This window comes from Thermobia domestica, chromosome 6 (assembly GCF_964235325.1).
Source record: "Thermobia domestica chromosome 6, izTheDome1.hap1.1, whole genome shotgun sequence".
Lineage (NCBI taxonomy): Eukaryota > Metazoa > Arthropoda > Insecta > Zygentoma > Lepismatidae > Thermobia > Thermobia domestica.
In genome coordinates, this window is record NC_137459.1 from 72,887,517 (window position 1) to 73,938,021 (window position 1,050,505).

General features: G+C 35.8%; 1 protein-coding gene across 1 annotated transcript; it reads right to left on the reverse strand.

The window, feature by feature from the left end:
• Positions 1-289,573: 289,573 nt before the first annotated feature.
• On the reverse strand, positions 289,574-952,291 carry LOC145688051 (inactive phospholipase C-like protein 2). Its single transcript, XM_081761756.1, has 20 exons — positions 952,145-952,291; positions 902,892-903,095; positions 757,665-757,834; positions 620,365-620,477; positions 618,374-618,437; positions 490,553-490,646; positions 451,555-451,758; positions 445,712-445,829; positions 430,131-430,302; positions 361,857-362,037; positions 357,910-358,089; positions 351,028-351,206; positions 341,030-341,138; positions 327,038-327,214; positions 323,189-323,286; positions 319,488-319,574; positions 315,830-316,015; positions 306,817-307,131; positions 305,336-305,574; positions 289,574-289,920 (listed from the first exon to the last, which is right to left on the reverse strand). Exons 1-20 carry the CDS (start codon positions 952,272-952,274, stop codon positions 289,896-289,898), a joined length of 3,045 nt encoding a protein of 1,014 aa, XP_081617882.1. The 5' UTR covers positions 952,275-952,291; the 3' UTR covers positions 289,574-289,895.
• Between the last annotated feature and the right edge of the window lie 98,214 nt (positions 952,292-1,050,505).

The following is a 1,050,505-nucleotide window of genomic DNA, read 5'->3' on the forward strand; positions in this document are numbered from 1 at the left end:
AACCAGGAACTCAAGAGCACACAAACAGGACCACCATCCACCAATAGTAATCATCAAATGATCAAAATCCACCAATCACAGACGAGTGTTGTATATTCCTCGGAATGCTACTGTTCTTTCTCTGTCAGTGAACAAGCATTCTTTCTATGTTACTTTTGGTTGTAGTAATTATTCCATCCACGTAAAGAGTTCTATATGCTGAAAGAATTGTAAACGATTAGCTTCATTAGCCTCTATTAACGTTTTGAGGTTAATAACTACTGGGTGCTGATATTGCATTAATTTATTTTTAAGTAAAATACACATTTTGTTTATGTTTCTATGCACTACTATGTTAGAGTGAACAAAAGCTGTTCTATATTCTTCAACATTTATTATAAGCAATTATTAATATTACCTGTATTAATTTATAATATACATTTTGACAAGTTAATTTTTACATTCCGAAAGAATTGCTTAGGAACAACTATTTGCTAATAAGCATTAATAAAAATTGCCAATTAATTTTATTCACGTTTAAATTATTAGTTTATTAGATCATAGATAAAAAGGTTTATAATTTTCTTGCCTTTCGTCATGTAAATAAAGTGTATAAAATTCATGACTAAATAAAATAACTAGTTATAGATTAGTATCATAAACAAAGGTACATTGTGAGGTTTCGTTTCTTTTAACGTTTGAAACAGAGAGGAAGTTGTAGGAATCAAAACGTGTCTTTGCAACATCAGTGACTGCGGAAGTCATATCCTACATGCTAGTCTAAATTTGCTTTTCTCTTAAGTTTTGATAATTTTCCTTTGTGATGAACTATGAGGGAAAGTATTCTAAGATTACTTTGTCTTTGTACTTTTAATAGTATCATAAGTAATTTCTGATGAGTGATTTGCTTCCCATGTCAGCTCACAAATTTCTTAGTTCAAATCAGACGAAAAATAATATAATGTAGTATACATACGTACTACAATCCTACTTACTCTGTTCTTCTTAATTATTTTTACTGTTCCAATTGTAGCATGAGCATCAGTCTGTCGTTTATAATTAAGCATTTTAACATTTCTTGGTGTTGATGAACTATACCGATGTATAACAGGTGTTGATGAACAATACCGACAAATTGTTAAGAGGTTATTCCTTACATCAAAATAAGAGAAAAAAGTTGATGTGGACCTATAGGGAAAAGAGTATAGTTTCAGAGCCAGGGATGTCCAAAATCGCGAAGTGCATATTGCATCAATTTTCAATGAGTGTGTAGGGTATACCCTGCAGGGTGTAATTCTCAGGTATGCTCTCAACAGACTTTTCAGGTATACCCTGATTTCAAAGTTGGTCCAAAGGAGGCAACACATAAGCATTGACAACGATGCACATCAAATGCTTCGGAGGCAAGTCGGAAGTATTAAGAACCGGCAGTTCCACGCATTTTGTGTTCGAAATAAAGGGTGCAATGTGCGACGTATTTCGTTACGGTATATTTCACGTGTTTTCACTTACAAGCATGAAAGAAAGGATCGCAGCCATCCTGCTGACAGTCCTTAACACTTCCGACATCAAACCAATGGATTCCGTGTTCACTGCTTTGCCCAGCTTTGAACCAATCAAAAAGTCAGAGCAGATCTCAAATTTTGGTTTACGGCATCTATGGGAATTACACCCTCCAGGAAATACTCTGTACACCCATTGAACATAGATGAAACATGCATTTTTGGATTGCGAATGCGTGACTCTCCTTACGCAGGTAAGGACCACCATTCACAGTTTCTTGAATTCGAAATAGAGCCTCTTGAAATATAACTTTTTCGGGATTTTGGGCAACCCTAGCTCTTAAACTACGCACTTTACCCCATAGGTTCATATGAACTTTTTCTCCTATTTTGATGTAAGGAATAGTTCATCACAGTTTGTCGGTATAGTTCATTAACACCCTGTATATATATATATATATATATATATATATATATATATATATATATATATATATATATATATATATATATATATATGGAGAGAGAGAGAGAGAGAGAGAGAGAGAGAGAGGTATAGATATAGATATATAATTACTTTACTTTTATTTTGCAATTAACATAAGAATATGCTATTTTAAATTGCAGAACGTCGGTGGAAACTGCTGGTTTCATAATGGCACAATTTCCAAAAATTAGATTTAAACGAGATGTTGTGTTTGGGAACATGGAAATGCTTGGTAAGACATACGTTTAAGCTTCTGTGGAGTTTAAGCGTCAATCAGTTTTTAAAATAAAACGCTTTGAAAATAAAAAGTAATAACTATATGACTACCGGTACTTGAAGATTCTTTGTGTTAGGGGAATGAATTTTATTAACGTTTTCTATCACAGGGCTTCAAGAGCTGCCTTTCACTCCCCACTGGTACTGTTTTATGCACATCGGATATACAGTATTACGAATCATATTAGAATTAAGCACTATTTTGATATAGTTTTAAGTTTTCGTGTCCTTCAATAGACACAAGAAAGGAAATTTACTTCAACTAATTTTATTAATCAGAATTATCAGGAAATACAAGCTCAATCTTTCTCTTGTCTGATATGTGTTTTACTACAGTATTAGTTTTCCTCTTTCTGTTGGTTCTTTATTCGAGACTATATACTTAATTAGGTATTTGCTGTTTCTTACATCCGATAAAAAGATCTATTCATTTTCTATAGACATTTTCAATTAGAACATTTTTTTACTTTAAACGTGGAATAATCTCGAATCAACTTGAAATTATTATACTTTTACTCTTATTGTTTTGTCGTAACAGAATGCATAGAACATTAAAAAAAAAAGTTGCTGAAGTAATGAGAGAGTAAAACGCAATCCAGCTTTTCGTGATGAGGTCTTACCACTTAAATTATAAAAGTAATTTTCAGTTCACCATTTCCTATACAATTGTAGAGTTCTGACGATTATTCTAACCATGCCTTAATTTTGGACGTCCTATCAAAATGACAATCTTATCTGATTAAATGCCCTCCAACAATGATATACTTATATAATCACTCAGACATACCTTATCAACACATCTGTGCCTGAAGAGATGGATTACATGCAGAAGTAAAATTTTAAAATGTCATCGTATTAGCGTTTAAAGTTGTCATAATTATTTATTAGGTCTTTCAAATTTACTAAAACTGTCTGGTCAGTTTCTGCCGGTGAAAACATCTAAGAAACTCAACGACACAAAATCTGTCTTAAAAAAAAATACTAACATCTATCCCAGTGTATTACCGCACACAATATTTTTTCTCTTCCTCTTCCTGAGTTGTGTCTATTTCGTCTGCGATATGTTATCTAAATGAATAACAGAAATACAATTTCGTGGTTCTGTGCTCAACATTTTAGAAGATTGGTAAAAAAAAAGAAAGGAAGAAAGAAAGAAAGCCTAATGTTCCCATCTTAGGGTTTGCATATCAGAAATACTGTTTAATCTGTAGCCTAGGGTGCAAGTAGGACATTTATCAAAATTTTAAGGCTCTACACCTGACAATTTGATGGATCTAGAGAATGACCAAAAAAAAAAAACATCGAAGTTCCATAAGCTTCCTTAGCAACTGGGTTTCGCAAAGCCAGTCTTATCTGCAGTCAAAGTGCAAAACTGGAGTTATACAAAATTTCAAGCTTCTATGCCTAATAGTTTCGAAGATCTGAAGAACTGCAAAAAGTCATTCAAGTCTCTTATTCTCCTTTTGGGGTCGTATTTCATAAACCTCCGTCTAGTTTGTAACCTAGAGTTCACAGAGAATGTTTATACGAAATTTAAAAGTTCATTATCTGATAATTCCAGACAACTCTGGGACATAAAAGACCTCCTACCCAACCTTACGCCTTCTATTTAGCAATACTCCATCTTATTTGCAGCATATAATGCAAGAACATTATTTAAACAAAATTTCGAGGTTCTATGCCAAATAGTTACGGAGATATATTGATGAGTAAATTATTAAATGAGTCAGAGGAATTTCAAAACCTGTTCCTTGTTAGAAGTTCCAAAAAGGAAGAAATAACTTAAAACCACTTTTTTGAACGAAAAGATTATATTTACAAAATGTATTTAAACCCCTTTCCTACAATAAGCGTGTTTGCACACGATACCGACAAAATTGAAGGAAGCCCGGACAATAACGTTGCCGGTGATGAGCGAAGTAAGCGACACACACAAAAAAATATTCTCCATATATCAAAACAAATAAAAAAAAAACAATGATTGGGAAAATTATTTTTTAAAACAAGGACTACAAAAACTGTTCTGAAGAGGTGTGGAGGACGGTACAAAACTTAGAAAAAATAGTCCTATACCTAAATATGTTTAGATTTAATAGTGCCGTTTTAAATAGATGCTGTAAACATATTATTTTCGTTTCGATGATAATTGATGCTGTTGTATATTCCAAACTATATTAGTTTTAATTTTTGTTGGAACACTGTTACATATTGTATGTATATTATTTTGTTTCCCATGCAATTAACATTAATGTCACAGTAGATTAAATGATAAGATTGAATTAGTAGTTCTGTTTTTACATTGCTCCATACATACACTGGCGCAAATCCCGGGGGGATGAAAGGGACATGTCCCCTCCAATCTTGGAATTGGGGAAATTGACCCCCCCCAATAATCCGATTTGAAATGTGCTTTTTGAGAGAGAAGTTTGATTGTGTCCGATCGCCAGAAAGGAAAGTAAGATGAAATTAATGTCTACTCAGAATAAGCCTCAAGTCTGCCCGCCTCCCAATGTTGAAGATAACTCTGCTCCCCTGATCCTCCACAGCATTGTTTCTCGACTACAGAAATAGTTTGAACATCGCTATATATATATAATAAGGGGACGATCTTACACGCCCCCCCCCCCCCAAGGTTGAAGACAGATTTGCGCTGTTGCATACATACCTGTCGTTTCTCGTTTCTTTTTGTCCATGAACTCAAAATCCTGGGCAAGGCTTGCATAAACTTTTCGCCATGCTTTCTACTTTTCAATTCTGTCCTTGAAAGAGTATGTTATCTTATCCCATATGCAAGGTCTACATTCCACAAGTTCAATAAGGGTTAAAATATCGAATGGAAAAATTCCTCCCATCTCTAAAAATCTAAGCAAAACTAGAAAGATACGAATGCAATAATACACAACCTTTTCATTCAGTCACCGTAGCTAAACTGCAGAACTCTAGCAGGGGACCGATCCCTGTACAAAGGGGAGAGGGAAAACTTGGATACATAGCTTTGGTCTTTGTTTTCAATTGCCATTCCACGAATTATTTTTAAAAAGGGGGGATTTGGGATAGTTTTGGAAATCAGAGAAAATATCTGCAACAAGTGAAGCATGAAGTCACATCCCTATTGTTGAGATCACAATCAAGAAAATGCCAAATGAGTAACTTGTCCTTGGAGCTTTGGAAAGAGTGTTTGATTGTGCTGGTTTCGTGTCAAAATAATAATAATTCTACTTTGACTTGTCAACAAATATTCTATTCAATCATTGCTTATTGCGTGGAACCGGGAAAAGTGATCTACACATAATTCTGATGAAAATAAAAGAAAGTAATAATAATCAGGATTTGTTTTTCATATGCTTATGTTCACAGTATATCAAACTTTGAAAATTACGCTTAAATTAATTTTGCCGCCAATACCGCTGATACCGCCGACACCGATTTTGTCAGGGGCAATGATGGGGGATTTTCTTATGATTGGATGCACACGCCACCGATAATGTCGGCCGGCCAGCGGGTTAGATGAAGAGAGTGAGTGACAAGGCGCTGTGTATTTTTGTTTTGTTTCTTGTTTTTGGAATTTTGTTGTTTCCATTTTTTTCTATTACAATTGTATATTATTATTATTATTACCTTGTCCTATAAACAACTTCGAAACAGCTTATTATATTTTTAGTATCTGTTTTGGAAAACCTAATTCCCTTTATTAAATAAATATAAAATGTGGGAAGTCTGAAGAGTACTGGTTTTCCTCTAAATAGCTATTACCAAATAGAATATAGGAAATTTAGATAACCAATTTCTTGATTATTTTCCACTCCCTTTTTTTATTTTTGTTCTTTCTCTCTCTCTCTCACACACACACACACTTTGATAATATATGTATATATATACATATATATTTTTTAATCTATTAATGCTTTTAAATTTTAATATATACTGGAAATTAATTTAAGCGTAATTTTCAATGTTTGATATACTGTGATCATAAGCATATGGAAAAAATCCTAATTATTATTATTTTATTTTATTTTCATCAGAATTGTGTGCAGATCACTTTTCCCGGTTCCACTCAATAAGCAATGATTGAATAGAATATTTGTTGACAAGTCAAAGTAGAATTATTATTATTATTATGAAAGAAACCAGCACAATCAAACACTCTTTCCAAAGCTCCAAGGACAAGTTACTCATTTGGCATTTTCTTGATTGTGATCTCAACAATAGGGATGTGCCTTCATGCTTCACTTGTTGCAGATTTTTTCTCTCATTTCCAAAACTATCCCAAATCCCCCCTTTTTAAAAATAATTTGTGGAATGGCAATTGAAAACAAAGACCATCTATTTAAAACGGCGCTGTTAAATCTAAACATGTTTAGGCATAGGACTATTTTTTCTAAGTTTTGTACCGTCCTCCACACATCTTCAGAACAGTTTTTGTAGTCCTTGTTTTAAAAAATAATTTTCCCAATTACACAAGGCCGCATAGGTTCTGTTGTTTTTATAATTTTGGGTGTTTTATATGTATTTGAACATGCTGAAACCGAAACTGGCACTAGTTTTCTCATATCACGTAAGAATTTCTCACAATTCACGATTTACATATGTTGATTGCGGTATGCATGTTTAAGCGTAATTCAACTGATTGACGCTAGATGTCACAAGTACGTAGTGAATTTATCCAGGCGGTAATAAAAATGAATATGTTTTAAATGTAAGGAAGTTTAATTCAATTAAATTAACTAAAATTTTGCCTGCATGAATATTTAAAATATTTCTATATCAAACCTTGTTATCTCATTTCAAATAAATTTCATATTTAATTATTGCAAATCTTAAATGTGCTTCAATAGTATGAAATGTTAATATCTTTGATTAGTTTTCGAACTGGCCACCTGGAATCTCTAACCAGGTAAAAAAATAGGGTATTCGTAGCTGGCGAAGAAAAATAACCAAGTCACTTAGTTATTCCATCCCTACTGATTTATTTTAGTCGCGATCTTCTCATATACGGTTGGATTACTTGCCTCTTTGAGGTTGAGAAAACAACCGTCGAATTGATTATAATCCTCCACGGAGGTAAAGAGACGTACCTGATTCTAAGTTGACGACCTTGCTATTTCTTTGGTTTTTCGATTTACTGGACATTTGGGCATCAGCCCAGGGGCGGATTTTCGATGGCGGACCCACGGCTAGGATCAGGCAAAACGATGAAAGGCAAGCACACAGGATTACCGCAAGTATTAGCTGGACCCACCGAGAGCAACACGAAGCTGAGGACCCGCAGGGATCCAAGTCACGCTTCTTCCACAATCAGTAAATCTCAGCAGCAGCGGCGAGGTTCTCAAGCCTCAGTTGCCTCTGCAACTTCAGTCATCTCTTCTAGCTCTGTCCGCAGCAGATCGCCACATACTCCAGAACAGACAGACAGTTATGCCGAACGACTTCAGCAATCTCCACCTCCGAAAAAGCAACATCTCGCGTCTAATTCGGATCTTAGCCAAATTCCAATGGACACAGCTTCATCTTCAAATCATGCTGCCGGCTCTACTTCACCTTCAGTTTACTCAATGTTGCTCACAAATTTTGACGTGAACTTCAACAATGCGAAGCTTGTTGCCATCCAACTTCGCAAGTACCTACCTCGAGCAGCTATATCACAAATAGTCCATACGAGGAATGGTATCATATTAAAAACACCGGATCAGACTCTTCTCACTACAATCAAAAACAAAGTCCCCATCGACACTTTTGGTTCCAACGCGAAGATTCAAGCACTGAACTCTTCCACACGTAAACAGCCTCCACCACCGAAACGATCACCGTTGTTATCTGTTGTGATTCGGGGGGTTGACCCCTCCTATACAGATGAAGAGGTCCAAGAGGAGCTCAAGCTAGAAGGTCATACTATTACGAAAGTTCTACGAATTCGAAACGACCAAGGCCCTACTTATATGGTTCGTGTTCTCACAAACCACCAAGACACCATTGATGAGCTATTGGCATCAGGAGCCTACATTTATAACCATAAACACCGAGTAGAGCCATCACGAACACCAGTTCCTATGCCCATCCGCTGTGAGCGATGCCAGGTTTACAATGCTCATCAGACATCTGATTGTAAAAACATAAGTAAATGTGGCTACTGTGCTGGCCCACATAGCACCCGGACTTGTAACAATTTGCAATTACCACCAAAATGCGCCACTTGTAATGAACAGCATCCGGCCTACAGTTATAAGTGTAAGGCAAAGCCGGACCCTATTCAGGACCATCCTGAACTCGTCGTTCCTTTGCGACCACCGACACCAGTTCAAACCACTCCACATCCAATTGACGCTCCTGTTTCATTGGACCAGCTACTCACGTTTCTGACACTCGCTCTGCAAAATATTCATCCTTTCATTCGGCCTCATATTCTACAACAAATCATTATAGCAGCAAAAACAACCTTCCATGTCAACTTTACTGCAACATATTCCGGCAATACTGTCCATTTCCATAAATCACATGCTACTACTATCGATTAATATCATGGCTTTAACCTTTCTCTTTCTCAACATCCGGTCACTACCAAAGAACAAAATTTTATTTGAACAGCTTCTTCTCGAAGAGCATGTAACAGTCTTCCTACTTAATGAAACATTTCTTACAAGCTCTCGCTCCTGTCGTTTACCACGATATACCATGCTTCATTCTGCAAACCCTCTACCTACACTTCGAGCTAATGGAGGAGTGGCCATAGGGATTTCTCCTCACATCCCTTTTCGCCAACATCACTATACTACAACAGCTGTTCCCGAATACCTGATTGCCACTGTTTATTTCAAAAATATCATAATCACACTGGCAACTATATATATAAGACCAAACCATCCCTTACCTGAGCAGTTCGTACAATATATCTCCAACACCTTCAATAGATATATTATCATGGCTGACTTCAATATGCATAGCCGCAGCGATGGTGACCGGACCAATTTTGTTAACTTTATAACGACGCACACTACTGGAATCATTCTTGATCTTCCGCAAGCTACACGTCCCATCTCAAACACAACGCCTGACATAGTCATCGCCTCAGCAAATCTTGTCTCACACTGCAATGTCGAAATCCTTGATCTTCTGGGCAGCGATCATGCACCCATCAAGCTCGTCTATAAACCATATTTAACTACAACTAGTTCTTCGTTACCATTACGAGTGAGCTTGCGTTATGATAGAGCTAAATGGGATCAATATCGTACACATATTTCAGACCTCACCAGAGATCTAACCGAACCCACCACAAGCGATGATTTATATCAGACTGTAGACACCATTACCTCTGCAATCCAAGAAGCCAGCAACTTATACATTCCAACCACTCAATCCGTTCCCTATCAACCTAAGCTTCCGCCTCAATACATCACTATGATCAAACGTTCACGCCAGTTCTATCGAGACTATCTTCGCACTCGCAATCCAGAAGCACTCCGACATCACAAACAACTCCAAAGGACAGTGCACAACTACGTCAAAGCATATAAACTTCGCTCCTGGGTGAAGACATGCAACAATCTTTCCGAAACATCGCATCCTACAAAATTCTGGATTCGCTTTAATGCACTGTGTGGGAAGTTTACTACTACACCCTACCCTATTTTATTAGACGATACACCTATTACTACTGATCGAGATAAAGCGAATGCATTTGCAGACCACTTACAAGAAATTTTCACACCGTCAACTGACAACGCACCACACGCCGCAGAAAGACTTAACACCTCATCGCCACAACTTCAACCAAATATTACTCATATCTTACCTACTAATGCTACTGTCTCTGCTCCCATCACTGTTCAGGAAATCTCACAAGTTCTTCATAATAAGCGAAATACTGCACCAGGTCTCGATAACGTCACATATCGCCATATCAAAGAAAGTCCTATCTCACTTCTGCTTCTTCTTGCGAATGTTTACACATTCATACTGCGCACTGGCTACTTTCCTTTAGCTTGGAAAACATCAAAGACGCTTATGTTTCCTAAACCACACAAACCGCCGCAGAATATTGCATCCTATAGACCTATCCAACTTACTTCCACCTTCAGTAAGATCTTAGAGCGCATTCTGGTTAAACGATTACATATTTTCATCGCCGATCATAACATACTCCCAGTCACTCAAGCAGGTTTTAGGCCAGCCTTCTCTATCAACGATCAGCTACTCCGACTCACAACGCTCATCACACAACATTATAATTCCGCTCAACCTTCTTGTTTAGTGTTATTTGACTTGGAGAAAGCATTCGACAAGGTCTGGCACCTTGGGCTCATATATAAACTTATCAAATTCCAGCTTCCTATCTCATATATCCGTCTCATATATAATTTCATTACCAACCGTATCACCTATATCTCCGTACGTGGCAGTTTATCACACCCTATCTTTCTATTCACTGGAGTACCACAAGGGTCGGCTTTATCTCCTTTACTATATCTTCTGTATGTAGCTGATATGCCTCGATTACCAGACAAAGTACACCTCTTTCAATATGCGGACGACACGGCCCTTCTAGCAGTTGGAACAACTATCCAGCAGATCAATACTATCTTACAGACTGCTATCGAAAGCTTCTACACCTGGTGTACTCTCTGGAGGCTTACTATTAACGCAGCGAAAACTCAGGCCATAGTTTTCTTACCACCCAGACAAACTTCCAAATTCCGTAGAAATCCACGAAAACTCTCTCTCCGGGTTGATGGGGTGCATATTCAACTCAGTAATACTGTTACATATCTGGGAATAACATACGACCGCCACCTTACCTGGTCGCAACACTTGAAAAATGTTACCACTAAAGCCTATAATAGACTCAATCTCTTGAAACGATTGACTGGTACCACTTGGGGCCTTAAAGCACACACAATACTAAATACGTACAAAGTATTCTTACGACCAGTCCTCACATACGGATTTACTGCTTGGTTAGCTGCCCCGACAAAATTCTACAATAAGCTTTTCATCCTAGAACGCCATGCTTTCCGTACAGCATTCCGTATTAAGCTACCTAGTCCCACACAAGATCTGTATAATCTAATTACCTTTCCAACCTTACAGTACTACATTGAAAAACTGCGGCTCACATATATCACCAAGCGCTTCGAAACTCGTCATCCTTTACTTCTGGATACAATGCGTTACTTAGCACTTCATCCAACACCTCATCGTTACTATCATCCTCCACTTTCGCTTCTCTTCACATTATATCATTATACTCTCCCACCACTAGATCCCGCTTTACTTATCATTGCTGATTACGTCATTCATGAACATCTTCCTCTCATTCACCCCTCATTTCCAGCACAGTGATTACCATTATTTACTAACATGGGCCTCATTCGTTTTCATCATTGCCTAGAGCAGCCCCTAGGCTGAAGATAAGCTCATTTGTATAACTAACATCACCCACGTGTTATCCTGTGTATGCACCTCGCCACATCATTCACGCCCATTTCTATATGATCGAAACGATCTTAATGTAGTAGTTCTAGTAATAAATAAATAAATAAATTACTCTTAGCCCACCCATGCGTTACATCTTTACCATGTTACCTTCACTTCTCACACCTAAGAGAGGGTGTAGCCCTCTAAAAGGGAGCTAGCATATGGCTAGCACTAAAAAAAAAAAAAAAAAAAAAAGATTAGTTTTCGGATACTCCAGATCGATATTCATTTCGATCTATCAGCTGTGACGTACCACACGTCAGTACGGCTGTTTTTTTGCTACCTTCCTGCTCCTCATCCCGGGTTTTTTCTCTTGCCTCACTTCCGAGCACTGTACGTCAGACTAATCCAGCCAAGGGCGTCTAGTGCTACGAGTTTGGCACCTGAAACTACTCAACCTTGACGGCTATCCAAACGGGTCGTCTCACCTTACATTTTTCATCTCATAGCATCACATTATTGCTTTACTAGTTGGCACGGCTTTGTGCCCCTTCATCGGCTTCTCTGATGGCGGACCCTGGCTTAGTTTCTGGACAATCCTTAGAATGTCGTCACGATTTTTTACCGCCAGTTGTCCCTGGTCCCGCTGGTCACACTGCGAAAGTAGAGAAGCGGAAAGACCGCAAGGAGAGACATCGCCAAAACTCCGAATGCTCTACTGCTTCCGCAGCTTCTGGCACTTCAACTCGGACGAGGTCTCGATCACCTCAGAGTCGTACGAGTTTCGCTGCCAAGGTAAAACACTCACCACCAGCTAAGAAACAACACTTTGTTTCCGCCTCTGAATCGTCAGATATGGAAGCCGAAGGCACTTCAGCAGTACGCAAATCATCTGACCAAGTCATTATTTCATCCAACACTACTCCATCTCTGCACTCTTTTCTACTCCAACATTACGATTCTAAGTTCTCTAACGAAAAACTCATCACCTTGCAATTACGCAAATATCTACCTAGCCTCCCACTTCACGAAGTTGTAAAAACACGCAATGGCTATATCTTCAAATCTCCCGATCCAAATTTCGCCACTACCATTCGCAACAAAGCATCATTTGAAATCTTCGGTAAACAATCAATCCTCACCAACCTCACATCTTCCCGGCGTAAACAACCTCCTCCTCCGAAGCGACCTCCTATGCTATCTGTTGTTATTCGAGGCGTCGATCCTACCTATTCAGATGAGGAAATTACGGATGAATTACAATCTGAAGGGCACACAATTCACAAAATCATCCGCATTCGTAACAATAGCGGTGCCACCTACATGGTGCGTGTCCTTACACCATCCCAGGAAACTATTGACCGCCTGCTTACACAAGGTGCATATATCTATAAACGCAGACACCGTGTGGAACCTTCTCGGTCACCTGCGCCTATGCCACTCAGGTGTGAGAAATGTCAGGCGTACAACAGCCATTCAACGGCCCAATGTACAAACCCTGCTGTTTGTGGCTATTGCTCCGGTCCACACCAAACACGCCTCTGTCCAAATATGCAGCTCCCTCCTCAATGTTCTACGTGCAAAGATCAGCATCCTTCTTATAGTTACAAATGTAAAAGTAAACCTCTTCCTGACCAGGCACATCCAGAACTAGTGGCTCCCTTACGCACACAATCAACCTCAACAAACACAGATCAGCATGTTGATGATCCCGTGACAGTAGGCAAATTGTTGGAATTCCTTACACTTGCTCTTCAGAACATTCACCCCTTTCATAGACAGCACGTTCTCCAACAACTCACCTTAGCAGCAAAACAAACCTTTAACGTTTCTCTCTATGCTACCTATTCAAATAATTACGTTCATTTTCATACCATTCGATACGAAACTACAGTCTAACTTCATACATATTATGGATTTAAACTTTTTATTTCTCAATATCCGTTCACTCCCTAAAAACAAAGACCTTTTCCAGGCATTACTATTAGAAGAGCATATCACTGTATTTCTTCTAAACGAAACCTTTCTTAAAAAGTCCATCTCGTGCAGAATCCCTCGCTATGACTTGATCCGACATGACAATACCCTACCAACTCTTCGAGCTAACGGTGGAGCTGCCATTGGGTTTCGCAATAATCTGCCATACAGACATCACTCTTGTCCTCACCTGCAATTACCTGAATACGTCATCACCACCATTTATTTCAAGTCCATAGCAATTACGTTCGCTACAATCTATGTTCGACCTGGAAATCCCATTCCAACTGCCTTCTTTTCATATATATCAGACACGTACAAACATTTCATTATCCTTGCAGATATAAACCTCCATAGTCGATCGGCCCAGGAACGCACTCAGTTTTGTGACTTCATCACCACTCATACTACTGGCATACTACTTGCACTTCCTTCTCATACTCGACCAATCTCAAACACCACACCAGACATCGCACTTACTTCCAATACTTTAGCTACTCATTGCACTGTCACAGTCCTAGATTTGCTCGGTAGCGATCATGCTCCTATCAAACTGACCTATCATACGGGTCTTGCATGTCCATCACGTTTGCCTACCTCTCGAGTCACACCTCGATATGACAAGGCTGACTGGCTTAGCTATCGCACTTATATCTCTTCTACCATAGAACCCTACCAAGGCCCAGTAACTTCTGATGATCTTACTGAACAAATTGGCACTCTCACTACAGCAATCCAGCGCGCATCTACCCTCTATATCCCGCAATCTTCATCAGTTCCATATCGCCCTAAACTTCCACCCCATTATCTTGCTTTGGTTCGACGCTCTCGCCAATGCTATCGCGACTACCTTCGCACACATAATCCTGATGCACTTATACTTCATCACCAATTGCAGCGTACTGTCCGGAATTATCTCTCCGCCTATAAACAACGCCAGTGGATTAAAACATGCAATAATCTAGCAGACACTTCACATCCAACAATCTATTGGAAACGTTTCAACGCTCTATGTGGCAAAACCTCAAAGACAACATATCCTCTCCTTGTGCATGACAAGCCGCTCCAATCAGATCTAGACATATCAAATGCCTTCGCCGACCATCTTCAAAGCATTTTTACACCATCAGTTTCCAATCATACCTACCGCACTCATCCTACTGCTCAAATCAACACTGATTCACCTCAATTACAGCCTAACATCACTCACACTCTTCCGCAACATGTCCTCACTGTTCCCATTACACCTCATGAAATCACCGCTGTACTACGCCGCAAGAGAAACACCGCTCCAGGATTCGATGGCGTTACTTATAGACATATTAAAGAATGTCCATTTGCTCTTCTATCACTACTTGCTCTTATATATACCTTTATTCTCCGCACAGGACTGTTTCCCACTGACTGGAAGGTTTCGAAAACACTCATGTTTCTCAAACCTAAAAAGCCACCATCCGATGTTTCATCTTATAGGCCAATACAACTCACCTCCACTTTCAGTAAAATTTTCGAACGGATCCTGGTTAAAAGATTACACCCATACTTAAACGATCATAATATCATTCCAACACATCAAGCTGGCTTTCGGCCCTCATATTCAATTAACGACCAACTCCTTCGTCTTACGTCACTTATCACCAATCATTATAACTCTATTCAGCCATCTTGTCTTGTTCTCTTCGACCTCGAAAAGGCGTTTGATAAAGTTTGGCACCTAGGACTCATCTATAAACTTACCAAATTACGACTTCCTGTTGCATATATCCGGCTTATCTTTCATTTTCTTACCTGCCGTCTTGCCTATGTTGCCATCAACGATCAGCTGTCACACCCGATCTTCTTGTTATCAGGTGTTCCACAGGGTTCAGCATTATCACCACTCCTCTATCTGCTTTTTGTCGCAGACTTTCCTGACCTACCTCCGAATGTCTCTTTATTCCAATACGCCGATGATACTGCATTTCTTGCCCTCTGTCGCACTATGGCACAAATCAATCTTACTCTTCAGGAAGCAATTAATCGTTTCACGGACTGGTGCCACACTTGGCAACTGACCATCAATGCCGCCAAGACACAAGCCATCGTTTTCATTCCACCCCGAAAACGTACGAAGGTCCATCGAAATCCTACCAAGCTATCCATACAAGTCAATGACGTACCGTTACATCCTGGCAAAACAGTTACCTATCTAGGCATCACATTCGACCACCACCTCACCTGGACACCACATCTCAATTCAGTCAAGGCAAAAGCATATAATAGACTTAATCTTCTGAAACGTTTAACAGGTACCACATGGGGTCTCTCTTCGAATCTTGTTCTTAATACTTACAAAGTCTTTCTTAGACCAGTACTGACATATGGTTTTCCCGCCTGGATCTCTGCACCAACCTCATATTACGAAAAACTTGCCATTCTCGAACGCCATGCATTTAGAATTGCCTTTCGCATCTCATTGCCTAGTCCTACACAAGACCTCTATTCTCGTATTTCTTTTCCTATTCTCAAGTATCACCTAGAAGCTTTACGCTGCAAGTTCATTACCGACCGCTTCACTCATCACCAGCCACTTCTTTTTGATACCATTCATTATCTTACACTTCATCCCTACCGAGCACGCTATACTTATACACCTCTACATTTACTCTTCACGCTATATCATTACACATTGCCTCCTAATCATCCAGCTCATATGCTCATAGAGGACTTTTGCATTCATGCTCATCTACCTCATATATTTCCATCTTATATCGCACAGTGATTTCCTCTGTTACTAACAGGGCTTCCCCATGTCTCCATCAGCCTAGAGCCGCCCCTAGGCAGAAGTTAACTGCATTCGTTTACTTAACACCTTCCTAGTGTTGTGACGTGTTTGCACCTCATGTCATCTATCATGCTCATAACATATTTTCCTCACCGAATAAATAGAATCTTAACGCTTTTTTTCTTCACTTTGCTTCACTCATTGTTTTGTCCTTTCCATCACCATGCATTTTTCAACTTTGTCCGTCATTACCTTCTTATACCTTGCTTACATTATGTGTTATTATTATTTTTTTTTGTATTGTACTATAATATTTGTATTGTATTTGTAATATATCTATGTTCCCAAATTCCTTCCACTACCGATGTCATAATGATTATGATCGCAAAGATCATAATGTCCATGTCATTTTGATTTAATAAATAAATAAATAAATAAATAACTGTATATAATGCAAACTATAACCCAGTCCTCTAGCCTCCCTTAGACCATCCAGAAATAACCCATGCAACAAACTTTTCCTTTAACTTCCCATCCCTGAAAGAGGGCGTACCCCTCTTAGAGGTAGCTAGCTTTCAAGCTAGCATTAAAAAAAAAAAAAAAAAAGATTAGTTTTCCAGTGGCAACTTGGAGGCACTGCGCTTACACCGCCAATATCTCCGAATAACACACAACTACATTGTAGCATACAAGTAAAGACAGTGGATTTTAACCTGTAATACTCTTACTGCAGAAACTCATCCCAGCAAATATTGGCGTAAATTCAACCAACTTACTGGAAAAACGTCTCGTACACCCTATCCTCTTATTCACAACCATCAAGCTCTTAATAATGACATCGACAAGGCTAATATTTTTGCTACATTTTTCCAAGAAGTCTTCACTCCTCTTTCTGGAGGGCACACACCGCACCGCCTTCAAACTTCTATCAATCGTCACGCCGATCCGACCGCTCCTCATCTACAGCCTTCTGACCACCATACTCTGGAACCTAATAATCCACTTACTCAGGCTATAGACCCAGATGACATCAGGGCTATTTTAGCAACCAAACGCAGTACGGCACCTGGATTTGACTCCATCACATATGCTCTCATCAAACAAACACCTCCTTCTTTCATTCTGATTCTAAGCCATATTTATACTTTTATCCTGCGCACTGGTTTCTTTCCGCTCGATTGGAAGTATTCTAAAGTTCTTTTATTTCCCAAGCCTAAGAAACCACCATCCGACGTACAGTCGTATCGCCCAATCCATTTAACAAGTTGTCTCTGCAAATTATTAGAACGTATACTCGTTCGTCGGCTCCACGACCACCTCCTCATGCACAATCTTCTGCCGATCCATCAAGCCGGGTTCCGACCGCGCTTCAGTACACTCGATCAGCTCTTAAGACTCGCCACTGCTATTTATAACCAATACAACAAGGGATTTCCTTCTTGTTTAGTTACGTTTGATTTGGAAAAGGCATTTGATAAGGTCTGGCATCCTGGCTTGATATACAAATTACATAACTATATGCTACCCATATCTTACATACGATTAATCAATACTTTCTTAACAGGACGTCTTGCATATATTTCTATTAACAACGCTTTATCACACCCCATATTCTTACATTCTGGCGTACCTCAAGGTTCTTCTCTGTCTCCTTTGTTATATCTACTGTACGTTGCTGATCTCAGACTGACTCCTCACGTCCAAGTCTACCAATTCGCCGATGACACAGCATTTGTCACAACAGCTCGCACTATCCAGCGTATTAATAGACTCATGCAGCCAGCTATCGACACATTTGTCCGTTGGTGTCAGGTCTGGAGACTCAGTATTAACTCAGCGAAAACACAATCTGTAGTTTTTCTACCACCACGTAGACGATCCAGAGTGTTTCGCAATCCGAATTTATTAAATATTCACGTGGACGACACGCCAGTTCCTTTCACACCATCTCTTACTTACCTTGGGGTGATATTTGATTCAAAGCTTACGTGGACTCCGCATCTTAAGAAAATTGTTACTCAAGCTAAGAACAGACTAAATCTACTTAAACGTTTAGTTGGAACCAGCTGGGGTTTACGACCACCTACTGTCCTCCACACTTACAAAGCTTTTATGAGGACTACTTTAACCTATGGCCATACAGCTTGGGCCGCAGCTCCCGACAAATTTTATAAACAATTGTCTATAATGGAGCGGCATGCTTTTAGATTGGCCTATAGAATTCACTTACCAAGCCCAACCAGACTTCTCTACGATCTCATAGACTTTCCACCACTGCTCACCCATCTAGAACAACTTCGCATTCGTTACATCACGAAACGCTTTGATTTACGACACCCCATGCTTCAGGATATACTACGATATGACCGAGACAATGATGCACCGCCACGATACGTCGAAACTCCGCTCCAACACTATCTTACACTGTATCACTTGCAAATGGATCCTGCCGATCGAGACCCAGAAGTATTTGCTATATATCATCCACGCCATTTGTCATCTTCCATCTATCCATCATATGCACAGTAATAACCAACTAACATGGGCCTCCTCTGTCTACATCAGTTCCTGAATAGCCCCAGGAACAGAAGATAACAGCATCCGTTCACTAACAGAACCTAGTGTTGTGGCGTCCAGTACAATTCATCCTCATTTTCATCATCATTTCTAAATATTATTTCGTTAAGTTATAATTTCTGTTCCTGTTTCTCTTATTTGTTATTATATTCACGCACTTAGCCTTCATGCACTGACAGTTTGTTATTTTCTTGTTTCATATTTCTAATAGCCTCCATGCACATATTACCTTTATGTTATTATTATTATTACGTTTTTGTGTCACCTGTTTCAACTTATCTCTATTGTGTATATATGTATATATGTTAATTACTTAAAATAATGAATGAATAAAGGAAAACCCCTTAGACCAACCATAATTTCTGTAGTCTCAACATTCCTAATACAACACTTCCCCGAAGAAAGGGCGCAACCCTTTAACCGGGTAGACGACAAAAAAAAAAGATTAGTTTTCATCTCTTACCAGCTAGACGTACCATACGTAACAAGCTGTATTTTGCACCAAGCCTAGCCTAGCTGAGAATCGTTAACGTGCTTTCGAGGACATTGTGTAGCATACGCACAATAGAGACCAGCACGCATACGCTCTCTCTGGGATTGACAGTACTTATCAGTGCTGGAGGGTGAAACTTATTATCATCGTTGTACACTCTTTCATCATATCATCGACATCATCCTGACTGATCATTGTTGTTCATTTCTCATATTGTACTGGCTTCGGCCATTCCGCAGTCTTCGCGATCCGTGGGTGTGTCCCCTGTGAACTCGATGGAGTGCAAGGGGGCCAAACCCAGAACGGGTCCCAATTCTCAGAAGCGATCAGGTGAAACATTACAATCACAAAATCAGAAAAAGCAACCTCGTCCTCGATCAAGATCTCCTGTCAGTCAGGCCTCCGAAAGTGACCTATATGATCTAGCTATGGACATCGCTTCAAACCAACCTCCAGCAACCTTCAATTATCTTCTCACAAATGCTGACAACAAATACTCTAATCCTAAACACATTCTAATTCAACTTATGAAATACTATCCGCGAGCTAATGTATCAGAAATCATCTTTACTAGAAACGGCATAATTATCAAGTCTCCAGACCAAAACTTCCTTACTACAATAAGAAACAAAGCAGGCTTTCACATTTTTGGCGACAAAGCTAACATTCAAGCTCTTTCTCAAACCAGAAAAAAGCAACCACCGCCGCCTCGACGCCAACCCATGTTTTCAGTGGTGATAAAAGGTGTTCCACCAGCATATTCCGATGAAGAAATCCTTGACGAATTAAGACTCGAATGTTATGAAGTTCACAAATGCATTCGCATCAAGTGCCAGTCCGGTCCCACCTATCTCGTTCGAGTTCTTACAGCATCCAAGGAAACAGTAGACGATCTGCTGCAAAATGGTGTTTATATCTAACGCAGACGCCATAGAGTAGAACCATCCCGCACTTCACCACCACTTCCAATCCGCTGCGAAAGATGCCAAACCTATGCTTCACATCTGACTAAAAACTGTCCAAACTCACCCCGCTGTGGACACTGCAATGAGGACCATTCCACTAACAACTGTCCTAACCTGAAAAAACCACCTCAATGCAATACCTGCCATCAACAACACCCCACCTATAGTTATAAATGCCATCAAAAACATGCTCCGCCAACTGATAAACCTGAACTATCCGTTCCCATCCGCACCACCGATTCCGCTACACCACCTGCTAACTCCTTACGAGAACCCATCACAGCTGAAGACTTGCTCCGTTTCACCACTCTTGTTCTTCAAAATATCCAGCCCTTCTTACGCCCACACATTCTTATGCAGGTCGATCACATAGCCCAACAATTATTTGGCCTACAACTTTCTGCCACTTACACCGGTCCACATGCCCACTTTTCCATCACATCTACTAAAACAGATCCAGAATGGCCATCTCTATAATTTACAACCATCGCCCAGCAACTTCTAAAACAGTTTCAATCTTCATGGCAGTCACTTTCCTCTTCATTAATATCCGATCTCTTCTCACTCACAAAGCAGTTTTTGAACAACTCCTAAGGGAGAAACCAATACAGGCTTTTGCGTTGAACGAAACCTATCTCAAACCTACACATCATGTCCGTTTTCCACAGTTTCAACTACACCGTCATGATTGCTCTAGACCATACCAACGAGCAAATGGAGGCACTGCAATTGGAACATATCACAATATCCCGGTACGCACTCACTATTTTCCAAAGCCACATAACCTTCCCGAGTATTCCATAGTCACACTATATTTTCGCACCAAAATCATCACTCTATGCACTATCTACATTCGACCAGGCCACCCCATACCATATGAATTTTTTCAATACATTGACAATACTTTTAGGCATTACATCATCATGGCAGACATAAATATTCATTGCCGCCCGCAGGCTGAGAAACAACAGTTTCACAACTACATCTCTAATATCATTGCTGCCGATTTTCATCATCTCCCATCGCCATCTCGCCCCATCAGCAACACTTCCCCAGACATAGTTATCAGCTCTGCGTCTCTGAATATTCAAAATCTTAGGGTTCTCCCACCTTTCGGCAGCGATCATGCTCCGATACTACTCGATATTATTCTCACCCACTCAGCTCAAACACAACCACCGCCCATTCACTACTTTGATTATAATCATGCAAATTGGGCTAATTTCCAAGCGGATCTTACAAATTCGATACAAGATCTTCAAGAGCCTACCTCAGAGCACGAACTCTATGACCTTGTTGACCAACTCACATCATCTCTTGACACAGCCACCCACAATAACATACCCCTACGTATACGTCATCCACACAAACCTCCGATCCCTCCACAATATCATTCCATCCTTGCTGCTTCTCGCCGCTCTTTCCGTGACTTTCAACGTACTCATAATCCTATATCCTTAGCACAGCATCGTCGTTGGACTCGCATGCTTCATAATTACCTTACTGCCTATAAAAGAAAACGTTGGATCTCCACCTGCAACTCCCTCTCGACTACATCACATCCTACCAAATTCTGGCAAAAATTCCATCAGTTAACTGGTCAAACTCGACATACATCATACCCTATCATTTCACATCTTCATCCTCTCCAAACCGATACTGATAAAGCAAATGCTTTTGCCTCCTTCTTCCAAGAAATATTTACCCCTACCGTACAACTACCACATCCAACTATCACCCGACGTGTCGAACGCCTTGCAAATCCGCACTCCCCCCTCCTACAACCCAACATTCACCATCAACTCACCGATTCACCTCTTAATGATCCCATTACTCCTGCAGATATCTCAGCCTCCATCAAATCGAAACGTACCACGGCGCCTGGCTTTGACCATATAACTTATAAACTCATAAAAGCCTCTCCTCCCGTCTTATATACACTTCTTGCAGCCATATACAACTTCATTCTCCGCACCGGCTTTTATCCACCACAATGAAAAATCTCAAAAACTCTGCTTTTCACCAAACCCAATAAATCTCCTACAGAACTCTCATCATACCGTCCTATACAACTGACATCAGTACTCAGCAAAATATTTGAACGCATTCTTGTCAGTCGCCTTCATACCCATCTTTCTGAACGAAACCTCATTCCTCTTCATCAAGCTGGTTTTCGCCCAAACATCAGTATTTCCGATCAACTCTTACGCCTCACGATTGCCATAACTAATCATTACAATACCTCCAAACCTTCCTGCCTGTTATTGTTCGATCTTGAAAAGGCTTTTGACAAAGTTTGGCATGCCGGCCTCACCGCTAAACTTCTCTCTTTTCATCTTCCTTTCTCCTACATCAGATGTATCCATTCTTTCCTTTCAAATCGTATGACTTACATTACCATCAACCAATCACTTTCACATCCGATCTTTCTTCACTGTGGTGTTCCTCAAGGCTCTGTTCTTTCACCCCTTCTTTATGTATTATACGTAGCAGACATGCCCCCTCTACCACAAACTGTCTCATTATATCAATATGCCGACGATACAGCTTTTTTTCGCCACAGCCAACACTGTTCAACAGATAAATCGAACACTCCAACAAGCAATTGATGCCTTCACTTCCTGGTGTGACAAGTGGCGCCTAACCATAAATCCCCTCAAAACGCAGGCTATCATTTTTCTTCCACCTCGCTGCCGATCACGAATTTATCGCAATCCTGCTCTTCTTCATATTCACGTCAATGGCACTTTCATACGCCCATCATCAAAAGTAACATACCTCGGAATCATCTTTGACTCCAAACTCAGCTGGAAACCTCACTTACAGAAAATCCGATCACAGGCTACAAATCGATTAAACCTTCTCCGGCGGCTAGTGGGCACCACTTGGGGCTTACATACTGACACTGTTATTAAGACTTATAAGGTTTTCCTTCGACCTGCTCTCACACATGGCCATATATGCTGGATCTCTGCCCCTGACGCACTATATACTAGACTTGCAATATCCGAACGTCATGCTCTCCGCCTTGCTTATCGCATAAGACTACCAGCACCAACTGCCGATCTCTATCGCCGTATCAACTTTCCGACCATCTTACAACACTTGGAAACACTCCGCACAAAATACATAACAAAAGTCATTGCCGAAGGTAATCCGCTCTTCCTCGACACCTTTCACCAGGACATCATTCATGATACCCCTCCTCAACATCAAGCCACACCTCTTCAACATCTTCTTACTCTTTACCATACGACTTTAGACGATAATGACCCCCACAAGGCCGATTTTGCTATATACCGTCCACCTCACCTTAGTCCATGCATTTATCCATCTCTGCACTAGTGTTTTCATCAATGTTGTTAGCAGCGGGCTTCATCTGTCATCATCAGCCCTGTGACGCCCCAGGGCAGAAGATAACCATTCATTTGTCTACACTAATCATCCCTGTGTTTTGTTGTGACGTCTATCAGCACTTCACCTCATCTCTCATTTAACAACCATAGCCCGGCCTACTAAATGCAATAGTGAATAATAAATAACCCTACGTATACTGATGCCTTCCCTATGGAAATTGATGCCTCCAAAGCCATTTTGAAGAAAGAAGAAGAAGAAAAAAATGATGACCACAAAAGAATAAAATAAATAAATGCTCCTCAAACTCTCAATGCCCAACTATCAATAAAAGTAAAACCCTATACCTAGTTTTTCCTCCTACCGAAGAAAGGGCGTAACCCTTTGATCGGGTTAACCTTAAAAAAAAGATTAGTTTTCTTTCGTAGTTCGTTGAATACTGAGTTGCCATGGCAATTCGTGGTTGTAAGAATAGACCAGATTTATTTTGTTACATCTGTGGTGAATTTGTTCCACACAAACAGATTTTGTAAGAAGGGCATATTTCGCATACTTCCGTATGGAACTTGGAGATCAAGGTAAATCGTGGACTCTACACAACCTGTGTAGATCATGTGTGGAATCGTTTCGGAACTGGAGCACTGGAAAGCGGTCATCTATGCTATTCGCAGTACCAGTGGTGTGCAGAGAACCCAAAAACCATAGCGACGATTGCTACTTCTGCTCCTGTGAAATTGTAGGACACAATTCTCGAAACAAGACAAATATAGTGTATCCCAATATTCCCTCTGCAATGAGACCTGTGCTGCAAGGCCTAGACTTACCTGTTCCGATACCTCCATCAAGTCTTGAGTTTGTAAGTGATCCTAATTCGTACAGTGATTCAGTGGAAAATAGTGAAATAGAAGACGAAGTTTACAACCCCCCTAGCGGATCTCGTGACCCTATAGTACTCACTCAACGCCAGCTCAATGATCTAGTTAGAGGCATAAATCTGTCTAAAGAATCTGCTGAACTTCTTGGTTCCAGACAATGAAAATAACTTGCTGGCCTGTGGAACATTTTCCTGATACAGATATCGGGAAAAAGAATTTGTGTAGTATTTCTCAAAAGAAAATTCTGTCGTGTTTTGTTGTGATGTGTCAGGTTTGTTGATCAAGTTAAATTTCCCTTGCCTTTCTAGTGATTGGAGATTATTCATTGACTCGAATAAAACAAGTTTGTTCTGTTATATAATGGAATAAGTTCCTCTCAGTTCCTATAGCTCATTCTGTGTCACTGAAAGAAACATGATAATGTGCAATTTATTCTTAATAAAATTAAATACGACGTACATGGTTGGGTGGTGTGTGGAGATCTGAAGATTTTGAGCATTGTACTTGGGCAACAAGGTGGGTATGCAAAATACCATGTTACATCTGCGAGTGGGATAGTAGGGCACGAAATGACCACTGAGGAAGGAAACAGTGGCCAACACGGAAAACACTGAACGGGGGATCAAGAAACATCATTCAACAAAATTTAGTCAGTCCTGAGAAAATTATACTTCCTCCCCTTCACATAAAATTAGGATTGATGAAACAATTTGATAAGGCACTCGACAAGGAAGGCGAATGTTTCAAGTTCACATGCAACAAATTTCCTTCACTTTCATGTGCCAAAGTGAAAGAAGGTGTCTTCGTTGGCCCAGACATTAGGAAGTTAATGAAGGATAAAAACTTCGAGGCAACAATGACTAATGCTGAAAGGGTTGCTTGGATAGCATTTAAAAGCGTGGTGGTGAACTTCCTGGGGAACCACAAAAGTGCTGATTACAGAGAAGTTGTTGAGAATACGTTAGTTAAATTTCAAGAACTGGGTTGCAACATTAATCTCAAGTTGCATTTTTTGTATTCTCATCTTGATTACTTTCCACCAAATTAAGTGAGGAATAAGGCGAACGGTCCCACCAAGGCATGAGGGATATGGAGAAAAGGTATCAGGACTTTGGAGTGTTAGCATGATGGCTCACTAGTGCTGCACATTGCACAGAGAAACTTCAGAAGAATATCACAAGAAAATTAGGAAAGGTTATAAGAGAAAGCGTGCTAAAAAGATGTGAAAAATAAGTAAGTTATATGACTGTGTTGATTTCCATTTTACAACGTATATATTAATGTATATACTTCCATATTATATGTATATATGTAATAATCTGTATGTGTAGAGAATCTTATAATCTTTTATTTGTCTGTCTGCATTCACATTAAACAAAACATATTCAGTTATTTAGCATAATAAGCTCTTTAGTCTGATAGAAGATAAGGAATAGGGTATAATATAGCAGTATTGAATACGGAAGAAGGCCCAAATTTTGACATTAATTTGTAAGAAAACCTTACGTGACAGGGAAAAACGAATTCATTATTCGTAATCAGCTAGGAACAAAGAATTAAGTTCACCTATTAATCAAAAAACAACATGAACTTTTTTTTTCAATTTGCAGCCCTGTGTTATTTTTTTATTTGTTTTGATATAGGAGAAGATCTTTTTGTGTATGTCGTTTACTTTTCCTATCATCGGCAACGATATTTTCGGGGCTTCCAGCGATATTGTCGGCGACGTGTGCAAAGTACGCCGATACCGACACGGATATTATCGGGGCTTCCTCCGATTTCGTTGATATCGTGTGCAAACACGCTAAGGACACGCATTACGAAGTAAGTTTAGTGGTTAAATTTTTACTGTCATCTTTTTCGATGTCCAACCCACCCCTTTTCCACTTATACGGAGGAGATATGTATTTGAATTTAAACACTATTGAGAGAGCCGCTATTTCCCTCAGGCATCCAGAAACATGGATTGGACACTAAAATATTTTTTTTTCTATGATAAGCGACTTTTGCGTGGGAGGCCTCGCTTCCATTCCCGATGGAAACTCATGCGCTCGAGTCTGACGTTAAGCTATAGGTTCGAGTATCATGTTGTCTTGGTACTTAAAAAAGCTAAACTCTAATCCAACTTATTATTAGCATCCGTGTATTGTGGGTTCCTGCCCCCACGGCATGGCACGTCCTCAGGTTGTGGATCGAGAAGAAGGACTCTATATACGAATATACTGAATAAGCAGTCGCGGACAGACGACAAGGAGTGGTCATTCAGCATGGGGGTTTGGCGTGAAGCTAACAACCTCATCCTGTAAAAAAAAAAAAAAAAAAAAAAAAAAAAAAAGCACCTGTTCAGAAACATTCACAGAACCATCGGAGCACGACTGATAACTTGGCACGACCTCAGCAAAATAGAACGGACATGAGATTTGGAAAATCGAATATTAGAAGTCTTTATAGGGAAGGCGCGTTAAAATCTGTAACGAGTGAAATACAGAATGATCTTAGTAGTAGTTCAGGAAGTTAGGTGGGAAGAAAATATAATTGTGAGTCCGGAAATTTTACGTTATTTTACGGGGAAGGAAATATAAATCACCAATTAGTAACATGGTTTTCCAATTTCAATTACCAATCAATCACCCATTAGAAACAAAACGAATAATATCAGCAATTAAGCAAATTGAATTTGTTAATGATAGATATATGTACATGATCCACCAGAAGATAAGAATGACGTTATAAAAAACAACTCCCGCGACACCATATAAAAAATGTATTTACGAGGATTTCAATGGGAAGGTAGGATGAGAGAATGTTTTCAAACCGATTATACGGAACGAAAATATGCATAAGGAATGTAATGACAACGGTGTTTGACTCGAGAACTTTCCAACATCCAAAAAACGTATCGTGAAGAGTACAAAATTTCCACGCCGTGATGTTTATAAATATACTTGGACCTCACCAGACGGAAAATACATAACTAAATTGATTACGCTTTAGTAGATTGAAGGCAATCTAGCATAACTGATGTCCGGTCGTTTAGCGGAGCTGATTATGACACTGATCACTACCTGGTAGCAGCGATAGTAAGAGAGAAATTATCGTTCAATAAAGGAAATATTAAATGTCTGAAAATGGATAGATTTAATTCACATAAATTAGAAGAGAGCCAGCTAAGAGAGGAGTATAAGATTGAAGTCTCAAATATATTCTCGGTTTTAGAAGATTTAAAATACACTGGTGATGAGGATACTTGGATTGAAATCAGAGATAGCATTAAAATTTTAGAAAAGAAAACAATATGACACGCGGAAATACTAGGTACAAACTATGGTTCATTCAGGAATGCATTAAACTAGCAGAGAAGAGAGAACAGGCAAAATTAGGTTGGCTACAAAATCCGAATGAAACACATACATAAAATTTCGTAAACATCAGGCGGGAAACTTCCAAAATTTTTAGAACAAAGAAACGCGTAATTTTGAAAGCTAAAGTTAAGGAACTTGAATATAACAGTAAAAACAAAATCATTCAGGACTTGTATAAGGTGATCAACGAATTTAAGAAAGGCTATCAACCATGTGCTTATATATTAAAGAAAGCCGAGGTAACAATTCTCACTGATCACGATAGCATGTTAAATAGATGGAAAGATTTCTTTGACAATTTGCTAAACACACAATCAAAAAATAATGTCCGTGGAGAAAGGAAAATACACACCGTAGAACCGTATATTAGATAACCTAATCAAATAGAAGTAGAAATCGCTATAAAGAAATTAAAAAAAAAAAACACATCTCCGGATGTAGACGAAATTTCGGATGAGTTAATTTTACTTGGAGGTGAAAAATTTTGGAACTGGATACACAAACTTATTCTCGTTACTTAGAACAAGGAGGAATTGCCACAAGAGCGGAAAGAATCAATCATTGTTCCAATTCACAAGAAAGGTGACAAAACCAATTGTAATAATTATCGATGCATTTCTCTTCTGTAAATATCCTATAAAATCCTTTCAAAGATTCTATTGACCCTATTGACCCTATACGCAGATAAAAATATTGGAGCTTGTCAGTGTGGATTTAGATGAAATCGATCAACTATCGACCAGATATTTACCATTCAACAAATACTCGAAAAGAAGTGGATACAATACCCCGGTACATTAACTCTTCATTGATTTCAGAAAGCCTTATGACTCGGTTAAGAGAGAAACATTGTACAACATTCTTACAGAATTTGGAATACCGAAAAAGCTAATTAGATTAATTAATATATGTTTAAATGAATCGCAAAGTAAAGTCCGGGTAGGACAATTTTTGTCCACAAGATTTCACGTCGGGAATGGCCTAAAAAAAGGAAATGCATTGTCTCCATTATTACTATTCAACTTTGTCCGGATGTACGCTGTAAGAAAAATCAAAGATAACAACGAGGGCCTAGAGTTGAATGGTGTTCGCCAGGTTGTGGTGCAAGCTGATGATGTAAATTTAATAGGGGATGATAGAAGAACAAAAGAAAGAAATGCAGAGGTCTTATTAAACGCCTGCAGGAGCATTCGTTTAAAAGTAAATCCAGAAAAAAAACTAAATACATGGAAGTTCGTCGGGATCGTAGTACGGCAAATTACGGTTGCGTTATAATATCAAATAATACTTTTGATAAAGGGGATACTTTCAAATTTCCAGGATTAATGTTAAAAGACAAAAACCATATTCACGAAGAAATTAAATGTCGACTAAAATAAGAAAATTCGTTTTTAGTTCAAAATCTCTTGTAGTCGCGAATTCTGTCGTGGAATTTGAAGCTAAAAAATATATAAAACAACAATCATGGCAGTTGTTAGGTATGGTTGCGAAACATGGTCGCTTACTGAGGGAATAACGTAGACTGAAAGTGTTTGAGAACAAGATCTAGAGAAGAATATTCAGATCCAAGAGGAACGGGACTGGGGAATAGTGGAAACTTCATAACGAGGTACTACATAAGTTATACGGTTTACCAAACATTATTAGGGTCGTCAAGTCTAGGAGGCTCAGATGGGCAGGGCATGTAGCCAGAATGGAAGAAAGAAGGACACTTTCAAAGTCTTAGCTGGAAGACTAATCGGAAAACGACCATTAGAAAGACCTAAGCGCAGATGGAAGGAGAATATTAAGAGATCTCGCAGAGATTGGAATACAAAGTAGAAACTGGATGTACTTAGCTAAGGATAGAAGTCAATGGAGATATTTTTTGAACGCAGCCTTCGGGTTCCATAGGCCATAGAGTTATTATTATTATTATTATTATTATTATTATTATTATTATTATTATTATTATTATTATTATTATTATTATTATTATTATTATTATTGGCGCATTAGAAAAAATATACTAGTACTTCTCAAGAAATGATTATCAAAATCTTTTATGCATTGTCTCTATTCGCTTCGTCCGTCATATTTATAATTGGAATTAAGTTCCATTCACTTGTTCCTTTTTTCTCAATATATAGGAAATTATCATTATACATGAAGGAATGAAGGTGAAAATCTTATAAAATGAAACTAACTTACAGTAGTGGAAACCGTTGAAAATGAATAATTTACTAAAAGTCATATAAAACACGTGAAGACATTAGAAACTTAGGTAAGGATATAATTAATGTTTTTGTACTGAAAGGAAAATGAATCAAATATTATATTAATTTAATATGTTAAATACCTTCTGAAGTTAGAACTGTTATTTGTAAAACATTTCTTTTAATCATTATGAGCAAATCCATGAAAATTTTTTCAAGATCGATCTCGCGATTAGAGAGAAAGTTACCAATAAACGAGATACATAAATAGACACCAAGTACCGTAAATCTTTAAAAAAGGTCTACTTACAAACTTATCAGTACAGAATTTGAGGGGAGATGTAAAGATAATGCTCAGCATTGCAAGATAAATAAATCTGGGATCGAACTAGAGCCTGTCTATTCCACCTGTGCCCTCGGAAACTATGCGAACTATACTTCGGCCCCATCCCCGCCATCCCCTGGCGGATGAAGTCCTCTCTTTGCTTAGGGAAGAGAAGTGAAATACCTCCGCTGTGCTGCCAGTTTGTCATTCAGTCACTTCGTCTTGACGAGTAAGGATCGTAGGCTACTTAGAATGGCTAGCAAGACGGAGCACAGTGAAATCCGTGAAATAATTCATTTTGGCCATGCTTCTGCATTCAACTATTGAAAGATGTCTGCCGCAACAATTTGTCCCTCCGCTTTCGAGGGAGTCACGGGAAAACACTCAACGACAGTAGCGCTAGCAGAGGCACAATTGAAATAGAAATGCTCTGGTACTACAATTGAATCAGTAGTGTTGAAAAGGTCATGAGTCAGAAAATGACGATTTTACTTTAGTCCAACTTTTTATTTATTTGTTTCTAACACCAATTGCTGACAAATTGTGCATTTCGTACAATGACAAGAAAACTCCACTTTCAGAGCTTGATCATTTCATATGTATCATAAAATACAAAAATTAACAACTTTATTTTTCTGAGTCGTGACCTTTTCAAAACTCTTATTCAATTATAAATGAAATTGAGAATAACAATAAATAAGACCAGCTAAATTCATTAATGAAAAGTATCCAAGAGACGCAATTAAGATAAAGGAAAGGGTTTACTCTACCTTCACAATCCTTCAACAGAGCCTATACCTTCACGTGTTTCTGGTATCCAGTTGACGGGTGCTCCAATCGGGACCTCTAGTATGGATGTCGATTCCTCCTTCCTTCACAAAACCATGCAAGACCAATGTTCTTTCAAATGGTGGAGGCTCCTAGTCAGTATGACACTTCTGTCATACAAGTGGTATAAGGTTATGATTGGGAAAACGCCTTTGATGAGGGTGTTTCCTTTAGAATGAGTAATCAACTGTTGCCTTCTTGATTCTCCAACATGAAAAGTGAGTCTCGTAGTTCCTGTACAGTAGCTTTGTTCAACGTTTATTCCTTGTTGTTTCTTTTTTTGTTTGTTTTTGTTTTCTTAAAACGTGTTGTCCACCTCAAAATAATGTTGTAAGAATTGAAAAAGAAGAAGTATTTTGCCTTTTTTGTTTTGATTGCAATGATGCTTCAATACATGAAGATTGCGTGCAGAGAGAATCTAAACTAAGCACAACATCTCGTTGTGGATTAATTATGCTCACAACCTTATTTAACTTTTTTTTAAGTTATTAAACATTTAAATAAAATTGACACAATGAGATCTGAGATAATCACAAATAACATCATGTGTTTAAACATGTATCGTGTAGAGAATAGAAGCTTTTTGTTTTTCTTTAAAAGTAAGTGAACCAATCATTTTAATATTACAGGGATTTTAAAGAAAGTATAGACTTCCATTTAGGAAGCTGTTTACAGGACGATAATAGTTTTGTAATCTGGCTTGCACATAATTTTCTTTAGAATGGTTGTGGATTTAAAATGGTGCTATTTGCATTTGTGAGAATGCATGCATCGTCTGTGTACGTAACTTGGAAACCAGAAGTCTACTTGAAATAACATTCCACATGATTTTATAGTAGGTCAAGATCTGCAACAATCCAAATTTGATCCTCATCGGATAAGTTCTCATTAATTTTATTGTTTTGTATATTATTCAAAACTCTGAGTCCAAATCAAACTGCTCATACTTTGGGAACCCAAAGCTATACAACATAAGTTACTGAGACATATCGGTGTTGAAAACAATAAATCAGTTCCGGTGCGACTCACATTAACAAAATACCCTCTTGGGGAGCGCGGTGGGTCAGTGGCAAAGCGTTCACCTCCGGTGCTTGGGGTCCCTGGTTCCATCCCGGCCACTTAAGTTTGTCCTGCATAAAAACCGTGGTAGTGGGTTTTCTCTAGGTTACTCCCGCTTTTTTCATTCCAACATTTCGTTCATTCATTTGTCTTAAAGGGGAACGTCACTACAAAGTGGATTGATATACGTTAGCTTCACCGACATAACCGTAGGTCGTGAAACTCAAAGATTTCACTTCATTTCAAAAGAGTTTCGTTGCTAAAAACAATTGGGAAGATAGTTTTTAAAATTGTGCAAAATGCATATATAGCAACGTTGTTAAAAATAAGATCCATCACATAAACCAAAGCTATACTAACTAAATAAACAATACTCATCAACTGTTACAAGAGTTCGATTCCCTGTTGAAATATTTATATTCCTCTAACACAGTACATTTCCGCTCCTTTTTCACAACTTCTCATAAAATGAAGGCTAAACCAAACAAAGTTCTGTCTTCCTAACTAACTAACTCAGTAATATACCTCAGTTCCCAAAATAGTATTAGTCGACATTCTAAAACTAAGTAAATTTCTTTTTCGCTTCATACATTGTCGCTCTCAACAAACCTAAGTTCGATTCTCATCTTTGTCATTCACTCAATCGTTTTAAATATCTATCAGCTGTACAAAATTCAGTCATTAGTAAGATAATATTTAAAATGCATCAAATGCTTTCATTATAGATCAATGGCATATGCTCTACATTAGAATACGGAGAAAATATCGCGGGCCAGAACCTTGCCTGGCCAAAACCTCGTGAACCAAAATCTCGCCTGATCAAAACCTCGCAGACGAAAATCTCACTTGGGCAAAAACTTGCGGAATGAAACCTTTCCTTAAAGTTTACCCAAGGGTTTTTTTTTAATATGCAATTCCACATTACAAATAATAATAATAATAATAATAATAATAATAATAATAATAATAATAATAATAAGAATAATAATAATAATAATAATAATAATAATAATAATAATAATAATAATAATAATAATAATATACAAAACATAGTGTGTGGGGGCTTTCTCCGAGTATTCCCATTTTCTCCCACTTTCTTCATTCCATCATTTACTTCATTCTGATCATCTACGTCTCCTTTAACCTACAGGACATAATACAGGGACGTAAAAACTCAGATATTATTTCATACTTTCATAAATACTATTCGATTTTTGTTAGACTTTCCTAAGGTCAACGTCAAAGTGAAATAAAAGCCACTCCAGGCTCAAACCCCATCTATGTTGAAAATTTGATCGAGATCGGTCGGGTGGTTCAAGATTTATTAAGTCACAAACGCAGCCACTTTCATTTTTATGATGTTCTGTATGTCTCCCCTTTCCCTCTGCCTTCCCGCCCAAGTGAAAAGACAAAAAAAAAAACATTCCAGGTGGAAACCTGATACGTGTGCCAAATTCGATCCAGATTGGTCTCGTGTTTAAAGAGTTATCAAGTTTTATTTATTTTATATATCTCCCTCCTCTTCGTCGTGCCGTCAAAGATAAATTACAACAGACATCCCAGACCCGAATCTCATATATGTTGAAAATTTGATCCCGATCGGTCGGATGGCTCAAGAGGTATGATGTCACAAGCATAGTCATTTTCATTTTTAATATACAGAATTTCAAAGCATGCGTTATAATATTTTCTTGTCATTATTTTAATGCAATTATGTGTTATTACAAAATATATGCATATAGCAATATATAGAGAATTTTGCATGGAAGAAATCGCCGTGGCGAGGTTTTATACTAACGAGTTTTCTTCCCAGGCGAGATTACGTCCCGCGTAGTTTAGACCAGGCGAGATTCTGCGTCCCAAGATCAGGATCGCGAGGTTTTGTCCAGGCGAGATTTTGTCCCACGAGGTTTTGGGCGGCGAGGTTTCGGCGCTTCGAGATCTTGTCCCACGAGGTTTTGGTAAGTGAGGATATCGCCCCGAGGTTCTGGCCGCGAGGTCTTGTACCCAAACCCTCTACATTACATGATAATATCTAAGTCCATGTATCATATAAACACAAGACTCTATAATCAATATTTATCAATTCATATAAACAAATCGACCGTAACAACAACAACAACAAACAATTCAAAAAGTCTGCCAATTTAACTTTCCTCTTCCCCCACCACTCTCCAAGGCAACCCTCGACCCCTTCTTTTTTTCATTCCGCCGTCATTCCTACACTTAAAAAATCACTTCTTCTCACAGTTACCTACCAATTAACACAAACTGGGATGGTATATATTTTGTGTTTAAAAACAGGTGATCTTCCCAATTAGTGACTAACAAAAAAGCGTTTATCTCTTTACATTTCCCGTAACATAGAAGGGGTCTTCACTGTTAAAGCGTAACAAGTGACAAAATTTGTCACTCCTATCCACTTTGCTCTGTCGTAAATTGCATCTTCCTTTTAAAGTAGTACTTTAACTTCTAAGAAAAAAACTCAGCATGCAACTGGTCTCCTTTTCTCCGTTCTCCTACATCTCTGCTTCCTGTCTCTCTTAAACAAAACGAATTATCCAGATTTTCTTACTAAAAGACCCATGCCTTTCAAACTAACATTTCTAAAACCCAATCTGTACGACGTCCAGCATGTTCTACACTTACAAAAGCTCCAGAACATCATCTGTCACAATACATGAAAAATAAAACAAAAAATCTTTGCAACCTCGTATCTCCACAGCCCACACATATATAGAGACAAGAAATTGGGGGTGATCCAAATAATTGGTTTCCCACTTTTAGGTCATTTTTTGTACTTCTGTGGAAAATCCCACACATATATATTTACATACGAACAAAATCGTGGGTGATTCAAATAATTGGTTTCCTACTGTTTCCTGACTTTCCTGTACTTCTGTGAGGCCCATACACATTTCACCTTTTACATAATTTAACTCATTAACAAGACAGATTTATTTTTTCACATGTAGTCTGTACGAAATGGTCAAGCATTATCCCCAATTGGTGAGCCTCATAAATAGCAGTCTGACAATCATATTGTTCCCCAAAAAAACGTTTATTTTATGTAACATCCGTTTCCTACTCCATCTACCATATGCGTAACATGGACTACTATATCTCAAGCATGTGCAGATGCCATCAGCCAATCAGAAATCGCCAAAAAACAAAAGTAAAATACATCAGCGAATAGGAGTCGTCTTGGATAGATTTCGGGCATCCACTACTGTCATCCCATCCCACCTGAAAGTTTTTTTAATGTTTAAATGTATCTTGCTCATAGTAAGTAAATAGATTTGTTGTGCACGATATGTAGGTATAGGCAGATAGATTCAGTGATAGATACATAGAGAAAGAGAGAAATAAATAGATGTATAGATGTATAACATAATGAATATTGGGTGCTGGAGGGAAATAGAATTTTTCTTCTCAATATCATCACATATAATCAACTACAGCAGAATAGCTCCCAAAGAAGTGACTTGATAGTTAAATGTTAGTATGTAGTGCCAAAGCTCCTTGATTCGAGTTTAGGTTTATGAGTGTTCTGTCTACTCATTTCCTTAGTTCTTCAGTTCACTTCTACCGATCATCTTATGATAATTACCATGCTTTTCTCTACAGGGTATAATACCAAGATATTTAAATTAAATGTATCATTACATTTGTTTCCCTACAGAAACTTTTAAAACTACTTATAAATGATCTTACAGATTTATCCAATTTCTTAATGTCACTTGCATTTCCGATCTTTCGATTCTCCCTTGGAGTTTTGGTCAATGATGTAAAAACAGAAGACAGAAAAATCAAAGCAGGAAACAAATAGCAAGAATGAATTTACAAGGACAGAGCGGTGCCGGATACATTTTGTTGAAACCTTAGGCCACATATCGAATTCTAGACATATGGGTTACGTAATGGTGTAATTAATTTGCACACTCTTTTATTCTTTGGTGGAAGGACTTGAACTTATGCTTATATTTTTATTATGCCTATATTGTGCAAATTTTCCAATAAGTGCTTCCAAATTTTCTAATAAGTGCTTCCTATTCGTAAATTAACCAACCGTGTTTAAATTTAACTTTTCTAAAATAAATAAACAATTTGCAAACACTAAGCTTTCAACTGTAGTTTTTCCTCCCAACAAAATGTTTGAATCTTCTATCATGTGTTCTTCCTTTTAAATGTTTCGGCAAAAATGATACAGAATTTTCTGTTTTAGCATCCCAATGTGTCCATGATTAACACACGCTTTCATATTTGTTTTGTCTTGCTTACGTAACTCTCATGGCAACTGAGAATTACTAATTACAAAATTTCCACAACATTAGCATAACAAAAATTATAAACACAAGCTGGTAACCTTCTACTTAAGAAGAAAATAATGCGAAAATTAATCAAATTTTGACAAAGTGTCTCTGGCAGCGCTCCGACCTATAAATCCGTTCCTGTTATGTTTTCCTGATATTCCTTTATGTTTCTGTCTCCTGATTTTATTCTCCGTGACCAGGTACAGTCGATAGCTCGGAATTGTAAGTGATATTCAGGAAGTGCGTAAACCTGTATGTATAATAATTTTTAGAACAATTCCTGAGCGTGTCAATAAATTGTATAACTTATGATAATTAATTTTGACAATTATTATTATTATTATTATTATTATTATTATTATTATTATTATTATTATTATTATTATTATTATTATTATTATTATTATTATTAGACCTATTATTATCGCTGTTTTATTTCAGTTTCATTTGGTGGAATTGGCAGCCTATTCTTTGGAGGCAGCCTTGTGTCCATGTTTGAAATTATTTACTTTGGCGTCGTTAAGTTATGTTCACCATATGTTCACTGCTGTCAGAGGAAGCAATTCCGTAAACATCTAGGGTTACTTGCAAACAGAAAAACTCAGAGAAAAAGAATGATACGAAGAAACCAAGTTGTTCGAAGAAACAACAATTCAGAACTAAAATATGAAAGAAAAAGGAGGTTCCCTTCGAATTGGTTAAGAAAAAGTTTATGCTTCAGGTAAGCTGACTCTTTTATTACTACATATACAAGTAAGTGAATCGATATCCTAATAATTTTAAAGTCTTAAGTTTAGCAGAAAAGTAGAAAAAAAATATTAGATATCCATAAATCCTAACTGAAAGTACTCTTTATTTTAAACAGGATATATTGACCAAACATTAGATTCATATAAAATTAGAAATCAATTTCCGAATACATAAACAATACAGAAGATTGTTAGATGACAAGCAAATCTCTTAAATATTGCTTTCTAACTTGTTCTTAAAATTAATTGAAATTGATAAGTATTTGGTAATTTTGAACCGCACTACTTTTACCTAGTGATTTTTCCGTATCTTCATGTCAGTTTTCCAATCTGACAAGCATTTGCAGGCTCTGACTAAAATTGTCTAAGCGGCTCTTCAATCTTTAAGATTAGATGAGTTGATCGGACAAGAACTTCGAATTTTCTGTAAATTGACACATCATTATCAAGATAAACAGGTAAAATTGGATAAATTAATATATATATATATATATATATATATATATATATATATATATATATATATATATATATATATATATATATATATATATAATGTTTACCATAAAGCCATCCATATTTATCATTTTGCGTACGATTACAATTTGTCGTCTTAGAATAAAGAAAGGAATTGAGTCTCAATATGTTTTCATTAAATGGGAAATTTATGTGATCTAGTACAATCGATTATTTTTTGACTCGTCGATAAATTTCTCGCATATGTTAATCATTCACTAGCAGTTCGAATAGTTATATGTGCACCATTAGGAACTAAAGTAGTATTGAGTCAGTATACATGTTTTTTTTTGTACTGGTTAGGATAGTCTTCTTTGGAAACTCTTTCGTCAGGAAAAAAAAATTGTCTTGTCTATTTTGCAATTTATTCATAAAAAGTGCAGCAATCAATTTATTGAAATAACTCTTTCTAGTGCGTAACAATGTTACACTAGAGTCCTGTTTAACCGAATTTGATGGGACATATAGTGCTCCGGTTGAATGAAAATTCTGCTAAACGGGGATAAAAGTTTCCCGATAAAGCTATAATACTTTATATTTGATGCTATTTTGAGTGTGGAAAACGCTTTGACGCAAAGTAACAACGAAGTTACTCTTTGATAAATAATTGCTAGACGAAAAAATAATACCGTACTCATTGTAGATGCTTTAAAATAGAAGTTGCGTACGAGTATTTTTTACACATTTGACTAATCCGGAAATTCGAATAATCGAGATTTGATTAAACTGGATTGTAATATATATATATATATATATATATATATATATATATATATATATATATATATATATATATATATATATATATATATGTATACTTTTATTCATCATATGCAGTCGTCCTATAAATAGATACGCTACAACATTATGTAATGCTATTTGGGATTATAAGGTTGAAAGCAACTCAGGTTCAAAAAGTGTGCATAGTTCACAATGCCAGGATTCTTCTGTAAATTCGTATTGCACTAGGACTAAATACTATTTCTGATCACGTTAGAAAAATCAAGCAATTTTCACACTGAAACCATTAAACCACATAGACTCTAATTTAATATATATATATATATATATATATATATATATATATATATATATATATATATATATATATATATATATATATATATATATATATATAAACTTTCACACTAAAACCACTTTGGAACACGGTATTATTCTATTTCTGGGACTTTGTACTTATTTCGGACAGAAAGCATTTCAGGAGCTGCGATAAGTCCTTTTATCTGGTCCATTTTATACTAGATTTCGTCACTTTGTTCCGACCACTTCCAGCTTCTTGCATCTCTATTGGTCATAGTGCTAATTTTAGTATCGTATCCAGATTTTGCAGTGACAATTCCAGGGAAGTATTCGCCTTTATATTCAACAATTACATACATATTAGGTTTGATATCAATATCTGGAAAGTCATTGGATAACTCATCAATGGAATCTTCATTTAATGAGCTGCTGGAAGTGTTATGAAGTGAATAAGCATCTTCATCAATACTTGATTCTGATTCTAGAGCTACCTGTATCGTCCTCCTTTTCTTTGCTTAACACACTTTCTTCTCTCTCGTTGTTAATGATCTGCTTTCACGCTCTTCCTTTTTACGCTTCTTTTCTGCTATTTTTTCCATCTTGTCATTTTGTGCTAGTTCGTGATACTTTTTCCATTTCAATGGGCCATGGTGGCTCAGGGGTAGAGTTTTTACCTCTGATGCGTGGGGCCCTTAGTTCGATCCCAGCTCGTTCCAAGTGAGCTTTTGATGGACAAACACCGTGTTGTGCGTAGGATTTCTCGGGGTTCTCCAGTTTTCTTCCACTTTTCTCATTGCACCATTTCAGTCAGTTCTCATCATCGCATCTCCTTTAGTCTAGGTGGCATAATCGTGGGACAAAACTTAAAGATTCCATTTCATTTTCATTTACTTCCATTTTAAGAGGTAACTGCGAACGGATTCTCTTTTCCCTGACCACCTCCTTTTCTCCTCTGAATCCACAATTTTCAGTCAATGCAGATGTTTATCCCAAACAGTTTCAGAAAAGATAGACGTCTTGTTAGTCCAGCCACTGTCTGGTGTTTCTGAAGGGTGTGTAGCAGCGGTAACAATTACATTTTTTGATAAGTCAGTTTTTTCTCAATGTTAGTAAAATACTTACGTTGTCTTCCAATGTTATGACGTCGCATACAGTGAGTGAAATTACATTATGACAAAGTCTGTACATGGAACATCAGCAACTTTTCCATCTAATAAAAAATCATTTCTGGCCGTTAGTTCGAAAAATCTTCTATTACTAGAATGTGTGTGACTCAGGTTCTGCTTATGAACACCTATTCTAACATCCTTGTTCTCATCTGCATGACCAGCTTCTTGTGGCTGTTCAATATGATTATATTTTTCCATGTTGTACAAAACCCTTTCATTAATAAAATTGCATTTTCAGTTCCATTATTCTCAGTTTTTCAGCATCTATCAAAACATGCCAAATAAGAATGTTCTAATTCGATCAATTCCGGGAACAGTGATTCAGACTTCAATAATTAAAATGGTTTCATGAAAATTCTCACTGTCCTCAGAAAAAAAATGAAATTTTTGAGTTTTACGTCCCACGGTTATGCCGGTTAGGCTAAAGTATACGGTGAAGATGAGTAATGAATGAAATGGTGGAATGAAGAAAGCGGGAGGAAACGGGAGAACCCCGAGGAAACCCACGCACACGGTGTTTGTCCACCACAAAGTTCACTTGGCGGGAGCAGGGTTTGAACCCGAGACCCCAAGCACCAGAGGTGAACGCTCTACCACTGAGCCTCCGCGCCCCCCCACTGTCCTCAGAGTACGCATGTGGATACTTCAGGGCATATAGGTTGAAATTTTCTGCTTTCGATAGTAACAGTAACAAGGCTGTGTAATTGAAAAGGTATTTTGAAAGAAATTGTGCTGGTCTTAATGTATTATCTAAGCGTCATGGAAGGATTGAAAATTGCTCAGGGAAAGCTACCGCTCCGAGATTCGATGCACGGATTCGGAACGAACACTATCATTGTCTCCACTTTCCTCGATCATTCTCCTTTAGCCACTTGCACTGATTCCCCTTTATATTTATAATATCAGGACTTATACACAGTTTGAACCAGTCAATGACTGGCCGCAGACCAGTAAATGGCCATGCTGGCTAAACGCATATATGGATGGTTTTAAGAATATACTATAGTGTAGCATTTCAATTGTACCAAAAACTATCCCTTTATTTGGCGCGCAAACCAACTTTAACGCAGTAAATGACCGATATGGTCATTCACTGGTTGACACTTAAAATACTTAACCAGTAAGCTGACCACGTCCTTTGTTCATGCTTGATCAGTGATTGATCGTTTGAACCACAAAAATATAATCTTTAAAGCTTAAGTTTGCCAGAAACAGTATTACTAACCATTGCAGCAATAAAAGGAATTACTTATTTACGCGCCTTAGTAGCAACGTAGTTATAACAGGAGCTGGTGTAAAAATCACTTTTTTTTCCGCCATCTTTCCCTCATACACGTGTGATTAGTAAACGCAATATGAGTGGACCATGCTTCTAGATGTTCACGCAGCCGGATACAATGTTGGTTATGATTGGATACATTCATTAAACCTTATTTTTCCGTAATTGTCATGCTTTTAGTCATTATCTGGTATCTGGTCATTTGCTGGTCAGTTCACCCTAAGATATGTATACACACGAGCAAAAGTGCGCAAACACTTCCAATTATCATATCCTGCAACGTTAGACAACCAACAATACTCTTAAGGTTGGTTGGTTGAAAACACCACAAGGCGTTCTACAAGTGTTCTAGTTTGTTTGAAATATGTCAGTGTAACAAACAGCCAAAAAATAAATATAAAAATATCCATGCCTCTCCAAAGAATACAAAATAAGGTACGACATTCCTCTCACTATCTACAGAGCGATTGATATCATAAGAAAGTTACAAAGAAATCTTATCTATCCTTAGACATGCCAAGGAAAATTCAGTGATGGTCAAACATTCATATTATTTTACAGGTTCCAGTATTTTGTAACATCTCTGAATGTTTTACATTATTCGTTTCAAAGTTACCTTCACTTTTGTTACTAATCAGTTTATCTCTTTCTTGTAATATGCCGTAATATATCATTCACTATCTCTTGCTATATTCTAAGTAATCGAAAACTGTAATTTCGTAAGGAAGAATAAACAAAAATGAGCTAGAACACAATCAAATATTAATATCGATAATTTTTTTGGATAATATTTCAATTGGAAATATCTCCACTCTCTCTTTCTCTCGGCTAACATGTACATGATTGTTGCATCTCATCTCTAGTTGCAGAACTTCGAGTAAAGTGAAGTCATCATACACCTTGCAAGAACAAATTAAATTTAAAAGTGTTAAATTCATTTACAGTGGGTTTGAACCAACGATCCCATGATTTCTAACCAATTGCCTATAACACCTCGGCTATTTTTTTCTCTACTGCCGTAGTCTCCTAACTCGAGAGTAGTGTCATGAAATTATGGTCGGAAGGAGAAAAAATGGAAACAAAATTTTATTTAAAAAATAAAAACAGAGAAAATTTCGGTTTCCCGAATGAAGGCTCAAGTAGCCAAGTCTTGGTTAGGACAACATTTTTGAAGAAATCTTGTGTGTGACATAATATTTCTTCTCTACCATAGAAACCTGTTTGTCTTTTTACGTATTAAACTAACTACTCTGAAATGTAAACGAATCGTCTTTAGTGGTAAAATAATAAATTAATATCTGTCAAAAAGATATGTCGCGGGTCTACGATAAATACGAAAGACGTTTTGAATCGAATACAAATCAAGTAGAACTGTGTAAGCGGCGGGAAACAAACATAATATAAACACGCAAGGGACGAAATGTTACCGTGTATTGATCGTGGTTCAGTGGTCAAGGCGTTCTGCCAGTAATCGGAAGGTCCTCAAATAGGATCCGTGAAGGACAAGTAATTTTTGTTACTTTAGAATTTTTGGTTGCGATTGATCGGCGGTGAATTACGTTTTGTTATCTTCAGATATCTGAATACACGGATGTTTCAAAACTTGAACTATTAAATCTTCACTATTAATAATAGTAATAATAATAAACGACTACTAATAATTATTAGCTAATACAAGGTTAGAAGCTAGAAGCTTATTATCGCTGAGGTCATACCATTACAAAGAGAAAAGTGACATATGGTAAGAATATTGCGGTTTTGTTTGGAGTTGATCACGAGAAGAGGAATTTCTCATCTCGTTACTAAAAAAAAAATAAAAAAAAAAACTAGACGAGAATGAACATTTTACATTCGAGACGGAACAAGACTAACTCCAATAATTTTCTAGATTTCTTGATGAGAATCAAGACGAGATGAAAAGTGTCGTAGACATTACCCGTCTTATTTCGATTCTCGAAATAGTGTATGTCCACTCTTTAAGTAACAATTTCTCGGTAGACTGAATTTTATACGCTATTTTGTTACTTTGTATTTCTGAGCTCACTGAATTATAGTCTGTGGAGGTATTTTTGTAGTAAAGCTTTTATAATTACTTCTGCGTATTCTAAAAGTTAGTTTATTATTAGCTTTATTGTTTACTGATATTCAGTTATTTTTATTACAGTTATGTTCCTTAATACATACGGTAGAATACTTTCTACATGAAACTTTACTGGAACGCTTAGCTTTACAATTTGGGTAGTAGAGTTTTAAATCTCTAGATAAAAAACTTACCTAAAAAGTATTATAAGAAGCTTTTTTTAAGTTCAGACGTTTAAAACATTTTGGACTTAACACATTTTAAGCAGTAAACACAGGTATGTTATTTTTCAGGACGAATCGTTGAAAAGAGAAGTTTTGATTGGGGAATGTAGTCGCTGACGCTATTTTTAAACTGGAATCTTTTAATTTTGTTAATTTAGTCAAATATGAAATAAAAATTATAAATTTTAGATTTCCTGCTTCATACGTATTTTTAGTATTAACTGATTCATATCGGACTCCCTAAGGGGAACATGAAACCAATTTAATGGCCGTGTCTATAGCGACAACTCCCAGTTACGACCCCACTTCAATTTTATTAGAAACGGGGAAGAAAAAGTTTAGAAAGAAGAGAAGAAGGTAGGAGAAAGGAGGAAAAGAGGAAAAGGAAATGGAGTGAGGAAGAAGGAATTAGATATAAAGAATTACTGGACATGGAAATATGTTAAAGTAACTTGAATAGTTATTACTTGAGGATCAATTTTGAAGTGATCCCGAAGAGATACATGTTCCCTCATAGTACCCCGACCTGGATCCAGGCAACTCCACAAGTGGGAGTTTCCTAACCCAGCCCACGTGACGAGAAGTTTCAATTTAACTGTTTGTCTATTAGTTCGAAACATTAAATAACGTGTATCCAGTATTTGAACTTTTATAAGGGAGATCAAACACACATCTTAATCAGCCAAAAAAAAAAATAATGCACATATCCTTCCCAAATAGAAGTTATGAGATTTCTGAAAAGACTGTCGTCATTCAGGCTCATTCTGTTATTTTAGCTTTTCTCCCATAGTCGATTTAGACTAGTTTAGAATTAGTTATCTTTCATGACCTCCGTCATACACTAATACTAGTAACATGCTATTACACAATTATTATAAATAATATCATAGTAAATCAATATTAAATTATACTACTTGAAACTAAATTAAGCATTTATTCACACACACTCACATACATAAATGACAGCGTATCATCACGGATGAAAATACTTTTAAAAGAAACCATCTAACTATAATTTGGTGAACATTTATTACATCTACTGAGAAATTAAACACATAATTTTATAAACATGCGATAAATATACGTGTGCATGTATCAATCTACAGATGAAATTGAGTAACAGCAATGTAATAATAGACACACAAACACACACACACACACATATATATATATATATATATATATATATATATATATATATATATATATATATATATATATTAACTGACGGCTTAAAAGAAAGAAAAAAATATGTTTTTATTTAACTTGTGAAATATGATATACGTCAGTGAATAAGTATAGCATACAATATGATGAATAAAAAATCTTAAGAATTAGGGTTAGGTTAGGGAGGGAGGGTTATATTACGGTTAAGTAGGGAGTCCTTATCTCATTTATGAACATTTTTGAAAGAAAATTACCGAGTAATCTCTCGTACTCTGAGGCGAGCTATAATATCATACTTATTGTCGATGCATCCTTTCTGGTGTCTTTGTAAACACACATACGTTTATGTTTACGTTTACCTTATTAACACATATTCTGTTCGTCGAAGTACCTATCGAATACATTTCTCCCATTTGTCAAAGTCTTGTCACTGATATCACGGTGACTAATGTTACTTCTTCTGCCATTCACTTACTATCCTATTCATTGACGATCCCCCAGTTAATATCACCTTATACTACCAGGTGCACACATTTAACGTTAGATTCACACAATGTATATACAGGAACGAGAAAATTTTCCAAGTTCAGAAAGGCTTTTGTTTGTATTGCCAACACGACTACTGAGATGAAAATACTGGTCAAGGTCAAGGTTGGAAATCGAAACGTAGTTTTACGGAAGGATTTTAGTTTACTAACTTGAAGGAGATTTAAGAATACAATAGGGTTACGATGACCTGCCTAAATCCCATGCTACACGCAGTTAGTTTAATACAGATGATGTTAGTCATTACATATGTTATCTAATAATATTACAACATTTGAAGAGAATATCTATAATATGCGGCAGTATCTACTAACATTCACATTTTATATTTATCGGATATCTCGGAACTAGAGCAACCAAGGAACGTTTGGGTTAGGTACCAAGACCCTTTACACATATTTATTCAATTATACATTATACATTTTATTTCAATATCAAACTTATATTCCACACATATTTATATTTTAATATACATATATTCAATAATCATTTAAACGTTCAAATTAATAACCACGACAAACTATTTTTTTAGATTGCAACACTTCACATGATAGAACCGGAATATATCGCAAAATTAACTAACTGACCGCAAATAATAATAAGATTAATATTCTCAAGCACTTTATTAAGACTGGTAGACATTTAATTCAAATGGCAGGCACGTAAACACAGAAATATGTATATCTGTGTGGTTCTGAAAGGTTAACACTTCTTTCGGGCCCAGAACAACTACAACAACCTTCACTTTTATATTACCAATGGAAACAAAAGTAGATATAACTGATAGTCTAACGCAGAATTCTGAACGGATGATGATAAAAAGTAACATTTTATCGTGTACTGAACCATCGCTCGGTATTGCAGTGGGTCCACATATGATGGAAAACGTTTCCTCAGCATTACACATCAACGCATATATCTACGAATCGTGCGTCGCGACATCTCAGTTGGTAAATCAAGTTCAAATGATATATGTTGAATGGTTGATATTTATCACGTTCAAAGCGAGGGGAATGTTAGAAATAAAAAATCTTGAGGAAGAGAATAGAGGGATTGATAGAGAAGAGAAAGAAGAAGAAAAAGCGGTGCTAAAGGAATATGCTAGGACGCTAAAACTACAAAGATAAGTGGTCGAATTTAGACATACAACAATCCACAGCCAAATATGCTTTTATAGGCCGAAAAAGGTGGCCTACTAAATCAGTACCCTAAGATAAATATCTCCAAGACCAAATGCTAGTCCGCGTCCTGAGCGAGATTTCCACAAATACAATGACTTTATGGAAATCTAACTTCACGCTGTGTCCGGCTGAGACCTTGCAGACTTCGGCTGTACAGGAAAGTCAGTGTGGTTTCTCAATTTAGGATTTATAAATAAAAAACTTATCCTACCTCTCTGAAATTGAGAAGTATTCCGAGTAAAGTATTGAAACTACAATAAGGTCGACACAATAGAGAAAATTCTAACTAGCATTTACAAAAATTAAAATAAATTTTGTACTGGTAAGTTATCTGGCAAATCTTACTAGTAGCTCTCAAACCGGCAAGAGTGCCAACCTTGAGGCGTCAAATAATTCCAAAACACTATATCTACTAGATTTAGAAGAAAAGAAAATTCATGGACATTGGGGATTTCGGACGTCTGGTACGACATAACGAGATTGTACTGTAATAAATTTTCTATATTATTCGATCTTATCCACCTCGTCACTTCTGCGAATAGTAATGAGCTTAGCTTAAGCAGGTGACGTGGAAAAATATTCTCAAAGTTGCAAAGTAGTATCAGAAAGGTTAACTCAACACGTATTTTTAAATGGTGTATATCCTACAAACTCTTAATCTGTTCTGTGATGAACTGGATAAACGCCTATATGACCATTACACGTATTGTCAGGCCTGTTTATTAGTTGGCGTGCATGTTTACTATCAAATGCCAAGCCAAAAAGTGAAAATACAATCCATCATTTTTACACAACACACTATCCTCACTATCGTCAGTATTTTGACGTAATGATTAACGTGCTACTGTAATATATATACATATACAATCAATATATTGTGGCAAAATTACAACTGGGCACGTATATACACGGGTGTTCTATTGTTTATTCGTACTCTCTATTATACACATACATATATCATTAATATTATCATTACTCACTTATCTATATATTTATTCATTTCTATAACGTCGATTTATTTTTCAGACACCCTGTACTCTATCATTACGTCCAAGACTGTTCAAAACAGTCTTATTATATATATTAAAATCAATACATTACTCTAGTACACCAACCACCACGCGTGAGATTGTATAAACTAATATCAGATTCTTTCAAAACAAATAGTAATATATTTCACTTTCCGGCTTCATATTATTTTGTTGGCAATGAAAACCCTGTATCATTAACTACATGCAATTACATGTCGGAAAATGTCAACAATGCGATGGTTCACAGGAAGCAACGGAAAAAGAGAATTTGAAACTGCAGCCTGACAACAAAAATAATGCCATATAGGCAAACTACAAGTTAAGGGGAAAAGCAAAATTGACTATTATTAATAATTTAATTACTGAACTATATAAATGACTGTGCTTTTCAGGAAAGTTAATATGCAATGTAGGTTATCTAAATACCTATTCGTATGGGCCAGAAGTAATATTTTCGCATAATTAATCGCAAAAGAAGGGTCATTTTCGTGTTTACCAGTTCACTTAGTATTGAAGTAACAAAGACCTAGCGGTGAATAATTCACAACTCGGCACGAGATGGCATTAAGAGTACGCAGACAAACTTTGCACTAGTAAACGAAATTTGTACTTTGTCATCGGTAACTATGAATAATCTAGGGAGTAAAACGGTGCAGTGTTACTATGAATTTGAGATACGAATTGGTTTATCCGTTTAGATTGACTACGAGAGATGACTAATGAAGCAATACACTGTCCATTAAAAAAATCACATTTTCACTCACACACCACTACGGTGAAAATACTAAAATTTACATACACATACATGCTACATCCCACATAGACCAAGAACACAAATATTAATACATATCACTACGCATATTAAATCATCTTATCACCCAGTTCAACTGCACATAAATCAACTTACTGAAAGCACCATCCTAAACCGCCCCTATGCACTATGAAAAAGAAAGGAATAATCAGAGCCTAATGGCCCTTTTACCGATTAAATCGTGATTTTCCAATTTCTTTCAATGATGGGAAAAGAACCCTTTATGAATTATTGATTAACCCGTTATCGTTTGAAGCTATGATCAACTCAGGAATAAGGGAGAGTCCCTCTTCTAACTTACACTGACATTATGAAAATTAATTTAACTACAAAGAAATGTACACCTACCGCCATGTAAAGAAAATCACATTTACCTCATACACAAACAGAAGTTATTTTATTACAGGCCTATCATAACCTAAAGGGAAAATTTTGAGGGTAACAAGAGTTATCAAGGGAAACACTACTCTTCAAACTGTTTTGAAAAAGATTACACCATAATGAATCCTGTCCATAGCTATCTGTAGATGCAATCATGGCGTCCTTGATTTGAGATTTCTTATTTTACGGTTTTCAGTCTATTTTATGTGAAATTTCAATACTCCTGGGACTCTATATGCTTCCAATGGGCTTATGTATTTTTTTAAATTTAGCGTTACCTGGATTATGCGGCCTTTTCTTGACGAAAATCCACCTTTTCGAAAAGCAAAATTAAAGCACTCCTATCCTAAATCCGGCACCCGTTTAACAAGGTGAAAGCACGCTAGAGTTCCAATCAGAACAGAGAGTTCTGGCAAATAGAAAATAGTAAGAACTGGATGAAACCGGATTTCTGGGAGGATATGGACATCTCAGAGGGACGAAGAGGGACTAAATTAGTTTGCCAAACATCAGATTGGGGGATAATTTCAAGGATATCTGTCCAATTGCGGGATTATTTTTTCATATAGCATTAAAGTGTATAATTTCAATACTCATCCATTTGAAATGCCAATGTCCAGGATTTACAATAAAATAATGTATAAATAAAGCTATTATTCCCCGAAATATAATTCCTACTGGGTTATTCAAAGCTTCCACATCAATTTTGGTTCGAATAAGGAACAAATGAATATACCACATGGACCGAAAGATATATATTAAAAATTATACAGTATATAGTACGTTCAAAAAATATTGTGCCTCTCCAAACAAAAATTTCACTACCCCGACAGTAATGGTACATTACATCGTTCCCAAAGTGAGCTCCGAGGTAACTCCTGCCTCTGCATCATGTTAGGAAAAGTCTTGAGATTTGTGTGTATAATTGTATGAATTTAGATTTCAACTGTCGCCGATCGTCAGAAAATGGATATGGGAGAACTATGAAATGAAGTGAATAGACGTGTGTTATTTTGTTATAATATTACAACAATGCAAATGGATTTTATCTGATCCCTAACGGTTATTGTAGAATATAAACGGTTAAAGGAGCACCCTGATTAGCAAAATTAAAAAGACTTCAACGATTTATCTCTCCAAGCGCAGTGTTTTCTTTATCGCCTCCGTGGCGAAGAGAACGCGACTAGTAATCACAAGGCTCATGGTTCGCGCCCATAAGGAGAACGTTTTCGTTTTCTTTTCCAAAGTGTTTTTAAACAAACGTTATTTTTTTTAAAAAATCACGAATGTGGGCGATTTCACGTAATTTGGAGAATAATTTGTGACTCACTGGCGTTTTGTCGCGTCTCTGCCGCTGTTGGGCCAATGCTGGTATAATTTTTAAAATGAAACTGGGGAAACCGCGTACAGACACTGGCGAAATGCCACAAATTGCCCATTGGTAATTTATTATTATTATTATTATTACTCTTATTATTATTTATTATTATTATTATTGAAGTTTTGTGAATTTAATGTTTCACCCTATACCAAAAAAGGTTAAGCGCCTTCTTTATGGTTGTTTCTCTTGTAGCCCACTCTACTCTAAAGCTTGTGTCCCTCTATATATATCCAGCTTCCCCCAGTGTGGATTGAGTTGGTCAAACCCGTGTGGGGGGGGTTTCGTAGGGGTTCTGTTTCCTCCCACTTTCTTCACATTCCACTATTTCTTTCATTGTCATTATCGACGTCCCCTTTAGCTTATCTGGCATAGAACGTAAAACTTAAAAGCACAAATTTTCGTACTGCTCATGTCAGTTCAGTATCTATACTTTCTACATGAAGGTTTACTATATGTATTCTATATTATTATTATTATTATTATTATTATTATTATTATTATTATTATTATTATTACTGAAGATTTGAGAACTCAATATTACGTCCTATTCCAACAAGATTGAGGACATTTTCGGGCTGTTTCAGTGATAGACTCTTGTTCACATAAACTTGGAATTTTGTTGAGACACTAAGTACAGAAAGTAAGTCTAGATCCGTCACAATTCCCACAGATTCATATAGAGGGAATTGCATGTTCTCTCTTTTCCTTATATAAGCGCTAGCAGCAAGATGTACATATGCCGCCAATAGACAAGCGTCTTGAGCTGCTCTGTCTTTGTAAAGAACTTGTAAAATTTGAAGATCGAGAGTTCGAAACTCGATCTGAGAAGTTTTATTTTATTTTTTACATGAAGAAGTGATGAAATAATTAGAAGTACAACTTTCTACATATGTACATTGCAAATGTAGTGATTTGATATTAAAATTGTTTAGTACCTACATGGCATGTACGTTTACATTTAGTTTAAAAGAAATACTTATAATACTTCTCGGTTTAAAATTTATAGACTAATCAGTGACATTTGGATGGGTAAAGTTAGACTAAAATAAATGCAAAGAAGTATATTGAAAATGATAGGAAGAGAGAAAAGAAATTGTTTCTTTACAAAGTCTAAGGGCGAATGCCTTATAAGAGATACTTTGGAAGGATTAGTGTCTAAGCCCTAAGAATGAGCCTTATGTAGTCATTAATTGTTTGCTAAACACGTTACGTTCTCACTGCCAGACAGTACGAATCAAGGTTGTAGGCATGTATCGTCATGTTGTTAGTATTTCCTCTGTCCAGGTTGTTTCAATTCTAAGATCCAGATAAATTGAATATTTTCATGTTATTATACATCAGAAGTATCAATATTGTAAATGATAAAAACTTCCCTAACCTCCTGAGGCCGAGAAAAATTCAACCATATGAATTATGCACATTTGCATGATAAACGTTGTCTAATTTTAATGCTTACGGCTCTTTGATTAGTAAACGAAAATATTTTGTAAACATGTTTGCTCGCATGCGCAGTAACACCATGTAGAGCCATCTCTACACTCGGAATCAACTATTAAAACTTAGAATATAAATGGTTTTAAATGATAATTTCTTGTTGTTACATTATCATGTGTTTACGAGAAAGACATTGTTCTCAATTGCGTAATATTATTTTATACTTTATATATTTCCAAACATAAATGTCATGGCTGTTAATGACATATCTGACAACTATACATAATTTTCAATCAATATTACACTACAAAATACTACTCTAAAATATAGTACTCTTTCTTGGAATGCTTCTTCGTGTTTATTTCTATTTTTGTTCCATTGTTCCTAACCACATTTTTATTATTCCTTTACTGCTTTTTGTGAAAGGTGAGGAAGCAGTTTTGATTGGCCTGTACACAAAATAATAACTGCCATTTTATGCATCGCACCCTCGAAGATTCTTTTCAGCCTGGATTTCTGCAAAGTGCATAATCCTTGAGATCAACGACTTCTGGAAAATTTGCTGTTTCTGTATATCTTGATGCTATCCGTATCAGTGAGAACTGTTCCGTCAGCTTTCTTTAATATATAAGCACGAGGTTGATGCTTTTTCTTAAATTCGTTGATCCCCTTACACATGTCCCGAATGTTTTTATTTTTACTATTATCTTCAAGTTACTTAATTTTAGCTTTCAAAATCTCGCGTTTTTTGTTCTAAAAGTTTTGGAAGTTTCCCGCCTGATGTCTACGAAATTTTGTGTAGTTATTTTATTCGGATTTTGTAGCCAACGTAATTTTACCTGTTTTCTCTTCTCTGCTAGTTTAATCCATTGCTGGTCGAACCATGGTTTGTTCCTACCTATTTTCGCGTGTCCCAATTCTTCTTCTGCTGAACTTTTAATGCTATCTCTAATTTCAATCCAGGTATCCTCAACACTAATGCACTCCGAATCTTCTAAAGCCGAGAATCTATTCGAAACTTCAATCTGGTATTTCTCTCTTACCTGGCTCTCTTCTAATTTCTTTAAATTGAATCTCTCCGTTTTCGGACAATGAATATTACCTTTATTCAACGATAACCTCTCACATATTATCGCTGCTACCAGGTAGTGGTCAGTGTCACAATCAGCCCCTCTAAACGACCGGACATCAATTATGCTAGATTGCCTTCTTCTATCTACTAAAACGTGATCAATTTGATTGTGTGTTTTTTTCTTCGTCTGGTGATGTCCAAGTGTATTTTTGAACGTCGCGATGTGGGAATTTTGTACTCTTCACGATAAAGGTTTTGGATGTTGCAAAATTTACGAGTCTAACACCGTTGTCATTACTTTCCTTATGCAGACTTTCGTTCCCTATAATCGGTTTGAAAATATCCTCTCGTCCTACCTTCGCATTGAAATCCCCTAATAGAATTTTCATATGGTATCGTGGGAGTTCGTCAAATATCCGTTCCACTTCTTCGTAAAAACTGTCTATTATATCGTCATCCTTATCTTCAGTTGGGACATGTACATTTAAAACAATAATATCACACCACCTTCCCTTAAGAGTAATAAAAGAAAGTCTATCAGTAACAAATTCAACCCGTTTAGTTGCTGGTAATATACGTTTATGAACGAAAAACCCTGTTCCTAACTGGTGGTTTTTATTTCCTTCCCCGTAAAAGAACGTAAAATTTTCAGAATTCTCAGATCCATTTCCTTCCCATCTAACTTCCTGAACTCCTACTACGTCCATCCTGTATTTCTCTAACTCACTCGTTACGGATTTTAACGTGCCTGCCCTATAAAGACTCCTAATATTCCATGTTCCAAGTCTCATGTCCATTTTCTTTTGCTGAGGTCGTGCCAAAATATCAGTCCTTGTCCGAGGCTTTTGTGAATATTTCTGAACAAGTGCTTTTTTTACAGGATGAGGTTGTTAGCCCTACCCAAACCCCCTAGCTGGAGGACCACTCCTAGTCGGCTGTCCGCGACTGCTTATTCAGTATATTCGCAGCTAACCTCTATATCTAGAGGCCTTCTCCTCGATCCACAACCTGAGAACGCGCCATGCCGTGGTGACAGGAACCCACGTTACACGGCTCAGAAAAATAAAGAGAGAAAAAAAAACGTGAGAAATCTTATTTGAATTCAAAAGTGAAACAGCAGATTTATAATACCTTAACCTAAAACGAAAGCATAACATATCTTTTGAAATTTTCCAAAATATATATGGATATTCTAGAAAGCGGCATTATAATGTATGTTTTCAAATAAAACTGAACCATATTACAGTTCGGTTTCTGAAATAATCTGACACATTCTGCTTGAACCTTATTCGGAACCGAAACCGTTAATCGGGTTTTGGAACGCGTCTAGTAGCTTGACTGATGTTTCTATTATTTCGTGAAATGAACAGCCATTATGTGGTGTAAATTTAGAGATAAAGCCCCTATAATGCCCTATTTCCGACCATATATATATATATATATATATATATATATATATATATATATATATATATATATATATATATATATATATGTGTGTGTGTGTGTGTGTGTGTGTGTGTGTGCGTGTGTAGCCTGTTTCACAATTCGTGTAATTTTCTACAAGACTGGAACACGATCCGCACTATTAATGTGAAATTCGGCATTCTTATTGAAAAGATATCTGAATATTCCAAAATTTTAAAAGTAAATGAGAGAAAGTAATTGTTTTGCCTCTGTTTTGGGTACGTAAACACAAGACTTCATTTTCCTCATGGGAGATCCAATGCTAATTTTAAGAAGATATGAGATTTTCAAATTTGGAAAGCTATTTTGGTAACGCGCCACCTTAGGGGGGCAGGGCAAAGTTTTTTTTTTCTTTTTACAAAAATGACCATTTTTTTCTAGAAATGAAATCATCATCATCACCATAGGTATTCTGCCTTTATTGGCAGGTCGCTTGCCGCAGCTGAGAAGCTTCTATGCTCCACAGTCCTCCGCTAACATTTTCGTCTTCGCGTATGATTTTTCTGTTTTAATATCATCCATTAATTGTAGTCTCCTTCGCCCCCTCCCTCTCTTTCCCGCCACCATACCCTCTAGGACGTCCCTCATGATACAATCTCTTCTTAGGCAATGTCCCAACCAGTTTCTCTTCCTCTTCCTAATAATATCTAAAAGTGTTCTTTTCTCACCCACCATTTCTAACACTCTCTCATTCGTTTTCCGCTCGACCCAACTAATTCTTTCCATTCTTCTCCACACCCACATTTCGACGGATTCCAGTCGATTTTCGTCACCCTTACGCAATGTCCACGTTTCCGCCCCATACAGCACAACACTCCACACGAAGCATTTTATGAGTCTTTTTCTCAACTCTTTGTTCAAGGTCCCACAAAACAGACTTTTCTTTCTTTTAAAGGCTTCTTTCGCCATTCCTATACTTGCTTTTATTTCACGTTCGCATTTCATGTCATTACTAAGAACACTACCCAGGTATCGAAAACTATTCACTTGTTCTATTTTCTCCCCTCCTACTTTTATATTTGACACAGACCCCTTCGTTCCAATCACCATGGCTTTTGTCTTTCTAACATTTATTTTCATCCCATATTCTTCAAAGAGCCTTCTCATTTTTTCTAACATTTTATTGATTTTTTTTCAGATTCTGCAACAAGGTCCATATCGTCTGCAAATCTTATGCATCTAATCATTCTACCTCCTACCGAAATGCCATCATCATCATGTAGGCTCTTTTTCACTATCTCTTCTAGATAGACATTAAATAGTGTTGGCGAGAGGCAGCATCCTTTTCGAACTCCCCTTCCAATTGCACTCTCTTCCGTCAGTTCTTCCCCTATCCTAACACTTACTTGTTGGTTCATGTATAAGTTTCTTATGAGTCTTCTATCTTTCCATTCCAACCCTATCTTTGTTAGAACCCCAAACAACAATTCCCAATTCACGCGGTCAAAAGCCTTTTCTAGATCAATAAATACAACATACACCTCTTTCCCTTTTTCTATAAACCTTTCACCGATCACCCTTAATATTCCAATAGCATCTCTTGTGCCCTTGCTTCTTCTGAACCCGAACTGCTCTTCCTCAACATCTTTATTTGTTCTTCCATATAACCTTCTGTTCAGTACTCGGAGCAGAATTTTAGCTGCATGAGATATGAGACTAATAGTTCTATAATCCTCACATCTCTTTGGGTTCGATTTCTTAGCCATCGGTATCATGATCGTTTTCAGAAAGTCTCTTGGCCATTCTCCTGTTTCATATATTTCATTGCATAGTCGCCACAATTCTTTCTTTCCCTTGTCTCCTATATTTTTAATGAATTGAATTGGTATGTTACCTATTCCTGTTGCCTTTCCATTCCTAATCTCGGATATAGCCTTTTCAAACTCACCCCGAAGAATACTAAATCCTTTATCATCCTCGCCTACTTCATTTTCCACTTCAACATTTAGGCTACACGGTCTATCCCTACTCTCATATAAGTCTTCAACGTATTATTTCCACCTTCTTATGACCTCATTTCTCTCGCTGACTACCTTCCCATTCTTATTTTCTACTGCCATCATGACACTCCCTTGTTTCCTCCGAAATTCCATAGATTTCACCTCCTTGTACATTTCCTCATATTTCCCAACTCTTTCTAATTCTTCTATGTCCTCGCATTTTCTTTTGTAAAACTCTTCCCTCGCTTTGTCTGTTTCTCTTCGTAATTCATTATTTAACTTTCTGTACATCTTTCTGCCCTCTTCTGTATCAACCTGTTTCCACATCTTCCTCTCCCTCATTTTCTGCAACATCTGCTCTGTAACCCATGGTTTCTTAGCAGTTTTGTGTTCGCGGTAACCTACTGCTTCCTCTGCAGCCTGCTGTAAGCAACGTTTAATATGTTCCCACCATGCGTTACTACCTGCGCCTATCCTTTCCTCGTTTGAACATTTTTCTTCTAATTTTTCAGCGAAAAGATTTCTTATTTCCTCCTTTTTCAACTTTTCAGTATTCAACACTTTGTTACCTACTTTTCTTCTGCCTACATTTTTCAGTTGAATATCTACTTCGGCCAGCACAAGATTATGATCAGAGAAAATATCAGCCCAGGGAAGGGTCTTCGCGTTCTTTAAGCTATTCCGATGCCTGTCCTGAATCATAGCATAGTCTATCTGATATCTTCCACCGTCTATTCGTGATTTCCATGTATATCTTCTTCTCTTGTGCTGATTGAACCAAGTGTTCCCAATTAATAGTGAATTCTGTCTACAGAAATTCACCAGTCCCTTTCCCCTTTCATTTCTTTCGCCTAAACCATATTTGCTTACAATACTACCTTCCTGTTTTTCTCCCACAACTGCATTGAAATCTCCCATTAGAATTATGCATGCACCCTTCTTCTCCCTATCTATAATTTCTTCTATTTTCTCATAGTTTTCCTCTACTTCTTCATTTGCATGCGAAGTCATCGGTGCATATGTCTGTATCACCACTAGATCCTTCGTTTTCCCTTTAAGTCTTAACATCATAACTCTATCATCAATAAATTCTACTTTCACTACCTTCTCCTTTAAGCGCTTTCCAAGAATTATTCCTACCCCATTATGACCGCCCTTTTCATTACCTGAGTAAAACATTCTATATCCTTCGCTGTTCAATACCCCATTACCTTCCCATCTAACATCACAAACTCCTACCAAATCTAAATTATTTTGTTTCATTTCTTCTTTAAGATTTTCTAATTTTCCTCCCTGTAACATAGTACGTACGTTCCATGTCCCTATCCTAAATCTTTTGCTCTTCCTTGTCTTTCTTTCTCTGTTTGTCTTCCCCCCATTATTACTTTCTCGTCCAATAGTCCTTCCCAAGCCATCCCCCTCCCGGAGATCCGAATGGGGGGATATTTTACCTGCGGAACTACATTTTGACCTGCGAAAGGCCATTGCTCATATGTTCTCTTTTCGGTGCCAGCAAACTAGGGAAAATAGAGTGGTGGTTTCCCGTTGCCTTCCACCCCGCAGTATCCCAGCCGTTAAAGTCACTCTGACCACGCCTGGGACTAATGTCCAAGTTGCCGTACCAATCACTCTGATTTCCGCCAACTTGGCTACTGGAGAACTGCTGCCTTCTCCCAGAACACTCTTTGTCTGGCTACTCCATTTAAACCAATTCGGTAGGGGTGGCCCTTCTGGTAGTGAACTACCACCGACACAGCTCTAAATTTCACTGTAGCACGCAATCCTCCCCACCCGACACATAAGTGTCTTCGTAAAAGTGGGTGCGTCAAATTAATTCAAATGTCACAGAATTAATATTCTAATGCCCATTGCATGTGCATTGCATGAGCTAAGCCCCCCCCCCTTCCAAAAGTAGTATCAAAATGCACGATAAATATTCTTAGCATTGATATACGGGTACAAGGTAGATGTCATGTATTTTATCGTTATTACTGATAAAATTTTGTGATTTTTTTTAAAATCTCAAATCCACTGTAAATAATTATCTTCTATCACTGTAGCAGATTATGTATATAGTTTTGTTGTTATGGTGTCACTGAAATGTAATCAGAGAATTTGCATTGGTTAAAATGAATTGGGACTCTCGTTATAGCACAAGATAACACACAAAAGTCACTAACGTATTTTTTGCACACTTAAGCAAAACCAGCTGGAAATACCAGGGAAGCAAGAAAGTTCGTGCACTTTTATACTATGGAAGAAAACTGTCAATTACAGGGTTTTAACGGTTTGTTTATTCGGCAAAATAGCCTCCATTTGCTTCTACAACCTTCTCTCAGCGCTCAACAAGCTTGTAAATGCCAGTTTTGTAGAATATTTGTTCCCGAGACTCGGAAAACTCAGCAACTGCATTTTTGACGTCTTGTTCATTCTTGAACTGCCTGCCACGCATAAAGTTGTCTATGGCCAAGAATAAATGGCAATCCGAAGGAGCGACATCTGGGGAGTAGGGAGGATGAGATACAAGCTCCCAACCAAGTTCTGAGATTACTTCCAGCGCCTGTTTTGCGGTGTGAGTGCGCGCGTTGTCCTGGTTATAGAGCACACCTCTTTTGTTTACTAGTGCTGGCTGTTTCTGGATCAGTTTGGTGGCTACCGTTCTCAGTTGTAATGAGTACACATCTTTGGTAATTGTCTTACCACGTTCCAAGAATTCGTAGTGCACGATACCGTTTGTAGTCCACCAAACACAGAGCAAAACCTTGTGTTGATGGATGTTCGGTTTTGCAGTCAAAGGCTTCGGATCATTCGGTGATAGCCAATGGTATGACCGTTTTTTATTGTCATACATGACCTACTTCTCGTCACAAGTTATTATACGGTCCAAAATTGGACAGATTTTGTGTCTCGTCGACAAAAATGAACAGATATTCAGTCTTAGAACTTGGCTCATAGCGGTCAGCTCGTGAGAGACCCACTGACCCAGTTTTCAGGTCTTCCCCAACTGATGCAGACTTACCCGAATAATTTTCCTGCTTACTTCGAATCGGTGAGCAAGTTCCTTGCATGTTTGACTGGAATAATCTTCAATAGAGGCCTTCAGGTGGTCCATATCTACTGATTTAGGCCTCCCAGAGCGAGGCTTATCTTGAAAGGTCTCGTCACCAGTTGAAAAGGTCTGGAACCATTTTTTTGTGCTGTACATTTACTTATTACACCCTCTCCGAGCGCAACACATATTTTTCTAGCTGCTTCTGCACCATTTGTCCCCAATTTAAACTCGTAAAGCAAACAAGCTCCAAAAACTTCATTTGACACTGACATGATCACGAGCGATTTTTACACACTACACTGACAAATGCGTTGTTATATTCACCGTGGCTGATGCGTCAATGAATAAGCTTCCCCAAACAGTCAAAACTTTCATGCTACGGGGACAGATGTCGCCACAGCAGCCAAATGGAAGCGGGAGTGGTTCAAAAGCACACGAACTTTCTTGCTTCCCTGGTAGAACATAAAATGTCGCAGGAACCACAAAAAAATCTTAATAAAATGTAACATTTTAAAAGTTACAAGTTTAGTAGGTTAGCTTTAGATTTCAATATTGTTTTCTTTATTCGTAAACAGAGTGTATCTTTTTCATACTTCTTACACAACAACTATATGATCCCACTTTGCAGATAATAACCTATTCGTATATACTGTACACGTAAATACATCAATAAATCGTATACAATAGATACGGTTGTAGTAGAAACAAATTCCTCGCGAGGAATAAGAATAATTTCTTCAATTTTTTTCCTTCTTGAAAACAACACTTTGTGGCTCAATCATCATTAAATGTTTCAAAATATCATTAACCTAAGTATAGGACAAATCAACTTACTTTTATTCAGTGTGTTGTCGTGAACAAGCAAGACAAAATAATGTGATTTGCTATAGCCATTGTGAACACCTTCTTCAATGTATCTGAAGTGATAATCTCTACACTCTGGACAATTCTCTGTTTTAAGTCATCTGGTAGAAATGTTGCAAAATGTGTTGGTGTCAACTGCCCATATTAGTAACTGACACATGCAAGGAGCATCTGAGTATTAATTCTGCGACATTTCTCACTAATCTGGCAATCACTCTGATTTCCAAAAATAAAATTTGGAGTTTAAATTCAACATCAATGGTATGTCCCTGTGCCCTCTAAGGCGCTGCTTTACTAAAACAGCAATCCATATTTCAAAAACGCATATCGTTGTTTACTACAAGAACGTCAATTTTCACATTAATTGACAAAAACATGTTTCTTACCGTATGTTCCTGCTAAGTATATACATATGCCTAATATGTATGTGAATTTTTAGTAGAAGGAAAGTATCCCCATATCAGGCACTGGCACACGCAAGGAGCATCAGAGTATTAAGTCTGTGACATTTGTGATTAAGCTGAAGCTTACTGTCATTTCCAAGATAGTATTTGGGATTTGATGACACTCAACCCACCACGGTTTTACGTTCGTTGACACCCAAAAGAAGTGAAACAGGTTATATATATATATATATATATATATATATATATATATATATATATATATATACATATACAGTAAACCTACGTTAACACGAATTCCAAGGGACTGAAAAATCAGGAGTTCGTGTTAAAAAAATTCGTGTTAACCGGGGACCCAAATTTTATTATTCGAATACATTTTCTCCATACATACGCACTACAGTATACAGACTATACATACCACTACAGTTTATTATATATGTCATAGAAAATACTAGAGATGGTATCGAGACGAGACTGAGTGGTCTTGGTCTCCTCTCGGTTCTAAATTCCAGACAAGACCAAGACTATTCTCCGTCTTGATACCATCCGCAGAATTGTATAGAGACGAGACTGAGAGTTTCGGTCTCGTCTCGATTTCGAAAAGCACGACTCGGTCTCAAATTCGAGTTCAGATCGAGATCGAGACTAGTTTCGGTCTCGGTATTATCCTCTGAAAAGTGAAAACAGTACAGTAAGTTTATTATTATATCTTCGAAGATTAAAAAGAAAAGAAAAAGTTTCCACGCAGAAAATCCAGGTCAAGTTATAAAATTGATAACTCCGCTAGCAGGTTGGGTACCGCTAGTAACGGAAAGATATTTATGACTGCTGTCACCAGTTTGGAGTTACAGGGGAGAGAATATGTTTTGTCTCGAACTGTCGCCAGCAGCTCGTCTGCCAAGCACCTACATGTTCAGCGCTTGACGGAGGACAGAATGAACACCTCATAACCTCATAAGAGAGGAAAGATACCTGTTTCTGCGTTTTCTCTTATTTACAAGGCAATTTTCGTCTGTATAAATACTGTATGACAAAAACCGATCTGGAATGAAATTTGAAATAAGAAAAATAATCAAAAAAGAAACAAACAAACAAAAAAGGATTGAAGTTCGTGTTAAATGAAAACCTTTACTGACTCAAGGGACTAAAAATTAGTTCGTATTTCGTGCTAACCGAAATGCGTGTTAACCGATAAAACTTCCTATAAGATAACGTACAGCGATGCCGGGACCGAAAATTTGTTCGTCCTAACCGAGTGTTCGGCTTAAGCGAGTTCGTGTTAACGAGGTTATACTATATATGGTCAGAAATAGGGGTTTTATCTCCAAACATACACTAGATATTGGCGGTTGATTTGAGGAGATAATAGAAACATCAACTACAGTCTAGCTACTAGACGCGTTCCAAAACCCGATTAACTTGTATCGATTGCGGTTGAAGTTCAAACAGAATGTGTCAGTTTATTTCAGAAACCGAACTGTAATAACCGTAATATGGTACAGTTTTGTTTGAAAACAGACATTATAATGCCACTTTTAAGAATATCCATATATATTTTGGAAAATTCCAAAAGAAATGTTATTCTTTCGTTTTAGGTTAAGGTATTATGAATCTGCAGTTTCACTTTTGAATGAAATTACGGGTTCACTTTTTTTCTATATATATTTTTGAGAGAACATATTAATGAGCAATGGAAAATACAACTCTTTTGGTTCGGTTTGGTTTCGGTTAACCGTTTAAAAATGAAATCAAATAAATTATTTCCGTTTAATATCCCACGATTATACCTGTTAGGTTAAGCTAGACCACCATTTAAACAAGTGAATTATTAACCATTATTAGACCACTATAATAACTAGACCACTATTAAAACAAGTGAAAAAACAAAACGAAAGAATAGCATTGCATGATATGAAAAATGAAAGTATGAATGCACTTTTGCTCGTGTGTATACAATATTACTAAAATTTCTTATAGGTCGCTTAAATATATTTCAAATTATTTGAATTTATCTTGATATTTTACTATTGTGTAGATTCAATTTTCTCAATTTTTCATTGTGTCATTACATAAGTATTTATGCGCATTAGCACTTAAAATTTTAGAATATGTTATACCTTCGGAAGAGCTGTCTATATCTCTTTTCAGATTATGCAAACCCATTTTACAATTCGGAAGCACTCCTTGCCAGTGGTCATTACATAGTTTCAAAACGGTACCAAATTTGAAGTGCTGCACCTGGCCAAAGTTGACTCCCTCATGACCCCAACAAATAACAAAATAATTAAGAACATTTTGTACCTTATTATTACATTCAAAGTCTGTCATGTTTTTGTCTATTTAAGAGTTTTATCAGATTATTTTTCTACTTGTCTTTCTATCTCCAAAAATAAGGGTAGTTTACTGAAGGGCGAAAGTAACAAATTTCCATTTTCTTGCAAATAACACTTACGATTTTGTTTACATTTGGGTGGTTTAAAACTAGTGTGAACCAAACGGCATGAAGTAGGAAGCGCAAAAACGTAAAGTTTCCAGTCTTGTGAGCTTTACTGTAAGCTTCACTCTTTTAACAGACAGTACACCACTCTACGAGTGTTACAGCGCGTTCATTCAGCCAGCACAAACAGTGTGCCAACTCAGGAATCAGAAAATACCAATATCTCAAAATCAGATGAAAGTGGAGTTCGTTTACTCTGGTTCTACACCATCCATTTCATACATCAATACTTCATTGGTGAAATTACAATTTATGCCATTATTCTGTTGAAAATTGAGAAGGCTTAGTTTTTTTCTTGGAGGTGAGTTCCTTTCGGGCGATATTCTCGAAAACCACATAGGGGTTTTGTTCATATTCCATAAATATCGCATTAGTAGCACTATAATGTTACATAAAACAGTTCTCACGAATATATCCACAAGAGGTAGTTTACAATTTTGGGCGAGTTGTTTCTTTACATTTTCCTCAAGTGGATTTCATGCGATTGTTTTAATATTTTAGAAATAAATATTTCATTATTGAATTCCACTAAGACTCAAATGACTCTCTTTGGGCTCAAACGCAATAAATACTGTAACAGTCGCAATCCGGAACGTCTACATTTAACCCTTTTTGACTCTCCAATCCCACTTCAAAACAGTCTCAAATATCTGGGAGTAATATTTGACAAACATCTTACTTGGAAGCCTCATCTAAAACAATTGGAAGCTAATATCCGGCGCCGTTTGAACCTTTTACGAAACCTTAAAGGCACCACGTGGGGTCTTAATACAAAACTTCTACTGCTAACATATAAAGTCTTCGTACGCCCAGCTCTCACGTATGGACATCTTGCCTGGTTATCAGCAGCGCCAACTTACTATGAACGTCTGAAAGTTCTCGAAAGACATGCCTTACGTCTGGCCTACTCTCTCGCTTTCGATACTCCCACTGCTGAAATATATCGTCGTGCGCAATTTCCAACTATTTTGCCACACCTCTACCATCTACGCCAACGCTACATAGCGACACGAATCCAATTGGCACATCCCATTGTCCATGAGCTGTTAGACCAAGTTCCTGCTGTACCACGCTATGCCTACCCACCACTGGATCATCTGTTAGCAATATACGAATACACCGAAGCCATAGATCAGTATAATCCTGACCGCCGTATCTACCAACGAAATCCGCATATATATTGCTCATAACCTCTGCACATGTACCCAAGAAACGTTTTTACACAATAGCCACCTCTTACAGATCCTCGTCAACTTGATTTGCTATTAGTTCCTTACTTCAATCCACATTATTCTATAGCCTGAAATCATTCTCCATGTCATCTACTTCAAAAAGTTCAAAATATCTCTGGCCACAGAGAAGGTGTTGCCTTCTACGGCCCGCCCATCCATTGGATGGGAATGAAACTCTTGTTAAAAAAAAAAAAAATTCATTATTGGATCCTCGCAGGAACCGGCGCGGTCGACCATTATCAGAAAGTAGTGCCGAATCTGTAGACAAACGCTCTCGATCCCGTTCACCTGCTTACATACAGAAAACACCTGTACAAGCAGAACCAATGCAATGCGCTACAGATATGTCGCCGCCATTGACATCTACTTCTGGAATGCAGCCAAACTTTATTGCATCTCTCACACGACCAAAGATACATTCCTTTTTGCTTACCGATTACGACAGCAAGTGCAGCAACAGCCGTCATATATTTAATCAAATAATGAAATATCTTCCTCGCGCCAGTGTCAAAGAGATTGTGTTTACCAGGAATGGCATTATTATTAAATCTGATGATGAAAGCTTCGGTATCACGCTTCGTAACAAAGCCAGCTACGAAATATTCGGAAAAAATGCCAAGCTTACCAATCTCAGTACTAAGATCAAACAAAAACCACCTCCCCCTCGTTCACCGATGATGTCTGTTGTCATTCGAGGCGTTCTGCCAGACATAACTGACGAAGAAGTCTGAGAGGAGCTTAAAGCCGAGGGCATAGAGGTAGCAAAATGTCTTCGAATCAAAAATAACAATGGTCCAACTTATATGGTTCGTGTTTTAACCATGTCTCAAATATCAATCGATACTTTGTTGCAAGATGGTGCTTACATCTTTAGAAAACGACATCGTGTTGAGCCATCTCGTACCAGTTCACCTCTTCCGGTTCGATGTGAGAAATGTCAAGTGTACAATGAGCATGTTACTTCCAAGTGTCCAAATGTCCCCAAATGTGGGTACTGTGCAGGACAACATGAAACTGAGGACTGCTCAAATACAGGGAAGCCACCACATTGTTCAACCTGTTCAAGTAACGCACATCCTACTTACAGTTATAAATGCAAATCTAAGCCAGCAGCCAAACCAGATCACCCGGAAATGACTGTTCCGCTCCGTACAACAGACGCTTCTGTTCCTTTTTCCCAATCTATTGCTTCTCCTCTCACCGTTGAGAATTTCCTGCGCTATATTACTCTTATCTTGCAAAATATATTTCCATTTCAACGACAGCTAATTCTTGACCATGTTATTGCGGCGGCCTCAGTTATATTTCAAGTTAATCTCTATGCTACCTATTCTGGTCCGTATGTTCATTTCCATATTGTACCACGTGATACCGCAGTTTAAACGCAAAGCTTTCTGTCTCAGTATGGCTCTTACTATTCTTTTTATGAATATTCGGTCGTTATCTCAACACCGAATACTATTTGAGCAGCTACTCTTAGAACAACATGTGGATATATTTGCTTTGAATGAGACAGCCCTTAAGCCCACAACATCTATACGCCTTCCTAGGTATCAGTTACTAAGACATGATTACGCACATACTAACGCTCGAGCACAAGGCGGCGCTGCTATTGGAATCTACCATAAACTAACTTACAGATCTCATTCTATTCCATCACTTGTCCCCTTGCCTGAACATTTGGTGACAACCATATATCTACCAAATATGGCTTTAACCGTAGCTACAATCTATGTCCGTCCAGGGCATGATATTCCGCTCGACTTCTTCCAGTACCTATTCTCGCATTATCGTCAATTATTAATACTAGCGGATATCAATATTCACAGTCGATCCACCAGGGAGAAAACTCAGTTTTCTGATTATATTTCCCTAGGTCTGCATGGCCATATGTATCAACTACCCAAACATACCAGGCCGAGTAGTCAGACTACTCCTGACGTTATCATTAGTACAGCTTCAATAGTTGCTAAAACTTCTATTACGGTTCTTGACTCTATCGGTAGCGATCATCTACCAGTAAAAGCGATAATTAACCAAGCACGACCACCATCGTCTCCACAATTAACAAGAACTATTTTCTTATATGATAAGGCTAACTGGGAACAATATCGGACTGATATCACTACCACAATAGATCAGTTACAACCACCAACCTCTGAAGCTGATCTGAACAATGTCGTTCATAGCATTACAACTGCTCTTAACGACAGTGCTGCAAAGAACATCCCTACGTATCATGGGAAAACATATCAGCCAATATTACCACCGCAATATCTTACACTTGTACGAAAATCCAGACAGTATTTTCGTGAATATGAGAAGACACGAAACCCAGAATATTTAGCCCAAGCACGTCGATGGCAACGCACAGTTCACAATTATATAGTTGCCCATAAAAGACTTACGTGGACTAAAACGTGCAACAAGTTGAACACCGAAACACACCCCACAAGGTACTGGAAACAGTTTCACCTGTTAACTGGGCAGAAAGTCAGTACTTCATACCCTCTTGTCCAGGACAATCAGCCTTTGCACACTGATCAGGCGAAAGCGGATGCTTTCGCATCTCACTTACAAACAGTCTTTACGCCGCCTCTATCTGCACATCGTTTAAGTCCCCGCATATCTGAACCAGCAATCAACCAACTGCTCCAACCATCAATCACCCATGAGTTGGATACAACACATCCTTTAAATCACGAAATTACCTCAGATGAAATAAGAGATGCTTTAAAGCGGAAACGTAATACAGCACCTGGTTTTGATCATATATCTTATCGAATCCTCAAAGAGTGCTCACTACAGTTTTTTCTCTTCCTGGCAACGATTTATACATTTATTTTAAGAACTGGATATTATCCACACGACTGGAAAATGTCTAAAGTTTGCATGTTCTTAAAACCAAACAAACCACCTCACTCCGTGAAGTCATATCGGCCCATACAACTGACATCTACTTTGGGGAAATTATTTGAGAAAATACTGGTGCATCGTCTCCATCCATATCTCAATGATCATCACCTTTTACCTTCTCATCAGACAGGATTTCGTCCCTATTACAGTCTCAATGATCAATTACTCCGTCTTACCACTATCATCACAAATCATTATAACAAAGCACTACCGTCCTGCCTCATACTCATGGACCTTGAGAAAGCATTTGATCGTATATGGCATTAAGGGTTATTCTATAAATTGCTGAAGCTCGGTGTTCCTCTAAATTATCTTCGAGTTATCTACTTTTTTATATTAAACCGTATAGCCTATGTTAATATCAACGGCTCTCTATCACATCCGATTTTCCCCTATATGGGAGTGCCACAGGGGTCAAGTTTATCACCTCTTCTATATATCCTATACGCATCCGATTTACCATCTCCGGCACCTCATACATATCTCTTCCAATATGCGGATGATACTGCTTTTCTTACACTCGGTAAAACAATTCAGCAGATAAACGTCAATTTGCAGACTACAATTACGGACTTTCTTTGCTGATGCAATAAGTGGAGACTTACTGTTAACGAAGAAAAGACACAAACTTTAGTTATTTTACCGCCGAATTGTCGTAGTAAAGTCCATCGTAATCCGAATTTGCTTGAGATACGTGTTGGCGATCATCTCCTCCGACCAACTAAAACTGTTACTTATTTAGGTGTCATTTTCGATGATAAATTGAGATGGTCAGCACAACTCCAGAAACTTGTTACAAAAGGCAAAAATAGACTTCAACTTCTTCGTCGCCTTGTAGGTCAAACCTGGGGTTTAAATTCAACATTGCTACTGAACACTTATAAAGCATTTATGCGGAGTATTCTCACTTTTGGTCATGTCGCCTGGTGTTCAGCCCCCCAAAAGTTTTATAACAGATTAGAGATACTCGAGCGTCATGCCTTTCGGCTAGCATTTCGTATCAAACTACCTTACCATAATCACGATCTCTACGACAAGATAAACTTTCCGCCGCTTGTACAACACATTGCCCAATTACGTAGAAAATATATAGCTAAATGCCTTCACGACTACAAGGATATTTTTCTAAACACCATATTTATAGATTTGGAGCAAGAATCGCAGTTCAGATACTTTTATACGCCACTAAGCATCTTACTTTCCATTTATGCTCGCACTCTACCGAATGATCACCATCATGTCAGATTTTTCCAACGACAACTCATTCATCATGACATTCCTCATCTTTTTCCATCATAGCACTGTTTATTTATCACAACACTAACAAGGGCTTCCCAGTGTTTTCTCATCAGTCTTGAGCTGCCCCAAGACAGAAGACTAACCTGCATTCGTCATACTTACAAATTTAATTGTATTGTGTTGTGATGTCAAGTGCACTGCATTCATAATCATTACTCGACTGTCGTTCTTCCAATTCAATACCATTAATGCTTTATATCTTTGTACATTCATTTCGTCGCATTCTTAGTACCTTCACTGTTCTTTATCATTTCACTTCATTATATATTTAATATATATTAGTTAGTTATATTTATCTTGCATTCATTATATCTTTCTTATATATTAGTTAGTTATATTTATCTTTCCTATGTAAATTTTTCTTTATGTTTTCTCTTAACTTATCAATATATATGTTGCTGTAATGTATTAGTTTCTTTGATATTTATTAATTATTAATCACTAGTATATTTCTCTACAGCTCAATGCCCAACTATAAGTAAAATAAAGGCACAATTGATGCAAACACACCCCATGCCAAGAGAGAGGGCGAAACCCTCTAGTGGCAGATTAATCTCATCTTCTGCTTTTGAAACAATAAAGATGTTCCCCAAACCTGCATCCCTCAAAAAAAAAATCATTAATTACTTAGCTGGTTTCCAGCTTTCTCACTAGAGGCATTCTTGTAGTGTCAAGTCTAGGCTGAGAATGTTCCCCAAACCTGCCTCCCTCAAAAAAAAATCATTAATATGTTGTAACAGGGTTTCCACTGTCTCCATCATGGTCCTGAGCCACCCCAGGACCAGAAGATAAGCTCATTCGTCCACTAACATATCCCACGTGTTGTGACGTTCGATGCACTTCATTTCCATCTCATACATTCCCCTCATTTATGATTATAGCATTAAAGCTATAATGTCCTTCATATGATCTCATAACCACAATAAAGGCAAGGCCATCACTTGAAATAGCATCTACTCCCCATCCTTATGATTATAGCATAATGCTATAGTGTCTGCCGTTATATCATACATTCACATCTATTTCTATATTTACCTTCGTAATATGCCTGGTGTTTATTTTTTGTTTGTTATTGAAGCTAATAAATAAAGAACGCACTCATAGACCAGCAATATATACCTTCTATCCACAATACTCTTCCTTCTCTTCCCATATAAAGGACATAACCCTTTGGGAGAGATAGCCATCAAGCTAGCATTAAAAAAATCATTAATAGGGCTCATGTCAGGTATAAAAACATTTCTCATGAAAGAATAATAAATCTATATCCAATAATTTACTTCTGCAATGTTTTCTTCGGACAAAGTTCTCGGAAGCCGAATTATAGTTTCGTTTGTAGTTCACAAATGAAATGTTTCAGTAACAACTGTAGCATAAAATGATTTAGTTTTATAAACTTGAGCAATAAAGTTTTCTATGATGGCACCTACCGTATACGTCTCTTCTTATTTTAATAGTCATACTCGTCAGCTCAAAAATAGGAACAAATGTGGACGACTAATCTCTGTTGTTTGGACATGTTTTATTCAGTCAATGAAAGAATATTTCTCAGTTACAGCGGTTCATGGTTTGAGACATATAAAAGAAGCTCCTAATTGGATTTATAGGTAGGTATTAATTGTATTTTATTATACTGTCAATTATTATTATTATTATTATTAGTCACAGATCTTCCTTCGTATTGTAGCACTGAGTTAGAAACATAATGGCATACAAAAAGGTGAACGTAGGTCATTGGCGGATCTAGCCCGGAGCCGGGGGGCCTAGGCACACCCCCCAAATGCTTTGAGTGACCGAAATAATTGAAGCTATTATTTATATATTTTTGAAGGTTTATAGTGAACTCATTATATATGTACCATAGTTTGGGTTATGGTTGCCACCCCCTCCCAGCTTTTACCTCCTAGATCCGCTACTGACCAAGTACTGCTTAAATCCTTAGTTTCTCTGAAGCACTTTTTAGTTACGTAGAAAAAAATGAAAACACTAAATACAATAAACAAGAAATTGTATATCCATTTACCTACCTAATAAATGCAGAAAATATTAATGTACTCGTATTATTATTATTATCATTAGTGATTTCCTCTTGTTCGTGTTAGACAAAGGGAAATAAATTTATTTTCACCCCGAAGGTAATTCTTGACCGAGGAAATATATTTAGCCGAAATACCACAAATGTTTCATTGAAAAGGTACACTTAACAACACAATAATATAGAGTCTACATATAATATAATATAGACTCTATATAGACTTTGAGCGCTATAATTCTATTACTTTAGGTACAGCACATAGCCAATGCATTCGAACCATTTCTCCTCTGTAAAAGCAGTTGGCATCAGGACACAGGTCTTTTCCTATAAAGAGATGTTGCATGAATCGTTTCTCCATTCCAATATGAACGCTCTATTCTTTGGATAAACTAATGAACACTATACATCAATGTCATTATAACTCTTTGTGTTTATAATATTATTTCAAAACATAAGACATCTGACAAGGGAACGTCCCACAAGTTGTCGCTCAAATCTAATTGACACATATCATATCTAATAGAGCATCATGAGAAATGAAAGTGAGTAAAATTTACGGTGCTATGGACTAGAAGGATAGGAGCTACGGGGCTTCAAAATTTGAATATATATATATACATCATGGAAATATATACGTTTTAAGTAAATATCTTGAAAACCAATAAAGCTATCAAAACAAAAGGTGCACAATATAATGAGAACAAAATGTCGTATCGACAACCATAAACAGTGTTGCTACAGATGAGGCAGTGCTGCCAACTCAGCATAAACGTATTTTGTTTGAAATAGCACCTATACAAGTCCGCACAGATTTAAAATGCACTATTATCTCTAATCATAACAGTAAAGTATAGTAGTACAGCGTTGCACACTGTTGGAGCTTGATTTTATGTGTTTAGTAAGAGGAAACATGTAGAAAATAGCTTCGTTACAATATTTTCTCTTAAACGAGTGGCGTATAACTCATTTACATTTACAAGTGTATATATTAAATAGTCTTGGAGTTATGCTTTTAAAACATTTAACACTGTTGGTAAATGTATACAAGCAAATGTTATCTCCTTTTGAGACTGAAGGTTATAATTGCAATCCTTTACACTTTCAAGAGGCAGTATGTATAAAAAAAGACTTAACTTAGAATATATTTGCATATTTGCCGTTATTATTGCTTGTGCCGTTAAAATGTAGGCCTACTTGAGTTATATTTCTTCTCTAAATATTATGACATATTTCCGAACATGATATGGCTTATATTACGGTCAATATTCTTGAAATAGGAAAACGGGAAATTACTTGTAGTGGGTATCAGTTATGAATCTGGTTAGGTAAAAAGAATATAGGATGGGCAAAACGCTGACTGTGACACTTTATTAAAGATCATGGGAGGATAACAAATCATCACCCAGTACCTTCCCACCAACCCCGTACTCACTTCCGTTCAATACGGTCTCCACAATCATCCTTGTACTGTCGATGAATATCAACACATCTTTTACAACATGTGGACAAATATTTCATTTCGTCTCATTTTGCAAAACAAAATATTCACTTGAAGCTCGAACGGAAAAAGCTAGTACGCTATCAATACGGTTGTCAATCGATGCAATCATAATCATTGATAGGTTTATGGTGAAGTGCCTGAAATAAATACTGTACGTATTAATATTTCTAAAATAAAAATAAAAAAATACTGTTCCTAATTACTCTATTATCATACTGATTATTTATTTAAGTTCAATAGTAATTTCTTTCGGGAGAAGAAAGACAACAGCACAAATGGTTCCATGGTGACCGTGCTGTTCTATTTAAGCGAAGTTAACACTATCATCTTAAAATTACTCAAGGAAGGCTCAAAAATATATCCCGATATTAAGGTCAAAATGAAATTACATCAGGGAGTACCCAACGAGTCTTTCTAGGGGACAAGAACTTTCTCTGAGGTGTCGGCCTCCTTACATATTCAATTCTAATCAGAAATCATTTTCTTTACAAAATAAATGTATTATTATTATTATTATTATTATTATTATTATTATTATTATTATTATTATTATTATTATTATTATTATTATTATTATTATTATTTGTAACGATGGCGGTAACGGTGCTTATTAGTGGTTAAAAAATGGAAAAAGTTTCCAACAATCCCCCGTTAGCCGGAGTCTTGGTAGCAGGAGCGTATGCTCCGAAAACAAAAATGTATCAGTAAATAGTGAACTTAAATTGAATAAGAATAGGTTTTATGATTCGTTGCTGTTTTTGATACCAACACTAAAATACCAATATTAATATTAAAACACTCTTGGGTCGTAATCGACAACTTACTATTCAAACCTTGGAAATAAATCTCCACATCGATGTCATTCACGACGTTGTCAGACGTAGCATAGACTGTTCACTGAGATGAAGCAAGCAACCTCTACTCGGAACTTTCAGTAATCACTTGAGTAAATCTTGTTATTAAAACCCATATGTATTTATTTTCAATATTTGTTTCTATAATACCACATTCTATCACAAAATTGTATACTGCTAACACTCACTACAAACGAAAGATAAGTTGACAGAAACAGTCACTACGGTAATGATTTGACAACGTCACTGACTTTAATTATTGATACTGTTCAACACAAATCTGAGATTGAGAAGTATTCAAAAGAGATAAGATACATAAAACAACGAAGCATACGCATATACAATATACAACAAAATAATAATACATTCAATAAGGTTTCACTACTGTACGTAAAAAAGTCTTCGCAGAATAAGAGTCAACAGCTTACTGAATTTTTATATGTCTAGCAAGAATTATTTTTATATAGATCTTTGTTTTATTTATTTATTTTTATTTATTCTTTCTTGGACGCAGAACGTAATTTAGTTAGTATTATATTCGAAACGTTTGTTTTATCAAATTTCAGTAAACTGCGATTATATTCCTATTTGGAAACTATCATTACCAGATATTATTGTAGTGACAAATATGTGCATTGTTGTAGTTTTGCATAAAGTTTAATTCAATTCGGATTCTCACGAATTTCCATTTCTCTTGGAATCAACGCTATACTTAATGAAATAATCTAGTGCAATTCACTTATAAAACGAAGCAGTTACAAAATAATATATCTAATAATAGGTGACAGCTGTATAGAGATTGATTATATTAAATATGGGTAATATCACAATATTGCAATTACTTGATTTCAACGTAAGTGAATTAGATGCAGTCACTTACTGTATGAGCAGGTAGTAATACCGTTGCTATTTGAATACTTTCACTTCATTAATTGGCCAATATAAAAGACAATGTGCCTTATGCAGAGTCATTTTGACAAATGATTAGCATCATACTAATAGAATGACTGCTGTAGGAAACATATGCTAGTCGAACTCTTTAGTATAACACTAATCACGCGTCAGAACAACTCTGCATAAGGCCTAATATAATTAGCGCTATACTTACTTCCAAGATGCAACTTTATGTAATCAAACGAAAGATTTAATTATACATACAACTTTAGTAAGATGCTTACGGCTTTCTATATTTTGTTGACTAGTGAGATTTTATATTTAAAAGATTTTTATATTATTTATTTTCTTTTCTAATTCTTAACAGCAATCACGTGACTTGAACAAACGCCTAATTAAATATATTTTTCTACGCACCGTGGCGATCCAGGAATCGATCCACTTTTTGGCTTCTTCATAAGATCGGAAGTGTTGATCAGCCAGGTCATGCGCCATTGATCGAAACAGGTGATAATCAGAGGGAGCAATGTCTGGAGAATACGGTGGGTGGGGTAGGACTTCCCATCTTAGCGTTTCCAAGTAGGTTTTGACCACTTTTGCAACGTGGGGTCGAGCGTTGTCGTGCTGCACAATCACTTTGTCGTGCATCTCGCAGTATTGCGGCCGTTTGTCCTTTAATGCAATTAATGCTCAAACGCATTAATTGCGTTCGATAACGATAACGATTCATCTGTGATTGTTTTACTTGGTTTTAACAGCTCATAGTACACGACGCCGAGCTGGTCCCACCAAATGCAGAGCATGATCTTGGAGCCATGAATATTCGGTTTGGCCATCGACGTGGAAGAATGGCCGGGATATCCCCATAATTTTTTGCGTTTAGGGTTATCGTAATAAACCCATTTTTCGTCTCCGGTCACAATGCGATGCAGAAATCCTTTCCGTTTTTGCCTCTGAAACAACTGTTCACAAACTCACAATCGTCGTTTAACGTCTCTTGGTTTCCACTCATGCGGGACCCAAGTTCCTTCTTTCTGAATCATACTCACGGCTTTGTGCCGTTTTGAAATGGCTTGCTGTATCACTCCCAATGATCGTGGCAATTCTTCTTGAGTTTGACGTGAGGCTTCACTCAGCAATGTCTCCAATTCTGCATCTTCGAAAACTTTCTGTATTCCACCACTATGACGGTCTTCGACGTTAAAGTCACCGTTCTCTCACTAATAGCATCCTCACCATAAATACTTCACCATTTCATAACGAATTTTTGTTCAAATAACAAGTTTCATTTCTCTAACATTCCAGGCTTCCGAGATATAAAAGTCTTTTCTCCCCGCCCCTTTTCTTCCCCTCTAAGACATATATCAAAAAACGCTTAAGTACATACCTAATTATTTCAAATGTAAAGTCCAAATACCAAATTCTATGTTCCTAACCCTCAGAGGTTCCCAGATATCGACATGTTATTATAATAATTACAATCCCCACCCTCTTTCCTTTCCATCTCTTTTCTTTTCCTTTTTACTAAAACGTCAAAAAACACTGAAACATATGTCAAATTATTTTCAATGAGAAATGCAAATACCAAATTTCAAGTCTCTAACCTTAAAGGATTGAACGTATTAATATAATAATTGTAATCCCCACTTAATTTTCTTCTCGACCTTTTTCTTCCCTTCTGGGCCACATATAAAAAAAACGTTGAAATACGTATCTAATTATTTTAAGTGAGAAGTCCAAATACCAAATTCCATGTTTCTAACCCTTTAAGTTTTCGAGATATATGCATATTATTATACTAATTGCAATAATTGCAATTACCACCCGCTCTTTTACTTTCTATATCTTCCCTGCCCCTTCTAATTTAAATATCAAAAAAGCACTTAAAAAAGTATCAAATTATTTTCAATGAGAAACCCAAATACCAAATTTGAAGTATCTAACGTCAAGAATCATCAATATTTTCCACCCCATTTCCCCCCTTCCTCGTCGAATTTCCCAAAGTCCTTCCTTAGTGGTATCCTACGTCACAAAGCCTATAAACTGTCCAAATTTCAAGTTTGTAGCTTAAGCGAATTGGCCTGTACTGTGATCTGTCACTCACTCACTCAGTCACTCAGTACTTTGTCCTTTTTATATAGAGAGATTTAAGATTTTATGGGAAAGCCATAGATTTTGTCTTAAGGCCGCCAGTGTCTTAGAAATGTAATAGCTTTGCTATAAACTTTAAGCAATCAACTGACTGATCTGCGTCTATATGTATTATGTAAAATACCGCTTATGATATTTATTTTGCTCGTAAAGGAAAAAAAAAAGAAAAGATGACGAAAATTCAAAGACATCCATGATTTTAGCGTAATGCTGCAGGAGTTCAGATCATTGAATTAATCATAAGAGCCGACTGTATAAAATAGACTACATTAAATTCCAATTTGGCACAAAGAAAATATGCAGCATTACTATGCATTTTTTCAACGTTATAACTTATTCTGAAAATATTATCATAGGTCTCACAAACAATCGGATTTTAATCCTAACTCGATTAATATATAACAAAAGGCAGATCTATACAACTACTGACTTGAGATGAAAGTGGCATACTTGTAGTACGTTTAAAGATATACTAATGACTAAATCATGGGGTGTGCGCAACAGTGGTCTAACCCCGAAAAATGTGAAAATGAGATTTTGATGTAATCTTTTGTCAATTAAATTGAATTGTCTTCCCACTGAGTTAGATAAAATTCACCTAGTAAATTTTATACATATGGATATTTTAGTTCTGGGTCTCAATCTAAGGCCTAAAATATTCAGAACAGGAGTCCGAATCTGAACTTCGAAATTTCGGGTGTGGATCCAGAAACCGGATATCCGGATCCGGATCCAATGTTTGAAACTTCGGATCCAGATCCAAGATCCAAAACTTCGGATCCGGATCCAAGATCCGAAAGTCCGGATCCGGATCCAGATCCAAGATCCGAAACTTCGGATCCCGATCCAAGATCCGAAATTTCGGATCCTTATCCAAGATCCGGAACTTATAGGATCCGGATCCGGATCCGTCTGGCCATCCCTAGTATGTAGTGTCCTACACTTCCCGGCCTGACACAATGTTCCTCTACTTAATTGACCGACTCATTTCTCTGATCTTCTGCTGATTAAACATGTTTGTGGGTGGTTTCACAACGTTTTTTACTTGTGAACACTGTCAGGTAGAGTTATGAGCTGTGGCATCGTGTCGAAGGCACAAGGTTACCCGTAACCCAGGTTGGCATCTAAGAGCTCATCTTCTCGATGCCTTGCAGTGTTAATAGAGTTATAGCTGTTCTGATTGTCCGTGGTGAGTCCACAGGCTACTGACTGTCAATAGCTCTGCTCAGCAGTCGTCACGTTGTCACGGGTCGCACAGAGCAGTAAGTTAAATAATTTGCTACTTGTTCCATCATATCTCGGCCTACAACTTTGTACCTATCTTGTCTCCTCCTTGGTGTTGCATTTTAATGGTAAGCAGTATATTATACTGCAAATGTGCCATATTATTGAAACATGAGTTAAGACAGAATGTGAAGTTAAGATGTACCAACGAACTCATAAGGAAACAACACTCTTTATGGAAATCTATTTCGAATAAAATAAAAATTCTATTTTTACGCCACATGGATATGTCCTTTAGGCGAATAAAGACAGATGATTCGTGAAATAAGAATGTGGGAGGAAACGAAAGAACCCCGAGAAAACCCACTTTCACAATGTTGGCCACCACCAACTCACTTTTTCAGGACAACCCTAGTATTAGTGGTGAGAACTTGCCCCCTGAAAAATACATTTATTTAACTGCGTTTATTGGTATAATTGGTAAAGAAATAAACAAACTTTAAAAAATAAGTCAAACTCAAACACTTATGCTAAAGCGTGTAATAAATTCGTCATTGTACACATTCAGTTATGTAAATGAAAGTAACAGAGTGGATGATTAATTAAGTTGTTTTCTTTATTCTGTGTTGTTGAGATTATTTATTTTTCAGGAACAATTGTTTTATATTCTATTGAAAATATTCTTTCTTTGCTAATAGTTTTAAACGAGTTTAGTAAACACGTTGGGCCTTATGCAGATTCCTTCTGATGCGTGAGTAGTGCCATGCTAAAGATTTCGACTAACACGTGTTTCCTGCAGTACTCAGGTTTTTAGTATGAAGCTAATCATACGTCAAAACGACTCTGCATAATGCGGATTAACATGAACACCATTTAGGGTGTTAGGTAGATGTTTCGGGTTTCTGGGCCTCCATTTATTTATCTTCCCGTGGTTACACCCCTAAACTATGTATCACACAATTCTAGTACCAATTACATGAATGTTGTTAATTCTAGTATGATAATTCCGGAACATATATTGATTAAATAGTATGGTATGTTATGATGTTTATCATCTCTTGATATTATTATAGGATTTTGTGGATAGTAATTTGGATTTGTTTGCTGATATTCGCCTTCTTGATATCCAAATCTCTTCTGAACAAATATTATTATAGTTCTATAACATACGATGTGGAGGTGGATTATAAGAGCTGGAATACAACTCTACCTGCACTAGCATACTGCATTTCTGGCGTTGAGTGGTCAACAAGGTTTGTAATATTTCGAAAGTTGTTTAATATCCTTTTAAAGGATAATTTAATATCAATATGTCAATATCATCGAAAGAAGTATGCAACATATTAAACAATCAATCTTAGATACAATCATAATAGTTACATAAGAGTTATTAGGAAATCATAACATCGTACTGGAAAACAATCAGAAAGAAAATGGAATGATATTTTCAATATTTTTAACGAAAATTACTTAGTTTCTAATTGTTAATTTAAGTGCATCAGTTAAGCATATTAGTGAATGAATTAAAAGTGTTATTTGAATAAGGTAACTAAATAGTTAGAAATGTAATAACATAACATCACAATACTCAGTCCGAAACAAAAGCGAACAGTGTATTGTGATGTTATGTTAGACAATACAGTTTTCTTTCTTGTTCTAATATTCTAGAGAGAGAGAGAGAGAGAGAGAAAGAGAGAACAGTAACATTTCCTTTAACATCTAACGAAAAGAAGAAAAAAGTGTCATTCAATACAGATTTTAACCTAAAAAAAAAGTTCTGATTAATAATATTATGTGCGTATACGCGTGTCTTCTAAAATAAAACAAAAATATTTCAGAAATACACACTGGTAATTAATTTTGAGACAATCTAAGAATTTTAAAAGAAAGGACTAATATTTATTTATTTGTTTGTTTGTTCTGTAGTAAATTCAAAATATTTGTTACTTCCGCTTATAGACCGAGAGAAAAAAGATTCCAAGAATAAAGTTTTTTGTTAGTCAGATTGCACCAGAGAGCGTGATAGAGAGAATATCCTTCTTTAGTATGTCTTAAGTAGGGATGGTATCGAGACGAGACGAGACGAGACTTTGTACAGTCTCGGTCTCGTCTCGGTTGATAAATAACGGTCTCGGTCTCGTCTCGAGTAAAATTCACCGTCTCGGTCTCGGTCTCGTCTCGGTCAACAGATGCTTGTCTCGATCTCGGTCTCGGTCTCGAGTACCAAGTCTCGGTCTCGTCTCGGTTGATAAATAACGGTCTCGGTCTCAGACTCGTCTCGAGTAAAAAATCACCGTCTCGGTCTCGGTCTCGTCTCGGTCAACAGATGCTTGTCTCGATCTCGGTCTCGGTCTCGAGTACCAAGTCTCGGTCTCGTCTCGAAAGTCTTGAAAGTCTCGAAATAAATAGTGTGAAATTAAAATAGTGAAAGTATTATTCTCGTACAGTCTGTCGTTTCCGCTTATTTTTTCATTTCATTTTGACTTAGAATTATGATATGGTGTACCTCTTCATAGCTAACTTGCTAGTGCTAATGCTTTCCATGCGCGTATTCCAGGTTCAATGATCAGTGGGTATATCACCCTAAAACCCTAATAGAACCCATATTTCACTTTCAGCAATAGACTTTGTCTCATATAGCCTCAGAACTGCCTATACAATTAAACTCTATTAAATTAACTCCAGTACTATACAGTAGTTTATTTCCTTCCTTTGAATCAGAATTGTTCAATACCTCCTAACGGATAACGTAACACATAGCAGCACGAATGTATTTAATCGTACCGAAATTGAAACTTTACAATTTCTCATTTATTATTCAATACATTCTGCTTTGACTGTCATTTTAAAAACAGAATATAACGTTCATTATCTTAACAAATAGGGTAAATTATTACTACAATATACGTATTTTGTTTGAAATTAATGAAATGTTTTATTACCATTTCACATCTCCGTGTATAATTGACACTTTATAACACGAACGTCCTGAACCTTGTGGTGGGAGCTATTACACTCATCTTTGCTATGTGAGGTCTCGAGTTGGATCACAAAACAAGTTAGATTCAAAGTCCGATGTTTCGCATAATTCGCGTCTCATTTTAAGTGCATTCTGTTTATTATACAAGTTCATAAGGTCGTAATGCATTACGTAAGCACATATCCAGTGCCATAACATAGAATAACCTTATTCCTGAGCTCTCAACGGTGCATGCAATCTTTATTCGAGAAAACTAATCTTGCTTTCCTTAAGTTGAAATTTTATATTGATTAAAAATTACTTGCGAAACATGGACATACATATTATTTAAGTATATAGGTAATTCGAGTTATCTGTATCTATTTTTTTCTCACTCGCCAAAACAAGTGATTCTTTCTTTGCTAGTTTTCTTTTGTGTTAATTTTCGTAGTTTTGCTGCAACATGATGGATTGAATAGTCAAAAATACTTTTTTCGTTCTACGACTTTCATTAAATTTTGGATCCATTTTTACCCTACCTTACCTAGTAAATGTTATGTATATAGTCTTAGTTGAGGAACCAGTTTTTCGCTTCTGTAAAATTACGAAATTATGACTTGGTTTAGTTTACCTCCGAGGTTTAGATATAATAAAATCATCACCACCATCATAAATTAACCATTATCAATCCATTGCTGGACGAAGGTCTTTCCAAGTCTTCACAACTATCTAACTTGGGCAATTCTTTTCCAGCCTACTCCTCAGTGGCTCTTGATTTCGTCACACCTTCTTCTGTGCGGGTGTTTCCTAGGCTGTTTTTGTCTTGTGGTGTCCAGTCTAGAATTGTTTTCGTCCGTCGATCATAATTTCTTCTTTCAATACGTCCAGCACATTTTCCAGCTCATATTAAATTATTTCATTAGCATCATCAATATTCATTTCTATATATTTGGGCTACAAATAGTTTGAATTCGCTACTTTCGGAGTACAGACACGCTACTTTTTAATCTTCGAATCTGGCAACACTGACTGAATGATTTAAATCAACATAATGTGAGAACCCCCATTTGGTCTAGCGTCTAGCACTCTTGATTTCTGTTCACGTGGTCTCGAGTTCGATTTCAGGTAGGGGTAAAGTTGAACGACCGAAGTGGTTCGGATTCCACTTATAATCATTAGCTCCATGTCTCCTTTAGCCACCCTAGCATAACTGTGGAACGTTAAACTAAAACAAAACAAAACAAAAGTGAACACTGTGTATTACTAACTGTAAGTCCTTGAATAATTGCATATAGCTATGTGGTATGGGTCGAGTTTGATGTGATCGGTGGTCAAACTAAAGCAAGTGAAATGTAATTAGTGTGTAATTAGAACTTTTAATTAAAAACGGTATTAATCTGAAGTGTACACCAGGCCTAAGGCTTAGGGGGAACAACTAGTGTTACTGAAAATGTATCAGTTACATTTAATTTCAGTTACAATTTGCATTTACATGTATTGCTGGAACGAAGACTTAAATATTAACATTATAAGTAGCCCAAAGACTATGAAAAACGTCTTCTCTTGAATGCATTCTTGCACCATAAAACAAACTACGAATAATTTTAAAATATCTTGCAGTTCATCTACGCTATTTGTACATATTTAGAATAATGTTTAGCAATTTATTTAAGTGGGCAACGCTGCTTAAAATAATGTAACTGCAACTTGTTATAATTAAAACCACCAAAAAAATATTGTCGTAATGTTATAGAAGCAAAGGAAAGCAATAATCATTATAAAAATTTAATACAAATACGTCATTTTAAGCAGTATAACAATCACTACCAATGTGTTTGGTATCTCTGAAACGATGTGAAATAACAGTTGTTGTAAATGGCGTTATAAGCATTTAAGTCTTTTGGAAGCATCTGCATGATGAGACGTGATATGTCAGCGCGTTTTCGATGTAAAGTCTTTAGAAACATCTAAATTTTTCGTTTCTTGTAACTTTGTTCCCTCATTCATTCGAAATATATTATACCATGATCACAGTATTTGAAGCTAAGATACAGTTGATGCGCATTGCACCGTCCATGCAATTTGAGGTGAGGTGATTTTAGTTTAGCGTCCCGTTCAGCAGCGAGGCTATATGAGACGTGGACCTACTGATTAAGTGGAATCCGAACCACATGAGCTCCCGCCGGGAATTGAACCCGGGTCTCCCACGCCAAAGGCGCGTATGCTAACCGCTTAGCCACGAGGGAGCTCTCCCATGTCATTTGAGTTATTAGGGATTTCCAAAATGTTGATGTTAATGATACTGTGTTGTCCTTTGTTACACTAAATAATGTATGGGCTATTGTGGTTTTGTTAAATAACTAAATTAGAAATATGTAATACTTTATGTAGCGCAATTTGAGAAAATACAACTTTATTTTGCTTTTAGCAACATTGTTTATCTAGTGATATTGCAGAGTATCTAGAAGAATTTCCCAACTTGGTACAAAATTTCAGCATTTTTAATATATATATCTTTCGCAGATCATACGGGAGGGCTATAGGGACTATAGCCCCCCTTAACGCTCAGGTATACACTGGATAAAATGAGTTTCAATCCTACTTTCTTTACACTGGATAAAGCGGCAAACCATGGTTTAGCCCTTCCCTTGATCATATACTGGGTCCACGGATATATGTATATATTTAATCTTTCCACGGAGATATCTCGAAAACGGCTGAACATAAATGAACCGAAGAAAAACTCAAATAGGAAATGCCATGGGGCACACCGAATGGTGTTGTCGCGGCGCCTCCCGGGGCCACCCTTCATGGGGTACCAGGACCAAACTTTAAAATTTTAAATGGAAACATGGGGCAAGTAATACCTCGTTCCATAGATCTTTAAAAACTAAAAATTGTTGTGGGAAAAGATTTTTCATATTGGTCACCGTATTCAAGATGGCTGCCAAGATATGGTGCCTGTATCTGATAAAACGTCCAGTACCACTAATATGAAAACAGTTGCAGGTAAACGAACAGTCAGAAAGGGAAAGAGGAAAGGCATGGGGCACGTCGATTAATGTGCTCGCAGTGCTGCCTTTCAAGGGGGCCAAACTAAGAAATTTTGAACCGAAATATGGGTCAAGTGATACGTTGTTGGATAAATTTTGAAACACTAAACAGTATTGTATCAAAAGATTTTTCATATGGGTCACCGTTTTCAAAATGGCCGCCAAGACATGGTGCCTGTATCGGATAAAACGTCCAGTACCACTAGACCCCTAATATGAAAATAGTTGGAGATAAATGAACAGAATAAAACTCGTATAGGAAAGCACAGAGGGTATTTATCATTCCACGGCTCGAGTATAATGCAACGGAGAAAAAGATTATTAAAGTATAATTAACATTATGCAAAAGAGGAAATGATAGAAAATTATCTTTCCGATCTCTGTCCGTAAGTGGGTGAAGCGGGAATGAATGGTAAAATCTCAAATGAGAACCTCACTTTTATTTGCAATAGATATGGTTTGTCTGAAGCACTTGTGTGTACAAATGACTGGTACTATAATGAATAAAAATAAAGTGAAATAAGGTGAAAAAAATAAGGCGAAATTCAAGTTTAACAACATTTTGCCCGCCCCTTCGCCCCTGATAATTTAACGCAATGCGTGCAAGATTTTTGGGACATATCTACATCAGTATGTACCGTTTCGTTACTAAGGATCACAACTGAAATTACCGTTGAAAGTTATTCGGAATGTAACTGTGGACATCTCAGTGAAACTCATATTCTATCACATGCAAGAAGACATAGAAGGAAAAGAAGCGAACCAATATCATGCAGACGACTGTTGAACAAAACCAACGTTTGTAAACATTGTTCTAAAATTGCATTGTTCGACAAATTGGTTTCGCATTTCAGTTGATTCATTTTTGCATTAAACTATTGCCTGCAATCAAAATGGAAGGTACCATTTAACAAGAATTTTACATACTTTATCCCATTACAGAGACATTTATATCTTATTAAAACACATTTCAAATAAATTTGTTTCGTAGATACAATTTGCAAAAACTAAGGCTCTCATTTGCAATTTCACCGATCCTTCCCGCTTCACTCACTTACGGAGTGAGGTTAGGATAACTTTCTAGGAGTTAAATTTCTTCCTTTCCATTATGGCACTTTCACTCTAATCATCTTTTCGACTGTTGCAACATTCCAGAGCTATAGAATGATAAATACCCTCTGTGATTTCCTATTCGAATATTTGTTCTGGTGTTTTCATATTAGTGATACTGGACGTTTTACCTGATGCAGGTACCATGTCTTGGTGGTCATTTTGAAAACGGTGACCCATATGAACAATCTTTTGCAACAGCTCTATTCAGTTTTTAAAGATATGTTGAACGAGGTATCACTCACCCCATGTTTCCATTTACAATTTTGAGGTTGCGCCCTGGGCCCCCATGAAGGGTGGCCCTGGAAGCCTCCGCGACAAAATCAATCGATGTGCCACATGACATTTTCTATTTAAGTTTTTGTTCGGTTCATTTATGTTCAACCGTTTTCATATTAGTGGTACTGCACGTTTTAACTGTATCTGATAGAGGCAACATGTCTTGTCGGCCATTTTGAATACAGTGCCCGATATGAAAGATCTTTTGCCACAACGCTTTTTAGTTTTTCAAGATCTATCGAATGAGGTACCACTCACCCCTGGCTTCCATTTAAAATTAAAGTTGGGCTCAGGGAACCTATGCAGGGCGCACCTGGGTGGCACCGCGACCATATGTATATATATATATATATATATATATATATATATATATATATATATATATATATATATATATATATTAAATATATATATATATATATATATATATATATATATATATATATATATATAGAGAGAGAGAGAGAGAGAGAGAGAGAGAGAGAGAATTCTATTTGCATCAGCAATGGATTTAGTTTCTGGAGAGGCTTGAGGAACCAGTAAGAAACATTTGCGTTGTACGTGCAATGCAAAAAATTATCACAAATTTATTTCTGGAGGGGTTTAAGCCCGATAACCACCCCCTAAATACGCCAATGTACATCAGTCAACCGCTCTCATATTATCTAACACAGCAACGAAACAAATTTTGAATGAAGGCAATTTTAGTATCTATCAATATCAATATTCGAGACGAGACCGAGACTTTCGAGACTGACCTAAGTCTCGTCTCGGTCTCGTCTCGATTTATAGAGGTCTGTCTCGGTCTCGGTCTCGGTCTCGTCTCGGTCTCGGTCTCGTCTCGGTCTCGGTCTCGTCTCGGTATAAAAAAGTCCGTCTCGGTCTCGGTCTCGGTACCATCCCTAGTCTCGGTACCATCCCTAGGAGATGAACAAACCTTCCAAGGATAATCTTTACGTATTTTGATACAATAACTTCCAATTTCTCTGTCGTTCTAAGAATGGGTTGTGGGTTACAGATAATTCTAATAATATCGATTACATGTGTTATGCTGTCACTTAATTTTCTGTCTTTGGTTCTGTGGAAAAGGAAGCGAGTGTAATATCCAAGAATTTCGTGTTTATTGTGAAATCTTATGTAATTCTCTGTGTTTGAAAGTTAGAAACGAAACTTAATTCATCCCTTATATACAGCGGCAACGAAGACTGAAAACAGGAAAAGAGAACTACCCAAAAGAACTGTGAGCGAAATGAAATCGACAGCGAGAAAAAAGCTCAGAGTTTTCCCTCTTCTAGTTTTTAAGAGAAGAAACAAAACAAAGGAAGTAGCTAGTTAGTATTTGAACATATGGTCTTTTGCAGTAGACGACGGAGAAGCACACACGAACCAATATATTACATTTATACATTAAAAAAATATATAAACATAAAGGCGTAACGTAAAGTAGAATCAGCTTTCAAAAATAAACATGACTTCCGACATTTAACTTAAAATTCACATTTAAATTGCGTAAATTGAAATAAAATGAAATGAAATCTTTGAGTTTTACGTCCCACGGTTATGCCGGTGTAACGGTATAGTTTTACCCCCTTAAATTTTTACCCCCCGGTAAAACTGTCCCGGGAAATTTTTACCCCCCTGCCATATTATTCATACTAGCGTACATAGGTAAAAGTTTACTACATATATGACACCTACATCCCTCACTAAAACCAACAACAAAATTTCACCTCCCCCAACAATTCCAACAATGAGAAACAGAAGGGGGGTAAAACTGTCCTGGGAAATTTTTACCCCCCTGCCATATTTTTCATATTAGCGTACATAGGTAAAAGTTTACTACATATATGACACCTACATCCCTCACTAAAACCAACAACAAAATTTCACCTCCCCCAACAATTCCAACAATGAGAAACGGAAGGGGGGTAAAACTGTCCCGGGAAATTTTTACCCCCCTGCCATATTAATCATACTAGCGTACATAGGTAATAGTTTACTACATATATGACACCTACATCCCTCACTAAAACCAACAACAAAATTTCACCTCCCCCAACAATTCCAACAATGAGAAACGAAAGGGGGGTAAAACTGTCCCGGGAAATTTTTACCCCCCTGCCATATTATTCATACTAGCGTACATAGGTAAACGTTTACTACATATATGACACCTACATCCCTCACTAAAACCAACAACAAAATTTCACCTCCCCCAACAATTCCAACAAAGAGAAACAGAAGGGGGGTAAAACTGTCCCGGGAAATTTTTATCCCCCCTGCCATATTAATCATACTAGCGTACATAGGTAAAAGTTTACTACATATATGACACCTACATCCCTCACTAAAACCAACAACAAAATTTCACCTCCCCCAACAATTCCAACAATGAGAAACAGAAGGGGGGTAAAACTGTCCCGGGAAATTTTTAACCCCCTCCATATTATTCGTACTAGCGTACATAGGTAAAAGTTTACATGACATCTACATGCGTCGCTAAATTAACAGAATTTCACCTCTCCCAATAATTGCAATAATTAGAAACACAAGGGAGTGAAACAATTGCAGGAAATTTTTACCCCTTCGCCATGATGTTCATACTAGTGTACTTCTGAGTTTCAATTTTGTTGTAGTGCGTCTTCTTGAAATTTGAATTTTAACTAGTTCAGAATTTTATGATATTTTTTCACATTTTTTCTACCTAAGAAAAATGTTTTTTAAAGTTCAAATTAAGAGAGGTGTTGAAAAATTTGGAAACGTCGGCCCGCTGTACCGCGACATGTGGAAATTTGAATTCGCGTTAGCTGAGAATTTTGTCTATTTTATCCAATTTTGTGCACCCAAGAGTTTTTTTTAGAATTGAAGTAAACGAGGAGTCACATTCCAAAATTTTGGGCCACTTCGTTCACTTGCTGTGTGACATATTCAAATTCGATACTTAACTAGCTCAGTGTTTTTTGCGAATTTTTGTCCATTTCTTTGCACTCAAGAAACCATTTTGTACTATTCAAATAAACGATGGAGGGCCAAATCAAATTTTTACCACTTTCCATCAATAGTAGTGTGACATTACATTCGAGTTTCAATTAGCTCAGAACTTTGTCTAATTTTTGTTCATTTTGTCCAGCCGAGGAAAGATTTTGTACCAATGAAATTAACCACGGAGAACGATTTCAAAATTTGGGAATTTGGATCACCTGTAATGTGACTCCTTGAAATTCTGTTTCTATCTCAAAATGATGTCCAATTTTTTTTACATTTTTGTACTACCAAGAAAATATTTTGTACTATTCAAATTAACAAAGGAGGGCAATTTTAAATTTAATCCACTTCGATTACCTGTAGTGCTACATCTTCGTATTTGAATTTTAACTACCTAGGTAGCTCAGAACTAGTACATACATTTTTTGCACCAGAAAACACATTTTGTACCATTCAAATAAACGAGTGTGGGTTATTTGAAAATTTGGCCAATTCAATTACCTGTAGTGCGACATCTTCAAATTCCAATTTTAACAAGCTTAGATTTTTTTTTCCAATTTTTGTATACTTTTGTCCAATGAAGCTAGCTCAGAAGTTCGTACATATTTGTACCAGGAAGAAACATTTATATCATGCAAATAAACGAGGGAGGTCTATTTCAAAATTTTGGCCACATCAATAAACAGCAGTGTGACATCTCTAAGTTCAAATTTTAATTAGGTTAGAATTTTTTTCAATTTTTTGTAGATTGTTCCCACCAATCTAGTTACAATTCGAATTTAAAGATGTATCACTACAGGTGATCCAAGTTACCAAATTTAAACATGGCAGTCCCTGGTTTAATTGAATGGTACAAAATTTTTACTTGGTGATACAAAAATGTACAAAAACTGCAACAAATATTTAGCTAATTAAAATTCGATTTTCAAAATGTCGCATTACAAGTAATCGAAGTGGCCAAAGTTCGAAATGTGCCCTTTTTTTATTTTAATGGAACAAAATATTTTGCTGATGGTACAAGAATGTATAAAAATTGGATAAAATTCTAAGTTTGTTAAAATTCGATGTCGCACTAAAAATAATCGATGTGTCTAAAATTTCAAATTGCCCTCCCTAGTTTATTTAAGCGGTACAAAATTTCTCTTGGTTGTACAAAGGTGTATAAGAATCTGAAAAAAATATGAGTTAATTAAAATTGGGAATTGAAGACGTCCCACTATAGGCCAAATTATGAAATAACCCTCCCTCGTTTATTTCAATGGTATGGAAAAAATACATAAAATCCTGAGCTCGTTACATTTCGAATTTGAATGTCCATGAACTTGGCCGGTTACAATTTCGATTTGACACATTGTTAGAGTTTCGTTAGTGCTTGTTAGTGAAGCAAACCCTATTGTTAGTGCTAAAAAAAAGTAACGTCTCATTTATTAAGAGTTACCATTGGCCTGCTAACTTCATGCCAACAGGACAACATATCAAAATCACCCTATAAATGATATTTCCGGTCCGGTTAGTGCTCGTTAGTACTATAAACATTAAAATTAGTGTTTCTATATATACAGTTTTTAGGTTAGACAAGGTGGTCTGTTTTATGAAACTGGCAGACCACCTATGCCAGACCACGATTTTGACCTCATATATCGTTAGTGCCGCATATCCTATCGTTACTGCTTCAAAGACAAAGGATATATATATATATATATATATATATATATATATATATATATATATATATATATATATATATATATATATATATATATATATATATATATATATATATATATCATTTTGCACACCTAACTTCATGTCAACACGTCGCACAGAACTTACAGCAGACCACAATCTCGATTTCACCCATCGCTATTACATGGTTAGTGGTCGTTAGTGCAGCATGTCCCATCGTTCGTGTTTCATAAATGAAGCCTACAATTTTGAAGAAACATTTATTGGCGTACTAACTCATGCCAGCAGACTAAAGACGATACCTACTCCAGACCACAATTTCGATTACTCCCGTGATTAGTAGTACTTCGTTAATACTTGTTACTGAAACATATCCCATCGCTAGTGCTGTACAGATGGCAGGTACATCTTTCAAAGAAAACCATTATTGGCCAGCTAACATGACGAAATCTACGTCAGTGACATCGGATTAGTACTCATTAGTGCCGAATATAATATCGTTAATACTCCATAGATAATGGCCACGTTTTTAAAAAAAAATCCGTTAATGACCCACAATATAATGCCTTCAGGCAACGGACAAAATGTACAGCAGACCATAGTTTCTATTATATCCGTCATTAGTGCTTCGTTAGTTCTCGCTAGTGCCGCATCTTCCACCGTTAGTGCTTCAACGATAACGAATACACTTTTCAAGAATGCCATTCTTGTCCAGCTAACTTCATGCTAGCAGACCAGGAGCGAAATCTACGGAGACCACAATTTTTATTACACTTGTTATTAATGCTTCGTTAGTGGTCGTTAGCGCTTTATATCCCATCGTTACTGCTCCACAGATAAGGACTACGTTTTTAAACCTCCATTTTCCCCTCATAATTTCATGTCAAAAGACTACCCACTAAAACTACAGCAAGCCACAATTCTGATTACAGCTGTCATTAGTGCTTCCTTAGTGCTTGTTAGTGCTGCGTATCCAATTGTTTGCGCTTCACAGATAACGTCTACAATCTTGAAGAAAACCATTATTAGCCTGGTAATTTCATACCAGCAATCGAGGGACGAAATAGACCGCAACCTACAAATTTGATGACATATATTACTAGTTCTTCGTTAGTGCTCGTTAATGCCGCAAATCCGATCGTGCTTCGCTAGTGCTCGTTAGAGCTGTATTTCCTATTCTTGGTGCTCCACAAATAATAGCTACATTTCTAAAAATGTCCATTTTCACCTCTTAATTTCATGTTAAAAATCCATACACGAAACCTACAGCAGACCACAGTTTTGATTACATTGGCCATTACTGCTTCCCTAGTGCAAGTTAATGCCGCATATCCCATCGTTAGTGCTTCACAAATAACAGCTACATTTTTTGAGAGGAAGTATTGGCCAGCTAACTTGATACCATCAGAACAGGGACGAAATATACGGCAGCCTACAATTTATATTACACTCGTCATTAGTGCTCGTTAGTGTCGCATATCAGACCGTTGGTGCCTCACAGATAACGACTACATCTTTAAAGAAAGACATTTTTTGCCTGCTAAATTTATGCCAGTAGACCAGAGACAATCTACGGCATATCTATCATTAGTGCTTCTTTAGTGCTCTTTAGTGCAGCACATCCAATCGTTAGTGTTCGTTAGTGCTGCATATATTATACTAAGTACTCCACACATATCGGCTACATTTTTAAGAAAGGCATTATTGGCCTGCTAACTTTATGGCAGGAGACAAGAGCCGAAATCCACAGCAGAACACAATTTTGATTACACCACTGAGAAGTGCTTCATAAGTACTTGTCAGTGCCTCATATCCCACCGTTAGCGATCCACCCATAACGGCTACATTTTTTAAGAATGCCATTAGTGACCTGCTAATATTATGGCAGGAGATCAAGGACGAAATCTACAGCAAACCACAATTAGGATTAGATTTTTAATTAGTACTTAATTAGTGCTCGTTAGTATCGCATATTTTACCGTTTGTACTTCAAAGATAACGGATACATTTGTCAAGAAAGCCATTTTTGTCCTACTAACTTCATGCCAGCAGACCAGTGACGAAGTCTACTTTAGACAACAAATTTTATTACACTCGTCATTAGTGCTCGTTAGTGATGCATATGTCATAGTTATGCAATTAGCTAAGGATAGAAGTCAGTGGAGAGCTTTTGTGAACGCGGCACTGAACCTCCGGGTTCCATAGGCCATAGAGTTAGTTAGTTAGTTATGTCATAGTTAATGCTCCACATATAGCGCCTACATGTCTAAAACATCCAATTTCCCCTCCTAGTTTCATGCCAACAACCAACGCACGAAACCTACAGCAGACTACAATTTTGATTTTATCTATCATTAGTGCTTCGTTAGTACTCGTTAATGTTGTATATCATATCGTTAGTGCTCGACACATTTCCGTAGAAACCATTCTTTCTCTGGTAACTTCGTTACAACAGACCAGGGACGAAACCTGCGGCTAATCACAATTTCATTTACAGCCGAATTTAGTCCTTCGTTAGTGCTTGTTAGTTCAGCATATTGCATCGTTACTGCTCCATAGATAACGACTACAGCTAGGTCGTTACTGCTTTGATATGCCGCATACACCACCATTAGTACTCACATGCAATGCCTATTTAAAAAAAAAAACAAAAACATTATTGACCTTCTAACTTCCTGTCAACAGAACTGGCACGACACCTACTCCAGATAACATTTTCAATTTCACACATCGTTAGTGGTTCGTTAGTGCTCGTTAGTTCCGCAAATTTAGTCGTTAGTGCTCCACAGAAAGTACCTATATTTAAAAAAAATTATAAATGGCCTACTAATTTCTTGTTAAATGGCAAGCAGGCATAACACCTATGGCAGAGCAGATTTCGATTTCACACATCGTTAAGGCTTCGTTAGTGCTCGTTGGTGATGCATCTCATCGCAAGTGCCCCGCAGATGACGCCTACATTTAAAAAAAAAATCATTATAGGCTTTCCAACTTCATTTGGAAGGGGGTGGCATTTTACCTACATCGGATATTTTTGATTTTACATATCGTAAGTATTTCGTTACTGCTCCTTAGTGTTGCAAATTCCATCGTTAGTGCTCCATCTATTGCGTAAACTTATTAAAATAGTATATTGGTCAGCTAACTTAATGGTAATAGAGGTAACAAGCCACCTGCGGCGGACCACAATTTCGATTGAATGTAGGCCTAACGTTACGCATATAACGATATATGCAACCGAAATCGAGGTGTGCAGTAGGTGGCTTGCCAGGAATTGCCATGAAAGTAGCAGGTAAATTCATACTTTGAGTAAGTTGGAGTTATTCCCGGAAATCCAACGATGGAATTTCTGACCCAAATAAGGAATAACCAAGGACTAACGGTGTGTAATCAAAATTGAGGTGATAATCTGCAGAAGGTGGAATGAAGTTAGCAGGCCAATAGTAATCACTTTTATTTATTTATTTTTAGAAAAAAAAGTGAGGGTTATTTATAGTGCATTAAAGAAGGGATTCACAACAGTAGAGAAGCTGTAACGATGTGTGAAATCATAATTGTGGTCTTCTCTAGTATTGCGCCCGGCCTGTGGCATGAAGCTACCTGGCCACTAATGGACTTTTAAAACATCAAAGCGTTATCTCTAGAGCAGTAACGAGGGGATATGCGGCAATAACGAGAACTAACGACGTGTGAAATCGAAAATGTTGTCTTTTGTAGGTATCTTTTTTTTCATGTTTGCATGTAGTTCGCAGGCCGGTAATGACCTTTTTAAAAATATAAGCGTTATTTGCAGTGCATTAACGATTGAATATGGGGTACTAAAGAGTACTAACGAAGCCCCCAAGACTTGGGAAATGGAAATTGTGGTCTGGTGTCGGTATTGTGTTTGGCCTGTGGCACGAAATTAGCAGGCCAATAACAGTTTTCTTTAAATGAACGAGTTAACTACAGAGCACTAACGATGGAACATGCAACACTAACGACCACTACCAAAGCACTAAGGATGAGTGAAATCGAAATTGTTGTTTGCCGTAAATGTCACCCCTGTTCTGTTGGCATAAAATTAGCGGGCCGTTAATGTTTTTTTTTTTTAAAGTAGCCGTTATCTGTAGAGCATTAGCGATGGAATATGCATCACTAGCGAGCATTAACGAAACAATAATCACGGGAGTATTCGAAATTGTGCTATGGAGTAGGTTTCTTCTCTGGTCGGCTGCCATGACTTAGCAGGCGCATAAGAGTTTCTTCCAAAATGTAAGCATTATTTAATGATGGGACATGCGCACTAACGACCATTAACGATCTAATAACGATGACTGAAATACACCTTGTGGTCTGCTATAATTTCCGTGCAGCCTGTTAAACTAAAGTTAGGTGGGCTAAATGAAAATTTTCAAGCATATATACATTGTCTTTCACGCACAAACGATGGGATATGCGGCACTAAAGAGCATTAGCTGAGCACTAACGATATATGAGGTCGAAATCGTGGTATGCCATAGGTGGCCTGCCAGCATCATAAAAGAAGCCCATTTTGCTAACCTAAAAACTGCATACATATGTAGAAGACTTTAATGTGCCCAGACTTTAATGTACTAACGCTAAAGAGCGCTGACGCTGCTTGGACCAGTAATATCATTTATGGGGTGATTTGGACACCTTGGTCTGTTGGTATGACGATAGCAGGCCAAGAGTGACTTAAAAATCGAGATATTGTCTTTACAGCACTAACGATGGGGTTTACTGCAATAACGAAACACTAACAGTGTGTAAAATAGAAATTGTGGCGTGCCATTGATAGCCTGCCAAGTTCATGGACATCGAATTTGGAGATGAAACACTACAGGTGACAAAAATGGCCCCAACTTGAATCGACCTTCCCTCGATACTTTGAAAGAAGAACTTTTTTCTCGGGTGGAAAAATGTACAAAAATTAGACAAATTAGGAGCGAGTTAGAATTAAAATTTGAAGATGCCAGAATACAGGTGACCGCAGTGCTTCAATTTTGAAATAAAACACCTTTCCTAATTTCAATGGTAAAATAGTTCTTCTAGGGTTAACCTAATTGTACAAAAATTGACATAATTCTGAGATAGTAAAATTTAAAATTGAACATGTCGCACTACAACTAAACGGAACCCGGTAGTATGAAATACGGTGTTATGAAAAATATTTCAAAGAAGATATAAAAATTCCCGTGAACTTTTACCCCCTTATACTTCTCATTGTTGGAATAGTTGGGGGAGGTGAAATTTTGTTGTTGGTTTTAGTGAAGGATGTAGGTGTCATATATGTAGTAAACTTTTTTCTGTGTACGCTAGTATGAATAATATGGCAGGGGGATAAAAATTTCCCGGGACAGTTTTACCCCCCTTCTGTTTCTCATTGTTGGAATTGTTGGGGGAGGTGACATTTTGTTGTTGGTTTTAGTGAGGGATGTAGGTGTCATATATGTAGTAAACTTTTTTCTGTGTACGCTAGTATGCATAATATGGCAGGGGGGTAAAAATTTCCCGGGACAGTTTTACCCCCCTTCTGTTTCTCATTGTTGGAATTGTTGGGGGAGGTGAAATTTTGTTGTTGGTTTTAGTGAGGGATGTAGGTGTCATATATGTAGTAAACTTTTACCTATGTACGCTAGTATGAATAATATGGCAGGGGGGTAAAAATTTCCCGGGACAGTTTACCCCCTTCCGTTTCTCATTGTTGGAATTGTTGGGGGAGGTGAAATTTTGTTGTTGGTTTTAGTGAGGGATGTAGGTGTCATATATGTAGTAAACTTTTACCTATGTACGCTAGTATGAATAATATGGCAGGGGGGTAAAAATTTCCCGGGACAGTTTTACCCCCCTTCCGTTTCTCATTGTTGGAATTGTTGGGGGAGGTGAAATTTTGTTGTTGGTTTTAGTGAGGGATGTAGGTGTCATATATGTAGTAAACTTTTACCTATGAACGCTAGTATGAATAATATTTCAGGGGGGTAAAAATTTCCCGGGACAGTTTTACCCCCCTTCCGTTTCTCATTGTTGGAATTGTTGGAGGAGGTGAAATTTTGTTGTTGGTTTTAGTGAGGGATGTAGGTGTCATATATGTAGTAAACTTTTACCTATGTACGCTAGTATGAATAATATGGCAGGGGGTAAAAATTTCCCGGGACACTTTTACCCCCCTTCCGTTTCTCATTGTTGGAATTGTTGGGGGAGGTGAAATTTTGTTGTTGGTTTTAGTGAGGGATGTAGGTGTCATATATGTAGTAAACTTTTACCTATGTACGCTAGTATGAATAATACGGCAGAGGGTAAAAATTTCCCGGGACAGTTTTACCCCCCTTCCGTTTCTCATTGTTGGAATTGTTGGGGGAGGTGAAATTTTGTTGTTGGTTTTAGTGAGGGATGTAGGTGTCATATATGTAGTAAACTTTTACCTATGTACGCTAGTATGAATAATATGGCAGGGGGGTAAAAATTTCCCGGGACAGTTTTACCCCCCTTCCGTTTCTCATTGTTGGAATTGTTGGGGGAGGTGAAATTTTGTTGTTGGTTTTAGTGAGGGATGTAGGTGTCATATATGTAGTAAACTTTTACCTATGTACGCTAGTATGAATAATATGGCAGGGGGGTAAAAATTTCCCGGGACAGTTTTACCCCCCTTCCGTTTCTCATCGTTGGAATTGTTGGGGGAGGTGAAATTTTGTTGTTGGTTTTAATGAGCGATGTAGGTGTCATATATGTAGTAAACTTTTACCTATGTACGCTAGTATGAATAATATGGCAGGGGGGTAAAAATTTCCCGGGACAGTTTTACCCCCCTTCCGTTTCTCATCGTTGGAATTGCTGGGGGAGGTGAAATTTTGTTGTTGGTTTTAATGAGCGATGTAGGTGTCATATGTGTAGTAAACTTTTACCTATGTACGCTAGTATGAACCATATATGGCAGGGGGGTAAAAATTTCCCGGGACAGTTTTACCCCCCTTCCGTTTCTCATTGTTGGAATTGTTGGAGGAGGTGAAATGTTGTTGTTGGTTTTAGTGAGGGATGTAGGTGTCATATATGTAGTAAACTTTTACCTACGTACGCTAGTATGAATAATATGGCAGGGGGGTAAAAATTTCCAGGGACAGTTTTACTCCCCTTCCGTTTCTCATTGTTGGAATTGTTGGGGGAGGTGAAATTTTGTTGTTGGTTTTAGTGAGGGATGTAGGTGTCATATATGTAGTCAACTTTTACCTATGTACGCTAGTATGAATAATATGGCAGGGGGGTAAAAATTTCCCGGGACAGTTTTACCCCCCTTCCGTTTCTCATTGTTGGAATTGTTGAGGGAGGTGAAATTTTGTTGTTGGTTTTAGTGAGGGATGTAGGTGTCATATATGTAGTAAACTTTTACCTATGTACGCTAGTATGAATAATATGGCAGGGGAGTAAAAATTTCCCGGGACAGTTTTACCCCCCTTCCGTTTCTCATTGTTGGAATTGTTGGGGGAGGTGAAATTTTGTTGTTGGTTTTAGTGAGGGATGTAGGTGTCATATATGTAGTAAACTTTTACCTATGTACGCTAGTATGAATAATATGGCAGGGGGGTAAAAATTTCCCGGGACAGTTTTACCCCCTTCCGTTTCTCATTGTTGGAATTGTTGGGGGAGGTGGAATTTTGTTGTTGGTTTTAGTGAGGGATGTAGGTGTCATATATGTAGTAAACTTTTACCTATGTACGCTAGTATGAATAATATGGCAGGGGGGTAAAAATTTCCCGGGACAGTTTTACCCCCTTCCGTTTCTCATTGTTGGAATTGTTGGGGGAGGTGGAATTTTGTTGTTGGTTTTAGTGAGGGATGTAGGTGTCATATATGTAGTAAACTTTTACCTATGTACGCTAGTATGAATAATATGGCAGGGGGGTAAAAATTTCCCGGGACAGTTTTACCCCCTTCCGTTTCTTATTGTTGGAATTGTTGGGGGAGGTGAAATTTTGTTGTTGGTTTTAGTGAGGGATGTAGGTGTCATATATGTAGTAAACTTTTACCTATGTACGCTAGTATGAATAATATGGCAGGGGGTAAAAATTTCCCGGGACAGTTTTACCCCCCTTCCGTTTCTCATTGTTGGAATTGTTGGGGGAGGTGAAATTTTGTTGTTGGTTTTAGTGAGGGATGTAGGTGTCATGTATGTAGTAAACTTTTACCTATGTACGCTAGTATGTATAATATGGCAGGGGGGTAAAAATTTCCCGGGACAGTTTTACCGGGGGGTAAAAATTTAAGGGGGTAAAACTGTACCGTGACACCGGTTAGGCTAAAGGAGACGGTGATGATGAGTAATGAATGAAATGGTGGAATGAAGAAAGTGGGAGGAAACGGGAGAACCCCGAGAAAACCCACGCACACGGTGCTTGTCCACCACAAAGTTCACTTGGCGGGGGCTGGGGTCGAACCCGGGACCCCAAGCATCAGAGATGAACGCTCTACCACTAAGCCACCACGGCCCCTGCGTAAATTAACGCCAAGCTCCAACGTTTATTGTAAACTTCACGATCAGCGTTCGTAAAATTCACACCAGCCTCCAAAGTTTAACGTAAATTTCAGGTTTAATGTCCGTAAGATTCAGTCGAACATTCAATGTTTAACTTAGTAAAATTCACATTGACGTACTACGTTTAACGTCCGTAATATTAATATCAGTTTTCAGCGTATTCATGGTTCACGTTTGACGTCCGTAAATTTGACGCTTAGCGTCCATAATCATTCCATGTCAGAATTAACGTTTGCTTCCATTAAGCCTACATTTCTTTGCTTCATGAACACTCTCTACATTTATTCGTTTGTTTGTAAACACTCTATACGGAAATATTTTAATTCCATGGATAAACACCTTGCCATGGATCCATTATAGCATAAAAGAAAAGTAAATGTACTATGTAGGTAGTTATATTTTTAGATGTAAATTCTATATGATTAAATACAATATGCATGTAGTTATAGTTTTAGATATTAAGTTCTTTATAATTGAAGCACGTAAGCTTCTCTGTACAGTACAATAAGCTCAGTAGTAATTTAATAGTAGATAATTTGGTGTAACATTTTTGGTAAAATATGTTTCTGTAATTTTTCATATATAAATTCATTTAAAAATGAGGTTCGGGGGAATTTGTTCTCGTCTCTTCACATATTATTTACTTTCCAAATACCTAGTTTCTTCGTTTGGAATTGAAATTGTATCTCTTTTGGTTTGAGTTATCCGCTTCGCAAGGGAACAAACTGCTCTGGAATTTAGTTTAGAATGAGCTGATGTACTGTAACTTCTCAAGTATTTGTATATATGACGCTTTACGTGTGTGCACTACGCAGCCAGTTACGAGAGAAGAAGTTCTGAAGTTTAGTCACTTAAAATACACGAAAAAGATAATTGGGGGTCAGTCGAGAGCATTACACGGTCGGTAACCTTTTGTATGCGTAAAATTCACACCTACACCTTTTCATATATTTTCACAATAACTTTCGTAGGAATTGTATTAAAGGTATCAGTTTAACTATATATAAAAACTGGAAATCCATACGAAGTGAATCAGTGAGGAATATATAATAATTTACTGTATGTTAGCCTTAATCTTAAGGTAATTTGAATTTAACTTTTAACTAACCGTGTCTTAATCTGTGAAATATAATGTCCAGCAGAGGACTACGAAATGTTCAAATTTCTTGTGGAGTTTCAAATTGCGATAACAACTCCAATCTCTCATGTAGTGTATACAAAGTGAACTCTTTAGTTTGAGTAAACAAAATCCTGTTTTGTTACTCGTTTCCATGCCTCAGTTCATGTGCCTCCTACCCGTCTCGATTTTCGGTGGGGTCGAATGGTTCAAAAGCCACGTTTAACTATAGGTCTCGTCCATTTAATCTCAGTACGAAAAAGACGTAAAATAGGAAGCAAATCGTTCCTCAGTTTGGATGAAACATTGCAAAATATTTTGAAACTTACACACGTAAAGAGACTAAATTAAATATTACAATATTCATGATCATATAAACTTCATTTCCACAGTCAGAATTTTATCACCAACAATAATGGCATTTCTTAATTTATCGTAAAATAATAAGCAATTTACCATTAACTATCAAGCACTGCAAAAATTAAAATTAAAAAGTTGTTTTCTCATGAATTCAAACTTGCTGCTCTTTGGATTGTAAATTCCTTGCCTGAAGCATTACACCATAATCACTTCGCCCCAAAGGTTCTGTCATTGACATTTTTGTAAGCAATCCCAGTCATGCCAGTTCTACTCTCTTCTTGGTGCAGAGATTTTATGTATCTGTTTTACACTCTAGTCACTTATCTCTGCTATGTATAATTTGTATTTACAGCTTCTGTAGGGTTTAGCATGTCGGAGGTTCTGTGGCCCAATGCTACAACGCTTAGTGCATGGAATCCATGGTTCGATCCCTGTCGAAGTATGATTGTGGTAGACAACATCGTGTTTGTGCTTTTTTGGGATACTCCAGTTTCCTCCTACTTTATCATTCCATCAATTCTTCCATCACCATTCCCTATAGCATATAGCGGTACTAGAAGTATGAATATATAAGCTGTACAAATCAACATGGGTTACTAATTGGGTGTGTGTTCATACACGGGTAATTAATAATCGGTAAGACGAATATGCCTCATGTGCTACTGGTATCTTTATCTTTACATAAGAGAAGGGAATTTACAGATTTTTTTTTAATTTGGCAACTGTAGAAACGTTGCGTATTAATTCATGTAAACTGTTCCAGAAGCGTGTAGTACTTACTTTGAAGGACTTTGAGTACGAATCAGAATTGTGACTGGGTATGGAGAGCAAGAAATTATCTTGTGACCTTGTGCCTCTAGTATGAAAGTCCGATAAATATAAAAATCTACGTGCTAGGTACGATGGTTCTGACGTAGCAAGTATTTTGTACAATAGGGTAAGATTATGTAAATTTCTTCTTTCAACTAACGTCAGCCATGGTAGTTTTTTTATGAAATGATGTGAGGTGTTCCCTGTAAGTTAAATTGAAAATAAATCTAGTGCAGGGATTTTGCACTGTTGAATTTCAAGAAAGACTCACATAGCCAATAATGCTACATTTGTGTCATCGTAATGTAAATGCTCACAAGCCATCATTAGTGACTCGTAATGTATCTTAATAATATATTTTTTTAATGAATGAGTGAGAGTATTATCAGTCGAATCTGGAATTTTCAGTGCAGGATCTTCTAACATTTAAAAAATATATATCGTACATAAAACTTATCTTTTGGAGATTGGTGGAAAAGTTTGTGATTGGATTATGCGAGTGAAACGTTTGGTTTGATGTCTTGCTGGTAAATCACTTGACAATATATGGAAGAACTAAGGCGGAGAGTCTACTGTCACAAACTCTGTATGTTTCCAGCAATTATTCTTGGGTACCTTGATAGTCAAGAGACAATATGTTGTTGAAGAGGGTCCCATGAAAATACACCATGACGAACACAAAATTGCGAGTATTTTTTCTTCAAGAATTCAAACTGGAATATTATGTACAGCAAGCAGCAAACAACATTAGCAGGTATTAAGATCAAAAATGATGAATGGAACCAAGAATGCGAAAATATTTTCAATCTTCCTGGAACGAAAGTTCTAGATAAATATTGCCAACAAAATCAGTAAAAAGGATAACTATATGATATCAAAATAGAAGTGTACAGTATATAATGCATACAAATTTCAGAATTTATGCAAATTGTCTTCAAAATTATATGTACCTTTATAATAGGCTTTAACAATTTTCTGAGGATAAATCTGGAAACCTGGTCGCCCTTCGAAAAGCACTCATACTGATCAATGTTCAGGACTGATTCCTAAACATTGTCATTACCTACAGAAAGTATTATTCATGCTATTTTGGTCTATTGGAGAAGTAAATATCATATATATTGCAGATGAGGTTATAATAAAAATATGTGAAAATTTATCCTGGCTGCAGAAGCCATTGTAATAAAAATAAAATAAAATTGAAAGTATATAAATAATAAGTAAAGAAAAAGAGTGATATATATATTGTTCATCATTATGGAAACGAATCATAGCTTTGGAAATGAAATCTTTAAGTTTAACGTCCCGCGGTTATGCCGGTTAGGCTAAAAGAGACGGTAATAATGAGAAATGAGTGAAATGAAGAAAGTGGGAGGAAACGAAAGAACCCCGAGAAAATCCACGACCACGGTATTTGTCCACCACAAAGTCCACACGGCACGAACTGGGATCGAACCAGGGACCCCAAGCACCGGAGGTGAACGCTCTGCCACTGAGCCACCGTGCATGACTTCTTAGAGAAGACATTGTAAACAAACGAAAGAAAAACATCAAACCTTATACTTGTTTTTGTGTGTGATATAACTGCCGGTCTTCTGAAAATAAGAGGACGTCCATCAGCGTCGCCAAATGCTGGTCCATCAAAGTTGAAGAGAGTATCAAAAGCCCCCCGTCCTCTTGCTGACGTACGGTACGATGAATTTCGTCATTGGCCAGAAGCTGTACCATATAAAGCAAGATGCAAAGTGTGTATCAAAAGTTACAGTAGAATAAAGTGTGAAACTGTCACGTTCCACTTTGCCTGAACATGGAGAAGAATTGCTTCAAAGCGTTGTACTTAAAATAATCTTCATGTAAAAATCAGCAAATAAAGTCAAAGCAATTATCAATATTGTCAGAAAGTTTGTTTATGTAACAGAGATTAATAAAGAAACAATAATGACATTCTTTAATCACTTTCTGCATCACAATGTCCCTGTATGCATCACAATGTCCCAATGATACCATTCGGAATCATTCCGATATTCCCCCTGGCAATATATTTTTGAGAAAAAAAAAGTTGATTTTCTTACTTCCTTAGCCTTAAACATATAATCCATTGCAATAAAAAAATCTTCATTTCCAAAACAAAATTCAGGTCAGAAACGGTTAAAGAAAAACACCAGGTTTTCATGCAACATTTCTATTCGTACATTAATATCACGTGTCGTGTTAATCGTAATTAATATCATCATTCACGATTGTTCTTTGCTCTGTATTGAAGTAGTGTGGATGATGTAGGTGACTCATGTTAGTGGCAGGTGCAACGCGAGCTTTCCATAGTTTTATAGACTATGGCGTCTTCTTTGAAAACCATATCCACGAAGAAATTAAATGTCGACTAAAAGCAGGGAATTCGTGGTATTCTGTTCAAAAATCTCTTGTCTTTGCGAATTCAGTCGGGGAATTTAAAGCTTAAAATATATAAAACGATAATCATGCCTGTTGTTCTGTATGGTTGCGAAAGATGGTCGCTTACTTTGAGAGAAAAAAATAGACTGAAAATTTTTGAGAACAAAATTCTGAGACGAACATTCGGACCAAAGAGGAACGTAAATGGGGAATGGCGGAAACTTCATAACAAGGAACTACATAATTTATACGGTTTATCAAACATTGTTAGGGTCATCAAGTCGAGGAGAATCAAGTGAGCAAGTCATGTAGCTAGAATGGAAGAAAGTAGGAACGCTTTCAAAGTCTTAACGGGAAAATTAATCGGAAAATGACCATTACGAAGATTTAGGTGTAGACGGTGGACAATATTAAGATGGATCTCACAGAAATAGGAATACAAAGTGGAAACTGGATCCAGTTGGCTAAGAACAGAAGTCAGTCGAGAGCTTTGGTGAACGCGGCATTGAAGCTCCGGATTCCATAGTTTATAGAGTTAGTTAGTTAAGGGTTCTTGTCAAGGACAACATTCCCCTATCCCATGGAGACTTCAATCCATTTATACGAAATAATAACTCACTGTAGCACCGAAGTGCATAAATATAAATTTTATTGTACGTCAACATTGTAATCTGAATTAGTCTAGAATGCATTAAATGAAATAATAACACTTGTTTGGTAATAGGATTACTTTTAATGATTGAAAGGTTTTTCGTTGAATCAACATGTGTCTACATGTTGCATCCTATGTCCACGGAAAGAGAAAAAATATAATCTTTAATATAATCTTTCAGTGTCTTCTCAAACTTCCTTGTACTTTAAATTGTTACAGCTTTGTATAATTTACTTCAATAGCATTTAAGGCATAGGCGGCGCCGCAGTAGGTGCAGCTGCACTCACATTAAGTTTGGTTTTCAGATTTCCTACAATAATCTTTTCTATTTTGTATATTTATTGTTTTCATATATTTGAGTGACTTCTTAAGTCTCTCATAACTTACTTGCCAGCACATACAGTATTTTTTTACAGTAAAAATTAGGGATTATTTTTGAGATCTTAACGGTTATTGTGCAGAGCGTTCTGGCAACAATGTTAGGATGTGTTGGCAAAGCGTCTTCTGTTATTAGATGCTCATGCGAAACGGGGTTTCTGCAAGATGAATTATGTCAAGACCAAACTATAGATAAGATCTACTGTGCTTCAACAGAGACACAACTCCATGATATTGCTTTCTGTTGAAAAGTTTATTTCAATCAGCATAGATATTGAAGATGTCAGTGAAGAATTTAAAGCTATGGTTTCATTCAACAGAAGAATGTCCTTATAAAAGCTCTTGTAATTGATGTCATTGCAAAAAAAAAAAAAAAAAAAGAAAAAGAAAAAAGAAAAAAGAAAAAGAAAAGAAAAGAAAGTACCCTTACACACTTAAAAATTCTGATATTTCTATGATAAATCCACAACCCACATACACGTGTATCCATGTATGAAATTACTTTAAATAAGTATAATACATAAAAGTTTTTATTGCGTACCGTGTTAATATTTTTACTATGTCTTATTCCTTCCCAGCCTGCACCCACATTACCAAAATTCTGGCGCCCGCCACTTATGATTTAAAGTAAATATTAAGCACAGTTTCATAGTTCCATTGGTCATTTAAATTCACATAACCCAAAATCCAAGTCACACAATTACATGCACGTGCTAATTATAAACATTTAACCTAAGATGAACAGTAATTAGTACTTAAGGGGAGTTTCATCTACAAGTATTTATGAGGAAAATGGTTGATTACTTCTTCATTTCACCATTATGTAGCTCCTGGACTTCCTAAGGTCCCCCTTAGAGCTATACATATAAATTGGACTATACCATATTGCACATATGTTTACTTTTATAAACATTTGTGTCTTAAACAATCTAGCATATTACTTAATTTATGAAATGTGCATTGATTCTCAGTTTAGACATTGGGCGCTAGTTCCAGAAGGAAACATACATCACGCCTTGTACAAATTAAGCAAGTTATTATGACTAAGTATATGACAGTGAAACACATTGATAGATATGTGAATATACAAACTTACTAATAAAACACAACACAATTCCTATACGCACCAAACACAAAATGCATTCACTACTCATTCACATACATAGAAATGCATGATCTTCAACAAAATACGAATGTGTTTGCCTACATTATTTCCATGTTTAGCTTCTTTTGCTCAGTTTGTAGCTCCATTAATAATGTTAATTCCACGCTTATTTATGAATTCATTTAGAATTATTATTATTAACATCCCTCCTGTCCCCTTTAGGATTCTAAATACGCTCTTCCATCATATTGCTGATGTGCAATTTCACGTAAAATACGTCAATTTAGTTGATTATGAGCCTAAATAAACAGTACAGGGTGGTCCGGAAGTCGGCGTACCCCCCCCCCTTTAGTTTCAACAGTATAGTGAAAGTTATGGTAGAATGTCTCTACACAGTTACCTTGAAGTCTTAAGAGTCTTAAGAGTCATAATCATCGGTATGATCACCATCCATGTCATAACAAAGCTGAATTCTGCGCCAAGTTCTCGCAGACGTTTCTCCCACCACAACATTTTTGTTTTTGTTGGTGGATTAATATCAAAGCGATTTGTAAATTTCGTTTTAACACTTTCCATGGTGCTAGGTAAATGCATTGATGGATATGTGAATATACAAAATTACAAACAAAACACAACTAAATTCCTATACACACCAACCACAAAATGCATTCACTACTCATTCACATATCCATCCTTTCGTGAAGCCAAATCGCAACAACTAATCTCTGTTCAATGCTATGTGGACTTTGATCACAGATTGTTGATTACTCCATCTTCACTGCAAATAACTGTTACCGAGCAGAAAACAGCAAAAAACAAATTAACATGGGTAGCAATGTTGCTAGACAATGCCAAGCAATCTTACCAAACAAATGAACGTGAAACCTAAAACCGTCAGAAAGCACCAATTAGGGGTACGCCCACTTCCGAACCATGCTGTACACGTATTATGTAATTGTATACCCGGAACTGAAAATATTAGTTGCCATGGTTAAATACATGGTTTAATCTATTTTCTGAGGGTACCCCTTGTTCACAGACTGGCACAAGTATAGAATAAACGCTATTTGGACAGACACATCTCAAACTAAATTCAAATTACCGTTTCTAGGTGAAGCCTTCAATGCAAATCGTTAGAGTGCGGAACTCAGTAAATATCACTATAAGGTTGTCCATAACTGTCCAGTAATGTTCAACAGATATGCTGACCTCATATTGGTTTCCCGTATGTCGCGCTAAACACAGTGCTCATTCTCCATGAGTAGCAGCATGAAACCCTACCTCATCTACCGTATTCATCCGATATCTCTCCTTCTGATTACCCCTCTCTTCTGGTATATCGATCACTTGTTGGGAAGAAAGTCCTTCTTTGATGATTGGCAGTGCAACATGCGTTTGAGGATTTTTTTTTCACATCATGGGTTGTAGACGCTCTCCTCACGGAATCACATCGTTAACGGAGAGATGACAAATTGTATGTTGGCTGACGCCGACTATTTTGATTAAGCCGTTTTGTGGTTTTCATTCTTTTGGTCGGTAGAAATGACGGATCTTAGTGGACATTGCCTTCGCACCTATCTAATAATATGTTAGAAACGGATGTGGATTGCTAGTCTTCCATGGATGAACACTGAATGTTTCTTCAAGCTATGCAATATGCCATGGATCAATGCTATGTAATATAAACGGGAAAGGACACATAAAGACACTATGGAAATTAATAATTTCGGTTAATCCCTATTATTATTATTATTATTATTAGTAGTAGTAGTAGTAATAGTAGTAATATTATTATTAGTTTTAGTATTGTTTTGTAATTTTTGTGTAAGTAGTAGTGTTACTATTAGCACTTAACGTTCTGTGTGTATATTATTATTATTATAACCTTGTTTGCCTTCTTGCTTTTTTACAGGACATGCAGAGACACACTCTCCAATTGCTCCCTTAACAATAAACCATTTGATTGCTGTTCTTACTTCACTCTGATTGAAGCAGATCAACCAAATTGTGTTATTTTTAACTCCATGCAAGTCAGGTAAGCTTCAAGTCGTTGTTATATTCAGTGGTGCTATTCAGCCGGTTCTTGAAATAGAGGTGCTATTCAGCCGGTTCTTGAAATAGTGGTGCTATTCAGCCGGTTCGCACCGCTTCGCAAAAACCGATTGTTAAAATATTTCGAGTTTGCAGAACCGTTTGTTATACCCGGACAAACATACACATTACAAAACAAATGACCCAGCCAAGAATGAAAGAAAGAAGCCAAACAAATTAGTGAAAAGACTCTGTACTTTTCCCGCTCGCTTGTATTGTCGAAACAAACAACTTTCAATTGTTTCAATTCAATGGGCATACAGATATTTGAATGGGCAGATGGAAATTTGAATATGAATTCCGGGATTTTGTCCGGGATACCGGGTTCTGTGAGTGTAATGAATGTGATACGTAGCTAAGGGTTCGTCCACATATTACGTAACGCGGCAAAGGGAGAGAGGAGGTTCAGCCTTGCGTCATGCAAAGTATGACATGAGGGAAGAGGTGGTTGACGTCTTTGTTACGTAACGTGCTTTTTCTGTAATATTTCTTTTTATTCTTAGGTTTATACGCAATATTTTAAACAAATAATTTTATTCGGTTCTTTTCATTCTTATAAATAAATATTTACAGTTAGCAAAAAAAGTATTCGTCTCAAAGCGCATAGAATATAAATCGAATCATATATTAAAGGAACGAAGACTTTATCGCACAATACTATGCCCGTAGGTTCGTCTACACTTTCCAGCATAAAATAAAGAAAGAAAGAAATGAAACTTTGTCTTTCGTTTTCTTTAGGTTACAATAAAGCAGAGAGAAGTCACATTTACTGCCAAAAAAGTATTCGTCTTGTATCTACCTGAAGCAACATACCCTTCGTAACGCGTATCTTTTGGTACTATTTGCAGATGTTTGTGTCAGTTAGTGAACTCTAGTCGAAGTGTGTGTGTGTGCTGCTGCTGTTGGAGTGAACAACTAACGGAAATCAACCAGGGGAGACAAAATGGGCCGAAAATCAAAAGAAACAAGTGAAGAGGAAAGACGAATAATGATACGATTGTTTGGTAAGGGTAAATCCTTTAGTGAGATCAGTGATATGATTGGTCGGCCTATTACCACCATTAAAAGCTTCATATACAAGTTTAAAAAGACAAAAACATACAAAAGTCTACCGAGATCGGGGCGTCCATCACAACTAACGCAGCAAGATAGACGTCTCATCTTACGTAAAGTTAAGAAAACTCCGAAAATGAGTGCACCCGTCATAGCTGCGGAGCTTGAACAAGAGTCTGGAAAGAAAGTGTCAGGTCAAACTGTGAGAAACGTCCTCCATGAAGCTGGATATCAAGCCCGAACAGCCCGCAGAAAACCATATATCAGCAAAACAACAGAAAGAAGCGCCAGAAGTATGCAAAATCACACAGAAACGAGACATTTGACTTCTGGAAAAAGGTGGTTTTCACTGATGAAAGCAAATTTAATTTGTTTCAATCAGATGGACGAGTTCTGGTATGGAGAAAAAAGAATTGTGAGCTGGAGGAAAAGAATCTTACAGCTACAGTGAAACATGGAGGCGGATCGGTACTTGTATGGGGGTGTATGAGTGCGAACGGGGTTGGGGAATTGTGTTTCATTGAGGGAATAATGGATCACATAGCATATATCAAAATCTTGAAGAAACATCTTCCCACGAGTGTTGAGCAAATGGGCCTAGTAGGGGATTACATATTCACGCAAGATAACGACCCGAAACACACTGCCCTGAATACGAAGCTGTGGCTCTTATACAATACTCCGAAGTGGATGGAAACCCCTCCACAATCACCGGACATAAATCCAATTGAGGATCTATGGCACACACTGGAAACAAATATACGAAAACCACATTTCAAATAAAACTGATCTTAAAAACGATTGTTGACGGAATGGAGAAAAATTACCAGGGCAACAACAGAAAATTTAGTCAGATCAATGCCAAAGAGGTTGCAAGAGATCATACGGCTAAAAGGAGGACCCACAAAGTATTAAAATTTGGGGGACTACAATCTAAGCCATTGCAGATGAATAATGTTTCTTTGTAGACGAATACTTTTTTGGCGTGAAATATGTTTAGTTTATTTTATTTGTACGTTTTCGTATGCTTCGAATGTGAAATAACTTAATTTCTATGTTTGGTAACTGTATAGATAGTGTAATGAAATATTTGTGTTTCGTTCTTGCTTTTATTACTGAGTTGAATGCAAATTATTTACGTACAAACACTTTAGTTCTGGCCGGACGAATACTTTCTTTGCTCACTGTATATTGTTTTGGAAAATTGAGAACATACAGCCTGTATAAATTCAATCATGCCGAAGTGATTTGAAGACGCTACTATACGTCAGCATGACTGGTGTCGAACCGTGCGTATATTACAATACAATAAAGCTCTGTTTTGTGACTATCGCCGCAATGCATTTACGGTACACGCTTTTCTGGAGTTAGTTGTTAGCGATCATAACTACAGATAAAAAATGCCCTCGCGTTCCCATACGTATCGCTATTGCTGAGAATAGATTTAAAACTTTTGATTTGAATCGTTAACCACTCTATTCTTCAAAGGGGTTGTGTATGTGAAACAGAAGAAGCCATTTTTCGTGAAATTATATTTTCCGCGACAGAACTATTCAATCAAAATAAGAAATTAAAAACTGAATTCGTCGGATATACATCTCATACTGTTTTTTTTTTTAATCTTTCGATTTGAATTTTCCAAGAGAAATCGAGTTTATTCGCATTCTGGTACTTATTTAGGACAAGATGAATTTCAAAAAGGGTAAACTAAAGTCCAAAGAAAATGGCCAAAAGCTTGTTCACAAACAATATGTCCTTGCTCCTTCACGTGTGCAGCCACGTCGAATCTGTGATATACGGGAAAGAGAACTTCATTGTATCGCCGACACTGGGAAACTTCAAATCCAGGAAGCACCTAGGATTCCAGAAAAAAGATGTCAATGTCAATTCTCTGGATACTGTTTCACGAGCATCTTGCTGCAGCACTTCCTTCTTGCCAATCATCGGTGACCTAAGACGTTGGGTGCGATCTCCTTGGGAAAACGACAGTATGGAACTTCGAAAAATTAAGACTGGTTAACTAATCAGAATTATGCACTGAAAAAAATGATTGGGTTAAAACGTGACCACGCGGTGTGGTTAAAATATGTTAAACCAAATAGGGTTGTTTGGCAACGATAGGTGATCACTTGCAACCCAACTGCATTAACGGTTGGGTCAACAAAATAAATCTATGTCACTGTAGAATATTTCAAACCAACAGTTTGGTCATACCCGGTTAATGGAATGTGTCATGATGCGTGAAACATATATTCTAAAGGAAGCTGATTTAAGTGGACAATGTAGTACTACAAAGATTACAACATATGTTTGTTATTTACTATCTATTTAGTCGAAATTATGCAGAGTTATATCTTGACAGAGCACGATTACTATAGCAAAGTTAGATCTGGCGCAAGCGGAAGACTACAGACGAAGAAAATTGCACCGAAAGAAAAAAAACTCATTGCATCAAATCCACAATGCATGGACAACAGTACTGTCATCTTTTTTCCTTATATGTTACTCGACTATTATTCATGTAACTGTTGTTAAACTATTCACAAGTTTGAAAAACTATTGTTGTGATCAATTACAGAAAACATAGAACATTTTTTTACTTTGCATAAATGCCAAATATGCTACGAAAAGCTTCGAAATACTACTTACTGGCTGTGAGCAATGCAAATACTCAAAACCAGTAAATAATTATATCTGATATGCTCGGAAGGCGGTATCGCTCGTGTTGAATAAATCCCAAGTGACATGCTTAAGGGGTAGTCGTTTAGTGTTGGGTCACCTTTCTAACCAAATGACAGTTTAACATTAACAACATGTTGTGTTAAATCCCGTAATGGCGAATCTGAATTTGACGTTTTTAACCCGTTATTTGGTCATGCTTTAACTCCACCGTGGTCAATTTTACCTCATTGTTAGGTTATTTGCACTCCCTCCCTTCTACAAGCGACCCCAAAATGTTGTCATTTCTTACCCCACGCTTGATCACTTTTAACTACACGTTTGGTCAAACGCATAACCTTATTAATGGAATTTACACTTTGTTGGGCCATGTTGTACAGCCACTAACAAACGTGTCTCGCCCCTAAGCGCTCATATTCCATTACTTGGAGTACAGGTCATTTGCAGTTCAGAGAACGACTAGACAGATGCAACGCAACATACACGTAACTTTTCCTGGCACTGACAGCAGTTGGTAGCACTAAGTCAAGTCTTTATGCAAGCAAAATTGTGAGTAGATGACGCACGAAACATTTCTCTATTCTGAGATCAATCTCTCTGGTTCAGAACGTATTGTCCAATAAACATCATATGCTAATCTCAATATTGCTGTGTATGTAATGTATTATTTCATTATATGCTGTAATTCAAAGAAACAAAACACACTGATCACACATGAATCAGAAAATGCTTGAAAGTAGACGAAAATATCAAATCTAGAACAACTGCTGGAAATAAGTTTGTAAATCACTGTCTCCATGACAGACCTTCTCCAATTCTCTTTATTCCAACATCTTTTTTCTTTCTACGGAAGAAAAGGTCTTGCTTGTCAGACTGACGGCAGCCCAAAGTAAAAGGAAGTATTTAAATTTTGCTTGTTTTGAGAAAAGTAGCAAAAAAAAAAAAAGTGATTTTTGATGATTAACTTACTGTTAAAGATTTTGTTTTCTTTTCGACATCAATGAGGAATAAGTGTTGATTGACGCCGAAATGAAAACTCCTCTTTAACATCAACGTTAATTACCAAAAATCACTTTTTTCCGGTTATTCTCAAAACAAGCAAAATATTTGCAAGATATTTGCTTTTAGCTTTGGGCGGCCGCTGAGTATGCATTGAAATTGAAATTGAAACAGAAACACTTGAAAAAGTTTTAGCCTGACCGGGTCTACCAAATAGAAGTTCAACGCGCTAACCACATTTTTTATTTTTTTTAAGTTCGTTCCAACCAGGAACTGTTCGCCATTGGCAATTCGCGCAATTTCTGCGTAATCCAAACACGACTGGGACAAAATCACAGAAAGTTCCAGGACAGTTAAAATTCCGACCGTGCTTTTCAGGGGGATTCGAACACCAAGTGGATTACGCCTCATGATCCGAAGCCGAACGCCCGAGACCACTCAGCTATTGCCACCAGCATCCACTAACCTACCGCGCCACTTAACTTTCTACCCAAACTAATACCTAGTTAGAATCGTTTCATGGAAAAATATAAACAAGATACTCAATTATAACAAAAAAAAACAAATATAAACGAAATATAAATAAACATATAAATAAGAAAATATAGGGAACTTGTGTGAGTGTCTTAATGGCTTACTCGAAATTTCCTTGTTTAACTCAAAAACAAGTTATATAGACTTTCCTCAATGAGGAAAAAATTACGAAAGTTTCTTCAATTTGAGGCTACGTCATCGGCAGAGCCGTAACTTGTGGGGGTGCAACTGCCCTACAGAGAAGCTCCTCGCCGTTAGAGGGGGCTCATTTTGAGAAAAAATGTTCTTACTCAATACACGACACGAACATGAAATTAGAAATGATGCTTAAAATTTCATGTTCGTACTGAATATGGAGTAAGAAAATTTTGTCTCGAAAAGGGGCTCCTACATTAAATAAACAAAACAGAATACAAAAGGTAAATAGAACAAAATGAGTCGTGGACCCATTTCAGTAAAAAAAAAAAATGTCTACTATTAGGGGCTCTAGAAATGATATCTATACGTATGGCTTTGAGATTTATCAATATTGTCCTCTTAATAATTGTGTCATTAATGGAATCAGCCTAGGGAGTAACTAACGGAACCGCAGACGTTGCCGTGCGGGAGGGCCCACATTCTCCGGGGGCACAAAGATTAAGAGAAAGTTGGAAAGAGGGGGCCCAAAAATTAGAAAAAAACAACTTTTTCTAGGGTCCCAAATAAGCGTATTAATGCTTACCCCCTCCCAGAAAAGAATCTATGTTACGGCGCTGGTCGTCGCTTGCAGGGATGGACCCGATTTATATTACATTTCGTCTTTACCGACATCTAATTTCCAAAGAAGAAAAGACGACGAAAATTATTTTCACATTCTTTGAATTGTATAAACACGAGTAGAAATAAAGAGTTCTATGTTTATGTTCCAGAACTACTAATTTATTTTCTTATATTCCTATGAGGAATTTGTGCCAAATTGAGCCGGTGGCACTAGCCTAGTGATCTCGGGAGTTCGGCTTCTGATCAGGAGGGGCAGCCCACTAGGGGTTCCAATTTCTCTGAAGAGCAAGGTCGGAATTTTAATTGTCCTCAGTATTTCTGTGTTCGTGTTCCTGTAGTGTTTGGAATACGTCGAAAGGACATGAGCTGGCAGTGGCGAACAATACTCCGGTTGGGGCGATTTGCATAAAAGAAGTGTGAAAGCAGGAAACTACCATTGCAGCTACTTGGGTTCAAATCCCGTCATGGCAATTATTATTTTTTTCTGAATCGGAAGATAATGTTTATGTAATTGGTATTGTAATTATGTTATGACTTTATTATTATTATTATTATTATTATTATTATTATTATTATTATTATTATTATTATTACAATGGAAAGAAAAAGCAACATAGTCAAAGGTATTCATACGAAAAGAAAATGTATACAGTATGTCAGATGTTTCTTATGTTTACACATGAACGCAATAATATTATTACGATTATGGATTTACAGATAGAATTATCATTTTACGGCAACAAGAAATGGACTATAAACATTTGTTAGCTGATAAAAGTAATGCATTTCGTTTTGCCCTTCTTCTAAGTAGAAAGGTGAAGTGAAATCTTAACTAGGATCAGTCTTGTGACTAGCTATCCCTATTGTAAGTTTGATCACCATTTCCAATTTGTGCACAGCTAGGAACAATTCCTTGGATCTCATTTTGGCCCATACTACAGCAGTAAGAGCGTGTTTACTCCTTATGTGTTCATCAATTCTTGTCCAAACACATTACTTTCTAGACAGTTATTAACGAAGGTTGAAACGGATGACGTAATTTTGTGTTGTTACCATTTCACCTGTAAAGGGAGTCGTCTCAACTCTTAGACACAGAAAAATTGCATGAAGCCACTACTATATGACTTCAATGTTCTGGGAGAAGGTAAACAATGAAGGTGCAGTGAATTCAATTACACACTTTTACGATTCCAGTATAATAATGCTGAAACATTCTCATTTCAGTCATGATAAAATAGTAAAGTATTATGCAGAAAGAATAGTCCAGAAAAGTCAACTTTAAATTGACAACTCATATGTACGGAGGGGCTTTCGTATGCTCTAGCCTCGGGCCCTACGGCACGGTATTGGACAAATAATTATATTGATTGGAATCTGGTGTTTCAGGACACTGGATTATTTTTTTTAAAGTTGACTAAGTTAACGAACCTTCCTTAGTACCTTGTTTCCTATTTTTAGGCGTTTTACTGACCTTTCCAGTTTTTCCACTAACTCTTTAAGGGACAAAAACACAGAAACATGAAGGACAGTAAAAATCACAATCACTATTCTCGCGTTCTTCCCTTGACTGAAGTACAACAATAAAATATGGTGAACTTGCAATTTTTTGGTGTTCTATTTTCTATGTGATGTCAAATCCAGAGTTGGAGTGGGTCAGTGGGTCAAATGGATCCAGTTTCCTGAGTGGGCCAGTTGGTCATGTGTCAACAGCATGTGACCCACTGCGACCCATCATCCAAAGTTACCAACTGCGATCCACCACTCACTATGACCCACTCTGAAAGACCGACCCTGTCTGCTCACTGCATTGTAGACAGCATCTTCTGAACAGCATATTTTAACCCTTGACCCTAGCCATAGAAACTAAAAACACGTTTCTGGTTGTTTTGAGCTTGCGATTGTCCAAACCTTCTGGTGTATGTGTCGTGTATTATAGTAGTAATAATAGAAAATTGTCACTTTGTTGGAATTGAAGAAGAAAATTGAAGTTGAGGTTAAATTTATATCATGGCAGTCAAGGTGGAACAAGACGAACCCTGTGGGTCTTCTAACCCGCTCCTCCTCCTGATACTACTACTACTACTACTACTTATAGTGTGGATGTGTATAACAACGCTTCACACGTAACGCAAACATTTATTTGAGTATTATTTTCATCTTATTTTAATGAAAAAGTGTTTTGAAAATTTTAATATAAAATAAAAACTTTCCTTGGCCCGGGTTTGAACCCACACCAGAAGCAATAATAATTACTATCTCATTGCACTGGTACTTTCGGCCACGAAGACCACCAGTGACAACGTCTTCATTTTTTATATATATTTGTGCTACTTTGCGAGAAACGGATAACTCCATCTTACAAGAACCACGTATTTAACTCCAATGAGGAAGGTCGAGTGTGATTTAAAAATATGTTTCTGAACACTGGTCAATTTGTCTACGTTTTACTTTCAAGGCCTCCATTTCCCTTTTTCATTTGTTTCTGTTTACTTACCTGAGATGAGTATCTCTAAGTGAAAAAGGAACTTGAGGCATTTTTTGGATATTGATTTTTGTAATTGTAATAGTAGCAATAGGACGTATACTACTACTTGGCTTTCGAGACACACAGCCTCTGAGTTTTATAGGAGCTGACTACTGGAAACAATACATTTTTGAATCACTGTAATATATAAATTATTATATAAAAAATCGAATGTAACTATGCGTGCCTAATCATCACGGCCAAATTGCAGTCAAATTAAATGATTTTAGGTATATAGTTAGGCCTTAATACAAACTGTGATGTTATCATATTGCGTTCAATATAATAATAACCTAAGGGGTAGTGGGGGTCGGAATATTTGCGAAAAATTGAGTATTTCACAAGCCGTTAAAATTACGGAGCTGAAATTCAGTATATTAACTCTTTATTGAAAATGAACAGAACGTCTCCTAGCATTTTTTAACATTCTACTTTATGGGGAAAGGTGCACTTTCTACATAGTGGGTTAGTTTGTAAAAATAATAGAAAATGGCCACCAACCTTGTGATTACTGGGCGGGTGTTCTTCCGACTTTGCCAAGGAGGCGATAAAGGATACGTCGCTTGTAAAGGGATAAAACGTTGGGATCTTTTTAATTTGGTCAATCAGAGTGCTTCTTTAACCTTGTATATGAGACAATAACTGTTTGAAATAAGACAAAATGCGTTCATCATGCAATTTTATTCCAAAAGGATGCGTGTCTATTTACTTTATTTCATAGTTCTCCCATACTCATTTTCAAATGATCGACGACAGTTGCCATCTACATTCATACAATTATCGCACTTATCTCAAGATTTTTCATTCATGATGTTGAGGCAGAGGTTATTCTTGGCCCCCGGAGCTCACTTTAGGAACAATTCTTCAGGAAAAAATAATATATAATAATAACCGCATGAACATGACTGGCGATAGTTCGCGTTGCCCTTCGCGATTCTCGGAATTTGAAAAGCGCGGACCGAAACGAAGTCCTGGCTGTTATGCAGTGGTAACTTCAATACCCCGACGCGAGATACCTGTTTCGACTCGACAAAACCCTGCCGTCAGTGGAACACTAGCGCAATCCTTCGACTTGTCGCTATATTGACGATTGACGTTTACCCGCAAGTGGCCCACTAGGTGTTCGCGACGTTTACGGCATAGGGTAGGTCCACGTCTCATATTGCCTCGCTACAGAAACGGAAGTTAAATTCAAAATCAACTCAACTCAACTCAACAAAAAATACAGTGCTTCGCATCATATATCCATATATGCTTACCATGCGCTTTATAATAATTGCTGAAGCTTGTTTATTATATGAAGCGCTTAGAGACAGAACAATAAACCCATAAAGTTGTGAGAAACTAGACAAAATTAGTAATGTAAGCTTCTGTATGTTTGTCTACTTACCTTGATTTGAGACTTTCAAATTTCATCCGTTTTTCCACTGAAAAGTATTGATAATTCAAGAAGGAAATATTTAGACCATGAAAATTTAATGTAAATTCATCGTAATTCTGCCCATTACAAACACTTTAAAAATTTATATCGCAAACATCAGATTCATCGTTATTGTAACAGAGCGGTGCTTGAGCGATTGACTGTAGAAATTCAAACCCGGGTAGTTACAATTTGTCAACCTGGTTTATTACAAGTATAAATTCTTTAGTCGGTAGAGAAGAAGCAACGGATCATGTGTCAGAGTTCATGACGATGTGTTTATGTGGGTCAGTAGTTCATGTTGGGTGGTAGGTCTGAGTGGGTCATGGTGGGTAGTGGGTCAGAGTGGGCCATGGTGGTTGGTGGATCATGGGTCAGATTGGGTCCCGGTGGGTGGTGGGTTAGTGGGTCGTGGGTCAAGTTTCCACTGACCCACGCCATCTCTTATAAAATCTGTAAAACCAAACCAAATAAAGAATAATATTAATACAGGAAACGCTCAAGACCTTAGCTGTGCATTACATAACTGTTGCATGATCCGAATAACTCTAGTATATCCACAAATCATCATTTGTCATATTTTACCGAAATACGTCATGACTTTTTCGACACTCTGATATTTTAAATGCTGTTAATATGCAATGTTCATTGATCTCATCACTTATTCCTTTACTCTCTTCAGGGTACTTCCCGTAGATATAGAAAGGTGAAATGTAGTATCCAGGCAGGCTTGGTGTAGCGTGCAAGTAAACAAACGAAAAGCAACAGGGTAATATTTCCCTCCCCCAAAGCCCCTAAAGAGGAGTGTGTTGATTATTCAACAAAAAGATTTGAAATAAATCAGAAAATTCATAAAATATATATGTAGCCAAGTCTTGACTTTGCAATAATAATAATAATAATAATAATAATAATAATAATAATAATAATAATAATAATAATAATAATAAATAACAATCTCAAAATCAATTATGTAAACAATACCTTCCAATTAAGAAAACATGATTGCCACGATACATGGCCGTAACTTGTGGGGGCAGGAGGCCAATGTCCCCCAGGGAAGCTCCCCGCCGTTCGAGGAGACCTATTTTAAGACAAAATTTTCTTACTCTATATACGATACGAACGTGAAAATGTAAGTGAAACATCAAACAGGTTCACTAAATTACATAAACAGAACAGCACACAAAAGGTGAATAAAACACAAATGAGTGTGGGCCCATTTCAGTAAAAAATGTCTACTACTAGGAGCCCTAGAAAAAATATATATTCCTATATTGTTATCAGATTTGTCAATATTGTCCCCTTACTTAATTTGTCGTGTATGGAATGGGCCCAGAGGCATAGCTAACGACATCGCAGACCTTGCTGTGATGGAGTGTACACAGGCTCCGGGTGTCTATAAAGAGTAAGAGAAGGGTGGAAAGAGAGGGTCAAGGAATTAGGAAAACGGCTTTTTCGAGGAGGTGCAAACACGCGTATTAATGCTTGCCCCCTAAAGAATTTAAGTTACGGCGCTGCTACAACGGGATTCGAACCCGTGCCTCTGCCATACGAGTTTCATAATTTGCCAATCTAACACGAATTCCTCATACAAAGATAAAACAATAAACTAGTAATTACGGAAGATAAAAATAGAAATTTCCTTTTCTAGACGTGTTGGTGCAATTCAAAGAGTACAAAAGTAATGTCTGCCGCAGGCACGTAGGCAAGGGGCGGTTCCGGGACCCTTTCGAAACAAGAATTAAAAAAACAAATTAGGGAAAGATGAAACAAATCGGAACGAGAAAAAGAAGAATCACCGTTAAAAATATAAAGCTACAGCAAGCGTTTGGTTACTCTTTCTTATGAGGAGCGAGTTCGTCGGAAGACTATCTTTTTCAGTTTTTTATATATTCTTATACTTGAGATTTCTTCATAGTTAGTTACTAAAATACTTACTAATATATTTTCATTTTATTGTCGTAACAAACCAACATGGATACGTTGTCAGTAAAATAGTTTAGATTGATCGAGCCTTTTGTATTTGATGTCACGCTTGCCCCTATTTCAATATCCTGACTAAACGAACCAAAATAATTTACCAATAAAATAGTTTAGAATGACCCATCCCGTGGTGTGATAACCTCAATATTTCGTCATGGCCCCCGCTATTACGAAATCCTAGCTATAAGCCTGTCTACCAGCTTACATTTTCGCGGATTCCAAGAATTTCAGATATTCTCTGATCTTATTGGCCGATACAGATAGGACATCAAGAGTCATAACCTATATATAGCGGAAATTAAGGCCAACTGCTGTCGTCCCTCGTGGCCGAGCATACTAGGGCGACCCTCAAATAATGAAAACAGTTTTGGTATGAGTTCGAACCCTGCCCAAGATTTTTTAAATTTTCATAACACTTTTTTACATTAAAATAAGTATACGGATCCATAGCAAAAGTAATAATAATAATAATAATAATAATAATAATAATAATAATAATAATAATAATAATAATAATAGTAGTAGTAGTAGTGGTAGTAGTAGTAGTAGTAGGAACGGGTTAGAAGCCCCGCAGTTCTCTTGCTCAAATTTTACTCTACATTTTACACGACCAACTTCAAACAAATGGCTAGGGTAGCGCGCGAAAACTGAAACTGTTGGGATCTTCTTAAATGCTGCCGGCTCTTCTTCTTTGGAACTTAGAAGTTACAATGAGGAAGAATAGTAGTAATGTAAATCGGGAGTAGTTAAAAACGATGAGGTAGTCTCAACTTGAAGAACGCTTCGTGATATTTTCCTCATTGACGAAGGTCTATATAACTCGTTTTTTGAGTTAAAGAAGGAAATCTTGAGTAAGTCATTGTGACACTCATAAGGAACGTATTCTCATACGAACATTAGTATTTTTGTATAGTCTTACATGCAACGACTTTAGGTAGCTAAAAGTTTAGATAAAAGATGAAGTGACGCGGTAACAAAGTGGTTAGCGTATGAAACTTCTGTTCGGCAAACCAGGTTCGAATCCCGTCCAGATTGAAAATTTTACAAATGTTTCAATTTCAATTTCAATGCATACGCAGTGTTACAAGAAAGATCTACTCTCCTCCAGAAAGAAAATGATGTTCGAATGAGGAGAATTGGAGGTCTCCCAATGGAGGCAATCATTTACAAACTTATTTCCAGCAGTTGTTCTATATTTGATATTTTCAGCTACGGTTAAGCATTTCCTGATAAATGCATTGTCAGTATTTTTATTTCCATAAACATACAGTATAATGAAATAATACATTACATGCACAACAATATTGAGATTAATATATGGTGTTCTTTGGAAAACACGATCCGAACCATAGAGATTCATCTTAGAATGGAGAACTGTTTCGTTAATCATCTACTTTAAAATTTTACGTGCATAAACACCTGGATCAGGTCTACCAACTCCTGTCAGTGCCGAGAAAAGTTATGTGCAAGTTGGGTTGCATCTGTCTAGACGTTCTCACAACTGCAAATAACGTAAATCCCAAGTAATGGAATTAGAGCGCTTAATGGGGAGATCCTTTTCTGGAAGGCTGTAAACCATGCCACAGAAATTCTTGAGGTACAAAATCCGTTAGTTAGGCAACCCAATTAATGCTCGCTCCGATATTAATTACGCCTGGCAGAGTAGCTAGAACAGCAACATAAAGTTGCCACCAATGGTGAAAAGAACAAATCGTAAAGAGTGCTTTTGTGCAGGAGTGAGGCAAAACGCTTTCTGACGAAATGAAAAAGGGAGCCTTTGCATACTTGTACTCACAGTACGCAGCATAGTACCAGAAAAAACTATACGAACACCAGAGGCGCCGATGAGAAGACAATAGTCGAGGAAGTTAGTAATCTTGAGGGATTATATAAACAAGTTAACTTATTTCATGTGACTATACATATATGTACATCATCTAATATACGGGAAAATGAAATCTTTGAGTTTTACGTCCCATGATTATGCCGGTTAGGCCAAAGAAGACGATGATGATGTGAAATGCACGAAATGGTGGAGTGAAGCAAGTAGGAGCAAATGGAAGAACCCCGAGAAAACCTACGAGCATGGTGTTTTTCAACTAATATACGGATAGATTATGCGATATATGTATTAGTTTATTTTTTATTTTTTAAATAAACACAAAGCCTTGCGATGACATTTAAAACTATTAACAGTAGTCCTACCTGCAAATCAACTAAAGTATGGATTCATTCAAGGGAAGAAACCAGCTTCTAATAAAAATTTTGGGGATTTAATAGGGCGTGAGCTCTTAGGTTCCGGCGCCACTGATTGATACGTAATGTCACTTCAAAAGAAGAACTTGTCTGAATTCCTGTTTTTTAAATGATTTTTATAAAGGTTAATTATTGTTATGCAGTAATTTATTTGTAAATATTAAAATTGCAAACTTGCACGTACTAAGCGTATTTCTCCTTAGGTTGCAAATATAACTGAGGGTTCGTGATTTGTTTAATATTTCGGCAAATTTACAGATTGAGAAACACGGAGAAAAGAGGAGAATATAGTGTCAATAAACAACAATTAAAAATGAACGAAATTAAAACCATTAAGAACCATATAGAACCATTAACAGAATTAACTCTGTAACTCATTTTCTCTATTCATTTTCCTTCCTTTTTTTTAGGATTACATCATCACTGAATTTCTCCACTGGACATTATCTTTCATTTAGTAGCATCCAACTCGACCTCAGCCTTCTAAATTAAACATTTTAAAAAGCGTGAACGATGAAGGCAAGAATTGAACACGGATTGGTGGATTACGAAACTACATCGCAAATCATTTATCTAAAGCCTTACTTCTTACGCCTCGCCTAAATAAAGATCCTTTGCTGTTCTCTCAAAACAGTAGCTTGTTAATAGTCAGATTGATTGGCTAAACACAGGAATATGCAATTGACGACTCGGAGGGCATTGCATCACTGTATTTACTAAATTATCAACATTAAAGATTTAAAAAAAAAAAAAAAAACACAAAACTCTTTTATTTTGAATCAAATACGACGTGTGTATTATACTCGTAAACAAACTAAAGACAAATCAATTGCTGCGTAGTAATCGTGGTTAAGTTGTCAAGGCGCTCGACCAGTAATCTGAAGGTAGTCGAATCGTATCGGATCCACGAACGACCAGTACTTTTCGTTTAACTTTAGAATTTTTGGTGGCGATTGATCGGCGATGACACACGTTTTATTTTTTTTTCTGACATTTGAATATTCGGATTTCAATACTTGAACTATCAGATCTTCAGGAATAATAATAATAATAATAATAATAATAATAATAATAATAATAATAATAATAATAATAATAATAATAATAATAATAATAATAATAAACTAATGAAAATAATTATTATCTCATACAAGATTAAAAGATAGGAGCTTATTATCGCTCATGGCATAACATTACAGGCAGAAATGTAACAAGTGGCAAAAATATTACGGGTTTATTTACTGTTGCTCACGAGAACAGGAATTTCTCAATTCGTTTATGAAAAAACAAACAAAATTCAGACGAGACTTAACATTTTACATTCAAGACGGGACAGGGCTATCTCAAATTATCGTCTTGCTTTGGAGATGGAAATCGAGACGAGACGAAAAGTATCGTAAACATTTCTCGTTTTATTTTGATTCTCGAAATAGTGTATTCCCATTCTTTAAGTGTTAATTGTTTTGTAGACTGAATCTTACACGCTATTTTGTTACTTTCTATTTCGAAGCTCATTGAATTTATTATGGTCTGTGTAGATACTTTTGTAGCAAAGCTTTTATAATTCTTTCTGCATATCCTAAAGTTAGTTTATTATATGCCTTACTGTTCAGTGATATTAAGTTATTTTTATTACAGTCATTTTCCTCAAAACGTACAGTAGAATACTTTTTACATGCAACTTTAGTGGAACGCTTTGGTTTAAAATTTGATTGTTGCAAAGGTGTGTCCTAGATGTTCAGACACCCTCCCGAAATCCCTACTTACATGTAAGTTTTGTCTTATTTTATTTCAACTTCAAAAATTTAAATACCATTATTATTATTATTATTATTATTATTATTATTATTATTATTATTATTATTATTATTATTATTATTATTATTAGTGAAAATTTAAGATGTCAATATTACGACCTATTTCAATGTAAATAAGCATACTGAAGTAGATGGGAAAAGAAAAAGAATGGATAAGAAATATTTTGAGGGATTACTGTCCGAAAGGAAACGAGAGAGCAGAAAAAGGTGTCAGCTCCTGGGAAATATTAATATCGTAACTTCGGATGCCTAAACAGAAATTAAGTAGGATTTGTCTTCATCACGATATACAGTAACACGCTTTCTTTGGATAAAATACTTTGGATTATGTATGCATTATATTGATATTTTAAAAAAATATACATACCAATATTTAAAAGGATACTTCCTATTTACAAATTTTGGTTGAGGGGGTATATGCAACGTGTTGGAAATGGCGAACGAAAATACTTATTATTATTACTAGCAGTAGGAGTAATGGTGGAAAACTTCTGGAATAATTGCTCGGAAACAATATCGTTTCAGACACATTTGTGACTCATACTAGGGACTAACCATGACCCTTAGGGGTCGTATTTATGAATTGTTTCCTAAAAACGTCACATTTTCATACAGTACGAATCAAGGTTGTAGACAGATGTGTGACGTCATTTTGCTAGTATTTGCCCTGTGAAGAAAGCCGTGTACGCTCTAACTTGTAAGACCGAAAGTAATTGAGTATTTTTAAGTTTATTACACATCAGAAGTATGAATATTGGAGTTAATAAAAAAGAACTTACCTGAGCGACAATCGAACGTTGGAACCATCAATTACGAAACGAATGCTGACGCCACTACGCTAAGACTGCTCTGTCAAGTAAGACTCAAAAACACACGTTTATGAAGCAAATTGCGCACGTTTACGATAACGACGGAACACACTGATTTCTGTCATGATAAAATACTATAGTCGAGAATCTTCAAATTTAAATTAAAAACAAAAATAGACATATAGTGCCCCACCCATTTTCTTTTCTTATTCATCGAAAGTATCTCCGTAACTTGTGTTTTTTATACATAGTAATACTCGTTTTTCAGTTATTTCTTTTAACTTTGAACAGCAGGGATACGAACAAAGAAACATCGAGGACATAAAATTTCAAAGGATCTCCCGTCGGGAATTGAACACGCAAGCGCGAGCACTGAACTGAGGCAGAGATGGCTTGGGTCAATGAAAACTTGTCCCACCACCCACCATAAGCTACCATGACCTCCATCAATCGTGACCCACTCTGACCCACCTCCAACACTGACCCACTCTGACCGACCACCCACCTACCCTCTCCGACACACCACCAAATAAAACATATTGTTATCAACTCTGGCACATAATACAAAGCCTTTTCTCCACTGACTAAAGAGTTTATACATGTAATAATTAAACCAGGTTGTGAAATTGTAACTAATCGGAGTTTTAATTTGCACGGTCACTCGTTCAAGCACTGGTCTGTCACAATAACGGTCGATCTGGCCTTTACGATGTAAAATGGTAAATTGTTTGTCATGGGCCAAATTTCGATTATTTTCAATTAAATTATCATGATATAATTATTTCCTTGTTGAATTACCGATACCTTTCAGAGGAAAAGCGTATGGAATTTGAAAGTCCCAAATCAAGGGAAGTACACCAACGTAAAGATCAAACTTAAAATTTCCGTGTAATTAAGCGTACATTACAAATTTTATGTAGATTTTCCTCACAACTTTGTTGCTTGATTGCCCTGTGTCCTAAGCGCTACATATAATAAGCATAAGCATAAGCAATTATTATAGTGGAAAGCGCATGGTTTATGTTTCCCAATTTGTTTGTGAATTTGTTTCTCAACTAATATCGATCATTTTCAATTATTTTTGCAAACTAACCCACTACCAATTTTGCAGATACAGAAAGTACAACTCCCACTCATAAGGAAGAATTAAAAACAATTTTATGAAACGTTGTGTTCATTTTCAATAGAGAGTAGATATACTGAATTTGAGCTCCGTAAGTTTAACGGCTTGTGAGATACTCATTTGTTTCGCAAAAATTCGGGTCTTCACTACCTCCTTAAGATATTAAATGAAAGTGATATGATAACATCCAATTTTGAATTAAGGCCTAACTATATACCAAAAGTCATTTCATTTGACATTGCAATTTGGCCGTAATGATCAGGCACATATAGTTACATCCATGTTTATACATGTAGTATAGTGATTCAAAAATGTATTGTTTGGAGTATTTAGCTCCTCTAAAACTCACAGACTGTGTGTCTTGAAAGCCAAGTAATTGTATAAGTCCTATTGCTATTATTGCAATCACAAATATCAATATCCAAAAATGTCTGAAGTTCTTGTTTTACATAGAGATACTCATCTCAGGCAAATAAACAGAAAAAAATGAAAAAGGAAGGGTAATGGAAGCCTTGAAAGTAAAATGTAGACAAACTCATCAGTGTTCAGAAGCATAGTTTTTAAGGACGCTCGACCCTAGCAATAGGAGCTGAATACGTGGTGCTTATTAGTTGAAGTTATCAGTTTCTCGCTAGCTACCATAAACATAGCAGAAACGAAGCACCACCATTGGTCTTCGTGGCCGAGACTGCTAGCGCGACTGGTTAGTAATTGTAATTACCTTTCGCGTGGGTTCAAACCCGGCTGAAAGAAATTTGTTTATTTCTTATATTGTATTTTTCGTTATGTTTTCGTAACACCTTTTTAATTAAAATATGATAAATAATACTCAAAAAGTGATTTATTTACGTTACACATGCAGTTTTGCTACACGAATCCATAGTATAGATAGTAGTAGTAGTAGTAATAGTAGTAACAACGGGTCAGAAGCCACGCAGGCCTCGTTTTGTTCCAGCTTGACTGCCATGATATTGATTTAACCTCAGCTGCTTCTTCAATTTTCTTCTTCTTTATTTCCAACAAACTGACAATTTTCTTCTATTACTATAATACACAATGCATACACCACAAGGTTTGGACAATCGCAAACTACAACCAATCAGAAACGTGTATTTAGTTCCTGTTGCTAGGGTCGAGGGTGAGGGTCGGTACATCAGAGTGGGTCGGTGGGTCGCAGTGGGTCATGGTGGGTCGCAGTGGGTCAGTGCGTGGTGGGTAGCAGTGGATCACATGCTGTTGACCCTCGACCCACTTGACTCACTGAACTACCGACCCACTTCTACTGTAATCTAAGGATGGGTTACTTTGTTCGTTCCCAAGGCTGGTAAGCTTAAAGTGGACAACATCGTGCTCGTTTGTTCTTTTTCGTTACACTCCAATTTCCTCCCATTTTCTCCTTCCACTAATTTGGCAATCATAATTCACTTGCTTTAATCTTGATCTCCCTTAACCTAAGATGCATAATCGTGGAACATTAAACGCAAAGATCACGAAATATCAAAAGTGCTAATAACAGTATGTCAGAAGTGTCTAAAGATCATGAAGAGTTGCAACGAAACTTTGTGTAGGGACAATACGCAAAACGAAAATTTCTTTTTTCATTTTCTGCTGAAAAACTGTTCTAGAGTGCAAAAACCTCTACCCAAAATTGTGAAAGCTGACGCCCTAAAGACGAGAAGTAGTGAATGTAATTGTATACAAATATTGTATATGTAAAATGAGGAAATATGTGTTTCGTATATTCCAAAAAAAAAAAAAAAAAATGGGTGGGGCACAGACCTTTCCAAACCTTTGATTACGAATTATCAAAAGTACTAATAAGTATACGTCAGAAGTGCCTGAAGGATATGCAGGATTGGAATGAAACTTTTGTAGGGACAATACGCAAAAAGTAAGCAAACTTGTGTTTTTAGCTTGTGCGGAAAAACAGTGTTGCGGCCAAGGCCTCTACCTCAAAAAGTAAATATTTTCGTAGAAGTATGGGAAGGATTGGATCGAAGCGATTGAAAATGTGTGTAGATATTATATATGTAAAATAAGGCAATTCGTGTTTCCCAGTTGTCCCCATCCTATTTGCTTCAAATTTGGCACACCAAGAGTAAACAGAATTTGAAACTTTTTTTGTTTATGTGGGAAAATATTGTAAGGGTGAAAGGCGCCCCCTGAAATACTATAAAATATGCCATAGGTAGGAAACGACTAGTGTTAAAATAGTGAAGTGTTACCAATAGATAGATGACTTAAAAGGTAGAATCAATACGGTGAATTTCGAGTGTGTCCTCTTTCTATCCTAAAAATGTCAAGTTCAAAGACTGAACACTGCGCACTCTAGCCTGGTACAAACAGACAGACACACGATCTATTGCCATATAAACAAAACGCGTGTCGATTTATTTTGGGAAATACGAATTGCCTAACTTTAAATATTCAATATCTACACACAATTTCAGGTACAATTTCATATTTTATTACAGGTACAAACTCTTTAGTCAGTAGATAAGAGGCTGTGTATTATGTGCCAGACTTTATAATGATGTGTTTTGGAAGGTGGTGGGCCGGAGCGGTCGGTGGCTGGCGGGTCCGAGTGGGTCATGATGGGTGGTGGGACCGAGTGTGTCATGGTGGGTTTTGGGTCAAAATGTGTCACGGTTGGTGGAGGTCATGGTGGTTCATGGTGGGTGGTGGGTCAAGTTTTCATTGACCCACGAAATCACTGCCTCAGATAGTTCACTTCTCGCAATCCCGTGTTCAATTCCCGATGGGAGTTCCTTGGAAATTTTATGTCCTCGATGATTCTTTGTTCGTCTCCCTGTCGTTTAAATTACATGAAATAACTGAAAAACGAGTATTACTATGTATAGCAAAGACAAGTTACGGAGATACTTTCGGTGGATCAGAAAACAAAGTGGTCTGGGGCACTTATGTCTATTTTTTTTTTAATTTAAGTTTGAAGCCTCTTGACTATAGTATTTTATCATGGCTAAAATCAGTGTGCTTCGTCGTTATCGTAAACGTGTGCAATTTGCTTCATAAACGTGCGTTTTTTGAGCCATACTTAACAGAGCAGTCTTGGGGTAGTGCCGTGAGCATTCGTTTCGTAATTCAGGGATCCCAGGTTCAATTCTCGATGAGGTAAGTTGTTTTTATCAACTCCAATATTCACACTTCTGATGTATAATAAAATTGAAAATACTCAATTTCTTTCCGTCTTACAAGTTAGAGCGTACACGGCTTTCTTCACAGGGCAAATACTAGCAAAATGACGTCACATGTCTGTCTACAACCTTGATTCGTACTGTGTGAAAATGTGACGTTTTTAGGAAACAACTCATGCATACGACCCCTAAGAGTCATGCTTAATGCCTAGTATGAGTCATAAATGTGTCTGAAACGATATTGTTTCCGAGCAATTATTCCGAAATTTTCCATTATTACTCCTACTGCTAGAAATAATAAAAAGTATTTTCGTTTGTCATTTCCAACACGTTACATATATCCGTTCAACCAAAATTTGTAAATAGGAACTATTTTTTTTTTAACATTAGTATGTATATTTCGTTAAAATATCCGTATAACGCATACATAATCCAAAGTATTTTATCGAAAGAAAGCGTGATACTATGTATCGTGGTGAAGACAAATTCTACTTAATTTTTGTTTAGGCATCCGAAGTTACGATATTAATAATGTCCATGAGCTGACACCTTTTTTTCTCCTCTCTCGTTTCCCTTCGGACATTAATCCCTCGAAACTCTCTTATATATTCTTTTTTATTTTACTATCTATTCAGTATGCTTCTTTACATTGAAATAGGTCGTAATATTGAGATCTTAAATTTTCAGTAATAATAATAATAATAATAATAATAATAATAATAATAATAATAATAATAATAATAATAATAATAATAATAATAATAATAATAATAATAATAATGGTATTAACATTTTTAAGTTGCCCTAACATTAGGCAAGACTTACAGATAAGTTGGGATTTCGGGAGAGTGTCTGGACCTCTAAGACACAGCTCTGCAGCTACCAAAATTTTAAACCAAAGCGTTCCACTAAAGTTACGTGAAGAAAGTATTCTACTGTACGTTTTGAGAAAAATAACTGTGATGAAAATAACTGAATATCAGTGAACAGAAAAGCATATAATAAACTGACTTGTATGATATTCAGAAGTAATTATAGAACTTTGCTACAAAGATACCTACTCAAACTATAATAAATTCAAAAAGCTCTGAACTACAAAGTAACAAAATAGCATATAGGATTCAGTCTACAAAGCAATTGTTACTTAAAGAATGGACATACACTATTTCGCAAATCGAGACAAAAAGGGAAATTTTTACGATACTTTTCGTCCCGTCTCGATTTCCATCTCCAAAGCGAGACGATAATTAGAGTTAGCTTTGTCCCGTCTTGAATGTAGAATGTTAAGTCTCGACTGAATTTTCTTTGTTTTGCTTCAGAAACAATTTGAGAAATTCCTCTTCTCTTGAGCAACACTAAACGAAACCAAAATATTCTTGCACTTGTTACATTTGTGCCTGTAATGTTATGCCCTGAGCGATAATAAGCTCCTAACTTTTAATCTTGTATAAGATAATAATAATTATTATTAGCATATTATTATTATTATTATTATTATTATTAGTAGTAGTAGTAGTAGTAGTAGTAGTAGTAGCAGTAGTATCCCTGAAGATCCCATAGTTCATGCATTGAAACATTCGAGTATTCAAATATCAGAAGAAAATAAAACGTGTGTCATCGCCGATCAATCGCCACCAAAAAATTCTAAAGTTAAACGAAAACTACTGGTCGTTCGTGGATCCGATTCGATTCCACTACCTTCAGATTACTGGTCGAGCGCCTTGACAACTTAACCACGATTACTACGCAGCAATTGATTTGTCTTTAGTTTGTTTACGAGTATAATACACACGTCGTATTTGATTCAAAATAAAAGAGTTTTGTGTTTTTTTTTTTTTAATCTTTAATGTTGATAATTTAGTGAATACAGTGATACAATGCCCTCCGAGTCCTCAATTACATACTCCTGTGTTTTGCCAATCAATCTGACTATTAACAAGCTACTGCTTTTAGAGAACAGCAAAAGCTCTTTATTGAAAAGAGCCGGAAGTAGTAACGCTTTAGGTGAGTGATTAGCGATGGAGTTTCGTAATCCGCCAATCCGTGTTCGATTCTCGCCTTCACCGTTTACACTTTTTAAAATGTTTAATTTAGAAGGCTGAGGTCCAGTTGGATGCTACTAAATGAAAGATAATGTCCAGTGGAGAAATTCAGTAATGATGTAATCCTAAAAAAAAGGAAGGAAAATGAATAGAGAAAATGAGTTACAGAGTTAATTCTGTTAATGGTTCTATATGGTTCTTAATGGTTTTAATTTCGTTCATTTTTAATTGTTGTTTATTGACACTATATTCTCCTCTTTTCTCCGTGTTTCTCAATCTGTAAATTTGCCGAAATATTAAACAAATCACGAACCCTCAGTTATATTTGCAACCTAAGGAGATATACGCTTAGTACGTGCAAGTTCTCCAACTCGTTTAAATTTTATCGAATTTTGGATTTTTAATTTTTACAAATTAATTACCAATAGTTAGCATTTTCAAAAAAAGTATTTAACGAATAATGAAATCAACAATTTCTTCTTTCGAAGTAGTATTACGTATGCACCAGTAGCGCCGGAACCTAGGAGCTCTCGCCCTGTTAGCCTCCCATTTTCTTTTTTTCATTGGGGGTTGGGTTCTTCACCCCAAATGATCCATTTATACTTTTAATTGATTTGCTGGTAGAGCTACTCTTAATAGTTTCAAAACTGAACGCAAAGCTTTTAGTTAAAAACTAACCTACCATATATACCGCATAATCTATCCGTATATTATTTGATAAGCGAATATGTATAGTAATTTGAACTAAACAAATTTGTTTATATAATCATCATTTGAGTTAATTATAAGATTAACTGTCCCCTGACTGTTATCTTCTCATCAGCGCCTCTGATATCCGTATATTTTTTCAAGTGGTTTTGTATAGTTTTGCGTGTGTATCATAGAAACATGAAGTACTGTGAGTACAAGTATCCAAAGACTCCCTTTTGTCATTTCGTCAGCCAGCTTTTCGCTCCACTTCTGCACGAAAACACTCTTTACGATTTGTGCTTTTAACAGTTGGGGGCAAGTTCACGCTCCTGTGCGAGCTACTACCTGGCATAATTAATTTTGGAGGTGGCGTTAGTTGGGTTGCTTATCTCACGGATTTTGTACCTCAAGTATTTCTGTGTCCCGCTGTACACCAAGTTGGGTTAAACGTTTATGCGATTTTACACCAATTGGTTTGTTGGGTTGGTCTCCTACATTTAACTATACGTTGGTTTAAAACTTATTTCAACCCAATTTAAATAAAAAACTTTGACTCTATTTGGGTCGGAGCAGTTTTAGCCATCTAGATGGCTTAAAATATACACCTGTAGGGTCAATTTGAACCCAATCATTTTTCTCTATGTGACCTTTAAATATTATTATGGTTCTGCCATTTTCTAATACTTTGATTTGTTGACGAAAAACACTACAAATATATTAAAATACAAGCATTTTGTAATGAAAAGTTCTGCCAAAATTGGTGAAAAAAAAAACAAAAATTTAAAGAGCGTTACATAACAAAGGGGGAGATTTCTGCCTTGCATTACGAAGTGTGACAAGGGAAAGGGAAGGATAAAATTGATCAAAAATAGCGTTACGTAATATGTAAATGGCCCCTAATGTCTATTACGTGTGCTACCTACCTGCCACACGTTTTTGAATGACTCCAATGTATTCATTAGTTCTCGAGATATGTATGTTCGAAACAATGTGTAGAAAGTGAAGTAGTATTTTCATCGATATCTCGATCGATTGCTTGTTGGTTTTTGGTTTACTTTCTGCTTTGACTTTTACTTCACTTAGCATTAAAATTATAAAAGTGCCACTACAACTTAAGTTCAGATGAAAAAACTAAGTCTAAAACACAAAGCGTTATATTTATATTTATGTTTATTTCGCATTTTTCTTTGATGTCAAGTGTAAACTTTTAAGTCCCGCGGTTATGCCGGATAGGTTAAAGGAGAATGGGTGAAACTGTGGATAGAAGAAAGTAGGAGGAAACGGGACAACTCCGAGAAAACCTAAAAACATTACGTCAGTCCACCACAATGCCTACTTGCCGCGACCTGGGATCGAACCGGAGATCACGTGCACCGGTGGTGAACGCTCTACCACGAAGCCACCGCGACTCCAACTTGGACGTCAATGCAATTAATATGTGCTTACTTGCATTGAATTCAAATACTCTATAAAATCAACATATACAGGGTGGTAGGTAACTCCACCGACAAAGTACCGGAACTAGTATGTTCTCTATCTAAATATCCATGTTTTACCATCTTCCGTTATCGGTGAGAGGAACTGTGAAAAGGAAGTTGAAGTATAGGGATCTCCTTTAAATACTAATGGTGCGTTCGTTTCGCTGGTACCGGTGAATTCTGAAACATGGATATTTAGATAGAGCGTATACCTGTTCCTGTGTAATTTCTTAAACCGCTTGGGATGGGCCCTTTAGTTTCTAAGTTAGGGAGTTTTGAAAAAATGAATTTTTGAATTTTAAATGGATCATAACTCTGAAAGGAGGCATTTTTCGGCCCATGTTTATTAAAACTTTTTTCTTTCATTTCCTTTAAGGAATCGCCTCCCAAAGTTTGTCGGTGGAGTCACCTAACACCCTGTATAAATAAATGCGAAAAGACAAATCATACTGATTATCAAATGAAACAATGATAGAAATTAAGTTTATAACAAATTAGTTCTTATTTCTAGAAATGCAATTTAATAAATACGAATAAAGGCAAAATTTTAGTAAAATAATAACCCAGACAGCCCAATGCATGTACAGTACCCGTATAGTACATGTACAATTACACGGATGCAACATGTGCATCATCTGTATAAATGCACACCTGTACATGTGATGCACATATACATCACAAGTCCTATTCAACATCTTCACGTGCACAGAACATGTGCAATGCACACTTACACGTCCTGCACAAGTGATTTACACCTACTGCGCAGGTGATTTACAAGTAGCACGTATTCGATTTACATGTAGTGCACAGGTGATTTACATTTAGGACACCAGTGATTTACATGTAGCACACAGGTGATTTACACGCAGTAACCAGGTGAGTTACATGTAGGACCGATATGATTTACACGCAGTACCCAGATGGTTTACATGTAGGACAGAGGTGATTTACACGTAGCACATAGGTGATTTACACGCAGTATCTAGATGATTTGCATGTACGACAGAGGTGATTTACACGTAGCACACAGGTGATTTACACGCAGTACCTAGATGATTTGCATGTACGACAGAGGTGATTTACACGTAGCACACAGGTGATTGGCATGCAGTATTCAGGTGATTTACATGTAGGACAGAGATTATTTACACGCAGTACCCAGATGACTTACATGTAAAACACAGGTGATTTCCTTGTAGTGCAGAGGTGATATAAAGGCATATTCAAGATGCAACGAAAAACAGTTTATATATTTGGTGACTTACACAGTAATACCATCTATAACACCAAAGACATCACCTTCAAGGTATATCACAAGTAACTAATATTTGTCAGTGAGACTTTTACTTTTGGAGTTTATTACTTGCAACGAGCAAAGCTTTAAGCAGTATCTTTGACATATTTGCAAAGCAACAAATAACGCAACATAGTCTGCTGTAATCGGTCACGAAAATAATTTTGTAAAGCTATGAATTGTCCGACAGTAATTAGAGCAGTACAGTGCTGTCACCTGTTGATCTTGTATCCTAGCTCAGCGGAAGTTATGGAGTTTCTACAATCATTCAGCTGTCATTCGTCGAAAAGTTTCTGTAACACCTCCTGGAGGAAAAACGACACCTACCAAAATTGGAGGTTACTTTATATTTTTGATGAAAATGAGAGTAAAAGAATGAAAGTAAAAGTATACACTTGCACGGTATTATGGACGTCTCATACACACGTGCAGTAGCCGTGCAATTACACATGTGCACACAACGGCTTAAGCACCGGTAATTTAAATGTGCTTCATCTTCCCGAATGCACATGTGCACATGCACGACTCAAGAATGGGTTATGTAAGTGCGCTGCATCCACGCAAATACACATGTAAACATAACGGCTTAGGCACTGGTTATATAAATGTGTGCTTCATCCATGCAAATGCACATTTAAACATAACGGCTTAAGCACGGGTTACATACGTGCGCTGCATCCATGCAAATACACATGTGTACATAACGGCTTAAGCACGGGTTATATAAATGTGTGCTTCATCCATGCAAATGCACATGTACATATAACGGCTTAAGCACGGGTTACATACGTGCGCTGCATCCATGCAAATACACATGTGTACATAACGGCTTAAGCACGGGTTATATAAATGTGTGCTTCATCCATGCAAATGCACATGTACATATAACGGCTTAAGCACGGGTTACATACGTGCGCTGCATCCATGCAAATACACATGTGTACATAACGGCTTAAGCACGGGTTATATAAATGTGTGATTCATCCATGCAAATGCACATGTACACATAACGGCTTAAGCACGAGTTCTGTACGTGAGCTTCACCCACGCAAATGCACATGTGCATGTAACGGCTTAGACACGGGTTATATAAATGTATGCTTTATCCGTGCAAATGCACATGTGCACATGCATGACTTAGTCACTGCTTATATACGTGTGCATAACCAACGCAAATGCACATGTGCACATACACGAGTAATGTATGTGTGCTTCATCCACGTAAATTCACGTGTACGGCTTATGCACTGGTTATGTATGTGTTCATCATCCACACAAATGCACATGTGCACATGAACGGCTTATGCATGGATAGGGCACAGTGTCGTACACGTACGTGTTTTCTGGGAAACAACAATTTTCTTAAAGACAAAAATTAAAAACAGTAATTGATAGCTAAAAGAAACAGGAGTACTTTCTTAACATCAGGTTTGAGTGAATTGGCGTACGAATTTAGAGTTTACGATTCTGTTTAATAGAAAAGCTTCTAAATTCACAAACAAACTATAGAATATTATTCTCAATACTGAACAAAATTGCTGAATATCAATATTGAATAGTAAATACAAAGCAAGCTTACCAAATGACAGGTGAGTTCCAACTTCCAACACCACATTCAACTTGTGACGCACTTCCAAATATTCTTTGCTCAATAACTACAAAATCCGAATACAACCGTATCTCACTCAACTTTATAATATTATTCGCATATAATACACAATAAGAGTAACTTTTCTTTTACACAATATACAATTTGTTCGCTTCCGAGGAAGATCCATAAACCGTGAGAGTTGAATTTTAAAGAAAATTAGTGACAAGATTCAGTTCGAGTTGCTAAGTAACATAGTAAGTCACCCGATGCGCAAATGCATCATTGAGCTGCTACACCGACGCAATCTTGAAATCCAGTAGGCAATGTTTTAGCACGAAAATGAAAAAAAATTGGTAGGTCTGACTTCACAATTGTAAATCAAGATAGAGTATCTACTTCCAGTTCATGATCTCCATCTTGAAAGGCGCCATATTGAATCGCGGTCAAATACGATAAATAGCAAGTGGGTCATGTGGGATATCAAATTGCACTGGAATTTACTCCTGAATCCGTTTTAGTAACCAAAGTTGACATATCTGTTTTCACATCAGAGTTAAGAGCTCTCTTACCCACAGGAACAAAAACTGTACGTGTTAAATTTGTGTTATGAAACCTGGTCGTGCGAGCGGTTGCAGAGCTTTAACTAATACAGTAGTAGTCACTTGGTGTACAATAGCCACCATACCAATCAGGTTTTGAGCCTATTGAGAGACATCGTTAATTAAATTGAAATGCCTGTAGTGAAAAATGGAATAGCAGACTGCTGCAAATTATACCTATTTCGAAGCGCAATGGAATAGACTGGTGGTCGATGAAACACATGTTTAAAACTCCTGAAGAGCAGAGAATGCCAAAGGGATTGTACTTTTCCAATACTCATACTTGACAACGTATACTTTACCGTGCACATTACGAAGTTAAAATACTTTAATGTATTTATTGTCAGTTTGTCTAAATAAAATCGATTTATCTCTGACGCATTGAACAATGAAGGGGATTCAAATTATCAGTTCACAGCCTATTCTTAGAAGAGGATACACCTGGAAACTTAGAATCCACTTTTCTTGTGTCTCTTGTGCTATTAGTGATAAGAGAATGCATACACACCTGCTAAGAATTGATGGCAATAAAATTATTACACGATTCAATACCAAGTTGCAATCCATGAAACAAGCTTCTTTCTTGCTTTTCCTTCAACATTAAGTAATTAAATATGTGCAATTTCCCACCTTTAATGATAAAAATTTCGCTTATAATAAGGGCAAGAAAACTTTTCATATCAAAACTGTGATAAATAACTAATTGTAGCAGGTGTTCCCTAAAGTCCGAGGATTTATTTATTACTTAAATCACGTTCTTGACAACTCAAGAAATTCATTTTGGGACTTGTTTATTCATTTGCTTTAACACTTACAATGGCATGTATGGCTCTTTGTTTGTGTTTGAAATACTTTATCGGAATATGGTGAATTTCCCCAATATTCTACTCCGTATTGTTAAAAACTGACAAAGTAGATTTATTGACTTTAGACTATTGTTTAAGGTTTTAAGACATAGCACACAAAATTTAGAGTGCTTTCCTACAGACAATTGCAACATGGGTATGCAGTGAGGTGTATGGTGTCTGTCTTCGGAAGACAAACGGTAGTAGTACAGCAATTTTGGAAGACGTGTGACGTTTGGCACGAACTCATTTGTTTTGCCAGTGAATCACTCGTTACGTCCAAAATCCAAACGATTAATCCGATAAACGTTGTCACCATTTAAAATCAAGTAGTGATGGAAAAATATAGTGTCGTGAGTGAGAATGGGGTAGAAGACAAGACATTTGCAAAAACATTGATTGCAATGATAGCAATCAAATATGATGGTGACGTTTCTCTAACAGTTAATGACATATTAGATGTAGGCACTGACACAGAGAGTGAACATGAAGATTCGACAAACGAAATGGATTTAGAACAGATAACTAGTCCATCAATTAGTGACAGTGAGCCTTGTGCGAGCGAGTATGAGATGTTGTCTCCAATCCGTACTAAATCTGTACGTCTAACAGAAGCTGTAGCCAACAAGTATAAGCAAATTCAAGAGCACGTTACATTATTGAAAACGAATGGGAAACGCAACACTTTTGCAGCTGCAGTTAAGAAATTCAAATGCAATACGACGTTTGTGTATAAAGCTTTGAAGTTAGATAACAACCTCCTCGCTCTCATATCATTTCACAATTAAAATACGAAGTACTAAAGACATTCAACATATATCGCACTAAAGGACTTACGGTGGCTAAAGGACGTGTTATTCCTGATGTGAAAGAAGATTCCCTGCTGTTGTTTAACTCATGGAGTGGACAAACGGGTGAAGACGTGCGAGAATTTTTATAAGGGAGAAACATTCGTGATGAAGTTATACCCCAAAGACCACCAAATGTATTCAGCCTCTTGATGTATACTTTCTCGGCAGTATAATCTGGTAAATCGGAGACTTGAGGATTATTTTCGACATAAATTCATTATTTGTGGTTCACCGAACGAGTTATATGACAGAATTTTCAAAATGAAAATGTATTCAGTTCTGTATAATCAATTTTGTGCGCCAGTTCTAAAGCGCATGCTTGCATATGCATGGCAGAAATGTGGGTACATCACAGGAGCAATAGTTGGCTTATTTACACATGTTCTGGAGACTGTTGCAAGTAGAAAATAGTGACTGTGGTCATGAAGATTGTGATGAAAGTGCATTTGTTAAGCGTTTGTACTGCTCCACGATGCTATGAGCTAATTTATTTATTTATTTTATAAGGACAACACAACAGGCTTAATGCCCAGTTATAGTGTCGTATAAAGAATTATTTAACATACACTATTATACATACATTATATACATTCACAAATATGCGTTATCTAATTATACATAAGTTATTGCATGATAATTCTTTTGAACTTGTCCTCTGACATACTAAACACATCTATTACATGAAATCTAATCATTTCATTATATGAAGCACACATTCTCCACAGAGGAGACTTATGTAATATTTTTGTTCTTGCTTTTCTACAATAAAATGTCTCAAGCGTTTGCTGTTCTAGTCTTACCTGTTGGGACACGTAATAATACTTCTGAAAATAATTCTGGACAATCAATTTTACCATTTAATAATTTATGTATGAACAACGAATCAAAAACGCATCTCCTTTTTCCTAATGTTTGAAAATTAAAACTCCTTACCAAGTCTTCATAGGGGACATACTTTGGGTGGAAACCGGTTTTCTTGTATGCAAGCATTTTTAAGAAATTAAGTTGTATATTATCTATTGCATCAGTGTATTTAGTGACATTTGGTGTCCAAACAGTACAACAGTATTCTAAATTTGACCTCACATATGAAAAATATAACTTTATAAATGTTGATTGTTTGTAGAAATCCTGTCCTATCCTATTGATTAAACCTAGGTTTCTATATGCACTACTTGTTATCGCGTCAATGTGTTGAGTAAAGGTTAATTTGCTATCAAGTATAACTCCTAGATCTTTGATAGTATTTGGGGTATACAAGGAAGTTCCACTTATTGTATACGTAAAGTTAATTTCATTTTCTTTCCTCGTGAAAGATACAGATTTACATTTGGAAACATTCAGGACTAATTTATTCTTATCACACCACATTTGAATACTCTCTAGATCTTGTTGAAATTTCACGCAGTCATCAATTGAACTTACTTTGGAGTATAATTTGAGATCGTCGGCAAAAAGAAGAACTTGATAAGTTTTAATACATATAGGAATAGCATTAATACCAAGAATAAACAACAGAGGACCTAGATTAGATCCTTGAGGGATTCCTCATAGAGTAATGAATTTTTCAGTAACAAATCCTTTGTATGAAACATATTGTTTTCGGTTATGCAAGTATGATACTAATCACTTCGTTATGGATCTCCATCATCACAACTGAAGAGCAAAAGATTAGTAGGTTAATATTTGCTCATGTGCACCAATTTATATTATTTTTTTCATAATTTTTCTATTAATTTATTAATAACTTCAAGACATATCCTTGTGTTTGGAATTCATGCCTGCTCCTTTTATACTATCACCGCATGATCAATTCCCTGCAAACTCCCGTTTTACTGTTCTTCATATAGTATAGAGTTTGCCGTAAAGCACCACTACCAACAGCCCGGTGCCTATCCTTTACAAATCCAGGTATTTGAGGCGTTTCGAACTACAGATGCTTTTATTAATTTAATAATCGTTTGTATATTTCTTCATGAATTCTGTATTTGCGAATATTTTTACTTTGTTTTATTTCATAATACTATATGTCCAACTTTCATAACTATATTTAAAAAAGGCAATCCTACTTTTTCGTAGATTCTCTTATTTCAAATAAAGACAATTATTTACGAAAAAGAGTATATCAAATAGAAAAAATATATACGTTGTTTAACTTCACCAAAATTTTCAGCATTCTTCTAATTTTTCAGGGGTGGAAAACGATTTAGTGATGCTACTTTTAACGAAAGAACAAGCTGTGTTTTGGTGTTACATCACAAATGGGAAGGAGAAGATATAAAGGTATAAACTGTAAAATTTACCTCTTTTAAATGCAAAGGTTCTGAAAGAATGTAGCAACATTTTATAGTTGTGCCGCCATTATGTCTAAAGTTGAAAATACAAACATACTCAAGATAAGTATATATATATATATATATATATATATATATATATATATATATATATATATATATATATATATATATATATATATCAAATATTGTAGAAGTTCTATATGTGTTCATAAATCTTAGAGAATATTCATACTGTAATTCAAATGAATGGTTAATTGTGTGAGATCGCTACTTGCATAATTTATTATGAGAAGTACTTTTTTTTTAAAAAAATTAAATTTGCACTATAATCAAAGTTGTTAATGGTAATCGAAACAAAAATGTTTTGTGTTTCGAAAACTAATAAATGTTCTTATTTACTGTGCTTCTGAAAGAGTACCGAAATAAATTTTAACATTATAATTTGCAAACATGGTTAGCTCAAGATCACTACAAGCTGCAAACGGTGTTAAGCAGTGTGAAATGATAACTCTTGCAATTGCAGACCATTTAAAGAAGCTATGTTACAAAGCATATTTCTCCCTTCTCTGTAATTTCGCTTATAATTAAATACTAGTTTCGGTTTCAAAATAACAATCAATTCTCTCTGAAATTTAGTTTCTCTTCTACGCCGGAACCGATTTTCTGGGAAGCTTAGTTTGGGTTACCTAGCCCGAAACAGTTTCTCTCAACAATACTTTCGGTTCCACGTCCGAAATTGTTTTTCTTTCAGAAAAAATGATTTTGGTTCCAGAACTGAAACTTCGTAGAACTAATGTATCCCTATTGGTTCCGTTACTATTAACGACATTGCCCGTAACTAAAGAAAGTTGCTATTCTTTTCTATTTAGGAAGCAAAGCTTGAGCTAGGGAGCGTAGTATCATTCCACCAGAGAAGTGATTTTCACTTAAGCGCTTCTCCTGATTAGTACAGCTACATTCAACCAAATTTCTTGTATCCACGAGGACTTTTAGTGCCAAATTTTAATCTTTGGTTAATACAATAGAAGGAAAATAAGGCTAATAATTAATTAGCAGATCTTAAGTAAATCTTAAGTAAGGCCATTTCCTAACACATTTGCCTATCACTTACTTCAACTATACTTTCATGACATAATTAGCAGAGGTGCACTGATGAAGTAGATTGCATAATTGTTGAACCACCTATTTTCAATCTCAAAGGATATTCTTTAAGTGTTTGATAAGTGTTTGAGTTAATATCGCTTTTCTACTCAAGACAATGTTAATTTAGCTCTCAAAAAATCATGAAAATATCTAATAGGAAAAAGGTGTACACTAGGGTAGAGTGAAAAAATCAAAGTTGTCCAATTAAATAGCACTAGGTGTCAAAAGTTGTGTATTGACTTTTTTAAAAAAAATAAATTTGCACATTTCTGCAACCCGCGAAGGAAATGGAAACATAACTATAATCAAAGTTGTTAATGGTAATCGAAACAAAAATGTTTTGTGTTCCGGGAACTAATAAATGTTCTTATTTATTATGCTTCTGAAAGAGTACCGAAATAAATTTTAACATGCAAACGGTTTAATTTGCAAACATGGTTAGCTCAAGATCACTACAAGCTGCAAACGGTGTTAAGCAGTGTGAAATGATAACTCTTGCAATTGCAGACCATTTAAAGAAGCTATGTTACAAAGCATATTTCTCCATTCTCTGTAATTTTGCTTATAATTAAATACTAGTTTCGGTTTCAAAACAACAATGAATTCTCTCTGAAATTTAGTTTCTCTTCTACGCCGGAACCGGAGTGTATTGACTAGTATAACATTCGTGAATCTTTTTCATAATTTTCTACTTCATCTCCAATCCTCTCAAGGGTCTTAAATGTTTGTATTTGTTTAAATGAAAATTTGAATTTTTTGAAAATATTGATTTTTTAAAGCTACCCAATGAAACCGAACAAGATGTCAAAGTTGCATAATAACTAAATTATGTACACCATTCATGATTTTAAAAATAATTAGCATCTAGATTGCCCGCAAGGCGCTGAAATTTTGAAGTTTTATGTTATATTCTAAGGCATATTCTAGAGCATTTATATGGCGCAACAGTGAGTCCTCAAAAATTCTCGGCAACTATAAGAAAAAAGTTTAACCAATTGTGAGGATTTATCAGAGATTGAAGGAAGTTTCCGAGCCATGGTATAAAAAGACGTCACAAACCTTAGCACAAACGAAAGATATATGTGGGATATCTGCAATCTCTGCTCGTGAGTGTTCACCGAACTTGGCATCAAGAAAGCCTGGAAAATTATTCCATGCAATATGGATCTCTACTGTTACAGAGTGCTCAGAGTCCACATAAGCACTACAAACTCATCTTCGAACTTGAAAGAGCTGGTTAAATCCATCATGAAAGTGTATGCTTCGATGTGGTCCTATACTAAGTGTAACTCTATTATCGAGGATGCTCATGTGAACATATATCGTACAATAGCCTCTTCACGGTATTTAAGCAATGAACTGTAACTCACTGGAGGTAAGACAATTCAGCGCAATGGTTTCCAGTGCAGTTCAGTATTCCAGCAATACACTGTAATGCTTAGGATTACATTGGCCTAATCAACTGACAGGAATGTGAAGTAACCGAGCCATCCCTGACGAACCATTTGTCGGAGGGGAATCTACAGAAATGTATAACAGAAGGTTCATTTGTCCTTCCGCCTGTTTTCCACTTGTCCTATCATACCCAAGTAGTAGAGAGTTGCATTAGAACTGTTGCCGAAGCTTTGTCTACAGTGTGTGGTGTCTTACCTCGAGATGGAATTATCAGAGCAAGACTTTGGGTAGGTCAATTTGCCCATAATCCAAATGAAATCTGAAGACAAACCAACGAGTTAAAGAGATAATTTCCAAAGGGAGGGTGGATGGGATTGGAGGTTGGGCAGAACTCTACATGCAGCAACCTCCTCGTGATGAGTTCTAGGTGATTTTGGGAACCAGCAAAGAGCTGCATATCAAAAATAATTTCAATGCAAAATTGTTAAATGTACATAATGTATCTAAATATTATGCTCAATGTATTTTTAGATATTACTGTGAAACTGCATTTGAAAACTTGTTGGAGGTAACAAACATGAAAGAAAAATATTTTTAAAAATCGTCGAAATTATACTAATCACGCAAGAGGCTTGACAACTAGTAGTATATTATTTGACAGTTCTTCAAAATTGTCAGTGTTTTCAATGAGTTTTGAGTTTTACCGTATAAATTCCAAAATGTTAAGGCCCCTGCAGGTAATAAGATAAAGAAAGAAAATTATGTTAAAACCATGGGCGTTATAATATTGAACACAAAACTTTCTTAAGCTAATAAGAAGCGATTCGGCGGATTTTAAAACGTGTTAATTTTGTATGTGAAATTTCGAAATTTACCATAAAAACTGCAAAATTTCAGGCCCTTGAGGGAAATGAAAATGCAAATTATTTTTAAAACCATGAATAGTGTAGTCAATCGAGTCATTATGCAACTTTTGTCACCTAGTTCGATTTCATTGGGCGGCTTTAAAAAATCAAGATTTGAAAAATTCAGATTTTCATTTTTAAAAATTGCAAAATTTTGAGGCCCTTGTGGGGAATGAAGCGCAAAAATTATGAAAAAAGGTCACTAATGTTATACTAGTCGATACACAACTTTTGACACCTAGTGTTATTTCGTTGGACAACTTTTGATAATCGACCCCCCATTTTGCTCCACTCTGGTACACACGATTAGTTGGTATAAGTGCTGCAAATGTATCCAGAGACATTGAACACACAGAAAGGTGCTTTTATTTTTCAACATGGAAAAGTACATTTACACCTACATCTTTTCCTATCTGCTAGCATTGTCGCATCATTTGACAAACCACAAGAGTCTATTTCCTTAATAGTTACGAGTCCTCCTCCTAGCTTTGTGGGTAACACGCACGTCTTTGGTCATGCAGACCAGAGTTTGATTCCCAGTGGGAGAGCCTTGAAATATTAACGTTTTACAGAGGATGGAATTCTAGCTTAAACTGCATGTCTACGTCTCATATAGCGTCGTGCTAAAAAAAAAAGAAAAAAAAAGAAAAGGATGCCAAACACCAAGAATACTATAATTTTCGAATATCTTCATTTGGCACCGCTTGACCCAACTTCATTTTATTCTTTCTGATGAAGCGAACGGGAAGTGAAAAATTACCAGAATGTTTGATTGCCTACACGGCCTACGAAAGGAAACAATATATGAGTGATGGTAGTGTATAATAGATCTGTTAAAATTAAAATAATTGATTCTTCGAATGTTTGTTACTAGAAAATTGGAACAAAATTCTTTACGCGAATAATTGTTCAAATAATTGCTTAGATAATAAATAATTATTCAAACAATTATTCGAACTAAATAACGAACTAGCGTATATGATTCAATTTCAACTATTTCCAAAGGGGCAAAAACAGTGTTGATAAAATTGTTCCTGTCCGTTCTTAATCCTCTTATAAATAGTTACTTACTACGCATTGTTTCCTTATTTTATTGCAAATGTGTCTGGACAACAGTAACGGACACAGAGTTTTGGTAGTAAGAAATTTGACAATTGAAAAGAAACAGAGATAAATAGACAGAAAAATCATTGTCCTTCGACCTTTAATTTCTAAGTATACTTAGACCACGGCACTCTTCTTTATTTTCGTTACCGTACGCCATTTCCCGCCTATATCGCTCAGCGTCAAGTTCATGGACCAAAACTGAACAATCAATGGTAATTATGAATATTACCTGCTACCTTTTTGTGAACTGGTAGCTAATATTAACTATATATATACTGAGGGAGAGATATGTAACACACCTATTGCGTTCTTACATAATAATCCCCAACAATTAACAGTGACATCGCCATTCGATGTCCTCGATGCATGTACTGTGGATCATGTTTTCCTACAGCTATAAACGAATCGTCAATCATCATTTGCCCAGGAAAATATTACACGACACTAGTTATGATGAATATCTATCAGCAAATGATAATCGTTTAATTTTTTGTATAACTGTATATTGCTCCTTACATACGGCTTGATAGGCCTTAAGACCAACATCTTTAAGGCGTGGTTGACTGGCAGGAATGAAGCTCTGCAAATCAAATGCCATTTCTAATTATTGGAAAGCCATGAAGGGGTTTTAGCGACTGAGATTAATCTAGGCCTGATCTTGTTGATTGGGAATAATCACTTTGAATACCGTGCCGGCTTTCTGAGTGACATTGTGTCCTTTTCTGTACCTCATTTACCAAGTAAATGTTTTCACACAGAAAACATCGAGTTCTTCGCCAGTTCGCTTTACACTCATACCACCACATTAAACAAGTGCAGTGAATTACTCACTAATCGTTTGACCACAATGGTACACGGATTGTGAATGACGCGAAGAGCCCTGTATACTACGCGAAGAGGCATTCATGGCAAATGGTCAGCTAGCAATTCCTGCTCAGTACATATACAAATCTCGACTATATATATATATATATATATATATATATATATTACGAAAACAAAAGCAGATAGAAGATTTTATCGTTCATATACAACCAAGTTGACATAAAGAAGTTACTAAATTCTTTAACATCAATGTTGTACTTTCGTAAAATGACGCAGCTCGTGTCCAAACCATAGCCATATTATGTCTTTTAGATTCCTTCCAAAGTTTTGGGAGTTCTATTCAGGATAAAGTAATTTCAAAATATTTCTTCAAAGTGATAATTAAACTACCTTCTTAAACTTGTTTTGTGTAAAAGAAAACGGTGGATACTTGTTTATAATTTACATTTTATTAGCTTAGATGCATTTTGTTAATAAGAATAGGAAATTATGCAGAAAAAATGAAAGATGTATTTAAACATCTCCTTACTGTATGCTTTTTATTCAAAATGAAATGATAAAACCGAAAGTTGATTCAAGTGTTAATTATGTTCAAAAATGCATTTAAACGTTTCAATTGTTTTCTGACTCTTGCTATTTTACGAATACAAAATAGGAAACTAAAATATAGAAAATGTATACTTCCCAATTTAGAAGCGGAATTATCGAAAGCACCTTGCACATGTTAAAGAAACGAGTTTATATACTGAAGACTGAGTGATGTCTGAAATTAATTTAACATTTCTCTTTGGAAACTTGAAAAAAATGGACACCTTCAACACTTCTCCTTTTTAGAAGAGGCATATTTAAACACAATTCGTGAAGACAGTCTCTCCACATCCTCTCTCTTCTTAAGGAATTAACTTTTGATACTTTTTTTATTAAATTTTAAAACCTTCAAATCGGAATTTAATCTTCAATTGTGAATATTGAGTGAACTACTGAGATAAATTGACCTTGGATTGTTAACACTCAACGTATTACTCAGATATTCTCAATAGACCAAAATTGCATTTATGGGTTATTTACATAACTTTTGCAGTTCTAGATCTAATGCGATATTATTCACTCTTATCCAACATGTTCAAAGTTCTTGAATTGCCCGAGTAATACAATGGTAAATGTGGTTCCTACTACTACAAAATGATAGAACAGATCCATATTACAGATGAACATATTATTCATTTTATGATGTATATTATAATTCTCGATACCAAAATATGAATTTAACTTTATCATAAATTAGATTGGAGCTATATAATAATAATAATAGTAATAATAATAATAATAATAATAATAATAATAATAATAATAATAATAATAATAATAAATACAAAGTATTATATATACTTGACAAGATGAATGTATACTATGAAATCATTTCAATTATTAAATATATTCATTTTTTTTATTTTGTGTTAGACAATGGTCATGTCAAACTATGAGGTACCATTGCAGCGGGCATTTAGTTCATCTTACGCTGCTGTTACTTCACAAACTACTTTAACATATTATGCTTCAGGCATATTATCAGATGAGGTTGCTGATGAAGAAGTGCGGAGTATTCCTATTGAATCTCGAAAGTGTAGATTTCACGATGAGAATGAGGGAATGTGGGCATTTCCTTACTACAGCTACTCTGCTTGTATAACTCAGTGCAAAGTTGAGAAGAAGATGGAACTTTGTAACTGCACTGATTTCTTAATTGGATATGATACGGGTAAAGTGAACATATATTTATTACTGTATGTTATGATTGGTTACTTGTTTTGAAGTTTAGTGTCTCGTTCAGTATTAAGATTAATATATGAGACATAGATCTGAAGTTTAATATGGAATCCAAAACATATTTCCTCCTACCGGAAAGTGAATCCGACTATACCTTGTTAAATGCACCTCACTAACCATATAACCATGTAATCCAAAAACATGTAGAAATGTGAAGACCTTTAGGTGAACTTTTGTTAATGTATTGTTTTATGACACTATAACAGACAGAATTAACTGCTTTGATTTATTTACATATGTTGTTATAATAGCCAAAACAAAGTAATGCAAATATTAAATTAGTATTAGTTTGTTTTTAATAATAATAATGAAGGTTTATGAAGATTGTGACTTATGTGAATTTGTAAGTTTAGTGATCAAATTAGTTTAAGTGAATTGCTGTATTAATAAAATGTGCTTTTAATCGTAGCAAATATGTAGTAAGTAAAAAATTATTTTGGTAAAATTAAACATACACTTACTTATCAGTTTAATGAAAACGCCTGAAAATTTAGCTTGTCAGTTTAATAGAACGTTTTACTAACTTTTGACCTCAGAACAGCTCAGATGCGACGTGAAATGGAGGAAAAGACTTTTTGTATAGTATCAAATGGAATATTACACCATTCTGTATACAGCGCATCTCTCAGCTTTGTGAGAGAGAATGTAGCCGGAAATCTGCGCCGGACTCCAAAACGGATCGCAAATGTTCAATTATGTTCAGATCTGAGTATTGGGTAGGCCAAGTATTCAATTTAATCTCGTAGTTTAACAAACTACGCCATAACAATCCAACTAAGTAAATGGCCGTATTACTATTCCGAAATATGACGGCATTTTCCGAAAATAGCGAAGAGGAATTGACACAACACTTAAAAAAATATGTATAATAATCTTCATCACTAAAATAATACCTTTCCTTTTTAATGCACTGTAGCGATTTATATATATACATATATGAGATTGTGTCTAAAATTACACTATAAATACTTTTCTCACAACATTGACGCACTTGGGGGATCAGCATTGGGTAAAGGATCGCCGGGGTAATCCCACGTAGTATCCTGGTTGCTACTCCAAACAGTCCTGAAGAGTCGACGTGAGTCTTCAGCGAAATAATTTCCGAAGTTGAATGCTGATGTTGGAGGGCGCGTTTATAACTTTTTGGTGCACAAGGTTTATGAACCTGGGACTTCACTAGTTGGGGCTAACCGTAAGAAAACGTCCTTCACCGGCTAATTGCTTCTGCCCCTTAACACAAAATCATACTTGATTCCCGACGCAACGTGCGTGGTTACGGATTCTAAACCTGGAGTCAAACTCCCCGAGCTCAAAAGTTCTAGATACGAGCTGCAGTGGTCGACAGAAGAGTGTTGGCAGTTCATTCTAAAAATTACTCAGTTAACTCACATGTAAGCATATACAAACAGAATACGGAAAATAATTTATGTTAATTTTAGTCAACTGGCTACGATACACGAGACATTGTGATAACTCGGGCGTGAGAAAGTACAGATAAGGAATTGCGAAATGAATGTGACTGCGTTACTCTGATCACTTGAAAATCTGGTCAGCTGGTATCTTCATAAATGATTAAAGAAAGCACTTAATTCAGTTCCAAATAACTGCAGAATATATACTGTGCATAATAATAAGTCAGGGAGAAACAACGAAAAGGTTCCGAGCTCGCTGAAATGTTCTCACCAAACAGCAATGTTTAAAATATATATATGAAAAAATGAAAGACTTCTTTGTCCAGTTGCGTGGGAGAGAAGCAATTTCCGACGAAGAAAGAACTTATTTGCGTCTCAGAAAAAAGCATAAATCGAAAATAATAATCACTGTCTTTACGAAATATACAGAGCGACCACAAAAATACTTCTATAATCTGGTGCGGTTATAGAGTTGACGTCCGACACGCGCAACGACCTATCAAGTACACACGTAGACAGGTTGAAAACTCCTGGTCGTTTAATGATATTTAGATAAAATTAGGTTTTCCACACAAAAAAATAAAATCAGTTAGTTGGCAACACTGCGATATGGTGTGAGACTTCCGTGTATAAGCGTTGAATGGTTTTTCACCTGAAAAAGGGCTATTGAAAATAGTTAAACAACTTGTTCAGTCACTACAACATGATGAGGTTCCTGCGTGAGCAATGTCCAATCCAAGTGTTCCATGACATAATAAGATCCTTTAAAATGTCTGCTGCAGTTGAGTTTCGTTATCTTCCGTTTCTTCACATGTTGAAACCATGCTATCTTCCTGTGATGAATGTGCCCCATGGTCCTCCAACGATGAGTTGATGTAGAGAGAAGGGGATTTTTTTAATACACTGGTGTGATAAACGAGGTATGGTTTAAAACACCTGTATGATAACTTTTTTCACTAAAAGTACGCAGAAAGCGTTTATAGGGCTATTTAACTTATTTTTTTCTTTTTCCTTTTTAAAATACTTTTCGTAAAATGTTTTAAGTGTTCCGTTTCGATCACTTTATTTTGTGTAATATGAAGTAAATATACACACTTATTAACTTTCATGAAAATATCGACTTCAATAAGTATGAAATATTGCAATGAGAATTAGTAAATGTTTCCTTCTAAAATATACTGATATATGTATTTAAAACAAAAAAATGAATGAATATGCAAATAGCAAATATGTTAAAGATATTAAAATATTAAAATTATTGTCAAAGTTTCAATATTACTACAATATTTTTTTTTAAAATATGAAAATCGTTGAAAAAGTAAAATGAATGAAAATGTAAACACATGATAAACTGACAATATACAAACAAAATAAGGCTGTCACCTGTATGTCCATGTGTTGTTTGGCAGAAAAGAACGAAAAATCGTTTCTCCAAAATTAAAAAAAAGTAAATATAAGTGTGAAAATTAACGTTCATAGTAATTCCAACAAACTAGCATGATTCTGTATATCAAGAAAAACATCGTGATCGTGATTTGTATGAAGAAAATTTGGCACGCAATAAGATCAGAATGCCATCTGCTCGCCATGAGAAAATCGAGACTAATTTGATAGCGCTCGATACAACAAATTGTTTCATTCTGAAACAAAGTTATTATTAGCTTAGGCCCAGAAAAATAATTGTTATTCGCTTCCAAAAACGTAAACATTGTAGAGTTGCCAGAATAGGTGGCTGGCATTTGCAAAAAATATTAATAAAGCGTTGAAAACTATACAGTATTGATCCAAGTTTTTCAAAGGTCTGAATCAAGGAAGTTGACTCATTAGTAGAACGTTCCTGAAAATAAATGGTCATTACGCCGTGAATTGACCAAAACTATAGGAGGGGATACTACTAATACTATACGTACATACACATAAAATATGCGATCGTTTTCTAAGATGCAAAACCAGAGACGTGAAAAATCCTGCAATCATAGGCACTTATAAAATGTTTCTATTTCACTGAAATGTAATCACTTTCATATTCAGTAAAATACACGTATGTTCCCTGGAACATAACGAACGTCTTTCACCTAGAAAAGATGTGTAAACCCACAAAATACAAATGCTCTCGTAGCAACGTAAAGATATGTCTCTATAAGACAAAATACCTATTAATAGAAAAACATGGGATACAAACATGGAAATATAGTCAACGACATTGCAACTTTCTGGTTGGCCTGAAACATCAAAATTAAAGTCCCTACAAAACAGTTATGTCATTCCACGACAGTTAAACTTTCTTAGGCATCTTTGCTAAAAATATTTAAACTGGCATTATTAACGCATTAAAGTTCAGTCATCGAGCATATGAAATAATTGACAGAAAGTAATTTTGATAAAACGTTATGGCTTCATGCTGTTGGAAAGAAAGGACATAAATTTATTTTTCTGGATCTATATTGATATCTCTAAGGCGGCTGAAACCTCATAAATAATGGGCCATATCGATTTCTGAAGAAAATCATCCGTCATTAGTAGTATGGCTGAAACCTGAAGACTCGTATTAGAAGACTTTCGGCCATGTTGATTTCTAAAAATCCTCCATAACGATAACAATTTTGCTAATAAATTCCAAATGATTTTGGGACATACTGTGACTAAAATAAAATTTTCTCAAAATTAATAAAAAATTACAACATATTATCATATGAATGCACATAATATAATTATGGTTCATAAACATTCAAATATTTACTGAGATATTTCTAAAGAATGAAACATGCTGGAAAAAATCTAATCTAAGAACACTCATACATGGTTACGGGTTACTATTAAAATGAAAACGAAAATCTAAGATTAACACTGAAAAAGAAATTCGAGATTGATTATAAATGTAGAATTTCATATTCTACGCATGAGATTACGTAACAAGTTTCAATTACAAATATACAGATGTATATATAATTAACAACTAAAAAATTTTCTTATTCTTTGCATCTCGATACAATCCCTTTTTTAATTCTAAAAAGAAAATCAAATATTAATTATGAATCATACGCATGATAACATGTTTAAGAATTGTGAAAGTGGGAACTGATTCTAAAAAGAATTTAAAAATTTAAAACACTTAATAAATATATATTATGAGACCAAAATATCTTCCCACTGGCTGAGGTACTGACATTTTGCCAAAATTTGAAACCGTTTTTGGCTAAATACGGTTCCTCTACGTATGATGATACGTCAATTATTTACTAGAATCTTAAATTCAAACATTTAAAAACTATTATTAAGGTTTGCAACATTGGTATATAGTTAAATGTATGAAATACGACGCTAAGTAAAGACAGAAAAAAAGAAAAAGAATCAATCAGCTGTGTGTCGCCCGTTATTCTTTGGCATAAACAGGTAGTTGAAAATACAGCGGCTATTTTATCAAAACAAGAAAAAGAAAGAAAAACATAATAAAATAGCTACTCTTCGCTGAACAGTTAAAAACTAGAAGCAAAAACGAGTTTTAAAAGAAATGCGTAGTTCTCCTTTTCGCGTATATGTATTCTGATCAAAAACTAAAAGCAAAACAAAAAGAAAAAACACGTCGCTTTCCTAGAAGAAAAATTTGTATCAACATACAAAGTCTTGGTTATTTTTTTTCTTTTCCTATGTTTACTATTTCTACTGTTATTATTCCTCCTTTCATTATTGTTGCTATTGTTTCGTCGATTCCTAGAATTATTGTTCTTTCGTTCAGGTCTGGCGTTAGAATTATCGCGCGAGTTGCGATTCCTGTTTCGTTCCTCATTATTGCTCTGATCATGTGGTCTGGAGGGTCGGTTATTATTATTTCTACTATTGTCATGTCGCGTACGACCTCGATCCTGATTCCTATCAATTCTCATATTATTTACACGCTGATCCTGGTACCTTTGATTATTACTCTTATTATACGAGGAACTTCGTTGGTTAGCTTGGAAACTGGAATTTTGATTACCATTATAATTATTACCGTTCTTGTATCCTTCCTCTCTACGACTTTGCTGAGAATGTAAAGTTTCTAATTGTTGAATTGCGGCCAAAAATTCCCAGATATTGTTACATGAATGAAGAAAGAGTTCAGTTTTAAATCTATTAGGCAAAGTCTGTATTACGTCTGTAAGTATGAGAAATGCAGGCAACTACGGTGTCAATTCACGAAGTTTATTGAATTGATCTACCGTGAAATCATGTACGGAACTATGTACCTTGGGATCGAACCTAGTACTCTTACATGTTGATATCCTTTGTTGTACTGTAGCTTTACCCGCGAAAGCTTGAATGAGTGCTTGCTTGATTTGCTCATAGTTGGTGAATTCGTCTTTCCTAATATTATACATACTTAATGAAACTCCTTGCAATAAATGTGTTGGCAGTTCATTCTAAAAATTACTCAGTTAATTCAGCTGTATGCACATACAAACAGAATACGGAAAACAATTTATGTTAATTTTAGTCAACTGGCCACAATGCACGAGACATTGTGTTAACTCGGGCGTGAGAAAGTACAGATAAGGAACTGCAAAAACAATGTGACTGACATCACTCTGGTCACTTGAAAATTTGGTCAGCTAGTATCTCCATAAATGATTAAAGAAAGCACTTAATTCAGTTTCAATATATACTGTGCATAATAATATGTCAGGGAGAAACACTGAAAAGGTTCGGAGCTCACTAAAATGTTCTCACCAAAAAGTAATGTTTTAAATATATATATGAAAAAAATGAAAGATTTCTTTGTCCAGTTGCGTGGGAGAGAAGGAATTCCTACCGAAGAAAGAACTTATTTGCGTCTCAGAATAAAGTATAAGTCGAAAATAATAATCACTGTCTTTACGAAATATACAGAGTGTCAACATAAAATACCTGGTGGTGGTTATAATATTATGCGTCACAGCATCACATAACTTTGACCGTGTTTCGTAATTGGGCGGATACACTGCAAATCACATGGTTCTTTGGTATCCGTCATACATAAACACAGTCCATGGTTTGTAATAAGGTGAACGATGACTTATCCTACCATATCACACGTTTCAAGTCATTAGCGGTCCATGTTGCACGTTCGCCTCACCAATGGCATCCTGCTAAATCCGCCCTTTGTCCATAGCATGTAACTCGCATCGGATTGTGATTGTCAACACAGGCTCTGTTATGTACGGTTTCAGTTTCATCGTCATTCGCACGACAGCACCTCGACGATTTTGAGTGACAATCCGCTTTAGTAGTGGCGGGATCTGTCACTGAGAATTTTCTTCTGATCACTCTTCCTCTTCCCCGATGTTGTTTCACGAGTTTTGTAGGCCGTCACCCATTGAACACTGTCTCTCACAACGCACTCAAAACAGTTTTGGCACGCTCACACCACAAAACCGCTCGCCAACAATTAATTCTCTGTAGTAATCAAAAAGGTCGCCCATTTTATACTATCTCCGCCTGGTCAGTTCACTTCACACTGGTGTTCTACTGTTTGTGAAGTTGAACGAAATTTGCACTAGTACATCAATACTATTGCCCACGCAGACATATGACGTGTTTCCAGCTTCAGTCATTAAATTAATGTGTATTAATACACATATGGATATATATATAAGTCAATCCAATTGAAGTGATACAAAGATGGGGAAACTGGTTGCTCGAATATCTACGAAAATTATAAAACTTTCATTGTGACCAACCTTCTGTATGAGAAGGTCAATAACATCATTCATGTTGTATGTACACTCATCACCAAAATTATTGTCGTATATCTATACGGTTTTCTTATAATAATTTAAATTGATAATGATTTTGCATGGTACTTTTAATACTGATACTATGTATATAATCGGAAAATGTATATTTGTGGTAAAACTCATAGGAAAAGAATCATAAATACGAAAATTAGAATGAGTAAAAGAAAATGTTGCTAAATGAGTAGATATGGAATGGGGATTCTGCAGACAAATTTATTATTAGCCCATTTTAATTATATGTCACCCTATCATCTCTAATAACTTCTAATCTACTCCCTAATAATTTTTAGCACACTTCCTATCCCAAATAACTTTTATCACATCTCAAATAACTTCTATCTTACTCATAATAACTTCTAATGCATTCTATCACTAAATTTAGTTACATAAATCACTAAATCTGGTTACAAAAAATCACTAAATCTAGTTACAAAAACAAAAAAATCACTAAATCTAGTTACAAAATCTGGTTATAACCGGTTTTGACTTCGGAAATCACTAAATCTAGTTACAAAAAGTCACTAAATCTAGTTAAAATAAAAAAAATCACTAAATCTAGTTATAAAAATCACTAAATCTAGTAAAATAAAATTAAAAAACACTTTTATGATATTACCATAAAAGTTAACTAAATTCTACATAATTACATAATAGTTACAAATTAGTATATTGATAGTTACAAATTAGGATATTGATAGTGAAATCTTCTGCTAACTTCATTCTCTATTGAAAATAATGATTTCTTAAACTCACTCCATTGATCATAGTTCAAACTGAATAGACAGCCATTAATATCAAAAACTACTTGAACTTCGGTTTGCACATTTTTTACAATTACATTGAAATTATTAGTAAGTATAAATTTCTTTTGAGGATCCATTCTATTCACTCCATTTTTTTACTTCTGATGACATATTTTTGTTCATTTTTATTATTCTTTGGATTTACATACAGAACTCAACAGTTGGATAATTATCTCTTAAACCAGTGTATTTGATTTTTATTCCATCTTTAACGATCTCATCAATCATTTTATCTGTTAAGTGTTTTGTAAATCTAGGTGGAAGAAATACCTTAAACTCCTCACACTCAACTAAAATACTCTTTCCAAACTTAGTTTTAATCTTTTCCATTTTCACAATCTTATATTCAGTATCTAATTCTAATTCTCTTAATCCAATAACCGGTTTTTGTTCAAGACTTCCAAGTTTATTTAAAAAATCAACGTGTTTTGCCATATTTATTATATAGCATTTTTTCTAATAGTCTCGAATTTCATTAAGTATGTCATTGATTCTGTTAACAATATCTCTTACATTTTCATCTGTTAATTCACCATTCATGAGCTTAATTACATTAAGCTCATCTTTAAACAACCCAATTCGATTCACCATATTTTTATAATATTCTTTCTTTGAAGCTATATTAAACCGTGTCGATAGACCAGTGATAACAGCAGAAGCCGAAGCCAATGCAGTTGTAATAATTGAATACACTGTAACAGGAATAAATACATTGATGAACCCTGTAGAAGCTGATAATAGAATTGATAACGTAATAAGAGTAGTATAAACCCATTTTATTCTCTTGAACTTCCTTTTGTTTTTCATTAATAACTTCTCAAGATTTAATATAGTATCTTCAATTAACACAATTAAATTCTCACGTGGAATGTTATCTGGAATAGTCATTTTATTAAATAAGTTTTTATGATATTGTCATAAGAACACTTACAAACTAAACAAATCTAATAAATATATAATTGATTTATATCTTCTCAATTATTTTTTCTTTCTCAACATCATACTCTAAATTTTTCTTACCAATCATAACAACATAGCAAATTGTTTTATCTGGTACATCGCTTTCAAAATTGACAGTCAGTCTCAAATTAGTTCTATCACTTACAGTTACTGATGTATGCTTGCTTGTGTTAATTACGAACATTGGTCTATTTTCTAAAAACTCTTTAGGATAATAAAACATCTCAGTATTTCCAATTGTAGCTCGCTTATATACCGTATACATTTCATAAACTTTCAAATACTTATGTTTTGCAAAATCTAAGTTTAAAGATTCTAATGGGAAAGATTCATTTCTAGAATTACGAAAATGGATATTCTGAACTTTACAATGATCAAAATAGCTTGAATCTCTTTCTTGATTATCATTCCTATTTGTCTGGAAAAAGGCAATCACAAAATTAGGCATATCAAATTCACTTGAGTTAAATTGTGTGGTTAAATCGAATTCTAAATATTTGCCACTAACTGATTTCTGTAAACATTGATATGTGTTGAATGAAATAGGAATCTTACCTTCTTTTAACATATTAGATCTTAACAAGGTAGCACAATTAGGTTCATAATTAACAATAGGCATTCTTAACTCCATATTTGTAATCTTAATTTTACCTGGGTGTGGTTGATTGTCTTCATATGTTCCATCCTGCTTTTTTGTTTTCCAAATAGCAAATGCATTATCATCAGAACCACTTCTTTTAAATGTATATTTCAAACCTCATTTCCACATAATATCTTTAAAATCTGAACAAAATCCTGGCAAAAGTCTGAGCAAAAACACTATTTCTTCATCCGTTCTTGCCCACGTAATTCCTTCCCATCCACATTCATCATAGTGATTTGCCTCTGGTTTTGAAATTGTACATGTGTTTACAGCTGTTGAAGTTAAACCAGGATAATCTATAATATCTAATATCTGTCCATGCTTACTAACTTGAATTTGAGAAAATAAATGTGGGAAGAAATTATTAATAAGTCTAATATTTTGACCAGTAGTATATTCTCCATCAGCGTCTCTACCTCCAATTTCAAAAGTTACATAAATATCAGCATAATAAGGATGTATGAAGCCATCACCCACGTCAATATCAAATTCAATAGACCTGTTTGACTTATTTAAATTCTCGATTGTTTTTTGATTAGGTTTAAAGGATTGTAATTCATGTGATTCTATCTTATCCATATTTATTATAAAAAATATTTGTAATCGTTTTATGAATTAAGCCCATAAAATAAACCCATAAAAACTTAAATATAACTTGTCGAAATATCCTTATTCCTATTCACCTGACTAATAATTTCTGAAAAACTATACCCATCTGTAAACATTTTTAACACTGTAATGCATAAATGTCCACAAATTACCTCGTTAAAATGTTGTATACGGCTGCTATTGTACTCTATATTATGACCAAGATATTTTACGAGTGTTTTTGGCGGATTACCTCCAAATGAATCAAACACATACTTTCTATTTCCTTTTTTCCAATAACAAATCCAATGCGTTCCTATATTTTTAGACGCATCAAAATTAACAATACCACACTCATTCTTCCTTGGATGTTTAGGCAATTCATCACTCATAAATACACCTCTAAGGTTTCTTAAGTTTTTTAACAAGTTGTATTAGGTCTAAATTACTTAAAGGTTTAATTTCTTCTTTTTCTTTACTGTTTTGGAGTTTACGTTTTTTGAAAGCTTACCGCCTTGTTTTTCTTCCATTGCTAAGTTATGTCGCTTTTGTTCCTCTAATTCCATTTTATTCTTTTTTGCATCATCTACAGTCTTAGCAATAGCAGCCGCACCTCCAGCAACAGAACCTAGAGCACCTATTAAAGCTAAAATCGTTGGAATAGTAAATATAAAACCACCATAATGAACTTTATTAACATTTGCCTTCATTTCTTTGTTTATTTTCTTAAGTTGTGGTATAGAAAGAGATAGAGACATACATTGCCCTTTACTTAGTTTTGCTTCTTTTTGTTTGAGTTGTTTGTTAGTTAAAATGTGATCTATAATTAATTGTTTAAGTTCCTGATTAGGAATCGTAAATCTAAAACCTTTTAACTGCATATTTATTATATAATTAAAAGCTTTTTATGAAAAATTTCCATAAAAAGTACATATAAACCTAAATCTAAAAATACTTATAAACCTAATCTTACTTTTGTTAATTATAAACCTAAACCAAATCTTACTTTTGTATTCATCACTAAAGCAGTTCCAAGAGCAGGTAGGTTTTCAGTTATTAAATTAGCATCTTTAGCAAAAACTCTTTCCCAAGCTTTATTTTCTAATTCCTTATCTGCAATATGTCTTGATTCTGTATCTTTATTATCCCTATAGTATATATCATGTTCTTTACAAGCCTCATCTAATGGGTTAATACCTTTATCACCTCTTTTTAATCTTTCTTGAAGTTTTGTACCCGGACCACAATATTGAAATCCTGGAATATGCAACTCAAATGGAAGTTTATTAATCAAATCATTTACTAATCCTTTACCATACTTCTCACTATTCCAAAATTTTGGTGGCAGCGTATTCAATATCTTTATCAAATAACCTATACCTCTTGGATCATTAGGTATAAATTGTGAAAGTTTAGAATTAATCATATCCATAATACCTACTTTCTCATTATAAAAGTTATCATTTCCAGATTTTTCTTCTCCATCAATAACAATCAAGCGATCAATCAGTTTTCTCACATCATCCATCCATATATATTCTTTTGATAATTCGTTATATACCTTTATTCCTTCTCCAGATTTTGGTGTCTTTTTTGAAGGTGTTGTTGGTTTTATATATTCATCCCAAATAGGTTTGATAATCTCTTTATATTTTTTACCTTTACTAGATTTTTGTTTTCTTGTACTTGGATCATTATTATGAAATGCAACACTAGAATCAATTACTATTTGTTTATATTTTTCTAGATCATCATCATTATAATTTGTTGGATTATGTTTTGTCAATAATTCCCATAAACCTTCTGTTCCTGTATAATGTCGATTATTAATAACTAAATCATCACCATGAGTTTTAACTTCTGCATTTCCTATCATATGTATAATTTTCCCATCTTCATCATATGGTTGTATTTCAAAACTTTTATCATCTCTAGTTGCATAATATCTTGAGGCAATCTTACCAAAACGAGTTGTTGCTAAAGATTCTATTCCTTCTACTTTATATTTAATTTGTTTTTTCATGTGTTTTATTTCTTCTGTTATAGGCGTATCACTTTCATTTATAGGACTATCATACATAGGTGGTGTTTCTAATAAGCTTTAATCCACTCTCGCACTTTTATACACAACTGGAACTAACTTTTGAATTAGATTTTTATTTTCTTCTGCTACTTTTGATATATCTTGCCCTAAATTTTTAATTGCATCAATAACAGGCTGATCTTGTTCTTTAAATTTTTCATACTTACTTCGATTACTTTGTTTAATTTCCTTAAATCTTTTAATAAGTTCTTCTTTTAACTTAATATACTTCTTAGCTTTATTAACATCCATTTATTATATAAAGAAAAAATAAAAACATAACATAACATAACATAACATAACATATACGTTCACCTGCATTCATATACGTTTAGTTCACACTTTTAGAAATTCTTTAATTTTATTTCTATATTTACCATTATTCACCTTCCTATTCATATCTATTGTTAAGAAACCATGTTCTTTACTCCAACACTTGCTACATAATAATTGTAATTTTTCAAACGACATATCAGATGCAACAAATTCATCATATATATGTTTTAAATTTACATTGTCCTGTCTAAATATACAAAGAAAGTTTAAGTTGTCCCTAATTAATTGTTTTGGCACTTTAGAATATGTTTGTCCAAGATAGAAACAGTTCAAACCCTTATGACGATCTCGAGTAAAATATTCTCTAACGTGATTTTGTTCTTCTAATATGAAATCATCAAATACTACCACAGAATAGTCCTCACATTCATCTAATGGAATAATCTCTTCATTGTTTCCTTTTATTATTGCTACTGTATCTTTAATATTACGTTCTATATCTCGAAGAAGTTGTATTAAGTGTTGGTATTTAGGTTGATTTAAACTTTTAGAATAGATATAAACATTTGCATATTTTAACCATTTAGGTGCCAACAAAAAATTATCAATCATTAACGTTGTTTTACCACATCCACTAGGCCCAACTATTAAACATCTTATATCATCAGGTAACAACTCACCACTCCTCTTTCTCTTCGCCGTTTCTTCTGTTAACCTTACTTTAATATCCCAATTATCCATTTTAATTATTTATTATATAATAAATGAAAGTATTTAATTTAAATGGTTATTCATCTGTATTAAACATGTCTTTGCACTACCCATTTGAAAACGATTTAGAAGTAGCTGTTGCAGGATTTTACACAACATACTTAACTCCAAATATTACAGAAAAGAACAACAAATTAACATTTTGCAGTGAAGAACCTGAAGTTACAAGACAAGCCATAGTTCAACCTGGTCAATATAGTTTAAAAGAATTAGAAGAATATATTAAATCAAACCTTCCATTCTACACTGATGAATTCAAAGATACTTTTGAAATTACGGAAGACAGGAAGAGAAATAGAGTTAAAATATTTAGTGAGGTTTGTGACATAACCTTAGATACCATTAATACTGTATTAGGTTTTAGTGAGAAAAAGTTAACTAATAATATAGAACATGTTGGAGATAAGCCACCAAAGTTTCATCCGTTTGATACTATAAATATTCACTGTGATTTAGCAGAAGGTATGATTTTAAAACACAATGACACAACACACAACGAAACAGACTTAATTGAAACATTTAGAACAAATGCGGAGTTTAGAGAACCAATTATATATGAACCTAATGAAAAGATATTTTTCCCAATACATCACAATAAATTTAATAATTTCAAAGTTTCAATTAACGATGAGAATGGTGATTTGATTGATTTTGGTGGAGCTGGTATAACTGTTTTACTTGCTGTTATATAATTCAAAATTATTATATAATAAATATGGATATTTTTGGTAATACTAAAAGGGGGACTACAAACCTCAATCATGTAAGTGAAGTTTTTACATCAAATAATACAACATGGGTTGATTTCAAAAACAAAAGACTTCTTAATGTAGGTGATGCAATTGACCAACATGATGTAGTAACTTTACAACAGATAGATTTAATAAATAGTAATGTTAATAGTCAATTGGAAGGTGATAGAAACAAATTTGAAGATGTATTAAAAACATTACAAGACACATATATAAAGAAAGAAGATTTTCAAAAGGTTAGGATGGATACTACTAAATTGATTATGCAGAAGGAAACCATACCTCTACTATATCGATTAAGAGCTAAAAATGTTAAGGAACCAATCTTTAGAATATTTAATCTCTCTAATGGTTACAAATTTCTCTATAATGGGAAAATAATCCACATGGAATTAAGTTTGGATAAATACTTTCTAGAGATATATTTGGGTGATACTTTGATTGAAAATTTACCTTTTAACTTTAACAAGAACGATATAATTACAATTAAACCAAATAAAAATTCAGCTATGGAAGAAGGACAATTATTCTTTGTTGTAATGTACATAGAAAGAGAGCTTTCATAAAACCATTTGCTATATTCAATCTATATAACAACATTCTAACTCAATCTATATAACAACATTTATTTCAATCTATATAACAACATTCTAAATTGAATTATACAGATGAATTATAAATTGTTATATAGATTGAATTATTGTTCGAATTATAGACTAAGTTATAGAATGTTATATTGATTAAATTATATAGATGAACAGTGTTTGAATTGCAGAAGTTATTATATAGATTGATTATAGATTGAAGTTCATGATCAATTATAGTATTAATCAACAAATACCAACAGCATTAATTATAGTATTAATCAACAACAGCATTAATTGTAGTATTAATCATCAAATACCGACACCCGTTAATTATAGTATTAATTATCAAATATCGGCAACAGCATCAAACAAACATATGCTTGAATTATAGTTTGAATTAGGCCGATTTTTAGAATGATGTTGTTAGTTGATATAGTGTTTGAATTATAGATTGAGGTTAATAATTTTCCATATAATAAATAGTATGATATATTGTGTTAAGTGTAAGAAATCAACAGATACAAAAGATAACATTAGAATAGAACAAACAAAGAAATGAAGATATATTAAGAAAGGTATATGTGTTGTATGTGGTACTAATAAATTCCAATTCATTAAAAAGTCCGATTGACTATATGAAGGTGAAGGTATTAGAGAAGACATTATAGAAGAAATTCATAAACCATCTAGAAAGAATTATCCTAGGTTAAGTGTTATTGTTAAAGGTATAGATGACTTATGGCAAGCAGATCTTGTGGAAATGGATAGTGGAGTATTAAAAGGTGTTTCAAAATTAAATAAAGGTTATAAGTATTTGCTAACGATTATAGATGTGTTCTCAAAATATGCGTTTGCTGTTCCTGTTAAAGATAAGAGTGGTAAGAATGTTACAGAAGCATTTGAATCAGTGTTAAAAGTAAGAAAACCTAGTAACTTACAAACTGATCAAGGTAAAGAGTTTTACAATAAAGAATTTAAGAAGTTGATGGAGGAACATAGGATTAATCATTATTCAACCTATAGTGGTAAAAAAGCTTCTGTTGTTGAAAGATTTAATAGAACACTTAAACAAAATATGTGGAAGAAATTTACTGTTCAAGGTAATTATAAGTGGTTAAAAATATTGCAAGGTTTGGTTGATGAATATAGTAACAAAATACATAGAATAATTGGTGTGAAACCTGTAGAAGTGAATAAGAATAATGAGCATGTGATATTGAAAAAAGTGTATAAGAAGGAATATGAGCCTGTTAAGTTAAAGTATAAGATTGGTGATTATGTTCGTATAAGTAAAATTAAAGGTTTGTTTGAAAAAGGTTATACACCAAATTGGTCAGCAGAAGTGTTTGTTGTTAATGAGGTTATACCATCTAATCCACCAACATATAAAATTAAAGATTTAAACAATGAAGAAGTTAGAGGAAGATTTTATGAACCAGAATTATTGAAAACTAAATATAAGGATGAGTATTTGGTTGAAAAAATATTGAGAAAAAAAGGTAATAAAGTGTTTGTTAATTGGTTAGGGTTTGATGATTCACATAATAGTTGGACAGATAAAAGTAATGTAATATTATAAATATTATATTTTATGGTTTAATAATTCACATAATAATTCACATAATAATTAAATAATATACTATTATAAATGTTATATTTTATGGTTTAATAATTCACATAATAATTCACATAATAATTCAATAAATAAAAGTAATATAATATTATAAATGTTATTTCATTAAAGGTAATAAAGTGTTTGTTAAATAACTTGGATTTATTAAATGGTTAGGGTTTAATAATTTGAATAATAATTAAATAAATAAAAGTAATATAATATTATAAATGTTATCTTTTATAGTTATTTCATTACAGGTAAATAGGATAAGAAGGTGAATGATAATTATGATGATGAGTGAGTTTATGAAAATGATTCAGTTTTTATCATATTAATAATGACTTTGATGGGGTGTTCCCATAAAAGCCCTATACTAACACAACACACTAATATATGTAGACAATGGCAGGAGTGTACAAGTATTAGCAGTTGTGTTAGGAAAAATAAGTATGCTAATGTTGGTATATATAACATGAAAAAAATATTATGAAAATGAACTAAAAAATTTGGTAAATATTAAAAAAACGATACAACACTTTTTCATATAAGATGAATATAAATAATGTTAATTTTACTGGTGAGGAGATGAGGGATATGTCGATTACAAAACTAAAACTAATATGTAAAATCAAAAAAATCGTAACTATAGTTCTTTAAATAAGAGTGAATTAATCAAAAAAATCGAACAATATCAAAATGAACCAGATGAATTGAAAGTTATATACACAATGAAAGTTGATGAATTAAAAAACCATTGTAAAAGGAAAGGAATAAAAGGTTATTCTAAATTAATAAAGGCTGAACTTATTGACCATATTAAAAAATATGAAGATGAACAAAACAGATCACAAATTAGAAACATATTTCCATTTAAACAAGATGTTTTTGAAGAATCGAAACCACAACGAATACCAATTAAAGTAGAAACAAAGGAAACAGCAATACAGAAACGATTACAAACTATCACAATTGAAAACATAGAAGGATATAAAGATCCAGTGAAGTTTTTAAATATAAGTGGGAAAGTAGTTATTAACAAAATCAAGGAAGAATTAAAACACCACCCATTAAAAGTCAACCTTGTATTCATTTGTGATTATATTAAAGATAAAGAAGTACAAGAACGCAATTTTAAAACTATGAATGAAAGAATATTACAATCAACTGACTTAGACGAATATATAACCCATGCTAAACAAAAACTATGTAGAGAGATGGAGGAATTTCAAGGTAGAGGATCAGGATGGACATTACATCAAATTAAACATTTAGAAATCAGACTAAATAAATATGTACCATTACGAGCTTCTTCCTACATTGACCTTCCTAAACCAATTAAAGATAAGAAAGCAGTAATCAATATTAAAAATCAAGATAATAAATGTTTCTTATATTCAATTGCAAGTTATTTAAAACCTATTGATAGATGTTCTCAATATCAACGACCTTCACACTATACAGAAACTGTAAATGAGTTACGAGATAAATATTGTAATGGTATTGAATTTCCTGTACAATTAAAAGATATAATAAAGTTTGAAAAGAGAAGTAACATATCCATTAACGTGTATAGTTATGATGATGAATATAATATATACCCACTTCAAATCACAAAAAATAAGCAGGACAAACACGTCAATTTATTATATGTAAAAGATGAAAATAATAGTCATTTTTGTTGGATAAAGGATTTATCGAGATTAATAAGAAGTCAAGTAACAAAACATAAGGAGAAATTTTACTTTTGTGATAGATGTTTGGTAAGACATTTTAGAAATGAGAAGCAATTACAACAACATGAGCTATATTGTAAGGAGCATGAATCTGTTAGAATAGAACTTCCAAAACCATATGACAATCAAATACAATTCCAAAATTATAATAGATCATTAAGAGTACCATTTACGATATATGCTCATTTTGAATGTTTGTTATGTAAAATAGAAGTAGACCATAATTGTTCTAAAACTGTGAAGTATCAAAAGCATTTACCAATGAGTTTCTGTTATTACATCAAATACTCAAATGGTATGTATAAAAGTCCTGTTAGTTATATTGGTTTAGATGCTGCAAAGGTGTTTGTGAAGAAGTTAAAACAAGAAGCAATAGAAATAAAGAAAATATATAACAAAAAAGTTGAAATGAATAACCTAACTAAAGATGAGAACGAGATATATAATAATTCCAATAGTTGTCATATATGTGAGAGAAACTTGAATGATTTACCACCAGCAATTGAAAAACAAATAAATATGTTAAATAAGAAAATACAATTCGCTAAAGATAATGATAGCATGATTGAAAAGTTAGAAGAATGGAAACATGAATTAGGAAAAATGTTTAAAGGATATAAATAAAAATAAAGCAAAAGTAAGAGATCATGATCATTTAACTGGAAAGTTTAGAGGTGCAGCTCACAGTTATTGTAACTTAAGCTATCGAAATCCTAATTTTATTCCAGTATTTATTCACAACTTAAGTGGTTATGATACTCACCTGTTTGTTAAAGAACTTGCTTATGATAAGAATGAAATAAAACTAATTGCAAATAATGAGGAAAAATATATAACATACTCAAAATATGTGAAGGTTGATAAAAAGAATGGAATTAATTTACGATTTCTAGATTCATTTAGGTTTATGTCAAGGAGTTTAGCAGAACTAGCAAATAACCTTACAAAAGAACAATATAGAGAAACGTCAAAGTACTTCCCTAATGATTTGTTAGATTTAGTAATTAAAAAAGGTGTGTACCCATATGATTATATTGACTCAATTGAAAGATTAGAAGAAACAAAACTACCTTCAAAAGAAATGTTCTTTAATAAACTTACTAAAACCCACATCAGTGATGAAGATTATGAGCATGCGGAAAATGTTTGGAAGTTATTCAATATTAAAAATCTAGGTGAATATACAGAACTTCATAACAAGACAGATGTATTAATATTAGCTGATGTATTTGAAAGTTTTAGAGATGTGTGTATAAAAGCATATGGTTTAGATCCTGCTTGGTATTTTACTGCTCCTGGTTTATCGTGGGATTCAATGTTAAAGATGACTAAGATCAAACTAGAAATGTTAACTGACTATGACAAAATATTAATGATAGAAAAAGGTATAAGAGGTGGAATTTCACAATGTAGTAAGAGATATGTAAAAGCAAATAATAAGCACATGAAAAATTATAACAAAGACGAACCTTCAAAGTATTTAGCTTATCTAGATGCAAATAATTTATATGGATGGGCTATGAGTCAATACATGCCTTACAAAGACTTTAAATGGGTTCAACCTTACATAAACATAATGAATATTCCAGATGATTCAGAAACTGGCTACATATTAGAAGTTGATTTAGAATATCCAGAATACTTACATGATAAACATACAGATCTACCATTAGCTCCAGAAAATATGTGTCCACCAGGATCGAAACATTAAAAATTATTAACAACACTTTACAATAAAGAAAGATATGTTATTCACTACAGAAATTTAAAATTGTATATGTCACTTGGGATGATATTAAAGAAAATTCATAGAGTATTAGAGTTCAAGCAATCAAACTGGTTAAAGGAATCTATTGATCTAAATACAAATATGAGAACAAAAGCTAAGAATGATTTCGAGAAAGATTTTTACAAGTTAATGAACAATAGCATATTTGGTAAAACAATGGAAAACATTAGAAAGCGGCCATCTATTACCTTAGAATGTGATCCAATGAGGGTGGAAAAGTTAATAGCGAAACCGAATTTCGATTACAGAACAATATTTACTGAAGATTTGTGTGCGATACATATGAGAAAAGAAAAATTGACCTTCAACAAACCTATATATGTTGGTATGAGTGTGCTAGATTTGTCAAAACTATTAATGTATGACTTCCATTACAACGTTATGAAACCTAAATACGATATCGATATAGACTTATGTTACACGGATACAGATAGTTTTATATATGAAATTAATACAGATGACTTCTACAAAGACTTAAAGGAAATGGTTGATCTATTTGACACAAGTGATTATGGAAAGGATAATCAATATGGAATACCACTAGTAAACAAAAAAGTATTAGGAAATATGAAGGATGAAAACAAAGGTAAAATAATGACGGAGTTTATTGGGTTAAGATCAAAGATGTATGCGTTTAAAGTTGAGAATGAAGAGGAGAAAAAAGCAAAAGGAATAACGAAATGTGTAGTAGCAAAAGAGTTACAATATGATGATTATAAGCAAACCCTATTCAATGATGTGAAAGCATATAAAAATATAAATCTAATTCGAAGTTGTAAGCATGATGTGTATACCATAGCTGTAAATAAGTTAGCATTAGATTCAAATGATGATAAAAGATATATACTAGAGGGTGGTGTAAGTACATTAGCTTGGGGCCATTATGGGATAAAAGAGGAGTAGTTGTAGTTTTAGTTATAAGTTTTAGATGTAAGTTACTTTAAGTTTTAAATGTAAGTTTTTATGATTTTAAATGTCATAAAAGCATATTCAATCTCACTTTGGGGTATCCCTCTGTGTTAAAGTACAATGGTCAGTGGCGACTTCATAATTTTTTTGGCGGTTAGGGGGTGGAGGGGAAATGCGCTAGAAATTATTAGGGGTAGATTAGAAGTTATTAGAGATGATAGGGTGACATATTGTTAAAATGAGCTAATAATAAATTTGTCTGCAGAATCCCCATTCCCTATCTACTTAAATGGACAATAAAGTTTTATTTTCATTTTATTATTCTTATTTACTACTCTCTTGACATGAAATTTGCCACATACATGTATTTGCCGATTATACACATTCTAACGTTATAAAAATACTGGACGAACTCGTTATCAAGTTATATTCCTACAACAACACATTTACAGATATGCGACAATAATTTTGGACATGAGTGTACAAGTGCTTCTGAGTGGCGGCCATCTTTGTGGTCGATGGAGTGCCATTTTTTGCATTTGCAAGCGTTTACGATAACTACAGTTGCTCAGGACGTACGAATCAGACGAACTCCAAACAAGAACAAATGTTTACGCGAGAGACGCAGGTACACGCAGAACATACACTATTGTTTCTAAATAAATTTACAGGGTTGTAAACCAATACGTGAAATCACTAGAAAAAAGTACAGAAAATTACACTTTTTAAGGGGGCTGCTTTTTGGAATGGCATAAAATGAGGGGTTCATAAGTTTTGTGCTTAATACTATTGCATTTGAAGAGTCTGCAGAAATATCCACAGCTATGATACTACTGGCATCGTAGATTTATGGGAGCCCGAAAGTTGAAGTTTGTGATTTTGATGCCATTTTTGGTGTATAATTTATCATCAGGACAAAGTGCTAAAAATTGCTGCTTATGCCACAAAGAAATTATGTATGTGAATAAACTATTGCAAAAATATCATGACTGATATTGCATGGAGAAAAAAGTGAGGACATGGTAAAAACGCAAAGAAAACACTCGCGTGACGATGGCATAACCGTGGAACGTTAAAGATTTCATTTCATTTTTTTTTTCGATTCGAATTCGCTTCGAGTTTTGAGTCGAGTCGAGTTTTAGCTCAACTCGTGCCCATACCTAAAGAATTGTAATGTAAATCGGGACCATAATTAAAAACTACGATGTAGCCTTAACTTGAAGAACTTTTCATGATATGTTCCTCATTGAGGAACGTCTTTATATTTTTTTTTTATTTACAGAAAGAACCCTCGAGTAAGTTTTTGAGACACTCACATAAGCAACGTCTCCTTATAGAGGGATAAATCGTTGAGTCCTTTTAATTTGGCAACAGAGTGCTATAATAATAATAATAATAATAATAATAATAATAGTAATAATATCAATTTCGTAAACAATAGCTTCCAATAAAGAAAAAATAAATGTCACGCCGGAATTCGAAATCGGATCACTGAAATGGCAGTTCTCTGCTTTCACACTTTGACATCAATTCCTCATACAAAGCTAAGAAAATAAACTAGTAGTTGTGTTAGATGAACATAACACACACTATTTCTACACGTGGGCATGCAATTCAAGGAATGCAAAAATAGGAACATTTCCTTCTTATTGATTTCGCTGACAACAGTTTTACTTTCGTTAAAGTGTCTTTGTGACCCATGAAACTTAGTAACCAATAGTTAACTCGAGTTTTTTTCTCATTATGATGAGATACAGTCCATCATAGACGAATAGCATTCTGTGGACCATGTGTATGTCACCCGTACTGGACGTAACTTAATTAAAATGAAGGTTAAACAAAATATTCCTTCATTTATTACAGTGTGTGATTTAAGGCTCTTTTGTTACTCAGGACAAATCTAAACTTGCGCGTTGTGCAATACACAGGACCAGTTTGTTCAAGAGTGCCCCCCACTCAAAAAAGTTCCGCAATTCGAAGTTAAACCGCAAGTTAGAAGCTTCCAACCGCCACCGCTCTTCTTCCTTCTGCTCACTCTGGTGCTTCTTCAAGTCATGATGTTCCAGCAGTTGAAATATCCCACGAGCCTGATATTCGCCCCGACCCACCCATGGAAGGAGTTCGTTCTACTGACCCGGAAGTTCTTGCCCTTTTGGAAACTACTGCAATAGCCTCATCTAATTCTGGTCCCAAAGCCCAGGAAATTTTCCAGGAAAGACAACTTGCTCAGGTAGGTGACCAACCTTCAGTTCGCTATTTAAAAGTTGATCCTAGTGCTCCCTTGGACTATGATAATCAATCTCACGTACATTTTGTAGCAGACCCAAACATCACCCTTGACAGGTATGTACTACCCCTTACCAGTGACGCTACCATTGAATCTGATCTCAGTGCCCCTGTAAACGAAAAACGTAAACTTTCCAAACTAAAGAATAATGTTAGTAGAGTATCAAAAAATTCTAAAGGAGGCCGTACTTCCGATGTTACCCAAGTTTGAGGTGCCCGAACCCGGGCAACTTTGAAAAAGTTTAAAGCTGGTACACCTGTTGGAGACGAATTATAATTATCTTCCTTGTTATATTGTGGTCTATATTTCAGTGTTTTGCAGTGTTTACTATTTCGCTTCACTCTATATTTGTTTATGTTTATCTTTATGTATAGTTTTAGTTTCGCCACCATTAACTTACATGGATTTGCATCTCCTGTTAAACAAGAAGCATTAAGAGACTTTATTTACAAAGCAGATATTGATGTGTTGTTCGCTTAAGAAGTGGCCCTTCAAGATTGTGGTTCTCTTTCAAATCATACATGCTTTTCTCGCTTTACGGAGAATGGACTAGGTACAGCTATCGTCTATCGTAGTGATCTAGAGTTTGAGGCCGGTACTGATCACCGAAATGAACGAATCTCCGTTGGGATGCTTCAACGCATCAAATTATGTAATATTTACTTGCCGTCTGGGTCTCACAAAAAGCGAAAGAGACATGATCTCTTCAATACTGATCTTGCACAAGCTTTATTTAATGGTACCAACCCTTGTATATTAGGTGGAGATTATAATTCCGTTTTACAGCCTTTTGACCAGACTCCAAACTTTAACTTCTGCTTGAACTCCAGCGAATAGTATACACATATAATCTAGTTGATGTGTGGCGTCACTTTCAACCCACTGACCAAGGCCACTCATTTCATACGTCAAAATCATCCAGTTACTTGGACCGTTTTTACGTAAGTCGCTCATTAGTCGCGCAAGTACGAGATGTTACCCTAGAACCTGTGTGTTTTAGCGATCACTAAGCTCTTATTATGAGAATAACACTGCCAGTGTCAAAATTTTTTGAGAAGTATTTTAACACTTCTATACTTAAGGACCCTGAATATCAGCATTTAATTCGAGAGGAATGGAGGATCTTGTATCCGTTAATATCAGCTATCAGGACAAACTTATGTATTTTTCGGACAAGCGAGTTAAACCTAGATTTCGATCCATAAGTACGCAATATTGTATCTAGAGGAACCAGGCATATAATACTCAATACAACTATTACTTGCGCCTACTCAAAGAATGCATGCAAGAACAATTGCGAGGCCACCTGGTCAGGCCTAAAATACAAGAACTCAAAGCCCATATATTGGCATTGCATAAACAACGAATGTGTGGGTTTTTTGTTAGTAGCAAAATTGTCCCGGCTGATGGCCCGGAGCAGGCTTACTTCGTACAAATTCAGAAAGAACGAATCAGAAAGAACGATGTAACAAAAGTTGGTCTCATCCATTAAGGGCAAGGATGGCCAAATTTATGTAGGTTTCATGTACTTCCCCATTTCCTCAGAATTACAAATAAAACTGTATTCAGCACCTCAGGTAATGAATGTGGATGAATTTCTTTTAGACTTTATCACTTCAATCCTAGATGTTAATGCTCAAGAGTATCTAAACCGTCCCTTTACCATCGATGAAGTTGAGACCTCCAATAGATTAGGAAAACGTGGCAAATCTACTGGAATTGACTCTCTTCCTTTGGAATTTTCTCTTAGTTTCATTCATATTCTTGCCCTCTTTCTCACGGATCTCTTCATTGAATATCGAGAAAATTTTACTTTAGGAGAAATTAAATCTTTGAGTTTTACGTCCCACGGTTATGCCGGTTAGGCTAAAGGAGACGGTGATGATGAGTAATGAATGAAATGGTGGAATGAAGAAAGTGGGAGGAAACGGGAGAACCCCGAGAAAACCCACGCACACGGTGTTTGTCCACCACAAAGTTCACTTGGCGGGGGCTGGGATCGAACCCGGGACCCCAAGCACCAGAGGTGAACGCTCTACCACTGAGCCACCGCGGCCCCATTTACTTTAGGAGAATCTCTGTGTACGGGTATTACGGTTTTAATACCTAAAAAGCCTAACTCTACGTCTATTGATAATTATCGCCCGATCAGTCTTTTATGTGTAGATTTAAAAATCTTAACCCGATGTCTAGCGCTTCGTATGAACCACTATATGGGAGAGTTACTTTGTTCATGTCAATACGGTCATGGACACCATGCGTTACTTTATGAAGCTTTAACTAACGTAAGAAATGTTATAGCCTATCATGAGACTGCCGTCCCTACTCTTGTGGCCATTCTATCCACCGATTTTTCACAAGCTTTAGACAGGGTATCACACGACAATCTCTTTAAAGTCCTACTCAAATTTGGATTTAATGCCACTTTTCTGTCCATGCTTCAGGGAATGTATCACAACAGAATTACGAAATTAAAAAAATAATGGTGGTTTAAGCTCCGTTATCCCTTTGTGTACTGGAATTCTTCAAGGTGTCACCATGTCCAGTATTCTATTTAGTTTCTCAATCGCACCTCTAATATATGCGGTGCAGACCAAACTCAATGGCTTCAAAATTTACCACGCTTCTATTTCAGTCGCGAGCTACTTAGATGATGTACACTTGTATGTGAACAGTATTTCCACCCTCGATGATATTCAGAGTCTTTTAGACGTGTATAAAAAGTATTCCAGGAGCAAGATTAAATAAACCAAAAACAAAGCTCCTCTGTAGTCATCCAAAATACCAGGATCAATGTAGTGCGTACTACACGGCTGTTAATTCCGTCAAAATCCTGGGTATTGAATGGTTCAATAACATCAAACAAACCATTACTTTCAATTATGATATACTAGTACACAAAATACGTGCTCTTATAATACGACATAAACCTCGCAATCAAAACATGATTAATAGAATTTTTTTCTCAAAAAAAAATCTTTCAGCCTTCTGTGGTTTGTTTGGTCTATTTTTCCTTTCCCTCTGCATATATACAATATCCTCACGAGTCAAGCTTTGTTCTTTCTGTGGCATAATAAAATGCTACGCGTTTCACGTGACCAACTCGTGCTACCCTTGGCACAAGGTGGAATCGCATTTCAAGACATATCGCTCCAAGCTCAGGCAATACTATTAAAACGAACCATCGACGTGTTCGCGAACGATAAGAACAGTGTATCTAGTAACGTTATCTCTGCTTGTTTAGCTTGTGTCGACCTCGAAAAACCTATTAATATTTTTCCTTGGGGCCATAAATTCCCACACCTGCGAGAACCAGTTCTTGATATAGCCTATGGGCTGATTGTCCGAAGCAACTTAGACCTCATGATTTTAGAGCAATTTATTGCCGTTATGTGCAGACACAACATTTCGTCACGCCTCATTTTCAATTGAAAGAGCCACAACTTCACTGGCCTTATATTTGGCGAAATAATAACGCTCTTTTCTTAAATACTCAACAGAAATCGCTCTGGTATTTCGTCGTAAAGAACAAATACGAAACGCTAGACCGACTCTTTAATTTAGGAATAGTGGATCACAATATATGTTTTCACTGCAATAACAAAGATACTCTTGAGCATCGCTTACAATTTTGTACAGAGGTTCAAAATATCTGGCAACATTTTAGCCTACTTATAAGTAAGATTTGTCGCTCGTCTCCACACTACATTACGGCTACCAATATTCTTATCTATCCCGATTTTCATTATTTTCCTAATGCCAAAAATATCAATGTAATTTGGGTCGTTGTATATACTCTTCTATATGTGATTACCACACATCGACCTTATCATGTCGTTGTGTATTCGTCTTATCTCACCATTTGCAGAAAACTTCCGTCCAATATAAACGAATGTTATATATATTTTAACCAACTTGTTTTGTATCGACTGAATAACAGCCCAATGTAATGACTATAAACTCTTTGCAATAATTTGGTCGTCTTAACTTCATAAAGCTTGTGTTTACTATTCATAATTGTCAATTGTTCCTTTTTCTTTATTGTTTTATTTTTTATATTTTTCTTTTATTTTTTCCAATTTACTATTCTATACAGTTTTTCCCCATCACACTGCTTCTGTATTACTTTCGTAACTGCCTATTGCAACTGTAATTAAATTGTCAATAAAGTCTTTTAAAAAACGTGACGCGGTAGGTGAGTGGTTAGCACATTGAACTTCTATTCGACGGACCCGGGTTCAAATACCGGTCAGGTTCTAACGTTTTCAAATGTTTCAATTTCAATCTCAATACACACTCAGTGTGCCAAGCAAGATCTTCTCTCCTTTAGAAAGAAAAATATGTTGGAATGAGGAGAATTGGAAACGGTCTCTCAATGAAGGCAATCATTTACTAACTTATTTCCAGCAGTTGTTCTAGATTTGATATTTTCAGCTGCTCTCAAGCATTTTCTGATTCATGCGTGGTCAGTATTTCTGTTTCTCTAAACATACAGTATATAAGGAAAGGATACATTACATACACAGCAATATTTAGATAAATATATGGTGTTTTTTGGAAAACACGATCCGAACCATAGAGATTCATCTTAGAATGAAGAACAACACAACTGCAAATTACCTGGGCCCCATGTAATAGAATTAGAGCACTTAGGGGGGAGATATGTCTGTGGTTGGGTGTACAATATAAGAAATATTTCAATTATCCATTCTTGAACGTGCATTAGCTAAAAAAAATGTATCGTGTTTTTCCAGTTTGTATAATTTGGCTTGTTCATTTTCAACTACAGGCACCAGGCATGTTAATAACGATTACAGGCCAAAGAATAGGAAACTGTAGATACTTGCTTACATGCATGTTAAAAGAGATACTGAAAGTGGCTCCCGTTACTGTCCAGACACTTTTGCCCATGTTGCAGCATATTAATTAATATTCCTGGACACATGCTTTCGGTATGGTCTCACTCTCAAAACCATAATCATACTGCCACGTTCTTCGTGATACACCGACATGTTGGGATAGTTTCTGGTTAGACTGCTGCAAGCTTCGTGTTACCCGCTGCTGAATATCATAGTTGATCTGAAGTGTTCGAGCAGCAGTTGGTTTCCGTCTACTCACATTTGTCAGAGACCCAGTTTCAATTATCCCAATCTAAATTTATATAAAATCCCACCACGAGAGGTAGAAATTCCCGTTTTGCCCTTGAATTTCCTGTGCTACAAAATATATAAAATATGAAAATTAAAATTATTGGGTAATTCACTTTCTTTAATATGTGAAAGGATCCATACATTGCAATCGAATAATTTTCGAATAGGTAACTAAAAGAGAGAATTGAAAACATTGATGAAAACAAGTGCATTTTGTTGTCAGAACTAAGCTCTCCCACGATGCTTTTGTGTTCCATTGTTCGACGCAGAGTAACGAAGCGAGACAAGACAAGCTTCATTCTCCAGTTCCTTCGTTTGGAACATTTTAGAAATTAGGTGCTTCTCGTTTGGTATTTTTTAAATGCCTGAGTATAATTTAGGTTCCTTGGAGCTTGGTGTTTGAGATTCTTGAATTACTACATGAATAAGTTACTTGTATACTAGCATGCACTTTACAGTAGCAAAATTATTCAATTAGTACTGATTTCATATTTATTGAAGACTAATTAGTTTACTTCCCGCCCATTGAGAATTTTGTTGGCGTGGATAAATAAACGTATGTAGAATTCAATATAGGGCCTACGCTAACAATTACTAAGAAAATTGCATTTATCTCTATTAGAGAAATGAATGTTAAAAAATCTACAAAATGAGATTTTTCCCACAGATTGGCTTCATCCCGGTTTGAAGCCACTTGTTGCATTAATTTCTGAACAAAGCGTTTTGCAAATAGTTTTCTACCTGATTATCTGGCAGTCATATTCTTTAGGGTATTTTTAAGTGTCCCCGTCCGAACATATTCTTCCGCTATCACGATTCGCTGCTCCACAAATCACAATCTGCTCGGACTCTCAGCTATACAACTGCACGTCAGGCAGCATGCCAACGACACATCCTGCGTACAGACAGAAACAGACCCGAAAAGGTGTTAAACAACTGTGCATGGGGAGAAACACTAGAGTTGGCTAGAATTACTAAGGGAATTACACACAGTTATTTGATAGTCACTGATATTATCTGCCGGCTTTTTTTTATATGGGCTATCTTGTACAGTCAACCATGAAAGAAATCAGCCTTTTAAGTCTTACAACAGAGGGAAAATATTCCCAACTCTACCTCAACACGTGTTGGAGGCTCTTTGTTATGTGTCGTTTTGCCTTCAGGTGATCTAACCATGGCGCTTAAGTAAATAGGTAGAGAATTTTGTTTACTAATATCGTGAAGAGACAGGCAGAGGAGAGAGAGAAGTGTATGTGACACTTGTTTCACGTAGAGAACAAAATAAAATATATTTAATTAGATTTTTTATGTTCTATGCGTGAACACATTACCTCTTCATATTATTGTTATTATAGTTTGAAACAATACTTTAGAAAGAGTTAAGTTAAGAAAAGAGTTACAATAGTTAAGAAAAAGTTTTTTATATATATACGAATAACGTGTCAATATCCCGTATTATCGTTCCTCAGTGCCTTGTATATACATGTATCTATCTTATTGTATGTAAAATTAGTATTATTTCAGTCATACTCTCGGATGAGAGGTCAACTTTTTCGGGATGTCCAACTGCCTCCTATCTTGGAGATAATGCAACTGAAATTGTGATTACATGCCACTCTTGTGCATGACATGTTTCTTAGTGAATAGTATCCAATTACATCCCCCCCACTCATTTTGATTTTTTTACTGTGGAAAAATTTTCTGGAAGAAACCCTGATTGTATTTTCAAAATCACTTATCATTCCTCACTCCTTGAGCGCTTTATTGGTAGAACAAGGGTGTTTACATGTGAATTTTAAAGCTTTGCATGCCCTCATGAGGTTTTTCGTGGGAGACATAACTTTTCGTTAAAAATGTCACCATCGAGCTTCAATTGCACCATTATGAATCCTTTACGAATGCTAACTACCTAGGTATAAAGGAGAACTAATAAAAAATAACAATTTAAAAGATGTGAGTATCTTCTTACAGTTGTGAAACCACGGTGTATTTCCAAACTATGGTAATTCAATTTCGAAACAGATTTATAGCAGTGAAAATACGAGTAATTTGAAAAATGAAATGAAATCTTTGAGTTTTACGTCCCACGTTATGCTAAAGGGGACGCTGATGATGAGTAATGAATGAAATGGTGGAATGAAGAAAGTGGGAGGAAACGGAAAACCTTGAGAAAACCCACGCACACGGTGTTTGTTCAACACAAAGTTCACTTGGCCGGGGCTGGGATCGAACCCGGGACCCCAAGCACCAGAGGTGAACGCTCTACCACTGAGCCCCCGTGGCCCCACGAGTACTTTGAGATTTATCTGTCACTTTCATTACAAAAGAATAGTACACTAATACACAATTCTATAAGTTCATAAAATTCCGAGACTCAGCTGAGTCTCTAATTCCTTCCTTTTCAATTTGTATGGTTCTGGTTTATTAGAATGATCTACAGCCCACTACAGCTGAAAAGAGCGGGTAGATTTAAGAAACACTCCATGACCTGGAGTAGCTGGACAATGTGTGTTAATTTGACGTGGCTCAGAGCAGCCGAACAGAGCAGGTTAGGTTGTTTGCGGTAATCGCGGGCTTATAGTGACACCGAGATGCTGGCTGCTTCTCCTTATAAGGCGAATGTTCCGATTCCTTTTGACATTGACGCTAGTGAAGATAACGTCTACTTTCTTCGGTGACATGTGACACCATATGGAACGTCGTTTGCCTTGTTGATAGAGCACGTGCCTGACAGGCGTCGCTTGGCTGGGCACATTAGAATATAGAAACTTCCGGTAGCAATGAAGGAATAATGTGAGATGGAAGTTGTTAATCTGACGCTGAATCCATATTTAGAAAATGGTTCCTTCATATGTCATACAATTGCATTATATATGAATCAATATTGAACGAGAGGATCTACAATTTATTAATCCTTCGGTTGAGAACAAATCTACCTTTGGATACTCAATCCATGTAAAATATATTTTGTAGCCTTGGTTTATTTTCGTCGTGTGAGAAAAATAACTTAAACCGGCAGTAGTGATATATTTCTACCACTTCCGGTTACATTAGATGAATAAAGTTGAAGATGGAACTTATTCCTGCGATATTGACTGCATATTTGAAAACCGCTTCTTACTATGCGTTTGTATTATTATCAATATAGGATATTTGCAATATTGAAACTCAAAATCGTAGTTCCACTATTTGCAAAAGAACATACTTGGAACACAAGTCGAATTGAAAGATTTTCATTGGACACTTAATGAATGCTCAAAGATTACTTCTCAATACCTCTCACAGCTTTTGATCTACTCAAATTAGTAATTAAACCGGAAGCAGTAGTAAATTTATACTACTTCCGATCTCAGTAGAGATATACAGGAGAATATAGAATCTTCTTGAAACACTGATTGGTTTCCAAGAAACCGTCTTATATTTTTCTATTACCGGTTTTGCTCTATGGTAATCAATGATCAAAGCAGGAATGGTTGATTTCAGCCACTCTCGTTTCGAATAGAGGGTTACTGGAGGACATGAAACTTATTTTTTGGAACACTGAATCTATTCCTGAAAACTACTTTTTTAGTATATATTACCGTTTTGGCGCTATGGATATCAGTATTGAAATTAGAAGTATTAGTAGCGTTTTATGTCTGGAAAGATCCCCTATTTTTTTTTCATACGTAAAACCGATCCCAGAAATCCACTTATCGCTGTGTATTATTGTTTTGTTCTATAGTGATCAACGTTGAAAACAGAAGCTGTTGGTTTTCACTGTTCTCTTTTGGGGCCGCGATGGTTCAGTGATATACCTCTTATTCCTCGTGCATGTTCCAGTTTCGATTCTAGCTCCCTCCAACTGGCTTTGTGGTAAGAAAACACAATCTGGGTTGATTTTCTCGGGATTTTCTCCAGTTTTATTTATTCCACCACTTCCTTCATTCCCATAATCTCCCTCTCCTTTAGCCTCAGCACATGATCGTAGGACTTTCTTTTGATCGAAATGTCCAAATTGTGACGGAGGTGTATGCAAACATAGACTGATTTTAATTTAAAAGGAGACAGAAGCTATCAATTGAAGTAGTCTCGTATATATATATATATATATATATATATATATATATATATATATATATATATATATTGCGGCTGGTAAATTTTGGGCCATTTTCCCCAAGAAATTTGGGAGCAGGTTATTGCTTACGTAGAACATCATTATTATATTATATAAATTTATTATGACAAGTAAAGTCAGTTATAAACTATATAGCGTGTAAATTACTATAATTGCTTTCCTGGTTTCGTTAAAAAATAAACCCAAGGACTCTTTTCTCTCTCTACCTGAAAGCATATACCTTAGTATAGAAACCAAGATTGTTTCTAAAGAAACACTGAACTTGTTTGGGAAAGACCTTTTATTAGAGACCTTTTGTGAAAGTAGCAGATTTTTCGAAGGAGTTAAATCGTGTGAACGAGGTTGAGAAAATTTTCCATTCTCTGCCGTAACTTGCACGGCTGACTTCTTTTCGCGAGTATGTATATTTATTGTTTTGTTTCACTTGCTTCTGCATGTGAAACTTGATGTATACTTTTGATGTATACTTTTATGATGATGTATGTGCTACTTCATGTATACTTTTCTTTGCAGAACATCAAGTTTTATGTGATGAAAAAGGAAGAGAGTGTATTCAGAAGATTAGTGGTACGTTAATGTAACACATGATCACAATTTTATTTTTTAATAGAAAGCTGAATTTAAAGTACGTATATTGTTACACTGCACACAGGTTTTACATATTTGACTATTCCATTTGAATTATATAAATAAAGTGATGTGATTATCATACATATAGTATTTCTAAAATGTATAGATTTGTAATAATGTTTAAGGATTTTGCTATGTATTTCGTTGCTTTGAAGTTTGGTCCATCTACTACTAATATATGGTGTTAGAATAACATTATTTTATATTATCAAATGTTCCTAAAGCTAAACCTTTAGAAATGAGCAAATAACGTAGTTGTCAAAATTGCCATTTATCCTCTGTATATATTTATTACTAAAACTGACATGATTTAATATAGTCTAGGCATCGGGGCTTAAAAACTGAGTTCTAAGTAAATCATGTAACAATTTGGCTTCCAATATTTTTTTGTATATACACATATTACTGATCACAAAAATGCCGAATGCCAGAAAAAAAAATACCCAGTGGAGCTAGAGGATTGAAACTTTTTTTTTTCATTTTGCTTGCCTAAATCTCTTCTACAATTTAATTCTAGTTTAAAAGCTAAATAAAATGGTGTTCTTCTTATTTTCATTTTTACTCAGTTTTGGTTGCACGTGACGTCAGTTTTTTTAGCGACAGATTCTTTACAAGACGAAATTCGAAAAAAAATGTTTCTTCTTAAAGTTCTTCGTCATTTTATGCTCTTTTAAAAAATATATATTTATATTAGTGTAAGTGTCTGAGTTATAAGCGACTTTATTCTGTCGTGCGCGAAATTAATCACAAAATAAGTGCCTGCAAGTATATAATCCTAATAATTAAGTCTGTCTATAATCTAATTAAAAATATCAACTTTTAATATCAGTTGAGGGGCTTTTCGGAAAATAACCCTTGTCTAAACACAAAATTTATCTGAAGAGTGAAAAGAGAACTTTCTCTAGTACAAAGTATGCGAAACTCTGCAAATTTGTTTCTTTATACGTGTCTCTAATACCTTCTAAATCATGCACAAATATGCAGCTTTCAATTCATTTTTCTGAAAAAATCTTGTTTCGACAAGGCTTGCTTTTGCTAGAAGTCCTTCGATGTTTCTACTACAATGATACTAAGTGAAATAGAGCAGGAACCAGATTTCAAAATTGCCTTTAAGAGAGAATCATGAACAATTTGCTATGCACATTTTCTTTTCCTTTTTTTATTTTATTTTATTTATTTTTTTTGCTATATTACTCTTTCCCTCTTAATACTTACTGTAACGGTAACAAAAAGGAAAAAAAGATATGCCTAACACATTTTATAACTGATCAGTTTTTAAACTGCTAAATCTTATTTACAGAAGAAGCACTTGCCTATTATTAAGATTGTGTACAGTTGCTATAATACAATAAATATATAATAAGAAACGTAATAGGAGGAAACTATGTACTTAAGAAATTTCTTCACAAGAGAACAAACTATTTGATTTCAAGAATTACTTCATAATGATATTATGCCACTCTTATATAAAGGTAACCAAGAAAGTTCTATCGCTTTTTCACCCACCAGTTTTGAACATCGATATGTCTCCTGAGACGTATCTGAAAGATCAAAAATATTCCCTATCAACATCTACGCTCATCTCTCAATGTTCTGGAAGTCCATGGATTCCATCGCGGTAGAACTTGGTGGGCCGTGAAGCAATGAAGATATCAAGTGCATTTTGCACGTCTACTAGGATTTTGAAATGACGTTCTCTAATGTAGCGCCCTGAGCGGTTTGGGCGGCGTCTCTTCTTCTGGCGTCGGCTGACGATCGCTAGTTCGACTCTCAGGTAGAGTACCACAGTGTTCCGGAGAAATGAAACGTAGATAATAACGTGTTTGTAGTCGAAATTTATTGGTTGAAGAAGATGTACAGTTCAGAAAATAAAGATTTATAAGAAATTACACAGACTGATTGAATGCAGACTCTCACTAAGAGGAATACGTGAATGATAAAGCGTTTGACTGACTAAGTCCAACTAGACATAACCGCAGGTGACAGACCGGACCTCTTCTAATGAAGTGAAATTTACGAAGTTGACGAGCCGAGATTCAGTGTAGAGAGAAGGGGTCAGGAAAGTGGTCCCTCCTGGAGGTTTTATATCATTGACGTAAGCCTCATGTGAGAGTCCAGTGTTCGTACATTACATGATTTTGATACATGTCATTGCCATCTTTTCTGTATTAACTTTAACAAAGAAATTTAAGAACATTGCACCTTTTATCTTTGAGTCCTTCACAATGTTTTCGCATGCATTGGTCAATAATCCTAACCATATATACATCTAATGTCGTTGCTTCCTCATAATCAGGGTGTTGCTCTATGATGCGACCTTTCCTTATCTTTTAATGATATTATTACGTTCGCCAATGTCTCTGTCATGAAAGTTATTGACAATACTGGACTCATTTACATGTTATGTACAAATCACTTATCAGTGAAAAAAGAAAATTAAGAAAGAAAAACAAAATAAAAGAAAAAGATTATACACCCAAAAGGTAGGTAAATGTGCCAAGGTACGACACTAAGGTGATTGTCCAACGAATAATACAGCTGATAATCGGACGGTGCAATATTTGAGCAGTGTGGCGGATGCAACAGTGTTTCCCATCCAAGGCGTAGCATGATGTCCCGTTTCATCCTAGCCACATAGGGCTTAGCGTTGTCCTGTCACAGAAGGGCCTCTTTGCGATTCTGGAGTGCTGGCTTGAGAGTTCTGAGTTTTTTCTTGAACAGGGCTCAACTGCTGACAGTAGGCAGTCGCACTGATGCTCTGATCAGCTGATAGCAGTTCCCGATGCACGATTTCGCGGCCAGTCCACCAAACATACAGGAAGATCTTCTGGTGCAGTGCTGGATGCGGCTATTTGGAAGCGGTTCATGGAATGCTAACCAATGATGATGGCACCGTTTGAGATTTGTACAGGTCCCACTTCTCATCACATAACAACAACCTGACCGGAACTGGCTCCTTTTTCAGATGAGACAACAAAGAAACACAGGTGTCAGCAAGAGTTGCCTTCTGGCCCAGAGTCAAATTGTGGGACCCATCTACCTAACTTGTAGTGCTTCCCAAATTGATGGAGATGCTGCTGAGTGTTTTTTTCCACTCACACTGAATTGTAGTCTCATCTCTCACATGACTGGCCACTGTTCGCTCCAATTGTTGCCTGATGATCATGCTACCTGAAGATCTTCGTTTTGTACATGTGTTGGTCTTCAGGCAAGTAGTGCGTCTCCGAGGGTTCGTCAACGTCCTTAAACTTGTTAAATCATCACTGCACTGTACACGTAGTGGTGAGACACTCACCAAACACCCTCGCCCCACCCCCACCAAACACGTACGACATCCTCACCAAATACTTGGCATATCTTCCTCTCGCTGCAGCGGCTTTTGATCCCAGTTTAAATTCGTACAGGATACATGTCCTTATGACGCTCCGTGGAGGTTCCATGTTCACTCTGTCCTTACGAAAGTTCACGGAGTAACTGAACTGCCACAACCAGCTAGTATATTGGACACCAATAACTGATCTTCGCCTTATCTGCATTCGCATTCTATTCACGGTGTGAGGGATAATTGAACACAGACCTCCACAAAAGGCGACAGCACTTTCTTGGTTACCTTTATGTCTCGAAAAAGATAAACAAATTTGTCATGTCTTTAATGTATCATTCAGTCTTCTTCATCACTCTGATTATTAACTGATTCAATTTTTATACCACTCTAACAACTGCACATTAGAGTGCACAAGAAACCGCGATTCTTGCGTTTGCATTTCAAACTTACACACTCAAGTTTCTGACAGCTACAGATGGTAATCTCTAAACATGCCTTGGGAATATCTTCGAGTGTTTTCGAAACTGCCTTCAGAATTTGGTCCTCCAAGTACCATCCGGAGTCTTTTGTCCTTGGTAGATAGATCTCACAATTATCATGATTTTGCAAAATTCTGTTTAGTAATGGGATCTCTTTATATGTTGTTTCAGAGCATCAGCAGTTGGAGGAAATTTTTCCAGGCTACATTTTCCTAAAAGTGCCTAGGTAGGGGCCTAGCTTCATCACAGATCCTCGCATTAACTTTGAGGAGCTTTGTAAATAACAGTTCTGTAGATTCAATGGCGCTTGCTGATATAGGAATCTGTCCTAAGGAAAATAAAATTTCAGTTTTCTGACATGAGTAATTAGACAGTTCTTGATCTTTGAAGATATAAATGGATATGACGTTATGTCGCATCCATGAGGAGCGTGATAAGCAATTACCTCTCTTTTCATTCTCAGCTAAATACCAGCAAAGGTGCTGAACTGGATTAAACCTTCTTGTCTTTGAAATCCCGCCATCAAGTACAATTCCTTACAAGAAATTCTGTCATAATAGTGTATCAACAGCAGAAATACATCGGTGTCTCTACTCATCAAGTAGACTCTTTGCTTTATCAAAACTAATGTAATCAAATGGGAGATTACATCCCTCTTTTTGTGATAGCTTGCAATAAAAATTGGTGATTTTCTACTAATATAACAATAATAGAATATCATAATTGGAATTACTACGTTAATGGCTATATTGTTGGGATAAAAAGATAAATAGTGAATAAGTGGATTTATAAAATAAATTTGGGTCGTGTGTGTGTGTATTGTTGTGATTGAATTGTTATAATAATATTATATTTTGATTTTTAGCGTTATTGAGCTGTATATATTGTGTTCTGTTACTAGAATGAAGTAAGTTATAAAAAGATATTTCTGAAAGAACACCAATTGGATAATGTATATGGGATGGTTGTACCCCACTTGATGAAGTAATTATGCTTTTTGATGGTTACCGGACGACCAAAACTTTTAAACACATTATATGTCTATAAACACACAGTATAACCCCCTATAACGCTATGTAGGAAAGAGCTGCACCAATTATATGAAATAGATAAGTTTATGAGTATTTTTGTGATGTTTGCGCTTGTATACTGCATGCTGAAGGTCACTGGATTGTAGGAGTGAAGAAAACGGAAAAAGTAGACAAAAAGAAATTGCTATTAGATATTGGTTTACTGTATGAAAAAATAGCGAGAGGAAGAAAACACCTGATATTGTTGTTATTTAGAATGAAACCCGCTGACCTGTTTTTTTCCACCAAAAAACTCCCCATCTCTGCATTAGGTAACGTGAAGTTTCTTGCACCCAGTCTTGAGCTAGTTAAGAAAACCGAAAAAGTTGCCGGATTGAGGGGGATGAATGGTCGTTCAATAGAATCCCACGGACAGACGCGCTCGTTTACCTTCAACTGAAATAATTTAATATCCAACGATGGGGATCGTAGATGAACCACCGTTTCCCCCTCCTCTTTATACATGTTTTAGTCAAGCAAGTCCCACTTCTCTCTCTCTCTCTCTCTCTCTCTGTGTGTGTGTGTGTGTGTGTGTGTGTGTGCAAATATTGCACAGCTGAATGATACAAACATAACACTTTTTTCTCCCTCTCTCTCTTTGAAAATATAACCGAATTGAATGTTGATATTTTCGTGTCCCCTCTCTCTCTCTCTGTCTCTTTGAAAACACCACACCCTAGTCCGCTCTTTACCAGTGATCCTCTGAAGTACTCACGACTAACAATATTAATGAATAAATAAATGTATTGCGGAAAATATATATATTTGGGGAGTTGAAATAATAATTTATGAGTTTTCTTTCAGTATTAGCCTTGTGAGATTAATTCTTGTGATATACTGTTGTGTGTAGTTACTTAATTAGTTAGAAGAAGAAGATTGAAGCCAGTCACGTAAGTAATTTGAATAACAATGTATTACGGATTGAAATTTTAGCTGCTCTATTTTCACTATAGTAATTGACAAAGTGTGATTTAAAGTGTAGTTGATTTTAATGAAAGAAAAAATGTCTCATCTCGGCTCGGCTCGGCTCGGCTCGTGTGCAATGTGATAACATAGGCTTATAAGAAGCATCGAATTCAAAATTTCCTCTGAAAATAATGATTTTACAGAATATTTACATACACTATCTAGTTACGAAGATTTATTATTATTATTATTATTATTATTATTATTATTATTATTAGTAGTAGTAGTAGTAGTAGTAGTAGTAGTAGTAGTAGTAGTATTGGTAATATAATAATATTCACACTAGATTGTTAATTTGAAAAAGTTAAAGAGAAGTTTTTGAACAATGGAGAATTAGAGAAATTTATGTACAATAATCCTTATATGATGCAAGTTGGAATAGACCCCGGGACTGCTTGCACTGACCCACTGTGCCCCCGAGGAAACCAACATACATAACACTACAATTTATAAAATTTAAAGTGTTCAAATAATAACGAATTTAGTTGGGATTAAACGAAGGACCGCATGGAAACAGGGCGAAGGCGCTAACCGTAAGTTAGTGTGACCCGGGAAGCATTCTCAGTACCATGCCGTTTTGGGGCATGGCCTATGGACAAAGGGACATTGAAACAATTACCCCCTAGCATAACAGATATAAACAATGAATTAACAACTGTAATGTTATATTTAAAAAAAACTAAACAACGAAAATCCATGGAGATATACATGTCCACCACAAAGTCCACAGGACGCGAGCTGATACAATTCCGCTGGGGCGAAGAATAATATTAGTTATGAACCTAACACTTACAGCTGGTAAAACACGATAACTAGTTTAAAATCGAATGAACTACATAAACTACGAAAAATTATTATTATTATTATTATTAATAATAATAATAATAATAATAATAATAATAATAATAATAATAATAATAATATAACTAGAGAGAAATAGTTTGAATAAACAAATTTTAATGTACATAATAGACCGGTAAACAGTGCTAAAATTGTATTTACATTCATATGATACAGCGTGTTTATTTTTACTATGTAATTTACTCCTAGACACTCACACACTAACGTACTAATGTGCTTATTTTATTAAAATAAACCCACATATATTTTCGTTCTCATCGTTTTATCCACAGCACTTCACCTTGTATTACAGTGACTATAGTGTTCGTAAACATGCGAGAGGTAGAGGATATGAAATGCCATATGGCTGTATAAAACCCGGAAGATGATTGCTCCTATACCTTGTGCGACAAACTCAGTGAATAATGCTTGGCATCAGTGAGCTGGTGGATGCACCTACCTGCCCGCTTTCACTTCTTTTGCGCGCAAGAGTGAAGCGTATGTTTGTATAGAAGCTCGCACTTGATTGGCTGCTATCCTGCTCCGCCAAATTGCTTGAATAAAGAATGGCGTCATGGAGCACGTGGCGATAGCGTCACCCTTCCATGTGTTTCCTTGCTTCAAAGGTAAGCCAATATGTCCGATTTTGTGTGAAAGAAAAATAAAATAAAATAATATGTTTCATGTTGTACGTATGAATATATGAATAAAGACTATGTTAATACACTATTTTATAAATTTTAAATACCGCATAGAGCAATCATTGATTTTAGCATTTTCCCTCCTTTTTTCTGTGTACTAATATAATGATCATGTATGAAAAGGCATACATGCATGTCTCTACGGTTTCAAATAATAGAAGAGTGATAAAATCTACATAAGTAGGACATAATAAAAATATAGAAACCTAAAACATGGGCTAAATCAAATCTTATATATTGTTGTGTGGCGAAGGGGAGGAAGGGACGTATTCGGTGTTGATTAATGACGAGTAAATGATTTTTTCATGTATAATTCAGTATAGCACGCATTGGTTGGAATGATATTAATACGCGTTTATGGATTAATAAAGAACATTTTCGAAGAAAATAGATTTTTATATAAAACATGACGGATACGCGTAAATGTGAAAAAATTAAGGTTCTGAATAAGAAATAAAGATCATAATCCAATTCCTGAGACTCGGTTCACAAAAAGTGTCAAAGAAAAAAATCAAAAAAATTGAAATAAAATGAAATCTTTAAGTTTTACGTCCCACGATTATGCCGGTTAGGCTAACGGAGACAGTGATGATGAGAGATAGGAAAATATTATTTTGAGTTCTAAATAATAATAAATGTGTATTAAAATTTAATATGATACTAAAATATGTTACATGCATACCTTACTTGCAGTATATTGTAATAAACTTTAAAGATAGATGTTTGTTCGTATTCACCTTTACTTGCAGGCACAAAAATAATGTTTTCTTCACAAGTATTGTACGAAGACTAAATTTTCATTCATATTACTGATAGGAAGAAAAATCACAATGTAGGAAGAAGTAACATTGCTTTGCTAACACGTAAACATTAACTTGTAACTGAATAATTTTATTGCCTACCACAACCTCATTTGTGGCGCTGTAGTCAACCATTTATTTGGCATATACCGTTAGGCGTCGCTAGTGTATCGCTATGCGTAACTATTAACAGAGCGGATCCGTACTCCCCACTTCCAGCAGAACGAATGGTGTGTTTAACGAAATTTCTGGCAGCTGGCAGCAGTGATGATATTGGTTATAAAAGCTGGTTTCTGTCCACATTAAACTCAATGGAAAACGAAGTCCCTTCGTTATTTGTTGTGATTCATTTTTTCTTTGTGAACGTTATTTGATTATTACAGTAGTGTATTAAATAAAACTTTCTGTTTTAACATAATGTTAAAGTTTGAGATCAACTAAAAATTTCAACGAGAGACTGATTTCTAAGATCGAAAAGCGTCGAAGATTAAGGGTTTTCCACTGATTGAACTAGAGTTAGCAGATTAACTTGCAAGTAGAAAGTAAGTTATTTATAATATATTTACATACTTGTTAATTTACATTTAAAGAATAAATTTGCATTAATGTTTTTTCATGTAATGTAATTTATAGTTTTATAGTTTATGAACATTACTTTTGCATTTACTTCAATGTTTTGTTTTGTAAAAAAATGTATTTATTTGTTGCATATTGGTATGAATCAAGTTTTGTTTTTATTCTTTAAAACGTAACATGATTGAAAATTTAAAAATACTTTTTTTTCATATGATTGCCACTTATCTTTAACGTTTGGGTTCCTATTTTTATTTTTGTACGTTTCATCATCACATGCATTCCTTATTCTTGCGTTTAACTAAGAAAAATTACTTTTACATGTTTAATTACACAAAAGTCTTAGAAAAATATTTACAGATATCCTATGATCATATGTTTAATTTACATTTTTAATGTTTTGGAATCTTATTTATTTGTAAACTATAATGTCATATTTATGAACGTTTATTTTAGTAAAACTTTTTTCTGTCAATTATGTTTATTTTTTATTTATTATTTGTTTTTAGTATTCTTTTTACAATTTCACAATTTTTACAATTTTTTAGTTTCCGTTTAATTGTTAAAAAATATCTGATAACGCAAATAACATTCTAGTATAGCAGAATTTTTACTTTTTTCATTACATACATTAGATTTTGCTTTTATCATAAAGAAACTTTGCAATTGCAATTTTTAATATGTACGTGTCATTACCTGGAACTTTATTTGTAAAATACAACTTTAAAATATAAGATGTGTTTTGAAAAAACTTTAACATTATACTTTATATTTTGTGTTGATACTTTATTTGTTTGTAATATACTAAAATTAATTTTTATTTTCACAGATGGAATTCCTCGGCGAATCGCTCCTAAATGAATTCAACGAGTTGGAAGAGATATTTGTCGGCAGTTATTGAAGGCCTGGATAAACAGGGACGCGTCTTGGAGGCGTGGTGACGCATAATGGATAAGCAGCGCCAGAGACTGCGGGGAACCGAAAGGTGCAATACCTTGCTAAATTCTCTTTTCCATTTTTACTCTAGTGAACAGCCCCTCATGTTGCAATATGCCATGTCAAGCGCGGATATCATTGATTTATTCGTGCACGGATTCTTCCTTGAACAAGTCATGTACCAGTGGGCCCATGAAAAATATGTACATTTTTACTATTTTCAGCATGGACAAACTGATAGGGTAAATGCGGCAGAGGTAGCCGATTTTTTGCAATTATGGTACGCGATTTATTTCGATTAATCATGTGATGCTATCTGTTGCTCATAATCCTGTAACTCCGGCCCACCAATAAATTCAACACGGAAAATTCACTTCAAAATGAAGATCTTACTTTAATTTCTGAGATTATTAATGAACAATTACTCTTAGGTACAGATGGTGCGCAGATCAATAAAAATTCCGCTGTTGCCGTTAAATGTGATGAATTTGGAACATCTGATTATCTGGACGCCTTGTTTACTAAATTATGTGAAAATGGGTCAAATCATGTGAATGATGTAGATGATGAAGTAGATTCAAATGTACAATGTTGACGAGATACTCGGGGATACGGGAGGGTTTCTTGACAACCTGGAACATCCGGCTATGATCCTATTGCGCAGCTTAGCGCTCAAAGTGATGTTCAGAACACAGGGAAAGGTAACTTTGAAGTTGTGAGTGAAAGCAGAAAGAGGTTCACTAAGTTTAAATTGGTGCCATTTGAAATTGCTGTTAGGCCAAGAGGAAACAATGAAAATAGAAGCCCTGCGGCCTATACTGAAAACTTGATGAAATTTGCATTGAATAATGTACTTGACAGTGCGAGACCTAACAATTTTTTTTGGAATGTGCATTGATTCCTCTCATACTAGGAACAACAAAACAGTGTATGTTCCATAGAGACGCCGCAAAATAATTCTGCATAATCAATATTAACTTCCATTACTATAGTGTTAAATAATAATGAAGACTTCCTGTTAGATATTCAAGTCCTATTTCGATTTCAGATGGTAAATGCCATGGTTGGTGCTCGAAGAAATAGAAGTAATAATTCACCACTGAACAAATGGTGAACCCATGAAAGATTTTTTGGTTCAACATGTAGAAGAACATTCGGGAAGCGATACGGACAAAGTTTGTTTGCCCAAGAGTATTGCTTGGAGCAATGCTAATCATACTAAATCCCATCAAAATTTAAGTCATTTAACAAACCTAAGTCGGGACACTTTGAAACATAAAGCTAATGCCCTCTGTATACGTGCAGGGGTTAGCGTTAAATGGAAAAATGGGTGCGATTCTAATGATGTTGATTTATTTTAGAAACATCTCAGTCCAACTTATTAGATTGTAATTTATGAAAGGGATCCTGAATACAAACGTAAATTTAGAGTACGTTACCCAGAAACAGAACAGCGAGTATCATCGTACGAAGCAAAGCATATTTTTATTTATTCCGATGAACGGGGTAATATTGACATTTTAGACAAATTAGAACCATTAACTTTTTTAAGAAAGTAAAGTTATTGCTTAAACTTTTTAGAAGGTTTTAATGGACTTAAGCATCCACATAAGTGTAGCATAATGTGTTCATCCTGCACTCATTTACATATTATAAATATTTATATGGAAAAGATAAAATGTAATGCATGCAACAGATATTTTACTAGCGGTGAATGTTTTGATAACCACTTAAAACGTAATAAACTTGGCAAAAATGTGTGTGAGTATGTTAATGTTTGCACCAACTGTAATGCTATGTATGATTTAAGAACTCGGAAATCGGCTCATACATGCGGGGAATAATTTTGCAGTATATGTCTTGAACATGTACAAGAAGACTACTCATGTGACGAAACTGAAACCAACTCATATTAAGAGGTTTCTTTATATTGTCTATGATGTGGAAACAAAGCCCAAAACGGAAAATGAGCATGGGCAAAGGGAGCATGAGGTGTGCTTAGTATGCCTTAGACATGTATGTCATGCATGTACAAACAAAAGACATTGATGAGCCACGCGATATATTTGGTGACGAAAACGGTAACCGCCCGTTTTTTTAAGACCGTTGATGTGTTTATTACGCATATTTTATTAGATAGACCTGTATTTAGCAAGATATGTGTAGTTGAAAATAATGGTTCTAGCTTTGATAACATCTGTCTGAGATCTCTAATTGAGCCCCAGCATATAATTCCAAATACCTTAATTCAGTGTCAAAATATTTTAGTATCTTTATTGGAAATAAGATTATTTTCAGGGATTCTTATATTTTCCTCGGGGTTAAGCTGCCAAAACTCCCGAAGACTTTAGGCCTTAGTGGTAATTTAAAGAAGGGAGATTTCCCATATTTGTTTAACACACATGAAAACCAAAATTATGTAAGAGTTTATCCAGAATAGAGTACTATGATCCGGAATCACGTAGTACTGAAGAAAGACATCGGTTGGAGGCCTGGCACGAAGAACGTACACGATTTAGAGAGCAATTTAATATGCAAAAAGAAATGCTGGAATACAGCGAAAATGAAGTGGGAGTTCTTACAGAGGCAGTTATCAAATTTACAAGTATTATTTAAGAGAAAATGGGTGGACTACAATGTTTTCTTCTTTCGTCGACGATTGCAAATTCAGCCATGCGTACGTGTCGAACATCATATCTTCCAGAAGAAAGTATCCATTGTAAAACAAAAGCAAGTAAAAAAGCAATGAAATGGATAATATATATGTTACACGAAATGGGTATAGAAACCCAGCATGCTGGACGTCGTGACTATTTCACGAAAACTCTACAAACGAATTTATATGAGATTTGGGAGTGCTCTTGGGATGATAAAGTACGCACATATGTAGAGTTGCAAAACTTTCTTAAAGAATATTGCACTGATACCAGCGACTTTTTTATTCCTAAGATTTGCTACAACGGAGTTCGTACGAATTATTTTGTTCCTATGTCAATTGTACGGACGATGAAAAGATTTGTTACTACAATATTACATCGTTATATCCGCATATTATGGCAAGGAAACCTCTTCTGGTGGGAGCACCTAAGATACATAAGGGGCCGGACTTCTCAAATGTGGGAAGAATTCATGGTATTGTGAAATGTACCGTACTAGCCTCAAAACAACTTTTCTTTCCCGTTCTCCCATACGTGGCGCAAGGACGATTAATACTCGGGCTTTGCAGGTCATGTATCGAAGAGGAATCTATTGAAAATTGCACACATCGTGATTCTAAACGTGCATTGAATGGAATATTTTGTACACCAGAGCTTCACCGTGCTCTTGAAAACGATTACCAAATCGTCAAAATGTACGAAATTTGGGAGTTCGAACTTATGGGTTCAGGAAGATCGGGATTTACCTAGTTTATTCTGGAACTACGTGAATACGTTTCTTCAAATGAAGCAGGAAGCCTCAGGTTATCCTGCTTGCTGTAAAAGTGAAGAAGACAAGCAAAAATGCATTGACGATTATTATGCTCATGAAGGCATAAAATTAATAAAGAAAATATAAGGACGAACCGTGAACTTAGGCAATGCGCGAAATTGTACCTCAATTCACTTTGCGATACATGGGGACAACGTACAGATATGTCGCAGTGTGTGATTTTTGATAATAGGACTAAATTTAATCGGTATCTTACAACACCGAAATATGCGGTTCATAGTGTTATTCCAGTAGGTGAAAATCACCTTATTCTCATATATAAAGACCTGGAAACTGAGAATGTACCTCTGGAACATTCCAACGTCATACTTGCTAGGTTAATTACCTCACGAGCCAGGCGACAATTATACGACATGCTTTTAAATGTTGGATCTCTTGATGTTATTTACTCGACACAGACAATATCATGTTTACGTGGAAAGAAGGAACCTCCGTTAAAGCTCGGAAACCATTTGGATGATCTAACTGATGAAATAGATGATGGGTGGGAGTTTGTAACATTTATAGGGATTTGGCAAAAAAATAGAGTATGAGGGTTAAAAATGCCTCTGGGAAATTTCGGTATATCCACAAAATTAGAGGGATTTCATTGAATGATGGAACTTCTGAAAAATAAACTTTGAGAGCTTCTATGGTTTAGTGAGTGCAGAAATTAATGCGGCAAATATAGACAATCCAAATGGTATCGTGCGGAAACAGGTGTTCAGGATCTTTTCACGTAAGAAGAATAAAACCCACCAAGACTTAAACAAAAAACGAAAAACATATTGACGACACACATTATACTGGACCTATACACACGACACGAAGTTTACCTCATGGTTATTTACAATAATTTTAGCCTGATCTATAAGTTGCAATGTGTGGGTGTTTTTCTTATTGCTTTGTTTCTTACAGAAACTATTTAGTACACTCTGTGAGTGTGAACTATTTAAATTAATTTATTCTCTAAATTTATGTTTAATTTATTTACTTAATTTATTTTTTTCGTAATAAATGAGTTAACAGAACAACTTAGAAAACTTGTATGATATTAAATATGAATGAATGTGTGAGTGTATGTATGCATGTATACAAAGTACAGTATTTGTTGTATGCATTCATTTTCAAACAATACGTTAAAATTTCAACATCCCTCTACCATTTTAATTGCTGGTCCTCGTGCTGGTGAAACCTGTTTTCTAAATCGCTTATTAAATGACCATGATAAAATGTTCACTAAGAAATTTAATGAAACTATGTGGTGCTGTAGTGCAGTAATACCAAATTTGGATGCAAGTTCACAAATACAATTCACCGAAGGTATTCCAAATATGAACAACTTTGAAATAAAAGAAAATTCAATATTAATATTAGGTGATTTAATGTCTGAAACAAATGGAGATGTTGTAAACTTATTCAAAAAATATGCACATCATAAAAAAATAACTGAAGGGTAAGGGGAAAAAACAAGGAATGTCCATGTGTGTGCTTTAACAGGTGCTTTGTCCTATCTGTTGGTGACTGTTGGTACTATTTGACTGTATATGCATACATGCGTAGATGTAGAAATGTCCATGTAAAACGGGGGAAAGATTTGACTAACCCTATTCATTTTATACAGCTTTCCAATATTAAAGTGCCGTTTTCTCGAAAATGTACTTTTGTGACATTCCTTCTTTTTTCCCCTTACCCTTCAACTGTAATATTCATTGTACAAAATTTATTTCCGAAAGTAAAACATGCACGCGATATAAGTTTAAATGCACATTATATTATACTATTTACAAATCTTCGTTATAATTTGCAAATTTAATATTTAGCTAGACAAATTATGCCACGTTATAGTAAACAAGTTGTGAATGTGTTCGAACATATAACACGTGAACCTCACACATATTTATATTTGAATTAACGCAAAAAATTGATGCATTACGTTTGCGTACATATATTTTTCCTGATCAACACTTCATGTATATGTAAATGTAAAAGACAATAATTCAGTAGTTTACGTTTAGTTTAGTTCAAGACGTTGAAGGTGAAAGAACTCACTGATACTCTCCGTGCTTTGTGCCAATGTAAAAGTGCAAAGCGGAAACCAATTATGCGCTATGCATCCGGCGATTTAATACATACTATTTCACAAGTTGCCAAAAATACAATAAAAGGAAACATTCCGTTGAATTCGCGGCAGAAGGAACGTTTACGTAAACATGAAGAGATCTTGAGTGCTTTACCTGCGCAACGTACAGCACTTAACAAGAAAAGAAAATTTTATTACTAAAAGGTGGTGCGTTTTTACCATTAATACTAGGAACATTTCTTGGTGCCGTAGCAAGCAGTTTCTTTGGAAGACTAATATTTCGGAATTTCGTAAAATTGTTTTAGTTCCTGAAAATGCAATGCTGCAAATACATGCAAATATGAAACATATAAATACACATAATACGCGTTTAGATGAAGAAATGAATATCTTAAAACCTACCGATGTTGGTATTGAAGAAAAATGGAAATTGTTTTAGCAAGTATTATATCAATATTTAAGTTATACTTTATCAGTTTCACAAAATCGACTACATTACCGATTATTGAAAAAGAAGTTCAAGAAATAGTATCTCAAGAAGATAGTAATAATTCAATTTACACTTTGTATCGGACATATTAAAATCAGTACCAAAAGCACATAGAAGAAAAACAGATCTATTATTAAAACAATTGGCAAGTTCAAATAAAATTCATTGGGATCAAACGGGAATTGTACGTATTCAAGGAAAAACAATAGCAGGTTCTAATATAGATTTAATAAATGATGTTGTACGTACACGAAAATATTCATGAAATCCAATAGGTAATCATGAGTTTAAAAGTTTATTAGATGAACTTAAAGTACCGCATGAATTTTTTTTTACTGTTGTCTCTAGAAGTTTATTATGAGGCTTAATAGAAATGTAATAACTACGAACGGGTTGTGAGAGACTATTTGGCGTGCTCATACTAGCCAAATTCAACTTAGTGTTAATGTGTTTCTTACAGTTCTCATGCTGGTTTCAATATTTTCGCTTACAGACGTAGGTTCTACACCAATTTATTTCTACACCAATAATAAAATAGTAAAATTAAAAATCAAGAAGTCTTCCAGTAGTAGCAAATATATTTAAAAATTGGAAAGAATATAATGTGTAAAAATCAAAAAATTGTCAAAAATATATTATGATTATACGAATCCAGCTTATCTATCAAGGATTAAAACAGTACAGAAAAAGAACTTGTCGAAAAAGAAAATTAAAGATAGGTTAGTATCTCAAGATGCATATACATTACATGCACCAGCCTGTAAAGTGTTTGAACTTAAACAATATTATGTTAGTGCACCGAATGAAACATTACAAATGGATTTAGGAGATTTGCAAGATATTCCAAAGTATAACAAAAATATAATTATATTTTATGTTGTATAAATATTTCTCACGGTACGCGTATTTGTTCTTTTAAAAACAAAAACCGGATCTGAAATGTTTAAAGCAATCACAATTTTTTTTAATTGAACTACTCGTGTTTAACGTACAAACTGATTTAGGTACTGAATTTTATTACCGACATGTAAAACGTTTATTTAAAGAATATAAAATTAATCATTACAGTATACATTCGGAAATTAAATGTGCGATAGCAGTCCGATTTATAAGAACATTAAAAAAACTGTATCGTTACTTTACTGATAAAATACATGTCGTTATATTGATGTGTTAGTTCAACTTGTAGAAAATTATAATCACACCTATCATAGTAGTATAAAAATGGCACCTGCAGATGTAAATAATTCTAATATTGATCAAGTTTGGAATAAGTTGTACGCTGATAAAATAAATAAAAAGAAATTAACATGTACGTTTCATCCGGGTGATTATGTACACTCACGTCCAAAATCATTGTCGCATGTCTATAAATGCTATTGTAGGAATATAACTTGACTACGAATTCGCCCGGTATTTCTTTTAATGTTAGTATGTGTATAATCGGCAAAAACATGTATGCGAAAAAATTCATGTCAAAAGAGCAGTAAATAAGAACAATAATACGAAAATAAAACCTTCTTATCCATTTAGCAACATTTTATTTTACTCATTCTAATTTTCGTATTTATATTTCTTTTCCTATGAAGTTTACCACAAATGTAGATTTCCCGGTTATACACATAGTAACAGTATTAAAAGTACCCTGCAAAATCATTATCAAATTATATTGTTACAAGAAAACAGTTGTAGACATACCACAATCATTTTGGACATCAGTGTACGTGTAAGTAAACACAAGTTAGAAAAAGGATATTTACCAAAATGGTCACAAGAAATTTTTATTATTGATAAACGTATTCCACTAAACCCAGTTACTTATAAATTAAAAGATTGGAATGGGGATGAAATTAAAGAAATATTTTATATAGAATAATTAGAAAAAGTAAATCTTAATTCAAACAAAACATTTTAATTGAAAAAGTATTAAAACGTAAGAAAGGTGTAATGTATGTAAAATGGTTAAGTTACCCATCAAGTATGAATTCATGGATTAAACCAAATTCTGTTCAGTTTTCAAAATGAGTTCAAAGATAAAACGTGATTTCTATATGACTCTGCCGTCAAACACTACTAGTGAAATTTTAATACTAATAAAACTACTTCATTTATAGTAAAACTTTCACAACTTATTCACTTAAGTGATGGAGAATAGTATGTTGCATTAACACAACTTAATATACCATTTAGTTTTTTTAATGTTCGTAAAAACGAAAATAAATGTAAGTCAATCCATTATTGATGATGAACTTGAAATTATTGATATTGACATCACACCAGAATATTATTCTTCCGTTCATTCTATTTTAGAAATGATTCCTGAACATGCACGCCTGTTAAAATGTTATAAAAATAAAAATCAAGTTATTAAACATTCTCTAAAATGAAACGATCAATGTATAATTGGAATGACACATGGATTACAACATGTACTTGGTTCTATAAATGAAAATACAAGTGATGTACAAGATACTATTTTTGTAAAACCTTCTAATCAGGAAGTTGCTGTTATATCATGTGCAAAATTTCCGTTTAATTTAGAATATAATATAAAACTATTATTATTGTATCTGCTGATATTGTAAAACAACAAGAAAATATTGGACCGATAGTTCGTATACTTAGTGCGTATAATATTGAACATGGAAATGTAAAGTGTTTTCTATTTCACACACCACATTATGTTAAAGTTGAAAAGACATATTTTAACAATCGCAGTAAACTTAAAGGATGAACATGGTTTAAAATTCCCATTTGAATTTGGAATTTTAAACTTAACACTTCGCTCTAAACGAAAATGGTTTCTGAAAGTACAGATAATATTTTTTACATTACATTACATTTCAATGATAGTAATGATGTATACCTTAAAAATAATCCGCTGCATTTTGTAAATCAATTAGAAAATAATATTCAATTTCCAGAAACTGATTGGTATGTAGGAAAAGTGAATTACAAATTGCATTAACATGTTATAATGTTACCGATGGTGAAAATGTTATTAGGAATAAACTAAAAATCATGAACCGCAAAAAAGTAAAATTATAAATGAATAATATCCATCTGTACATCATATCATTGAAAAATTAAATAAAATTTCAAAAGATATAAAAAATTTTCTATATCAAATATTCTACAAGTAGAATGTAGTGAACGCGTTGAGTCAGTTACTTTATCACCAGCATTAGCGTTACAATTAGGAATCTCCTTAAAATAAAAATTTTGTACTTAATTCTCACAGATTTAAACAACCGTATGTTGATATTGATTATCCACATCAATTTTTTATTTATACAGATATCATACAATATCCGTTTTTAGGTGATACAAAAGCACTATTCTTACGTATTGCAAGAGTATCAAATATTAAGTTTGGTAAAGTAAAAAAAATAACATTTCAAGATAAACATTATTTGCCACTTGCAAAACTTTCCTTCAACACGATTGAATTACCACTAAAAGACCATGCAGGGCAAAATTTACCATTTCGTTCTGGGACACTGACTGTAACACTTTGTTTTAACCGCTCTCCAAATAAAAATTAATTAATTAATTAATTATCTTTATTTAAAAATGAAATTTTAACGTCAATACGATCATGGTATCCCATACTTTTCAGGACATGTATATCAACGGGGACACGGTATAGGTAGTTTCTTTCAAAGATTATATCGTTTTGCATTACTATTTCTTAAACAAGGTGCAAAAACATTACGTCATCAAGCATTACAAACGGGTATACAAGTAGCGGGTGATGTATTAGAAGATAAACTATTTAAATAATCTGTTCGTGCACGCGTAAAAGAAGTTCGTGAAACATTAAAGGCAAAAGCAGTTAACAAAGTTTGTCAGTCGTTAACTGGTAGTGGTAAGAGATGGGCACGCAAACGTAAAGCTCCGACAAATATTTGATTTGGACCTCCTACAAAAGGTAAGCGCACAACAATAACAAAAATAGTAAAAGAAAAGTAAAAGAAAAATAATTCTTGTTAGAGGTGTATTTTCATAATGGCATTACTGAATTCCAACAGTGTAGAATGTTGCACTAACGATTTTGATTTATTTATTACTCCAATGACACAAATTGCCATTGAATCTTCAAATACTGCTGAATATCGAACAATTTCAACATTAACTTACGATGGCCCTATTGATTTTTTTATTCCTGGTGAAATTGGTGAATTTATTCATACTGCATATCATTATCTTTACGTACTTTGTAAAATTACAAAAGCTGATGATACAACTTTAGGTGAAAATGATGTAGTAGCAACAACAAATAGTTTCTGGTATTCATTATTTAGTCAAATTTACATTTCACTAAATGATAAATAATTATTTCTTTACCAAGATTTTATCCTTATCGTGCATACCGTGAAACATTATTAAATTATTCACCTGATGCTAGTGATACACATTTGAAATTGGGTATGTGGTACAAAGATACTGCTAAACACTTTGATACATTAGGTGCTGATAACGCAGGTTTTCAACAACGTTCTAATCATGTTAAAAATAGTTAATCTTTTCAAATGTATGGTCGTCTGTATATATCCATTGTTGGTTTACCTCTTGCAATTGTAAATAAAGTAGGTCTTCGTATAAAATTACATCGTAGTAAAGATGAATTTTGTTTAATGTCTCCTGCAAATACTTCTTATAAATTAAAACTTCAAGATGTTACTTTACATATACGACGTGTAGATGTTGCACCCCATTTAGCTATGGAAATCAATACTAATATCCTTCGCGAAACAAGAAAACACCCTCTTACAAGACTTCAAACGAGATCTTACACTATTCCTGCAAATGTAAATTCATACAATCTTGATAATATTTTCTTGGGTAACGTACCTAAAGGTATTGTCATCGGGTTTGTTTCTAATTCGGCATTTAATGTAAAATCTGAACTAAATCCATTTCATTTTCAACACTTTAACGTTAACAAACTGCAGTTACAGGTCGGATCAAAATCTTTTCCTTCCAATCTTCTTACCCCAATTTTGAAAAAGATTTATACCCTCTAAATTACCATTCTCTGTTTTCCGGTACTGGTTTATATTATAGAGATTATGCACATACTATTACTTGTGAAGAATATCCACACGGCTATACACTTTATTCATTCATCCTATCACCTACAGCAATATTAGATGATTGGATTGTACATGGGATCTTGTGCGTGATGCACCTGTAAGTGTGAAAGTTTCCTTTTGCGGAAAATTTAAATGAACATATAACTTGTATTATAAATGCACAATTTGATTCTCTAATTCAAACTGATAAAGATATATATATATATATATATATATATATATATATATATATATACCGATAATACTTTTTAAAATCAACATTTTAGTAATGCACATGTTAGTAATGCACATCCTGATATTTCCAAAACATTATGATTAGTATTACTAGTAATAGTATGAAACGAACACAAATCATTAAATGCATTCGCATGTAATGTATTTAATGGTTTACATTGTTTACTTTCCAAATCAGTAGCATTATCTAATACAAAAATATTTTTAATCCAAAGTGATTTTTCTTCACCTTTACAATAGAAGGTTGCATCTTCTTAACATAGTTGATATATAATGTTACGTATCTGTCATACAGTATAACTGCATTTACTATTCCAACTTAGTTCGTGTAGGCTTAACGTTAACCATTCAATTTGTTTTTGAAAACATGACGGTAGTAAATTATATTATATTTATGATTTATTAAACAGCGCAAATTTTCTGTATCATCACACGCAGTTAAACAAAATTCACGAATGATGAATTCTTTATTTGAAAACTTAAAACCTTGTATGTCGATAATATATTGGTTTACACATGGTGAAATTTCATATTTACGTTGAATGAAAAACGGATTAATTTTTCCAACAGATTCAGTGTTCTTTAATAAGACAAGCGTTTCGCGTATAAGGTTTATACTTGAGATTTCGCTATGTTCTTTTTCAAACAATTCATATAATTCAAGAAGAGTTTCTTCACTGGATAAATACTGCACTGCAAAAAGACCAATCTTCTCAGAATTTGCTACATTTTTCACACACTCCGTTTTGTTATTCACAGTTCACTCACATTCACTGTATAAATTAAATCTGTCTTTTTCAAGCAAAATGCGCACAAGATCTTCTCTTGCATTCGTATCAAGTGTTGGTTCACCATATGTAATACTAAAATAGTATCTTGTTAAAGGTCCAATAGCATGAGTAAAACCATTAATATAAAACAATTCGACCTGTACACTTGGACTCACCAGCACAGACCATGCACGGAATCCTAGAATGTCATCATCACAGTAAAAACACTCATGAGCCCACTGAAATGTTTCATTTCGATAAAATACAATACATATCACATAACCATTGGGAATCCATTTCACAATGCAATCTCTAACACTGTTAACATGCACATAATTAACACAACATTCACAGTTCCAAACTAATTTCGCTGGAGTAGGTGATGGTGTCGACGTATGCACATTTGATACCATGGTTTCTTTTGATTCAGCCCCAGAATCCAACTGATCCTCTGAAGTCTCGTCCACTTCGTCATCGGGTAAATCAAGGGTTTCTTCACTATCTACCGACAAGCATGGCTAAACTTCTACATCATTATCTTCATATATTTTTAGCACCCTTTCATTACATGATGAATCCGGAGAATCTCGATAATCTAACTTTGTTTTCTTTTCACAAAAAGTATTAGATGAATCTGCATAACAATTTAGCTTAATTTTCTTTCTTTCTGGATCATTAATCTCGATCTAATCCTCCTCCTGCTCCTGCTTCTCAGCAACGTCTTCAGCCAACTGACGGTTCTCCACGACTAACAACACTATACATATAAATTTTATCATTCAAATTTTTAGAAAAAGATTAAATGACGCAATGCATTCGGGCCCGCGCACGCGCGTATATTTTTGTTCGCGCGCCCACGCAAACACCGCGCACCCAGCGCTCCGTATCCGGGGCCGGCCGCCAGGGTGCGTGTTCAAACAAGTTTTTCCCACCTTCCGATAATCTTATCATCCTATAGAAGTTCAGTGTTTTCTGTGAATTCAAGGTATACGAATAGTAAGTACATGTGCAGTTTCTCTTATACAACAAAGAAATACGTATAATATAATAGTAATCATTAATTTTATTACAGCTGTATTATACCGTGGCAAACACTTCGAGATGTATTTGCTTACATTATTGTTTCTTCTCAAAATATCATACAAATAAAAACTCGCTTCCTTTCTTTTAAAATCAACTGGAGGTAAACACCTGCGTTATAACAAAATATATTTCTTTCACCTCGTTTCACTATTCCTTTATTTAAATACAGCAAAAGCCTAACATATAAACTTCTCCTACTCCTTCCATTATTCTCTTTGTTCATACACCGCCAAAGGACTTTTTAATATACCCTTAACTAAGGGTTTATTATACCCTATTCTTTAACATATACATTAACAATAACTTTAATGGCGCCGTATTCTTCAACATATACGTTAACAATAAATTTATGATGCCCTATTCTTCTGTATCTACAATAGGGGTGGAATCTTCCATTTTGATAACATTAGTTTCGATGAAGCAAAGAGTCTACTTCATCACAACAATTCTTTCTGAATTGTGATTCACAGCATGAAGTATCATTCTAGAATCTGCTTCTTCAAGATTTTGAACATCGATCTCGAAGTTTGACTTAACAGTTTTCTGATCTTCAAAACTACCGGAAACAACAACAAAGGGTTCTGAAAGTGATAATTCCAGCAATACATTAACTACTTACGGTCTAATTACTCAGATAACTGTGACTTTCTATTTTCCCTAGGGCATATTCCTTTTCCAGGAAACGCTATTGAATCTGCAGAACTGTTTTTCACAAAACTCCTCAAGGTTATTGTGAAGATCTGTGGTGGGGCTAGGCTCCTACGTTTAGGAAAATGCAGCCTGGAGAGATTACCTCCAACTAGTGATACTCTGAGATAACATATATAGAGATCCCATTACCAAACAGCAATTTGGGAAACTATTATAAGTGTGAGATATATTTATCAAGGACAGAAAAATCTGGATAGTTCTGTAAGAACCAAATTCTGAGACCAATTTTGAAAACACTCGTAGATATTCCCAAGGCTTGTTTAGAGATTGCCCTTTGTACCTGTCAGAAACTTGAGTGTGTAAGTTTGAAATGTAAATGCAAGAATCGTGGTTTCTTGTGCACTCCAATGTGCAGTTTTCCGAGCTAGTGTAGAAATTCAATAACAGTTAATGAACAGAGTGATGAAGAAGACTAAATGATGCGTTAAAGACATCACAAATTTCTTTATCATTTATTATATAAGCGTGGCTTAACATTATTGAGAACTAATTCTAGAAATCAAATAATTTGTTATCTTGTGAAGATACTTCATAAGTACATAGTTTCCTTCTATTACGTTTCTTATTATAGATTTGTTGTATTATAGCTACTGTACATAATCTTAATAGTAGGCAAGTGCTTCTTCTGAAAATAAGATTTAACAGTTTAAACATTAAGAAATATGGATGGCAAATTGTTCATGGTTCTCTCCTGAAGGCTATTTTGAAATCTAGTTCCTGCTGTATTTCGCTTAGTACCATTGTAGTACATACAGTAAATCGAAGGACTTCTAGCAAAAACAACCCTTGACGAAATAAGATTTTTTCAGAAAAATGAATAGAAAGCTGCAAGCTTTTGCATGCTCTAGAAGGTATATAGAAACAGATCTGCAGAGTTTCGCATACTATGTACTAGAAAAAGCTCTCGTTTCATTCTTCAGATAAATTTTGTGTTTAGACAAATTTTGTTTTCCAGAAAAAAACCTCAGCTGATATTAAAAATTGAAATTTTTAATTAAATTATAGAGATACTTAATCATTAGTATTATATATTTGTAGGCAGACAAGATCTGCTGCCAATATCTACCGTTTGTGGGAACTTAAATTTTCGGCTGCACCGCGATCAATTTCGCACACGACAGAATAAAATCGCTTATAACTCAGGCACTGTTAGTCTTACATTAATATAAATGTATATTTTTGAAAGAGCATAAAACGACTAAATACTTTTAGAAGAAACATCTTTTCGAATTTCAGCTTGTAAAGATTCTGTCGCCTAAAAACTGACGCCGCGCGCAACTAAAGCTGAGTAAAAATGAAAATAACAAGAAAACCATTACATTTAGATCAAAATTGCATTGTAGAAGAGATTTAGGCAAGCAAAATGAAAAAAAAAGTTTGGATCCTCTAGCTCCAATGGTTACAGAGTTATAGTGAATAATAGAAACGGATAAAATTTCGTCTTTCTCCCCCTCTCCTCCCGTGAGGTGTGTTTATGACATCCGGCATTTTTGTGATCAGTGATGGGTATATGTTCAAAAAATATCGGGTGCCAAAATGTTACATGATTTTTCCTTAAACTCAAAACGGAGAGCAGTTTTGTCAAGTTGATACCTAGACTAATAGAAAAACTTTGTAATTTCAGATCAGTTGGAGCCAGTAAACACCTTTACTCATAAAGAACATGGATTGAACTGTTACTGCCCACGGTCATGTCTACAGAAACACGTCGTTATCTCATCGAGCATAAGGTTAGTAGCATAGTGAAAGCTTTCTGAAGAATAATAATAAACATTTTGAAGCAATTATCTTATTAAGATATAAAGATAGTGCAACTAACGAGTAAATTATACAAATTATTTCAAAATGTAAAGGTTTCCTATTTTCTTTTTTCTCTTTCTTTCTCTTTTTCTCAGTGGCGAAGTGGATGCTAAACCTGGTGATACTTGCAAGCAGTTACAAATTATTTCAGAATGTAAATGTTTTATATTTTCTTTTTGTCTCTCTCTTTTTCAGTGGCGAAGTGGATGCTAAACCTGATGATACTTGTCAAACAGTTACAAATAATTTCAGACTGTAAAGATTTTATATTTTCTTTTTCTCTCTCTTTTTTTTCAGCGGAGAAGTAGATGCTAAGCCTGGTGATACTTGTCAAGCAGTTTTCCATATGAATTTTGCAAAGACTAGACTTAGGATGAGAGTGCTTCGTGAACTTGTGACGATTGCAGGTACATAAATTAGTATAAAAGACAGATTTTTAAAAATTATTTTCAGATAACTCTTATTGAAATTGTATTATTTGTGCAAAATCTTCACGATAAACCAGTATTGAGTAGCACCAAATATTGTGCTAGAGAGGCTGATTCAACTGTATTCGAAGAAATTGCAGACATCGATATAGCTATATCAAACAGGATTTTGCAGAGCAACAAAACTGTATATTCACTTCCTTCAACTATTATAGCTAATTTGTAGCCAAAGATAGAGCTGTATTGTAGTGGGCAAAATGCGAGAAAAATTCTCTGATATTTTGAAAAGAAAAATGTCTCAGGCGATTTTGTTCATATTTCATAAATAACTCTATAATGTTGCATAAATCACTTGTCACGAAAATATATGCAAAAGTGGTTTTCTATTATTATTATTATTATTATTATTATTATTATTATTATTATTATTATTATTATTATTATTATTATTATTAACTCAAATACTACTCATGCATTTTTTTGATATTTCATAAATTAATTTTTCATAAATAAATACAAAAGATTCTCCCATACTTAAGAAAGGATTCTATAATAATAAATTCAAAGGCGATATTCTGCTCTCTTTCTTTTGTTTTAACAACAATTTAAGTATATGAATTCATTATTATAAATAAGAATATAAAACAAAAATATTATAATATTTTTTTCACAAAACGCAAAATATTAATGGACAAATGAATGATATTTAAGTGTACTAGAAGAACACAAACGCAAATTGCGTTGTAAATAAAACATTTCAATTTCACACTACTTTCTATTAGATGCACTAAATTTACTACACTGTTTATACTATAATTAAAAAATCATCTTTAATCTTCTATGGAAAGCTTTTTCAACATATATTCACCTGATCGGAACCTCCAATGGTTGAGTGTTACTTTCCCCCATCATGGTTCTGTTTGCACGCTGTCAAATAATTTATCCCGAATTGCTTGAATGAGTTTTCCATTACAAAATAATTTCATTTCCAATTTTAATCTTTAACCATCAATTTTCATAACGCTTTCTTTTGTAGCTGGAGATACACCTGAAAAACGGATATTCATCGTATTCATAATATTCTGGTCATCCAGACATGTATGAATTCAAGTAAATCTTATACATGCAAGACACTGCGATTGTACACGGTTACGAATGGTATACGTACACAGTTCAAAATATTTATCTAGCATAAAACTGGATCTTTACAGTTTTTCACAGCATGTTCCATTACACGGTAAAATTTCTAAAAAATAAAGCCAATCACTGGAATTTATGTATACAGTGTTTCGAGGAGCTCAAACTATTCCTTTCGTTTCCAACATAACTAATTCTTCACCCAATCATTTTCGAATCACCAGTTCCTTATTCCTCTAAGAAATGTTATAAATGCAATTTCCGCTTCAGAATTCGAATAATCCGAAACAAACGAGGCCAAACATAAAAGTTTCTACCACTCTGCCAAATTTAACTTCACTCCAAACATAAGTCCTTTGGCAATACGAATCACTGGATTATATGTGTCACTGTCCAATCCAACACAAATTAACTTAGTTTTAGTTGAATTAAGCCCATATTCAACATTGAACAAGTAATCTTTCTTAAAGCCTAGTTGACACACAAGCAGTCATAGATATGTTACTGCAGCAGATGATCAACAAAGAAACATATTTTTTTTTATTTGCTGCTAGTTTCGTGACTTATTTTTATAGTTCAGTGTATTTAATGTATCTGTCAATAACTATTTCAATTCGTATTTGTACTCCACTTCATATTGCAAAGCTAGGGATGTCTAAGTTACATATATTTTTCTTGTGCAGTGCCTACAAAATTCTCCTGATGTGTCTGATATCTTGTGTGTGTGTAGTTGTGTTGTTTATGTATACAGTGTCGGCAGGAGACGCTTTGTTCTCTCTGTGTGTGTTCATGTTATTATTTTGGGGTTATGTCGGTGTTTTCGTCTTGTTTTTCTCTTTGATTAATATTCTGGTAAGTAGAACTACCGATTATCTTGTACGTATGTACAGTAGAGAAGGGATTCTTGTTAACATTTCAAGTATATATATTACAATACATTGCATCTGATTATCTTCTCAAGATAGGACAATGAATGACACATTCGCAGATTTAAGTATGGCAACCTTGATTTCTAACTGTTTCAGTGGGCTTGACACTTCCACCCTCATAGAAAGTGACAATGACCTTCCTCCCTCCCCTTTGGAAACTACCTCTCATGACCAGAAACCAGAATTTGCCGAAGGGAACTTCAACGCTATTCATTTCAACGCGCAAAGCCTTCTTTCAAACTTCGTGGAAATTGAAAGCATTGTATCCTCTTTTAAACATGTGCATGCAGTACTTATTTCTGAGTCTTGGCTACAGGATTCCCTCTCAAACAACCTCGTTCATTTATCAGGTTTCCATCTCTTTACAAACAATAGAAAGGGTAAACGCGGCGGGGGTGTGGCAATATACTTACGAGATAACTTCCAGGTCAAACTTCTGTCTCAGTCAGCTGGTGTATATAACAGTAGTTCAGAATATATTATACTCGAAGTCACTGTAGGTCACCAGACATTGCTTTTGAGTGTTGTGTATCGTCCCCCCGTACATCTTTCATAAACTTTGTTGACGATATTGCAAAACACTTACCCAATTACCAGCATTCCATAATAATGGGTGATACAAATTGGGATCTTTTAACAACGAAAGACGAAGTCTTGCAATATCGGGATACGATCTCGGGCCTTAACCTTGCTATCTGTCCTCTTGGTCCAACCCATCACATAAGGACCTCAGAATCATGGATAGATGTGATACTGGTATCGAAGGAAGAACACGTAATTAGCCACGGTCAAATCCACACACCCGGCATCTCGTACCATGATATGTTATATATATCCTACAAACTTCGAGTTCCGCAATATAAAACTAAATTCACATCATACAGAGACTTTAGATACATGAATGAAGTAGACCTGAACATCGACGCTGCCTGCTTGCCGTGGCACTCAATAAACTGCCTCCCTACAGTTGACGAGCAGGTAAATACTCTAAATTCTTTAATAATAAATTTGTATGATAGACACGCCCCTGTAGTTAAGATACGCGTTTCGCGACCTCCATCACCATGGTTAACCGATGAATTACGTTTGTTAATGGCGCGGAGAGATAAAGCTTATAGAGCATACAGGAGACATGTGAAAAATAGTGATCCTTCCAGTGATAGCACAATAAGTCCCAATACAAAATTTGAAAACTATAGAATATTAAGAAACCGTTGCACTCAAGAAGTAAGGAAGGCAAAACGGCGCTTTGCCTATGAAATACTTGAATTTGAAAATAATGAAGCAGTTCTTTGGAAACGGCTAAAAGTATTAGTTGTTGGGAGAAACATAGCCAAGAACGCAGTTAACTATACGCCAGATGAATTGAACACTTTTTTCTGTCAAAGCCGTATGATACCAGCCTCCATGAAACTGCAAACAATGAATAATATTGTAGCTTCTGAAATTAACTCTCTGTTTTCGTTTTCTCACGTACAGCCTGCACATGTATTTAAAGCGATCCAAAGAATTAAATCTCAAGCCACTGGTACAGATGATATTTCAATAACCATGATCAGGAAAATCCTACCGCATGTACTTAATCCTATCACTGACATATTGAATTACTCTCTTGCCACAGGTACTTTTCCCACAGTATGGAAACTCGCTAAGGTCCGCCCACTTCCAAAAAAGAATAACGCTGACAATATCGCAGACTATCGTCCTATCAGTGTCCTTCCCGTGCTTTCAAAAGTTTTTGAATATATTGTAAATGATCAAATTCGGGAATACTTAACAACAAATAATTTATTGGATACATTTCAATCTGGTTTTCGAAGTAATCACAGCACATGCACTGCACTAGTAAACGTAACTGAGGATATAAGATGGGCTATTGATAATAGAAAACTAACGCTTCTGACTCTACTTGACTATAGTAAAGCATTTCAAACGATTGATTTTGATATATTACTTCAGAAATTATCATTATTGTTTAATTTTTCTGAACCAGTGGTTAAATGGTTTCATTCTTACCTTCACGAACGTAAACAAAGAGTAGTGATCAATCAGGATCACATATCGACATGGCATTGTATCAACAGTGGAGTGCCGCAGGGTAGCGTACTAGGTCCCCTTCTCTTTGCCCTTTACATTAATGATCTCCCTAAAATTCTCACCTATTGTAAATACCATATTTACGCTGATGATTTTCAGTTATATGCTTCTTTTCCCTCACAAGATATTAATAATGCGATTGAAAAAATAAATACTGTGTTAAACAAAATCAGCGACTGGTCTACGGCTCATGGGTTAAAATTAAATGCAACAAAATCGCAGTGGATCTTAATTGGCTCTCCAAGAATTCTCTCTTCTATTGATATCTATCAGCTCCCGAATATAAAATTGTCCAATACTGTTATTCCATTCTCCACAACTGTCAAAAATTTAGGAGTCATACTAAATCAAAATCTCTCCTGGTCAGATCAAATAAATGGAGTTTGTAAGAGAGCATTTGGTGCCCTGCATACGTTAAATCGACTAAGAAATTTCTTACCAATATCTCTGAAGATCAAACTTGTCAAGGTACTGGTGTTTCCACATCTTGACTATTGCGACTCAGTCTATTCTGATCTAACAGAAAATCAATCAAAGCGCTTGCAAAGAGTGCAAAATGCATGCGTTAGATTTATTTTCAATATAACTTACAGGGAACATCTCACATCCTTTTATAAAAAACTGTCATGGCTGACGTTAGTTGGGAGAAGAAATTTACATAATCTTACCCTATTGTACAAAATACTTACTACGTCAGAACCATCGTATCTTGCCCGTAGATTTTTATATTTATCAGACTTTTATACTAGAAGCACAAGATCACAAGATAATTTCTTACTCTCCATACCCAGTCACAATTCTGATTCATGCTCAAAATCCTTCACAGTAAGTACTACACGCCTCTGGAACAGTTTACCTCAATTAATACACAACGTTTCCACAGTTGCCAAATTTAAAAAATCTGTAAATTCCCTTCTCTTAAGTAAAGATAAGGATACTGGTAGCTCATGAGTCATCTTCGTTTTACGAGATTATTAATAACCCACATATGAACACACAACCAATAGGTAACCTATGTTAATTTGTACAGCTTATATATTCATAGTTCTGGTACCGCTATATGATTTATGCATTTTAAGTTTCTCCGTGTTATTTTTGTTTCCTATATTGTATATTATATTCAATTTTTGTTTTTGAAGTGTTTAACTATTTTTTTACTTAAGTAGTATATTCTTCTTTTTATGTGGTTCAATAATTTTATTTTGTAATTGTTAATATTTTCTATATATTGGTGTTTTTTTTTAAAAAAATGTATGCACGTGGTTAAGTGCTAGGAGAAGGCTGCAGAGCCTTAACTTCGCCACGTAAAAGAAGTCATAAATAAATAAATAAATAATATTAGCGCATGACTGCGCACGCACGAAAGGAGGAAGAGAAGAATGAGGAAAAAGAAAAATAATGTTCTAACTTGTTTGTACATGTTTCATACATTTACGATGACACCAACCAGGTAAATTCAAGATCGTTGACGATACGTCCAGATAGATTGATCTTTATTCGTTTACATATTAAACACACGGTACCCTTTGCAAATACGATAATAAAGCACCATTGTCTGATTATAATTTTTCAGTAAAGCGTCAACGTCCAATCACTATCTCTTGTTGAAATGTCACATATGCCTTCCTTCCTTATACCGTTGTAAATTAACTTGCAGTCTACAATACATTGCACACCTATCTGTAAATCACTCATCTTTGTAATAGATACCAATGATGTCGTATTAATCTTAACTAATAAATTCATTAACGAAGTCATCTGTAATTCGACGCTTGTTCTTTGACAACAGCAGATAACAGATTAATCTACACGTATACACAGGCTCCCGCTCTGCGTACTGCGTATGATGTCACATGACGTCACCACCCTGTTTTAGCTATTTTCATCACGTGACTCTCCTACGTCACATTACGTTATCACGTGACACCTCCTCTTCATGTCCCTTGATGCAAGAATACCATCTTTATGCCTTACATTGGTGCCTCACTGTAATTTAATTCAATCAAAAGGCTTGGGAACTGCTGACTAAGGGTGTCAAGTTCAAGCATCTCATCTCTACTTACGTGTTTCAGCGTTTACGAAAATTCTGACCCTAAGGGGGATACTCGGTAGATTCTAAAACATTCAAATTTCCCTTTCTTTATTGAGGCAATGTCCAATGTGAGGGTTTGTTTAAGTTGAAGATGTGAAATTCAATATATAAACCCATAAAAAAATAAACGAAAACATATTTGAGCTTTATTGAAAATCCCGCTCCAAAAAGGGAAAACAGAGGTAGATTTTATATGGTCCACATTTCATTTTCCTTATTTAGAAGATGTCCAATGTGAAGGATTGCTTCAGTTATAGATGTGGAATTCGGTTTAAAATTCGGTAATCGTACAGAAATAAAGGGAAACATACTTCAGAATTTTCAGACATTCCACTCTTAAGAATAAAAACTGGAATCAACTTTATAAAAACTTAATTTCCCTTCTTTATTGGAAAAATGTTAAGTTGAAAGTGTGAAAGTCGGTATATAAACTCTTAAATAAAAATTAAATACGTATATCAGCGTTTACGAAAATACCGTTTCTGAAAGTGGCAAGGTCCAACTCCTATATTATTATGAAATTTCATTATTTATTCTGAAAATACTTAATACAAGAGTACGCTTAAGTTGCAGATATGAGATTCATTACATAAATTCTTAGTTAAAAAATAAAGGAAAGTCGTGTTCCGGCGTTTTCGAAAATTCTGCTTGTTGAAGAAGGAAGCGTTTTGGAACATATGCACGATCATATGGAAGAGTGAAAGCAATTCAATGAAAATTAAGGTCATGCTTTTATATATATATATATATATATATATATATATATATATATATATATATATATATATATATATATATATATATATATATATATATAATCACACGACTTGGACGTAAACTCCTTTTCTTGAATAATGAATAATAATTATTTTAAAAAATGTAAAGGTAAAAACGTGATTCAAATGTTTTGCCCAGAATCGAGATAATACATTGATATTACATGAACCCTTGTAGTTTTGGAGATAATACGCAATACATACAATCCTTATTAAAAAATAAGCGGACACGTGCTTCTTATTTTAAAATCCTTGTTGAGAGAAAATATAAATTTCCTGTTATTTTGTTCCTCCGCATTGAAATCAATGTTGTCTGTTGTTTATGATTGTATCACGGGAGAAAATCTGAGAACTTTGAAATTTATTTTGGAACATACTTATTATGTACCTCGAACTGGGTTCCAATCATTACTTGATTAAACAACGAATCTTAAAGGGATTTGGGGTTCAAAGTTAATAAGTAAAGTACATTTGTAAATAGAGTATCTCATGAGCCCCTCAAGTTAGGAAGACAAATATTTAAATTCTTAATAACAAGGAAAAGAACGTGTTTACTACAGTTTTCCTAAATTGCGGTTTTAAGAGGGTGGAAATTCCTATTTCTATTTTTTTCTTATTGAAACAGACGTTCTGCCTCGTTTGTGATCATATCACGAAAGACAGCTTATCAGTTTCAAATGAAAATGAAAATGAAATGAAATCTTTGAGTTTTACGTCCCGCAGTTATGCCGGTTAAGCTAAAGGAGACGGTGATGATGAGTAATGAATAGAATGGTGGAATGAAGAAAGTGGAAGGAAATGGGAAAACCCACGCACACGGTGTTTGTCCACTACAAAGTTCACTTGGTGGGGTCAGTTTCAAATGAATATTGGAACATAACATGTCACATATATTAAGGGACTATCCAATGGGACAAGAGAGTTCAAAAATGAAGTACCTCATGTCTTTTTCATAATTACCCTTTCATTGAATTGCGTATACTAAGAGGAAAAGTTGTTCAACTATTTTTAATAAAGCTATGCTTCCGTGCAAAGAATGGTCATTTCAGCTAGTTACCTTAAAATGTTAAGGAACATCAGTCCGTCTTCTACATATTGAAATTGGTTATTTATTCTCTCGTTTAGAAGCGTATTCTTTTTCATTATTACTTTGTACAGAACTACATGATTATTTAAATACATTTTCTCCTTATAAGTTTGATATAACACATTATTAGACAAACAAAATATTTTAAGAAACGCAACTTCAGTAAGGGAATAAAACTACAATATTTAACAGAAATTAACATCATAAAAAATCTATCTTTTTCCACATTTTGCTTTGATTTAGCATGTTTTTCATACGACAGTTAACAACTTAATCTAGAGCACCTTGCAATGACTTTTGCTCGTTACACTTAGAATAATCAAACCTAGGAAGTAATCAAGTTTGTTGATTCTTCCTGATATAGACGATTCTCTGGCCATGTAGAAGGTGTTTTTTGTTGTAAATTACGTTATTATGAAATGTCTTTTTCTGACATACTACGCATTATCCATTAATATTCTTCGCCTTTACCTTATTTTTTTTCTTTAAAAAAATCCATTACGTAGATTGATGGGAGGGTTCCAATCACTGGTCTTGGTTTTTACTATTTTCCACGAAGCTTCTGCTCGACTGTTTTATTGCCGACAGCTTTTCTTTTCTTGCTAGTTTATGGAGAACAACTGAAGTGAAGTGTGCAATTCGTGCAATTCCTGAAATTATTTTCAATTGCATATACATCCATGTTAACATGTTATTATTGCAATACTGCTGCACCGTGTAAGAAAATATCGTGGCGCAATAGAGTGATAAAGAATTTATGAAAATGTGTTAAAATATTAAGTCGGATGACCTCAAGGCTTTAAATATCTTTTGGGTTCATATAGGGTTATACATTGGATTAAATTGTGCAATATAAAGAAAATACCATATAGATACGACAGTCTAAGAAAATTAAGTAAATAACGGTAGCTGTTAAGTTAAACGTTAACGCAATTGTGAACCTTAAATTAACATTTGTCTCCTTTAGAGAAGCAAAGCAAAGAGAAGCAGAGGTGGAAAACTTCTTATCTGTTGTTATTGGCTCGTGGGATTATTATCAACTGTGAACTGACGTGTATATATATATATATATATATATATATATATATATATGTATATATATATATATATATATATATATATATATATATATATATATATATATATATATATATATATATATATAGGCTATTCAAATTCTAATAGAGAATGCTGTTACAAGAACTCTATTTTTCTTTCAGTCATCAGATACTATTAATTTAAAATGTATAAGAATTATTTTAACATGATGAAACATTAGCACTATTCTTTGATTTTAAAAATTCAAATTTGTTTTCTAGCTTTTTCTGAGGGGGATTAGATTTAATTAGGGAGATATTTTTGTTTAACTTTCCAATATGGTGCTACAAGCCTAGAGAAGATGGTAATAAAGAAATGGATGATACTGGTAGACTGAAGAAAGTACGAAGAAATAAGGTATCTTCAAGAACACTAATACTTATGTGTTTGTTCACCACAAATTCAGGAAATCGCACGCACCGAACCAAACCAGAGATGGAGTGATCTACTGAAACCCACCGACCCACTCTGTCCCACTGACCTACTCTGGTCAATGCACTCTAGGCAACATCTTCTGAATAGTGATGCATTTTTCTACGTTTTACTTTCAAGGTCTCAATTGTTCTTCCTTTTTAATTTGTTTCTATTTACTTACCTGGGATAAATATATCTAACAAGTAAATGAAAAATAACTTCAGGCAGTTTTGGATATTGATATTTGTAATTGTAACAATAGCAATAGGACTTGAGACTTTCAAATTTCATCCTATTTCCCACTGAAAAATATGTGTAATTCAACAAGGAAATAATGATATATGATAATTAAATTGAAATTCATCGTAATATGGCAAACACTTTACCATTTTATATAGTAAAGGTCAGATCTGCAGATATTATAACAGAACGATTGACCGTAGAAATTCAAACTTCGGATAGTGATAATTTCACGACATCGTTTTATTACAAGTGTAAACTCTTTATTCAGTGAAGAGGAGGTTGTGGATCATGGGCAGGGTTGGGTAATTACGCGTAAAAAAAGGTTTTCTACGTGACGTGTAAAATACGCGTAAAAACGCGTAATTTACGTAAAATACGTAAAGTACGTAAAAAATTAAAAACAGGTCTACAAATTAAAAGAAAACGTTCTACTCGCTGAGCTTTAAAAAACATTCTTCCTAAAATTGTATGGAATCTAGCTGGATTTTGCAAAACTTAATCCGTAAGCATAAACTGGGAATTTTGTATTGGTTTTGTAAAGTAGCATTGTATAATACGGTTTGCACGCGTGACTGTTCAAAACCCATTTCATCATGTTTCATGTTTTAAACCCTCTGTAATCGAGAAAAGTTTTATGCCAGAGAAGCCATGGAAGAAACTATTGTGCAATATAACAACAATGGTAGGCCTTCGTGGTCTCCATTTGTGACGACTTTCTGCAATGTCTGAGAAAAGCATCACGAACAAGTAGAGGAGTTTCTGTTGGAAAACCTCGGCTCTACAGGAATAACTAGCTACCAGCAATATCGGGGAACATGTGGAAATTTTTGAAGAACTTATGAAGAAGGGCATTACAACACCACGCACATTCTGGTATTTCGCTACTCGTTAACATAAGGAGTTGTCGGAATTTGCTATGAAGTTACTGAACATCCTAGCATCTTCAGCGCAAATTGAAAGACTTTTTCTCAAATTGATCTTTGTCCATAACGTCACAAGAAACCGGCCCAGCTTCGAACGTTCGAAGAAACTACTTCAAATATACTACACCCTCAAATTACAAGACCACTCAAGTTATGAATATTAATGTGATTAAGAGTATTGTGTTCGAATTATACTAAACTATAATGGAAATGGCATGTAACATTTTTTTTAGAATTAAAATAATGGCTGCTTTAAATGAAATGATATACGCAGTTTTATTGGAACCAAGTGAAATATATTCAGTATTCGAACTAGGAAGAAAAACAAATTGTTCCTTTCAAAAAAAAAGCGAAGAAACAAGTAGTTCAATATTCTGTTGAGTATTTTCTTCAGTTTTGTCTATTTATTATGAGCATGAAAAATGTCTAGATAAAATGTTCAAATGATAGTCAAGTGCTAAGGGAAGTAATATATTTAGTGTTGTTGTTGGACTTGGAAGAAAAGAGCAAAATAAATGAGTTCATTCCGAAAAATTTAGTATAACGTTCTGTTGGGTGCTTTTATATTTTTTCAGTTGTGTGTGTTTAAAATGAGAATCTAATAACTTTTACATCGAAAATTCAATATGTCTCAGTGCTAAGTGAAGTGGTATATATAGTGTCGTTGAGACGTGGAAGAAAAACAAATGAGTTTATTCTAAAATTTCATTATTTCAATATTCTGATCAGTCCTTTCGTATCAGTTATGTGTGTGTGTTAGTGTGTAATATGAAGGTGAAATGAGCCTAACAGTCAATCTCTTTTTCTTTTCTAATAGAAGTTTCAAAGTATACTGAAATGTTTCGAGTTTTATATTAAAAGCTGCAAAGGTATAACAATAAATTGTTATAATCAAAAGGTTACTTGATACTTTCAAACATATCCGAACCAACACATATTTTTAATGTGTGTGCTTATATGTTGGGTGTGCGCTAATAGGTGGAAAGTAGTAGCGGGCCGGCGAGGGGCTATCCAAAATTATCTTTTATTACTATCATTTGGCATGAAATCATTACTTTTAAATATAATGTTTAGAAGATAATAATGTTTTAATGCTTAAATAAGAAAACTTAGCTTACAATATAACCGACTATTCAAAATGATCTTAGTTTTAATTAAAGAAATATAGTTTTCTACGTCTGCGTAAAAAACTGGTTTTCTACATGACGTATATTACTAGTAAATTACGCGTAATTTACGTAAAATACATAACAAGTAAATTACCTTGCCAACCCTGATCATGGGTCAGAGTTGATCATGATATGTGGTGTCAAGTTTTCATTGACCCACGCCAAACTTTACACCAGGTTATAAAAAATCATAATTTTGAAAATTCTTCTCATTGTGCTTGTATGTTTGAGTTACTTGCACTGAGAAAAGTGATTGCGTTGAAATATGACCACGTGGTGTAGTTAAAAAGTTTTAAGCCAAATTGGATTGTTCGGGAATAGTGGGTGGTCACTTGCAACCCAACTGCATTAAGCGTTGGGTCAACAAAATGACTACATGTTACTGTAGATTATTTTCAACCAATATTTGGGTCATACCTGGTTAACGAAAAATGTCATGATGCGTGAGACATATAGTCTAAAGGAAGCTGATTTTCGTGGACAATTTAGTACTTAAAAAAATTACAACACTGTGTTTTATTTACTGTCTATTTAGTCGAAATTATACAGAGTTATACCTTGACAGAACACGATTATTATAGCAACGTTAGCTCCGGCCCACACGGAAGGCTACAAAGGAAGAAAATATCACCGAAAATAAAAAAAAAAAAACATTCATCGAAGCCACAATGCATGAATAGCAGTGCTGCCATCATTTTTGTTGTCTATTATCCTTATGCTCTAGCACAGAAGAACAAAAATGGCGCAACTGTTACTCGTGTAACTATTGTCAGACTATTCACAAGTTTAAAAATACAATTATTGTGACCAATTACTGGAAACATAGAACGTTATTTCTTACCTTGCATAAATGCAAATATACTACGAAAAGATTTCAAATAAGTACTTAATAGCTGTGAGCAATACAAATACTCACAGCCAGTAAAAAGTTATTTCTGATATGCTCGGAAGCCGATACCCTTGCAAACATACTTATCCGTCTTTGGCTTTCCCATCGAGGCGTCTATTTGCCAAGTTTATATTACTGTTCTGTGGACGCAGATCAGGCAGATCTGAATTAAGGGCGAAGTTTTGTGCAGAGAATTCAGAGGGTTTCACCCGATCGAGGACGTCTTTGGTATCTTTTTGGCTCTTCACCTAATCTCTTCTCATCTCATTTTTATTGTCAGTGTCGTCTACATCTCATGACATGGCATCAGATAGCCATCCGGGACTACCGCCGCAACCTCCGGGTCCGTCTCTCGAACCTACCTCGGTGGACAAGGGACCTGGTCGCAGGCAGAAAACGTCATCTCAAGGCAAGAATATCGGTAGATTCCGTTCTCGCACCTCGGATAAAGTTAACAGCACTTGTCATCAACCGCCGTCTAAACGTCATCACACTGTGAGTGACTCTGAACAGTCTCTTAGTTCGATAAATCTAGACAACGACAAAGAATTTCCATCTCTTCAAGATGCCTCCGAACCGTGCTTGTATTCATTTCTCCTCACGAATTTTGACACCAAGTTTGAAAATACCAAACTAGCCTTCCAACAGCTTATAAAGTATCCACGTGCCTCTGTACCACAAATAGTTCACACTCGCAACGGAATCATTTTCAATTATTACGATTCTACCTTCTTAACTACTGTGCGAAATAAGTGCAGCTTTGAAATCTTTGGTAAGCACGCCAGTATGAATCGTCTCGAATCTAAGGCATTTAGGCAAGCATCGCCACCAGGTAAAACGCTGGCTCTCTCAGCTGTCATCAGAGGAGCTGATCCTTCCCTAACAGACGACGAGAGTCAGGAAGAACTCACTCTCGTGGCTCACTCTTATACTTAAATGTATTCGCATTAAAAGCGACCACGGAGCCACGTACATGGAATGAGTTTTAACCAATTCCTAAACTATCATTGATGACTTTCTAACTTATAGCGCCCTCATTTATAAAAAGAAGCATTGACCCGTCTAAATCACCACCATCTTTACCATTGCGATTTGATCGCTGTCAAGCATTCAATTCTAATCCGACTTTGAAATGTACACAACCTAGCAAATGTGGATACTGTAGTGGTGCCCACGATACCAAGGCTTACACTAACTTAGCTAAGCCACCTCAGTTTCCTATAGCAGGAGCTAAGTCCGGAGTAGCACCCAAACTATAGTTATCGCTGCAAAGCCTAACGCTGAGCCTCAAAGTCCGGAGCTAACTGTTCCGTTGCGACCTGTTTTACCACCAACTCAGCAAGCACTACCATCACCAACTGCCGACAAAGCTTTCACTATCCAACAACTACTATCATTTTTCACTATCGCTATGCAGAACATTCATACTTTTCTTCGCCCACATAATATCCCCGGAGTGGTCGACCAATCTGCTCGAATGATCTTTAAATGTTCCTTTCAAGGAACTTACTATGGCCCAAACGTGTACTTCCATGTCATAGTACATGCATCCCCCGAAACTTCCAACCCTTCTGCTGCACCGTAATTATTAGTATTTCGTTATTATTCGTTAATATCCGATCACTCGCCTCTCAGTATACTCTTTTTGAATAGCTTATCTTAGAGGAAACCGTTCAAGCTTTCCTCATCAACGAAACTCATCTCACTCCATCTATGTCGTTCAAAATCCCTAGATATACTTTGCTTAGGTGTGATTCTACAGTAGCAGCACGCCGAGCGAATGGGGGTGTCCATTGGCTTTCATCCTTCTGTTAGTCATTGCCACCATCATCCTGCCTTACGCAATATAGCAGAACACCTCATTATCAAACTGTACCTTCACTCCCTTTACGTCACTATAGCCGCCATATATGTACGCTCTGGACTCCCAATCCCCCTCTCCTTTTGTCAGTATATATATAATAACTTTAAATATTATATCGTCATGGCCGACATCAATATTCGCAGCCGTCCGGATATTTTTTCATGTCCCAAAACCTACTCGACCTATCACTGAAACCAAACAAGACGTTGTGATTTCTTCTGTTAATCTCTCACAAAAATGCACTCTTGAGGTGCTGGATTCCATTGGTAGCAATCACCTTCCAGTCAAACTTCACATCGATCAACCAAAGGCTCAAATCCCTCGAGTATTATCAGAACTTCGCCCTATCCCACGTTTTGACCAAGCAAATGGGATAATTATCACTCAACAATCCTTGCCGACTAAACCTTTGCTGAACCGCCTACTACTGAAGAAGACCCGTATAATTGCATTTCCGACATCACCTTCTCTATCCGTCATGCATCTGAGGTTCACATACCAACCAGTGAAATATCCCGGTACCAACCACGCATACCACCAAGCTACTTACCTCTTATACAGCGCTCCTGTGAATTTTTACGAGAGTTTCAGCGTACGGGAAACTTAGAAGCTCTTCGACATCATCGCAATCTCCAGCGCACAGTCCGAAACTACACTAAGGCATATAAACTCCGTAACTGGGTAAAAGAAACTTCCCATCAAAGTAAGTACTGGAATCGCTTTAATATGCTGATCCGTAAGCGTACTCGGACGTCTTATCCATTACTAATTAGTGACTGTCCGCTCTATACAGATGAAGAGAAAGTCAATGCGTTTGCCAAACACCTGCAAACTACATTCACCCCCTTTCCACTAGATTTTCCCCGGAGGCGTCCTACTGATATCTTAAACTTATCCAGCACCTTATCTACAACCGAGTGAAACTCACATTCTTCCCGGCAATAACCCTCTCACCGCTCCTATCTCTACTGCTGATATCTCATCTGTCTTGAATCGTAAGCGTAATACAGGTAATAGTTTGGATCGGACAACTTTCTGCCACATCAAAGAAGCGCCTTACTGTCTTCTTCTCCCTTCTATATATATATATATATATATATATATATATATATATATATATATATATATATATATATATATATACATTCGTCGCACCTTCTACTTCCCCCCAAACTGGAAGACATCCTCTACTTTAATGTTTCTAAAACCTAACTAACTTCCAGTTTCTGTTGCAACTTAACAACCAATACCACTAACCTCCGTATTTAGTAAAATCCTAGAGCGCATCATTGTCATAAGCCTTAATCTTCATCTCTCTACACATAATTTGCTTCCTGTGCATCAGGCTGGTTTTCAACCTAATTTTAGCATCAACAAGTAATTGCTTAAACTCTTAAATCTTATTACGAATCATTATAATACTCGTCCGTCTTGTCTCATTCTTTTCAATCTCGAAAAAGCTTTTGATAAAGTTTAGTACTTAGCTCTCATGTTTAAACTTAACCGTTTCCACTTCCGCTTTCTTATCTTAGCTGCATCTTTCATTTTCTTTCTAACCGCCACTCTTATGTAACCGTCAATAGCTCCTTCTCTCCTCCGATTTATATTCACTCTGGTACCTATATACCCCAAGGCTCCACTCTCTTATCCTTTTTATATTTTCTATTTGTTGCTGACATGCCGTCACTTCCGCTCAATGTGCATACTTTTCAATATGCAGATGAGACTGCTTTTCTCTGCACAGCCCTTACCATTCAAAAGATAAATTCCTCTCTCAGCATAATGATTGGCTCCTTCCTTCGAAGGTGTATTAAGTAGCAACTACATATCAACTCCACTAAGACTCAGGCAATAGTTTTTATTCTGCCTCGCAAGCGCTCTCCTGTACAGGAAAAATCGAGTCTTCTTAATATCAGTGTTGACGACACACGCATTCACCACACAAACAGGTCACTTACCTAGGTCTCACTATCGGGCATCATCTCACTTGGCGGCCACATCTGAAAGAAATCATCGTATAAATTTACTTAAACTGGTACTCCTTAAATTGGCACCACATGGGGATTACATCCTTCTACAGTACTTAATATGTATAATATATTTTCGCGTCCCATCTTGAAGTATGGCCATCCTGCCTGGGTTAGAGCTTTACCTTTCTTGTATGCCAAACTGAAAGTGCTCGAACGTTATGCTTTCCGTCTAGCATACCGAATCAAGCTTTCGAGTCCAACACAGGAGTTGTATAATCGCATAACTTTCCTTACCATCCTCCATCACATAGAAAAGTTACGGCTCAGATTCATTGTCACCGGATTTCAGCAACGGCATCTTCTTCTGGATACAATGGACATCGATCGCAACTACGACCTGTTATATAACTTTCTGGTTTGCCCTCTATCTCTGCTCTTCTCCCTTTATCTCAAAACTCTTCCACCTGACCACCCAAACAATTTTGTCGCTTCTGCCTTTTTCTTCCGACCATTTCCCCCCTCACGTTTCGCTTACATATACTGCACTGTAAATCCATTATACTCGTACTAGCAGGGCTTCACTCGTCTTCACCACTGTCCAGAGTAGCCTCTGGACAAGAATATAACCAGCATTCGTGTTTTAACAACTTGTTTCTGTTTGTCCTGTGAAGTGCACCTCACCATTATTTTTTACTGCCCTAAAATGATGTCTATATAAATGATGTTCCAGATTTCCTACACATCCCATAGACCAGCTCCAATCTCCTTTCTGTCCCTATAGTTTCACCTCTCACCCCGGATAGAGGGCGTAACCCTCGCAAGGGAGCTAGCATTCGCCTAGCAAAAATAAACCTTGGTGCTGAATGGAAACCCAAGTAACACACTAAAGTAGTAGTCAACTTGTGTTGTGTAGTGTTGGATCACCTCTGTAACCAACCAATGGTTTAACATTAGCCATATGTTCTCTTCAATTCCGTAACGGTTAAGGTGACTTAGGCTCTTTTTAACCCATCATTTCGTCATGTTTTAACTCCACCGTGTTCAATTTTACCTCATTGTTCGCTTATTTGCAGTACCTCCCCTCTGCAAGCGACCCCACAATGTGATCATTCCGTCCCCCATGCTTGTTCACTTTTAAATACACGTTTTGCCAAACTCATAGCCGGGCTAATGGAATCTATACTTCGTTGAGTCATATTGTATACCAAGTTAGGCTAAACGTATTAACCGGTTATTTGAATTCGTGAAGATCTAAGGTCATTTTTTTCAACTTAGCCACAGGAAGGCGATATAAATTGTTATGACAAGGAGTTATATATTGTTATAACTCTACAATTTTGTTAGAGTTTAATGAAGAATTGTTCAAAGATGACACAAACACTAACCGAAAGATCTCATTGAACTTTAAAAAATGATATGGATAAATGGGAATCTCCATGCATCATTTTACAGAAAATCAAGCTTTTGTTAAACCTGAAAATTTATATTCTACGCTCTGCATCAAGAAGGATACGAAAAGAGAGAACAGACAAAAATGTTGAATTCAAACGTAGTAAGAAAAGAACATAATATTATAAAGTTCCGTTTCCAGAAATATAAGAGTAATATAGAAATAACTATGTTTTTATATATTTTTTTCAGAACTATTCGAATATATAGAGGATGCTTTAAACATTCATTAAGTCACTTTCATAAAGGATAACATACTCAATTTCCAATAGAACTGTAGATCTCCGAGACACATCTGGGATAATGTCATAAGTTTAACACATGCTTTGTTTCCGCGTGGTTCGGCTGAAAATTCGGTAGTGATCATTGGAAGTACTAATCCAAAATACATTCTAATAAACCCAGTAGGTAGCGTAGGTCATACACTCCATTCCTTTCTACTAATGCAAACTGAACAAAAAAAAATAAACGAAACAAAAAGAAAGGAAACAAGTGAAAATTGAATGAGTGCTATTTTACTGCTTAATTTCTATCAGAAATATCCTATATTAAAAGTCCAAACTGTATAGTAATGAAAACTTACAAATGTTCAAAAGGAAAATTGGATATTCCTTATACAGGGTGGGCCATTTTAATTAATCCACGGAAATATCTGAAAAATGATAAAACATAGAAGAAATGTTTTAAGTACACGTTATATATTGACTCCAAGGGCCAACTGAAAGGTATCCCGGGCCAACTTGGAAATTTCAAATAGCAGCTTGAAGCGAGTAACATCACGTTACATAGACAAATTAATATCAAACAGCTTCTGTAAGAAAATTTTCGACATGAGACACCGTTTTCAAAATGATCGCAAAGACATGGTGACTGTGTCTAAGAAAACGTCTAGTGCCCATAGTATGAATACGGTTAGACATAAATGAATATAACGAAAATTAAATAGGAAAACCACGGAGGCGTTCCAAGGCTCGAGAATAATACAACAGAGATAAAAGTATTAGAGTAAAATTGCCATAATGTATAGAGAGAAATCCAAGTCCTGCAAAATAATCTCTCCCTGCGCTCTGTATGTGAGTGGGGTGGAAAGTAAAGTGGAAGTTCAAACGAGAACTCTACTTTAATTCGTAAATTAAGGCTAACCTTACAAATAGGTATGATGTGGTTGAAACATTTGTTTGTAAGGATGACGCTGTAGTGACTAAAAAAAAGAGAAACTTTTATGCAATGCGTGCTGGTTATTCAGAAAGCATTTCGGGGATATACGTACACACCGTTTCGTCCCTCAAGCTCACAATATGACATGAATGCTAATAGTTAATCAAAATGTAACTGTGGCCATCCGCGTTAACTTAATGCACCAATTCTCTATGCATGAAGTCTGCCTTCCAAACAGCATTGGGTAGGTCAAGCGTACTCCCGAACCGTTGTCCGGTCGGACATTGAAATTTTGAAGTTAGCCCACAAGACCCCTTTAGGGAGGCCACTGGGATCACAGGGATTACATCATTCGATATGCCCTATGATATTTACGTATTTCAATTTTGTTCCATTCATTTACCTTCCATGGTTATCATACTACGGGTACTGGAGTTTCCGAACCATATCATGGCGGCCATTTTGAAACTGGTGCACAATATGAAACATCTTTGGTAGAGCGTTACTTAGTTTTCCAAGACCTTTCGAACAAGATATTACTCGACCCATGTTCCCATTTGACATTTCAAAGTTACCCCCCGTTTCCCCATTTAGGGGGGGCGGGGAGGAGTACTTTTGGCGGAATTGGTTTTCCCCCTTAGCAATATATAACGTGTACTTCAAAAATTTCTTCTATGTTTTATCATTTTTCAGATATTTCCGTGGATTAATTAAAATGGCCCACCCTGTATATGTAGCATGTTTCAAATTTCAATGTGAATAAAACACGTTTAATTATAGTATATATAAAAAATAGTGTCGAACTAGTATAAATAAAATTTTGTTTTCAAATAAACAAAGGGTTTACCATTCTCTAGTCTTTTCCGAAGATTTATCTGTTTCGAACATCCAGCATCGATTTTATCTCTTGAGGATACAACGTAATTCGCACAGATAAAATGAAAAGGCTAGAGCTCAAACGGGTCATCGCGTCAGTCGGATGATGTTGGTTAGGTTATAGACCACAATTGAGTCGAGGATTCAAACCCGTAGTGAACCGATAATTCGACTGAGACTCGGTATCCCAGAAGATAAAAGAGGGTTTAACTTACTTCCTTGCGTTTAAATAGTATTTCTGTCAGAGATGACTAGGACTGGAGATGTTATCCCCAGAGCACGAAAAACACGACGCCCAAGTTCCCAGTTAATTAGATTTTTCACACCTGTTATACGGGGCTCTTGCTCTGTTTTAACTTTGGAACACGCACACGCACATGAGAGAGATGAGGGAGAAGTGAAAGATGCAAAGACAGGATAGGGTAACGTCAAGAAAGAGAGGGGGGGACGAATATTAAATATAAAACATACTTATCATTGCAGTGTATGATGTAGAAAGCACACATTGTTTACTCGAAATATCGCCAGTGATGCCTTGTAAGTTATCTAACAGAAGATGAATCTCCGTTTCCAGCCATTATTTTATGTGAAAAAATCATACTACCTGATCGGAAATAGAACCAAGATTTCCCAGTTGAAAGTCTAGCACTTTACCACTACATCACCGATTGCTTCATCGAAACTTTGTTTAACAAATGGTGTAGTGTTTCTTTCTGAAAACGATAACACGAAATGTATATACAGCAGATCAATTGTGTGTTTCGAAAGTCCTGTAATTTCCTTACCTTTCCCAACCAACATTCATAAATCGTCTCTATCATGATACACGTGTTTGCTTCCATATTCTTGCGTATTGCTTGTACAGTATGATAAATCGAGTCTTCACAATCACTTTGTAAAAATTCAATTTTGGCGTGAACAGGATTTGAACCTACGTTAGATAGCTGAATTATTCAGTAGGCCATTGTGTTACCCCTACACTAGCATATCACCTGAAACTACAACCTTACCTTATCTTTGGAACGAACCGACTTCTTCCTGTAAGGTTATTTGCACCAAAGTGCACAACAAAATTAATTTATTCGACGGCCTAATTAGTGCCCATTAATAAAGAAAACACATACAATCCACGAAAAAATACAGAAATAAAACATATTTTCTAGTAATTTCGCAGTGCAAATTCAAAAGTACGTGAATAATAATAATAATAATATAATAATAATAATAACAATACATGCTCATATTCACAGTAAAGTTGTTAGTTATTATTATTATTATTGCTATTATTATTATTATTACTAGCATCAATTACCCGCATTGCTGGGTTAAATTGAGAAAAAATAGTAATACTCAGTCATTTTTACTATTACTAAAGCGCTCCTTGATACCAGTCATTTTTGATGAGTTTTATATATCCTCTCGCCACCCTATGTTGTAGGGCACGGCATCGGCAGTGTCGTTTTTCATCTCAGCGAGCTGGAAAACTCTGAATTCGGCACTGATGTTGGTTATTTTGATCATTTTTATATGTCTCCCCCTCCTTCAAGTTGCAGACCTGAATTTGGATTTAAACAGCATCAGATGTGACACTGTTAATCTCAGCGACTCCTAGATTCGCCACTAATGCTGTCATTTTTCGTTCTTTTTTAAATGTCCTTCCCCCTCCCTTAAGTTACACCATCAAAGTGATATTACAGAAACCATCTCAGGTTCGAACTTAATCTAGGTTGAAAATTTGATCGAGATGGGTTTGGTGGTTCGAGAGTCATCAAGTTTTATTTATTTTATATATCTGCCGTCCCCATTTCCCTCCCCAATTTCTCCCATGAAAGTGAAATGATAAAAAAATCATCTCAGAGCCGAACGCCATCTATGTTGAAACCTTGATCGAGATTGGTCGGTTGGTTCAAGAGTAATGAAGTCACAAAGACAGGTACTTTGATTTTCCTTTTTTTACACATATTTCCCTCTCTCCTTCCCCTACCTTGCACCGTCAAACTGAAATGATAAAAGTCGTCCCAGATCGGAACCTTATATATGTTGAAAGTTTGTTAGAGATCGTTGTGGTGGTTCTAGAGTTATTACGTTTTATTCATTTTCATATATCTCCCCTCCGCTCCTCATCCTTCCCCTTTGATAAAACATCATCTCAGGGCCGAACCTCATCTATGTTAAAAATTTCATCAAGATCGGTCTGGTGCGTCAAGAGATTATTAGCCACAAACATAGTTACCTTCATTTTGATAATGTAGGTTATTATTATTATTATTATTATTATTATTATTATTATTTGCAGACTTTTGAACTTGCCCGGCGAAATTACTGCAGAATCTTTTATTTCTGTATTTTTTGGATTGTATGTTTTCCCATTATTAGTGGGCACTAATTACTCTCTAGGCCGTCGAATAAATTAATTTCGTTGTGCGCATTGGTGCAAATAACTTTACAGGAAGAAGCCGGTTCGTTCCAAAGATCAGGGATAAGGTAAGTAATATTTGGCTTGTAATTTCAGGTGACACGAACGTAATGGTCTAAAGAATAACACATCTCTCTAACGTATGTTCAAATCCTGCCTGTAAACGCCAAAGGTGATTTTTTTTACAAAGTGATTGTGAAGAATAGATTTATCACACTGGACAAGCAATACGTAAGAATGTGGAAGCAAACACGTGTATCGTGATAGAGACGATTTACGAATGTTGGTTCGGAAAGGGCAAAGCAATTACCAGGGCATTCCAAACACATAATTGATCTGCTGTATACATTTTACATGTTATCGTTCTCAGAAAGAAACGCTACACCATTTGTTAAATAAAGTCCGGTAAAGCAACCGGTGGTGTAGTCGTAAAGTGCGAGATTTTCAAATAAAAAATCTCGGTTCGATTCTCCATCAGGTAGTATGATACTTTTCGCATAAAATAATGGTTGCAAACAGAGATTCATCTTCTGCTAGAGAAGTTACAAGGCATCACTGGCGATATTTCGAGTAAACAGTATGTGCGGTCTCTATAATACACTGTAACGATAAGTATGTTTCATATTTATATTCGCATCCCCCTGTCTCTCTTTTTCTTGAAGTTTTTCTATTCTCTTTTTGTACCTTTCGCATCTCTCCCCATCTCTCACTCACATACACACGCACTTCATATGCGTCTTCCAAAGTTAAAACGGAGCAAGAAAATATAATTAACTGGGAACTTCGGCGTAGTGTTTTCGTCCTCTGGGGATAACATCTCCTGGTGTGGTCATCTCTGACAGAAATACTGTTTAAACGCAAGGGAATAAGTGAAATCTCTTTTTTATCTTCTGAGTTACTGAGTCTAAGTCGAATTACCGGGTCACTACGGGTTTCAATTCTCGACCCAGTAATGGTCTATAACCTAACCAACATCATCCGACTGACACTATGATCCATTTCAGCTTTAGCGTGTTCATTCTATCTGTGCAAATCACGTTATATCCGCAAGAGATTAAATCGATGCTGGATGTTCGAAACAAATAAATCTTCGGAAAGGACTAGAGAATGGTAACCTCTTTGGTTATTTGAAAACAAAGTTTTATTTATACTAGACACAAAATTTGTTCCCATTATATAATTTAATGTGTTTTTCACGTTGAAATTTGAAACATGCTACATCTATGAGGAATATAAACTTTTCCTTTCCAACATTTGTAACTTTTCATCACGATACACTTTTGACTTTTAATATAGGATATTTCTGATAGAAATTTAGCAGTAAAATACAACTCTTCTATTTTCTCTTTATTTCTTTCTCTTTTCTTTTCTTTTCGTTTGTTTTTCTTCTTTTGTTCAGTTTGCATTAGTAATCTGAAATGGAGGATATGACCAACGTTATCTACTGGGTTTATTAGAATGTATTTTGGAACAGTACATCCAATGAACACTACCGAATTTTCAATCGAACCACGCGGAAACAAAGCATGTTTGTTAAACTTTTGACATTATCCTAGATGTGTCTCGGAGATCTACCGTTCTACTTGAAATTGAGTATGCTGTCCATTATGAAAGCGATATAATGAATGTTTAAAGCATCCTCTATATATTCGAATAGTTCTGAAAAAAATATGTAAAAAAACGTTAGTTCTATATTACTGTTGGATTTCTTGAAACGGAACATTATAAAGTTAGGTTCCTTTCTTACTACATATGAATTCAATATTTTTATCTGTTCTCCCTTTTCGTTTCCTTCTTGTCTCCTCTTTTCTCTCTCTCTCTCTCTCTCTCTCCCTCATTTCTGAATCTCTGTGTAATAGACATACATTGGTTTCAATTTTTCATTGTGTGTGTTTCAGTTTCTCCCTACATCAACTTATGAATCTTGTTTCGTCTCTGTTTTGTTATTTCATTTTATCGAAACTAATACGTGTAGCTTGAAATTAGAATTGTGCTCGTGTTGTTAGTTAACTTTAGTATGAGAGAGAAGAAATCAGGAGAGAAAGATGGTCTCTTTACGTGACACGATTATGGGATAAGAAGGTGTATATCGGGTGGCCTAACTGCACGGCGTTAGCTGTCGCATTTTTTTGATGCGGAGTGTACAATAATCAGGCCACCTATAGGTTCATGCGAATGAAATGTTCACCTCAATTGTGCCCTTTTAAAAAGCCAAGGAAATTAAAATTGCAATATTTGAGTAACAAAAAGAGCTGTCATTTGCAGACAGACACATTTGTAATCACTCTGTCAACAATTGGATTCCTGGCGAAGTAAATCTGAAGTATGCGATGCAAAGAAATGCTCAACCACACGTTGCACCGCCCGATCGTTAAAGATAGTCTTCCTTCCTAAAAAGTGCTCGAAATGCCGAAGATATGGTAGTCGCTAGGAATGACATTGGGAGAATATACCGGATAAGGAAGGGTTTCATATTGCAATTTATGAGGATTCTACTTTTTTTTTTGGGGGGGACATGTGAACTTACATAATCAAGTAACATAACGATATCATGTCTTTTGAACATTTATGGTTATTTGCGAAGAAAGTTATGATACACTTCATGGAGTTCAGTAATATAAGTTCTGCAGTGACGGTTTCGTCTCGACAAAGAAAGAGGTCATGGATCAACTCGGTCATAATTCACCATTCCAGCAACTATAACGTTATTCATAAGCGAAAACTATGTCTCTCATTATTTTGACAACTTTTATGGATTTTGTATCACACAGATAAAAATTATATATTGGGTATCTATATAATAATAGGTGTGCCTTAATTTGCTTTATTATTTTTTTCTTCTATATCATTCCTCGGCATGGGTAGTGTCGAAATAAAGTGGGAAATATAATGGATTAAAAATGTTGCTTAAGATATATTAATATCAGTATGTATTACAAGTTATGTCCTGAATATTAACAGGGCTAAAAACTCAAATAAAAAGAATTCAGATTCATTGTTGATTATGTTGAAATATCAACTTGAACTTTATCACAAGAACATCTTGTACCTTCTCCACTGTGTAAATTATTGTTCTTTTAACTTCTAAAGAATGAATTGGTCACTGCGTTACTTACTATTAAGTACATGATAGACGAAACCTTAGTTGTAAATCACAGTTCGTTTAGTACACTGTTGTGGCCAGAGGCTTTTCCTTGTGTAAGTACCTTCTGACATTGTACTGAATTTGATTATTCATCATTAGAACTCTAGAATGTGCTAATTAATCAACTAAATTTAATATAAGAAAAGTATGTTTCCAATCGACTGATAGAAAAGTTACATATTCTGTGTTTTGTTTAATATTGAAACATTCACAATTACGATTGGCTTTGGGAGAGATGGCTGATGTCTTACTTCTCTGTCACGCTATCTCCGACTGCTACACCACCTCAGCTATATACAGAAAAAGGAAGAAAACAATTTGCAGTCTGCGAAAAAGCAGCAAAATACTCCAGATTCAGTGAACGTTTTCAAGCATGCTAATGCAAGAGTGGATTTGATTGCTTCAGCAGCAGAGTCATTTTTCTTGGCACTCTATGGTGGAGGAGAATCACAAAACTTGAACGAATTAAGGCATTATATTCTTAACGAAGTTGTAGTACGTCAGACTCTTGGTGACAAGTTTAAAATCACTTCTCTTACGCCAACCAGAGATGTATTCAGAACTTACCACCAGGTATAACAATGACATACTAAACAGTTAAATCCTAGAGATTGTGGATAAGTAAATGTTGGGAATACTTTATTGCCAAATGCTACGACTGCACCTCCTGCCGCAGATGATTTGCTTCATCTAATAAATTGTGGTTGTAAAAGTGGTTGCAGTAGTCGATGTGGATGTAAACAGGCAGGTCTCACATGTTCACTAATGTGTCTTCGTTGTAAGATTACAGCATGCGAGAATGTGCTATTCATTCCTGATAATAATGAAGATTAAACGGTAAAATACATCAGTAAATGCAGTGTTTCTGTTTATAAACTTCTTTACCATAATCGTAATGATATCACCTTTCGTAAAATATGTTCCCAGTATCATCACAGTATGGATGGGAGAAATCTGGAAACAACTATTCTCCTAGTATGAGTTCGATGCAATGTGCACGAGAGTGGTTACTGAAACTAGTACGTTGAGGTTGTGAGAAAAGACGTTGCGTTGCAATTGCCCGTGTAAAACACGGACTTTGCCGTGCACAGAAATTGTAAGTGTGGTTGCTATAAAGAGATCTGCGATTACAGTGATTTTGCAGACAATTATAAAGAACCCTTGGACTTGGAGAATGACCTGTGAAGTTTCGTCTACATAATATTTTTACGTGTTAATACTCGGCCAACGGAGATCGGGTCATTTTTTACAGATAAATGTTTTATTTTAACTTTTTCCCTATTGCTTCTTCCTTTTTCCGGTCATCGCGTTAGGTATGTTTCTTTTAACCTACGTAGCATGCAGTAGCATTTCTACTATTCTAACATTCTTTATGTGTCAACCACGAATAAACCATTTTTTGTCTGGATCTTCAATGACCCGGTCTTCGTTATTTACGTGAAGGATATTTTATTTGTTTTATCTACCTCACACCATCCAATTTGTTGCCATTTTCTCACTCTGCATGATAATTTCTACTCTTTGCTCATTCCCTTAGCACGCTCCAACATCTCAGCAGTGTTGCCAAGTGGCAAAAAATCCCACAAAACCAAATTCATATCAGTGGTAATAATGCAGGATATTTCCTTCCAAATATGTAGGATACGAGATAATTTTCTTGAAAATAGGTACCAATGGAAACGCATGGTACAACTGTTATATATATATATATTGTAAGGATCCCCACATCATAATAGAAGCACATGTCAATACAACACGTGTTATTGATTACAAACAATAAGCAAACGAGAAGTCAACAAGGAAGACACCGGAGGAAGCCGAAAGGTTACGGACCTCACGAAAGGTCCCGAAGAGAACAAATAAAAGCGCAACAATGGAGGGACCTGGCATCAGTCGACCAACTCATCAACTAACCATCACCTGCTCTGAGGTCGCATTGGACTAGGAGTGCACCTTTCCTACACCCGATGTCAGACTGGACTGGGGATACCATCTTCAACTGAAACTTTGTGAGGCTGCCGTGAGCTGAGGGGGTCTCCACAATCTCACCTATAAACCTTGCCAGTGTTCTGGATGCTGCCATGAGCGGATGGGCACCCGGCAAAACATCGACATCCCTTCATCTGGTCAATAAGGAAAAATACGCTATTTAGTCTTTGTAATCAAAGACATTTTGTAATTAGCGATTTTGTTATAAAATTGGTGTAGGGAAAAGACTCACCCGGACCCTTATGTAGTCTCTATCTATAAAATCATTGCGATATATACCTACAAAATCTGTGTGTGTCTGTTCTCTGTGCGGTAATAATGTCCAAGCAAGTTTTTGAAAACTTCAGATGAGATATTTCGTGAACTGATTAGACAGCAAGAATAAATTGTTGAAGTTATCATAGTCTGGGTTGTGGCTACCCACCGCGCACAATTTTTACGTTCTAGATCCGCCACTTAAGATCAATATGCTCATCACTAACAATATGCTTTAAATAAATTGGAAATCTAGTAATAATACTATGTTTTCCTTAAAAACAATCAAAATATTAATGGGTCAAAATGGCCCTATCTTCGTCGGAAGCGTTATTTCTAGTATCTTCGCTGAGCGAGTGTTAATTATTAAATAAAAAGGAATATATGTCCATATGTTAAAAGTTATATAGTTGAAACACGTAGAAATTTGTAATCTTCTTAGAATATTACATGTAAAGACAACCACCGGTAAATAATGAATAACCCAGCAAATCATTTTCAGTGTTGTCATTGGTAAAAAGTATATTCACCCATGCATTGTGGACTCTCTATTTTCTTGACTGATGTGTACCAGGGTCGATATGGATATGTAGAAAACAAGTAAGCCCTGTAGGTCAGGAATACATTGGTTTCGATGTCACAAAGTGAGGTGTGTTCGAAAAGGAGTCGAAAAACCTATCGACGGCCCTGACAGTATTGTGGTCACTTCTCAAGTCACCGTCCGCCACTGAAGAGGCTTCCGGTGAAGATCTTTGGGCCTATCATCATCTCTTGGCTCCGTTGCGTCCTTCCATAGCCGCATATTACCCATGAAAGTAAAAAGATCCAGCAGGATCTCCACAAGAAGTGACTAGAACCGGACCAGAGGCACATTTTGTTTATTTGTGGGGGCGCATATCTCCGATGACCGACGGGCCCTTCGGGCATTGTGGGTATGGAGACAACGAGAAAACACGCTAGTTTACAAATATGGAAATCCCGGTGTCACGTTTAAAGTTGTTCCAATGTCAGATCCCAAAACGGCCAAACACTGCTGATCGCTCTCTTCTATTTCGACCCATGCGTCAGCTGAACTTGGTTTGGTTCCAGTTCGAACCCATTCTTGGGCTTATTCGTGATACCCAGAAGGCCAGTATCTAGGAGTGTGTTATGTCTTCCCGGACACACACACACAAACCAAGCTCAACTGACGCATAGGTCGATATAGTAGAGGGCGCTCAGGAGTATATGACTGTTTAAAGCCCTGGCAATTGAACAACTTCAAATGCGACATTGCAGTTTTCATATTCGGAAAGTAGCGTGTCTTCTCGTTGTCTCCATACCAACAATGTCAGAGGGGCCCGTCGGTCACCAGAGATATGCGCCCCCACAAGTAAGCAAAATGTGCTTTCCGGTCGGTTCTCGTCATTTCTTGCAAGGATCTTGCTGGTTCTCTGGAGTTTTATGGGTAATGTGCAGCATAGAATTACGCAAGAGTCAGGGAATGTGGATAGACCCAAAGATCCCACCGGAAGTCTCTTCAGTGGCGCATGGTGACCCGAGAATTGAGTGCAACATTGTAGGGAACGTCGATCAGCTTTTCAGCTCTTGTTCAAACTCGACCTCACTTTGCGATATCGAGACCAACATATTCGTGACCTAGAGAGCAAACCAGCTCTCTACATACCCATATCAACCTGGTATTCATCGGTCAAGAAAGTATGGCGTCACTGATGATGCCCTTTGAATTGGCACTAGAATATTCACCTTCCAAAATATAAGTTAATGCAGGGGGAACAATGATCCGAACGGTTTTTACGAGGGAAGGTGGAGAAAGTAAGTGACATGTCAAAATAATCGAAAACAACCGTGTTGAATACATAAATGTTGTGGTAGCTGAGGTGTATAATGACACTCATGATGTTGTTAACTCCAAACTTAATTAGTAAATTCTTACTTTATATATTTTGGAATATTATATAATTCGTGCATTGTGCTAAGACAGGATGTTTTGCATATGTATATATCGCGTTGCGAGGGGAGTTTCAAATTTAACAAAAATCGATGAAATTGTTTTATTGTAGCAACTACTGTAAGCGAACTTCTTCTCCGGGGACCACTACTAGATAATCATACAAAATCATTCTAAAAACTTGGTGTTAATTCATTCAAATAGGGGCGGAGAAATAGCCCGAAGAACAGATTGATAGCTGTTGAAAAAATACAAAAATTAAAACAACCTGTATATTTCACTCGATCGGCTTCACAATTTGTAGGAGAAACCAACCTTAAATTTGTAGGGCCAACGACCTAAAGGCTACTTAACAAATTTGGTGTAACTCGGTTGAATAAGGGTTGAGAAAAACTCAAAAAATGTGGCGAAAAGCCCTTCAAACATTCCCCATTGTCAGAAATTATTCTTTCAAATAGACAACCTCGCTCTCCTTAGCTATGAAACGACTTGCATATCATGAATAGCACTCAAACCAATAATATATATCCTTTTGTATAAATTACGGAATCTACCTCCGCCTGTAGCCTTGGCCGAAAGGGTTTTCTTTTTTTATATGAATGAAAAAGATCTGTGAAAACTTTAAATTATGACTACATCTCTGAAACGGTAAGAGTTACAAAAAATTATAATGAACTATTCTCTCCCTTTTTTTATTCCGAGCAAAAAATGTTATTTACAAACTTTGCATAGAATTAATCATAAACGAGCTGCAGACGAAAAAATATATTAGTATTTATTATTTAGTATTTTTAGGCGTCCATCTTGAAATTATGACGTCATACAGCCCGTCTACAATGGAATCAGGCACCTGGTAATAAATGATTATATGATTTATAACAAGTATGTCGGGAGTAGTCATAATACTTCGTCCTTCAAAATACCCTCGAGTGGAACATGTTGATAAATGCCTTTGCTATTGAATGAAAAACAACTGAGAAAATTTTAAAACTATGGTTATATCTTGGAAACGGTAAGAGATATCAGAAATATTATAACAATCATTTTCTTCCCTTTTTATTGTGAACAAAAAATGTTATTTACAAAATCTGCATAAAATTAACTATAAACGCGTTACAGATGAAAAAATGTATTAGTATCTATTCTGGCGGCCATCTTGAATTTATGACGTCATATAGCCCGTCTGCAAGGAATCAGGCAAACACCTGGTAGCTCATAATTATATACTCCATTACAAATACATCGTGATTAGTCTCAATATTTCTTCATTCAAAATCCCACGGACTAGGTTGTTACGGATTTTTTGGCGCTCATTAATCGTATTAATTAAGAGAAGAAAGACAGTCAGTGTAAATTTCAAAATTAATAAACAGACCTCGTATGGAAATTTTACAAGAACTCTCTCTCTTCTCAAGCATATACATATATGTTTGAATGTGTGTGTGAGCAACCAACTTCGATCAAATCGTCCAGCAGCCCTTTTATGGTTAAAAAGAAAGAAGAATCGCTCCACAGAACATTCCAGCAAGAAGTCTCATCGCTAAATTTAGCCATTGCATCAGTTGGTTGCGTTTCAAGTTAAAACCCGGATTTTCCCTTTGGAAAAGCAGCATAAGAGGTTGGCGAAGAAAGCAATTCAGTCTATTGAAGAGACTCGGCTAGGCAGGGGTGCCTTCGCACCTGTCGTGCGTCCCGCACGTAGAGTAGGCTTTTACACGGGCTCGCACCCAGCCCGTCGACCTGACTTTAAGTTTCCAGAGCTTTGTGCCCGTCGTTGTTCCTAAAAGGTGGACGTAAAAGGAACCAAGTGTCGGTGTTACGTGATTATAAAGCGAGTCTTGCATTTAAATTCATTTTGTGATTTTATGAGTTATAGCCGAAAAGATAAAGGGCTAGCAAGTTAGTTTTAAACGTTCTTCAATGCAGTCAATGAATTTTGGCAGGAGAACCTCCAAACGATAATCCTATTGTGAGCAGCATGATTGTTGGATGCTTTCTTTCGTGTGATATATGAACTATTGGATTGGACTTGAGAACCAGATTTCTGTGGAGAGGACAGCGCAGAAGAGGAAACCGCGGCTGACTTAATCCCCACCCTCCTTGTGCAGTGCATAGTGAAACGCGAGTGTTATATAAATTATTCACTACTCTCAATACTCTCATTCCATGCCGCCAACGCAAACTGTAAGTAGAATTGAGAAAGAATCATTCTTACAAATTGAAAAAGCCACCTGATCAAAGTAAATGATCTTAAGAAAATAAAATTTAAATTCAGAGTAATCATTTTGAGCGCTCAGGTTGTTAAATATATAATTTGCTTGTTGTTTACTTATTGTATATTTTTTGTTTAATTACAATACATAGTACTCGCAATTTTAATCTCACGTTTAATTCTTAGCCGTAATTGCTTATAGTTTTACAGGGCGTTATAACAATTTATAGATTATATACATTAATTTGTTTTGTTCATCTATTTTTACGGCAAGCACTCTTCTCTCCCCCGATATCATTCCAGCGGTCGGTGGAGACGAGGATTGCTTGTATGGTTTATGACAACCTTTTGTGGGCGCTGGAAGCCATGAAACCAAAGTTTGGAGCAAGTAAAACAAGAGAGAGAGAGATAATATAGTTTTATTTACGATAAACCCACAAAGGTCGGTCATATCCATAAATGGCGAAACCGTGACACGACATACTTCAATCTTCGGATAGAACTGCATTTAATTATTTCAGCGTTCATTTATTAAAATACGAAAATAGTAAACATTTGAACCACGTAGTTACAGATAGCTAACTCAGTATAAAATCATGCGCAGATCGTTCTAACTCGTGAAAAGAAAAGAGCAAGAGGAAAGAAAATAAAAGGTAGTGTTTGAAAACAGAAAGTAAATTCAATTACCACGGAAATATAATTAGTATAATTTGTTGTGTAAGAAATTAATACATTTTGTTTGTTCGCGAACTTTTCTTCCGCTAATTTTTCATAGTACGCATAAGCGAACATGTCGAACAGCTGATCACACATACACACACACACACTCATATTAGCATGCACCTCGATAAAATAATGAATAATAATTTGTTTGTTTATGTTAACTGTCTATTGAAACACTTTGCAAAATGAAATTTTAAAACAAAATAACAATTTTGTGTAATTGAAATAGTTTCAGAAAGGTGTTTGTTTACATTTTGTCGGTGAACTCAAGTGTTTATTTTTGCATGTTTTATATTGTGAGTTGAATATTTGTGACTTTAGTAAACATGGATTTTAGTATGTTAGAACAATTTCAAACATGGTCAAAGGACCAGTTAGCACAGATTAGACCAAACTTAGAAAACAATACTTAGAGGGTGGAAATTAATGTTAAACACTTAGAATATTCCAGAGTTTAGTTTCGAGTTCTTGTTAAAAAAAAAAAATCATGAGGTCCATTAACGTAACTATAGACGGAAATTTTTTCGATATATATTTAGATAAGAATGAAGAAACTAATTATATCACTTGGCGTAGAGTTAATCAATTCGAATGTTTTGGTTCACCAGACAGAAATAAAAATTTGAATATTCCGAAAGAAGTTACTTTCACCGTACAAAGGAGGCCATTTATATTTGACGTTACGGCAGAAGTGCGCACAGATGACAGACGGCGAATTATAGTCATAGGTAGACGTACGATGCAAGTATTGCAATCTATTTTAGAAAAGTATCAGAAAACATGAGACTCAAGGTATGATCAATATGTGCACGAACAAATTGTAAGAGAATTCGAAAGTGAACCCGGCAAACGTAGGAAACACAAAGCTAAGAATAAGAAATCAGCTGATACATCCGAAGTAGATTCAGGCAAGCAGCTGTTGTGTAGGTCAGCATCACCTACTCGTTACATAGCTTTAAGTAAATTGAAAACCTGGAATAAACACGCGTTTCATGATTTTGAATATGTAGATTTTAAAAAATGCTTGGAATTAAAATCATCGTCGAAAGTTGAACCGCAGTATGCGCGTATAGTTACAGTAGGTAATTTATGTCAGGAAATACCCAATGTTTTGCCTCGTGTTAAAATGCAGTTACCACCGTTGAGTGTTAAACAGCCGGATAGCTGTGAAATTAGGCCAATCGAATTTGAATGTTTGAAAAGTAAAAATAGTTTAGTGAAAAATTATGTAGAGCGGGCACGAGCTCAAGTAACCTTTGTAGAAAATGAATGTATAGAACGATGTCAGATTTCTGCACCTGTAGTTATTAAATCACCACCATTACTTTTACATCAGTCTAGTGTTAGTGAGATCAAAGTAGACTTTCAAGAAGTAAACATAGTTGACATCAATCAGGAACCGTTTGAAATAGCGACATCTTTGATTAGCTATGAAACGAAGGAAATTTGCGTCAATAATATCTGTTCTGAATGTGTTAGTTGCGAATTACCACCTTTAATGGTACATCAGGCTAGTGTTAGCGCAGTTCCAAGTGTAGCATACGAAGTGCAAGGCTCATTAGAGATCGAAAAAACCCTTGAGTACGTACAAGCGCAGGTTACGGAAGAGAATTTTGAGTTATTTGATAATCATGTCGTATTTGAAGATATTTGTTTGTTTTCACCGGAAATAGTAGCAAGGAAAAACAACATTAGTGAGACTATTGACTATGACTTTGGTAAACAACTTTGCGTAGTGGCGAATGAATTGTTTTGTAAGTTCGAACAAGAACTCAATGTGTCGTGTAAAATGCTTGAACGAAAGTCGATGACAAATACGTGTAGAGCAAAACAAGAGAATGTTAGTGTCCAGAGAAAAGAAATAGGCAATACAGAGACCGTAATTAAACACGGCTTAATGCGAGTATCCGTAGACAGACAGGTTTTAAATGTAGTTGCAATGCCGGCAAGGGATGCCGATGCTTCACACGTAATGAACGGTAGCGTTGGGAATGCGCGTACCCATCCTCTCCGAGAAGCCAGGAAAGGCTTGAGAGTTGAGTTATTATTTCTGTGCGAGATTGAGAATTTAATGCTGTTATATTTGTATCGCGAGCAAATTGTTTTGCGCGATTTCACAACTACATATTCGTCTGTAGTACCGTACATGTCGTTCAGTATTAGTTACGTCTTTATATTGCAATTCGATTCTGTCTGTATTGACTTTGAGCATAGTGGCATAGGTCAACGACTTCAAGTAAAGAGTTTAAGATGTAAGCCCGCAAAGAGAGTTGTGTTTTACGTAGTCAATAGTTCTTGCGTGATAAATTGGTCAGGACTATTACCCGTAACCAGACACGAATGTAGGCCGAAAAATAAGCATACACTAGCGAAGAGATTAAGATGTAAGAATAAGGCACAAAGGAAAGACAAGGTAGTTCGAAATGGTCAGCCAATTTTCCACAGCATAGTAACTCGAAATAAAAGGATGTCACGACGTATAGCTAGCAAGATCAAGGTTCATAGACGTAAAAGTAGCGCTAGACAAGTGGGTCATGAGTGTAGTAAATTTGATTCTTTCGCGCATGCAAATTTTAAAATTAGTATCTCACCACCGCGAACGTGTAAAAAGGAAAAACTCGATCATGCAAGTAGACGGAAGGCGAAACAGCTGATCGCTCTTGGTGACAATAATATTCGTCGATTTAATTTTAGAATGTACGCACAATGCAAGGGAACAAATGCCAAACATATGCTAGACAGCGAGTTGCGAATAAATGAAAAGCGCGCTAGTAAGCGTAATCCGAAACAAATCAAATGTAATTGCAGACGAACCAGACATAAATCAAAGTTAAAATGTAGGCGAGCTTATTTTGAACTAAACGCGCAAATTCTGAAAACATCAACCCAGAAGAATTTTAAGAAACGCAAACGCGGAGAGCAATTTGTGCAAAACATCGTGATGCACCGCAAATTCAACCACCGTAAACGAAGACGCGTTATTATGTGGAAATTTAGTAAACGCGCCGCGAAAAGGAAAAAAGCCCCTCAAGTCATAAGAAGTAACTGGAAGAGTACTCGTAAGCGTGTGAAACTGCAGGCGTACAAGTGTAATCGGCACCGGTGGAAGATGAAAGTTGTAGCGTAACCAAAGCGCGAACTTTGCCCGAATTCGGGCTAAATCCCGGAAGAGACGAAAATTTAATACCGAATATGACTTTTAATCGTTCATAGAGGATGAAAATAGAGATTATTATTTTTACTTTAATTATTCCCCACCGAATTTCGAAAGTTAGGGATTTGTTTTTCAGTCTAAAGTGTGTGCACACTGTCACCGACGCGCCCAGCCAGAGGAACCACCAGTATCCATTCATAATCAGGTACGTTCATTTAAATACCATGTTTTATTCTTTCTTTACAGTTTTTGGAGATGGAAAGATGAAAGGAAAACCGGAGGAAGGACAGTATTGGAAATTTTAAATAGGTAATCAATTTAGATCGTGATCTCGGACTTTGAAAATTTTAACAAGGCCCCACCACCTTTGAAAACTTTGATTATCCCGTTTCAGATACGGAACTTCTGTATCGAACTTTTGTTAGGATGTCTATGTTTTGTATGTCTTATTTCTTTTCAGGTGCCTCCAGTTTTGGGAACCAAATGCCATTAATAAAGTTTTACCATTCCATTTTCTTTTGAGTTTTTATTCATTCACCTTATATGATTATATAACATTTAGCTGTCCCCATACTATTAGGCATTTAGAGAAATGTTAGGCAATTGGAGATATTTGAAAACTTAATTAGAAAAATACTGATCAATACTACAATTAATTATGAAACTTTGGATATATATATATATATATATATATATATATATATATATATATATATATATATATATATATATATATATAAAAAGTGTGTGTTCTTCATGAATCTTTTCATCCAACTTTGTTATTAAAAGCATGTGTAAAAGCATATTGAATTTGTAATATAAAACTGGTTAGGCGTTGAAATACTGAAAATTAAATAATACTTAGTATGGTTTTGCAAGTAATTGGAAATAATGTTGAATTTAAGAAATTTGTTTACGAATTTATTCACGTATAGTGTTCGTTATGTAAAGTCAGTGGGTATCTGTTGCGACACTAATGAAGTTTTGAACTTAATTTAATTCAATTACAAAAACTGTTCTACAAGTTAAGAAGAGGCAAAAGATTGAAAAATATAATTCAACCCCTAGAGGCGTCGCTATTATTCTCTTTCAAAATTACAGTGACGAAATCGGGTTGGCATCCGGTTGGGCCTCAGCCAGTGTGTGAATTTGGCCTTTAGACACACACACTTCTAAATTCTATTTCGGCTTGTGACATTCTAAATCTATTTATTTAAGAACAAGATATTTAATTTGACGCTTAAAATATCACATTTTATTAGATATTCATTTTAATTGACGCAAAAGAGATAATAAATTGCGTTTATTTGGGTTTTTGGCAAATAACTTTTCTCTTCTTTTCTTCCTGTAGTACGCTTTTCGAGAAACGTTACGTATAGATATAATAATGTTCCCAGAAAACTGTACTACCAATGATCACCGACACAATTTGGTATCGACGGATAAAGTGTTTGTTTTGTTTAGGTAGCATTACCTATAATGTATTCGGTACATTTAAAAGTAAAATCTTTTATTAAAAGTGAATAATATTTTGTATCGTAAAGAATTTAATGTCGAAGTATTCTCGTCATTTGTTTAAGTTTGAATCAGAAACTTGTTTCAGTTTAGTGAAATGTTTTCGAAATCAGTTTTGTTCAGTTTGAAATGCTTTTGAAAAAAAAAAAAAGAGAGAGAGACGTATAGTGGCAGTAAGTAACTGAGATATATACGGCAAAAGGCCAGTGGCAATTTAAGAACTATAATTGGGCAAAAATGGAATAAGGGCTAATAAGTAGTTTCTACGTTGCGGGTTAATGCCGGTGTCAAAGGCTATTTTGAAGAGCGACACCGATGTTGCGTTTCAGGATACTAGCGATAATATTCGCATAGAGGGCGATAATTGCGTATAAGGCCTATAGAGAGGCAGACGCTTATATTGAGGACCATGAATTATGTATATTGCGAAGTGTACACGATGCAAAGGGCAATGAAAGGCCGCATCTGTGTTTTTCGAGGTTGATTTTTCCCTCGTTATCGTTGTTAAGTTCCCAGCCAAGGGTGCTGGAAGAGGCAAGAAGCCTATATTTTTGTGCGTTTATGCTACTAAATGACAATGGTCCACAAGGTTGATATGTATATCCCCTTTATGTTCGATGTTGTGAATGCGTAAGAAATATTTCTAGAAACGCCCATGTTTTGAAGTGAATTTATCCCTCTCATGTTGTGCAAATTGTCTTTTTAAAGACAACCGCAATATGAATTACTCTAGCTCAGTTTTGCAAGTGCCCATAACCCAGTTAGTTGCCATTAAACGTCTCTTACAAAATTGTTGTTGATAAATTGTTATAGCTAGGTTAAAGTAAATAAATAAAAACTTAAGATGCTAAGTTGGGATTTCAAGCAATGTTTTTTCAGAATTAAATTTGTGTTATGAGAATATATCAACTTTATTATGTAACAGTAGGTGCTAAACTGTATTAACGTTTAATGAACAAGTTATAAAACATTATGAAGATTTGATAATTTAATTTATCATTAGCTCTGAACTTATTAACATTGTCGATTTGATTTTGGATAAAATTTGATAAATATTGTTTTAAATTTTAAAATGAGTGTATTTCAGAAATTGAGGGAGCGTGAATAATAGTTATTAAAGTAATATTAATTGAATAACGAATGTAACATTCTGATTGTAAGTGATATGGTCACCACCCGATATGGCTAAATGTATTGATTTATTCTCGATTGTGACTTTAATCTCGGCTATGACTTATTCCCGGATGTGACGATATTACTGATGTTGATACGTGCACTTTGCCAGTAGGCCGCACATTTAGAATCGGCCAGCGCTCTTTTAGTGGAAGAACACTTTGTAAACCTACTAATTTTGTAGGTATGAGCGGGCCTAAAACAATTAATAGTTATTGAATGGTTGATGATATTGAGATGCAGGGCTGTAGTATCGAACTTCCCCTCCCCCAGGGTATTCTTCTTGTCCTTTTCATATTTTTTTTCTCAATACCTTCTGCAGGTCTAGATACTGGCAGCCCAATTGGGGTTGGAAAATTTTACCCGATTATGACATAGCTACGATGCGTAAAGCATCTAGCTGGGAGGGATTAGGATTTCATGCAGAAGCGATTTTATCCAAATCGTCGGGAAGGTTGGCGATCCCGCATACTTCGAGCTGTAAGAGGAAAATAGTAAGTCAGCGCTCATTGATCTTCGGGATCAACTCATTAACTTATTTTTGTTTAATTTATGACTTACGACCTGCTTTGTCAATCAATGGCACGCAGGATGGCGCTTCGAAAGGCCTAACCGCCGTTTAACTTATGTATATATATTAAAATGTTTTAAAGTTTACTAGTTAGGTTATGTAATGCAAACATATAGATTGATAGTTTAACTATTATGCATATCATGATACAATACGTATGTTAATATATAGGAAAACTTTGTCTAATTTTGAACTTTACCAGTTTTATGAATATGTTTTACATATTTAGTGAGAAAATACAATTAGAATTTGGATTTTGTTCATATCGTACTACGTTTGCATATTATGTTCGTATATCTTAATTATCCTTTTGAAAAATATATATCAATCATCACTCTGGAAAATAGATATTTAGAAATGAAGAAGTAGTTTTAATGTGGAAAACATATTTAAAAAAAAAAAAAGTTTACTTTTGTAGTTTTTACAAGTTTATCTATTGCTCAACGACTCACACAAAGGAGAGAATACCTAATTATGTTCCGTTTGTTTTAAATAACCCATACAGGTGAAAAAATTTCATTTAGTTCACTTTATTAGAGTTTCATTCATTTCAATATGAGAAAAGCAGTAGTTGGAACTTTCGCTACATGGTTCATTTGAATAGAACGATTGTGATTAAAGAAGTATTTTGTTGTTTATCCGATTATTTTTGTGTTCGAAAGTTTAAAAGGAGAGAATATCGTTTCGAATCAGCACTTGTCAATAAACTCACACGGTTGTAATGAAAATTTAGATTGAATTTGAAAATTTTGAGAGTTGAAAATTTGAATAAATAAATAAATAAATAATGGAAAGAAATTGGTTCATTGTACAATTTAATAGTAATTGATAGATTCTATTGCTTATAGTATGTTGAGGCAATCAGATTTAAATCTATTTGGCACGTTGATATTGATAATGGTCATCGAGCGAACAAAATGATTGTGTGCAAAGTATTTTGAGCTGTATACGTTTGAGTTCAACCGATTGGCAATTGAGCATTATAAACGAGTTAGGGCTATTTTCGAGATGCCAAAGGCTGTATAGAGCGGCATCCTTGGATGAATTTATTATTATGAGTTTTTTTCGTTATGATGTATATGTATTTTGACGTGAAACCAAAGGCCAGTAGAGGGCGGTTCACGTTCAGAGATGAATACTCCTTGAATACCTAGCTTGGGAATGCTAGAAGAGTAGAGAGAGTTTATTCTAAGTGTTTAATGCGTTTAGAGGTGGATTGTATATCCCTCTTATTATGTGATATGCGTTTGTGATTAATGCCCGTAGACTTGAGTTGTAGTTTGCCTTTGCCAATGAAACGTTTATTGAAGATGAGATTAGATCATAATTGTATCAGCCAAAGGGCGTATGTTCGCCAATGTTATACAAGTTCCGTGCACTAGTATTGATGCCCGCATACTTGCTGCAATTGACAAACAAGTAAAATAAAAGTTTGCGTTTGCTATGAGCAATGCTGATATTAAAAAAAAAAAAAAAAGGGGTGAGTCGACATGTGATTTTAAGTTTATTTGAAACAAAACAATGAATCTTTTGTTTGTTGTTTGAGCAATACGATTATTGAGACTTGATAGTATATTTGATTTTGCATTCTTTTAGTAGTTTTGATTTTTAGTAAATTGACAATATAGTATTTTGAATAATTAATATGTGATTTACTTCATGACTATTTTACGAATTTTTGTTTTGAAAACTCTTTTGGATTATTACTATTTTACATGTATGAACATATATGTTAGTTAATATAATCATTTTGATGTTATGTTAGATTTTTATGTTTGATAATTGAATAATAATAAGAAGAAAAGTTAAGTATTGATTAAGTTTGTTGTAAAAAGGTGCATATATACACACACTACATTACACTAAATATTCATATTAGGAATTTTAACGCTATCGTTTACATCGTCGTTAGGCTACACTTTCGAAATCGGTATACACATTTTACTATTGTTTAGTAGTTAAGTATTTTCTATATTGATGTTCATTTGTACATTTATTTGGTTTAACATGTTTAAGTATATCATGTGTTTTGCAAAAGATGATCGAAAAGTGAATTAAAATATATTTAATTATGGTGAGAAACCAATATTTGAAAAATAAATAAATAAAAGAAACTATAAACTGAAAATTACGAACAATTTATTAATGGTGGCTTAAAAGTGGCTTAATCAGGACTTAAAGGTGGCTTTATAAACATAATAGGTGGCTTTAACACAAAGGTGGCTTATCGTCATACAGGTTGAACAACCTGATAGTTATCAAGTGAAGTGTGATCCGTTACATACAGTGCAGTCCAATATACCGAATTTTCACAGTGAGTCCCAGTGACATTAGATTTATATACAGAGTGTTCCACAACATAGTGATTTTTCCAGTGGCATTTCAACATGGACCATTAACCCTTCGACGGCCAGGATTCTCATCGCAAATTGTATCAATTTGCTCGGAGCCCTGTGGGCGCCATAGGTTGTTACGGATTTTTTGGCGCTCATTAATCGTATTAATTAAGAGAAGAAAGACAGTCAGTGTAAATTTCAAAATTAATAAACAGACCTCGTATGGAAATTTTACAAGAACTCTCTCTCTTCTCAAGCATATACATATATGTTTGAATGTGTGTGTGAGCAACCAACTTCGATCAAATCGTCCAGCAGCCCTTTTATGGTTAAAAAGAAAGAAGAATCGCTCCACAGAACATTCCAGCAAGAAGTCTCATCGCTAAATTTAGCCATTGCATCAGTTGGTTGCGTTTCAAGTTAAAACCCGGATTTTCCCTTTGGAAAAGCAGCATAAGAGGTTGGCGAAGAAAGCAATTCAGTCTATTGAAGAGACTCGGCTAGGCAGGGGTGCCTTCGCACCTGTCGTGCGTCCCGCACGTAGAGTAGGCTTTTACACGGGCTCGCACCCAGCCCGTCGACCTGACTTTAAGTTTCCAGAGCTTTGTGCCCGTCGTTGTTCCTAAAAGGTGGACGTAAAAGGAACCAAGTGTCGGTGTTACGTGATTATAAAGCGAGTCTTGCATTTAAATTCATTTTGTGATTTTATGAGTTATAGCCGAAAAGATAAAGGGCTAGCAAGTTAGTTTTAAACGTTCTTCAATGCAGTCAATGAATTTTGGCAGGAGAACCTCCAAACGATAATCCTATTGTGAGCAGCATGATTGTTGGATGCTTTCTTTCGTGTGATATATGAACTATTGGATTGGACTTGAGAACCAGATTTCTGTGGAGAGGACAGCGCAGAAGAGGAAACCGCGGCTGACTTAATCCCCACCCTCCTTGTGCAGTGCATAGTGAAACGCGAGTGTTATATAAATTATTCACTACTCTCAATACTCTCATTCCATGCCGCCAACGCAAACTGTAAGTAGAATTGAGAAAGAATCATTCTTACAAATTGAAAAAGCCACCTGATCAAAGTAAATGATCTTAAGAAAATAAAATTTAAATTCAGAGTAATCATTTTGAGCGCTCAGGTTGTTAAATATATAATTTGCTTGTTGTTTACTTATTGTATATTTTTTGTTTAATTACAATACATAGTACTCGCAATTTTAATCTCACGTTTAATTCTTAGCCGTAATTGCTTATAGTTTTACAGGGCGTTATAACAATTTATAGATTATATACATTAATTTGTTTTGTTCATCTATTTTTACGGCAAGCACTCTTCTCTCCCCCGATATCATTCCAGCGGTCGGTGGAGACGAGGATTGCTTGTATGGTTTATGACAACCTTTTGTGGGCGCTGGAAGCCATGAAACCAAAGTTTGGAGCAAGTAAAACAAGAGAGAGAGAGATAATATAGTTTTATTTACGATAAACCCACAAAGGTCGGTCATAAGGTAATATTTTCTTAATATATAAATAACTGCAATGTAAATAACTTTTTACCTCTCAATACTTGAACGAGAAATTAATTTTTGTCATCTTTCAACTTTCTCACATTCAAACACTTTCTTTGGATTAAAATTAACTTTTAGTAAGTTTCGTATGATTTGTTCAGTTTCATATTATAAAATTGAGTTAATTGTATAAGGCCAGCTGTTAAACCGATACTTTTAAGACACGGATCACATGGTAAGAAACAAAGTCATAGTTTAACGACATTGCTCATTACTGTATTCTTTCACACTAACGCATAAGGAAATATATATCAATTTCCTCGAAAATATCGATATTCAGAAGAAAATATCACCCCACTATTTAGCATAGATAGGCCTACCCCATAAGGGAAAATCATTCTCAATCCTGTATCTTTCTATCAGCAGTGTTAGAATTCGTAAACTTTCTAATCGCTACAACATGACTAATGGGTTATTGATTAATAAAGTTGAGTTCAAATGTTGACACAGCTTTAACATGAAATTGTGAATTTTCAGCGAAGTCTTGCTCTTAAAATGAAGTGTGAAATTATTACTTTCTACCTTGTTTAGCTCCATATGCTACGCATTGAGATCGACAGCGAGTATTTTACCTAATTACACAAAGAAACTATACTCATAAACATAAAACGAAACAAGTAAGCACTTTTCACAAAGACTAAACTGACTAATCTCTCTCCTTTGTATTTTTTGCAGTTTCTGTCGGTGGCGTCTTTGGTTTCTTCATGGGTGCAAGTTTAATCAGTCTAGCTGAACTAGCATATTTCGTATTGATAAGGCCATTATTCATTTGGCTACAGTTCAAATCAGCAACAAAATAACAAAGACGAATATAGTGCATACTACAGATTAACCTTGCATAAATGATACACTTTTACGTTTCACAAATGTTAAGGAAATATAGAATGTATGTTATTGTAAAACAAACTAATTCTCTATTCAGTGAGCTGTTCAAAATACAATGTTGAAACCTTATCTTCATGTAAAATGCGTGAAACTACTATTTTAACCTTTAGCTATATAAAGAAAAAACTGCCTAATTTTCCTTTCATGTTGAGTCATTATGCTTAATTTACAACGCATTGGGAACGTTCTGTGTAAAGATAGCTGTACATGTGCTTGTCAATGGTAGATATAGATGTTATTTAAACACATCTTCTGAATTGTACTAAAATATTATAAATTAGATTTAGATAATTTGATTCGAATTTTTGTCGCTGAGTTCTGCTACATGCAAACAATCATTGTTTCGGCTTTACATTGAGATTTACGTGACCTTAAGATATCAAAATATTGACATCATGAGCACAATGGTCTCATAGTTCCGTTATTTTTCTAGCACTAGCATTAATCAATGAAATTTAGTATTCTTGTGTATTTCTTTTTCGCTAAACATTTTGTATACGAAGCTGATGCTGCTAAATTTTATATACCAGGGTAAAAATACATTAATCATATGAAAAAGTGAATAAACTCACAAATTTATGAGTGAAATCTATTTGTAATACACATCAGGCAATTTAAATTAACATAATTTAGAATAAAGATATATAAGAGAGGTAAAAATATTGCATATATAGCTGTAGAAATTTGTTTTAGAATAGTTGTAAGATTAAAAATTAAAGAGCACTAAGCATGTTGTACAAGTAGTAAAAATTATCAGTAATAAACGTTTATTTCAAAATAATAAAGGTACCTATACTTTTCTTTACCAATTACAACTAATATATATATATATATATATATATATATATATATATATATATATATATACAGGGTGGCCAAAAAGTAAGTATACACCCTTGTATTGATCAAATAACGTTCTACCTAGGTAGTTTATATGTTTATTTGCTTCGGCTATTCCAAGCTTAAGGTAAAAGTAAAAAGACATTAAGAACAAATAATAACGAAACTAGGTCTACCCGTTTGATAACAATAAGAAATTACATGAAATACAGTGCGGTGATCAGTACGGGATTATATACCAACTTTTGGGCCACCCTGTATATATGGCTGGTTCCAGTGAATAACCGGCTAAATTGGCAAAAGTAAATTTTAGAGGAGAGAAGTTTAAAGGTAAATTTTACAATAGTTACCTGGCTAATTTTGACATAACAAAATGCTGTAACTTCCTCAATTTTATGAATTCGCCTTAGCCGCTTCTACACACTGTAGAACTCCCCAAAGGAAGCTTACTCAATTTTCAAAAAAAAAAAAAAATTCGACTTAGCCGGTTATTCACTGGAATCAGCCACAAATAGATTTCTCGGAAGAGAAAGCCGTAGAATCAGCAAAACTGAAACCAAAATTTTGGTTTTGATATGCAGATGATATTTTCGTAGTTTTTTTTTTACGTGGTATGATTGATTTAATTCCAAAATCATCTAAACAACACACAACACAACAAGAAATTAACAAGTAACCCGTAAAAACTTACGCCAGAATTTTTGACATGATAACAACAGAGACCCGTCTGTGAGACTCCCTCTGGAATTTACAGTCGTTATTAACCAATGTTTGTACTGAACAATAAAAATTGTGCATTTTATTCTCTGCCAATATTTACTTAACAAAACAAATGCAAATAGACATTACAAAATTCGTTACATGATAACTATTGCAAATACAAAATACATTGCGAAGTGAACTTTGTGGTGGACAAACACTGTGTGCGTGGGTTTTCTCGGGGTTCTCCCGTTTTCTCCCACTTTCTTCATTCCTCCATTCATTCATTACTCATCATCACCGTCTCCTTTAGCCTAACCGGCATAATCGTGGGACGTAAAACTGAAAGATTTCATTTCATTTTTTTACAAAATACATTGACGAAAAGATTTGCATATGAAGGGTAAGGGGAAAAAGGGAGGAATGTCACAAAACTGGATTTTCGAGAAAACGGTGTTTCTATATTTTAAACCGCATAATAAAGAATAGGGTAGTCAAATCTTTTGCCCAGTTTTACATGGACATTTCGACATTTAGGCATTCATGGCATATACTGTCAAATAGTACTAAGGGTCACCAACAGATAGGACAAAGCACCCAATAAAGCGCACACATGGACATTCCTTGTTTTTTCCCCTTACCCTTCAAATTTTGATAGTGCTATATTACTATTGAAAAAAAAAACACTTTTACTATAGTCCACAAAAACAAAATAATCCACTTGAAAAAAAAAATCAGAGTATTCTTTTTATGAAAAATACACAAACTTATAAAAAGGCAAACATTTTTTTTTTTTAAAAATAGAGGTTGTCTAAAAAGTCATGTTATTAAATGTAAAATTAAACTCTGTTATAAATTTCAATATTTGAGTCACTATAAACTGTACCAAAGACCAATATTTTTTTTTCATTTCCATTGTGATCAAGATTAATTAATATTGTTAAAAAAAGAAACACCAAGTTGTTTGGCTTGTTTTTACTTTTTTACTTTGTACAATGGCGGCAAATCTTAACAGAACACTCATGGTCCGATCATGGTATTTGCATCATAGTCCGATTCCTAAAGCAAAGTTTTCATCAACTGTCAAATCTTCATCACTTCCTTCTTCCTCCAACCACTGGATAACAACATTAGGAAAAGATGGACCGTTTAAGCTGACAGCGAGCGAAGGACCAGGAACAACATCCATTACGTTACAACACACGCCCGTCTCTCAGATGGCAAGCCAGAATTAACCATTAATCATGCGACCCCTCTAAGAGCTACAAACATACTACAGTTAGGTTGCAAGGGCAGCAGCACAAGGAACGATTAGGTGGTGGAAAGAAATCCATAGTTTTGAGGGTCACTGAGATGAACAGTGACACTTCTGATGCCATTTAAATTCCATTTTTTAAAAAAACAGGAGAAAAGAAAAAGCTAGTGTGTGGTATCTTGAGCAATGTCGGTGACGGGCATGTGTTGTTAAGGGTTAAACAAGGGAACGTAACGTTTCTGGATATATTTAATTTGAATAAAAATCTAGGACTCGTAGATCATAGCATTAACAGAAACCAACCTGTCTGATCTCTACATAAAAGCTGATTTCTATTATCATCCATCCCAGAAGAACTGAACACTTCACACACTTATTACGGAAGAAAACAAGATGTATTATTATGGTCAGGCTTGAGGAACACAGAAGAAGTCAATTATAGGAGTCAAAGCGGCCAATGCCGAGACCTTCGTGGTTAACAGGGTGGGACGCCTACAACCAAGAGTTATTGTTGAGTGAACAATTCAGAATAGATTATAGACCGGTTTTCAAGGTGTTGTCATAGCATTCCAGTAGATCAGCATCCTGTCAAGAAGGAGCACAGCGAAGAAAGTATAGCAGCCTTGGCATGGACAACGAGGCACGTAGTAGGTAAAAGGCAGAGTGAGCTGAAATCAAGGAAAGACGTGTAAATAAGAATTCTAATTTAGAAATTTTGTCTTTTAATATTGTTCGTCTTGTCTTATTAGATAATGCTGCTCCTAATAAGCTGGTGCCATCTGTCGAAATTCTTTGAATCCCAGGCGCAGCTTTGTCAAACAGCTTGAAGAGGTTATTAGACTGCTCATCCAAGAAAGCTGACCTCACAGTTGGAGAAATTTGTTTGCAATCCGATCTCATTATCCCGTTTACGGATCATTTCTAATGTCTCTAATATTGTATCCTTGTCTCCAGCTATAGTCCCGTCATCCAAATACCATATGCTCAGTTCCATTTTTTTACGAATGTATTTTTTCCTTTGCACGGTTTGCTACACTGTTTCACGACGGTCCCAATCAGTCACAATATCAGAGAAAGGCACCAATATCCTCGGAAGGCATAATCTGTCAAGGCTAATGCACTTCCATGCACGTTGCAGTTACTTGTCGCGTACCATTTATCGTGGGGTCTTGCCCTATTATTCTGCCCTTCGAATACACGTTTGTTTTGCCCGAGTTTTCTACACTTCGTCCCGTCCATACCATTACACATATGATTTTCGCGGTTACATCATTGGTTTTCCTTTTGCATTTTACCTTACATTGATATATCATACATCCCGCTTCTCATTTCAATACCTTACGCTATATCCAAGATGGCGGCTTTCAAAGTGGACGCCAAGTCAGTGTTTAGCATATCAAATATCTTGATATCCTGGTGCTGCCCATCCTTTCCGTTTCCAACATAAACTGGTATCTTGCGATGTTTACCTTATATCATATTGTCGCGTGGTGCGTTATGTTGCGGAGCATATCTCCGGTGTTTCTGGATGGGGGCAGCTCCAATTTGGCATTTTTCTTCTTTTCTATTATGTGTTTTCTGGGCGAAGTTTGAGTCGGATCTGATAGTGCCTTGTTCTGTACATTGCTTGTAAGCCAAACATTGATCGGCGAGTAACTATATGACGAAGGTTTGTCCTTGTTCCACATGAACATGACAAGTATTACATTAAACAAACTAACCAATACTAACCGGCAACGCAGGGTAGGATTTATCTTAATTTTCCTATGTATGAGTTCTACTACTATATATTGTTGCCTCAATACAAAGACATACAGACATTGGATCCTTCATATTGAATATCAGGACACTATACTTTTGTGACGATATAAGATGAGACGCTTTTGAACCTTTTCAATATATCAACTATCAAATATCCGATTAATATTACATTTCATGACATAACAAAAATGTACGATACCTGGTAAGATGAAACGAAAGATGATCCTATAACCAAATTCATGCCTTTTCGTCCAAAGCTTTATGGTTATGAGTAGAGCCCGAATTATATGTAATTACATACATACCCCCTTGCAGGTAGTTCCGAAAAAAAAATCAAATCTTCACGGATCATGTGAACAAGATCATTATACCTAGGTTTTATTTTATATATTTTTACATGTTACTCAATATTACATATTTTCAGGCATTTTACATAAAATCAAATATTTTAGCAGTTCCTTGTAATTGTGACAATTCTCTACTTGTTGGATGTTATAAGGAATACAAAACAACTTGCAGAATTGTTGCTGTATGTTCCGAGAAATTTGCCCTGTCCTGCACTGCATTCCAAGTTTTAGGAGGGGGTAGGAGCAGAAGGTCAAACCTAATATTAGATATCTGGCATTGAAGATTTCACTGCTTGAGGCAGTTCATTCCGTCACTCTTTCAAGGAAAGTCGCCCTGCCAGTTTCATCCCTCTGTGCTGACACAAAAGCAGCCGTACTGTGAAAAATTTCTTCATACGAACAGACGTTGTCTTGTGAACGTGTTTATCGTGAATTGAGGTTTTGCGTATTGCTATTTCGTCACGGCACAGGTTGCACCATCGCTAGCATCTAAGTTAAAATCGTAAGTTACTGTAAATGATGCTTTCCCGATGATAAAATGGTGATTTGTACAGTATGTGACAAAACGATAAGTTGCTACATGCAACCGCAATTGGAACAACATATACGAACCTCGCTTCACACATGAAAGAAACAGGAACCTTCTTCTCACAAACAAATTCTTTTGACGCAGATGCGACAGAGATGGTTTTCCTTGGAGAATGAGTTTTTCACGGACATAGGTGGTGCAATGGTAACTGCAAACATTTCTTGCAACAATCTTTAAGTGCAAGAATACTGGATTTCTTGAAGAAGTATTGCAAGCGAAATATCCCGGACGAATCTACACTGCGGAAAAACTACCTCGATGCTTGCTACAAGAAAAGTGTCGAAGCAATTCGCGCTCAGATCGGTGATTTATATATATGGGTGGCTGCGAACGAAAACCCGACAGTTTGGGACGCTTTGTAGCAAATTTAATAGTTGGCAAGCTAGATTCCAACTCGCCTCCATATCCTACTTGATATATTGCAAGGAACTTAGATGTGTCAATCATTCTTCGGTGACAATGTTCGTAAATGATGTCGTGAAAGTGCTATGGCCTCGTGGTGCAGAGGAGAAAGTTACTGTTTTCTATACCGATTCTGCAGTGTACATGTGAAAGACAGGTAACGCACTCTAAGTTTTCTACCCTAACTTAGTTCGCTTCACTTGTGCTGCACATGCACTTCAACGTGTCGCAGAGGAAGTAAGAAGCAACTTCCATGACGTGAATAAAATTATTTCCAGTGGAAAAAAATGGTGTTTTTTAAATCTCGTCAAAGAGTTCACTATTTCAAGGAACGTCTGTCAAATGTACTCCCATGCGCAAAAAAAAAAGTGCGCGTATACTGTAACTCAAGATTTTTCGCATTTATTCCATTTTCCTTACGTTTATGGGTAAAATTCAGTTATTAGTATGTGGAGATAATAGAAAGCAATCCATCTAAGGAGATATTTCCAAAAAATATAATAAAATAATAAAAATATAAGCAAAAAACAAAATTATGCTTGGTTTTGTGTATACTGGCAACGATGATTTCTAGGGATTTTTTTCAGTAGCAGATCACAATTGCGGAGGGAATTCAGTAGGGGAGTCGAGGAATTGGATCAAGGAAGAGGATAGTGGAGTAAAATGTTGCATTGATTGGTTAAAACCTAGTGTGTAGGTTGCCTGCCAAATATAAATTAGTTTCTGTAATTAAGATGTCGTACGAAAATATAGAATTAAACAGAAAAACTCTTATCTTAAGGTTCGAAGCGATACGGACCATGGTTATGAAGATTATTTCTTTAAAAAAAGGAGCTAACACCACGTAGCCTCCGTGGTTCGGTGGGTAGAGTGGTGGAGTCGTAGTTATTTTATTATTTTGACACCACATCGAATCCCATCCCATCCCATCCCATTTCTTTTTTTTCTTTTTTTTTACAAAACATTATAATTTTCATTTTAATAAGAACCGAAGCAATATAATAAGGACAACTTACTGATATTTTGCTGTAATGACGTATTTATCCAGGATTAGAGAACTATTGTTAATAGCTATTGTTTTCTGTTCATGCTGTTGTATAGTTTCTCTCATCCTGTTTTCTTGGGGAAAAAACAATTTTGTCTCCAACGAATTGTAAAGAATATATACGGACAGAAAAAGACATCTTAGTACCAAACGTGATTTATCGTAATGAAGTGGACTAGTTTGCCATTATTAAAAAAAATGAAGTTGGCTTTTCTTTATGTTTTAGCTAAAAAAAATATATATTTTTTCTTTATAAGACTATACTTTATGAGGCAAGGTGTGTGATCGTACCCACAAATTTAGCTAGGGAGTGAAAGATAATTGTTTATACAAACATTTTACAGGTTTAGGTGCGTGAAACACCAATACACCATGGTCTCGCTTATCCGACCATCCTTTGTTCCACATACCGTATGATCCGATATATCATTGCAAATAGCACCAATCGGCAAGAAGATCTGCAAGTTGTGGTCTTAATCTATTTTTCATGCTGTGGAGTATATCGCCTAGCGCGCCCGTCTACACCTTGACTCATACGTCTATCATTCAGTGCAGACGGGTATCCAGGTTTCCTATTCGGAGGGGGCCCAACACGAATCCTCGTAAGCACGTAATTCTAATGTACTTCTCTTAAACTTTTTCCTACTTTTCATTTATAAACCGGTTTATTTTGGAAACTGCATTATAGCACTAACAAAATGAAACATATTTTCGAGAGAAATGTAACTAAAGAAAACTGTCTGCTACGTATATCACATAACAAAAATAGCAAGAAGACATGGAGTGTATCGTTCTAATATATTAAAGTTAAAAACAGAACGGAAACGAAATGTTAATCTTATTTAAAACTGTTCTTTAATTCCACCTGGTCAGTGGCGTATTTACGATTTTGTTTCGGGAGGGGCTTTGCTAACTTTCGGGGGGGGCTTTGCCTGGAAGTGTGAAAATTCTGCAAGATATTTCATTTACTTTACTATACTAAGTAAGATTTCGTGGGGGGCTTAAGCCCGGAAGCCACCCCCCTATATACGCCACTGCACCTGGTATAATGGCATTATGGTATGTTCTTAGAATTGTAACAAGACAACAGCACATTGCCCAAAGTTTGGACACTGACTACTAGTAAACTGATATAAAAAAACTCAAAAGGGTAAAGGCAAGCTTATTAAAAAGTGCTTGAGTTTCGGAGAGAGACAGCTCTCAGGCCCTCACGCTGGATACGTCCCTGATTCATTGCAGTGCAGTTATTTGTTACAAAACATTATTATTAGATACGTAATATGTAAAATTATATCATAAGTTTTACTTTTAATAGGTCTTTTCTTAACACATCCGTATTATCCAGCGTTCGGCCTGCCTGTTTATGTCGGATAAGCGAAATTCTACTGTATTTCCAAAGCTAGCATATACATGAACTAGAATTGTATCGTCCTAGAACAGACAATAGTCTGAAATGCTTACATTAAAAGGCTGGAATTAAAAAAAAACATAAGTACTGCTTTGGTAGCGTGAGAATAAATTAAAAGCAATTCAATATATTTCCTAGGTATCAGATTATCATCTTAATATGTCGATGTGTATTCTTTTTTAAACATAGTTTTAAAAGTTATACGATTCGCAATATTCCTAAGGAAATCGAAAGAAAAACTCCTTGTGCCTCTTATGGCAAAGCGGCTTAAGTGCATGGTCCGAAACCGATTCCCACGTTAAGGTATAGATAAAGTTCCCGTACTTCAAAAATGCAAATCCGGGACGCTACTAAATTACGAGAATCTTTGAAATGCTTAAAACTGAAAGAAGTGTTGAATACTAATTTACTTTCCTCCATTAGATAGAGTTGTTCAAGTATTACGTTATCACATTTTTATTTATTTCACTAGATCTTCCAAGGACGCCAATTTCTCTGTAAATTTGGGGGGGACATTCAAATGCAGAAGATATATATATGAGGATTTTAAGACAAATTACACTCAAATTATGCCAAATATTGTATATTCATAAATACAAAGAAGGCCTACATGAGCTTTGAGCGGGCCCAACCCCCCAGGATCGGCGCCCTTGCCTTCTTCCTAGTTAAGCAAACGTAAGCAGATGATTTACTCCCTCCCCCTGGTAAGCAATTTTTTTCCCCTCAAGATCTGTTGTGTTTCGTGAAATAACAGCAGGAATTTCCTGATTACTTAACCATCTAAATGAATGTTTTCACTTAGAGCCATCCCGTCGATTCGCGTTGCCTAGGACTAAAATAAATTAAGGGCAATAATGAAGATGAGACTTCCATATCAAACATGGAGAGACATGTGGATCGGAGATCTTTCTTTGTTCCAACTTTGATTTTTTCAAATCCATGATGGGAAATTATATTATGAGTACAATTTTCGAAATTAATAGTATACAATCGTAAAAATATCTTACAAAACGATGGTTTATTGCAAAATACTTTGACTCAAAGAATAAATTACAAGTAATAAACTTGTTACTTTTCCTGAAGAGTCTAAGTCTTGAATGAGACGGAAGCTATCGAGCGTAGTGCTTGGAACGATTGCCTCACTTGTTCAACCTTCCCGTGGTGCAGCCTCGATTCGACTTGATCCTAAACGTATTATTCAGAAGTCGAAGTCGGAAGATGTTTCCCATTTTTTCAAAACACTCTTGGTCGATTACAATCTGCCTCACTCGTGAGGAGACAATCCCATGCCGTAAGCGTCGGTGGACCACCGATAGGCAACTAGTGACATGTCCCCAAAAATTGGCGGTCCCGCAGCCAAAAATTGGTCCCACTTCCGTTTTGAAAATTATATCACCACCGGCAGAGAAGCGACGGAACGCCAACGAACCACAAAATTATTCCCCTAAAATACGTTAAATCGCCTATATGCGTAATTTCTTTGCATCAAGATGAGTCTAAAAACATTTCTAAAAAAATAAAAGGAAAGTGCCCTGAGCTGGGCGTGAACCATCAACCTTAGGGTTACTAATTGCGTGTTCTTCCGTATTCGTCACGGAGGCGATTATGAAGACACAGCTTGTAGAGTGATAAATCGTTGAAGTCTTTTTAATATTTCTAATCAGAGTGCTTCTTTAACCGTGTATATTTGAAGACAACTGTTCGGAATCAAATCAAATGCACTCGTCATGTAATTTTATAACAAAATGGCAAGCGTCTATTTACTTTTTTCATAGTTCTCCCATATTCACTTGCTAGTGATCGGCGACAGTTGCCAACTAAATTCATACAATTATACGCACCCACCTCAAGATTTTTCACTTTATGATGTAAAGACAGGAGTTACTCTTGACCCCCCGAGCTCAAGTATTGTCCTTATAATAACAATTCGTCAGGGAAAAAAATAATATATAATAATAACCGCATGCACATGACTGGCGATAGTTCATGTTGGTCCCTTTACGATTCTACGTGACAAATCAAACGAGCGCGGACCAAAATGAAGTCCTCGTTCTTACGTGGTGGTAACTTCAATACCCCCGATTCTAGATATCTGCTTCGACTCGACGAATCCCTGCCACTAGTGGCATGCTAGCGGCAATCCTTCGACGCGTCGCTATATCGACGATCGCCATTTACCGGCAAGTGGGCCACTAGGAGTTGGTGACGTTTACGGCATGGAGAAGCTAATAAACAAACAAAAAAATAATAAATCTAAAGCCTTATAAAAAAGTTTTCCGAAAAGTTACATCTAGCAAAATCATTTGTTGGTATTCCAGAACTGTGAATTCACCTTTATTCATAATTTACTTCTATCGTAGTTTTGATATGAGAATGATATGTCTGAAACTGTAATACAGGTCATTAATACTTTTTTTTGCTTTACTCAGATTTAGCAGTTTTACTTAACAGTCAGTCAATTTGGATCTGTGATATCAGAGTTTTAGAGATTTCCTTAATTTTTTTCATTTCTAAAAAAGTTTGCAACTAACACCATTAACGTATCTCTTTCGATATTTCCATATGTAATAGCTTGGTCACTCCCAGTATATTTCAAACAATAAAATATTTACGGTGTCTTATTCCATTAATCCGAACTACATTTTATATCCAACAACTCTGTGCATTTTCCCTTAAATCTGCAAACTTTCTACTAGGTTAAAACTCAGTATTTTCTATTTTTTTCCTTCCTTGCTAAAACGAAAGTGTTCTTTAGACAACCTGAAATGATGACTCTATAGTACATTATGTTGCATAGGGCATTTTATGTAGCATATCATTTGACAGTTGGACACTTTCTTTTTATATTGAAAGCAACAGGGATTAAGTCCTTCTACACTTATATGAGAAGTAAACATATTCTTTTTAATTCGTGGAATTGTGCCAATGCACTAGGTCCAGAGAGTTTTTAATTTAAGATAATAATAATAATAATAGTTATTATTATTATTATTATTATTATTATTATTATTATTATTATTATTATTATTATTATTATTAACTTAGGTTTTCCTGAATATTAAGCAATATTTCACAAAAAGCTGGTATTTTTAAACAAATGTGTTCGATATCAAGTTTTCATAAAAGTAGTCACTCTCTCCTATAAATAATTTCAGAGGAGCCGCGGTGGCTCAGTGATAAAGCGTTCACCTTTGGTGCATGGAATCCTTGGTTCGACCCCAGCTCGCACCAAGTGAATTTTGTGGTAGAGAAACACCATGTGCATGGGTTTTCTCGGGGTTCTCCCGTTTTCTCCCACTTTTTTCATTCCACCATTGCATTCATTTCTCATCATCACCGTGTCCTTTAGCCTAGCCGGTATAACCGTGGGTCGTATAACTTAAAGATTTGATTTCAAATAATTCCAACCCAAACAGTTGCAGGAAGTATGTCATTTCGAACAAAACAAACTACTCTATAAAATTCTGAGTATTATTATTTTTTATATATACAATTCTAGCGGACCTTATTTCTAAATCAAAGGGTAAGAAGACTAAATTCACTCTCTTATTATTATAAATTCATTTCAATTGAAGCAGTTAAAATAGTTGGGAAAAATTAGAAAGCCATACCCTATATTCCAGTGTGCCACAACCGGATAACGTGGCACACTGGCGTGCCCAGCAAAATGAACAGTATGACGCAAACTTTTACCTATTAATTACAAGATTATTTGTCGAGTTTATTTTATTTATTATTATGAACGATTCTTCCACGGATCAGCTCTCTGTATACAGTTAAACAAACAAGTAATACATTGAGGGAATGAGTGTAATTATTTACTTTAATAGTAATAGAAATGTATATTTTCTTGTATTTTCTACCGGGAATAACTGCATCCGGTCTAGAAAGCTGGGACTAACAACAAAAGAACCCGATGTGCTAAACACACACCACCTACGCACTTCAATACACCAACGAAGGTGCAGACTATTCATGAGTTAAAGTCTCTCACCCAATGTATTCTCCTAACATGTCTCCCAGCGATTACAACATTTTTTGGTATCTCAATCACTTCCTAGTAGGATAGCTTTAACTAGAGACCACTGATTAACCTGGTATTGGATGTTTCACTTTCTTACCTTTGGAGTTGACAGTCATCGGTTGGACAATCTCACACGCAAATATCTAATATTAACAACGTTTCTTCTATAATTTCGTAATATTGTATTATTTCTTTGTATTATTTATTAGGTTGGTTAGGCTTGTTTCAAAACTTTTCTCTTTGCACCTACTTATTACCTATACCTTAACGTTGGATAAAAATACACTAGCTCTCACCGGGAATCAAATCCAGAACCAATGGACTTGAACCATTTGGCAACAAAATGGCACATTTAAATAGAAGTTTCGATTTTGTTAGGAAAATTGTGATTAGGTGTAACATTTAAAAATATATTTAAGAATGGGTACGGATGAAACGCACTGAATTTTCTCGCTCGAATTTCTTAAACTGACTCGTGTTAAGCTGCAGCTATTACTGAAACATTTATTTGGGAAACGCGAATAAAATAATGTGTTTTTGGAAAACTTTGTTCGAAGCAACTTATGTTCAAAAGTAAAGTACCCATTGGTCATATTTCTGTTAGAAATAACTTATGCCATATATTAGAATTATTAAGGAAATAATTGTATGTGAACTATGAGCAAAAGCGTCTGAGTACTTTCTGAGAAATCGTCAAAAAAGTCATCCCCAAGAATAAAATATCCCTTGTATATCTTTTCAGGACAAACGAGTTATGCTATTTATGAAATACGAACAAAATTGCCAGAGTCATTCTCGACAAAATCGTAGGGTAAAAATTGCCCCGAAAAGTAAAATACCACTTCTAGCTTTTTAGGATGATGGAATTATACCATATCGTTAGGTTATTTATGTGACATTCATTTATGAAATATGAACAAAGTTGCGTCAGGCGTTAATGGAAAAACCGTCGGAGAAGAGTAAACGACCTATTCTGAATATTTACAGGACGAACGAGTTGTGTCATATTGTTAGGTTATTAATGATACAATTATTTATGAAATGTGATTGAGAAAATTGCTCGAAAAAACGCATCCCATACAGTAAATTACACCTTATGTATTTTTTTCAGAGCAATGATTCAAATTATATTTGTAAAAAAAATAAGCAAAATCTTTACAGCTATTTTTGAAACAATTTAATTATGTTAAATTTTCATCCTTCAGTAAACTACCCTTATTTTTAGGTGTCGGAGAATATAGGATTCGAAACGATAAAGTGTTATAAAAACTTCATGTCTAGACTTAGGTCCAGATACGTCGAACAGTATGGCCTCTTTTTTTTTGAGTTTTACGTCCCACGGTTATGCCGGTTAGGCTAAAGGAGACGGTGATGATGAGTAATGAATGAAATGGTGGAATGAAGAAAGTGGGAGGAAACGGGAGAACCCCGAGAAAACCCACGCCCACGGCGTTTGTCCACCACAAAGTTCACTTGGCGGGAGCAGGGTTTGAACCCGAAACCCCTAACACCAGAGGTGAACGCTCTACCACTGAGCCACCGCGGCCCCCACCAGTATGGCCTCTATTTGAATGCATGTAAAAGCGTGACGAATCAACAAACGAACAAATGGACAGACATCAAAATCACTTTTTCGATATGTGGGGGCGTGAAACTTGAATTCATTGAAATCTCGAATTCGATTTTTATCACTATTACTACAATTTCTTCTTTCGTCTCTTGAACGTGAAAAAGAATAGGAATACAACGACACGTAAGGTGATAATTTGTAATTCCCAAAATTTAATGAGTTACGTTTAATGTGTTGCCATGCTAGAAAAAAAAAGCTTATGCCTGTTTGTTATATTTTAATATCAGTTTTTCACGCTACTATATAATGTAGAAATTTGGTATGATTATCGTTCATATTCATTCTATATTTGGAATTATTCGTGTTCCGTATACATAGATCTGTATAATTTAGTTACGTTCAACGAAAGCATTCTTGCACTTGTGGATATGAAAAAAAAAGAGAGAAAGTTAATACTCTAAAAAAGCAAAAAACAAGCACACACACACACACACACACACACACACACACACAAACGATCATTTAACATCAGGTCGATGTAACAAGGGGTAAGACTGGACAGACTGTCAAGGTCGCGTATGTTCTTCCTGACACACAAAACCGAGGTGAGTTGTCTGCTGTTCAAGAACGGGAAGTAACATACAAGACTATAAACTGAAAACAATAACTGTTTCCAATAGTACACGTATTCTAATACTGAATAAATACGTCGATTAAAGGATATTACCAATAAATTATTTCCTTATTATATTGTTTCGGTTCTTATTAACATCAAAATTATACCCTTCCTATAATGTTTTGTAAAAAAGAAAAGGATGGGATGGGATGGGATTCGATGTGGTGTCAAAATAATAAAATAACTACGACTCCGCCACTCTATCCACCTAACCACGGAGGCTACGTTGTGTTGGCTCTTTTTTTTTTTTAAAGAAATAATCTTCATAACCATGGTCCGTATCGCTTCGAACCTTAAGACAAGAGTTTTTCTGTTTAATTCTATATTTTCGTACGACATCTTAGTTACAGAAACTAATTTATATTTGGCAATCTACACACTAGGTTTTAACCAATAAATGCAACATTTTACTCCACTATCCAGTTCCTTCATCCAACTCCTCGACTCCCCTACTGAATTCCCTCCGCAATTGTGATCTGCTACTGAAAAAATCCCTAAAAATCATCGTTGCCAGTATACACAAAACCGAGCATAATTTTGTTTTTTGCTTATATTTTTATTATTTTATTATATTTTTTGGAAATATCTCCTTAGATGGATTGCTTTCTATTATCTCCACATACTAATAACTGAATTTTACCCATAAACGTAAGGAAAATGGAATAAATGCGAAAAATCTTGAGTTACAGTATACGCGCAATTTTTTTTTTTTTTTTTTTTTTTTTTTTTTTTTTTTTTGCGCATGGGAGTACCTCTCCCTTCCGAGTCGGTACTAACAAGATGGGTTACTTGGCTAGAAGCAGTGACATTTTACAACAAACATTTTGAGGTCGTCAAATCCGTTGTAGACTCTTTTCCCGCCGAGAGTGCAGTTTCCGTGCATGAAGCGCAAGCTGCGTTTTCTGATCCCAAGATGCCTTCTTTGCTTGCGTACATTACAAGCAATTTTGGTTGGCTTCCGGAGAGCATAAAAAATTGGAAACTTCTGGACTCTTACTTCAGGAATCCCTGAGTGTACTGGAGGATGCGAGAAAGAAGTTGGTTGTTGTGCGAGGAGAAGCTAGTGTGAATGTTGCTGCTAAGTTCCAGAGGCTGTTCGAAAGGAACCCTGGGTTTGTCACATTTCTCAGTGTGTGTAAAATCCTGAGTGAAGAAGTTACAGAAGATCTGCATGATATTTCCCCCAAGAAAATTCACTTCATGAAATACGCCCCAGTGACATGTGACGTATAAAGGTCATTCTCTTCCTATAAAAATGTAATGTCAGACAAGCGTCTTTCTATGTCTTTTGAAAACGTCGCAAATATATCGTGGTGCTTTATTTTTTCAAAATAAGTGCCTCAGATAGTGTTTGGATTATATTTGAAAATTAGAAAAAAATGTTACATTTCTTAAACTATCATACAACAAGTGAATGTTTAGATATAAACAACGAACTGCTTTAACTGAGTACAGTGTATATATTAGTGTTTTGTTTCTAAATCCATGGAAGAATAGTTTTGGTAAGTATATTGTGAAAACTCTCTATTATATTTGATATGCCCTCTACTAATATTCCAATATATACATATATATATATTTCGAGTTGAACTGCTTTTTGTTTCATGTTCAATGAATGACCTAATTATTGGAAAGCTTAGCAAATTCAATTTCAAATTTGCATAATTAAAATTAAATATCACACATACAGTATATGTATACAATATGAAGTATTCGAATTGCATAAAAAACAAAATTATATAGCAACACATATTTTAGCGATATTTTTATATTACATATTTGAATGATGTTACATATTTCACCAGTGGCGACCGGTGGATTGTGATTTCGGGTGTTGCAGTACGAACGATAAGAGACAGAATATATAAAGTTGACTCATTGACTAATGAGCATAACTTTAGATGCAAATGCTATGTGACATGTTAAATTAAATAAAATTCTATTTTTAAAAAAATAAAAAATGCAGAACATTTTGTCCGATTAATCACCTTAATTAATTAGTAAGTTCATTCTCCTCTCTTTGATTGGAGCAAATCTGTCTAATACATGCTGGTTGAACTCTGGTATTCTTATTGTCAGGTCTTTTTCGATGGAAAGCATAACCAATGGTGATAATCTTTCTTGGGACATTCAATTCCTTGAAAGTGTCAATTCTTTCTCATGTGGAAAAAAAACTTTTCGTCTTTTGCTGACGCCATAGGTACTGTTAATATTAATTTCAAAGCTTTGTAGATTTACTAAATATTTTTTCTAGATTATTGCGAACGATTCATTCTAGCAAACTCAGTCCCTGACAGTGATCCGAATTCCTCTTCAGAGTTGACTGAAGAGAGTTTGTAGCAGAGATTAGTGTTATAAAAAATGTACATTGAACACACTTTATTCACAGTTTATCCAGGAAAATTTAAAATAAATTGAGGAAATGTATCTGGTGCAAACAACACTACTGCATAAGATATCCTGTAAATTTAAACTGGATTTTTTTATCGAACACTCTCCTGAATTGCCCTTTGCTTGTTTTGTCTAAGCCTTAACTGCAAATTTTTCCTCAGTTGAAAGCTGGTCAATGTTTTTTTGTAAGTTATTTACAGAAGTCATGGTATATAATTCATTCAGAATTTGTAGGTTATTTACAGAATTAAAGCACACAATGAAATTAAACCTAATAATTAAAAACCAAACCAGCTGTTACAAAATAGGTACTGGTATATGAATTCCGAATGTCACATATTCATACATCAACACACACACACATGTGCGTAAAAGAAAAAAAAACTATGTTCCAAATCATCCGTCTTGCTTGTTACGCAATGCACGATGAACACAATATACTTCCACATGAGGCGAAACAATGCTTACCAATGCGATATGTTCTGGAAAGGAAACCTCGAAACTCACCAGATGAAGGATCAGCATGTAACAGAAGCCAAAAACATCAAAGAACATCAAAACAAACAGCACTGCTAGTTCTACACCCAGAAATGTTAACTGGGAGGGAACCTGTCTTATACTGCACCCGAAAGACTATAAGTAATTCTTAATTACTGTCACCTATATTTTTTTAAAAAAATGATAGAACGTTTATTTTTATAAGAAAAGAAGAGTACATGATGAGGCGTAAAATAAAATATTTAGCATACATCAATCGTTTCTGTGTTAAAAAAATTATAGTTTATTAAGAAAGTCTACAAATGTTAGTCAAGTTTCAAAATTTTAAGGAGGTCCGGACCCTGTGGACCCCATCGTGGCTACGCCCCTGAGCATTGCTAACTAGCTCCAAAATAAATCATACAGTTTTATGTGGAAATTATTAAGAGTATGAAATATACTTATTTTATAAAAGAAATATGTTTATACTCAAATACTATCCACAAAGGGGGGAGGGGAACGATTCTACATACTGACTTATTAATATTTGATTCACAAGTTACTGTAGAAGAAGCCTTCATTATCAATATAAGCTAAGAATTAACTTGTAAATGCGGGTCTACTTTCATTTGTTTTCTCCTCTACTAAATATTTTCTTTCTTATTTTATACTTTTGTAATCACTTTTTTTTTTAATTGTTATTATATTGATTTGCTTCAGTATGGTCCCGTAATTTAAAAATATGAATGCATAAAAACAAATTCAATTTGTTAATTGCTAGTGAAAGAAAATTGAGATATCTTATTTAGCGTGAAAAACCTTCTCGTTCACAGGAAACTGTGCTGTGTTGCAGAAGCACTGCAACGACCAGTCCCTTTAACTTCTGAGATAGGGGAAAGGAGACTTAACATTTGCTCCAATTGCCGCGCTGAAGGAATCTGATCGTTGCATGCTCGCTGCAACACAATGTAAATTAGAGACTCTGTGATGCTTTACTTTTCGATTTTTAAAACGTATTAAAGAAAGCGGACAGTTACAGAAGTAAAAAATATGTTATTTAAAGCGTATATATGCAAGTATTAAAAAGTATTTTTTTCTCTTCTTTACTACTATTGATGATAATATTTTTTTCTTGAAATACTTTGGTCGTTGCGCAACGCTGCAACACTAACATTAGCCGCCACTGTATTTCACTACATACAACTAGCTTGTTTCCTTACATATTTATGTGCACATTTGACAAAATGATATTACATATAATCCGGGCTCTAGTTATGAGATACTGAAGCAAAGTTTCAATATCTGCATGGAGGTGTAAACAGAGATGATCTGACAAAAGAAAGGAATCGTACAATGCATTCGATAGAGAACAGCCTGCCACAAAAGTAGTCGGTATACGCCACAACATGAGCTTAGAACACTGTAAGAATTCGGCAAAAAAAGATAGATCATATGATGGTAAAAGGCGTGTGTTGAATTGTGACATCCACACTTTACCATGGAGGCATAAAGATATTAATGAAGTCAGGACTATATTCTGTCGCATTTGCAATCCACAATCGTTAGAGAATCAGTTTAAATAATTTCACGTTTAAATCCCAGAAACAAAGAGTCTTCTCGTTGGGAGCAGATGATATCCCCAGCAATGACTGGCTAATACATTTACCTTTTGGATATGGTTGAATGGGGGACTGGGTTACCCAACATTATCATTTATGTAGTTAATGACTGCAATTGATACAGCTCCATCAAAATCAACTAGGCCATTATTTTTATCTAGTATCATAAGTTCAGTGCTTCTAATTTGGTCTTATACTGGAAATAGCAGTGGGAGCATTGCTGTATATGCAATTGGTTCTAAAATTCACTATGCGGCTTAAACATAACAATGATGTAATTACTTTCCGAAGAATTCTTCTAACTGCAATATTGAAATGGGTGTTCAATGTCTTCATGTTCAAGAACTTTCGTGTTCACTCCCCTACATACACATAATTAATATATTTAGTATCTAATACTTCTGGAATATCAGCACAGTACCCACCGTTCTTAAGTTAATGGCCCTGCTACTATACTGAATAATTTCTACATGATGAGTTATACGATTCCTATTCAGGACGAAGTCCTCAGAGAACTAACAACATTGAAACGTACTACTGTTACATTACCCTCCAACACTTTAGTTTAATCACTTCAGTATTCACATGTATTGTTATGTTGCATAATATTTTGTATCAGATGCTTGCTGTAGAATACCATCGAGTTGCTATTGTCGATATGATTGTACAGGTAGAATTTTAACATTGGAATGGAACTAAATAGACTGAAAACGAACATATTCTTATAATTTGGTGGTATCTTGTTTAATTCGCTGTACTGTTTCATGAAAAGAAAGATAATCAGATAATCACTTGAAAACAGCTAAGCATAAACGGCTACAAATAACATCGTCAAACTCATCATTCAGCACTATATTGCATACTATAAAGTACAAAAAAAAAACTTCGTAAATTTATTTTGAGAGTTGTAAAAAAACTGTAACCAGCTTACGGAAATAAAAAGAGGTAAAGTAGGCACAACGCCGCAGCTATAGGAAGTACTCCTGCAAGAAAATAAATTCCAAAAGTTTCAAACAAGGTCTGAGCTAAGCTCTACGTTGCAACTAGGATGTTCGTAGATCCTGGAGAATGAGAGATCTTTGAAAGTAGGAAAGTGAGCTCGAGAGTTGAAAGTTACGAGGGTAAGTAACAAGTTGGTGCTGGTAGAGAAGCATCGCAACAGATACATCTAATGAGTATCACATTACAATTTTGGGATATATATATATATACAGATGGTGATCAGAAAAATGGAAACACCTGTAGTTGGCAACACGTCAGATGTATGGGTTGGCAGTGGTGTCGTGGCGCCCGCAGCGCCGGACCGCTGGTGGTGGTGTGTTAGGTCGGTCTCCATGCTACGTCAGGCGCAGTGGAACAGCAGTGTCCAGTTGCTGCAGCAGACGGATGTAGTGTAAAATGGGAGACCTCTCAGATTTTCAAAGAGGGCAAATTTTTGGTGCGCGGTTATGTGGAGTGAGTGTGACGGTAGTGGCTACTGTGTTAGGTGTGTCGCGTGGGACAGTGTCAAAGGTGATGACGGCCTACACAACACACGGGAAAACCACATCGTGGAAGCGGAACAGTGGGTGGAAGAAAATCACGAGTGACAGGTCACGCCGGGTATTAAAGCGCATTGTCACGCAGAACCGTCGTACCACTGCGGAGCAAGTGACGGAGGAACTCAATCAGCACCTCCCCCACCCTGTTTCGACAATCACAGTCCGCCGCGAATTATATGACATGAACTTACGGGGTCGTGTTGCACGGGCCAAACCGCTCATCAGGGACCATAACGCTTTCGCACGCCGAAAATGGTGCCGCGACCATGCAACTTGGACCGTTGAGGACTGGAAACGTGTGATATAGTAGGATGAGTCATCCTTCACCCTATTCTCAACCACGAGCCGTGTTTATGTGTGGAGAACGCCCAAAGAAGCTTATAATCTGCAGTGTCTCCTCCCAACTGTGAAACATGGCGGCGGCTCGGTGATGCTGTGGGCCGCCGTATCATGGTTTTCATTGGGTCCTTGGTCACACTTAGCGGACGAATCACTGCCAACGATTATGTCGCAATTTTAGGAGACTACTTGCCCGGATGTAGTTCCCGGACAATGACGCCATCTTCCAGGATGATAATGCAACCATTCACACAGCTGGCGTTGTTGCAGCGTGGTTTGAGGAACATCGGGATGAAGTTCAACACCTCCCCTGGCCCGCCCAATCCACAGATCTCAACATAATTGAACATCTGTGGTCCGTCTTGGAAACACGACTCCAGCGACGATTTCCACCTCCGTCCTCTCTCACAGAACTGGCCGATGCCCTGCGCGAGGAATGGTGTAAAATTCCACTTGCTACCACCATTCACGAGCTCTATGCCTCCATCCCACGTCGCAGCAAGGCTGTTCTGAAGCCGAAAGGTGGCCCGACACCATATTAACCTTATTTCGTTCAGGCGTTTCGATTTTTCTGATCACCATCTGTATATATAATTATATATACAATATATATATATATATAGGAATTGGACAAAAAATCTAAAACGTTTGCAAAAGTGTGAAAATCATATCTAGTATGGTGTGGGGCTTCTTTTTGCGTCCAAAACAGCTTGGATCCGACGTGGAATGGACGTATACAGCTCCTGAATCGCGGTGTGTGCAATTTTGTGCAATTGTTTCTCCAAAACATGCTCCAGTTCCTTAAGGGATGCTGGTGGAGGGTAATGAGACCAAACACGCCTTTCTACCTCAGACCACAATGGCTCAATGATGTTCAGATCTGGTGATTGTGGGGCACAGGGGAAATGTGATAGCTCCTGGTCATGCTCCTCAAACCATTATTTCACCGTTTTTGCAGCGTGACAGGGTGCCAAATCATCTTGCTAGATGCTAACACCATCAGGGAACAATATTTGGGCCATGGATAGAACCTGGTCCCCCAAAATGGCCTCATACGCCTTAGCATTTATCATCCCATACAGGGCTATGATGGGACCTGCAGAAAACCACGATATCACTGCCCGTACTCTAAAAGAACCACCCCATGCTTTACAGTTGGGAGCAGACAGTCTGTATCATGGGCCTGGGACGGTGTTCTCCTTATGTAAACACGACCGGTTGTTGGAAATAAGGTGAAGGTCGATTCATCGGACCACATTATGTGTTTCCACTGGTCATGAGTCCACGCCTTGTGGTCCTTGCACCACTGGATACGCCTCTTCGCATTTACTGCTGTGACCAGGGGGTTGGCGATACCGGCCCTGTCATGAATTTTCATTTTATGAAGTTTCCGTCGCACTATTTTCGATGCAACCGTGTTCTGTAGGCCAGAATTGAGTTCAGAGGTAATTTTCATTGCAGTGGTCTTCTTTTTAGCTGCTACAATCCGTTTTAATGCCGTCCGGTCCCTATCTGACAGGATTGTTTTTGGACCACTGTTGTGCTTTGCAGACGTCGTTTGTCCATGAATTGTGTATGCCCTCGTGACATTGGACACAGTGCCTTTCGATACCCTCACAATGTTCGCTACTGTTGCCACTGAATCTCCAACCAGACGGGCACCAATGATCATGCCTCTTTGGAAGTCTGTCAGGTCGCCCATTTTACCGCACCACTTTCACACCACGATAAAAACAGGTGAACTGGTTACTGCTGAAGGAAGAAGAAAGTCCACATGACACATTGAAAACAGGAAACGATCGGCAACCTGTATGAAGTGTTTTTTTTTTAGATTTTTTGTCCAACCCCTGCATATATATATATATATATATATATATATATATATATATATATATATATATATATATAATGAATAACACCTTGTAGCGTTACTATCAAGGAGACCTTGTTAAAGAAGGACTTCAGAGCTCGGTCAGTCTGTAGTGTGATGTCAAGTCCTAAAACCATTCGGGAGATATGCCAAAAGTAGTAAAATTTGATATATGGCTTAAAATAATTTTTAATTTTCCTTGCTTGTATTACATTACAACAATACTTTTTTGTAGGAATAAATACAACAAGTTCTTTGAATTACACAATTTTAATCAGTGTTGCAAACTTTAGTATTTTACATTATCTCCAGAACGGTTTCAGACATCAAATTGTTGTAAATGGCATTGTGATCTTCACGTATATGGAAGACTATCTACAAAGTTGGATGGAGTAGTTATCTAAGCAGTTTTTCGAAATAAAGACTTTTGAAAAAGTCAAATTTTTAATCTCTTGTAACTTTGATTATTTTCATTCAAAATATGTCATATCATGATCATAATATTAGATGCTGAAGTATTTTGGATGCCCATTGCTCCGTCTGTCTCACCTATGTTGTTACTGGTGTAGAGACTACCAAAATTTGATGTTTGCAATGCTCTAGCGTCCTTAGTTTGCAGCACGAAATAATAAATGTACCATTGTAAGGTTTCTTTCGACATGAATATTAGAAATGTGTAATAACCTGAAGTAATGGTATTTGAAAAAAAAAACTTTATGTTGGGTCAGAAACATTGTTAATTTTGTTATATCACAGAGTATGCCAAACAATGTATCCTGGCAGATATTTGCATGATACAAAATTTCAGCATTTCTTGTCTACTTGTTTAAAAAGTACAAGGGCATATCAAGATAAATGGTCCACCCTATATTATATGTGTGTGTGTGTGTATGTGTGTGTGAAACAACCATCATTCACTTGTGTATTTGAATGTAGTATATATTATCTGGAAAGCTTGAATATAGAATATTGATATTATTTTGAGAAGTGGAGGAAAACCTGACATTATACCATACACCATATCACCTATATATTGAACGATTTTAGACGAAATTTGTTGATACAATGAATCAGTCAATATCTTCGAGCTATGGATAAATACTACCTTCAGATGTTGAAATCGTGTATAAGCCAGTGTTTTATGCAACCATACCTTAGAGACATTTGAATATGAAACTATCTCGAAATTTACATATTTAGATAATAAACACATACGAGATATTTTTTATTTATTTTATTTAACTATCAACAATGTTTTGCTGTCTGGAGAATTGAACTACATACATGCTGGTGAAATTGTTCAATGAACATATGGTTTGGACTTATGATTTTATAACTTACATTTTGATTGCGTAAATTGTGATGTTATGCCGTCCAATAAGGTGCAACATGAATACACTTCATTATACTGTTAAACGAAAATTAATTCAAATCACATTAATAACAGTGTAAAAGGTGATCTGAATATAGTAACATGAATCAGTTCAGAATTGTTCATCAGGGAACTAAATAACAGTATTGCTATTTTGTACAAACATGTATTATTATTACATTCATCACTTTTTTTGTTAATAATTTAATAACAGCGAATTTAGAATTTAGCTTGTATCGTTTAAATTAACGTTTAAGTTATGTCCACGTTACACAGAACTTCGGTGTTGAAATAGAACAAGAAAATACATTCGAAAAAAGAATATACATTATTATTATTATTATTATTATTATTATTATTATTATTATTATTATTATTATTTAACGTCTTATGGTTATTTCCTTTAGGCTAATGGGGCCGCGGTGGCTCAGTGGTAGAGCGTTCACCTCTGGTGCTTGGGGTTCCGGGTTCGATCCCAGCCCCCGCCAAGTGAACTTTGTGGTGGACAAACACCGTGTGCGTGGGTTTTCTCGGGGTTCTCCCGTTTCCTCCCACTTTCTTCATTCCACCATTTCATTCATTCCTCATCATCACCGTCTCCTTTAGCCTAACCGGCATAATCGTGGGACGTGAAACTCAAAGATTTCATTTTTTTCCTTTAGGCTAAACGAGACAGATGATTAGTGAAAGTGAAATTATTATTTTTTTTTTATTTTCCCAACGGAACTCTAGAATCGACCTGGGTCCCCAGATGGCTAAAAGAAATTATTACTAATTCGTTTAATAACAATAAGCTACTAAAAGGTCAAAAGGAGTGATAAGAATAATCAATTATAGTGAAGAAAAACAACAGACATTTCTCTTAACATTCATGTTCAATTTTGGAATGTTTTTAATGATGGCAGAAGTTGCAAATAAGTAAGGTTGCTTCAATGAGTGATTTGCGTGTGTGTGTGTGTGTGTGTGTGTGTGTGTGTGTGTGTGTGTTTGTGTGTGTGTGTGTGTGTGTGTGTGTGTTATCTAACAAGGGACATCACCCAATTGTCCGGCTCCGATTTCAATGAAATTTTAATTGCTGATAGAGGACATGTATTCATTACTTGTGATGACAGAAATTTTTGCCATGGTGCATGTTTTCTACTTTTCTATAATTTTTAAGAGTTGTGATGTGGTTAATAGTGATAACTGCAAAAGTCCTTTACTACCCTTTGTAAACGAAGTGTTAATGAAAGAACAACCATGTAGATACATATAAGGCTTAGGGGAAGTCGTATGGTACGTATGACCTTGACGGCAGCCATCTTGAAATCCGCCATTTTGAATTAAGGTCAAGTTTTTTAAATGATAATAGGGTAATATGATACATAATTTCGGGCCAGAATTTAATCAGGAAGACAATGGTGAAATTAGTTTTAAGATACGCCCATTTGGGGAAAAGTTACAGGCATATTAATTGCTTATACTTACTATGTGCGTAAGTCCCTTACCTCTGCTTTTACCCGTATTAATGATAATAAGTTGATAATACATATTATGCCTAGGGGTAAGTGATACGGTAACGGTATCATTGACGGCATCCATCTTGAAATCCGCCATTTTGAATTAAAGTGAAGTTTTGAAAAATGAAAACCATAGCATGTGACACCTAATTTTAATAGTAAATTTCCCCCAAAAGACAATGGTATGCTTATTTTTGTTCTATAGTTAACCAGTATGAATTTAGGACTCTTCTAATGTGCACCAAACGTCCATTATTCGACCTTTCAAATTGGCAACACTCCTAATTTTCACCACATGTTTTAAGATTCCAACTGGCACTTTGCAATTGTTGCCATACTCATGTATTACATTTTTGTAAGAGTTGCGATTTGTCAGTTCATGAATAGTGTTGGGATAAGCATCCAACAATCTTTCTGAATTTTCAAGATTTGCCATGTAATTATTAATTTCCTAGGCAGTGTAATTATATATTTTAACCCAGAAGACATGAGAAACCTATGGACCTATGTGGCGTAAAGAAATACAAATGAAATTATAACAAACTGGTGTTATACGAACACAAAATTATCAGGAAATGTAGCCTACATGTTGCGCAAACGACAAACAGTATTTTTTTAAAATACAACTTTACAACTTTAAAGGAACAACAGCAATGATAGAAAATATCAAAGAGACATGACTGTTCCCAACACACTGTTTGTACCATGAACAAAATATGAAAACAGGTAACTTGTTTATAAAGAGGTGTAACTTAATCGAGTTACCGATCAATACTGATTATAAATCTTACAAACATGAAAAATCAACAACAATCGCTAGAAAACGAATGACTTTTTTTTGTCTGACTTGCTAAAATATTCCCATAGAAAATAAATAAATAAATATACAATAATCAAATAAATATAAAACAAAACAAAGGACCATTGATTTACACAACAATCATAATTCGTTTTCTTTTTTGAAGTGAATTTTTATTTGATTTCTCGTCTCATCTACTATACATTACAAGCTACGTCTTCGGTACTACCTCAATGAAAAGTTGGAGTTGTTTCGTTGTGCGATAATTCATGTCAGTAAACGAGTTGTTGAAGGGCAGGTATAGGAAATAAAAAATTACATTGCCTAGGAAATTAAAAATTACATGGCAAGTCTTGTTAATTCAGAAAGATTGCTGGATGCTTATCCCAACACTATTCATGAACTGACAAATCGCAACTCTTAAAAAAATGTAATACATGAGTATGGCAACAATTGCAAAGTGCCAGTTGGAATCTTAAAACATGCGGTGAAAATTAGGAGTGTTGCCAATTTGAAAGGTCGAATAATGGACGTTTGGTGCACATTAGAAGAGTCCTAAATTCATACTGGTTAACTATAGAACAAAAATAAGCATACCATTGTCTTTTGGGGGAAAATTTACCATTAAAATTAGGTGTCACATGCTATGGTTTTCATTTTTCAAAACTTCACTTTAATTCAAAATGGCGGATTTCAAGATGGATGCCGTCAATGATACCGTTATCGTATCACTCCCCTCTAGACATAATATGTATTACTGAAACATTTATCCACTTGCGGGTTAGAAGCGGAGGTAAGGGACTTGCGCACATAGTAAGTATAAGCAATTAATATGCCTGTAACTTTTCCTCAAATAGGCGCATCTTAAAACTAATTTCACCATTGTCTTCCTGATTAAATTCTAGCCCGAAATTATGTATCACATTACCTTATTCCCATTTAAAAAACTTGACCTTAATTCAAAATGGCGGATTTCAAGATGGCTGCCGTCAAGGTCATACGTACCATACGACTTCCCCTAAGCCTTATATGTATCTACATGGTTGTTCTTTCATTAACACTCCGTTTACAAAGGGTAGTAAGGGACTTCTGCAGTAATCTCTATTAACCACATCACAACCTTTAAAAATTATTAAAAAATAGAAAACATGCACCATGGCAAAAATTTCTGTCATCACAAGTAATGAATACATGTCCTCTATCAGCAATAAAAATTTCATTGAAATCGGAGTCGGACAATTGGGTGATGTCCCTTGTAAGCACTTGTTTCTGTGCAAGATTGTAGACATTCTTTCTTCTATCATATTAACAACATATTTCAGCTTTATTGCAAATGTTTTCCAACAATGGGAAGAATCCTAGACTGATTTTCACCATTTTGTCCATAAACTTTCCCTACTAACGAGTAAGTCTACATATGTATGCTTCAGTGTGCTTAAGGTGTTTTTAGGGAGATTTTTTCCTTCTCAACCTATTGTTGCAAGTCTATTTTCCTATTTATTTTGGTAATTGATATTGAATAAAGGCAAGATTGTAGGCAAACGAGACAAATATAGCTCCCATTTAAGAATATTTCATAAAATGGTTTATATAAATATATAAATAAAATATATTATATAAATTTGATCTCTGAATATAAATTTTATAACTCTGAATATAAATAAATTTGATCATTTATTGTACATTGATAGTACAATTTATTTAGAAAATAAAGTTTAATGAAATACAAAAATTGAATCAAACTCTTATGTTATATACCAAGAATGTTCTCTAATACTGTCATTTTAACCATTCAAAATATTTTCGAAGCAGTAGGGGATTGTATCAGATAGAGGTTTTTTAGTTCGAGATGGTATCTAATTCACTTACCGTCGCAGGGCTAAAACCTGTTAATTGGTCATTTCTGAGAGTTGTCTGTTTATATAATTTGGCCTTATATTTGTTAAACTAACAAATTCTTGTTATATATTACTCATTATTAAGTAAATTGGCCACCTTGAGATATATCAGCATTATAACAAGTTTGTTCCTATACTTTAAATATTAAAATCACCTGTACATCTTATCCACATAAATAAGTGTACTGTCCTTATACCATATATAACTTTTAACGCTATATTTTTTATTTGTAAAGTGCAAGATAGATGCGCCGAAGGTATTTCTGGAAATTAAAAAAAAAAATGCCACGATAAACTACTAGTAATGCTGTGCATTACTGAAGTGAACGATTCTCCCTCTCGCTAAATTTCCCAACCCCAATTATAGAAGTAAGTCTACAATGTTTGACAAATAACACCCAATGTTCTATAAAAATCTGTGTGTGTTTAATCAATATTCAGAAAAATATGACATATAAAATTGTGAAGAGCGAGCTGGCCCATTTCAACTGCAAGCAACTGAGACGATTAGAAATGCCCAAGAAAAAAAAAACAGACCATATTCGACAAAATTGTATAATTTACGATTGTTATTATAACATTTTTATTTTATATCTTCAGAGTGGGAATTATGTAAACTTTAATAAACACACACATCGCGTTAAAATCAATAATATTGACAAAAGTTGGCATAGAACACAATTCTTTTTATACCCTGAGGGAGGATGTTCTCTCTCTACTTCTCGACTGATTTTCAATACAAGTAGTGGGAATGATAGCTGAACCTTAAGGAGTATACATCTATTCAAAGAAATTTTTTGTTCGAAAAATATATTGGCTCATGTTTTTCTTTTTAGTCTGAGGGGAGCGGAAAATAATCCATGTAACATTAGGGGACTAAATTCGTCGCTCATTCATGACTGATGTTAATCACAAGTACAGAGAAGCGATAGAAGAATAAAACGCATATAAGATGTACAATCGAAAACGAAATTGCCATTAACAGTGTATTCTTCATTTTAGTTTTAATATATACAGAAAAATCTAAATTGCATTTTGTAATATGCTAATCGTTCGTTCTAGTGTGGTACAAGGAGCTACACATCCATTTCCCTCTATTATCTTCATGTACGAGGGCATCACTAGTTCGTCGTACATTCGTGACGTCATCAACCCTTTCTCCAAATGTATCTCATAAATTTGCAGGGATCCATCTTACAGCAGAATAACGCGTATTTCCATATGCGTGGAAAACACAGAGTACTGTATTCGGTATACTTGTAACCTGGCTAGCTAAATCTTTAGACCTAAGATGTATCGAGCAGGTATGATTATGATGGGACTGAGTCTGATCGCCAGGAATAACTGTCGTCCAACTCACCACGATCTTCAGTAAATGTGGGATTCCATACTCCAGAGACACATTAAGTATATTTAACTGAATAGCTGATTGTTAGGCTGCTCGGGGTGACTGCACATGCTGTATATTTTTGAATACACTGTATATATCTCCAAGTGATGATCTACGGTCGCAATGTTCAGATTACTACCACCTAACTTTACTTTCTCGTGTACAAAATTTTGGCCACACGCTTGAATTCTTACTGGATGTTCTTTATTACATTTCCAACAGTACTAATTTATAAACATACCAAAGAAAATAGTTAGTAAAGAAAAGCTTACTCCTATAGTAAGTTATAAGGTTAATGCATTAGCTTTTGTAACGATCTCTAAACTGTTACATGTTTTTCTGGAGCAACCCTGTATATATTGTCTAAGATTTGAAATGGAAACTTGGACTTTCAACAACAACAACAACAATAATAATAATAATAATAATAATAATAATAATAATAATAATAATAATAATAATAATAATAATAATAATAATAATAATAATAATAATAATAATAATGCTTTTAAAGGAAAATACATAAAATGTTCAAAAAATTACGTTTTGAAAATGTTCGTTTAAAATTTTATTTTTATTATTTTCTTGTACCTTAAGGTTTCTCGTCGTTGATTGTTTTGAAGTTTATTGTTTTGAAATTAAAGTGAAAATGCCGTTGAAGTAATTTTAAATACTATAAGAGAGCTAAATACAGTTGAAAACTTCGTCATGTCGCATGATTCCACCCCTCCGACCTCTAGCGGTTAAGTTTAGTTTGTGGACTAGCCGCCTAGAGGTCATAATGCTGGAAAAAAGTATCGCCGAGGTAACATCTTTGTAATATCGTGGAGGTAACTTGGATAGCGGAGGCAACAACGCGGAGCGAACATCTCTATTAGAACTCGAATGGGACGTCATGTTTGGCAAGGACTTTACCTCTCTTTATTTTCCTGGCGGAAGCTCATGTGGTTCTGATTCCACGTTAAGCTATAGGTCCACGTTCCCTATAGCCTCGCTGCTGAAAGGGACGCCAAACTCAAAATCAAATCAAATCAAATTTCTTTAATAATGGAAATGAAATTCTTTCACCTCGAACTGCCGAATCGACTGTGTGGCGTAGAAGCTATTCTACTAAAAGTAAAAGAAAACCTGAGCACGTTTTTGCCTACATTTTAAATCATAACTATGTGTTCAAAGTGGAGTAAGTTAACCCATTACCCGCTAAAACTCTTGTATCGTTGTTAATTGTTTAAAATGTGTTTATTCAGAACTGTTTGAGATATAAAGACGAAAACTTAGACCTGTGTGAAGTTGGCCCGCAAAATCAAGATAAAATTTAAAACTCTATATAGAACGATTGCCCATCGTTTGCCCATGTTTGCCCACGCAAAATTTTTGTTTGACGACAAACAGAACCTAAGTTTTACGTAAAAAAAAACAATTTTAGGACCAACTTCACAATGGCACAACAAAGTGTAAAAATAAAATATTGCAACATGCAAATCGATTGCCCACGTTTGCCCAACAAAAATTTTTGTTTGCCCACAAGTAGAACATAAGTTATAAGTAAAAAACAATTTTAGGGCCAACTTCACACTGCCACAACAAAGTGTGAAAATAAAATATTGCAACATGCAAATTGATTGCCCATCGTTTGCCCGTTTGCCCAACAAAACTTTTTGTTTGCCCACAAATAGAACAGAAGTTATACGTAAAAAAACATTTTAGGGCCAACTTCACACTGGCGCAACAAAGTGTGAAAATAAAATATTGCAACATGCAAATCGATTGCCCATGCTTGCCCAACAAAACTTTTTGTTTGCTCACAAACAAACAAAAAGTTATAAACAAAAACATTTTTACGCCTAATTAACTTTACAAGCAAAATAAAAGATTTGTAAATATTTATATTCTTTCTACGTTTGGGTACTTTACAATATTAATTACTGATATATCTCTTTAGCGTAAGCGCCTTTGGCGTGGGAATCCCGGGTTCGATTCCCCGCGGGAGCTCATGTGGTTCAGATTCCACGTTAATCAGTAGGACCACGTCTCATATAGCCTCGCTGCTAAACAGGACGTTAAACTCAAAATCAATTCAACTCATATATCTCAATCAACTCAATTCAGCTCATATATCTCTATCAAAACCAACCATTTTGCGCTACATAAACGGAAAATTATGGAACGGACTATGCATGCAATAGCAACAATGACACTATCATATTACTGTATTCGTAGTATGCAAATTGTAATATTGCGGAATCTAACTTTTTTCTATATGTTTAAATACAATAACAATCATTAAATAAACAAAAACATTTGCTGGGTAAACAAAATCATTTGCTGGACAAACTAAGGCAACCGTTGGACAAGTCAAACAAGGGCAAATATAGAGCAATAAATATTTGTGATTAGAAACATAGCCCGCTTAAGTCTCAAAAACGTAGTCTCGAAAACATACGATTTAAAGCTTTCCTATCGCTGGTCAAACAAAAACTAATGCTGGGCAAACGAAATCAAGTGCTGGGCAAACAAGAACAAGCATAGGGCATACAATATTTTTGATTAGAAACAGCCCGCTTAAGTATCAAAAAAGTACGAAATTAGGTTCCAGCTTCTTTTATATCGTTGGGCAAACAAAAACTAAAGCTGGGCAAACGAAATCAAGTGCTGGGCAAACAAGGGCAAACATAGGGCAATCAATATTTGTCATTAGAAACATAGCCCGCTTAAGTCTCAAATACGTAGTCTCGAAATCATACGATTTAAGGCTTTTCTGTTGCTGGGAAAACAAAAACTAATGTTGGGCAAACGAAATCAAGTGCTGGGCAAACAAGGGCAAACATAGAGCAATCAATATTTGTGATTAGAAACATAGCCCGCTTAAAATTTCACATGTAGTCTAGTCTCGAAAGCGTACGATTTAAGGCATTTCTATCGCTGGGCAAACAGAAACTAATGCTGGGCAAACGAAATCAAATGCTGGGCTAACATGATCAAACATAGTGCAATAAATATTTGTGATTAGAAACATAGTCCGCTTAAATTTTCACATGTAGTCTCGAAAACCTCGTTTTCTGAAATGGTTGTTCTTGTTTTCTGTAGATATTGCTCGTTTTCAAGCCACATATGTGGACCACATGAGAAAATATAAGCGGGCTATGTTTCTAATCACAAATATTGATTGCCCTATGTTTGCCCTTGTTTGCCCAGCACTTGATTTCGTTTGCCCAGCATCAGTTTTTGTTTGCCCAGAGATAGAAAAGCCTTAAATCGTACGTTTTCGAGACTAGACTACATGTGAAAATTTAAGCGGTCTATGTTTCTAATCACAATTATTGATTGACTTATGTTTGCCCTTGTTTGCCCAGCACTTCATTTTGTTTGCCCATCATTAATTTTTGTTTGCCCAACGTTAGAAATGAAGCTGGAACCTAATTTCGTACGTTTTTGAGACTTAAGCGAGCTATGTTTCTAATCACAAATATTGATTACCCTATGTTTGCCCTTGTTTGCCCAGCACTTGATTTCGTTTGCCCAGCATCAGTTTTTGTTTGCCCAGAGATAGAAAAGCCTTAAATCGTAAGTTTTCGAAACTGGACTACATGTGAAAATTTAAGCGGTCTATGTTTCTAATCACAAATATTGATTGCCTTATATTTGCCTTTGTTTGCTCAGCACTTGATTTTCTTTGCCCAACGACAGAAAAGAAGCTGGAACCTAATTTTGTACGTTTTTGAGAAAAGCGGGCTATGCTTCTAATCACAATTATTGATTGCCCTATGTTTGCCCTTGTTTTCCCAGCATTAGTTTTTGTTTGCCCAACGATAGAAATGAAGCTGGTATCTAATTTCGTACGTTCTTGAGACTTAAGCGAGCTATGTTTCTAATCACAAATATTGATTACCCTATGTTTGCCCTTGTTTGCCCAGCACTTGATTTCGTTTGCCCAGCATCAGTTTTTGTTTGCCCAGAGATAGAAAAGCCTTAAATCGTACGTTTTCGAAACTAGACTACATGTGAAAATTTAAGCGGTCTATGTTTCTAATCACAAATATTGATTGCCCTATATTTGCCTTTGTTTGCTCAGCACTTGATTTTGTTTGCCCAACGACAGAAAAGAAGCTGGAACCTAATTTTGTACGTTTTTGAGACTTAAGCGGGCTACGTTTCTAATGACAAATAATGATTGCCCTATGTTTGCCCTTGTTTGCCCAGCACTTGATTTCGTTTGCCCAAGATTAGTTTTTGTTTGCCCAACGATAGAAAAGAAGCTGGAACCTAATTTCGTACTTTTTTGAGACTTAAGCGGGCTATGTTTCTAATGACAAATACTGATTACCCTATGTTTGCCCTTGTTTGCCCAGCATTTGATTTCGTTTCCCCAGCATTAGTTTTTGTTTGCCCAGCGATAGAAATGTCTTAAATCGTACGTTTTCGAGACTAGACTACATGTGAAAATTTAAGCGGGCTATGTTTCTAATCACAAATATTGATTGTCCTATATTTGCCCTTGTTTGCCCAGCACTTGATTTCGCTTGCCCACCATTAGCTTTTGTTTGCCCAGCGATAGAAAAGCCTTAAATCGTACGTTTTGGAGACTAGACTACATGTGAAAATTTAAGCGGGCTATGTTTCTAATCACAAATATTGATTGCCCTATATTTGCCCTTGTTTGCCCAGCACTTGATTTCGTTTGCCCAGCATTAGTTTTTGTTTGCCCAGCGATAGAAAAGCCTTAAATCGTACGTTTTCGAGACTAGAATACATGTGAAAATTTAAACGGGCTATGTTTATAATCACAAATATTGATTGCCCTATATTTGCCATTGTTTGCTCAGCACTTGATTTTGTTTGCCCAACGACAGAAAAGAAGCTTGAAACTAGTTTTGTACGTATTTGAGAAAAGCGGGCTATGCTTCTAATCACAAATATTGATTGCCCTATGTTTGCCCTTGTTTGCCCAGCACTTTATTTCGTTTGTCCAAGATTAGTTTTTGTTTGCCCAACGACAGAAAAGAAGCTGGAACCTAATTTCGTACTTTTTTGAGACAAGCGGGCTATGCTTCTAATCACAAATAGTGATTGCCTATGTTTGCCCTTGTTTGCCCAGCATTTGATTTCGTTTGCCCAGCATTAGTTTTTGTTTGCCCAGCGATAGAAATGTCTTAAATCGTACGTTTTCGAGACTAGACTACATGTGAAAATTTAAGCGGGCTATGTTTCTAATCACAAATATTGATTGCCCTATGTTTGCCCTTGTTTGCCCAGCATTAGTTTTTGTTTGCTCAACGATAGAAAAGAAACTGGAACCTAATTTCGTACGTTTTTAAGACAAGCGGGCTATGTTTCTAATCACAAATATTGATTGCCCTACATTTGCCCTTATTTGCCCAGCACTTGATTTCGTTTGCCCAGCATTAGTTTTTGTTTGACCAGCGATAGAAAAGCCTTAAACCGTATGTTTTCGAGACTACGTTTTTGAGACTTAAGCGGGCTATGTTTCTAATCACAAATATTTATTGCCCTATATTTGCCCTTGTTTGACTTGCCCAACGATTGCCTTAGTTTGTCCAGCAAATGATTTTGTTTACCCAGCAAATGTTTTTGTTTGTTTAATGATTTTTCTTGTATTTACACATATAGAAAAAAGTTAGATTCCGCAATATTACAATTTGCATACTACGAATACAAGTAATATGATTGTGTCATTGTTACTATTGGATGCATAGTCCGTTCCATAATTTTCAGTTTATTTAGCGCAAAATGATTGGTTTTGATAGAGAAATATGGGTAATTAATATTGTAAAATACCCAAATGTAGAAAGACTATAAATATTTACAAAACTTTTGTTTTGCTTGTAAAGTTTATTAGGCGTAAAAATGTTTTTGTTTATAACTTTTTGTTTGTTTGTGAGCAAACAAAAAGTTTTGTTGGGCAAACATGGGCAAACGATGGGCAATCGATTTGCATGTTGCAATATTTTATTTTCACAATTTGTTGTGCCAGTGTGAAGTTGGCTCTAAAATTGTTTTTTATGTATAACTTAGGTTCTGTTTGTGGGCAAACAAAAAATTTGGGTGGGCAAACATGGGCAAACGATGGGCAATCGTTCTATATAGAGTTTTAAATTTTATCTCGATTTTGCGGGCCAACTTCCAACACCTAAAAATTAGTGTTAAAATAGAGATAGCCGATATAGTTCAGGAAATACAACCCGTCTCATTTTTGGGACAATGGCAGAATACGTGAGCATTTTCTATTTGCATTTCGCAAACGTCTTTGAAATTGGTAAATTTATCCAATTGTTCCAAATGAATACGCAATTGCATACTTCAAGGGTTTTTTTTTACATATATATATGTAATTCTAAATTATTTTACTGTTATCCTACAGCAGTTTGTACACTTACATTGGAATTATCTTTTTGCATTTGTTAGTTCATCTCCGTATTTTGCAAATTATATGGGATTACACGAAAACCAATTTTATAAAATATAAAACACTACTCACTTCACTAATTCATACAAGCAACAATGTTTCCCTTCAATTCATGTGTGAAATGAGTCAAAGCATTTGTCATGCAGTCCTACGTTACATCTTTTACAAATCTTTATTGTCTTCTTCTTGCAAAGTGCACATCTTTTCTGCGTTTTGGTTACTATTATTAGATGATTTCCTGGGTCTGTACGCACGACAATACTCACTCTTCCACCTAACACTTTGCTTGCCTGAGGCCCTCTTCTTGTCGCAAAACGGTTTCCCTTCGAAAGATAGAATAGAACAATCTGCCTCCGAGCATCGAGTAAGGACATGTTCTCCTTTGTATTGAGAGTCTGATAGATCCTCCAAGTATTGACAACTGCGATATCTAACATTTGTGTAAACAAAGGCCACCACCACTTCTTTGATCTGATTCTTACCCTGTATAATGCTATCTGTTTATCTAGAAGGTCTACACCTCCCATATGCGCATTGTATTCCTTGACAAGATGTGGCATTGGGATATATTTTTCCTTTTTTGCTTCTGAGAATAACGCCGAACTGACGACAGAGGAACGATCGTGTCAAAGTTTGTTGCAACAGAAACGGCTTTGTTATCATTACATTTCACAATGATAATTTCATTTTCTTTATCAAATCTATGGTCCATGAAACCACGTTCTGTTTCTTTCTCCATCTGTTTGCTGTTCATCAAAGGGCAGTGGTTGGTACGGTTCTCCCTAATAGTTCCGGTTGCTTTCAGGTCTTCTTTCAATGCAATAAATGTATTTGCGTTAGAGAAGAAGTTGTCAAAAAATATTTTATAGTTCTTTCTGTCCGCAACTGAAATACAAGCTGTAAGTTCCTTAATCACTCTGTTACCAAGTGGTTAACTCCTCCCATCACTCCTGCCACAGTATGGTGAAAAGTTGTACAGGAAGCCTAAAGAACTAGTCAGACATCATAATTTGTAGCCAAATTTTATAGGCTTTCCGCACATAAACATTTTCGCAGAATGTTTTCCGTAATATCGCACCATCATTTCATCTAAAGACAATTCTTGTTGAAAACCACCAAACTTCTGAAATTCATTTTTCAAAGTGTCAAAAAATAAGCGAACTTTATACATTTTGTCTTTCTTGTCAATTTCTGAATTATCGTTGAGATGTATATACTTCTTTATTTCTTTGAAATTATTTCTTGACATGGAGTTGGAAACAAGTGGAACACCCACATCTGGTGCTTACTCCCAATACATATCTTCTTGCGGAAGCATGTGGTATCCTGATAGCAGCAAAACCCCAATAAATGCACGCAAATCGTCTTTTGTTATGTCAAAATTACCACAATTCTTCTGAGCAGCATACACTTTACTCTGTTCAATTATTAGTTTCTCAAACTCGTCTGACAAAAACTCAGCAAAAATTTGTAGCACTGTTTTACCAGACAACTTACTCACTACATTATCTAAATTTATTTCTTGAGTTTACATTGATCACTATATTTTGGATCACACTTATACCACTTCGAGGCACGAAAACTCCTCCTGCCTGTTTTATTTTCCGCTTCAGATACATTTGACGTAGACGGCGCAACGTCGACACTTACCTCTGATGTTTTCCTCCTCTTTGGAAGTGATGTGCTCGTTCCGTCCTCAATTCTACCGGAGTTGTCGATCAATTCCAAGGTACCTGCCACATCACTAACATCATTTTCCAGTAAAGAGTTCTCTGGTATCTCTTCCTCGTCTGTAAGTTCATCTGGTTCGGGAGATATAACTGCAACTTCCACATCTTCCGGGTCGATCTCATCACTATCGTACTTTTCTAATAAATTCTCTATTTCACCCACTGTGAGGGCAGGCTTATACAATGTCATAGTGTTCTACGAAATGTAACCTTCATTACTTACTACCAGCACCTAATTATATCTCCAGAACTATCACTATTCGACACAACACTGAACTATAACTCACATAGGAAATAACACTAACGTAACCAGCCAATGCCCCAATTTTTGGACGCTTGAAATAAATATATGAGAAATTTAATTAACTGCATTTATGTTCCATAGCAGAAGATCATATTACTTTGAGATACATGTTGTCACAGAACAAACTTTATTTTATTGAACATTCGGAACAAATATTACGCTAAAACGGGGAAAAAAAGTTTGCACAGCTGAAAAGTGCAAATTTGACATAACCTTGCGACATCTCTTGGCCGTCGTATTATTCAAAGTTTGCAAGTGACTTCTGTATCATGCAGAAGAGACTCCAAACAAATGAAAGAAATTAAAATATCGAAAGAATATATTTTCAAACACTTTCAAAAAATAATCAAAATCCCGTTCCAAAAAAGGGACAATGGCTGATAATGGGTTAAATGTCAAGTTTTGTTTCTTGAAGAATCCTTGTGTGCCAATGTGCTTTGGCATATTTGAAGGAAATCCTATTGTCTTCTAAATTTATCGTAATCGTAGTCTCTTTTCTAGAAGATATAACTAAAATTAAAAGTGGACAATTGGCTGTTAAACTGCTATTAGTTTCAAGAACGAAATGATACAAAATAGCTTTCCATCGGTCACGTACTTAACTCGTTTTCGAAATTACAAAGAACAGTGTTAACATTGAGTTAATCGTAGCTGTTTTAAAGCTAACTGCGTGAACTTTTGTGGTAGCATTTCTTTCCTCCTTTTGTTTCTTTCAAATTCCATGCTATTTGTGTGGAAAGAAACTGGATTTGATTGACAGATTAATCACATCTGTGCTCGTAAAGCGATAAGTGAATTCTTCTTGTGTGTTGGTGTCTATGGAAGTTCGAAGTGGAATAAAGTTAAACTGGTTTTCCTATTCACTTCTTTTTAAAGAAAAATACTATTATTACTACTTGTGAATGCATACCAATTTCTTTGGAACAATTAGAACGTTTGACACTGCTAAAAATGACTTCATTGTCGATTAATTGTTGGTAGGTTTCAAATTCTGAAACTAATTAAACCGTTAATCAAGTTAATTGAAGTAATTAATTTTCTTACTAATTTCCTTAATTTACTGAAATCAGAGAATAAGCCTGCCGAAATTGTATTGAGCTTCAGTAAAGGATTAAAATTGAAACTGAGTAATAAAATAACCGAAAATTTTCATACCTATGCTATCAAGATATATATTAAACTGTGAAGATATCGGAAGATTAAACTGCGGAGATTCTTAAGTCACCTACTTCCAGTTGCTGATTATTTTTGTTTAATTTCTGGAGTACTAATTTTGTGATTGGTTTTCAGGGATTAAAATAAAGATTGAGATATAATTAACTTCAACTCTTTACAATAACTGTTGCCTAATCAGTTTACTTAATTAAATCTAAAGTGGCATCATTTCTTAAAAATACATATACACGTTGCACAACCCGGATATTTCGCAGATTGGAATAACATTGGAAAAGGTGACTTATTTTTCTGAGATTTTCCGGCTTGAGAAAGGAAAGTTGACTACAATAAGGTTTTGGTAGATTAGATATTGGAGTTGGATACGCATTATACAGACTTCATCAATCTCTTTATTCTAAAATTTAAATTTTACTCAAATTCAAGATACCATATTAATTGTGAATATTACAAAACTGTTCACTCAACGTAAACGTAATTTCAAATGTATTTTGATCTTATTTTTGCTATTTCAAATTATCAACTGCAATCTTTTAGATAATTGCTTCTGTATTTTCTGATTATTGAACCTCAAGTCATTCGTAGTAATCTATACTATAAAAAAAATCAGTTGCTGTTCATCTTGTCAAGTTGAATTATATTACTCGCACTCTTAGTAAATACATGTTAGGCAGTGCTTGAAATAAAACAAAATACGATTGATAAGTAAAATACTTTATACTATTTTTACAATACAAAAAGAAATATGTACAATACAAAAATGAATCTAATACTATGATCACAATAGCTGCAAAGCTATGATTCACGACAGTGGTGCTGGGTTCAAATATTTACAGAAGATAACATTCTGTTCTATTCGTTCCTAACATTTTATTTACAGGTACCAGTCACTCTAAGGTACAAGGAACTTCTACACACAACTGTTAATAAGCATTACTGCTACTGAGGAAGTCCGTTGTACTCTTTGGAGGGATATAGAATGAAGCAGTTTTCTCGTTTTTCTTAGTAGAAGGGATCTGATCTTTACTATCTTCTGCTTCCCTTGAAGGATCTGTAAAGAAATATTAACATTAACAACTAATTACAAATCTATATCAGTTTAATTATTTAGATACTTATGTAACGCAGATTCTGTTTTCTCGGTTAAAATCACATAGTCAATTTGAACGTCATAGACAAATATACCAATATTAAAGAAATATGATATTATAATTCGATTTGATTTGATTTTGAGTTTAGCGTCTCTTTCAGCAGCGAGGCTATATGAGACGTAGACCTACAGCTTTACGTGGAATCCGAACAACGAGTTCCTGCTGGGAATCGAACCAGGGCCTCCCACGACGAAGACACGTACGTTAACTGCTTAGCCACGAGAGAGCTCTATGATATGTATAAGAACACTAAGTTGAAAACTTTACCTTTTGTTGGTAATTCAGCAAAAATGCGTATTTTGTCTCAGTCACATGAATAGCAACAGCTTACATACTGGTAATCAACAACATACGTTTATGTAATTATGCACTTCTCATATGCTTATATCTCATTGAATTACATGATATAAACTACATTACGAATCTTCAAAGAAATAATCGAGTTTTGCGCTGAAAAAATCGATTGGTTGAGTGTAATTGCCAATTACCGAAAAATACTTACTGTCCGACAAGTATCAATACCACCAAATATTTATTTTATAATAGCAATTTCCAACTATCATTGCAAACTCAACCGAAAGACTATCACAATCTAAAGCATGCTTATATTATATAAGCTATTTTTTTTTCAGTATATTTCGAAAAGAGGCCAACATAGAAAAGAAAAAAAATCGTGGAAAGCAAACTATTGTACATACAAAGACTATATTTGTATCAGTTGTTTCATCTCCGAATAATCTAACCAAATCTTCTGGTTACGTATTTATTTTAAAAATATTGAATTGACTTTAAAAATTAAGGTTAAAAAAGATAAATAAATATGTAGTCAATGGGAGATGTTACAATAAAAGCATACATGGATAATAAAAATTGCTTCTCATTAATACGAAGGTGTTGTTTTGTAATATTTTGTATTATTATTGTTACGTTATTATTATTATGATTAACTTATTTATTTATTTATATTTTATTGTTTCTCTGTGACTCTATATTTTAATATTTTAATCTTTGCGGTCAAATACACATTTCGCTAAGAAATGACATATTTATTGAAGTTATTAGATTAGTAGTTGTTAGACAGGTATAGAAAACCTATTAATATTTTAAGAAGAGGCCTTTCAACCCTGGGAATCGCCACTTTCAATATACTTTATATATGCTGTGGAGACTACTTTCTTAGTACGAAATATTTAATGTAACATGTTTTGGTTGTCGAGATAAATCCACGTAATAGCGTAAACGTACTTTGAAATGAAATGAAATGAAATTTTTAAGTTTCACGTCCCATGATTATGCTGGCTAGGCTAAACGAAACGGTGATAAGAATGGTGGAATGAAAAAAAAAAAGTGGGAGGAACGGGATAACCCCGCGAATACCATGCACACGATGTTTGTCTACCACAAAATAAACGTAGTCAAAAGTGGAATGGTCCATAGCATAATAAATAAAATCAGATTCGCATGCTGCTGATATTAATATTGGTCATTCCCAAGATTACCAGTCCTTCTATAAGACAGGATTACTGATATATTGCAAATTCAGACTTGAGTTGTGTTATCACCATATTTTTACTGCCAGTAAGGTTTGAACTTGATATTTTAAAGTAAGCTAAGACTACACTTAAGTGAACAGTTCTGAATATTAAGGGTGGTACTAATATTTATATATCCAAATTAATAAATATCAAAATATTGCAATAAAATATGGAAAATGGTACACATTACAATGTCATAAAATTGCTTATACTACATATTAACAACGATTCAGTGATACTTGTTTCTACTGTGTATAATCTTAATATACCAATTAAAAAAATGGGAAAAGCTAAATAGTTAACAATATTCACAATAATCTACATTTAATAGTAGCAACACAAAATGTGCTTTGTCTATATTGGTGATTGAGATTAATTCTACTTGTAAGGGACTAAAAATCGTATTTTGACACTATAACTCAGGATTTGGTACTAAATACGAAGGTTGCATACACTGTGGTCTAATTCCTAGTAAAAGCAGTGCAGGAACATTGCTTTTATTATAAAGTTACATGGTTTATACAGTCACTGTTAACTGTTGATTACGATGCACTAAATAAATATTTATCAGGTTCATAAGTTGCAACACGTAAATACTTTAATTACATGATGTAGATATAAAGAAAAACAGAAGTTATTTTCATTGATCGTTTTTTCTGTTGTTTATTTATTTATCGACAGATAAAGTCTGACATGTAATGTAGTATCTAAAGTACGATAAACTAAAGAAAGAGGTTTAAGTTTCTCGTAATAAAGTTTACTTAACTGACGAGTGCCCTGAAACAAACCAGTTTTACAACATTTTGGTTAATAGAATATATATTACGAGCTAATCTTCTTAAAAAAATGGAAAATAGAAAATCCCTAATATGAAATTTTATAATTTTTCGAAACACTTGAATGCATAACAGTATACTACATAAATTTCAAACAAGTGCTTTTTTTTCAACAAACTCTAAAATTAATCACTGAATAAAATTGAGGTTTCAAAGCACGAAGCCATGTGAGTATATGTCAGAACTCCGTGTGCTGATACCGAAAGTAATTTATAAATGAATATAGACTGATGTGAATTTTATTTGGAACACATGTTAAAGAATTCACTTATCATTAATTGATGAATTAACAAATTCTTTCATTCTAGCAATGGTTTGCCTTGACAAAATTGTAAACTTGAATTAAATATGTAGTTTAGCATAGTTTAACATTCTAGAGTTATGATCTTGAGATTAAAGAAGACGGATTATGTGTGTAAGTGAATGATGACACATGAATTACTGAAAATAAAATATGACCAAACATAGTCTTCATCAGATACAGATATCACATGTTAATGTGTCTGGTAAAGGCAATGATATATTGTCGAAACTAACATAGGTTCCTAATAATAAGAATCTGCTTTGATAAAATCTTTTTTTATTTGAGATATACGTAGTGCCAAAGCTAAACTGAGCAGCACTCAGAATGTCTGAAATACAGATAGTGATGGGAAACAGGACTCCGAAGAAACCAGTGTTAATCACAACCTCACGCATCAGGTCCTTGAGTCATTTACCACTGAGTAACTGTGTCCTAGCTAGTGCTTAATGACAATTTACACTTCATCTTACATCGGATGCTAATTCTAGGATTAATCCATATTAATTAGCAGATAAGTTGGCACGTTGTCTTATAATGCAATGTGTAGTGAGGAGTCATGTCCAAGAATGGCAGAACAAGGTTATGTGAGAAGAGACCTACAATTAACGTGAAAGTCGAAACGCTACTCAGGTATTTTATTGTACTTCCTGAAAAAATTTAATTAACGAACACACTCGACGAAAGCCAAGGTGCTAACTGTTAGATTAGAGGATTATTTCCCTCACAAAATCATTTTTCATCTTAAAGAGGATAGATTTAGAGCAAATAAAATGCCATGCGATAATGTGCAAGAAAAAGAGGCCTTAAATTTCAAAGATCATAAAAATGCGTTAACTAGTACATTAGGCATAGCATTGTAAAATATTAACAATGTATTGCTGTGGCAATTTTATGTTCAGGTCAAGGAAGATGTAATCTAAACAGATGTTCAAAAAGGCTATTTACATAGAAAAAAATATCATGGAAAGACAATTCAGGTGTTGTGAATTCTATATCTGAATTTAAGATAATTTATATCCTATCTCCATAATACTATAGTATGAAGACGGTCTCTCATATTTCTCAATCAAGCTCCAAATTCGTCCTTGTCAACAACGCGAGCAATTCTTCAGAATATTTCTTTATATGCATCGATCAAATTCTTATTTTATGGTAGGTTGATATCCAAATATGTATGTTGTTATTATTAAATACATGAATTATTTGTATATATGTTCAGGGTATTATTTGCTTATATTTATAAGCAATACATTTGTTTTCTTTATCTTTTCAAATTATGACGTATTACTCTATTAATATTCTAAAAAAAAAAACGATTATGAAACGTTACGTTTTTTCTCTAATCTAAGAAGCAACTAATTTTAGTAGACATATATAAGAAAGAAAGGGATACTTAACACTGTAGCTACACAAAATACAAAAAAAGGATGACGAATTACAAAGGTTGTATAAGAATTTAGTGCAACTACTTTGCATATCATTCGAAGGTAGTGAGAAACCAATGCCGTAATTTTAAAGGAGACATGCTAAAACTGGTAACTAAAAGCACCCACCATCACAGCAGTAACAAACTAAATAGAACATATTTTGTCCTTTGTTGTCAACATCTTGGATCTTCTTCCAAATAGTTCTACACTTTCTCACTGTCTGGTTCATCAAGTCTTGATTCCTTTGCTTTTAAAGACGCCAAGTTTACCAGTCAATTACATGAAGTATTTTTATAAGGATTAATACCAACTTGTCTCTTCTCGCTTGAAGCTAACATGCAAGAAGTATTTAAAAAATATCTAATGCTACTGATAGTCATCATTAAGATACATTTAAATAACAAAAATGGCACCATAATATTCCCAATACATCAGCTTCCCATGAAGTTAAATTAACTAGTGTCCATAACTCCGTCTCAGCTGTTCCATATAATATAATAGCTACACGTGCAAGTAACATGCACACTCCGTATCTTTTATTGTAAAAATAAACTCACCAAATTCTCGAGGAAACCAAGAAAGATTCTAAATAATCTAAGAAACGTTTTCCATCTCATGTAACAAGTCACATTTTATACTTACAATATTAATGTTACAAAAAAGCAATTACAGTCAGATCAGAATTATGCCAAATACTTACTACACTCTTATTTTTTTTAATATTAATCAGTACTTGTCCCAAATGGGTTAGATATATACCACCAATTTTGTATATTTATAAGAATATTACTATATAACAGAAAAACAGGTACTTCTCAAAATAGGTGCAAATTTTATATTAGCCTTACTCTGTAGTGCATCTTAAAAACTGCAAAATGTGCAGTATTCAACGTCTTTTAATATATTAATGTATTAAACAATATCAAAGATTGTTAACACTATGGAGCTCAGACAGCAGCCACAACATAATTTCCAGGAAAGATGCTTGAATTGCATGTCAAATAATATGATTATACGAGGTACGATTGGAAAATTTTAAGACTGGGCTTGTAATTTAAAAATGGCAGCACTTACAGGCTATTGTGATGGATCTCCTTCAAAGTAGTCCCCTGCTGAATGAACACACCGATTCCAAAGGTGTTTCCGCTTCTGGAAGCATTCCTGAAAATTCTTTTCCGTGATGATGTGAAGCACTCTCTTCGTATTTGCTTGAATGTCCTCAATTAAGAATATTGGGCCTTTGTTTCTGAGTCATACCCATCAACCCATGATTCATCGCCTGTTACTGCCCTATTCAAGAAATCTGAGTCCATTTCGGCTCGATTAAACACTTCTTGGGACACTTCAAATCTGTGTTGTTTCTGCTCGTGTGACAACACTTTTGGAATGAATTTCTCGGACACTCGACGCACGTTCAAATCATCAGTTGAAATTGACTGAGTCGCATAGAAACTTAAATTCAGACCTTCAGTCACCTCCCTAATTGTAAGTCTACGGTTCGAGCGCACTAAATTGCCAACTTTCGCGAAGTTTTCGTTAGTTTCACACAAAAGCGTCGTTCCAATTTTTCATCCATTTTGCGCACTTAAAAGTCCACCAAGACACACACACACACACACGCCCGCACTCAACTGGTTGCTACGCCGTACTGAATAAAAATATCTCGGTACATGTTTCAACATGCGTCAAGGACACACCAATCCACCGTTTCCATGCTAACGGGCAATTATATCTACTCTTCCTGAGCAGTGTTGCCAACTGTCTTAAAACTTTTCAATCACATCTCGTACATATCAATACAAAAGAGCACTTAGCAAAGATGCTAATCGTGCAAAATTAAAACAAAAGGAAGAAATGTCTAAAGTTACCAGGACGAATCCCTCATATCACTCATGCATCCAAACCCATGCATGCTTATTGCTAGAGGCATAAGAATCCGTACAGATTAAGGATTATCGAGTAACTCATGTTTACCGTTTAAACAATCACTTTCAACTCTGGTTAAACATGGACCGCTTTGTATTGTGTACTGTTGTTTCCTGAACAGTTCTTTAGGGCAAAATTCTCAGAATAGATTGATCTAAAAATGATCCAGACTAAATCAAAACTTTATTTAAAAATATAGGATAATTATAAAGGTTTTTGGATTTTAACATATTCATAATATTCCCTAAAGTATTCCCTTAAAAAAAATAATTAATGCATTTACCATGCTATTAAGAAGAAAACATACAAAAACCAGGCATCTCAATGCAGCCATTATTTGAGTTGGTAGTGCAAATTTTGAAACAATAAATTGGAGTTCACTATTGTTAGTAACTGTAAAATATATTTTGGTAAAGTGAAATAAAAATACTTACAGTTTCTATTTTCTTTTATACATTACTATGTCTTGTCCATATTTCTTCTTATAGAATTGCTAGAAGCGCTGGAACTTTGCATATTTATATTCTTATATAAATTTTAACAAGCAATCCATTTATTCAAATCTAAGGAATACACGCTTAGTTTCAAAATGATATTTAAAGTGATTATATAATTAACTTCAGAGTGTAAAGTTCACACTTTAAAAAAAAATCGTAACTTGGATTTCTTTCCAACCGGAAACTGCTTTTCGGCAATTGTGTGGTGTCCTATATTATGTAATAATAATACAAGTGCATATTACTGATATGTACACAAAATATTATCTCTGATTTACTGATGTTGTCCTTTCTCCTCCTAAAGTAATGAAAAAATAATTTCTGTTTGGGTACAAACTACATTTGGCTAATAAAGTAAAACTATTTTAAATAACAAAATAAAAAAAAATAAAAAAGAAAAGAATGGAAATGGTAATAAAACCTGTGAATACGAGTGATACAAGAACATGGCAAAATTATTAAAATACCTAGAAAATCTACCTTATAACTAGATAATTAAATTCTAGAATAGTTACCGTGTATACTCGAATCTACGACACCCTTGAATCTATGACGCACCCCTAGTTCTAAACTTCAAAAGTTGTGCCAATTTCTTGTATTCAATTTTAAGACGCATCCTAGATATTCAATGAAGCAACTCAGAATTAGGCAGTACAAATTGAATCATACGGGTTTATTTATTCAAACTGAAAATTTAAATGCCAAGATTTAAAAGAAAACAAAGGTGCTATATTACAAGTATGATGCCACAGACATGGCCACACAGGCATGCTGTGTGAGTTCCGCGAAATGAGCGATGGCACACACTTTAGCGAACCCCATTGCTGGAGCGGTTTTATATACGATTCCAAGACGCACCCCTTATTTTATACCTGAAATATTTGCAGGAAAAGTGCGTCTTAGATTCGAGTATATACGGTACTTAATTTACACTTGATAGGATTCATAACTGAAACATTTCGTATAGTCTCCGGAAAAGAAGATCTCTCATTCTCCTACAGGTCTCTCTCTTGCTAATAATTTCGGACAAATAGGTGAATCTGAACACAGTTTTATTGTGATCACTCATTAAGACGAAGTATTGATGTGAGTAAATGTAAGAAAGTAGTATTTACTTTCGCTGGCGACTACACGACTTATTATCTACTTGAATTCCATCTGGAAAATATAGTACACTTGAAGCTATATGGCTTACTCATATTCTGTATAATCTACCTCAACAAAAGAAAATAATACAGTATGCTTTACACCAGGAAAAATATCCTATTCTCTTTTCTCGAAATTGAACATTAACAGGATACACAATACAAGATTTAGACGCTTCCTATAAAAAGATTTGTTGATAGGAAGTTGTTGGGCATGGTCGTTCACACTATTTTTTTTTTCTGATTTTTACCAGACGCCTGAGAATTTATCAGCCCTTTTAATTTAAAAGAGTGTTTTGTCCTTACCAATATTGTAATTTCACATGTTAATAATAATACGAACAACAGCAATGTTCGATTATGCCACTGGTAAGATATTACAAAGTTACATTTACTAATAACTGTGTGCACACTTGAAATAAATACCATAACTTAGTGTTACAAAGTATTTGAGAAGTTAAGACTGAGAACTTGATGAAAGTTGCTTACTGAGAAAGGTATTATCACGTTAAGGTAAGTAAATGCTATAATTGAGAAGTACACAGTATGTCGGAAAAGTAACGGAACTTTTTTCTTTACAGATAACCACTACTCCATCCATTGAAGCAACATATCATCGGAAAGCTGGATATCTGCTCAACAAAACGAGACCACAATCATGAGAATTGATTAACGGAATGTCAAGTTATAGCAAGCAAAGTGAGTGTATCTGGTGTCACCTCGTCACAAAAACACGATGGAACAAACAACCAATATTAAATTTTCTTTCAAGCTAGGTAAAGCATTTACACAAACATCGAAAATGATGAAGCAAGTGTATGGTGATGAGTGCTTATCTTCTACACGTGTGTTCGAGTAGTGTACACGATTCCGGGACGGTCGTGAGTCCTTGGAAGACGACCCAAAGCCAGGCTGACCGAAAAAAAAATCGCTATGAGTTGGTTGAACAAGTGCTTGAAATTATCGCCACGATGCAAATTCAACTGTGAGATGCATTGTGGAGGAATTAAATACGATGATGGATATGATTCACGAAATTTAGACAAAGGATGTAAAGAAACGGAAAGTCTGTGCTTGATTTGTTCCGCAAACCTTAACTGGCGACCAAAAAACTTGCTCGCGTTGAACGTTGCAGAGACCTGATTAAAACAGCCAGACGGAACAAAACAATCCTGAAACCAATCGTAACTGGTGATGAGACTTGGTGCTTCAAGTACGATCCGCAAACAAAACGCCAAAGTGCTACATGGAAGTTCTCAGGTTCTTTCAAACGTCACGTGAGAAGACAACGTTGATTTGTTTTTACGGTCCCGAAGGTATTACACTTCGGGAATTCATTCCACAGGGTTGAACTGTTAACGGTGAATACTACCTGGATGCTTTGGAGCGTTTGCGGAAGCGAATCATTCGCGTAAGGCTCAAGTATCTAGCGCCTGGCAGTTAGTCATTATTGCAGGACAACGCACCATGTCACAGAACCGTCGCAGTTCATGACTTTTTGGCTAAAAACAAATCTGTGTGCTTCCACATCCTCCGTATTTATTTATTTATTTAACGGCAGAGTTAAGGCTATATTTGCCTTTTCTCACACTCAACCAACTAAAATGTATACAAGATATACGTACTACCATTGTCATCTAATCCATAAAGATTACAATTACTACATTAATGCATATGTACATACACACATATATACCCCTACACACGAATATGCTCCCTTGCATACCCCCTGCCCCCATATCCTCATACTATTTATCATAAAAACAAGAAAACTATACATACAGCATATACAGAACGATATATGTATTTTTAAAAGTATACTACCTTACATTCTCCCTTCCCCCATACCTTCCCACAAACCTAGTATTATAGATACATACCTCAAGTTTCTGTTTACATTTGGTTGCTACTGCTCATCTTTGTGAAGAAAGAAAGAAAGAAAAAAAAAAAAAAAAAAGAACATCATTCCCGAGATTGGTGTACATTGGCTAAGGCTATCAGATATCGCTTCAAATTTCTTTAGAATGTCGCAATTGAGGGTGAATTCCTTACATCTGGTGGAAGTCTGTTCCATTCTCTAATACCAAAGATTGTGAATGAATTAGCCATTTGATTCGTATTATGACGAGGTATCGACAACAGTGTTGATCTGCTAGAGCGAGTATCACGATTGTGGCTATCTCTAACATACTGCAGTTTATTGTAAAGATATATAGGCACACCAAATTTTAAAACTTTAAATAAAATTGTCATTGATTGGTATTCGCCTAATTTATCACTGTGTGACAATTTCCTATTCCCAAAATTAAAATTGGCCATAAAAGGAACATTTTATGACAATGTTACACACGTTCAGTCTGTCGTGAAGAGGGTCATTGAGGCGATTCCGAAAAGAGGCATTAAAAAAATTCTATGTTAGCATTGGTTGAACGTGCCCAACGGTGTACTGATGCGAAAAGGATGAATTCTGAATAAAAACAACTAGAATTGTTAATATACCTAATTCGTTTTGTTTAATTTAAAAAGTTCCGTTGTTTTTCCGTCATATTGAGTATGTCTATTTTAATACTAGATTTCTAACGCAAATTCTTGCACCAACGATACCTTTGTGTCTGAGTAAACTTCATCAAATAAGTGTGTTCGAGCCATCAAAGCATGCAGATATGTGTTTATTTGCTACTTGAAAGATATCTGCTGTTAATCTATAACATACCACAATGTTCATTAATACATAGTTGGTGTTAGAGGATACTCATTGTTTTAAATTTCAGACGAATGGAAGACATATAGCTATTATTGCTTTTCGTTCCTACTTGAATCTACGGAAACATTATTCAGTAACACGAAAGAAAATAATAATGAAATAAATATATCAGTTCAACGTCCCATGATTATGCCCTTTAGGCTAAGGGAAAAGATGATTAATGCAAGTGAATGATGATGGAAGAATTGGTTGAATGAAAAGTGGGAGGAAACAAGAAAACTCATGGACACGATGTTGTCCACCACAAATTTAGTTGGCCGGGGATCGAACCAGAGGCCCCAGTAGCATAAAAGAGGAGTCTTTTGAACTCTAAGTTTGTCAGCCGAAAAATAAACATTATGTAAATAATATATAAACAAAAAATAATAAAAACAACGTTTTCGAATACCTGATACTATTAACCTTTTTTTTTTTTTTTTTTTTTTCGAAAGGAAAAATATGCGACGAAACCTAATATTGTGAAGAGGCAAAAAGATGAGCTATAAGGCAAATTAAGTCAAGCCTTGCCAGGATTATGCATTTTCCGAGATTAAATATGTTTAGCGTGTAATTTTACGCATAAGGCATATTCTTCAAAACTCCTCATTCCCTTGAACTTGTTTATTTTTTGGATCATTTATTGGATTAATATATTTCAGCAAAAATTTCTTGTAGGCCTTATATCTGGAGAACTACATATAGTTTGGTTTCGTTTGGTTTGAGTTTAACGTCCCACGATTATGCCTAGGTATCTAAGGGAGACGGGACCTACTGATTATAGTGGAATCCGAACTATATTTTTCATTCAACTGTACCCTCACTGGGAATCGAACCCGGGACCCACGCATACCAAAGGCAAGCGAACTAGCCACTAGGCCAAGCGGGGATCCGAGAACTACATACAGTGTAGCCAAACGCAAACTATCACTTAACTCAGTATGATGTGCTTATTACGTACAAAATACGAAAACTCGATTTAAGGGCCGTTCAAAAATTTTGTGGCCCCTGATCCTAAAACTATTTATTGACCAAGATCGCAATCTTCTGATCCATTTTTAGTTTTCCTAATTTTCTTGTTTAAATGTGTAAGTAATTTTTTGTAGCATGGTGGATAGCACATATTTCCAGCAAATGCAATCCAGTTTCAATCTCCAATGAAGGCATAAAACCTCGAAAAGAATTCAATAGTTCTTAAAGTAACATTATAATAGTAGATACATTTTTCTCTATGTTGCAGAAAACACAATAAACAAGGTTCAAATGCTTGATAAATAAATAAATAAATAAATAAATGGCAACTGTGAAAAGAAAGATGTAATCTTTTCATGTATCTCAAGCTGTGACCAGAGTAACAGCGATAGAGTAAAATGATAGATAAAACAAGATAAAGAAAATCGATTTTATATTTGAATAATAACAGAAAGCTTCCACCAACACTGTGTTAATTACCGATATACGAGCTGTTTTACAGCAGCAATTTGGTATTATAAACATTGAGATTGAACTATGCTGAAAGAGAAATGTTGATTACAGTTACACAAGTGAAGTATGCATGCACTTGCGAAATTCCACAAGAAACCTCACCTACTGTCCCATTCTCACCTCTTTAAACTATTGACGAACTTGTTTCCAATGACGTTTCGAAAATTCGTTTTCAGTTACTTATATCTATATCAGATTTCTCAAGATTTTAAAAAAGTGATGAACGAATGGTAGCAACAATTAAATAAAAAAAATTAAATTAGATAAAAATAAAAAAGAAACTGAAGTATTAATCGAATGTGACATTAGCAAAATACCTGACCAATAATCGAGTAATATTTTGCGAAAATGTTTAGATCCACTCTAAAAGTTTATCTCATTTGCTAAACATTGGTATTTGAGATACAATAAGTATATGATCATTTTATTATTTCCATAGCTTCACACTTCTCTGTTCAATCTATCTGAATAGGGAGAAACACGAACGCCAAAAATCTTAAAGCGTCGGTATTTGAAAGTAAACATAATTTGTAACAGTGAAAACTGCTAATAACAAACTTCTAAACAACCGATCAAACATCGCGAAAGTTGGAACACTAATATTGCTGTCAACTTGAGTTTGTGTGTGTGCTTAGAAAAAAAAAAAAAAAAAAAAAAAAAAAAAGAATAATACTTTCATGAATATATATATTATAAACAGTGGTGTACGCAAGGAAGGTTCCAGAGCTTTAACCCCTTCATGAATATATATATTATAAACAGTGGTGTACGCAAGGAAGGTTCCAGAGCTTTAACCCCTTCCACTCTTGAGCAAGATTTTATGCAAATTTCTGAATTATATATATACACCTAAATTATATATATACACCTAAATTATATACAGTATATACACACCTAACTTGAGAGCCTGAACTTCATGAAATTCTGCGTAAGCTAGTGCTTGGAAATAAATAATACTAAAGGCACAGCAACAAACTACAATTATGTGTTTCTTCCGTATGTGAAGTATTTGTATTTTTCTTCACATGCAGTTCATACTTTTTTTTATTTTTATTTTATTTTTTTATATTTTTTATTTTTATCTCTAAACTCATACAGAAGAAGCAAAAGAAGTTTCTTGCACATAATTTATGTGTAAAATGACGAAAGTTTAAGACGATTTAATAGTAATCCTTGCATTTCATATGATTTGCTATTATGAAAAATGCAACGAGAAACAATTTAAAAAGGAAAATATTTAAATCACTAAATATTAAAGATCGTCTATGAGCACTTATGATGTATTTTTTTCTTTTGATATTAAAAAAAAATATAAACAAAAATTTAAAGTTCTAGAAAAGTTATTAAATAACTAAAAATTAGCAAACTGTGTGTATGATATTTGCGTACACCTCTATCTACTTGTAGAAAATAAAGTGACTTTGCCTATAGCAATATTTTATTTAACTATCCCACTTTCATCCGTGACATGAACTGTACTAAGAAATTTATGTAGACTATGCTAAGACTATAATAATGTTTTTATCTAGATTTACTTAAAAGCAACGTAAAATAATGTTGTATGTGACATTATTATAAAACTCGATGGAACACCATACACATTTTAATCAACAAATACAGAAGCAATGCAAATGTCAACTTTTAAAGAATAGGAACTTAATGTTTCAAGGGAGGAACTAATTGATAAAGTTGCTTTCATGTGCATTGTACATTAAGAAATTTCACAAGTACGTCAGTAAGAAAGGTAGCATTTCATTTTTTTTTAGTTTAGAACACATTCATATTTAAAAAAAATGGTAACTACTAAAAACTAGTACCTTTATTGTGTTTTAATAAAAGAACATTATTTAAATTACTTATATATATATTCAATAATGTACTCATTATATTTTCACATATAATTATATATCTATCTATTTAATTTGTTTTTTATAGAATATTAATGTTCTTTACATAACTCTCATAAACGACTTTTATTTATATTTAGTTCATAAATCTCTAATTGATGTCAGCAGTTTATTTGTCCACTCTTAACTGTCATAAAATATTTTTACATATACATATATATTTATATATACGTATTTAACAACGATTTTCAACTACGATCCACATTTAGTCAATAATTTCTGGAGTGACTAGCATCTTTTTAACAGCACACTTAAGACAGCATTCATATTTTTTAAAGTCTTTTCTTGAAAAGAAAATGAAGAATGAGGAACAATATTTACAACACTGATGTCATCTCATGAAACACTTTCTGGAATATCACACATATTCAAAAGAATATTAATATCACAATCGTCGAGTATGAAAGACTATTCTACCTTTGTACACAATGTAATGTCTCTTACCTTATATATCTTTATATTATATTATATATAAAATGGAAAGTACGGTTTATTTTTTACATAAGCTGCATAGAATTTCAGTAATACCAAGATCTTTTTTGATTGTTCTAATGTTAATAGGAGCACTTCGCTTTGTTTAAGAAAAAAGGAGTCATGTTCCTTCCAATGTTAAAACATTCAAGCATTCACTCAATACAAGTATCACAAAACAAGTATTAAAAAAATCAGTAATGGAAAAAGGGAGAGTTTAGGGAAATAAGAAAAGAAAAAAAAAAAACAATTAGCATCCAATTATGGGTGTGAGTATTAAAAGTTTGCCAACTGGAATGTTAAGACCAGAGAGAAAGAAATATAGAACAAAACGCAAAAATCACTTGCAAAATTCAACACTGATTAACACACGCACACTCTTGCACAAAGTAATACCTGTGGATATTTGGTAGTAATGTATTTAGATTTCAAAAAAATCTTGTTCTTCGATCGTCTAATTATCTATAATTACGTCAAACATCTGTCGAAATAGTGATACGTGGTACTGGAAAGCGCCGAGAGTGCCTCCTTGGGTGAAAAAAAGTTTTTTGTACACATTTTGTATACACATTATTGTTCTCCAAATACATAATATTTCTTTAATTATTAAAATAATCTGGTACCAAAATACAATTACTTATTTTTATTCGTTTATAACATATTATATTTTGAACCAAAAGAAGAGTACAGAATCTTATGGCAACGATCTTAATAAGAAAATGAATTAACATATTTATTATTATATACATATAGACAGCTTCGTTAAAAAATATTTTCCACATTTAATGGCAGAAAGATTATTTTTCAACTACGGAATTTACCACCATATATTCTACGCCGACAAGGCACAATCGACATACAAATATGTTCCCGTATTTGTGTGTGTGTAATACCTTAAATTACACTTTTTTAAAAATATTTTCCAATATTAAAAAAAAAAAGTTTATTATGGTTTAAATCGAACTACTTCTTTTCAAAATTTAAAGTTTCAGACACCCAAGAATTAGATCTTGTACTGTTTGTTGGGGAGATTCTTACATACCCCAAACTTCCTTGCTCGATATTTGAATTTGACTTCTTCAGAATGCTCTTTGGTTTGATGTCGTTTGCTGGGCTAAGCGGTACAGGAGAAGTTGGACTTCTACCTTGAGTTGCTAGTGATGGAATTGCGTCTGCGCTCGGTCGTTTCGACAACAGATTCAATTTTCGATGACTTCGACTAGTGCTTGGAGACCTTTCTTTACTATTATAATTTCCTACTGTGGAAGCCGAACTATGAACCTGAAATGAAATACAAACAGTTTTATGGATACTATAGTTTTATACAGCGTATTAATCAGAAGAATGTAGAGTTTCATAACTCAATAAAGCAGCTGTTTACTACCGTACAGGGAAATAACCTGACCTACATCGTTAGAGGGCAGATCTACAAGTTTAAATCTACTAGGTAGTAAAATTCTTGCCATTTCCAACGAAGTATGTAGAGTTGAACAGTGTATAGACTGCCGTAAACGTATTTAAAAACGTGGATACAGTGGTATGTAAATTGTGTCTTTAATGAAAGAGATAGTATTACGTCGAATCTGCAAAATAGGGCACTAAGGAAATGGTTATACTCTTCTACAGGACAGTTAGAATGCACTGTCGTGCTAAGTCAATAGTTAAGAAACATAAATTATAGCTGTTTTACACAGAAGTTCATATACTTGTCGCCCCTTCTCCACTTGGAAGTAGAATTTTCGAAAACGGTGGAACAAGTGTTCGATTGTTTTAAATGAGGAGCTTATATACCGAGTTTCGTCTCCCTAAACCTATTTTGGCGTTAATTTTTAACACCTCCCCTACCCTTAAAAGACACATTGTAATCAAACTTGTATAATGAAAACCCAGTACAAGGTATGTATTAATTACATCCCAAAACACATTTCAAACAGTTTAACTGTATGGATTATAAAAATTGTCCCCTCTCTTTCCCCTTAGAAGCTGAATTTTCGAAAATAATTGGACACATGCCCAATTATTTTAATGGGAAGTATATATACCAACTTTCATCCTCCTAACTTAAGAAGCATCTGAGATATTCTATTTTTGACATATATTTTAAACCACATTTTCCCCTTTGAAACCCTCCTCCTGCCGTACGTACAGTTTGAGCAGAGATACATACTCGTATATTCCAAAAATTCTTCTCAAACGTGCGAATTTTTTATGCGGTACAAACAAACAATGTATAAACTTAATTCGTGGACTGTAGTTCATGTTATAAATGGTGAAAATGAAATAAGCGAAGCGGTATAATACAAATTACGTGTGCAATAAGCCAGACATTGATTGAGAAAAATGGGAGAACTATCACTGTCTCAAAACAGTAGAAACAATAAAATATACGTTTCAATTACAGGATTATACTTCAAAACTTACATCAACACCAATATTATGTGTTCGAAATTCTCATTAGAAACATAAATACATACATATATTACAACATAGCTTTATATACATAAAACACACTGATAAACGTACCTGAGCAATTGCTTGTTTACATTCCTTTGTACAAGACTGTATAAGATCAATTTGACCTCGTAGGATCCGTACATTCCAAGTGTAGTTTTCGTGAACACGATTGTATTTCTTTCCCTTGATTCCCGCTTGGTTACATAAGTTTTGAAGATCTTCATAGTAATCTAATAACGTTGCCAATTTTGCGTTCATTTGTTCCAGTAACCTATCACCATTGTCAACCATGTATTGGAGTTCTACTAAAGTTCTCTCAAACGTAACAATAGCTCGATGAAGATGAGGTGGCATATTGTTGGCTTCTACTTTCAAAACAGGGAACTGCAATGCACAAGTAATAATAATAATAATAATAATAATAATAATAATAATAATAATAATAATAATAATAATAATAATAATAATAATAATAATAATAATAATAATAATGATAATAATAATAATATATTGAAATATATAGCAATAAAGGGTGGCCCAATAGTAGGTATATAGCCCTGCATTAATGTAAGCCCTACATTTTACTTAAGATAGTGCGTTTATTTGCTTCAGTTTGTTCTGAGTTTAAGATATAAATGAAAATAAATGAATTACGAACAAATAATACAGAAACTAAGTCAATATTTGTACTGATAACAATGATTAAATGATGTAAAGGCCATGAGCCAATAAGTACGGACTATATACCTGATGTTGGACCACTATGTGTAATATACTGTAATAATGCTAAAAAAAAAAAAAAAAAAAAAAAAAAAGTATAATAAACTAGCGCAAGTTGAAACGCGGTAATACTGTAGTTCACTGTTTAGACATTGTTAATTCTGAAAGCTAAGATTACCTTTACGTATTAAGAGTTACATCCACTCTTTATTGAATTACTGTCAATATCAACTAAAAGATATGTATATAATCTATATATCCTATCCTAACTATATATAAAACTACATGAGCTGACATAAATTATTAAGCACTTCCTGTAGGGCTACAAAGATTAAATTTGGCATGATTGTAACTTTCCGGGACTAACCTACAGGAAAATTGCCAAAAGCGAGATGAAAAATTTCCCCATGTTATTTAAATGGGCCTTTTTTTTTTTTTGGACTTATAATGTCATATTAAGGTACTTAGAATTGGATTAAAAACTTGAAATTCGGTCTGCTTGTACGTTTTCTTAGCAGTACCTAAGTAAATCGGTAAAATAAAAAAAAAAATCCAACTTTGAGTGGTTTTGTAGAGAACTGAAAAATCTTTCCCATGTTATTTACATGGGACACCTTTTACACCCCCAAATTATTGAGCAGACGCCATACTAGAACCACATTTTTTCCTGGTCTCCGATGGAAAGTCTTCTAACATTGGTGGAAATTTATTCCTTAGTAAGTCGACATATCGGGAATCTATTATGCCTTCAATGAAAAACTGCTCTATGGTATGTTGGTACATTATTCAATACTACATATTTAAGCTTCACAGACACTGTCTTTTCACTTGACGCAGCCAGGGGATTGTCGACAGACCAATAATGCGTTTCGGAATTCTAACCAAATTCGCCATAGACTAACAACGTGTTGGCTTTTTCTTTCTTCGAAAATAGTATCCTCTGAAACAAATCCATCATTTCGCTGAACTCTTACATCTAGTGACGAGGACGTCCCAATATTCTATGAAACACACACTCAACCCGAACCATACCATGGACAGCATCGTTTGCCTTATCATGTCTGGTCTGTACTTGTACTGTTGAGAGAGGCATTAGCACTTGTCCTCGTTTTGTTTTCGACGATAACTCTTGGTGTATTTGAACTAGATGCCTATAAAAAAACACTATTGACATTTCTGCCATTTCACTTCCCTTTACATGATGTTCCAAGGCATTGTTCCATTTAAAACCAGTTGAGAATGGTCGAAGAGCATCGCCAGAACGAACTCAAAAAGATTGTTTTTTTTCGAAATTTATATGAAATTGAATATTAAATTTATTTGATTAAATTCAATAGGTAATGCACTTATATATTTGAAACCTGAGTATAAGGGAATCTATTGAATTACCTATATTGAGCTGTCACTTTTCACCCATAGATATAACCAGTAGCATCCGGTTACTATTTGGTACTAAAATGTTCACCATTCTCTTAGGTATTGATCAATACCATCTCTCTATAGCTTATGGCTCCCGAGACATGGCCCCATAAATCTCCAAAAATCGGCCATTTTTTGGCCAATATCTCGGGAACGGTAAGAGTGACGCGAAAAATTCCATTACTTTCTCAGATAGTTTTTGATGCTCTATCGAATGGAGGACTCAAAAATGAAAAGAAAAAATCGCAAATAACAGACAGACACACACACACACACATAGGGAATTCAGTAACAAATTTTTCAAGTTCGTTGATTATATATACACTTTTACCATTCGACTACGTTTTCCTGTTTTGTTATTGGCTGCAAATATCAGTCCTTCTATACATTAGATGCATGCGAAAACAGCACATCAACTATATATTCCATTTTCGGCCTATTGGCTATGTAATTTTTAGGTGAATCACTCTGTATGCATGTATGCTTACATGTTTGTTTAGAATGTAAACGAGAAACTAAGTGAAAGCACTCAACTTTTAACTTTCAACCGGCTCGTCGATAAAGTGTAGAAGTGAAATAAGAGAAGAAACATGCAAACTACCTAAAAATGACAAAGGACCTTTCTCTTTAAAATTAATTTTCTTATGTTACACGACTTTGTCGGCGAGTCATTCGAGTTTTGAAAGTTGTTCTAAGAAAGTCTTGGTCCATTCCTTATTGTTTGTCTTAAAAGGAATATTTGTGAAATCTTCAAGTGTGTAATAAGTAATTAATTTTTTAATATATGTGGTGGTTGATTTGCTAACCAAACGTTAATGAGATATACATATTTTAATATAGTGTTATAACGTGTTAGTAATATGTTACTCAATTAAATTCTTTTCTAATCCTATCTAATATTTTCATTGGATTTTGGTAGGATTTCCGACACTATATAATGAACATTCCGTACTAGACAGTATTGTTTTGCTCTTGTACATATCATGCCAGAAATCCTACAACACGTTGAAAAGTATTTTTTAATATTTATTTGTGTACGTAGTAATTTGAATTTTAATGTGCTAATTGCTTACAATAGTTATGCAGAAACTATAAAATATATGTTTTTAGTAATTGTGTTTTTGTGTTTTTAGTAATTGTGTGAAAAATTACCTAGCATAGGTTTATCAAAAGATTTTGTCCGTGTATAAAAGGAAAATTTTAATTATTTACTTATTCAGTTAAAAGTTGTAATAATAACGTAACTATATCATATTTCAGCATTAAAAATAATAGTAATGGCAAAATAATTTTTAATAGTGTTAAAAATAATAATGTAAGTTAGTGTATACTAAATAGAATTAGTAAATGAAGCGCATATAGTATTGTTATATAAATTTATCTGATATATATATATATATATATTATAAATTTACAACTTGTCCCAATCGTCTTCGAAAAAGCCCCATATCCGTTTATATAACCATGGATCAACTTTTCATTATGAAAGACATTATTACAACTCATTAGATAAAGCATTTAGCGAAAGCCCTTTCTAATCAATTTTGAATTATCCTGTAGTTATTTAAGTGATTGGTGTTTTCCCAACTCACTTCCAGTAAACATTGATGCGAAAAATGACGATGCCCAAAGTCGAATTGTAAGCTTCAAGTTAATTTTAGTGTATTATCAAAGTTTCATATGGTAATTTGCGACTAGTGTTCAACAACTACATTAAATATTATGCAGTTATAAAAATAGTGGACTAGGGTTCTTGGAGTTTTTTTCCATAACTAAGAAAAACACTTTCTTTCCCTACGGCCGCCTATATAACACTAGTTTTTATAGCCTTACAAAATCAGTGAAATTTGCTCCTAATTTAGTGACTTTTCCTCTCTCTTCAGATCTGGTACTGTAAGAAATGAAAATCTGTAGTTTGAACTAGGGATGCCTCCTGCTGTGTCCGAATTTCATGGAAAAGAACAAGTTTTGTGAGGAAAAGTCTTTTGTGAGGCATAGTTTTCGCAATGGCTACCATTTAACCGTACTAAAAACCAAAGTAAAACCACCTTTGTCTTAAGATGCTTTACACCAACATGGTTTCTCTATAAAAGTTGTTGATTTTCCCATGATCTTGTCCCTAATGTATCAGTCGGAATTGCTTGCCATTTGAAATATTCGGTTTCCCAGAGTCCATGATAAAGGATCTAGGGGCAAGCAGAATGTTCCATTCAATCGTTTCTCTGCCATTTTGTTGTCTGACATTTTGTTTAATCCTTTTATATCTAACCTTTTGTATTTTGCATATACTTCCGAGTTAGAGAAATGCATATGTATCTATGTATCTGTGTAAGCAAACTATAACAGTACAATAATAGTTCGCATACTTTGGTTCCAAATTTTTCCTCTTATCTTCCGCTTCAAAAATGTAGGGAAAATATGGGAAGGGGTGGAGATTTTAATTCTTGGTTCTCTTTCTGTATAAAATATTATCTTTGTTTCTATTTTATGCATATAACTAGCCTCCGGCTAGCAGGGGCTCTGCCCCCAGACCCCCGAGTTTGCTCGGCCCTCGCATTTCTTATCTATCGCCCTTTGCATCAACAATAAATTTCGTGAACTTGCTCTTCATATTTCCTGAATCTGCTCATCCGGGGGCTTCACCCACACACATTGTTTTTGCTCGGCCTACGGCCTCGTTCGTACCTCTTGAATCCACAATTCTATCGTTTCTTTTCCTATTTCAACTATATAAAAGATAAGATTTTGTACCCCAAGAAAACGCCCATTTAAATAACATAGGAATTTTTTCATCCCCCTTTAGACCCCTAAAAAATTAAAAATATTCACTTTTGGCAATATTCCTGTCACTTAGTTCTGGAAGGCAATAATCATGCCAAATTTCATCATTCTAATCATCCCAGAAGTGCCTGAACATTTTGGGGTGTAGAAGAAGACGTCCCATATAAATAACATGGGAAAGATTTTTCAGTTCCCCATAAAGCTTCTCTATGGTTAGAAATTTTTATTTGATGATGATTCACTTAAGTAGCGCTAACGAAAACGTACAAGCATACTGAATTTGAAGTTTTTATTCCAATTCTAAGTACCTAAAACATGAGATTATAGGTCCAAAAAAGGCCCATTTAAATAACATGGAGTAATTCTTCATCCCCTCTTTAGACCCCTAAAAATTAAAAGTATTGATTTTTGGGAATTTTCCTGTGGGTTTGTCCAGAAAAGCTCCAATCATGTCAAATTTAATCGTTGTAGCCTACAGGAAGTGCTCAATAATTTCGAGGTGCAAAATGTGTCCCATATAACATGGGAAAGATTTTTCAGTTCTCTATTAAACCTACAATCATACCGAATTTCAAGTTTTTATCCCAATTCCAAGTACCTAAAACATGAGATTATAAGTCCAAAAAAGATTTTTAAATAGCATAGGGAATTCTTCATCCTCCTTTTAGATCCCTTAAAAATATTTACATTTGGCAATTTTCCTGTAGGTTAGTCCCGAAAAGCTACAATCATGAAATACTTCAACTTTCCACGTCAACTGGAAGTATCTTTTTATTTTATGTCACTTCATGTAGTTAGGATATATATGTTCGTAATAGAAATATCTTACTCAATAACACATTCTGACCATAGATGCACACATCGAATTTTGAGATATAACTTTTCGTTTACATCACATTTCTATAATTTTATGTATAACCTGAGATATGATACCGCTTGAAATAAAGCAGATATGTAGTCATGAGCAAAAGTTCTTCTCGATATTGATAACAGTTTTCTCTTACGATAACCAGATAGTAAATTAACTGAGTTCTGTTATTTTTTTTTGCATAGGATACTACATATATGTATGTCAAAGTGTGTTGAAGTGTATGTCAAAGTGTGTGGCATGGTTGAGCAATTAATATTATTTGACTGACGATGTCAGTCATGTGTTCAAACGTTACGTATTCTGCTAGGGATACACAATTTCGAATAGAACTCTGACTAGTGGTCCAAATGTCACGCAATAATAGGCCATGTTTTTTATAACACCGTTTTTCTTTTCTAATAGTTTAACGTCTCTGCTGTTCCATAAGGTCGTAAAACATTATTAGTTATTGGAAACGAATCTCACGTAAAATGTGGATGATTTCTGTTGGTACATTTTCAGAATGGTAAAAGTAATATATAATTCTGGATACTAGTATTGAATAGAGAGGAAAATAAAGATAAAGGAGTTAAAGAATTCGTGGCCAAGGTCTCATATTTATAAATTTGTCTTTATCCAAAAACATATGAAAATATGTCAGAGTAACGTAACTTATTTCTACCTTATTTAAATCAGCACCTGCAAAGTGTCACACAATCAGCTACTTTGATAAAATGTATGTTTCTGATAGGATAAAGTTACTAAAACGAAACTTTGTCTCAACATAGTTCATAAAATAACCGACGATATGAAGTGTTTTACCAAAAAAGAGGGAATAAGCATATAAGACTTCCATCTGGCCAATCCTCTATCACAAAAGCAAGACACCTTACACATCAAACATTTTCGTTTTTTATTATTATTATTATTATTATTATTATTATTTATTTATTTATTTAACAGGATTCTTTTCAATACTAAACCTAGTGCAAGAGAAATTCTGAAAAATGACTTCGGATTCACTGAAAAGAAATTTTATAGTTATAGTTGCCTTCCTACTTATGATTATTTTAAAATGTTGTAAGTGTTAAAAGGAATATACGTATTCTATACTCGATGAAATGAACAATGCAATTATTACATATCTTAACTATATATTAGACTACATGAACTGACACAAATTAAAGGGTTACTTCCGGTTGACATGGAAAGCTGACATTTGACATGATTGTAGCTTTCGGGGACTAACCGACAGGAAAATTGCCAAAAGTGAATATTTTTAATTTTTAGATGGTTTAAACGCGGGATGAAGAATTTCCCCATGCTATTTATATGGTCTTTTTTGGACATATAATCTCATATTTCAGGTACTTGGGGTTAGAATAAAAACTTTAAATTCGGTATGTTTTTACATTCTCGTGAGAATTACCTAAGTAAATAAGTAAAAATAAAAATTTCCAACTTTAGAGTGGTTTTACGGGAAACTGAAAAATCTGCCCCATGTTATTTATATGGGACGTCTTCTATACCACAAAATGTTTTGGCACTTTTGGTATGATTAGACTGATGAAATTTAGCATGATTGTAGCCTTCCGAGACTAATCGACAGGAAAATTGCCAAAAGTGAATATTTTTTTGCTTTTAAGGGCTCTAAAGTGGGAATGAAGAAATTCCCATGTTATTTAAATGGGTTTAACTATGTGTTAAAATAGGAAAATAAATTTGAAATTTCGTAGAATTGTGGATTTAGGAGGTGCGAGGCCATAGGCTGAGCAAAGGCGAAGGTGTGAGGGCGAAGCCCCTAGCTGGGCAAATTCAGGAAATATGAAGAGCAAATGCACGAAATTCATTGTTGATAAAAAGGCTGATATATTATAAGAGATGCGAGGCCGTAGGCTGAGCCAACGCGGGGGTCTGGGGCGTAGCCCCCTGCTAGCCAAAGGCTAGTCTGATATATAAAATTGAAAGTGACTATTTCCGTGACTTTCCACCCGACCGATCTCGATCAAATTTTCAACATGGATGAGCTTTGCGCCTCGCATGGATTTTATATTTCACTTTGACGGTAGAACTTCAGGAGGGGGAGGGGGAATATATATATATATAAATGATCGAAAATGACTGATATTAGTGTCGATTATATAGTTTTCGGGGTCCTCAAGACGAACAGTGACACTTCTGATGACTTTTAAATCCAAATTCAGACCCCATTCTCTTTATGTTCAAAATAAAACGTATTCCCCCCGTGCGAAGAAAGTTCTGCTAGTTATTATATATATATCTGCTAGTTACTATATATATATATATATATATATATATATATATATATATATATATCCGGTGTTCTAAAAATGCTATATGATGCTATAACCTCCGGTGCCTCCTTTAGACGCTACGGGGAATCAAAAACTTCACTACAAGGCAATGTCATAGATTAAATTGGAACTATTAGCATTGCCCCACGAATCAATCCAGGAGTTACATCGATTGTTATGCTAATAAGTGATGCTAATGTCAGCTTCTAAAGACTTTAATTGCCAACTGGAATCAATTGATGTGACTACTTAATGAATTAGTAGATGCACTCTATAGTTTATTATCTGCGACGTGTCCACATAGTGCAATTCGCACCTCCAGATGAGAACCCGAAACGTATACAGTTATAGATATTCGCTTTATTTTGACTTATAGAATAGGGCTCTGTAGCCCATTGGTGCCGTTTTATAGATCATCTGCATATATATATATAGATCATTTGAGAAGATTCAAAATTAGGCAAATGCAATTTTGTTGACTACTGATCAAGATCATCATTAATGAGGGAGAACGGGGAAGGTCTCCTTTACAAAACTTCAGAAATTCTTAATTATTGGGAAATTCAAATTCCCTTCATTAGTAATGTTTTAATTTTGATATTTGAATACGGTACTAATATTTTTTTTTTTAATTCTATGCACAATTTTCCTTTTCTTTCATTTTCTCGAAGATAATTCCTACCACACAAAAAGAAGGGCGGTTTACAAGGTTGAAAATCAACATCATAGATTACTTACCTTTTGGAATTAAACCTCTTTCTGTACATTACTTTCGGTTCTAATATTCCTTTCGAAGTATATGAAAATGGCAATATCCCTTTCTACAATAGCCTTATGCCAGTAATAATTAATAATTATTGAAAAAAAAATTACGATAAAAAAAACATAGAATTTACCTTGATTTTGCAAGACTAAGAAAGTAAGTATTAACAATAATAATAATAATAATTTCAGAGAAAATACCTATTATGACATTCACATTATCACCTATACTCACCCCATCTTGGTCATGAATAGCAAACGACTGAATTTGTGAACTTGCTGATAACCTTTGTAACAAGACACGAAGGCACTGCTTCATATTAGCTGCTTCATTAAGACCACACTCGGTACGTAAATCTTCCATGGCACACTCTGCGTCATGACGAACTTTCATAGCTTCTAGCATTCCTGGAGTCACAGCCTGCAAACGTTTTAGTGAAGAAAACATTAACAAACAAATTGCATAAATGCCTAAAATTAGAACATATATATATATATATATAAGGAAAGGAATATTTATGATACACAACGAAGTATTAAATTAACATCGCGAATTCTAAGGAAATCAAGTGAAATTGGCTTAAAAAAAAAAAAAAAAAAAAAAAGCAACTATGGTCCATTTCTGACAATTGGCTGTTATGGAGATCCCTACTTCTCACTACTTCTTTCTTTCACTAGAAAAAGCAAGTTGTGGCTCTGACTGCATTTGTTTTGCGAGACCAAGCAAAATGTGCTTACTGGAATGAAAAAGGAGTGTAACTGAGAGTGACATTGAGTAGACAATCTGAAATAAAATACTACAATATTATAGTTAAGTATAAGTCGTAAAGATGACGTAAATATAAATCAGTATAAAAGTTTTATGGAATGAGTACGAAAAAAAAAAACGAATGCATACAAGAATTTTATCTTCATGCATAGTCAATAATAAAAAAGTCATCAAAGAAAGTTAAATAAATAAATAATTTAAGCAGAAAATTTCTGAAAGAAATGTATGGACACACACACACACACACACACACACACATATATATATATATATATATATATATATATATATATATATATATATATATATATATATATAGAGAGAGAGAGAGAGAGAGAGAGAGAGAGAAATAAAACAGTAATGCATCCACAAATACTCTTTTCTCTTTTTCTTCTTTCTCTCATCTCTATAAAAGGTTTTGTTAGCTTGAAAAAAATGATATAAATATTATATAGTTATTTTGGAACAAAACTGTCACTTTCCACTACCTGAAGGAAAATATTATTGTAATCAGAAACAATTAGGCAACTACATGTAGTATTCCAAACCCAATGATGGAAAAAGAATGTTGACATTTAACATTTATAAACTTGAATATAAAGAACAATGAAACAATCACTTGCATGGAACACATAATAATAATAATAATAATAATAATAATAATAATAATAATAATAATAATAATAATAATAATAATAATAATCTACTATTAAAAATTGTTCAAGTTTCGGTATTGCGTAAAATAATACGGCCATCATTGATTTTATTTAGCAAATCTGTGTTATAAGTATACATTGCATTTATAACATCTCTTATCAACCACAACTTCTTACGCCTCAAATTATCGTTTAATTACACATTTGCTCCATAATAGCTATTAAATATTTTTAATATTATTATTATTATTATTACTATTTAATTTCACTAAGATCAAATCCCAACTTCAGTGACCCAAAACTTGAGAACCAAAAGCCTGCACATAGTAGAATATATTTCACACTTTAATATTTGCCAAATAAAACTTGAAATGTGTTTCAGAATTAAATGGAAATAAATACTCATATAACACTAGAAACAAAAAAAAAAAAAAAAAAAAAAAAATCATCTCCATATGCTTCCTGATAATACATCATTATATGTACAAGGTCCGAGATACGGCAATTAGAATATATAATAAATTACCAACCAACATTAAAGCAGTAGAGAATGTGGGAAAATTTAGAAATCTAGTCAAACAATTTCTGATATCTCATTGCTTTTATTCGGTAATTGAATAGCTAAATTAGAGAATGTATATAGTGTGAATAAGATTATAATTTGTGTAGTATATGAAAATACGGTTAATCATTTTTACTAGTAGCAATGTTGTAAATGTGTACGATGTAGAGATTAAGATAATTTGTAACCATAACGAATCCGAATCATACGTATAGTATGTAGTCTTGTACTTAATATACGAAAAAGGATGAAAATACAAATACATAATATTTCTGATGAACACTAAGCTTCTTAAGGACTACCACAATGCGAAATTTAATCAAGAACGTATGAGTTTCGTAGATCGCATACTCATTTATTAAACTATTGTCCGTGATTGTACTTTTAGTTCATTACTCTTCAATATGAATTACAAAGGATAGTGAAACGAAACTTTGGATATTTGAAAATTCATTTTATGATTAACTGACTAATCATTTATCTGTAAAAACTGTTTTGTAATTCTGTCTTTGAATTTGTTTCCATTTATCAAAGTCAATTCGTTATACAAGTCATCGTGCATTGACAAACATGATAAGAGAAGTATATTCCTGTAGGTACATGTACACTCATGTCCAAAATGATTGTCGCATATCTATAACTGTCTTCTTGTAAGAATATAATTTGATAATGATTTTGCGGGGTACTTTTAATACTGGTACTATGTGTATAATCGGGAAATGTATATTTGTGGTAAATTTCATAGGAAAAGAATTATAAATACGAAAATTAGAATGAGTAAAACAAAATGTTGCTAAATGGAGAATAAAGTTTTACTATCGTTTTATTGTTCTTATTTACTGCTCTTTAGACATGAAATTTGCTACGTACATGTCTTTACCTATTATACACATGCTAACATGATAAAAAAAATACCGGGCGAATTCGTTATCAAATTATATTCCTACAACAACATATTTATAGACAGGCGACAATAAGTTTGGACATGAGTGTACCTACAGGACTATTTCGCTACGAGAGGAGTAAGTGCATAACCTGAGCATTAGTTGAAGAACAAAATGATTTCCTAAGTTGTGGGATAACGACGCTAGACTACAGAAACAAGAGGACCCTCTACCCAACCGTCGATCCGACATGAGCATTAAAACTATATTTAATAGTTGTACTGCAGTGTATCATCTACAGAACTTTTATTATACAAACATCTATAATTATGACGCATGTGCTCACTTCATATTTGTCAATGCCCAGTCACGATACGGTACTTGGAACAATTTTACAGACACGAATAAACATAAATTACACGCATTAAAGTCATTCCTCGAAACTCGATTCCTTTCATTTCAATCATAAACAGAATGTTCATGAATATTGATGTAGGAATTATCGATGTCTTGATGTCTAAGAAAAAGTTAGTTATTGCTATTAGTACGATACCTCTCACGGACATAACAGAAAGTATGGCGAAAGCTAAAGCAGAGATGAGGAAAAGAAGAGTACAAAGTCAATAGCCAAAGAAAAAGTCAGCTCAAAACCTTAATTTGCAGAACTTGACTGAAACTGAGTGCAGAATAATAATCCAAACACAAGGGAAAGAGTGAGAAACGTAAGCTAAGTTACAAGAATAGTAAAATTCATAAAAATTCCGAAAATATTAAACACCTACAAAATTACACAAGAGAAAGTATTAAACTGCACTGATAGTAATTAATTTCAAATTCAGTGAGACTAACAAATGAACAAAAAACTGAAAATTCGTTTTGGAAGTTACGTGGAAAACGTTTATAATGTATAATATGACTGTGTATCACGCACGAACGTTGACTTACGAAAGCTTTAACTCTTGTTAAAAATAATAACTGATGGAATTCTATACTAAATTACCAGCATAAAACATTTTTATTACCTTCAAGTGTTCATCAATCTGTTTCAAACCAACCGTCCGAACGTCTGTGTGGAGTTTGTCAGCTTTGGATTTCTTCTTCATAAGCTTCTGTAAAGTTATTCACAGCATATTATGCATTTCGATTAAAAGTTGCACAATAAACAATTGGCATATATATATATATTAGCACTTGAATTGTTAATAAAATAAACCATAAACCATAAAATAAACCAAGACACCACAACTTGTTTAGCGATGGTATTTGATCAGAATAACACTTACGTAACAAATTAACTACATAAATAGCAGACCTAACGATTTTGAAGCTTAGGTACATGTTAAGTCGTGTAAAGTAAACTGAAGTACTTACGGAAGATTTAGTTCTTGGTTAAGAAAATAATTTTTATTTTTCAGACTTTGATGAGTGTATATAAAAACATGAACTACTATACACACATTTTGAACCAAATTTTGCAAAACGCGTAACATTTTATTTACCGATATCTCAAAACGTAAAGATAGTTTAACCAAAAACTTGATAATCTTGAAAAGTAAAAAATAAAGTCATTCAATTCTTGCCTGTTATTTATTCTTATTAAGAATATTATTTTATTAACCACACAGCGGAGAAGAAAGCTTTTTATTACGAACTTAAATTTTAAATGTTCGTGAAAGGCGTAACGAAATGCTACTATAGTAAACATCTAGTTTCATCACACATACATATACAGGGTGTCCGGAATGGGACTGATGGTTTTTAAAAGTGTATAGTTTTAATATGGTCAGAGATGCAGAAGAGAGAAAAAAAAAACATTCATATTGAAGGAAAACTCAAAAAGTTTTGTTCAGCAAATTTTCATACTTGAACAACTACCGGTGACGGCGCTAGTATCGCCGATAAACAAAAATGGCGTCGGCAGTCGAAAAGGCGCAATGCGTGTGGTGGTTTGCAGAGGCAAAAAGTGTTGTTCAAATTCAACGAAACTTTCGACGTGTTTACCACAAAGATCCTCTATCACGCAACAGTATTCAGGCATGGAAGGATCATTTTTTATCAACGGGGAGTGTAGTGAAACAACAACGGTGGTAAATCGCGTGTGTCAGAAGAAAATGTGGAAGCAATACGAGAGTGTTTCTCACGTAGCTCGAGAAGTCAATTCGCGCAGCAAGCGGAGCAATTGGCAATTCCAAAGTCAACAGTGCACGATGTGGTACACAAATGATTACGTTTGCGCGTGTATAAGGTGCAATTGTTGCGAGAAATTAATCCCAACGATAAGTCACAGAGACCAGCATTTCCTACCGAAATTCTGGGCCGGATTGATTATGACCATAATTTCCTATTAAACTTTGTTTCTTCTGATGAGGCAACTTTTCACTTGTCTGGCTGTGTTAACAGACACAATGTTAGGATATAGGGATCTGAGAATCCGCATGTGTACATAGAACATTGTAGAGGCAGTTCCAAATTGAATGTTTGGTGTGCTTTAACACATAATGCCCCTTCTTTTTCATAGAACAAACCATAACAGGAAATGTGTTCTTAGACATGCTTCAACACTTTGCTGTTCCCCAGTTACAACATTTGCAACCTCAAGTGATATTCCAATTGGATGGTGCCCCGCCACATTGGAGCCTACAAGTGAGGGAGTACCTTGATACTGAATTTCCTGGCCGTTGGATAGGCCATGATGGGCCAAAAAGTGGCCTTCATACTCTCTTGATGTTACCCCCCTGGACTTCTTCCTGTGGGAGTATGTGAAAGACCCTGTGTATTCTGGTGAAAAGGTGCGTAACCTTGATGAACTGAAGAACGGTATTGTTAATGCGATTGCTTCAGTAACACTTCAGATGCTACAGAATACGTGGAGAGGGATTGAATTCAGGGAAGATATTGTAAGAGTTACAAATGGAGCTCACGTGGAGTTACACTGAGTTAGAATGACTTGCAAGTAAGACCAAATAAGCTTTTTTGAGTTCTCCTTTCAAATGCATGTTTTTTCTTCTTCTGTATCTCTGACCATATTAAAACTATACACTTTTAAAAAACACCAGTCCTATTCCGAACACCCTGCATAATACATCAGATGTCATTTGCAAAGCTTCTTTCGTGTTATTTCTTTATTTCAATCAAAAAATAGTCAGCTCTTCTGTATCTACTCCTAAAGCGGAGGGAATGATTAAGAAGAAAGAAATATTAGATATTCATTTACTTATTGCCAATGCTCAAAATACACTCTTGTAAATACAGTTGAAAGAATAATGCGAAACATATCTATGTATAAGATATGGATAGTAATTGTTAAAATCACCGTTACGTGTTATGATATTAACGGATTGTTTCCATTAACGAACTCGACCGAGGAAATCCCTCCAGTTATCTGTTGCAAAAAGTACAATTCAAAAATTTGCTCTTATGTATGGGATAAGGGCTATATATAGTCAACGCTCAATTCGCCGTTAACCGTTAAAATGTTAATGGATTGACTCCATTAACGAACTCGACAGAGGAAATCCCTCCAGCTATCTGTTGCAAAAAATATAATTCAAAAATTTGCTCTTATGTATGGGATATGGGCTATATATAGCCAACGCTCAAGTCGCCGTTAACCGTTAAAATGTTAACGGATTGACTCCATTAACGAACTCGACAGAGGAAATCCCTCCAGTTATCTGTTGCAAAAAATACAATTCAAAAATTTGCTCTTATGTATGGGATATGGGCTATATATAGCCAACGCTCAAGTCGCCGTAAACCGTTAAAATTTTAACGGATTGACTCCATTAACGGAAGTCGACCAAAATTATTACTCTATCTATTGCAGAGAACAGAGTACTAAACAATTGCATCCGTTCAAGAGTTATCGTGCAGAGTAACGGACGGACAGATATTTTAATAGCACAATCTTATAAATTCTACTGAGTGATCCTAACAATTGTCATCAGTGTAGGGATAACGAATAATAATTCACTATTCAGCATCATATTATTAGGTTTTTGTTAATCTTTCTAAACAGTATACACTATAGTGTCCATGTCCCTGTACAGTGTGGACAATATAGATTCACCTGTTTCATTAAAAATATCAAGGTAAAGATAAAACAAACCCGGGTTCGATTCCCGGCGGGAACTCATGTGGTTCGGATTCCACGTTAATCGTTAGGTCCATGTCTTACATAGCCTCGCTGCTGAACGAGACGTTAAACTCAAAATCAACTCAACTCAAGATTCAAAACAAAAAAAAAAAAAATAAATAAATAAATAAATAAATAAAAAGTAACTGGTACACCTTTTGTTTAGAAAAAGCAGATGTGAAACTAAGAATCAACATTTCCATAACCTCATCATAGAGAGAATTATTCACTTGTTCCCTTGAACGCAGAATAACAACTAAAATCTCATTTTATCCCATTGTAATGTCAACTTAAGTATTGGTGTGATACTTTAGAAGACATTTATACGATTATACTTCAATTTGGTACGTAAGTGTTATCAGAGATATAACGAAATCCAAAAACATCAATAAAAATGATTAGCTAAGTAAATAAAGGAAAAAAAAAAGAAAAACTTAAATACTACTTAAGAGCAAGAAAGTGTGTAACAATTTATTCCTTCTATTGAAAATATAAACATCCATTTTTGTTTTCATTCATGCTGATCAGAAGTAAAGCTATTACAAGACTGTCACCACACCAAACATGCGAATCAAAAGTCCTACTCACCCCACCACCTTTCTTGTTAGTTATAGCTACATGGACAAAGAGGGAAGAGTTCTCTAAAGGCTCTCCCGTATTGGATAACAAGCGAATGTGTCGATACCCTGAGGACAGAAAGAGAAAGATACACTACTAGCGATCAGTCTTCCCATTTCCTTACTCTACGTGACTAAAAAATCTTAGAACGTGGATAATTTCAATATATTACATATAGAAGTTTATACTATTCTTGTAAATTATTTACTTTAACTACACATTACGATGTAATTAATTAATTATACTAAAGTACGGTTCTCGTTCGTCCCATTCTTTTTGGAACATTTCTAAATTATTGTATGATATATCAAGATAAATATTCTGCTCATCTGGTAGTGTGTATGCTATGATACACAGGAAAAAAATATGGGGTATTATTGTCGTAAAAATGAAAGAAACACATCAGAAAAACTTGAAACGGTCTTTTATTTAGTGAAGACTTAAGAATTTCAAGAGATCTGACTCAATATTTGCCCTGAGTGTGGTTTTAACAGTCTTTCCAAGTGCAATTTATCGTAAATAAAATTTTAATTCATTGTAATTGCGTTGCTTGTGTAATGTGTTATATATATATATATATACGATGGTCTCTAGAAAAGTTTCTACAAACTACTACTTATAGAGATGCCAGTATTCCGCTATTACAACATTCGGAGGAATAGACGTTTCTGTTTAAATTAATTTTGATTGTTAATTTAAACCGATTCGTTTATTCTTCACATCAGTTTGGATATGTAGTTTTGTGTGAGAAATAGAGATTTCCTGTGAATACTTTGTGCTTTTTTTTTTTTTTTTTTTTTTTTTTTTTTTTTTTTTTTTTGCGATTTCAAATGAAGTTTAACACCAAAACATTGCATCCAGTGACTTTGTTTGTATTTTAGAGATAAAGCATTATCTAATAGGAATGTGTACAATTGGTTATCCTGATTCCATCAAGGTTGCACATTTCTCAATAATGAATTTCTTGAAGGTCTTCCATTCACGTGTGTTCTAGTCAGTAACGTTGATACTGTGCGTGAAATGATTAAGAGAGATCGGCATGTGACATACTGGGAGATTCAGACATCCTATGAACGCTGACACGAATGCAATACATGTGACTTTTCATAATCACCTGAATGTACGGAAACTTTCAAACCATTGGATCCACAACTTGACCGAAGCTCAAAAACAGAATCATGTTAAATGGTGTAAAAAATGCTCAAAACTTCAACCGATGTAACTCAAATATGGTATACTACATTGTTACAGGAAATGAAACTTGGTTCTATTCACATGAACCAGAAACTAAACAGCAATTCGCTGTTTAGGTATTTCAAATTGAACCGAAATCAACAACTTTCCAACAGCAAAACCAGAATTCAAGGCGTGCTACCAAGCAAAGGATTGGTTATTTCCTTGGTTGCATCGTGCATATGGCAATAATAGCTTTAGAAGATAAAAAATAACTGTAAATGCTGAGTGATACACAACAATTTGTTTGCCAGAGGTCCCCAAAGAATTGTGTAAAACAAATCCAAATCGTAACATGATTCTTTACTATCACAACGCCAGTTTCCACTCAGCGCACTAAACTGTTGATTATTTTCAGAAAACATGTTGATTTAACTACTCATTGTCCGTACTCAGGCGATTTAATACCCAATGACTTCTTTTTGTTACCATACATGAAAAATAAGATGCATGGTGAGCGATTTTTGTCGCCTGAAGCATTTCGAACAGCGGTTTCTGATGCATTGCTTCAAATTACTATGAAGAATAAACGAATAGGCTTAAAAAAAATATTCTAATATAATTTAAACATAGAAAAGTATATTCTTCCGACTTCTATAATATTGAAACGCTAACGTTACTGTATATAGTATTTCCAGAATCCTCGTATTGCGTATTACAGTATCATGGAAAAGAGGCAAATAAAATCGCATGTGCTAGCTCTAATGATGATATTTCAAACCTCCACAATTGACAAAAAATGGTCTGTTCAAACGGCTTTTAATAGAAAACGGTAGATTTTAATTCAAACTGTATGCAAGCACTGTATGCATTCTTTAATTCGAGTGTATATGTAAGAAAATATTCGATTTGTTTCAAACATTTTGTACTAAAATGTATCTTTTCCCCCTCAAAATGACATTCAAAATAAAATAAAAAAGTAAGCTTAATGCATGGAACACTACTTCTTTGGCCCTTCTGCACTGGAAGAGCTTGATTTTCGTCAAGATATTAAATACTGTGATATTAAATACCTTACTTGTGACTTAGTAAAATAATATAATACTTCTAGAAAGAAAGCGAAAACGGTTTTAAACATCCTTTTCAGACCATTTGAAAAAGTTTAAAGGTCTTTTAACAATGAGAAAAAAAAAAAGTAATAATTGCTTATAATTGTTTGTACAAGTGAAGATCGAAAAAAACAATGATTTTGAATTTATAGCTTCTAGTCAAAAAAAAAAGCGTAATTTCCCATTTTGTCTTTTAACCTAATTTCGTTTTCAGTCTTTTCAACTTAATCTGTTTTAAAGAAAAATCGTCACCCTTTATTGTAACCGAATGCCAAAACTTTAACGAAATAATTTAAGTCAATCAAGCACAAAACTTAAAAACTGCCATAACTTAATAAAATTTTAAAGAATGTAGTAACTTTTCTACACGTACTACAATATAAATGAACTTGACATATGCTTTCGGTAAAGGCACGTATATGAAATTCTTTTAGTTCTATATGCACTTTAGTGTTCTTGTTTTCTGTGTAGCATCCCCTAAATTAAATACCGTTATTAAATATACCGGATGTTTCAGAATTCATGTTTCCACGTTTGAGATGTGATTCTACTTACGGAAACAAACCAAAGAAAAAATGCTATGCAAAGGAAGCTCAATTAAATTTCATTTCTAAGCTGTGTGACATAGTAGGGAAAATGAACTTTAGGTACCATATACAACTCTGCTGACTTTGAGGAAAGCGGTGTGGCAACTTTTCGTAAATGCCATATATGAACAAACCAATAGTACACAAATAACCTTGAGAAACTGGAGAAGGAGTTTTTAATAGAAAGCACAGAATATTGTATAATCTTCCAAGCAAAGAGACACCAATATGAATGTTTCTTGCTCAATATCTTTCATATTTAGAATTAGGTATTATTTATTGATTAGATCAAACATGACTTTTTTTTTTAATTGTTCACACTACCTCTAAAAAAGCTGATTTTCTTTCCCTATATGATCTGACGATAATTTTCCCACATATTGCAAAGCCTGCAACTCAGAAACGAAGCTGACTTTTGACTTCTCTTCATATAGTCTTTCTGGTTTGGATTTGTGAGTAGTATCACCTTCTAAATCTTGTCACAGGAATTATAAATCACCCTATGCGATACGAAAATATATCTTTATCACTTGAGCATAACCTATTTTAACTTACATGTTTAAAAGATAGGAGTGGCCTCGCTGTAGCCTTTCTCGCCTTTGGTGCGATCGGTCCCGGGTTCAATTCCCGGTGGGGACACTTGGTCGGAAAGGTGAAACAGTCTTTTCAGGCCAGCCATCCTGAATGAGACTTTCCCTGTGTTTTTCTCATTCATAGCAGGAAAATGCCGGGATGGTACCTAACATAATGATCACAGGCCGCCACATTTCTTTTTTCCTCTTCAATTCTCACCGCAGTGTGATCGCCGATGGATACGTGATGGGCTAACATGCCCGTATATGCCGAAAGCCCAAAAATCTAATTCCTAATCTTTAGAAAGAGAAAATTATGTAAATAAAAAAAAGCATGCATTGTGACGTTTTAATCACATTCAAACAAGCAGCTATTACCTGTTTGTAAACATTCAAATGGAATGGTGTATTGACCTATGAAATCGTCTCCGATATAGTCATCGTCTAGAACAACAAACCTAAGAAGAACCAATTCAGGCAACGTCACCTGAAATTCGAAGCTTTCTTCAAAAATAGGGCAATTGCCTTCATTGGAGACCGTCCTTGTCTTTCTTTCTGTAATGATAAAGAACAAAATAATTAGTGTCAGATCACATTTCATTCGTTAACTTATGCACTGTGGGTAATCACTTTAGATGGTACTTTACACATGTGAATCCAGATATATAATAATGACGTGGTCACAGAAATATAAGCATAGAAATTTAAAATCACTTGCAGTTTCAAGTAACAACAAAGGAAGTTCCCAGAATAGGAACAAATTGCAAAGCCAGGGAATTTTGTTAGTTTTATTGTAACAGTAAATACGAGGAGAACTATTACATTTCATACATAAGATTAACATTGTTTCTAGGTACAAATTTTGCATTGTGTTTTTCTTTTTATTTTAATCATGGAGCATTGGTATAATTCCTCATGAGACGGATAATTTAACCATTAAACTAAATCAATTAAAATAATTAAAAGAAGAGTCCAAGGTACACTCAATAATATCTTTCACAAACACATTAAAAGATATAACACCCTTGTGTATACATCGTGTTTCGAAAGGTTATGAACAAACTTGGAGGTAGTTGATTATGTCTAATTAAGAATTTAGACATAAGCAAAGTCAAAGTAAGGCCATAAACAGGGTGTTCTAAAATCTTGGGTCATGCTATTTCATTGAAAAACTGTAAGTGCTTAGAATGGTTATAAGCAGTGGTGCTGTTCTATTTTTTTAACAATCGGTTCTGTATAATTTATATCTAAATATATAACTATAATATATAAATATATAGGTATAATTCTCTTGTGATATGTAGCGACCTATACAGCATACTATATAATACAAGGTGTTATGATGAAAATAGGTAACACATCGAATATCCTGGAAATGAATCGTTGAAGATAAATGGTTGTCAAAAGTATTGCAAAGACCTTTATCCAGCAATGGATAAACAGTTGTTGATAATGTTATGTATGTGTTTCAAATATAAATAACCATCACCACTTCACTCATATAATACTAGTTCTCATTCTTGATATCTGAGCATTTGAGATTAAGAAAAAAACGCTTATACCTTGTTCTGAGAGAGCGTATGTTTAACCCAGTAGCTGTAACAATTTCTAAGAATAAAGACACTTAAAATAAAATTTTCCATTTCCTCCGTCCTCAATTAATCATCTGGTATGTACAGAGCAAAGTAACATTCTTCAAATATGTCAAATTGGTTTTGGCTGTGAAACACTTATATTCTAAAAGCTCTCCCTTGTAGCTGAAATTTGCAATACACACACTTGCTATGCTAATAGAAATACAAGATATATATATAGAAATCTTATCTGCATGATTTATTTTCGATTTCAGAAAATGGGTTCTGCTACGTGAAGTTGGCACCGCTCATGTTTTTGATATAAATTGTTTATAAATCGTGAACAATCAAAAAAATTATGAGAACAATCGTGAACAAACAATGAACAAATGAACTGTATGATTTATTTTCGATTTCCAAAAATGGGTTCTGCCAGGTTCACGGACATATGAGGCAAAGTGGCATAAGTCAGTTTTGAGACATTTTGATATATTGAAACTTTTATTAGAATCGATATAGACAAATCGGTTCTCTCTGTTGCCATCTTTTGGCCTATGGCCTGCTTCTTTTACCCTGAGATACGCAACTTTGCCATCCAACAAGTTATGGTTTCAATTTCACGGAAATGACTTAATCTTATTGTAAAAAAGTTACACCACTTTGCCATCCGATGCCTCATATATCTAATTTGTTTGATTTCTTTCTTTCACTTTTGGCTAGGTCATGATGTATATGTGTGTTTATGTCTGGGTATAACAAACAATTCTGCGAACGCGAAATATTTTAACAACCCGTTCTATCGAACCGGTTCGAACCGGCTGAATAGCACCACTGGTTTTAAGTTAGAAATCAATGATATGGAAGAAGTGAAATGTTGTGGGTGTACATTTAGCACCGTTCGTTATCTTAATGTCCGTCACTTTGGAATCAATTTAAAATTTTTAAACGGGAACATGTCGTGTGATGTGTTTTAGGAGTAGAATTAAGAAAAAAAAAATGGTGAAATTACTTTTGTTAGAGCTGCTTAAAGAAGAATTTGTTACACCCTTAAAGAACAAGGTTTAGCACAGCTGGTTTCATCAATAGGTTTCTGGGGCACGGTAACTGGTACAGTCCCCCTCTAACTGTGTGTGTGTGGTCCCTGGTTCGATCTCATCTCCCATCAAGTGGATTTGGTGGTTGACAAATATCGTGTGCGTTGGTTTCCTAGAGATTCTCTATTTTTTCCTTATTTTCGTTCTACCGCTTCATTCATTTTCATCATCACCATTTTCCCTAGCCTACACGACATAACCGTGGGACGTAAAGCTGAAAGAAATCATTTAATCAATAGATTTCTTTACAAATGTATGGCCTAAAACATTTATCATATCACCAGGGGTGCCTACAGGGCAGTCTTAGGGCGCATATTATATCCATGAGATCTTTTGATGGATAAAGTATAACTGTCCGTCAAGAATGGCAAATGCATCTTATGTTATATAATAATGATGCTTTAAAAAAAATGAGTAAAATTTAGACTATAAAGCAAGTTATCTCGGTTTTATATATTAATGAAATGAGAAAACCACCAATTAAAGTTATTTTTACAGATCAAATCATCTGTAAGTGCGAATTCAATAACATACAAAGATTGAAAAAGTTACTGACTGGACCGGGACTCAAACCAGGAATCTCCGGCGTACTGTACCAATGCGTTAACCACTACGTCACCCAGTCTGCTTCCGTGTATGGACACTGAATTGTCCAAGCACACAGCTAGGCTGTAGTACAAGCCATGTCGTCTGAGTGGAGAGCACCAACTACAAGAGTGAGAAGCTGTTCTGGGAAGCAGACTGGTGGCGTAGTGGGTAAAGCATTGGTACTGTATGCCGGAGATCTCGGTTCGAGTTTCGGTCCAGTCAATTACTTGTTTCACTCTTTGTAAGTTATCTTGGTTCTGTTAGAATCGAACCAATTCCGGTCTTCTCTACTACTTCTTTCTTTCTTTCTTTCTTTCTTTCTTTCTTTATTTATTTATTTATTTATTTATTTATTTATTTATTTTTTTTTTTTGTGGGGAGGGACAGTGCATTTTAGGGAGACTGCGTTCTTGAACTTGAGAGGGATGGATGCTACAATACATGATTCTGTTTCGTTTGAAAATTTTGAGTGATTCCGAAATGTCAAACAAGATGAGGACAGTGTCAAGTATACAACCTTAACATTTCTCCACTCACATCGGTGGTTTCTACTCCGCAACCACCTCTAGCACTTACTATTTGCCAGTTCAAAATTCCGTCCAAGATTTTTAGAATACCATGTATTTGGCTTAGTCGACTCTTGGCTTTGCTGAGCTTAAGCTGTCTATCAAACTCACTGATATGGCATAAGGAATTGTCTCTTAAAGTTTGGCTGTAACCCTATGAAACTATCATATACTGTAATGTTGCAAATTATTTTTATTGCTACTTTCTCGTATTTCCTAAGTCATGATAATAAACAAATAAACGATACAATATTTTGTAACAATTAAAAATAAATGAATTATAGAAGCTATCTTCCCATTTAAGGCTTATGTAGCTAAATTGAAATATAGTAACTCCATTTTAATTAGGATTGTTCTCCTAGAATACGTAGAGGACATTCAGGAGGTACAAGATGAGGACATTTTCAAGTATACCAGCTATTTATGAGTGGCTATTTATACCAGCTATTTCCTCATAATATTTATGTAGGAAATTTTCTATTCTATTGACACATTTATTATAACACACATGTAATTATACCAAATAATATGACACATAACAATACTTAAACATGTACGGCAATGGCTCCCCTCATATCATTCAATTCAAACAGAAGCAAGAATGGTATATGTATATATTAACGTTGTAGAAGATTTAAACAATGCACAGTTATAACTTAATGATATACAAAGGAACATAATCTATTTAACACTTTAACATAATCTATCTAATACTTTCATTTTAGAGGCTTAAGCTCAAGGAAAATGAATCCATTCTCTGTTAGATTTGCATAGAGATATTAAGGATAAACAATTAATCTAACACTAATAATTACAAGAACTATGGGAATGAAGCCAATGTGCCAACTGCTACTTAACAGATACTGTTGATAGAAGTGTATCCATTTTTTGTAGTTAAGATTCACAGGAGGAAATACGCAAATTACGAAGAGATTAATTCAAATAAAAGATATCAGATTGAAAAATTTGCTTTCAACGTGATTTCAATTAAAGCAATGAGCAACACTTGTGTACACTCATTATCCTAGATAAAAATTAATCCTACATATTAGATAGAATATGAACTTGTATAAAATTGCCAGCAGACACGATATGATTTCCGAATATGCTGTAAGTTTTTGTACATAAATAGCTGGTATACTTTCACCATTATACAAAGTGTACGAGGAAAGTTTTGTAATACAGTTTTATTTACTTTTTTTTTTTTTTTCAAAATAATTTCTGCCACATTCAATCAACTCCTCCATTCTCCTAAATCAATCGCTAAACCAGATCTGCTATGTTTCACTAGGGAGTGGGGCACACTCGTTGTACCAAGCCCTCAGAAGATCCCAGTCACTGAAAAGCCGCATTCCTTTCAGCTTTTTCAAACGGGATCAGTGCAAAGTCGCAGGGAGCAAGGTGTAGACTGTAAGGAGGATGCTCAAGAAGTTTGTTCTATACTGGTCAAATATTCGGTGCAGGCTTTCGCGCGGTGAGCTGGAGTATTGTCATAATGGTGGAACTAAGTGTCTATTTTTGAATTTGGTCGTAGGTTCTTCACAGATTGGATGACTTTAGGCAGGCACTGTTCAGTGTACTACTTAACTGTGACTGTCTTTTGGGTGTCCAAAATTACACGCTCCACAAGTCAATTCTATTTGAAAAATACAGTTATCATTTTCTTCTTAACTGATCGGGATTTTCTTATAGCAGCAGGTGTATCCTCATCATCAAAAACTCAAAATTTGTTCAGAGTCTTGGCCAGCACATTATAATAGTACAACCAAGTCTCGTCACAAAGTTGTTCACATATCTAGATTGTCTCTTATGAAACAGCATCTCCCGGCATCAGGTCACACATCGTGTCATCTGCTCTTTAGTCAGACTATGCGGCACCTAGAGACAACAAAGTTTCTTCGCGTGCAAATGATCATGCAAAGTCAAACGAATTGCTGGTGCATTTAGGCCTAAAGTATCCTCAATCTGCTGGTAGGTCACTCGTATGCCTTCGTCAAGCAATTTCCTAACAGCAGTAATGTCTTCCTCCGTGACTGACGTTCGTGGCCTTCCCTTCCCCCTTCTCGACGTCTTCCAGAATGAAATTTCCTCTTTGAATTCTCTGTACCACCTGAATATAGTCGTACAATGTGGACAGAGATCATCCAGTGCAAGAGTCATTTGTTCTAAGCACTGGTCTACGTTTAAACCACACGCAAAATTATACCACAAAACTGCTCATACTCCATTTCATGATCAAGATGCCATAGCAAGAACTTTAGACTATCATCGCTAATGAATATCTCAGCCCATCGACTTGGCCCAGTGGTTACTGTGCAAGTGTGAACATGTCTTAGCATGCACCAAGAAACAGACTTCTGTAACACAAGATTGCCTCGTATTGCAAATTTTCCTAGCACCCTTTGTATATGATGGCATTATATTCTGTAAATAATTATCATGAATTTCTGCAGTGGCATTCTTACAAAACTATCAGGTTAAATTTTCGTATGTTCTATATAAAGATCTTCTGTTGTCTGATCTTCTAGTTAAACATACTTTATGTATTTAACAACAACAATAACAAAACAATTTATGCTAAAACCTTAAACTTGATGAAAAGAATCAATAAAAAAAATAACCTTACCTGTATTCACGCGATGTACAAAAGAATGTTCCAAAATTTTTAAACATTCAAACTAAACAAATGATATAGGTAGGTAATTTAGTCAAATTTATTTAAAATGATCAATAAACCAATGCGAATTTTAAACAAAGAAACAAAGGAAAGTCAATTAATAAATTTGAGACACACATAAAACGAAGATCTGACTCATCTCCATCGTCTCGCCAACAAACTGTTTTTATGTCATTTTTTTTTTTTTTTTTCGTACGCTTCTTGTTTCAGATGATCGTCTACTTTTTGCATGAATCGTTTACTTATATACTCGAAACACACTTGTGGTCACTTATGTAAATGATTTTAGGTTTTCAAAAATGTTAGTTTAGCAGTAGAAGGAAAATATACAATTCAACCTCCAATTAATTTTCATTTCATTAATTTAAATTTCTTACATGCACCATCAAATATGCAATTAGTAGCTGTGTATTAAGCATAAAATAAAGAGCTAAAATCGTTATTAGTTACATAAAAATAGTTTCAATTGTTTCCATTATTGCAGTACAGTACCCGACATACTAATTTGCTTGTGCCTTCTTATATGTTTCTACTAAAAAGATATATATCAGAACATCAGGAACACATTATTTTATTTTATTATTTATTCATTTTTTAGTATTAATATCATAGGAAACTTCAAAACAGTCCGATACACTATTTATACTCGAGCTTTGTCTAGTGAGTTTTATATTAATTCAAACCTACTACTTAAGATCGAACACTAATATCCACTTGAAAAGTGGGGTAAACGTTTCATAAACGATGGACTGACAAAAAAAGTCACAACCCGGAAAAGGCGCCATAAAAGAATCCCTCAGAAACCGGAAAGAAACTAAAAACATAATTCTAGTGAAACCACTATTGGGCTAATCACCGACATGCTAAATTATAGTACAGACAGCCTTAAACAAGAAATGATACAAGGGCAAGACGAACAAGAAAATTTTGACATGTAATATAAGACCTTTGATTGAAAGGCACACGAGGAAATAGTGGAAAGTTGAAGAAGTATAATATACAATGTTGGGATTAAGTCAGATAAATAGAAAAGTATTTGAAAACAAGCAGCCAAAAGAAGATTATATGTTGGGTTTTCATCATAGAGAGTTGTAAATCAATGGAGTAAACTGACACAGCTTCATTGCCTTTTTAATACATGTTTCTAACTCTTCTTTCTTTGTGTAAACTTGTTTTGTATGATGAAACAGTTACTATAAAAGCTATCATTTCGTCTACTTTTCATCTAAATTCCTTAAATTCATACTTAAAATACAGGAAAAGAATAATATAAAATAAGGTAAGTACAGGTAGGAAGATTGAAAAAAAGAGAAGGAATAATAAAACCAAAGATGGTAGAAATTAAAGTTAGAGAGTAGAAAGAAGTGTTTCCAATAGTAATGATCTTAAATTTGATGATGAGTGAAGCAACAGATTTAAATTTTAACGGAAATTCATGAAATAATAGAGATAGGAGAACTTTATAAGGAATTGTAACAAGTATACGAGTAGGACAAGAAATCAAACAAGAAACAGAGGTAAAAGAAACAGAGGTAAAAGAAATAAGAAATAAAAGGATGGAAAATTGTTAAAGCCATAATAAAATGATAGTTCGAAAAACATGCGAGAGAACGAAGGTAGAAGGAAACAAAATAGCTCTATGGTGAAACGCTGAGGTCACACAGCTGTTAAAGAGCAGGAGGAATCACAAAAGTAGAAACATACAAGATAAAGGGACGTATAAAGAGAGAAAAAGCAAATTTTCTTGGCTATAACATGAGAGATTGAGGCATGGAGAAATAATTAAAAAAAAAACTGATGAAACAACAAATAGTAAAGAAGAGAAAGAAACATTTGAAGAGTGGAAACGACTTTATGATGAGAAATTTAAAGAAGAAAAGTAAGAATATGGAAATAAAATAGACATGAGAGAGAGACAAACAAGAAATAAACAGAGAAAGAAGGGATAATAATTTAAGAAGCGAAACAAGCAATAAAACTAACAGAAGTAGGGAAAACTAAAGAAGGAAATGGAATAGCATCAAAGTTGGTTGGACAGTAAGGTCTTGAAAGGAAATTGTGGCAAATATATAAGGTGGTATGGGAAATGGAACAAATAATAGAGGAGGGAAAATAGAATATAGTAGCACCAATATACAACAAGGAGAGAAAAAGTATAGAATGAAGAATGGGAAAGCAATATGTTTGTCATCAATAATAATCTTAATCCATATACAAAATAGTTGAAAAGGAAGTAAGAAAACACGCGGAAGAACAATGTTCGTATGAACAAGAAAAAAGATACAAAATTATACATATAGCTCATGAAGAGTGATGGAAAATGTAACGAAATATAAACGAGAGCTCAAGGTTTTATAGATCGAACCTCTGGTATTAATAATGCGAAAATAAGGCAAATATATCAAAACATTACATAGGAAAAGTATTAGAGAAAATAATAAGAGTAACTTGTATATTACGAGGTGTAGTTGGGAAAGTAGAATTACTAGAAAATAAACAACAATCTACGTGGAAAAAAGGTTTTGAAACAAGATGATAGTTTGAGTTAGCTGTTAATTATACTAGTAGTTGAATAAAATAATATACTAGTAGTTGATAAAAGTGCAATAATGAACGTAGGCAATTGAAATTAAAAGTAAGACATTGAAATGTGCAAATGATCTACAGACACTAACGTATGCATATAATGTAGCACTGAAGCAATAGCGAATGAAGTAACAAAGTTGCAGAAACTAATATACCAATGCAGTTCTAGTTGGAAAATGGAGGAATTGAGATGAGTTGAAAGAAAAGTAAAATATTGTATATAAGTAACAAAGAAGCAAATGGTATATAAAACGAATAGAGATAGAATAAATGTATTTAAATATATAGTAGTAATATTTACTAGGGAAACTAAAAAGAAAAAAATAAATTAAACTTAGAATACAATCAATAATACAAATGTACTACCAAATGGGTAAAACAATTTTAGAAAAAAAAAGGAAACATTGATACCGAAAAAAACAACAACAATATAGAAATGAGTACTTGCCTGTTTTACTGTACAGAGCTGCCGGTTAGCCGATAGCAGCCGAAATAGGAAGTAAAGTAACAGCTGTACAAATGAAATTTTTCAGAAAAATAGCAAACTTGGCAATTAGGAATAAAATAAGAGAAGGGCTTAAGCGAGAGTCAATAATAATAATAGAAGAAAGTCAGGTAGAATAAGGGAATAAGGGATGAATAAGGGAATAATACTACTAACAACAATATAGATAAGAACAATATGAAGAAGAAGAAAAAACAGAAGAATATGAGTGGAGGCAGAAAGATAACGGAAATGAGAGAGGTGCCACAATACAGGAAGAAATGATAAAAATTTGTCAAGGTCCCTATGCTATAAGGAATAACAAAAGAAAATAGGTGAAAGTGAGTGAATGAAGCATTATACCATGAACTATGTTTATTATTATGCATAGATATACATTATTGCTCCCTCTTTCCCCACCACACGCTATTTTTATTCAGTATGTATTTATTGTTTAAACTATAAGTTTATTTCTTTATTTTAAGACATTTCTAGAACATACATGTTTGATGTCACTTTCGTTGAGCACTTTTCAAATATAATTCGATTCTTCTACTCTTTCCTTTCTTCTGAACACTTCGGGATGGACAAGAAACAAAAACTCGATTAAACTCTTTAAACAACACTTCTTGTTCTGTACTTATATTTAAAAGACGAGTGGCAATTATTATTTTGTTTATTTTATTTCTTTTTAATTGTATCGAATCTCAACTATCTTCAGCGTTGATATATATTCGTTCTTGTCATCCACGTACTTATACAATTTACATTCCATCGACACTAGTGTTTCATTATACAACGTGACCCAAAAGTAGTTATACAATACCGTACTGATCAGATCAATGCATTTTATATAATTTCTTATTGTTATCCATTAGGGAGACTTAGTTTCTTTATTATTTGCTGGTAATGTCCTTTTACTTACACCTTAAGCTCGGAAGACGAAGCAAATAAACCTATAAGCTAGAATGTTATACTTGATCAACGCAGGGGTGTATACCTACTTTTGGGCCACCCATTGACATTTTTTCTTCATGTTATACATCAGTATTTAGCCAGTTTAAAAAATCCAATTCATTGTTCATTCGATTTATTTTCTTATTCTATATTCAGTTTTCAAGTTGTTATTATTACTATTATTATTATTAACTATTCTGCCTTTTGGCAGGTTCTGAGACTAATGAGTTTTCTTCTAATTCTTTTTAATTTAAAGTTTGGGTCTGGTAATGTTTATTCCATGTTTCTCGATTTTCAGCTTCCTCTTTTAACTCCCAATATTTTCTTCTATTTTTCAAATCGTCGCTCACTTTTGCTATTCTTCGCTTTCCTTCCATCTTTCCTTCTATGGTGGTAAGAAGAAGATAATTTCTTCGCAAGATGTATCCAATCCAATTGTCCTTTCTACGAAGATTGGTGGCTAGAAGTGTCCTCTTCTCTCCTACCTGTTTTAAACATCTTCGTTTGTGACTTTTTCCGTCCATTTTATCTTCTCCATCTTCCTCGAACACCACATTTCGAAGCTCACTAAATATTTCTTCTCTAATTTCCGCAATGTCCAAATCTCTGAACTATAAAGTCCAATACTCCATATATGGCACTTGACTAACTTCTTCCTAAGTCCAATATTAAGGCTGCTATTTAAGAGTGACCTTTTCTTGTTGAATGCTTCTTTGGCTATGGCAATTCTCGAACTGATCTCCTTGGTGCAGTAAGAGTCTTTCGTCAAAATACTTTCCTATATTCGAAGTTAGCTCCACATTTTTGTTTATATGCGTTATTATTATTATTATTAATTCAAGATCATGCTAGTAATTACTTCATTCAATTCCAAAATAACTTCTGTAACCTCTAAACTTGATTTTGCTAGTAACGTATTAGTAAAACGATGAAGAGAGAGACAGACAGAAGTGCATTAATTCGCAATATAATCTCTGCCACTTAGAATTAACTATTAAAATTATAGAGGCCTTTGGAAACCTCACGTTATCAAGATCTTAGATCCATGACATGTGTTCCTTATTTTATCCATTCGAAATTGTGTGTTGACTTCAATTTTTATTTATATATATATATATATATATATATATATATATATATATATATATATATATATATATATATATATATATATATATATATATATATATATATATATATATATATATATATATATATATATATATATATTTTTTTTTGTGACATGTTTTCCAAAATTTCAAAATCAATATTGGAAAATTACTGTTATGTTACGTATTGTTGTAGAAGTATGTCTTCCAGATGCAGTCCTTTTCCCACAAAATCAGTTCAGATTACTTCTTTTATATCTTCTTATTGTCGATTAGTTACATCTATGACTATCACAATAGAATTTAAATAAGCATTTAGCAATTATCACACCGATTCATTATAAGTTGTTTCATGGACAATAATTTGTTATGGCATACTTTATTTTTTTCCATCTTATTTTTATTCATTTATTTCTTTTCTTAAATTTCTTTGCAATAGTTTCTACCTTTTTTTAAAAAAAAATAGAAAGAAAAAAGATATATGTTCGGTAAAAGCTGACAGTTACTTCATACTTTTGAAAGGTACTAAGTTAAACACCAGTTTCCAATATATTAAATTATCGGAACAAGTTATTTAATTGATGACAGGTCACATAAATCCGAAAGAAAGAGAAATCTTTTGTTCTAATGTACTTACGATTTTAAATTTCTTTACATGTATTTGCTTATTCTGTATCCGCAGTTTCAAATTAACTCACTTTATTTTAGATACAATTGAAGCTTCATTTTTGGCTATTTATAGAATATAATATAATCTTCCAAGTGAATCCTTATAAAATTTTACAATTAAATTGTTTATCACTATTTTAGATTAGAATGGTTAAATGTATTATTGTTTTCTTTCTTTGTTTTCCTTTTTGTTGTCTCAATATGAATTTTTAAGCACAATATAATTCAATAGTTGACTATTGTATTTTATTTTTCTGTAGAAGATCATTTTTATCATTGTCTTACATTTATTCTTCTGGGTTTCCTTTTTGTGCTTTTCTTCTAAAGGTTATTCCTGTCACTGTCTTAATAATTTATTTATTCTTCTTCTGGATGTCTTCTCGTGTCTTGCAAATAGAACTTTCCACAAATTATAGCAATGGTAATAGCACAACTACTTATTTCTATAGTCTTCTATAGTACTTGATACTCGATATTCACATTATTATAAACTTGACCCTTCCCTACAAATAAGAACGTGATTTTCAAAACCTATAAATAATTCACTATCGTGCATTTTTTTTCTATTTTCTTTCTGTTTGCATGTTTATGTGTTTGCGTGAAGTTCCTGTAGGAAATCATTTCATTTTCTGTTCATACAGTTTCTTGAAATTCAGTATTATCAGAAATATACTTCTTTTTTTTTCGTATTTCAACTTCTTATGCAGACTGGGATTCATTAGGTACACATATATTGTAATACCATCATGTCACTGAATTGTTTTCCTCACAGAGGAAAGGTTCATTTTGATTTGATAAGTTTCAAACAAAGTTTCTCATTTACTAACGTAACCTTAGTATTACAAACCCCATTTAGCTTTTGTTCTTGTTTTATTTCGTATGGAATTATTTGTGCTTTCTGTTCTTCCACCCTCGGATTGAAACGCTTATAAAATGAAGATTAAAACCGCATTAAACCGGGAACACAATACTTTACAATTGCATTAGCATTTCCTGTATTTTCGTTAGCTTGTAGATTGTTATACGAGTAGCAACTTGGCAATGTCTTCTAAACTGAGTAAAACTGTGGTTCCTTTACATATTTCCTTCTTGTAAATGAGTTAAAACAGAGTTTCTCAACTTATAGTATGCGTACCACTGGTAATATACGAGCTGCTGTTGGTGGTACGTACGACTTATGATGGTATTAATGTTACATATGTTTTGGTGGTAGGGAGTGGAAAAGGTTGAAAGCCTCTGTGTCAAAAGAAACTTTTTAATTCTTCCGCAAGTCATCTGTAGCGATAATAGGACTCGATTTGTGTTTCTGGGACATTTATTGTCTTAATACTTAGGTTTTTTTTTTTTTTTTTTTTTTTTTTTTTTTTTTTTTTTTTAATATGTGTTCCCATTTCATTTTGACAGTGCTTCTGGCTGAGAGACCTACCCTGTCGTGTATCTGAAATATTCTCTATAGGTAAGAAAGTAACTAAATAAAAAGAAAAAATATACAGATTTGCTTACATGCAATTTCTCGCTTCAGAATGGCTCAGATTTTGGATTAGCACCGAAATATTGATTATTCACGGGTAAATAAATATAGGACAAATTCCCTCTCCAAATGCACGGATACTTACAATTTCTACATTCTTCGTTTTATTGCTACTTGCTTTTTGTTGTTCACTGTTGTATCACCGAACTTTTTCCATTGTTACTTACAAAGGAGAAAAGTTAGTGTAAAGGGTTGATACATAATGCTGTATTACGAATTTACACAGATAACTGGTGGATGAATTTACTGGACTAGATCACAAAATCATCTATATCCGCTGTTACTTCTTGCATTAGAGTCACCTAATTTTTGAGAAATATTGAATTTTATGTTAGATCAGGATTACAAATTTGACGATCTCGGAGCATCTAATATCTTAAAAGAATATTTATTATTTTGAAACTGAATTCCCTTATTTCCTATTTTTAAATTTAAGGGAGAAATGATACGAATATAATGATTAATTTTGTAAAGAACAGTTATTTCATCTACATTAATTCTCTAAGGCGACGACAACTATATGACACATACTTACCAGTACAATCTGCTGGAATGCCAAATACTTGTACTAAAACGTATGGATCTATCACATCACCTTTGGCAGTAGAACCCCTAGGCCTGGGTAAATGTTGGCCACTGATTATCTGCAAGATTGGTAATAGAGGGTCAAGAAAATAGAAACCCCATGCCGTATTCACACGAATATAAGCCGCGATCTCCCCAAAAATTTGGCCTATAAGCGGCTTAATAACTTTATCTCCTGTAATCAAGTTACAGTCATATCATCTGTTCAGTGTCCAGTGAGACTATATAGTTGATAAACTAATTTCCTCTGTCACAAATTATGCACTGATTCAAAGAACACGTCTCTAAATTAAGGGGTATAATGATTGATTTAAGAGGTGGTGAACTTTGGTCTTGAAAACCAGAAGTTAGTGGCAATGTAAACTGATATGCTGACTAAATATTGTGTAGCCAACCATAGTCTTGGGCTGAAAAAGACTTTTTTTTGTTTTTGTTTACTCATAAAATGATTGAATAACAGTATTTTTCTAATAAGCGTTACATAAGCAAAACTATAAAATATCTAAAAGCTACATTAATACCTATGTTGCTGACACGGCATATCAAATCCTATTTCTGGGAATCTCCTTTCCCGTTCTCATATATATTATCCACAACATGTAATTCTAAATTTTCTTGTATGAAATAATAAATATTAATAGAAACGGGCACACAAAGCAAGCAATAAAAACTTTAGTATGGTTTATCACTACAAACTATAGGACAACAATTTGGAAGAGTTATTACTTATAAAAGTTTCATTTATTACAGTATGAGATTATACTTTAGAGATGCGGCTTATAATCAGTAAATACGACGATGTATATCAATTCAAGTTATTTTACCTATCGAAACTGAAAATAGACTGAATTCCTTTCAGGATTATTTGAAATCTTGCAAGTTCCTTAATATTATTCAAAAAAAAGACAAAAAGTACGTAATATTTAGTGAAATATTATACAGTTCAAAGTTAAATATTAGCAGTCGAAATATTAGCAGAAAGCTGAACAAACGATTTAACATACACTATTTCTTTCATATTAGTCACCGACAATGTACAAATAAGTTTTAATAGAAAAATAACAATTCATTCTCCATTTTTTTTCTTTTATATCTAGTAACAGCTTAGAAAGATAATCTGTTTGAGAAGATTTGATTCTTTCTTTCAGTCACTGATCTTGATCGTTCAAAAGTGAAGTGATATGTATATAATTCTTTTATTTATTTATTTATTTCCTTCTTTCCTTTCTTGAAATTTGGTTGGTATTGTTTAACAATACGTCTGCAACGTTTCCAAACCAAAATAAAGTAACATACCCAACATCTTAAACTAACAACATAAAATGAAAATGAAGAAAGTCAGGAAGAATAAACGTATGTGATTCTAAAGTTGATGAATAAAAATGCTTCCTTTTTAAGATTAAGGTTAAAATATTCCGTAAACTGTAAGGTAAATCTTTAAAGAATTGCTACAATCTGCGAATACTCTGCTGATATCAGTGACAAACTCTTCATTTGAGAGTATGTGTCTTGGGCTACCTCACTAAAACGTTTCCTATATGGGGTCGTAAACTTATATGCAGAGGTAACATTTGTGTTAGACTTTATCTTGTAGGAATATATCTGGTAAGAATATACTATAAGATATTCTACGGTTTCTGCCGATAGTGTAACTTTTGTTTCAAAGGAGTCATTTTCTTAAGTCTCAAAGATGCAACTATGAACACGGCAATTAATTGGTGAAGTGTGACTAGAAAGTGGAAATGACTATCTTTCTTTGATTCGAGTTTTTAACATATAAGAATGTTTAGTTCTGCACATTTATTTTACGACTTATTTTATAGTTTAAATTTCCTTCTGTAGTGCACAGTTACAATGAAATCAATACACGATATAAATATGTTAATAAATACATTATATTCTAACAATGGAAGAGGTTTCTCTTTATGATACAGATTTATCTTGTGATATGGTAGCATATCGATGGTAACATGGCATAGTATTGTGAGGTAATTAGGAAGCTATCTGAATTAAAAGGTATCGTATTCTATTAGAATGCATTGACTATGCATCATTTACTTGCATGATTGCATTTGTCCAGCCAATGTGTGCCATTTGTTCGTCAAAAGTCTCGCGTGCTCAGAAACCACAATATTTTGTTTTAATTTACGTATATTCGATTAATTCCATAAATACAACAGTAATGAACTCGATTTATCCAAGAAAATACTTGAAGAAAACTCAGTCGTTAGAAAAGCATCAAAGACCCTGCCAACATGTTATATGTTCTAAATCATCTGATCACTAAAAATTTGTATTATACAATAATATGAAACAAACAGCAATTATTATACGTATTACTTTACAAAGTAAACAGGTTCCAACAAATTAATCTAAGGTTAGAGCACAGAGTTGAAATCAGCCAGCATAAAACTTAGACGACACAGACTCATCAAGACTGATTGGCTTCTTTTTGATACTCTAGTTATAGTCCGAGGAATCTTGTTTTTGCATTTTCTTCTTTCACGTGTATCTTTTATATTTAATTTTGTAATTAAATTATTGCATATTTATATTCCTTATTCAGTATATCCAATTCAAGCCAATTATTGGGTTTGTGTTATGGCCAGGAACGTTCTTATCCTATGCTTCCTTTTTCTTCATAACGCACTTCCTTTTATTTATTTTCTTTTTTTCAAATGTTCTGTTGTTCTCATCGACGTTATATTTTGATGTATTTCTATGTTGCGTATGACTTAGTTTCATGTAGAAAAACGAAGTATTCAGAATATCTGAATATTCCTATCTTCCCTTGCTACTGAAAGATATAGTTCTTTTATTGCTACTGACATAGATATATTTCTTTCTTGGACATTCATATTCTGGAGCCGTGTGCCTTATAATAATTGTACTAGTAATTCTAGAATTAAATTTTTGGTTTCTTTCATTAGGTAGTTCAATAAAGACGGTTTTGAAATTTCAGAACACTCAACGAGCCGAGCATTATTTGAATGATCAAAAATGTTTTTCCTTTATGTTGTAGAGACTTCATTCTTTACATTACTGTTCATTCAGTAATATACTTGTTCATTCACTTTTTTTTTTTTTTTTTTTTTTTTTTTCAGTTTGGAATAATGTATCTTAACTGCCATGGGAAGTTATACAATATTGTATCTGGTTTTATACGCAAGAGGTCCCGATTTTTAGGCCTTTTCGGTACACGCGCAATGTTTTGCTTCATTATTTTTGAGGCCAACATTTTAGAAGCTTTCCGTTTCGATGTAATGTGATTCTGTCCAATGTACTAAATTACAATTATTGAATGCTTTCATTAGTTCTCTTTGAATATTTTAATTAATATATTTACTTTTTGTTTCACAATTCGTTTCTGAGTATCACATACGAAATAATTCTAATATATAGTTTCACTTCTATCTTCAATAATATATACTGTATATTTCTAAGTGTAGACAAAGCAGAATTGCTCTTTCTCATTCATCCATTATGAAGTCCTATATTCATGTTATCACACATTTGCCCATAAACAGATTTTTCTTCTGATTAATCATTTTTGTTATTATTTTCTTTTGGAAAAAGATTAAAAACCATCTTCATTAATTTTCATTGCACATTGGAGAACTGATGTATAAATTATTATAATTTTCTGTTAGTATTCACTACACTTCAGCTAATTTAGGTGAACCAATTGTTGATGTTAGTTAGAATATAGAACTCATGAAATTCCATATCACACACATATATATATACTGTATTTGTATATTAACGTATATACGTATATGTTAATACTCAGTATTTTCTACTGGCTCATTTATTGCTACATATAGAAATACGCGTTTAAATTAACTATTTTCTGTTGACGTTACACTGTATATTGCGTTTAAGTAAAAGCAAAACACACTGAAAAACTGTGTATAATATATAATGCTTAAGTCTAGAGTAGCATTATACTAACCCAGATATTCCTTGAAGGTCTTAGAAATTAAATTTTCGAAATCCTTTTATATACGCTGTCCAAGATGTCAAGTATAATTATAATTTATGATATCAATGTAATATAGCCAGGGATTATGACATAATGAAGTGTCTCATATAAGGGACGCTAGGAAAATGCACAAGCGTAAATGGTGGAATCATTAAACTGCAACAGTTGATATTGGATTAGGTTTGGAAGAACTGATTGTCCATATCTTAAGAACCAAAGTTCTGCAAACAATGATGTTTCAAATGCTTATATAACAGGTCAAGGTCTTATCAAAATCTCAAGCTTTAACCCCATCGATTGAGACTCGCTGATGTTCTTTCGTTTTCGAAAAAGTTACTCAAAATTCGACTGCCAGTAACTAGGGAACCAAAAATCTGAACAACATAATATTGCACACACTTATAGATCAGATAAAGGTCTGCCACTATGTCCAGTTTGATTCCCATCAGATGAATTCAGCTAAACTGATATAATATATACAAAGTGAACCTAAAAGATGTGCACAAACTCCGGGAGGTGATTCATGACATCGAAAGAAGACAAAAAGTCCTCTTGTGTGTTATCGAATCCCGCGTCATGTACCAGTGACAGGGGTGCCAACTTGCAGTCGACAGTCTAATCGTGACAATTGGGGAGGAACAGAAGATGTTTACAAACTCCGAGAGGTGATTCATGACATCAGAAGAAGACAAAAGGTCATCGTGCATGTTGTCGAATTCCGCTTCGTGTACGAGTGACAATCGAATCGAGTGGAATCGACAATCGAATCCTGACAATTGGGACGGAACAGAAAGATGTGCATAAACTATCTCAGTCTGCGCAACTGCCTAATGTGCCATTTTTCTGATGTGCATAGCCACATTTAACTAGTTTTAATGTCACGAATCACTTCCCGCAGTTTGTGCACATGTTTCAGGTTCACCCTTTATGTATATTTTCCTTGAATTCCCAACGAAAATCAAATGAAAGAGGAAATCAATACCCATTATTTTGCTTTTTGATGGATTGAGACGGAACAAAGCGAAAACAGCAGAAATATGTTATTCATTATTTTGTAATGCACATATCCACAAACAGATAGAATTTCGGAATAAAGAGATTTTTTTTTTTACTACTACATTTTTAAACGAATATTTTAATACATAATAATAATTCACAATGTATCACTGCTACATATACTGTGTACAAAGAATTTAGGAATACAAGATACATTGAAGTACAAATGAAATTTCTGTTAGGGTTATGATAATTTTATATTTATACGCAGTGTAATTTACTTTCAATTTGTTTTTAATAACTCATCATATAATAAATAATAATAATAATAATAATAATAATAATAATAATAATAATAATAATAATAATAAACTTTATGCTTACTAAACAATATACATATGTGTTCACCGTATAATTTTTAGTCAACTTCGACTGAAATTATATTTATATTCCTTGTGTTCTACGATCTGCACATCAGTTTCTATATTATCTTATTTCAAGATATTTAGATTTTTTCCGTTATTTTGATATTATCTTATAGTTGAGAAAGTTGATTCTTTTTTTCATAGATCAAGAAACAAAATAAACCCCGCACTTTTTCTTTGTGGCATAACTTGTCTTCAAAAATATTTTGCTTCAGTAGAACAATTTAATTTCAATCAAATAAACTGATATTCGTCCAAATTCTTAAGTAGATAAACTAGCTTTGCCTAAGACTTTCTATTTTTAATTTATTTTATGGAATGCCGTTTCCAAAATATTAAGTTCAAGTTATCGTATCTGGACATTAAATAGCATTAGACTATGAGTTTACGTGTAGGCAGTATTTTGTTTATTTATTTGTCTGTTGAAGTTTAGCGTCTCATTTTAGCACCAAGTCTATATGGAACGTGGACATACAATTTAAGATGGAATCCGAGCAACTGTAATACGTTCAATACTCTCCTATCGGGAATGGAACCCGGGACCGCGTGCACCAAACAAGGCATGATAGTCACTATAAACGAGTGGAATGAAAATGGAGGTAGTATCTCTTTTTAGTTTCGTAGTAAACGTTAGTTTTATTTTCATTAAAATATTCACGTTCTTATTTGTTAGTTTACCCGGAATTTTTTTTTTATTTATTTTTTTCTCTTTTCTTTCTCTTTATTAACATTTTCGTCTTGCTTTTACTCTACTAAACATATCAAATGAAAGTGCTATATTTAGCTTAGTTCTTTCTATCTTCATTTTTTATTGTCTTTTTTTTATATCCTTCACAGCGAAAGAAAAACTCCGACTTGATTAATGAAGAGCAACTGCATTTTTATTTTGCTAATGCAAATATTAATATTTTTCTTTCTATATTAAAATGCACTCCATTCTAACGAATTGCTCTTCTTTAAAATGTTGTATTTATGTTTCTTGCCTAGTATTTTTAATATATTGTTTCTCCCCTTTAAATAAGAGAAACCAGATATTACTGTTCGTGTACAGAATAAATTAAACTTTCACATATTATGTGCTTTTCTTTAATCTGTGTGAAAAGTTACGATGATTTAATGAGAATTTACAAACAAAATGCAGCTACAGTTGTACGGTACATAAATGATCAGTAATTAATATTAAATTGTAACATCTAAACCTTCCGAGTATTTTTTCTTCTTTTTCTTTCAATTTAAATTAAATTTGATCGAATGTACAGAGTGATTATAATTAAAGTACCACTTTCAATAAAATGCTGTAAAAAAAGAAACCGCTGGTCAAAATGATTTCAATTTGAACTGAATATACTTGAAGAAGAGGAAAGCGGTATGGCATAAGAAAATGAAAGTGGACTCATCTAAAAGTGACATTTCGAATTGAAATACGACGGCTTTGGCATGAGTTGCACATTAAACCAACTGTACTGTTCAATGTGCATTATTGTTTCGGTTTTGTGACAGTAAAATGACTTCCAAGTCATTCAACAGGTGTGGCACTGTTAATGGAAAGCCTATCCACCACGGCAAGGTCGTATCATTGGATGGGAAAAATCGGTTTTTAATTATCCTGGAGACGGAAATGGGCTTCGTCTGTCCACAAAATATTCCATGGCCATTCATTGTCCACTTCCATGCGAGCAATAAATTCTAGAAGAAAAGTGTGTCTTACTGTCTGGCTTACAATGCCATCTATTGACACACTTTGGAACTTTTGTTATCTTATGCCATATCGTTTCCCTTTTCTTCAAGTATATTCAGTTCAAATTTGAAAACATTCTGATGAGTGGTTCTTCTTTTACAGTGTTTTCAAAATGAGACTTAAATTATAATCAGCCTGTATTATACAATATTAATAGTGTAGGATTAGACACTTACGAATAATTATTCTGACTGTTATTCTTTGTGACATGAGTTCAATAGTAGTAAATAAGCAATTATAAATAAGTATTTAAAATTCGATACTTTCTCAATGTACTGTTCATACTCTTATCTGACTCATGTTTGTTGAATATAAATAAATGAGTAATCACGATTTTCAAGCAAGAACTTGCATTTGTTTAAATTTCCAGAATTCTCTTCTATCTTTGAAGTCAATTATTTCTGTATTCCTTTTTTTTTTTTTTTAATCTGCATGAAGTGACACTCAAAAAATTATGTGAATTCTAATTGCTTCAAACGTTAATTGTGACTTCAAACTTAAAATTTTTATCATCACGATAAGAAAATTTATGAGTTTCTTCGCAATCATAAATTCTGATGTGATATGACAAAATCCTAAAGTAATAATAATGAGATTGTTCAGCAAAATATTTCACACTATATTATTTCAAAGGTAGTATCAGTTTATTTTGTGGTTTGGCGGATTTGAAATGGTAAGAATTAGAGGAAGAAAAATCAAGCTCCCAAAAAGAAACAAGTAAAAAGAATATAATAATAAAAGTAAAAATAAAATGAAGTAAAACAAAATAAAATGGAAAGGGTATAGCACATTTAGAACAAATCTTTGTAACTGCTTTTATTTCGTATTGTAACAAATTTTTCTTTCTTGTACCTATCATCAACCAAAACCGACATCCTAAAAAAAAAAAAAAACTATATTTGAATGTGATCAAATAATTTTTTTTTGCAAAACAAACAGGATCAACATGTAAATTTAATCAACATGTAATCTCTTTGAAGATCTAGACAACAGAACGTTAGTATATTGTACTTGACAGAACGGAACAAATTGCACAAGTATTGACAATTTTTTATTTTAAAAGAGAGATTGAAAGTCGAAACCGGGAAAATGTTTTCGCAACGCTCATCGCGAAATACAAAACTAACAATACCAATCAAGAGCAAAATAATATAAACTGAATAATCATTTTAATTAGAAAAATAGTAAAAGCTACTTAAATGCTATTAAACCTAGATATCTCGGAATGAAATATCGTAACAATACCAAGCTACACAAAAAATAAACTAATAATTGTTATAACTATTTTACTTTAGAAAATAAAAAATAAAATAAAATAAAAGACTACCAGTATCGTCATTCTTACTAGAAAGCTGATACACCATAAACTGTAGTCATAGTACCGCTGAAAGTCCAATGGTAGGTACGTAGTTTCTAGTCATTTGTGTATGGTCTACATCAGATTATTATTATCTTCTTCACAATAACTACTTAATAGCTCAAATGACGATTTTTTTTTTTTTTTTTTTTTTTTTTTTTTTTTTTTGTTTACAGAATCATTGCCTAGCTATAAGAGAGTCTTACAGTATAATGTACCTCCTTTAAAGCAAAGGTTTCCAGTTTGGCCAAAGAGTCATTTTAGAGCAAACTGCTGGTTGATATTTTTTTTAATATATGAGACACCATTCAGGATCTTTTTCATTTGTGTGGGCAAGGAGCCGAAACATTGATTTCCGTCCTCATGCATAACGTTATTGCCCGGAGATAATGGTGAGATAATATATGTTAATTTGAAGCGGATTTTTCATGTAGAGCTTATTGAAATGATATTATTTTTTTTTTTTTTTTCGGAAGTAGACACAAACGGCTTTATATTATATTGGCAGGTCAGTCAATATTTTCAAACAAATCTGCATAACGCCAATCGAGCAACATTTACTGTTAAAAACAAAAGCACCACTTGTACCTTATATGACTCAAGAATCCGTACCGAATTATATATATCAAGAAATGTTCAGAAGTAAAATATTTTATGTTTGAATTATGTTATATACATCTTAAGGAGAAATTACTTATTTAAAAAAAAATGAAAGCAAGAAAAGAAAGAAAACAATTAAAGGAGTATAATGTCCAACAAAATTTCATACCTCAATAAACTAAACATGTTATTTAAATAATATTCATTGGTTGTTATAGTTTGACAGTTACTGAAGGAAATATAGAAACTAATATGGCAGTAGTTGCACTATTCCAAGTGTCCACTAGGGGGCGCGGTGGCTCAGTGGTAGAGCGTTCACCTCTGGTGCTTGGGGTCCCGGGTTCGATCCCAGCCCCCGCCAAGTGAACTTTGTGGTGAACAAACACCGTGCTCGTGGGTTTTCTCGGGGTTCTCCCGTTTCCTCCCACTTTCTTCATTCCACCATTTCACTCATCTCTCATAATCACCGTCTCCTTTAGCCTAACCGGCATAACCGTGGGACGTAAAACTCAAAGATTTCATTTCATTTCTCCAAGTGTCCACTAATATATTGCTATTCTTTTAAGCTTCATATTTCTTGGAACGTATATTAGTAGATATTTACTTCTAACATAAATAAGAAAACAAATCAAATTGCACTATAAAGTACTACTTATATTTTATCCCCCATCCCCTTGCCACACGGATGCACACGTACAGTTACACCAAATATTCGAAAACAGAATTTAAAGGTAGACACTACGACCTTTAAGTACTAGTGTACCATACATGTAATACAAAGAAGACATTACATATTTGCACGCATAAGCAACAAAGTTAGAAACACTAAGCAAAGAAGAAAGTCTCTTACTTTAAGATGTAGTACTTGTGGTGATATCCCAGGTATTACATCCTTGGTATTGGCACTAAAAAAAGAAATCTGTTCCCTCATCACAGATGGTTTCAACACATAACCACAGCCACCATTTTGACGAAAACGCCCGTCGTACAGATCCATCATCTGTCCAGGAGTTTGAAAGTTTAAGGCCACTGAAAATAAAGGAATGTTGTGTGTCTTATGTACATACCAGTGTTGAGAATAATTTACACATAAACTCATAAACGAATAATCATTTTTTTTTTGTTGTGCTGGTCGAAATAATATATTCTTATGTTTTAACACTATACGAATCCTCTGGTTCAAGTGAAGGTGTGTTTTGTAGAAGTAACGAATCAATGTAATTCATAACTTAGATGGATCACTACTGGATCTGCAAAATAGTTCTTCTTCTAGCTGGTCAATTTTTCCTTCAGGTTTATCGGAAGTTTAAAAGCTAGTTTTATATATATTATTATGAACGTTAATATTATTATAATGTTATTATGTATATATATAAAGGTCGCATGATATAAAGATTTTACTTATGCTTTCGGAAAAGCTAGGTTACACGAAACACGGTACGCCCATATAAAGCAACAGAAAAATAAAAGGTGTAATTGCTTGAAGGTTAAGAAATGTAATATCATGACTAATTTTTAACTATTTACAAACAATTATAGTTTTGTTTACTTTTGCGAAATAAAGTGGAGATTTTCTAGGGATGTATTTTGGTTCTACTATATTATATTGAAACTTCAATTTATTTGATATAAACAGATAATAATGGATTTCTTTCTAAATTATAATAAAGAAACTCTACAAACAACGATCACGTTAGTGACAGACAAAAGTACCGCTTTTAGCACAGGGAAAGTGTTAGTACAGAAATATAGACTACACTATAGAAACTGCAGGTATTTATCATATGATATAGTGTTCACAATTAATATTCAACTAGATCAGTAAACCATTTTACTAATACTGAATTTCAGTTCAACATGTTTGTTCATTAATCTAAGTGAACCTATAGCTAATAAAACGACACTGTATAGACGAACAGGACTTATATAAACAAATTAATAATTGACATATTAAAAACACTAAAGTATTATGTTTATTCAGTCACAATTAACCTTGTACCATTAATTTTCGAGCTCGCAGGAAAGAACCTATTTTAATACAGGATGTGAGAAATGATTAAGCACGTGCTGCTGCTGTGCATATTAAAGAAGTCTATCAACTATTAAAAATAAATAAATTTATCAAAAGGAATGTTTAACTTTTGATGTTTACATTTCATAAGGAAAGTCTCAAAACTTATTTCTGTATTGATTTTTTTATTTGTTTATTACCTCAATTTCATTCATTGTTTGTTGGGTAGTTTCTACATGTCTGGACAGCTAAGACTAAGGACCGAAAGACGAGCATTCCTTGAATCCCTGACATGCTCTTCACCCAGGCATGTATAGTGCGCTTTATCATTTCTACAAATCACTCATTACATTGATACCACATGTAATACATTTCAGAGTTGACTCTTGGATTTGTGAAACAGTTTTTCTAGGTGATAAAATTTTTCTGCAGGTTTTCCAGAGACTTAAAAATTGGTTTTATGTAACAAGCTGTCAAGATTTTATCTATGCTGTTCTTTAATCTAGAATACAACGGAACACTCATGTACTTTTTAGTAACAACAACTTTATTATTGGTGAAAACGACTGCTTTCAGAGAATTTGAAACATTTTTTTAATGTGCATCTTTTGTATCCGTTTTCCCTCGTGTAGTGTGCCGATAAATAAACTGAATTTCCTGGAGCAAATCGTTATTGTTTAAAGATATATTAAAAACTTCACGGAAAAATAAATTTCCGCATGATAGCCTTAGTCAATGAAAACAGGTTGAGATAAAGTATAAATACTGTGCGCCTGTTGTTGACCTTCAGCAAATTAAATCATCCTTACTTTAGTTTTGTTGTAATTTTTATGCTTGTCTGAAGAGAATTAACTTTTCTCTCTACCAGTGTATACAATTTATGAACATTACTGTATTCTAAGTACATACTCAAAATAGTTATTATATTGATAAGCAAGGAGTATCCATGATTATGGGAATCAAATTTACAGACTGACCAATAGAACAATTTATTATCAAACAATGAGATTTTGAATTGATACGTAACGTTCCAATAATAGAGCTTTTAGTACTCAGTTGCTTAGTTCTTTCATAATTCTAGCTATAAAATTTGATTATTTTTTTCTTAATAGTATCATTGAGAATCACTGCAAAAATTATCCATTTGTAGATTAACCCTTTGACTACCATTTTTTTAAAATGTGAACATTCTTTTAAATATAAGACTCCTATAATGTGGGATGTTTCTGACATTTCCACACAGTTTTGGAAACTAAACAGAGTCTCCTGGTCACATCTGACCAGATGGGAGAGCAACGTGTATTTTTTTTAAAGAATTTTCTAAAAACAAATTCCCAAACGGTGTTTGAATTGTTCGCATGGGACACATGTATCCCGTTGGTAGTGAAAGGGTTAATGGTTCCAACGGAAATCGATAAAGAAATGCAGTTTATGGGGTAGAAATAAGTACTTCAACCAACTTTTGAATTGTTAGTGTATCCGAAAGTTTTTTTTTTTTTTTTTTTTTTTTTAACTTTACTCAAAGATAAAAAGTTGGTTTTTACCTCAGTTGTCGATAGAAAGTTGGGTTAATTCTGACAAACTAGAGTTAACTTTTGAGATTGTTTTTTCTCTCTCTGTTGTCTATGTTTAACTTGAAACTAAAACGAACAAACAAACAAATGAAAAAAAGACACACCAGCACTTGAAGTGATTGCCAATTTAGAAACATAAAGCATTATAAGCAATGCACACAAACATGTACTGCATTAAAAAAAAAGAAAAAAAAGCATGATGAAAACATCTTAAAGAATCATACAAGTTCAAGACATTAAGGCAAAGACAACACTGTTGTGAAGTACAGCGCTACTGATTCTTAATTTAACATAACTATTATGGTACCTTTCGTAGTAATTCTTAATATCTTCAAGCAGGAACACTTGTTGCATAGTGTAGAACTATATTAGAGATGATAATCTAGTGTTGTTAGAATTGAACTTACTATAATTCTCGATATATATATATATATATATATATATATATATATGTGTGTGTGTGTGTGTTTCTTATATACTGAACTGCATTTGATATAAATGTATTTTTTTTTTGTCCTGAATACACATAATTTTTTTTTTTTTTTTTTTTTGATCAGTGTAGGATAAAATGTACTTTAAAGATTAATATCAAGATATATTTTTCAACATTAGTCGTAGTTACTTGTCTTGCGGTATTATTTATGTGAGCTGAATCCGGTAAATTTTTAAATGAGGTATACTTTAATATGATTAATTAACCTCCCTCTTAAAACAATCTTTTTTCAAAACATGCTTTATTATTATTATTATTATTATTATTATTATTATTATTATTATTATTATTATTATTATTATTATTATTATTATTATTATTATTATTATTATTACTGTATCTCAGTTTAAACCTGTTTCAGCTTAATAATCTGATGCCCGTCTGACAAGTGTAGATTCTTGGAGGACGACTTCCTCTCCAAAAAAACTTCCTGACCATATAACGGGTGTCCAGAATTACTGATATTTGTAGGTTTGCAAGATGTTCTGTGTTTATCTGCTCCAGTTGCATCACAGTACTTTTAGGGACAATAACTACAGCTGAGATAATGATTGGTCGTACTATAACTTTGGCATTTCCATATATTTTCGATTTCCTCTAAAAAGTCTTTATGTTTGCTAATTTTCGTGCTAAATGTTGCACGTATATTGTGAATCAGTTGGATTGCTACATCTACCAAATTACTACTTGGTTCTTTTTATTAATTATACTGATGTCGTGTCTGTTTGCAGATGCCGTTACATCCGTTCTGATTTCTAGTTCCCAGTATAGTTTGTATTTATTGTTTTCGAGTACCGAATTCGGCTGATATTTGTGGTATGCCTAATATTGGTGATTAGTTTCATGTTATGTGCGAGAAATTGTCAATATTGTTTGCAACATTTTGTTCCAGATAGTCTATGGGAGTCATCATGTGACATGAATCTGTAATATGTTTAATTGTTTTTGATGTGTCTCCACACTTCCAGATTTTTTCATCCAATATTTCTTGCTTTAATACGTATTTACAGTAGTTTTGGGTTGGTATCATTCTGTCCGGATGACTATTACAAATTCTATTGTTTTGGGAAATAGTGCAGTTTTCTTGAGCCAGGTAGTTGATTGTCGTTTATGTGTATTACTGTCTTCTCGTAATTCTTAAAGGTTTCATAGAGTTCTTTTGCTCTCCATTTCCTATGTTTTTGTTCATCTGATTCATAATTTGTGGTGAACTCTGGTTACCGCCCTAGGTGGCTGCCTAGTACCCCTGTATTACCGAGCCGTATCTAGTTGGCGTATAGCTTTAAGTTATGTGTATGTATAACAAGTGGTCGTTTTTGCGTGATTTGTTACGTCATTTTACTTTAAATTCACATGAAGTGTTCGTTAATGAGATACATCTACTGAAAGGAATTGAGAGCTATGCAGGACTATAGGGCACTGAGAGAATCATCTTGCAATATGTCTCTGTTTATCCTTATTTTTCATGTTACTATCTTGTTCTGGTCATTGGAAAAATATACTTTGTACACTATTGTCTCATAGCTGGTTCCAAAAATTTTATGATTGTGGCATTTAATTTATACATTTGTCGTATCTCTACTAGGTATGAATGTGGGATTTAATAGAAGGTTTTTAGTATTCTCTAAATGCTACACTTAGATTTTTTCTCTAGGATCTTGCTTGTTCAGTAAGCATTATCATCTGGTCCTTGTATCCTGTGCTGGCTCTGTAGCATCATTTTTGCCATTCTATCATAATTCTGTTTTCCTGCAGGTGACAGTATATTTCCTCAGTTAGTATTGATGTGATGTATTTATACATATTAGAAAGGCATGTAATCGTCATGTAATTTGCAGTGTTCTAACGTATGTATCTTTTTCGTTTTTTTTTTTTTTTTTTTTTTTTTTTTTTTTTTTTTGATAAATGTTCTACCGTTTGATGTAAAGCTAGAAAAGTCCCCTGTGTTTTGAAGAATGTGGTTACAATACCTAGCAATGCTGCTGTGTGGTGCAAATTTTTTGTACTAGAACTTCTGAATATGGTCAGGGCCTGGTGATTTCCTATTTGCAGATTTTCCAATTAATTTTTGATATATGTTATGAGAAATGGTTTCATATCTTGAATTGATTGTAATCTGATTGTTTAACTTTAAAAGTGATGCTTTTGGTGTTGTGTGTTTGGGTTTGTTTCCATACCTGAGACCAGTAACTCGTTGTCTCATTGATCATTGGCAGTTTAGTTTGATTATTTTTGTTGTTCCTAAGTTTCCGGTAGAATTATTTTGAATTTTGCCTTTTTTTCTTCTGTTTTTGAAATCATTCTTCTACTTTTTTTGAGCAATCGTTTTCGTATATCTGCGAAGCCTCCCTCCATACACCGTTAGTTGTTGTGTGAATCTATCCAGAATATCCGCGATGGCAGAATCAGTTATAGTTTCTATTTCTAATGGTTTCATTACGTGTTCAACTTTTTTCTTAAGATTGGTTGGTTTGTTTCCTTTTTTATTATGTTAGCAAGGTGACTTCGTTTCTTAATAAATTTATTCGACTTTTCAAGACGGGTATCCTGTGTGCTTGGGTTTCTTTTGTCGTTTTGTATTAGCTTGCTTCCCGATGTTTTTTAATCTTCTTATCTGCGTTACGTTAATCACTGTATCTGCAGCGCAGTAGGAAATGTGATGAAGTTGTCCTACATTTTCACTCACCGTTGAAGTTAGGTATTATCTCAATGCTTTTTGTAGTGAATAGCTTTTATGACTTTTTTTTTTTTGTGTGTGTGTGTGTGTGTGTGTGTGTGGAGGTTTTTTAATCGTGTCTGTATGTATATATTTGTACTAAAGATCACAGAATTCTCTTCGGATATCCGTCACTAATTTGGTATCTTGTATTTCCGTATCTGCTGTTTCGTTGAACTGTGTCTACCATTTTCGAGTTCTCAGGTATCGTTAACCCTATGTTATGTGAAATTTTCTTCATCATTTGCGCCGTTGATTTCTTTTCGGATTTGGTTTGAGAAGGTTGTATGTAGTGATTGTCTTCTTTCTGTCTATCAGGTTGTGCTGGCTAACTTTTGCAGATAATTCTTTGTAGAGTTCAAGGAATAGCTGGTGCATGTGATTTCTGTAGCCAATCATGTTGTTTTCAGCTAGGTATTTCTTAAAAAGCAACGTATGACATCTTTATTCATATGCGTCTTCCATTTGAAACGTTACTTCCCATTACCACTTTGGTGGGTATTGCTTTTTAATCGTTAAAACACTCGCAGCTGCTACTGCTATTATTATTATTATTATTATTATTATTATTATTATTATTATTATTATTATTGAGTTGTTCGCCCTACGGTTGTGTCCATTGAAGCGAAAGCATACAATGTAACATGAATGATTAGTTAAAATTAGTGATGACAGGATAGTACATAACAAAAACATCCTGAGGACGATTCGAATCTCCAAGTCTTGCAATCGTCAATCTAACGCCTTAGACCGTTCAACATACTTGCCGGCTAAAGTGAGTTCAATGCTAAAAATGTATTATTCTTACATTTTCATTTCTCACTGTCTGTGTTGTGAATTTCAGAAATCGTTATACATGCAGTAATGATAAGCTATGCAAATTGTATGTATGATTACACACCAGATCAAAGTTATGTGTTCTTCTTATGTCATCTTACCAAGTTGGCACCCACAGTTCCAGAAGTCTTGAGGATTGTAGTTACTTGAATCTACCCTGCTTCCGTTTGGGAAAACTCTAGTAAGGAAGGTCTTATTATGATTTACGAAGTCTTCTGGACACGCATGCGCCAATTTCGCTGCAGTAGACTCACTTAGCGAGCACATTTCTCTTGGTGTTTCTGGAAATGAAATTAATAGAAAATACAAATATTAAAATTTAGCATCACTAAGGTTCTAGGTAAGAAATACCCTGAAGAAATGTGTTGGTTAAATTGCACTATGTTTTCTTAAATAAACGTAAAATAAGGAAGAAAATTAAGGCTTGTTTACATAATCAACAAATATTGTAGAACAACACACAATGGGGAAGTTTTGAGAGATGTTTGGAATTTAGAAATATGTTGAGCTTAGACTACTGTGTCAGAACTCACGCCTGATGCACTTCTTACAAGTAAATGTTCTTTCCCAAGAGTTTGAGATTCTGGAACATCGCGTATGTTTAGAAGGGAGGTAAGGATGGAATACAGGTTCAGTAGCCGGGCAGACAGTAAAAGGTTGGGAGCAGAAGGTCTCTGGAATGTCACTATCACCTCTCAACTCACTGACACAAATACATGATAGTTTTCTAAATTCACTAGTCGCTTTTCCTCATTATTGCTCCTCTAAATTTCAGGATGTATTGCTGACTGCCGAAAGGCCAGCTTATTTAAGTAATACTACGAGACCGGTAACTTCGCGTAGAATAATTTATTATTTCAGAAATTTAGCCTACACGTTTAAGATTACGTATCTTTGCTGCCAGACAGATCTGCAGATATTCTTTATACAAGGGGCAGACAAAAAGTTCCCGGAATTCTGTTGTAGTTCTTTATTAACACAACACTATATAAACACACATGTATTAAATTGCCTTCAAATTTGGCACCTTCGGAATACACACACACTTGTTCCACCACTCTTGCGATTGGTGGAAGCACTGACAAAAGTCCTCTTTTTGTATCTTCCGAAGTTTAGGAGTCGCGTTGGTTTTGATTTCTTCTAAATTGGCGAAATGGAAACGACCCATTTTTAACTTTGAGAAGAGCCAAACATCCGACGCTGCTAAACGTTTTTAAAGGCTATCAAAGTCTCTGAAAGAGATTTTCCCTAATTTGCACATGAGAATGATGCTTGTGCGTTGCTTGATCTGTGAAATTACGCTAATTGATCACCACACACTCCTTCGTTCAGCTACATTACTCGTACACTGTATCTTATGACCTGTTCACATTTGTCAAATTCATAATTAGGCATCCTAAATACTGAACTGTACAAGATTTATTGTAATTGCATCACAAATGTCAAAACTTCCAAACATTCCGGGAACTTTTTGACTACCCTTCGTATGAATCATAATAGCATTGCCCTATCTAACAGATAAAGACTATGTAATTTTCCTACTGGATAACTCTGTAGGCACTACATCTATGAATCATAATAACATCACTATCAATAGGCGAATCTTGAGAGAGTGAATTACTTATATTCCAATAATCTAATGTCATTATCACAACATGGGTTTTTAACTGATAAATCTACTGATTCTGCAATTTTCGATTTTCTTAGTACTGTTATGCACGCGATAAATAATTTTAAAAAATGGGCAATTGGACTCTTTGTTGATCTTACTAAGGCATTTGACACTGTAAATCATGCTCTCTTACTTAAAAGATTATGCTTTTATGGTATAAGAGGAACTGTCAATAAATGGATCGAGTCTTACTTGAAAGATAGGTATCAGGTAGTTTAAATTACGAACGATAAAAATGGCAAAATTCATAAGTTTAATAGTTATAAAGGTAAAATACTAACTGGTACCTCAAGGATCAGTGCTCGGTCCATTGCTCTTTCTTATATACATTAATGGATTGACACAAGAAATGTTGCCTAATAAGTGTGTTTTATTTGCTGATGACACCAATGTTATTATTACAGGTAACTCACGACACGATCTAATCTAAGCACTGCATTTTCACGATTAAGTAACTGGTTACGTAGCAATAAATTAGTTTTAAACAATGATAAAACATCCTTGCTAATTTTTTATCCTCTTCAAAATAAATTTATTTTTTATGTAATGGTAAATAACAAAAAAGTCGACTTTTCTATTTCAACTAAATTTCTTGGTGTCACCATTACTTCGAAACTAACTTGGAATGAGCACATTTCTCAACTCAACAAAAAATTAAGTAGTATTTGTTTCGGCCTCCGTAGACTAAGAGGTAATGTCACAACTGGCTTTAGCTTCAGTGTACTACACAAAATTCAATTATTTAATAAGTTACGGTATTATGTTTTGGGGTTATTCTACTGAATGTATTAGCGTTTCGCTTACAAAAGAAAGCACTAAGGGTTGTGTTTGGATTGTCACCAAAAACTTCTTGAAGCCCATCTTTTGAGGTCAAAAAATATTACCACTATCTTGTCTGTACCTATATAAAATTATCTTGTTTACCGTAAGTATTAAACACATAGTTATTGAAAACAGTAACATCCATAAATACAATACTCGATTCGTTAATAATTTGCATGTTATCTCCCAAAATTTCTCGGTTTTTTTTTTGTCTTTTTTTTAAAGCGTATATATTAACTGTACAAAAAATGTCAATAAGTTACCTGACTTCCTAAAGCAAAATAAATTATATTCTAGGTTTAAATCTACCCATCACAAGTTCTTAGTAGATAAGTGTTACTACTCGGTAAATGAGTAACTAAAATATATATAATTATTTTGTAATTTTGACAACTGTATGCGTACTCGAGAATACTCTCATTTGTATGCAAAACAGGCAAATAAATAAATAATAATTGCTATGTGTGTTACGAGCAATATAAATTAATGCGCATAGTAAAAGTTAATAGACTGGTTGATTAGTTCTATTGAAGTTCCCTTTTCAACACCGATACTACATCAGCAACGAATCTACAGTTTAACATGGGAACCAAATCACTTGAGCTTCCACCGAGAATCGAAACCAGGTCATTCGCACAGAAGGCAGTAACTATAATTCCTTGATCGTAAGAAATCAACTGAGGACTTATTAAACAAATAGGTAAAATATATAAATTTCATGGTCTTCATTATTTCTTCAAAAATCAAAATTTTCCCTGGGAGGAATTCACACCCTGTATCCTTGTTTCAACTTTTCAAACAAGAACGGACATAACTGAATTAGTTAGTTTCTACTGAATTAGTATTATAGGATTAGATTAGTTAACACATTGATGGGATTTTTGAACACGTACTATACTGTGTGCAATATGTAAACAGGAGACTATACATAAACGAGTCTCGGAAATGAATAAGAAATGTATTGTATAATACATATTGAGTATAGTTCAAACAGATATATTGGAATAAAACTGTTAATGGTGTTGTAGTAGTAGCCGGTTTTGTGGAGACATTGCAAAACGCGTAAATTCATTAGTTAGTAGCCACGAAAATTATTTGGTTGTTGATCAAGATGAAATGGTTTATGTGGGGCAGTATATTGCAATTTAATTATTGCTTTGATGAATATTGGATGATCATGAAGATCAACAGCGTCTCTGTAAAGTTGCATGCTTTGCTGAGAATCAAGCATTGTCTCACAAATGTCATTACCAGGTGTAACTTATTACAAAATGTGTTACCTTAAAGTTAATTCTAAATACATTGCATTACTTTGCTGGATAAGCCATTTACAAAAAAAAAAAAAAAAAAAAAAAAAAAAAAACGAAAGAAAGTAAAAGAAAAACAATGCGACGTCCTTTTTTACAATAAGCTTATTACTTGCAATAACATTCTACTTTGCCTTATACTTTAGAACTTTGTTCTTTGCTACAACTAGGAAAGTCATACCATGTAGTATGTGATTTCCATAACTAAAGAGAAACTCGTTGAAGAGAGAATGCGAAATATACTCACGAACTTGTCTCGAAGTTACGAAGTCAATAAACCGCGCACGAACAAGACTGATAATGTCAGATAGATCCTTGCAAAGAGGAACTTTCTTGGGTTTCTCTTTTCGTTTACTCGTTTCTCCTCCTTCGTCTTCATCAGTTACCTCTGCTGAATCTTCTTTCCAATCTAAAGGATGTTTTTTACCCTGTAAAAGAAAAACGAGTAGGTAAGTTAATTTATTGTATTACATGATAATATATAGCCAAGTAGCTTAATAAGATAAGTCGACCGAACAACTGCATACCAACTTCCTATCATACAACCCCAATTCTCATAAAATAATTGTTGCTAACTGTCCCAGCATCTGAACTGCGACAGCATCCTCCTAGCAATGTATCATTTTGAGTTGGAACGTCAAAGAGGAAACTATCAGGTCTTAGGCAAAACACTTCTTTCATTATTATTTTGCTTTGAAAGTTTTGTCAGCAGTTTCTTTTTCGTTTTGTTTTTACATGAAAGTAAGAAAATAAAAAAAAATAGTTAAACAAAATACTAATACCTCTCAGAAATATGATATTGTTTTCAGGTAAATTATTTTTGTTGTTAAGATCATGTTTCTCACGTAGTAGTTTCCGTCCTAATATTGGGTTGACAGGCTTGACAATATAGTATTTTAATCCATGCAGTGAGGTAGAAGCATTCACAATTTTGTACAGTACTCTACATATCACTCCACAAGATAAACTTAGTTAAATAAGCAGTGCTCCTTTCTCTGGTAATAAAAATATCCGATCTCATCATGAACACGATATTCTGCGTCTGTTTCGTTGCGAAGAAAAGCGTCAAAATCTAAACAAGTGGAAGAAATTGTCATGTGCTGCCAAACACATATTGATAATATCCTAACTATATATAAAACTGCAGAACTGACATAAAATAACGTGTACTTCCGGTTGATGTGGAAAGTTGAAATTTAGCATGATTGTAGCCTTTAGGGAATAACCGACAAGAAAATAACCAAACGTGAATATTTTTAATTTTTAGGGGGTCTAAAAGGGGGATAAACAAATTTCCTATGTTGTTTAAGTGGGCCTTTTTTCGGACTTATATTATCATATTTTAGGTACTTAGAATTGGAATAAAAACTTGAAATTCGGCATGATTGTACATTTCCGTTAGCGTTACCTAAGCAAATCGCCAAAAATAAAAATTTCGAACTCTATAGTGGTTTTATGGGGCAACTGGAAAATGTTTCTCATGCTATTTATATGGAACATCTTCTACACCTCAAAATGTTTAGGTACTTCCGGCAGGATTAGAATAATGAAATCTGGTACGACTGTAGTCTTCCGTGACTAATCTATAGGAAAATCGCCAAAAGTAAACATTTTTAGTTTTTAAGGGGTCTAAAAGAAGGGTGAAGATTTTTTTACGTTATTTAAATGGGCGTTCACTTTGGATACAAAACCTTATTTTTAGATAGCTGAAATAGGAAAATAAACTCGAAATTCGGTATAATTGTGGGTTTAAGAGGTGCGAGGCCGTAGACCAAGCAAACGCGGGGGTCTTGGGACCAAGCCCTAGCTGGCCAAATTCAGGAAATAATAAGAGCAAATGGACGAAATTCACTGTTGATGCAAAGACTCATACATAAGAGATGCGAGGCTGCAGGCCGAGCAAAGATGCGGGCGGGGGTACAAAGCCCACAGATGGCCAAATTCAGGAAATATTAAGAGCAAATGCACGAAATTCACTGTTGATAAAAGGCTGATACATGAAAAATGCAAGGCCGTTGGCCGAGCAAACGCGGAGGTTTGGGGCCAAAGGCTAGTTACCAAATATATACTTGTTTCAGTCGGACATTCCGACTGGTCTAGTGGCAAGTGATCCTGATATTGATTCGGAATGAGGAGCACAAAAAATAATTTCAAAATTATTGCCTTTCATTAAGAATCCATAAACTTTACCGTTAAAGGGATAACTATGGGATGTAATACTAAAATATTTCATTTCATAAATTTACTTGTTTGTGTCTCCAAATCGACATAAACTAACATACCAACTTATAGAATAATAATAATAAAACTAAAGAAATATCATTGAAAGAAAACTTCAGAAAATGCGTCCAGTTTCCCATTAGAAAACAACACTGCTTATAACCAATTTGTAAAGTAAAGATAATAAAAAGATAATAATAATAATAATAATAATAATAATAATAATAATAATAATAATAATAATAATAATAATAATAATAATAAAATAATAATAATAATAATAATAATTCTGCCACCACTGACAGGTCACTTGCTGTAAATCAAAATATTGTATGAACAACATTTTTTTTTTTTGTTTAAAAACAAAGGTAACATTATTTAGCAAACTCGTTCAATTGAATCGATGAACAGAGGAATAATATAAGTCCAAAAGAACCATTTATTTTTTGTTGACGCAGAGTGGCGATAAAAATAAAGGAAAAGAAGTAATGACTTTTCCATATTTCTTTTTTTGAAATCTTCCTTGATACGCAATTAGCAACACAGACTTACCCATGTTAAAAAAGAAAAAGAAAACAAGACCAACAAAACATTACACAAGTAACATATTTTCCCTTAATCAACTAGAAAAATGAATAATGTAAAAACAAATACAACATATATTATTATGAAATTACACAGCAGTTACCTATTAAAACTTAATGTACAAAGCAAGGAATTAAACATCTTATCTAAAATTTGAATTTGTAACTTTAGTCACATGATGAAAGTCTCATCACATACGAAAGGAAGAAGTCACAGTGAGACACTCACCGAAAAAGGGTAGATGGATGTAAGTTCATGAAACTGGAAGTAGCATATTAACAAGATATCTACAAAACTCAATCTATATTATAAAATTGAAAGTGACTATGTTTCTGACTCCTAATCTCTTGAACCACCCGACCATTCTCGATCAAATTTTCAACATAGATGAGGTTCGGGGCTGCACGATTTTTATTATTTTACTTTGGCGGCACAACATAGGGGAGGGGGGCGGGAAAGACATATGTACAAAAAACTAAAAGAAAATAAAGTGACTGTCTTCGTGACTTCATCACTCTTGAACTACCTGACTAATGTCAATTTAATTTTCAACATAGATGAGGTTCGCACCTGGAGTGGGTTTTACCGTATTACTTTGACTGTATGACTTAGGGAAGGGGAAGGGAGGGGTAGATATATAAAAATAAATGAAACTTAATAATTCTTGAACCGCCCGACCGATTTCGATCAAATTTTCAATATAGATGAGATTCGGGCCTGGATTTTTTAAAAAAGTATTTTCACTTTGACAGGTAGAACCTAGGGTTGGAGGAGTGGAGGTGGAAATACGAATAAAAATAAATAAAACTTAATAACTCTTGAACAACCGAACCGATCTTGATCAGATTTTCAACATATATGAGGTTTGGGTTTGAGATAATTTTCATCATTTTACTTTGACGGTGCAACGCAGGGGTGGGGGACATATATGTAAAAAAAAATGAAAATGATTGTCTTTGTGACTACGTTACTCTTGAAGCACGCGACCGACTTCGATCAAATTTTCAACATAGATTAGATTCGGACCTGAGATGATTTTTGTCATATCACTTTAACGATAATACTTAGATAAGGGGGGAGGGGGAAGATATATGAAAATAAATAAAAGTTTATAACTCTTGAACCACCCGACCGATCTCGATCAAAATTTCAACATAGATGAGGATCGGACCTGAGATGGATTTTGACGGTGCAACTTAGGGGAGGAGGTGGGGGAGAGACATTTATAAATGATCGAAAATAACTGATATTAGCGTCGAATTTATAAATTTGGAGTCGCTGAGATGAACCGTAACACTTCCGATGTTGTTTAAATCCAAATTCAACCCCACAACTTAGAGGGGAAGAATAGAAGGATATATATAATCTAAAATCACCAATATTAGTGTCATAACCATAGTTTTCGGCATCACTGAGTTGAACAGTGACACTTCCGATCCCGTTTACGTCCAAATTTAGCTCCACAACTTGGGAGAGGGGGGAGGTACATAAAATGATCAGAAATGAACCATACGAGTACGAGCATTTCTTATATTGTGAATTCTGGATCTTCTTATGGATATTTTCTCAAGGCCACCTGAAGAACCTATTGAATCGTACTTAAGTCTAAGTGATACTAAAGTTTGTTCTTTAAATTATTTGTTATACATCGTGCATTGATTGAAAATCCTCTTTCTAGATTTGAATTTTCACGAGAGAAAATCAAGATCACTTTAACATTTTTAAATCATTTTACTCTAAAGCATCCGAATCATGTAACCAAAAGTCATCCAAACACTGACAAGTTCTAGAATACTTACTCGTATTTTTTTACGGTTTGAATTCAAACAAAATCCTGTAAACTGCCTCACAACTATATCTTCCCTATTATCATCTATCCAATTATTCTCAATTAGATGAGCTAAAAACAAAAATTCATGCGATTCCCTTCAACATCAGACCCTGCAGAAACACTAAGATCCAAACACAAGAGAGCACTAATCAATTTACAATTTAAAGGTCTTTTTGAAGACCTTAAGAACAAGTTTTTGTAGACACTTTCTGGAATTTTGGAGAGATCCAAAATGTCCAGATTTATTATTGATTGACATCTCTCAAAGGTACTATATGTAGCAAAACCAATGTCAACGTTTTTCCCAGAAAGAAGAATTTCTTCATTTTCTACATCAATTCGCATACAACTCAAAAAACTACAAACTTTTGAGTTCACAAACTTATTTTGCATCACATTTTTTTATTATCACGTCCTGTAAAGTGTTGCAAAAAAGTAGACTGAGAGGAGAGTAAGTCTGAAATTCAATAAGTAAAGGTTCTGCATTTGAAGTAAGTGCTTTAAAGAAGGTACGTTTAGGAATAATATTTTTCGTATGTGAGGTCAAAATTAGAATACTTTTGTACTGTTTGGACACCAAATGTCACTAATTACTCTGATGCAATAGAAAATATACAGTTTAAATTCTTAAGAATACTTGCATACAGGAAAACCGGTTTCTACCCAAAGTATGTTCCCTATGAAAACTTACTAACGAATTTTAGTTTTCACATATTAGAGAAAAGGAGATGGGTTTTTGATTTGTTGTTCTTTCATAAATTATTAAACGGTAAAACTGATTGTCCAGAATGTTTCAGAAGTATTATTACGCGTCCCAACAGGTAAGACTAGAACAGCAAATACTGGAACTTTCTAATGTAAAAAAGCAAGAACTAACATATTACGTAAATCTTCTCTGTAGAGAATATGTGCTTCATATAAGGAAATGATTAGAATTCATGTAGTAGATGTATTTATTATGTCGGAAAACAAGTTCAAAACAATTGTCAGGCAATAACTTCTGCATAATTAGAAGACGTATATTTGTGTATGCATAAATACGTATGTATAATAGTGTATGTTAAATAATTATGTGTACGACACTATAACTGGGCATTAAGCCTGTTGTCCTTATGAAATAAATAAATAAGCATTTTATTTTCTTCGAAGAGCTCAGACCTTCCTTATTTTTTCTGACACGTTGAATATATAATAGAATATACTGATAGAAATTAATGGATTGCTACACAATACTATTTTCAACACTATTATTTGTGCTGGTACTTCCCGAATTTGTTATAAAAGAATCATTTAACAACTTGGAAAGACTGAATGTAGTCTTGGAATACCTAAAAACTGAGACGCTTATTACCGTACAGGAACACTGAATACACCGAACACCACAACTACAACACCTTTTCACTTTCAATTCTGCCTCTGCAACTTGAACAATCATGTTAGACCAGCAAAAGCTGTTACTATGCATTCCATCCTTCCAATTCTCGACTGCCTTTCTATACAAAAGGTTATCGTAAATAAAAGCCTGTTACTGACGATTAGATTAAATATTTCTCTTCTGCCACGTACGCAGCCTCGATTTCACTGTACAATTCAACTTTCATTTGTTACTTCTTTTCCTATTTGGAGATAGTCAGTTGTTTTGTGTTTAGCCTAGACGTGTAAACATTGTTAAGTTTCCGAAATAAATGAAATGTTGAATTAAAAACTGGTACACAATAAAACACGATCACGTGCTTAGTACACGGTAATAAAGCAGATACACTCATTCTCATGTTACTATTTATTCATTTGGAATTTCTTATGATAATATAGTTATTACTTTGCATTAACTACTTGGTTAGCAGATTCGGATATTTACACAATTCTATTTTCCTGCAACGAATACTATCGTGAAAGTAAACTAAATTACCATGTCAGAAAGCGAACAAAGAAAAGTTTACTCCTGAGATAAATAAAACCATGTATCGGAACATTATTTACATGGGTGAAAGAAGCCAGTCATTGCAAATTCGTAGTATCGCAATGACCGAAAGCGCCTTACGGTTATTGACAGATGAAAACTAATTGCATAACATTTATACTGCTTCAAATTAAAATATTTGTTTAAAGTCTCACACAAGAGAGAGTCATTACTAAGTTAATGACGCAAGAATAAAAAGAATGTGAATAGGGGGAGAAAACAACAGAATTCCGAGAAAACTCGACCACTCGGTATTTATTTAGCCCTACCACAAAATCCATATCGCACACCCATGGATTGAACGTAGGAACTTTGGGCCCAAAATCGAACGCTCTACGAACTACACCACAGAATGTGTGTGTAAAAGTTAGTAACAGCATGCACAATATTTCAAACCCGCAATTTGAAATTATGATCGATTCCTTTGATCAGTTTCTTCATTCAATGTAATAAGTGTTAATGTATTGTCAGCAAGAAGGAACATGTTTGCTTCCCTAGTTACAAAATGTAAATATGTTGATGAAGAACAAGATATAGAAGAGTAACATATGAACATTCGTTACTTCGTTACTTCCACAGACAGAGCATGCAAAAAATTGACTCAAAGAGTCATTAAAGAGAGAGATTGAAGCTTTATTTGAACTCGTATACCATAAATAACGTTTGCAAATTGCTACATTATTTTTGACGTCAGAATCACTTTAAAATACGAATATACAAAGGTAACCAAGAGAGTTCTGAAGCTTCTTGTGGAGGTCTTTGTTCAATTGGCCCTCATACCGTGAGTTGAATGCGAATGGAGATAAAGCGAATGTCAGATGTTGGTGTGGGTGTATCCAACAGACTACCTGTTTGTGGCAGTTCAGTTACACCGTGAACTTCCGTAAGGGCAGAGTGAACAAGAGACCTCAACAGAGTATCATAAGGGCGTGTGTGCTCTACGAGTTCAAACTGGGGTTAAACGCCGCTGCAGCGGGGCGGAAGATATGCCAGGTCTTTGGTGAGGGTGTCGTGACTACGCGGATAGTGCTGCGGTGGTTTAGCAAGTTTAAGGACGGTGACGAAACACTCAAAGACGCACCACGCGCCGGAAGACCAACACATACACACGATGAAGATGTTCAGGCAGCAATTGAGGCGAACAGTGGTCAAATATGTCAGGAACTGGTACTACATTTTAGTGTGAGTGGGTAAACCATTTGGCAGTATTTCCATCAACTTGGGAAGCACTACAAGTTGGGCCGATGGGTTCCACACAGTGGTCGAAGTTGATGGAAAATTATTGATGGAAAATTATGTACCTGCACATGTATAACAATAAATATTGCATTATAAGCCAAAGTAGAAGGTTTCTTTTGGTGTCTATGAACGTATTTAAAGATCACAAGTCTGATTAAATTAGTCAGTTATCCACTGAGTATTGATTCAATGCATACGCTGATGTAACGTTATCAGCTGTTTTCGGAAGCTCATAAGCACTTCGGAAATAAACTCCTTTGAGAATTAAAATACATTACAATGACAACAGAGATGCTGAAATACGAGTAAATGTATTCTAAAATCTTTCATTTGGGAAAAAGCTGCCCTTACTTAATGCAGCACAGGAAACTCTGATAAAATCGAAAAAAAAAAAAAATGAACGAAAAAGAAAGAAAGAAAAAAAAAAGATGGAAATTGTGCGTGCGTTGAAAATGAGTTTTCCACTGAATCATTGATGTAACTGCTGGTTTGTGGGTTGATTCACCAATATGATATTCCACTGCACAAGTGAAAGCAAAAGATAATGCACAACCAGGGTGCGAATTGGCGGGGGGGATGCCAGGGATTTCCCCCCCTGACAAAAATCTTTCCCACCCTGGAGAAGGAAAATTTTATCCCTGGCAGGGATAACTTTTTCCCCCTCTGGAGTATTTTTAAGTGGACATAAAGATAAGTAGGTCTACTTTGCGTAGTTAACCTAAATATTACTTGAGTGAAAATTTATGAAAGATCTCACATCTCAACTGTTTTGTACTTGTTAGTGTATTATATATATATATATATATATATATATATATATATATATATATATATATATATATATATATATATATATATATATATATATATATATATATATATATATATATATATATATATATATATATGGGGAGGACTGGGTGCGCATATGGGTGAAATTCATCCCCCCCTGGGAAAATTTTTCAATTCGCACACTGTGCACAACTACAGAACATAAGTTAGCAGAGAACAGAGATAAGTTTCTACGTTTGAAGTTGCCAATTAAAAATCAAGCACTTGTAATCGTCTGAGAGGGACATAACAAGATCCTTGGCCATGTTTGCATCTGTTCCTAAAAGGACAACAATTATTATTGACGTGTAATTAAAATAAAATGGCCGCAAGATACAATTAATATGAATACTGAATGATCTTCCTGCAACTTGGTTAATAAAGACGTGGTTCAGGGTATTATTTGTTCAGGCCCTTCGCTATTAATAAAACATACCATGAGTAGTTCGGAACCGAAATGGTTCAGGTTAACGACACATGTAAATAAAACCTTTAATAAGTATTGAAATATGGAGAGACAAGTTCTCTCCATGGAGTAGTCCATGTATGCACATGAACGTAAGAAAGGTTGAGGATTGACATTCACATAAAATAAACTAAAAATTACATGTATACATCGTATTTATTGATTATTTTCCATTACGAAAACAAATAGATAAACACACAAATGATTTCATTAGTATGTATGCGATATATGCATTGATTAAATAGAACACTTCATTAATATGTCCTTTTGGTATTCAACTATTTCACACTTCACGAAGACACAACATGATAAACACTTGTGGGAAAGTGGAATATAATATCTTCTTGTAGAAATAGCTTTTGAGTCATGCAACGATTATAACGCAGTATTAACCATTTCGCGTAATACTTGATGCGTGACTTTACTAATTACATCACATTCAGTAAATGCCTATAGAAACTAATATTGAAACTCTTTAATCCATTCTAGTACCGCATTTTGTAATATAAAACGAAGACTTAATGGAAACTGCACTATTCCTCTGCTATACGCTATTGTAATATAAAAGACTTTATATAGGAACGCGAATAACGTTAAGGTTTTACTTTCGACTGCTAAGAAGCACTGTCTGAAAAACTGCAAAAGGTTTATGGCGTTGCTTCTCTGGCTGGTGAAAAGGGAATATCTCGGATTGTTCTGAGGATTGCCACAAGATTCATGAAACGTCACTAAAAAGCACGCGAGTGTTTCTATATGCTAATATAGGATAGCCCGGCAACATAAAATTTTAGTCCCCGGGTTTCTATCCTTGGTAGATTACTTATCGATTCTCACGCATGTGCTACGCAATATGAAAGCTTTTTTTTTAATCACTTTTAATTGGCATCTTTCTATCCAGCAAACACCTTCAATGATTGTAAAGGAAAGATCGTGCAGTTTATAAAAACAAGAAAACATTTTTTTTTTTTACTTTCAGTCTTCATTCAACGAAGAAAAATTATGATAGAAAATACATGTTAACTAAAGTGACTTGCACACTCACAGATAAAATTATTTGAGGAGTCAAAGTTTGGTTACACACACAATCACATCTGAAATCGTCTCATTTGAAATGTTTTTAAATTCTCATTCTTAGCAAATCGAAAATTGAATCGAAAACCGGAATACTGCCAATCCGTCATACATGGTGCAATGATCGCCTGTGAATGTCTCGAAACAGTACTCTAGAGGTGCCGGAACCTTTGGTGGTCTTTCTATCACATATCCACACCAGTAGAAAGCAAACATAATCAAAGGCTTGATCTGCTGTGTGTTGCTGTCTGCAGTACTATCACCGCCTATATGATGTATCCACAGTGTCCCACCTAACTCTGCGACTGAAATAGATTCAAAGTGAAAAAAAAAAAAAAAAAAAATGTGACACATCCAGTTGTGCAGGAATGTACCCATGTCAGCGGGCGAGCAACTTCTGTGAGACGCAAGTGCCCCCAAGTCCCTCATCATAGGGTCCCAGGGGCCAACTTCAAACTTTCAAATAGCACCATCGGTCGAGTTATATTTCTTTAGATAAATCATGGAATATGCAACAACGCATATCAGGAATATTTACTATATGGGATTTCAAAATGGCGGCTTTCAAAATGGCCGCCAAAAATATCTCTTCGGTGACAAGAACAACGTGCATTTTTGGCGGCCATTTTGAAAGCCGTGCTTCATGTGGCAAATGTTTCTTATAGGCGGTGTTGTATCTATCTAGAGAAATATCATCCGCCCCCTGTTCCCATTCGAAATGTTGCGGTTGACCCCTCGAGCCTTATGATGGGGACCCTGGGGACTTGCTTCTTACAAAGTTTTCTTGGCTCTCGACATGAGTACATTCCTGTGCAATTGGATTTGCAACATCTCTTTTCGCTTCGCAGCAATTTGAGATCACAATGTTCGATGCCATGTTAAGACACAACATATGTTTGTGGCGGCCATTTTGAAAAACATGCTTCATATAGCAAATGTTTCCCATATGTGTTGTTGCACATTCCATGATCTTTCGAGAGAGGTACCACTCGGTCCCTGTTGCCATTTGAAAGTTTGAAGTTGGCTCCTGGGGCCCTATGATGGGGATCCTGGGGGCACTTGCTTCTCACAGACTTTTATCATCCCCTGACACTGGTACATTCCTGCACAACTGGATCCGTCACATTTTTGTTCGTTTCTCAAATCTTTCAGATCACAAAGTTTGGTGGGACACCCTGTATATTCCCACATACGACCCAACCATGACATAATGTTTACTTCTATTATAGGTTGTTGGCTCAACTCAACCATTTCATGTTCCCCGACTTGGCATTGACTCAATCACTCTAGCATTGATGCATTCCGAGTGATGCCTGTTGCCGGAATTTTCTTTTTGTAAAGTGAGTGGCCTAACTATATTAGAATTGTCTGGATGTTCATGGCCAGTGCTGCCAACTTTGGAACGCGTTTTTCTTTTCGACTCTAGGTACGTCGGTTTCCTGCATAGTCGGTGCTTCTTGTTTTGTTCATTCTAATATGCACAGCTCGTGATCAAATGTGGCGCATTATGGCCAACTTCGTCTTTTCCGTATGTTTCGTACTTCTGTTTTTCCTATTCTCTTTTGTTAGATTGTACCACTGATTATACACGCCATATCTTATGTTCTACATGACACTGAATATTGCACTCACTTCATATAGTGCTCTTTGCAAAACATGTATTTTTTATTGCAGTTGGCAACACTGTTAACCCTTCTGGTGGCCTCCATTGGTTCCCTATTGTGGCAAGTCTCTTTCTATACATCACTTGCCAGCATTGTATTTTGCCGTGCCCCCCCTTTTTTTTTTGCGGAATTTGCACTTTTCCCCCTTGTCCAACCTTGCTGTTTCCCGAACTTCCACCCCTGATATTTCTTGAACCTATTGCTATGGGCAGCTAATTTTTTGGGAATGCTCATCTCTGTTACAGCTCTTTCAATTGGCATAGGCCATATCTTTCACTGCAACTATCATTTTCGGAAGGTTCCCTTGTGAGACGTAGCGGAAGCTAAGTGAATAAGGTTACCACACGACAAAAATAAATATTGTTGAAGGTCTCAGACCGGTATTACGGTTGTGTTAAGGGTAGTAAACTGACAGAATGGTATATTTTCTTTGATCGAAATTTTCTGAAAATGACTACAGGATGAGAATATTGTGTTCATATTTCATATATAAATATTTCAACACTAATTTTACAGTACGAAAAGATCCACGAGAAAATTAAAAATTATAATAGTGAATAAGTTTATTGCAGTGGTTTTGCATTTGGTTTTGTTATTCATTTGTTTATATTATTTTTGTCACTGTCAAGGCTGTGTAGAAAGTGGAATTACATCCTAATGACGTGAAATACACTTACTCCAACCAAAAATGGAACTCATCTATATTACATTCGAAAGTAAGAACGCGGACTATTTATCTACAATAAAACTCTATTTTGCGTTTTATACCTAAAGGAAACTGGACTGATGAAATTTATTTAGGTACAAACATTGCGGAACTCAACTTTCAACTTATGGTTCAATGAAATGAGACGCCTAGTATCAAAATCTGCCACATCCATTTTTATTTATTTATTTATTTATTGAACCAATTCCCAGATACAGCATAATTGTGCCATTTTACACAGGGAAATGACAAAGCGGAAAAAAAGAAAAAGGATAAAAAACATAAATAATAACAACAACAGTAACATCAATAGTATCAACAAAGAGTGTACAAGTAATATTATTTGGCCAACACGCGTTTTATTTCGCTTAGTTTCGAGTAATCTCGCAAAACGTGCAGTGAAACTCCATATACACGCGTACAAAGTCCCATATTTGAACTAGTTTTTTTTTTTTTTTTTTTTTTTTTTTAAGTACGAAATATTAAGCTTTTAAACAAAATACTGTTTCCATGGAATTCCTTTAGATCAAACAATCGGTACATAGCTCAATTTCGGTAAAAAGTGGATTTGGCGGCTTTTGATACTAGACGTCTCAAAAAAAAAAAAAAAAAAAAACTTTCTGAGGTACGCGAAAGAGCACAATTCAGTAGTTGAATCACCAGTAACTTAAGCTAACAATGCACTGTAATCTCTTTACTTCTACCTGTGTGAATTCAGAGTGTGATGGCCCTAGAAGTATGCGTTATTTACGTATCATCTCCCACTATACGATAATCAACTTACGGCCTAATTATCCATTAAACCATGAAACAACGTTAACAGCTTTGGACAGACTATTGATTTGTCATAAATCACTAGGGTAACAAAAGAAAAGTCTTTTACTTCATGAAGAAGGAAGAAGGGAGTTAATATAAAGTGTAAATATATGGTCGTGTCGGAACACGCAAAGACAGAGTGCTTAATTGGCGAGCGAATAAATCAATCATAATCATCTCGCTGTGCAGAAAGGTGTTTCTTGTAAGATTTTCGTTAATGATATAGTTAAATTTCCGTTTTGACTGTTTATTAAGGAATTTGGTTTACCAACCACGAACTTCTTTATATATTTACCTGTCTAGCCAGGTGTCCGTCCGTCCGGGAGTCGAAAACCATATCTGTCCGTGTGTCCGTCCAGAAAAAAAATCTGAAGAGCTGTTTTGATTGATCATTAATTTTTGCCAGGATGTAGAGTCTCAAAAGGCAAGAATCGAGTTCGTCGATGGAGGCGATCAAAGTCACCAAAAAATGTAGAAATCAACCATTTCTGGATTTAACTATACAGATTACTATACAGGGTGTTAAATAAATGTGTCACAATATTTTGAGAACAGATTCTTCACATCAAAATAAGAAAAAGAATTCATATGGACCTGCGCGCAAAAGTGGATAGTTTCGTAGTTATAGGGTGCCCGGAAACGTGAAATAAGTGAACTTAAAAAGTTCTTAGCTCCCCTACTATCCCACATAGCACACTACATCCCTGGGATGTCCCATTTTGATTCCAATCATCCCATTCGGTTCCCGGGATTATCGGGACAATGAGAAGACATCCCATGGATGTCCTGCATGGGACGTCCTGAAGGATTTCCATGTAGGATGCACACGGGACGTCCCAGATGGGACAGGAGGTCCGAGGGAAAACCAATAGACATCTCTTCGTGGTCCCGTTGAATATCCCGTATCCTGGGATATTAGCGGATACCTGGATCTCCCGCGGAAATCCTGTGGATGTCCCGCGAGCACATTCGGATATCCCGGGATGTCCAGTGGTCCGTTGCGGGCTCAGTCTCGGACATCCCGTGGACGTACTTGTGCTATGTGGGATGGGATCTATCGTAGTCAGATCAAGACATCACTGAGGAACTGATACGTGAACTATCCAAATATCCATGTTTAAGAATGTTCCAGTACCTGCACACCAATTTGTAGAGAGGTAGATGGAGAGTGATCAAGTACTTCCAAAGAACCTCTCTAAAAATGATTGTGCGAGTACCAAAGGTTCTGGAAGATGGATATTTGGATAGTTCACATATTAGTTCCTCAGTTATGTCTTGACCCGACTACGATAGGTTACGTTTTCGGCACCCTATAATTCCGAAACTGTCCACTTTTGAGCACAGGTCCATACGAACTTTTTTTTTCTTATTTTGATCTAAGAAATCTGTTTCCCAAATATTCTGACGCATTTATGCAACACCCTGTAGAGCAAAATCGGTAATATATAGCGAGAATTTTTTTTTTCTGAAATCCATTAAACATTCCAGGAATACATTTATTCTTTGCCCTCAACTCTCCACTAAAACTGGAAGTAATAGAAATGTACTATAACTTGAGGTTTCAATGATAATCTGAAAGCAAAAACGATAAAGTATAGCGAGAATCTGTTATATTGAAATCGATTTAGCGTTCGAAGAATAGGTGCAATCTTTTCTCTTACTCTTCTATATAAACTAGAAGAAATCAATCAATTTCGGTTTTAACGTTGATCGCTATAGAGTATAAACGGTAATAGATAATGAAAAGCAGTTTTCTTCAATCATTCGTCCCAACAATATATCCCATGTCCACTGTAACATAGCTACTAAAACCGGAAGTGGTAAAGATTTGCCACTTCAGGTTTCATTATCAGTTGAGGAAATATCATGCCATACAAATCAAAGTCCGTCACATGCGTACACGTGACACTGCTGCTAATGTTTTTTTTTTATTGTTTTCTTCACTTTACCCCTAGTACCCCATTCTTGCTTTCTACTACCATATCAGGACCAAAAGCTTGACAACATGAATGGAATATAAAACCATTTGAAACAAATAATTTCGGCGGGTTCTGTGCTTAGCGTCCACAATCAGGCTATCCGAGGACGAAATCAAATCATTGTGATATATCTGGCTTTCTAACACATCCTCTTTCGAATTATGTAAGAAATATTAGAAGGCTGATATTCACTGACATGGCTGAGTGTATGTGAATGTACCGTAGATCAGGGGCGGATCCAGGACGTATTTCTGGGGGGCGGTGGGTTGTAATACTGCTACTTAGAGCTACTTCTAAGAGCTTCAAACTCTGGGATGGGTTTTATTTATATATAAAATAAGAAAATTTCCTTCTGGGGTGGGGGCGATGGCCCCGATCGCCACTCCTGGATCCGACCCTGCCGTAGACATGACATCCAAAATTCAATGGAACTAGCAAAAGTGTTTCTTCCTGAGTTTTCTAGGCCCTGTGTGAAAGAAATATAAAAGTAATTATTCACATATGCCATCTTAAAGTTAGTTTTGCGAAGTACAAACACACGTAACATAATTTGTAAAATTAACTACTGTAAGTTATAAAATTTTATAAACCACACTGACTGTGGAATAAGGCCCAAACATTTACGTTGATTTAGTTCTTTATAACACAAGAACGAGTAGCGTGTTTGGAGGACAATGCATTAAATCTGTTTGATTGAAGCCAAAAAGTTTATATAGTGGCGAAGCGTACTATGAGGCTATGAGGCCGGGCCTACCCGTATATTTTCTTTATCTTTGATGTCTTATAAAATAAAGTCAATACTTCCAAATTTCGATTTTTTCGGTAAAAATAGTAGGTTGGAAACACTTGGAAACCCTTCCGTCTGAGCCTCACCAGCTCGCTAGACAGGCTTACGGGCTATTCTGCTAAGGGGCGAAGCTATTATCGCTGGAGATCGCACGCATTGTTGGGAAGGTGAGAAGGCTCGCCTCTGGGAGTTTAGTTTTAGTGTTAAAGGCATCATTCAATGCTAATACGTTATTAAATGATTTCTTTAACATTAAGTAAGAAGTTTCTGTATTGAATTAAGTATTTATATTAGTGATAACTTGTCTAATTTAGGTAATATTTTCAGAGTAGCTGTATTTTCCTCCTACATGGGGCCCTGGAACATAATAGCTTATAAAATGTAAGTCTGGTACATTAGACATATGTAAAAGAAAATTACCAAACACTACCGTACAGGATAACATAATAATATTTGTAATTTTAGTTCAGTTTTCCATTTCATAGAATCAGTGGTGTATTTACGATTTTGTTTCAAGGGGTTTTGCTAACTTTATTTCTGTAAATGTGAAAATTTTGCAATATATATAAAACAATAAAAAATTACGATAAAATTTCGGTGAGTGCTTAAGCCCTGAAGCCACTCCTTTAAATATGCCACTGCAAAGACTAGAGTATTAAATATCTTGCGTTGATTCAAATGAAGTTCCTTCGAGCATTAACATTTCTACTAAAGTTGTTATTATTACGTGATGCATAAATTAAATGCAGTATTGTACTTACTTCAAAGTTGGAGATGCAAGTAACAAACACTTATCCAAGAAATTTGACAGCTAACTGTAAGAATGTACTTTCTTTTTCTCTCCCTCCATTTCCAAATATGCAGAAAATGAAAACAGCAAGTGAGGAGGAAATTCTCCCCTGCAAATCTCAGACAGAATAAGATATGAACTACATTTCAAAATATTTGTAGTGGAGCTAAATGAGAATATTAGTTTATCGGGCCTACCCTACTTGTGGGATTACGATTCGCCACTGCGTTTATACTAATTTTAATGTTAAAGATGGATGTTACACAATAAATTTATATATGTGCTTCACTTCATTGTTTTCTTTCTTGATATTATAAACCACAATTCATGGGAAAATAATTAGAGTTACCCGATAGTAATTAAATTTGTTATTAGAACGGGAGAACTGTGTGTATAAGATGAAAACAATAATAAAAACGTATATTGGAAATATGTTAACAATAATTCAAATTATAATCCGTCCTGCCAAATGCCCCGCTGATTTCACAAATAACATTTCACATATTCTAGCTAGATAGATAACCACATGCAGACAACAGGAAGTTGTTAAGCTTCATATGGGACGGGAAGACTGAAATGACATAACGCTCGACCATTCACGCGTAACGATTAACAATACATTCCTTTTGCGTTAAAGTATTTACTTACTATTGAGAATTGAATACAGTTGTACACAATTTACATACACACACACACACACACACACACACACACACACACACACACACACACACACACACATATATATATATATATATATATATATATATATATATATATATATATATATATATATATATATATATATAGTGTGCGAATTAGATCATCTACATTGGGGGGATAAAATTAGGCCAACAGGATGTAAAATCTGAAGATACAATAATTTTAAAAAAGAGACAATAATGCATACCCCCACACACATAAATATGAAATCTGTAATAAATAAGAGATTTATTAATTCAATAAATCTAGACAATAACTATGTACATATATATTGTCTGACATGCACACACCGCACCTAACCTTTCTGAACGTGTTTAACTCACTCCTGCGCCGGTAGCTCTCTAAGATTTATTTACTTAATAATTCGGCACGAGCGATAGCATGATCGGAAGCATATGTTAATTTTTCCACTCATATTGAAATTTTCCACTCTGCGTTATTACATACAGGTTGAAAAAAAAAACAAAACAAAAACTACTTCAGTCTTATCAAAACCACTAAAATTATCAGTACAGTTAAACCGGACTTACTTTTAAAAAATCTACGTATTAGCCTATCATACAAGAAATGGATTGTTGCTGGTCCAGATTTCTGGCATCAAGGTCAAAACGAAGGCCAAGTGTTTAAAAAAATCTCAATTCAAATTTCGAGCTTGCGCTTCTGCTCCCGCTAAAACTGCGATCTTTATGTTTTTTTTTCAAATATTGATTCCGTAACGGAGCTCAGGAAGTCAACACTTACAATTACTTTACTGTAAGGTTAAAGATGAGTTCATTCACTATGGTGCTACGTTATTCAAATAAAGTATAAACATTACATTGGAATTTTCCAGACAACATTATTGGCGTGGACAGCAAACTATGCAGCGAAAAGAAAGATGGAAAAATGAAAGGTTAACTTTAAAAAGCCCGCTCCAGTTGAATTGCTTATACAGACAGACAGACAATCACACGGGGAATCAGTCGTATTAGCAAATGCTGAATTAAATCTTCAATTATGTGTTTACCCACCTTCACTAACATGTCTGCTCACTAGGGGCGCATCCCCAGCGTGCACGTTAACATATTGCCACGAGAGAATATACGTATATCTCAGATTTTGAGTACATTTTCAAAAGTTCATTTCCGTAAACTGTAAAAGGCAGTAACTACTATGCTAATTACCACAAATTAAACGCAACTTTTGAGTTGCATACACGCAAACTACTAGGAAATGAGGATCACGCGCTAACAAAGAATATGCTGAAAAATGAAATACGACAAAAATAAAAACGGATGATAATCGACACAAATCTAAAGGATGAATATGACATGTCCGACTTTCGTCAAGTATGGTGGAAAAATATATTTGTTTACTTCTTCTTGGCCAACCGCTAAGAGCATTTATAAATCCATATGAGACTTTGTTATACGCAATTAGTACAGTAGGATGTCGATAATCCGAACGCCAAAAATTCGAAAGGTCAAAAATCGAAACGCGGTCCCTAGAAGCTTTTTACATTTTGTCTTAGCGCTAGCGATAAACAAACAGTAGGGTTGTCCGTCGATGTTGTGTGAAGTCAGTGTTTTTACAAAAGCTCATTCATATGTCATATATATTTTTTATTATTTTCCTTTAAGTTTATGAAGTTAAGTTTTAAGTGTGAGTTATATGAACAATGTAATTTAGTGTACGAGCAGGTTCTTCAGAAACATTAAATGTAAGTAGCCTTACGTATGGTATTGTAATTACTATAAGTACTGTATAACCACTGTATCGAGAAAGGAGCAGACCGTACAGTATATTTAAGCATAAATGGCATTTTCTTCGTCATTTTTGAAAATCCGAACAATTTGAAAATCCTAAATACCTATGGTCCCAATTAGTTCGGATTTTCGACTTCCTATTTTTGACTTCCTACTGTATTCAAATTCACGAACGACGACGAACTGAAGGGTATGAGGATATGGTTGCAAGTAACAATTGTAGTCATAATACTATAGTTCAACTAAATAACCAATGTAGTGGGGAAATTAGAAATGACCAAAAGTGAATAGTTTACGTCGCTTATTTCGAAATACAGCTAGAAGTGTAAACTTACAAGAAACGACAAAATCAGTGAAATTTGACGTTATACTAACAAGTAAACCTTACGTTTGGGTGAATCTAGTTGCTGACTGAGACACATATGACAAAGTAGTACTAAATGTGGTCAGTATTTCAGTGAAGTTGTAGGTGCGAAGCTCCAGGGGTTTAGGAGATACAGCTACCAGAACATCACATGGAAGTACAGAATAGTCTTCATACAGTTGGAGGTAAAAGCTCTGTAAGACCTCTTGTAACGACAAAAGGTGAATAACAAATATATGGGTACATATTAGGACTAGGGGGAAGTCATATAGTAAGGGTATACCTGACGGCGGCCATCTTGAAATCCGCCATTTTGAATTAAGGTTAAGTTTTTAAAATAGGAATAGGGTCATGTAATACATTATTTAAGGCGCAAATTTAATCAGAAGAACAATGGTGACGTTAATTTTGATTTACGCGCAATTGGTAAAAAGTTACAGGGAAATTAAATATTGTTGCAGCATATGTATTAGTCCTTTACACCACTTTGTAAATTTAATGTTCATGATAATAATTAAATAAAAAGCAGGTGGATAAATATTAGGTCTATGGTAAGAGTTACCTTGATGGCGGCCATGTTCAAATCCGCCATTTTGAATCAGACAAAAGTTTTAAACAAAAAGCATAACAGTGACACCTTATTAATAGGAAATTTTACCATAATTCCAACGGTATAACCATTTCTGCTTTATCATTAACCAGCACAAAATTAAATGGATCGCTCCTTACGACTACTACTTTGACGAAATTGTTAACGACAAATGTGTCAAGTGTAACTCGATTGCCTTTGTCAGGTGTGCTCACTGTGAGCAGAGCATTTGTGCAAGTCATGCACTCTTTTCTGAACTACATATTGATTGTACTAATTGAGGACTTTTCTGGAAGAAAGACCCAAGTTCAATTATGACTCAATTCCACTTTTGTCATTTTTCCTTAAATTAGCAACTTGTTTATGCGATAACAAATGCTGGTTAATGATAAAGCAAAAATGGTTATACCGTTGGATTTATGGTAAAATTTGCTATTAATAAGGTGACAATGTTATGCGTTTTGTTTAAAACTTTTGTCTGATTCAAAATGGCGGATTTGAACATGGCCGCCATGAAGGTATCTCTTACCATAGACCTAATATTTATCCACCTGCTTTTTATTTAATTATTATCATTAATATTAAATTTACAAGGTGGGGTAAAGGACTAATACATATGCTGCAACAATATTTAATTTCCCTGTAACTTTTTACCAATTGCGCGTAAATCAAAATTAACGTCACCATTGTTCTTCTGATTAAATTTGCGCCGTAAATCATGTATTACATGACCCTATTCCTATTTTAAAAACTTAACCTTAATTCAAAATGGCGGATTTCAAGATGGCCGCCGTCAGGTATACCCTTACTATATGACTTCCCCCTGGTCCTAATATGTACCCATATATTTGTTATTCACCTTTTGTCGTTACAAGAGGTCTTACAGAGCTTTTACCTCCAACTGTATGAAGACTATTCTGTACTTCCATGTGATGTTCTGGTAGCTGTATCTCCTAAACCCCTGGAGCTTCGCACCTACAACTTCACTGAAATACTGACCACATTTAGTACTACTTTGTCATATGTGTCTCAGTCAGCAACTCGATTCACCCAAACGTAAGGTTTACTTGTAAGCATAGTTTGGGGGAAAGTGAGCATCCCCGGTGGGGATATTTCAGCTGACTTCTTTGGGGGGGGGGACAAAATGTGATTGAGTCCCGATTATCCGAGTTTCGATTAACCGAGGTTCCGTGTTATCCAAGTAAACAAACGAAAATTTAAAAACTAATCTGGTTACAGCAATAAGTGGCCTTTAGGCTTTCGTTTCAACAAGAAAGCAAAGCTGGCGTAATGATATTTTATAGCAGTTACCGTTACTGCAAGCTGTAATCATGTAACCATGAGCGTTGACAAATAGGGAGTTATGGGGCATTTGCTCTCTCTGGAATTTAAATTTCCCCTTGATTTTGTTAAACTATCCCTACATGTGAGGACTCATTGTGCACAATTACCTTGTTAATGTTAGTTTCGCCCCCTGCCCCCGTCTTCTGAAACATCATTCTTCCTTCTCCTCGAAAAAAGCCTGCGGGCGCCCATGACTGTAATCGCAACAACAAAATATTTCTTTCAAAGTGCACATAAATGTTGGAGTTTAAAACGCACGCAAAATTTCAAATTCAACTTTGTGCCCCCAAGAATGACAACAACATTAGGCTAAAATAGTTCTCCGCGAAACGGAGGCATTAAAATCAAGTCAAGCAAGCACGAAACTACCCTAATTGCCAAAAGAGCTGTTTTTATATCGAAGCAACGTTGGTCATCGACGTGTATGTCAAATAAGCCATCGAAATAGAGCTGGTAATTGTGTTTGTACTTGCTGTTTATTTTCTTGCGGAGTAGCCTCGGCATGCCTGCTTCGAGTTAGTTTTGCATGGAAGACACTGCACAACAGTTTCCATCAGTGCAAAATTAGTAATTTACTCCGTAGTGGCCTGTTACGGCTGAGAGACAGTAGCGAGTAGTGTAGAATGTGTGAGAATCGAAATCCTGCCAGAGACTGCCTTATCACGAACTCTTATTGTGAATTCGATTCGAGGTGTTCATTGTGAGTGAATATCTTGTAAATTAAGTGCACTTTAGTGGCGAAGGTAAGGTCAAATTATGGTGATCTGGAAGTGCTGGACAGATATTAATTACTTGACGATATGGCCACTCTTTCTGAGCAAGACAGAATAATTATTTTGATGATGCGCGGATGGGGTGATCGCTAAAGATTGTATGCTGAAGTTAGGGCGCTATTTAACCAAACATTTCCATATCCAAATGATTTCATTTCAAAGTCGACTGTCGAACGCACCGTATGGTGCTTCGAGGAAACGTGAAGTGTAAAGAATCGTCGAATTCCTGGGCGACCAAAGTCATCGACTCTGGCCGAAAAACAGCTTGACGTTGCATGATGCTTCGTTGAAAATCTTCACCTGAGCACCCGTAAAGGTGCTCAACAACATGATATCAGTCGTATGGCTGTCCACAGAACTTTGAAGGCAATCAAGTTCCACCCGTACAAAATTCATTTGATACATGAGTTAAATGAAGATGACTTCGACCGTCGTATGGAATTTTGTGAACATATGATGAGGTGTATTGATGACGATCCTAACTTTCTCACTAGAATTTTTTTTCAGACGGAGCCACTTTCGAATTAACCGGTCACTTTAACTGTAGATTTTAGGCTGACAGCGATCCTCATTGGTCGGTTGAAGAACATACCCAATACCCTCAAAAATTGAACGTCTGGGCGGGAGTGATGAACACCTCCATAGTTGGACCATTTTTCATTGACGGGAATTTGAATGCTGGGAAGTATGAATATATGCTGCGGAACGATGTACTTCCAGCAATTAGAGACATTGTAGCGGATAACTTAGCCGAAATGTGGTTCCAGCAAGATGGTGCGGGTCCGCACTATGGTGTAAATATTAGGCAATTTCTGAATGAGCAATTCCCCCAAAAGTGGATTGGCAGAAGAGGTGAAATTGAGTGGCCAGCTCGTTCTCCTGACCTGTCGCCACTGGACTATTTTCTCTGGGGACATTTGAAGAATCGTGTGTACGAAAGGAAGCCTACCAACTTAGATAAGCTTCGGCAAAGCATTACTGACGAAATTGCACTCATTGAACATGTCATTAGGGCTGCAGTAGATGGATTCTATCATCGAATAGGGAATTGTCAAATCGAACAAGGTACGCAATTTGAGCACTTACTATAACACACTGGTTAATGGCGAATATCGTAGGCACCAACACACACCCCGACGGTGAGAGGTGAGGTGATGAACCGACAGAATAGACCTAGAAGGGAATATACAGCTACTCAGGTACGTTCACGTAGCTGTTCCTGTGTAGCACTACAAGTAGTTAATTTATCGCCTGTTGCTACATTTGATGTAAACATTAGGCCTTTGCACTTCAATATGAATGTTTAATTTTAAAATTTAGTTGCTTCTCTGATTATTTCCTGCTAAGGTGACTAGAATAAAATATTTTCGATAACAATTCGGCATGTCTTTTTGTATCTTTTGAACGGAAGCGCATTTCGTGCATTACAGCGATAAAAAATAGTTTTGCCACTACAGTGTCATCTCTCAAGAACACAAAAGAACTTTTCAGACAAAAGTTGCATATTTGTGTGCTTTCCATCTGAATCTGCAATCACAACTGCGGGGTCCTATTTCAAATTTCAAAATTCCCCCCTCTATCTCACTAAGGTGTATCCAGGTGTTTCCATTTGCACACACTCACTTTAGGGACCAAACATATTAGACACATATATTTTTGTTTAATTTCATACCCAGATGCGTATTTTTCGAGATATTCCACTGTCCCGACATTTCTGTTGCGTTGCTCGATAAAACAGAGATTTTGCGATTACAGTGCCATCTATCGAGCAAACAAACAAATATGTTGCAGATAAAAGTTACGTATTTTTGTATGCAGCATCTGAATCTGCACTACTGACCGGGGGATCCCATTTAAACTTTTCAAGTTGCCCCCTCTGCCTCCTTAGGGGGTACCAAGGAACATTGATTTGCACACAGTTAAATAGAAATCGAACGAATATTTGACACGCATTTTGTTTTTTTCATGCTCGGACGTGTATTTCTCGGGATATTTTCCTGTCCCGATCTTTCTGCTGCGTTACTCAATAAAACAGATTTTTTCGCGATTAGAGTGCCATTTGTGAAGAATACACAAAAATGTTTCCAGTAAAAGTTACGTATTTGTGTGTGTAGCATTTGAATCTGCACTAAAAACTGGGAGCCCATTTAAACTTTCAAGTTGCCCCCCTCTGCCCCCTTAAGGGCACCCGGGTGAATTCATTGTTCCACCCTGAAATAGAATTTAAAAATAGCCTATATTTGCAACGTGTTTTTATATTTCATGATACGACGTGTATTTCTCGAGATATTCCACCGTCCCTGTATATCGGGTGTTTCAAAACAACACCGACAACGTTTAGGAGGTGATTCCTGAAACCAAGATAAGTCAAAAAGTATAGTCCAACCTGGGTGCACAAATGCTTCTTTTCGGAGTTATAGGCTGCCGAAAACATGAAAAACTGAACTTTAAACGTTCATAGCTCCAAAACTATGGGACCTACCGTGGACGGGTTCAAGACTTCACTTTAGAATTAATATGTGGCCTGTCCAAAAATTCATGTTTCAGAATTCTGAGGTACTTCCAGAACAACTGTTATAGAGTTTGGCTACGGGCATATAATTAGAAATACTCACCAACTGCCACTATAGAAATTGTTGTGGAAGTACTGCAGATTCTGAAGCATGGATATTTGGATAAGGCACATACTAGTTCCTAATATATACAAATTATACAGGGTGTTCTAAAAGTATGGAATTCTAATAAGTGATAAACACTGCAAAACATAGCCAAAGAAACAATGTAAATGGGGAAAATAATTGAGAAAACATCACAGTGATGTCTGCCACCTTGAATTTTAGGTAATTGTTTTAAATGCAAACCATAGGATGTGACAATTTAAATAGCGAATTTTTTTTGTAGAAATTGAATGACCTATTATGTTTGTTCTGGCGTTAACCGTTAACGAAGTTAAGACTGTGTTTCTATCGTTGTACTAGACTTACTTTCAGGTAATGGCCTTGATGCATGCACAGCACATTGAGGTGGTGCTGGTTTCTGGAGAACGAATCATTAGGGTGATTGCAGATGGTTTTGTCCGTCGCCATCCGGAAAGAACAACCATCAGTAATAGTACTATGTTTAAAGTGTTGAAGAAATTACAAGAAACCCATCTGGTAGACCCAAGACTGGTAGACCACGCACGGCGACAGACGAGGCAACAATTGTGGCAATGTTGGCATCCTTCAGTAAAAGTCCCAAGAGAAGCACGCGTAGTGTAGGCCGTGAAAGTGGTGCTTATCGCATCTCAATCATGTGTGTTATGTCAGTGAATAAGTGGCATTCTTATAAACTGTAACTTCAACAACGCCTTACAGAAGATGATCCAGATCGCCGTCTGGAATTTGTTTAATGGACCACAGAGCAGCTGCGATAAAACCCTACGTTCACCTCTGATGTATTGTTTACTGATGAGGTAAACTTTTACGTGTAGAGCGGGTTAAGAAACAAAACGTGCCTTACTGGTCGGATAGTAATCCGCATTGGTTTGATGCAAATGTAGGTGTTCTCGGCAAGGTGATGGTGGTGTTCGGGAGGCCTAAGTTGTAAGTCCATTCTTCATTGACGGGACCCTAATGAGGATGGGTTATCGGCGCATGTTAGGAGACATCTTGCCATCACTGCTATAGGAGTATAGGACATTTTCTAAGTTTTTCCAGTACTATGGCGCCTCACCCATCACGATACCTGTGTCCGTAAGTACCTAGATCAGTAGTTTCCTAACGCTTGGATTGGTCGGCGAGGAAAGTTCCGCCTCGTTTTCTGACTTGATCCCACTAGACCATGTTGAATATATTGTGCCATTCGATTACTACAAAAAAAAAAAAAAAAAAAAATCATATTAAAACGATACGTCACATGCAATGGTCTCCATTTAAGACAATTGCGTAAATTTCAAGATGCTGGACGTGATTGTGATGCGTTCTGAAATGTTTTCTTCCATCCCTATTCCCACCTACATTGCTATTTTAGTTATATTCTCCAGTGTTTACCTTTTATTAGAGTCTTTCCATCTTTCCATACTTCTGGACCAGCCTGTATATATCTAGGTATACCTATCATAGGTATTTGTGCGAGCAGTCCCGGATTTGATTCCCGGTTGGGACACACGGTCGAAAAGATGTGAAAGCTTGTCTTCAGGTCAGTCATCCTGAGTAAGATTTTTTTTCTTGGATTTCCTTATTCACACCAAGCAAAAGCCAGGATAGTACCTAGCATTATGGTCTCAGGCCACTTCTTTCCTTTCATATTCTTTCTTCCTTCCCCAATTCCCCGGATAGTATAATCTCTGAAAGATGCTATCCTACATACATGACGGGCTAAAATGGCTTTTTATATGTCATAAGCCCAGAAATATAATTCCTAATCCTAATCCATAAGTATATGTATAGGAATGATTATCAAAATAATGCAAATTGCCTGATCAAAAGTTCGGTACTCTAGAACTGACAACAGGTGTTTATACTGACTGCAACGACACCAACGATTACCTCACCTCTGAGAAATGCAGAGTTCTTAAGATTCTTATTTTGACCTTTCCTTTTCCCCTACCATTCTCATATCCACCATGAAATACTACTATCCCCAAGATATAATTTTGAATAATTTTTTGTGATCACAATTTGTCTCATTTGAGGGCATTGAAGCTTAGAAATAAAAGAAAGACATTAAAACTCATAATATGTTATATTGCGCCATTTTTTAATGCTACTACCTTTGGTAAATTTTAGACCTCTAGAACGAAATTAGGGAATGGAATAAAACTATCAAAAACTAATGATGAAGACACAAGCAGCTGAACGGGTAATAATAAACTCGTCTTTAGTACGGGTTAGGGGCCTAAACTTCATTTGGCCACACGATTTAATAATCAAACATAAAACTGAATGGAAGAAACTTCTGAGAGAGGCTTCAATTTGAAATTCAAAGAACTTAAGAAACTGAAAGTTAAATTGGCCTGAACTAAACAGTAACGTGAAATAGGAATTTCTCTTCATTATGAATAAGGTCCTTATTTCCTATAAAATTATCATGTTTAAACGGATTACTTGTAATTGTAAAAAGTGACTAAGTTAGAATCCAAATTAAAGTATTTAAATTTATATTTTAAGAATACGGTTCGCAAGTTAAAGGGCTAAGGGGATAAATATAAAAATGGCATATTTCGAGAAAACTGGTGGACATTGAGTGTAATCTCTACAAAATTCAGATAATCTATAAGCGAACCCTAGTTCCTTCTACATTAGCTCTAACATTGAGCTAAAGTACCCTCTTTTAAGTTATTTCAGAAATTTGCACTTATTTACCGCTCATGTCAGTAGAATTAAATTTTAACAACAATACTAAGTATGCTTAACTGTAGTACTAGAATATGCTAAATACGTTCTTTTCACATTATTGCGTTGTTTAAGAAGTGATACATTAATGTATAGAAAAAAAAGTTGAGCAGAGTTGTGTAACTTCCGTCGCATTTGTTTGGATATGAACGTTGCGTTAAACTAACTTTTCTAAACTTTGACAACTTTTCACACGAAATGCAATGAGTGCAAGCAAGAGGGAGGATTGAAAGAAGCTTGTCTATTTCAAACAAATTCTAGCAGATGAGATTGAAAGAAGGTCTTCAGATGTCAACAAAGTTAAATTTTCTCCCTTACTTTGTGACAAGTTACGACTTTCCTCTCACTCGTGCAGAAGTCGAACTGGGAATATTCCAAGGCTGACATGTCTCGTGATTATCAAGTTTGTAGAGTCCTCTGGTAGTTGCTGTGTTGGAGTAGAACGGAATGCAGTGAAATAAATAATAAAATAAAAAGAAAACATCTCTCACATGAACGAAATAGGGAAGGTAACAACAGAAAAAAAAAATAGTTTTCCGTTTGAAACCTTCGAAATATACATTTATGCTAATTATATATTATTCATTTGTACGGGTTTTTATTAGTACACTTTCATTGAAATGCGTATCCTGAAGGGAAAGGGGTTTAAAAAGTTTTCATAAAGCTATTCTCCCCATGCGAACAATTAGTAGTTAATACTAGTATTTTTTCATAACCTATTCTTATTTTATAAAACTATATATATATATATATATATATATATATATATATATATATATATATATATATATATATATATTATAGCCGTGGATCCAGGATATGATCAAGGGAGGGGCTATAGCCCCTATAGCCCTCCCCTTGGATCTGCGCCTGTATATATACACAAGGCGTTACAAAAAAATTGTCATAATATTGTGGGAATTGATTTCTCTCATTAAAATTTAAAAAAAAAATCATATGGGCCTGTGGTCGAAAGTGCATAGTTTCGTAGTTATAGGATGCCGAAAACATGAAAAAATGAACTTTAAAGGTCAATAGTTCCACTACTATAGGACCGATTATAGTTGGGCCAAGTCAACACTGAGGAAGTAGTATGTGAACTATTCAAATATCAATCTTTTAGAACCACCGGTACTTCCACAATCATTTTTAGAGAGGTTGTTTGGGAGTACTTGATCACTCTCCAACTCCACCTACTTCTCTAAAAATTGGTATACAAGTACTGGAGCATTCTTAAACATGGATATTTGGCGAGTTCATATACCAGCTCCTCAGCGATATATTGACCCGCCTACGATAGGTCCCATAGTAGTGGAGCTATGAACTTTTAAAGTTCACTTATTTCACGTTTCCGCCCTAACCCTACGCCTATAACTACGAAACTATCCACTTTTGAGCACAGATACACATGAACGTTTTTCCTTATTTTGATGTGAGGAATATGTTCTCAAAAGATTGTGACACATTTTTGTAATTCCCTGTATACATGTAAATATATATAGGTTGTCTCAAAAGTCCTCTGACAAAGGATAACTCTATTATTATCAGAGTTACAACAAAATGTAAGAGGAGAAATTGTCTCCAAATATAATGTTCTCAATCTAAAGAGAAGGAATTTTTAAATCAGACCATCCGTTTCGGCTGTACACTCTTTATGTACCCATACACTCTTTATGCACTCAATGTTAAATGAGGGGCCGCGGTGGCTCAGTGGTAGAGCGTTCACCTCTGGTGCTTGGGGTCCCGGGTTCGATCCCAGCCCCCGCCAAGTGAACTTTGTGGTGGACAAACACCGTACTCGTGGGTTTTCTCGGGGTTCTCCCGTTTCCTCCCACTTTCTTCATTCCACCATTTCACTCATCTCTCATCATCACCGTCTCCTTTAGCCTCACCGGCATAACCGTGAGACGTAAAACTCAAAGATTTCATTTCATTTCATTTTCAATGTTAAATGAAAATGAAACTGTCATTTACCTGGATCTACAACATAAGTGAATGAATTTATTGTCTTTTCCGCTAACATACCGATATATAACCCACATTTCAAATAATAACTTCATTCACTTATTTTGTGGGTCCAGGTAAATGGCAACTTCGAATTTTCATTTAATATTGGGCGCATAAAGAGTGTACAGCTCAAACGGATAGTCCAATTTTTTTTTAAAAAAAAAAAAAAAAGATCCTTCACTTTAGACTGGAAACATCATATTTGGAGATGGTTTTTCCTCTTACATTTTTGGTAACTCTGATAATAACAAGTTACCCTACATCAGGGAACTTTCGAGACACCCTGTATATATATACACACAAAACTCAAAGATTTCATTTTCATTTCATTTCCGATTAGTGATAATTTCACAACCTAGTTTTATTATAAGTAATCTCTTTAGTCAGTATCGAAGAGGCCGTGGATCACGTGTCAGAGTTGACGACGATGTGTTTTGGTGGGTAAGAGTGGGTGCTGAGAAAGAGTGGGTCACGGTAGGTGGTAGGTCAGTGGGTCGTGAGTCACGATGGGTGTAAGTCAGTGGGTCCTGGATAAAGTTTTAATTGACCCACGCCATCTCTGCAATCATGTTGGTCTATACTTTTTGTCTTATCTTGGCAGTTGATTTTACGAGACAATTGTAACATCAACTGAGGCGCCTAGAATCAAAATCCGCCACATGATTTTCGCTTAGTTTCGAGTAATCTCGCAAAATGTACAGTTAAGCTTCATATACACGCGTACAAAGTCAAGTATTTGAACCAGTTTTTTAGTATTAAATATTAAACTTTTAAACAAAACTTTGTTTCTATGGAATTCTTTTACATCAAACATATAACAAGTGATATATAACTCAATTTCGGTAAAAACTGGATTGGCGGCTTTTGATACCAGTCGCCTCAGCTACAACCTAGGCACTAGACGTATTCCAACACCTGGTAAAGTGGTTTTAGTTCGCTTTAGAATTGTAACAATGTGTCCGTTTATTTCAGAAACCGAACCGTAACGCAGCTCAGTTTTGTTTGAAAACAGATACTATATTGCAACTTTTCAGAATGTTCATATATTTGAAAAGTTCCGAAAGATGTGTAAATGGTTTCGTTTGAAGTTAAGTCATTATGAATCTACTGTTTCACTCTTGAATGGAAGTACGATTCCCCATGTTTATTTCTCTAAATATTTTTGTCAGAACTCGTCAATAAGCAATTGAAAATACAACTGTTTTTCGGTTCGGATTGGTTCAGGTTCACAGCTTGAAAATGAAGGAAATGAAATCTTTGCGTTTTATGTATTACGATTATGCCTGTTAGGTTGAGTAAGACTATGATTAAAGCAAGTGAATTACGATGGACGAAGTGGAGGAATGAGAAAGTGGAAGGAAACGGGGGTGTTCAGAGAAAACCCACGAGCACAATGTTGTCCGTTTCAATCTTACTTGTCTTGGGAACTTACCATGAACCCACTCATCAGATAGTTCAATAGGCAAGGTCTTGGTTTCGATTCCCTGTGGGAGAGCCTTTGAAATATTAAATGTTCTCGATGTATCTGTGTCCGTGTCATTGTCGTTCAAGTTAACTGGAAATAACTGTAAAACGAGTATAACCGAGCATAACAGAGACAAGTTACAAAGATACTTTCGGTGAATCAGAAAAAAAGTAGTCTGAGGCACCAGATTCCAGTTAAGGGTTCGAATTACTCTTAAGACCACTTCCTCCTTCATATCCTTGAATGGTTTTATGTCTTTTTTAAATTTAAATTTCTAATCTCTGGACTATAGTATATTATCATGATAGAAATTAGAGTGTTCATCGTTAATAAAATATTGGAATCGTAAACGTGTGCAATTTGATACATATACAAATGTTTCTTGACTCTTATTTGACAGAGCAGCTCTAGAGTAGTGGTTTGAGCATTCGTTTCGTAATTTAAAGGTCCTGGGTTCGATACCCGCTGACGTAAATAAGGAAAATTTTATCATTTACAATGTTGATATTTCTTATGTATAACAATGTTAAAAATATTCACTTTCTCTCGGTCTTACAAGTTAAAGTTGAAACGACTTTCTCCATAGGGCCTAGTATGAGTCATAAATTTGTCTGAAACGTCATTGTTTCATTGTGGAATTATTTCTAAGTTTTTCCACTCACTACAAATAATAATAATATTTTCGTTCGCCATTTCCAACACGTTCTATGTATCTTTTTAACCAAAATTTGTAAATAGGAACTATTCTTTTTTATATTTGTATGTATATATTGTTAAAATATCAATGCAAAGCATACATAGTCCAAAGTTTTTACCTAAAGAAAGGGCGTTACTATGTAACGTGATGAAGACAAATCTTACATAGTTTCAATTAAAGCATCCGAAGAATCGATTTTCATATTGTCCAAAAGCTGACACTCTCTTCATCCCTCTTTTTCTTCCGGACACTAATCCTTAAAAAGGATCTCTCAAACAAAGTTCAAACCATTTTCTTTTCCTTTCTCCTATCAACTTCAGTATGCTTATTTGCATTTGAATAGAACGTAATATTGAGATATCGGTATTAATATTATTATCTTAATTAATTATTATCTTCAGTAATAATAATAATAATAATAATAATAATAATAATAATAATAATAATAATAATATACAAGACATATTAAGTATGACGACAGATTTTATTAAAATCTGTAAAATCGCCCCTAGCGTTAGGCAAAAGTGTCCGCCCCATCAGGACATACACTCTGCATACGTCTCTACAACTAGCTAAATGTTAAACGAAAACTTTCCAGGAAAATTCTATGTAGAAAGTAGGGCTACTGAACTCACAAGAGCCATAAGAAAATTTGTTTTTAAGTAATGGTTATGCCGGCTAAACTAACGAAGATGTCGATGATGAGACTGAAAAAATATTGTAATAAAGAAAGTGGGAAGAAGCGGAACCCGGAGAAAACCTACACATACGGCGTTTGTCCAGCAGAATACCTACTAGGCGGGGGCTGGGTGGATCAGAGTGAAACATTAAATTCACAACACTTCAGCAATAATAATAATAATATTAAAACTTTTAACGTTGCAATAAAATTTTGTAGAACTTATTTAAAATCGGGATTTCGGGGAGGGGTCCTTACCTCTAAGACACACCTCTGCAAGTAAGCAAATTTTAAACGAAAGCGTTGAACTAAAGTTTCATGTAGAAAATATTTTATTCTATGTTTTAAGGTAAATAACTTTAATAAAAATAACTGAATATCACTAGACAGTAAGGCTTATAATTAACTAACTTTTAGGATATGCAGAAGTAATTATAAAAACTTTGCTACAAAAGTATCTGTAACCATAATCGAATGACCTCTGAAGTACAAAGTAATAAAATAGCGTATAATATCCACTTTACAGACGAATTGTTACTTAAACAATGAACATACACTATTTCGAGAGTCGAGATAAAACGAGAAATATTTACGATACTTTTCGCCTCGTCTCGATTCTCGTCCCCAAAGCAAGATGGTAATTTGAGATAGCCTTGTCCCGTCTCGAATGTAAAATGTTAATTCTCATTCCAATTTTGTTTTGTTTTGTTTTAGAAACGAGATGAGAAATTCCTCTTCTCGTTGGTAACATTAAACTTTTTTTTTTTTTTTTTTTTTTTGCAAAATGTCACGTTTCTGTTTGTGATGGTATGAACTGGACAATAAAAAGTTCCTAACTTTTAATTTTCTACGAGATGATTATTACTATTACTATTATTATTCCTGAAGATTTGATAGTTCAAGTATTGAAACATCCGAGTGTTAAAATATCTGAATATAATGAAAAGTGTGTCATCGCCGACAAATCGCCATCAAAAATCCTAAAGTGAAGAAAAGTACCTGTCCAACGTTGATTCGACCCGAGAACCTCCAGATTACTGGTCGAGGGTCTGACCACTGAACCACGATCACTACGCGGTAAATGATTCGTCTTGACTCTGGTTACGTTAGGTTACTTTGCCTCAGCTTGCAAAGTTGTACCTTATTTTTCTTCGTTTCAAAAAGTCTTTCGTATTTCTTTTATGAGGATACCATCATATATTACCCGCTTTGCTGGGTTGAAATAAATAATTTAAATGCACGTCTTTGTATTTCGTGTATTTTATTGCCATTCGTTTTTATTCTTTATTGCAGAAAGCATGTTTGTACATTTTTTGTTAATGTTTGGGAACGTTATGATGTAGTAACAAGCTTTTCTCTTAGTTATAAATTAAGTGTGATTCTTGTTCTAATACTGCAGAAATAACTATTATTTCAGTAATTCAATTAGTGTCACTACTAATCTCGGCGACCGCAAGAACTATAGATTCAACACTAATATCGGTCATTTTTCACCATTTATATACCTAGGTATATATATCCCTTATGTTGCGGGAAATGGCAACGGAGATGTCTCCGTTCATCTCAGCGACCTAAAAAATGTGGATTCAGCACTATCGGTTATTATCGACGATTTTTAAATATCCCTTTTTCTCTCTCACCCAAGTTGCGGGTTTGAATTTTGATTTAAACTGATAGCGAAAGTATCACTGTTCATCTAAGCGACCCAGAAAACTATAAATTCGACATGATAGTGGCCAGTTTCGATCATGTTATATATCTCTTTCTTCCCCTCTCCCAAGTGGCGCGGCTGATTTTGGATTTAGACCGGATCGGAAATGTCACTGTTCATCTGAATGATCCCGGAAACTATGAATTAGACACTAATATTGGTCATTTTCGATCATTATTATCTATAGCTCCCCTGCCGCTCCTCCATGCTGCGGCACAATGCATCAGAATTGTCACTGTTAATCTCAGCTACACCTAATACTATGGATTCGACACTAATATTAGTCATTTTCGATCATTTTGAATGTTTATGCACCTCTCCATCATTTTACCCTCCTCCTTCCCGACAATCAGGGCTGAACTCGGATAGAAACAGCATCAGAAGTGTCACTGTTTCTCTCATCGACCCCAAAAACTATGGATTCGACTCTAATTTCGGTCATTTTTGATCATTCTTAAATTTCTCTCCCATCCCCTCCCCGACGTTGCATTCTCAAAGCAAAAAGCCTAAAGAAATCCCTGGCTCTAACCTCATGTTTGTTGAAAAGTTGATTGAGGTCGCTCGATTGGTTCAAGAGTAATGGAGTCACAAAGGCAGTCATTTTTAATGTTTACATATATCTCCCCCCTCCCCTTCCCCTACGTCAGCTCGTCAATATGCAACGATAAAAAAACATTCAAGGCCCGACCTTTATAAATGTTGAAAATTTGATTGAGATTGGTTGGATGGTTCAAAAGTTATTAGGTTTTATTTGTTTTTATTTATACGTATTATAGTGTTTGAAGTCAAGATCTACTTACTCACGAGTTTGAACGCGACAGGCCTAGAACAACTGTGATCCTTCCCTTGTAAATACGTCGCAACCTTGTTTCTGGATATTTCTGGTGCCTTCGACAACCTGTGGCGGCTATCATTATTTAAAAGTCTAAAAGATCTTTAATTATAATATAAATACAGAATACTGTAAAAATAGAATATTGTTGCTACTTCGAACATCACGTTACAAGGGGCCGCGGTGGCTCAGTGGTAGAGCGTTCACCTCTGGTGTATGGGGTCCCGGGTTGAAACGCCAAGTGAACTTTCAGTGGACAAACATCGTGTGCGTGGGTTTTCTCGGGGTTCTCCCGTTTCCTCCCACTTTCTTCATTCCACCATTTCATTCATTTCTCATAATCACCGTCTCCTTTAGCTTAACCGGTATATGCGTGGGACGTAAAACTCAAAGATTTCATTCATTTTTCATCACGTCACAACAATGTATAGGTTAATTAGATATCAGAAAATCAAGAATTGTGGTTTATGTAGAGAACTTTTTTTTTTTTTTTTTTTTTGCGGAAAAAGGAAATATTATTCTTGAAATGTTAAATATCTGGTGCAATAACAATAAAAGACACCTTACAACAACGAAGTTAAATGTTAGTCTATCCTATGCTCACAAACTGTAAGCTCCCCGCACAATTTCAAGAAAAGATTAGCTTCAAATCTCGCGTTCAGAGAATATTGTGGCGCTGTTAGTGCCAATTACGGTAAGTGCGGTATGGAAGACAAATGACATTATTGATGTTAAATGAAAGCAAGACTGTAAAAATGCCCCCGTGAGACGCGTGGCATTGATTTGTAGTCCTTTTAATAACCCCGTGGTGTAGTAATGTGTTATGGGCGATGATGATAATGATGATGTATGGTTCTGCCCGAATGCAGGTTTTTGACGTGAAGTTCTTTGGGCAAGGTGAACCCATGATGGGCTGCCATTGCTTTATTATGAGATGGTGACATTCTAAGAACGGAACCTAAAGTTTAACATGGGATCCGATCTATGTGTGTCTTTACCAGGAATCAAATCCGGGACCCCTTCATCAGAAGGCAAAGAGTGGGGAAGAAAAAGAAGCCAAAATCGGACATTAGCAAGGGCAGAGCAGTTCACTTCTGGCACATAGTGGCGCTCGAACCCTTATTACTGAAACATATGCAGATGTGAGTAAACACCTGCATTGTAGTGCAGTGGAAGACTAAGTTATGAATGGGGTACAAAGAGAGCAACAATCATGGTGCTGCTAGAAAGAGCCTTGTTAATGAAAGCTTACTATACGTTGAACAACAGAGCTGGTGCCGTTCGTGAATATCGCCGACGAAATGTGTTACGTCATGGTCAAATTACACCATGGGCATTAAAAAGTGGCAAGAAAGTTTGAGGCGAACTGCACGTTAGGGTTAAGACCAGGAAGAGGTCGTAAGAGTGTAACACCGGAGGAAATCCAAACTGTTGCTAATGCCGTCGTGGAGAAACCCGTGAGTAACAGTGGCGTGGAAAGTGTGCGGAGGCAGTGTCAAAACAACTGGACATGCCCTATTCAACTGTGTGGAAAATTCTGCGCAAAGTGCTACATTGGTATCCGTACAAGGAAACATTAATTGCGTCCGCAGATGCCGATGCTCGTATGACACTTGCATTGACATTTTGTGCAGCATGCTAGTGGAAAACGTTTAGTCGTGGAATATTCTATGGTATGATTAGGCTCACTTTTACCTTCACGAGACTGTACATACCGACAACTGCTGTATATGTGCTAGCAAAACCCCATATGAAATACACGAAGTGCTCTTGCACCGCCTAAAGTTACTGTGTGGTGTGGGTTTACTGTCCAGTTTATCCTCGGACCGTACGTCTTTAAGGACGATGGTCTAAACGGACCAGTGGCAAGGTTCGTAGAGATATGCCAACATGCTGACCGCAATTGTCATTCCACAGTTGCAGCAACACAGGTGTCTCGAAAAACTGTTTTTATGCAGTTCGGAGCGATACCATAAGTGATGCGTAACATATAGAACGTTCTTCGCGAACACTTAACAGATGACCGAATTCTTAGTCATTGTTTTGCCTTTCCATGGCCAGCACGATCACCCGACTTAAGTCCATGCGACTTTTAATTGTAGGTGTACCTATAAACTCTAGTGTATCAGGGACACGTTCTGACCATGAACATTTTGCGTCAGAACATTATTCAGCAGGTCCAGCTATCAGTACAGATCAGCTGTGTTCTGCAATTGACCATGCACTAGATAGAATTTCCTTCATGGAACATCAGGATGGAGCTCACATTGAACAGTATTCTATACCTCCCTCTGTAGATACAGATTAAGCCATGAGTACACTGTGTTTGTTGTGCTTTGCCGTTATTTGCTCAGTAAAGTGCTTCCCTCCCAATTCTGGATTTTGACATCCACTTTGCTTACCTTTCCCTTCTTACCCTGCCACTAAACTACATTTTTGAAGGAATTTCTACACAAGGGACTTTGTTTTTTCGAAATCCTGACTTTAGAGTGGTGAAGATCGATGCTTATGAGCGTAAGAAAGATAACAGTTACTTCCGTTGTTTTTTAAGAAAGTTTAAGCTCCCGGAAGTTTAAGGGGAGCTTCAGCCCAACACCCCCGTAAGTCCACCACTGTCTGCGGGGTGTTCATAGCGCAACAATGCCACGAGATCCATAGGAGAGGTCATTACAGCCTTTCATAGCATTGCCATTGCCTTTCACTAATGTCATTTTTCTTCCACGCTGCACGTATGTGGTATTGTGCAGCGCCACAATTACCTCTGGAGGTGAAAATTGGACCTAATTTTGTTTTCTACACCAATCGCTTCTGCAAGTTTCCAAATATACTTCTACCAAGTTTGGTTGCATTCTGTCAAGTGGTTACGTCTCTAGAATTTTCTGAACAGCGATACTTATTTTATAATAACCTGGTATAACACTATGTCTAGCAATGGATAGAACAGAAAGAGGTATCCTAATAAAGTTCACTGAAACATATAATAAACCTCTCTAGATATGATACTGATAATAGGAACACCACCATTATCAATAACTTTCAAAAACGAGCGACAAATTCTTAGTTAAAGAAAAATAATTTAAATAAAGTACAGACAAATAATAAGAATACACACAAACACTAAGAAAGCAAGAGCAATCCAACGTTAAACTCTGGCAAGAACGATGGATCCTTGGAGAAACAGGACGAAGAGTGTATAACTCAATACCAGACATCAAAAACGCCTAGAAATGACACATACACGTATAAAACCTATACAGGTCTGCATACACATTATGACTGGACATGATCCTCCCAAAACTTATTTGCACGAAGTAGAGATAGCTGCAAAACATAGACTACAACTGTGGATGAGAAGCAACTGCGAAACACGTTGTATTAAAACATGGATTCCACAAGTGGAGAAGAAGAGAAGAACCCTAGAACAACTTACTATGACAGAAATCACAGAGGATTTAAAATAGTTTTTAACAACCTAAATAAACTAACAGCAGAAACGAGTAAATACCACAAAACTCTTCACATCAACCGACAACGAACACCCCCTTACTTACAACCCCGCCTCCTTAACAACATCAATTCAAAGTGAAGCGAGTATGGAATGAATACGCAATGTGAGTCTGTAAGTGAAAAACCACGAGGAAAAACACAGGAAATTACGAAAATAAATTATTTCTGGAAAGCCAAAATAACGGGGAAAAATTAAATAAAGAGAAATAGGTGAACTGTACTCGTATGGGAAACAAACTCATCCACTGGGGACGCAAATTCTGAAGCTCAAATTAGCGCTGGATAGTAGCGGTCGTCTTTTTGTTTACGAGAGTGTGTGAAGGAAGTTCCCTGAAATAAAATAAAAGCGCACACATACAGATAAACAACCTAAAATTATACACCCCCTGTACTTACTGAGTAGTGCAATGCAAAGTAAAAGCAAAACCTAAAATATAACACAAAAATCAACAAAAAAGTAATCCAGGTGAGAAACAAACAAAAAAAAAAACTCCAAATTCATCCAAATGTTGTGAACTAAGAAAAGAGAGATAAAAAATCGAAAAGTTCTAATACAAAGTAAACACTTAAGAAATCATATAGAAAGGGTACACGGAAAAAAAGGGCTCATTGCAATTTTTGCGAAAAAACTGATATCGACACCACCTGTTGGTGCTAGTTTATACTTTTAAATGGACAACGAACATTATGATAAAAAGTAACTCGTTGCAGAGAAACTTACGCAAAAAAAAAAAAAAAGCCATACAAGAAAAGAAGGGACCCATCAACATTTTAAATTCCTTCTCCTGAAAAGAAATGTAAAATGTCGATTAGCCCCTTCTTTCCGTGTACCGTTTAGATGAAACAACCAAATCACACACGCACAAAAGAAAAAAAATACCACTCCAAGTTTTCCTCAAGCAGACACTCACCCAGGATTGGCGAACTTTGAAACGATATGTAAATCCCGGCCCCTCTTCACCAGGTAGTCCAGTTGATAGCTACGCGCTAAAGGAACTAAGATCACATTTAGTTTGATGATATGTCATTTCTCTCGATCACTTGCAACATTAATAATGCAATAAACTATTAATTCTGGACAATTCGGTCTACATTCTTCGCAAGATATTATGAGTTATTTAACTACAAATGTCATAAATATTATAATTCAATTCAGTTTGCAAATTAAGGTTTTAAGTAAAGGTGGATAAGCTAAAAGTCATTACAAAGATATTTATCATGGTAAGTATTTTGTACTGGAAAGTTATTTACTGTAAATTCGGTTTTGACATAAGAATTATTGAACTTAATATCATCCATTAACTTCAGTATACCCATGGAAATATGTATTTTATAAGAATTCCCCTTCCCAAACTTCTGAAGTCATCTACACTGGTTTAAATGGGATTTTAAGTCATGTACAAATTCTTCTAAGTAAGATTTTTAAAGCAACAGTTTTATTCTAAATTACATTCCTGAGTACGGTTTGTCATTATCGTAATCTCTTCTTGCCATCAGTAGGTTTCCTTCCATTCTGCCATACACAATGTTTCTAGAGTTTTACTTTCCGTCTCATACAATATTCTAACCAGCAGCTTTTCCTATTTTCAACTGCGATACATCTCCAATCTATTTTCAATATTTTCTCGTTGTTTTAAGTTCCATCAAGTTAATTGTAGACTAAAATATAAAATCCGTGCTAAGTGCCAAAACGGAAATATTGAGTAGGCAGCCCAGACATTACTTCAGAACTGATGGAACATATAGGCGCGAGCATTCTTCTGCGGATTATTTGAACTTCTTCCACAGTGAATACTGGATAGCCAATTTTTCACTGAGTAGTGATAGGCACATAGGTAGAGACGAAGCTTTTTCGTTAATGCGATATGTACGAAACGTTAAAAAAATGCGTATATGTTTCAGAAAACCTCAAACTTTTAGTTTCAGAACCAGAAATCACGTTTATATTATCGCGAATTTTTGCGAAATTTGGCACTACTTCCGAGAAATTAGAATAAAAGCGAAAAAGTACATTTTTTGCTAATTATTGATAATAATAACTGTAAAGCGCATTTCCAATATTATTTAACTACTTCACATTACTTGCTGGGCTCATAAATTTAATTTAGTTGGTAATGTTTTTTTCAAAAGAAACTGAAAGAGTTAAGTGCTTTGGTTACCCAAACAAAAGCTTTGTTTCATAACTCAAGAAAGGTCAAAAGTGCTTATCGGAAACATTTAGATACTACTATCCCAGAAAATCCTCCGCCTTTGTTTCCTGTGCCAGTTTTATCGAAGTGGGGAAGTCGGTTTGAAGTTATTTCGTATATAAGTGAAAATATTTTTCAAATTAGAAGAATTCTTCAAAACAATTGAAAATTCATCATTTCATGTAAGTCAGTGGCTAGGAAATTTTAGCAGTAACAAAAAAGGCAAGTTTGAGGTTCAAGTGCAAGTATCATTTTCAGTGAACCTGGAAGTGCTGTTGCTCAACTGACTAAGGAAGTAGAAGGGTCCAATTACCCTTGTACTCACCTTATTGTCCGGAGAATGAAAAAAAAAAAAAAAACTTACGAAATAAATTACAGTTTGCTCAAGCAGGAAAATTTGGGTTTGCTATTGCAGAGTAAATAAAAAAATGGTAGTGCTTCTCACCAAGTTGTTGTTGAAGTAAAGTTGAAACCTACGTGTTGAAAGTATTGGTGAAGCTGCAAAATTACACGCAAGCAAGTGACGACAATTCTGTGTGAAGAGTTTACGAAAAGCTCTGCGAGTTATTTGATCCAGAAACTGTTTCACTTCGTAAAGATGTACACATCATCAAAACTGAACTGTTGCTTAAAGCGGTGACTGTGTTTTGTGGTGAAAATGTTCATCTGTTGGTTGCTTACCGTGAACTTAAAAGTAACGTTATTGAAGTTCTCAACAAGTAGGATAAGGAAGTTGACATTGTATTATTGTTAAAGAGTTTAAAAGTTAACCACAGGTCTTTTACTGTCAGCTCGGTATGTTGAATATGGTTTCCAGTTTCGAGTGCTAATCCTGAGAGATTCTTTTCCAAGTATAATATGATTGTTACTGACAGGAGAAGAAACTTAAAAGAAGAATTGATAATGTCTTGTTGCTTGTTATCTTTTAACTAAGGATGAGGTTCGAGGAAGTATTTAAATTTTAGCATTCATTTCTATATTTCACTCAATACATTAGCTAGAATGTGCTCCTAATCAAGGTATATCCTCATTTTTGTATTAGATACACCTTACTACCAAAAATATACTGTTTACACGTACCATATTTAAAAAAGTTGTGCTACATGTAAAAAAATAAATGTGACATAAATACGAAAATTGTGATGATCAATGCTTCAAAATTGTTGCGAAAAAGTTTCGTCTCTACACATGTGCCATATATATATATATATTAAGCTGAACTTTTCTATTTTTGGCACTTAACACGGATTTAATATTCGCTCTATAATTTTCTCCATTATTCTTCATACTAACATTCTAAACGCAGTGATACGACCATTTCTGCTTCGTGCAATAATACTCCACACGAAATGTTTTACGTATTTTTTTTCGTTATTCCATTCAGTGATTTTATCTTCGTAAATGATTGGTTCACAATTTCGATCCTTCCTAACTTTCTTGGTTTATGTTTCAGACCTCCAATAATAATGTCTCTAAGCAGTAGCACATATAATTCCGTATGACAGTGGGGTACGCAGAATTCCATCAAGGGAGTTTCAAGTGTTCAATTTCATATCCTTTCAAGGCTAGTGTAATTTTGTTGTATATCTTAATGTAATAAATGTTTATTTTCCCATAATAACTTGTTCAAGGGTGTTAAAAACCACAAATCCTCTTGCGTACGTAACTGCCTTACGGTAGCAGATAACTAGAGCTAGTTATTACTTTTATTTTCGCTTCTCCAAACTCCAACTATCTTCGTTTCATTATTACCGTTATATATTTTGCGAGTTGAAATCAGAAGAAGTACTGCCGTCATAGTATATTTATAATTCAATATATAATAATAATAATAATGATTTCAATTACATAAAATGCAGCGTTAGCCATATTTGCAATTAAGTGAGTAGATTAAGATTAATGCAATTCAGTATTTCACATGAAGTAATTTTAATACGATTTATGTTATTTGCACACTAAAAAGCACATCGATAGTGAGTGTTGTGTTTGCAAACAGAAAGCAAACCCGCAATTAGTAAATGATTATATATATTGTAAAAAAGCAACTGTTAAACTTGGTATTGGGAAACTTGTATTTGTTTTCCTGCTCGTACGAGAATAATTTAAAAATTATATACAAACAACCGACACCAATAGTTAAAAACTATAGATGATTAGTTCTCGAATGCATGAGTAACATATATATTCAATTTATGTCAATGCGTAGTCAGTGCAACACTATTTTGATAGAAGAGCATCACTAATTCCCCTCATTGCGAAGCTGGACGTGTTCGTGGAATTCATATTTTACATATTACAATCTAAACCATTTATTATTATTATTTAAATTTTTTGTTTCGTTTTTATGAGTTTACGACTAGAAATTCAATACTATCGTAACTGGATAGTTGAGTCACAACTGAAACTACAACGAAGCCAGCAGACTGGACATTTTGTCCTCAGCGCATATAGGTTTGATGCTTACTACTACTACTACAGGGTGGTCCGGAAGTCGGCTTACTCCCCACCTTTCAGTTTTAACAGTATAGTGTTAATTATGGTAGAATGTCTGTCCTAGAGACCTGCACGGACCGGGCTTGGGCGGGCCGACTTTGTTATTTCTTTGGGTCGGGCCGGGCTTGGGCGGGCCGACACTGTTATTTCTTTGGGCCGGGCCGGGCTTGGGCTGACCGACACTGATTTCTCTTCAGGTCGGGCCGGGCTGGGGCCGATCAATTGCAATTCTTTAATAATTATTGACTTTCGTTATTTTTTTTAATTTTTTTTTGCCTGCTAGCAATTGCTAGCAACTACCCGAAGAGGGTTACGCCCTCTGTAGGGGAAGAGAGGTAGATGTACTATTGCAATATATGGAAACAATAGATGGGCTATGGGTGGTTAAAGAAGCATTTTTATTAACAAGCAATTCAGGTCATTATGGTTTTAATAACCACAATCATGAGGTTGGTTTAAGGTTTAGATGTGAAAGAGCATCAAAGCAGATGGATGAGAGCAGATGAGAATGAAGTGCAGTTGACATCACAACACATAGGTTTTGTTAGTATGACAAATGCGTGTTATCTTCTCGCCTAGGGGCGACGCTAGGCATTGATGAAGACAAGGGTGCCCTGTTAAAACGGTAGGTGTTACGGTGCATATGATGGCCAGATATGAGGGATATGAGCATCGGAAGAATATGGTTCGTAGTAACGACTGTCTGGGTGGTCAGGGGGAATAGTGTAGCGGTAGAGAGTAAGCAGTAATGAAAGCGGAGGAATGAAAGCAGCAGAGGGGAGAGATTACGGGCGTGTTCTTCAAATGTTTGCTGTAAAAGTGGATGGTTGGACTGCAGACGGCGGGTAATATATTTTGTGCGAAGTGTTTCCAGATGATAGAGGATGTGTGGAAATGTAAGCCGATCATAGAGGTCCCGAGTTGGACTGGGCAACTTAATTCGAAAAGCGATGCTCAAGGCATGTCGTTCAAGAATTCGTAGTTTCTCATAGTATGATGGTGGTGCAGATAACCAGGCGGTGAAACCATAAACAAGTATAGGTCGCAGAAAAACTTTATAGGTGTTCAGGATAGTAGTCGCAGAGAGTCCCCAGGTTGTCCCAGTAAGACTTTTCAGCAAATTGAGACGACCATATGCCTTTTTTGCGATAGCTTGTAAATGGGCCGACCACGTAAGGCGGTGATCGAAAGTAAGGCCAAGATATTTGACAGCACGAGAAGGTTTGAGAGGTACATCTTGAACAGTAAGATGCAAGAGACGAGGATTACGGTGAATACGAGAACGGTATTTCGGTGATAGGAATACAATAGCTTGCGTTTTCGTCGGATTTATTTTCAAGCGCCAGTGAGAGCACCAATCGACAAAGGTATTGATAGCATCTTGTAAGGCCAAATTAAGTTGGTGGATAGTTTTACCAGTGGCGAGCAGTGCAGTGTCGTCTTCATACTGAAAGAATTGTACTGTAGCTGGAACAGCAGGAAAGTCGGCAACATATAGAATGTACAGTAAGGGTGACAAAGCCGATCCTTGTGGAACCCCAGAATGAAGAAAAATTGGAAAGGAGTAACTGAAATTAATATAGACGTAGGCCAGGCGACAAGTGAGAAAATTAAAAATGAAGCGGAGATAGGCAATAGGCAATCTGAGTTGCTTCAGTTTATAAATAAGAGCTGGATGCCAGACCTTATCGAATGCCTTTTCCAAGTCAAACAGGACCAAGAAAGATGGATGTCCTGTGTTAAAATGGTTGTAGATGGAATTAGTAAGGCGAAGTAGTTGGTCGTTGATGCTGAAAGAGGGTCTAAAACCAGCTTGTTCAAGAGGAAGGCTGTTGTGTAGTGCCAGATAGCAGTGAAGACGTTTGACAATGATACGCTCCAGAATTTTGCAAAATGTTGATGTTAATTGAATGGGACGATAAGAGCTGACAGTGTGAGCAGGTTTGCCTGGTTTGAGAAACATGAGAGTCTTGGATGTTTTCCAGTCGACAGGGACAGCCAGTACGAAGAATAAATGTATATATAAGAGAAAGCAAATATAAAACAGTATAGGGGCTTTCTCGAACGTGCCTGTATGTAATAGAGTCTATACCAGGAGCTGTGTTACGCCTATGAGCAACAACAGAAGTAATATCAGATATCAAGACTGGCTCAGTAAGAGGGTTGTTCTCGGGAAGAGTATGTTGAATATTTGGTTGTAAATGTGGAGAGTCCAGATGGAGCCTGTTGACGGGATGAGGACGATGAGGTAAATCAGGTGTCAGTGGTGTAAATATTTCCTGAAGGTACTGTGCAAAAGCATTAGCCTTGTCAGTATCGGTATGAAGAGGCGTATTATTGTCAATAAGAGGGTAAGTTGTTCGAGTATTTTGCCCAGTGAGTTGCCGAAAACGCTTCCAATACTGCGTTGGATGAGAAAGAGAACCGAGATGGTTGCAAGTTTTGATCCAGCTCCGTAGTTTGTAAGCTCTGAGATAGTTCTGAACGGTGCGTTGAAGTTGTCGGTGGTGGTGCAGGGAGTCTAGGTTGCCAGTAGCGACGAGATCCCTATAAAACTGACGAGAACGTTTTATCAACGGCAGGTATTGTGGAGGCAAAGATGGTCGAAAGGCAGAAGTAGTAGATGTAGGAATGTATTTGGCAGTAGCATTTTGCATGACAGTAGTCAGAGATTCGAGACAATGATAGAGGTCTGATTCGGTACTTGGTGGCGATAGATCAGAAAGATTTTCTGTGAGATGCGATCGGTATGCAGTCCAATTTGCCTTATCATAACGATAGGTAGTTCGTGGAGGTATATCCTGAGAAGTAGCTGAACGAGTTGTAATAAGGAGTTTGATAGGAGCATGGTCGCTGCCAATGAGGTCAAGTACCTCAACAGAGCTACGATGAGAAATGTTGCTCGACACAATAACTATATCCGGGGTAGTCTGGCTAGAAGGCCTGGTAGGTTTCGGCAGTGGTAGTGTCACACCGGTAGTATGGCTAGTGATATAATTGAGAAACTGGTCTCGCTGAGTCGCCGGACGGCTATGTAAATTCACGTCTGCCATGATTATATCGGTGCGAAAATTATTAGAAATGTATTGGAAGAAATTGTATGGAATATCATGACCAGGACGGATATACAAAGTTGCAACTGTTACATAGAGTTCTTTATAGTATAAAGATGTGATAAGATGTTCAGGAATATTTTGTAAAACGGGTAAATGACTGCGAAATGAGATGGAAGGAGAAAACCCAATCGCTACTCCCCCGTTGGCGCGCCTGGCTGCTATGGTGCTATCCTGCCGTAACAATTGAAATCGAGGTATGCGACATGCCATGTTGTGTGAGAGATGAGTCTCATTAAGCAGAAAGGCATGGATCTTTTCTTCAAGCAAAAGCGCTTCAAAGAGTGGCTTGTGCTGTGACAGAGAACGTATGTTCAAAAACAAGAAGGAGAGCGCCATAATGCAATGAAGAGAGACATGGTGGCTTTTAAACCTCGGTTTCCAGTACATTTGAATGATAGTAAACATTATTGCCAGAATATGTGGGAGAGATGTTAACGTTGAAAATTGCCTTGGCTGCGTACTGAATTTGTTGAGCGATGTGGTTACGTAAGAATGGGTGAATGTTTTGTAAAGACAGAGTAAGAAATGTTAAAATCTGATGGACAGTTACAGGCTGTTGAAGAGCGGGATTTGTAGGTGGTTGGATTTGTTCAGGTATGCGCAGTGGCACTACTGCCTCTGGTTTTGATGGCTCAGGAGCTGGTTTGGATCGGCATTTGTAACTATATGTTGGGTGAGAATTTTCTTGACATGTGGAGCACGTCGGAGGTGATTTCAAATTAGTACAACTACGTGTAGGATGTGGGCCGGAACAGTAACCACACTTAAATGGGTTTCTGCACTGAGATGTAGAGTGTTGTCCATAGACCTGACAGCGCTCACAGCGAAGAGGTAATGGAGAAGAAGTCCTGGATGGTTCCACACGATGGCGCTGTTTGTAGATATATGCACCACGAGTTAGCAGGTCATCAATGGTCTGCTGTGAATTTGTAAGTACGCGCACCATGTATGTCGGACCATGGTCGCCTTTTATCCGGATGCATTTGATGATAAGGTAGCATTCTAATTTGAGTTCTTCGAGGATCTCATCGTCAGTATAACTCGGATCTACCCCGCGAATAACTACAGAAAGAGTAGGTGATTTCTTCGGCGGAGGTGGCTGTTTGGTACGTTGGTCACTGAGCTTGGTCATTGTAGATTGTTTTCCGAAAATCTCGAAACTGAACTTGTTCCGAATTGTACGGAAAAACTCTGGATCAGGTGTCTTTATAATCATTCCGTTCCTGGTCTTTATCATTTGAGTGATATTGGCACGAGGCAGGTATTTAGTAATCTGAACGAAAAGAAGTTTTGTATTTGTGAATTTCGGGTCAAAGTTCTGAAGTAAATAAGAATAGATAGTAGGTCGACCCGGGGGAGGTAGATTAGGAAACTGGTTATCGTCTCGAATATCAATATTCATTGAAGATTCAGAACTGGCGTCACTGATTTTATGTTGTCGTTTAGCAGGCGGCAGTTTTGTTGAAGCTACTGGTGAACGGGAGCGAGCTGAAGAGCCCTGGCTGGTAGAGATCCGTTCCAATGAATGACATCTCCGGCGCACCGATTTCCCGGAAGAACAAGAGGGTTGCGGTACAACTGGTGGTAAACCGGAGTGTTGGCCACTCACAGGTTGAGATGCCATAAGGCACGTCTCGGTTGATGATAATCTTCGCACTGTAGTAAGGTGTAGTGGAAATGATGATGATGATGAAGAAGAAATGATGGATGAATGATGAAGCTAAGCTTCCAAAAATCTTGTACACTGGTGTGTACGGTAAGGCAGTATCCACTTGGGTGAAACCCTTAGTCTCTCTCACTCTCTCGCCCGTAACTAAGACTTGCCGTGCTTGCGTCCACAAGCACGTAATAATCCTAGCCTAGACTTGACAATGCAAGCAGTGCCTCTAGTGAGAAAGCTGGAAACCAGCGAAGTCATGACGACTTTCGTTAAACGATAATTGGAATAAAGCCAAACGTTGAAGAAGTGTGTCCGTGAGAAATGTTACAAAGAATGCAATAGCTATTTAGTTTGTGTTGCTTAGCGGCTCCACTTTCACTATAGAGGATTGCAGGCATTATGCGGTAAATTGAGCTCCGACCTTGACCTTCACTAAACTCAAAATATAAAAAGCAGAGGTGGGAATGTTTTGCCTGTCGCTAAACAATATTGCCATCTTCACTTTATACTAAAAATCAATTATGTTAAGGGGGCCGCGGTGGCTCAGTGGTAGAGCGTTCACCTCTGGTGCTTGGGGTCTCGGGTTCGATCCCAGGCCCCGCCAAGTGAATTTTGTGGTGGACAAACACGGTGTGCATAGGTTTTCTCGGGTTCTCCCGTTTCCTCCCACTTTCTTCATTCCACCATTTCATTCCTTACTCATCTTCACCGTCTCCTGTAGCCTAACCGGCATAAACGTGGGACGTAAAACTCAAAGATTTCATTTATTTTCAATTAAGTTCGATTTTTGTTACAGGGAATGGAGTTTTGGTTCTCTCGGTGACAGGCAATGGTACAATTCGGGAGGCAAACGTCAGGTTGTGAACAGAGTTTAGAAAATGTTTCTGAGGGTTAGGTCAAATTTAGTACTAACTTTTTGAAAAAGATCCGGGCTCAAGCTAATTTTTTTAAAAAAATTATCGGGCCCGGGCCGGGCTTGGGCCAAGAATTTTGAAAAACTTATCGGGCCGGGCCGGGCCGAGCTCGGGCCGAAAATCTCCAAAACTTTTCGGGCCCGGGCTGGGCCGGGCCTAGGTACGTTCGGGCTGGATTGGGCTCAGGCCGAAAAATTCGGCCCGTGCAGGTCTCCAGTACACAGTTACCTTGAAGTCTTAACAAATGAAATCTTTGAGTTTTACGTCCCATGATTATAAATGTTAGGCTAAAGGAGACGGTGATGATGGAGTAATGAATGAAACGGTGGAATGAAGAAAGTGGGAGGAAACGGGAGAACCCCGAGGAAACCCACGCACACGGTGTTTGTCCACCACAAAGTTCACTTGGCAGGGCCTGGGATCGAACCCGGGACCCCAAGCACAAGAGGTGAACGCTCTACCACTGAGCTACCGCGGCCCTTTCAAGTCTGAAGAGTCTTAAGAGTCATAAACATCGGTATGATCACCATCCATGTCGTAACACAGCTGAATTCTGAGCCAAGTTCTCGCAGATATTTTACGGAGATATTCCGGAGTCGCGAGGGTGAAGGCGTGTTCCACAGCTGCTCGTAATTCCTGCGTTTTGTGATATCGAGTGTTTCTTACTTGTTGCTTTATGAAACCCCAAAGAGCATTGTCTGGTGTTGTTAGATCGAGACTTCTTGGAGGCCAGGCAAAGAGAGCTGGTGAAGATGCACAACATCTTCCAATCCAGCTGGCAGGAAACGTCTGATTCATGTAATTGCGCACGTGAATCGCGAAGTGCGCTGGTGCTTCCTCCTGCTGCATCAAAACAGTGTCTTTGATACAATTTTCTTCCAGTTGAGGCACCAACTACTCATTAAGCATCTCCAGGTAAGAATGTCCATTAATATTGTCTTCGAAGAAGTGCAATTAGGGGTACGCCCACTTCCGGATCACGCTGTTGTAGTAGTAGTAGTAGTAGTACTACTACTACTACTACTACTACTACTACTACTACTACTACTACTACTACTACTAATAATAATAATAATAATAATAATAATAATAATAATAATAATAATAATAAACTAGTAAGGAGACTGCTTGAAATCTGCTCACTGTCACTGTGATTTCAAACGAGATGTAGTCGTCGTCTGTAGCAAACACTAATTACAAAGTGGATAATTCCAAGTCCGTGGATTTATTTGATGTTTTCTCGTTTCGTTTCGAAGTAAACGTTCTCACCAATAATCAGAGATCTACACATAGTGTGTAGAGGGCCGCGGTGGCTCAGTGGTAAAGCGTTTACCTCTAGTGCGTGTGGTAACTGGTTTGATCCCAGATCGTGCCAAGTGATTTTTGTGGTGGAAAAACACCATGTGCATGGGTTTTCTCGGAGTACTCTCAGAGCTTTTTCGTGGCTAAGCGGTTATCGTACGAGTCTTTTGCGTGGGAGACCCATGTTTGATTCCCGGCCGGAGTTCATATGGTTCGAATTCAACGTTAATCAGTAGGTCCCGTCTCATATAACCTCGCTGCTAAAAGGGACGTTATACTCAAAATCAACTCAACTTAACTCGGAGTACTCCCGTTTCCTCCCACTTTCTCCATTCCATTCATTTGTCACTATCACAGTCTCGTTTAATCTAACCAGCATATCCGTGGGGCGTAAAACTGAAAGATTTCATTTCATTTATAGTACTAACCGAAATTAGTAAAAATACGAAATCTGAGCAGCAGACATAAAAGGAGGTGTAGAAGTGAGAATGGTCTAAAGTTAACATTGTCATCTATAGAAAATCTTATTTGCATTTTAGTCTTAAACTTCTACAAACTTTCCTCGCTGATCTAGTGGCTAGCGAGTGTCTTTGGTGCATATTGCCTTAGGTTTTATCCTTGGTAAGAGGGCACAAAAATTAATTTAACCATAAGTCACCTTTATGAATCATCCGTCTCCTGTTGCTTGAAGGGCATAATAGTGTGACGTTCAACAACAACAACAACAACGAACTTTGCTACATAAAGTGTTTATATTCAGGCACATTAAGATTGACAATAGGCCAGAAAATAGTAATGCGACAAATACATTGGAAGGAAGACGAGGAAAACCATTAAAACATGTATGAATATTTTTTCAGGGAAGTGAGAAAGAGAGTGAGCAGAGAGAAACAAAGTGATCTGGTGGGGAGACACTGAGAGAATGACACAGGTCAGCAAATGAGATTAGGGATGCGTTCGAGTCGAGTCGAGTCGAGATTTAAGCCTGTCTCGACTCGGCTCGAGAAAATGTTGTCTCGACTCGTGTCTCGACTCGAAAATATGTTTCTGTCTCGACTCGTGTCTCGACTCGACAGTCTCTGTCTCGACTCGACTCGAATTCGAGTCGAGACGTCTCGAAATTCGAGTCGAGACAAAATATACGAGTTAAAATATACGCACACATCAGCCAGAATATTATGACTACCTACCTTATTGTCAGTGTGTCCAACTTTGGCACGGATAACAATGGCGACGCGTCTTGGCATGGACGCAATGATCCTTGAAAGGTCACTGGAGAGAGTTGATTGGTACACATAGGCAAGGGCGCCGATTTTTCTGTAAATGTGGGGGGGGGGCATTCAGATGCAGAAGGCATATATATGAGGATTTTAAGACAAATTGTATTCAAATTATGCCAAATATTATACATTCATAAATACAATGCGGGGGCTCACATGAGCTTTGGGGGTGTCCGGGCCCCCTCGGCCCCCCAGGATCGGCGCCCTTGCACACAGGTAATCTAATTTCCGTAAATTCCGGGAAGAGGGGCGATGCGCTCTGAAGTCATGTTCAATCACATCCCATTTGTGTTCGATTAGGTTCAGATCAGGCGAGTTGGGCGGCCAGCACATCACTTGGAACTTGTCCCTGAGTTCCTCAAACCAATCCATCACAATCCTGGCCTTGTGATATGGTGCATTATCTTTTCGAAAAATGCCACTACCGTTGGGAAACATGGTCGTCGTCTGCAAGCAGTGTGTGATACGCCTTGGCCGTCATGGTGCCTTGCTCGAGCTTCACTAGACACATAGATGCTCACGTGAATGTTTTCCGGAGCATAATTAAGCCACCGCCAGCTTGTCTCCGTCCCGCAGTACAGGTGTCAAAGAACTGTTCTCTTGAAACACGACGAATTCGCACCCTCCCATCGTCATGATGAAGAAGGTATCGGGATTCATCAGACAATGCAACGCTCTGCCACTGTGCCAAGGTTTAATGACGATGGTCATGTGTTCATTTCAGTCGTAGTTGCCGATGTCGTGGTGTTAACATTCGCACATAGATGGGACATGGGCTTCGGAGGCCCATCGTTAGGGGTGCTCGGTGCACTGTGTGTTCAAACGCACTTGTACTTTGCCCAGTAATAAAGTATGGTGTTAGTTCTGCCACAGTTCGCTGCCTGTCTTGTTTTACCAGTCTGCCCAGCCTATGACGTCCGACATCTGTAATGAGGTGGAGGCGCCCAACCCCTCGACGTTTGGACGTCGTTTTCCCTTGGTTTCGCGACTTGTTGAAGACACTGACCACAGCACTCCTCGAACATCCGACAAGTCCTGCAGTTTCCGAAATTCTCCTGCCGAGTATGCGGGTCATTACAACCTGCCCTCGGTCAAACTCAGATCGCGCGCCTTCCCCATTCTACACACGGCCAGCACTCTCACTGATACTACATGCACCGTACGCGTGACTGACTAGCAGGCATTCGTCGGCAGGTGACACAGATATCGCCTGGACGGAAATTATATCGATAGTAGGTTGGTAGTCATAATGTTCTGACTGATCAGTACATACTAAATAAATTTAAAATGTAGGAAATTTTCAACATTCTGATTAACTTGCAGGAAATTTCACAATGAAAAGAAGCAACTGACTTGGACAAGACAACGGTTAGTTGATGGGGCAATCTTTTTTTCTGGTCTTTGAGGTGTGAGCTTTGACCACGCCTTGTGAAATTTTGATGTTTGGTGCTCATCAGTCGCGCTTCCATTTTTTTTATAATTGTTCCAGTTCATGATAATTAACAATACATTGCGCAGTTCGAATACATGTTCACGTTTTCATTCAATCCAACTCAAGCCGCTTCAGATACTATAGAGTTGTATTTGTTTACGAAGAATTAATTGCGTATTAGAAATACACCCCAACAAAACATTCTGCGTGCTCATCTGCTCAGTATTCAAGGTTTTAATTACAACCTGAATTGTTAAAATGCGAACGTAAGTTGCATTAGATATCTAAGCAGTTCCTAGTCTATGGATAATTCAAGCAATGCTAATTAAGGTCTTTCTAGCAAGCACTTCTGCTGTTCATAAACCTTACGCATTGGAGTAGGAAAAAAAAAGAAAAGAAAAGAAAGAAAGAAAGAAAGAAGTAAAATTGGTAATTTTGCAACCGTGACTCACTCGGGCTCATGCTCTCTATCCTCAATGGAGCTCGCGTTCGCTAATCTCAATGAGGATCACACTAGTCAAGTTTCTCACTAATTCGAGCTTGAGCTTGATATTTACTGTGAAATTCTCTTCAGCTCGATCTCGTAATGCCACACGTCCTTTCTTGTTTTTACATTTGTCTCACCATTTTCGATTTATACGGGTGGCCGTGGACTTTTCAATTAAGTTTTTGTTTTCATTTTGACCCGCCGCCATTTTGCACAGGGTTGTCGTAGAGAGTCGAGACTTGCTCCATTTTCCTTCATTTTACAACAGATTTCAAACGATGTGCTACTTAACCCCCCTTGCCATTTGAAACTTTTTAGTTGGATCCCGTCTGGGGCCCTGCGGGGAACCCTGAGGCGAACTTTTTACCCCAAAAAAGTGTGGCCTTGAAAATGATGGGATACATGTTCACCGAGTTTTCCATTTACCCAATCGTTTCCGAACAAATGACTCGGTTCAAACTATTCTAGCAGGTAATTTCCTAGCTAAGGCTTTTTAAATATCTAGAAATTGGTCATGTTTTTGGCCAATATTACGGGAACGGTAAGCCATAGAGATATGATATTGGTGGTAATCAATCCCTAATAGAATGCTAAACATTTTTGTCCTGATATTAATTGGTGGCCACTGGCCAACTGGCCATTGGCCAAACCACTGGCCAGTTGGACAGTGACTACCGGTTACTATTTGGTACCAAAATGTTTACCATCCTTTTAGATATTGATCAACACCAATATGATCTCTCTATGACTTACGGTTCCCGAGATATGGCTGCTTAAATTTCTGTAAATCGGTCATTTTTTGGCCACTATCTTGCCAACGGTTAGCTTGACGCGAAAAATTTAATCATTTTGTCTAATAGTTTTTGATGCTCTATCTAATGCAGTGTACAAAATTAAAAAAAAAATGCAAATAACAGACAGACGGACAGATAGACACACAGACATAGAGAATTCAGTAACGAACTTTTTAAGTTCGTTGAATATGTTGTAACTCACGATATCCCGCCCGGTGACATGTATAACTTCGGGATTCGTCTAGTTATAACATATCCAATGCGAACACAATTGTCTCGTTCGGATCTCACAAGGGAACCTTCCGAAAATGATAGCTGCAGTGAAAGGTGTGGCCTATGCCAATTGAAAGAGCTGTAACAGAGATGTTCATTCCCAAAAAATTAGCTGCCCATAGCAATAGGCTCAGGAAATATAAGGGGTGGAAGTTCGGGAAACAGCAAGGCTGGACAAGGGGGAAAAGTGCAAATTCCACAAAAAAAGGGGGGGCACGGCAAAATACAATGCTGACAAATGATGTATAGAAAGAGACTTGCCACAATAGGGAACAAATGAAGGCCACCAGTGGGGTTAACAGTGTTGCCAACTGCAATGAAAAGTACATGTTTTGCAAAGAGCAATATATGAAGTGAGTGCAATATTCAGTGTCAACCTGTCATGTAGAACATAAGATATGGCGTGTCTAATCAGTGGTACAATCTAACAAAAGAAAATAGAAAAAACAGAAGTACGAAAAATACGGAAAAAACGGAGTTGGCCATAATGCGCCACATTTGATCAGGGGCTGTACATATTAGAATGAACAAAACAAGAAGCACCGAATATGCAGGAAACCGACGTACCTAGAGTCGAAAAGAAAAACGAGTTCCAAAGTTGGCAAGACTGGCCATGGACATCCAGACAAGTCTAATATAGTTAGGCCACTCGCTTCAGAAAAAGAAAATTCCGGCAACAGAAATCACTCGGAATGCATCAATGTTAGAGTGGTTGAGGCAATGTCAAGTCGGGGAATATGAAATGGTTGGGTTGAGCCAAAAACCGATAATAGAAGTAAATGTCATGGTTGGGTCGTATGTGGGAATATGCAGGGTGTCCCACCAAACTTTGTGACCTGAAAGATTTGCGAATCGTACAAAAATGTGACGGATCCAGTTGTCCAGGAATGTACCAATGTCAGGGGGTGATAAAAGTCTGTGAGAAGCAAGTGCCCCCAGGATCCCCAACATAGGGCCCCAGGAGCCAACTTCAAATTTTCAAATGGAAACAGGGACCGAGTGTTACCTCTCTCGATTGATCATGGAATGTGCAACAACATATATAGGAAACATTTGCTATATGAAGCATGTTTTTCAAAATGGACGCCACAAATATGTGCTGTCTTAACATGGCATCGAACAATGTGATCTCAAATTGCTGCGAGGGGGCGCGGTGGCTCAGTGGTAGAGCGTTCACCTCTGGTGCTTGGGGTCCCGGGTTCGATCCCAGCCTCCGCCAAGTGAACTTTGTGGTGGACAAACACCGTGCTCGTGGGTTTTCTCGGGGTTCTCCCGTTTCCTCCCACTTTCTTCATTCCACTATTTCACTCATCTCTCATAATCACCGTCTCCTTTAGCCTAACCGGCATAAGCGTGGGACGTAAAACTTAAAGATTTCATTTCATTTTCATTTTCAAATTGCTGCGAAGCGAAAAGAGATGTTGCAAATCCAATTGCACAGGAATGTACTCATGTCGAGGGCCAAGAGAACTTTGTAAGAAGCAAGTCCCCCAGGGCCCCCATCATAAGGCTCAAGGGGGTCAACCGCAACATTTCAAATGGGAACAGGGGAGGATGATATTTCTCTGGATAGATACAACACCGTCTATAAAAAAACATTTGCTATATGAATATGAAACAGATGTCAGGCAAGGACAACTAGCGGTGTTTCCCATACGATCAGACGATGACTTATTTATGGCACGAGCCATAGTAGAAGGCGGCTTAGTTGAAGAAACTACACCCTCTCAGTAACCTAAATTGCACGAAAATTTCCAAAGCAGGTTCATTGACCTGACTACCGCATGTTGCCCACTTTGTCCAAGAGCGGGATGGTTTGTTTCTAACTTTTCTACCGAAAAGCAATTGTCTGGAATGGTGTTTCGGAGACAATAAAATAAAGAAAATATACTAGGCAGAGAGAGAGCAGGGAGGACGGAGTGTACCAATTATTCTTTCCTCTAAACCAGGGGTGCCCACAAGGGGGGGCTATGACGCAAACTGCGTCATTGAAATATTTGGGGGGGTTAAAATCTATATAAATATGGTTGATGAGGGGGGGTAAAATTAATCGAAAAGAAGATTTTTTTCATGGGAGAACACCTACGGATAGTCAATTGGGGGGGGTGCGTCATAGACATAAGGGGGGTGGGCACCACTGTCTAAACCAACGTTTCTCAACCTTTTTCTACTTGCAGCACACTACGGGTGTAACATGGATTCTCGCGGCACACTTATATATATTATTATTTGTAAATATAAAACACACTGGTATTTTTTTACTTTGATTACTAATCTCCTTCGCACAGAGAAGAAAGCTCGATCACTGGGTTTTCCTCGTGGTAAATCACTATGCTTATTTTTCATTCTAATTTAAAAGGAGAAAACAACTGCAATGAAATGTTGGACTCAGGTTATTAAAAATACGCTTACTCTTTCGAAAACTGTATCCAACCTTTTACTAAGAATGAAGATCATTAAATAACGAACGAACAAACAAATCTATTTTACTTTTAAAACACAAATGTAAATAATTTATCGAAAGGATTGAATGATATTTTAAATTTTCAAGTTACGAAATAGTCTGTAACGATAAAGAAGCAATAATGGTCATAACTAACTAACTAAAACTAACTAACTCTATGGCCTATGGAACCCGGAGGTTCAGTGCCGCGTTCACAAAAGCTCTCCACTGACTTCTATCCTTAGCTAATTGGATCCAGTTTCTACTTTGTATTCCTATCTCTGCGAGATCCATCTTAATATTATCCTCCCATCTGCGCCTAGGTCTTCCTAATGGTCGTTTTCCTATGGGTCTACCAGTCAAGACTTTGAAAGCGTTTCTACTTTCTTCCATTCTAGCTACATGACCTGCCTACCTAAGCCTCCTAGACTTGACGACCCTAACAATGTTGGGTAAACCGTATAAACTATGTAGTTCCTCGTTATGAAGCTTTCGCCATTCCCCATTCTCGTTCCTCTTGGGTCCGAATATTCTTCTCAGGATCCTGTTCTCAAATACTTTCAGTCTATGTTCTTCCCTCAGAGTAAGCGACCATGTTTCGCAACCATACAGAATAACAGGCATGATTATCGTTTTATATATTTTAAGCTTCAAATTCCTCGACAGAATTCGCGACGACAAGAGATTTTGAACCGAATAGTAACACGAATTCCCTGCTTTTAGTCGACATTTAATTTCTTCATGAATATGATTTTCATCTGTTAATATTGATCCTAAATATTTGAAAGTATCCACTTTATCAAAAGTATTATTTAATATTTTAACGCCTCCCATTATAATAATAATGGTCATAACAATAACAAATACTTTTTTCAACATTAGAAATGTACAGAAAAGTAACACGGCATGAAACTTAAAATTGTAGATTCATAGTAGAGGTTCATAGTAATGTGCAATACAAATATACATTTTCCCCTGCGTTTTGCAATTTGATTGCTATAGAATTAATAATTTTGTTTTGATATCCTCGCGGTACACCAGTGGCCCATTCACGACACACCATTGTCGCGGTATTTTCACTGCTAGCTTCTCATTTTAGACAGGTGTATTTACAACAAAGGGGGGTAGCGTGCACCTTTGCACCCCCTTAAATCTGGCCCTGTCCAGAAGTTATGTAGCCCTATATCGTTCATGGAAATAAAAACACAATAGTTATAACTATGCTAAATTACTATAGACTGCCAATTGCTCATTCAGAGAATTTATGATGTTCACTTTATTGCAATGTTCTTATACAGACTAGATATAGGCTACGGATAATTGTTTTATACAAACTAGATAATCAATTATTATTATTATTATTATTATTATTATTATTATTATTATTATTATTATTATTATTATTATATTTGAAGTACAATCAAATATCACGACATTAATTACTAGTTTTAATTAACTGAATTGAGCTGAAAATTAGATCTTAATCTCGGAAGATTAACTATTAAATTTATACGTTCTGTACCTTTCTAAAGTAATAAATGCTGGAATTGGTTTCAAGGCTGTTCCTGAGTGAATAATTTCTTCATAATAATATTAAAAGTTTTAGAAAACTTTTCGAGACATTCGAGTCGAGTCGAGATTTTTATGAGCTGTCTCGACTCGACTCGTGTCTCGACTCGAAAATTCGAGTCGAGAAACACGTTTGTCTCGACTCGTCTCGAATTTTACAAAGTGTGTCTCGACTCGAATCTCGACTCGAATTCGAGTCGAGTCGAGTCGAGATTCGAGACATGTCTCGACTCGAGCGCATCTCTAAATGAGATGATCAAAGCAGAAGAGAAGCTGATGTTCACATTCACATATGCACTCATATACATGTGTACATCACGCATATCTTCTCCTTTCCTGCTCTGATCCTATGGGGCTTGTTGCCTTCTCTTATTGGCCTCTCTCACTTGTTTCCAGTCACATGTTTGGAGACTTTCTGGCTATATTTGCTCCTGACCCCCTTCTATGTAAATATATGCGGAGTTCCCGGATCCCGGGTTGTTGAAAAATAACGTTTATCAAGTCTTCAAGACCTCTGTCAGATTTAATGTGTCTACACGTAAACATTTTACATAGTAGAAGGTCGAAAAAAAATTGAAATTGTTTAGTTTAACTTCCGATGGTTATCCCCTTTAGGCAATGATGAATGTGAATGATTGTAAAATTAAGTTTATGTGCTCTCCTACTGGGAATCGAACCCAGAATCAGTGCATCAAAGACACACGCACTAAAAACTAGGGAAATGAGGAGAGCTTGTAGAATTTCGAGGCTACCTTGAAAGTACGATTTTCCATCGATTGCAATGTTAGATGTAGATACTTGCAACTCCTATATCCTTTGATGTCTGCCACTCAGATTTCGTATTTTTACTAGCTTCAGTTAGTACTTTACGAATATATATGTTCTATAGCCAACTACATCTAAATCTGCGAGTGTTGGGTGAGAACGTTCACTTGTCGGTTTCGTAATTTTACCATCATAACTAATCTCACTATCATCGTCACCCTCAGCCTTGATACATAATCGTGGGATGTTAAACTTAAAAATAATAAAGAACTATTTATGAATTAATTTCAAGGGCATGAAAATTGGGGTTAGCAGTTACGACTATACTCAAGCTGAGCAGTATGTACACACAACTTTGAACTAAGAGAAAATGCATTTGTTAATGATTATGTGACATGCCTGAACTAGACAAACTCATTTCATACTGTTTAGACAATATAATTTAAAACAAATGTTTAAAATGCTGTTTCAGGTACTCAAACGACAATGACAAAAGCGTTAAAGACGCTTTGAAAATAAACTATCGTAATTAGCCTTCAAAATTACGTAAAATCAATTATATTTAGATAGATTGCATAGATTAGAATTGCCAGTACGACGGAAAGCCGTAATTTATGTTCTCAAACTTCTTTGAAGAGAGGGGGCTGATTGAGCAAACATGTTGTAACTGGGAGAAAATCAGAGATATTTACTGATTTTTTTTTAAGTGTTATAGATAGCTCAAAGTAATATCATCACTCCAGTAGCAACGAAAATGCAGGGTTACAAAAGTTACATTTTTGGTTCGAAACGGTATGGCTGCTAAATAACAATTATTACAATCACACAAATGGGACTTATAAGACTGTAGTTAGAACGTTTGTCCGTTACTCCACATCAAAACACTTGAATGAAAGAGTATTATGAATTCATTTTTGTAACAGATAGCTAGAGCGATTATCTCAGTCAACTTTGTTAATAGAGTTAGTCCGTTAATATATTCTTCTATAACGTCAACTTTAAAAATGGCTATCCGTATCCCATTTTCTATTATTAAACCAAGGTGTGTAATTCTAAAATGCTAGAAGTTACAATCAAGCCGTCAGATGACAACAAACATCCTCCAGCGGTTGACATCCATTGGACGAATTGGAACTTAACCTAAAATGCGAACCACAAGAGCTCCTCAGTGTATCCGACGCCAAAGGCGCGTACACTATCCGCGTAGCCACGAGGGGGCTCAAAAGAGATTTGATAAGCCATCAAACCAGATTTATCTAGTAAAATTGACAACAGCGATATGTGCAAAATTAAATGCAGTAATCTCACTCACAGTAATTATTTGCACTTTTCTGACGAGCCAATCTTTCTCAGCAAGTCTTTCCTCTCCAGAATTTAATCACAAAACTAACTACATGTGAAATCTTTATAAATCTATCGACATGAATATCATTTGTATATAAAGAATACAGACTATTAGGGATGTATCGAGACGAGACGAGAGTTTGTACAGTCTCGGTCTCGTCTCGATTGATAAGTAGCGGTCTCGGTCTTGATTTCGTCTCGAGTCAAAAATTGCCGTCTCGGTCTCGTCTCGGTCAACAGATGCTTGTCACGATCTCGGTCTCGGACTTGAAGGCCAAGTCTCGAAATATATAGTGTGAAATTAAAAGTGTGAAAGTATTATTATCGTACAATCTGTCGTTTCCGGTTCTTATTTTCTGCTTTTATTCTTGAATTAGAATTATGATATGTACCTCTTCGTAGCTAATTTCCTAGCGCTAATGCTTTCCATGCGTGTTCCAGGTTCAATCATCAGTGCGTATAACATATCTGGGATAAAACCCTAATAGTAAGCCATATTTAACTTTCAGCAATAGACTTTGTCTCATATAGCCTCAGTACTGCCTATACAATTAAAATTATTAAATTAACTCCAGTACTATACAGTAGTTTATTTCCTTCCTTTGAATCAGAATTGTTCAATACCTCCTTAGGGATAACGCAACACATAGCAGCATGAATTCTGCTTGACTGTCATTTTAAAAACATAATATAACGTTCATTACCCTTAACAAATAGGGTAAATTATTACTACAATATATTTTGTTTCACATCAATCAAGTGCTTTATTATCGTTTCACATCTCAGTGTTTAATTGACACTTTATAACAGGAACTTCCTTAATCTTGCGGTGGGGGCTACGGCACTCATCTTTGCTATCTGTGATCTCGGGTTGGATCGTCAAACAAGTTAGATTCAAAGTCCGATGTTTCCCATAGTTCGCGTCTCACTTTAAGTACATTCTGTTTCTTACGCAAGTTCATAAGGTCGTAATGTATTACATAACCATATACCAAGTGCCGTAACGTACATAAAGCTTATTCCTGAGCTCTCAGCGGTGAATGTGATCTTTATTCGAGAAAACTAATCGTGCGTTCATTACGTTGAAATTTTATATTGATTGAAAATTACTTGCGAAACTTGGACATACATATTAGATAAGTATAGGTAATTCGAGTTATCTGTATCTATTTTCTGTCTCTCGCCAAAACAAGTGATTCTTAATTTTCGTAGTGCAGCATGAAGGATCAAAAATAATTTTTGTTCTCTGTACGACTCGTTAAATTTTGGATCCATTTTACCCTACCTTACCTAGTAAAAGTTGAATACTGTATATTATATATATATATATATATAGGCGCGGATCCAAGGGGGGCTATAGCCCCCTTGACTCTCAGGTATTCACTGGATAAAATCGGCTTCAATCCTGCTTTACACTGGATAAAGCTGCAAACTATAGTTTAGCCCTTCCCTTGATCATATACATATAAAAACTTTAGAGGTAGACTATGCTAAGTCTCTTTTTGGTCGAAATTGAGTTAAGAATAATTCTACGTTCTTTCTAGCGATGTAATAATGTAAGCCTAAAAGCATCCTATTATTTTGTAACTACTTAGTATAGTTTGAAAAACAGTACTATAGGTCTTACTTAAGGAACCGGTTTTTCGCTTCTTCTGCAAATTATGAAATTATGACTTGGTTTAGTTTACAACTGAGGTTCAGATATAATAAAATCATAACCATAATCAACCATTATCAATCCACTGCTGGATGAAGGTCTTTCCAAGTCTTCTCCACAACTGTCTAGCTTGAGCAATTCTTTTTCAGGTTTCTGCCCAGTTCTTGATTTCGTCAAACCTTCTTGTCCAAGCCCGCAACTAGAGGGGGGCTAAGGGGCCTGCCCCCTAAACTTTTCGTGGCCCTTCCAAACCTCAATACAAAAAAAAAAAAAAAACACAATTTAGATATTTGTAAGAGAATTTTTGATGACTTGGTCCCACTAACATATTCATGCCCCCCAAACCTCTGTGACTAGTTTCGGGCCTGTTCTTGTTTAAGGACGTTTCCTAAGCTGTTTTTATCTCGTGGTATCCAGTCTAGCATTGTTTTCGTCCATCGATCATAATTTCTTACAATATGTCCAGCACATTTTCCAGCCCATGTTAAAAATTATTTCATTAGTATCAGTCATTAGTTGCCAAATAATTCATTTCCATATATTTGGGCTACAAATAGTTCAAATCTGTTACTTTTGAAGCGTAGACTAGCTACTTTTTGATCTTCGAATCTGACAACACTGACTCAATGATTTAAATCAACACAATATGAGGTCATCCATTTGGTCTAGCAGCTAGCACGCTTGGCTTCAGTTCGCGTGGTCCCGAATTCGATTTCCGGTAGTTGTACAGTTGAACGACCGAAGCGGTTCGGACTCCACTATAATCAGTAGCTCCACGTCTCCTTTGGCCGCCCTAGCACATCCGTGGGACGTTACACTAAAACAAACCAAACCAAAAATCAACACAATGTGTATTACTAACTGTAAGTCCTTGAATAATTGCGTATGGCTATATGTTACGGATCGAGTTTGAGGTACTCGCTGGTCAAACTAAAACAGGTGAAATGTAACTAGGGTGTAATTAAAACTTTTAATTAATCACGGTTTTGTGTACATCAGGCCTAAGGCTTAGAGGAACAACTAGTGTTACTGAAAAGTTATCAGTTACATTTAATTTCAGTTACAATTTGCATTTACATGTATTGCTGGAACCAAAACTTTGGCATTACATTAACATTATGAAGACTATAGAAAACGTCGTCTTTTGAAAACATTCTTGCACCATAAAACAAATTACGAGTAATTTTAAAATATTTTGCAGTTTAGCTACGTTATTTGCACTATATTTAGAATAATATTTAGCAATTTATTTAAGTTGGCAACACTGTTTAAACTAATGGAACTGCGACTTGTTCTAATTAAAACCACCAAAAACTATTGTTGTAATGCTATAGAAGCGAACGAAAGCAACCATCAATAAAAAGTTTAACCCAAAATCCGTTATTTTAAGCAGTATAACGATCACTGTCCATGTGTTTGGTATCTCTGAAACGGTTTGAAATAATTTTTGTAAATGGCATTAAAGTCTTTTGGAAGCATCTACATGATGAGACGTGATATGTCAGCACGTTTTCGAAGTATACTCTTTAGAAAAAGTTTAATTTTCCATTTCTTGTAACTTTGTTCCTTCCTTCATTCGAAATACATTATACCATGATCATAGTATTTGACGATAAGATACAAATGATGCGCATTGCACCGTCTATGCCCTTTGAGTTATTAAGATCTCCAAAATGTTGATGTTGGTGATACTGTATTGTCATTTGTTACACTGAATAATGTATATGGTATTGTGGTTTTATTTAATAGAATTAGAAATAGGTAGTACTTTACAAAATGCAATTTGAGAAAATACAACTTTATGTTGCGTTGGCAACACTGCTTGTTTATCTAGTGGTATTGCAGAGTATCTACAAGAATATTCTCTTCAATATTTCACACAACATGGTACAAAATTTCAGCATTTTTAAGGCGCGGATCCAAGGAAAGGGCTATAGCCCCCTTAACGCTCAGGTACACACTGAATAAAATGAGCTTCAATCCTGCTTTACACTGGACAAAGCGGCAAAGTATGGTTTAGCCCCTCCCTTGACCATATCCTGGATCCGCAGGCTTATATTATATATATATATATATATTATATATATATATATATATATATATATATATATATATATATATATATATATATATATATATATATATGTGTGTGTGTGTATACAGCGTGTTCAGAAAGTAACTATGCAGTTCATAATTTGCCGTATTTTATTTTCCGTTGCCTTAATAGGCCTTTCCCTTCAACGTACTCCACAGAAAGTAATGCGATGGAGTCAAGTCTGTTCGGGTTCAAATATGTTAAACAATGGAAAATGTTGTATTATTAATTAACAATCATATCGGTCATCACTTAGCACACCACAACATGCACTGCATAGTTACTTTCTGAACACCCGGTACACACACACACACACACACACACACATATATATATATACAGAGAGAGAGAGAGAAGATTATATACATCGGCAGTGGATTTTGTTTCGGGAGAGGCTTGAGGAATTTGTAAAACACATTTGTGTTTTACGTGCAATGCGAGAAAACGATCTCAAATTTATTTCCGGAGGGGCTTGAGCCCTATACCTACCCCGTAAATATACGACTGTACATCAGTCAACTGTTTCCGTATTATCTCACACAGCAACGAAACAATTTTTGAGTAAAGGCAAAAAAGCTATCAATATTCGAGACGAGACCGAGATTTTCGAGACTGACCGAAGTCTCGTCTCGATTTAGAGATCTGTCTCGATCTCGGTCTCGTCTCGTTATATAAAAGTCGGTTTCGTCTCGGTATATAAGTCTGTCTCGGTCTCGGTACCATCCCTATTTGAAAAAAAAAAAGTACGGACGTCGGGATATGCCATATAAATACGGACTTGTCCTGCTAAATACGGACGTTTAGTAATGCTACTCTTGAGAGAAGTCACTTTGGTAAAATAATAATAATAATAATAATAATAATATTTTATTTACTCAAATTAACGAAATTAGTACATATTTTATCGCTACAGGCTGTATATAATAACCAGTACATGATTTAAGTCTTCTGCTCTTAATTTGTAGTGACTAATGCTGTTGTTCATCGATGTGACTTTCCTAAACAGCTGCCACCTCTGTTGACTGATGAAAACAATTAATTCTGTCATGCATGCACAGTTCTGAGTCTTAACCGTAGTTTTTATTCCTTGGTAAACACAATTTCCTTGGTACTAATTTTCACTTGGAATCTTAATTAATACAATATCGTAATATTTACCATTTATTAAACATGGAAGAGACTTTGCAAATATACAATATAAAGACGAGACTCTACATATGAGTTCCTAAGCATTTAAAATCTTTCCTTTAAGTTCTTGTGCTAATAAACATAGAACAATATTGCCTATAACCCGGCTAAAATGTTTGTTCGGGTTACTTAGGATCACACAAGTCTAGTACTGTATGTTAAGCATGTATTCACTTCTGACCAAGTGACACTCTCAGAAGCAATTCTATGAATTCATAAAATTGAATGAAGCTCCCAATTCATTGCACTAGATCTGGAACTGCCAAGAACCTAACACTCAGTAAACCAATTAACCATTTGTGTGTGTAAGTGTATCACAGTTTCACGCCCAACAATTCCATATTATTGTATTTATAATCTATCTAAATGCTGTATGTGCGAAACAATATTTTCCAGGATCTTAAAGACAGTAACTTACTCCTCCTTTCACTTGCTATATACATATAACCAGTGTGCGAATTAGATAATCTATATTGGGGGGGATATAATTAGGCCCACAAGACATAACGTCTGAAGGTGCAAATTTCAAAATGAGACAATAATGCCTTACCCCCATATATATATATATATATATATATATATATATATATATATATATATATATATATATATATATATATATATATATATATATATATATATATATATATATATATGTGTGTGTGTGTGTGTGTGTGTATGACATCTGTAACAAATAAGAGATTTATTAATTTAATAAATTTACCAACAATAACTATGCACGTATATATTGTCTGACACACACACACACACCACCAAACCTTTCTGAAAGTGTTTGAATGTTATACTCATTCTTGACCCTGTAGCTCACTAAGGTTTAAATAGTTAATAATTCGGCCCGAGCGATAGCCATGATCACAAGCATATGTTAATTTTTCCACTCATTTTGAAATCTTTCACTTTGCGTAATTACATACAGGTAGCAAGAAAAAAAATACTTCATCCTTATGAAAACCTCTAAAATTATCAGTTAAACCGGACATACCTTTTTTTTTAAAAAAAAAAAGAGAAAGAAAAAAGAAAATCTAGATATTAGCCTATCAAACAAGAAATGGATTGTTACTGGTCCCGATTTCTGACATCAAGGTCAAATCGAAGGCCAAATATTTAAAATCTCTCAATTCAAATTTCGAGCTTATGCTTCTACTCCCCTCTAAAGCTGCGCTCTTCACGACTTTTTTCCCTCCAAATATCGATTTCGTGATGAGGCTCAGGAAGTCAACTCTTACAATTACTTTACTGTTAAGTTGCAGATGAGTTGATTCACTATGGACTACTTTATTCAAATAAAGTAAAACATTACATTGAAGTTTTTCAGACAACATTATTAGCGTGGACAGCAAACTGTACAGCGAAAAGTAAAATGGAAAAATGAAGGTTAACTTTAAAAAACCCGCTCCAGTTGACGTGCTTATACAGACACAGAGAACCAGTCGTATTATCAAATGCTGAAACAAATCTTCAATTATGCCCTTATTCACTTAGAAATCACCTCCACTAACCTGTCTGCTCACTAGGAGCGTATCCCCAGCGTCTACGTTAACATATACTTACGAGAGAATACCTATATCTTAGATTTTGAGTACAGTTTTAAAAGTTCATTTAGGTAAACTGTAAAAGGCAGTGATTACTATGCTAATAATCACAAATTAAATGCAACTTTTCAGTTGCATACACACAAACTACTAGGGAATGAAGACCATCTGCTAACAAAGAGTACATTGGAAAATGAAATAACATGTTATAACAAAAATTAAAATAAGATGATAATCGATACAAATGTAGGGGATGAATATGACATGTCCGAACTTCGCCAAGTATGGTGGAAGAAGCTATTTGTTTACTTCTTCTTGGCCAAGGGTACGAAGGGTACGTACTGAAGGGTACGAAGATACAGTTGCAAGTAACAACCGTAGTCATAATAATATAGTTCAAGTAAACAACGCTGAAAATAGTAGTTAATTAGGTGGTAAGTAGAAATGACCAAATCTGAATAGTTTACATCGATCATTCCGAAGAAATTTGGAGTTATGCTGAGCATAGTTTGGGGGGGAAAACGAGCATCCCCGGTGGGGATACTTCAGCTGACTTCTTTGGGGGGGGACAAAATGTGATTGAGGGGGAAAATCCCCCTCATCCCCCCGGTAATTCGCACCCTGCATATAACAGTTCTGATATTTTTATTTGGGAGTCTTTTTGCTTGATTAAAAAAAATGTTAAAACAGGAGCAAAATTTAGAGGCAAAACCACGTTGGTCAATCATTGTGCAGTTCTACACTTTTAATTTGTCAAGAGTATCATAGAAAATGGAATCTACATCTGTGTTGCTACCTCACGAATCTTACTTTATTTTTAAAAAAATCTCATTCTGCTATACAGTAGTTTCATATAGTAGCGTGCATAGAATTTCGTCAGGGATTCAAGCACTTAATTTTATATCTTTCAGGAAAAACGTGATTTTTTATAATTAGAAATCCGAAAACTTTCCCTTGCATACTCCTTACGCCACTGACTTCATACTGTTAAAAAAAAAAAAAAAATGTCACGAGCGGACAAGAGTCCGTACTGACCCTCACCTGTGAACAAGCTCAAAATAGAAGGTGTTTATTCGGGATCAAAATTATATGAAAATGACAGAAAGGTGTCATCGTCATACTTCCAATGTTTCAGTTGCTATTAGATAGCCAAAGAAAGCATAGATAAAAGTTTGCTGGAAGAGTGATCGTAGGAAAGAAAATCTACTTACCATGATGAGAATTTTGCCCCGTAGATCTTCTGGACTCATTTGGCAAACATCCTTCGTGTTCTCTTCTTTATGAATATACAGCGCTTCCCGGAAAATTGATTTTATTATTTTGGCCGCTCTCCTTTGCTGATCTACGCTACAATGATTCTCCAGATGAACTATGAGAGGATATCTGCAATAAATTTGGAATATTTAAATTATTAATTAAATAATTTTAATTATACAGTTATCAAACCGAAAAAATGAACGAATCCTGTGATTCATAATTATTGTATATCATCATATCAGTTTCTCTCCTCTTTGTCCAGACAACATGAGAAATATTTTAGATCATAAAGCAACCCACAAATATCGAACACAATTAATATGTGACAGATAACATTTCAGGTATAACATTCATAATGCTTTCCATTAAATAAATCCCCTTGTTATATGAGAGAGAAGCCGCACATTATCAATAATAATGTATAGTGAAATTTAATATTTAATGAATCATGATAAAATACTATTAAATTTGTAATAAAATGACTTGCGTATATTCGCATATTGTATATAATTATGTCGTAGTTTTATAGAACTAATATAACAACAATAAATTGCACGTATATTAATTTCAAATGAGCACAATTTCCACGAAAAATGGATACGTGGGCAGGCATGTAATTATTTTCTTAAAATTTCCAATGAGTGGGTCGATTTTAGTATAGTTTGCTATAAATATTCTTTTTTAAAATCTATTTTAACCTACAGAAATATGATCTCAGAAAATATCTCTGTTTCGAAGTTGTTGAGGAAAAGAATTGTGCTTGCGAGTGGATCAGTAAGTCAAACAACAATTTATGAACAATAAAGTATAGTATATTTACACCACCTTGAGTGATGTTAGTCGCAGTTGTGGTGTCCTGGGTTACTTAATCTTTCTCTATAATGCATCCAGATATGAGAACTTTGCAGAGAAGTCGTTAACTGAGATGTAAGGTGGTACCGGAAACAGGATTTGTGTGAGCCATCCCATATTTTAGATACATTAGATTTTAGCACCTGATTTCGTTCTAGCGCAGGCACAAAATAAGTATGAACAAGGTCTCACTACTTGGATGGACAGCTTTGCTATAACTAAATAAGAACTATTAAAGTAACACAGAATCCATTATAAAAAAAAAAAAAAAATAAGGTAACTGCAGGTATATATTCCACTGCAGCTAAATACTCCAAGTATTCAGTTCTGGGACATTTCCAACGAAATTCGCTAGAATGAGCCTTCAATATGAGCCACGGTCTTGGACAAGTCTCATTTGACGAATACTCTGGGAGAAAGAGCTGAGACCGCTATGCCACGCCGCGTACTGTTGTTTGCTTCGGGCGGGTTCCGTAGAAGGACGTTATTATTTTAATAAAGGTAAGAATCTGTTATTAGTACCGTGCCAACTCAAAACATTACCAACTGTTTACAGCAATGTACGCCTTATTTCGTGTCCGTCTAGGAACACTTTTTTCTTTCATCTTGGGTACACGACAGAAGCGAGTCGCATCATTGCCTTATTTTCTTCCACTCTGCAACGCACATGTCTTGTTCCTTGTGTGTCATGAACATTAAGGCCATAAAAAATCAAACATCCTTAACATGGCGTATTTTCCTGCACCTACTGTACCTTATTTGAAGAACCATGGTTTAGATAGCACAATAAGACAAAAACTTCTCTGATGAGTTCCTTCTGATTAAACGTCTTCGGGAACGAGCTTCTAACAAGGGAAGAGAGGGAGATTAGCCTATACATTGAAGTGGAAGATGGCCTATACACCAATCGAAAGCACTAATGACGCCTCTTACGAAATTGTAATAAAAATTTTCCGAATGCATATACAGTGCGAGTTATATGAATACACAGGATGTCCAGGAAATCCCTTTCCATTCCTAGAAATCGCAAACGGTGAACCAGATGCCAAAACAGGAAAACACGTGTTTGATAATTTTAAAAGTACAAGGTATCAAAGCAAAAATGGTTGTCCCAGGGCCACCCGCAGGGTCCCAGGCGGGGTCCAACTCAAAAATTACAAATGGTAAGGGGATAAAGTAGCATATCGTTGGAAAGCTGTTGGGAAATGAAAGAAAACTGAAGAAGTCTCGAATCTCTAAAATTATCCTGTGTAAAATGGCGGCCGGTCAAAATGTCAGCAAAAACGTCATTGTAGTCTATGGCCACCCCAGAAAAACTGAAACGATGTTACAGATGTCAAAAGAGTAAACCACGTTTGTCATCATTTCAAAATTACAATGATTTAAAGTAAAAATATTTGTCCCAGGGTCCTCCTCAAAGTTTTCAAATGGCTAGGAGGAGTCAAGTAGCATATCGTTGGAAAGCTGTTGGGAAATGAGAGAAGACAGAACAAGTCACGACTCTCTAAGATTATCCTGTGGAAAATGGCGGCCGGTCAAAACGTACATCCTCATTTCGGTTCTCCGAGCGCATTCGCTTTCCATTTGGCAATCGACACTTGTTGTCACTGTGAAACACTTGCACGATTCGCTGTTCCTGGTGCAAGTAAATTTTTGTTTGAATCAGGTTATTCTTGATAATCCATACAATGAATATAAGTACCACTATAGTGCATTATATGCTAACTAGTCAGTTCCATACTTAAAGATATCAAAGTTATTTCTTTTCTTTTCTTTTTTTCTTAATTTCTTTTATTTTATTATATTTTTTATTTATTTAGACATTACTGGGCCCAAAGAGCAGAATCTCACAGTAGGGGCATTTCCTTTCTTTCAGTTGAGTACAATAACTAAAGTGAAAACAAACTAAAACCTGACTACAGACAGAAGAACTAAAAAGCAAGATGTTTGCACAGTGTTATCGCAGAGTGTACAGACTTGCTCCATCTGCTTTCATGTAATAACAGCTTTCAAACGATTTGCTACTTGATCCCCCTTGTCATTTGCGGGTTGTACCGCGACTGGGACCCTGCGGGTAGCCCTGGGACAACACATTTTCTTTGATACGTTGTACTTTTAAAATGATCAAACACGTGTTTTCCTGTTTTGGCATCTGTCTCCCCGTTTGCGATTTCTAGGGGTGGCAACGGATTTTCTGGACACACTGTGTATTCATATAACTCGCACAGTATATGCATTCGGAAAATTTTTATTACAGTTTCGTAATAGGCGCCATTCGTACTTTCGATTGGTGTATAAACCATCTTCCACTTCGATATATAATCTCACTCTCTTCCCTTGTAAGATCAATGCTCCACCAGGTTGATTAAGAGAAAGAGTTGATTCTAGCAATAATGTGACAGAGATTGACGTAGGTTGGTTTGTTGTAAGTTCAGTGTCCCTTTGCAGCACTGACGCGATATCAGACGTGGACCTACAGTTTAAAGTGAACTGCAATGCATTCACATTTCAAGACTCTCTCACCGAGAATCGAATTCGGCCGAAGATGTACACCAAAGGCACCCGATAGCCTAGATCAATGAGGAAGACTAAGAAGATTTACGTAGCATTTGAATCATTACGCTTAATGCATTTCGACGTGTGATACTACATCAAACTATTAATCTGACACCGTTTCCTTCATAATTAAACTGATTTTCTCTTTGTTTAAGATAGGTCGCTTGTATCTCCCCAGACACCTGAACTAAGAAATAGGTATTAAATTCTGACTAGATAATTGCCAATAAGGATTATCAACACCACTGGACTAACCACATATTACTCAACATAAATGTGTCTGACCTGATCGTCTATAGGTATTTTGGGCTGTGAAGCATGGAAAGTTATTTTTAGCTATGATTGACAGGAAAAAATGACATTAAGCATTAACGTCAGATACTAGACTCTTGGAATCTGAAATTTGCAAATTATTTGCACCTATGAACGACAAAAATAGAGAAAACAGGAGCAAAATGATGTGTAAACCAATATTGTTTAGTCTCGTTTTGAGCGTAGCATTTAAAAATCAAATTAAAATTACAAAGCATACAACAGTATTGACTGTGAACATAATTTGAATAACAATAAACCAACTTTGCAATATAATCTGTATGTGAAGCATGCAATTCATTTCTGCGTTGTATGTTCTTTCAATGTCATATTAGTACCCTATCCTCACCCCATTGCATTTCTCCCTTCCCCTACAGATTAATATGTATTGGTAATCAGGCTAAGCACATGTAGAAGGTTTGGAGATGAAAAGATACATCGGTGTACGCAAATTGTTAGTGATGCTGATCGAAAGCAGATTATTTCGGTTTAACAGAGGATGATTTTATACAATACGCTGAATGAACAACTACTCAGAATTACGTCACTTACTAATAATGAGTAGTTTACAGCACTGGACACCTCATAATCATTTCATGAACTGATAAAAGTATAATTAATTAATTACGAAACTGGGTCAACCAGAGAATTGGTTTGTATATATTGATCAGCCCTGTCAACAATTCATTATTAATACTCAATAACAATATCACTTTTCATTTCACGCTCGTAGCGTTGCCATTTTAGGTAAACATTTTCGTAATTAATATAACTCGCATGTCTGGTACTTGCTCTTTTCTTCAACCTCCAACCTCAGTTGGGTTTCGTACTCAACCTCGTTTACTTTGCGCCCTTTTCGTAATCACATTGTTCACAGTAAATAGTTGTGGGGTTCTCATGCATTAACTACCTCCAAGACTTGATTATATATATATATATATATATATATATATATATATATATATATATATGATGGTTCAAAAGTGTGGAAACACCCAAATAAGAGGCAGGATTTTAAAAGAATTACAAAAGTAACGCTGTACGTTGGCAATACAGGGAGAAAACACTTTTAGGACATTTGATGTCGATGGCCACCATTTTGAAATCCGCCATTTTGAATTCACTTTAATTTTCTTTAATAAGAAACCATATGTTGTGATACCTTGCTGTCATCTGAAATTTCCTCAGGAATTCAATGCTGTGTTTGTGTTTACTTTATTACTTATCATAACGAACTTATGACTGTTTTCTGTTTTCTTTGTATTGTTTCAGGTGGTTAAGATAAACATAGTTGTGAAGCAGGCAGAATAGACTGAGATCATTTTGATATTAGGAGTGCGAAACACAAGGTTCTTGCTTATGATTTTAACAACCGTGACTCATATAGGGCACCCATTAGACATGCAACAGTAAGGAAGTTGATGAAGAGATTTAGAGAAACAGAATCTGTGACCAACAAACAAAAATCAGGCATGCCATGAACGGCAGCTGACGAAACAACGCCAACGTCCCATTGCCAGTATTCAGCAAGTGTTTGAATCGAAGCACTCGTCGTTTGTCCCAGGAAAGTGGTGTTAATCGCACATCTAATATGCTTGTTCTGTCCCTGCAAATTGTGATTTACCTACAAGGTACGTACAAGTGCATCAGCATCTGTAGAGGATGACCCCGATCAGCTTTTGGAATTCGCGGAATGGAGAACAGAGCAAATACGCCAAAATCCCCGTTTAGTCTACGACGTCTTATTCACAGATGAGGCCAACTTTTACATTTCTGATGAGGTGAACAAACATAATGTTCCCTATCGGTCGGACACCAATCCCGACGTTACTGGTGGGAAGTATCTACTGGCATTCCTGGAAAAGTAATGGTATGATATGGTGGGTAGGTGACTCGTGTTATGGGTCTTTTGATTATAAGAGGTACCTTACCAGCAATCGAGTATTGTCGAATGTTGGAAGAAGATATCTTACCATATATCTTATCTGAACATGGAACATTCCCTATCTTTTACCAACACGATAGTGCCCATCCGCATTATGGTAATTGTATTCGTGAATATTTGGATGCACAGTTTCCCAACGCGTAGGTCGGTAGACGTGGAGCTGTGGAGTGGCCACTACATTCTCTGACTTCAATTCCCTAAATTTTTATCTTTGTGGCCATCTGAAGTCCATTGTGTATTCAGTAAAAAATCGAGATATTAACTACCTAAAGGACGCATAGAAATTGCGTGTGCAAGCATACCTGAAAGTACTTTGACCAAGGTTTTGGATGAATGGGGAAAATAAATGACTGTAACAATTCAACGAGGAATGGACAATACATCGAACAATCTTTTTATCGAGATAAATGTGTGGAAGGGGAGACCGGGGCTATTTGAGTATAGTAAGGAAAAGCTCAAAATTTCCCAAAAAAACGACGCACTTTAAAGTTTAAATAATTAGGCCATAATCTATATAAGTTATTGCAGTACAACATATTAAAGAATAAAATACCTGTTAAATCATAGAAATTCAGGAAGCGAATTTAAAATAAAAATGGCAGAATTCAAGACTAGTAAAAATCACGGGATTATTTGGGTTTCTCACGGGGATATTTGGGTATTTCCCTGTATCAACATTGTTTATATTAATTACATTAGTGTTACACCCTTTTCTATATAATTTGTAAAAAAAAAAAAAAAAAAAAAAAAACTTCATATAGAAGAAAATATGTGGAGCAGGTCTTTAGGAAAGGATGTGCAGGGTAAGCTAAATCTCCTTCAGCGTTGTAATAATACATGATTATTAATTTTCTTATATGTTACATAATACCTTACACACACAAATTCATCTTAGAATGGTTTGACTTATTTTCTTTGAAATAAACACTTGTAAAATCAAACGAGAGAAAAGAGAACTCCTGAAAGAATAACATAAATAGAAACTTCGGATAGTTTTACATTTTCTGCATTAATTTTCAGTAAATAAAAATACGAAAACTGTAGTTTAACCCTTATCCGGGCAAGACATTTTTGTAACGTAAACGGGCAACCGGGGCCTGTGAGGCCCAGTATATATTTTAAGTGCAGAATACACAAAATCAATGCCTATTGTCACTTACTGTTCAGACTAGTCTAGAATGTACCGGTATATATTTTTGTCAAATATATACTTAATTTGTAAAAAATAAGTATCGAAAGCGAAACTTATTATCGTAAAAAGTAAGTATCGAAAGTATCAAGTAGCGAAACTTCGTGTCACGCTTTTGTAAGCCGACCAAGCAGAATAGCAAATCCGGTCCAGACATTTTTGTAACGTAAACAGGCAGCCGGGGCCTGTCAGGCCCAGTAATTTTTTAAGTGCAGAACACTCAAAATTCAATGTCTGTTGCCGCATACTGTTCCGACTAAAGGTTACAATAGTCATGTGTTCAATATATAATTATGTGACAATTTGATTTAATATTTGACAGGAATTTCACTAAAGTTATACGGGGCCTCCTAGGCCCCGGTTGCCCGGTTACGTCAGGAAAAGATTTTCAAATTTTAAAAAAATCTTTACCAACTCGATATGTTCATGATTTTAACTTCGACGAAAGATAGAAGAATTCAGTATTTTATGTCTTCGAAATATGTATGGTTATTGAGAAATTTTAGAAAAATGAAGCTACTGGGCCTGGGAGGCCCCGGTTGCCCGGATAAGGGTTAGATTTAACTTTTAAAATAAAAAAATGAACTCCCAATAAGATTTATGTTCAAAATCAATTTAACGAATAGTCTTGTCAATCAAAATTAAATGTATAGTAAGTATAAAAATGTATAAAAATCATAACTTGTGCTGGAGAAAGCAAAGTACATGAAAATTATTATAATTTTGTTAAAATACAAACTTATCACTAATTTCTTGAACTTCTGAAGTGCGGGACAATGAAAGTTATCAAGAAATGTGTGACCTAGAGGCACTTGCTGCATACAAACTTTTTTCTCTCATAAGGTCCAACACATATCTCATTGTTCCACTGTCTACAATATTGGCCGCGAATCCATTCTTCTTTGCTCATTGATTCTTTAGAGTAATATTTCACCTTACAGAATCCACATGGTACATTGTTCTCGTATTCACTTTAATTATCATCATCACGTGTAGCATATATAACACTTGAAGGTATAGTCCTATTTATTTGTCCCTTCCTGATGCTTTTAATCTTCGAGCAGGTTTTATCAGATCCCTCCATTTATAACTTCCGTTTCGTGCGAAGCTGTTGGACACTTTCGGGAGAAGTAAGTAGACCTGTACTTTGCTTCTTCCTCATGGAGATACGTTTGACATTTTATGTAAGAGTGAGAAGAATTTGCATCACTATACAGCATATGAAAGAATTGTTACTCCATCATAACCTGTACATCTCATGTTCTCTGAAATATCTTTCCCAGACTGGATTTTAAAATTCGATTATCTCTTGAAGTTCTGGGCTCTGATGAGCCGATATTATATACTGCTCTAACCAGTGGTTGTAATATTGTAATACATGAGTGGTGTGAGATGGCAAGCACAAAAGTTCAATGTCATATTGCTCACAAAATTTGAGAGCTTGTAGCGAACAGTAAGAAATATGTCCTTCCAAAATTAACAAGTATTTTTCCTCAGCCCTGTTTGTTTAAAAAAAGAAATAGGGCCAGCAAACAAGCAGCTCTTTATTAACGTAAGTACTATCTGATAAGGAAACTTGAGAAGCCGGTGGTAAATTGTTCACAAATTCTTCATTCATACGCTGATCTTTAAAACAATAAATCGTAGGATGTATTATCCAACTGCGTTCCAAGCGGCTATCACAGTGACATTTTCGCCTCTCAACGTAAGTACCACCAATTTTTCCTCCTTATTGGAAATGACTTCGCTTCATCCACATTGTATATACACTGTTGTTTTTATTTTAAGATCAATCGTTAAGGTAATGGATTTTGAGAGTTGAAAATCGGACTCACTGCTTCCTTAATAACTCCCTCAGCTTGAGCTCTTGGAAATCCCTCAGGCTTTCATAATGATAAATTCGGATGTCTTTTCATGAAACTTGAAAACCAATCTTCACCAGCTAGTTTCTCAAAGGTTGCGGAATTTGATTTATTGTTACATATCGATGCACAGCTTTACCATTCGTTTCATTGTGCAGCTTAGTCCTTTTTCTGAGAAAGTCATAATTTGCAACACCAACTTCCTCCTGTTCTTTTGTCAGTATTGTGGAATGTCCTATGACTTTCGGTTTTGTACTTTGAACTGTTCCATTATTATCACCCAAGCTAGTCTCACCCTTTCGAACTACACTTTCCTTCGCAAAGTTTCAAAAGGAAAATTGCAGAGCTGTGAAGCTCCACCTAAATTCAAACCTCTTTTTGTTACACTTTGCATGGTCTTCTCCATGACTTCATTATTCCACTTGCTGAATTTGTTTCGATTTGTATGTTAATACCATCTAAAAAGAAGTGTTTTGTTTTACATACATGCATCACATAGGAGGCTGAACCATAAATACAAAACTAAAATTCATAAATTAAAGATATTCACGTAAGTTTACACCTGACTCAAATATCCCCTATTGGCTCAAATAGCCACAACCTTCTCGACTCAAGTAACCCCGTTTTGCACACGTTTACTTAGGAACGTACTATTTTCACACGAGACAGAGGAGAACACCAAAGACGGCGGTTATAGCATGCGAACGTTGTGTTTTACGCGTACACTAATAATTTTACAAATATATACATTTACACAGGTTCAGCAGCTTATATTATGTAGACATTATTTTATATCAGACCAAGATATGAAGTACTGCAAGCAACCTTGCTTAAAATAGTCTCATATTTACAGCAACTGATAAGGAAGCAGCAGATCAACGATACATACAGCCTTTCCTTTAACAACGGACTCACAGACGAATGCAAATTCAGCGTGCTAATGCGCATATTAAGTTCGCAGTGACATTTTTTCTTAAGTTTGACCCAAATAGCCCCTTGACTCAAATAGCTCCGGTCTCCCTTATGTGGTTAACGTTGTGAAAACCAAAGAAAACGGTCATAACTTTGTTATGGTAAGCGATAAAGGAAATCGAATTCCTGAGAAAATTTCAGATGACAATAAGGTATTACAGCATATGGTTTATATTTAAGAAAATGAAGTTAATTCAAAATAGTGGATTCCAAGATAGCGGCCGTAGACATCACACGTCCTAGAAGTTTTTCTTCCACCTGTACTACTGACTTACAGTGTTATTTTTGCAATTATTTTAGAATTGCTTTTTACTTGGATGTTTTGGGCTACCCTGTACAGTATCAGGACATTTGCAGTACAATCAGAAAACCAGTTTTTCTGGGACATTTGCTGTACTGTTCAAAACTTTCCCTTAGACAGTGGGATATTTGCGGTACACACCGTGGAACGTGCGCCAAAATCATCCATTTCACACCACCTTAGTCTAAATTAGAATGAATATAATAATAAAGGAAGTGGGTAAGGAGATGAAACATCCTAATATTATGTGATTCATTTTGATTGGCTGACTTTGTTAGGTTATGGATATATGAGAGGAGAGCACGCGGACCACCTAATGGAAATTATCAGTGTAATCGAAACCTCTGAGAAAAAAAATATGCACTTTTCATCAGGGTTTTAAGTACAGACAGTATCGAAATTTCAAGAACGGAAACGTAACTTGGAGGAAACAATTAATGTTCCGTTAATCTTCGTCCTCTTACCAGCAAGAGATAGTAAGATATATCAGGGATTTTTCCGTTTGGTGAAGGCTAATATTAATGATTGTAATCCGAAATTAATCGAATTGGATTTCTAGTAAGCAGCAATAACATCTCGAAGAACACTGTTCCAGCAGGAAACGCACATTAATGTGTGTAATTTTCATTTCAATCAGTGGAGGAAGTTTAAGGAATTGTGACTTATAAATGACTATAAATCAGTTCCAGAGGTGAGGCTCTGCCTCAGAATGCATTCTGCCCTAACATTATGTGTTAGTGTTATGTGTTTATCTCTAATGTACTAATTTAATTCTATTATAAATCATGCAAAAAAATTACTAATTCATTGAACGTTAATTTTGACTTTGTCTCTTATAGTTATTACGAGCTTGATCTGACCAAAAATCCCTAAATATATTCATAACAATGGACAAATAAATCACTCTGCAGGAAAGTTGCTTTTTGGATAATTTCGTAATACTTTCTCGTAATTAGAATATGTTGAAAACGAAAAAATAAAAATATTATATTTCAACTCTAAGTAAACGCTGGCAAATAGTTATTGGAAAACTGTTAATGAAACCTATAAAAGAAAAAAAAATATAAATATTTCTAGAAGTTCTCTTTAAATGTCATCGACAGGCATTTGACCAATCACAGATAATGATTTAGTTTTTTTTTTTTTCGATCACAAGCAAACATTTGTTTACATCTTTCGGATGTGCCTACCATGTATCCTAGTAAATGTGTTTTTTCCACTCTTCTGTATAATTGATCCTTATATTTGGGTTTACATGTTCTTGGTGTTCTAAGAAAGGTTTCTATGTATGGTGAGCTAATAATGGTTTTATATTCTGAAAGATTTTTAGTCTGCTTTTAGTCTTCAGAAAAGCCCCGAGTCCCCTGAAAAAGTCATGTTATTCTCCCCTAGAACAACTTGCTGGATACATCAGTGTTATAAAATTTTGTCTTTGTATACCAGTTGATAGTGTCTGCTTATCCTCTAACTGAACACCCGAAAATATCCTCTTTTAACTTGGAGAATAAGAAGCTATTTCGAATAGTACCGCAAAAGTCCCAGTAACACAAATGTCGATACTCGAAGTACCGCAAATGTCGATACCGCAAGTGTTTGCGCTTTCACCCTGTACATATGTGTATGTATGTATGTATGTATTCTTGTGTGTGTGTGTGTGTTACACATCAGTATATATATTTTATGACGATCATTGTAAGGGAGTAATACAAAGAAATAAAGACCGAAGCTAAAAAAAAAAGTTTCATTAAGTAATGGCAACGACAATAGCAAATGTGCTGTTAATTCTTTTCAAAAACAAATTTACCCATATTTGGTTGATTAGACACTATGATAAATGATGCTTTTCCTTGTTAAGAAAAGCTCCTATAGACCAAAGATAAAGAAACATAAATTATCTCCTACGAGATACATCAATTTAAAAATATATTTGCTATAATCAATTCAATCTCTATCGCAAAGAATGTGCTTTCCTCGTAGTGGAAAATAGCTCCTTACGCGAGAGAGAAATTGAACCAGGCACAAAAGAAATACATTGTTCCACAAAACTTAAGCAACTCGAAGGAAGTAGCAGAAAATAAAACGACAAGATCACTACACCAAGTAAAATCAACTCAAAGACGGTACAGATGCAAAATGCAACACAAATGAAGGACAATAATACAGTTAGGATATAGGATGGCCAGAAAGTTCAGAACCACGATACCTCGACATGCAAAACTGGACTGTGCGAGAAATATAGGTAGTCAATATGGCGTGTGACCACCACGGACAGAAGCACAGACACGACATCTGGCCTCCATGCTGGAAATCAGAGTGTTGATTGTCTTGCGGCAGATGGCGCCACTCCTCGAGGAGAGTTGTTCGCAGGTCAGGAAGAGAGCATGGCGGCAGATTGCGCTGCTCTATTCGCCGCTCAACAGCATCCCACACATGTTCGATAGAAATCAAATTCGGCGAGTGTGCAGGCCATACAATGCGCGTAATATCTTTGCTCTCCAGATACTCGGACACCAGATATGCATGGAGTAGGCGGACATTGTCATCCATAAACAGAAAGTTCGGAATAAATGTTTCGTGGAAATTGCGCACATGTGTATGCAGAATTTCCTCCCGATACCGTTGTGTCGTCAAAGTGCCATGTTCCATAATATGGAGGTCCGTTTTCTCATCCAGCATGATCTCACCTCACACTATAGGGAACCACCCCCCAAAGGACGGCCGTTCTGGAATGAAGTTTGGGTGATAGCGTCTTCCTGGCTCCCTCCACACTAATGTCCGACTAAAATCAGGCAACAGGCTGTATCGAGACTCATCGGAGAACACAACGTGCAGCCACTGGTGTTCCCCCTGCAAAATGTTCCTGACACCATGTGTAACGCGCACTTTTGTGCTCTCGTTTTAATGGCACACACAGTGCATGTCTCCTGGCATACAATCCTGATGTATTGAGCCGCCGACAAACAGTTTCACGACTAACACATTGTCCCATCGCCTGAACCAAATCACTTGTCAATTGAGAGCATGACGCTTGACTGTCACGACTGGCAGCAATTGTGACAAAACGGTCATCAACGGCCGACGTTTCCCTCGGATTACCTCCTTGTGACGCCTACTGACTGTATGTCCATTCTGGAAGCGACTCCATAGCCTTAACACTACACTTTTGTTCACATTGAATCCCTGCGCCACGTCCACTTGGGATCAGCCGAATTCCAATCTCCCAATTATTCGCCCGCGGTCAACGTCACAGAAATGTTGTCTACCAGCCATTCCAAGGTGTCTACTCCTGATATCCCACACAGGAACCACCAAGTCGCTGCTTGCAGCCTCGGGCACAACTGTGCTGTCCTGTACGCTTCGTAGCTATATCTGTCAACCGCAGTTGCGACGATGTTATGCACGCACTATAGCGGGCCCTCGCCTTGCCTGTGCATTTTTTTTGTATGTGTATGCCTTCTACCGGTGTCTAATAGGTACCACACATCACTTATCCCACGTTTTCTCGAGTTGCTTAAGTTTTGTGGAGCAGTGTATTTTGTTAAGAAAATAAAGTATCTGACAAATACATTAAAAGAAAATCAATGTCAGGTTCGTACCTCCGTCTATCTGTATATGCACAAACGTATAGGTCAGTAGTTCCCAACCTTATTTACCTGGAGATCCCTTTGTAAACGATGCACATTTCACGCCCTCCTCCTTTTCGCTCGTTGGCCATATGTGTCTTTTGTCTGACCCTTTCTGCAATTTCTGATGCTCCATTGAATTTTCAACTCTTCAATAATAATAATAATAATAATAATAATAATAATAATAATAATAATAATAATAATAATAATAATAATAATAATAATAATAATAATAGAAGAAGAACAGCAAAATGATTCCAGACAATACTGAGAGGCGTGTAAAGAACAATTATTAAGATACACCTTATAGTGAAAGTAGAAACGTATGCGTACATAGACCTTAACAAGCATACAAGTTAATAGCACACTTCTAAATCTTGCACTGTTTAAGAAGGTATGGAATACATGAGAAATTGATACAATTATAGAAAACAACAATATTCGAAAGATAACCAGACAGAACTAGAGATAAAATATATAAAAAATAGGAGAAAATTCTAAAGTGATAGCCTAAGGTCGCTGCTATTCTATTTGGGACTCAACCCATTCCCTGAATTACTGGACAGCACGAAGTATGGATTCAATACAAAAGCAAACAAATAGAAATAAAAATAACGCACCTAATGCATATGGATGATATCCAACTGTATGGGGACACGAAAAACTAACTGAGAAATCTACTGAAGATCACTGAAATGTTCTCAATAGACATAAGAATGGAATTTGGAATAGAGGAATGTAAAGCAGTACAGGATAATCAAGAGCAAAAATATAATCGAAAGCTACAAGTGAATCACAGAAGGGACAATGTAATCTTTGAAGTCAAAAGAAGTGTTACAAATATATAGATTTCAACCATCGGAATAGAATTAGTATAGATGTCTGGAATTCAGATTAGTATGGATGTCTCCCGTAACTGTTTCTTCTTTGTGGATAAATTAATTTGAATTTAGGCTATGTATGTAGCTGACTTATTCAAACTAGATCTGCACCTCCCTTTTCGTATATGTGTTATCATTTATCAAGAAACAGTAAAATATGTCGAAATCATATTTTTCCTAAGAATTAGGCCCACCATTTATATTAATATATTGCTTGTTTTAAAATTGTATGCATTTATATTGTAGAGTGTGCACCATTTTATGCTTCGTACAATTAACTTAGGTATTATAAAATGTATCCTAAAATATGCACAGTAGTTTTATTCTTGGATTTCCTTCCTTTCTATAATAGATTTTCAAAAGTTACAATACAGTATATAGCAATTTACAAAGTACTGTCGTGTTGATAGATCAGAAAATATAACTAACAGCGGGTTTTGGTGTAACACGTATGTTTTTAATAGGCCTATCTGGTTTCTCTGTTATTCGGTCTGCCCTTTTGCCCCATTAATTGTTTAGAGTCCACTTTCGGGTTAAGAATTTATATTTATTAACCTTCTCTGTATTTTTATTATTGATGGTGTTGCTTTAGCGAATGCAGTCTCGGGTTCTTCAACAAGTACTTCGTCTTCTCTATAACTAATGCACTATTGCATATCAGACGTTATCTATATGACGGAAATGTGTAAATGCCAAAAGTGCTTTCCAATTTACATAGTAGCACATTATGCAATTAAATACAAGCAAATGATTCTCATCAATTACGAGTGCTGATGTCGAAATACATCTTAAAGAGATATGTCTTTCTGCATCTATATTAATAATTCCAAGAGTGAAATATTTTAATCTTTCCACTTTTGACATTTATCTTTACTTGGCACAAAAGCGACGATATATGACTTAAGTGAACAAATGGAATGACTTCTCTATCATAAATAATAAGTACTCCATGAAAACTATGCTCCATGGTAAACAACTAATATTTACAATATTTCAATTAAATCAAATGCCTTAAAACTAGTGTAGGTAAAACACTTACGGAGAGATTGCAAAAGCAAACTCCTTAATTACTTGAATACAATCACGAAATAAAACTCTTGAAGTAAGAGTATTCCCATGAAAGACCATTGGCTCTTCAGGACCGTCCCAGCAGTCCACTGAAAATAGAAAGAAAAAAATAAAAATTGAGATATCCATTTAGACAAAATACTACATGTCAAGAAATAATAATAATAATAATAATAATAATAATAATAATAATAATAATAATAATAATAATAATAATAATAATGGTCATGTTAACACCTTGGCGAATTATTTTTACAACACATACGTATGATATACCATTGGAATGTTCGTTCCTTCAGCTTTAAAACGTTTTAAGACAAGCTATTTCATATATTGAGAGATAACTAGACCTAAACTAGAACTGAAAGAAAAAAGTGGCTGGCTGAGAATGTTTTGCTATCGGCTCATATCAATCAACCTTGATCCTCATAGGGGCGCGGTGACTCAGTGGTAGAGCGTTCGCCTCCGGTGCTTGGGGTCCCTGGTTCGATCCCAGCTCGCGCCGTGTGGATATTGTGGTGGACAAACACTGTGCTCGTGGGTTTTCTCGGGGTTCCCCCGTTTCCTCTCACTTTCTTCATTTCTCATTATCATCGTCTCTTTTAGCCTAACAGGTATAAACGTGGAACGTAAAACTTTAAGATTTTATTCCAATTATCCTCATTCCATAACGGTTTGCGTCAGTTCAACGTACGTAAAAGTTGCCTTTTAGTAAGCAATAATCAGCGCAGCAGCAGATATGAAGTGGGCCAGTGGTCTTTGGTCAAGTGGGTCAAGATTAGTCAGTGGGTCGTGACGAATGAGACCCACCACTAACCGTGACCCACTATGACCCACAAAAGGCAGAAGCTTCCTACGACTGTACAAAGATAGGTCACTACCAATCTTGAATTATAAGTATTTTTGATCGTGCCTACACCCGCACGGTGAATTACATACAGCAATTCAACATAAAATACAATCTAGCTGGCTAAACTGGAGAAGGATGAGAAGGATGCTGTGTGACAAGAAATAAAGTTGCAGATTGAAAGGTCGTGTGAATATACAAAACGGTAATAAGACCAAGAATGATGTACGGTATTAAAACCTAGGCAATCACAATGGCCCAAAAGAAGAAGATGGAAGTGAAAGAAATGACAATGATGAGATAGATGCGTTATATGACGAGGAAGGAAGAACAAGAAACATATATATAAGAGCCACTGTTAAGGTGGGATCTTGAATAAAAAATTTCAAGATTTGCAGCTGAGATGTCTGGGAAATGTAGAACGAAGAAACAATTATGATGGAGAGAGAATTGGAAAGCTGCAGGTAACATGTAAAAGGAAAAAAAAAAAGAAAAGGACCAAAATGAGATGAAATGACGAGATACAACATGATTTTAGGGAGTGGGAACGGAGAACACAAGATGCCCAGGATAATGGGGAGTGGAGAAAAAGACTGAAAGACGGGAACGTCGATCCTATATAAACACGGAGAAAGAACGAAACAAAAAATAATAATAAGAAGAATATCATAACAGAAGAACTCACCAAGAATTCCGGCCCTTCTCAGAACCACGAAACTACCAATAAAGACGCAATAGTCATGAAAATCAACATGTAAGCAATTTACAATCAGAGAGGAGCAGAAAAATATAATCAGAGTAATTAGAAATAATCTTCCTATTCAAAACAAGAACCAGAAGAAATTAACCACTTTGTAGTAAGCAAATGATTTCTTGTGTTAATTTTCTCTTGCCAAGCCAAGAATATTGCGTACCAAAGCGTATACGAATATTAACCCTTATACGGGCAAGATATTTTTGTAACGTAAACGGGCAACCGGGGCCTGTGAGGCCCAGTATATATTTTAAGTGCAGAATACACAAAATCAATGCCTATTGTCACTTACTGTTTAGACTAGTCTAGAATGTACCGGTATATATTTTTGTCAAGTAGCGAAACTTCGTGTCACGCTTTTGTAAGCCAAACAGAATAGCAAATCCGGTCCAGACATTTTTGTAACGTAAACGGGCAACCGGGGCCTGTCAGGCCCAGTATATATTTTAAGTGCAGAACACTCAAAATTCAATGTCTGTTGCCGCATACTGTTCCGACTAAAGATTACAATAGTCACGTGTTCAATATATAATTATGTGACAATTTGATCTAATATTTGACAGGAATTTCACTAAAGTTATACGGGACCTCCTAGGCCCCGGTTGCCCGGTTACGTCAGGAAAAGATTTTCAAATTAAAAAAAAAACATTAGCTTTACCAACTCGATATGTTCATGATTTTAACTTCGACGAAAGATAGAAGAATTCAGTATTTTATGTCTTCGAAATATGTATGTTTATTGAGAAATTTTAGAAAAATGAAGTTACTGGACCTGGGAGGCTCCGGTTGCCCGGATAAGGGTTAAGATGTGAGGTAAAAAACTAAACAGACAGAAATACTTTCTAACATCAGATCAATGAGAACTTTACTTAGTAATGTACTAGAACTAATCACAACAATGTTTTTAATTGTAAATTTTGACATTCTGAGAGAATGCTGTTTTCTGTAAGGCCGCCGAACTGCACATACCAAAATATCAAATAAATAGGCCTATATAGGAGATTTTCCAGAAGACTGAAGATCTACGTCAATGTTAGAGTCCGAAGCAGTGTAATGGTGATTTTATACAAAGCATATATATTCTAATGCTATTCTAATATTTGGGAAACAAAATCTAAAAATGCATACACGGAGCAGGGTAGTCTCGATCGACTAGACATCTCGTCACTCCATTCGAGAGTGATAAAAATACGTTCCTGAGTTTAGTCTATGGTTCTCCAGGTGCTTCGATTGTAGACTAATTGTCCACTGTCAAGTGCCACTCCATCTTTTTCACTTTTTGTTCCGCTCTCTCCTAGACTCTGTTTCTATGTACGCTCCGAGGACAGAGAGAGAGAGAAGAAATAGAGAGGTAAGGCTTTTCCATCCCAAGGGAATTAAAGGGATTTTAAGCATGTGATGCTACGTTATCCAGTGAAAGCAATTGGGTTAGTTTAGCAGTGACCTCAATCTTCACACTATGTTCCTAATTTCAAAGTTTGCTTTATGTCGCCAGTTCATTGTTCTTTGTCGCATTGTATGATATGCGGAATTTAGTTTTCATGTTTATATGTATGCTGCATCGGCCAGTTAAAAATGAATATACTAATGTGCATTGTTGGAATAAGCAGGAAACCCGCAGGATATCCACGGAAATGATGCTAGACACCACAAACTCATATAAACTAAAATGAAAGAGAGCCAAGAACCCAATTCTTATGACATGAGTTGTTGTTGTTGATTTTTGTTTAGCGTCCCATTCAGCAGCGAGGCTATATGAGACGTGGACCTACTGATTAACGTGGAATCCGAACCACATGAACTCCCGCCAGAAATCGAACCCGGGTCTCCCACGCCAACTTATGACATGAATCTTCGTAACACTCGTTCTTTGAATGCTATTGTTGTAGTGTTATATGTGGAAAGCAAGAAATTAATATACAAGCTGATACATATTCGATACTCATACAAAGTCATAAACATATAACCGCTACCAGGTTATAGAAGTGTCTTTTGTGGACGTTCTGTGTATTTCGTAAAGACAGTGATGATTATTTTCGATTTATACTTTATTTTGCGACGCAAATAAGTTTTTTCTTCGGGTGGGAATTTCTTCCTTCCGACGCAACTGGACAAAGAAGTCTCTCAATGTTTTATCATATATATTTAAAACATTGCTTTTTGGTGAGAACATTTCAGTGATTGACGAACCTTTTCAGTGTTTCTCCCTGACTTATTAATATGCACAGTAGATATTCTGCAGTTATTTGGAACTGAATTAAGTGCTTTCTTTAATCATTTATGGAAATACTAGCTGACCAGATGTTCATACACCAGAGACACGCCAACCTCATCGCTTTTGCAGTTCCTTATCTGTACTTTTACACGCCCAAATTATCGCAATGTCTCGTGCATCGTGGCCAGTGGACTAAAATTAACAAATTCTTTTACGTATTTTGTTTGCATGTGCATACAGGTGACTTAACTGAGTGGTTTTTAGAATGAACTGCCAACACTCTTCAGTCAACCATTGCAGCTCGTATCTCGAACCTTTGCGCTCGAGGAGTTTGACTCCGAAATTGTGTGCAGCCCCAAAGGATAGCCCCAACTAGTGAAGTCCCAGGTTCACATACCTTGTGCGTATGTTATAAACGCGCCCTCCAACATTAATATTACACTTTGGAAATTGTGTTATTTTGCTGAAGACTCATCTCAACTCTTCAGGATTGTTTGGAGCAGCAACTAGATTACTACGTGGGATTATCCCGGCAACTTTTTCCCAGTGCTAATCCCCCAAGTGCGTCAATGGTGTGAGAGAAGCATTTATAGTGAAATCTCAATTATAATTTTTTATATATAAATCAAAGTGATAAAGAGCTACAATATAGTGAAAGGCAAAGTGCGATTGTGATAACGAAAATAATTATATATATATATATATATATATATATATATATATATATATATATATATATATATATATATATATAAATAATGTTAATTGTTGTGATCATTTCTCTTCGTTCTTCTTTTAATAGTATTCTAATAAATAAGTATAGTGTCATTAACCCAGTGTGTTTTCGTTGTATGTGTGAATTATATTTGTATGCGTTATGGTCTGGATGACCGCCTGATCGTCCGTGAGGTCTTCGAGACGAGACATCCGAACCTAATGCTCATCTCATCATTGAGAGCGACAACCAATTTGGAAACGATTTGGTAATCCCTTCTTGGAGAGGTCCTTCATCGTCCAACCCAGGTAAGTCTAGGTCTCCAGCAAATACCCATTGGAGGACAGAGAAGGACAGACTGCTATCAGGCGATTACTAATAAATATCCGCCCGAACAGAGACGACGAATTGGTTATAAATAAATGGCAGCCCGAACAGCGACCCGATATCCAGTTGGTTACATACACAATATTCAAACATTTTCTTATTCCTATCAAAGGCTTAAACCAAAATATATTTGGTAAATTTTAATTAAAATATGTTGTTTGGAGCACACGCAAACGTTTTATTTTAAAGAAAGAGACTATCAAATTGTTTCATATTGATTAGTTTAAAATTTCTAAAGTATGTGTTTAGTAATTATCATACCGCGGTTACAAAATATGGTTGATAGGATAACTTTGAAAAGGCGGTACGCTCCGAAATTATTGAAGTAATGTTCTAAAACAATTTAGTTGTGTTCTGAAAACATAATTTCCGTGTTCTAAAAACATCGTGCAAAAAATTGCGACAATGGGAAATTAAAGACGCAGATTCTTAAATAATGATTGTTTCGATTTGCCACAACTATCGGGAAATATTTACTAATTGTTGTGCTCAAAGAAAGAAACAAAAACAAAAAAAAAAAAAAAAAAATCGAAAGATGAGAAAAATCCTGTGTGGTCACAGCGTCTAAAGAAAGTGCTTTTACATTCAGGTTGATCTATACTTTTCGTCTTATCTTGGTGTCAGGAAACACCTCCCAAACGTTGGTGTTGTTTTGAAACACCCTGTATATATACAAAAAAATGCATGTTCTGAAAGGATATGGGATGGAGTGCTTGAAATTCGCTCGATGGAACTCTGCGTAAGCCACTATTATAATTTATATTATTTTATTTTTTTTAAAAAAATCAAGTTTGTCGTGATGTCGCCGACGTATAGTAAAGAATGTCATTAGTCCACGTAGGTTGGGAACTACTGCTTTAAACTGTATCCACTAGTATAAAAAAATAAATGCTTACCTTTTACGCAACGACAACCGCTACCAAGTGCCCGTATATACCCCTCGACACTGGATGGTCCTTTCAGTTGGTCCTCAAGCAAATATGTATTGTGAGAAGCTGAGATGTAATAATGCGTAAGAGGATGCGTCATGTCTTGGCATACTTTCCTGTGGGCCGGATCGAATATGTCGCATTCCTCTGAAGACAAATATTTCGTGAAGCCTAAGGAAGAATACAAAATAAGTAAATTATCAATCTTTTTTAAAGTAAAGCAAATATATATATATATATATATATATATATATATATATATATATATATATATATATATATATATATATATATATATATATAAACTGCAATATATAGAAAAAAATAAAGCATTAGAATATGTATACTGAGTTTTCTATAAGAAAATTGATGAGATATTATGTAAGATTACTGATCACACAAGAATAACTTCTTTTAGAATAATATGTCTATCCTTAGTGTTTAAGATACAATAAGATACAGTTTCATAAAATCAAAAATCTATTTAGGTCAAGTCCATTTCAACGAGGGATATTCGACGTAATAATCAGTTTCAAATTATTGTTCCACTTCCACCTAGATTCACCCAAAGATCTCCTTCCGAACGCTTTGCAATTCTATATATCTCACGTCTACTTCCCATTCAAATGACGTGTTCTATATTATCTTTACGTTATGGCATTTTTCACCGACTTCTAAAAAGAAGAAGGTTCTAAATTCGACAAAGGTGCATTGAATTTGATTATTATTTCTTTGTTTGGGTGAACATATTTTCCAGGTGGACTAAGATAAAGTCTACAGGGATGTAATGATAGTCATTGGAAGTAGACTATTTAACATATCAATGGATGCAGTATGAATACGTAAGTAACCGACAGTAATATGTGTATATCCATACATAACTTCGACATAGGTGCACCAAATTTCATTTTTTTCTGTTGCAAATAATGTTCCTTTCTTGTGGTTTCATGTAAACTTCATTAGGATCTGATGATAGCTTTTGAAGTTAGATCATGAAACTTCTCAACGGTTGATAGTATTCATCATTAATTTTGTGTATGATCACACATTATTTCGACATGGATGCACCGATTTTGATAATTCTCATTTTTGTTTGAACAGATATTTTTCTTTGCACCCCAAGAAAAAAGAAATTATACGGATCTAACGATTGTCTTTGGAGCTACAGGATGTCCGCAAAGTCGAGCAACCCTAACTTTGGAGACTCAGAAGCTTTGAACCGTAAGAGCAAATGAAATGAAACTTCTACCCAGGGAACCCCTGCCATTGCAGATACTTCTGGTATATAAATAATGGGGCGGCGGTCGACGTTTGTCTTCACAAATACCAGAAATATACGAAGGTGAAAAAAAAGTTTCTTCATAAAACATGAACAATTAGAACTGCATTGTTCTGCAACAACAGTGACACATGACAGCAAGTGTAGACAACCCATGGCTGTGATAATGGCGTGTCTTTAACACTAGCAGAACTGGCAGTAGTGAACTACCTAGAAGGATTGTTACCGGTCATTTTGACGGGTGACGTTTTTCTTTTTTTTTTCAGTTTAACCTCTTAAGTTAATTCAGTACGGTGTCATTATAGGTCAATACTGCATTATGCTTATCCTACAAATAATCAATGGCTATAGAAACTGCATTTACTTAAGGAAAAACTGATCAAAGTAAAGAATACACTGTAAATACAAAATGTATTGAAACTAAACTTACAGATGCAAGTAAACATATATAAGAGTTTTTTTTTTATCTCTATGTCTTTTTTTAATGAAAGCGCCAACAGGTTATACATATAATAAAATTCAAAGAAAAATTGACATAAACTGCAGTGGAAATTACGAGAAAATAACATTTTTTCTCTGTGACATATTTCTAATCAAAGCCGCCATCTATGTCAACACACTTGGCACATTTGTAAAGAACACTTCCAGAACATGGACCATATACAAGTTTCTTGCACTGTACACACAAACTTTTAGTTTTGTTGGAGTATTTGCATCCTTCCATCTGGCAGGTCTTCCCCCTTTGTACCTTAGGTGTTTCGGAGGTCACACTGAGTGAATGAACATGTCTTTTTTCTTGATTGTACAAAAGTAGAGGCGAGTTCTTCTTCTAATTTGAGAAGAAATATTCGCCGAGTAAGTTTTTCTCGTGTTGTCTCTGTGTAAAGGATCCAGGCATTGATTCCTGCGAGGTCTAGGACGTTGAAAAACACATGCATAGGCCACCTGCTGCATCCAAACTTGACAGTATACAGGCGAGACATCTGGTCCAGAATATCAACTCCAAATTTAGTGGAACTGTAGAAGCTTACTGTTTCAGGAAGTTTCTTCGGTGTTTGTTCGTCCACTGCAACTGACTGGTGCATTGTGCTCAACAGGAGAACATTTTTCTTGCTCTTCCTCTGATAGGAAGTAATTGTTGTGTCACCAGATTTGTATAATATAGTATCATACAATAATCCAGCAGATTTGTCACCAGATTTGTATAATATAGTATCATACAAAGTAGACTTTTCTGATGGAGGAACTTCTCTTTGTGTTTTCTTCAGTGTACCAATCATGGTTGTGTTCTCCTGCTTCAGCAGCTCTGCAAAATGTTTGGCTGTGAAGAAATTGTCGCATGTCACATTTCTTCCTTTCAAATTGTAAGGTTGCATGAGACGTGTGACAACATGTTCTGCAACAGATATGTTAGTGGGTTTTTCATCTTGTTTACCCAAGTAAGGAAATCCATTCACAATGTACTTACTATTGGCATCTGCTGCAAGCCAGAACTTCAAACCAAATTTATCTGGTTTGTTACTCATGTATTGTATATAGCGCCATCGAGCTTTGGATGGATAGAGTTGTTCATCTACAGTTATAAATGCACCTGATTTATAGTTTCCAATACAATTAGCAACAAATGGATTCCAGATTTGTGAAGCTGCTGCGAAGCCATCGGTCTTGAGTCTTTCGGCACGAGTGTGCTTGTCATCAAATCTTAGAAATCGCATGACATCTAGGAACTTGTCTCTTCCCATAGTGCGAGAAAAAATGGCGGCCCCCACACTTGAGACCACAGAAGTTTCAGGAGAAAATTCTCTGTCCATACACTCCACGTGCGTACATTATACCTATGGCAGCTTCTAATTGGTTGATATCAAATTCCCATGTGTCTTCCTGGAGAACTTCTCGGGCTCTAATTTGTGTACAGTTTCTTATGTTTTGTAGAATACTACTGTCTATCAATAGTAGTCACGCACTCAAGTAACTCCCAGCGATTATAAGCTTCTTAGCGTTACACGTTGGTCCAGGAGTTTCTGCGAATACGTTGTGGCGCCCTGTTCTTCCAGGTGCATGTCCCGGTGCAATTCGAGTCCACACTGTTCCGTTGGCTGCAGTCTCTTCATTCCCAACATCCGGATGTTGAGATACATGGGATTTCTTCCGTTTATTTCCCTCGGCTGCGAGTACAAATTTCTGGTGTCACTGAAGTCAAACTTGTAAGCAGTGGCTCGTTTGAATATTCATCTTCCGACTCTGATGATCTGCCTAGTTTTGTTGCCTGAGGATTATATTCAGTGTCCTCTTTAGAATCTTTGTCATCTCCATCCAACTCATCACACTCAAATATGTCTTCTCCTTCAGAATCATCTTCTGGTAAACTGCTCAAATAACTCACTAATTCTTAATCAGAACGAAAACACGGGCGTGCCATAATAATGAGGAGCGCAAAACTTCTGCAGAGCAAAACGTACTAATAAAGAAAAGCCAATAAATAATATTTTCTTCCACTAAATAGAGTATACTGGCGCAAGAGGGAGGGGGAAAGAAATGAAATAAAATACACCTTTTTATCGCAACAATGAAATAAAATAAGCTAGGCGTATGAAAAAGCCCATTGTCGCGTCTCAACAGACATAAAACGCATGAAAAATGTCATGACCGGCAGCAGTCCTTTAAGGTAAAAATGTTTATAATTCGTTCAGTTCTTTTTAAATGGACGTTTGTTTTTTAGAGAAATGTTAAACCAGCTAATTGCGTTGAAAGTCATTAAATATGAGCCCTCAAAATTAAAACGTACACTACTTATTAAATGTTAAACAAAGATCAGCGGTCAGATTGACCGGTTGCGTCCTTCTAGTGTTAAAAAAAATCACCTATTTCTCAGCATTATGGTGTAATATGGTAATACTGACTGTACCAGACGGTGTCAACGTAAGTGGATAGCTACCAACTACGGTACGGATGTGTCACAAATAAGAAACTTCAAATAGTGGAGGAAACGTAATAATTTGTCTATACCTGGCTCATGACTTTCTGAACTTCATAAGGATGTATCAATAATCTTCGGAGATAGACTACAAAACTTTTCAACGGTTCGGAGTGCTAATATCATAATTAATCGATTTCATTCTACGAATTTTCACCCATAATTTCAGCATAGGTATGACAATTTTAATTATTGTTCTTTAGTTTCGAAGAGTATTTCTTCTCGCAGGTTCAACATAATTTTTATCAGAACCTAATTACAATTCTTGAAGTTAAACTATTAAATTCCCTAACATATTCTAGTATTAATATTGTGTCAATGTTGACGTATAATTCCTTAACACGTAGACCGATTAATACATATGATCATGCATGTTCCGTAGGATGTCCCACTTTACACGAATTTTGTATTCTACCTTTTGTTTAGGTCTAACTAACTACTAGGGTAACGAATAAATTATTAAAGGAAAAACAACCGACTTAAAAGCTGCACTAAAAACCATAAAATTAAATATTAAAAAATATTAACTGACCAAGAAAAGCGCTAAAAGTAGAAAATAACGAGAGTTAAAAAGGAGACAATAGTACTATTGTTAATAATAATAAGTGCTTTTAAAAGCAGTAAATAATTCACTACTAGTATAAAACTGAAAAAAAAAATGAGTCTGTGCCAAGTCAAACAAATTAACATTGCATAAAAATATTATCGAAAATAAGTTTATATATTGTATTAATTTGTTTGATTTAGACTTTAAATTTATTACAGATATTAGTAATGAACTCCTGTATTTTCTGCTTTTAAGCGCTCTATTATTATTATTATTTGTTTTAGCGCTTTTGTTCAGGTCGGTTAATACTGTTCTCTTGAAAAAGAAATTTTATTTGTATGGTGGCTGGTGACGTAAATATTATGTAATAATCCAGTACTTCAACGATTTCAAAGACAATATTTTTGTGGCTAGCCGTTCCAGCTAGAATCCTGTTAGAGGGTTACGCCCTCTCTTAGGAAACTGAAGTATGGAAATAGTAGATGTGGGTTACTGTGAGAGGATCTCAGTGTTCTTTATTAAATCTTTTTCCAATTATTAAATACTTAAGGACCTTTGCGAGCCTTAACATCAGGCAGGGTAAGTGTGACAGAGCTATTACATGATGTACATACACGCTAAGTCTGAACATAGAGAACGAATAAATAAGGTGCAACTTAGTTGTCATTATATAAGTTATATGCTTTGGAGATGAGGATGATAGATGAGGCGATGTGCATGATCACATCACAACACAGGGTAAAGTTAGTTGACGAATGAAGTTATCTTCTCGCCTAGGGACTACTCTAGGCATTGATGAAGACAATGGGAGCCCATGCTAATTGTTGATGACTTTATTGTGCAACATAGGATGGAAAGATGAGCGAAAGATGGTCATGAATTTGATGGTCTGCAAGTAACTCCAGATCTAGGGCATCAGGAAGTAGTGTGTAGCAATACAGAGTATATAGGAGTGATAGCGGTGGATGGGAATATCGAAATGGTGATGGGTAGAGTGCCATATGATGCATAGTAGTCAGAAGTAGAGGATGGTATGCTTCATAACGATTGCGTCTGTAGGTGAGACGTAACTTTTCGAGATGAAGCTGTAGAGATGGAAACTCAATGCGGTTGTACAACTCTGCTGTTGGGCTAGTAACTTAATTCGAAATGCAATATGCAGTGCATGTCTTTCTAAGATTAGGAGCTTTTCGTAGAAGGAGCCTGTAGCAGCTATCCAGGCAGTTATGTCGGTCGTTATAGTCGGTCGTAGGAAAGTTTTGTAGGTATTCAAAATTGTAGTAGATTTCAAGCCCCAAGTTGTTTCGGTTAACCTCTTTAAGAGATTTAGTCTATTGTAGGTCTTGGTGGTGACTGTTTGCAAACGAGGTTTCCATGTTAGATGTCTATCAAAGGTAATGCCCAGGTAGGTCACTGTTGAGTGCTTGTACAGGGGTGTGCTTTACATGAAGTGTGAGGCGGTTGGAATTTCGACAGACTCGTGAGGTTTTCTTAGATGGAATGAATACAATGGCCTGAGGTTTTGTGGCATTGATTGTTAGATGCCATTTATCACACCAGTGGAGGAAATCCATAGCTGTTTGCAGAGATGTGTTTATTGATTGTATAGTCGACCCCAAAGCGGGGAGTGCATTGTCATCGGCGTATTGAAAAAGATGGACTTTATCTGGTAGTGGAGACATATCAACAACGTAGAAAATGTACAGAAGTGGCAATAAAGCCGATCTTTGAGGGACTCCGGACAGCAGAAAAATTGGGTGTGATAGGCAGTTTTTAATAGAAACATAGGAAAGACGACCCACTAAGAAGGTGTAAATCAAACGGATATATGTGAGTGGAAATCAGAACTGTATTAATTTATAGATAAGTGCTAAGTGCCAAACTTTGTCAAACACTTTCTCTAGATCAAACAGTACAAGATATGATTGATGGTTTGACGCAATTATAATGGTGTATCACCATAGTGTATAAGCGAAGCAGTTGATCGTTGATAGAATAGCCTGGTCGAAAACCTGCTTGTTGGATGGGAAGAAAGTGGCGTCTTTCGGTATATGTATGTAGACGTCGGACAAGTATGCGTTCTAAGATTTTACTGAAAGTGGAAGTCAATTGTATCGGATGATACGATGATACGGTTTCAGCTGGTTTGTGAGGTTTTGGAAACATTAACGTCTTTGAAGTCTTCCACTGGATAGGAAAATAGGCTGTTCGAAGAATGAAGGTAAAGATGCTGGCAAGCAGAGTAAGCAATGGAAGCGGACTTTCTTTGATATGTCAATAAGTGATATTATCGAATCCTAATGCACTATTACGTTTATTTCGAACAAGAGTGATGATGTTTTGAACTGTAACTGGTCCTGTCAGAGGTTGATTATGTGGAAGAGTATGGAGTACATGAAGCTGTGAAGAAGGAGATAAAGTATTGACTGTGTCTGCTGGATGGCGACAAATAGATAGAAACCTTTAGGTGTGAATATTATTTGAAGAAAATCAGCGAAAGCGTTAGCTTTGTCTGTATCTGATTGAATTCGAGATTCCCCTTGCAATGGTGGGTAAGATGTTTTCGTGTATTTTCCACAAAAAGTGTTAAAATGTTTCCAATACTTTCTGGGATGATTGATATCAGAAAGTGAATTACGTGTTTTAACCCAACAGCGTAGTTTGTAAGCACATATGCAGTTTCTGACCATCCACTGAAGTTGTTGATAATGACGAAGTGATTCAGGATTGCCAGTCCTTTGATAATCTCGATAAAATTGCCTAGAGCGGGTAACGAATGTGAGGTATTGCGGAGGTAATGCAGGCCGGTAGAGTACGGAGGTAGAAACTGGTATGAAGAGAGAACTTGCCTCCTGGATTGTAGTTGTAATAGTGTCGATGTGAGCATAGATTTCGTCTTCTGTAGTGGGTGTCTCTAATGACTCTATAGCTGTGATGAGATGAGCTCGATACTGATACTAGTTTGCTTTGTCACAGCGGAGACTAGTGCGCTGGGAATGAGTAGAGGATGGAAAGTAGTTGTACGGAGCTGAAGTTTAATTGGAACATGGTCACTGCCGATTGGATCAAGAACGTCAATATGTACTTGGGAGACTAGATGACGATGCCCGGAGTAGTTTGTGAGATGGGTCTTGTATGTTTAGGTAGATGGTGAATGATACCAAGCGTATGAGTAGTAATGCAGTTCCGGAATGTGGTTCTGTCTTGGTCTGATCTACTATGTATGTTGAAGTCGGCAATGATTATAAATCGTTTATAGTTATCGGAAATATACTGAACAAAGAAGGTAGGTAGTGGATGGCCGGGTCTGATATAAATGGTGGTAATAGTTATGGCTACATTATGGAAGTATAAAGTAAGTAGTAGGTACTCAGGAAGACCAGGTAAATTACAATGATGTCTGCGTGATGGAATACAAGGAGGAAATCCCACAGCTGTTTCCTCATTGGCTCGTTTGAACTGAAGAAAGCTATCTTGCCTGATTAGTGTGTAGCCAGCAAGCTGGCAAGAGAGCTGGATTGAGTAAGGAAAGTTTCATTAAGAATAAAGACTGTGACTCTTTCCTCTAGTAGTAACGCTTTGAATAAAGGATTTTGTGAAGAGAAGAAATATAAACGTTAAATCCATGATGACACAGACGAAGCTAAACTGTGGTTTCCAGGCAAGATATATGGAAATATACATTTTGTCGTGAATAAGTTGCATAGAAATTAACTCTCTTTCGCTGCGCGAGTGATTTGCTGTAAGACGTGGGAGCAATGAAATGGTTGGATATTTTGTAAGGTAAGTGTGAGAAACGCGAGAAGATTTTGTACTGTTATAGGTGAGTTCATAGAAGAAGGAACCTCGCTGGAATAATTGTGTGCGCGCAATGGTACTACATATTGAGGACGAGTTACTTCAGGAGCAGGTTTTCCTTTAAATTTACAACTATACGTTGGATGTGCCTCGTGACAGGTAGAACAAGTAGGCGGCCGTTCGAGATTTGGACAGATACGTGTTAAATGTTCGCCAGTGCAGTAACCACAGACGTTGGTGATAGTACATTAGACGGTAGTGTGTTGATTAAAAGCCTGACATTTTTCACAACGAATAGGTAAAGGTGAAGAGGATCGTAAGGGTTCAACACGATGCTTCCTATTTATATATATATATATATATATATATATATATATATATATATATATATATATATATATATATATATATATATATATATATGCTCCATTAGTCAGAAGACTATCTACGGTTCTTTGTGAAGATGTTAAAACTCGAACCATTAATGTGGGGCATGTAACGTTACGGATTCTCAGAACTTTCTGAAGAGTGTGACCTTCGTAGGTTACTTGTTGTTGAATCTCCTCATCGGTGTAGGAAGAATCGACACCCCGAATAACTACAGAAAGCAGTGGTATACGTTTTGGAGGAGGCATTTGTTTTTGTTTAGACACGTTAAGACTGCTAAGTTGAGCATCTTTGCCAAACATGTCGGCATGCACTTTCTTCTTGATAGTGGTGAGTAAATTAGGATCCTCAGTTTTAAATATGTATCCATTTCTGGTTTTGATAATTTCCTTCAACGAAGCTCTAGGGAGATATTTGCGAAGTTGTATAGCGATGTGTTTCTCGTTCGAGAATCTACTATCGAATTTTGTCAACAGGAATTAGTAAGTTGCTGCAGGTAGTAGGCTGGAGCAATCAGAAGCTGCGGATGGTTCGATTTCCATGTTGTTAGTACCTATCTCTATACCCAAAGTTTTATGTGGCTTTTTAGCAGGTGGTGAAAACTGTAAACGAACAGCATAGCTACCTTGGTTTGTTGAGTGCGAAGCTATAGAATTAATGCAACTTTGAGATGCGCTCCTGGTACGAACAGTTAGTTCTTTTGACCACTCTTTTCAGTTTTCCACCTTAGTGGAAGAACTACTAGATGGACCATGAATGAAACTTGGTAACTTGCGTCGGCCTCTGAGGGATTTGTCTGTGCCATGCCAGAATCCGCCATCTTGAAAACCGCCTGGTGGACTAAGCCCGAGTATGAGATGATGAGTGATGCAGATGAGTGATGATGATATTCCAAAAATACAAGCTACCCTCCGAAGGCGTCAACTTCCGTCAATCCTCTAAATATGCCAGGGATGTTCATAGACGCGTATGCTACATCTGATCCTTGCTACCAGATTAACAGTTATACGAGAGGCTGGGATCAGCTCAAAGGTAAGTATGCAAAGACACAAATTTTACAGTCCAAATATTGATTCATTTTAAACTTATGTATCACAGCAAACTTCTTAATAATGCACTTTTTAAAAAGAAAACTATAGATTCGTGTTATTAACAGTTTTGTTACATCTCATTCAGTTATTTTAACACAGATATGAAATTGAAGCAACATAAAGCATTACAAAATCTGACAAATAGTCTCTTGTTTGCTATCAAGCAACAGTAGCGACACCATGCGATGAAAATCCACTTGGAACGAATCTACTGCTGTTTGCAAGCAGTTATTATTTAAATGTGTAGGTGGCGGGAATGTGTTACCACTTGTGGCGCTGCTGCGTAAAAGTAAGAAGCATGTGCGTGGTCGACGGCGACAAGGGGAATGCTTATTCGATTATATAATAAGTACAATAGAAAACACAATAGAAAGAGTAGAACTAGGAAAGTATAAGATATTACAGGATATTAAATCACGCAGTTCTTACGACAAAGAAATTAACGAGGATTGCAGTACATAGTAACTTGGAAATTTGCAGCAGATGTGTCATCAGTAATGACAAAATACTTAAGATGATGATTAAAATAACACAAATTATAGTTAAATAAAAAGAATTATAATATTCGAGACAATAGGAAGGAAAAGAAAGCATTCATTAAAGAACATGAAAGACACAAAATGACAAGGGAGACCCCTGAAGATGTATAGAAATAGTAGAATAGGAAGAAAGAAAGGAGAAGAAAAATGACAGAAACGAAGAACAAAAGAACGGTTCGGAGAATTATCATTCAGACAAAGCCTTATTTATGAGGTGCGTCGCAATGGAAGGAAAATATTACAATACAACTGAATTTCCAACGAGTCTGAAAGACTTTGAATCATGAAGACGAGGAACAAAGAGTGAACTCTTTCTAATTAGCCATTCAGACCTTAATAATAACAATAACAATAAAAGTATGCATCTGTTCGATGTATAGATTCTTTCTTTTGCATAACTATAGAATATTATTAATTAACAATATATATATATATATATATATATATATATATATATATATATATATATATATATATATATATATATATAATTGAATTTTTAAAAATAAAATCAGGAAAAATGTAGTATGTTGTTAATACAGAAACATGACCACAAAGTGCTAGAATACGACCAGATCATGCCATAAAACAAATTTTCTAATTCTATTGTGATTTCAGTGTTTCATCTTTACAAATAAATAAATAAAAATAAAGAAGCCAAAGCTTAACTGAACTCAGAAGCTGTCTGTGTGTAAAACTATGAAACACAGCCTTTGTTATGAAGCTGAGCTCGTCATCAAATATAGCGAGCTTGAGTCCTTAAACAATGAACTACTTGTCCGTCACATTTCGTTTAGATCCCGCCAGTACATATGTACTTACCGAGAAATAAAGTAACGCAGAAGCCTAATCGAGTCGAGCATGTATCTGGCATAGCTCAGCCACAAATGTAGCTATCTTTGTTTCGTAGACAATGGATTACTTGTCCACCAAATTTCGCTCAGATCCGGTCAATAGTTACCGAGAAATAAACACACACATATACCTGGAATGAAACTATAAGCTTCCGTGTGCTTACGCCGGGAGCTAATAAATGGTACACGTAAAACAATTGGAAACATAAGTGATGAAGAACTCAGCTTTCTCTTGTATGTGATTCATCAGTTTGCATGGTGTTACGCAGACACTAAATAACTAACAACAATAAAGAGGTTTAATGTATGTACTGTATGTGGGAGTATTCCAATATAAAGTATGGGGAGCTCCTCCGTGGCTAAGCGGTTAGCGTAAGCGCCTTTGGCGTGGGAGGCCCGGGTTCGATTCCCGGCGGGAGCTCATGTGGTTTGGATTCCACGTTAATCAGTAGGTCCACGTCTCATATAGCCTCGCTGCTGAACGGGACGTTAAACTCAAAATCAACTCAAAGTATGGGTGAAAATAATTAGGTATTAAGAGACCATTATACATTCTGTAATAATAGTTCTTTATTTTCTTCTTTACTTTTAGATATTTTTGAGAAGAAAAAAAGAAACTGATTGGAACATTAACTAAGAAGAAATTGTATCATGAGAGACGTGCTAGAGGGTATGGTGGCAGGAAAGAGAGGGAGAGGGCAAAGGAGGCTGCAATTAGTGGACGATATAAAAGCAGAAAGATCATACGTGAAGACGAAGAGGTTAGCAGAAGACCGTGGAGCATGGAAGCTTCTCAGTAAATGACCTGTCAATAAGGGCAGAATATCTATGACGATGATATTTTAAAAAAGTGCATACGTTCGTTAGACAAGGATTCAATATTATATGTTAAATCTCAAAGTGGGTACCTGTGTTGCTAACCAATTCCCTCAAACAGAATAATCCGTACTTTTCTGAAAGAAGTCAACTAGGAGGTTTCCAATAACCTCTTGAATCCGTACCAGGCGCGTCATTTCAGAATTCGCTTCAGGGATGCAAGAGCACCACCGACATAAGACTCACGTTTTGTACTAGTATATTCGTGGACAATCGATTGAAGTATATGTATTCTACAAACTCTTGGGGGGACAATTGCTTCTCCTGTCCACCGTAAGTGACGCCCCTGATCCGTATCTCCAATTCATCCACTGTGCGACGTTTGGACTTGCACACTTACTTCTTAGTGTAGCCGTACAAGGAAAAAAAATAAATATCACATGGAGTGAGATCTTCACTTCTTGCTTGACATTCGTGAGGTCCAGAGCAGCAATCTGACAAGTAAACCTTACGTTTGGGTGAATCGAGTTGCTGACTAAGACACATATGAGAAAGTAATACTAAATGTGGTCAGTATTTCAGTGAAGTTGTAGGTGCGAAGCTCCAGGGGTTTAGGAGATGCAGCTACCAGAACATCACATGGAAGTACAGAATAGTCTTCATACAGTTGGAGGTAAAAGCTCTGTAAGACCTCTTGTAACGACAAAAGGTGAATAACAAATATATGGGTACATATTAGGGCTAAGGGGAAGTCATATAGTAAGGGTATACCTGACGGTGGCCATCTTGAAATCCGCCATTTTGAATTAAGATTAAGTTTTTAAAATAGGAATATGGTCACGTGATACATGATTTAAGGCGCAAATTTAAATAGAAGAACAATGGTGACGTTAATTTTAATTTACGCGCAATTGGTAAAAAGTTACAGGGAAATTAAATATTGTTGCAGCATATGTATTAGTCCTTTACCCCACCTTGTAAATTTTGTGTTAATGATAATAATTAAATAAAAGCAGGTGGATAAATATTAGGTCTATGGTAAGAGTTGCCTTGATGGCGGCCATGTTCAAATCCGCCATTTTGAATCAGACAAAAGTTTTAAACAAAACGCATAACAGAGACACTTTATTAATAGCAAATTTTGCCATAAATCCAACGGTATAACCATTTTTGCTTTATCATTAACCAGCATTTGTTACGCCACCATTGTATTTCTGATTAACTTCTAGCCCAAGTCATCTATTGCATTACTCTATTCCCATTTGAGTTTGTGCTGGTTAATGATAAAGCAAAAGTGGTTGGATTTATGGCAAAATTTGCTATTAAAAGGTGTCACGATTCATTCATGCGAGAAGAACGTGATTCATTGAGTAGCATTCTCCGCGGATGAATGGTTAACGTTGCGGCTTCGTAACCAAGAGGTTCTAAGTTCGAAACACGTTTAGGAAAGCTGTAAAATGTTTAATTTTTCATTCTACAAATGTTAATCCATTTCTGTTTTAAGCAATCATCTGGCGCTCCAAAAAGAGTTGTCAATCTTAATTCGAAAACCGTGGATGTGATGCTCGCAGGTCCGACTGAGAAACTTTGATTCTTCTTCATAAAATCACATTTTTTCTTCGAATATGAATAGTCCGATGATTTGTTTCCCCTAATTTAACCTTGTATATGCGAATGTATTCCTCTTTGCTTCATATCTGAATATATCTTTTTTCCCTTTCTCTATATTTCGTCTACCACTTATGTTTAGTAATTGTCGGTAGTAACTTGCATTTCTTCTTGAATTTATACTTCAGATAGTACTTCCATATTAAGAACAAGCCTGCTTCGTTCGGAATCAGCTTCTCAAACGTGAAAAAATCACTTTACATTTAGTTTACATGCTAACCTGATGAACACATTGTTAGTATAGGAAAATTAGTTCGAAGTGCGGAAAAATAGTATAACAAGCTGAAAATTGGTGGATGTGTTCTTTGGATACCCCTGATTAACATACTCAAAATCCCAAAAAATCCCACCTGGGCAACATGCCGCCATCTTGGAAAATGGCCGCCATTGAAAATTTTTTTACTTAGGTTACTTTTGAAGGCCATAACATCGGACACAAGAGAGATATTGATGTGCGGTTTGCTCGAGGTTATCGCAGACACTCCAGACTATTCACCGAAAACAACATTTAAACCTTTAATTGGAAATCTATGTAAACAAAGTATATAAAAATTACAACTGCGAAACTTTTTCGATACATATTTTCAATACAACTCGATTTTCGCTCTTTTCCGTCCGTTTTATCAAAAAAAGTAATGAAGCAAATGTTGTAGAGCACACAAAATTACACAAGAATATATCCTAGTTTTGTCCAAAAACTCAAGTCTGAATGATTTAATAGAGCGCGCAGTAAACGCAGTGTAACTTGCTTAGCCTTAGTTGCTGCACAAGAATGTAACAAAACAACTTCCAGATGGGCAATACTTCCAAATATTTTACATTTTCTTTTGAAGGAACCTACGGATTTAGAGCATCCACGTCGTTTGCTTGCGGTTGATATCAGGTTCGGCATTTCGTTATCGGTCAGGTCTTCATGTTCTTCTTCATAGATCATTGAATCTGCAGTATCCTCTTGATTTGTACATCCCTCAATTGCACAGTTGCTGCAAAATGGTGAGCATCGAAGTCCATCTTTCCGACAACCAAAATATTTTCCACACCCTACGTGGCAATTGCAGCTTACAAGGTTCATCAGCATATCTCGAGCTGGAGGTTGAGTGCTAGGGACAGGTATTAACTCACCATTACTGTTTTTCTTCCAGCCCCATTCGACTGGAGGGAGGGACACACCACGCCATTCCTGAACCTGATGATACACTCTTAAGCAAGGTTGCTTCGCTGCTGCTGATGTTGGAGGAAGGGTTGCTAAATCGAATGTTGCACCTATTTTCTGTTTAGCAACAGTCCTGACGTAGCACTTATATCGAGTTTTGTTAAGCCCATCGGAAATTTTCCACCGTACATAGCGACAAGAAATTCTTCACCAGCCGTCACGATCTCATCAACTGCTGCATTCTCCTTATTAAAAATTACCACTTCCTTGCGAAGGTTTGGAGATGCTTCCAGTGTCTTAAAAGCGAGTATTTTTCCTCTTTTGAAAGGTGCCGATGTGGTGTCACAGCCAGATATTGCGTGAAGGAAAAGCATATGATTATACATGTCACCCAGGGCCAGCTGCAATTCCGTAGATTCGAACAATTTTGGGGGGTGCGACTTCGAGCCCGGTATAAGCAACCGAATGTTATTATTCGTTGGTGCAAATGCCGTAAGAAGTACTAGCAAGTCGGTGTCTGTGCCCACAATAACAGGGTTTTCCTCACTTTTTCCCAGTTCGATAGCAGTAACTACTATGAGACGGTTAGCATCACCCGAAGCGTTGATCACAGTAATTCCATTTTCTTTTAATTGTGATCCTAGAAGCGCTATGAAGCTTGCCTTGTTCGCTTCATTTCCTAAAAATTGATGCTGTGAAGTACTTGCTTCAGTTTGCAGCTCTACCAGCACTTCTGAAGACGAAAGTTGTGATCTTCGTCGCATGCGCTCTGTGGCTTTTGTTGTACATTCCGTATAACCATCAAAAACTATCGTAACCTGTCCTTTATAATTTGCTTTGATGAATGAAACATAGCTCTGACATACATCACTGAAAGTCTCTGGTCTTGGCCAGTGAACTCGATGCAGTAAATCTCCTCCGTCTAGAACAAAGCTTGAAGTTTCAGGAAAGGTTTCAGATGGGGGGCATATTTTCTCCATAACACCTCTTAAAGTTGACTTTGTGCCTTTCCTAAGCATAGTTGCGTCGAAGAGTGCTGGTGGCATCGATGCCAGTTCGTAGTTCATACAACCTTCCAGTTCCTCTTCACTTCGAACAACGCATGCCATTCGATGGAACAGCTGGTTAGGATTCACAGGAATCAATTCACCCCGAACAACCATGGCATTCGTCATTGCTGCAAGAGTGACTACCTTGTCCTTCCGTTGAAGCTTGATGTCCGCAAAAGATTTCCCATTAAGCTTCTTTAAGGTCTTAATTCCCTGTTCGTAAGCTGAATCACAGTTCACTGTTTCGTCTGCTATAACACCACTGTGCAAAGAAACTAGAAGATCGGGAGGTTTCTCAAAAGGAGAATGCGTTCGTAACCACATTGCGAATATTTCTATGTGCCTTAAGTCCCTTTTTTGGCAAGCTTGTCCAAGTTCTACATGCTGTTGTGATATTGCGATAGCTACACCTGCGAAATCTTCCAAAGCATCCAGTACCTTCATTGATGCCGGCATAGAATGTATCCAGCGTGCGAGAACAGAGTCGGATATATCACGACCACGAGTTAAGCCTCCGGTCGTCTTTATATTCTTCATCAAAACCTGCTCAATGGTCAAGTCTGACCAAACTCCGCTCCAGAATTTCGATTTCCGTCGTACAGTGAAAAGTCCCTTCTTCACGAATTCTTCATAGTCGGAAGATGACAAACATGATTTCAGCTTTGTCATCTGCTGAAAATACATTTGAGCAGATTTTGCATAAATAATATGGCCACCGGCATGCAAATAGGGAAGGATTTTTTGTACGCTGAATAAGTGCAGTGCCCAATCCCCTGTGCGTTCTGCTCTAACAACATTACGCATGATTTCTACCTGCTCAAAGTACTGGACCCATAGTTTGCCTGTCCTGCTTTTCAGAGCTTCTACTTCTAAAGCTGTTTTAATCGATGAAATAAGCTTTCTCACTGCATCGGTGCGTAGAACATCATCTACTTTTTTCTTCCCCTGGAATAAAAGTTCATAATCTTCTTTAACTTCTTTCAGTCGTTCTTCACACAGCACTTCATCGTTAATGATTTTGGTCACAAGCAATAAGCAGAGAGCATTTTGAGTTAAGAAGTGAGCTCGTAGTGCTCTAGCGTAAGAATGTTCTGTCAACATACAGAGTTTTTCGCAAATAGTTGCTGCCAAAGCTCTTGTAAGCCACTGCCTTCCATAATTGTTCCAACGGCACCCATGAACGACATTAACAAATGTAATCCTCCAAGACGTACAATCACTTTTGAGAGTGGGCTGTCAACATTTGCTGCTAAAACGATGTCCATATCTTTAATGTAAAATGGCTGATCAAATGTTACGATACATGATGACTGATTTTGTTTCTTGCACTGCTCCGATGCAAACTCCAAACAGGAGTATATAGTCGACATGTTACTGGGTATAGTCGTATATAGTCGACATGAAATTTTCTTTTTCATATTTGGGAAAATAAATATACTCACATACTTGGTTTTCTCGTACGTAAGAAACTAACGAACTTATAATTTGTGAAGATATAGTTTTGTACTTTCAAGTGCAAATATTTTGATTGCTTTTCATATAAATGAAAAAGGCACATAACAACCGGAGAAAAAAATACTGCACTACACATGGTGCCGTGTTTACTGCGCGCTCTATTAAATCATTCAGACTTGAGTTTTTGGACAAAACTAGGATATATTCTTGTGTATTTTTGTGTGCTCTACAACATTTGCTTCATTACTTTTTTTTATAAAACGGACGAAAAAGAGCGAAAATCGAGTTGTATTGAAAATATGTATCTAAAAAGTTTCGCAGTTGTAATTTTTATATACTTTGTTTACACAGATTTCCAATTAAAGGTTTAAATGTTTTCAGTGAATAGTCTGGAGTGTCTGCGATAACCTCGCGCAAACCGCACATCAATATCTCTCTTGTGTCCGATGTTATGGCCTTCAAAAGGAACCTAAGTAAAAAAATTTTCAATGGCGGCCATTTTCCAAGATGGCGGCATGTTGCCCAGGTGGGATTTTTTGGGATTTTGAGTATGTTAATCAGGGGTATCCAAAGAACACATCCACCAATTTTCAGCTTGTTATACTATTTTTCCGCACTTTGCCCAATTTGGGCCTAATTTTCCTATATTAGTATAGCAAGACATAGATGACGTGATGTCTGAACTCCAATTTTAGTGGTGGCGCTAGGATCAACTAGGCGGTCAGAACATTTTCCGCTTTCTATTTGACAAGTCGCTGTTGCCACGTTCTCACTCTATCCCTCTTCCCCGTCCCTTCCTTCTTCATTTTACCTAAACGTAAAAAGTAGAAGGACGAAAAAGTCTTTTTACTCAGGATCAAATAATATTGTGTTGGTAGTGGATACAAAATTTGCTTATTTTCTTAAAAACTATTTTCAGACTACCACGTGTCTGTTAGTATCTAGCTTCCGTGTAGGCATTTGTATGAGTTCTTTACTCGTTTTAGGCCTATATACCGGCACGTTTTCCTTTAGGTATGCATTCTGCCATTCCATTATTATAATTGATTTACGTAAATTCTCTTGCACTTCGTTAAACGGAAGATAAAAGACTACGAAAGACTTACTATATAATGATGCAATAGACTAGGCTTCTTCAATCTATTTGAGCTCCTCCGTGGCTAAGCGGTTAGCGTACGCGCCTTTGGCGTGGGAGACCCGGGTTCGATTCCCGGCGGGAGCTCATGTGGTTCGGATTCCACGTTAATCAGTAGGTCCACGTCTCATATAGCCTCGCTGCTGAACGGGACGCTAAACTAAAATCAACAATTTTTCAATCTATTTAGTTTATATCACGACCCATTTTATCACACCTTCCTGTCTGGGAGCCTCACAATTAATTTCCTGTTTATAATATTATATATATATATATATATATATATATATATATATATATATATATATATATATATATATATATATATATATATATATATATAATTGCTGTTCATCGCTTAAGGTTGTAAGTTCTATTTGTATTTTTCTTGTATTTAAATCTGCAGATTTTAACGAATTTCATTCCTCTTTTATTACAGTTGGTTTTTGAAACGATTCTCGTAGCTAATTTCGGAATATGATTTTTCTTTGTTTTTTGTATTTGGAAACAAGTGTACCATACAAATAAAAATATGTCTATCAAAAGAAGTTCAAAATATTTTTTTAAAAATATTTTTCTGCTACTAGACCCTAATTACACTTATCATTTACATTTCCTTTCGCACCTTCATATCGGGCTGCGGTGGCTCAGTGGTAAGCAGGTGGCAATAGCTGAGTGGACTAGGGCGTTCGGCTTCGGATCATGAGGCGCAATCCACGGACATTTCGAGTCCCTCTGAAGAGCATGGTCGGATTTTTAACTGTCTTGGACCTTTCTGTGTTCGTGCCCCTGTCGTGTTTGGATTACGCAGAAATTTCACGAACTGTCCATGGCGAACACTATTCCGGTGGATACAAACTTTAAAAAAATAGAAAAGTGGTAGACCGTTCACCAATAGTGCATGGGGTCCTTGGTTTGATTACAGCTCGGGCCTAGTGAGCTTTGTGGTACAAATATCATGTGCATGTGTTTTTTTGAGGCTCTCCCGTTTCCTTCTACTTTATTCGACCATATTCCACCATTTAATTCATTTCTCATCATCACCGTCTCATTTAGTCTTGCCGGCATGATCGTAAGACGTAAACTTAAGATTTCATTTTTTTCAACCCTAGTATTCTAGCGAGTGCAAGGTTGAGAATCCTCGCAATAGACAAAGTGGACAATTTATTATGAAAAAAAAATGTCCCACGACTGTGTCCTTTAGGCCAAATGAAATGGATGATCGATGAAAGTGAATTATAAAATTTCATGTACTTTTGTGCTTTTACTGGAAATCGAACCCGGGACTATGTGCAACAAAGCCACACGCGGTAGCTACTAGACCAGAGGGAAGGGCTATTTTAATATCGAATAATAGGGGTCTATAGTGAAGTATGCATGTGACATAATACGAAAGGCCTGTACTAAAGGTGTAAATTTCAAAAAAATGTCAACATACTTATTATACCGTTAGGAGGCAATGATGATGATATAGGGGAAACGAATATTATGTTCTGTACATCAAGTAAATTTTTCGCCATGGTCATTTTTCTTTATTTAGTAATAATAATAATAATAATAATAATAATAATAATAATAATAATAATAATAATAATAATAATAATAATAATAATAATAATAATAATAATATTTTAATTACCTGTTCATTTTTATCTTACTGACACATGTTCACATAACCATAGTAATATATAATTATGGAGTTCTTTCTTTCCCCTCTCTTTCTTTGTTGAGAAGGACAAAATGAATCGCACACATTTGAGGTAAACATGTCATCTGAGCGCCACGGACTTCGAAGGGAAACTGAGAAACACATCACGCACATGGTTTGTTCTTTCGTCGGCAGCCGTGCCGTGTAGGGTGTCTTAATGTTAAATGTGGCAACTCATCTCTGTTGATAGTCGTGTTGGGGGTGGGTAGTGCGTTTGCAACTCCTATTGGTTAACACTTTCTTGTAGGCGTGAAAATAGTGTTGCAAAGTTCAGAACATTTCTCTACGTTGACGGAGTGATGAGGATAGGTACTACAATACTATAAAGCAAGTTTACTCTGAATTTCAGAACATATTTGGAGCATTGCGTGTCTTTTAAGAAAACATAGCATTTACAAATAATCTTTAAGAATTGAAAAAAGACACTAGATTATTTTCAACGACTATTTTAATTTCATACAAATTTACTACATACAGTATGAAACATTTCAAATAGTAAGGAAAAACTCAACATCTGGCCAACTTTTTTATTTACCCAAAGTATAATAATCATAACAGAAATTTCAACAATAATAATAACAACTAATTAAAAGAAGAACGTTTTGTAGAGTTCTTCATTGTGAAGAAAGTTTAAAAGTGTCTTTCTCAAAGCAACTCTTTGTTGAGTTCACCATTACTACCCGGAGTGCTTCATGTGTTTTAAAATAGTGCATATTGAGCTTGTATTGAACGCTAACCAACTTCCTGATACAGCCTGAGACGCCAATTTATACTGAAAACAGAAACAATCTATAACAATATAAGACGAAGTTGAAGGAAGCTGGCCAGTGGCTGCACTGAAAAATATAATTTATTCGCTTGATAGAGCTTGAGGAAAGCATCTGGAGAAACCTCAGACAGGATAAATAGTCTTCGGATTTGTTCCTGGGATCATCAAATTAAAAAGGAAGATCGCTAATACTAGCCTATAGTTTTGACTAATTTTTTTTATTTGATGTTTAGCGTCTCTTCTAGCAGCGAGACAATATGGGACGTGGACCTACAGGTTAATGAGGAATCCTAACTACATGTGCTCCCGCCGATAAACGCTTAGGCACGAGGTAGCTACTACCCTGTATTTCATTTGTTCGATAAGCATTTCCCTTTTAAAATCTCGGGTTTTCCTTGCATTCCTGCGAGTAGCATGTTTCCAAGCAGGTTTTCTAAAGGGAATTCGAAGGAACGAACAAAAACTCGTATAATTCTTACAGTTCTATTTTGAAATAAGAATTCATATGCTCATATATTACTTTAATGAAAAATCGTATTTTCGTTGTGAGTGCAGATTGCGGGTAATCCTTTATCATGTAGGACATTCTTTCATTTTATCTTACAAAAACAATAAAACACAGAGTGGAAGATAGGTAGCTATACAGAAACACGAAATTCGAAACAACATAAAACCTTAAATTACTATAAACACAGCGTCTTTATTTTGAGGAAACAAAATCCTATTGTTCGCAAAATCATTCAATTGTTGTGTAATTTCATGCACTTACTTAAATAACTATTCCAGAGAAGCAATATACTCCATCGTGGATAAGTTATTGTCTTTTCACATTGTTTTAATAGGTGATGGGTTGACTCTTCAAGGGAGCTTATGTTTTCAATCCTAAGTTAAGCTGCCCGATAAAACTCGCTTGCCTTCCGTTGCTATAACGCTCGCTCAGTTTCAATCTGTAGCTAGAAAACATATCTTGTTGAAGCATAAGTGAAAATAAAAAGTACCTATAGATTACGAGGGTTAAAAAATTTTATGAATCAGTTTTATTCATAACTCACTGTAGAACACTCTCGTGTCTATGTGGATAGTGTACGCGCCTGTGGCGCGGGAGACCCTGGTTCGAATCCCGGCAGGAGCTCATGTGGTTCGGATCCCAAGTTAAGCTGTAGGTCAACGTCCCACATACTCTTGCTGCTGAAACGGTCGCTAACCTTATTTTTTTTTTTAAAAAAGTCATATAACCAATTGTATTTATATTCATTATATATAGAGATCTCCTCATTGTTCAGCCGACACAGAAAAGGATATATTTTTCGAGTACGACTCCAGAATGAAAGGCAAAGGAATAACATGAACACAGAATATTAAACATATTTCTTCCTGCATTAATAGCACAATATAATTCTTATAACAACAGAAACTACTAGAGTTCATAAATTTGCAACACTCTTTCTAGTTCGCATATTTTCCGTCCTTCTTGTCATCTGTGGCGCATTATAACTCTGGATTTAAAAAAGAAAATCTCCAGGCGAATTTCTATCTGAAAGGAATGAGTATATTACGTCACTGTATACTAATCACTCGATGATGTAATTTGGGTTGCCTATGCACCTACAACATGTAGCAATTTCAGTGGTAAACTTTTGTATCATCTTTTGTGGCGCTGTCTGCACCACAAGTGAATGTAAATGCAATTAAAGAAAGAAATACGTAATGAATATCATGGAATGCTCCAGAGAACTAGAAGGGTCTTATCCCTTATTCCATCAGGTAAATGGGGAGGATATGATTGTCACAATGAACACCATAAGATGAGCTTCATTTGTCACATTGCAGACGATGTCGAATTTGAAATTTGATTTTTTAACGGGTCAATAACTGTAATTCTCCCATCATCATCTGGCCGTCAACAATTATCCGTCCCATCAGTCCCCATACAACAACAATTGAAATATTACAAAACAAATAAATAACCTTATGGGAAAAAAGCTGAAAGCTGAATCCCTACTCTGGTTTGAAAAATGAAATTAAATATTTGAGTTTTACGTCTCATGGTTATGCCGGTTAGGCTAAAGGAACGGTGATGATGAGTGAAGAATGAAGAAAGTGGAAGGAAACGGGAGAACCCCAAGAAAACCCATGCACACGGTGTTTGTCCACCACAAAGTTCACTTGGCGGGGTCTGGGATCGAACCCGAGACCCCAAGCACCAAACGTGAACGCTCTACTACTAAGCCACCGCGGCTCCCTACTCTGGTTTGATCCTAGGCCAGATGTTTTTTGTAGTGTACAACGCTGTTTCAATAAGCAACGATTAGAAATGCGTGTGCAATTTAATTTGTACTGCAACGTCATGTCTCCTCTCAAAAATGCACTTTCCTTCATCCTCCGTTCCCCACTAAAACCATTAATATTGGCATGGCAATTATTTTACTATATTTAAGATTTAATATTAAGCAATTAATATTAAAAGCAAAAGTGGTAGTAATTACCTACCACCTCTAGTTTTAGTAGAAATATTAGAGTGAAGATGTAATATATTCTTGGGACGCTTATTAATCTCTCCTTATTGTCTAATTACCGTTTTCACTTTCTATCGATCAATGTTAAAACTGAAAATTTTTCATTTCTGCCATTTGCATGTGAACAGATGTTAAGGGAAACTATTATACCTATTCTTAGAACGCTAAAATTGATTTAAAATGTATCTCGCTATCCCATGTCGTTTCTTCTCTATGTAGATCAACACTGAAACTGAAAATTGTAGTCGATTTCTATAACTGAGTTTTAACAGAGAGTAACGGATACAAATGGAATATAGACTTGGGATGCTTAACCAATTGCAAAAAGCCTTTTTCTCCCTTTCTATTGCCATTTTCGCTCTATAGTATTTAACATTAAAACCTGAGATGGTTGATTAATACCACATACAGTTTGGATATCTCCTTAAATCAACAAACTCTATTCGTAACTTCTGACAATTTACAAAATAGAACTGGCCAAATCGTGCTCAAAATTGATAGTGGTTCATCAAATGAAGGGTAAGGGGAAAAAACAAGGAATACCCATGTATGTGCTTTATCGGGTGCTTTGTCCTATCTGTTGGTAACTCTTGGTACTATTTGACTGTATATGCCATGAATGCGTAGATGGAGAAATGTCCATGTAAAAAGGAACAGAAATTTAACTAACCCTATTCTTTTTACGCGGTTTTCAATACTAAAACACCGTTTTCTCGAAAATTCAGTTTTGTGACATTCCTTCTTTTTCCCCCTTACCCTTCAAATATGGTATTTCTTGATATATTTTGTGTGCAGAGCGGATGGGCATACAGATAGACAGGGTAATTGTACGGTATATAGGAGCTTTGGTTGATATACCAGACTCCTTAATTTATACTGAATTTGCACTTTAACGGTATCTGAAGTCTGACTATTCATCTCAGCGACAATAAAAACTATTGATTTGACAACAATATTGGCCAATACCGATTATTTTTGCATATCATTCACTTCCCACCCTCTAGGAGTGATTTATTTATTTATTTATTTATTTCAACAGAGAGATCTCTCCAATTATAGTAGGTGTAAACAGTTGATTACATTATTATATAATAATAATAATAATAATAATAATAATAATAATAATAATAATAATAATAATAATAATAATAATAATAAGAAGAAGAAGAAGAAGAAGAAGAAGAAGATGCAAAATAGATATTTATAAATGTCAATTAATGAAAATAGTAAAAATATTAAACTAGCAATAACCAAATACAGTACATTACTTTGTATGCGGACATTCCATAGATTGATGCATACATCTTATGAACTATAAACTCGCATTCTCATTCTAAAAAAAAGTCATACATACATAATACGTATATACAGTGATAACTGAGAATGAAAGTTACTAACATGTCTTTGGAAGTGTAACTTCTCATCTCAGCGTGCTCAAAAGCTAGGAATTCAACATTAATATCAATCGTTTATTATTATTATTATTATTATTATTATTATTATTATTATTATTATTATTATTATTATTATTATTATTATTATTTTTACACGTTTCCTTCTCTCACATAATTTAAGAGTGCTAGGTTGTTTTAATCAAACTGGGAGCTGTACTTGAACTTTAACAGCATCGAGACTGTCACCAATTAACTTGGCGATCCAGCAAACGAATGATTCGACATTAATATACATCATTATTGATTATTGTATTTTACTTGTCACCCTTACCCTCCCAGATGTGCTGACAGAGGCTGAACTTGGACTTAAGAGGCATCGAAAGTGTCACGATTCACCTTAGCGAGACTAAAAACTGTGAATTCGACATTAATAACGATCGGGTGCTAATGGAACTGAACTGGACTTAATGGTATCGGAAATGTCACTACTCATCTCAGCGAGCCCCAAAACTATGAATTTAACAGTAATATCGATCATTTTTTTAGTTATTTTTACACGTTAGCCTCTTCTCACACATACCTAAGGGTGCTAAGGGATTCTGTCCCCTAGAGGGTGAACTTGGACTTTAAGAGCATCAGAACTTAGCTACTCTGAAAAAATATTGATTCGACACTGATATCGGTTATTTTTGATTATTTTACGTGTCATTCTTCCCCCCAGGGTGCAGATGGGGCTGGGTGGGCTGGATAGCATGAGTCACAATTCACCTCACCGATCCCTCCGAAAGAAAAAGCTATGGATTTGACAGTAACATCGATCCTTTTTGATAATTTTAATAAATCACTTCTACCATTCTTCCCTAAAAGCGCTAGGGGTTCTTACCCAACAGTATTATTCCCTATGTTGTAAATAATGTGTACCAATTTTGGTTAAAATTGCTCCAGGCGTTTCAAAGTTATGCTGGAACATACACACATTTTTATATAGATAAGAATATAAAATACCTTGTGCGTCGAAAACTGAGTACACGTTTTGAAGTGTTTATAGAAAATATATTTTCCAACTCACAAATACAAGTTTCTGGGACAAAGTAATGTTTTCTCAACAGATGTTACCAAAATCATCGGTCTAACTGCCCTACTTATTTACTGGCAAGAGAGTGTCATCAACATGATGAACGGATGTTTAAGGTTTGAAGAACGAAGACAGGTGATCAAGTGGTACCGAAAGTTTGAGAATGTCGCTGTGATTCAGACACAGTGGAGACGTGAGTATGAAACTGATTCACCTTCAAGGCTAACAACTACACGTCCACGAGACAAATTCGAGGTTCGCTAAACAATGTATGATGCGCAAAAGGGCTGATCAGGGTGATCTCGCACGGTTACAAATGGTGACAAGGGAATCTCTCGAAAATGATAGTTGCAGTGAAAGATATGGCCTATGCCAATTGAAAGAGCTGTAACAGAGATGAGCATTCCCAAAAAATTAGCTGCCCATAGCAATAGGTTCAAGAAATATATGGGGTGGAAATTCGGGAAACAGCAAGGTTAGACAAGGGGGAAAAGTGAAAATTCCGCAAAAAAGGGAGACACGGCAAAAAACAACGCTGACAAGCGATGTATAGAAAGAGACTTGCCACAATAGGGAACAAATGAAAGCCACCAGCGGAGTTAACAGTGTTGTCAGCTGCAATAAAAAGTACATGTTTTGCAAAGAGCACTATATGAAGTGAGTGCAATATTCAGTGTCATGTAGAACATAAGATATGACGTGTATAATCAGTGGTACAATCTAACAAAAGAGAATAGAAAAAACAGAAGTACGAAAAATACGGAAAAGACGGAGTTGGCCATAATGCGCCACATTTGATCACGAGCTGTGCATATTAGAATGAACAAAACAAGAGAGCACCAACTATGCAGGAAACCGACGTACCTAGAGTCGAAAAGAAAAACGAGTTCCAAAGTTGGCAGCACTGGCCATGAACATCCAGACAATTCTAATATAGTTAGGCCACTCGCTTCACAAAAAGATAATTCCGGAAAGAGGCATTAGCATTCGCATCATTTGTACATGCTCGTCCACATTGTATGTGTAATTGTTCGATGAGACAATGGTCCAAACAGAAGACACATTTGCAGTGAGCACAGCGGAATACTGTCCAATCCGTCATACATGGTGCAATGATCGCCTGTGAATGTCTCGAAACAGTACTCTAGAGGTATCGGAACCTTTGGTGGTCTTTCTATCACATATCCACACCTGTAGAAAGCAAACATAATGAAAGGCTTGATCTGCTGTGTGTTGCTGTCTGCAGTACTATCACCGCCTATATGATATATCCAGAGTATTCCACCTAACTCTGCGACTGAAACAGTTTCAAAGCGAAAAAAATGTGACACATCCAGTTGTGCAGGAATGTACCCATGTCAGCGGGCGAGAAACTTCTGTGAGACGCAAGTGCCCCCAAGTCTCCCATCATAGGGTTCCAGGGGCCAACTTCAAAATTTCAAATAGCACCATCGGTCGAGTTATATTTCTTTCGATAAATCATGGAATATGCAACAACGCATATCAGAAATATTTACTATATGGGATTTCAAAATGGCCGCCAAAAGTATCTGCTCGGTGACAAGAACAACGTGCATTTTTGGCGGCCATTTTGAAACCCGTGCTTCATATGGCAGATGTTTCTTACAGGCGGTGTTGTATCTATCCAGAGAAATATCACCCGCTCCTGTTCCCATTTGCAATGTTGCGGTTTACCCCTCGAGCCTTATACTGGAAACCCTGGGGACCTGCTTCTTACAAAGTTTTCTTGGCCCTCGACATGAGTACATTCCTGTGCAATTGGATTTGCAACATCTCTTTTCGCTTCGCAGCAATTTGAGATCACAATGTTTGATGCCATGTTAAGAAACAACATATATTTGTGGCGGCCATTTTGAAAAACATGCTTCATATAGCAAATGTTTCCTATATGTGTTGTTGCACATTCCATGATCTATCGAGAGAGGTACCACTCGGTCCCTGTTGCCATTTGAAAGTTTGAAGTTGGCTCCTGGGGCCCTATGATGGGGATCTTGGGGGCACTTGCTTCTCACAGACTTTTATCACCCCCTGACATTCCTGCACAACTGGATCCGTCACATTTTTGTTCGTTTCTCAAATCTTTCAGGTCACAAAGTTTGGTGGGACACCCTGTATATTCCCACATACGACCCAACCATGACATAATGTTTAATTCTATTATAGGTTGTTGGCTCAACCCAACCATTTCATGTTCCCCGACTTGGAATTGCCTCAATCACTCTAGCATTGATGCATTCCAAGTGATGCCTGTTGCCGGAATTTTCTTTTTGTGAAGCGAGTGGCCTAACTATATTAGACTTGTCTGGATGTTCATGGCTAGTGCTGCCAACTTTGGAACTCGTTTTTCTTTTCGACCCTAGGTACGTCGGTTTCCTGCATAGTTGGTGCTTCTTGTTTTGTTCATTCTAATATGTACAGCTCGTGATCAAATGTGACGCATTATGGCCAACTCCGTCTTTTCCGTATTTTTCGTACTTCTGTTTTTTTTCTATTTTCTTTTGTTAGATTGTACCACTGATTATACATGCCATATCTTATGTTTTACATGACACTGAATATTGCACTCACTTCATATGCAAAACATGTACTTTTTATTGCAGTTGCCAATACTGTTAACCCTACTGGTGGCCTCCATTTGTTCCCTATTGTGGCAAGTCTCTTTCTATACATCACTTGTCAGCATTGTATTTTGCCGTGCCCCCCTTTTTTGCGGAATTTTCACTTTTCCCCCTTGTCCAACCTTGCTGTTTCCCGAACTTCCACCCCTTATATTTCTTGAACCTATTGCTATGAGCAGCTAATTTTTTTGGGAATGCTCATCTCTGTTACAGCTCTTTCAATTGGCATAGGCCATATCTTGCACTGCAACTATCATTTTCGGAAGGTTCCTTTGTGAGTCCTCAGTTGCGGAGCTGACACTGTTTGAGCATTCACAACAAAAATCTTTAATGCTAGGGTCACATGAGAGCGGTGTAAGTACTAGTAGTGTGCTGCGTATCAAGGCTGGTGCAACAGCTAAGTGACGACGACCCAGAACCAGGATACAATTTTATGAATGGGTTTGGGAGATGGTTACACATAAACTGGGATTTATGGGTAGCAGTGTTAGGTCGTATGAAACACAATTCAAACTTAATGAACTGTCAATAGGTATAATTGTTTGTACGGGCCTGAATATAATTACCACATTAATGTTGAAAAGGGTGCAAATTTGCCCGGTGTAAATGTATGTTTTTCTTTCTCTCTCTCCTAGAGAGCACATTGGACTTGTCCATTTTGATGATACAGTAACTTGAGGAAAGCTTGAGGAAAGTAGCTAACAATGCTTGATGATTCAATTTTCCCTGTCATTAATGCATGACGTTCCAAAGGTCTGTTACAGGGATAGATGAGCATTGCTAAATCAAAACGTACCACTGAAGTAGATAGACGGCAAAGGACTAATCAAATTTCATCCACGCTCTCCAGACCTTGCACCGCTCCATTTTCCTTATAGGACACATTAAATGATAATTAGGAGTATGATTAGGAATTTGATTTCTGGGCTTTCGGCATTTATGGTGATGTTAGCCCGTCAGTATGAGGGATGACGTCCCTCGGCGATCACGCTGCCAAAAGAATTGGAGAGAGAAGGAAGGAAGCGGCTTAGGATCAATATATAAAGTGCCATCCTGGCATTTCCGCGGTGTGAATCAGGAAATCCCAGAAAACCTCACTCCGGATGGTTGGTCTGAAAAAAATACTTTTACACTTTTTTGACCCCACTGGGAATTGAACCCTGGACGGCTCGCACCAAAGGTGAGAGAGATCGTTAAGGATTACGCTACGCGAGGTCACAATATAAAATAAGGTGTACCGTCGTGAACCACGTAACTTGCATACACTTTGGGATGAGATTCAAATGATGTGAGCAGAAATACTATTGAACACTTTGGTGTGAAGTAGGGAAGCACTTGTGACTCGTATTCAGAAATGTATCAAATGTACTTACTTTGACCACCATTTAGAACATTCAGTTTGACCAGAGACTACATTTTAATAAAAATGGTTTGTAGCATTATTTTTCCCAGAAATTTAATCTTGTAAGCTTAAAAATACATTTTCAATGACTGTTCAAAATGTGTATACAGTTTTTGACGTACCCGCACTAAGAAGAAATGTAGGTGACGTACTTAAAAAGGTAGGTTACATGCGTAATTTTTGTAGTTTTTGAACTTAACGTACAGCATACGTATAACTGAAAACCATATTACTGAGGAATGTAATACAAATACATGCACGTTATATACGGAAAACTGTTAGATGTAATACATTCTGCAACAGCATGATGTAGCATCTAAGGGCAGTGCCTACGGAGAATACGGATTACATATGCTCCGTACTGATTTCTGTAGTAAGCAAGAAGATACCGTATATTTGTACAATATACCGCTGTCCGGAGAACGGATTTTTCCCAGTGCGGTAACATTGAAAGAGTGGAAGTACTGTACACTAAAATAAAATATTTTACTATAAGACGTTTGTCAAACATAATTAATGTCAAATTTACCTTTTTATTGTATTATTATTTATTTTCAGTACTAATATTTTGACAAAAGACACACTGACCAAAGCTTAAAACCCGCTTTATTTTAAATTATAATTTGTAACTGTTTCGGATATCTAGCATATCCTTCTTCAGACACTATCGAAAATAAATGAAAATACAGACATATGTCTTTCTGTCTCTTTTGGCTCTGGTCAGTGTCTCTTTTGTTAAAATAATCAATCCAAAGCCATGAATAGTCTTAATATTTTGAGTGTACAGCTTAATTAATGATTCTTAACTTCTTGCTTACAATATTTTACTAATTTATCGCCGTTGAATAAACAACTAAAAGGCCTTTCAATTTCCAGGGAATCGATACTAAGAATCAATAGAATATACTTTATTAAAAATAAAAAAAAAAAAAACGAAAAATAATGGTTTCAACATAATTTTTGAAAACGAACATTTTCCTTTGTACAAGTGCTGATTCTCCCTGGAAACAAATTAAACTCTGAGTAGCTCAGCACAAAGAGAAAGATTCAGCCAACCATACAAGATGGTCTTCGACCTGTCTTCTACTTCCGGGAGTGTAAAATTAATGACAAATATTTGCTCTTAACGCTTTATTACCCACCAAAATTGGGTTTCTTGTAGCGTTGGAAAATCGAGTTGTATGTAAGTGTTGGCTGTTCTGGCAAGAAACTGCCTCAAAATTTCAATTATAACTCTGGACGCAACTCCTATTTGTACGAAAAAAAGTCACTCTTCCCTCTGGCCTATTGGCTAGCGCAAGCGCCATTTGATTATGCTAAATTATCTAGTCATCTTATTAGAAATTTTATTTGAATAGTTATCTTCCCTCTAATTCCCTCTCCCTCCCTCCCTCCCTCCCTCTCTCTCTCTCTCTCTCTCTCTCTCTCTCTCTATGTATGTATGTATGTATATATACTCACCAGCCAAAACATTATATCAAACCGATACTACTTGAACGAAGTGGTTGGGTTGACATAAGAGGTACGGGACACAACAGAAAGATTTGCAAGACTGTGACAGGATCTTATTCGATCAGTCAGTGTGGTACTTATACGTATACTGGGGAAAACTGACGATAAATCAGTTTGATGAGGGACAAATTGTGATGGTCAAACAGCTGGGAATGAGCATCTTAGAAACAGCGAAACTTGTCGGCTATTCACGAGCACCAGTGATTAGTGTCTTCCAATGGTGGGAAAGAACGGTAAAACCCGCAACAAATGGCCACACTTCATTAAATATGTCGTGGACTGTTGTGGTTGATATAAAATAAGGCGCAAATTAACAACATAATTTAACATTGGACAAAGCACAAGTGTGTCTGAGCACACAATTCATCATACACTGCAAGATATGGACTTCCGCAGACGACTTCCCACACATGCACCAATGTTAAAGGCACTTCAACGTCGATTAGGATTGGAATTGGCACGTGCACATCGTCATTAGACCATCAAGCAATAGTACAACGTTAGTGCAATGTATCTTAATACATTATTCGTAACATCGATAGTTGGATTAGAATCCGTCGCATTCAACGGGAATAGCTGGTGGAAGTATGCACAGTAGGGGCGACGACCGACAGGCCGGTGGCGATTTGATGAACCTCTATTATGATTTGATGAACCTTCTCCTAACCATCTATGGACTCAAAAGTACATGTGGAAAACACCATGGTAGCTCCTAACTATTGGCACATCATTACTGATCATGCATACCCATTTGTGTGGGCCACATTTTTAGCTGGCAATAGCATCTTTCAGCAGGATAACGCTCCTTTTCACAAGGTCAACGTTGTACTGCAGTAGCTTGAGAAGCACAGTAGAAAATTTGAATTGCTGCAATAGCTCCCAAACCCACACAATATTGACTAAACTGAACATCGTTTGGGATACATTAAACGTGAAACCAGAACTCATCTCTCCTCTTCGAGGAATTAACTAACTTGCTAGTAGATGTGGTGTTCCATACCCCCAGTGACCTGCTAATGTCTCATTGCTTCCATGTTGAACTGCATTGCTGCTGTAAGGTGGACATATTAAGCAGGTAGTCAGAATGTTTTGGCTGACCAGTATATATCACTTGCAGTAAGTATCGACACAACAAACCTTTGTTTCCTGCACCTAAAGCATTCAGTTATTTTCTTCTGCAGTGACATGAAGATTACCAGCCTATTCTTACATCAAATTAGCATGGGTAGTCGATACACGTGGTCTGGGGTTCAACTCCCGGTGGAAGAGCATTGACATTAAACGTATTACAGTGATTCAAATTCGACCTTGAGCAGTAGTTCACATCTCATATAACCTCGGTGCTGAAAAGGGACGCAATTAATGAACAAAGAAAACCAAAGTGGCAAGACTGTAACTGATGATAAGAAAAGAACTAACAAATACTTTAAAAACGACTGACTTGATGTAGAATCTTCATCAAATAGCATCATGAAAGCCTATTGTTGTATTCTAGCACTGAGATAAATACCCATAGATAAGTGGTAATACCTGTTAAGTTGGCCTGTGTTAAAAATCGAAACTAGAATTTCCCGGATCAAGTTGAATTTTTATTCCACCAATTTCAAATAACACAAGTAGTGAATTAAAAAAAAAAAGTTTATTTTCATAAATGAGACGTTCATTTAATTCCCAGCTTGTCTTTAAAGTGTTAATTGTTGCTCAGAATCCTCACCACATGTGCAATAGAAAACATTTCGTTAGGATCGTCGCAGTTTCATCATTCACCTAAGCCAGGAAATAGTTAACTAAGATATGATTGCGTATAGCGTATTGTGTGATTTTAGTATGTTTCTATTGGAAGAATTGTCTCGTATCTTTCAACACCGCGCAAGTAACATTTCACCGATTTTACAGGAGAGACAAAAAAAGTGTTTGAAAACTAGGTTTAGCCTCATTATATGCGGTATTAGTTTCAAGGGAATAACAGAGCCATTTGTCATGATATATAAGTGTACTAATTAACCAGATTCTCCGACATCGTATGCTGATTCTAATGATATCCAAAACTTATATATATATATATATATATATATATATATATATATATATATATATATATATATATATATATATATATATATATATATATATATATATATCGGGTGTTGCAAAATAAGTGTTACAACTCTTGGGAGGTGACTCCTGCCACTGAGACAAGAAAAAAAATATTCTCTTGAACTTTCGACTATCGGACATAGTTTCGAATCTACAACGTACCGAAAGCGTGGGAAAATGACTTTCGGACGCCAATAGTTCGGAAACTATCCAACGTAAAGAGGGCGGGTAAAAAAAATCACTGAGGAAGTCATACCTGCTGCATTGAATTTTGCATGTTTGACAATCCTACCATGCACGCACAAGGGATTCCCCAAAGGAACGTAGGGAGTCCCGGATAATCTGCCAAATGAAAATTGGTCTAAGTGGATATGAATTGATAGGGCTTCTACCAGGTAACAATAATTCGTTTGTATTAAGTCGATATCTAGAACAAATACAAAATGGCGGACACCTTCATGCACGTTGTGTGTGGTTGCATAATCACCAGGTACGGATGCTCGCCAACAGTGACGTTCTGAGTATTAAGTGTACCGAATTTGTACTCAAATGCTCTAGAAAGACATCTGGAGTGTCGGTAGAGCACAACACATGAAGCAGGATGATTCACATGTGTGAAAACACGTAACGAAAAATGCCCAGGAAAAATGCACTCATACTAAGTAAACGTGATTTCAAAGCAACGGAAATGTAAAGAATAGCATCAAGAACAGAAATCCATTGCCAATTCACCAATAATATTCCATCAATCGGATGCAATATGATGTGCACGGTTGCATACTAATAAGGATGCAACAACTTAGGCCAAGTTGAAATTGTGCAAGGGGACTCACAAAGGAACTGGGTAAACTAAATGAATGTCGCTAGCGGGATCGCATGATCGATATTGAAATGTGGCCAATGTGTGTGTTGATATTAACATGTAGCTAATGGACAAATGTCAACATGTCCCACTACTGCTGGGACACTGTCTCACGTGCGAAAACTAGGAAAATAACGTTGTACATTCTGCTATTACATTTCGTCCGCTTTTTGGTAGAACGTAACTAGAACACGATTGTATCAATGCCCCTCTTTGTTTGGGACATTGTCCCACAGTTGGCACATGAAAATAAATCTCTTAATACATGGTTCAAATTCTGATAGAGCGTGAAAATAACAAACTTGTATCATGTCCCATGTCTCACGTACTCGAAATATACGAAAATACCTTTAGAAATTCGTATCTTACTCAGAGTGAACATGGCAAGACAAAGACGAAAATGAACCAATTTGGCACATATAACACTACGGCTGGAACACCATACATATGGAAAATAAAACGACATGAGAAATAGGAAGAAAGTCTTAAAGCTCTGATTGTTTACAACTATGCAGGAGGAGTAACAAAATGAACCACACAAGCATGTCGGGAGGCTGTACAAAAGCGCTTGTCAAAGTGAGTGCTCCTCAAAGAAATGAATACAGAGAAAGTGGGGCTCCCGCGAGCCTCAGGGCTAGAGCGCTCGCTTTCGCTCGCGTGGTCGCAGTTTCCAATACTACTGGAAGCCCAAGGCCTCAGATTCAAGACCCGAGTAGTTATTTTCCTATTTTTCGCACGTGGGACTGTGTCCCAGTAGTAGTGGGACATGCTGGCATTTGTCCATTAGCTACATGTTAATATCAACATACACATTGGTCACATTTCAATATCGATCATGCGATCCCACTAGTGACATTCATTTAATTTACCCAATTCCTTTGTGAGTCCCATTGCACAATTTCAACTTGGCCTCAGTTGTTGCATCCGTATTGGTATGCAACCGTGCACATCATATTGCATCCGATTGATGGAATATTATTGGTGAATTTGCAATAGCTTTTATGTTCTTGACGCTAATCCTTACATTTCCGACGCTTTGAACTCACGTTTACTTAGCATGAGTTCATTTCTGGGCATTTTTCGTTAAGTGTTTCCACTCATGTGAATCACCCTGCTTCATGTGTTGTGCTCTACCGACACTCCAGATGTCTTTCTAGAACATTTGAGTACAAATTCGCTACACTTAATACTCAGAACGTCACTGTTGGCGAGCATCCGTACCTGGCGATTATGCAACCACACACAACGGGCATGAAGGTGTCCGCCATTTTGTATTTGTTCTAGATATCGACTAAATACAAACGAATTTTTGTTACCTGGTAGAAACCCTATCAATTCATATCCATTTAGACCAATTTTCATTTGGCAGATTATCCGGGACTCCCTACGTTCCTTTGGGGAATCCCTTGCGTGTGCATGGTAGGATTGTCAAATATGCAAAATTCAATACAGCAGGCATAGGCGCCGACTTTGGGGGGGCAGGACACTTTTGGACCCCCAATATTTAAAGGTGGGGTCCTCGCCCCTCCAATATAATCCAGTCGAGGAAGGAGAGGATGAAGCGGAGTAGCGGGCACTTGGAGGGGAGAAGAAGAAGGGCTTCATCAAACAGTTGATAGAAAACGGCTGAATATGATTATGTTCATTGTTAGCCCCCCTCCCCAATATTTTCTTCAAGTCGGCGCCTATGACAGCAGGTATGACTTCTTCAGTGAATTTTTTACCCGCCCTCTTTACGTTGGATAGTTTCAGAACTATTGGTCATTTTCCCACGCTTTCGGCACGTTGTAGATCCGAAACTATGTCCGATAGACGAAAGTTCAAGATAACTTTTTTTCTTGCCTCAGTGGCAGGAGTCACCTCCCAAGAGTTGTAACACTTATTTTGCAAATGGTCGTGACGTGTTCCGTGTATCAATCTTTTATTCTGTGTAGTCCTGTAATTGCAGCATAATGGAAAAAGCAAAAGACATTTCTCCGCGTAAAATATAAATTAACAAAATACTTCTGGTGGAAATAAGGTATACACGGCAATGCATTGCTAGTAGAGTTGGGATAGAACAAAAATCTGTGAGTAGAATCTCTGTTGAAATGAACAAGAGTCAAAATAGGGTTGGGAAGTGTGGACGAAAACCAAAGCTATCGCTAAGAGGTATCAAAAAAATAAAAAGATTGGCTCTGGGAAACATAAGTGCAACTTCTAATAGACTTAAGCATAAAAATGGCTTAGTATGGCGCAGATATTTGGTCTGAAAGTGTTCGAAGGATTCTTTGTGCCGATTGAATAAAAACACGCGGTCAAGAAAGAAAGCAAAAATTAGAGTTTACTCCAATCATGGCAAAGAAGTGCATCGAATGGGTACGAGGCCTAGAATATTGGACTGCTGTCGATTGCAGAATAGTGTGTTTCAGTGATGAATCATGTATCTTTGTGTCTGATGAATGTTCACAATATGTGAGAATATGTGAGTAATCCAACCTGGGAGGTATTCAAGTTGGAATTTCTTTAATAAACCGTGAAGCATCCTACTTCAGTCATGGTCTGGGGTGTGATCTCTGTCTTCGGGACTGGAAGACTGTATATAGTAGAGAGCACAATGAAGCACAACCAATACCTACAAGTTCTTCAAGAACTGCTTTCCCAGACTGCACTCTGGTTTGATAACGTCCAATTCGTTTTTATGCATGGTGGAGCCCCATGCCATTTGGCCAAAGCAGTAGCAAAATTCTTCGAGGATAACGAAATTAGTGTTCTTTCGTGGCCAGGCACTAGTCCTGATATGAACCCGATTGAAAACTTTTGGAGCTTCATGAAATAAAAGCTAGAGAAGAAACACATTAGAACCAAACTTCAACTGATCAAGGAGAGCAACAATTTGTGGTATCATGATGCTGAATTGAAGGCAAAATGTGCTAAGCTCGTACATAAGATGCCACAAACGACAAAAGACTTAATAAAGAATAAAGGATTTCATAAGAATTGTTAATCTCTGTGTGAGAGATAATTTTCTTGTAAGTATTCCATTTCATTTGTTGTTTCCAATTTGGATATACACACTTTATAGTAATTATACTTGAATGTTACTTACGCATTTGTTTTATTGATATTGAAAAGCATATGCCACACATACTAGAAATTAGGACAGAGTTACAAAGTAGTAATTTGGACTAAGTTCGAACGTATTTTCTCACGTAATATTGTAAGAACAGTAAAATATTCAGAAACTGAATGCTGAGTCTTATAATTTGAACACATCTGTACTCTTCAAGCGAAAACTAGTGTTGTTTTCTTATCACGTTGAGTAAGACTAGTATTCTGCAGAAGAGCTATCTAGGGAAGAGGTAAACGATTATGCAAGAGATTGTTGTCGTCGATGTCGTGTTATTTAGCTTCAAGACTAGAACTGCAGGTTGTATACAAGTAAGTCACATGGAAACAGCATTTGCTCTAAGTTAAACATTCATTATACACATCAAGTGGAGGACACTTGGGAGTTTACGTTTGCAGAGAAAGTAAACTTGAAGAAAGTAGAAAAATCGTATGCAATTGTCAAGCTACTGCAGTGTTATATTAGTACTGGTAGAACGGAGCGAATAACATCGGTTAAATACTTTAATTTTGACTAATTCTCTACATGAAATATAACAAAAGACATTAAACACAATTAAGAACAAAATTTTCTCTTTGGTTTCATTTTGTGATCAAAAAGGTGACTGACCTAACCTATTCCATGTCTGTTCAAATATGTCCCTCTTCAGAGCACACACGTATTTGTTCAGGACACGGTTTATTGTGTTTTATGTCAAGGCAAGTATTTTTGCTAATAATAATTATTATTTAATGTTACAAGAAACTACGTTTTTCGTGATTCCTACTGTTAATATGCGTGAAATATAGGAGATTAGCTACTTACTACCTCGTACATGCTTTACTTGATCATTATACAAAATGTCACTGAAAGTGTTTACTTCCAGCCTGAGAAAACATGTCTTCAGTGGAGTGAAGGTATAACAATATTAATAATTTAGAAATAATTTCCGGTACCCTCACGAATAACGCCGACTCTGCGAGTTCAGTATATAAGGCTATCGAACTCTCAGAACAAAGATACATACGATCAGTTATAACAAATTAAAGGCTATGAAATTATGTTTAAACAGAGTATCCTGTTTCAAACAACATTTTCATTTATTCATTTTCCTGTTATACTCTTATTGAAATAATGTTCAGAAATGGAAATACATACCATCTATTAATAATTGTCCATTCCCTCTTGCTTCTGGAGTTGGCTCGTACCTATTGATAATTTCCATACACTTCTCGGGCGTAAGGTCGGACATCTGCAAGTACAAAAATTCAACAGTTACTCAAATATATAAAGAAGAAAACGATGAATATGTTCTTCTAGCTAATATTATTTGGCATATGATTTTCAGTTTTGTTGCAAACTTCACGATATGGTTATCTCACTAGACAAACTGTGACGTGACGAGGATCCGCTCGACTCATCTAAAGAATCTTACCAGTTTAGCAAAATTTGTTCTATTGTATTTGCTTGTGAATGCTTAAATTAATTTAATAATCCTTTATGAAGCCTGGATACACTTAAAAAAACTGAATGAATTAAGAAATAAAACATTATGCAAACATGCCATCTACACAGCAAAATGTTTCAAAAATTTGAATTACATGTGGTGGAAAAACTGTGTAATTGAACTTCCATGAGACGGAGGTTTGCTTAAAAAGGAATGACTGTGCGGAAATTTACGGAAAATGAAAACCTGACAAAGAGAAAACGTACTAAAACTGTACCACCATACAATAAAAGCTTTCCAAAAGGGATTTCATTAAACGAAAACTTGTCCAAAGTGGTACTTTCGCAACATATTGACTTGTTTAAAAATAACCTTGCCTAAAATGGAACTTTAATAAAGTTATCTTTACTGAAAAGAAATTTCCATAACACACACACACACGCACACATTTAACTTACACAAAATTCAACTTTTAGGAAAAGGACGATTGTCCAATAATGTATTTTTGTAAGAAAGATATGAACATCGGCAAAAACTTTCATAAGAAAATTTAGGAAAAAGGAACTTACGGCTGAAACTTGCCCAAAATGAAAATAATACGGGAGAAACGATCTCATAATAAAGAAAAGCAACCTTACACTGTTGTGATGTTTGTATGATCATCCTAAATCTTGCATGCTAGCGACTTCTATGGTATCACACAGCCAGGCAGCACTGCAGCTAGCAATAACTATTACCGTAACTATTTACTATCAGCAATTAGTGTGACGTACTACATGTTTGTCTTTTATCGATAGGATGTACATACCCTAACAGTACAACTACATAACAGTATATTACATTATATGCCTATCACTTTTCCTCAGGTACATGGGAATGTGTCCAGTACGTCCCTTATGTACCTCTGAGAGAGAAATCACATGGATGGCAAGTGATAGTCACAGTCTATGTCCGCACCTAGGCACATGCCTAACATGCACCTGGGGAACGTGCCTAGTATGTTCCAGGTATGTTCTCCTTGCCGTAAGCGTCAATGAACCATAAAATTACTCCCACAAAATATGTTACATCGCCTATATGCGTAATGTGTTTACATGAAGGTGAGTCTAAAACGCACTTTAAACAAGTAAAAAAAAAAGAAAAAACCGCGCGAACCATCATCCTTTGGATTACTAGTCGCGTGTTCTTCCGACTTGGCCACGGAGGCGATGAAGACAACGTCGCTTGTAGAGGGAAAAATTGTTGAGGTCTTTTGAATTTGGCTAATCAGAGTGCTCCTTTAACCGCGTATATTCGACGATAACGGTTTAGGGTCAGATAAAATCTGCTCGCCATGTAATTTTATAACAAAATTACGAGTGCTATTTACTTTATTTCATGGTTCTTCCATATTCACTTTCAAATGATAGGCGACACTTGCCATCTAATAAAGTTGATACGTTTGTTGCTTCTAGATTGCTTAGAAAAGGAAGCAACAAATGCATCAAATGTGGGAGATGAATTTAGAACACCTAAATGGCGCATGCTTAGCACATCTCGTGCTGTGTGTCCCAAGGGACGACATAGAAACAAATGACTGTTAGAGTGCGAAGCTGAGCCAGGTATATAAACGCTATATTTGTCGCACATAGTTGCAAATATCAATTAGGTGTAACATGTATCTAAAACTGTACGTAGCTGAAATACATACTTAGCACATGAATGTCATATGTGCCAAGTGTCTGGTACCTAAAAAGTAGCTCGGACACGTAAATGGCACATGCCTAGCACAACTTGTGCTGTTAGGGCTACTTCCACAATAAACTGAATTTTCCAAACACTAAATAAATAAAAACAAATATTTTCGAATATTAAGTTATGCTACTTTACAAAGCAGGAAGGTATACATGACACAGAAAACAAAATACCTGGCCGACCTCTTTAAGTGCTGAGCGCTTTGGAGATTGCTCAATGGACGCTCTCGCATGCGTATAATTTTCGAGCATTGTTACGATCCGAGGTCGGCCAGGAGATTTCTTTCTCAGTGCAGAATCTGTTGCTCTAAAGTTTGATACACAAACGTGATTAGATTTTTATCGGAACAGAATCATGTCGAGCAAGCTTGAACCGAATGCGACATGCCCGTTGAGTAGTAATCACGAAACCACCATTATGAATATACTCCTCCACAAGAAATGCGCGATTATTAAAAATGACATGTATATCGCTATTCGTCGATACTCCCTCCGCCGCCTTATCCCCACACCCCAACTCACACAGAGTCCTCTCCAAACATGGGAATTTTTTTGCAGGACCCTGTAGAAAGCTTTCGAAATATACTGCATGAAAATGTTAAATAATACTAAAGAAATTTCAATTTGATATTGAACAAATTTAATCTGATGCAGGCAGTATTACGTTTCTAAAAGTGTTACACACATATCGTTAATATAATATAATTGGTGCTTTGATCAGTTTTATTTTATCAATTTTGTGGATTATTCCCAAATCTATAATGAACAAGGTACAGGTTGAAATACCTCCGATCCTGAAAATAAGGGTGAAGAAGTAGATGTAAAGAAGAAGGAAGGATGTATATAAGAGACAACAGATAATACTTTTAGGAAAGTGTTTGGAGGAAAAATCTACGCCAAAAGGATTGGAGATAGTTAAAAATAAAGTAGTGTATCAATCAGTGAGACACAAGAACTTCATTTAGAAAATGCTCATTTGGGACACAATAAGAAGAGTCAAATAATTTGAAAGCACGGAAGAAGTGAAAACAAAGCGAGAGTGAGCATTGAAAATAACTTATGTACATTTGTGAGAGAAGATGTGGTGAGAAAATCAATCTTTCCTGCTAAAATAAATCAATAACGATTTGGAAATTGACAAATGACAACCTTTGCATCCATCGTTTAAACGTTTACGAGTGTTAATAAGGGGTAGTAATAGTTAAACGTTTATGAGTTGATAGTGTTAATAAGGACTTCTTTTTAAATGTGAGGACACACGGATTTGGAGTTCGAAACTAAAGATTACCAGATAAGCTCATTATATATTATTGCTAGGGTCTATTATTAGTAATATTGTATTTGACTCTACAATTATCATGGGGATAACAAACATACGACAGTTTTTTTGTAATATACAATAATTTTAAAGAGGAAAATCGATAATTTTGTTCTCTGACGTTGGCAACTCTGCTCCCAGACGAAGAGAGAAACGGACAGAATGGTTTTCTCTCTCGGACGGAGGGAAAAACGAACAGACGGTAAATGTAAGTGTAAAAGAGTTTTGGTAAACCAAAATTCTTTAAAATGTCAATCATCTCTACTGCTTGATGTTGGAGGCAACCTATGAAAATAAAGCATCCCCGTATAACTTACAAAATATGTGCGATTATAACTTCCGTAAAGTGTATCTTCTCTTGATATCACAGATTGCAAGCTATTCTCACCTCTGATTCTTTCATGTTTGTGAAGAACATTCTCTTTGCAGTACAATATGTGTATTCTTTTTGCTAATTTCGGCGTGAATTGATGTCAGAATGCCACATTGTGAAAGGGAAGGTTAATGGTTTAAGTGTGCAAACGGATGAAATTACAGAAAGGATGAGTGCATGCTTCCGTTGAGATTAATGGGTGCAATACGGCAATAATTAAGGTGAATATAGTTTATTCGATTACACGATTATTATTCACAGCTTTTATTTCTTACGGTTTTTACTTTCGTTGGATGATAGGAGAGAAGAAAGTACAGTGATCACAACGAATAACCAGACTTCAAGGGATTTACATATTTCTTGGCCACTACGCATCGAAAAAGGCATTGGTGAATGTATGTCTGTCAGGTCGTTTACTTGTTTCGATTCGATGTAAAGATGTTCACCCGTCTAAAGGTCACACCTAGTGTTGCACACGAGCGAGTGTCAAGTCGAAAAGTGCATTTTAAAACTTAAGACGAGAAACATTGACAATTATTCTCTCTATTCTCGATAAATTTTATATTCATTTTTAAATTTAAAATTGCTCTGAATACTAGATACAACAAGGTATAACAAACGTTTTCTGAAGATTGCTAACACAGCTTGCAATATATCCTGTAAGATGTTTCTAATTCCCAGATCATTCAGTTTGGCTAGTTTTGTTGTGTGCATGGCACTTTTAAATGTCGCTACAGGAAAATACTAGGAGCAGTCGTGTGGTAATAAAATGATGGCCGTATTACGCTTCTGAATAGTGAAATAATATTCTCCAGTAACAATTTATATAAACCAATCATGTTTACAGACGCTGTATGAAATGAAGCTTTGCCTTGGTGAAACAGTAAGATCTCTCAACGAGGGTCATATATGATTCTTAGGACAGGAAGGTTGTTCAGCGTGTTTGCATGATATTCTGTGACTGCTGTATTGTACTGCCATTATAGTCCTCAAAAGTAAGATCTAATTATAAGCCATGATGTCAGACCACAAGTTCACAGAGACTGCTATGTTCGTTGGATAAAACAGCAACGTAAATATGCTTTGTCAAAGGAAAAAAAAATACTAGCATGGAAATATACGAACATTTGTCAACAGTTCTGCAACAAATCGATCAGTTGTCAAGAGGCAAGAAGTTCTTGTTGTGCATGCCCAATTCTTAGTGATTCTGGCACCTGAATTACACAAAATGAAGATGCAAGACTTTGTAGACCCGAATAACACATTATCTTAATAAGTTTAGAGTCATATAGTACCTATTAAGCGATTTCTGTGGTCTTTGGGCGACTGCATTCAACACCTTAGCGGTAAATATTTCAGAGCGCACAAACTTTTGACGAAGTAGTAGTTTTATGACATATGCAACAATCTTCCCAAAACTGCTATCGGTTGAAGTATTGTGTTGCTTGGTACCGCACTGCATCCATTAACCTACTCTTCAATATTCTTTTCGGTAGCCATAATATCCTTTTCGAATATACAGGTTCGATGTGAGGTGGTACTGGTTCATGACAAAAGTTAACACCCAGGACGCGGATAATATATTATGCAACTCTTTGTCGCGGTGTTGAGAACCGACTATGTCAAGTAAAAAACATTATGCATTTCTGGCCATTCTTGTATTGTTCTCTACTTTTTTTTTACTAACAAGACAGGGGCACGGTGACTCAGCTGTAGAGCGTTTACCTCTGGCATGTGGGCTCCTTCTTTCGATCACCGATCAAGTAAGTTTGTAGTAGACAACATCCTGTGCATTGGTTTTCTTGGGGTACTCCAGTTTCCCCTCATATTCTCATTACAGAGTCTTCCATCATTCACTTGACTTAATCAATAGCTTCCCTTAACCTAAAGAGCATGATCATGCAACTTTAAACTGAAAGATTTCATTTCATTACTATCAACTGAAAAATATGGAATTTGTAAAAATCTAATGCATACTGATGCTCAAATGCTAGTTGGCATGCGGCAGAAATGACTAGGTAATAAATTTTGCCATTATTCCAATGTTGCGCGGCTTTAATGTTACATGGCTACAAACAGACCGAATTTGTGTAAGGGGTTTGTTGTGAAAGGATAACGTGTTCATTCGTGCAAATTTTGTGAGACGTGACTCATTTATTAATTTTAAAAAAATAGAAGCATTGGACCCTTAAATGTGTTATTCTCAGCCCCGTTGCACTGATAAGTTATCCAAGAGAATATTAGCTTAGTTAACTTGTGATTTTTCTTGTCATGGACACTCACAAACAAAAGAATAAATTTTGCGTTTCTTTGGCAAAATTTGGCTGGAGATACTATTTTTGAAATAAAAAAATATATATTTTTTCTCAACCTTGGTCTATTTCAAACTCTTCCATAAACGAAACAATGAAACATTTGGTTAAACACATTAATATCCAATGCTCGTTATTTGAATTGGTTTGATCCTCTAATCACATACTATTCAGCTTTATTTCATAGAAATTGCTAAATTACTTTTGTTTCCATTTTTTTCGTTCATTTTGTCGCAGTTTAGGGACTTCTAAATTAGGTAATATTTTATTAAAGAAGGAGAAATCATAATGTTGTATGGTGAATCTACTTTAAAGTTCTTTTGACGCACTTTTGTGTCATAATAAGTCATTCTTAAGGAAACAGTTTTTTTTTTCTTTCAAATGAGATTTTTGGAAAACCAATCAAGAGATAAACTTTACAATTATCACATGCTTATTTCAGACTACTGGATGCAAAAGCATTAAATTTAGTATAACTAGGTTGTTAGACTTCCAAACTATACTATGCAAACATGAAAACTTTTTGAACGTCTATGTCCGTCCATCTATTTGTCCGTCGACAAGTATTGGGACAAAAGCGATAAGAAGCAAAGAGAAACGATTTTCTGACGTGGATTCAGCATTTCAAAAATATGCTCCATTTTTGTACTTATCCCCTTACTTCAACCAGAAGTAGTAGATAGCTACCATTTCTGGTTCCAGTGTTAGTCGCATGAACAAAAATGGCGAAAGATAGTAAGCAACATTTTTGGATATGGATTCAGCAATTCAAGAATGTGGTCCATTTCTGTTCTTATCTTCTTATTTCAACAGAAGTAGTAGATAGCTACCATTTCCGGTTCCCGCGTTAGTCTCATAAACAAAAACGGTAAAAGATAGTGAGAAATGTCTAAATAATATATATATATATATATATATATATATATATATATATATATATATATATATATATATATATATATATTCAGCATTTAAAGCAATAGAAAACTCTCTGGTCTTACAGCTCTACTAACACTTAAAGAAGCTGAAAATCTTTGAGTTTATCATCCCACAATTATGCCCTTTAGACTAAGGGAGTAGAAGTGGTTCAAATCCACTGCAACTTTGAGTTTCAATATTGATTATCATAGAGCAAGAAATGATAATGAATAGCGATTAAAAAAAAGTCTTATGATATGAAGTTAGTGTTCCAAAAATAGGTTCAAATCTGTTCTAATCCATTGTGACTGAAAGTGGCAGCATTCTATCATTTCCAGTTTCAATATTAATTCCTAGATAGGAAGAAAGATGAGAAATAGCCAGAAATGATTTTAACTAATGAATGAATTTATTATTTTCTTCGTATGGATTGAACATTCCAAGAACACCTTCTAACTTTCTGAGTAAATAAAGGTTGTGTTTTATATATATATATATACTATTAAATATATTTTGGTCATAGTGTCCACCTTTGGCTCGCAGGACAGCATCAGTGTGGTTTGGAGTGAAAATAATGATGCATTGATAGGTGGCTGGAGGTATGGCACACCACATCTCTACAAACAGGTCGCTTATTTCTGTATACTCCGCAGGGGAAGCCGATGAGCTCAGATCTGATAATGAGTGACGTCCCAAAAGTGCTCAATTTGTTCATATTAGTTCAGTTAAAGCCTACTGGAATGGCTGAAATTTACCGCTGTGCTCCTCGAACTACTGCAGCACAACGCTGACTTTGCTGAAAGACGCCTTGCCAGGTGAAAATGTGGCCTAAATGAATGTGTATACGTGATTGGTAATGACTTTTTGATAGCTAGGAGCCACATAGTGCTGTTCATATGCACTACCTGCACCATGCATAACCATGTGAAAGTTTTTCAGATCGTAATGAAGCCACTACTGGCCTGTCGTCATCCTACTCTGCACGTCTCGAGCAGCTGTTCCTCTGAAAGACCTGACCATCGATGGGGTAAAAAATGTGTCTTGATTAATTGGACCATGCAACCTTGTGTCATTGTTCGGCAGTCCAATGACGATGTGCACATGCCTATTCCAGTCATAATCGACAATTTCGTGCGTTTAACATTGATACACGTATGTGACGTTTGATACGAAGGTCCATATCTAAGCAAGAATGGTGAGCTGTGTACTTAAAATTCTGCTTTGTCCATTATTAAAACATGTTAAAGTCTGTTGCTAATTGTGCCACAGTATGTCCTCTAACTTGTACCAATCTCGACAGTTTACCATGTCCTACACTTTTAATGAAGTGTGGCCAACCCACTTCTTATCGTTTGTTTCAAAGTCTTTTTTCCCACTTTTTAAAACACTAGCCACGGCAGATAGCAAACATGCAGGAAATCGCGTTGTTTCTGTGATGCTCGTTTCCAACCATCTGTATATCTCAATCTGGTCCATATCAAACTTTAATACATCGCCGGCCTTTCCCATTCTACGCACAACCATCACACTGATATAGAATTAGATTCCTGTCATCGTCTGACGAGTCTTTCTGCTGTGCCTCGTACCTCTTGCATCAGGAAAAAGGCCTCCGTTCAAAAAGTGTCATAATGCTTTGAGTGGTGAGTGTATGTTACTATATAAATTTACAGGTAACAAGTAGGCCTATATATGCCGACGTTCAGTTTTCAACTTATTGTTTGCATAAGCATAACAGATTTTCCGTCTTTTACTTCCTACTGAAACCGGAAGTATTTGAAATCCACTAAAACTTCCGGTTTCAATATTGATCCACAAACAACAAAACGGCAATGTATAGTGAAGAAGGTATCATTTTATGCGAATTTAATATTTCTGTTGAAACCGAAAGTTGTAGAAATGTTTCCTTTTTCAATATTTAATTTTCACAGAAAACAGGCGTTAAAGTAGTGATTTATTTTCTAAATAAAAATTCAGCGTCTCAACGGTAGGTTTATTATCCCTCTTCCTGTCTACTAAAACACGAAACGATAAATCTATCACTTATGATAGAATATTGGAGCATTATGCTTTGGAAATCTACCATAGTTGCACAATATAAAACGAAAACTCTCTTGTTATCTGAAAGGCATATAATATATAAAAAAATACGAACACTTTATTTATTCAAACTGATTTTGTACTAAACATGCAGAAGGAGAGGCTCGAATTATTGTTCACAGTAAGATTTTGTACCCATTAAACTTATATCTTAATTTCTTTTGTGATCAAAGTACATTATGCCAACAGTAGTTATCTTACAGGCCACAAAATTTCCGAAAGAATATATATAATAAGGAAGGGATCTGTGTGAAGCTAAATAAATTTCTTAGAAACTTGTAATTTTAGAATTTGTATTTTTTTCGTAATATTGTAAAAAAATAACTTTTCCATAATATTTTTTTTCAGTCTATAGCCACAATTGAAAGCTTTTCTTTTTTACACTAATGCCATCTGCACGACAATTTTATAAACTATTTAAAATCTGTACATCGGTGTCCCAACAGTCATTGTTCATCTTTGGCATTACCAATAATATTTATTATTCTCAGTTAATGCTGTCCACAAGAAGAGATGAGAATAACAATCCATTTTTCCGTTTCCTATAGCAAATGTTGTAGAAATTTCTTTCCTCGTCTCATCTTCTTTTGTAATCTAAGTGTTTATTTATTGCGAGTAATCTTCGTAGAATTTTATACTTCCTAGGGAAGAGTGCGGGGTGTCACTCCGACTTTATATCGGTACTATGGTCATTTGACTTTTTTACATATGAAACAATTAGACAACCGAAGATCTTAGATCACAAGCGTGTTTGAATTACGAGCATTAAAAGTTCAAAATTGAACAGATTTTATAAAAATTTTGAAGTAAACCTTTCTTGACATAGACGCTTCATTTTTGGTATCGGGAAATTCCTTGGTTGTCCAACACAGTGGTGAGGTCAAAATCTATCTATTTTGAAAGATAAGAGTACTTATTGGAAGGGGTGAAGGGTAATGCCGTCTTACAAATTGCCTTTCGTATGGCACATCGAGGAAATTTGCAATATGCAAGACGCCATTACCCTTCACCCTCTCCCAATAAGTACCTTCATCTCGTACTCGTACGTACATTTTGACCTCAGCAGTGTGTTGGGCAACTAAGAAATCCCCCCGTTACTAAAAATGAAACGTCTATTAAAAAAAATGTTACTGCAGTACTTTTGCAAAATATATTTAGTTTTGCAATTTTAACGCTTGTAATTCAAACATACTTGCGATCGAAGATTTTCTCCGGTTGCTTAACTGTTTCATGTGGCAAAAGGAGTCGAATGAGCATAGAATCGATATGAATTCAGCGTGACACCACGCCACCTTCCCTAGTTAGTAATAGGAAATTCAAATGATATACAGGATAGCCACAAAGTTCCGTTACTCCTTGGAATAAATAACATAAACCACTAAACGTACGTAAATGACTACACGAAAAGAACTGAATGATATTAAACAACAATGCTCTCGAGAAGTTTTATTGAGGTAGGAAACATTAAGTGTCCAAAGGATCAGTCTGTCAACGGTCATTCTTATAACAGAGAATAATATGCCGCCAGATTCTGTGCGACATTTTGCGGATCACCGCAGGTGTAACTTGAGTGAAAGCTTGTTTCACAGCTCCTGTCAGTTCGGCAGTGGTATAATAACGGTTTTGAGCAATGATGCCCTTTATGAGCCCCCATAGCACATTATCATAGGTCATAGGTGCACCCAAAACTTGCAATAATACTTCAATACTGGAACTGGAAGTATCGACCATCGTTCACACAATCTGAAACGATGAAACATTTTAAATTAGCATTTACAAAGGGGTAATGGGAAAACTTACATGAGCATTTATCAAGGGTTAACGGGACTTTGTGGCCACCCTGTATATGGATGACTACTGAATAACTAGCACTAATTAGAAAAGACCTCCAGGTTGCTGGAACGAACATAAAAGTCGTTGACAGTACATAGCTACTTGTAACTGATTTTAAGAAAGTTAATTTGCGGAGTATATTCCGGAGGAAATGCAAAGATACAGACTAAACTTCTGACCTTTTACAGGCAGAAGTAGTACTGCCCACGAGACTCCTAAAAATTCTCAGTCTAGTAACATTGCAATAGATTTCATAAATACAAATACGATTTTATTTCAGTTCGTTTCTTTCGCACTACCACGACCAGAACAGATCGTGTTTCAAGTGGTTTCGATATAAAGTTGACCTCTATTAAACTGGATTATTTAACAAATCAAATACAATCAATCAATAAACGATACGCATGATACATCAATAGACAAGAGTCCAGAACAGATTTATTTTAAAACATGTTGTCCTCAATAAAACTACAATTATGAATGAGCGATGTAATTAATTTACTTGCAATAACTTTCAGAAACGCATTTTTTAAGCAATATTTTCAAATTTCCTCCAAATTATTGCCAATAAATCACGTTACGGTGTTTTAATGCCTTTTTAAATATGCCTCACAAATCATTTTTCAGAAAGCAGACGCTTTATAGCTCTGGATTAAAAGACTGTTCGATTGCTAGCTTATATATTTTAATTGAACTTGCTTCCTGCAAATTTATATAAGTAATATATAGCATGACTGAACTCTGCCACAATATTGGAATATATGGATTTTTTTTCATAATACCGTATAATATTTGTTTACTCAAAAGGTAGAAACACAGAACATAGCGTGGACCATTTATCTTGATACACTCTTCTAAATTTAAAACTAATGAACAAAAAAACACTGAATTTTCTCGCCATGCAAATATCGGTAGGGAGACAGTCTGGAATACTCTGGGATACCACAAGGTTAACAATGTTGCCAACTCAATGTAAAGTTGACTTTTTTTCAAACAGATCTACACCAATTTCTTACAAATTTCAAATTTACGTGCAAAACGGAACACATACTATCGCAATTGCCATGCAATACTGCAAACTAAGAACGCTATAGTACTACAAACGTCCAAATTTCGGTTATCTCTACAGAGTAAGAATGTGAATGGGACAGATGAGGCAACAACAGCTAAAATACTTCATTGTTTAATATTGCGGTCACAATATGACGCATTTTGAATGAATATGACCAAAGTTTACAAGGATTTTTTTTTCAAAAACTTATATTTCGAAAAACTGCTTGACAAATATCTTATACAGTTGTATCTTATACAGCTGCATAGATGGCTTTCAGCAAATGTGGAAGTCACAAGGAGGTTTACAGGAATCTGGTATCCCAAACAGTTCTGGATATGATAAAAAAAAAACTGTTAAAGTTTACAACAGTTCTTGAAATTATATAATTCCGAGAACTTCTTGTGATTACACCTACCGAAAAGTACTGCTGTAATGTTATAAAAACAAAGGAAACCAAAAACTGTTTTAAAAAGTTTCCATAAATGCAGTATTTTAAACAATATATCAAATTCTGCTTTATATATATATATATATATATATATATATATATATATATATATATATATATATATATATATATATATATAGGCTGGACCATTTTAATTTTTCCACGGAAATATCTCGAAAATGTTTGAACATAAATAAACCAAAGAAAAACTCAAGTAGAAAATGCCATGGGACACATAGAATGGTGTTTTCCGCGGTGCCCCCGAGGCGGCCATTCAGGGAGGCCCAGGGCCCAACTTTAAAATTTTAGATGGAAACATGGGGCGAGTTATACCTCGTTCGGTAGTTAATTAGAAACTAAAAAGCGTTATGGCAAAAGTTTTTTTTTTTTTTTTTTAATATATCGGTCACCATATTCAAAATGGCCACCAAGACACAGTGCCTGTATCAGATAAAACGTTCAATAGATACCACTAATGAGAACGGTTGAACATAAATCAACCAAACAAAAACTCAAATAGGAAATACCATGGGGCACATCGAATGGTGTTGTCCACGTTGCTCCCAGGGCCGACGTTCAGTCGAGCCTATGGCCCAACCTTAAAATTTTAAATAAAAACATGGGCCGAGTGATACTTCGTTCGATAGATCATTAGAAACTAAAAAAGTGTTGTGGAAAAGATTTTTTCGTATCGGTCACCGTATTTAAAGTGGCCGCCAAGACATGGTGTCCGTATCAGATAAAATGTCCAGTACCACTAATATGAAAACGGTTGAACATAAATTAACCGAACAAAAATTCAAAATGCCATGAGGTACATCGAATGGTTTTGTGGCGGTGCCGTCGAGGGCCGTCCTTCATGGGCGGTCCAGGGCCCAACTTCAAAATTTTAAATGGAAACACGGAGCGAATGATACCTCGTTCGATAGATTAAAAAAAAAAAAAAAAAAACTGAAGAGCGCTGCGGCAAAAGATTGTTCATATGGGAAATTTTCAAAATTAGCCCCAAAATGTGATACTTGTATCAGATAAAACGTCCAGTGCTCACATAATGAAAACGGTCAAAGTTAAACGAACAGAACAAAAATTCGAATAGATATCGCAGAGGGTATTTATCATACCACAGCTCGAGAATGTTGCAACAGAGGGAAGGATTATTAGAGTAAAAGTGTCATAATAGTGTAGTAGCTTAGCGATTGGATCATGCAAAATGTGATACCAACATGCCACTTTCAGGAATAATAGGCCTATTAAGAAGAAATAAATCCTGATATATACCCACCTCGTTGGGGATCTTGTTTTAAGTATATGACCGCCAACGGCCGCCAATGAATTTCGACTTAACTGAGTTTAAAAATGTATAACTCCATTACCATTAAAGATAGAAACTTCGTTTTTCCTTTATTTTGCAGAGAATACATTGTATATACGTCTATTGTCAGTATAAATACTTGCCTTATATTGCCGCCATTTTGAAATATTGCGTCTCAAACTGGAAAAATGTTTATTTTCAGAACGATTTTTGATGTTTTATAGCAAATAACTTTGAAACTGCTATGATTGTGGAAAAATGCTTTGAAGCAATCGTCAAAGGACATTTCAATAGCTTTCAAACGCGACCAGAATCATTGATTTATCTCAACAAATAACTGAGATAATCAATTTTTTGTGGGGCTAAATGTCGAACTGGGGGTCGCTGCGACATCATTCGACGTGCCCCATGACACTTCCTATTTGTCTTCAACCGTCTCGAGATATTTTCGTGGAGAGAATAAAATGAGCCACCCTGTATATATACAATGCGTTTCTAAACAACACTGACAACGTTTGCGAGTTGATTTCTGACACCAAGATAAGACAGAAACTATAGACCAACCTGGGTGCACAAATCTTCCTTTCGGAGTTATAGGCTGCCGAAAACATGAACAAATGAACTTTAAACGTCCATAGCTCCAATACTATGGGACCTACCCTAGTCGGATCAAGACTTCAATTAAGAACTAGTATGTGTGCTATCCAAATATCCATCTTTCAGAATCCTGCGGTACTTCTGCAACAGTTTTCACAGAAGTCCTTCAAATTATATGCCCTTAAGCAAATTCCCTCTATAAAAATTGTTGCGTGAGTACTTTAGGATTCTGAAACACACACACATTATATATATATATACAGTATAAACCCGAATGGTTTGAGACATAAAATTGCTTTAAATGACATTACGATTTTTATGTGTATTGAAAACCGTTTATGTAATGTGGTGTGATACTTATCTAAACACTTTTTCGAAATAAAGTCCTTTGAAAAAAGTGACATTTTCAATTCATTGTAACTTGTGGTAAAGAAGTATGGCTAAGCAGACGCACTACACCTCAGTAGGTTAGCAGGTGATAGGTAGACTGACGTGAATGTATGGAAAGAGGTGGCAACACCGCGGCTCTCCCATTTGCTAACAGCGTTTAAAGGGAGCTCGGAGCGCCGCCTTTAAACATCATCAAGTTTGTCTCACGCTTTAGCTTGTAGCTCGATAGAATAGTACTTTCAGTGATACGACTTCTCTTACGAATGTCACTAAAACAAATGCACTTTAAGAATCAGATATCACTTTCACTATACATTTTCGAGAGGAAACAGCTTCAACTAATGTCTCGTAGAGCAACCCTAGAAATAAGTGAATAGAAGCATGGAATAAAAGTACAAATGAATTTAACTCAAAATCCTTAATTCAATGCTCTTCTACAATTGGCTGTGATATACTGATTGTAAACGCAAGGGAATGATTATGAAAGAAAATAACAATAGTGTGAAGATAGTAAAAGGAAGCGGAAATGTCACCCAGGCTGAAACAGGTCATTGTATATAACCTCACATGGCCTGAGTTGAACCAGCGAGTCTTTGCACTATAGCCATAGCGAACTTTAGAACTACTTAAAGTGTTTTATTTCGTTTATAATGAAAACTTACTATTTGTGAAAAAAATAAAGCAAAACTAATTCCAATGAAGAGTTGTAAGTAATGTCATCTAAGATGCTTTGGTGTTGAAAAGTACGTTTCACATGAGCACTTTGAAAATGTAAAGGGAAAGAGGAGAAAAGGGTAGAAGATACAGTTAAAAATAGCATGTCATAGAATTCTACGGCTACTTTTAGAGTAGAATCGATCGTCATCTTCTCGGAGGTCTTTCAGTGTCTACATGACAACGTGTTCACGCGCCTTTATTAACTCTCCGAACTCGGAGGTCCCCACGTTGCCCTAGCAACTATCCGCAATTACATCACGTCCCTCCCGAGTTCAATTTCTTTCCATCCACAGGATGATTGTTTTCTAATAATATGTGGTTGCCGGTTAATGCCAAAGGGTTAATGAGACGTCAGTGTCATTCGAGTAATCCTCAGGATTGTACTAGAACTCCTGACTCTGATCTGCCTTTAAAAAAAATAAATAAAGACCACAATCTTATGATCTAGTATTCACACGATTGTCTTGTAATGCAATAGGCTCATCTCAGACATATTCCAATGAATTCAAATAAATTTTCCATGGAGTTGTTTCTCACATCATAAATAATAGGAAAAGTGTTAATCTATCATTTCTCAGAATTATAATTGTAGGATATACCTTTATATATATATATATATATATATATATATATATATATATATATATATATATATATATATATATATATATATATAAAGGATCTTCCATCTCAGTTCAGTAACTGGATGCTTTCAGGTGGTTTTCTTCAATGACAATTAATGGGGACACGGAGTAAAAGAAAGGGAAAACAAAATGCATTATTATCCATTGGAAACAATTAAAGTAAATTGTATTTAACTGCGTTTAGTTTGAAATGGACTTTGATTTGTGTTCTCATTATTTTGAGTATCAACAATTAAATTCAAGAGTCTAAAAGTTAATTTGGTAATCAGCTCCATCATTTTGGTTATGGCAAACCTTAAGGATATATTCGAAACTGAAAATAGGTTGTATGAACTCATTGCTGCAATCTGAAGCAGTGTTGGGCAAAATCAATTGAAATCAATTGCAATTGATCAATCAATTGAAAGTAATTGCTCTGAAAATCAATTGATTTCAATTTGTAATTGACAATTAATTTCAATTGCAATTGAATTCAATCATAAAATTTGCAATTAAATTTTCGTCAATTGTTAATTGTTAATTGGTCACCAGGCAATTGAAACTTTTAATTGTTAATTGTCAATTGCAAAGGGTGCAATTGAAACATTCAATTGTTAATTGCAATTGACAATTGAAACTTGTAATTGTTAATTGTAATTGTTAATTGCAATTGAAATCAGCAATTAAAACTGAAGATTAGAAGATGTGTGAATATTATCCACTTGTTACTGTTTTACATATTTCAAATAAGGTACTTATAAGAAATGCTGCATACCTACCATTACTTTCCCCCCCTGGGAAGAAAGGCGTGAAACTAAGTATTTTTTAAATATATTATGTTTATGGTTCTATCCCCCTCGAAAGAACTCTATATGCCCGTCATGCATACAATAGGAATGAGCACGAGCGAGTTCGAGCGAGTTTTCTTTAAAACTCGACTCGACTCGAAGCAGACATCTTTGAGTTCGACTCGAGATCTCGGCTCGAAAAATTTCCCCAACTCGACTCGAATTCGGATCGAGTTTCCAGTCGAGTCGAGCCAATTCGAGCTAAATCCTTTGTGTAGTTCCAAGTACTACTATCTTCAAGTATCCTACATAGACAATATAATTATCAATGATACTACTACTACTACTATAACTAATTATTATTATAACACCGTGTACCTGTATAAACATGGAATATAGGCGGTTTGTATCGGAATACTAAAAATTAGTTAACTATCGATCTCGGTAGTCAAGAAATCTTCAGGAGGCAAGGACATCGGTCACGAGGTTCTTGGTTTGAGTTCAGGAGGAGCAAGTATTCGGGCTCGAGCCAAAAATTGTTAGAAGTTATGGGACTCCAGCCAAACATGTTTAAAACTGCTCGACCCGGGTTTAGGGTTGTCAACGACTCAAGCGGCTCGCTCACAGCTCATTCACTTATCGAGCCGAACCGAGAAGTGAGCCGAGCCAACAGCTCATCCAACCGAGCCAGCTCGAGCCGAAGGCTCACGCGAGCCGAACCGAACCGAGCTGATTGCTTACCCCAACCGAGCCGGTTCGAGCCATTGGCTCAGTTAAGCTAACTCGAACCCAGCCTATGGACTCGTTTCAACGGAGCTGGTTCGAGCCATTGGCTCCAATCGAGCCCAGTCGATGAGTAATCCCAACCAAGCCAGCTCAAGCTGTACGCTCAGTTGAACCGAGCCGGGCCGGTTGACATCACTATTCCGGTTGGGCTTCTACTTTGGCTAAAAAATTGGACCATGCAGTTCTCAGCCTTGATGGTAAGAGCTACAAAAAATGACATGAAATCTTTAGTTTTACGTCCCACGATTATGCCGGTTAGGCTAAAGGAGACGGTGATGATGGGAAATGAATGAAATGAAGAAAGTGGGAGGAAACAGGAGAACCCCGAGAAAATCCACGAGCACGGTGTTTGTCTACCACAAAGTCCAAACTGCGCGAGCTGGAATCGAACCAGGGACCTCAAGCACCGGAGGTGAACGTTCTACCACTGACCCACCGCGCCCCCTGGTAAGAACTACAGTATATACTTATATTGGTGCTCACGGCGTCATTAACTTGTTCCACTACCAACGAATTTCGAGGTACTTTGTTTTGCATCTTTTGTGCGTGTTTTGTGTCGCTTTGTGCGCCTATTCCCACATTTTGTGCATCACCGGAAGTGGGTCAAAATCTGTCTACAAATATGGCGGAACAAATTATTGCTCTTCCGCCACCAATGAATTTCGAGGTCATTTCCTTCACATCATTTTGTGCCGTTTTGTGCGTCTACTTTCGTTTTGTGCGTCATGGGAAGTAGGTTAAAATGAGTCCCCAAGGTGGGACGAAAATGACCAAGAGTTCCGCCACTATCGAATTTCGAGGTCGTTAATTTCTCATCGCGCACCCTTTTGTGCGCGTATTTCGACGTTTTGTGCGTCACTGGAAGACGGTCAAAATGGGCCTCGAATGTGGGACGAAAATGACCCACTGCTCCGTCACTACCAAATTTCGTGGTCCTGCCTTTCGCATCGACTAGTGAATGTTTCGTGCCGTTTCGTGCCCTTATTTCCACGTTTTGCGCGTCACCAGAAGTGTGTCAAAATGGGCCTCCAAAGTGTGACCAAAATGACCCATTGTTCCGACACTATGGAATTTCTAGGTCGTTTCTTTTGCATCGTTTAGTGCCTATTTTTTAAAAAAAGTTTTCTATACCTACTTCCTCGTCTTGTGCGTCACTGGAAGTGAGTTAAACAGGCCTTTAAACTGAGAGTTAAATGGCTCACTGTTCCGCCACTATCGAATTTCGGGGTCGGTTCTTTCGCATCGTTTAGTGCCTGTTTTGTACGTTTTGTGCGTCACCAGAAGTGTGTCAAAATGGGCTTCCAAAGTGTGACGAAAATGACCCACTTCTCCGTCACTACCGAATTTCGTGGTCCTTCCTTTCGCATCGACTAGTGAATGTTTCGTGCTGTTTCGTGCCCTTATTTCAACGTTTTGCGCGTCACCAGAAGTGTGTCAAAATGGGCCTCCAAAGTGTGACGAAAATGACTCACTCCTCCGCCACTACCGAATTTTGAGGTCCTTCCTTTCGCATTGACTAGTGCCTGTTTTGTTACGTTTTGTGCCCCTATTTCCACGTTTTGTTCGTCACCAGAAGTGTGTCAAGATGAGCCTCCAATGTGTGATGAAAATGACCCACTGTTCCGACACTATCGAATTTCTAGATCGTTACTTTCGCATCGTTTAGTGCCCCTTTTTTTTTTTTAAAGTTTTCTGCGCCTATTTCTAGTCTTGTGCATCACCCGAGGTGAGTTAAACGGGGCTTTAAAGTGGGAGTTAAATGGCTCACTGTTCCGCCACTATCGAATTTCGGGGTTGGTTCTTTCGCATCGTTTAGTGTGTATTTTGTACCGTTCTGTTCCCCTCTTCCACGTTTTGAGCATCACCAGAAATGCGTCAAAATGGTCCATCAATGTGTGAGGAAATAGAGCCATTATTCCGCTACTATCGAATTTGGAGATCGTTTCTTTCGCATCGTATAGTGCCTGCTTTGTACTGTTTTGTGCTCCTATTTCCACTTTAGTGCGACAACGAAAATGAGTTAAAATGGCCTACAAGTATAGCGGAATAACTTAATGCTGTTCCGTCACCATCGAATGTCGAGGTCGTTTTCTTCACATTTTTATGCATGATTTGTGTCGCTTTGCGCATCAGTGGGAGAGGGTCAAAATGGACCTTGAAAGTGGAATGGATATGTCTTTTTCTGCCATATTTGTAGGTCGTCTTTGACCCACTTTCGTTGGCCTACAAAACGTGAAAATATGAGCAAAAACGGTAAAAACATGCACTAAACAATGCGAAAAAGTGACCTTGAAATTCGATACTGGTGGCAGGGAGGATCATTTTTCTTCCCACATTGAATGCCCATTTTGACCCACTACCATTGATTCACAAAACGTGGAAATAGGTTTACAAAACGGTAGAAAACACGCACAAGATGATGTGAAGGAAACGACCTCGAAATCGTTCCTGACAGAACAGCATTAACTTGTTCCGCCATATTTGTAGGATAACATTGACTCATTTCCGGTGACGCAGAAAACGAGGAAATAGGCGCACAAAACGACACAAAAAATTTCCATGTAATTAAGCTAAATTTCCATTTAAGTTTGTAAGCTTAATTATATGGAAAATTTTATACATTTTTCCTTTACGTTGGTCTACTTTACGTTGATTTGGGACTTTTAAATTTTATTCAGTTTTCCACTGAAAAGTATCTATAATTTAACAAGGAAATAATTATTAATTATAATTATTATCTATATAATTGAATTCATTGTAATTTGTTCCATAACAAACACTTTACCATTTCGTACTAGCTGTTATGCCCGTTCTTCGCATGGATCAGATAAAATATCAATGTAAACGAATTGAACAACGGGAGAACAATTAAGAAACAATTCTAAAATTGGATATATTTTGTGTGAATATATGTCCAACAACGTACATGTGTTTTCATTGGGAAGGCCGGTGGGGGCTGAATTTGAACGTATACACTATCGGGGGTGTCACTATACGTCTGAGCAACCCCAATAAATATGGATTTGACACAAATTCTACTACTTTTACATGTCCCGGTGAACCACCCCTCAGACCCCCTTGGTTCGTATTGTGAAAAAATCTCCTCTGGCCCCCGCCAACCCCCAACCAATACCGCGAAAACTATGAATGTGACACTAACATCTGCCATTTTCTACTACTTTTTACATATGCCAGTAAACGTCCCTATAATCCTCTGGTTCCAATTTTGAAAAAACAATGCCTCTGGCCCATAGCCGATGGGGGCTGTATTTCGAAGTCAACGCCTGTGGAAGTATCACCATTCATCTCAGCGACAGCGAAAACTATGGATTTGACACTAATATCGGTCATTTTCCATTATTTTTACATGTCTCGCAATTCCCCACCCCCGGTGACTCCCGACCCGCATACAATGGTGGCTAAATTTGAAAATCATCGCTAATGAAAGTATCACCATTGATCTCAGCCACCGCGAAAACTACGGATTTGACATCGGTCATTGTGGATTATTTTTACATGTCTCGTGATCCTCTTTATAATGCCCCCCCCCCTTCTTAGCTGATGGGGGCTAAATATGAAAGTAAACGCCTCTTGAGTTTCACCATTGAGCTCAGCTATCCCGAAAACTATGGATTTGACATTAATATCGGTCATTTTCGATTATTTTTTCATGTCTCGGAATTCCCTCCTCTGGTGACCCAAGGCCCGCATACAACGGTGGGTGAATTTGAAAGTCATCGCTAATGGTAATGTCGCCATTGATATCAGCAACCGCGAAAACTATGGATTTGACACTAATATCGGTCATTTTGGATTACTTTTACGTTTTGGTATCCCCCCCCCCGTTGACCCACGGCCCGCAGCCGAACACGGTGAATTTGGAAGTTAATGCGATCCAGGGGCGGATCCAGGACCGACTTCTGGGGGGGGGCGGTGGGTTGTCATAATGCTACTTTTAAGGACTCCAAATTCTTGGATGGATTTTATTTATATATATAAAACAAGAAAGTTTCCTCTTCTGGGGGGGGGGGGCGATCGCCCCGATCGCCCCCCCCTGGATCCGCCCCTGATGCGATCGGAGTTTCACCATTGATCTCAGCGACCGCGAAAACTATGAAATCGACACTGATATCGTTCTACTTTTACATGTCCCGGTAAACGCCCCCCTGAGACCCCCTAGTAAGGAATTAAAAAAAAAACTCTTCGTCTTGGTCTGGGGCCTAGACCAAGCTATCCGTGACCAAATTTTGAAATGTTTCGGTCCAGTCGTCTCGTCCACAGGCCGCACAAAGATAGACAGACAGACACACGAACAAATTCTATTTTATTTATATTAGAAATGTCAGATCCGCCGTTATTGTATTAATGCGGTGCTTGAGCGATTGATCGTGGAAATTCAAACTCCGATGAGTGATAATTTTATAGGCTTGTTTTATTACAAGTTTAAACTCTTTAGTCAGTAGAGAAGAGGGCGTGAATCATGGGTCAGAGTTGATGACAATGGGTTTTGGTGGGTCTGTGGGTCACAGTGGGTAAGAGTGGTTTATGGTGGGTGGTGGGTCAGAGTGGGTCACGACTGGTGGTGAGTCAATTAGTCGTGGCTAAAGTTTTCATTGCCCCACGCCCTCTCTGAACTACAGTGTTGAAAATTAATCAGTGAAAATCAATTGCAATTGATCAATCAATTGAAAGTAATTGCTGTGGAAATCAATTGCAATTGATTCAATTGCCAATTAATTTCAATTGCAATTAAATTACAGAATTCAATTGCAATTACTTTCCACTGCAATTACTTTCAATCAATTGATCAATTGCAATTGATTCTCCTTTTTCAATGGCCAACTGCAATTAACAATTAACCATTACTTATTTCAATTGTTAATTGCAATTAACAATTAAATTTACAGATTAATTGTTAATTGTTAATTCAATTGAAATTTGCCCAACACTGATCTGAAGTCCAACCTCCTCCTTGGTTCCTTTCACTGAATTCTCTTATCCAGAAGCAGATTTAGGGTTAAGCGGTGGAGCCCATTGCCCCTCTTCAAAGGCTTTTCAATTGTGCAGAGTTATACCATAGTATTCATAAAACAGAAATAAACAGATACGGGCAGCTCGTGGATTTTTCTTATCCCACTTCGAACACTGCGCGTTATGCTATTTACCGTTACTTTAAAATTAATCATTACGGTGCATCGTGTAAAGGAACACAAATAAAAATACAAATAAAAGGTACGGGCTACCACACTAAATTTTCTCGCTCAATTTCTTATTTAAATCATGTGCTGCAGTTATTAATTAAAAGTTTTCTTGTGAAATACGAGGAAAATTATAAGACATTTTTGGAAATCTGCACCGAAAGAAACTTCATCCCTGAAAGTAAACTACCTCTTGTGTATATTCTCATGGAAGTGATTTATCGAACATTATAAGAATAACAAAGAAATATTTATTAATAAAATATAACCAAAATCACCTGAGACGTTTCCGAGAAAGTAGTCTGGAAAGAAACTCATCCCCAAGAGTAAACTACCCTTTGCCAAGTTTTCTCGTAAGGAATAATTTACAGACTATTAAAAAGTTATTAACGGGATATTTATTTATGAAATACGAACAAAATCGCTTGAGTCGTTTTTCAGAAAATTGTTAAAAAAAAAAAAAAAAAAAAAAAAAAAACTGGAATGAATTACTAACCGTAGATGCTTCCAGGTCAAATAAGTTCGGTTGTATTGTCAGGTTATATTTGCTACAATAACTGATCATTGAAAGTATGCGATACAATGTTTTCGAAAATTCCGAATCTTAAAAGGTCAACACGGCGAAATTAAAATATCGCTAATTTTACAGTAACTATGTGATATCTTCAAATAGATAAAAGATAATTGAAATGTGTAACAAGAGCGCCCTAGACAATATTATTTTACATCAGATACCATTATCACGACTCACTTATCTGATTTCGATTTCCAGCCATTTAGAAAATCGGCATTTATTTTCGCCTTCCTAAATGGCTGCAAACGGAAAGCTACTAGGTGATTCGTAATAACGGTATTTGATGCAGTATAATATTGTCTAGTTCCACATTTCCATTATATTTTATCTATTTAAAGACAGCACTGTAAAATTAACGGTAATTAAATTTCGAAGTGATTAGGTCTCTTAAGGAAAAAACGGACGATTTCTAAATTATTCAAATTTCAGGTTTTATATCTATTACACGTTATTCTTCCCGTGCTCAGAACGGACACTTCTGCTAGTGCTGATGTAACCTAATGGTCAGTTGTTTTCTTCTGCAATGATTTATCATTTGCAAAATACTAAAGAATTAGTTTCTAGGATGAAAATGTTCTAACATTGCTTTCTGTTTAAGAATATACATTAGAGAGAATAGGGGAAAGATTTGAGATTTTGTTTAATATGTGTGTTCTAACGCACTATACAACGTAGCTATGGCATAATTTTCTTACATTCGTACATGGATGCTCCTGTCAATAAAAATGTTGATTCTTTATTTTTTTAATAAAATGAACTGTTTGTAGAAAGAATTCGAACCCATGCCATAATGAACAGTTGTACACAGCTCCACGACGCTATTTACTACACCAAGAGCGCACGATTGATTCTCTTCCCTTTGGTCGTGTTACTGTTCCGTTGACGGTAAGTACCCTTTACAGCCTTGAATCTGGCATTATGTAGTATGACAGTTTTTTTTTTTTTTTTACATTTATCTCCTTTTTTATATTTTATGATTGTTTTCTACATGCCACTTGTAAATTTAGTTGTCAGCAATGTCCAGATGAGATATTCCTATTCAAGAATTTGTACTCCATAAAAGAATGAAAGGAAAATAGATTTCCCTCGTAAGTTGACACAAGTGGCATAAGGTGGTACAACTTCTTTGGACTTTGTCTCTGGAAGGCAGTCCAGGTTTCTTGAACAGAGATCTACCATATTCTCTCTTAAGTCTCTATTCAAACTTGAAGTGTCAGAAATCACAACGTCCGGTTTTAATGTTTCATCACTATAGAGCAAAAAAGATAATGTATAGCGAGACTTTGTTTTCTAAAATCAATTAAGTGTCCCAAGAATAATATATTCCATCTCCATTCTAATCTCTACCAAAACCATAAATGGTAGAAATATACACTACTTCTAGCTTCAACATTAATTGAGAAACTAACACGCCAAACAAGCCAAACTCTTTCCCTTGGTGTACTCGGGACGCTACTAATTGTTTTTATGAGGGCCGTCCAGCAAGTAAAGAACGATTGCTAATTGCGCGAACCGGCGACCCCACTACTACTGCGATCGCGTAAGCGGCAGTTAGCTCCTTCCTTCACCTCAGCGTGAGCCGAGTCTCAATGTTGTGCGTTCACGCTACTTGTTTCTGCAGCGATTCAACATGGTGGCGCCAATTGAAAATCCCGCCAAATGTGAAGTACGGAGCGTCATACATTTTCTGAACGCTCAAAAAGTTAAGCCTATTGACATTAAGAGATTGGCAACGGCGCAGTTGAAGACCATGAAGAAAGAAAACTTCCAAGAGTGCTTCCAACAGTGAAATCAACGTTCGAATAAGTACATTGCAAGCCAGGGGGAGTACTTGACACTACGTCAGCTTGTCACATATTTCGAATCTATAGGTAAAACGGAGATTCACAATATCACACTTGTTCTGCGATGTTGGAGGGAGGGTTATGGTTTTCTCACTGGTATAACTCTTGCCTTTAGCATATGAGATTCCTGGTTTGATCTCGGTAAGCTTGTGGTGGAAAACATCGCGTCTATTGGTTCTCTCGGGATATACCCGTTTCTACCCAGATTCTCATTTCACCAATTTTTCCATCATTATTTACTTGCCTTAATCATCCATCTCCCTTAGCCTCAAGGGCGTAATCGTTAGTCGTTAAACTGAAAGATTTCATGTCATTGAATATCTATTTTGTCGTATTCTGTACAGCTCTGACGAAAATGAATATAAGTTTAATTCTAGCACAGAAAATTGCTTCTTGTAAATCTAGTACCAAACGAGTTAGTTATGAATGAAAGCTGAAGGTTCCAAGAAAAAATGATTCATTTGAACCACAACTGTATTTACACATAGAATCAGTGACGAAATAAAAAAAATCAAAATTTCTAGGAAATATGCATGTGTTATAACCTTTTAAAATAAATCTTCAACAAAAAGTTGTTTATCAACATGTATGTAATAGAGAAAACACCTTGTGTATACAGTAATTGCTTTAACCTTTTATTAAAACTGTTAAAGTTATCATCATGAAAGAAAATACTTACAAATTGCTAGAGCGTTTACACAATCAACATTATTAGAGATTACTCGACACTAGCGAATTTGCTTTAAGGACAAAAAGGTTTCTAAATTATTATGCGCGATATACTGATCTAGAGTTGCCAGCATATCGTTTAAACAGGATATGCAACTATTTAGTTCAGTTAAAGAGGACAGGACAATATTGGAAACGCCATTTTATAATATTCTAGCATTTATTGTACAAAAACTAATGTTGTATTCTAATATTCGATTTCCCAAATTAATTTTATAATTTCCGATTGACTGATTAGGATTTGCACCAAACTATGGAATATAAAAAATCTTTAACTACAAATTTGAACCATATTCAAAGGGGCCGCGGTGGCTTAAGTGGCAGATCGCCGATCGATCGCAGCTCATAACAAGTGGGCTTTGTGGTGGACAAACACCATTTGCGAGGATTTTCTCGGGGTTCTCCCGTTTCATCCTGATTTCGTCATTCCAATTTTTTATACATTTCGTCATCATAATCTCGTTTAGCCTTTCTGCACAATTGTGGGATGTTAAATAATAATAATAATAATTCAATAACATATTTAAAGTGCTAATAACGGCGTTAGCCAAGTATAGCACTGTACAGTATTGGAGAGGTTTGAGAAAAGCCTTCGGGTCTCATCATAAACGAAGGGAAAATTCGAACCTACACCTCCTCGCGGGAGAAAGCTGTCAACGTCTTTGGCGGCTTTGGTTAGGACCGACCGACTCCCGGGATAATGAGTCAGCTTCTACCAAGTGCCAACGGCCTTCTCGGAGGGCGGATGAGCGGGTGGAGGTCAGGGCACCTTCTTGTTCTAAGGAGGGGGAGATATGGAAAGTCGGTGCCTCTTATACGGATAGTTGCAATGAAAGAACAGAAACTTCTAAACATGTATTTCCATGGAGAATTATGTTGAAAATTGAGACAGGATAAGTTTGTTTATCGAAATTAAGTTTGGGAATATGGTGGCAACATACTCTGTTTTGTACATTAAAAATGACTGGAAAGAGAAAAAAAATATATAGAATCCCAACTCAAAAATGTATGACCTTTAAAGAAAAAATGTGACATACCAAGTAATAAAAATTGCTATTTACCTTCCACCCCGTCTCTCCTTAATTATCTATCTCTCTCTCTCTCTCTCATATATATATATTGCTAATTGCGCGAACCGGCGACCCCACTACTACTGCGATCGCGTAAGCGGCAGTTAGCTCCTTCCTTCACCTCAGCGTGCTAGGCAATATATATAGATAGATAGATAGATAGATAGATAGATATTCGTATACCTTTCGGGTCCTTGCCTAAAGACACGAATTACACTATTTGGCAACATCGCAAATAAAGAACTATAGAGTAGCTAGATCTATTAATGTATCAAACAGGTGCATCGATTTTTCCAGGTGGCAGCTGAAGTCAATATAGAGTGATACTACCATCACTTATTAGTGTAGCAAACGATTTAACTGCTTGACGTATTTGTAGAATGATACTAATTTTTCCAAGTTAATCTGCGACGTTGCCACATTCTAAAGTTTCGATTCTCCAGGGCGCGTGAAGGAGGTCCCGGAGAGCAGACATTGCCTTGGTATTGTTTAATCGTAGGGCGTAAAATTAGAAATGTCATTTTGTTTTCCGAAGAAAAAACTATTTAAGTAATTTTAGAAATCAATTCCAAAAAAATGATGAAATATATAAATTTACTAAAAATAAGTAAGAAATAGATAAATATATTTTTTTTTCGCAACGATTACTTGTTGGCCAGTAAGAGCATAACATTATACGTATAATGATAAACGTATTTTTATTCTAATCTAAACTTATAAGGAAAGTATTCTAAGGCCTAAACTCTACGCTACGAAAAAGTCTGCAATATTTACGTTAATATAAGCTAGCATACGCTCGAAGAAAGAAGTGGGTAAAAGCGCGCCCTTGGGGAGAAGCTTGCTGAAACACTCCCTGGAGAAAAAATGTATAAACATTTATGGAGAAATATTTCATCCTTGTGGTATAAGACCAGGGTTAATAATTTCTTTCTCGTTTCACCGAAGCTACTGCAATGACGCAAGCAGACTTACTTTGTTACTTCCTGTAAGATAGTTTTCTTCATCTATTTGCTGAAGATGGGAATTTGCTATAAAACAAGCTTCCAGTTTCTTATACTCGTTTTGTTCGGCTTGTATGTTTGTTTTTATTTTTGCTAATTTATCTGGCAGTTAGGGTGAAATTACAATCAGTATTCCACTTTTTCTCCTTATGATTGCTTGTTTTTAATATGCATGTTTACCCCCAAAGATAACACAATATTCCACCAATTCTACCCAAGGATGTAGCCTAGGCAGTAGTGGGAACAATTGTGCCCTGATTGATATACAGGGTGATCATTTATCTTAATACAATCTTGTAACATTTTATTAATAAACTAGCTGAACCTGCGCTCTTTACACAGCGCATCATTCATATATGAGCATGAATCTCCTTGTTATTCCTCACATCTGTACATGCCCCTTTGCAGAGACTAATGAAGGAAGTCTTGGTAAAAAATCGGCAAAAGGGGTGATTTTTTTTAATTGCTTTTTCAATATCTCGTACCGTTTGCAAGATTTGAGCCTACTTCCTGTTGCAGTTTTTAATTCATGTATGATCTATGTTTTCTTTCTTCTTGCATGTAGTATGTAATAAACAAATACATAAACTAAGTAACTCTATGGTCTATGGAACCCGGAGGTTCAATGACGCGTTCACAAAAGCTGTCCACTGACTTCTATCCTTAGCCAATTGGATTCAGTTTCTACTTTGTATTCCTATTTCTGCGAGATCTTGTCCTCCCATTTGCACCTATGTCTACCTAATGGTCGTTTTCCGGCTGGTCTTCCAGTTAAGATTTTGAAAGCGTTCGTTCTTTCTTCCATCCTGGCTACATGACCTGGCTACTTGAGCCTCCTAGATTTGATGGCCCTAACAATGTTGGATATACCGTATAAATTATGTAGTTCCCCGTTAGGAAGATTCCGCCATTCCTTATTCCCGTTTCTTTTGGGTCCCAATATTCGTCTCAGGACCTTGTTTTTAAATACTTTCAATCTATGTTCTTCGTTCCGAGTAAGAGACCATATTTCGCAACCATACAGAACAACAGGCATGACTATCGTGTTATACATTTTAAAATAAGCTAATACATTATACATACTAACTAACTAACTAACTCTATGGCCTATGGAACCCGGAGGTTCAGTGCCGCGTTCACAAAAGCTCTCCACTGACTTCTATCCTTAGCTAATTGGATGCAGTTTCTACTTTGTATTCCCATCTCTGCGAGATCCATCTTAATATTATCCTCCCATCTGCGCCTAGGTCTTCCTAATGGTCGTTTTCCTATGGGTCTACCAGTCAAGACTTTGAAAGCGTTTTTACTTTCTTCCATTCTAGCTACATGACCTGCCCACCTAAGCCTCCTAGACTTGACGATCTTAACAATGTTGGGTAAACCGTATAAACTATGTAGTTCCTCGTTATGAAGCTTCCGCCATTCCCCATTCTCGTTCCTCTTGGGTCCGAATATTCTTCTCAGGATCCTGTTCTCAAATACTTTCAGTCTATGTTCTTCCCTCAGAGTAAGCGGCCATGTTTCGCAACCATACAGAACAACATACATGATTATCGTTTTATATATTTTAAGCTTCAAATTCCTCGACAGAATTCGCGACGACAAGAGATTTTGAACTGAATAGTAACAAAAATTCCCTGCTTTTAGTCGACATTTAATTTCTTCGTGAATATGATTTTTGTCTGTTAATATTGATCCTAAATATTTGAAAGTATCCACTTTATCAAAAGTATTATTTAATATTTTAACGCCTCCACAATTTACCGTATTACGGTCCCGACGCACTTCCATGTATTTAGTTTTCTCTGCATTTACTTCTAAACCCATGTCCCTGCCAGCGTTTAATAATATCTCTGCATTTATTTCTACTGTTCTCCTATCATCCCCTATTAAATTTACATCATCAGCATATGCCATAACCTGGTGAATGCCGTTCAACTCTAGCCCCTGGTTACTATCTTTGATTTTCCTTATGGCGTATTCCAGCACAAAGTTAAATAATAATGGCGACAACGCATCTCCTTGTTTCAGGCCATTTTCGACGTGGAAGCTCGTGGACAAAAATTTTCCTACTTTGGGATTCACTTAAACATATCTTAATTAATCTAATTAGCTTTCTCGGTATTCCAAGCTCTGTAAGAACGTTGTATAATGTTTCTCTCCTAACCGAGTCGTACGCCTTTCTAAAATCAATAAATACTAGTTGATGTACCGGGGTATTGTATTCCCACTTCTTTTCGAGTATTTGGCGAATGGTAAATATTTGGTCAATAGTTGATCGATTTCGTCTAAATCCGCACTGATAATCTCCAATAATTTCATCTGCGTATGGGGTTAATCTTGCTAACAGAATATTTGAAAGGATTTTATAGAATGTTGACAGAAGAGAAATGCCTCGATAATTATTACAGTCATTTTTGTCGCCTTTCTTGTGAATTTGAACAATGATTGACTCTTTCCACTCTTGTGGCAATTCTTCCTTTTTCCAGATAAGGAGAATGAGTTTGTGTATCTTGTTCCACAATTTTTCGCCTCCAGCTAAAATTAACTCAGCCAGAATTTCATCTACACCCGGAGATTTGTGTTTCTTTAATTTCTTTATAGTGGCTTCCACTTCTATTCGATTGGGTTCTGGAATATAAGGTTATGCGGTGTGTATCTCCTTTTCTCCACGCACATTATTTTTTGGCTGCGTGTTCAGCAAATCGTCAAAGAAATCTTTCCATCTATTTAAGAGGCTATCCGTATCAGTGAGAACTGTTCCGTCAGATTTCTTTAATATATAAGCACGAGGTTGATAGCCTTTCTTAAATTCGCTTATCCCCTTATACATGTCCCGAATATTTTTATTTTTACTATTATCTTCAAGTTCCTTAATTTTAGCTTTCAAAAAATCCCGTTTCTTTGTTCCAAAAGTTTTGGAAGTTTCCCGCCTGATATCTGCGAAATTTTGTGTAGTTATTTAATTCGGATTTTGTAGCCACCGTAATTTTGCCTGTTTTCTCTTCTCTGCTAGTTTAATGCATTCTTGGTTGAACCATGGTTTGTTCCTACGTACTTCCGCGTGTCCCAATTTTGCTATTGCTGAACTTTTAATGCTATCTCTAATTTCAATCCAAGTATCCTCAACACTAGTGCACTCCGAGTATTCTAAAACCGAGAATCTATTCGAAACTTCAATCTGGTATTCCTCTCTTACCTGACTCTCTTCTAATTTCTTTAAATTAAATCTCTCCGTTTTCGGACATTGAGTATTACCTTTATTCAACGATAATCTCTCTCGTATTATCGCTGCTACCAGGTAGTGGTCAGTGTCACAATCAGCCCCTCTAAACGACCGGACATCAATTATGTTAGATTGCCTTCTTCTATCTACTAAAACGTGATCAATTTGATTATGTGTTTTCCCGTCTGGTGATTTCCAAGTGTATTTATGAACGTCGCGATGTGGGAATTTTGTACTCTTCACGATTAGGTTTTTGGATGTTGCAAAGTTCACGAGTCTAACACCGTTGTCATTACTTTCCTTATGCAAACTTTCGTTCCCTATAATCGGTTTGAAAATATCCTCTCGTCCTACCTTCGCATTGAAATCCCCTAATAGAATCTTCATATGGTATCGCGGGAGTTGGTCAAATATCCGTTCCACTTCTTCGTAAAAACTATCTTTTATATCGTCACCCTTATCTTCAGTTGGAGCATGTACATTTAAAACAATAATATCACACCACCGTCCCTTAAGAGTACAGATAAAAAGAAAGTCTGTCAGTAACAAATTCAACCCGTTTAATTGCTGGTAATATTCGTTTGTGAACGAAAAACCCTGTTCCTAACTGGTGATTTTTATTTCCTTTCCCGTAAAAGAACGTAAAATTTCCGGAATTCTCAGATCCATTTCCTTCCCACCTAACTTCCTGAACTCCTACTAAGTCCATCCTGTATTTCTCTAACTCACTCGTTACAGATTTTAACGCGCCTGCCCTATAAAGACTTCTAATATTCCATGTTCCAAATCTCATGTCGATTTTCTTTTGCTGATGTCGTGCTAAGTTATCAGTCCTTGTCCGAGGCTTTTGTGAATGTTTCTGAACAAGTACCTTTTTTACAGGATGAGGGTGTTAGCCTTACCCAAACCCCCAAGCTGGAGAACCACTCCTAGTCGTCTGTCCGCGACTGCTTATTCAGTATATTCGCAGCTAACCTCTATATCTAGAGCCCTTCTCTTCGATCCGCAACCTGAGGACGCGCCATGCCGTGGTAACAGGAACCCACGTTGATACATTATACATACAATCAATTATAATGTCAGTGATATATAGTGTTCATTGGGCGAAACACTCCAAACAAAAAAAATTCAACTTAGATGGAAATGGTTATCTTTCGTATTTCATTATAATTTGGCCATGAAACAAACATCTGAGAGATATGCAGCCCATGGTGTTGGAATGTATAATAGGTAGGATATGATGCTTTAGTTTTTTTCTTAAATTTCAACACTTCCAGCGTACCCGTAAAAATGTAATAAATAAATAATGGCCATGTTTTGTTTTTTTTAATATTGAGTTGGAACTGGACAATCTACGCAAAACTTGCAATCGATCAGTGAAAACGTCATCTTTCTAGACCCTGTAATTTCCGAGATCTCACTGTCGAAACCTCAATGCTAGGAGATGATATTGGTGTTAGTCAATCCCTAATAAAATGTGAAACTTTTCGAATCGATATTAATGGATGGCCACTATCTAACTGGCCACTGAACAAACCAGTAGCCAGTTGGACAATGGCTACCGGTTACTATTTGGTGCCAAAATATTTACCACCCCGTTAGGTATTGATCAACATCATCTCTTTACATCTTATGGTTACCGAGCTATGGCTCATTAAATATCTAGAAATTGGCTGTTTTTTGGCCAATATCACGGGAACGGTAAGTCATAGAGAGATGATATTTGTCTTAATACCTAGGAGAATGGTAAACACTTTGGTACCGATATTAATTGGTGGCTACTGGCCAAGTGACCATTTGCCAAACCTGTGGCCAGTTGGACACTGGCCACCCGTTACTATTTGGTACCAAAATATTTACCATTCCTTTAGATATTGATCAACATCAATGCGATCTCTCTATGACATACGGTTTCCGAGATATGGCTCCTTAAATCTCTGGAAGTCGGCCATCTTTTGACCAATATCTCGGTAACGGAAAGAGTGGCGCGAAGAATTTAATCACTTTCTCTAATAGTTTTTGATGCTCTATCGAATGCAGGGTTCAAAATTTAAAAAAAAATCGCAAATAACAGACGGACAGAAACACAGACTGAGAATTTAGTAACAAAGTTTTTAAGTTCGTTGAATATTGCATTAATAATATGACAATAATGGCATAACTTATTTGTCCTGAGAAAATCTACGAAGGTACTTCATTCTTAGGATGCTTTTTTAAATTTTTGGAAGATTTTCTCAAAAAAGAAAAAAAGAAAAGAAAAGAAAACGACTTAAGCGAGTTCGTTCATATTTCATAAAAGCCTAACAATATGGCACATCTTGTTTGTGCTGAAAGATCTACGACGGGTAGTTTATTCTTGGAGTGGGTTTCTTTGGATGATTTTCTCAAAAACAATTCAGGTGATTTTGCTCATATGCCATAAATATTAATTTAATTGGTAACTATAATTTCGGGTAAATTGTAAATTAATACCAGGAGTAGTGTACTTTTGACATGAGTTACTTTTGAGATCATGTTCGCAAAAACGACTAGGTGATTTTGTTCAAATTTCATAAGTAAACATTTCAGTAATATTTCCATAATGCCGCATAAATCACTTCTATGATAATATCCACAAGGGATAGTGTAGTTTACTCTTGGGGTGATTATTGTAACAGAAAATGGTGCATTAATAACTGCGACACTATATAATTTAGTTTAAGGACTTGGAAAGAGAATGTTTAGTTCGGTGGTCCGTACCCATTATTTGAATATATCTCGAAGTGAATAGGACCATTTTATTACACAATTAGAATCTTAAGGAAATTTCATTGAATCCTATGTTATATGTTGCAGAAAAATGTGCTTGAATGTGTAAGTTGACTTCGCAACTATTGACTGAAGAATATGACAGATTGAGTTTCCACTTTCTCTGCAGTAACGTAAATGAACAAAATTGCCCTTAAGCAAACAATTAAAGACAGACAGCGGCTTCTAAACAGCTGCTACAATACTATTATGATAAAAAAAAATAACCTTTATAACCATCACATCTAATCTTGCATGCATTTTTATCATTGAAAAATGTTTCCTTGTTTGCAGAGCTGTTTTAATCGTAAACAAATACAATAATTTCTCCATTCTAAAATAACACTAAACTAACAACACTCGTGCACTAGAGTGTGAGATCAGCTAAACGAATTTAGATTAACAAATCAATCACTCTGTTATTAGATGTGCAACTTGAAAACTTAATTTAATACATATTTATTAGTTGAACATCATTTGTTCTCAGCTTGTTTTAGGAAATTTTTGGCAGGGCTCTGCCTTTCCTGGGTGTGTGATGGGCTGTGACGCTTGTATTGATCATTCCACAGGTACCGCACCGTCTGGGTAGACTTACAGAGCTGATTCAAATTCAGTAGCCAAACAAAATAAAACGGACACCATTAAAACGTGCTACTATAAGTCATAATTAATAATTCATATTGGTACAGTTAATCAGTATCAATATTATTTTCAAATAAATATAACTCGCAAAAAAAAAAAAAAAGTAAACATACGCATATCTTATAAACGTTTCTGAATGTTTACCCTTTACCAAGTCAAAACAAAATTTGCATAAAGAGTGCAAATTGATGAATACATGTGATTAAACAGAAGTAAGAGAAAGAAACAGTTCAATTTTCCTTGCATCTTGGATGTTAGGAACAACAAAATGAGTTTTTTTTTTTTTTTAAATCTTGAGATGGTTGTAATTAACAGGGGCAAATAGCAAGAAGCATTGGTGTCTCTGGCATGTATTTTTTTTTTTGGGGGGGGGGTGCCATCAAAGAAAGTAATTTAAATGGTACTACCTAGCTCAATCTGTTTATTAACTTCCATTCCATTTGTTACCTTTGTGCTTACCTTCACGGACCCCCTAAGGTATATCAGGAACTCGATTACAACTCTCACAGACTGATATTATATTCCAAATAAATATAATATTTATTATTTATATGCTATTCTGTCGTTAGTAAACAAATTAAATTAGAATAAAATATTGAATATTTTGTACTTCAAAATATTGGAGGACGCGTCCCCCTCGTCCCCCCAGAGACGCCCGTGGCAAGAAGTTTCTTTTTTCCTCAAACGTTCCAAGTATTCTGGTTGTGATTTGGTTAAATACATTATTTAAGTAAATATATGCATAACGTTACACATTCTGATAATTACAGGGCGGTCCACAAGTCTTAGTACAGTGGATTTTTTTGGGAAACAAACATGATTAAAACAAATCTGACTAACGGAGGGCGAACTTGGGAAAAATGAGCTACTGACTGATGCATATGTGGTGAATGGCAGCCATATTGGATCCAGTTTGTTTCAAAATAAGAAGGTAGGCATGTGACACATCAATTAAGATTGTTCTTTTGCAGGGGAATGCAGTCTCGCAAGCAGAAATGTGTTACCATGTCCCGTTTCAAAGTTATGACGCCCCAAATTTGACGGTTTTCTGTTTCCTTGCAGGGAGAGCGACATGGCACTAACGCTACAATAAAGACGTGATACCCAAATTTGGCAGGTTTTCTTTTCGTTGCAGGTAGGGCGAGATGGCACTGACAAAGCAGGAAATCATCCTAATCAGAATTGAGATCATCCTAATATCTGGGGAAAGAAGCAGTTGTGTGATTGTCCTGCACTTCAACGCACGCCACCCCGAAAGACCTGCATTAAGCCACAGCACCGTTACTACCTCATTAGAAAATTCAGTGTAACTGGTAATGTTGCCGACAGACCACGGTCAGGTCCCCCACGAACCGCGACAGATGAGGAGACATCCACAATGGTGTTTGCTGTGAGTGTCAAAAGTCCAAAACGCAGCACAAGACAACTATCAGCGATAACAGGCGTACGACGTGCTTCCGTGATGAGGATTCTCCATACGAACAAGTGGCATCCCTTCAAGCTGCAGCTTGTCCACAACCTTTCAGAGGATGATCTAGACCGGCGCACGGAATTCGTCAATTGGGCTTTGTCAGAATATGACCGAGATCCGCATTTTCCAGCCAGCGTTCTCTTCACAGACGAGGCAAACTCTTATTTGGATGGGGAAGTGAATCGCTAGAACATGAATATTGGTCGGATGCAAAATCACATACGATCAATCCCTGCAAAAGGGTTATCACTGCTCATATCATGGTGTAGTGTGGCATATGGAACACGTGGATCATAGGACTCTTATTCATTCCTGGTACCCGAAAGGTTGTCCGATATCTGTACATGTTACAAGAGTTGGTGTTTTCCTTGCTTCTCCGCCCTGATGCCACCTTGCCGCGATATTTTCAGAAAGATGATGCCCCACCGCACTGTGCGCTGCCTGTGCAAGAATACTTGGATCTGCATTTTCCTGGACGTTGGATCGATCGCCGAGGCCCTGTGGAGTGGCCAGCCCGGTCAACAGACCTTACTCCCTTGGATTTGTTTATGGGGACACTTAAAACACCTGGTATATAAGGAGAAGATTCGGGATGTTGCACACCTACAGGTATGTATTCAGGACTCCTGTGATAGCATCACCAAAGCTGTGTTTTACGGGTTGAGGAGGACTGGATTAAGAGACTCCGGTTGTGTGTTGCAATGGACGGGCAACATGTGGAGCACATCCTGTAGGTGGGACTTTGAGGCGTCATAACTTTGGAACGGGATATGGTAACGTATTTCTGCTTGCGGAACTGAAGTCACCTGCATTCCCCTGTAATTGATGTGTCACATGCTTACCTTCCCATTTGAAAATATATCCTGGATCCAAGATGGTGGTCATCAAGATGGCTACCATTCACCTCGCATGCATCAATCGGTAGCTCCTTTGCCCATGTCCACCCTCCGCTAGTCAGATTTGCTTTAATCATGTTTGTTTCCAAAATAATTAACTGTACTAAGACTTATGGACCACACCGTATATATCTAATCGCTTCCAGCGCCGTATATTTGGGCCAAATTGCGCTTGTGTTACGCATTAAGGCTGGTCTTTTTACTCCAAATCTATAGTGGATAGAAGATGTCGTAAACGCCAATTACACATTTGTATTACACAATTAATTTTATAACCGATTTTATATACAATTCTACCCTCATACGTAAGAACGCGAAATCCTGGATGGAGAAGTTTCCTCACGTGCGACTTTTCGTATAAATTCACCTACTACTAATAAGTTACTGGGCATGAGTAAAATGATACAATTACCAGAAGTCTACAAATTAATCCTAGTAATTCACATATAATTAAAACGTACTTCATATGTAATTAACTCGAGCACTGGCGGTTAGCTGTATCTGTAATCTTTAGAAAATAGAAAATGACTATGTTTGTGACTCTTAATCTTTTGAACCACCCGACCGATCTCGATCAAATTTTCAACATAGGTAAGGTTTGAATCTCGAAGTGATTTTGTCTACTCATTTTGACGGTAGAGCTTACGGGAGGGGAAGGAGACAACGAGATATGCAAAGATAAATAAAATTTAATAACTCTTGAACCATCTGTCCGATCTCGGTCTATCTTTCAACGTATATGAGGTTCGGGCCTGGGATTGTTTCTATCATTTCATTTTGACGACGCAATGCACGGGAAGGCGAGGGTGTATATATTATATACAGTGGCGGATCCAGGATATGATCAGGGGGGACTAAACCATAGTTTGCCACTATATCCATTGGAAAACAGGATTGAAGTCAATTTTATCCAATGTCTACCTAAGCGTCAAGAGTGGGGCTATAGCTCCTATAGCCCCCTTGGATCCGCCCCTGTATATACATACATACATACATATTATATTATATTATATATATATATATATATATATATATATATATATGGGGAAAACCAAGGAATGTCTATGCATGTGCTTTAACGGGGGCTTTATCCTATCTGTTTGTGACTGTTGGTACTATTTGACTGTATGCACCATGCGTGCGTAGATGTAGAAATGTCCATGTAAAAAATAGCAAATGATTTGACTTACCCTACTCATTTCGTATGCGGTTTCAATATTAAAATGCCGTTTTCTCAAAAATCTTGTTTTGTGACATTCCTTCTTTTTCCCCCTTACCCTTCATCATATATATACAGTGCGTTCCACGAATAACACTAAGGCCCGTCTCCTGAAGATACCAAGGCAGATAGAAACATGAAATCTTTTGTAACCTTCAAAGGACATAAAATACAATATTATGCTGATGTGAAGAACCCCCATGAGGTGCTTCGGTGAAGCTAATTTTTCCGCGTGCGGTCAAACACACTTTCGGAGATCACTGCCGCAACTATATTAACTCAAGCATCAAGTTCTTCGGCTGTCGTTGCTGGTGTTGCATACAAAAGTAATTTCACCCTCCTAAAAATGAATCAAGGGGCGTCAGGTAGGGTGAACGACGTGGTCATAACACAGGTTCTTTTCTCCCAATCCAAAGATCTGGGAATATTTTATTTAGTTAGGTCTGCATGTTCCTGTCGAAATGTGCAGGTGCACAGTCATGCTGACACACATTTGCTGTTTTATGTTCAAGGGCATATGTTCTAACAATTTTGGGGAACATTACGTAAAAATAAAAGATGCGTACTTCTACACAGGCGGGCCGGTAATAAATAAGGTTCTACCACAAAATTATCCACCATACTGCACTGTACGCTCACATTAAATTTCTGCTGCTGATCGTTCACTAGAGTTGCATGTGGGATTTTACGCCCTACACATGGCTACTGCTAATTTCAGAATGATCTCTGATCATTTCCAGTACGCTGTCTTCAAATTCAGCTGTCCACATATTATAATTTCCTCCAATTTCACGTAGGGGAAATTGAAAGAAAAAAACTCTCTCTTGAAGTTGAATATGGAGGCGTGAAAAAATTACAGGGAAAATTACTCTCTTTTGAGGGCTATGATCACAATATAAACGCTTTGCCTCTCCATGAATGAGGTGCATATCTTCCAGCTGGACAGAGTAATCTGCCATTGCACAGGCACGTACAGATTAATACAATCAAATTTACTTAAACACTAACGTCTACACTTTTACACGACCATGAAAACCTGGACAGAACCCTCTACCGTTGAACGCAACAATTCCTATCATGTTATACAGCAATTCCACACGTGACACCAGAGCATCGGACTATGTATATCACTCACAAGTTGCGTAGATGTCTACTGCAACACAGCCACGCTAATTGTCACCATTCCACTTGAAAACTACAAGAAATCTTTCTGCGAGACACTCGCAATTGATACACAAAAAACGATAGTTCCGTAATGTGCGACCAAAGCATCATGCCCTTAGTGAAAGTACTATGAGCTACGTGTGCGCAAAAGTGCCACCTTCTCTTTCCTTCGTGTAGGTACTCCATCCAGCTCCAAGGTACATTAGAACATTGAGAAATGATTTTTTCCCATTTTTGGATGTAATTCCAACGTGCTTTTTCTTTCTAGAAAACTTATCCAGCAGTGTCAAAATCAAAATGTAACTGGGATGCACTAGGACGCTATTTTGGTATATTCAGAATAACAATGTAGTTTTTCGTACCTCGTGGGTAAGGGGCGGTTTGTTAACTCCAAGGGAGGGGAAAAGAACCTCAAACGTATTCCTGGAAGAAGATTCACCTAACGGATAAATTAAGTATATTGTCCCAGCGTTTTCCTTTTATCTTATGCAACATGTATAACATCACATGTTTCGTCCATTTTTGTTGTTTCTGCGCACAGAAGTATAGTATTCCACGGAATTACATATTACGAGGAGGAAACCCTTTAATACAGCTTACTTTTGCCCAATATGTATTCACGCAATATTTGGGAATCCCTGTGTCATTTGAAGAACCCCTTGTACTCTCCTTCATCTTTACATTTTTCGATACTGCATGTCATGTTTCTTTACATACCGTCTGGCAATCCTATGCACAGTGGTTTTAAAGTTAATCTGGATCAAAGTTATTTTTTTTTCATTTTTACACACTCGTAACTTGGACAGGAAGTCGTTCATTTATCATAAACTTGTACCTTTGTTTATAAGGTCATGTTTTGGAGGCCGCACCAGGACAGGTCGCGGTGTCCAGCACGGGCCTGCCCTGGGTATAGTGGTCCATGTTATTGACCCGTTCGGGAGGCAGTATCTATGTACCTCACCTCCCCCAGTAGGGAAACTCTTACCCACATCTGAAATTACACAAATATTGATCTTCGCTGGCTAATTGATATATTAATTTAGAGAAAAAGCATTTTAATTTCCTACGTATGGTCTTTTAAAGCAAGATGTGTGACCAAGCGTAAGTCATATTAGCTACAAATATGATGCTATTACTGACAGATCACTTGCCACAACTTGAGAAGCGCTCATACACTATGATCCTTAGTTTATTTTTGTCTTGACGTAAAAGTTCTCCGTTCATACCATCTATCAACTATAATCCTTTATTATGCTCTCTCGTCCTCTCGCCACCATATCTTCTACCACGTTCTTTAGAATATACATTTGCTTAATCTAAGAATGTTCTAATAAGTTTATTTTCTTGATTCTTAATTTAGTACAACAAGGTAGCTACTCTTCTCTCAATGTTATTCCCATCACTTCCTCATTAGTTTAAAGTCTACCTAATCTTCTGCATTCTTCACTATACTCGCGTTTCTAGAAACCTCTAGCTGCTTTACCGTAAATTATCCAGATTTCTGCATAGTATAATTTAATATTCTCTCTCTCTCTCTCTCTCTCTCTCTCTCTCTCTCTCACACACACACACACACACACACACGCACACACACACACCAACACACACTTACACACACACATAAATAATAATATAAAAACAATGTAAACCTTTCTAACGACCTACAAAATAGGCTTTCCTCCTTCTTCTTAAAAGTCTCAATCACCATTCTTATCCTTGCTTTCAACTTCCGTTCACACTTTTCATAGTCACTAACGATGTTACCTACATACTAACGATTACTCAGCTGTTCTTTCCCCTTTTTAACTTTTATAGTTGGTACAATTATTTTCTATCATTTATTATTGATTTTTTTCTTTAGTACTTATCTTTATCTAACTTGTAAGTAATCGTCTAGCAACAAAATATTAGTTAGTGGCATACAGTGGGTCAAATAAGTTTCTGTACACCAGTGGTTATTAATTTCAAAATGTTATATCATCTTAAAATAAATAAATAATAAAACGCAATTACATTAGCTGAATTTGTTACTATCTACTTGTAATGTGTACACATTATAGTGATGGTACTGGTTGCATCAATAGTATAACTGACGATTTAAGTTAAGTTGCTGAAAATGGAGGTCAAAAAAGTTTCCGTACACGGTACAAATATACAAACGAAAGAAGCAAAACACACTATAAACAGTATTTGTAGTGGTTACAAATGGCAGTAGCGTGCTCTACTATTGTTAATGTACTACTGCAGTTAATTTTGGGCAAGGGAGATCTATAGAAACAGTAAAACGACGCGTCAAAACGGAAATGTAAATTCCGATACGTGAGCTAATAGTAAAATTAAGACAAGAAGGCAAGTCTTTTAGAAACATAGCAGAGACAGTAAAGAAATCACATTTTACAGTACAATACATTTTAAATAGGCATATTGGAACAAATAGTTGTGAAGATCGACCGCGTAGTGGCCATCCAACAAAGCTGAGGGATAATCGTAAACATGTTATTTTAAGAACTATTAGAAGTGAACCCAAAACAAATATTCCAAAACTAGTTACTATGCTTGAAATCGATATTGGTGTACAAGTGGTTCTTGAAACAGTCCATACCGTCATCAGGAAAGCGAGCTACAACGTTCGCGTAGACAGAAAGAAACTATATGTTAGTAAAGTAAACTCCAAGAAACGTATGGAGTTCGCAAAAACTCACGTAGACAAGGCAATATGCTTGTGGAACTCTGTTTTATTTGGTGATGAGAGCAAGTTCAACATTCGTGGATCTGATGGAAGAGTTAGTGTGCGGGGGAACCCAAACACGCACATGGAACCGAAACATCTGTGTCTTACTGTGAAGGATGGAGGTGTTGTGCACTCGTTTAGGGGTGCATGAGTGTGACTGGAGTTGGAAATTGGCATTTTGTCGAAGGTACAATTTACCAACATGTTTACCTGGACATTCTGAAACAAAATCTCTACGGCAGTGCAAAGTAACTGAATATGGGAGCCTCCTTTATACTCCAGCAAGATGACGACCCTAAACATACTGCATGAAAAGTGAAAGAGTGGTTGCTTTATAAGTGCCCAAACAACTTAATACTCATACACAATCTCCTGACTGTAATCCTATTGAGGATCTGTGGAATGAATTAGGGAGAAGCATCAGGAAACACAATATTATAAACAAGGACCAATTGAAAAATACATGATGTGAAGAATGGAGGAACATCTCCCCTGCAACTACATCAAAATTGGCCACTATATGCAGAAACGAATGCGAGAAGTACTTAAGGCCAAAGGAGGACCAACTGATCATTAACTGCAATCGAAATGCAACGTGGTGCTCTTATTTATGTGCATTTCTTTATGTGTACGGAAACTTTTTCGATTCGTAATATGGTCAGTATTACGTATGTATTTGATTTTCTTTTGAATTATATTTTCTAAATGTTTTATTTTCTTATGAATATGTTTATTACGGAGTTCTTTATAGAAAACTTGTAGAAATTGTCGTTTTCCTTCTGTACTTTGTAAGGTATATTACAATACATAGCCTGGAAACATCTATACGGAAACTTTTTTGACCCACTGTATGCTCTGATACATATAATTGTGTAGTTGGTGATGGAATTGTAGAGATATTTTAAATGACAAAATGTAAGTACAGGTAAGGAGTAGTAATGAAAAAAGGGAAACACAAATAATAAATATTAATGATAAAAAATGCCTAACAAATAACATACTGATGATCTCCCATGTATAAATGAATGACTACCGGCTATCAGAGTATGCGCGCTCTGAGGCGCTAAATTAACGTTCACACTACTTGACTTGCACAACATACCTCAGGCATGCATGTTAACTCTGCCGCTCAATGATAAAAAAACATGAATACTTGCTCTAAAACTATATATGATAATAAATTAACCTCATTTGGTACGCAATTGCTTGAATAATGAGATTGAATAAGTGAATGAATAAGTAAATTGAAAATAATGGTTCCCTATTTTTAATATACTATCCACTGGGTATTTCGAAACAGCAATTATTATTATATGAAAGTCTTATGTGACATGGTGCTTAGCGTATATCATTTGATTAGGATCACGCCAGGTGCACCTTATAAGACTGTAATGTTAATACAGGATAACTTTCGAACGAAAGCGAATAATTGAATTATGATTATATATATATATATATATATATATTGTAAGGATCCCCACAGCCGACGAAGAGGACACATAAATGAGGGACCATGGAGGTACCAGTCATCAGTCTGACCACTAATCAAATAACCAATATCTGCTCCGAGGTCGCACTGGACTAGGAGTACACCTTTACCTAAACACTATGTCGCATTGGACTAGGTGTCCTAACTACAACTAAAACCGAGCTGCTATGAGCTCAGGGGGTTTCCCACAAATCTCACCTAAACCTCACTGGTGCTATGGACACTGCCATGAGTTAGAAGGGGCACCGTGCAAAACACCTATCTCCTTCATCAGGTCACTTAGGAGAAAAAAACACTATTGAGTTAGTCTTACTAATTTCAAAAGACATAGTATCCAGAATTTTATTATAAAATTGGTGAAAGGAAAACAGGGACCCGGACCGTTATTTTGACTCTACCTATAACACATTTCTATATGTATGAAACATTTCTAAAAATGGCGCTCACAGACAAAAGAATGCTATTCATCACGTACAAAAAGCAAAAGTATTATATAGTATGTACCCTCCGGGACTCCTTCAGCCGCTACAAGAAATGAAAAGTTTCACTATGTGGCAACATCGCATATTAACTTAGAACCACAAACATTGCTCTACGAATCCATGAAACAGTTACATCGATTGTTACGCTGATAAGTGGTGCTGCTGTTAATACTTATCGATTTTAACTGTCATCTGGAAATAATCGAAGTATCTATTTGGTGGATTGGTAGATCTATTTTATGGTTCCTTCTCTGCAACGTTGCCAGATAGTGCAATTCGTGTCTATAGACGAGGACGCGAAAATTATATATATATATATATATATATATATATATATATATATATATATATATATATATATATATATATATATATATATATATATATATATATATATATATTGCTTCATTTTGATTTGTAGAATAATACTCTGTAGACCGTGGGTGCCATATTTAGAACACCCAAGATTATATATATGTATATGTATGTCAAATTCGTTAATGGTGTCAATAATTCAACATATTCACGGGTAACGGTAATTTCAACGATGACTATCCATATAGTATTAGATTAATTAAATATGTAACCTTGGGAGTTATGCAACTTGCTTTAGATTTGAGACGTTTAAGTTGTCTAACTCTATAGGACACATATCGTTCATATTCCAGAATTATTATGTGATCCTCTTTGCTGTTTTTAACATCGTTCATTTTCTGTTATTATATCTGTATTAATAGGCCTATTCCTGTTTCAATAGAAGTCCATAGCCCCTTATTTAGCGAAATTGATTCGTGAGTTTTCGAGTTACCAACGAATAATACCTTTCTATATTAGTACTTTCTCAGTTTAGTCGAGTAAAAGTAGATAAACCATTAATTAATGTGTAAAGTGAAAAATGTGTAAGGGAGTATCTTTCTTGTTTGCGTTCTAGGTTCAATTATGGTTAGACACATAGTGTTAGTGTTGCCACGTGACAAAAAGAGACGAAAAATCAGGTTCTCTCATCTCGTATTTTTTTTTTGTCAAATTCTCGTGTCGCCTCGAATTTATCTAATTTCTCTTCGTAAATTTAGGGTCTTTTTAGCCCCACGTTTGCGACACTGGTTGCTCAACAGCTGCGTCTTCTAACTACATTGCGTTAAATGATACCATATGTCCATCGTGAAGAGGATTTCCAACCTCCGCGGTCTGAAAATCCGACCGCAGGTAGTAACAACCCTCGACGGTTTCTAATTGCATTGTTCACAGCGGTTCGGATTGCAGTGAAGACTCATTTGGTTCAATGCAGTAAGAAAAACGCGGCGGTTAAACAACCTCTATTATAACCGCGTGAATAAAAGAAGTGTTCTTAATTTCATTAGAAGCTATTAGAATCCTCCCGCATCACGACAAGTGCATAAAGATTGTGATGTAACACACATTTAAAGCATATTGTATACTGACTTTCGTATTTTTAAATGTTGATAAATGCTCGTTATTGTGTTCTTATGCCCACTTTATCAATTTATAGTATTTTTTTACTATGGATCATGTAGCAATAAAACAGAGATAGAGATCTAAGATTTAGCGAACTGGTATTGCTCACGAGTCTCGGGAACTACCGTCTCGTGTCGATTCTAGTATCGAAACTGAGACCAGAGCTACCATGTTTCTCGTCCCGTCTCGAATTTAGAAACACATTTCTCGTGTTCTGGGCAACACTACATAGGATTTTTGTTGTCAATGCACAAGTTAAAAATATAAATTTATTTGAATTACGAGGTATTGAACTCTTCGTAGCGAAGTGGCATGGAAGTCCCGTGTTCTCACTAAGCATAATTTCATTTAATATGCGCCATCTCGTCGGACGTAGAATAATTTCACAGACACATAAGTCACATTTTTACATGTTTAGTTTTACGTTGCAGTTTGGTGCCTTACTGTTATGGTTCTCTTCACTATGTAATGCACCCATCAAGCAAAAGTTACTCTTCTTTGATTGATTCTACTTTAGTTAATCTATATTATACCTAAATTAGTTAAACTTGACTATGTTTGTGACTCCTAATCTCTTGAACCATCCGACTGATCTCGATCAAATTTTCAACATATATGAGGTTTGAGCCTGGAAGTGTTTCTGTTTATTCATTTTGATGATGTAGCTTAGGGGTGGGGGAGGAGGGGAGATACAACAATAAATAAAACTTAACAACTCTTGAATAAATGACCAATCTCGATCAAATTTTCAATATAGATGAGGTTCGTGCCTGGGATGTTTTTTTTTTTATCGTTTCACTTTGACGGAGCAATGTAGGGGAGGGGGAAGGAGGGGATATATGCAAAAATCAATGTCAATATAAATAAAAATGACTATGTTCGTGAGTTAATAACTCTTGAACTACCAGACCAATCTGAATCAAATTTTCAATACGCATGATTTTCGATCCTGGGAAGATTTTTTTTTTATCATTCTACTTTGACGGCAGAACTTAGGAAAGGGGGAGGAAATGATCGAAAATGAACGCTATTAATGTCGAATCCATAATTTTTGGGGTCACTGGAATTAACAGTAACATGTCCGATCGCGTTAAAATCCAAATTCAGCACCGCAATTCGGGTTAGGGGAGGGAGGATATATATATATATATATATATATATATATATATATATATATATATATATATATATATATATATATATATATATAATGACGGAAAATGACCAATATTAGTGTCGGGTCCATAGTTTTCGGGGATGTTGAGTTCAACAGTGACACTTCCGATCCAGATAAGTCCAAATTCAACCCAGCAACACTGGGGAGGATAGAGGAGGTACCTAAAAATGATCAAAAATGAACGCTATTAGTGTCGAACCCATAATTTTCGGAGTCACTGAGATAAAGAGTGGCACGTCCGATTCCGTTGAAATCCAAATTCTTGGGGGAGGGAGAGGAAGGATATATATCGAAAATGACCGATATTAGTACCAAATCCATAGTTTTCGAGTTTGCTGTGACAAACGGTGACACTTCCGATGCCATTTAAATTTAAATTCAGCCACGTAACAGTGCGAAGGAGAAGGGGAGAGAAATATAAAAATGATCGAAAATGACCGATATCAGAGAGCGCTTTAGAAGTACTAAAAAGTGACTGACTAACGGTACATATTACTATTTTTTTTCTTATTTTAACCCAGCAAAGCGGGTAATTGATGCTAGTAAATAAATAAATAAATAAATAAATAAGTAAGTAAAGGACTACCCAACTTTTCATCTTTGTTTAGAAGACCAAATTCTAGCAACCGTGCGTAGGAAATATTAATATTTTACCTTCAAATATACACTTCAATTGGCCGAAATAGACACATTTGTTTCATTTAATTAATGCTTGACAATGTTAAGGATACAGCATTTCAAAAACAAGGAAATGAATAACCATTTGTTTTCTTTAACAAGACTTTACATTATGAACTTACTTTCACTTGATTCTGTTGAAAACAAGTCCAAAATTGGTTAAATAAATAAAGTTTTTGTTCCTTAGCTTTGTTTTAAGAAAAAGCTTTTATATAACTGATCCAAACGACTTTGACAATCAGAGCATGAAATGTTAGTTTGCTAATAGTTGATACTTCGTATTTGCTACAGACTTTAAGACAATTTTCTGGTAGCATTTGTTACTCCCGAAACTCGAGGACGAGTTTTAATGAGACAAGTAATTAAATGGGGTGCCTTCACGAACAGCAATTAATCTAAAAAGAAGGGCGTAGAATCATTGGACATGATACAAAGCTCCAATAGAAAGATCCAAGCATCGAAATCTTTTCTTACTCTTCTTCCACTTACGCTCTTGATATTTATTAATAGTCTCATCAGATTTTCTTATGTAATTACCCTGTTATCTTGAAAGGCATTAGAGTAGCAGCACCACCGTTATTATTAAAATAATGCAAAATTAAAGTATAATGCATAGAAAACATGAAACTGTTAGTTGTTTCTAGGCTACGCTTGACATGCTTTATTGTTTCTTGAGAACCATAATAACCTACAGGGTGATTCTTTCGCTATGAGTTCCTGAAAAATATAAATACTCCGCTTTCTTGACAGAGGTATAAGAACGAAAATGCTGTAAAAATGTGCCTTATAGTTTGAGAAAGAGAGGAAATGATTTCAGATGACGATGAATAAAAATCTGTGAGAGTAACATTCAAATTGAATAACCATGTGGGACCGTGAGAGTGTTCATAATGATGTACCACATTCCTGCATTGATTCCTTCCTTTCTTTTCATTATCATACATTACTGTAGTTTAAAGTCCCACACTATGCACCGAGGTTAAGGGAGACAGTGATGATGGGACAGCTAGTAATAGTGGAATAACAAAAGTAGTAGGAAACTGGAGAACACCAAGAAAAGCCAAGCACCTGATGTTTGTCCACCACAATGCCTACTTGGTGGGAGCTGAGGTCGAACCAGGAACCCCACTCGCCAGAGGTGAGAGCCCTAGCACTCAGACATCTTGGTCCCGATATCAATTTATATATATATATATATATATGGGTAAAATGAGGGGGAATGCGGGGGGACCCCGGCTCCCCACCTCGAGAAAACATGTACCGAGTCCCCTAGTTTCTAAAAAAATACAATGGGCAAAGACATGCAGGAGGAACGGCGTAACGTCATGCCGCTACTTACCGTCCTCCCACCTCTTCAGATCCACTTTTACCCCTGTCTATATATAAAGCGTATCCTAACCTAGCTTAAAGATAGGCTGCCACGTTAGAAGAACTTGTAGCTGTCATTAAAAAATCTTGAAACCCTACCATATTTCACCGTGTACACGTAGTCTTGAAAGGGTCATAAATCATTTTTTTTCCATCTTGCAAGGAGTCGAACAGTGTCCAACTTTCTGGGACGTCTTGCTTGCTACCTGCTATCGCCCTCCCGCTGACATAAAGGAAAATCCAGTTTCGCCCATTCCGAAACAACGGACTCTTTTGGACAGGGGGAAGTGCGCCAAAATACACGTTTTTAATGAGGAGGTTCACTGTTTGTCCATTAGAGTGCAGTGCTTTAGAATGGAGAAACCTTTCTTGCTTTCAAGAAGTTGTAACTTATAAAGAGTAAATAGAAAGTTCGGGTTGCAAGGTTTTCTTTATGACAGCTACAAGATTCATTTAACGTGGCAATGTGGCTTTAGGATGCAGGGAAAAATGCACTGTTTTTTTTTTTTTTCACCAATGTTACTAGAAATATAGGTAGTAGGAGATAAACGCGCTCTCTCTCTTTGTTAGGATTCAAGTGGGTGATGATGATACTATAAAACACGCCACTTTGTGGTTGCAATGTAGGGCTACTTGGACGCCGTTATAGAAGAAAGAAAGAAAAGAAAGGACATTATTACTTTCGATTTTTCTCCCATCGTCGTCATGACCTTTGTTGTGAGGAGCGATGTAATACGTTGCAACGCTTCTCAGCAGGAATCACACGCTCTAAATTACCCTGTAACGGTTTCTTCAGGTGGCTCTTCCACATACAATGGAAACCGCCTTAAGGAGGATCCAACGAAAATAAACAAACAATACAACATCTCTGTTGTTAACCATAAAGAAAAAAAGAAACAAAAAAAAAACGCCCAAAAGAAAATATATTGCTACATAAATCTCAATTTTCTTTTAGAATACCCTGGTTTCTTCATAATCATACACTGCCACATTTCTCGGTGTGTTTTATCACTAGACCAAAATCATGTGGTTCCTTGCTAGTAGACTGATAAATTTTAAATACCGACTATTTCTGTTTACGTATATTTATACAGCATACAATATTACTTGAAACAAATATAGCATTTCTTCCATTTCTTTCACTTTCTTGCCAGTCTTATTGCACTAATTTGGATATCGCACTATCGCGGTTTCGGCGTTTCTAATCTGTATTCTCCATAAAGAGTTGTCCCGGAATTCTTTCTTTGTTAGACCTTTCTCCTCGAAGTCACTTTTAACCATATACATCGACATTCTTCTTGTTTTCTCTCTACCTCTCTTCGCATCCACTTCAATTGCCATCACTTTTCTGATCATACTGAATGCATTATTCTTTCTGGAATCTTCTTCGATGTCTTTATAACTTTGGTTGTTCCCCTTAGTCTGTCATTCCTCACTTTATCATTTCTTGTTGTTACACACATCTAGCACAGCCTTCTCATTTCGGTAACATTCAATCTTTTATTTCCTATGCCTTCTTTATTGGCCATGTATCTGCTCCGTATATCATTGCTGACCTAACCACTGTTTTGTAAGTCATTCCTTTATTCTTTACCGTGATTCGACGGTCACACTAACTGAACTTACTTCCTTCAATTTCGCCATCCTTCTTGCATTCTATATGTTATACCCACGTCTAAATCACCATTCTTGCCAACAGATGAGCTTAAATATTTTTTTCACTTCATTTTGTCCTTGCAGCCTTACTTTCCAATTTCTTTATCTGTTGAATTCGATATACACTGAGAAAAATCCATTATCCGGACAGCGGTATATTGTACAAATATACGTAATCCTTACGTTTAGTAAGGAAATCTGTACGGAGCGTACATTATCCATATACTACATAGCTACCGCCTTTTACCCTCTTAGATGCTATATCATGTCGCTGCAGGATGTCTGACATCTACCAATCTTCCTTATTTTACACACGTATATGTATGTTAAATATGTGAGCTATATGTTATATACGTCCATCTGTTTGCGAGATCCTGAGCGCTTATAGACAGCTCTCTTGCAATATAGCTGACGTCATCGAACAACTGTCGCTTGCTTGCGAGTTGGTTTATAAGCGAGGTTGTTTACAAAGGAAAAAGAAGAGAGGAAGAAAACATAAGTACAATAGCAAACTATTACTTAAAAAAATATATTCCATGAATTATATTTTACTTTAGTATAATACTATCTTTTGCTTTAACTTAGTAATGAGTAGTAACTTAGTATTAACTTAGTAATGAGGTTTATAACTACAACTCTGGTTATTCTAACTCGTTAATGGTTGAGAAGAAAGGAGTGGGTGAATTTGAACTTTGAGAAATCTTTGAATATTACTGTTTTGAAACTTTTTCGGTGCAAATTTACTGCGGATCCACATTTTGTAAAATATACAGAACAAATTTGTAATAATATTTAATGGACCAGTGTGTAAATAATTTAAACATATTGGTCCTTATGCAGAATCGTTTTGAGATATTATTAGCGTCATACTAAAAGCCTGACTACTGCAGGAAACATATGTTAGTAGAACTCTTTAGTATGGCACTAATCATTCGTCACAACGACTCTGCATAAGGCCTATTGTGTTCGCATCTGTGAGATGCTTGTCTAGGTAGAAATACATTAATGCAAATCTAACGTGTTAAACATGGATTCGGCCACAAGATAGCTATTAACTCAGTAAACAAAATGAAGTGAAGTACCCTAAATCAGTATGCTATCTCATGTTGCGCAATTATAGAAGTGTGCGACAGTTAAGGTATTCACACAATTGTGAAATTTTATGTTAGTAATGCGTTATGGTACTTTGGAACATAAATACGCAAGGAATGAAAACATACCGGGATAATAACGTCTTTATTAACATACAAATACATAATCCACCACGTAAGGTAAGTGCTTTTATGCCATACACAGTATATTGAGATAACCTTGTCAATGTGTGTACCATGATTTGCTAACGCACTTGCTCCCTATGGACACACTACCTTGCTATCGCTCGGGTTCGATTCCCGGCGGGAACTCATGTGGTTCGGATTGCACGTTAATCAGGAGGTACCGTCTCATATAGCCTGGCTGCTGAAAGGGACGTTAAACTCAAAATCACTTCAACAATTGTTTGCTTCTCCCTGAATCGGCTAGATAGCATTCGTACCTTTTAGTGGCCACCTAGCCCAAGTTGGATAGTGTCTTTTGCATAATATTTCTTATCGTGTACATACACTGAAGCCCTCTTAAAGCGAATCTGTACAAAGAAATGTACGTCCACACACCATAAATGATTAAGTTACGGAGTCGATTTACTGAAGAAAGAAAAAAAAAACTATCAATGAAATGAATTCACGCATGGATCCGTACAATAAATCTGCAGCACTTTTTCTCCTCTTCAAGATATGCAAATTAAATGTTATGTGTTTATTTATTCCTTTTTATATGCGGGGCCGCAGTGGCTCAGTGGTAGAATGTTCACTTCTGGTGCGTGGCATCCCTGGTTCTATTCGCTCCAAATTGACTGTGGTGGGCAAACACTGAGTACGTGAGTTTTCTCGGGTTTCCCCCGTTTCCTCCCACTTTATATATTCAACCATTGCATTCATTTCTCATCATCACTATTTCCTTTAGCCTAATCGGCATAAGTGTGGGACGTAAAACCAAATGATTTCTTTTTTTCTTTTTATATGCAACGGTCCTCATCAGTTTTACTAGGATATTTGCAAGAATTTTTTTTTTTTTTTTTTTTTTTTTTTTACGTCCTAAAATTCTAGACCAAGGTGAGGAAGACTGACGATGAGATAGATGATAATGATCGAATGAAGAAAGTGGAAGGATACGGGAGAACCTTGGAAGTAACCACGTTCACAGCGTTTGTCCAACGCAAGTCCATTTGACGAAAGCTGAAATCGAACCAGAGTCCCAACGCGTCAGAAGTGAGCGCTCTACTACAGAGCCACCGGGACCCCAAAATTTCTTTCGTGAAACACTGTGAATGGAAGGAGTCAGTTAGCGAGTGGTAGCTTTATAACAGAGTCATGCCCGTAGCTAGGATGTAGACCAGAGAGACAGACAGTGAGACCCTTCTTCGATTATTTTCAGGCCTACTTGAATCTTTCAGTTGTTTGTTGTTGTATACTACATATATTAAAGTAAGGTGAATTCAAGTTAGCTTCTACCAACCATTAACTCCTCCCCCACACTGACATAGTAGTCTGCATTAAGATAAATTAGTAATATAATTTTCAACTGTGGTTCTAGGTAATGAGAAACTGGTTCCACGGAATCTCTGGTTAAAAAGTATTTGGGTTAGGAAATATAATATTCAAAATTACAACTTTATTATTATTATTATTATTATTATTATTATTATTATTATTATTATTATTATTATTATTATTATTATTATTATTATTTTCTTTTATCGTTTTGGATTCAAAACATTATATGGATATTTTTCCTGTGCATTGACTTGATATAGTGTGTTTGTATTTTGTGTTTGTACCGTAACATTTGATTTGGTTACTAAAGTTGAAGGTCATATACAGTAGCTGTCCATGCAGCTCGTGAGAGTTGGTAACATATATTAATCTAAGCACCTGTTCAGGCGTTTGAATTTCACATTTCTTTTGTGGCTCTTGAAGCATTGAACTGGATACAAAGCCTGTTGCTTGTGAAATGCTAACTTGGTGAGGTGCTATAGATGCCTCATAGTGGATAACTGTAGGTGTAAAACTGAAAAATTTTGTTTCGCTTTATGTTTCCATGCATTTTCTTGATAGCTGCGTTCAACCTCGTGAGTAACTCTCTGTTCTCATGCGCCTACATTTGCCATTAGGCCACGAACCTAATCGGGTCTACTCCCGTAGTTGAGAGTTTTGGAGGAAAAAATGAAATGAAATCTTTGAGTTTTATGCCTCACGGTTATACCGGTTAGGTTAAAGGAGACGGTGATGATGAGTAATGAATGAAATGGTGGAATGAAGAAAGTGGGAGGAAACGGGACATCCCCGAGAAAACCCACGCACACGGTGTTTGTCCACCACAAATTTTGGTTTTGGAGGCGTCTTATAAAATTTGTCCAGAGATATTAGTGTGTGCAGGTAACTATTCTAGGTAATTAAATAGAGGTAAATAAATAGAATAGTAATTATATTACCATATGGAATACAATCCTCCCTCTAAATTGTTAACGCTATTTTATGATTTCTATTCTACATCAAGCATATTGTTGTGTTTTGGGTGCCGCGGAAGCTCAGTGGTAGAGCGTACTATTTTCGTGCATGGGGCATCTGGTTCGATCCCAGCTCACGCAGAATGGGCTTTGTGTTGGACAAATACCGTGTGCGTGAATTTTCTCGGAGTTCTGTCACTTTATTCAATCCACTATTTCATTCTCTGCCATCATTACTATCCTTTCAGCGTATTGAAGTATTTTTTTCTTGTTTATTCTTTGGTTTCAAAATAGATGGTCTATGTTAGCTCAATACGTTCATGTTAAGACCTTGTTTGGTTTTAATGAATACTTAGAATAAAAAGCCAGTTTCGTGTCACAGTGTGAAACTACAGTAGACATCCAAACTATGAGAATTCAATACTCAAACTTCAAGTAGTACATCTATAACTTCTGGCTGTAATATATTAATAAGATCAAAGATAGAACTTGTTAATCGAAGGCTTCTGGTTTCAATATAGGGCTAGTAGAGAAGGCAAACTCCATTCTTGAGACGCTGAATCAATTGCAGAAAACTGCATCTGGACATGCGAGGCACGTCCACAAAATAAGTGTACTAGGATCATCTTGGGCAGAGGGAATTTATTATTGCTATGTTGGTCACAGTGTCGTGTAGCTTATCTCCTGCCCTTTCCAGCGAGCCCAATTACGCGTCAGTACGACTAAAACTGTGGCCACAATAACACCTCCAGTCAAAGATCTCGATAAAGTCTGCCGCTAAGTGCGAGATTTGCAGCATTATCTGTTATTTCGTTGTGAAGGGAAAATCTTCGTATGGAGTTTTTAAGGATATCAAATGAGTTTCTGGCGAAGGAGTTATGAATCTTACGACTGTGCTTAAATGGTGCTGTGAATTTAAATACGGTCGTGCTGAGGTGGACAATGAGTAAAGGTGTGGAAGACCGTCGATTTTGACTTATTTCCTGACCTTGTGCCTTGAGACTATCATCTGGTCACCTCCGTGAAGATGTACATGGGTGGGAAAAAAATCAAATGGTGAGGAAGTAAAGTCAGTCGTGAAGAATTGGACAAAAGAGATAGTGGGAGACTTCTTTGATCAAGGCATAAAAAAAGTTGACACTTTGTCTCACTAAGTGCATTGAGAGGGATGACGGATACGTGGAAAAATAGTTCACATATGTACTGACGTAACCATGTAAAATTTTGTTTATATTGTAATATCCCATGTGAAGTTGTTTGTAAACAAATCCACGCATCAAGTGTTTATAAACACCACCACGTGTTTCATTAAGAGGAACTTCCACCAGGAGGACCTGCAATCACCTGCAGACGACGTTTAGTCCCTCCCACGGAGCAGAAGAAGAAATCGAAGCAGAAGCGCCACCGCCACCCAAGGGACGCTATAAATTGGGCAGAAGAATCCTACTCAGTACCAGTTTTCTGGTGACCCTCCTACTGTCTGCTTCGGGACTTTAGGAGTAACCTATCCCAGGGCCTCTAGTCTGCTACGTGACTACGCCTATCCTTTCTCCTGGCTTTGCCTGCTTCGGGGCTCTGTCTGGGAATCCAAACCTCAGCCACTTTGCCATCTTCGGGGCTCTGTTGGCCATCTAACCTACCCACTGCTTGCTTCGAAGCTTTGGGAACCTAATTCCACTCCACTTTGCCTGCTTCAGGGCTCTGTTGAAGATCCTGTCTGCGACCTTACGGTCAAAGACTACCTTTTACTTACCCTTTTGAAATATAGAACAAATTGTATAGTATTTTGTACAAATACTCTTATATAGTGAATATTTATAATAAAAACTGGTTGTGGGAGTCGATTCCGGACACTCTTTGTATTAACTGCTCTACCTCTTCCTTATATGAGACGAAATTACACAAAGTTTTACAATATATATTTTTTGAAACCTACAAAAATATAGTACACTTATTTCCTGGACGTGCCTCGTATCTTACCGTTTTTGCTCCATACAAATCAGTATTGAGACCAGAAGTATTATACATTCCAAACACTTCTGGTTTTCTTGGAGTTTTCTAGAGCCATGCTACGTAGCCTTGAGATGCTGAATCGTTTGCGAAAGATCTCTTCTCGCTATATATTACCGTTTTCGTTCAATGGCGATAAACGTTAAAACCGGAAATTGCGAATTTGAACCACTTCCAGTCTGAATAGAGGGTTAATATAGATGAGACCTATTGTTAGGGAGCTGAATTGATTGCAGAAAATTGGATCTCGATATCTTTTACCGCTTCCGCTCTATGGAAATCAATATTAAAACCGGGAGTAATGTTAAATTTGAACCGCATCAGTTTCTGGTATTGTTCGAGATAGCCATGGTGCATTGCCTTTAGGGATGCGCACGAGTCGAGTCGAGTCGAGATGTAAGCTTGTCTCGACTCATCTCGAGAAAATGTTTTCTCGACTCGAAAATATGGTTCTGTCTCGACTCGACAGTCTCTGTCTCGACTCGACTCGAATTCGAGTCGAGACGTCTCGAAATTCGAGTCGGGACATAATATACGAGTTAAAATATACGCACAAATCAGCCAGACCATTATGATAACCTACCTAATTGTTAGTATGTCGACCTTCGGCACCGATAACAACAGCGACGCGTCTTGGCATGCACGCAATGATTCTTGGTAGGTCGCTGGAGAGAGTTGACACCACATATGCACACACAGGTCACCTAATTCCCGTAAATTCCGGGGAGAGGGCGATGCGCCTTGATGTCACGTTCAATCACATCCCAGATGTGTTCGATTGGGTTCAGATCCGGCGAGTTGGGGGGCAGAACATCACTTAGACCTCACTCCTGCGTTCCTCGAACCACTCCATCACACTCCTGGCCTTGTGACATGGTGCATTATCTTGTCGAAAAATGCCACTACCGTTAGGAAACATGGTCGTCATGAAGGAGTGTACGTAGTCTGTAAGCAGTGTGCGATACTCCTCGGCCGTTATGGTGCCTTGCTCGTGCTCCATTAGACACATGGATGCTTACATGAATGTTCACCAGATAATAATTAAGCCGCAGCCAGCTTGTCTCCATCCCCCAGTACAGGTGTCAAGGAGCTGTTTCGTTGGAATACGACAGACTCGCACACTACCATCATCTTGATGAAGAAGGTATTGGGATTCATCAGACAATGCAACGCTCTGTTACTGTGCCAAGGTCCAGTGGCGATGGTCACGTGTTAATTTCAGTCGTAGTTGCCGATGTCATGGTGTTAACATTCGAACTTGAATGGGTCGTCGGCTGCGGAGGCCCATTGTTAGGAGTGTTTGATGACTGTGTGTTCAGATTAGTGTTGTGAGGGCCTGGGAAAAAACGGAAATTTTGGGTAAAATTGAAATTCTCGAATACTTTATTACACTATGCTTTCAAAATTAAAACTATTTTGTATTTACTAGTTTAGAGTTAAGATAATTGAGTACTTATGTTTCTTGAATTAGAATAGGGAAATTTTGTGCACAACTCAATCAAACACTTCAAAGTTAGCACCGTGATAGAGTGGAGTTATGGCTATAAAAGAAACAAATATATAATCCTAGTGAGCTTAATTAGTATAGACGCATTAAAATTATCTTGAGCAATCTTATGAATTTACCCCTTGATGGCAGGGAAGTGTTAAAATAACGGGGCCAGAATCATTTTAGTTAATACGTTAAATCAAATATATATTTTATAGAGATATCTTCCTTGTTCTATGTAAAATTTTCGAAAATTTTGAATCCATTTGAAAAATAATTTGTTCGGAAATATTGGCAAAAACAAGAAAATATAGTTTAAAAACTGTTTCTTGTCCTCATGCTAGTAATCTTACTTGCTGTAACATGTCTGCAGCATATACAGTAGGAAGGCGAAAATTTGAACTAATTAGGACCAGAGGTAGTTCGAATTTTCAAATTGTTCGGATATTCGAAAATGACCAAGAAAATGCCATTTAGGCTTACATATACTGTACGGTATTTTCTTCTATTAATACAGTGGTCATTCAGTACATACAGTAACTACAATACCATACGTAAGGCTACTTACATTTAATGTTTCTGAAGAACCTGCTCGTATACTAAATTACACTGATCTTGTACGTCACACTTAAAACTTATAGGTCTAAGAGAAAATAAAAATATGTATGACAAAACAATTAAATATGAATGTACTTTTGTAAAAACACCGGCTTCACAAAACGTCGATGGACACACTATTGTTTATTTATCGCTAGCGTTAAGAAAGCTTCTAGGGACCGCGTTCGGATTTTTGCCGTTCGGATTATCGACGTCCTACTCTATATAAAATGTATTTCGCTTTGGGAAAAATACCTAAGGCAACAGGTCTTAATTCTACTTATTAATTTTCTTATTTCTGGTAAAATTCCTCTTTATTCTTTGTATATTTTTCGAATAACTCAAAACCAGATAATCTTATTTACACATACACGCATATACCGTACACGTGAGAAATTTGAGCAGCGAGAAATATATTAAAGGGTTGAGTATGTGAAACTTCTGTTTGTTATTATTACAGACTAGCCGAATAGCTTGCACGGGGTGATTACGTTTCATTTTGGACATAAAGGGCACCAAAATGGTCACCAATGAACTTATCAAGCCGCAAAACTATGAATTCGACACTAATGTCGGTAATTTTCAATTACATTTACATGTTCCCGTCCCCCCTTAGGAGTACTAATGGGAGTGAATTTGTGGATTTAAACGGCATCTTCTGTTCATCTCAGAGACCCCGAAAAGTATGAATTCGACGGCAATTTTCGATCATGTATATATATATCTCTCTGCATATATATATATATATATATATATATATATATATATATATATATATATATATATATATATATATATATATATATATATATATAGTTTTTTAATAATAAAGGTACCGGTATGCTGGACGTCACGTTCATAATGATTAAAATATCGAAAACTTGGTTGCACGCGTTTCAAGGTAATAATAATAATAATAATAATAATAATGAACACAATATATAGCACAATTAGCTCCCAAGGTTCAGACTTCAAACCCTACACTTTTGAGTACAACAAGCATTTTGATAAAAGAATTAAAATATAAGCACGTCCCAGGAATTTTTTTTCGGAAGGAAAAATGAAATGAAATGTTGTGAATGAAATGAAAAATGAAAGTTTTACGTCCCACGTTTATACCAGTTAGGCTAAAGGAGAAGGTGATAATGAGAAATGAATGAAACGGTGGAATGAAGAAAGTGGGAGGAAACGGGAGAACCCCGAGAAAACCAACGAGCACGGTATTTGTCCACCACAACGTTCACACGGCGCGAGCTGGGATCGAACCAAGGACTCCAAGCACCGAAGGTGAACGCTCTACCACTAAGCCACCTCGCCCCCTATTTATTTCGGAAGAGTCAAAGGTATTTGGGGCTTCATATCCAATTTGAGGATAAATTATGTTAAAATTTGTAAATTTGTCTCTAGAATTAGACTAAATTTGCACAAAAATCAGCATTTTGGGAGGTCCGGACCCTCAAATCTCACCCCCTGCGTACGTCCCTGTTGAAATATCTACGTTTTATAGCCTATTCCGACAACAACTTAGCATTCACATGGTCCTTGGCAATTTAAAAAAAATGACTATATTTTTGTCATATCTGGAGATAACTACTCGACATTCTTCTATACACTACACGCTTATACGTACGTTTAAGATTCAATTAAAATTTTCATAATTCAAAAATATTTACAGCTTTCTTGTCTGCCACACCACACAGCAAATCACACAACACACTAAATGAAAGATACTTCATTGCTGAAAATCCATCCCACGACGTTTTAGTCTAACCGAAACCGAGGCCGCTTGCAAAATGTTCAGATTCACAGAATCTCTTGAACGGCTGCGGTCGGAATTTCAATCTTTTCCACCTGTAATTGAGCACAAACTCGACAACGCGACGAGTTAAGTTGCTTCTCAATGCGGAAAAACTAAGATTTTAGACAGAAAGCTCTGTTTACTTAATTGCTTTTCTCAAAGTGCCCGCAAGTAACAAAAGTGAGCGGGCTTCGATATCTAAAGAAGTTTCTGCCAAAGCATACAAAGAAACAATAGCACAATAGTTTCGATAACATCTGTGTGCTCCTTCGGTACGATATTGTAAAATTGGTAGGAGGAAAGGATAGTTTGGACTGCACCCGTGGCCAAAACAAAAGAATCGTAGCCGGCTTGTATAGATAATTGAATGGAAATTTTATATATAATTTGTGTGTATGTGTGGAAGGGAGAGAGAGAGAGAGTCTTGCTTTTGTTCAACATCCACTTTTTCCTTATTATTTATCTCAAGATTCAACCCTCAACTCTCCATTTCTAATGGCCATTGAATTAGCGACAGACAAATGTGTTAGAATTATTTTGTTGTGAGACGTCAGTTTTTTCAGGAAACAAATCTGGTCGGCTCAGAACCTTTATGGTTTATAGTACCGTACGAAAAAGGAATGAACGAAGGGAAACTATCGATTCAACACTAATATCGCTCATTTTCAATAATTTTGTATATCTCCTCCCTCCTCCAAGTTTTGGGGCTGAATTTTGATTTAAATGGCATCGGAAGTGTCATTGTTCATTCAGCGACCCCGAAAATTATGGATTCGACACTAATATCTGTGATTTTCACCTCTCGCCTACCTTCAAAGTGAAATGATAAAAAAAACATCCATCCCGAACCTCATCTATGTTGAAAATTTTATCGAGGTCGGTCTGATGATTCAAGAGTTATTAAGTTAGAAACAGTCACTTTCATTTTGGTTCTAATAGATAATCTATCGCATTAGAAAACATGTATTTGTTTACATACAGGATTTGTACCTAAAGTTCATATACAGTAAGTGTCTATATTAAAATATTAAATAATAGTAATTATACGGGTATGTTCTAGTGCATGAGTATTAGTGAAATTTGCCTACTGCTCTTTCTCTTAAGAAGTAATTTGGTTAAAATTAACAAAACTTCACCAGATCAAAGATCATAATAAGAACTCAGTTTCATTCAAGAGAACTATTTGCTGTCTCGACTCGAAAATTCGAGTCGAGTCGAGTCGAGTCGAGATTCGAGACATGTCTTGACTCGTGCTCATCCTTAGTTGCCTTAGAACGCTGAATCGTTTCTTTTTTCTTTTTCTTTTTTTTTAAGAAACGCTTCTCCCTATCAGTTACCGTTTCCATTTTATGGTTATAAATGTAGAAACCGGAAATAACTAATTTGAATCACTTCCGGTCAGAATAGACAATTAACGAAAGGAATGAAGCGTATACTTGGTACTGTGAATCAACTGCAGACAAACGCATCTCAATATATATCAGCGTTTTTGCTTTGGTGTCCGTTGATAGACGGACGGACAAAGTCGTTCCGACACTTACGCATAGCATAATTTGGAAGTATAAAAACACTGAATATTTTCTGAATAGACATATTATAAATATATATACAGGGGAGGCTCTTAATTAATCAAGGGGTTTTAATTCGGTTTGCATTACATGCAATTTCTGAAATAGAACATTACACATTAAGTCGCAAATAAGTTGAATGGGAAATTTCCAAAATCATCGGAAAGTACCCTGTTTAGGCCAGAACTTGAGAGCTTCATAGAATTTGGAACGTTTTGACTTACATTTGTAATGCATGTAAGAAATAAAAATAAAACTCTGTCGTTTTATTTTTTTTTCTTTAAAACAATGACTCCTTTGCCCTACAAAGGTCATTGAAAATATAACAATAAGCTTAATACAATACACGAGATAAACCTGTTCTCTCTTTCTAAACACGAACATGAAATTAGTTAAAATATTAACAATAACAATACCTAAATCCTTATTTCTAGCTTGAATGAAATTTTTTTTTTTTTTATCTTCCGCAACGGAGCGGAAATTGCCTATTTCAGACTAGAAGTCGAATTTTTAAAGTAGAATGTAGTGATTTTTGATTCGCATTTGGAATACATGTAAGAAAACTAGAATATATTGTTTCAAATAATAATAATAATAATAATAATAATAATAATAATAGTTTTATCTTGAATGGCGTCACAATAGCAACGATAACAATTTTTAGAAAAGATTTTCATGTCATTGTAAGGACAAAAGTAACATTCTAACAGTACTGTTTGGAATCATTTTTCAGAATTATCTATCCAGTCCGTTATAGTTATGCATTAGTATAGTAGTAAATTCACAATTGTGTACGTCCAGTTCGGCAAATGAGAGAAACAAATTGGATGATTAATTTAAGTTACTTTATATATTTTAACGTATTAATTTGGTATATTTTAAAAAATCTTTCTTTTTTGTATTATAAATATGCTTCATTTGATGCAAGTATTAAACAAGTTTAATAAACATGTAACATATGTACTTTATTTAGGGGGTGGAGTCCCATTTGCTTTTTCTGTAGCTGCATTTTTAATATGAAGAAACATTACAGGTTTTACTTCCTTCATCAGTTTCCTACACTATCATAAGGACACGAACATCAGAGCACTATTTTTGTGTTTCCGGTATCAATGTACTTTTCATCTATGAGTTAATTCTACTGAATTTGAGTGGTTATATTTAAAACATGACAAATGATCTGAGTAACCAGCACAGCAATACTGTATGTTTCATTAGCACGTGATTATCTTATATTGAGATAAATATTTTAAACGCGATATTTTAAATAGGCACTTATTATATATATCTTACACATATTAAGTTCGCGGAATTTAGCCTTAAAATTCAGTGTAGGTCACTGTTTCCCTAGTGGCTGGTTATTGATTTTACTGTCTCGGTTTCGTGCTAGTACGCTGAAAGAAACTGGTGGTCGCTTGGGCCAATCAGCGAACATCACTCGTTATAGTCCCATAGAACTTGTCACACGGAACAAATCTCTTCCAATCGACAACCATTAAAGCCATACAGAGTAACGTGTCTGAGATGATCGGGAGATGCTTCAGTTCTCTCTAATACCCTGAACGCACGGACAGTTTGTGGTCGGGGGAGCTTTCATGCGAGGTACAAGTGGGACCCAAGTTTATCAAAGAGACAAATCATAGCACGTCTCGGAGATGCTTTAACGCATATCTAGTACGCATGACATTCAAGATAATGTTAAATATCAATGACAAAAATGAGGTAATATTACATAAACAACGATACAATAGAACTAAAGTAATTTTTGTGAAATGTTACAGACTTTCAAAAATCCAACCAACTACTTTGCATATTATGTTTCAACATTTTACAGAAGAGATGCTTAAGGAAGATATAATGGAGTAAATTTTGTAATTACTGTGAATAATTTGTTTACTCTTCATCGAAAGTTTAAGACATAGTGTTTATGCCTAGGGTGGAGCTGATTCCAGATTCGAGTTCTGGTGAACGAACATAAATTTCAGCCAAACATTGTGAGACAAAGTGGAAAATACCTAGTTTAATAAATAGCCAGAAATAAATTGTGGGGAAAGCCCCTCTGCTTACCGGCATCTTATTCAAGATATATCCGCCTGAACTCCTTTCAAGAGCTTCGAACTCGTAATGCTCGCGTTTTTGAGATTGTTAAGAAAAAATCTGAAGTAAGAGAAGGAATTTACTTACAAAACTCAATGCCAGATAAACCATAACTTCTCAAGTCTTGAGTAATGGCATATTTCCGGCTGATTCTACTAATTGGTTTCTCTACTTTGTGCTATAGAATCGTCTTAAGGTTCTCTGCTAACCTCAACCACACTATTTTGAATTTTAGTGAATAAACTTACCGTAATATATACCGGATGTTCTAAAAAAAATGCGGCCACACAGCATTATTCTATAAGTCAAATAAAAAAAATAAATAATTGCATACCTTTCGGGTCCTGCACTATGTGACAACGTCGCATATTAACTTACAGCCAAGCACTTACATCGATTGTTACGCTAATAAATGGTGCTAGTATCAACAACTATCAACTTTAACTGCCATCTAGAAAGAAATAATGTAACTATTTGATGGATTGGAAGATCTACTCTATGGTTCCATATCCGAGACATTGACACATAATGCAATTTGCGTCTCTAGACAAGGATGCTCTGAAGGAGTCTCTGGAGGGTATACCCAACATTATATAGTATTTTTGCTTTACTTTGGCCTGAAGAATAGTACACTTTTGTCCGTGAACGCGTATATATAGGCGCTCAAGAATTATGACGTAGAATTGTACACTCAAATTTTGGTATATAACAAAACGTTAAACTATAATAACAATTGATAGTTTATTTAATATCACTGTGTAGATAATGTTTGGCTCACGTTTTATATTTTTGGCATTATTCATAGTTTTTAAATTATTGACTATTTTTTTAAGTGGGTGAGATTAGCAAAGAGCCTCTATTACAGCAAGTTCTATGGCTAATTCCTGTAATATCACAGAGGCCCGGTAGCTCAGTGGTAGAGCGTTCATCTCTCCTGCGTGGGATCCCTGTTTCGATACCAATTCGCACCAATGGACTTTGTGGTAGACACACACACTTTGCATGGGATTTTCTCAAGGTCCTCCCGTTTTCTCCCACTTTCTTCTTTGCACCATTTCATTCCTTTCTCATCATCGTCGTCCTAATTAGCTTACACGGTATAAACGTGGGACGTAAAGCTGAAAAATTTCGTTTTTCCTGTAGTTTCATAATCATTATTCCTCAAAACTTTAGAGAAAAAAATGTTTAGCAGAATTGTTTACATTTTATTTGTGTTCCAGTGAACCGATAGTCAGAGAGAATACACTGAAATACCATTTTTTCCTTCCTTCAAATTCAGAGCTGCTTTCCATCACCGAGGCAACAAGATGTGAACCTGCAGCTTAATGTGGGATCCAAACCACATAAGAACACATTGAGAATCAAACCCAAGTTCCTCGCACTAAAAGCAAGAACAACTAGCCATGTTGGGGATAGTGGCTTTTTCTATGTATCCATGTGCGTATTATAGAAATATCTTCATTCTTTCATTTCAAAACATCTTCAAGATATACTTTGAGAGTTTGCAACAGGCATTATGATTCACACAATATTTGTCTCGTGTTTTTTTTTTTTTTTTTTTTCGCTGGCCGATTTAATTTCCCATAGGAGTAAACTAGGATTGGAATGCTTGTGATACATTAATTTACCTTGATTTTTTTTTCAAAGCATTCTACTACACTTCATCAGTGCTCTTACGAATTGGAAGAAGCCAAAAATGAGGAATTGCATTTTGAGTGGCAATTCAGTGGTTGAGGGTTTATCCCAGATGGAAAGATTCGTAGGTTTAATCCGAAAACATTTTATGATCTTTTACGTACCTTTAATCTGTATAATACAATAATTAGACGATAATAGTTATGGCATATTAGTTTTAAAAAAAAGAAGCCACAATTATTCAGTTATTGTAAATGTGGTATTCCTGATCGTTATTAACAATTCATCCCTCTACGCTCTCTAGTTTTAATTTTTTGATACTTCATAAATACTACAGAAAAAAAACGCAATGATGTAATCCTGCTCTAAGAGCTTAATGGCTCTTGTAGCTAGTTTCGTAAATGTAATAAAAACATGTCTTTGGGAAAAATCACTTACTTAAGATAATTAGATAGCATTAAGAAAAGTGAGTTAATTTGTATTATATATATATATATATATATATATATATATATATATATATATATATATATATATATATATATATATATATATATATATATATATATATATATATATATTAAACAAAAATAAATATTGTACGACGTGTATGCCATAAAATAATCAATATGAGTCACAATCTCTGTCAATTTGGTGATTGGCGCGGATTCTAATAACGCAATTTTTCATTCACAAATAAGACTTACATAATTAACTTATTGTAAAAATAAGTTTGTAATACATTTTCGAAAACCATTACATTCTCGCTCCTTATGAACTAACATTATACATACATAAATAACTGGAACAATTAATATAATTCTGCACAATAATGCAATTAGATATCAGGGAACTTCTTAGTACTTAGAATTCGAGTATTAACAAAGAATAATTAAATAGCTTGTACCTGCATATGCCGGATGTCCTTTAAACTATAGGGACAAACCTTGAGAAGATATTGTACAACTAAAACAAGAATGGAAGTCCGTATCAAACAATGTCCGTCAATAACTAGCTCAGGACCTACAGACATTATAAGGAAATCCCATGTGCCACCACTGCATAAATTTGAAGGCGTATCTTAGAACATGTTAGGATACGAGCCGATAATATTTGGACAATATTCAGCGGAAGTTCATTATTCATTTATTTTAATCATCGTCTCCCTTAGCCTAAAAGAGCACAATCGTGAGACCTTAAACTGAAAGTTTATATGAGAATAGGATTGTAATATTATATCCCCATATCAGGGAAAAAAATTCAATCCCAGTGGAAGAGAGGAATATCTCTAGGATAAGGGACTGGCATCAAACCGAAATGGTGACCTAACACGTACCATTGGATCCAGCATAGGATACGGGAGTATCTCGACTTGTGCGCGGTACCTCTACGCGGAAGGCGGTACCCACTGAATGGCGAAAGTACTTATGGTCAGAAACGAAAGCTTGCTCGTGTTCATCTGTGACTCCCGGATTAGTTTGGACTCTACAGGACTGTTATCAAATTGTGGGATGTGTTAGCCAGGGGTACTATGGGAAGGTAAGCTCGCCATAACGCTCGGGTGCCATGCCTGCAGAGCATGGAAGAACGTGACCCGCAAGTAGGACAGACTCAACAATTAGGTTAAACTGGTAGGCACTAATGACTTCGGCCTGGTCGCGCAATGGAAGTATCCCACTTCCTGGGAGAACCGAGGTTGCGTCACAAAAGGAAAATCAGATTGAGGGAGAAAACTTGAAGGAGAACTTTGTGGATGAGGACAACTACGGTCCAAGGCAGAGAAATCATAGGCTGAGTGACCAGAGGTACCAGCCTATTAAAGTAGGACAATAGGCCGCAATACGTCATCTGACGTGAAATAGGTGGTAGTAGGCCAGTCCATCTCCAAACCTTATGGACATGTCAGGGTAGAGTAAATCAAAGGTAGTAAACTTCCATGCAATCGTCAAGTCCTATGCAACTTCAAAAGAAACATATTCGCAGTAGCTTGCGAGAGGTCGCCAAGAATGTGAGTGTATTTGGTCAAAAATATATAATCGGATTGTCTAAGAAGTATTGAGACTTTGGAGGTCAAAACTTTAAATGCATGAATTATGATCTTCAAATAACATTATGCATTTTGTTGAATGACCTGTCATATTTTTGGCAATACCATAATCCCATCGCTGTAAAATTTATGCGCTTTCAGGTAAAAAATGTGGTGCGTTCCTTCTACAGGAAACTTCTGGAACTAACTTAAATACCACTCAGGAATTTCTGCAGACCTAGAGAAATAATAGTCTGGCAGTGCCAGATCTGGAATATACAGGAATGTATTCGAACTCTGCAGCCAAATAATTTAAGTTTCTGATGATTCGTTAAAATTGTATGTAATCTGGTGTTCTCTGTGTGGTATACAACACCCTTTCTGTTGGCCAGTTACGACTGCTTCTTTTGAATTGTTAGATGCACTAGCGCTAGTTGTTGGCAGTACAGGTCCGAAACTAATATTTTGCCCGGAGACAGGAGGTCGTTATGCATAATGGTCTCCCAGTCCTACCAAACGAACAGCATTACCTTCCTTAGCGTAAGAGTAGGCCTTGCCACAGATTATGTATGTTGTCCTCACTTCCACCACCATCTTATGAGCACATCGTTGTTACAGGTTATTCACTTTTCATAGCACAATTTTGAGGAAAGTTCGCATATCTTCAAGACGGAATACCTTATCTGATTATAATAATTCAAACACTTCTTGCACATCTACTAGCGTCAAACACAAGCTGTCGAATGGCGTTAGGCCTGACCCGCTGCGACAAGTATTCAGAGTTTAGAGAGTAACGCTATCTTGTGCGCAAAAGGCTCAGTACATTTTAGACTACCTAATATATACTGTATATATAAATCCGTAGACACGCAATCTGGAGGTACATAAATATTTATTTGGTCTCTTCCTATTGCTTTAGATTTCTTACATTTTCATTAAGATGATTACCGGGTTTGTTGAATCATTTCTACAGTCATATATAAAGAAAGCGTATAGTTCGATTTAAGCAGAAACAATTCTTTATTGTAGTTATTAGTTATCCCCTAAATAATTATACCAAAGTAGATAAATTATGTTCCTGAATTTCAATATTGAAATTCTTAGAGAACATAGGAAAATTGAGACTTACGATGAGATCACCAAATGTCCTACAGAATATATGACAGCGTAAATCTTGAATTCGGATACAGCGCATCCCTAATTGATTGTTGGTTAGATAAAAAGAAGATAAATAAAACTTAAAAGAGAAGTGTGTACTCGTACAGATGAGAGCATTTTCTTGCATAGCATAAATTACATCTTAACGAAAACGTTAGCAAAATAACAACTTCGAAAAAAAAAATAGTAGAGAACTGCATTTTGTCGGATGTGATTTCATTGGTCGACAAATCGTCCGTGTGTTCACGCCCTGAAGCTTCGATCGAACTGCGGTCGTAGCCAAATTAAATTACGAAAAAAAAGTAGATAAGGGGGATGGTGTTAAAGGTTGAAGAAAAAATCTTTCTTACAGTTAGTGAGAGAAAATTGAGAACTAATGATGTTATGTCTGGGCTATGTGAAGAATATTCCACATAAAAGACAGATTGGATTAAAAATTTGTAAGAAAAAAATGAAAATAAAAGAAAGAAAAAAACGTTAAAATACTTGAAATATATTCTGGTATGTATGCACTTATAAACTGCAGTTTTGAGCTCCAGAAATTAAATTCCGTCTTCAGATGTCACTTTACAGACACTTATTTGATAAGAAGAACATTAATACAAAGACAAATTACTAAAAGCCTGACATCATATCGAATATGTACTCGTACTCTGACGTCAACCCCAGTCTTTTTGTTAACATTACTAACACCAGGGACACCTGAAGGATTTTCCCAAGGGGGGAAGATCGACTTCAAATGGGGAGAGAAGATCAACACACAAGCAGTCGCGAATACACACACTTTGAAGCAAGCATACACTAAATGCACCATGCAAAACCACTATTATTTACGTCTACCCTAAACATACTATAGGCGTACCCACGGGGAACTCACCAAAACTTCGTAATTCGATTAGCATGTGTACAGTTTCTTAACATAACTATACTCAATGTGCGAATTGGATACTTTACATTGGGATGGATAAAACTAGGCTAACAGAACATACAGTCTGAAGGTGCAATAGTTCAGAATGAGACCCTAATGCTTTAACCCCCTCCACACACACACATAAATACATCATCTGTAATAAAGAAGGGAGTTTTTAATTCAATAAATCTACTGACAATAACTATGTATATACCTAAGTGCTTAGCGTTCTATCCTTTGACGTAAGAGACCCGGGTTCGATTCCCGGCGGAAGCTCATGTGGTTCGAATTCCATGTTAGTCAGTCGGTCCCGTCTCACACAGAATCGTTGCTGAGAGGGAGTTAAACTCAAAGTCAACTCAACTCAATAACTATGTATATATTGTTTGACATGCACACACTACACCTAACCTTTCTGAATGTGTTTAAATGTTGTACTCACTCTTGTGCTCCTAGTTTTCTACGGTTTACTTACTTAATAATTCAGCCCGAGTGAGCCATGATTACAATCATATGTTAATTTTTCCGCTCATATTGAAATCTACACACAGCCTTGTGAAAGAAAACCTACTTCTGTATTATGAAAACCACTAAAATTATCAATTAAACCGGACTTCTTTTGCTTTCTTTCTCTCTTTTATTTTTTCGTTTATTTTCTTTTTTTAATACGTATTAGCCTATCATACGAGAAGTGGATTGTTCCTGGTCCCAATTTCTGGCATCAAGGTCAAATTGAAGACTAAATACTTAAAAACTCTCAATTTAAATTTCGAGCTTGCGCTTCTATTTCCCGCTAATGCTGCGATCTCCATTCCCCCCCCCTCACATATCGATTCCGCGACAGAGCTCAGGAAATGAACACTTACAATTACTTTACTGTTAAGTTACAGCTGAGTTGATTCAATATGTGCTACGTTAACAAATGAAGTATAAACGCTACATTGAACTTTTCCAGATAGCATTGTTGGCGTGGACAACAAACTGTACAGCGAAAAGAAGGATGGAAAGTGAAGGGTTACCTTTAACCTTTTTAGGTTTTCTAGTAACTTTAGTTACCATGGCGTAGTATCAACTTTGACCGCTTATTTAGGTTCTATGGTAGGTATTTAAGCCGGTTTTCTTTTATTAGTCAAGTCAACAATGGACCAAAGCACACCCCATATGCGTTTTGAAACCGGATGGTCAACTTGGTCTTGCCAAGTGTGGGCGAAGGGGCGTGACTTTTTGAAAAAAAAAATTTTTTTCTTAAGGTAAATTTCAAATTTTTTCACGCCTTTAGTTTGCATGATACCAGATTGGAACTTTCCATTCTTTTTGTGTGTTCCTTTGGGTATTTCTCAATTTTTTTTTTCTGAGATCCCTGCGTGAAACCGTGGCCGGGCCCGAGGGGCACAAGTGTTCGGAGGGGGTGATTTTTTTTAGAGAAAATTCCGTTTTATCGCAAGTTTTCCGGTTCAGGTACACGATACTGGCATGAGAGTGTTACCGTCGGAAAGGGCTTGCTATACTGAAGAAAATGACGTTTGAACCGTGACTCTAGGCTAAAAAGTAATGATGCATTAAATTTTTATTATATATATATATATATATATATATATATATATATATATATATATATATATATATATATATATATATATATATATATGTGTGTGTGTGTGTGTGTGTGTGTGTGTAGAGACAGCCTAAATTCAGACTTTCAACAATTTTTTTCGGCCCTTTGTTCTCAAGATACAAGATTGAAATTTTGCACAGTATTATGTACACAACAACGCATTTTTAGAAACAAATTCAGGTCCCTACGTCAACCCAGGCCCGGAGTAAAGTGTTTTGGTGAGATTTAAAAAAAAAATCCGTGTTTATCCCTAATTCTCCGGCTCAGGTGTATGACACGGACATGTGAGTGGTACCGTTGGAAAGGGCTCGTTATACTGAAAAGATGGCGTTTGAACCATGGCTCTAGCTTAAATAGGAATGACACAGTACATTTTGAAGTATATATATATATATATATATATATATATATATATATATATAAGAGAGAGAGAGAGAGAGAGAGAGACAGGCGCGGATCTAAGGATTCTATAGCACCCTTGACGCTCAGGTATACACTGGATAAAGCTGCAAACTGTGGTTTAGCCCCTCCCTTGATCATATCCTGGATCCGAAACTATATAATATAATATAATATAATATAATATAATATAATATAATATAATATAATATATATATATATATATATATATATATATATATATATATATATATATATATATATAATATGAAAAATGGGTCACCTTCAAATTTTCAAAAAATTCTCCCGACCTCAGTTTTCAAGATATGAGAATGAAATTTTGCACACGTATTATGCACGTAACAGCGTATTAAAAAAAAAACAGAAAAGATTCCTACGTGAACCCAGGCTTGGGCGAGAGGCGTACAAAAATTTCGATTTTTTTCGAAAAATTCCCGGTTTTTCCGATTTTCCCTTTTCTGGCGTACAATACGAACAAGGGAGTGCAACTGTTGGAAAGTATGGTCTATCCTGAAAAGAATGAGATATAAACTATGATCCTACGATAAATAATGAGGAAGCAGTAGCTGTTTGAGTGAAAGTCTAAAATTTACCACAAAAAGTGGAAATCCTAAAGGGATTAAATAGTTCGCTTCAGTTGAAGTGCTTATACAGACACAGACAGACAAACAGACAACGAAGGACACGAAGAACCAATCGTATTAGCAAATGCTGAAACAAATCTTATGTGCTTACTCACTTTCACTAACGTGTCTGCTCACTACGGACGCATCTTCAGCATGTACCGTACGTTAACATACAGCCACGAGAGAATATATAACTCAGATTTTGAGTACAGTTTCAAAAGTACATATCCGTAAACTGATGTCCAGGCAATAATAATCCACTGTCCAGGCAATAGTAAGTTCTATTAAGTTAAGTTGTTCTATTTATTGGATTTTATGAATATTATGCAAACTAAAATGAAATATAACAAAAATTGAAACAAGATTATAATCGATGCAAATGTTGAGGATGAATATGACACGTCCAGCCTTTGCCCAGTATGGTGGAAGAAGCTATTTGTTTACTTTATGGTAAACCGCTAAGAGCATTGATAAATCCATATTTGACCTTGTTATGCGCAATTAATATATTCAAATTCACGAACGACGACGAACTGAAGGGTATGAGGATAAGGTTGCAAGTAACAACTGTAGTTATAATAATATAGTTAAACTAAGCAACAGTGAAAATAGTGGTGAAATCAGAAATGACCAAATCTGAATAGTTTACATCGCTCATTTCGAAACACGGCTAGCAGATTAAACTTACAAGAAATGACAAAAATCAGTGAAATGTGGCGTTATACAAAGCGTGTTTGAGGGGGAGGGGAAAGCGAGCATCCCCGGTGGGGATAATTTAGTTGATTTTCTGGGGGAAACAAAATGTGATTGAGGGGGGAAATTCCCCTCATTCCCCCGGTAATTCGCACCCTGACTATAATCGTTTAACAGATAAATTATTTATGTAATATAAAGATTTGATTTTACACGTCATTTGTACTTCTTTCCCTTATAGAAATAATCAAGCTCTATCAGACCTGCTGAGAATATAGGTATCAGCAATTAACCCTCGCACAGCCAAGCTCAAAATCATGACACAAACAATGAAGTGAGGGAACTAAGTAACCCAATAAGGCTCTCACCTTCAGTGCGAGCGGTCCCGGGTTCGATTCCCGGTGGGGGCACTCGGTCGAAAAATGTAAAACGCTTTTTCAGGCCAGCCACCCTGAATGAGGTTTTCCTGGGCTTTCCTCCTTCACACCAGGCAAATGCCGGTGTGGTACGTAACTTATACGTCCCAGGCCGCTTCCTTCCTTTTCTCCGGATTGTGTGCTCGCCGAGGGACGTCATCCGTCAAAACGTGAAGGGCTAAATGGCCTTAGATGCCCAAAGCCCAGAAATCTAAATCCTAACCTAACCTAACCTAAGTGACCCCATTAGAAATTGTATTAAATTTGCTCTTATTGCCTTTTTTCTTTACAGAACTCCCGTAACAGCGTATGCGTGTCTATTTTGACTTGATAATATACTGTTAAGATATGCATGCAACTCCAAACATTACTTTCATAACAAAGCTTTAGTAATATACTTTTTGCGTTTGTATCTACATTGTACATCTCGCTACATATTTTCTTCGCAATTTATCCTTTTTTCATTCAGATTTTGAGCAAAGTTGTTACACTTCAAATCTGTTACAGTCTTTCTGTGTCTCCTATCATCCTATACAGATTTCGCATTTAAAATTTGACTTTGTATCGTGCTTTCTGTTGCACATGAAACACCTTCCTCGTTTCACTCCCTTCTGTGCTTCTGTTTCAATTTTATCATCATCAGACACATGCAAGGCATTTCTATATCTTTTGATAACTCTAATACATATATATACACAGCAGACTACTTCTATATTACTCCATGTTTATATATTACATGCTAACAATTTATGATTTCCATTCATCGATCTATCTTCCTATCTATGTATAGGCCCTACGTTCTTCTGTCTATCCATCTATATATCTGTTTATGTATCTATCTGGGCTGGCCTGTACTGAAGTCGATAGAGCGTCCGACTGCTAATCCAGGGACCCGGGTTCGTTTCCCGGCGGTTGAGTAGAAGGAACGTTTCACCTCAACCTCCAAAAATGAGTACCGCGGACAACCCTGGAGCCAAACCGGTACTCATGAAGCTGCTCGGAACAGCGGAAGGCTGACCACGTGCCACCCACAAAAAAGCCGCGTGGTAGGCCGTAGCTCTTTATGACTGTTGTGTCAAATACTCCGAAGTATTTCAGTGTCAAATACTATGATCATGATATGATAGATTGCGAATGAATGAAAACGAAGTTACAAGGGACTGAAAATTTTGACTTGTTTCAAAAAAGCCGTTATTTCGAAATACTGCTTAAATAAGTATCTCATTCTATTCGATAGTTGGTTTTCAATAGATGTGAAGATCATAGTCTCATTTACAGCAATTTGATATATCAAACCGTTCTGGAGATACGTAAAAACTTGTGCCTAAAATTGTGTAATTTCGATAACTTATTTTAATTAAACCTACCAAAAACTATTGTTGTAGTGTTACAGGTGCAAAATAAATCGAAAGTTGTTTTTTAAAAGTTCCCATAAATACATCATTTTAAGCAACATACCTATGCATAAAATTTTATTATCTTTTTTGTATCTCTCAAAGGCTTGAGATATTAAATTGTTACATATCGCATTATGATATTTATGCGAAAACTTATACTGACCTATTTAATTTCTTTGCATTATGACCGTAACGCACACAGGACACTTTCAGTGACTCCGTAAGAATTTCTGTACAAATACAAGGCTTGTGCATACAGCAAAAAGAAAATTCCATATTCATTCAACATATATTGCGTGAAATGAAAGACACTGACAAGAATAGATCTGCAAACAGAAAAAAATAATTTAAGTGTTGAATAAGACATTTCTCTATCTTTCCCATCCAAAACAACTTTAATGATTTACTAAACGAATTTTCCCTCTTCTCGGCTTGAAGTAAGTCGAACAGATTCACTGCCTGGTTTTCGACTACTAATCGATTTCTGAATTAAGCAGTAATTGCAGACGAAGCGTAGAAACCACTTTCAAACAGTTATGTCGATGCAGATGGTGTAATTATATTTGGCACTTCAGTAGGTAAAGGATCACAGACTCCTTTGAGATTCAAACTAGAACGTTAACTCATTAGTTAAAATTGAATGATTCTTACAGAAAATAAGATGAATACAAAAAATGTCATTTCAAGTGAGTGGCGCTAGTATCGGATGAAATTTTCTCTTTTCCTGTATTAAAATAGCAGGTACGGACCACCACACTAAACATTTTCGCCCCAGTTCCTTTATGGTGAAATACGAACAAAATTATAAGGCATTTTCGGAAAACTTCACTTAAAGAAAACTGCTCCCCAAAAGCAAACTACCCGTTGCAGATTTTCCCAAAAGAAATAATTTATTAAATATGTTAGGGTTATTAATGAAATACTTTATATAATAACAACAAAATCCCATGAGTGTTATTTTCTAAAACTGTCGAAAAAAAAACTCTCACCAAAATAAACTACTCTTTGTGGATATTCTCGTCGAAGTAATTTGCGCGAAATTGTAAGAATAATAATGAACTATTTATTTATGAAATAAGACCAAAATCACCTGAATTGATTTTGAATCAGGTATACATTCAACATAACAACATTCAACATAACAGGAAAAAAAAAATACTTGCAATCTTGTGATTTCAAAATTTCTGTGTAGTGTTATAGTATATCAGCTGTGTATTATATAAAAGTGTATACCAGTGTTTGTATTAAAATGAGTAACTTTTCTATTTCTTGAAACCGTGTGTACTAGTATAGATTGATCTGTATTGATTTTTAATGTACAGAACTTCTAACAATAAATATTCATACCAGTATACACACACCAGAATTTAATTTGAGGGTGACAATAATTTTTAGCTAATCGGGTTTAAAGGTGTAATATTGATAGCTGACCAATTATTCGATGAACCATTTATTATTAACATTTACCTTATTATGTGGTATTATATATACAAAGTTAGTTCGGAAAGTAAGTTCCGTTTTGTAATAAAAAGGAAATCGAGTACAGATAAAGAAAGCAATGTATTGCACAAAAATCAATAACACTTACACTATTTTTCCACATAGCTCCCGTAATTTTTCAGGCATTTTTCATAGAGTGGCATAAGGTTATGTATTTCTGCGTCATAGAATGTTGTCGCCTGTGTTGTCAATCATGTGCTAACATGCTATTTTAACTCTTCATCGTCGTGAAGCGCTTACCATCAATGAACGACTTCAGATGCAGAAAGAAATTGAAGTCGCTAGGAGCGAGGTCGGGACTGAACGGAGGATGGCCAAAAATGTTCCAGTCAAAGTTTTCAAGGAGTTGTTTGGTCACATTTGCAGTGTGTAGTCTGGCGTTGTCGTGAATGGAAACCATACTTTTGAGAGCATTGCTCTGCGCTTGTTCTGTATTGCACAGCGCAGTTTCTTAAGCGTCTCGCAATAAACATCTTTATTGATTGTTGCACCACGTGGTAAAACATCAATTAGTAAAATGCCTTGTCTGTCCCAAAACACTGTGCACATGACTTTTCGGGGTGCCAACAATTGCTTTGGTTTAGCATTTGTTGGGTACGAAGTGTGCCTCCATTCCATGGATTGCCGTTTCGTTTCAGAGTGTCATAAGCAACCCAAGTTTTATCCCCCGTGACTATCTGCGATAAAAATTTCTCGCCATCATTATGATCATTATGATAACGTGTCAGAAAATCAAGTGCACTGACTATCTGTTGGTTTTTGCGTTCTTCAGTAAGAAGTTTAGGCACCTAACGTGCGCAAAGTTTACGAAAACCCAATTCTTTCAGTAACAATCTCATAAAGTGCTGTTAGCGAAATTTGTAGAAATTCAAGAATAAGAGCATTAATCGTAAACTTACGTTTGCTCTTAATCCTTTCTGCGACTGCACTTAGCAGTTAATCAGAAATCTCAGATGAACGCCCACATCGTTCTTCGTCATGCACTTGATCACGTCCTTCCTCAAATTGTTGGATCCATCTTCGCACCACTGAATCACTCATTGCATTTTCTCCATAAACCTCGGAGATTTGTCGATTAATGCCACTTGGTTTTACGTTCTTCGCATTCAGAAAACGAATCACAGATCTAATTTCACAAGCGGCGGGATTTTTGATCAACGCTGCCATTACAAACAATTACTACGAACGACGCACAACGCAGAACGATCTCAAAATGGCGTCGTTTCGTTCTGCTTGGATCAGAGTAGCGGAACTGTGATCGTAGCGCTGCCACGGAGGAAATTCGAAATGAAACCTATTTTACGAACTTCCTATCGTATATACTGTATATCAGATATACAGGGTTATTACAAATGATTCATCGGGTTTTGTATGTTTGTTAAACATCACTACAAATGTTCTATGTGTGCTTCTCGTGCTACACGACACACATCTATGCGGTAGACAAGCTCAGCCCTTACACGTTTGAGCTCTCCACTGTTTCCTCCGAGCTGTCGCCCGGAGCTTTTTTCCTTTACAGAGGCAGCCTGTGTCATTAAACTGTTCATACTATCGCTAAATGCTTTGGTGGGTTGGAGGTTATATGTTGTACTGTCTTCGAAACACACGCTGCACGGTAGTGACAGGTTGTCTTCACATATTCTACCACACAAAATGCTTTCTGTTGGTTATTCACCATTTTACAAACTGTTATCACCCTACCACCTGGTGAGTCAACGGAACCTGCAATGACAAACAAAACTTCAATGTATGCTCTTTCGATTCGTTATTAGTACAAATAGGTGGACTTAAATATTTGAAGTTATAAGATTTTAAAACCTGATGAATCGTTTGTAATAACACTGTATACATATATATAGGTTTAAGTGTGTGTGTGTGTGTGTGTGTGTGTGTGTGTGTGTGTGTGCATGCATTTTAAAATAGGGGCCGCGATGGCTCAGTGGTAAAGCGTTCACCTCTGATGCTTGGGGTCCCGGGTTCGATCCCAGCCTCCACCAAGTGGACTTTGTGGTGGACAAACACCGTGTGCGTGGGTTTTCTCGGGGTTCTCCCGTTTCCTCCCACTTTCTTCATTCCACCATTTCATTCATCTCTCATAATCACCGTCTCCTTTAGCCTAACCGGCATAACCGTGGGACGTAAAATTCAAAGATTTCATTTCATTTTAAAATATGATTTGGTTTTGCAGGTAATTTCAATATTTAGCTTGAGCAAGTTATTGATGTAAAAATACATTTTCAAATTTATTTTGATCTGTTTCGAGTGTTGAAATGTTCTTGGAGATTTTTTTTTTTTTTTTTTTTTTTTTTTTTGATCTGGCTCGCAATGAACATATGTTGAACTGAAATCCCGCGAGAGTGCCCATTTGACAAATTCTAATATGTCTCACTTGTTACAACCGAAAACTTATTCAACGCACATTGGAAAATATCACTAGAATACTTTAAAAAAAATCTTGATCATCCATTACTTGATCAGGAATTTTGTGAATGCAACTAGTGCTTGTCTAACCACAGTTCATTCATTATTATGTTTTCGGTTAAATTTGGATTCGGGACTAGTTTGTTACAATGATAAATATAGAAAAATAATATCACAATGCATTGCTGAAAGCAACTGGTTCAGTCATAAAAAAAAAGTCATTTCAAGAACAGGTTTCAATATTCGAATCCTGATATCATCAAATGTTGTAAAGTTCCAACAGCAATGATGTGGGTTCCCTCGCAGTACCTTGGCTTACCCAGTTTATTAAACCAATTACTTCATATTTACGTGCACTTCATTATGGTTTCTCTTGGTGTCAGGTGATTAGCCACGAAATGATAAAATTAATATTTACTTTATTATTACAAAATATTGTTAGATTTATATCGAACGAAAAAGAAACGCCTCTTCTCGAACGAGTTATTGTTTTTTACGGGATTCAGTTACATTTCAACCAACAACATTTCTTCTTAAACCACTTCCTGTACTCGTAAGAACTATCTTTGTTTGACATTTTCCTGTCCTCTTCGCTGAAATCCACCTTAAAAGGAAAGTGATTTTACACCACCCAGAACATCCATAATAACACAACAAGGGAACACCAGTGCATTCCACAACAGACGTTCCCGCGCTGCTTCCTGTATTTGCATTAATGTTGGAATCCGTGTGTAGAGTATACGGAGCAGGAAACAAACACGAATAAATTAGTAGTGGCTTGATCTTTTACAACGTCAGTCCGAAAATTAAATGAACAACCCTTTAATACACACGATAGACCAGTCAACTTCGGTTGCAATACTCAGCTCAAAGAAAATATTTGCTCTTGTTAGAAAAGCGAGTATAATATGTTACACCATGTTGCAGCAGTAATTACAGTGATCCAGTTATTTAAGTCATACATCACCTGACGTTTCATAAAATGAAATCGCTGCAGCTGGAAAGGAAATACGCATTACATTTTCTTTCGCCTTTTAAATGCATTGCAAGCAAACTAGAGATATACGTTTTTAATTAAAAATATAAATTATATTACTTGTTTTCTTTGTAAAACTTTCTTTTAAAATAAAAAAAAACTCACTAGAACAAATGGTTGGCATCGCCAAAAACTTCAAATCTTTTGCCAGGCTTCTGTAAAAGAAATATCAGGAGCTTAAAAAAATGCAATAATAAAATTTTGTTATTACTTTATACTGTTTAAACAAACAAATGCGTATTTTGTTTATGTGTACCGAATAATCTGATGGCAATTTTTGCAGGACAACCAATGGAGAAAAATAATAACGAAAAGTATTGAACAAATATGATAGATGGCAAGTATATTCTGTTAATTCAATATGTTTGTCACCATTTCTCAAAAATACTTCTTTCAACGTTCCAACAAGTTTCTTTGGGTTATGTTCAACATGAGAGGATCCGGAGCAGTTATAGCAGTTATCCCCTTCTAGAGATGATCCAAATGTATATCATCATTCTCAACACACTTCCTCGAAACGCTGCACCCAGTTTTTTTTTCATTATATTCAACGTATGAGAATCCAAAACAACCGCTGTAGTAGTTCCACTCTTTGAGAGATAATCCACATATCAATCAACATTTTCAACATACTTATATTCCGTTATGCTTATTTGAATTCTTTTGAACATGTTTGGATCCAGAGCAGCCGCTGAAGTGATTATCCTTTTCCAGAGATCATTCTCAACATAATTTCTCAAATGTTCTACCATGCTTTCTTTCTAATTCTTTACAACTGAGGATCCAGAGCATCCGTTGCAGTAGCTATACTCCCCTAGAAATCCATTCTCATCACGCATCCTTAAACATTTCACCATTGTTTATTTAAATTATCTTCAAAATACTAGGATCGATAAAAACTGTTACGGTAGTTATACTCACCCGGTTCTCAACACTTCCTATTTCTTTCCAACTGTTCCATTGTATTACCTTCATCCTGTGAAGATCCATAAGGTCTGCTGTAGTGGTTATTCCCTCCAGGAGATTATTCGCTCGACAGATTTCGTCAAATGTTTCATAATGTTTCTTTGAATTGTATTCAACATGTGGATATCCAGAGAAGTCATCGTAGTTTCTGCCTTCTGTCAGGTGGATTCCTGGAAATAGGTAGCATTTACCTTCACTTTTTTACTCACATTACATACCTCTTTCTCGTAATTGTATCCGGATACAGTCATGATTTTCCGCAGGAAGGTTTCTCGGTAATGGCGGTAAAACTCGGTATTTCTCTTACCCGAAGTTTCTTGGTAAGTAGTTGTCCGAATGTTGTCATTCCACACGAGATTCGAGAAGCCTCCTCGAATGTGATACTCGTCTCCCATTCGAACATCCAAATGCATTTTGTATAGTTTGCGGAAATTTGTCTTACGTTCAGCCATGTCTCGCGTAAAGAAGTTATAAAATCGGGCCCTACGTACGCACCACAAACCATAACGGCGACGACGGACATAGTTGACAGTGGACTGAGCTATATTAAATCTCCTAGCAATGTCACCTTAGGGCGGTGGGTTCGCCTGGTCTGCCAGTCGACGAATTCTACAAAGAATCTAAAGTTCCCTTTCGCTGCTAACCTCAAAGGTTTCTTTATTTGTCGAATATTTCTGAATAAGCCCCTTTGTCTTTCCTTGGCCAATATTTATTTGTAGTCTCTCCAATAAACCACTTTCTCTCACTTTTTGCTATTGAGTTATACGAGAAATATGTGTGGAAAAAATCTGTAATGCATCCTTGCCAATAACGGTTCATTCTCGGTGCCATTTTATGAGCACAAACACGATACTTTGGTATCTGGAAGGTAATACTTCATATTTATAATAATGCTTGTTTCGTGATTCTGGCTGAATTACACAGGCTACAGCAACTTGCTCAAATGGGTCGGACATAAACCGATAAACCTTGTGTAACTAGAACGAAGACACAAAATTGTACTACATAAGTCAGTTTTGCTTTGATTAATGTAAGAGAATGTCAAGAGAGAATAGGTTATCTGATAATTGGAAAATTTATCTTCTAAAAGCAAGACATGCAGAAGACTTACATTCTAGAAAATTGCATTTAACAAAAGATAATCAATTAAAAATAAAGATATATATAAATTTCTTGCAACGACATTACAGCCTGGCTTTCAGGTGCAAAGATACAATCATTCTGATGTATTTAAGTAAATCTCTTTATTCTTTTAGTTTGATCAGAAATGAGTGAGAATCAACATAGTCGTATTCTTTTACACAAATTGTAATGGGCATTCAGGTCGTTCTGAAATTTCAAATAATCATCACTTCATTTTATTTTACTATGAATTTTCAGATCATTGACGTACATATATATTGTGAAAAGCTAAAGTCTTAAGAATGTCATTCATAGAAAAAAAAACAGTTAGAGCCAAGAACAGATTCATGTGCAACATAAAAAAAATAATATTAGTAATATCGGAAAAGTAACCATAAATAGAATAATAACTCATTTAAAAGAACGTTGCAGGAGATAAGATTTCAAGTCAAGAAAGTACCTTGCAAATCAATATCCTCATAGTTTGATCATAAATAAGTTAGAATAAACATACTCGGAGTCAGTAACTCAGTCAGAGTCAATAAACAAATCAGAGTTCAAGGTTTTGCTAAAATATGCATTGATAGAGTAAATTTAAAAACATTTGCCCCAACATGAATTAACACAACACTACTTCTGAGACCTTTGTTAAAAACTGAGACTATATAAGACACTTTCCGTTTTTCAGAATTCGAAAACTGAATGAAAGAAAGCAAAGTGGGGGCAGAGAACTATAAAACATATTAGGATTTTTGTAGATAAAATTGCCAATATATTATTTACAACGCTAGTGATAACTATGGGTCCTATGGAGGTAGAACTAAACACAATGTGAATCAAAGAAGCCATCCAGTGCATGGGTTATTTTGTTAACGTTGTTGTAGATGCTTACCTAACCTATGAAACAAATGATCGACGATGGAATGTTAGAGTAATATGTGGAATGCATTAGGTTTCTTGAACTAAGTGGGCCAAACGTGACCTTATGTAAATGTGGTTTCCCTGCAATATACAAGAACTGGCATAACGGTTTTCAGTTCTTCATGTACGTGTAGCAACTTCATCAATTAGGTTAACGATCTTGCCAAATGGTAGCAGTTTGCAATTTATGGTAATCCAAGAAGTCCACAAAAGACCAAAATAACCTTTTTTGTGCAATTTTAGCTTTGGTTAGTTAGGAGTGGGTTCATGTGCTGCATACAATAATGACAAAAAGTATTATAAAGAGCTTTCCTCTCATCAGGCCCCAGCACGCTGTCCAGGAATGGATCCTTGCTCTATTGAGATATAAGAATATTAATAATAAAAAAGAAAATTTGATTGTCCATTTTTGAGTCGCTGTCATGACATTGCCAAATTTTATTCCGTCTTCCAACTTGATGAAAGTGTTGGCGAATAATATATTTAATGATATTAAATACTTCTCCGAATGTCTCTTATGTTTTGCCTGCTCTCTGACTCTTCCAATCAACTGCGGTAAATACAACCTACACGCCAGAAATGAAATACTCATTGACGCATTGCCTTCCTTTTTCTTAACCTCTAAATGAAAGTTGTGCGAATAAAATGCAGATTCACTACATGGAAATTCAACAGAACTTTTTCTGGTAACCATTTGTTCATGAAGGGAACAAAAGACAACGGATATTTAACCCCAGACACCGAGAGATATAACGAGCATTTCTACTAAAGTTGATATTGCCCTTTTAATTTTAAAAAGTAAATTTCCACCATTGATATTTTCAATAAGGGTGTATTTTGATTTTTTATCTATTTGTTGTGTAAGTGTATATATATATATATATATATATATATATATATATATATATATGCTGAAATGAATGGAACTTTTAGTGTTGTGACTTTTTCAACACAATTCGCTATATATCCTTGCACCTTAAACATATTCTGTTTTACACATAAGTGCACCAACCGCAATTACACCTGCTATTTATGCAATATCAAAATCCTAAGGTACGAAAGCAAGACACACGTGACAAATAACTTTTAAGAAACCTCCATACAGTCAACGAAAATATATCAATTATATCTTATATAAATCAATAAACGAAAATCAAAGATGGAGCTCATACAAATAAGAACAATCTGCCGTAATTTATTTTCATTTAAACATAAAAAAAAGAATGTGCGGTGAACTTTGATCCAATTGAATATATACAACATAATTAACATAATTTTCAAAATTTATGTTTCAATTCTTGGATATGTTGATCCAATCTTTAACGAGAATACAAAGCCTTGCTGATAGCTACCACATTTAAGCGTCAAGAAAGGGTTATTTTAGTCTACAACTTCAGAAAATTCTACAAGATTGTTAGCGTACCATGTCAAGACATTAGTCGAAAGATGAAACTTATCCCTACTCAATACATATTATTATTATTATTATTATTATTATTATTATTATTATTATTATTATTATTATTATTAAGTATTGTGCTTGTTAGGAAGCCATGAGACTAATGATATTTTTAAAGGCTCCGGTTTGAATATATTTCTTCCACGTTTCTCAATCTTCAGCTCCCTCTTTCAACTTCAAATATTGACTTCCATGTTTCAAAACATTAATTAGTTGTGTTCTTGTTGTTACTTCTCGTCTTCCTTCTATTTTTTCCTAAATGGCGTTATGAAGAAGTTGAATAAAATGATACGAGTGGATATAAATATTCATGCATAGTTCTCGAATAAATCGAGAAAAAAAATCGTAAAGCTAAAGATAAATGCTATACAATAACCAGGCCACCTATTTTAGATGAAACTGATATTGAACTATATGCTTATCGAGTTATTCAAACAAAACTTTGTTTATTTTTTACTATTTATTAAATTTGGGCTATATCTAATTAACAATATTATATACTGTCGTCTTTGTAGTGCCATAATTATAATAATGATTTGAAATTTGAATTTATTATTATTATTATTATTATTATTATTATTATTATTATTATTATTATTATTATTATTTAACTAGCAGGGAAGACAAAACAGCCAAAATTACGGTAGCTACAAAATCCGAATGAAATAATTACACAAAATTTCGCAGACACCAGGCGGGAAACTTCCAAAACTTTTAGAACAAATAAATTTTTGAAAGATAAAATTAAGGAACTTGAAGATAATAGTAAAAATAAAAACATTCGGGACGTGTATAAGGCGATCAACAAATGTAAGAAGGGCTATCAACCTCGTGCTTATATATTAAATAAATCTCACGGAACAGTTCTCACTCATATAGATATCATCTCAAATAGATGGAAAGATTTATTTGACGATTTGCTGAACACCCAGCCAAAAACAAATGTGCATGGGGAAAAGAAGATACACACCATAGAACCGAATTCTAGAACCCAACCATAAAGAAGTAGAAACCGCTATAAAGAAATTAAAGAAATACAAATCTCCGGGTGTAGACGAAATTCCGTCTAAGTTAATTTTAGCTGGAAGCGAAAAATTGTGGAACAAGATACACGAACTCATTCTCCTTATCTGGAATAAGGAAGAATTGCCACAAGAGTGGAAAGAATCCATCATTGTTCCAATTCACAAGAAAGAAGACAAAACTGACTGTAATAATTATCGAGGCATTTCACTTTCAACATTCTATAAAATCCTTTCAAATATTCTATAGCAAGATTGACCCCACACGAAAATGAAATTATTGAAGATTCAGTGTGGATTTAGATGAAATCGATCAACACCAACGACCAAATATTTACCATTCGACAAATATTCGAAAAGAAATGGGATTACAATACCCCGGTACATCAGCTACTTATTGATTTTAGAAAGGCGTACGATTCGGTTAGGAAAAAAAAACATTATACAACGTTCTTACAGAACTTGGAATACCAAGAAAGCTAATTAGATTAATTAAGATATGTTTAAATGAATCCCAAAGTAAAGTCCGGGTAGGAAAATTTTTGTCCACGAGCTTTCACGTCGAAAATGGCCTGAAATAAGGAGATGCGTTGTCGCCATTATTATTCAACTTTGTTCTGGAATACGCTATAAGGAAAATCAAAGATAGCAACCAGGGCCTAAACTTGAACGGTACTCACCAGGTTATGGCATATGCTGATGATGTAAATATAATAGCGGATGATAGAACAATAGAAAGAAAAGCAGATATTTTTTAAACGCTTGCAGGGACTTGGGTTTAAAGTAAATGCACAGAAAACTAAATACATGGAAGTGCGTCGAGACCGTAATACGGCAAAATATGGATTCGTCAAAATACTAAATAATACTTTTGATAAAGTGGGTATTTTCAAATATTTAGGATCAATATTAACAGACGAAAATCATATTCACGAAGAAATTAAATGTCGACTAAAAGCAGGGAATTTGTGTTACTATTCGGTTCAAAATCTCTTGTCGTCGCGAATTCTGTCGAGGAATTTGAAGTTTAAAATATATAAAACGACAATCGTGCCTGCTGTTTTGTATGGTTCCGAAACATGGTCGCTTACTCTGAGGGAAGAACATAGACTGAAAGTATTTGAGAATAAGATCCTGAGACGAATATTCGGACCCAAGAGGAACAGGAATGGGGAATGGCGGAAACTTCATAACGAGGAACTGCATAATTTATACGGTTTACCCAGCATTGTTAGGGTCATCAAGTCTAGGAGGCTTAGGTGGGCAGATCATGTAGCTAGAATGGAAGAAATTAGAAACTCTTTCAAAGTCCTGACTGGAAGACCAATCGGAAAACGACCATTAGGAAGACCTAGGCTCAGATCGGAGGAGAATATTAAGATGGATCTCGCAGAGAGAGGAATTCAAAGTAGAAACTGGATGGAATTGGCTAAGGATAAAAGTCAGTGGAGAGCTTCTGTGAACGCGGCATTGAACCTCCGGGTTCCACGGGCCATAGGGTGAGTGATTTATTATTATTATTATTATTATTATTATTATTATTATTATTATTATTATTCAAGGATCCAATTTTGGTCCTCTTTTGTTTATACCGGTAGTATATGTGAACGATATTGGTAAATCTTTGAAGTGTCCCTTTCTATTTATGTGGACGATTTGAAGTTGTTTTCTAAAATAGCAAATCGCCAGGGTCACTTCAAATTACAAGCTGATATTAATTCAGTTTATCAATGGTCCATTCTGAATGTACTACTTTTCAACATGAATAAAGCTAAAATTATATCGTTTTCTAGGAAAGTGAATGTGTCTTTTCATATTTATTCAATCATTATACAATAAAAGTAACACCTAATAAAAATTTAGGTGTTATGATGGCTAATAAGCTATTATTTGATCAACATATTTCTACTATGGTATCTAAAGCCAGAAGGAATCTTAGTCGTATTAAATGGATTGCTAATGATTTTAAAGATATTATAACCTGTAAAATTTTATACTGTTCCTATGATCGATTACATCTGGAGTACGCAACTGTAATATGGAACTGTAGTCTTGCTAGTATTGCTCAAGTTCTTGAGTCAATTCAAATCTCTGCCTTGGCCTGGCTTAGATTTAAATTTAAACTGAATGAGATGACTATTGAGGACATTCTCGCTAGGCTTGACTTTTTCTCCCTCGATGTTAGAAGAAATTTGAAGCAAACCAGGCTAAATCACAACGTAATACATGCTAGGGTTGAGTTAATTGAATATCTGTATATTAGAGTTCCTTCCCACAATCCTAGGGACTATCGATCTATCTTATGTAATCGCAAACTACTTGGTGCTCCACTATTTAATAGTGTAGAGAGTATAAACAAAAAATCTCTAAGAATTATATATTTAATGAAAATTTTGCTTTACTTAAAAAGCAATATTTAGAATGTATTATCAAGTAAATATATAATTTCGCATTTGTTCTGTATAATACATTGACTATGAAATTCTAATTGTATTTTATTTGATGTATGTTTACTTTTATTTAATCATGTTCTTTTGTTATATATATATATATATATATATATATATATATATATATATATATATATATATATATATATATATATATATATATATTATTATAAAAACTTTGTTTAATTTTATTAGTGTTTATTATATCTTACTCTTGTCATATATTATATCTATTTTTTTTTTCCAATTTACGTAATACAAACTATGTGATCAAAAGTATCCAGACACCCCCAAAACATACGTTTTTCATATTAGGTGCATTGCGTTGCCACCTGCTGCCAGTTACTCATTATCAGCGACCTCAGTAGTCACTAGACATCGTGAGAAAGCAGAATGGGGCGCTCCGCGGAACTCAAGCACTTCGAACGTGGCCAGGTGATTGGGTGACACTTGTGTCAGAAGTCTGTACGCGAGATTTCCACACTCCTAAACATCCCTAGGTCCACTGTATCTAATGTGATATTGAAGCGGAAACGTGAAGGGACACGTACAGCACAAAGCGTACAGGCCGACCTCGTCTGTTGACTGACAGAGACCGCCGACAGTTGAAGAGGGTCGTAAAGTGTAATAGGCAGGCATCTATCCCGACCATCACACAGGAATTCCAAATTGCATCAGGATCCACTCCAAATACTATGACAGTTAGGCGTGAGGTGAGAAAACTTGGATTTCATGGTCGAAGTGCTGCTCATATGCCACACATCACGCAGGTAAATGCCAAACGACGCCTCGCTTGGTGTAAGAAGCGTAAACATTGAACAGTGATTGAACAGTGAAAAAAACGATGTGTGGAGTGACTAATCACGGTAGACAATATGGCGATCCGATGGCAGGATGTGGGTATGGCGAATGCCCGGTTAACATCATCTGTCAGCATGTGTAGTGCCAACAGTAAAATTCAGAGGTGGTGGTGTTATGGTGTGGTCGTGTTTTTCTTGGAGGGGGCTTGCACCCCTTGTTGTTTTGCGTGGCACTCTCACAGCGCAGGCCTACGTTGATGTTATAAGCACCTTCTTGCTTCCCACTGTTGAAGAGCAATTCGGGGATGGCGATTGCATCTTTCAACACGATCGAGCACCTGTTCATACTGCACGGCCAGTTGCGCAGTGGTTACACGACCATAACATTCCTGTAATGGACTGGCCTGCACAGAGTCCTGACTTGAATACTATAGAACACTTTGGGATGTTTTGGAACGTCGACTTCGTGCCAGGCCTCACCGACCTACATCGAAACCTCTCCTCAGTTCAGCACTCCGTGAAGAATGGGCTGCCATTCCCCAAGAAAACTTCCAGTACCTGATTGAAACTATGCCTGCGGGAGTGGAAGCTGTCATCAAGGCTAAGGGTGGGCCAACACCATATTGAATTCCAGCAGTACCAATGGAGGGCGCCACTAAATTGTAAGTCATTTTCAGCAAGGTGTCCGGATACTTTCGATCACATAGTGTATGTGAATGGTGGTAATGTTGAAACCTTACTTTGAAATCAAACTTTTATTATTTACATGTAAAGTTTGTGAATGATATATAATATTGTATCTGATTGAGTTATTTTGGTGTACTTTTTTAATTTGTTTATTTTGTTTTATTTTGTATTAACTATGAAGTAATCATCCAGTGTACATTGTTTGTATAATCGTGACCAATTATAGCTTAGACTGTGGTCACATATTAATAAATTCAATTTCAAAATTCAAGTTATTATTATAACTATGACACTGCAAAGACTACTGTATATAATATTGTTAACTAGCTGAATATACTCATTCTTCGCATGGGTCAGATAAAATATCTATGTAAACAAACTGAACGAAGAAAATATGTCATTTTCTACTACGTTTACATATCCAGTAAACGCCACCTTGAGACCCCTGGTTCGATTAAAAAAAAACGCCTCTGGCCTAAAGCCGATGAAGGCTGTGTTTCGAAGTCAGCGCCTATGTGAGTATCACCATTCATCTCAGTGACCGCGAAAACTATGGATTTGACATTAATATCGCTCATTTTGGATTATTTTTACATGTCTCGGCATCCCGTCGGTGACCCCAGGTCCGCAGCCACATAGGGTGAATTTGGAAGTTCATAAGATGGGAGTTTCACCATTGATCTCAGCGACCGCGAGAACTATGAATTCGACACTAATATCGGCCATTCTCTACTACTTTTACATGTCTCGGTAAACACCCTTTGAGACCCCCCTGGTTCGAATTTTGACAAAAACGTTTCACTCTGGTCTGGGGTCTGAACCAAGGTATCCGTGACCAAAATTTTGTAACTCTCGGTCAACTTGTCTGGTCCCCAGATTGGTCTCGGTAAACGCCCCCCTAAGACCCCCCTGTTTAGAAATTAGAAAAAAGCATTGCGTCTTGATCTGGGGCCTGGGACAAGGTACCCCTGACCAAAATTTGGTAACTCTCGGTCCACTCGTCTTTTCCCCAGGCCGCACACAGACAGACACACAAAGAAACACACAAACAAACTCTTTATTTTCTTTATATTAGAATAGATATAGCCCAAATTTAATAGATAATAAGAAAAATGAACTAATTTTTGTTTTACATAATAGTTAAATAATAAGAGATACCAGAGCAGTCAAAAAGATCCAGGAATGTTGTTATAGTTTTGACATTTATGATGCAATTAAATAAATCTTGTACAGTATGGTCCTTACATTGCTAATTATAAATTTGATAAGTGTGAACAGGTCATAACAGGCAGTGTACGAGTAGTAGAGTAACAACGCAGGAGTGTGTAATGATCAGTTGGCAAAATGTCACAGTTCAAGCAGCACACAAACATTAGGTTCATGTGCACATTGGGAAATATGCATCAAAGACTTTCATAGCCTTAAAATAGTTTACGTGTACGGTGATAATGCTTTAAGGAAAAACTATCTTCATAGGTACGGTTTCACCACTGTAGAAGACTATAAAATCCAAAGTGACGGCCGAACTTCGGATGATTTCAAGAGGACTTTTCTCTTTGTTTCCAGCAATGGCAGGAACTGTGGAAAAATGAAATGAAATCTTTTAAGTTTTACGTCCTACGGTTATGCCGGTTAGGCTAAAAAAGAGGGTGAAGATAAGAAACGAATGAAATGGTGGAATGAAGAAAGTGGGAGGAAACGGGAGAACCCCGAGAAGACCCACGAGCACGGTGTTTGTCCACCAGAAAGTCCACATGGCGCGAGCTGGGATCGAACCAGGGACCCCAAGCAACGGAGGTGAACGCTCTATCACTGAGTCACCGCGCCCTTCGGCAGGAGCTGTGGAGTGAGCGTGTATGTTCCGAAGATGACTACTTTGATGGCGATTAAGTAAATGTCTACTTATATTGTAGGAATAAAGAGGTGCAACAAAATTCCGGGAGCTTTGTGACTGCCGTGGTATATCAGTCCATAGACAACATTGAGTTAAAATAAACATGAAGTATTTCTGGGTAAATTATCATGCGTAAGTTTTGAGGAAACCGAGAATAACTGATTTTTGTGACGTTAAAAATATGTTGTTCGTGACCAGTCTGATGGCGAACTTTTTGTTCGCCTGGAATGGATTATTATTTTATTTATGCGCTGTATACGCAAAATATTTTCTGTTAAGAAGGATATTGTGTCTACTGTTGTTTGATATTGTAAGAGTGGCACCCATAATCCTAATAAGAAAGTACTAATTTTTAATATGCTCATGCATAAACTGAAACTAATCTAAAATTACCTGTTAAGTCTAGCTTACTGGAAACAGATGAAAATGAAAATACTACTTCTATTTTGCACATATTTTTTTAAAGCACAAACTTGTTCTCCCTTTCTTTTTAGACCCATTTACTCGTACTACTCCCATTTAATTGAATGACAAACAACATTAACCGAACATGAAGGACTCAAACTTAAGTTCCATACACAATAAATCACACAATGCAAGTTCCTTACACAATGCAACTGTGTTGGCGGATTTATGTATTTCTTACAATTCACGTGTAGAAGTCGCGCATTTATAATAATAATAATAATAACAAAAAGGCGTATCTCAACCCCTGTTAATAGCCTAAATAGTAAATAAATAAAGGTAGTAGAAATTGAAATTCTTGACTTTACACGTCGCTGGAAAAAAAAATCCTGTTAACGCCCAGGGAACAAACACGATCCTAACTTTTGACCCCCTTCATCCTGGCGAAAAATTGATTAAGCACGTAGTTCTTGAGAGTATGTGTCCCCAATACTGACACACGAACAGAAAAAGTAAAAGTATAAAGGATATTTCGGTAAACCAAACACCTAAAAACCATTATAATAAGAAACAAAAACAACACTAAAAATATAATCCACAATTTCTTTCATGGCACCTTTTCTTGCGAACTCAACATTTATTTTGTTTATTTCAAATCCACTAACTACATAAAACATAGAATCAAAATTTTAAGAATAAATGTTCTCGACGAATGAAGAACAAACATATTTACTGAAGTCTAATTAGTTCTTAAGGGCAAATAACCAGAGGCAAGCTTCTTTTCCCCGCTCACCTGAAAATATGCATGATTTAGTTTTTAAAGAAGAGCAAAGAAAAATTAGTACACACACATACCTTCCATAAAAGAATACCTTCGAACAACATGAAACATGTTGACATTCTAAGTTACTTTTCCCTCCCAAAAAGGCTCGACAAAAGATATTTAAGCCAATTAAAATGTTCTGCATTAAAAAAACATCCATTTTATTAATCTGCCTAGGAACATTACTAAAAAAAAAAGCATTAAAACAACAGGTAATTTTGCGGAATTCAGAAAAGAAAAGGTTTATTAAATTTCGAAGAGGTTATCTTCAAGAGAAAAAAAATCACAAGTACGCACTTGCAGGTCTCTCCAGCTTGTTTACTCTATGTTGGTGGTGTACTTTGTCGGCTTCCATCCTGTAATTCACCAGAACACACCAAAGCGGATGAAAGGATACTTTTTTTAAAAAATATATATATATACTTCCAATATCCTGTTTATTTGCTTCAGTGATTCGAATTCTATATTTCCGGATATATAACAGTACGATATGAGTCTCCAAAGAAAATGCAATTTCTACAGCGAGTACTTGAAATTGAAGCCAATAAAAGATGTAAAATACATATTTTTTCGTTTATCTAGATATTCACCTCGGACTATTCATCTTCAAATATATATATATATATATATATATATATATATTGAATAAACGTCTATAAAATAGAGCAAATAACATTAATCAATTTCCTGTTCTTCATTAAGGAAGCACTATATATTTACTTTCTATCATTATATTTTATATGTATTATGAAGTTTGTATGTAGCACGCTTTTTGTGAGAAAGAACAGTACTTCAATTCACAGTAGAACTACTGAATTCCATATATACGAAGCATTCTTCCCCGAAATTCTTTAAGCTAATAGAGTATGCGGCAAAATAAACAGTACTGAAATCACATCGTTGATGTTTATTTATTTACTAGCATAAATTACCCGCTTCGCTGGGATAAATTAAGAAAAAAAATAGTAACATGTTCCGTTAGTCAGTCACTTTTTACTATTACTAAAATGCTCTCTGGTATCGGTCATTTTAGATGATTTTTATATATCATCCTTCCCTCCCTATGTTGTGGGGCAGGGCTTCAGAAGTGTCGCTGTTCATATCAGCGACCTCAAAAACTATAGATTCGACACTAATATCGGTCATTTTCAATCATTTGTAAATGTCTTTCAATTCCTTTAAGTTACATCGTCAAAGTAATATGACAAAAATCATCTTAGGTTTAAACTTATCTAGGTTGAAAATTTGATCGAGATCGGTCCGGTGGTTCAAGAGTGAAGTCACATAGACAGTCACTTTCACTTTTACTTTTTACATATATACTGTATCTCCGCCTCCCCATCCCCTAGGTTACACCGTCAAAGTTAAATGATAAAAATGATCGCAAGCCCGAACGTCACCTATGTTGAAAATTTGATCGAGATCGGTTGGGTGGTTCAAGAGTTAAGTTTTATTTATTTTTATATATGTCTGTCCCCTCCCCCTCCTCCAAGATCTACCGTCAAAGTGATATGACAAAAAAACAGGCCCGAACTTCATCCATATTGAAAATCTAATTAAGATCAGTTCAGTGGTTAAAGCGTGATGAAGTCACAAAGACAGCCACTTTTATTTTTATTCTTTCTACATATATTTTCCGTATAGCCTTTGGCTAGCTGGGGGCTCCTCCCCCAGGCCCCGAAGTATGATCGGCCGCATTTCTTATCTATCGCCCTTTGCATCAACAGAGTGAACTTCCTCTTCATATTTCCTGAATCTGCCTATCCGATGGCTTCGCCTCCACACACTATCTTTGCTCGGCCTATGGACTAGCACCTCTTGAACCCACAATTCTATCTTTTTTTTCTATTTTAACTATCTAAAACATAAGATTTTGTATTTAAATACAAAGCATACCAAATTTCAAGGTTTTATTCCAATTCTAAGTACCTAAAACATGAGATTATAGGTCCAAATAAAGGCCCATTTAAATAACATGGGAAAATTTTTCATCCAATCTTTAGACACTCTAAAAATAAAAAAAAAAAAAAATAAAAAAAAATAACTTTTGGCAATTTTCCTGTGCGTTTATCCGGATAAGCTACAGTCATGTCAAATTTAATCATTATCAAGTGCTCAATAACTTGGGGGTGTAAAATGTGTCCCATATAAAGAACACATGAAAGATTTTTCAGTTCCCTGTAAAACCACTCTAAAGTTGGAATTTTTAGTTTTACTGATTTACTTAGGTAGTGCTAACAAAAATGTACAATCATACTGAATTTCAAGTTTCTATTCCAATTCTAAGTATCTAAAAACATGAGATTATAGGCCCAGAAAAAGACCCATTTAAATAACAAGTGGAACTTCTTCATCTCCTCTTTAGAACCCCTAAAAATTAAAAATATTCACTTTTGGCAATTTTCCTGTGGGTTAATTCTGGAAAGCTACAATCATGCCAAATTTAATCATTGTAGTCCTACAGGAAGTGCTCAATAATTTATGTCAGCTCATGTAGTTTTATATATAATTAGAATTAGGATTTGTTGTACAACATAATGAAACATAAGAAATGTCAAATGAATGCCTTCGAAATGCTACTCAACATATTTTGTAAATTTAAAAGATTGTACATCATGTATTCAAAATGTTGACCATTTCGTCACACACATTCTTCATAGTGATCCTGTATATCGATGGATCGATGAACATCTTTGTGAACAAGGGTTGCTTTAACGACAAAACGAAATGACCGAATTTTCTCTCTTAACTCCGATATAGTAGTAGGGGTTATCGGTTCGGAAAACTATTTCCTTCAGCATAACCCATATGTAGCGATCTGGAGCCGTGAGGTCAGCATAGTTGGGAAAATACGGAAAATCAGTTCCACAGCGAACGAAATTATGTCCAAACTCTCGTGGGCAGAAGGGCAAGTGACTCACTTGTAGTGTGGGCAATAGCTCCGTCTAGCTGCATCTATTGTTGTTGTAACGACAGATTTTTGGTGCGCCAAAAAAAAATCCAAAATGGGTCAACAATCAACTGTTGAATGATGTAGCATCAACAAGATACACATGAATTTCATTACTGAACCATACGTTGCTGATGAAATCATGATCTTTATATACTATAGCTAACACTCCAGAGCAATACAGTAGTCGTGCGCTCTCATTTCCTGCAGTGAAACGCTGTCCCACACTGTATAAGCGGAGATAATGCTCAACAATAAGCATCGTTTCCTCTGTTGTGAGTAACATTATCTTCGCGCCAAATGCACACTACGCTAGTCTACACACAACTGAGTATACATAGACGCTTACAGTTCATACCACATTGCACCTCTGAGCCATCTATAGAAGAATTTCAGTACTGTTTATTTTGCCGCATTCTGTAGTATATATTTTACCCCAGTCACCCTTCCATTCTTCACGTACTGAAGTGCTTGTTCGAAATTACTCCTCAAAATCATGAAATTACGTCATCTTTGGTTCATGCTTAGCACCTAAGAAATGCAGCGAGCCTATGAACGAATAATTATTTTATTTATTCCATATGCATATCTAAACCAACTTTTTTTTATTTTCTAGTACTACCTATTTTTTCGTTTTCACTTTCTCCAGTTTTATTTGTCCTTCTTATGATATATTTTAATTGAGTTAACTTACGGATTTCACTTACCGATCACTTTGTTTATATTTCCCTACTCTTTTTAATTCTTCTACCCCTTTACATTATGTATACACTTACATAATTCCCTGGTTTCACTGATTTACCTTTGTAATTCATTATTCTGCGTCTTGTTTTTTTTAATTTTCTTCTCACTATCTTGTTTTCGTGCCCTCCTTTTCATCATAAAAACTAACTAAAGGACTCTATGGCCTATGGAACCTGGAAGTTCAATATCGCGTTCACAAAAGCTCCCCGATTACTTCTATCCTTAGCCAACTGGAACCAGTTTCTACTTTGTATTCCATCTTAATATTGTCCTCCCATCTGTGTCTAGGTCTTCCTAATGGTCGTTTTCCGATTGATCTTCCAGTTAAAACTTTGAAAAGATCCTACTTTCTTCCATTCTGACTGCATGACCTGCCCACCTGAGCCTCCTGGACTTGACCGTAACAGTGTTTGGTAAACGGTATAAATTATGTAGTTCCTCGTTATGAAGTTTCCGCCATTCCCCATTCTCGTTTCTCTTTGGTCCGAATATTCGTCTCAGGATCTTGTTTTCAAATACTTTCAGTCTACATTATTCCCTCAGAGTAAGCGACCATGTTTCGGAACCATACAGAACAACAGGCATGATTATCATTTTATATATTTTAAGCTTCAAATTCCTACACAGAATTTGCGACGACAAGAAATTTTGAACTGAATAATAACAGGAAGTCCCTGGTTTTACTCGACATTTACTTTCTTCGTGAAGATGGTTTTCATCTGTTAATATTGATCCTAGATATTTGAAAGTATCCACTTTATCAAAAGTATTATTCGATATTTTAACGCATCCATAATTTGCCGTATTACGATCCCGATGAACTTCCATATATTTAGTTTAATCTGTACTTACTTCTAAACCCATGTCCTTGCAAGCGTTTAAAAAGATCTCCGCAGTTATTTGTATTGTTCACCTATCATCCCTTTATTAAACTTACGTCATCTGCATACGCCATAACCTGGTAAACACCATTCAATTCTAGGTTTCGGTTGTTACCTTTGATTTTCCTTATAGCGTATTCCAGGACAAAGTTGAATAATAATGGCGACAACGCATCTCCTTTTTTCAGGCCATTCTCGGCGTGAAAGCTCGTGGACAAATATTTTCCTACCCGGACTTTACATTGGAATTCATTTAAACATATTTTAATTAATCTAATTAGCTTTTTCGTTATTCCGAATTCTGTATGAATATTGTACAATGTTTCCCTCCTAACCGAGAAATAGTTTTGAGCCATGCTTGTTACGTTTCAGATTTTTTTTTTCAAGATTTAGTAACGCTACTCGATATCAGCTTTGGATACGTTTTGCAGTGAATTATGACTAATATGCCGGTCATGGAACTAGAAGATGGTCTGATATTAGGATATTATTGCACTTGTAGTTCCGGTGCTAGGATATTATGTTGTTGTGCACATGTAACCAATGTTCTGTGGTTTTTAGGGTCACCTCGACATCAACAACAAATGAAATATTCTAGTCAAGCTCTACTGGAATACATACAAGATGCTCGTAATGGTACTGTGAACAACGATGGAAATTAACTTGAATGTGAAATACTGCAGGCTGAAGTTCAAGAATAATGGGATACGAGGTGCAGGACAAATCTTTATTGAAGAAGAAAACACTATAAATGACTGACTGGAAAAATACATATAAAATATTAATGGTAAATTCGATTAACACCGACATCGGATTCGGAATGAGCTACCCTAAAATGCTATCTATGATTTTTTTTCAGATTTTTCCGGCGGTTTTTCAATTTTGGCCTTGAAATGAACCTGGAATGACCTTGAAATGTCCCTGTTGGGTCAAGAAAATGACATAATGGGATCCAGCAAGTCAAAAAAAAAAAAAATATGTACATTTTGTTCAGATTTATGCAACGTTCCCTCTCGATTTGACCTCCAAATGACCTTGAACTTAACTTGATGGGTGTTAGTGGACCTTGGATTCGGAATTAGTGACCCCAGAGACCCCAGTATGCCCTAGTGAGACTTGTTCATACTTTATTGATAAAATTTCGACCTAATTACTATGGGAGCGTTTGCCTTTAAGTGACGATAATAAGCAACGGATATCTGAAAAAAAAAACGTGGGGTTTTCGGGTTCGTGCCCATTGAGACTTTTCACCAGGGGACTAAAATACACAACAAACTGCAGTACCAGTTAATTTAACGGAAACAACATTTCCATAAGCTCTGAGTGGTGTCCTTTTGCCTAAAATGAATCTGAAGGTCAACAATAATTTTCTAAATCGGCCTGCCGGATATGAGTAAATTATGTGAGCGGTAAAGGAGAAATTTGCTCAAGGTGAAAGGCAAAGGCTGAGAAATTTTCAAAAATGATCAGGAAACAAAAGCGATGAAGTTGGATTTCTTAGAGGTTTTTTTTAAAAGCTCAGATTGGAGTATTGTTCAAGTAAGGCAAAATTTGGTCAATGCAAAGAAAGAAGCTAATGTAGTTTTATTTCTTATGAACGATTTGATGATTTGGAACAAAAATTAAATAAATGTTGTTGGTGGCCTATGAAGATGGTCTGCCAAAGTTAGCTGACATCTCTTAAGCACAAAAGTCAAATCTGTTCAAGGCCTAAGCTGAAGACCAACTTAAAACCTTTTCTTGCCAGGAGTGATTTAACATATTTAAACAAACAAACAAACGAGAAAAATACATAAAACAAATTTATGACACACCTAAGTGGCATGCTGAAATTTAGTTGAGCTTAGGCAATGCCAAAGATCGAAATATATAAAAGTTTCGCAACCTACAACTTGAACAATGTTGTAAGTTGCTTCAGAATCGGAGATGAGAATTACTAGGTTGATGCGGAAGAAATGACTGCCCCAGGTGCATTACTTTTAAAGGCTAAAAATGAAATCTACAATACCTGGCTAATTAAAATAGTCACTGTCTTCAAGCACACATTTTTGTCATCGCTTGGCCAAAAAATCCGTTCCGTGGCGAAAGAAGTATGGTTCCTGCCTGGCGATTTTTATTTCCTTCCCTATTAAAAGAAGTTAAAATTCCCGGTCTACAACACTTCCTTTGCCTCCCGTCTAACTTTATGAACTTCTATCAGGTCCATCCTATATTTTAAAGCTTATACGTGACATATTTTAGTGTGCCTGCCTTATTAACACTTTTAATATTCCAAATTTCACGTAGATTTTACTTCGATGAGGTCGGGTCAAATGATCAGTCCTAATCCAAGGCTTCTGTAAATGTTTCGGAACAAGTGCATTCTTCACAAGTTAATGTTGTTAGCCTCACGCCAAAACCTTAAGCTGGAGGACCACCTCGTTGTCTGTCCTCGACTGCATATTCAATATATTCACAGGTAACCCCCATATCTCGAAGCTTTCTCTTCGATCCGCAACCGGAAAGCGTGCCATGGTGTGGCAAGTTTTAACGTACATAGGTAAATATAGTGGGCTATTATACTGCAGATATGAAACTATGTCGTGATAAAATCAGAAAGTAAACAGAAACGAATAAATGTAAAACAGATAATAAAGCATTGCTTATAGAACTATTTTATGCTTAAGCGACCTTATCTTCGTGTACATTTTAATTATGTACTTATGCTTCAAATATTTCAATCACATAAAATATTCTTGGAAACATTACATAATATAAATAAAACTATTTGGTCTTCAAATTTAGACTTCTAATTGCAGATAGACGTGAAAACCTTTTCCAACAACGGTAATCATTGAATAAAAAAGGTAGTGTTTTCTCTTAAACAGTTAACTGTTTAATTTTTAAATATAGAGATCAAACATTATATTTCTGATTTTATCCTGTAAATTCATTGACACAAACGAAAAGCATTAAAAAACAAAAAAAAAAAAGTATATAATGCTAAACCACAAATTAATGTATTAATGTTTATCTTACAATATAGCTCTTGTATTCATCTCTTTCTGGTGTGATAACAAAGTAGCTAATTTTGCCCGATAATGCATCACTTAACAACTGTATTTGCTTTGTCAGCAAAAAGGTGTTTTTATGGTATTGATTTTTCATACGAGAGCATCAAACTTTATGATTAATAGAAACATTGAATAAATCAATACTTTCAGTTCACGTCTATACATTGGAGAAATAGCTGTGTGAACTTTGCAAAACAAAACAGAAACGGACACGGTCTGTGGCGTTGTCCTTCATTTCTTTACACAAATGCTGCGTGATTCAAAACTAATGGTGAAGTAAGACCTCTTGTAACAAGACTAAAATGGTAAGTGACCAATCACGGAATAAAATTAATTTGTAAAGTTTACCGTATTAGCTAGTGTTATTAGATGCCGTTAGTAGAACTAATAGCACGGTCTCTCAAGATAGTGCCATAGAAGCAACAGAAAGCATTTTGCGTGTTGGAATTTGTTAGTACATGGTCTATAGTGGCAAAATTCAGCGTCTACTTTTGAACCCAGTTCAATTAATAAGCATCGCATATAAACTGTAATACTTGTGAAATGAAACAGTTTGAATATGCTGAATGTTTGTGTCGACACAAATAGATTAGGACGTCCACAAATACCGAAAGATATAGTTCACAAGAATAGGGCCGTTTGCATAAGGAGCAGGTGTTATCGCCAACGGCACTTACTTTTATATTATATATATATATATATATATATATATATATATATATATATATATATATATATATATATATATATGATGGTCATAAACTTTCGTAATGCTGAGCGGGACGATTTTAATAATCCCTGATTTTCGGCATTTAAATTTGTGTCACTGACTCTATATACATTTTCGCATTAAAATCTATGTTGTAAATTATTTTTATATGGATCAGCATGATTAGTTAATCGATTTTGATATTAAAATACCTTTACCACCGTTGGCAATCTGCTCTTCATTGAGTGTTGCTTTTCCATTTTACAATTGCTGCATAGCAGAGTGTGAGGTGCTTAAAGTCGCCTCCTGTGGACAAAAGTGAACCAAAATACTTGTGAGACGAATTTAGTTTTTCTCACTAGATCTGGACGCTGCATGAGGTCTAGTAAAGTTTTTCATACGGGTACTACGTGCTGGGACTCAAGAATTACATTTCACAGCAAGTACTGCTTTTAATGTTTGAATCTTAAGCTGAGATTTCTCGCTTGCCCATATGATGCTCATGTGTGATAAGATTATTTCACACATGGAACAGACTTCGTTTGTAATTGAGAACACACTTGGTGCCAGCCTTTGGTTACACTGTTCAACAAATTTTGATCGAAAGTATGTATAAATTCTTTGAAATTGCGATTTTTACATTCATTTAAGCATAATATGAAAGGAAATGATAATAGAAGAATTTTCTTAGCTCTGCTTGTGAAAAAAACGCCCTTGTACAACAGTAGCTGTATATATACAAATTTATTAATATTTATAGAACATTTAAGCAAAATCCTTGTAAAAACCTACATTTCACTTTTTTTTATCTATTTCACTGTGATGTGATAAGCTGGGGAGTTAAGAAGTACCCTAACCTATAGCTTTATATACCCTTGTACATCCTTTTTCAAAATTGCTCAAACACCAGTTTCACAGCGATACAGAAAATAAAATAACCGTGGTCAAGTTAAACATTAACAATTCCGTAATAAAAAATCAGTATTAACATCAAAACATGAAAAATATGTACAAATACCTTTTTGTGCAAGAACTACACTGCAATCTAGACAAAAGTTAAGGTTCATGCTCTTAACAAAACTTTTAATAAGGCCTAATTTAATATGTAGATATGGAAGCACAATTCGGTTACGATCTACGAGTGGTTCATGCTGCACATTTTTCACTCCCGGCTGAAGAGTTTCTCTGGTACTCCAATCACTTTTGCGGTAATGAGATCCACGATCTCTACTGTCCCATTCACATACAAAGCAACAATACTTTGTATACCCTAACTGCATACCTAGCAACAGTGCTATTACTTTAAGGTCACCATAAATGAGCCACTGAAAATCGTAATATTTAATGGCTTGAAGTAAACGTTTCAAGTTTTCATAAGATTCCTTCATATGAACTGCGTAACCTACAGGAATTGAAGGAAGTTCATTTCCAATATGTAAAAGCACTGCCTTTAAACTCACCTTGGACGAATCTATAAAGAGCCTCCACTCCGTAGGTTCGTAATTAATTTTAAGTGCCCTCATGAGACCACTTACATCTGTACATGCCACAAGTGTGTCTTCCATAGCAAAAATGAAGTGAACATCTTCTCCCTATTCCGATACACTGAAATATTTACTTTTTTCCTGCAATAAATTCCATTGCTTTAAGCGTGACGCTAAAATTTCGGCTTTGCTTTTCGAGAGGTCCAAGTCTCTGATTAGATCACTTAGTTCCTCTTGAGTAAGTCCATGTGGTTCACCCATGGAGGTTCTTCTACAACAAACGTAGGGTTCTTCGAAGTACTTGATTCACGAGCTTCAACTTCTTGATCATAATCAGAACAAAGATCGTATTCTTTAGGTGGGTCAGGAACAGGTAGTCCTTCTCCATGTGGAACAGGGCGCATTGCAGAAGGAATGTTAGGATAGATCAAGGCCCGCTTCTTCTTCGTGGAAATTCCCTTCTTGACGGAAGGAACAATACAAAAATAACAGTCTCTGATGTGGTCGCTTGGCTCCCTCCAAATCATGGGCACTGCAAAACGCATTGAGCGCCCCTTCCCATTAATCCAATTTCTTAGATTGCTGGCACAAGTGTTACACACAATGTGGGGTGCCCAAGACTTATCTTGGTCTCCAATTATACAACCAAAGTAATATTGATAGGCTTTTCTTATTAGTGGTGTTATAGTCTGCTTTTGTGAGGAAAATGTCACTTCCCCACACACGTAGCAGAAGCTATCCGCACTGTTTACACAATTTCGCGGAATTTTTGTTTATTGAAATCCTCAAAATGTCACCTGAAATAGTTCCAACAACTATTTAAAAATATACATTCGAAATACCAGTATTTTTGCGTACTTGTAGTTGTATTTCAATGTCCTGCACTAAACAAACGTCACACCCAAAACGCTGATAACTGCACTAAACCTGTCTTTTCTAACAATAGGAGAACACTACTGAGATAAGAAACACAATGAAACCAAGCGTTCATATAGTTTCTCCAGTGTTGCTGGATCAGTGTAACATTTTACCCCAAACGAAACGAATATATTTATTTTTAAAGCGTTATTATTAGACATGCCTGTAAAACGAAAAGTAGAGCTAATATTCGAAAATAACTTTCAAATTCGTAATCAGCACCACAAAATCAATAAGAATTAGCTGATTTTGTTCAATTTACATTTTCGTTGTTGAACAGTGTTATTAGTGTTCCAATCGAATATTTTGACCGTAGTGCAAACTAAAACAAGGTTTGTTACTTCAATGAACAACTCGTTGTGATAGATTTTCAGGTCTGAGAGCCTTGATCCAAAGTGACCGATGCTTTTCTAAACTGTTTCACAAGACAATGGTTGTTTCAACGCTACCCGACTGAAGCCATTCAGTATACGTTCTTGTCTAGATATATTTTTAATTGAACAACTGTGCACCTGAGCTGGTGAAAGTGAAAAACACAAGTGTTACTTTTTAAGGAAGGGTTGGGCCTAATTAAAAGTTCGTCTTCCAAATGTATATAAAAAGACAATCAACTTCCAAGTAGACAGGAGAAGTGGACATCTGATGAAGCCACAGTTAAAGTGTTGAAACTGTCACGTGTTTGTGTTTTGGTATTTTAAGTTTTTGTTTCCATACATAGAATTGAAAATTTTTAAATAATAATCTGACGTAGTACACTGAAAAAAATATATATATATATAACTGTGTTAAGCTACCTACACTGTTAATCCGGTCTAATTGATGACTATGTCAAACAATGTCTCATAGTCTAAATTTGCGTGATACAAAATTTCAACGCTTGGTATTTATTAGTTTAAAAGTTCAAGGGCGTATGAAGGTAAATGGTCCACCTTTTAATATTATATATATATATATATATATATATATATATATATATATATATATATATATATATATATATATATATATATATATATATATATATATAAGTAGGGTGTTTCAAAACAACACCGACAATGTTTGGGAGGTGATTCCTGACACTAAGATAAGACAAAAGTATAGACCAACCTGGGTGCATAAATGCTTCCTTTAGGAGTTATGGGCAGCTGAAAACATGAAAAAATGAAATTTAAAGGCCCTTAGCTCCAATACTATGGGACCTACTGTAGTCGAGTCAAGACTTCACTTAGGAATTAGTATGTGCCCTATCCAAATATCTGAGTTTCAGAATCTGAGGTACTTCCGAAGTAATTTTTATAGAAGTAATTGGCGAGTACTTCAAGTGAGATGCCCTTAGCCTACGGTAGGTTCCATAGCTTTGGAGCTATGGACATTTTACGTTCAATTTTTCATGTTTTCGACAGCCTATAACTTCGAAAGGAAGCAATTGTGCACCCAGGTTGGTCTATATTTTTGTCTTATCTTGGTGTCAGGAATCACCTCCCAAACGTTGTCGGTGTTGTTTTGAAACACTGCATATATATATATATATATATATATATATATATATATATATATATATATATACAGGGTGTCTCAAAAGTACCCTGATATTATGTAACTCTGTTATTATCAGAGTTACAACAAACTGTAAGAGGAAAAATTATCTCCAAATATGATCTTTTCCACCTAAAGTGAAGGATTTTTTTTATCAGTCCAGCAGTTTGGGCTATACATTCTTTATGCATCCAATGTTAAATGAAATAAACCACAACATAAGTGAATAAACTTACTGTTTGAAAGTGGTGTTGGCCATCAACATGTTAGCGTAAAAGACAGTAACTTCATCCAGTTATGGTGTGAGTCCAGATAAATGTCAACGTTGCATTTTCATTTAGCATTGGGCGCATAAAGAGTGTACAGCCGAAACGGTTCGTCCGATTAAAAAAAAAAAGATTCACTTTAGATTGAAAACCTCATATTTGGAGACGGTTTCCTCTCTTACATTTTGTTTTAACTGTGATAATAACAGTTACCCTATGTCAGGGGACTTTTGAGACACACTATATATATATACAGGGTGGTAGGTAACTCCACCGACAAGCTTTGGGAGGCAATTCCTTATACGAAATGAAAGAACAAGTTCTAATAAACATGGGCCGAAAATCCATTGAAAATTCTAAAAATCATTTTTCAAAACTCCCTAACTTAGAAACTATAGAACCTATCTCAAGCGGTTTAAGGAATTACACATCAAATAGTGTGTTCTCTATCTAAATATCCATGTTTTACCATCTTCCGATATCGGTGAAATGAACTGTGAAAATGAAGTTGAAGTATAGGGATACTTCTTTAAGTATTAATGGCGCGTTCCTTTCGCTGGTACCGGTGAATTCTGAAACATGGATATTTAAATAGAACGTATAGCAGTTTCTGTGTAATTCCTTAAACCTCTTGGGATAAGCCGTATAGTTTCTAAGCCAGGATGTTTTTGAAACGTGATATTTTGAATTTTCGATAGTTCATAGCTCTGAATGGAGACATTTTCAACCCATGTTTATTAGAACGCTTTTTCTTTCATTTCGTATAAGGAACCACCTCCAAAAGTTTCTCGGTGGAGTTTTCTACCACTATATATATATATATATATATATATATATATATATATATATATATATATATATATATATATATATATATAATATGTGTGTGTGTGTGTGTGTGTGTGTGTGTGTGTGTGTGTGCGTGTGTGCGTGTGTGTGTGTGTGTACCAGGGCAAGAGTGAACGCTGGGGCGAGAGTGGAAATGCTATTGACGAAGAAGTGGCAACGTCGGTAAACAAGCGAATGTTGAAAATTAGTTCGGCATGACACATGTAGGAACGGACAAGGAGGGGAGCCGTGTGCGTGCAGTGTGAAGAGCAGCAGAGTAGAAAGTTTGCTGCAAAAGGAAAAAAAGTAAAAGATTCGTAGGTGAGTGTCACAGTTTATAATGTAGTTTCAGTTGAAGTTGCAGGATTGGAAATTTCCTAGAAAAGCTGTATAAGCTCGTATTTGTTATCAGTGGTACGCAAAAGAAAAAAAAAGTGCTCTGGCGGGAGATGGCAGGCAATTATTGGAAGATACCTGAAGCGGGACAAGAGTGTACAGGGCAAGTGTGAACGTTCACACTTGCTGCTTGTTTTAAAGTTGGGTAAAGAAAATGTAGGAGCCAACATGTAACATTAAGTAAAAGACATTTGCAGATGTAAGACAGAAGTTGGCGGCTATAGACTACTAACAAAACGTTTGCATTATCGTTTAGAATTTCGCAACCCGAGTTGTTGAGGATATGTCATGTCGCACGGGAACAAATAATAGAAATTCGCTAGCTAGAAATTCGCATCAAAGTCATCCACACTCATGGGTATGCTCAGCCAATTCAGTGGGGAATTGTTTTCAGATACATCAAACGGTGAAATGAGGATTTCCTGTATCATATGCAACGAGTGGTCTCACCAATAATGTTCCAATCTTAATCAAAGGAAGTCTGTGTACGTGTGTGACCACTGTGTGCATCGCAAGTAAAATTTTTGTGCTTCGTGATGAATGTTGAACTGATTTCTCCTATTGTCATATTTTATAATTATAACATTATGATATACAGTACTGTAACATTTGTTGGCAGTTCCATTTGACACTAATCTGTTTGGTATTTTATAACTTCCTTAGTTCCATCAATGTTTTTTTTTGTGTGTGTGTGTGTGTTTATGCCTACGTCTCTATGTTTGGATTCGACTGTCCATCGTTGCTCCAACCGTTGTTTACTCTTACTCCACCATATGGGGAAAGAGTACAAAATTTTTCCTTCGTCAAAACTATGTTATTCCTCTGGATCCTCTGCTAGATTTTCAGCAATTAAACTATACATGTTATTCGAAATAACAGGCTTTCACATAGAAAACATATTGCGTTTTTCTCTGTTACCATTCCACCGCAATTCTTTGATTTTCAAAAAGTGTTCACACTTGTCCTGGTTGCCCATATTATATATATATATATATATATATATATATATATATATATATATATATATATATATATATATATATATATATATATATATATATATATATAGGGTGGACAATTTATCTGGAACATCCGTAATAACGGAGAAACTAGAAGAAGGAGAGCAGCGAAACTTTGCATGGAGCAACTATAAGTAGGGGGACATTGTTGCACGTATTAAACAACCAAACCCAATGAACACTGTTAACATCCCAGTATAAAGTTATATTTTTCAAATGGCATTACTTCAGATTATTACATGTTTCAAATCAACATGTTAAACGAAAACTTATAACACTACATTTGTTACTCAGTGTTGCAAACTAAGAATGTTATAATATTACAAACATCCAAAGTTTGGAAGCCTCTAACAAATATACAGCACAACGGAGATGGAGAAGATAATGGACATCGGAAGCGCCTTAGCGCTACATACTATGGTCATTGTATGACTTGTTTTTGTATAAGTAGCAACGAAGTTACAAGGGCGTGAAAATTTCAATTCTTTCGAAAGGCTTTATTTCGTAAACATGCTGAGGTGAGTATCATATCTAATTATTTATGTGGTTTGAAATTGGCAAATAAATCACTTTGCCGTTTACAGCGCTTCAATATCTTAAGTCGTTCTGGAAATATGATAAACATTGGTAAAGTTCGCAACACTGCTGAAAATGGCGTATTTCTGGACAATGTTTAAACTGATTGTTGCTTTCCTTCTCTTTTATACCATTGCAGTAATAACTTTTAGTAGGAGTAATCACAACAAGTCCTCGCAATTACATTATTTAAGCAGTGTTGCAAACTTCAGCAATATGTATCATATCTCCAGAACGGTTTGAGATATAGAAGTGCTGTAAACGACAAATTAATTTACACATCTATTGTAACTAAACAAATAGATAAATATGATACCTACCTAAGCATTTTTTTTCGAAATAAAACCTTTCGAAAAAATCGAAATTTCAACCCCTTGTAACTTCGTTGCTATTCATTCGAAACAAATCATACCATGACCATAGTATTCAATGCCAAGGTACTTCCGATGTGCATTGTCTTGTCCATCTTCGTTGTGCTGTATGTGTGATAGAGGCTTCCAAACTTTGAATTTTGTGATATTATAACATCTTTAGTTTGCAACACTGAATAATAAATATGGCATTTTATTTTTTTTCTTTTACATGCTAATTTGAAATATGTAATAATCTGACGTAGTGGTATTTAAAAATATAACTTTATATTGGGATGGCAACAGTGTTCACTGGGTTATGTTGTTTAATACTTGAAACGATGTTCCCCTCCTTATAGTTTTTTCGTGCAAAGTTTCGCTTTTCTTCCTCTCCTGGTTTCTCCGTTATCACGGATGATCCAGATAAATTGTCCACCCTGTATATATATATATATATATATATATATATATATATATATATATATATATACAGTGGCGGATCCAGGATATGATCAAGGGAGGGGCTAAACCATAGTTTGCCGTTTTATCCACTGTAAAGCAGGATTGAAGCCTATTTTATCCAGTGTATATCTGAGCGTCAAGGGGGGCTATAGCCCCTATAGCCCTCCCCTTGGATCCGCCCTTGTATATAATATGTGTGTATGTGTGTAACAATGTTTGTCTTCCAACACCTCCTAGACTGCTGGACCGATTTTAATGATGTATAGAACCTAACTTGGCCTATAGTACCTAACACATAGGGCTATAGTACCTAAAATGAGGGAATGGAAAGCAATGGGATCAACATTTATGCGATAAATTGAGTATCTCACGATCCTGTCAACTTAAAAAGATGGAACTTGGTTTATAAGTTATTGAATAAATAAGCAGACATTTGTTAAAGCAATTTTAGAATTCCCGTTTTAAGGAGAGTCAAGGGAAGCATATTCTTAATATAACAAAAATAATGTAACAACGTTTGTCCGCGAACTCCTAGATCGCTGCACCAATTTTGATGAATTTTATACATGACCGGACCATGACTTAACCTAGATTGTATAATATCACATTGATTAACATGCATATCTTAAGGGGAGCCAAAATTTATGCGAAAAATTGAGTATCTCAAAATTCTATCGATTTAGGAAGGTGCAACTTGGCACATAAATTCTTCATTTAAAGAAAGCACCCGTGACCCTGCATTTCTGAAAAATTACGGAATGCTTGTCTTATCTATATCAACATGAAAATAATGATCTTTGTCTACGAATTCCTAGTAGACCACTGCAACGATTTTTGCCATTTTTAACACATTACTGGATCATGACTTTACTTAGGTTTCTGTCATGTTATTTGGATTAAGACATGTATCCTAAGGCGGAAAAGAGGCCAAAATTTATGCGAAAAAAAAGCATTTCACAATGCTGTCAGGCTAGAAGAATGAAACGGTACAAAGTGAGATAAATTGTCCAGTTAAATTAAGCAGATCACTGTTTCAGCGTCTTTGAAAATTGTCATTTTAAAGGGATATATATATATATATATATATATATATATATATATATATATATATATATATATATATATATATATATATATATATATATACGTCATATCACTAAGCAAATGATGCATGATTATGAAAAGAAAATACAATTATTTCCAAAATTCAATGTTTAAAATGAATTGTATTGATGGTTCCATGACCTCAGTCATTTTAATTCAATAATAGCATTTCAGCCGTGGACACTCTTGACAAGCGGATCGGGATTCATTTAAGAAGAGACGAAAATTGAAAATTGATACATATTAATCAACTCGCCAAAAAATGAAAGTGATATTTGTATCTTCTGACCACCAATCGAAGTAACTTTTCACGATATAGATATCTTATATCAACTTATGCTTGCAGATTCCAAAACGATGAGAATTTCCTGGAAGAAAAGGTGAACGTGCTGTAAACAAAACAAAGATGAGACTTGTTCGCCAGTAACTGCAGTATTGTGTCACGCTGTTTCTAGGCAAGAAATATGAACAACAGCAATGTTTTTTGGTAGTTGAATGATGAATTTTCTGTCAAATATTCCAAATACTACTCTATTTTTGTCATTAGGAAATCATACCTTGCAAGCCATTTTGTCATTTTTTTTTCTTTTGCAATTATAGAATTGTGACTTCGTAAACGTAGGAAGTCTTTATCCAAATCTGCTGTTTCTATTGTTGGAGAGCCATTGGCAACAGCACTTCCAACGTTCCACGTGAACTCTCTAACTGTAAAACACAATATTTCCTAAACTGCAAGTAGTTGAATTATAAATTAATTAAGACATAGCATAAAATAGTACTCGTCATCCACTTGACCAGAGTTCCCCAAATATTACGGAAATATATATGATTTACGTAAAGTGGCCCTGCATAACGTACACGCTAACGCTGTTGCCTCTGAGACGAGAGATCCCGGGTTCGATTCCTGTGGGGAAACTCAATCAAAAATATGTAAGAGTTTTTTCAGGCCATCCAACCTGAGTGACGTTTTTCCCATTAACATCAGGTAAATGCCTGGATTGTGCGTAACATACAGATCCCAGGCCGCTTCCCGGGATAGTGTGCTCGCCAAGGGACGTTATTCCTTATGCATAACGGGCTGGAGGTCACATATGCCAGTAATGCCCAGAAATATGCAGAAATAAACAAAGAACGAGATAAATGAATGACTTCCGTAAGCTTATATTTAAAATCCATTATGAAAAATCCGCATTGCCACATGATATCAGCACACAGACCTTGACCAGCAGACATATCTGTGTTAGCTAATTAGCGTACACACATAACTATTAATTACATACAATTATCATATTGAGTGCAATAAAACTACATACATCTGATAAGGTATATCATCGTTTCAAAATAATTGTTATCAATGCCAAACATCCGAATTGTCAACACACCAGATACAACTAGTCCACACTAATATATTATTATTATTAATATTATAGTACGGAAGGTGTAACGTCGTTGGCCTCCCCGCGAAAAGTTGTAATGACGTTTATGGGGAGTGACAGCTTGGTTACTCGTGGTTCGCTGAGCGCAGTAGATGGTTGGTCGTGATTCGCTACCCTCTTACCACACCCCCAGTGACGAGCAGGTCTAAGCGCGGGAAGCCAACGAAGTTATACCTTCTGAACTACTATAATAATAATAATAATAATAATAATAATAATAATAATAATAATAATAATAATAATAATAATAATAATAATAATAATAATCGAAGAACACAGAGTGGGAAATAATGTACGTACTTGCTTGAAAATCATCAAATGGTAAGATCGATTCTCGTAGTCGATAATTTTTGTTCGTGTTTCTAGTGTAATCAAGCATCACACGGTAAAAATGGTGGTATTCTTTATTCTGCACTATAATTCCGTGTTACCCGAGTTGCGTTAAATTCTGTTAAACATAGTGCAACTTATACTCCATCGAAATTTTGAATGAACTGGTAAATGATACTGGTTAAATCATGTACGGTACTTGACACATCTACTTCATTATGGAGTGAGTTCAGTAATGTATTATTGTGGTTTTGTGTGCAGCTGCGAAATAACTAAGTTTACACAAATGTTGTTGTTCTTATTAAGGTTAAATAAAAAAAATCACAGCTCAAAAATGTTTTCGTGAAATAAGTAAAATTTAATGCGTTCTTCGTTACTTGGTATAAATGTAAAGTACATCATGTAGACCTTTGTTCATAACTAAAAATGAAATAATAATACTAGCAAAAAATCCAAACATGAGATACACGGATACTTCGTTACTGCAAGGCCATACGTACGTTAATCTAGATTAACTTTTCCGATGCACAGGATTTTGAAGCAACTGTGATTCTTTTTATAAGCTATTCCAGCTATTCTAGTGTTCCTATTTCTGAAATCCTTCATCAATTCATCAACTTCTTTAACATCTTTATAGTGCTATTTTCATATTGTAAAATTAACATCATCGTCTAATTTAATACCGACCCTGTGTCAAACCAGTAAAGTAGTAGTCCCTTAGAACCACTTTCCTATTCTAATATCGTATTTTATTAACATAATAATTTGTCCATCTGTATGTGTAGAATCCGATACGGCAACGGAGCTCACATTACGGACAAAAAAGCAACAATTTGGAACAATAATAAATCTGAATTGTCACAAATGCTTCGACAATTACTACTGATGACAATACTACTAATAATATTAATTCATGTAATAGACATAGCAAAACACAAAATATATGCTTTCGAATGATCAGTTTACTTTTAGGAAGTCGGTCTTCTCATAAACTGCCTTGACAAAAGTATGATTTACAAAATATATATAAAATAAATACATTTTTAAAAACATATGCCATTTTCAGTCCTCCCTGAAAATTTTATTTAATCATTATTTTTTGTGGTTCAATCGGATTTATATTTCAAAACCCACGCACACACTAGTAAATAAAGAGACAAAAGAGAGAGAGGGAGGGAAGGAGAGAAATAAATAAACAGAAAGAAATGATTTGTGGTCGTCTAGAATACGCAGAGCTGGTTTTGAAGCTAGTTCTTTTCAACCTTTTCTAAAAGTTTGTCGTTTTTACTCTATGAGGCTGCGAATGCGTTCCTCCATTTCACAATGAAACATGGTTTTCGACCACTAGATAAATTTGTTTTATTTTGAAACTAATACTGCTTATAGTAAATTGTTACGAAACGCATTGCATTGAAACTTTCAGCAATATAAAGAGTAATCCATTATTGACTTAATTGCGCAATCATATTAACTTATTTAGCTTTTAATTAATATGTCATTACACAAACAACTAGCGACAAAGGAAATTCAGTGTAAAGATGTGGGTGCAAATATTGCAAACTAATGTTTAAACAAATAAAATTGAAATGTCTAACAACAATATTTACTTCCAGGCGACAATAGAAAAAAGTACAGAGATTGTGAAGAGAATTAAATTCAAGATTTCAAAGGATTTACACATCTTATGTCTTCTACATCCCAAAATAATAATAATAATAATAATAATAATAATAATAATAATAATAATAATAATAATAATAATAATAATAATAATAATACTGATACGGTAAGTTTTGGTCAGACGAAGTTTTCAAAAAAAGAAATGTATATTACCATTTTATTCAGACATCATAAAATTGTCTTTTACTAATAACTACGGTATAAATTGATCTATTTGAAGAAATGAAAGGCCTTGGAATGTGGGCTGTACTTTTCATTTATATATTTCATATAATACTGTTAGGAGAAAAACTGTGTACGTAAATTAAGCTTCAACGTATTTTACTCCTTATAAAAAAAAAAAATTGTTATGACTGAATTCTATGATGAGACATTGTATTTAGGGGATAGCTGAGAGGAATAATGAAGGGGATGATGATGATAATATGCTATAATAATAATAATAATAATAATAATAATAATAATAATAATAATAATAATAATAATAATAATAATAATAATAATAATAATAATAATACAATATTATTAACGTTTAACGAGAAAACTAGAAAAAACGAGACATATAATAAATTAAGTCCACTTTTGGTTATTTTCGACATATTTCATCTTGAAGATCTCTATCTAAAGATAATATCCGAGCTTAAAACACTGATCTCAACGTATCTTTAAAACACTGAGAACTATTCTTCAAATATCGGGGAAAAAATCAGCTTTTATCTCGGAAACAAAACCTTTATTGGCTGACGTGAGGTAGAATTCAATGGTGTCATTTGGAGCATCAGCATTCGAATCAAAGCGCACTTGCCTTCAAACTTACCTCGCTGTACGGCTAATTCTGGAAGTAAACCTAACAATATTGGTACTGTTGGAAAGATAATTCAATGTTCTGAAAATTTAATTAGGAATGTCCTTTCTATATTTCAACTCATTGGGGAGATATAGAGCAAAAAATAAAATATTAAGGACAAAATATGTCAGTTTTTAATGTTTATGTTAAATTTTCCGAAAAATCGTTGAGTCTATCCAAAGCATGAACACACAAAATCGTAAAGCACACCTTACAGATAAAACCGGAAAAAGAAATTCGTTAATATCTTGATTAGTCTCGGAGTTATGGCCTTTTATTAGAAACACTCATTTTTAGCTTCAGTAACGGGGAAGGGGGTGTGCGAGGGAACCTTCCGCTCGTATCAAGCGACCGGCGGTCTGAAAATGATCAGGATAGTGGACCTGATGATTTAGGACCACCGGTTGCTTTTACTCTCTCGGATTGATCCAACTCCTTATTTGGAAGACTTTTTCCAGATTCTGCCTCCCGTCTATCCTCTGTAGGCAGCCTTACAAACGTCTTTTCTGGTTGAACCATATCTAAGTCTCTGAAAACGAATTATTCTCGACTTTATTTGAAATTAGAATTCCCGGGAAAACAGAGAACTGGAATCATGTTTACGTAGTTTTTGGTGCTTTCAATTTAAGCACTATCTCAAAGTCCTGCTGTGGGCCGCGGTGGCTCACTGGTAGAGCGTTCACATCTGGAACATGGGGTCGTTGGTTCGATCCCAGCTCCCGCAAACTGAACTTTGTGGTAGACAAACATTGAGTGCATGAGTTTTCTCTGGGTTCCTCAATTTCTTACCACTGTCGTCATTCCACTATTCCATTCATTTCTCATCATCATCGTCTCCTTTAGCCTAGCCGGCATAATCGTGAGACGTAAAACTTAAAGATTTCATTTCATTTTTTTCAAAGTCCTACGGAGCGTGCTAAAGCACATGCAGGACATGCTACTTTCAAACCTTGCTGGATGGCCGCCAGAGCTTAACGTAAATCACTTTCACACAATATGGCCCGAATGGTTTGAGATTTTCAGACAATCTAAAAAGAGAATGTACAGAACATGAAACTGTGCACCTCACACAGAGTTCGGCACAAAAAAAAAAAAAAAGAGAGAGAGAATTAAGACAAACATTATTTTATATTAGCACCTAAATGGAGTGGCGTTATTTCCTAACACGATGGAAGCGTTATTTTCCGAAACAATATACTTGTTTTTCGATTGTCCTTTCTTAACTCAAACAGCGGTCATGGAGAAATTATGTATGGCCTGTCTTACGTAATGATCGTCCATGGGCGCATACCATTAGCAACATTTAGAACCTAATGTTGCACGGACAGGTTACCTACTTCTTGTGAAGAAACGAAAATCTGAGGGTTTTTTTTTCCCCGATTGATATACGGCTACCACGTCCATAGTTGCTTTTTCTCTCAACTCACGGCTGATACGTCATTGTTTCTTGTATATACAAAGACAATAAGTGCCATTGTATAGCACATAACCGCAAGTAATCGAATTACCAAACATGTGTTCTTGTTAGCAATGCAAAATTTGAAATGGCGTTATTACCCAACTGGTGTTATTTGCCGAAGGTACCTCATCACTCAGCTGAACAAAGTAATATATGCCAATATATATATAAGCTCATACGTAGTTTTCTAAAAATTTGAAAAAAAAAAATGTAATCTTAAACATAATATTGATGCAGTACAAAAACCTTCATATATTAGGCTGAAATTTATACTCAGGTATAATCTCATCAAAATCTTCATTATGACGCTACCAAGGCAACTATTACTTATTTATGCACCGTAGATGAAGAAAAATGCACTTTTAACTAGCAGTTTCATATATTGTTGTTTGATTTCTCGAAGCAATGATGTAGTACACTCAACGACAAAAGTTATTTCCGTTTGATGAAATTAATTTCGCAAATAACTTTAGAATGGAAGAACGATTTCAGTACAGTTTTCAGTAAATTCAAAAAAGTGTAATTTTCTATGCGTTCCCGCCATACCGCCGTTATTCCCAAAATACATTTAACGAAACGGAAAGAACTTTTGTCGCTGAATGTACATATTATTTATAATAAAGTGAAATAACATTAATAACTACAATTTTAAGCCCTGAAATGCATACAAGTGTCGCAATCAGAAATGCGCTACAAAAAAAAAAAAAAAAAAAAAAAACTCAAATATAGAAGATATCAGCTAAACAAAAATAAAACAGTAATAATTGTTGCTGGAGTAAAAAAAAATAGTTACGATGTTAACAGATCTAAATAATATACGGGATTCATTACATAATTCTTCTCTTAAAATCGTATTTCACCCTTTAACAATCTTAATAGGTTTGATTAGTTTCAGAACACATACACTTTTAATATGCTACATTTGCTTATTTTAGAAATTGAACCATAGTGTGAACTTAATTTAATAACATATATAACAACATATTTCTCCAGATTTAAAAGTTTACAGCTTTGCCTTGAGGTTAATTTTTCACTTGAATATCATTTCGAGCACGTTTACCTATTTCTCGTTGCGTACACCAGTTCCATCGGGAGAACGCTCAGTCTTTGTTCACAAAATTAGTGTCATCCATCAAATATATGACGTAGAGACCTGGATGTCAAGGGACAGCGGTTTATTACCAGTTCCCAGTAGAAGCACAAAACCGTGAAGAGCGTTCTAAACATTATTCTTCTAATTTCGAGAATAAATTCACAACAACTTATTAATTAACACTCGCACAGCGAAGATACTAGAAATAACGTATCCGACGAATATAGGGTCATTTTTGACCCATCAATATTTTTATTGTTTCCTAAGGATAACATAATATTATTAATAGATTTCCAACTAATTTAAAGCTTGATATTAGTGATGAGCATATTAGTCTTCAGCGGCGGATCCAGAGGTTAAAAATTGGGGGAAAGAGCCAGACAGCATCCAGACAATGATAGCTTCAGCACTTTCTTCCTGCTGTTTAATCAGTTCACGAAATATCTCATCTGAAGTTTTCAAAAGCTTTTGCCCGGACATTATTATCGCACAGAGAAAAGACGCGCACAGTTTATTTCCATTCTTTTTGTGCATGAGTGAAGTAGGACTAAAATGTTTGATATTTACTCTGACAGGCAGTGTTACCAGTTTGTGATGGGAAATTTCAAGTTCGCAAACATGAGATTTTCCAATATTATTAAATGTTTCCCACAAATATATAACGCACACAAACACACCTAGACATGCATTATATTACCATGCGTTTCCATTGGTACATATTTTCAAGAAAATTATCTCATATACTAAATATTAGGAACACAATATCCCACATTCGAGCCACTGATATGAATTTCCCGTTTTGTAGGATTTTTTGCCACTTGGCAACACTGTTTACATGTTGGAGCATGGTAAGGGAATGAGGAGAATATAAATAAATGATCATACAGAATGAGTAAAATGACAACAAATCGGACGGTGTGAGGTAGAGAAGACAAATAAAATATCCTTTACATAAACAGCGAAAACCGGGTCATTCACGACCAAGGCAAAAAAAATGTTTATTTGTGGTTGACAAATAAAGAATGCTAGAGTAATAGAAGCGTTACTGCCTGGTACGTAGCTTCAAAGAAGCATAGCTAGGACGATGACCGGAAAAAGGAAGAAGAAATAGGAAAAAAAGTTAAAATAAAAAATATATATATATATGGATCAAAAATGACCCGATCTCCGTTGGGCGAGTGTTCAACAACAGTGTTCTTAGTTGACAGTTGCAAAGGTACAAAAAATTAAGATCCGCCAAAGGCTGAATAATAATAGTTCAAATAGAAAAATGCACACGAGATGAGATGAAAATGAAGGTTATCATTTTAAAATACGAAACAGTTTTAATTTCTTACTTGATTTACATTTACATGCTTTTAATGTACGCATGTAATGGCTCAACCGAAAAATAGCAACAACAGTGTCCCCCCCCCCCAAGAAAAATACATTTTAATGTATTAAGGGCAAAGTAAACTTTGTTCCTTGTATTTCTAAGGTTCTTGCAATCTAGATGTGTAACAAAGAGGAAACAACATTTATCTTAAATAAGCAATTTTAATTTTAAGGTATATTCACTATTTTTATATATCCAATTTAAAGCCCTCAAAATTCCAGATAATATTCGAATTCTTCAGAGAAAAGTTTCAAGCTCTTTGTAATAATTGACCTAATTCAGATATGTGCCAAGTAAGTTTCCTTATTAAGTCAAAATGAAATTAAACTGTTTGCGCATACATGTACCTAAAAGAACCTGCGGCAATTAACATATAACGAGGTGAACAGGGCATTGTTCACAGATCATTTACATATTTAAGACTAAATTTTTAAACTTTTGGCTGTTCACTCTGCAATTAAACTAACGAGAGCTAGAAAATGATATTTCTCGGGTACACAGAAATAACGTTCAATATTTGCAAGCCGTTCATTAAAAGAAATCAGACTAAACACATAGCTATAATACAAAGTATCTCGAACGAAAATTACATGAATCGATATGCGTTAATTGCTAGGCTTTACTACTTGAACCAAATCTTTGTCATTTGATTCTAGTCACACCATTAGAAAATAACGCAAAGAGGTGAGAGTACAATTGAAGTGCATAAGTTCAGTAATAATTAAAATAAATTACTTCTACTTCGCAAAAAGTCATACACAATAATAAAATGCACGAGATAACATTTTTTTAAATACGTTTAGAATAGTTATAGGTATTTTAGTGTACTGCTGTTTCTTTTATGAAACTCTCTAGTGCAATTTCGTATTTCAAACATACCATCATGTTGACCATGTCAGAAGTATTATGTCTATATAACGAAATATAAGATAAAATCAGAAAAAAAACGCTAATGCTTTTTATAGGACAATCTCCTTGAATAAACATCTAGTGACAATAAGGTAATCTTTTACTTCTCTCTCTCTCTCTCTCTCTCTCTCTCTCTCTCTCTCTCTCTCTCATGTTTGCAACCCAAAAAGTGCTCAGCGTATAATATTATTCAATTAAACTACAAGTAAGAAAAAAAAACATATAGACGCAAAAGAGGAACAATATATTGCGCTAAGAGGAGGAAGAGACTAACAAGCTTTGACAACACAGAGAATAATAAAGTATTAAGCTACAAGTACAGCAATACCGGTAATGATAGAGCACTTAGAAACGCTCTCACACAAATACCTGGAATTATTTTTCTTTTACAATAAGAAATAAGGAAAAAAGATATGATGTTGTAATTTGTAAGAAGTAACTAGAAAAAGAAATAAAAGTAGATTAGTTGTTTGATATAACAGTTTTGACCATTAGAGCGAGTAAAAAGAATCGGCAGTTATTTTATGGCTTAATTCTTGGGTGGTTGTGTAAAGTGTGTTAAATAAATTGTATTTATTTATTTAGAAAACAACACAACAGGCTTATTGCCTAATTATAGTGTCGTATAATACATACATAGACATATATACATTTACCCGTACAATTAATCAATTCACTTCGAGTGTCAGGTACTCGGTAATAATCCTGTTTCTAAATACATATTCTGACATACTGAATGTATCTAATACATCAGTTTTATCACTTAATTCATTGTAGGAGTCACATATTCTCCACAGCGGAGATTTACTGAGAATATTTGTTCGTGCCCTTTGACAGAAAAAAATATACCAGTATTCCCTGGTCTTGTTCTGCCTGTTGGAACGCTCAGATATATTTTCGTGAGTAGCTCTGGACAGTCAATTTTATTATTTAATACTTTATATAAAAATAGTAAATCAAACATCTTTCGTCGATTCGTCAACGTTAGGAAATTCAAACTCCTTACTAAGTCCACGTAGGGAATCTGTTTGGGATATAAAGCTGTTTTCTTGTACGTAAGCATTTTTAGAAATTTAAATTGTGTTTTCTATTGCTTGTAAGTATTTATTTACATTCGGTGTCCAAGTAACGCACGCATATTCTAATCGGGACCTTACGTACAAATTATAAAGTTTAATGAATGTTGACTCGTTTCTAATCTCTTTACCCATTCTATAGATAAAACCGAGGTTTCTGAATGCAGCGTTAGAGATTGCATCGATGTGATGAGAGAAGGTCAATTTTGAATCAAAAATTACTCCTAAATCTTTAACTGAATTTGGTTTACACAGAAATATGCCATTAATTATATACAGATGATTGATGGGATTTTCTTTCCTTGAGAACGATAAAGACTTGCATTTAGAGATATTCAATGAAAGTTTGTTTTTGGCACACCATTGCCCAACACCCTGTAAATCCTGCTCGAGTTGTGTGCAGTCATCTATTGTGCTTTATTTAGAATATAATTTGAGATCATCGGCAAACAACAGAAAGTGAGAGTTTTTAACATAGGTTGAAATATCATTAATTACAAGAAGAAATAATAGCGGACCTAAATGGGATCCTTGAGGAACATCTGGTAATGTGGTAAATTTCGTGGTAATATATCCCTTGTAAGAGGCAGCTTGCTCTCGATTGCACAAGTACGAAGCGAAGTACTCTATTGCTCGTTTAGAAAAATTGAAAGATACCAATTTCTGTAGTAGCACGCATGGTCAACTCTGTCGAAAGCCTTACTGAAATCCGTATAAATGACGTCCACTTGACCGCCTTTGTCTAACTCTCTTGCTATGTAATCCGTTATTATTGCTAGATTGGTTGTTGTGGATTTATTCCTTAAAAATCCGTGTCGATGTTCAGATATGACAGGCTTTACATGGTTTAAAATTCTGTTGTATAATATGGTTTCAAGAACTTTTGCAAAGGGAGATTGGAAACAGGAATGAGATAGAGAACTTCAGACCCGTAGCCATCCTGATTTAGGAATAGGGAAAATGAGACCTTCTTTCCATTTATTCGGAAATATATTGGTTTTAATGGACATATTAAAGATAATGTGGAGTGGATGCTTGAATATATCTAAACAGCCCTTCAACACATACGGTGGAATGTCATCTATACTACAAGATGTTTTAGATTTCAGCGCTTTAATAGCCTGCTCAATTTCCTCTAATTCTATTTCCTTTATATGAAAGGTGTCTAATATACTACATTCCGAATTATTTGTTATTAGATAATTCGTGTCGTATTTAGCGGGTACACTACTATATACTGACTGAAAATAATGCGCGAATGCCTGAGAAATTTCTTTGTTATGTTTTAACTCGTAAATAAATAAAAAAGTTTTCAGGAAAACTGAATTGAAAGTTTCTAATTATTTCTTGAGATACCTCAGAATACATAAATTCAAATTGTTTGTGCATCTTTGAATTTGACTTAGCACCCTACACATACGTGTATATTACTTTTCTACCATTCCAGTGATACTTCTCAGGATGTGACTGGGAAATGGAGTTTTGTGCTTTAAGACACTTTGCATAAGCGTCCGAGAATTATTAGTATGATTGTGCAAATGACCCCGCGTAACATAGTCGCTAACGATTTCATCTTTGGAGCGAGCGGTTCCGGTCTCGATTCCTTGTGGGGACATTCGATTAAAATGAAAATGAAATGAAATCTTTGAGTTTTATGTCCCATGATTATACTTTTTAGATTGAGGGACGATTATTAAAGCAAGTGAATGATGAAGGAAGAATACTGGAATGAGAAAGTGGGAGGAAACTGGAGTACCCGAGAAAACCCACGAGCACGCTGTTGTCCACCACAAACTTACTTGACCGGGTATCGAACCAGAGGTAAGCACTCTACTACTGAGCTACTGTGCCCTCAGGACACTCGATTGAAAAGTTGCGACTATTTGTTTTTTCAGATCAGCCATGCTCAGTTAAATTTTTCCTGAGTTTTCCTCATTCATACCAGGCAAACATCGGGATGGTACCTAACATATAGGCCCTAGAACGCTTCCGTCTTTCCTCACTCCTTTCTTTCTACACCCTTCTTTGGATAATGTGCTCGCCAAGGGACGTCATCCCTCATACGTGACGGGCCTAAGACCATTGTAAGTCAGTAATGCTCAGAAGTATGTATAAATAAAATAAATCAAGTATTATTGTGCTGTTAAATTCATGTTCGCTTCTGGTGTGAAAGAGTACACGGGAATCTAAGTAATTAAAATAAAAGTGTTTAACTCGAAGGTCCCTGGCACAAGGGCCTGAATGATTAGACAGATATCGCGAGTATTTAATTACTACCAGAATACAGCAGGCTCCGTTTTGGTGAAATTCAAGTAAGGACTGCACTAAATATAGGACACATTTACTATTCTTATAATCTTCAGCAATTCTGTTAATCACATCCTACCGCATATGCAGCACCAAACAGTTCCAATGCAAAGTGGGTTGCATAATACATAGGGGTTATGAGATTCTTCTCTGATTGGGTATTTTTACTTGAAATTTTTAGTTCTGAAGTGTTATTTCAGAGAAAACCCACTTGCAGCTCGTATGCCACAGAGGCGATTCATAAAGTTTTTTTGCGCAGTGGGAAGAAAGACCAAAATCCCACTAAACAATTACTACCACAGCACTGCACTGTTTTAGTTGACAAGCAACCAATTCAGTAAGTTGGAACTATGCTTAATAATAATAATAATAATAATAATAATAATAATAATAATAATAATAATAATAATAATAATAATAATAATAATAATAATAATAATAAAAATAATTCAAACATTTTAAAAAGTATTTTACATAAGTTTACTATTCCATGGCATAAAGAGAATCGTGAAGCACAATACCGTATTCCTAAGTAGAGAGAAATCTAAAAGGGAATCCACCTACTATTACGAAAAATGGAAAGGTGGTCAGCTGCTTATGAAAGTATAAATCAATATCTTTGGGCATGTTTAGGCTTATAGTTGTTTCAAATTTATGTCCTAACTAATAATGTTGCAGATCTTGTTACTAAAAATGTTTGAATGTGCTATTTTCGTCATCATATTCTACTATATAAATTCAACTAGAAAAGTGCATGTTTGACACATATATGTTTGATCTTATTTCTAGCTAGCAAATTACATATCACCATGGTATCACTAATTCTTGTGAAAGACAATGACATGCAAATGATTTCCTTAAAATATATTTTCGAGACTAAAAGAGTAATATCGTTCTTACTTTCTAACTTCAGAAGGTCAACTTTCAGTGCTTAAAATATAGCTATATTTACGATATAACAGTAAAATATTTAGTTGCTTCACATGAAAATCAAAGAGACAATGGTTTCTTAAAATGTAACCAATTTGTATATGTCAAAAATCCGTTCTATACAATTTCATCTGCGAAGTCTTTTTCTCTTTCTTTAACACCTGTCAAAATATCTTATTGTGTATCAGAACACACAAGCTTGAATTGAGTTACTTCTTCTTCCCCCAGTCTTCCAGTAATCACCCCACACACTGATGCATCTTCAACCAATTTTACGACCGAAAACATCTGCTCTTAAACCTATATTTTATCTTTACGTTTCATTTTCCTTCTCTTCGATCGTTTTCAGCTGTGAGAGATTACAAGTTTTCTCATATTATGTTACTTTGTATCTTGTAATCCTATTTTCACTTTCCTTATTTCTCTAACACGTAAAAAAAAAAAAAAGCTTGTTTGAATTTAAGTGTCTTCTGTCCATGTATCAACACAAGATACTAACTGCTAAATCATAAAAGAAAATGCAGGTAGCGTGTAGGAGGTAAGTTTCTATTCATAAAGAAGAAAAAAATATCTTTGGAAACGTCTGGAGATAACGTTGTAGACTCAGTAACTAGAAGTTGTTTTCCCTCTGTTTTAACCATTATTTCCACACGTTTCCTGGACAGAAAGAATCTGTGTTTAATATACAAAAAATAAAGACGAATTCTGACGTTTATGTTGAGATGTTACTAGCATTGATAACATTCAGCCTGAAATTCAAACAAAATTGGACAACTATCTTAGTAAAATCTCCAATGTCCAAAATGTATACTGCAGTCTGTCAGTTAAATGTCACAATTATGATTCTAACTATATAAGTGATCAAAATATTACGGAAGATTCCGGAAAAGTCGGTTCAGCACTAAGAAATTAAATCAGAGCTCTAAGAATAACCTACAGAATAACCAGAATAATGTGTGACATTTTTTGTGTTCGAACAGGATATTTGTGTTCGTGATAAAGTATACAATTTAAACATAAGAGTATCACACAGAAAATGGATATTTCGGTCAATTAAATGTGGTTTTAATAATGAATCACAATTGGTTGCGTGCGGTTTTTCCTCTTTTCTGTTTAGTCAAATAAAACATATATTAAACAAAGAATAGAAGTACATTAAATTAAATTAAATTGAAAATAAAATCCTTAGTCCAATATCATGAACTTATGTCATGAACCAAAAGATGGATAAGAGACATAGAAATAATTTGACTGTTTAATTGAAGTGAAACGATTCTCATTACTTCCGACGCCATATGAGACAGGACTTACTGTTAAAACGGAACCAGAAAGGCCATTTGCGTTTGCATTCGTAGCAGTTACTCCCACCGGGAATCAAAACCGGGAAAACGTGCATAGGAAACACAAAACATTAGTTACTTAGAAGCCATAGAAAATAATTCGTGAAATGGCAAAAAAGAGAGGGGGGAGATAATGGAAACATATGAATAAAACTCACAAATATGTTGTTCTCCAGAATAAACACATGGTCTGAGATTAACTTAAATACCTCTTGCACAAGAAGTAAACGCTCTACCACCAAGCCGTTACACGCAAAATGTAAAAAATGGGACGAAATATGGATGTTTAAAGCTAATCTCTATTCCGCTTTACAAACATTGTGTCAGAATTCTTTCGTAAATATGTTTAGTCTGTATATAATTTATAATTATTAATACCTGGTTGCAAGAATGTTGTCATTAAAGCAAACCTTTAGAACACAGATTATTAATGTCCCAATATGTATTTAAATTCTCTCGCACAAACCACAGGACAAGCATAAATATGTGAAAATATTGATTTAACTCCATTGGTTTACAAATTTCACAAACCTACACTATAATAAGCTACTTTCAATTTCTCTATGCGGTCACAGGTATTATTAATTCTCCGAGTGGGCCCATATCAGATTATATTTGATTAATGGTTCGTGGATGCCTTGTTGGAAATGCAAAAACCAATTTACTTGCTAATTACTCAGGAGATAGCACTCAATAATACCCCATCGAATTCGTCTACATAAAAAGGTATACGCAGTCATTTACAATTAATTGTTGTTCTCTTTTATGAGAATTGATTGTTTCAGCAGAACAATTTTGGCTACATATAGGGTGATAGAAAAGTCACGTACAACAATTCGAGCAAGTAAATTTCTTAGTATTTTCAAAGGATTTGTGACATATTCAACAACGTGATATAGTACACCACGCCATAATTTTCTGACAGTTCTAGGGTATCTCAGGTAAAACATGTGGATTTTAAGTCCTACTGTCTCGTCTGTTTACGTAACTACTTAAAGTGGAACCCCGCTTCGTCAGTAAAGAAAACCTGAACAAGGTATGCGATTTCATGGCTGCCAAGAAGCGCGGAAACATGTGCTGTAAGTTGAGTGATGTTTTCTTCTTATTATTATTTGTTTTTGTTTCTTTTATCCAACTCACTGAGTTCCTGCATAAAGCGTACATTATATGCACAAATGTGTAACCTCTTCGTTGCGTTATAAGCAGTCATGTACGACATTTTCTCTACTTTTATCTTTCTCAGGCTCTTTGACGGTGACCGTTGCATTCATTTCCTTGAATTTTGCCAGTTTAGCCTCATCAAAATGGTAGCCTCCCGAATGCTCTCCTGTCTGGAACTAAACAACATTCGCGGAAACGGATAATTAATGTAGTTATCGTCAAATTGATAGACACTGCCGAATCCTGATATTACTGCTTAAACTCTTCCACAACACGTGCAAAAATAAATAAATAAATAAATAGACTGGAAAAAGTAATAAACATAAAAACCTGTAGTTTTTTTTTTTCTTCAAGAACAAAGAATTTTCAAACAAAGCAACCACATTACTGACGACACCACACGACTGCTAAATGACATATGGCTTGTATCCTAATTGTTATTACCCCTATAGTGTCATCTAAGTAAAAAAAAAAATCCCACACTATAAATGTTAAACGATAAACAAGTTTCCTATACAGTAACATAGTTAGTATGTGACAATATTCCCTCATCCAGTAATATTGTGAGCACTCTAATATATTTTAAAAAAATCAAATTAAGTATGGTCTGATAGCCAAACCAACATTAACATTTTCAATCCTAAACCCGAGTAGGAGTTGCAGTACCTAATTGATGCAACAGGGTGGAGCCCGAGTCTAGAGTCATTCCGTACCAATCTTCGCAAAAATCTGAGTACAGTAACTCAACGCAAAAGAATGAAAAATAATTATAACTGATATGCCGATTATCGCAAACTAAATCGCAAATGTTGCGTTCCGTAGACGCAAACCGCTACGGAATGTGGTCGCAATTATGATATTGTCTCAGACACATTCTGCGAGTGGTGATCAGTTCTCGGGTGTGTGGAAAACTTATTGGGGCATGTAACTAAAAGAAAACAGTATTTGGTTGACATCTACCAATGAAAGTGGTATTCTGTATTCTGAAATATGTTGTCAGATTTTCTGGTTTATGGGCATTTTGCTGAAAAAACATTGATGAATGTTTCGTGCTAAAACTGTTTTGCTTTATTTTTAACACATAATGGAATATACATGAATGAAGTACAAATAAAGAACAGTTTGGCACTTTCGCACAATAATACTAATAATGTTTCTTTTACGAGTTTAGTTACTTTTTTCATGTAAGTGAAATAGCATTTATTTGGCATAATATTGTAGCAATTCCGAACAACTCCAGTAAATGCTGAATTCATCTATATATTAAAATGCTAGGTTTATATATTTTTCTCCAATCCTTTCGACAATGAGATCTCGAAAACCACAGGTACTAGAAAGATGCCGCTTTTTATGCTCGATTCCAAAATTTGTGTAGATTGTCCAGTCATAATTGATTTTTTTTGTAAAAATAAAGAACGTGGCCGTTATTTCTTTATTACGTTTTTACGAATATACTGGAAGTGTTGATTTTTTTTTTTAAAAAAAAGTCATCATATCCTATGAGTTATGCATTTCAACACAACATAGTTGTACACATGGGTTCTATAATTCTCAGGTGTTTCTTTAATGGCCAAATGATAATGAAAACGAAGGATAACCATTCCTTCAGTCTAAGATGAATCTTTATTGTTTGGAATGTTTTGCCCAATGAACACCATATATAACTGACATAATTAATTGTGTATGTAATGCATTTGCTTATTACATACTGCTTGCAAGAAGAAAGAAAACACTCATCATACATGAATTAGAAACTCTAACCGGAAGTAGGCTCAAACCTTGCAAATGGTGCGAGATATTGCAAAATAATCGAAAAAAGTCTCTCTTTTATGGTGCCCCTTGCCGATTTTTATCAAGACGTCCTTCAGTTGTGTCTGAAACCTGGCATGTACAGATGTTGTGAGGAATGACAAGAAGATTCATGCTCATTTGTGAATGATGCGTTGTGTAGAGAAGACAGGTTCAGCTAATCTTAAAAGATTTAATGTTTACATATTTATTTACCATTCATCTGGTACACCTGCCAATTTCACTACCCGATGTACATAGTTTGGGATTCATTCAACTTAAAAGAATCAGAAATTTGCATAGCTATACAAGCCAAAGGGCGAAAGTATTGAAGAAAAGACTAATTCGCAATAAAGTCATAAATGACAATATGTGGTGAAAGTTTCACGGTTCACTGGTTGTGAATTTTTAGAGATAAACGCAAGGATGTTACAAAATAGAGGATCTGCCCATACAACAAATTCGTGAAGCCATACGTCACAGTTTCGCCACATCCTCTCTGACCGCTCTGCGCCACTAAGATCGCAATGTTTCGACTAAGCAATCCTGGCGGAAACGAGAATAACCAATCAACGTGCCAGCTCAGACGATGTTTGGTTGTTTCCTTGGTTTCATTCAGTTCATAAGATGAATATACTTATGGGAAAATCCTCTATTTTATAACATCCTTGGATATGAGAAACAAACGTGCCTAAAGCAGCATAGATTCAATTCCCGAGGAACATTCCTTCTCACTTTTATGGGTGGTATTACAATAGTGCCGTCAATTCTATATTGCATGCGATAAATGTCAAGTAATTTCTTTACACATGTGGACATTATTCAAAAGAGATGCGTACTTACCCCTTGTTCACCTTCCAGAAATAATTGCAAATCTTCGAGGGTCAGATAATCTTTGTTCGCGAATCTGTAACAAGAATATAAAACAAGCTATTTAATATAGATATAAAACACTGAAAATTTAATATTCAAGAAATAAATCGAATTTTGTGTTACTCTTAAAATGTGTAAAATGTTACTACCTGCTGAACTGTTATATTACTAATCTCACCAAATTCTAGTTTATTTAATTATGTTTGTTCTCTTCTCATATACATTTTTTTGTGAGTTGAGTTTCGTTGATCATTTGCATAAAACCATAAATACGAAATAAGCATATCTGAATTTGTTTGCGTTTAAGTGATAGCCAGTCAGAAGTAAGTATTTGTGATTCGCCTTCTCAAACTTCCTAAATTTGGAAGTACCTGATGGGACATTTCCCATATTTATTATTGATGCTAGATGACCCATATACAAAAAAGAAAAATGTTTCCACTGTACAATACGCCAGGACTAATTAAACAGCATTTGACTCCAAATTATTAAATTACAACTAATATGAAAGTTGAACTTCCGTCTTTGAGGTAATACCTCTCTGATGATTTAGCGCATTTTGTTAGTTTATGAGTCGTTATGTAGCTCTTATATATATATATATATATATATATATATATATATATATATATATAAAGAATACATCTGATTAGAGCAAAGGCCAAAAACAGTTCTTGACACATGAGCTTCCCCTCTCTGTTATTACTGTTCTTTCTGACCAGATGAAAAGACACACAGAACGAAAACGTATAAAATTTATTGTACGCAGAAACAAAGTAAGTAATGTATATATGTTTAAAATAAGTATTTATTTGCCATTTTTCTTTTGTTTTAGTATTTTTTCAATTCGAGGAATAATTTTCCTGGTAGAAAGAAATGTGCTCCTCTCGGTTGTAGGGAGGCAAGGCAGCTCAGTGGTAGGGCGCTTACCTCTGGTATCTGGGGTTCCTGGTTCAACAGCCTGTCAAGTAAGTTATTGGTGGACAACATCGTGTTCGTGAGTGTTCTCGGGATATTTCCGTTTCCTCTCACATTATCACTCCAACGTTTCTTCCATCATCATTCATGGGTGTTTATTTCCCATTTTGTCTGCAAATTCATACATCTGATAATAAATCCTTACCTTAGAGAATAAGAAAATTAACCAAATCTGTATATTTTGTCAATTTTATAGCCTTTAAAGGAAAGGAAATGTAATCACATACTTAGAGGGTAGTCCTAGGTCAAGATTCTCCTGCCAAACAATTTTATTATGACCTTTTGACCCTGAAACTAGATATCATTCCCAAAATTTCGCCCTGTGTCCCACCAAAATTTGGTCTTGACCATCAAAATAGGTATTCTCACAAAATTTGACCAGGGACGTGTTCTCTCTCGATTTTTGCTGACTCAACTGAAAATTACAGGGAACCAACTACTAACATATATTGAATCATTTGTTTGAGTTTAATCAGAGTGGAATGAACCCTGATTTAGAACAACATTTAATAACTCTCATTTCTACCATATTATTTTAGCATCATTTCCAAGAGCCTTAATTATTTTTTTAAACGTTTAACTTAAGTGGCTTATTACTGCACTTATATCCTCAGAGAATAAAGGAGGCAAATGACCTTAACAACCTCCATACAAGATATTTCCCGTTTAATTAGTGACTCCAGCTGCAACAAATTGATACATATTATCCTTGTTATAACAGTAGTTTGTAGAAACGAATATCAAATAACAACGCCTAAATTCTATTTAACTTCATTGATACTGTATTTTACTACTCTGAAACCAAGTGACGAAAATAATCTTTTAAAGCAATTTTAACAGCTGGTTTAGGAAAGATCAAAATGAAAACATGCTAAAATTTAATTCTCTTAAAAAAAAAACTAAACATGCTTTACAATTCTACAAATATATATTATTTATTTATTAGAATCTTTGAAAAGGCAACGGGAGTTCTGTTTCCTTACCTGATAAGCAGAAAGTATACTTCTGGCCTCGTAGCGATTTCTTTGAACATATCGATGAATTCTTTGCTATCTATACGACCTCGCTTGCCGTCTATTTTGGCTTGGTCGAATTCCTACAAAGATATAAAAAAATGCATGATTATGCACCAGACAACAATAAACATACCTCAATCATTAATGACTTCAGACAATTATAAATATAATCAAGAAAGTACCATTTTCTTTTTTACCAACAATCTTACTATCGATATGTCACCTAACATGTACCTGGAAGATCAAAAATAATCCCGATCAATGAGCATCGACAACCTTGTGCCAACATTCTGAAAAGCCATGGATTTAATTACGGTAGAACTTAGTGGGGCGTTAAGCGATGAAAGTATCAAGCGCATTTTTCATCTCTACTAGGAATTTGAACTGGCGTCCTCTAAGGTAATTGTCCAAGGAATATAACAGATGATAATCGGACGGAGCAACGCCCGGAGAGTATGGCGGATGCTTCCCAACCGAGGCGTAGAATGGTGTCCCGGGTCATCCTAGGCACATGGGACTTAGCGTTGTCCTGAAACAGGAGAACCACTTTGCGGTTCAGAAGTGCTGCTTCCAGAATTTTGAGTTTTTCTTCAACACGGCTCAACTGTTGACAGTTGCATTGATGCTCTGAACAGATGGTAGCAGTTCCCGATGCCCGATGCCGCGAACAGTCCACCAAACACACAGGAGGATCTTCTTCTGGTGTAGTGCTGGTTTTGGCTCTTTTGGAATCGATTCATGGGATGCTAACCAATGATAACGGCGGTGTGGAGCTTCGTACAGAACTCACTTCTCATCACATGTCAACACTCTGTCTAGAAATGGCTCCTTCCACAGAAGAGGCAGCAAAGAAACACAAGTGTTTGCTCGTGTTGCCTTCTGGCCCGGAGTCAAATCATGTGGGACCCATCGACCCAACTTGTAGTGCTTCCCAAGTTGATGGAGGTACTGCCGAATGGTTTCTCCACTCACAGTGAAATGTAGTCCCAGTTCCTCACATGTCTGACTACTGTTCGCCTCAATTGCTGCCTGAAGATCTTCATTTTGTATATGTGTTGGTCTTCCGACACGTGGTGCGTCTTGGAGGTTTCGTCACCGTCCTTAAACTTGTTAAGCCACGGCTGCACTGTCCGCGTAGTCACGACACCCTCACCAAAAGCCTGGCATACCTTCCGCCCCGCTGCAGCGGCGTTTGACCCCAGATTGAACTCGTGCAGCACACACGCCTTTACGACGCTCTGTGGAAGTACCACATTTACTCTGTCCTTACGCAAGGTCACGGTGTAACTGAACTGCCACAACCGGGTAATCTGTTGGATATGCCCACACCAACAACTGACCTTCGCCTTATCTCCATTCACATTCAACTCACAGTGTGAGGGCCAATTGAACACAAAAAGCGATTGAACTGTCTTAGTTACCTTTATAATTACAAACCAAACTACTGGAAGGCGAACCCAATATTTTGAGCTCAACGAAATTATCAGTGAGTGAAAAAGTTCATGCGTAGTTTTCGAAAAAAAAAGCAAAAAAAAAAACGAATTTCTTAGTAACCCTGAAAAATGATGCTGTACGACAACCGAGTCACACATTTCAGTATGTTTGACCTGAACAAACCTTCATAAAGATCCTTATTATGACAGACAGTACATATCATGGCCAATAAGATATAACAAAATTTAACATTACGTTTTTAAAATTTGTTCAGCTAAACTGTTGCTCAAAGATAATACACATTTCAGTCAATAGAGCGTATCGACCTGAAGCAAATAATATGTTTGCGGCTAAATTGTATTGCACGGTTTGTGTTAATTTAAAAAAAAGTCATTCTTTCCAAATAATAATATTACAATTTTTTTGTTGACTATTCTATCAGGTTTTGTGTCCATATTGTCAAACACAGAGCAAATCTATGTGACACATATAAAAACACGAATAAGTAACAGTTTCAAAAGAAATGAAATCCTCCAATTTTACGTTCACGTGTATGCCGGCTAGGCTAAAGGACACGGTGATAATGAAAAATGAATGGAATGGCGAAATGAAGAAATTGGGAGGAAACGGGAGAATCCCGAGAGAACCCAAGAAAACTGTTTGTCCACCACAAAACTGGGATCGAACCAGGGACCCCATGACGAGAGGTAAACGTTCTACCACTGAGCAACCGCTGCCTCGTAATATTTTCAACACACTAGCTGTGTCTTCATCAGACTTCTATTCCTGGATAATTGAGATTTGTTTATCTCATATATATCTTCCGGATATCAACTTTTAATTAGGCTCCGCTCCTTCATTAAAAAGTAAGACTAGTGTTTTTTTTTTCACTTTCACCTATTCAGCTGTTACATATGTCACAATTTCACAGCTGTCACAATTTTGCATCACTAAATCTGTTATTATGACAATGCAATACTGCTATACATTGAGACATTCAGAAAAAAAGTATAATCATACCTGTTAGGCCTAATATTATGAATTCGACACTCACCAAATGTGATGTGTGATGCTGTTTCTCAGACAGGCATTTCTGGGAATTTCAGGATTAGCAGCCTTAGACTGAAACCAAAATTCCAGAACTATAATGAAGAAAATCTAATTTTGAACGTCGAATCTTGAGAGAGATCGATAAGTTGTTCTTCCTAGACAGAAGAGAGTTCGTATTCCGAGTTTAGAAAAGGAGTTTTCATCCAACTATTTTTAAATGACAACTCGGAAAATACAGACGTAGTCGAGATACCACCCACTTCAAATTTTCAACCATACTTCTAGCTACATTGCTAGAAAGAAGTTGTTTACTGAAATCAATTAAATCACTCAGAATATTAAAGCAATCGCATTTTCCTTTCTCAAAGCGGCTGCCACCAAAAATTCAGCTTGTTGATTGTTGCCTCTATATTGACTTGCACGGAAAACACAGTGATAGATGCAACTTGAAGTTTCGTGTTATAGTATATGGGCCAGACAAGATTTAAGTATAAATTGGGGATATCAGATTTCCTTCAAACCACAATTATGTTGGTATCTGAGGACCATGAAAAACTATGATGACCGTCTCGGAAGCATATTTTCGAAATACTCTCAGCCCTAGCCAGAGGGCATTGTAAGCGTGTTACGTTTGGCAACATCACACGGAAACAAATGAATGCTGAATTGCATTCTAACCCGTTCCTACTACTACTACTACTTTTGCTATGGATCTGTATAGTACAAGGGCAAACTTACTTTAATGAAAGAAGTCTAATGATTTTTTTTTTAAAAAATCGCTAAATCACTTTTTGAATATTATTTTTAATCTTATTTTAACGAAAGAAGTGTTATATATTTTTTTTTAAATAATAAAAACAACTTTCCTTAGGCAGGGTTTGAACCAACGCCAACAATGATTTTCCTTACTACTATGTTGCGCTAGCTCACTTGGCTATGACGGCCGACAGCATATGGCATTTACTTTGTGCTATATGTAGGTGAAGTGACGTCACCAACAGGATCGCGTTATAGACGTCATTTATTTTTCATATATTGTTGCCAAGCGTAACCCGTTCACAATGCCTTATGTCTAGAGTTCAGTGTATTTCGAAAATACGCGTCTCGGAACAGTAGCTTTCAAGATGGCGTCGAATCAAAGATGGCGCCCGAGTCGGTTTATAAAACTGGCGATATCTCGGCTCCTAATAATCGAATTTTAACGCGTTTTTTTTTTAAAAAAAAACGATACCTCATTATATTTGCAACAAGTAACGTTGTTATCATTTTGCCGCATTTTTGGACGATATATGAGGAAAATAACAAAAATGAATTTCGAAGCGCTTTAAATTTTATTTAATCTATATACATCATGACAACAAAAGACTGTCTGAAAATAAATACTTTGGGCAAAATAAACGAGACATTAATTAGCTTTCGATTGATGTATTTGTGAACATTCTATCAATAATATAGCCGGAAATATCAAGATTTGAATCTTCAAAGGTATGCGACGGTCAGAAAACTCAATAAATAAATAAAAAAATAAATAAATAAATAAAATTTCTCTTCTGCAAAAAGCAAGTAACAAGAACTAAATTTCATATTATTTTACTCACTCTAAATAAGAACTTATTTTGTAAATTTTAGTTCTCTTCTTCACTGTCTGAAAACTCAACTTCTTCGTTAACTGTATACTCCTTAGGATATATCTGAGGTAGTTTGTCACAGATTGCGAACTTGAAAGCAGGTTGTATGTTATTAAGCAAACAAGAATAGCTACGTAGCTTATAGGAACGAAAACAAGGACAACTCAAAAATCTCAAGACAGTTTCTGGAGCTGGTAATCGGTCATCCACTGAACAGATACGTGTCCATTCTCGTCAATTGTTCAGCCATGGTTTTCAGGCTCGGGAATTTCAGGAAAGTTCTCCAGGCATCGTTTCCTAATCACAGATTGGTAATTTGCTCTGAGAGTATACTGATAGAAGCAATCTTCGCAGGGGGGTAATTTGAACAGAATCGATTACACTTAGTTTACTTCGAAATAATTGGTAGTGTGCCTCATTTACTTGATCAATACGCTTATGTCTCAAATACAGGAAGCAAACAAACTTTTGTAGTTGGCTAAAAAGTTCACTGTTTATATTACAATCTCTTCCAAAGAAAGAAAACAAATTTATATAAATTCATAATCATTTCGCGACAATTTAATTGCATTTAATTTTCCTTGACTACACATAGCACTAACTGAAACACAACCAGTCATTCTGTGAAGGGGAGGTAAAGCAGACAATAAAGATCACAAAACTGAGACAAGTTTCCTTACATCAATAAGTCGAATTCGTTTTTTTTTTTTTTTTTTTCGTTCCGTGTTTAATGGAAACATTACTTTGATTTTCAATATTCACGGACGCAGTGCACACAGAACGAACACTTCCGTGTCATTTGATTTACATATGACATTTGAAAACTCTTGTGAGTTATGTTTAGTATGTAACATGATTCTCATATCAGCTTCTTCTTGAGAAGATGACAGCTGTGGCACTTCATTGATATATTCTGCTGTATTTTTTTAACGTTTCCGTACGTTACGAACAAAATCCATCCATTTGTTTCCTTTCAAATCCATTCTTTTTTTCCTTTCGCTGCCAACTTTCTGCTAGAATTCTCGTTAGCTTGTTCTTGCTGTCATTGCTTCTTAAGAGTCGCTTCTAGTTTGGTACTTTATGTGCATTCTTCAAAACACGAAATTATATCACTTCATCAGCACCTCTCAAAGTTCTTCCAGCTGACTTTATTGATGTCTCTTTATAAGAGTCTAAAACTACGTCTATTCGGTCGCTGACATGACTTACTTTTAAAACTTCTAGCAGTACTAAATGAGACATTTCATCAAAAGTGCATTTTCTCCATGTAACTTATGAATAAGCTCCATTGCGTCAAAAACTGTTGTAGATTTGCCTTGCGGACGGTTAGTAGATGAGACCATACCCTCAAGAAAGTTTACTACTGTGGCTTTATTAATTTTCCTTAAAGTACCATCGGAATGCGCTAGACTCAATGGCAAAAAAAAAAAAAAAAAAAAAAAAAAAAAAAAAGATGACTGAAAACATCCTCTGTGTTTAGGTTACGGTTTTCTGCTAACAAAATTATATTCCCGAAAATATTTATGTCTGTCTTTAAAATTATTTTTTATTATTATTTTTGTTGAAAGGGTTGGTCCACTCATTTTACAGAAGCTCAGCTAAGGCCGAGATTTGTTCTTCGTCTTTAGAAATATGGTTCTTCTGAAGATCCGGATGCTAGTATGTCTTGTCTGGAACGATTTTCACAAATTTTCGCATATTCTTAAGTGTTGAAGCTTGATATTCTGCGGTTAAATAGTGTTTACTGACTATCCGAGCTTTAAACTGAATTATTTTGTCCCACCTGCCGTCTGTGTATCTTTATTTACTGTCTCCTCTAAAGCCTAATCAACCGGAATTCGTGCAGATGGATTCTTTGATTTAAGCTGGACAGAAAATTCTACAGACATGTAGAACTAAAAAAAAAAGAAAAAAAAAGTACTTTCCAATTGGGATAGTTCAGTCAATTGAATTGATAAGTACCTGGTATAATTCATTTTATGTAAAGAAAACGCCATGGGATCATTTCTTGTAAACACGAAAGATAGTATAACCAATAACATTCCTTCGAATCAAGTCCAACAGTAACGCCACTAAATCTATGTAAAACATCCAGAAAGACGAAATTCCCCATTCTCATGCCTCTAATGATTCAGATAGTCTTCGAAAAGAATAAAAAAATCTTTGATTTTGTCGTCTCCGTATAACGTTTCAAAACTGTTTTGAGATACGTTTTCAGGAAATGAACAAAATAACTAATTTAATTCTGTAACTGTAAAAGTAAGCGGAATATTTTCGACTTCGACATGATCCAAGAACTCATTCCAAATTATTCTCATTAAGGAATCGTAGACGCATTCGTGGAGTCATACCGCACGGTTGTATTGCTTTCAGCATAAAACTTGACAAATGAAGCAAATTGCAATTCTTTCTGATTCTACTGTTAAGTCTAAGTCCAGCATTACCAATAACTTCCCAATATTGGAAAGTAGGTTACAAGAAATGTAAAAAGGTTCCATCATTATGAATATACTGTCAAATTCATTGAGATGTATCCATTTAACTTCTGTTGCTTTTGGAAAACTGGCCTGATCTACAACAAGAAAAATATTTTCCAAATTTAGCTTTGACTTTATCTGATTGCACTCAGTCAATATTTTATAAACTTTTAACTTATCAGTTGCTGGGTGACTTATGGAAGACAAATAAGCTATTGGATTTGGTAAACGCTATTCCTGACTAGTATATTAAATTCTGTCCAAGACCTGTCTAATTTCAACAGTTGCAATGCCGACTTAGAACCCATTTTTTTTTCGTTTATATTCCGAAAACAAGCTAAGGCAATCAGGAAATGGCTGTGCTGTAATGTTAGGAGACTCAATTTTCTTACCTGCAATATATTCTGGCAAAGTTGAATGGTGAAATACCATGCACCTTTTCTTATTATTATTAAATACAGGTCTCAGAGGTAGACACGAGTCTGATACTTTCTGAATGGCAATGCCAATAACTCACCGAGTTATGGAAACATTCCGCCTCAATATTCATTGTTTGCATTGAATTGAACTGCTGCCGCGCACACCTTTGAACATTCAAATTTTGATATTTCCGGCTGTATTATTGATAGAATGCTCACAAATACATCAAACGAAAACTACTTAATGTTTCTTCTCTTTTGGCCAAAATATTTTTCATAAAATCTTTTGTTGTTACGATTAATGTAGATTAAATGAAACTTAAGTGCTTCGAATTTCATTTTTTATTATTTTCCTCATATTGTCCCAGATACGGCAAAATGATAACGTTATTTGTTGCAAATATAATGAACTATCGCTAAAAAAAGAGCGTTAAAATTCGATAATTAGGAGCCGAGATATTGCCAGTTTTATAAATCGACTCGGGCACCATCTTTAATTTGATACCATCTTTAAATGCTACCGTTCCGAGACGGCCATCATAGTTTTTCATGGTCCTCAGGTACACTGAGAAAAACAAATGTAAGTGGCGTACTTAAAAAGGTAGGTTTCATGCGTAATTCCTGTAGTTTTTGGACTTAACGTACAGTAGACGTATTACTGGAGACGCATGTTTTATAATACTTTCCGTATAAGTATTCCAGATATACTTACTTTCCGTATGAAACAATATAGGCGGTCAGGATCTCACATACAAATGGACACACACACACACATATTATATATATATAAACACATTGCTGAGGAATGTAACATAAGTATATGCATGTGATATACGGAAAGACATCCTGCAAGGGCATGATGTAACATCTAAGGGCAATGCGTATGTAGCATATGTATAACGTATGCTCCATACTGATTTCTGTATCAAGCAAGAGGATTACGTATATTTATACAATATACCGCTCTCCGAAGAACGTATTTCGCTCAGTGTACCAATACAATTGTGGTTTGAAGGAAATCTGTTACCTCCAAATTATACTCACCTTACCTATGCTGACCCATAGACTATTAAAAGAACTCAAAATGTTAAAAAATGTCCGCCAAATAAGAAACAGAAGAGAGCCATGTGAAATTGTTTAAACTATGTTTTAACTCAAATTTAATGAGGAACATTATTTTACCGCATCACAGAGCTCAAATTACTGCGTGAGACGCTTACTCCGAGACAGCCAGCAAATTTCTGAGTGTAATAGTAAGTATTCCTGATCACTTCCCACTTTATTACAAGCAGCATAAACTAACATGCTGTTAAGAGGATGGGCCCTTAAAAAAATGAATGCCTCCTCGAGAACAGTTTTCGTTTTGGAGGGCATACCGCGTATAGTTAGTCCAGTTTGTCAATCTGAATGCATATGTTCGTCCAGGTGCTACTTGTTTATTAATATTTTAATCTCCTGTTTTTGAGAGATATATATAAAGGGTCTATAGCCTCCCCCTTGACGCTCAGATATATACTGGATGAAATGGGCTTCAATCCTGCTTTACACTGGATAAAACGGCAAACTATGGTTTAGCCCCTCCCATGGTCATATCCTGGATCTCCCAAATATATATATATAATTAAGACTTCGTTGGGAATTTATTATTATTATTATATTTTTCTTTTGCATTCTTTTCAATTGGTTGAAACCTAGGTAGCGCACATTATAAATATTTTAGGTGTGAGGAACAAGGCAATATAAGGTTTAATGAAAATAAAAAGGTTCTACGGACACCATTTTACATATTTCACTCCTCGTTACGTGTATCCGCGGACCACATATTGGGAACCACTGACCTATACTCGTCTGATAACGTGGATCTGTGATGTACCGCAGAAAAAGTTCTTTTTTTCTTTTTTTTTCTTGTTACGACCTGAGAGTCTCAGATCTTCATTCTTCACTTTCGCCAAGAAAAACGCCACTCATCAATCTAACAATTTCTTCCGCAACCCGATTTAGATTCCTGTAATTATTTTACGTAGCGGTAACACGCTCTTTATAAGGTTTAACGTGGCGTATATTCTCCATTTGTGTCATCGTTCCCATACGTAACGCTACTACCATTGAACCTCCAAATTTCGTAAGCATTTTCTTCTTGTTTGAATCATTTATTTGCTTGATCCATATTACGGTTGGAGTACGTGTTTATAAGCAAAAGTAACTGCTTCTCTTTCGCTTTAGCAAAATATTTGCATTAATTTTTATTCATTCACTTTGCCTCAAGGGCAAGCATTTGTTTTATTATTATTGCTTATTCATTATTTTTTTATGCGGCCCAAAGTCTTTCAGTGGCAGCTTTAATACCTTAGATCTGTCGAACACACCATTAAGCAAAAACAGGTATTTCTGTGTTCAGAGAAACTTGGTGGAACTTCTAAACAAGTGTGTTAAGAATGCTGGCGAACATGTGTACGTTCTTCAGTTCTCTGGTCGATTAGTTAAATCATTTTCAACTGAATACTTACAGTTTGCTTCTCGCCTCACGGTGAAAGTGAAAGGAGTAAGCAGGAAATCTGACGTTGATAAAGAACGTTGCAATGGCAGTGGCGATACGCAAACAAAATCAATAGCCTAGTCCAGGTTTTCTCAACCTAGAGTCGCGAAGATAAGCGGGAGAGGAAAATACAACTGGAATCTAATACCAGAAGATATTTTTAAATGTTATTTTGAATTTTGTTCTCATAGGCATATTTTTGTTTTTATGCATACTGTTAAGAACAAAACAAAAGTCTACTAAACATTTTCCACAGGTGCAGAGTTGTTTAAAAATCAATTTGCATGAAAGATGTACGATATGAAACTAATGAGAACTGTATACTGACTTACCAGAAAAATACTAATGCAACAAATCCTGCATACTGAAATACAATTAAAATTGAAAGCTGATGAGTAGAGTTTGGATTTTTTTTTTTTTTTTTTGCATATTTGCATGTTTTTTTTTCTGATGTGATATTGATATGGACTTTGAACAGAAATTTGTTTCAGGTGTTTTGGGGTTAAAAAAAGCAGAGTTTTATAGTGCATATATTTGCATATTTCAGAGGTTAGTGCATGTTTATATATATATATATATATATATATATATATATATATATATATATATATATATATATATGTGTGTGTGTGTGTGTGTGTGTGTGTGTGGATGGATTTGAAATTGTGTGGTTCTGTGGCAGTATAAGAATACCAAAAGAAAAATATGGGTCCATTCAGTTGTAGTGCGACATCTTCAAATTTGAATTTTAACTTGCTCGGAATTTTGTCCAATATTTGTCCATTTTTGTCAACCCAAGAAAAAAATTGTACCATTCAAATAAACGAGGGAAGGCAATTTCAAAATTTCGGCCACTGCGATTACCTGTAGTGTGACATCTTATAATTTAAATTTTAACTAGCTCAAAATTTTGTCCATTTTTGTCCACCCCCTAAAATCTGTACCATTCAAATAAACGAGGGAGGGCCATTTCAAAATTTGGCCACTTCGATCTCCTCTAGTGCGACATCTTCAAATTCGAATTTTAACTAGCTCAAAATTGTTTCCATTTTTTGTCCGTTTTTGTCCACTCAAGAAAAAAAAATTGTACGAATCAAATAAACGAGGGAGGACCATTCCAAAAATTTCGGCCACTTCGATAACCTGTAGTGTGACATCTTCAAATTCGAATTTTAATTAGCTGAGATTTGTGTCGAATTTTTAAACATTTTTAACACCAAGAATAAATTCTGTACCATTGAAATAAACAAGGGGCGGTCATTTAAAAACTGTTCTTCTTAGATTGCCTGTAGTGAGACATTTTCAAATTCGAATTTCAGCTATTTTGGTAGTACAAAAATCTACAAGAATAGGGAAAATTTTAAGCTATTGAGAATTCGAATTTAAAGATGTCGCACTACTGGTGATTGAAGTGGCCAAAATTTTCAAATGGCCCTATTTTGTTAATTTGAATGGTGCAATTTTTCTGATGGTACAAAAATGTACGGAAATTGTACAAAATTCTGAGCGAATTAAAATTCAAATTTGAAAATGTAACACTACAGGTGATCGAAGTGGCCGAAATTTTTAAATAACCCTCCATTGTTAATTTGAATGGTATGCATTGTTTTCTTGGGCGGACAAAAATGAAGAAAAATTGGACAAAGATGTCGCACTAAGCCCTACAACTAAATGGACCCGAAAAATCTTCCAGAAGTTATCTTCTGAAGCAATGAATTGAAGTTGGAAGACGTTAATAATTCAAGATGAAAATATGTTTTGCAAAGTGTATGCTAAACAAGTAATATTTTCAAAGTAAGTAAGCTTGTTTCCAGAAGAGGATATTTCTATTTTGTTCGACAGCAAAAGCTCAAACTTCAGCAGTGCTCTATTTTTTTGACCTTGTATTTTCATAGCATTTTCAATTTTGGTAAGGAGTTTATATCGTTGAAAAATGTATTTCGAAAAGGAAAGAACAACCTTTTTTCTTTAAAAAAAAGCTCTAAATTAATTAAAATATTTGCTTTACAAAATCTAAAACTTGTCACAGTAGTTACTTTCTGAAATGAGGAGATAAGTTCCCAAGTTTCCCTTTGAGTTTATGAGAATATTTAAATAGAAGTTTGTGTTGCTTTCATACGCGCCTCGGTCTCTCGAAACGTAACTTCCCTATTAAGTCTTCAGTTATGTTTTCGATAACTTTACCTTCTTACCATTCATGCTCCATGTCTTGCTCAAATCACTTTATTCCATTTTAGGTATCAATATTATACATTATAAATGATTGCCGTTTGAAACAGACAATGTTACGCTAGAGGAAAATATTCTAGGATTTACACATAATTGGATACAAAAAGTAATTTCAAGTGGATTTATTTTATGCTAAACAAGAACATAAGATTTTTGAATACAGGCTTTTAATACAGCAAAAGCTGCTTTAAACAGGCCCCTTATAAAACGGAAATGTATTTTAAACGGAAATATTTCAGTCCCATGAATTTAAAGGTAATACAAAATGTGTTAAATTCTCTTGATTAGGCTGAACCTGTATTGCGAACAACGGATGTTAAGATATACATTTTAACGAAAATATTCAAGTCTGTAAGTTTTACGTCCCACGTTTATGCCGGTTAGGCTAAAGGAGACGGTGATGATGAGAAATGAATGAAATGGTGGAATGAAGAAAGTGGGAGGAAACGGGAGAACCCCAAGGAAACCCACGAGCACGGTGTTTGTCCACCACAAAGTTCACACGGCGCGAGCTGGGATCGAACCAGGAACCCCAAGCACCGGATGTGAACGCTCTTCTACTGAGCCACCGCACCCCCAGGAAATTTTCCAGTTTCGGAATGCAGCGTAGAGAAAAAACTAGACAATTTGTGAGAGGTTAGGTATATGAACTAGGTTGTCTTAATAGGTCTTCGTTTACTTGTTACCCTACACATTTAACCTTTAGTCTACCGCCATATAGGGCACTAGATACTATGCGAGTTTTTGAACGAAGTGCAATGTACATATTTATTTCCAAATATCAATAACTCGTTCTCTAGCTGCTCCAGAGACATGGAAAAAGGAGCATAATACACACAATAGATCAAAAGGGAGCCAAAAGTAGAGGGAGAAACGCTGAAAAGGCCATAGCATCTACTTTTTGTCTTGGTCTTTGAAACCGTAGATTGTTTTTGTTTGTTCACTGTAAGATTTATGTGTTCGTAGCATAAATAAATAATATAACTGAATACTACAGGCCTACGTACAACATTTTATTTAATCTCACTATGTCCATTATATGTATGTGCATTATTTATTTTTTAAGCACAGATCTATCACCGTTAACTTTGAAAGCTTTAACGGAAATTTTTTGTGAGTCCTGCTCAATTTCGCAAGACAGGTATTGTTGTATGCTTATGCCAGAAGTGTGTATTTACTTCTTTGAATATATTTGTTGTTTATTCACAGATACTTGGCGCATTATTTTTTTATTTGTAAATTAATATATCTACAGTGTGCGAATTAGACAACCTATATTGAGGGGGATAAAATTAGGCCAAAGGACATAGTCTGAAGGTTCAAATTTCAAAATGAGACAATAAATGCCTTACCCCCCATATATATATATATATATATATATATATATATATATATATATATATATATATATGTGTGTGTGTGTGTGTGTGTGTGTGTGTGTGTGTATGTGTGTGACATCTGTAATAAATAAGAGATTTATTAATTTAATAAATCTACCGACAATAACTATGCACATACATATTGTCTGACATACACACACCCCACTAATCCTTTCTGAACGTGTTTTAATGTTGTACTCACTCTTGTCCCCGTAGCTGTCTAAGGTTTATTTAGTTAATAATTCGGCTCGAGCGATAGCCATGATCACAAGCATATGTTAATTTTTCCACTCATATTGAAAGCTTCCACTTTGCATTAATACATACAGGTTGCGAAAAGAAACCTACTTCAGTCTTGTGAAAACCACTAAAATTATCAGTTAAACCGTTTTTTTTTTTTTTTTTTTAAAGAAAATCTAGATATTAGCGTATCAAATAAGAAATGCATTGTTGCTGGTCCCGATTTCTCGCATGAAGGTCAAATCGAAGGTCAAATATTTAAAATCTCTCAATTTAAATTTCGAGCTTGTGCTTCTACTTCCCGCTAAAGCTGTGCTCATTACGACTTTTTTTCTCCAAATATCGATTCCGTGATGGGCACAGAAAGTCAACACTTAAAAATTACTTTACTGTTAGGTTGAAGATGAGTTGATTCACTATGGGCTATGTTATTCAAATAAGGTAAAACATTACACTGAAGTTTTTCAGACAACATTAATTGCGTGGACAGCAAACTGTACAGCGAAAAAGATGGAAAAATGAAGGGTTAACTTTAAAAAAACCCGCTCCAGTTGAAATGTTTATACAGACACGGACAATGACACGGAGAAGCAGTCGTATTAACAAATGCTGAAACAAATCTTGAATTATTCGCTTATTCACCTAAAAATAACCCTCATTAACATGTTTGCTCACTAGGAGCGTATCCCCCAGCGTGTACGTTAACATATACTTACGAGAGAGTACCTATATCTCAGATTTTGAGTACAGTTTCAAAAGTTCATTTCCGTAAACTGTAAAAGCAGTGATTACTATGGTAATTATCACAAATTAAATGCAACTTTTGAGTTGCATACACACAACCTACTACGGAATGAAGACCATGTGCTAACAAAGAGTACACTGGAAAATGAAATAACATGTTATAACAAAAATTAAAATAAGATGATAATCGATACAAATATAGAGGATGAATATGACATATCCGAACTTCGCCAAGTATGGTAGAAGAAGCTATTTGTTTACTTCTTCTTGGCCAACCGCTAAGAACATTTATAAATCTATATGTGGCTTTGTTATACGCAATTAGTACATTCAAATTCACAAACGATGACGAACTGAAGGGTACGAAGGTACAGTTGCAAGTAACAACCGTAGTCATAATAATATAGTTCTACTAAACAACGTTGAAAATAGTGGGTAATTAGGTGGTAAGTAGAAATGACCAAAAGTGAACAGTTTACATCGATCATTTCGAAATACAGCTAGAAGATTAAATTTACAAGAAATAGCAAAAATCAGTGAAATTTGGAGTTATACTAAGCATAGTTTGAGGGGGAAAGTGAGCATCCCCGGTGGGGATACTTCAGCTGACTTCTTTGGATGAGAACAAAATGTTATTGAGGGGGAAAATCCCCCTCATCCCCCCGGTAATTCGCACCCTGTATATATATATATATATATAAATTTCACATAATGACTGTGAGCTGTTTGAAGCCCCTCAAAATATTCAAGAAGCCTTGGACGCTTGAGGAGCTGAAAACATTAAAAGCGACTTTGCGTTTATCAATACTAATTTCAGTTCATAACGAGGTTAGAAGAGCGACGGTTTGGACTTTGTAGTGCATTAAGCTGTTTGGTTCAATAACGAAGCATACGCCACAAGACCAATCGAACAAGCATTTCTTCGAAACGCAGTCAATAGACTCAAAAAATCCTGGCATAAAATTCTTGTCTAATGTGAATAAGGTGTTCCTGGGAACGACTCACGAATTTAAGATTTAACCGCAAGTAACATTGATTCTTTGAAATACTGTCCCTTTACGACCCTTAACACGGAAGGAACATTTTCGATGTACAGTAATATATATATATATATATATATATATATATATATATATATATATATGTATATATTCTAGAAAACACCGAAAAGTACATAATTCTGTATTGTAGCATGAATGCATCATAGTTATACACCAAGTATAAGTAGTTCAAGTAATACAACTATTTTCTCTAAAGATAAAATTCATCATTCAACTTTAGCTTTTGATTGCTGTATATTGCTGTATTTTAGTGCATATTTGCATATTTTCAGTGCACATTTTCGTGATTTTAGCGCAAATTTGCATGCATATTTTGCCGTTTTTTAAAAGTGCATATAAATCCAAAGTCTACTGATGAGATACGCAAACATGGTGTGATTTCACTAGTGCGGCAATGTCCGGTTCAATCTTCGTGATGCACATTATCAAGTAATTTAAAATACTCAATAACTTTTTAGCAACTGTACAACTTTTTTTTTTTACCAAAAATAGAAATCACTTTATTTTTTATTATATGATCCAAAATTAAGGGAATCCTGATGTTTCAAAATTTACAAACTGCCTCCGATTTGAAACAGTATGACGGATCGAATTCGATATTTGTAATATGAATGAACTGACCAAATTTGGTTCTAATCCATTCGCTTTTAGAAAAAAAATGATGCATTTGCTATATGCAAGAAATTGATTCTACTATTATAGAAATAGATGGATATCATGAGATCTCCTCAGTAAGTAAATTAAAAATATCACACAAGCTTATCACAAACCAGAAATTATAATAGGGTCGCTAGGAAGAAGGTGTGATAAAATGGGGGGCGTGATAGGAATTAGGTTGAGAACCACTGGTCTAGCTAATGGTTTTGCGGATACACTTTTCGCAAATTCTTAACCGTGCGTACACGTCAACACTTGTTCCCTACGTCATCCTTCAATACTTTCAACATATTGTGATTTTCTCTGCTTTTCTCAAATTAAAAAAAAGAAGAAAACTTCTCATGGTCCTACGACATGCATCGTCCATGTTGAAATGACTGGGTTAGTTGGTTAGATTTTATAGCCCCTCTGCCTACCTACATGCATAAACAGACGCACCCCCATCTGTGTGTTATTTTTTGTCTGTTGTATACCCACTTTTTAACACTATCTACACTTCAAAACATGTTTTAAACCTTTTGTCTGAATTGCAACAATCGTCGCCGTCTGCACATTTCCCCTTACAAAGAGTTGATTTCTGTCTACGGTGCTCTGAAACTTGAGTCAGTTTGCTTTGTTTGTTGTTTGATCTCTACACAGAGTAAAGGAAGAGAGAGCAAAAGAGAGAAACTCAAGAGCGTGTTTCCTGCATTTTAAGTTAAGAGCTACTCTGAATGTGGTTGTCATATTTTCATTCAAAAGTTATTCGCAAAACTTGCCAGCATACACTTAGCACAAATATTGTTGACTTTATGTAGAATACGAAGAAAAAAATACATGCAATGAGGAAACAAATCATACAAACTCATTGTGCATACTGCATAAAACTTAAAGAGAATAATCAACAAACTAGGTCAATATGCTGAATTAAATCTATGAACATCTCAACTGGTTCCCATTACAAAATTAGGTAGATTTACTGGAGTGATCTAATAATGAAACTGGAAATTACTGATATTTCACTCCCGGTTTCAATAAGAGAAATGAGGATTGAGTTTAAACTTGCTCTTGAGGACTACGTGGCAATTCCCGGTTTGTGAATTTCATGCTTTTTCTCGTAAGAAAAATGCTGTAGTGGCTTTTTCCTTTAAAATTGGCCTCGCTTGAGGAGACGAAATGGATCATGGGCGAATGAAATATATACATTTTGTAATACAAAATATTAGTAATTTATATTCACAGGAAACGAGATATTACACTTTGAAATTAAATTATCCCAGTAGCACATGAATACGTATTGTCAGGAAAGTAAATATACATCTGTTTTTTGAGTCTGGAATTCCTGCGCTCCAGCCATGGAGAATATGAGAATTAAATCAATCAAATATGTAGTAAGGGTAAGGAGAAAAGTCTAAGCTGAATAAGACATTGCAGAAGGGCACAAGCTGTGGATACGAATAGTGTATAGTGTAAATAAAGGACGGCATCGAATAGAAAGCCAGAAATAGCTGCTAAATGGAGAGGTAAAAATTGCCGAAGTGGGAACATAAAATACAAATACAAACAAATACGCCGACAACTAAACGTCTACCAACCGGTGATCTTGGTGTATTGGTTAAGGTTCTGGATTACAAATGCAAAGGACGTTAGTTCGAATCCAATCCACGGAGAACTTCTTTTTTATAATTTTTGTTAATAATGCATACAGCTCATGAGAGATGGTAAAAGAGATCGTATTACCCGTTTAATATTTTAAGTAAAAACAAGATAAAAATTTCAGTGACATTTATTAGAGAAGTGAAACCATGAAAACGAAGAAGTAGGTATATCTAATCAGGGGTATGTATCAGAGGGCGGAGATAGGAAGAACGAAATTTTCCCGAATTTCGAACATGTGAATCTCTACAATTCACAAATTTCTTCAGAAATGTGCCTATTGCAGAGACCATCATGTTAGAAATGCCGCAAAATTTCTAGGCACTTTTGCCGATTATCACCCTCTGAGACGAAAACCACCTTCAGTTCGAAAGTTTCTCTCTGTGTGTGCCTATCTATCTATCTATATATATATATATATGTTTTTTTTTTGTGAATGCTATAACTGCCGTAATTTGCAGCGGATTGAGACAAAACTTGGCGCAAACATTAATTGTTGAAATATCTTGAACGAGTTCGTTAGCCAGAATAATCAGATTAAAATGTTCAAAATGCCGGTAGTTCAGACGCTTAATAAGTTCCAAAGGAACCAAATATTACCCACAATTGGGTATTCACAATGTTTGAGTGACATTCCCTCTTTTACTGAAATATGTGTGTGCAGGAACTTATATATTTTATTGAAATATTGTACTCGGTTAATAACCTAAAGGTGGTTCACGCCCCTTTTGCTACGGTCAGGCTTTTCTGTGGGGGCATATTTTCCTATCGGAACGATTGTTAGTGATGATGTTACACATTGAAAGTGAAGTAACTTGTGAAACGTTTTATTTGAAAGAAACAGCATAATAAATATGCTTTCCTCTAACACAGAGAATTGTAAATCATGTATTTCGAATTAGAGAGCGTGAATGGCGAGGAATGTTATTTGATTTGCTTTTTAGTAAAGCATTGCATTGCAAATAGTGGTATACAACATTAGTGGTAAGTAAAACAACAACAACAACAGTAATAATAATAATAATAATAATAACATTATGAAAAGGTGTTGTTTGTGGTAACGGAATATCTTCCTCAATTCTTCATCAAACGTAATGACTGAAACGCCATATCTCCCTTACAGGCAAAATATTAATAATTTATATCGAGAGAAAGGAAAATGGTAGAGGGATGGGAGCAACGTTGGACAGTATGTACTCATAGGACTCATAAAAAAAAGCGATTTCAATGAAAAAAAGAACGAAGAGGCATTCTCATGAGGAGTAATGGGGCTACGGCAGAGCCGTCTTTAGGCAAAGTGTCGATAACTTATATCGAGAGAACAGGTGATAGTGGGAAGGGACCAACGTTGGACAACATGGACCTACATGACGCATCGAAAAAAATATAAGGAGCGCCAGCCAGCCTTACTTATTTCCACATGATAATATAAAATAATATTGTGCGAAATATACGCACGAATTAGCTACTAATATTTATTATTATTATTGTTATTATCAACAGCGTCTTTTCATTACGTGTGCATGTTTGACATGAAACCAAAGAGAAGATCCAGCATTCGTAGAAAGAATAAGAATAGACAGTTACTTTAACTGTGAAGGACGACGAAAAATATGAAAGGAGTGACAACCTGTAGCGAAAAGAAACAATGTTTTCTCTCAAACGGATAAAAAATGAAGTCAAGATAGATTCGAACTCAGGTGGCCGGCGCGAAAAGCCAGTGCTTTTTCTACTCACCCACTGTCTCGTTAGGGATTACAACCACTACATTAACTGCTATCACTTCAGTGGGTTGTATACTATGGTCACGTGTTCCTTCTTGGTTGGAAGTCGACAATGATCTTACATGTAGTAGTTAAACCTTCATGCTATGTAATACATGAGGTATTTAGACCTACATGCACTTCATATAGTGTAATAAAAGGATCATGACGGGAATAAGAAACAATATTGCTTGGACAAAACGGAAACTATTGGCATCAGAAGAAATATTTATCTACGAGGCATGTGCAGTAACATAACTCAGAATAGTTATAGAAATAGAGTATAGAAAGCGAACATGCCGCATCAACGAGATCGACCAGAGTTGACAGAGGCGGAAGGAGATGTGTAATACAACAATTTTGGTTAAATTTATAATTCGTTCTGTATCCTGTAACAGATCGTATATTATACATCACAACTTTACGTTAGAGCACAGAAAGACTTACTAACCCTACCATATAGAAACCTTAATAACCCGAACATATAGACACAAATGGACGTAACTGTGAGTACTACAACTTGGATTTAACAAAAGCCGTTTAGATATTCAGTGTTTTGCAGGGTTGTATATTCTCTAAAAGATAAGACTAAATGCCATTCTTCATAGCTCAGCTTTCAGTAACCAGATACATGCAATTTCTGGTTAGATAATGAAACTGCTGTCGGATTTTAATACATGACGTATTGCAGGATACAAAATGCTTTGCATTACTTGTTTGTTTGTAGACAGTTATTATTTTAGTGTTCTGAAAGGAGTGTAAACTAGGGATGGCCAATTCCGGAATATTTACTTTCTGGACTCCCGAAAGTAAAACCGTACTAATTTCAGAACTTGCAAAATTCCGGAAAGTCCGGAATTCGGAAAAAATCCGATTTAGGACAAATTCCGGAATTCGGAAAAATCCGGAATTTAGAAATTTCTAATTTCGTAAACATTCCGGAATTCAGAAAAGATCCGGAATTTTCCGAATTCCTGATTTTTCTGAATTCCGGAATTTTATAAATTCCGGATTGTTTCCAAATTCCGGATTTTTCTGAATTCTGGAATTTTACCGAATTCCATAATTTTCCGAAATCCGGAAAGTGAAATTTCCGTGTCAGGAAAATGAATTTCTCTCGTTTAATATGTGCATGATTCTTGCATCTCATCTCTAGATGGATAACTTTGAGCAAATAGAATTCATCATTCACCTTCCGTGCAGCCATTATTTTATGCGAAAAAAATGCTACCTGGTGTGGAATCGAATCGAGGTTTTCTAGTTGTGAGTGCAGCATGATAACGAGTGGCGGCTTTAGAGGGTAGGCACGGGCGTACCCAAAAATTTAGAAAAAAAATAAACGCTATAAAAGATGATAAAAAGTAAATATATGAGTCCGTTGGGGACTATCGAACACAGTGGTTCTTAACATAGTTTGGCCACAACTGTAAGTCCTGTCGTTAGGAGCTCAGCTGTTCGTTTTAGTGTTTCGTAGCAATTATTATTGTTTAATTTTAGTACTGATAATGCTTTTTTGTTTTTGCGTATTGCTTGTATTCTTGTCTTTATTTCGAAAGAGAATAATATCCGAACAAATGCCACCACAATTCCTCTTATTTTGAATGTAAACGCCATTTGCAATTAGTAAAGAATAAAAATTGAACGTTGCAACGTAGCTGTAAACCGTAAAAAAAATGGAAGTGGTGGTTTTCGAACCCATACTCATGGTCATTAAGAATACAATAACCACATGCCTTAAATATTTTTAAATCTTTTGACTACGATTTCTACGCTGAGTATTCAATTTCTATATTGCCCCCATTATACCAAGTTTATACGGATGTTTTCCTTTCCTTATTACAAAGAAGTTGAAGATGCGGAAATAATTTTGATACTTGGCGATCACTGACAAAAATCCGAGTAAACAATGTGTGCATTATTTACCATAATGCGAGTATAGGATGCATGCCTTCATTCGACTTTCTCTCTCCATGTTTTTCTTGGTATTTCTTTATCACGTCTTTGTTTTTCTTTCTTCTCTCTCTATTCATCTTTATGTCTCACTAATTACTTCTCTCTTTTACACACCTTCTCCCTTATCGCACCTGTGCTGCGTCAGAGCTAAATCGGACCTCTGCAAAACGTATTGACCAGCATAACTTGAACACAATCCTCCCAGTACTCAACGTAGAAATCATAGTCGAGAGGTTTAAGGTATGTAGTGATTGTATTTCTAATGATCATAAGTATGGGTATGAATCCCTACATTTTCATTTTTTTTAACTTTTTGCAGCTACGTGGGAACGTTCAATTTTTATTCTTTACTAATTGCAAATGGCGTTTACATTCAAAATAAGAGGAATTATGGTGGCATTTGTTCGGATATTCTTCTCTTTCGAAATGAAGGCAAGAAAGAAGCAATACGCAACGACAAGAAGTATTATGAGTACTAAACATTACCAATAATATTTGGTACGAAAGACTAAATACGATCTATTTAACATCTCTCATGAGTTGTATGCATTATTAACAAAAATTTTAAAAATCTAGTTGCAGGGGATTCGAACTGGCGTCCTCTGCACTTGTTATCTAGCACCTTAATCACTACACCAAGATCATTGCTTGGTAAACGTTTAGTTGTCGGCGTATTTGTTTGTGTTTGTATTTGCTTATTGTAGTGATTCGATGTTCGAAATTTGGGAAAATTTCGTTCTTCCGATCACCGCCCTCTGATACATACCCCTGATTAGATATACCTACTTCCTCGTTTTCATGGTTTCACTTCTCTAATAAATGTCACTGGAATTTTTATCTTGTTTTTACTTAACTTATTAAACGGGTAATACGATCTATTTTACCATCTCTCATGAGCTGTATGCGTTATTAACAAAAAATAGAAAAAAAAGAAGTTATCCGTGGATTGGATTCGAACTAACCCCCTTCGCATTTGTAATCCAGAACCTTAACCAATACACCAAGATCGCCGGTTGGTAGACGCTTAGTTGTCGGCGTATTTGTTTGTATTTGTATTTTATGTTCTCACTTCGACAATTTTTACTCTTTTTCTCCGTTTAGCAGCTGTTTTTGGCTTTCTCTTTCGGTGTCAACCTTTATTTACACTATGCACTATTCGTATTCACAGCTTGTGCCCTTCTACAATGTGTTATCCAGCTTTGACTTTTCTTTTTGCCCCCCACTAAACATTTGATTGATTTAATTCTCATATTCTCCAGCTCGCGAATACAATGCAACATGCAGGGTATTCACACTTCACTGTACTGTCTGTCATGAAAATAAATGTACATCTGTTTTTTTGAATCTGGCATTCCTGCGCTCCAGCCACAGAGAATATAACTACATCTTTCCTATGACAGAATTATGAATGTTTTTTCTTATTAGTACTAACAATATCTTAGTCAGCAGTTCTAGAGTACACAAGAGAGGGTACAGCTGAATCAAGTCAACAAATATCTGTTTACGATTAGCAAAAAACAGAAAATATCTCTGATTTGTGGAACGATTACCAATGGTATTTGACATGACACTTTTCGAACATCTTTTAAATTTAATTTTTTAATTGCTTTCCAGTAATTTATACTCGTGCTTACTCCAAGTTGACATACAATATTATTCTTTCATTGCCATTAGGGTATTAACTTTAATGAGCTCAATTTCGAGCAATTTGCTAGTATGAACGATTTTACAGAAAATCTCTCACTTCGGAGAGTTATGCATGGATATAAGCAAGTTTTAGGAATTTTCGTGTCAGATTTTGCTAGGAATTAGACAAATTTCACATGAACTGAAATTATATACATAATACTAACAAAAACACTTGCCATACATAAAATGGTAACAAAAAATCATTGAAACTGAAATGAAACACATTGAAAGATTGCGAAACGATCAAGAAAATTTATTAAATCACAGAAGAAGCACAAACAGAGGGGCAAAAAAAAATACAATTTCTGTTCATACTCAACACAAACTATTAGTCCATTTTCTTTAACGTACTGACCAACAATATCATTTGACAATATCCACATATTTGAAAGGTGTTTGTTCACGGTTCCATTGCCAAGAGCGCCAGAATGTAGACGTTGACCAATATGTGTAAGCCTTATGTAGAAATATTATTATTTTGGTCCTATAGCCTTAGGATGTTGTATTATCACTCACTCACTCACTCACTCTATGGCCTATGGAACCCGCAGGTTCAGTGCCGCGTTCACAAAAACTCTCCACTGACTTCTATCCTTAGCTAATTGCATCCATTTTCTACTTTGTATTCCTATCTCTGCGAGATCCATCTTAATATTATCCTCCCATCTGCGCCTAGGTCTTCCTAATGGTCGTTTTCCTATGGGTCTTCCAGTCAAGACTTTGAAAGCGTTTCTATTTTCTTCAATTCTAGCTACATGACCTGCACACCTAAGCCTCCTAGACTTGACGACCCTAACAATGTTGGGTAAACCGTATAAACTATGTAGTTCCTCGTTATGAAGTTTCCGCCATTCCCCATTCTCGTTCCTCTTGGGTCCGAATATTCTTCTCAGGATCCTGTTCTCAAATACTTTCAGTCTATGTTCTTCCCTCAGAGTAAGTGACCATGTTTCGCAACCATACAGAACAACAGGCATGATTGTCGTTGTATTATGGTATTATTAACAACTTGTATTATTAGGAACAGGTGTAAATTTATATAAGCATTTATAGGAGAATGAAAAATGTCAGAAACCCACGATCATCAAAAAATGTGGAAACTGACAGTGGATACAACACTGTGCTTCTTGGTCATAACTTTTCTGAAAGCGTAAACGATATTGCCTCAGCGTAAGGGATCTGTCTAAGGGCGTGTTATAGGGTGTTAACACTCTTTAGCATACCTAGGCGTAACCACGACTAGATCAATGAAGCAGTGTAGAGAAGTCATTTCCTTAACTCTTTCTTTTGAAATATACAATTGATCTCTATCGATTACTGAAAGATAATTGCAAGCAGCGTGATAAAAAAAAAAGTTCACACGTAAATACATCACTAAAGTTAGGAAGATTAGGCATCCGCTCTAACAAGATATGGTAATTGTGGGTGATTAGAGCCACTTAAAAAATACTTTCTGCTACTTCATTCTTTATTATATTTTCCGAATATTTTTCCTGCATCCATTAGCCAATGATTCCATCCAGAAATGTTTACGCACCCTCTAAGGTTGGAGAGAATATTAGAAAAAGAGAAAGTACTACGAATGACTCTAATCACCATAGTTAATTGGGTGAATAGGGCCATAGAGTTTATTTCTCACTGAATAAATACACTTGGAAAATGTATTTATTTATCAAGACAACAAATATATATGTTATCAATATTGAAAAAAAAAGAACAATACTGAGAAAAAGAACAAATTTTAATGAATACTGTAAGTGCAAAAGTATTGTTACTTTTACTGCGATACATTGGATTACAAAGTATACGTGAAATAATGAGTTATCAAAGAACAATATTGTAAAAAAAATAAGTTTTCTTTCAGGATTCAGAGTAAACACAAGGACATTACTGGGTTACTCGAAGTACAGTACACTATATAATAATATCATATGAAAATATATTGCTCACATGACATAACAATAAAATCAACCGAGATTCAATAAATACATTTGAGTCTGAAGTTACACTTGTATTTAAGAAGTAGAGGCAATGAAGCATCGAACGCATGTAAACATCTTCTTCTCTGCCCCTACGCATTTTGCATGGAACCAAATTTTACATTTCACACAATATATCCAATCCGTCGAATGATGAAGAGTTGGGATGGTAATACGAATACCACAATACGCAATACCAAAAAATGCACAAACATTGTCATCAACTTTATGCTCTTTGTTTGCTCCTTTCCTTTCTTGACTTCCTTTCGATTTTTCAGTAGAAGATCCAGGACCTGTAGCACAGCATGGTTGATGATTGTCTTGAAAATTTCGTGGTCGATCGATGAATTCCAGTGATGTGATTACCTCTGCATGCTGCTTGCAAGTGTTATTCTTTTGAACTTTTGAACGGGCTGGGTACCAAATCACGTAAAGATGTAAAACCTTTTCCGTTTTGTGAATAAAAAGCTGTAGTAGGGGCCAGTATTAAAAAAAGAGAAAACACTATGTATTTTTTGTTGCAATAGAAGGATCTATTTCCTTGAAATCAACTACCCACTCGTACCCAGCCAGTTGTTTCGAATGTGAGAAATTATGTCTTACATTGTCCCTTTGAGAAAATTAATATGCGACTTCGTCTACTGTCAACCCGAAACCACATTCTGACGTTTTTACTAATCGTTGTTCCAACTCCTGCTCTTTTTAACTGGTTTGAAACCTGCATTACCTTTAATTTTTTCTTTGCAAGCACGTTCTGGGTACACCATACACCCTCTCTGCTTGCATTTGATTCATACCGTCTCCAACGTCCTGTAATGCCGCCTGAACAACTTCTTCAGTCCATTTGACTTCAGTTTTTCTAAGTATCTAGTCACCCGAAATTAAAGAGTAACAAAATATTTAATATTTTTTTCTTAAAAATGTCTTAATATGTGAAGACATCTTCAAAACATGTCTACAGGCATTTAAAGTGTAAAAAATAAATAAAACATGCTACAAGTACGGTAGTCCTGTTTGCGCCAAATGACTAGGTTCTATTCACCAAATATAACATGTTTTCATATTATTGGATGACAACCCTACTTCTAAACACTGACTGACCTTGAACAAGTGACTGCTGCCCCATAACTATCGCTCTTACACAACGAAATGTTTCATTGTTAGGAAAACTTCATGCTATATGATACACAATATTCTCAACACTGAATTTTAAGCTGTAGTCAAATTATAAAAACTTACCTTCAAGGATGTAACTTCAATTCTTCACATAATGAAAACTGTACAACCAACACCATCCACCTGTTCCACTAACACTAATCACGTTCTAAGCTCTCCCTTTATGTGGCGTTTTATATTCTGCATAACTCTCCAACGTTACCCAGTGGCGGATCCAGGGAGGCGATCGGGACGATTGTCCCCCGAGAAGAGGAAACTTTCCTATTTCATATATGAAAATGAAAATAAAACCCATTCCAGAGTTTGAAGCTCTTAAAAGTATCCCTAAGTAACAGTACGACAAACCCCCCAGAAGTCGGTCCTGGACCCGCCCCTGACGTTACGCAGATTGAATTTTTTAGAGTGGCCCTGTTCAAACGGTGGCCCTAATCAACCATACTTACCATACATATTTATCTACATGTTTATTGAGTGTGACCTTACGCATTCACCCTACACATTTATTTTTTCTCACCGTTCGTCGAAAGTTATACTTTGAGGTTTACTCATTTAGTATTAACAACGCAGAATGTTACAACAGCATGAACTTAAATGACTACTAATTACAGTTTACATTTCTCAGCAACTAACCAGCAATGCAGAACAAAAGAGTCACTAAACAGTGTGAATTGAAAGCAAACACTCCAAAGCCCATACCAGGAGTATCAAATTACGCAATAAAGTTGCATCTAATGGATTAACGCGCGATTTGCGTAACTGTGTGAAAGTAAATATGAAATCGATCCATGCCTTTGTTAACATTTAAAATTACATAACTTCTTTGGTAGTTACCTTCTTACAGAACGTCACTTGTACAATTGATTTTTTTTTTTTTAGTAACAATAACTGATTTAAGCTGAAACAAAGTGATAGGATCTGATTTGAAGAGAAAGAAAGAAAGAAAGAAAGAAAGAAAAGAAATAAAGGAAATGTAGACAGACGAGAACATGAAATTTGAAAGTTATCTTTATTAAAAATGTATGTGTTGATTGAAACAGATTAAAATCTTACTGAATTTTGAATTCAAAAAAAAAAAAAAAAACCTTCTCAATTAATCACAATTTTACGTTTTCACAGAATAAAACATACGAAACGTACGTGCCGAGAGATCATTTGTCTTTAAACACTTGAAAATGATATATTTCTTCTATTGAAGAAACAGTGACGAAGCTCGATCATCATACATATTGTATGATGCAGTGAAATATTATATAAATGCATACAAGACAACTATGATTCTATGAATACTACATTGGAATTGGAAACATAACAGGACATGGTAATTGGTTCGAATATTGCCGAATGATCATTTACTTGTAACTATTTTCTTTTACGTTCACTATCATTCTCTATTTTAACCTATAGGACACAATAGTATAAGGTTGTTGCAAAGGAACTGTCCACTTCAAAGTCTGGTGGCAAACCAACAACACAACACAACACAGAAATTTCCAAGGCCGCACGCCTAAGGCCACAGACTCTGTAATGTCCAGTCAACAGGCTGGAGTATCCAAACAGGCAGAAGGCCGTGCGTTATTGAACATGGTCGTATGAAAACGCACAATAAAAATGAAAAACCAATTTTTCAGTTTAACGTCTCATTAATATGCCCTTTAGGCTAAGAGAGATGGATGATTAACGTAAGTGAATCGTGATGGAAGAATAGGTGGAATGATAATGTGGGAGGAAACGGGAAATCGTCGAGGAAACAAGGACGCGATACTGTCCATCATAAATTTACATGGCCGGGGATCGAACTAAGGACTCCCCGCACCAGAGATAAGCGCTCTACCAATGAACCACCGTGCTCTCAAAACGCGCAATGAACACACAATTGCGAGTTTCAAATGGGATATTCTACCCAATAAGCCGCAAAATAATACTAACAGAGCATTTGGACCAGCAATGGCAAGCAAATGCACCATTCGCCGTTGGTTTCACAAATTCGTTCCGGCGAGGTACAGTCAGAAACTTGAGAACCTGGTGGTTGGATACATAAGAAATGATAACTTTTTCCAGTTAGTAAAATAGTTTCACTGTATGCCTGATAGTTGGACAATCAACATGACAGTAAATACATGCCCGGAAACATAACATGCCATGATATTCCTCCACTTGGCGGAAAATGTATTACTATCGGAAAGCATCACTTAGGGAAAGAACCACGAGATAAATCTGCAGAAATTACATTCACGTTAAGTTCTAAGAGATAGGAATGAATGCAAAGAAAACGAAAATAATAATACGCATCATGCAAAGACCGAAAGAAGTATAGAAAGCGAAAGAAAATGAGAAAAGAAGGAAATAGGGAAAGGAAAGAGTGAAAGACGTGAGAATAAATTGTATTTAAACGCTTGAGGATAAACAGTCAGCGTCTGTCTTGGGTTTTTCTCCCTTTATGGGATAAATCTCTTTCAGTATCAATCGCGAACTTCATTTACAATGTTTAATTCATTTCAAAAATAACTCTTAATACAGGCTGGGATTTGAACACAGGACCCTTAGAATGACGGTCACACACGCTGTCTACTTAGCTACACAGGACGTACCAAGTGTGTTCTTAAATCAGCCATTACAAATGCTATTATCAAACGTGTTGTTAAATCAGCCATTGTCTGCGTGATATCCCAGTTCCATTTGAAGTTTGAATTGAAGACCTGAATTGCAAAACATCCCAAGTCCAATCTTTTTCTTCGTATTTTTCGTTTTCTGTTTTTTTATGTTAGCATCTATGTTTCAGGGCTATTCACTTGCATAATACGTAAGTCCATATGAAATTTTTTTTTTTTAAAAATTCAAAATAATTTCAGCTAAACAGAATAGCATTCCAAGTATAATATCCTTGTCTTTCTTCAAAAAACGAAAAAGTACCCCGGTGGACTTGTGATGTTCTGCAATTCAGATCTTCAATTTTATTTTCGGCCTTTAAACATATTTGGTTCGCAGGGCCCTTACTTTCATAAAAAGCATTTGTTCTGCAGATTAAAATCAAGAATGAATTAATCTATATTCTTGGGAACTTACTGTTGCACCAACACACACATATACAGGGTGTAACCAAAAGGTACGGCAAAATTAGGGGTGGATTCCTTTTGGGTAGACAAGATACGAGAGTTATTTTTTCAAATGATTCTTACAAACAGCTTTCATTTCCATTGTCTAATCGATTCAAGTTTAAATATTTTGCGATAGTGTTCCAGATTCAAATAAAATATTAAACCATTCATCGATATCAGTGTTACAGAAGATTTCATTCCAAGAGCTGATGGTTATATCTATGTATAAAAATCCTTTATAGAAATACAAGTTCTCTTAATGCCAGTTTCGTCAATAACTAACCTTTGTTTCATGAGTTTTTTCGTTCCGAACAAAGACAGAAACGTGTCAATCTTCTTCTGTACTGAGTTTGAAAGGATGCTGGTTTGACAATATAATTTATTTTCTTTTTGTTGTTTTATGATGCCATTCGAACCAAAGGCATTTTTGAAATCGGAAAGTCACATAGGCCTCTTTTTTTTAAGTGGCGCGAAAGGTTTTGAAAAAAAAAAAGATTTCAGAACAAGTGGGAAAGGATTGCCTTTCCACTGTACCGACGATATTGACAAATATTCCTGTAATAGTAATTCATTACTGGAAACCATTGGCGCCCGAAGAAATTTTATAAAGCGGGTCATCTCCATGGTTGCTATATTACGTCTTCGTAGTTTGCTATATTACGCATACATTTTGGTGAGCAAGGGAGGGCCGGGCCCTTTGCCCCCTCCCTTCGGGCCCCCGTGGTCGAAACTTAGTAGTCGTTGTTGGAAGCAGTGTTTCTTCCAGACATGTTTTTGAGGCGCTGCCCCCACGAAACTTTTAGAGTTTCCCCACGGGGAGATTAAAATAATACGTCTATAATACAATAATAAATACAATAGTATCAGCAGTATCGCCGGAATCCTAAGTGTACCCCCCAGGAACACTTTTCTGAAAAAAACACTGATTGGAAGATTGTAGTCGTGTTGTGCATTGTGCTGATAACTAAACCAAACTGTTTAAAAGCTGTAATTTTAACCATTTGGCATAACAGCTCTTTTTTTGAGTCTCGCACGCTCTAGTGTTGCCACGAGACGAGACATTTTTCGTGTCTCTTCCCACGAGACGAGACGAGATAACCTGAAGTCTCCTTTCGTCTCGTCTCGTGGTAACACTACTTTCGACCATGTGGGTTACTGCCCCGATCTTGGAAATGTTCTCGAAGGGATTGTGCTACGAATAACACAGATTTTATTCGAAGTAATTGACCGACTCTTATGCCATACTGTTCCTATTTCGCCTATTCGCAATGTAAATGGAATAGACAAACATACATTTATATGGTTACGTGCGAGAGGTCCCGTGTTCTATTCTTAGTGGGGGCACTCGGTCGAAAAAGTGTAAAAGATTTCAGACCAGCCACCCTGAATGAGGTTTTCCTTGGTTTTTCACATTCACACCACGCAAATGCCGGGGTGATACCTTAGGTCCCAGGTCGCTTGCTTCCTTCCCCAATCCTTTCTTCCTTCCCCTTCCCCGGAAAGTGTGCTCGCCCAGGTACGTCATCCCTCAAACGTGACGGGTTAAATGGTCTCAGATGCCGAAATCTAAATCCTAAATTTACAAGGTTGCTTTGGGGGAACATTGTTCTTTCAAAATATATTTCTACGTGTTGATATTTATTATTATTAATCACTCCTTCCAACTTTCCTACATTATCCTAGATTAGTTACCATCGATTAGGAAAAAAATATGTAAAGTTAGATACGGTTATGTATGTTTACCGTTTCGTTTCTTTCAAAATACATCCCTATCTGATCACAAGTTTTATTTATAATGTATTTGTTGCATTTCTTAATAATTCATTTCATACACACAACAGGTTGATCAACTCATAGCATTTTAATTACACAACACATAGTTGTTTGACATAGGGGAAAATCTCCTTTGGTTATAGCAACATCCAGTATTACCAATGGGGATTTCCCTCATCCCCCTTGTAATTCGCACACCGTCAACAGATATAGAATATTCCTGAACATTTCTATTGTTTTATTTATTATAAACAATGGTTAATTAATATTTCACTTGTAGTAACAAATTAGTACTTTATTGGTTGAAGCAAAAAAACAAAAAAAGTGTTGACTCGAGGCGGGAATCGAACCCGGGATTCTTTGCACGTGAGTCGCAGATACTCCTAACACTGCCAAGCCGTCACTTTATAACTTTACGCGTCGTACGATATAAGTGGCGAGTCGAAAACTTTAAGACGCCTTTTCTCCGTTTTTGTTTTTTGTTTGCTATTCCATTTTTCCAGTTTGTAATATTAATAGGGATGCACACGACTCGAGTCGAGTCGATATCTAAGCCTATCTTGACTTGACTCGAATTCGAGACGATACGTCTCGCAATTCGAGTAGAGACAAAATATACGAGGTAAAATGTATACACACATCAGCCAGAACAGCGATCCCCCCCCCCCCGACTTCACGTTCAATCACATCCCAGATGTGTTCGATTGGGTTCAGATCCGGCAAATTGGGGGGTCAGCAAATCACTTGGAACTTTTCCCTGTGTTCCTCGAACTACTTCATCACACCCTGGCCTTGTGACATGGTGCAATGCCACTACCATTGGGAAACATGGACGTCATGAAGGGGTGTACGCAGACAGAAAGCAACGTGCGATACGCCCCGGAAGTCATTGTGACTTGCTCGACCTCCACTTGACACTTGACACGTGAATATCCCCAAGAGCATTATTGCATTATTATTATTATTATTATTATTATTATTATTATTATTATTATTATTATTATTATTATTATTATTATTATTTTATTTGAAGTACGATCAAATATCACGACATTAATTATTAGTTTTAATTAACTGAATTGAGCTTAAAATCAAATCTATATTTGGAATGATTAATTATTAAGTTTTTGCATTCTGTACCTTTCTAAATAATAAATGTTGGAATTGGTTTCAAGGTTGTTTTTGAGTGATGCTTTCTTCAAAATAATATTAAAAATTATAGAAAGATTTTCGACACATTCGAGTCGAGATGTTTACGAACAGTCTCGAGTCGACTCGTCTGTCGACTAGAAAATTGGAGTCGATAAATATGTTTGTCTGCACTCGTCTCGAATTTTACAAAGTGTGTTTTGACTCAAATTCCAGTCGAGATTCGAGACATGTCTCGACTCGTGCGTATCCCTAAGTATTCATACTTTAAATGTGCACTACTACGTCGGGAGAAATGACCCTGAAGTTCATTTACCAAAGTCTACTTTCTTCTTGTTAGATTAGTGATCGTGGTTTAGGATAGATGATGTAAAGTCAGATATGGCTATGCATGTTTCCATTTCCATTTCTTTCTTTGAAAATGCATTCCTATCGGTTCCCATTTATTCTTAATAATTTATTTCTTGATTTTTTAAATAACTATCTGAAAAAAATATTCGCATGGTGGCTGTCTTTGGAAGTCAACGCCTGTGTTAGTATCACCTCTGATTTCAGCGAGTGCGAAAACTATGGATTTGACATTAATATCGGTCATTTTGGATTATTTTTATATGTCAGGGTATTTCCTCTAGTACCCTCGACCCGCAGCCAAATGAGGTGAATTTGGAAGTTAATGCAATCGGAGTTTCACCATTGATGTCAGCGACCGCCAAAACTACGAATTCGACACTAATATAGGTCATTTTCTACTACTTTTACATGTCCCTGTAAGCGTCCCCTGAGACACCCTGCTTGATTATAGAAAAAAAAAACATCGTCTTGGTCTGGGACCTGGACCAAGGTACCCATGATCAAAATTTGGTAACTCAAGGTCCTCTCGTCTGGTCTCCAGGCAGCACACAGACATACATACAGACACACAGACACACAAACAAACATTTTTTTTTTATTTTATTTGTATTAGATTAGGTGTATTTCAAACAGTATTTATTCCAAAAATGTTTTTAGGGGGCACTGCCCCCCGGAGCTCTGAGAGTGTCCTCCGGAAGAGACACTGAAAGAAATACTGATTTCAAACACAAAAGTAGCTTCCTCCTTCTCCGTTAAAGCTTTTTCCAAAGCAGAAGTTCTTAAAATTAGTCATATTCTGTTTGAACGTTCATCGCCATACAACGAAAACACTACCAGCTAGAGAGAAAAGTTTTTTTTTTATTTTTTTTTCAAACGATTTAGCGTCTCAAGGCAAGTTTTGATTTGGACTTACGTATTATGCAAGTGAATAGCCCTGAAACATAGATACTAACATTAAAAAAAGAAAAAAAAGAAAACGAAAAGTACGAAGAAAAAGAGTGGGTTTTGGATGTTTTGCAATTCAAGTCTTCAATTCAAACTTCAAATGGAACTGGGGTAACTCGCAGACAATGGCTGATTTAACAACACATTTGATAATAGCATTTGTAATGGCTGATTTAAGAACACATTTGATATGGCCTGTGTAGCTAAGTAGACAGCGTGTGTAACTGTCATTCTAAGGGTCATGTATTCAAATCTCATCCCGGATTAAGAGTTACTTTTTGAAAGGAATTAAACATTGTAAATGAGGTTCGCGATTGCTACTGAAGGAGATTTATCCCATAAAGGGAGAAAAAACCCAAGACAAATACGGGGGGAAGGGATAAAGACGCAGATTGTTTATCCTTAAGCGTTTAAATTTAATTTATTCCCATGTCTTTCTCTCTTTCCTTTCGTTCTTTTCTCATTTTGTTTAGCTTTCCATACTTTTTCTGTCTCTGCATGGTGCATATTATTATTTTCGTTTTCTTTGCATTCATTCCTATCTCTTAGAACTTAACGTGAATGTAATTTATGCAGATTTATCTCATGGTTCTTTCTCTAAATGATGCTCTCAGATAGTAATACTTTTTCCTCCCACTGGAGGAATATCCTGGCATGTTGTTTTCGGGCATATATTTGCTGTCATGTTGGTTGTCCAACTATCAGGCATACAGTGAAACTATTCTACTACTAGAAAAAGCTATCATTTCTTATATATCCAACCTCCAGGTTCTAAAGTTTCTGCCTGTACGTGCATTCCGTAACGGTAGGGACATGCAGAAGATACATCGCGATCGAGGTCGAGGTTTAAGTCGCGGTCGCTACATCGATGTCTAGATCGCGATGGATGAAGGGAGCACATAGCGAGGAGGTCGCACCTTTTCTGTTAAGTCCTCAGTTTAAGGAGAAACATTGATGTGACGCATATGAAATTATTCCGTCAGTGCATAAAAATCACAGCAAAACCACATTTTGAAATTGAAAGGAACGAACAGTTTATAAATAGGGACGGAGGCGAGACGAGATATGAAAAAATGCTAAAGTCTCGTCTCGTTTCGCAAAAATATTTGGAAAAATGAAATGAAATATTTAAGTTTTACGTCCCATGCCTATACCGGTTAGGCTAAAGGAGACGGTGATGATGAGTAATGAATGAAATGGTGGAATGAAGAAAGTGAAAGGAAACGGGAGAACCCCGAGAGAGAGCACGATGACGGTGTTTATCCACCACTAAGTCCACATGGCGCGAGCTGGGATCGACCTGGGACAACAAGCACCGGAGGTGAACGCTCTACCACGGAACCACCCTGCCCCCTGCAAAAATATTTGAGTCTCATCTCCTGTTCATCTCTATCAAATATTCTAAATCAAAGATCTTTACCTTTTATTCAATTCTCTGTGAAGAAATACCCTCTTTCAGCACTCAGGCGAGAAATTGTTTCCCAGTAAAATTTAATAAATAAATAAATCAGGTATATGTTCAGGTTTCGAGGTGGAGGGGGTATTAACTGCAGCAAATGAAGTTTCGGCACTGAAATACCATTATTCGAGGTTTCCCCCCTATAGATACGTGTCAGCCTTTACAGGTATATCTTTACCTTATATCAATAACGGATTTAGAAGAAACATTTTTTATTGGATTATCTCGGAATTGGGGGGAGGATAGTTTCTAAGCATAAATATGATTAACAGTAGCTTCTTTTTTCTTTAAAAATTCTACAATTTACGGGCTTCAGCCCAAAAGCACCCTCCCTGTGATCGCCACTGCCTTATATAATAATAAGCTACTGTATAATTCTCAAATAAAATACTTATCTGATATTCCCATTTCAGTTGCTATTTTCTTTCATTCTCTATTTAAAACGTGCCTATTATGATGATGTTTGTGTTTCTTATTCCACATTGCTAAAACATAATCAAATATGTCTTAATATGTCTTACATAATCAAATATAATAGTGCAGGAAAACCTCTCGAGCGTAGACACACACAATCCACTGCAGACGAAATTCTAAACAAATGAGGAGTTTATTCCATGCAGCGCTTCAGGAAGAGCCAACGAAAACACGAGCCACAGCAATGCGTCCGCTGAACATCGATGTAAAAACAAACTCAGTTGTTCATCATCGCGACCACTAATTCACCCTCGCGGTCGACCTCTAGGTCGCGATGTAGCGTGTATCTTTGTCATGCGCTTACTCATTTGAATCCATGGGTTTGTGCTAGTATCGAGGGTGCGACCGCGACTTAAACCTCGACCTCGATCGCGATGTATCTTCGGCACGTCCCTACCCTAAGCTGAAAACGTTGTAATTATGAGTGTCACACGAGCTGACACCGGCCAAAAAGAATCGCCGTATGGATGCCTACAGCTCTCTGGGCGTAAGAAATACCCGGAAAAGTTTCCTGTATCGGATTGTCAATTCAAATGGAAAATACATGAAAGTTGTAAATGGTCAGGACAATGGCTGGATCGTAATCAACGTGCCATGAATTTTGAAGAAAGTTAGGGACTCACTGCAAACGTCATCATTTCACTAGCCCACACCATCAAAGCCTTGGAGCTTTCTCGCTTTTTTTAACCAACGATTATGCATCGAGACGGCAATGATGGAGAAATGATAATGGTAAAATGGAAAAGTTGGGAGAAAAAGAGAGAAGCCCGAAAAAAAACTCACGCACATGGTGTCTGTCTACCACGAAAGTCACTTGGTGAGAGCTGGGATTGAACCAGGGACCCCACCGGGCAGATGTGAGTGCTCTACCACTGAGCCCGTCTTGAATTCCGTTATGTCTATATGGCTAGCGTATGCGCATTTGGCGCATCAGACTCGGGTTCGATTCTCGGTATGAGCTGATTCGTAAACTGTATATCCACGCCTCAAAGCACTGGTGCTGAAAAGGCATTAAATTGGAAATTCAACCAAAAAAAAAGGTCTTCGTTTGGAAGTTCAAGGCTACTAATGTACGCTAGAGACAGTAAGATAGGCCAATAAAAACATCCATGTCGCTTTACATTTTGCCACTCTGTGTAACTTGAGCTGTCTGATGTCAGCATTTGATACATTTTACACGAATATATCCATTTCTGTTATGGTAAATTTAGGTTATTAATACAGTACACAGAAAACATTATATGAACAAATGTGTGACATTTTTTTTTTTTCATCAATGAATCAGAACCTAAAGCTTGTATCCCACTTACGTTAGTAATGATGGGATTTGCCCCCAAGTTATGAAAAAGTTGTCATCGTTTCAATAAAATTCTTGCTTCAGTTCACGAATAATGTGCTTCAGTTCACGACTTAACTGCAAGCAAATTGCTTTAGTAGCATCTGCTCAAGTGCTGACTTCCACATTTGTTGATGAGCACTATATTAGCAATAACATTAGTCATTTTAACTATCTATCAAATGCAAAATTTACTTTCTCTGGAATTGAAAACATGAGATATACATGGATCAGTGTTTCTTCCAAACATACTTCTGGGGACGCACAGTGGGGCGAAAACGCAAAAAGCTGGCCAAAAGTTAAAAAAAAAAAAAAAAAACGAAAGTTAGTAATATAGGAATTTTTTTTTATGTAGTTGACTAGAGTGATGTTAGAAGGGCCCAAATCCATAAATAGAATAGGGTTTATACTTTATTCCGACTACCTGAACCACTCTTAAGTAGACCCTTCAACAGATCAAATGCGTAGGGAATAATAGAAGAATTGTGACGCGTCCGTTGAAAAGGTTGTAACTTTCGAACGCATTCATAGTTTTTTAAATCTGTAAAGTTTCCTATATCTTACTTGTAAGTAGAATAAGTGTATGAAGTGTAAAATTAATAATAATGATGTAATAATTTATAATTTGAATCGTAAGTCAGGCAAAATTTTCACATTGTTTATATACTTTATTAATTTAAAGCGTTAAAAATATTATGTGCACCCTCGTGCACCACGTTCATGTTTTGTAGAATGGTTAGTCTGAATATTAATTAATGCTGTCGACAGAAACGTAGCTGCCAAAACGTGCCAATTACGAAGCGTGTTGATGTTAATTATTGTTCATTTAATGTTACAGTGACAAGCCGTTGCAGTTATCATAACCGAATCAAATACCAATAATTTGTGTCATTTAAGTAATAATACATTTCTAATAAATAAGAACGTAAGTAACAAGTAATTGTTCACCAAAATATGTGAAAAAAGTGAATGTTGTTACAGATACATTGTGAAAATTACGAAGTATGCTGACATTCTTTTTATTCCGCCATTTTGTTTTTTTTCAACTTTAGTTGCAGAATCGTAATCAGCAACCTCAATAACCCCTTTATCGCCACTTTTGAGAACATTTCTACGACTTTTTCCACTTTTGCAAATTTTATTCCGCCATTTTGGATCCGCCATTTTGTTTTTTTCAACTTTAGTTGCAGAATCGTAATCAGGAACCTTAATAACCCCTTAATACTAAATTTCATTCAATTTGAATATAGTTATCATATTTTGGCCAGCTTTTTGCGTTTTCCCCCACTGTGGGACGGGAGCAACTATACTTTTCAGAATTAAGAAGAATTGCGATTGCATGTCAGTCTCATGCACTGCATGTTCTCTAATAGCTCAGTAAATTTAGGCCAGAAGTAGGGTGGGTGTGAAACAAATTCATAATTAGCTGAAATTTGCAGGATAATCAATGGAATAATGTTTTCCTCCATATCTCAGCCAAAAAACATTATTTTTCGATTGTGTAGAAACCTGTGTACTCTGCAAGGACGACTTCTGTGATTTAAACCAAGATTAACTCAAGAGAAGAATTGTAAACGAGCTGTAGGCATTGTATAGATTGATGTTTAACGTGAAAATTATATTTTTTTTTCTGGTTTACAATTTGTTAATCTATTTAGCCTCATAACTTTGAAACAATTGGCAAATCGTAAGAAGTGATTCGAAACTTCTTTGTATTTTTCTTTTATTTTCAGTCCAATGTTTAAAGAAAATGGTTGACATATTTGATTCTTACTGAAATGGTCATTGTGATCTCAAAGTTGAATTTTTTGTGTACAGTTGGGTATTTGATAGATAACTATGAATGTTTCTACGTTACTTTTGCATGTGTCAGTTCTGATTAAAGTGGCTTCCTAAACAACATAAATTAAATAAATTCTAAAAATATTGCAACCCCCTCCCACCCAGATTGCAGTTTTCATCACTGTTTACATCGTGCTGTCTATTCTAGTAAAACAAGGTCCATTTTGTAGTTGTTGAAGAAGCGCTCTGCCATATGTAGAATTTTAGGTGGTTTCTAACCTTTCTCTGGTGTCTACATGTGTTAATATCATCTATGAATGTTTCGTATATATTCCAGTGAAAACTACATTGTTTGAGCAAACTGTGACTGAACTACGAGCAAAAATGTATTTTCTTTAATTCTCCATAAGAATAGCATTGATTGTAAACAGTGCAGCATTATTAGTTTAAATTGAAGTGAATTTAAGCTTGGGTGACAAACTGTAGTGTATTTTAATAATTATAGTGCACGTACTTTTATATTTTTAAACGTTTTGCATCCTCAGAACAACATATTGAATTTCAGCCATTCTGACAGTCACGAGAGGATTCTGCTCTAATTGGCTACTGCTGCACAATCCTTTCAACACCAATTGTCCTAAGCATTTATTGATAAATACAGCTACCGGGTTTGTTGCTGATGATAAAACGAATTGTGACAGTGCAAAAGAAGTTGTTGAAAACTACTATCCCCTATTCAGGATCCTCCATTGGGAAAGTTAAACTTCAAAGGAAAAATAGAACTATGCCAATATCTGCTACAAGCAATACATTGTTGATGAGGAACGAAGGCGTAGTACTCAATCCTTTTTATCAGGATTGCTGCTGTGCTCAAGCCAAATGAAAATTTACGAGTTCATAAATATGAACTAGCTGATCAACAACCCTCGCTCTTTGATGACGTTTCCTTGAGGAAGAATGCAAAATCGGCTTTAGCAGCTATCATTGAATCAGTTCAGCCATGTGTTAAGGCAACCTACCCCTCCATTCAGTGGCACAAATCTGTCTTCAACATTGAGGGGGACGGGAAAGACCGTACCCATAATCTACTTGTTTAATCGATGTCCAAAATATTTATGAAGTTGAAAAACGATGTTGTGGAGGATCAGGGGAGCAGACTTGTCTTCAACGTTGGGAGGCGCGCAGATTTGAGGCTTATTCTGGGGGGACATGAATTTCATGTTACTTTCCTTTGTGACAATTGGACAAAATCACATTTCTCCTCAAAAACACATTTCAAATCAGATTATTGGGGGGACAATGCCCCAGTTCCAAGATTGGAGGAGACATGTCCTCCTCATCCCATCGGGCCAGTGCCTCTATCGTAGATGAATAATTTATTCTGCACGCAGTGGCTTGGAGTGAATCTGACACCTACAGAGTAATATGCCTGAAAGATGCTAGATCTGTGAAGAGACACTTCTCTCCATTTGAGGCAGTGGTTTCCCATGGATATACCTGCACTTTGTCAACTAAGAGTGTAGAGAGGCAGAAAAGGATGATGTCAAAAATGTCTGCGACTATTGCCTTTGACAAAAAATATGGTGGCAGCGATTAAACAATATTATATATATATATATATATATATATATATATATATATATATATATATTGTTAAGTCTTATATTATGTAGTAATATTTTTAAGAACTGGAAACACTGTTTTTACGAAATTTAGATTTCATTTGTTATTCAAGATGGAAAGTGTTGAAGAGAGACGGTGCATAAGGCACGAGGCACGAACATTTCTTCCAGAATTTTAAAGTTAAGTTTGTTATTTAAGTGCAATGAACACAGTGAAGTTCTTATATGTACTTTGTGGTTTATTTTAAGTGTTAGTTAAAAACCAGCGATTAGTAAGGTACAATAAAAACTAAAAACAAGTATTGGAAGTTTCCATTGTTAGAAGACAGTCCATTACCAGTTAAGTAAATGGCGAACATTTAAGAACGTAAGCATAAACAGTTTTTTTGGTCCTCCAGTGCCGAATGGAGGAAGTGTTGTGCCAAGAAAAAGAATAAGTGAATCATTCAAACATTCATATTGACTATGTGTGTGTAAAGACAGTGAGTGTTACGAATCAGAAGCAAAATTGACCTAGTGGACTTATCACGTACGCGCCTACGCATTCAGCTGTGCATTGCAATCTGAAGAAAAACAAAGGCGCAATGTAGCAGTCACGTAGCTAAGTATATTTTTTTGTTTCTTTTACTTGTGTAAAGGTCTGTTGTTATAAGGACTTCAGGTAGATATATCACAAGCAATGGATTCAAATACTAATTCTCTTATAAAGACAAGAGGCCTAGCTAAAGCTTCCCTTACAAGAATGAAAACATTTGTTGAACAATTTGGAGCAGACGGTGATGTAATGCAAATTAAAGTTAGGTGTGCACGTTTACCCAATATATTCAAAGAATATGATGAAGTGCAAAAACAGCTTGAATTAAAGGACGGAAACGATGAATATACACAGGATAGGGAGTTGTTTGAAGTTACTTACTACGATACTCTTGCAAAAATGACGTCAATTGTTGAAACAGCTGAGAAGGCTAGTAGTAGCAATAGAAGTTCGTCAGATAATTCAACCGCGAATACAGGGTGTCTAAAATTACCAGTCATAAAGCTACCAACATTTAAAGGTCAAGTTACAGATTTCAGACATTTTCATGATACTTTCAGTAGTTTGGTTGTAAACAATCAGAGTTTAGATGATATTCAAAGATTTCATTATTTGTTGTTTTCATTATCAGGTGAAGCAAGCAAATTAGTTGAGAATATACCCGTGACAGGTGAAAATTTCAAACTTGCTTGGGAAATGATATGCAAAAGGTATAATAATCCAAAGCTAATAGCAACTGCTCATGTAAAGGCATTGTTTTCATTACCAACTGTCAGTAAAGATTCAGTGGCGGACTTAAGGACATTATTAAATCAAACTATAAGTAACGTAAATGCACTTAAGGCATTACAGTTAGACACTCCTTTGGAGGATATATTGTTATCGCACCTAGTTTTGGAAAAGCTAGATGAACAAACACGTAAAGACTTTGAAAATCAAACAAATAGGGAACAGTTTGCTAGTTTAGAAGAACTTCATGTATTTTTAGAAAATAAATGCCAGGCCTTAGAATTGGTAAAATCAACGCAATCAAAGTCGCATTTCAGTAAATCCAATGTTGTCAAGGAAGTAAAAAATGCTAGTCAATCTTATGTAAGTACTAATGTTTTGTGTTCGTTCTGTCAACAAAGTCATGCGTTGCAAAAGTGTAATGAGTTTCAGAAATTAAGTGTATCCAAAAGATTAAGTTTTGCGAAACAGAACAAGCTTTGTTTTAATTGCTTGAAAGTTGTCAACCATGTAGCGAAAGATTGTTCGCTAAATGCATGCAAAATATGTAATCTCAAGCATCACACGTTATTGCATAGTGATTTTAAGAAATCAAAGCCTAATCATGCTGTAAGTGTTGAAAATGATTCTGTTACGGAACCTGTAGGTGAAAAGTCAATGTCTCAAGGACAGGAAGTTGTTAATACTAGTACTTATTGCTCTGTGAAGCCTAAAAGTAATGTGCGTGTTTTACTTTCAACTGCAGTTGTTCAAGTTAAAGATTGCAATGGTAAATTACATATGGTTAGGGCTTTGCTTGATAGTTGTTCCCAATCTCATTTTGCAACAGAATCTCTCATTCAAAGGTTAAAATTAAAGAAATATCCTATGAATGTTCCTGTACAAGGTATTAATAATGTAAGTTGCAACGTTAAATACGGAAGTAAGTTACAAGTATTCTCTGCTGTAAGTGATTTTAGTGTAGATGTTGAGTGTTTTGTATTGCCAAAAATAGCGAGAAATTTACCTGATGCTGATATTGACATTAAAGAATGGAACTTTCCACCGAATTTACAGTTAGCGGATCCTAATTTCAACAAGTCTGGTAAGATTGATTTGTTGTTAGGTGCTGGAATTTTCTTTAGTCTACTCAAAGCAGGACAACAGGTGCGTCCAGGAGCATTTCCAGTTCTCCAAAATACAGAGTTAGGATGGATAGTTTCAGGACAATATCAGACGCCAAAGCACAACAACTTCACGCCAGAACATCGAACATTCTTTTTGCACAACAACGATGATTTAAGCCATCAGCTGCAGAAGTTTTGGAAAATAGAAGATATTCAAGAAACTCCTCTATCCAAAGAAGAAAGGGAGTGCGAAGAACATTTTATCGCAAACACTAGAAGACATTCAACAGGACGCTTTATAGTGAGACTGCCATTCAAACAAGAAGTGACCCAGTTAGGTGATTCTTATAAGACAGCTGTTCAGCGTTTACAACAACTAGAAAAAAGGTTAAATAGATGCCCCAAGTTACGCACAGATTATGTGGCATTCCTTGAAGAGTATGAAGCTTTGGAACATATGAAGGAAGTGGAAGGCAACTCTAATATTACTCAAGGATATTACTTGCCTCATCATCCAGTTATTAAGGAAGCTAGTACTACTACGAAGACAAGAGTAGTATTTGATGGATCCGCATGCTCAACTAGTGGCATTTCACTGAACGATGTTCTCAAAGTTGGTCCAACTGTGCAAGACGATTTGCAGTCAATTATATTAAGATTTCGCACCTACCCTATAGCTTTTACTGCAGATATAGAGAAGATGTATCGACAGATTTTGATTGATGAGCGTGACTGTAAATTCCAGAAGATCTTGTGGAGAAGATCAGAAGAAGAACCCATTAAGGTATATGAATTAAAAACTGTCACATACGGAACAGCCTCAGCGCCTTTCCTTGCTACTCGCTGTCTCCAGCAATTAAGTGCAGAAGAAGCTTGTGAATATCCGAAGGCAGCACAAGTTCTGAAGAATGACTTCTATATTGACGATTGTATTTCAGGAGCTGAAAGTGTGGAGGAAGCTTTAAAGATAAAGGACGAATTAATACAAATGCTACAAAAGGGTGGTTTTTTGCTAAGAAAGTGGTGTTCCAACAGTACTGAGTTATTGGAATCCATCTCTGAAGAATTGAGAGAAACACAACTTCCATTACGCTTAGACGATAAGGGTCAAATCAAAACATTAGGATTACTTTGGCATCCAGCAACTGATCAACTTCAAGTGATGAATGGATTCACTCTAAATCAAAGGTCGAATAATAATTTAACAAAACGCAAGATGTTGGGTATTATTGCTTCAATCTTTGATCCGTTGGGAATTGTTAGTCCAATAACAATCGTATGTAAGATAATTCTTCAAGATCTGTGGCAAGCAGGATTGGAGTGGGATGAAACACTTCCTAAAGAACTACAGCAAAGATGCAAGACAGTACTTGAATTCATTCCTTCATTATCAGATATCAGTGTAGACAGAATGGTTCTTCAGTTGGGTACCTTGATAGACATTCAAGTTCACGCTTTCTCAGACGCTTCAGAAAAGGCTTATGGGACATGTGTGTATTTAAGATCCGTCAGCAAGGATGGTCAAGTTACTTCGAAGTTATTATGTGCTAAGTCCAAAGTGGCGCCCATAAAGAAGATTTCCCTGCCTCGCTTAGAGTTATGTGCGGCAGTGTTATCAGCAAAACTTGTCAAAAAGGTAACTAAGGCATTAAAACAACGAATATCCCAGGTGTATATGTGGACAGATTCTATGGTGGTCTTAGCATGGTTAAGAGCAAGTCCAAATAGATGGAAAACATTTGTTGGCAATCGAGTTGCTGAGGTACAAGAAGTGGGAGGGGAATGGAGACACGTCGCTTCAAGTGAAAATCCTGCAGATATTATATCAAGGGGAACAAGTCCTGACAAGTTAATACATAATAATTTGTGGTGGAACGGTCCGAAGTGGTTACAATGTTCTTCACTTGATTGGCCTAAGACGGAGCCTGCCCCACTCAGAGAGATTCCTGAACAGAAGAAATTAAAATCAAGTTACTTAGTGACAACTCAAGATAATAGTATGATCGAAAAATTCTCTACTTTGAACAAACTTCAGAGAGTCTTGGCTTATTGCATGCGGTTTTTCAAGAATGCTAAAGTAGAAGCATCGAGAAGAAATGTAGACGCTCTTACTTTGGAAGAAATTGAAGAAGTTTTAATCAGACTAATACGAGAAGTTCAAAGTTCAGTTTATGCTAAGGAAATGGCTGATCTTAAAGAAAGTGGAAGAGTTAGCAATAAGAGCAAACTCTTGTCTCTCAATCCTTTCATATGTGATCAACAATTACTAAGAGTTGGTGGAAGATTAAAAATGTCTGAACTTGAATTTGACGCTAAACATCAAATTATTCTACCACCAGATCATCACCTAACAAGACTAATTATGGAACATGAACATAGGCGATTGCTACATTCTGGATGTCAGTTAATGCTAGCATCACTAAGGCAAAGGTATTGGATACCTAATGGTAAAAATGCCATCAAGAAAGTTATTAGAAGGTGTATTACATGTCAAAGATTAAAGGCGTCTGGACCAGAACAATTAATGGGACAACTACCAAAACATAGAGTAGAACTAACAAGACCTTTCACAAATTCTGGAATTGACTTTGCCGGTCCTATTTACATTAAAACTGGTACCAGAAGGTCAAAAACAAAGGTGAAGTGCTACATTGCAGTGTTTGTGTGTTTAGCAACAAAGGCTATCCATCTCGAAGTTGTGAGTGATCTTACTAGTCAGGCATTTTTAGCTGCTTTGAGAAGATTCATATCTCGTCGAGATAAATGCAAGCATATCTATAGCGACAATGGAACTACGTTCATTGGTGCCAACAAGGAACTTCAAGAAGTCGAAAAGTTGTTGCATAAGTAGTGAATATGTACAAACGTCTCCATTTTTGACCTTGAAAGTACTTATACTCTATGTACATACTGACGTTGAAGTAATGAATATTGTAATTACTCTAAGTACTCTCATTGAAGTAATAAATGTTTTAATTGAACTTGAATTATTACCGGTACCTTAGGTACAATTACTGACATGTAATTATGCTGTACCGGACTGTAGTCTCATTACTTCAGTGGCGCCTGTCTGCGTACGTAATAATGACCTACATATTTTTGTCCACTTTTTTTATATGCGTTCCTTTGTAGAACATGTTAAAGTGACAGGATGATTTTTTTTTGATAAAGGTTTAAATATGAAATTGAACGAAACGGTCGGCTATGTTTGTATTCCATGTTGATTAATTATTTTTTGTGTATTTTGTAACATTTTGAATGTTTAAACGGAGCTCGCTCATTTTTGCATTTGGTCTTTATAAAGTGATAAGTAAATGCATTTGTAATGAGGGTGTGAGATAGAATGAATCGGCAGACTTTGTAGTGCTTTGAATTATAGTGACAAATTTAAATAAAACAACGTTAGTTACTGAAAATAAATTGTTTTGGGTTTAAAAGAGAAAATAATGTTAATTTAGTTTTGGGTATAGTGGACATTTTAATATAAAGGAAGTAATTAATAATGTAAAGAATTCACGCATGGTTCTTGAAGTGTATAATTAATGTCAAACGTTTGATTTTGTAAGACTTTTTGAATAAATTATGAAAGGGAAACGGAATCCTTTTAAAGATTAATTGCCTGGCTAAACAACAGGTAAACTGCAACGTGACCAGAATTCGGAGGGACAAAGAAGAGGAACAAGGCGGGACAGAGATCTTCGAGAGGCATCCAAAATATTCTGAAGGTCATCTGAGGTAATATAAATACGAAAACATTTGCATGATTCACAATGCGATAAAAGACTTCGGCATTGCGTAACGTTGAGAAAGTACTTCGAAAGAAGAAACAAAATCGACGCTTGAAGAGAAAATCATTGGTAAGTATTAACTGTGTATATAATATTTTCCTTTTCTTGTTTTATACTTGTTCATATTTTCTTTTCATATGGGGGAAGTGACATTGTAAATGAAATACATGTGAAACACAGTACTTTTTTCTTGAATGTATTAGGGAGATTATAGGGGACGGATGTGTTTATCTCTTACCGGGAATTGAACTTGAATTTTACGACATCGAAAACCATATTATTCAGTGTACTTATATGTAATTATAAATTAACTAAGGTGTAGTGTAATGTAATATGGAGGCTACAGGGAATCAAGATTGTTCATTGCACTTGGATTTGATGCGAGATTTTCTTACGTGGAAAACCGTACGCTAAATCTTTTGCTCAATGGAGTTTTTACTTATATGGCACTAAAATTGAATACAACCTGTGACGTTGCCGGGAATCGAATCAGGATTTTTCGCGCCGAAAACCAAATACAATAAACAAATAGCAAGTAATTTTGGATTGTTTGGGCCTCTCCGTCAGGACGAGGAGTAGTTATTATTTTACATATTAAAAGAATAGTTGCGTAGATACACCAACGGACAAATTTTATAATAAATAGGCAATTATTTTCTTGCTCATAGGAACCTAACACCTCTTCAGAATATAAGAAGTTAGTGTTACATGAAAAGATCATTAAATGATGGGTGAAACTGATTATTTGTGTAATATAGTATTAATTGTTTATTATTTTTGTGTGTGGTATTAATATTTACAGTAGGGGAAAGAAACTGGGTAACCTACAACTGCTTTGAATTTTGCTTGTTTTTATCTTTAGTAATATTGAACTGAACATAAGTTTGAATTTTGGTGACGAATAATATTTTATATTTGTTAGCATTAGTCAGTGGTTCCCAACCTTTTTCTTTTTGAGGCGCACCTGGAAAAAAAGTTAACTTTGTGAAATGCAGGAGCTGAATAAAGCTTGGTATGTGATATGTTTTAATTGTGATACTTTTCTAATCATTTTATGGGAAAATTTATATTTTTTCTTATCGTTCCTTGAAGGTACAAATAATCGTATTTGATTTGGAGTTTAGCGTCCCTTTTTAGCACCATAGTTATGTGAGACATGGACGTACTGATTAACGTGGAATCAGAATCCTTGAGCCTCAGCAGGAAAATCAATCCCCACGGCAAAGCCGCGTACGCTAGCCACTTAGCTACAAAGAAGATTTATTCGTGTTTGAAACCGTTACGTGAACTAAAATACGATATATAGTTAATTTCTTTTGGTAAGCTTTGTGTTTTACATTATATATTTACCTCGTGATCTACCTTGGCATAAATAATAGATACGAGTTTTGTGTTGTAAATGGGAGGAGAGTATTTGAAAATGTTATTTTGCTCAAAGTCGCGTTTCAGTTTTATTAATTGAATGCCGGACAAGCGTTTTTTGTAGGTATTGAGCATATGGTTTTTCACTTTAACGCCTTAGGGTTACACTTCCTGGCTATGAAAGATGGGAAACTAGTTTAAAAAGTAAAACGATTACTATGGTTTATATGAAAGAAGCACCGGGAATCGAACTTGGGCCTACGTGTACGAAAAGCGTCCATGCTGGCCATTAATTTATCGGAATATATTAGACAGTATGGAGAACAAGAATTCGTACTAAGAATGTAATTTTACGTGCGTATGTGACATACAGGCTGGGACGTTTTTATACTAACATTATCAGTGAGATTATTTTGTTTTGCTAGTATTATATATCTAGGTTTTTGGGTAAAGTAGACGGGTGAAAGCGAATACTTATAAGTAATTTATGAAGAGAAGAAATAATAGTGGTAGAGGGAAACAGACATAATGTTTCTTCGGATGAAAGGAAGACATTTCGTATGAGACATAACCAACTATTTTATTGAGGCATTAGGTCATAGATTTTTAGATCAAGAACTTTTAGATGGGGATAATGTAAAAGTAATTAGAACATGATATGGTATTAGTTAACGAAGAATCCTCTTCATTGAAATTCTGTGTATGAAATTAGTACACAGTACTAATACTGCGTACTGCAGTGTGCTAAAATGAACCGAGAATAATAAATTGTCTAATATTAATCACGTTGATTGCATGCTTTAAAGACACATTTTAAATATAGAAAACATATTTGTTTCTCGCCGAGCGACTTTGTATGAGAAGTGACTAGTAAGAGGAGATATATATGTAATAACAGGTAGTGTACGTCAGGGACAAGTTGTAGTCATCTAATCAAGGTAGGTAGCGACACTTGTTGTTACGGAATATAAGAGAGAAACGTTTATTCGGCAGCGCAGGTAACGGCATCTAATGGTGCGATTAATGTACTTATTATTGGAATTAGCCTTATATACTGATTATAGTATTTAAGTTTATGACAAGATTTACTAGCTTTGAAATTCTGTAGGTCCATAAATTTCCTGTACACTAGCGCCATGTTTGCCGTCAGATACGAGGCAGCTCAGATAATAACAACTATTGGCTTAACCGACTTATTAGGAATTACCGTGACTGAGTTACTGAGACGTCTTGCTGTTACAATAAGGATAGTAGTTTTAATTCGGTAACAATATCTACTGTATAAAAACAAGCAAATGAGAAGTGGCTTGTTTTAAGATAGCACTGGATAAAGCATGCCCTTTAACTAGCCTACACCGTCTGCATGATGTAAATAGCTCTATTAAGAGTTAGGATGGGTTGCATTTTAGATATAACGAAAGCTTTACGCAGTATACTTGACATTTAGGCTACGTAAAAATAACGTATTTTTAAATAATGTTTCATAAGTTTTTTTTTGTAAGTTTGTGATTTCTGTGATAAAAAAATTGCATTAGGAAGTGTGCTGCAATCTATTTTGTATTTATATAATTATTACTATAATTATATTTGCTATACTTCAAACAAAATCGAGACTTAGCCCTAATAAATGACTGCTTAATATTTTTAACAAAACATATTGCATTCAAATTGTTTTGTTTGAAATATAATTATGTTCTTATATTTGATATTGAGGAATTTCAGGCTGTACTATGATCGTAAGACTTCTAAGAAGGAATTGAAGAACAGCAAGCGAAACGAAAATGGCCCCAACTGTGTGTAAATCAGCAATTCACAACTTTTAATGCAAGTTGGCTACTAGTATGTAACTGACAGATTGTTAGAATCTTGCAGATGCTCGCTTGCTGCTAACTTAGAGATCTGAAAACTTTTTAAAGTTCCGCAAGTCTAGTGCAAGTGAAGTTCAAACTTATGCTATGTAGGATGTGACATACTCTGCAATGAAGCAGAAACGGAACTGGTAGGTCACATACCTAGAACAGATAAAAGATGGACGAGAAATAACATACATTGGATTTTCTAGAGATAAGAAGCGATGTACATAGAAGACAATCGAATACAAAATGTATAGATATAACCTGCCGTTTAGCAGAAACTGTACAAATGGAAAAGATCAGCTGATGGAAACATGTAGAAGAAAATGATGGAGACCTTCGTTCAGGAGATGATTGATATCATTTGAATACATATGAAAGTTACACTTTTATATTTAAGCTGAACGTTACAATTTTTTCTACAGCGATAGGAAAATGATCTATCAGTTGGCAACACTGAAAAATCGTTAGACGCACAGACGGTGGATGATTTAAATTATTTATTTTTACGTCCTAATAGTTTTTAGTCTCACATACATTAATTGTACTTTCGTTTCTTTATTATAAACATGAACATGCAAAGCATTTTGTTTATACGGTTAGTTTTAATTATTTGATATTGTACTGATTGGTATATTATTTCAATTACTAGAAGATAGTTGAAAAGTTTTGTGTAGCTAGACGACTATGGAAACCTTAGAGTATTGTGATATGAGTATGTTTTAAGTTACAGAAGAAGGGTGAAACAGAATCATGATGAAAATTTGTAGAAGGAGAAGGTGTAAGGAAATAAGAGATTTGTGAATTTAGAGAGACAATTGAAATCATATTTAGTTATTAAACTAAAATATTTGATAAAGATATTTAAAATTTTCTATAATTTTGTTTGACATATCTAATTAAAATGCGCACGTTATTCACAAGTAATGTAGTTAGACACGTATTTGAAGACATTTAGTGGTACTTTGATACATTTTTTAAAGATATGCCTGAATATTATTTTTAACGATATATAATTGTTTTGACTATATAGCTGAAAAGCAATCATACTGATATGTATTTTGGCTATATGTTTTGTTTTCCAAGGTCCTAATACGTGATATTCAGAATTTTATGAACTTATTTTGTTCATCCACTACTAAATTACATCCATCAGTTGCACATTTAAATCAGTAAATTTTTAACTTATGAACCAACTAGTTATTAGTGTGAAGAATACGTTACATCATAATAAATAGTAATTGAGCAAATCAATTATTTCTAAGTCTTTAGCAGTGGAGGTTCAGATGTTAACTATCTCAATTGTTCAAAATTGGATTCCAATTTTAAATGCACTTGTTATGATTACTTTTGATATTTTAGTTTTATATTTAAGTATAAAGTTTGTTTGTTTATTATCTATATAAGTAAATGTTTGTATTCATACTATTTAAAAGTTCCTATAATAAATTTTCAATGAAAGGAAAATTTTCTGCATTTTAGTTTATCCGAAGAAACAATATGTAGTGTATTCCCTGCAAGAGAAATGTTTCTGAAATTCAGTTTAACAGAAAAAGTTGGTAACAAAATATGTTAATAAAAAAATTTAGTGCAAAAGTTAATGTATATTGTAACCAAAACGTTTCTACATTTTTGTTTCTTAGAAGTTAGAAAAAAATGTAGTGTCAATTTTCTGCAAGAAAAGTTTCTGGAATTTAGTTTAACAACAAAAAATAAAGGTTTGTAACGAAATGTTAGTAAAATATTTTTAGTGCAAAATTTATTTGTATAGTGTTGTAACAAAAAAGTTACCGAAAAGTTCATTTATTTTTAGTTTATCAGAAAAGTTAAAAAAAATATATAGTGTAATTTTCTGCAACAAAAGTTTCTGGAATTTAATTTTAACAAAATGTTAGTAGCATAATATGTTAATAAAAGTCTTTTAGTGCAAAAGTTAATGTTTAATGTTGTAACAATAAACATTCTACATTTCAGTTTTTTAGAAATGTTAGAAACAATGTCTAGTATAATTGTCTGCAAGAAAAGTTTCTGAAATACATTTTAACAAAACATTTAGTAACATAATGTTAGTAAAAAAATTAGTGCAAAATTTTATCTGTATAGTGTTGTAGCAATAAACATTCTGCATTTTAGTTTATTCGAAGAAACAATATGTAACATAATTTTCTCAAGAAAAGTTTCTGAAATAAAGTTGCTACTCGCCAAATTTCACAAGTTTCGTGGATACAAGTTTCTTCTTTTTCTGGCTTGAGAGCAAAGCGAAAACACTTATTCTGGCATGAGTCTTATATGCTAGAATGCAGAATGTTTATTGTTACAACATTAAACATTAACTATTGCATTAAAGTGTTTTACTAACATTATGTTACTAACTGTTTTGTTAAACGAAGTTCCAGAAAACTTTTTCTTGCAGAAAATTACACTACATATTGTTTCTTCGGATAAACTAAAATGAAGAATGTTTATTGCTACAACACTATACAGATAAAAGTTTGCACTAATATTTTTTTACTAACATTTTGTTACTAATTGTTTTGTTAAACGAAGTTCCAGAAAACTTTTCTTGCAGACAATTACACCACATATTGTTTCTAACGTTATTGATAAACTAGAATGCAGAATGTTTATTGTTAGAACATTAAACATTAACTTTTGCACTAAAAAGTGTTTTACTAACATTATGTTACAAACTCTTTTGTTAAACGAAGTTCCAGAAAACTTTTCTTGCAGAAAATTACACTACATATTGTTTCTTCGGATAAACTAAAATGCAGAATGTTTATTGTTACACTATACAGATAAATTTTGCACTAAAAATTTTACTAACATATTTTGTTACAAACTTTTTGTTAAAATGTATTTCAGAAACTATTCTTGTAGACAATTACACCACATATTGTTTCTAACGATTCTGATAAACTAGAATGCAGAATGTTTATTGTTACAAAGTTAACATGAACTTTTTGCACTAAAAATTTTTATTAACATATTTTGTTACCAACTTTTTCTGTTAAACTTTATTTCAGAAACTTTTCTTGAGAAAATTATGTTACATATTGTTTCTTCGAATAAACTAAAATGCAGAATGTTTATTGCTACAACACTATACAGATAAAATTTTGCACTAATTTTTTTACTAACATTATGTTACTAAATGTTTTGTTAAAATGTATTTCAGAAACTTTTCTTGCAGACAATTATACTAGACATTGTTTCTAACATTTCTAAAAAACTGAAATGTAGAATGTTTATTGTTACAACATTAAACATTAACTTTTGCACTAAAAGACTTTTATTAACATATTATGCTACTAACATTTTGTTAAAATTAAATTCCAGAAACTTTTGTTGCAGAAAATTACACTATATATTTTTTTTAACTTTTCTGATAAACTAAAAATAAATGAACTTTTCGGTAACTTTTTTGTTACAACACTATACAAATAAATTTTGCACTAAAAATATTTTACTAACATTTCGTTACAAACCTTTATTTTTTGTTGTTAAACTAAATTCCAGAAACTTTTCTTGCAGAAAATTGACACTACATTTTTTTCTAACTTCTAAGAAACAAAAATGTAGAAACGTTTTGGTTACAATATACATTAACTTTTGCACTAAATTTTTTTATTAACATATTTTGTTACCAACTTTTTCTGTTAAACTGAATTTCAGAAACATTTCTCTTGCAGGGAATACACTACATATTGTTTCTTCGGATAAACTAAAATGCAGAAAATTTTCCTTTCATTGAAAATTTATTATAGGAACTTTTAAATAGTATGAATACAAACATTTACTTATATAGATAATAAACAAACAAACTTTATACTTAAATATAAAACTAAAATATCAAAAGTAATCATAACAAGTGCATTTAAAATTGGAATCCAATTTTGAACAATTGAGATAGTTAACATCTGAACCTCCACTGCTAAAGACTTAGAAATAATTGATTTGCTCAATTACTATTTATTATGATGTAACGTATTCTTCACACTAATAACTAGTTGGTTCATAAGTTAAAAATTTACTGATTTAAATGTGCAACTGATGGATGTAATTTAGTAGTGGATGAACAAAATAAGTTCATAAAATTCTGAATATCACGTATTAGGACCTTGGAAAACAAAACATATAGCCAAAATACATATCAGTATGATTGCTTTTCAGCTATATAGTCAAAACAATTATATATCGTTAAAAATAATATTCAGGCATATCTTTAAAAAATGTATCAAAGTACCACTAAATGTCTTCAAATACGTGTCTAACTACATTACTTGTGAATAACGTGCGCATTTTAATTAGATATGTCAAACAAAATTATAGAAAATTTTAAATATCTTTATCAAATATTTTAGTTTAATAACTAAATATGATTTCAATTGTCTCTCTAAATTCACAAATCTCTTATTTCCTTACACCTTCTCCTTCTACAAATTTTCATCATGATTCTGTTTCACCCTTCTTCTGTAACTTAAAACATACTCATATCACAATACTCTAAGGTTTCCATAGTCGTCTAGCTACACAAAACTTTTCAACTATCTTCTAGTAATTGAAATAATATACCAATCAGTACAATATCAAATAATTAAAACTAACCGTATAAACAAAATGCTTTGCATGTTCATGTTTATAATAAAGAAACGAAAGTACAATTAATGTATGTGAGACTAAAAACTATTAGGACGTAAAAATAAATAATTTAAATCATCCACCGTCTGTGCGTCTAACGATTTTTCAGTGTTGCCAACTGATAGATCATTTTCCTATCGCTGTAGAAAAAATTGTAACGTTCAGCTTAAATATAAAAGTGTAACTTTCATATGTATTCAAATGATATCAATCATCTCCTGAACGAAGGTCTCCATCATTTTCTTCTACATGTTTCCATCAGCTGATCTTTTCCATTTGTACAGTTTCTGCTAAACGGCAGGTTATATCTATACATTTTGTATTCGATTGTCTTCTATGTACATCGCTTCTTATCTCTAGAAAATCCAATGTATGTTATTTCTCGTCCATCTTTTATCTGTTCTAGGTATGTGACCTACCAGTTCCGTTTCTGCTTCATTGCAGAGTATGTCACATCCTACATAGCATAAGTTTGAACTTCACTTGCACTAGACTTGCGGAACTTTAAAAAGTTTTCAGATCTCTAAGTTAGCAGCAAGCGAGCATCTGCAAGATTCTAACAATCTGTCAGTTACATACTAGTAGCCAACTTGCATTAAAAGTTGTGAATTGCTGATTTACACACAGTTGGGGCCATTTTCGTTTCGCTTGCTGTTCTTCAATTCCTTCTTAGAAGTCTTACGATCATAGTACAGCCTGAAATTCCTCAATATCAAATATAAGAACATAATTATATTTCAAACAAAACAATTTGAATGCAATATGTTTTGTTAAAAATATTAAGCAGTCATTTATTAGGGCTAAGTCTCGATTTTGTTTGAAGTATAGCAAATATAATTATAGTAATAATTATATAAATACAAAATAGATTGCAGCACACTTCCTAATGCAATTTTTTTATCACAGAAATCACAAACTTACAAAAAAAACTTATGAAACATTATTTAAAAATACGTTATTTTTACGTAGCCTAAATGTCAAGTATACTGCGTAAAGCTTTCGTTATATCTAAAATGCAACCCATCCTAACTCTTAATAGAGCTATTTACATCATGCAGACGGTGTAGGCTAGTTAAAGGGCATGCTTTATCCAGTGCTATCTTAAAACAAGCCACTTCTCATTTGCTTGTTTTTATACAGTAGATATTGTTACCGAATTAAAACTACTATCCTTATTGTAACAGCAAGACGTCTCAGTAACTCAGTCACGGTAATTCCTAATAAGTCGGTTAAGCCAATAGTTGTTATTATCTGAGCTGCCTCGTATCTGACGGCAAACATGGCGCTAGTGTACAGGAAATTTATGGACCTACAGAATTTCAAAGCTAGTAAATCTTGTCATAAACTTAAATACTATAATCAGTATATAAGGCTAATTCCAATAATAAGTACATTAATCGCACCATTAGATGCCGTTACCTGCGCTGCCGAATAAACGTTTCTCTCTTATATTCCGTAACAACAAGTGTCGCTACCTACCTTGATTAGATGACTACAACTTGTCCCTGACGTACACTACCTGTTATTACATATATATCTCCTCTTACTAGTCACTTCTCATACAAAGTCGCTCGGCGAGAAACAAATATGTTTTCTATATTTAAAATGTGTCTTTAAAGCATGCAATCAACGTGATTAATATTAGACAATTTATTATTCTCGGTTCATTTTAGCACACTGCAGTACGCAGTATTAGTACTGTGTACTAATTTCATACACAGAATTTCAATGAAGAGGATTCTTCGTTAACTAATACCATATCATGTTCTAATTACTTTTACATTATCCCCATCTAAAAGTTCTTGATCTAAAAATCTATGACCTAATGCCTCAATAAAATAGTTGGTTATGTCTCATACGAAATGTCTTCCTTTCATCCGAAGAAACATTATGTCTGTTTCCCTCTACCACTATTATTTCTTCTCTTCATAAATTACTTATAAGTATTCGCTTTCACCCGTCTACTTTACCCAAAAACCTAGATATATAATACTAGCAAAACAAAATAATCTCACTGATAATGTTAGTATAAAAACGTCCCAGCCTGTATGTCACATACGCACGTAAAATTACATTCTTAGTACGAATTCTTGTTCTCCATACTGTCTAATATATTCCGATAAATTAATGGCCAGCATGGACGCTTTTCGTACACGTAGGCCCAAGTTCGATTCCCGGTGCTTCTTTCATATAAACCATAGTAATCGTTTTACTTTTTAAACTAGTTTCCCATCTTTCATAGCCAGGAAGTGTAACCCTAAGGCGTTAAAGTGAAAAACCATATGCTCAATACCTACAAAAAACGCTTGTCCGGCATTCAATTAATAAAACTGAAACGCGACTTTGAGCAAAATAACATTTTCAAATACTCTCCTCCCATTTACAACACAAAACTCGTATCTATTATTTATGCCAAGGTAGATCACGAGGTAAATATATAATGTAAAACACAAAGCTTACCAAAAGAAATTAACTATATATCGTATTTTAGTTCACGTAACGGTTTCAAACACGAATAAATCTTCTTTGTAGCTAAGTGGCTAGCGTACGCGGCTTTGCCGTGGGGATTGATTTTCCTGCTGAGGCTCAAGGATTCTGATTCCACGTTAATCAGTACGTCCATGTCTCACATAACTATGGTGCTAAAAAGGGACGCTAAACTCCAAATCAAATACGATTATTTGTACCTTCAAGGAACGATAAGAAAAAATATAAATTTTCCCATAAAATGATTAGAAAAGTATCACAATTAAAACATATCACATACCAAGCTTTATTCAGCTCCTGCATTTCACAAAGTTAACTTTTTTTCCAGGTGCGCCTCAAAAAGAAAAAGGTTGGGAACCACTGACTAATGCTAACAAATATAAAATATTATTCGTCACCAAAATTCAAACTTATGTTCAGTTCAATATTACTAAAGATAAAAACAAGCAAAATTCAAAGCAGTTGTAGGTTACCCAGTTTCTTTCCCCTACTGTAAATATTAATACCACACACAAAAATAATAAACAATTAATACTATATTACACAAATAATCAGTTTCACCCATCATTTAATGATCTTTTCATGTAACACTAACTTCTTATATTCTGAAGAGGTGTTAGGTTCCTATGAGCAAGAAAATAATTGCCTATTTATTATAAAATTTGTCCGTTGGTGTATCTACGCAACTATTCTTTTAATATGTAAAATAATAACTACTCCTCGTCCTGACGGAGAGGTCCAAACAATCCAAAATTACTTGCTATTTGTTTATTGTATTTGGTTTTCGGCGCGAAAAATCCTGATTCGATTCCCGGCAACGTCACAGGTTGTATTCAATTTTAGTGCCATATAAGTAAAAACTCCATTGAGCAAAAGATTTAGCGTACGGTTTTCCACGTAAGAAAATCTCGCATCAAATCCAAGTGCAATGAACAATCTTGATTCCCTGTAGCCTCCATATTACATTACACTACACCTTAGTTAATTTATAATTACATATAAGTACACTGAATAATATGGTTTTCGATGTCGTAAAATTCAAGTTCAATTCCCGGTAAGAGATAAACACATCCGTCCCCTATAATCTCCCTAATACATTCAAGAAAAAAGTACTGTGTTTCACATGTATTTCATTTACAATGTCACTTCCCCCATATGAAAAGAAAATATGAACAAGTATAAAACAAGAAAAGGAAAATATTATATACACAGTTAATACTTACCAATGATTTTCTCTTCAAGCGTCGATTTTGTTTCTTCTTTCGAAGTACTTTCTCAACGTTACGCAATGCCGAAGTCTTTTATCGCATTGTGAATCATGCAAATGTTTTCGTATTTATATTACCTCAGATGACCTTCAGAATATTTTGGATGCCTCTCGAAGATCTCTGTCCCGCCTTGTTCCTCTTCTTTGTCCCTCCGAATTCTGGTCACGTTGCAGTTTACCTGTTGTTTAGCCAGGCAATTAATCTTTAAAAGGATTCCGTTTCCCTTTCATAATTTATTCAAAAAGTCTTACAAAATCAAACGTTTGACATTAATTATACACTTCAAGAACCATGCGTGAATTCTTTACATTATTAATTACTTCCTTTATATTAAAATGTCCACTATACCCAAAACTAAATTAACATTATTTTCTCTTTTAAACCCAAAACAATTTATTTTCAGTAACTAACGTTGTTTTATTTAAATTTGTCACTATAATTCAAAGCACTACAAAGTCTGCCGATTCATTCTATCTCACACCCTCATTACAAATGCATTTACTTATCACTTTATAAAGACCAAATGCAAAAATGAGCGAGCTCCGTTTAAACATTCAAAATGTTACAAAATACACAAAAAATAATTAATCAACATGGAATACAAACATAGCCGACCGTTTCGTTCAATTTCATATTTAAACCTTTATCAAAAAAAAAATCATCCTGTCACTTTAACATGTTCTACAAAGGAACGCATATAAAAAAAGTGGACAAAAATATGTAGGTCATTATTACGTACGCAGACAGGCGCCACTGAAGTAATGAGACTACAGTCCGGTACAGCATAATTACATGTCAGTAATTGTACCTAAGGTACCGGTAATAATTCAAGTTCAATTAAAACATTTATTACTTCAATGAGAGTACTTAGAGTAATTACAATATTCATTACTTCAACGTCAGTATGTACATAGAGTATAAGTACTTTCAAGGTCAAAAATGGAGACGTTTGTACATATTCACTACTTGCATACAGCTGACCATCAAGAAAGGATTAAGAATTTTGCAACTACTGAAGGAATCCAATGGCATTTTATTCCGCCATATTCGCCCAACTTCGGTGGTCTTTGGGAGGCTGCAGTTAAGTCCTTTAAATACCACTTAAGAAGAGTCATGGGAATGTCATATCTCACGTTTGAAGAGTTAACAACATTAACCACACAAATAGAAGCTTGCTTAAATTCGAGACCTCTTGTAGCATTATCCAATGATCCTAATGATCCAGTAGCATTAACTCCTGGTCATTTTCTTATTGGTCAACCATTGACAGCGCTACCAGAACGAGACTTACATCACGAGAAGATTAGTTCAATTCAAAGATGGCAAAGGATCCAACAACAATTTCAACAGTTTTGGAGAAGATGGTATATGGAATATTTGTCACAACTACAAGGAAGAAATAAGTGGAAGAGAAGCTGTGCAAACATACAGCCAGGTCAATTGGTGGTTCTCAAAGAAGATAAGCTACCTCCTCTATCGTGGAAATTGGGAGTCATCACTGAAGTGCATTCTGGACCTGACGGTTTGGTTCGAGTGGCTACTGTTAGAACTTCCAATGGTTTATATAAACGCTCAATTAGAGGACTTTGTGTTTTACCAAATAATGATGAATCGTAATGTCATTCATGTTAAAGTATATTTATTTCCTGTTTTAGTCTATTTTATTTGTTGTTATGTAAAGTTTGTTTTCTTTTCTTTTTTTAAAAAAAAGGTCTCTAGCCCTTTTTTGGCGGGCGGCATGTTAAGTCTTATATTATGTAGTAATATTTTTAAGAACTGGAAACACTGTTTTTACGAAATTTAGATTTCATTTGTTATTCAAGATGGAAAGTGTTGAAGAGAGACGGTGCATAAGGCACGAGGCACGAACATTTCTTCCAGAATTTTAAAGTTAAGTTTGTTATTTAAGTGCAATGAACACAGTGAAGTTCTTATATGTACTTTGTGGTTTATTTTAAGTGTTAGTTAAAAACCAGCGATTAGTAAGGTACAATAAAAACTAAAAACAAGTATTGGAAGTTTCCATTGTTAGAAGACAGTCCATTACCAGTTAAGTAAATGGCGAACATTTAAGAACGTAAGCATAAACAATATAATATTGCGAAATTCCGAGAACAAATCAAGACTAATTCAAATGATGATGGGCTATTTCCAATCTGAAGAAATAACTTGTTATGCAAGCGGATGGAGACGCAAATACACTAATCTGCTCAACTATAATAAATGCAAGTCAGACCAGTGTCAGATCAATTATAGTAATATGGTACTGATACAGATCTGCTTACAATTATAATTTCACGATTTGTATCCCAGAAACATCACTGTATTTTTTATGACCCCAATCAACTAACTACGATGAACAATGCTACTACGTAAACACAACACAAGAAGCTTGGGGGGGAGGGGCGGTGAACGATGTCCTTCTCTTCCTGCACGCAGCAACTGGATGTGACATTACGTCCGCAATATATATAAAGGGGAAGTCTACAGCTTTCAAGTTGATAAAGCAAAATGACGACAATGACGATCTGTGTTCTTTGATTTCACAGTTGAACATTTTTAACTTGATCACCAAAAGGTAATTGAAATTGCAGAAACATTTCTAAAACAGGTTTTTGGAGGAAGACAAATTAATTCTCTGGATAACCTGTGACACATCCGACACAATGAGGAAGCAACCAAAACTCTCTCTTACAAATTTAACTTGGCAACTCTTCCACCAAGTGCAGCAGCTTCACAATATTCACTTCGGGTTTATCTTCAAGTTCAGCAACAACCTGGCTAGATTAGGGAACAACCTGGAACCTACTAAATGGAGATGATACATGATGGAAAGTAGATTGAACACAGTGCCTTCAACGCTTCTCGCAGCTTCCGAAGAACTTCTAGAACTAATATCTTGTGACTACAAAATAACAGCAAGAAGGAACTGTTACGAAACATGCCAATGAAAATAGGCAGACATGCAGTGTTCCCAGTTTTGTATCTCTTGCATAGGAGAGATCTGTAAAAATTCAGCAACTCCATCGTACGGTTTCCATGATGATGATGATGATGATGGATGAATGACTAATATTTTTCGTGCATGAACTGTAAAAAAAAAGTCCTACAAGAAACATTTAAATACATTTTTTCTCGATTTATAAATGTACGCAACTTATAAATTCAGCTAAAACTTAAGAGCACAAAAATGTTGCCTTTCGGCATCAACAACTTAATACATATACAAATACATGTATATACAAATATGGAATTGTTTTATTGGTCATTTTATGGTATACATCGGAGTAGTAATTATTGTAGAGTATATATATTTTTTCATAATTGAAATATGCTTATTTTTAACTTAGTTATGCGGAAAAATATCAAACAAGGCAAAAGTGCTTGGTAATCATCTTGGATCCGTCATTTTGGATGAAAGCAGACATGGAAAATTAGGGCACTTTTCAGGATTCGTTCTGCATGTAAAGAGAAAGTAATTCTGAAATTTTTAGCTAATTACGAATTATTTCCACATGAAATCCTGAATTTATTGGGCTATAAATAGGAATGCACGCGAGACGCGAGAATGCGAGACGAGACACGAGACGAGAGTGCAAATTTTATGCGAGACGAGACGCTAGAGCGAGACTTCTCGCAGCTTCGCAACATCTATGAATTACATTTAATTGTATATTTAGTGACTTTACATTTATTGAGTTTTCTAAGTTGAGCGTTAATGTCTCCAGGAACAAAAAACTGATTGGGGCAATGGACATTTTATGAGATTTATTATTATTCAAGGTTGATTTTCAGAATTAAAGCCTTCTTTAGTTTCTAAGCATCATTAAAAAAAACTTTGTAAATTGGAAATTTATTACAGCCGGTTGAAATCCGGTTAAATAAAGACGAAGAAATTTACATATAGATATAGTAAAAGGATCCGAGTTTGGTTCAATGAGTTCAGAAAAAACATATACGGAAACGTTATATTCTTTATATTCTAATTACATTGGCGACTATTTTTTCGGGGCAAAAATGTGCCCGCATGGCATACTGGAAAATATTGCTGGAGACCTCTAACCTGGAAAACAATTTTGGATCCAGCAACAATTTATGCTGGTTTTGCTATTAATTTGACGAAAATTAATGGTCCAGCAATCAAATTCCAGCACAACTTTTCTTTTAATTTGGAGCGGAGGGGGACACAAGTTCGGATACCATGTTGAACTCTAGGTTCCGTCTCCTTAGGATGTTATGAACATTCATCTCATGGAAAGCAATGGCAAACCACCATGGATTCACCTTGTCAAGGGACTTTTAAATCAAATACCTGCCTTCGGACAGAATATCATATCATCATTCATTAACAGCCATAGAATAACGCATTGCAAAATTTTGACCCAGAATATATGCGAGACTGCGAGACCATGCAAGAAAGTCTCGCGCGAGACGCGAGATGAGATTCAAAATTTTATGCGAGACGCGAGACGATACTTCACACTTGCGAGACGAGACGAGACGAGACGCGAGACGAAACCAACATTTGAGGCTGCGAGACGAAACGAGATTTTTTCCATTTCTCGCCTCGTCTAGTCTCGCGTGCATCCCTAGCTATAAATCACAGTGCGCGTCCCATCACAATGTGATCTTACTATTTCTCCTAAGAGAGTTTTCTGTAGAACAGCCTGAATGAGATTCAATGAGTATTTCAATTCTCCATCTGCTGATGTATCAGTGGTGATGAATGCTTTTATAAGTCTATTCGCAGATATATTGTAACAGTAGTAATTTCAAAAGATGAAAGTGGTGATGAAAGGCAGCACTGTGACTATACTGGCAACCCACATTAAGCATGAACTGGTCCTAGGAGATATTTTGTAGCTAAAAGAAATTCCCCTGAGACACCCCCAAAATCATCATTTGGTTGGAAAACGATTGCTAAATGTAATATTAGCTAACCAAATCAATTTTTTGCAATGCAGAGTGTTTCTTGCTTTCTGGAAACATTTCTTAATGTGGGTAAGGCTAATTGTGTACTCCATATAATCATATTTAAAATTTGTTGATTGGTTAGGCTTCAGCGCTCCTCTTGAGCAACGATGCTATATGAGGCGTGCATCTACAGTTTAATGGGGGGAATCTGAATCATCGAAATATGTTCACACTTTTCAAGGTTTTCCCACCAGGAATCGAACCCAGAATATAAGGGAGTGCGTAGTATGGACATGATTTAGTTCTCTTCTTACGTAGTAGGATGAGCTTTTGTAAGCATGTTTGTATTTCGGCTTTTTACATTTCACTTACTTTGCAGTCTATATGAAATGTAGACCTACAGCATAACACGGAACCAGTAATACGCATTAACTCATAAGATGAATCGAACCCAGATTTTTAACACCAAATGCGAGAGCAATTACTACCAATTCATGAGGAAGCCTACTGTTAGTTTGTTATTACTGGTTCCTCGTTCCCCGTATTAGCCTTTTGCATTCCACTCTCTTGCATTGATTAACGTAAATTCTATTTGATGTGTGTGTCTTTTTACTTCCAACATCAGAGGAGCTCTGCAGAATTACAGTGAACCTGTTTGTTTATCAAATTACAGTCACAGGAAGTCGAGAAAAATCATTCATATATGCTCTCCAGAATGAATGCGTATATATTAAAAGCACAGCACAAGGCAACTAAAAAGGAAATGCTGAGAAACCAATGCACTAGATTTATACGCGAGGAAGAAAAGTCGTTTGAGTCATAATGGAATACATAATTTTCAGTATTCAAACACCTTTCACGACGTAAATTAGCTTCATTAGTACTAATTTCAAGAAACGCAGAGCCTGTGTGCGCCTTTTACCTTAATGCAAAACACAGATTTGAGATGAAAATCTCAACATGTGTGTGTCACAAAAATAAATAAAACATACAAACAATAAACCTAGTCTACCTAAATTCTAACTGTACAGTCAAATTAAAAAGAAAGTCATTGTGTTTCACGTTGAAAGCAGTACATTTGTAACTTTATTCAATTCACAATATACAGGGTGAACCATAATCCACTTGACGAAAATGCATGAATATGGATTGTTCGTAGAGACGAAGATACTATGTTTGAAAAAAAGAAAACGCTCTGCACAAATATACAACTGAATCTAATCTTGGTAACTGGTGTCAATTAACTACCACTTTTGAAGTACAAACACACACTCATACTTTTGCAACTTTCTATTCACTGTAAACATACTTAATTACACATGCAACAAGGTTTTAAAATCCTTTACAAAGTAATTTCATACAACTCATTATTCAAGAGTCACGTACTGTCACGAACCACATCATAATGTATTAAGTCAATGAGTTACAGATACTATTAGTATATTGAAAACTGAATAACTGAATATAGAACCCAATTTTCAGTCTCTCTGTTCCTTATTTTGTGTACTCTAGGGTAAAGAGTGATTAAAAAAAAACACGAAAGAAATACACGTCACAGTAACATGTAGATCCACTTCTCATACAGTTCTAGATACCAACAACAAAACTACACGTAGCACGGAAATTTGTACATCCTTTATTCAAACGTTTTGTAATATAATGATGTTTGAACTGCATATTTGAACTACGGAATTTATAGATTTACACTCGTTAAAGTATTTGATTCTTTAGAGAAAAGAGAGTTGTCAGACTACCCGTATACTAACCAGAAGACAACACACCCAAACCAAAGTGCAGCACAGGCAGGAAACCGTGAAAAATGAAATAAAGCTTCATACCCGATAGTCACCCGAACACGTGTTGGACAAAAGTATCTTGTGACTGAGAGCCACGGAGAGACTCAGGGCTCTCTCTCCATATCATCTGCTTCCCTCTGCCTCGATTCAGCTGTATCCGGTCAATATCCGGCTATCCTTATTATTGAGTCCACATTTGAATTGCAACTCTTTATATAATCAGGAACTTTACTGGTTGGAAATAAAGTAGGATGCACAGGATTATCCCCCTATTTATTTGAGTAGTGTATGACGGTTATAGGCTGAAGAAATAATATTAAATGGTCCAATGGACAGGGAGATTGTCACATGAACCGAAAATTCTTTAATACACAAGTGAATTTGCTGGGGCAGCTAAATGTGCGCAAATAATTTTTATTTTTTCACTTACAAAAGTTACTGGATGATTAAAATCTGTATCTTAATTTACAAAACGTAATAGTGTTTACAGCATTTTCTAACTCTTACTTTATTGTTTCTTTCTTTCTAATAAATATGCCTCAATTCCGATCAGTTTATTGATACGAAATCGGAACATTGGGTGGTTGATACATTGGACTGGACTGATCTGAGTTCAACGTTCCTTTTCAACACTGGGACTATATGGGACCTGAACCTACCGTATAAAGTGAGATTCGAACCACATAACCTCCCACTAGGAATGAAACCTGGATCTCGCGTGCTGTAGGCATTAATGCTTAGCACATAGCCAATATCATCTTTGACAGATTAGAATTTGAAGTCTCTTTTCAGCACCGACGTTATGTCGGACCAGATCTATCTACTGCTTAAAGCAGCATCCAAACAACTATTCGGGCTTGCATTCAAGACAAGTACCCACACCAAAATTCGTACTTCTGACCACATAAGCACATGCGTTAGAAACTCGAGTACGAAGGAGCACGAGAATCTCCGGGCACGAATAAACAAACATGGCATATCTAGATATAAGTTAGTCTAAGAAGCACTTAACCTTCTGCGCACAAAACTAAGTTAGCGCCTAAAATCTCAGGATATATGAGTCGCAGCACGGTGGCCCTAACGTCACTTGGCAGCTGAAAGTTGAAGCTACTAAATGTGTAAAAGTGTTGTAATTTTTCTAGTTAGGCGTAAGTAATTGTACTATGAAGATGAGTGAATTTTCCATAAAACTGCGCTACATGTTACAATTTTGTTTCCATAAAAGCACGAATGCTGCGCAGACCAGCGAAGAAATTTGTGTCGCTTATGGACCAGATACGTTGTCGGAAGCCTTAGCCAAAATAAGTTTCAGTCACTTTCGTTCTAGAATTTCTTATGTTCAAGACGTAGTAGGCAAAAAAATATTAAATTGGGTGATGATATGGGAAAAGGCGAGCAAAACCTGCAAGTAAACAATCATGACATCACAAATGATATAAAAATCCAGCAGAAAATAGTATTAACAATTTGGTGAAAGCTAGATATAAGGATAATTTCGACATCTAGGTGCCACATGACTGTTTAAAAAAAAAAAAACACTCTATGAAATTTCTATTTGAGAATCTTTGCTGAAACGTAACGAAAGCAAGTCATTTCTGGAGAAGTTGATCACGACAGATTAAAAATGGATAATATACGACAATAATATGCGACAAAGATCGTGCCTGAAGCAAGGAGGAACTCCAATGTCAATGTCAAAGCCCACACAGACGCTCAGGAATGTTATGCTGTGCTTTGGTGGGGTTGGAGGTGCATTATGCATCATGAGTGAGAATGATACACTCGAACATGTACTGTCGACAATTACCGCAAGTGAATCTAGCAATTCAAAAGAAATTGTCGGAACTGATCAACAAAAAGGGTGTCGTACAACACGCTCCAACGCCAGATCGCATACATTTTTAACGACCCGTCATAAATTGAGACGGCCGTGAGGTTTTAATGCATTCACCGTATAGCCCGAATCTGGGACCGCCATGCTATTTGTTGTTTTGGTGTGCGCAGAACTCCCTGAATGGTCTTAAGTTACAAAAAACTGCCCTATGAACACAACATTTCATATAATTTTCTTACTAGAAACTTAAATTGTTACCTTTAACGGAATGGACTCGTTCGAATTAAAATAATAATAATAATAATAATAATAATAATAATAATAATAATAATAATAATAATAATAATAAAGTAATCATAATTTATTGGATTAGAAAGAAATATATATTTCTGTTTGTAAAATAACTTACTTAAATAGCAATAATATATAGAGTTATTCTATTGTTAAAACTTTTGAACAGTTAAAATGACGATAGAGTTGACATCTCTGTGATTTCGTGGAGAGGGTCGATTCTTGACCGCGTTGAATTGTTAGCTGTCTCTTGGATGTACCAGTTCTGCAGGGAAATTGTGAGCGCCTTTGGTGTTTCCTTGTTCGTTATTTCGTTCCAGTCTTGGATGTGTAGTTGCATGTTGAATTGCCTCGTCCTGTAAATGGGACTTCATAATGAACACAAAAGCGAAGTGAGAATGTAGCTGATATAATAACAAGTTAATTATTTTTTGTCGCTAAATTGTGCTAATTCAAGATTATAGTTTTTTTTTTTTTTTTTTGCGTGATTTGTTTTTAAAATCATTCGCTTGTATTTGACGTTGGGGGTCAGGTTCGATTCTTACAGTGGTCCACTAAATGCCAGTTTGGTTTAGATAAAATTTTGAGTATTTTCGGTTTGTGTTATAATTACCTCCTTTGCTCTAGTTTCATATTTGATGCTGAGATTTGTTTCTCCACCTCTGTCAGTTTTGCATGCAACACGTCATTTTTCATTAACTGACGTATCTGGGGGACAATGATTAAACCTTTTAGTTTAGAATCTGATATATTTGGAAACTTTTTCCTGGAGGTACTTATATCATTGTCCTTCCGTTTCAGAACCTTTTACAAATACCTTTGTAAAGTCTAATTTAATAAGCAAGGAAGGTAGAAATGTTATCTTGGGATGATAAGCTGTTCCTTTTTCACGTTCTTAATTCCGGGAGTAAGGAATTCACGAAAAAAAAATGAAATGAAATTTTTGAGTTTTACGTCCCACGGTTATGCCAGTTAGGCTAAAGGAGACGGTGATGATGAGTAATGAATGAAATGGTGGAATGAAAAATGTGGGAGGAAACGGGAGAACCCCGAGAAAACCCGCGTACACGGTGTTTGTCCACCACAAAGTTCACTTGGCTTGAGCAGTGTTTGAACCCGAGACCCTAGCACCAGAGGTGAACGCTCTGCCACTGAGCCACCGCGGCCCCAAGGAATTCACGAGTAGACCACTCCCTTTGTATATAGTGTTTTTCTCTTACTCTACTGTTCCACTCACAAAGGAAACAGCAGTATTTTTTATAGACTGTTACCCTACCAAACCCAATCGCATTCAAATCTCAATGTATCTCCAACATATGTTCATCGTACCTCACTTTCTGCGGCAAGAGTCTCAAAGTTTGATAAATTTCCTTCAAGTTTGCTGAATGTCCAACTGGTTGTGGAGGCGGATTATGCTTGTTTCTGACGAGTCCAAGAATAACTGCCACTGATTACCTTTATACCATACTTGCAATGCCTGCATCAGCCCTGCAACATCTGTGCAATATATGCAATCGTCACTGTTGCTGCACAATTTAAGAAATACATGCTATATTTCACGGTAGAAGGTCAATTTATTTTCTTTTTGAAGAAAAATGCAAACTTGAAACCTTGGCATTAGGAGGCCAGGTAGTTGTTTTGGGAAGTTAAAATCTAACAAGGTCGTTCATTTCCTCCTGAGTAACCAAATGTGGTTCTCTGTCACGTTCTCTGCATTGTAGAATCTCCACGCTCACTATCTATACCGCATGTACTGTCATCAAAATTACTTCTGTCTACGATACATACTTCTAACGCCACTGTCACAGCATGTCATATGAGGTTTCTAGTTTACTATAGGGGAGAGGGGGACATTGGTACGATTTTTACTTACCCGAGATTTTAGAACAAATCGTTAGCTTGAGAAACGTGATTTTTTTCCTACTTAAACTGTGATTCCTTAGCTACATTTACGATGTACAATATTGTTTCTACTCATGTCCTACCTGGAGTAAATTACATTTTACGAAACGTCTGCAATCTGTACCAATCTTCCCCATGTGGGGTAGATTGGTACTGGTTTGGGGCAGATTGGTACGAGCAAAGTGAAATATCACACATACTTTTTGATAATAGAGATAACGTTTTTTTTTCAATGAAATATTTTGAAATATAATATTCAATATTAAACTTCCACAAACTCAATACTTTACTTTAACCCTTTTCTTGACAATGTATCCTTTGGGATACATAATTTTTTTGAACACTTTTCGTTCTTTGACTACCTATTTTGGCAATGTATCCTATGGGATACATTACATCACAACCTTGTCTAAATAAAACATGTAACTAAAATGTGCAATTATCTATTATTTTATAATGGCACGGAAGTCGCATCCAGTATTTTTCTGAGCAACACAAGTCTCCTTGCCAAGAAAAGGGTTAACAATACATTTAACAATACTTTAACAATACATTTAAGGGCTTACAGCAGCAGAAATGCAAAATAAAAAAACATGTTTCATAAAATGAATGTGAAGATTTGTCAGAATCTTTAGTAATTTAATAGATCTAGTTCAACCTGTTACAAAAATAAATAAATAAAAATAAATAAAATAAAAAGTCCAATGCTTGATTATGTTCTCAAAAATTTAAAAGTTTCTCAAGCTATTTACAAAGATAAAAACGTACTGTAAATGAAGTTATGTCTCTTATAAGGAAAACAAAAAGTAAATAATCCAAGGGCTACAACATTTTGAAATCATTCATACCTCAACTACTAACTGGAAAAGATGTTATAATTTTGGTTCGAGCGTCCCGTTGTCTCCAAAGGAGGCGAAGCTTTGTTATTATTAAGGTAACCAAGAAAGTTCTGTCGCTTTTTCATCCACAACCTTCGAACATCGATATGTCACCTAAGACGTGCCTGGAAGATCAAACATAGTCCCATCAGCATCGACGACCTTCTGCCAACGCTCTGGAAGGCCATGGATTCCATCGCGGTAGAACAGGTGGTAATCGGATGGTGCAATGTCCGGGGAGTATGGCGGATGCAGTAGTGTTTCCCATAAAAGGCATAAAATGGTGTCCCGGGTCATCCTAGCCAAGTGGCACTTAGCGTTGTCATGTAACAGCAGGACCCTTTGCGATTCAGACGTGCTGGCTCTAGAGTCTTGAGTTGTTCTTATTACAAACCAACTGCTCATAGTACACAGTTGCATTGATGGTCTGACAAGCTGGTAGCAGTTTCCGATGCACCATGCCACGAGAATTCCACCAAACACACAGGAGGACCAAAGTGCAGTGCTGTTTTTGGCTGTTTTGAACCGGTTCATGGGATGCTAACCAATGATGATGGCGCCGCGGAGCTTCGTAGAGGACCCACTTCTCATAATATGTCAACACCCTTTCAGAAATTTCTCCTTCCTCAGACAAGGCAGCAAAGAAACACAGGTTGCTCGCATTGCATTCTGGCTCGGATCCAATCATGTAGAACCCATCCACCCAACTTGTAATGCTTCCCAAGTTGAAGGAGGTGTTGCCGAACGGTTTCTTCACTCACACTGAATTGTAGTCTCAGTTCCTCACATGTCTGTTCACTGTTCATCTTAATTGCTGCCTGAAGATCTTCATTTTGTATATGTGTTGGTCTTCCGGCACGTGGTGCGTCTTCCAGTGTTTCGTCACCGTTTTTGAACTTGCCGCGTAGTCACGACACACGACTCTCTCACACAATGCCTGGCGTATCTTCTCCCTTGCTACAGGGGCGTTTGACCCCAGTTTGAACTCGTACACCATACTCGCCCTTAGGACTCTGTGTGGAGGTCCCATGTTTACTCTGTCCTTACGCAAGTTCACTGTGTAACTTGACTGAACTGCCATAATCAGGTAGTGTGTTGGGTATATCCACACCAACAGCTGACCTTCGCCTTATCTCCATTCGCATTCAACTCAAGGCGTGAGGGCCAATTGAATACAGAGCTCCACAAAAAGCGACAGAACTTTCTTGGTTACCTTTATAATATTAAAGTTTCAGGAATCTCGCCGAATAACTTTCAAATAGGTTGCTGAAATTTGAATTAATATGACGCTTACTACATGTTGGCTTTTAGCGTCAATGTACGAATATATATTTGAGGTTGATTTTGTTAGACATATGCCTATTAAAATCACTCACATGTTATGACCTGGGGGAAAGAATCCTTCACATTTTTGCTGTCATGGCTCCTAAATGGTTAAACAATTTTTCATTCGAAAGTTTGTGTACCTATCGACTATATATCTACCTACAGTTCGGTATTGTCGGATATATAGTAATAGGAAAGTTTTCCATATTATTTTGGTTATTTTTATGATTAGATTACGGAAATCAAGCGATCACACATGAGGTATCCTATATTATTAGTAACTTTTTCTACTTGATGTTAATTATTACGAAAACTGTGGTACATGGAAAATCCGCAAAGAATAGTCTACTCTTATAATTACCAATGGAAGGGGTAGATTGGTACAGAGCAGTGGGGGCACATTGGTCCGTGCCAATCCACCCCACATGCATGCGTACTAATGTGCCCCAACCGAACTTCAGGTTCATTAATTCCTATAACTGAAAAATTATTCCACGCAGGGCAATTGAACATAAATGAAATTATTTGTAAAGAATTACAGTTTCATGCAACATACCGGTACACAAGTTTTCAAAAATCCAGTGCTTATTACAAATATAAGCTTACAAAGACGTAAGTGAAACCTTACTTTTGCTCTAAGAAACCAAGTTTTTTTTCTTTTTTTTCCACATAGAAAAGAACATGCGTCCATCAATTAACGGTGCTTCAAGATGTTCGTTTGTCACCAATGTTTCCAACACCAAACTATTGTCCATTTACCTCTTCACAGTGGGAAAATATCTACCTCGTACCTATGTGTCCCGTGTACCAATGTCCCCCCTCTCCCTTATATCATAAAATTGACTGTCTTTTACCCTTGTACCTTATTCCATTTATATTTAAAAACAGACGAATAGCAGTCGTCTAAGTGATCACATGATTCAGATCATAATATTGGTACAGCGAATGGAATACATTTGCGAGAACCATGTAATTATCCTCTTAGATTTATTAGACAGGATTTACAGCAAAATCGAGATGGCCAGGACTTTCCTATGTCAACCTTCAATGAGAAATACGATTTCTACGTGTCATCTTCGTGAGCTTCAGTTCTGGTGTTAATCGTCCAAACCCATAGGGTCTAACAAAAGTTGTCACGATCGTTTAAACACTTCCTAGAGAGTCAGAAATATAGCACTGCATTTCACAACAAGAAATAACATTTGCAAATGTTAGCTACTTCACAATCAAACATCCACACGTTAATGTGTCTCAAGATCATGTGACAATGCTTCAATGTTGCCTATCTGTTACAGCTCATTACCTCAACAGCGAAATAACTCTCACCATACGGAAAAAAGCACGAAAGTAAACATGTAACATTGTTAATCAGTTGTTTCAGTGTCGTCCAGTGTTGCTAAGTGTGGGTACGTAAATTTCTCTTCGACGGTAACTTTTCCCTTATTTCCCTCAAAAGTTTCTGAACTTTTTGTCTGTGACGGGAGCAGGGGATAATTTATTTTATATATTCAACTGTATGGACAATTATTATAAAATAGAAAACTTGCTTATTTTAAATATTTTTCCAAGTTAGTTCCAGAAAATTGAAAATATCAATTATACTTTACAAAAATTAGGCGCTGATTCGAGAAAACTAATATTTTCGGATTCAGCAAAAAAAACATTTTTTTCAGAATCATTTATTACTCTTCTGAAAATACATTCAGTATTGGACAAAGAAAAAATGAGACGGCTCTTGAAGAAATGTGCAAGAGATAGCAACTCGGATGTATTTATATTCTAAGGCTACAGAAGTAAATGTTTGGATTTCTTCTCCAGTAAAGACTGCCAATCATCCAAGTAAAAACATTGATCCTTGAAACACTTACGTAACTTGCAACTTATTCGTTTCAACGACACTGGTAATTAAGCTCCACGACATAAATTAAAGAGAAAAATGTTAACTTTCAAGTTTTCCTGATTCATTTTTAATTACTAATTAAGACCTTTTTTATCCTTATGAAAAGACGAAAGTTATAGGAAAGTGAAACATATTCAATTTTATACCTCTTATTTTCTTCTTATTTTCTTGTCAGCCACGCACGATCGACGCAAATATGTTTTAATGAACACGCAATACATCTTAATTGCAAATCAATCCAAACAATGTCTCCTGTGTCGACAGAAATTTTAATGAGCTCTGTAACTAGATCAATTAAAGCAGCACACAATATTTTCAAAATTTATTACCAATTCAGGAACTGTTGTTGCAGGAACAGAGAAAGAAAACAGCATTGATTACTTCTATTTTAGTTCTCAGTAAAAATAAACACTAAAATTAATTGGCAAGGTAAGCTCCAATGATGAAAATGAATCGCGTTTTTCTGTCTTCTGTTTAAACATAATTGCTTTATTCAACTAGAACTTTACGTATTGAATAAACCTGGAAAATCAATTTCCCTGCAAGTATTGGATCTACCTTTAATGATAACTTTTAAACTCCCTGACACCGATAGTCTCATAAAAGATACAGAATGTAAAGCTTTTCTCTCTTTAAATTCCCTATATTACGTCTATATTTTATTTGGGTCAATTTCTCCTCATGTCTGTAAGTGATAACACAATAAAAGCAAGCAGACCCACATAATACGTCAAAGCTGCTGTGACTAAGAATCGAACCAATGACCTTCACTTACTAAATTAGGTTTAGCATTTATAAGCAAATTAGAGATGAGGAAGTTTGTCAAACATGTATAACTTTATTGAAGCTTTTCGACGTTGCTATTAAGCAGGGCCAGATTTTAGACAGGGCCAAAGGTGCACCCTCTCTCTTCGTTATAAATATACACTATCTAAAATGAGAAACTAGCAATGAAAATATCAACACTTTCCGAAACTTTCTGCCATCATGTTTCCGTTTGGGGCTTAAAACAAGGCAGAGCTTTATAAAAGCAATAGTTTAAGTTGATTTTTGAAAGGTTGAAGGAAAAGGATTCGACAAGCAAAACAATATAGCATTTGTCAAGTAGGGAAGAAAACAGAAGCCAGGAGGAGTGAAGAGCATTTTTTTTTCTGCATAACATTTGCGACCCTCTTTAAAATACTTTCCTTAGTTTCAGGCATCAGTGTTGCCAGGGATAAAGAATATCGTCACATGTCAGTTTGAATAATTTGAGTGTGACTGGCTATTTTGGTAGTTATTAGTGCACCCCCCCCCTCAGACAATCCTGGATCCGGCCCTGCTAATAAATAATATATCTGAAAGCTATGTCCTCCTAAATCACTTTCTCGTATTGAAAAAAAGAAATGGTCTACTTTCAACATAAAAAGTATACTCTTTTCGGGTGCCCTTCTCAAAGTCATGTATAAATTACTTTTCCAAACTAGAAATGTATCTAAAGATATACCACATTGACTTGATCCCTAGTCTTCCGTTGCAAGCGCTGGTATCGGCTGAAGGAATTCCACTCGCTTTCTCTCGCTTAGCAACAGCTGAACCCCTATTGGTTCAACGGGTGTGTGTGTGAGAGTGTGAGCTTTAGTTCGCATTTTTGCCACGGCTCAAGACATTTTGGCAGCACAATAGCTCCTACCAGCTCAAAACGGTTGGTGTACACCTTTTCACCTAAGGTTAGATCAATCTTGGAGATTACATCTACACTCTGAAAAAGAGTTTTATCCTTACACGAGTTTTCCCAAAAGCGGAGGATCTATTTTCTAACTATATAATATTTTTGGCTCCTGAAATGACTTTTTAAATTTCACCAAAGTTCTTAAATCTTTCTTGAAAATAAATGTACAACCTTCTTTATAAAAGGAAACCAGTCGCCCATACCTCTTTAAAAGGTCATACCTTAGAATACAATATACCTCTTAACAATATACCTTAGAAATTTTAAAACTAGCTAGGAATAGGGATCTCACTTACAAAAATGCGTGGTTTCAGAAAGAAACAGCCTATAGTTAATTTTGTATATTCTAGAAAATGTGGTTCATGCTTGTTTCACTGAATGCTTTAAGCTAGGATATTATAATATACTTACGCTGTTGGCCATGTTGGAATTCCTATTTGGCAGAATGGCTTTTCGCCAAAAACTAGCTAAAATGGACTTTACATTGAGCAAGATACTTTTTTCATCTGTCACAAGTTTTTCTTAAATGGGGTACCTACGAACGACTTTCACATGATTAGCTCGCACAGTTGATATGATCTAATGGTGAGAATTCCGTTTCTGCGATAATAGATTTTCGGTCTTCTTGTGGGATAGTTACTTTAGAAGGGTCATATTGTTTCATTAATGAATTTCAGTATTTCACTTCCGTAAATGACTCCATAAATCAACAATAACAGTTGAATCAAAAATTACCTGTTTTACAGTACACAATTTACTGATTTAATCGCGTTTATATGTAACATTTTTAATGCGTTTCGTATTGTGAGTCCTTACTTATACCGTTTAGGCGCATAGCACTAATATATGCTGGCAGGAAAACATTTAGTAAATTGGTAATTTTCCATTGTTTGGATCCTATACAATTCTACGTGGAATGCAGCAAGATGTTAAAGGTCAATACGCTGTTGATATTGAAACGTTCCTTCATAAAAGACAATACCTGGAATGTCATGTTACATGTCACTTGAGATTTTAATTAAAAACAAGCTGAAGTGAGGATAAAAGCAATTACGTACCTGATTCATGTCAATCAGATTAGCATAAGCACTTCCGGCCCCAATATAGATTGAATGATGAACTGCAACAATTTAATGGATAGAGAAGAATCATACATCGTGTCACTTTCGTCGATGATCTAAAAAAAAAAGTGTGATGTTCCGCTACTCAAATTCGTTTATCGATTGGTTAAATTGTATATAATTTAGTCTCTCATTTCAGCACCAAATTTATATAAAATGTGAATCTACAACATGTCACGGTAACGACAACTATTTAGTCACAAAGGCACTCGCTCTTTACTTTCAAAACAAATAAAAAAAAAACGTTAACGGAGAAACCAAGAATAAACTATCAAAAGTGGTAGCAGCACGTATATAATGCATTGCATGAAAATGGTCTTCCGAAAATTATGTCACTTTCATATTAGTTATTAGTAATAACCGCTTTCCAAACAAGTAATATGGCAGAACATACGTCCTAGATATCATAGTGTAACATAATTCTTCAACATTAGGACGTAGATCTCCTCCGGTATGGTGTTTCTACAGTAAAAACGTTATTTCACTGATTACTCCAATAATCAGCCTGTTGGATGTGATAAAGCATGACTAAACTACACTAGACATGTGATGACTAGACTAAACAAAACATGCTTTATCATTACACGGTACTCCAACACTGTAACGAAGGAAGACTTTAATATAATATTTCAGGCTGAATATTCGTAACTTTTAGGAGTAGGCTATACACACCAATCATGCTAGGAGAAGACGCGATCTGATAGATAAAGCATATTTTTTTTTTATAATGTAGAGTACATACATATATAAACACTGTATTCCAGGAGAACTATCAATTATCAATGGCAACTGGAAAGTATGCAACATCATTTACATTTTTCTTAAGTTTGATGTGATCTATCAACTGACATATGACTTCACCGCAGACAATATTTCAGTTAATTACAATTTAAAGTTTAAGTGTTAATGACAATGTTTTGCTATATCTCATTACGCATTTTACAAGTTATCAACTTGCTAGTATTATAATGAAGAGATTCATGATAGTACACTTTAGTATCAATATCACCTTAATAGACGACGTAGTTCTCGATCCGCATCAATTTTTAGGTTACAAAATCTTTTTCTCGAAAACTTCTCATGAGCTTTAATACTGACTCATATTATAAGATTCTTTTTCGTGAAATCTACGGATTCGTATATAGATCTATATGTCTCATCCTTAGATTTTTTCCGCTAAAAAACTAACAATATTGTAGAATTACTGGATCATAATAGTACTACTGTGTTACGGCACCGAAATAAATTCAATACAGCACTAAGCACAAAATTAATGTCTACACGTTCCTAAGTACCAACGACATTATATGTGTATTTAACTACGCAAGCAAACAACTATTCAGAATGTGATAAAGAAAGTGTGCTATGTCGAAATCGTTAGTTGTGACTTGTATTGCTTATAGGCTTCATACGTAATTTGTAATCTGTAGGGTTCTTATATTGATAAGAATATACGTTATAACACAGTCCTTTCCAACTGACAGGTGTATGACGTACGATCACGGTTTTACAAATAGAGAAATGTATGAAAAACACGTGACGAAACGAGAGGAAATCAGGTCGGAGAATGGAAAACAAGTGTTGGCAGTGTACGAGTAATCTAAATCCATAAGTAATATGCCTGGAACACCGTCAATTACGCTTTTGATATTCCCGTTTGCCTATCATCATTGCTCTTTTTCAACGGCAGACTGCGTGCCTACTTTACCTCCTCTCCGTAGGGTTAACTAAGAAGGAAATCAACAAATCTTTAACAACACAGAGCATCTAGTTTGAAATGACTGCTATAGCATACAAAATGTTCTTAATAATGAATTAAATAATTTGTTTTTCTAGTTTCCGGACAATCTGAAGGAAAAAGGAGGAAAAAAAACTGGTAAATATTACTTTTAGGCTGCAATGAAAAATGATGCAAGGTAACATGTGTTCGTGGAATCTTAACTTTTACACGCTGCACAAGAACGTCCGTGCTTGCTGCAAATCACTACATATAGTTTATTGTAGTGATTTATTGTAGTGTAATGAATAAATAAATAGATTTATTACAGAATATCAATCACAGATACACATAATAAAATAGCACTAATTGAAAACGTAATGTTTCCAGCAAGAGGTCATGCAGTTCAGATTCCACGTTAAGCTGTATGTTCATGTCACATACAGCCTTGCTGCTGAAAAGGACGCTAAATTGAAAATCAAACCAAACCAAATGAGAAATGCAACGTACAGCAATGCGTACATAGTTTTCATGGACGTTGTAAAATTCGTTTGGTTGTTGAAGTTAGAAAAATCACAGGGTCAAATTAAAACTTATTCTAGGAAGGAAAGTAATGGATATACATCTATTACGACAGATAGTAATGAACTAGTTTAAGCATTAGTTGTGTGCTTATCTGTAAACTATATTTGCTCGATTCGATTCTCATCACTATGACGCAGAACGATTCTTTCTAAATTGAATATGGAATATGAAGAAATTGTATAGGAATATTCAATATACAATATTCCTATCGAATTTAGAAGAAGAAAGTGTTGTTCTTCAAAACTAGATACCAAATTGGTAACTTGTAGAAACTCTTAATTGGGAGGTATTATAGAAAACACACATAAGTATCTTAATCCAAATCACAACAGATATATTTTTAGTTTTATCTCTATTTTCCTTATTACAAAGCTATGTCTCACACCTCTAAAATTCTACAATGCTTTTCTAAGTGCATTTCCTTGCTCTTATCACCAAATATAATTAAAATGCAACTCTTGCATTATGTCTTACATTTCCACTTCCATCTATATTCAACTCTCTACCTTACTAACTCAATCTACCAACCTACAGCCAGATAAGACATGTTACTATAACTCAGTCTATTTTTGCCCTTCAGCAGAAATGAATGATTAAAACACGAGTGGAAATCATACCCGGACATCATTCATGGCGATTGGCTAAAATATGGCGTTAATGTTCGTCTACTGCTTATAACAAGATTGTCTAACTTCATTCCCAAACTTCATAGTCATTAGATACTGATCATTTCTTAGAAGGAAAACTTTCTTTGAAATGTTCAATGAAACTGACTGAACTAACAATAATGCCGAACAAAATGTTCGAAAATATGTTTCGTCTTCACTAACTCTAACGTAACTGACTTTTGTCCATTTTACTATTACAATTATTGAAGACGTATTATTTGTCACGTTAATCACTTTAATTCTACCAACTTTGATAACACAAACTAACTAACGTCACGTCAATCATTTTTCGACGTTGATATTCAAACTATAAGTGAAGCTCCACCGGAGCATGGTCTGGGTAGTCAGTATCATCTGACCTCATTACACTAAGTCTTCTGAATTCTGATTTCATAACTCAAAGACAAGATTTTTGAGACTTTCTCTAACGTTCTTGATGGTGATAGAGCTAATGTTATGAGTTGTCGTGAAAGTCTAATCTTAAGAAAATAAATATATACCTCGGATGCTGATAAAGGTTGAGCCTTACCAAAAAAAAAAAAAAAAAATGAGCTAGGAAGCTGAAACTCCCACACTATTCCACATATTCCCCTAGTAAGTCAATGTATTTGAGACATCTGTCCTGCAACTTTTTTAAGTCCTTGTAAAAGAATTCTTTTGTCTGCTGCTGTAACACTCATCTGTAGCATCAGTTGCCGCTTGAACACTCTGGATAGGGTGGCCAAAGTGTTCTCTGTTTTAGATGCCGTGTGTGAGGAGGAATTGTCGTGCGAAAACAGAACACCTTTGGAGATCTTGCCACGACATTTGTCCTTGATGACTTCCCGCAACTTCCTCAATAAACCACAGCAATATGCTACATTAATCGTTGCACCCACTGGAAAATAGTACACCAGCAGAAATCCGTCCTTATCCGAAAAGATTGTTGCCATTTGTTTCTGTGAAGACCTCTGCACACGGCACTTCTTTGGCCGAGAAGAAGAACTCTGCCTCCATTCCTTAGACTGTTGTTTAGTCTCGGGACCATAACAATAGATCCACGTCTCATCACCAGTTACGAGTTTCTCCGAAAAAAAAAAAACCTTCTTGCAAAATTTTTCAAAACTGTCCGTGAAGTTCTCAGTCTTTCCTTCTTTTGTTTCTCCGTCAGAAGTTTGGGGATCCACTTTGCTGCAACCTTCCTCATATCCAGATCATTATGAATAATGGTACCAACTCTTTTACGTGGTATGCTCAAACAAGTAGCAATCCTTTTGGCTGATATTCGACGATCTTCCCCTATCATGCCCTAAACGACTGGCATATTTTTGGGAACAGACACAGAAACAGGCCTGCCACTGGGTTTCGCACTTCAGCATTAAAATGGCCAGTTCTGAAGTCTTCTACCCAGCGTTTGACAGTTGCACATAATAACCCACAGTTCCCCAAAGTTTGTTTCATCGCATGAGATTTGCGTGGCACCTTTCTTTTGGAGGAAGAGAAACTTCATGACGGTCCTATGCTCCTCTAGACTGAAGCTTGATAGAGCTGCAGCCATGTTCACTTCTGAAATGGAAAAGAAAAGATGTTGATATGAAGATGTTAATATCATAGAACATTGCATTTTGCAACATAGTCTATACAGATCCTGCCCTATATACCCTGCTGGTTTCAGCTTCCTAACTCATTCTTTATCAAAATCCCCTTGTAAACGTGATTTCCTTAAATATGAAATAAAAAAAGTTTTTTATTGGTTTGCTATGATGAATAAAATTATCTATCTATACAGGAGATAAACATTATTAAATCTACAGGAAAGCTGATTAATTGGATTTGAAAAAAAAAAACTTTGGCACTTAAAATAAGCATTATACATACATATGGTGATTTATCAGTGTTATTTTTTCTTTTAAACAATTTTTTATGTTTCGACAAACTGTAACAGCTTTCTTCTTTTTACACCTTCACAATGAACACACCACTACTTTCTTGGTATTTTTTATTTCTATTTTTAGAAGTATTCATTAAGCAACACAGTAACCAGCAAAAAAAGATCAACTTAGTTGACTGCCAAATCTACTTCTTTAATTGTCGATGTAACAAGTAAATTAATTTCAACAATCTCGTGACAAAATATGTCTTGTTCCTTCTATATTACATACATCATCCAACTAACGTAAGATGCCTAACACTTTACACTATATAAACAACAGCAACCAACCGAAAGAACATGGAGATTTGTTGTCTATGTGTTCCATCACCACTTTCCAAGGGAGATAATCAATATTTCAGCGACTGAGAACGGAGGTATTGGTCATTCAGATTCTATTTCAGAAAATTACCCTCTATTGTTGACGTTATTGACAGGTAGCCGACCTTCGCAAACAAAAATGCACGGAGCGAGCTGTGAATATCGATCAAAAGCGATTCATCTTCAGGCGAATGCCATTAGCTAAGATCATCAGATTCAAACTCATTCGCTCTGAATTTCTTTCGGATGACATAACCTCTGTCATGTTTCTATCAACTTTAGGTTGCTTCTTTTGTTCAGTTTCGCCATAACAACCAATCGATAAAAATCGCATTTGTTTTCTCAGCTTCTCGCATCTATTTTCACTTTCCATCTCATTTGCTACTACCAAGGATGTTACCAAAAAATTTCCTCCATTTACCACACCAATTTCCTTTCCTTGTAAACTAGCCAGACCTTGCATTCAATGGATTTTCATAGTACTTGTATGTTATGTCTTTTTTCCTCAAACAGTAAACGGCAATTTAATACAAATTTCATATATTAATCCGATTAAATCATTGGACGATAAAGTATTGATCAATTACAATATCCATAATCAGAATCATCATATACGGTTTTCACTGGTAAGCCACTTATCACAAGCAAATGAGTTTCCAACGTTTCAGTTTGTTTGGAGATACCTAGCTTTTATTCCTTGGGAAGTAATTATTTCGTTAACGAAATATAGTAATTATAATATTCTCCCTCTCTGTCTCTGTCTGTTTCTCTCTCTCTTTGTCTTTCTACTCTGTCTTTCCGTTCGTTTACGTTTTCTTTTCAAAAAATGACCTAACCAATTTATTTTTCGTACTAATTATTATTATTATTTTATTATTATTATTATTATTATTAAAAACTCAATTTCTGGTACTCCCTCCGTGTTTTATTCATTTTGTTTCAACTTACGTTTCAGACACACTGGGTTCATCATGACAGTCCAACTAATTTAAGAATTGTAAAACTATTGTGGTTTTATAATTTCAACTGTTACATATTTATAACTTTACATTTCCTTTTCAAACATTCAAAAGTAAAATTGAGTAACGGGCAGCAGTAATTGCAACTTACACGGTTTCAGATCCAGAAGTTATTTATACACACACACACACACACATACATACATACATACACACACACACACACACACACATACACACACACACACACCATTCGTTGCTTACGGAATTTCCAAGTTATCTTTTTCCTCTGCTTGTGGATTCCCGAACGCTACGTTCGGCACTTCGGATGCGCTTAATATTTTCATCTGACGTGTGAGGACGACTAGTATGTTTTCCTTTTGCATGTTCAACAATCTTCTATGAATTTATTGTACTAATTGTTTACCTGATTATGACGAGGTGGCTCTTTGTTGAACGAAATCCACGCTGCACTGCAACAACGGATTCACTCCTTACATACTGCAACACACAAAATTACTTCTCTTGGGTCGTCGCTACTGTCTCATAAAAAACAACAGCACCGCTGTAGGCATTGAATGCTACTAATAGGTTGGGATTAAAACTTTGAACTTCTCTCTATTCAGTCATGTATGTGTCGTTCTTTAGAAATAAATATTTTGAATCTCATCCTTTTATATGAATAACTGGGCACGTTTGCCATTTTCATAATAGTACATCATTTCTTATCCATTGACCCAATAAATTTTCTCGACTATGGTACCAATTCTAATGTCATCGCCAGGTTACTTACAGCAAGTTCAGAAGTTTCTACACACCACTGTGCTTTACAGATCTATTCGTTTTGACGTTAAAATTTATCTGTTTAATATCGTTCATTTTTGTCACATTATTCTTACTCTTCGTATTAAACTTTTCGTTATTAACATCGAAAAATCTTAATTTCTTCGGAAACATTATTACAGGGAGTACATCATTTTCTCTTTTAACTATCTTCAATGTGCTCTTCCCCCTCAACTGTGCCTTCTGGGCACATGGTCTCAGGTTCGATTCTTGGTAGTAGAACATTGAATGTATTACAGTGGTTCGGATTTTACTTTAGATTGTAGATCCATTTTAAACTGTAGCTGAGAATACAGCTTCGCTGCTGAAAATGGACGCTAAACTTGAAGAAACAAACAAATGTTCTTTCCCTTCCCCAGATTTCCAATTCCAGACATTTTTCTTTGTACTTTCGCCTTATTCATATTTCTGCTCTGCAGAGTACAATATTCCATACGATACGTAAATACTAATTCCAGTTGTGTCAGAAGATTATTTTCATGTGTTCATCGACATTATTTTTTTAATTGGTGAGATTATACTAGTCAATTTAAAACTAAAATCATTTAATTTCTTTCTAACTTAATTAATACTTACTTCTGGTTTCCTTCAAAGCTCGCACAAACTACTTCAGCATGAAAAAGAAAAACGAATTTCTGGTACAGCATGGAGAGGTATTAACGCTCACAACTTCCAAGCACACACGGATTTCAGGGATATTCACTACAGCGAAATTAAACTATCGCTAATTTTAGAGATTTTCTGTAATATCTTCAAAAGAAATACAAAATATTCGAAAAGCAGAAACGCAGTGAACTAGATTTTCCGATTTTGCATGTGATACCGTTACCACAACTCATCTATCTGCTTTCGATTTGCAACTGTAGATAGATTTAGCATTTTCTGTGGGTTCTGTAAATAGTGGTATAGTAAAATCAAACAGGTGAATTGTGGTAAAGGTATCACATACAAAATCGTATTGTCTAGTTCACTACGTTTCTGCTTTTTGAATATTTTTTTTTATTTATTTTTAAGATGTTACAGAAAAAAAAACTAAAATTAGATGTAGTTTAATTTCGTTGTAGTGAATACCCTTAATATTTCCGTCCTCTTCATTGTGGTACGGTATAGTGCGTTTGATTACCTATTTGAAAATGTATATCGTTTCTTAGTGTTATATAATTCGCCAGTGCATACGTTGGCGTTTATGTGGCTTCCGTACCTTTATATATATGATATATGATATCGGACATGTTACAAGGATGCTTACGGAAGTGTCACTCACCGATTTGAATGAAACTGCGCATGGTTGTAGAACATTGATGAATAACACTAGTCAACAAGGTTTTTGCCACATTAAAGAAGAATGCTGATCTTTAAGGAACTTTGGCCGCTGAATTCGAATCTGCAATCCGTTTTTCTCTATCACGCACAGTTTTCCCGTGACAGAGGGATTTTCGGGAAATTTCCCCCAAAATTTCCCTTTTTCTTCATTTTTGTACCTCTAGCTCGGGTACGCTTAGGCATATAAACATATAAATTATATTCTAGGTTAGCTTGGTTTATACTTAGTAAACCCTGTAAGTTTCATCTGAGTCGCATCATTCTTCATTGAGAAATAAATACATTTCTATAAATATATGCTATGTGTACTGTCCATTTTACCATATACAATAGGTGCAGAAAAATCACATGTAACTTCCACAGGAATTACAATATAAGCCAGGTTTATACTTCATTTGATTTGTAATGAAACATACTTTACAATGGTGTATACATCATGTCCGCCATTTTTATAAGAGGGAAATTCTAGTGGGATTTTTCGGGAAATTTCCTAAAAAAGTAGATTTTTTGTCTCATGTCACTGTTCATATAGTGATACAGAAACGGGCATTGCGCCAGAGTAATCATATTTAAAAAATGATCTTTAACTCCAAAACTATACAACAAAATTCTTAGTTTCCACGCCTTTTAAACGTTATTCAATATAGTAAACAAAAAATTAATATTGACCTACAAAAACAAATATCAACAACTCACAATGGATCAAATGCACAACTGCTTTACAAAGTATGAAAATAAAACATTTGTACTTACAATTAATTCTTCCTTTTGTAGTGCCAGTCACTTTCTCTAACCAAAAGCCAGCAGTAGTCGCCCATCATATGAGGATCACATTTACCTTGATAACGTTGCTCCACTTTCTTCATTCCCACTTGGAATTTTCCCCGAGAATTTAGGAGCTGTAAGTGACGAACAACGGGAACGATTCCATCAGGACATTCAAAAATAAATTTTCAGGGACATTCTACATCCTAACCTTTGATAGCTATCCAAAAGCTCTTGTACTAATTGACGGTAATTTTCTGCCTTATGATTCCCCAAAAATCCATACACCACTTTACTGAAAGCTCTCCAGGCGGATAGTTCATCATTATTTAACTTTGTCTCAAAGATGTTTCCTTTAATAGTTTCCGAGTTTGGGGCCCGACGAATATCCCCTCTTTTACTTTCGCGTCACTAAGTTTTGGAAACTGACTTCTAAGGTACGCAAAACCTTCTCCATTCTTGTCCATGGCCTTAACGAAGATTTTCATTAAGCCTAATTTTATATGTAAAGGCGGCAGCAGATTTTTTTTCTGAATTAACTAAGGGAGAATACTTAAAATTGTGTTTCCCTGGCATATATGTTTCTCTTGGGGACCATTCTTTTTGAATGTAGTGTGATTCAGTTGCCCTACTGTCCCACAAGCAAAGAAAACAACAGTATTTTGTAAATCCTCCCTGAAGCCCCAGTAATATGGCAATGATCTTTAAATCACCACAAATTTGCCAACAGTACTTGTTATAATGTATCACAGTTAACAACAGGGACAAACTTTCATAAGTTTCCTTCATCTCTACGGAATATGCCATTGGAATTGATGGTTTAGTGTTCCCATTATGTAGCAAAACAGCCTTAAGGCTTGTTTTAGAGGAGTCGATAAACAACCTCCATTCTTCACGGATGTGTTGGAAACCTAGTGCATTCATTAAATAATCTATATTTGTACGTGCACAGAGGGAATTTTGCATTATATAGTAACCTGAAAATTGTTCATGTCGGTTTCTGAAAATTGAAATTCTGGTGGTAGGAGCCAGTAAATTCCACTCTTGAAGTCTCGATCCGAGCAACTCAGCTTGTTGCTTACTCAGATTTAGATCCCTCACTAAGTCATTTAGTCTGGACTGGTTAACAAGAAGAGGTATGTTTTTGGTTGGGCTATAGTTTGGATCAAAGGAAGTTGATGCTTCGGGCAATTCATCTACTTGTTCTTCTGCTGGAGAAGATTCTTCTGACTGTGCGTATGGATCAGGGATTGGGAGTTCAGGTCCATGTGGTATGGGTTTTAGAGCGGATGGAACATTTGGGTACTCAATATTAGATTTTGTTCGTTTAGAATGACCCCAAATTTTTGTTAGACAGAAATAACAGTCTTCAGCATGACTGGTTGGTTCTCGCCAGACCATTGGCACCGCAAAAGGCATAGCTCGAGTTTTATCGCCACTTTTCCACTTTATAAGAGTGGAATAGCATGTTACACAGCACACATGGGGAGCCCACACTTTATCACCCACATGACACCTAAAATAGCTATAATAAGCTTGTTTTAACGTTTCTGTTAATGCACGGCGCTGACTTTTCACAGTATATTTTCCACACACGTAACAGAAAGTGTTCGGTGAGTTTATACACGCACGCCGCGATCTCTTCATAGCGGAGAAAGAAAACAAACACGCACACGCACTTACGACCACTTGTCACAGGTAAATCCAAATTAAAACTAAACCTACAATATGCATGCAGTTATACAACACTTCCTTATATATTCGCCATGGACCTGACAATTTATCAGTAGAGTCCGATTTTGCGCAGCTTTATTGCATCAGCTAAACACGTGTTGTTGTACAGCGGGGGACACTTCTAAATGGTACACCTTAGCCGTAAATCTCCATATGGCTGTACCATTTAGAAGTGTCCACCGCTGTACAGCTGTATCAATGCAATCACATGCCAGGTGGTACAAAACCACAGACCTCTTACTCCATGTCGTATACTCTCATTTTTCGTATTTGTGCCTGTATGGGTAAATGAAATTGTGTTTTTTTTTCTTTCGGTGCAAAGAACGCAACATCACGTCTTAAAATAAGTAGTACAAACAACATACATGCAGCTATATTTATTTCTCTAGAAATAATAATGCGATTGTTCTGAAACTTGCGAGGTTTCTTAAGTATAAATCAAAGTTTTATATGGTGTCATTTTTGTATTTATATTTCAAGGGCCAGTGGTACGAAAATTTGGAAAAAAGGTATATTTTGAGGGAATTTCTCAGCCCCCTCCCCCTGTCACGCAAAAAACTGTGAGTGATTGAGAAAAACGGATTGCATTTTCGAATTCAGCGACCAAAGTTCCTTTAGGATCAGATGTTTTCTTTCATGTGGGAAAAACCTTGTTTACTAGTGAGCTATTGATTTATTGAATTGATATAAATCTATATTCTGGCGCAATTCCCGCTTCTGTATCACTATATGAACAGTGACATGAGACAAAAAAGCTACTTTTTTAGGGAATTTCCCGAAAAATCCCTCTAGAATTTCCCTCTTATAAAAATGGCGGACATGGTGTATACATCATTGTAAAGTATGTTTCATTACAAATCAAATGAAGTATAAACCTTGCTTATATTGTAATTCCCGTGGAAGTTACATGTGATTTTTCTGCACCTATTGTATATGGTAAAATGGACAGTACACATAGCATATATTTATAGAAATATATGTATTTCTCAATGAAGAATGATGCGACTCAGATGAAACTTACAGGGTTTACTAAGTATAAATCAAGCTAACCTAGAATATAATTTGTATGTTTATATGTCTAAGGGACCCGAGCTAGAGGTACAAAAATGAAGAAAAAGGGAAATTTTGGGGGAAATTTCCCGAAAATCCCTCTGTCACGGAAAAACTGTGCGTGACAGAGAAAAGCGGATTGCAGATTCGAATTCAGCGGCCAAAGTTCCTTTAAGATCAGGTGTTTTCTCTCATGTGGCAGAAAAAAATTTTAAAATTTGCTGACTAGTGTAATCGACCACCCTTTGAACGGTAGGGGTGGTCTGCGTAGACAGAGCAAGTACAGACAGAAAACAATCATTTAATATAGAAGACAACATACTGCCAGGAGGTTTTAGAACAGCTGATGCAGAATCTGACGTCAAAGTTACAAAATTCAAAATGGCGGATTCAATATCGTGATTATAATTACAAAACATCTTCTGGTTTGAAATGCTCTTCCTTAGGCGAGATCAATCCTAGTTGATAGGGGTTACTGCGATAAAGTTACAGACCGATTTGAAACCCCTTTCTGTACGTACTTCAATGGGATGTTTGATTAAAGTGTGTCTGCACCTCTCCCTATTACTGATGCTTATTTATAGTAAGCTCCTCGTCTCTTACTTTTCGGGGTGCTTATTTAAAGTGTCCCCTCGCCCCTCACTATGTCAGAAGTTCATATATGCTCAATTGTTATAATTATGAATTTATCGAGAAAACGTCTTAGAGTAATGGTATTCCGAAAAAAAGTATGTGATACAAACACATCGTTTACACCACACACACCTTATTACGGAAACAAATGTAAACAAATCACAAAATGCTGCAGAATCTTTGAAACATGTTACAGGATATTCAAACGCAGGTAGTTTTTCATCCAAATTATCGCTTTTGTATCACGTATAACATAGTAAGATTTGCAAACCTGGCAGAAGAGAACTGATTATGAATCAGTGATTGTATCTTTATTACATCATTACGGAGATGTAAATTTATGTTATAATTGTAGAGAAGGACAATGTCAGAAAAATGTCTCAAGAAATTTTTCTACGGCCTAAAGAAGAACACACAAAGAGGATGAACCCTACCAGTCGTTCCTGTAGGAAGAATTTCTATTTTGAGATACTCTTTTGTTCTTAAAATAGGTTCAAAAGTAGATGAATTGTGATCACTTCCCGAATCGAATAACATTACGGATTTTGCATTAGACGCTGTGAGAGAAACCTCTTGAAACCATGATCTCACAAGACTTTTTAGTTTTCCCTAATTTAATGCCTTCACGAGGATATTTTCAGATTTAAAGCGGCTGTTTTGGACCATAGTGAGAGGCATGGAGATTCACTTTCAATATGCACCCCCGGGTAGTGAGAGGCGAGAGGATACACTTTAAATAAGCAACCCTAATAGCAGGGGCGTAAATAAGGGCCCCGCAGACCCCCCGCACGGGAGGGCTCCAAGCCATCCGGGGGGCCAAAATCGTGAAGTAGGACGTATAGAAAGGGCCCCGCTCCACGCAGTCTGCAGGAGGGCCCCCAAGCCTATAGTTAAGCCACTGCCTAATTGTGAGAGGCGTAGAGACGCACTTAAATCAAGCATCCCGTTAAAATACATACATAAAATGTTTCAAATCTTTCCGCAATCTTCTCGCAGTAACCACTGCCAATTATGATTGTTCTTGCCTAACTGTGGAGCATTTCAAACCAGAAGACGTTTTGTAATTGTAAATCACTATATTGGATCTGCCATTTTGAATTTTGTAATTTTGACGTCAGATTCTGCATCAGCTGTCCCAAAATCACCCTGACAGTATGTTTTCTGTCTACGTTTGGAAACCACCTCTACCGTTCAAAGGGTGGTTTAAACCTTTAATCGCCCACCATTACCGAAATAAAAAAAAATACGTGTCGATTATTTTTCGATGTTCTACAAGTACGCAAAGCTTCATTCAAATCGGTGAGTGACACTTCCGTAAGTCTCCTTGTTAGTGCCTTTTCATACACGTCAAGTAAGTTGTGTCACTGTTTGTGAAACGTTGTTTTAAATTGGAGTCTTTATACGGGGCCACCGCAGTTGCTTCCACTGAAATAGTTAATACAAATGTGTTCTCTCACACAACTTGTGTCTGTCATTCTCAATGATGATTGCAAATTTAATGCTGCTTGCTTTGCCTGAATGAAATTGCTAGTTCGTTGTGCTTGGCATAAATTGTTTTTAGACCTAGCACAACGAATTAGCAATTTCATTCAAGTAAAGCAAGCAGCATTAAGTCCTCATTCTAGTGTTGGAGTCAAATGTCGCACACATAGCCTAACTTTATATAATGTTTAACTGCTTCCCTCTACCTTTTAACTGATGTTTAATCTTGGGCTAGTTCGATTTGATAAAAGTTTCGCTCGGAGCACATGCAAGTCTCGAAAACATTAATGAATGCCACTCCCATGTGGAAGTTTAATTGTATGCGTTTCTAGCTGTAGTCATTGTTTAATGGATAGTTTTCCACTTTGGTCGTTCCGTTAAAGAAAAATCCCCAAATGCGTGAAGTTATAAACAAGCAAATAAAACACTGGAGTACGAGCTAACTGATGAAACTAAATAAAGCCCTAAAATGTCGTAAAGGCATTTCATCAATAACTGCAATGCTCGTACGATTAGAATATTGCAAAATTGAATATATAATTTGAAAGGTACTTTATTACCTTGTCCAATGAAATCGTGTCCCCTTTCTTGATTTATCGAGTTCTGGGTTAAGCCATATATCGGTTTTCCTCGATATAGCGTTTCCGGATTTTATTGATTCTTATCACGCAAAGTTGTCGCTAGTACTGTATGTTATGTTTCATATTCCTTTTGTTAAATCAATTTCCTTAAGAATCATGACTTTCTCCAAAACACTTTCAATACGAAATACGTAAATTCTTAATAAGAAAACACAAATACACTTTGAATTTATTCACAGTGTCAGGAAACGGATATCCGTGTGCAATTGCCCCTGCATTAACCATACAAATATAACGTTTATTTAAATTTAGCACACAACTGAGTGCTGGGTACGAAGACTCAGTGGTAAAGCGCTCACCTGTAGTGAGAAGGGTTTCTGGTTTGATCTCAGATCATGTGATCTTATGGTGGACAACATCGTGTCTGCGGGTTGTCTCCAAGAGATGTATATTGCAGGAAATAACTACCTTCATTACTACGAAGTTGAGTTACAGTTTAATATATATTTTTAAAAAGAAAGGTAAAAGATATATTAATGTTCTTAAGCTTATTTATTTACTATTTACTTTATCAAGTTTTCGAGTTTCACAACAGACAATATTGGTTGTGTGTAGACTCTTAGGCCAGTTAATGAAGGATTGCACAAGGGGAAAAAAATGGTGGAAAGCTGGAACAAATTTCTTCTTCTTCATAAAATTGTCTGTAACAACATACTAATTTTGCACTTATCTATTATACTACCCCAGATTAGGCCGCCATCTTGGAAAAAATGGGGCCAAAAATTAGTAAATATCTCGCAATGAAAAGCATTTTAGACCAGAACATGTTATTACAAATAATAATAATAATAATAATAATAATAATAATAATAATAATAATAATAATAATAATAATAATAATAATAATAATCTACATTAAATTCTCTACAAGAAATGTTCTCTTCAATTTTTGTGTATGATGCACCGTTCAGATGCTATAGGCGTAGCTTATTACGCATACTCTTTCAGTATTGCTCTGTAGCAGAACATTAACGAACATTTCCGTATACTATTTTGTTTTAGGGATTTTTTATATAAAATATAAATTAATATATTTTTCATTCATTACAGACGTGACTAAGGATAAGTAATCAGGTATATTGGATAATCTGTGTTTAAGATATCGTCAGCTGAAAAATGTTTTATCTGTGAGAGACTTCTCAGTGATGTTCTACAACAAAAGAAAAGGTAGTGATGTGAAATATGAAGTAGCACACTTATAGCTACTTGCTGCAATAGATTAATGTCAAAAATAACATTTGTTCCTTGGATTCTGAACCCATATCAAAAAGCCATTACTTGCTATGCCGTACTGTTTTTGTTCTATGGCGATAACGGTTGAAACTAGAAATCGTTAGTTAGAAATCATTAGTATTCATTTCCGGATTGAATATATGGCTAAGGGTAGAGACGGAACTTGTTCTTGGGAAGGTGAGTCGATTGCAAAAAAAAACTGCATTTCGATATGTCTTACCGTTTTTGCTGTAAGGAAATCAGTATTGAAACCAGAAGTAGTAAATTTCACACACTTCTGGTTTTGGTAGAGTATCGCTGGTTGTGATGATATGTTGTCTTGAAACCACGAATTGTTTGGAGGAAACTGCTTCACACTACCCAATACCATTTTGTTCTATAGCGATAAATGTTGAAAGCGGAAATGGCTACTTTGAACCACTCCCGGTTTGAATATAATGTTAATGAAGGAGATGGAATATATTCATCCTGGGACGCTGAATCAATTGCAAAAATACTTCATCTCGATATTTCTTACCGTTTTCGCTCTATGAAAATCAGTATTGAAACCACACGTATTAGTAAATTTTAACCTCTTTCGGCGTCGGCAGAGAGTTGCAGATAGTGATTATATGAGGTGTGTGAGGTCCCTGGTTCATTTTGATGAACGAACTCCCGAATGAACTGTCAATTTTGATGTAGCTAACATTCAAGGACTTAGTTGGAATTGGTTAAACTATTGTATTGCAACTGCAGCTAAGTATTGTTAAATTTTCGGTTAAAATTTAGTGATAGAAGGGGGTAACGATTTCAAAACTTGACGTGAAAAGAAGGAAAGTAAGTTTAACAAAATATTGTAACAAGTAGACAAAAAAAAAAAAAAAAAAAAACTGGAAAATCTACCTGACACTGAACATTAGGGATGTTAGCAACCAAACGTTGATTAAAATTAAGGACTCCGTTTTAAAATTAACGATTGTTTGTATTAAATCATAATTGAATGAGCAATTTAAGCCAATCCATTTCAGTATCAAGATTAGACATATGATGTCTTCCCCACATTTTCATGTTGCATCTCCAATATCTCCAACATGAACTTCCATGATTGTTTACTTAGAAAAAGAGCTGAGTAAACAACTACAGTACCTGCACATATTGTACCAAGATCCAATCCGATAAAGTGCACAGAAAGACATGATATGTTCTTGATCATATAAGTTTAGTTCACGTTTCTCAAAATTCCGTTAAAAATCAAATTTATTTGGATATCCTGTCATTATCGTTACCGCAAGTCACCTGTTTTTGCTGATACAATTTAAAAAAAAAAATCAGCTTCCAAATAATTAATGAATTGTTAAGGTTTGATTATTCTATTTATAGAACAGACCAGAATAAAGGAAAATATACTTATTATAGCATTATACAACGGCAGTTTGGTTAAATCTTACAAACTAGGAATAATTAAGTATAAGAGTAAACCCTCTAATTCACTCATTGATTCACTCATTACGAGATTACCGAAACCATTTTGACAAGGAAGTTGAAATCTTGTACGAACATCACGCTGAAAATAAGGAAAGTAGTTTTTCGAAATTTGTTTTTTAATGGGGTGGTAATTTTATCGTAACTCTTTAAATGTAAAAATTGTTCAGTGTAAAAACATGAAATCATATTATATAAATATATATATATAAACGTTGTACATTGACTATAAGATTGTGAGCTTATGATAAATAAAAAGGTGGTTATGAGAAGTTTTGTGACTAAGGTGGAGGGCAAAGGAATAAACATTTCAAATCTGTCATTTAATCCACGGCCTAAGAAGAAGAAATTTCGTAAAATGTATTTCTCAGGCTCTAGACTACAGACACCTCATCCCGTATATACCTATATATATACCTATATATATATATATATATATATATATATATATATATATATATATATATATATATATATATATATATATAGATAGATAGATAGATAGATAGATAGATAGATAGATAGATAGATAGATAGATATAGATAGATAGATAGATAGATAGATAGATAGATAGATAGATAGATAGATAGATAGATAGATAGATAGATAGATAGATAGATAGATAGATAGATAGATAGTTTATATGCCATGCTGTATCAAAACCTAACATTTTATAAGCAAAACATGTAGTTGAACATTTTCTTTTAAAGTTTAGGATGGGGAAATAATCCATCCATGGTAGCAGGGAGAATAAATCCAACGCTCATTTGGGACTGATTTCAATCAGAAGCACTACACGTAATTATGGGAATTACTCAAAGAGAATATGCGTAATATACTACCAAAATCGCATTTTCCTTTTTCTTATAAAAGCTATCGTGAATTTACTTTGGATTAGTCCACCAATTTCTTATTAATGTTAATTCTAAGTTATTATTAATAAATATTCCCGAACGTACGTTTTAATTTGGGGTAAATTCACCCGTTAATTTTCGACGGATTTAACCTCAAGTTACAAAGGTGATCGAAATTCCATAAATAATATATACATTACTCTTAAGCTTAACCGGAAAACCAATCGGAAAATGATCATTAGGAAGACCTAGGCGCAAATGGAAGGACAATATTAAGATGGATCTCGCAGAAATAGGAATGCGAAATAGAAACTGAATCCGATTGGTTAATAATAGATGTTAGTGGAGAGCTTTCGTGAACGCGGCATTGAATCTTCGGGTTCCATAGGCCATAGAGTTAGTTAGTTAGTTAGTTACTACTCTTAAGTTGTGTCAAAATGGAATCATTTTTATGTAGTTTATACTTCAAAATTGTTTCGTGCGCGTACGTTCAAATTTGCAACATGAAGTGAATTTGGCTCTAACTTATTCCCTTAATCCTTAGGGATTACAACCTCGAACAACAGAAAGGAACTATATATTTCGGAAGGTTGGACATGTATACCAAGTTCAATGAAAATTGGATAACTTTACGAGTTTCATCGTAGGAACATACAAATAGACACAAAAATGTAGATCTAGTTGAATACGTAGAACTTTGCTACGCTAACTTCAAGTATTATTTGTTTCCAATATTTTGTTTTCAAATCTCTATTTAAGATAAAACGAATAGTTTTGATGTCATATGTACTTACCACTGTGTTTCAAAATTCGAGATTTTTAAAGCAAAAACATCTAAGTCGCATTTTCTATTACTTCTTTATTTGTATTATTATTATTATTATTATTATAAAGTTAATCCTGAGCTTGGCCACAAATCTCTTGAGGATCAAATGGTAGTTGGCAAAACTGAGCCGGTTGCCTCTACCATATGACGGGCTTGTATACGTGTAGAAGAAACGAGAGGGAAGGGGTAGTTCTCTATCGATCGGATGAAAATTCCGCTGACGAAAGGTTCCTCGACTAACAGATTTTTCATTCCAATACCAGGCTACACAGAGACTGCTGACCAGCCACAGTAGTAGTCTTCCGGAACCGGGAATGGAAGAAGACGTATTTTAATGAGCATGTCCTTCGGAAACACGTTTCTCTGATGCCCTGTACTAGACATGACATTTACCGGATGCTTCATAAATTATTGCATAAAAAGTTCACTTTGTTTTACATTTAAATATTAATTAATGCATGAAATAATAAAGTTTTCGTTAAAAAATATTTAGAATATTAACAGGCACATGACACATTAAATGCAAATATGTAATTACAAGATAAATATTTTAATACACATGTACAGACAGAATAACAATACGTTTATCTGCTGAAAGTGGATTAATTTTCATACTGCTAATTCTGAGAGCAATTTCACAAAATGCCTCCAGCCTTACGAGACGAATGCTAGGACAATGCATTTTACTAAAGTTATAAATGCATCTTTTTGTACTTGTTCCTCAATGCTATATAAGTTTAACAGCCCAAGTTAGATTTTCCACATGTTTCCTTTTCTCAGTAAAAAGTAGTGGCTAGAGCTTTGAACTAGTATCTAGAGTTCTATTTTAAATACATTAATTGTTATTTTGGTTATCACGAAGCATTACAAATACTGATACGGCAAAGACTATCACATCTATATATTAAAAAGCTAGGTTCATATGTTTGTGTCCGAAGAAAAGTTTATATATGCTCCTCTCCAATCTTTTCAAAATTGAGATCTCAAAAAACACAAGTGCTAGAAATGTGCCGTTTTTGCTGGTCGATTCGAATTTTCATGTAAATTGTCCAGTTCTAATTGAATGTTTAGAAAATTTGGCCGTTTTTTTTCTTTATTACATTTTTTAAGGGTAAACTGGAAGTTTTCAATTTAAAAAAACTTATCCTATGAGTTATACACCCCAACACAACATTGTAACAGGTAGGGGTTGTATACCTCTCAGGCGCTTATGTCATGGCCGAATAATAATGAAAAACGAGGGATAGCCCTTTCTCCAGGTTAAGATGAATCTTTATTGTTTGGAGTGTTTTGCCCAACGAACACCATATAGCAGTGACATTATAATTAATTGTGTATGTAATGTATTTGCTTATTGCATACTGCATGCAAAAATAAAGAAAACACTGGTTATACATGAATTAGAAGCATCAACCGGAATTAGGCTCAGCCTTGCAAACAGTGCGAGATATTGAAAAAATAATCGAAAAAAAAAAAAACTCCCCTTTATGGTAGCCCTTGTCGATTTTTATCAAGACGTCTTTCACTTGTGTCTGTAAAGGATGTGTACAGATATTACGAGGACTGATAAAAGGATTAATGCTCATATGCGAATGATGCGCTGCGTAGAGAGCTCAGGTTCAGCTAGTCTGTATATTAAAATGTTAGGTTTATATGTTTGTCCGCAATCCTTTCGACCATTAGATCTCAAAAACCACAAGTGCTAGAAACGTGCCGTTTTCACTGATCGATTCCAAATTTTATGTAGATTGTCCAGTTTTCATTCAAATTTTCAAAATCTATGTCGTTATTGTTCTGTTCAACATTTTAGGGACCGTTTTGAGCCCATAAGATTCGCATTGTTGCAAGCCAAAACTACGGTGTTAGGCAACCAGTATAGAAGTTAGGTATGGCGGGTTGACAGACGTTGCAGGCACTTCGCTTAAATTTGAATAGCAAAACATATTTATTGCATGCTGGCAACTTCAAGATCCTCAAGAGACGCAATGAGAAGTACTCGGAAGGATATGGATTCATTGGAGCAAATAAAAAATATATATATATTTCCACTTGATACCGTGTTACTTCTTCAAATTTGCTACAAACTCACTCCAACATCTATATATAGCAATTCACTTCGTCTGTGAGTCTCCTATCCTTTACTTGTGTGAGTAAGGAGACATGCACAATGGGAAGGAGATTCATGGTCATAACAGGACGATCCGGTGAGTAGACAGCGTAGGTTCGGCTAGTCTATATATTAAAATGATGGGTTTATATGTTTGTCTCCAAAGACAAGTTCATATGTTTGTCTCCAATTATTTCGACAATGAGATCTCAAAAACCAAAAGTGCTAGAAACGTGCCGTTCTCGATGGTCGATTCCAAATTTTGTGTATATTGTCCAGTTCTAATTGAATATTAAAAAGAAAACGTGGCCGTTATTTCTTTATTACTTTTTAGGGGTACACTGGGAGTGTTGAAATTTAAAAGCAAAAACGTAAAGCATCATATCCTGTACATCCTAACTCAACATACTTGTACACAAGGGTTGTATATCTATAAGACGTTTGTTTCATGGCCAAATGATAATGAAAAACGAAGAACAACCATTTTTACAGACTAAGATGAATCTTTATTGTCTGATCAAACATGAATTAGAAACTCAAACCGAAAGTAGGCTCGACCCTGCAAACGGTGCGACATATTGAAAAAAATATCCCCTTTATGGTGCCCCTTGCCTATTCTTATCAAGACGTCTTTCAGTCGCGTCTGTAAAATGACATGTACAGATGTTGTGAGGAATTACCAGGAGATTCATGCTCATATGTGAATGATGCGCTGTGTAGCAAGGACAGGTTCAGGTAGTACGTTTTTAAGTGCGGTAATGTAATTCTTTTATGGTTACCAAAATGTCAACTTTAATTTATATATATATATATATATATATATATATATATATATATATATATATATATATATATATATATATATATATTATAATTAATAATATATGAATGAGTTTTTCTCCAAAATGGTCCATTTTATAAAAGCATGTACCCTATAACATTTCAAAGAGCATACAAAGAGCTTCAATTTGATGTATAATGTGTTAAAATGTGATGAAAAATAACAGAAATGTAGTTAAATTAAGAAATCAGTACAATATAATACAAAGAGTGTGCAGAGAGTCAACTAGACGAATCTTGATGTTATGTGATAACAAGCATCCTTGGAACCTGGCAAATTAATATTTTTTCTCCACTTTTGTAAATGAAAGTTTAATATTGATAGTTTTGTTATTACATTATTTGCAGAATTTTATTGAATAAATTGTGCATTTGCCTTCCTAGTAATTTATTTAGTTAAGGAGTTCTTCAATATATTATATTTATGTAGGATTTATATTCACAATTCATTATTTGATTATTAAAAAAAACTGTTATAATGAAAATTTCGAATGAAACAGTAAATATCTATTCTTCGGTACTTTGTTCCCATGATGTTCGGCAGGTACTACTAAATCTTCTGCTTTCAAAGGCTCCAACCTGTCATATTATGTCACTGTCTTGACGTACGGTACAGCATTCATGCTGTTATATATATATATATATATATATATATATATATATATATATATATATATATATATATAAACTTATGGACTGTGAGCTGTCTCTTCATACTCCTTGCTCGGTTGTTACATAAATTGATGCACCAATGATGTTTGTTTTTTCTCCTAACCTCCCTTCTCCGCAATTACAGAAGAAAGACTTCTTCTAGCTCTTTACTAGTGGGTAACATTCCCATTATAGCCGACACGTTCCCACGTTGAATGGCTATGCTTATGCGTTGAATCAGGAAACTTATGCGTTGAATCAGGATATATATAACAGAAAATTATGCACTTGTGTTTATTTTCCACTTCAAATTGATTAATTGCTTAACATAAGTTGAATGTCTCTCTTCTACAGAGAGGCTATATGAGACAGGACCTATGCTTTAATTAGGTTGCAAAGCACTACTCAGATTTGCATTCAAAGGGAACACCTTTATCAGAAATCAAACCCAGCATCACCCTTACAGAAAGCACGTGCGTTGCCGACTTGACAACAAATGGGCACATTCTGCATTTATAAAGTTTAACTGATTCCAAATTTCTAAGGGAAAATCGAAACCTATTTTTTTTTTTTTTCAGAAACTAAGTACCTATATAATGTACCCTAATTTATAATGTGTGATAGAAAAATTAAAAAGCTTCGGGAAACACTTTAAACTTCACAATCCTACTAACTAATAAAGAAGATTGAAGTTAAATTATTTATGCCTCTTAATTAATGGCATAATTAATATACTAGTTAAGTACCGATGTGGTGTGTAGAATGAAGCAGAAAACATCAGCCTGGATTTTAAAATAGTGATGGTATAGTCTCAAAACATAAGTTTTGTAACATTGCTATTCTAGTTGTGATTGGTTTCTTTGAGAGATGCGCGCGAGTGGCGTCTTTTATCCTCAGTGCAAAGACAGTTCATTACAGATTGCAGACTATGACACATAAGATTTATTCAACAAAGTTTCAATTATGTAAACAAGCATGTTAGTTTTTCTTGTCTCGAAACAATGGAAGTGAAATATGGAAAAACTGCTAGATTTTAGTTTCTGATTATACATAAGGTCAATAACAAGAATTTTAATTTCATAACCGAACTGGTAGCAGACTGCATTTCAGTCATCCAACTCTTTCACACACATATACACAAAAATCATTTTTACGAGGACTCTTGAGAAAATGTGTTTTCACTTTTCTTCATCGCCTGCTTGGCGCTTCATCATTCGAACAGACAGAAAACTCAATTTTCTTTGTCATCCATTTCTTCTTCTTCTCTCTTTCCTTTATTTCCGTTCCATTTTCGTCGTTCTTCCTCCGTTTGTTCAGCGTTCCCTGCCCTCCAATGGAATGTCTCGATGATGAGATGGGGAAATAAGCGGTTTAACGTCTAGACATAAAGTTGAGATGAAGAAGACCTTGCGTAAAGCATCGACAAAGAAATAAAGTTTTCGAACCGGCTGACGGAAAAGAATTGGACTTGCCTCCCATAGATAACGGAGATTAGGGTCAATAACAACTTTTATCCACTGTACTTTTACTTTATTACATACATGTTCACTTCTTAAATTAAACTAGGAAGGAATAAATAAATGGTTGAGTTCTTGCTCTTTGACCATGCTACTCCATTTCTTTTTAAATGTATATTTTACCACACTAACTAGTTTGAGCAGCATATACTGGGTGTTTCAGGTAATGCGTCTAATGCTTATAAATTACAAACCGTTGACGATTAAGGGATGTAAGAAACAAAATAGATAGGAAACGATAGTTGAGTTGAGTAGATTTTGAGTTTAACGCCCCTTTCAGCAGTGAGACTATATGAGACAGGGACGTACTGATTAACGTGAAATCCGAACCACTTGAGCTCCCGCCGGCAATCGAACCCGGGTCTTCTACGCGAAAGGTGCGTACGCTAACCGCTTAGCCACGAAGAAGCTCAGGGAAACGATAGATGATGCGTCAAATAAAGCCCTCAGCTTACCCTACAGACCTCCCTATCATGAGGCCCATTACTAAGTTGATTTTTTTAATGGCAAGAAACGTAAATTTTAAACCATTGGAAATATCGCGAAAAAAAACAACAATTGTTTGTAGATTTTTTGTGTGTTTTTCACTGTTTACGAAATGAATACCATTTAATTGTAAGTTCTTCACAGTCACACAAAATGCCCAGTGCTTATTATGATTTAGAAACGGTTGAAGAGAAAATGAATGAAGCAAAAACAGACAGGACAATGTCAGAAGACATTTCGAATGATTCGCTTTTTTGCTTGCTTCACATACCCATTGTATCATGGAGGTCACCCCAAAATTTTAAATACCAATGTATGGAATCCTTTACATCGTTGAGAGGACTATGAAAAAACAAACAACTTTTGTAGGAAAAATATTTTTGTGTGTGTGTGTGGGACACAGTTTTTGAAATAGCTACCATTAAATTATGAATTTTTGCCCATTCAGATAAAACACAATTAAATGGTGGTCATTTTGTAAATAGTTTCTCACACGAAAAAAGTTTTCTCACAAACGTTGCTTTCTATTATCTTTCCACAAGCACATAAAACTAAATACCTTGTCAATTAACATCTTTAGCTTACGATAAGGGGCCATGATAACAAACAGGGCACTCCATTCGACTTGCTATTAAATATTTTCGTATCCCACTTTCTGATTCATCCTTTTATCTTTAACTTTTTGTGATTCATAGCCACTGAATATTTTGTCTCAATGTGCAAGAAGTTACAATTAAATGATGGCCAGCGCTCAATTCGATGCGCCCTCTGACATTTTCCTATCCCATTTTATGTTTCCTTCTTTTATCTCCAAGTTTGTGATGAAATTCACTGTACCTTTATCTGAAACAGTCCGTATAAGATTTTTATTTAATTCGCTTGGGAGGTGATTCTACTCACACAAACAAACAAAATAATAATAATAATAATAATAATAATAATAATAATAATAATAATAATAATAATAATAATAATAATAATAAAAATCAACAATTATTTCTAGTAGTGACTGAGTGTAGCGGACAATATTAAGTAAAATGGAATCTTTAGTTCAACGTACTACGAATATTCCTGTGGAACAAAAGGAAAAAAGTGATAATTATAACTAGAGCCCGGATTTATATGCAAAATGCATGTTTTTTATTAAGATGCAGAAACGCATGGAAAGAATTATTTTCTTTCCGACGGACTTGTAAGGATTCGTTTGAGACCCAGATGATAGCGCATATAACTGCATATTTTGAGTAAATTCGATGTGCATGCATATATCGTAAACTTTCCACGACACTGCATATTTCCGAATTTTATTGGTGCATGCTCGTAGCATATTTAAAAGTATATCCCAAGGAACTAGCATATTTAAAGTGAACTGAATCACTTTGTAAACGCAGATAGAATAAAATTTATTTTTTTTAAATACAAAAGCGTTGAATTCCTTGCTCACAGCCGTAGGTAAATTAACTTTCGATTGCGAAAATAGCGTCAAATAAATTTTGCCAATTATTAGGCAAAAATGCCGGGTACAAGACAATCTGTGACACTGCAAATGTGTTTAAAGATGAAAACATGGAATTGGAAAAGGATCTAACCTTTTCGATCTACAACCCTAACAGCACAATTACATAGCAAGCATATGCCTATCATATTCCGTCAGGTACATAGGAATGTGTCCAGTTTGTGCCTTATACACCTCTCAGACAGACATCACTTGGATGCCTAGTATGTTCTATGTATGTTGTTCATGCCGTAATCATCAATGAACCACAAAATTACTCCCACAAAATATGTTAAATCGCCTATATGCGTAATGTGTTTACATTATGACGAGTCTAAAAAACACTTTAAACAAGTAAAATAATGTACCCCACGGTGGGCGCAAACCACCAACCTTTGGATTACTAGCCGCGTGCTCTTCCGACTTTACAAGCGACGTTCTCTTCATCGCCTCGGTGGTCGAGGGATACATTTTTGAAGTCTTTTGAATTTGGCCAATCGGAGTGCTCCTTTAACTGCGTATATTCGTTGATAACCGTTTGGAATGAGATAAAATCTACTCGCCATGTAATTTTATAACAAAATGACGAGTATATATTTACTTTATTTCATGGTTCTTCCATATTCACTTTCAAATGATCGGCGACAGTTTCGATCTAATAAAGTTTTTGCGTTTGTTGCTTCTAGTACATGATTGCTTACAAAAAAATAAGCAACAAATTCGTCAAATGTGAGAGACGAATTTAGAATACCTAAATGTCACATGCCTAGCACATCTTGTGCTGTTAGGGTATCTAAAACAGTATGTAGCTAAAGGACGTACCTATAACATGACAGATATATGTACCAAGTGACGATACAAAAACAAATGACAGTTAGAGCGCAAAACTGAGTCAGGTATATAAATGCTATATTTGTGGTGCATAATTGAAAATATCAATTAAGTGTAAACTGTAGGTAGTTGAAGTACATACTTAGCACATGAATATAATATGTGCCAAGTGTCCGGTACCTAAAAAGTAGCTGGGACACCTAAATGGCACATGCCTAGCACATCTTGTGCTGTTAGGGAAAACGTTTCTCACTGATAAACGCACAGGGTTTACGAAAGAAAACCTAAGGAAGATGTTCACTGCAACATAGGTCATTAAGGTTAGGTAATTTTGTAAAAGACGGAAATATTATTTCCTTAGTGTATATTTCATTGCATGTGTTAATTTTAAATGCATATTTTAGTTCATATTTTTTATATTTTTCGTGCATATTTGCATGCATATTTCAGGGCTTGTTTGTGCATAGAAATCCGGGATCTAGTTATTACTATAAGGGAACTGGAGGAATAAGAATGTGCAAGGAAATAGAATTACACACAACATTGACGCAAAGTCTACCTTCAATTCACTTGGCCTAAAATTAAATCTTGTACTCCTTTGCATCAGGGGTGAGCGCTCCACAACTGCACTACTGCCCTCCCCGTAGCGGGCAAAATATCGTTAATAACGGGGGGAAATAAGGAAAAACGACGTACGTAACAAAAAATAAAAAACGGCTGTATTAAGGAGATAGACGCATTGAAAAGCGTTGGACAAAAACCTTTTAAGAATACTAGTGGCAAGACGACTGCAGTTAGGGATGCATTCGAGTCGAGTCGAGTCGAGATTTAAGCCTGTCTCGACTCGTCTCGAGAAAATGTTGTCTCGACTCGTGTCTCGACTCGAAAATATATTTCTGTCTCGACTCGTGTCTCGACTCGACAGTCTCTGTCTCGACTCGACTCGAATTCGAGTCGAGACGTCTCGAAATTCGAGTCGAGACAAAATGTACGAGTTAAAATATACGCACACATCAGCCAGACCATCATGACTACCTACCTAATTGTCAGTATGTCGACTTTTGGCATGGATAAAAACGGCGACACGTCTTGGCATACACGCAGTGATCCTTGATAGGTCGCTGGAGAGAGCTGGCACCACATGTGCTCACTCAGGTCACCTAATTCCCGTAAATTCCGGGAAGGGGGGCGATGTGTTCTGACGTCACGTTCAATCACATCCCACAAGGGACATCACTCAAATGTCCGGCTCCAGTTTCAATGAAAATTTTTTTGCTGATAGAAGGCATGTATGCATCATTACTTGTGATGACAAATTTTTGCCATGGTGCATGTTTTCTATTTTTTTTTAAATAACTTTTAAGAGTTGTGATGTGGTTATTAGAGATTACCACAGAAGTCCCTTACTACCCTTTGTAAACGGAGCGTTAATGAAGAAAAGTGAAGAAAAACCATGTGGATACATATAAGTCCTGGGGGGAAGTCGTATGGTAGAAATGACCTTGATGGCAGCCATCTTGAAATCCGCCATTTTGAATTAAGGTAAAGTTTTCAAAATGGGAATAGGGTAATATGATACATAATTTCGGGCTAGAATTTAATTAGAAAAATAATGGTGAGGTTAGTTTTATGATACACCCATTTGGGGGAAAGTTACAGGCATAATAATTGTTTTTACTTACTGTGTGCGTAAGTCCCTTCTTACTTTCGTCTCAAGACCTGTAAATCGATCGCAACGGCAGAGCCCGGTTTCGCACTAGTGTTTAGAAATCTTTAAACTCACTTGAGGCAATATTTGTGGATTATTGTATTGTATGTTGCCTTTAATTAAATTGGAATCTACTTCGTGATCTTGAGTAAAGTATCACTAAAAGAGAATTCCTGTTTTTATGGAGAACTTAAGCATAGCAATTATAAAAGGTGAGTAAGGTGCGTATGTATTTATAAGAAAGTTTATTTTACGAGTCTTTTGTGGTTCCGCCAACCTATTCTTTAGTTTTTTTTTCAAAATACTCATATCTCATAAATACAGTAAAAGAGCTATTATAAATTCTCTTACCACTATTCTTTAATACTTATAAAATTTTATTTATTGTAAAAGCACTGGCGAGATATTTCTTATCGCCCACTAAAATTATGGTGGAGCTCCTTCGTGGCTAACGGTTAGCATACTTGCCTTTGGCGTGGGAAACCTGGGCTTGATTCCCGGTGGGAGTTCATGTGGTTCGGATTCCACGTTAATCAGTAGGTCCACGTCTCACATAGCCTCGCTGCTGAACGGGACGTTAAACTCAGAATCAATTCAACTCAAAATTATGGTTTTGACTTTATTATGATGTTATTTAGTTTAAACGCCCAACTGCCCAGTAATTATAAACATTGACTACATTATAAAATTGTAATTTGTGACGACTAAAATATCAGAAATTAAAGATAATTCTTTGGGTTTTGGAACATTTTGAAAAACGTGAAAAACTGGTACTGCACCGATACAACACACCTTTTGGATTTGTCATAACATGTCTTACATAGCTTTGGTTCGATTCTCAACACGGACTGCAACTACCCGTTAAATTGTGCATCCGAAAGGCACTCTTTGTTAAACCTCGCTTATCACCGCTCATCTTAATAATATATATAACTTCACAGCGAAGCAAATGTTGCATTTCTCTCTTTCATCCTAACACAAAACAAAACTAACCACAGCTGTGACAGGAAGGAGCTATTTCGAAAAGAAACTAGCTGTGCTTCATAGAGATGTGTACCAAATGATAGAAGTATAACGTATTGTTTTCTTTCCTGTTTATTGATATCAGTTGGTGTTCTTAATGAGTTTACTCATTAGTTTAGAAAGAGTATATATGGAATTTGGACATATGTTGTACGTATTCTCCTGAGAAATTGATGAGACCAGAAAAGTTATAAGGACAGATAGAATAGGTTTAAGCGCATCTACGTGACTTTATCAAATATTTATTCTCCATAATGGTACCACGTGGAAAACTTGGTATAGGCCTACTTTTATCTTTGCCTCCCTCTGTTAGCTGTTTTGTATCATATATATCGGATGGTTTTGATATTTCTTCTAATCATTCAAACAACAATGGTACCTGTGTGCGTGCAGAAATGCAAAAGCACAAGGTAACTTCCTATTTGTTTTGGAAACAACAAACCCATTTCACGTGTGTGAGAGAAATTGAGCACAGCGAGATCGGGTGTTTACTCACGGTCAGTTCGCAGCAGGAGTCCATGGTAAAAGATTTGGCTATCTCGAAAACACTCGCAAAACCTTACAAATACAAAAGACTGCGCTTCAAAGAAAGTTTAGACACAGATGTTTCAATTTTCTTTTAGCATCTTTCTTCAGCAAAAGAGTCGGTTCATTGTATTCGAAAAATGGAAGGAAGAAAGGGTGAATTTATATTTTATGTGGGGGGTAACGTTGTAAGTAGTATAAACAATACATACCCTTCCGACTCTGTACTGAAGCACTTCCTTTAGCGGTATATCACTAGATCTATACTGACCCTCATCCCATCTCAAGTTGTAAACTCCAACCCAGGGATGCCACATTTATGATTTCGTACTAGATTTAGTGATTTTACTATTGAACTAGTGATCTAGTACGTACTTTGGGTAAATAGGCACATTCTAGTGATTTTTTTGCATTTTTTTTCTGATGCAGACAAATGAGAAGAAAATGGTTCTTAAAATAAAAGGAAGAAGTATATTGAAGTTCAAAACAAATGTAGAAACCTTAAATTATTTTTTCTTTTCCCTCTGACTGAATGAAACCCCTGCTGTGTAACGACCTTAGGTAAACAACGGCTATCTTTGGTCCGCTACCTTCTTTTGTTAGCCGACATGAGATGGGTTACTTTTTTTTTCTGGAAGAAAGTGAAGAAATAATTATCCAGTACATTTACGTTTTGTCAGGCACACAGGCGCAGTCTGTACTTGTTTCCTAACGAATTTTAGCAACATAACATGAATAAACATATGTACCAGAAAATAGAGGCAGTACAAACGGAAATTTTCATCTGTGACACATTTGATGAGAAATATAGTTAGATGTCACGTGCAAGCACTCTAAACATGTCCTATCATGTAATTCTATTCGTATGTTTATGTAGGTGAGACTGAGAAATCAAGAAACAATAATAACTGGTTTTCTTCCAGGGAAAAAAATTATGTGAAGGGGTGTTACACTGGGACTTTAATTGCGTCCTTTGTACAAGATTAACAAGTAATAGCAATTTTTTAATTTATTTTAGTTCTTTGGGAGAGGAAGATGGAAGCGAACCCTCGTAAGGACCTCTGCAAGGAAACATGAATACTATCCGCCACTGTTTGTTACATTACACAAAATAGTTTTATATATATATATATTGAGTTTTAGTCAGGGTTTTCATTCTGCAGGAGAGGGGGGATAGTAATACCTGACGAACATTTTCTATTCTTAGAGTGTTGCAATGATAGCATTTCCTCCATTATAACTTGGCCAAGCTAGTTGCATTATATGTAAGGATTAAGTTAGCCTAAAAAGCTTAAATTTTTATGGCAGTTTTACTCTGTAGCCATGTTTCTCATTTTCGGTCTACGGGACTCTGTGTCCGGAAATTTTCGATGGCTTCCAAGTCGGAAAATAAGTGTATCAAAGGCATATATATTATATCTATGGTTATATGAGGCATGGATCTACAGTTTAAAGTGGAATACCGGTAACAACTTCATGAGCTTCCACCGTAAATCGAACCAGAGTCTCCCGCGATCAAGGCGTATGTGTTAACCATACAGCCACGAGGAAATTCACATAAGCACACACACTTATATATTGTTGAGTTGATTTTGACTTTACCGTCTCTTTCAGCAGCGAGGATATATGAAATGTAGACCTACTGATTAACGTGGAATTCGAACTACATGAGCTCGCGCTGGAAATTGAACTCGAGTCTTCCACGGCAAAGACGTGCACACTAGCCGCGGAGTTCACACACACACACACACACAGAATCAGAGTCCTCACACACCAAGGGTGAGAGCTGTGCCACTGAGTCACAGCGGCCACGGGGCTAGGTCGAGTCCACTTTACGTTCATAGTTTCTTAGTACATAAATGTTACGATTATGAAATAGATTTTCCTTAATGAGCTGCATAAAAACAAAAGCTTTCGAAATGCATTAAACAATTAGCTCGATTTGAGTGTGAACTTAAAGTTATATCAGAGTGTAAATACGGATACGCACCAAAGCTCGAAAACTTAATACACTATTTCTCCTATATAGTCAGCATTTATCAAGCAATCGTTCAGCTTTCATTTGAGAGGATGGAAATCGAAGGCCCCTGAACAACTGTTACTAATGTGCGGAATGTATTTATCTTACAGTGAACTGCTTTGATGCCAAGTGGCCCAACTCCAAAATTGAAATTTTCCAGGAGTGAAAGTTGAAGTTCAATATCTCATGAACAATCCATATTTCTTTTATGTTGGGAACCAAAACCATAACTACTGTATGTAGTTCATTGTTTTATAACTTAGTGTTTACAAAAATCCTTTTAAAAATACCTATTCATAGAAGTGAATGGTACTTATCTGTACTAGTTCTTGGCATCCAAGTAGTTCATTTATTGTAATACTAGCTTAATATACCCATTCTTCGCATGGGGGCTGTATTTGGAAGTCAACACCTGTGGAAGTATCACCATTCATTTCAGTGACCGCGAAAACTATGGATTTGACACTAGTATCAATCAATATGGGCTATTTATACATGTCTCGGTATTCCTCACCCGCTGACACCCGGCCCGCATACAGTAGTAGCTGAATTTGCAAGTCATCGCTGATGGAAGTGTCACCATTGATCTCAGCGACCGTGAAAACTATGGATTTGACACTAATGTCGATCAATTTGGATTACTTTTACTACATGACTCGCTAAACGCGCCCCCTGAGACCCCCTGGTTCCAATTTTGACAAAAACGCTTCGCCTTAGACTGGGACCTGGACCAAGGTATCCGTGACTAAAATTTGGTAACTCTCGGTCAACTTGTCTGGTCCCCAGGTCGGTCCCAGTAAACGTCCCCCCCGAGACCCCCCTGGTTCGAAATTAAAAAAAAAACGCTTCGTCTTGATCTGGGGCCTGGACTAAGGTACCCGTGACCAAATTTTGGGAACTCTCGGTCCACTCGTCTGGTCCCCAGGTCACACACAGACAGACAGACAAACATACAAACAAACTCTTTATTTTATTTATATTAGATAAGATATACTATGTAAAATAGTCTCGTATCATAATATGTGATTTACAACAAATGTTACATTATATATTATCCGTAGCTCGTGATATGCTGCAACATATTAAAGCCTCAGAATAGTTGGGCAAGCGAATAATCCAGAAGTTACGTAACCCTATAGCGTTCATGGGAACGAAAACCTAATAATTATAACTATGCTAAATTACTATGGACTACAAACTGCTCATTCAGAGAATTTATGAAGTTCACTTTATCACAAGAGTTTTATACAAACTAGATTTAGACTACGGATAATAGTTTTATACAAACTAGATAATCTATTATTATTATTATTATCATTATATTTGCAGTACAACCAAATACAACGACATTAACTATTAGTTCTAATTAACTGAATTGAGCTGAAAATTAAATCTTGATCTTTAAAGATTAACTATTAATTTTATGCGTTCTGTACCTTTCTGAAGGAATAAAAGCTGGAATTGGTTTCAAGGCTGTTTCTGAGTGAATACTTTCTTCAAAATAATATTAAAAATTATAGAAAGATTTTCGAGACATTCGAGTCGAGTCGAGATTTTTATGAGCCGTCTCGACTCGACTCGTGTCTCGACTCGAAAATTCGAGTCGAGAAATACGTTTGTCTCGACTCGTCTCGAATTTTACAAAGTGTGTCTCGACTCGAATCTCGACTCGAATTCGAGTCGAGTCGAGTCGAGATTCGAGACATGTCTCGACTCGAGCGCATCCCTAACTGCAGTGGTGTGGCCATCTAACGGGAAGAACAAACGACTAAGTGGTCAGGAGAGTGATGTCGATGGAAGTGAACAGAAAGAAAAGTAGAGGGACACCAAGTAAGACATGGGTGGATAAGGTTAGGAATGATTTTTAGGAGAAAACGTTTACCAGAGGAAGAATTCCGGGACATATCTTTATGGAGAATACTTACCAGAAACGTCGACCCTACATAAGTGGGGAAAAAACGGAGATGCATAAGAAGGGGACTGACAAGACAACAATAATGCCGAAGCAGAGCAGATGAAATACACTATAAATACCTGTTCTCAAGTATAAATAAGCACGAGTACACAAAAAGTTATGAGTGTTACTTAATTTCGATCTAAGTTTAGTAAGGCCAGATGCAAGGTAAGATACTGATCCATCATATAATATAGTGCTACTCTGTATGCTGGACGTGCAAAACGTAGCTTCATGGATTTAAAACACTTTCCATTATTAAAATTATTTATTACCATCATCCGTTCAAGCTTCTCGTACTACGACTTTTGACTTCAGAGAACAATTAGAAATATAGATACTACTATGGAAAATTATGGAAGTTTAATTCTAATAATTGTTTCTACTGTTTGATAACATATGTTGCAATTAGCTTGTTGATTTTTTTACTCCACATGTTAATTATAAGGATTAGTTTTTTTTTTTTAATTTTGTATCACTGAATAAGATCAATAAGTAAATTACTTTTTTTTTTTTTGTACTACCAGAAGCAACGATTTAACGGCTACAATCATGAATAAAAGGCACGAGCAACCACATTAAACATCTCGTTTTCACCTCTTAAAATTGAGTCATATCATCCTGTCATTATTCGGAAACGTATTTTATTTACGTTTTCGGAAATCTTTATATCGAGAAAAACTCACTTCACAAACAAATTATCCGGTGTACATTCTACATACACCATATTGAATCATTCTTGAGAAAATTGAGCGAGAAAAACTTACTCTCAAGACTAAACAAACCCTTATGAATCTTTTAACAAAAAAATGATTGATGCAATGTTCTAGCCTTGAAACATGTACACCAATTTATGAAATATGAAGAAAATTGTCTGAGAATTGAGAAAATGTTTCTAGAAAAAAAAAAACTCATGTCACGAATAATCTACTTCTTTTGAATTCTAATATTCATTTATGAATACAATAAAAAGACAAATTCCGACCAAAGCATATACTATCTCTTAAATAATAGCGTTAGTTTCGGCAAAGTATCTTCGTCTTCATCAGACACATTATATGTCTGATGAAGGCGAAGATACTTTGTCGAAACTGTATCGTTATTATTTATTAGTTAATAAATGTTTTGGTCAGAGTTTGTCTTTTATTGCATACAAGAGGTTCCAAAGCTAGAATGAGTGCTATTCATTTAAGAAACATAGACAAAAGAATCTCAGTCGTTTCTGAGAAAATCGTCCGAGGAAAATTCACCTTGAAGAGTACCCTTTGTGAATATTTTAATTAAAGTTGGTGTAAGCCATACTGTAGATTTGTTATTGAAACACTTATTTGTGAATTATGAACAAAATTTCCTAAGTCATTTTCAAGAAAATCGTTCCCCCCCCCAAAAAAAAGCAGTAAACTATCTTTTCTGGATATTTCCCTGAGACAAAGTGTCTGTTAATGAAATATTATATATATATATATATAAAGAGACAGAGAGAGAGAGAAGAGCAAAGCCTTTTGTAAACTATTCTTATTTTGGGAGCTAGGAAGAAAATTCGAGAAAAAACTCTGGAGAATCTTATTAAAGATTAGTTTGAATTTTGGTGCATATATGTTGAATGGTATGGCCTCTAGGTGAGTGTTCATCACGATGAACGAACGAACAAATGGACACACATTGAAAAAAAACTTTTTCGGTATGTAGGACCCATGAAGCGTGTAAACCGTTGAAATCTCGATTTTCTTCACGATCACTATACTTCCTTCTTTAATTTCTTCACTCGAAATTAAGAAGGAAAATAGAAATAAAAGAAAATAAAACTAATGCCGAGAGTTGCAACAGACACCAAGTTATTCCACAAATGATTGATGATCCACGTGCCAGGAAACCGTGCAGAGCAGGAAAGCAGTGATATTCCTAGTTTTGTTTGAATGAAGTTTGCACATTCCGGAATACATCTTGAAGTGTTCAAATATAGTGTCCGTGCATGTCTAAAGAAATTACATAGTTTGGAACTTCGTAATTTTCCTGATATAGTGGCTACTTTTGAAATGTATCTTAACGTGTGGCAGCCGCGATAACGTGCTGTACTGAATGGCGCCCTCCAGACTGGCAGATTGCGCATAACGTGATAGTGTACCACACTTTAGTAGCCAGCGATGGTGCTCAAGATTCCATGTAGCCTAAGCCACTTGTGGTTCTGGGTCAATAGAAGCCGAAGGAAAGGGATGCGTACCGTCAATCAAAGATTCAGCACATTCCGTTAAACATCAACGAAGACAAATCCACACCAGTTACTGTTCCCTATAGTCGAGATAACACTGTATGAGCAGTCGGGATTACGTGGACAAGCTTTTTATCATGACGTAGTTTGGCCATATTTTGCCGTCCACTACGTCGCAGTATATCGTTTTCTTCGCAGTATATCGCACAGTCTTCGCTGTATATCGTTTTCTTCTCTCAATTGCTTCCAGAAAAAGCATCACTGTACTAACTGCACCCGGTATGTACCAATTTCATTGTACGAAAAAGAAGCCTTGTTGTTGGCTGGTCACGTGGCGTCGTTCGACTGCAGTAGGTTGTTTAAATTGAGTCATTTTGATGTCAATGGGACAGATCAACAATTGCCTACCTGTATGTTTTATATTCACTTGTCCACACTTCGCTACCTGAATGTTGTGTAAAAACATCCTCTCATGGTATCATTTCGAGTACAAAGTACAGGACGCGCTCTTGGGCTGAAAAACGCGCCACTCTGCTGAAATTATAGTTGTTCATAGGTATTACCCTCTCGTACAGCGGGGGACACTTCTAAGTGGTACAGCCATATGGAGATTTACGGCTAAGGTGTACCATTTAGAAGTGTCCCTCGCTGTACAAGTTCTGCGAGTGTGGATGCATTCCTTTCGTCCAGTCTTAGTACTGCGATTTTCCCATACAGCAGGGTACGTTTGTCAAATAAATAACCCATATGGAAACGTAGTATGGTTCATGTTACATAGTACGGTATGATTAATAATTCAAATTCATCTTAATTTTGTAGTCCAAGAATGAATTTCAACTAACAAGAAGTTCTAACGAAAGTTAATAGTAGTATATTAGACAACTCGACATCTATTTCATCACTTGCATGACATAAGTAGACTTGCATGACTTGCATCACTGACAATATCCAAGTCTACTTATCTCCGCTCACTTTTAAATAAATTTCATAATTAAAATATGATAATGTCGTGTGTAATTACTACTGGCTAACTTGTGATAAATAATTATGTCACAAATTGATCATAAAATAGTGAATTAGCAAAAAAAAAAAAAAAAAAAAACTTCTAGTGCTAAAATCTTATAATAATAATAATAATAATAATAATAATAATAATAATAATAATAATAATAATAATAATAATAATAATAATAGTGGTAGTAGTAGTAGTAGTGACAATAATGATAATAAAATACTGCGATTCCAAAATGCATTATTGGAAGGTTGCATTGCTTCAAATTACAAGAAGAATTAATGCTAATCAGCTTCTAAGAGGAAATAATGATGGGTACTACAAGCCACTAGATTTTCTTTCCTACTGCTCATGAAAAATGGATGCAGTCTTCCTGCAATGAGGAAGAGAAAAAGGGAGGTGGAAATTCTAGCATGACTTCTTTCAGTCAACTGATGTGGGTAATTTGGGGGCCGATGTTTGCGGGAACTAGCAATCCCTTGGGTTATTCAGAAATTCCGTGCGGTCACAGAAACTTACTTTACCTTTCAAACTGGTGAAACGCGAAACAAGTTACAACTCCATAAATAGGAGCAGTTTTGAAATATTCGGAAGGGAAGAAAATAAGTGTAAAAAGCGGAGGAGGGGGAGATCTAAGATGTGCATAAATAAACAACATACTCTCTTTACATCAAGATCATCCACAAAAGGACTATGTCAATGTTAGGGTTATAAGTGCGTATATGGAGATGAATATGTACAGATTCTACACGACACACTCGTTTAATATGCATGAAATGGATAACACGAAAGAGATATTCCGTTGGCTATGTCTGCAAACCTTCTTGGTTCTTATATTTCTCTCTTTAAAGGAAGCATGATCTTTTGTAAAATCTGAAAATTAACAGTAGTTTAATATTGCCAGTTAGTACTTATTTTAAATATTTGAAATTTACTATTTTAAAATAATGTTAATGAGGATAGTATAAATACATCATTTCAGAATATGATAGCGATTCCAGATTCCTCAACAAACACCACATTTACGTACATATACTTATATATATATATATATATATATATATATATATATATATATATATATATATATATATATATATATTTTTAGGGAAAAGATTGTATACTACAGTGAAATATAGAACTATGTCGACAGTATATTATTAACAGGATTGTTACGGATGTGGAATTACTCTAAATAGAGAAGCCAGATAAATGGTGTGTTCGGATACAACAACAGTTCTCTTCAGTATTGATGTTGGCGGAAACCATTGTGATTAATAACACTGCTTGATATTAAACTTCCAGGTGTGGTCGGAGTGACTTCAACGACTTGGATACTGACAATAAAATAATCTTCCTATTCAAAATGTAGGTTGAACGTAGAATTGAAATCCTATTTTGTAAATAAATAAATAACTGTTAATAGACCTGGAGCCTTATTTCGTAACGGTTTGCGGTAACTTGATGCAAAATACGCGTTTTAGTTTACCGTAATCGTCATACAAATTTTGATATTTTGCGTTGCGTTACGCTTCGCTACTTTTACGAAGGCTCATATGAACTGAGGTCATATTATCTCTGTTAACAGTGTTCACATCTTCTTAGAGAGAGAAAAAAAACGACGCAAACAGCTTGGAAATAGTAAATTTGTTAAGAGCATTGTCTTTGGTGAGCCGAAGCTACACCAGGTCGAATTAGTAAAATAATAGAATAACGTTTATCAAACTGAAAAGACGACTGGCATGATGCACTGTGTATTTAATGATCATCTGTGCCTCGCGGAAGAAATTAAGTATGGCATCAGGAATAATTTCTTCAAAAAACTAAAACGTGCATTTTTAGCTAGTTTGTAAAGTGCTACATGAAACTGATCATAAACAATTTCAATGGCAAGATAGGGAGATATCAATATTATTCCAAACGATGGTAACTACCTAGGCATAGCCTACACGAGATAAGCGATGACAGTGGAGTAAGGCTGATAAGTTCCCTCCCCACGTACTTTTCACGCGCATACTTCAAACATGAATACACCAGCAAAAACAAGTAGATATCTCCAAACGACTGCACAATAAACCAAATCACAATTTGGTTGACCACAGGAGACATACCAACATTTTACCTGTTCGGTCGTATAGAGAGGCATATCGTGAACTCGGATCATAGTCTGCTAACTGCGAAAATATGGCAAAAAAATCCTTGATAATAAATACTATTTGGTAGGAGTTCAGCGTCTCTTTTCAGAAACAAGGCTACGTGATACGTGAACATAAAGTTTAAGGTTGAATTCAAACAATCGTAATGCCTTCAAATTTTAAGGCTATCTCTCCGGAAATCGAATTCGGAGCTTTGTTCGTTAAATGTGCGCGTGCTAGCCACTAGTCCAGCTGAGTGTGCGATAGTAAACCAAAACGCAAATAAATAAATAAATAAATAAATAAATAAATAAAAAGAAAGAAATTGACATTATAAGCTTAAATAATCCAAAAGTTCATAAATACTTTCATATTATATATATATATATATATATATATATATATATATATATATATATATATATATAGGGTGTTTCAAAACAACACCGTCAACATTTGGGAGGTGATTCCTGACACCAAGATAAGACGAAAAATACAGATCATCCGGGTGCATAAATGCTTCCCTTCGGAGTTATAGGCTGCCGAAAACTTGAAAAAATGAACTTTAAAGGTTCATAGCTCCAAAACTATTGGACCTACAGTAGACGGATCAAGACTTCACTTACGAATTGGTATGTGCCCTATCCAAATATCGAAGTTTCAGAATCCGCAACGATTTTTACAGATGTACTTGGTGAGGATTTCAAATTATACGCCCGTAGCCAAACTGCTTCTCTAAAAATTGTTGCGTGAGTAACTTAGGATTCTTAAACATGTATTTTTGGATAGTGCATACATTAGTTCCTATGTGAAACCTTGACCCGACTAAGGTAGTTCCCATAGTTTTGGAGTTATGGACCTTCAAATTCCGTTTTCTCAAGTTTTCGGCAGCCTATAACTCCGAAAAGAAGCATTTGTGCACCCAGGTTGGTCTATACTTATTTTAATAATAATAATAATAATAATAATAATAATAATAATAATAATAATAATAATAATAATAATAATAATAATAATAACAATGCCATACATTTCCACATTTCTACAGTCTGGTAATATTACATCAGCATTTCTGAAGGAGAAATGCACTTTAATTAGGAAGATCCCTTGCATATTACGCTTAATCTTGGAGAATGTAGATATTTCTAAGAAGTTGAAAAATTCGGTAAAAGTGCCAATATGTAACAAAGAGAACAAAACAGATTGGAATGAATTTCAAGGAGGGTTACCAACTTGCTACAGTAACTTCTCTAACGTCCTTGTAGAGAGTGGCGTGCGGAAATAGGATATTTTTAATTGTTTAATACCAGGTTATTATTAAATTTGGCAACGCTGTGAGACCATGAGAATATTGCGTAGACTATGCCATTGCAGTTGATATGGATTAATAATCAGGGAAGCAGCATGCCTTCGTTGTGAATTACAAAAGAAGCAATCGTCGTTGTGAAGCTGCGTGACGTGAATTTTGACGACATTTCAGACAGTGCCGCGATGGTTGCGTCGGCCGACGCTGCGTAGAAATGGGTGGAAAGATTTGATGTAAATGTTTCAGCATCGAACTTGACATACGCAGGGCCAAGCAAAACAGTTCGAAATTCAAATACTGTCCAAGCATTCAATGACACGATCCAGCAAACGACTATCGTGTCGATCTACAACGTTTTGCACAACCACATGCCGCGTCATTACGATTATGACGTCGGAGTTCGGATAGAATATCGCATTAAGATTTAAAACTGCGTACATATAAGTTCGGGTAAACCATTGATTGAAGGATATTGGTTTCGACAATCGACTAACGTTTGCTCAAATACTTTTACACAAACTTAACGAATATATCAATTTCCCCCAAAAATTGAGGGTGTCTGAAAAAGCACATTTATTAAGTGGTCATATGAGTAAAAAAAAAAAAAAAAAAAAAAAAAAAAAAACATTTTCTGTACTGAGCTCAGGAGCGTCATTCCAGATTTTGCTGGGAGGCAAGACCCCTTTATATAAATAAAATTTCACGTTTTTTTATTGATTTACTACTGTTCTATTGATAATATATATATATAAATCGCAAACTCAGCAGGGCAATTGCCCCTCCCTGCCACACCTAAATGATGCCACTGACTGAGCTACCAAGAATCCCTATTCCTTATACCGAATGCCTTTACACAATAATAAAAAAAAGTGATAGCATGGTACATCTTATCAACACAAGGAATAAGTAGTCTATACTTTTATGAAGATGATTTTGGACAAGCATTTTCTGTAATGTAGAGCAAGTGAATACCATTGAAACACTTACCATGAATGAATTTCAGAAGTATGCACTAAATAAATCCACATGGTTGTAGCAATGCAGAGCTACAACTTATACAGCTAAGATATCGATAGACACTTTACGAGAACTTCTTGGAAGGCATATCATGATCACGAATGGCGATTTGAACTGGCCTACTAGATCGCCATGTCTGATTGTGTGAGGTTTCTTTCTATGGGGGTGTTTAAAGGGGGTAGGGGTGGTTGCTACTCGTGCTCATACACTAAGCAAACTAAAGGCTGCGATATATGAAGAGATTCGGTCTATAAGTGCGGGCGTACTGTAGAAAGGTATTGAGAACGTTCTTTCTTGAATGCATCAATGCTACCTCAGAGAAATACTCCATTTAGATGACGTTATTTTTAGAAAGTGAGTTTTGTTTTGTTTTTGCAAATGACATATATGTACCATTTTATGTTCAGAATTATGTAACAATATATATTATATACAAAGTATTATTACAGTGCTTTGCAACATAACCAAAATTTCTCATTCCTGCATTACACTTTGTAGAGCACTTAACCTGATCCGCGGATACAGTGATATAGATCAACATTGTTGTTTTAGCCAAAATAGTTCAAGACTATACCAGCCATTCTGAGCTGAAGGGTACTAGAGTAAATGTAGGAATATACAGGAATATGACAGTACAATTCACCAACGATTCTTAAACTTCAAGAATCATCCTCATTAAAGCTCAATCAATCAATCAATACAAGATGATTTATCATTCGGTTAGAAGAGATAAAACTGCCTATTTTAAATTAATTCATAATTTCCAAAATATATATTTAAGGTTGATGAAGGTGTGGCTTAATGAAATAAGAAACAAGGTCAAATAGAAAGTAGGTTGTCTGATTCTTTCAAACTTTACAACGATGAGAAACAAGGAAACGCCTCATCCTGTTACCTTTTAACCTTTTCACTGTAACTGTGGCACTCCTGACTGCTCTAAAAGCCAAGAGATGGCTCTGCGCACTGTGAACCAGGACACAATAAGAAAATGTACTGTACTTGTAAATATTTTTCATTTTTTTTTTCTCTCCCTCCTTTAAACCGAAGGATTATTGAAATGTGCATTAGTCATATTTTATTTTGCCTATCTTGCTTCTCATTTTATGTCACGGCCAATTACAGCCTCAGATACAAAAGTCTGAAAGTAAGTCTATGAGATTTGTACCTTAAAAAAAAAAAAAAAAAAAAAAGTAAGCCCGATGTAAACTGTCTTACCTCGTAGAATGAGTTTATTAGCTCTGTTGAACATTTTTTCAGAAGTTAGAAGTTAGTTTGAAACAAATATAATTTATTAATGTGTTATAAGTTGCTCAATACAAAAACGATGCATAAGTTAATCACTTATGCCTTGTTTTCGATATAATGCCACTTTTAAGCTGTTCGAGATAGACTCTTTAAGCAACACTATTTACATTTTTGTGACTACATTTCCCATGGTCTTGGAGCAACATTTACTAAACTTTACATGGATGCAGGTCCCCGAATGACAGAGTCTTATGTCTAGTTTATATATGCGAGACAACGCTGGATAAACTTTTCTGAAAGAAATTTTGATAGTGTATGTTTTGAAGCTTCGTCGAAGGTTGCTATACTGCAGAACGCTGTAAATGGTTTTGAGGGATGTGTGATCTTTCCTCTGATGTCAAACAACATTCCAGACCACTCCTTTGTACCATTAACTTCCGCGTCAGACTCTGCTGGTAAACCATCTCCAGATTGAAGTGCTTTTGAAGGCAGATTTTCGGAGGCCGTTCCTGCAACTAGTTCCCACCACAAAGTTGCTGAAGGGTGTTCAAGTACTAGTAGCAGTGTTATCCATTGTTCTTCTTTCGCGTGTGAAAGCAATCAAGTTGTTAGTTGCCGTTCAGATACAGACAAGCACGCAAGCTTCACTGCATTGCCCCCTTTTCCACTGATGAAAACACAAACTGCAGCAAGAAACAAACGTGTGGAACCGCATAAGCTCAATTCTGTTTCTCCAAATGAAATGGAGACGCTTCGCGATAAGCAACTTAAAAGGAGATCGCACGCGCACGCGTACCGCAGCCAAAGGCGATCCTTCGTCTTTCAAAGTTCTTCGGACAGAGTTGAACAAATCCACAAACCCATGGTGATATTTCCAGTTTTATCATTTGTACACCTGGTACGGTCTTTCATCTGAGAAAGACATTGAAGTTCTTGGGTGATGTTTCTGATTGCTGCGTGTCTTGTAAAAAAAGAAAAAAAAGAAAAAAAGAAAGAAAACTATCAGAAAAGTACTACGAATAAATAATCGGATTTAGTGTGTTTCGTGTAGTTTATGGGCACATGAAACATGCACGCAGTTGTATGGTGTGCTGAACAAAACAAAATATTTGCGGCAAATGTTTTGATGTGGGATAGGGTTTGGGTTACAGACTATGATATCCCCCCCCCAAAAAAAACTGAAATGTTGCGAAATTTTGTGTTGAGCTAAAAAGTACAAATAGTGCGGGGTGGTGCTCTTAAGACCCGATTCTTAAAAAAAAATACTTGAAACGTTATTGTTTAATTCACGAGCAACCTTTTAGAGCTCTCCTGAGGAATTGCACAACTCAACCTTTCTATGTACCCACTTCACATAGCTTCAAATATTAGACTACACATGTCATTGCATTTTCAATGTCTTAAATATTATGAACTATTGTCTAAAATACATGTGGATATGCAAACTACCATTTTTATTATTATTATTATTATTTTTTACTAAATTGTATTCTTCTTTTAATGACCATCACTGGGTACAATACTCCTATGATGGTCTGCTTGGTCATTTATACATTTCCCTCTGTCCTCCCTAATTACTACAGTGTAGTTCATTATTTAGCTTTTAAAGGTAAGTGGATAGGCCAATGTTTGAAACCTACCTAGCGTGATTGTATTCTCTTTAGATATTTTGAAATTATAAAGAGAAGTTGTTAGAGGAGGCCATCATCGGTCACCAGTAAATACTTTCAAGTTTCAATTAATCAATCCCTGAAAATGCTATTGACTTATCACTGTAGAACAAAACTATTCTTTATTTCATCTTCCAATAAATATTTCCTCGTCCTTGTATAGCTAATTAGTTGTCGAATTACTCAGAAGAAAATGAAGATAACCATTTGGAAAACTAGATTACTGCTGTCGAAGGTGTTTTCATAAATGAACTAAAAACTCAATACTATTGAATTTACTCCTTGATGATAATGAAAATTGGCGTCAACATTCGTGCTGCATAAAGCAGCCATCGGAAAAATTGATCAAGAGTTAAGCTTTTAATAGAGGGATTGATTTTCAATGCGGCGAATCATTTGCAAAATCTAAAATTTCAAGATTATCTTATGCTGAAGACTACGTACTAATTGCATTGACGACAGAATATAAACTGTTATGGGTACGTTTTCTCGCAGTTCCCAATAATTTACTTCTGGTTTATAATTTGATTACTGCTTAATTATCGATATGAATTCACTATTGTCTTCTTTTGCGTACAAGACACATACACATTAAAATAATATAATTTTCAACTTCAATTTACACAATATTCTTCACAATAAAACACCTTCAAAATATACAATATTAGAATGACACTAAACAACGAATTTTAAAAGAAGGGGACCAGGTTCTATTCCAGGCGGAAGCTCATGTGGTTTGGATTACACGTGCAATTCTAGGTTCACGTTTGTATATATTATCGGTACTGAAAGGGATGCTAAACACAAGTCCACCCAATTCAACTAAATTTTGTAATTAAAAGTAGTACTGTTTAACGTATTATGAGAGTCATTTTGTAATAATATTCATAAATAAAAGCAACAAAAGGAGTAGAGCACCAATTTACAAGAAACACAATTTTGCTGTTACTGATTTTTTATTTGTAAATGATGATAAGAGAGAAGAGAGTATTGCAATCGTTACAAAAAACAGATTTGAAGTTTCAATCAAAAGGGGCAATCATAAAATACTTAAATTTACTTTTGTTTGATCAAAAGCTGCCAAATGTGAGTCTTCCTTTAAGTTGGAGATCTGAAATTCAGTATACTGACTTCTAATTAAAAATGAGGAAACATGTATTTCACCTTCTCCGAAAATTCCACTTCTAAGAGAAACAAAGGGCAATTTTGATAATACTGACATTTTTCTTTACTTATTCACAATCGGAAAACCAATCGGAAAACGACCATTAGGAAGACCTAGGCGCAGATGGGAGGACAATATTAAGATGGATCTCGCAGAGATTGGAATACAAAGTAGAAACTGGATGCAGTTAGCTAAGGATAGAAGTCAGTGGAGAGCTTTTGTGAACGCGGCATTGAACCTCCGGGTTCCATAGGCCATAGAGTTAGTTAGTTAGTTAGTTAGTTATTCACAAAGTGACGAATTTGATGATTTGCTTAAGTTAGAGATGTGAAATTCAGTACATAAACTCTCAAATAAAAAATAAGATAGTCAACTTTAAGTGTATTCGAAAGTTCCTTTTCTAAGAAGGAAAAGTTGGGCCATTTCTATAATATTAACATTTCCCTTTCTTTATTAAGAAAGTGCCTAATGTGTCAAATTCCGCTCATAAACGCTTAAGTAAAAATGAGATAATTCATGTTTTAGTGTTTTCGAAAATTTCGTGTCTAAAGGGGGGATTTCTTTAATGCTGAAATGTTTCTTTGTTTATTTACAAAGTGTCGAATATAGGGTTTTGCTTAAGTTGAAGACGAGAAGTTCGGTTTATATACTCTTATATAAAAATAACGGAACACACATTTCAAAGTTTCAAAAATTATATTCCTAGGAAGGAAAACTGGGATCAATTCTGCACCTAGATTCACCCCTATTTATTAAGTTCAATGTGTGCATTCGCTTAATTGAAGATGTCAGATTAGGTGAACAAACTCATAAGTAAAATTAAGTAAATATGTGTTTCAGTATTTTTGAAATTCCGCTTCTAGAAAGAAGGGATATATTTTGTAATATTGAAAATTCGTTTTATTTATTCACAGCGTCATATGTGGGTATTTGCTTAAGTTTGAGACGTGAAATTCGATGTACAAAGTATTAAGTACACCTAAAAGATGACGTGTTTCAGAATTTTGGAAAATTCCGCTCCTTAGAAATGATAGAAAATGATAATTACTACAATATCCAAATTCCATTTCTTTATTGAGAAAATGCGTATTGGGAGGATTTCCTTAAGTTGGAGATACGGAAATCGGTATAAAAATAATCTTAAAAACGAATACTTGTTTTAGCGTGTGCAAAAATTTTGCTTCTGAGCATAGTAAGGAGGACAATCTCTATGCTCTTAAGATTTGGAGTAACCATTCTCTCTAAAATATTAAGATTTTATGCAACATTATAGAGTAATAATTGAAATATTTATTTATGAATTACGAACAAAATTCACTGAGTCGAGTTTGAGTAAATTATCTAAAAATCTTTCAAATCTATGAATAAACTGTCCCTCGCAGGTGTCTTCAGGACAGATGTTTTATGTCACATTATCAACTTAGTAGCAAAATATTTAATTATGAAATACGAATAAACTCGCCAGAGTCATTCTTTGAGAAAATAGTCGTTCGTAGATATTTCAAGACAAATGACTTATTCCATATTGTTAGGTTATTAATAAAATATTTATTTACGAAATATAAAGAAAATCCGATGTTATTTTCTAAGAATATCGTCCAGAAATGCTCACCTCCAAAAATTCACTACTCCTCGTATATATATATATATATATATATATATATATATATATATATATATATATACAGGGGACTGACAAAATAAATCTAAAAACACTTCATACAGGACACGTAAGTTTGGCCCTTCACTGTACAACACGTGTTGCAGCTGCCGATCGTTTTTTTTGTTTTCAATGTGTCATATGGACATTCCTCTTCAGTCAACAGTAACCAGTCCACCTGTGAGTGTCGTGGTGTGAAAGTGGTGCGGTAAAATGGGTCACCGGACAGACTTCGTTTGTGCCCGTCTGGTTGGAGCTTAAGTGGAAACAGTGGCGAACACTGTGGGTGTATCGAAAGACACTTCGTCCAATGTCACGAAGGCATACACAATTCATGGGCACACGACGTCTGCAAAGCACAACAGTGGTCGAAAGACAATCCTGGCAGATAGGAATCGGAGGTCATTAAAGCGGATTGTAGCAGCTAAAAAGACCACTGCAATGAAAATTACTTCTGAACCCAATTCCGACCTACAGAACCCAGTTACTTCGAAAACAGTGCGATGGGAACTTCATAAAATGAAAATTCATTGCAGGGCCGCTATCGCCAAACCCATGGTCACAGCTGCAAATGCGAAGAGGCGTATCCACTGGTGCAAGGACCATAAGGCGTGGACTTATGAGCAGTGGAAACATGTAATCTGGTCCGATGAATCGACCTTCACCTTGGTTCCAACACCCGGTCGTACTTACGTATGGAGAACACCGTCCCAGGCCTATGATACAGACTGTTTGCTCCCAACTGTAAAGCATGGGGGTGGTTCTGTTACAGTATGGGCAGTGATATCGTGCTTTTCTGCAGGTTCCATCTTAGCCCTGCATGGAATGGCGATTGCTAAGACGTATGAGGCCATTTTGGGGGACCAGGTTCTACCCATGGCCCAAATATTGTTCCTTGATGGTGATGGCATCTACCAAGATGATTTGGCAAGCTGCAAAAACGGTGAAATCATGGTTTGAGGAGCATGAACAGAAGCTATCACACCTCCTCTGGGTCCCACAATCACGAGATATGGACATCTTTGAGCCATTGTGGTTTGAGTTAGAAAGGCGTGTTTGGTCCCATTACCCTCCACCAGCATCCCTTAAAGAACTGGTGCATGTTTTTGAGGAACAACGGTACAAAATTCCACACACCACGATTCAGGAGCTGTATACGTCCATTCCGGATCCAAGCTGTTTTGGACGCAAAAGGAAGCTCCATACCATACTAGGTATGATTTTCACACTTTTGCAAACGATTTAGATTTTTTTTTGTCCAACCCATATATATATTAGAACAAATGAGTTATGTTGTAATGTTAGGTTATTGGTGAAACATTTATTTATGAAATATTAACAAAATCGCGTGAGACATTTTAGAGAAAATCATCCGAAAGGAAACTCCATGCCAATAATTAACCACCTCTTTTTGATTTTTCCAAAGATGACATATCTAGTGCCCGAATTTCTATGCACAAACAAAAACTACCGAAATACGCATGCAAATATGCACGAAAAATATTTTAAAAAATATACATTAAAAATTAACGCACTAAGAAAATAAATTTTCCGTTTCTTACAAAAATATCTTACCTTAATGACCACTGTTATAATGAACATATTCCTTACGTCTTCTTCCGTTTCTTACGTCTTCTTAAACCCTGTGCGTTTATCAGTGAGAAACGTTTGTAGGTCGAAAAGATTAAATCATTTTCCAGTTCCATGTTTTCACCTTTGAACACATTTGCAATGTCGCAGACTGTTGTGCACCCAGGATTTTTGCCTAATAATTACAAAATTTATCTGACGCTATTTTCGTAGTCGTAAGTTAATTTACCTACGGTTGTGAGCAACGAATTTCACGCTTTAAAAAAAATAACAAATTTTATTCTATCTGCGTTTGCAAAGTGATTCAGTTCACTTTAAATATTCTAGTTCTTTGTGATATACTTTGAAATATGCTAGTATGCAGCAATAAAATTCGGAAATATCCAGTATCGTGGAAAGATTACGAAATATGCATGCACATCGAAATTTACTCAAAATATGCAGTTATATGCTCTACAATACGAGTCTCAAACGAAAAAATGAAATGAAATCTTTTAGTTTTACGTCCCACGGTTATGCCGAGTCTCAAACGAATCCCTATAACTCCGTCAGAAAGAAAATAATTCTTTCCATACGTTTCTGCGTGTTAATACAAACATACATTTTGCATAGAAATCCAGGCTCTACTTATATAACAGTATGAGGTTGTTGAGAATTTGATTTGCGAAATACAAACAAATTCGATGGAGCCATTTTTGAGAAAATTGCAATTTTTAAGTTTCATCCTTCCTTAAACCACTCTCGTTTCTAGGGGTAAGAAAAAAAAATAATATTATATATATATATATATATATATATATATATATATATATATATATATATCTTGGAGATATGATGAAAATCTTAAGTTTAAGCTTTGTTTTAGGTTGAACACTATGTCTTTTAGACTAGTGTGTAACTGGACAAACGGACATATGGACGAGCAGACGAATTGATGAAGAAAAATCACTTTTCTGCTATGCATAGGCATAAAACGTGTAAATCCGTTGAAATCTCGAATTTGAGTGTTTATACGATCACCATACGTTTTCTCCCTCATGTCGTTGGACGAAAGTAAAAGTCAGAGAACAAGTATCCCAGTGTAATTGGAAACTTCTTCTTTTTTTTCTTTTTTTTAAGACATTTTCTATTATTTTGTTACTTTGCATTGGAACCAATGTTGTCTGTCGTTTGTGACTGCATCGTGAGAAAATGGCTGAAAACGTTGAAATTATTTTTTGAACAAACTTATTCGAGCTAGGTTTCAATCACTACCTTAATCAAAGAACGTACCCTAATGGGGTATAGGTAGTGATCTGAGCTGGAAAATTTTCCGCTATATTTTTCCGAAAAACTTTCCGTTCTGAATAAAATATCAGTAATCAACTAACAATTCCTCAGCAATCATAAAATTAGTTGAATTCATGTATAAAAATGTTAAAAAGTGAAAGATTGTTTAAAGAATCTGAAAATATTCATGGCTCAGACAATTTTCAGTACTATGTAGGAACAAGTGAAACAATTTTTCATGAATCGAAATATTTTCTGCCTTATATGGAAAAATTGAAGAACTTTTTATGAGTCGGAAAATTTTCATAATTTTGAAGAAAAAGTAAAAACTTTTTGTGAATCGGAAAGTTTTATTGCTCTGTAGAAACAAGTGAAAGGAATTTTCATAGATCGGAAAATTTTCATCACGATGTAGAAACAAGCGGAAAAAACTTTTCATAAGCCGGACAATTTTGGATATTATGTATAGTGATGTTATGTGGAAAATTTTCCACTATATTTAACTGCACATAGAGCTACAAAATTGAATTTCTGCAGAGGAAAGTTAGTCAAGAACAAATTATAATTTTCAAATTAGCTTTCGGGAACTGGAAAATTTTCTGATATTTCAAGTCGGGAAGTAAAATTTTACACAGTGTTTCTCTTTCTTTCTTCCTTTGCGACCTCCTTCGTTGCTAAGCGGTTAGCATACGCGCTTTTGGCATGGAAGACGTGGCTTCGATTCCCAGCGGGAGCTCATTCAGTTCCGATTCAAAGTTAATCAGTTGGTCCCGTCTTATATAGTCTTGCTGCTGAAAGGGACGTTAAACTCAAAATCAACTCAACTCCTCTCTCTCTCTCTCTCTCTGTGTGTGTGTGTGTATGTGTGTGTGTGTGAGAGAGTTCTCCATTTTTTTCATACAAGACAGAAAATATTTCGATTCATGAAAAAATGCTTCACTTGTTTCTACATAGTACTGAAAATTGTCTGATCCATGAAAATTTTCAGTGTCTTTAAACGATTTTTCACTTTTTAACATTTCTATACATTAATAATTCAATCAATTTTATGAATACAGGGGAACTGTTACTTGATCACTGATATTTGTTAAGAACGGAAAATTTTCCGGAAAAATATAGAAGAAAATTTTCCACCTCACATCACGGCTAAATAACGATGTAGGAATAAGTGGAGTATGTTTTTATGAATCGGAAAATTTTCTGTTTCAAAATTTTCCGGAAAATTTTCATCACTGGGTATAGGGCTCCAAGCTTTTCAAACAATAGCCAAGCAAATTTTAAAATTATTATAATTACGTGAGCTACAAATGGTTCACAATGACGAGGTAAAATATAAAATTATCATGACCTACATTTCATTACTACTTTCATGGTGATATGATCTACATAACTATTTGCTTTTGACGTTTATAAGGAAGTCATTTTATAAGATAGTCATATATGTATACAAACACGTCCTAAGGGCGAATAACGGTTCTTTCTGACATTTTACTGTCAATCTCTACTTTGACAGTGAAACAATTAGCGAATCACATAAAGTAGATGGTTACTCATTGTAGGTTGTCTGCAGTTATGATGTTTTCCCTAATAAAATTACTTTTTAGTAGTTCCGGATTAAATATATATAAAGTATTGTAATTCACTATATTGCAACAATTTTGCTTATCTACAACGGAATTTTCATATATATATATATATATACTGCAATATTATCGTTTCAGTTCCACCTTCGACTGTGTCAAAAATGCAGAGAAAATGACTTATAGCAAAAGGATCCAGAGCCATTTTTTCAGACTTAATCTCTGGAAGATATTTTAGGTTATCACGATCAGAAACGCAGTAACACTTTTGACAAAATGTCCAAAGACTACACTTTGTCAATGTTCTTTGGTAAGAACAGTATTAGAGTCTGAATGCAATGGAACATCTAGTGTCAGTAATTTCACGTACACGAATTTTCATTAGCCAAAAACATGATGTTTTCAGAAGCTTTTAAGATTAAGTTAAGCTAATTAAATCATACCTGATGCACTTTAACTCTGCTTGTTTCATCATTGAGTCAATCTTCTTCTGCCAGCTGATTAAGCGAAACAGTCACGTGGGAACTGGAACTTCTTAAGGAACAAATCCCTTCGAAGCTCTGGCCAAATGTGTTTACTTCAAAATTTGACACTATTATTATTATTATTATTTATTATTATTATTATTATTATTATTATTATTATTATTATTATTATTATTATTATTATTATTATTATTATTAGTATTGCTTTTGTGGTTCGTGCATTAGTATAAAATGTTAGCTTGTCAGTCTGCATAAGAGATTCGATTAAATTATTTGCATAGTTTGCTAATGCATTAATGCATGAACATTCGCATGTTCCTTTACGCATTTACAACAATGTATACAATGTAGACAAATTTCGGGAGTCATCTGGTAAATTACGTTGGTTACAGAAAGCAAGAGTTGGATGAACCGCATGTGTCTTGAGTTGTTTACCCAGGTACTTTCGAAAGCACAGCATGTGTTAGGAGAGAGAGAGAGAGAGAGAGAGAGAGAGAGAGAGAGAGAGAGAAGATCACTCAGAACCGCAGCGGAAAGCAAGTCGTTGAGTAACTCTTTGGTGAGGAAATGAAATAAACTCTTTAACGTTCCATGGTAATGGTCTGCAGGATGTGTAGGTGGATGATAAAAATCAAATAAATGATAATGGCAAAAATAGTGAAATAAGAAAATGGGAGTAACAGACACGATTTTGTTCACAAATACTGTATGACACATCTACAATGTAATACATGACATAAAATGTCTTAAGTGACACCATACGTAGGCCTACTTTACATCCGCAAAACATGTAAATGAAGGCACGGAGTTGGAAAATACTGCAATAGGCATCAACCTTAGAAAGGGGACAATTTAAATAGCAACGACAGGAAACACTTTTCCAGACGCAGAGTCATAGTAGAGGAACTGCATATGAATATGCAAGAACAATGTTAGACTAATCGGCAATACAAATCCACTTCTCTTAAATTATTTTCAGAATATGGTAACGATCTATTTATTTAATACATATTTTAATTACGAAAATAATATTTATCTAAATTAGTTTACCAGAATATCCACCTACGATGCAAATTTAGATTTAAGTAGTCAACTTTCTTGCAGTTTACTGCGAAACCAAGTCAGAAGACCCACGAGATACTAGAAACACTAAATTTTATTTTCCATGAAAAAAAAATACAGCGGTAAAATCAAAATGAATATTACTTCAAAAGTCTCCAATCAGAACTTACCGAATGATTTCTAATGAATGTATAACAAGAGAAAACAAATCTTAAATTTTCAGCGTAACATTGAATATTTTGTTGCCTGTTAATTACAATTCTGACGTTCCGGACGGAAAGAAAAGGCAGAGAAACGAAGATATGTCTGAACCAGAATTCACCACAGCATCAATTTTCTCTCGTACTTCTTGCAGTCTTGCTCTCAGAGAATTAATGTTTCAAAGAGGTAATGATATTCATCGTCTACCCTGTCAAAGGCTTGTTAATGGCATCTACACCATTCTACATTACCGCATGTTCTTCTAAAATGAATACCTAACACTTCCATAACTCCAACTAGAGAGTGAGAGAAAAGAGGCCCATGAATTTCTCTCTAATTATAGAATGTATGATTCGCTTTTATTTTTATTTTTTTTTATTTAGTTCTCTTAAAAGTTGCGATGATTTTTCGAAAATTAAAAAAAAAAAAAACTTTATTTATTTTTGTCTCTAAATGCTTAAAGCCTTAAAAATTTGCTTTAAAACCAGCTACAACACTTACATGTTTGTGCTGACTTTTCCCATCAAAACACGACTTATGCTAACACTCCAATTTGACATGAAGCCCCTACCACTTCAAACAGCTAAATAATTTTAACTAATAATTAAATAGCTAATATAAGCATATGGCACTGAAAAAAAACACATAGCACATAAAGCACATACATATAAACTTTGAGCAACAACAGAAAAAAAATACGGTAACCGTGATAATATCGGATTTAATTTTTGAAATGATTTATATGTGTCGTAATCCCAATGTGCCGAAAAAGAGATTTATGGCATTGCCGCATCATCTGTTGGTCGGTGCATTCGTCACGGTATATGTACCATGGGCGTCTCTGGCGGGGGGACGAGGGGGACACGTCCCCCCAATATTTTGAAGTTCAAAATATTCAATATTTTATTCTAATTCATTTATTTACTAACGATAGAATAACATATAAATAATAATATTTTTTTTATTTGGAATAGAATATTCAGGCTGCGAAACGATTATAAAAGAGTTCTTGATATACCTCAGGGGATCCGTGAAGGTAAGCACAAGCGTAAAAATGGAATCGAAGATAAACAGGTTGTACTAGGAAGTACCATTTAAATCAATTCTTTGATGTCCCCCCCCCAAATTTTACATGCCAGAGACGCCAGTGGTATATACACTCGTCTGAAGGTCATAACGATCAACGTACTCGAACCATATTTTGAGCTTAAGGTCTTTACAAGATGCAGAAAGAGGGAGATTTCGAATTGTCTTCTGGGGCCGCGATGACTCAGTGGTAGAGTGTTCACCTCTGGTGAATGGGGTCCTTGGTTCGGTCTCCTCTCGCGCCAAGTGATCTTTGTAGTGGACAAACACAGTGTGCGTGGGTTTTCTCGGGGTTCTCCAGTTCCCCCCCAGTTTCTTCATTCCACTATCTCATTAATTTCTCATAATCATCGTCTCTTTTAGCCTAGCCGGCATAAACGTGGGAGGTAAAACTTAACGATTCCATGTCATTTTTTTCTAATTGTCTTACTATTTTCAAAAAAAATAAGATTAGTTTGCTGGAGGGTGAAAAACAAAGAAACTTTTACTTTCTTGAAAACAGCTGTAACGATTCTGTTTATATCTCAAAAATAATTATATCATTACCAATTCTATAATATAATAGAGTATAATGATATTTTTTTTTCTGGAAATAAGGGTAATTTACTATTTTAACTTTTTCCGATTTTTTTTTCAAAAACATTATTATAATCTTGTTCATATTTCTTAAGTAAATGATTCCGTAATAATTAGAGAATAAGGAGATTTAATTTAAGAAATGAGAAGAATGGTGCATAATTTGGCGGAACATACTTTTCTCTTAGTGAAATTAGAGTGTATCACTGACATATTAATTCCAATGATATCGTTCTCGAATTACAAACTAGTGTAAAACAAAGTAATGCGTTTAATATTAAATAAAGAGAGAGTTTATTGTTATTGTTATCTTAAATAACAAACATTGCTTTCTTACATCTATTTGGATCCCTGTTTGCTGATGTATTAGCTAAAACGTGCGCCTTATATCATCGGTGTCCCGGGTTCGATTCCCTACGGGAAGGTTTGAAATTAAACACATTACGATTACAATTTGGATTCCATCTTAAACTGTAGGTTCACGACTCATGTAGCCAAGGTGATGGAAAGGGACAGTGAGGTCTAACCATTTGACCAATTTTACATCTACTTATTTTTCGTTTTGCACATGATTTTATTCGATTGGTGCGAATAAAATATTTCCTTTGACATCTGAGAAATTCCCCTCAACAACACAATACAGGGATTAATCTCACACATCTGATATCACAAACTCTACATCTCCAGCAAACAGGTTGCGCGTTCCCAGCCAAGCAGGAAGCAGTATGCCTTGAACATGATCGTATGAAAGTGAATTGTAGAGAACACCATTCCGAGCGAATTTTCTTTGCTACTTTAAATTGACATTCTCTACACCAAACCAAAAACATTAACAGTGCACTTGGGCCAGAAATGGCGAATGTATCCACCATTCACCGTTTGTCAAGTTTCGTTCTGGTGAAACAATATTTACAAAATGAACCCTCTAGGCACCAAACAACATTATGTTCGGACGAACTCCTCGGAAACTGTGAGAGCGAACAATCTGAAATGTATTAGTGTCTTTACAAACTAGTTAGGTATACTCACACCACTGTCCTTCGACGGTTCCGTGCAAACAATAAGGTGAAAAGTTGTATTTATTAGTGTAACATGGATTGACAGTGGCCAACAAAAATGCAATAATTTGAGTGTAAGGTCGCGGAAAGGTATTCTGCATCATAACGGATCTGTTGCGATTATTATAATCGATGAGGACAATGGTTGGATTTTGATCAAACTGGAGGACCATTTCCACAGCCTCTAACAAAGAGATGTTGTTATAGGTATGGTCATTTGTAGCGGAATTGATCCATTATGTCTTTCTCCATTGAGGCGAATTCATCACTGCGGAGCGTTACAGTGCTGAACTCCATTTAATGCACCGCAACTTTACTAGCAAGCATCCAGAAATATTAAAAAAAAAATACATCGTGTTCTCATCTTGCACAAGAATGCACATATAAATGCTGCTTAAAGTACATTATACATTCAGCAGGGGTTGAAACACAAAACTCTTTCTCGCCCACCATCTTCAGCATTCCATCAACAACAAACCACCAGCACCCCTAGTACTTCTTAGGAAGGAAGGCTTTCACTGATGATGGAGGGTGCAATGTAAAGTTAGGATTTCTTTGCAACGGAATCCAATCGTCGGATCAGCGATGGCAAAAACATATGGCAGCCGACGGCGAAAATTTTGATTAACCATTTGTTTCATTTTGTCGGCTTTCCGAGACAACTCCCTTGAGGTGGACATTTCAAGCCCAGCAACCTAATAATTTGTAAATAAAATCATGTTAACACTAAGAGAAGCACGATTTCGTCCGTTGCGTGAATTTGAAAGTGGTCACTGCTACGCAGAGAACAGAGACTGAATGATTTTCTTTTTCATAAATGAAGTTTTTGAACCAATATTTGGAGCGAACAGAGACGGTGAAACGGGTGAATTTACAAAGTTACACATTCGAAAACTTGTTGAAGTTATTGAATACAAATGATAATCGAAACATTTAAGATACATGGGATATGGTTCTTGGATGCAGTGCCATTTTAAGGTTACGACGAACCTACAGATAATTCAAGCATGACTTATTTTTTTATTCGTTAGAGAAGCAGGGCGAACAGAATAATGATGATTTGATACTTCTAAATTCGTTTCCAAATTTCAGGAAATAAAATAAAACCAGCTTCCGGTGAGTTTAGAAAACAGTTACATGAGTACTATTGACATTATAATCATACACTTCAAAAATTGAAATTAGCATGCTCTAAATGTTGTGGAAACAAGTAAATTGAAGAAAAATGTCACTAGTTTTAATTGTCAATATTGTTACACTATATCATGGAGATAATTACACAGGCTGACGTTTTTAAACCTTTGAAAAGTTACAGAAACAAAACTCACTGATTCTGACTAATTTTAGGTCCCTGAATATGATATCCATTTTACTTCATTAGCTCGCATTTTTGTGTAACGCATAGTTGCCAGATTTACCATAATAGTGAAAATGAGCTATCATGAAGTGTACCGGCCAATGAGCTGTTTGCGTGCTGAAAGGGAATCAACTCCATTTCGACAGTTGGTCAAGAACAACATTCAGTTTTAGAAATTATTAAAACTAACTTATTGATTCAAAAAAGTAAAATATATATATATATATTATGTTTGTGTATAAGCACTAAAAACTATATATATATATATATATATATATATATATATATATATATATATATATATATATATATATATATATATATATATTATGTTAGTGCAGGCCAATCAGTGTTTACATACACAGAGTAATTTATAGAGTCTAATGTTTAGAGCTGCAAATAAAACCATCTGCTTTATTTTTTCTTTTATGAAATGTTGAATCCTCTCTCTTCACCGACCAGCAATAGTCCCCCATCATTACTGGGTCCCAACGTCCTTGATATCAAGTTTCCACCGTTCTTATATCCTGGTGAAACAGTTCTTCCATTTCGTCGCTTACATCTGCAAGATTTTCTGGAAAGAAGTTGATGTGGGAGTGCAGAAAGTGGATTTTCAAAGACATGCGACATCCCAGAGCTTCATATGCGACCAGAAGTTGCTGCACCAGAGCTTCGTAATTTTGAGCTTTAGTTTTGCCCCCCCCAAAAAAAATATCTTTTACAACTTGAACAAAAACACGCCAGGCATTTAACTCTTCGTCGTTTAAACTCTGTTCAAACAATTCGTCATGGATAAGTTTGCGAATATCATGGATAAGTTTGTGAAAACTCCTTCTTTTAATTTACCATCACTTAGTTTTGGAAAACACTGTCTAAGATACTTAAATCCTTCGCCTTCTTTGTCCATAGCTTTTACGAAATTCTTCATGAAGCCCAACTTAATATGAAGAAGTGGAAGCAGCACTTTGGCTGCATCGATCAGAGGCTCATACTTGACACTGTTGGGACTGGGCTTAAATGTTTCTCGGGGGGTGGGGACTCTTTTTGTGAAAAGTGTTTTCCTGTGGCTCTTGAGTCCCAAAGACTCACAAACAACAGTATTTTATAAATCCACCTTGCAGACCAAGTAATATTCCAATAACTTTCAAATTTCCACAAATTTGCCAACCACATTCTTTGTAGTTAATACGATTTAAATTGAGTGCGAGATTCTCGTAAGTCTCTTTCATCGAAACAGAGTGTGCCATTATGAAGTAAAACTGCTTTCAAACTGTACTTAGACGAATCTATGAAAATACGCCAATCGGGTGGATCATGTTGAATTTCTAATTCATTCATCAGACCATTGATGTCTGTGCATACGCAAAGGGAACCTTCCACTCTGTAGTATTCTGAAAAGGCCTCGTTCCTTTTCCTGTAGTGAGTGTAAGTAGTTCCAGGAGCCAATAAATTCCACTCCTTGAGTCTAGCACCCAAAAGTTGAGCTTTCTCTTTCGAAAGTTGTAACTCTCTCACTAAATCATTCAACTCTTGTTGTAAGATGAAGTGAGGCTAATCTTTTACGTGGAAGAAACTGTCTTTCGGATCTTCATCTGCAGATATTGAGTTGGTGTCCTCATCGCTTCCTGTAAGCGTTGTAATATCGATAGTTTCCCAATCTTTCGGAGGATTAGGTACAGGTAAATTTTCTCCGTGGGGCACTGGTCTGATCGCGGATTGCAAGTTCGGGATTTCGATGGCACGTTGTTTCTTCTTGTTTCTTCCTGCTGTTATCGTCATACAGAAAAATGCAATCATCATAATGATTCCGAGGTTCTCTCCATATCATCGGAACAGCAAAAGGCGTCCTTCGTTTGGTTCCTTTAAGCCAGGCAGTCAGGGTCGCATAGCACATCAAACAACACACATGAGAGGCCCAGCTTTTATCTTGATCACCGATCTTGCAGCCAAAATAAAATAATATGCTTTCCTAACGTCATCATTTATCGATCTAATCTGCGACTTAACCATAAATACGCCACAGATATAACAAAATCTGTCTGGTGAGTTTTTACATCCTCTGCGGGAAGAACTTGACATTTTGCACAAGAAAGCGAAACTTGGAGCAACAGCACAATCACTTATTCCATAAAATCACTAAAATATACTGAAAACACAAGCAAATAGTTCTAAAAATACGGTAAAATAAAACTGAAGTTACTGACGTAAAAATTCCAAGTAAATTCTCCCGACAAAATACTTATACACTTGAGAGATTACTTACTGCAATGCATAAGAGCAAGACTGAGCCACATAATAACGGCACAGTCGGCGTTTTTTCGGCCGCGTCATCGTGCCACTCATTGTTGCCACATAGACCCTATTTTTAAACCGGTTTCAGTGGTCTAAAAACAAACAAAAAAGGAGGAGGAACACAAGTGTCAAGCATTTCAATCATCCCCGTCCTCCCGGTGTTGATTGTTTTATATATATCCTAGCTGTCGTAGCTGTCGCCAACTGAATGAAATCTGATTTATTTCATACTCAAGTAGTATTGTCAGACCGGCTATTTCGATGACAACTGAAGCCGTCCCTACAAAATGAAAAATCGGCAACAATGCAAAACGCCAAAATACGAGGTAATGTAGTAAAACGGCTATCAATTTCGAATTCAGCATCCTGAAATTAATTAGAATCAGAGGTTTTCCTTTCTGTAACTAAACTGACGTTGGCCAGTGTTATTGGTAAATAAGAAAGAAGTAAATTCTCGGTTTTCCGAACGCATGTGGCAGGAGACAACGTAGGATCAACCATATATGAAAAAATGACCATCTTTTTCTGCACATGCATGAGAATGTTTGCACCACAGCAGTTCTTACCTGTTACCAAATGGTTTGCAAGCTAGTTTTTTGTTCATGTGATTCTATGTTTGGTACTATGGTCAATGCAGTGTCAACTTCCTGGGTACAGTATTGTACATAAAATTATATTGAAAAAGGAAAGAAAAAATGAAAAAGAAAATACACCGTGATATTGATACACTGATGTTACAATCTACCATCTATCGGTTCATGCACATTCCCACTGAAATTCGAAGTTCCCTGCTGAGTTTGATGGAAAGTCATTAATTTACCACTCCATCAGTCTGGACTGATTGATCTCTCTTCTTGCAAACACAAAGTGATTCAAAACGCAGAGTTTGTGGTGATCACTCTGGAGAGTTTGTTGCAACTAACTGTCTGTCGAAGACTTTAATTTCATGTATTGACATTGATTTCATGTTAATTTTATGCCTTCAAACGACTGCACTGAGAGTTTTTTTTTTTTTTTTTTTTTTTTTTTTTAAGTGTTTGGAAATTATTGTAACAAAGTTCAGTCTTTTGCCTGACATGTCGACAATATACATGTATAGTAACTCCATGGAGGTATAAGGAGTCAAATATCTTGCAGCAACTCAAAAATTGAGATTACAAACTACGAATTTGTACCATAAATCCACAAAAAAATGCACGATTTTAAATGCAATACATATGCAATTATACCAAATGTAAAACGTAAGCTATTTAGACAAATATCTCGTAATTTCCGTGTGTTTTCGTTGTTCGTACTTTGGCTTCTTCAATTCTTAGATTCTATGTTTTAAATTAAGTAAAAAAAAATCAGAAGCACAAATTTAATATTAGGAAATGAACATGGATTCAATAGTATTGGCTGCGAATCAGAAGATGTTACATTTTCTGACATGTGCAAAAGAAGGTTTCTATAATAATAATAGTAGCAGCTCTAATGCTACTCAACGAAACTATGTCTGTGCCCGGAAGTTTTCTACTGAACAGAAAGGTGCGCGAATGAACAAATATATGCTGATAACGCGGACTGCTCTTAATAATAGTAATAATACATTTGTAATTTGTAAAGACACATCACAGGTTGTGTATAAACCTTATATGACTAAAGAATACTTACCGCTAGCTTCTGTTTGATCCTTTCCGTTGTAATTTGTCCACTAAGTTCCTGAATAAGTTCGATCGCACTACATTCATCCAGGCAGCCTGAATTATCAGCGGCTGCTTTGTCGAACATTTCTTGTAGCCAACGCTCTCGCAAAGCCTGTTTCTCCTCAAGTCCGTCTGGAGCTGGAAACAAAAACAAGAAAAAAGTTATTGGAAAAACGCAAAATAATAATGCAAGAAATTTAGGGCAGTCATTCCCCCTTCCCCCCATTAGGTTAGTCATTTCCGATTCGATGCTGTGTAAAATCACACTTCGATATCCTTACTCTCAGTAAAATACACGAACACACTAGAAGCTGTTCACCCTACCCTCTCTCTGCTGATGGGGATGAACCTAAACGACATTGGAAGCATCACTGTTCATTTCAGCGACTTCGAAAACTATGGACTGCACATTAATAGCAGTGGTTCTGCTTTATTTTTACATGCCACTTCCTCCGATTCCCACCCCTTGGTATGTCTCATCTGCACAGTATAGTTTCTAAATTGAACATCATTTGTCTACAATAGTTGATTAAAATTGCCTCATTGTTTCGGAGTTACGCTGGAATATGCATCCAAATATTGTGTGTGTGTGTGCGAGCAACACCTATAGCGTTGTCCCTATGTATTCCAATTTAGCAGACATGCTCGTTCATGTCTAAATTTGGAATTAAATGTCATCGCAACCGTAACTTAATAGCGTGACGAATGGATTCGACACTAATCTCATTCATTTGACAAATTTTACTTTTCGCACCTTCTCACTTATATGTCGATAGGAGCTGAATTTAAACTTTCACGCTACCGGTAGCATAATAGATTCAACATTAATATTAGTCGTTTTCGATTTTTTTTACACGTCAATTTATTTCCATCACTTAGAGGGTGCTAATGGGGGTAAAACTTTGACTTAAATGGTATAAGTACTGTTACCAATTAGCTTATGGACCCGAAAACTATGGATTCGATACTAATATCAGTCGCCATTGATTATTTTTTCACATCATTCTTCCAAGGGGTACTAACGGGGGATGAACTTGGATTTAAACGGCATCTGGAATGTCACTATTTATTTAAGTGATTATGAAAACTATGGATTCGACACTATTGTCGGTCGTCTTCGATCATTTTTACATGTATTTTCCTACTCTTCCCCTAGGAGTGTTAGGGGGTCTTACAACAAATGGAATCTGACTTTGCACTGAAAGAGCATCAAAACTTCCACCAATCAGATCATATATCTCGAAAACTATGGATTTGACACTACTATCGGTCATTATGATCATGTTTATATATATATCGGGTCTTGCAAAATAAGTGTTACAACTCTTGGGAGGTGACTCCTGCCACTGAGACAAGAAAAAAAGTTCTCTTCAACTTTCTGCTATCGGACATAGTTTCAGATCTACAAGGTGCCGAAAGAGTGGGAAAATGACTTTCGGACGCCAATAGTTCGGAAACTATCCAACATAAAGAGGGCGGGTAAAAAATTCACTAAAGAAGTCATACCTGCTCTATTGAATTTTGTATGTTTCAGAATCCTACCATGCACGCGCAAGGGATTCCCCAAAGGAACGTAGGGAGTCCCGGATAATCTGCCAAATGAAACTTGTCTAAATAGATATGAATTGATAGGCTTTCTACCAGGTAACAATAATTCGTTTGTATTAAGTCGATATCTGGAACAAATACAAAATGGCGGACACCTTCATGCCCGTTGTGTGTGGTTGCATAATCGCCAGGTACGGATGCCGGCCAACAGAGATGTCCTGGGTATTAATTGTAGCGAATTTGCACTCAAATGCTCTAGAAAGACATCTGGAGTGTCGGTAGAGCATAACAGATGAAGCAGGGTGATTCACATGTATGGAAACACTTAACGAAAAATGCCCAGAAATGCACTCATACTCAGTAAACGTGAGTTCAAAGCGTCGGGAATGTAAGGATTAGCGTCATGAACATGAAAGCCATTGCCAATTCACCAATAATATTCCTTCAAACCGATGCAATATGATGTGCACGGTTGTTGATATCAACATGTTGCTAATGGACAAATGTCAACATGTCGCACTATTGCTGGGACACTGTCCCACGTGCGAAAACTAGGAAACTAACGTTGTACATTCTGCTATTACACCTGGTGCACCTTTTGGTAGAACGTAACTAGAACACGATTGTATCAAAGTCCCTCTTTCTTTGGGACATTGTCCCACAGTCGACACATAAAAAGAAATCTCTTATTGCATGGTTCAAATTCCCATAGAGCGTGAAAATAACAAACTTGTATCATGTCCCACGTCTTCTGAGACATATGACGTACTCAAAATATAGGAAAATACCTCCAGAAATTCGTATCTTACACGCAGTGCACATGCCAAAACAAAGACGAAAATGAACCGATTTGGCACATTTAACACTACAGATGGAGCACTATACATATTGAAAATAAAACGACATGAGAAATAGCAAGAAACATCTTAAAGCTCTGATTGTTTACAACTGTGCAGTAGGAGTAACAAAATGAAACACACAAGTATGTCGGGAGGCTGTACAAGAGGGCTTCCCAAACAAAGTGGGTACTCCTCGAAGAAATGAATACAGAGAAAGTGAGGCTCCTTCGAACCTCAGGGCTAGAGCGCTTGCTTTTGCTCGCGTCGTCGCAGTTTCCAATCCTACTGTGAGCCCAAGGCCTCAGATTCAAGACCCGAGTAGTTATTTTCCTATTTTTCGCACGTGGGAAGATGTCCAAGCAGTAGTGCGACATGTTGACATTTGTTCATCAGCTACATGTTGATATCAACACACACATTGGCCACATTTCAATATCGATCATGCGATCCCACTAGTGACATTAATTTAGTTTACCCAGTTTCTTTGTGAGTACAATTGCACAATTTGAACTTGGCCTCAGTTGTTGCATCCTTATTAGTATGCAACCGTTCACATCATATTGCATCGGTTTGAAGGATGGTGAATTGTCAATGGCTTTCATGTTTTTGACGCTAACCTTTATATTTCCGATGCTTTGAACTCACGTTTACTGAGTATGAGTGCATTTCTGGGCATTTTTCGTTAAGTGTTTTCACACATGTGAATCACCCTGCTTCATCTGTTATGCTCTACCGACACTCCAGATGTCTTTCTAGAGCATTTGAGTGCAAATTCGCAACAATTAATACTCAGAACGTCACTGTTGGCCAGCATCCGTACCTGGCGATTATGCAACCACACACAACGGGCATGAAGGTGTCAGCCATTTTGTATTTGATCCAGATATCGACTTAATACAAACGAATTATTGTTACCTGGTAGAAAGCCTATCAATTCATATCTATTTAGACAAGTTTCATTTGGCAGATTATCCGGGACTCCCTACGTTCCTTTGGGGAATCCTTTGCGCGTGCATGGTAGGATTCTGAAACATACAAAATTCAATAGAGCAGGTATGACTTCTTTAGTGAATTTTTTCCCGCCCTCTTTATGTTGGATAGTTTCCGAACTATTGGCGTCCGAAAGTCATTTTCCCACGCTTTCGGCACCTTGTAGATCTGAAACTATGTCCGATAGCAGAAAGTTGAAGAGAACTTTTTTTTCTTGTCTCAGTGGCAGGAGTCACCTCCCAAGAGTTGTAACACTTATTTTGCAACACCCGATACATATATATATATATATATATATTGTGGCAGTACCCGAATTTAATAAGAATTTCATGTATAATAATTTTATTTTATTGATCAATTTTTATTTATTTTATGGATATCGGGTTTTATGAAATCATGAGGTGAAGGTAAACAACTATTAAGATTGTTGATTAATAGCAAACAGAGATTAACGCAAGCTGATAGAATTGTATTATTTATTTGTCAGCAAGATCTAGTAAACAAAAATGCACAATGGAGAGTCTGCGAACGCAGGAAGACAATGTATGTAATGCGTTAACTCCTACATTAATGACATTCTGTAAGTCATGAAGCGTAATTGTAATATGTTTGTGAACATTTCACACATTCACGGATATGAGGAAATTGCCTAGAATCGGGAAATCGGTGTGTGTCGAGTGTTGCAGTTTTTGAGTCTTGACACGAGGAAATAATTTGTTTTTCCAAATGAAAGGAGTTCACACGTGCCTAGCAGCAGACGACGCCGGAGAATTCCAGAACTGAGGAGTTGAACAAAACCGAGGGACAGGAGGTCTTCTGGATAGAGAACCAGGTGTCCTACAGAGACAGAGAACCGAGGATTCGATTGGATAGAGAACTGTGTGTTCTATTGGAGAGAGAAGTCATTGCGATCTTGATGGAAGCTTCAGCTCTTAGAGAAGCTCCAGTATTTTATTAAAGAAGTTCTACGATTTATCAAAGTAGTTTCAGTTTTCATTATTCACCGTATGAGTTTAACCACGACATCGAAGGAAGGCTAACTGCCATCGTTAGTTTATCCAGAGCATTGGGAATGAGATCAGATTCAATGCTAAGCAGCAACGCCTGTCCATAGAAGTATCAACTTGGCGATACTGGAATCAACTCGTCAACACCGAGGTCATCAGCGAACATCGTTTGGAAGAGAACTGAAAGGTATGTGTTTCTCCTATTCAGGATTCGATCGCTCAATGCTCGATACGCGATACTCGTCTGGCAAAGTTTCCAAATATCCGTACTAAATTCACAACATTCACACTTATTACATTTCATTGAATAAGAAATACACTTGTTATTTAATCATTGAAATCAATGTGTTATCATTCGAACTCAATCCCCAATTGTTATGTGTTAAACTATAAACCTCTCGCATATGAATTAGAGAACTTGCCCACTCATTCTAGATGGTGAGTGGAAGGCGCTCAGCTCAATTCAATTTTGCATCCCCAAATTTAGGCACGAATTGAGCGGGTTGTCATAGTGGAGATGCTGTGAGGCTTAGGCCATTTTGTAGCGATCCTAGTACAATACCGAGGTTGTCATGGTAGGAGATGCTGTGGGTTTCGATCGTAGTATATAGAATTAATTAAGTCCCTCCCATCCCACCCTTTCATGTTGGACATGCTGGTTTGCTTACGCAATTGTAACGATCTCAGTTTAGCGCGAGAAAAGCATGTGGAGTGCTGAAATAACTAAAATTAATTCCCACCCAACCCACCCATGCTAATATTATCTTTACTGAATATTTTATTACGGTGTAATAATAGTAATAGTGACAATAAGAAATCCCACCCGCCCACCCTAACGAGTGATATGGAAAATAAGCGTCAACAAGTACGACTAAGTCCCATGTTCGATCCTTGGCAGAAACATAATTATGTGGAACAAGCAATAATATTTTGATTTTGCGATATTTTAATTTTTGTGTATTTATAAACCTTAGTAATTAATTCTGGTGAGGATATTATAATATTTATGGTAATAGGAAGTATTTATTATTATTGGAATTTAGTTATAATAGTAATCAAAGTGATATTAGTTAAAGTGGAATAGTTTGTAAGAATTAAAGTCATAATACGACAAGCATCATTCTTAGCCGATGCATGAGAGTCGCACGAGCAACTTGCAAGCGACAGAACCGAGCTTTTCTGATCAGTTACGACGATCGACGAAGCGCTTCGCATGAGAGTGAGGTGCTCAAGGTCAGGCGGACAGCGGCACGCAGAAGCGAATCATATGAGTTATAGTGGAAGGAGAATGTACTATTGCAATTAAAATAGTAAAGTTTACGTTATAGGATTTAAGAATAGTAATTTTAAGGTTCACAATATGCTGTCGCTTAAGAATAACCACAGGGTTCATTACCCAGTGTTAAAAGACAATGGAAAGCCAGCGTCTATGTTTTCTAAGTCTAGATATTATTGTTTGGACCTAGGAGTATTGAAACATTTTACGGAATATTCTCCGACGTATAACGATAACAAAGAACAAGCATTCAGATGTAATGTTTTAGGTTATGCATATAAGCACTATTATTTAATAGAGTTCTCTGAGAGAAATTTCAGTATAGAAGATTTGGTTGAATTAGGTTTCAGAAACATTACTTGTCGATTTTGACAGGAATAGCCGAAACTAATACGTTGATAAGAAACGCTGTATTTTTTGCAGTGAAAGAGGATCAGATAAAGTATAAAATTTGTGCATTGTTCTCGAGTGGTGCTAGCCAGGATGTAGTGAATAGATGGCTAGAAAGATTCAGACATAGATTTAATTGTACACAGGCTGTCAAAATATCTGACTTCATAACAACATTGGCACAGTTCGAGAAGCAAGCAAGAATAGTTGTAGCGAGCGATAAGTCTTTATTGGATTTAGTTGCGTTCGCGACATTTTTCAAGGAAAGGACACCTTGGTTATCGGCCTAGAGATGACCAAGAAAGTGGGAAATTTTGTAAATAGTGTTATTACTAGTATTTAAAGGGACATATAGTTATAGGATATATAATTTTTAGTGTACACATATTCCAGTTTATTAATTTTAGTTTGGTGATCAGTTAAATTAGTGATATAAGTGTAGAAGTAAGCATGATACGAGTAGATTTAGTGATATAATTATAGTGTTAACCAAATAGAAATCTGACCTATTGCTTTATTAATCGAACTATGTCTTTATGACATACAGTATTTTTAGAAATTAGATTTAGTGACGTCATTAGTTTTAAGAACAGACTAAATTAAGGGAAAATACTATGGAGAAAAACAAACAAAATTTTTGAATGATTTTTGTAATTAGATTTGAATAAGGGAATGTAGATTTAAGAGAGGCAAGAATGAAAAAAAAAACACAAGTAAATGAATGATGCAAATGACATAGAATTAAGCTAGACAAGTAAGTTTAAAAATTAGAAACAGGCAATTAGGCGGACCTTTCATTAGGGGAAACTCTAATCAGGAAGGAAATCCCATTCTCTTCGAGTTGAATTGGGTGTTTACCAAACTTCGATGATAATATTTTATTTATTAAATCACATAAGTCTTCCGTGATTGTTGAAAAGAGACACAAGGGTTGACTCGTACATCACGCGTAAAGCAGTGATTTTTTTTTTTTTTTTTTTTGGTGGAGATATCCTTCGTTTTTAGCTTAAACCTTAGTGATAATTAAATTAAGTTAGAATTAGATTAGCAAGTAAATAATCCCGTATCCTAGAAAGTAAGAGTAGGATAGTCAGAGTGATTATAGAATTTTAAAGAAGCATCTAACGTAATGAGAATAGTAAAGACTGGAATATTTAGTTATTTTAGTGTTTTTACTTATATTGTAAAGAAATAGTCTAGTTTAATCTTGAACATTTGTATTGGTTTGAAGGAAGAAAGAAAGAGATTGTTGGAAATAACGTGAGTAGCAAGAAGAAGGAAATATTAGTAAAAATAGATTAAAGAGAAAAGAGAATGAATTATTAAATAAATATAGGATAGACGTAATAAAATTAATAAATAGAAGAGAAGACGACATAGACGTAAAAAGTAAGAAAATGTAAATGTGGAGAAGAGCAGAGTTATAATAATAGGTAAATGAATAAATAGATAAATAGTTACTAAAGAATAAGAGTAGAAGAAGAATATTAATAGCTATTAAAGAATTATAGAGAGTAAAATGCATGCAACGTTGAAAGAAAGATATAGATATAGGTATACATGTATAGATATTATAAGCGCTATAATACTAAGAGAGTATAAGTATATGAAGAAATAGAATATGTAGAAATAAGCGAAAAAGTAGAAAAAGAAGAAATAAGATTTGGGGACAAGCAGACGTAGATTTTCTGCAAATAGAAGCCCTGAACAAGTGAGAACATTTAGAGTTGGACAAGTGTAACAGTCATACGACTAATTTCGAGGATCCTTCTCACAAGCTAGGCCCTGTCGGCATATTTTAATATATTAATAATAATAATAATAAGAAGAAGAATAGTGAATAGTAAATAAACAATAAATAAATAAGTAATAATATAATAATAGTTAATAAATACGTTTGATAAAATAGAATTAATATAAAGATTTTAACTAATGAAATTGTTGTGGGAATGGCCAACCGGAACAATGTAGTTAGGCAATAATAAATAAATAACAAATAAGTCATTATGACACGTGTATGATTATTAGAAAATAAGTATCTGAATAATAGATTATTATTTACGTCTACAAATTTAGAAAATGCGTCACGGGTATTTTATTGAAAACAATTTTTGAATATAGAGAAGAATTGAATTTTTAAAATCAACATTAGGTAGTCAGATTTTTATAAATAGGTAAATAGTTTGATTCATTGTAAATGTGATAGCTGGAGCCAAATCTTGATTGAGATGGACGGCTAGGCAAGCAGCCGTTTTTAACAACCAAGGCTTTTTCGAATCTCAAGGAAATGCGAGATTCCATCGATTTTCCCTGAATCTCAATCGATTTTTGTATTCAGTTATCAAGCATTAAGTATAATATAGTTATTATAGGTTCAAATAAGTTAGGTAGTAATGCACATTTTTAAATCATATATATATATATATATATATATATATATATATATATATATATATATATCCGTATTTAAATAATTGAAATTTTAAATGTACTCACCACTGTAGGTATTTTATTCCATTGTTTATCCCATTGTTTATATCCATTAGCCAATTGTTTATATCCATTAGTTTGTTATTGTCACTTAAAACATCACATTCACACTTCATTCTAATATATAATAAAAAAGCCAGATTGAGTATAACGTAATCAGGCAATAGCATTGACACTGAAATTGGGGTAACACTAGTGAATAATATAACACCACGCAGATGTCACGAAACGAAAACTTTCTGAACGCCCGTTAGACATCAACAGGGGAAAAAGTACTCGAAAACACCATGTGACGTCATTATATTGTAAAACACGAAATTTTGGTGAAATTATTAAAAATTTCGTAGTGCGTTTCGACATCAAGTGAACATGGAACCAAAGCGACGCGCAAAATGTGAGTGCCAGCGTGGATGTAGATTAACCTTGGGTCAATTTTGCTGAGTTTGCAGTTGCCGCCCAGAGTTATTGCCAGTGTAGGAAATGCCCTAAAGAAGAATTTTATTCTTCCACAGTGAAAAATTCAGTGTTCAGTTTTTTTTTTTGAAAAATAAAAGTGATGATATTTTGCGATCTATTTTTAGTGCTACAATTCCACAATAAGTGAATATGTTTAATTATTCGTCAAAAGTTTTATCTTTTTAGATTTGAAGTGTAAGACAACTGGAATGGACAAACGAAATCTGTTATTTATACTGTCAGCAAAAGTTTGAGTTGGCAAGTATGGACAACTAAGTAATGGAAAATACCAGTAATACGAAACCTAAGCTGAATTACGAGCTGATTTGCAATTAAATATTCACAGAGTACTTGTGCTCATCTCATAATTCTAGTACATCTCACAAGATGTCGTGAGTGTACTATTTTGAATATAGATATGTTGATGTATATGTTTCACGTTATTTTTTTTCACTAATTAATGGAGATGATTAAAAGATTAAATATATATATTATGTTACTGTTCAGGTGTAGGAAAACAGTTATTGATTTAATGATATTTATTTATGTAGATACATATGATTCACTTATTTATTTTCAAGTTTATGTTTATTTTCAGTTTTATTTATTCTCATATGTTGTATATATCTACAGGGAGTTCTGTAATATCACGACCTCTTACGAGATCTAATTTGGTTAGCGTAGCTACCAAGTTTTTAAGGGGGGACATGTTGGCAGTACCCGAATTTAATCAGAATTTCATGTATAATAATTTTATTTTATTGATCAATTTTTATTTATTTTATGGATATCGGGTTTTATGAAATCATGAGATGAAGGTAAACAACTATTAAGATTGTTGATTAATAGCAAACAGAGATTAACGCAAGCTGATAGAATTGTATTATTTATTTGTCAGCAAGATCTAGTAAACAAAAATGCACAATGGAGAGTCTGCGAACGCAGGAAGACAATGTATGTAATGCGTTAACTCCTACATTAATGACATTCTGTAAGTCATGAAGCGTAATTGTAATATGTTTGTGAACATTTCACACATTCACGGATATGAGGAAATTGCCTAGAATCGGGAAATCGGAGTGTGTCGAGTGTTGCAGTTTTTGAGTCTTGACACGAGGAAATAATTTGTTTTTCCAAATGAAAGGAGTTCACACGTGCCTAGCAGCAGACGACGCCGGAGAATTCCAGAACTGAGGAGTTGAACAAAACCGAGGGACAGGAGGTCTTCTGGATAGAGAACCAGGTGTCCTACAGAGACAGAGAACCGAGGATTCGATTGGATAGAGAACTGTGTGTTCTATTGGAGAGAGAAGTCATTGCGATCTTGATGGAAGCTTCAGCTCTTAGAGAAGCTCCAGTATTTTATTAAAGAAGTTCTACGATTTATCAAAGTAGTTTCAGTTTTCATTATTCACCGTATGAGTTTAACCACGACATCGAAGGAAGGCTAACTGCCATCGTTAGTTTATCCAGAGCATTGGGAATGAGACCAGATTCAATGCTAAGCAGCAACGCCTGTCCATAGAAGTATCAACTTGGCGATACTGGAATCAACTCGTCAACACCGAGGTCATCAGCGAACATCGTTTGGAAGAGAACTGAAAGGTATATGTTTCTCCTATTCAGGATTCGATCGCTCAATGCTCGATACGCGATACTCGTCTGGCAAAGTTTCCAAATATCCGTACTAAATTCACAACATTCACACTTATTACATTTCATTGAATAAGAAATACACTTGTTATTTAATCACTGAAATCAATGTGTTATCATTCGAACTCAATCCCCAATTGTTATGTGTTAAACTATAAACCTCTCGCATATGAAATAGAGAACTTGCCCACTCATTCTAGATGGTGAGTGGAAGGCGCTCAGCTCAATTCAATTTTGCATCCCCAAATTTAGGCACGAATTGAGCGGGTTGCCAATATATATATATATATATATATATATATATATATATATATATATATATATATATTTATATGTGTGTGTGTGTGTGTGTGTGTGGTGAATGTATATTTCAGGGAACTCTGGGACCCTTGGATCATTTCCCATCGAACTTGGTATACATTAGGTTTACAATTTGAAAATATATATATATATATATATATATATATATTGTGGAAACAAAACACCCTGAGGGAGATGGAAAGGTTGACATGCAAAAATAATCCTAAACGACCGATATTAGTGTACAGTCAGCGACAGTAGAAAATGGAGGTTGGATGCATAAGAAATGATAGCTTTTTCCAGTAGCAGAATAGTTTCACTGTATGTCTGATAGTTGGAAAACCAACATGACAGCAAATACATGCCCGGAAACATAACATGCTAGGATATTCCTCCATTTGGAGGAAAAAGTATTACTATCTGAGAGCATCACTTAGAGAAACAACCACAAGATAAATCTACAGAAATTCCATTCACTTTAAGATCAAAGAGATAGGAATTAATGCAAAGGAAACGAAAACAATAATACGCATCATGCAGAGACCGAAAAAGTAAGGAAAGCTAAACAAAATGAGAAAAGAAGGAAAGAGGGAAAGGAAAGAGCAAAAGACATGGGAATAAATTAAATTTTAACACTTAAGGATAAACAGTGTCCGTCTTTCCTCCTGCCCCCTGTATCCGTCCTGGTTTTTCCAACTTCATAGGATAAATCTCATTCAGCATCAAACGCGAACATCATTTATAGTGTTTAACTCCTTGAAAAAATGTAACTTAGTACAGGCCGAGACTCGAACCCCGGACCCTTAGCATAACGGTCAGACGCTGTAACCACTTACCTACACACGCTATAGCAAGTGTGTTTATAAACCAGCCATTGCCCGCGCTATCAAACGTCTTAAATCAGCCATTGTCGGGAGTTACCCCAATTACACTTGAAGTTTGAATTTTATTCACGGCCTTTAGCCATCTACGGCAACAGGCCCCATGTTTTCATTAAAAGCATTTGTTCTGTAGATTAAAATCAAGAATAACTTAATCTATACTCTTACTTACTGTTGTCAATATATTTGGTCTAGGAATTAATTCGTGCGGTTGGTACGCACACATTGAAGCTGTAGTACAAACACAAAATACATACATACCTTAAGAAAAATATTGTCCATCGCTAGCCACCACTTTCGCCCATCTGTCAGGCAATGTACGGATTCCGTGGCGAAAGAAGTCCTCATCCTTGGAAGCGATTAGGTCAGAGACCCATGTTTCGATATCTTCTGAAGAAGTAAACCGTTGTCCAATCAAATCGTTGTTCATGCAATCGAACAAGTAGTAGTCCGAAGGAGCAACGTCTGGTGAATACAGCGGGTGGGGTAAAACTTCCCATCCGACATTTTCTAAATAGGTTTTGACCGGTTTTGCGACATGTGGGCGAGCGTTATCATGTTGAACAATAAGTTTATCATGTCTGTTCTCCCATTCTGATCGTGTTCTGGCCAGAGCTTGCTTCAAACGCATTAATTGTCGTCAATAACGTTCTCGATTCATAGTTTCACCCGGTTGCAGCAGCTCATAGTACACCACACCTTTCATATCCCACCATATGCACAGCATAACCTTTGCACAGTGAATATCTCGTTTTGGTTGTGATGGACCTGGTTCACCTGGTTTCACCCAGGCCTTTTTTCGTTTAGGGTTCTCGTAATGGATCCACTTCTCATCACCCGTAATAATTCGATGCAGAAACCCCTTTCTGTTCTGTCGTTGAAGCAGCAATTCGCAAATGGTTTTTCGTCTTTCAACGTCTCTGTCCTTCAATTCATGTGGAACCCAATGTGACATCTTTTGAATCATTCCCATGGCTTTCAAGCGTTTGGAAACTGTTGTTTGATCAACGCCTAATGCTGCTGCAAGTTGTTCCTGCGTTTGACACGAATCCTGCTCGAGCAATGCTGTCAATTCTTCGTCTTGAATTTTTTTTTTTGGCTGTCCAGCTCGCTCTTGGTCTGCCGAGCCGAAATCACCACTTCTAAACCGTGCAAACAACTTCTGACACATTCGCTCAGCTAGAGCATGGTCACCATACACTTCCACCAAAATACGATGACTTTCACTCGCACTTTTCTGCATGTTAAAGTAATGCAGCAGGACACCCCGCAAAAACACTTAATCAGGCACAAATTCCGCCATGTTCACTTAACTACAAACTGGTGTTGTTGACGCTTTAATCCACTGCCCTATACTACGAACGATACGCGATGACAGGGGTTTGCAACACATGTGTGGATACACGGAACTGTGGGACGCTCCGTTCGTTGCGCCATCTCTTGTCCACCCGCACGAATTAATTCCTAGACCAAATATATACTGTTGTCGTGACCCACTGCGACCCACCACCTACCGTGACCCACTGCGACAAATCACCCACCGTGAACCACTGCGACCCACCACCCACCATGACCCACTGCGACCCACCGACTCAGTATGATCTACCGACCCTCTCACTGCATTGTAGAGAGTATCTTCTGAAGACTGGTAAATTTGTCTTCGTTTTACTTTCAAGACCTTCATTTCCCTTCCTTTTCCACTTGTTTCTGTCTACTTACCTGAGGTGAGTATACACTATGAAAAACTGATTTTTCAAGTTTTTTGTGAGAAAAATAATGTGAACTGAGAAACCGAAACCTTTTCCATATTGTACAGGGATGTTTTCCTGCGGAGAGAAGTTTCTTTTGGAATGCGTTCAGAAATTAACACTTGCAAGAATACTCTCTTAGTACAAGTATATTTTAGGCACACACTAATTTCCCCCCAACTCGAACTGTTTCAATTTCCTCAGTGACAAACACTTTACCATTTTATATCATAAAGGTCAGATCCACCGTTATTGTAACAGAGTGGTGCTTGAGCGCTTGACTACAATTTCAAACTCCGATTAGTGACAATTTCACAGTCTTGTTTTATTACAAGTGTAAAATCTTTAGTCAGTACAGAAGAGGCTGTGGATCGCGTTCAGAGTTGATGACGATGGATTTTGGTTAGTCAGAATAGGTCAAAGTGGATGACAGTAATTCTTGGTGGGTGGTGGGTCACGGTGGGTCACGGTGGGTGGTGGGTCAGAGTGGGCTACGGTGGGTGGTGGGTCAGAGTGGGTGGTGGGTCAGTGGGTCAAGTTTTCATTCACCCACTCCAACTCTGGTCAACAGAACGTGTCCCACTGCAACCCCCCCACTCTGACTTAACAACATATTACGACCCACAGACTCATTCTGCTCAGTGCATTGTAGACAGCTTCTGAACACTGGTGAATTTGTCTACTTTCAAGGCATCCTTTTTGTTTTCATTTGTTTCTATTGACAAAAGAACTTCAGGCAATTTTAGATATTTATATTTGCAACTGTAATAATAGCAATAAGACTTATTTGAGACGCAGCCTGTGATTTCTTAGAGGAGCTAACTACTGGGAAAAATGTTTCAATCATGTGTAATATATGAATTATTATATAAAAAATTGAATGTAACTATGTGTGCATGATCATCATATCCAAATTACAAAGTCAAATGAAATGATTTTTGGTATATACTTAGGCCTCAATCTCAACTAGGAAGTTATCATACATTCGGTATCGATTTCATTATATTACATATTCTAAGAGGGTCCGAATTTTTGCGAAAAATTTAGTATTTCGCAAGCCGTTCAAGTTGGAGAGCTAATATTCAGTATATCAATTCTTTATCTAATATAAATAAAATAAAGAGTTTGTTTGTGTGTTTGTCTGTGTGTCTGTCTGTCTGTCCGTGTGAAGCCTGGGAACCAGACGAGTGGACCGAGAGTTACCAAATTTTGGTCAGGGGTACCTAGCCCAGGCCCCAGATCAAGAGGAAGTCGTTTTTTTTAATTTCGAACCAGGGGGGTCGCAGGGGGCTTTTACCGGAACCGGCTTGGGAACCAGACAAAGAGGCCGAAAGTTACCAAATTTTAGTCACAAATACCTTGGTCCACGCTCCAGATCAGAGTTAAACGTTTTTCTCAAAATTCGAACCAGGGGGTCTCAGGGGGGCGTTTATCGGGACATGTAAAAGTAGTATAAAATTTCCGATATTAGTGTCGAATTCATAGTTCTCGCGGTCGCTGAAATCAATGGTGAAACTCTGATCACATTAACTTCCAGATTCACCTTATTCGAGCCGGGAGTCAGCGGGGAGGGGAAGATACCGAAAAATTTAAAAGTAATCTAGAATGACAGATATTAGTGTCCAATCCATAGTTTTTGCGGTCACTGAGATCAATGGTGACACTTCCATTAGCGAAGATTTGCAAATTCAGCCACAATTGTATGCAAGCCGTGAGTCAGCGGGGAATACTGAGAAATGTAAAAATAATCCAAAATGACCGATTTTAGTGTCAGTTCCATAATTTTCGCAGTCGGTGAGATGAATGCTGACACTTTCATTAGCGATGATTTGCAAATTCAACTATCATTGTATGCGGGCCGGGAGTCAGCGGGGAGGGAGGGGGACACGGAATGCCGAGACATGTAAAAATAATCCAAAATGACCGATATTAGAGTCAAATCCATAGTTTTCGCGGCCGCTGACATCAATGGCGACACTTCCATTAGCGATGACTTGCAAATTCAGCTACATATGTATGCGGGCCGGGAGTCAGCGGGGGAATACTCAGGCATGTAAAAATAATCCAGAATGACCGATATTAGCGTCAATTCCATAATTTTCGCAGTCGGTGAGATCAATGGATCAATGGTGAGACTTTCATTAGCGATGACTTGCAAATTCAGCTACAATTGTATGCGGCCGGGAGTCAGCGGAGAGGGGGCATACCGAGACATTTTATAGTAATCCAAAATGATGAATATTAGTGTCACATCCAAAGTTTTCGCGGTCGCCGAAATGAATAGCAATACTTCCACAAGCGTTGACTTCCAAGTACTGGCCCCATGCGCAGAACGGGTATATTCAGCTGGTATATATATATATATATATATATATATATATATATATATATATATATATATATATATATATATATATATATATATATATATACTTCTTTATTTCTTTAACACCAATTGTGTATGTACTTTGCCAGTACATGTCCCATAGCGTTAGTTTTTGTTGGAATATTTTATTCCCCCCACTCAGACTACGTTAACAAAATCGTAGTCGTAATTATTCGTACTAACTAAGAAGAAGTATCTATAAAGTTATGTAGCTTCCTGTGTATTTATATAATCTTGGTATTTGCCTAGAGTCTTCTTGTTCTAGAAAATCCCTATGTATCTGCTTAAAACAATTTGAGGATATATATATATATATATATATATATATATATATAAATTTTGTGTATATTTACATTCTTATAATTTATATTAATAGTTGTTAACTTCTATCTTAATATCACATTCATATTGAACCAGAATAGTCAAAAATGGTAGCGAGAATTGATGAGATTAAGTAACTACGAACACCGTGATAGTACATTAACGAAAGCTACAGACACTTTCGTCGTGATACGACTTGTTGAGTTGACTTTTGTTAGTTATTATTCATAATGGAACCTGAGCAATCCGAAGTAGCATTCAAATCAGTTTGTGTTAAATGTTTTTTCTAATGGCTGGCATGGAATTTTTATTCAGAAAAATATGAATACAACTATTCAGATAGACGACTAACAATTGTCTTTTGGCGATATTTTTAGTCCTCTCGTAGAAACAGAGAGTGATCATAGCAATTGTTTGCTTAGTAGCGATAGCGTTAAGGGACGGGTTTTGGTTGACAGTGTGTGTATGAGGGACCGCGCCAAGGTTGGACGACGACAATTTTGGACGACGACAAGCCTGGACACTTTTTGTGTCCAGGCTTGTCGTTGTCCAACCTTGTCGTCAGCGACCCAAAATGAGATATGCCAAAGCATCTCTGGGACGATCCCGACAAGCCTGGACACCTTCAGGAATGTGTCCAGGCTTGTCGTTGGCCAACCTTGTCGTCAACGATCCAAAATGAGATGTGTCCAGGCTTGTCGGGATCGACCACGACAAGCTTGGACACCCCAGGAATGTGTCCAGGCTTGTCGTCGTCCAACCTTGTCGTCAACGACCCAAAATGAGATGTGTCCAGGCTTGTCGGGATCGACCGCGACAAACCTGCACACCTCAGGAATGTGTCCAGGCTTGTCGTCAACGACCCAATTTGAAATGTCTGTTCCAACAAACTCTACCAGTTAAGGCGTTTACAGTTCATACATACATGCCCTTCAACAGGGTGCGAAATCATTTGAAAATGGGGGGGGGAAGAAGTTCAACGATCCACACTAATGCTTCGTGGAGCCTCCAAAAAATTGAAATATTAATGGATTATTATTGTTATTATTATTATTATTATTATTACTCTGCTATGAAATGAATAGAGATTACTATTCACGTAGTTATGAATACTGGTGTCAATTTTGGGGATTGCAGGCATTGAGCGACAGGAGAAAAGTTATTGAAAGAGATTTTATTAAGAAATTACTAGACAATAGCTATCATAGTGAATATTGCTTGCATAATATAGGTATAAGGGTACCAATGTATAATACAAGAAATATATCAACATTAGTTCCGTTGAATCCGAAATCTGTAATTTTAAGAAGACTGACCAATTCTTTTAATTTTGTTTAATTTATTTTTATCAGTATAAAAGCATGAATTTTTGAGCTTGACAAATATTATTGTTACTATTTATGACGACTATTTTGATACTAAAAAAAATGGTGTTAATTTGACAAGGAATTATTAATCCGATATTATTTTACTTTATTTTATCATTATGTTTTATTGTTTCAGTATATAGCTTACATTGTATGTAATATGTGTTTATATTGTCTGATAAAGTGCTGTATTTTTGCCGTTAGGCTGTTCATGGCACAGAAATAAAGATTATTATTATTATTATTATTATTATTATTATTATTATTATTATTACTACTACTACTACTACTAATAATAATAATAATTGTTCATTTACCCAAAATTGGTAACTTATCTACTGCATTTAATATACACTTCGGTGCATATGGTCCAGGGTTAGACTCTCGTGGGAGCACAGTACCCTTGTGTTTACCATCATATTGAAGACTGCGTTCACGAAAATAGCGGTAGAGATCTATAAGTCAGAAATAATAGTCCCTGAGAACCGATGTCCTAACCAAGCATTAGAACTACTAACTTGAAGCGCTCCACCTGGCCAACCATAGATCCTCATGAGCTGTAGAGTCAAAGTATAGTTTTTATTATTTTTTATGAAATTCTCGTTTCTTCGCTACGTACGTAGTGTTTCAGTTTGGTCATTCAGATATACTGTCACCTTTGTAAGTCTAAATAATACTATGTATCTATATTGTATTATTAGCAACAATATATTATTATAAATAACAGATATGATTTCAATACAAATACTTGATAGACAACAAAAAGGCGTGTTGCCTCAGTGGTAGAGCGCTCACCTCAGGTGCGTGGGATCAATGGTTGGATCCTAGCTCGCACCAAATTCTGCTTGTGGTATACAAACAATTGTGTTGGGGTTTTCTCGGGGTCTTTCCGCTTCCTTCTGTCTTAATCCACCCTTATAATTCATCTCATCATGACCGTCTTCCTTAGCCTTACTGAATATTCGTAGGACGTTAAACTTTAGAAAATAAAAGCACAAACACTATAATACGATTGATTTGCTAATTTAAGTTTGATGACCCTTTTCTGCAGCGAGGCTACGAGATGTGGACTTACAGTTCAAGGTGGAATCCGAACCATCGTAATCGTTTAAATTTTTTAAGGCGCTCCCACCGGGAATCGAACCCAAGACCCCGTGCACCGAAGATGGTGCGTGCGTGCTAGCCACTAGACCACCGAAGAGAGCCACAATAATACGAGTATTGAATGATTGTGTTACTGTATATATAGACCTAAAATATGGTTTGCAATAACGTATCTTACATTAGAGAAAATTTTTAAGATTAAACTTCACTTTCTTTCCGTGTGTAACGGGAGTTGAAAATGTGATGGCCAGAAGAAACTCACGTATGAGCAGCAGTAATAGCATCCCATAATTTTAAAGGAAACCCACTGAGTTTAATTATCAATAAAGATTTCAAGGTACCCGCCAACATACGGTTTCTTTCGGAACTTTTAATATGAACAACACTGAATCCACGTTCACAGGCAGCAGTTGATAATGGCACAGAACGAACTTTCCGCGTTAAGGCTTTAAGAACTTGAAAATTATTTACCGACTTAAAAATTGACTTGTACTCTCTCCATTCTGACACTGTAGAACCCCCGCTTGGTCTATTGGCTAGCACGCTTGACTTCGGTTAGCGTGGTCCCTGATTCCACGGTGGGATACAGTTGAACGACCAAAGTGATTCGGATTCCATTATAATCAGTAGGTCCACGTCTTCTTTAGCCTAGCAGGCATATCCGTGGGACGTTAAACTAAATCAAACCAAATCATTCTGACACTGCAGTATCAAGATTCAATCCAAACAATTAAGCTGCTTTATGTACGCCTACGTTACCGTATAAACCATTCAGGCTATTACGATCTTTATTTTCAAACATTGAAAAGCACTTTAGCATATCTTTAAAAGGAAACCTTCTTTCCACTTCGTCTATTAAACCCTGGATTACCTGCCCCCTTATTTGATCAAACTCACTATCATCACTCCCTGTATCAGATGCTTATCTGCAGTGCACTAAATACTTATCTTTACAAAGACTTTGGTTGACATCATCTTTCATACGCATTTCTCTCAGAGCTTGGATTGTAGAGCCAATTTTTTCTCTATTTCAGTGTACGAAACTGCTTCCTTTTGCATCATTTTACTAATATTAGACAGAATGGACGCAATATTCAGAAGAAAAGCGAGCAATAGAATGTTCTTTTTCCCCGACAGTTTATTATTATTATTATTATTATTATTATTATTATTATTATTATTATTATTATTATGTGTAAATACCACTCAGTTTAAAACTGTCTCTGTTGAAATGGTCAGTATTTTCATACTCCAAAAGTAGGAATTGCATTATACAAGAAAATTATGTAAAGACTGCCAATAATGCATCCTTCTCATTTGAAATCCAACGTATCTGAAACAATCTTTTGATTTTCAGCAGTCCTGCGACATCTGTGACTGTCGTGATACTTTTAAGTGTTGCAGATGTAGATGACTTACTGAACACCTTGTAAAGTTCGCCTAACAAACATTTGAAGTTGTGAACAGCATTCACAACACCAAAAACTCTTTCAGAAACAAGATCAATTCGATGTGCCATGCAGTGTACGCTAATTAGGCACGGGTTGACATTTCTTCTAATTTGAGCAGCAACACCTTCGTTTCTCCCAGTATACACTGCATCCCCGTCCGAACTAAATCCAACAAGTTTTCCTTTAAGATTAAAAATATCTATGCCATCTTCGGAAAATGCTTGAATAATTTTCTCTTCAAGGGATTTTGCATCGGCATTTTCTACAGGCACTAATTTATAAAAACGACAACAAGGTTTATTTTCTTCGTCCACATATGTTCATATAACAGCAAGTGCTTATCCGCAAAAATGTTTGTAGATTCGTCCACTGAAATTGAAAAACAATCTGTTTGTTTGAGAAATTTTACCAATTTTGCATGCAACTGGTACGCTAGAGAATAAAGGTCTTCATCTCGTCAACAACCGAACAACCGAAAAAGTTAAACACCTGATCCTTTTACAAATAAACTACGTTTTCTAAAACAGCATGCATTTAAAATTATTGTTTGTCTGAAAATTTTCATTATAGACCTACTTATATTTTCCTATTAAGGTGTCCCTCCTTACAGATTTTGGTGAGGGGGAAACGCAAGTGTAAAATTTTTGGTGGTGGGGAAATCCCTCCCGTCCCCCCGGGATTTCGCACCCTGCCCTTCAATATAGAGTTGCATGGCTCGCATCTATATCGCTATTGGCTGATTCTCGCCAGTCAGCTACTGCCCTCTACTAGAGAATTTTCGAATTATTTTAAATTTATTTATCTTTTATTAAAAGAGATTATTATTATTTACAAAATTTACGTTTTACTTAAATAATTACAAGCAGTATTTAGCAATCGTTGCAATATTTCCGCCAAAAAATCATGGTAAGTACGGACCGTGCGACTCTGCCGTGAAAGCCACGTTTCCATGCACCGCTGACTCTAGGGGCGCGTTCTTAAACACCGATCAGGTTAAATGCTTTCTTTGATCAGGTTAAATGCCTAGTGTTATGAAATTCTTTTCGTGAAAACGCTTATTTCGTTATGGAAGGTGAATCAATTATTAGCGTGAGTAAGCCTACACTTCGCAAAAAAAAAAAAAAAAAAAAAAAAAGGACTTACTTGATGAACAATTATGGAAGTGAGTTATTTGGGGAGATCATCTGGTGAGCAATCGTAAGCAAATTAAGTATATCTGGTTTCTGGAAGACTATCTGATAGAACAAGGAATATTAAAAAAAAATCATGATCTATGACCATGTAGAGCATTTTTGTTTGCGTGCCTCTTAGTAGGATGTTCAAAAGCTGAGAATGGGGTTCGTCTTAAAGAGGGCTGTACCCAGGATTTGTTTCAGGAGGGTATAGGTCATATTTAGAATATTTTGAGGAGGGTATAGACCATATTTAGGATATTTTCATAGGTGCATCACTGTATTTTATTTAAACCAGTAACTACAATAAAGGAAACTAACAGTGTCATAGCAGCATTAGGCTGGGACAACAAGTATTTGTGCTAATCTTGATGTTATTTTCGGACTATGAGAACATGGACAACGTTGAAATATAAACCAAGAATATTCCAATATCGCACAGTGTGTTTTTCTACGGACGCCATCTCGATGGAGAACAATGTTACAAGGAAGTGTGGGTTTCCAAACTGCAATGTTAGAATTGAATCAATCGTTTGAGCTATACAGATGTAGTCTTGAATGGTAGAGAAAATTCTGCGTGGAACTCTCTTGCTTGACATCAGTGTATGAAAGAGTGGATAGTTTTATGACTCTAATCCAAGGAAAATGAGAAAGACGGGCAGCTAAATGTTGATACTTGTTTTTCGTACAAGTGTTACAGATTTGATCTGAAGAGTCTGCATTAATACTAAGCTTCTTTCTCGCTCCCCCTGGCCTATCCCATTCTTCAGTTAGTGCGTAGTCTCACCCATTCTACTTCTCTTTAATTCCATCTTTTTAATATTGCTGTTACAGCACTTAATTTCTTCTGCTCTCCTTCATTACATATTTTGTCTGATAATTTACCTTTCTCTCTATGCCCACATTTCGAAAGTTTCCAATTAGATTTCATTATCTGTTCCTGCAGGCCCGGATTTCCCAATAGGCCTACTAAACCCGGGTCTAGGAACTAAACGTTCTGAGATGCGCACGGACAAAAATTGTATAAGAAACCGCCAGAGTGATCATAGTTTAATTTTATATCCTTATTGCCGAAGGATAAGAGAATGTACTAACAACTTTTGATCGAGATATCTTGCAAATCAAATGCGTAACATTGCATTTTCTTAGGTGATCACGTGCGAAAGTGAACATGATTTAAAGCATAAATTGAAAGCATGTAGAAAACTGTCGCCACTCTACATTTCAGACGCGAAAAATCAATGAATACGTTAGTTGGAAATTGATTCTATTTTGAATTGGAACTCCAAAAAGTTCACCACGTAATACAATCACAAACACTAGGGGTGAACATGTTTAAAGTTTCTGTGATTGCTTTTCACGGCGAATAGCCGCAATCTTAGCGTTCTCTTTTGTATTAAATGCATGTGTGGTTAATTGTGACTAGGTGCTGCGTTAAAGCATGACAGACCCGCTTAGTTCGGCGCCATCGTTTCAGCTCGGCGCTTATGTTTATTAAATGGGATGTGTGCCCTTGTACATAAAATTTTCGCCGAACTGAGCTGGCGCCGAAACGGTGTCGTCGAAACGTAGGAGCCCCAAAGCCTGATGGCTTGAATAGGTTTGAACCCTAGGCATTTTTGGGTTTTAATCCTCGTTTTTTTTTTTAAATTTTAAACCGGGTTTTTATTTTTCAGTATTGATATATGATATTGTAATTGAATAATCATGTCTGTGGTACTTCTTACGATTTTTATGAATATCACGGTGGTATAAAAATAACACTGCAGTATAATCAGAGAGAACGTACAGAATGTACAGTTGCCCTTGTACATTGATAACACTAACTGCCCTTGTACACCCGTACAAGTGAATAAACAGTTGTATTTGTCAGATCATTTAATTTAGAAAACGAACATCTGGTTGCTTACTGGATTAATACCAAGATTCTTCGAGACCTTTCGTATTCACCCACCAAATGACCACAAGTGATGGTTAGCTGTCCAATATTGAAGGATATGATGAACACAACTATATATCCATTTATTTATTTATTTGACGAATTTGGTTTAAATTGGTCTGTAACTTTTGGGATTGGTCTGTACCCTTGTAAGTTATCGACATCATACACTTTCCACGACGCTGAAAATCATATTTACGGATTGTAGCAAATCATGACTTCTCATTAGCGTTTTCTTTAGAGTGTAATATCGAAATGCAATTGTGGGTTACGATTATATTACTCACAGGGTCAGAATTATGAACCGATTTTAACCAAATTTGGCATAAGTAGTTAGACTAGTAGTTAATAGTTAGGTTATGTTAGATTTAAATTATGACTTTTTAAAATCAACTTTTAAATCACCCTACATAATGTATATCTCAACAATCATTCTAGATAATGTAGGGCTATATTCATGGGCGGCGATTAGTGGGGGCAAGAGGGGGCAATTGCCCCCCACTTTTTTGAAGTGATCACTTAACTCTTAAATTATATAATCTATTTTTCGGTGATAGGCTAGAATCTTTATTATTCGATTTTAAAAAGTACCAAAAAAGCTTTTTACTTCTGTTTTTTTCTCAAGCCTGTAGGCATTGTAGAAAACGTTACATATGCTTTCACGCCTTTCTGCGTCGAGACGTAGAGTGTGATGACGTTATAACTAAAAAATATTTTTATGGCTTTTTTATTACTTTTTGCAGGGCTTACTTTTGCACCTAGAAGATTGAAAGTTTGCACACACATTCAGTTTTAACAAAGTTCCCTTTTTTCGCGATTTTCCTTCCTCAGATACATGATGGAGACATGTGAATGGTACCGTTTGAAAGACTGTTCTGTTCTAAAAAGAATGATGTACGAGCCATGATCCTAGTATAAATAGAGATGTCTCAGGGATTTTTAACTGAGATCCTTTTTTATAAGGGAGTCTGGAATATTGTAGAGATATTACTTTGGCGGGCTTACTTTTGCACCTAGAAGCAGGGGCGGATCCAGGGGGGGCGATCGGGGCGATCGCCCCCCCCAGAAGAGGAAACTTTCCTATTTTATATATATAAATAAAACTCATCCCAAAGTTTGGAGCCCTTAAAAGTAGCAGTATGACAACCCACCGCCCCCCCCCCCAGAAGCCGGTCCTGGATCCGCCCCTGCCTAGAAGATTGAAATTTTGTACACACATTTAGTACAACCCTTAGTATTTTTCAGATTGGTTTCAGATCTCTGCGTTAAAACAGAGGGGCAAAAAAGTACAAAGAAGGAATATATTTTTAAACAATTAATCCATTTTCTCATGATTTTCCCACCCCAGGTACACTCATGTCCAAAATGATAGTCGCATATCTATAACTGCCTTCTTGTAAGAATATAATTTGATAATAATATTGCAGGGTACTTTTAATACTGATAGTATGTGTATAATCGGGAAGTGTATATTTGTGTAGTAAATTTCATAGGAAAATAATTATAAATACGAAAATTAGAACGAATAAAACAAAATATTGCTAAATGGACAATAAAGTTTTATTTTCGTTTTATTGTTCTTATTTACTGCTCTTTTGACATGAAATTTGATACATACATGTATTTGCTGATTACACAGATGCTAACATTATGAGAAATACCGGGTGAATTCGTTATCAAATTATAATTCTACAACAACATATTTATAGATATACGACAATGATTTTGGACATGAGTGTGCATGATGAAGACATGTGAGTGGTACCGTTTGAAAGTATATTCTATTCTGAAGGGAATGATGTACGAACAATCATCATAGGATCAATAAGGATGTCTCAGGAAAATTTTATATTACATCCGGTCATCTGGGGCATTGTGGGAATGTTCTTAGCTCATTGGTAAACATTTTCCCGCACTTAGTTTTCAAGATAGAAGCTTGAAATTTTTTATACACATTTAGTACACCCCTTCGTATTTTTCAAGGGGGGTCCAGAGGGGATCAAAGTTTGAAAAAATCAGGAAAAATCCAGATTTCCCTCAAAATTTCCCGCCTTAGGGACATGATAGGAAAACGTAAATGAAACAGTTTGGAAGATTGTTCTATTCTGAAGAGAATGAGGTACAAAACATGATCCTACGATAAATAGGGATGATGCTGTAGCTGATTGACTGAAATTCAATAATTTACCTTTAAAAAGCCATAATTTAAAATGGTTAATGTACGGTATATAGTTTCATTTGGAAATATAAAGTTTTTGCATATATTACTGGTTCATAGAAAAAAATGGTACCATATAAGACAGCTACAGGAATTGCGTTTTAATTGCAATTCAAAGGAATTAATATTACAATTGTGTCGTAGCATATCCTTGTATTTACTGTCTTTCATTTTCTAAGAGTAATAACATACATTTAATGGCAAGTGTGGAATTAAAAATATAAGTTGTTCATTAATCCCCAGTTTCAATATAACTTCTACAAAACAAGCCTCATTATTCATTAGTTTGATTAATAATATCCTTTCTATTTATTTGTTTTACAAATATGTTGTTAAATAATCTGATCACACAATTTTCCAGACAGAATTTTAAGATGTTCACGAGTAAGGAATCAAGGGTTAGTACCAGTGTGCGTTGCTCTTGTGAATTTATTTAATTAAATATGAAACACGATATACAGCATTGTAACTGAAAAAGATAGTATCCTATTAGTTATACAACCTTTCTTCAAAGTGTTAGAAACAACCAGAAACACTAACATTGATATACACATATTCAGATCATATCTTCCCCCCCCCCCCCACTTTTAACGTCCAATCGCCGCCACTGTGTATATTCATACTAAATTTAGATTCATCATCTACAACAGTTTGTGTGATCCAATAAGAAGATCAAAAATGTTGATATTTATTGGTTAAAATGTAAATACTTTGACATGCACGAAAGTAGGTTGTCCTATAATCAGGGCTCGACTCGGACCGAGCGGACTACAGCGTTCCATAACTTGTAAATTTCCATTTCCAACCCTGTCTATATGTGTTGCTTCCATAATATTATTTTCCATTACATCATCCATATATATATATATATATTTTTTTGTATCCATAAAATATTTTATACAACCCAGATACTTCATGGATTTAGAAGCAAATGTATTCATTTGAATCCTACCTTCATAATAATGTCTAGACTAATGATAGGGTAAAATAGGACCTGCAAGAGATAATATATGTCATTACATATCAAAACATGTCTTAAAAAAAAAAAAAAAAAAAGTAGGCCTACTGCAGGACTTAAATAATTTATACCATGCATGTCTCATAGTTTTTTGTGGAAATACAACTATTATAATAATTTCTTGCATTGAAGGTTCCTGCGCCGAAACTTCCTAGCTATAAGTGAGAAGGATGGGTTTCTCAATAATTTTGAAGGGATGTTAGGGGGAGTTTTGAGGAATATAGAAAAATCCCTGCCCTGCAGATCTTATGGTAATGCTTTATACCTTCAAGTGGGGTGAATACGAACAAAACTTTCATTTTTTTAAAAATTTGTTCACTCTTAGGTTTTATAAATGCAAGAGAAACCCTATATTAATTGTTTGAGGTACTCTTCATACTCTAATCTTGCTATGCATGCAATAATAGGATTGGCGACTTGCTTTAACATTTTTTTCTCTGCAACTATTTTTAGCTACATTACTGTTGACAATTTTTGACCGAGCTTGCGAAGTCTTCTAGTCGAAAGTTTGGCATTTGTGTTGTCTGTCTGTCTGTGTGTATGTCGCACGATAAAAGTCGAACGCGTGAACCGATTCAAATGAAACTTTCACAGATTGTTTATTTCTTCAAGTTACAGATCATTCGTTGGAGAACAAAATCGAACCAAGGGGAGGGAGTGGAACCCCATTAAAAGTGCAAAAATGTAGAAAAACACACACACACACAAAAAAAAACGAATTTAATGGTCTATTTTCTGTTGCAAGAGCTTTATAAATCAGCAAATATACTTCGGGGATCTGGAGGTATTTCTTCGGAAAGGGGTGGGGGGGTAAATCGGACAAGGGTGTAGCTAGAAAATTACAAAAGGGGGTTATCTAAAAGTGAAAATTGACAAATACGAATGAAATTTTCGCAGGTTTATCACGAGGTCTATTGTTCGTTTCACAGAGTGTTTATTGGTTCAAATGACAGATCGAGTTCGTTGGGAAACAAAATCGGACCAGGGGAATGGGGTGAAATTCCCTCTTAATAGTGCGAAAATATAGAAAAAACGAAGAAAACCACAATTAAAAACGAATTTGATGAACTACCGTACTCTCTGTTATAAAGAGCTTAATAAATAAGCAATTATGAGCTATTGATTCGGAGGAAGGGGAGGGGGTAAAATCGGATAAGGGTGTAGCCAGAAAGTAGAAAAGAGGGTTATTTAAAAATGAAAACGGACGAATCAAAACGAAATTTCCACAGGAAATGACCAAACATATTTCGGCCATTACCTGTTACTTCGCAGGTGTGGGGGGGTCGGATAAGGGTGTAGCCAGAAAACGGAAAAGAAAGATCTAAAAAAAATAAAACTGACGAATCAAAACAAACCTTTCACAGCAAATGAGCAAAGATATTTGGGGATTACGGCCTATTGTTTCAGAGGGAGCGGGGTAAAATCGGATAAGGAATAAAATCGCAAGACTACAAAAACGGGGGTGATCTAAAATTGAAAACCGACGAATCAAAACGAAACTGTCACAGCAAATGAACAAACATATATCGGGGATTACGACCTTTGTTTCCGGAGATGCATGAAATCGGATACGGTGTAGCCAGAAAATGAAAAGGGGGTGATCTAAAAATGAAAACTGACGAATCGAAACAAAACTTTCCACGCAACACACAATGTATAATATACGTATATTAAACGTATAATAAACATTCTAACGTGTATTAGACGTTTAATATGCGTATATTATACATTATGTGCTGTGTGGGTTTCACAGAAAACGAGCAAACGTACTTCGCGGATTACGGCATATTATTACGGAGGAGGTGGGGGTAAAATAGCTAAGGGTGTAGCCAGAAAATGAAACAGGGGTGATCAAAAATGGAAACTGATGAATCGAAACGATACTTTGACAGGAAATGAACAAATATGCTTGGAGAATTACTTTTGTTTCGGAGGAAGGTGGAGGGGGTGGTGAAATCAGATAAGGATGTAGCCAGAAAATGAAAATGAATTATCCAAAAATGAGAACTGACGAACCTAAGTAAAACTTTCAGAAATTTATCGCGAGGTCTACTGTTCAAAGAATCTTAATACTAATTAACTTAGTTTAACTTTGTTCACTCCAAAGGTGGCGCTCCAAGCAATTTGACTTGTGGGACTTCAAAGAATTTGTTTTTGACTGCACTTCGATGTTTCATGTGCAAAACTAGTTTTGAAATTTCATAATTTGATTTAAAGACATTGTTATATATTAACAACAGCATTTTTGAGAGTGGCACGTGAACAGGTACGTAATGTCTTTAAATAAACCATAACCCCGTGCCAAAAAATATCGCAAATACCCAAATGACCTAACTGAAAAAGCTAAAAGGGCATTATGGTTAACAAACTAACGTAAAAGATGTGTTAGTAAAAAATATGACATACCCAAAACAGTTTTACAGAGACATGTAAACCAATATAACGTGAAGTCTCAAGATCGGATACTGTAAAAAAAAAAAAAAAAAAAAAAAGAAAAAAAACAGAAGAAATGATTATTGATAAAATTGTGGAGTGTGCAGAGTAGGGTTATTCCGTACAAGAGTATGACATAACACTGATGTTCAAAAGATATCTTAACAAATAAGGGAAAACATTTCCAAAGTTCAAAAATAATTTGCTCGTAAGTTTTCTTCAACGTCATTCCGAAAAATCTCAGATATCGATTTCGTGTGTGGCTATCCCGACGTTCCAGATGTGTTCGATTTCCATTTTGGGCAGGTAAAAAGGAAACTCTCGCAGCCAAAGCCTTACTGTAAGGGAATGATGATAATTCATGTCAGTTGCAATGCAATAGGAAAGTAACACCAAAAAATTAATGCTTGTTCCTATTCACCCCACCTGTTGAATAGAAAAAAACAACATTTAAAAAATTAAAAATATATAACTAAGGAAGAGTATTTTCATTTAATATTTGCAACAGTTTCATTGCCTCAATAAAGACTGTCATTTTAGACCAAAACTTTATTTTCATTGGCCAACTAGTACTAAAATAATTTGGTTCAAATTTGCGCAGTGCTGACCCCACGGCCATCACTCAGGTGGAAATAATTGCACATGATATTGGGGCAGGCTCAGGGCCGCAAGGTCTGTCACGCCAGTGATATATATATATATATATATATATATATATATATATATATATATATATATATATATATATATATATATACTCATATTAAAAACTTAACTGCCGATGTGTCTGAAACGAAAAGTTTTCAATGAATGTATTCTTTCTGTTTTGACATACGGGGCTGAGACATGGACACCAACAAAATCAGACATTCACAGTCTGCAGACTACACAAAGGAGCATGGAGAGATGTATGCTCGGAATAACCCGAAGAGATAGGAAAAGAAATATGTGGATCAGGAAGATGACAGGAGTGACGGATATTATTGCGAAAATAAAGGGACTGAAGTGGCAGTGGGCGGGACATATCGTAAGAAGAACTGATGGCAGATGGACAAAGGCAGTTCTCGACTGGATACCTAGAGACAGGAAACGCCCAGGAAAGCGTCGTAATACAAGATGGAGTGACGAAATGAAAAAGCACTGTAAAATAGCATGGAAAAGAACAGCAGAAGATAGATGGTTATGGAGAAGAGTTGGAGAGACCTTCATCCAGCAGTGGATAGACATAGGTTGAAAATGATGATGATGATGATGATGATGAAATTATATATATATATATATATTTAAAAACTATTTTTCCTCAATGCATTATATCATTTTAAAATGTTCTAAACTGCACAAGAATTGCTAGGAATGATGGATTGCTGATACAACAGGTCGAGGGTCTGTAAGCGTCCACCTTATGTCCAGGGCCTGCACCGAACTTCCCTACACCGAATCTTCATATCCCCGCAAAAAATACCCTTTCTTGCAATTTGTCCTATTTTTAAAGGACGGTAAAGTCCCTGGACCTCAGAACCTTCATCTATATTTCTAGGTCAAATGGCTATATGATGAATGGGAATGAGAATGAAAATTAGAAATACGAAATTTGATATAAAAACCTTTCACCAAACGTGTATTACGAAAATACTTTCTTTAAAAAGTTCATGAAGTCGCCATCTTGAATCCAATATGGTGGATGAGAATGTATTTCACAATCGCTGGGGACAGAAATACCAAATGAAATACACATATTGATTATCAAGATGTGATCACGAAATGATAAATAAAGTGTGAAAAAGTAGTTGTCTTGAATCCAAAATGGCCTCCTATAATAAAAATTGAAGGTACTAAATTTGGTAGAAATATTCATGAGAATGGGCAGGTAAAGGGAAGAATACCAAATGTAGAAAAGTTCCCATCGTGGATCAGTATGGCGCCCTGAATAAAGAACGAAAGTATATGCACAACCCAATAAATGGATGAAGGCAGAAACACTGAATTTGGTATAAATGTGTATTATGATGACTACGTAAATGGGATAATATGAAACTTTGAAATGGTTTTCATTTTGGATTCAATATGGTCGCAATCACGAAATAGGAACTTTTCCCTGTATATGACTTTAATCGAAACAACTACTAATTGCCATCTGAATTTAACCAACAAAATGAAAATACAGAAAAAAAGCGAAGATGTCTGAAAAGCCCTCGAAAAAGTGGACGAAAACAAACTACGCTTACATTGTACGGAAATGGTGGCTACTTTGAAATTGTATGTACGGTTGCCGTATTGAATTCAAGATGACAACATTTTCAAAGTTTCCAGTGATGTCATCCTAAAATTTTAGGTGGGATACGCTCTGACATTTATTACACACTCTATAGATGCGGTATATAGACTTCATAAATTTTAGGTAGCCATACAATGGTGTCTCAAAATTGAAGGTGAGTATACGCCGAATATCCTCGTATTCCCTCCATTGCATTCTTGGTATTATCCAATTTACCTAATGGATTCACCAATTTATCATAATGCACATTTATACCAAACTCTGTGTTTGTATAGCTTCAGCCATTTGGTTTGTGCATATACACTCCTTATTTTATTTAGGCTCCAAATAGGATCCACGATTTCAATTTTTTCAAAATTTGGCGTTGTTTCCTTGACTTGCTCATTCTCAAAAATATTTCTACCAAATTTGGTACATATAACTTCAGAACTTTGACTGTACATATAGCTTTGATTTTTATTTTAGGAGGCCATATTGGATTCAAGATGGCGACTTCTTGAACATTTTTATTATTCTTTTAATGCACGTTTGATGAAAGGGTTTTATACCAAATTTCGTATTTTTAGGTTCAGTAGTTCGGGCTGTGCATATACTGTGCTTATATTTTAGGAATCATATTGGATTCAGGATGGAGACTTTTCCCAAATTTATTTTCTGCTTCTAACCTCCTCGTGATGGTCATTATTTATACCACATTTGGTGTCTCTAGCCTCTGTATTTTTATGACAAATGCTTTCGGCCACCATATTGGATCCAAGACTTTGGGAGGTGATATGGAAGGTCATTCTAAGCAAAAATGTTTATGTGAACATATAGGGTTTCGGAGATAGAGGTGGAGATAACTTTTTGCATCTTGCACTTGCCCATTCTTGTTTCAAACATTATAGCACACCCTGTAGTTGGTCTTACATTACATATTATAGCTTGTTTTAAAGCTAATGAAACAGGCTTTTAGGAGATCTGCAATTTGTATCAACACTGCATACAATAGGGAAGTAACGGAGTTTTTTTTTTTTTTTTAATTCTCTTTTGCAACACAATTTTTCACTGCTCTTGAGTAGAAACTCTGTCAGTAGAGAAACTGTTTCTGATTTGGGGAAAACTATACACAGGTGTCAAGTTGTTATCTTCTTTAGAAGCCATAAACACTTCTTACTAATCGGTTTATTTGTTAAATAATGACTTCCACTGGAAACAAACAATTTTGCTTGTTTAGTAATAATGATTATTATAATTTCTTCTCTTATTTTAATTGTTACTGTTATTATTGTCACAATTTTTATTGTAACTTCTGTTCCTACGTGGAAATGTAGAGCTTTCATATGTTTGAGAATAGTATTGTATTTCCAGTTTTGTAGAAAAACGGCTTATTAACCAAGTAACGGTTATCCTTATATATAAAAATGATTGTATATATGTACGTACGTATGTATGTATGTATGTATGTTCCACATCTCCTCCTAGACGGTTGAACCGATTTTCACCAAACTTGGCACAAATATTTCTTGCTACTAGGCAACCAACACTGTCGGGGTTAGCTACCCCATACTCACCCCGTTGCAGAGGGGGAGGAAGTGGAACACTACACAATGCTTTTTAAATGGCGATATAATTGCATAAATGGTTTTAATGAATTATCTTAAGAACGGTTCGACCGAAACTTGGCCCACATATAGCTTATAGTCCGGCGAATAATAATGTTGGAGTAGAACACCCCTAGCGCGTCCAGGGGCGGAGGTGGAGGGAGTGAAATATATATAAATAATGGCATAAATGTTGTTAATGAAATATCTTAAGAACGACTAAACCGATTTGAACGAAACTTGGCACACATATACCTCATAGTCTGGTGGATAATAATGTTGGAGTGGAATACCCCTAGCGAAGGTGGAGGGGCTAAAATGTAAAATTTGTCGAAAATGACCAATACATCCTGTACATAGGTTTTGTACATAGGTTTTGAGGTCACTTAGATCAATGTTAACACTCCAAACGCCGTAATAGTAGTAGTTGCTGTTGTTGTTGTTGTTGGAGTAGTAAGTAGTAGTAGTAGTAGGTAGTAGTAGTAGTAGTAATAGTAGGTGTAGTAGTAGTAGTAGTAGTAGTTGCAGGTAGGTGTAGTATAGTAGTAGTAGTAATAGTAGGTGTAGTAATAATAGTAGTAGTATGTAGCTGTAGTAGTACTAGGTAGTTGTAGTGTTAGTAGCAGTAGGTAGTTTCAGTAGTAGTAGTGGTAGTATTAGTATTAGTAGTAGTAGGTAATAGTGGTAGCAGTAGTAGTAGTAGTAGGTAGTAGTAGTAGTGGTAGTAGTAGGTAATTGTAGTTGTAGTAGTAGTAGTAGGTAATTGTAGTAGTAGGTAGTAGTAGTAGTAGGTAGAAGTAGTAGTAATAGTAGTATAATGTAGTAGAAATAGGTAATAGTATTCTAAAATATTTTTAAGAAACCAGATCTCCCCGTACGAAGTCGGGCGTTAAGGCTAGTAACCTTTAAAAAATAGGAAAATACTTGGATAAACTGCATGTAACGTAAGACCAACTACAGGGTGGGCTATAATGTCGGCAAGTGCACCACGAAAAACGTTACCCCCACCCCTATCACCGAAACGAAGGGGAATAGACGCTATGTTTCCATAAGCATTTTTGCTTAGCATGACCTTCCCGATCCCCCCTCCCCATCACATCCCAAAATCTTTGCATTTCCTCACCGGACACCGTGTATACATTGTAATATACTTATTGGAAATATCAGTATAATATTTTCAATAAGGGTGATGTTTTTATCAGAAGTGATATTCGAAAAATCTGCATAGAAATTTTCTAGAATTTCTAGCAGAGGATCTCTAATAGTGTATTATCACCTGTTCTCACTTTGTGTGGGGTAGGATACATTAACGAGACTGTTTATGTTGTTCCACTGCGAACTACCGTGGATGAAATGGGGAATCAGTATTTTGCATATCGATAATACTCGGGAAGAAGAAGAAGAAGACTAGGTCCACAGATTCTACTCTATAGCGTCTCACGGTGCCCCCTACACTATGTTGCGTAAACCGAATTTGAAAATTGTTCTTCGTTCCAAAGATATTTTGATTTGTCAAATTAAATGTACATAAAAACCCTGTATACAAAAAGTGTATAATTTTTTTAACTTTATGAAAGTAATTTTTAATGCTGAAATTGTATTCAAACCACATTCTATATGGTTATTACTTTCAACAAACATTAAGAAAACACAAATAGCTCAATACCCGCGAACTTGTACCTTTTCGTACACACGCACAAATATATTCATTTTCATAAAATTTATATTTGAATTGAAATATTTTTGGTAAAAAAGAAGAAAGCAACTTTATGGAGCCTGCGGTGCTACTTTCCGGGGTATTTATCATCTCCCGAGCCTGGAAACGGAACGAAACTTTTCTGGTGGAAATTCACGCAATGCTGCTCTTTCAGCGCTAAACAAACTTATTTCTACGTGCTTTGAATGCACCAAATCGGCCCATTGGAATGTGTCCAGGCTTGTCGTTGGCCAACCTTGTCGTCAGCGATCCAAAATCAATCCCGACAAGCCTGGACACCTCAGGAATGTGTCCAGGCTTGTCGTTGGCCAACCTTGTCGTCAGCGACCCAAAATTAGATGTGTCCAGGTTTGTCGGGATCGACCACGACAAGCTTGGACACCCCAGGAATGTGTCCAGGCTTGTCATCGTCCAACCTTGTCGTCAACGACCCAAAATGAGATGTGTCCAGCCTTGTCGGGATCGACCACGACAAGCTTGGACACCTCAGGAATTCGTTCGAGACTGGTGCAAGAGGATAAATTGAGAAGTGTCTAAGCTTGTCGTTGTCCAAGCTTGTCGTCGTCCAAGCTTGTCGTTGTCCAACCTTGTCGGGAGCGACCAAAATTAAGTGTCCAGGCTTGTCGTCGTCCAACCTTGACGGCGTCCCGTGTGTGAACACAGAGCCAAAGGTCGTTCACGCGAGTTGTTTAGATGGCTTGGCTGATAACAATTCATTCAGCGTCTCGTGCGAATCAGCTGTTTTGAAGTCGAAGGAAAATGAAAACGAAAGATATTTTTCTTTAGGCTTTAAACCTGGAAGAATTGTGTCTGGTGATTCACGTGTAGGGAATTCATTTATGCCTTTTAATACTAATTTAGATAAAGTAAGTGTAGGCATTGCTTCAGACAGTTTTAGTAATTTATATAAACAAATCCCTGTTTGTGATGGACAAGATGATTATGTATTATTTCAATTTCTATTGTCAGTTTATAAAATAGCTAGATTAAAAACCTTCCCTGAAGAAAGCATTCTCACGGCACCAATAGGAAAAGTCATAGCCCATTCAGCCCTGACCCACACAATTGTGCACGTAGAATGAATGACCAATCTTTCCATCTTTCGTAATTATTAAAATAAAACAATACTGTTTTTGTGGAAAACTGAATTTGTGACTTGTAACGTAGCCTGAGTGGAAGATAAAATATTTCCACAAAAACTAACGCTATGGGACAAGTACTGGTAAAGTACATACACAATTGGTTTTAAATAACTAAAGAATATATATATATATATATATATATATATATATATATATATATATATATATATATATACATATGTGTGTGTGTGTGTGTGTAATAAATAAGCTGAAACAGAAGCATTAATACTATCAACTGAGTAAATCGCTCAATAGGCTATTTGAATTATGCAATGAAATTATACATAAAGTTCGTCGGTTTATAATATGTAAATTTCATTAAGGAAACAGAACATAAAATTTGACTTAAATAATTTTATAAACAATTTGATCACTCCAAAATAGATCCTAGAACAAATATAAAAAATTAATTAATATGTATTCATTGATTATCAGCACAAATATATTCAATATTCTATTAAAGTTATTTTATTTGATAATCTTCAATAATCTTCAATCAACTTAATAGGATAACTTTGAGATAAAAGAGTATTCAATTAGGAAAGTTAACATTTACCAATATTTTTCGCATATCATTACAACATCTTTCATAGCGAATATTACACTTTATACAATAAATATATGGTTTTCTTCCAAAACAAGCTAATAAGGAACCTTCAAAACAACTTTAAACACAATTCATTTATACTCAATACTCACAAGAATTTGACTAATACATACACTATAGCCGTATTCACAAAGTTCATGAAAAGCAGAATAGCATTTGCCACTAATAAAATTCAACATATTTTCGGATCAATCACAGAATATAGAATAAATCTTGAGATATTGGAAGAAATTGCTATATAACTCTACTATCCATATAGCAATAACTTGAACGTTGTTATCACAAAATTTCATACAAAACTTAACTTCCCGTAATAACATACAGATTCTTGCCTTTCACGTTTCTCTTCCAGTTTCGGAATGAAATTGTTACAGAAAACATTTCGTCGATATTTGATAAATAATACCTTACTTATGAATTTGTATACATTTCCATGTTTTTAGTTCTGACTATGTATAACTTGTAGAAAACTAAAATGAAGACCCAGGGTCAGATACTGAACCTTGAGAATTTGACTGTCCACTTCTCTATCGTAGTCGTAATTATGAACATACGGACGGCTACAGACAAATCACAGCCTAGCGCACGAGTTCCAATTCTATCCACTATCACATGGGTAGTGCTATTTATACTATAAATTGACTGCCGATTTCCTCACCTTTTTAACTTCAATGAAATCGTTACATACATCCAGCAGTATATTTACAAACAAATGCAACGTATATTTTTCCTAATTATGAATGTAAAAGTACAATAGTCATCTGTCAAAACAAAAATTAATAATTTAATTATCTATACCCAAGTAATAATAATATTCTAACTACAAAATAAAAATCCCCAAAACTAAAAATCCCCAAAACTAAAAATCCCCAAAACTAAAAATCCCCAAAACTAAAAATCCCCAAAACTAAAAATTCCCAAAATAAACTACCTAAATACAAACGAGAAGTCTCAAGTCAAAACGTAATCTATAGTCTTAAAAGTCCAAGTACTAAATACATTCATAAACAAACATATAAATAACTAGAATCCTGAAATAACTATAGAAATCAAATTTTCCATAGATGTGTATAAATAAATGTACCAAAATTCACAAAAGTAAATCCCCACGTTAAGCGGGTTTTCATATCCAGGCTCCTAACTATGAAAACATTTACGATCACTCCAACCCCAATCATTTCACAGATTCAACCTGTTGTATATAAGTTACTAGGACGTAAAATTGAATGTAGTTTATACGAAAAAGACTTATGCACTGTAACACCTGTAACGCCCAAATATTCACCACAAACTTATAGTCGTATCGAAATAAACAAAAAAAAATGTGGAGCAGGAAACTACTTTACACAAAAGTCTAAAGAAGCTCAGTGAAAACATACGAACTGGTGAAGCGGTGTGGGTGAATAGTCTATCAATCATAAGTGTATGTGTTCAAACCCTGTAGGTATTATTCAATTTATTTTTTTTTCTTTTTTAAATGTGTGTTCATATTTTCATCAGAGGACTGAGAACATTTCTTTGAATAAATCTTTGGCAACTACTTTTCTCTCAAATTCGATTAGAAAGGAACATTATATGAATTGCAAATCTAAAATCTAAAGCTGAAAACAAAATATTAAGTATGTTCAATATTTCATTATTATCCTTTGATTTGTACTGAAAAACTAATTATAAGCATTGATAATTTCAGAAAATTCTCCCCGGGTAATGGTCAAGATATGAATGAGAGAAAACTGATAAAACATTATTAGACCACTTTGAGCATGATCGAAAATATGGCCACGAAGGGGGAAATTTATGTCGACAAGGTCTCAAATTCTCGAACAGGTAATGCCCTGAAATCATCACTGTTTGAAAGGTTTCCTTAACAAATACCTAGGAAGAATCAGGGGAGGATCCAGGAGGGATCGGGGCGATTGCCCCCCAGAAAAGGAAAATTTCTTACTTATATATAAATAAAATTATATTTATATAAAGATATATAAATAAAGTCTATCCCAGAGTTTGGAGCCCTTAGAAGTTGTTATGACAACCCACCGCCCCTCCCCCAGAAGTCGGTCCTGGATCCGCCGTGGGTAGAATATTACATTTATTTCTAGTTCTACGTTTTGAAATGACAAAATCATAATTTTAAAGAGAATTATAATACGATAAGCATAAATATTTATAGAACTAATGAAGTAAATAGTATTGTGTAAGTTATCGATTTCTAATCGGATTAAAACTAGAATATTCGTTTGCATGCACTTTAAAGTAAATCCCCTCTATATATAATTCTTACTGGAAAGCATGTTTAACTCTAATTACTTAATCAATATTTTTAATAATAAATTTTTATTGTAATATTTTTACTATTCAATGTCGTATATACTTCATTTACCAAAGCAAAACCTCGCAAATGTATACTGGGCTAGTGAATATTATCAAATAAATTATCATTTAGTTTACGTAAATACTGCATCGCCTGATTTCAAACTTCGTACTTTAACTAATAATAATAATAATAATAATAATAATAATAATAATAATAAAATTATAGCCATGTTTTATAAGAATGTCAGGCTTACTCAATAAATGATTTCAACGTGGTCTCTATTCGAAGTTCTATTTGTTCGAATCCGATAGAAATACAAAGAGAAACTTCGAGAACAGGTAAAAGAAAAATGTTACTTTGGTGGAACTGGAACTAACGTTTAGGAGTTCCTTTCAATTTACAGACAAATGCCTTAGACACTGTTTATTTTCTTTAAGTTAACTGATTCACTGGACGTATCTGAGTAAGTTGTCCCTATTTTCTACTCGGTTATACAGGTTTTACAATCATTTCCTTTAAGCTTGAACGACAGGAACACCAATTTAAAAACATATAGAACAATTAAAATTCCAAAGTTCCCCCACCGGGAATCGAACACGGGACCCCATACACGAAAGGCACACGTGCTAGCCACTAGACCAGCGGTAATAACGAATGACATGCATTTTGAAGTGTCTGAAATTTATATCTATTTCACCCTGATGTAATGTATATTGATGTTTTTATGTTTAGCGTATTCGTTACTTTGCGGAATGATATGTTATTCATATAGGGTCTCTTACGTATTCGTCTATAAATATTATATAAATTACCAGAATTATTCATGATATTTCACAGAAATTCGCTGGTGCATGCACAGTAGACAGACAGTGTAATTGGAAGGTGAGTTCAACAGAGATTTTCGCCGACATTATTTAATAGCTGTGTAGAAGAGATAGCGAAAAGGAGTCTACCTAATAAAGATGGAATTTCGGTAGGAGATAAAATGATGAGGTATATACGGTTTGGGGTTGATATGATTGATGTTGCAGAATCTAAAAAGAAAATTGATAAGATGTAGAAAACTTGAGATAAGCTTCTGAAGAATATGGGATGAAAATAAGTGTTAGAAAGACAAAATCCATGGTGATTGAAACGAAGCGATCGGTGTCAAATATGGAAGTGGGAGCCGAAGAAAACAATAAATGACTAGTTTTCGATATCTGAGTAGTATTATTAGTGATGATATGACATGCGAACGTGAAATAAAAGCAAGGATAGAAATGGCGAAAGATGCCTTTAGGATGAAGAAAATACTATTTTTTGGAACCTTGAATAGAATTGAAAAGAATTCATAAAATGCTTCGTGTACTGTATTTTACTGTATTTATAAGGCAGAATCATGGACATTATGCAAAAATGATGAGAAACAATTGAAGGCTTTCGAAATATGTGCGTGGAGAAGAGTGGAGAGAAATAGCTGGGTCGAGAGGAAAACGAATGAGTGGGTGTTAGAAATGGAAGGAGAAAAATATTATTAAGAAGAGGAAGAGAAACTGGTTGGGATATTGGTTAAGAAGGAACTGTATCATGAGGGATGTGCTAGAGGGTATCTGACCCTGGGTCTTCATTTTGATTTTGAGTTTAACGTCCCGTTCAGGTCTTCATTTTAGTTTTCTACAAGTTATACATAGTCAGAACTGAAAACATGGAAATGTATACAAATTCATGAGTAAGGTATTATTTATCAAATATCGAAGAAATGTTTTCTGTAACAATTTCATTCCGAAACTGGAAGAGAAAGGTGACAGGCAAGAATCTGTATATTATTACGGGAAGTTAAGTTTTGTATGAAATTTTGTGATAACAACTTTCAAGTTATTGCTATATGGATAGTAGAGTTATATAGCAATTTCTTCCAATATCTCAGGATTTATTCTATATTCTGTGATTGATCCGAAAATATGTTGAATTTTATTAGTGACAAATGCTATTCTGCTTTTCATGAACTTTGTGAATACGGCTATAGTGTATGTATTAGTCAAATTCTTGTGAGTATTGAGTATAAATGAATTGTGTTTAAAGTTCCTTATTAGCTTGTTTTGGAACAAAACGATATATTTATTGTATAAAGTGTAATATTCGCTATGAAAGATGTTGTAATGATATGCGAAAAATATTGGTAAATATTAACTTTCCTAATTGAATACTCTTTTATCTCAAAGTTATCCTATTAAGTTGATTGAAGATTATTGAAGATTATCAAATAAAATAACTTTAATAGAATATTGAATATATTTGTGCTGATAATCAATGAATACACAGTTATTAATTATTATGAACTTTATGTATAATTTCATTGCATAATTCAAATAGCCTATTGAGCGATTTACTCAGTTGATAGTATTAATGCTTCTGTTTCAGCTTATTTATTACACACACACACACACACATGTATATATATATATATATATATATATATATATACATATATATATATATATATATATATATATATATATATATATATATATATATATATATATTTCTTTAGTTATTTAAAGCCAATTGTGTATGTACTTTACCAGTACTTGTCCCATAGCGTTAGTTTTTGTGGAAATATTTTATCTTCCACTCAGGCTACGTTACAAGTCACAAATTCAGTTTTCCACAAAAACAGTATTGTTTTATTTTAATAATTACGAAAGAAGGAAAGATTGGTCATTCATTCTACGTGCACAATTGTGTGAGTCAGGGCTGAATGGGCTATGACTTTTCCTATAGGTGCCGTGAGAATGCTTTCTTCAGGGAAGGTTTTTAATCTAGCTATTTTATAAACTGACAATAGAAATTGAAATAATACATAATCACCTTGTCCATCACAAATAGGGATTTGTTTATATAAATTACTAAAGCTGTCTGAAGCAATGCCTACACTTACTTTATCTAAATTAGTATTAAAAGGCATAAATGAATTCCCTACACGTGAATCACCAGACACAATTCTTCCAGGTTTAAAGCCTAAAGAAAAATATCTTTCGTTTCCATTTTCCTTCGACTTCAAAACAGCTGATTCGCACGAGACGCTGAATGAATTGTTATCAGCCAAGCCATCTAAACAACTCGCGTCAACGACCTTTGGCTCTGTGTTCACACACACACTGTCAACCAAAACCCGTCCCTTAACGCTATCGCTACTAAGCAAACAATTGCTATGATCACTCTCTGTTTCTACGAGAGGACTAAAAATATCGCCAAAAGACAATTGTTAGTCGTCTATCTGAATAGTTGTATTCATATTTTTCTGAATAAAAATTCCAAGCCAGCCATTAGAAAAAAACATTTAACACAAACTGATTTGAATGCTACTTCGGATTGCTCAGGTTCCATTATGAATAAAAACTAACAAAAGTCAACTCAACAAGTCGTATCACGACGAAAGTGTCTGTAGCATTAAGACACTATTATATTAAGATAGAAGTTAACAACCATTAATATAAATTATAACAATGTAAATATACACACAATTTTATATATATATATACCAGCTGAATATACCCGTTCTTCGCATGGGGCCAGTACTTGGAAGTCAACGCTTGTGGAAGTATTACTATTCATTTCGGCGACCGCGAAAACTTTGGATGTGACACTAATATTGATCATTTTGGATTACTATAAAATGTCTCGGTATGCCCCCTCCCCGCTGACTTCCGGCCGCATACAATTGTAGCTGAATTTGCAAGTCATCGTTAATGAAAGTCTCACCATTGATCCATTGATCTCACCGACTGGGAAAATTATGGAATTGACGCTAATATCGGTCATTCTGGATTATTTTTACATGCCTGAGTATTCCCCCGCTGACTCCCGGCCCGCATACATATGTAGCTGAATTTGCAAATCATCGCTAATGGAAGTGTCACCATTGATCTCAGGGGCCGCGAAAACTATAGATTTGACTCTAATATCGGTCATTTTGGATTATTTTTACATGTCTCGGCATTCCGTGTCCCCCTCCCTCCCCGCTGACTCCCGGCCCGCATACAATGGTAGTTGAATTTGCAAATCATCGCTAATGAAAATGTCAGCATTCATCTCACCGACTGCGAAAATTATGGAACTGACACTAAAATCGGTCATTTTGGATTATTTTTACATTTCTCAGTATTCCCTGCTGATTCTCGGCTTGCATACAATTGTAGCTGAATTTGCAAATCTTCGCTAATGGAAGTGTCACCATTGATCTCAATGACCGCGAAAACTATGGATTGGACACTAATATCTGTCATTTTAGATTACTTTTAAATTTTTCGGTATCCCCCCCCCGCTGACTCCCGGCTCGAATAAGGTGAATTTGGAAGTTAATGTGATCAGAGTTTCACCATTGATTTCAACGACCGCGAGAACTATGAATTCGACACTAATATCGGAAATTTTATACTACTTTTACATGTCCCGATAAACGCCCCCCTGAGACCCCTGGTTCGAATTTTGAGAAAAACGTTTAACTCTGATCTGGAGCGTGGACCAAGGTATTTGTGACTAAAATTTGGTAACTCTCGGTCTATTTGTCTGGTTCCCAAGCCGGTTCCGGTAAAAGCCCCCTGAGAACCCTCTGGTTCGTATTTTTTTTTAAAAAAAACGACTTCGCCTTGATCTGGGGCCTGGACTAGGTACCCCTGACCAAAATTTGGTAACTTTCGGTCCACTCGTCTGGTTCCCAGGCCGCACACGGACAGACAGACAGACATATAGACAAACACACAAACAAACTCTTTATTTTATTTATATTACATAAAGAATTAATATACTGAATATTAGCTCTCCAACTTGAACGGCTTGTGAGATTCTAAATTTTTCGCAAAAATTCGGACCCTCTTAGAATATGTAATATAATGAAATCGATACCGAATGTATGATAACTTCCTAGTTGAGATTGAGGCCTAAGTATATACCAAAAATCATTTCATTTGACTTTGCAATTTGGATATGAAGATCATGCACACATAGTTACATTCAATTTTTTTATATAATAATTCATATATTACACATGATTGAAACATTTTTCCCAGTAGTTAGCTCCTCTAAGAAATCACAGGCTGCGTCTCAAATAAGTCCTATTGCTATTATTTCAGTTTCAAATATCAATATCTAAAATTGCCTGAAGTTCTTTTGTCAATAGAAACAAATGAAAACAAAAAGGATGCCTTGAAAGTAGACAAATTCACCAGTGTTCAGAAGCTGTCTACAATGCACTGAGCAGAATGAGTCTGTGGGTCATAATACGTTGTTAAGTCAGAGTGGGGGGTTGCAGTGGGTCACGTTCTGTTGACCCGCGGCCCCCCGACCCGCTCCATCTCTGGACTGTACATACGGATAAAACAATCATATATATGTATTTTAACCTTCTTGATTTTACTGAACCTTCACTATTTTAAGATAATTTACAAAAAAATGCAGGAAAGCAATTACTAATAACATATATAAACATATAGAAATGTATTTTGAAGGGAAAAGTAATTGGTGTACTCAAGACTCGAACTCGAGTTGCCTACTCAATATACCGACTTATCCACGGTACAAAGTGCAACTTGTCGTTTCGAAGCTTTATTTCTAATGCGTGTGTTACGTAACACCGCTACCAGATGTCAGTAGTGGTGCGATGACCGTCTTGAAGAACCATTTCGCAGTTACGAAATCACTCTTTTAACCCCCATTAATCCGATTTTTATATACCTACCTATCTCTCTCTCTCTCTCTCTCTCTCTCTATATATATATATATATATATATATATATATATATTGACAACAGTAAGTAAGAGTATAGATTAAGTTATTCTTGATTTTAATCTACAGAACAAATGCTTTTGATGAAAACATGGGGCCTGTTGCCGTAGATGGCTAAAGGCCGTAAATAAAATTCAAACTTCAAGTGTAACTGGGGTAACTCCCTACAATGGCTGATTTAAGACGTTTGATAGCGCGGGTAATGGCTGGTTTATAAACACACTTGCTATAGCGTGTGTAGGTAAGTGGTTACAACGTCTGACTGTTATGCTAAGAGTCCGGGCCGGTTCGAGTCTCGGCCTGGACTGAGTTACATTTTTTCAAGGAGTTAAACACTATAAATGATGTTCACGTTTGATGCTGAATGAAATTTATCCTATGAAGGGAGAAAAACCAGGACGGATACAGGGGGCAGGAGGAAAGACGGACACTGTTTATCCTTAAGTGTTAAAATTTAATTTATTCCCATGTCTTTTGCTCTTTCCTTTCCCTCTTTCCTTCTTTTCTCATTTTGTTTAGCTTTCCATACTTTTTCGGTCTCTGCATGATGCGTATTATTGTTTTCGTTTCCTTTGTATTAATTCCTATCTCTTTGATCTTAAAGTGAATGGAATTTCTGTAGATTTATCTTGTGGTTGTTTCTCTAAGTGATGCTCTCAGATAGTAATACTTTTTCCTCCAAATGGAGGAATATCCTGGCATGTTATGTTTCCGGGCATGTATTTGATGTCATGTTGGTTGTCCAACTATCAGACATACAGTGAAACTATTCTGCTACTGGAAAAAGCTATCATTTCTTATGTATCCAACCTCCATTTTCTACTGTCGCTGACTGTACAATCCATAGCATTTGTGGTCCGTGAAACGAATAGTTACGTTTCCAGTGACGTTAAATCCAAGTTTAGCCACATCGACAAAAGAGCAAGAAAGGTAAAAACATGTTAAAAATGACTGGGATTAGTGTCCGATTCATAGGTTTCAGGGTAGGGAAAACGATTGCCCCGTTCGAAATGAATTTTGGAACCTAGTAACCGTCTTATGCTCATTTTTATCTTATATTTTCAATCTGATTATTAAAGGGTGTGTCTGCGAGAGCAAGGATTTTCTACATTTGTGCCAAAAGTAGAGTATCTTCTGTACTTCTGTGAATACATTTTTATTGAAATAAGTATCCTACGTGGGAAGGAAATTCAAATACTTTTTCATAAACCTATTTTCTCCTTCAAGGAATGACTGCTTCAGCTAGTCATATATATTAAATAATCATGTTTACAAAAGACTAGGATGCTAGTGCGTCATTAATTAAAATAGTAAACAGTCACGCTGATAGCTGTCGTTAGTTATGCTGTTTGTCTGATGTCAATCTATGTTGCTAGCGTTCAGGCAACTTATAAACATATAACTACTTTAAGAATTTAATTTGAACTTAAAAAAATAGTTTTTTTTTTTTTAATAGGGCAACGGCCACAACTATATTTAGATGTGAGGATTAATACGAGGCGCATTCGGAAAGTAAATTCCGATTGGTCACTGTGCGTGAAGGAGTTGGGCAGCGCTACCATCTTTGCGCAAACGTGTGAGGTAAATCAGTCTGCATCCAGCCGTGGTAGAGTGAACGTTGTCTGATCACTACTTCAGCTTTTGTAGCGTCTCAAAATGAAAAAGAAATGAAATGAAATTTTGAGTTTTACGTCCCACGCTTATGCCGGTTAGGCTAAAGGAGACGGTGATGATGAGTAATGAATGAAATGGTGGAATGAAGAAAGTGGGAGGAAACGGGAGAACCCCGAGAAAACCCACGCACACGGTGTTTGTCCACCACAAGGTTCACTTGGCGGGAGCAGGGTTTGAACCCGAGACCCCTAGCACCAGAGGTGAACGCTCTACCACTGAGCCACCGCGGCCCCCGTCTCAAAATGAGTGCTGCAATAGAAAATACCGCCAAGTGCGAGGTGCTAGCTGTTATACGTTTTCTTACGGCAAAACAATATTCTGCAGCAACCATTCATTGGGAACTTTGTGTCATGTATGGACCAACTGTGATGAGTAAACAAGTTGTTCGTGAATGGATTCGTAAATTTAAAAGCGGATGAACCAACATCCATGAAGAAAACAGGAGTGGCAGGCCATCAGTGGTCACTGATAAACTCGTTCAGAAAATTGATGGAAAAGTTCGTGAAAATCGACGTTTCACAATCTCAGAGCTTTCCAATAAATTTCCACAAATTTTCGGTACTGTGTTCACACAGTGGAAATTCACAGGCTGGCTCAAGGCACAGGCGGGAGATTTTTATGCTCATGGAATTTCTAAGTTAGTGCAGAGTCATGATAAGTGCTTCAATGTGTATGGACACCGTGTTTAAAAAAAATATAGCAAAATAGTTGTTTTCCGATATATATAATAAATAAATTATTCTTATTTACTTTGGTATTTCTTTTTTAACCAATCGGAGGTTACTTTCCGAACGGTCCTCGTATTTGTGTTTCTCTATTGTAATTAAATCGTCACAATATATCACAACATAAACTATATTGTTTCAATTTAATTATTTGAAAATATATTATGAATTTTAATATGAGCGCGTTTTGAAGTTTATTAATAGGCCAAGGGATTGTTCTGTAAAATTATTTAGATTTAACAGTGGGTAAACAGAGAAAAGTCAGATGCAAAGAATTAGAACAATTAATTTCCTAATAGTTTAAACTATGGCCTACAGAGGGTCGAAAGCTTGGGCACAACAATTAATACTGTTAAGAGGGGAAAAAAGTTCCCTCTGATAACAAAACTGGTTATTAACAAGTTCGTCAATATTATCGTTATTGGCATTCAAGTTTTATAATGATACGTTTCTAAAAATATTTCCTAGTAAAACCGTTAATAGCAAGGTTTCTACGAAACATATCCCATTTTGCTATTTTTTCTTTTGAGCAATCCACTATAAGGTATGCTGGATAATATTCAAATGGTGATGGGAATTGAAATACCATTATCACATAGACATTTGTTATTAATATTATACTCTTAACTTTCCAGCTCAAATGGTTCAAAATCACTACCTACATATAATACAGCACAACACTGTGAATTGCTAGTGTTTCGTGATAAACGTATTGGCTCGACCTTTTCGCATCTTCACAAGAAACCCTAGTTTTCATGTTGAGTCACTGACATTTGTGTTTTAAAGAAAATACATTTTCCAATAATTGATTTTTTTTTGTAGGACACTGACACTTTGATGGGAACATCACATGCAAGAAGAAAAGAAAGACAAAAAGAAAGAAAGAAGTCTTTCAAGCTGTTATAGTCACGAAGAGTATAATACATTATTTAAATGTTAAAATGCAATACATTTTTAAAACATATTCATTAATTTTATGCTATTTATCCATCGAACAAAACCGATTGTGTCAGCCCAGTGCATAATTATAAGATTTCGTATATATCTCTAAAAAATTCTTCAACATTATTGCGAGAAAGATGTCAGAAAACGTGAAACACAAAGGTTTAATTTGGATAAGAAGTAATGTAATAAATTATAATTTTCATGGGTGCTTTTATTAGTTTTTGTATCGACGTTTTCATTTCTTACATGTTTTGTACGGGTAAAGTCTTATCCTTATGGTGTCGTATAACTTGATAAGCTTTGTGTCGACACTTGTTCATATTCAAACGCTGTCGTTTATACGATGAGAGCCATTTTGAAATATACTCCTACACAAGCTCTTATTCTAGTAGTTGCCAAACTTATGAAGCTTCTGAGCTACCGTACCATTTTTAAATCTTACTGTGAGCTACCAACCAAAAGAACTACCATTTGTCTTTAATCTTACATTTATTTATTGCCTATAAACTTACATTTCTAGTAAATATAAAATTAAACTATCCAAGTTATCAAATGTCTAATATACACACGAAAAACATAACATGCACAACCTCATCCGTATACAATCAACTGTGAGATGAGACTGACAATGGCATTTGCGCGAGAGAAACAAGCAGTTGTAATCAGCGCCCTCTGTCGTTACTGTCAGCTCAGTATAAGAATCAAGGTTAGCGTTAGCCAACCGGAGTGTTAACGCAATCTACCAAAAATGTCCCCGCAAGACCGAAAGCTTAATTTTCTGCTTGTGGTAGCTCGCGATCGACGGTTTGGCGATGACTGCTTTATTCTATTCAACCCTTCACATCCTAATCAGCAGATTTCATTGATCTGAAAGAAAAGATGATACAGAGAAGTACGTATAAATACTCATGTGTAACTTTCAAGAAGCTAGAGAAAAACGAGTTACCCTCTATTTTGCAATAAATCTCAAAGAAATGGTAGGGGAAAGGAGGGCAAGTTGACGAGGTGTTTAAGATGACGAATTGTCAATTTCAGAAACCTGAAGGGATATGGCAACACAGCCTTCATGCGGTTCGGAAGGCACTAGTGCCACACGTGTTGGGAGATAGAAACTATTCCAATCGGCCATGTTCCAGATGACCAGGATTGCTTTGACTGTTTGCATGTCGGTTCGTTGTAAGATTCCGGTGTCAGAAAATAACGTCTGAAGCTATTGTGGTAAGTCCCCAGGACATGATTTCTGTTTTTTTCGAAACAATGTAGTATATTAAATACATCAATAGTTCAATGTAATTCAGAAATAACTTGATGACAGATTTGTCTCTTTTGCAATAAAAAATGGCTGTTTCGCGTAAGATGACGAATCAAATAGGCGGACAAGATGGCGAATTCGTCATCTTGCCCGAACTGCGTGAGCCTAACAAGGGAGCAATTTGGAAGAATAGTTTATGACTATGTTGAGACTATGAAGATTCCTCACCGATTCAACCAAGAAAAGAAGAAGGCCGGCAAAGACTTCATCAAGACCTTTATGGATAAATTTCATTACTCTCCGCGAAAAGCGGAACCTACATCTGCAGGGAGGCTAGCTCGTTCTTTAATGTCTATAAAGATGTTTTAAATGAGAAACACTTTGAATCTCATCAGATTTTTAACATTGATGAAACGGACTGTTCAACTGTACACACGAAAACCCCAAACGTATTAAGTTCAAAAGGAAATCGAAGAGTAATTGAAGTTTCTTCTGCTGAAAGAGGTGTGAATGTAAGTGGGGCTTGTTGTTTTAGTGCTGTTGGCAACTACGTCCCACCATTCCTTATTTTCTCCAAGGTTCGTATGCAGGAACACTTTCTGAACAATGCTCCTCCTGGCTTTGCTGGTATCTGCAATGAGTCCATCTCATATTACCTTACAGGCAGTTAACGTCTGCAGAGAAAATCATTTTCGTTAAGCTTGATACCAAAATTTTGTTCAATTAATTTTATAGAATCAGTACCATTATGTATGTTTGCTGGTGCAACACCCAAGGTATCAGAAACAGAATAATTTAAGAAATATGTAATTTCAGTTACGTACTTAATCCAGTCAGAGTGATTGTTTTTACAGTAATGTCTGAACATCATTCCAAGAGTTCGATGAATATTTTCAACTATTGAACTACTATAATGATATGGCGTGACGAAATGAACTTTGATATTAGCGTTATTCATGGCATGTATAAAAACTTTACTGCGAAATTGAGCGCCATTATCACAAAGAATATGTTCAATGGGTCCGCAATGAGGAATATACACGCTTAAAATCCTATGCACAATTGCTGCAGAAGTTGCTTTCCTCAAAGGGTATGCTACCAAATATCTTGAAAATACATCCATTACTGTAAGTAAAAAAGTGTCACCAGTTGGTGCTCGTGGTAAAGGTCCATAAAGATCTATAGAAATAAAAGAATGAGGTCTCTCAGGTATGATTGACAACATTGGTTTGTATATGGCCTGATAATTGTGCTTGATTTTCATACACTCCTCACAGTCGTTAATGTAATTCTTGATTTGAGGCCGTAGATATTTCCAATAAAAAGTTTTACTGATTAGCGAATATACATTATGATATCCAAAATGCCCAAAATCATCGTGGTATGCTTTTAATATGCGAGGTACTAGCTTTAGTGGTATACATATCTTTTTTTCTATTTTTATATTTAAAGTCACTAATCACTAGTACATCATTTGACATTTGATATAACGAATTCCAGTTACGTGGACAGTCACAAATTTTCGGACACACTGTTAAGTGTTTTATGATTTTCGCAAACTCTTCATAATTTCCTTGTTCTTCTTTTAGTTCTTGCAACAATATTTTATTTATTTCATCCTGAAGAACTTTAAATGAATTTATAGAAAGTACTATATGTTCAGAACTTGGAAATAACCTTGATAACGTATCCACAGGTATGTTATGAACGCCTTTGATATGCTGTATTTCAAAATCAAAAGATTGCAGTTCTAATAACCACCTCAATAGACGACTATTATAACCCTGTACTCTTTTAACATGCCGTAATGAATTATGATCAGTCAATACTATAAAATGACGGCCAATAAGATATGGGGCGAACTTTTGAAGTGCAAAACGTACAGCTAGCAGTTCAATTTCCGTTGTGGTATATCCCTTTTCCGCATTCTTCAGAGTTCGGCTAACACAATGTATCACTGCGGGATCCTCAACAGATGCATTACGTTGCCAAAGTATTCCAGAAATTCCGGATAACGATCCATCACATTGAACGTAAAAAGTACGATCAAAATCGGGATAGTTCAAATGAATATTTTTTTATAATACTGGTTTTCAAGTTATTAAAACTTCGTTCTTGAGCATTACTCCATTGCCAAGGAACTCTTTTTTTTTGTGATTAAAAATAATGGTTCAGCAATTTCGGCAAACCGAGGTATCGATCTCCGGAACCAATTAAACAAACCCAAAACTTGTCGAGTTTCTTTTAAATTTGAAGGTGGAGGTAAATCTTTTATTGCTTGAATTTTTGCTTCACTAAAGCACATACCCCGTCCACTAATATTATATCCAAAGAACTCAACAGAAGTCTTGAAAAATTTTGAATTCTCTAAATTAACCGTAAGTCCTGCATTTTCAAGACGATCTAAAACAGTGTTCAAACTTTTCAAGTATTCTTCAGGATTCTTTCCCATTATTAAAATATCATCCGCATAAAAAACTACATTGGAGCGAAGATCTTGCCCTAATACTTGACTTAAACAAGCTGCCAAAGCAGCGCTTCCATTAATTAATCCAAAAACAACTCGATTGAACTCATACAATTGTCCTTCGAAACAAAAAGCTGTATAATGTCTAGAATTCTCTTCTAATAATAGCTGATTATAAGCCGAGACGAGGTCCAAATTCCCAAATATGGTATTGCCTTGTAGAGAACTGAGAATTTCATCAATATGAGGATACCTTACTTGTTGTAACCGTATATGTTTGTTTAATTTTCTCAAATCTTGGACTATTCTCGCTTGTTTTCCATCCTTCTTTTGTACAACATGAATAGGATTAAGATGCATACTTTGTGATGGTCTGATAATCCCATTTTGCAACATATCACAAATTTGTCTCCTCACTTCATCCCTGAATTTATACGGTATGATATAAGGTTTGGTTACAATTGTTTGATTTGTATCTACATCAATCGTATACATGAAATTCTTACAGCACCTGGGGCCGCGGTGGCTCAGTGGTAGAGAGTTCACCTCTGGTGCATGGGGTCCCGGGTTCAAACCCTGCTCCTGCCAAGTGAACTTTGTGGTGAACAAACACCGTGTGCGTGGGTTTTCTCGGGGTTCTCCCGTTTCTTCCCACTTTCTTCATTCCACCATTTCATTCATTTCTCATAATCACCGTCTCCTTTAGCCTAACCGGCATAACCGTGGGACGTAAAACTCAAAGATTTCATTTCATTTTCATTTTCTTACAGCACCCTGGAACTTTTGAGAACACTTTTGTATGTTGGTAAAATATGTTTTTAAATTCCGGAATAAATTTACAAAAGAATCAGTAATTTCCTTTACAATATCATCAAATGTGTTATTTTTTATAAGAGTTTCGGTTGCTGAATTTTCTGTACTAATTTCACAATTATTTACATCTAAATTCATATTGTTAATGAAAGGCTGACATTGACTTGCTATATTATCTGTAGCCGGTATTAAATTCAAAATAATTTTGTCATTGAGTGAATTTACCGTAAGTGTTTTATTTTCAAAGTCTAGCACAGCGCGTAGCTGAGTAAGAAAATCTAAACCTATTAAAATATTTTCATTTAATTCTTTAATGACTAGCACTGGCATAGAAATTTCGTAATTTTGTAAAGAAATTACTACTTGAACCTTCCCCATAACCCTTTTTTTATGCTTTCCAGTATAATCAACCAAAATTAAGTTGTCAACATTTTGCAGCCTTGGGTTAGAAATATCTTTTGTGAGATAACGCCAAAATGAATATGAAATAAGAGATGCAGTAGCGCCAGTAGCGATCAAAGCTTGCAGTGAAATATCATTAACTTTAATTTGTATCCTGGCTGTACAATATGTTTTTAGGAAAATAAAATCGTTATCAGTTACGTAATTATCACTAATATTATCATCTGATAACAAAAAACAATTACGTACAGGAATATATTGATAATTGTTTGTACAACTTAGAGTCTTTGGAATTGTTTCATCACTATCATCATATTCTTTATCTGCAGAAAATTTAACACAAGATTTTAAAGTATTGTTATCAAAAGAAGAACTCATAATTTTAGGATTTGGTATTTCAGTTGCTGGCGTGGTTTCACCCCATTCCCCACCAGCTGTCATTATTATCTATTCCAGGCAACCTGATAGGAAACTCCCCTTCCTCCCACCACTCTCCAGTACGGAGGGGAAATCAAGCCGTTGACCTTCACAGGGAGGGAAGCTTTTCTTATAAACATAATCGTGTACACACTAAATTCGAACGTCAATTCGCTCGCACCTGATGGTGAGAAAGCACTGGTGTTTTTACCTGTCAACCTCGAATAACAAACAATGACTGTTTTTAATTTTTGTCTTTAAGAAAAGTATTTTTTACTATTTATGTATTAAAAAATGAAATGAAATCTTTGAGTTTTACGTCCCACGGTTATGCCGGCTAGGCTAAAGGAGACGGTGATTATGAGATATGAATGAAATGGTGGAATGAAGAATGTGGGAGGAAACGGGAGAACCCCGAGAAAACCCACGCACACGGTGTTTGTCCACCACAAAGTTCACTTGGCGGGAGCAGGGTTTGGACCCGGGACCCCAAGCACCAGAGGTGAACGCTCTACCAGTGAGCCACCGCGGCCCTTATGTATTAAAGTTTTGGCTTTAGTCCTATTTATTAAATTGCATTTCTAGAAATAAGAACTAATTCGTTATAAAGTTAATTTCCATCATTGTTTCACTTAAGAATCGGGAGAGAAAGCAAACCAATCCTGTCGACATTCTGTCTTTATTTACAATTTCAAGGAAAGTAATCTTCTGGTTGTCTGAGTATCGAGTGCGCAGACTATCGACCTGTGCAAATATTGTATGAATTTAGCGTGTGTGGTAACTATATTATATATAGTGTCGTGTGAAATTAGTGCATATTAAATTGTATTCTGTATCCATTATGTTTTGTATAGTTTACATTATCTGAAACAAATTTTAGTGCATATTAAATTGTAAATAATTGCGTATTTCGTGCTTTGTGAAGCGACAATTCATGATGCTTGCAGTAGTTCTGCGATAAAACATGAGCCCAGGACAGCGTTACGAAGTGGTGAGAAGCGTTGCGTTTTGAATATCTTCCATGCTATAAGAGAACAACACCCTAATTTAACTGTTGAAGAATTCGCCGACATGACTGGGAAACAGACAAGTGTAGGAAAGGCAACTGTTTATAGAAGTAGGCGGGAGGCTAAACGTAATGAAAATAAATTAAGAAGTCCCAAAAATACGCGTACAAGTATTTCCCCTCTCGGAAAACCATGACGACTTCACGAAATCGGCAATTCGATCAAAGGTACATGAGGTCTTTTTCCGTAATGAATTGCCAACGTTAAATAAAATTCTGATAGCTATAAATACCGATGATGAACTGCCCTGCTTTTCTCACTCAACTCTCCATAGACTGTTGAAAATAATGAAATTCAAGTATGTATAGCACCCATTAATTGCATTGACCTCCAGACAAGAGTTCTGTGAGAACTAAAAACTTTTGTTGAGGCCGTGGTGGCTCCGTGGTAGAGCGATCACCTCTGGGGCATAAGGCCCTGGTTCGATCCCAGCTCGTGCTTAGTGGGCTTTGTGGTGGACAAGCACTGTTTTTGCAGATTTTCTCGGAGTTCTCCTGTTTCCTCCTACTTTTTTCTTTGCACTGTTTCATTCATTCTCGTCATCACAGTCTCCTTTAGCCTACCCGGCATAACTGCGATACGTAAAACTCAAAGATTTAATTTCATTTCCAAACATCTGTTACTCTCCCTCCCCCTCAACGGTCGTCGGGACTGTTGACAACTCCGTTTTTATTAAAATAGTCAAGTAACAATTCAAAAGTCAATTTCCTCTATTATCAATTGGCTAAGCTCAAGGCCAACGAAAGGGCCTGATGAAGATTGCTACCGCACAAGGCGCCAAATTTTAAGGGATTTTAGGGGCGTCAAATTCACTATGATGGTTAAGCTCCAATATTATAATTTGCTTGAAACGGCAGACTCAGACATGGGCCTGTTCAAATTACGTAGCATCTGTAGTTACTATTTCGTGTCAGGCTTCAATCAATCTGGGATTGTTTTTCTAAGTCCACCATAACAAATTTTCCCCCTTAGTAAACTCAGAAGGCTTCAATGTTGATGAATCTTGTATGTATGATGCTTTACCGTAAATTTATCACCGCGTATTAATAAACAAAAAAAAAAAAAATAAAGATACTTTGCCACCATCACATCAGGTGTACGTACGAAGAGAAAAACGTAGGAAAATGATTTCATTGAAAAATAATCAATAGAAACCAGGGCATTTGCTGAGTTGAGGCGCCCGGGGCGAGACGCATTTATTCACTATTATCAGTGTGTATACATATGGTTATTTTTCTTCTGGTTCTTTTTAATGTAAGAACACATGTGTATAAGAGAGGAAACAAGAAGTGTATTATTATTATTATTATTATTATTATTATTTCAGGTGCTATTGTTATTATCTTAACGCACTGATAATTTACCCATACATATTGTACTTGGTTTCCGATTTTATATTATGAAATTCATGTATCAAAGCAGTAAATACCAATTCAATTACCAACCCTGACATCCCTTGCCATTCCAACATTATGTCATAACCCCGACTGCCAGAAAAGAAGGAAAATAAACAATACAACTGTTCAATAAAATTTCTATTAAAATGACACATGTGCTACTTACTCACTAATGCAGGTAAGTGTAGTTAAGTGTTTTAAAATACTCAATGTTATTATGAAAGTTGTAATTTATTATTTAGGACTAGACATATTTAGATACACTCTATACCTCCGTGTGCGAGGGCTGATGGTGGAAGACGAAACACCAACATTCACCTGTACTTGAGCGTGGTGGGGGAAAAACTTCTTCTTTTTCCTATCATTTTATGTGAAACAGAGAATAGTTTAAAGTAGAATTGTTCATCACATCTACTAAGTCACACTGAATCGCACATTCTTTTGTGGAACTGTTACAAAGATTCGGTTCATTTCTTATCTGTCTGCGATTATAGAAATTTCTGCAATTTGCACGGCTATAATTATGACCAAATTTGTTTGCATTCGTTGTATTAGGAAAAATACACCTATTGTTTCTGTAATTTACTTCATTCGTAATATCGGTAAATCTATGACATTTATTAGATTCGTCTACGTTACCTGTAAATCTGGAACTTCGATTAGTTTGATTTACGTTACTATTAAGTCTAGACTTTCTATTTCCTCCACAGTTACTTTGTTGAACACTTATGTTATGTATAGGTAAAGGATTACTACGTGCATTATTGTTTGTATGGCATTGTGTAACTCTTTGATTTTCAAAGTTTTGGACTACTAACAATAGGTTATTGAAATATATACATTGCGACGTCATCAAAACTTGTTGCAGTCTATAAGGCAACAAAACTCTAATAGATGCGATTATTCTTGAGTCAGGTTGATATGGATTCAATAATTTCAACTCATTATATGTGCTAATGACAAAGTACATAACACTCTTGTCTACACGTGGGTCATACTTTTTACTTCTAATGTGGGCATCCCTGTTAGCCAGTATGAAATCATTCTCGAAGTTGGCTAATAACATTTTCTTAAAATCATTATAACTACGTATGCCTGACTTAACTGCATTAAACCATATAGAGCAAGGAGGTAATAAGACATGAGGTAGGATCTTAAGAAAGTTAGACTTACCGATTCCTACTAACTCGCATTCTGATTCAAATTTTTCAATAAAAGTGCTCGCCGGTATGTCATCAACTCGACCACTAAATTTAGTTAATGACTTGATCTCACTAAATTTTACCGCTACTTTTAGACATTTTATATGATTAGGTTTAGCAGATTTTAACTTCCTACTGTTTACTTTTACAGAATTCCGATGTGTTCCTTCTTCATTCTTCTCATTCACAGAATTGGAACTGGTATCATCACTGTGATTTTCCAATTGACTACAATCTCCATATCCATACTGTGGTATGGCAGGATTTACTTCACTACTGTGTACTGCTTGATGCATTATTGGACGTTGCATTTCAGTATCAATTTCTGGAATTAAGAAATTTATTCTATCTTCTTTATTAGACCTCCTATTATTTTTGACTTCCAAAACTTCCCTCTGTAATTCATGTATTTGTGCTGTATTACTGTCAACTCGAGCATCAATTCTATCAAATTTATCTTTCAAATTTTGGGATAATTGTTCAAGTTTGAGAGCCTGAGATTTCTCAAACTGTTCTAATTGATCTTTATGCGATGTTTCCAACTGTTCCAACTTTGCTGTTTTTGAATTTTCAAACAGTTCGAATTTCCTTATCATTTGCTGTTCTAAATTATTCGTCAGCTGTTCCAATCTTAGTGACTGAGCTTCCATTTTACTTTCCATTAACTCTTTCATTTGAAGTATAAAATTTTGAAAGTCCGTGTTTGATAATTCATGCGACTGTTCTCCTTCAATTTGTTGAACGGTTTCCATCTTTTGACTGGTATTAATAACTCGTTTATTTCTTAATATCATATAGTCTAAAATTTTGGCTAACCTTACTAAACTTCAGATTGAATCCAAAAAATCCTGGGACGGGTCCACCATTTATGTTATAACTATCACTCCAGTTCGCTTATGTATTATTAATATATTTTAATTCTATAACAAATCACTAAATGAAATAACATACCTTAGGCAAAGAATGGTATTTTAAATAATATATTTACAATTATATGTATTTTTCATCACCAATTGAAAGTATATTTGTACATAATGGCGTCATTGTTCATCTATATCCTTTTCTTCTTCCTCTTCTTCTTATTTGTATTTCCCATCGTTGCCAATAGCAGAAATTATACAATATCATTTGTTGTGCTCGTTGTACATATATCGTTGTAACCTTGCTTTTGATCCCCGAGTTTTGGGCCGAAAAAAAATATTAATGTCTGTCCACATTCACTGTGCTCTCCAGATATAGCACAATATGACTTCTGGCTCTTCCCAAAAATTGAAACCGTGCTTAAAGGAAAACGTTTTAACATCATTCCTGACATTTGAGAGGGTCACGACAGAACAACTGAATGCCCTTCCAAAAGAAGCTTTCCAGAAATGCTTCCAGTCATGGATTGAACGTTGGGATAAGTGCATTGCTAGCCAATGACAGTACTTTGGAGAAGATTGCAAATTTCATGTAAGCTTATTATTTTGTTTCTAATAAAATTATTCTCCGTACTTTTTGATATGTGCATGTATATACTGGTGTCTCGTGGAAGAAAGAGGAGGGTGTGCTAACCTCAACACAAGATATGTTATTGCTACTACTATGATATCATATTTTTTGAATTGTTTAAAAAGTTGAAATTGCAGTCGTATATTAAGTATATCTAATTATAAACAGCAATATAACATAGATCATTTCTGTGATTAACGGCATTCATAGAATTATCTGCAAAGGCCTTGGTGGCTCAGCAGATGCGTTGGGTCCCTACCATGATCCCAGTTTGTGTCAAGTGGATTTTTTAAGAGGTTCTTCCGCTTTTCCCACCTCCTTTATTTCACCATTTGCATTCATTCTCATCACCATCATCTTCCTTACCATCGTTACATAATCGTGGAACTAAAAGTTGGATTTCGTAATTATCTGAATATAAACTCAGCTGTTCTATGTTTAAGACTGAAAAACTAAATCACTTTTGTATTGAATGCTTTTACTGTAGTGATATAGTCTTTTTTTTGTGTGTGTGTGTGTTTGTGTGTGGGTGTAGACAACGTTCTTACAAGGAAAGTACTTGGGCTCGAACGGGTGAATACGCACAAAAAGGAAAGCATGTGTAATGTTAGCAGTCCGGAAGCAAACAGTTATGTCCGTTTTTCTACAAGATCCTGTAGACGTCCACAAGAGCAGGGCAAAGTATTGCACGTGCCATAATTACAGAACGTTAGCTCCCATAGCTCGCGCTTAATCAAACTTCGCTATGGCACCCTGCTTGATTGTCTTTAACTGTAGTGTACAATTTCCTTCGAACGCGGCCGTGTTTTGCTGTTTCTTTGCTACATATTGTAATACGCATTTAATATTGCTTTTTTCTTCAGTTTCGGTTATCGTTGCTGGAGTTTTTTTATGAGTTGAATCCGCGTACATGATAATCCTCGAATGTGTTCTCTAGTGTGACATCAGTAAACTGTGTGATCACACTGTCGACGGTTCGTATTCACTGTGGCTACTTTCATTCTCTCTTGCAGGACTTGTGTCATTATACGTTCTCACTTCTTCCTCTTCATTTTATTTACACTCTTCACCACTGCGCTCGGAGACTTTCGGTTTCTAACTGATTCCCATATTTTTGCATTATTATTTCTTCTATAAAACATGCAAATGTCTCATCTTCCAGACCAATTCCTTCCTAATGACGCACCTTGCGTCGCACGTTCACTTCAACGAGTCGCACTACATTCATTGGATTGATGACCACTTTCCGCGCCATTTCGCGTTTCACTATATATTCAATCTTTCCTCATGCGAAGAACTAGCGTTCGCAGCTTTACTGTTGGGAGTAGTCTAGTCATAGACATCAGGTGTGCTCTCTCTGCCACTATGTACCCATCTATTGGTGCAAGTTTCCGCCATCTTGCAAACAAACTGACATCGCCTATCGCTATAGGGTACTAACACTATTCATACTCTTATTTCTGATTTTTTTTTTTCGGTCGAGCTCACGTACCTTCCTGGACAGGCAAATACTCACAAATATGAAAGCATGTGTAATGTTAGCACTCGTGAAGCAAACAATAATGTCCGTTTTTCTGCAAACTGATATAAAAGTCCGCAAAAGCACGTGCCATGCCGACAGGGCGTCTATAAAGTCTGACCCCGGGCCATTTTTTGGGAAACTTTTGAGTGAATGGAAACATCGGCGCACGCGTATCCCATTATTTCTTGGGGCACACGTGTTGAATGAAAACGAATTGCCTCAGGGGCCCCCGTAGTGTACTAACAGGGTCCACCTCACAATTTTCAAATTGTAAGGTGGGTGAAGCAGTTTATCGTTTGAAAGGTATTGTGAAAAGAAACAATCTGCAAAAGTCCCAAGTCTATATGCGCACCCTATGCAAAATGGTGGTCATAGACTCTTTCATGACAACTGTGTTGACATTTTGACTGTTTATCATTTTGTACAGAATGAGCGTAGAAACTCGGGACTTGTTTCATCTTGTTTCTTTTCAAATACCTTTTCAATAATATACTACTTGACCACTCTTACCATTTGAAAATTTTGGTTGGACTCTGTCTGCTACCCTTCGGGTGACGCTGGGACACAACTTTTCCATTCAAAATGTGTGCTTCAAAAATAAAGGGATACGTGTTCGCCTATTTTTCCATTCGTCCACCCTTTTCTGCAGAAAATGGCCTGGGGTCAGACAGTATAGACACCCTGTAATTACGGCACGTGCTCTACTTTGCCGTGGTCTTGCGGACGTTTACAGCATCTTGCAGATAAACGGATATCACTGTTTGCTTCCAGGGTGCTAACATTACGCATGCTTTCCTTTTCATGCGTATTCACCCGTTCGAGCCCAAATATTTTCCTTGTTAGTGTGCACAGGGCCGGTTCCAGACACTTCTGAAGTGTAAGCAAACAATATTGAGGCACATCCTTCTAAATGATAATAAAAGAGTAGTAAGTTGTAATGGACAACAGATCCTCAAATAATTGTTACAACTGCAAATTTCTTCAATATCTGTAGTCTCCTTGTGAATATTAACGAAACAATGGCGAAATTATAACTAATTGACTGTGAATGAATACTGAACAAAATTCCAATTTTAATAATTAATAAAATGTTTTATTAAATAGGCACAAGACACAACTAAGATATATACCTAAGATGTTTTTTGACAAGTAGAATTGAAACATAGAAGTCGAAACAGAATAATGATCTTTAAGTCTAACATTAACACAGGTTTGATTTTGAAAAAGATGTATGCTGTTATGCTTCGTTAAAAGCATATTTACATAGTATTTTCTAGTGATACGATTATGGTAATTACCCCTTAATTTCTCGTTTTCTTTCACAGTGAAAAGTTAATGTTATAAAGACTTTTTCTGGCTTTCAGTTTTTCAAAATCTCTTATTATTGCATACGTATTCATTTCATTGGCTATGTCATTTTCAATGGCCATCAAAGCTAATCCATTTAATCGTTCTTGAGATATAGTTGATCTCAAATAATTCATTATTAACTTTAGCTTAACTTGGAAAATGCACAACAAATGGCAAAAGTGTGTGCGTTAATCGATATTTTATTTGTCTTCGATCCAGTGGCGGAACTTCAAAATCAGGTCTCCCGAAAAAATATTTTCAGGACCCCTTAGGAGTATAAAACAACTCAGTCCTTTCATGTATGTTTCTTTCCAACATAGACGCTCGAAATCTGGCAATGAGTAATATAATGTGAACGCAAGCAGTGGCGTAACCAAGATTTCTCTTTTGGGTCCGAATATTTTTCGGAGTAGCCTACAAAATGCAAATAATTTTATGTATTTGTCCCCTGAAATTGTGTTAATTTTCTTAAAAATTGAAAGTTCTAGGGGATCCAGACTCTGGTTCCACTTCCGTCAGTGCATCCCTGAACACAAGTAACTAATAATCAAAACTTTACTTTGCATTAGGACTATTACCAAATGTTTAACAATATCACTCCATCTAAATTTAATGTACGAGAGAATGAATTGATAATGATTGTTACATTGTTATAATACAAAGCATATGTATACGCTACTGAGATTGACAGTACTGAAAAATAATGTTACTTATAATCCTAATTACCTTTCGATTACAGTTTTGATTTCAATTACAGTTATCCTATCGAATTATATACGCATACACTGCATGAAAACTAATTGCATTCATACAAATTTTGAAATACATTGAATTTAATTCAGACCCCTAACCGAAGAGGCTCTATCCACTCCATTTTAATTAAATTACTGCAATCAAGTAAAATAAACTTACAGTTTCAAAAGTTTGTAGACTTGCAAATGCTTCGTTAAAAGTAATTCGTATTGAGAACTCCTCTAGCTCAATACTTGTATCACTTTCGAAATTTTGTCCTGAAGTCGAAAGAAACCTTTCTAGAGCCTTCGCTTGTCTCTCATCTTCCTTCAAGTTTCGTAGTTTTCTTTTCCGCTGAAACGTTCAGGAAAGAAACGATGATGTTGACGAACAACAAATGGACTAATAGACATTAACAAACTGAGCATTAAGCAGTGGGCAGCGTTTGTGAGCCACTGATTAGGAACTTAAGTTAAAAATTCCCTCAGAGACGATCAAAAATTTCAATTGTACCGTTCTTCGTATTCGCCCCCTCCCTGGTCAATGGAAACAGAAGCCTAGTTGCTTAACTTTCATAATGTAATCGTAACGTAAACGCCTAAAATCGAAAAAAAATGGCGGCAGCCCCTGCGTCGCCATTGGATGTTGTAAAAATTAATTAATTGTGGTTTTGAAGTACCGTGATATAGGATAAACATTCATGAAAAAATAGATTTTTTGGTGATGGTCGAGCGGCACATGCTTGATCACTTAGAATGGATTGACCCATGTACGTATATATATTGCTCTTCCAGCTGGTCTAGTGACTATACTCATTTCTTTTTCTAACGTGTTTCCATCTGTTCTGGTGAAAACGCTCATCCTGTTCATTGCTTACAGCAGCTAATTTTTCAGAGAAGTAACTCAAATGGAAATGCAGACAGTGAATGATTTTAAAATACATATTTCACCCTCGTGCCTCGCAATTTTTCAAGGAGGTTCTGCACTAGTATTTCATAGTTTTCTTACCTTACAAGTAAACCTATCGATATCGAAATCTAGTTTCTTGACCAAACTTGGCAGAGAAGTGTGGAATATCAAGAAACGAGCGTCAGCAAAATTTAAAGTGCTTCCGTCCATAAAGACGACCGCAGTGGCCAAAATCCTGATTGATCAGAATAGGCCATAGCAATAAAATTTCATTTTACTTCTGAAAGGGATACTATCTACCAAAAGTCAAGGTCAGTCTGATAGGACATCGCCGTAAGGAATCCAGAACAACCTGCACGACGCCAGTCATTTGTTTTGATGCAGAAGGCATTATCAGTGATCGAATGTCAGGCGAGGAGTCAGTTTGACTGAGAATGGCGCACAGACAAGAACTTAGTGAGTTCGATAGGGGAGTCATCTCGGCTGCCATATTGCGGGTTTGTCGAATCGTGCCATTAGTGCCCAATTGTTCCACCCAAAATCCTGGAATAGAAACGTCACGGTGTCAGCAGTGTCCCTAAACTGCCCGGATGACCCAATAAATTGACAAATACGGATCGGAGAGTGCTGAAAAGAGTTGTATTCAGTAATTGCGGCCAGTATCTGCCATCCAGCATGAGTTCCACACTGCATCGGACACATCAGTTTCACTGAACACTGTCAGGAGAGAACTGCATGCACTTGGTTTCCATGGTAGAGCAGCTGCGCACAAGCCAAAATCGATCCCACGAACAAAACAAGGAGGTTGGCATAGTGTAAGGCTCATCGAAATTGGACCCTAAACCAATGAAAACATGTGTTATGAAGTGATGAATCACGTTACACATGTTTCATGTCAGATGGTCGGCTGTGGGTGTGGCGACAACCCGGATAACGCTTTTTACCAGACTGCATTGTACGAACAGTGAAATTTGGTGGTGGTGGGGTAATGGTGTGGGGTGCATTTTGTTGGTTTGGCCTAGGCCCGCTTGTTGTTATGCCTGCTAACATGATGAGTGCAAATTATCTGGACATTTTGGACAATTCAGTGATTCCTATATTGTGCAAATTCTTTGGAATGGACCCATGTTACTATCAGGATGATAATGCCCCTTGCCATAAAGCTGCCAATGTTATGTCGTGGTATGACGAGAACAATGTGCAACGACTCCAATGGCCTGCTCAGTCGAATGATTTGAAATCCGTGGAACATTTGTGGGATGAATTGAAGCGGCATTTGAGGTCCAGACCAACTCGTCCAAATTCATCTGCCGCACTTGGAACCACCTTGCAGGAGGAGTGGACTGCCATCCCACCTGATACTTTTCAGCAACTGGTGGAAAGCCTTCCTCGGAGAATGCATGCTGTGATCCAGGCCAAAGGAAGCACTATCCGATATTGAGTATGTTATGATTTGTTTCATTCCGAAAGTTGTGGGGTGACCGGCGACTTTTTGGTAGATTGTGTATTTGTAAGACATAATGAAATGCGCACTGATATAAATTCGTTGGTTCAAAGATTACTTAATAGCTGTATCATTTTGAAAAAAAAAATTGTCAGGAAAACCTAATGTACGCTAGTGAGAATATCGTAGGTAGCTACTTATGAAATGTATAACCAACTTGAAATTGTTATCGACTTCAGAAACAAATGAAATGGTGATGGGACGATCAGAAACCTTAAAAAATAACTGATAGAAGATGGATGACATATTTTCCATTGGATTATTCGAGTTAGAAGAGAAACCTTCATAAGTACTGTACGAAGCAGCTTACGAGCCCCTCCAGTTTGTAAGTAGCGGTCTACGCGCCTACTGTGTTGCAAAGGCTCTCTCTACGAGCCCTCAGATGTAAAGGTTATGGACGTACCTCTCTGCGTGCGAGTGCTATTACCAGACTCCCTGAATCTAAGGTTACTACCTCACCCACTAGTTAACAGCTTTCTTTCTAAAAGAATATTTCTCTGGAGGATTGATAGAACCACAAATTACAAATAGTTAACTTCACCAAAAGTTGTTTACGGCCAGATCGGTTTTAAGATTCTCCTCTCTCCCTTATTTCCTTTAGCTTACTCAAGGGAGGCAGAGAGAAAAGATGAGTTAAATATCTCTTAATCATTTAAATATCCTCGTACAACCTTTTCTGTCGACCAATTCTAAGTTAACCAATTTATTCACCCTGTTTGCAAGAATCTAGGAGAGTTCTTACTGCAACTAGCATACATACTCAAATTATAATGGAAACTCACCAAATTTCCTCTTTTAGATACCTTTATTTCAATAAAGTACGAACGATAGTTGAGAAAATAGTTTACGATCTCTAGATAAAACATTTATTTGTCTACATTTGCCCTCCCGGATACAGAGAGGGACTTAAGTATATCTTTATCCTAATCCCTAAAGAATAGGAAATTAGTCCCTACTATAATGGATCTAAGATTCCTACTTCAGCCATTAACACAAGATTACATAAACTAATACTCTAAATCATCAGGGTTCACTCAGGAAGCGTTCTCTTACAAGCTGATGAAGTGAACCAATTTGCTGTTCTAAAGGTGCCTTCACCACTTATCCAGCACCTGGCCTAAACCTAAGCGAGGAAAAGTCCGGAACCAGACCTTCCTCAAGAAGGATTCTATCTAACAAAATTTACTAGGATTAGGTTTAGTGAGGATATAGGAATAGACCTCAATAAGAGGCTTTTCTAGATCAGCACTCATATCTATAGGTATAGGTTAAGTTTCACTCCGTTCCCGTCTCCTAGCATTCTAGAGCGGAACTAAATGTGTTTTTTAAAAATCAATCTATCGGCCTGGCCTTATATAGTCAGACGTCGGCCGGACTCGAACCCGGAGCCCTCCAATTCAAAATCAATAAGCTTATCCACTGGACCGAATCTAGGAGCCCAGGCAAACTCTAGAGTAAACTACAAACACTAGATATCCTAAATAAAATGGTTAAAGAGAAATCGCGAGCTTAACATTATCCAAAATAAAAATATAATTATTTATTTTCTTAGATTTAGAATTGAAACAAATAAAGCTCTAAGCTACCCCGTGGACTCACTTGCCCACTCGCTATACTATACATGAACTTTTCGGCTCATTTCGAAGATACTCTAACGACAGTCATCATTTAGACTGTTCTAAGCAAGGAACTCCCATCCCTGAAATGGAACCAGAGAAGGTCAAAACTGCCTCTCCCGCCATTCGAAGCACTAAATGGTTCCTCGCCTCAAGAGAATGCCTTCTATATATATGAGAGGTTTGAAAACATATCCAACTGTTTTCTAGCAAAACTACCTATTGACCCATATAGATGGCATAGGCGGAATAAAAGAAAACGAAAGTAAAATAAGGTCTCTGCTCCCCTCTGTTTGTATCCTAAACGTTGCTGGCAACGGAAAATGTTTCCGACTAACATTCGTTATCTAGAAAAGAGGAAGATTTTTTTTATGCTGCGAAAGGAATATGCTAGATTAATATATGGATTACACACAGTAAATACAAGGCATCTTGCATGAAATAATAATAATAATATAATAATAATAATAATAGTAATATATCACATAACATTTTACCTTTGAAACCAGCGCTGGTTTATCTTATAACTATATTGTAATTACAAATATACAAGAATATATTCATGTTTATGTATATATATAGTTACCTTAAAATTTATATGAATAATAATAATAATTATAATAATATAAATATATAAGAAACTAGCAAGTGGCCCTGAAGGGGTCCCTTGCAACACCCACCTGCTCAGTACCCACAAGTATACATTCCGCTTACCTGCCTGACTTCTTAAAAAAAATCTACGGGATTTTTCGCAGGAGAGGACAAAGTTTGTCCTCTGGTTTTGTATTTTTAATATACTACTAGCTGAACCTGCGCTCTCTTCACAGCGCATCATTCGCATATGAGCATAAATCTCCTTCCCATTCCTCACAACATCTGTACATGTCCCTTTACAGACACAAGTGAAAGACGTAATTCATTAAAAATGTCAAGAGGTATCATAAAGGGGACAGTTTTTTGATTATCTTTTCTCAATATCTCGAACCGTTTGCAAAATTTGAGCCTACTTCCGGTTGGACTTTCTAATTCATGTATGACCAGTGTTTTCTTTCTTCTTGCATGCAGTATGTAATAAGCAAATATATTACATACACAATTAATTATAATGCCAGTTATATATGGTGTTCATTGGGCAAAACACTCCAAAAATAAAGTTGGGGGCGTGGTGGCTCAGTGGTAGAGCGTTCACCACCGGTGCTTGGGGTCCCTGGTTCCATCCCAGCTCGCGCCAAGTGAACTTTGTGGTGAACAAACACCGTGCTCGTGGGTTTTTTCGGTGTTCTCCCGTTTCCTTCCACTTTCTTCATTCCACCATTTCATTCATCTCTCATCATTACCGTCTCCTTTAGCCTCACCGGCATAACTGTGGGACGTAAAACTTAATGATTTCATTTCATTTTTTCCGAAAATAAAGGTTCATCTTAGACTGGAGAAATGGTTATCCTTCCTTTTCAATTATTATTTGGCCATGAAACAAACGCCTGGGCCATATACAAACCATATATACAATAATGTGGTGTTGGAATGCATAATGCGTGGGATGTCATGCTTTTTTTTTAATTTCAACACTTCCAATGTACCAGTAAAAATGAAATAAAGAAATAGTTGCCATGTTTTTTTTTTAATATTCAATTAAAACTGGACAATCTATATGAAATCTGCAATCGATCAGTAAAAACGTCATCTTTCTAGCGCCTGTAGTTTCCGAGATCTCATTGTCGAAAGGATTGACCACAAACATATAAACGTCCACAACATATAGTTTAAAAGAACTCGGAAGATGGCAGCACAATTCACGTGCATTGATGTTAGAGAAGGCTTATTAAAATTCAAATCCTTTGAACAATAATTTTAAAACATAAACTTTATGAAAATGATGTATTTAACTAATTTATTTAAAGTACACATAAAATGTTGTTTGTCTCTGTTAAGTGTTAAATCACACATAACCGTAAATTAAAGACTTGAAAGCCAAAGTTATAGGTTGGAGCTTAGTCGCTTTTAATTGCTATTGTAGCATTTTGATAAATGGATAATAAAAGAAAGGATAAGCGAAGAAGTCACAATGAGACTGATTTATTTTATATCATCTCGGTATTCACGGTAGTATCACATGACATAATCAGTAAGAACTCCAGGAACTTTTACATAGTGGGGTGTTCAAAATAAAAGAGCGTGTGCGCCCAGATTAATGATATACATTTTTACACAAACTCAAAGAAAGCAATGTCTTTACGCCCAGGGGCGTGTATAGGGAATATCTTGGAGGAGTATTAAGGGTGTTGGGCATGTGCTGAATACTCCCTGAACATAATATCTATTTTTACACCAGAAGTTGTAAACGTAAGATAAAAAGGAAACTATTGCAGCATCAAATTCAAAAAGAAAAAAAGAAAAAAAAGAAAAAAATACTTATGCCCGGAAACTTAATACTAACTTGTTAGGGAGAGGCCATATTCTTCATTGTGGAGTCCATAGATGTACCTGTATTGCAATATGTTATTGTGTGTACTTGAGAGACGAGAGTAGCAGAGCCATCTTATCGCTAACCTAGCCTAACATAACATAACATACCGGTAACCACTTGATCGGGGGCCCCGGAAGCATTGAGGGCCTCACGAGTAGAATTACATCATTGCATGTATTAATTACATATATATTAGGAGCAAAATTTTAGACATAGAAGCCACAATACACATGTTTGCGCTGGGGCCTAATATGCTATTAAAACGGCACTGGAAAATAGATTAGACTGGACAGTCAAGTAAACGGCATTAGCGCGGGGCCCGATTGGGAGCAATCGGTCCAATCGGCTTAAGGCCGGCCCTGTTCGTAAAATCTTCATTTTTCCCCTCTTTAAAAATATTCCCTAAATCTCTCTGCGCCGCGGGATACTTTCCTCAAAGTAACATCACTTGTGAGTGTGGCATTGGCGTCAATTGATGTTATGAGTCCATTTCAATTGCAAAGGGGTGTTTTACAACCAACCACGCAGATTCAACTTTATCGTCCTTTTGATCTGTTTAATCTATATCTTAGTCTGTACAATATTTATTTGAAGCTATTTGGATTATTTTTTTTTATCATAACATTTTCTCTAATAAATATTCACATTTAAAATACAAAATTCCTTTTCCAGTTAGGCGCCCTTTCACCTGGCGCCTCCTGCGAACACGTAGTTCACATGATTCAAGAGCCGGTCCTGAGTGTGGAGTGTTTCTATTGGCACAAGTAATAACTATATATATATATATATATATATATATATATATATATATATATATATATATATATAGATAGATAGATAGATAGATAGATAGATAGATAGATATATAGATAGATAACCTTCCAATGTGCTAAGACAACATCGATTCTTCTGCACCTCCAGGCGTTGGCAGTACTATGTCCACCAAGAGAAACAATAACAAATTACTGGTGCTGTTAATTGAGCAGATACTATAATTGCCCTACGCGGCCTATAGTTCGGATTTGAGGTTCTCTCTATTCAGGATCGAATACGGACAATAAATAACTCTTAAGTCATTTGTCAGGAAGAAATGTTTCGAAGGTGAACATTTCTGACCATTATCTATTGAAAGTGGGCATAGTTTTTCGTTGAATTCAGACCTATTTCCGTAATTATAATAGCACGCGCTTCTTTATGTTCCTATCTAGGCTTTTGTACATTTATTTATTTATTTATGCGGTTTGAATACTGGACGTATTTCTTAATATTTGCTTGAATGTCAAAAATGCATAGGTATACTAAACGACTTTATAGTTTTTTCACTACTAACACCATTTTTATTGCAAAATGTTGCAAAGTACATTTATGTGCAATGACACGAAAATAATCTGAAGAAAAGTAAATAAATAAGGCAATCTCCAGCAGTTTTTGATGTTTGTCTCCTCCACCTACCTTTTATTATCCCAGCACACTTCACTTTGAATGATCTAAAAACAAATAATCAACTCAACTTAAATTCATTTATGAAATTTAAGAATGCTGCTCAATAAGTTTTCCCTGCAAACCTCTTAATTGTTTTATTAGTTATTATATGTGCAATAATCAACCAAAAACTTATTTTTTTTTGCTTTGCGTACTTATATACAGGAGCTGATCCAAGGGGGAGGCTATAGGGATTATAGCCCCGCCTCCCTTGACGCTCAGATATACACTGAATAAAATGAGCTCCAATACTTTCTTTACACTGTATAAATAGTCCGGCCGTCAAACCCCTGATTTTGAGTGTACCGTGCATTCACGTCCGCATAAAATATTTTCACGTTTCCATAATCTTTTAACCCTACCAAGTAATATTAGAAAGGGTGTCGCCCTAACACCCTTGGGCAATTAGTATAAAACACGTTAATATGAAATGACTGACGCCATTAACGGAATTTCTAGTTTCATTAATCTCTCTTCAACTTTTTGTTCTATCATATGAATATAGGTGTATATACCTATGTTTTAATGGTCAAAGAATACTTTGAGCAGTTTATCATTGTTGTTGAGTCCATATTTAATAATGTAAAATTTATGTATATACAGAAAATCCAATATATATTAACCATAGGAAATACAATATGCGTGAGACGAGAAAACATTAATTTGCCAGTAAGAAAAAGATATTTCTATAGATAATCATTTTAGAGCACACACTTGGCGTAAGCTTTAAACTCCGATAAACAAAATATGTGTATCCTTCCGCTTGTTACAAATACGATTGGCTAGTGATGTATCACTCCCACTCCCCACGGGGAGGAGCAAATTATACACGTGCATTTTGACAATACTGTCTCGTGTTGTCCAGATACTTACAGCAGCAGCAGAAAAAAAAGAAAAGAAACTCGAAAGATTAAAAAAAAATATTTGAATTTCGCTCGTAAATAATTGTTGCTTAGTGAGTAAAGGTTTCCCTTGTTGGTGTTTCACCACAACACTCGCGGAACCGGGATTCATGCCAGTCATCTTTCAGACTTTAAAAGCAGAACACGCGTCCACAGTTGAGTTGGCGCCAGAATTACTGCGCATGCTTAGTGTTTATTTCTATTGTTTCATTAGCCACACTCGATTGCAGTATTATTAGGCAATCCGTATTACATTTTTGTCATTTATAATAATATAGCAGTTTTATATGAAGCTTCATAGTAAAAGTAATAATGCAATCACATGAACTATCTTGCGGAGGAGTACAAGCGTCGGTAGGACAACAGCAAATCAGCGAGATTTAGTTTCACGTGGCTTTGTTTATCGCAGTTTAGAGCTTACGCCGAATAATGTATAGATGTAGAGACATTGATTTCCAATTTATAAAACGGATAGTAACTGAGCGCGATACCCTAGAATTTGCTAGATTTAATACATAATTGTGCCGCCAGCAAGGACAAGACTCTCTAACAGCCACAAGGGCCATATATACCACCTTAATAGACATGGATCCTGCAGACCTCGATACCATGTTCACAGCAATGGTTGAGGATATACGACTTACCAATATGTGCGGACAAAATGTGACTATATTTACAAACGACCAGCAACTGTACAAGTTGGCTGTGCACATCAGCTGGTTTTACCCCAAACGGTTTTCAACTTTCATTCCAAAACTTGGGGGAATGCACAGACTAATCATCTTTATTGGTTGCGTTGGATGTCTGATGACATGAAATTATCTTGGTTATATTTTGAAGGCAGCATTTGGAAGTGTTCCAAAAATGCTATCTGGTTATATGTTCCCATAGAATTTCAAAGCTCTTCAATTGGTTGTTGAAGAAGTTTAGGGGCCTATTTTTCTTGCGGTAAATTCAAAGGAAGAGCTTATATTAAAAAAAACATCAAGCAGCTCTACATCCAAACTATGGTGGGGAGAATTTAGTAAACCTTCTTTTTTTATTATGATGGTGTTTGTGAGAGCTGAACGTGAAAGTGAATGGCCACTACAGCTGTGAGCAGTAAAGCAAATGCTGCCGTATTTCTTTTCTGCTGGTCATCACAAATATACAGGGTACCGTTTGTATTATTTTTAGTCAATGCAAAAATATCATGGTGATGTACTAAAGAAATTCATGGAAAGGGAGCACGTCATACACCACAAGGAAGGGAAGTGGAACGGCATCTGGTCTGACATGTATATCGAAACGACATTTACGAGATACGGTAAAGGATCCCATGGAATCATCGAACTGACAATGAAACCAGAAAGTTTGAAGATGTGGGCATACAGCATGCGCATTTTTAGTCGTATTTTGCAAGATCTATCCGACTTGACCAACGACAGTCACAGTGATGAAGTCACTACTCACAAAGAAGAGAAACCAGCAAGGATTCGAGCAGATAGCATTGACAAAGAGAAAATCAGGAGTAAGCTAGAAACGTGTATTGATCCGTTTGACACGAAGGACCATTCCCAATTTCTTACCAACATAGCCACTGGCAGAATCGCGTCAGAAAAAGTGAATGTTCACAATGCGTTGAATATTAGAATGGATCAAATGGTTAAATATTCAGCTTCTTGGCAGGCAGGTTTCTCCATGCCAAAGAAATTTATAACGATGACTATTAACAGGAAGTCCATATGCGTTGGAACTACAGATGTATGTGATGCCACGTTGATCTGCTCTTCGTGTTCCTGAATTACAAGGGCCAAGAGACATCAATTTTCAACCTGTCCTCAAACATGAACTTGCCCCGGTACCAATTACCATGTTTGATGACTACCGGGACATGAGAATAACAAAGGCGAAATCACTCATGATGAATCAGCTAAAAGTTGATGCATCTGCAAGAGTAATCCTCAGACCAGAAGATACAGTGATTGATGGAAGTGCTATGCTGTGGGTAGTAGACTGTCCGAACAATAAAACTGTTCATGGCTATTCCAGTTACGTATGTGAATACGTGTTTCAGAAGACAAGGTTCTCTAATGTGTATTTGGTATTCGACAGATACTGCAACTACAGCATTAAGACTGGCACACGATTGGTCCCAGCTGTCCAATTTGGTAGCAGGAGGCAAAAGCCGAGTTTGGGAACATTTTTTTCATCCCGGAATATGTACTTACTGTCGCTGAAAACAAGATACAACTGACAGAGTTAATTATCTAGCAATTTCTAACTGATGTTCATATCAGAAATCTGGACTATAAATTGGTCATAACTGGAAAGGACCCCACTCCAAAGAGATAGCACACAGAACTGATTTGCGAACAACATACGAAGAAGCAGGTGTGATCATAGTGCAACAAGTTGTGAAGATTGCCCAAAAGGGAGTGAAGAGTATCACAGTTACGTGCGACAATGCCGATGTTTTCATACTTCTCATGTACTTCCTTCTCACGCTTAAACTGTCGCGAGTGTTAACTATAGAAAGCAGTGGGACTATCAGGACCGTTATCGACGTTGGTGCAAGCGTAGAATAAGATAAGGCATTTCTTCCAGATCTTCCAGGAGCACATGCTCTCTCAGGGTGGGTTGCCCAGTGTTTTGGCATCGAAAAGGGAGTGCACTGCGGCATCAAACTCAAACTACTTGGAAAATTTCATGCAAATATCGGTGATGTTCTAAAAGAAACTTAGTATTTCATGTTTGTTTCTACGAAAGCAAAAGGAGAGAAAATATATCTGATGTACTAGTCGATGCGTGGATGGCAAAGATATCAAGGCGAAAGGCTACGTCATCTCCTGATTTGAAAAGTCTCTCATTTACAACGGGAGTATTCGAGTTAAATGTACGTAGAGCACACATTCAAACTGTCATATGGGATTGTGAATTTTAGCCTCCCAAGTTTGATCCCCCTTTGTATGGCTGGAAACGTGAAGATGCTCGAAATCTCTTGGTTCTTGTGCTACTGCTATCAAATACTGCATTGGCACCTCCGGAAGTGTTTGATATGATTCGTTGTCGTTGTTCATCTGATAAACCATTCTTAACAGCTTATTGTCGTTGCAATGCAGCTAAACTGTCATGACGAAGCACGGTGTAATAACGAAATAAATAAATAAATAAATAAAACAATCGCCGCTGCAAATACAAACGTAAACGAAGAGGAGACCAAATATTTTATTCATGACTTGTAAACTCGTTTTGCTCGCAGTGACTGTGAAAATGAAAGTGTTGTTTAGTTTCATACACAAGTGTTCAGGTCAGTGCTAAAAACCACATAATTCGTTCAATGCTTTCAGGAAGCCAAGGATATTTTTTACAGAAACTATATATATATATATATATATATATATATATATATATATATATATATATATATATATATATATATATATATATATATATAGTTTCTGTAAAATATATATACTTTAAAAACATATTCTTCAACACTTTTAAAATGTTTAAAGCAACTTGTGATCGATAAAAAAAAAAACTTTGAGTGTTACACAACGGGAAGTTTCTGGAAGGATAATAACTTTGAGGTGTATGCACAAAATTTGATTTATCAGTAATAGCAGCACTTAATTTCCATAGTAACCCTTTCGAATCCTATGACGACAAGACAACGTCGTGAAGTACTACAGACAATTAGTATCAAACATTAGCTGCTTAATTGTAACAAAGCCTGTAGTTTGCATCAAAACCTAACCTACGCAACGGTGAAACCTGTTTTTTTTTTTTTTTTTTTTTTTTTTTTACTTGCACAGAGAATTGAGAAACATTTTATAACTACGTCATTATATAAGATATCAAAATAATAATTGGCATGAACATTACCAATATCTCAATGTATATTGGGATACCGTGCTTTCACTAGTGCTGTTGAATTTTTGTGACATTTGCGGTTTTCGGTTTTTCAGAAAACCGGTTTTCTGAAAACCGAAAACCGCAAATGCGGTTTTCAAAACCGAAACCGCAAATGCGGTTTTCAAAACCGAAACCGCAAAAGCGGTTTTCAAAACCGAAACCGCACATGCGGTTTTCAGAACCGAAACCGCAAAAGCGGTTTTCAAAACCGAAACCGCAAATGCGGTTTTCAAAACCGAAACCGCACATGCGGTTTTCAAAACCGAAACCGCAAAAGCGGTTTTCAAAACCGAAACCGCAAATGCGGTTTTCGAAACTGAAACCGCAAAAGCTCTTTTCGAAAGCGAAAGCCACCCGAAACCGTGTTTGCGGTTTTATAAGGGATTGCCCTTTTCAAAGCAGAAACAAAGTTTGCTGTTTTTAATTACACCTTTTAACAATTGTGTGCTGTTTTTAATTTAACAAGCATCTATCGATCGAGACAAATGAATTGATTTATATGTGTGTTTTAACTTTTTTTTTTTTTTTTTTTTTTTGCTCCAAGGCTATTATGGTAATATGTGCAGCACAGTGCGAAAGGGATAGTTCGATGGTTGTACAAGTCACAGTTAAATTAGGGTTGCCATATTTTAAAATCAGAAAAGTGAGGGTTCTAAACCGTAAGTATTGATGTGAACTTCCGTGTTACAAATACTGACCTGCGATCCTTAGTACTTTTTTTTTTTAGTTATTTCTTTGATGACACTTCCAATGTACTTTTCGGCTGCAGGGAAGCAAACTGGATCCCACCTGATTTTCATATATGTTGTAAATTAGACCACAAGGAACACGAATATGAAGGAATTTTGACATTTCGAATGTCGGAACTCGAGATATTCGAACATAAATTGACCATGGAAGCAAACTGGACTCTACCTGATTTTTATATATTTTGTAAATTAGACCACAAGAAACACGAATATGAAGGAATTTTGACATTTCAAATGTCGGAACAGGAGATATTCGAACATAAATTGACCATGGAAGCAAACTGGACTCTACCTGATTTTTATATATTTTGTAAAGTAGACCACAAGGTACACGCACCTGAAGGAATTTTGACATTCCGAATTTCGGAACTCGAGATATTCGAACATAAAGTGAACACGGAAGCAAACTAGACCCCAATTGATTTTTATATATTTTGTAAATTAAACCACGAGGAACACGAATCTGAAGGAATTTTGACATTCCGAATTTCGGAACTCGAGATATTCGATCATAAACTGACCAGGAAGCAAAAATGACCCCATTTGATCTTTATATATTTTGTAAACTGGACCAAAATGAGCAATAATCTGAACGAATTTTGACATTCTGACTTCCCGAACTCGAGATACTAGAACTTATACAGTAGTTTTATGTAATATGTAAAAAAGTAACGAAGAAAGTTTTGTCGCTTTTTGACCTATGACTTACAGCATCGATATATCACCTAAGACGTATCTGGAAGATCAAAAACAGTACCCATCAGTATCAATGACCTTCTGCCAACGTTCGGGATGGGCATGGATTCCTTCGCGGTAGAACTTGGTTTGCCGTGAAGCGAAGAAGGTATCAAGTGCATTTAGCACCTCTACTACGGAGTTGAACTGGAGTCCTCTAAAGTGAGTGTCCAAGGAAAGGAACAGGTGATAACAGGAAGGTACAATGTCCGGACAGTATTGGGCATGTAATAGTGTTTCCCATCCAAAGCGTAGGATGGTGTCCCGGCTCATTCTAGCTATGTGGGGTATAGCGTTGTTCCGTAACGGGGGAACCCCATAGCGATTGAGAAGTGTTGGCTCCAGGGTTTTGAGTTTTTCTTGAACACGGCTCAACTGCTGACAGTAGACAGTTGCATTGATGTTCTGCTCTGACCACCCGGTAGCAGTTCCCGATGCACGATGTCGTGAGCAGTCCACCAAACACACAGGAAGACTTTCTGCTGCATTGCTGATTTCAGCTGTTTTGGAACCAGTTCATGGGATTTTAACCAATGATGACGCCGTGGAGCTTCGTACAGGACCCACTTCTCAACACATGTCAACATCCTGTCCAGAAATGGCTCCTTCCTCAGACGAGACAGCAAAGAATCACAGGTGTCTGCACGCGTAGCCTTCTGGCCCGGAGACAAATCAGTGCTTCCCAAATTGATAGAGGTGCTGGCGAATGGTTTCTCCACTAACATTGAATGTTAGCCCCAGTTCCTCACATGTCTGTCCACAGTTCGGCTCAACTGCTACCTGAAGATCCTCATTTTGTACATGTGTTGGTCTTCCGGCACGTGTGGTGCGTCTTTCGTGAGTGTTTCGTCACCGTTCTTAAACTTGTTAAACCACCCTTGCACTGTCTGCGTAATCACGACACCTTCACGAAAGGCCTGAGGTATCTTCCGCTCTGCTGCAGTGGTGTTCGATCCAAGTTTGAACTCGTATAGCATACACGCCCTTATGACGCTCTGTGGAGGTTCCATATTCACTCAGTCCTTACACAAATTCACGTTGTAACTGAACTGCCACAACCAGGTAGAATATTGGATATACCCACACCAACAACTGACCTTCGCCTTATATCCATTCGCATTCAACTCACGGTATGAAGGTCAATTTAACACAGACCTCCACAAAAAGCGACAGAACTTTCTTGGTTACCTTTATATATCTCACAGGACATAATATGTTTCGTATAGAGAATATTGTGTTTTTTCATATAGATAGATAGCGTCTATATTAAACTTTAAGTTTTAATATCTCGAGTTCCGAAACTCGGAATGTCCAATTTCCTTCAGATTCGTGTTCCTTGTGGTCTAATTTACAAACTATATAAAGATCAGGGGAGGTCCAATTTGCTTCCCTGCATCCTACTTTTCAAACGAAACAGTTTTCCAGAGTGTACATTTTGCTTCAAACTGAGTTCTGCCCTGGCTAAGAAACGTAAATTCGCTTCTATAAGAGTCTTGAAAGTTACACTTGAAATTGTCGTTCGGCATTCTTGTAGCTTATGAAGGCATGATTAATTCAAGTATGTTTGTCACAACATCTACAAACGAATATTCATTCGTATAGAACTTCCAATACATTACATTAAAAACACATGAACTACACAAAGAAAACCATTGTGCATTAGAGCAGATCTCTTATTAGCAAATGATTTTGCACACGCGCACTGCTCAGATAGCCCAGAGCCTGAGCCTGAGCCCGAGCGCGAGTTCAAATTTAACTCAATCGCGATTGAGATTGTCAGAGGTGTAACGGTTTACGTTGATTGTACCATACCAACTAAGTCCTCTTAGATTTTTCTCCAATCCCAAAAAGCGGGTGGTTTTTCGTAATTAAGATATGTTTAAGCGGGGGACGAATATAGAACCTGAAAATCGGGTGGTACCCGCTAAAATGGGTTAATAACCCAACACAAAGCTCAATAGAAATGAGATATATCCCTATACACATGCAACTCATGAAATTCAATTTGAAATATCATCCACTTAGACAGTCATCTTTTATATTATTATTACTCTTTCCCAGTGGCGTAGCAGCTGCCCCCGCAACCCCCGCAGTGCGGGGGCCCCGATGTATAGGGGCCCCGAAGTCTTGCGATGAATAAAGTTTTAAAGAAGTAGAACTTCCACCTTACTTGTGTCGGCTTTACAAGTGGGGCCCCTTCTCTATACTTTGCGGGGGGGCCCGCAAAAGTGTGCTACGCCACTGCCTTTCCCCTTGTTTTTAAAAATAGTACTGCCACTCTTTCTTTTGTTAACAAAAAGGCAGCACCTCACTTTCTTAATAAAAAAGAAAAAAAGAAAATCTCTATCTCAATACACAATGTTATTGTTGATTTGTTGCCACTCCGATAAATGTGAATGTTGTGGTTTTGCATGTGTTGACTGGCTTCTTATCGCAAGTCCCAGACACCTGCAGTAGTTTATACGTGAAGGAAACACCGATCATATTTTATTCTATCTTTTTACTTCCCAATAACGATAGCCGTGCCTCTTTGAGAAATTGCAACTTATTTTTTTATTCTGCCAATTGTAAAAGTATATTCACCAAGAATTTTCCCACACTTTAAGACATTTTAAGAAAAAATATCTTTTTTTCCTTCTGCAAATTTTGATCATTTTTTCCCTACGCCGAGGGAAATTTCCCTCCATCTGGCAACTGTGAGCCGGAGTGGGGACAGATTCTTTGCTGTTTTCTCGTCGTTCCTGCTGTCGTATTTTTGTGACATTTGCGGTTTTCGGTTTTTCAGAAAACCAATTCAAAACCGAAACCGCAAAAGCGGTTTTCGAAACCGAAACCGCAAAAGCGGTTTTCAAAACCGAAACCGCAAATGCGGTTTTTAAAACCGAAACCGCAAATGCGGTTTTTAAAACCGAAACCGCAAATGCGGTTTTTAAAACCGAAACCGCAAATGCGGTTTTCGAAACCGAAACCGCAAAAGCGGTTTTCAAAACCGAAACCGCAATTGCGGTTTTCAAAACCGAAACCGCAAAAGCGGTTTTCAAAACCGAAACCGCAAAAGCGGTTTTCAAAACCGAAACCGCAAAAGCGGTTTTCAAAACCGAAACCGCAAAAGCGGTTTTCAAAACCGACATTTCGGTTTTATGAAATTTCACTTTTTTCAGAAACCGGTTTTCGGTTTTTTCAAAAACCGATTTCAACAGCACTAGCTTTCACCCAGGGCCCCAACGTCGAAAAAGGAATTTTTTCAGAGTAATTTTCCGATTTTGTTCTAAATTTCTCTTTTCTCTTACGTTGTAAGAGTATGATCTTTATATCATTTGAAAGACTGCATTGTTTTAAAGAGAATGAAATGTGAACCATAAAATTCTGATGAATTGTGCTGAAGCAGTAGATACTTAAAAAAAAAAGTCCTAAAAATTGCTTAACATCATTGGATTCGAAAGGGTTAATGGGTATTATGCAAAATGCCCAAGGGTGTAAGAGCGACACCCTTCCTAATATTGTTTAGGAGGATGTAGAGGACATGAAAGTGCAAAAATATTTTATGCGGACGCACATGCACGGTACCATGGGCTGACTGCCGGACTAAAAGCGGCAAACTATTGTATAGCCCCTCCGTTGATCATACCCTGGATCCGCGGGTATATTATATATCTATATCTATATCTATCTATCTATCTATATCTATATCTATATCTATATATATCTATATCTATCTATATATCTATATCTATCTATCTATCTATATATATATATATATATATATATATATTGTGTGTGTGTATGTGTGTGTAATTTTGTGTCATTCCGCTCATTGCAGGATCTGCGGCCGGATTACATGAACTTCCGATAAACACAGTGTGCTGTCATCGAATTTCTGATTGTGGATGGTGTGACACCATTCATCATCCATGTCGCATGAGTCCTGTCCGTGGGAAAGCATGGGTGGACATTAGCATATTAAGGAGGGGTGTAGTGACTGTGTACACAGAGAATCCAGTTACATCTTGTCTGCATAAAAGGGACAGCAGTAGACGACCAAGGAGTGCATCCATTCCAGAGAAAGTTGGACAGTTGGATGCACTGTTTCGGAGTGATCAGAGGGATTACTGCCATATCACTCGAATAGTGCATTACATCGTGCACAATAAGCCTGGGTTCAAGAAAGTTTATTTAAAATGAATTCCGTGTCAGCTTGCACCGGAAATTAAAAAAAAGGCCGCGAAAACGCGTGGGCATAATTTGACCCATTTCAACACAAAAGGATATGCCTTTCACGAGCATCTCGTTACTGGGGACAAGACCTGGGCTTATCACTCCGAATGAACATTACTCCATGGAGTACAGACATCCATCCTTTCCGCGTCGTAAAAAGATAGCAATTTTTTAGGACAGTAAATGTATGGTGCTCATTGATTTTTTTTTTTTGGAACACAGTACAACTGTCAACTTCGAAAGCTACGTACAAAAGCACGTTTCGTGAACGTTTGCGTAGAGTTCGTCCTCACAATTTACCATCCTTGAAGAATAGAATGCAATCCCGCACACAAGACCGGATATCACCGGCGCGTTGGGGAAGCTCCAAAATTCGGGAATGTTTTGCCGAACCCACCATAGAGTATTGCAATGATGTCTTTTGTGGGCTACCGGGCCTATCGGTGGTAGCCTTAGAATATTATAAAATAAAGTTAATATAATATAAACTAATTTATGTTGATATTTTTATACTTTACTACCTTCTTTCAATGTTAAAACTTTCTGCGAAATGTATGACTTTAGAGAAGTCCACTAACTTTTTCCCCGCAATGTTTCTCGCTTACGTTGCAAAGGCTTTGTTTGCTAATTGCCTATTTCAGCGTTCTTTAAAACTCGCACCCATTGTTTCCACGGTTCCAGACCCCCTCAAAACATCCTAACATATATTTGTACACTTTCTATAAAAAAAAAACTATATTTAACAGGGAAATGATTGATGTAGCATGAAAATTTGATCTTACACTTCATTTGTATTCTTTTTCTTATAAGGGGTCGCGGGGGCTCAGTAGTAAAGCCTTCTGATGCATGAGGTATTTGGTTTGATCCCCACTCACGCCAAGTGAACTTCGTGGTGAACAAACACCGTGTGCGTGAATTTTCTCGGGTTCTCCTGTTTCCTCCCACTTTCTTCATTCCACCATTTCACTCATTTCTCATCATCACCGTCTCCTTTATCCTAGCCGGCATATCCGTGGCACGTAAAACAAATATTTAATTTCATTATTTTTGTCTTATAAAAACAATCTAGTTCGATATTTTTTTTTCTGAAAATATAGGTGGAAGTAAATTTACCGTCTTTTCGGATGCAGAATAATAAATATCCTTTCAATAATACATATGCGTAGTGGCCTCTAGTATTGAACTCCTAAGCTTGGACCCATCCAGCAAAAATTTATGGGTGTAAATAGGGTTACAACTTGTCCAAAGCAAAATGTAGGACACTTTGTGCAGCAAATGAAGACAGAAATATACAATAATTTTCCTGTACTAACTTTTAAGATAATATAAGACACTCTAGAGAATCATATTTATCTACTTAATAAAAGGAAAGTGTGTTGTAAGTCTTTTTATTTTGAAGACTGTATAATAACGTAGAAACTAAATTCCAGTAATAATAATAATAATAATAATAATAATAATAATAATAATAATAATAATAATAATAATAATAATAATAATAATAATAATGTACAGGTGTTATAAAGTTTAATGGTAGCCCAAGCCATCAAACCAGTATACATACGCCACTGGAGTCTCGACTTGGCCTCTTGTGACTTTTAATTGTCCCCAAAGTTTAAGGAACCTGAAAAGCCAGCGTTTTCCATTCGAGTTCATAAAGGCAATGCATTCTTGGTATCGTTAGTAACTGGCCTCATTCTTCGTCAATGGCATGCAACAACTTGTGCAATGTTGGCGCAAGTGTGTCGACACCGATGAAGACTATTTGAAAAGCAAAAGTCTCCTCGGAATGCAGAAGGTTCAAGCTTTCATTTGAGTGTAAAATTATGCACATGCACCAATTATTAAAATAATTTGAAGTTTGGAGAGAAAACTATGGAGAACATGCAGCTCAGTGGTAAATCGATTGCCTCTGGTGTGTAGGATCCTGGTTCGATCTTCGGCCAAGTGAGTTTGTGGCAGACAACTTAGTGTTCATGGGTTTCCTCAAAGTACTCCCGTTTCCTCCCACATTATCATTCCACCAATTATTCCATCATCATTCACTTCCATTAATCATCGTCTCCCATAGCCTAAAGAGTTCAAGATGTTCGTATACAGTGGTATTGTGGTATGGAAAGAATGGACCTTACTACATAAAATAATACAATTACGGCTTCATTATGATTTTACCTTTACAATCTTCAAAACAAACACTTAAATAGCTAATAACCTTCTCAAAAGCAAGTGCCAACAAGAACAAATTAAAAAAAATAGCTTTACAAGATTTCAATTGTGTTTCAATTTCGGGATCTAACACAATAATAAAATGCAAGCCAAGATCAGATCTCGTGGATGGGTGAATACAGAAACAATAAATCTTGTTTCATTTAAGGAAAAAGACACTTAACAATTGGTTTTATTTTCTTTAACACACTTATCAAGTTAAATGTGACACGATTATGAAAAGGCAACAACAAGCCTCCACCCAGAGGTTAAAAGAGATAAATGGAAGAACTTCAGTAAATATTGTTTATATCTCTTGACAGAAACTTGAGCTCAGTCAATATAAACTGAGCGCTTACGACCTTCATAATACTAGCAGCAACTATGTTGTGCGAAAGTGGTTTAAGAGAAAAAAAATCGACGACAATATTGCTTCAACTTCTATCTACGCTTGTGACAAAGGCACTGAAAATGGAAGAGTTAGGTAAAGAACTACCTGATGGGAGAATAAGGCTTGCAATTCTTATTCGCCACACTGGAGACTCTTGGTCTTGTGTTTCTTTTCACTTTCAACACTGAAGGAACGCTGAATAGGAACGTAAGAGCGTTTCTATTGTAGGCCGAATACGTCGAAAAAGAAGAAGATTGCTTTCTATATAACTTAACCCCTTACCTTCGCGTATTTGCTCAACGGCTGAATGAAACGGTTGACTTGGAAATCTACACCGTTACCTCATTGTATATTCTTGTATATTTTGATACTTATTTTCATATCCAGATTATGTGGATTACCGTGACTCTGACACTTACCATCATTCGAATAAAAACGTAATAACATTAAGATATAAGGTTGTTTAAGCTTCTAAATATTAATTATCGTCATCGCCATCGTAAAACAGCTGTATTGTATATTAAATCTATAACGGTTCCTGTAATTCATAATGTCTTATGAGGGTGAAGTTGAAAGTTGGCGAAACGGTTACACATTATTAGATTTTAAATAAAACGTATTGTTTTCTCAGCAAGTAGTTTAATCAAATTTCAGTGCATAAAATTGTTTCAAAATGCACTGTCGTCATTTGTTGTCAAAATGCACTGTTGTTATATTGTTGTCATTTCCAGAAAGTAAATGATGGATTTTCTTAAAAGGGAGAGATTTGCATTATTACATTACTTGGACATCCTTGAACCAAATATGAGCAATTTCGGTTCTCAGCCTCTACTGATGCGTGCGCGAAGCAATGGTTAATTTATCATCCACTGGATAAATATGACAAACTTGATTTAGATGAGTTCAATCAGAATATGAGTGAGGGGCTGATAAAGATTAAGCCCTAACTTAAAGAAATTGAATTAGGAAACTGAAACCGCCACACTGTTTTATATATTCCATCTGTGAGTCAAAATATTTGCGACATCTATCCTACAGCTTGTAAAGTCCAACCGATGGTTTAGCCACATACTTGGAATATTAGTTGCCTCCTGAACACTTCCAAAGCGTTGTATTTGTTGTGTTTCTTGAGATTGGGGAGGAGTCCAAAACTTAAACAAAATGACTGTTCGAGTACATAGGGCACGAAGAACGTAAAGAAGTCACACCAGATGGAACCACCATAAAACATATCACACGTAAAGACCAAACTAACACGTAACAGGTCAAATTGGAAAGAAAACATGGCAGAAAGGGTCACACAACGCAACTTAAAACTTGGTACCAAAATGCACATTCCACGAGACTCTTTGGCGGCATCGAAAACAGGTTAATATAGGATATGGTCGCCCAGAACAGCCCTACGTATGCGGTAACAACGTTCCATGCTCAAGATCAGGTTGTTGAAGAGGTCTTGGGGTAGCTAATTCCATTCCTCTCGAAAAGCAGTACAAAGTTCCTGGTGAATCTTGGAGGCAGCTGACGGGTTTCTACACGTCCCCTAATGCGTCCCAAGTATGTTTAATCGGGTTTAGGTTAGGAAATAGCGCTGGCAACTTGATACGTTTGGTGATCTTCCTTCCCCAATCCTCTCTTCCTTCCCTATCCCCAAATTGTGTGCTCGCCGAGGGACGTCATCCCTCAAAACGTGAAGGGCTAAGTGGCCTTAGATGCCGAAAGCCCAGAAATCTAAATCCTATATGTATATAACATGCGCAGTAATGTATGAAACAATGAAGCACATTGTCATGTTAATTGTTAAGTACACCCGAAAATATAACAAAATGCTTTAAGTTAAATGTATTAAAAATAGTTCATCAGTCAAAATGGCCGAATCTTGGTACTTTACGTTAACATTTTATCCTTGGTATTCGAAGAGTATGTAGTTATATGGAGTTCTAGAGATGCAGGAATTAAATAAATCTTAACTCTTTGAAGCACGGTGGTACTAATATTATACCACATTTTATATACCACCATGCTTCAAAAGAATTAAGGCAAATTTTAATGGCACTATTCTCATCGTCAGTGACTCACTATTTGTCAACTTGTATTCATAATAAAGCAAAACGATTAACTTGTATATTAATGAATTCGATTCTTCTAAACTGCATATTGACTGCGAACTCACTACTAATTGAAGCAAACAAGTTGGTTTCAAAAATATATTCACATTACAAACAAACTAGTAAAAAGTGAAAATATAAAATGTATTTACTTAATGAATTAAAGAATAGAGACGAAACTTACTAGTTTGAATACTGCTGTGTTCTTTCTTCAAAAGTTATTGCACACAACAATAACTTTAAAACTCAAGCCCTTGTAAGTAGATACTTTGGGAATTTCAAATAAGCTGATTTCTTGAGCGAACTCAATCGGATCAAATGCTTGACATTACAATGAACGCTATCAATTTAATTTAATTGCATATATATTGACAACAAATACTGTGCGTCGTGCCTAATATGCAGGGATGTACAATATAAATAACACAGTATCAGTTGCTTCTACCTACTATCTGGAGTAGATAGGAATACATTACAACTACTATCTCCACCAACCTACTGCGTAGGGTTTTCATAGAACAACATGCGAAAGGTGATTAAATTAATTATCACTGAGACTGTTTAACTTTAGAGTATTCATTTATTAAGTGATCTTTTAAAGTAGAGTTTAATAGGATGTTGTGATGTGAATTATTAGGTAAAACTATTAAATCACATTTCATATAACTGTTGGTGAATTGGTCAACGTTAGAATATCAGAGATGTATTATAACATACCTCGATGAACTGGATTCGAACTTCTGGCTACGAAGTTCGTCTTCTAGCTTCCTCACAGTGGATGGATGTCCACTGGAAATGTTGTTAACAGCTGATTCCCAATAGTGGCTCTCTCGAGAATAATACTTGGAGACTAACACCAAGACTCCTCCAAGACTGATCCTGGAGACTGATCCTTGAGGCTCCTCCAAGACTGATCTCAATTCAGTCAAACATTAGCTTTTTATCATCGTGTTCATGATGACGAATTTGTTATTCCTTGATTACAAATTCTGAAACTCTTACATCTCTGAGCCGAAATTCTGCTGAAACACAATTTCTGCATTTTCTCTTATTGACCCAATTCTCCAGACAGCTTATGTCTGCGAAATTCACACTTTTACCTAATTTTGATAATGTGTACATGTTGACATAAATTTCTACAACGTTTTACATTTATTTGTTTCATATTTGTTTTTGTGCTCTTATGACACTGCAGACTCGTGTCTATTCCTTGAAGAAAACAACAAGCATCAGCAATGCGTAATACGATGTTATAATATGTCTGCAACCTAATTACAACAAGTTAAATCATAAACAAACATTTTTACTATTTCCTTTTGAAGCCAATTAATGAGATTGAATAAATTTAGATCTTAAAATCTTCCAGAATTTCGGCGTACCGTGACAATATATATATATATATATATATATATATATATATATATATATATATATATATATATATATATATATATATATATAATATGTTGCTCCAATAGACATGTTTAAATAAACACCTAACAGTCGTATTTCATCTAGGAGGCCGGGCCCCCACGTACCCCTGTACCTTTGGATGAGGAAAGTCTCTCTAAACGCGTGGAGTTAATATAATCTATGTCCGTCAATAAAAATTATAGGCCGGCTGTAACATTGCTTTGCCATAGTCCTCTTATTAAATAGCAAATTAAAAAAAAAAAAAAAAAAAATAAGAAGAAAATTGTTCAACCCAATTAGCGTGTAGTTTAGCTGTCTGTGTGAGTCCTATTTAACTCATGCACAGCCTTTTGACACACACACACACACACACACACACACACACACACAAAACGATGTGTTAGTTAAATAGGTATAGCTAGCATGACTTTCAATGTGTTTGTTATTATCACGAACATGAATATAATTAACTACTTTATATAGAAAATAGACATGAGAGAGACTTAGCTATTTTATATAGAGACTAAGACGATCCTTAGTGTTATGCGTGGAACGTACTTCGACCGTACTTTACGGATGGCCGCCATATTGGATAGGGACACACTAGCGACATGCAGTTTCCAAAACTGGTCTCTACACGGAATTACCTTTCAAACGAGGTACCACACAGTGGAAGTTGTTATTTAAAATTTTGTAGTTACTCCTCGTAACCCCCTTGAGTCCACTTCATTGGGGGTTCTCGTTGTCAGCATAATGTCTTTTATGTCCCTTAAATGTTACAAAATCTTTCATGCTTCTATCCGCCTTGTTTTTTTTTTTTTTTTTTTCAGGAGATGGGCCTTAGTGTTACTCGCGGAACGCAACATATTATAATATGTTGCGTTCCGCGAATAACACTAAGGCCCATCTCCTGAAAAAAAAAAAAAAGCAAGGCGGATAGAAGCATGAAAGATTTTGTAACATTTAAGGGACATAAAAGACATTATGCTGACAACGAGAACCCCCAATGAAGTGGACTCAAGGGGGTTACGAGGAGTAACTACAAAATTTTAAATAACAACTTCCACTGTGTGGTACCTCGTTTGAAAGGTAATTCCGTGTAGAGACCAGTTTTGGAAACTGCATGTCGCTAGTGTGTCCCTATCCAATATGGCGGCCATCCGTAAAGTACGGTCGAAGTACGTTCCACGCATAACACTAAGGATCGTCTTAGTCTCTATATAAAATAGCTAAGTCTCTCTCATGTCTATTTTCTATATAAAGTAGTTAATTATATTCATGTTCGTGATAATAACAAACACATTGAAAGTCGTGCTAGCTATACCTATTTAACTAACACATCGTTTTGTGTGTGTGTGTGTGTGTGTGTGTGTGTGTGTGTGTCAAAAGGCTGTGCATGAGTTAAATAGGACTCACACAGACAGCTAAACTACACGCTAATTGGGTTGAACAATTTTCTTCTTATTTTTTTTTTTTAATTTGCTATTTAATAAGAGGACTATGGCAAAGCAATGTTACAGCCGGCCTATAATTTTTATTGACGGACATAGATCATATTAACTCCACGCGTTTAGAGAGACTTTCCTCATCCAAAGGTACAGGGGTACGTGGGGGCCCGGCCTCCTAGGTGAAATACGACTGTTAGGTGTTTATTTAAACATGTCTATTGGAGCAAACGACGAATGCTTATAATAGAACAAACATAAGTGCCCATACTCCACAAGAGAATAATAAGATTTAATAAACATAAAATCAAAACTTTGAACACTGTAAAAATTGCGCCTCTTTTTCCGTTCAGAAGCATACTTTTCGAAAACTTTGAATTATAGATTCACTCATTTTTGATTATTAGTTGTGTGTGTGTGTGTGTGTACATTACACATTAATTTAAAAATAAGCATATACATATGATAGGATCATTAACTAAAGCCGATGTAGGGAAATAAAGAATCTCACGTGATACAGATAAAATCCAAAAGTTTAATATGGAGAAAAGAACAATACAATTTAAAATTTCAGATCAGCAACTACCTTTCAATGTAGCCAAACCTTGTAAGCAACAATTTAAAAAATATGATTGATTTATTGTTTAAGATTGATTGAATGATTGTCATAGGGCAGGTAGTATAGAGCTAGTAACTAAGCATTAAAGGAATGATATAAAGAAAATTTGGAATTATTGGAATTTGGAATTATGCATAATTTATTGGAATTATGCATAACAAAATGAATATAAATTTAACCATCGCCAAGGTGCCTATGAAATGAACAACAGTATCATGATTTTGATGAGGTTCACATTCTCGCTTTCTTGTTAAGACTCTCCAGTGTGAATTTCACTACGGTTTACCAACAGAGTTCTTGTTAGCGTACTTACAATATTATGGTGCCCATTCCAAACAGAATCTGCACAGCACTTTCCGAAGTCCTGATCTCCGTCTCAAGTAAGCGCGAATAGTCACTAAGAGATATTTGAACGATTTAACTAAATTGTCTACGGTTTATATAGTAGTTTCCTTGCACTTTCATTTCTACTATTCGCGGAGCTGAAAGTTGAAACTAGGATTGTTTGTGAAATGATTTTCAATTTCACTTTTCTAAAACCATCCGTGTTTACAAAAAAGACATGCTGTCACTTCCATTTTAAAATAATTTCACTCTCCTATATTGTCTTTGATACTTGGAAGTGATCTGTTTACTATATACTTTTAGTTTATTTTTTTTAAAAAAAAATCTCAAAATCAGCAATGTCTTAATCCTCGGCTCAAAAAAATGTCTGTCATCTATTCTTATGAACCACTGACTTTAAAATCTCAAAATAAAGCACTAATGGGTGTTGTCACATGGGGAAAAACACTGATATACGAAGAAAGTCTATGTAAAAGTTCAGAAGGCTGCAAACTGGAATGCCGTTGAGTAGCGCTGGTTGCATATCAAACTGGAGCACTGGAAGCATGGCTGGCTGCATCGCTCTGGATTCTCCAGGAACTGGAAGGTGCTGGAAGCATGGCTGGCTGCCTCTCTGGAGTCTTCAGGAACTGCAAGGTGCTGGAAGCATGGCTGGCTGCATAGCTCTGGATTCTCCAGGAACTGGAAGATGCTGGAAGCATGGCTGGCTGCATAGCTCTGGATTCTCCAGGAACTGGAAGGTGCTGGAAGCATGGCTGGCTGCATCTCTCTGGATTCTCCAGGAACTGGTAGTCGCTGTCCCCGGGCGGTTGAAGCAAGGGTTCAGGAAGTATGACGTAAGTGAAAGGAACTCAAAAGGACGTAAAAGTACGCTTGTGCATGAGTAACTCAGTTAGATTGTAGGCAAGACTTTTCGTTATTTTCATATCGCATTATAGGAGGAGGAAAGAAAAAGAATATGGGGAGAGAAGTAAAAAAGAAATAATGGGACATGTTCGATACCCTGTATGCACCACAAAATCACTGTTGACAAAGGTCACGGGTAAAAAAATGTAATCGGTGACAGACAGAAAAAAGTGCAATTTGTTTGTAAGAGGCAATAATTATTGCAAGTAAAATGTAAGGAGAAAGCCGTGATTGAAACTAATCGGGAGTCGAAGGCAGGAGCTCGTGGAACGAGGGATAACACAATAAACTGCAAGGAGGAAAAAGAATGGAAGTAGGAGTGAATTATTATTATTATTATTATTATTATTGTAGTCCCTATAATCTGGCGTAGTTCTTTCGTTGTTGTTCTCAACAGAAACAAAATATTTTGGTAGAAGAGTAACGGGATGAAGAGGCTATTTTGTCCACTAGCATAAGTAGGTCATACTGCATCATAGAGAATTCAGGGTAAATGACCTGTGCGGAAGTATATTCTTGGAGATTTGTACCGTAATTGTGTGTGAGTAGAAGGAAGGTTCAAGGGTGAAAGTTTAGTGTTTGTGTGAGTGGTGTGTGAACGAGATGTTATTATAAGAGTCCGGAAGAAGAAATTTGGTAAGTAATACCTAGAAATTCTTTGTTGTTGTTGTTGTGGAAATAAAGTAAACTCCTAAATTTAAAGATAAACAGTACGGCGACGCTGAATTAGTGAGTGATTTTGATGTATTGAAGGCAAAGTGGTCGTAAGAGAGGAAAGGACATAGTGGCGGAGTTATTATTTCGTTGGGGTGGGTCACGACGTAACCATATATTTGAATCGAAAGAAACGGAAGTTAGTCACTTTGTGTTAAGATGCTATGGCATAGATGAAAATGGTAAAGGGTGAATGTGTCTTTCCTTATATAAAAAATATCTATTGAGCGTGAGATGTTTCAAATATTCAACAGATTTCGTTCAGGTATCCCAAAGCGCGCGCAAGTGTTTAAATAGAACCAGCTGTTTAAGATTAAGATACAGGAAGGAAATAATTAAAGACGGATAGGAGGACTTTCCTTGTATGCTTAGAAAAAGGGTATTCGGACAAAATATCGCGGCCGAAACATCGCCGCCCAAAATCTCGCCGGCCAAAACCTTGCTGTGCAAAATCTCGCCGGGCCAAACCCTCGCATGGCCAAAACCTCGCCGCCCAAAACGTCGCAGGACAAAATCTCGCCGGGCCAAAACCTCGCCGCCCAAAACCTCCCGAGACAAAATCTCGCCGGGCCAAAACCTCGCCGCCCAAAACCTCGCGGGACAAAATCTCGCCGGGCCAAAACCTCGCCGCTCAAAATCTCGCCGTGCCAAAACTTCGCCGGGAATGAAACTTTTCTTTAAAATTTACCCAATGTGTTTCCTAATATGCAATTCCACATTACATATAATAATAATAATAATAACAATATACAAAACATCGTGTGCGTGGGCTTTCTCGGGTTATTCCCGTTTCCTCCCACTTTCTTTATTCGATCATTTCCTTCATACTGGTCATCTACGTCTCCTTTAACCTATAGGACATAATCAAGGGACGTCGTAAAAACTGATATATTGTTTCATATTTTCATAAATATTATTAGATTTTTGTTAAAATTTTAAGTTTTTGGATGTTCCAAACTTCACGAAACTAACCTCGTTAGTTGTCATTAATTTCCTTATGCAGACTTTCTTTCCCTATAACCAGTTTAAAAACATCTTGTCGCCCTACCTTCACATTGAAATCCTCTAATACAGAAATAGAATTTTCATATGGTGTCGCGGGACTTGGTCAAATACCCGTGATACTTCTTCTGCGTCTTTTATACCGTCATCCTTATCATCTGTTGGAACATTTACATTTTGGTCAGGCGAGATTTTGGGTATGGCGATATTTTGGGGCGCGAGGTTTTGGGTGGCAAGGTTTTGGCCAGGCAAGGTTTTGCCCCCCCCCCCCCGATTTTGGCCCGCGACGTTTTGGGCGGCGAGGTTTTGGCCAGGCGGGGTTTTGGCCCGGCGAGATTTTGTCCCGCGAGGTTTTGGGCGGCGAGGTTTTGGCCAGGCGAGGTTTCGGCCTGGCGAGATTTTGGGCCGCGAGGTTTTGGCCAGACGAGGTTTTGGTCCGCGAGGTTCTGGCCGCGAAGTTTTGTACCCAAACCTAGAAAAAGTTAATGCTGCTATTTGTAAAGTGGCGAGTTCTGCACGTGAAGGGAAGAAAGGGGAAAAGGGATAAGAGGGTGGTATGTCGGGAAGTGAACCCAGGAAATCAGGATTTGGGAGGTGAGATTTGAATGAATTGTACGGACAGAAAATTATTGCACGAGAGAAAGATTTATTGTGAAGTGTGGTGCCTACCTAACAGGGGCTTTTTAAAATAATAAAGTTCCTTTAGAAATATGAATGCATGGCAGAAAGAGAGACAAAGTTGGAAGTTTTGCCAGCAGAGAACATTAACTACATGACTTTAGAAAACGTTTATATTTCATGTCGAATTCTGGATTAGGTGTCGCTGGTGGTACGTAATGCTTCAAACGAGTTTTTCTTATAAGTGTGGGTTTACCCTCTATGTCAACTAGGACTTCGTTTGAAGAAACAGTTGATATGAGCCTATAAGGTCCTTTATAAATTCTGGACAGTGGTTTACAAGTACCAGGCTGAGAGGATGTGTCCAAAATCATAACTTGAGAGTCCGGTAGAAACTCTGTGGGCGTTTTGCTTGATTCGACTTTTTTCTTAAAGTCAAGAAATGCTTGATGCTTCCTATATTCAACTAAATCCCGCATGTCTTTTAGTGCCATAAGGTGGTCCTGTAAATCTAGATGTTCTTTCTCAACATGCAGCAAGTTATCAATTGGTAGGCGAGGAGGTACTCCATATAACAACTCATGAGATGAGACACCTAAAGATGTTAATGGAGTCTTGTTAAGTGCGGAAGTGGCGTGAGGTAAATATTTTGGCCAGAGTTTTTGATTACATTGACACAGAAATTTAAGACTGGTTTGCAATGTGCCCAGACGTTGTTCAACTTAGCCCAGTGTGAAGTGTTGATATGGTAATCCATACTTAACTGTAATGTTGAGTGATTTGAGAAAGCTCAGGGATAAAGTGGAAGTGTGGCTTGACTGACGGTCAGTATAAATACAGGAAGGAACACCAACGGAAATAATTATTTGGTTAGTCATGAAGGAGATAAAATTTTCAGTATTTGGAGTAGTGATGGGTTGTGTAATGGTAAAGCCTGTGCAATGTTTTGTTGCGGCATAGAAATATTGGTATTTCTCTGGGTCACTGGCTATGAATTCCCCTGTTAAGTCCAAACTATAAACCGAAAAGAGGGGAGCTTGGGGAAAACGTTGTATGTTGGAGTTGTTGGGCAAATAATTGCGTTTGAAAATTCCACACTGTTTGCAAGATTTGAGTTCACTCGCTAACCAAGATTTCAAGCGTGGAACATAATATTTATAACGTATCATCCAGTAAAGTTTGTTAAAGCCTACATGAGTAAGTTCACCGTGATATTCCTGAAATGAAGCTGGTTTTAGTGCGTCCGGAATACAAACAAGCAAACGGGTTTGCGAGGAACGATACATTTTTCTGTATAAGATGTTGTTCTTAAGAACATGCTGTTTTGTGAGACGTTGAAATGCCGGGTCTGATTCATTTTTACTGTTTAAAGTCGTAATAATTTTGCCAAAAAAAAAATAACGGTCCTGAAGCTGGAGATTTGGTAGGTCACTTTTGTCACCTATTGTAGTTAAAACAGTAGGAGGAATGTCCTCCAAGGATAGGTGGGTCTGGTCAGTATCGGTCGTATTGGCAAAGAGGACGGCATCGGGAGTATGTCGTCTTGTTCTAAGGCAATGGCGTCTGGTGAGACGTCCAGAGAAAAACGGCTAATAGATCAGCGACTGCGTTAGACTGAGTTTCCACGTGTTTGATTGTAAAAGTGAAAATGTTGATATAAGTGATCCACCGGAGAATTTTTTGCGTTAGGGACAACAGTTTTCCTAATAGCGAGGAGGGAAATGTTGTAAGTGATCAAAGTAAAATGTTTTCCTAGAAGGTATTTTTCTAATTTCTTAAGCGAAAAGAAAATTGCATATAATTCCTGATGAAAAATCGGGAGTGGGTTGACAGTTTTTAGATGCCTGGAAGAAACATAACAGACGGGCTGAATGACATTAGAACTAAGGTCTTTTTGTAACAATACGGTGCCAACGCCTAGGGCTGAGGAATCGCACATTAGAATATGTTCTGTGTTCTTTGTTGAGTACAAAGCAAGAATTGGTGGGGAAGTGAGGAGGTGCTTCATCTGGTCGAAGGCACGTTCCCGTTCAGGTGTCCATATCAATTTGCGATTTCCATTCGAAACAGCTTGATAAAGTGGAGCTAATATGAGAGAAAAGTGATGGAAGAACTTCCTGAAGTAGTTAGCTGAAACTAACCAACTCTTTAACCCTTTTATGGTGGTTAGTTTTGGTGTATTGGCGAGGGCAGCGGTTTTCTCGGGATCAGGTTTGACTGTATGATTTTCCACAATATGACCTAAGCATTTAATCCGTCTAGCGCCAAATACTGATTTGTTGATATTAAACAGCAAGGAATGTTTTGCAGCTGTATGAGAAAATGCGCGTAAAACTGCCATCATGTGATCAAAAGAATCAGCATGGATATATATGGATGCCAATAACGGACGAAGTGATGTTATTGGTATATAATCCCGAAAGATAGTTCGCAGTACCTGTTGTAATAAAATAGATTAATTTTTGAAACCTTTTGGAATAGAAGTGAGTTGCATATGATTGAAGGACAAAGAGAAGCCCTTTAAACTAAAGGCTGTTGCAGGGCGATCATCAGGATGAAGGGATAATTGATAAAAAGAGGAATGAAGATCAAAACTCGTAAAAAAAAAAGTGGAATCACTAAGCGAGTCTATCACGTCCTGTATGTCCTCTAATGTAGAAGCCAAAGTCCGGCATTTACTATTTAGAACCCGCAAATCAAATACGGGCCTAAGAAATTCAGAATTCGGTTTTAAAAGAAAGAGGATATTGTTTTTATAAGGAGAGCCTGATTTTTCAAATATCACTTGGTTCAAAAGTTGTATAACTAATTCTCTCGCTTTGGGTCTTAACTTGTGCGGAATGACAAAAGAGTTACACGGAAATGGAGTTTTGTCTTCTACATCTAATGTTGCCACGAAAGAATCTATCTTGGTGAAATGGTCACTTGCCCACTGAAATAAAAAGAAATATTCGGAAAGTAAGTCCCGCATTTTAGTTTGTTGTTCCTCATTCATATCTGGAGACAACTGAAATTTACTAATATCTATGAGGTGACCAATTTCTTTAAGACTTTTTTCTTTGTTGCGTGCCGCATCTTCGTCTGTAGGAAACTATATTTGCCTAGCATTCAGGATATTATGGTCATTGTCTTGTTGGGAAAAGAGAGAACCTATAACTACCGGATTATGAGTCTGAATCGTTTGCTTTTTGTTTGTGAGGTTACCTAACGGGAGAACAAGGTTTTGTGTGGAAACTACAGTATGTAACATATAACATTTACCTAAATTCCGAGAAATCGGTGTATGTAGGCGAAATTGTGCATCAGGGAAGTAACCATTAGTAACAAGTGGTACAAATCTAACAGAATGAGAGGGAATAACAGTAGTGCGCCTGAGGTTTGGAGTGGTTTTGAAAGAAAAGCGAGATGTTAATACTAACTGGGTTTTTATCTTTTACAGTACGTAGCATTTTCCAAAATATTTCAAGGATAAAGTGCTTTGTGAGTAATCCAAAATGGATTGGTGATCCTGCAAAAAACCTTACGAAAGAAGGGGTGGGAAATTTTTGAAGGGAACTAACCGACAAAGAATGGAGTAATTACGACCATTAAAGTTAATTTTGAGAATAGTAGCGCGATTTAATTGGACAGGTTTGGCTGACAAACCGTGAAGAAGGGATGGGAGATGGAAAGCATGCGCATTTGGTTCCAATAATTCAAATCGGAATAATCCCACGTCTGCACCACTATCTAGGCAAAAAAGTAATTCTTTGTTTGCGTAAGTACCTCGTATATACGGAGAATTGCCCTTAAACTGCAAGGGAAGGGTATGGTAATCCTGGCTGGTCGCTGTGGGAGATGAAGTGGAAGGATGAAGCGAAGATTGGGTGGTTAACGCGCGGGTGGGTGAGTCCCGCGCTAATTTAGGCCGTTTTTTGAATTATTAGGCGTGCTTTATCTCGTCCCAGGGGCAGAAGGAGAGAACGGAGTTGGGGGATACTGGAAAAAAGGATGATAAAACGGGTAGGGAGGAATAGGTATTGGGGTAGATTGTGTGGTAAAAGTATTCTGGGATGGAGGTTGTTTGTTCTGACGGGAGCGCCACTGTTTCTTGGGGTTCTTTCGTTAGGTATTGTTTGTAAAGGAAGGTTCGTTTGTGGAGTTATGAGAAGGATGGGAAGGGGTTGAAGTAACGTGTTGGCAGCATTGATGTTGCTGTGGGTTACAGTTAGTGCAGGAGGGTGCACTGGGATTGGTGGTATGGAAATGTGGGAGGGAAATGGAGTGCATAGCGCAAGGTGCACATGAGGTAGAGGTGGAAGCAGTGGAATGAAAATGTGGAGGAGTCGGCGAAGAGCAGTGTTGATAGGAGGTTGTGAGATAATTGGTGGTATGGGAATGTGGGAGGGAAGTGGAGTGAATAGCGCAAGATGCACATGAGGTAGAGATGGAAGCAATGGAATGACAATGTGGAGGAGTTGGCAAAGAGTAGTGTTCATAAAATGTTGTGAGAGAATTGGTGGAATGGGAATGCGGGAGGAAGGAAGAGGACGGTGAGTCAGTTGGGTTCGTGGAAGAAGGTTGGGATGGTTTGGAGGAGTAGAAGCGGTTATGAGGACTTAAAGAACGGGAACGAGAGGGAGCAAAATGGACAGATGCGTATTGGGAATTTGAAAGAGTATTAACATGGAGACGGAGTTGAGATATTTGATCTGTCAGTTCGGAAATAGCCTGCGCTGTGGTATCGGTCGCGGTGGTGGAATTCGTCTTTGTTTCGTTTTCCCGTTTGTGAACAAGGTAGTTGGTCCGTTTCAGCAAGGTTACTTCCTCTAGGAGGGTATAAGTGAAGTTTCAGGGACATAAAACAACCAAGCTTTTCGTAGCATGACAACTTAGTTACAAGTTCTTTGTAACGTGTTGTTTGGGGTATCCCCCATAACAGTGAACACTTTCCCACGCAGCTTTCTCATCATCATCTACAGATTGTGGACCGGAGGGACAAAACTCCCGGTCCTGGAGGGAAATCGTCACTTGATACACTGATAGAGGACGATTAGCAGAAGGAAACGCCTGCTCGGAAAACATGAAAGTGCATCCTTTGCCAGAAAAGACCCCATAACCTGATCAGGATGTCATTTTTTTAAGGAACAAATTTGAAACTTGTCCCGAAATGCATTAACTCGAGTATTTTTTTTTAAACTCAAGTTTTCCAGGTCAAGAAATCCAATGGTCAACATCAGAATGATTTATCACTCTCCAAGAAGTTCGTGTTCATATACTTTATGACAAGCAGCAAAAAGCTGGTAGTAAAAATTGGAATTGGCAGTTAAACTTCTCACTCAATTCACCGAATTACGTACATTTATTTTTTTCAAACGTAAGGTTTTGGTATCAAGAAACCAAATAGTCATCATTATAATGTTCTACCACTCACCTGGAGTTGTATAATTACATAGAGGCCCTATGACGTAATCAGCTGTAAACGTTTAGTGAAAATCTACCGTACCATGAAACTTGGCACAACATTCATGGAATCGCATCGACTTCCCTTTTCCCCAATTTTCGATTTCAGAGGCTAGAATTAGAATAATCTAGCATGCATCTTTTAGTATCTTCATTTGTATGTGTGTATGCAGTGAAAATGTTTTGATATACTAGAGAGAGAGAGATGAAAAGCACCAAAAGTGACATAAGTCCGTAAACTGACATACCGCCGTTTCTGGGCTGGTAGACGCTGAACTCTGGCGGATATATTATCAGTAGCTTCTACTATCGCCATTAGGTGGAGCAAATGAAGTTTAAACCAGCGGTCAGGGTGGATTAGTGTATGAGGAGCAGTGTTTTGTTTTTCATCGTGTTAAAATTTCTGTTGATAATCCGTCACCATCAGAAAACGAGTATTATTTAGAGGTAGTCATTTACTCATTACATACTTTTATTCTTTAATTTATTAAGTTTGCAAATCGCCGCAGTTATTATGTCAACTGATAATCTTTGGTAGTGAAATACGCATAAACATGTAGGAGTAAGGTGTTCTATAAAACCGATATACCCTTTCATTTACTGATCTGCAAACCTGTCAACTAGAGGCTGTAAAGCTACTCAAGCGACAGTAACAACCTCGTCACCGTATAAAAAGAGAACTATTACGTACGATGGAAAAGAAGATGCAGAGAGAAGCTTAACGGAACGGAGGTAGACAAAAAGAAATATAAGTAAGGCTAAGTCCCAATCTACGTCCAGGTCAAGGAATACGCTACGGTATGAATAAGCAGACAATGACTGCTCATCCGATGTAGGTTTAGTGTCCAGTGAACCAGAAAGTAATGATGCATTCTGTAATTTTTGAGAAAGACTCTTTTTCGGAAGACACTCGTGGAGAAGAATGGGTTCAGTACTTTCTTTCGAGATGCCAAAAAGCTTTCCAGTCTCCTCCCGTAAATGCATGTAAGCCAACAAGTTCTTTGGCTTTAGTATCACCAATCCAAATACACTTTTCACTCACATCGATTTTTTCTACTCCTTTCCCAGTGAGAAAATAGATGTCATCTTTGACTGAACGGTTGAAGGCTAAGTCCATGAGCAAAATAAACATATCTGTGTCAGGTGAAAATGCATCAACTTCTTCCTCAATGTCATATTCCTGAGAATAATGTCTAGTACGTGGAGTGGTATCAAAGTATCGGCTTCTTCATGTGTGTGCTCAATCAAATCATTGCTGAAGAGACTGGCTTATTGTTGTATGTTTGGGTTCCATAGCCAACCATAATATTAAAATCACTAACTGTAAAGTAGTTTAGTGCTGTTTTCCCAAGGTATCCTATTAATTGAACTTTCGTCTCATTGTGTGACAGAATATTTACATGGAAACTAGCTTTATGTTTGACGTGTATTTGATGAAACATTTTATAGGAACTTTTTGGCCTAGTCATTGTATGCGAGTTTGTTCTTTCAATGAATTGTCAATATATCTGTCAAAAATTAGCCTGGTTTCATCGTAACCAACTATCATATTTTGAATGACTCCAACAAAAGCTTGCAAGATCTCCACAAGCATTCATTGATATCGTTTTCCTTGCAGACTACACTATAGTCATACCATCAATCAGGCATATTCTTATTCGGCGTAGTAGCTGAAGAACATTTTTGATGAGGTGGCGATGCGTCACTGATAGCTGAACATTGAGGTGTACTTTTCTATAGCAGAAATGAATGAGCTCTTCTCAGAAGGAATATGAAGACAACTATTGGAAGAGAACAAGGACCGTGGAATAACTGAAAACTCTAATTTACCATTACATTTACTATTCATATTACATGTATGAAACACAAAACGTGATGGCTATTTGGATACCATCTTGGAAAAAATACAGAATCATTAAAGACAATATAGGACCAATGATTTCTGAAATGTACACACTAAGTACTCTATCCTGAAAAAAATAAATTAAACTTAGCACGTAAATCAAGCGGAAAAGCTTATGAAACATTTACAGGCGAGAGGACAAAAATATTATTTTCTTAGAAAGGTGTGTTTTTAATAAGATGGTACATTACAACATTACAACAGATGATCGGCAAGGAGAACATATGACGTTACGTTCCATTTAAACAAAGTGGAGCTTTCAAAATTATGTCCAAACATGAAGAAAATGAAATCCGCAATTTTGGAGTTACGCACCTCTGGTTCTCATGCGACGATATGATTTCATACTAAAAGGTGACTACATCATCTGCATTATATGCCAAAATAAAGTGTGTGAGCCTTTACCTTCACATAGCATGTGGGTCTATTAGACCTGGCCCGTATGAGCCTGCGCTTTACGTTTTACATGTCGAAGTGAAAAATATTAAATGGCCAACCAAGGAGAAAGTTTGTACAACGTTGGTAGAGCTTCCAGATAACTCCTCATGATAAAGCGGAATAATTGTAATAGATGTTCCATCCTGGAATATGTATCCCTGGGAAGAGAACAAAACTGCAACAGTGACATGGATGGATATAAATTACCCATGTTGAATGGTTTATTGTCTTGGAGTTTAGCGTGTCTTTCGTCACCGAGGCTATACAGAATTTGGATATAAAGCTTAATGTGGAATCCGAACCACCGTAATGCAATCAAAGTTTTCAAGATTTTCCCACCTGAATCGAACCCGGGAGTTCATGCACCGAAGGGACACACGCTAACCATTGGACCAGAAGGGTGGGATGATAATGAAATAAAATGAAATTTTTCAGCTTAACTTGTGGGCTAATAATAATCAAATAAGAAAAAGATTAGTAGTGTTAGTAGTCAGAATTGTATAACATTTTTGTATTACTTTATAAAGCTTTTCCGGTAGAAATCGGCCTGCTAATACACTAGTAAGACCCATCGTATATCCTTTCGTTCATACAACAAAACATGAGAGATCCCGTTTGCATGCAATATTTTTTTTAAAAAAAAAGAACGTTAAGGTAATGCATATTTCAATCTTTTAAAAGCTTCATTTCCATTATTACATTTTGTACAAAATAAATGATTGTCTTTAATTGCATTTTCCACTTACAAGGTCCATATAATTCATTTTCAGCTAAATAGTAATGTTTGAAAAAGTAACTTCATTAACCAAGTATAATTGTAAAGCTTCTCATTATAAAGCACAATCATTGCTAAGCACATTTTTCGCAGGTTTGTGATTAAGCGTGCTTCTGGTTCCACAATTAACAAATCCTTGGCACGTGATTGAACTGTTTTAAACGTGTTTCACTGTCAGCAATCGAAGCACCGGTTACAACACGCTTAGCAGCTCAGACAAAAGTGCTGAAACATCTCGAATCTGGTGATACGTGTTTTAGATGTTTCAAATTTTCATGAAGATAGTTGGGCACTTTTTTTTTTTACATCGTGTGTCTTTATATTTAAAGAAGATAGATTCACTGGCCCTGAGGCCAGCTTGTCGGTCTGTTGATTCTTCAGGTCTCACACACTCTCAAGAAGATATTGACTGAAGCTGTCAAACGTACAAATATGACTTAAGGCCAGAATAAAATAAGAAATGAAATGTATTATATTACATTTGAATACTGTTCATAAAATAAAGCTTTGTTTATTATTTTGTTCCTAAATCATTAACTCTTTTACAATATAAACTTTAGCAAGTATTTATTTGTTTCAATCGCATATATAGCTTTCATTATATGGACAATCTTGTTGCATTAAATACTGTACGATGTGGCAAGTTTTAATACCAGTTTCAACCACTTGGCATGGCAAAACACAACCCCAAACAGTACTTCAAAAGCACTATTATTTTTGTATATACATGTAGAACGCAATGATCATTTTGCTCGGATGTCAGACGCAAATACATTATTTCGCACTTCTAACTTACTACTACCTATTAAATGCTACAATCATGTTCAAAGCATTATTCGATACGTTGATGAACGGTTGTTCTTCGTGTGATGTACGGTGCCAACAACAGGTAAACTCATATTTTGTCCAAGAGGAAATATAGTGCTTTATCATTTATCACTGTCATTTTCACAGTCAATATTCATTAATACAATGAACACACTAAAGTATAATTCTTAAAACACACAGTGACACAGCAACTCACACGGGTGTTTCATGCAATCAACGTAATAAAAGCAGAAAAATATTATCTGTCACAATAAAAAAAGTGCGTTTTTCGCGAGATATTATCTTTTGCCCTTACTATGAGAAAAAAATCAATATCCGTACTTCTCTATTACTTCGTGACATAATGAAATCTTTTGCAAGTTTAAAAGACCAAATTCCTAACAAAAACAATGAATGCATAATTTTTCCCTTTGCATCACACAACACAGTATACAAATATCTTAAAAATTAACAAAAAAAAAAAAAAAAAAGAGAGAGACTACGTTCTTTCACAACTTGAAACTTACGGCTATTAGCCACACATTTACAGAGTATATAAGCTCTGCCGCATGTTGCTCTGTGGCTCATTGGATCCGTACATGACTCCAGCCAAACGATCGATGCTCAATTCTTCACTGCGCTTTCCTTTTTTATTGACTAGATAGGACAACGCCAAAAAGAAAATATGATTACCATTTCAGGTGTGATTCGAATTTTTGCTGCGCCTTATTGCGTTTCGTTTATCATCAACTGAAGAGGATGTAGTATAATTTTACAAGCATAAAAACTGTTTTAGAGTTTTCTATTAACAAAAACTAGGAACTGTTTTACTGCTGAAAATTAAATTAAGTTCTTTTTAATTATAGTCCATAAACAACTATGGTCAATAGGATGGATTTTAATTGTTTTGCGTGTGGTCAGTACACTTGCTTTCGTCATCTTTATTTCTGGAGCTAAACATAACAAACATGTTTTTTTTTTCCTTTAGAAATAAAATACTCATATCTACTTTTAAACAGACACCATATGTCACTAACTCAAAATGTCACTATGTCAAAATGTACAGTGAAGTGCACGGTGTTTGGAAGTTAGCAAAAAAAAAAAAAAAATTATATATATATATATTTTATGATGAAACACAAGCTTATTGAATAATTACTGGACACTTTACCTTGAAGTACGCATTAACTATTCACACTCCACTATCCACAAAGAATAAAATTTAGATAGTTTATAGCAAGTGATCGCATTGAGAGTTAGATAATAATAATAATAAAATAAGCTGACAGATATCACATTATGTATATGTGTAAACAATAATGTTCAAATCTTCCATGATGTTCGTTGACATGTGCAGGGTTAGTCCTCTATGGCTTATTGGGAGTTCTTAAGTTGACATAACCACAGCAACAGGACATGACGTCACTTAATGTCGTCACTACCCAGGAGCACTTAATGCGCAGTGTATCCATAAGCAAGGCAGCTCTGTATACAGTATTACTGCTGAGATGATATGCCAAGGTGGATTATAATTTAAGACATACCTGGAATTTGTTCGTGTACTGGTGGACAATAAAAAACACATTATGTTGTTACAGCGGTTGTGAGTTTCGTTTTACATTCAACAAACGAACAAAATTATACACAAACATTGCACTGAATAATGCGTAAATAATTGCGGCTTGTCCCATCAAAGGCGGGAAGAACGCCGGGATTTTTTTTAAAAATCTCATTTCGTGCTGTGCACTGATACGTGTATCAAGATTGAAATTTCAGGTTTCCTCAGTTAAGTTCTATTTTATAAGTGTACTGACATTCATGATATATCAATTTATTTTAGCACCAAATGAACTCTTGTAGGTTTAGTAAGTGTTTTGGAGTGGCAGAAACGGGATTAAAAATACGTGGACATTTTTAAAATTATAATTTACAGGTAAAAGGTGTTAATTCAGAACAAAAGACAAATGTTTAGGGAATTTATTTATGAAGGCGCAGAATATGTAAGTCATCTGTGAACATAGATACAGCAATAAGGTGTTGCTTTAATTCTATGAAACTCTCCATACGGGCGTTATTCCAGGGCTGCAAACTAATGTACAAGGGACTTGCAATATGACTATTTCGCTGCCTGAACCTACCCTAACCTAACCCGAACTACTGCTACTCTACTACTACTAGTATACTATTATTACTATTACTACTCAACTACTACCATTAATGCCTTACTATACTACTACTACTACTGCTACTAGCCTATTATTATATTATCATTGCTACTACCAGGGCCGAAACCAGCTACAAAGGTTTGGGAGGACCGTGAATATGTTACGGGGGGCCAAGTCTTTAAAATTATCTTATAAATATCTAAATTGTGTTTTTTGTATTAATAATAAAATTTTGTACTGAAGTCTGGAGGGGCCACAAAAAGTTTAGAGGGACCTGCCCCCCTCTGGTTGCGGGCCTGGCTACTACTAAACTACTACTCTACTACTACTGCCTTACTACTACTATATTATCATTACTACTATTACTACTGTACTACTAAGTGTGCACCCATAAATTTTTTTAAAAAATGTAATTTTTGAACAATTATCTCTTGTAGCGCTCCTGAATTTTACCTGTTCCTGGTGGATCACTGGCATGCGCCAACACATGTACAGTCTAGAAGGTGTGATGACACTATTTTCAAAGAGAAATGTGGGTTTCAAACTAATATGAATTTGTCCACGTATTATTGATCTGAACTGCGGAAACTGCTCTATCCCAATTTAAGGATACACATTAACATTGATGTAATAAAGTAATTATGCAGCCTATACCTAAGCTACACGAGGTTTACGTTTACGCACCCACCGTTTCAACTTTTGAAGTATTTCGTTTTATTAGCTTATCGACGTCGACCATACCCTAGACGCCGCATGGACAAAGTCGCACATAGTACGAATTCGCAAAATCAAAATAAGCGAATAACTTATCGACAATTTTCGCATTTATTTCTGCCTTAAAATGAGGAGGTCCTTAAGTGACATGAATTCCCGCCTATATCTGTGTGCGTTGTGGATTACGCGCATAACATTTAATGGATTTATCAAGAAATACTGAACCCACAGGTTCAGCACCCACATAACTGCATTACTTATAAACAAGGGCTCCCATCAAGAGAGGCAAAGTGAGGCGCTCGCCCCCTAAGAGGAAATTGTACTTGGGAATACTGAAAACCCAATAGAATTTTTACATTACTTACAGCAAAATTTGAAACGTCGCTTATACTTGCCCGCCTTGGAAACCACAACATGGGTACCCTTGCTTATGAACTGCACACTAAGAAAAATCCGTTCTCCGGACAGCGGTATATTGTACAAATATACAAAATCCTCTTGCTTACTACAGAAATCAGTATGGAGCATATGCTACATACGCACTGCCCTTACATGTTACATCATGCCATTGCAGGATGTCTGACATCTAACAGTTTTCCTATATCACCTATGTTACATTCTGCAGCTATATTCTATTCTACTATGGACATTCTGCGTCGATTTGTATGTGAAATCCTGACCGCCTATATTGTTTCATACGGAAAGTACGTATAGATGGAACACTTATACGGAAAGTTAAGTATTATAAAACATGCATTTTCAGTTATACGTTTGCTGTACGTTAAGTCCAAAAACTACAGGAATTATGCATGTAACCTACCGTTTTGAGTACGCTACCTACATTTTTTTTCTCAGTATGTGCTTTGAAAACTAGCCATATGTCGGATTACTGGGAGAAAGCATTTTTTGTTGAAAATCATTGCTGTTTTCTTAAATGTTTTTGAGGTTAATCTACCTAAAGCCAAACATACCACTAACTAAAGAGTTTCAGACAGTATTTCTGAGCATGAGTAGTCGCTAATGCTCTCGCCTTTGGTCCTGGGCTCGATTCCCGGCAGGGTCAGTCGGTCAAAAAGGTGTAACAGCTTTTTCAGGCTAGCTATCCTAAATGAGGTTTTTCCTGGGATATCCTCATTCACACCAGGTAAATACCGGGATGGTATCTAATTTACAGGCCACAGGCCGCTTCTTTCCTTATCCGTTCCTTATATCTCTCCCCCGTACCGTGATTGTGTGCTCGCCCCTCCAACCTGACGTGCTTAAGGCCATAGATGCCGGTAATGGCCATGACTTGTATCAATAAATAAATAAATAAATAAATATTGACGAGCGAGCGCTAGCAAGCGAAGTCGGGTTAGAACGCCGCAATGCACGTTATATTTGTCCATTCTAATTAATAGCAAATAGTAATTGTAAAATTTTCCATTCAGCACACGGCATTTCCAGTCTACTCAGTTCACAACTTACTCACATATCAATATCAATTATCTTTCCGCAACATGAACTCATTCCACCTATAAACATTGTATTTTTACGTAGTTTTGGTCCCCCGTAATCCTATAGAACCCGAGAAATATTTTACATACTTCTTTCGTAAATTTTGCAAATTCAAACTCATAAAATAGGACAGCACCATCGTTTTCTACATACAGTAAACGTTATATAATTTTTAAAAATTAGTAGTACAGTCCTCTTTCACACGCAGTCATTCATTTTAATCATAAATTACTATTTTTATGTTTATGTATTCTACACCTGCATCCATTTATCCAGCGCCGTAACTTAGATTGTTTTCTTGGGAGGGGGGTAAGCGTTAATACGCGTATTTGGTGCTCCTAGAAAAAAGTTGTTTCTCTAATCTTGGGCTCCCTCTTTCCATCTTTCTCTTACTCTTTATGGGTCCGGGTCGTTAGTTACACCTTTGATCTCGTTCCATACATGACAAATGAATTAAGGGGGCAATATTGACAAATATCAAAGCCATACGAATAAACATTACTTCTAGGGCCCCTAATAGAAACTTTTTTATTGAAATGGGCCCACGACTCATTTTTGTTTTATTTACCTTTTATGTGTTGTTTGTTTGTGTAATATAGTGGACATATTCGATGCTTCATTTATAATTTCGTGTTCGTATCGTATACGGAGTAAGAAAATGACGTAAATGTTGGTGTCCCCTCGAACGGCGGGGAGCTTCCTTGTGGAAGCATTTGCCCTCTCCCTCCACAAGATACGGCCCTGTCACTTATCACATACTAGGCTGGTAGCCAGCCAAAAATCTAGCGGAAGCCCGGTAGAAGTTTGAGAGGGAGTCCCGATCAAAACGTATTATAGTTAATCATCATATTATAGCTCAGCGTACAAATTTTCGACTAGAAATTGGCGACTAGAAATTTAGAGCTGGCGACCAGTGTTCAGTAGGAATGGTTTCTGTCTGAACTCACAGGGCAGCGCATTTTCTGTTTTGTAAGTGAAGTCGTGAAGTGTAAATACGGAATGTGAAGTCTTTCTTTGTCAAACCAAAGGCCGTTTGGGGGGGGGGGACATCTCAATTTGTACGTGAGAGATGCTGGCGACCATTATTTTTGGATTGGCGAGTGCGTCTGACTTTGAAATTTTGAACGCTGTTATAGTTCATTTGCAAGCGTACTATGAAAATTTTAGGGGACCAGTACCGTAAAAATTTAGAGGGGCCCGCCCCCAAGACCCCATGGATAAGGGCCTGTCACATATTAATATGATGTAGACCTATCATTAATTTTTATGTCAATTATATATTGTGGATCTCCACATTTTTTGTGCTAACAAATCTTTCGCGGAGAACATCATCAAATATCACATGTGGAAATGCTATGTTTTCATGCAAATATACAAATATCTCTTTAAGTATATTACTTCATTAACAGATAATCATTTTTAAACATATTTTCTTTACCGGTCTGTTACTCTAGTATAAAATAAATAAGTTGACACCAAATCAGTTGCAAACACTGCTCAACTTACTATCACATTTAGTGACGTCATATTGTGTGGTGCTCTGGTTTTGTCAACTTAAGATCTCCCATGGCTTATTGGTCTTCGTCGCACTCTCCCCCGTGTAAGTGCGAAACGTAGCCCTCAGAAATGTTTTCGTCACTTCCTCCTTCCATTGAGAGTAAACCGTAGTTTTTTGGAAGATCTAAGCCGATCGCATAGGTCTTATCTTTAAGACAATGTCGGTATAGTTCTTCTTGTGTTATGTAAACATCGAATTAGTTCTTCTTTTCCTGCTCCGTACATTAAGAATATCTACTATCTATAACTCGTTCTTTACTCGTTTTAGGCCTATATACCGGCACGTTTTCGTTTAGGTATGCATTCTGCCGTTCCATTGTTATAATTGATTTACGTAAATTCTCTTGCACTTCCTTAAACGGAAGATAAAATACTACGAAAGACTTAATATATAATGATGCAATAGACTAGGCTTCCTCAATCTATTTATTTTATATCACGACACCCTTTTTATCACATCTTCTTGCCTGCGAGCATCACAATTAATTCCCTGTTATATATATATATATATATATATATATATATATATATATATATATATATCCCGGTTGACTTTAAAAAAAAGAAAAAGTGGTACAGCGTTCACCTATGGTGCATCGGGTCATAGGTTCGATCGCAGTTCGAACTAAGTGAGCTTTGTGGTGCAAATATCGTGTGCATGCGTTTCCTTGAGGTTCTCCCGTTTCTTCCTACTTCATTCCGCCATTTAATTCATTTCTCATCATCACCGTCTCATTTAGTCTAGCCGGCATGATCGTAGGAAGTAAACTTAAAATTTCATTTTTTCAACCCTCATATTCTAGCGAGTCCAAGGTTGAGAAACCATGCAATAGAAAAAAAAGTGGACAATTTTTATTTAAAAAAATGTCCCACGACTGTGTCCTTTAGGCTAAATGAAATGGATGATCGATGAAAGTGAATTATAAAGTTACATGTACTTTTGTGCTTTCACTGGAAATCGAAACCGGGACTATGTGCAACAAAGCCACACGCGGTAGCTACTAGACCAGAGGGAAGGGCTATTTTAATATCGATTAATAGGGGTCTATAGTGAAAAATGCATGTGATATAATACAAAAGGCCTGGACTTAAGGCGGGATTTTCAAAAAATGTCAACATACTTATTATACCGTTAGGAGGCAATGATAATGAGATAGGGGAAACGAATATTATGTTCTGTACATTAAGTATATTTTTCGCCATGGTTAGTTTTCTTTATTTAGTAATGATAATAATAATAATAATAATAATAATAATAATAATAATAATAATAATAATAATTGCATTTTAATTACGTGTTCACTTGTATCTTACCGACACATATTCACATAACCATAGTAATGTATAGTTGCGGAGTTATTTCTTTCCCCTCTCTTTCTTTGTTGAGAAGGACAAAATGAATCGTACACATTTGAGGTAAACATGTCATCTGAGCGCCACGGACTTCGAAGAGAAACTGAGAAAAACACAACGCACATGGTTTCTTCTTTCATCGGCAGCCGTGCCGTGTTGGGTATCTTAATGTTAAATGTGGCAACTCTCCTCTGTTGATATTCGTGTTGGGGGTGGATAGTGTGTTTGCAACCTCTATTGGTTGACACTTTCTTGTAGGCGTGAAAATAGTGTTGCAAAGTTGAGAACATTTCTCTACGTTGACAAAGTGATGAGGATAGGTACTACAATATTATAAAGCAAGTTTATTCTGATTTTCAGAACATATTTGGAGCATTACGTGTCTTTTAAGAAAACATAGCATTTACAAATAATCTTTAAGAATCGAAAAAAAGACACTAGATTATTTTCAACAACTATTTTAATTTCATACAAATTTACTACATACAGTATGAAACGTTTCAAATAGTAAGGACAAACTCAACATCTGGTCAACTGTTTATTTACCCAAAGTATAATAATCATAACAGAAATTTCAATAATAATAATAATAATAATAATAATAATAATAATAATAATAATAATAATAATAATAATAATAATAATAATAATAATAACTAATTAAAAGAAGAACTTTTTGTAGAGTTCTTCATTGTGAAGAAAGTTTAAAGTGCGTCATTCCCAAAGTAACTCTTTGTTGGGTTCACCATTACCACCCGGAACACTTCATATGTTTTAAAATAGTGTATATTGAGCATGTATTGAACGCTAAGAAACTTCCTGATATAGCCTGAGACGCCAATTTGTAATGAAAACAGAAACAATCTATAACCATATAAGACGAAGTTGAAGGAAGCTGGCCAGTGGCTGCACTGAAAAATATCATTCATTCGCTTGATAGAACTTGAGGAAAGCATCTGGAGGAACCTCAGACAGGATAAATAGTCTTCGGATTTGTACCTGGCATCATCACATTAAGAAAGAAGATCGCTAACACTAGCCTATATTTTTGATTGATTGTTTTTTATTTGATGTTGGGCGTCTCTTTCAGCAGCGAGACAATATGGGACGCGGACCTACAGGTTAATGAGAAATCCGAACTGCATGTGCTCCCGCCGATAACCGCTTAGGCACGAGGTAGCTACTACCCTACATTTCATTTGTTCGATAAGCATTTCCCTTTTAAAATCTCGGGTTTTCCTTGCATTCCTGCGAGTATCATGTTTCCAAGCAGGTTTTCTAAAGGGAATTCGAAGGAACGAACAAAATCTCGTATAATTATTACAGTTCTATTTTGAAATAAGGATTCATATGCTCGTATATATATATTATTTAATGAAAAATCCTATTTTCGTTGTGAGTGCAGATTGTGGGTAATCCTTTATGATGTAGGACATTCTTTCGTTTTATCCTACAAAAACAATAAAACACAGAGTGGAAGATAGGTAGCTACACAGAAACACGAAATTCAAATCAACTTAAATCTTAAATTACTATAAACACAGTGTCTATATTTTGACCTAACAAAATCCTATTGTTCGCAAAATCATTCAATTGTTGTGTAATTTCGTGCACTTACTTAAATAACTATTCCAGAGAAGCAATATACTCCATCGTGGTTAAATGATTGTCTTTTCACATTGTTTTAATAGGTTGACTCCTTAAGGGAGCTTATGTTTTCAATCCTAAGTTAAGCTGCCTGATAATACTCGCTTGCCTTCCCTTGCTATAACGCTCGCTCAGTTCCTTCTGTAACTAAAAAACAGATCTTATTGAAGCATACTAATTGAAAATAAAATGTTACCTATAGATTAAGAGGGTTTAAAAGTTTAGGAATCAGTATAATTCATAACTCACTGTAGAACACCCTCGTATCTATGTGGATAGTGTACGCGTCTGTGGCGCGGGAGACCCTGGTTAGAATCACGGCAGGAGCTCATGTGGTTCGGATCCCAAGTTAAGCTGTAGGTCAACATCCCACATACTCTTGCTGCTGGGACGGACGCTAACCTCAAGCTTAAAAAAAAATCATATAACCAATTGTATTTATATTCATTGAGCTGAGCGAAGCGAAGCTCTTATACTCGGGTTAGCCGTTTGGTTGTCCGCGAACTCCTCCTAGACCGTTTGGGCGATCTCAACCAAACTTAGCACGCTGATAGAGTATGTCGTGCTGAGTGACAACATAGGTCGAAATAAAAAATCCGATGTACCATCGAGGAATAATCACCGAAAAACGCTTCCTCCTAGACCGTTTGGCCGATCTCAACCAAACTTAGCACGCTGATAGAGTATGTCGTGCTGAGTGAGAACATAGGTCGAAATCAAAAATCCGATGTACCATCGAGGAATAATCACCGAAAAACGCTTCCTCCTAGACCGTTTGGCAGATCTCAACCAAACTTAGCACGCTGATAGAGTATGTCGTGCTGAGTGAGAACATAGGTCGAAATAAAAAAAAAATCCGATGTACCATCGAGGAATAATCACCGAAAAACGCTTCCTGATTACGTAGTTTAAGCTCGCTCAGCTCATTTCATTGCAATCGGGTATATACATTGCATTCCTAGTTATATATAGATTTCCTCATTGTACAGCCGACAAAGAGAAGGATATATTTCTCGAGTACGACTCGACAATGAAAGGAATAACATGAACACAAGAAAATTCAACACATTTTCTTTCTGTATTAATATCATAATATAATTCTTATAACAACAGGAACTACTAAAGTTCATAAATTTGCAACACTGTTTTTAGTTCGCATATTTTCCGTCTATCTTGTTATCTGTGGCGCACTATATCCACACTCACAATAGAATCCAATAATGTCTCGGATACCACTCCTATGTAGGCACTAGAATAGTTTTAGCGGATTTTAGCGGATCCTATCTTAAATATTGGAACTCCACTTACGGGATAAAATAATAAAATTGTTGTAAGGTACTAACTGTGTATAATACCTTTTAACTCCGATGGTTCTGCCTATGCAGTAGAGTGCATCGAGTACCTAACCTTGTCCAGCTAGGATAAAACCTAGCGAAAAGCGAATTCAACACTTTTCGAAGTTACTGTTTATAGTAGAATACCAACATTCCGATTAGAGCAACAGTCTGCTATTTTCCTGCATAGCTCACAGGGAGATAGCCCTTCCCACAACTAACATAGAGCACCTTCTACTGCTCTCGACTTCACAAAACTAGCCCCTGCTCCTCTTTCTCTACTTGTTTTGTTTATTTGTTTGTTTGTTTGCTTTTTTGTAAAGAAAGACACTCGCTTTCGACATCGACATCTACAAAAACTAAATGTAGTTACTCCCCTCTCTGGGTAAAATACTTAAATGGTCTCTCGCACAACTTTAAATTTCACTAAATGTCAAGGTCTGTGCCCAAATAATTCCTCGTATGCATTATTTTACACTGAACCAACTATATACAAAGATACACCATATTTTGCTATCAGGGTGTCTCAAAAGTCCCCCATTATAGAGTAACTATTATTATCAAAGTTATAACAAAATGTAAGAGAGAAAACCATCTCCAAATATGATGTTTTCAATCTAAAGTGAAGGAATTTTAAAATCGGACGAGCAGTTTGGGCTGTACACTCTTTATGCGCCCAATGTTAAATTAAAATGCAACGTTGCCATTTACCTCGACTCACAACATAAGTGAATTAACTTACTGTTTGAAATGGGGGCTGTCCATCGACACGTTAGCATAAAAGACAGTAACTTCATTCAGTTATGTTGTGGGTCCAGGTAAATGACAACGTTGCATTTTCATTTAACATTGGGCACATAAAGAATGTACAGCCGAAACGGCTCGTTAGATTTTAAAAATTCCTTCACTTTAGGTTGAAAACATCATATTTTGAGACGGTTTCCCCTCTTACATTTTGTTGTAACTCTGATAATAACAGTTACCCTATGTCAGGGGACTTTTGAGGCATCCTGTATATAAGTCGCAAATAATAAACACAAAAATTATATTTACAAATCACACCGTTCATTGTACTCTGTCTCTCTTCTCTGCACGGTGGCTACATCAGTAGAATCACAACAACCCTTCGGCTTTTCTGAGTGCATGAGGGCTCACACACAGACACAGTAATTTGAAAACATTGCGCAAAACTGTACAATTAAGAAAATAACAGCTAACACACATACTGTATGTAGAAAGTTAGATTATTATACAAGCAATTTTTATATATAAGAACCAGGGGTGTAGCCAGCAGGTTTGTGTAGGGGGGGGCAGTCGTATTTGAGGGGGGGGCAGCTACAATGTACAAAGCCAAAAAAAAATGTGTTGCTAGTAGTGTTTTTGAGACCTGAAAGAAAGGAGAATTTTCGTTTCCTTCTGGAAAACTAAAAACACTATTTTAGCTTATTATTATTATTATTATTATTATTATTATTATTATTATTATTATTATTATTATTATTATTATTATTATTATTATCCATAAATTATATTCAAGTTAGTTTTTATTATGATTAATCAAGAACTACTGCCCGGGACCAAACGCTATACTTTTGTGCATAACTATAAAGGTAACCAAGAGAGTTCTGTCAGTTTTCGTGGAGGTCTGTGTTCAATTGGACCTCACACCGTGAGTTGAATGCGAGTGGAGATAAGGCGAACGTCAGTTGTTGGTGTGGGTGTATCCAGCATACTACCTGGTTGTGGCAATTCAGACACACCGTGAACTTGCGTGAAGACAGAGGGAACATGGGACATCCACAGAGCGTCATAAGAGCATGTATGCTGAACGAGTTCAAATGGAGGTCAAACGCCGCTGTAGCGGGACAGAAGATATGCTAGGCCTTTGGTGATGGTGTCATGACGACGCGGACAGTACAGCGATGGTTTAACAAGTTTACGGACGATGACGAAATACGCGAAAACACCACGTGCCGGAAGACCAACACATGTACAAAGAGGAACTGGGACTACAATTCAGTGTGTGTGTGGAGAAACCATTCGGCAGCACACCCATCAACTTGTGAAGCATTACTAGTTGGGTCGATGGGTCTCTCATATTTTGACTCCGGGCCAGAAGGCAACGCGGCAGTTGCCTGTGTTTATTTACTGTTTCGGAGCCATTTCAGGACAGGGCGTTGACATGTGATAAAAAGTGTGTCTTATACGAAGCTCCACGGTGCCGTCATCATTGGATAACATCCCATGAACCGATTTCAAAACAGCCGAAACCAGCACTGTACCAGAAGAAAGTCCTTCTGTGTGTTTGGTGCATCGTGCATCGGGAACTGCTACCAGCTGGTCAGAGTATCATTGCAACTGTGTAGTGTCAGCAGTTGAGCTGTGCTTAACAAAAACTCAAAACTCTGGAGTAATCACTTCTGAATTGCAAATCGGTCCTCGTTTACGGGACAACGCGAAGTCCCACTTGGCTAGGATGACTCAGGACACCATTTTTCGCCTTGGATGGGAAACAATATTGCAACCAGTATATTCCCCGGGTATTGCACCGTCCGATTATCACCTGTTCCATTCTTTGGACAATCATCTTAGAGGAAGCCAGTTCAAACCCCTAGTAAAAGTCCAAACTGTACCTGATACTTTCTTCGTTTCACGGCCCACCAAGTTCTACCGCGATGGATTGCATGGCCTTACAGAACGTTTTCAAAAGGTCGTCGATGCTGATGGGGACTATTTTTGATCTTCCAGGTTAGGTGACATATCGATGTTCGAAGGTGGTGGGTAAAAAAAGCAACAAAACTTGTATTGGTTACTTTTATATTTAAATTTAAGACCTTGTATACAGAACCTATCTACACAAGATTGATTTTCTTTGAAATTTCACTTAATTTCTTTACGGTTTCCTGACAAAAATATTTATTTATTGTTCGTGACTAAGAAAACATAATTATTTTATTACACTGAGTAGAAATAAAACAGAGAGCGAATGAAATCCAAATTGAATAAAAGCATTGTTTCTCCCCAAATTTTCCATCCTCTATGTCTATTAAAACACTTGTTAAAGCATATAAAAATATACTGAACTTACAAATCAGTTTAGTACCTTTGTTTTATGGCTGTATTTGTGGTACCTTATTAAAATGTTTGTCTTCAAACTGTCAACTAGAAATCGCAGTAAATTGTGTAATCTGCTGTCACAAAAAAATATCCTATTTTTCGATCGGTATAAGGAAGAGATATTATACTATTTTTCGATCGGTATGGAAAAACAATATTTCTCCATACTATTTTACAATAAATTATTAACTGTCAATAAACTTTGTTACTTTTAAATGAATGAAACGAGATAATTTTACTACGATGTTTTAAAAGCTGGCCATTTGGGGGGGCCTGGCCCCGATGGGCCCCCCCTTGGCTACACCCCTGATAAGAACACACAGTTGACAGCCTTCAATCGTCCAACTCTCTTCAAGCAGCAGAAAGTTGCAAGGCTGTTCGAGTGAGTGGATACAGCCATGTTTCTCAAACAACCAAAGTTTTCTTTATTTTAAAACAAGAATAAAGAAATGATGAAGGGAAGTTCGAAGATAACCGTGATTAAAACAATTTTTTACAGATATTCGAGGTTTCCCCATTGATAATCTTGAATTCAGATGATTGTAGTTCAAATTTCATAAATACAAGTAAGAGCTAGCTAGTAACAATTTTGAACATAGCGCCGTTCGTGGTTACAAAAGTAGGCTCGCCAAGTTTGACCGTTAAAAGAGACACCCCTGGAGGAGAAGCTATCGAATAGTTGAGAAAGGTGTAAAAGTGTACCCCTTTGTAAGCATTTTTTTTTCTAACATCAACATGCTAGAAAGAACGTATGTTCTGAAACAGTAGTCTGCATAGAATCTGTGGCGACAGTGAAGCAGTCTGCCAACTTGTCATACTGACTATCAATTTCTTATACCCTTATTAACTCTTTTAAATCTCGGTTGTTTTTAGGTAAATTATAGAGTTTTAGTCATTCGGCTACAGCATTATCCCTATTTATCGTTTTAATAAGTTTCGAAATGTAGATCAAGATCTTTTCACATGTATATTAGCTCCACGTACCATTTGTCCAAGGTGTGGTGATTTATATAGTTAAACGAGGAATAAACGCGTATAAAAAGATATTGCTATTATTTATCCTCTGGATAAATAGAGTCATCTGAAGTCAGGCGTTCAGTCTATTTAAATGTTAAACCAATAATAAGAAATTTTAAATAGCAAAAGGAAAATTGCCCTACATTTACATTTTGATATACAGATACTAAGTTTTTTTTTTTTTTTTTTTTTTTTTTTTTTTTTTTTTTTTTACTATTGACATGAAAAATACTATATGCATTAATCTGCACTTCACATTGGACATTACACGTGATGCGCTGAAATTTGAACACATTATAATTTTAGTTATCTTCCATCCACTACACATCCTACAAATACGAATTAATCAGAAGACTCATTCTTGATGTATTTTTAATGAGCAATAGTGGTAAATACTACAAAAATATTTAAAAAAGGAAAATATTACATGTTAACTGTTCCTCAATATCTAAAGGACATCAAGTATCAAACTTTTGCATGCTGAAACTAGTAATGCTTCAATTGAGTCAGTACACCCTAATCCGATCCTACTTTTTCATTCTCTGTGTTGCCACGAGGATGAACGGCTTTCTCTGTCTTCTCCATCAAAATAAAGCAGTCTTTCCTTCGTGAAAATGGCTGCTCTACCTAAGGTTAATGAACAAAGCAACGTCCATCAGAGTTCCAATATTTTGGATTAGGATCAAGAACAAAGAACAAGGAACTAGAATGCAGCCTTCATGAAAATGAAATCCACGGGAGATTTCATATTTAATTGATGAAATATCTTGATGGGATTTATTAACTCAAAACGAATATAATGAATAATTAGAGCCGATAGGATCTCATGCTTTGCTGGTGCGCAAAAAGAAAAGAACGGAAATAAGGTACTCATCATACAATCAACAAGATGCTACAGCTGAGGTCTAAATAAATAATTAAAAAAAATACTAAGTACATAGTAACGTTGAATGCCAAATAAATCATAAATCTACTGATTCATTGCAAAATATTGGTACACATGAAGATATTTAATTCGCACACGACATTCCTTTGGGGCCACGGTGGCACAGTGGTAGAGTGTTCACCTCTAGTACATGGGGTCCCTGGTTTGTTCCCAGCTTGTGCCGAGTGAACTTTGTGGTTGGACAAACATCTTGTTCGTGGGTTTCCTCGGAGTTCTCCCGTTTCCTCGCAGTTTATTCATTTCACAATTTCATTAATTTCTCATCATCGCCGTCTCGTTTAGCCTAGCCGGCAAAACTAGGGGACGTAAAACTCAACGATTTCATTTCATTTTCATTTACAACATTATTTTGTGTAATATTATTATTATTGAAGCACTGTTATATTATTATTAGTGCTGTTCACATTTCACATTTTCGTTTTCTTGGAAAATAGAATATCTGAAAGTTGATTTTCGGTTTCAAAAATCTAAATTGAATTTCAGTTACGAAAAACGAAACTAGTTTTCGCTTTCAAAAACTGGATATCAATTTTTCGGTTTTGAAAACTGAAACCAATTTTCGTTCTTTGAAATCAAATATCTTATAAAAATCGAAATTTCGTTTCGGTTCTGAAATAATAAAATTGTTTCAAAACTCAACCATAATTGGCAATTTTGATAATCTCTTTACTACAAAAATACTTTCAAACAAATAAAGGTGCTCGAATTAGGAGAAACGGTATTCTCTTTATTTTCATTTCTTTAAGATTACCATTTCCCTATACAACGAGTGCTCCAAATGAGAAATGTCAAACACTTGTAGCGTATATGTTTTACATATAATTTCCAGGTGTACCGTGCAATTAAAAACTTTACACGTGCAATTTCATAAAGAAAGGTGCCGATGTAAAAATTAAATAAAAATAAGAAATGTCGGAGTATATCACACCGAAATATAAGTCCCATTTCGATTATTGCATATCATGCTCAGCGCAGTAATAAATCCCTTCGGGGCACTGGCGCCAAAATGCATTTTTGTTTTTCAATCAGCGAATTGTCCAAAGTGTAAGAGGAAATTTTCACCTCCTCAATCACAGAGTTATTTTCAAGAATAACAGTTGAAACTTTATCTTGTCAGAAGCCATAACAGCAGATTCCCTTGAGTCAATTTATATATGTTGTTTCCCGATTCATTCCGTGATGCACTGTTTCGTTGGGGCCTCTAGCTCTTTCCTGAAATCCACGAATGGGTAAGATCATTAAAACAAAACAAGTCAGCCTACTAGATCATCAATAATGACGATTATTCATGAAGTGTGATATTTATACTGAAAATTTATTATGATATAGTGATGATCAGCTTCCCCTTTGTTTCAGTGATTCCTTTGCTATTCTGCATCAAAGGCTCAAGCCTAAGCTGGCTGCCTGTAAGATATTGCGTATTGCACAATGTAATGCGAGCTGTGTCAGTTGTTTTAATATATATATATATATATATATATATATATATATATATATATATATATATATATATATATTACTTTTTAAACATTTCTTGTATGTTAGTAATGGGGGAGGGATCGAATCAAGTAGTAATATGCAACTTTAAAATGTCAAAAACATCACACTAAATGACTGAACGAGTAATTTAGATGAGCTCAAACAATGGTTGCTAGTCGGGCCGGGACCCCTTCGTCCAGGGGCGCCGGTGTGTTGCACTACTTGCTGCTCGGAGCATACTTTCACCTATTGGATATGACCAACTTCCAGATATTCTGAATGAATCGTAGAAAGAACGAAACAAAATACAAAATAGGAAAATTTACTTTTTTTTTGTTTCAGCACGTTATCTCCAACGAAAATCGAACACATGACCGCATACGAGGCGCCAGCAGTAGCCACTAGATTAGTGGGAAATGTGATTTTGGTGTGCACTTTAGATAATAGAAACACATTACACACTACACTAGTGTAAGTTCTCGTAAGCTTACTCGTTGATCCACCTACGTGCATACTAATCTAATGAGTGCTTACACACGGAAATTGGGTCAGTTTATACCTCATTAGCTCTGTTACTGTCCTATTACTCTCAACTTTGAATCGACTCAATGTAATTCGAAATTCATAGTTTCTATGCTAGCTGCAAGTAAACCGAAAATTGGACACTGTAGCCTCATGACTACAACGTTTATTTTATAAAAGCGTGATCGCAACTTAAAACCCTGGTATGAGTACACTTCAGATTTAATCCTGAATAGAATTGAAATCCGATTTTCACACTAGATTTTGTCCTTCATAATAATGGCAGAACGACTAATCACAAACCGACAATTGATAGAACTTCACGGGATAGTAACTCACTTGTGCTGAAAATATGTCCGAAAGGTAGTTTATTCTTGGGGGTGTTTTCTTTTGGACGATTTCGCAAAAACGACTAAGGATATTTGTTTATATTATGCCAATAATATTTCATTAATAACATGACAAGATGACAAGTCTTATTTGACACTTGTATATTTACTTGGCAGGAATGCCCAGATGGTCTATTTCTCTTAAAGTATACACATGCTATTCCATACCAGGATAAAGGGAAAGTATATATCCCTTATAAGCAAACTCAAGTGACACAATGATCTAGGTTCATTGTTTTCACTTAGTCTCTGGAAGACAGTCTTTTTTTTAAAAGAAAAAAGTGTGCAATACTAATAATACGTAGACAGAAATAAACCATACCGGTATTTTTACGTTCACAATAATTTCACATGGTGGCAACGTACAGCAATTCGCATTACGCACGTATTCCATACGTGGTGCACCCACCCTACTTTATATAATCATATGTCAAATACAAACTTGCCTGATTTTTGTTGATGAATTTAACAATAACTTTAATTAATATACCACAATATACAACATTATTTTTTTGTGTTGGTAAGCACCATGACCATAATATAATATTACCAATCATAACAAAAGTATAGCTTAAATATAAACACATATATTAGAAAAAAATGCATTCAATAACAAAATTAACGTAAGCAGACTGAACTGTTCCTCGCAACATTCAAACTGTTACCACGAACCTGTTTTTTTTTCTCGTTAAATTAAACACATCAATATGTGCTTGCCTGTGTATATGTATGAGTATGTAATAATTTATTTAGCATTTTATAGAATTAGATTTTAGGGTTCTTAACTCTGTTTATAAATGTAGCATTTCTACATATTATATTTAACAAATGCATTGGATTAATATTCGTAGTAAAATGTAAATTTTATGGAAGTTCAACTACAAGAACAGTATAATATATGTGAGGAGCGTTTAAGCCAATCCGGGACATACTTTTGTAAAACCTAGAAGAAAAAATCTCAAGAGGTGGGAAATTAATTTATACTGCCTCATAGCCCTCTACTGCAATTTGCCAGTATTTCCGAACCGGATAGGTGCTGACTGCCACGGGTGCTGACTGCCACAGCCAATTATTGGTGCTGACTGCCACGACTGTCGCTGATTGCAAATATGAAGGTGCTGACTGCCACGACGGCGTGCTGACTGCCACGAGCCTGGAAGAAACTGTATTTGGAAAGAGAGGAATTATCCCTCATACTAAATTTATGATTATTAATTAATTTAGTAATCATCACAGAAAATCTATGTGGCATCCTATAAGTTACAAAGTTGCTCACTAAGTGGAACGACATACACTTGGATGTTTATAAAGGGATTGTTTTTTTCTGTTATATGTACAATTTGCACATTTCATTGTTTATATTAATTGTTTTATTGTATTATTTAATGGATATGATGGTCTGAAGCCAGCTGACTAGGGAAGTTTGGGAGAAGCACTCGCCTGCAGAGAAATAAGCATGTCATTTGAAGGACCAATTCATGCTGATTACAACAGGTAATAATACTCCTGTACGTTGAGAACTGTTCGAGATATTCAGCTTGAAAATTTATATGAGAAAATGAGTGGATGCACGTTTCAATGCGTTAAGTATTCTCACCCATGGCGAAGCCTGATGGTTTGAACTTGCTATTGGTTGATTACTGGGGTCCATTCACAGACAAATTGTCCATTACAAGTTGCATGACGGATGGCAAAGACCTAATGGTTGAGAAGATACCAAAGAATTGCACACGATTTGTGCAACCATTTGATGTGTTTTGATTCCGATCAATCAAAGAATATGGCAGGAGATTTGTACATAGTATGAATCTTCTTCATCTGGACGTTATAATGTACCAACGAAACAATCAAAGTTCGTGTCTATACGAATCACTTCCGATCACCGCGATACATTGGATTGTTTCAGTTTGCGTTCTGCAAGGCAGGTTACGAACAAATTATAGGCCTATAACTTTTGAATCACTTGTCGAATTTGCTTTTTGCTTTGGTTCTGCGAACTGTTCTCTTGACGGATGCAACACAATTGCACATATAAAATATTCATGGTGCAAGGGAGTATTTTGCCTGCGTCATTTCTTCATAAAACAAAAGAACAACAGTGATCAATTTTCATCTCCAACCTATGATTATTGTGAACAATGTAATGACTAATTGTATCTAACAAACCCCTTAATTATTGCGAAACACTTTTTTTCTGTTACTTCCGATAGCTTTCAATTCGTATGTCAATATTCGTTACTAATTATATTGTAATTAGCGCGTATAATGCGTATATCCTCATTTTCTCATATAAACTTCCAAGTTGAATATCTCGAACCGTTCTCAACCGTACAGGAATTTTATTAGCTTGTTATACTCAGCATGAATTGGGACTTCAAATGGCATGCTTAGTTTCTCTGCAGACGAGTGCTTTCTCCTGAACTTCCCTTGTGAGGTACAGCCAGCAGTGCTTTTTTGATGGAACTTTCAAGAGCTGCTCGAAACAATTTTCCCAGCTGTACACAGTTCATGCTGACATAGGGAGTTCAAGTGAGAATACATAAATCGTACCAATTTTGTACGCACCACTCCCTGACAAAACTGAAAGTACACTCATGTCCAAAATTATTGTCGCATATCTATAACTGTCTTCTTGTAAGAATATAATTTGATAATTTTGCAGAGTACTTTTAATACTTATATTATGTGGATAATCAGGAAATTTATATTTGCGATAAATTTCATAGGAAAAGAATTATAGATACGAAAATCATAATGAGTAAAATAAAATGTAACTAAATGGACAAGAAAATTTTATTTTCGTTTTATTGTTGTCATTTACTGCTCTTTTGACATGAAATTAATCACATACTTGTCTTTGCCGATTATACACATACTAACATTATAAGAAATACCGGGCGAATTCGTTATCAAATTATATTACTAGAACAACATATTTATAATCATGTGACAATAATTTTGGACATGAGTGTACATACAGAGACCTGTTTACCTTTGTTAGGTGTTGGTCTGAACAACACGATCCTAAGGATTATCTAGTTTCTTTCATGCTTCTTGGCGTCCGGTATTGTTACGTCTAGCAACTTTCTCTCAGGCTCGTGGCAGTCAGCACGCCATCGTGGCAGTCAGCACCTTGCTATTGGCAATCAGCGCCAGTCGTGGCAATCAGCACGAATAATTGGCTGTGGCAGTCAGCACCCGTGGCAGTCAGCACCCCACCTCCGAACCAGTCTAGTATAGGACAATCTGCTTCATTTAGTCATCACTGTAGAAATTACTCACCTCCGAAGAATTCTTTTTGAGGTTGCAAATAGATGGAAACCATTTGGCAGACCGTGAGTTTAGTGCCTACGTCAACTCTTCTATGCTGGTCGAACTCGAAAACCTGTTTTGGAACCAAACGTGGACTCATTTTTTGGAACAGCAAATGGTTGTGAATTTAATTTACTGCCCGTAACGAAATATTGCACACCTTCTCGTGGCTATATGGTTAACGTATGCTACTTTGCCGCAGAAGATCCAGGTTCGATTCCTGGTGGAAGTTCATGTGGTTCGGATCCCACGTTAAGCTGTACTTCACGTTTCATGTGGCCTCGCTGTTGAAAAGGACGCTAACCTCAAATCCAATCATAAAGATTACACACTTTTGCAATTCCACGACAAGCAATGAGATAAGTGTCAATGAAACGTTGTTCAGCGTCCTGAATTTTCCCAAAAAGGACTTCTGTGAGCAAGAATCTACAATGACCGGGATCATAACAGATGTACGGCTACCTTTGAACCGCTTGCACGATTAAGTTGTCTTATTGTCGTTGAGTGGCTCATCGTCTTATTATGACTAAAGTTTTCTGTAAATTTAAACGGGTTTTGTGTTCCTTTCCACTGAACATTTTATCCTCATATGCTGTTCCGTATAAACGTTCATTGTTGCCTGCCATCTTGAATAATTCTCTCTGGACTGGCACGCAAAATGAGTGATGCCTACCAGTAATATGAGACGCTTGCCAGTTCCTATATCATGCTCTACCTCTAGCCTGACATTCAATTTTAATTCTGAAAGAAAGTCTCGGATTGACCTGAACACTTCTCATGTTGTGTGTAACTTTCTCCTGGTTTGGATGGAAGAAAGCCGTATTCAATTTTCAGTGGAAGCACATATTGTTTGGATGCTATTTTAGGATATAGGCCGGAATCTCAAGCAACGGTACTGAAAAGAAATTTTAAAATTTCAAACCAACGAAAGGAGCAATGCACTGAATAAGTATAACGACGAAATGTCTGTGGAGAGAAAACTAGTTGAACACAGACAGTTCACATAAAAAGTTTAAAGAAGTAAAAAAAAGTACGTACAAAGAAAGTCAGAAAGGAAAAAAAAGCAAGCGGTAGCTACAAAGTAGCTTAATAGCATCTCTAATATACGAGTGGAAGATCCTTGAAGTTCGTGATAAGATGAAGTTACATGCCATGATGCATTGTTCTCGAGATAGGATTGAGCAATTTTGACTACACTGAACTAGAAGTACTAGAATTTTTCTTTTGTAACTAGGATAAGAAATATATTTATAGTTGGCTGAAAGTTCAATATTAATGACCTCTGAACCAGATCGCTAGCGCGATAATTTGATTACAGGGGTCAAATGTCTTAGCTGGAAGATTCATATTCTCCCGGCTATGAAGTAAAGGTATTTAAAGCAAAAGAATCTTAGTAACATTGTTTTGAAAGACATTACACAAATATGCTGTTGTACGGACGTGGATTATGAACAACAACAACAACAACAACAACAACAACAACATAATAATAATAATAATAATAATAATAATAATAATAATAATAATAATAATAATAATAATAATAATAATAATAATAATAATAATAATAATAATACATCAACAACCAATTAACAACGCGCTGAGAGCTGTTTTGCGTCAATTTATTATTATTATTATTATTATTATTATTATTATTATTATTATTATTATTATTATTATTATATTATTATTATTATTCTTATTATGTTTTGTTTCAAAGTTTCTTCGAACACCTGCTGAATGATCTGTGAATAAGAACACTAAAAAAATATATTTCAGTCTAACGTTCTACTATTATGCCTTGTAGGTTACGGGAAGCGGATGATTACTGCAGGTGCATGATGATGTAAAATTTGGTGGAATGATAATGCGGTAGGAAACGCGCGTACCCCAAGAAAACTTACGGAGAAGATACTGTCCAACACAAGCTTATTTGGCCGGGATCAAACCAAAGACCCCACGCACCAGAGGTAAGCGCTCTACCACTGAGCCACCGTGCATCCCTGAATAATAACGGGATTAACTGTAATTTGCAAGTACTAATACAGTAACGAGATTAACAGTAATTTACAGTAATATAATTTAGTACCAAATTTGGTATTTCTCCTATTTTCAGGCCATTTTTGAAATGTTTACTGGTTTTAGCTTTTAGTTATGAATGATATCAGTCAAATGTAAAAGGTCGTCCACGAAATCTGTAAATTCATCCGTGAGAAATGAAAATGTATGGACCTCCGACGTCATATGTATTTATGATAGCTTCTATCAGGGACATCAACATGTAACTGAAATAATTTATAAAATGAAATACGTGAACCATTAGCAATATCTTGTGTTGCCATACTTTATAACGCTGCAGATTCTTTACACTCTAGTAAAGCTGATTTTATTATATTATGAGTGCGCCGTTAGTTGTTTCTTATGTTATGAAAATGAGGAAACAAGAAGAACAGGGGATTAAATAATTACAATGATCGAAAGGTTTGCTAACAGTAAATGTTCCAGAAACTTGGCAGGTATTTGTGGCATGTCGAAAGTCACAAAGTAACATGTGAGCAATCATATTGCATGTAAGCAATCATGTTACTAAATGTCGATATTGCAAGACTATGTTAAAAACTAATGTCGGCTATGTGTTTTCTAGGATCTAAACAAATATCTGATTACGAGCACCATTTTATTTTGTTGTATTAACGTAAATTTTCTCTTGGCACGTTGCAGGTTTCAAAAAGACTACCGTTGGAGTTCAAAAGCTATAGGAAGAGAGATGCTGGCATGTAACAACACTATGCAGGTGAGGGTGAAGGCATGTCTCATTGACATACTCGAGAATGACTGTTATGGAGAGTTACGGAGAGGACTGTGTAGGCTTCAGTATTGTTAGACAATGGCCTTATTCGTAATCGTGAAGAAAACCTTACGGAAGTGAAACTTGTCTTGGATCACAACAAAATGGAAGGTCATGAACTGTGACAAATAAACCATATCACAGTAACTGGAACAGTAGTAGGAGAAATTTACTTCGGCTAATTTGACCTTGACCTTGGGTGACTGTTACTAGACGGTTGTTACTAGGTGTATGTAGGCATAGACGTGTTGCGAAGTGTTAGGACTAAAATCAACTTAATCAATTCCAAAAAAGAAGTTTCTCATTTCGTTTAATAGTTGGAGCTCCTCCGTGGCTAAGCGGTTAGCATACGCGTCTTTGGCGCGGGAAACCCGGGTTCGATTCCCGGCGGGAGCTCATGTGGTTCGGATTCCACGTTAATCAGTAGGTCCACGTCTCATATAGCCTCGCTGCTGAACGGGACGATAAACTCAAAATCAACTCAACTCAACTCGTTTAATAGTTTGATAAGTCTCGTTTCGTTTCATTTCCTCAGTTGTAGTGTGTTCACATTTGCTACTACAAAAAATCTAATTCTATACTCTTCTCTTTGTATTAGTGGATGAGTGTGCGTATGTGTGTGTATAATCGAACAAAGTGGTATTCAAACGTAAAAAGAAGAAATCGGGAATCGAGCTTAGGACTGTATGTGTGTATGACACACGCGCTAACCACTAGAACATCAAATTTTCAGCGGTAATCGAACCTAGGACCGTGTTCGTAAGGCACACATGCTAACCACTAGAAGAGGAAGGACTGTGTTTCAACAAGTGATAATGGTCTACACTACAATGCATTCTTCATAATATTACAAGTCCACACATACACACACATACATAATGCTGCAATTCAGTGTGAAGAGAAAGAAAATCAGGTGAAGGTTGATTGCATATCATGTTTGAGTTTCTTTAAGATGCTATGAAATAACATATCATTTTAGGGTAGCCAACTGAATGTACTTGAATAAAATAATAGTTAAACGGAGAATAAACAAATGTGATTGCTATTTGGTTCCCTTTGAAATGTATGTCAAGTTTGATTTTGTTGTGAGATGCGCTGAATCGAAGAGAAAAAAAGGTAAGAAGAAACGTCGTGAGAATGGAAAATTAAGTTATCGCTTAGATACAGCTTCGGCTTACGTGCAGTGATAGAATCATCTGAGACAATTTTTAAAGAAAGCTAATATTTCAGAGTGACATTAAATTGCAGTGTTCGCTGAAAGGTAGTATATAGATACATTAATCAGGTAATGTGTGAGAACAAGTAAATGAATCAGTGTTAAAACGTAAACGAAATCAAAAGGTGCTCATCAAAATACGACATTCACAGAAACGCGTGAACAAAATAAAATCGTCGAAGGTAACGAGACTGTACTAAAAACAAGTTTCTCACTAAAAAACATGTGAGCTTCCATAGTAAATTGAACCCTATCTCATAAAATCATACATCTGTAGGAAAGTTGTAAGTTATTTCGTAATTCGCGAACTCATGCTTCGTAAGGACACCTCTTCAAGAATGTACAGAGTGTATTGAGAGTGTGTCCTGTATAGGTAGTAAGCTTGAAATTCTTTTCACGCATGTGAAATCTCGTAAGTTGGCTTTCTCTGATATGAGAGTGCTTCGTGAGACCGGGACCAAGATGATGAGACGTTTGTAAATACATCATTATATTTTATTTACAAATGTGACTGAACACCCCCCCCTTTTTGTTTTTGGCAAAGGTATGACCTTGTAGAGAGAGAGAGAGAGAGATCATATTCGTACCGAGAGTCAAACGCGGACTGCATGAAATGGGTTCGGACCCTGAACACACTTTCTCACCACACCAACGAAGAATAGGAATGAGAAGTAATTGAGCTTTGTTTTACTAGTGGCATGAGTAAATGAAAACAATCCTCCAAGGAAACTCCTATTATCATGTCCAACGTGATACGAAAATAAATTTTATATAACGAGACAGCCTCAAATGTGTAGTGTCTCGGGCTCAATCCCAGCTCTCGCCAAGTGAACTTTGTGGTGTACAAACATCGTGTATGCGGGAGTTTCCTTGGGGGTTCTTCCGTTTTCCTTCTTGGGTGTCAATGTGGACTTTTGTATAGATTTTAGAGTTTCTCCTCTCTTCGATCACGCTCCTTTTCGTACGTTATTGTAGTAGCTAGCTCAGTGGTACAACGTTTACCTTTGATGCATGGGGTTCCCAGTTTGATTGCAGAGCAAGTAAGTTTGTGGTGGACAACATCATGTCCGTTGATATTCTCGGGATACTTTCACTTCCTCCCACTATATCATTTCAAACATTTTTCATCATTATTCACTTACCTTAATCATCCCTCCACCTTAGCCTAAAGAATACAATCGTGGGACGTTAAACTGAAAGATTTCGTCTTCATCGTTGCACACTTTTTTTCTAGTTCAACGCTAATAACATTCTAGAATTTAGTCGTGTTTCTGTTCTTATGATTAGCGTTGGAATTTTCACATTTTAATAAATTATGGTTATACACGGTGTTGTTATAATAATAATAATAATAATAATAATAATAATAATAATAATAATAATAATAATAATAATAATAATAATAATAATAATAATAATAATAATAATAGTAATAACGAGGCGAGACTTATTAAACTATTAAACGAGACTAGAAACTTCCTTTCTCCTGATTTCGAATCCGCGAATAAAAAGAGAAGAGAAGGGAATTACATTTTATATGGGAAAAGTTAGGTCCTTAACTAACATGCCTTCAATTCTTTAAATTCATTCTCATGTATACATTATGAACTGGAAATAAAGAAGACAGTTTGTTTCTATGAACTTATTATCACAAAAGAGCTAAATGTTACAGATATTATTTCTAGCTTTTGTATAGATTCTCGAGACCAACTGAAACACTCATTAAATTGTGAATTCGAAAGGCACTCCTTGTTAGATCCCTTAGTTTTATCTCGCTTCTTATTAACAGTGGAAGAGCATGAGGTCCTTGGTTCGATCCCAGCTCACTACAAGTGAACTTTATGGCGAACCAACATCGTGTTCGTGGGTGTTCTCGTCGTTCCAAATACAGGTGATGATTAAAGCAAATAGATTAATCGTAAAAACTTTTCTTTTAGCGTTTACTTGGGATACTTAACCTAATTTTATTTACGTATGAGATCCTCTCCTGACCATATATAGTTAGCAGTCGTATCTTTGATATGAGAGATAGAAGTATAATTCTTAATGGGAGCTTATCTGATTCGAAAATAAAATGAAATCTTTCAGTTTAACGTCCCACGACTATGCCCTTTAGGGTAAGGGAGATAAATGTTTAAGGTAAGTGAATGACGTTGGAATGGCTATGTGAACAGAGAGTACTCCAAGAAAACTCATGGATACGACGTTCTTCACCACAAATCTATTCGCTCAAGATCGAACGAGGGACCCTAAGCATGCTCTATTATTGACACGCCTTGCCCCTCATCTAGTTTGAGTCGTACATTAAGTTGTAGATCAATTATTACTCGTCTTGGTGCTCAAAAGCGAACTCGACTCAAGAAAATTACCTTTTATTACACTCGAAACTCGAGTGGAATTCCAGTCGCAGTGATGAATTTCGTGAAGGTCGTCCATCCACATTTGTTGGATTGGAGCCAGTATTGTTACTTGAACTTAAAACGGATTAAACAGAACTGAAGGAGCGAGCCTTTTATCAAACTCGAAAAAAAAGAGACTCGGTTCGGAACTCGACTCGAGAAAATTACCTTTGACTCGAGTCGAAAAGAGTTTTAGTTCGACACATGCCCAACCATTTGCTGTGAACATAAAGTGGGTCCTGGGGGAGGTTTGAACCCTATCCATTGATACCTATCTAGACCTAAATGCCACTACCAAACTAAATTAATTAGTTCATGAAAACAAGGAAGAATAAATGCTAATTGCACGGAAATTTTTGTCATAACCTAAGTAGACACGAATTATGTGGCATCAAATTGTTTGAAGCACGTAGATAGCAAACAAAGGTGGTACTAACTAGATTTGAAGAGTTAATATTCGAAACAATTTCTGAGTAGATGATGATAGGAGAAAGAAACATCAATACTTTGAATTCGACCACTTTGATACAGGGAATGTAACGCACCCCAAAATATGAATGTTCGGTACCGTTCAGACATCCTGAATAGAAAGGCTTTTAACATTTTTCGTTCGAGTGAGCCATTGGCAGTCGAACCCTGAATCCCCAAGGTTGAGCCTACAGCTTATTGTGCCCTCACCCCATCGTGATCAAACACGAATCTTTTAGTTCTATACGTCGTTAATATTAGTATACTTATTACTTGTAAATATCTAGACACATGAACAAACTAACTTCCAGTACTTGGTCATCATAAGGGCAATAATAAAAAAAGACGAGAAGCGAACGTGTCGTTCTCGTAGTAAGAAATAATGCTGACTAACAAACATAACATACACTTGAAAGAAAGAAAGAAATACTGACCTTACCTAAACGTATTCATAAAATACAGTATTACTACAATCCCAACTAATTTCCACGTATTTAGTTTCCTCTGTATTTACTTTTAAACACATATCCTTGCAAGCGTTAATTAAGATTTCTGCATTCTAGTAAATACTAATCAGCTTTGAAGCGTAATTGCTGTAATCGATTTTCTTTATAGTGTACTCCAAATCAAAATTGTATAATAAGGACGTCAACTCATCTCCTTGTTTCAGGCCATTCTCATAGTGAAATTTCGTGAACAAAACTTTATTACTTTGAGATTCATTTAAACATATCTTAGTTAGTCTAATTAACTTTTTTGGTACCTCAAATTCTGTAAGACTGTTATACAAAATTTCCCTCATAATCGAGTCGTAGACCTTTCTCAAGTCAAATAAGTAATATGCTTGTATATTGCATTACCACTTCTATTCGAGTATTAGTTTGGTGGGTTTAGTTATAAAACTGAAAAGATAATTATAAAATATACGGAAAACTTTTTTTTTTTATTTGGACTCTTCGAGTAGAAAGAGAAGAGAATTACAGTTTTATATTGGAAAAGTTGATCACTCTTCCACTGAACTAACATGCCTTCAAATTTTTAAATTCATTTTCATATATACATTATGAACTGGAAATAAGGAAGACATTTTTTTATGAACTTAAAGAGAGAAGGAACAAAGGTGAACGCTCTACCAATGATCTGACATGTCCCTTACACATATATGCTTTGTGAATTCAAACTAAAGAAGACAGTTTGTTTTCATAAACTTAGAGGCAAGGAACAAGCATCTCTCTTTACAATATATAATCTAAGCAAGCTGAAAAGCTTTTCACAATTCAAATGAAACGAGAAACTGCTTTCCTCATGATTAGGAATCCTCGAATAATATAAGAAGAAAATACATTTACAGGTCTCTAATAGCATAGGCGACAGAAATCGTACAACAAAAGATTTTTAACTGATTAATAACACGAAATCCCTGCTTTGAGTCGATACAAGTTTCCATGTGTAACAACACTGAAAAGCTTTCCACAATTCAAATGAAACGAGAAACTTTTCTCATGATTACGAATCCTCTAATAAAATAATAATAATAATAATAATAAAAATACAGATCTCTAATAGCATAGACGAGTACTCTAGCTCTGAACTATTTAAATACCATGTCCCTGAAACATTCAAATTCATTTTCGTACATACTTTGTGAAATCAAAGCAAGAAAGACAGTTTGTTTATCAAAGGTAAACGCTCTACCAATGAACTAACGTATCCTGTACATATACATAATTAACTCAAAGTTATTTTATCTTTCATTTTATTAAATTCTGTTTCCTTTATCATCCTTCATTCTTTCGTTCTATTCATTCAAAACATTGGTCCTGGAATCGATATCCGATATCGAACAATTATGCATAATAGGTTAAAGGATATTATGATGATGATTATTGTTATGAAACTGCCCGAAACGAGACAACCCTCAAGATCTTGCATATTCCGTAGATAATTGACCTCCTGATCACATATAACAATTGGTTAGAAAAGTCTCATTATCTTGATCCTGGGATCGATTTCCGAGGTGATAGGGTAAGTAATTATTGAAGAAAACAAGATTAAATGTTGGACTATATGAAGGCTCGTAATAAGATCATAGTTGGTGAAGTAACGATGAATCAACGTTAAGACTCCATGTTTTATTACCTACAAAGTATATGCAGTCACACGGAGGGAACTATAGAAATGTAGAATGTAAGGCACAATTGTATGTGATGTGTTGCGCTTCCATGTAGGTTTGCTATATTACCCGATTTAGCAGGTACCATCCGATTTTGATTATAGCCTTAATTTACAACAGTGCAAAAAGAATGGAGCCCTTTTCTACGACTCCTATTATCGGATTCAGTCCGACATTGGAATTCGTAATAAATTTTGTAGAAGTCTCTTCTGGTCTTGATTTTCGAAGTATACTGTCTCGTCTCCATTCACAAACTTTTTTGTCGTCTCGTCTCATTTTGGAAGTTTATGTACAAAATGTATGCCCTCATTTCATCTAGAAGTTATCAGTATCATTTCGTTTTACTAGAGTTCCACAAAAGTTATAATAGAAGAATATATAGACGGTGATGTATTCATTATAGGAGTATATCGCATAGTGATTAGTGTATCTTTAAACCTTGATAAATGCTGTTCATCGTGTTCGTACAAATACTTTATCAATTTATAGTGTTTATACATGGCTCACGTAACATTAAAACAGGTTTGAGATCTAAAACTTGGTTGAACTAATGTTCCCTACGAGTTTCGTATGTACTTGTCGATTCGAGTCTTGTCTCTTTTCGTGCTGAGAAGTTTCTCGTTTCGTGTACAATATTAGTTCTCTCAAGTATTAGTATTTTAGAGACTTCTGCTTTAGATCTTCCTAGCAAGTTTTTTTTTAATCCCCACCGCATTTGTACATTTTCTTTCTACTTACATACCTCGGTAGTTATTAGATATGACATAAAGTGTGAACTTGAATTAAAAACAGAGTAAGAATGTCTTATTTTGTGGGTCTTTGAATAAGAAGTTAAGAAAAAGATTCATAAAATGTTTTATGTGAAATATTGAAGCTCTATGAAACAGAAACATAAACGTTACACAAAATAATGTAAAAATACTGTTGGCTTTTTGAAATGTAGATGTAGAGAAAAATGTAGGGAATCAATTTGGCCAATGGAAAACGAGTGGGAGAGTATTAAAATTGTACAGGAGAAAAGAAAAAGGGAAATTAGATGGCACACTAACTGAGAAGGAACTGCATCATGAAGGACTTAACAAAAGGGCAATCCTCACAAAATTTTCTTCAAAGATTTCCTGGTCGTATTAAGGCTCGTGTAAGACGATTTATCGTTTCTTCTTTTATTATTAAAATGTGAAAATTCTAAAGCTAGCCATAAGAACAGAAACACGACTAAATTCTAGAGTGTTATTAGCGTTGAGCGGGAAAAAATGTGCAACGATTCAGATGAAATATTTCAGTTTACTGTCCACGAATATCTCCTTTAGGCTAACGTGGAAGGATGATTAAGGTAAGTGAATAATCATGAAAAGATTTTGAAATGATATAGTGAGAGGAAGTGAAAGTATCCCGAGAATATCAACGGACATGATGTAGTCCACCACAAACTTACTTGGTCTGCGATCAAACTGGGAATCCCCTGCATCAAAGATAAACGCTGTACCACTGAGCTAGCTACTACAATAACGTACGAAAAGGAGAATGGTCTTTCTTGTACGCCTTATATCTGGAGAACTACCTATAATGCAGCCAAACCCAAACAATCGCTTAACTCAATATGATGTTCTTATTCCTTAGAAAATACGAAAAGTCGATTTAGGGACCGTTCAAAAAGTTTGTGACCCCTGATCAAAGATCCAATATATTTCAATCAAATTTTTTCTTGTACGCCTTATATCTGAAAAACTGCATATAGTGTAGACAGATGCAAACTATCACTTAACTCAGAGTAGAAATGTAGAAAGAAGTATTTAAAACAAGAACAGTCTTATTTTGTGGGTCTTTCCAAAAACTATGGATTTAACACTAATACCGATCATTTTGAAGTATTTTTACATGTCTTGATACTTCACAACCCCGGAGGACCCACCAGTTCCACCCCATACATAACATGTGTTGATGTGATTGAAGTTTCATCACTGAACACAGCGCCCCCGAAAACTATGAATCTGACAATAATATCGATAATTTTAAATTATTTTTATATGTCTTGATACTTTACAACCCAGGGGGAACCCAACACTTTAACCCCCATACATGATGATATAATGTGTTCGAAGTTTCACCACTGATCACAGCGGCCCTGAAAACTATGAATGTACACTAATATCGAGCATTTTGAATTATTTTTACATGTCTCGATATCACCCCTGGAGATCCCCCACTTCAGAGATGCGACATTTGCTTCCCGATTTTTTTTAGATGACCGATAATAAGAAGCGAGATAAAACTAAGGGATCTAACAAGGAGTGCCTTTCGAATTCACAATTTAATGAGGGTTTGTTTGTCTCGGGAGTCTATACCAAAGCTAGAAATAATGCCTGTAACATTTAGCTCTTTTGTGATAATATGTTCATAAAAACAAACTGTCTTCCTTATTTCCAGTTCATAATGTATACATGAAAATGAATTGAAAGAATTGAAGGCAGGTTAGTTCAGTGCTCAATTTTTTCAATAAAAAATGTAATTCCCTTCTCTTCTCTTTTTATTCGCTGATTCGAAATCAGGAGAAAGGAAGTTTCTCGTCCCGTTTAATACTTTAATAAGTCTCGCTTCGTTTTATTATTATTATTATTATTATTATTATTATTATTATTATTATTATTATTATTATAACAACACTCTGTATAACCATAATTTATTAAAATGTGATAATTCCAAAGCTAGAACAGAAACACGACTAAATTCTAGAATGTTGTTAGCGATGAACTGAAAAAGAGTGTGCAACGATGAAGATGAAATCTTTCAGTTTAACGTCCCAAGATTATCTCCTTTAAGCTAAGGTGGAGGGGTGATTAAGGTAAGTGAATAATGATGGAAAATTTGGGGAATGATATAATGAAATGAAGCGTAAGTATCCCGAGAAAATCAACGGACACGATGTTGGCCTGAGATCGCACTGGGAACCCCCTGCATCATAGGTGAACACTGTACCACTAAGCTATCTACTACAATAACGTACGAAAAGGAGCATGGTCGAAGAGAGGAGAAACTCTATAATCTATACAAAAGTTCACATTGACACCCAGGAAGGTTATGCTACATGCAATAAAAAGTTTAATTCGTCAAAACGCTAATGTAAATCAGCCAACTTCAAATTCTTCGTATAAACTTTTTATACGCCATTGAATTGTATAAACTGTCAGCTTTAATGTCACTTTGTTCAAATCTCATTATGATCTATCGATTGATATTAATATTTGATTTCATTTGCGTGGTCCCGAGTTCTAGTAATATGAATATTTCCCTTTGGTTGACGTAGTCCACAATTTGAATCTGGGTGAGTCATTCTTTATTTTATGTTTTAATGCCATTACATTCAGCTTTATATAATCCATCAATTCATATGAAGATTTGACTTCGTCATGGTTCGATTTCCGATATATCACTCACTTTGTTCAAATCTCAAAAGGACAAATTAAAGCCAGATGAAAGGTTAAGAATCTGCGAAAGGATAACATCTAGGAAAACTCTCTCATACGTTGATCCTCTAAACGAGCTGAAAGTTGTAGAAATTAACACTTCATGGTCTTAACGATGATTAACATAGACCAAGTGAGTTTCTTTTGTTATATCTTACCGTTGTTGCTATTTGGTGATAATATTCAAATCTAAATCGTAGCATGTTTCTACATCATGTGGTTCCCCTCGAAAAATAAAGATCGGAGATTTAAATATATTTTTGCTGAGCTAAATTCACATCAAAACTGATTCTCGTTGTCTATTATCGTCTTTGCTTTATGGCGATCAACGTTAAAACCAGAAATAATTTATACCATTTGCAATTTGAAAAGAGGGTTAAAAGAGATGATATGACCTATTCAAGGAACGATGAATTGTTATGTTCTATGAGAACATTTGAAACTGTAAGTGAAAGTGTATATTTCTGTCACTTATAGGTTTAGTGAAAATAATATTATGAATATGGTATATATTCTTACGTCATTAAACTACTTGATACCTTTCTCTTAACCATCGTTATCTGTGACCGTTTTTACAGAATTACGATGAAAATTTAAACTACAGATGTTTTTTTCCTGTATGTGATAGAATAGGGTTTTGTTCAGCTTAATAAGATTTATCGATTAATATCAATATTTGACTTCAGTTCACTCTTGCATCAGTAGGAAACCACAACCCTAACCACTCATCTAAAGCATTGCTTATTCTGGCTTACCTAAATATAGCCTTTTGTCATCGCTCAAAACAGTAGCTTGTTAATAGTCAAATTGATTGGCAAAACACAGAACTATGTAATTGAGGACTCGGAGGACATTATATCATTGCATTCACTAAATTATCAACATAACAGATTTTTAAAAACAAAATACAAAACTCCTTTATTATGAATCAAATACGACGCGCATGTTATACTCGTAAACAAACTAAAGACGAATCAATTACCGCGTACTTGTGGCACCTAAAAAAGTTGCAAGGCTACGGAATCCGATCTTAGCGACCCTTCCTGCTGAGTTTCACCACCTACTCCTTGCTGTGAAGAGTGTTTACAAGGTGTGCGGTCTTATATCTAAATTTCCTTCTAGAAATCGCAATTCAAGGGGAAAAAAGGATGCAAGTGATGAAATAAATATTAAATGGTTAGAATGTAACGACGTAATTACATAATTTACTAAAGGTAAAATGTACTATCCATTACAACAGAAACTGAATCCATTAAATGAACTAGCTAATTCTTAATAGCCTATAGGTTTTAACCCTATAAGCTAATTTCGTTCAAATATGGTAAAGTTACTTTTGTCTAAAGCTGGAGATAACCACTTTCGAAATTATCTTTGTCGTTGACGTAAATAATCCGTATTACGAATAAAAGGGAAACATATCAGTCTATGAGTAATGCCAATTCTTAATAGTTCATAGACATGCTTAGACACCAATAGATATCGCTAACGTGCAGTCAACTTGCATATAAAACTATTATGATGATTTAATTGCAACTCAAAAACTGTATTCTCTCAATTTAATCATTTGAAAATAGGACAAGGTATGTGATCATACTTAGATTTGAGCATTAATACTTGTATTTGTGAATTTCTATAGGAACATAATATGAGGATGTATTTGCAACTCATAACTGTATTCTCTCAATTAAGTATTGAAACTGTATAATAATGATGAACTCTATGCTTTACTGTTTATTATTAAGATAAGGGCCGCAGCTATATTATATTTCAACATTTTCGGGTAACAGCAGGTTAGTGGACAAACTTGAAAAGTTAAATGTAAATAATTGGAACGTACAGTTAAGCAATTTTAACCTATAGCGTATAGTAAGCCGAAGGCTTCGGAAATAAGAGGACAACTAGTAATAAAAAAAAAAAAACTTCTTTTAGCCTTCCCCGCCGGTCTAGTAGCTAGCACCGGCCTGTGGTGAGCGTGCTTATGGGTTCGATTTCCGGAGGGAGAGCATTCAAATTTAAACGCACTTCACTTGTTTGTATTTCAGTTTAAACTGTTGATTCATGCCTCAAATAGTCCCGGTACTGTAAAGAAAATATTTTAGTTTAACGTCTCACGTTTATGCCAATCATGCTAAGGGAGACGGGTGATTAAGGCGAATGAATGATTGAATAATTGGTAGAATGAGAATGTGAGAGTAGCCCGTGAAAACTCACGGACACGATGTTGTCCACCTAAGCTTACCTTGCGCGGGGATCGAACTAGGGACCCCATACATCAGATGCAAACGCTCTGCTACTTTGCAGGACAACTAGTAATAAAAAACTGTTTTAACCTCCACTGCTGGTCTAACAGCTAGCACGGGCCTGTGGTGATAGTGGTCCTGCATTCAATATCCTGAGGGAGATCATTGCAATTTAAACGCACTTGTCTGTATTCCAGTTTAAACTGTTGATTCATGCCAAAAATAGTCCCGGTACTGTAAACAAACTATTTCAGTTTAGCGTCCCACGTATATGCCAATCATGCTAAGGGACACGGGTGATTAAGGCAAATGAATGATTGAATAATTGGTAGAATGAGAATGTGAGAGTAGCCCGTGAAAACCCACGGACACGATGTTGTCCACCATAAGCTTACTTTGTTCAGGGATCGAACTAAGGACTCCATCCATCAGCTGTAAACGCTGTGCCACTGTGCTACCTGGCCCCCCTTCCGCTGCTAAATAGGAACATTCGTGAAAACCCACGGACATGATCTTGTCCACGATAACCAAACTTATTCGGGGATCAAACTAGGGATCCCCATGCACCAGATGTTAGGGCTCTGTTGCTGTGCCACATGGTCCCCCTTCCGCTACTAAATAGGAACACTAAAAACCAATAAACAAACAAAACGCTATTAAGAGGTTTCATCACTGCTACGCGATCTGTCAGAACACTTAAACAATGTGAGTTCTAACTTTGCGCTCACGCTTTAGACTATTTTACGTTTAATGCCACTATCGTCACCTCAATAAGATTGTAATGAACGTATTTACATTTTTTTTGTAACGCGGTCATACCTCTCTATGAATGAATGTATCACAGTTCAGATTATGATAAAGGCAGTTCTCAGAAACGAGATATGTTTATTACTCGTTCGCAGTTAGAAATGTTATGATTTTGCATTCTTCTTCTTTCACACACACACACACACACACACTTCATGCAACGTGATACAACAAGGAATTAAAATACGAACCTCTAACTAATTTTGTATTGTATGTGTGTCTTTTTTTTTTCACACTACAATGCAATGTGAAGTATTAGCTTTCTTAAAAATTATCTCCCATCACATCTCTCCGATTTGCTATCGCATAAATATACAATTTAAAGGTAAACGAAATTGAAGAAAAATACTTAACATAAAATCTAAGATAACGAAAACGTCTTATGAAGAGGTTTCTCATCAACTACATGGGCTTTCACAGTGATTCGAATCCTACCTTTCGCATCTTCACACAGTCTCACAGCTGATGCAACGTTATACCATACCATTCTAAAGAATACGTTGATACCATACCATATGTATCAACGTTAAACCTATTCCACCGTTTCAGATTCATACGAGTGGCCATAGACTTTGTAATAAAGATTGTGTTGATATTTTGACCCAACGCTATTTTGCACAGGCTTCTCGTAGAGAGTCGCAACTTGATTTATCTTCTTTTATTTAACACCAACTTTCATACGATATGCAAGTTGAGCCTCCTTTCCATTTAAAAAAATGAGTTGGACCCCATCTGGGACTCTGCGGTGGACCCTGGGAAAATTTATTTTACTTTGATACGTTATACTTTTGAAATGCTGAAAGACATGTTTTTCTGTTTTCATATTTGCCATACCGTTTCAGATTTTTCGGTGTTGCAACGGACTTTAAGACACGCTTAAAGGTGTTAATAAAAATGAGTAACGTGCTGCCCTCAAGCGGAATGCTTGGGACCTCCCCAATTTTGGTAACCGGTTTTGATCTTACCTTAACCCAAGCTTTCAGGAAATATATACATCACCCCCACTTAGTATGTTCAGGTTCAAGTACATTCCATGTAAGACCAATTCGATCAAAGGGTAAATTTCATACAGTCTGCTCCCATGGACATTAACGCTCTTCGCCGAAGGGGATCCAAAATAACTATCCAATACATGTCTGCGATCAAATACAGAAGAAGAAGAAGCGGAGAAAGCATGTTTCGTCTTGTTTCTACAGCCGGTAGGTGTTCAAGAGCATGAACGCATCCTAACATACTAGTTCATGCCGGTTTAGTCCCCCAGGGAACGTTCCCACGGCGAAAATTTTTCCACAGGAGGTCCTAACACTTAGGAACACGTCTATGCCTACACACGCCTAATAACAACTGCTTAGTAAGTCGCCCAAGGACAAGGTCAAATTAGCCGAAGGAAATTTCTCCTACTACAGTTACATGATAGTACACAATACAGGTAGAGCATGCCTATAAGCGTGACATATCAAGGAAACAAGTGCAAGTGATTCTTACAGATCTAAGATACTGAAAATGTTGTGCATAGTGGGTGCCGAGAAAGTTGGCTCCTTACAGAAAACATAACACTTGATTCTGAACCACTAACGCGAAGGAAATGAGCTCTTGAATAACATTATCACAATTGATGAAACTTGGGTACATCATTTTGATCGTAGAAATAAAATAATCTAAACAGAGTATCGCCACAAAGATCACCTGCGCGTTGAAAGGAGTTTGAGTCTGTGGCATCAGGAGGCAAAATCTGGCAGTCTTCTGGGACCGTTCATGGTATAGTGCATACAGAGTTCCTTCCTGAGAATACTAGCACCAACTTTTGTAATTACTCTTCACATTCATAGAACTGATAAAACAGATTCGACGAGTTAGTTCACCAATGAAACCATACTATATCCAGCACGGCAATATTCGCCCTGACGCTACTACAATAACAAATAGGAAAATTTAGCTCCTTGGTTTTACTATCATACCATATCCTGCATAGAGTCCAGATCTGGCTGCATCAGATTTCCATCTTTGACTAGAACTTAAAGAATGCCTGAGAGTGGAAAAAAAATAATTATTGTGCTCTGTAGACTAAAGTTTTAATAATGCATATGCGTTTGTTTTTATAGCGATAAAATCAACAGTTTTTACATAAACAAATAGAAGGAAATAGTTTTTTCAGCATTCCCTCATAAGTACATTTTGAACGTGTTTTTATGTGTTGTTTAACAACAACAATTGCGGTGCAATAAGGAAACCAATTTTTCTGGGACATTTGCGGTACTGTTCCAAAACTTTCCCTTAGACAGTGGGACATTTGCGGTACACACCATGGAATGTGTATGTATTCTGACGATAGATGATGAGTCAAACTTCCTGCTTTCAGACACCACAGAGGAAGGAGAATGCTAATATTTTGCACTGCAAAGGGAAGACAGTGTACATCTGAGCACGCTATGTTTTTCTTTTTCTTTTTTCTTTTTTTTTAATGGATGGAACATTGAAGTGTTGTAGTCGGCAGTTTTCCTAATTATAGGCACCACAAGCAGACATCGGAAGTAACTTGGAGGAAGCAAACATTGTCCCTTTATCTTTGGTCTCTTACCAACAAGATATACACTGCTCCACAAAACTTAAGCAACCCGAGAGAACGTGGTATAAGTGACGTGTGGGGCCCACTCAACACTGGTTAGTGGCATGCACATACACAGAGACACACAAGCAAGGCGAGCACCCACTCTATATCATAATCAGCACCGTTGCAAGCGCGGTGAACAAATTATGCCATGAGGCGTACACCACAGACCAGTAGTGTCCGAGGCTCCAATCATTGAGTTAGTGGTTCTTGTGTGGGGTACACACCTTGCAATGGCTGGTAGACGACATTTGAGTGTCTTTGACCGCGGGCGAATAATTGGTCGGTTGGAATTGGTCCGATCGCAAGTGGAAATAGAGCAGGAATTCAACGTGAACAAAAAAATTGTGTCGAGGCTGTGGAGTCGCTTCCAAAATGGAGGCGAAGTCAATAGACGTCATGGAAGAGGCCGTCCGAAGAAGACGTCGGCCGTCGATGACCGATTTCTCACAATTGCTGCCAAACGTAACCGTCAACCTTCGTGCTCTCAACTGGCCAATGAGTTGTTTCAGGCTACAGGACAACGCGTGAGTCGTGAAACTGTTCGTTGGCGGCTCAATAGAGCAGGACTGTATAGAAGAAGGCCTGTGCTGTGTGTGCTATTGAAACTGGAGTCAAACGTGCGCGTTACACATGATGTCAGGAACATGTTGCGTGGGGGGAACACCAGTGGGGGCGTGTCATGTTCTCCGATGAGTCGAGGTTCAGCCTGTCGTCTTATTCTGGGCGAACTTTAGTGTGGAAAGAGCCAGGAACACGCTATCATCCAAACTTCATTGCTGAATGGCCGTCCTATGGCGGTGGTTCCATTATGGTGTGGAGTGGAATTATGCTGGATGGGAAAACGGACCTCCATATTGTGTAGCATGGGACTTTGACAGCACAACGGTACCGGGATGAAATTCTCAACACACATGTGCGCAATTTCCGCGGAGCATTTGGCCCAGACTTCCTATTCATGGATGACAACGCCCGCCCACACTGTGCACATCTTGTGTTCGAGTATCTGGAGTGCAAAAACATTACGCGTATTGCATGGCCTGCATATTCGCCGAACTTGAATCCCATCGAGCATGTGTGGGATGCTCTTAGGCGGGGAATAGCGCAGCGCAGTCCACCAGCACGCACTTTCCCTGATCTGCAAACAGCTCTCCTCGAGGAGTGGCGCCATCTGCCGCAAGACTTGATCAACACTCTGATTTGCAGCATGGAGACCAGATGTCGTGCCTGTATACCTGTTCGTGGTGGTCACACGCCATATTGACTGCCTATGCCCTCGCACAATCCAGCTTCACCTGTTGAGGTATCGTTGTGCTGAACTTTTTGGTCACTCTGTACATCCTAACTGTATTGTTCGTCTTCATTTGTGTTGCATTGTGCATCTGGACCCTCTGGTTGTTCATTATACTTGGTTCAGTGTTCGTGTCGTTGTATTTTCTGCCACTTTCTTCGAGTTGCTTAAGTTTTGTGGAGCAGTGTAGTAAGACGTATCAGATGTGTGTGTTTTTTTTTTTTTTTTTTTTTTTTTTTACTTTGGTGAAGAATAATATTAATGATTGAAATCCGAAATTAAATTTGATTTCGATCAAGCTGCCATAACATCTCTAAGAACACCGTTCCCGGAAATGCAAATTAGTGGGTGTGATTCCATTTTAATCAGTACTTCTGGAGTAAGGTTCCGTAATTAGGAGTTACAAATGACCATAAATCAGTTCCAGAGGTGAAGCTCTCCTCAGAATGTGTTCTGCTCTAGTATTTCTCCTTGTAGGTGATGTCGATGTTGGATGGCTTTCCATTATGGAAGATGCACCACATCACGAAAGACTTGAGATATTTCTAGATTATTTTGTGGAATTGTAGTTAAATACTCCCAGTATTGATATATATATGTGCAACTGCTGGAATTAACGACAAAACAAAAAATCTTAAATGGTGAAACTACAGACTCAAATCATGAGGTAAGTCAACTCCTAATGTGTACTCTTTGGTGAAGTATCTAAAACATGGGGTTGTGTACAACGATTACCTATATGAAAGAAGAATTTTAAACGTTTAAGGCAAACGTAGACGACGTCATTACATAATATGGAGAGAAGAATAGAAAATCTGTTAACTGAATATGTAGCATCGAAATTCTTGAGGAAACTGGCACACATTCAAAAGTTGGGAGTACTATTAGTTTGTTCCAGAAAAGAAGCTATCTACTAATGTACTAACTGAACTATATTATAATCCACAAAAATTAAATACTAATTCACTGAAAGTTGATTTTGACTTTGTTTCTTATACTCATTTCGAGCTAGATCTGACCAAAAGTTCCTAAATATGCTCATAACAATGGAAACAGTTGTGACTAATTACTTTGCTAGCAAAGTGTGCTTCGGATAATCTCGTAATACTTACGTGTAACAAATATCTCAATATATTAAAAATAAAAAAAAAATATTAATATTTTATTTCAACTCTGAGTAACCATTGGAAAATATTTATTGGAAAACTGTTAAGGAAATTATAAAAGAAAACAAAAATATATAAATATTTGTAGAAGTTCCTTTTAAATATCAAAGTGAGGCGTTCGACCAATCATAAATAAGGATTTATTTACATTTTCCAGTTTTATCCAATCATAAGCAATCATTTGTTTATATCTTTCACCATGTATCTCAGTAATTGTTATTTCTATTTTCTGTATAACTGATTCCCCAATCCTTTCTTCCTTCCCTTTCCCCGGATAGTGTGCTCGCCGACGGATGTCATTCTTCAAACGTGACGGGCTAAATTGATATAAGATGCCGTGAGCCCAGAAATCTAAATCCTAAATCCCCTGTATAATTAAGCTCCTTCGTGGCTAAGCAATTAGCGTACCCGCCTTTAGCGTGGGAGATCCGAGTTCAATTCCCGGCAGGACCTCATGTGGTTCGGATTCCGCGTTAATCAGTAGGTCCACGCCTCATATAGCTTCGCTGCTGAACGGGACGTTACACTCAAAAACAACTCAACTCCCCTGTATAATTGATCTTTATATTTGCATTTACATGTTCTTAGGTGCTGTGAGAAAGGTTTGTATATATGTATGGTGAGTTAATAATTGTTTATATTCTGAAAGATTTTTAGTCTGGTTTTAGTACGCAAAAAGGCCAGATCAAATGAAAGTCGGTAATACCAATGTAATAAAACTTGGTCGTTTCGTAGCAGTTGATACTCTGTGTCTGTCCTCCAATTGAACACCCGAAAATATATTCTCTGAACTTGGAGAATAAGTTATTTTGAGTATTACTGCAAATGTCCCAGTACCACAAATGTCGATACTCGAAGTACGCAAATGTCGATACCGCAAGTGTTGCGCTTTCGATCCTTTCTAGCTAACCTTGAAATCAACATATTGTCAGCCTACCTCAGCGCGCAAATCAGCAGCTTACCAATGACGTGAATCTTCAGAGCGCACAAAATAAGATACCTGGGTAAACCCATGATCTGTTTCTTATGATCCAGTACCAAAGGGTGTACAGAACAGAAAAGCCGCGATCACAGATGTGTGTATGATCATAATGTAAGCACTTCCACGCATTTAAACGGACTACTACCTTGTTGTTGATGTCGAAATCTGTGCTTGTATCATGCAGTCAGTCAGGAGTTAGAATGATACAAACCACAATACGTAGAAAGAGATATGCATTAATCATTGCAACCTCATGCTATTGCAAAATATATCATGGAAGAGCAGCTGCAGACTGCAAATTAAAATAAATGTAATTTGTTTTCAGTCATTGTATTTCTGTATATTTCCATAGTTTTACAAATGTTTTCTTCGTATTAATAATTGGAAAGGCACCTGACTCTGTAACTATATGAAAAAGCCTCGCCTGACACAAAGTAAACTAGTGAATATCTTTCAGATGGTCTTTGCTCTTACTCAGTTGATCATCTAAGTCTACGACGTCACGACTGTTTCTAAGACTTTTGTGACACATGTCGACAGCAAACTACTTCACTATTTAGAATTTTCTAAGTACTAACTAATTACACAGCATTAATATTCAGGAATTTCTTTTTAGAAAAAAAAATGAGGCCAGGTTGATGAACACCCTTAATATATCAACCATGGTTCTCCACTAAATTAAATTTATGTTTACTAGTGAAACACCTTTACATTTTATCCTTTATATGAATGAAAAAAAAATAATTGAAGAGCTCCTTTCCATATACCACTTAAGTCATATTTTTAAAATTTACAGGAAACACCAAAAACTTCAATGACTAAGGTGGACTTTGCAAAAAACGTAGTTTCTAAGCCATTACACCAGTGAGACTCTAGTGAGTTTTGCAGTTTATTCAAGATTAATATGTGCATCTCATCCACAATATCATAATAACATAAAAAAGTTTAAAATTGAGAAAAACCGACTTAAGTGGTATTTGGAAATGAGCTCTTCAATTTTATATATAAGAATAAGTGCATTTGACTACTTACATTTATGAGCACCTATAAGAGCGTTGAGTCCCGTGACCCAGATATTGGCCTCTTCAGGAGTTGCCGCAACCAAATCTAAAGATTCGAAGTTGTCTCCGTACAGGATAGAAAACGCACAGTCTTCAGTGTAGCCAGAGAACTCCCGACTTCGTAAAACTTCCGTATTCTTCCCGGCACGAATTTCTTTGATGCTGTCAATTGGCACTGCAAGAAAATAAAATTGTTTACCTGAGACTGTGGTTAAATTATGTCAAACTGAAAAAAAAAGTTTACGGCCAAATAAAGAGAACAGCTTATCTGAAATTTAATGAAGAACACATTTTAATAATGTGTTACGAAAATCTCTGGACTAGTTACTGTGACACTGACCTCTATTTGCAGAGCCATACCTCATATAAGGTATTTGAAAGCGAAGCTAAACTTTAACAAACAAAATATTTACCTCTACTAATTTACATGTTAAATCTAGGATTTACAAACATTCTTGCTAACCCCATGTTCAAAGCATATCCTCCTACCTATAACCTTCCACTCAAAGTTGTTCAAAAGTGTTAATTTCATAACAATGTTTTTTTTTTAAGTCTTTATATTCTATTGAATTTGGAAGTGAAGATATTTCACAATCGCGGGATGTTTAAATAAAATATATAGTATAATGTCTTTGTGAACAAATTGAATATAAGTATTGTGTCTAAACTTAACTGAGAAACCTGTTTATGCAGAATTTTCACTTCTACAAGACTTAGCTTTTTATGTATTCTCGTGCAGCCAAATCGACAGAGGGCTAACATTTACCATTGTCTCAGATTTGATTCCATGGAAGCAAATTTTTGGTGTTGAGCCAATATGATGATGGAGTTGGAAATCTTCTTAATTAAAATTACTGTAAACCAAGAAAGCCACATTCAAACACAATTAGAATAATTACACTCATTATGGATATTTCATTTAAACACGTGGCATTTCTTTGACCAGCAATATTCATTATCAGAATAAATAAATAAAATATCATAGCTGTGTATTTACAAATTTCAGATATATCGGTACAAAGTAATTACACTTTCATAGTTTTTCTAAAAAAAATAATCAAATATAAGTAAACTATGTATGGAACAGGTTCAACTGAATACATTCCATCTGGATCAAACTTACGAGTTAGCATGACAGTAGACATTGGAGAATTTAGTACTCATGTGGCATGTTGTATGCAACGTTTTTGTTCCTCTAGTTATGAGTCATCAAATTTGGTCAAGCCTGCTCTTGTGTACGTAATTTGCAACCCGTTCCATATTTTTTTTACAATATTTTAAACACTATTTAGTTATGCAAGTAATAATTGATAGATACTATCCAATTAATGAATAGTATGTGATATTTGCTAAAGGGAAAGATATCAAAATAATTATCTTCATCTATCTATTAAAATGCTACAATACCAACTAAGAGCGTCCGAGCTCCAATAGATTTCAAACTTTGATTTACGGTTATTTGTGATTTCACGTTTATAAGAAAGAAATATTCTTAAAAAAAAGTGTACTTTAAATAAATTAGTTAAAGAGATATTTGTCACAAAGTTTATCCTTTTGAATTATTGTTCAAAGCCCTTGCCTTCTAATAAGCCTTCTCCTAAATAAATGCAAATAAATTGTGCTGCCATCTATGGAGTTTTTGAAACTATAGGTTTGTGAACGTTTATATGTTTGTGGCAAATCCTTTCGACAGTCAGATCTCGGAAACTACAGGCTCTAGAAACATGACGTTTTCACTGATCGATTGCAAATTTTGCGTAGATTGTCCAGTTTTAACTCAATATTAAACACAAGCATGGCCATTATTTATTTATTAAATTTTTACGGGTACACTAGAAGTGTTGAAATTAAAAAAAAAAGAAAGAACTAAAACATCATATCCTACCTAGTATGCATTCCTACACCGTATAATTGTATGCAGGGGCTGCATATCTCTCAGGTGTTTATTCATGGCCAAATTATAATGAAAAAACAATGGATTTCACAAACCATTTCCCCATCTAAGTTGAATCTTTATTGTTTGGAGTGTTTTGCTCAATGAACATCATATATCACTGACATTATAATTGATTGTATGTGCAATGTATTAGCTTATTTTAAAATGTATAAAACGAAATTAAATGAAATGAAATCTTTGTGTTTTACGTCCCACGGTTATGCCGGTTAGGCTAAAGTAGACGGTGATGATGAGTAATGAATGAAATGGTGGAATGAAGAAAGTGGGAGAAAAACAGGAGAACCCCGAGAAAACCCACGCACACGGTGTTTGTCCACCACAAAGTTCACTTGGCGCGGGCTGGGATCGAACCCAGGACCCCAAGCACCAGAGGTGAACGCTCTACCACTGAGCCACCGCGGCCCCTGTATAAAACGATAATCATGCCTGTTCTGTATGGTTGCGAAATATGGTACCTTACTCGGAACGAAGGACATAGATTGAAAGTATTTGAGAACAAAATCCTGAGACGAATATTCGGACCCAAGAGAAACGGGAATAGGGAACGGTGGAATCTTCATAACGAGGATGTACATAATTTATACGGTTTATCCAACATTGTTAGGGTCACCCACGCCAAAGGCGAGTACTCTAACTCCCGCCGGGAATTGAAATCTGTTCTCATTGTAAGAATGTTAACGTTCCTTCTTTTAGCGTCTTCGTATAATTTAATGGACATAGCGAATAAGTACGGATTAGCTTTGAAACGTGACAGATCATCTGATTTTCTTTCAAGCACTTCAAAATATAACTTCATATTTTTTTTTAAAAAAAAAATCCCAATATTAAAAAAAAAATACTGTACTCAGTCTCGAGTCACCGCTCTCCGTTTCTAGAACTTCAACAACATTATGAAACACGCTTCGCTACAGAGGCAACTCACGAAAATGCTTATTATATAGCTAATAGAATTGCTCCAAGCGCAGATTTACACTTGGAGTTTTAACTAGTCATATTCTGTCTTTTTCAGTAATTTCAACTGAATATATTGTTTAATTTCCCATATTGAAATTTTCTGTGAAGTGTGAATTGTATGTTCATCTTAAAAATACATGATTTTCTGTTCTTTCAATTTTACCTATTTGTGAATGTTTCTAATATATGCGCACTGTGTGGAGTCATATTCCTTTAAACTTCCCTCGGAATATTCTTCGCGTAATTGTCTGACAGACTAAAGTTTCATAACAATCAAAGTTTTTTGCTTATGATTTTCTCATTTTGCTTTATTTTTATCTCAAAAATCATAAATAATTATTCATTACTATACTGCTTTGTTAAGGAAAGCACAAAGAAGCAATAATACATTAAGAAAATAGAATTATTAATGAAAATGTGGAAGTTATATGCAAACATTTTATTGCGGATGACGATAGTTACTTTAAAGTGAGAGATGGAAGCAACAAAGCTTATCCAAGAAACTTGACAGTTAACTGTAATAATGTATTTACATTTTCTCTCCCTGCACTTTCAAATATGCAGGAAATAAAAACAGCAAGTGAGGAGAAATTTCCCCTTATCCCCGTTGCAAATCCGAAATATAAGAAAATATGAACTGCACTTCAAAATATTTGGGAATATTCCATTAATAGAAATTGCGTGTTTTCCTTGATGTAAATATTTGTTGAATAATAATAATAATAATAATAATAATAATAATAATAATAATAATAATAATAATAATAATAATAATAATAGACTACTATCCATCTACTTTTGCTTATAAAATATTCATTTTTCTTGTTAAATTAAAGAGCAGCAATAAACTACTATGTATACATGAACACAAATTTAATTGTAAACGGTGTCAGAAATACATCTAAAAGGTTCTTTAAAATAAATAGATTTGGTAGTTATTTTTTAACTCAATAAGGAGAACAGAATTTTGACCATAATTGTAAACATTTTATGATACATTAAATGTTATTTTATTATCCTATCCTACTTGTGGGACTACGCTTCGCCACTGTACGTTTTAAGAAAAATAACTGTTATAAAAATAACTGAATATCCCTGAACATTAAGGCATATTACTCAGACACAACTTTGAAGTAACAAAATAACGTATAAGATTCAGTTTACAAAGGAATAGTTACTTAAAGAATGGACATACACTATTTCGAGAATATAGATAAGACGAAAAATATTTACGATACTTTTCGTATTGCCTTGATTCTAATCTCCAGAGCAAAACGATAATTTGAGTTAGCTTTGTCCCGTCTCGAATGTAAAATATTAATTTTAGTCTCGATTTTGTTTTTGTTGTTTTAGAAATGAGATGAGAAATTTCTCCTCTCGTGGGCAACATTAAACAAAACCAAAATATTATTGCCAAATGTCACATTTCTGCTTGTAATGGTATGACCTGAACGATAATTAGCTCCTAATTTTTAACCTTCTACGCGATAATAATTATTACCATTAGTTTATTATTATTATCATTACTATAATTATTTCTGAAGATTTGATAGTTCAAGTATTGAAACATCCGAGTATTCAAATATCTGAAGATAATAAAACATGTGTCATCGCCGATCAATCACCATCAAAAATTCTAAAGTAAAAAAAGCTCTTCGTGGATCCGATCCGAGAACCTACAGGTTACAAGTTGAGCGCCTTGACCACTGAACCACCATTACTACGCAGGAATTGATTAGTCTTTACAAGACCTTATTTGGCCTTGTTGCTTCTGAGCAACACGAATGTTCTATGTTTTCTTTCCTCACGAGCGTTTGTATTGTATGTCTTCCAATCGGCAATAATACTTACAATCAACATCTCTTATGTAGGAGTTTTTTGCGCTCCGGAAATTCGAAAATTTAGCCGTATATGTCACTAGAGTACTGACGTGTTTCCAACATTTGGTTCCTTCCGTTTCCGTTTTGTTTTTGTTTCTTTTTATTGTGGACAGCACTGAAAAAAATAAGGTTTCGTTTTACGGTTTGACCACAAGCTAGGCGAAGGTTCACTTGATATTTATGTAAAATATTGTGGAAATATCTAACTTACTATAGTAGTAACTACGTCATTCAAAACTATGTTGCTTGAGAGCAACAGTGGCAGAATATGGCGCATTTCAAGACAGTGTCCTTTCATATGGAAGTGATATGGAATATGTATAAAAAGCTGGTGCTTATACAATCATCCATCTCCCGGTCTTGGAAACAATTTCCCATATATTCAAGGATGTAGATAGGTGGTATGGGGGCACGGGTCCCCCAAAATTTAGCTTGCCCTCAAATGTCATGAGTTTTCTATATATTTATTTGTAATCTCATTATATTTGGGGGCCAGGCTATTTCAATTTGCAAATATGCCAGACAAAATCACAACACGGGCTACGTTACTCCACATAGTGTAAAATTAGTGCATTATCTTAGCAAGCAGTTTGTCCATTGCGCAAGGGCTGGTTTTCTCGGTTCGTTTATGGGGTTTGAATCTACTACGACCATTTGTGTGAAAAACAAACCAACGTAAGATAGCTGTTTCAAATAAATTTATGGTTAGCAGACCGATACATTACGTACTTCTACTACATTCATATTATTGCCGGTGTACATGTGGATAATCTCAGCACATTTTATCAAGAATCCCCGGGTTCGATTCCCTGTGGGGGCAAAATATTGGTTCGTATCTCACGTTGAATTGAAAGGTCCGTCATCATTCAATGAAAAGCAATGGCAAACCACCCGAGGTTCGTCTTGCCCAGTGATTCGTGACAAAATGGTATAATCAGAAATATAGCTACAAGCAATATATATGTTCCTATGCATGTAAGAAAGTAATCAGTGTGCAGTTGTTTCGTATTATCAGATATAATGCAAGACACATACAAATACAGTGTATCATATGGTGTGTGTATTAAACATACAGGATATATTTCCGTAAGTATGAACGCAGTGTGTAATTGTGTGGTAGCATCAGAAATATAATCACAAACTACACACGTCTGATAATACCAAACCAACAAAACACTGTGATTACATTCTTACTTATATAGATATATACCAAGAAACAAATTTATATAATTGCTTCACATAATGAGAAATTTAGTCACACACATTATATATATATAAAGCGTGAGAGATGTAACACGGCAAAAAAGATACCACAAATTTGCATTGTTGCTTGTAAGTAACGTCTCATATTTTATTTATTGTAGACAATAAATTCATTTTCACCCTAAAATATGCAAATCACCCAAATTTGAAATCTTTAACACAACTCGTTCACGTTTTGCAATTAAAGGGATAACATACGCACTGTATTTGATTAAAAATAAATGAATTTTGTATTTTTTTAAGTGTAATGCAGATAACTTAGTAAATACAATGATATAATGAACTGCAAGTAATCAATTACATTTTCCTGTATTGTTTTCCAATCAATTTGACTATAAAGAAGCTACTGTTTTGAGCGAACAGAAAAGTCTCTTTATTTAGGCAAGCCAGAGTAAGTAACGCTTTAGGTGAATGGTTAGCGTTGTCGTTTCCTAATTTCCCGCTCCGGGTTCGATTCTCCCCATATCCCTTTACACTATTTAAATGTTCCATTTACAAGGCTGAGCTCCAGTTGGATGCTGCTAAACAAAGATAATATCCAGCGGATAAATTTAGTGATGATGTAATCCTGAAAATAAAGGGAAAAAAATGAATGGAGAAAGCGAATTAGAGAGTTAATTCTGATAATGATTATATATTTGATATTATTCGTTAATTTCGTGCATTTTTGAATTGTTGTTAATATACACTATATTCTTCCCTTTTCTCATTCTGTCTCAATGTGTAGGTGTTTACAAATATTATACAAATCAGGAACCTTCAGTTATATTTGCAACCGGGGAGATACGCTTAGTACGGATAAATTCTCCAAATCGTTTAGTGTTATCGAATTTTGCATTTTTAATATTTACAAATACATTAATGCATACCAATATTTTGCATTTTCAAAAAGACATTTAACGAATAATGAAATCGGACAAGTTCTTCTTTCGAAGTAGTATTACGTATCAATCAGTGGCGTCGGAATCAAGGAACTCAGGCCCTGTTAGAATCACAAAATTTTCATTGCAGGCTGGGCTCTTTCCCGGAATGATCGATCCATATTTTAATTGATTTGCAGATAGAGCTACTGGTATTAATTTCATAACTCAGCGCAAGGCTTTGTGTTTCCTTAAAAATAACCTACTACATATACCGCATAATTTATCCGTATATTATTTGATATGCATATATGTATAGTCACTTGATGTAAATTAACTTGTTTATAATCCTTCATTTGAGTTAATTATAAGATTATTTAAATCTCATCCGCGCATATATATATGTATTTATCTATAAGGTGTCGTTGAAACGATGGATCATCAAACAATGCGTGTTGTAAGTTCTTTGTTCAAATAGTTATGTGTTTATTGAAAAGCAACTTTCTTCAATAAATTTATCTCAATGTCAATAAAACCATGGATATTCGTATCATTATATATATATATATATATATATATATATATATATATATATATATATATATATCGGGTGTTGCCGTGTAACGTGGGTTCCTGTCACCACGGCATGGCGCGTCCTCAGGTTGCGGATCGAGGAGAAGGCCTCTAGATATAGAGGTTAGCTGCGAATATACTGAATAAGCAGTCGCGGACAGACGATTAGGAGTGGTCCTCCAGCTTGGGGGTTTGGGTAAGGCTAACACCCTCATCCTGTAAAAAAAGGTACTTGTTCAGAAACATTCACAAAAGCCTCGGACAAGGACTGATAACTTGGCACGACCTCGGCAAAAGAAAATGGACATGAGATTTGGAACATGGAATATTAGAAGTCTTTATAGGGCAGGCGCGTTAAAATCTGTTACGAGTGAGTTAGAGAAATACAGGATGGACCTAGTAGGAGTTCAGGAAGTTAGATGGGAAGGAAATGGGTCTGAGAATTCCGGAAATTTTACGTTCTTTTACGGGGAAGGAAATAAAAATCACCAGTTAGGAACAGGGTTTTTCGTTCACAAACGAATATTACCAGCAATTAAACGGGTTGAATTTGTTACTGACAGACTTTCTTTTATTACTCTCAAGGGACGGTGGTGTGATATTATTGTTTTAAATGTACATGCTCCAACTGAAGATAAGGGTGACGATATAAAAGATAGTTTTTACGAAGAAGTGGAACGGATATTTGACCAACTCCCGCGATACCATATGAAGATTCTATTAGGGGATTTCAATGCGAAGGTAGGACGAGAGGATATTTTCAAACCGATCATAGGGAACGAAAGTTTGCATAAGGAAAGTAATGACAACGGTGTTAGACTCGTGAACTTTGCAACATCCAAAAACCTAATCGTAAAAAGTACAAAATTCCCACATCGCGACGTTCATAAATACACTTGGACATCACCAGACGGAAGAACACATAATCAAATTGATCACGTTTTAGTAGATAGAAGAAGGCAATCTAGCATAATTGACGTCCGGTCGTTTAGAGGGGCTGATTGTGACACTGATCACTACCTGGTAGTAGCGATAATACGGGAGAGGTTATCGTTCAATAAAGGTAATATTCAATGTCCGAAAACGGAGAGATTTAATTTAAAGAAATTAGAAGCGAGCCATGTAAGAAAGGAATACCAGATTGAAGTTTCGAATAGATTCTCGGTTTTAGAAGACTCGGAGTGCACTAGTGTTGAGGATACTTGGATTGAAATTAGAGATAGCATTAAAAGTTCAGCAGTAGAAAAATTGGGACACGCGGAAATACGAAGAAACAAACCATGGTTCGACCAACAATGCATTAAACTAGCAGAGAAGAGAAAACAGGCAAAATTGCGGTGGCTACAAAATCCGAATGAAATAACTACACAAAATTTCGCAGATATCAGGCGGGAAACTTCCAAAACTTTTAGAACAAAGAAACGCGATTTTTTGAAAGCTAAAATTAAGGAACTTGAAGATAATAGTAAAACTAAAAATATTCGGGACATGTATAAGGGGATTAACGAATTTAAGAAAGGCTATCAACCTCGTGCTTATATATTAAAGAAAGCTGACGGAACAGTTCTCACCGATACGGATAGCCTCTTAAATAGATGGAAAGATTTCTTTGACGATTTGCTGAACACGCAGCCAAAAACTAATGCGCGTGGAGAAAATGAGATACACACCGCAGAACCGTATATTCCAGAACCCAATCGAATAGAAGTAGAAGCCGCTATAAAGAAATTAAAGAAACACAAATCTCCGGGTGTGGATGAAATTCCGGCTGAGTTAATTTTAGCTGGAGGCGAAAAATTGTGGAACAAGATACACAAACTCATTCTCCTTATCTGGAACAAGGAAGAATTGCCACAAGAATGGAAAGAATCAATCATTGTTCCAATTCACAAGAAAGGCGACAAAACTGACTGTAATAATTATCGAGGCATTTCTCTTCTGTCAACATCCTATAAAATCCTTTCAAATATTCTATTAGCAAGACTGACCCCATACGCAGATGAAATTATTGGAGATTATCAGTGCGGATTTAGACGAAATCGATCAACTATTGACCAAATATTTACCATTCGCCAAATACTCGAAAAAAAGTGGGAATACAATACGCCGGTACATCAACTATTTATTGATTTTAGAAAGGCTTACGATTCGGTTAGGAGAGAAACATTGTACAACGTTCTTACAGAACTTGGAATACCGAGAAAGCTAATTGGATTAATTAAGTTATGCTTAAGTGAATCCCAAAGTAAAGTCCGGGTAGGAAAATTTTTGTCCACGAGCTTTCACGTCGAAAATGGCCTGAAACAAGGAGATGCGTTGTCGCCATTATTATTTAACTTTGTGCTGGAATACGCTATAAGGAAAATCAAAGATAGCAACCAGGGCCTAGAGTTGAACGGCATTCATCAGGTGATGGCATATGCTGATGATGTAAATTTAATAGGGGATGATAGGAGAACAGTAGAAATAAATGCAGAGATCTTATTAAATGCTTGCAGGGACATGGGTTTAGAAGTAAATGCAGAGAAAACTAAATACATGGAAGTGCGTCGGGACCGTAATACTGCAAATTGTGGAGGCGTTAAAATATTAAATAATACTTTTGATAAAGTGGATACTTTCAAATATTTAGGATCAATATTAACAGACGAAAATCATATTCACGAAGAAATTAAATGCCGACTAAAAGCAGGGAATTCGTGTTACTATTCGATTCAAAATCTCTTGTCGTCGCGAATTCTGTCGAAGAATTTGAAGCTTAAAATATATAAAACGATAATCATGCCTGTTGTTCTGTATGGTTGCGAAACATGGTCACTTACTCTGAGGGAAGAACATAGACTGAAAGTATTTGAGAACAAGATCCTGAGAAGAATATTCGGACCCAAGAGGAACGAGAATGGGGAATGGCGGAAACTTCATAACGAGGAACTACATAGTTTATACGGTTTACCCAACATTGTTAGGGTCGTCAAGTCTAGGAGGCTTAGGTGGGCAGGCCATGTAGCTAGAATGGAAGAAAGTAGAAACGCTTTCAAAGTCTTGACTGGAAGACCCATAGGAAAACGACCATTAGGAAGACCTAGGCGCAGATGGGAGGATAATATTAAGATGGATCTCGCAGAGATAGGAATACAAAGTAGAAACTGGATGCAGTTAGCTAAGGATAGAAGTCAGTGGAGAGCTTTTGTGAACGCGGCATTGAACCTCCGGGTTCCATAGGCCATAGAGTTAGTTAGTTAGTTAGTTATATCGGGTGTTGCAAAATAAGTGTTACAACTCTTGGGAGGTGACTCCTGCCACTGAGACAAGAAAAAAGTTCTCTTCAACTTTCTGCTATCGGACATAGTTTCAGATCTACAAGGTGCCGAAAGCGTGGGAAAATGACTTTCAGACGCCAGTAGTTCGGAAACTATTCAACATAAAGAGGGCGGGTAAAAAATTCACTGAAGAAGTCATACCTGCTCTATTGAATTTTGCATGTTTCACAATCCTACCGTGCACGCGCAAGGGATTCCCCAAAGGAACGTAGGGAGTCCCGGATAATCTGCCAAATGAAACTTGGTTAAATGGATATGAATTGATAGGCTTTCTACCAGGTAACAATAATTCGTTTGTCTTAAGTCGTTATCTGGAACGAATACAAAATGGCGGACACCTTTATGCACGTTGTGTGTGGTTGCATAATCGCCAGGAACGGATGCTGGCCAACAGTGACGTTCTGAGTATTAATTGTAGCGAATTTGTACTCAAATGCTCTAGAAAGACATCTGGAGTGTCGGTAGAGCATAACAGATGAAGCAGGGTGAATCACATGTGTGGAAACACTTAACGAAAAATGCCAAGAAATGCACTCATACTCAATAAACATGAGTTCAAAGCGTTGGAAATGTAAGGATTAGCGTCAAGAACATGAAAGCCATTGCCAATTCACCAATAATATTCCCTCAAACCGATGCAATATGATGTGCACGGTTGCATGCCAATAAGGATGCAACAACTGAGTCCAAGTTCAAATTGTGGAATGGACTCACAAAGAAACTGGGTAAACTAAAGGAATGTCACTAGTGGGATCGCATGATCGATATTGAAATGTGGCCAATGTGTGTGTTGATATCAACATGTAGCTAATGGACAAATGTCAACATGTCCCACTACTGCCGGGACATCGTCCCACGTGCAAAAAATAGGAAAATAACTACTCGGGTCTTGAATCTGAGGCCGTGGGCTCCCAGTAGGATTGGAAACTGCGACCACGCGAGAAAAAGCGAGCGCTCTAGCCCTGAGGTTCGAAGGAGCCTCACTTTCTTTGTATTCATTTCTTTGAGGAGTACCTGCTTTGTTTGGCAAGCCCTCTTGTACAGCCTCCCGACATACCGGTACTTGTGTGTTTCATTTTGTTATTCCTACTGCACAGTTGTAAACAATCAGATCTTTAAGACGTTTCTTCCTATTTGTCATGTCGTTTTATTTTCCATATGTATGCTGTTCCAGCTGTAGTGTTAAATGTACCAAATCGGTTCATTTTCGTCTTTGTCTTAGCATGTGCACTGTGTGTAAGATGCGAATTTCTGGAGGTATTTTCCCATATTTCGAGTACGTCATATATCTCAGAAGAGTGCAACATGATACAAGTTTGTTATTTTCACGCTCTATCACAATTTGAACCATGCATTAAGAGATTTCTTTCCACATGTGTCGACTGTGGGACAATGTCCCAAACAAAGAGGGACATTGGTAAAATCGTGTTCTAGTTACGTTCTACCAAAAGGTGCACCAGATGTAATAGCAGAATGTACAACGTTATTTTCCTAGTTTTCGAACGTGAGATGGTGTCCCAGCAGTAGTGCGACATGTTCACATTTGTCCATTAGCTACATGTTGATATCAACACACACATTGGCCACATTTCAATATCGATCATGCGATCCCACTAGTGACATTCCTTTAGTTCACCCAGTTTCTTGGTGAGTCCATTCCACAATTTGAACTTGGACTCAGTTGTTGCATCCTTATTGGTGTGCAACCGTGCACATCATATTGCATTGGTTTGAGGGAATATTATTGGTGAATTGGCAATGGCTTTCATGTTCTTGACGCTAATCCTTACATTTCCGACGCTTTGAACTCATGTTTATTGAGTATGAGTGCATTTCTTGGCATTTTTCGTTAATTGTTTCCACACATGTGAATCACCCTGCTTCATCTGCTATGCTCTACCGACACTCCAGATGTCTTTCTAGAGCATTTGAGTACAAATTCGCTACAAATAATACTCAGAACGTCACTGTTGGCCAGCATCCGTATCTGGCGATTATGCAACCACACACAACGGGCATAAAGGTGTCCGCCATTTTGTATTTGTTCTAGATATCGACTTAAGACAAACGAATTATTGTTACTTGGTAGAAAGCCTATCAATTCATATCCATTTAACCAAGTTTCATTTGGCAGAATATCCGGGACTCCCTACGTTCCTTTGGGGAATCCCTTGCGCGTGCACGGTAGGATTGTGAAACATGCAAAATTCAATAGAGCAGGTATGACTTCTTCAGTGAATTTTTTACCCGCCCTCTTTATGTTGAATAGTTTCCGAACTACTGGCGTCCGAAAGTCATTTTCCCACGCTTTCGGCACCTTGTAGATCTGAAACTATGTCCGATAGCAGAAAGTTGAAGAGAACTTTTTTCTTGTCTCAGTGGCAGGAGTCACCTCCCAAGAGTTGTAACACTTATTTTGCAATACCCGATATATATATATATATATATATATATATATATATATATATATATATATATATATATATATATATATATATATATATATGGAGGCGGCCCGTCATAAGGGGACCAATGGGCCCGGCCCTCCCATCGTTTTGGTATTAGCATAGAAAAATATATGTATCTTGAGTTATCCTGCTTGTATTGTTGCTATAATTTCCCTCTGAACCAAAATCAAACTCCTTCAAATCAGTTTTTCCATGTACTGCATACGCTTTTGGGCACGATATTCATGCGGTCCGTACAAAATAAAAGCGAAAGGGGCCTGAGATGTTTCAGTGTGGTCTTAGCATCATCTCGCATTGACTCGTGTGGCGAACAACGTGGAAATCCAGCTTGAATGTATGTGGCATGGCCCAAGAATCGTAGGCTCTCATCACACGATTCCACCCGACTCCTTCCGAACGAAAAAGTTTGAAGTTTGCTTGTTGCCAAAATTCGTTTTGTCTGCAGAGGTTGTTGATTCCGCACTTTCAGTTGTTTTGGCCCTTGACCTTGCTCTCTTGTGTTACTTCTGCTTAAGGGATCCAAAATAAACCGCGTGCCCATCCCTCAGTTTAGACGTGCATCTTCTTAGTGTCTTTTGTGCTATTTTTCCCCTTGTGTTTTCGTGTGGTTGTGCGAAAATGAATAAAGTACGCATGTTAGAAAGTTTTACGCGCGTCTCCAATAGGCGAATCCTCAGAACCTTTCAACTTTTAAATACTCCTTCCCGGAAAATGACTTAACAGCTGTATCCTGTTCTTATCCGACGCTTAACAGAGAAGAGTTCAAATCCAAACTACCGACTGCATAGAGCAATTATATTCTTTGCGCAATTAACGCCAAAAGTTATTTATTACTATATCTGGGTGACAACGACTTAACGGATACATTTTCTGATATGTCAAAACTGGTGGACATAGTGTTGTTGCCCTATGATTATACTTAATGTGTTAGTATAATATTTTCTTTTCTGACTGCAATTTCGAGTTTTTGAAGCAAATCACTCAATAATAACAATAATAATACATTAGTAGTATTAACAGCAGCAGCAAGAGTAGTAAATATAAAGTATTAGTTTTGGTACTTGGTCCACCCTACTTTTATTCCACGAGCCGCCACTATATATATATATATATGTGTGTGTGTGTGTGTACGTTATTTTCAAAAACGCATCCGATAAACATCGTTTTGTATGAGCACAGTGCATCTTATTCAGAAAATTCTTTAAAATGAACTGCGTGCTTAGACTTTTAACACTGAATGTATGGGCAACCAGGGCAAGAGTGAACGCTGGGGCAAGAGTGAAAATGCTATTGACGAAGATGTGGCAACGTCGGTAAACAAACGAATGTTGAAAATTAGTTCGGCATGACACATGTAGGAACAGAAAAGGAGGGGAGCCGTGTGCGCGCAGTGTGAAGAGCAGCAGAGTAAAAAGTTTGTTGCAAAAGGAAAGAAGTAAAAAAAAAAAATCATAGTTAAGTGTCATAGTTTATAACGTGGTTTCAGCTGAAGGTGTAGGATTGGAAATATTTCCTGGAAAAGCTGTATAAGTTCATATTTCTTATCAGTTGTACGCAAAAGAAAAAATTGCTCTCGCGGGAGATGGCTGGCAATCATTGGAAGATAACTGAAGCAGGGCAAGAGTGTGCAGGGCAGGTGTGAACGTTCACACTTGCCGCTTGTTTTAAAATTGGGTAAAGAAAATGTAGGAGCCAACACGTAACATTGAGTAAAAAACATTTGCAGAGGTAAGACAGAAGTTGGCGGCTATAGACTACTAACAAAACGTTTGCATTATCGTTTAGAATTTCGCAGCCCGAATTGTTGAGCATATGTCATGTCGTAAAAGGAACACAAAAGAAGCTAGAAATTCGCATCAAAGTCATCCACACTCATAGGTACGCTCAGCCAATGGGAAATTGATTACAGATACACCAAACGGTGAAATGAGGAATTCCTGTATCATATGCGAGTGGTCTCACGAATAATGTTCCAATCTTATTCAAAGGAAGTCTGTGTACGTGTGTGACCACTGTGTGCACCGCAAGTAACATTTTTGTGCTTCATGATGAATGTTGAACTGATTTATCCTATTTTTATATTTTGTAATTATAACGTGTATTATATACAGTACTGTAACATTTGTGATCAGTTCCATTTGACACTAATCTGTTTGGTATTTTATAACTTCCTTAGTTCCATGTAACCAGTACATATATATCTAAGATTCAATGTATTTTTTGGTGTTTATGCCTACGTTTCTATGTTTTGATTCGACTGTACATCGTTGCCCCAACCATTGTTTACTCTTACACCACCATATGGGGCAAGAGTACAAAATTTTTCCTTCGTGAAAACTATGTTATTCTTCTGTATCCTCTGCTTTATTTACCGCAATTAAACTAGAGATAGCAGGCTTTCACATAGATAACACATTGCGTTTCTCTTTGTCACCATTCCACCGCAATTCTTTGATTTACAAAAAGTATTCACTCTTGCCCTGGCTGCCCATACGTATCCTCAGAGGTAAGGGGATTCATAAACTTTCCATAATTATTTTCTTCCCGTGCGGGTAAGGGCATTTCCGCTCGTATATCATAAACCGTAATATGTCCAACCATAACTAGCATTAACCGTCCAGTTAGGGGAAGAAACAATTTCAAATCTTTCAATTGAATTAATTATGTATGTATAGTATTGGCACTTTAAAAAACTAGTGCACTAATTCCTCGCATCTTTATGACTACAGCGTATTTAATTGTCCAACAGTCAATAATGGGTTCCATTCCCATTTTCTTACTTGTATTAGACTTTAAAACAATATATGCAAGTGGTCTCGGCTTTGATTGCCGGTGGGAACACTCGATATAAGAAGTAGAAAAAAAAAACTTTTCAGTCACCCATCCTGAGTAAGAATTTCCTGCGTTTTCCTCATTCACAGTGGGAAAATCCGGGAAGGGTACCTAACAGAACAGTGCTTCGCTCCCAATTATCCGGATAGGGTGGTCGTCAAGAGACGTTATCCCTCACACGTGATGGACTAACATTGCCAAAGATACCAAGAGCCCAGAAATCTAATTCCTAAACCTTTAGGGGTCTAAAGTAGCACAAAATGCTCGTTATAGTTGTGAGCATTGCGTATAGAAATTGCTAGAAAAAAGAAAGAACTATTGTTAGTGGATATAGCAAGTATTTTTAAATATTTTGTATTATCGGAATAAACACATTGTCGGATTCAGCGATATAATATCGTTTTTAAAGCATTTTTCAAAGATTTGAACTATGATGAAAGGTCAACATATATATATATATATATATATATATATATATATATATATATATATATATATATATATATATATATATATAATAATGTTGACCTTTCATCATAGTTCAAATCTTTGAAAAATGCTTTAAAAACGATAAAAAGAAAAAGATGCTTTCCAGCGGCAGATTTGTAAAGAAATAGGATCTGTGTTACAGTAGCAATATATATCAGTCATTCTTTGAACAAAGTTTAATATTTATAGTTGAGGGCTGAAAAAAAAAGTTCACTTCAATCTTGAAGGGAAACTTTTCCTCATTTATCTTTAATATCAAGGCTTTGTATGTTGCCAAGAGTATCGCCTTTTCCGTGGAAATCCTACGTGAGAAAATTGCCGTGTGCTTTTTCTTTCGTCACCAAGCCATCATTTTTTTTTCTCTGTATGTATGTGAAACAAACAGCGCTTATTCAAGAACTTCCCCTCTTTCTTGTTATTTCCACACAATGTAGTCTGTCAGTTTGTGTAAAGAAAACATACATCTCAGTAGAATGCTTTGGAGATTTTTCGTATTTTGTCCTCGTTATTCAGTTTTATATTTCTTGGAGCAACGGGAAAAAATGAAGGTTTGTTAGTGTTTTACTTTATTCTTTTCGCTGTCTTGCATTAGATAAATTTCTAGTACTCATCCATTTTGAGCAATTGCTCATATCGTATTTTACCGTGTATAAGACATTTTTTATTTCCATGGAAACAAGTCCAAATAATGATATGTGTCTTATACGTCAATAGAAGTATTTTTTTATCTAAATTTCAATAAGATTTACAGATTATTCCATGTTATTTGCTGTATTTTTTTTCTTTCCTTGTGGTTTACAACTACGTTTTGCATATAAAATTGAGCATAATTAGAAACTCACTAAAGGTAGTTTGGGTATAACCACCCTACACATCGTTTCAATGTGTATGCTTTTCTCTGAACACACATGCGGTACAAACATTACCAAATGCTTCGATTCTACATCCACTAAAGCACAACGCACCTAGAATAAATGGTCCGATGTCGACGTAATTTTGTACACGTCATTACCATCAGAAGGTACATAGCGGCAGATCTAGAAGATAAAAACTAGGGGAACAGCCAGAATCCAGGCTATGATAGGTACATCATGAGTTTACTATAAACTTTCAAAAACATTTAAATAATAACCTAAATTATTTTGCCACTCAACAAACTGGAGGTCTAATGCTCCCAGGCCCCGAGCTACATCCGCCATTGAAGGTACGCACATGATTCGAGTTGCAATGATATGTGACCGCTACAACGTCCAACAAGGTATGTTAGTATTATAACCAGTCATTATGCAAACTTATTTCCACACCACTTGTTGCTTGGATGAATTACATATTTAGTTGAGCAGGATCACATGAACTTATTGTATCCTCTCCGGAAACAACTTGGCCAACGACAAAATCTGTATTGTAACTGGCCCTTGATATTCCGCATACTGGCGCTGGGACGAATTTGATGTACAAGTTGTTCTATCGCGGACAGTTGAACACTTGCTGCCCAATTAAGTCCTTGAACATCACAAAGAACAACAATGTAGCTCATAGAGGGGCATGCGCTAGCCAACAAAGACGTTGAAGTAGGTCTGTAAAAAACATCGAAGCCGATATCCATGTTTTTGAATACTGAAATGTCGGTATTACCTATACAGAAATATCGATATACAGATAATACCGATCCATACCAAAATACTGAACCATATGGAAATACCGAATACCAAAATATCAAAAATGACGAACGATAACCAAAACCTAATACCGATCAATACTAAAATATGAAAATATCTATCAGTATCTGAATGATTAAAAAAATAAAATCTGTCTTTATGCTCTCTCCATTTAAAGCATTAACCTAATATACATTTTCCTTCTACTTTACATACAAGTATTTTATAGACCTACTGAACCTGCGCTCTCTATACAGAGCATGATTCACATGTAAGCATGAATCTCATTGTCACTCCTCACAACATCTCTACATGTCCCTTTACAGACAGACATTAGCGAAAGACGTCTTGATAAAAATCGGCAATGCGTACCGTAAAGATGTAGATTTTTACGATTATTTTTTTTTTCAATATCCCCACCCTTTGCATGATTTGAGCCTACTTCCAGTTGGAGTTTCTAGTTCATGTATGATCAGTATTTTGTTTCTTCTTGCACGCAGTGTGTAGTAAGCAAATATATTAATACACAATTAATTATGTCACTGATATATGATGTTCACTGGGCAAAACACTCCAAACAAAAAAGATTCGATTCATCTTAGACTGGAAAAAATGGTTATCCATAGTTTTTAATTAGCATTTGGCCATGAAACGAACGCCTAAGAGATGTACAACCCCAACATACAACGATGTTATGTTGGGATATATAACTCATAGGATATAATCACATACTTTTTTGAAAATTTCAACATTTTCATTGTACCCTTAAAAATGTAATAAAGAAATAACGACCATGTTTTCCTAAATATTGAACTAGAACTGGACAATCTACACAAAATTTGGAATCGACCAATGAAAATGTCACATTTCTAGCACTTGTTTTTTTCGAGATCACATTGTCGAAAGGATTGGAGACAAACATATCAACCTACTTTACCTATTAAAATGCTATAGCAGCTATAAAACCGTCTGTTTCATAAGCTGCCCAAAGGCTAGCAAGAGGGTTACGCCCTCTTTTAGGCAAGGTAAAGCGGAACAATTAATTGTTGGATCAAGGATAATGGTTGATCTAGGGTATGGCATAAAGTAGAAAATCTTTATTTAATTAAACATATCAACAAAAACAGATGACTTAAGGCCACTTTCGACCGTAACTTGTTGGATGGAACAGGAAAAGAAAAAGAAACAAGCAAGCAAAATAAATACGATATATGCTGTAATAGATGCACATAATCAGAAAAGCACACAATATACATATTGATAAAGAAAAAAGTATTATTCATATTATTAAGCAAGGGTGTTCTGCGAAAGGAAAGTAATAATTATGTGAATATAATGCTTGCGGCATCTGTTTGTATATCAGATAAAAGGCTTGGATATAGGAATAAGTGTTGTTACTATGGAGATGTGTCAACCACGCCACAACATGCAGGTTATGTAAAGACACAGATGAAACCATCTTCTTGCCTACGGGCTACTCTAGCCTATAATGGAGACAGAGGAATGCTCATGTTAGTTAAAAGGGAGAGTCACTGTGGACTGTAAGATGGGAAGATGTAAGGGTGATGAAGGTGAGCATGAAAATCGTTAAGTAGTTGAATATCAGGATGACTCAGTGGAAGTGTGTAACAGTACAGCGTGAATAATAGTGACAGGAGTGTGTGCATAAAACGAGAAGGTATTCAATGTACTGCTAAATAATGCATCGTATCCAACAAAAGATGATTATGATCTTGGTAACGTCGAGTGATAGTATTTACCCTGAGTTTCTCGATGTGGCACTGTAAGGTAGGATGTAATGAGACTGTAAAGGTATTGTGTAGAATTGGGTAAATTAATCCTGTAAGTAATTCGGAAGGCATGTATTTCGAGTATGAATAGTTTCTGGTAAAAACTGTCTGGAGCAGATACTCAAGCTGTATGGTCATGTGTAAGGGTCGGACGCAAGAAAGCTTTGTAAGTATTGAGTGAAATGGCAGGTTTTAAGCCCCAGGTTGTGTCAGATAAACGGATTAGAATATTTAGGCGATTGTAGGCTTTACTAGTAATCGTAGTTAGGTGTTTCTTCCACGTAAGATACAAATCGAATGTTACACCTAGGTATGTTGTTATCTTACTGCCTTGTATTGGAACGTCGTCAACCTCAAGCGTTAAGCGGTTGGAATTACGGCGTACTTTGGTTGACATTTTCGGCGGTAGGAAGACGATAGCCTGAGTTTTAGAAGCGTTAATTAATAAATGCCATTTTTTGCACCACTGATAGAAATTATCTATGGCTGTAAAAGTGTATTGATTTCCTGGACTGTGGTACAAAGAACAAGGAAGGCAGTGTCATCAGCGTACTGAAACATTTGCAGTTTGTCTGGAAATTGAGGCATATCTGTAACAAAGAGGAGATAAAAGAGGCGATAACGCAGAACCTTGAGGGACACCATAAAGTATAAATATTAGATGTGATAGATGATCATTTATGGAAACGTATGCAAGATGGCCAGTCAGAAAGTTGAAAACAAATCTGATATAAGGGATTAGAACATGGAGGCGAATAAGTTTGTGAATGAGAGCTGGATGCCAGACCTTGTCAAATGCATTTTCTAAATCGAATAGTACTAGATAAGAGGGTTTGACGATATCATAATGCGTGGTGATCAGATTCGTAAGTAGAAGAAGTTGATAGTTGATAGAGAAAGCAGGTCTGAATCCGGCTTGATATATAGGAAGAATGTGATGATGAGCAAGGTATGTATGGAGTCGTTTGACCAGTATCCATTCGAGGATTTTGCTAAATGTGTATGTAAGCTGAATTGGACGATATGATGATTTGATGAAACATCATCTAACGGTTTGTTCGGTTTAGGGAACATAAGTGTTTTCGAAGTTTTCCATGGTGTTGGGAAATATCCAGTGCGGAGAATGAAGGTATAAATGGTTCCTAAAAGAGTTAACAGTGATAACGGGCATTCTTTAATTTGGCGGTAAGTGACCTTATCAAAACCTGGTGCGAATGACGTTTTCGGTTGACAACAACTGAGTTCATCGATTGCAATTGGTGATGTTAACGGTGTTTCGGGTAAAAGGGAATTGCATATGTTAGATTGTAAAACGCAAGAATTCACATCAACATTTTCGGCGGTATGTGAAGAATCATCGGAAGGTAGAGGTGTTAAGATGCGTTGGAGATTATTTGCAAAAAGCATTTGTTTTGTCTACGTCGCCTTGTGCTGGTAAGTTATCGATTAAAATAGGATATGGAGTCCTTGTATATTTGCCGCATAGAGCATTGAATCGTTTCCAGTACTTTGAAGGATGATTAGTATTTCAGAGTTTATTACATGTTTTAATCCAACATCTAAGTTTATAAGCACGAATATAATTGCGAACTGTGCGTTGTAACTGTTTATGATGGCGAAGGGCATCTGGATTATGAGTAAATACACGATATAACTGTCGAGCACGTGTTATCATGGTAAGGTAGTTTGCCGGCAAAGTGGGCTGATATGATCGAGACGTACTAGTAGGTATGAAAAGTGTACTAGGTGTTGCATTGCGACAGTTATATTATATATTGCAGTGTAAAGCTCGTCTTCCGTTGTAGGTTCTATGAAGTGGACTGTGACGGTAGAAAGATGTGATCTGTAGTTATTCCAGTTTGCTTGATGAAAACGAAGGATGGTAGAGAGAATTGGTTGCGCTTGGGCTGTGGTAGAGCTATGAGTGTTGATGGTAAGTTTTACTGGCACATGATCACTACCAAGTGAATCTAAAACTTCGACAAAACTATGTAAGACTAGAGTTGTGGATAAAATGGCTATGTCCGGCGTTGTATTTGAAATGGGCCTAGTATGTTTTGGTAGACCCTGTATGATCCCAGTCGTGTGAGTAGTAAGAAAATTTTTGGAGTTAGTTCTTTCGTATCGGACCGTTTGTGGGAGTTCTGGGAGGTGAAGAGCAGTGCAAACACGTCGATGCGGAATTTTATGGAGAAAGCCAACCGCCCTACCACCACGGGCGCGTTGAGAAAGTGATTTGCAATCGTCACGCAGTAAGGTATATCCAGGTATACGAGATATCATAGATGGCGTTAAGAACGTTTCATTCAATAGAAAGGATGTTACGTGCTCTTCAACTAGCCACGTTTCAAAGATAACTTTGTTTTGACGAAAGGAACGGATATTAAGAAACAGAAACACTAGAGCCATGAGAAATAGTTTCTGGAAGTGAAGTGTGAAAATGGACGGTATTTCCACAAGAGGTGGCTGCAAAGTTAACACGGAATGTGGACTTGTCTGCCTGAATGGTTTGCTGAAGAATGTCAGGTCGTTGGAAACGTTGAATGTTCTGTATTGCCAAAGTGAAGAAAGTCAGTAACTGATCAAGAGTTATTGGAGCGTCTATTGAATGGTGATGTGACAGGTTGTTCTGGTGTACGAAGAAGAACTACTAATTCAGGGTGGTCTCGTTGTGGATCAAGTTTGTCCTTGCATTTATATCTATATGCTGGATGTTGCTCATGACAAGTGGGAAAATTCGGAAGAGACTTAAGATCTGTACAGGAACGAGTAGAATGTGGGCCGGAGCAATAACCACATTTGTGAGCGTTCTGACATTCAGAAGTTGAATATGTGTTATATTCTTGGCATTTTTCACAGCGCACGGGCAACGGTGGTGGTGAGCGTGATGGTTCCACTCTATGTTGATAGATTACTGCCCCGTTCGCTAGCAAATCATCGATAGTTGCTTGGTGTGATGTCAACACGCGAATCATGCAGGTAGACCCTCGATCATTCTTGATCCTAATGACCTTTGTGATGTGTGCGCTTTATATTTCAGTTCTTCCAGCAGTTCTTCATCGGTGTACGAGGGATCTACGCCTGTAATAACAACGGAAAGGAAAGTGTGCGTCTAGGAGGAGGCATGTGCTCACGGCGGGTGTCTTGAAGTGGTGTTAGTTCCGCGTTTTTACCGAAAATGTTAATAGGTACTTTGTTTCTGATGGTTTGGAATAGTGCTTGGTCTGTAGTCTTCAGTATGATACCATTGTGGGTATGGACGGCCTCGGAGATGGCTGGGCGTGGTAAGTACTTTCGAAGTTGAAGTGCAACAAATTTGGAATTTCAAAACTTGCTGTCAAAATTGGTCAGAAGGATAGAATAAATCGTTTGCTGTGGAGTACTTTTGGAGTTCTCTTCTGTAGTATCGGCAATGAGCATTTTATCTGTGTCTGAATCAGAGTGCATATGTTGTTTTTTCGATGGAGGCGAAGTGATGAGACGGGCGGCATAGCTTTGTTTCTTTGAAGGTGACCGAGAGCGAACAGATCCAGTAGACACAAAGAAGCTACAGATGTCTGTGAGGTTCGCCGCTGGCGTCTATGTGTATCACCAGAGTCCTTCCGTAGTTCTGCCTTTGCGGCACGAACGGATGGCCCGGCTACGACTTGCGGGAGACTAGAATGACGACCCTTGTTCTTTAAGCCAGATGCCTTGCCTGAGTCCGCCATTGTAATAGCCAAATCGGTAGGCAAAAGACCAGGATGAATGTAGCATGGAACTCCAGATGTACAAGATCATAATGAAGTAATGTGTGATAAAGGACGGACCACCCGTTTGGATAGTAGTCAAGGTAGAGTAGAATCCCCTACCAAATCTATAGCACTGCATACCCTTGGCTTGATCAGTCTGGACTACAGTGCTCAAAGAAATGGCGTAGACACACCCAGGATGCGGAGCAGGAAGGTGTTCAAAATGCAGCTGTTCCGATGTCTGGTACGTCGCAGCTGAAAATGACCGATTCACTGAATAATCGATCGGAAGTGTAATAGAACCGCTTTTTATTTTTTTTTTTATTATTGAGGCTAGCTAACAGGTAGCCACCTCTTAGAGGAGTACACCCTCTTCCACGAAAGGAAGTGAAGGACTAAGGGGAATGAGAAAATGTGGATGGTCTAAGTGAGGTTAAGTTATTTAGTATTTATTAATTCTTTATTATTCATTATGCCATAGGGGCATTATGATCTTTGCGATCATAATCATTCTGTAAGGTGGGATGAAGGTACAACATGTAACATATTAATCAGACATTAAATAATAATAATAATAATAATAATAATAATAATAATAATAATAATAATAATAATAATAATAATAGGAATTATAACAACACATGAGTAATACCTGAAAATGCGAGGAAGAGAAAATGACGTAAAAGCTTAGATATGGGAAAGTAAGGTTCTGATTTAATAAAGTATAATGAGAAATATAAATAGAAACACTGAATTATAATGGGCATGAAGGATGAGGTGAGGTGCAAGGCACGACACAACACTTGGGAGAAGTTAGTAAAACAAATGCAGTTATCTTCTGCCTAGGGGCGACGCTAGGCTGATGAGAACATGGGGAGCACTTTTAGTAACAAGGGTAGTCACTGTGCGCTATATGTTGGAAAAAGATGCGCAACATGATCATGCAAATAATAGTAATCGAGCAGGGTAAGGTCCGGATAATCAGGGGGAAGTGTGTAACAGTATAGTGTAAAGAGGAGTTGTAACGGTGTGTTATAATAACGAAAGCGATATTAGTGGAGTGCGATGTAGCGCATAGTCTCAAGAAGAAGAGGCCGATGATTAGCATAACGTCCAGCAATAAACTTGAAGCGGAGTGCTATAAGGTGAAATTTGAGAATCGGGAAGGAGATGCGAGTGTACAGATCACGACTAGGGCTAGAAAGAGATATGCGGAAGGCAAGACGGAATGCATGTCGTTCGAAAATGTCCAGTTTTTTTATAGTAGGAGAGTGTAGCAGAGATCCACGCTGGAAAACCATAGGTGAGTACTCGGCAAAGGAACGCTTTGTAAGTATTCAGTACAAGATATGCAGATAGTCCCCAGGTAGTACCGGTGAGGCGTTTCAGCAGATTTAGTCTATTTGTGACTTTGGTCTTGAGAGATTTTAGAAGAGGTGTCCAAGTGAGATGATGATCGAAAACAATTTCAAAATATGTGACTGTTTTAGAAGGCTGAATGGGGGTATCGTTAACTGTTAATAAAAGCAAAGATAGATTTCGATGAACTTTGGATCGTTGTCGGGGCGGTATGAAAATTATACTTTGAGTTTTGCCTGCATTGATTGTCAGATTCCCCTTGCAACACCAGCGTGTGAAGCGATTAATGGCTTCCTGAAGAGAGATATTGATCTTTTGAATGGTTCGGCAGAGAGCAAGAAAAGCTGTATAGTCTGCATATAGAAACAGGTGAATATTCTGAGGCAAGTCTGGAAAGTCGGCTACAAAAAGGATATACAGCAGAAGAGATAAAGCTGGCCCTTGAGGTACACCACACATGAAAAAAATAGGGTGAGAGAGTGCATCATTGATAGCTACATATGACAGACGGCAGGTGAGAAAATGGTAGATGAGACGGATATATGTAACTGGAAGTTTCAGCTGGGTAAGTTTGTAGATTAGAGCTATATGCCAGATTTTATGAAAGGCCTTCTCTAGATCAAAGATAATGAGACTAGATGGGTGAACAGAGTTATAGTGGTTGGTAATGAGTGTAATAAGAGGAAGTAATTGGTCGTTTATAGAGTACGTAGGTCGGGATCCAGCCTGATGAGTGGGAATTATGTTTCGAGATGCTAAGTATGGATGTAGACGTTTAACAAGAATCATTTCAAAGATCTTACTGAAGGTGGATGTTAATTGTATTGGTCTGTAGGATGATATAACAGACGGCGGTTTATTCGGCTTGGGAAACATAAGAGATTTGGAGACTTTCCAGTCTAGCAGATAAAAGCCAGTTCGGGATATGAAGGTGTAGATGAGTGAAATAGTGATTAGTGAATGGGACTTTCTTGTACATGGCGATAGGTGATACCATCAAAATCTGGAGCGGTATTGCGTTTCCGCTCAACAACAGAAGTAATATCCTTTACTGTAATGAGAGTGGTGAGTATCATCTGGTTGGAGATGTGGAGACTGAGTATTAACCGTATCGGCAGGATGAGTGCGAATGGTAGGATCTGATGCTGGTGGAGTAAAGATAGATTGAAGATGAGAAGCGAAAGCGTTGGCTTTGTCTTGATCAGATTGAGCAGGCGTATTATTGATAAGAAGGATAAGGTGTCTTAGTGAATTTGCTATATAGTGCATTAAAACGTTTCCAGTATAACGTGGGATGTGCTGTGTCGGCAAGATGATTACATGTCTTAATCCATTGGCGTTGCTTGTAGGCGGTAATGTAATTGCGAACGGTTCGTTGGAGTTGGTGATGAACACGTAAGGTAGCAAGATTTCTAGTGCGCAGATAGTTCTGATAGCATTGACGTGAATGACGTACCATATCAAGATGTTGAGGTGGTAATTTAGGCCTGAAAGGTACGGACTCAGTTTGTGGAATGTAGAGTGTGGAGGCCTGTTGAATTGCGGTGGTTATAGCATCAACCTGAGAAGTTAGTTCGTCCGAAGTGGTAGGTGAATGATATGGTTCGAGGGCGGAAGAAAGATAAGTGCAATAGTTGTCCCAGTTTGCTTTATCATAGCGTGGCGAAAAACGAGGTGAAGGTGAGGATGGCAAGTGAGCAAGACCAGTATGGTAAATAAGTTTAATTGGAGCGTGATCACTGACAAGCAAATCCAGGACAGTTACTGTGCAATGCGTAACAAGTGTACTGGAAGTAATTGCTACATCGGGTGTGGTATTAGAAGCTGGGCGAGTTGGTGAAGGTACGTCAAGTAGAACACCTGACTTGTTGGTCACTATGAAATCTTGGAAGTGTGTACGTTCTTGATCGGTGCGACTGTGCGTATTAATATCTGCGAAAATGATGAAATGCTTATAGGTGTTGGAGTTATGTGAGAAGAAATCATATAGTGCAGGTACGCCGGGCCGAATATAAATAGTAGCAAAAGTGATAGCAATGGATTTAGAGTACAGAGTAGTGATAACGTGTTCTGGTATGTTTAGTATAGGACCGGTATGCTGTCTGAAAGAAAGGTGATGTTGGAAAACTGGCAGCTCCGCCGTTTGCCCATAACGTAGGTAAAAGATTATCATCTCGAAGTAAAGAGAAATTTGGATTTCTGCATTGTATGGAAGGAGTGAGAAAAGTTTCGTTCAAGAAAAATGCGATGATATGTTCTTCAAGAAAAAGTGCTTGGAAAAGTACTTTGTTTTTTGGAAGAGAACGGATATTCAAAAACAGATGAGCAAAGTGTTATACTGGTATTTCAAGTGGAGTAGTATGAATGCAAACATAATTGTTAGAATATGTGGCATAAAGAACTATATTAAAAGTCGATTTGGCAGCTAGAGTGTGCTGTTGAAGGATGTGTCGACGATGAAAAAAATGGATGTTTTGCAATGCAAGGGTGATAAATTCTACCAATTTTCCAACGGTAACTGGATCATTGACAGTAGTTTCGGTGTTTGTGGAAAGAGACTGAGTGCGCAACGGAACTACTAGCTCTGGATGTACTTCGTCAGGTGATGGTTTGCGTTTACATTTATAACTGAAGGATGGATGGCGCTCTGTGCAAGTAGAGCATTGAGGTGGAAGCTGCATGTTTGGACAAACTCGAGTAAGATGCGGTCCAGAGCAATACCCACAAACTGTGGAGTCTGTGCAATTAACTGTTTCATGACTGTTGTACTGTATGTCTGCCACTTTTCGCAACGGAGTGGTAGAGGCGGAGAAGATAGAGAAGGCTCAACTCGATGTTTCCGTTTATAAATGAATGCCCCCCATGAGTGAGCAGAAGGTAAGCCGTATCTTGAGACATAGTCATCACTCGTGCCATATAAGTGGGGCCAGTATTGTTACGGGTGCGAATTATCCTGTCAATGGTGTGTCCTTTCTGCTGTAATTCCTCTAGTAATTTCTTCGTCAGAATACGAGGGATCGACTCCTCGGATAACCACAGCTAGCAGCGGAGGACGTTTGGGTGGAGGAGCTTGCTTACGCCGAGCAGTGTTGAGAGAAACCAGAGTGGATTTTTTGCCAAATATCTCAAACAATGCCTTATTACTAACGGTAGTTAGGAAGTTGGCAACGGTGGATTTGAAAATGAAGCTGTTGCTTGTTTTGACAACTTACATAATGGGAATACTGGGAAGGTATTTGCATAGTTGTAGAATGATGTACATTTTGTTAGTGAACTTGGCGTCAGAATTTTGAAATAAGAAGCAATGAAGTGACGGAGAAGCAGGAAGAGATGATGTTGATGGTCGGCGTGCAGTTGTAACATCGGCTTCCATGTCTGATGAAGTCGAAGTGTTATCGACATGTTTTTCTTGGCAGGAGGCGAGTTCTTGACCTGTCAGAATATCTAATTTGGCTCCGTGGAGACCTGGATCGAGATCTGTTCGAAGAGGTTGACACAGTAGAGGCAGTCAAGCGTTCCCAATCTCGTCGGTGTCTTTCAACATAGCCCTTCCGCTTCTCCACGTTCGTGGAGGGAGCAGATGGGCTAACGAAGACTCGGGGTAATCCTCCATGTCGACATTCCAGAGGTGTTCCACTGACCGACAAGGAGGGTGTCCGAAGTGTAAATCTCAGATTTCAAAAATGTTTGTGCAGGTCGTTAGGGGGGCTCATGGAATAAAGATCGTCACAACAAATTTCGGCGGAACCCCATATTTGGGTGGGGCAGTGCCCCATTTGCGATTTTCGGCTTTCATAGTAAAAATCGTCCGTTTGACTTAAAAATTGACTTATTGTTGTCGACAATCGTTGTCGTTCGTCTTCTTTTGTGCAAAGATACTTAAATTCTGGGTCGGGGATCCCTGTGTGTGTGGGGACGCCCTCACAAGTATGATACATACTGCCCCTTCATTTTGACGAGCTGAATTTAAATATGTCATTAAAAGGATTTGTGGAGCACATGTGCGTCACAGATCTCTACTAGTTTCTGGGATGCTGAATCACAAGTTCAAAGAGAACTGAATTGCTTGAAATAAGAGTTTGGCAGAATCCATGCTCACTTTATGGATTGTATGCTTTACAGAAATGAAACTGCTCGAAAAAATGTTCCGCGCAAAGACTTTTGCACCACCAACTACATTCCAGGAGTGTTATATCTTCGCACTCATTGCATATGATTGTGTCGTTTAAGGAAAAGGAGAAACTCACTGGATTAACAAATTCTGGCGGCCTTGTATCTACATATCCGGATTTATACCAACTATATTTGAAAACATCATGGTATCTTGGCGATGATAGTTGTTCATAAACAAGCGATTGCAACTTTATAATGTTGTTACGTTGGTGAATTTGTATATCAATTTGGTGTAAAATTATGAAATCTATTATTTTCCGTACAAAATTCTTCCGTATTCTAAAGCCCCAAATATCCAATGGTTGTACAGCCCAAGTTGTTCCCGGTGGAACCTGTTTACATAACGTTTTTTTCGTCCAGAATTTGTTGCTGCGTCTCTCTCTTGTTTAAAGATGACCATAAGTCTAGCAGCAAGACACTTTTGTCCAATACATTAGGAACCAAAACGTCACGAATCCACTCCTCCAAATGCAGCTTACCCATCTTTCCAGATTTTGATGCAGAAACCTTAACCTTTTGGGGCTGGAATAAAGTTTTCTTGACCTGAGCTCCAAATTTTTTTGTCGGTTCTGGGAATACAATCTATAATGGCCCAACTAATTTTCCACTGGCAGACATAAGGGGCATTATTGTATAGCTATGAGATAAGGCATTCTTGGATTGTGCAGCAGCTTCTACTTTTTTTTTTGGCCTTGTATAGCTAACATACGATTATAGTGCAGTTCCATGGCAAAACCATTTTGATCAGAATTGTAAGTATTGTCTATATCGAATTCCGGTAACGCATCTCTGACTTCTAGCTGGAAAGATATGTACGAAGTTTCTATTTGTTCTGATTTGTCAACGTCTGCTCGCGACACGAATTTTATTATTTCTCTCGACACAATATTATGTCTCCATTTAAAACGGGCACACCAACTTTTAGAACCCTTAAAGTTTTCAAGATTAATTTCTTTCGCTTTTTCAATTGCCCATTTCCGAAGATCCATGTCCTGTGCAGGCACGAAATCTCTTTTAGCTTCAATGAACTTTGCATACACAAAATTGGAAATAGATGAACATTTGTCATTGCGTGTTCCTTGATTATCAATTTGAGCTTTCCACCGATAAAGTTGCGACACATGTTTTACTTTTTTAAAATTTAGTTTGTACTTTTGAAAATTTTCTTTTACCTCCAGGACTTGATTTAGATTTCCAAAAATCGACGACTTTTTTATTGCACTCTATTGGTACTGCATCACCTTTAGGGATGTCATCTTCTACAACTTCGCATTCCGAATCGTCTACGGCTATGGACACTGTTAAGCATTTATCGATGTCGAGTTCTGCCGTCTTTTCGACAACAAAAGTAGAATCTTTCATACCACATTCTAAAATATCAATGAAAAATGTTGCCAATTCTTTTTCCTTATCTGTAATAATTGTTACTACATATTTTTGAGCAGGAAATGCAGTTTGTGAAAGTGAAATTATGTTCACAGGATTCATTATGAGATTTCACGTGTTCAAAACGTATCCAATTTGTTAACACTATGCGAACACATTGAACCTAACACCAGCAAAAACGCAATTCATAACGCGCTATAAGACACTGGCTTCCTAATGACAGATATGCAATCTCTATATAAAACGATAACTGGAAACAACGTCTGTACAAGGACGCGTACACTTCACGAATTCAGTAAACAAGTTTCTCGTGCATGGTTTAAACAGCGTCAAATAGCGCCAAATGAACTGTGAGTGTATTTAACGTTGTGCACGCATCCTTTTCGTTGTTTTAACGGCTGTTTACCCCGACTGGGGCACTTTTTAATTTTGTTTGTACAGCAATTTTGAATTGACTGTGTTCTATTTCTGAATACTATTTTTTTTAATTTTAAAATACTCATAAGTACCAAATAAATGCATGCAGAAAGTTCGTCCATGTCTACATTAGTTTATGCATTACTTATCGTCAGAGAGGCTTCGTTGAAGCAGCAGTTGGGTAAGCAAGTGGAGAGGGGTCCTCGCTCCCGCACCCTGGATTAACTGATGTCTCTGCAGTTTTCTTTCGTATTTTGTTTCTTCGTTATATTCATTATACTATTTCTATTAGTCACGAAGTGACTAACGGGTTTTCTAGTACACGTATATAAAGGTTCTGTAGGCACATAGTTGCTAATCGTTAATTACAAAATATCAAATATTAACACAATTTAAAGTGAATATGACATCACCAATATTGTAGTATCGTTGTTGCTACTAATTTCGGATGAGTGTTATATTCCTGTAAAACATACAACCCATACAGTAAGCACGGATTCTGCCAAACTCCTATTTCAACCCCTTCAGTTCTCAACTTGTGATTCAGATCCCAGAAACTAGTAGAGACCTGTGCTCCATAAAATACTTTTAATTACATATTTGAATTAAGCTCATCAAAATGAAGGGGGAACATGTTTCACACTTATGAGGGGGACCTTACACACACAGGGATCCCCGACCCACAATTGAAATATCTTTACGCAAAGGAAGACGAATGACAACGATTGTCGACAACAATAAGACAATTTTCAAATCAAAAGGTTGATTTTTACTACGAAAGCCGAAAATTGCAAATGGAGCACTACCCCCACCCAAATATGGGGTTCCGCCGAAATTTGTTGTGCCGATCTTTATTCCATGAGTCCCCCTAACGATCTGCACAAACATTCTTGAAATCTGAGATTTACACTTCGGACACCCTCCTTGTGAGCCTAGGTCGCTCATCGTAAAGGCCAATTACTGGCACAAGCATTTGCTGTTCTGAACTCAAGCTGATGGAATGAGAATGACAGGGATGTAATGATGTGATGATGTAAAGGTCGGACAACCCGTTCGAATAGTTGTCCAGGAGGAGCAGATCCCCTGCCTCGATCTGTAGAACCGGCTGTCCTTGGCTTGATCAGTGCGACAGACGGTTCATGCCAAAGAGACAGAGAAAAAGCTCAGGATCAGGAAAACAAAGGATTTTTTACAAAACTCGTCACTGTTCACTCAGTGACGCTTCAGAGCAAAGCTCTGGAAAAGTATGACCCGATAAACCGCCTCAGCTCCAACCTGTAGCTTTTGATTTCAAACCATTGATTTACGGTTATTTGTGATTTCACGTTTAACAGAGAATTTTTTAAAGTATGTGTACTTTAAAAAAAATTTAGTAGATCTCTATCATAAAGTTTATTGCTCTTTAAATTATTGTTGAAGGCTTTTGTATTTTAATATACGTTCTCCAAAATCAATGCAAATGAATTGCGCAGCCGTCTTTGAAGCTCTTTAAAACTATACGTTTGTGGACGTTTATATGCTTGTGGCCAATCCTGCCAACAATGATATCTCGGAAACTACAGGCTATACAAAGATGACTTTTTCACTGATGGACTGCAAATTTTGCGTAGATTGTCCAGTTCTAATTGAAAATTTAATAAAACATGGCCATTATTTCTTTATTACATTTTTACGGCTACACTGGAAGTATTGAAATTAGAAAAAAAAAACTAAAGCATTATATCCTACGCATTTCACATTACAACATAACAAAATTATATGCAGTGGTTACATACCTCTCAGGTGTTTGTTTCATGGCCAAATTATAATGAAAAACGAAGGATAACCATTTCTCCAGTCTAAGTTGAATATTTATCGTTTGGAGTGTTTTGCCCAATGGACACCATATATCATTGACATTATAATTAAGTTTGTTTGAAATGTATTTGCTTACTACATACTGCATGCAAGAAAAAAAAACAATGATCATACATGAATTAAAAACTCCAACCGGAAGTAGGCTCAAATCTTGCAAATAGTGCGAGATATTGAAAACAAAAGTAATCGAAAAAATCTCCCCTTTACGGTATCTCTTGCCGATTGTATAGCAAGGAGCTTCAAGCTCATATGTAAATTATTCGTTGTGTAGAGAGCGCAGGTTCAGCTAGTATTAATATATAGACTTGCTAAACTTGCGCTTTCTACACAGCGTATCATTCATATATGAGCATGAATCTCCTTGTCATTCCTCACAACATCTGAACATGTCCCTTCATAGAAACGAGCGAAAAGCATCTTGATAAAAATTGGCAATCATCATCATCATCATCATAGGTATTCTGCCTTCATTGGCAGGTCACTTGCCGCAGCTGAGAAGCTTCCATGCTAAACGGTCCTCCGCTAACTACTTCGTCTTCGCGTATAATCTTTCTGTTTTTATATCATCCATTAATTGTAGTCTCCTTCGCCCCTTCCCTCTCTTTCCCGCCACCATACCTTCTAGGACGTCCCTCATGATAAATCTCTTCTTAGGCAATGTCCCAACCAGTTTATCTTCCTCTTCCTAATAATATCTAAAAGTGTTATTTCCTCACCCACCACTTCTAACACTCTCTCATTCGTTTTCCGCTCTACCCAACTAATTCTTTCTATTCTTCTCCACACCCACATTTCGAAGGCTTCTAGTCGATTTTCATCACCTTTACGAAATGTCCACGTTTCCGCCCCATACAATACACCACTCCACACGAAGCATTTTATAAGTCTTTTTTCTCAACTCTTTATTCAAGGTCCCACAAAACAGACTTTTCGTCCTCCTAAAGGCTTCTTTCGCCATTCCTATCCTTGCTTTTATTTCACGTTCGCACTTCATGTTATTACTAAGAATACTAAGAATCGAGATATCGAAAACTATTCACTTGTTCTATTTCTCCCCTCCTAGTTTTACATTTGACACAGACCCCTTCGTTCCAATCACCATGGCTTTTGTCTTTCTAACATTTATTTTCATCCCGTATTCTTCAAAGCCCTTTCTCATTTTTCTAACATTTTATTGATTTTCTTTTCAGATTCTGCAACAAGCGCCATATTGTCTGCAAATCTTAAGCATCTAATCATTCTACCTCCTATCGAAATGCCATCATCATCATATAGGCTCTTTTTCACTGTCTCTTCTAGATAGACATTAAATAGTCTTGGCGAGAAGCAGTATCCTTGTCGAACTCCCTTTCCAATTGCACTCTCTTCCGTCAGTTCTTCCCCTATCCTAACACTTACTTGTTGGTTCATGTATAAGTTTCTTATGAGTCTTCTATCTTTCCATTGCAACACTATCTTCGTTAGAACTCCCAACAAGAATTCCCAATTCACGCCGTCAAAAGCCTTTTCTAGATCAATAAATATAACATACACCTCTTTCCCTTTTTCTATAAATCTTTCACCAATCGCCCTTAATAATCCAATTGCATCTCTTGTGCCCTTGCCTCTTCTGAACCCGAACTGCTCCTCCTCCTCTTCTTTATTTGTTCTTTCATATAACCTTCTGTTCAGTATTCGGAGCAGAATTTTAGCTTCATGAGATACGAGACTAATAGTTTTACAATCCTCACATCTCTTTGGGTTCGATTTCTTTGCCATCGGTATCATGATCGTTTTCAGAAAGTCTTTTGGCCATTCTCCTGCTTCATACATTTCATTGCATAGTCGGAACAATCCTTTCTTTCCCTTGTCTCTTATATTTTTAACGAATTCGAGTGGTATGGTATCTATTCCGGTTGCCTTTTCATTCCTAATCTCGGATATAGCCTTTTCAAACTTATCCCGAAGAATACTAAATCATTTATCATCCTCGCCTACTTCATTTTCTACTTCAACATTTAGGCTACACGGTCTATCCCTACTCTCATATAAGTCATCAACGTATTCTTTCCACCTTCCTATGACCTCATTTCTCTCGCTGACTACCTTCCCATTCTTATTTTCTACTGCCATCGTAATGCCCCCTTGTTTCCTCCGAATTTCCATAGATTTCACCTCCTTGTACATTTTATCATATTTCCCAACTCTTTCTAATTCTTCTATGTCCTCGCATTTTCTTTTGTAAAACTCTTCCCTCGCTCTGTCTGTTTATCTTCGTAATTCATTATTTAACTTTCTGTACATCTTTCTGCCCTCTTCTGTATCAACCTGTTTCCACATCTTCCTATCCCTCATTTTCTGCAACATCTGCTCTGTAATCCACGGTTTCTTAGCAGTTTTGTGTTCGAGGTAACCTACTGCTTCTTCTGCAACATTTAATATGTTCCCACCGTGAGTTACTACCCGCGCCTATTCTTTTCTCGTTTGAACATTTTTCTTCGAATTTTTCAACGAAAAGATTTCTTATTTCCTCGTTTTCCAACTTTTCAGTATTCAAGGGGTACCGTAAACGGCAGATTTGTCTTGACTATTTTTTTTTCAATATCTCTCACCGTTTGAAATATTTGAGCCTACTTTCGGTTGGAGTTTCTAACTGACGTATGATCAATGTTTTCTTTCTTCTTGCATGCAGTATGTAATAACCAAACTCATTACACACACATTTAATTTCAGCTATATATGGTGTTCATTAGGCAAAACACTCCAAACGATAGAGATTCGATTCATCTTAGACTGGAAAAATGCTTATTCTTCGTTTTTAATTATAATTTCCGCATGGAACAAACGCCTGAGGAATATACAATCCCTACATACAAATGTGTTCTATTGGAATACATAACTCATGGAATATGCAGAATATATGCAGAAAGTATTTCAAATGCGAATTAAATAAGGTAAGTTCTACCAATATGCCGAATTTGGTTCAAATCGGATGTGTACTGTAGATAGCTTACAATATTTACAGTTTTTAATTCATTGGTTTTATTTTTATTTTTTTTAAAGGAAGAATAAATATCCAGGTAATTACAGGTTTAAGAAAGGTAGTATTAAATGTTTAGTGACCCTGAATATACAGTATTGTTCCGGTTCAGGCTCGGTTCCTATATCATTTAATTATGTTTAGGGCAATGGCTAGTAATAGAGTGTGTTTAACGAAATATTATTTTACAAGTTACAAATGACGTAGTTGTCAGCAACAAATAATCTACTCCTAACTACATAACCAAAGTGATATTATCTATTTACCAAATTTTGAACAATTTTCAGGTATGAAACGACAAAATGGAATCGTCTAATTATGTTATTTGTTTTTACACATGCAAAAATACATCGCAGGTGGTCAAATTACGCAGCTACGAGCAAATTGGCACACAATAATTTCCTTAATGGCACTTTCCTACCACCAGGCTGATACAAAGCCTGAATATACATATTTGTCATTCTTTCTCTTATATTATTGGTTTAATTTTAGCTTAACGCCTCTGTCTTCAGTACCGAGGTTTTTTTTAAGCATTGAGAGCACAATGCTGAGGTGCGTTTGACAGTCCGGTAAAACACTTCGTCGATTACTTCATATTATTGGGACATTTTCATGGATGAAAAATATCTGAGAACATGGTCCTTGTATCTAGTAAGAAATTATCAACGTATTGCGTTTTCCTTGTCAAACATTCGTAATTACAGATCATAGACAGAAAATGCTATACAGCTGAAATGTCAGTATGTTTATAAGTAGTGTCAATCACTATCAATGACATACTCCTAGCTCTCCGAGAGCAAGCTGACCTTCTGAAAGAGGCCATGTGAAACCCCATATAATATATAAATTGTACATCAGCTTTCAGCTCATCAAGAATCTTAAAATTTCCGGATTGTGATATTGTCGATGTTCATGGCCATGATCGGCATTATATTTCTCAAACTCAAGTCCCCATGCACCATCAAAGAAGGCATGTCATCCCGACCACACCAAGACTAGCCGGGGAATTGGACTTAGATTGATAGACTCAACCAACTTCCATCGACGACCAGTGTTATGGTTATATAATTATGGATATTAGTGGTAAAGAAGGAGAGTCTTGCAACATGGTTCTTACCGGAAGCCAATGTGATATTCTATAAGTTTGTGAGGGATTCATTTGGAAAGCAATCCTCAAACCCATTCTTTCTCGAGGTTCTCATAAACAATAATCTTTGAGTATTCTCATTCGTGGAGAAGCTAAAGTGCACTTCCGACTCTTGACTGGTAAAATTTTACCTTACATAATCGTTTTTTCTTTAGCCCTGCGATAATGAACAATGAGAGCACCTCTACGACCATCTCCAGTGTTTATTCTGCATTCACTGGACATGCTAATCCAATCTGGAATTGTTCGAGGATTTTAGGTACGGCCACTCAACATTTTTCTCAACTTCCTTACAATGGCCCTTGTCTCTTCTTTTGCAAAACTGCTACCAACACAATAACACGGAGATGGATGATTCTTGACTGCCCACACGAAGCTTCCCTTTGTGTTATGCAGTTTCTGTAAAACTGCAATAGAGGGCTGATTGGAACAGCCTGATAATTACAGCACTAAGCGTTCTTGAAGTAGCTTACGAATTGCATCTTTATGGGAGAATATTCTCTCTCTCTCTCTCTCTATATATATATATATATATATATATATATATATATATATATATATATATATATATATATATATATATATAGAGAGAGAGAGAGAGAGAGAGAGAGAGAGAGAGAATTACTGTTTATTCATTTTTACTTGCACGTTTTATCGACGTGATCACAACGGCTAGTGCGTGCCTTCGGTGAACGTAGTCCCGGGTTCGGTTCCCGGTGGGAGAGTGCACGAAATTACTTTCACAATCCCACCTTCTTCAGCATACGGTGTATACTCGTGATATATTAAACTTTCTTCTTATACATAGCAAAAAATATTCCGTGTTGCGTTCTGTTATCGCACAAGCAACGCTAGAAGTGATAGAAGGGGCCGTTGTCTGCACTGAACACAATTTTCTTTGTTGTTCTATTATATGATTCTTTTTGAAGAACGGAATTTATTCTTTGTTCACGAACTCCTACGTTAAAAGAAACTACAAACACCGTATGTTCAGTTTTCCGTGTTATTTTTCCATATATTCTGTCATTATTATTGTTACATTTTATCACTGCCACTTTTAAAGCTTTACTAACGAGGCAGGGTACCCTGGTGTAACACGCCGATTTTGATAAGATTGCTCAGACATAGAGAACATCGAAAAATAAGCGACACGTATTTTTTTTTCGGCCAACAAGTGCATTGAAAAGGTCAAATAGAGGCATAAAAATTGACTCAAAATGAGATTGTGTGGAATATGGCGAGAACGAGAAGAGATATCGAAAAAAAAGGTTAAATGTACGAAATACTATCCATAGTCGACGCAAGGCAATGAGGTAGAACTCACCAATGCAAACAAAGCACAACATCCGGAAATTGACCCATCACGTGTACAACATTGTCACAATGTGCTACGGAAATGAGCGAAAAGGGTGATAAGGAGCAGGAAGAAGGAAGAAACGAAAACAGAAAATACATGTTTTTGCCTTTGGTGTATACGTCGCCCGTATGCGAAAGAGACGCAGATTCATCCCAATGCAAGAAGATGGGAAAATATGCAGGAATGATGCAAACGCCATTCTTATAGACAGCCAGCGACACAATATTGCGCATGGGTTGCATATATAGCGTAATGGGAACAACGATGAGATGGATGTTGGAAATGAATGTGTGTAGGCAGTAGTAACACAAAAACAAAAATGTCGCCATTACTGTTATGATGTATGCGTATTTTCGTAATGATGTAATGTTGGTACTCATGAGTGGTACTGATATTACTATTGTTGTTTATCTTATGTATGTGGACTACCTGCTATTACATTCTATTGTTTTATGCATTTTTGTTCTCATTACGCAATATATGCAACTTACTGCGCAGTATTGTGTCGCTGGCTGTTTATACAAACCGCGTTTACATCCTTCCTGCGTGTTCTCCAATTTTCGTGCATTGCGATGAACATGCCTCTCTTTCGCATACGGGCGACGTATGCACCCAAAGCAAAAACACATATTTTCTGTTTTCGTTTCTTCTTTCTTTCTGCTAATTGCCAACGTCTTTACTCATTTCCGTAACACACTGTGACAAACTTGTACACGTGATTGATCCATTTTCGGATGTTCTCCTTTCTTCTCATCTGTCTGTTTTACCTCATTGCCTTACGTCGACTACGGGTAGTATTTCGTACATTTAATCTTTACCGAAATCTCTTCTCGTTCTTGCTGTATTCCACATAATCTCATTTTGACCTGTAGTGTATTCTATTTTAATATCTCTAAAAAAAAAAAAATGTTCTTTCATTTGGTGTTCTATTGGTTAATTGTTCTGGTACTATTGTATAGAACTTGACGTCATGTCTGGCTCCGTGATTTGAATTCCTTCTGCCGTTTGTCAGATTGACTTCAAATCGGGTGCGTATTGGTTGAATTTTTTTAGTGTAAAATTGTGCCTCGCAATTCAATGGACAACGAGGGAATGGATCGAAGACGGAAGTGTTCATTTATTTAGTTCGGTAGTTTGTGATTTTTTTTATTATAGTTTTTTTTCTCCAGTGTTTTCTTTCTTTTTTTAATATATGATATTTTGTATTTGTGAAACTTCCTGCCATCGTTAGCTCCCGAGTTGACCATTGGAAGTTGCCCGTTTCATATACAGGTAAAAGTAGTGTTAATGTATAATTAAATTCAATTATATTTTGCTAATTTGATATTAATCTACTGTTACTACCGTGTTACATATATAGAGAGAGGTCAATTGAAATTGAAATGTGAAAATATATACTATATATTTACATCTTGTTCCATATGAGCTTCACTTATATTATATATATATATATATATATATATATATATATATATATATATATATATATATATATATATATATATATATATATATATTTGTTGGTTACTTGTTCTATATGATCTCGTTTATAAATTGTTCATTGGTATACCTTTTAATTGAGGATAATGTTTTGATTTTGAAAAGCCTCTGGTTTCTACTATATCTGCCTAAGGGGGGTATCCAATCTAATAGCGTGCCGTTATGTATGTGTTGTATATGCTGCTGCTATGATGCGAGGAAATATTGCTTATTATTAAATTATCTAACTAGTGGTACGGTTCCTTCCTTGACTTCCGGTGGGGCATGTATGATACACTACATATAAATGGTTTGAAGTCAATCTCACCAATTCGAGGCTTTTTACATATTGAATTAGTTTGTTAATGCCCTTGCTGTTCGTATTATATATTAAACATGGCCGAAGGTGTAGATAAAGATAAGGTAGCCTCAGATACTATATCCGGATTTGATGATGATGGTGTAAAAACGCCGCCTCTAAATATAGATAAAATTGATAGGTTATTTTTTGGAATTGAAAGATTAGGAGAAATGTTAGAAGACATAGTTGGAAAAGTGGGTCCGATGTCTTCTGGGATACTTGTTAATAAGGATAACACGGGATTTGATAGGTCAACGGGTGCTATTCCTAAACGTACTAGTAAAGTATCTGGTAATAGATGACATAGTGATTATATAAAGGTAATAGGTGATGACGCTTATGCCCGTACCAATTCTTCTCGTTTGGAGGATAATACTGCTTTGACGGTGTTAAATAGATTTGTGGAAAATCTTCCAATTTGTGATGGTAATGACCCTGACAAGTTGTTCAATTTTATATGTAAAATTGACGATTTTTTTAAGTGGTAATGAATTTCCAATTCGTTATGTGGTATACGCTTTACAAACAAAAACTAGAAATCCATTACTACAGTGTCTTAAGGATAGTGTTAAAACAACGAGGAACTGGGGAGATTTATGTAAATATGTGATGACTGAGTTGCTTTCTGACGTGGCTATACAGCAACTTACCACAAGATATTTTTATAAACCTCAAGGCGAAAGTGAAGGGGTCTTGCAATATTCACGTAGACTTGATCACGTATCACGTATATTGGATATTCAAATCTGTGATGAAACGTACATCTTAACGGTGGCTAGTGGTTGTAGACCGGATGTGAGATCGCATGTATTTTATAGTGAGCATCCTCAAACGCGTGATGAACTTATGAACTCTTTAAAGGCTTACTCACAGTTAGAACTTTTTACGAAAGCAGCATCAAACAACTGTTGGTGGATCATCATTCGACATAAATCGTACAAGCAGTGACTTTAGATCGCGTAGTATAGTTCACCCTCATGTACGAAACAGATCGGGTAATTTCCACAAAGGACAGGTGTCTAATTTTCAAAAGGATTCTGATACACAGCAGATTCGAACCTCGGACTGTGGTGTACGAACCTTACCTCCATTAGTTGGGAAAGGTGGTATATTTATTGAAGTCGCTTTGTATGATAAAAAACACTTTGCATGTTTGGACAGTGCTTCAAGTGTTAATTTTATAAGTAACGAAGTGTTACAGTATTTACTACAACGGGATTCGAACCTAAAAGTACATGTTAAAAACTTTGTGGGACGTACTGCTACAAACTATCGTTTATTGTTACACAAATATTGTTTGCTCCCGTTGAGAATTAATAAGCAAGAGTTAACTGTTTGTGCGTATATAAACGAACATTGTCCCAGTGGCCAACATATTACTTTAGGAATGCCTTTTATTGAGCAGACTGCCTTTAAATTGGATGTTAAGGAACGAAGTATATTCTTTCCTGATCACAATTTCAACATTACGTATGTTTCCAAGCCTTCTTTTGGTGGACAATATTCTGGCAGCAGGTCCTTCTGGTTGCAATATTCCTTTTGGTTGCAGGAAGACGGGTCCTTATTCTACATCATATTTGATGGGTTATCTTACAAGGAACCGCACATCCTGCGACAAACCAAATGTCCAAACCAGCTGGGCAGTGAAGATAAGAGCCTTTTCCATGGTCAAGGTCATAACACCTGTTGCATTCCTGATACAACGAGCGAGTTCTCACTAAACCAGGTGCCACGTAATACAGCCCTGCCACCCGGTCAACAACCTGTTGGAGATAAGGAAGCAGTACTACAGCAAGGTGTAAGGGAGCTGTTTGTTTTTATTTAAAAAATCCGTTTGTTCCAATTTGTAAAGACTGGCCAGTCTACACTTCTATTTGAGATATATATATAGATATATATATATATATATATATCATTCTGCGCTTTATGGATATGAATCTCATCGTCTATGGATATTTAAGGTTTATTCAAGCCTATGTTATGATTACATTCTATAATATGGTATAACTCTATTGTTTTTTTTTTTTGTATTTAGTACTGTACTCTGGTTTTGTGTTTTACCAAAAACTAAATTATATTTAATAATATGCTTGAATATATTTGGTCAATTTGGCTTTATATTATTTGGTGGTCCCTTTCATTATTTATTTATGGTTTGTTGTTTTGTCTTTTCATACTTCATATTCATCTATCACCCTTACTAACAAATCGTTTTCATTTCCATAAGTGTTTCATATTTCTGGTAATTCAAAAAATGTTTCTTACATTTTTTGAATTCCGGGGGGACCCACCATGTAGTGTATTCTACTTTAATATCTCTAAAAAAAAAATGTTCTTTCATTTGGTGTTCTATTGGTTAATTGTTCTGGTACTATTGTATAGAACATGACGTCATGTCTGGCTCCATGATTTGAATTCCTTCTGCCGTTTGTCAGATTGACTTCAAATCGGGTGCGTATTGGTTGGATTTGTTTTTTTTTTGTGTAAAATTGTGCCTCGCAATTCAATGGACAACGAGGGAATGGATCGAAGACGGAAGTGTTCATTTATTTAGTTCGGTAGTTTGTGATTTTTTTATTATAGTTTTTTTTTTCTCCAGTGTTTTCTTTCTTTTTTTAATATATGATATTTTGTATTTGTGAAACTTCCTGCCATCGTTAGCTCCCGAGTTGACCATTGGAAGTTGCCCGTTTCATATACAGGTAAAAGTAGTGTTAATGTATAATTAAATTCAATTATATTTTGCTAATTTGATATTAATCTACTGTTACTACCGTGTTACATATATAGAGAGAGGTTAATTGAAATTGAAATGTGAAAATATATACTATATATTTACATCTTGTTCCATATGAGCTTCACTTATATATATATATTTGTTGGTTACTTGTTCTATATGATCTCGTTAATAAATTGTTCATTGGTATACCTTTTAATTGAGGATAATGTTTTGATTTTGAAAAGCCTCTGGTTTCTACTATATCTGCCTAAGGGGGGTATACAATCTAATAGCGTGCCGTTATGTATGTGTTGTATATGCTGCTGCTATGATGCGAGGAAATATTGCTTATTATTAAATTATCTAACTAGTGGTACGGTTCCTTCCTTGACTTCCGGTGGGGCATGTATGATACACTACAGACCCCATTTTTATGTCCCTATTTGACCCCTTCAATGCGCTTGTTGGAAGATATAAAAAAATACGTGTCGCTTCTTTTTCGATGATCTCCATGTCTGTGCAATTTGATCACAATCGGTGTGTTACACTGGGATACCCTGCCTTGTAAGTATTCCTTCGTCACGAAATTTCCTTTAGCATATTGTTCTATTTCCTTGCTATTTAAAATTTAAGTTTGCCTACTTATTACCTCTGGCGATGTTTCTAAGGACATAACTTCATTGTCATATATCATCAAAATAATTTAATACGATTTAGATATCTTTCAAATGCTCATTCGACTGAAATACTCAGAGAGTTGCCTCGCAACTTCTAGATATCAATCTGCCATTTTTAATGATGTATCTAGAAGTTGTACTGAAATGTTTCGTGAAAGTATTTTCCGTGATACACCATTCACTTAGACTTTTAGTTATTTATTTAAAATTGTCAAGTAGTCTCCGCTTTCTAAAAGTACTGGACATATTTGAATAATGCCTTTCGGCCTAATCCTGAATGAAGGGAAAATCCCAGGGAGGACAGCACAACTGATCGAAAATTCGAAAAGCTATAAGTAAATATTGGGAGTTCAAAGAGGAAGTCAAGATCGGGGAAAGTAAAAAAAATATATTATATATATATATATATATATATATATATATATATATATATATATATATATATATATATATATATATATATATATATATATATATTCATGAAATTAAGAGGGATAAAATGTCATCTCCTATGAGCCCCAGGACCAAGCGACAGAAAAAAGTACTTAAATTGTCTCCCTACATATAACCTTCAGTGACACTCCCGGTAGAACACTGAGATAGTGTCATTAAAAAAAATAGAGTATTTGTGACTAAATATATACCTAGTCTAGTCATAAATTCTGTTACAACTGAAAAACTGAATAACACAACTATCATGAGAGAGGTTTTAATTTGCTTTGCGTATATTGATCTTACATGCATTCATTACACACAGCACTAATCATATTTCGAAATGGTCACCTTTTGCACGAACACAGGCTCTCGGTCTATGTGGTTACACGTCTATAATGTAACGGATTGCACCCAGGGGAAACTCCGCCACTGCTGTTAACAAGGAAAGCTTTAAATTGCCAATGATGGGGTATCTCCTTTGCAGACGACGCCCTCCACCATTTACCACAATCGGTAGTCCATAGGGTTCAGATTTAGACTGCTACTGGACCAATCTTCTGGCGAAATGAAATCAGGGGCACGACGCCGAAGCCACCTTTGAGTGGACCTAGCCTTGTGGGTGGGAGCAGAATCCCGCAGGAAATCCAGGGTTGGTTGTGAAACAATATGACACTTAACTTCTTCACATTGCGCTCCAAGATGGTGCTTTCGTACACTCGGCCACTGGTTTTAACTACATTTTCACAAAAATGCAGCTTGGTGGTGCCAGAATAACTCGCCCCGCACCACAACATCACCTGGGTTCTCTGAACGTTTGAAATTTTTTACTGGCTTCCTGAGAGGTTGATGCATACGCCCTATCGTTTTGTCGATTGAACGACTGTTCAATGGTCAACATTTTCTCAACTGTAGAAAGGATATTCCGATGACAATTCTGGGCGTACCGCTGCAGAAGAAGTCTAAGTTTTACGACTCTCAGCTTCTTTAGGCGTGCGTCCAGGTAATGTCTTGTATGTCGGCGATAATCCCGTAGTCCAAGATCCTCGGACAGAAGCCTGAACATTAGCCATTTCGAAATATTCATTTCACGGGCCATGATACCCTGCTTCCTTATCGCATTTCTCCGCAAATGAGCCGCCACCGCTTTTTTGACTTCTGACACTGCGTGGGCGACTCATTCTCGGACGATCCTTCATATTCCAGGTTTCATTGAAGCACCGCCAGTCTGTTCACGGGAACCTTGAACCATTGAAGTACTCAATGGTTCAAGGTTCTCGTGAACAGACTGGCGGTTCTTTTCTCCTCACCCCGGATACACAACGTGCGTTAAAATTTTGTAACAATATTTATGGCTAGACTAGGTATATTTCTTTGGGAGATCCAAGTTACGGCACTAGACTTTATGGCCACTCCGTAGAGGCGAACCTTACATCTGTTGATAAGGATTGCTTTTAAAAGCGTGCTCTTGAGGGTCTACTCATACATCAGTAAAATGATCAGGGATGTCCTACAATATCTAGGCCAATATATGAGGAGCATTTCTTTCTATAGCAGAGAAATTTCGTTAGTATATTTTACACTATATTGATACTCTGGTATTATTGCCACATAAAACTTAGAGAAAATTGCGGGTAATGTGAGAACACAATATTATACTCATGTTTCTTCTACTAACGTACTGCTTAAATACATTCGGTTCGACAGTGTGCTGATAAGTATAATACAATTGTATTTATTTATATGCTGTTTTAAAGTGTCAAAATTTTCTTTAGAATTGGCAATATTTGCGCTGGCGTCCAACACTCGGACGGGTATAACATAATGTTTAGTTACTCCTTTCCTACAGTATTTCGCTTTCTTATCGTACATGCAAAGACTGGGAAGTGTGTTGGATGATTCTAGAAGGGAGATGCGGTCGATGTTTTACACTAGAGAGAGTTTTGGCCCAGGGCGAAAGTAATGCGAATAAGGCCAATTGATTACAATATATTTCTACACAGTCCGACACACGAATGAGCGAACGCGAGTATACGAAATATGAAATGAACTTTAATACTAAGTGCGAACCACACGCGTCTCTTACTGAGAACTGAACTCTAGTATCCCGCGCCCAAGGCGTAAATGCTAACGATGTATTCACGAGAGGGCTAATTTTCTTATTCACTTATTAATATATATATATACGCATAGGCCTGTGATCCTGCAATTTAAAATTCCATGTCATGCTTCTCATTACTCGTTGCAGATCTTGAGTATACCACTCTAAATGGTTACTGCCAAAGAGGAAACGTTAAATAGCCCAAGTACACACTTGTACGTATGTAGATTACTAGTGTTTAAATCACAAGCATTATGGAACACAGGAAGTTCTCCTAAAGTAGATATATTAGAAAAAAATCTCAACTGGACACATCATAAAAAAAATATTAAGATGTTTCAATATTTGACAAAAATACTAAAATATTGAGGTTAAACATTTTTATATAAAGGTAACCCAGAAAGTCCTATCACTTTTTCACCCATCGTCTTCGAACATCGATATGTCACCTACGACGTACCTGGAAGATCAAAAATAGTCCTCATCAGCATCGGGTAGAAATTGGTAGGCCGTGAAGCGAAGAAGGTATCAAGTTCATCTTGCACCTCTACTAAGGACTTGAACTGGCGTCCTCTAACGAGAATGTCCAAGGAATGGAACATGTGATAATCGGACGGTGCAATGTCCCGGGAGTACGGCGGATGCAATAGTGTTTCCCAACCAAGGTGTAAAATGGTGTCCCGGGTCATCCTAGCCACGTGGGGCTTAGTGTTGTCCTGCAACCGGAGGACCCCCTTGCGATTCAGAAGTGCTAGATCCAGGGTTTTAAGTTTTTCTTCAACATGGCTCAACTGCTGATAATACAGAGTTGCGCTGATGCTATGATCAGCTGATAGCAGTTCCCGATGCACAATGCCGCGAGCAGTCCACCAAACAGACAGGAGAACCTTCTTCTGGTGCAGTGCTGGTTTCGTCTGCTTTGGAACCGGTTCATGGGATGCTAACCAATGATGATGACGCCATGAAGCTTCGTAGAGGACCCACTTTTCATCGCATGTGAACATACTGTCCAGAAATGGCTCCTTCCTCAGACGAGACAGCAAAGAAACACAGGTGTCTGCTCACGTTGGCTTCTGGCCCGGAATCAAATCATGTGAGACCCATCGACCCAACTTATAGTGCTTTCCAAGTTGATGGAGGTGCTGCTGAATGGTTTCTCCACTCACACTGAATTGTAGTCCCAGTTTCTCAGATGTCTGGCCACTGTTCGCCTCAATTGCTGCCTGAATACCTTAATTTTTACGTGTATTGTTCATCCGGCACGTGGTGCGTCTTCGAGTGTTTCGTCACCGTTCATGAACTTGTTAAACGTGATGGGGTAGTCACGACACCCTCGCCAATGGCCTGATACATCTTCCGCCCCGCTGCAGCAGCGTTTGACCCCAGTTTGAACTCTTATGGCATACACGCCTTTAGGACGCTCTGTGGAGGTCAATTCCACTCTGTCCTTATGGCAAGTTTCCGGCGTAACTGAATTGTCACAACTAGATAATATGTTGGATCCACCCTCACCAACATCTGACCTACGCCTTATCTCAATTCGCATTTAACTCGGTGTTTGGACCAATTGAACAGACCTCCACAGAACTTTCTTGGTTATATTTAATGTTTATGAGTAAAGAGGTTTATAACAATGATTAATGTTAGAAGAAACTTTTAAAACGTACGAAAGGTAGTTATTCAGATATAACACAACATGAAAAGAGAAAACAAATGGTGGGCAACGGATGTTTTAAAATTTGGTTGACGCTTGAGTCGTGTGTGTCGTAAACGTAATGAACAATATGAAGGATCAAAATAATAGAAACAGGTGTAAGTTACAACACGTAAACTGAGTGGGGTAGTAAGATTGCAGATAGGTATATGCATATATATTCCCCACAGTTGGTGAAGTGTTAGATGATCTTTGGAATGCACGAGGCGAGCTAGAACGGAGGCGTATATTGAAGCGAGGTGACTGTGGGGATACAAAATAATAATAAAAAAAAAAACTTTGAGTTTCAAAAAATACAAATCGTGTATGCGAAAAATAGATAGAAAGAAGTTTGAAAGTGATGGACGCTGTAAAAAAGATCTTACAGTAAATAAAGAAAGAATGGAGGACCATAGCACATAAAAAAATCTCTCAACTGTAGAACAGTCGTGATAATGATTATGACTATTTGAATTATGTGTATGGTTGTGACACTTAAAACTCTGGCTTCCAAGTGGGTTATCGGCATTCTACACGGGTTGGTATTAAGCATGTCAGAAGTGTTGCACTAATCGTTTAATCAGTGGTCGAAGTGAGACGGTATGCGGTGGTATGCCATACCGCCTCTGGCTTTCCAGTGATGAAGGCATACCACTTCTGGTTTTTCAGTGATCAAGACATACCGTCACTGGAGAGTAATTGCTAAAATGCCTTTAATAAATCTATTTCCATACACAGTAATTGACGAAAAGCTTTCTACGTAAAAATATTTTATTTTTTTATGTAGAAATAATTTCTAGGTTTAAAACACCGACATTTTTGTTATATCTTCCTAACTTTTGTTTTCAAAACGAGGTGTCTTCAAAGAAGTTAATCTAGTTTGTATTGTGATGTGCCATATTGAATTATTTCTTTCTTATGTGTGTGTATATCTTCTTGTCTTAATGTTTATAAATGCCGTGTTTTGTAAATGTAAATGCAATTCTTTAGGCAGCATACCCTCACTGTATTTGAACATTTAGATAGCCGGTATGTAGAGTCAAAATCGAAATAAAACATACCGCCTCTGCTTTTTCCCCCCTCTTCGAACACTGCGTTAAATTTATATATTCGGTCAACAAAGACACACACGACTGACACGATATCAACCGATGTCCCACTTGGGATCCAGGACTTAAGACAGACGTGATTTTCTAAAGGGGCGAGATGAGAGAAAAATTAAGAAAATCAACCTAAAATCCTAATAGAATAAGCAAGAAAAGCTTAACTTACCTATCGCCTTAGAAGACTTCTTTGTGGTGGGTGTCCATTTAATGGCGTTTAAATCTTCAGACAAAGTGAAGAATCTATGATACTGTCTGGAGTTTGGTCGGACCTTAATAAGGCTACTACCATTCATCATGTATTGGAGGCATTCGGAAGCTGAAATGACAAAACTATAAATTAGAATTTCTGTTTTCCACTGCATAAATTTCCTTTTATTTTTTAATAATCTAATTTCAACACATTACCCTTGATTCTTTATCAGGCCTATATGAAGTTATAATGTCAGTATGTTTGTTAAAATTTGCAATATTAGGGACAGTATTTCAATGAGAGAACACTCGTCTCCGGTGCGATAGGTCCATAGAACGATCCCATGCTACATGAAAAACTATAGTTTCCGTTCTTCTTTTGAAGGGGTTATTCCCATTTCCATCCATATTCTCGTTCAATTAGTTATTTCCATAATCATTAACTTTCATTAATCATCCGTCCCCCTTTGCCTAAAAGATATAATTGTGAGACGTTAAGTTAAAAATTCAGTTCCTGTCCTCCCCGTCCTTGACGTTCGACGTGAGAAGTTTGACGGAGGTGGTCATAACAGTGGTCCGGAGTCAATCTTAAACTATGGTTTCACGTCCCACACTGCCTCGGTGATGCACTACTCTGTCGCGACAAAACGCTGCAACTTTGGCGGAGCAGTTTTGAGGAAAAAAAAAAGAGCCGTAAAGTCGCCACATACCGGCTAATTTCCTACTTACATCGAAATTCTCTTTGGTATATTTTCAAAAGTATTTGACTCAGCTCAATGCTGGGCCTGGTGAACATAAATATCGGTGGCGGGAAATTCAAAAATGCTTATAGCGACAAAACAATGTATCTCAAGTTACAGCGTTTTGTCGCGACATCAACCAAACAAGAACAACATTATGTTTTATAAATGGATAATAACGTTCTTCGCTAACACTATATTTCCTTGGATGACTTTTATACACTTCTAATCTAAGACATTGTTCTTAGTTAATAGCAAGCAGATGTTGGTGGATATTCTGGTGCACAACAAAATGGAAGAACGTTGGTTCTACCACTAAAATTGAATGTAAAATACTTGACACGCCGAAAACTGTCAAATTGCTCGTCTAAAATACGTTTCATTTTTTTTTGTTGCTGTTTCGTCTATACTTACAGAGTAAGCGATGAACAAATGCCTGTTTTACAAAACTAACTAACTAACTAACTAACTCTATAGCCTATGGAACCCGGAGGTTCACTGCCGCGTTCACAATAGCTCTCCACTGACTTCTATCCTTAGCTAACTGCATCCAGTTTCTACTTTGTATTACAATCTCTGCTAGATCCATCTTAATATTGTCCTCCCATCTGCGCCTAGGTCTTCCTAATGGTCGTTTCCCGATTGGTCTACCAGTCAAGACTTTGAAAGCGTTTCCACTTTCTTCCATTCTAGCTACATGACCCGCCCACCTAAGCCTCCTAGACTTGACGACCCTAACAATGTTGGGTAAACCGTATAAATTATGTAGTTCCTCGTTATGAAGTTTCCGCCATTCCCCATTCCCGTTCCTCTTGGGTCCGAATATTCGTCTCAGGATCTTGTTCTCAAATACTTTCAGTCTATGTTCTTCCCTCAGAGTAAGTGACCATGTTTCGCAGCCATACAAAAGAACGGGCTTGATTGTCGTTTTGTATATTTTAAGCTTCAAATTCCTCGACAGAATTCGCGACGACAAGAGATTTTGAACCGAATAGTAACACGAATTCCCTGCTTTTAGTCGACATTTAATTTCTTCGTGGATATGATTTCCCTCTGTTAATATTGATCCTAGATATTTGAAACTATCCACTTTATCAAAAATATTATTTAATATTTTTACGCATCTATAATTTGCTGTATTACGGTCCCGACGCACTTCCATGTATTAGATTTCTCTGTATTTACTTCGAAACCCATGTCCCCTGCAAGCGTTTAATAAGATCTCTGCATTTCTTTCTATTGTTCTCCTATCACCCCCTATTAAATTTGCATCATCAGCATATGCCATAACCTGGTGAATACCGTTCAACTCTAGGCCCTGGTTGCTATCTTTGATTTTCCTTATAGCGTATTCCAGAACAAAGTTAAATAATAATGGTGACAACGCATCTCCTTGCTTCAGGTCATTTTCGACGTGAAAGCTCGTGGACAAAAATTTTCCTACCCGGTCTTTACTTTGGGATTCATTTAAACATATCTTAATTAATCTAACTTTACAAAACTACTCGTCAAAAGTAAAATTGAGTGACATCAAAGTTAGGGAGATGCGTATTTACCCATTAACTGCCAAAGCACTGACTTTGTGTATTAAGTAGTTAATTCTAGCTACGTATATATAAAAATTTAGATCGTAGAAGATGTCAGATGACAGTTAGCAACCCCCCCCCCAAAAAAAAAGTATTTTTAATACTTGCACATAGATAAGAATTTATCAATACGCAAGCGGTATAAAACCATCAGACTGTTTACTAATAGCTGTCTTTAGACGGTAACTGGCTATAGCTAGGCGAGAGTTGCCTAAACATCATCGGCTTTGGGAATAAATGAAGTTTAAATGGAAACACAGTAACTACGTTGTGTAAGTGTTTATTATTGTGATATATGCTACGATGTGTTCCCTTTCTTTAATGCGAGAAATTTATATTATAATTTATAACGCATGAAATATAAGCAATTTTGAAACCAGTCAAAACGGTGTCATTTAGGCAACTAGTCTGGTAAACCACACCACGACCGGTAGACCGTATCGCAAGTAAAATAATAAGAAATATAACAGGCCCTTTTGTTTCAATGACAACAAAATCGGGTGGTAACCTTCGTCCTGAAATTATTGTATTATGAAATAAACTAACCTTTCATGTGATAATTTGTGATCAATGAACGTCATTTAAATAAATACGCGTAAAATGACACCGTATTGCTGAGATTAGTAACACAATCTCTGCCCTGTCAGATCAAGACTCTTATCTTTGGCATGGTGAATGTATGTATAAATAGGGATAACACGGATCATGTAATAGGAAGCTCAAAGCCGCCATACACAGAAACGACGAGCATGACGGGAACTTAGAAAATGATAGCTAACTCACCGAGAACACTAATAATAATAATATCAAAAACAACAACATATGCATATTTCAGCATTTTAACCATAACCTGAGTAGACACTGACAAGGGAACATCTTATATTGATAGTAGCATTGCATAATCAAACAATGCACAATCGATAGAGGAGTGAAGAAAAGTGAGAAATCCTAAGTTTTGCGGGCCGACACTCAGAAACACAGGAGATACAGAGGACAAAAGGATCTAGAATCATGTGAAGATAGCAATGCAAAAGATACACTGACACAGAAAAACTTCAAAATGATTTAAGTAATCAAAATGGCATTTTCACAACAGTATAGTAAACAAACATTGTACCCACAGACTTGCTCAATAACATCATATGGAATGCAGTGTTGCCAACGGAGCACTTAATGAAGTTTTGTTCAATGGCACGGAACAGAAATTATAACGTCTAGCAGATCTACTTATGAGTAGAACCATACCTGTGAAGTCTTGATGTACGGTGTTGCCAAGGTTTGAAGATAGGCCTATATGAATTCCTATATGAACAGGAATTCCTATATGAATTCCTATATTCCTATTTTAGAAGAGGACACAAATGTTTCGACACTGTGCTTCGTCCCTTATTTTTGTACTTCTGTGATTATATTATTGTTTCTGGTCTCATATTTTGGGTTTAACTAGTTCGAATCCTGTACTGTATGTCCTCTTCTACATTCAAGATTCATATAGGAATTCAGTAGGCCTATTTTCAAACCTTGGCAATACTATACATCAAGACTTCACAGGTATGGTTCTACTCATAATTGGATCTGCTATGTGTTATAATATTTGTTCCGTGCCATTGAACAAAACTTCATTTAGTGCTCCGTTGGCAACACTGTTTTGCATATGATGTTATTGAGCAAGTCTGTGGGTACAGTGTTTGTTTACTATACTGTTGTGAAAATGTCATGTTGATTGCTTTAATCATTTTGAAGTTCCTTCTGTGTCAATGTAGCTTTTGCATTGCTATCTTCGCATGATTCTAGATCCTTCTTTCCTCTGTATCTCCTGTGTTCCTGAGTGTTGGCCCGTAAAATTTTGGATTTCTCACTTTTCCTCACTCCTCTATAGATTACGCATTGTTTGATTGGGTAATGCTACTATCAATATAAGATGTTCCCTTTTGAGTATAATTATTGACACGCTGACAAGCCAACGTTTACTTGCAGAGATAACAAAATTAAAAGAAGTGTTATTTATTTGCAGGCCAAGAGTACAATTCATGCACCCATTTCTTACATTCGGTAAACTTTATCATTCTCACCACACTGTCAAGAATAGCACTTCTATATGTCATTTATTTGCAGTCACATATTTGTGGTATAATTTCAATATCCAATCAGTAAATCTCACATGTTTTTGTTCGTTTGTTTGTTTCAGGAAGATTTTGTTCTCTCTTTTCATTGGTGATACATTGTGACGTAGATAGAATAGCAGCATATTGTTTAAAAACTGAAATAATGACGTTTTTCTTCTTTCCTTCAGCTCTTCTTTAAGCTTTCATTTTTAAGAACGGGATATCAGCAGGACAGTTCGTTGGGCTCTACCTTCCTGGGCGTAACTTGGTGTATTGTGGTCTTAAATGTTGGTAAAAGTTTATTTCAAATACTTTCTAATGATACACTTAGAATGTTCTGTGGTTCTCGTTACAGAGTATGGGACGTCTTCTAGAAGATTTCAAGTGATACTTCAGCAACGCCTGCTGGGCGACGGAATCATTGTACTTCTATTTAGTTCAGTTGCGACAAAATTCAAGTCAGTAAAAACACGCCGACCGATAAACCACGCGCAAATATCTTTGGAACAGCATTTTTCCATTGCCACAGCTTGCTGACAGGCCTCAGCAATAAGAGCAGATAAGTGGCACGGACCCAGATGAGGAACATTATTTGTATGTCACTTTGTAACTGTTAAGTCATGGTATAGCTGAAATGGTTTGAATATGATCGGTTCAAGGGGTTGTGGACGATGCATCTTGTGCCCGAAAATTCAAGCATCAATATGCTATCATCTCTCGCCAACCTTATGACTTGTAAAATTTTGGGGTGAGTTCAGGGTCCAACTAAAAGGAGAACCTCTTGCTCAGTTGAGGTCTTGGCGTCTGAAATGAAGTGCTTCAAGCACTTGACGAAGAAGTCGGCACTGATATATACTAATTCTGATTTTTTCACTAGATTTCCTGGAGAAGCACCATGGTCGAGTCAAGGAAATCATTATTGTCCTCTTAAAAATAGCGTTATTAATACCGTAACACATAATACGCTTGCGTTTGTGCAAGGAAAAACGAAATATTGGTTATGTTTTTCCTACACTGAAAATAGCATCAACCTAACACTTTCCTCTTTTCGGCTAAAACCTTAGGAGCTTCCGCTATACTTTTTAAAACCCTGTCTCATCCATGTTAAACATATGAAACACATTACATTACTCTAGGCGAAAATAGCATAAAAAACGCTGAGATATTACTGCATACTCTGCATTCTACGATCTACACTCCGTACAAATTTTTCGATGAAACAACGTAGAAAACTCTATTTGAGAGTTGGTATTTGCTATTCCATGCATTTAATAGGATATTTCCTTTATTGTATTCATTCAACGCAAATTTCCAATGGGTTACATTTATACATTTTTTATGTTTATCATTAATGTGATCTTCCTTTATTATTCTTGACGTTAAATAAGAAGATATAGGTGGCAAACCATAGACTTTAGCGAAAATTGTTTCCTATAAAAATTTTCTTTTTCAATAATAATTCCAAAAAAATTTAAATTGATACCACTTTATTTCTGAAATTTTGAAGTTGACACCCCATGGAAATATTTCCGCTACGCCACTGGATATGAAAGCATCACCATTTGATTCTCCACGTACGACTTGGTCATTCATTTTTTTTTGTTTGAAGTATCTACGTGTACTACGAGCCGAGAAAAATGTCTGGGACGGGTGGTCTGATACACCCATATTATATATTATAGTATATATAGGGTGTTTCAGATAAAACGTCCAGGGCTTATAAATCCGAAACGGCTGAGAATAAAAAAAAAGATGAAACAAAAACTGAGATAGGAAAATGTCAAAGAGAACATCACATTAGGTGTTATTGTGGTAACCCTCAGGGCCCTCCTTCAGGGGGGGACCAGGGGCCAACTGCAAATTTTCAAATGGGAACATGTATTGGATAATACCTCATTCAATAGTCCTTGAAAAACGAAACAAATTTTGTAGGAAACAGTTTTCGATTTGGGCCACCGTTCGGCCCTGTTTACAACTCTGATTGTGCATAAATCAGAAATCACAACCCTGCATACATATTTCACATGCTTTTATAGCAGGTCAAGATCTACGGCCATTCCAAGCTTGACCTTGATCGCACGAGTTACGGTGATGTTTTCTTCTTTTCGAAAATATCATTTAAAAGTTCACCGTCCATAACTCAGAAACCAAAAGACTGCTGAGCATAATGCTTCACATGCTAATATAGGTCAAGGTCTATCACGACGCCAAGTACGAATCCAATCGAATGAATTCACTTGAATTTGTACAATATACAGTGTCCTAGATTTTCATGACAAAATCAAATTAAGGTACAATCGAGCGACAATGAAAAGCGGTAACTTGTTCAATAAATTCCCCTAAACTATATCTATAATAAGCTTAAGCATATGAACATAGTGGTAGTGACTTATTTGCAACTTGACCACTGTTCATAAGTCTTCGGTTTACTCAGATTTACATGGAGCTCCAAGTATTCAAGAAGACTAGCAAACCCTCACGTCCTGCACAAGCGCAGAACACTATTGTTGTCTGAAAGATTGAAAAAAAATGAAATTATTGAGTTTTTCGTCCCACAGTTATGCCGGTTAGGCTAAAGGAGACGGTGATGAGTAATGAATGAAATGCTGGAATGAAGAAAGTGGGAGGAAACGGGAGAACCCCGAGAAAACCCACGCACACGGTGTTTGTTCACCACAAAGTTCACTTGGTGGGGGCTGGGATCGAACCCGGGACCCCAAGCACCAGAGGTGAACTCTCTACCAATGAGCCACCGCGGCCCCTGTCTGAATGATTGAATATGATACAAAATTTAAAATATGTTTGGCAACAAAGTAGTTTCAATAATACGTTAATAATATTCTTAATTAAGAGTTTCTCGATAATTACTCTAATTTAAGACGTCCTCGAATCTAAAACGCACCCCGATTTCGCTGGGTTAAATTAGGAAAAATAGTAATACGTTCCGTATTTACTATTACTAAAGCGCTCTTTCGTATTGGTCATTCTCGGTGATTTCTTTTATATCCCTCTTCCCTCCCTATATAGCGGGGCACGGCACGATAAAATAATATCCCAGGCCCGAATGTCATGTATGTTGAAAACTTGATCGAGATCGGTTGGGTGGTTCAATAGTTAAGTTCTATTTATTTTTATATATTAATTTCCCCTTCCCCTCCTACTCCCCTAGGTTCTACAGTCAAAGTGAACATATTAAAAAGAAAACTTTCTAGGCTCGAACGCCATCTATGTTGAAATTTTGATCAAGATCGGTCAGGTGGCTCAAGAGTTATTAAGTTTTATTTATTTTTATGTAGCTCTCTCCTCCCCTCCACTTACCCAAGTTCTACCGACAAAGGGATATGATAAAAAAACACCAGAGGTCCGAACCTCATCTATGTTGATGATTTGATTAAGATCGGTTCAGTGGTTTAAGCGTGATGAAGTTACAGAGACAGTCACTTTTATTTTTATTCTTTTGATATATATGTCCCCCATCCCCTCTCCTACATTGTGCCGTGAAAGTAAAATGATGAAAACATCCAAGGTCCGAACCTTATCTATGTTGAAAGTTTGATCGAGATCGGTCGGGTGGTTCAAGAGTTATTCCGCCTTATGCAGAGTCGTTTTGACGTATGATTACCGTCATACTAAAAGTCTGACTACTACAGGAACCTTATGTTAGTCGAACTCTTTAGTATGGCACTAATCATGCGTCAAAATGACTCTGCATACCACCCATTAAGTTTTATTCATTTCCATATATTTACCCTCCTTCCCTCCCCTATCCCTAAGTTCTACCATCAAATCGAAATAATAATAATAATAATAATAATAATAATAATAATAATAATAATAATAATAATAATAAAACTTTCCAGGTTCGAACTTCACCTATGTTGAAAATTTGATCGAAATTGGCCGTTTGGTTCAAGAGTTATTGGGCCTTATGCAGAGTCGTTTTGAGGCATGATTAGTGCCCTACCAAAGAGCTCGACTAACATATGTTTCCTGCAGTAGTCAGTCCTTTAGTATGACACTAATCATACGTCAAAAGGACTCTGCATAAGGTAGATTAAGTTTTATTTGTTTTTTTTTTTTTATAATTCCCCTAAGTTCTACCATCAAAGTGAATAGCTAAACACACTCCCAGGCCAGAATTACATCTACGCCAAAATTTGATCGAGATCGGTCAGGTGGTACAATCCGCGGCAAAAAACCTGCAACATGAGCATATAAGTTTATTGTGAAATGACGAAGTCTTTTGCTCCAAAATAAGTGTGAACGGGAGGAGACCGAGGTTTATCCTGGCATGATTCGTTCCACTTAGACGTTAAGTTCATTCCCTGTGCTGCTAGGCGTAGTTTCGCAATAAACTTACATCCTCATGTTGCAGGTTTTTTGCCGCGGATTGTACAAGAGATTATGGGCCATATGCAGAGTCCTTCTGACGCGGGATCAGTACCATACTAAACTGTTCGACTAACATATGTTTCATGCAGAAGTCAGGCATTTAGTATGACACTAACCATACGTCAAAACGACTGTGCATAAGGCAGTAAGAGTCACAAACATAGTCACTTTCAATTTGGATCTGAAGTTTTTGTTCACAAACACCGCTCTTAATATTATATATATATATATATATATATATATATATATATATATATATATATATATATATATATATTAATATATATATATATATATATATATATATATATATATATATATTATTATTAATATTATATATATTACTTAGTTCTCGTATGAAATCTTTAAGTTTTACGCCCCACGATTAGGCTGGCTAGGCTAAAGGACACGGTGATAATGGCAAATGAATGCAATGGTGGAATGAATAAAGTAAGAGGAAACGCGAGAATCCCGAGAAAACCCACGCGCACGTTGTTTGTTTACCACAAAGTCCTCTTAGTGATCTGGGATCGAACCAAGGATCCCATGCACCAGAGGTGAAATCTCTACTACTGAGCCACTACGGCTTCAACGTGGCTCTCGTGGTTCTGATCAGGATGTGAAATCATAAGAGTCGAAGTGAGTGTATGTCGGAGGAGGATTGAAATATATTCATGGGAATGTTTCGGCACAGAGCTCACCAAAACTATTGAATTATGTAATTTTATGGATACTGCTTACCACTATTTCACATATTAATTATGTAAATTTTTACGTATGAATACATACATACATGTTAATTAAATATGAATTACTGTAATAGATTTGCAAATATCTAGCAATAGTGTTACTTTATTTGCTCCCAATAAATTGTTAATAGGGCGGATTAACTTCCAAAAAATATAAAATAAACTATAATAATAATAATAATAATAATAATAATAATAATAATAATAATAATAATAATAATAACGTATACTTTGAGTAATTAATATAAATTTAGTAGATTAAGAGTTTTTGCTTTACAAGGCCTAGCGCAATACGATGCCTTGTTTTATTCTGAAATATCACATTTCACTCAATTTGTATCACAGGTAAATATTTGCTATCATGCTATAAGAAGACAGGCAGTAAAATATATTTATAGAAATGTCATGTTAATGAAGCAGCTTTAATACGCTACAGGGTATTATTATTATTATTATTATTATTATTATTATTATTATTATTATTATTATTATTATTATTATTAGTATTAGTATTATTATTATTATTATTATTTTTTAATTATTTTGTCACGATTCTCTCGTTATTAATTATTATTATTTCATTTGCAGATATAGTTCTATTTCGATTGGATGAGTTTTATATTTACGGGTTCTCAAGAAATACCCTTGGTCATTTGTTTCACGAGTTTCATCCGTGCTACTATTATCTGGTTTCTGCATCGGAGATAAGGTGCAACATCTTGGGGATTGGAAACATTATTATTATTATTATTATTATTATTATTATTATTATTATTATTAAATATAACTTAGTAGTTTTTATTTTTATTTTTATTTTTTTTACTTTTAATTTTTGACACTTCTTTGTTTTAATGATTGACGTACACTACACTGTCAATGTTTTTATTATTAATAATTTATGATATAGATGTAAACATAATTTTATTACAAGTACTATATATTCATTGCTAAAATAATGTAGAATAAGACAAAGTGCTGTATTTTTGCTGTATTTTAGCTGTTCTCAGCACGTAAAATAAAGTTTATTATTATTATTATTATTATTATTATTATTATTATTATTATTATTATTATTATTATTATTATTATTATTATTATTAGTTGTAGTAGTAGTAGTATTACTACTACTACTAGTAGTAGCAGTAGTCTTATTTTAAAGCTAATTACATCGTGCTAATACCGTAATAAAAGTAGTGCAGCGACAGTGGAAAATGTTCATTTTCAAATAGTTGCTTCAAGAGCATTTGCTGGTGAGAGTACGCTACCATATAGATATATAGATAAATAGATAGTGAAATGAAGACAATATGATAACAATGGAATCACATTTTGTACTCGATTTGGAGATATTTCGATGAGAGTTTGTTGAGCATTTTCCCTGCAAGAGAGCTTTGTTTAGTGTTATTACCCTCATAAAAGAACTGAAAATGGGGAATTTCACAGTATGCTGTATTAATATTCTGCAATAATGTTTTTAGTTATTACTAGTTTTGTGTACGTTCCGTTATGGATATTTCGCTTTTTCAACAGCAGTCACACCTGCTCCTCGTGTGGAAAACAAGACGAGAAGCATGACATTATGCAAGCATCCTTATGGTTAATACATTCATGATTCTCATTATATATATTAAATATAAACTGCATGGAAGAGTTGAATCACTTCAAAAAATATCATATATTTTGGGATAAAAATATATGTGAAAAATATATTTGGTACCAAGTCACCCACTAATACAACACTAGCACATTTCTAATCAATATAGAGTGTGTTCTAAAGAGTCTGGATACTTCAAATTTATACGACCTTATGCACAGTCGTTTTGACGTATGATTAGTGTCCTACTAAAGGCCTGACTACTACTGGAAACATATGGTAGTCGAACTCTTTAGGTGGCACTATTCACGCGTCAGAACGACTCTGCATAAGGCCCATAGAATTTAATTCAGTTCAATGTTAGGAGATGACCCGGGTGAAGATCTCCCGAAGCTAGACATTTCTTCCCAGGAGATTTCAGCGATCAAGATAAGCCTAGGTTAGTTATTGGTAAGTTCGCAGTACTACTTTCACTCCCGTTTATTCAAAGTCGAAAACATCAGCGGAAGACCATGCAGACAATGCACCATGAAAGCTTCTCAGTTGCAGCAAGTGACCTGCCAATACTGGCAGAATACCTATTATATTATATTATATTATATTATATTATATTATATTATATTATATATCGGGTGTTTCAAAACAACACCGACAATGTTTGGGAGATGATTCCTGACACCAAGATAAGACAAAATGTATAGACCAACCTGGGTGCACAAATGCTTCCTTTCGAAAATATAGGCTGCCGAAATCCTAAAAAAAATGAACTTCAAATGTCCATAGTTCCTAAACTATGGGACCTACCGTAGCCGGAGGCCTACAAACTTTAGATGTTTGTCATACTATAATAAATATGGTACTTTCAGTTTTCGTTTGGCATGTTGATTTGGAATACAGAGTCCGCCAGAAAAATGTATACACTCTTTGTCATCCTTAAGTTTTACGTCCCACGTTTATGCCGGTTAGGCTAAAGGAAACGGTGATGATGAGAGATGAGTGAAATGGTGGAATGAAGAAAGTGGGAGGAAACGGGAGAACCCCGAGAAAACCCACGAGCACGGTGTTTGTTCACCACAAAGTCCACACGGCGCGAGCTGGGATCGAATCAGGGACCCCAAGCACCGGAGGTGAACGCTCTACCACAGCCACCGCGCCCCCTCTTTGTCATCCTAGATCAGGATACTGGCATTGACAATTGATCTGAAATTTAAGTATGTTGTAGTATGGTTTTTCGCCCAACAGATGTCAGCATTCTCAATTATTTTCAGTTAAAATTTAATTAAAGACATTTATATATAGCTTATTTTCTTAAACAGTATATATATATATATATATATATATATATATATATATATATATATATATATATATATATAGCAGACACTGTATGTAACAATTTGGAGGAGTGCCATTTGAGGAAACATAATTTTTTTATTGATTGGCAACAATGTTTTTTTGTGTTCCTGTTTAATTGTGCAAAAATGTTCCCCTCCTTATAGTTACTTCGTGTAAAGTTTTGCGTTTCTCTCTCTCTCTCTCTCTCTCTGTCTCTCTCTCTCTCTTTTTTTTTTTTTTTTTTTTGGTTTCTTAGTTATCACGGTTGGATATTATATATGATGCACCCTATATATGCTACTCAAATTTTGGGAGGGTATGTTTTTTTTTTTTTTTTAAAAAAAGAATCGTATTAAACTCATTATTTCAGTTTCCTGGATGCTAGTCATTTCTCCGTATTTTGAATTGAACCCCGAATAACGCACTTGCGCACAACAGTTTTCAAACCCTACGGGAGAGCCAGGAGAAATCTGCCGCGCAAGTGATTCTGAGCTCATGAAAGTGACTCAAACCAGCTTCTCATAAGCAGTGTTGATGCTGCAATTAATGTATATTAAATGTATTTATTATATTTATCTTTTTTACTAAGAAATAGATACTATTTTTGTCTTATTTACGGTAGCACCATTGGCTTCTCTCGAGCAGCCGCCACTGCACATAATAAATCAAAGTTAATACTAGCGGGAAACGCGACAGAACTGAGACCGACTGTATCTCAGTAGAATATGTACGGATAACGTGTGCAATTTTAAAATTAGGTGCTTATTTGTGTAAGAATTTCTTGACTGAGGGAAAAAGGTTGTTTTCGGTGGAATTTGATGGACATAAATTTCAAGTTTGGAACTCCGAAAGTAATCTGCTAACTTAAAACAATTGTTTCCACAACTACACCGCCACCAAATCATACAATTTGGTGCAGCACTAAAAATCCAAGTCCTATTTATAATAATACGTTAGATTCCGCGAGAATGCTAGCTTGCGAAATAGTGCATGAAATTTCCAATATGTGTAATGTATGAAATATACTGGGAATGGTATAACTTTGAGCAATTCTTAGTTTATCGTATAATGTATTCTTTTCTATAATTTAACTGAGGTTTGAATATATAGTATCGGGTTGAAATAGTAAATTGTTTTAGCTTTTTTTTTTTCATTCGCTCGTACTATTCCATTTAACACAATTTTACGTATTTTTCTCAACGTTATTTGACTGCTCATAAAACTAAATCTTAAAACGAAATAAAAACTTAATTGTTATATTTACGTTCGAGTTACTTTTTGTTTTTCAAACTTTTTTCTGTCTGATTAATACCCTGTATTACAGTATAGCGTAGTTCTGGCATTATGTGTACTCTTTAAGCACCTTTTCTGTAATCCCGAAGGGATGCATGGAAGACACTTTAGAAAACACTCTGTTAGGCTAATCCAGGCATTACCAACGCCCTGCTGCGAGGAAACTGCAGCCTGTGGTGTGCGCACTAAGAAACAAATTGTCTGCCTTCTAGACACCACCACCAGCTCCTGCTGTGCTCATTCTAAATTATATACCGGGTGCGGAAAAAGTCCCGGAACGGTCCAACATCTCTCGAAATATACAAATCAGCAAAAGAAAACAGAACATGTTTTACATATTTTTTTTAAAAAAGCTATCCAGTGATACCAGAATCAACCCCTTATCGCCACCCCCTTCGGGGGTACAGAAGGTAACTTTAAAATTTTAAATGGGAACCCCCATTTCTTATTGCATATTTTGATTTTTCAGACAAAGTGCGGTGATTTCACCGAGAATTGAAAACAGTGGCATCACACATGCGGCTTGAATCGACACACAAGAAAGAATGGGTCCCAATACATTGTGAAATCGCGATCTGTTTGTCCTGTAGTTCGTGGCCGTATGGCTAGCGTAATGGACTGCGGACGTAGAGGTTGAGAGTTCGATTTCTGCGCAGAGTAATTTTTTTATTGTAATTTTTCTACTGAAATATTGAATTCATACATTTTAACTTTGCTAAAAAAAATAATGTATTTCTCCAGCATTTATTAACTTATAAAAAATACAAATTGCTACAAAAATGGTGATTTTGCTGTAAATAACCCTATGAACTCTAATCCTAATAAGCCTACTATTAAGAACCACTTCATAAAGCTAGTTTGGAAAGCAATTATCAAAATTTGTATTTAATGTAACTTGAATAAAGTACTAATTGAAGTTAAAACATATGAAATTATTATTCGGGAAGTAAAAAAAAATGTTGCCTTGAGCGAGGATCGAACTCCGGACCTTAAAGGGAAGCACGCTGATCGTGTGGCCACAGGGAATAACAGTGTCGATTTCAGGTCACACGCTTATAGCGAGCGACTTGTGCGACCTATGCATGTAGTAGAAGGCAGTCCAATTGGTCAGACTTCAGTTTGCTTGCAGAGTTTAACTTGCATACATCTTTTGTTGAGAGTAAAGCTCAGCTTTGTACTTTGCTGTCAAATCCATAGGTGAATTAGCCTTTATCAATTTATTAGGTCTGTTTTGAGTTGTTTGTTTAGCTCCACCGCTAATTATTCGGCAATGTCTCTTTTGGAAAGAGAAAGAATAACTATCCTTATGATGAGGGGATATGGAGATAAACTACGATCATACCAGGAAGATGCAGATTTATTCAATGACACTCATGCAGAACGACAACCTATCTCAAAATCACTGTATTTCGGACAGTGATTCGTTTTGAACGAACGGGTTCGGTTAAAGACGAACCAAGATCTGGAAGACCTCAAACTGCGACAAATGATGAAAGGTCATTGGAAGTGTTACTACATTTTCAAGACAATTGTCATACATCGACCAAGAAAGTAGCCCAACATGGAGCATGTGAACGTTCAGTTCGTAATGTTCTCAAGTTGCAAAAATATCATCCTTATACAATTAAGTAAGTACAAGAACTTGCAAAGGATGACTTTGATCGTAGACTTGAATTTTGCGACATTATGATGCAACGGTATGTTAATGATGATAGTTATTTTTTTCTGGACTTGTTTCACTGACGAAGCGACATTTGAGTTAAATGGTTCTGTCAATAGGCATAATATGAGGTATTGGTCTGATACAAATCCTCACTGGATGAGATATTCTCATAGTCAGTATTAGCAGAAACTCAACGTTTGAGCAAGACTTTTGTGTAATCGTATTTTTGGGCAATTTTTATTTACGGAAATTTGAATGGTGCAAGGTATTTCAATATGCAACAGAACACAATAATACCTGCAATACAAGAAATCGTTGGAAATGCATTTGACCGTGTATGGTTTCAACACGATGGAGCTCCACCGCACTATACGCTTGCTGTACGGAATTTGCTAAATAATATTTTCCCTCGAAGATGGATTGGTCGGAGAGGTGCAATGGAGTGGCCACCAAGTTCACCTGATTTAACCCCTCTTGACTTCTTTTATTGGGGATTTTTAAAAAGTAAGGTTTACGAGACCAAACCGGAAAATATTGCCGAGCTGAGAGAGAGAATACGCAATCTTACAAAGTCGATAACACCAGAGGTATTGGAAACTCTTTCGCAAGAAGTGTATTTTCGGTTAGCACATTGCCAAGAACGGGCAGGTAGCCAATTTGAATATTTTCGGACATAATTTCTTTCATGTTTCAGTATTTGTGAGAGGCGAGGGGACTAACGTTAATCAAGCACCCGGATTTGTCAGAGGCGAGGGGACTCACGTTAAACAACCATCCCGAATTGTGAGAGGCGAGGGGACTCACGTTAATCAAGCACCCCAAGTGGCAGATAGCTACTACGTCCAAGTTGTCGGACAAATAGATTATTTTTATCAAAGTTAAAATGTATCAATTCATTATTTGAGTACAAAAAATACACATAAAAAAATTTACTCTACGCGGGAATCGAACACACGACCTCAGACGCCGCAGTCCAGCACGCTATTGTATGGCCACGGAGTACGGGACTGATAAGTTGCATGTTCATAATGTGTTGGTACCCCTCCTTTCTTGTGTGTCGAGTCAAGCCCCATCCGTAAAGCCACTGTTTTGAATTATGGGTGAAATCTCCGTCATTTGCCTGAAGAATCAAAATATGCAATAACAAATGGGGGTTCAAATTTAAAATATTAAAGTTACTCCCCGTATCCCCGAATGGGGTGACGATAGGGATTGATTCTGGTATCATTGGATAGCTTTATTTAAAATATATAAAACTTATTTTGTATTGTTTTGCTGATCTATATATTTCGAGAGATATTGGACCGTTCCGGGACGTTTCCCGCACCCTGTATATATATATATATATATATATATATATATATATATATATATATATATATATATATATATATATATATATTTGTATCAATTACCCGCTTCGCTGGGTTAAATTAAGAAAAAAAATATAAACATGTTCCGTTAGTCAGTCATTTTCATTATTTCTAAAGCGCTCTTTGATATTGGTCACTTTCGGGTACATTTATATATCGCTCTACCTTCCCCATGTTGCGGGGCACGGCATCGGAAGTATCACTGTTCATCTCAGCGACCCCAAAAACTATAGATTCGACATTAATATCAGTCATCTTCGATCATTTTCACATTTCTTTCTTCCTCCCCTAAGTTACACCATCAAAGTGATATGACAAACATCCCAGATTCCAATTTCATCTAGGTTGAAAATTTGATCGAGATCGGTGCGGTGGTTTAAGAGTTATTAAGTTTTCTTTATTTTTATATGTCTCCCCCTCGCATCTCCCACCCTTAAGTTCTATCGTCAAAGTGAATAAACAAATAAAATCCCAGGCCCAAACCTCATCTATGTTGAAAATTTGATCGAGATCGGTCGGGTGGTTCAAGAGTGAAGTCACATAGAAAGTCTGTTTTATTTTTACTTCTACATGTATGTCCTCCTACATGTATTTTAACGTTGCACCCTCAAAGTTAAATGATAAAAGTTATCCAGGCCCGAATGTCATCTATGTTGAAAATTTGATCGAGATCGGTCGGGTGGTTCAAGAGTGAAGTCACATTGACAGTCTCTTTTATTTTTATTTCTACATGTATTTCCTCCTACATGTATTTTAACGTTGCACCCTCAAAGTTAAATGATAAAAGTTATCCAGGCCCGAATGTCATCTATGTTGAAAATTTGATCGAGATCGGTTGGGTAGTTCAGTTGAATTCTACTTATTTTTATATATTAATCTCCCCTTCCCCTCTTCTCCCCTAGGTTTTACCGTCAAAGTGAAAATATTACAAAAAAATGAACTTTCCAGGCCTTGAACCATATCGGGATCGGTCGAGTGGTTCAAGAGTTATTAATTTTTATTTATTTTTATATATCTCTCCCTTCATTCTCCCTCCCCTAAGCTCTACCGTCAAAGAGATATGATAACCCCCCCCCCTAGGTCCGAACCTCGTATATGTTGAAAATTTGATTAAGATCGGTCGGCTGGTTTAAGCGTGATGAATTTACAAACACAGTATTTTTTTTACATATATCTCCCCCCTCCCCTTGGTTACATTGTAAAAGTTAAATGAAGAAAACATCTCAGGACAGAACCTTATCTATGCTGAAAGTGTGATCGAGATCGGACGGGTGGTTCAAGAGTTAAGTTTTATTTATTTTCACATATTTCCCCTTCTCTCTTCCCCCTCCCCTAAGTTCTACCATCAAAATGAAATACCAAAACTCCTCCCAGGTTCGAACTTCATCTATCTTGAAAATGTTATTGAGATCGATCTGGTGGTTCAAGAGTTATTAACGAACGAACATGGTCACTTTTATTTTTATATTTATTGATTTCTGTATATTTATCTCTCCTCGCGCTCCCCTGTGTTGTTCCGTCAAAGTGAAATAGCAAAACTTGTTTGAGGCCCGAACGTCATCTATGTTGAAAATTTGATCGAGATTAGTCGTTTGGTTCAAGAGCTGTTAAGTTTTATTATTTTTTTAATTCCCCCTCCTCCCCTTTCTATCGTCAAAGTGAATAGCCAAAAACACTTCCATGTCAGAACTGCGTCTACGTCAAAAATTTGATCGAGATCGGTTGGGTGGTTCAAGAGATTAAGAGTCAGAAACATAGTCACTTTCAATGTTATTATATTATATTATATAACATAGGATCTTTTTTCTTCCATTCTGTAAAAGATTCTGTCATTTAAGATGTAGATTGGGAAAATTAACTGATTGAATGGATTGTTTATTATGTCGTCACCTGAATAGCAGAATTCAAAATTTTAATTGCATACCAATTACAAAAAAACGTGTTTGAAAATGCAACAGAGGTGAGTGTTTTTGCATTATCGTAAGCTGAAACCTAGAGAAGACAGTCATACTATCTGCAGTTTACTCTATTATCGCATCGTTCTGTTGGGGAACCATGGTATGGATAAATTTGATTGTAATGACGGGAATTCGATAAATGCAAAACAAATTTCATCTGTCCACCTCTTGCATCACACGTAATTTTCTAAAATGAAGACTTAGAACAAGTATTAAGGCTACGAGCAGACTGAGACTTTCAAGTTATGACTAGACTGAGGTCAACTAATTTTACTTCGAAGCAAAATTAGCCCTAATTTAGGAACATGGTCGGTTAGCTGAAATAAGCCTGATTTAAATCAATATGCACTTTGACAGGCTTGCAATTAATTTGTCATTACCATAGTCTGTCCGCAAGGGTATAACGTGTGGCATCTGCAACTTTCTGTAAGTCTCTCTCTTAAAAATGGCAAGAGGTATTGATAATACCTCTTGGGATTCGAAATAAGAACTCTTGCTTTACCAGGTTATTTTCAATGTCATAAGCTTTATATCACTGTATTCACCAGGGATATCGTGAAGTAGTTATTTTAGGTTAATCGAAATTACGTACATATTTGAGTTAATATAAAGAAATTGTAGGTTTATATACAGGGAAATGCATTTCGTTCGTACCAGACATCTAGCTTGCCTCGTATTGCGATAGATTCTTGACACGAAAACATGACGTATCAAATCCTATAAGCAGAATTTAATGGTAAGTTTATGTAATGAACTTTCGTATCAACGAAAAGTGTTCTAGGCCAGAGGTAGTTTTTATTTCTTCTAAATAATAAAAAGATGCAACACTTAATCCATTAAATGACAGTCTTTTTTTCAAACATGGTGTTGAAAATACATATATTATATTATTATTATTATTATTATTATTATTATTATATTATAATAATAGTATTTTATAACAATAATTATTAATATTAATAATAATAATAATGTTGTCTATATATTAATTACTATGATAAGTAGGTCCCGGATTTTTATGTGCAAAAAACTCTAAAATATGTATTTTTATATGCTAAAAATGAAAAAAAAAATATTTGCTAAAATTAAAAAAAATAGTTAACACAAAATAAGGAAAAGTATGGGAAAACGCCCAACAAAAGAAAAATAAATACTGATACTCACCAATAGCTCCTAGTCATCAGATATTGAAATTCCATGAGCATTGAAATGAGTAACTAACGTCTTTTCCAAACTGTCCATCGTAAAGCCATGCCTATTGTCACGTAATAATGTATTGTATTGCGAAAAGGAACGTTCTGTATCACACGATGTTAACTTCGCGTATTTGAAAAGGCACATATCACGAATATTCATACCATCAGCTTCACTTGTGTTTTTGCCTTCCAATATTTCAGATATTTTACATAGGGTTTTATAAAAAAATGTTTTTCTCAAACAAACCCTTACATTTTTTTCTTACAGCTTCAGCTTTCGAAACACTAAGAACATTCACTTTCTTTCAACGCACTGTACTTCCTTAACCAAAGTACTCAATAAACCTTTCGTAGTTTCTAGTTTCTTTATAGAGTGAGTCAAGAAACCGAAATTGGCAGATATAAAAGCCCAGTCACATTTCAAGCCACTGTCACAAAATTTTGAACAATTTCAATGGATGAAGCATCGTCTGTATTTAGTTTAGTTACTACATATACAAATGCTTCAAAATTCTCCGCAAAATATAGTACTGCATTAAGTCGGGTGCCCCACAGCGTGATTACGGGTATTGAAAGAAGTGAAAATTCACGATTTGTTTCTTTGAAAAGTTTAATTCTAGTTGGCGATTTTACGCAACCTTTTTCTCCTTTGACACTAACTTGTCCACTTTAGGATAACGGGTTCGAATTTTTTTGACAATCGATGTAAGGCGTGTACGACACATGAAACGTGAATCATATTAGGGTAGCATACAGAAAGAGATTCACCAACTTTCCTCATGCAAGAAACACAATCAGTCAGAAAAAAAAACAAAAAAAAACATTGCAACATGTCACACCATTCGGCCACAAAATGTGCAAAGATTCATTGAACATCGTGGCAATTGTCACATAATTCATAACTGAAAGTTCTTTAGAGGCTAGATATCTAGCAAGAAACGTTTGGAAATTATTTCATCATTTTTCAGTACACCTACTATATCATTTGCCACTTTTCTAACGCCAACAGAATCACGTGATGGTGAAGGCAATGATAACACACTGCAACGAAACACTTCTTATTTAGTAATATTAGTAATACAAAAGATAGTGCTGTGCCTACGATTAACTCTCCTTCACCTAGGGTCACTAGTCCTCGTCTCAGTATTCAAATTATAAACCGCTCCTTTAGAAACGCTTTGTTTGGCACAAGTTACATCAGTACAGGTAAGCAGAATTTATGACGACGCTGTTTCTGCACTTGGGAAATTGCTTGTAAATACGATGGATAGATTTATGTAGCCTATTTTTTTCCGCATGTTAATTTCTTTCGAGAAGAAAAAAAACGTTGTGAAATTTAGAATAAAATAACGGAAAATTATTTAAAATACGTGTGTATTACAAAAATGTCCAAAATATTTATTTACATTTTTTTTTCAGAAAATATGTATTTTTATGTTAAACAAAATTTGTAATTTACACTTGCAGACTCTTAATTGGGATGATAAACTTTGTTTTGGGTTTGTACGTGTATGAAAAAAATATGTTTTTACATAAAAATCCGGGCCATAATGATAAGTATATCCTAACTTATTTATTAAACTGCAAAAATTTGAACTTCCGTCACGCGCCAGAACTGTCTATTGAAAAAGAAAGTATAATTTATATATATATATATATATATATATATATATATATATATATATATATATATATATATATATATATACATAAATGAGAATGTTTGATTCAGACCCGAAATGTACGAAAGGAGACAATAAACTTTGTGTCAATGATTACCAAAGATGCTCTTTTCTTTCCTTTAATCACGTCAAAACTTAGAATAACTCGTAAAAGTAGTGATATAAAAATCAGGTTAATACAAGCTATCTCTATCAGTATACAACTAAAAATTTTATATCTTCATGTTTTCTACACTGTTACTATTGATTTTTATAGAAAAAAAAATATTTGCAAATTATAGTACGATTATTCAAATTGAATCAAGCGACAAACTGTTATGTATTTTGTCAGTCCTGATATGTAATAGACAATTTTTATTTGACTGTCGTATTCTTTAATATCATTTCTTAACTTAATGAAGATTAGCCATGCCACTTAATTTAAATATAAAATAAAATGATTCCTTCTACACAGATGACTGTGTCATACAACGCATTATCTAAGAAACTCGAATATTCGTTGCTGAAGAAAATGAAATTGCCACGAATCTTACCTTGTTCAATCCAATCCAGATCTTAAGTTAACCCAGTAAAGCCGCTGTCACGCACTTTCCAAAGACCCATTACCCTATCGTCTTATTCTTGATCCACAAGAAAGCTACTATGTTCACATATTTCTCAACTAGAGCTGTACACACTCAGGGTTTCCACTCATGCAAGCAACGTGTGATGCATATTTTAAATAATCAATATTATTATTGCTATAAGATAGGCGCTAGCCTGCATTATCTGCAAATTTCTTCAGTAAATTTAATTTATTTTCCAATAAATATTTTGCTCGATTTTTTTTTAAATCCTTAACAAAGTAGTGGCCAGCCTCTGTATTTCTCCGTGAAGTAGCAACAATTTTTCGTATTAATATTATTATTCTATTATTATATACAATCCTGAGACAAATATTCGCATCCAAGAGGAACGGGAATGGGAAATGGCGGAAACTTCATAACAAGAAACTGCACAATTTATACAATTTAGCAAACATACTTAGAGTCAGCAAATCTAGAAGGCTCAAGTGGGCAGGTCATGTAGCGAGAATGGAAGAAAGTAGGAACGGTTTCAAAGTTTTGAGTGGAAATTCAATCGGGAAACGTTCTTTAGGAAAGCCTAGATGCAGATGGGTGGACAATGTTAAGATTGATCTCTCAGAAATAGGAATACAAAGTAGAAATTGGATCCAGTTGCCTAAGGACAGTAGTCAATGGAGAGCTTTTGTGAGCTCGGCATTGAACCTCCGAGTTCCATAGGGCATAGAGTTAGTTAGTTAGATATTTAGTCATTATTATTATATACAGTGAAACTATTAACTTGGCCACCTGCGTAAGTTGTCCCGATTTTTATGGAATATGTAACGACTGCATTGAAGAAAAGTTGTTTCTATGTTGTCAAAGTTAAATTAATCTCTGTATCTTGGACACCTACGTGATCTTCATTTCTTAAAGAAATGCTTTTCAGAACATATCTTACTGTTGAGTTTCTGGAGAGGAAAAGAGGAAAAACTTGACCGCTGAAAGTAACTTTTCCAAAACTACAGCAGAGGTGGTACTATTTATTGCCTTTGGTGTTCGTGGATTTTCTCGGGGTTCTCCTGTTTCCTCCCACTTAATTGATTCCACCATTCTATTCAGTTCTCATCATCATCGCCTCCTTTATCCTAGCCGGCACAACCGTGGAGCGTAAAACTTAAAGATTTCATTTTAAAAAAAACTATTTATTACGTCTATGTCAGTTATTGGCAAGTACGTAAAAAAATAGTAGTACTAAGGCTTCTCTTTTATATTCTACATTGCAAAACATTTAGTATCAAGATAAATTTATTGATCTATAGGTCTTTTGTTTTTGCCACATTTTTGAATCATATTCCATCTGCAGGGTTACAAGAAACTGATAACCAATAACGATCACACTGATGTTGCAAAGTTTAAAAAGCAAGAAAATAAGACAACATGACAAGCATTTACCTCCATTCTGCTGCTTATTGCTCAACACAGATTAGCAGTTGTTTCTAAATGCACAACAGGGCCAATTTTAGTGTTTCGTTACTAAAAGGAGCTAAATCAGTATGCATGCATTCATCATTTTTTTTTTTTTTTTTTTTTTTTTTGAAACTGACGATCTTATGTAGCTCTATATCATAGGTGGAAGAGAGGAAAAATCAAGAACGTGTCATGTAACATAGAAGTGCCCAGATTACAACATTTAAAACAAATTGCATGAATTTTAAACAAATATTAATATTTTATACATATAGTGTTTGCATGTTTTGTAAATAAATGTCACTATATACGTTCTGTACAATACAAACTAACTCGTAGGTTTAAAAAAAATGTTAGTGAATTTGAAGCGCTTACATTCAGTCTATAATACGTTCTGCTTCAAAATACATTTATTTTATATAAGTCGACCACCTATTTAAGTTAGTCAATTTCAAATAAAACTTATGATGGCCAACATAGACAGGTTTCATATGCACAGCATATATATTAAGAGGTTTATTCTTTTTCGACATCCGAGTGTTTTTATTTTTTTTAAAGTCTCATTTCCTAAAATGGTTCCATATCAGACCAAAGCAATCCAAGAAAAAATGTAGCTCAATCCAATAATATTAAATGGTGCCTCAAGCGATCTCAAGTTTTGAATACATTTGCAGTATACAATATGATTCAAAGGGTCCTTATAAGTTTGGGAAGGCAGTTATAAGTTAATAAACATACATTGTGTCTCCAATAACTCATAGCTCGTAAACGATATGAGACAGGGACATACGTTCTTTTTTTTGTAACATGCTCTACACCCCTCAAAGTTTTATGCACATATTATGTTTTGTATTTGTAACGTGTTTTACACATATCTCAAAGTTGCCTTTCTTCTCTTTGCAGATTGTGTATTAAACGACAATGATGACAGCACAGGAGAAGGCCCAATGAGTGTTGTGGATGCTGAGTCTGATAAATCACCAGTAACTGTTCAGCAAAAATTCCGTCGGCAATATGGAAGAGATCCCCCATCAACAGCATCCACAATTAGATGGGACACGAAATTTTTAGACAACGTAATGAACATACCACAGAGTGGACGACCAGGTGTAAGGAAGCAACTGTCGACAACGTGGAAGTTACGTTTCAACGCAGCCCGATGAAATCGGGCCGTCGTGTGTCGTGGGAATTGCATGTACTGAAATCAACCATTCATAAGGTCCTCCATAAATGGTTACATCTTCATGTCACCAAAATGCAACTTACGCAAGCTTTGGAGCAAATGACCTTCCTCGTCGTGCTACATTTGCTGTTTCCATGCTGGTCTCAGTTGAGCACGACGATCAGCACCTGCAGAGGGTGAAGTTCTCTGATGAAGCCACATTCTTTGTGTAACCGCCATAACGTTCGGAACAGGGGTTCTGAACATGTAAACGCCATTCATGTTCATACTAACCCAAAACTTAACGTTTGGTATTCTCTTGTTCATAACACAATAACCAGTCCATTTTCCGTTGTTGAGAACACGTTACAGGAGCGGCTTCCTACACATGCTTCATGAGTATCTACTTCCTCAGGTGTTGAAACTGCAGCCGAACATAATTTTCCAACACGATGAGCACCTTCCCATTGATTTCTAGATGTTACATTTTTTTTGAATCGCCGTTTCCATGGGAGATGGATTGACCGTAGTAGATTAATCGTCTGCTTCTGCTCTCCCTTCATATTACCCCCTTGGATGTTATCTTCGGGCGAGATACGTCAAGGCGTGTCTACGAAACCCCTGTTGCAGATCTTGCCGCATCTCGTACACTGATATATGTGGTTCTCGAAAACGTTGATGTTGTTATGCTGCAGCATACATGGATAGAGCTTGAATATCGTCTCGACATCCTTAGGGTAACTAGAGTGGCACATGTACAAATGCTGTAATCGGCAATGAACCTGGAGAGATGTAGAACACGTTGCAAAAATCCCAATGTATGTACCTCATATAGTCTAAAGCTATGTTTCATTGTAATGGTAACAGGACTTTGTGGACGCTCTGTATATTATAAAGGTAATAGCTATCAAGTTATTCGAAATAAGATGAAAATATCGTCAGATGCGTGTTTGTGGTTACAGGTGCCCACAACGATATGAAACATTACCTCCATCCTGTTAAAACTTTTGGTTCTGTATCAAAAATTGCAGACCTCAAGATGACTATCACGATGGTAGAATGCAGGAGTAGATAGGTTTCCATTAGCTCTTTTAAGATACTGTGTCAGTTTCTCTAGCTATTCCAAACTTACAAGACATTTTTTCTTAATAATGCATGCTGTACATTCACTCACAATTTAAGGTACCTGGGAGCACCATTTAATACTCTTCAATTGAGCCATTTAAAAAAAAAATCATGAGCTACTTTGGTCAGATATAAGACAATTTTAAGAGGTGATACTAAAAGAACTCGGAAGTTGAAAAATAAGGTCCACTCTAATATTATATATGCAATATAAAAGGAAAATACTTTATTATATACTACTTGCAATGAATTTATTTGGCATAAAAAATCGCGATAAGAAGTATATTGTGAGTTTCTACTACACCAAATGTGTTAGTTTTATTTTATATTTGTTTAAAATTTCGTTTCATCCATTTTGAGAGCGGATTGTGTAATTTGGACAAGCATTTGAATAATATTTCTATCTTTCTCTTTAGCCATCATGAAATAAATTTGTTCTACAGCCAGCAGCGGTCTTCTCAGTAGCAAAGTTCTTCATTTCAAGTGTGACTTATGTGGTACTAATTGTGATCAACTATGTGTAATTGATAAAATGACACTGGTGTTAAAAAAGTATTTCCCCCTCATGAATAAAAAGACAACAGTGAGACTGACAACCAATGAATGGCGTGACCAAATGACAATATATTCTCACTCTGCAAAGTTTTTTTTTTATCAGTGAATGTTTAAATTTAAATGTTATAACACAGAAACAAAACAAACACTTTTATAAAAATATGGTAAGCCTCTTTATCTGCAAAAATTTTAAGCTTTTCACGCGAAAGTGGAAATACATACTTCGTGGATAGATTTGATTGGCATTGAATTATAGAAGTATAAGGCTGTCAAATTTACAACTTGTTACACAAGTAGATAAAGTTACAAACACTGATGTAAATGAAGAATTAGCAATGAAGATGAAATTACTGAAACTCAACTACGTGAGAAGATGGAGGAAGAGAAAAGAAGACAGTGTCATCAACAAGAAAATCAAGCTAAATAAGAAAACACCGGGTCATTAAAGAATGTCGCTAAAAGCAAAGAACATCATCCTGTCTCCAACGCTCCTCAATCAAATCAAGAAAGACACTTCGTCTCCAGGAAACGACATTTCAGAAAATAACACGAATCTCAACATCACTATTCATAAAGGACATCGTATTTGTATTCTATCTGTTTCAAAAACGAAGCGAAGAATACATATACATATGGTATTCACTTATTTTGTGTACACGCGACTGCAGTGATTGCTTGGCAGCTGTTACTCATATTTAACACACAAATCAAGCTCACCTTCAAAACCAAGTGACCAAAAAAATATGTTCCCGAAAATGTTCCACTATTCAAAGTTCGGCTCACAAGCGGTTTTGTTGGAAAATAACAGAAAACCTCTGAGGCCCTCGCCAAGAAAAATAGTCATTTCCATAAGTGTGACTGGGTAATCCTAACATCTGATCATTTAAGAAATTAAGCACATTTAAGAAATTAAGCTCTCATTACCTAGAAGATTTACTTTAATGACATCTTCAGGATTCGATCAAACTCATCAGTTTTTTTTCCTCAGTTGCGCACAAATCAATGATAGGATCGCAAATGAATTAATCATCTAAAATAAACAATAACCAGCTGAGGAATTTCTCAGTAATTCCAGTCCAATTCGGTATTCAAACTCTTGCAAGTACTACTATGAGCAAAAAAAAAAAAAAAAAAAAAAAAATGACGCGTCTCTTTATTTTGAAGTTTTCTCAAAATACCTATGTTTTCTTTATATGTTCGAAATTTTGGAAGGTTTCCCCAGCAGGAAACGTTAATAACAAACTCGTTTTTAATATTTGTGTCAGATATTAGCTTAAAATGAATAAATTAGAAGCGAAAAACATTAAATCGATCGAAATTACGGAAATTACCAACTTTGCTAAAGTGGGAAATTTTCAAGAACGCGGGGGAATTCTGCAGTTCAACACGAAGCAGTGACATCTATGTCATTGAGAGAAATGTGGATTAGATCTACAAACGAAACTTTTAACGAAACGTTTCTAATATGTCTTATTACGTGCATTATCTGCAAACTACAAGTATATGAATCTATACTAAGTATTAACGTATAGATAGAGCATATAGTGGAAATTACCTATGGAAAAGGACGAATTGGTAGCACGATCGTAATGAGAAATCATCTTTACCGTAGAACGTGTTCAGTTTGCGTAAGAAAAGAAATAGCCCAGTTTGTTAAAGCAACGAGTCTGTATGCCGGAGGTAGCTGGTTCGAACCCCACAGAGGTACAACTGTCATTTTTATTACTGTGGTTATTTTATTTATTTTTTATTTGGGAAAGAATCAAATTGTAACATATGTGTAAAACTCATGGCAATACCAAAAAAGAAAATATGTCGTTGTCGCACTTGCATTAGTGTCCCTAATTTTGTTTGCAAAAAGTTTCGTAAATAATTTCCCCGTGCTCACTGCTCACAATATGCTCGCTGGTGCATAATGAATGTTTCCCAGTAAACGCTAATTCTAATTTGGAGATTTTTATAAAGTTTCACAATGTTTATCATTAAATAGTCTTCTATCTACTTTTTTGAACACTTTGATACCAGATTTCCTTATTAAATGTTTAATTTTCCGTAGATATTTCATTACGGAAAAGTTTTACAGTGTATTTGTCTTTAATTGAAATTGTTTTGAATTTACCCCATGAGGTAAGTAGCCCGAAGGAGGAGAACTAAAGTAACTGATATTCTACGTAAAAGCAACAAATTTTAGATTGATGACGCTTCTTACATTCAGCACATAATCTTTACGTTAGAGAGTCAGGGAGAAAAATCCTTTTTTCCTCCCCTTTGACCACTCATCTTAAAGCTCTACATGTAATGATTCGTATCACATAATTTCGTCTCTCCAAAGACATTCATATAATAATAATAATAATAATAATAATAATAATAATAATAATAATAATAATAATAATTATTATTATTATTATTATTATTATTATTATTATTATTATTATTATTATTATTATTATTATTATTATTCCTGAATATACCACCCTTACCTAATGTAGTAACCTTAGACATCTTAGTTTAAAGTGCAACTAAGGTTGCAAATATCTCACAGTGTGCTATTGCTGTGGGGACGCGCATGAAGGAAATTGGTACAAACCTCTAAGTAAAAAAAAAGGATTGTTTTGATACTTGTAAACTACTTGGTTACAGGGTGGCAGCCAAGAGCTCTCCCAAAAGATCACTCGGAAGACAGGATAGAGTATGTCGTACATATCTCAACATGTCTTTACTACTGCTGCCCTATCAGGACCACACAGTGAGTCTCTACACTTACCATTGCAAATTACAACACGAAAGTATTAGCAAGATTCATTTAAAAAGAAAAAAAGCACAAGTGAAACATTTAAGAATGAAAAAAAAAACTACAAGGGATATCAACCAACATGTATGTACACTCATGTCCAAAATGATTGTGTCATATCTATAATTGTCTTCTTGTAAGAATATAATTTGATAATGATTTTGCAGGATACTTTTAATACTGATATTATGTGTATAATCGAAAATCATAGGAAAAGAATGATAAATACCAAAATTAGAATGAGTAAAATGAAATACTGCTAAATGGACAAGAACATTTTATTTTCGTTTTATTGTTCTTATTTACTGTTCTTTTGACATGAAATTTACCACATACATGTCTGCCGATTATACACTTACTAACATTATAAAAAATACCGGGCGAATTCATTATCTATATATATAAAAGAGAACGCACAAAATCCTTTGTCCGCTCATCACGCTAATACGGCTGAACCGATTTCTTTCATTTTTGGGGGGTTGTTAGGATTTGGACCCTAGATGGTTTTTATCATATCACTTTAATTTTCAATTACCAGTGTCTTGAGATAATTGACCATTCAGGTGTCCATACGTACAAATCCTTTGTTATTAGTTCATCATAGGTATAAAAATAAACGTATTTATATGCAACCCGCATGACCCTGTGACTCGGCGGGTTAACATAACTGACAGGCGTTATAATGGTTTTTATCATATCACTTGAAAGGGAAAAAGTAAAAATTATCTAAGTAACAAAGTTTATTGCGTTCGGGGGTGACCGCAGCGAAGCGGGGCGGGTTAACATAAATGACAGGCGATATAATGTTAACATTTACTACAATCTTCTATGGTTTTTATCATATCACTTGAAAGCGAAAAAGTAAAAATTATCTAAGTAACAAAGTTTATTGCGTTCCGGGGTGACCGCAGCGAAGCGGGGTGAACGCTGCTAGTCAACTTATAAATGAGTGTACATATCCAAACATGCAAAACTTAATCAACGCTGGAAAAGGCAACCACAGCAACATATGAAGCAAAAACAATCTCAACAAGATTTATAATTCCACGGCCGAAGGACACAAATGATGGCTGAAGAAATCATGAGACAGTTATACTGACAAAAGACGTCAACAGAACATGCCAGTGAAGATGTCTACTGGTAATTAACCCCTCAGTGTTGGCCTACCTACGTGGTAGTGAGGGGACGCAGCACTAGTCCTAAACGGCACAAGACCTAAAAATCATTTCGCGGCCCAAGTTGTGAATGGCACAAGTCCTAAACGGCACTGGACCTAAAAATCTCTTCTGGCGCAACCATCGGGTATGTGCCAAGAATACTGTCAATCTGTTAGTCAAAGTTTTAGATACACTGTTTCATATTACAGAACCGGATTCTAGCTTAGTTTTTATAAGTAATTTGTATAAATACATGTTCTATCGTTCTGAAATAAATAAATAAATCATATTATTCTTTCTTGCTGTTTGCATGATAGCATACAGCATTTGTGTGGTGACAAAATATTGACTACCCATCAAATGTGATTCCCAGATCTTTCATAATGTCTTTTTCTTTCTATTCTCACACCATTGACCTCATATTAGTAACGTAATATTTTGTTTTAGTTATATATGCCCTAAATTTTGCTCTCTCTGTTCTGATTTGAAGTAAATTACTTTTACACATATATTTATCATATTCAACTCTTCCCGTAACAAATAATTGTCATACTCCTAATTAACTACTCTTTACTCGTTACCATTATTAACAATAGTTTTAGTATAACTAACATAGTATTACTGTTAGTATTACTATTTAGTAATTATTTAGTATTACTGCTACCGTTGGAATTTACTACTACTACTACTACTACTACTACTACTACTACTACTACTACTAATAATAATAATAATAATAATAATAATAATAATAATAATAATAATAATAATAATAATACATTTCAAATATCCTACAATTTTGAGACCTGAGTCTTGGTTGTGCGTGAAGTTAAAATCATAGGTTATTTCACGGATGGTAAATGATGGCTTAACACCCAAAACAAACTCTTAGTCCCCCAACTGGGGGCTTAGTCTGTGTTTAATAATTACAGCAAAATAATAATATTTACAATAAAATGTGAAACACTTAAAAAAAGCTATGTCAACATGTTAAAATAATTAAAAGAACCTAATTAATCATCCACTTTGTACTCTCATTTGCTTACCTGGAAGAACGCAGACCTAAAAGAAAAGAATTTTCTGCCAAAATCTCATAAGCAGTAGGAAATTTTAATACTGTAGAAATTGTCCCTCCTTCCCTCTTAGAAATGTTATTTTCCAGACACTGAAACATAATATATTTTATTTTTAGTTAAAAATTGAAATACCGAGTTTCAAGAATCCAGATTAAGCAAATTCTTCTTTACTTTATAAATATTTTCTGAATAAGTAATAGGGTATTCGAAAATTAAAGAAAGTGCACCCTTTGTTCTTTCCCTTTTATGTGTTGAATTTTGTTTTTGTTTGTTTGTTTTACAGTGGAAAGTTTATATGCCAAGTTTCATATTACTAGATTCAGAGACTTACCAGATACACTACTACTTTAAAAAAAATCTTACCCCACCCTTTTTACCATACGTATTTCCAAGAATTTTTTCGTATATCCTGTTTTCGTAAGAAAATTATTTTTTTTAAAAAAAAAATAAAATTTAGCAACTCTACTTGTAGTAGTATGCCCAGAAATTCACTTATGTTAACTCTTTTATATAAGAGTTAAGAAGATAAACACAGTCAAACTCAAGGACTTTCATGAACAGTTTCCGACTGCTTTTGACTTAACTTATTCTTGCATTTCCCACAAACTGTAGTTTTAAGTTCACGCACTGTCAAGACGTAGGTTCCAAAACGGTAACAAACTGAAAATATAATAATAACAATATATGTATTTATGTGGGTGTGTAATATGTATATATTTATTGTATTTTTAAAGCTTTGGTACTTTGGAAATATATCTTTGGTTTGATTTTAATATGCAAATAGCCTGCTTCCCTGTAAAAGTTTGCAGGCTACATCCCTAAATGACCATGTATTGGTTTCTTCAAACGTATTGTGTTGCGGATTACATTAGTAATTTAGTCTTATTTGTTGATTTTTCTTGCTTATACATATCAACTCTGTTAAAACACACTGTGAAATATAGTAACTGTCTGAGTTCTTAATGTATATAGGCCTAGTCGGTATTTAGTGTTCACTTGTGAGATATCTACTGGGCTTTTGTCCTAATTAAGCAAATTTTGCTGGGCTTTTGTCCTACCTTTGGAAAGTTAGAGTAGGCTTTGTCCTACTCTTAATAAAATACGTACACTCCACAGAGTATATATATATTGCAATTCTGAATGCTTGCTTGGTTTCAGTAAAGTATGGTAAAATATGCTGTTTAAGCATTTTTATTAAATTATTATTATTATTATTATTATTATTTTAGAAATTTGTTATGGGATTATCGTATCTCCATTTAAAAGAAACGAATTTCTTAACCAATTATATAATTAATACTTAGAATGAAATAGGTTATATAATGTAATTCATGTATAACTGTAAAACAGATAATGATAATAGTATTTTAGTAGTACAAATATGGCTGTTACCGTTGAAACTAGCTACGTTCGTAACATTATTGCCAACTAGTTGCTGCATCGTCGCAATTTCGTGTGGTGGTGGCGAATTTCAGAACTGAAGCAAGTGAATGAAAAAGGCACAAGACCTAAACGGCACAAGACCTAAAAATAATTTCGCGGCACTAGTCCTAAACGACACAAGATCTAAAATTTAGGTCTAGTGCCTATATTTTAGGTCTCATGCCGTTTAGGACTTATGAATGTTACCCGTTCACATGCTTCTGACCTAACTACATCGCAGTGACCTCCCCTTCTCTCCTCATGCTTCCGACATCACTACGTCCTAGTAACTTCTGCATTGCAATGTTTGAAATGATTCAACTTTTAACTTATTTAAGATATTCGGGTCGGAGTTTTTCTCTCATCTTAAAGAGGATGCTTTGAAAATGTTATTTAAAATGCACTTTATACAAAATTTAAATGTTCTTCCGTGCATTACAAATAATAATAATAATAATAATAATAATAATAATAATAATATCTGAGCAAAATAGCGTTTTCATGCTACATCCCCTTCTTACTTTGGGTGAGAAGACTGCATCTGCTGGAGATAATGATGCTGCTCTTAAATGCTCGATTTTTCCATTGAGTAATTTGTCAACTTTGTATGCATCACACATTAGAAGTGCACAGTGGAAGGCTTTACCTTAAATGTCGTGCAATACTATAGAATCTTCACATCGATTCTGAATGTAAACTTTCTAAATATATATATATATATATATTATATATATTTGACTTATTCTAGTTACTACAAAGAATAAACTATCTTTCGAGAAAAGAAATAAAAAAAAGCCTATAAATACAAAGTAATGCTGGTAGCTCAGGAGAACAAATTCCTAAGAACATCAAAGACGCTGCTTGGAGCTTGGCGCATTTTTCTTTACCTTAGACAAAGATGTCCTGGAGGTAGAATTCTCGAAGCCCTCATGAGCGAAGATTGAATATATAGAGAAGCCGGAAGCAAAAAACCAAATTGTTTCCGAGTATCGTAAGTACAACGTTATCACAAGTGATCAATATTACTGTTGGCAGTGATTCAACATCCTCAGTAAATTCATTTTTCAATCTCCTCCTTCCATAGTATATAAAATACCTTATAGTTTGTGTTCTTACTCCTTACGCAGAAAAAAAAAATGAGAATAGTACATCTACGTTCCTAAAACTGATACTCTCTCTTCTTTACTTCTCAGCCGTATTTCAATACTATTGATTGTTGAGGGTCCCATGACGAATTGATTATCAGAAACAATATTTCAACCGTGCAGCACGTCTTATTGTAACATGAGGTTTTGAAGAAAATTATTTAATATTAAATGGTGTCCAAAACACTACTCTGAATACGGATGTATTCTTTTCGGACATTTGACTTCATTGTATCCTGATCTACTTAGGTGCAATAATCATATAATGGTCACCAGGAAACTGGCAATATTTGAAAACGTTTAATCCAATTAAAATCAGATGATGGATACTGCCTGAACACCTAATGCGCATGCCGTGGTTCTGGGATCGACTCCCGATCAAGGTATTTGTACCGTGGGTAGTGGTTTGAATGCTACTTTATGCACTTGGCTCTATGTCATATAGCATGGGAGCTGAAAAGGGACATTGCATATGTACCCACCAGCCAAACAAAAAACTGATAACTCCTGAATTACGAAAATAAAGAATATTAAAATATAACGGTATCCACAAAATTAAATGTTCATATGACGAATATTCGAAGTGCTAATATCAGGATTGCATATATCTGGAAAGGAAATCATAACTTGTTGGCATATCAGGTTGTCAAAAAAAAAAAAAAAAAAAGTACTGAGCCTTTGTAGGTGAAAATTGAGAATACATTTCTTCTGATTTGGAAATGACATTATGAAACCAAAGGTGCACCATTTTGTTCAATTATCCCCTGTCATTTTTCCGGGAACATCATTATCCCGTTACTATATAACTTCTATAGTTTTTAGCAGAAGAATTGTGACACGTGGTTCTTCTAGCCTTCTCTAGACTCTCGGAAAGCATTTTTTAAATTTTTTTGTCTCGTTCTGTCCTGAGTGTTTTCTCTTAATTTCATCTAGAAGTTATCAGAACCCTTCCGTGTTATAAAAGATCCACGAAGGGTATGATATAAACATATTTAAACCACGTTTATTATTTGAACATATTATGTCATGACCGTAATCGCCTCCTGACCAATGCCAACCCAGACTTTTCAGTGTTTCCAACTTCAGATGTTTCCAATAAATTGATAAGACACTGTATACATATCGACGCGTATAAAAACGAGTTGAACAAAAGGTCTATCCGGTTGCAATGATGTGAACGGACTTTGAGGAAGATAGCTGAAATTCAGCTCAAATGAATCTTTTTTTTTTCTAAAAGAACACATGTCATAGAAACCAAGTTTTGAGAAAAATGAGAGGAAAAAAACTATACTACACACTATAGTTTATACAAAAACATCTATTTAACTTATTTACAGTATACCAAGCGTAGGCAACAGCTTGACTAGTGCAGATATCTCACAAAATGTGTATCTACACGTAGGAAACTCAATAGTGTTGTTAACTTCATGTCTGATAAAACTTGACATGTGTCGTTTTAGAAGAAAAAAATCAAATAAAGAAGAGACTATGCAGAGTCTATATTCTAAAAGCAAATTGTGTTAAAATTATTGGAACATAGGAAAAGCAGGAAATATTAACATTAATGCCAATGGAAAATAAACGAAAAAACAAATAATTCCTTCACTTTTCTTGAAAACCAAAAGAGAAAGATGTCTGAAATTCAGTTCAAATGTAGACGAGACTATGCAGATTCTACTTCCCGAAAGCAAATTGTCCTTAAGTGGATGGTGGGACATAGTCAAAAATCACGAAACAATTAAATTTAATATCAGTAGAAAATCAATGAAAAACGATTCAATGAAACTAAAAGAGGGAGATGGTTGAAATTCAGCTTAAATAGTAGACACTACGTACATTATATAATCAAAAAGCAAATTGTAAAATGGGTAGAATATAGTAAAAAAAAAGAAAGAAAGAAAACTCACGAACCGTGAACAATAAAGTCAATGGAAAATTAATGAAAAAAATAAGTGGTAAACATATCTCAAAAACTATAATAAGGCGATGATTAATTGAAAGCTTATTGCAAAGACATTATGAAGACCTTAAAAACGATATATACCACGTTAACGTAAATATGAACAGAAGACTGTCAAAAGTCAGGCTGTTTGAGTAACATCAATAATAATTATAAAGTATGTGCATCTCCTTCGAATTACCCGGGGTACTCCGCGCAGAGGTTACGTGCTTCAAATCTCAGATCTGCATTTGAAATATCCAGACTCGATATAGCACGCAACGTGACTTTTGACCTGATCACGTGACACAGTCCCTTTGTCCGGATAGGCTCTTTGTCCTTCAACTCTCCCTTGACCGATGGACCGATTTTGATGAATTTTTGCTCCTCACCTGACCCTTACCTATTTCAGTTTTCCATAATGTTACTTTGATTTAAATGCGAATAATAAGGGAGATCGGGGTCCGATTGTATGCGAAAAATGTAGTATCTCATGATCCTCAAAACTTTGAAAGATGAAACTTGGTATTGAAGCACTGAAGTTATTAATAAAATATTTCTTTGTGAAATACGAACATAATTATAGGGCATATTCGGGGAATTTCGTCCAAAGAAAATTCAGCCCAAAAGTAAACTACTCCTTGTAGATTTTTTCCATAATAAATTACTTTTATCATATATTACGATTATTAATGAAATATTTGTTTAGAATATAACAAACTGACAGAAATCGTATTTCAGAAAACTGTCAAAAATACAAGAGTAAACTATCCCTTGTAGATATGCTCGTCGAAGTTATTTATAATGCAACATCACATGAGTATTAATTGAACATTTATTTATGAAATATGAACAAAATCGTTTTTTTTAATATAAAATATATCTCCTAGAATAAATTAATCCTCTTGTGTTTCGCAGGACAAATGAGTTGTGCCATACTGTCAGGTAATTAATGAAATTTAAACAAAATTACTTGAGTATTTTTTTAGAAAATTGTCCGAAAGCAATTCAGCTCCAAGAACAAACTAATTCTCATACAATTGTCAGAGGAAATTATTTTGAAATATTTTTAGGTTATATATGAAACAGGAACAATATCATTTTTTTAAGAGAGAGGCTTCCAAAACAAACTCACTCCAAAGAATAAACTACCCTATTGTAATTTTTCCAAGAGAAGTGGCATATCACATTATGAGCTTGTTTTAAAAAAACTAGTCGTAGTCAAACAAAGGTTTTGCACTAGTCAAAACAAGTGGTTTCCTGCATTCAATTAAGCGACTCATGAATATAACATCTCTACTCTTACCTGTATACTAAAACCAGAAGTGGTAGGTATCTACTGTCCATCCGATTTCAGTGCTATCCTGGAAAATCACGTTATGGAAATTGCCTTTGTTGTTCGAGTTTTTACAAGTTTTTGAAGCTGTGAAGTTAGATATGATACAGTATTTACACATTAGCGAGCATAAATTTTCTCAGAAATATTACATTTTATCCATACCGAGTAGAATTAGTTTAGTAATCTTGAAGTGATTTCCTGTAATTTTCAGCATTATTTTCTAAGGAGAAATGTCCCAGAAAATCCTGGACTTTTAGGTTGTGGTTGATGTCAAGTGGGCAGCCAGTTGTATAAAAATACCCCGAATCAAATATTGATCGAGAAAGGAAAGTGAGTGAGATAAAGACCAAAGCGTACTCCAAAAGTGATATGCGGACTGATCGCCTTAAGGCCGTAAGAAATAAACAATGACTAGTCCTTAACAATGGACGTAAGGAGCTAAAAAAGCGAGCCAAAAACAGCAGATCACAACAGGAACTTGGAACGTTGGGAACTTGACAGGTAAAGCTACGAGTTACCGGAGACGCTAGCAAGAAGAGTAAACATAGCATGCATCCAGGAAATTAAATGGAAGGGTTTAATAGGAAATGGGTGGAAGTTTATATACACTGAGAACAACAACATAAAGAATGGCATTGAATTGTCTTGGATAAGAATATGAAGAAGAAATTTGTGGATGTGAAGTGAGTAAGCGACAAGATTATTATAGTCAAGTTCGTGCTAGGAAAAAAAATAAACCCTGAATATATTACGTATAAGCATCACACATTTCTTCGTTGGTATGCGCGCCATTTGCGCCTTTATTAAAATAAAATTATAAAATGTAGCGCAGTTTTGCGAAAGGGTCACTCATCGTCACAGCGCTATGATTTCTGTCTGATTCAAAGAATTTCAGCATTTTTTGCACATCTACTAGCTTTACTGTAAAATGTCTTTATAATTGTTGCCCTGCGACTCGTATATCCTGAAGATGGGACACTAACACTTATCTCATGCGCAAAAGATGCAACACTTGTTGGACTATCTGATAATAAATCGGCTTGTGTTTATAACAATACATTAATATATCAAAATGTTTCGCCTAGATGGTTATGCAACTTGTAACTCTTACATGTTCCGAGGGTTGTATATTAGCGACATGCGAAACGTACATTTTGAATACATAGGGTATGGAGAGCCACTGTTGAAATCACCATTACCTTTGAATTATGTTAACGGATTAATTCCAGTAACGAATTCGCCTGACAATTGCCTGAAAGTTCGCGCGGAAAGTATTGACGCGATACAAGTGAAAGCTACAACCACAAATAAAAAGACACCGAACATACTACAAAATTAAATTTAGAATATTTACCCAATAGTCAGTATTTTGGTGAACCTCCCTTCCTCCTCTTGCATACTTTCAGTAGTTGTGGAACACTCAAGGCGAGATTTTGGAGAGTAACGAGTGGCGAATTGTCCCAAACCTGCCTCATGGCAGCTTTCAGCAGAGACAATGTAGAGATGTTCCTACCCTGTAAACGTCTCTTCATGATAGACCTTAGGTTTCCTATGGGGTTTAAGTCTGAACTTTGCACTGGCCAATCTCCAAAAAATGGGACAGAAGCATCTTTAAGCCAAGATACAACACTTTCGGCTGTATAACAGGGAGCTCTATGTTTCATAAAAAGGCGCTCCACATTTTGTAAATGACGATTCCAATACATCGTTTATAGCTCGAAATAGACAAACTGATTCATGGTCTGGTTTCTAGGGAGAATAACTAACTCTCCTACACCACTATAACTAAAGGAACCCCAGACCATGATGCTGGCACGGTGTTTTACAGATGGACAGGTGTACTGAGGAAGGATGGGATCAGCACCAGGAGGAAGAGGACGGTACATATGCTGGCAACCATTGCCACTGTGGCTTCGTCAGCCCACAACACTTTTTTCCAGTCATTAACAGTCCAGGTACCAATTTTTTTTTTAAACAAAAAGCCTGTCTTTTTTTTACGATGATTCTCTGTAAGAAGGAGATTCCGGCGAGCTCTGTAACTTCGTAGCCCTAAGTCGTCATGAATTTTCTCCTGCACCGTCCGAAGGGACACATTAACAAGCAATGCAGGATTGTTTCTTTTTAATTCCATATTTGATAAAGAAGATTGGTTGTGGAGCTGCCTTTTCATGATCTTTAGCGTCCTTTGAAACACTTTCCTAGGCTTACCAGACTTTGGTCTTGGACGGGGACGGGGCATTTTGACTTCTCCTTCGTCCTTAAAGCATTTCACCAAACGTTGTACTGTTCTCAGCTTCAGACCCGTTTGCCTAGAGATGTCTTTGCAATTTTTACCAGCTTTAAACAGGATAATTACCGCCTCAGTTTTACCAGGCTTCAGCACATAGTAAGGTATTTTGTCATAAAGAAATTAGATAAAAGAAAGAACAGAGTAGCAACAAAATTACATGGAATACCAAGAGTACGTGTACACGACAAGTAATCCTGTCGACCAACCAAAGCAAGTTGAAACTTGTTACTCCACAGTAAGCAACACAACAAATGAGTGTCTCTTGCCAGCGAGTGACAACAGTTTACACGCCGTCATTAAGAAAATACAAGGGTGATGTGTAAAAGTGCGAAAAATATTGATGTTAAGCTTTAGGCAGCAATAATTTCCGCGCGAACTGTACATGTCTATTCCAGAAAGCAGAAATCGAACATTTGCTATTTTTCAAGAGTTATCGTGTGAAGTAACGAGCGGACGGATGCACTAGCATTACAATCTTATAATACTCAATGGCGTGATCCAAATAAAACAAATACTTGTACGAAAAAAAAATATTTTAAGGAAATAAAAAATATAAACTTTTCATGCAGAGTACACATCTTACGTCACAAAACATGAACCCACAATTACTGAATTTCGATAGAGACATTTTTAAAAATTATAAAGAGAAATTTAATGTTGCAGAGAAGCTTGTGCGCAACACTAGTTAAATGTACGTCTAAGTAGATTACTTCACAAAGCTATATCATTTGTTGTTAAAAAAAAATAAATAGAAATGCATTTACTATCAACAAAATAAATATTTGTTAACAGTTTAGTTCAAATATTTATTGAGACAAACATCAATTGTTCAACGTAGCTTGATTTCAGTGACAACACAAATAACAAAATAAATTCATCGATCGTCTTTTGTTTCCAGTAACGGCCCAGAAATCCCCGAAGGGATGTGATGAAATCTAATAACCACAAACACTATAGGGTTCCTAATCCACTTACGGAATCAGCTTGAGGGAAATGAAAATAGGTGACCTAGAACACAGCGAAACCTACACAACCATACACCATTATTTCATATACTGTTTACGAACTCTGAATGATGGAAAAACAAAATAATTATCTTACAAGTATATCTCGATTTCATGGCTTTGAATTTAACGTTACGTATTAAGTATCGAATAAACGGATGTTGAGTCACACCTTTTGTTTATGGCATAATTAGAAGTAACTACCTATAAAAGGCATCTTGTTTCGTAAAAGCTTCAATTTCTCACACGTGAAATATATAGTACTCCTCGATGCCTTGGATAGTGTAGCCGCTTTCGGTAGGTAAGTTTGAAGTTGTCAACACCGGTAAAAGCATCAACACAAAGTTCAAACTTAAGTAGTAGTTCGAGTCACACCTCATGACATTGTTGATGCACGTATAACACAACAACCCTGAGATTTTAGGGACACGGTGGCTCTGCGCTGCGCTCGTGAGAGGCACAAAGGTCCCTGGTTCGATCACGGGGCATGTGCCATCTGCTGGATCATTTCAACTGTCCGACGGATGACATAAGAGCAGACTTTTACGAGTGGAAAAGAGACAGAGATAACTGTTGGAGAAAATAAGGGAAAATAATGAGGTGGGGGAATTGAAATAAATGTTGGCAGTGTACGAGACGATTATTCATTGATCCATGAGTAATGTAGCTGCAAAATCATCGACTATGGCATCCATGTTTTTGTCTGCTTGTCACTAGATCTATTATCTTGTTTTCTTTTTTTTCTTTTCCTTTTTTTAATCAAATCGAGGTTGCTCTGTATTCTTTTGTTTCTTCTGTGTGGTTAGCTAGCAATGGGAAAATAAACGTTAACGTCAAAATTCCAGTTGAAAATGACTGTTAGGCCTACCGATCACTGGCAACATTTTGTCGGGCAACTATCTTGTTGCTCTGGCTAAATGCATTGTGTGTTATAGAGTCCGCTCACTGAGGCGACAGTAACAGAAAAGTTGCCGAAGTATCTCCAGGTAGAAAGGTAAAAAATAAATATTTTCTACAAGTTTTTTCACGTAACAGTTCGTTCCGTGTGTAGCGCGTGAAAAGGGGTGTTCGCAATGGAAACTAATACATTCTTTGATCAGTGACTAGCATGTATTTAGTTAGTGATGAAGACTATGAAAAATTAATTAAGGAAATAGAGAAACGCCCAGCGTTAAAGAAGAAATATACTGTATATAAAGAACAAATTGTAGAAGGAAGTGTATTTCGCTGTTACAAGAAACTAAATGAGCTTTCCAGCCAATAAAAAACAACACAGGTAGGTACATTATTCGATAATGACATATCGCTGTCATACTACACACTACTACTTTCATTAATTTCCCACAACTAGAAAAAAAAATACAGATAATATTATCATTCTCAATTTTCTTTCCATTTCAAATATAAAAAAGAAAAAAAAAAACTATACAGTGTAAAACTGGCCGATTTTAAAATGTGAAGAATACGCGGGAAGAACGAAGAAAGCCAATTTTTATTCTATGGCTAGCTGAGAGTACCTGAGAGAATATCTGAGAGTACAGTTACGGTACAGTGTTGTCGGAATGCCGCTTTTGTTAGTTTCGTTCTGTTAGTTATTTCCAGTCGTTTTATATTTTCGTTATTCTTGTTATCTTTTGATTCGAATAATTGTTACCGTTCGTATTAGCTTACACAATGCTGTTAATTTTGTCACTTATTGACGGTCAAGGGACGTCATTTAGGGGGACAGGGGAGGGGCAATTGCCCCACAAGAGTTTGAGGAATATACATACTTTAATCAATTGTCTACTAATATACTAGTACAACACGTGAAAGTCTTTTGTCGGTGATGCTATTGCCCCCCTCAAGCGAAGTCTGAAATGACGCCCCTGTTGATCCTATCTTCCAAAGTTTGATAGCATTGGCGTAATTAGGATAATTTGCTGAGGAACCATGGCCCCTTACTTCTAAAAATTACAAGAACATTTTAGAAGATCTTGTTATAATAATGTTATATGCCCATCCCCCGCCCTCATTGTTAATATCTTCAAATTATTTAGTTCCGCATTGTTACTTCCACTCATGACTTGTTTGAGCTTATAGACCTTTAACATGCCCGAAAACCTGTGCACGCTAATTCCGAGTGTGAATCGATTAAAAAAAAAAAAAAAAAAAAAAAAGAAAGAAGAAGTTGCAAATGGTAAAGGTAATGGTAGGGTACATGTCTAATAGACCTTTAATACTAATTTGAGGACGCTCAATCCATCCAATTTTCAGATTATTTTTCTCGATACCCCATATATGGAAATGTTTAGAAAATAGTTCTATTGGATTGAGCGTCTTGAAATTTGTAGAAAAGAAGGACTTTGAAATTTGTCCAAGCAAGTCTTATTTCATTTATTTAAATTTATTTATTTAACCATTGGAATGGGCGGTAGTTTTTTTTTTTTTTTTGTTTTTTTTTTTAATGCCCGAAAGCAGCGATTATGTGAACTGCTCCGGTTGCCAATTATGTAAATTATAATATCAAATGCTCGACAACTTTTCTGTTGCCGTCGACAGTGAGCAAGGGCATTGCAACAAAACTGTTTTGTGTCCGTGAAGTTGCTGACTGCAGGCGACAGCGACGAGATAGTTGCGCAACTGTTTTGTCGCCAGGGAGCGGTAGGCCTTACAAGACTAAACTACATAAATGAGTGAACTTCCACTTTTGAAGGTGATTACACATATACTAAACGTTCTTTGAGACTTCAAAGATAACATAAGTATTGGAAATCTTATACTACAATACGTATCTATCAGCCTACCATCTGGTTGCCGACATGTATCAGAGCAAATACATATACATTAGTTAAGGATATCAAGATATGTTGCAATTATTCCGTATTCTCTAATGTAGGTTGCAATAGTAAATGCAGTTGTGTATCTTACACACACTCTGATAATAGGTACGAAAAGGGATGGATCACTAAAACTAATCTTAAATGCCTTTTTATTTTTAAATATATATTTGTTTTATTCATCTCTTCTTTATGTAAAACACTCTTCATAACCATATACTTTAAAGTCTTTTACAATTCTGAATAATCTTAATTAACAATTTCTTATGCTCCTACGACCAAATTCTAATATCTTGTTATGTTTATTGTTCTCACAAACTCTCGCCTAGCAACATAAAATTACCAGCATGTGATTATTTGGATGAGTCTTTCCGTCTAACACATTATTCCAACAACACGGTGAGAGATAGCGACAAGTGGCTTTCCGGAATCGATTCATTGTCCCAAGAATATGTTTCATCTCCTCTCTTAACCCTTTATGCAAGCCGACAGCAGTGGAAATCAATTATTTCCGGTTACAACGTTAAGGATAAAAGAAAGTAACAAATTGAAATAAATGGTTTTTGATATGGATTTAGTACTGCAAGAATGAGTTTTACCTCGCATTTTATCCCTCTATTGCAAACTAAAGTTGCAGAAATGAACCGCCATTTCTGGTTGCAATATAGATATCATATAGCAAAGGTAGTAAAAGAAAGATTTATATATAGATATATGGGCCCAATGTTTGAAAATAAGTTTGTTCTTTACACTTCTCTCTCTAATTAAACCGGAGGAGGTGGGAAGCTACGATTTCCAGCTTCAATGCAAATGATCTTAGTGAAACCAAAAGTATACCTCGAGAAGCAGTTTTTGATACGATTTAGAATCTTCAAGAACTGTTCCATCTCCTAACTTGTTCCTCTATTCCTTCAGGAAGTAGTTGGAACCTACTACAACTCACGGTCCCAATATTGATTTACATAGAAAGAAAATGACAATATGAGGCGACAAACGGATTCCTGATATGAATTCATGGTCCGCAGATAGTTTTCATCTCAATTCATTTGTTTTACTGAAACCGGAACAAGTTAATACAGGGTGTTTGAAAAAGAGCTCCCTAGTTTTAAGTATAAATTTAATTGGGAAATGAATGAAAACTTACATCAATTAGTACATATCATGAAAGAGAATTCCTTCAAGTTTTGTTTAATGTTGGTAGACTTCAACGTGGGATCCATTTGTGGCCCTGCACACGTCGAGACGATATTCCACTTCTCTCCACGTATTTACCAACATTTCAGGTGTAACTGTCCCAGCCGCTGCGACGATTCTTTCCCGTAAATGATTGATATGTCTGATCTTTTTACTGCACAAAACATTTTTTATGTGGCCTAAAAAGAAAAAGTCCAGTGGGGACAAGTCTGGGCTTCGTGGTGTCCAAGGTATTGGGCCAGCCATGCCTATCCACCTTCCTGGAAAGCGAGTGTCAAAAGCGTTACACACATGGGTACTGTCATGAGGTGGGGCGCCATCTTGTTGGAAAAACACAAACCCCTTTTCCGCCTCAATATCGTCCATTTGGGGAAAGACGTACTCTGTCAGCATGTAATAATAAACGTCCCGTTTATTGCTTTTTTTTCTTCTACAAAAATGAAAGGACCAATCACACGATCTTCCAACAAACCGCACCGGACATTAAGTTTGGGAGAGTCACGTTGATGCTGAATAACTTCATGTGGATGCTCTGCCCCCACATTCTACAGTTATGACGATTAACTGTTCCACTGACATGAAATGTAGCCTCATCAAAAAAGATAATCTTTTTTTTTAATTAACATCATCATCAATTCTGTGCAGAAAGCCAGCAGCAAACTCATACCTTCCGATTTTATCAGTAGGTTTAATTTCATGTAACAGTTGCAATTTATAGGCGCTCAACTTAAGTCTTTTACACACAACATCATACACAGTACCTTTAGGAACTCCTAATTGTAGACTACGTCTGACTCTTCGGGCTCCGAACACATGAAACACAAATCTGTTCAACAACATATTCAGAAGTTCTCGGTCTACCTGGTGATTTTGCTTTTAAAACACTACCGGTTCCTTGAAAGACTTTAGCCAATGACGGATAGTTTTTGCTGTAGGTGGTTCACCACCATAATGACGTCTGAAATTACGTTGCACTGTTATAACTGACTCAGTTTTCACAAGCCAAATAACATACTGCGCTTTCTGTTGCGGAGTACACATTGTTGCTGAATTGCTCTGCACTGCACCCCTGCCTGGACTGAACTGAGGAAACAGGGAAAAATTAGCACTGGTGCCTTCTCAAGGTCAAACAGATCTGTCAACTGCAGGGGAGCCAAACTTGGAGAAGTGCTGAATCAAACACCACAAACTAGAATAGTGTATGTCACTTTGTACAGATTCTAGGACACATTAAAACTACAGAGTTCTTTTCAAACACACTGTATACTACTAAAACTTAAAGTTTCAAAATTAATTCCTGTAAGTTTAATTATAAGATATTAAGCCAGAATAAAATTCACTCCCAACAGTTAATTACCTCTTGATTTTCTTTTATTTTTTTTCAGGAGAAACTATTTATGTAACATTAGGGCTTGAAAGAGTTAAGACAAGCTAGTGGTATCATGTAAGAACGCCGAATGAGCAGAAACAGGATCTACTCAAAGTCACAGAAACTTATAGTACTTCCAATAAGTGCATACAGGTGCCAAATGATGTATGGTGGCTATGTTTATAGCATATATTATGTTATTACTATAATTACAGATTTGCTACTTACATTAATGAGTTTCATAGACTTTTTTTTTCTTTCGAAATCGCAAAATGTGCCAGAGAGGAATGTTGTAGTGACCACTTCGGACCAGGTAGAAGAAACGCACGAAGTCAGATGCTTATCATTTTCTGTAGCCAACATAATACAGTTGTGACGATTACATGGTTTAAGGGAAAATATCTCTGAACATGGAAAAATCTAGGAGATAAGGAACGATACCAAAACGATTACATTCTTGTCAAGCAACGTTTCACGAATAGTGTACAAGACGTGAAAATATACCGGGTCTGGGCATTGATTCGGATCGCAATCTCCTAGTGACAGGAGTGCAAATCTTTGAAGCATGATCAAGAAAAATGGGAGGGGAAATCGAAAATGGAACTTAGAGTAACCAAGAAGTATGGATAGTGATATGAAAGACGAGATTAAAGAAAAAAATGTGCAATTTGAAATATGACTGGCAGTATAGAAAATAGCTGGGGAAAAGTTAGAGATTCTACTAGGGATACTGCACAACACCGTCGACAGGATAAAAGGCATACCGAGAAAGTCATCGATGCTTAATAAGATGGAAGAATGCAGAAGGGCAAAAATCATGGATATCAAAAGAATACAGAAGGCAGAATAATTAATTGAAGAGAGAGACTAACAAAGCCAAAAAGAAGTACATGGAGCAGATACATGAATAAATGAAGTAGCTTCAACGGTGCAGGGGATGTGATCTGATGTATCAGAAAGCACAAGAATTAGGAGGGAAAGCAAACACAAGTATACTCACGGTTTAAATGAAAGATCAATAATGTCATGTAGTCACGGATCACTAAAGAATCCTTAAAATCTAGGATAAATACATAAAGAATTTATACATTAAGAAGAAAAAAAAAACTAAAGATATTGCGATCGGAGCAAAAGAAGAGGTGGATGATGATGCAAAATGATCCAGTATATAGAAAAGTGAAGTAGTACAGGTCGTCAAATACATATGAAGAAAGAAGCCCACTAGAGGCGACGACATAACAATGAATTTGCTCATGGGATTGGGAGACAATGAAATGAAAATACTAACTTCACTTATTAATCATAATATCTACCTAAGGGGGGGGCTGACAAAAGGATTTTCTTGGTGTTACAATAGTTGCACTACCTATGCACTGATCACATAACCATTACCCTTATTTCTCATAATGAAAATATTATGTTGCGTATACCCAAGAGAAGACTGGAAAGTAAGATAGAAGATATGTTAAAGGAGTATCAATTTGGATTCCGGAAGAAAGTGAAAGGGACCAGAGATGATATTGGGTTGATGAGAACTATATCAGAAAGAGTTCTTGACGTAAAGGAAGAGTTGTGTTTGTCCTTCATTGACTAGTAGAAAACCTTCGATCAGATCAATTAGACCAAACTTCTCAAAATACTTAAAGAAGTCGGGGTCAACTGGAGAAACCGACAACTCATTCGGAACCTGTACATAGGACAACAAGTGAAGTTACGCTTGAATCAAGGAAAAACAGTGTGAGGAATGGAAGTCAGGCAAGGATGTAGTAGACCTTATGTCACCCCAATTATTTAGCATTTATCGAGAATGCATAATGAAGGAAGCATTGATAGGCATTGATGAATTAACACTGGAAAAAAAATATGGAAATTAAAATTTAAAAAGCGAAATTCATGAGAATATCCAATGAAATCACGGATTTACGGGTCACAGTAGAACTAAAAGAACGTAAAGAGGTCGATCATTTCAAATATCTGGAAAGTATTTTGACGAGAGACGTTTACTGCACCAAAGAGACCAGGTAAGGCCTACCGCTCACTGGCGACAAAACAGTTGCGCAACTATCTCGTCGCTGTCGCCTGCAGTCAGCAACTTCACGGAGACAAAACAGTTTTGTTGCCATACCCTCACTCACTGGTGACGGCAACAGAAATGTTGCCGAGCATTTGATATCACAATTTACATAATCGGCAACCGGAACAGTTCGCATAATCGCTGGTTTCGGACATTAAAAAAAAAAAAAAAAAACTACCGCCCATTCCAACGGTTAAATAAATAAATTTAAATAAACTTTCGAAGGTAGCGTCAACTGAGGCGTTATTTCAGATTTCACTTGAGGGGGCAAGAGCACCACCGATATAAGATTTCCATGTGTTGTACTAGTATATTAGTAGACAATTGATTAAAGTATATAATATATTCCTCAAACTCTTGGGGAGCAATTGCACCTCCTGCCCCCCTAAATGACGTCCCTGAAGGTCAATGAGTGACAAAAATAACAGCATTGTGTAAGTTAATATGAACGGGAACAATTATTCGAATCAAAAGATAACAAGAACAACGAAAATATAAAACGACTGGAAATAACTAACAGAACGAAACTAACAAAAGCGGCAATCCGACAACACTGTACAGTAACTGTACTCTCAATGTTCTACGTATAGCCATAAAATAAAAATTGGTTTTCCTCGTTCTTCCCGCGTATTCTTCACGTTTTAAAATCGGTCATTTTTATGCAGTACAGTTTTTTCTTCTTTTTTATATTTGAAATGGAAAGAAACTTGAAAATGATAATTTTATCTGTATTTTTTTCTAGTTGTGGGAAATTAATGAAAGTAGTAGTGTGTAGTATGACAGTGATATGTCATTATCGAAAAATGCACCTACCTGTGTTGTTTTTTCTTGGCTGGAAAGCTCATTCTAGTTTCTTATAACAGCGAAACATACTTCCTTCCATTATTTCTCCTTTATATATATTTCTTCTTTAACGCTGAGCGTTTCTCTATATCCTTAATTAATTTTTCATAGTCTTTATCACTAAAGACATGCTAGTCACTAATCAAAGAACGTATTAGTTTCCATTGCGAACATTTCACGCGCTACACACGGAACGAACTGTTACGTGAAAAAAACTTGTGGAAAACATTTATTTTTTACCTTTCTATTTGGAGGATACCTCGGCAACTTTTCTGTCGCCGTCGCCTCAGTGAGCGGACCCCCATAAGACTCAATGCATTTTTAGATGTTGCGCAACTGTTCCGTCGCCGAGCTGTTGCCCTGCTGTCGCCCTGCTTGGCGACACCTCGGCAACTTTTCTGTCGCTGTCGCCTCCGTGAGCGGACTCCCATAAGACTCAATGCATTTAGCCAGAGCAACAAGATAGTTGCCCGACAAAATGTTGCCAGTGAGCGGTAGGCCTAAATAATTGCCAAAGCGAAAGAGACATTCAACGACAAAAGATAACTCTTAACTAGCAGACTTAATATTGGACTCAGAAAAACTGGTTGAGTGTTACATACGGAATAAAGGGTTGTATGCTTCGGAGAAATGGGCATTACAAAAGTTAGAGAAGAAATATTTAGAGCTTGAAAATGTTGTGTTAAATAAATATGAAAAAATGGACGGATAAAGTAGCAAACAAATTTATTTTAAAACGTGTGTAAGAGAAAATGACGCATTTAACCAGCATCCTGTGTAGAAAGGTCAATTGCATAAGACATATCTTGCAAAGAAATGGTCTTCATCATATCACCATAGTGAGAAAAATGGAAAGAAAGCGAAGAGTAGAACACAAATGGTCTATTATTTGGAAAATAGGAAAATGATGGGAGTAAAAATAAAGCTGAAAATCGAGAAACATACAAGAAACACTCTAGGTCCGAACCTTTAAAAAAAATAGTCCTAGGACTTGCCAAGAGACAGAATACTTAATAACAAAGAATATTATTTACGAAGTAACATGTTTTACCCTAAAATTTTCTTTTGTATTAAGGACTGTTCTAAACCTGAGCCATAGTAAATCTGCAGTTTTTTTTCAATAGTCAGGCAGTTTCATTTTAATTTTCTTCATGTTGAACGACACAATTGGCGTAGTTCAACTAAAACCGGAGCTATGTGTGTTTAGCGTATTCCTTTAAGAAACTTGAGTTTTATGTCAGCTAATTTTGTTTCAAAAGTAATCGTTCATACCCTGAACGAAACGAAACTCATCATGCTATATTATTTTTATTAGTATTATTGCTAAATCAGGATGTCTAAAATTATTGAGCCTTTTGCGCACGAGATAGAGCTAGTGCTGCAAATCTAATGAAATATGAGTGGCAGTGGGTCAAGTATAACGTCATTTGACAGATGACAGTTGGAGCTAGTAGATGTGGAAAGAGTGTTGGAATTCTTATAAAAAAGAAGTAAGAGGGTGTGCGAAGAATGTGAGTGGCTGCGCTATACTTTTTTTATGTAGTTTTCGATGAAGGCGCAATGCTACACAGACTCGTGAAAAAAAAATGTGTGCTGTTTCTGTAATACATATTATCAAAAGGAACAGTCAAAAGATGGTTCAGTCGCTTTTGTTCTCGGAATTTCGATGTTGTAGATGCTTCTTGCAGTGGCCAACCCAACACACAATACATAGATGGTATTCTAGCAGAAGTCAAGCAAGACCAACATGTAAGCAGCCATTCAACCGGTGATGACCTGAACAAAGGTGTCCAAACTCATGAGGTCGGCGCTCAAGAGTTCAGAACTTAAGCTCATTCGACCTCAACCTCACGAAGTGAGCGTAAGGTCAGACTGGTTATGTGAGCGTGAGGTTGAGTGAGCGTGAGGTTAGAATGATGATGTGAGCGTGAGGTCAGACTGGTTACGTGAGCGTGAGGTCAGACTGGTAAGGTAAGTGTGACGTTGAGTAAGCGTGAGATCAGACCGGTGAGGTGAGCGTGAGGTCGAAATGAGTTTGTGAGCATGAGGTCGAGTGAGGTTAGGTCAGACTGATGATATGGGCGTGAGGTCAAGTGAGTGTGAGGTTGAAATGAGTTTGTGAGAGTGAGGTTGAGTGAGGTTGGATCAAAGTGACACCTGGTTCTTCCAATAGCAGGGAGAAGTATATTGCAATTGGAAAACACTGTAGATTTTTTGTTCTATACGCAAAAGCTTCTTTTTCTCTATCTGAAGATAACACTTGCTGTGAAACGACCATAGGTAAGCAGGGAGTATCTTTGGTCCGCTACCATTTTTTTTTTCATGGGCTAACTTGGGATAGAAGTTTTAGTGTCTTTCTGATCAGGTATTTCTTAGAAGCAAGTAGAATATAATAATGGAATGTCTTGATGTTTTGTCAGGCACACTGGAATATTTCGCCTCGAAATCAGGTCCAGAATATTCATCATTTAGTATCATAGAATAACAGATTACATTAAATTGTTTTGTATTTACCTACATTTTTAAAGATATTACCGCCAAAACTGGTTTGAATATTTTTCTTTGTCCCTTTAACTATAGTTTTCTCTTGTGATTTTGCTTGTCATTGTATAATAAAGATTTTGTAGGCTAAGTCAATGTTTTATTTACGAATTTTCTAGAGGGGAGGGAAATCTTGAATCTTGGGCTAGAAGTTAACCACATAATAATTACAGCCCTCCCCCAACCCTTGGCCAAGTGGAGCCCATCTCTCCAACTACTTGGGCGCAATTTCCCCCCGAATATACTATTTGACCCCAAAACAGAGTGCTTAAATTCTTAGCAAGATTCCCCCTCCCCAGTGGTGCCCACCCCCCCTTATGTCCATGACGCACCCTCCCAATTGTCTATCCGTAGGTGTTCTTCCATGAAAAAAATCTTCTTTTCGATTAATTTTACCTCCCCCATCAAACATATTTATATGGATTTTTAACCCCCCACAATATTTCAATGACGCAGTTTGCGTCATAGCCTTCCCTTGTGGGCAACCCTGCCCCTCCCAAATGAGTTTCCACACTGGTTTGCATTGCAGGCTACATCACTTAGTCGCCCTTGTCCATTCTTTCTAAACAGGATCAGTCTATACAGTATTTTCTTCCACTTTCCGTCATAATTTTATCCTTTCAAGCCACAGAGAATGTATTCATTCACCTTTACACTTGCCGTTCTTAAAAGGAAAATTATAGTATAATTAAAAGTGCGATTCTGTCATTTTGAAAGAAAATATGCCCTCCCTCCCCCCAAAAAAAGTCTAACGTGTGCGGCCAACGCCATAAAACCAGCCTATGCGCACCCCTGCCTGTTCCAAATAGAAAATAGAATTTACATATTTTCTGGGCGAGTATTTGAGAGACATTATTACATCTTGATAAGTATATATAATTTCATATACACCGACCATTTACTTGAAAATAAAATTAGTATAGTTAGCAAGTAATTGTCTTTGTATAAACTTAACTACGCAGAACAGCCATAAATAAATGTTTTGTATTACTAGGGTAAATGCAGGGGTGCCCACAAGGGGGAGCTATGACGCAAACTGCGTCATTGAAATATTTGGGGGGTTAAAAATGCATATAAATATGTTTGAGGATGTGTAAAAATTAATCGAAAAGATTTTTTTTTTCATGGAAGAACACCTACGGATAGAAAATTGAGGGGGGTGTCATGAACATGAGGGGAGACACCACTAGTAAATGTGCCAGTCCTCGACCACATAACTCATTTTCATATAATCCTTTAATCGTTGTTCAGAGAGCGGAACAACTTAGAAGGATGCAACTAGCTCACGTGTGTTCCTAAAGCTATATTTAATCTATATTGTATCCAAAACGGAGATAACTTATACCATTTATGTAATATTAGTCAGACAAACACCGATGATCGATTTATTTTTAGTGTTTGACCAGGAACGGATTTAATGTTTTGCCGCCCCTATGCCTAAAAGCGTTTGGCGCTCCCCCCTCCGTCGATGAACAAAATTTTAACAATACAAAATAATCATATAGGAAAAAAACTTATTTTATAAATATCTTCGTTTTTGTACAAATTTTAATCCATTTACACTTTGTATCCTGTAAAGAAAGATTTGAATTATTACAAATTCATTTTTTAAAGTAGTTTACAGAGAATGATTAATTTGAGTTTTACAATACAAGCTAGTTCAATAATACAAGAAATTTGCTTAGAATTTTCGACTGTACATAATAGTTTTAATATTGAATCTACCGAGAGTGTCTCTAAAATGACCAGAATAACTGTTTGAACTGTTGAAATTTATCTACATAGAGATTGGTAAGGTGGCAGATGTCAAGGGTCACATGCGAAAGAGAACTTAAGGAAGGGAGCGAAGCGCATCACACGGATCGTCCTCTATGCAAATGTCTACTGCAAGTATAAGATTAAAATTTCACTTAACTTCGACCAATGATTCAAGCCATAGATTTGTAAAATCAATTATTTCTTGGAGAGCTTCATTTTTACTTTTATTATTATTATTATTGAACTTGAACTTTTTTTGGGGGGGCGGTGGCTCACTGGTAGAGCGTTCACCTCTGTTGCGCAGGGACCTGGGTTCGATCCCAGCCCAGCCAAGTGGACTTTGTGGTGGACAGACATCGTGTGCGTTGGCTTTCTCGGGGTTCTCCCGTTTCCTACCACTATTTCATCCATTATTTCATCATCTCCGTCTCCATTGGCCTAACCGGCGTAAGCGAGGGACGTTAAACTCAAAGATTTCATTTAGAATGAAGGGTTATGAGAGACGACAACTATTCTTAGATGCCTAACCAGATTCCAAAACCTATTTCTTGCTAGTTCTTACCTTCTTTGCAATATGTATTGAATCCGCAAGTTGTAATGTACTTCTATCATTTCCGATTTCAGTGGAAAGATAAGAATGATAACTAAAGGTATTCTTGGGATGTTTAATTAATTGCAAAAAAAAAAAAAACGCTTATATCTCTATTACAGTTTTTACTTTATAGTAATCAACGTTAGAACCGGACGTGGTTCATTTCTACCATTTTCAGTTTGAATAGAAGGTTAAGAGTGAATGTGAAAACTTTTCTTAGAAAACTAAATCGATTTTTTAAAAATAGTTTTTGATCTATGTAGATCAATATTGAGACTGAAAGTTGTAGTAAATTTATATCACTTCCGATTTTAGTACATTCTTAAAGATGGAGATGAAAGGTCTTCTTGGGACGCTGGATCAATTGCAAGAAACCATGTCTCGCTATATGTTACTATCTTTGCTTTATAGTAATCAATGTTAAACCGAAAATGGCTAATTTCTATCTCTACCCATGGGTAAATCATCTCCATTAATGAACTTTTCGAAATAATTATTCTAGCTATCGATCCCAGGAGACGGAATTCAATAATTCACTTTCATTTAGAACTAATATTACAATATTGTAAATCCCACTTGGGTGATCCTGATAAATCGACGTGTTTTTGTTATATTTGGTTGTACTAGGTAGTAATCCTGTGGAACAGAGAACGTTGAAGTATTGAAAGTCTAGGTCGTGTTATATGAATAGTTTTCGTTATGTTGAGAAAGTGGTATCGGACCGAATATCGGTATACCTTGATATTGAAAATAAGAAAACACCGAAAACTATCCACATACTGAAAACTATCAAAAATCGACATCGAAAAATCCCGACATTTCAAGCTATCGATCGATACATCTAAATATCGCAAGTCCTACCCACGACCCTGTGCACCAAAGGTGCGCGTGCGGGAAGAGCTGTGCCCAAATGCCCAAACTCACGAAATCGGCGCCCGCAAGTTTAGAACTCACGCTGACTCGACCTCAACCTCACGAAGTGAGTGTGAGGTCAGACCAGTGAGGTGAGCGTGAGGTTAGAATGATGTGAGCGTGAGGTCAGACTAATGATGTTAGCGTGAGGTAAAGCGAGCGTGAGGTCAGACTGGTGAGATGAGTGTGAGGTTTAGTGAGCGTGAGATCAGACCGGTGAGGTGAGCGTGAGGTCGAAATGAGTTTGTGAGCGTGAAGTGGAGTGAGCGTTCGGTCGAAATGAGTTTCTGAGCGTGGGTTTGTGTGAGGTTAGGTCAAAGTGGTCACCTCTGGACCTGAATATCCATCACCAAGCAGTGTTGAACAATTTAGAGAAAGCTGTTTACAAAATAAAGCTTGACCTTTTTTGCCACGTAATCTAACTCAAAAACATTTACTTGATCCTGAGAATCTCAACTGAAACTTGACGAGGTCGAGTAATTTCCGAAACAGTTGGTAACGAGTCATGGAAATTGATAAAATACGACATCAGTACGCGAAAAATATTATGGTCAAAGTAAGGAAAAGCTCTATAATCTGTTGTAAAATCCATAGTAATGTCCAGGAAGATCATATTGTGCGGTTAGTTGAATTGGAAAGTCTTCGTGCATCATGAGCTGCTGCTGCACAGAACGAAAGACTCAGACCTGTAAAATCGACAATTTGCGCAAGCCTACCTAACCATTCAAAATAAACAACGGGAACTGGTCAACAGAAATGATGCCGCATACACGATCGCAACGTCAGGTCACATACCTATTTAACGACCCATCTGAAATTAAGAGAACTTGTCTGGAAGATTTTAACACATCTACCGTATAGTGCAGATATGGCATTTTCAGCCTATAGTTTGTTTTAGTTCACTCAGAACTCTTTGAACGGGGTTAAGTTCGTTACAGAATATGCTTGTGAAAGCTACGTTTAGTAATGTTTTGATCAGAAACCACTAAAATTCTATACTGAGCAGATTGAAATATTGCAAGGAAAATGACAAAGTCATCGAACAATATGTTATTTCATAACATTAATTTCAAATAATAAATGTATTTTTAATTTTGACCTTAAAAGGGCTTACTACTTGTTAAGCAACCTCATAGAGTTTCGCAAAACTAGATGTGTACTGAAAATAATAATAATGACTTTTATTATTATTATTATTACTATTATTATTATTATTATTATTATTATTATTATTATTATTATTATTATTATTATTATTATTATTTGCAGCATTCGCTTTTCTAACGTGAATCTGTCAAGCTCAAGAGAGATCGAAACTTACGAATAATATTGAACAACTCCAAACGTATTCCCCAAACTATCTAAGGAATGGATCCTACTCATTTTCTAAGTAACACCCAGTAGAGACATGCTAATCCTTGAATAATGCATGTCCTTCTCCTTTTTCTTTATTATACACACATTTTGGGTACATATTTATTTATTTGGTCAATTATTATCTTCGTGATCGCAAAATTTTACTAATTCACTTTTAGCATAAACGTTCGTCATGAACTCTGTCGGAAATAGTAAGCCTTTCAGATTACTGCTTTATATATTTCCTCCCTAGAACCAAAGCAGCTTGCCTTCTTCTCAAGGAAAAGTACAAAAGTAGAGAAACTATATCTCAACCCATTAATATAATTTATATTTATGTTCATGTTGTCCACTAGACTCTCATTATGTTCTACGTGATATTTCAAGCAAATTTCTTCCATATGGTAGCCACACGTCCCAGGTATAGACCTATATTCTCTTCTTTCTTGACTTACAAAAACCTTTTACTATATCATACTACATCAAACACATTTACTCATCCAATGGGCATTCTTAAATATGTATTAAACTTAAACATATTTTCTTAAACATGTTTAGCACCTTTTGTTCCGACATATTACTACAACTTTTGTTTAATCCAATTCATATAGATACACATTCAAATCTAATTGAAACAAACTTCTTTGCTAAGAGACCAAAAACATTTTATATCCATAAACAAATAAACATTTCTGTGAAATTCATGAATATAGAGAAAAAAATAATTATACACTAGCCACAATTGTTGAAGCGTCTTGCAAATATTACACAAAGTGGTATTGCGAACAATAATGCGTATCCGGCAAACCAAAACAGCAATTTCCTTGGAATTCTCTTCTTGCTATTCAGGAAAATCGCTGCAAATTAATGGGTCTTCTGTTTCGGACAGATAAAAAGTTTCTGAGTTGCTACTGGTAAAGCAAATCAACCACATTCATCTTTTCTACAAGAGTAGCTGCGAATAATCCGTTTATCGAACTATGAAGCCAGTTAGTTTCAATTTCCAAATAACACTCATTTGGAAGTATCCACTTAAAGGCTACGTAAATTTTTACGGCACTAATTCCAGACAGCTAACTAGTAACGAAAAACAAATGGAGCGCTTCAAGACATTAAACAACACATTCACAACAATATAAATTTTATAACATGGTCCAAAATAGGAATTCATACATACATCACCGTTTAAAGTATAATGACTGTATGGAATTAATATTGAAATGCAGTTTTGTTGCTATATGAAATATTTTCTGAACTGTCTTTCACCTATAATTTTGTTTTGAGTACTAGCAGCATTAACTTGATATTGGGATTTATGAAGGAAATAGCAGGAAAAGGCGGGCATTTTATTCTAAAATAATAATAATAATGATTGCTGTTCGTGGTGGTAACGTACATATTGATATTTATTATTAGGATATTTTCAAAACTCGTGCTTATTACGTTCGAGAAACAATAGGAGGGAAGTGTCTTTTCACTATATTATACACTGGATTCCAAATTTCAAAAATGTGCACGTTTCATGGCTACTAAATTCCGAAAAAAAATAAATAAAACGACTTTTCGATACCCGATTTGCAATTTCCCGTCTGATGCCCTGATACGACTTTATTCGTAGCAATTAAGAATAAGGAATGTAGCTACCGTAAAAACTAAATCAAAAGTCGTACAGTCCGCGGCATAAAATTTGTTACAAAAATTCTAAGTCCAAATGAATAACAAACTCTTGCCCAGTTTTCTTATGCATTCCCGCAATACATGTATCAATCGATTAGTTGCTTCTAGTATTTATTCCAACTCCTCCCCGTCCTCCACCCCTCCTTGTCTAAAGCAGTGTGTGTGTGTGACGTAGTACACTCTTTCCATTCAGCTGAAAAAGAAACAGGAATCAAGTTTACAACGTTATAGCTTTAAAACAGTCTTTTCCATTCGTTTGTTCTGAAATATGTTTAAGAGCCTAAATTAAAGGAAAGTCACACAATCTTCCCAGAGCTTCATAAATATCTTTAGTTTCATTCTTTTCTTTCTTTAAAGAGTGCAAGCTAGTAAGATGCTCCCTAAGAAATCTATGGAAATTGCCAACAGCTCTAAAATTCTACGGACAGAAACGAGTTTTATTCAATGGTTCATTTAATTTCTTTTCAGTAAGTGCAAGCAAATGTTTCAGGGGCGTCATTTGGGCAGGACAGGAGGGTGTAATTCCCCCTATCTTGAGCTTCATAAATACGTATTTTTTGATCAAATGTATAGTAATACACTAATAAAAAGTGAAAATCTTATGTCGCCGGAGAATCTCTCCCCCCCCCTCCCCCGAATAAAGTCTAAAAGACACTGGTTTTAACAACAAACCTATAGAGTTACGATAGCACATTGCTAAAGAGCTTACATTTGGTTTCAAGACTCGAAGGTTTGATCTCAAGCCATATGACTTCCTGGGTGACATTGAGAGAGAGAGAGAGAGAGAGAGGGATTCAAATATTTAGACAGAGAGGGATGATTTGTATACATAGATTTAGAATTGAGGAAAAATGATCGGACAGCATTTGTATTATGACGAAAATTCTGATTTTGTGAAAGATAAGAAGGGAAGTTTTCGAACTGCGAGGATCACATTAGGCAGTTGTCGAATTAATGTGGAGTACTCTTTTTAGAGCATCAGAAGATTACGAAAGAAGAGAAAGATCTTCAGAACTGAGGAATTAAGATTTTAAAAAGTCTGGGTTCGGCGACGGGTTTCGAACCACGAACCTTGTGGTTATCGAACCATGACTTTATCCATTCTGCTACGGAGAATTCTATTACTGGTTCACATACGTTTCCCTTAGCTGCGTTGAAAGCTACCTTAAGGGGATATTCCAAAAGTTGACTCGGTGGATGCGCCGTTCAGATAGGACGTAAACCTCTTGTAACTTAGTTACAATGTGCAAAATGAACTTCCTCTTCTTCAGGACACTTTTTAAAGCTTTAAAATTTTTACTATTATTTTAATTAAGTTACATTTGATAGAACAATCTGATAAAGTAGTTCCAAGTCCTGTGCGTCATTGTCTGTTAGGTGAATGGTTAATGTAAGTTACTCCTAAGTGGATGGTCCGAGCTTCCAATCAAGACCATTCTTATTGATTATTTTATTTGAGCTACGCTCATACTGTATATTCCACAAGTTCAATTTTGAAGTAATGTAGTCGCAGCTAGTTTAATTCGAAATAATTTTCCAATATTATATTTTTTACTAAATTTACATGGCACTCCTCACTATTTGTAGCCCTGCATAAATGCAAAATTGTTTTAAAAGTATATTTTACTTTCAAGTTTTATTGTATTTTTTAATTGTCCTTCAACTTTATTTTATAATTATTTTCTATTTCTTAATTATAACATATTTTTTATTTATATTGTATTCTATGTTACACGTTTATTATTTACATTTTATGTCTTACCTTTGAAGAGGAGCTATTGACAATTCAGAGCAGCAGAGACATATACAGGATGCAGGCCTTGGCAATCCAGAGCTTTTGCCCCCACGAAATCACTATTTTTTTGTATATATATATCTAATTTTATAGATGGCGATAGCAGGGGCGGATCCAGGGGAGTATGTTTGGGGTGATCGCATCCCCCAGAATAGGGAACTTTTTATACTTTTTATTTTAAAAATAAAACATATCCTAAGTATTTTTCATCTTTGTATTATAAACGTAAATTAAAACCTAAAGTAGATAGGCATTACTTTCTTAAGAAAGTTAATTCTACAGAAGAGCTCTTTCTCATTTTCTATTTTTTATTTCTTTTCTTTTTTGCAATCCGCTCTTACCTTGATTTGACTTCGAACGACCGCCCCTCCCAAACAATCATCCTGGATCCGCCCCTGGATGATAGACATTTTAGTAAAATATGCCCTCGATCGCTGAAATAAATTCCTGTCAAGCTTTCGATCGCTGAAATAAATTTCTGTCTACGGCCCTGCAAAACAGTGACGATTTTAGGGAGTGATCAGTTAGTAATGCCTCCCTGGAGCAACGACACTTCCCCAGAAGTCATATCTCCGTTAATTCAGAATGTGATTTGTGCATTATCACTTTTCACTCTCAGTGTCTTGAAACACACTAAAAAGGAACTGTTCTGAAGTATTTACTGGTTCTCCCTATGACCCCATTTCAATATGGCCAACCTTGGACGTATACACATCTGAAATATCACCTTTTACGTCAGTGATCCGAAAACTATCCATTTGACACAAATATAGGATATTTTGGATTCTTTATTCCTGTCACCCTCCCATTGTCAACTCGAAGTCAACCAAGGCTTATTTTGGACTTACGCAGCATCCACAGTGTCACTTTTCATCTTTGCATATAATTTCGACATTAATTTCGTTCGTATTTGACTATTTTTACATGTCACCTTCACCTCTTGGTAGGGATTTTTTCAGTATCTCGCCCCCACAACTATGGAGAAATTTCAACCAACTAAGTATTATCGTGGTATCAGGGTCACCTCCAAAATGTTATAGTTGTTTAGAAACATCCTGTGTATATATATTTACTGAACGTATAACACTGTACAAAATAGTGTAGTATAATCCACACATAAAATATCTGTAACATTTGTTTTCATGGTAAAGGACAATTTTCAGTTTTCCTTTACTGTGCCATCACTACGGCAACGCTAACATATTCCAACTTATAATCTCGAAAATTTTCCCACAGCATTCAATGAATAATATTACGATGCTAGAAGGCATTATTTGGTATTCGTATTTCTTTCAGTTAATTATTATCTCTAAGGAAGACTTACTTTTTCGCTTGATTTACTTCTTTCAAGTGATGCGCATATTTGTAATGAAGTTCAAGGACTACACTGCCAAGTAATATGAAGAGGCAGAGTTTGAAATATTAAACAAAGCTTTTTTTTTTTTTTTTTAAGAATGTTCATTATTTCTTCGCATACAAAGTACGTCCTGATTTTAAATGAAAATAATGCAGATACACCGATCTGATTCTTCTGCATATTAGGTTGCGCTACGAAGTGTTTCCGTAATGCATCATTATGAAGCGGAATGTGTAATCCTAATTCTTTTAGTTTTAAATAAATAAAGAAATAAATAAACATTTCCCTAAAATGTCTGTAAAGAAGATGAATATTTGTGAATAAGACCTACAGAAATATGTCTATTAACGCCTGATTTAGATCCAGTGGCATACGTAGAGAAGGATTCCGTGTTTTAATATCCAACTTGGAAAATATGTTTGAAACATTAGGATAAATATCGTAAAATCCTGGAAAGACATTAACTTGGCAAATTCAACCAATCCTCCTCTGATGGAAGTATGTATATGACACTATTTATTCCAGGATAGAACTTGCATATGTTAAGCATAATGCTATTGCTAATTGAAAAGTTGTTGAAGCAATTTTAATTACCTAATGTCTATTACAACCTAAAACACAATTAAAATGTAAGCTGAAAAAGTACAATATTGACTTTTTTCTTTAAATGACCGTTCTACTTCTACAAAACCAACCTTTCTCATTAAACTATATATTTCCAATAAAGTTTGTTTTCAACATACAAAATTCCATATAGTATCTGCCCAGGCCGATAGCCAGCCCAAAATGTAGGGGGGGCCAGATTAAAAAATATTATAGTTCATCACCATATTATAGTTCATTTGCAAGCCTACCGGGAAAATTTTAGGGGGGCGGCCCTCCATAGACCCCCCTGGATACGGGCCTGTGTCTGACTCTGAAAGGTGAGGTTTTTTCTCTCTCTCTCTCTCTCTCTCTCTCTCATACCGAGAAGCTAGTCAGTGTGTACTGCGAATTTAATTGAGTTTGGCGGCATAAAATTACATTTTAAACAGCTTAAAATGCTTCATGGTTTTAGAGTTATAATAACATCCATAATATTTTTATAGGAATTTGAATTTCTGTTTCAGATTTCAATACAATATTATATATATAACTAACTAACTAACTAACTCTATGGCCTATGGAACCCGGAGGTTCAGTGCCGCGTTCACAAAAGCTCTCCACTGACTTCTATCCTTAGCTAATTGGATCCAATTTCTACTTTGTATTCCTATCTCTGCGATATATATTGGACTGTGTCGAACAGCAATTTGTTACAATGAGTCGGCTCGCTATCGATAAGACATATGTCTCAAGACGAATTTAGGACAGAATGGCAGGGGGACATAATGGCAGGAAATAAAGGCAGGAGGACAAAATGGCAGCGGACGAAATGGCAGGAGGACGAAATGGCAGCGGACAAAATGGCAGAAGGACAGAATGGCAGGAAGTTAATTTGGCAAAAATTATAACTTCTAGGGCTCGTATTTTTAGGTTTCACCTGTTGTGTTTGTTAGTAGGTAACGGTTCTCGATTTATTCATTTCTACCTCAAATGTCCAAAGCATATAAATACAGCTAAATAGAACCAAGAGCGTAAAAGTGGGTAAATATCAGTTATCCATGTCTTAACTTTTTTCTTAAATTTATTTCTTTTTAACGATCTTCCAATTGATATCTTGGTTTTATAATAATTCTAAGTAGTACAACTTTTATTTATGACGAAAGAATTTTCCCGTGGACTCCCTCTGAATTTCTCTCAAGGTCTAGCTATCATGTGACAAAGAATTAAATCTACTAACTGCTTTTACACACAATATAATTTTGAAACTTGGGAGCCTAGTGGTATCTTCGTGTCTGTAGTATGTAATAATGCTGATACGTTATTCTCTTGAACATCTTAATGGTATTTGTCATTTGACTTCAGAAGACTGAGTTTAGCCTGCAAGTACAAGTTGCCTATAGTTGAAACATATCAGCTGTACGATCTTGTTTAATAAAACCTGCCCCTCCCCCCCTCTATCTGAAAAGCCCTATATTGTTATTCACATATGAAATTCAGACAAAGGCAATCGTCTTTATCCAGTCATATTTTTATTTCAAATGTAAGTATTAAAATGTGCTACGCATGGTTGCAAGAGGCTGGGTGTTTTTTTTTTTTTTTTTTTTTTTGTTAATACTGAACTTAGGTACCTAATATTGGAACTAATTTTCTCCATGAATTGATGTAAGAAGCGGCCGCGTGATTTTCGACCAATTATTTCATCACTGGTATCTATGAGCAATGAGATAACAACAGTGAAAGACAAACTTCGTTCTTCTCAAACTTGATACTTTGAAAAACTTATGAAAGTAGTTTCGTTATCCAATTATTTGGTCTAGGAATTAATTCGTGCGGGTGGACAAGAGATGGCGCAACGAACGGAGCGTCCCACAGTTCCGTGTATCCACACATGTGTTGCAAACCCTTGTCATCGCGTATCGTTCGTAGTATAGGGCAGTGGATTAAAGCGTCAACAACACCAGTTTGTAGTTAAGTGAACATGGCGCAATTTGTGCCTGATAAAGTGTTTTTGCGGGGTGTCCTGCTGCATTACTTTAACATGCAGAAAAGTGCGACTGAAAGTCATCGTATTTTGGTGGAAGTGTATGGTGACCATGCTCTAGCTGAGCGAACGTGTCAGAAGTGGTTTGCACGGTTTAGAAGTGGTGATTTCGGCTTGGCAGACCAAGAGCGAGCTGGACAGCCAAAAAAATTTCAAGACGAAGAATTGACAGCATTGCTCGAGCAGGATTCGTGTCAAACGCAGAAACAACTTGCAGCAGCATTAGGCGTTGATCAAACAACAGTCTCCAAACGCTTGAAAGCCATGGGAATGATTCAAAAGATGTCACATTGGGTTCCACATGAATTGAAAGACAGAGACGTTGAAAGACGAAAAACCATTTGCGAATTGCTGCTTCAACGACAGAGCAGAAAGGGGTTTCTGCATCGAATTATTACGGGTGATGAGAAGTGGATCCATTACGAGAACCCTAAACGAAAAAAGGCCTGGGTGAAACCAGGTGAACCAGGTCCATCACAACCAAAACGAGATATTCACTGTGCAAAGGTTATGCTGTGCATATGGTGGGATATGAAAGGTGTGGTGTACTATGAGCTGCTGCAACCGGGTGAAACTATGAATGGAGAACGTTATCGACGACAATTAATGCGTTTGAAGCAAGCTCTGGCCAGAACACGACCAGAATGGGAGAACAGACATGATAAACTTATTGTTCAACATGATAACGCTCGCCCACATGTCGCAAAACCGGTCAAAACCTATTTAGAAAATGTCGGATGGGAAGTTTTACCCCACCCGCCGTATTCACCAGACGTTGCTCCTTCGGACTACTACTTGTTCGATTGCATGAACAACGATTTGATTGGACAGCGGTTTACTTCTTCAGAAGATATCGAAACATGGGTCTCTGACTGGATCGCTTCCAAGGATGAGGACTTCTTTCGCCACGGAATCCGTACATTGCCTGACAGATGGGCGAAAGTGGTGGCTAGCGATGGACAATATTTTAATTAAGGTATTTATGTATTTTGTGTTTGTACTACAGCTTCAATGTGTGCGTACCAACCGCACGAATTAATTCCTAGACCAAATACATATTCAATCAAATCAGTTTCAGAAGTAGCATTAATCTTATAATAACGTAATAGCTGTAAGAGTTACCATGAAAATGTATTTTGTATGTTTTCTTTTTTTCGTAATTCAGAGATTTTTTCCTGAATTTCACTGGAGTTATGAGGAACCTTAACCCCAATGCGATATTGGGTATATTACAGCTTAGTGCAGCTTAAAGGAACCATGATCGTGCATATTTGATTTCTAACTTACTTGCCCTCAAGACGAGATGAGAATTCAGGTTTTCTCGTCTCGTGTCGTAAATGTTCGTAAAAATCCTATCTCGAATCAAAATTTTCTCTTCTCGTTTTGTAAATTTATGTACAAAATGTGCCCTGATTTCAGTCTTAGATTCATGTAGAATTTATCAGAATTCTTCCAGGTTACGACGAGTCCACGAAAGATTGATATAACGACACTTAAATCATATTTATTAATGAAGTAAATTGTGTAATGACTTGCGTATCTTTAAACGTTGATAAATGCTCTTTCTTGTGTTCATACTATTACCTGATCAAATTGCATATGACATATATACAATTAATCATATGACATATATACAATTAATCACATGACATATACACAATTAATCATATCATATATTTTGAAAACGGGATACGGCTGTTTCGGTGTAGGACGTTTTGGTGCAGCGCGTTTCGGTGTAGGACGTTTCGGTATACGGATGTATCGGTGTAAAGACGTTTAGGTGTGAGGGTGGTTCGGTGTAAAATTTCCAATGTTTACACCGAAACGTCCACTCTTCAAAATGAAAACTATTCGATAGGGAGAAATAAATTCATGAAGTAGAAAATATAAATTAATAAATAAAATAAAAATTAAATGCTGCTGTAATTGACAGGGGTTACTTATTTATAGTGAGTCCCCTCGCTTCACTCTATCTCAGAATTTCTTATATCCTCAAATGTTATAATTATGAATTGATTGGGAAAACGTTTTATGGTAATGATATATAGTAAAAAAGTGTGATGCATAAACATTGTGCACACCACACACACCTTACGGCAATAACTGTGCACAAATCGCAAAATACTGCACAATCTTTGAAAGGAAATTTTCAAACCCAGGTGGTTTTTCTTCCAAATAACCGCTTTTATATCATGCATACCCAATAAGATTAGCAAATCTAGGAGAAGAAAACTGATTATGAATCAGTGTTGGAATATTGTATTGTTACGGAGATATAAATTCATGTTATAGTTGTAGAGGACAGTGTCAGAAAAGAGCCTCAAGAAAATTTTTAACGGCCTAAAGAACACAAGAAGAGGCACGAACGGTTTCTGCAGAAATGGTTTCTATTATGAGTTAATCTTTTGTTCTTAAAATAGGTTCAAAATTGATGAAATTTGACCACTCCACGATGTTAATAAAAATGGACTTTGCATTCGACGCTTGAAGAAATATCTCTTGGAACCATGATCTCACAACACTTGATGTTAATTGTCCCGGATTTGACGCTTTCACAAGGATATTTTCAAATTTAAAGAGTTGGACTATAAGACCAAATGTTCCATTGTTTTCCTACAAAACAATTAACAGTGGTGATAATAAAACACTATTTGCAGAAATTAAAGGGTGTATGATGTAGCTACGAGTCATAGAATTTACTGACTGTGTCACACTACATAGATTATACAGTTTACCCAACATTGTTAGGGTCGTCAAGTCTAGGAGGCTTAGGTGGGCAGGTCATGTAGCTAGAATGGAAGAAAGTAGAAACGCTTTCAAAGTCTTGACTGGTAGACCCATAAGAAAACGACCATTAGAAAGACCTAGGCGCAGATGGGAGGATAATATTAAGATGGATCTCGCAGAGATATGAATACAAAGTAGAAACTGGATGCAATTAGCTAAGGATAGAAGTCAGTGGAGAGCTTTTGTGAACGCGGCACTGGACCTCCGGGTTCCATAGGCCATAGAGTTAGTTAGTTAGTTAGTTAGTCACACTTTCTACTGTTTGTATTCCTGTAAACACTAGGGTTTCAAATCAGTCTGCACCTTCTCTCAGTAGTCCCTGCCAATTATAATTGTTCTTGGCTAACTGCAGAACATTTCAAACCAGAAGACTATTTGTAACTGTAATCATCATATTGGATCCGCCAATTGGAATTTTGTAATTTTAACGTCAGGTTCTGAATCACCTGTCCTAAAACCCCTTGGCAGGATAATTATTTTCTGTTTATGCTTCGAGGCCACCTCTAACGTTCAAAGCGTGGTTTCTACCCTTAAACCCGCACCATTACCAAAGTTAAAAAAAAAAAAAAAAACGTGACGGTTATTTTTTGATATTCTACAAGTATGCAAAGTTTCATTCAAATCAGTAAATTACACTCCCGTAAGTCTCCTTGTTAGTGCTGTTCAAATAGAACAAATAAGTTAATTGGCGGACATGAAGTCAGAAAAACGAAAAAATACGCCAATGTTACGAAAAGATTGAGCAATAACAATGAGACTCAATAACAGTGTTAATCAGTTTACACTATTGCAGAGTGGCTACACTATGACACTTCATGACTGTTCATTACAAGCATATGATTAATGCAATCGAATATTAGGCTATACACCGAAACGTCCTTTACAGCCAAGCGTCCTTACACCGAAACGTCCGTACACCGAAACATCCGTACACCGAAACGTCCTACACCGAAACATTCTACACTGAAACATCCTACACCGAAACATCCTAGACCCTTTGAAAACGGGAGAAATAAAGATAAAAGCTGCTTCCTTCTAGTATTACCCGAAAAGATCTTAAATAATATATATAAAAAAGAAAACGACTAAAACTAATTTCTTTCATTAAGACACTGCTGGTATGAATAGAAAGCTTGCAATAGTAAGGTGTTTGTAGATGACTGTCAATTAGAATTGAAATATTATTAGCAGTTCGAATTTTGGATCATAATGAATAAATCGAAAATTTATGTAGAAATCTTCATTTATCAAGCAAGAAACAAAATAGTTTAAAACCCGACAAATCAAATTAAGTTCCTGCCATTCTGTCCTGCCATTTCGTCCTCTGCCATTTCGTCCGCCTGCCATTGTGTCCCCTGCCATTTCGTCCGCCTGCTATTTCGTCCTCTGCCATTTTGTCCTCCTGCCATTATGTCCCCTGCCATTTTGTCCCCCTGCCATTCTGTCCGTTCCCCCTCAAGACTTATATAATAGGCGGAGTTAGGAATTACCTCCTGGGGGGCAGACCTTTTGTCTGCTGGGGGACACGGTAAATACAAATGAGAATTGAAGGATCTTATAGGTGGCATTTTTATTGTTTGTCAAAAAGTTGGAGAGGCAATGCCCCCCTATGCCCCCCATAGCTCCGCCTTTATACTCATTTGCTATTCACAATGCTTACATGTTATTTTTCATTAAATTGTACTGTATTACATGGTATTTGAGTTTAGCGTCCCGTTCAGCAGCTAGGCTATATAGGACGTGAATCTACAGCTTAACGTAGGAAACGGACTACAGAAGCTTCTGCCATGAATTAAACCCAAGTCCCCCACGAAAATGCGCGTATGCTATTCACATAGCCAAGAGGAAGCTCAAAGAAGAAATGGGAAGACTGTGTGAAAAATGATATGGTACAGTGTAGTGTCACAGTGTATATGACAATATAGAAACAAGTTTAGGAGAGCGATCTGTAAAGCTGACGCTAGCTAACTAGCAAAAAAGGCTTAGAAGAAAAAGAAACAGCAACTGCCTGCTAAATATCCAAAAATGAACCCATATTGACTAATAATAAAGTAAACATGAGTGAATTTACTTTTTTTTGTGTTCGATCCCGTACATTATTAGTATTGCTGTCCATTGTTGTCCATTGTTGAAATTCACAGAAATATTTGAGTTTTTGCTTTCAAATGTGAACAATTTCATTTAAATACGATTATCCAAAGAGACGTAATACCACTTGAAAGTATGATAGTATTTTTATGGACAAGATGTATTTGTGGAAAGTGTGCATATGAATAGCATGTTTGCATCTTAAACTTCATTATAGTATAAGTAAAATACCACGTTCATGTCTTTTTTTAGCCAACGGTTCATAAGAAAGAAGAGTAATATTACAGTTTCCACAAACAACCATGATGAAATTTCCCAAATGCCGTATACGTGAATGGAATATTCTTATTCTGTACGCCAAAAACAACACTAGCCAACAAAATTTTGCTTTTTTTCTGTAACTGGCATGAAAACAGCTAATCTTTATGTTTTTGGGTGTGTTGATAACGAAAATGTTAATGAAAATGCAAAATTACCTCTCGTCTTGAAGCTATGATACTTTTATATTAATTCCTATATAAGCGTATGTATGTATTATCTTGTTATTCCTCGAAGGAAGGTCACTGAAGGCGCCACCGCTTTGCCTGCCGTTTTTAGTTTTCTGCTGTTGATTCCCTGATTAGTGTCCAGCAGTAATCAGCTAACATTGATGTACTACACTTCCCCTGGTATCTGATTTCCATGTCCGAAATTTGCTGGTGAAAGTGTTTTCCGTGCCAGTGTTCACAGCACCACAGTTGTCAAGAAAAGAATCCAAGTGGGGAATCTAAGAAATGTAACTTTAAGGAAATGTTGCACCCCAGTCCGTCATAGCAGTGCATAAGATTTGCCACAAGATCCTTATAGTTTTCTTCCCTCTTATTTCCTGGAATGTTTATTGACTCTAGAACAAAGGCACGTGGGACAGGAACAGACAGTCCGTCTCCACGAGGAACTGGTCGTATGGCCAACAATATGTTCAGATATCAAGAAAGACTTTTTCTTCTTGGAAACTCCATGTGTTAATGCAGTTGTCATACGAAAGTAACAATCATTCACATGGTTTTATGATTCTCACCAATCTTAAGTATAGCCATGGAAGATCTTTTACGATTCAACCACGAATGAAGACTGGAGACACAAGATATGCAGCATACATGAGGAGCTCAGGGCTTGTTCTGGTCTCCGATTTCAGAGACAAAGTAGTCTGTAGGCCTTCCTAATATATGGCGTAATTAGCCTCCTTTACAGTTTCAGTGTAGCTTGTCTGCAAATATAGCAAAAATTGTCAGCACTGTTTAGTCATTTGCGAGGCATATTGAATCTCAGGAATTACAACGACCACACGCACTAACTATACTTCAGTAACACGTTCTTCCAGCACATGAACAGAATAGGTATACAGCTTGTGACAAACTACGCTTAAATGAAACATGCTTCGCTCCTTCCTTCCTCCCCCTTGCTGCTACGAGCCCGGGCTAAAAATAGCGACGACATACACACAGATATTGTTGCCTGCAGAAATCTTAATCACTCTGTTTACCTCAGCTGGACTTCGAAGCATACATGGGACGAGACTGGCTATGAATGCTACTAAAATATAATACTTATAATTAAGTGCACCCCCCTTTATCTTGGGAACGAGAGGTAATTCGAGTTTTCCATTGTCGGTTTCGTTATCAGCGTGGTCGGTATAGTTAATAAACATTCATTTCATTCCAGTTACATTTTCATTGTTGGCTAGTGTAATTCCTAATATACTTTTTGTCATACATTCAAGGCGTGAAAAGGAAGATGAATTAATAGCTAAATATCCACATACCTCGCTCACCCAATGAGTGGGAAATTTTCGATGCATATTAAAGTGAGTTGAATATTCCATCCAATAAATTAACAATATTGCAAATGTAAAATTTCAAGTTCATTTTTCAGTTATTAAAAATATTAAAATATACTGTGTAGAATTGTTTGTCGTTATATTTCCTGGCAACGTATCTGTTCAATTCTTCTGCAAATCCAGTGATTTTTTTTTTTTTTTTTTTTTGCTATGCTACATTCATATCCAGATATATTCATCATGTGTATCCCTTACCTTTTTATGCGGATATATCCATACTTCAAGAGCAGAAGGTTAGCACTATTAGTTACCTCTACTAAGTCAAAGCGTAATAATACATGTTGGAAATAAAAATCCAGAATAATGTTTTCCATGGGTAAAGAAGTACCCGAGCCAGTTGAGAGGGCCATGTCGATGGTATGGAAACCCGTCGAGGGGGTGAAGAGTTGTAGTGTGAAAACTTTTGGGTAGGATTCCTCTTGCTAACTAAAATAAGATGGGAAACTAGTGTAACCCCCACCTATCCATAGAATAACATATTGGCTCAACCTGTAGGGTCTGAGTGATTTAGCCAACATTTTCAACAGGATGGACTCGCCTCGTACGTGCACGACTAGTTTCTTGGTTTGGGCCACTTTCGGTTCGAAGCTACCTCCAACAAGAACTCAACACCCAATTTGTTCGAATATGAATGGTGAACAGTCTAGTGTGTCATCGAACATGGCTACAGTCTGTCAAGTTTTCAGTCGTGTGTAGTACATATCTATTGCGTATTTAGCAGAGCAAAGTGTCATTTAATGACAACACAAAGTTCTGGACTGAATTTATAGGACACTATCGGGTAGCCTGGATTGTGAGATGTGAAGTACAAAAGAAATAGCTTCTTTTATTTCGAAATCTTGCTTTTGAATAAAATTGAAAAATAAAGTAAATCCAAGTAAAAATACATATTCAAGCGACTACTCATTCGTCCGTAATTATATATATGTCAGGTAACCAAGAAAGTTCGTGCAGTTTCAGTACAAAAAATAAAAGTTCCAAAAAATCCGTTTACCTTATGTTTGTTCCACAAAATATCCACCGTACTCTTCTACAACCTTCTCCCATTGTTTTACAAGCCTGCAGATGCCATTTTTGTAGAAATATTTGTGTTAAGACAAAAAAAAAACAAAAAAAAACCTGCACCACCGCGTCTTCAACCTCTTCTCCAGTTTTGAATTGACAATTGCGCATATGGTTGTCCATAGACAAAAAAGATGGTAGTCTGATGGAGCAATGTCTGGTGAATATGCTGGATGTGGCAGAAGTTCCCAGCGGAGAGAAAAAAAAATCACCTCCAGGGTCATCTTTGCTGTATGAATGCTATCGTTGTCTTGGTGGAAAAGAACACCCTTCCTGTTCACTAGTGCAGGCTTTTTTTTTTTTTTCAAGCTATTCGGCTACTCTGTGAAATTGTGCTGAGTACACCTCTTTGGTTATGGTTTTACCACTTTCCAAGAACTCATAATGCACAATCCCAGCCGTAGTCCACCATACACACAGCATCACCTTCCGCTGATGAAGAGCAGATTTTTCACTTAAAGGCATGGAGTCATTTGACGATAGCCAATGGCACGAGCGTTTTCTGTTATCGTACATTACTCACTTTTCATCACACGTCAAAATGCAGTCTAAAATTGGACAGTTATTGTTCCTAGTCAGAAAGGAAGAGCACATGTTCAGTCGTTGGAGACGGTTCGCAGCAGTCAGTACATAAGGGACCCCCCAAGCTCATGCAAGTGCACACGAATGGTTTCACCGGTCGAGAAGGTCTGAAACCACTTTTGAACTGACCGTTCACTAAATGTACCTTCTCCAAACGCTGTACATATTTTTCTTGCTGCTTCCACACCTTTTGTGCCCAACTTGAACTCATACAGTAAACACCTGATTACTGCGTTCGACACAGACATGGTTCCCTGCGAATACTTGATTTCGAACTGTCGAATGCGACCTGTTATCAACGTTAGCCGACGTGCTAATGACTCAGCCTTCAGAAACTGTAATAAAATTACCTGGCTCATTGGCGGGTAGATGTACCCATAACAACATATGACTACATTTATTTTGTTCTAATAGCAATATCTTAGAGATCACACTTTTTTAACGTAAGGAAAATACACTACCTCATACGGCTAGAGCCACTTCAAAAATTACTGCACAACTGTACTGTACCAATAATCTCGATCTGAAGTTTGGCAGTATATGGGGCATACCGAACATGTTAGGTTTGTTCTTGGTGGGAAGTCAGGTGCTGGTTGGCCAACATGTTCAACTGTGGATAAAGGGCTTAAAACAAGACCTTCTGGGGTAGGGTGTCGATTTTATTGACACGGGATATGAACTAATGGCGTTTGTGTATTGTTTCTGCAGTGAAGAACCATAGGAGCTCCTAACACTGTAGTAGAACTGTCCTCGAGAAGAGACGAAAAGAGACGAAACAGCATTTCCGTGACGTAAGATAGATCTTCCAATTGAAACACATACAATTTTCGAGACGAGATATCACTTTTGTGACACTTTTCCTAGACGAAACAGCCTTAGCTCTAGCCTCGTAGGAAACGCTAGTGATAATACAAAATGAAAGAGATCTCTTCGAAAAGAATGATATGTATTTTCCGAGATGAGACGTCATTTTTATGCCCTTTTTTCAAACGAGACATATTTAACTCTTGTGCCATACGCAGTTCTAACCTCAAGTTGCAAGGTTACAAGCGTGATTCCAGGATATAAGGCGTTTTAAAGAAATGTGAATAAACTATTTCTGTGGGCTTACTCCAGAATTGTTCCTTCACCACTATCTTCATATCACAAATTATTTTACCATTGTTAGCAAGATTATCATTATCTGCTCTCGGCTACAAGACAAAATCACAGGAGTGAAACTACATATTTTGCTCTATATTTACTTCATATTTTACTCAAATTCTCAAGCCAAAATATACTAGTCTTCTTTAGAAGGACGGAATCTTTGTTTTTGCACTTGAAATAAACCATTCAACGACAAACGTACAAGTAGATAAGAATCTTTCATACACAATAGGCTTTATTTTTTATTTTATTTGTATTTTTTATTTTTTTTTTCAGAAGGTAGTAGACATTTGATTTCATGATCAGAGAGATTTTATAAAGAATAAAGTTTCCTACGGTACCTTCTGGGGAAGTTTCCATCCTATACAAACATTCAGTTCGTTCTGTTCGTTCTTCTTTTGTTTCATTGTTCGAAGCGGAAACTTGAATCGTTTTCTTTTGATATTTTTCGAAGACAGAGCATTAAGAGAACTTGGGAAAACAAAGCTAAGCTTCAGTCTTCTAAACATTCTTACTTTTTTCCCTTATACTTTCATGAAATGCAAACAAACAACAAGAACAAAAAAAGTTAGCAGTTCCTGTTTTGCAAAGTATCGTTTAAGGTAGATATAAAATTTACCCATTCTCTTGCTCTTGATTTTTCAAAGACTTGTATTAATAATCTGTCCTGCGATTAAAGCAAAAGCACTAGGATAAGATGTGTTACGTATTTTTACGAACTAGTGTTCCGATCGGAAATAACATACATTTAAAAAAATAATAAAACTCTAGGATTGTTGTTTTACACACCTAATAAGCAGATAAATACACTAATGGTACCGTACAGAGAGGGACAAGAGGATAATGTTATGGGTACTTCATACCTTTACTCAGGGGCGGCTCTAGGGTATGCTCTGGTCTTTAGAATAGCAGCTGAACAGTGTACTTTTTTCTTTAGTCTTTAGCGCAAATACATCCATTTCGGTAAAAAACAAAATACAAATGAGAACTATACATCCTTGTGCAACTTCCCCTATTGGGTCATTTTTACATCTACAGTTCAGAGCTAAGGGTCATTTTTTTCAGGTAACTTTTTCCTACATCCAGTGATGCTATGCATTGTTGAAGCAAGCGGCCCTTCCTCTTTTTTCTGATTATTTCAACTCGCAATTAGTAAAAGTAAATCTCTAATCTCGCATAAAACACATGTTATGTTTTAAACTTTCAGAAACTGTTATTATTATTATTATTATTATTATTATTTACAGAAGTGTTTTTGGAAATTTTTGACGTAAAACTGAGGAAGAGGAATTCCACGTTCACTGATGACCCATTTTAAGACCAAGCAGTAAAGATGATTGAGAATCTCCAGAAAAAAAAAAAAATGCTGTATTGAACCAGAATCGAATGAGTATTTTGCGAAAACTTTTGTGCATCATTTTTTTTTTTTGTTTGTTTGTTTTTGAGATCATACAGTGCATGCATGCGAGTAATCAGGAAGGAGAGAGGTTAAGTCACACTTAATTTCTGACCGACTTCAAATCCAAGATTTGGAGATTGTTGGTTTATTTTACATGCATATGTTCATTCATTCATTTTAAACTCGTCAATATTTTCATACTTCTAATCTTTAAAGTAAACATGCTACTTAAGTCTCCTCCTCCTCCTATTATTATTATTATTATTATTATTATCATTATTATTATTATTATTATTATTATTATTAGTGGTAGTAGTAGTAGTAGTAGTAGTAGTAGTAGTAGTAGTAGTAGTAGTAGTAGTAGTAGTAGTATTTGTAATATGGAATTGCATATTAAGAAACTCACTGGGCAAATTTTATGGAGATGTACTATTTATGCTTTGTTGAGCTTCAATTTGGCACGTTGGGGTAAAAGGTAATGGAAACCTTTTGGTCTAGGGGCGGAAGCCAATAAATTCAAAACAGTGGCTATGAAAGTCGAAAACAGTGGCTAGGTGGTAACTCCACGCCATCGATGGCTGCCTATCTCGACTTCTTTATTTTCCCCTCTCTTCCTTTCCCCCAAAATAACTAATACCCCCACAGATTGTCAATTGTAAAAAATGAAAATGAAATGAAATTTTTGAGTTTTACGTCCCATTGTTATGCTGGCTAGGCTAAAGGAGACGGTGATTATGAGAAATGAATGGAATGGTGGAATGATGAAAGTGGGAGGAAACGGGAGAACCGCGAGGACACCCACGCACACAGTGTTTGTCCACCAGAAAGTTCACTTGGCGGGAGCAGATTGTCAATTGTGATGGAAACTCTGCATTAGAGGTGTGGCAAGGAAGCAGATAGAGACTGTGTTGAAGGTGTTATCTTAGGATTCATCTACTGGGTCTGCGAATGCATTCAGTGAAACCCCAGTCCGAATCGAAAGCCATGAGATTCCAACATATGATCTCTTGAATGCTTCCGGCCAGTATCCCAGCGTACATTAAAGTTAACCTATGCTACGACAGTGTTCTTAGTGCATGAATGAATAAGCTCGTCGCCTTGTAATCAAGGGATGTCCTTGTTCTCACTGTTCGATTCCCGGTAGGAAACACTAGTGTTTCGGATTTTACGTACATTTTGCGTACATTTTTTACCATACGCGTTTTTCATGGTACATTGCGTTATTTCTCTCCTATTTGAGCTTTTTCGTCCGTTTTTTTTTTTTTTGTTGTTGTTGTTGTTTTTCAAGTCCAGAGACATTGTAGAAGACATTACGTATGGTTTCAGACCGTCCTGCGTCCAGATATGGGAGGTGATGACGTCATAATCTTAAAATGTATTTTTTCCCTTTTTAAGCCTATGTTCATTATTTTTTTGGCGGGCTTATTTTTGAACGTAGAAGATTGAAATTTTGCACAAACATTCAGTCCACCGAGTACTATTTACCAGATTGTTTGTTCTGATGTCAGTGTTAAAACAGGGGGGCAACCAGAGGGGCAAAGGGGTAAAAAAAGGGGATATTTTTACCCCCAAAATCCCGTTTTTCAGGATTTCCCCCCTCACACACATGATGGGGACACATGAATCATACCGACTGAGAGGCAGTTTCATTCTGAAGAGAATGACGGTCGAATTATTATTCTAGGGTAATTAGGGCCGTCTCAGTGAATTTTTATCCAAATATACTTCTGTATAGGGTAAAAGTGGGGCATGGTCGGGAAATTTTTCCTGGCGGGCCTATTTTTTCACGTAGAAGATTGAAATTTTGCACAAACATTCAGTCCACCGAGTAGTATTTACCAGAATTTTTTTCCGATTTCTGCGTAAAAACAGGGGGGTCGAGAGGGGCAAAAGTTGAAAAAAGGGATTTTTTGTCCCAAAAAAACCCTTGGTCGGGATTTTCCCGCCTTACATACACGATAGAGACACGTGAGTCATACCGTCTGAAAGGTAGTTCTATTCTGAAGAGAATGATGGGCGAAACATGGCTCTAGGGTAATTAGGGATGTCTCAGGAATTTTTTTCCCTGAGATCATGGTGTTTTACGGTAGTTTTGGGCATGGTGGGAATTCCTGATAAAATTTCTGCCGCCCTTACTATTCAAGATAGAAACTTGAAATTTGGTACACACACTTAGTTTACCAAGTACTATTTATCAAATTTTTTGGAAGTCCCTACGTACACACAGGGGGGCAGGGGGGCCCAAAGTTGGGCAAAAAATTTCCCCTCAAAATTTTCCTTTTGACATCAATTTTCCCTCTTCTGGTATATGGTATGGGCATGCAAGTGATACCACTTGAAAGCCAGCTCTATTCTGAAGAGAATGAGGTATGAACCGTGATCCTAGCATAAATAGTGACGATGCAGTAGCTGCTTGACTGAAAGTCTAAAAAATAGCCCAAAAACACAAGATCCCCAAAGGATTAAATGTAGGTCTCGTCCCTAGGATATCATCATCAACCCATGGAAGACAATGCCAAACCGCCATGTGTTCACCTTGCTCAGGGACCTTCAGGTTAAAGACTTGCCTTGGGGCAGATCACCAAATCATAATGCTACATCTTAAAAGATTATTTAGTTCCGCTCCATTAAAATCAAACACAATTTCTGCAATCTGAAAAAGATTCGGCTCTGTTGCTTCCGTTCATAGGCATCGACGACGTTTGTCTCGGGAGAAATGCCTGCGTTCTGATAGGAGTGCACACCTTTCTGGAGGTTCTAGTCTCCACAAGTAAACTGTCCTTCAGATTGGGTCATTCATTTCACGTCCGTAGGAGCTGTACATGCTTCCTGCCTTCTGTAGTAACGCCACTGATCACATCCGATTGTTGTCTACTGCATATGCACGATTCGCTGTTTATCTGTTTATTTGTTTCTTTATTACTTGTAAGTCTGTGAAGGTCAGTGCACCACTGCACACAGACAGTAAATTCCTGTCCTTGGTTTGTGAAAATTATTGGGCCGCGTCCCTACCACACTGTTTTTGTCAATCAGGTAATACTTCCTTCAAAATGTTAGAAACGCTTCTTGTTGCAAGTCTCTCGTTTGTCGCAATCCGATGTCAGATGTAATTTTCCAACATTTACGACAGCTGATAAGTCGGTTACAACGCTGCATTTTACTATGAATCACATGAATTTTTTTTTTTTTTTCATCTGCACAAACTATACGCTGCTGTTCACACTTTCTATGCGCTGGATAAAATTTTGGAAACTATAGAAAACATTTATCATTTTCGGTGATCATTCCGAACCACCTATGTACCAACAACATTTAAAATATGAATTTCATGTAACTTTCTATTTCAAGTACGTTAGTTAAAACATTGAACATTGAGCTTCGAAAATTTCAGGACCAGAACAATCCCTCCGCTACGCCACTGGTTTGTATCACATCGTATAATTGAAAGTTAATCAGTATATTTTTGCCTTCTAACGTCTATCTAACTGCTTCACACGTTGCGATGTGAGGTTTACTTATTTATTTAAGAAAAACACAACAGGTAATTCTACCCAATTACAGTGTTCATATCAGATTGATTGTACACACGTTTAATGTCTGTCTCAATAAGAAAGGCATTGATGACAAGCACGATCGACAAAATCATCTGTCTTTTAGCTATCAGATGCATAACTGTGAAACCCAAAGTTTCGTAAAACTATCCTGTTGAGTAGATTAGATAAGACACAGATACGCAAATATTTGTGGAAGAAAGGATCATGGAATGTTTTTAAAAGGATGAGTTCAACCTAAGTAGTACCACTACCAGTAACATAAGCTGTCGAAATATGAAAAGTGTGAAATCTTAATTGCATTATTCTATCAATCACTCCGTCGCTTAATATTGGTAGGGAGTTGAAAATCATTTTGTCAATATTTACCGTGATGTGTTGATACACAATGTTTAAACTATACATTTCCCGCCTGGCTTTTTTTTTAACGAAAGTAATGAGTGAAACGAAAAAGTTTTGAGAACTTTATGAAGTTTTACGTCCTTTTTCAGCACCGAGGTTATATCGACGGGATCTGCTGCTTAAAATTGTATCTGAACTACTGCTAAGGTTTGTATATTATGTTAAGTACTGGGAATCAAAGCCGGAACCCCACGCGCGATTGACGCTTGCAAAAGAAGAAGCAAGTGGGAACAGCATAAATTAGGAACAGAAATTAAGCAGGTGGCTAGTTTCTGCTCCCAGGTAACATTATAAAACAAATTCCCAACTGCGAAAGGAAAGTATGAGACGTAACGGGTTGTACGGGCGAACTCAATAAAAGTTACATGCAATCTAAATGCTCGGAAACTGCATTTGAAGTATTCATCAAACTGCTCTGCGGCACTTAGTTCTCGTAACTATATCTTGTGGAAGTTGTTCATCGTTCCGTACTAAAATGCAGTATGAAAATTAAAATGGACGATTATTATAACTATTTAGAGTGCATTTTGAGGAAACATGCTTTTGTTGAGTCCATCCTTACTGCACTGAACGCCTCATGTAAAGAAGAATTAGAAATTCTAAGAGAAATCTTATCATCATCATAGATATTCTGCATTATTGGCAGGTCATTTGCTGCAACTGAGGGGCTTCCATGCTTCACGGTCTTCCGCTAACCTCTTCTTCTTCACGTACGATTTTTCTGTGTTGATATCGTCCATCAATTGTATTCTCCCTCGACATATCTTTTCTGCCACCATTCCCTCTAGCACGTCCTTAATGATACAGTTCTTCATAGCCAATGTTTCAACCAGTTTCTCTTCCTCTTCTTAATGCAATATCTAAAATTGTTCTTTTCTCCCGCATTATTTCTAAGACCCTCTCATTCGTTTTCCGCTTGATCCAGTCAATTCTCTCCATTCTTCTCTACACCTACATTTCGAAAGCTTCCAGCTTCCAGCTTTTTCATCACTTTTGCTTAATGTCCACGTTTCTGACCCATACAATACAAAGCATTTTATGAGTCTTTTTTCTCAAGTCTTTATTCAAGGTTTCACAAAATAGTGTTTACTCCATCCTAAACACATCTTTCGCCATTCTTAACCTTGTTCTTATTTCACGTTCACACTTCATATCATCACTAATAATACTACCCAGGTATTGAAAGGTAGTCACCTGTTCTATTTTCTCCCCTTCTGCTTCTACATTTGACACCGACTTCTTAGTTTCAATTATCATGGTTTTTGTTTTTCTAACATTTATTTTCATTTCATATTATCCACAGCCATTCCTTAAGTCCTCTAACGCATTATTGATTTTCTCTTCAGATTCTACAAGAAGTGCCATATCTGTAAACCGCATACACCTAATCATTCTGCCTCCTACTCAAATGGCCGTCTTAATTTTGTAAGCTCTTCTTCACGATCTCTTCTAGATACAATATATATTAAATAATGTAGGCTAGAGACACCATTCCTGATAAACTCCCTTTCCAGTTGCACGCTCCCGTCATTTCCTTCCCTATACAAAAACCTTAAGAAAAAATGAAAAAAAAAATGTTTTGTGGATTTTGAATTTAAAAATGCATGGAAATAAATATTTCGTGTGGAACACTGTATTGAATGAACCAGAAACTTGAACACGAATAAAAATACTGGACACTACACATTTGTATGGATATCATTAGCTGGGTGCAACGGAAACCCAAAGTTGAAGTGCTACGAACACTAGGAAAGAGGACAATTTTTCGAGATTATTTAAGTAAGAAGAATTAACATAACCAAGAAATAAACCATATTTAATTGATTTTTAACAAAACTTATTCTGAACATCCAATTCAATAAAACATTAATCAGGGGCAGCGATTGCGTATTGTACAGCGCTCAGCTTTAGCTCAAGTTTGGGGTCCTTGGTTCAATCCCAACACGCAAAAATGCTGGTTATGTGGTTGTCAACAAGGTGCGCGTGTTATTTTTATTTTTATTTTTTTTTTACGGACTTTCAAAGTTTCCTCCCAGTTTCGTCTTTCCGCCATTTCGTTTCATCATTACAGTATTACTTAGTCTCGGAACACAAACAAGGAACGTTTAAACAGATTAATCAGCATTGACAAATTTCTTACGTGTATAAATATATTATTTCCCTCTTGAAAACGAATTTTTGGAAGAAAATCTTGACAAAAAGTAAAAAGTTGGCTTCAGTATAATGTGGTTTCTCATCGTTTGTAACGTCTCAGTATAGTGCAGATGTTCTCTGAATTGGTAAAGATTGCATGAGTTGTGTTGATCGCATTTAATGAAATTACGGAAGAAGGCCAGATTTTATATTTATCCCATGATAGAGATGCTCTACTAACGTAAAAATTTGCACAAAAGTAGGCTGTGAGTGCTAATTTGTATCTTTACAGATTCCATTGATTTGATGTTACAGCCAAACAAAATGGGTGGCGTTATCATGTTAGAAAGTTGAATACCGAGCTATGATTAGGTTCCTCCATTTTTAAGAAAATCGGCAGAGACGATACATTAATAGAAAGTATCCGTGCATTTTTATGTACCCCCAGCTGAAATCAAACTCGGGATCATGTGCACTAAAGTCGAATGCTTAAACCACTAGATTAGTCAGCAGGACAGATGTTAGTTTGTGCACCTCAAGCACACTGAGCAGCACTATGGCACCTCAGCTTGTGGCGTTCAAACCGGTGAAGCTGCAAAGTGTAGTCAGATTGCTATAGTATCTTATGTCAAAAGTTAAGAAACTACATACAATCTATCATACGTTGTGCAACGTATGACGATAGGTGCATGACATTAACAAATGTAACAGATGTGCAAAGTCCAAAGCAGGACACATAAGGGTATTCGACATCTATTCCTGATGGCCGCGCACATCCCACACACACGGCAATATTGACGCCGTGAAAAAGTACTTCAACCGGACTGATGGACAATAATTCAAGTTATAACAGATGAAGTGGATATTTCAAATACCAGTACCTCCACCATCCCTGAAGAGCATGGGTTATCATAAAGTGTTAGCGAGATGGTTCCCCAAACAGATCACAACACTAAATGGGCCTATATGGAGAACATAATGTCATGCTATTTCAAGGATTTGCTTTAATATGGAAACACATTTCGTCACCGCATTTTTATTTGAGACAAATTGTGGATGTTTTGTGCCAGAGAACGTCAAAGTATGGTGTAGAAACGCAAATTCGCTCCCACCCATTTCAAAAGAATCCCGTCTGCAGCAAACGCCTTGCATACGACCTTCTAGGGTTGTGGACGAACTGAAGCAAGACATATAATTTGTATGACAAAATTTGAGACGAGGCATCACTTTTATGACATATTATCTAGATGAGATAATCTAAGCTTGCTTTTCTCGTGTTCATCCTACCGTCTTCTGGGACACCCAGGACGCGATTCTTGCTGATTTCACAGTAAATAACGTACAACCAATGTTGCTGTGTATTGTGTCACACTGGGCTGTCTGCAAGCTGTTCTGCACAGAAAACATTCTACAAAGTATTTGAAAAAAAATAATCATTTTACATAATGATGCGCGTTCACATGTTGCTGCAACTCTGTTCCAAATACCCCAGTCTTGAGCTTGGCTAACGTAAGTTCTGATTGATCCAGTATAGGGTACAGGCCTAACGCCATTAGATATTTACCATTTTTTTTTCGGAGCACTAAAAAACACCTTACATGCCGACGGTTTCGAAGTGACCATGGGGTCATGCAGCTATTGTTCGATGGTTGAGAGCCCATTCGAATGAATTCTAACACATTGGCATCGAAAATTTGGTTTTACGTACGGTAAATGTCCTAATGTTTAGACCAGCTATAAGATTCAAAATTTATACTTCAGTTTTTGTGAATAAGTTTGCTTTGCAGTGTAAAATTTACTATTTTTCTATACTTATCCTCGTATTATTATTTTCTTTACAATCAATTAAAAGCCTGGTGTGAATTTTACCTGGAAATACTTAATTTTGTTTAGCTGAAAGTAAAATGTGGCAACACTTTCTCGTAGCACAGAAAATTAATCCGTGATAAGTAAGTGGCATGTCCATGTGTTTATATAAAATGAGCCATTATTGACTTCAGTTTAAGATTAATAACTCCACAAACTGAAAATAGGTTTGCTGAAAGCGATTATAAGTCCTTCTCCCTGTAAGTCATCTTTCAGACTCCATTAATATGTTGTTTTATTTTTCTCGCTGGTGCTTTTCTTTGCTTAATTCTGCACCCTGATTTCGTTCTATACACAGGAGGGAGTGGGGAGAAAAGTTTGGGTTTAAGCGCAATAAAAAGATGGAAGATGATGAACACCTAACCGTTCGATTTTCGATATATGGATTGAAGGAATTTCCGCCGTGGCCCACAAAGAGGAAAAAGCTGAAGAGTGCGTTCATTTCGACCGCGCAACTTCCATCTTAATTCAACAGTGTGAATGGTGCAGTGTTTAGTTAATCAACACGTCCATTCATTTCCTTGATAATCAATAATATCGGAAAACAGGTGTATGATAAACTAGTATGTTACTGAAGAGATCGTAGCGAGATCCTACCATTTGACTCAACCGGCATTTGTGTGTATGTATGCATGCCTGTTTATCCGTTTGTCTGTCTGTTACACGGTATTCTTTGCAAATATTACCCGATTTTAGTGAATATTGGCATGTATTTTCCTCCAATCTTCAGAAATAATCCTACTGTTTAGAACTGAAACCAAGCAATAATAAGATTAAAAAAGAGGGTAAAACCATCCCTGTTGTAAAATTATGCATGTACACTGGGAGAAAAATATTTATAAAATGCCAACATTTTAAATACTTCTACTGGGAAACAGTGATTGCTACTACCAACGATGTATTATCACACTCTCCTTCTGTCGCGATACTTCGCTTTCCCGCTCCTTGTTTTCAACATAATACATTTGAAAACACAAACATCAGATGCTGCACGGAACCATAGCAAGTACAATGTTACAAACATATAGGTTAGCACGATAAACTGAGTCTATGAATTAGGGAAAAAAATATTTTCATAAATAAATTAGCAACAACCGATATATTAATTTACACTGGAACGGGTAGTTTTAAGTATATTGAATTATTGCTTAAGAGCATCCAAATATACAGGGTGGTAGGTAACTTCACCGAAAAACTTTCGGAGGTGATTTCCCATATGAAATGGAAGAAAAAAAACTCTTATAAACATGGGTTGAAAAAACGTCTCTTTTCAGAGTTTTGAAACGCCGAAAATTCGAAATATCACGTTTCAAAATGCCCTAGCTTAGAAACTATAGGGCCAGCGGTTTAAGGAATTACACAGAAACGGGTATACGCTCTATATAAATATCCATGTTTCAGAATTCACCGGTACCAGCGAAACGAACGCAGGGCTAGTACTTAAAGGAGTATCCGTATACTTCAACTTCGTTTTTACAGTTCCTTTCACCGATATCGGAGGATGATAAAACATGGATATTTAGATAGAGCACAGTAATTCCTCCTGTGTAATTCCTCATACCGCTTGGGATAGGTCTTATAGTTTCTAAATCAGGGTGATTTGAAACGTGATTTTTCGAATTTTCGGCGTTTCATAACTCTGAAAGGAGACATTTTTCGGTCCATGTTTATTAGAACTCTTTTCTTTCATTTCATATAAGGAACCACCTCCCAAAGTTTTTCGGTGGAGTTACAGAGATATATACAGGGTGGTAGGTAACTCCACCGAAAAACTTTCGGAGGTGATTTCCCATATGAAATGGAAGAAAAAAGCTCTTATAAACATGGGTTGAAAAACGTCTCCTTTCAGAGTTATGAAACGCCGAAAATTCTAAAAATCACGTTTCAAAACACCCTGATTTAGAAACTATAGAACCTATCCCAAGCGGTTTAATGAATTACACAGGAACTAGTGTGCGCTCTATCTAAATATCCATGTTTTGTCATCCTCAGTTATCCGCGAAACGAACTGTAAAAAAGAAGTTGAAGTGTAGGGATGCAATTTTAAGTACTAATTGGCTTCGCTGGTACCGGTGTATTCTGAAACATGGATATTTAGACAGAACGCATAATAGTTCCTGTGTAATTCCTTAAACCGCTTGGGATAGACCCTGTAGTTTCTAAGCCAGGCCGTTTTGAAACTTGATTTTTCGAATATTCGACGTTTTATAACTCTGAAAGGAGACGTTTTTCGACCCATGTTTATTAGAACCTTTTCCTTCAATTTCATATAAGGAATCACCTCCAAAAGTTTTTCGGTGGAGTTACCTACCACCCTATATATATATGTGGCTTGGGTCTAAAAGAACCAGTGTCACTTTTTTGGCGACAATTTGAATGTCTCTAAATTGAATAGTTTTGGATTTTTTTTTTTTTTTTTTTTTTTAAGATTATGTTATAGGCCCTCGCTGAGGATGAAGTATTTCTGTGTTTAAAAAAGGCGAAATATTGCATTGGCTTTTCTTCAATCTACTAAAAATAATGTGTATTAGGGTCAAAGTGACCATTGACCTTTCATGATCCAATATTGTTAATATTTTGACGCGACCAATGTGAGAATTGGCCTTTATTTTGTCTAGTGTTTTTGAAACTCTGTTGAGGCCAATGTTTAAACTTTGCACTTATTTGTTTGGTTTGAAAGGCGGCGTCTTTTCTGTGACACCTAAAGGAAGATAAGGTACTAATATTGTGCTTTTGTGTCTGTGAGTGTAAACCCGACAACAATCTGGTTCATAGTGACCAATCATGGTTAAAAGTGTATATTTTGTTAACACTGCATAAGGTTGCCAATTCAGCCACTTTGCGTCTAAATCTAGCCATTTTGAGAATCCGGCTAGCCACAAATTTTCAAAACAAAAAGCCACTAGTAGGTTTTTCTAGACATGCACTTTCTGCTTTTAGTCATTTCTAGACATTTTCTGAGTTCAACCACATTTTGATATAGGCTATTTATCGTTAACAAGTGTCTAGCGTTGTTTTGGGATTTTTAATACAGTAAGGAAATACCTGTTAAAATTTAATTTATATGCTTAATGTTTCACTTCAAGAAGATTAGCTACATAATGTTCATGGCAATTGCATATTATAGCGGAGTGTTTTATGCTCAAAGCATAATTTGTAAGCAAGCTCAAAGTTTAAACTTTCAATAAAGGTCCAATGTCATTGTATGTTAAAAACAGTAGAATTTCAAGATCAAAAGGGCCAATAGCAAGATATATCTTGAAGATAAGCTGATATATATATATATATATATATATATATATATATATATATATATATATATATATATATATATATATTCATGAAAACGCAAATACACAATAGGGCATAAACATATCTTTCATTGGTGAAAGTATGAATTTTCTATTTGCAAGTATGTTTGAAGTACCTTCAAACAAAAACTTGTAAGAAACTTCAAATGCGCTTTTCTCAGAATGGTATTTTTGACATGGGCTCTTTTAGACCCAAGCCATATTGGTGTCCCGACAAAACGTACCAGCGACAAAACGTACCACTTGAATTTTCGCGACAAAACGTACCACTTTTGACGACCTGTCATAAATGACAACCTGTCATGGATTAATTAAAGCATTTCTGACATTTATTCCACGACAAAACGTACCACTTATATAAATTACAACCTGTCTTGGACCAATTAAAACATTTCGGATATTTAATCCGCGACAAAACGTACCACTTCAATCTTTTTTTTTTTTTTTTTTTTTTTTTTTTTGCAGCGTACCTTTCACAGATTATTCTCCAGATCAAACAAACTTCTCTTAAAGGTTCTGTACGTGACAAACGTAACATTAAACACTTTTATCAGCGAGTAAGAGAACACGAGTCTTCCAAAATACATTAGACCAATGTGGGTGCTTACATATCTAACAAAAGAGAACATAATGTTAAGAAACTACTTCCTCATGAACAGGTAAAACAACGGCAGTATAAGGTTGAGAAGAACAGACAGGTAATGTATCGAATTATCAAAGTACAGAAACTCATTGATAAAAGAGGGAGGGTACATTTACAGAGGAAATGTAGCAGCCTATAAACTGAAAGACACAGCTATAGATCATGGAAACTTTTTGGATATTATTCCTTTCTTAAGCAAATTTGATCTTCCGCTTAAAAGTAATTTAGATAAGGTCACAGAGAAGAGTCATATACGAGGAAGTAAGCAGGATAGTGGTCGCATAACTTTTACTAAACACGGTGAATTATGTTTTGAATGCTATCAGCACACTTATCAGAGAAGATATTTTGAAAGAAGTCTCTCAAGCTTCAATATTTTCTATTCTATTAGACACTACTCAAAATATAGTAGTTTCAGGCCAGTGATCTGTTGTTTTACAGTATGTTGTTAAAATGGTTGTTAAACAAAGTATTGTTGTCATTGTAAAATGCATATCTACCACAGGCCAGTGTCCTTGCGGTTTACTGCTGGAAATTCTGCAGAAGTTGAACCTTGATATTAAGAAGTATATTGGAAATTCAACCGATGGCTCAAGTAACATGCAAGGACAATATTCGGATTTTTTCAATTCACGTATGATCAGTTACACGTGTGATTCAGTTGATTTTGAGTTTAACGGCCCTTTTAGCAGCGAGGCTATATGAGACGGGACATACTGATTTACGGGAAATCCGAAGCACATGAGCTCCCGCCAGGAATCGAACCCAGGTCTCCCACGACAAAGGCGCATACGCTAACCGCTTAACCATTAAGGATCTCCGTTACACGTGTGGTGTTACGCTCATATACTCAATCATGTCATATGTGATCTGATAAAAAAATTGCATTGATTCTGTGTCATTGTTCTGCTGAATGACTGTGCGATATTTATGCGTGAGTCTTATCAGCGAATATACATTTGGAAGATCAAATGTTAACAAAGGCGTCTTACAGTTATTGAGGAAACAAGATGGTAGAAAACACACTGTTTTTCAGAAAAAGTTTGGTCATTTTTCGAACCCAGAAATGCTTTGTATACAGAGTTGACCATAATAACAAGGAAAATTGCTTCTACAGAAAATATCAAACCAAAAGCTAGGTGTAAAGCGAAAAAATATACAAAAGATATTTTCAAGGTCAAAACAACTTGGACAGCACAAATGTTCCTTAAGATATTTCAAGTGACGACCTCTCTGTCAAACTATCTCAAAATGGAGGGTGCTGCTAGTGTAGTTCTATCGGATGGTGCAGACTACTCTGTTCCAAGTGAAAGAGTAGAGAGATGATTTTGAATCCGTTAAGAATACAGCATTAAGCTTTGCAGAATGGGCCAATAACAAATTTGAAGACTTAGAACGTGATTTTTTTTCTATTGATCTGTCGACAATTCGCCTTCAGAGATGGACAAAGATTTTCCTGTGAATATGAAGCTGCTTCTATCCAATGACCAGGTGCTGCATCGACGCATTCAACACAATATTGGACATGGTAGTTTCTAGTATTTCTTCAAGATTCAAGAAGCAATGTACTTTATGGATTATTTGGACCCTAGACACTTCAACCAAGTAACAGAACTTCCAGACGTGCCTTTCGATACACTTACATATTTTCTGAAAAACTTCAGTAAAGAAGTTTCCAAGGACACTATAAATGTATTCTCTTGGACTTTTGAAGGACGTGTATATCCTTGAAAGTCATCTTGATGACGAGCACAACCGAGAAAATATGACTGTGCTGATGGTGCAAGTGATTCAGAATTAGAAGAAAATACATTTGTTTACAACGAAACCGAATGCAAAACGTGTTGCAAAATTGTCCAATGTGCTGCATTTTAATTTTGCAGAATTGTAAATTTTGCAGTAATACTTATCCAGGTTTCCAGCATACAAATTTTTATTGATTTTGCCCGTAACTCAGGCAACATGTGAAAGAAATTTTTCAAAACTGAAATAAACTGAAATACATTAAAAATAGGCTAACGAGTACCATGTCTCAGGAACATTTGAAAACATTCATGTCGATGTCTATTGAAAAAAATGTATTAGAAAATATTTCGAATGCAAAAGTGATAGATACAGTAGCATCAAAAACTAGTACACTAAAACATCTGTAAATAGTATACGTTCTATTTGAACTTCATATAATACAGTATTTTGAACAATTCAGAATAATATACTGATGAAGGAATATCAGAGTTTAATTGTCAATTGTTAATACTATTGACTTACTGTAGAAAGAAAATTGTGCAACTTGATTTGTGACATTGAGATGCTGGTGGCCCTTGTGGGAGAAAGCGCCCGCGCCCCTCTAATAATACCTATCCGTCCCTGGTCCAAAGCCTGAATAAAGTGTGATGGAAATCAGCAAATATTCAAATAGTGCATGTGCAAGATTCTTGCTGGTCTTGGTCTGGCGAGAATCTTGCAGGCATGGTCTTAGTCTTAGCCTTACTCTTAGTCTTGGTCTTGTATCGGTACTTTTCTCAGCACCAATCTGTTCAACTTTTAACCTTATTTTGGCCGATATATATATACCGTCCTATCAAGTGGTACGTTTTGTCGCCTGACATTATTTGATGGCTGATTGGAATACTCTTTGCAAGTAGCCCTCCAGGCAAGTGGTACGTTTTGTCGCTTGTCATTATTTAAAGTGTTTTTAGAAAACCCTTCACAAGCATCCCTCAGGGTAAGTGGTACGTTTTGTCGGTGGTACGTTTTGTCGCTAGTACCTTTTGTCGCGTATTCGCCATATTATATATATATATATATATATATATATATATATATATATATATATATATATATAGATAGATAGATAGATAGATAGATAGATAGATAGATAGATAGATAGATAGATATAGAGAGAGAGGAAAGAATAAAAATATGGAATAGTACTATTAAAATGGAATAGGGGAAACCGCACTATTATAGGCCCCCTGACAGTAATTGGCCATTTCGAAAAGGAAATTAAATATTAAGCGTTACACTTATTTTTGCTCCGTCATCACTTCACCATGCTGATGCGGTATCTGTTCGCCATTTGTTCTGCTTGAGTTGGTGGCGTGAGTTGATCACATGAGATGTTAGGGCTGGTAATTCTGAAACACCTTCTGATTTGCAGTTAAGTGTTACAGATTTTATAAGGAATTATTACTTTTTTGTGCTTGTATAATTCATTAATTATTGTTGATTGACTCATCATTTTTGAGAATCAACTTGGAGAGAGAGAAAGTAAGTAACTTATGTGTATTTACGCTATATTTTGTTCGTTTTGGCACTTTAAAGGGGGTTGGCTAGTAACCCGACTCGCAATTTAGTTCCAATACAGTAATTAGCCACCCATGCTAATAACTATGTTTCCTTCATTACGAATTATATATCTATGTTTTTATTGAAAAATCAATGTCACATTTGGTTTACAACCTGTAGATTTCTAGCGTTCCTATGATGTGTCTGTACAATTAATAGCCTGGGTGGCTAATAACTATCATTAGTCTGGCTAATAACTACTATTTCAAATAGTTACATCACTTTATAATTATTTTTCAATTTTGTAAATGCTGTAGTAATATATTATTATAATCAATATTGCTAGTAAGATGTTTCAGATCTTTGATCGCTGAATTAATATGCCAATAAGATCAAAATAATCATCTGAAGCTCTCAGGAACGCACTTCAAAAAGTTACAAATGAAGGAGTTTATGTGGGGTAGCTGCCAAAAAGGATAGAGTTCCAAGAGCAACTATTCAGTTTAAAAGGAGGAGTCCTGGACACAAAGAAACCTTTAGCCTATCACCACTACTGACAACGGAAGATGAAGATACATTAGTTAGGTAAGAGAACTTTCTGAAATATTTGTATTTCTGTATGTAGGATAATGTTTAAAACTTTAAAGAATATTTAGTTTTATATCTTGACTCCTATCTCGAACATTACTGTCACTGTAGTCTACCTCAATTTGGTTAGATTGGGTTGTGCTGCTTCCGTTTCAAACTTTTACACTCACAATGATGTACTGTAAGTAGAACTAGCAGTTGATTTCTTGAGTCTAATTAAGCTATATATTCTAAAATTTCGCCAGACGTTTAAAAGGTTGTATAAAACTAATTTTTTCTTTGGAAAAATATATAAATAAAAAAAAATCTGTATTATTTTGCTAATTGCTATTTTCATACACGAAGATATATTTATCATTTAATAATATCCCGTTTTTTCACATGATTTCGAAGATAATACTATGTTAATTTGTAACATTTGTATCTATCACATAATTATTGTTAAATTTAATATGTTTTACAGAGTTTCCTGAAACGCCACCCAAAAATAAGAGATTGAACAAGCGACGGCGTCACATCAGTGAGCGTGTGTGAAGTAAGGATAATATACGACAATTGTTCAAAGAGTTATATCAATATGTGCAAGACAAACGTACAGAAGATGCTTTAGAAGATCCTCAAGAATCTCCAACGGTGATAAAACAGGTTTTCAGGTACGCCTAGCACTTGAAAAGATCCCTCCTGAAAAGGAGCTAAAATGTATACTCTAACAAGGATCCTCAAGAGAACCAATCACGGTCTTGTTCACGTTTTCTGCTAGTGGGTCTTCAGGTCCACCTCTTATAGTGTATCCCTACAAACGAATCTCAGAAAAGGTGACCGAATCAGTTCCGCCTTCTTGGGGCTTAGCACGAAACGAAAATGAGTAAACGACGGCTCAAGCTTTTTTTTTTTTTAATGAATACACAGGGAATGTGTTTGACCCATTTTTTAATACAACAGAATGTAAAATTTTCCGTACTTTTTTTCCTTGATGAACATAAATCGCACGTGACTTATCAACTAAGTATTTTATGTACACGGCTACTAATAAAGATTATAGCGCTCTACCCAAACGCAACCAGAATTCTGCAGCCTGCTGACGTAGGGGTGTTTCGACTCATCAAAATATATTGGCATATAGCAGTACAAAAGTGACAAACTAAACACCCTGATGAAGTGCTTACAAAATATACATTTGCTTCTGTCTTAAAATATACAATTGAGTCTTAAATAAAACCAAAACATTTGAAAAGCAGTTTTGAAGCTTGTGGTTTCTACCCACTTAAACCAGATGCTATAGACTATCTAAATGTCTTGGCTTCATCTAAAAATATACACGCTCTCGTAGAAATATGTACATCCGAAATTTCATTACGGCTACCTTCGTGATCATGCGCATACATTATAGGTGAAAACAGATTGTACGCATTTGAAAACCTAAACGAAAATTGTGGAAGTGGCTCTAATTCAGAATTCTTTATTTTGCTTCGTTTGTTTCTTTGCTTCAAAAAAGAATAAACATATAAACAAAAACTCTCGTACTTATTCTACAGATCGTGATAGCCCCTGCTCTTCAAGTGACACTTTGGGTAAGGATGAGAAGCGAAACATATGTAACGAAACTGAAGAAGCAGGAAATAATTCAGATGTAGCTGAGAATTACAATAATTCGAAACTGCAAAATATTAACAAAGTAAGTATGGATTCTGCAAGTGGTAAACCAATGTAAAATTCTACAGCAGCGTGTTCATCTAACAAGCCAACTTCTATTTTAGATAGTTTCCTTCAATGACCTGAGTCTCCCAAAAGAAAAGGAAAGAAAGACTTTGAAAGACATCCTTATGCTGTTACATCTAAATAATACCAAGAATTGCTCGAGAAGAAACGACTTACTGAAAAGAAAAGAAGAATCAAAGAAGAAAGGAAGAAAAAAAGGGTCCAGCTGAGAAAGAGTGAAGGTGAAGGAAAAGCACAAACAACTGCTAAAAGCAGTTTATTTTTAAGTAGACAATCTGTTCGTAAAGTTATAACCTAATGTTATACATGTAAATTTGATGTAAATGACACTGACGACACGACAAAGCGTGCTTAGCGTCTAAGGGTTTATTACATAATGTGCATTCCGATTTCCGAAAGCTCATCGTATTCATATTTCTGATCCAAGAGATGATGATGCGTTTCTCTGCCTGAACTATTACCAGAAAAACAAACCAAGCAGTTCAGGTGATATGCAGGAGGAGAAGGAGGAGGAGGAGGATGTGGAAGACCTTCCAGATCTTGTTTCTACTTCAAATGAAAACATGCACGCCTATCTGTGTAAGATTGATTTCACCAAAAGAATTGTCAATTGGCATTTCTTCGAAAATTAACGCTTATTTTCATTATATGTAATTATAAATCTATTAATAATAATCAATATCAGCAAAATTTGTCTCCTTTTGTTAATTTAGTTTGATACAAATCTTCTGTGAAAAGAAAATGTTATGTTATAGTATAATTAGTTGCAAATTTGTTACTTGTATGCTTATAATAACGTGTATTATCGTAATAGGACATATAAGAATACAATATGTGTAACTGTGGTCTATAAAAATGAAACTTGTCCAAGTGTTGCATGGAGAAGTGCAAATGACCACATGGCTAATAACTGAATTTGTCAAAGCCAATTACTGTAAAAAGTGGATAAGTAACATTTTGTCATTTTTCATTCAAAACAGTATTTTGTATATTTGTCTTATAGCATCTTGAAATAACTGTGTACCATTTTATTAAGAAATAAACAACGTTTCTAAAAAGGTAAATTTCATTCAGTTATTCTGAAAACTGTCTTGTCGACAGAAGTTTAAATTGAAAATTTATCTTAAGTGGCCAATAACTATATGGTTTCACCTACCTACCTATGGCGGATGTATGGTGCTACCACGTAGGAGTGATAGGTGTAGACTATTATAGTGCTATGGATATTACGCCACATCTGAGTAGAAAGTGTTAGACGAAAGAACTAGTGTGATACATCTCTTGATAGTTTTTGTTTGTTTGTTTGTTTGTTTCCTGATTTTTTTATAGGTAAGTTTTCAGTGGAGTAAATTTTATTCTTAATGAAGTTCAGTTGTTGTCACTTTGCATTCTGAATTTCGGCAAATGTCAACGATTGTTTTCGTACAAAGCAGAAAAGAGTTGAAGTGTTGTGTACATTTCTATAACATGTGACACTAAGGTGGCGAGGATACATACATGGAATACCAGTAGGGTGATATATATGGAATAATATTCCATAATTATATGTCTCACAATTTTCTTTTATTTTTACTTTTTATTTTGCATCATACAGATATGCCTTCATCCAAAAAGAAAGACTGTCATCAGCCAACTTCCAGGTCAGAAGTAATAATATGCGATACCTAAAAGAGGCCAAATATTATGTTCCCAGAACTACTCAATTTAGGCTTGCAAAAAATCGTAAGTTACACCTTAGAATGCTGCCAAAACAATACTTGGACGCAAAACTGTATTACCTAGGAGTTGAAAAATGAATTAGTGGAATATTTATTGTTTATGGAGAAACGATATTACGGCTTCACGAAGATTGACGCGAAGAATACGCCAGAAGAGGTCTGAAACTAAATGTCTGATTTGTTCTGAGGAAATAACAGTAGTTCAAAATCCTAGAAAGCAATTAGGCAGCAGAGGAATAAAAACAGAAGCAGATGCAGTTTTGACATCTTCACCATATAAGAATGCTCTTGAGCAGCAAAAGGAAAGAAACCCAACGGACAACAAAAAGAAAATCTAGATCATACACAATACACGTAAAGGACAAGGAAGAAAGTACAAATGAGCTACCGCAAGATATCGTGAACGAAGTAACAAACGTTTCAAACGACACAGAGAGAGCTCTTCCAACTCATCAAATGAATGTGATATCAATTTGGAAGACTCGTCTTTAGACTTTTCTCAACCAGACGATGAAGTTATCCCAATAGTCCTGATACAGAATGTCCTTTTTGCGGTGGAAAATTCTCACAAGATAATCACAGACAGCAATGGGTGATGCGATTTGTGTGAATTATGGTGCCAAGTAAAATGTTCTGGATATGAACGAGTGTGTTATATTTGAGACTTTTGTAAATAGATTATTACAAGTATTCCATATTTAGACCCATTCACTTAAACACAAAACATTGCATGCTGTCAGTAAATCATTAATAATTATCTTAGTCTTATTCATGTGATAATTGTAACTCTTTAGTGCTGTAGTAAACATTCTACTTTACCTTCTTAAGTATATTTTGTTGATATTTTCAGTTTTGGTGACGAGTAATTAATTAATTAGTAAATGGTACTCCATATTTGTAATCCATTAGAGATAGCATTAAAATTTCAGCAAAAGAAAAATTGGGACACGCGGAAATACGTAGGAACAAACCATGGTTCGACCAGGAATGCATTAATTAAACTAGCAGAGAAGAGAAAACAGGCAAAATTACGCTGGCTACAAAATCCTAATGAAATAACTACACAAAATTTCGCAGACATCAGGCGGGAAACTTCCAAACTTATAGAACAAACAAACGCGATTTTCTGAAAGCTAAAATTAAGGAACTTGAGGATAATAGTAAAAAAAAAAACATCCGGGACATGTATAAGGGAATCAACGAATTCAAGAAAGGCTATCAACCTCGTGCTTATATATTAAAGAAATTTGACGGAACAGTTCTCACTGACACGGATAGCATCTTAAATAAATGGAAAGATTTCTTTAAAGATTTGCTTAACACGCAACCAAAAACTAGTGTGCATGGAGAAAAGGTGATACACACCGCAGAACCGTATATTCCAGAACCCAACCGAATAGAAGTAGAAACCGCTATAAAGAAATTAAAGAAACACAAATATCCGAGTGTAGATGAAATTCCGGCTGAGTTAATTTTAGCTGGAGGCGAGAAATTGTGGAACAAGATACAGAAACTCATTCTCCTTATCTGGAACAAGGAAGAATTGCCACAAGAGTGGAAAGAATCAATCATTGTTCCAATTCACAAGAAAGGCGACAAAACTGACTGTAATAACTATCGAGGCATTTCTCTTCTGTCAACATCCTATAAAATCCTTTCAAATATTCTGTTAGCAAGACTGACCCCATACGCAGATGAAATTATTGGAGATTATCAGTGCGGATTTAGACGAAGTCGATCAACTATCGACCAAATATTTACCATTCGCCAAATACTCGAAAAAAAGTGGGAATACAATACCCCAGTACATCAAATATTTATTGATTTTGAAAAGGCGTACGATTCGGTTAGGAGACAAACATTATACAACGTTCTTATAGAACTTGGAATACCGAGAAAGCTAATTAGATTAATTAAGATATGTTTAAATGAATCCCAAAGTAAAGTCCGGATAGAGAAAATTTTTGTCCACGAGCTTTCACGTTGAAAATGGCCTGAAACAAGGAGATGCGTTGTCGCCATTATTATTTAACTTCGTTCAGGAATACGCTATAAGGAAAATCAAAGATAGCGACCAGGGCCTAGCGTTTAACGGTACTCACCAGATTATGGCATATGCTGATGATGTAAATTTAATAGGGGATGATAGGAGAACAATAGAAATAAATGCAGAGATTTTATTAAACGCTTGCAAGGACATGGGTTTAGAAGTAAATGCAGATAAAACTAAATACATGGAAGTGCGTCGGGACCGGAATACGGCAAATTATGGATGCGTTAAAATATTAAATAATACTTTTGATAAAGTGCATAGTTTCAAATATCTAGGATCAATATTAACAGAGGAAAATCATATTCACAAAGAAATTAAATGTCGACTAAAAGCAGGGAATTCGTGTTACTATTCGGTTCAAAATCTCTTGTCGTCGCGAATTCTGTCGAGGAATTTGAAGCTTAAAATATACAAAACGATAATTATGCCTGTTGTTCTGTATGGCTGCGAAACATGGTCACTTACTCTGAGGGAAGAACATAGACTGAAAGTATTTGAGAACAAGATCCTGAGACGAATATTCGGACCCAAGAGGAACGGGAATGGGGAATGGCGGAAACTTCATAATGAGGAACTACATAAGTTATATGGTTTACCCAACATTGTTACGGTCGTCAAGTCTAGGAGGCTTAGGTGGGCGGGTCACGTAGCTAGAATGGAAGAAAGTAGAAACGCTTTCAAAGTTTTGACTGGAAGACCAATCGGAAGACGACCATTAGGAAGACCTAGGCGCAGATGGGAGGACAATATTAAGATGGATCTGGCAGAGATTGGAATACAGAGTAGAAACTGGTTCCAATTGGCTAAGGATAGAAGTCAGTGGAGAGCTTTTGTGAACGCGGCATTGAACCTCCGGGTTCCATAGGCCATAGAGTTAGTTAGTTAGAGTTAGTTAATTATATTTGTAATCCTTTCCTCTATGTCTGACACCATATTGAAAAATGATAATTTTATCTACATTATTATTAGCGAAGCATGATTTGATCTACAATGGATAGTTGCACATACGTCAAAAAAGCATAAACATCTCAGCGTTTGAACCTCTAAAATTATACTATGGCAGAAGGACGGCTATGTCAGTCCAACAGTCTGTCGACATGTATCAGAACAAAAGCGGTACGAGATATCGAGAAACGTTATTTTGAAATCGACTTATGACCCAATAATGGCTCAATTTCATCAGTTTACTCTCTGTTTGAACCAGAAGTAGTAAAACTCTACCGTTTGCCGTTTCAATGTTAATGACCATAGAATAAAAATAGTAATAGTTGGCGACAAGTTAAGGTCGAGTCAGCGTCTCAAGAAAATGTACTATCTCCACCCGTATTAGTCTACTAAGACTGGAAGTTTTATAATTTATTGTTACTTCCTGTTTCAAGCGACAAGCGTTTCCTTAGAATCGATTCAGCATCTCAGGAAAAGACATCATCTCTACGTATAACATGTTACCAAAACTGTAACTGATAGAAATTCACTACTACTTACGGTTTTAATGTTTATCTCCATAGAGCAAAAACGATACGGGATATTGAAAAGTGTTGTTTCGGAATCGATTCAGCGTCCCAGCATAAGACTCGCTTCTTCTTCTAACCTATCCAAATCGGAAATGATATAAATAATTCATTTCAGGTATGAATGTCGATCACTATGGAAAGAAAACTAACATATAGTGACAAGTGTGAATGTGTTTTTTAATTGACCCAATCTCAAAAGATGATGCCATCTATACCGGTATTAGTCTACTAGAAATGGTAAATTTACTCATACTTCCAGTTTCAACCTTTATCGCCATAAAACAAAAACGGTAATTGAAAGTGATAAACTTGTTTTAATAGATTCAATAATTCAAGAAAATATACCATCTCCACTGACATTGCTCTACCGAAATGAAAGTGGTAGAAAGGTAAGCGTACTAGTACTTTTAGTTTCAATACTGATTTCGCTAGAGCAAAAACCTGTTCGAGAAACCGGTAGAAGGAATTTTTACTTTCGAGCTACGAAAGAAGAAAGTGTGGTAACAATTTTTTTTTTTTTTTTTTTTTTTAAGAAAAATAGAGATTCCAACGGATTTGCATGTTTCATGGCCCATAAATAGCGAAAAAGTTATATTTCGACATATACTAATTTATTTGTCCGTTATGTCCGTTCGTCCTGATGTTCACTCGCCTCAGGGCTATACCGTTCAACATATCTGAACCAAATTTTAATGCTTTTATATCATTCTCCAGAGCTTTTGTTTTCGAATTTTCTTTCTACCTTTAAAAGAAAGGATAGTTTACTGAAAGATGAAAATAAAGGAACTTGCGATCATCTCAGAAACGGCTCTAACGATTGTGCTTATATTTCATGAAACAATTTTTCAGTAACTACCCTACTCCACACTCTAGTACAAGCGATTTACCTAGGAAAAATCGAGAAGGAATAGTTCACTCTTGAGGTTGAGTTTCCTTCGGACGATTTTCTTAGAAACGATTTAGGTGATTTTGCTTACATTTCTTAAATATACTGACAATATAAAATAATTCAT

Coding starts and splice junctions, on each gene's coding strand:
- LOC145688051 (XM_081761756.1), bottom strand. CDS start 952,274: ATGATGAATGGTAGTAGCCTTATTAAGGTCCGACCAAACTCCAGACAG. Junction 451,759..490,552: donor TGGACAATTATTAATAGATG/GTATGTATTTCC, acceptor ATTCTTCCTTAG/GCTTCACGAAATATTTGTCT. Junction 307,132..315,829: donor CTATTCATGACCAAGATGGG/GTGAGTATAGGT, acceptor TGTGCATTGCAG/TTCCCTGTTTTGAAAGTAGA.